Source organism: Pinus tabuliformis, chromosome 7, assembly GCF_031772625.1.
Source record: "Pinus tabuliformis cultivar Carrire ecotype Pingquan chromosome 7, CPIR1, whole genome shotgun sequence".
NCBI lineage: Eukaryota > Viridiplantae > Streptophyta > Pinopsida > Pinales > Pinaceae > Pinus > Pinus tabuliformis.
The window spans coordinates 891,637-2,045,069 of NC_142293.1; the positions used below are offsets into that span (position 1 = coordinate 891,637).

Consider the following 1,153,433-nt stretch of genomic DNA (forward strand, 5'->3'; position numbering starts at 1 on the left):
TTCAAGAAAGAAGCTAGAAAAGGACAAAAATCAAGAATAGGAAGAAGAAAAGATAAAAGTTTTTGAGTCTCTCTCTCTCCTCGTATTAGGGTCTGTGAAGTTCCTGGGAAAGTGAGTCGCTGAAAAGTTATTGGGCAAGTTGAATTATTGGAAAGTTGTTGGGCAAGTCGAAGTGTTTGGAAATTTGTTGGGCAAATCGAAGTGTTGGAAAGTTGTTGGGGTCGAAGTTGCAAAAGAAATCGCTGGGTCGAAGTTGTGGAGGAAACTACTGGGGTCGAAGTTGTTGAAAAAAGCTTATCAAGGAGAAAGGTTGACTTGGTCTTGGAGGGGTCTCTATCAAGGTCTTAGGTCTTGGAATTGGTCATTTGAAGATTCTATAAGAAGAAAGAAGTCTTGTGGGCTTTTTTCTCAAGAGAGAGGTTTTGCCCTGGCTGATCGCCTATATCTTGTGTCCTCTTGTCTTATTGTTCTTTATCGTTTGGTAGTTGTTTGATAAAAAGAACACTAAACATAATCAAGAAGAAGCTAATTAAGTTAAGAAAAATACATCACAAGCAGTTATCAAGGTAAGAGAAATCACCTATTCTAGTTACCCTAGATTTCTCAACATCGTATTAGAGCTAAGGTGACAAGACAAGGAAAGACAGCTTGTGGAATGGCCATCAAAAGGAGTATCAAGAAAGGTCAAGACATCAAGAGAGACATCAAATCATCAAGAAGAGATACATAAGGACCGAACAATCTAAGGAGCATAAAAAAGGACTACTCATTTCAAGGTTCACACCATCTAAAAGCAACAACAAAGAAGAAGACCTCAAAATGCTAACTCACTGAAGAAGGGTTCTTCTACATTTGAAGTATTCTTGAGAAGCTCATACATTTCTCAATCATCATCACAAAGAAGATCTCAAGGATCCTTCCTCCTCTCAAGAAGAACTACACATTGAACATCTTGAAGCCTCTACATCTCAGGGAAGCAGGAGAAGCACTTGCATCCTCATCAAGGAAATCAAGGTGATCTCCCTCTTCTTGAGTCAAGGTGTAAGTGTCGGTCTTGACCCCTCATCAGTGATACAATAACTCTTTGCATATGCATTTATAGGTGTCCTCATCAGTGGCAGTTTTGCATCCCACTAGGCATGCCATAACACTGAATGGAGGAGCTGGTCTTTGTTCCCTTCTTGGCTTTGCTGGATCAGGTCATACTTCAATGTAATTGAGTCATACTGTTTTTATTTTTGTCTTGAGATCCATGGTCTTAGTCTAGGTTTTGAGTCAAAATCATTTCAAGTAATGAGTCATGGTCAGTAAGTGCCCAGCAAGCCGGAAGGAATTTTGTACATATGTTTCATTATCATTTTCTTCAGCTACAGCTCACTTTATGCCTTGGATTTTAAAAACCCTGCTTTTAAGTCCAAGGTCATGAGGAATTTGTAAAAATAAAGAAATTTCCAAAGTTTTGCAAAAGTGCCGCAACAACCCTGGTTCCTTCACTACAGTCCATCAGGCGGTCAACCTGCAAAAAGAACGGAGTCAAACGCATCAAAAGAGCTCATTTCAAGACAAAAAAGACTCTAAACAGTGTTCAAAAGAAAAGCAAGTTGAAACATTAGAAAGTGGGTTCTAAAAGTTAAATTTTTTTAAAATGACCCTATAAAAGCTAATTTCCCTCTTTAGTCACTCTTATTGTGCAATTGAAAGTGAAAATTTCGTGCTAGAGGCAAAGAAGGCGATTTCGTGGCAATTTTCTGCAAATCCACGCTTGGGAAGGTGCGCGACCATTCCACAGGTGTGCGCGACCACCTGGGTGTGCGCGACCATTCCACGAGCATTTCCCTGTGTAAATTTACACAGGCGCGACCATTCCATGGTGCGCGACCATTCCAGGGTGGTGCGCGACCATTTGGTCCGCCTGCACAGAAAACTCACCGAAATTCATCCAAACTCCAAATTTCTCCAAATTTGCTCGGTTTTTTCCAAGGTATGCCTCCTTTATCAAGTTTATGAGTGTGTCATGGTTTCAAAGGAGATTTATGGTCATGTTTTGTCATGCAAGAAAACAATGAAAAATAGGTTAAATGATGGTTGTTTGCAAGCATATGTTATGATAGTTTGTTTGTTTTTCAAGGCAATTTTCTTTCCTTATGTCCCTCCTTTCATTTTCCCATGTTAATCACATATGTTAATATGTCATATTTATTGATCTCATTTGCAAATTAACCATACAAACCCTACCCCTAAATCCTATCAAACCCTAGTTCTTTCTAACCATACAAATCCTACCTTTTCCCCATGCTACATGATTAAAACCCTACACTCTCTACACAGCAAATTTGCATATGTTAATACACAGCAAAGTAAAAAACATTGTAAAAAAACAAAAAGAAAGTGATGACAAGGCATGCACACAAGAATTGTAAAAACAGTGAAAATGCCATTTGCATAGCCTTATAAAAAATAAAAAAAATGTCATCTTGCTATGTATATGTCAAAGGTTGCAAGCTATGTTAAAGTCATGACAAAAATCCATTAAATGTACAGCTGCATAGCTATCAAAAAAGACCAGTTTTTTGCTTGATTAGGGTTTTGCATTAACATGGTATTCTTCCCCATCCTTAAGACTCTGTTTTTCCCTATATATTCCCCATATGAAAACCTAATTCAAATTGCATTTCCCTTCATACAAAGCTCCTTATGCAATTGAATTTCCATCCCCAATGTCAAAGCATACAGTGAAACCCTAATTCCCAATGACAAATGCAAAAATGAAACTACCCCCTGTTTAAATGAACTGCTGTTATGAAATTGATTGGCAGTGATTGTTAAAAAGGTTTCAATGTTTCCCTAACCCCAATTCCCTATATCCCCTCATCTCCCTAACTCACATGACATCATTCCCTCCATGATGAAATTTTCATTGTCCTTTCCCTTGGTGCTTAAAAAACACAGTTTCCCTAAATAAAGTATTGATTTGCAAATGGTGAGAGATGGAATGACATGTTTAGCATTATGTGATGTTTTCCCTTCAAAATTCCCTGCTTATATATATTTTTTCCCTTTCCTATATGTAAATTCCCTCCCCTAACACGTCCCTCATGATGTTTCCCCCTTGAAAACAGCATACTTCACAGCATTTTGCAGGCAAGGCAGCGGTCATTTTGACTTGTTTTATTCCACCTTGCTCAATAATACCATGTCAACTACTGAGACTAATGAGCAAGGTGATGACCGATCATCATCCATGGAGGTTTGAGACACAGCAGAGGCCTTGTAAGGGTGGCAAAGGTGGTCATCATACAGATTACATGTTTGCAAAGCAAGAATGAAAATTCTCCAACGAAGCTGTCAGAGGCCCGAAAGAAGAAGAAAAGGACAAATCCACTCCGCATCTGGGCTGAGGCATCTCTCACTCATCATGGTACTGATCAGCCTTGATCTAGCATCAAAATCTGAAAATTTTGAGAATTTTGGAGCATTTTGCAAATTTTTGGTAAAATTACAGGTTTTTGCCTGAGACCATTCTGGAGGATTGCTCGGAATTTTGAAAACTTGGCATTTTGGAAAGGCATGCTAAGAGAAAAATTACCAATACTTGGGAGAAGCCTGATTTTGAGATTTGAGCCTCCAAAAGCTCAAAATACATCAAAAAAATGACTTTCTGCCCACTTTTGAGTCAGAAAGTGACCTTGGGAGGAATGGTTTTTGAGGGGGAAAAACAACTCCAAATTCAGAAATTCCACTTGGGATGGAAAGTAGACAGACCAAGCTTTCCAATGAGCCATCTTGCACCTGATTTGGACCATGGAACCCACTCAAAAGTTGCTGCAAAGGGGCGCGACCATTTGAACAGGGGGCGCGACCATTCGAGCCAGCTTTGCCAGAATTGACCTTTTTTGTCAAAAAACACTGTTTTGACTATGGTTGACTATTTTTACTTGTAGATGATGGATAAATGTAATATTTTCATGGCACTTTGATAGATTTTATCTCTCTTTACCCTTCTAGAAGCTTCCTTGATGTCAAAAGTGAATAATTAATGCATGAATCAGTTAGCTAAGTAATAGAGGCAAGTTGTTGCACTGCCTATTATCTAGTGCTTAATTTAGAATAGTTCAAACTGCCCCTAGGAAGCTGAGCTCGACCCCTAGAGGTGGGGAAAGGAGTTAGATGGTCTAGATGGTCTATATTATGCTCTCTCCTTCTCATTTTCATGGTTGACTCTTGTTGTATATTGTACATCTATCTCTGCAATTTAAGGAAAAGGAAGGCCAGGGTTTTGCAGACATCATTGTGGATTCTTGTGGATTGTTGTGTTGATGGTGTGTTTCTCTACATGTTCTGTAAGTTTGTTTATGTATTCCACACCTCTCTTTTGCTTCTAATTGGACAGATGAAGTGGTAAAGTTTGAATTCATGCTTTGACATGCTCAGCTTTTAGTTTGTTCAATATCTATGTTTTCCACTGTCTAAAGAGGATTCAAAGTTGTTGTTTGCCCTCTTTAGCTCCTCCTCTATCATTCCTGATCATCCATCTCAGATTAAGGCATCAGCACTCACTCCTACCTTGCCCCAAAGATCCCCGCAAAAACTGTGCTCAATCCCCGCACCCTGAATTGCACTCCCTCCAATTGCCACCAAAAACCCCAAAAATCATTAAATCAACCCCCCTATCAATTTACTAGCCTAAAATCTTATTCTTAATTGGTCAGCCTAATCATATTGAAAGATCTATCAAATCTGACCCGAGAGAGCCTTCTCATACCTCGTAGGGCTAGCTACGAGGTGAAATGGTTTGATGTAGCCTTGAGAGTTTGCCTATCTCAGCCTAGTGAATTCCAAGCCCTAACACAAGGATCACTATCAAAGCATACTTGAAGGAAGACATCTTCATCAAGATCTTCTATTATCATCATCATCATCAAGAAAAGCATCAAGTTGAAAATTTCATCATCTAGAGTATCTTCACTTGACAAGTATCTTATGTCTATGTCTGAATCTATCAAAATGACTTCATTATGCAAGGAAAGAAACAAATTGGCTGGTCATCAAACTTTCTTGCATGGAAAAGAGGACATATTTGATCCTCTTAGAAAATGAAGTCGTTGGAGATGTTAAGGTTCAATCACTGAACCTCCTAAGGAAGAAGCTCAGGCATTATCAAATTATACGAAAGGGGAATAAGTGCTCAAAGGATCCTTATAGAATCCATCAAGGATCCCCTCATACCTTATATATCAAAGCTAGAGACATCAAAAGAAATCTACGAGAAGTTAGTAGAATTATTCTCTGTAAGCATCGTAGGAGAAGTCATATCATTGAGAATCGAGTTATATAAGACGAAGGTATCAAAGGAAGAAGGATAGCTCTCATATCTTATGAGGGTGTCAGAAATACGAGACCAACTACAAGAGTTAGGGGAAATAATGTCCGATAAAGAAATGACCATTTTGGTGCTCAATGCACTACCTGATGAATGGGGCAACTTTGTATCAAGCATCTATGGAAAGAAGGAAGTCACCCCATTCAATGAACTTGGTCATTGTGTAAGATTGAAGAAACTAGGTTAAAGGCAAAAAGTGATGTGGCACCAAGCGAACAAGTTCAAGCATTTGTTGCCATGGACAAGAAAAAAGGAAAATTTGGGTAAAAGAAGAAGATCAATATGTCAAAAATCCAAAGTTATGGATGTTAAGAATATGGGCACTACAAGAGAAATTCTCCTAAACTCAAGGACAACAACAAAAGGAAAGGAAGGATGAAGCCCATGTCACCAAAGAAGAAGTCGGAAGAAGAAATCAAAGAGGAAAGTGAAAGATCTCTACTATGACTGAGATAATCTCCTTCACTTTTGATCCACCTTGCATAAGCATCCTAAGTCTAGTTGCATTAATAACATACCTCCAAGCATAAGATTAGTTGATAGACTTCTAGGGCCACCCTTTCTCAAATTAACTTGAGGGATTTAGCACCTTTCTAGTGGTTAATACAGTGACCTTGCAGTCATCAGAGCCATGGTCTCTGCAGCGTCGGAGGCATCGGGTGGTTGGAACACATGGGGAGGTATAGTTAATCAAGCCTCTGTGTGCTTCCCGTTGGCTTCCATCCACAAACTACTCTAAAGACTGGTTCCAAAACAATTAAGAGGAAGATCTTATTTAGAATAGGCATATAACTAAAAGTAACCAAGATTCTTGCATCACACCTAGGTCTTATGATTTGCGTATCATATAGGTTAGTGATGCATCTAAGCAATGATTGTCCATCTGATTACTTGGTCTCTAATTAATAATAAGCGAGAAATTGACTCCATAAGAAATTGGTCTCAAAGTTGAATTTAATCTAATTCTTAAATCTTGCTTAAATTAAATAGGTAGCTATGCCACTCAATCATGTCTCTCGGACTCGTTGATTGCCAACTTGTCATTCGCCTTCACATTCCCATACAGGCTACCCCCCATAGCCTGTTGTTGAGAGACAACTAGAACGAGAAGTCGGAGATCAGAGTGACAGCTCCCGACTAAGTCTTTGTCGCAGTGCCTGTACAATCAGTGACAACAAGTCCTCAAGGCCGAGTTCCTAGGAGAAAAAACTGAGTTAGAACTCATTTCTAGGCTTGTTAAAAGGTCAAAACCTCTCAACAAGGTTGCAAACCTGAACTTATAGGCCAAATAAGTAAGAGAGACGAGAAGCAACATTTTGGAAACCCAAAATGGCTAGATCGTAAGCCTAGTCAAGGCGAGTACCTTGAGAGGAAGAGCAAAGTTCTGTGCATAAAAATTAGAGTTTGAATAATCATCTCTAAAGATCCAAACTACAAAATCCCGTGTAAGGGTGATCAAATCAAAGTTTAGACATCTCTTGTGGACTAGAATTAGTCCTATTAGGCAACGAAGAAGTCTACTTGAAGAAGGGTCCACAACCGAATTTCAGAAGTCATCATCTCAGTGGTCCGAATTCATAAGGATCTGTGCATATATATAGGAGGTCTGAGCCTTAACAGTGATATAGAAGCCGACTTTCATTAGGGGATTTTTGAGGTCTAAAATGAGCCTCCTAAGAAAAATGTACAACTAAAATAAACTTTATTAGAACTAATAGGATTCGAGATGATGATGTCAACCATGGGGATGATTCACCCTTTTTGGAGTAAAAAAGTAAATTTAAAAAATAATAAAATAATAAAACTACTTTTTCAACTCGTATTTTCAACTTATCTCCCTAAGGTTTTACTCAAATTTCGAGTGGAGTACACGTTGGATGCAAATTTGATTCCTTATCCAAGGAGTACCCATGTTGCATACTTTTGATGGACACTGCTACATGAAATATGAGAAATACATGAAAAAACGTTATTGCAATCACGTTTTTCATGTATTTATGATTTTTCATGTAGTAGGATTCATCGAAAGTATGAAACATGGGTACTCCGTGGATGAGGAATCGAATTCTGCATCCAACGAGTGTTGCTACTCGAAATTTGAGTAAACCCATAGGAGATAAGTTGAAAATACGAGTTGATTTTTTTTTTTTTTTCTTTTTTCCCTCTAAAATTTGATGATGTAATCTAATCTTATTTTATTATTTCCACTATTATTTTATAATTTCCTTAGGAGCCCATTTTAGACCTCAAAATTCCCAATGGAAAGATAAAGAGAATCTTTGTTTTGACAAGCATATTTGAAAGGTCTATTTCACTGGCTGAGGAAGCCCTAAACTCAGAATCCTACATCAATCTTTGCCAAGGCTTATAGCAACCTCCCTATCACACGAGTTGTGTCACCTTAAAGAAGATCAAATCCACATCCTTTTGAAGTAGCATTAGAAGTCATAAAGGGACCAACCCTCTTGTTGAAGACAAAGAAAGGGAATTTTTGTACCTGCAGCAACTCCTACATCTTACCCTAATCAGAAGTTGAAAAAAAGTTGGTATTGCCTCTTAATATTGTTTGGCTCATTGGAAGGAAATCTTTGGTGGAAGTATCTATATCTTGGGACCAACTTGAAACAAGCCAATAGTGTTGAGAAATCTAGGGGCAACCAATTAGGTGATTTCTCTTACTTTGATAACTGCTTGTGATGTATTTTTATTTAATTTGATTAGCTTCTTCTTTCACTTGATTATTATTAGTGTTCTCTATCATCAAACAACTACAAATCAATAAAATCAATGAGATAATAGGACACAAGATGTAGGCGATCAGCGAGGGCCAAAACCTCTCCTCTTGAGAGGAAAACCCACAAGAATTCTTGTTTTCTTATAGAACTTCAATTAACGAATTCCAAGACCTATGACCCTTAACCAAGACCCCTCCAAGACCAAGTCAAAATTCTCTTTCAAGAGCTTCCTTCTTGCAAAGTCAACCCAAGTCAAACTAGCATTTGTTGCAACTGCAGTTTCTCCTTCGACCTAGAATTTCGGACCTGCAATTTTCACTGTAATTTCGACCTGCAATTCTTGGCCTCCTGCAATGACTATTGTTTCACACGTGTGAGAGGATTAGGGCACAATTTGGAGGAGGCTTTCTTCGCTTTGCTTGGACTCTTCTTCTTATGAATTCGGCTTGCAATGATGACCTTTTTGATGCTTGATTTTGTCTTCTTTTAAGGTCAACAACAGTACCTCAACAGAGTTGCTTGCTTCACCTCCTTGCGCAGGAAGCCTTTCTCTTCTTTCTCCTTTTATTATTTTGTTTGTATTCTATTCATAGAACTATGCATCGACACTTATTGATTTCATGGGGCGAAAGAGGGATCCCAACTTATTGAGAGCAGAGGAGGTTGTCCCTTCAGAGAAGGATATTTATACACCTTTGAAATACAATTCACTTGTTAAAGTTTCCTCCCTCCTTACTCTACTCGACTTAGTTGACAAGATGAAATCGAATAATTATAAAATCGATTAGAGTAGGTGGTACTAGTTATAGATTAAGCATCATGATTCCACTATGGTTTTCTCTGAAAAGAACATATTTTCCATCAAGGTATCATTGACTAAAAGTTGAAAGATCCACGGAAAGAGAGGAATAAACAGATAACCAAGCATTGACAATAGCACAATTTCCTCTTGAACTTCACCATGCTTGCTTCGGAAACCAAACACGGTCTCATGTAGAAGCTATCCTACAACAAAAAGGAAATAAAAGAGCAGGGTGGAAAGTAAATCAAAACAAAACAAAACAAAGAAAACAAACAAACTACTCCTACTCCTAAACTAACCGAGAATAGGTCAGGCTTACGTAAAATGAAACTTCTAGTGCAACCACCGACGCATAGGCTGACCTATATGGGTGAGGGAATCCATATTAAGAAATATATTCAAGAATAACAGCAGACAAGAAAGATAAATTGATACATGCCACAACATTCGAAGAGTGAAAATGCACGTAGAAAAATACAACAGAAAAGCATATGCAAAACACTTTGTGGATGCATGATGGTGTTTGTACACATCGCAACAAGGTGACATGCAAGAGCATCCTTTCGAACTTCTAAACTTGAAAAACATAAAGAAAGTGAAAAACTTATGTTTCGCAAACGAGCTTGCAAGGTATAATTCCTTCTTGCTTTTAGAAGGCACCATTGCATTTCTCTCTTCTTGCTGACAGTTAGAGCTAGGGAAAATATTTAAGGATTCGACAACTGGACCTTTATATAGGATGGGAATCCTACACCAATTGGTGTGAGGTCTAATTGGGACTTCATATCGGAGAGATCCTCAGAATGTTGGCGGGTCCAACACCGTCAACGTATCATTCTTAGCTTGCTTGAGGGACATTTGTTTGTATGGTTGTATCCATAAAAATACCCAGTCGCCTACATCAGAACTTATTTCATTGCGATGTTGATCTGCTTGTTGTTTCATTCGATTCTGCACCAGAGTGAGGTTATCCTTTAAGAGTTGGAGAAATTGTTGTTGATGCTCGATGTGATCTTCCACTGCTTGAACCTTATAATTTTCTCTTAAAGATGATGTGATGGATGGTGTATGATATCCATAAAGTGCCATAAATGGGGTCATTTTTTTGTCGTATGGAAGGAAGTGTTATACCACCATTCAGCTAGCGGTAACCACTTGACCCATTGTGTTTGTTTATCAGATACAAAGAAATGAAGATATACTTCCAAACATTTGTTCACTATCTCATTTTGCCCGTCAGATTGAGGATCATAAGATGAGCTATGAGCTAATTGAGTACCAAGACAAGAAAATAGTTTCATCCAAATATTTCCAATGAAAATGGGATCTCTCTCACTTACAATAATCTTTGGGTTTCCATGTAGCTTTTGAATTGTTTCCATAAATGCAGTAAAAATTGCACTGGATTTAAAATGATGAGATAATGCGCAAAAGTGTGCATACTTGGTAAGTCTACAACCTACCACCATGATGACACTCTTTCCTTCAGACTTGGGTAAAGTTGTGATAAAATCCATTGAGACCTCCTCCCAATAATGACTTGGAATGGCTAAAGGATGTAACAAACTCGGGGTCTTAATTGTCTCAACTTTATTTTGTTGGTAAACTAAAAATTCCGCCACAAAATTCTGAATATCATATTTAAGGCCATCCCAAAATAATTCCTTCTTGACCCTATGGTAAGCTTTTAAAAATCCGAAGTCCCCTCCTAATGGGGAGGTGTGCAATTTCAAAAGAATCTTTTGTTTGAGTTGGGAATTCTTACAAAGATATAAGCAATATTTGTACCATAATGAATCATTTTCCCAGCTAAATGTATCAGATGTATTGGGATTTTGTTGCAACTTTTGAATGAGTGTCCACACTTTTTTGTCATTCTTCCATTCATCCCTTGCTTCGATCATCCAATCTGGTTGGATAATAGAAATGGTATAAAGCAATGCTTCCACATCTTCATCATTTCTTGAGAGTGCATCTATAACAACATTTTGCTTCCTTTTTTTGTAGATGATTTCAAAGTCATAGTCCAACATCTTTGTGACCCATTTTTTTTGCTCTTCTGAAGATAATCCTTGTTCCAAAAATTATTTAAGACTATCATGATTTGTTTTTACCTTGAAGTGTCTTCCCATTAGGTAAGGTCATCATTTCTTTAGTGCATGTAGTATTGCCAACATTTCCTTCTCATAAATAGGTTTGTGTAAATACTTTCCTTTGATTGGATGATTTTCAAAAGCAATGGGTCTTCCTTCTTGTATTAAAACAATACCAATTCCATTTCCTGAGACATCACATTCCACACTAAAGTTTTTGTGAATGTAGGTGTGGAGCCTGATTATCTTCTTTATTCAAAGGTATTGCCGCATTGGACCCCAGTTCGTAATGGGGCGGTAGAAGTTATGTTTAATTTAGGTTTTTTTTCCCTAGAAGGCAACCCCTCACTATATATGAGGGAATTATATTGCGGCTATGTAGATGTGTATTTCTGAGCAAGAAAGAGAGAGGAGATTGTGTGAGAGTGAAGAGGGAATTACAGCTGGTCCACTGTAAGTTGTATCTCTTCATTTCGCTGGATAATATAAAAAGAAAGACTATCTGTTTCTTCGTGGACGTAGCCCAAATTGGGTGAACCACATATATCTGTGTCTCTCTTGTTTTATGTGTTTATATTTTTGCAATATTTTATGTGTTCCATTTCTCTGTAATATATAATTTTCTAATAGTGAAGTCTGGCATAGATAAGACTGGTGCTTGGCACATTGCCTTTTTAGGATGTTCAAAGGCCTTAGTTGTTTCTAGAGTCCAAGAAAATGCATCTTTCTTCAGTAATTTTGTTATAGGTCTTGCTATTCTTTCATAATTCTTAACCAGCTTGCAATAATACCTTGTCAACCCCGAGAAATCCTCGAAGATTCTTTATGATTATGGCAATTTTCCATTCCTTAATGGATTTAATTTTGTTAGGGTCTACCTTAACACCCTAATGAGATACAACATGACACAATTATCCCATCTCTTATACCCCAAAGAAACATTTGGAGGTTTTTGCATATAGTTGTTTCTCCTCCAATAGTTTGAACACTCTCTGTCAACATGTTGAACATGATCCTTCCAAGACTTGTTGTAGATTAGTATATCACTAAACAATACTAACATAAATTTTCTAAGGGTGGTTTGAAAATGGAATTCATCAAACCTTGAAATGTGGAAGGTGCATTGGTAAGGCCAAAAGGCATGACCAAAAATTCATAATGACCCTCATGAGTTCTAAATGTTGTTTTCGTAATGTCTTTAGTCTTCATTCTAATTTGATGATATCCGGAATGAAGATCCAACTTGGTGAAGTAAATTGCTCCATGTAATTCATCCAACAATTCATCAATGACAGGAATGAGAAATTTATCTTTAATAGTGAGCTTATTGAGCTCCCTATAATATGGACACATGCGCCACGATCCATCCTTCTTGTGCACCAATACTACTGGAGCAGAGAAATAAATTTGACTAGGTTGAATTATATCGGCCTTTAACATTTCTGCAACCATACATTCAATTTCACTCTTTTGGACATAGGGATTTGATTGGTATTCTGCAATGATAATCGTCGTACAGTCCTTGTCAGTTCATAGAAACTCCTACAACATCTATCAATCCATGTACAACATAAAAACTATAGCCTTGATGCACTTAATTATTTGTACAAGAATAATCACATCATCAAAATTTGATGGATGATGTTTTGAACCCCCTAATATGGTTCATCATCAAGACCAAGATTATTCTTATTTAAATTTATTTTAATGTAATATGTATATTATGATTGTGTTTGAGGCATTAATGTATCTTTTTCTTGAATTTATTTACAATACCATTCAAAACCAATAGCCTCACGTAATTGTTCCTCTCCATCTTTGCATAATCTTCCATTCACATGCATGGATGGAGTTTGTCTAAAATATTATAGATTTTCCATACAAATCTATACAAATAATAAATTAAAATAAACAAATACGGTATTAAAGTTTATTAAAAAACCTATCCAAAAATAGAGTTATTATTAACTCTGTGTCTAAAGACAATGCAATCATCAATTATCTGGCTATTTTAATTGTAATTTTTATTAATATAAAATTGTATGTCTTTATTATTTTTACTCTAATTTAACTATAGTTAAACTAAGTCGGAGTAGCTACACTATAGCCCTTCTTCAAATGTGAGACCTGGTTCATACTTTTCAAAATTCAATAATTAAACTAAGCAGCAGGAATGCTAACTATGCGACCTTGTTCATTTGAAAAAAAGATAAAATAGTTAAATGCAATAATATAAACGTAACAACTTGTGGAGTTTTTAAATACGCAGGGTATTCTACCTAGTTTGCAAGTAGGCTCAACTTTCACAATGTGCGATGCACAAAACTTATTGATGGGGATTGCAACACAGCCAAAATACGTGATGCAATGCTTGTGGATAGATTGGTGCAAAATTAAGCATGATATATCCCTAAAAGTGCAGCTAAGACTACTAAATACACTGGCAATCGAGATATATCCATGAAGAAGTATGAGATATTTATAAGATAAGACCATTTAAAGCTACAACACATTAGAACATTCGAGAAAATGTAATTTCAATTAACAATTATTTACTCTTTAATTAAACACTATTTTAAGCAATTTACAAAATTGAAACTGCTATGACAATAAAGTGATACTTGAATCTTTCTTAATTTGATGCAATTTAAAAAAAAATGTTCAGAAAATAATTTGTTTGATTCCAATATTGAGTGATACTATAAAAATATTTACAATGTTTTGCATGCTAAAGATAAAATTATGCACATAAGCAACATGGGGGCAGGAAGAAGCTTTTATTCGGGATTTTGAATTAATAAAATAGACTTGCACATACATATTTATTACAAAAGAGTACATGGATTGGGAAATTTACAATCTACATTTCTCACCCATCTATTGTACCACTTTCATATTCAGTTTTTTTTTTCCAATGGAAAAATCGTAATCTTTCATTATGTGGAAAAATTACATGTAGTAGATGCCCGAGGCATATGCGAGTACTGTTGGCCCATGACCATTTCAAAACCAGCTGTGTCAAAAAATATAAATGGCCAAGCCATTTCCTGTAGGATTGTTTAGAGATCCCTGTACATATTTAGATTGTTTGTCTATATATCAGCAAAAATAAATATATACATGTTTTGGATAAAACTATGATAAAACAACTAAAAATATATATATTTAGGGCCTTTCCACCCTATGGTAATCCTGGTCTATATATGGCCTATGGTGGTATTGGTAGAATTCTGCTCCCGTCTGTTCAGAGATTATCCACAAGCCTCGGGGTAGTAGCGTGCCCTCCTTGGAAAGCCTGTTAGCATCTTCATTATATTCCCTGTATATATGATGACAAGAGGCTGTGTTAAACACTGCTTTGAAATTGTAGACTTCATCCAAAATATTTTGAAGTGAAATAGCATGACAATGATTTTTATTGTTGAACCAGTTGATAATAATTTTTGAATCCCCATAGATCTGAATGGTAGAGCAATCATGAGCTAGTGCAAAGTGGAGCAGATGTCTGAGGGTGATAAGCTCGACAAAATTGTTTGTTCCCTCCCCTAGTCCTAATTGGACCTTATAGAAGTGCTGATCAGAGATGTATAGAATGAAACCCCCTCTGCAACCATGAGGTTGGGCTGCTCCATCGAAGAAAGCCCATGGCTTAGTTTTATCAATCCGACCAGGGGCCGAGGTTCTGCGGATGTGGGAATTTGCCTCTTCTGGAATGTCATGATAGGCTGCCACAGCCTTGGCAATGATAAGAGGCCATCAGACAGTTTCGTTCTTGAAAATTATATGATTCTGGGTAAGCCATATAGTCCAACAGAGGATAAGAGGAAGGCATTGTTCCTTAGCGCCCTGGTGTGCTGCGATCCAATTGTTCCATGCTTGGAGAATAGTAGGGCCTTGCCATGCGTTCTGCATAGAGAGATGTTGTGTTGTAGATTGCCAAAATTGGACGACAGTCGGACAGAGTAGAAACAGGTGCTCGTTGGTTTCAGAGTCTTGCTTGCATAGAACGCACCAGATCGGGCCATGAATAGATCTGTGCAAAAGGGCTTCGCCTGTGGGAGTTTTGTTGCATAAAACACTCCACATGAAGAGGCGCGCCCGGGGAGGAGTTTTCATTTTCCAGATCTGTTGCCACCATTCTTTTGTATGTGCAGGTTTGCGATCCGAGAGGAGGTGGGTGTAGCCCAGCTTTGGGGTATATTTCCCATGCTCAGCTAGTATCCATACTAGTTCATCTGGGTCGTTATTTAAATTCACATGAGCTTCAGATAATGTCGATAATTAAGATTCCCAGGATTGATGCCATTGTATAGGGATATCCATTTCAGGTGTTGACCTCCAATTTTGTCTGAAAATAGTGCTGCGCTCACGATCAGAAATATGTGCAACCACCGTGGTATTTCTAAGATGAAGGTATTGAATGAGATCAGGTGGCAACTGATACCTGTTTCCCCCTCCTATCCATGGGTCAATACCAATGCGTACAGATGCACCATTGTTTATGCGCCATGCCAAGCCGGATCTGATGAAAGGCATCATTTGTAGGATTGCTTTCCATACTATAGAAATGCCCAAACGAGGCCAGTCTAGTAGATGAACCCAATCCAATAATTGCTGCGGCCAAATGTATTTGTGGTATGACACAGTCGTCCATAGATTCTGTGAAGTGAGAAGGGACCAGCTCATCTTGGCTGCAAGAGCTTGAGCAAAAACAGATAGGTCTTTTAACCCCCACCCCCCCCCCCCCCCCCATTTTTTTGGCATAGCAATTTTCTTCCAGCTCACCCAAGCAAAAGTTTTTCCTTCCTTTTGTCCATTCCATAGATATCTGCAGCATATCTGTTGGATGCGTCTGAGTATTCCCCGAGGAATCCAGGCGAGAGACATCCAATATATGGGGGTGGCTTCCAGTACTGATTTTATAAGGACAAGGCGCCCAACTCTTGATAAAAATCTATGATTCCAAATTTTCAATCTCTTCTCAATTTTAATCACTAACCAGATCCAATCAGCAATCCGGTAACTGTGGGGTTTGATCCTGAAACCCAAGTATTTCAAGCCATCTGAGAGATTATGCAATTGATAATGGAAGAAATGGAGAGCTGCTCTATCCTCCTGAGGGGAGGTGTGAGACAGAGTAATAGTAGATTTGGTCTGATTTGCAACCATACCAGTGGCTTTTTCAAAGAGTATAAGTATGTCATGGAAGGAGGTAGAATCCCTGATGCTGCCATCCAGGAAGATCATCACATCATCAATGAAAAGGAGATGTGTAAGATGGCAAAGTTCATTCATTTTCAGTCCTTTGAGTCTGCCTTCCCTTTTTGCAGTGCCAATGAGCCTGCTGAGACCCTCCATCACTATAAGGAACAAAAGGGGAGACAGAGGGCATCCTTGCCGGAGTCCACGTTCGGCATGAAAGAAGTGGGATGCAGAACCATTAATTAGTACACTGAAGGATGCCGAGTTTATGCAGCAGATAATCCAATCTGTGAAAGCAAGAGGGAATCCTAAATGGATCAGGATCATCTTAATGAAGAGCCAGCTGACACGATCAAAAGCCTTAGCGAGATCAATCTTGAGTATAATGCTTTTCAGATTTCTTGTTTTGATAGAGTGAATGGCTTCCTGGGTAGTGCCTATGGCCTCATGGATCTGTCTATTTTGGAGAAAGGCAAATTGCTCTGGAGAAATGTGATGGGAGAGTATAGGGCAGAGCCGGTTTGCAATGATCTTTGCAATGATTTTGTATAGGGTGTTGCAAAGGGAGATAGGTCGGAAGTCATTGAAGGATGCAGGAGAGTCAGATTTTGGTATAAGAGCAATGAAGGTGGCATTGATAGCCTCATACATCTTACCAGAGGTCCTGCACTCTTCAACTACATTGAGAAGATCATTCCCAATGAGGTCAAAAAAGGCTAAGTAGAATTCAATGGACCAACCATCTGGGCTAGGGCTTTTATCTTTCTTGAACCATTTTAATGTCCCCTCAAGTTCATCTCTAGTAACGAGAGAAGTTAGCTCAGCTGCCGCATCCGGATCTACAAAGCTTGGGAAGTGCCCTGCTACTTGAATGATATCAGCAAGGTTTGAGGCAGGGGGCTCCTTATAGAGATGTTTGAATACAATGCGTCTGTGCCGCCGATAGTGTATATGCAATACGACTAAGTCTTTCTTCCTCCGATAGTGTTAATGCATCCTTTGCTCCTCCGATGGCTCCCGATAGTGTAATTTCACACATACATGTGATTTCTGCTCCCGTAGTGTTATCTGTGGCATATATGGCTTCGATAGCTCCCGATAGCTGTTGAATGCATGCATATATATGTGATATGTGCTCCCATATGCTTTCTATCGGTTCTATGTGGCTCCTCCAATATTATATACTGCTCCGCTGTAATACTCCTCCGGTAGGCTCTGTTTATGCTCCTTCGGTATGGCTCTGTTAAACGCTTATATATGGCATATATATATGGCTCCTCTGTAGCTCCGATAGCTCTGTTTGCTCCCGAAACCTCTGTCTGCTTCCTCTGTGGCTCCGATAGCTCTGTTTGCTGCCTCCCATGGCTCTGTTCTTCTTTGGCATATATATGGCATATATATATGCTCTGTTCTGCTCGCTCTGTTTGCTCCTGTAGCTCTGAGAACTCAGTTTTGGCATATATATATTACATATATATATATGGCTCCTCCTGTAGCTCCTCTTGCTCCAATGTGGCTCCTCTGGCTTGGCAGTGTCTTTCAAAGACCTCCTTGCATATATGAATGCCTCTCTTGCTCTGATATCCTGTGATATGCTTTGATCTGCCTCCTTTGGTAACTCCTCTTTCTTATGGCTTGGCTATCCTGATGGCCTTGCTCCTATCTCTCCATGGATCTGCTCGGCCTCCCCTTGGCTTCTAATATCTAGAATATTGCCATATTGACATCAATGACAACCTAGGTCAACAATCTCCCCCTTTGTTATTGATGGCAATATTCTTCTTCTCTCCCCCTTTGTTATTGATGGCAATATTCTTCTTCTCTCCCCCTTTGACATCAATGGAAAAGGAGTGCTCTGGGACTCCCCCTATTAAACTGCTTCTGTTCTTCATGAATGGTAGATCTTCATGGCTCTGTGACTCCCCCTGTCATGGTGCCCTTCTTCTTTTTACTCAAGATAGAAGGATTGATGCTTTATCATCAATTTGCACATTATTCCCTCTTCATGTCTCAGAACTACTCTATCATGGCTTCAACAATGCTTAAAGATGCTCTACTTCAATGCTTTCAATCAGATTGCAAATAGCCATACACCAAGTGTCCAAGTCCAGGCTTTGATGCTTCAATCCATATTGTTGTCTCCACATGTAACATTGAGAGACCTTTATAGTCCGAATCTAGAGAAAAATGCCACTAAGATTGTCTTTCTTGCCATCTTTCTTCAGACCTGAGTTTCTTTGTGTCTCTGTGCTTCTCTTTAAATCACTGCCATCCAGTGTTCAACATCATTTCATTTGGGTGAAATGGTGAGAGGTTGTGCCTTACTGTTGCTATATTTTCTCAGTGACCAGTCTTAGCATAAGTTATATTTGACTGCACCACACTCTCCTTTCTATGAGCCATCTTGTCCTTGTGTTCTTGCACACATCTCTGCATGTTATTTCCCTAGCAGATTCAGATATCTAGTCTATGCCTGTCTTTTAAATCCAATTGCTGATTTGCATCTTCATGCAATGCTTCAGTTTTGTTATATGCTGCCAGCTTCTCTTATTTCAATCTTCATTCCAGATGTATCTGTCGGATCTTATTCTTCAATGGAGTACTCCTGAGACATGATCTTCATCAAAGAATGATTGTTAATATAGCTCAACAAGGATTTCATCAGGACCCTTTTCACTAATAGCTTCTGCAATAGTGATCAAGAATTACAGGCTCCCCCTAACTGTATGCATCATCTCCTTTTGGCAGAGTCTTCCCATCAAATGCTTAGATTGTCAAAATTCAGGCCAATGACATATGCTGTTGGCTGGAGAGCTCAAGGGACTTTTAGATTGTATTTGCTTTCTTCTCCATACTTGTGTAACTTTCTTCTTTTGCATGGTTCTAGCTTGTGTAAGAGCCCAAGTTAAGTTACAGTCTCGTGCCATATGACCAATGTTATGACACTTGAAGCATTCTACATTGTTCATGAATAAGAATTCATGATTTCTTCCTGCAAAATTGTTTCTTGGAGATTGTTGGGGACTATAATATCTATCTCTATGAGATGATTGGGGACCATAACATCTATCTTTATGATATGCTTTACAGTCTTTTGCCATGTGACCAAAGTTTGTACAAGAATAACAATAACCAAAAAATGAACTTTGGTACCTGGGAGATGGAGGTTTCCTTGATGTACTTCTAAAGCCTTTTTGCCTTGAGATCCTTTGATGATAACCATTTCCTCTTGCATCTTTGACATCATCTACATTTCTTCTTGGAGTAGGATTTCTTCTTGGAGCAGGATTTCTTCTATTGTAGCCTTGATTTTTCTCCTTGCCTTTGCTGGAACTGGGAGCATCACCATTTCTTTCTGGCTTCTTCACATCTCTTTTGTTTAAAGCATTTTCATTCTTGTTTGAGGATTCACCTACATACTTGAGACCTAATTTATCAGATGGACATCTGTGATAGCTGAGCATGTCATCCAAGGCTTGAGAGCTCTTCAAGATTTTGTTCATCCCTTCAACCTTTGTTCTGAGGAAGACAATCTCTTCTTCCAATCTTTCACACTCATTATTCTTCTTGGCAAGTTGTTTCTCAATTTCTTCCTTGCTACGGGTAGCTTCATCTGCTACTATTTTAAGGGAGATGATATCTGACTTCATTTTGAAGATTTCTTCATTCTTTGCTTGATTGCTCTCCATTTCTTCCTTGATCCTTGTAGCTTTACATGTTTCAGCCTTGAGAAGCTTGATGTTAGATTTTAATTTGAAGATTTCTTCATTCTTTGCTTTCAGCTGACAGATCATGGTGTTTCTTTCCTTTCCTGCTTCATCAACCTGTCCTTCTATGACTTCCAATGCTTCCATGGTCTTTTCAGCTCCTTGTGCTTGTTTCCTTGCTTCTTGTAGTTGAGATTTGAGAGAGGATACCTCTACCTTGTACTGACCAATCTCTTCTTCAAGTTTGTTCAAGCTCTTGTGCCTTTGTTCAAGTTGACTTGACAAGGTATCTTCCTGCTTCTTTGCTTTATTCAATTGATTTGTCATGGATATGACTTCTTCATGATGCTTTCTTTTGCTTTGATGAAATTCCTTCTTAAGCTTGGCAAGCTCTTCATCCCTTTCTTGTACTTGAAGCTTGATGAGGTCAACTTTCTTCCTTGTTTGATCTTGGTCACCATCTAGAGCTATCTTCTTAAGTTTCTCATTTTCCTTTTTCAAATTGTTAATCTCTTCCATGGCAGTCATAAGTTGAGCGAGGAGTTCTTCCACAAAAACTTTTTCATTTTCTTCATCTTCTAGGTCTGCTTTAGCCTTGATGTCATCATTCTCATGTTTAGCTTCTATGATGGGTTCTGGATTTCCTTCTAGATTTCCATCATCTTCTTGACTGATGGTCATGGTCAATGCTCCTTTTGAGTGAAGGTCATGAAGTTTGTCCCATATACCCTTTGCTGATGAACATTTTCCTAGATTGTTCTTTACAGAATCAGGTAGCCCATTCAAGATTGCCTTTATTGCTTTTGCATTGTACTCCTTGGATTCTTCATCCATCCTGCTATCAACAATCATTGATTTCCAGATTTCAATGCCTTGAGTCTGTAGGAAATTCCTCATTCTTGCTTCCCATATATTAAAGTTCCCATTGAGCCTTGGAGCCTCCTCAAATTGATTGTCTTCTATTTTAGTAGTAGAGGGAGACATATCCTTAGGAGGATTGGAGACTTTCTTCCTTGACCTCGCCATTTGTGTTCTAAAGGTCAACCTTCAAGCTGTTAAGCTTTGAATGAAGGTACTGGCTCTGATACCAATTGTTGGAAATACTGAGAGGGGGGTGAATCAGTATTTCTTTTTCCGACTATTGTTTTACCAGTTAAACAATTTATATTCAGAACACAAGATGAACAACAATAATAAATGCTTTTATTAATATAATCTTTGCAGTAAAATAGATACAATATATAAGTGGTTGCAATCAGTTGCCAAGCTCCAACTCGGACTTTGGTGAGGCTCCAACCTCCAGAGCACCTCCAGAGCTATTTCGCCATTTGAGACACCAGCCAAGACACCAATCTTGGACTTAGGAGCACTAACTTCCAAGGACTTCAATCCTTCCATTTCCTGAGACACCAGTCCCAAGGACACCTATCCTTCCTACTTCTAAGGCATCAACCCCTAGGACTCCTATCCTTCTTACTTTTGAGGCACCAGCCCCAAGGACTCCTATCCTTCTTACTTCTGAGGCACTCCAGCCCCAAGGACTCCAATCCTTCTTACTTCTGAGGCACCAGCCCCAAGGATTCTGACCCAATCTTGTTAAGGCACATTTGATAGTAATGTTCTGCTCTTAGAACTCTTCTCTACTGATTTCACTGTAGTCTCCATGCTACAACATCAATGACAACCAGTATTCTTATGAAGGAGACTTTACAACTCTTCATACTGCCCACACAGAGTGTCCAATAGCTTTCACGACTTCTGATAATGTCTTCACACAACTTTAGTCAGTCTACTGTGAGCTGCACTAAGCTCTGCATAAAGAACAACTTTCTGTGTTTCTCTGCTGGCTACTTCTCCCCTTCGACTGTCTACTGTCCTATTGGTCCTTCGGCCCTCTTTCTGTTCAGTTTCTGATCCCTTTAGGTCTGTTCCATCTCCATTAGATTTGGATGATTTAACACCTAGAGTTTTAGAACTACTATCCAAAGGAGTTGATCTGCAGTTTGCTCTTTTAGTCCATTCATTGGAATCATATAAAATCCCTAAAATATTTTCAGATTCACCCAAGTCAGAAGAAGAATTGGATGTACATTTACTGATTTAAAACCTACTAATTTTATCTCCCCTGCTCATTATACATTTCCATCTACTTCTGCCCAACCTGAGGAAACTTTTTTCTGTATATTCAAATCCTTTGTTTGAAAATAAAGAAGAAGTTGAAGCAAAGGTTCAGAAGTTAGTTATCAAAAACTTTTAGAGATCCTCCACCCTCTTTTCCTCCTCCTACTTTTACACCTCCATCTTCACCTACAGCTTCATTATCCTCTACCTCATCATCTACCACATCTTCTACTGATTCATCTTCATCTTCAACTATGGCTACTTTTCAACCTATTATTCAAGCTAGGTATGCTTCTTTACAACTTCCTAATGTACTCAATAATTTTCCTAATGGGTATTTAAAACACCTACCAAGGTTTAATGGAGAAACTGGTTTGTCTGTTGAAGATCATTTAGTTGCCTTCTTGGATTTTGCTGATAACATGAACATAGAACATGAAGATGTATATATGAGATTGTTTGTTCAATCACTAGAAGGGAATGTTAGGATTTGGTTTAGACAACTGAGAGTTAATTCAATTCGTTCTTGGAATGAATTAACTACCATATTTAAGAATCAGTGGGAGGTTAAGAAGGATCCTGTTTACTATCTCACAGAATTTGAAGAATTGAAAAGAAACCATGGTGAGGCAGTGGCAGATTTCATAAAAAGATTCAATAAACCTTATGATAAGATGCCACCTAACTGTAAACCACCAGTAGCAGCAGCCAAAGTTAGATTTTCTAAAGTGTTTGAAGATGATTTTGCAATTATGCTTAGGGAAAGGACATCTCATACCCTAGAAGACATGCAAACAAATGCTATAGAAGTTGAAGCCAATAGGTCAGCATTAGCTAAACTTAAAGCTAAGGCAGAAAAAATTGAAAGGAAAATGAAAGCTAAGGAAGAAGGTTCTTCCTCAAAAACTAAAAATGAAGATCAAAAGATAGATGAAATCACTTCATTACTTAGAAACCTTTCAAATAGAATTTCAAAAATAGAAACTCAACCTAGAACAATTCAACAAACTGTTGCTAGACCTCAAACTCAATTCAGGAGAGCTCCCCAAACCCAAATCTTACAAAGACCAAATACTGATCAACAAATTCAACCTCCATTGATGATTGATGATCAACAACCTGAAGACACTAGCCCTTTGATTACTGAGGATATAAATAATCTTGATCATTCATCTGTACAAAATGTTATTGTCTCTATTCCTTTAAATCAGTCTTCTCAACAAGATCAAGAAGACTCACAAGTTTCAAAGTATCAGGCCTTTTCTGAGTTTTTAATTGCTGAACTGAATAGGAGATATGACTTAAGACCTAGGTCAGGGCCTAGTAGACCTCCCAAAAATCCCATTGTAAATGAACCACAAATCAAAACTACTGAATCTCAAACAACAACAATTCAACCATTGAACCAATCAACTGAAGCAACTTCAATTGATAAAACTGCTTTAATCACTTTCAATGTTGAAAATGAATTAGAAAGAGTCAAAATACCCATTCCTTTATCTGAACTTTCAAAGAATCCAGGATACAAAAATCAAGTTTCTAAATGGATCCAGTCATCCAGTGTTGATGCTGAAGGAGATGTAATAAGTTTACAAGATGAAAAACCTTCAGTAGTCTTTGGTCCCAACTCAGATATGATTGATGAAAATGTACCACCTTTCTATGTGACTCTAAAGGTTCATGATTTCTTGTTATATAACTGCATGTTAGATTCTGGAGCCTCCCATAATCTGATGCCAAAGGTTATCATGGACCAACTTCAATTAGAGGTTACTAGAACTTATCATGATCTTTACACTTTTGACTCCAAGAAAGTACCTTGTCTTGGACTTATAAAGGATCTAGTGGTCACTTTAGCTCAAATCCCTGTTAAGAGTGTGGTTTTAGACATTGTAGTCACTGATATCCCTCCTAAATTTGGCATGTTATTATCAAGATCCTATTGTGCCAAATTAGGAGGAAGTCTTCAAATGGACATGTCTTATGCTACTATTCCTGTATATGGGGGTGAACATCTCAGATTATACAAAGAAGTAAGATTCATGAATACTGTTTGTAAATCTGATCAAGCAAGGAATCATCCCATTTATGCAGTGGATCAAGACTTTGGATGTTTTGAATTATCATCAAATAATTCACAAAACACTCAGCTTAGTATTGAAAACATTGTAGACAAGCCAAAAACCATCAAGACTGATATTTGGAGATTATACTTTGATGGTTCTTGCTCAAAGGAAGGAGCTGGAGCTGGAATTGTATTAATTTCACTAGACAAAGAGAATATTACTCAATCCTATAAACTTGAATTTGATGTGACAAATAATGTTGCAGAGTATGAAGCCTTCCTGCTAGGATTGGAATTAGCCAAAAGTCTTAAAGTGCAGAATCTAAGTGTATTCAGTGACTCAGAACTCATTGTCAAACAAGTAAGGAATCTTTGTCAAACCAAGCATCCTAGACTTAGATCTTATAGGAATGAAGTGTGGGATTCAGTGGATAATTTCTTTCAAGCATTTAACATCACTGCTATTCCTAGGGATGAAAATATTCATGCAAATTCTTTAGCTGTTTCAGCCAGTTCTTTTAAAATTCCTGATCAAATGCTTGTCCAATATCAAATTCAAGTTAAGTATAGACCATCAATTCCTGACAATCTTAAATATTGGCAAATATTTGATGATGATGAGTAGTTAAAATCCTTTTTGCAAGTAATTGATGAATTTTCAACCTTGCAAATTGAAGAAGAACAGTTGGATAACAATGAGTCGAATAAGGAAAGTCAAACTTCTCAATTTGACTCAAAAATTGGTGATCACAGTATTATTCAGTTATCCAATAATTTCATTCCTAAGGGTTTGGTCCCACTTGAAAAGTTGTTTGATCAAAATGATGTCCCTAAAAATCCATTATCAAATTCACCAGAAGAAGATATAGAAGAATGTAATATTGGAACTTTAGAAGAAATCAGAAATATTAAAATCTCTGCATCCTTGCCAGTGGAAGTCAAAGATAAATATTTAGCTCTCCTTAAAGCTTATAAAGATGTTTTTGCTTGGTCTTATAGTGAGTTGAAGACATATGATACATCTCTCATTGAGCATAAAATCCCTTTAAAACCAGAAGCTAAACCTTTTAAGCAAAAGTTAAGGAGAATTTGTTAAAATTGGCAACTAGGGCCAAACTCCATGTGGGTCATCTTATTTATGGCAGCTGATATTTTTCCTAGATTCCTCTCATCAAGAGGTGTAGGATTGATCTAACAATCATCCGATTTCAACTAGTATTTATGGAGATATGAATTTATTTGTATTTACTTGACAAATTGTCAAGGTCGGCCAGTGGCGAAATGTGTGGCACACATGCCCAACATATCATATACGTACAAGTGAGGTTGAGTCATTATTCACTCATCTCATCTCAACTCATCTTCTCTCTCCTCATCTCATTGGCCCAGAGAAGGAGCAACTTCTCTCACACGTGCAAGAAGAAGGATGCATTTTCTGTTTAGGGCAACATTGACTGATTTTAGGGCAGCGTTGACTAGTTAGGGCTGACTGCAGACTGCTGATCTTTGACTGTTGTTTTGACCATTGACCAAGGGTTGTTTTGGGCTGCCGAAGTTTGCTGTTGAAGACCGAGTTCTTCAAGGTTGACTAAAGGTCAATCCAGGGCTGTTTGACTAAGTTTGACTTTGCTGATTTAGGGTTTTCCACCGCTGTTATAAAATTACAGATTTCTGAATTGTACTATTTCTCTCTGCTGAACTATTCAAGATTAAACAAGAATTGATCAAAGGGTTTCCCCACATTGGGGTTTGTCCCTGGCTCGCCGCTACATCTTGTGTCTCTTGTCTTGGTTTGTTTTCTGTCGATCTATTAATGTTCTATCATCATTTTACTTTATGTTTATGTGATTGCTAAACAGTGGCTAATAAGAAGAATTGAAGTAAACTGCTCTAAGCATAGAACATACCATAATTCAACATGGTATCAGAGTTGAGGTGATGACAAAGCCCAAGCAAGAGCAACAACAATCACTAAAGGCTGTTGAAGCAATCTCAAAGACTTCATGGGGTCCTCATCACACTTCCCTGCTGAAAACAAGTTCTATGAGAAGTCTGATTATCACGAATGGAAGATGTCTCTCGATCTGACATTAGAAGAGCAGGAAGTGTTGGACCATGTGAGAGGCAGAATCGTTGAGCCTCCATCAAATGCATCCGCTGCTGCTAAGAACAAGTGGACCAGGGGAGAAGTCAAAGCAAAGAAGATCATCCGGGACTCTATCGACAAGCGCCTGGTGGCCTATGTTTCTGAGCTGACCACCTCCAAGGAAATCTACGATAGACTGGTAAGCTTATTTAAAGTTAATGATGCAAATCAAGTTTTGTTCCTTAGAAATAAGCTGAAGGAAATTAAGAAGGGCAAAGATGAGAGTATGCAAGCATACTTCTTAAGGATCACCGAGATCAAGAATGATCTCCTATCAATTGGGGAAGTCGTTCCTGACAGGGAAATGACTATCACAACTCTCGGAGGGCTCCCATCTGAATGGTACATATTCAGAACCACTCTTCTCAACAATAATGTAATCCCAGGATTTGAGGAACTGATGGCGAGATGCATTCAAGAAGAAACAAGGATGGAAGAGTAGGAAATGCCTGCACTTAGAGGCAATCCCACTACATTCTCCTCTCATGCTAAAAGGAGAAACAATTTCGGGGCTAAATCTAAAGGAAAGGCCGGACCAAAGGGTGGAAGAAAAGGAAGATGTTACAATTGCAACAAAATGGGCCACTATGCAAGGGAGTTCCCTGATAAAAAGGACTCACATCATGATGATGATCAAAATCACTCCCGAGGCAATCAAAGGAATGGCAGGTTCAATGGCAAAGGAAAGAGGAATGCCGGAAATCAAGGAAGTGGTCAACCCTCCAAGAAGGCAAGAAACTCCAGGTATGAATCTAACGTTGTTAACAATAAGCAAGATGAATATTATCTACCAACGACCCTCTCTACTACTGCTCCCCCGGACTCGCTGGGAAATTGGCTTATTGATAGTGGTGCCTCAAGGCACTTCACTAGTTACAAAGAAGCTCTCTCTAATCTGATAGAGAAGGAGACCAACCTGGAAATTGTTCTTGGGGACAACTCAAAATATCCCATGAAAGGCGTAGGGAATGTCACTCTTCAATTGAATCAGGGTAATACAATTCATTTGCAAGAAGTCCTATATGTACCTGATCTCAAAAAGAACTTGGTGTCCATTTCGGCAATGGAAGACAAAGGCTACAAGGTGGCCTTCATCGATGGCAAGGTACGTGTATGGAAAAAGAATTTTAAAGATGCTTTCACTCTTGGGTTTCGAGTTGATTCATTATATCAGGTCGGAGGAAGTCCACTGGGTGTCATGTCTTGTGACACATCCCTTCAGTCCGAACTATGGCATCGGAGGTTTGCTCACCTTCATTATAAAGCTCTACTCGATGTGAGACAAATGGTGACAGGGATGCCCGAGTTCAAAATAGAGCAAGAAGGTGTATGTTCGGGATGTGCCGAAGGAAAGCTCAAAAGGGGACCATTCCCCTCAAGCCATAGCAAGACCTCTGATATATTGCAGTTGGTTCACTCAGACATATCTGGTATGATGCCTGTGAACTCCTTGGGAGGATATTTATATTACCTCACTTTTACAGATGATTATTCTCGCAAGACTTAGATATACCTCTTGAAAAACAAGGATGAAGTGTTCTCCTGGTTTCACCACTTCAAAGCCTTGATTGAGAATCAAACCGAAAAGAAGATTAAGATCTTAAGGACTGATAATGGGACTGAGTATGAATCCAATGAGTTCCATGACTTTTGCAAAGAGGCTGGCATTAAGAGGGAGACTACAACACCATATACTCCTGAGCAGAATGGTGTGGCAGAAAGGAAGAATCATACGATTGTGGAAGTTGTCCGTGCTATGCTCCATGATCAAAGGCTTCTGAAGTTTCTATGGGCCAAAGTTGCGAATACCGCCGTATATGTGCAAAACCGATGCCCTCATCAAGCATTGGGTTCCAAGACTCCCGAAGAAATGTTCACTGGTAAGAAACCTGATGTATCTCATTTTAGAATTTTTGGAAGTCCTGTATATTTTCATGTGCCGAAAGAGAAAAGGAATAAATTGGGTGCATCTGGAAAGAAGGGAATCTTCGTGGGCTATAGCGAAAATACTAAGGGCTATAGAATCTATGTGGTTGGTCAAAGGGAAGTCGAGATTAGCCATGATGTCACCTTTGACGAAGATATGGCTCTTAGCAAAGTTGACAATCTTCCTACTCTAAGGGAATCTAAAGAAGCTGACACCAGGAAACCGGAGGAAAAGGAAGATGAGACGATGCCCGATGTGGAAGAACCTATGGATCCTATTGATCCCCCTCCGCAAGAGCCTTCCTCTTCTAGGAAGAGGCCTTCATGGCTCAGGGGGACACTTGGTGATGCCGAAGGACACATTGTACCCACAAGGACCTTCTGTGAAAGTAAGAAGCCGACCAGGTATCAGGGATACTTGACCATCATGAGCACGATCATTCAAAATGAGCCTTCATCGTTCGCAGAAGCTGTCAAGCATCAAGTATGGAAGGATGCTATGACTAAGGAATATGAGTCCATCATGAAGAACGATGTCTGGGATGTGGTCCCCAGACCCCAGGACAAAGCAGTTGTCACTTCGAAATGGCTTTACAAGATAAAGCATGGAGCTGATGGAAGTGCTGAAAAGTATAAGGCTAGTTTTGTCGCTCGTGGCTTCTCTCAGAAGGAAGGTATCGACTATGACGAGTTATTTGCATTTTTGGCTTGATATACGACCATCCGCTCGATCATAGCCATTGTTGCTTCGCAAGGATGGAACCTACATCAGATGGATGTCAAGACCACATTCTTGTGTGGTTCGATCAAAGAGGAAGTCTATGTCGAACAACCCGAAGGATTTGAGATTCATGACCGGGAATCTCATGTGTGCAAGTTGAAGAAAGCCCTCTATGGGCTGAAGCAAACACCCCGAGCATGGTATGAGAGGATCGATAGCTACTTGATGAAGCTGGGATTCACTAGGAGTGAAGCCGACCCTAATCGTTACTTTAAGGTTGAAGATGGCAAACCTCTCATACTGGTGTTGTACGTTGACGACCTCTTTTTGACAGGTGCAGATCCTCTCATTCACAAATGTAAAAGGGAGTTGGCTTCTAATTTTGAGATGAAGGACCTAGGACTAATGCACTATTTCCTAGGACTGGAAGTCTGGTAGAAGCCAGGGGAGATTTTCCTATCTCAAGGAAAATATGTGGTGAAGATATTGGAGAGATTTGGTATGGTGGACTGCAAGCCCGTGACTACCCCGATGGAGCTTGACTTCAAGAAGTTAAGCGGTAGTGCTGCCGGACCTGTTTTACAAAATGCTACTGAGTATCGTCAACTCATCAGAGCATTGATGTTCTTGGTGAACTCCCGTCCGGATATATGCTTTGCAGTCAACACGTTGAGTCAACATATGGTTGAGCCTCACCACACACATTGGATTGGTGCCAAGAATCTATTGAGATACCTTCGTGGCACAATCACTCATGGGTTGAGATACACTGCCGGAGATGTGAGATTACTTGGATATATCGATGCTGATTGGGCAGGCAGTGTGGTGGACCGAAAGAGCACTTCCGGGTGTTGTTTCTCTTTGGGATTTGCCTCGATATCTTGGATGAGCAGGAAGCAAAAGTCGGTGGCTTTGAGCACCGCTGAGGCAGAGTACATTGCTGCGAGTATGGCCTCTTGTGAGGCGGTCTGGTTGCAGAAGCTCTTCAGTGAGCTGTTTGGATTTACATTGGATACTACCATGATCCTGTGTGACAACCAGAGCGGGATTCGTTTATCAGAGAATCCCGTATTTCATGATCGCTCCAAGCATATCGATATCAGGTACCACTATATCTGGGATATGGTGCAGCGGGGAGCAATAAGGCTCCAACATATCAGTACAGATGAGCAGGTCGCCGACATTTTGACGAAGCCCCTGGGAAAGGTCAAATTCTTGACTTTTCGAGAACGACTTGGTGTCATTGAGAGACCCTCTTATGAGGGTCGTGTATGATGCATACATTGAGCTCTGGGAGCTTCGGGGGGCTTGGGGTACTTCTTGGAGCGACATGCGACCACAGGGCGACTCACCCTCCCCTAGTGGTGTGCTATGTATAGGGTGAAAGGTTCAACCTTCCCCTGTGATACCCCGTGGCGACTTTGGGACAGGATGATTAGTTCTCCTGTCGAGGCATCCTACCCATGCAATCTGGGACTCATGGGAAGTACCTCTCATCTGATCAATGAGTAGGGAAATGGGGTTAGGGACCATTAGTAGTACTATTGATGGACGCATCGTTGTATCTACCGTACTCCCTATGCTAGGATGACCTCCATTGATTTGGGATCAATGATACTGATCTGGGATCAGTGAGAGTGGTATGACACACTCTGAGACTGACTTCAGGTCAGTGGAGGATGGTATGATACATCCTCGATCATTTCTTCTTCTTCATAGTTCAGCAGAGCATAGCAGAGACAAGCAGTGCAGGGCAGTGCATTTGATGGCAGAGATAGTACCGGCGGTCAAATAGAGTAGCGGATGGAGTTCTCCCTAGTTGAGAGGGAGTGTTAAAATTGGCAACTAGGGCCAAACCCCATGTGGGTCATCTTATTTATGGCAGCTGATATTTTTCCTAGATTCCTTTCATCGAGAGGTGTAGTATTGATCTAACGATCATCCGATTCCGACTAGTATTTGTGGAGATATGAATTTATTTGTATTTACTTGACAAATTGTCAAGGTCGGCCAACAGCTAAATGTGTGGCACATATACCCAGCACATCATATAAGTACAAGTGAGGTTGAGTCATTATTCACTCATCTCATCTCAATTCATCTTCTCTCTCCTCATCTCATTGGGCCAACGAAGGAGCAGCTTCTCTCACACGTGCAAGAAGAAGGACGCATTTTCTGTTTAGGGCAGCGTTGACTGATTTTAGGGCAACATTGACTTTCTGGGTAGCGTTGACTTTTTCTAGGGCTGCGTTGACCAAGCGAAGGGCTGTTTTGTGAAGCGTTGACCAAGGGCTTACTTGTGCTGACTTTTCTAGGGTTGTGTTGACCAGTGTTGACCAGCGTTCACTGGTTAGGGCTGACCGCAGACTGCTGATCTTTGATTGTTGTTTTGACCGTTGACCAAGCGCTGTTTTGGGCTGCCGAAGTTTGTTGTTGAAGATCGAGTTCTTCAAGGTTGACTAGAGGTCAATCCGGGGCTGTTTGACTAAGTTTGACTTTGCTGATTTAGGGTTTGCTGCTGTTGTTATAAAATTACAGATTTCTGAATTGTACTATTTCTCTCTGCTAAACTATTGAAGATTAAAGAAGAATTGATCAAAGGGTTTCCCCGCATTGGGGTTTGTCCCTAGCTAGCCGCCACATCTTGTGTCTCTTGTCTTGGCTTGTTTTCTGTCAATCTATTAATGTTCTATCAACATTTTACTTTATGTTTATGTGATTGCTAAACAGTGGCTAATAAGAAGAATTGAAGTAAACTGCTCTAACCATAGAACATACCATAATTTAATAGAATTAATCCTGTCCTTCTTCCTACCATTGAAAAAGAACTTAAAAAGTTACTTGATGCCAAGATTATAGTTCCATTGAGATATTCTGATTGGGTAGCTAATTTAGTTCCAGTAAGAAAGAAAAATGGTGAAATTAGACTATGTGTGGATTTCAGGAACTTGAATAAATCTTCTTTGAAAGATAATTATCCATTACCCAAGATGGATCAATTGCTTCAAAAAGTTTCAAGTGCTAATATAATTCTTATCTTAGATGGTTTTTTCTGGATACAATCAGATCATGGTGAGCCCAGAAGATAGAGAAAAGACAACATTCACAACTCCTTGGGGTACATTTATGTATGCAAGGATGCCTTTCGGATTAACCAACGCTAGAGCTACCTTTCAAAGAGCTATGGATTTAGCATTTGTAGGTAAGACAAACAAATTTTTTGTCATTTATCTTGATGATCTAACTGTTTTTTCTAATTCTGATCAAAAACATTTAAAGCACTTGAGGAAAGTTTTTGATAGGTGCAGGAAGTTTAGGATTTCTCTTAATCCCAAAAGGTCCTTGTTTGCACTCAAGGAAGGAAAATTTCTTGGCCATATTATTCCCAAGGAAGGAGTATCATTGATCCTAAAAGAGTTTCAGCTATACAAGCATTTTCATTACCAAGAAATAAGAAGGAAATTCAGGGTTTTCTTGGGAAAATAAATTTTTTAAGAAGGTTATACCTAATTATGCTGAAATAGTTAAAGATATCACTGATATGTTAAGAAAACATCATGAAGTTAAATGGACCATTCTAGCAAGATATGCTTTTGATCAGATTAAAAAGGCCATCTCAAAAGCCCCCATACTGGCTAGTCCAGACTCCAAACTATTCTGAACCATTTAGCATCTTTTCCTTTGCCTCTGAAACTACCTTAGCTGTTGTTCTTTTGCAAAAGAATGAGGATGGAGATGACCAACCTATTTCCTTTTTCAGTAAAGTCATGAGAGATGTTGAACTTAAATATGATATCATTGAAAAACATGCCTATTCCTTAGTCCAAGCTCTGAAAGCTTTTAGAGTCTATGTCCTTCACTCTTCCATTATTGCCTATGTTCCTAATAGTGTTGTTAAAATTGTGTTAACTCAACCTGATACTGATGGAAGGAGAGGGAGATGGATTACCAAGATATTGGAGTTTGATCTTATTATCAAAACTACAAAATTAGTAAAAGTTCAAGGCTTGGCTAAACTCTTAGCTGAGTCAAATTGTAAAGTCTTGGGAATTAATTATGTTTTTGAAATTCCAGCAGAGAAGAATCCACAAGAACCTTCATCTTCAATAGAGAAGAATCCATAAGAACCTTCTTCTTCAATCCAACCAACTCCAATTCACATTGAGGAGAATTTTTTTTTATCTGAATGGTACATTGATATTGTGCATTTTCTTAGAGATTTTGAGTGTCCATCTGAATTTACAAAGAATCAATGTAAAACATTGAAGTTGAAGGCCATAAAATACTATATTATCAATGCAAATCTGTATTGGAAGGATCCACTCAACATCCTTTTACTTTGCTTGACAGAAAGTGAGACAGAAGGAATCATTGATCAATTTCATGCAGGTATTTGTGGAGGACACTATGCTTGGAGGGCTACAACATATAAGATTTTAAGAGCAGGATTTTATTGGCCCACATTGTTTGCACAAGTAGGAGAAAAGGTTAGAAGTTGTACCCAATGTCAATTGTTTGCTGGAAAACAGAGATTAGCAGCACTTCCTCTAGTTCCAGTACTAGTTCAAGCACCTTTCCTACAATGGGGATTGGATTTCATTGGGGAAATTCATCCACCATCAAGTAGCCAACACAGATGGATATTGACTGCCACAAATTACTTTACCAAATGGGTAGAGGCAATTCCAGTTAGAAATGAAATTGATATTGTAGTTATTAAATTTATTGAAGAGAATATACTGTCCAGGTTTGGATGCCCCCAATAGATAGTTACAGATAATGCAACAACATTCAGCAGTGTCAAGATGATTCAATTTTGTCAGAAATATCAAATTTTGTTGCATCATTCTACCCCTTACTATCCACAAGGAAATGGACTGGCAGAGTCCTCAAACAAGAGTTTGGTTAAATTCATTAAGAAAACACTAGAGGACCACAAAAGGAGTTGGGGCAGCCATCTCATATATGCAGTTTGGGCAAACAGAATCTCTCCAAAGAGATCAACAGGTAAATCTCCTTTTCATCGTGCCAAGAAAGCCATATTTCCTACACATCTAGCTTTTCCTGTCATGAGGTTTTTACAAGAAGCAAATGAAGAACCAGATGATTTTTGAATTTTTCCAGAAGAGTAAATTAGATTATAGAACTTAATGAAAACGGAGATGAATTTCATTATAAGCTTCAGAAATATCAAAACAAACTAAAAAGTTTGTTTGATAGAAAGGGTAGAGAAAGAGATTTTAAAGAAGGAGATTTAATGTTAAGATGGGATGCTAGGAGAGAGGATAAAGGGAAACATGCAAAGTTTGATAATCTTTGGTTCAGACCTTTTAGCATTGCAGAGGTTAAAGGCAACAATACTTTTATCTTGCAGAACTTGGAAGGACAGTATTCCTCATTGCCTGTCAATGGGAAATACTTGAAGCATTATATTCAATATTGAGGAGTTCCTCATTCATTCATCATTTGTACATCACCGGAGTGTTTTATTTTACATGCAGTGTGTAATTGTTTTCAACAGAGACTCCATTAGCCCGAGGAGAAGGCACATGGATCTGCAAGTTCTCTACATCCTGCAGGAGGAAGCAGTCCCCAGTTGGAGCTGATGTTGTAACATATTTGGTTTTGATAAGTTAGTTTTTGTTTATAAAAGAGGGTATAAAAAAATAGAATAAAAAATGAAAATGCAATATAAAAAAAATGATGAAATGAAACCCCATCAAAAGAAAAAATTTGTATAAAGTGAGCAAATTTAAATGCCACTAGAAAAGAGTAAAATTACATTGCAAATAAACTAGGGTTTTGTGTGCGTCTTGTTTAAAATGCCACAGCCTGATGTTTGATTTGAATCATATAGCTTAACCATGATCAAATCATTTAAATTTATGTCTTTAGATTAGTGAATAAGTTCACCAAATTGTTTAATCTTGGTAGAACATGATTAGATAGGATAGAATAGAATAAAATTTGGCCTGATATGCTCAAAACATGGCAAAATGATGTATTAGAATAGGATTAGGGAAAATAAAGGAGTAGTCTTTAACGCGACTTTTTGAAAGCCTTTTCGGCGATTTTTTCGGTGAAAATCCGGCAGTAATTTATTGGAATCCAAGTTTGATAGCTAATTTCTGCACAATGAAACCGTCCCAGGGGTTTTTGAGGGTCCTGAATCCGAATATGCAGTTAAAAAACCATTTTAACTGCAACAAATCATGATTTCATCTCAATTTCTTCCGCCGGATTCCGTCACCGGAATCTCAAAAAGTCGCATTATAGACAACTCCGAAAATAAATGGCCGCTAGATCAAATGCGCCAATTCGTAGATAATTTTTCTTTAATTAGGGTTAATTACCTTTTATAGGTGATTAATATTGTATAAACAAAGCTTTATAAAGTTTAGATTAAAGTCATAAAACGACAAAAGCATTTTGTCGTGAAGCGTTATCAAGTGGATACTTTTCGACGGTGATCCTCTTCCCCGCCCAGATCAACGGCAGGGAAGCCATTTCGCACCCCCTTCTACTGTTTCATGTTAACGGCAAGTAGGGGGGTCCGAAAAGTGGTTTCCTTTTCGGCAGGCCCATTGCAACGTGTCGCCTCCTCATCGCTTCGCACCCCCCCTCCTCCCGCCCCGCACAATACCATTTACCACTACCCCCCCCCCCCCCCCCCCTGAAATCTACTCATGCCATCTAATCTATATGTCACTCCACCAATGACTATCGTCGTTTCCCGTGCCTTCCTCCCGCTAATCGTTTTCCTCCACGTATCCCTACCCGTTCTCCTATCTGTTACACTCATACCCATTCCTCCTACCCATTCTCCTATCTGTTACACTCATACTCGTTCCTCCTACCCGTTGCCCGCCTCCCATTGTCTATTAATGCACACCAATCCTGTAGTTTAACGATGTGATCTTAACGGTAATCGCTACGTTGTTATAAATAAACCATCCATCCCTTTTGCGCGACACCCTTGTTTTTATCGGCACTATTTGAATTGCAGGTTTTTAAGCTTGGTTTTGATTAAGTTTTGTCACAGATTGTGCCTATATTTCAAGCTGACAGTGCACTCACTAGATTTTTTACAGAGACTGCTCTCTGTTCAGGTACCCATTTCATCAGCGTCTTGTTACTCTTCTTCCTCATCTATTAGAATATGGCACCAAAAAGAAAGGACCAGCCCTCTGGTAGCAAAATCCCAACTCGGGAAAATCCAAAAGTCACTGATACCCTAGATCTTGACCACATCCCCTAAGCTGACCATTTTGTTTAAGGGAAAAGGAAATCTCAGTTCAAGATCAAGTCCCAAGTGGGACCCTTTATTTGTAATACCAAAGCAACAGGAATTGAAGCAGATTCAATTCTCAAGCAGATGGGATTTCAACCAAGTTTTACCTATTCTTATGAGCCATTCAACAAAATCTCTAATTTAAGGGTGGAACTTAAAACCACACCTTATAATCACACTCCAAGACCAGAGATTGAGAAATATAGGAATCAAGAACAATGGGAGGAGAACACACTTCAGGAAGCAGAAGAGAAAATTTTACCTCCTTCTACCCTCCAAACTCCCACTTCTCAAAGCAAGCAGGAAAAGAGGCCGAGAGAAGAATCATCATCTTCAGCAAAGGGTGCAAAGGAGTTTCTCATTTATCAGAAGAAACAAAACACTGACTCTAAAGTTAACACGATCAGAAAGAGCCCATAGTTATTAATTTGGATGATTCACAGGTTTCTACAGGATCAGAGGAAATTGTCCTTAACACTCCATCTTCCTCTTCAGTTTCACAGAATTTATTGGAAATTACATAGTCAACAGGAGCAGGTGAACAAGAGGAACCAAACATTTTCACTAATTTTCTTGAAATTAAGCAAAAGAATGAATCTTTGAAGGCCAATGTCTATGCTCAATTCTGGAAGCAGACATCTACTTCACAGCATAGATTGTTGACAACATTTGACAGTGAAAAGGGAAGGATGCAAATGGCATTCTTACAGGCTCAAGTGCCTTTTCCAAAGGCTTCTTCAAACTATAAGAAAACCATATTTTCTTTTGATGCGAATCAAATACATCCTATTGACCAAATGGACATGCATAGACAGTCTGGGGAGATGCTTTTCTCTACCATGACTAACACTGCCATGGCACTGTCAAAGTTGAGAACAACTCTTTCAAATGTGCAGTCACAGTTGAAGATAGAGAAGATATCCTCCTTGGCAAAGGATAATAGGGTCAAATCATTAGAAGATTTAGTGATCAAGATTGGATATGATCCTACTGATGTTAAAGCTGCAGAGGACATCATCAAGAAGAAGAATGCAGACATCACAGCATTAAGGAAGCAGCTCAAATTACCTTCTACAGAGGATCCCCAAACCAAGGAGATTGAAGAAAGTGAGCAACACAAAGAAGAAATGCTCAAACTAATCATTGAGCAGAATATACAAATAAAGAAGATGGAGGAACAGATAGAAACTTTGCTCAAGGAAAAGGAACAGTCTACACAAGTGTCCATAGCTCCAATCACAGCTATACCAATCACAGTGGTAGGGACAACAGGGGAATCGACATCGGCAACAGCAGAGTCTACATCAACTATAGGTGATCTAAATAAAGTTATACAGGAGTTGTCTCTCCAGAGACAGGAAAATGAAAAGCTTCAGAAGAAATTCAAAAATCTGGAGACACAAAAGATAAAGAATGATACTCTTTATGTTGAAGAGATGCAGAAGACCCACAAACTGACCAAGAAGATTCAAGAGTTGGAAGATGAGTCACTAATGGCCCAAAGCTTGGCCCAAGCCAAGGAAAATATTTAGGCAGATATAGGTCAAGCTATAACTGAAGTTTGGCCCTCTATACAAATTATTTTTGAACAGGAAGAGCTTATTACTAGATGCCAGACAGCTATTGAAGAGGTCAGAGAAACCCTTAAAGATAAACCAAGTGAGGCCACAAATATGATTAAGGTGCTCAATTCAAAAACCAAAGCTAAATTAGAAGAAATTCAGATTGCAGACAAGACAAAAACCATTCTTGAGATTAAGAAAGTTTTGCAAAAGAAAATTCTGGAGACAAAGTGCCAGACTTTGAAAATTGTTGTCCAGAGGTTTCATTTTAAGTTCAACTTGCTCAACCAAAGAGGATTGCCAGGACTAGTAGCACCAAATGACAAATTGATCAGTTTGGAGGAGTATTGCCAAAAGCTTTACACAATTGCAACTGATAAAGCTAAATTTGCAGGTATCAAAGGTCATCTTACAGGGAAGGCTTTCTTAGAAGCTTTGAATTTTGATTTAATGATCAAACATGAAATTAAACATATCTTTGTCAATAAGCCTACTTTTGAAAAGTATACCGAGGTGGATGAAGTCTACAGGAAATTAATTAATCTTTCTATACCAAGTGAAGATAGATGGGATCACTTGTGTGAAATCATTGAGTAACTTTCATCACCAACTGACAGACAGCGAGGCAACACATTTTGGGGGCCAGATCATCAACAACTTCCTTGAAGATAGTGCCAGTAGCTTAGCAGTTTTTGGATTCCTATATTTTTGTACTATTTTTATATTTTGTTAAAGGATCTTTCTAGAAAATCAATATTTTGTATAAATAACTCTTCCTTCGAGTTATTATGGGTTGAACCCTTGGATGAGCTTTTCAAAGCAGAATTGTAATCAAACTAGAGATTTTCTTCAAATTAATGAAAGGATTCTGGATTTGCCTCAAATAGTTTGTCTCCTTGTGAGTTTTTCTCATGTTTTCATTTCATTATGTTATTCTTCATGTATTTAAGTTTTAATGGAGAACCTTGGGTAAGATTAAACTGAATGTCAGTTTATCTGAAATCCCCAGTGAAGTTATAATCAATAATTAGAGATTAGTTTATAGAACTGTCTGTTATTATAAACTCCTCTATATCTATAAATTGTCACACCCATCTTCATAAAATTAAATACATTTTGTTGAGCAGGTAAACATTGTTTACCTGCACTCTGTCTTATAATTAACTAAATACTCAGTTTGAATATTTAGTAAGTTATAACCCTTTCAACTCTGCTATTCATTCAACTAAAATCAATTAACTGTTTAGAGACAAACAAACAACCCTTTCATTAAATTCAACATTGTTAAAGTTTAAGCACCTGTCTTTAACTGTTCATAACATTGGTCATCCAAAAAACCTTAAAACAACAAAACATTTTAGATGCTCTGGCATGATTAATTAACCTAGAATTATCTCAACAGGACAACAATAATCTGAGTACAAATCTTTAGATGCCCAAACTGGCAATCAGATACAGAGAATAAACTGGCAAAGAGGTAGTGAGAAATATTCTCACACTGTCACTGGCGATCCGACACTGATCAGGCTCTGGAAGGCTAGCCCCACGCTGCCTCTGCACAGTCTCTGCGTCAACCTACGCAGATCTGCATCACAGCCTCTAGGAACTGTGTCACCTCCTCCTCTGATCTTCTGCTGACTGGAACTTCGACCCTCTGGCCCTCCGGTCTCACACCTCGGCTTCTGGCTCTAGATCTCAACTGCTCCCAGCAAAATTACAGACTCCCTCTGAAGCTCTATGCTGCCTCTCTAAACCTCTCGTTGCCTTCTTTGCCTTGCACTCTCTGGAACTGGAAAATGCTCCTCCAGTCTACTATCCCTGCCCCTCACTGCAAGAAGATCACTCGATCTCTCTCCAACAACTCAGCGCTACTACTCTTGAGAAATTCGATCTCTAGATCTCACTATCTCAATGTGTTCTCCAAGTTCCCATCAAGCTCCTTCTTATAATCTCTCGTTGGAGCACCAACGGCCAAGATTAAAACATAATCAAAGGCTAAGATTAACTGGGAGTTGATCCTCGTCTTCTTCTAGAAGATTTGCACCAGATTTAATTAATACCCTTTAATTAATCACATTTCCTAAGTTTAGACTTAGGAATATATTAAAAATGATTAATTATTTTAATTAAACCATCTCTAGGTGGAATTTTCCAAACGATTTTTGGGTCTTGGAGAATGCATGTGTCTTAGCCTCTCTACAAAATCTCGAGGCTAGAGCACATCCGATTGTACAGAATTCAACAATGTAGGACCAAGAGAACAAGCTCAAGCATTTGCTGCCATGGCTAAGAGAAAAGGAAAGTTTGGGAAGTTTGGTCCTCAGAAAAAGAAGATCGATATGTCAAAGATCCAATGTTATGGACATCAGGAATATAGTAATTTCAAGAGCGATTGTCCTAAACTTAAAAGGGACAACAAGAAAAGAAAAGAGAGAATTGAAGCCCATATCATCGAAGAAGTAGAAGAACCTGACGAGAAGAAACCCAAGAAGGAAGGGATAGATCTTCACTATTAAGATCTCTCAGGCACATAGCAAGGAGAAGGAGGTGAAAAAGACCTCTATTATGGTTAAAAGATTACTGTCAGGTAAGAAGCATTGTAAGTATGACAAAATGCAGCATATTAGAATATAGCATCATATTAAAACATACGATTGAAGCAAAAATAGGCTCATGACATCATTATGAAAGCTTGAAAGGATAGTTGAAGTAGAGGTCTACATGATTGTAGCAGCGATGATGATGGAAAGAAAGTAGCTCTTACCGAAATAGTAGTATTCATGGTTGGAAGAAAGTCATCGAGCATAGAAAGAAATCATCATACGTCATCATCAATAAGAAGGAGAATTTGCAAGAAGAGGATAATCAAGATCCTCCATTGGAATCTTCATTAGAAGGTTCACCCTACATGGAAGAAGCAAGTGTCTCATTGATGATCTGCATTCCACCTTGTGTGGGATCCTTTGTTTAGAAGGATGGTTGTATGGTGACAAAGGAGTGCAACATGTCAAGAAGGTTGAAGCACTTTCAATCAAGGAAAAGAAGCTTCCAAGGGAAGTCTAGATGACCAAAAAGGAGAAAAGAGGTATGTATATATTTGATAGACTAAGTCATGTCATCATATAGTTGCAGATAGCATGGGTAAATGCTAATTCATAAGCATGATCAAAGAAGAAGTATCTCTTCCTATTGAAAGATTAATGAAGACATATGTTTTGAACTAGTTCACATATTGATTAGATGAAATCAACATAATATGTCCTCACATGGAATATGAGGTGGTTGGCAAGATGGAGGAACTATGTATAGAAGTTCCTAGGAACAATGTGTGAAGAAAGGAAGATGTGTTTGTAAGAAATGCAACTATGATCACATAAGATAAGACAAGCAATCAACATTCGATGACTAGAAGAATTGGCTATGGCATCTCCATAGAGAAGGCATAAATACTTTGATGAAGTCTTTAAAGGAAGGAGACCCTTGACATTGAATGTCTTGGAGATGTGTTTATGAATGTACAAAATGTTGATATTGGAAGCAAGCAAATGTCATGATGAAAGGCCGTCATAAAAGGTAACTTTAATTTGATGTCCATTTTTATTTTTTGAACATTTGGTTGGGTTGATGCAGGGCTACCGAAAGAGAGTTGTAGATGTCACCTACAACTAGTACTCATGGGAATGGATGGAAGATCCTGAAAGTAACATGACTTGAAAGAGATAGTTGAATGAAGAAAAGCTAGATGTGGTCTAGGAGATCACTTTCCGATGAAGAGAAAGATGACATGACTAATGGTTCAACCCTATGGTTTGTTGAAGATGGATGGTCGATGCCCTATAAAGAAAAATCTAGAAGATGAAGGCTCCATAATGAAGAATATGAAGCTCATGAAATCGAAAGGAGGAGCCCTACAAGTAGCTGAAAGTACCATGATCTCCACCAAAGAGAAGATAGTTGTTGTTGGTAACAAGTCCCTAGTTAAGAGGGAGCTTGGACAAGTCCCTGGGTAAGAGGGAGCTTGGGTATATTCCTTTTATAGGAATGAGTATATCTTCCCTAGTTGAGAGGGAGAGATAGACACATCATTCTTGTCTTCATGTTGTGAAGAAAGAATGGAGGATTGGGTAAGCATCTGAGATTGATTCTGATACTCTTTGAGGATGTGGTAGGGCATCCAAGATGTAAGAGTAGTCGAAGAGGAAATTCCTTGAGGATGTGTTATTCCAAGATAGGAATTGTCCTAAAAGGACATACCCTGTGAACACCCGGGTGGGGTATGTGCCTTGAGAGACAATGATGATGGTATCTGTCAATCATTGGTCTTGCCAACATTGTGCTCTGATCTTGTGGAGAGATAGAGTTGTTAGTCAAGGCCTTGCTATGTGACAATGTTGGTTGATATGATGAGATGCTCTGGCATAAGCTAAGGAAGTAGCTTATGAGATGGCTTAACAATCTGACTCTTCTTATGAGAATTCTTCAGTTTGAGAATGTCCAAGTACCTTGTATAGATTATGAATGCCTCCCTAGTTAAGAGGGAGTGTTGAAATATGTAACTAGGTTCGATCTTCATAATGACTTATGTAATCATGATTTTTTGAATTTATTGTAAAGATAAAAATAAATTTATTATTGTCATTGTTGAGGCATGGGTTTCATGCTCAAGGGAAATTTATTTTATAGGTCAAGCACCCATTGAGTGCTTCTAGGGCTTGTCATTTAGTTTACAAGTGAACTGAGTCATTGTCATGTATGGAAGGTCCTTTTGGGCATGTCACATATTGTAAATAAAATTTTATTTGAGTCAACGACCCTCTAAGACCTTGTCATAGTGCTACAATCAAGTCGGCCTTCAAAAGCACAAGTCATCCTATCTAGAAGGACAAGTCGGCTTATTAGGGCACTTAAGGAATCCTATATAGAGGAGCATTCAACCTCATTCAAAGGGCACTCATTGATCTAACAAGAAGTTCGATCAAGGAAAGGAAGAAGACCTAAAGAAGAGCGAAGAGAAGGAGATCCAAGGGAAGAAAGAAATCAAAATATTTCTGATTTGTTTTGGGCTGAATCTACTCACACATGTGATTTCTAGGGCATCACTTTTGTTGTTGTAAGGACAAGTTGTTGACCTTAAAAGAAGCCGAAATCAAGCATCAAAAAGGTCATCATTGCAAGCCGAATTCATAAGAAGAAGAGTCCAAGCAAAGCGAAGAAAAGAAGCCTCCAAATTGTGCCCTAATCCTCTCACATGTGTGAAACAATTGTCATTGCAGGAGGCCAAGAATTGCAAGTCGAAATTACAATCAAAATTGCAGGTCCGAAATTCTGGGTCGAAGGAGAAACTGCAGTTGCATCAAATGCTAGTTTGACTTGGGTTGACTTTGCAAGAAGGAAGCTCTTCAAAGATAATTTTGACTTGGTCTTGGAGGGGTCTTGGTTAAGGGTCATAGGTCTTGGAATTCATTAATTGAAGTTCTATAAGAAGACAAGAATTCTTGTGGGTTTTCCTCTCAAGAGGAGAGGTTTTGGTCCTCGCTGATCGCCTACATCTTGTGTCCTATTATCTCATTGATTTTATTGACTGGTAGTTGTTTGATGATAGAGAACACTAATAATAATCAAGTGAAAGAAGAAGCTAATCAAATTAAATAAAAATACATTACAAGCAGTTATCAAAGTAAGAGAAATCACCAAATTGGTTGCCCCTAGATTTCTCAACACTATTGGCTTGTTTCAAGTTGGTCCCAAGATGCTAGATACTTCCACCAAAGATTTCCTTCCAATGAGCCAAACAATATTAAGAGGCAATACCAACTTTTTTTCAATTTCTGGTTAGGGTAAGATGTAGGAGTTGCTGCAGGTACAAAAATTTCCTTTATTTGTCTTCAACAAGAGGGTTGGTCCCTTTATGACTTCTAATGCTACTTCAAAAGGATGTGGATTTGATCTTCTTCAGGGTGACACAACTCGTGTGATAGGGAGGTTGCTATAAGCCTTGTCAAAGACTGATGTAGGATTCTGAGTGTAGGGCTTCCTCAGCTAGTGAAATAGACCTTTCAAATATGCTTGTCAAAACAAAGATTCTCTTTATCTTTCCATTAGGGGAATTTTGAGGTCTAAAATGGGCCTCCTAAGGAAATTATAAAATAATAGTGGAAATAATAAAATAAGATTAGATTACATCATCAAATTTTAGAGGGAAAAAAGAAAAAAGTATTTTTTCAACTCGTATTTTCAACTTATCTCCCTATGGGTTTACTAAAATTTCGAGTAGCAACACTCGTTGGATGCAGAATTCGATTCCTCATCCAAGGAGTCCCCATGTTTCATATTTTCGATGAATCTTACTACATGAAAAATCAGAATTACATGAAAAACGTGATTGCAATAATGTTTTTTTCATGTATTTTTCATATTTCATGTAGCAGGGTCCATCAAAAGTATGCAACATGAGTACTCGGATGAGGAATCAAATTTTGCATCCAACGTGTACTCCCACTCGAAATTCGAGTAAAACCTTAGGGAGATAAGTTGAAAATACGAGTTGACAAAGTAGTTTTATTATTTTATTATTTTTTAAATTTACTTTTTTACTCCAAAAAGGGTGAATCATCCCCCATGGTTGACATCATCATCTTGAATCCTATTAGTTCTAATAAAGTTTATTTTGGTTGTACATTTTTCTTAGGAGGCTCATTTTAGACCTCAAAAATCCCTGATGAAAGTCGGCTTCTATATCACTGTTAAGGCTCAGACCTCCTATATATATGCACAGATCCTTATGAATTTGGACCACTGAGATGATGACTTCTTTTGTTGTTTCACAAGGCTTGAATATAGGTTTATGAAATTCGGTCGTGGACCCTTCTTCAAGTAGACTTCTTCGTTGCCTAATAGGACTAATTCTAGTCCACAAGAGATGTCTAAACTTTGATTTGATCACCCTTACACAGGATTTTGTAGTTTCGGATCTTTAGAGATGATTATTCAGACTCTAATTTTTATGCACAGAACTTTTCTCTTCCTCTCAAGGTACTCGGCCTTGACTAAGCTTATGATCTAGCCTTTTTAGGTTTCCAAAATGTTGCTTCTCGTCTCCTCTTACTTATTTGGTCTATAAGTTCAGGTTTGCAGCCTTGTTAAGAGGTTTTGACCTTTTAACAAGCCTAGAAATGAGTTCTAACTCAGTTTTTCCTCCTAGGAACTCGGCCTTGAGGACTTGTTGTCGCTCAGATTGTACATGCACTGTGACAAAGACTCAGGTCGGGAGCTGTCACTCTGATCCCCAACTTCTCCATTCTAGTTGTCTCCGAATAGCAGGCTATGGGGGGTAGACCTTATGGAAATGTGAAGACGGAGGACAAGTTGGCAATCAACGAGTCCGGGAGACATGATTGAGTGGCATAGCTACCTGTTTAATTTAAGCAAGATTTAAGGATTAGATTAAATTCAACTTTGGGACCAATGCCTTATGGAGTCAATTTCTCGCTTATTATTAATTAGAGACCAAGTAATCAGATGGACAATCATAGCTTAGATGCTTTACTAACCTATATGATACGCAAATCCTAAGACCTAGGTGTGATGCAAGAATCTTGGTTACTTTTAGTTATATGTCTATTCTAAGTAAGATCTTCCTCTTAACTGTTTTGGAACCAGTCTTTAGAGTAGTTTGTGGGATGGAAGCCAACGGGAAGCACGCAGAGGCTTGATTAACTATACCTCCCCATGTGTTCCAACCACCTGATGCCTCCGACGCTGCAGAGACTGTGGCTCTGATGACTGCAAGGTAACTATGTTAACCACTAGAAAGGTGCTAAATCCCTCAAGCTAATTTGAGAAAGGGTGGCCCTAGAAGTCTATCAACCAATCTTATGGTTGGAGGTATGTTATTAATGCAACTAGACTTAGGATGCTTATGCAAGGTGGATCAAAATTGAAGGAGATTATCTCAGTCATAGTAGAGATCTTTCACTTCCTCTGATTTTTTCTTCCCGACTTCTTCTTTGGTGACATGGGCTTCATCCCTTCCTTTCCTTTTGTTGTTGTCCTTGAGTTTAGGACAATTTCTCTTGTAGTGCCCATATTCTTGACATCCATAGCATTGGATTTTTGACATATTGATCTTCTTCTTTTTCCCAAATTTTCCTTTTCTCTTGGCCATGGCAACAAATGCTTGAACTTGTTCGCTTGGTCCCACATCACTTTTTGCCTTTAACCTAGTTTCTTCAATCTTACACAATGACCAAAGTTCATTGAATGGGGTGGCTTCCTTCTTTCCATAGATGCTTGATACAAAGTTGCCCCATTCATCAGGTAGTGCATTGAGCACCACAATGGTCATTTCTTTATCGGACATTATTTCCCCCAACTCTTGTAGTTGGTCTCGTATTTCTGACACCCTCATAAGATATGAGGTTATCCCTTCTTCCTTTGATACCTTCATCTTATATAGCTTAGTTCTCAAAGATATGACTTCTCCAACGGTGCTTACAGAGAATAATTCTACTAACTTCTCGTAGATTTCTTTTGATGTCTCTAGCTTTGATATATAAGGTATGAGGGGATCCTTGATGGATTCTATAAGGATCCTTTGAGCACTTATTTCCCCTTTCATATAATTTGATAATGCCTGAGCTTCTTCCTTAGGAGGTTTAGTGATTGAACCCTTAACATCACCAACGACTTCATTTTCTATGAGGATCAAAGTTGTCTTCTTCTTCCATGCAAGAAAGTTTGATGACCCAGCCAATTTGTTTCTTTCCTTGCATAATGAAGTCATTTTGATAGATTTAGACATAGACATAAAGATACTTGTGAAGTGAAGATACTCCTAGATGATGAAATCTTCAACTTGATGCTTTTCTTGATGATGATGATGATAATAGAAGATGTCTTCTTGATGAAGATGTCTTCCTTCAATTATGCTTTGATAGTGATCCTTGATTCAAGAAGAGGGAGATCACCTTGATTCCTTGATGAGGATGCAAGTGCTTCTCCTTGCTTCCTTGAGATGTAGAGGCTTCAAGATGCTTCAATGTGTAGTTCTTCTTTAAGAGGAGGAAGGATCCTTGAGATCTTCTTTGTGATGATGATTGAGAAATGTATGAGCTTCTCAAGAATACTTCAAATGTAGAACCCTTCTTCAGATGAGTTAGCGTTTTGAGGTCTTCTTCTTTGTTGTTGCTTTTAGATGGTGTGAACCTTGAAATGAGTAATCCTTTTTTATGCTCCTTAGATTGTTCGGTCCTTATGTATCCCTTATTGATGATTTGATGTCCTCTTTGATGTCTTGACCTTTCTTGATACTCCTTTTGATGGCCATTCCACAAGCTGCCTTTCCTTGTCTTGTCACCTTAGCTCTAATACCATGTTGAGAAATCTAGGGTAACTAGATTAGGTGATTTCTCTTACCTTGATAACTACTTGTGATGTATTTTTCTTAAATTAATTAGCTTCTTCTTGATTATGTTTAATGTTCTTTTTATCAAACAACTACCAAATGATAAAGAACAATAAGACAAGAGGACACAAGATATAGGCGATTAGCGAGGGCCAAAACCTCTCCTCTTGAGAAAAAAGCCCACAAGACTTCTTCTCTTCTTATAGAATCTTCAAATCACCAATTCCAAGACCTAAGACCCTTGATAGAGACCCCTCCAAGACCAAGTCAACCTTTCTCCTTGATAAGCTTTCTTTCCAGCAACTTCGACCCCGGTAGTTTCCTCTGCAACTTTGACCCAACAGTTTCTTCTGCAACTTCGACCCCAACAACTTTCCAACACTTCAATTTGCCCAACAACTTTCCAACACTTCAACTTGCCTGACAACTTTCCAGCACTTCAATTTTCCCAACAACTTTCCAATAATTCAACTTGCCCAATAACTTTCCCAGGAACTTCAAAGACCCTAATACAAGAGAGAGAGACCCAAAAACTTTTATCTTTTCTTCTTCTTATCCTTGATTTTCGTCCTTTTCTAGCTTCTTTCTTGAATAGATTGAACTTGCTTGAAGCGTCCAAATGAGGTCAAATTCCTTCATATTTATAGGTTTTCTAGGAATACGAATTGCTTCCTTGAGGCCGACTTGATCTTTAATGTAGGCCGACTTGCTTGAGGTACCATGACAAGGTCTTGGAGGGTCTTTGACTCTAATTTAACTCAAATAAATTTTTCTTTACAATATGTATGTTGACCTAGGTTGTCATTGATGTCAATATGGCAATATTCTAGATACTAGAAGCCAAGGGGAAGCCGAGCAAATCCATGGAGAGACAGGAGCAAGGCCATCAAGAAAGCCAAGCCATAAGCAAGAGGAGTTACCAAAGGAGGCAGATCAAAGCATATCACAGGATATCAGAGCAAGAGAGGCGTTCATATATGCAAGGTGGTCTTTGAAAGACACTGCCAAGCCAGAGGAGCCACATTGGAGCAAAAGGAGCTACAGGACGAGCCATATATATATGTAATATATATATATATATGCCAAAACTGAGTTCTCAAAGCTACAGGAGCAAACAGAGCGAGCAGAACAGAGCATATATATATATGCCAAAGAAGAACAGAGCCATGGGAGGCAGCAAACAGAGCTATCGGAGCCACAGAGGAAGCAGACAGAGGTTTCGGGAGCAAACAGAGCTATCAGAGCTACAGAGGAGCCATATATATATGCCATATATAAGCATTTAACAAAGCCATACTGGAGGAGCATAAACAGAGCCTACTGGAGGAGTATTGCAGCGGAGCAGTATATAATATTAGAGGAGCCACATAGAACTGATAGAAAGCATATGGGAGCACATATCACATATATATGCATGCATTCAACAACTATCGGGAGCTATCGAAGCCATATATGCCACAGATAACACTACGAGAGCAGAAATCACATGTATGTGTGAAATTACACTATCGGGAGCAAAGGATGCATTAACACTATCGGAGGCAGAAAGACTTAGTCATATTGCATATACACTATCGGCGGCGCAGACACATGTATGTATGTGCACTTACACTATCGAAGGCGCAGGCTTATATATATATATGCATTTGCACTATCGGCGGCATAAACATACATACATAGGCAAATACACTATTGGAGGGGAGAATTGAAGTTATAGTGGAATACATTATTGGAGCAGGCATACGCGTAAATATCGGCGACAGTGCTAAATCAACACGAATCCTCGTATAATTTTAATTAAGTGAAGGCTGCAGTGTATGTATTTCAATATTTGCCATAGGAAACTACAAATAACTTGTTCATGTAAATCTAACAAGTAGGAGAAATATCATCATATAATATTTCAGATATTTTAGATAGACGGTCCAGATCACATCAATCCTGGGAGAGTTGCAGGGTGGAGGAAGAGGGGGGAATAGAAGCAGTCAGGGAGCTCAGAAGAAGTGATGCAGGGACTCTGAGAGACAAATCAGAGGGAGACGCAGGGATGATGCAGAGAGGGACTAGAGCCGCACAGAGCCACGCAGAATGATGCAGGGCTGACGCAGTAGAGAAAGGAAGCTCCCGAGGGTGTCAGAAAGTCTTGGAGAAATAGTCTCAGGTGTTTTCTCCCAGTGTTTATGTAATTTTTTTGTAAAAGCGATTGCTGCTGAAGGTTAATAAAACCCTCCTCTGCTACACCGGTTTTCCCACGTTGGGTTTTTCCAGGGACAATTGTCCAAAAATAACGGTGTCCCTTGTGTGTTTGTTTCAGTATTTCAGTTGATGATCTATATATGAGTGAAGGCTGCGTTTGTGTTTATTTTTAGTATTTATATTTATAAATAACTTGTTAATGTAATAAACAAGTACCAAAAGATGCAGTAGGGATTTCTAATGTGTTAGACTTAGAAATTTCAACATGGTATTAGAGCGTTGCAGATCACATGAGGACTGAAGGCATCAACGATATTGGAAATTTGCAGCAGTAGCAGCTATCCCGAGAGACAGCGCTGCTCCTACGCAGAAGGCAACAAAGAAGAAGTGACGCAGAGGGCCTGAGTCATCATTTCGAGCCAAAGAGAGGGCCAACACAGAGGCAGAGAGAGGCAGAAGAGGCTCACGAAAAGCCACGTCATCCTACTCAACGAGGTAGGCTTGACACAGTTGGCCAGAAGAGTGATTTAGCCTTTGCCTGGATTGCGCAAAGCTGGAAGGCTCAGTTTCTTTAGTTATCAAGGCCTAGGGAGCTGTGGGCAGATTGTGGTTGGGAAGTTGGTGGGGTGCTGGTTCTGTCGAAGCAGAGCAGTACCTAACGGGACAGAACCAAGGTAGAGGGAGTCGCTACCTTGACGAAGTTCTAGCCAGGAAATCTAGATCCTAGTTGCAGTTGCAAGGAGGATTGGAGAGGAGCGGCGGCATTTGGCGGTAAGATTTCTAGTAGGGAAATCAGGACTTAGAGGAAGATTTCTAGGAGGGGAGTCGAAACTCAGAGGGAGTCCAGAAGACGAACAGAAATGGCAGTGAGTGGACTGAGGGATCAAGACAGGTTTGACGGGGCTTCCAACTTTGTCAGCTAGAAGGCGAGATCCTGGCAGTTCTGGATCGACATCGCATCAAGGGCTTCGCCTTGAGAACCGTGGCTATCCCAATCGACCCAACTGATAATGAGAAATATGAGGATGCAATGGTGAGGGCAAAATGCATAATCCTTAATGGGGTCAAGGATCATGTCGTACCACATATTGTTGAAAAGAACACAACAAAGGAGATGTGGGATACTTTGACGAACTTGTACCAGGGCACTTCCGTGCAGCGGAAGATGCTATTGGAGAATCAGTCGCAGTTGTATCAAATGCAGAAGGGGGAGCAGATAGATCTATTCCTCCTCGGATTGCAGGAGAATTGTGACCAACTTACTTCCATAGGGGCTACATCGGATCAGGGGTTCATGGTGAGGACTGCCCTGAATGCAGTCTCCAAGGAGTGGGAGACATTTGTCCAAGGAATTTTGGCAGAGCTACTCTTCCAGGATGGGAAGAGATGTGGGCATCTCTTCGCCAAGAAGAGATCAAACGGTTGACCAAGGCGGGGAGTAGTGGCAAGGGAAGTTGAATCAAGAAAGAGGAGGAGGACGTGGCTCTAGCATCTGCGGGACAACAAGGGAAGAGGAAGAAGAAGGATATCTCCAAGGTGAAGTTCTTTCATTGTGGGGAGCTGGGACATTATGCATCCTAGTTTCCCAGGAAGAAGAACTAAGGGGAGGCTTCTGACTCCAAGTCAACTTCGGCTAAGGCGGAGAAAATAGTCGAGACTGATGACGACTGTGCCATGAGTGCTCATGCAACTCTAGAGAAGAGGTGGGGAGACATCGAGTTGTAGTTAGGAGGACTACATACTAGGGGCAGGATCCTTGAGGTGCCCAAACTCTTGGATCATATCCGGCTATGGGAGCCCTTAATGATAGTAGAAGGATGACAGATGTCGGGTAGAAGCAAGATGTGATGGAGTGACAAGGCAGTGCTAGAGTGCAGAGGTCTGTAGCAGCGTAGTGGATGTTGCAGCAGTGTGAGAGGCACATAGGTGTTTGCAGCAACGCAGAGGCAACAGAGGGAGCACAGGATAGTAGCAGAGGTAGCTTCAGCATCAGAAGGCTTCCGGACTGACAAGGATGTCAGAAGTTAATGATAGTAGAAGGATGACAGATGTCAGGTAGAAGCAAGATGTGATGGAGCGACAAGGCAGTGCTAGAGTGCAGAGGTCTGTAGCAGCGTAGTGGAGGTTGTAGCAGTGTGAGAGGCACAGAGGTGTTTGCAGCAGCGCAGAGGCAACAGAGGGAGCACAGGATAGCAGTAGAGGTAGCTTCAGCATCAGGAGGCTTCTGGACTGACAAGGATGTCAGAAGTTGGGTAGATCAGTTACTTACTTCTCAGTGACTGAGTTGTAGTGCAACAGTTAACAGTAGTAGTGCTAGGGGCAACATGGGCAGCATATTGAGAGGGAGTTGCAGTACAGATGTAGCAGTGGCAGTGGCAGGGTCATGGGCAACAGTACAGGGAGCAGTAGTGTAGATGATGTGGGGCAGCAGGGCAAACATCAGCACAGGTACCGGTGCGGAAGGATCAGTGTGATGTTTCAGTGGTGGAGCATTACTAGAGCACATTCCTCGCTAAGAGGGAGTGTTGATTTGTGGTAACATCGGATGTGCTCTAGCCATGAAAATTGGTGGAGAGGCTAAGGCACATAAGATCTCCAAGACCCATAAATGGTTTGGGGAAATTCCACCCGGTTGGAGAGATATTAAAATAATTAATATTTTTAATGGGGTTCCTAAGTCTAAACTTAGGAAAAAATAAAATATTAATGGGTATTAATATAAAATTGGGTAAGAATGTTCTAAATGACGTGGATCAAGCCAAATCTAATCTTAGTCGTTGATTAGGGACTTAATCCGGCCGTTGAAGACTCAACAGGAAAAGTATAAGAGAAGACTTGAGGGTCATTTGGAGATACACCAACAGATGCTCAACATCTCAAGGAAAATCGATTCTCAAAGAGAAGGAGATCGATTTCAAAGGGAGAGTTGCAGGGTGGAGGAAGAGGGAGGATTAGTAGTAGTAGGGAGCTCAGAAGAAGTGGCGTAGGGACTCTAAGAGACAGTGCAGAGGAAGAGGCAAATTAGAGAGACACATGGATGACGCAGAGAGGGACCAGAGCTGTGCAAAGCCACGCAGAATGACGCAGTAGAGAAAGGAAGCTCTCCCGGGTGTCAGAAAGTCTTGGAGAAATAGTCTCAGGTGTTTTCTCCCAGTGTCTATGTAAATTTTTCTGTAAAAGTGATTGTTGTTGAAGATTAATAAAACCCTCCTTTGCTGCACCGGTTTTCCTGCATTGGGTTTTTCCGGGGAAAATTGTCCAAAAATAAAGAAGTCCCTTGTGTGTTTGTTTCAATATTTCAGTTGATGATCTGTATATGAGTTAAGGCTGCATCCGTGTTTATTTTCGGTATTTATATTTATAAATAACTTGTTAATGTAATAAACAAGTAGGATAATTTAAACCAGAAGATGCAGTAGGGATTTCTAACGTGTTAGACTTAGAAATTTCAACACTTCAGAGCTTTGACCAAGGCATAGGCTTGTTTTTCTAAAATATTGTATTTTAGCTCAGCATCTCGTAACACTTTATTGAAAAATGCAATTGGTTGCTCTTGTCCTTCATTATTTTTCTGCAATAAAACAACTGCCACCATGTTAGGAGAAGCAAAAGAGAAAATGAGGAATGGCCTCTGATAATTTGGGCTAGCTAAGACTGGGGCTTCTGCAAAAGCTTTTTTAATTCTGGAGAATGATTCCCTGGCTTCTACAGTCCACTTTACTTCCTTGTCCTTCTTCAACATCTCTGTGATCTCTTTGACAATTTCAACATAATTTGGTATAAACCTTCTTAAAAAGTTGATTCTGCCCAAGAAAACCTGGATTTCTTTCCTATTCCTTGGTAATGGAATATTGTTAATAGCTTCCACCCTTTTGGGATCAATCTTCACTCCTTCCTTCGCCACAATGTGGCCCAATAGTTTTCCTTCACTTAAAGCAAACTGTGATTTCTTTGGGTTTAAGGACAGACCATACCTTCTGCATTTTTCAAAAGTGAGCTGCAAATGTTTAATGTGCTCCTCATCTATTTTGGAAAAAACAGTGATGTCATCTAGGTAAATCACTACAAATTTATCTCGTTCTCCAATGAATGTTATATCCATTGCTCTTTGGAAAGTAGCTCCAACATTAATGAGGCCAAAAGGCATTATGACATACATAAACATTCCCCATGGTGTAGTAAAAATTGTCTTCTTCTGATCCCCAGGGTATACAACGACTTGATTGTATCCAGAGAAACCATCCATCATGGACATTCGGGCAGACCCTACTACTTTCTGCAAAATGTAGTCCATTTTAGGCAAAGGGTAGTTATCTTTTAGTGAGGCCTTATTCAGATTTCTGATAAACACACAATCTTATTTCTCCATTTTTCTTTCTAACAGGAACTAAATTTGCTACCCAATATGAATACCTCAAAGGCACAATAATCTTAGCCTATAATAGTTTCTTCACCTCCCTTTCAATTGATGGCAGCAACAAAGGATTTATCTGCCTGAGCTTCTGCTTATATGGATTTACTCCAATTTTTAAGGGAATTTTGTGTTGTATGACACTGGTGTCAAAAGTTTTTAAATCATCATATGACCAAGCAAACACATCCATATATTGCTTAAAAAGGTCCAGATATCTTTGTTTGTATTCTTCAGGAACTCCTTTAGCTAGCTTGATTACTCTAGGGTTGTCTTCTGTGCCAATATTACAATCTTCCACATCTTCCTCAAGTTGTTGTTCAATTGGCTTAGCAGCCACATCATTTGAGTTGAAGAGCCTTTCCAATGGAACCAACCCTCTGGGGATGGTATTTCCCTTTAGTTGCAAGATTTTATGACTAGCAATAGACTCCTCCATAAACTTAACCTGTTGTTCATCTGTTATCTCCTCATTCTCTTGATCAATTATTGAGTTTGAGAACTCCCCAATAACCTCCATAAAGCATTTGATCTGCTCCTCATCTTCAAACACCTGTCAGTGCTTTACATTATTTGGTACTGAAGGCCTGTACCTGACCTCAACCTCATATCTGAGCAATGGGTTTTGAGGGGGTTTGAAATTACTAGCAGCAATTTCCAAAGAGTCAGCCATCCTATTTTGTTCTCTGGGCAAGAACTGAATATTGAAGGCTAAGAAAAAGTTTTCAACCAAATCCCATACTTCATTCCTATAAGACTTCAATCTTGGGTGTTTGGTCTGACATTGATTCTTTACTTGCTTCACCACCAATTCTGAGTCCCCAAACACAGTCAAGCAACCAATGTTAAGGTTTTTGGCAGCTTGCAGCCCCAACAACAAAGCTTCATATTCAACTACATTATTTGTGGCCTCAAACTCCAGTTTGAAAGAGAGAGGGATCAAGCTACCTCCTGGAGATACCAATAACACACCTGCCCCATTTCCTTCCCTAGAATAAGCACCATCAAAATACAATTTCCATACCTTATCATGCTCCAATGATTGTTTACCTAGCTGAGTAGAAAATTCCACCTGGGTATCTCCCATGATTTGATCATCTTCTTCTAATAGCAGACAAGAAAAATCCTTTTCTTTACCATACACAGGAGCATTGTTGGAACAGTTTGCCTTTGTAACCATCTTCACAAATATGGATTCCTTATACAATCGACGCTTTTCTATACCAAACACAAGAATGGTAGCATAGGTTAAATCCAGTTTAATGGAACCCCCAAGTTTCATTCCCCACGACCTGGACAAAAGCATACCAAATCTTGCAGGGATATCAGCCACTACAATATCCATTACCACACTTTTTGCTGGGATTTGAGCCAAATTGACCACCAGATCCTTGATCATACCCAAGCACTTTACTCTTGGAATCAAAGGAGTATAGGTCTTTGTATGGTTTCTTTATTTGCAGTCCCAATTGTTCCATCATAGACAATGGCATTAAGTTATGAGATGCTCCTGAGTCAAATATGCAATTATGTAGTAGCAGGGCATGAATTACCAAGGTGACATAGAATGGAGTGGAAGGGTCTTGCTTCTCCACATGGGGTACAAACACAACCATAGGCCACTCTTCTTGAAGGTTAAGGTGTTGGAATTTCTAAGTCTATCCGTTAGAAATTCTTCTTATACTATCTGATTTATTTCTTCCTACTTGTTCAGTTACTTAACAAGTTATTTACCATGTAAATACTGAAAATAAATACAAGTATAATATCAACACATATAGATCATCAACTGAAAGAAAAACAAGCACAAGTGACACCGTTGTTTTTGGACTAATGTCCCCGGAAAAACCCAATGCGGGAAAACTGGTGCAGCTATCAGAGGGTTTTATTATTAAGTAGTTTCAGAATACAATCTAGGTGCTAGAAATGGCTCACCCAATAGAGAATGCCCTCAACAATAGTACCTCTCAGTCAGAGACAGATATTCCGGCTAAATCACCGAAGGAACGATCCCACAGCAACACTGCAGCACTTCTGCTGCTCTCTGTCACCCTGATAGGGACTGCGTCACCCTATCCAGCTCTCCAACTCCAATCTGCCCCACAAAATCTCCCAACATCAGCCTCTAGGGTCTGCGTCAGCCTCTCTGGCCCAACGTCAGCCCAACATCAGCTTATTTGGCCCAGTGTCAGCCTCTCGGGGCTCTGCGTCAGCCTTTGGAGCTTCTGTGTCTCCCACATTGGCCCTCCTCAGGCTCTGCACAGCTCCTAGCTGCCTCTGCGTGGCCTCTAGCTGGCTCTGCGTCAACCCTCTCTTGGCTTCTGCGTTGATGCTCCCAGTACTATCTCTGCCTCTCTGCTACTGTATTCATTGCCCCTCAGCTGCAACTCTAATCACTCCTTCGATTTCCTCAGCAAGCCCTACCCCAGAAAATTCTTGATCAACTCGGTGTGTCCTCCAACTGACCCTCAAGCCTCCTCTTATACTATTCTTGTTGGTTCATCAACGACCAAAATTAAATCTCTAATCAACGGCTAAGATTAGATTTGACTTGATCCATGACTTTTGGAGCATTCTAACTCAGTTTTATATTAATTCACATTAATATTTTATTTTTCCTAAGTTTAGATATAGGAACTCCATTAAAAATATTAATTATTTTAAAATCTCCCAAATTGGTTAGATTCTGCCCAAACCATTTCTGGGTCTTGGAGATCTCATGTGCTATAGCCTCTCCACCAATTTTCGTGGTTAGAGCACATCCGATGCTACCCCAAATCAACACTCCCTCTTAGCGAGGACTGTGCTCTAGTAATACTCCTCACTGAGTATCACCCTGATCATCCAGCATCGGTCCCTGTGCTGATGCTAGGCCTCCCTGCCCAACATCCTCTACACTGCTGCATCATGTACTACTACCCATGGCCTTGCCACTGCCACTGCTGCATCTGTACGACAACTCCCTCTACATTCGTGCTGCTGCCCATGGCCCTGCCACTGCCACTGCTGCATTTGCACTGCATCCCCTCTCATCATGCTGCATCGTGCTGCCTATAGCACTGCCACTGCTAATTGCTGCACTGCAACTCAGTTACTGAGAAGTAAGTAACTGATCCTCCCAACTCTGACATCTCTGTCAGGCTAGAGACACTCCCGATGCTGAAGCTCCCTCTGTCGTTGACAAGTGCTCCCTCTCTGACCTTTGCGCTGCTACAACAACTCCATGCATCTCGCATTGCTGCCTCACGCTGTCTTGGGACTCCTGCACTGTAGCACTCTTTGTCGCTCCAACTGCATCCGTCTCTATCGACATCCGCTAGTCCTGCTACTCCTCTTTGGGGCTCCCGTAGCCAGGTATAATCCAAGAGGTTGGGTACCTCGAGGATCCTGCCCCTCATCGCTTGTAGTCCGTCTGACTACAGCTCGATGTCTCCCCACCTCTTCTCTTGAGGTGCATGAGCACTCATGGCACAGTCGTCATCAGTCTCCACTTCCTTCTTCGCCTTAGCCGGTGCAGCCTTGGTCTCAGAAGCCTCTCCCTTGCTCTTCTTCCTAGGACACTAGTTCGCATAGTGACCCAGTTCCCCACAATGGAAGCACTTGACCTTGGAGAGGTCCTTCTTCTTTCTTTTCTCCTGCTTTCCCGCAGATGCGAGAGCCGCATCTTCTTCTTCCTCCTTCTTGATTCTGACCCCTTTTCCGCTACTCCCCGCCTTGGACACTCGTCTGATCTCTTCTTGACGAAGAGTCGCCCACAGTTCCTCCCAATCTAGAAGGCTTGTCCTGCCCAGTATGCTCTGGACAAATACCTCCCAATCCTCTGAGACTGCGTTCAATGCGGTCCTCACCATCAGTTCCTGATCCGGTGTGGCCCCTATGGAAGTTAGCTGATCACGGATCTCCTTCAATCCACTAAGGAAGACATCTATCTGCTCTCCCTTCTGCATCTGATATGACCACAGTTGGTTTTCAAGTAACATCCTCTTCTGCATAGAAGTATGCTGGTACAATTTCTTCAAGGCCTCCCACATCTCATTTGTCGTCTCCTTCTCAGCAATGTGTGGCACCACATGATCCTTGACACCATCAAGGATGATGCACTTTGCCCTGGCCATTGCCTCCTCATACTTGTCATTTTCAGTTGGGTCAACCGGGATCACTATCGTTTTCAAGGCGAAGTGTTTGATGCGATACCTGTCTAGAATGGACAAGATCCTGGCCTTCCAGACTACAAAGTTTGAAGCTTTGTCCAGTCTATCCTGATCTCTTAGCCCATTCACTGCCATTTCACTGCTCCTCTTTCGACTCTTTCAAGTCTCTCTACTTCCCGTCTGGAAGTTCTTGGTTTGACTCCCTCTGAGCCTCGATTTCCCTTTTGGAAATCCCTCTGCCAATCCTCAACAGCAACTCCCTCCTCCTTGGTCTTGCCCTGTTAGGTACTGTTCTGACCACAGTACCCCACCAGCGTCGCTCTGCAACTTACCCACAGCCTCCTATGCCCCAGCAGTTTGAAGGTTAGAGCCTCTAGGCTCTGCGCAATCCCGACACTGGCACAATCTACACCTCCTGGCGACAATGTCAATCCTTCTTGGCTGAGAAAGATGACCGGGCACTGCGTAGGTTAGGTCTGCTCCTCTTTGCCTTAGCGCTGATCCTCCTCCTAGCTCGAACTGATGACGCAGGCTCTTTGCGTCACCCCTTTCTTGCTGCTTTCTGCTAGGAACAACTTCTGTCACTCGGGACAACTGTTTCTGCTACTGTTGCTTTGCTCGGTTGATGCCTTCAGTTATCCTATGATCTGCAACCACGCTCTGATACCATGTTGGAATTTCTAAGTCTATCCATTAGAAATTCTTCCTGTACTATCTGATTTATTTCTTCCTACTTGTTCAATTACTTAACAAGTTATTTACCATGTAAATACTGAAAATAAATACAAGTACAGTATCAACACATACAGATCATCAACTGAAAGAAAAACAAGCACAAGTGACACTGTTGTTTTTGGACTAATGTCCTCGGAAAAACCCAATGCGAGAAAACCAGTGCAGCTATCAGAGGGTTTTATTATTAAGCAGTTTCAGAATACAATCTGGGTGCCAGAAATGGCTCACCCAACAGAGAATGCCCTCGGCAGTAGTACCTCTCAGTCGGAGACAGATATTCCGGCTAAATCACCGGAGGAACGATCCCACAACAACACTGCAACACTTTTGCTGCTCTCTGTCACCCTGATAGGGACTGCGTCACCCTATCCAGCTCTCCAGCTCCAATTTGCCCCACGAATCTCCCAACGTCAGCCTATTTGGCCTAGCGTCAGCCTCTTGGGGCTCTGCATCAGCCTCTGGAGCCTTTGCGTCTCCCACGCTGGCCCTCCTCAGGCTCTGCGTAGCTCCTAGCTGCCTCTGCATGGCCTCTGGCTGCCTCTGTGTGGCCTCTAGCTGGCTCTGCATCAACCCTCTCCCGGCTTCTGCGCTGATGCTCCCAGTACTATCTCTGCCTCTCTGCTACTGTATTCACTGCCCTTCAGCTGCAACTCTGATCACTCCTTTGATTTCCTCAGCAAGCCCTGTCGCAGAAAATCAAATTCTTGATCAACTCTGTGTGTACTCCAACTGACCCTCAAGCCTCCTCTTATGCTATTCTCGTTGGTTCATCAACGACCGAGATTAAATCTCTAATCAATGGCTAAGATTAGATTTGGCTTGATCCATGACTTTTGGAGCATTCTAACTCAGTTTTATATTAATTCACATTAACATTTATTTTTCCTAAGTTTAGACATAGGAACTCCATTAAAAATATTAATTATTTTAATATCTCCCAAACTGGTTAGATTCTGCCCAAACCATTTCTGGGTCTTGGCGATCTCATGTGCTATAGCCTCTCCACCAATTTTCGTGTCTATAGCACATATGATGCTACCCCAAATCAACGTAAGGCTATTTTGCAGGGGAGTTGTGGTGGGTGAACTCATAAACTGAGACACTTGAGCTTTATAACTGGGTTGTTTCAATAATTTAGTCAAAGGGACAACTATCTTGACTTTCTCCAACTCATTTTTGAAGACTGAAGGTAGAGGGATTCCTATCAATTTTAATAGACTCAACAAGTTCTTTGTTCTCATTGCAGATTGGCTTTATCTGTGGGGGAAATTGCTTTGTTTTGGAGGCTCTAGACTCATTTGGAATGGGATGGGAGGATTCTTTTTTGGTAGGTGAGACAAGGTTGAGTGGTTTCTTCCCTTTATCTGCTGGCTTAGGGGGACTTGGGTGAAAAGTTTCTTCACTCTAATCTTGCCCCTTGGACCTTTTTCTAGATGACCTGAGATCATATTTCCTATGTAGTTGGGCTTGCATGAAGTCAACAAACTATTTGCAATAGCCATCTATCTCATCATCATCCAGTGGGGCATCCAAATCATCCCCTTCTCCTTCGGTTGCTTCTATTTCATTTTCCCCCTCAAAGAGAGAAGAGAATTAGTTTTCTTGAACTTCTATAGTTTCTTCAATAGTCTCCTCAGGATCATCTTCTAAATACAAAGGAGGTTGAATATGATCTTGTTGATCCTTTTTCTCCCTTTGTAAAAGCTTCAAGGGCGGCCTCCTATATTGGGGGTTAAAATTTCTATTGGGAACTAGTTGGCTCTGTCGAGGAGCGTTCTTGTTCTCCAACTCCAGTTTTATGAGTTTGTTGGACAAACTCCTTATTAACTTGCTCATCTCATCTAGCTTTTGTTCTTGAGTTTCCTTTACATGGCCTGAAGAACTGGCTTCCTCCTTTCCCCTCCTCCTGTCACCATATTCAAACCTCCCTTTCCACTTTCCAGTAGAGGTGAAATTTGCTTCGACTTCCAGGGCATCTGTTTGAATTTGGTCTAGGGTACGAGACTTTCTTTCTTTGAGGGTAAACCCAAACTTTGGTTCAAAAGCTCCAGCAAAAACCACTTTAGCAATAGCCTATGGGGGTTTAATTTCTGTACAAAGGCTATTATACAATTTATTAAATCTCCTTATGAATTCTGAGACATCTTCATTATTTTTTTTCTTCATTCCATTAAACTTTGTTAGGATGCCCTGTCTAGGAAGGACGAAGAAACAACATTACTTACAATCTCGGTTGTTGTTCCTGAATATGCGGCAGCGGATAGAGTAGCGGGTTGGGTGCAGAAGACGTCGACGGGGACAGGGATGGAACGGGACGGGGTGTGAAGAGGATTGCGGACAGGTGTGGACAACAGAACGGAAACTGGCGGACAACACGGAAAGGAGCCGAAGGAATGACAAGGGGACGCAGCGGAAAGGCAGATAGTGGTCGGCCTGACAGTAATGTGGAGCAGAAGGCACAACGGGAGTTAGGCAGGGTACGACAGATCGGAACAAGGTTGTGCAGCAGATGCCCTGTCTAAGAAGGACAAAGAACCAACATTACTTGCAGTCTTGGTTGTTGTTCCTGAATGGCTTAATGAGATTCGAAGTGAGTATGCCAAGGATCCAGAAATAACTGCAATAATCAATAACCTTCCAAACAACTCAAAATTTGAATGGAAGAATGATATTCTATGGTACAAAGGAAGAATCTATTTGAATTCAAACTCCAAGTTTAAATCCAAGATACTCAAGGAGTCACACGATGCACTGTCAGTTAGACATGTAGGATTCTTTAAAACTTACTACAATTCACAACAACCATTCTTTTGGAAGGGGATGAGTTGCGATATTCAAAAATATGTAACAGAATGTGACAAATGTCAAAGAAATCAGAAATGGGAAGAAATATCGATGGATTTTATTGAGGGATTACCTGTATCTAAAGGAAATGATAAGATTTTCGTAGTAGTCGACAGACTCACCAAATATGCTCACTTTATTACAATGAAGAAATCAGACTTAGCTAAACAAATCGTTGAGATATTTTGCAAAAGTATTTATAAATTACACGGTTTTCCGAAAGTCATTGTGAGTGATAGAGATGCCAAATTTGAGGGTAATTTTTGGAAGGAATTGTTCAACCATATAGGAACATACCTAAATATGAGTTCCACTTACGACCCTCAAACAGATGGACAAACGGAGGTTGTCAATAAATGTTTGGAAGCCTACCTACGTTGTTACGCTATAGAAAAACAAAATAAGTAGGTTCAGTTGTTGCATCTCGCTGAATGGTGGTATAATTCCACTTATCATATGTCAGCAAAAATGACTCCATTCCAAGCTTTGTATGGGTACGAACCTCTGAAATGGAAGGATCTAGCTACCGTCTAGACAAATCTACCAGTTGTTAAAAACCAACTAGAAGAAACCCAAAAAATCGTCCAAACCCTAAAAGAAAATTTAAATAATGCAAGAAACTATATGAAGCAACAAGCTGACCGAAACAGAACCGAGAGAGAATTTGAAGTGGAAGAATGTGTATTTGTCAAGCTCCAATCATACAAACAGTTGTCCTTGAAACAAAAAGGAAAAAATAAATTAGCATCAAAGTTCTATGGAGCATACCAGATCAACAAAAAGATCAGTCAAGTTGCATATAGTTTAAGCCTTCCGGATAAAAGTCGAGTTCACAACGTCTTCCATGTATCCTGCATTACAAGGGTACTGGGCGACCATCAATCAGCGCAAACAACGCTTCCGTCCTTAGATGATGAAGGAAGAGTCATTTTAGAACTAGAAGGTATCATATCCACCAGGGAAAAGAAGCTTCAATCTCGTGTAATCAAGGAATACTTGATCAAGTGGAAGGACTTACCAGAAGAAGAAGCTTCTTGGGAGACTGAAGCATTTCGTCAACAACATCCGTTGTTACGTATGCTTTGAGGACAAAGCATTTTTTGGGAGGAAGGCAATGTTATATAAAAAATTAATTAATTAGTAGTTATTAGGCAAAGGGCATGATCGCACCCTTGGCAGTATAAAGCCATGGGCCTCCCACAAATTGTAATCATCTTATATCTTTTAATAATAATAAATATGAATTCGCTGAATAAGTTGAGTTAATTGTGCCAAACTCAGAGTAGTTTATCACAACCTTCTCAGAGCTGGAAGTGGACACTTCAGGGAAATAGATCACAAGATCTAGAGTAATGGGAGTTCTTTCTTTCGAAACCCTCCTGGATATGATTTTTCAGGGTTGAAAACAGGAGGAGTTTTCTGTTGAGAAGTATTAGAGCGAGTATGCGGCCTTTTGAAAGCCAGGGTGATCAACAAAGTCTTAAACAGTGAAGTTGCTAAGGTGAGAGATCGTCAACCCACACCCCCTCGTACTCACCTAACTGAGGGGTGTACAAGTGTCGTACCTAGGGAAAGTGTTATGATTCGTCCCCGGCAACGGCGCCAGAGGATGTTGTAGCTCCTAGAGATAGCCCCTGGGTTGAGGAGAGACTAGTGCCTTGTGAAAATTCCTAAACTAGAATCCCTACTGCAGCAAACTGATGTTACTTCTCCTACTTGATTAAATAATACAAGTTATTTACTGTCTTCTATGGTAAATTTTGAAGTAAATACATCTGTAGCCTTCACTTAATTAATATATTTGCAGAAACAAAATATTGAGAAAGAAACAACAATGTAACATATAGCACACAGTTATTTTTGGACAAATAGTCCCCAGAAAAACCCAATGCGGGAAAACCGGTGTAGCAGCTCTGAGGGTTTATTATTATGCAGAGAAATTCTGAGTACAATTCTAGGATGCTCAACTACCAATCCGTTACAAAGAAAATACTGGACAAAAGACTGGTGAAATGATCTCACCCTGTCACTGGAGAATCAGTGACTGATCCTTCAGCTCTAGAGGTTCTGTGTCACCCCCTGCATGGCCTCTGCGCAGAACTGCATCACCCTAGGCAACTTCTGCGTCACCCCTCCTGGGTATTACGTTGCCTCTCTTCTTTGGATCCTCTGCTAGCTGAGAAATTGACTTTCCTGCCTCCTAGACTCACACCGTGGCTTCTTGTAATTGAACTTCGAATTCCCTCAGCAGAAACTCGACTTCCTCTCACTGACTGCGTTGTCTCCGCGTCAGCACTGCGTAGGCTAGCATCAGCGTTTCTCTGGACGTATTTTTGTCCTCTCTCTGCCTTGTACCCTTCGGAAATTCCTTCTCCCAGATTCTCACTGCCCGTCTGTTGCAAGATCTCCTCAATCGATTTTCCTCCTGAGAACTTCTCTCTTCAGAAAATCGATTTTCTCAATCTCTCTATTTGTTTTCCAAATGACCCTCAAGCCCCTTCTTATATCTTCTTGTTGGACAACCATCGACCTAAATTAAAAAATAATCAAAGGCTCAGATCGATTTGACTTGATCCATGGCTTTTTCTAGAAGTTTCACTCTTGATTAGATTAATACTCATTAATATTTTAATTTTCCTAAGTTTAAACTTAGGAACTCCATTAAAAATATTAATTATTTTAATAAAATCACTTTTGGGTGGAATTTCCCAAAACACTTTCTGGGTTCTTTGGAATACCTGTGCCCAAGCCTCCCTGCAAAATTTGAGGCTCATAGCACATCTGATGCTACCCCATATCAACACTCCCTCTTATCGAGGAATGTGCTCTAGCAATACACTGCCTCTCTACCTCTCTGCATACTGCTCTGACTCTGAAGCATCGTCTCTGCACTGCTGATGTCTGACATGCTATCCACCAACAACTGTGCTGCTGCTGCTACCTTTGACATTGCCACTGTCAATGCTAGATCTGTATTGCAACTCCATCTCAAACGCTGCATCTGTTATGCTGCTAGCACTGCCACTGCTAACATTGCAGCCATACTGCAACTCAATTGCTGAGAGAAGCAACTGAAAACACCCAAACTGGACAAGTATCTAGTGGATACTCGTTGATGCTGACATCCTGACTACTGCTAGTCCCACTCTGCCTTTGAAGCCACTGCGTTGTTGAAGCTTTGCACTGTGCCTCCTCGCACTGTTGCCTCTCTGCTCTGCGCTGCTCAAGTTCTGGCGCTGCTAACTACTGCATCTGTCGCTCCAACAGTCCATGGCACCAACTGAAAACTCCTCCATCCTGCTACTCCTGATCATGGGTTCCCGTAGCAAGGTGATGCTCCAAGAGGTGGGCTCCTCAAGGATCCTGGAGGTATCTCGGTTGTCATGACGAACTCCTCCTCGTCAATCTTCGCGGTTGCAACTTTCGGATCATGCTTCTCATCCTTGTCCTTTTTCTTCAAAGGACACTGCGATGCATAGTGGCCCATCTCGCCACATCTGAAGCACTTCACCTTGGAGACATCTTTCTTTTGTCTCTATTGCCTTGGCCGGCCCTTGGATGCAAGGGTTGTGTTATCCTCTTCCTCCACTTTGGGCTTCTACCCACTGCTGCTACTGCTCCCGTTAAGTTTTACCTTGGGCAGGTCTCTCCTAAGTTCTTCCTGTTTCAGAGTTGCCCACATCTTGTCCCAATTTGGGAACGCTGCCCTGCATAGGATACTCTGGACAAAGCTCTGCCAATCATCTGAGACAGAGTTTAGAGCCAATCTCACTACGAGTCTTGAGGAGTATGTCCCGCAGTTGACAACTCATCACAGGTCTCCTTCAGTGTCGTAAGGAACGGGTCCACTCACTCCCCCTTCTACATCTGAGCAAATCTCAACTTCTTCTCTAAGTACATCTTTCGTTGCTCGGAAGTTCCCTGATATAATGTGGCCAAGGCATCCCACATTTCCTTAGTGGTCCCTTTTCTTGCAACGTGGCACACCACGTGATCCTTGACCCTGTCCAGGATCATCCTCTTTGCGTTAGCCATCTCAGGATTGTACTTTTTCAGCAGATCTGCATTTGCAAGTTCAACAACCACATCGTCAACGTACATCTTGAGGGCATGCTCATCAAGCAGGAAGGTCATCCTAGCCTTCCAAATGACATAGTTGGAAGCCCCGTCCAACCTATCCTGATTGCTCAAGCCACTGGTTGCCATCTCTTTCGAAAAACTGTTGAACTACTCCCTCTTTCTCCCTACTGCGTAGTGTTGATTTGGGGTAGCATCGGATGTGTTCTAGCCATGAAAATTGGTGGAGAGGCTAAAACACATGAGATCTCCAAGACCCAAAAATGGTTTGGGGAAATTCTACCCGGTGAAGGAGATATTGAAATAATTAATATTTTTAATGGATTCCTAAGTCTAAACTTAGGAAAATAAAAATATTAATGGGTATTAATATAAAACTGGGTTAGAAGGTTCTAAATGACATGGATCAAGCCAAATCTAATCTTAGCCATTGATTAGAGATTTAATCTCGACCGTTGAAGACTCAATAGAAAAAGTATAAGAGGAGGCTTGAGGGTCAGTTGGAGACACACCAGAGTGATCAGTCAATTCGATTTTCTAGAGCGGGGTTTGCTAAGAGAAATCGAACCAATGATCAGTATTGCAGCGAGGGGCAGCGAGTGCAGAGATAGTGTCGGAAGACCAGCGCAGAGGCAAAGTGGCAGACGCAGGGCCAACAGAAGCCACGCAGAGGCTAGTGGTGACTGCAGAGGCCAGAAGGACCTGCGTGAGTGACGCAAAGGCTGCAAAAGTGATGTAGAGGGCCAGAGAGGCTGCGCAGAGCCTTAGAGGGTTGACGTAGAGGGTTTCAGGCTAACGCAAAGGCCAGGAGGGCTGATGCAGTGCTTTAGAGAGGTGTTGGAGAGGGTTTCGTGGAGAAGACTTTCAAAATATCTGCTTCTAAAGAGAGTTATTACTGCCAGATTATTTTCTCTGTCGGGTGAGCCAGTTTGGCACCTAGTGTACTCAAGAAAGCTAATTAATAATAAAACCCTTAGAACTGCTGCACTGGTTTTCCCAAGTTGGGTTTTTCCGGGGACGATTGTCCAAAAATAACGGTGTCCCTTGTGTGTTTGTCTATTTCTTTCAGCTGTTGATTTGTAGATGGTTGAGACTGTATTGTGTTTATTTCAATAGTTATATGGTTAAATAACTTGTTAGTAATTAAACAAGTAGGCAAAATAAACCAGAGAATACAGAAAAATTTCTAACGGGTAATACTTAGAAATTTCAACATGGTATCAGAGCATTGCAGATCACAGGAGAGCTGAAGGCACCAACTGAATCAGAGAATTTGCAGCAGAAACAGTTGTCCCGAGTGACAAAAGTTGTTCCTAAGCAGAAAGCAGCAAAGAAGGGGTGACGCAGAGGGCCTGCGTCATCAGTTTGAGTCAGAGAAGGGGCCAGCGCAGAAGCACTGAGAGGCTCACGAAGAGCCACGCTGTCCTGCTCGGCCAATTAGGAGTGACGTAGTTGGCTAGTGGAGCGATTTAGCCACTGCTGGGATTGCGCAGAGCCTAGAGACTCAGTTCTTCAGCTGATGGGGCATAGGAAGTTGTGGGCAGATTGCAGAGAGTGAAGTTGGTGGGGTGCTTTTACTGTTGAGGCAGAACAATACCTAATGGGACAGAACCAAGGTAGAGGGAGTCGCTACCTAGGCGGATTTCTAGCCAAGAAATCCAGATCAGTGTTGCAGGAGCATAGGAGATCGGAGAGGTGCGATTCGACTGTTGGCAGGAGGATTTCCAAGAGGGAAATCGAGACTCAAAGGGAGTCTAGCAGAGAACTTCCAGGAGGGAAGTAGAGACTTAGAGGAGTAAAAAAGAAGAGCAGAGATCAATGTTGCACGAAGCGGGAGCGAAGCGGAAGCGCGGAAGCGTCATTTTCCAAAAATCTAGGAAGCGAAGCGTCCGCGGAAGCGTCTGCTATATATATATATTTTTTTATATTCTTTTGCATTTATACTCAAAACAAACATCCCAAATACCAAATTAATTGTAGAAGACATGAAAACATGCATATTTTTGCATAAATCAAGATAGATATGGCATCCATGATTCCATTGTAGTTACTAGTATGTACAACAATCATCTATATTCTAGCTATTACAAACATACATCAAATTTTTAAGCATATTATAAAACATAAAACATTTAAGCATATTATAAAACATAAAACATAGAGCATATTATGATTTATCTAGCAAGTGAGCAACTGTCAACATTTGTCATGTCCAAAATTCAAATAATAATGTTTACAAAATATGTCACTTGGTCACCGCCAAGCCAAAAAGGTTCAAAATTCAAATTCACAAGTCTACAAGTCTAATGAGTAATCTATGACAAAAAGAAGTAGATTGTGAATATATCTACTAATCTCTCCTCCTTCCACCACGAATAGAACGTGATGGCGGGCCTCCACGTGGTGGCAATGAAGAAGATGGTCCCTGTGTAAGTCGTGGCACTGGAACTGATGAAGAAGAACCCCCTGCCGTTGGTGTTGAACCATGGAACCTAGAAACCAAGGGACCAGATGGGGGTGGGGGTTGTGGCATATCAACACCCGTGTCATCATCCTAGAATCGCTCAAAAAATTCATGCAAAAAAAAAAACACTAGTTAACAAAAAAATTAAAAACATGAATTAGAGAAATGCTTTATAAGGGAAAATTGGAAAATTCATACCACAATGGACATACCTGGATAAGAGAATCCTCTAATTGCTCTAGTCGCAACACTCCATCCTCCAAATTGGGCTCCTCTGGATTCTTGTCCCAAGTCAACAAGTCTTTATTAGACTTTGCATCTTCACAGTAATGGGACAACAATCGCAAGTTGTAATGAACATAAACCAAGCTCTCTGCCCGGTCTAAATTCAACCTGTTCCTTTTAACACTGTGGATGAAAGAATAAGAGCTCCAACACCTCTCTGCAGAAGAAGTGTTTACCACCTGTGATAGCACCCGCAATGCCAAACTCTGTAGAAGTGGAGTAGGCCCTCCATGCATGTTCCACCACTCAAGAGCAGAAAAATGCTCTCAATCTTGAATTGCATGCATGCTCCCAAATGGACCAGTGTTGCTCGTATAGTTGCTCACCTGTCTCCGTACCAATGCAGCCTCCTCATTATCAGGGATTAATCTACTCAATGCAGCCATATATTTTTCGTGAACCTCTTTATCTTGGTGTGGTTTTTTCCTGACTCCCCCCCCAGGTGCTGGTTTTGAAAGCCATGATGGATGATAGTGTTTAGGTGTCAAAACATATGCTAATGCATGCAATGGAACATTTAGCATATCCCATCGTTTTTCCACCTCTTCACGAATATAATTGTACAAGGTGGTATCTCTAGGCTCAACAATGTCTTTAATCTGCCCCAACATGCTATCCATTTGCTCATACACCTCCCCAATTACTGGTCGATCTGAATCTGCAAACTTGATCATGTAATAAATTGGTTTGGTGAATTGCAAAACATATTTAACCTGTGACCAAAAGTAACTGTCAAGAACAGTGTCCTTGACTTCATTAGCACCATCTGTGTCAGTGTTAATTTCATCCCATGTTTCAGCACACACCAGATTAGTTAAAGCTTGTCTCACCCTCACTAGCCGCCTAAAGGTGAGGTAATAACTAGCAAATCTTGTCTTTGCAATTTTAAGCAATTGCAACTTGGAGTAAGTGCCATAGAAGTAGTTTACCCTTGTATGCCCTGTGATGAATTTAATGAGCTGCTTCCCTTTCCTGTAAACCTCAGCAATCCACCCACAATCTTTGTGTTTCACAATATCATGCATCAAAAGGTTCAATGTGTGAACCAGGCACCCAGACCAAAAGATGTGTGGATGAGTACGCTCAATAATTTTTCCTGCTAACTTACAATTTGCTGCATTATCTGTGATCACTTGAACCACATTATTCGGACCAACATCTTTGATTGATTTCAATAGGAGATCTGCAATGTTTGGTGCAGTTGCACTGATGGAGGAGGAGTCATGAGATGCAATAAATACTGCACCACTAGAAGAAACACCAAGAACATTTATCAAATGTTGGTTTCTAATATTTGTCCACCCATCTGATACAATGGATACCCCAGAATCCACCCACTCATGTGTAAAACGTGTCAAAGCTCTTTGAACCTTAGCTTTTTCTCTTTCTAATAACACTGTTCTAGCTTTCTCATAGTTGGGGGCCTTGTATCCTTTTGGGGCTTCATTGATGGCCTTTACCATTTCATGCCAATAGGGAGAGCGAAGCACATTGAATGGTACACCGCAAGCACAAAAAAAACGGACTATCTTTCCATCCACATCATCCCTCCCAGCAACATTAAGGAAATCCCCTATTGTTTTTCTACCTCCAGAGGTTGCAAAAGTACCATGAGGAGATGGGCAACTACCAAATTTAGAGGTTGCACTTGATTCAGAATGAGTTTTTTGTTTCTTGTTTTTTCGTTGTGCAGCCATCTCAATTTGGATGTATTTTTCTCTTTGTTCACTTGAAATGTTTGGGCAAATGGTTACCCCCACAGAACCCTTTTTTTCATCACTGTCCAGCACCCCACAAAGATGCCTCCTCAGACGGGTATATGAACCCGTATATGGTTTTCCTCCATGACAACCATGAGGGCACAAAAATTTGTAAGATCCACCACCCTTTCCCCCTTCAAGTTTGGTCACATAGTTCCACAAGGGATTTGATGTACCTTTCCCATCTTGTGCTTCAGTGTCCCCTTCAAGTTCATCCCTTTCCTCTTCAAACCCTTCCTCCTCATCATACATTGGGTCACCAAGTTCATCCCCTTCCTCTTCCCCTCTATTCCTCACCCTTGCCATCATTAAAACCAAGAGTGGAATGATACATAGAAGCCAAAAGAACACCATCTTGGAATATGGATATAGGTGGTGGACAACCTGTAAATAAAGGAGCAAGTAGAAACAATGGGAAAGAGTAGGAGAGGGAGGAGAAAAATACAATTTTTTTTTCAAAAAAACAAGGGAGTTTGGGGTTTGAACTTACCTCTTTAGCTCTTGTAGATGAAGTCCTCCAAGCTCTTGCTCCAAGCTCCTCCTCCTTCTCCTAGCTCCTCCTTCTTCACTCCTCCAAGCTCTCCTCTCTTCTCCTCTCTTCTCCTCTCCTTTCCTCTCTTCTCTTCTCCTCTCCTCTCTTCTCTTCTCCAACTCTCATAAACTCAAAGTGAGAAAATGAGAAGAGAATGGGGGCTTTATTCTTTTCTAAACTCACCCTAAAGTGACCCTAACCCACCCCTAACCCACCCCCTCATGCTTAGTTAAGTTAGATTTTAAATGAAATTAAAAAAAAAAATTGATATCCGCGGGTTGCGTGCGGGTTGCGCCCGGGTGGCGTGCGCTTCCAGGCAGGTTGCGTGGCGCCACCTCATGCCCGAACCGCATGCCGAAGCGCGATTCCGGGGGGCCGCAACCTCATTTGGCAGGAGTCGTTTCAAAAATGCGGAAGCGCGCAACCTAAAAATCGGAATCGCGATTCCTCTGTCGATTCCGGAACGCTTCCGCACGGGTAGCGGTTCCGGGTTAGGATCTGGGGGGGGGGGGCGATTCCTGCAACCCTGGCAGAGATGGCCATGAACGGACGGAGGGATCAGGATAGGCTAGACGAGGCGTCCAACTTTGTCATTTGGAAGGCCAGGATCCTCTCTGTTCTGGATAGACATCGCATCAAGGCCTTCACCTTGAGAACCGTGGCTATCCCAGTCGACCCAGTTGATAATGAAAGGTATGAGGATGCAATGGCCAACGCGAAATGCATAATCCTTGATGGGGTCAAGGATCATGTAGTCTAGCATATTGTCGAGAAGGACACGGCAAAGGAAATGTGGGATACCTTGAAGACATTGTATCAAAGCACTTCCGTGCACAAGAAGATGCTACTGGAGAATCAGCTGCGGTCATACTAGATGCAAAAGGGAGAGCAGATAGATCACTTCCTCAACAGGTTGCAGGAGATCCGGGACCAACTGACTTCCAAAGGGGCCATGTCAGATCAAGAGTTAATGGTGAGGACCGCTCTGAACGCAGTGTCTGAGCCGTGGGAGACGTTCGTCAAAAGCATTTTGGGCAGAGCGAATCTTCCAGGATGGGAAGAATTGTGGGCAACTCTTCGCCAAGAAGAAATCAGATGACTGACCAAGACAGGAAGTAGCGGCAAAGGAGCCCGAGTCAAGAAAGACGAGGAAGAGGATGCAGCTATGGCATCTGCGGGGCATCAAGGGAAGAGGAAGAAAAAGGACCTCTCCAAGATTAAGTGCTTTAACTGTGGGGAGCTGGGCCATTATGCAAGCTAGTGTCCTAGGAAGAAGAATAAGGGAGAGGTGTCTGACTCTAAGGCAGCGCCAACAAAGGCGGGGAAGGAGGTAGAGGACGATGATGATTGTGCCATGAGTGCTCATGTATCTCTAGAGAAGAGGTGGGGTGACATCGAGCTGTAGTCAGAAGGACTACAGGAGATGAGGGGCAGGATCCTTGAGGTACCCAAACTCTTGGATCATATCCAGCTACGAGAGCCCCGAAGTGACAGTAGCAGGATGGCGGATGTCGGTAGAAGCGGATGCGGATGAAGCGGCAAAGAGTGCTAGAGTGCAGGGATCTGTAGCAGCGCAGTGGGGGTTGCAGCAGTGCGAGAGGCACAGAGGAGGTTGCAGCAGTGCAGGGAGGCACAAAGATGCTTGTAGCAGTGCGAGAGGCACAAAGGTGTTGCAACAGCGTAGAGACAGCAGAGGGAGCACAGGATGGCAGTAGAGAGAGCTTCAACATCAAGAGGGTTTCTAGCCTGACAAGGATGTCAGTAGTTGGGTAGATCAGTTACAATCGTCTCAGTAACTGAGTTGAAGTGTAGCAGTAGCAGCAGTAGTGCTATGGGCAACACGATGCAGCGTGAGGAGAGAGCGCTGCAATGTAGATGCAGTGTTGGGAGGAAGGACCAGCAGCAACACGGATGCAGAGGCGCTGCTGTACATATGTAGTAGTGGCAGTGGTAGAGCCATTGGCAACAGTACAGGATGCAACAGTGCAGAGAATGTTGGGCAACAAGGCTAAACATTAGCACAGGTACCGGTGCCAGATGATCCGAGTGATGCTCAATGGTGGAGTATTACTAGAGCACATTCCTCGCTAAGAGGGAGTGTTGATTTGGGGTAGCATTAGATGTGCTCTAGCCATGAAAATTGGTGGAGAGGCTAAAACACATGAGATCTCTACGACCCAGAAATGGTTTGGAGAAATTCTACCCGGTGAAGGAGATATTAAAATAATTAATATTTTTAATGGGTTCCTAAGTCTAAACTTAGGAAAATAAAAATATTAATGGGTATTAATATAAAACTGGGTTAGAAGTGTTGTGGAGGTAAATCCCCTCTGTGGACAGAGGCAATCCCTACTAGTCCAAATAGGGTCTAGCAACAATCAAACAACGCTAACACGCAGGTTCCTAATTGCAAATTAAAGACCGATGATGAAGGCCTACCTGGATTCCAACGCTAGTACTTGTAGAAGAGTCGACGCTCCCGTTCCTTTGCTCCAGCTAGTCACAGTCCCCACGATCCTCGTGCACAGACACCTACACATGCAAAGAACGATACAAACACAAGCATAAAATCCAATAGATGCAACTATATATCAGTCAGAAAGGATATAACTCAATCACCATCATAAAGACAATAAGAGTGGAACCATAATGATAGTCGTCTATTATTGATAAACAAAGAAGAATACAACCATAGTTCTGACGTCAAATCCTTCTCAAGAGGGTCCAACCAGCAAGTTCCTCAAGCATTCACCCTTGAAGGTAGATCTCCCAAGACAAAACTCTCTCACTCACAAGTTTACACAAGATCAAAACACGTCACAACCTTCCTTAAGCTCTCTAACAATCCCACACTTGTCACACCAGCTACCTATCAAGCTCACACACTATCAGCAGCACTCCAAACACTATGAATTCCAAACTAGCAGCTCATAGCAATAGTGGAGGCTTAAATAGGAGAAGGAGTCTCCATGAATGGTGGGAAGACGAGCTTATCTCCAAGGAAGGTGGCTCAAATGACGAAACAGACATGCCAGAGAAGGGAGGGCGACATATACAAGGCCAACAACCAGGTCTGGAGTCATCTGGAAGGCCGGCTGTTAGAAAAAACTCGCCCAGACTGGATCATCGCGGGTACATAACTGTACTGGAGCGCTGACATCGCTACTACATAACGGAGAAAGTCATGTCAGCGCGATCAAATATAAGCAACAGTCGCGCTGTCTCATGAAATTCGACCATCGCGGGAATCACGTGTACTTCCGCGATGGCAGCGCGTTCGGTCTGTTTTGGAGCACTCATTAGCGCGTTTATTTTTACAACAGTCGCGATGATGGAAAAACTTTGGCAAAGTAGGTCATTTGGCAACATCAGAGAGCATGAGCATGAATGATTTGGACTCATGACACAGTAGGAAGACTGGTATGAAGGCAGTGACAAATTACTGTGTAACAAGAAGGTTCTAAATGACATGGATCAAGCCAAATCTAATCTTAGTTGTTGATTAGAGATTTAATCTCAGCCGTTGAAGACTCAACAGAAAAAGTATAAGAGGAGGATTGAGGGTTAGTTGCAGACACACCAGAGTGATCAGTCAGTTCGATTTTCTAGAGCGGGGCTTGCTAACAGAAATTGAACCAGTGATCAGTATTGCAGCAAGGGGCAATGAGTGTAGAGACAGAGAGGCATAGATAGTGCCGGAAGACCAGCGCAGAGGCAGAGAGGCAGACGCAGAGCTAATAGAAGCCAACAGTGACTGCGCAGAGGCCAGAAGGGCCTGCATGAGTGACACATAGGCTGCAGAAGTGACGTAGAGGGCTAGAGAGGCTGCCTAGAGCCTCAGAGGGTTGGTGCAGAGGGTTTCAGGCTGACACAGAGGCCGGGAGGGCTAACGCAGTGCTTCAGAGAGGTGCTGGAGAGGGTTTCGTGGAACAGACTTTTAGAATATCTTCTTCCGAGGAGAGGTATTACTGCCAGATTATTTTCTCTATCGGGTGAGCCAGTTTGGCACCCAGTGTACTCAAGAAAAGCTGCTTAATAATAAAACCCTCAAAACTGCTGCACCAACTTTCCCAAGTTGGGTTTTTCCGGGGACGATTGTCCAAAAATAACGGTGTCCCTTGTGTGTTTGTCTATTTCTTTCAGCTGTTGATCTGTAGATGTTTGAAACTGTATTGTGTTTATTTTAGTATTTATATGGTTAGATATCTTGTTAGTAATTAAACAAGTAGGCGAAATAAACCAGAGAATACAGAAAATTTTCTAACGGGTAATAGTTAGAAATTTTAACACGTAGCTCCTGGACTAATTACGCACTCCCTCATGGAGCTGGTAAGTTTTTGCTCTTCTGCTACTCAACAACGGAGAAATGTTGATTTCCTTGGCAAGAAATCACTGAGGAAGTATTCCCTCACTATGCTCCGCTGCTTCTTTCTTCTAACGTCTTTTCAACCCCGCAAAGTTGCCTACTGAAAAATGTATGTCCACCAACTGCTCCCTCCGCCACTGCAAAAATCGAACTGTTAGCTCTTTCTCTCCGTCAATTCACTCGGAGAGAGAATCCCTTGGATTTTAGATCCTCTGGCAGGAACTGCACAAACCCTCTGGGGTTTCGACTGGTTGCCTCCTACAGTTTTTTGACTTCCCCTTATGCTCAACGTTGGGGTTTCTGGTTCTACTCCTCTTGTTTCTCTTGCACTAGCTCTGATACCATGTGAAAATTCCTAAACTGGAATCCCTATTGCAACAAACTGATGTTACTTCTCCTACTTGATTAAATCATACAAGTTATTTATTGTCTTCTACGGTAAATTTCGAAGTAAATACATCTGCAACCTTCACTTAATTAATATATTTGCGGAAACAAAATACTGAGCAAGAAAGATTAATACAACACATAGGACACAATTATTTTTGGACAAATAGTCCCCGAAGAAACCCAATTCGGAAAAACCGGTGCAGCAACTCTGAGGGTTTATTAATATGCAGGAGAAATTCTGAGTAAAATTCTAGGATACTCAACTAGCAATCCGTTACAGAAAAAATACTGGACAAAAGAATGGTGAAATGATGTCACCCTGTCACTAGAGAATTAGTGACTGATCCTTCATCTCTGGAGGCTCTGCGTCACCCCCTGCGTAGAACTGTGTCACCCTGGGCAGCTTTTGCATCACCCCTCCTGGGTATTACACTGCCTCTCTGCTTTGGATCCTCTACTGGCTGAGAAATCGACTTTCCTGCCTCCCAGACTCACACCTTGGTTCCCGGTAAGTGAACTTCGAATTCCCTCAGCAGAAACTCGACTTCCCCTAACTAACTGCGATGCCTCTGCGTCAACACTAACTTATGAACTCCATTAAAATATTAATTATTTTAATAAAATCACTTCTGGCTGGAACTTCCCAAAACGCTTTCTGGGTTCTTTGGAATACCTGTGCCCAAGCCTCCCTGCAAAATTTGAGGCTTAGAGCACATCCAATGCTACCCCAAATCAACATGTCTAGGACATCGTAATGAGTGTTTATAGGATTTGCTGAAATTGTTCATTACACTAAACATTTAACACATTTAAAAACATAATTGGTTCAGAACCTCTTTCAAGAGGGAAAATGTAATTGATAGTAAAGTAGACTCATAGAAGAATTAATATACAACTCCGGTGGCTAAACATATAGAAGCACATAGTTCATTTTCCATTATAGTAAGTGAGTTAGAAGACTATGAAGAAATGAAATCAAATACATAGGGCTAAATGTAGAATCTAGTGCACCAGACTTCAGCAAGAAACGGATGAGTGAAACAACGAATAGCATATCAGATTACATGGAGCGCATATTAAGGATGTTAAATCTTGCTAGCCACAGGAATCTTAAATCAACATTTAGACTTAGATGAATCCATGATCGCGTAAAGATGCATCCAACAACTACAATTACATGTCATATGAGAAGAAAACAAGATAGATGAAGTAAACACAAAAGAAAAATACATACTACAACTTCATGTGAGGCAAAATCACCAAAATTTTTATTGATCTTCAGACAGAGCATACATTTTCCATTATCTTCATTCACAGTGCTACAACCCCTTTGAAAAACAAAATTCGGAACCCTTTGATAATGTATCATTAGCTGTGTTTATAGGGCCTCAGGACGAGAACCCCTTACAAAATATTCCTTCTTGATCTTCCAGTGATTCATCATAACAAAAAAGATGTGAGCGTGCTGGTAGCATTGACGTACGAGCTAAATGCTAACTAACTAGGGTTCATTTCTTGAAATAAAATATTTACAGAAAACATGAAACAGTGAAGTTTCATGATTGACACGATCAAAAAAATCTTCATTCATGGTAGGTCGGTTCAGGAGGAAGAGTTGGTAGATCGATATTCTAGAGTAGTGGAGGGTTGATGAACTAGTCACATCGTCACCACAGTGTTGGACTCGATTGAGGAGAGTGAAAGAAAACCTAATAAACGACCTTAAGATCAATAAGCCCTGTATAATTTGGCATGGAGCGAAACAAGGTCTTCACCAGCCCTAGTAGTTGGAAGTATCTCCTTAGATAGTTCACCATTGTCTTGCCCTTTAGGGTGGAGGTCTTCTCGTGGGAGGAGTCGACTCTGCTCTTCGCCTCTACCAACATTTGACTGTACTGTTCCCATGGGATTAATCCTCCTACGAGGTCCCAACAACTAGGCAACCCTGCTCGGACCTGCTGCTCAAAATCCGAATCAAAAGCAACTACATCCTTCAACACTCTCTCCAAACATTCTTCAGCTTTGGGCTTGGCATCTTCTTTATGTACCACTTTGGAGATCTCCATGATTGCAGACACCCGATCTACCACATCTATGGCTCTCAACTCACTGAGTGATTTTTCATTGACATATTGGATGAATCTCTTAGTTGTTTGAGCATTCTTTTCACCCTCCTCCTTGGCAGCCAAGATGAAGAACTCATAGTCCTTGATTACAATCTTTTGTTCTGCCATCAAAGTGGTATACTCCCAATTATTCTTCACAATGTTGCAGGAAGTGTCCGCCCCCCCCAGTTCTAAGGCCCGAAGCGCGTCCCATGCGAATGCGTCCAGGAAGCATCCTCGGAAGTGCGCTTCCACCTGTTTTGGACGCTTCCACCTGTTTGGGATGTTTGTTTCGAGTATAAATGCAAAATATATATATAGCAGACACTTCCACAAATGCTTCGCCTCCTAGATTTTTGGAAAATGACGCTTCCGCATCCCTGCTTCCAAAAAATGTCCCCACTTCGTGCAACATTGATTCTTCATCTCTATTATCACTTCATCCCATATTAGTTGTTTAGCTTGAAGGAGAGACATGTTTCCTTTCAATCTACCTTTTAGATCAGTGATTTCTTAATTTGTTGCTTGCAGATTTTTGTTGATTAGTTCTACATTGGTCTTGGCAGTCTCCAGTTGCTTCTCCTTTTGTGCAAGAGCATATTTAGCATTGTCTAAATCCACCTGTACCTTCTTGATTTCTCCTTCTGAGAGTTGCAGCTGAGTAAGAGTTTTAGTGAGTTGTTCTGTAGGGTTCTGAGGATTCTTTGGTACGAGCACTACACAAATGTGAGAGTCAATCTTCTCTTGAAGGTTGGTTGTCTATTGCTTGAGGGCCACCACTTCGTTATTCTTGTCTATTAGCTCCTTAGCCAACATCTCTTTTTCTTGCTCCACCTATGGTAGTTCTTTAGACTGCACATGTTCACTAGAAGGCATCTTCAGCTTATGCCTCAGTTCTTGGATTTCAGCTTATGAACGCTGGATAAGAGCTTCTAAGACAACTTTGTCTTCTGGATTGACTCCCAGCTTCACAATCAATTCTTTGAAGTTCTCATTCTGCATATGTATAGCTCTAGAGTTAGCTCTCTCTTGTTTCAACCTCGTTGCAACCTTCTCCAACAGCTTCTCAGCTTCGTTAATAGCCATAACATTTCTGCTCAGTTCGTTGTATAGCATTTCTCCCACCTATCTATGAAAGTTGATTTTGTCAGGTAGGGGAACACTTGACAGGTCCAGAGACACATCCAAAGCCTTAAACTGTGAACCTAATGGTAGGGACTATGCCAAGGGGTGGTGCAATGAAAACTTCATCTGATTCCTTTCTAGGTCCATGGCAGCCAAGAGTCTAGTTTGGTAGGGGACCGAGTGCGATGCCAGCTGTTGTTGCATCTCTTCCCTCACTTTCTTGGTACTTTCCTCTATTACCTTCCTTGTAGGCCAACTGGGTTCATTCTTTATTAAACTCGTTGCAGAACTCGTAAGGGCTACCTATGTAGATGAGGAAGCAGACGCTTGCTGTGGGTCTTCTAGGGTCACCTGGAAGCCTGGTTGGTCTAGCTTTATCTCCATTAACCTGGTTTCAATATCCTCTTCCTCTACTTCTTGGGTCCTGGCCCTTTTGTTGGTGTGAACGTCCTCCATCTCCACGTCTCTGATCTCATCCACACTCCTTTTTTGTGTCTTGTCCTTTACTGTTGGAGTCTCAATCTTCATTTCTGTGTTTATAGGCCTTGAATCAATGTTAGTTTTCCACTCAATCTCTAGCCTGTAATCATGATCATAAGTTGAAGCATTGATGCCTTTTCTTTTCTTTGCAATGACACCATGGGGGTCATAATGCCAAATATCTCCCATTTCAAAATTCATTTCTTTCAACAAATCTTCAGCTGGCTGAAAGGCTTGCCTGGTATTGACAATGAAAGGGCCTATAGGCTTGTCCAATTTGAACATATAACCCTTCTTAGCGGGGACAAAGTGGATTTGATCCACATGTAGGCTCTGTCTGATAAACTCAGGGCAAATATTCTCATTGGCATGAACACAAGTAGACAATAAGGAGGGAGCTCCCACCCATAGACCCTGATTTCAGTGTAATTCTCAAACAAATACAAATCACCGACCCTGGTGTCCTTACTAAGCTGAAGGATCTCTTTTTGTTGAGGCAGGATTCTTGGTGGGAAGACACCATGAATGATTTTATATGCAATAGCCATATAAGAGGATATGAATTGAGAGTAGCCCTCATTGCTAGGTTTCTTCCTGACAACAACATCCCAATCAAACACAGACTTTCTTTGCTTGTTTGAATCCATTAGACTAAAACCTAGTCACTCAAATTCATAAACATGAGTTTATAGGAACAAATAAAACATTAGGAATAGTATCTAAAGTACGAAGTGGTAGAAAAGTAGTGTAGTTGGAATTTGATGGTCTCAGTCAAGAAAGAAGGTATATCAAATAGATGGCATGGTTGCATCATCTCTCTTAGAAACCCTACAATGGCTTTAGTAGCAATATTGGTATCATCTTCTCCAAACATGAGGGTAACTACAATGAGGATGGGCTGCACTATCTCTGTAAATGTAGATATTTGGAAAGTATCAGTAAGAAGCCAGGATTGGTGGCCAAGGGCCAAAATCATTTGCACGAAGCCCTGTTTTTCCCCAACTAAGACTAAGACCAAGGCACTCAAATTCATCAACATGAGTGTATAGGAACAAATAAAACATTTGGGAATAGTATATGAAGAACGAGGTGGTAGAAAAGTGGTGCAGCTGGAATTTGATGGACTCAGCAAGGAAAGAAAGTATATCAAATAGATGGCATGGTTGCATCATCTCTCTCAGAAACACTACAATGGCTTTAGTAGCAATATTGGCATCATCTTCTCCAAACATAAGGGCAACTGTAGTGAGGATGGGTTGCCTTGCCTATGTAAATGTAGATATTTGGAAAGCATTAGTAACAAGCAAAGATTGGTGGCCAGGGTCCAAAATCGTTTGCAAGAGGGTCTGTTGTTCCCCAACCTGAAGTATTTCTGATTTGTTTTGGGCTAATTCTACTCACACGTGAAAATTCTAGGGCATCACTTTTGTTGCAGTAAGTGTTGATTTCTGGTAGCATTGGATGTGCTCTAAGTCTCAAAATTTGTAGGGATGCTTAGACACATGCATTCTCCAATACCTAGAAATCGTTTTGGGAAATTCCACCCGGAGACAGTTTTATTAAGATAATTAATTATTTTTAATGGGACTCTAAGTCTAAACTTAGGAAAATAAAATGATTAAAGGGTATTAATATAAACTGTGGGTGAAACTTCTAGAAGAAAGCGAAGATCAAGTCAATATGATCCTAGCCATTGATTAGAATCTAGGAAACCGGATTCGTCCTAAACCCCCTGCGAATCCCGAATCCGGCGAATTCGACACGATTCGGTCCGGATTCGTGTCCAAATCACAGGACACGTCGTGTCCGTTTCTGACACGTCGTGTCCGAGGGCGTGTCGCGGTTTTCAGGGGCGTGTCGCGATTTTAGGACACGTGTCCGGTTTTCAGGACTCGCTAAGCTCAGCGCAGGTATGAAAAGGACGTGTTTGCTCATTAATATTTTCATTTGGTAAGTGATTTGTGCTGTTGCAGCACGGAGTAGAGCATTTTGGCAGCTTCATAATCAAGTCTAGGCCCTAGTATTGATATGCTATTCATGGTAATGTTAAATTCTTAAAGTAAAAGTGACATTCTCCTTAATCTTCATTTTCATCCTTTTACTTAAATTTTTAACATTACCATGAAATGACTCAGGATGTTTGAGAGTGGTTCCGGCCTCATTGGATTTCATATGGAGAAAGTAGAATTTTAGATTTCATTCAAAATCCAGCAGACTTATCAGTTTTTCAGGATTTTAGGATTGGGGGATTGCAATGTTTCCATTGAATTTTGTCATGTATTAGGGTATGGAACTCGTATTTAATCAAGAGCACCAAACCAAGAGCTTCTGAATATGTCGCTCCCGCTCCCCGCTTTCGCTCCCGCTCCCAAGTAACACTGTTCCTGATGATATGGGTCTGGACACCATTGTTGAGTTGGCATTGGCCAACATGGATCTCAATGATCCAGTGCTAGAGCCTGTTAGATTTGATGACTTAGAGGGGTCAGCCTCCATACCAGCAGATGCAAAGGCGACTATGGATACAGGGGAGGAGGAGGATGTAGAGGAGAGCAGTGGGGACCATGATGATGGGGACAGTGATGCTGATTCTGATGCTGATTGATGCCTTGAGGCTTGTATACCTGTAGTTGTTTTATATTTTCTATTTCTATTTGCCATTGGCATTGCACCAACACTACCTATGTAACACATTTTGATTTGATGACTTAATGAGAAAACTACAGTTGTCAGTGTGTTTATCTTACTATCTTGTAGTTGTAAGTTGTCTTTCAGTTATGAATTATGAATCATGATTTAAATTTTTATAGATTTATCATTTATGTGACCTGTACCACTGACATTTATTTGAATTTTGTATGTACTATGCATGCTAATAGCTATAGATGAAGATCTATGTTTGAAATCAATAAATTTGTATCATTAATTAAAATTTGTGTAAGAAATATGATAATATCTAATTTTTAATATATATATATATATATATATATTTTTTTTAAATATATATTATATATATATATATTTTTTAATAAAATAATATATAACGTGTCCTGTTCCGGGGGGTCAGCGTGTCCCGAATCCGACACCACGAATCCCGAATCCTACGTGTCCCGAATCCCCGTGTCAGGTGACTTAGAATAGAATCTAATCTGGGTCGTTGATTGATCAACGAGAGGATTATAAGAGGAGGCTTGATGGGCACTTGGAGAATACACCGAGTGAGTTCAAAAGATCGAATTTCTGAAGCAGAGAAGTTGCCGAAGAGAGATTCGAAGTGAGCTTTTGCAGTGAGGGGCAGTGAGTATCCGGAAGAAGGAAGTTTTCCTGGGCCGGAGAGTACGAGGTAGAGAGGGCAGAACAACGTCCAAAGAGAGGCAGACGTTGGCCCATGCAAAGCTGATGCAGTGGCAGCGCAGGCCTTAGAGGGAGATTGAATTCCTGCTGAGGAAATCGAGTTTCAGTAGCCGAGAGTCGGGGTGTGAGACCGAGAGGTAGAGATTCGGATTTTCCAGCCAGCAGAGGGTCCAGAGAAGGAGCAGCGTGATACCCAGCAGGGGTGACGCAGGAACTGCGTGGGAGTGACACAGTTCTGCGCAGAGGGTACGCAGAGGCTCCAATTCAGCGTGATCAGACTCAGATTCTCCCAGTGACAGGGTGAGAACACTTCACCATTCATTTTGTCCAGTTTCTCTCCATCCAAGAATTCTATTCAGATTTACTACTGCATAATAATAAAACCCTTAGATCTGCTGCACCAGTTTTCCCACATTGGGTTTTTTCGGGGACATTTGTCCAAAAATAACGGTATTATTGTGTTGTATTTTCTTTCTTGCTTAGTCTCTTGTTTCCGCATATAAATTTAATTAGTGAAGGCTGCAATGTATGTATTTCAATATTTGTTGTAGGAAACTGCAAATAACTTGTTCATGTAAATCTAACAAGTAGGAGAAATATCATCAATTGCTGCAATAGGGATTCCAGTTTAGGAATTTTCACATGGTACAGAGGTGCAGGCGGGACAATAAGAGCAGTACCATAGAACCCAACGCTGAGCAGAAGAGGGAGATCAAAAAGCTGCAGGAGGGACTAGTTCAAAACCCCAGAGGGTTTGTGCAGTTCTTAGCCGGAGGGCTGAAATTTCGAGGCAGTTTCTCTCTGAGTGAGTCGACGGAGAGAAGGGCTTCTAGATTGACTTTTTGTCGGGGTAGAGGGAGCAGTGTTGAAGCCTCAGCGTGAGGAGAAGCTAGTGAGACGTAGATTTTTCTATAGGCAGTTTACTAGGAAGAAAATCGTCAGAAGAGAGAGAAGAAGCATGGTTGAAGGAATTTCTTCCTCAAAGAATTGCTAGCCAAGGAATTCGAATTCTCTAGAGCTAAGCAGCACCAAGGGGCAACAATTTTACTAGCTCCAACAGGGAGTGCGTAGGCTAGCCTAGCAACAACGCAGAGGAGAGAGGATATTTTTTACATTTGTGGCAGAAATGGCAACCAGTGGCTTGAGGGATCAGGACAGGTTGGATGGAGCATCCAACTACGTCATCTGGAAGGCAAGAATGTCATTCCTTTTAGATGAGCATGGCCTCAAGACATCCTCGATAGCGTGGTGATTGTCCCTGCAGATGTAGATCCGTTGAAGAAATACAAGGCTGAGATGGCAAAGGCGAAAAGAATGATCCTTGACAAAGTGAAGGATCATGTGGTCTGTCACATCGCTAGCAGAGGGACTGCTAAGGAGATGTGAGACGCTTTGTCTACGTTGTATCAGGGATCTTTCGAGCAGCGAAAGATGTACCTTGAACAGAAGCTGAGATCTACTCAGATGCAGAAAGGGGAGCTTGTGGATCCATTCCTCATGAAGCTTCAGGAGACCCATGATGAATTGTTTGATGTGGGGCATACACCTCAAGATTCAGAAGCAGCAGCAGTGGGTCGAAGCCCAAGGAGGAGGAGGAGAATGCAACCCTTGCATTGAAGGGACAGCAGGAACAACAGAGACGTAAGAAGGACGGCTCGAAGATCAAGTGTTTCAGGTGTGGTGAGATGGGTCACTATGCTACATAGTGTCGTCTCAGGAAGGAGGACAAGGATGAGAAACACGATCTGAAGGCCGCGCCAGCGAAGATCGAGGAAGAGGAGTTCGCGATGACAACCGAGATACCTCCAGGAGGGAGGTGGGCTGATTTGGAGTTGTAGTTCGAAAGAGCTACAGATGGGCAGGAACCTTGAGGAGCTCGCCTCTTGGATCAATTCCTTGCTACAAGAGCCCATATCAGAAGTAGCAGGATGCACTAGTGTAAAATGATGCCGAGGAGTGTCGGAGAGACAGTTGCAGTGGCTAGGAGAGCCAGAGTCTAAGTAGCGTAGAGCAGAGTTGGCAGCAGTGCAGATGGCACAGAGCAGAGGTTAGCAACAGCGCAATGTTGATCAGTGATTGTCATTGATGTCGACCCAAGCAACACCAGGGGCTACCCCAATCTTGCATGGGCATTTTGACTTTACAACTTACTCTATTTTGAGTCAATGATCTTCTAGATGGATTCTACTCGTCGAGATGTTTTTGTTGATATTGGCACGCTAAGTAATTCTTCACAGTTTGAGAGATATTCATGTTTGAAGTTAGTAACCCCTGTTAGTGGGCTAAAACCCTATGGGGTTGTGGCATGGCACTCATAATTGGTTGTGGTCATTGAATAGTCAATAATTAATAATGTTTTTTTTGCTCCTAAAATCCCTCCAACGTTCACTTGTTGAGGACCCTCTCAACTCAAGACATTCATATAAATAATGACGCTCATATCCTCCTCTAGTAGGGATTTTGTTGCTTCAAATAGGTCATTGTGGTATTTTCGCTATAATTTTTTTTCTTCTGCAAAGCTTCAAAAGCTTAAATTTAAACCCATTTGAGCTGAAATCTTGATGAACCTCGTGACCGAATTTCACATCTTGGTTCGCTATATTTACGGAGATATGATCCAAGGAAGTTAGGGTTTTTGTAGGCTCCCGAATTCCATGTCAAACAGGTGACGTTGGGAAAATTGTCATAACTTTCTCTCTAAGCATTGGATTCAAATTTCATAAATAGTGACAGAAAGAGGACAGACTGTAGTTTGTTGGGTATAATTTTCAGGGTCGAAGGTTGCAACAATGACACGTGGCACTTCATACAAGTTCGCTCTACTGAACCAGGCTATAATCAGGTCATCGTGGGAGATTGGGCATAACTCTTTCTTGAAGAATCCAATCTTGATCAGACCTGTGGGGTTGGAAAGAGGACTCAGAGGGCTACCATAGGATGAAATTTCAGACCCTGGAGATCTGAAATTACATAGATACAACAGATTCAATATCGAGCTCCTAGAAGGCAAGAAAAAGCATGCATTCAAGGATCACTGCAGTAAGGAACACACATCAACAGTCAAGGGTATGTCCCCTACATCAAGGTACGTATGATTAGTGTTTACATTTGAATTTTGAGTATCATCTCTGACATATGTTTTTGCAGGACAACATAAGTATATACAGTGTCTCGGTTATATCTCTATGTCTCTATATGTCACAATTAGTTTTTCGGATGTCCTATTCTTGATACTACACATTTGATGCTACATATTCTTGATGCTACACCAACTCCGTTAAATCTATATGATGTTGTATGTTCATGTTACTTGTCTTGTCATAGTTGATAGAATGGTCTTTGTTGTTGTACTTGGTCCATCACAAATCTATGGTCTATCATCAGTTTTTATTGTATATATCTTTAGGTTAGTTTTGGTTATAGTCTTGCATAGAGTCCAAGCCTATATCAAGAGTGGGAGTCTTTGTCTACTGCTGCAACAAGTCAACAAAAAAAGTGACAAGCACACTTCAGGTACGCATTGTAATTTTAATTTGTATTTATTCATTATTATGCATTTACATGTGTTTTGCAGGCAAAGGTAAGTTGAAGGGTATTTTGTTTTGTTTTGGGATTGGTTTTGTCGGGAAAATTTTGCATGCAGGTAGAAGAAGATTCAAGTACAACTTCAAGCAAGAATTCAAGAGCAAAAGTATCAAATCAATGGAGGCATTGCAGCGGGACATCCTTTGAAGACATGACAGCCATCCGTATATTGTGAAGAAGTATCAAGGCCAAGAGTCATCATTTTAAAGTTGTAAAAGAGTCATTTGTAAAAGTGTCATCATTGGAAGAGTCATTATTGTAAAAGAGTTGATCTGCCTAGAGTCGAAAAGGCATTATTGGGAGGTATAGGAGTCTCTGTTGGGATGATGTCTTGGTTGGGTTGCAGGTCATAGTGTGATTGGGTGTTCGGTCAAAATCATTGTAAAGCGTATTGCATCCAGGATCGTTGTCCCTGGTACAGGAATCCACACTCTTGTCTCATTTCAGTCATTATAAGGTGGCATGCATGAAGTCGCCTAGAGGTTGGAGCCTATGAACACTTCAGGGTGGTAGGTTGGTCTAGGATGTTGGGGCATCCATTCAATTGAATACTGAAGAAACCAGGGCATTGGGGCGTCCTTCCAGTGGGAGTTGGAGAAGAATGCTTTTCTAGAATTCTAGGAAGTTGTTGGTTTCATTTCAGTTGGAGCTGAAGATTAAAGAATTTATTAGAAAAACATTCGGTGGTTTTTGACCCGGAGGGGGTTTTCCACGTAAAATTCTTGTGTCTACTGTGTTTTTTTATTTACTGTTATTACTGCATAAACATTAATAATAACTGAAGATTAACTAATGCTCTGAAAAGATTTAAAAGTGCTAATTACTAAGGAATACTGATTCACCCCCCCTCTCAGTGTTTCCAACAATTGGTATCAGAGCTTGGTTCCTTCAATAGCAGTCTAACAACTGGAAGGAGATCATGGAGTATACTAAGAATAGAGTTCCTTTGTTCAATGGAAATAACTATGCACTTTGGAGTGGAAGAATGCAGGTTCATTTTCTGGCGCAAGGATACGAAGTATGGGAAATCGTTGACAAAGGCTTCACACTGACCCAGGATTAACAAGGTAAGAAAAATATGGTATATGATGCAAAGGCTAAAGATCTTATTATCAGTGGGCTTATCGAATCTGTTTATCTTAAGGTATTGAGTTGCAAAACTGCTAAAGAGGTATGGGGCAAGCTTGAAAATATATATGCAGGTGACTCAAAGGTGAAAGAAGCAAAGCTTCAAATTTTCAGGGCAAAATTTGAGCAACTCAAAATGAGGGAAGATGAAGATATTGCTGCATACTTTCAGCGTGTTGATGAAACAACAAATACATTGGAAGGTTTGGGAGAACCTGTTGAAACGAAAATTGTTGTCCGAAAGATCCTCAGAACCTTGCTAGTAAGATTTAACCCTAAGGTATCTGTCTTGGAAGATAGATCGAATCTCACCAATCTCAACATAGATGAATTGCATGGAATTCTTACGGCATATGAAATGAGGATTGAAGAAGAGGATGGAACTTCTCACTTAGAAACAACATTTTCCACATCCAAGAAGAATAGTAAGGACAAGCAGACTCTGAAAGAAAAAAATTGCAATTGTAAGGATGAGGAAAAGGAAGAAGATGAAGAAGAATTCTCAGATAAAGAATTTGCCTACTTCACGCAGAAAATGAGAACAGGTACGGGAAAATTCAAAGGTAAACTTCCATTAATATGTTTTGATTGTGGTGAGGTTGGGCATTTTGCAGCCAAATGTCCTCACAAAAATGAGGGTGTTACGAAAGGGAAGAAAAGTCCTAAGAAGTTCAACAAGCAAGGCAAGAAGAAATGGTTTAAGAAAAGTTTCTTCTCCAAAGAAGATAGTTCCTCATCTGAAGAAGACAGTGATAATGAAGAAGAATTCAACAGAAGAGTATTATTTATGGCCAAGCACAATAAACAAGAGGCACCTGACGAAGAAGGAGATGAAGAAGAAGAAATGACTGAAGTCAAATTTCAAAACGAAGTAATCAAGGTTATCAAAGAGCTCAAGGCCAAAAAGAAGCATGTTAACACTCTTGAAGACGAATTGAAGACAAAAAGGGAATAGGTCCTCAATCTTAAAATCAAGGTTGAAGAATACAAACGAATTGAAGAATCACTCAGGAAAGAAGTAAAGGAAAGCAACAAGGAGAGAGAAGCATTGGAAGCTGAAATAGTTTCTCTACGAAAGGAAGTAAAAAGTGGAAAAACTCTTCAAGACTACGCCAACAGTTCAAAGGCTTTGGACGAACTCATCAGCAACCAACGATCATACAGTGACAAGACTGGTCTTGGTTACAAAGAAAAATTTGAAAAGGAGTCAAGTCCTTCTATGACAACTAAAGAAGATGGATATGCAAAAGGGGTAGATCCCCCAGCTAGATCAAGAGATCAAGACTCGCAGGAAGAACCTTGGAAGACAATTCCTCGAAGAAGATTTCCTCCTAGGTACCAACCTATCTTTTATGGTCATTGTTATTCATGTGGAAGGTTTGTACATAGAGCTGCAGAATGGTGCATGCATGCTTGGAATGAAAATAATTCCAGGAGATCCTTCAGAAATGGATATTCCAGAACTCAACATAATATCAACAAATTTGATCATTTGAGAGATGATGTCGAATGTTACAAATGTAACAATTTTGGACATATGGCTAGGGATTGTGAAGTTCCAGACAGGTACAACTCTTATCGGTAAAACCCTAGAAGCAAATTTGTTAAGTTATGGTATGTTCTATGCTTATAACAATTTACTTCTTTCCTTATTATATTCCACAGATTAGCAATCACATGTACATAAAGTAAAGTGCAGATAAAACATTAAACGATCAACAAAAAACAAACCAAGACAAGAGACAAAAGATGTGGCGGCTAGCCAGGGACAAACCCCACAATGTGTGGGGAAACCCTTTGATCAAATCTTCTTTTATCTTCAATAATTCAGCAGAGAGAAATAGTACAATAAATCTGATTTATATCAGCAGTAGCAAACCCTAGATCAGTAGCATCAACATTAGCGGCTTCATCATCAAAGTACGGCAGAGGATATCTCACAAACCGACCGTCGGATCGGCTTGATTCCACCACCAAAAGTTGCGGCTCCCAGAGGAGGTTCAGATGAACCTACAGCACAGTTCAGATGAGGAGCTCTTCTAGTCCACGCAGGTCAAACTTCACTTCTGCAGTGGCAGCTTCAATTTCAGCAGCTTCCTTCAAACTAAGGCAGTTGATATCTTGCAAACCGTCCGTCGAATTGACTTGATTCCACCACCAAAAGTTGCGGCTTTCAGAGGAGGTTCAGATGAACCTACAACGCAGTTCAGATGAGGAGATCTTCTGGTCCACGCAGGTCAAACTTCACTTTTGCAGTTGCCGCTTCAGTTTCAACAACTTCCTTCAAACTAGGGCAATCAATATCTTGCAAACCATCCGTCAGATTGACTTGATTCCACCACCAAAAGTTGCGGCTTTCAGAGGAGGTTCAGATGAACCTATAGCGCAGTTCAGATGAGGAGATCTTCTAGTCCACGCAGGTCAAACTTTACTTCTGCAGTTGCAGCTTCAGTTTCAGCAGCTTCCGGCTTCACATGTGTGAGGGAGAGACCCTTTTTTGCGCAGTAGAGAAGAGACTCTTTTCTGCGTAGTAGAGAGAGAGAGATGTGATGAGATGAGTGAGTCCAAATGAGGAAAAGTCCTCTTGTATTTATACACAACGTTGGTGTTTGAATAGATGCGACTGTTGGGCTTCTGAGCCTACATGAGTTGTAGGTCGGCTTGATAATAATTCCATAATCAAAATAAATTCATATCTCCATAAATACTTATCAGAATCGGAAAATCTTTCGATCAATCCTACACCTCTCGACGAGAGGAATCTAATAAAAATATTATCAGCCATGAATAAGATGACTCACCTGAAGTTTGGCCCTAGTTGCCAATTTTAACACTCCCTCTCAACTAGGGAGAACTTCATCTGCAATCTGTTTATCGGTCGTTACTATTCATCCATCAAATGCACTGCCCTGTACAGCCTGACCCTTGCCTGCTCTGCTCTATTCTGCCTGTTCTACTTTGTCTTGTTCTGCCCTGTACTGATCTGTATGACTCTGCTCTATTATGCTCTGCTCTGCTTTTGTCCGAATTATGAAGAAGAAGAAATGATCGAGGATGTATCATACTGACTCAAAGTCAGTCTCAGAGTATGTACCATTGGTCCCAGACCAGTCTCAACCAACCCGAAGTCAGTGTCATAGTGAGTACAACTCCTACCACTGGTCCCAGACCAGTAACATCCTCCACTGACTCAAAGTCAGTCTCAGAGTGCGTACCACTAGTCCCAGACCAGTAACAACCGACCCGAAGTCAGTGTCATAGAATGTACCACTCCTACCACTGGTCCCAAACCAGTATCATTGATCCCAGATCAATGGAGGTCATCCTAGCGTAGGGAGTATGGTAGATACAACGATGTGTCCATCGGTACTACTATGGTCCCTAACTTCATTTCCCTACTCATTGATCAGATGAGAGGTACTTCCCATGAGTCCCAGACTGCATGGGTAGGATGTCTCGACAGGAGAACTTAATCAATCCCGTCCTCACAGGAGAACACATCAATCCTGCTACAATCGCCATGGAGAACACATCAATCTAGGCCGCCATGGAGAACACATCAATCCAGGCCTCACAGGAGAACACATCAATCCTGCTACAATCGCCATGGAGAACACATCAATCCAGGCCTCACAGGAGAACACATCAATTATGCTACAATTGCCATGGAGAACACATCAATCCAGGCCTCATAGGAGAACTAATCATCCTGCTACACAGGAGAGCAAATCATCCTGTTCCACAAGAGAGCGAATCATCTTGTCCCACAAGAGAGCGAATCATCTTGTTCCAGTGCGCACCACCAGGGGAGGGTGAGTCGCCCTGTGGTCGTATGTTGCTCCAATAAGAACCACAACCCCTCAAAGCTCCCAGAGTTCAATGTATGCAACATGCAAGACCCTTGTACAAGGGTTTCTTGACGACTCCAAGTCGTTTGGGAAAATCACAGATTAGATCTTTCCTCGGGGCTTTGACAAGGTGTATCGACTTGTACATCATCTTAATGCGATGGAGCCTCCTTGCTCATCGACTTACCATAACCCAAATGATGTCTATCTGCTGGAGCAATCGACGAATACAGGATTCCTCAATAATCGAATCCCATCTATGGTTGTTACAGAGAATCACAGTGGTATCCAATGTAAATCCAAACAGCTCACTGAAGAGCTTTCACAACCAGACTGCCTCATAGGAGGCCATGCTAGCAGCAATATATTCTGCTTCGACGGTGCTCAAAGCCACCGACTTCTGCTTCCTGCTCATCCAGGATATCGAAGCAGATCCCAAGGTGAAACAGCACCCGAAAGTGCTCTTACGGTCCACCACACTGCCTGCCCAATCAACATCAGTATATCCAAGTAGTCTCACATCTCCGGCAGTGTATCTTAACCCATTAGTAATTGTGCCACGAAGATATCTCAGAAGATTCTTGGCATCAATCTAGTGAGGCTCAACCAAATATGAGCTCACAATGCTAACTGCAAAACATATGTTCGGACGGAGGTTCACTAAGAACATCAACGCGAATGAGTTTTTGAAACTCAGAGGCATTTCCCAAATCTGGTCCAACATCACTACCATATAACTTCTGAAAGTTAAGATCCTTGAGGTAGTCACAGGCTTGCAGTCCATCATACCAAATCTTTTCAGAATCTTCACCACATATTTTCCTTGAGATAGGAAAATTTCCCTTGGCTTCTGCCACACTTCAAGTCCTTGGTTCTTCATTTCAAATTTAGAAGCCAACTCCCTCTTACATTTGTGAATGAGAGGGTCTGCACCTGTTAGAAAGAGGTCATCCACATACAGCACCAGTATGAGAGGCTTGTCATCTTCAACCTTAAAGTAAAGGTTAGGATCGGCTTCACTCCTAGTGAGTCCCAGCTTCATCAAGTAGCTATCAATCCTCTCATACCATGCTCAGGGTGCTTGCTTCAGCCCATACAGAGCCTTCTTCAACCTGCATACATGAGATTTTCGATCATAAATCTCAAATCCTTTGGGTTGCTCCACGTAGACCTCTTCTTTGATCGAACCGTGCAAGAACGCGGTCTTGACATCCATCTGATGTAGGTTCCATCCTTATGAAGCCACAAGGGCTATGATCAAGCGGATGGTCGTATATCTGGCAACAGGTGCAAATATCACATCATAGTCTATACCTTCCTTATGGGAGAAACCACAAGCAACAAAACGAGCCTTATACTATTCTATACTTCCTTCTGCTGCAGCTTTATCTCGTAAAGCCATTTTGAAGTAACAATTGTCTTGTCCAGGGGTCTGGGAACTACTTTCCAGACATCATTCTCCATAATGGTCATAGCATCCTTCCATACTTGATGCTTGACGGCATCTGAGAATGATGAAGGCCCATTTTGTATGATCGTGCTCATGATGGTCAGGTATCCCTGATACCTATTAGGTTTCTTACTTTCACGGAAGGTTCCTCGGGGTGCAGCATGTCCTTCAGCATCATCAAGTATCCCCCTAAGCCATGAAGGCCTCTTCCTAGAAGAGGAAGGCTCAGGTGGATAAATAGGATCCATCGATTCTTCCACATCAGGCATTGTTACATCGTCTACCCATAGAGATAGCTTCCACAATCGTATGGTGCCACACCATTTTTCTCTGGAGTATGTGGTGTAGTAGTCTCCCGCCTGAGTGAATCAACTGTAATATATCAGAGGTCTTGCTCAGGCTTGAGGGGAATGGTCCCCTTTGGAGCTTTCCTTCGGCACATCCCGAACATACACCTTCTTTTTCTACTCGGAATTTGGGCATCCCTGTTACCATATGTCTTACATCGGGTAGATCTTTGTAATGAAGGGGGGCAAACCTCCAATGCCAAATTCAGACTGAAGAGATGTGTCATAATAAAACATGACACCTACCTGACTTTCATCGACCTGATCAACACGAAACCCAAGAGTAAAGGCAACTTTAACATTATTTTTCGATATACGTACCTTGAAGGTTACCTTGTAGCCTTTGTCTTCCATTGCCGAGATGGACACCAGGTTCTTTCAATGGTCAGGTGCATTTAATACATCCTGGAATTTCTAGCTTTCTTGAATAGATGTCCTCTTCCTTGATTTCCAGCATTCCTTTTACCTTTGCTATTGAATTTTCCATCCCTTCGATTACCATGAGAGGGATTTTGATCATCGTCACGGTGAGAGTCCTTTCTATCAGGGCATTCCCTTGCATAGTGACCTGCTTTATTGCAAATGTAACATCATCCTTTTCTTCCACCCTTAGGTCCAGCCTTTCCTTTTGATTTAGTCCCGGAATTATTTCTTTTCTTAGCATGAGAAGAAAAGTGTAATATCCCGTTTCCGAGATATTCCCCAAACCCCAGTAAACTCCAACCAAATACGTATAAATGATATAATAACCGGGAAGCTCAAAGTGATGAAAATAACAAATGGTGCAACATATAACAATATAACCATGAGATATAAGCAGATACTGAAGAAATGCAGAGAGAAATGCTAAGCCATTTTATTACACTGAGTAATAGAATGAGTACAGGAGGTGATCAGAAAGATGGCACCTCGACTTGCACAAGGCAAGTGAACAAATACACTCAGAATAGCAAAGGAATGGCTTCTCTTTGAACTGCGTCCAAGCTGCTGGAGAACTGTCATGCTACTACTGCTGCTGGAAATCAAATGAGGATTTGGGGTTGTTCCCCTCCTCAAAAAATGCTGAAACTCTAGAATCGGACTTTCCTCAAGAAACCCAGAAAAACCCAGGAAGCTTTTCTGAAATAGCCGACCCCCGAAAATCGCCCCCTTGACGACCCACGCAATCCCTCAAGGCTCTGTGCTGCCACTGAAATAAACCCACCAAAACTCTGCCTGAAACTCATCGAAAATCCTCTAATATGCAAGGGTTGGTCCCCTGCTCAATCTCCCAGCACAAATCCCCCTGCAAAACCTCAATCCAGAACTCCTGCTAGAAAGAACTACATCATCCCTCTCAAGACTTCGCAATCATCCAAGATGCTCAATCCTCCTGCCAAAATGTTGATGAAACTACTGCAAAAATACTGATGGAAGTACCTTGCCCGAGCAGGCACTCGAAGTCCCCCAGGGCTAAGGGTGAGATCTCCGAACGAAGACACTCGATGCACTAAACAGTGCTGCAGACTAGCTAAACAACCAGTGTGCTCTAAGTCGAAGTGACTAGCTCAAATGCACATGATCGAATGACAAAATGAGGGGGCTCATCTCTCCTTTATAGCATTGGCCTCTCTCAATCCCAAGGCTCACTTCCTCCAACGTAATCCCCTCTTGCCACGTGTTCCTTGTCCATCTACGCAGTCCCTCCATGTGTCTGCGTGGGTCCCATCTCTGCGTGGTCCTTTGGCCCCCTTGGCTCCCCTTTAAGTCACAACGTTGTGCTACTAGGAAGTGACTTTTATTCTAAAAGTGAGTTATGTCCCCTTCTCCTCACCTTTTTATTTACAAATAACTATAGAAGGAAAAATTGAGCAAAATCGAATATTCTTATTAGCTATAACTAATTAGGAATATTACAGTCTCCCCCGACAAAATGTTGCTTGTCCTCAAGCAATTGAAGTGATGGATGCTGCAAAATTTTCTCACTCTCCCAAGTGGCATCCTCATCCGGTAAATTCTTCCACCTCACCAAGAATTCCCAGATCGTTCTGCTCCGCAGCTGCCTCTCCTTGGTATCAATAATAGCCTCTGGGTGCAACACCAAATGCCCCTCATCATCCGTGGGTGGTAGCTCATCTGTCATTGTCACATGCGGTCCCAACGCTTTCTTCAGGCATGATACATGGAAAACATTATGAATCTTGCTGCCTTGGGGCAGCTCCAACTCATATGCAACCTGTCCAATCCTGCGTATCACCCTATATGGCCCATAAAAGCGGGGCTTGAGCTTTTCAACCCCCTTCTGCCTCAGTGATGACTGTCGGTATGGCTGTAATCGTAGGTAGACCAAGTCTCCTACCTCAAACTGTCTCTCCACCCGACCCCTGTCAGCATACAGCGTCTGCTGGTTCTGTGCTATGGCCATATTATCCTTGACGGCTCGGAGAATATCCTGACTCTCTTGGATCCAAATCTTGGCTCTCGGAGCCTTGCTAGCAGCAAACATCATGTCAGCAAAAGATAAAGGATGATATCCATACAGAGCATAGAATGGTGACATACCGATGGACATGTGATGTGAAGTGTTGTAGCAGTACTCCCCCAGATGTAGCCACTTCAGCCATGCTCGCTGCTGCCCACTGACGTAGTTACACAAGTAGCCCTCCAACCACTTGTTAACTATCTCTGTCTGCCTGTCCGTCTGTGGGTGATAACTGGTACTCGGTGTCAACTCCAACCCCACCAACTGAAAAAGCTCCTACCAAAACCCGCCCATAAAACGGTTGTCCCTGTCACTAGTGATGGTTTTAGGAAGACAATGTAGCCTGAAGATCTCTCTGAAGAACAGCTCGGCCAACTGTGCTGCTGTGTAGTGTGCGGATATGGCGAAAAAGTGTGAGTACTTTGTCAGTCGATCAACGACGACAAAGATGCAATCCTTGCCCTGTACCATGGGCAACCCTATGATGAAGTCCATCGAAATACACTCCCATTTCCCCTCCGGAATGGGAAGAGGTTGTAATAATCCTACGGGATGGTTCATCTCCCCCTTGTTCCTCTGGCAAACATCGCACTCCTGGACATGCTGGAGTACGTCCTCCTTGAGGCCCTTCCATGAGAACCTCTCTCTAATGGCCCTGTAGGTTTTGATAAACCCCTGATGGCCGGCCAATGGTGAATCATGTGACGCCTGAAGTATCTTCTTCTTGCGCTGAGACCCCTCAGTCAAGAAGATCCGGTCCCTGTAGTAGATGATCTCATCGATCACCCTGTACCTGTCATCCGCTACTTGCCCATCCAGAACCTCACATGCAAATCTGTCCTTGGAGTACTCTACTAAGAGTCGAGCCCTCCAGTCTGCGTCCAAGATCATAAGAGACAACGTGGCTAGTCTACGTGAAAGGGTATCTGCTACCACGTTGTTCTTACCCTTGACATACTCAATGTCAAAGTCATATGTTTGGATCTTGCTGATCCACTTCTACTGCCTCTCCTATAGCTGCTTCTGCTCCAAAAAGAACTTGAGGCTGTTGTGATCAGTCCTCACCCTGAACCTATTACCCACCAAATACTGCGAGTACTTGGCCAATGCATGCATGATGGCCAACATCTCCTTGTCGTATGTAGAATACAACCTCTCGTGCGGAAGGAGCTTCCGTCTCTCAAAGGCTATAGGGTGACCTCCCTGCATCAACACTGTGTCGATCCCCTCTCCCGACGCATCACACTCCAAAACAAATGGCTGCGTCAAATCTGGCAACGCAAGCACCGGGCAGCTACTCATAACCTCCTTGAGCCTATCAAAGGCTCGCTGCGCTGTATCCGACCAACTAAATGCCCCCTTGCTCGTCAAATCTGTCAGGGGTGCAGCAAGCTGTGAGAAACCCTTGACGAACTTCCGGTAGTAAGTACAAATGCCAATGAATCCTCAAAGTTCCGTCATGTTTCTCGGCTCTGGCCAATCTCTGATGGCCCTGATCTTCTCCTCATGGACCCTCACTCCGTCCACCCCTATGATGTGTCCCAAGTATAACATCTCCATCAACCCGAACTCACATTTGGAGAGCTTGGCATAGAACTGCTGCTCCTCCAAGATGCGTAATACTGTCTCAATGTGCTGGAGATGCTCCTCCCAAGTCCTGTTGTAAATGAGGATATCATCAAAGAACACCAACACAAACTTCCTTAAGTGACTGCAGAAGATGTGATTCATGCAAGACTGAAATGTAGCTGGGGCGTTGGTTAGCCCGAAGGGCATCACCAAAAACTCAAAGTGCCCATAGTGACACCTGAAGGCGGTCTTGGGAATGTCCTGCTCCCTCACGCGAATCTGATGGTACCCAGATCTCAAATCAATCTTTGAGAAGAACCGTGCTCCTCTCAACTCGTCCATCAACTCATCGATCCTGGGTATGGGGTATTCGTTCCTCAGGGTCTTCTTGTTCAGGGCCCTGTAGTCAATGCACATCCTTAATGTGTCGTCCTTCTTCTTCACCAACACCATGGAAGAAGCAAAAGGACTCGTGCTCGGCCGAATGTGCCCAAGAGCCAGCAACTCCTTAATGGCCCGCTCAATCTCATCTCGATAGGCCTTGGGATGCCTATAGGGGGTAGTAATGACTCTTTGTATGCCCTGCTCAAGCTCAATGGTGTGCTCAAACCCCTGGTCTGGTGGCTGTCCCGGCAGAATCTCCCCAAACACTATGGCATACTGGTCAAGGATGGACTGTATCTCTGGGTGCACCGTCTGCCCTATAATCCCTGCCTCTGATGCATGCAGCTCTACTGCCCACTCTATGTCTCCCTTCCGGAATACTGCCTCCATCCGATGAGTCGAAACAGTCTGAGGCGGATATGTGTGCTATCCCTGTATCTTCTCATGCCTCCCTGTCTTCTCATCATCCCACTCCATCTCTAGGGTCTTCCAATCTGTCGTGACCTTCCCTAGAGTGATGAGCCACTGAACACCCAGTGTCATGTTGGTGTCCGGAATATCGACCACGAAAAAGTGGTCTGTCAATGTGTAGCTGCCCATCGTCATGAATAACTCTGGTACATAACGAGCAAACACCATGGTCTGATCTCTTGGGACCAAAACTGAAAATCCATCGAAACTCTCTGTCTGTATACCTCTCCGCTCAACCATCTGTGCATCGATGAAGTTGTGGGTTGCCCCACTGTCGACAAAAACTGATATTCGTTGGCCACGTACTGTCCCCCGTACGCGTAGCGTCAAATACTTGGGAACTCCTCGCAATGCTACAAGGGTTCCTCTGGTAGGTGCAAAAGCTGCACCACCTGCTACTGGTGGTGGAGCCGGCAAGGGACCCCGCATGGCATGACTATCTCCTGCCTCCACATCATCCTCCTCATCCTCTTCCCCGCTGCTCTTGGAGAAGACCTCAATAAAATGTGCTTTGCCAGCAGCACATCTATGTCCTGGTGCCCACGGCTCCTGATAGGTGAAGCACAACCGCTTCTTCTTCAACTCCCTCTTGGCATCATCGTCAATCTGTACTCACCCTGGATTCCCCTTCGGAGGCGGAATCCTCACATCCTTCCCCTTAGGCTGAAAAGCCTGTCGCTGGGGGTAAGGTGTCCGGGTCCTAGGTAAGACATCATGTAAGTCTCGGGTCCTGCTAATGGCATCCTGGAGTGTGGTTGGTCTAGCGGATCTGACTAGACCCCGAAGTGGCTCTGCTAACCCCTCAACATACATGTAGATCCTCCGTGCCGTGGATAGATCTGGCACCATCACTGAAACCCTCAAAAAGTCCGCAATGTAGGTCTTCGGGCTCCTTGTCTGTTTGAGCCTCGTCAGCTCAACAAAGTGCTGCTCCAGATCCCTCCGGTCAAACCTCTCCATCAATCTCCTGGTGAATTCGGCATACGTCGTCACTGTGGAATGCCCGAGTGTAACCATCCCGTGGAACCACCAATCCTGGGCCTCACCATCCAAATCTAATGTCGCCACCTTGATGGCTTCTGCCTCCGACATATGGTTAAGTTGGAAATAGATGTCCAACTTCTCCACCCAAGACCTTGCCGAACTATTCGATGAACCATCAAACGTAGGCAAGTGGAATCTACTAGTTGTGTGGTGGGTGTCTCCATCGTGATAATGTCGGTGTCCTCTGTGATGGTCGCGGGGTCTACTATCTCGCTGGAGCTTAACAAAATCTCTGACTGAAAGAGCATCCCTGAACTCCTGCCCATAGGCCTGGTACTCTGCAAAATAATCGCCCATATGACCGAGCTCTGCCTCCTGCTGGGCTCCAGCCCCCGTGTCTCCTCCTAGGAAAGTGGGCATGGTAGAGCGAGTAGGGGCATGTGAGGCCATCTGTGGAGTAATATCATGCTGAGTGGCACCGTGCTCTGGAAAATGGTGGGATGTACCCGATCCCTCACCAACGTGGAAAACCCATGGGTTCTCACGCTGTCTAGCCTCCACTGCTGTGAATCTCTGCCCCATCACCTCGATCTGCCTCGACAGATCCTGCACTGATTTGAGGAGCATGTCCGCAAATCTCTTCCCGGCGTCATCTGCCATCAGACCCTCCTGCTCTGCGTCCACCACAGGCTCCTTCTGTTCTGTGTCCACCACAGGCTCCTCCTGTTCTGCGTCCACCACAGGAACATAGTCTCCCTCTCCATAGGTGTTCTCCAACCTACGCCTAGTGTCTCTGTATCTCCTACCTCTATAACAAACGTAGGGTTTTTCCCCCGGTGTCATAGATTGCTAGCTCCACAGGCTGAGCCAGATCTATGCTCTGATACCACTGTAATATCCTGTTTCCGAGATATTCCCCAAACCCCAATAAACTCCAACCAAATACGTATAAATGATATAATAACCGGGAAGCTCAAAGTGATGAAAATAACAATGGTGCAACATATAACAATATAACCATGAGATATAAGCAGATACTCAAGAAATGCAGAGAGAAATGCTAAGCCATTTTATTATACTGAGTAATAGAATGAGTACAGGAGGTGATCAAAAAGATGGCACCTCGACTTGCACAAGGCAAGTGAAGAAATACACGCAGAATAACAAAGGAATGGCCTCTCTCTAAACTGCGTCTAAGCTGCTGGAGAACTGCCGTGCTGCTGCTGCTGTTGGAAATCAAATGAGGATTTGGGGCTGTTCTCCTCCTCAGAAAATGCTAAAACTCTGGAATCGGACTCTCCTCAAGAAACCTAGAAAAACCCAGGAAGCTTTTCTGAAATGGCCGACCCCCGAAAATCGCCCCCTTGAGGACCCACGCAATCCCTTAAGGCTCTGCGCTGCCATTGAAATAAACCCACCAAAACTCTGCCTGAAACTCAGCGAAAATCCTCTAATATGCAAGGGTTGGTCCCCTGCTCAATCTCCCAGCACAAATCCCCCTGCAAAACCTCAATCCAGAACTCCTGCCAGAAAGAACTGCGTCATCCCTCTCAAGACTTCACAATCATCCAAGATGCTCAATCCTCCTGCCAAAATGCTGATGAAGCTACTACAAAAATACTGATGGAAGTACCTTGCTCGAGCAAGCACTCGAAGTCCCCCGGGGCTAAGGGTGAGATCTCTGAACGGAGACACTCGATGCACTAAACAGTGCTGCAGACTAGCTAAACAGCCAGCGTGCTCTAAGCCGAAGTGACTAGCTCTGCACATGATCGAATGACAAAATGAGGAGGCTCCTCTCTCCTTTATAGCATTGGCCTCTCTCAATCCCAAGGCTCCCTTCCTCCAACGTAATCCCCTCTTGCCACGTGTTCCTTGTCCATCTGCACAGTCCCTCCATGTGTCTGCGTGGGTCCCATCTCTGCGTGGTCCTTTCGCCCCCTTGGCTCCCCTTTAAGTCACAACGTTGTGCTACTAGGAAGTGACTTTTATTCTAAAAGTGAGTTATGTCCCCTTCTCCTCACCTTTTTATTTACAAATAACTATAGAAGGAAAAATTGAGCAAAATCAAATATTCTAATTAGCTATAGCTAATTAGGAATATTACAAAAGGCAGCAGGAGGACCATTAGGCATGGGCATTTCTTGCTCTTCTACCCTTGTTTCTTCTTGAATGCATCTAGCCATGAATTCCTTGAAACCAGGAATTATATTATTGTTCAGAAGAGTAGTCCTGAACACGTACCATTCGGATGGTAATCCTCCAAGAGTTGTGAGTGCCATTTCTCTGTCAGTAATAGTCTCCCCAATAGATAGGAGATCATTCTTGATCTCGGTGATTCTTAAGAAGTATGCTTGCATACTCTCATTTTTACCCTTCTTGATTTCCCTCAGCGTATTTCTAAGAAACAAAACTTGATTTGCATCATTAACTTTAAATAAACTCACCAGTCTATCATAGATTTCCTTGGAGGTGTCTAGTTCAGAGATGTAGGCCACCAAGTGTTTTGTCGATAAAGTCCCAGATGATCTTCTTCGCTTTAACTTCTCCGTTCTTCCATTTGTTCCTGGCAGCAGGAGGTGCATTTGATGGAGGCTCAACAATATTGCCTCTCACATGATCCAACACTCCTTGATCCTCAAGGGTTAGATCGATAGACCCCATCATTCTTTTAGGATAGCCTTGCCAATCTTCTCTTCGGTGATTGCTCTTGCTCTTGCTCTTGCTCGGGCTTTGTCTTCACCTCAGCTCTAATACCATGTTAAGTTATGGTATGTTCTATGCTTATAACAGTTTACTTCTTTTTCTTATTATAGCAATCACATGTACATAAAGTAAAGTGCAAATAGAACATTAAACGATCAATAGAAAACAAGCCAAGACAAGAAACACAAGATGTGGCAGCTAGCCAGGGACAAACCCCACAATGTGTGGGGAAACCCTTTGATCAAATCTTCTTTTATCTTCAATAATTCAGCAGAGAGAAATAGTACAATAAATCTGATTCATATCAGCAGTAGCAAACCCTAGATCAGCAGCGCCAGCATTAGCGGCTTCATCATTAAACTAGGGCAGACAATATCTCACAAACCGATCGTCGAATCGGCATGATTCCACCACCAAAAGTTGTGGCTTTCAGAGGAGGTTCAGATGAACCTACAACACAGTTCAGATGAGGAGATCTTCTAGTCCACACAGGTCAAACTTTACTTCTGCAGTTGCAGCTTCAGTTTCAGCAGCTTCCTTCAAACTAGGGCAGTCGATATCTTGCAAACCGTCCGTCAGATTGACTTGATTCCACCACCAAAAGTTGCGGCTTCTAGAGGAGGTTTAGATGAACCTACAGCGCAATTCAGATGAGGAGATCTTCAAGTCCACGCAAGTCAAACTTTACTTCTGCAGTTGCAGCTTCAGTTTCAACAGCTTCCAACTTCACATGTGTGAAAGAGAGACCCTTTTTTGCACAGTAGAGAAGAGACTCTTTTCTGCGCAGTAGAGAGAGAGAGATGTGATGAGATGAGTGAGTTCAAATGAGGAAAAGTCCTCCTATATTTATACACAACGTTGTTGTTTGAATAGATGCGACTATTGGGCTTCTGAGCCTACATGAGTTGTAGGTCGGCTTGATAATAATTCCATAATCAAAATAAATTCATATCTCCATGAATACTTATCAGAATCGGATGATCTTTATATCAATCCTACACCTCTCGATGAGAGGAATCTAATAAAAATATTATCAGCCATGAATAAGATGACCCACATGAAGTTTGGCCCTAGTTGCCAATTTTAACAGAAATCGATCTCCTTCTCTTTGAGAATTGATTTTCCTTGAGATGTTGAGTATCTGCTGGTGTATCTCCAAATGACCCTCAAATCTTCTCTTATACTTTTCTCGTTGAGTTTTCAACGACCGAGATTAAGTCCCTAATCAACGGCTAAGATTAGATTTGGCTTGATCCATGTCATTTAGAACATTCTCACCTAGTTTTATATTAATGCCCATTAATATTTTAATTTTCCTAAGTTTATACTTAAGAACCCCATTAAAAATATTAATTATTTTAATACCTCTCCAACCGGGTGGAATTTCCCCAAACCATTTCTGGGTCTTGGAGATCTTATGTGCCTTAGCCTCTCCACCAATTTTCATGGCTATAGCACATCCGATGCTACCACAAATCAACATGAAGACATTTCGAATTTATGTCCTACAGCCGAATATAATAGCTTATGTTCCTACATCTACAGTGAAAGATATCCTTGTGCAGGGTGATAGTGAAGGCAAGAGAGGCAAGTGGATTGCCAAGATACAGGAATATGGATATCAAACCCACTAAGTAGATCAAGGGGCAGGGATTAGCTAAAAATATTGTTTGAGGCTAACTTCCAAGCCTTGCGCATAAACCTATTGGTAAATATGGAAAAAGGAAGTAAAGGAGAAGAGGAATAGAGAAACATTGTAACTTCAACACAGAAAGTTCAAATGAAGTACCTCGTTTCACATTGGTATAAACATCATGTTCATTATTTACTTTTTCTGAATTTCCCATTGAATTTTGACAAAGTCAAATACATGGCCTTGAGGTTGCAAGCTCAGAAATTTGTTATCTCAAATGGCCGGCTGTACTGGAAGGACACTGTAGGGATTTTACTGTTATGTTTGGTGGAAGAGGAGATTCCCAAGGTGATTGATGGATTAAAAAGGAAGCCAAAAAATGGCGCCTACTCTGATACCATGTCAAACCAGGAGGTAACTCCTCAAATCAGAACTCATATTATTCATTCAGGTTGTTCATTATTATATACAAGAGGGAGTGACTATTCGGTTCATCTCCCAATGACTCTCTATCTTCTCTATTATTTATTTACATTAATTATAGCTGTACACCCAATCTCTCTGATTAGGTGTCAACATTACTAACTCCCATGATGGTGACAATGATGATGACCAAGACACTTATTTGATGACCTATCACAAGGAATGATGACATGACCATGATGACATTTTATGACCTTGAAAATGGAAGGAGTAGTGATGACCTAGATAGAAACCAATGACCATTTGACAACCAAGAGGTATCAAATTTTATTTGAAAATATAACAGTTTGACCTAATGACCCTATCAACCACATGGAAAGAGTACATTTGATCACTGGAACTAATGGACACTAACACACCCTATGGTCACTCATAGCTCCAAGAAGTACCCCAAGCCCCCAGGAGCTCCTAGAGCTCAGTGTCCAACTCAAGCGAGACCCTCATGGGAGGGTTTTTCCACGACTCCAAGTCTCTCTCGGAAGGTTAAGAATTTGACCTTCCCCAAAGGTTTCGTGAGGGCATCTGCAACTTGCTCATCAGCCCTCATGTGTTGGAGCCTTATTGCTCCCCATTGTACCATATCTCGGATAAAGTGCTACCTGATATCAATGTGCTTGGAGTCTAAATTTTTTTAAAAGCGCGGACAACAGGAGTGTCAGCGCGAATTTGAAATAAACAGGGTTAAAGCGCTAAGAACAACAATGTCAACGTTAATGTAGTTTTGAAAATTTAAAATTGCGCTTACAACCAAAGTAGCAGTGCAAATTTCTGAAGACAGTCAATTAAACTCCGACAGCTGGAAAATCAGTGCCAAATGCAAAATTCAAAATTTTTCATGACCAAAGAAATGCGTTGATGGAATAGCATGTTTAATCTCAAGTGTTTCTGGATGGTGGAAGTATTTATATTACCATGAGTTAAAAGTTGTGCAGAGTTAATCATTTGTATTGTTTTATCTGTCGAAGTAAAACAATTGTTATCCCACATTCTTGTAATCAAATCCCACTCCCATCTTCGTTGCCTGTGTTTCTGGACGGTGGAAGTTATGACACAAGCTCAACAGTCAAAGGGAAAAGGTGTCAAAGCATATTTGTTTTTACTTGACAAAAACTCTATTTTTTAGACTATTTTTCCTGTACAACACAGTAATTTCAGGCACAGTTTCCAAACAAATGAGAACGAATTTTTCAAAACCGAAAGAGGTTTTTGTTCGAAATGGACCCATTTAAAAAAACCTCTCAGTTTTCTAACAGGTGTTACGGTTTGAAATATTCAAAGAGATATTTGAAGGTTGTTTTTCATTATTTTGCAATCCTGTTTTAGTAACTATTTTCAAAATCAGATCCCGAACAAATGAGAACAATTTTTTCAAACCCGAAAGAGGTTTTTGTCCGAAACGAACCCATTTAAAAAACCTCTCAGTTTTCTAACAGTTATCACGGTTTTGGAGTTTCGAAGGGATCATTGGACCTTATTTTTCAGGAATTCGTGAGGAAAAAACTCATGGACAGTTGTTGACTTGGATGCCACCTCATCAAATTTGACTTGGTGATCCTTATCTCCAGCCATGACTCCAGCAACAACATGATCTTTAGATGCAGATAGGATTGGAAAGATGTTTATGTGCATGTATTTGAGAGATACACTTTATCTCTTTTATTTTAGCAATTTGTAATTAAAGCTTTGCTAAAAAGTTGTTTTTAGTTAGTTTGTCTTTTCTTATAAAGACAGGGACTCAGGGACTCTGTAATGAACAAGGGTGGGAACTTTTGAAAGACAGACTTTTTTATGTACTGTGTAATAATATTATAATAAAGCAGTCTATGTGAGCAGTTTTGCAGAAATTCCTGTGTCATAATTCCTTGTCTGTCTCTTGGTGTAATATTTTCTTCAATGTCTGAATGCTAAGTGCTTGAAATTGGAATTCATATTGTTGTGATCGATTTTCTTTGTGTTTCAGATATTTAATACTTGTTTTTCACATATATATCACACTGATTTTCTTCACTATCCTCCAACTTCCTTAAAATTTGTCAAAGGAATTCTTACTATCTCGCTTTTGTGATGTTTTCTCACGGAACCTGTGAATATATAAAGCTAACTGGGTCAGACTCCATTCCCAATGGTGAAATTTTCCTACAATCCAACCAACCTGAATTTTTCTTAAATAAATCTAGCCATAGGACTTATTGCAAACCTTTTACCACTGTGACCTTGGGTAGTTGAGTTTTAGGGAGAGATCCCTCTCCAGGTTGAAAGGGCCAACTTTTCAACCTCAAAGCGGTTTGAGGTTACCTTAGAGTTTTTCCCGTGGCCAAGGTTTTCTCTAAGTGATAACAAGTGGAACACGAGATTCTCTAAAAGGAGAATCCCACTCTGGTTGTCGCAGAAGATCACAGTGGTATCCAACACATGCTCAAATAGCTCACTGAAGAGATTCTTCAACCAAACAGCTTCACAACAAGCCATACTAGCTGCAATGTATTCGGCCTCGCCAGTGCTTAATGCAACCGATTTATGCCTCCTATTCATCCAAGAAATTGAAGCAAACCCCAATGAGAAGCAACATCCAGACGTTCTCTTACGATCAACCACACTACCAGCCCAGTCAACATCTGTATATCCATGCAGCCTCAAATTCCTGGTAGTATATCTCAGTCCATAATAGATTATGCCACGGAGATATCTCAAGAGATTCTTAGCAACAATCCAATGGATGTGGAGGAGAGACAGTAGATAAAAGCGAAAATAACTTAAAATTCATTTTGCTTTTCTGCAACATTACTTTCCTCATACCTGGAATTTCTTGATCATTTGGGAGGATGACCATTTCCGTATCGAGCAGTGGGAGTGTTGACCACTCCATGTCAACTACCCCATAGCTATACATCTTTTTGCGCCTAGATTTTCATCGTGTCCGAGCACTCGGATGATCCACAGATTCATCATTATCAGCTATATGTACATTGGAGTTTTGTAAACCCATTCTGTATTTTGTAATGTAAATGATCCTAGTAAGACAAATGTATGTAACAACCTAAGTAAATTTATTTTTCTGATGATGATTTCTATCCTAGGAGGTTTTTAGTCTCACCGATTCATGTGTGTTTCTAAACACGGATGATCGACAGAGTTTTTCCCTCCAGCCTCACCCCAAAGCTAGGGTGGATTTTGTCGTTGGGATTTTAAATGAGTCCTAGTGTTATTTATCGAGTCTCTGTAAAAGTGATTTAGGAATAATTCTAACTATTTGGTTAGATTATTTTATTACAAGTCACTTAGTCTACTAGATCATATTTTGTGTCGCAGAAATGGGTAATTATTGAAGGTCTATAATGAATGGGTGTTCCCCCTTCATGGGTTAGAAATGTAATATTTCATATAAAAATATTTAGTGCATGGTCCCTCATAGTTAGACACCATGGCTAAATATTAGAGGGTTGGAAAAATTAATAATCCCCTCATGAGTCAATTAATTAAAATTTCTGGCTAAAATAAATTAAAATGCTAAAACCAAAAATTTAATTAATTTGGGTCCTAGAAAAAATTAAATTCTCCAACATTTAAAATTCGTGGGTTTTAAAGTTTTTAATTTTTGGAGGTCCTTGGCCAAGGGAATATTGAAAATTTCAAGATATTTTGAACCCTTGGGCCATAGTAGTTAAGTCAAAGTCAACTTTTTGCAGCAATTAACTCAAAACAGTGATTTTTGAGTTAATTAAAAGGAAATTAAAAGTGAAATTCGAATTTCCTCAAAAAGTAACTTTATTTCAACGGTGATGATTAAAAGATCATTTGATCATGTGACAGAGAAAGCCGCGGGCCCGGGATTTTTGTTAAAGCTTAGGGTTATAAGGAAATGGTCATATGGCCGCCTTAACTCTGCGCTCGGGCTAAACACGAAAAACCCTTATATGTGATTTTAAACAAAGGACCCCGGGAAAGAAGAGAAATGAGGATGAATGAGGTGAAGGGTGACTTAAACAGGGTCTTGAGAGAAAAACAGAGATAAAGGGGTTTAAAAGAGAATGAAGGAGAATGAAGGGGAGATGAAACCAACTACTGCGAACCTCTTGAAAGCACAACCAGCACTGCCAAACCTGCTTCTTACCCATCAAAAGCTTAATCTTATAGCAGAGCTAACAGTCACAGCGATCAAGGAGGGAAGCTGAAAGATCAAGCGAGTCAGAGGAAACGACAGCGACTGAGGAGGAAGCCTAAGAGACGGTGTAAGCGGAAACGAATGGACAAAGGCATGGGAATGTATAAAACAGTAGAAACAGAGAACTGTTGGTGTGGTTATGGTGGTGAAGAACCCGAGGGTGAGATAGTAGAAGTAGCAGAGGCAAAAGAGGCAGAAAAAGCAGCGGAGGTTGTAGAGGTAGCAGAAGCAGCAGAGGCAGGAGAGCAGGAGTGAGACAACCTCAGCTGAATAGAGTGCAGTAGCATACCTGTTTATACCAAGGTTGGGTTGGAGCCCAAGAGGTTGGAGCCTCAGAACTGAACAGGACTGAAGTCATTGGGGTAGGTGCTCCTAAGTGCAGAACCACTGCAAAACAGAGTTGGTGCTCTGGAGGTTGGAGCCTCACTGAAGTCCAAGTTGGAGCTTGGCAACTATTCACAATCAGATTTATACTTATATTGTATTTATTTCTTTGCACTGTCTTGAGTTTTAATAAAAGCATTAAATTCAGCTGTTGATTTTTGTGTTCTGTGTATACATATACATATCTATATAGGTTGTTGGCAATCACTAGAACAATTAAAAAAAAAAAAAATAGATTGTAAGAAATACTGATTCACCCCCCCTCAGTATTTCCAACAATTGGTATCAGAGCAGGCTTCTTCATACTAGCCTAACAGCTTGAAGAAGGATCCGCAGCCATGATGAGAAACCACGAAGCATCAGGAAGACCTCCTTTGTTCGATGGCACTAACTTTGGTTTCTGGAAGAAAAGAATGACTTACTACTTAATGTCCCTTGGACCTGAAGTCTGGCATTTTGTTCAAAATGAATACAAAACTACTTCCACTCTTCCAACAGACCAAGACGAGAGGAAAGCCTACATCGCAAATGCAAAGGCCATGAACTCCATCACTAGTGGAATCATTGATTCCAAGTTTACAAAAATCATGCACTGTACCTTGGCCAAAGAAATGTGGGAGAAGCTAGTTGGCTTGTACGATGGAGACTCAAAAGTCAAAAAGGCAAAGCTTCAAACTCACAGAAGACAATTTGAAAGTTTGAGGATGGAAGATGAAGAAGACATTGCAGCATACCTCCTCCAAGTAGCTAAAGTGGTAAATTCCCTGAAAGGATTGGACGAAAAAGTTGAAGAAAGTACCATTGTTCAAAAGGTATTAAGGTCTCTTCTAGACAGGTTTGACTCCAAAATAAGCACTATAGAAGAAGCAAAGGATCTAGATACCCTCAAAATGGATGAACTCCATGGAATTCTCACTGCCTATGAAATGAGGAAAGGTGGCCCAAGCTCCAAAGATGCAGCATTCAAGGCCTCAAGGTCAAAGAAGGGGAAAGAAAGGAATGACTGAAGTGATGAGTCAGATGTGGAATCCGAATTGGCTCAATTTGTATGAAAGCTGAAAAAAGGATCTAAGCTTAAAGGCAAGTATCCTCTTATCTGTTTTAAATGTGGTAAAATAGGTCATTATGTAGCAAAATGTCCTCATAAACATGACAGTGATGATGAAGGAAATTCTAAAAGAATGGCACATAAAAAGAAAGGGTTCAATAAGAAAAACTTCTTCTCCAAGCAAGATGAGTCTGATGAGGATGAGTTTATGGTCATTAAAAGGAAATCAGATGAGGAAAGTGATCATGATGAAAGCCAAGAAGCATTATTCATGGCCCTCGCAGATGATGATGACTCGGGGCTGGAAGGAAATGTAGATGAACTGTTAATAAGTGCCATTGAAAAAAATGAGAAACTACGGAACAAAATCATTTCTCTCAAAGTGGAAAACAAGGAAATAAGAAGGAGAGAAGATCTCTTGGAAGCAAAGCTTAAAGAAAAGGAAGAGACTTGTGAAGAACGCAAGACCGAAATAGTGTCTCTGAGAAAGGAGTTGGAGCAAATTAAAAAGGGCTGTAAAAGCTCTCAAATACTTGAGACTATTCTGAAAAATCAAAAACCTCAACATGACAAGTCTGGAATAGGTTTCAAAGGAGAATCCTCAAGCACTAAGAATAATGCGAAAAGCTATGCCGATGCACTTTCCTGCAATCCAAAAGATGAAAAGTGCACCCCAGATCCCAAGAATGAAGAGAGAATTACTCCAAAGAAGAATGTGGAGTCAAATCATGGACACTACAGCAAATACAAACCTGTACTCCACCAAGGGCCCATCGCAAATCCAAAGAACGAGGGAGGAGTAATTCCCAAGAAGGAAATCGACTCAAACCGTGGTTGCTTCAACAAGTACAAAACCATCTTTCTTGGACACTGCTTTCACTGTAAAAACTTCGGTCATCAAGCCAGACATTGTATGGCTTGCAGAAGTGAAAAGACAAAGCTAAAGGATAGAATAATCAACTCATATGCCCCCAAAAGGCAGGGACAAATCAAAACCTTTAATTCATTTGATCCCTTGACCAAATTTGATTTGATTTGCTCTTTCTGCTACAATAATGGACACTATGAACAAGACTGCCCACTCAAAGGAAGAAAGACGAGTAGCAAGAACTCCAGCATGGACAAATGCGGCCTGGCTCTATATGCTCAAAATAATGGAAACCAGTGGTTTATAGATAGTGGGTGCTCCAGACACATGACAGGAGACAGAAGGAAGTTTGTCTCACTGAGCAAAAAGGAAGGGAATGTGTCCTTTGGAAGCGGATCTGGCAGAATTGCAGGAAAAGGAACAGTTACTCTGATCAATGGAAAAGGAAAAGCTCAAGATGCTCTGCTGGTTGATGGACTCAAACACAACCTCTTGAGTGTCAACCAAATTTGTGATCAAGGACATAAGGTTGTTTTTAGGACCAAAGACTGTGAAATAAGGAACTCTGCCTCAAGGAAACTTGTGGCAAAAGGGGTGAGGACACCAGACAACATTTACATTCTGAACAAGATTCAAGAAAATAAATGCTACCTGAGTCAGACAGATGAGAGTTAGCTGTGGCACAAGCGACTTGGACATACAAGCTTCGAAAATCTGATCAATATCAACAAGATCAAAGCTGTACGAGACATCCCAAGGCTGTTCAAACCAAATCAAGCAGTATGTGGTCCATGTCAACATGGAAAGCAGACCAAAATTAGCCACAAGACAAAGGAACACTCTACATCGAAGCCCTTAGAGATCATCCATGCTGATGTATGTGGGCCAACTAGAAATCAAGCACTCCAAAGAGAAAGGTACTTTGTGTTATTTGTTGATGATTATACTAGAATGATGTGGATATATTTCATAAAGTATAAATCTGAAACTTTTGAGTGTTTCAAGAATCTAAAAGCCCTTGTAGAAAATGAAAAAGATTCAAAAAGTAAGTGCCTCAGAACAGACAAAGGAGGAGAATTCACATCAAACGAGTTTAGTGAGTTTTGTAATATTCATGGAATTAAAAGGGAATTCTCAGCTACCAAAACACCTCAGCAAAATGGGTAGTTGAAAGAAGAAACCGAACAGTCCAAGAAATGGCAAGAACTATGCTATTAGCAGCAGACTTACAGCCTAGATTCTGGAGAGAAGCAGTAGGGATAGCTGTCTACACACTAAATCGAACTCAATTAAGACCAAATTGTGATAAAACTCATTATGAGCTATGGAAAGGAAGACCTGCTTCAGTGAAGTACTTCAAGATCTTTGGAAGCAAGTGCTTCATAAAAATAAATGATGGTTCACCAGGAAAGTTTGATTCTCGGGTTGATGAAGGGATATTTCTTGGATACTCTACACGGAGCAAGGCTTACAAGTGCTACAATTATCGACTGAAGAAAATAGTGGAAAGCATTGATGTAAAGGTTGATGAAGATCTTCCAGTAAAGGAAATTGAAGAACATGAAGATGACTCTCTCATTGAAGAAGAAGAAATAGATGAGGAAGAAGAAGAAGAAGAAGAGGAAAGAGAACCACCTAATACCCCTTCTAAGACGAAGTATGTCCAAAGACACCATCCAGAAGAGCAGATCATTGGCGATAAAGATGAAGGTGTGCAGACCCGAAGAAGGATAACAATTACACCCAAGAGAAAAGTCATTGCCCTCCTATCTATGATAGAACCAGAAACATTTGCAGAAGCAAGTAAGGATCCTCATTGGGTAAAAGCCATGGAAGAAGAAATGACCCAAATTGAGAAGAACAAGACATGGGAGCTGGTACCTCGTCCAAAGGACAAAAACATAATAGGAACCAAATGGGTGTTCAAAAATAAAATGAATGAGGAAGGACAAGTTATCAGAAACAAGGCAAGACTTGTCTGCAAAGGCTATTCACAAATTGAAGGAATTGACTTTGAAGAGACATTTGCACCAGTGGCTCGTATGGAAGCTATCAGGATGTTCTTGGCATTTGCTTGCTCAAAAGGATTCAAAATCTATCAAATGGACGTGAAATCAGCATTTCTAAATGGGGAACTCAAGGAGGAAGTCTACATGGAGCAGCCAGAAGGTTTTGATCTAACAGCAGGAAAGGACTTAGTTTGTAAGTTGAAAAAGGCTTTATATGGGTTGAAACAAGCTCCTAGAGCTTGGTATGCAAGACTGGATCACTATCTACAACAACAAGACTTCAAAAAGGGAGTGGCTGGAAGCAATTTATACATAAAGACAAATCAAGGTAAGTTACTAGTTGCTCTTGTTTATGTCGATGATCTGATTTTTGCTAGTAATAATGATGAAATGAGCCATGAATTTTCTCAAAACATGTCAAAAGAGTTTGAGATGTCAATGATAGGAGAGCTGTCCCACTTCCTTGGACTTCAAATATCTCAAACTAGAGCAGGATTGTGTATATCTCAAACCAAATATCTAAAAGACATGCTCAAAAAATATGGAATGGAGGATTATGCACCCATGAGCACACCTATGACCACAAACTGCAAACTGAGCAAAGATGATGACTCCCCTCTAGTAGATGCAACTCATTACAGGTCAATGATTGGAGCCCTTCTATACTTAACAGCTACACGACCAGACATAATGCAAGCAGTAGGAATGGTGGGAAGATTTCAATCTGCTCCCAAACAATCCCATTTATTAGTTGTAAAAAGAATTCTCAGATATCTGAAGGGAACTTCTGATTTCGGTCTTTGGTACCCAAAGGACTCAACACTGACTGTAACTGCATACACCGATGCTGATTGGGCTGGAAGTATAGATGATCGGAAAAGCACTAGTGGAAATGCATTCTTCCTAGGAGACTGTTTGGTATCCTGGCTCAGCAAAAAACAGTCATCCATATCATTATCCACAGCCGAAGCTAAGTATATTGCTACAGCAGACTGTTGTTCTCAGATACTATGGATGAAGGAAGCTCTAAAAGATCTCGACATATGTACAGATCAACCAATTTCCGTCTATTGTGACAACACAAGTGCTATCAGTCTCAGCAAAAATCCTATGATGCACTCAAGAACCAAACACATACCAATCAAGTATCATTTCCTCCGTGAACAAGTAGCTGAACAAAACATCGTCTTGGAATATATCAGTACTAAGGAGCAGATCGCTGATATTTTCACAAAACCTCTTCCTCGAGAAGCATTCGAACATTTGCGTCAAAAGATGGGGGTTATTTCTTTATCATCACTCAAGTTCATTCATAAAGATGTAGCAGGACAGGGGGAGCAGTTTGACAAGGGGAGTCCATATGCATCCCTTTGCCATTGATGTCAAAGGGGGAGAAAGCAAAAGAATATTGCCATCAATAACAAAGGGGGAGATTGTTGGACACAGATTGCCATTGATGTCAATATGGCAATATTCGTGGAGCAGATAGAGACGAGAGGAGCAGACAGAGCCTAAGAAGAGGAGCACATAGAGCCATCGGAGCAGATGGAGACGAGAGGAGCAAATATACCACAAATAACGCTATCAGGAGCCATCAAGAGCCGCATAGGCCACAAAAGCTTATCGGATGCTAGTGATTACACTATCGGAAGCTTATCAGGCCTGCAAAGCCCATATATGCGTTTAATACATTATCGGAGCAGAAACCTTATAAATATGCATTAACGTAAACGGAGGCGGAATACTATGAATCCTCGGCAAATACACTATCAGAGTTGCGCAGATGGACGGCAGATACAGCACGACGGGCAGATCCAACGGTCGTGGGCGATAAAGATGCACGCAAGTTAACGAGCGGGAGGGCCGTACTAAAAGGCGGTAAGCGGTTTCCCCGCACCGCTCACGGGAAAAGGTGGCTTACGTACGAGATGGCGCGATCCTATAATAAAGCGCCGCGTGGCAGATGGGACAGCGGGGAAATAGCTTTCCCCGCGGGCTATCGTGTGCGCAAGTTCGCGGGGCAGGAGCTGCGAACGCCATCAGATCTTGTGGCGGATGATCGAACGGCTGGGATAATCGCGCACGTTTCGGGGTTGATGTGACAGAGAAAGCCGCGGGCCCAGGATTTTTGTTAAAGCTTAGGGTTATGAGGAAATGGTCATATGGTCGCTTTAACTCTGCGCTCGGGCTAAAAACGAAAAACCCTTATATGTGATTTTAAACAAAGGACCCCGGGAAAGAAGAGAAATGAGGTTGAATGAGGTGAAGGGTGACTTAAACAGGGTCTTGAGAGAAAAACAAAGATAAAGGGGTTTAAAAGAGAATGAAGGAGAATGACGGGGAGATGAAACCAACTGCTGCAAACCTCTTGAAAGCACAACCAGCATTGCCAAACCTGCTTCTTACCCATCAAAAGGTTAATCTTATAGTAGAGCTAATGGTCACAGCGATCAAGGAGGGAAGCTGAAAGATCAAGCGAGTCAGAGGAAATGACAGCAACTGAGGAGGAAGCCTAAGAGACGGTGTAAGTGGAAATAAATGGACAAAGGCATGGGAATGTATAAAACAGTAGAAACAGAGAACTGTTGGTGCGGTTATGGTGGTGAAGAACTCGAGGGTGAGATAGTAGAAGCAGCAGAGGCAAAAGAGGCAGATAAAGCAACGAAGGCTGTAGAGGCAGCAGAAGCAGCAGAGGCAGGAGAGCAAGAGTGAGACAACCTCAGCTGAATAGAGTGCAGCAGCATACCTGTTTATACCAAGGTTGGGTTGGAGCCCAAGAGGTTGGAGCCTCAGAACTGAACAAGACTGAAGTCATTGGAGTAGGTGCTCTTAAGTGCAGAACCACTGCAAAACAGAGTTGGTGCTCTGGAGGTTGGAGCCTCACTAAAGTCCAAGTTGGAGCTTGGAAACTATTCACAATCAGATTTATACTTATATTGTATTTATTTCTTTGCATTGTCTTGAGTTTTAATAAAAGCATTAAATTCAGCTGTTGATTTCTGTGTTCTGTGTATACATATACATATCTATATAGGTTGTTGGCAATCACTAGAACAATTAAAAGATAAATAAATAAAAAAAATAGATTGTAAGAAATACTGATTCACTCCCCCCCTCTTAGTATTTCCAACAGGTTGATTCCCAACTAATCATTCCTTTTTCCATTTCCATAGGATCTGTTAGCGGATATTGAAATTAATGAAGAATTTTTCAGTATTTTCTTTCAATGTGTGAAATCTCCGAAGCTTCTTTTTGAAGGCAAAATTAGATTTTATGAGTTAGTGGTTGAAAGAGTTGAAAATGAGATTCAATATCTCGATGAGCAGATCCACTCTTATGATTTCCAAGACCCTAAAAAGTTCTTGGAAATCCTTCCTCCATCGAAACAAGCAATAACAGATTTGCCTATAGAGGTATACATTGACAATGTGCAGCTGGAAGTATGTATTGCAGAGTTGGGGCAGCCAACAGAGGCCGGTTTCCGTGATCCTATTGCGGCATACATGGACACATTTTTCAGCTTGATTGACCGATCGGGCTGTCTTCTCGGTGACCAGGATCATTATGAGCATGAAGGGCTGCCAGCAACTGCATCTGTGACTTCGTGGCAGCATTCTCAAGCGGCTTCATTTTCAGGTCTATTAGCATGGTTAATTTGGCATTATCGCATTACCTGATCTATTGTTTGTACAGCAGATTAGAATAGGTTATGTACATAAATAAGCAGCCACAAGGGCAGCATCTTGTTTTAGTTTGTTTGAAGATTGTTTCAGTTCAGTTTCAGTGTGAAAATAAGTCAAGAGTTGTGTTGATGATGACTCCATTGCCCAATGGTGGAGGCACGGTCTGCTCTCCCAAAGTTCTGTGGTTCTTGGCACCTCCAGGAAACTGCAGCTGCCATCCCAAGTGGAGCCAATGTTAGACTCCGTCTCAACATGAGATTGATTCTTCTTCAAAACAGGGTTTTGAAGAAGAAATCATTTAATGTATTGATTTAAATTATGTAATTTATCTTCAGCTCTTCAAAAGACAGCAGCAAACTTCAAAGCTCCTGGCCCTGCACAAGCACAATTTGAAACATTATCAGCAACCAAAGTCTGGCAATTTATTTCTGTATATTATGCTGCCTTTCTTGTTGTTATCCTCTCTTGGAGGCCTCCATTAAATCCAGTTCAACTTCTCACAGTGCTGCAAAGGCCTTTGTTTTGAAGCACCTTGCTTACACTTTGCTCTGAGAAATAACGAAAGTATTGTTTCTGGTGGTTCTTCATCCTATCAAGATGAGAAGTTGGAGGGAATATTTAGGCGTGTCAAAAATGATGTGAGTGCAAAGGTGATTCCTTCAAAAACTGAGTTGGGGCTTCAAGTCCAAGCACTTGGAAGGTTGCTATCAGCTACTGCAAAATCTTCTTTTGCTTCTTGTTTTATTGTGTCTCAAAGATTCTTGCCACGACTTCTAGATGCTATGGGAGCTCCTTTGGATCAAGGGCCTGGTCCATTACTTGCTTCAAATAACATAAGTGCGGCTAACTGCTTCGTGATAGTTAGTGCTCTTTATATTTGTGATCAGATTGTTCAAGCAAACAGAATATTGTCTGAGGGATTAGTTTTACAACCAGTAGTTAGATTGGATCTGAGCTCTGGAAGTTCTTCATTATCTCTGCTTCAGTGTTTAGCAAATCCATTAACAATTGCTTTTGCATCTGCCATTCCAACGCACAATGGAATTGATTGCCAGAAATCACAATTGACAACACAAAATGAGATCATTCATTTGGGAGTGGCTGGGTTGCAGGCTTTGGCTTCGTTTCCAAGATCCTTTTCACCCCTTACTGAAGAGAAATTCAAGGAAATCTTATTGTTTCTAATGTCTGTTCTATCAGAAAGGCATGAGCACAAGTTCTTATGGGAACAAGCTCTTGGGGCATTGGTTCAGATTGGCATCTCATTGGAGAAATTTAATGATTCAGCAAGGGCTTTGGTTTTTGTGGATGTAGTGATTATAGAGCTGCTTTCTCAGTTGTCAATTCATGAGCTTTCCCTGCCTATATTGCTGAAATTGAAAGCCATCACATCTATATGCTGTTCAAGCTCTACAGCAGTCACCCAAGTTCTCCATGGCTTTCAGCGAGTGATATGTGGATTTTTCTTTCCAGCATCTGTAAAAAGTGGAGGGGAAAGTGAGAAATCCATGGAACTTGTGACTCATGTTTTAGAATGTCTTTCTAGTGAGGTGCTTGTCAGGTGCAAGAATATGGGTGTTAATGAGGAGGATATAATGTCATTATCTCTTGATATTTGGAGTTCTGTGCAAGAAATTTCAAGATGTAATGTTTGCCCTCCTGCGCAGGTTCTTGAGCCAACTATGGCAGTTATGCGACTATCAGTTCAATACTGTACAGAGGAACTGCAGAAGACTGTTTTAATTAAAGCTCTTGACGCACTTCCAGTAAGGAATCAAAACTGGTCTAATGGCACATCAATTGCTTCTGTTCCACATCAGGTTATTGGGAATGCTTCTTTGAACTCAATTGATAGGCCTAACCAAGACGATTGGAAAATTGCTCGCTTTGCCTCAGTAGTTGTATCACTTCGGCCAAAGATTGTCCTTCATAACAAGAAGCAAATACTGGAAATGCTCATTAGTTCCCTGCTTGGGAAGGGAGATAGTATTATTAAAGAGGCAGCATGTCAGGCTTTGGGTTCTATGATCAACAAATGTCCGGTTGAAGTTGATCATGCCATGCTGGGGGTTCTTACCCTAGATCAGGCTATCCATTCAATTTTAGAAGATAGCTTGTTAAAAATTGTAGGAAATCATGTGCCACAGGACCCATCAGAAATGACCAGCAACAATATGCGTAGTGTCGAGCTTGGAGACATTCATGATGACATTGGTGTGCAGATCCAAGCAGTGACGGCAGTGGCATGGATAGGAAAAGGCCTAGCAATGAGAGGACATGGAAAAATTTCAGATGTTGCAGTGCTACTTTTGAATATTTTGCGATCAAGTAGTTCTGTCTGTGCTATATCTTCCCAAAATGATAATTGCAAAATAGACATGGATGAGATCAGAAATAAGAAATTTTTGTTAGCACAAGCAGCAGCAGATGGATTAGGCATCATTATGAAAGATTCCAAAACGTCTCTCAACAAAGACTGTTATGCATGCATACGGCCTCTTTATAAACAACGTTTTTTCACCAGCATGATCCCAATTCTAGTTTTTGCTATAAGAGAATCTGGAGCTTCACCTTCAAGGAGATTCTGTCAAGTTTCATTCAAGATGAAACGCAAAGTGGAGATGAACTTTTGAATAAGAAGGAAATTGAATCTCAACAGTATTTGACAGATTATAAGATAGTTCAACATCCATTAAACGAATTCCCTGATGCCAAACCAGAAACGTTGAAAACAATACACTATTTAATTGATCTTATGTTATCTGAGTTATCATAAATCTGCATTTTCAGAACGGAAAATTCAGGAAATGGAAAGACAATGACAGTCAATGCCGTCGCTCATCTGAAACGTGTTATTGGTCCTCATCACGCAACCGTGAACAAAAACTTAGGAACGAATTTCCTATTTCAAGATCACCTAAATCAAAAAGATACGGCGCTCCAGTTTAGCCTCATAATTAGCCAAACCATCAACAGAATGTTAATTTAAAAGTTTGTTTTATTAAAATCGCCAATGTATTTCCAGAAATTCGGGAGCAGTTGTAATTTCCAGCGTATGCAAAGTGGCAGAGAACTAGGAGCGATTGCCTAGTTGGGATCGACACCTGTGAACGCACTTGTTTCCATCTTCAGCAGCGCTTAGTGGTTATTGTTTTTGGTTTTTTTTTTAGTTTTATTTATTAAATAATAATAAAACAGATCCCTCATCTTGGGGTCGATTGGTTTTCCCCCAGCTGGTTTTTGTTTCATTTTTGGTAATGTGAGTAAAACTGCGCCCCTGTTTTGGGCAGCAGAGGTATTTATTGTATTAAAAATTCATTTGTAAGAGAGAGTGAGAGAGGGGAGTTTTTCTGAGCGCTGGGAGCTGCTGGAGAAGCAGAGAGCTTTTTATTGTACAGTTTTATGACAGAGAATTTAATGGAATTTCACAGCTCTGTTTGCTGAGATTCATGTGGTATGTTGATTTAGCATAAGTTTTTCCCTTTGTCTCATATGTAATCAGTTATGTTCCATTTCATTTCATGACCCTTTCAAGCTGAACAAATGAAGTGATTAGGTAGGAATTCATAGTATTATATGCTCCTCCTATAAGTTTGTTCGCATTCGATGTTTTCTACTGTTTAAGGAGGATTCAGAGTTATTGTCTGCCCTCCTTAGCTCCTCACCAGTCTTGCCATCCCATTTGAAACCAGATTTGGTGTTAAATTGCATGCCTACCTTGCCTCAGTTGATAACCTGTGTAGTCATTATATTTTTCTGTTTGAAGCTGTGATTTTGCCCATGTAGCCCAGAAAAGCCCCGTCATTCCATTAAAAAACCCCAAAAATCATTAAATCAAACCCCCTATCAATTTACTAGCCTAAAATCCTTATTCTTAATTGGTCAGCCTAATCATATTGAAAGATCTATCGAATCTGACCCGAGAGAGCCTTCTCATACCTCGTAGGGCTAGCTACGAGGTGAAATGGTTTGATGTAGCCTTGAAGGTTTACCTTCCTCAGCCTAGGGTGAAATCTCAAGCGCTAACAGGATCTACCCCCCTTAGTCTGCTATTGGGAGACAACTCAAATGGAGTGATTGGGGATCAGTGTGACAGCCCCCGATCTGAACCGTTGTCGCAGTGCCCAGACATTCTGTGGGACAACAGGGAGCATTCATCTTTCCTTTATTGTTGAACTTGTTGTTCCTTTGATTGTCATTGCCTTTGTAGTTTTTGTGGTTGTTGTTGTCATCATCCCTTGGAGTATCATTTTTGTGAGGACACTCTCTAGCGTAGTGGCCAAACCTGTTGCAATTGTAGCATCTTCCTTTTCTTCCGTCTTTGAATCCCGGCTTGAATCCTTGACCTTGTTTCCTTGGACCAGCATTGTTCTTTCTCTTAGTATGAGCGGAGAAAGCAGTAGGATCATTTCCATTTGAGGGCTTACTTCTTTCCATCATCCTTATTTCTTCTTGAGTGCATCTAGCCAATAATTCATAAAAACCCGATATCCTGTCATTAGTGAGGATGGCGGTGTTAAACACATCCCATGCTCTTGTAAGATCTCCAAGTGCAATAAGAGTGACCACCCTATCACCAACAACTTCTCCAATAGATAGAATATCATTCTTGATTTCAGTAATCCTCATGAAATAGGATTGAATAGACTCGCCTTGATCCATCTTAATGTCTTTCAACTTGTTCTTGAGAAAGAGGACTTGATTTGCATTGTTTACTTTGAATATCCCAACCAAGTTATCATACATCTCCATAGATGTTTCCAAATCAGAAATATAGGCAACCAAATGCTTTTGAATGGAGTCTACAATGATTTTCTTAGCTTTGACCTCACCTTTCTTGTACTTTGTTTTTGCAGCAGCAAGTGCATTTGAAGGAGGCTCCGCCACTCTTCCCTTTACATAGTCCATAACATCATTATCTTCTAAAGTCAAATCCAAAGTCATCCTCCATGCTTCCTTGAGCTTGTCCCCGGATTTGAAGTATGATGTAGTTGTCATTGAAGCTAGACCAATATTCTTGACCAATAGCTTTCCTTAGTAATTTATTTTCTCACTCTTGTTTGGGCTTTGTCTTCACGTGGGCTCTGATACCATGTTAATTTTAGTTTATAATGGTATGTTCTATGCTTAGCACAATTTACCTCAATGTTCCTTAGTAGCCCTATAACAATTTCCAATTTCCAATAGTAATCACAATAATCACATTGACAGTAAACGTAGATAGAACATGAAACAAAATGCAGAAGACAAGCCAAGACAAGAGGACACCAGATTTGGCAGATGCCAGGGAAAAACCCTAATGTGGGGAAAACCCTTTGATCAATTCTTCTTATTATTAAATCAAAAGTTTAGCAAAGAGAGTACACAAGTCAAATTGACTTGCCCAATACAAAGTCAAAACAACCCTGTAAATTTCTATAGTCAAACTTCAACTCTAACCAGAAAGTCAACGTTGGTCAAAACAGCAGCAAATCGTCTTCAAAGCAGCTCGGTATTCCTCAGTCAAACTTGGCCTGATCAGGAAGACAAATCCAACCCAAAACAACTCGGTCAAACTCAGTCAAAGGAGAGAGAAAACTGTAATTTTTCTGGGATCAAACGACAGTCAACGCATGTTAAACAACCCAGAATTTATCGGTTTTTGTGCCTAGAGATGCGGCCTAGAAAAATCAAACTTTTGACCCCAAAAACGCAATCAAACTTGGTCAACAAACCCTCGATCAATGTTGGTCAAACCTGTCCCAGAACTCTGAAACTTCAACTTGTAATTTTGCCCAGAAAACTTGTCCTCCTTGCCTCATGTATGAGAGAGAGACTCTGCCCAATAGTTGTACGTGTTAGTGTCAGTCTTTACAGCCTTCCTCCAGTGATCAAATGTGCTCTTACATAGTGATTTTGAAGTGTCAAGGTCAAATTTTGTCATTTCAGTGAGTCTTCAAGCAAAATTTGGTCACTAGGCATTAGGCCTAGGGTTTGCCCAAATGTCAGTCCATGTCATCATTCAGCTGAGCCTATCATCATTCAGAGGTTTTTCATCGTCATGTTAGTGTCTAATGGGTCATTTTACACCATGTTCATGCTTCAGTTGTGCCTAGGCAAGCTCATTTCCCTCTCCTAGGGTTTTGAAAGCCAATTTCTCTTGGGCGGCCAAATCATCGGAAAAACTTGTTTCCTGATGTTAATACACCTTCCCCTATCCTTCATGTACCTTATCAAACACTTCCCATCCCTTAGATCCGCCAAATTCCTCATTTTTGCACAAACCCTAGTTTCTAGCTACAACTTGGCAATTTTCTAGGTTTGGCCTGTGTTTTGCCCTTTTGGACCCCTTCCCCTCGCTCAATCTCTGAGATTCCACTTTCCCCTGCTTCCTAACATCCCTCCCCATTCCCAAAAATTTCCCCAAGAATTTAGAAGCCCTCTGTCCCCTTCATTCCGCTTCATTTCGACAAAATTCCTTGTTTCACACATCGGGACAAGTTTCACTCAAAAGCTGTTTCTGAGCAATCAAAGATGAATTTTTCAAAACTGAGAGAGGTTTTTGTCCACAACATGCCAAGGAAGAAAAACCTCCTTCATTTTTTACACAGGTGTCATGGTTTGAGAGAAATGTCAAGAATACCGTTGCCTCAGGAGAATCAAAGGCACCTCTGAAGTGACCTTGGGAAAATCACGTTTTCTCCTAGCTTGGTTGGCCAAATGACTTTCTTGATGGGTAAATTGATAACTAGACACGAAGAGCTTTCCAATGAGCTATCCTGCGCTCAATTTGGGGTTGAGGAAGGCATTCAAAAGTTGACTGCAACAGCACTCTTCCTTGAGGCAGCCTCATTGGACACTTTTTGACCAGTCTTGGGAGATTTGCTTTTTGACAGGTCAAATCAACTCCAAATTGAAAAATTCTGGTTGGGTTGGAAAGTAGACTCAAATACCTTTCCAACGAGCCATCCTGCGCCTGATTCCGATGCCGGGAAGGCCCTCAAACAAGGCTGTGAACGTGCGCGACCAAACGGAGGTGCGCGACCAAAAACAGGCCAACGCACTGTGTTAAATTACACAGGCGCGACCAAACGTAGGTGCGCGACCAAAAACTCTGTCTGCCCAGAAACTCACCCAAACTCCCGAATTTCACCAAATTTTGCTCGTGGGTTTGAAGGTATGCCTCCATCACATCGTTTTGAAATGTGTCATGATTTCAAAGGTGGATTATGGTCATAAAATTCATGCAAGAAGTCAATGTAAGAATAGGTTAAATTGGCTTGAGGTTTTTGCAAGCATATGCTTTGGTAGTTTTGTTTGTTATTCAAGGTGTTTTATTCCTTATTCCTTTCCATTCATTTTCCCATGATTAATCACAGGTGTTAAAATGTCATTATCATTAATCTCATTTGCAAACAATACTCAAACCCTACCCCCAATATTATACAAATCCTACCCCTAAATTATTTGCAAACCCTAGTCCTTTCAAACCCTATAAACCCTACCTTTTCCACATGTATAATGATCAAACCCTAAGCACTAGTAACACAGCAAAATGCCTATGTAAATGTACAGCAAAAGAATGAAAAGAAACATTATAAAAAAAAAAACAAATAAAAAAAAGTGATGACAAGGCATGCACTCAAAAAATTGTAAAAACAGTGAAATTTGCCATTTTGCATAGCCTCAGAAAAAACAAAGGAAAAGGGTCATCTCGTGTATATGTCAAAGACTTCAAAGCTCAATAAGGTCATGACAAAATTTCATTTGCATAGACATCAAAGAAATCAGACTTGCTGTGGTTAGGGTTTGCACTAACATGGTATCTTTTTCCCCTCCTCAAAACTTTGTTTTTTCCCCTACCTAATTCCCTATGTAAACCCTAATTCAATTGCTTGTCCCTTCAGTTAAACTCCCTAGGCAATTGAATATCCCTCCCTATGATCAAATCACACAGTGAAACCCTAATTACTCATGGCAAATGAAAAAATAAGGCTGCCTCTGTTTTAAATGAATTGCTGCTACAAAAATTGATTGGCAGCAGACTTTGTTGATGGGTTCCATTATCCCCCCTAAACCTAATCCCTAATATCCTCTATTTTCCCTAATTCCCTTGATACAGTCCCTTTCCCATTTCCTTTTCAAATTGTCATAAAAACCCTTCTCTTCCCTTTGTAATCAAAATAACAAAATCCCTGTTTCCCAAAAGCATCAATGACCATTTCAAAAGCTATAAAAAAACAGAGTATGCTCTTAATAGACATTCAAAGACAAAATGAAATGAGCAGCCTGTTAAATGTTGATAGTTGATGCTGCCTTATCCCCCTATGCCCATGACATCCTTCCCTCCATCATGATGAAAATCTATATTGTCCTTTCCCTTGGTGATCATAACACATATTTCCCTAATACAGTATTTATTTGCAAATGATGAAAGATAGAATGACATGTTTAACATTGTGTGATTGTTTCCTTCAAAATTCCCTGTTGTTTATATATATTTTTTCCCTTTCCTTATGTAAATTCCCCCCCTTAACATGTCCCTCATGATTTTTCCCCTTGAAAACAGCATACTTCACAGCATTTTGCAGGCAGGGCAGCAGTCATCTTGACTTATTTATTCCACCTTGCTCAATAACACCATGTCAACCACTGAGACTAATGAGCAAGGTGATGACCGGTCTTCTTCTACAGAGGTTGAGACACAGCAGAGGCCTCGTAAGGGTGGCAAAGGTGGTCATCATAGTGGTTACATGTTTGCAAGGCGAGAATGAAAATTCTCCAAAGAGAGCTGTCAGAGGCCCGGAAGAAGAAGAAAAGGACAAATCCACTCCGCATCTTGGCTGAGGCATTCCTCACTCATCATGGTACTGATCAGCCTTGATCTAGCATCAAAATCTGAAAATTTTGAGAATTTTGGAGCATTTTGCAAATTTTTGGTAAAATTACAGGTTTTGCCCACGGTTTGGTCTCACCCCGGGTGAGACCATTTTGAAGGGCTGCTCAGAATTTTGAAAACTTGGCATTTTTGGAAAGGGCATGCAAAAAGAAAAATTACCAGTACTTGGGGGCAGCCTAATTTTGAGTTTTGAGCCTCCAAAAGCTCAAAATACACCTTAAAAATGACTTTCTGCCCACTTTTTGAGTTGCAGAAAGTGACCTTGGGAGAAATGGTTTTTGAGGGGTCAAATCAACACCAAATCCAGAAATTCCACTTGGGATGGAAAGTAGACAGGCCAAGCTTTCCAATGAGCCATCTTGCACCTGATTTGGATCAGTGGAACCCACTCAAAAGTAGCTGCAAAGGGGCGCGACCAGAACTTCCAGGGGCGCGACCAAAACCTCCAGATTTGCCAATTTTTGACTAGTTCGGCCAGAAAAGCACTATTTTCACTTTGGTTGACTATTTGAGCATGTAAATGATGGATTATTGTGTAAATTTCATGGCATTAGATACTTTTACTCTTCTTTACCACTTCTAGAAGCTTCTTTGATGTAAATAGTGAATATTTAATGCATAGATAAGCTTCCTAAGTTTTAGAGGTAAGTTGTTGAGCTGGCCTATTATCTAGTGACTGATTTAGAATTAGTTGCAACAGCTCCTAGGAAGCTGAGCTCGACTCCTAGAGGTGGGGAAAGAGGTTTGACCTTCTATATTATGCCTTCTCTTTCTCATTTTGATGGTTGGACTCTAGAGGGAGAAGTGTTATTGTATTTTTGACTTGTATTTTCTGCAATTTGAGGAAAAGGAAGGCCAGGGTTTTGCAGACTTCATTGTGGATTCTTGTGGATTATTATGTTGATGGTGTGTCTCCTACTGTTATTGTAAGTGTGTTTATGTGTTCCATTTCTTGATCTCTTGCTGCTATTTAAACAAAAGAAGTGATAAAGTTTGAATTCATGCATGCCATGCTCAGCTTTCAAATTTGTTTAAAATTTATGTTTTCCACTGTCTAGAGAGGATTCGAATTCATTGTTTGCCCTCTTTAGCCTCTTTTCTTTCTTCCCTGATCATCTCTTTCAGCTAAAGGCATCAGCATAGACTCCTACCTTGCCCCAAAGACCCACCTGCAAAAACTGAGCTCAATCCCCGCACCCTAAATTGCACTCCCTCCAATTGCCACCAAAAACCCAAAAAATCTTTAAATCAACTCCCCTTATCAATTTACTAGCCTAATATCTTTGATCCTAATTGGTCAGCTTATTATATTATAAGATCTATCAAATCTGACCCGAGAGAGCCTTCTCATACCTCGTAGGGCTAGCTACGAGGTGAAATGGTTTGATGTAGCCTTGAGAGTTTGTCTATCTCAGCCTAGGTGAATTCCAAGCGCTAACATATTGGCGACCATACTGGGGAGAACAAACTTGTCTGTTGATTGATGTGTTTGTTTCATAAGTCTTAGACGGAGCCTGAAGTTATGCCAGGAGCCTTCGAAAACGCTCTTGTTTTACATCAGCGCAAGTAGATAAACGCTGCTTCAGTCTATCTCCGTGGGATTTGTGAACATAGCGCTTCATTGACACTTTACCCCAGTACATGTATCAAGTTCAGATCTGATTGTTGATGGTGAACAACGATCAGACACTGACAAGGCTGAAATCATTCACTTGGCGACTCTAAATCAGTTTTGAAGATCAGATCCAAAGACTCCACTGGAGGATGATCCCGACCAGTAGAAACATGAAAGGAGAATATGGACAGATCAGGTACTCAAGTTGGAATTTCATCCAAGATATTTTGCTCTTTGTTCTAAATTATTTCTTCTCTTTTCCCAAGAATGTCAAGAAGGCTTTGCAAAGTATATTATGCTTGAGAAAAGATCCCCGCCTGCCGTTGATTCTTTCCCTTTGAAGATTGTGAAAACCAAAGATTTGCATGCCTGTGAGTTTGATCAAGATCCTTTTTCCGAATTTTGTGATGACCATCTTCAAGTTGATGAGCCTCAAGTGACCAAAACTAATTCTATATCTGCTGTAAATACCCCTATACCTTGTAGAATTCCAGATCGGTATAAACCTCTTGTTTTACCTTCTTTTCTTCATCCTTTCCCCAAAAATTATGATCTATACTTGCCGAGGTTTGACGATGAATGTAAGAATGTCAACGCTGAGCAACATGTGCAGAATTTTGAGTTATTTCTTGACCTTTTTGAAGTTGATGATGAAGATGTTAGTATGAGGCTTTTTGCTCTTTCTTTGCAAGCTGAAGTGAAGAGTTGGTTCAAAGCCCTGCCTGATGCAAGCATCTCAGATTTCCAGCAGTTCGTCAAAGTTTTTCTCGATAGGTGGATGATCGGGCAAAACCTTTCCTTGATTGTAGAAGAGTATAACCAGCTGAAAAGATTGCCAGGGGAGACAGTACAACAGTTTTCGGCCAGATTTAATCAAGTTTATTATTCAATGCCAGCTGATATAAGGCCTACTCCTAGATCTACTCTCTTGCACTATCCGGGTGCCTTTGATCCGGAGATGGAGTTTCAGCTGAGGGAAAAGGATATTGCAACACTTCACGAGATGCAAAATTGTGCAGTAAGTGTAGAAGCGCATCTGCTGATCCGACGGGCAAGGATGAAAGAAGAAGAGATGAAAAGCATAGATCCAGCCGAATCTCTAGAGGTAAAGCTTGACGTTTTGGTAAGTGCAGTGGAGGAGATGATGCAAAGAATCAACACAAGGAATGATTATAATTTTCATGGCTCGCTGATTGAAGAAGAACAAGTTGCTGATCCAAAACATTTTGTTTCCCATCCTAGTTGTCATAGCACTTATAGTGATTGTTTTGTAGATCATCTTGGAGAAGAAAGAACTGTTGATATGACATGTATGCTTGATGACGTGTTTTATACCGATGATTTGCCTCAGTATGATCAGTATGATGATGATTATGTTCTCCAAACAGAAGCTAATCTTGCAGACAAATCAGCAGCTCGTTTGTGGGAGGAAGAAGTTCATTTTCAGCAGCTCGAATACAATGATCAGCCATCATATATCAGCTATGACAGTGACGAGGAAAGTGCAGCAAATTTTGAAGTAAGTGAAGGATCTTTGCCTTTTTGTTTTGATTCATGTCAGTTCATCAGAGACAACTTCCATGCAATCACAAATCCGTTGTTGACCAGTCTTGATTTGGATCCTCTTGAGCGCGATGAAAACTTTGTTCAAGACTCCTCATATTCAGATTTGCAACCCCCGAAAGCCATTGATTGTCAAATTGCAGCTGATTTAATGATTCAAGGTGACTCCGTGCCATTCTGTTTTGAATCATTTCAGTTTTTGAAGGGTCGATTGCATAGTACATCTTCAAATGAAAAGCCTATAACAAATCAACAATCACTCAGTTTTAATGTTGAGGATGAAGGTCAGATTATAGATGAAGTTGTGGAAGATGAAATACATGATGTGATGATGCAGGAAGATTCTTTACCCTTTTGTTTCGAAGCATTTCAGTTTATAAGGCAGAATTTTCATATTATCTCTAAAGAACAAGATGAGCAACATGTAGGAAATCAGGTAGTCACATTGGAACCAATAGAAAATGGGTTGCAGCAGTCTTTTCAAGTTTTTCATGATCCAATAGCTGATGTTTTGGATGAGTTTTGCAGTCAAAGTCTTTCTCCATTTACTATGTGTGAGCTTGAAAAATGTGCTGATATGAATTTGATCCGGCAGCCAGTTTCTTCATCATTTTCAGCAGGGGTCTCGTCACAAGGCTCAGATCAAAGTTTGCATGCATGGTATGAGGAAAAGAGAAGTAATCCATTGGATGAGCTAAGTTCCAGTGAGCTTGAATTTCAAGATCCTTATGCAGTGTTTTTGGAGGCGGATAGAGAGTTCATATCATTCAACGGATCTGTTTCTCAGTTGCCATCAGAGTTGCCTTTCAGTAGTTCTCTCTTGTTGCTCATAAACAAACATGTGTGGAGGTTTCAAACAGCAGACGAGATACTTACTTGGTTGCACTGGTTGTTTCATTTCACTTGATCCGCTGATGAATGAAACTGTTAGAGTAGGTTGTGATGAATAAGCTCCACTTTGAGCATCATTTTCAGTTTGTCGGTTGTGTTTAAGTATCGAGTCAGTTTTTAGTTGAATCATGAGTCCTTTATGAGTCAATTTTTAGTCTTGTTGTTAAGTTAGTTTGTGTCAGTTTTCAGTCATGCATTTCAGCTTGAGTTTATGACTCCATCGCCCAATGGTTGAAGGCACTGGTCTGCTCTCCCAGAGGTCTGAGGTTCTTGGCACCTCCAAGGAGCTACCATCCCCATTGGAGCCAATGTTAGTGTCAGTCTTTACAGCCTTCCTCCAGTGATCAAATGTGCTCTTACATAGTGATTTTGAAGTGTCAAGGTCAAATTTTGTCATTTCAGTGAGTCTTCAAGCAAAATTTGGTCACTAGGCATTAGGCCTAGGGTTTGCCCAAATGTCAGTCCATGTCATCATTCAGCTGAGCCTATCATCATTCAGAGGTTTTTCATCGTCATGTTAGTGTCTAATGGGTCATTTTACACCATGTTCATGCTTCAGTTGTGCCTAGGCAAGCTCATTTCCCTCTCCTAGGGTTTTGAAAGCCAATTTCTCTTGGGCGGCCAAATCATCGGAAAAACTTGTTTCCTGATGTTAATACACCTTCCCCTATCCTTCATGTACCTTATCAAACACTTCCCATCCCTTAGATCTGCCAAATTCCTCATTTTTGCACAAACCCTAGTTTCTAGCTACAACTTGGCAATTTTCTAGGTTTGGCCTGTGTTTTGCCCTTTTGGACCCCTTCCCCTCGCTCAATCTCTGAGATTCCACTTTCCCCTGCTTCCTAACATCCCTCCCCATTCCCAAAAATTTCCCCAAGAATTTAGAAGCCCTCTGTCCCCTTCATTCCGCTTCATTTCGACAAAATTCCTTGTTTCACACATCGGGACAAGTTTCACTCAAAAGCTGTTTCTGAGCAATCAAAGATGAATTTTTCAAAACTGAGAGAGGTTTTTGTCCACAACATGCCAAGGAAGAAAAACCTCCTTCATTTTTTACACAGGTGTCATGGTTTGAGAGAAATGTCAAGAATACCGTTGCCTCAGGAGAATCAAAGGCACCTCTGAAGTGACCTTGGGAAAATCACGTTTTCTCCTAGCTTGGTTGGCCAAATGACTTTCTTGATGGGTAAATTGATAACTAGACACGAAGAGCTTTCCAATGAGCTATCCTGCGCTCAATTTGGGGTTGAGGAAGGCATTCAAAAGTTGACTGCAACAGCACTCTTCCTTGAGGCAGCCTCATTGGACACTTTTTGACCAGTCTTGGGAGATTTGCTTTTTGACAGGTCAAATCAACTCCAAATTGAAAAATTCTGGTTGGGTTGGAAAGTAGACTCAAATACCTTTCCAACGAGCCATCCTGCGCCTGATTCCGATGCCGGGAAGGCCCTCAAACAAGGCTGTGAACGTGCGCGACCAAACGGAGGTGCGCGACCAAAAACAGGCCAACGCACTGTGTTAAATTACACAGGCGCGACCAAACGTAGGTGCGCGACCAAAAACTCTGTCTGCCCAGAAACTCACCCAAACTCCCGAATTTCACCAAATTTTGCTCGTGGGTTTGAAGGTATGCCTCCATCACATCGTTTTGAAATGTGTCATGATTTCAAAGGTGGATTATGGTCATAAAATTCATGCAAGAAGTCAATGTAAGAATAGGTTAAATTGGCTTGAGGTTTTTGCAAGCATATGCTTTGGTAGTTTTGTTTGTTATTCAAGGTGTTTTATTCCTTATTCCTTTCCATTCATTTTCCCATGATTAATCACAGGTGTTAAAATGTCATTATCATTAATCTCATTTGCAAACAATACTCAAACCCTACCCCCAATATTATACAAATCCTACCCCTAAATTATTTGCAAACCCTAGTCCTTTCAAACCCTATAAACCCTACCTTTTCCACATGTATAATGATCAAACCCTAAGCACTAGTAACACAGCAAAATGCCTATGTAAATGTACAGCAAAAGAATGAAAAGAAACATTATAAAAAAAAAAACAAATAAAAAAAAGTGATGACAAGGCATGCACTCAAAAAATTGTAAAAACAGTGAAATTTGCCATTTTGCATAGCCTCAGAAAAAACAAAGGAAAAGGGTCATCTCGTGTATATGTCAAAGACTTCAAAGCTCAATAAGGTCATGACAAAATTTCATTTGCATAGACATCAAAGAAATCAGACTTGCTGTGGTTAGGGTTTGCACTAACATGGTATCTTTTTCCCCTCCTCAAAACTTTGTTTTTTCCCCTACCTAATTCCCTATGTAAACCCTAATTCAATTGCTTGTCCCTTCAGTTAAACTCCCTAGGCAATTGAATATCCCTCCCTATGATCAAATCACACAGTGAAACCCTAATTACTCATGGCAAATGAAAAAATAAGGCTGCCTCTGTTTTAAATGAATTGCTGCTACAAAAATTGATTGGCAGCAGACTTTGTTGATGGGTTCCATTATCCCCCCTAAACCTAATCCCTAATATCCTCTATTTTCCCTAATTCCCTTGATACAGTCCCTTTCCCATTTCCTTTTCAAATTGTCATAAAAACCCTTCTCTTCCCTTTGTAATCAAAATAACAAAATCCCTGTTTCCCAAAAGCATCAATGACCATTTCAAAAGCTATAAAAAAACAGAGTATGCTCTTAATAGACATTCAAAGACAAAATGAAATGAGCAGCCTGTTAAATGTTGATAGTTGATGCTGCCTTATCCCCCTATGCCCATGACATCCTTCCCTCCATCATGATGAAAATCTATATTGTCCTTTCCCTTGGTGATCATAACACATATTTCCCTAATACAGTATTTATTTGCAAATGATGAAAGATAGAATGACATGTTTAACATTGTGTGATTGTTTCCTTCAAAATTCCCTGTTGTTTATATATATTTTTTCCCTTTCCTTATGTAAATTCCCCCCCTTAACATGTCCCTCATGATTTTTCCCCTTGAAAACAGCATACTTCACAGCATTTTGCAGGCAGGGCAGCAGTCATCTTGACTTATTTATTCCACCTTGCTCAATAACACCATGTCAACCACTGAGACTAATGAGCAAGGTGATGACCGGTCTTCTTCTACAGAGGTTGAGACACAGCAGAGGCCTCGTAAGGGTGGCAAAGGTGGTCATCATAGTGGTTACATGTTTGCAAGGCGAGAATGAAAATTCTCCAAAGAGAGCTGTCAGAGGCCCGGAAGAAGAAGAAAAGGACAAATCCACTCCGCATCTTGGCTGAGGCATTCCTCACTCATCATGGTACTGATCAGCCTTGATCTAGCATCAAAATCTGAAAATTTTGAGAATTTTGGAGCATTTTGCAAATTTTTGGTAAAATTACAGGTTTTGCCCACGGTTTGGTCTCACCCCGGGTGAGACCATTTTGAAGGGCTGCTCAGAATTTTGAAAACTTGGCATTTTTGGAAAGGGCATGCAAAAAGAAAAATTACCAGTACTTGGGGGCAGCCTAATTTTGAGTTTTGAGCCTCCAAAAGCTCAAAATACACCTTAAAAATGACTTTCTGCCCACTTTTTGAGTTGCAGAAAGTGACCTTGGGAGAAATGGTTTTTGAGGGGTCAAATCAACACCAAATCCAGAAATTCCACTTGGGATGGAAAGTAGACAGGCCAAGCTTTCCAATGAGCCATCTTGCACCTGATTTGGATCAGTGGAACCCACTCAAAAGTAGCTGCAAAGGGGCGCGACCAGAACTTCCAGGGGCGCGACCAAAACCTCCAGATTTGCCAATTTTTTACTAGTTCGGCCAGAAAAGCACTATTTTCACTTTGGTTGACTATTTGAGCATGTAAATGATGGATTATTGTGTAAATTTCATGGCATTAGATACTTTTACTCTTCTTTACCACTTCTAGAAGCTTCTTTGATGTAAATAGTGAATATTTAATGCATAGATAAGCTTCCTAAGTTTTAGAGGTAAGTTGTTGAGCTGGCCTATTATCTAGTGACTGATTTAGAATTAGTTGCAACAGCTCCTAGGAAGCTGAGCTCGACCCCTAGAGGTGGGGAAAGAGGTTTGACCTTCTATATTATGCCTTCTCTTTCTCATTTTGATGGTTGGACTCTAGAGGGAGAAGTGCTATTGTATTTTTGACTTGTATTTTCTGCAATTTGAGGAAAAGGAAGGCCAGGGTTTTGCAGACTTCATTGTGGATTCTTGTGGATTATTATGTTGATGGTGTGTCTCCTACTGTTATTGTAAGTGTGTTTATGTGTTCCATTTCTTGATCTCTTGCTGCTATTTAAACAAAAGAAGTGATAAAGTTTGAATTCATGCATGCCATGCTCAGCTTTCAAATTTGTTTAAAATTTATGTTTTCCACTGTCTAGAGAGGATTCGAATTCATTGTTTGCCCTCTTTAGCCTCTTTTCTTTCTTCCCTGATCATCTCTTTCAGCTAAAGGCATCAGCATAGACTCCTACCTTGCCCCAAAGACCCACCTGCAAAAACTGAGCTCAATCCCCGCACCCTAAATTGCACTCCCTCCAATTGCCACCAAAAACCCAAAAAATCTTTAAATCAACTCCCCTTATCAATTTACTAGCCTAATATCTTTGATCCTAATTGGTCAGCTTATTATATTATAAGATCTATCAAATCTGACCCGAGAGAGCCTTCTCATACCTCGTAGGGCTAGCTACGAGGTGAAATGGTTTGATGTAGCCTTGAGAGTTTGTCTATCTCAGCCTAGGTGAATTCCAAGCGCTAACATATTGGCGACCATACTGGGGAGAACAAACTTGTCTGTTGATTGATGTGTTTGTTTCATAAGTCTTAGACGGAGCCTGAAGTTATGCCAGGAGCCTTCGAAAACGCTCTTGTTTTACATCAGCGCAAGTAGATAAACGCTGCTTCAGTCTATCTCCGTGGGATTTGTGAACATAGCGCTTCATTGACACTTTACCCCAGTACATGTATCAAGTTCAGATCTGATTGTTGATGGTGAACAACGATCAGACACTGACAAGGCTGAAATCATTCACTTGGCGACTCTAAATCAGTTTTGAAGATCAGATCCAAAGACTCCACTGGAGGATGATCCCGACCAGTAGAAACATGAAAGGAGAATATGGACAGATCAGGTACTCAAGTTGGAATTTCATCCAAGATATTTTGCTCTTTGTTCTAAATTATTTCTTCTCTTTTCCCAAGAATGTCAAGAAGGCTTTGCAAAGTATATTATGCTTGAGAAAAGATCCCCGGCCTGCCGTTGATTCTTTCCCTTTGAAGATTGTGAAAACCAAAGATTTGCATGCCTGTGAGTTTGATCAAGATCCTTTTTCCGAATTTTGTGATGACCATCTTCAAGTTGATGAGCCTCAAGTGACCAAAACTAATTCTATATCTGCTGTAAATACCCCTATACCTTGTAGAATTCCAGATCGGTATAAACCTCTTGTTTTACCTTCTTTTCTTCATCCTTTCCCCAAAAATTATGATCTATACTTGCCGAGGTTTGACGATGAATGTAAGAATGTCAACGCTGAGCAACATGTGCAGAATTTTGAGTTATTTCTTGACCTTTTTGAAGTTGATGATGAAGATGTTAGTATGAGGCTTTTTGCTCTTTCTTTGCAAGCTGAAGTGAAGAGTTGGTTCAAAGCCCTGCTTGATGCAAGCATCTCAGATTTCCAGCAGTTCGTCAAAGTTTTTCTCGATAGGTGGATGATCGGGCAAAACCTTTCCTTGATTGTAGAAGAGTATAACCAGCTGAAAAGATTGCCAGGGGAGACAGTACAACAGTTTTCGGCCAGATTTAATCAAGTTTATTATTCAATGCCAGCTGATATAAGGCCTACTCCTAGATCTACTCTCTTGCACTATCCGGGTGCCTTTGATCCGGAGATGGAGTTTCAGCTGAGGGAAAAGGATATTGCAACACTTCACGAGATGCAAAATTGTGCAGTAAGTGTAGAAGCGCATCTGCTGATCCGACGGGCAAGGATGAAAGAAGAAGAGATGAAAAGCATAGATCCAGCCGAATCTCTAGAGGTAAAGCTTGACGTTTTGGTAAGTGCAGTGGAGGAGATGATGCAAAGAATCAACACAAGGAATGATTATAATTTTCATGGCTCGCTGATTGAAGAAGAACAAGTTGCTGATCCAAAACATTTTGTTTCCCATCCTAGTTGTCATAGCACTTATAGTGATTGTTTTGTAGATCATCTTGGAGAAGAAAGAACTGTTGATATGACATGTATGCTTGATGACGTGTTTTATACCGATGATTTGCCTCAGTATGATCAGTATGATGATGATTATGTTCTCCAAACAGAAGCTAATCTTGCAGACAAATCAGCAGCTCGTTTGTGGGAGGAAGAAGTTCATTTTCAGCAGCTCGAATACAATGATCAGCCATCATATATCAGCTATGACAGTGACGAGGAAAGTGCAGCAAATTTTGAAGTAAGTGAAGGATCTTTGCCTTTTTGTTTTGATTCATGTCAGTTCATCAGAGACAACTTCCATGCAATCGCAAATCCGTTGTTGACCAGTCTTGATTTGGATCCTCTTGAGCGCGATGAAAACTTTGTTCAAGACTCCTCATATTCAGATTTGCAACCCCCGAAAGCCATTGATTGTCAAATTGCAGCTGATTTAATGATTCAAGGTGACTCCGTGCCATTCTGTTTTGAATCATTTCAGTTTTTGAAGGGTCGATTGCATAGTACATCTTCAAATGAAAAGCCTATAACAAATCAACAATCACTCAGTTTTAATGTTGAGGATGAAGGTCAGATTATAGATGAAGTTGTGGAAGATGAAATACATGATGTGATGATGCAGGAAGATTCTTTACCCTTTTGTTTCGAAGCATTTCAGTTTATAAGGCAGAATTTTCATATTATCTCTAAAGAACAAGATGAGCAACATGTAGGAAATCAGGTAGTCACATTGGAACCAATAGAAAATGGGTTGCAGCAGTCTTTTCAAGTTTTTCATGATCCAATAGCTGATGTTTTGGATGAGTTTTGCAGTCAAAGTCTTTCTCCATTTACTATGTGTGAGCTTGAAAAATGTGCTGATATGAATTTGATCCGGCAGCCAGTTTCTTCATCATTTTCAGCAGGGGTCTCGTCACAAGGCTCAGATCAAAGTTTGCATGCATGGTATGAGGAAAAGAGAAGTAATCCATTGGATGAGCTAAGTTCCAGTGAGCTTGAATTTCAAGATCCTTATGCAGTGTTTTTGGAGGCGGATAGAGAGTTCATATCATTCAACGGATCTGTTTCTCAGTTGCCATCAGAGTTGCCTTTCAGTAGTTCTCTCTTGTTGCTCATAAACAAACATGTGTGGAGGTTTCAAACAGCAGACGAGATACTTACTTGGTTGCACTGGTTGTTTCATTTCACTTGATCCGCTGATGAATGAAACTGTTAGAGTAGGTTGTGATGAATAAGCTCCACTTTGAGCATCATTTTCAGTTTGTCGGTTGTGTTTAAGTATCGAGTCAGTTTTTAGTTGAATCATGAGTCCTTTATGAGTCAATTTTTAGTCTTGTTGTTAAGTTAGTTTGTGTCAGTTTTCAGTCATGCATTTCAGCTTGAGTTTATGACTCCATCGCCCAATGGTTGAAGGCACTGGTCTGCTCTCCCAGAGGTCTGAGGTTCTTGGCACCTCCAAGGAGCTACCATCCCCATTGGAGCCAATGTTAGTGTCAGTCTTTACAGCCTTCCTCCAGTGATCAAATGTGCTCTTACATAGTGATTTTGAAGTGTCAAGGTCAAATTTTGTCATTTCAGTGAGTCTTCAAGCAAAATTTGGTCACTAGGCATTAGGCCTAGGGTTTGCCCAAATGTCAGTCCATGTCATCATTCAGCTGAGCCTATCATCATTCAGAGGTTTTTCATCGTCATGTTAGTGTCTAATGGGTCATTTTACACCATGTTCATGCTTCAGTTGTGCCTAGGCAAGCTCATTTCCCTCTCCTAGGGTTTTGAAAGCCAATTTCTCTTGGGCGGCCAAATCATCGGAAAAACTTGTTTCCTGATGTTAATACACCTTCCCCTATCCTTCATGTACCTTATCAAACACTTCCCATCCCTTAGATCCGCCAAATTCCTCATTTTTGCACAAACCCTAGTTTCTAGCTACAACTTGGCAATTTTCTAGGTTTGGCCTGTGTTTTGCCCTTTTGGACCCCTTCCCCTCGCTCAATCTCTGAGATTCCACTTTCCCCTGCTTCCTAACATCCCTCCCCATTCCCAAAAATTTCCCCAAGAATTTAGAAGCCCTCTGTCCCCTTCATTCCGCTTCATTTCGACAAAATTCCTTGTTTCACACATCGGGACAAGTTTCACTCAAAAGCTGTTTCTGAGCAATCAAAGATGAATTTTTCAAAACTGAGAGAGGTTTTTGTCCACAACATGCCAAGGAAGAAAAACCTCCTTCATTTTTTACACAGGTGTCATGGTTTGAGAGAAATGTCAAGAATACCGTTGCCTCAGGAGAATCAAAGGCACCTCTGAAGTGACCTTGGGAAAATCACGTTTTCTCCTAGCTTGGTTGGCCAAATGACTTTCTTGATGGGTAAATTGATAACTAGACACGAAGAGCTTTCCAATGAGCTATCCTGCGCTCAATTTGGGGTTGAGGAAGGCATTCAAAAGTTGACTGCAACAGCACTCTTCCTTGAGGCAGCCTCATTGGACACTTTTTGACCAGTCTTGGGAGATTTGCTTTTTGACAGGTCAAATCAACTCCAAATTGAAAAATTCTGGTTGGGTTGGAAAGTAGACTCAAATACCTTTCCAACGAGCCATCCTGCGCCTGATTCCGATGCCGGGAAGGCCCTCAAACAAGGCTGTGAACGTGCGCGACCAAACGGAGGTGCGCGACCAAAAACAGGCCAACGCACTGTGTTAAATTACACAGGCGCGACCAAACGTAGGTGCGCGACCAAAAACTCTGTCTGCCCAGAAACTCACCCAAACTCCCGAATTTCACCAAATTTTGCTCGTGGGTTTGAAGGTATGCCTCCATCACATCGTTTTGAAATGTGTCATGATTTCAAAGGTGGATTATGGTCATAAAATTCATGCAAGAAGTCAATGTAAGAATAGGTTAAATTGGCTTGAGGTTTTTGCAAGCATATGCTTTGGTAGTTTTGTTTGTTATTCAAGGTGTTTTATTCCTTATTCCTTTCCATTCATTTTCCCATGATTAATCACAGGTGTTAAAATGTCATTATCATTAATCTCATTTGCAAACAATACTCAAACCCTACCCCCAATATTATACAAATCCTACCCCTAAATTATTTGCAAACCCTAGTCCTTTCAAACCCTATAAACCCTACCTTTTCCACATGTATAATGATCAAACCCTAAGCACTAGTAACACAGCAAAATGCCTATGTAAATGTACAGCAAAAGAATGAAAAGAAACATTATAAAAAAAAAAACAAATAAAAAAAAGTGATGACAAGGCATGCACTCAAAAAATTGTAAAAACAGTGAAATTTGCCATTTTGCATAGCCTCAGAAAAAACAAAGGAAAAGGGTCATCTCGTGTATATGTCAAAGACTTCAAAGCTCAATAAGGTCATGACAAAATTTCATTTGCATAGACATCAAAGAAATCAGACTTGCTGTGGTTAGGGTTTGCACTAACATGGTATCTTTTTCCCCTCCTCAAAACTTTGTTTTTTCCCCTACCTAATTCCCTATGTAAACCCTAATTCAATTGCTTGTCCCTTCAGTTAAACTCCCTAGGCAATTGAATATCCCTCCCTATGATCAAATCACACAGTGAAACCCTAATTACTCATGGCAAATGAAAAAATAAGGCTGCCTCTGTTTTAAATGAATTGCTGCTACAAAAATTGATTGGCAGCAGACTTTGTTGATGGGTTCCATTATCCCCCCTAAACCTAATCCCTAATATCCTCTATTTTCCCTAATTCCCTTGATACAGTCCCTTTCCCATTTCCTTTTCAAATTGTCATAAAAACCCTTCTCTTCCCTTTGTAATCAAAATAACAAAATCCCTGTTTCCCAAAAGCATCAATGACCATTTCAAAAGCTATAAAAAAACAGAGTATGCTCTTAATAGACATTCAAAGACAAAATGAAATGAGCAGCCTGTTAAATGTTGATAGTTGATGCTGCCTTATCCCCCTATGCCCATGACATCCTTCCCTCCATCATGATGAAAATCTATATTGTCCTTTCCCTTGGTGATCATAACACATATTTCCCTAATACAGTATTTATTTGCAAATGATGAAAGATAGAATGACATGTTTAACATTGTGTGATTGTTTCCTTCAAAATTCCCTGTTGTTTATATATATTTTTTCCCTTTCCTTATGTAAATTCCCCCCCTTAACATGTCCCTCATGATTTTTCCCCTTGAAAACAGCATACTTCACAGCATTTTGCAGGCAGGGCAGCAGTCATCTTGACTTATTTATTCCACCTTGCTCAATAACACCATGTCAACCACTGAGACTAATGAGCAAGGTGATGACCGGTCTTCTTCTACAGAGGTTGAGACACAGCAGAGGCCTCGTAAGGGTGGCAAAGGTGGTCATCATAGTGGTTACATGTTTGCAAGGCGAGAATGAAAATTCTCCAAAGAGAGCTGTCAGAGGCCCGGAAGAAGAAGAAAAGGACAAATCCACTCCGCATCTTGGCTGAGGCATTCCTCACTCATCATGGTACTGATCAGCCTTGATCTAGCATCAAAATCTGAAAATTTTGAGAATTTTGGAGCATTTTGCAAATTTTTGGTAAAATTACAGGTTTTGCCCACGGTTTGGTCTCACCCCGGGTGAGACCATTTTGAAGGGCTGCTCAGAATTTTGAAAACTTGGCATTTTTGGAAAGGGCATGCAAAAAGAAAAATTACCAGTACTTGGGGGCAGCCTAATTTTGAGTTTTGAGCCTCCAAAAGCTCAAAATACACCTTAAAAATGACTTTCTGCCCACTTTTTGAGTTGCAGAAAGTGACCTTGGGAGAAATGGTTTTTGAGGGGTCAAATCAACACCAAATCCAGAAATTCCACTTGGGATGGAAAGTAGACAGGCCAAGCTTTCCAATGAGCCATCTTGCACCTGATTTGGATCAGTGGAACCCACTCAAAAGTAGCTGCAAAGGGGCGCGACCAGAACTTCCAGGGGCGCGACCAAAACCTCCAGATTTGCCAATTTTTGACTAGTTCGGCCAGAAAAGCACTATTTTCACTTTGGTTGACTATTTGAGCATGTAAATGATGGATTATTGTGTAAATTTCATGGCATTAGATACTTTTACTCTTCTTTACCACTTCTAGAAGCTTCTTTGATGTAAATAGTGAATATTTAATGCATAGATAAGCTTCCTAAGTTTTAGAGGTAAGTTGTTGAGCTGGCCTATTATCTAGTGACTGATTTAGAATTAGTTGCAACAGCTCCTAGGAAGCTGAGCTCGACCCTAGAGGTGGGGAAAGAGGTTTGACCTTCTATATTATGCCTTCTCTTTCTCATTTTGATGGTTGGACTCTAGAGGGAGAAGTGCTATTGTATTTTTGACTTGTATTTTCTGCAATTTGAGGAAAAGGAAGGCCAGGGTTTTGCAGACTTCATTGTGGATTCTTGTGGATTATTATGTTGATGGTGTGTCTCCTACTGTTATTGTAAGTGTGTTTATGTGTTCCATTTCTTGATCTCTTGCTGCTATTTAAACAAAAGAAGTGATAAAGTTTGAATTCATGCATGCCATGCTCAGCTTTCAAATTTGTTTAAAATTTATGTTTTCCACTGTCTAGAGAGGATTCGAATTCATTGTTTGCCCTCTTTAGCCTCTTTTCTTTCTTCCCTGATCATCTCTTTCAGCTAAAGGCATCAGCATAGACTCCTACCTTGCCCCAAAGACCCACTTGCAAAAACTGAGCTCAATCCCCGCACCCTAAATTGCACTCCCTCCAATTGCCACCAAAAACCCAAAAAATCTTTAAATCAACTCCCCTTATCAATTTACTAGCCTAATATCTTTGATCCTAATTGGTCAGCTTATTATATTATAAGATCTATCAAATCTGACCCGAGAGAGCCTTCTCATACCTCGTAGGGCTAGCTACGAGGTGAAATGGTTTGATGTAGCCTTGAGAGTTTGTCTATCTCAGCCTAGGTGAATTCCAAGCGCTAACATATTGGCGACCATACTGGGGAGAACAAACTTGTCTGTTGATTGATGTGTTTGTTTCATAAGTCTTAGACGGAGCCTGAAGTTACGCCAGGAGCCTTCGAAAACGCTCTTGTTTTACATCAGCGCAAGTAGATAAACGCTGCTTCAGTCTATCTCCGTGGGATTTGTGAACATAGCGCTTCATTGACACTTTACCCCAGTACATGTATCAAGTTCAGATCTGATTGTTGATGGTGAACAACGATCAGACACTGACAAGGCTGAAATCATTCACTTGGCGACTCTAAATCAGTTTTGAAGATCAGATCCAAAGACTCCACTGGAGGATGATCCCGACCAGCAGAAACATGAAAGGAGAATATGGACAGATCAGGTACTCAAGTTGGAATTTCATCCAAGATATTTTGCTCTTTGTTCTAAATTATTTCTTCTCTTTTCCCAAGAATGTCAAGAAGGCTTTGCAAAGTATATTATGCTTGAGAAAAGATCCCCGGCCTGCCGTTGATTCTTTCCCTTTGAAGATTGTGAAAACCAAAGATTTGCATGCCTGTGAGTTTGATCAAGATCCTTTTTCCGAATTTTGTGATGACCATCTTCAAGTTGATGAGCCTCAAGTGACCAAAACTAATTCTATATCTGCTGTAAATACCCCTATACCTTGTAGAATTCCAGATCGGTATAAACCTCTTGTTTTACCTTCTTTTCTTCATCCTTTCCCCAAAAATTATGATCTATACTTGCCGAGGTTTGACGATGAATGTAAGAATGTCAACGCTGAGCAACATGTGCAGAATTTTGAGTTATTTCTTGACCTTTTTGAAGTTGATGATGAAGATGTTAGTATGAGGCTTTTTGCTCTTTCTTTGCAAGCTGAAGTGAAGAGTTGGTTCAAAGCCCTGCCTGATGCAAGCATCTCAGATTTCCAGCAGTTCGTCAAAGTTTTTCTCGATAGGTGGATGATCGGGCAAAACCTTTCCTTGATTGTAGAAGAGTATAACCAGCTGAAAAGATTGCCAGGGGAGACAGTACAACAGTTTTCGGCCAGATTTAATCAAGTTTATTATTCAATGCCAGCTGATATAAGGCCTACTCCTAGATCTACTCTCTTGCACTATCCGGGTGCCTTTGATCCGGAGATGGAGTTTCAGCTGAGGGAAAAGGATATTGCAACACTTCACGAGATGCAAAATTGTGCAGTAAGTGTAGAAGCGCATCTGCTGATCCGACGGGCAAGGATGAAAGAAGAAGAGATGAAAAGCATAGATCCAGCCGAATCTCTAGAGGTAAAGCTTGACGTTTTGGTAAGTGCAGTGGAGGAGATGATGCAAAGAATCAACACAAGGAATGATTATAATTTTCATGGCTCGCTGATTGAAGAAGAACAAGTTGCTGATCCAAAACATTTTGTTTCCCATCCTAGTTGTCATAGCACTTATAGTGATTGTTTTGTAGATCATCTTGGAGAAGAAAGAACTGTTGATATGACATGTATGCTTGATGACGTGTTTTATACCGATGATTTGCCTCAGTATGATCAGTATGATGATGATTATGTTCTCCAAACAGAAGCTAATCTTGCAGACAAATCAGCAGCTCGTTTGTGGGAGGAAGAAGTTCATTTTCAGCAGCTCGAATACAATGATCAGCCATCATATATCAGCTATGACAGTGACGAGGAAAGTGCAGCAAATTTTGAAGTAAGTGAAGGATCTTTGCCTTTTTGTTTTGATTCATGTCAGTTCATCAGAGACAACTTCCATGCAATCGCAAATCCGTTGTTGACCAGTCTTGATTTGGATCCTCTTGAGCGCGATGAAAACTTTGTTCAAGACTCCTCATATTCAGATTTGCAACCCCCGAAAGCCATTGATTGTCAAATTGCAGCTGATTTAATGATTCAAGGTGACTCCGTGCCATTCTGTTTTGAATCATTTCAGTTTTTGAAGGGTCGATTGCATAGTACATCTTCAAATGAAAAGCCTATAACAAATCAACAATCACTCAGTTTTAATGTTGAGGATGAAGGTCAGATTATAGATGAAGTTGTGGAAGATGAAATACATGATGTGATGATGCAGGAAGATTCTTTACCCTTTTGTTTCGAAGCATTTCAGTTTATAAGGCAGAATTTTCATATTATCTCTAAAGAACAAGATGAGCAACATGTAGGAAATCAGGTAGTCACATTGGAACCAATAGAAAATGGGTTGCAGCAGTCTTTTCAAGTTTTTCATGATCCAATAGCTGATGTTTTGGATGAGTTTTGCAGTCAAAGTCTTTCTCCATTTACTATGTGTGAGCTTGAAAAATGTGCTGATATGAATTTGATCCGGCAGCCAGTTTCTTCATCATTTTCAGCAGGGGTCTCGTCACAAGGCTCAGATCAAAGTTTGCATGCATGGTATGAGGAAAAGAGAAGTAATCCATTGGATGAGCTAAGTTCCAGTGAGCTTGAATTTCAAGATCCTTATGCAGTGTTTTTGGAGGCGGATAGAGAGTTCATATCATTCAACGGATCTGTTTCTCAGTTGCCATCAGAGTTGCCTTTCAGTAGTTCTCTCTTGTTGCTCATAAACAAACATGTGTGGAGGTTTCAAACAGCAGACGAGATACTTACTTGGTTGCACTGGTTGTTTCATTTCACTTGATCCGCTGATGAATGAAACTGTTAGAGTAGGTTGTGATGAATAAGCTCCACTTTGAGCATCATTTTCAGTTTGTCGGTTGTGTTTAAGTATCGAGTCAGTTTTTAGTTGAATCATGAGTCCTTTATGAGTCAATTTTTAGTCTTGTTGTTAAGTTAGTTTGTGTCAGTTTTCAGTCATGCATTTCAGCTTGAGTTTATGACTCCATCGCCCAATGGTTGAAGGCACTGGTCTGCTCTCCCAGAGGTCTGAGGTTCTTGGCACCTCCAAGGAGCTACCATCCCCATTGGAGCCAATGTTAGTGTCAGTCTTTACAGCCTTCCTCCAGTGATCAAATGTGCTCTTACATAGTGATTTTGAAGTGTCAAGGTCAAATTTTGTCATTTCAGTGAGTCTTCAAGCAAAATTTGGTCACTAGGCATTAGGCCTAGGGTTTGCCCAAATGTCAGTCCATGTCATCATTCAGCTGAGCCTATCATCATTCAGAGGTTTTTCATCGTCATGTTAGTGTCTAATGGGTCATTTTACACCATGTTCATGCTTCAGTTGTGCCTAGGCAAGCTCATTTCCCTCTCCTAGGGTTTTGAAAGCCAATTTCTCTTGGGCGGCCAAATCATCGGAAAAACTTGTTTCCTGATGTTAATACACCTTCCCCTATCCTTCATGTACCTTATCAAACACTTCCCATCCCTTAGATCTGCCAAATTCCTCATTTTTGCACAAACCCTAGTTTCTAGCTACAACTTGGCAATTTTCTAGGTTTGGCCTGTGTTTTGCCCTTTTGGACCCCTTCCCCTCGCTCAATCTCTGAGATTCCACTTTCCCCTGCTTCCTAACATCCCTCCCCATTCCCAAAAATTTCCCCAAGAATTTAGAAGCCCTCTGTCCCCTTCATTCCGCTTCATTTCGACAAAATTCCTTGTTTCACACATCGGGACAAGTTTCACTCAAAAGCTGTTTCTGAGCAATCAAAGATGAATTTTTCAAAACTGAGAGAGGTTTTTGTCCACAACATGCCAAGGAAGAAAAACCTCCTTCATTTTTTACACAGGTGTCATGGTTTGAGAGAAATGTCAAGAATACCGTTGCCTCAGGAAAATCAAAGGCACCTCTGAAGTGACCTTGGGAAAATCACGTTTTCTCCTAGCTTGGTTGGCCAAATGACTTTCTTGATGGGTAAATTGATAACTATACACGAAGAGCTTTCCAATGAGCTATCCTGCGCTCAATTTGGGGTTGAGGAAGGCATTCAAAAGTTGACTGCAACAGCACTCTTCCTTGAGGCAGCCTCATTGGACACTTTTTGACCAGTCTTGGGAGATTTGCTTTTTGACAGGTCAAATCAACTCCAAATTGAAACATTCTGGTTGGGTTGGAAAGTAGACTCAAATACCTTTCCAACGAGCCATCCTGCGCCTGATTCCGATGCCGGGAAGGCCCTCAAACAAGGCTGTGAACGTGCGCGACCAAACGGAGGTGCGCGACCAAAAACAGGCCAACGCACTGTGTTAAATTACACAGGCGCGACCAAACGTAGGTGCGCGACCAAAAACTCTGTCTGCCCAGAAACTCACCCAAACTCCCGAATTTCACCAAATTTTGCTCGTGGGTTTGAAGGTATGCCTCCATCACATCGTTTTGAAATGTGTCATGATTTCAAAGGTGGATTATGGTCATAAAATTCATGCAAGAAGTCAATGTAAGAATAGGTTAAATTGGCTTGAGGTTTTTGCAAGCATATGCTTTGGTAGTTTTGTTTGTTATTCAAGGTGTTTTATTCCTTATTCCTTTCCATTCATTTTCCCATGATTAATCACAGGTGTTAAAATGTCATTATCATTAATCTCATTTGCAAACAATACTCAAACCCTACCCCCAATATTATACAAATCCTACCCCTAAATTATTTGCAAACCCTAGTCCTTTCAAACCCTATAAACCCTACCTTTTCCACATGTATAATGATCAAACCCTAAGCACTAGTAACACAGCAAAATGCCTATGTAAATGTACAGCAAAAGAATGAAAAGAAACATTATAAAAAAAAAAACAAATAAAAAAAAGTGATGACAAGGCATGCACTCAAAAAATTGTAAAAACAGTGAAATTTGCCATTTTGCATAGCCTCAGAAAAAACAAAGGAAAAGGGTCATCTCGTGTATATGTCAAAGACTTCAAAGCTCAATAAGGTCATGACAAAATTTCATTTGCATAGACATCAAAGAAATCAGACTTGCTGTGGTTAGGGTTTGCACTAACATGGTATCTTTTTCCCCTCCTCAAAACTTTGTTTTTTCCCCTACCTAATTCCCTATGTAAACCCTAATTCAATTGCTTGTCCCTTCAGTTAAACTCCCTAGGCAATTGAATATCCCTCCCTATGATCAAATCACACAGTGAAACCCTAATTACTCATGGCAAATGAAAAAATAAGGCTGCCTCTGTTTTAAATGAATTGCTGCTACAAAAATTGATTGGCAGCAGACTTTGTTGATGGGTTCCATTATCCCCCCTAAACCTAATCCCTAATATCCTCTATTTTCCCTAATTCCCTTGATACAGTCCCTTTCCCATTTCCTTTTCAAATTGTCATAAAAACCCTTCTCTTCCCTTTGTAATCAAAATAACAAAATCCCTGTTTCCCAAAAGCATCAATGACCATTTCAAAAGCTATAAAAAAACAGAGTATGCTCTTAATAGACATTCAAAGACAAAATGAAATGAGCAGCCTGTTAAATGTTGATAGTTGATGCTGCCTTATCCCCCTATGCCCATGACATCCTTCCCTCCATCATGATGAAAATCTATATTGTCCTTTCCCTTGGTGATCATAACACATATTTCCCTAATACAGTATTTATTTGCAAATGATGAAAGATAGAATGACATGTTTAACATTGTGTGATTGTTTCCTTCAAAATTCCCTGTTGTTTATATATATTTTTTCCCTTTCCTTATGTAAATTCCCCCCCTTAACATGTCCCTCATGATTTTTCCCCTTGAAAACAGCATACTTCACAGCATTTTGCAGGCAGGGCAGCAGTCATCTTGACTTATTTATTCCACCTTGCTCAATAACACCATGTCAACCACTGAGACTAATGAGCAAGGTGATGACCGGTCTTCTTCTACAGAGGTTGAGACACAGCAGAGGCCTCGTAAGGGTGGCAAAGGTGGTCATCATAGTGGTTACATGTTTGCAAGGCGAGAATGAAAATTCTCCAAAGAGAGCTGTCAGAGGCCCGGAAGAAGAAGAAAAGGACAAATCCACTCCGCATCTTGGCTGAGGCATTCCTCACTCATCATGGTACTGATCAGCCTTGATCTAGCATCAAAATCTGAAAATTTTGAGAATTTTGGAGCATTTTGCAAATTTTTGGTAAAATTACAGGTTTTGCCCACGGTTTGGTCTCACCCCGGGTGAGACCATTTTGAAGGGCTGCTCAGAATTTTGAAAACTTGGCATTTTTGGAAAGGGCATGCAAAAAGAAAAATTACCAGTACTTGGGGGCAGCCTAATTTTGAGTTTTGAGCCTCCAAAAGCTCAAAATACACCTTAAAAATGACTTTCTGCCCACTTTTTGAGTTGCAGAAAGTGACCTTGGGAGAAATGGTTTTTGAGGGGTCAAATCAACACCAAATCCAGAAATTCCACTTGGGATGGAAAGTAGACAGGCCAAGCTTTCCAATGAGCCATCTTGCACCTGATTTGGATCAGTGGAACCCACTCAAAAGTAGCTGCAAAGGGGCGCGACCAGAACTTCCAGGGGCGCAACCAAAACCTCCAGATTTGCCAATTTTTTACTAGTTCGGCCAGAAAAGCACTATTTTCACTTTGGTTGACTATTTGAGCATGTAAATGATGGATTATTGTGTAAATTTCATGGCATTAGATACTTTTACTCTTCTTTACCACTTCTAGAAGCTTCTTTGATGTAAATAGTGAATATTTAATGCATAGATAAGCTTCCTAAGTTTTAGAGGTAAGTTGTTGAGCTGGCCTATTATCTAGTGACTGATTTAGAATTAGTTGCAACAGCTCCTAGGAAGCTGAGCTCGACCCCTAGAGGTGGGGAAAGAGGTTTGACCTTCTATATTATGCCTTCTCTTTCTCATTTTGATGGTTGGACTCTAGAGGGAGAAGTGCTATTGTATTTTTGACTTGTATTTTCTGCAATTTGAGGAAAAGGAAGGCCAGGGTTTTGCAGACTTCATTGTGGATTCTTGTGGATTATTATGTTGATGGTGTGTCTCCTACTGTTATTGTAAGTGTGTTTATGTGTTCCATTTCTTGATCTCTTGCTGCTATTTAAACAAAAGAAGTGATAAAGTTTGAATTCATGCATGCCATGCTCAGCTTTCAAATTTGTTTAAAATTTATGTTTTCCACTGTCTAGAGAGGATTCGAATTCATTGTTTGCCCTCTTTAGCCTCTTTTCTTTCTTCCCTGATCATCTCTTTCAGCTAAAGGCATCAGCATAGACTCCTACCTTGCCCCAAAGACCCACCTGCAAAAACTGAGCTCAATCCCCGCACCCTAAATTGCACTCCCTCCAATTGCCACCAAAAACCCAAAAAATCTTTAAATCAACTCCCCTTATCAATTTACTAGCCTAATATCTTTGATCCTAATTGGTCAGCTTATTATATTATAAGATCTATCAAATCTGACCCGAGAGAGCCTTCTCATACCTCGTAGGGCTAGCTACGAGGTGAAATGGTTTGATGTAGCCTTGAGAGTTTGTCTATCTCAGCCTAGGTGAATTCCAAGCGCTAACAGTACGAACCAATCAGATGAAGAGAGAGAGGATTGTGAGGGTGATAAATGTGCCAAATGGGGTGTGAGGTCTCTTGTATTTATACAATTCGTTGTGGGTGAAGAGACACATCCATTGGGCTTCTTGAGCCTACATGATGATGAGACTGACCTAAACAAATTGCACATGTGTGGGCATAAATTCAAAATCACACTTCTGCTTGCCTGAATGAGATGATCTTTATATCAATCTTGGACCTCTCGAAAAGAGGAATCTAATGCAATCATCATCTCCATCAAATGAGTTGTCGCAAGGCGGAATTTGGCACTAGTTGCCAATTTTAACTCTATCATGGACGAATTATTTGTAAGAGGGCTTCATAAAACTTCTGGTTGGTGTCAAAAGATTTTTCCGGGGCATGAAGTATAGAGGCAGTGATTACATGATTGTTTTAGTTGAAAGCACAAGTTGGGATCATTGTGGCACAAGTTCCTTCTGGAAACAAATAAATCAAGTTTCCACAGTCATGGAGGATCAAATCAGTAAAGTCTAGACGTATTTCTCTGTTGGAGGCCAACTCTGACATTTGTAAGTCTGTGGGTAGAATTTCCAAACAAATTTAATCACCCTGTGCTTGATGGTGCTCGTGAATCTATTTTTCGTGGAAACTTGATAATCTAAGAGTCATGCCATTCCAGAAAGGAGAGGTCAAAGTAGGTAAATCTTGTCATTTGCAGAGTGATGGGTGTGTTATTCCTTCTCAAGGGGGTCGTTATCAGTCTTTTAAGAAGCGGAGCACCTTCCATTGCTGAACATGGAGAATATATCTGATTCCTAGGGTCAAGACAACTCAAGTGGTACAAGGAAAAGGGTCCTGCACCTATCAATTTGGAAGATATCAATTGTTGAATGCATACCTGTGTATTATTGAAATGCCAGGCGCTGAGTTTGCAGACCAGAAGAAATAAGTTTTTCCCATGTCCCTGAGCAACATCATCACTCCCAGATAGAACGAGTTATGGCCAGTGTATTCAGTGAAAATTCCTAGATCTAACAATCTCAGGAATCCTACTACAACCAACTGAATCTACTTCACCTAGATCATAAAGTACATTACAAACTTATTTCAGGTTTCTTCTTGAAACATTGAAGTAAATTACTGAAGCAACCTACACCAAATTAAATATGATTCTGAAACATAGTAACTGAGCAAGGAAATACAAACACATAGGACACCGTTATTTTTGGACAAATGTCCCCAGAAAAACACAACTTGGGAAAACTGGTGCAGCAGTGAGGGTTTTATTTTATTATGCAACAATGAAATCTGAGTACATCTATGGATGCCCAACTAGAAATCCAAATGGCAAGAAACTCTCGCAGAGATATTCCCTAAGAAACCACGACACTCGTGTTGCCTGCACTTACGTTCCTGCACTCGCGCGTTCCTGCACTCGCATGTTCCTTCACTTGTGAATTCCTACACTTCCGCATTCCTGCACTCATGAGTTCTTGCACTTGCACGTTCCTGCACTCGCGAGTTCCTACACTCGAGCGTTCATGCACTGGAAATAACTCAGTCTCTTGCTACTGCCTCTCCGGATCTGGAAATCTTCCTTCGGATCACTGTCCCTGCAACTCTACTGCAAAAGATCTCTTCAATCAGAATTTCCTCCTTAGAACTTCTCACTTCAGAAATTCAATCTCTTGATCTCTCGGTGTATTTTCCAAATGACCCTCAAACCCCTTCTTATATCTTCCTGTTGGACAACCAACGGCCTACATTAACTCCTAATCAAAGGATTAGATCATTTTGACTTGATCTTCGTTTTTATCTAAAAGATTCACCCACAATTAGATTAATACCCATTAATATTTTAATTTTCCTAAGTTTAAACTTAGGAACTCCATTAAAAATATTAATTATTTTAATATAGTCATCTCTGGGTGGAATTTCCCAAAACGGTTTCTAGGTTCTTTGGAATGCATGTGCCCAAGCCTCCCTGCAAAATTTGAGGCTTAGAGCACATTAGATGCTACCCAATTCAACACTCCTTCTTAGCGAGGAATGTGCTTTCGCAATACACTGCTATTGCATACTACTCTGACTCTGAAGCATCGTCCTTTGTGCTGCTGATCTCTTACATGTTGTCCACCAACTACTGACATGTTGTCCACCAACTACTGCGCTACTGCTGCTACTGTACTGTTGTCTTTGGCACTGCCACTGCCACTGCCAATGCTACATCTGTACTACAACTCCCTCTCAAATGTTGCATCTGCTATGTTGCTAGCACTGCCACTGCTAACACTGCATCCCCACTGCAACTCAATTGTTGAGAGAAGCAACTGAAAACACCCAAAACCGGATAAGTATCCCATGGATACACCTTGGTGCTGAAAGTTTGACTGCTACTAGACCCACATTGTCTTCTAAAGCCACTGTGATGTTGAAGCTTTGCATTGTGCCTCCATGAACTGATGCCTCTCTGTTGTGCGTTGCTCACGTCCTAGTGCTACTAACTACGGCATCTGTCAAATCAACACTCCCTGGCACCAACTGAGAACTCCTCCATCCTGCTACTACTGATCATGGGCTCCCGTAGCAAGGTGATGATCTAAGAGGTGGGCTCCTCAAGGATCCTGCCCATCTGTGGTTCTATCGAACTATAGTTCTAAATCAACCCACCTCCCTCCTGGAGGTGTCTTGGCTGTCATGGCGAACTTGTCCTCTTGTTCGATCTTTGCGGCTGCAACCTTAGGATCGTGCTTCTCATCGTTGTCCTTTTTCTTACAAGGTCACTGGGAAGCATAGTGGCCCATCTCGCCACATCTGAAACACTTCACCTTAGAGACGTCCTTCTTTCGTCTTTACTACCCCTGCTGCCCCTTCGATGCAAGGGCTGCATTATCCTCCTCCTCTACTTTGGGCTTCAACCCACTGCTACTGCTGCTTCTGTCAAGTTTGACCTTGACCAAGTCTCTCCTCAGCTCTTCTTGTTTTAGAGTTGCCCACATCTCATCCCAATTAGGCAATGTTGCTCTGCCCAGGATACTCTAGACAAAGACTTGCCACTCATCCAAGACAAAATTTAGGGCCAGTCTCACTAACTCTAAATCCTGAGGTGTATGCCCTGTAGCCAACAACTCATCACGGGTCTCCTTCAGCGTCGTGAGGAATGGATCCACACGTTCTCCCTTCTACATCTACGCAGATCTCAACTTCTGTTCCAAGTACATCTTTCGTTGCTCAGAAGATCCCTAATACAATGTGGCCAAATCATCCCACATCTCCTTAGCAATTGCTCTGCTAGCAACGTGGCACACCACGTGATCCTTGACTCCATAGAGGATCATCCTCTCGGCCTTTTCCATTTCAGCTCTATACTTCTTCAGCAGATCTGCATCCGCAGGGACAACTACCACACTATCAACATATGTCTTGAGGGCATGCTCATCTAGAAGGATGGACATTCTAGCCTTCCAGGTGACGTAGTTGGAAGCTCCGTCCAACCTGTCCTGATCCCTTAAGCCACTAGTTGCCATATCCTCCGAAAACTGTCGAACAACTCCCTCTTTCTCCTTACTGTTGAAGTTTCTAAGTTTACTTAGTTAGAAACCCTCCATGCACTTTATCTGATTTATTCCTACCTACTTGTTATTTTCCTTAACAAGTTATTTACAATGTAAATACTGAAAATAAACACTAGTGCATGCTCAACATATTACAGATCAGCAACTAAAAGAAACAAGAACAAACACACCACATGACACCATTATTTTTGGACTAATGTCCCCGGAAAAACCCAATGCGGGAAAACCGGTGCAATTATCTGAGGGTTTTCTTATTAAGCAATATCAGAGTACAATCTGGGTGCCGAAACTGGCCTACCCAATAGAGAATTTCCTTAGCAGTAATACCTCTCTGTTTCAGACAAATCTACTGGCTGAAACCCCGGATAATCCTTCCGGCAACTACTCAGCACCAATCTGCCCCAGAAACCCCAGCGTTAGCCTCTCTCTGGACTGCGTCAGCCCCTCTCTGCCCCACGCTGGCCCTGCATCACCCTGGATGGGTCTGCGTTAGCCTTAGGAGGCCCTGCGTCAACCCTCTGGCCCTCTACGCCAGCAACACTGGCCTCTATGAGGCTCTGCGTAGCTCCCGACTGGCTCTGCGTGGCCCTGTGTGAGCCCTGGTTGGCTCTGCGTCACTCTCCCCAGCTACTACGCTGCTCTTCCGGCACTATCTCTGCCTCTCTGTCACTCTGTACTCAAATGCCCCTCAGTTGCATCTCCCGATCACTAATTCTATCTCTCTTAGCAAACCCCGCTCTAGAGAATAGAATGAATGATTACTCTAGAGTATTCTCCAAGTGACCCTCAAGCCTCCTCTTATACTTTTCCTGTTGACATCTCAACGGCCGAGATTAAGTCCCTAATCAACGGCTAAGATTAGATCTGGCTTGATCCATGTCTTTTGGACCATTCTAACATAAATTCATATTAATACACATTAATATTTTATTTTCCCTAAGTTTAGACTTAGGGACTACATTAAAAATATTAATTATTTTAATATCTCCTTATCTGTTTAGAATCTGCACAAACACTTTCTGGGTATTGGAGATCTCACGTGCCCCAACCTCTCGACCAAATTTCGTGGCTAGAGCACATCCTATGCTACCCCAAATCAACACTTACTGTGTAGCTTCTAGGTTGGCTTACGCACTCCCTGATGGAGCTGGTAAGTTTGTTTCTCCTCTGTTTCTCAACAAATGAGAAATACTGATTTCCTCAGCAAGAAATCACTGAGGAAGTATTCCCTCACTATGCAATATGCTTCCTTCTTCCAACAGCTTTTCTGCCTAGCACTCAGCTTGTAGAAAATTGCGTCCCTCTAGCTCTGCTTGGTTCCCTTTGCCTTGGAAAATTCTCGATCTAGCAGTCTTACCTCTCTGTCAGCTCACTCAGAGAGAGATACCCACGAAAATATAGCCCTCCTGGCTAAAACTGTGCAATCCCTCAGGGGATTCAAACTATTGCTTGCTGCAACAAGTTGGCCCTTGCTTCAGTGTTAGATCTGCTCTTCATGTTTCACATCAACAGCGTTGATACCATGTGAAAATTCCTAGATCTAACAATCTCAAGAATCCTACTGCAACCCACTGAATCTACTTCACCTAGATCGTAAATTACATTACAAACTTATTTCAGATTTCTTCTTGAAACATTGAAGTAAATTACTGAAGCAGCCTACACCAAATTAAATATGATTTTGAAACATAGAAATTGAGAAAAGAAATACAACCAAATAGGACACTATTATTTTTGGACAAATGTCCCCGAAAAAACCCAACTTAGGAAAACTGATGCAGCATTGAGGGTTCTATTTTATTATGCAACAATGAAATCTGAGTACATATATGGATGCCCAACTAGCAATCCAAACAGCAAGAAAATCTGGCAGAGATATTCCCTAAGCAACCCCGGCACTTGTGTTGCCTGCACTCACGTTCTTGCACTTGTGCGTTCCTACACTTGCACGTTCATGCACTCGTGTTCCTGCATTCATGTTCCTGCACTTGCGTGTTCCTGCACTTACGAGTTCTTGCACTTGCGCGTTCCTGCACTCGATCATTCCTACACTCGCGAGTTCCTGCACTCGCGCGTTCCTGCACTCTCTGAATCTGGAAATCTTCCTCCGGATCACTGTCCCTGCCCCTCTACTATAAAAGATCTCTTCAATCAGAATTTCCTCTTGAGAACTTCTCACTTCAGAAATTCGACCTTTTGATCTCTCGATGTATTTTCCAAATGACCCTCAAGCCCCTTCTTATATCTTCATGTTGGACAACCAAAGGCCTAAATTAACTCCTAATCAAAGGCTTAGATCATTTTGACTTGATCTCCATCTTTATCTAGAAGATTCACCCACAATTAGATTAATACCCATTAATATTTTAATTTTCCTAAGTTTAGACTTAGGAAGTCCATTAAAAATATTAATTATTTTAATATAATTGTCTCTGGGTGGAATTTCCCAAAACGGTTTCTGGGTTCTTTGGAATGCATTTGCCCAAGCCTCCTTGCAAAATTTGAGGCTTAGAGCACATTCGATGCTACCCCAAATCAACATATTCTAGGAATATGAGGTATTGGATTGTGGGTCGAGCGTATGAATTATCTCCTCTTGTTGTGCCTACAAGGCCAAACTATGAGTCCTTTCTCAGCTAGATACTCACTGGAGTGAGCAACAATACAGGGTTGAGTTAACCCACGCTGAAGGTTGACAAGTTTGTGGCTGAGCGTATATATTTCCGGACAGACCCACGTCCTCTCTTGCACAAGAATGGCTGACTGCAACTCAATGATGGCATTTACCATAGCTGATAGTGCATGGCTGAGCATCGTAAGGTTCCAGGTTCCATATTTTATTCAGTGTGTTGTATCACTGCTAATTTTATTTTATTTTTTTCTCTTCCAGTGGGTAGAAAAGAGACATTAATAGTTGTTCCTGAGTGTATAACAGTGCTGGAATGGGTGGGAATGAGTTGCAATATCAAATAACATTGTTATTTCTGTCATAAAAATAATATTTGATGTTCCAGTTAAACCCCGAGTTTAAGATTTGGCATATCGATTGTTGCTTGCAAATGAAATTTCTGATGAACTGTTAACTAAGGAAACAAACCAATGCTCAGAAAAATATAGCGACAGTTGGGAAAATACCAGAAGGGAATTTTACATAGCTATGAGAGTTTTTGCAGTAAGCAAATAGTGTGAGTCCACAAACCTCTATGTAATTGCTATTCATGCATTGTTACTGAGTTGAGTAAGGGTGGGATCTTTCATTAGAGTTTGATGGTCAAATGAGTCAAAGTAGATGTTTGCTAGGGTATTAAGTGGCTTGACGCATTGTGCTGGTAACCATTGTAGTGCGGCTGCTAGTTTATATGCTGCAGAGACCTAAGTGTGGTGTTATAGCTATCCTTTGAGGACTTGATATGGTTGTATGAATGATGTATGAACTGCTGCCATGTGTTAATTGTACAAGCTAGAGCTTGATGTGCAGAATTGTTGTATTAATTTTGTAGCCTTGTATATGTTGCTGAATGATGGAGTTTTTAAAACACCTCATAAACCAGCACAATAGTACAACAATTGATGCCTTAAACCAAAATGCTTCTATGGAGCAAAAAGCCAAGCAGAACAACAAAGATTTCTCAATATGGGTTTATGCCATTCTTTAGAAAGAAAGACTGAGAGATGTGTAAAAGGGGCAGAAAATAGGACACAAAATCTTTACACTTGGGACAGATTTGAAACACACGAGGGTCACAGTGAATGCCCTTTTCATACTATATGAACTGGATGCACTCCTTTCTGAAGTAAACCAGTTAGAAGGGAAGAAACTAATTTAGGCTCTAAAACCAACTATGCTTACGCTCATACAGCCCAAGTTTTTGGAGTACCCACGTTAAGGGGTCACACTTCCAGTTGCCTCTTGTCTTAGTAGGATCATGATGTTGACCGCCCCTATAGCTCCTTACAATGATGATGTTATGAAGAGAGTCCCCAAGCTGATGGTAAAAACCTTACGAGACTTGGATAACTCCGTGGGGCCTACATTTGGGAAGAAGATTCAGGTTTTGGAAATTATTGCCATAACTAGAACTTACAAAATCATGTTTCTTGAGTGTGACAACTTGATTCTGCAAATGTTCCAATACTTTTTCAGCATTAAGAGACATCATCCTGACTCAGTCAAAACACACATGCAGTCCATCTTGTTAGCATGTATGAGAGGTCGTGATGCCATTTGTCGGGACTCGCAGTCTCGATTGTTGTCCATTTGGAGGAGAGAACAGTTGGTCTCACCTACTGCTTATGAGCTAATCGAAAGGTTGGTTGAACAGAACATAAATATGCTCAGGAGGCAGTTGACCAGGGAGGAGCAGCTGAGAATTGGGGGGACATGCAGCAGGAACGAGTTAAGGAGAAAGGTTCTTTGCTTCATCTGCAAGGAACCTTGGGAACCTGACCACTTGTGCATGAGTGACACCGAGGAGATGACAGAGGTAGATCAAGAGGAGATTCCTTCTGACTCTCAGGATGAGGATTCTTCTTTTATAGTTGAGTCCATGGGTTCTTATGAGGACACATCTGAGGAGCCTAAGCAATCATGGGGAGTCGTTAACAGTGGCTCAGATATGCAACCATGTTTGGTAGAGGAGGTTGATGAGCAGCAACTTGTTCCCATACAACATGAGCAACACATAGTGGAGCACAGTATGCATGATGGACCATCTTTGGAGAGTCAACTAGTGCCTCATCTTGAGCCCATGATGGAGGAGGATGAGCAGACATTCTTGGGGCCAACCATTAATGAGGAGCAGGAAAATGTACAGACAACTGCCAGGGAGGTAGTATGTGCAGACATGGGTTATCAAGAGGCGTTGGGACTTGACAAGACAGTTTTGCAGGTGACGAGTGGACCGGTGGAGCATGGAGTTTTTGGTCAAATGAGGGAGGCTCTTTTGGGGATAGTGATGCATCCATCTTTGGGTCTACCCATTGACGAGGTGCAGGTAGATGCAGTGGTAGCTAGCAAAGTTGCAGTATTTCCAAGTAGCAACCCTCTCCAGGAGTACATAGACAGAGCATGCAACACGGGTTGCCCACTTATAGGGAGAGAGGCAAGGATTCCTAGACATATTTGGTTGATTGGTTGGGCAGAGCTGCATGAGTTGAGCATGGTACAAAGTAGTGGACCCATACCCTATACAGGTGCACATGCATCTGATCCGTCCCACAAGATGGATTTGCGGGAGATCATGAGTTGGTATCCTATTAATGGAGTACCGTTCTTAGTCTGGGGCACAATACAGCAGGAGCCCTTAGATGAGAGGGTTATTACATGTTTCAGTAGGCAATGGGATGTGGACTGACAGTTCATCAGTATTTCAGTAGCACTAGCCCAGCATCAGCAGAGTGGGTTTGACCTCGGCCTATGCTAGAGGTTGGATTGGAGAGAGGTGATGAGTTGGTATTCGCTTGATGGAGCAGCAGCTATAGTCGGAGATAGAGCACAGTCAGAGTCGTGGGACTTGGGAGATGATTGGCCATGGTGAGATTGGCATCCAGGTGGATCAACTGATAGCAGGTTGAGTCAGAGATGGGTATGGGATCCAAGTATTGAGGGATCTTGTCATGTTTGGATTGCTTGGAGGCATGATGTGGACCAATGGTTAATAGGGAATCTTGGTATCAGTTTGTCGATGATCCAAAATGGATCTAGAAAAGACTTCTAAGTCTAAAAATGTTCATCACAGAGGAAAATGAAAGTCAAGGGATGCTCTTGGAAATAGTCCCATTGCATAGATCTCTTCAATTTGAATCTAATGCAATTTGAATGGCCTAAAATGGACTTTGGATGAAGAAGTTATTGTAATAAGAAGTTTGCCCATTATCCTTTGAAAATGAGGCAAATTCTTATAAAAATGGGCTTAAGGCTTTATATGGAAAAATCGCATCGGAAGGGTTAAAAGGAGGACTTAGACCAAAGGCGGAAGGACTCCCCCGATAGCGATCTCCAACATATCGCATCGGAGGTAGGCCTTAGCGCGATATCAGGACCCAGGCGGAGCCGATTGTGATATGCGATGATCGGCGTCGGCGATCGGCGATCAGAGGAGATAGCGCTAAGGGCCATGCGACATGCGACTTGCGATTGCGATGATCGGATCGGCGAATCGACGTCGGCGTGTTCCATGGTATATGGAAAGAATCCTCGGGTCGTAGCGATAGCGATATGCGATGTGCGATATCAACCGTCAAATCGGAAAAAGAATGGATGGTCCTGATTTGATCGGCGATCAGTGATCGGTGATCCCCGATACAAAGGGCCAATGCACATTGTTGTTAATTTTAGGTATGTTCTATGCTAGAGCAATTTATTTAATTTTCACAGTTAGCAATCACATCAGCATTAAAGTAAACTGCAGATAGAACATAAACATAAATCGCAGAAGACAAGCCAAGACAAGAGGACACAAGATGTGGCGCCAGCCAGGGACAAACCCCAATGTGGGGAAACCCTTGATCAATTCTTCTTTTATGTTCTTCAATAGTTCAGCAAAGAAAGAGAGAGAGATAGTACATTTACAACAAAAGTCAACACTTTGACTTTCTATATCTATATGAGATCAGTTGAAGACATGTTGCTTCAACTGATTCTCCAAGGTGACTCCTTCACCTATCATAGTGTTGCATCTTGTCCACTTGTTGCACCTCTACGTACTGCACCATGCTGCACTAATCATGACCATGCTATGCACTTCATGTTGCTGCTCCTGTCACTGAGTTGCTCCAATCATTGAGCTGTTCTTTATCACGGATCTGCACCCTCATTGTTGATCTGTACTCAATGCCTGCTATGCTGCATTTCATCATCAGTTGCACTTTTGTTACATCATGCAACAATAAGTATATCAGCCTTAACTGCTTGCTATGGCTTGCAGCCTAGCAAAGCAGCTAGGCTATAGTCCCTGATTCCTTCCAGCAGACCTTTGAGCCATTGCTGCCACATGTTATTGCTGTTGTCCCATTGTACCATCGCTGCCACATGTTATTGCAGCTGTCCCATTGTACCATCATTGCCACATGTTATTGCAGTTGTTCCATTACTAGCACATTGCAGCTCCTATGTGGCAGTATATAGAATCTCCTCATCAATGAAGAGACCTCAACAATCAAACAAGTCAAAGCACAAGTTACCATACTTTGCACTTCTGTTTATGGGCAGTGTTTTGGTCACTAGTTAGGGCTCCCACTGTAACCTACCGCAATCCAAGTCATGCTCAAAACACACCTTTAATTTGTGCGGCCTCCTCTTCTTTCAAGTTATGTGACCTCACTGTTTGAGGAGGCACCTACAGCTCTTTGTTTGATCCTCAAAACAGCACCTACAGGCCTGCGGCCTAGTCACAACAGAACAGTCCTTTACTCGGCCTGTTTTAGGAGGAATCCCTGCGTTTACTAACCCAGAATAGTCCCTTATTATTGCGGCCCTCCAGCATGGTGCTTTGGCCCTCCTTCCAGCACTTGGTTACCTGAAAACGTCCCTTCAAACTTGCTGGCCTGGCTAGGGCACCCTTCTTAGGACTGCGGCTAGCTTTGGTCTCCTTTTCTTTGTCCCAAGCACAGTCTCCTTCGCATCAATTGTAGACCGAATGTGAGCCTTCTTCTTGCTGCGTATTAGACTTCTCCATGACAGCTTCTAGGGCTTCTTCCATGGCTGCATTTAGATCTAGGGCATCATTCTTACATAGGCCAGCGTATACTCTTAGTGTCTCTCCTTCACCAAAAACCCAAAGACGTGGAGAGGAGGAGATCACATGAAGAGTATGAGTGTGTCAAATGACTTCAAGTCCTCTTCTATTTATACTAAAATGTAGAGGTTGAATGGACATGACTGTTGGGCTTCTGAGCCTACATAAGATGTTGGCCGACTTGACAATTTGTCCATAATCAAAATAAATTCATATCTTCATAAATACTTATCGGAATCGGATGATCTTTAGAACAATCCTACACCTCTCAATGAGAGGGATCCAAGAAAAATATCAGCTGCCATAAATAAGATGACCCACATGGATTTTGGCCCTAGTTGCCAATTTTAACACTCCCTCTCAACTAGGGAGAACTCCATCTGCTGATCCATATGTCCGACTGTACTATCTCTGCCATCAGTGCCTTGCACTGCTCTTCTCTGCTTTGCTTTGCTCAGCTCTGCTCAGCTCTGCTCTGCTCTGCTCAACTCTGCCTGCTCAGCTCTGCTCTGTTGAACCATGAAGAAGAAGAATAAATCGAGAATGTCTCATACCATCCTCCACTGACCCGAAGTCAGTCTGGAGTGTGTACCACTTTCACTGGTCTCAGACCAGTCCTCTACTGACCCGAAGTCAATTTCAGAGGGTGTACCATTCTCATTCTCACTGGTCCCAGACCAGTATCATTGATCCCAAATCAATGAAGGTCATCCTAGCATAGGGAGTACGGTAGATACAACGATGCGTCCATCGGTACTACTATGGTCCCTATCCTCATTTCCTTGCTCATTGATCAGATGAGAGGTACTTCCCATGAGTCCCAGACTACATGGGTAGGATGCCTCGACAGGAGAACTAATCAAATTGTCCACAGGAGAACGAATCATCCTGTCCAGTGGATGGCACAGAGAACTAATCATCCTGGTCTACAGGAAAACGAATCATCCTGTTCCACAATCGCCACGGAGAACAAATCATCCTGGCCCACAGGAGAACGAATCATCTTGTTCCATAGTTGCCATGGAGAACGAATCATCCTGGCCCACAGGAGAACTAATCATCCTGTTCATAGCGCACCACCAGGGGAGGGTGAGTCACCTTGTGGTCGTATGTTGCTCCAGTAAGTACCCCAAGCCCCCAGAGCTCCCAAAGCTCAATGTATGCAACATGCAGGACCCTTTTACAAGGGTCTCTCGACGACTCCAAGTCGTTCGGGAAAATCACAGATTTGATCTTTCCCCCGGGGCTTTGACAAAGTGTAGCGACCTGTACATCATCTCACAGCGATGGAGCTTCCTTGCTCATTGACTTACCATATCCCAGATAAGGTAGTATCTGATGTCTATCTGCTGGAGCAATCATCAAATACGGGATTCCTCAATAATCGAATCCTACCTCTGGTTGTCACAGAGAATCACAGTGGTATTCATCATGTGTACAAACAACTCACTGAAGAGCTTCCTCAACCAGGCAGCTTCATACGAGATCATACTCGTAGTTATGTATTTGGTCTCAGCGGTGCTTATAACAACCGACTTCTGCTTCCTGCTCATCCATGATATCGAAGCACAATCCAAAGAGAACCAGCACTGAGAAGTGCTCTAGTGTTCCTCCATACTACCTGCCCAGTCAGCGTTCGAATAATCATGCAGTTTCATATTTCCGGCAGTGTATCTCAATCCATGAGAGATTGTGCCACGAAGATATCTCAGAAGATTCTTGGCACCAATCCAGTGAGGCTCAACCAAATATGAGCTCACCGTGCTAACTGCAAAACATATGTTCGGACGGAAGTTCACCAAGAACATCAACGCGAATGAGTTTATGAAACTCAGAGGCATTTCCCAAATTTGGTCCGACATCATCACCATATAACTTCTAAAATTTAAGATCCTCGAGGTAGTCACGGGCTTGCAGTTCACCATTCCACATCCGGAATCCAACTCCCTCTTACTTCTGCAAGTGAGAGGGTCTGCACCTGTTTGAAATAGGTCGTCCTCAGAAGGTGTTGGTATGAGAGGTCTATCATCCACAACCTTCAAACAATGGTTTGGATCAGCTTCACTCTTAGTGAATCTCAGCTTCATCTGACAGCTATCAATCCTCTCATACTACGCCTAGGGAATTTTGCTTCAAGCCATAGAGGGCTTTCTTTCACCTGCATACGTGAGATTCCTGATCATGAATCTCAAAACCCCCCGGATTGTTCCAAACCTGTGGACCTGCTACATGAGGGGAATGGTACCCTTGTAAAATTTTCCTTCGGTACATCTCAGACATGTACTTTCATGCTCTTTTTAATTCAGTTATCCCGGCCACCATCTGACTCATAGACCTCCGGTGCTATGTGTCAATGGACATGGTCCCCAGTGGACTTCCTGCAACTTGATACAACCTTGAACTCAAAAACATCTTTGAAAATTCGTACCTTTCCATCGATGAGTGCCACCCTGTAACCTTTGACTTCCATTGTCGAAATGGACACCAGGTTCTTCTTGTGATCAAGTACATGAAAGAGATTCTGTAAATGAATCGAGTTACCCTCATTCAATTGTGGCATAACATTCCCTATACCCTTTCCGGGATAGGTGAAATTGGCTCCAAGTATAATCCCATGATTGTTTCCATCTCTACCAAATTAGAGAGTGCACCCATCTATCTGATGAAGTGCCTTGAAGCACTACAATTAGGGCCAATAGAAGATAATTCTTTGTCTTATCAGAAACAACATTTGATTCTTCATACCGGGGTTCCTTGCTTTCTTTGAAAAGTCGACCATTTCCTTGATGACCTGCATTACCCGTCATTCCTTTGATCATTAAAGATGTCCCTAGAATGATTGTTATCTTCATCAAGAGATGTGTCTCTGCCATTCAGACACTCCTTCGCATAATGGCCAAACTTATTACAACCAAGGCATCCGCCTTTCCTTCCACCCTTAGATCCGAACTTCCCAATGAAGTGATCTTTAGGTAGGCCATCAGAAACTTCCGCTGCGCCATTCTGATAATATACTCTGCTTCGACTTCACCCTTGGTGAATTTGAAGAGGGATGAGGAATCCACTGATCCTTTTGTCCTTTCCCAACTGTCTTTGGTGATTGCTCTTTCACTCTTGCTTGGGCATTGTCTTCACCTCAGCTCTGATACCATGTTAATTTTAGGTATGTTCTATGCTAGAGCAATTTATTTAATTTTCACAGTTAGCAATCACATCAGCATTAAAGTAAACTGCAGATAGAACATAAACATAAATCGTAGAAGACAAGCCAAGACAAGAGGACACAAGATGTGGCGCCAGCGAGGGACAAACCCCAATGTGGGGAAACCCTTGATCAATTCTTCTTTTATGTTCTTCAATAGTTCAGCAGAGAAAGAGAGAGAGATAGTACATTTACAATAGAAGTCAACACTTTGACTTTCTATATCCATATGAGATCAGTCGAAGACATGTTGCTTCAATTGATTCTCCAAGGTGACTCCTTCACCTATCATAGTGTTGCATCTTGTCCACTTGCTGCAGCTCTGCGTACTACACCATGCTACACTAATCATGACCATGCTATGCACTTCATGTTGCTGCTCTTGTCACTGAGTTGCTCCAATCATTGAGTTGTTCTTTATCACAGATCTGCACCCTCATTGTTGATCTGTACTCAATGCTTGCTATGTTGCATTTCATCATCAGTTGCACTTGTTGTTACATCATGCAACAATAAGTATATCAGCCTTAGCTGCTTGCTATGGCTTGCAACCTAGCAAAGCAGCTAGGCTATAGTTCCTGATTCCTTCCAGCAGACCTTTGAGCCATTGCTGCCACATGTTATTGCTGCTGTCCCATTGTACCATAGCTGCCACATGTTATTGCAGTTGTCCCATTACCATAGCTTCCACATGTTATTGCAGCTGTCCCATTACTAGCACATTGCAGCTCCTATGTGGCAGTATGTAGAATCTACTCATCAATGAAGAGACCTCTCCAATCAAACAAGTCAAAGCACAAGTTACCATACTTTGCACTTCTGTTTATGGGCAGTGTTTTGGTCACTAGTTAGGGCTCCCACTGTAACCTACCGTAATCCAAGTCATGCTCAAAACACACCTTTAATTTGTGCGGCCTCCTCTTCTTTTCAAGTTATGTGACCTCGCTGTTTGAGGAGGCACCTACAGCTCTTTGTTTTATCCTCAAAACAACACCTACAGGCCTGCGACCTAGTCACAACAGAACAGTCCTTTACTCGGCCTGTTTTAGCAGGAATCACTACGTTTACTAACCCAGAATAGTCCCTTATTACTGCGGCCCTCCAGCATGGTGCTTCGACCCTCCTTCCAGCACTTGGTTACCTGAAAACGTCCCTTCAAACTCGCTGGCCCGACTAGGGCACCCTTCTTAGGACTGCGGCTAGCTTTGGTCTCCTTTTCTTTGTCCCAAGCACAGTCTCCTTCGCATCAATTGTAGACCGAATGTGAGCCTTCTTCTTGTTGTGTATTAGACTTCTCCATGATAGCTTCTAGGGCTTCTTCCATGGCTGCGTTTAGAACTAGTGCATCATTCTTACATAGGCCAGCGCATACTCTTAGTGTGTCTCCTTCACCAAAAACCCAAAGACATGGAGAGGAGGAGATCACATGAAGAGTATGAGTGTGTCAAATGACTTCAAGTCTTCTTCTATTTATACTAAAACGTAGAGGTTGAATGGACATGACTGTTGGGCTTCTGAGCCTACATAAGATGCTGGCCGACTTGACGATTTGTCCATAATCAAAATAAATTCATATCTTCATAAATACTTATCGGAATCGGATGATCTTTAGATCAATCCTACACCTCTCAATGAGAGGGATCCAAGAAAAATATCCGCTGCCATAAATAAGATGACCCACATGGAGTTTGGCCCTAGTTGCCAATTTTAACAATTGCAATATGCGACTTGCAATATGCCGACAAAAGGCGGACCCGATGGGAATTATAGACGCGGTTTCATACCGTTTGAGATCCGGCTTGGCGCCCGATAGCGGATTTCCTTTGTATTTTCGTGTATTTGTCAAATTCATGGGTTTTAAGCATTTCGCCGTGCGACATGCGATCTGCGATAAAGAGCCCGGACCCGATAGAATTATGGACGCGATTTCATAAATTTTGAAATCCGGAATTACAGGATTTCTATGTATTTCCTGTGTATTGGGTTGTTTTAGCCTATGCCATGCGATTGGTGATATGCGATAAGGAAACGAACCCGATAGGTTTATAGATGCGGTTGCATTCCAGTTGAAGTCCGGTTTTTGCGCCCGATAGTGTATTTCCGTGTATATTCTCTGTGTATTGGAAATATGGTTATTTCGCGGATTTTGTCCTGGAAAGAGGCCGCCAATTCCTTTCTAACTGTCCTTCTTCTAAAATCATTATGCCACGTTGTAAGCGAGCGTTTTGTAACAATGATACATTGTAACAGGAATGCGTTATACGCAGAGCCACAGAGCTAGCAAGCCAGATGGCCACTCACAGAGCCACAGAGCCAGAGCGAGAGCCAGAGGGCCAGTCGAAGAGACACAGAGGCAGAGGAATGATTGCACATACAAAAACGGATGGAAGCCGCAGAGTTGGAGGATTCCACAAAAGCCAGAGAGCACAATTGACCAGGGGGAGGTTTTTTGGAGTCGCTTGGAGGTCGAGCGAACCCAGAAGCTCGAAAGAGCCAGAGAGCCAGAGCTAGAGCCGAGACCCAAAACGAGAACCAGAGCGAGAGAACAGCAAAGAGATCAAATGATCCAGCTGTTGCTGGTGTCTGATGTGTGTTGAAGATAGAAGAAGGAGTTCTAGAGACAGTAAGAGAATTCTGAGGGAGTCAGAGAAGCCAGAAGCTCAAGAAGCTCAGAGCACTGACTAAAGGAATCTAGTCCAGAGAAGCCTAGATCTGTCTGCAGAGTATGGACAGCCAACAGGATAAGATGGTATTCTAAACCTATAGGTTCAGTTGTAAACCAATGGAGTTGAGCGTGGAGCTTGTAAAAGAATTTAGCCATAATCCCAAAGAGCCTAGTCGAGTTGACTAGAGCTCAAGGAGACGTAGCCCAAGATATTAGGGTGAACTCCATATTATATTCTTGTCTTTTGTGGTTTACTTATTTGTTGCTTTCTTTACTATTATATGCATTTCATATCAGTTTAAGCAAATGAACAAAAGTACTTAATAGTTAAAGGCAAACAAAGACATACACCTACTTCAAGTTCTTTTAATCCCGCAAATTGTCAATCATAAGCATAGATCTTGGGAATATATAAGCTTTGGAGTGGGAGAGGTTCTTGCAAGCATGACAAGAAGCCTTTAGTGCCCCATTTCAGATTAGGTGGTATCGGAGCAAGTTGTATCAGGTTATATCAAAGCATCAGGTTAATTAACCCCACCTTCAAAGAAGGTTATATCAGAGTTAAGTTATACCAGAGCAGGTTGTATCATGATGCAAGCGATATCAGATCTATATGCTTGTTTGACTTGAAAGGTGTTCAAACAGTAGCAAGGATTTAGATGTTTGATTGTTTGTAAACTGACTATTGTTTGAGTTTGCAGAGGTGAAAGCTATTGTTAGCTAAGTCCAGGAGAGGACAAGAAGGAAGAAGGGCTGAAGGCATTCTTCTTATCCCAAAGGACCTCAAAGCAATCCTTGAAGCACAAGAGGTTTGTTGCAAAAGGTTGCTTGAATAAGCTCTTTGTTAATCTTGTTTGAAGTTCTTTTGTTCATTCTGATAATGACAACTTCTACAAGTGAGTCCTCAAATTCTTCCTTCATCACAAGATTCTTTGATGAAGACAAGAAGCAAGACTTGTTCACCATGATTGGTATGGTGAGAGAAATGTATGAGGATGGAAGGAAGAGCATCATACTTAGAGAGCAATTGAATTCCATGAAGGAAGAGAAGCAGTTGCTTTCTAACAAATTGCAGGAAGAGGGAGGCCAACTTCATATTGCAAATATGAACCTGAAAAGGATGCATGAGTTGGAGACACAGCTCTTTGTTGCAAAAGAAGCCTTAGTCAAGTATCAGCTTGAAGAAGAGGTAAATAATTCCAGTTTGTCTTCAATTTCCTCTAAGAATGTTTATATTGGTTCTTTTGAAAAACATACCAGAGGCATAGGTTCCAAGTTAATGTCCAAGATGGGCTATGAAGGAAAAGGCTTGGGAAAACATGCACAGGGTATTGTTGAGCCAATAATAGTTGAGGAAAGGCCTAAGTATTTGGGTCTTGCCTATGGACAGTCTTATGGAAAAAGTTCCAACGCTGCCATGAAGACCATTGAAACAGTTCCTAGAAGGAGTTTCAATGCAAGTCTTCTACCTCAAGAGTGTGAAGATTGTATTCTTGGGGAATGCAATAGTGTGAAGCATACTTTGCAGAAAGAAGGTGTATATCAACCTACACTTGAACCAGAGAGTTTTGGAAACTCTGAAACCATTGAAGAGGTTGATGGTGTTCCAAAGGGAGCTACTTCTTCATTTGATTCACCTCCCCATGAAGGCAATAAAGGTGAAAAAGAAAGGTATAAATCTGGTTCTAATCATATTCCTTTTGATTATGTTCAACATGGTAAATTTCCATATAAGTATGGGAAAAGATTTGCATGTTCCTTTTGTGGTTTGGATAACCATAATGTTTCTAGATGTTGGAAGAGAATGGCCACATACAGGAAACTTTTGAAGAAAAGGAAGCAAGAAGCCAAAGGTCCATTCGACAAGGCAAATCATGCTGTCAAGAAGATGCACATGTGTTGCACTTACTGCCATAAGCAAGGACATATTGCTGCAAAATTTTGGACTCTGAATCCAACAATGCTTCCACGAAACTTGAAGAAGGTGGAAAGAAAGAATGGCAGGAATGGAAAGAAAGATTCCATGATTGATGTGTTTCAGGATGATTCACATGTTGATGTTGATGTGCAAACAAAGGAAGGACCTTTGAAATGGATTGGTAAGAAATGGTTAGAGTTCTTATCCAATTAAGATTGCATGTCTATTGATATAATGCATCTATTTGCATTTCTTTGTTAATGGAATGCAAGTTGCAGGGTTTTACCAAGAAGGTGAATGGAAAAGTTGAGTAGGAGACTCACTTTATTGCTGCAACATTATATTCATTTCAGCTTCGAAAGTACAGTGTGCTTAAGCGAAAGTTGAAGGATGAAATGCATGCATAAGCATGATGTGCATGAACACAGGGATGTTGATGATTTCCTTGTATTTGAACATGTATGTGTAATTAACTTGAAGGGTTGATTACTTTGTTTTTAAGCATGCATGTAATGTAATATTGACTTGGGAAAAGTTGATTTGGTCTCCAAGATGGAGATAATGATGAAGTGTTTCATCTTTGGAAAAGCATGTAGAAAAAGATGTAAAGACATGCTTGACTTGAAGGGTCAATTGTTTTAAAGGCATGTTTTGTTGGCTTGTTATCTAGTCAATCATTTGTATGCAAATGTAAAGACATGGAGGTGTTCACAAGATGTGAAATCTGTTTCTTTTGTTGAAGCAGGAGTTTAGGCCATCCAGTTGTTGTCTGTAATCCTGTTGTTGTTAACAGTTGTTGTTGACAGTATGTCAAACAGGTACAAATGAAAATTTTGTGAAGCAGATGTAACTTCACATTGGTTTGAGCCACCTTGGATCAATGATCAAGGCAGAGAAGTTCAAACTACCTTTTGTGACCTTCTTAGCAGGAGTTCTACAGGAAGTCAAGGAGGAAGACAGTTCTTCCCAGGAGGACAAGCACATCCAGGAAGGGAGTGTTCAAAGGTTTTGGTTCAGAAGCATTAGCCATGAAGGCAAGTGTATGAAGGCTGAAAGAAGAGGGTGTTGTTACTCTCATTTACTGTTCAGATCAGTATATCAGTCTTTTGGAGACCAAAAGTTCTTTTTAGTGGGAAGGTGTGATCCAAAATGGATCTAGAATAGACTTCTAAGTCTAAAAATGTTCCTCACAGAGGAAAATGAAAGTCAAGGGATGCTCTTGGAAATAGTCCCATTGCATAGATCTCTTCAATCTGAATCTAATGCAATTTGAATGGGCTAAAATGGACTTCGGATGAAGAAGTTATTGTAATAAGAAGTTTGCCCATTGTCCTTTGAAAAGGAGGAAAATTCTTATAAAAATGGGCTTAAGGCCTTATATGGAAAAATCGCATCGGAAGGGTTAAAAGGAGGACTTAGACCAAAGGCGGAAGGACTCCCCCAATAGCGATCTCCGACATATCGCATCGGAGGTAGGCCTTAGCGCGATATTGGGACCCAGGCGGAGCCGATTGCGATATGCGATGATTGGCGTCGGCGATCGGTGATCAGAGGAGATAGCGCTAAGGGCCATGCGACGTGCGACTTGCGATTGCGATGATCGGATTGGCAGATCGGCGTCAGCGTGTTCCATGGTATATGGAAAGAACCCTCGAGCCGTAGCGATAGCGATATGCGATGTGCGATATCAACCGTTGGATCGGAAAAAGAATGGATGGTCCTGATTTGATCGGTGATCCCCGATACAAAGGGCCAATGCACATTGTGATATGCAACTTGCGATATGCCGATAAAAGGCGGACCCGATGGGAATTATAGACATGGTTTCATACCGTTTGAGATCCGGCTTGGCACCCACTAGCAGATTTCCTTTGTATTTCCGTGTATTTGTCAAATTCATGGGTTTTAAGCATTTCGCCTTGTGACATGCGATCTGCGATAAAGAGCCCAAACCCGATAGAATTATGGACGCGATTTCATAAATTTTGAAATCCGGAATTACAAGATTTCTATGTATTTCCCGTGTACTGGGTTGTTTTGGCCTACGCCATGCGATTGGCGATATGCAATAAGGAAACGGACCCGATAGGTTTATAGATGCGGTCGCATTCCAGTTCAAGTCCAGTTTTTGCGCCCGATAGTGTTTTTCCATGTATATTCTCTGTGTATTGGAAATATGGTTATTTCGCGGATTTTGTCCTAGAAAGAGGACGCCGATTCCTTTGTAACTGTCCTTGTTCTAAAATCATTGTGCCACGCTATAAACGGGCATTTTGTAACAATGATATGTTGTAACAAGAATGCGTTATATGCAAAGCCACAGAGCCAGCGAGCCAGATGGCCAGTCGCAGAGCCACAGAGCTAGAGCGAGAGCCAGAGGGCCAGTCGAAGAGACACAGAGGCAGAGGAATGATTGCACAAAGAGAAACGGATGGAAGCCGCAGAGTCAGAGGATTCCACAAAAGCCAGAGAGCACAATTGACCAGGGGGAGGTTTTTTAGAGTCGCTTGGAGGTCGAGCGAACCCAGAAGCTCGAAAGGGCTAGAGAGCCAGAGCCAGAGCCGAGACCCAGAGCGAGAGAACAACAAAGAGATCAAATGATCCAGCTGTTGCTGGTGTCTGATGTGTGTTGAAGACAGAAGGAGTTCCAGAGACAGTAAGAGAATTCTGAGGGAGTCAGAGAAGCCAGAAGCTCAAGAAGCTCAAAGCACTGACTAAAGGAATCTAGTCCAGAGAAGCCTAGATCTATTTGCAGAGTATGGAAAGCCAGCGAGATAAAATGGTATTCTAAACCCATAGGTTCAATTGTAAACCAATGGAGTTGAGCGTGGAGCTTGTAAAAGAATTCAGTCATAATCCCAAAGAGCCTAGTCGAGTTGACTAAATCTCAAGGAGACGTAGCCCAAGATATTAGGGTGAACTCCATATTATATTGTTGTCTTTTGTGGTTTGCTTATTTGCTGCTTCGTTTACTGTTATATGCATTTCATGTCAGTTTAAGCAAATGAACAAAAGTACTTAACAGTTAAAGGCAAACAAAGACATACACCTACTTTAAGTTCTTTTAATTCCGTAAATTGTCAATCATAAGCATAGATCTTGGGAATATATAAGCTTTGGAGTGGGAGAGGTTCTTGTAAGCATGACAAGAAGCCTTTAGTGCCCCATTTCAGATCAGTCGATGCCTCTATAGTGGATAGGTGTGGATTTGCTTGAGGGCAAGCAATCTTGGGGTAGGAGGATTTGTCATGTCCCCATCTTTATTTTCCTCTATAGTACAGCCAGGGCGGATTTCTAGGGCACAGAATGCCAGGTCATGGGAGTAAGTTTATGTCATCAAGAGTTCCGAGGGAGTTTTGAAGAGTTTTTATGGTATCCGAAGGTATTCACTTGGAATATTCCATCATCCATACAGTTTGCCTTGTGTTCTGTTGCATTCCAACAACTTTGAAAAAATAGCATTATTATGGGGCCTAGCTTAATTAATTATGTTTGAGGTGGCATTCCGGGAAGATTAATTGATGGAACAACTCAGTGTAATAGCTCGTTGGAACCGGAGCGAGAAGATCTACAAGTTGTGATGCTGAGAAGTGATTATCACTTGTCAGAGAAAGTATGGTGGCCAATTTACCATTTTCCCACATTGAAAAGATATTTTAACGATGGGAAATGTGCTCAATGATTTAAATAATAATAAAATAGGAGAATCTAGAGGGGTCCATCAAATATATAAAAAGAGGAGGAGGAGGCCATTAGAGGGCATCTTGGATTTGATATTTCGGCTTGTATGAGAGGTTGAGAACCTGGTTCTCTACTTCATTGGTAGCCCCAGGACGGAAACCCTCGGGTGATTCAGTGAGATTGGGCGAGTACCCATCTCCCCTTGGTGAATTCATCCAGAATTCACAGGAGAGCTCAACAGTGACATTTCAGTTCAGTTTTGGGAAGGCCAGCACAGCATTGGAGCAGATTCTTGAGGCCAATTTTCCATCTCAACTATTTTATTGTATCAGCATGTAAACCCCAGTTTCTATTATAATAAAAGCTGAGATTTTTCTGCTTATCGTCTTATTGATTGCACGCACTCTATTTGTTATATTTTACATGGCAACCTTATGTTAATTAAATGGTAATTTTATGGAGGAATTTTGGTTGAGTTAGATTTCTGCAAAATTAGCAAAATATCCCATTTGGGATATTACAATGCAAAATATGAGCCTTCACTCTTGTGTAAGAGCCCTTGAAGGTCTTTTCATTTTTGCATAAATTGCACTTCCATTCCCATGTACCACCGGAACCCATCTGCTTCACTTTGGTAACATACTTCCATAGAGGATAATATTCTTGCTGCCTGGTTGCTTGAGTGGATTTAGGGGCACTTGAAACACAACTTTGAGAAGCCATGAATGCTGCAAAATTACAATAATACAAAATGAAAAACTCACCCAATTTAGGGGCACTTGAAACACAACTTTGAGAAGCCATGAATGCTGCAAAATTAGGAAATGAAAAACTCACCCAACTAGTTGTTGCCCACACTCTTCCTCTTGCTGCCCACACCCTTCCTCTTGTTGCCCATGCTCCAAAACACAAATAAACTCCTTGTTGTTGCTATAGGAAGCTCTTCTTGCAAAACAATGTGTGAAAAATGAGTGAATGAAGTGCCTTTTTAAAGAAAAGAAGAGGCTCACAGGGTTTCTAGAGAATTCTATTCTTTTCATCTTCTAGAGAATTCCATTTGTAAATTTATTTATTAAATTTAGCTAACAACCACATAAAAATTGGTTTATTAGTGTGTTTTGGTGTTAGATGGGGCCCATGCCCTTTTTCCACTCCTTGAGATGGCCAAAAAAGGCCAAAATGAAATTAGTTTTTGCTTTTCAGCGGTCGAAACGTCGTCGGTCGTATCGTACAGCGTTTCAAAATCGTGAAACGTCGTACGGTACGACCGGTGGCGTTTCGGCATTTCGGGCCATCCACAGTACTGGTATGTCACCATTTTTGGCGTTTCCTGCAACATAGCCCCTTGGACCTTGGTGGTTGAGTCAAAATCAAATTTTTGAGGAAATTAATCCAAAATGTTAATCTTTGGATTAATAAAAAATGGTTTTCAAGATATTCAGATTTTTCTTCAAAAATAAAAAATAAAAAATCAACGATGGAGATTAAAATAAGATCAAGATATTTTCGACAGATGAGATTAATTTGACAAGGATCAAGCCAACTAGCCATTATTTTCCACTTGGAGGGGTTTTTTCTATATAAGGAAGTTATCAAGCTCCTTTTTTCCTTATGATCTTTGGATGAAGTAATGTTCTACCGATGTACTGAGCTTCTACTTTGCTAGAATCATTTATCTCATAATAGAAAGACTTTGGGGTTTGAGTTCATAGTGTTCTTTTATTTGCTGACTATGGTATGTGCTAGTTTATTTGTTTATGCTCTATATAGTGCTACATATTGCAACTGTTATTTCCTTTGTCGGTGATAAGAACATTCTGTTGGTACGAGCTATCTTAGGTGATCTGATTCACTATATGATCTAACAGTTATTTTTGAGGTTGAATAGTGATTTATAGGTACTCTAGCCCTTGGGATCCAAGTTCACAGACTATGGGGAAGGACTGACCTTGTTTGAGCTCTAGGCTTTCGTTGTGACGAATTATTTTGCAGGATAGTTTTTGGCCAGTTATTTTTCGAAATTATTCATCCATAATATTTATTCAAAATTTCTCAAAACAAATTATTTGATCCTGGGCTACAAAGATTTAATTTGCTAATGAGAGCTCATAATTTTATTTTGTAAATATTGTAGATATTTGTAAATAAATCTAACCCTTGTTTTAGTTTTGTACCACTTCTGGTTTTGGAATTTTTCTAATTTTTGTATATATCAGGGCTTTAGGAATTTTTCTTTTCATTTTTGCAGGTGAATTCTCAAGTTCACAAAGGGTATCTGAAGTTGGCTAGCCTTAAGGCTAGATTTTTAAGGGTTTCTCTTCCAAGCAAGATGTCTAGCCTTCTTGAGCAAAATCGATCGGATTTTGAGGTAGATCTAGGCCTAGGAAGGCAAGATCTAGCCTCTAGACCTCCTCCAAGCTCAACGTTTGAGGGTTTTGCAGGGCTCTGATTTTTTTCTAAGGCCTATAAGGCCTAACCGCAAGCCTATTTCCCTTGTCACAGCCCTAATTGCTTTCCTTGTGTAAGCTGCAGCCCTCAGACCCCTAACAACAGCCCTTTTGGGGCCTCCTCTAGTAGCCGCAGGCCATTTTTGGCCTTCTTCCTCTTTGCAGCAGCCTCTAAGAGACTATTTTGGGTTTCATAGGCCTCTAGGAAGCATTTCTCCCTCTGCCATAGGCCTTTTAGGCCTTGACGTCAGCCGTAGAGGCTTATTCCCTCTTCCGCAAGCCACTTTTGGCCTTTCTTCTTTGCTGCAGGCCTTCTAGGCCTTCATTCCCTTGGTCGTTGCCCTGTCCTAGCCTCTAGCCGTCATTGCTGCCATACCTCACCTTTCTAGCCCTAGTGTTGCCCTTTCATGGCCCTAGCCTATCCCTCCTTGCCTCATCTCTGTCATCTCTTGGGTTTGCATTGGTTTGTTGGCATTAACATTTGGTTTTGCAGATGTCTCAGGTGTTTTTGGGAATCTAACTTTGTGTTTGCAGGAAGGCACTTTCATTGGAAACCTAGCCACTCATCTACAAGGTCGTTTGGCCATTTGGTTTGCCTTTCTATCCCTCACTCTCATCACTGGTTTGCTACATCCATCTATGCATTTGTAACAGTCATATAAAGACATAAAAGTGGCCTAAAAGACTAACCAACAGTCACCTAGTTTCATTGGCATATCACTTGCATTATTGGGCTTGCATTGCTTGCCATCTCTTGCAATTTGTGGAGACTGTTATGTTAATTAGAAGTCTGATATTTGCATCATAAAGTCTGATCATAAGCATGACAGTGGTATAAAAGGTGGTCGACAGTCATCTCATTTCAGTGGGCATTTAATACTTACATCTTTTGCATCTTGGGTGAGTGTTATGTTGTGTGATTGAGCTGCCTCTCTTACTGCTGTAAGCATTGGTCTCTTTGCTGCCTCATATCACTGTTGCATCTATTCATTGCATTCTTGCATGCACAAGTGCTCTAAAGGTTAATTGGCATTCTTGATTCAATTGGCTTTTCTAACATAAGTGAACTTGCTTCCCTTATAAGTTTTCTATTGCTCTCTTAATGTCATTAACATAAGCTGAAGAGTAACATTGTGTTGGCATTTCTGATTGCAAGTTTTCTTACATGTCATTAGTTACAAATTTGATGAATGTTATGCTCCCTTTCTTTCATTAACATTGAAAAGCATTGATACATTGCTAGCATCTATTGTGACATTGGTCTTTAAAGGAATTTTTACTTTTCATTGTTATCATTGCTAAAGGAATTAGTTATTGGACAAGTAGTTACACTGTGTTTCATTGTTATAGTAGAGCAAGCTTTTCTTGTGGATCTACTTTGGTAACAAGTGTACTAACATTGTGTTTTGCAAGTGAGCATCACATTTAAGTTCATAATCTTGCAAATGAAATCATTCTTAAAGCACTTGATTAATCACCACATTGTGAAAGCGTAATCTTCTATTAAATCTAAGTGATCTAAGGAATTGCAAATTGTGATTGAATATTGGTATTATTTAATTGGCATGTCTATATTGTTAAGAAAGGCATTGGATTTGTGCATTTATTGTCGTAAGTAACTGTCCAATTGAGGTCTCTTGTCATTGAAGAATCAAATTGGCTTATTGAGCACCTTTTTTGGTGAAGATTGTCTTTATGATCATTGAGTACTTTTCTCCATTGCTTTAAGTAGAATATCTCTTGATAATTTGTCTCTAAGTACTTAAAACACCTAACAATCTCACCTAAAGATAGTCACTCATCTTGCACTTGCATTTTAGGATTAGCCTTGCATTAATTAACTTACCTCCAAGCATAAGCTTGGTTGAAAGACTCTAGGACCACCTTTCTCACCCAGCTTGCGAAGTCTAGACCCTCTCTTGTGGTTAACATGGTTACCTTACAGTCGTCAAAGCCACAATCTCTGCAACATCAGAGGCATCATGTGGTTATAACTCCAAGGGAGGTATTGTTAATATAACATTTGTTGTCTTTTCCTGGGTTTCTCTCCACAACCTACACTTGAGAATAGCTTCTAAACAACTGAGAGAAAGGATTCATCCATATAGGCATTTAACTTAAAATTAACCAAGACCTTTCACTTCACCTAGTTTCTATGTGTCACACCTCATATAGGATAGTATTCATCCTAAGCAACAACTGTCATTCGGTATCTTGGTAAATAATTTATATTTTGCAAGTTATTTGACTCCGTAAGGCACTGGTCTTTCCAATAATCTAATCAAATCGTGCTAATAATTAAACTTGTGTATCATCATTAACCAGTTTGCTAGGCCATTCAGTTGTGTCTCCCGGACTAGTCGATTCCCGACAAGTCTTTCATCCACACATTTCATAGGGACTACCCCCCATAGCCTGTTGTTGGGAGATAGCTAGAATGGAGAGGGCAAGGATCCCTGCCCTAAGTCGTTGTCGCATTCACCTGTACAATTTGGGTGACAACAAGAACCATGAACTACCTTGGGAAACATTAAAGTTGTCACAAGAGACTGTTGTATTGTGAAAGTTGTCATGGGTAATACTACACCAAGGCCAAGGTCACTTATAGACTCTATAAACACTAACCATGTGGAATAACATAGGTGCACCTTGAAGCAGGTTGGACGAGCCCTACACCAATGATCACCATTACAAATGCAAGCTCCCATAAAACCGTGAGTTGTCCTGAGAAATCCACCAAAGTTCTCCAATCTGATTAGAGACGAGCTTGCCTAGGTGGGGCTTTCAAGGGACATGACATGGTCCGACCAAAACAAAATGGAGATAGACTAAAACTAACAAGACACGGGTCTAGGAGACCTAATGCAAGGCCTCACATGGTTTTTATATGGCTTTAACTTGTGACCTTGGGCTCACAATGGTGGTGAATGATACACTAAAAAATCTATGTACCCCCATTGACAAAGGGATAACAGGACCTTCTCCAACAACACAATTGTGGATTAAACAACCAATTTAGGTATGTAGTTGTGCATATCAAACGAATGTTTGCTACCACCTAATATTCCTTCATAACCGCCCTCTAAGATTACTCACATGACACCATTGCCCAAGCATTTGAGGACACTAGTCTCTCTTTTATTCACCACTACTCAACAAACTAAATCCATTTTTTTTTTGTTGCTAAGCTTTCACATACTCCCACTACACACTACATACACATTAAGCTTAGTAACTAATAGGGAAGACCCCCTTGGTTAGGATTCCATTTACCCTAGCCTAAAGTGTAGAGGAGAGTTGGTGAGGGTACAATGGCCAACCTCCTAGTTCCACAAGGCTAGTGCCTTTTTGGGACTTTACTTTAAAGGTGCTAGTTTGTGTTGTAACAAGTATATTGTTGTAATGGTATTGAGCCTTGTTGTTGACTGGCCTTGTGCCCTGAAGACTCTACGGTTTACATTGTGTACCATCCTCAAAATGAGTGGAAGTACTCCGTGGGTTTTTCGTGGGCATGTAACCTTGCGGGGGTGGGGGGGTTGAAACATTTACAATCCTAGGTAAAATTTCCAATATTGTAAATTTGTAATTCTTTTTCAACCTTCACACAGTATAACAGAATGGAAAAAAGATGGCCTACGTATCAAAAACTTCCCTTGTGATTCCTGTCATTGCAATAGTGTCTAGGCAGTGAAGAATGTATCCCAAACACCTGTCTTGTTGAATTGCACCCTGGAAGTACTGAAATACCATCCAAAGTTGGCAAACTGGACAACTAGCACAGTTATACCTACGGTTGATTTATTCGTTGGTCTCAAATATTAAAGCATTTTATGTTTGTGGTCATTTGTTGGACATTAATACAATTATATTATCTTATCTGCCAAAAAAGTAATTAATTCACCAAGCACTGACCTGACAAGTGCATATTCAAGCTTCTTCCTCACTGATAGTGATAAGAAAATGTGATAAAATATTAATTAGTGGTCAGTTAGTAAATCTGTTAGCTAGTTAGTTGAGAGTCGAGAGACAATTATCAACTGTCAAATGTCTACAAGGCATGTAATAAAGACGTTTTGAGTAATGAACATTGAAGACATCTGTTTTCTGTCCTAAACTTGTCTTTCTCCTCATAATTCATAATTCTGATAAAAGGCTCTTTTCCTTCAATGAGGAATTTACACCCAAATAATTCTTTAGGTCTTAAAATCATATCAAAAAGCTTATATAATCCTAAATTTGCATATTCCCCATTAATATTGTTTCTGACACATATCTATATAGTAATACATGAACAAATTAAGATCCATTTTTTTGAATTTTAATTGAAATATGTGTATAGCCTTTCAAAGTAGTTTTGGACAAGAGTAATAAGTAGAAGAATAAAACTTACAATTTCAGGACACTCAATTGTCATGATCTCCATAACTTTTCTGGCAAAACCCCTCTCACTAAACCTTTCAATAGCATCCTCTAGTGCTACATTTCCAACCATTTCCTCCAACCTCTTCCCAGCCTTAAAGAGCCTTAAGACAACGCTAAATGACAGCACATCAACTAGTTTTCCAATTGTTACCTGTAAATAATATGCACGCATTTTACAACTGAGGACAATAGACCTATTTCAATAAAGATATACATCAAGCTAGAAACCTGATAGCATTTTAAACCTCAGCCTAGTAATTATATCTGAAAAGTTTGATAAATATATTGTTACTGTCCAAACTACCATAAACGTACTCCAATATCATCATCAATGAGAAGAAGTTGTGCTTCCATTCTTTTACACTCCTCCAATGCAACCTGTGAAATCACATGATTGCAGTAAAACTTGATCATTCAATATGACAGTAATAATTAAGTTCTACAACAAGAGCAATAAAAATTTCATCCAGGAAAAGATAACCTGAATTTCTTATTACCTCTTTCTTAAGCCTAATGAACCTCACAATAAATGGGGAATTGATATACCAATAAATGCATATCAACTTTAAACAGAAAAATATTATAGAAAGAACAAAAAAAATATCACTTGCAGCCACAAGGATATGAGACCACATGTATCCCAACATGATGATCTCTAATTATTTTATTTTGTTACTAACATTCCAGGCATTACTTTTGCAATTACCCTGAGACATATGCTCTTTTCTTTTTGAGTATGGGATATGTTAGGATCACAGAGAACCGGGAGAAATGGTGTTGTCTAAAGACACCATTGCTTGATCCCACTAGCCAGCAAGACAAATTAACATGGAGTTTTTGGGACTATAAATAGGCTACATCATAGATAAATACCATGCTCAAAACCATGGGTGTTCATATACCTGGAGCCCGAAACCACCAGTAACTTGACCAAGTCAAGTTTACTCAAACAACCCTAATAGAATAGACATGTGTGTTGAAGTTTCTAAGTTTACTTAGTTAGAAAACCTCCATGCACTTTATCTGATTTATTCCTACCTACTTGTTATTTTACTTAACAAGTTATTTACAATGTAAATACTGAAAATAAACACTAGTGCATGCTCAACATATTACAGATCAGCAACTAAAGGAAACAGAAACAATCACACCATATGACACCATTATTTTTGGACCAATGTCCCCGGAAAAACCCAATGTGGGAAAACCGGTGCAGCTATCTGAGGGTTTTCTTATTAAGCAATATCAGAGTACAATCTGGGTGCCGAAACTGGCCTACCCAACAGAGAATTTCCTTGGCAGTAATACCTCTTGGTTTCTAACAGATCTCTTGGCTGAAACCCCGGATTATCCTTCCCGCAGCTACTCAACACAAATCTGCCCCAGAAACCCCAGCGTCAGCCTCTCTCTGGATTACGTCAACCTCTCTCTGCCCAACGCTAGCCCTGCATCACCCCGGATGGCTCTGCGTCAGGTTTAGGAGGCCCTACGTCAGCCCTTTGGCCCTCTACATCAGCAACACTGGCCTCTCTGAGGCTCTGCGCAGCTCCCGGCTGCCTCTGCGTGAGCCCTGGCTAGCTCTGCGTCACTCTCCCCGGCTACTGCGCTACTCTCCCGGCACTATCTCTGCCTCTTTGTCTCTCTGTACTCAAATGCCCCTCAACTGCATCTCCTGATCACTAATTCTATCTCTCTTAGCAAACCACGCTCTAGAGAATAGAATGACTGATCACTATGGTGTTCCCTCCAAGTGACCCTCAAGCCTCCTCTTATACTTTTCCTATTGACATATCAACGACCGAGATTAAGTCCCTAATCAACGGCTAAGATTAGATCTGGCTTTATCCATGTCTTTTGGACCATTCTAACACAGTTTCATATTAATACACATTAATATTTTATTTTCCCTAAGTTTAGACTTAGGGACTCCATTAAAAATATTAATTATTTTAATATCCCCTGAACTGTTTAGAATATGCCCAAACCCTTTCTGGGTATTGGAGATCCCATGTGCTCCAACCTCTCCACCAAATTTCGTGGCTAGAGCACATCCGATGCTACCCCAAATCAACAATGTGTGCCCAAATCTCTCTTCCCAAAATGAGTGAAGACTGTTGAAAATGCAACAAGAAAATCCTAATTTAATTTTGTCCTTGAATTAAATTAGGAATAAAATTGTAATTCCACATCTCATGACAACTTGTATTAGTTAACTAAGTTAATTTCACTTAGTTGGCTCAATTAATTCGAGTTGAGAGCCTAACTTGAGTCATGTAGAGTGTCTCCTACATTATAGAAGCCCTGGTTGAGTTTATTTTGAGTTGTAATTAATTAATTCAGTTTAACTGAGTTAAAGTCAGTTAAACTAGTTCCAACTGATGGAGGAACTAGTGGGAGGTCTAGTAGTGTGGTGTTGTCTGTAGTGATCAACCAGTTAACTGATGATTCACTCATAATTAACTCATGCATGTAAAATCTCAGAGTTACCCAGGTGAGATTGGAGTCCAGGGACAATGTACTATCAATTGTATAATCATCCGAATTGTACAGGTGGTGCATGCAGTCAGAGGAAGGCCTATGAGGATTTCACAATTCCAATTGAGGAATTTCCCTAATTAATAGGAGGCTAATTCCCAAGGAAACAACGCAAGGAAATAGGGACTTGGGCAAGCAAAAAATTGGTTAAGCATTGGCCAAGGCTTGTCTAGGAAGCAGTGAGACAGATATAGATAGTGTAGAGGTTGCTCGAGCTTGAGCAAAGCATTGTAATCTTCTAACTAATGCAATATACAGATAGCAGGGGTTTTTAGCTATGGCTTTCCCCACGAAATCATTGTGTAATGTGTTGATTGAATTCTTTCTCTTGTATGCTTCGTGATTTTGCGATCAATTAATTGTTTTCGTTGATTAGTAAAGTAGATTCAAGTCTTTTGTTTTAGCATATTACATAAGCAACTTGAATCTACAAGGAATTTCTGCATGGTATCAGAGTTGAAATCACTATAGAAGAGGAGAATACGAGTTTGTATTTTGCAAGTGAAATCAAATTTGCAGTATCATACTTCAGAGCCAGCAGGATGTCGTTCTACGGATTGAGACACAAATATGCCCTTGATGTTCATTTTTGGTAGCATCAGATGTGCTCTATCCTTGAAATTTGGAGGAGAGGCTAAGACACATGAGATCTCCAAGACCCAGAAATTGTTTTGAGAAATTCCATCCGGATGAGGAGTTATTAAAATAATTAATATTTTTAATGGGTTCCTAAGTCTAAAACTTAGGAAAGTAAAAATATTAATGGGTATTAATAAAGATAAGGATGAGAAGCTTCTAAGAGACGAGGATCAAGTCTGTTTTAATCTTAGCCGTTGATTAGGGACTTAATCTCAGTCATTGATTTGTCAACAGGAAAAGTATAAGAGAAGAATTGAGGGTCATTTGGAGACACATCGGCAGATACTCAGTATCTCAAGGAAAATCGATTCTCAAGGAAGAGGAGATCAATTTCAGAGGGAGTTACAGAGTGGAGGAAGATGAAGGCTTCAGCAGCAAGTAGTGACCGAGGAGGAGGTGATACAGGGACAATGGAAGACAGCGCAGAAAGAGAGACACAATCCAGAGGAGAGACGCAGAGCCTATGCAGGCTGACGCAGAGGGACGTAGATCCACGTTGGGTCAATCAAAGTGACGTAGGGGTGACGCAGAAGTGGGAGCAGGGTCTCCAAAGTGTCAGATGGTCTCAGAGGGAAAGTCTCAGGTGTTTTCTTTCAGTTTCTCTGTAAAATCATTCCTTGTAAAAGCAATTGTTGCTGAAGATTAATAAAGCCCTCATCTACTGCACCGGTTTTCCCACATTGGGTTTTTCTAGGGACAATTGTCCAAAAATAACTGTGTTGATGTGATTGATTCTTGTGCATGTATTTTTTTCTCTGGTTAGTTATGTGATAACTACGGTCGAATTTATTTTAATATTTGTTGAAGGAATTTTGTAAATAACTTATTATGAATAATAAGTAGGTGAAATAAATCAGATGCTGTAGTGATAGAATTTCAATTTAGAAATTTTCACACGGTATCAATGCAGAGATCAGAAAATGGGAAAGGAAAATCGATTATGGGTCAAGAGCATGATGCAGAGGCATCCACTCAAGGGGACTCACGCAGATTTCCAAAAGAATGCACAAGGGACGATTATTCTATGTTAGCTTCCAGATTGGAAGAAGTCGCTTGCCTTGCAAGCTCTGCCTCCTCGGAGGTTTGGTATATAAACAGTGGAGCTTCCTGGCATATGACAGGAATCCAAGAATGTTTTTCAGATTATCAGGAAGAAAGAATGAATTTTCAGATCACCATGGGGAATAAGGCAAAGTGTACTCCAGTATGAAGAGATACTATAGTTTTTCAAACCGAAGCAGGAGAGCGACTTCGGGCAACCAATGTGTTGCATGTGCCGGGATTAGGGATGAACCTACTTTCTGTATCTCAACTTCAAAACAAGGGCTATGACGTTTTCTTCATTAAGGAGAAAGTATATGTCAAACACCCAAGCTGAAAAACGAAGGCTCAGATTGGAATCAGAAGTAACAAGTTGTACAAGTTACAGCTAGAATCACCAATGGCATTGATAGGCAGTAATGGAGACAAAGATTTGAATGAGCTATGGCATAGGAGGATGGGACACTTACACCATGGGGCTCTGAGAATTCTCAGGAAAACAGTATCAGGAGTTCTAGAACTAAGTACTGAACGGGATGATGTATGCAGAGGGTGCGCTCTGGGCAAGTATGCCAAAGCTGCATTTTCCAGAAGTAACAATAGGGCGAAGAGTGTGCTAGGATTGATACACTCAGACATCTGCGGACCGATGTCCACAAAAGCTCTTAGTGGTGCCGAATACTTCGTCACCTTCATCGATGACCATTCCAGGAAGACTTGGATCTACTTTCTGAAAACCAAGGATGAGGTTTTCGGTCGATTCAAAGAGTTCAAGGCTCTAGTGGAGAATCTAACAGGAAAGAAGATAAAAGTGTTGCGCTCAGACAATGGTGGAGAGTATGTTGACAAGGACTTCACCAATTTTTGCGCTAAGGAAGGCATTAGAAGAGAGTGGACAACTCCCTACAATCCGGAGCAGAATGGAGTAGCAGAAAGGAAAAACAAGACTATTGTGGAAGCAGCTAGGGCAATGCTGTATGATCAAGATAAGCGTAAATTCCTGTGGACAAAAGCATGCAGCACGGCAATTTATGTCCAGAACAAGACTCCTCACAAGGCATTGGGCAAAATCACTTCGGAGAAGGTCTTCACTCGGAAGACACCTGAAGTTAGTCATTTCAGGATATTTGAGAGTTTAGCTTATTATCGTATACGCGAAGAGAAGAGAAAGAAATTAGATCACACTACTAAGAAAGGATATCTTGTGGGATATAGCGAGAATGCTAAGGCATAAAGATTCTATCTTCCGGGGAGTAGGAAGCTAGTAGTTTGGCGGGATGTAAAGTTCATGGAGGATAGAGCTTTCATGGAATCCTAAAAAATGCCTTCCGAGGAGCAGTCGAAAGACGAGTCGTTGGTTAGACCAGTTCAACCAGCGGAAACTAGTACCAGAAATTCTCCTGAAGACAAAGCTTCGGAACAGGAGGAATCTCAGGAAGAAGAAGAGTTTATAAATGTGCCCTCTACTAGTGGAAGAACGAGCTGGGAACTCTGACAGATTCTACGGGATGCAAAAGACTTCATTAGTGCACCCAGGAATAGTAAAAGGGAGCGAAGACAACCAGACAAATACCAGGCCTTAGTAGCTCAGGTTGGAGAACCTTCTAGTTTTCAGGAGGTCGTTCAGCATCAAGTATGGGTGGATGCTATGGTGGAGGAATATAGCTCTATAATGGTCAATGATATCTAGGAAGTGGTACCTAGGCCTCAAGACAGATCAGTGGTAGGTTCGAGATGGACCTACAAGGTCAAATATGCTGCAGAAGGCAGTTTGGAGAAATACAAAGCCAGGTTTGTGGCCAACGGGTATGCTCAGAAGGAAGGGATGGACTACGAAGAAACCTTTGCCCCAGTAGCCAGGTATACTTCTATTAGAACCGTGATATCTCTTGCAACGCAGATGGAGTGGGAGATTCATCAAGACGACATTCTTGAACGGGGTAATAGAAGAGGAAGTATACATCACACAACCAGAAGGTTTTGAGACACATGAGAAGAAATCTCATCTATGCAGATAAAAGAAAGCCTTGTATGGGCTGAAACAGGCACCTAGGGCATGGTACAGTCGAATTGATGGCTACTTGCAAAAGATGGGGTTCGTCAAGAGTGACGCAGACCCTAATCTCTACTATCTGGTTGTAGAGAATGAGCCTCTAATCCTACTGTTATATGTGGATGATCTCTTCTTGACAGGATCATCCAGGCTCATCAAACATTGCAAGAAGAACCTAGCCACAGAATTCGACATGAAGGATGTGGGATAGATGCATTATTTCCTGGGGTTGGAAGTTTGGCAGCAGAAGTATTCCTGGGACAAGGGATAGGATGTAGGACTGTAGACCTATAGCTACTCCAATGATCACCAACTAGAAGAAGATTGATGCATCAGAAGATAAAGACGTTGATCCCACCTTGTACAAGCAGCTTATAGGGCCCCTGATGTATCTGGTCAATACCAAGCCAAACATTTGTTACGCTGTCAACACCCTCAGTCAGTTCATGGTAGAACTGAAGAGGGTGCACTGGGCAGCAGCCAAACATGTTCTCAGGTTTATACAAGGAACAGTGGAGCATGGACTATTGTACACCACAGGCAATGACATCGGGGTGAGTGGGTTCACTGATGCAGATTGGGCTAAATGTTCAGTAGATCGGAAAAGTACAACTGGGTACTGTTTCAACATTGGATGAGGAATGACCTCCTAGTGCAATAGGAAACAGAAATTCGTGCTTCTGAGCTCAGCTGAAGCAGAATATATGGCAGCTAGCACAGCTTCGTGCGAAGCCATATGGCTTAGGAAATTGTTTGTGAATCTATTCAGAAGAAGGATGGAAGCGACCAGGATCATGTGTGATAATCAGAGTTGCATCAAGCTCTCTGAGAATCCAGTATTTCATGATCGGTCGAAGCACATTGATATCAGGTGTCACTTTGTCAGAGACTATGTCCAACGAGGGGTAGTAGAGTTGAGGTACACTCCTACAGGAGAACAGGTAGCAGGCATCCTCACCAAGGCTCTAGGAAGAACAAAGTTTGTTCATTTCAGGGAGAAGATGGGGATGGTAAAGAATCCATTTCAATAGCAGAAATGGATAAGTGTCAAAGTTGCAGTGCAGCAATTAGCAGTGGCAGTGCTATGGGCAGCATGTTCAGAGGGAGCTGCAGTACGGAAGCAGCAGTGACAGTGGCAGTGTCATGGGTAGCAGTACAGGAAGCAGCATTACAGGGGATGTAAGGCAACAAGCCAAGCATCAGCACAAGTACCGATGTGGAAGATCAGTGTGATGTTTCTATAGTGAAACATTGCTAGAGCACATTCCTCGCTAAGAGGGAGTGTTGATTTTTGGTAGCATCAGATGTGCTCTAGCCTTGAAATCTGGAGGAGAGGCTAAGGCACATGAAATCTCCAAGACCCAGAAATCGTTTTGAGAAATTCCATCCGGATGAGGAGTTCTTAAAATAATTAATATTTTTAATGGGTTCCTAAGTTTAAAACTTAGGAAAACAAAAATATTAATGGGTATTAATAAAGATAAGGATGAGAAGCTTCTAAGAGACAAGGATCAAGTCTATTTTAATATTAGTCATTGATTAGGGACTTAATCTCGATCGTTGATTCGTCAACAGGAAAAGAATAAGAGAAGACTTGAGTGTCATTTGGAGACACACCGGCAGATACTCAGTACCTCAAGAAAATTCGATTCTCAAGGAAGAGGAGATCGATTTCAAAGGGAGTTGCAGGGTGGAGGAAGATGAGGGCTTCAGCAGCAGGCAATGACCAAGGAGGAGGTGACGCAAGGACAGTGGAAGACAACGCAAAAAGAGAGACACAGTCCAGAGTAGAGACGCAGAGCCTACGCAGACTGACACAGAGGGATGCAGAGCCTACGCAGGTTGACGCAGAGGGACGGAGATCCACGCTGGGTCAATCAGAGTGACACAGGGGTGACGCAAAAGTGAGAGCAAGGTCTCCAAAGTGTCAGATGGTCTCAGAGGGAAAGTCTAAGGTGTTTTCTTTCAGTTTCTCTGTAAAATCATTCCTTGTAAAAGCAATTGCTGCTGAAGATTAATAAAGCCGTCATCTGCTGCACCGATTTTCCCACATTGGGTTTTTTTGGGGACAATTGTCAAAAAATAATTGTGTTGGTGTGATTGATTCTTGTGCATGTATTTTTTTTCTCTGGGTAGTTGTGTGATAACTGCAGTAGAATTTATTTTAATATTTGCTGAAGGAATTTCGTAAATAACTTATTGTGAATAATAAGTAGGTGAAATAAATTAGATGCTACAGTGATAGAATTTCAGTTTAGAAATTTTCGCACTTGAGGGTAGTTCGAACTATATTGCTTGGAAGGACAGGATGGAGGCAGTGTTGGAAGACAACAAGCTTAAGGAATTCATAGACAAAGATATTCCTAAGCCTCTAGCAGTTGATGCTCAAGATCTGGCAGAGTGGAGAAAATGTGTTGCAAAGGTGAGAAGGATTATCCTAGGAGTTTGAGATCATATTGTCTCGAACCTCCACGGTAAGGAGACTCCATATGCAATGTGGAAGGCCTTGACAGACCTGTTTCAAAATAGTAGTGACCACAGGAAGCTGGCACTGAAGGACAAGCTCAGAAAAATCAAGATGGAGAAGGGTGACACAATACCAAAGTACTTGACCAAGTTCACCCAATGTCGGGATGAGCTTGGAAGTGTTGGTGTTACAGTTGTTGAAGATGATTTGGTCAGCCTAGCACTTCTAGGCCTTCCCAAGAGCTGGCACAGCTACTAGGATTCGATAAATGGGAGGGAGAAGCTACCAGAGTGGGAGCATTTGTTGTCCGACTTGGTGCAAGAAGAGATCGGTGAAACACCAGAGATGGATTCTCATCCAAGCATGACGATGAGGAGAATTATGCCTTAGCCGGAAAGGCGAAGAAAGGGAAAGGGAATTCATCCATTCCAAATCAGATTCCAGTCAGGGCGGCAAGAAGGAGGACTTGTCGAAGATTAAATGTTTTCACTATCATGAGTTGGGACACTATGCCACGAAGTGTCCGCACAAGAAGGCCAGCAAGAAGCCCTCAGGAGGAGTGGCAGGTGAAGCTCTTGCTTCACAATTCAAGCTGGATTTCACCCTCATCGCTTGCATGGTGATATCAATGATGAGTAGTGTGTGGTATCTGGATAGTGGAGCCTCATTCTATATGACTGGCAACAAAGAATTCTTCAGTGACTTGGAGGAGAAGGACCTCCAGATGCACATCGAAATGGGAGATGATGGAAGGTATAGCGCGACCGGCATCGATATTGTTACCTTTCAAAGGGATTTTGGTTCTCCTCTCACATTAAAAGATATCATGTATGTTCTGAGTCTGAAGAAGGATTTGGTTTCAGTTGCTATGTTGGAGAACCGTGGCTACGATGTGATATTTAGCAAAGGAAAGCCTTCCCTTCGTCACATAGCCTCGAGACAAGTGAAGCAAATCGGGGTTCGGGTGAAGAAACTCTACAAATTGGATGTAGAAGATTGTGCTACCTTGAGCACAAAAGCAGAGAAGGTGCAGAGTCGAGACATCGGTGAGTTGTGGCATAGAAGATTGGGTCACTTGCACCACGGAGCTTTGAAGATCATGTAACAAATTTCTACAGGACTTCCCAAGGGTACACTAGAGCAGAGAGATACATGCAAAGGGTGTACATTGGGGAAGTACACCAAAGCCACCTTTCATGATAACGACAATCAAGCGCAAGCAATCATTGACAGGGTTCAATCAGATGTGTGTGGACCATTCTCGACAACCTCCACGGCCAAGCACATGTATTATGTAATATTTGTAGATGATTTTTCTCGTAAGTGCTAGATTTTCTTCATGCAGAAGAAAGATCAAACATTCTCTAAATTTTGTGAATTTAAAGCACTTGTTGAGAAAGACACTGGCAGGAAAGTTAAAGCTCTCAGGAGCGATAACAATGGAGAATATGTGTCGAATGAATTCAATAACTTTTTTGCATCAGAAGGCATTCGACGGGAGTTAATAGCACCCCATAACCCACAACAAAATGGGGTGGTTGAAAGGAAGAACAAAAGTATTGTGGGAGTTGCACGGGCGATGTTACATGATCAAGGCCTACCATTGCACTTGTGGGCTGAAGCATGCAACACAGTTGTATATGTGCAGAACAGGAGTCCTCATCGGATTCTTAGGATGAGTACACCAGAAGAAGCTTTTTCAAGTAAGAAACCAGATGTGGCACACTTCAGGATCTTTGGTTCATCAATTTACTGTCATGTTACCAAGGATGCAAGGAAAAAGTTAGAACCAACAGCTAAGTTGGGCATATTTGTGGGGTACACTGATACACCTCACAACTATTGGGTGTACCTGCCATCTCACATGATGACAATGGTTCGTAGAGATGTGAAGTTCGATGAAGAGAAGGCCATGAGATGTTCCCTTGAGAGGGAGCTTCAGTTACATGAAGATGAGGAGATTTTAGCTCCAAAGGAAGAACCTTAGGATGATGTGGAGCAACCACATGCAGAGGAGCAGAGAGTGGAAGCACCCACTCATGCAAAGACTTCCAAAGATGGAAGGAAGCGCACCAGAAAGGCTGACATATTGATGCATGATGCTAGAGAGAATGTGGGAGCACCCACATCACAGCACAGGCAGAGGAGGTCACCAGATCGGTACACTGGCTACATGGCTCTGATGAGCGAGAGTGTAGAGATTGAGCCATCCTCATTCAAGGAAGCAATGTAGAAACCAGTATGGGTTGATGCCATGGTTGAGGAGTATGACTCCATTATCAGAAACAATGTTTGGGAAGTGATCCCAGGACCAGCGAACAACTCAGTGGTGAGTTCTAGATGGCTTTACAAGGTAAACCAAGTAGTAGATGAGAGTGTTGAGAAACACAAGGCCAGATTTGTGGCCAAAGGGTTCTCTCAGGTGGAGGGAATTGATTACAAGGAGACCTTTGCTACAGTAGCAAGGTACTCTTCAATCAAATATATTCTAGCACTTTCAGCGTGTGAAAATTCCTACACTAAAGGAACCCCTACTGGAGCATATCTTAATCTAATTCACCTACTTGATTTTTAAATTACATTCATCAAGTTATTCTTCTGAATACTGAAGCAAATTACTTCTGTAACCTACACTAATTAAATATTTGATCTCATGAAACAAAAAACAAAGCAAAGAACAAGATACATAGGATACACTTGTTTTTGGACACAATAGTCCCCGAAAAACCCAATGCGGGAAAACCGGTGCAGTAGTTCTAAGGGTTTATTATTATGTAGGAGAAATATCTGAACACAAATCTAGGATGCCCATCTAGCAATCCATTACAAAGAAAATAGTAGCGGAAAATCTAAGTGAGTTTTACCTCACTTCACCGGGCAAAATTTCGGTTGATCCGGCACAAGACTGGCTAACCCCGGCTACTTCTGCGCTAGCCCTGCGTAGGCCCTGCATCAGTCCTGTGTCACCCCTTTTGCCCTCTGCGTCAGCTCTCCTCGCTGTCCTGGTAGTTCTCAACAGTTTTGGTTCTTCCCGAAAGTTTTGGATTCTGCTTGACATGCAACTTTTCTGCACTATGCTGGCCCTTCTAGCTCTACATCAAGGTTAGATGGGGCCAGACTGGCTCAACATCAGCTCTCCCAGCTACTGCGCTGCCTCTCTGAAAGCTTTCTCTGCCTCTCTGTCAGTATTCTCTAAAAAGTCCTTCCGGATTCTCATTGCTCCTCTGCTGCTGAATGATCACTTAGTTCAAATTTCTCAGCTTCCTAGCCCCAGAAATCGAACTCTAGATCAATTCGTTCTCTCTGTGTGTGTTTCCAAATGAACCCCAAGCCTCCATTTTATACTTTTCCTGTTGAGTATTCAACGACCGAGATTAAGTCTCTAATCAACGATTAGGATTAAAACATGACTTGATCCACCTTCTAGATCATTCTCACCCAAATTTTGATTAATACCCATTAATATTTTAATTTCCCTAAGTTTAGACTTAGGAGCCCCATTAAAAATATTAATTATTTTAATAAAATACAATCCGGGTGGAATTTCACCAAACGGTTTCTGGGTTCTTTAGAACTCATGTGTCTTAGCCTCTCCACCAATTTTCAAGGCTAGAGCACTTTCGATGCTACCAAAAACTAACACTCCCTCTTAGCGAGGAAAGTGCTCTAGCAACAATGTCCACCTGCATGTTGCTATGTTTCTGAAGCACCACCTTTCTACACTGTTGCTGCCACCAACACTGTGTTGTTGCTATTATTGTACGGTTGTCCATGACACTGCCACTGCCACTACTGTATCTGTACTACAGCTCCCTCTCAAACGCTGCATCTATTGTGCTACTAGCACTGCCACTACTAACACTGCATCCGTACTGCAACTCAGTTGTTGAGAGAAGCAACAGAAAAACATCCAAAATTAGTGGAACTTAACTGTGTTCAACATAATACAATGAATATTGGAATCTAACTGCTGTTGATTCTGACCCTCTGAATCTTTTGCGTTGTTGTTGACTCCTGCACTATGCCAACAGCACTGCTGCCAACCTTTCTCTGCATTAATCTGAATCAGTCTCTGGTTCCCAGCTACTGCATCTTCCTCCAAACAATCCACTGCATCATCTGACACAAAGTCCATCTCGCTACTGTTGAATCTCGGGCTCCCGTAGCAAGGAATTGATCCAAGAGGTGGACTCCTCAAGGATCCCGCCCACATGTAGTCCTCCTAACTACAGCTCAATATCACCCCATCTCCCACCTGGAGATGCGTGGGCACCTGGAGATGCGTGGGCACTCATGGCAAACTCATCCTCGTCAATCTTTGTTGAAGCAGCCTTAGGATCATGTTTCTCATCCTTATCCTTTTTCTTTAAAGGACATTGGGATGCATAGTGGCCCCTCTCGCCACAACTGAAACATTTCACCTTCGAAATGTCCTCCTTCTGCTTTTGCTTTTGTTGTCACTTTGATGCTAGAGTTGAGTTCTCCTCCTCCTCCTTGGTCTTCGTGCCACTCCCACTGCTACCATTGAGGTTGACCTTCACCAGGTCCCTCCTTAACTCCTCCTGTTGAAGAGCCGCCCACATCTCCTCCCATGAAGGTAGTCTTTCCCTGCCCAATATGCTTTGGACGAAGACTTGCCATTCATCCGAGACTCCATTCAGGGCTATCCTCACCATCGCGGTTGACTGAGGAGTGGACCCTACTGCAACAAGTTGGTTTCTAGTGTCCTGAAGACGTTGAAGATAGAGGTTCAACCCTTCTCCTTTTTGCATCAAGGTCCGCAGCAACTTTGAAGCATAAAAACTGATAGCTTGTAGGCTTGAATGTAAAAATACACGAGGTATTTAATAATAATAATTTATTATATATAAAAATGTATAAGTGATGAATGTTACAATGAGGACCCGCATATATATACCTAAGCAGGTGTCCTTTCGTGACTAGGCATGTCTTTTAGACATGCCTTTTCACTTAACTTAATGACTATTTAACCTAATCAATATTTGATTATTTACTATTTACATTTATTTTACTTGTTATGAATTATATTCATAACATAGCCCCTTCCTTTGGAAGCTTTGTCCTCAAAGTTGTATTGTTGGCAGCTTCCTTCACCTTAACCTCGAATAATTGTCTTCATCTGGCTCACGTCATTTTTAATAATTGGTCACTGGTACCTATGTCTGTGTAAGTCACACTGTCTTGAATCAAGGTTTATCATTTTTTTCCTTTTTTTTTAACTCCAATTTTTTTTAATTAAATTATATTAATTTAATTATTTATAACTCAATTAATTCAATTTTATACGTCATTATATAATTATATCATATGTTGTTAGATGTCACGCTTTTTTGAGTGGGTCACGTTGTTTGACGGCGGGCTTGCCCGAAGTTGTTTAATGGAGGGCATGTTATGGTGTGAGTGTTATAACAGAGGGACGCAGACAGTGGCAACGTGCCGGCAGTGACGGATACAACGAACAACTGACAACTCGGGCGGTCTTTTGGAGAACGAACACGATGGGGATTGAAGGACAGAGATAGGGATGACACTGTCGGAATAACGGCCCGTCTGCAGCGGTTTGGTGTGTATGTGGACACTACACACTGCTTGGCAGAAATAACTGCGGAAGAACCATGGATTTGAAGTAACCTGGAATGCTGAGCCTTCTGTAGTGCTTCCCATCCCCAACTCATTGAGGTTTGTTTTGCCAATCGACAGAGCTCTACTCTGACGTAATTTCGCTACGGCTGTGGCATCAAAGGGAGGACGATAACCCTCCAAAACCCTAGACCTGTGTCGATTACTATTCACATTTGGCTTGCTTGAATCAAAGAAACGGTAGACCAGAACTTTCAGTGCACTGTACAATGCGGTGACAGCGACCTTCTGAAATGACTCAATACAATAAGCATAGGCGATATCTGCATAGCAGATGAGATTCACACTGGAGAAAGATGGATCAATCGCGATCAAAGAGATTATGTGAAGGAAAATTTCGGGCAGATCAAACCGTTGAGTGTTAAACATGGCCTCGACGATGCGCACGATTCTCAGAATGTCATGCTTGTAGCGGCCGCTAAAGTAAAACACGCAGTATGCCACAGAGACCCTCAGTGCAGGACTGCGTGCCTGTAATATAAACACCATTCTCTACATTGAAGCCTGTAATCTCCGCAAGCGTAACTATATCCCAACAAATGTTCATAGTATCCCTGCCAACCGAGTTACCAGTTTCGCCCTTCCGTCCGTTTATATAGAAATGTTGGCTCAAGGTTTCAATAAGTGTCATGAAGGCATTCGCAGAACGAAACAATCTGTTATTCACGACGCTATACTAGCAATTAAGACGAAGGAGATTTAAACTTTTCCACATGATTTTTGATTCTCGCGTTAAACTGACATCGTTTGCAATCCATCGAACCAGTGAGTCCACATGCTCAGACATATGAATTTCGTCCACTTTGAAAGATTTTTCTTGTACACGAGAATTGGAATCTTCAACATCTAGCGTGTGCCCATGAGATCTTTGCCGATTTAGCATCTCAGGAGTTACTGAGCCAAAAGTGAAGCCCACAGGACGCTCACTCTGATTAGCAGCACCACAAATACGTTGCTCTTTTTCAGGTCCAATCAAGAAAGATAATTGTGATGTGCGAATATATGATCCAATAGCCCCAGATGAAGAAGGCGAGGCATCACAACTTGTCTAACCTGAGGAATATTCATTATGCATGTCCATCCTATGACTTGATTGAGGAGAACCTGGAATTGTACATGGAGGTAACACAGAAGATGAAAGAGAGTTTTGCATAAAACCACTAGAATGTGAAGCAGTGGAACCTTGAGAGGGACTTGCTGCTGCCAGAGTGTTAGCACTCGAGACCGAAAGAGGAACATGCCCAGCGTAACTACTCTTATTCCTTCCAACAGCAGCCATTTCGTATGATGGAGGCACATGTGAACTTTGAGACAGCAACATGCTATTTGAAGCCATAGAATCTCCAACTCCTAGTCTCCCTGATGCATTGATAGACCGTGACAACAATGGAACAATTTGAATGGATACAACAGGAACAGCAGGTCTTGGGCCTACAGGTATCAACGGAGCACTTGGTGGCCTTGATATGCCTTCATCATAATATTGAACATTATAATCACCTACTGCTTCATCTTCTTTCGTTTCTTCATTGTCACTATCATCTTCCTTACTATCGATTTCCTTTCCACATGCTTTAACTTCTGCACATGATTCTTCTAATCCCTGAAATACTTCTTGAATTTTCTTAAACTGTTCAACGTAATCAGGATGTGAACGTAATGGCACATTGTGCGACGTACAACGTTTAAAGACCCGCATGATTATATTGTGTGCCATGGCTCTGATACCACTGAAGCATAAAAATTGATAGCTTGTAGACTTGAATGTAAAAATACACGAGGTATTTAACAATAATAATTTATTATATATAAAAATGTATAAGTGATGGATGTTACAATGAGGCCCACATATATATACCTAAGCAGGTGTCCTTTCATCACTAGGCATGTCTTTTAGACATGCCTTTTCACTTAACTTAATGACTATTCAACCTAATCAATATTTGATTATTTACTATTTACATTTATTTTATTTATTTTACTTGTTATGAATTATATTCATAACAAACTTCTACTCTAAATACATTTTTTATTGTTCAGAAGAGCCTTCATACAAAGAAGACAAGGCTTCCCACATCTCTCGGCCTGTATCCTTGCTCTGCAAGTGTGAGACCACATCATCTTGAACTCCATCGAGAATGAGCCTCTTTGCCTTCCCCTGCTCGACCTTGTACTTCTTCTTTTGATCGTTGTCAGTAGGAATAACTACAACAGTATTGACGTAGGCCTCGAGATCATATTCCTCCAGAACAGCTAAGATTCTGGTCTTCCATATGACATAGTTGGAAGCTCCTTCCAACCTGTCCTGATCTCTGAGCCCATGCGATGCCATCTCACCCAACTGTCGAACTGACTCCTCTAGTCACTGCTTAGCACTACTCAGCAAGTGAGAAATTCGAACTTTCTGGCAGAAAGTTCTCTGACAAGAAAATTCCCCTTCTACGTGTCTTCGTTCTCTTCCAGCGAATTTCTGCCCTGGCAGAAACTGCGCCCTTCAAGCACTATGCTAAGGCTCTGCATCACTCCCTCTGTCTCTGCAAACTCACGAGCTAGAAATCGTACCTCTCTGTCGTCTCACTCAGAGAGAGATTTCCTCGGATCTGCTTCCCAGCAAGGACTGCGCAATCCCTTCAAGGGGATTTGAATTGCTGCCAAGTGCAGCGTTCGGCCTCACTGCTCAGTATTGGATCTGTTGTTCCTATTCCAAAATCAATGCTCTGATACCATGTGAAAATTCCTAAACTGAAGGAACCCCTACTACAGCAAATCTGAATCTACTTCACCTACTTGATTTTTAAATTACATTCATCAAGTTATTCTTCTGAATATTGAAGCAAATTACTTCTACAGCCTACACTAATTAAATATTTGATCTCATGAAACAGAAAACAGAGCAAAGAACAAGATACATAGGACACACTTATTTTTGGACACAATAGTCCCCGAAAAAATCCAATGCGGGAAAAACGGTGCAACTGTTCTGAGGGTTTATTATTATGCAGGAGAAATATCTGAATAGAAATCTAGGATGCTCATCTAGCAATCATTTACAAAGAAAATACTAGTGGAAAATTTGAGTGCGTTTTACCTCACTTCACCCCGCAGAATTCCGGCTGATCCAGCACAAGACTGGCTAACCCTGGCTACTTCTACGCTGGCCCTGCATAGGCCCTGTGCCAACCTTTCAGGCTCTACGTCAGTCCTACGTCACCTCTTCTGCCCTCTGCGTCACCTCTCTCGGCCATTCCAGCAGTTCCAGGCAGTTCTGGTTGTTCCCGGCAGTTCTGGATTCTGTATGACAGACAACATTTTTGCACCACGTTGGCCCTTCTGGCTCTGCGTCAGGGCTGCGTGGGCTCAGCCTGGCCCAGCATCAGCTCTCACGGCTACTGCGCTGCCTCTCTACAAGCTCTCTCCGCCTCTTTGTCAGTATTATCCGGGAAGTCCTTCCGGATTCTCACTGCCCCTCTACTGCTGAATGATCACTTAGTTCGAATTTCTCAGCTTCCTAGCCCCAGAAATCGAACTCTAGATCAATTGGTTCTCTTCGTGTGTGTTTCCAAATGAACCCCAAGCCTCCATTTTATACTTTTCTTGTCAAGTCTTCAACAGCCAAGATTAAGTCTCTAATCAATGGCTAGGATTAAAACATGACTTGATCCACCTTCTAGATCATTCTCCCCATAATTTGATTAATACCCATTAATATTTTAATTTACCTAAGTTTAAACTTAGGAACCCCATTAAAAATATTAATTATTTTAATAAAATACAATCCAGGTGGAAGTTCACCAAACGGTTTATGGGTTCTTTAGAACTCATGTGTCTTAGCCTCTCCACCAATTTTCAAGGCTAGAGCACTTCCGATGCTACCAAAAACTAACACAGCGCAGATGGGATGGAAGATACATCAAATGGATGTGAAGACAACATTCCTCAACAGTGTGATTGAGGAAGAGGTGTACATTGAGCAGCCGGAAGGTTTTAAGACCTTCAACGGAGAGTCGCATGTGTGCAGACTCAAGCAAGCGTTGTATGGATTGAAACAGGCACCCCGTGCTTGGTACACCAGGATTGACAGCTCTTTCACCAGGTTGGACTTCGCCAAAAGTGAAGCAAAGGAAAACCTTTATCATATTGTGGTTGAAGGCAAATTGTTGATTATAGTATTATATGTCAATGATTTAATTCTAACAGGTGATGAGAAGCTAGTAAAATCTTGCAAAGAGGATCTTGCAAGAGAATTCAAGATGAAGGACCTGGGGCTCATGCATTATTTCCTTGGTATGGAAGTATGGCAAGGAGATGAGGAACTGTTTGTTTTTTAGGGCAAGTATGCCAACGAGATACTGAAGAAGTTCCACATGGATAGCAGCGAACCCATGGAGACTCCTCTAGCAAGAGGAAATTGGAGGAAGGAAGATGCTACTTCAAGTGAAGTAGTGGAGGCTACAATTTTCAAGCAGCTTGTGGGTTCACTTATGTACTAGGTGAACACACGAACGGACATATGTTTTTAACCAGCGTCGTCAAGCCATGGTTAATCCAACCAAACTCTATTGGAAGGCAGCTAAACGTGTGTTGAGATACCTCAGAGGCACCACTCAGTTTGGTCTTTGGTACAGAGAGACAAAGGGAGTGAAGCTTCAAGGCTTCACAGATGTAGATTGGGCAGGGAGTCTATCTGACAAGAAGAGAACATCAAGGGGAATCTTCAATATTGGGTCAGTAGTAGTCTCTTCGTACAGCATGAAATAGAGATCAGTTGCACTTAGTTCGACAGAAGCAGGGTACATTGCTGCTACTCAAGCAGCTTGTGAGGCTATCTAGATGAGGAAGATCCTTATTGGGTTATTTGGTCAGCAGATGGATCCTATAGTGATTTGCTGTGACAATCGGAGTTGTATCAAACTCTCTGAGAATCCAGTTTTTCGTGATCGGTCCAAGCATATCGACATCTAGTATCACCATCTACGAGATTGTGTGCAGAGGAGAATCATTTTGCTAGAGTACATTCCTACAGAGGAACAAGATGCAAATATTTTGACAAAGGCATTGTCAAGATGCAAATTCGAGTTTCACAGAGATAGGATCAGGCTAGCAGATAATCCCTTTCTTGTTGAGAGGGAGTGTTGAAAATGCAACAAGGAAATCCTAATTTAATTTTGTCCTTGATTTAAATTAGGAATAAAATTGGCCCACGGGGCTTTGGATTGACGGTGATTGGGTGCGCTGTTAAGGCACTCCTTGCGATAGGTCACTGGTTCAAATCCCCCGTGGGTACTTAGGTTAGTCTTAATTGAGAAAAAAAAAATTAGGAATAAAATTGTAATTACACATTTCATGACAAATTGTATTAGTTAACTAAGTTAATTTGACTTAATTGGCTCAGTTAATTCAAGTTGAGGGTCTAGCTTGGTCATGTAAAGTGTCTCCTACATTATAGGAGCCATGGTTGAGTTTATTTTGAGTTGTAATTAATTAACTCAGTTACCAATTAACTGATGATTCACTCATAATTAACTCATGCATGTCAGATCTGAGAGTTACCCAATTGAGATTGGAGTTCAGGGACAGTGTTCTATCAGTTGTATAATCATCTGAATTGTACAGGTGGTGCATGCAATCACAGGAAGGCCTATGAGGATTGGGCAATTTCAATTGAGTAATTTCCCTAATTAATAGGGAGCTAATTCCCAAGGAAACAACGCAAGGAAATATGGACTCGGGCAAGCAGAAAATTGGTTAAGTATTGGCCAAGGCTTGTCTAGGAAGCAATGAGACAGATAGAGATAGTGCATTGTTGATTTGTGTAGCTTGGGAGGTACTCCAAGCCCTAGGGTTCAGGGTTTGGAGGGCAAAGCACCACAAGAGCAGCTTGCGGGCTTAGAACCCAAGTGTGGGGTTTTGCCCCCATCGTGATTTGGGACAAAACTGCAATGAGAAATCGACATGTAATGGATGAGGATGACAGTGCTCGGCGACACAATTCCAACGCAACAAGAATCATCCGATTCTGAGTTGTCGTTAGAGAAATGAATTTTTGAATTTGACAAGTTAATTATTGGTTTTCAAGTCATGTAGGGTTGATGTAAAATTTGTCCAATAGATGGGTCTCTTCATAATTCGTTGAAGCCCCTCATTTGGATATAAAAGGAGGGTAAGATGATTCATTTTAGGCATCCGTCTTGTGCAACATTCATCGAAGATAGCTCTAAAATTTGGATACCCTAGCCGCAGCAAGAAAGGGTCAAGGGACAACGTGAGGATAAGTTTGAATTCGAGGCCGAGGAGCAGCGTGGGAGGTTTTTTTGTAGGCCGAGTTTTGGGAATGATTGCGGACCTTCTAAAGGTTGTTTATGAGCTAAAAAGACAATTGTTCTAGGGCCGAGATGTTGGGCTGCTAGTTCGAGTAGAGGACATTACGCAACTGTGTTTAGGGCAGTGTTGGGTTGATTTGAGGGAGGCCGAGAGCCACAACTTGTTATTGTGCTAGGCCGCAGGCCATAGCCAGCAGCTAAGGTTGTTTCAAGGGTAGCGTTGGGTTAACAAAGCCTCCTTGAGGCAACGTGGGTGTGGAGGAGCCTATCCTTGGAGAACCGCAACCCTTGAAGGATTTTGTTGCTGACTGTGTGGAAGGTTAAGGGCTGAAGTTTGTGCCCTAACCAGAGTTGCAGGAACAACAAACAACAATGGAGGACAACAACGTTTTGTGGAGGAGTGTTGGGTCAAGTGTTGATCAGATTGGATCAGTTTACCTTGCAGCCTGTGGGAGCCAATTTGAAGACAAGATTGGGTGATTGTGTGTCTTCATCAGAGAAGATCTTGCAATGACGTGATTGGGTACCATTGATCTGATTAGAGAGCAGTGTGTTGGCTACCCAAAGTAGCCCTAGAGCAGCAGACAAGAAGGACATTGTTGGTGCATGATTGGATGAAGTATTGCAGCCTTATGTGTAGCTCTTTGATGGACAAAAGAGGCTACTAGAAGGCAGATTGGAGCTCGGGAATTAGGCCTACCCAGAGAACAGTTCGATGAGCTCATATTCATTGTAGCAAAAGCGACTCGCAATAGTGATAGTGTGAAAATTCCTGAATCTAACACATCAGAAACCCCTACTGCAATTACTGGTTTACAATCTCCTACTTGTTCTCTACATTAACAAGTTATTTAATTGCATAAACATCGAAGTAAACATTATTGCAGCCTTCACAAATATACAGATCGTGCACTGAAATAAACTGAGACAATAACACAAGGGACACCATTATTTTTGGACAAACGTCCCTGGAAAAACCCAATTCGAGGAAACCGGTGCAACATATAGAGGGTTTGTATTATTAAGCAGATTTCGTGACAACAACTAGAGTGCCAGAAATGGCTCACCCAACAAAGAATATCCTCGGTAGTAGTACCTCTATCCGGAGACAGATATTCCGGCTTATCAGCAACCGGATGATCAAACCCCGCAATGACTCCAACTGTTCCTTATGCTGGACAGCGAAAGCTCCTCTAAGCACTGCTCTGGAATTGCGTCACTCTTCCAGGAGCTGCATCACCCTCTCCCGGCTCAAAGTCTATTGATCTTCTCTCAGTCTACCCCACATAATCTCTCCAGTGTTGCCTTTGAGGCCCAGCGTCAGCCTCTACGGCTTGTGCGTCACCTGCGTCAGCCTTCTGCATCCTCTGCGTCAGCTCCTCAACCTCTGCGTCAACCCTTCTAGGGTCTGCGTTGTCTCTCCCGGCACTGCGCTGCCTCTCTGCTATGTATTCTTCAGCTTTGGATGAAAATCCCTTGCTAAACCGCCCCTCACTGCAACTAATCCCTTGCTAGATTTCCTCAGCAAACCTCGCCCCAGAAAATCAAACTGACTGATCTCTCTCTTGGTGTGTCTCCACCTCACCTTGAAGCCTCCTCTTATACTTTTCCTATTGACGATTCAACTGCCCAGATTAAGTCCCTAATCAACAACTAAAATTAGAACTAGCATGATCCTCGTTACTTAGAACTTTCTCACGCATATTTTATTAATACACATTAATATTTTTATTTTCCTAAGTTTAGACTTAGGAACCCATTAAAAATATTAATTATTTTAATAATTCCTCCTCCGGGTGGAATTTCTCCAAACGATTTCTAGGTCTTGGAGATCTCATGTGCCTTAGCCTCTCCACCAATTTTCAAGGCTAGAGCACATTTTATGCTACACAAAATCAACATATAGGTGGCAGCCCTCCTGGAGTCTCGATGTGTAGTGGCCTTGACGGACTAAGGCACTACTAGTGAGTAGTACAGGAGTGAAGATTTGGCAGGACAAGATACGACATCGATGTTGCGCAATGAAGTTTGTCATTGTATCTTGTATACCATAGACTGTTGTATTATTCAGATTTGGTTTAATAGAACAAAGATTGGGATTGTACAATATTGTATAATGTTGTTAAAAACCGTGTATATTTGTGCATATGTGATTTACTGCTTTATATTTCCGCTATGCAAAGTAGTTTATAGTTCAGATTCTTGTTTTGGTAGCGTTAGTGATTTTAAGACTCTAACCTAGACCCAAGGTCGTGGAAATTCAACATGGTATCAGAGCGTGTCTGAGCTACTTTGGAGGTGAGTAAATCAGAGTTGTGCGTAATGAAGTACAGCGTAAGAGGGAGTTGGTCACATTGTGAGTGAAGGGCTCACTACAATGTCGAAGTTGCAGGCAGGTCTCCAGTATGAGGACAGGTTGGAGGGGTTGTCCAACTATACTCCTTGGAAGGAAAGGATCAAGTTGGTCTTGCAGGTCAACAAGATCTGGGATTTTGCCGAGAAAGAGGTCAAGAAGCCAACCGACCCTAAGGAGCTGGAAATATGGGATGATTTGGATGCAAGGGCGAGATTGATCATCCTCAATGGTGTGAAGGATGCCCTAATACCTCATTTGTCTGGGAAGAACAATGCACATGAGATGTGGATGGCTCTTCAGAATTTGTTCCAGAATAAGAATGAGAACCAGGTACTGGTATTGGAGGATAAGTTGAAGTCCACCAAGATGATAAAGGGTGAAAGCGTGACCTCGTATCTGACGAGATTGTCTCAAGTCAAAGATGAACTTGTTGCCATTGGTGTGACTATCTCAGATGGAGATATGGTAAGGATTGCCTTGAAAGGGTTCACTGAGTAATGGAAGCCCTTCATCAAAGGAATCATTACCAGGGAAAGGTTGTCAGGCTAGGATAGGTTGTGGGATGACTTCATTCAGGAAGAGTTGCGAGACGAGGATCTTCATCCGAAGAAGAAGGCTTCAGATGATGACATGGCACTTGCATCGCGAATGAAGGGTAAGCAAAAGAAGGACTTGAGTAAAGTCAAGTGTTTTAACTATGGCGAGATGGGTCATTTTTTGTCGAGATGTCTGATGAAGAAGGGAAATGATGAGAATAAGAAAGGAAAGTAGGTCGTCGATGTTGCCACTTCAACTGAGATAGATGATCTCTCCAGAAGATTGGAAGAGGAGGACTTTGCTATGATTTCTCATTTCTCATAGGGTACTGTCGTTGAGGATGGATGGTACGTGGACAGTGGTGCGACGAAGCATATGACAGGGTCACAGGAGGTTTTTGAGACTCTAGTTGAATGGGACTCGAAGTTGCACATGGTGTTGGGTGACAAGAGTCAATTGGAGATTCGAGGATCGGGTGTTGTGCCATTCAGGATGGAGACAGGACGTGCGATGTGGGTCTAGGATGTACTATTTGTACCAGGTCTCAGATATAGCGTGATTTTCGTCTCGATGATCGAGAGGAAAGGGTTTGAGGTCTTGTTTCAGGATGGGAAGGTAAGACTCAAGCCTAAAGGCTCTAAGTCCGATGGGATTGTACTCGGAGTTAGAGAGCATGGTCTCTATAGGTTGACAGGCAAGCCTGTGGATCATGGAAAGAAGCAGGTGGAGCAGGTGCATGTTCCAGAGAAGTAGGAGTAGGGGCAGGTGCAGGCTTCAAAGGAGCAGGTACAGATTCCCGAGAAGAAGATACACCTTCCTGAGAAGGTCTAGGTTCCAAAGACTCAAAAGGAGTCTAGTTCGAGAGGGAGCTTGCAGATTCAGAGGGAGACTTTGCAGCCCAAGAAAAGCACATGGTCAGTGGGGAGCAAGGGTGCTTCTACAACTGGCAAGAAAGAATCATGGAGAGATTAGATGTTACAGGATAAGAAGAAGAAGCAGGGTGCTTCCAATAGTAACAGCGAGACTTCTGGGAAGGGCATAGTTCACCGTATAGGGATTGTTGTGATTATGAGCGCCAGGAGTTGGGCAAGTGTTGCGAGCAGTGATGATGATGACGAAAGACTTCCTAGTCTTGGAAGTACCTCCCTCGCTAAGAGGGAGTGTTGATTTGTGTAGCTTGGGAGGTACTGCAAGCCCTAGGGTTCATTGTTTGGAGGGCAAAGCACCACAAGGGCAGCTTGTGGGCTTCAAACCCAAGTGTGGGGTTTTGCACCCATCGTGACTTGGAACAAAATCGTGATGAGAAATCGACATGTGATGGATGAGGATGATAGTGCCCGGTGAGACGATTCCAACACAATGAGAATCATCCAATTCCGAGTTGTCGTTAGAGAGAAATGAATTTTTGAAGTCGACAAGTTAATTATTGGTTTTCAAGTCATGTAGGCTTGATGTAAAATTCGTCCAATAGATGGGTCTCTTCATAATTCGTTGAAGCCCCTCATTTGGTTATAAAAAGAGGGTAAGATGATTCAGTTTAGGCATCCATCTTATGCAACATTCATCCAAGATAGCTCTGAAATTCGGATGCCCTAGCCACAACAAGAAAGGGCCAAGGGACAGCGTGAGGATAAGTCTAAATTGGAGGTTGGGGAGCAGCGTGGGAGAGGAATGTTTGGAGGTCGAGTTTTGGGCATGATTGCGAACCTTCTAAAGGTTGTTTAAGGGCTAAAATGACAGTTGTTATAGGGCCAAGATGCTGGGCTGCTAGACCGAGGAGCAGAGGAAATTACGAAGCTATGTTAAGGGCAGCGTTGGGTTGATTTGAGGGAGGCCGAGAGCCACAGCTTGTTGTTGTGCTAGGCTACAAGCCACAGCCAGCAGCTAAGGTTGTTTCAAGGGCAGCATTGGGTTAACAAAGCCTCTTTGAGGCAACGTGGGTGTGGAGGAGCCTATCCTTGGAGAACCGCAACCCTTCAAGGATTTTGTCACTGACTGCGTGGAGGGTTAAGAGCTAAAGTTTGTGCCCTAACCAGAGTTGCAGGAACAACAAACAACAGTTGAGGACAACAGCATTTTGTGGAGGAGTGTTGGGTCAAGTGTTGACAAGATTGGATCAGTTTACCTTGCAGCCTGTGAGAGCCAATTTGAAGACGAGATTAGGTGATCCTGTGTCTTCATCGCAGCAAATCTTGCAGTGACGTGATTGGGTACCATTGATTTGATTAGAGGGCATTGTGTTGGCTACCCAAAGTAGCCCTAGTGCAGCAAACAAGAAGGACGTTGTTGGTGCGTGATTGGGTAAAGTATTGCAACCTTATGTGTAGCTCTTTGATGGACAAAAGAGGCTACTAGAAGGCAGATTGGAGCTCGAGAATTAGGCCTACCCAAAGAGCAGTTTGATGAGCCCGTGTTCATTGTAGCAGAAGCGACTTGCAACAGAGATAGGTGGCAGCCCTCTTGGTGTCTCGATGTGTAGTGGCGTTTATGGACCAATGCACGACTTGAGCGCAGTATGAGAGCGAAGGACCGGCAGGATAAGATACGAGATTGATGTTGCGCAACAAAGTTTTTCATTGTATCTTGTATACCATAGACTGTTGTATTATTCAGATTTGGTTTAATATAACGAAGATTGGGATTGTATAATATTATACAATTTTGTTAAAAACCATGTATATTTGTGCATATGTGATTTACTGCTTTATATTTCCGTTGTGCAAAGTAGTTTATCATTGAGATTCTTGGGTTGGTAGTGTCAGTGATTTTAAGACTCTAACCTAGACTGAAGGTCGTGGAAATTCAACATGCAGAGGTCGCTCTGGCTTGAGCAAAGCATTGTAATCTTCTCGTAGTTTCTAACTAATGCAATATACATATAGCAGGGGTTTTTAGTTGTGGCTTTCCCTAGGAAATAATTGTGTAATGTGTTGATTGAATTCTTTCTCTTGTATGCTTCGTGATTTTGCGATCGATTATTAGCTGTGGCTTTCCCTAGGAAATCATTATGTAATGTGTTGATTGAATTCTTTCTCTTGTATGCTCTGTGATTTCTCGATCGATTAATTGTTTCCGTTGACTAGTAGAGTAGATTCAAGTCTTTTATTTTAGCATATTACATAAGCAGTTTGAATCTACAAGGAATTTCTACAAAGACATCCCAGATTATCAATGATAAAATTCCATCAATCTTTCCAGTGCATGCATGACAAGTATATTAGAGATGTACAATACATTGCTTCAAACAAATGAGGATATAGCTCCTGCATGCATCTCCACTCGGCACGGACAAGTTATGACATTGAAACATTGCTATGCAAATCATACTTCAAAGCGTCTTTCACTATCTAAATGACACTTTAGTGTACTTGTACTTTCTACTAGGATATTGGATGGTATTTTATTCTGTTGAAACAGGTTCAAGTTTAGAGAAGATTGTTACGAACATAAATATACAATTAATAATTAATAAAAAATAGTATATAATTAATAAAGAATAGTATATTGAAGAGACATTCCTAAAGGATATGACTATTCATGAAGGGGCAATGTTGCACAGTTTCTGTCAAAATTCCAAGGAAGCGGAAGTACCAATTTTTTCAACAGGATTGGATCATCTTTCAGCAGTTTATGTGTCATTGTAAACCCATTCTGCAACTTATGTAATGTAAATGATGCTAGTAAGACCATGAATGAATATAACAACCTAGTTAAGCCTATTATTTTGGCGAGAGTTTCATCTTAGGAAATTTTTCGTCTCAATGATTCATTTGTCTTTATAAACACAGATGGTCGACAGAGTTTTTCCCTCCAACCTCACCCCAAAGCTAGGGTGGAATTCTTTGTCAAAGTCTTAGGTGAGTCCTAGCATTCTAGTCAAGTCTTATGTAAAAATGTGATTTGGGAATAATTTAAGCTAGTTAGCTAAATTATTTTATTACAAATCACTTGGTCTACTAGATCATATTGTGTCGCAGATTGGGTATGTAATTTGAGGGTCTAAGCCGAACGGGTATCCCCCTTTGAGGGTTGAATTGTAAAAAATCTTATGTAAAAAATATTTTAGTGCATGGTCTCTCATATTTAGACACCATGGCTAAAATATTAGAGGGTGGAAAAAATGATTAATCAACTCGAATGTCAATTAATTAAATTTCCTGGAAAAAATAAATTAAAATCCTCAGCCATAAATCTATTTATTAGAGTCAAAATTAAATTCATAGAGAAATTAAATTCTCTTAGAGGGAAAAATTCATGGATCTTAAAATTAATTTTTGGACATCCTCCACCAAGCGAATATTGGATATTTCAAGAAAAATTAGACCCTTGGACCTTGGTGTTTAAGTCAAAGTCAATTTTTTTAGGAAATTAGCTTAAAATAATTAATTTTGTGCTAATAAAAATGGAATTAAATGATAAATTCGAAAATTCCCCAAAAATAAAAATTCAACTGCTAAGATTAAAAGATGATCAAGTATTTTTCAGCGTCCAAGATTATTTTGACAAGGATCAATCAAATTAGCCGTTATTTTTCCACTTGGAGGATTTATCTATAAATTAGAGAGTCATTTGAGTCTCTAGTCATCTGATTTTTGGCTACGAAATTGTTACTGAAGCATTTGATGTAACACTATTGTTCTGTTGGGAACTTTTATTTCTATCAAATAAAGACCTTTGGGTGTAGTTCAAAGTGTTCAGTGTTCGTTGATTTGTGGTACGTGCTGGCTACGAGCTTTCCTATGTTGTGCTGGTAAATGATATAATTTATTTTTCATTAGATGGAGATAAAGTCATTCTATTGATAGTTTTGGGCTAATCTTAGATGATTTGATTCGCCATATAATTAACATATTTTCATGAGATATATACATAGTGTTTGCAGGTACCTCAATCCTTGCTTTCCAAGTTCACAAATTGTGGGTATGAACCGACCTTGTTTGGATCGTTGATTTTTAAAGTACCTTGGACAAGTGGTTTCCCATGGGTTAGTCTCCACCTAGGGAAAAGTGTCCAAAATAATTATTTTCTTAAGTAAGACTTTATAAAGCGAAAGTGACTTTATAAGTGGTAAAGTCAATGTTAAATTATAAAGTGAAAAGTGACTTTAGACATAAAGTAGTTAAAAAAAAGGAAAGTGAGAATTAAATGCACATTTATTCTCATCCCTTGATCTAAATGAATCTGAGCCATTAGATCTTAGGGTTGCCCAAAAGTCATTTAGTAAAACAAAAAGGGCAAAAGAAAAGAGAGACTGCATTAATTCTTCATGAGCAGATTGGATAAAGGAGGTTGAGAGCTAGAGAAAAGTTCTGAAGGAGAAATTTGTTGCAGAAAGTAGAAGGAGTGATTTCTGGGCAAAGTTGGGCATGGAAATCGAGGCATAGAAGACAATAGAAGGTACAGTACGAACAACATTTAATGTTGTGAGCTGCATGCCATTCGAGGAAGTTTTTGAAAAGAAAAGAAAAGAAAAAATTGAAAAAAAAATCCGTACAGTCCGTGCAGTTGTATCTGTACAGTATATATTTTCAGCTTCAAGTGGGCACAGAAATAGAGGCAAAGTGGGCACGTTTTTCAAGGAGTTTTGGGTTGAAGAAATAAATTGTATTTTGTTGTTTTGTTTTGTCTACAAATGTTAAAATTGGCAACTAGTGCTAAACTCCATGTGGGTCATCTTATTTATGGCAGCTGATATTTTTCTTGGATCCCTCTCATTGAGGGGTGTAGGATTGATCTAAAGATCATCCGATTCCGATAAGTATTCATGGAGTTATGAATTTATTTGTGTTATAAGACAATTCGTCAAGGTCGGCCAGCAACCAAATAAACCCCACATGTGCTCAACGTTTTAGTATAAATAGAGGTGGCCTTCAAGTCATTTCAACACACTTGGGATCTCTTCCTCTCTCTACTTGTCTTTGGGTTTTAGTAGGAGGAGAGATCCTAAGGGATAACGCTGCCATGATCCAGAGGCCAAAAAGCCGGAACTGCCGAAAAATCCGGAACTACTGGAAAAGCCAGAACTACCGGAAAAGCCGGAACTGCCAGAAAAACCGCAACTGTCGGAAAAGCCAGAACTACCGGAAAAGCCGGAACTGCCAGAAAAACCGCAACTGTCGGAAAAGCCGGAAAAGCCGAAACTGCCAGAAAAGCCGGAACTGTCGGAAAGCCGGACCTGCCGAAAATCCCGGAACTGCCGGAAAAGCCGAAACTGCCGGAAAAGCTAAAACTGCCGAAACTTCCGGAACTGCTAGAAAAGATGAAATTGACGAAACTTCCCAAAAAGCTGGAACTACCGAAACTACCGGAACTGTCAGGAACTGCCGAGAACAGCGAGAATTGCCGAAACTGCCAGGAACAGCGAAAATGCCAGAACTGCCGAAACTGCCGGAGCATCTGTCTCCAAAGGAGAGCAGCATGCAAGAGTCAGCTAACTAACATTGGGACAGCTGTATGGTACTTAGCAGCAAATATGTAACAACCCATCTAATTGACCCATTAATAAAAATGTTAAACTTTATAATATATGAATATATCTATATATATATACATTAAATTTTATGATATATAGTTAGACTTTACAAATATCATTTAATAAAAATATATATATCATTAAATGATTATAACATATTTTGAAATGTTATAAGTATATATACATCATTAAATATTTATAGCAGATACTTGATAAAATGTTATAAGTAAAAACATTTAATGTTTGTAAAATATATTAAATAAAATGTTATAAGAAATATCATTAAAGTTATACTATGTATTAAAGAAAAGTCATGCATATACATATATATAAGCTAAAGTTATGAACTTATGCCATAACGTGCCAACAGGGATATCAATCAAAATATATATATATCACATATAATGGGTCATATAAACAAAATATCTGAACTAATAAAGACTACCCTACCTACTGAAAATTGATTGCAAGAAATATCGCAGAGAGACTTCAATGCTGAGGGGCGGTGGCTGCAAGTGGGAGGGCGGCCACCGCCAGGCAGGGGGGGATATTTATAGCAGCAGCCTGACCCGGGAGCAGGGGCAGGAAAAACCGGAGGAGGATTGAGGATTGATCAGCAAAAACCAGGAGAAGTAACCTTGAAATGGCAGAGTCTTGAGTGATCTGAGTTCTGGGCACGGAGGGACAGAGAGCCTCTGTGGAGAGCTTCTCTGGATTGAGCAACCAGGTTGCTCTGTCTGGTAGGGTGGTATTGGCCATCCCGTAATTGGATCAAATCAGCCAGCAGTTCAAGATTTCCAGTTCAGCAGCAAAACCGGAAGACAGCCAGCAGTTCAGGTAGGTGCAGCTTCAGTTTTATGCATTATTGTTTTTCAAATTTATAAGTAATTCTATACTTGCTGAAATTCGAATCTAGGGTATTACACATGGTATCGGAGCCTGCGTTCAAAACCTTCGGGACCTCACAGGCCCTACGCAGCGGGAACTTCGTATAAACCCCTGTCTGTCCGAAAATATTTATTTCCCTTCACATATTTATTTCCTATTCACAGGCTGGTCAAGTTCCGGAAACCCTTATAATACGATTCTGTCGCTGCTCGTCTCCTTTTGCTCTTTCGATTCGCGGTGCATAGTTGCTTATGTTTGTGGTTCCGTAAGATAATTGTGTCCGAGAAGATAAATTTTGCCTGATTATATAGTTTCAGTCAGCATGTAAAAGAAATGTTACTTTAAAGGGTATGCGTTACTCTGAGAAATCAAGAGCCACCAGTATCTCTATGTACCATTTGTAAATTGATTAATATATTTTGTTGTATGCGTACATCCCAGCGGGTTGGCGCATTCACCGAAAGTCCAAACGTTATAGGTGGAAGTCGCCAGAGGTCATAGGATCAATCCCTGGGTTCGCCCCTCATGTAAAATCAATGTATGCATTGAATTGCGCATAACAAGGCTGTAATTACTCTACTGACCTGTACCATCTATAAATTAATATCAGTCCCGCTCTTGTAACTTTCTGTTGAAAGGAATTCGACAGGAGTGTCTTTGAAATAAATAAATGCAAAGAATATATATATATGCTCAGTAAATGGGGCGTAAAGTGTTGGAATGACATGAGTGTGAAGGGTAGAATTCTCACCTTTCCAATAGTTAGAGAAAAAAAAAAAACAAATTACGTCTGTTTTGAACGCACGCCGTTCTAATTTAATTAAAATTTTGGGTCGCTGGTTCGAAACCGGCAAGTCGGAAGAGTATTTTCCCCACTTTTGGCCGATGGTTAAAAAAAAAAAAAAAATGCATATATGCTTGTAATAATTATCAGTCCGATGGCTATTTCTTTTGGAAATTAAGCCTAGTTTATTGTCATGTTATAAATTTGCAATGATCTGTATCAGCCGCGGGTTCATTAGTAGCCATTTTAATTGGTCACGATAGCCCCGGTGTATTTTAATAAAACCACTGTTTGATAAAACCGTCCAAACGGATTTCGGGAATGATCTTTTGATTACATACCGTCGCCAAAATTATTTTCATCAAATTGCATACCGTCGCCACAAAACACGCTGACGGGTATATAAATTCAGCCAATGAGTGATTGCCACTTATTTAATAAACCAGCGCGGAGAAAGATCCACGGATTCGATGAATTAGACTCTGAGCTGGGCCGAAAATGCGATTATGTTTTTTTTTTTTTCAGTTTTTTTTTTCCTATTTTGACACGTCATCATTGCTGGTGCGTATCACGACTTTGCCCCAAAAGAGATAATTTCAAGTACTTCGACTTTTCTGATTCCGGACTCTGAACGAATGATAATTTGCTTTCTTCATTCATAGTACTGAAGCTTGTTTAATAGTTAACTGTAATTTTGTGTAGTTTTATATCAGATTTATATGCTTCATTTTATTTTTTTTATTATGACTGAGTAGACGACGCTATTAAAATGGCAGATGACAGTCCTATTGTAAATGGTTAAAAAAAAAAAAAAATTGTATGGAAACGGAACCGATGGAGCGGGTTGGCACATTCACCGGGAGGGAGCCGATATCAGCCAAGCGAAGTAATCATAGAATTCATGCAGTAGTCAACCACGACCAAGCAGCCCATCAATCCACTGTAGTGGAATCTTCAGGTATTATCAATGGTGTAAAACTCAAAATCTTATTTGATACTGGTGCCACAGATAGTTTCATTTCGTCATATGCATTAAACAAATGTGGGCTGGCAGCTCGTAGACAAAATGATTTCCACCAAGTGGAAATGGCCTCAGGAGAACTCCAAACCGTGGGCTTGAGTGTGGATCAATGCAAAATTGACCTAGGGGTCTGTTCGACTAAACTAAAAGTGTATGTTACCGCCCTAGGGACGTATGATCTTATCATAGGTATGGATTGGCTGGAAGCTCACCAAGCGTGGGTAGATTGTTATGGAAAAAGGATTTTGGGCTTAAATGATGAGGGAGAAGTAATCCAAATTCAAGGAATTAAGAGAGAAATTTCTTTGCGCTACATTTCGGCAATGCAGGTGAAGCGTTGTTTAAGGAAGGGTTGTCAGGCTTATGCAATTCACGAAGTAAGCCAGGAAAAGGGACCATCCTTAGAACAATATCCGGTGTTAGCCGAGTTCCCGGATGTATTTCCAAAAGAACTACCTGGACTACCCCCGGTCAGAGAATTGGATCTCACTATTGAATTAAAGCCAGGTACCCAACCGATCTCTAAAACACCTTATAGAATGACTGCTCCAGAACTTCAGGAATTGCAAATCCAGTTGAAGGAACTACTCGATATAGGGCTTATTCGGCCCAGTACCTCACCTTGGGGCGCTCCTGTAATTTTTGTGAAGAAGAAAGATGGATCCTTAAGATTATGCATAGACTATCGAGACTTGAATCGAGCTACAGTAAAGAATCAATACCCTATGCCGCGAATCGATGACCTTTTCGACCAAATGAAAGGAGCTTCTGTCTTTTCAAAAATTGATCTTCGATCAGGGTATCATCAGCTAAGGATTTCTGAAAATGATATCTCTAAAACGGCATTCCGGACTCGTTTTGGGCACTATGAATTTACTGTGGTACCATTTGGGTTAACAAATGCGCCAGCCGTATTCATGAATCTTATGAACAGTGTTTTCCGTCAGTATCTTGATAAATTTGTACAAGTCTTTTTAGATGATATTCTCATCTATTCCAAGAATGAAGAAGAGCATAAGGAGCATTTGCGGTTAGTATTGTCCTGCCTTAGAGAACGTCAGTTATATGGAAAACTGTCCAAGTGTTCCTTCTTTCAAGAAAAGATTCATTATTTGGGTCACATCATATCAGGTGAAGGAATCTCAGTAGATCCTGAGAAGGTAAAAGCGATCATGGATTGGCCAATACCGAGAAATGCACATGAGATACGAAGCTTTATGGGCTTAGCAGGTTATTACCGGAGATTTGTGGAAGGGTTCTCCAAAATCGCGAAGCCAATCACAACCCTCCAGCGTAAAGGTGTTAAGTATGAGTGGACCGAGGAATGTAATAATGCATTCTCTAAACTCAAAAGACTACTCACCAACGCACCAATCCTAAGAGTCCCTGATATGGGCAAAGACTTTACAGTATGTACTGATGCATCCACGCAAGGGCTGGGTGCAGTATTGATGCAGGATAGGGGAGTGATAGCTTATGCTTCCAGAAAGCTAAAACCTCATGAAGAACTCTATGCTACTCACGATCTAGAATTGGCTGCTGTAATGCTAGCTTTAAAGATCTGGAGACACTATTTGGTAGGACGAAAGTTTACACTTAAAAGCGACCATCAAAGTCTACAATATTTGTTCACCCAAAGAGACTTAAATGCCAGGCAAAGGCGATGGAGTGAATTCCTAAGTGAGTATGACTTCGGAATATCATATATTAAGGGAAAGGAAAATGTGGTAGCCGATGCCTTAAGCAGGAGACCCCGGATATTTTCTCTCATACCCATTAAGGTGGACTTAAGACAGCGAGTGCTGGATCGCCTTATAAAAGACAGCTGGTATTTAAAAGTGAGGGCAAGTCTTGAGGGGATTAAGGCGAAAGAATCTAAGTTCGAGGGTTATGAATTAGAAAGCGATGGGATCTTGCGATTCCATGGAAGGATGTACATTCCTGATGATAAAGATCTCCGAGATACCATCCTCAGGGAAGCTCACAAAGCCGTATATTGTGCTCATCCTGGAGTAGGGAAAATGTATGCGGATACCAAGAAACTCTTCTTTTGGGCAGGCATGAAGCGGGATATCACTCAATTTGTTGCAAAATGTTTGGAATGTCAGCAGGTAAAGGCAGATCATTGTCACCCAGCGGGTCTCTTACAGCCCCACGACATTCCTATGTCTAAATGGGAGACCATTTCTATGGATTTTATCACTGGACTACCTCTTACTTCTCAAAGACACAATGCCATTCTGGTAGTGGTGGATAAATTAACAAAAAGCGCCCATTTTATTCCGGTAAGAGATACTTATGATGTTGCTGACGTGGCTCGAGTATTCATAAACGAGATTATCAGATATCATGGAGTACCTAAGAAGATTATATCCGATAGAGATTCGCGATTCACTTCCAGATTCTGGACGTGCATGCAGACAGCCTTAGGTACTCAGCTAAATTTAAGCACGGCTTACCATCCTGAAACTGATGGCCAGACTGAAAGAGTAAATCAAGTACTTGAAGACATGTTGCGGATGTATGTAATGGATCAGCAATCCCACTGGGAAAAGTATTTACCCTTGGTTGAATTCGCTTACAACAACAGTTATCACAGTTCAATTGGGATGCCTCCATTTGAAGCTTTATATGGCAGACCTTGCAGAACTCCGTTAAGTTGGGACAGGTTAGAAGATCGAGTGATAATAGGACCAGAATTAATCCATGAAATGGAAGCGCAGGTCAGACAGATTAGACAACGATTAAAGGAAGCACAGGATAGACAAAAGAGTTATGCTGATGCTCACCGATCTGATAGGAGGTATGAAGTAGGGGACCAGGTCTTCGTCCGCATCAAACCAAACAAAAGTACTATTCGATTCGGGAAAGGGACAAAGTTATCACCCCGATTTATAGGACCGTTTAAAATCGTGGAAAGAGTTGGACCTGTTGCCTATCGTCTTGCCCTGCCATCCCACCTGCATAGAATTCATAATGTATTTCATGTTTCTGTATTAAGACATTATGTAGCTGATCTATCTCATAACATCCAGTGGAAAGAATTGCAGGTTTCGGACGAGGGAGTCATAACGGTCGAACCGTTACGTATACTGGAACGTAGAGTTCGACAGCTGAGGAACCGCCTGGTGGACCAAGTTAAGGTCCAGTGGGACAAGTATAGTCCTGGGTCAGCGACTTGGGAGGATACAGAGGACATATGTCAGAGATACCCTAGTTTATGTCCATTTTGAAGAACTTTACACTATGTTTAGTATATATATTTACTTCACCTCTGTCAGAGAACCAAAAACATTTGAATGATAAGTGATAAGTACGAAACTTTGCGGCATAATATATGTTTAAATTCCTGCTGGTACGTGGATACCAAAATAATATATGTTTAAAATTCCTGCTGGTACGTGGATACCAAAATAATATGTGTTTAATTCCTACTGGTACATGGATACCAAAACAATATATGTGATTATATTACCCAATTATAAATGTTGAAGTAAAGATTAAGACTGTCAAGTGAATTTACTTCTGGTAGAAATTGAACAATATAAATCTATTTTATTTTATGCATGACAAAACGAGCAACTGAAATAAAAGACAGGAAGTGAATACACCCTATAGAAAAGTCAGAATACATGCATGAGAAAATAAACAAAATTCTGTTATATGTAGATAATACATAAGTTATTTCGAATATGCTGATGCACATCTTACAAATGCTGGGTAAGTATAAGATTGCAGGTAAAACTGCAGATAAACTACGATTGCAGATAATTGATCCAATTTTCGAGATGACCACGTGATGACAGAACTCAGATCAGTTAAAGCTCAAAGTGATTCTATGATAGGGTAGTAGCCCTGATACTACTGGAGGGGTGGAGGTGTTACCCACCGTTTATCCTCCGGAACCTGGAGTCATGGGAGGACTGTGCGAGTCACGCTCCCCTAGACGTGTGATGATGACTGCCGGATGCCTACTGGGAATCAGGTCGGTATAGCCGACGCTGTTACCTTTGTGTTATGAATGGTTAGGTCAATAAATTGACGCCATGGCATACTCTAGTAGAGGACGGATAGGATGGGAGCAGAAGAGATTAGGGAGGATAGGATGAGTTTTGAATAGCTTGGGGGCCGGGATAGAAAAGGGTATGACCGTTAAAACCTTGAACCTAAAGCTCTAACTTCGGGACGAAGTTTTCAGAAGGGGGAATGTATGTAACAACCCATCTAATTGACCCATTAATAAAAATGTTAAACTTTATAATATATGAATATATCTATATATATATACATTAAATTTTATGATATATAGTTAGACTTTACAAATATCATTTAATAAAAATATATATATCATTAAATGATTATAACATATTTTGAAATGTTATAAGTATATATACATCATTAAATATTTATAGCAGATACTTGATAAAATGTTATAAGTAAAAACATTTAATGTTTGTAAAATATATTAAATAAAATGTTATAAGAAATATCATTAAAGTTATACTATGTATTAAAGAAAAGTCATGCATATACATATATATAAGCTAAAGTTATGAACTTATGCCATAACGTGCCAACAGGGATATCAATCAAAATATATATATATCACATATAATGGGTCGTATAAACAAAATATCTGAACTAATAAAGACTACCCTACCTACTGAAAATTGATTGCAAGAAATATCGCAGAGAGACTTCAATGCTGAGGGGCGGTGGCTGCAAGTGGGAGGGCGGCCACCGCCAGGCAGGGGGGGATATTTATAGCAGCAGCCTGACCCGGGAGCAGGGGCAGGAAAAACCGGAGGAGGATTGAGGATTGATCAGCAAAAACCAGGAGAAGTAACCTTGAAATGGCAGAGTCTTGAGTGATCTGAGTTCTGGGCACGGAGGGACAGAGAGCCTCTGTGGAGAGCTTCTCTGGATTGAGCAACCAGGTTGCTCTGTCTGGTAGGGTGGTATTGGCCATCCCGTAATTGGATCAAATCAGCCAGCAGTTCAAGATTTCCAGTTCAGCAGCAAAACCGGAAGACAGCCAGCAGTTCAGGTAGGTGCAGCTTCAGTTTTATGCATTATTGTTTTTCAAATTTATAAGTAATTCTATACTTGCTGAAATTCGAATCTAGGGTATTACAAAATACACCAAGCATGCAATGTTACAGCTAGCATGCAAGGGACAACTAGCATGCAACAACAAGCATGCTAAGGACAACAGGCATGCTAGGGACAACAAGCAAGCAAGGTGCAGCCAACACATAGGTCAGGATGGCAACATGGTGCAGCAATGGCACATAATGCAGTACAGTGATGGGTACAGTCATGATTAATGAAGCGTGATAAGATGCAGCATAGTGATGATGGGTGCAGCATGGTGCAGCGCGGTGAGGTGCAGCATGATGACGAAATGAAGCACAACGATAGGTGAAGAAGTCACCTTGGAGAATCAGTTGAAGCAACATGTCTTCAACTGATCTCATGTATCATCTTCTTAGAGATGATCTATGCTCTTATCTAGATAAGTCAAAGTGTTGACTTCTGTTGTAAACATACTATCTCTCTCTCTCTCTACTGAACTACTGAAGAACATATAAGAAGAATTGATCAAGGGTTTACCCACATTGGGGTTTTTCCCTGGATACCGCCACATCTTGTGTCCTCTTGTCTTGGCTTGTCTTCTGCGATTTATGTTTATGCTCTATCTGCACTTTACTTTAATGCTGATGTGATTGCTAATCTAGAAAAAATATGGAGCTAACTGTGAAAATTGAAATAAATTGCTCTAAGCATAGAACATACCTAAAATTAACATGGTATCGGAGCTGAGGTGAAGGCAATGCCCAAGCAAGAGTGAAAGAGCAATCACCGAAGACAGTTGGGAAAAAAAAAAGGATCAATGGATTCCTCATCCTTCTTCAAATTCACCAAGGGTGAAGTCGAAGCAGAGAATATTATCAGAATGGCGCAACGGAATATGGCCTACCTAAAGATCACTTCAATGGAAGACTGGATCTCAGGGTGGAAGGAAAGGTTGATAACTAGTTCGGCCATTATACGAAGGAGTGTCCGAATGGCAGGGACACATCACTTGATGATGATAACAATCATTCCAAGGACATCTTCAATGATCAAAGGAATGACAAGTAATGCAGGTCATCAAGGAAATAGCCTACTCTTCAAAGAAAGCAAGGAACCCCAGGTATGAAGAATCAAATGTTGTTTCTGATAAGATAAAGAAGCGTTATCTTGTATTGGCCCTCTCCTTCAGATTCTTTGGGAATCTGGCTTATTAATTATAGTGCTTCAAGGAACTTCATCGGATAGATGGGTGCACTCTCTAATTTGGTAGAGATGGAAACAACTGTGGGATTATACTTGGAGCCGATGCCACCTATCCCAGAAAGGGTGTAGCGAATGTTAACCCTCAATTGAATGAGGGTAACTCGATTCATTTACAGAATCTCTTTTATGTACCTGATCGCAAGAAGAACCTGGTGTCCATCTCGGAAATGGAAGTCAAAGGTTTAAGGGTGGCATTCATCGATGGAAAGGTACATGTTAAAAAAGATAGAATTTTCAAAGATGCTTTTTCTTATGGGTTCTGGGTTGGCAATTTGTATCAAGTTGCAGGATGGTCCATTGGGGATCATGTCAATTGAAATATCGCATCTATAACACCAAAGGTCTACCTATGGGGCCCTACTCGATGTGAGTCAGATGGTGATAGGGATGTCTGAATTCAAGTAGAGCATGAAGGTACATGTCTGAGATGTAGCGAAGGAAAATCTTATAAGGGGACCATTCCCCTCATGCAGCAGGTCCACAGGTTTGGAACAACCCGAGGAGTTTGAGATTCATGATCGGGAATCTCATGTATACAGGTGGAAGAAATCCCTCTATGGCTTGAAGCAAAAAACCCCGAGCGTAGTATGAGAGGATTGATAGTTGTCTGATGAAGCTGAGATTCACTAGGAGTGAAACCGATCCAAACCATTACCCGAAGGTTGTGGATAATAGACCTCTCATACCGCCACCTTATGAGGATGACCTATTTCTAATAGGTGCAGACCTTCTCATTTGCAGAAGTAAGAGGGAGTTGGATTCCGGATGTGGAATGATAAACTGCAAGCCTGTGACTACCTCGAGGATCTTAACTTTCAGAAGTTATATGGTAGTGATGTCGGACCAGATTTGGGAAATGCCTCTGAGTTTCATAAACTCATTCGCGTTGATGTTCTTGGTGAACTTCCCTCCGAACATATCTTTTGCAATTAGCATGGTGAGCTCATATTTGGTTGAGCCTCACTGGATTGGTGCCAAGAATCTTCTGAGATATCTTCGGGGCACAATCTCTCATGGATTGAGATACACTGCCGGAAATATGAAACTGCATGATTATTCGAATGCTGAATGGGTAGGCAGTGTGGAGGATCACTAGAGCACTTCTCAGTGTTGGTTCTCTTTGGATTCTGCTTTGATATCATGGATGAGAAGGAAGCAGAAGTCGGTTGCTACAAGCACCATCGAGACCGAATACACAGCTACCAGTATGATCTCGTGTGAAGCTGCATGGTTGCAGAAGCTCTTAAGTGGGTCGTTTGTACACATGATGAATACCACTGTGATTCTCTGTGACAACTAGAGGTGGGATTCGATTATTGAGGAATCTCGTATTCAATGATTGCTCCAACAGATAGACATCAGATACTGCCTTATCTGGGATATGGTAAGTCGATGAGCGAGGAGGCACCATCGCATTGAGACTGATGTACAGGTCGCAGACATTTTGTCAAAACCCCGGGAGAGGTCGAATCTATGACTTTCCCGAACGACTTGGAGTCGTTGACAGACCTTCTTATAAGGGTCCTGCATGTTGCATGCATTGAGCTTTGGGAGCTCTGGGGGGCTTGGGGTACTTACTGGAGCAACATACGACCACAGGGCGACTCACCCTCCCCTAGTGGTGCACTATGTATAGGATGACAGGTTCAACCTTCCCCTGTGATACCCCGTGGCGACTGTGGAACAGGATGATTAGTTCTCCTGTGGGCCGGGATGATTAGTTCTCCCGTGGCAACTATGGTACAGGATGATTAGTTCCCCTGTGGACCGGGATGATTAGTTCTCCCGTGGCAACTGTGGAACAGGATGATTAGTTCTCTTGCAGGCCAGGATGATTAGTTCTTCGTGGCATCCACTGGATAGGATGATTCGTTCTCTTGTGGACAAGATGATTAGTTCTCCTGTCGAGGCATCCTACCCATGCAGTCTGGGACTCATGGGAAGTACCTCTCATTTGATCAATGAGCAGGGAAATGAGGATAGGGACCATAGTAGTTCTATCGATGGACGCATCATTGTATCTACCATACTCCCTATGCAAGGATGACCTCCATTGATCTGGGATCAATGAAACTGATCTGGGATCAGTGTGAGTGGTTTGAGACACTCTTGTGACATTGATCTGGGATCAATGAAACTGATCTGGGATCAGTATGAGTGGTTTGAGACACTCTCTTGTGACATTGATCTGGGATCAATGAAACTGATCTGGGATCAGTATGAGTGGTTTGAGACACTCTCTTGTGATATTGATCTGGGATCAATAAAACTGACTTCGGGTCAGTAAGAGTGATGTGACACACTCTCTTCAGATGAAATTGACTTTGGGTCAGTAGAGAATGGTATGAGACATTCTCAATCAATTCTTCTTCTTCATGATTCAGCAGAGCAGAACAAAGCAGAGCTCAGCAGATCAGAGCAGAGGAGAGAAGTGCAGGGCACTAATGGCAGAGATAGTACAGTCGGACATATGGATCAGCGAATGGAGTTCTCCTTAGTTGAGAAGGAGTGTTAAAATTGGCAACTAGGGCTAAACTCCATGTGGGTCATCTTATTTATGGCAGCTGATATTTTTCTTGGATCCCCCTCATTGAGAGGTGTAGGATTGATCTAAAGATCATCCGATTCCGATAAGTATTCATGGAGTTATGAATTTATTTGTGTTATAAGAAAATTCGTCAAGGTCGGCCAGCAACCAAATAAACCCCACATGTGCTCAATGTTTTAGTATAAATAGAGGTGGCCTTCAAGTCATTTCAACACACTTGGGATCTCTTCCTCTCTCTACTTGTCTTTGGGTTTTAGTAGGAGGAGAGATCCTAAGGGATAACGTTGCCCTGATCCAGAGGCCAGAAAGCCGGAACTGCCGGAAAATCCAGAACTACTGGAAAAGACAGAACTGCCGAAAAAGCCGGAACTGCCGGAACAGCCGGAACTTCCGGAAAAGCCAGAACTGCCGGAAAAGCCAGAACTGCTGGAAAAGCCGAAACTGCCGAAACTTCCGAAACTGTGGAAAAGTTGAAACTGCCGAAACTTCTGGAACTGCCGGAAAAGCCGGAAAAGCCGGAACTGCCATAACTGCCAGCAAGAACTGTCGGAACTGCCGAGAACTGTCGAGAACAGCCGGAACTGCCGAAATTGCCAGGAACATCTGAAACTGCCAGAACTACCGGGAACTGCTAAAACAGCCAGAGCCTCTGTCTCTGAAGGAGAGAAGTATGCAAGGGACAGCTAACTAACATTGGGACAGTTGTATGGTACTTAGCAGCAAATACACCAAGCATGCAATGTTACCGCTAGCATGCAAGGGACAACTAGCATGCAACAACAAGCATGCTAAGGACAACAAGCAAGCAAGGTGCAACCAACACATAGGTCAGGATGGCAACATGGTGCAGCAATGGCACATAATGCAGTACAGTGATGGGTACAGTCATGATTAATGAAGAGTGATGAGATGCAGCATAGTGATGATGAGTGCAGCATGGTGCAGCGCGGTGAGGTGCAGCATGATGATGAAATGAAGCACAACGATAGGTGAAGAAGTCACCTTGGAGAATCAGTTGAAGCAACATGTCTTCAACTGATCTCATGTATCATCTTCTTAGAGATGATCTATGCTCTTATCTAGATAAGTCAAAGTGTTGACTTCTGTTGTAAACATACTATCTCTCTCTCTCTGCTGAACTATTGAAGAACATATAAGAAGAATTGATCAAGGGTTTATCCACATTGGGGTTTTTCCCTGGCTAGCGTCACATCTTGTGTCCTCTTGTCTTGGCTTGTCTTATGCGATTTATGTTTATGTTCTATCTGCACTTTACTTTAATGCTAATGTGATTGCTAATCTGGAACATATATGGAGCTAACTGTGAAAATTGAAATAAATTGCTCTAAGCATAGAACATACCTAAAATTAACAACAAATGTATTTTTCCTGAACTTGAAAAATAAATAAATTTGAAGAGCTCTCTAACAAGTTTTCCCCGGAGAAGATTGAAGGGATTTTGCCTGGGTCTAGTTGACCAAAAATCTATGTATTTTTATGTGTTTCTGGTCTGTTTATGTCCATATTTATTTTCAGAATGTGTTGACAGTCCCATGTGTTTTAATCTGCAAATTACATTTCCAGAATTATATATGTTGAATGTATGTTTATGGGAAAGGTCATTTAACTGAATGGGAGTGATAACGTGAAATTAAAACTGGGTTGGGATTGCAGGAAACTTTTTACTCATCAAATTTCAACATGGTATCAGAGCTACAGGCTGAAAATTGTAGTTTGAATAGCAGACAATAGTTTGGGACAGAAAACAGTGGTTTGGACAACAAACTGAATTTTTGGAGAGCAAACTGATATTTTGGAACAGCGAGGTGAAATTTCACACAGACTGAACTTTTGGGACAACAAGGTGTGCTGGAAAGTTCATTTCTCCATTTTCTTGGTTTTGAAAATTTTGGACAACAATCATGGCCATGTTCTTAAGCATAGAGGACAGACTGGATGGGATATCCAACTATGTTGTTTGGAAAGAAAGAATTCAGACAGTGTTTGAGGATGCAATAGTTTGGGACATAGTGCGACAAGTGGTTGTACCTCCCACTGCTGCAGATGAACTTGCTGAAATCATAAAAAATAATGCAAAGGAAAAAAGGATTTTGATGGACAGTCTAAAGAATCATGTGGTTCCTCAGGTGAGAGGAAACACATATGCATATCAGATGTGGACAGCTCTAAACACTCTCTATCAGAGTACCAATGAGAGCAGGAAGATGGTACTCAAATAAAAATTGAAGAACATCAGGATGACAAACGCTGAAAGTGTAGTTTATTATCTTGGCAGGGTCAAACAGGGAAGTGATGATTTGATTGTTATTGGTGAGGCAGTTGCACCCACAGAGTTAGTCGGGATAGTTGTGGTGGGACTTCCTAAGTCTTGGGAAGTCTTTGGAGATGTTGTTACCTCTAAGGAGAATCTTCCCAATTCAGACAGATTCTGGAATGATTATGTGCAGCATGAGATATGGAAGATTGGCAGTGGTGGGGTGAAGATAGCAGATGGGGAGGATGTAGCCTTGACAGCCAAGGGGAAGAACAAGGGAATGCCACAAAAGGGGCCTCATCAGATGGGGCTAAGGGAAAGGAGAAGAAGAAGAAGAAAGATATAGATATGTCCAAATTAAAATGTTAGGCATGTCAGAAGATGGGACACTATGCTGCTATGTGTCATGAGAGGAAGAACAAGGGGAAGAAGGGTACTTCAACTTCAACAAAGGTGGAGCAATTTACTTCACAATTTGACCAGGACTTTGCATTTATTACTTCTACATCTAGTAGGAGTACATCATTTGATGTGTGGTACACAGACAACGGGGCTTCCCGCCATATTACAGGTGCACGGGAGTTCCTTTCAGAGCTTGCAGAGAGGGCACTTGATATTGAGATTGTACTAGGAGATGACCGCACTGTGAGAGCTGTTGGTGTGGGCACTGTGACCTTTGAGACGGAGCCTTTGCCTCCTTTGAAGGTCATGGATGTTTTGTATGTTCCAGGAATGAAGAAGAACTTGATTTCAGTGTCTGTTATGGAGGAGAAGGGGTTTGATGTCACTTTCTCAGGGGGGCAGGTATTGATGCATCCCAGGGGAGCTTCCATCACTTCGGCCAAAGTGATTGGAGTCCACTCTAGGAAACTATACAAGTTCAGCTTTTAGTCGGCAGGAGCATTGGTGAGTAACACAACTGGTAGCACTCACACTAGTACCACCAGCAGTACAGACTTGTGCGAGTTATGGCACCGGAGGATGGCGCATATGCATCATTGAGCTTTGAGAGTACTGAGGGAGATCACTACTAGAATTCCTGATTTCAATGTCGAGAATTATGACATCTACAGAGGGTGTGCTTTGGGCAAGTACACCAAGATACCATTCCCAGCGAGCAACAGCAGATATACAGGTATACTAGACTTGATTCATACTAATGTGAGTGGATGTATGTCTCATGTGTCTTTGGGTGGTTATGAGTATTATGTTATATACATTGATGACTACTCTAGGAGGAATTGGATATATTTCCTGAAGACCAAGGGTGAGGTCTTCAGTTGCTTCAAAGAGTTCAAAGCTCTTGTGGAAAAGCAGACAAGTAGGAAGATTCGGGTCTTGAGGTCAGAGAATGGTTGTGAGTACACTGATGGTGGGTTTTCTCACTTCTGTGCACAGGAGGGCATTAAGAGAGAGTTCACTGTTCCTTACAACCCCCAACAAAATGGGGTGTCTGAAAGGAAGAATAGAGCTATTGTTGGGGTTGCTAGAGTGATGATTCATGATCAGGGGTTGCCTTTATTTTTGTGGGTTGAGGCCTGCAATACTGTTTCTTATCTTCAGAACAGGAGTCCTCATAGAGTATTGGGGAATATGACTCTGGAGGAGGATTTCACTGGAGAGAAGCCTCATGTGGGACATCTTCGTATCTTTGGACGTCTCACATATTCTTATATCCCCAAGGAGAAGAGGACAAAGCTGGAACCCATGGAAAAGAAGGGTATCTTTATGGGTTTTAACGAGACTTTGAAGGCCTATCGGATCTTCATTCCTTCTAAATGGAGAGTGGTGATTAGGAGGGATGTGAAGTTCGAGGAGGAGAGGGCTTATCGGAGATCACGGGAGTATGATGAGAGAGTCACAGACTTCTCCTCAGCATGGAGGTCAGGTACAGGGGGCAGGACCTCAAGGTTTTGGATCGACTAGTACGGGAGGTACTTCAGTGTCAATGACATCTGGGACACCACTGGCGAGTTCACCGAGCACTGCTTTAGGGAGTCCACTGGTACAGAGTTCACATGGCACTTCAGCTAACACAGGCACAGTGCCGGTACAGGTTCTTCGAGGACAGGTGCTGGTAAAGGCACACCAAGGTCACTTGGCAAACCTTCAAGTTCACCAGACTTGGGGGCAGAGGATGAGGTTCCCTATGGGGAATCTTCTTCAAGGAAGAGGAGGCCCAAGTGGCTTCAAGACACCTTGAAGGAAGCGGAGTCCGTTGGTCCTCCGAAGAGGGTGAACAAGGAGAGTGTGCCACCTGAGCAGTTTTGCAGTTATGTAGCCAAGGCTACCAGCATTGTTGACTCTGAGCCTACTAGCTATGAGGAGGCTGCCAATCAGGAGGTATGGAGAGAGGCTATGGTGGAGGAGTATGCCTCTATCATTAAGAACAATGTCTGGGAAGTGGTGCCTAGGCCTGAGGGCAAGTCAGTTGTGACTTCCAGGTGGCTCTACAAGATCAAGCATGTTGTGGATGGAAGCATTGAGAAGTTCAAGGCGAGGTTTGTGGCTAGATGGTTCGCACAGATAGAGGGAGTTGACTACGATGAGACCTTCGCTCCCGTAGCTCGATGCACTTCTATCCGGTCCCTTATTTCTATTGCTGCAGAAATGGGTTGGCAGATCCATCAGATGGATGTGAAGACCGCATTTATGAACGGAGTTATAGAGGAGGAGGTGTATGTTGAGCAACCACAGGGCTTTGAGGTACTTGGGTGGGAGACCCATGTATGCTGGTTGAGGCGAGCACTCTATGGACTTAAGCAAGCTCTGAGAGCTTGGTATTCGAGGATTGATACTTACTTACCGCAGATGGGTTTCACGAAGAGTGATGTAGATCCGAACCTATACTACATTGTTGTAGGGGATGATCTGCTCATTCTTGTGATGTATGTTGATGACTTGTTCATTACTGGGGCAAAGAGAATGATTAGTGGTTGCAAAGAGGATCTTGTTGTGGAGTTCAAGATGAAGGGCATTGGACTGATAAATTACTTTTGGGGGCTTCAGGTGTGGCAAGAGGAGGGGCATATCTTTCTGGGGCAGGAGCAGTATGTTGTGGATGTGTTCAGTAGATTTCACATGGCAGACTGTAGACCCATGTCTACACCTATGATCACCAACTGGAAGAAGCTTCATCCTTCAGATTCTAGTTTGGTGGATCCCACATTCTATAGGAAACTTATTGGGTCCTTGATGTATTTGGTCAACACTAAGCCAGATATATGCTTTGCAGTGAACACACTTAGTCAGTTCATGGTTGAGCCCAGGAGGGTGCACTGGGTAGCTGCAAATCACATTCTTCGCTACGTGCAGGGGACTATTGATTATGGTTTGGACTATAGGCGGGGAGATGGAGTGAGGTTGGCAGGTTACACAGATTTAGATTGGGCAGCCTGTGCTTCTGACAGGAAAAGCACTTTAGGGTGTTGCTTTGCATTGGGTTCGACAGTTGTGTCGTGGTTCAGCCGAAAGAAAAATTCAGTTGCTTTGAGCTCTTCTAAGGCTAAGTATAGGGCTGCTAGCCAGGCTAGTTGTAACTTGTGAGGCCATTTGGCTTCGCAGGTTGTTGTATGGCCTATTTGATCAAGAGTTGAGACCGACGGTTATTCACTGTGATAATCAAAGTTGCATTAAACTCACGGAGAATCCAGTGTTTCATGACAGGTCAAAACACATTGACATCAGATATCATTTCATCAGGGACTATGTTCGGAAGGGAGCAGTGAAGCTGGAGTATATATCAACAGATGAACAGGTGGCCGATGTTCTCACGAAGTCCTTGCCAAGAGGCAAGCATGACCATTTCAAGGACAAGATGGGTGTGGTGAGAAACCCTTTCCTCGGTAAGAGGGGGTGTTGATTTTTAAAGTACCTTGGACAAGTGGCTTCCCATGGGTTAGTCTCTACCTAGGGAAAAGTGTCCAAAATAATTCTTTTCCTAAGTGTGACTTTATAAAGTGAAAGTGACTTTATAAAGTGAAAGTGACTTTATAAGTGGTAAAGTCAATGTCAAATTATAAAGTGAAAAGTGACTTTAGACATAAATTACAATGTGGGTACTTTATTTAATGGGTGAGTTAAAAAATAGAAAGTGAGAATTAAATGCACATTTATTCTCATCTCTTGATCTAAATGAATCTGAGCCATTAGATCTTAGGGTTGCCCAAAAGTCATTTAGGGAAACAAAAGGGTGAAAAAAAAAGAGATTGCATTCATTCTTCATGAGCAGATTGGAGAAAGGAGGCTGAGAGTTGGAGAAAAGTTTTGAAGGAGAAATTTGTTGCAGCAAGCTGAAGGAGTGATTTCTGGGCAAAGTTGGGCATAGAGATCGAGGCATAGAAGACAATAGAAGGTACAGTACGAACAACATTTAATTATGTGAGTTGCACGCCGTTCGAGGAATTTTTTGAGGAAAAAAAATTGAAAAAAAAATCGTACAGTCTTATCCACACAGTACATATTTTCATCTTCAAGTGGGCACAAAAATCATGGCAAAGTGGGCACGGTTTTCAAGGAGTTTTGGGCTGAAGAGATAAGTTGTATTTTGCTATTTTGTTTTGTCTACAAATGTATTTTTCCTGAACTTGGAAAATAAATAAATATGAAGAGCTCTCTAACAGGTTTTCCCCAGAGAAGATTGAAAGGCTTTTGCCTGGGTCTAAGTCAACCAAAAATCTGTGTATTTTTTTGTGTCGCAGGTTTGTTTATGTCCATATTTATTTTTAGCATGTGTTGACAATCCCATGTGTTTTAATCTGAAATTTTCATTTCCAGAATTCTATATGTTGGATGTATGTTTATGGGAAATGGCATTTAACTGAATGGGAGTGATAAGGTGAAATTAAAACCGGGTTGGGATTGCAGGAAACTTTTTAGTCATCAAATTTCAAAATAGATCCCAAATATTTATGTGATTATTTAATCTTTGCTAAGGCTATAGTGTGCATTAGGTTTCTAAAGTATTTTTAGTCATTTATCAAAGAAAAATCTCAATAAAAATTATTTTCTCAAAATTTATTTTAAAACCCTTGTGTATTTGTGAAATTTATTTTGTAAATTATTTTTTACTAATTGGGGTTTTCAAATTTTGTATATGTTTGGGGTTTTGGGTGTTTGTGAATCTATTTATGCAGGTGATATCTATTGAAGAAAGTTGGAATACAGCTAGATCTAGATCCTTGAGGGTAAGATCTAGTCTCTAGAATTTTTTGCAGGGCCAGCCAATTGAAACTTCGCAGCAAAATTTAGATCTGGAAGAGAAAACTTTTATGAAGGGTTTTATTTTTAGGGCCTCCCGGGCTCGGATCCGGTCTCTCCAATGCCAGCATCCTCCTCTATTCCCCCTGCATCAGCCCTAGGACCCCCTTCCATCATCTTGGTGGGGCTCCTTGAGGCTTGTGTCAGCCTCTAAGGGCCAGTGTTAGCCCTCTTCGGCCTTTTGGCCCTTTTTGGTCTCAGCCTCATTTTTTCAGCCTCCTTTCCTAGGGCGTGGCCCTTATGGGGCCCACGACAGCATTTTCAGGCTCCTAAACCTAGTCGTCCAACCTTTTGGGCTTTCTCCCTCTAGCGTTGACCTTTCTCCACCTCCTCTTCCTTCCTTTGTCATTCTTTTGGCCTCCTAACCCCTTTCTCCCTCAACGCTAGCCCTACTGGGCTTAGCGTTGACTCTCTTTGGTCCTAGTTTGCCCTAAATCCATCTCTGAATTTTTTGGACTGAATACTTGGTGGTTTTGCCGGCTTTTGGCTTCAAAAAAAATTATTTCAAGTTGCAAATTCATCCTAAAGGTTCAGCAAATTTGGACCAAGAAATCTTCAAGGCCTTGGGCCTAGGGTTTGTTCTCTAAACCCTAGTTTTTTCACTGTTTTGCTACTGTTGTAAATTTTATTTTATAACAGTGATATAAGTGCCCTAAAATCATCCCAAGTTGGTCAAAAATTCAGAATAACTCAAAATTTGCAAAATTTAATTTTCTCAAATTTGGTCACTTGGGAAAGGATCTAGCCTAGACCTAAAACTTTTCTTGCTGGAATTGTGTGCGTAAATCACTGAATTAGATCTGTAATTTCCTGAATAATTCACTAAAAAGGCTCAAAGATTAAATTTTTCCTATTTTTGGGCATATTTGGCACTTGTAGCACTAATAGATCAATGATTGGCTGATTTATTCACTGTTAGAATAAGATATATCAGATCTGATCTAATCTTGAAAATTGCATTTCAAGTAAGCTAAAATACACTGTTTAACTTTGGAAAGTTTTTGGGCACATTCATTGATTCACTTTGGCAAGTTGTTGGGCACTTTAGTGATTAAATCTAGTTGCTATAGGCTTGTCATCTCTTGGGTTTAAAGTGATTTCCTTACTATTGTCATTGGTTAATAAGTACTAGAATTTATGAAGTATTACTACTGATTTTTGTGACTTGGAATCTAATGTTTGCTTGTCTTACCACGAGTTATAAAAATTTTCAAATTTTTGAACTTACATCACTTACACTTGAGCTCTAAATTTTTGATCTTGTTGATGGTATAAGTTGCTTTAGCATTTGAAATATAATTGGCATTGTGATAAGAACACCTTGAATCATTTTTATTGGCATCGTGTAAGCATTGGCTAATTAACAATTGGATAATTTGTTCCAAGCATCTTGTGGATTGATTCATTGGCACTTGTATCCTTAAGCACTTGTTTTGTTTTAAGATTGTCTTCTAATTATTGTTAAGTACTATTGTCATAAAGTGTAATCATAACTTAAGTACTTAAACACTTAAACAATCTTAACTCAAGTAACTTCACTCATAATCGTTGCATAAGCATTCTAGTCTTAGCTTTGTACTTAATAACTTACCTCCAAGCATAAACTTGGTTGATAGACTCCTAGGACAACCCTCTCTCACCCAGCGTGAGAGATTCAGCCATTCTTAGGAGTTAACACAGTGACCTTGTAGTCATCAGAGCCACAGTCTCTGCAATGCTGAAGGCACTGGGTGGTTGGAACACAAGGAGAGGTATCGTTAGTCAGACCACTGCCTGCTTCCCATTGGCTTCCATCTCACAACCTACTCTGAAGATTGTTTCTCAAAATAGTTAAGAGAAAGTTCAACTTAGATTAGGCATTTAATCTAAAATTAACCAACATCCTTGCATCACACCTAGTTCTTAGGAGTTGCATTTTCATATAGATTAGTTCATCATATAAGCGGAAGTTGTCCATCCAGTTACTTGGCTATAATTTCTAATAAGCAAGAGGTTTTGACTCCATCAGGTACTGGTCTCAATATTAAATCTAATCAAATTCTTAATCTTTCTAAATTCTACCAAGTAGCTAGGCCACTCAATTGTCTCCCTCGAGCAAGTTGGTTCCCAACTTGTTTTCCTCCACCTCATTTCCATAGGGACTACCCCCCATTTCCTGTTGTTGGGAGACAGCTAGAACGAAGTGGGCAGAGATCAGAGTGACAGAGTGACAGCCCCCGCCCTGAGCATTTGTCGTGGTACTTGTACAATCCGAGCGGCAACAGGCAACTTCCCTAGTATGTAAACATGACCCTCATTTGTAACTAATCATATCTCTTGTACATTCAACATGTTTATATATAAATATTACTTGTTCTATAATGGATATTTACATATTCTAGATATGTTGAATATTCGTGAGTATATGAAGCTTGTTCATTACATTAGTATCAAAGTCGTGCTTTCTGATCACTAGGCCTTAGGTTAGACTTTAGCCACATTCTCAAAAAATTTGGAGTCTCTCCAATACCAACATTAGTGACAAAACAAAAAAAAAAATAGGCCTTTGACCATTTACTTTATTTTAAAAAATTAGCACATTAAGAGAAAAAAAGTTGATATATATATATATATATATAGAAAAAGCAAAAAACATATATCGATAATAAAAGAACTATATTTAAAAAATGAAAAGTTAAAATTTATAATTATTATATATAACAAAAAAAGAAAAAGAGGTCAGAAGTTGTAGCGACACAGCTACTACTACGACTGTCGTATGCCATCTTGTCGCCCATCCGGTACACAGGTACCGTCTTAACCCACAATTCCATCTACCATTGTCCAAGCTATCATCATGCAGTTTGTCTCCCACCACCGATCTCATACACCACCACTGTCGTCGACCACAACGGTGCACCATCATTGCTACACCATTCTGCACCAACACACTCTATCCTTTATCTCATTGCTTGTGTAGTTGTTGTGGTACCTATTCCATTGCACTATTTTGCCTACCATCGCTATGTGCCACCACCACCACTATCATAACCATATAGAAGCCCCATAATGAAAAGAAAATTCGCTACAAAATTTAGTCACCTTTCCGCCGCCACTTTTTGGTCATTGTTTTGTTGAATCACCACCTTGTTGTACAACACCAATATTTGTATGTTTCCTTGTAGAAACTGCTATGTTGTTTCCAATCGACAAATTATTGCAGTACCGCACACTGTTGCCTATTCAGTAATGTCATTTCCACTACCATACAAATCAATTAAGATTTCGTACCATTCACCACTTGTTGTTTTAGTTTCCTGTTCGTTCAACGAGATCATTTTGTAGCTTGGTTTCATAGAGATTATTTGTGAGTGCGTATGTTGCCACACTTTTGACCTGTTGTTGTCATCCCTAATAAGGGATAACAATAATTATTACTAACCTAGATCCATCTTAAATCTGGATCTACCAATAGTCGAGAGGGATCAAATCTCATTTTACTCAAAAATAGGTTTGCATATCAGGAGATTTGATCCCTCTCGGTGCTTGGTAGATCCGGAGTTAAGATGGATTTAGGTTGGCTTAATTTTCTCCTTTAAATAAGTTATATTTCACATGAATAACATGGGTTCTCATAAACCTGGAGGTCAAAAACCACCAGTAACTTGACCAAGTCAAGTTTACCTTATTATTTTAGTTTAAAATTATTTTTATTTTATAGTAGGGTTATGTTTATTTTGATTTTATTGACCAAGTAAAAATGTTTAATGTAGGGTTATTTTTATTATATTTTGACCACGTAAAAATGTTTACAAGACATCACATTACATTACGTTACAATATTTCTACCACACTGGGCTGGAGAGCGCCTCTCAGCACAATAATTCATACAATTAAATTAATTTGAGGGCAATGAAGGAGTAGCCAACCATTGAAGGTGAATAAGTTGTCATTCTCCTCTCGGCGCAATAATTCATACAATTAAATTAATTCAAGGGAAACGAAGAAGAGCCAACCACTGAAGGTGAATACTCTGTCATTCCCTAGCGGTGCAACTTTTCACAACAAATACCAAGGAAAGATTAGAATTCGTACAATAATTAATCATAGGGATATGTTTTCAAGTTCAATTGAAAAGTTGGTGAAATTTTAATTCAAAATTATAAAAAGGTCAACTAAAAAAAGTGAAGGTTAAAGTATTATTACAAAAAAAAATTAAAAAATTAAAAATGAGAAAAATAGGTGAAAGTTAAATTATTATTATCAAAGGATTAAAATAAAAAGGGGTATTTTTAAAAAAGATTTCAAAGAAATTAAAGGTTCCTAATTATAGTTAGAAGAAGAGTAAGGTGAAAGAATTAGTGTTTCTAAATAAAATATAAAGTTATAAAAATAATATAAACTGCCAAGATTAAGTGAAATATTACAAATTTCGACAAATGCAAAATGGAGTCAACTACTTGTGAAAAATCCATAATTGCAATAAATTGGAAACCATTCTTCTAACTGATGCAGTTTATTTGTATTTTGTTATTTAATTAACGACAAATATAGAATAGCTTGCTACTGCAATCTTCACAATTAAAATAAACACTGCGAAATAAATCAAGAACTGAGAAATAATGCACACACATAAAATGACACCAAAGTTTGGACTAATGTCCCCAGAAAAACCCCAAAGGGAAAACCAGTGCAGCAGATGAGGGTTTATATTTTATTATCTTCAACAAATTAGAGAGTACATAGATCTGCTTGCCAAAACACTGGCCAATCTCCAGAAAATTCACTCTGCCACTCCAACTGGTAGATCAACCTGGAAACCCTTTGTTTCCCTTTCAAAATCAAACTCGGCCTCCTCCAATAAATGCGCACCAAAAATGTTGTTGTGGGAAATACACACTTCCTGGAAACTGAGAATTGTTGATCTTGCACTCCTTTTGGTGATCCTGCACTCGCACTAGGCAACTCGCTCTATCCTCCAGATCTAATCCTGGCAACTGGAAGAGAGGTCTACTGCCCGAATCTGTCCAATGGGGAAACTTGCACGACCTTCCTACTAGTAAACTCGACCTCTGCAAATTTCTGTGGAAATATCCCTTCGAAACCCTGTCTCCAATTTTTGTTGATCCTCTCAAAGATGCTTTGTTGGCTCGAACTCTTCGCACAACCATGCTCTCTTGCTCCTCCAATGCATCTTCTCTAGGCCCCATCAACTTACTCTTACAATCTTGTTAAAATTGGCAAGTAGGGCCAAAATCCGTGTGAGTCATCTTATTTATGGCAGCTAATATTTTTCTTGGATTCCTCTCGTTGAGAGGTGTAGGATTGATCTAAAGATCATTCGATTCCGACATGTATTCATGGAAATATGAATTTATTTGTGTTATGGGACAATTCGTCAAGGTCGGCCAGCGACCAAATTGCCCCCACTTGTGCTCTACGTTTTAGTATAAAAAGAGGTGGCTTGCAAGTCATTTGTTACACACACTCTTGTGATCTCTCTTCATTATGTTTTGGGTTTGATGAAGATGAGATCTAGAGAGAGTGCCCTAGGTGATACGCTGCCCTAATACGAGATGCCCTAGAAGTTGTGGAAGGCTCTACGCTGTCATGGAGGACAGCCCTTATCTCAGCCACAAAGAAGCCCTAACACTGCCCTATGGAGAAGCCCTAACATAGCCTATGAAGAGGTCTAATATGCAATCAAGAAGGGCAGTGGTGTAAGCCCTCAACGCAGCCTAGAAAAGGGTCTCTACCCTAGATGGATGCCCTAGAACCTTAATGCAGTCTATGGAAGAATGAAAGCTCTGAAATTGCCCTAGCCGCAACAAGAGAGGGAGGCTCTAAGACAGCGTGGAGGAGGCCTGAGTTCCTCAATGGAGGCCGAGTTAACTGCTAGAGCAGTGGTTTGTTTTTGGGTCACTTTGGTGGAGGCCAAGAGGCTGTCTTGGATGCCGCAGACTGTTCTTGAGGGCCGAAGGCATGAGGAGTTGTTTCGTGGGGTTAGAACCCTTGGAAAGGGCTACCGCAGCAAGGGATAGGCTTGTTGTAGCAAGCCGCAGTCCCTTATACACCTACAGGTCTACGTTAAGGCCAACAAGGAGGGCGTAAGGCCTGGTTGTGACTGCTGGGGTATGACAAGCCAACGTGTGGTTTAGGAGTGCTAGAGAAGGGTGACCATAGCCTTGGGACAGATGTTGCAGCTAATGTGTGAGGGTTGGTAGGACTGTCATTGATGCCCTAACCAGTCCATGACCATATTGTGAAGGTTGTCCAAACTGCTGTTAGAGTGCCCTTACCAATCCAGCAATGCGGCAAACAGAGAATCCCCTAACATTGAACTGATGTAGTGCAGCAGCACAATATGATAAGATGTGACAGCGTTGTAATGAGGTGCAGCATGATGTTGAATGTTGTTGCATGATGATGGGCATAGTGATGAAGTGAATCATAGCATGATGAGTGCAGCACAAATGTAACAATGTGCGGCACAGTGATGATGAATGTTGCAATGAGGTGTAGCAGTATGATGTATTGCAGCAGCAGAATTGTGATATACTACAGTATGCATTGAGTGCATAAAGGGTACAGCATAGTGCAGCATGTAGGATGCAGCAGAATTGTGACATACTGCAGTATGCATTGAGTGCATAAAGGGTACAGTGTAATGCAGCATGTAGGATGCAGCAGAATGTTGATAAAGTACAACATGATGGGCACAGCATGATGATTGGCGGCAGCTCAGTGATGAGAGCAGCATAGTGAGGAAGAGCAGCTCAGTGATTGGGTGGAGCACAATGACAGGTGCAGCATGATGAGGTGCAGCACAGTGATGGGTGATTCATGGCGATGGAGTCACCTTGGAGGATCAATTGAAGTAGTATGCCTTCACCTGAGTTCAGATCAGCTACCTCATGTGCCATCTTCTTAGAGAAGATCTCTGCTCTTATTTAGATAAGTGAAAATGTTGACTTTTGATGTATATGTATTATCTCTCCCTCTGCTAAACTATTGAAGAACATATAAGAAGAATTGATCAAGGGTTTCCCCACATTGGGGTTTGTCCCTGGTTGGCGCCACATCTTGTGTCTGCTTGTCTTGGCTTGTTGTCTGCAATTTATGTTTATGTTCTATCTGCATTTTACTATCATGCTAAATGTGATTGCTAATCTGGAATCGATATTGAGCTAATATGAAAATTGAAGTAAATTTGCTCTCAGCATAGAACATACCTAAAATTAACAAATTTCTTGCTAGAGAACCAGCGGCCAAGATCTAATCGTGATCGATGGCTAAGATCATCTTAGACTTGATCCATGTCACTTTCTGGAAGTCTCTAGAGCATAAATCAATTTCCTTAATTAATTCACTTTCATTAACTAACTTTCCTAAATTAAAACTAGGAAATTTTAATTATCCGATCAAATAATTTAATTAAGGTGTTTCGGAGGCACGTCTCGCGAAACCAATTTTGGGTATTGGAGATCTCATATTCCTTAGCCTCTATGACACCCTAGAGACTAGAACACATGTCTAATGCTACTACCATAATAAAAAACCAGCGATCCCTCTTAGAAAGGAAGGTGTTCTCTCCTCAACATCCTTCTCCTCTATAACCTGTAGTTGGACAGTCCATGTTATTGATGTCTGATATCTGTTATTCCTCCTTTCTTCACATCTCACTTTGATCTGACTCTCTGTCACTGGAAATCACTGTGAAGAAGCAGACTGTTGAGAAATCTATAGGGCAAGGATTAGAGTGATTTCTCTTTCTTGATAACTACTTGTGATCTTTACTTATTATTATGTTTGTATATCATCAAACAACTACCAAAACAAGAAGAACAAGAACACAAAATGTAGGCTGCAAGTCAGGGCCAAAACCTCTCCACTTGAGAGGAAAACCTGCAAATCTCTTCTTATAGATTCTTCAATTGATGAATTCCAAGACCTCTAGACCAAGACCAATACCCTCCAAGACCAAGCCCAACCCTTTTGAATGATGTGCTTCCTTTCTCCAAGTCAAACTTAGTCAAATCTCTTCCAGCAGCACAACTTCGACCCCCACCTTCAGAATTTTGACCTCTACTGCAGGTCTGAAATTTGCGGCCCTCTCAGCACCAGCTGCTGCCACACGTGTGAGCTCATTCTAGCCTACCAAGACTTCTTCAAACCTTCGCTTGGCTTTCTCCTTCTTTGGGTGCTTGAGGATGGACTAATGTGACCTTCGTTGATCTTCTTTCTCTTCCTTCTTCAAGATCGAACATATAGAAGAAAAACCCAAGACCAACAGTAGAAACCCTAGCCTTCCTTCACACGTGTGAGAGAGAAATAGCCAAGAAACAAGTCTTCTTCGTCCTCTTCCTTCTTTGTTGCCTTCTTCCTCTTCCTCCTTCACTTCAATGAGTGATTGATGAATGTCTTCCAAGGAGGTTGAGTTCCCTCCTTTCTTAAGGTGGGTGTGGCTCCTCAAATTAGGTTGACTTCCTAGCTACCAAGCCGACTTGGTCTTGAGGGTATTTTGACACTTTTAATGACAAAAGTAATTTTCTTTACAAGTTACAATGTGCCCGATGGGGTCTTCAACTTATGACAATTACTCTTTTGACTTGACCTAGGACAAATCCTAGAGGACTCAATGGGTGCTTGACCTCTAAAATAAAAGACATTGAGCATGAAACCCATGCTCCAAAAATAATAATAATAATTTTTCTTTCATGTTATAATATACAAGAATCAAAAGTGCATTATATATTTATGAAAACCGAACCTAGTTACACATTTTTCAGCACTCCCTCTTGACTAGGGAGGTATTCATAAGTGGTACATGGACATTCTCAATCTGAAGAGATCTCATAAGAAAAGTCGGATTGGTAACCTATCTGTTTAGTATCATATCAACCAGCATTGTCATATAGCAAGGCCTTGACTAACAACTCTATCTCTCCACAAGATCAAAGCACAATGCTGGCAAGACTAATGATTTATAGACACCATCATCATTGTCTTTCTCGAAACATACCCCAGCCGAGTTCTCTTAGAGTATGTTACACCAAGATTCTTTTTATATTGGATAGTCAATCCTCAAAGAATATCGGTCCTCTACAACTACTTATCTTGGATGCCCTACCACATCCTCAAAGAGTATCGGATGCCAGATGCTTACCCAATCCTCCATTCTTTCTTCCCAAGTGAAGGCAATAACGGTGTGCCTATCTCTCACTCTCAACCAGGGAGGATATATCAATCAAACCAAGCTTGTCTCTCAAATACAAAAGCTTCTTGTTAGGAAGAGATTTTGTCAAAATATCAGCTACCTGTTCATCAGTGGAGATATATTGTAGTTGCGATACACCATCTTGTACTAGCTTCCGAATGTAGTGATACTTGTTGTTTATATGTTGTCTTTCCATGGAACACTGGGTCTTAAGACAATCTTATACAACTGGTGCTATCACAATGTATCACTGTAGGGTCCATTGGTCCTTCAAACAAGTTGGGCAGCAGCTTTCTCAACCAGACAGCTTCTCTGCTTACTTCACAAGCTGCAATATACTCAGCCTCATCACTACTTAAAGCAACTATATCTTGCTTTCTGCTCATCCATGAGATCATGGAGGATCCCAAACAAAAACATCCTCTGTAGTGCTCCTTCCATCCTGTTCACTGCCTCCTCAGTTGGAATCTGTATATCCAATCAAATAGACATCATTCCTCCTATCATATTTCAGGCAGCAGTGGATTGTTCCTTATAGATATCTCAGTATATGTTTTGCTTCTATCCAATGATCATACTTCGGCTCCACTTGGAATTGATTGAGAACATTTACTACAAAACATATGTTTGGTCGTGTATTCACCAAGTACATCAGTGAGCAATTCAATTATCTATCCCTGGTAGGATCCACAGGGCTCGATTCGGAACTCCTTAGTCTTTTCAAGTTTGTGATCAACAGGATTGTCATTGGTTTGCAATCCATCATGTCAAACCTCTTCAACATCTCGATCACATACTTCCCTTAACCTAGATAGATCTCATCAGGTCCTTGCCAGACTTCCAGTGCCAAATAGTAGTGCATTTTCCCTAGATCCTTCACGTCAAGTTCTGTTGCTAGTGAAAATTTCTAACCAAAAATCCTACTGCGATGATTAATATTATTTCTTCTACTTATTACCTCAGAAATAAGTTATCCACAGTATTCTTACGGCAAAAATCGAAATATATTCTACTGCAGCCTTCACAATTAAAACATTGCAGAAAGTAAATGCAAGGAAATATACTAGCACAAATACAACCACAATGACACAGTTATTTTTGGACAATAGTCTCCGGAAAAACCCAATGTGGGAAAATCGGTGCAGTAGATGAGGGGTTTTATTATTCTTCAGCAAATTCTCTTGTACAAATTACAGCCAGCAAAATAGGAATCAGAAATTTTACAGACACTTCTTGACCAAGTTCTACCCCAAGTGAAGCACTTCTTCTTCTTTGGAATCTTTAAGATCCTCTCTGGGTCAAACTGCTCTCCCAGGCTCGGCGTCAAGCTGCCCACACAGGCTCTGCGTCAAACTGCTCTCCCAGGCTCAGTGTCAAGCTGCCCACACAGGCTCTGCGTCACCCTGTTCTTGCTTTGCATCTTGCTGCCTTGCACTCTCTGAATGTGTTGATGCCCTCACTCTCTTTCTCACCTGCAACTCCCTCTGATTCGATTTTCTTTTGCCGAACTTCGACCAGTGAGAAAATCGATCTTACTTGGGCAACTGAGTATCTGCCTAGTGTGTCCTCCAAGTGCCCATCAACTCTCTTCTTATAATCCTCTCGTTGATCATTCAACGGCCCAGATTAGATTATAATCAATGGTTAGGATCATTTGACTTGATCTCTGCCTCCTTCTAGAAGTTCCATCCACATTTTAGACTAATACCCATTAATTATTTTAATTTCCTATGTTTAGACTTAGGGTCCCATTAAAAATAATTAATTATTTTAATAAAATTCTTTCCGGGTGGAATTTCCCAAAACGATTTTTGGGTATTGGAAAATGCATGTGTCTAAGCCTTCCTACAAATTTTGAGGACTAGAGCACATCCGATGCTACCCCAAATCTACACTACCTCTTAGCGAGGAATGTGCTCTAGCAATATACTACTACTGCATACTGCTCAGACTCTGAAGCATAGTCCTCTACGCCGCTGATATCTAACATGTTGTCCACCAACTACTACGTTGTTGCTGCAACTGTACTGCTGCCTTTGAAACTGCCACTGCCAATGCTACATCTGTACTACAGCTCCCTCTGAATGTCTGCATTTGTGTTGTTGTTGAAACTGCCACTACCAACTATCCCTGCATTGCAAATTATTGCTCATACTAAAACGGATTTTCAACCATACCCGTCTGCTCTCTGAACTGAGTGAACTTAGCTCTTCTAAGAGCCTTTGTGAGTATATCGGCCACATACTCTCCTGTGGGGACATACTGTAGTTGTACTGCCCCACGCTGAACACAGTCTCTGATAAAGTGACAACAAATATCTATATGTTTCGACTGATCATGAAATACTGGATTCTCAGAGAGTTTGATACAACTCTGATTATCGCAGTAAACCTTGGTCGCTTCCATCCTTTTTCTAAATAAGCTCACAAGCAATTTTCTAAGCCATATGGCTTCACATGTCGCTGTGTTGGTTGCCATATATTCTGCTTCTGTTGAGCTCAGTGCTACCGATTTCTGCTTCCTGCTGCACCAAGATATCATCCTTGATCCAACACTGAAGCAGTACCCCAAGGTACTTTTTCGGTCTACTGAATTACCTGCCCAATCTGCATCAGTGAACCCATTCAAACTGACGTCCTCCCCTCGGGAGTACTTCAACCCATATCCGACTATTCTGCATACATACCTAAGAATGTGTCTTGCTGCTACCCAATGCACCCTTTTTGGTTCTACCATGAACTGACTAAGAGTGTTGAGTCAACACTGTTGACAGCAAAACAAATGTCAGGCCTAGTGTTGACCAGATACATAGGCAACCCAATGAGCTGCCTGTACAAGGTGGGATCTACTTCCTTGTCTTCTGATGCATCTATTTTCTTCCAGTTGGTGATCATGGGAGTATCCACGGGTCGACAATCCTGCATTCTGAATCTCTTCGGAATTTCTGTAGCATACCTTCTTGTCCAAGGAAAATCTCCCCATGCTTCTGCCAAACTTCCAAACCCAGAAAATAATGCATCAATCCCAAGTCCTTCATGTCGAATTAGGCTTCAAGATTCTTCTTTCAATCCTGGATGAGCCTAGATGACCCAGTTAGGAACAGGTCATCTACATACAATACCAGAATAAGTGGCTAATTCTCTACCAACAAATAGTGGAGATTGGGATCAGCATCACTCTTGACAAATCCCAACTGCAGCAAGTAATAATCAATCCGACCATGCCATGCTCTGGGTGCCTGCTTGAGCCCGTACATGGCTTTCTTTAACCTGCAAACATGAGTTTTCTTCTCATGAGTTTCAAAGCCTTCGGGTTGTTCTATGTACACCTCCACTTCTATCACTTTGTTCAAGAATGTTGTCTTGACATCCACCTCGTGAATTTCCCATCCCATTTGAGCTGCTAGGGATATAACAGATCTAATAGAGGTGTATCGAGCAACTAGGGCGAAGGTCTCTTCATAGTCTATTCCTTCTTTCTGAGCATACCTCTTTGCCACGAACCTTGCCTTGTACTTCTCTATACTGTCGTCTGCAGCATACTTGATCTTGTAGATCCATCGTGATCCTACAACTGATCTATCCTCTAGTCTAGGTACAACTTCCCAGACAGCATTCGTCATGATGGAGTTGTATTCTTCCACCATGGCATCCACCCATACTTGGTATTGAACAATTTCCTGAAAGCTAGAGGGTTCTTCAACCTGAGCTACCAATGCCTAGTATCTATCTGGTTGTGCTACCACTGACAAATTTCGATTGGAAAAGACTTACCTCTCTGTCGACTCACTCAAAGAGAGTTTTCCCATGAGATCCAGTCTCCTTGGCTTGCACTGCACAATCCTTTGGGAAATTTGAATTTCTGCCCTTGCAAGAATTTCGAATTCCCTTCTCCTTTCAACGTTGGGTCCTCCAGCTTCTTTCTTCTGCTTCCCTGTAGCTCTGATACCATGTGAAAAGTTCTAACCAAAAATACTACTGCAATGATTAATATTATTTCTTCTACTTATTACCTCAGAAATAAGTTATCCACAGTATTCTTATGACAAATATCAAAATATATTCTACTGCAGCCTTCACAATTAAAACATTGCAGAAAGTAAATGTAAGGAAATATACTAGCACAAATACAACCACAATGACACAGTTATTTTTGGACAATCGTCCCCGGAAAAACCCAATGTGGGAAAACTGGTGCAGCAGATGAGGGTTTTTATTATTCTTCAGCAAATTCTCTTGTACAAATTACAGCCAGCAAAATAGGAATGAGAAATTTTACAGACACTTCTTGACCAAGTTCTACCCTAAGTGAAGCACTTCTTCTTCCCTGGAATCCTTCTGATCCTCTCTGCGTCAAACTGCTCTCCCAGGCTCAGCGTCAAGTTGCCCACGCAAGCTCTGCGTCAAACTGCCTCTTTCTGCGTCACCTGTTCCTGCTCTGCATCTTGCTGCCTTGCACTCTCTGAATGTGTTGATGCCCTCACTCTCTTTCTCACCTGCAACTCTCCCTCTGATTCGATTTTCTCTTGCCGAACTTCGACCAGTGAGAAAATCGATCTTACTTGGGTAACTAAGTATCTACCTGGTGTGTTCTCCAAGTGCCCATCAAGTCTCTTCTTATAATCCTCTTGTTGATCATTCAACGGCCTAGATTAGATTCTAATCAATGGTTAGGATCATTTGACTTGATCTTTGCCTTCTTCTAGAAGTTCCATCCACAGTTTAGATTAATACCCATTAATTATTTTAATTTCCTAAGTTTAGACTTAGGATCCCATTAAAAATAATTAATTATTTTAATAAAACTGTTTCCGGGTGGAATTTCCCAAAAAGATTTCTGGGTATTGGAGAATGCATGTGTCTAAGCCTTCCTACAAATTTTGAGGCATAGAGCACATCCTATGCTACCCCAAATCAACACTTTCCAAACTTCGAGTCCAAATAGTAGTGCATTTTCCCTAGATCCTTCACGTCAAATTCTACTGCTAGTTGTTTGTTACATTCTTCAATTCGACCTTCCACACCTGTCAAGAGAAGATCATCAACATATAAAAGAATGATTACTAGCTCTCCCTTCACAACCTTAATATAAATATTCGGATCAACATAAGTCTTTGAGAAGCCTAATCTCTTTAGGTATACATCCATCCTAGCATACCATGCCCTTGGTGCTTGCTTGAGGCCATATAATGCCTTCTTCAATCTGCAAACATATTTCTCTCTATCTTTAACTTCAAGTCCCAAGGGTTACTCTATATAGACTTCTTCGTCAATTGTGCCATTCAGGGATGCAGTCTTGACATCCATTTGGTGGATGTTCAATCCCATCGATGCTGCCAAAGAGACCAAAGAAAGTATATTTGTAAACCTTGATGTTGGAGCAAATGTCTCTTCATAATCGATGCCTTCCTGTTGAGGGAAGCCCCTAGCCACAAATCATATTTATCAATACTTCCATCTGCTGCATGTTTAATCTTGTAGAGCCACTTGGAAGTTAACACAGATTTGTCTTTAGGCCTGGTTACGATCTCCCAAAATCCATTTTTTATTATCGATTGATACTCTTCATTCATGGCATCCTTCCATTCTTGGTGTGTGACAACTTCTTCAAAGGTGGATGGCTTTGCTTCTATCAATTTCGTCATATAGGTTGCATACCCAGAATATCGTTTGGGCTTCTTGCTTTCCCTGAATGTGCCTTGAACTGCTCCATGACCTTCTGCATCAAGTAGTGTAGACTTCAACTAGTTAGGTCTCTTTCTAGTTTCGGGGATTATCACAAGTTGTATAGGTTCACTAGGACCTTCATCTTCGTGATTTGATTCTTCTTCCTCCCTAGTAACTTCCTCTTCAAATACCGGAAGTTCTTCATCATCAGAGTCCATAGGGAGATCCTTTGATTTCTTGAATGCAATACTTTCATCAAATATCACATCTCAACTGACTTCTATTCAGTGTCTTCCTTTATGTAGATCCTAAGTAACCGGATTCGTTGATATACCCCAGCGAATCCGAATCCCGCCTATCCGATACGATTCGCTGGAAAATCGTATCCCAAAACCGGATTCGACGAGTACAACTAGGATTCATACGAATCCTGTAAGAATCCTGTACATGCTCAGCGAATCCCGATTTTAGGATTCATATCCCAGAAAACTACCTCCCGCAGGTTAAAAAGCACGCATTTCCTTTATTCTTTAATGCTATTTGTCATTTGTATTTGCATTGTTTGAGCTGTTTGCAAGGAGATTCCTAAGTTTTTAAGGCCGCAAGGAGATTCCTGGTTTTCACGCTGTAAACCAGGCCCCACTGTAGAGACGCAGTAGTCTCGAGAGTCGTGAAATGACAAGGTGAAGAATTCTCGACCACTGAAAATGACAAGAACAAGAATTTTCCAGTGCCAGCAAATTGTGTGGAAATTATGGCACGAAATTTCACTGCTCTGAAAATTTCGTGGAAATTATGTCTGTTTAAACGTGGAGGGTTTGTCGATGAAAGATAAGGTGAAAGTGTTTTTCGGTGTGAATATCAAAGTATTTCTCGATCCCTGGGATACTTTATCGACAATCACCAAATGACAAGGTGAAAAAGTCAGCACACCCCTGAAATTATGTGGATATTCTGTCCCATACATTGAATTAAAAAGCAGCTTTTAATGGAATAAGAATTCTCTGAATCATTTTCTTTATATATATGTTAATGTTAAAATCTTTTACTCAATTTGTGTATTGAAATATTTTATTTGTAACCCATGTTAAATTTTTCTTTGTTATTGATATTTTAAAAATTAAAATCTTATATATCAACTCCATATTAAAAATGAAATAAATTACACATCTCCATAACTATGGAAAGTGAAAATAAAAGAATTATGAATCATGATTTATGTGACCACTGACATGTATTTGAATTTTGTATGTACTATGCATGCTATAGATGAAGATCTATGTTTGAAATCAATAAATTTGTATCATTAATTAAAATTTGTGTAAGAAATATCTAATTTTTAATGTATATATATATATATATATATATATATATATATATATATATATATATATATATATATATTTTAATAAAATAATATATAACGAATCTTACGTGTCTTGTTCCAGGGGGTCAACATGTCCAAATCCGACACTACGAATCCCGAATCCCCGTGTCAGGTGACTTAGTGTAGATCCTATAGGCCTTAGAAGAGTTACTGTAGCAAACAAATGTTCTGTTCATGCCTGATGGATCCAACTTCTTTCTCTTGTCCTTAGGTATATGAATATAGACATGACAACCAAAAATTTGGAGATGATCCACGCTTGGTTTCTTCATAGTAAATACTTCTTTAGGAGTCATGCTATCTAGTGACCTACGGAGACTTCAATTTTGTATACTGCTGTCTTCGTAGCTTCACCCCACAGAAATTTTGGTAAATCTTGATCATGTAGCATAGCATTTACACTTTCTTCAATGGACTGATTCTTTAGTTCTGCAACTCCATTTTGTTCGTGATTATAGATTATTAGCTCCCTCTTAATCCAGACTCCTTACAGAAGGCTATAATTTCCTTGGATGTGTATTCTCCTCCATTATTAGACCTTAATATCTTGATTCTTCCTTTTGTAAGACTCTCTACTTTAGCTTTCAATTCTTGAAATTTGGTAAATACTTCATCTTTGGATTTCATTAAGGAAACCCAAGTTTTCCTTGAATGGTCATTTATAAATGTGACATAATATAGATGGCCTCCAAGTGATTTAGGAGTCATAGGACCACAAACATTGGAATGAATAAGATCCAAGATTTCTTTTGACCTTGAAACACTGCTTCCAAATGGTCTATTGGTGTTCTTACCTAATTCACATCCCTTGCGTACTCCTTCGTGATCTTCTTTTAGTTCGGCAATTCCATCTACTATTGAATTTAGGGTTGGAAGGATTTTGAAGTAGAGATGACCGAATCTTCTATGCCAAAGTTCATATCGGCTGATTTCAATGTGAGCTAAAGCTTGAACAAGGGGAGTTAGCAGCCTATAAAGTCTTCCTTCACAAATTCCAATCATTCTTGCATTTTCTATGCTTGAATTTTTACCCCATACTACAACTCTTCCATCACTTGATATGGAAAGTAAATTCTTATGCAAACCTGGAACAAATAGGATGTTGTTGAGATGAATATTTCCTCCATTCTCCAACTCTAGTGAGGTTGATCCAATTCCTCTCACAGGATAGCTCTTATTATCACCAAGCTCTACAAAGTAAGAGGACTTTCCTTTTGACAGTGTTTTTAGTTGCTTGTGATGGTCGGTCATATGTCTTGATGCTCCACTATCGATCACCCAAATGCTCTCATCTTGAAATGTGCCAGTGAGTGTTGAGAAGAGTCCTTCATCCTTTGTCTTGATCACTTCCTTCTTTGGAGTAAATAGAAGATTACATACTTCTTTGAAGCCCTTCTTGAGATGACTTGCTAACTTTGAACACTTCTTTAGAAAATTCTTCAGTGTAGTAGAGATCTTCATAATACCCTTAGCTAACCTTAGCTCTAATACCATGTTGAGAAATCTATAGGGCAAGGATTCGAGTGATTTTTCTTTTTTTGATAACTGCTTGTGATCTCTTTTTACATTTTCTTACTTATTAGCTTCTTTACTTATTATTATGTTTGTATATCATCAAACAACTACCAAAACAAGAAGAACAAGAACACAGAATGTAGGCTGCAAGCTAGGGCCAAAACCTCTCCACTTGAGAGGAAAACCTGCAAATTTTCTTTTATAGATTCTTCAATTGATGCATTCCAAGACCTCTAGACCAAGACCAAGACCCTCCAAGACCATGTCCAACCCTTCTGGATAATGTGCTTCCTTTTTCCAAGTCAAACCCAGTCAAATCTATTTAAGCAGCACAACTTCGACACCTAGCTTCAGAATTTCGGCCTCTACTGCAGCTATGAAATTTTTGGCCCCCCCAGTAGCAGTTGTTGCCACACGTGTGAGCTTGTTCTGGCCTCCCAAGACTTCTTCAGACCTTCGCTTGACTTTCTCCTTTTGGTGCTTGAGCATGGCCTAATGTAACCTCGTTGACCTTCTTTCTCTTCCTTCCTCAAGATCAAACCTGCAGAGAAAAACCCCAGACTAGCAGCAGAAGCCCTAGCCTTCCTTCGCATGTGTGAGAGAGAAATAGCCAAGAAACAAGTCTTCTTCGCCCTCTTCCTTCTTTGTTGCCTTCTTCCTCTTCCTCCTTCACTTGAATGAGTGATTGATGAATGTCTTCCAAGGAGGTCGAGTTCCCTCCTTTATATAGGCTTCTTAAGGTAAATTAGGTCAACTTCCCAGCTGCCAAGCCGACTTGGTCTTGAACAGTACTTTGACACTTTTAATGACAAAAATAATTTTCTTTACAAGTTACAATGTGCCCGATGGGGTCTTCAACTTATGACAATGACTCTTTTGACTTCTTGACCTAGGACAAATCCTAGAAGCACTCAATGGGTGCTTGACCTCTAAAATAAAAGACCTTGAGCATGAAACCCATGCTCCAAAAATAATAATAATATTTTTTTTTTCATTTTACAACATAAAGAATCAAAAGTGCATTACATATTTATGAAGACCGAACCTAGTTACACACTTTTCAACACGGACCAGTAAAACATTGTTTATCAAATACTATGCATACTTTGATCTACCTCACGTTGTTGTAGCTACTGCTCTATTGCTGATCCTACACTGCTGCTACAACCACTGCAATAGTGAGTCTGATCTCCTCAGAACCTAAAGCTCTAAGCATCCACATGGTTGCTCCCTCTGAAGATAGACTCCCTCTGAGTCACGATCTCCCAATGGGAAATCAGTCTAGATGGAACTGCATCGACACCCTGCAACTGAGCAGTTCGCACTTCCTATGCCACTGCAACTCGCTTTGCACTGTCTCTCAAGAATTGGCAACAACAAGCTCTACTGATACTGAATCGGCTACTTTGATAGTGTGGGCCCCTCATAGCAAAGATGATGGTCCTACTACAACAGTTGGAACTGATCTCCATGTTGCATCTGCAGTGGACGTTGCCCATCTTGACATGTTGAGGTATCAATCCCCTCCTCCAATGGGAGGTTTTGCCACTATAAGTGCAAACTCCTCCAATCTAGTGGTCAACTCATCAATCACTGCCAAAGTTGTTGTCTACTCCTACTTCTTGTCCTTCTTGCTTTAAGGACATTGGGAGACGTAGTGACCGAATTAACCACACCTGAAGCACTTGACCTTCGATAGGTCTTTCTTATTCTTTCTCCTCCCATTGAACCTTATCACTCACTAGGACCCTTCTTCGCTTTTCCCTTACTTGCAAGGGCTACGTTCTCCTCATCCTCCTCCTCTTTCGATCCCTTGCTACTTCTACTAATGATAATACCTATTGCAAGAATAAGTCTCAGCTCCTCCTGAGTGAAGTCACTCCATAGACGATCCCATCTAGGTAGTGTTGTCACTCAGATTGTACAGGCACTGCGACAATGATCTCAGGTCGGGGGTTGTCACTCTAATCCCTAACCTCTCCATTCTAGTTGTCTCCCAACAGTAGGCCATGAGGGTAGTCCCTATGGAAATGTTAAGACGAAGGATAAGTTGACAATCAACGAGTCCAGGAGACACAACTGAGTGGCCTAGCTACTTGATTAATTTTAGCAAGACTTAAAGATTATATTAAATTGAATTATGAGACCAGTGCCTTATGGAGTCAACTTCTTGCTTATTACCAATTAAATGCCAAGTAACCGGATGGACAATCACTGCTTGGATGAATGACTATCCTATATGAAGTGCAAATCCTACAAGCTAGGTGAAATGCAGAATCTTGGTTGATTTTAAGTTAAATGCCTATTCTAAGTGTAACCTTCCTCTTAACTGTTTTAGAACTAGTCTCTAGAGTAGGTTGTGAGATGGAATCCAACGAGAAGCACAAAAAGGCTTGATTAACGATACATCCCCCTATGTTCCAACCACATGATGCCTCCAGCGCTGCAGAGACTGTGGCTCTAACAACTGCAAGGTCACCGTGTTAACCACGAAAGAGTGTCTAAGTTCCTCAAGCTAAATTGAGAAAGGGTGGCCCTAAATATCTATCAACCAAGCTTATGCTTGGAGATAAATTATTAATGCTAGCCTACTCTGTGTTTGTTTCCACCTTCCATTCTACTAGAGAAGCCTTTATTTCTCAAGGACAAGACTACAAGTCCCCCTCTTTTGATGCCTTTTGTGATTCTTTAATAAGAGAACAAGAAAAACTCTTACATCTTGGTCTTCTTAATACTAGAAACTCTTCTAAGAAAGCCTTAGCAACCCAACAACAACCAAGTTCAAAGAATCCTAAGAAGCAACATCCTAAAAAGAATGGTCCTAAACCAAACAAGGGTCCTAAGCCATTTCAGTCTCAAAATGAAAAATCAACTCAACAAAATGATAAGGCAACTAAAAACAAAGGGAAGAAGACTGATAGACATTGCAACTTTTGTAATCGTGATGGCCACTTAGAATCCAAATGCTTTAAGAAGATGGAAGCCTTGGAAACAGCAATGAAGAAGCATAACATCCATTTGGAGCACTCTTCAACTTCAACTTCATCTTCAAGAATAACACTTTTTGCATGTGGTTGTCAAGCATCTCAGTCTGGTTATGCACTAAATGTATCTTTTTCTTCTCATTCTCATGAGTGGCTCATTGATTCTGGAGCTTCTTATCACATGGCCAAAAACAAAGCCATGTTTTCTTCTTTAAATGATTGTAACACCAAAAATATATATGTTGGTGATGATAGATCTCTTAGTGTTGTACAGACTAGAACTATTCATCTAGAAAATGGTCATTTTAATGATGTATTATGTGTTCCTACCTTATCCTGCAACCTTCTATCTGTATATCAGATAACTCATTCAGGTGAAGGTAAAACCGTTGAATTTTCACCTCATGATGTTGTAATTAAGGTCCTAAGAGATCCTACATAGATTTTAGCTACTGACATTGCTGATGATTCTACAAGGTTGTATAAGTTTAACAACTTTGGGTCATCAACTCTTCCCTCCGTATTTGTTGCTCATAATGATGAAGTGAGCAAACTTTGGCATGACCGATTTGGTCACTTAAACGATCGCTCCCTTCAAAATCTATGTAAAGAAAATATGGTGACAGGTCTTCCTATGGTATCTTGGAGAGATGGTGTTTGTTCCGGATGTGTACTCGGAAAACATCATCAGGATAGTTTTGAAAAACGTGCCTCTTGGCACGCCTCAGCCCCTTTACAGCTTGTGCATAGTGATTTATGTGGTCCACTTCCAGTTGTTTCATTCTCTAGCTACAAGTATTTCTTAACATTCATTGATGATTTCTCCAGACGCACTTGGGTATACTTCTTAAAACTCAAGAGTGAAGTATTTAACATGTTCTTGGCCTTTAAGGCCTTTGTTGAGAAACAATATGGACATCAAATTCTTAAGCTAAGATTTGATAATGGCAGAGAATATGTTAACAACAAATTCATCAACTTTTGCACTGAGCATGGAATTCAATTGCAACATACTGTTCCATATACTCCACAACAAAATGGTGTAGTTGAAAGGAAGAATCGCACCTTAAAGGAAATGGCTAATTGTATGCTTCAATCTAAAGGACTTAGTCTTAATTTTTGGGAAGAAGTAATTAACTATGCAAATTACATAGTAAATCTCACTCCTACTAAGGTTTTAAATAATATCACTCCAGAAGAAGCATGGAGCTCAATTAAACCAAATGTAAGTCACTTTCGTGTTTTTGGAAGTGAAGCATGGGCCCATATTCCAGATGAGAAACATAAAGCCTTAGAACCTAAGAGTGAAAAATGTATTTTTGTTGGATATTCTGAAGATGTCAAAGGATATAGACTTCTTTAACCTAAATCCAAAAATGTTATCATTAGAAGAGATGTAAAGTTTGTTGAAAATATATCGGCCTACGAGCCTAGTTCAGCAGATGTGCCACCTCTCTCTATCCCTTCTACTTCTGAAAATATTTTTTCTTCAGATGATGACAGTGAGAATGACAATCCTCCCCCACCTTCTCGAGATCCTCCTTCAACTCCTCAGCTTCCAAAATGGGTTCGTGCTACTCAGACCAACATCGTACACGTTCTCAGTTTGATAGAGCCTCTTCTTTACTTGCTCAAGCTTCAGCGAATTATGATCCTGACACCTTTGCAGAAGCTTCAGGCCATCCAGATTAGGACGCAGTTATGAATGAAGAATATCGTTCATTATTGGCAAATGATACATGGGACCTTGTTCCTCTTCTAAAGGGGCGAAAACTTGTTAGATGGAAATGGGTTTACAGAACCAAGTTTGGACCAAATGGAAAAGTTGATAAACATAAAGCTTGTCTTGTTGCTAAGGGTTTTTCACAAGTTGAAGGCATTGACTATACTGAAACCTTCTCTCGTGTTGCCAAAATGGACTCTATTCGCCTTGTTCTTTCCCTTGCTGCCTCTTTCAAATGGAAAGTCCATCAGATGGATGTTAAATCTGCCTTCTTGAATGGGGACTTGCTTGAAGAAATCTATATGGAAGAACCTCTTGGCTTTATACAAAAAGACTCTAACATTGTATGTCGGCTTAAGAAATCCCTTTATGGTCTCAAGCAAGCCCCTCGAGCTTGGTATGCCAAAATGGATAGATTTCTTTTAGATATTGGCTTTTCTAGGTGTCATTCTGACAATACTATCTACACCAAGAAAGTGGATAACTCTCTTATCATTCTTGTTCTTTATATTGATGATCTTATCCTTACTAGTAGTGATCCCACCTTATAAACCATGTGAAGTCTAACCTTAAAAAACAGTTTGAAATGACAGACTTAGGACAGTTGCATTATTTTCTTGGTCTTCAAGTCTTGCAATCCAAAGAAGGTATTTCCCTTTCCCAGTCCAAGTATGCCTGTGATCTTCTACGCCACTTTCACATGGAAGGCTATAAGCCACCCCCTTCTCCCTTTCAGTCTAGAGCCAAACTTTCAATCACTTGTACTTCCCCTGAAATTGATGTTACCTTATACCGTCAGCTTGTTGGAAAACTTTTGTATCTGACCCATACTCGTCCTGACCTTTCCTTTGTTGTTGGCCTTGTTGCTCGGTTTATGCAAAACCCACATGAAAGTCATTGGAAAGCAGCTAAAAGAATACTTCGTTATGTTTGAGGTACAGTTTAGTTTGGGATTCATTACAGTGCAGAAGCATCTCCTCTATTGGTTGGTTTCACTGATTCTGATTGGGTTGGTGACCCTTATGATCGGAAGTCTACTGCAGGTTATGTCTTCACTCTTGGTTCTTGACCTATTACATGAGCTTGCAAGAAACAGAGTGTCATTTCTCTCTCTTCAACAGGAGCAGAGTATCGTGGTGTCGTTGAAGATAGTAAGGAAGCCCTATGGCTTCGTCAGATCCTGTCAGAATTTAGTTTTCAGAAGCAACATCCAACTACACTTTAGTGTGATAATCAAAGTGCCATTCAACTATGCAAAGATCCAGTCCAACATCAATGCAGCAAACACATTGAACTACACATGCACTTCATCAGAAAGCTCATTCATGACCATGTTATTGAAGTGCGATATTGTTCAACTAATGATCAAGTTGCAGGCATCTTTACAAAGGCTCTCACAGAGGCGAAGTTTACTAAACTTCAATTTATAGTTGGAGTTCAGGAAGTTGTCACTAAGGGGGGATAGGCTCTAATTCCTCCTTCCTTCTCCTATTGTGTCATCTTTGTACATCCTTCAATCGTATCTCAAGTTGTTCTTAAGGGGGGATGTTAGGATATTCCGAGACATAGGAAATAATTAAGTACAACTTGGTCTAGTGTATAGTTAAGTAAAGTGTGTTTCTTTAGTATGTAATTTTTGTAACTTACAATCCGACGGTCACGATATGTTCTAGACATGAAGTGATCTGACAGTTCATTCTCTCCTCGGTATTACCGACACTTGATCCGTGGCTTAACACCCGATTGGTTCATGATCTCTATTTAAAGAGCATGGAGGGTCATTTGTTAGGTGACCATTCATGAGAGAAGCTTATGTAAATTTTCTTTCTTTTACATTAATAAATTGCCTGAAGTGGCCACGTTGGCTCAGGCTATGGATTGTTTCCCTCTTTGAGGGTTTTAACCACGTCAAGAATACTGGTGTACTGATCTGTGATCTATTTGTGAGTGATGTCCTTTGGTGTTCTATCTAAGGAACCTACCCTGTAAATTCCTGCATTAGAATGCAATGCGAGATGGATTGATTGATTCTTAAGGTAAGATTGTTTAAGTTGCTTAAGTACTTACTTATGACATGATCTTAGGTTATACCACCAAGTACTTATTAATGAGATCAGAATCTTAACCACAAGAAAATGTGCCAAGTCACCAAGTGCCAGATAGATATCCACAATATACAATTATTCAATAGTTACAGGATGTGCTCAAATCCCGTAATAGCTTGTTCAATGATAGTTGAAGCACTTATAATAATTTAATCAACACCTAACCAACAATTATTATCACAAAATTATCAATGCTCTTTCTTTAATTAGAAGCTTTCAAGATGCCAAAAATAAGATATGCTTGAATAGATTTAAATAACTTAGAATCTCAATACCAATGATCCTTAATGCAAGATGCCAATGACAATTACAAGAGACATTTAGAAACCTTTCAAGATATTCAAATGATGATTCCTCAAAAATATTATTGCTTCAACAAATAGTATCCTTTATCAAGATAAGAGCTTCTCAAGATATGTCAATATACCAAGGATTCACAACAACCAATAAACCAATGATGCCAAAAGAGGACAAGAGCTATTATCCAATGATTCCTTTTGAGATTGGCAATGTTCTTTAGACAATTAGATGCTTAACACAATAATGCCACTTAGATTTCTCAATGCCAATAATTTTAGGGGAATAAGTAGATCAAGATGCCCAAAGCAGCTTGAACCATTCAACACAATGTGATTTGAGATTAAAGTGCCTTTGTGAGTGAATTTATTAGATGTGATCTTATGAGCAATTTATCAAACTCACAACCACAAATGTGTCAGTGCTTGAAACAATTAGATACCAACTTTCTATAAAACCATGAAACAAGAACAATTATGATCTATAGCAATGTTGATAATATCGCCAAAATCTTGGCGGCGATTTTTCGGCAAGTCGAAATATCGTCGAGAAAATATCGCGATATTTCCGAAATATTGCCACTATTTCGGCAAAATATCACGCTATGACCTCAAATATCGTCGGGCAGGCTAGGTCGTGGCTAGAAAAGTGATTTTGGTAGTTTTATTTGCTCATTTTGGTTTCTTAGTCTTGGAGAAGGAAGGGGAAGAGCTTTGTGGTGGTTTTCAAGGAGGGATTGAGGATCAAACAACCATTATCACCACCAACTAAAAAATATTGTGGATCAAAGATTGAAGATTAGTAAGACAAACTTCATTTCTTCCATTAACAAGTATGTTCTTAAAAACCCTATGTTAATGATTTTTTTCATAGATTTAGGGTTATGCTTGCTTGCCTCTTTGCCTACCAACATTTTGCTTCTTTGTTTTTTTCCATTTGCTATGATTTTCATTTCCATGAGCCAATGCAAGGATTTTCTCCATATTTGGACAGCAAGCTTCATTTTTTTTAACTTTCTTATGCACCCTATTATTGCCATTTTTCATTCACATTGCAAATAATCTAGTAAAAACAATATATTTTAAAATGAGGTGGTTATTACTTATTATTTTTTGTGTCTGGGTGTTTAATGCCAATTTTTTGTTTTTTTGTTGCCCTAGGTTTGAATTAGTTCACTATAGATATGCCAAAATCCTTGGACCCATTTTGGGAATATGGGGAGCCTGAAGATGGAACAAATCGGGCATATCTATCAGGCAAATTGTGTGGGACCAAGATGACAGAAGGGGTTACACAATTGAAATACCATCTGGCTAGACTCCCTAGACATGATGGTGGGCTTTGTATGGTTTCTAGTGTGGAGCTTATACAAAAAACTCTTGAAGCAATTAATGAAAAAGACAAAAAGATAGTTGCTAGGGAGAGGGCACTGATCTGTAGGAATTTACAGAGTAAGTTCCTCAGATAGGACACCAAAGGACACCACTCACAAACAGATCACAGATCAATACACCAGTATTCTTGACATGGTTAAAACCCTCAAAGAGGGAAATAGTCCACGGCCTGAGCCAACACGGCCACTTCATGCAATTTATTAATAAAATAAAGAAAATTTACATTAGCTTCTCTCATGAATGGCCACCCTACAAATGACCCTCCATGCTCTTTAAATAGAGATCATGGACCAATTGGGTGTTAAGCCACGGATCAAGTGTCGGTAATATTGAGGAGAGAATGAATCGTCGGATCACTTCATGTCTAGAACATATCGTGACCGTCAGATTGTAAGTTACAAATGTACATAGTAAAGAAACACACTTTACCTAACTCTACACTAGACCAAGTTATACTTAACTATTTCCTATGTGTCGGAATATCCTAACATCCCCCCTTAAGAACAACTTGGGATAGGATTGAAGGATGTACAAATATGACACAATAGGAGAAGGAAGGAGGCATTAGAGCCTATCCCCCCTTAGTGACAACTTCCTAAACTCCAACCATAAATCGAAGTTTAGTAAACTTCGCCTCTGTGAGAGCCTTTGTAAAGATGTCTGCAACTTGATCATCGGTTGAACAATATTGCACTTCAAGAACATGGTCATGAATGAGCTTTCTGATGAAGTGCATGTGTAGTTCAATGTGTTTGTTGCGCTGATGTTGGACTGGATCTTTGCATAGTTGAATGGCACTTTGATTATCACACCAAAGTGTAGTCGGATGCTGCTGCTAAAAACCAAACTCTGACAAGATCTGACGAAGCCACGGGTATTCCTTACTAGCTTCTACGGCGCCACAATACTTTTCTTCTGTTGAAGAAAGAGAAATGGCACTTTGTTTCTTGCAAGCCCATGTAATAGGTCCAGAACCAAGAGTGAAGACATAACCTGCAGTAGACTTCTAATCATCAAGGTCACTAGCCCAATCGGAATCAGTGAAACCAACCAATAGAGGAGATGTTTCTGCACTGTAATGAATCCCAAACTGAATTGTACCTCGAACATAACGAAGTATTCTTTTAGCTGCTTTCTAATGACTTTCATGTGGGTTTTGCATAAACCGAGCAATAAGGCCAACAACAAAGGAAAGGTCAGGACAGGTATGGGTCAGATACAAAAGTTTTCCTACAAGCTGACAGTATAAGGTAGCATCAACTTTAGGGGAAGTACAAGTGACTGAAAGTTTGGCTCCAAATTGAAAGGGAGAAGGGGCTGGCTTACAGTCTTCCATGTGAAAGTGGCGTAGAAGATCACAGGCATACTTGGACTGGGAAAGGGAAATACCTTCCTTGGATTGCAAGACTTGAAGACCAAGAAAATAATGCAAGTGTCCTAAGTCTGTCATTTCAAACTTCTTTTTAAGGTTGGACTTCACATGGTTTATAAGGTTGGGATCACTACCAGTAAGGATAAGATCATCAACATAAAGAACAAGAATGATAAGAGACTTACCCACTTTCTTGGTGTACACAGTATTGTCAGAATGACACCTAGAAAAGCCAGTATCTAACAATGTTCCACCAAGGTTTCGGGACGAGGGGGCGAGGGAGCGAGGATACATGGGAGCGGCCTATGCAAAAGCTCCCCACCAATTTTTAGGATACATGGGGGGACGTCAAGGTCTTAAAAACTTATATATATAAAATATACTTTATAAATTGAGTCCACTATGACAATTGGGTTTGAATTGAAAAGCTGCAAAGCATGATCATTGATATGAATATCATTATCTAATATCATATAAATTTAAAAAAGAACAAGAATGATAAGAGACTTACCCACTTTCTTGGTGTACACAGTGTTGTCAGAATGACACCTAGAAAAGCCAGTATCTAACAATGTTCCACCAAGGATCCGGGACGAGGGGGCGAGGGAGCGAGGATACGCGGGAGCGGCCTATGCAAAAGCTCCCGACCAATTTTTAGAAAACATGGGGGGACGTCAAGGTCTTAAAAACTTATATATATAAAATATACTTTATAAATTGAGTCCACTATGACAATTGGGTTTGAATTGAAACGCTGCAAAGCATGATCATTGATATGAATATCATTATCTAATATCATATAAATTTAAAATTCTAATTTATAATCATACATCATACATTATGATTAAAGTTTAAACCATATTGATGTTCCACTTCCTACTATGAACATTGAACACTGAACAATGAATATTGACATAAAATTATAAAAGTCAAGTCTGATACATCAAGAGTCAAAATTTTATAGAGTCAGAATAACATAAGAACATCAACATATCAAAAGATAAACAAGCATAATTTTGCTCAAGCCTCAAGGTAATGCCCCGCTAGTCTCTGCATCCAGCTGCTACATGAATAAATCAGGATCAACGATATCACCATCTGAATCTGAATCACTAGCATTCTCAAACATGCTAAGTGGCACACCAACCAACCCCATCTGTCTCTCATCAAGTCTCTCCTCCATATCTACCTGTACATCGTCCTCTGGATCGACATCCCATCGTGTTGCTGGTCCCTTCAAATACGTAGGTGTCTTCTTATGCTCAAGACGTAGGGCACTGTGCATAACAACTAACTTCTCCGCTCTTTTAGAGCTAAACTTGTTCCTCTTGATAGAGTGGATAAAGTTATATGTGGACCAATTCCTCTCTGTCGCAGAGGAACTAGGAATGTCTTACAAATGGAGTGAGGGGCCAGGGCGAATAATGAATTAAAATTATAAAAAAACGAATTGAAACCCTAAAGTATTAAAACTAATGTTAAATTTTAATTATAAACAAAAGTTTATTTAAAAAAATCGAGCCCCTAGACCCCCCACATCCCCCCTCGACCCCCCACATCCCCCCTCAACCCCCCGCCCCACGACCCCCTTTTCAGAAACGACCCCTCAGCACAAGCAAACGACCCCCTGACACGTCCCCCTGCATACCCTGTTTTTTGGGAGCGTGGGGAAACGACCACTTCTCATCCCCAACTCCCCGAAGCGCAGGGGAGCTAGGAAACTAGACCCCTAGAGGGGGGGGGCAAGTCCCCGTGGAACACTGGTATCTAAAAGAAACCTCTCCATTTTGGGATACCAAGCCCAAAGGGCTTGCTTGAGACCATAAAGGGATTTCTTAAGCCGACATACAAGGCTGGAGTTTGTTTGTATAAAGCCAGTAGGTTGTTCCATATAGATTTCTTCATGCAAGTCCCCATGCAAGAAGGCAGATTTAACATCCATCTGATGGACTTCCCATTTGAAAGAGGAAGCAAGGGAAAGAACAAGGCAGATAGAGTTCATTTGGGCAACAGGGGAGAAGGTTTCAGTATAGTCAATGCCTTCAAATTGTGAAAAACCCTTAGCAACAAGACGAGCTTTATGTTTATCAACTTTTCCATCTCGTCCATACTTGGTTCTGTAAACCCATTTGCATCTAACAAGTTTTCGTCCCTTTGGAAGAGGAACAAGATCCCATGTATCATTTGCCAATAATGAACGATATTCTTCCTTCATAGTTGCGTCCCAATCTAGATGGTCTGAAGGTTCTACAAAGGTGTCAAGATCATAATTCGTTGAAGCTTGAGCCAGTAAAGAAGAGGCTCTATCGAACTGAGAACGTGTACGTCGTTGATCTGTAGGATCGCCTGCAAGCACACCTGTTGCATCTTGAGTAGCACAGACCCATTTTGGAAGTGTTTACCACTACGTGTCAACGACCCATAGTAGTACACCCCCTTTTTTTCACAAAAGGGATAGTGCCTGATCGATGTGTTCGTGTCGTCCAGCTATCATCATCAACTTGATCATCATCTTATAATGTAAACCCAGTCTGCATGTGTATAATGTAAATAATCTCAGCAAATCCGTGTCGTGTATGTAATTACCTAGGTAAACCTACTTTTCTGGTGACGATCTACATTCCGGGAGGTTTTTTGTCTCACCGATCCATTCTCGAATGGTCGGCAGAGTTTTCCTTCAGCCTTACCCCAAAGCCGGAATGGATTTTGTCACTAGGATCTTAGGGGAGTCCTAGTGTTCTAGATCGAGTCTATGTAAAAGTGATTTGGGAATAATCCTAACTATTTGGTTAGGTTATTTTATTACAAATTGCTTGATCTGCTAGATTATATTTTGTGTCGCAGAACTGGGTAGTCTGTGAGGGTCTTTTGCAAATGGGTCTTCCCCCTTGAGATGTAAAAATGTAAAAATCATGATGTAAAGTGTCTTGAGGGTTGAAAAAATAATTTATCCCCTCATAGGTTAATTAATTAAATTTTTTGGCCAAAATTAATTAAAATCCTAAGCCAAAAATTTAATTAATTATAGGTCCTGGGTAAATTTAAATTTTCCAAAGGCAAAATTTGTGAGTCCTTAAAATTCAAATTTTAAAAGGCCCAGGGACTAAGATAAATAGATTATTTTGCTAAATTTTAGGCCTTTGGTCCCTGGGGTTAAGTCAAAGTCAAAATTTTGAGGAAATTAATTCAAAATTTTAATTTTTGAATTAATTAAAATGCATTTAATTGAAAATTTCGAAATTTTCTCAATAATTAAGATTTCGACAGATGAGATTAAAAGAAATTTTGATCCTCATCAACGGTCGAGATTACTTTGACAAGGATCACTCAAACTAGTTGTTGAAAGATTTATCTTTAAATAGGAGGTCAGTTGTCAGTTGAGATCATCCGATCTCTGGATTGTGTACTAAGCTCTCAAGCTCTCTTGTATATTTTTTTGAATTAATGCAAAAGTCTTTGGGGTTTCAACGTGTTGTAGTGTTCCTCTTCATGAATTTATGGTAACATTGTTTTAATTTCTGCTTAATATTATGTGAAAACTATCAATCAATAGCTCTCTTAGAATAATCTGAATATAGGTACCTTATTCAGTTTGTTGGATCTAGGGTAACATTTTTAATTTTGATTGACGCAGCAAGTATCTCTATTTCTTCAGAATTTTATTGTTGTTCTATTTCTCTACTTGATTTGATGGTTGATCTAGTGTTTGCAGAAGATCTCTCAGGTTCTCATTGAACGTTTGGGAATAGTTCTCGGTTGGACCAGCCAACTCTCAACACATATTTTCTGAAGAGCCTACTTCATATAAGCCTCAGGATTTATCTAACGATAATATTTTTTCTGTAGGGTGTTTTTGGGCTAGTACCTATCTAAAATTTCAAAATCTTTTAAATATTTTGTGGAAATTTTGATAGATCTGGCTATTAAGAGCCTTAGATTATCAGATCTGGTAGCGGAGTTGGACTCATACTCCTCAGATCTGATAGATCTGTAAATTATTTGTATAGATCTGTTATTTACTTGTGTAAAGCTGAAATTTTGTAACATAATTTTGAATTTTAACAATTGGGTTTTTGGGATTTTATCTATTTTTGTACATATTGGGTATTGGGTTTTTCTCTTTTCACTTGTGCAGAAATAGATCTGAGAAATCAACCAAAAAAATCTTCAGATCTAAGCTAGATCTAGACCCTGGAGGGCAAGATCTGGGCTCAAAGATTGTTTGCAGGAATAGATCTGAGAAATCAGCCAAGTAAATCTTCAGATCTGAGCTAGATCTAGACCCTGGAGGGCAAGATCTGAGCTCAAAGATTGTTTGCAGAATAGATCTGAGAAATCAACCAAGTAAATCTTCAGATATGAGATTTTTCAAGCAAATCTAGGGGTTTTGAGACAGATCTAGGCCCTGGAGGGCAATATCTTATCCCAAATCTTTTTACAAGGCTGACATTAAAGATTTTGCATTAAATCTGAAGATCTTAAGCAAAATAATTTTTTTCAAAACAAGGGTTTCAAGTTTTGGGTCTCCTAAGCCCAGATCTGCCTTCTCCTAGCCCAACGCTAGTTCTATTGGGCCTAATGCTAGCTCTCATTGGCCCTAGATTCCCTTGCGCCATTTCTGATTTGAATATTTGATTTTCTGAAGCTAATCATTGGTTGGTTTTGCAGAAAATTTGGTAAAAATTTGTGTTTCAGATATTGAATTTTTTTTGGCAACTTGAGAAAGTGATCTTCAAGGCCTAGGGCCTAAGGGTTTGATCTCTAAACCATCTTTTTCCTCATTGTTTGCTACAGCAGTCATATACCTTTCTAATAGTGGTGAAAAACACATCTAAGTGGTTTGAAATTAACTAAAAAATTGTTAAATACATTAATAAGTCATTTATGTTTGATGTGTATCAAAAATTTGGCCTAGATCTACATTTTGGGTGATTGTTATCTCTGAATAATTCTGTTTCTGAAGTCTGAAATATAACAGTGGAAAAATTTCATATGGGTTAGCCTAAAATCAGTTCCTAAGTTGTCTAATACATTAAGGAATTAATTTCTTGAGTTGGGCATTCATCATTAGGCTTATTTCATGTTTTAATTGCTGGCTGTAATAAGTATATCAGATCTGATATAATTCCGGAAATCACATCACAACAGGCTGAAATTTTTTTATAATTCATGTGGGCAAGTTTGGAAAAATTTCAATAAATTTTTGGCATAAAGATATCATTGATAGCTTACTGTTTTCATTGTCATATTGCTGCTGTCATAAAGTTTTTCTTACTACTGTTCTAAAAATTAATTTCAAAAAATTAAGTACTCTGTCATGGAAATGTGATAAAATGTGTATCCTTTGTTTCATAAACTGAGTATTTTTTGAGCATTTGTTGATATTAATTTCAAAGAAGTTTTTGTTCTCTTTGAGCTATAACTGTATCAGAAAGATTTGAAATAAGCTTGTGTTTTAATTGTAATATCTTCAGGGGTTTAATTTTGAGTCTTCATTTAATAAAGCGAACATTTCATTTGGGTATTGGAAGTTTCTGCGACATAAGCATCTTTTCATCCTTGAATCTAACTTCATCTCATCTTCTCATCATCTGGTGCATTTGCATATAAGTTAGTTTTGCATAAATAAAATTTACTTCCAAGCATAAGCTTGGTCAATAGAGAGATAGGTATCCATCCATCTTTGCTTGAGTAGCCTGCTTTTAATAGTACTTAAAACGGTGACCTTGCAGTCGTCAGAGCCACAGTTCTCTGCAGCGCCAGAGGCACTAGGTATGTTAGAATTTCAGGAGAGGTATCGTTAATCACACTTTAGTGTGCTTCTCCTGATCTTCTCTCTACCAATTACTACAAAATCAGGCTCAACACAGAAAGGATTGAAGGGCTCACATTTAAGTAGGCATTTAAACTAAAATTAACCAAGATTCTTGCATCTCACATTAATTTTAGGATCTACATTTCATATAAGATAGTCATTTTTAGGATCTGCATTTCATATAAGATAGTCATTCATCTAAGCAGCAATTGCTAATCGATTACTTGATCTTAATTTCCCTAGCAAGATCGTTGACTCCATAAGGCACTGGTATTAATCGTTTAAAATCTAATCAAATCCCATAAGTCTTGCTAAATCTTAATCAAGTACTTGATCGCTTCACTGTGTCTCCCGAACTGGTTGGTTCCCAACTAGTTCTTCTTCATTCCACTTTTCCATAGGGTCTACCTCCCTTAGCCTATTGTAGGGAGACAGCTTAAACGAAGAGATTGGGGATCAGAGTGACAGCCCCGATCTGAGCCGTTGTCGCAGTGCCTAGACATTTTGTGCGACAACAGGAAGCTAAGGAGCTGAAGGAGGATCCTGAGAAAGTGGGGGAGGATTGTCATCCTCGTTGTCATCATCTGAAGAAGAAATATTTTCAGAAGTAAAAGGGATAAAGAGAGGTGGCACATCTGCCGAACTAGGCTCGTAGGCCGATATATTTTCAACAAACTTTACATCTCTTCTAATGATAACATTTTTGGACTTAAGTGGAATAAGTCTATATCCTTTGACATCTTCAGAATATCCAACAAAAATACATTTTTCACTCTTAGGTTCTAAAGCTTTATGTTTCTCATCTGGAATATGGGCCCATGCTTCACTTCCAAAAACACGAAAGTGACTTACATCTGGTTTAATTGAGCTCCATGCTTCTTCTGGAGTGATATTCTTTAAAACCTTAGTAGGAGTGCGATTTACTATGTAATTTGCACAGTTAATTGCTTCTACCCAAAAATTAAGACTAAGTCCTTTAGATTGAAGCATACAATTAGCCATTTCCTTTAAGGTGCGATTCTTCCTTTCAACTACACCATTTTGTTGTGGAGTATATGGAACAGTATGTTGCATTTGAATTCCATTCTCAGTGCAAAAGTTGATGAATTTGTTGTTAACATATTCTCCGCCATTATCAGATCTTAGCTTAAGAATTTGATGTCCAGATTGTTTCTCAACAAAGGCCTTAAAGGCCAAGAACATGTTAAATACTTCACTCTTGAGTTTTAAGAAGTATACCCAAGTGCGTCTGGAGAAATCATCAATGAAAGTTAAGAAATACTTGTAGCCAGAGAATGAAACAACTGGAAGTGGACCACATAAATCACTATGCACAAGCTGTAAAGAGGCTGAGGCATGCCAAGAGGCACGTTTTTCAAAACTATCACGATGATGTTTTCCGAGTACACATCCGGAACAAACACCATCTCTCCAAGATACCATAGGAAGACCTGTCACCATATTTTCTTTACATAGATTTTGAAGGGAGCGATAGTTTAAGTGAACAAATCGCTCATGCCAAAGTTTGCTCACTTCATCATTATGAGCAACAAATACCGAGGGAAGAGTTGATGACCCAAAGTTGTTAAACTTATACAACCTTGTAGAATCATCAGCAATGCCAGTAGCTAAACTCTGTCTAGGATCTGTTAAGTCCTTAATTACAACATCAAGAGGTGAGAATTCAACGATTTTACCTTCATCTGAATGAGTTATCTAATATACAGATAGAAGGTTGCAGGATAAGGTTGGAACACATAATACATCGTTAAATTGACCATTGTCTAGATGAATAGTTCAAGTCTGTACAACACTAAGAGATCTATCATCACCAACATTTATATTTTTGGTGTTACAATCATTTAAAGAAGAAAACATGGCTTTGTTTTTTTCCATGTGATAAGAAGCTCCAGAATCAATGAGCCACTCATGAGAATGAGAAGAAGAAGATACATTTAGTGCATAACCAGACTAAGATGCTTAACAACCACATGCAGAAAGTGCAATTCCTGAAGATGAAGTTGAAGTTGAACAGTGCTCCAAATGGATGCTATGTTTCTTCATTGCTGCTTCCAAGGCTTCCATCTTCTTAAAGCATTTGGATTCTAAGTGGCCATCTCGATTACAAAAGTTGCAATGTCTATCAGTCTTCTTCCCTTTGTTTTTATTTGCCTTATCATTTTGTTGAATTGATTTTTCATTTTGAGACTGAAATTGCTTAGGACCCTTGTTTAGTTTAGGACCATTCTTTTTAGGATATTGCTTCTTAGAATTCTTTGAATTTGGTTGCTGCTGGGCGGCTAAGGCTTTCTTAGAAGAGTTTCCAAGATTAAGAAGACCAAGATGTAAGAGTTTTTCTTGTTCTCTTATTAAAGAATCACAAAAGGCATCAAAAGAGGGGGACTTGTAGTCTTGTCCTTGAGAAATAAATGTTTCCCTAGTAGAATGGAAGGTGGAAACAAACACAGAGTAGGCTGGCCCAATGTTGCACGAAGCGGGAGCGAAGCGGAAGCGTTTTTTGGAAGCGGGGACGCCGAAGCGTCATTTTCCAAAAATCTAGGAAGCGAAGCATCCGCGGAAGCGTCTGCTATATATATATATATATTTTTTATATTTTTTTGCATTTATACTCAAAACAAACATCCCAAATACCAAATTAATTGTAGAAGACATGAAAACATGCATATTTTTGCATAAATCAAGATAGATATAACATCCATTGTACATTAATGATCTAGAATCTAGATTCTTCTCCTCTTGTCTAGCCTTTGCCTCTACCTCGATTGTCTAGGGATATTAGTCAACATTGCCCAATTTTGATCAAACTACCTAATTCAAGACTTAAAATATGGTAGAAAAAGCTTAACATGTTTGATCGATGATTTTGACTTGATTGAAAGGTAATTTTTTGCTAAGGGCGTGCCGCGTGACAAAGGAGTTCAACAATTAACACCACCAACACCAGGGTACATATAGGGCTTGGTGCTCTTGATTAAATGCTAATCGCATACCTTCATACTTGATATAATCTAATGAAATGCCACAATCCCATTGATCCTGAATACCTGAAAACTGTTAAGTCTGCTGAATTTTGAATAGGATATGAAATTCTATTTTCTCCATATGAAGTCCAATGAGGCTGGAACCACTCTCAAACATTCTGAGTCATTTCATGGTAATGTTAAAAATTTAAGTAAAAGGATGAAAATGAAAAATAAAGGACAATGTCACTTTTACTTTAAGAATTTAACATTACCATGAGGAAGCATCTGCTATATTTATATTTTTTTTTGCTTTCATTTGTCACCCTAACCTAAGGTGGACCCACCCCCAACAAGCAAACTCACCTAAAATTTAAAAAAAATTGAAAAAAAAACGATTTTCTAAATGCTTTTCCGGAAGCTTTTCTGGAAGCGTCTGGGAAGCGTCTGGGAAGCGCCGTACGAAGCGCGCTTCGGCGCTTTGGAAGCGCCAGCGCTTCCAAATTTCCAGGAAGCGTCTAAAAATTTCGGAAGCGCGCTTCCAGCCAAGCTTCCTAGGCGCTTCCGTACGGGACGCGCTTCGGGGCTTGGAACCGGGGGGGGGGGGGCGCTTCGTGCAACACTGGGCTGGCCCCAACTTAGTAAGAATGAAACAGATAAGGCTACCATCTTCTTTCTTAACCTTAACATCTTCCAAGAGAAGTCCAAGGCATAGTTTTAAAAACCGGTGGAAAAAACCGGTTACCGGCCTAACCGGCCGGTTGGAAGCCTGGCCGGTCCGAACCGGTCCATCTAACCCGGTTTAATGCTGCATTTGCCCAAAAAAAGGCCCTAACCGGTAAAAACCGGCCGGTTTAGGGCGGAACCGGCCGGTTTATAGCTAACCGGCCGGTTTTTACATAGTGACCATTACCTTCAGTTTCTGAGTTCTGAGTCTAAGATTTATGGGCAAAGACATTTGAAAATGGGTTTCCTTAATTTGACAATTTCATTTAGTTATTAAATATGAGAAGGTTGTCTCAGATAAAATGGTTGGTCTCGTAAGAAGACCCCTTACCAAGGCCCTTTCTACCTTTAGATCTATGATATGCAGCATATGAGGATTGGAAATCCCAATGTGCTAAAGACCTTTGCTTTGGACCAGTCATGGAATCGGTACAACCCACTGTAGTCAATTAGATTCCATTCCTTGACTACAGAATAGGATGGTATTCTTTACAAGAAGAATCTGCTGTATGTTTTAGTTAGATCAACACGTCTTCTCATCAAGGGGCCCTATTTGTCATCCTATGGATGACATTTAGTTTTGCAGAAAAATGTTACAGAGTTGCTTCTTTTGGCCTGACATGCTGAAAAAGTGGAAGCATCCCAGATATGTTCACATTGCAACAAAAGAAAACCTGTGAACATGAAGCTTGGGCTGTATGATCCTTTGCTGGTTTTCACTGGGTCCGGACTGGAGTCCATGTCTGTGGATTTCAGTAGTGGTCAACCCACTACACAATGGGAACATGTGTTAATATGCGGGTTTTCCAAGATTAGGCATGGGCGGCAGGCCAATGGCCTCATAGCTTGCAGCATTGTTTTTGGACTTTATAGGCCATTTAGAGCCTCATTTGTTATGTATTTTGCTATTTTGTCGATGATATGTATTGCACTCGGTGCCATTTTGATATATTCACCATTGCATGGTATATAAATGAGCAAACTTTGCATATTTTGTCTCTATTGGCTTGGAATCATGGTTTTACATCTTAAAAATAGTTTTGTTTCGTTAAAAATTAATTATTTAATGTATTTTTTAAAAACCGGTTCGTTTAGACCAAACCAGTCCCGGTTAGACCGGTTCCGGTCGGTAAACCGGTTCATTAGGTGGACCGGTCCGGTCACCGGTTCCGGTTTTAAAAACACTGGTCCAAGGGTCTTAAACTTGGACAAAAAATCTTCAATGGAAGAAAACATATTGGGGTCCAACGTAAGCAACTCATTTTCGAGTTGATAGGCTCTAATTTCATTTTTAATTTCAAAAACTTTGGTGAGTTGTTTCATTGCTTCATTAGGGGTATCAAGTTCTGCGATATGGAATCTAAGGTCTGGAGAAATAGACATTCCTATCAACCCGCGTGCTTGACCTTGCCTATTTTCCCATTTGGCTGCCTTATCTTCATCTTTAGGTTTAGTTTCTTGGCCTGAGGCTATTCTATAAAGACCTTTACTTTTAAGTAAATCAACAATGCAGGACCACCATTGGAAGTAGTTGGTGCTGTCAAGAATAACTTGGCATGGACTTTCCATTTTAACAAAAACTGAAGCTGTAGATGTTGAAACTAAGTGTTCCAATGGAAAGATCTCGAAAAATTAGGTCGATTAAAAAAAAAGGGCTCTGAAAACGGCTTCCGAATGAAGAAGTTGTGGCTTTTTGAAGAAAAGTTGTTGAAGATGCCGACGAAGTGTGTGAATGTGTGAAAGTGAATGATAATGTTATATTTAACCCCCCCCCCTTCCAAACTTAATCTAATTAGCTCATTTTAAAAAAATATTTTTTGTGATCCACTTTTATAAATAAGTGAAAGTCACTTTTACAATGGTATTTTATGAGCTACTCACTAAATTGTAACTTAAATAAAAGATACAGAAAGTTTAGAATTATAAGTGACTCACCTTTTATAATGGATGAGAACTCTTTAACATAAAGTAACTTTAAAACATAAGTTACATGTGCTTTTTGAAAAAGTAACTCAACAAAAAAAAGACTTGAACCCAAGACCTCTATTCTCATAAAGTAACTTTGGACCAAGTGAGCTAGTTTAAAAGGTTAGTAATTTTTGGAAAAGAGGAAGGGATTTTTTTTTTTTTTTTAGTCACTGAAGCTTTGGGGTGCATGCTTACTTGAAAAAGCTCTTTTTTCCTACAAAACAAAAAACCACACAACCCAACACGGACATGCAAAAAAAACCAAACCTTATGGCTTGAAGTTAGCTTTCGCCGGAAACTAAATATTTTCCTCAATGTTTTTGATTTTCCGAGATCACACTAAGGTGCGGCGGAAAAGAGCATACGCATGAGAAAAATCATTCCTTTTTGTTTCTGATTTGCCCAGATCACACAGAGTCGCGGGGCAAAGAGCATACGCAAAAATGAAAGGTATAGATCCGGTAATAAAAAACAGAGAGCTAAATAAACCGAAATAAACAGAGAGATGAATAACTAAAACTGCAAATAAAGACTATATACCTCCAGATCTTAAAAATGACATAGCTAGGGCTACCAGAAACCTTTTCGCGTGAAACGAAAGGGGTTCCTCACTAGAACAGATACTCCTAACACAATAGAGCAGTCCTCTCGGCCTGAAAGTAATCAGAAACAGTAGATCTAGGAAACGACAGACGGATGCAGTTCTACCGGCTTCGTAATTGGATCACCAATGGTGCGGCCCTCAAATAGCTCTGATACCATGTAGGAATTTACAGGAATTCCTCAGATAGAACACCAAAGGACACCGCTCACAAACAGATCATAGATCAATACACCAGTATTCTTGACGTGGTTAAAACCCTCAAAAAGGGAAACAGTCCACGGCCTAAGCCAACGCGACCACTTCAAGCAATTTATTAATAAAAGAAAGAAAATTTACATAAGCTTCTCTCAAGAACGGTCACCCTACAAATGACCCTCCATGCTCTTTAAATAGAGATCATGGACCAATTGAGTGTTAAGCCACAGATTAAGTGTCGATAATACCAAGGAGAGAATGAATCGTCGGATCACTTCATGTCTAGAACATATCGTGACCGTCGGATTGTAAGTTACAAATATATATAGTAAAGAAACACATTTTACCTAACTCTACACTAGACCAGGTTATACTTAACTATTTCCTATGTGTCGAAATATCCTAACATGATCTCAAATAGATAGCTGCTTGTTTTATTTGTTTTGCTATATATAACTCATGATGATCAGATATTTTGATATATGTCATGTTATTTTGTATTGGTTCTCCACATTTGAGTCCTTGATTGGACAATTATCAGGGATCAACAGATTTTGGTATCGCCTTTGATGTATCATTTTTATTTTACATCCACTACATCATATATATCAGTTCTTTCTTCATATTTATGTGTCAATGTGTTTATTTCATGTTGTTATTGCTTTATATGTTTAAAAATCTGAAGAAAACAAAATTTAAAAAAATATATATATATATATATATATAGATTATGCATTTTTTATGTTTACCAATATGTTAGCGCTTGAAATTTCACCTAGGCTGAGATAGACAAATCTCAAGGCTACATCAAACCATTACACCTCGTAGCTAGCCCTACGAGGAAGGAGAAGGCTCTCTCCGGTCAGACTCAAGGTATTTTTTCTCAATGGGGTGAGCTGACCAATTAGGATCAAAGATATTAGGCTAGTAAACTGATGAGGAGGGTTGATTTAAAGTTTTTGGGGTTTTTGGTGGCAATTGGAGGGAGTGCAATTCAGGGTGTGGGGATTGAGCTCAGTTTTTGCAGGTGGGTCTTTGGGGCAAGGTAGGAGTTTGTGCTGATGCCTTTAGCTGAGATGGATGATCAAGGAAGAAAGAGAGGGAGCTAAAGAGGGCAAACAATGACTTTGAATCCTCTTTAGACAGTGGAAAACATAAATATTAAACAAAATTGAAAGCTGAGCATGGCATGCATGAATTCAAACTTTATCACTTCTTTTGTTTAATTAGCAGCAATAGAATAAGAGATGGAACACATAAACACACTTACAATGACAAGTAGGAAACACACCATCAACACAATAATCCACAAGAATCCACAATGATGTCTGCAAAACCCTGGCCTTCCTTTTCCTCAAATTGCAGAGATACAAGTAAAATATACAATAGAGCTTCTCCCTCAAGAGTCCAACCCTCAAAATGAGGATGAGAAGGCATCATATAGCTGATCTAACTCCTTTCCCCACCTCTAGGGGTCGAGCTCAGCTTCCTAGGAGCAGTTTGAACTAATTCTAAACTAAGAACTAGATAATAGGCAGTCAAAACAACTTGCCTCTAAAACTTAGGAAACTAATCCATGCATTAAATTTTCACTATTTACATCAAAGGAAGTTCTAGAAGTGTCAAAGGAGAGTAAATGCATCCATGTGCCATGAAAATTACACCAAAGTATCTTATTTACATGCCCAAAAGTCATCCAAGAGTAAAAACAGTGTTTTGCTGGCCGAAATGGTCAAATCTGGCAATTTTCCCTGAGTGGTCGCGCCCCTAGTCCTGAGTGGTCGCGCCCCTTTGCAGCTCTGGTTGAAGGCCTTCCCGGTGTCCAAATCAGGTGCAAGATAGCTCGTTGGAAAGGTCTGGGAGTCTACTTTCCAACCCAAGTGGAATTTCTGAATTTGGAGTTGATTTGACCCCTCAAAAATCATTTCTCCCAAGGCAGCTTTCTGCAACTCAAAAAAGGGGCAGAAAGTCAAAATTTGCATGTATTTTGAGCTTTTGGAGGCCCAAATCTCCATAAAATTTGAAACCCATCCATATCCAAGTGTATTTTGTCATGACAAATCCAAATATGTAGAGTTTTCCTCAATCTGAGCTGTCCCCATGAGTGGTCGCGCGGGGGGTGAGACCACTCAAATGACCAAAACCTGTAAAATGCTAAAAAATGCCAAAAATGCCTCAAAATCCTCAAAATTTCTTGTGTTTGCTGCTGGGAGGATACTAATGAGTATCATGGTGAGTGAGTGATGCCTCAGCCAAGATACGGAGCGGGTTGGTCTTCTTCTTCCTCTTTTGGGCCTCGGACAACTTCCTTTGGAGTATCTTCATTTTTGCCTTACAAACTTGTAACCTTGCCCAATAATGGTTCTTCATGTTTCGTAGCAGCCCTTTGTCCTTGTTGGCTTTCTCCAACAGTCTCTCCAAGTGTGCATTCACACGAATAAGCATGGACTCCCTCTCCTTGGGCAGCAAGTCACCGGGCCTCCTACGGTTCAAGCCTCTATTACCGCGGATCCTCCATAGCTCATCAAGTTCTTTCTCCGCCTCTAATTGTCTGTTGCGCTGCTCCAGATAAGTGATGGTCCATTGAGCCATTTGGAGCTTCTGCTGCAACACGAGGTTCTCCGCCTCTCTCTGTCGAATGATCTCATGCAAATCTGATGTAGGGGAGCGAGCATTAAGATCAATGAGGTCAACCTGTGTGTCACCGGCTCTCTCCTCCTCTGTCATGGGCTGATTGCCCTCCTGCACTGCCTCTGCTGATGAAGAATGCGAGGCCCCTTCCACCTGGTGTGGAGATAACACTCGCTGATCTGTAGCTGATGATGATGGCGAGACCCCTTCCACCTGCTGTGGAGAAAGTACTCGCCAAGCTGCTGCAAACAAGGCCCTCGGGCCTTTCTGATAAGTGAGGCGAGGTGAGGAAGCCATGTGTCTCGGAACAGTGATCTCAGGCTGATGTGAAGAACCTCCCTCCTCAAAAATGACCTCTGGCTGTGGCTCGGGCTGTGGCTCTGACTGTGGCTCTGTGAAGAAATCCCGAGAAATGAAGTCTGCCCATGCAATGCCCTGCTGAGTCAACTGATGGGCAACAATAAGCTGGATAAGACCGTGATGGCACAAACTCCGATACTGCTGAGCTGGAGACCGCCTCTGGAACACTGACACCATCCTCTGAATATCATGGAAAAAGAAAACCGGGATGTTCATCATCCTCACCCGGGTGAAGTGCATCAGCAAGCGAATGTGATAAGAGAAGACCCGAGAAAATCTCCCCTCGCATGTGAAGTAGTGCATGATAAGCCGCATAATAGAAGCATACTCCGCCCGGAGGAACCTGAAAGGAAAGATCCCCGACAAATGACTCATGAATGCTGGCCTGACATATGGCTCGAAATATACATAGTCCAGCATCTTGCGCTTTGGCCACACCTCACCCACATTGGGTATCCCGGTAGCCTCTGAAATCATCTCAGGAGAGAACACAAAATTCACCCCTGCAAGAGTGACCTGCCCGTCATGAAGGTGCAAAACAAATAATCGGGCCAACTCCCTGTGGTGCTGAATCTGGGCCAGCCTCTCACAAAACTCAAGACATGACATGTACCGGAAAAAAGTCACTGCCAAAGGGCAAGCCTGTAACTCTGCTAGAGAAGTGGGCTCTTCTCTCTTATGATGACCACCTTTGCCACCCTTCCGAGGCCTCTGTACCTCAGACTCCGAAGAAGAAGACCGGTCATCACCTTGCTCATTAGTTTCAGTGGTTGACATGATGTTATTGAGCAAGGTGGAGAAAAAGAACACAACTGATTGCTGCCCTGCCTGCAAAATGCTGAGAAGTATGCTGTTTTCAAGGGGAAAAAATCATGAAGGAAATGTTAGGGGGGGGGACTTTTAATAAGGAAAGGGAAATATATAAAAACAGGGAATTTAAAGGACTGATTCACAAAATATCAAACATGTTCCTCATCTCTTATCATTTGGAAATCATTTGCAAATAAATACTTTATTAGGGAAAATATGTGTAATGATCACCAAGGGAAAGGACTATTTTTTTTTTTAAAACATGGGGTAAAGGACAGCATGATCATAGGGGTATGGGGTAGCATCAATCATTAGCATCAACAGGCTGCTCCTTTAATTTGTCTTTGACTGTACTTTATAAGCATACTCTGTTTTTTCAAGTTTATGTGCTTTTGATGCTAAGGGGAAACAAAACATTAGTTTGCATTTGTCATGAGGGAAAAAGGGGCTTTAGTTACATGTTGACAAAAGGGAAGAGGGATTTCAATTGCACTGGGATTTTTAGGGAAGGAATAGAGCAATTGAACTAGGATTTTAATGAAGGGAAAAGTAGGGAAAACAGAGTTTAAAATTGGGGAGATGCAACAATTGTCCCTGTGCAAACCCTATCACAGCAAACTGTCCATTTTGAGCATCATGTACAGCTGTATATTGTTGATTTTGGCATGAATGTTTACACAGCATCCTTGCCTCTGATTTTTACACAACAATATGTCTTTTTGCTCTTGTAGTGGCTAGGCTATGGCATGGTAATACTTGACTCTGTTTTTGTGGCGAACATGCACATGCATTTGCCATATATATATACTCTTTTCTTTTTCATAACATTTCTTCTTATCTTTGCTGTGTTTTTATATATCTTTTGTTTTATTAACTGCTGTGTGATAATGCTTTAGGGTTTGAGTAGGGTATATAGGCATTAGGGTTTGGGAAGGATAGATAGGCATTAGGGTTTTGAGGAGGGGTTAAGGTTTTAGGAACTTTGGGATGGGATTTTTAGTATAGTTTGCAAATGAGATAAAAGAGAGAGACACACTGACATTTGTGAACCAAAATGGGAAACCAAGGAGGGAAAAAGGAATTATAAACCTTGAAAAACAAACATAACCCTAGCATAATGCCTACAACACAAACAATCATTCCTATCCTTTCTCCATGCATTTTTTCTGTGATAACATACATATCAAGCCCATGAATTCATATCTCTAGCTTTCAAATGTATAAAGAGACCCTACCTCGACCGATTGAGTGAATGAGAGAGAGTTTGGGTCGATTTTGGAGGTTCCTGGGCAAATCGGCCTGAGTGGTCGCGCCCTTGTAAATTTACACAGCAAAAATTGCGCTGAGTGGTCGCGCCCCACCCAAGTGGTCGCGCACCCTGCCTGAGTGGTCGCGCACCAGGCAAATACCCAATTTTGCTGCAAATCGCCTTCTTCGACCTCTCAAGTGTGTTTGCTTGCTCTCAAATGCATAATGAGGCTCCTTAGAGGGAAATTTGGCCTTTATATGCCCAAATTTGAAAAAATTAACTTACCAAACCCACTTTGTAATGTTTTTGCTTTGGCATTCATTTTAACACTGTTTTTGAGTTCATTTTGTCCTGATTTTGGCCTTTTGAATGTTTTAACTCCGTTATTTTTGCAGGTTAGCCATCTGAGGGATGCTAGTGAGGAGACCAGGGTTATTGTCGGCATTTTGGAGAATTTTGAAAATTTTCTTTATTTTTGCAAATTTCACATGACCTTGGGTTTAAAAACGGAGTTTTTAAAACCAAGGTATAAATGAGCTGCAACTGATGAAAAATATTAATGAAACATATGTACATGCTTCCTTCTGGTTTGCTGGGCACATGAACCTTTGACTCATGACCTTGCAGTGATTTTTGACTTAAAACCCTAGACCTAAGACTTGGGATCTCAAGACCAAAATAAACAAGTATAACACAAGCTCATTAAATGACATGACCTGCTCCAGCAAAACCAAGAAGGGAACAAAAGACCAGCTCCTCCATCAGTGTTATGGCATGCCTAATGGGATGCAAGACTGACACTGATGAGACACCTACTTATGCAAAATGCAAAGAGCTTTTGATCACCGATGGAGGGCTCAAGACCGACACTAACATTGGCTCCGATTTGGGATGGTAGCTCCTTGGAGGTGCCAAGAACCTTAGACCTCTGGGAGAGCAGACCAGTGCTTTATAATCATTGGGCAATGGAGTCAACTTGTAAACCTATGACCAACCATGGAAATGACTTTATTTGACTTGGACTAAACTGAAAATGTGAAAGGACTAAGACACACACTTATGCAGGCTGAATCATTCAGAAGTGTCTGATGTAATCAGACACTTATGCAGGCTGAATCATTCACCTGGCGACTCCAACTCGATCCAGACATTCCAACGCATGCTGATCTGTTCATGCAATGGTAGGGTATGTGGCAGACCCTGCACTTTGTGAAGCTCTAAACGGAGTTAGAGAGTGGTTAGTAGATATTGAAATTAATGAAGAATTTTTCAGTATTTTCCTTCAATGTTTGAAATCTCCGAAGCTTCATCTTGAAGGAAAAACTAGATTTTGTGAGTTAGTTGTTGAAAGAGTTGAAAAGGAGATTCAGTATCTCGATGAGCAGATTCAGTCCTATGATTTCCAAGACCCTAAAAAGTTCTTGGAAATCCTTCCTCCTTCACAACAAGCAATAACAGACTTGCCTATAGATGTATACATTGACAATGTGCAGCTGGAAGTATGCATTGCAGAGTTGGGGCAGCCAACAGAGTCCGGCTTCCGTGATCCTATTGCGGCATACATGGACATATTTTTCAGTTTGATTGACAGATCAGGCTGTCTTTTCCGTGACCAGGGTCATTACTTGCATGAAGGGCTGCCAGCAATTGCATCAGTGTTCTGCCGGAAGCACTCTCGACCTACATCATTCTCAGGTTTACTTGAATGGTTAATTTGGCATTTTAGTATTACCTGATCTATTGTTTGTACAGCAGATTAGAGTAGGTTTTGTAAATAAATAAGCAGCCATAAGGGCAGCATCTTGTTTTAGTTTGCTTGAAGATTGTTTGAGTTCAGTTTCAGTTTGAAAATAAGTCAAGAGTTGTGTTGATGATGACTCCATTGCCCAATGGGTGGAGGCACTGTCTGCTCTCCCAAAGTTCTGCGGTTCTTGGCACCTCCAGGAAGCGGCAGCTGCCATCCCAAATGGAGCCGATGTTAGACTCCGTCTCATGTCAGAGATAGATTCTTCTTCAAAACCCTGTTTTGAAGAAGAAATCATTAATGTATTGATTTAAATTATGTAATTTATGCTCCAGCTCTTCAAAAGGGAGCAGCTTCCTCAAGCTCCTATCTCTGCAAAAGCACAAACCTTGTCTGCAAGCATTAGGGCAGACCAGTTTGATAACCGAGACCCAGAGGAAGCACAAGAGTTCATTCTTCAATTGGTGGTACTTTGGAATGTCCAGTGGCTTGGTTGTGTCTATATCTGTCTTCATGTACAGTCTAGAAAATGTTGAATGGGGTTTGGGGTTTTGTATCCCAACCATGGCAATGGCAATAGCACTCTCTGTTTTCATGTGTGGGACAAGGTTGTGCAGACATAAACTGCCTGGTGACAGTCCATTCACTGGAATTGCCCAACAATGAATAAGCTGGCTGAATAGCACAACATGATGACTGCTAGTCTCTTTATTACCATTGGAGCTTGTTCAGGGACATGGAGATTATAATGGTAAATTGTATAACCCTTTGGGGCAATAGAAGGTTGATACCACGTAGGCCATTGAGGGAACATTTGATTGCATTGAGACGGGCAGATATAATAGTTTTGCATCATACAGATTTGATATCAAAAGAAAAATATCAATATATCATGGCAATGTTGGAATGTTTACTTGAGGAGGAAATCCCTATTTTGGTAGCAAAATGGTCCCGTGCCATTTTTTTCAGATTATAGTGCGAAGCTTCAGTGATTCCTCTGAACGTAGTGCACAATATGGTTGTATTGTGTGTTTCTGGCAATTGGTGATTTGATGTCCTTACTTGAGTACTGCTCGAAAGCTCCAGACCCACAGTTTGCTATGGAGCTGTTGAGATTTATGGAGGAAAAGAAGCTAAACATTGGCCAAAGTGGTTATCTATATATTCTGTGTGCCCTTTGTAAAGGTGGCTATCTTGATGAGGCTTTAAATTTGCTAACGCAGCTTGGAGAAAATACTTTTACACAACCGGGGCTGTCGATGTATAATATTTTCCTAAATGGACGCTAGTCACACTAGTCTTCTTGTTCCTGGTGATGTAGTCAGTATTAAATTGGGAGATATCGTTCCTGCGGATGCTCGCCTGCTTGAAGGAGATCCTTTAAAGATCGATCAGTCAGTCAAGCAGATCCTTTAAAGATCGATCAGTCAGCTCTAACCGGAGAGTCTCTCCCAGTGACTAAGAATCCCGGAGATGAAGTTTACTCAGATTCTACTTGTAAACAAGGAGAAATTGAAGCCGTGGTTATTGCTACTGAAGTTCACACCTTCTTCGGAAAGGCAGCTCATTTGGTGGATAGCACAAACCAAGTGGGTCATTTCCAAAAGGTTCTTACTGCAATTGGTAACTACTGTATATGTTCGATTGCAATTGGAATTGCCATAGAAATCGTTGTCATGTACCCTATTCAACATCGACAGTACAGAGATGGAATTAACAACCTCTTGGTGCTTTTGATTAGTGGAATTCCTATTGCGAAGTGAATGACTGCTATAGAGGAAATGGCTGCCCTGAAAATTCTTTGCAGTGATAAAACCGGGACACTCACTCTCAACAAATTGAGCGTTGATAGGAATCAAAAAGATCTTTCACGCCACAAAGACATCAAACGCAACAGAATAGGATTCGACTCCTATTTCCCCAGATTTTAATTAATGTTTCAACTGGATTTGCGCTCCATGTGTCGGCCATCAGAGGAATTCAAGGGAAACGACGTTCTGTTTTAGAAAAAATGGTGATTCTCTTTATTCTGGCAATTATGGTTGAACAGCTCATTATTTTTATTGACCTGTAGGGAAAAGTTTTTGGAGAAGATATTACGCTACTGTTGTTTTAGTTCTCATTCAAATGCAGCGTAAAGTCAAAAGCCAAATTGAAATACATATAACTATCCCAGCATAGAAAACGAATTGGTTGGTCTATTTTGGGTCTTCAGTTGTCGATCAGAAGATTCAGCTACAGGTTTTGCCTATTCATTGGTTATCAACAAACAAATTGTAACGCTGTTCCTTAAGCAGACTTTTTCCTATTTTTAAGATTTCAAGTGAAACCGCCCCCCATCTTTCATCGATTGGTTTTTTCTGAGTTATATTTAATATATTGTAAAAAGAGTGAGAGGGTTAGAAGATTTTTCTGAGAGCTGCTGAAGCGTAGCAGAGCTTTCTTGTACAGTCTTTGACAGAGTTTTTAATGAAAATTTCACAGCTCTAACTTCTGAGATTCATGTGGTATGTTAATTTAGCATAAGTTTTCCCTTTGTCTCACATGTAAACTGTTATGTTTCATTTCATTTCACGATCATTTCTAGCTGAACAAATGAAGTGTTAAAGTGAGAATTCATGCCTGCCATGCTCCACTTTTAAGTTTGTTCAATTCAATGTTTTCTTCTGTTTAAGGAGGATTCAAAGTATTATTTGCCCTCCTTAGCTCCTCACCAGTCTTGCCATCCCATTTAAAATCTAGATTTGATGCTAAATTTCTTGCCTACCTTGCCTCAGTTGATAACCTGTGTAGTTCATTATATTTCTCTGTTTGAAGCTGTGATTTTGCTCATGCATCCCAGAAAAACCTCGTTATTTTATTAAAAACCCCCTTTTATCAGTTTACTAGCCTAATATCTGTGTTACCTTGTGGGTCATCTCGCCATTGAAGATTTTACCGAGTTTGACCAGAGAGAGCCTTCTCATACCCCGTAGGGCTAGCTACGAGGTGAAATGGTTTGATGTTGCCTTGAAGGTTTACCTTCCTCAGCCTAGGGTGAAATCTCAAGCGCTAACACAATATTTGCCGATATTCTCGCTGATATTTCCGATAAGATGTTTTATGGGCCCTCGCCGATATTTTCAACACTGATCTATAGAGCATGAGCAAGGAAAGTTCTTATGTTACTTATATCCCAATCACATTCAAATGTGCAATTACTAAAACCTTTAGGGCAGCAGTGAATAGCTTAAGTTGTGTAGCTCTTTTAGAGATGCACAAGCTAGTCAAATGTGAGTAACAAGAGCACAAGTTGTCAAACCAAAACTGCCAACATGAAATTATGAGTTGATGAATCTTCTTATGATGTAGCATTCAGTATTATATCAGATCTGATCATACTTGTTATGGAGAGATACCAGTCATCAAAATAATCAAATTTATTCCAAATAAACAATGCCCAATTCACAAAATGACTAGTAAATTTATATAATGAACTCCTTAGTATGTTTAGGCAACTTGTATATGATTTTTAGAGCATTCAAATTAAAATTTTATCACTATTATAAAGAGATAGGACTATTGTAGCAAAACAGAGATAAATGGAGGGTTTAGAGGTCAAACCCTTAGGCCTTGGGGCCTTGAAGGAGCTAGCCCACTTGCCAAAAAAATTCCAATGAATATGGCGCCTGAAAACACAAATATGTGACCCAATTCTTCTGCAAAACCACTAAGAATTAGCTCAGAAAAACAAATGCTCAAACAGAGATGGAAAGAGCGCAAGGGAAGGGCTAGAAGGCCTAGTTAGGCCTGCGGCCAAGAGGATAGAGGCCTAAAAGGCCTAGCGGCTTAGAGAAGTAGGCCCTGAGGGCTTGCAAAGAGGCAAAGAATCCCAAATTAGGGTTGCAGCTAAGGGTTTGTGGGTTGCCAAGCCCACGAAAAGCCTAAAGAAGGTTGCCAAGGCCCACGATAGGGGTCACAAAGGGAGGTCGAGGCTTAAAAAGGCCTGCGGCTAGACTGCAAAGGGGAAACGAGTCGAGGAGGCTGACAAAGGGTAGATGAGAGAGCCGAGGTGCTGAAGAGGCCTAAATAGGCCACAGCAGGCCTGAAGAGAGGGAGTCAAGGCCCTCTAAGGGTTAGACGACTGCCCTAAAAGGGAGCCACAAGCCTTAAGAGCCTTCGACCAACCTAGGAAAGGCTACGGCCAAGAAAAGAGGGGGATGAAAGGCTACAAAGGGTGACGGCTATGCAAGGAAGGATAACATTGGGCCTAGAGACCACAGAAAAATTAAAACTCTTGCCCAAAAATCAAATTTGCTTCATATTTTCAATATTTGCCCAAATCACTGCAAAACCTTTAGTAGTTGGCCCTGCGAAAAATTTAGAGACTATATCTTACCCTCAAGGGCCTAGATCTAGCTCTAATCAAGCTAACTTCCTTGGAGATCACTTGCACAAATAAATTTACAAGGGTTTGAAACCCCAATATATATAAAATTTCAAAAAACCCAAAATCCCCAGCTGCAAACAAGGGTTAGAAAAATAAAACTTATTTACAATTTTTTTTATACAAAATCTATTTACAAATATACAACGCTTAGAAATATTTTTTGAAGAATAGAAATTTTATAGACCTTGATAATGGCTAGATGTATTTCGAAAGATAAATGTTAAACCACAACCTTAGCGAAGTTAGAAAATCACATAAAATATTCAGAATCCAAACATGGTCAACCTGTGCCCACAATTCGTGAACTTGGAGCCCAAGGGTCGAGGAACCTACAAACTCTATATATTTTCTCAAGAAGAAACCGTTAGAACATACAATGAATTGAATCACCTAAGATAAGCCCAAAACTTACCAATAGAATGTTCCTATCATCTACAAATGAAATAACGATTTAATTAATATTTGAAGCACAATATAGGAATGCACATACCCAGCACATACCACAAATCAGTGAGACAAAGACACCATGAACTGCACCCCAAAGTCTTTTATTATGATGATCAAAACATTCCCAACAGAACAGTGGCTTTACACCAGCTTTTACAAAGTTACATCAGATCAGAAGTCAAGATCAAGATGAAAATAGAAGCAAAATGCCTTCTATTTATAGAGAAATTCCTCCAAGTGGAAAATAACGGCTAGTTGGCTTGATCCCCGTCAAAATAATCTCGACCGTCGATAAATCTTTGATGATCTGTCGTCGAAAATATTTATTTTTGAGGAATTTTAGAATTTTTCATTAAAACCATTTTTCATTAGCTCAAAAATAATTATTTTGAGCTAATTTCCTCAAAAATTTGACTTTGACTTAACCACCAAGGTCCATTTTTTCTTGAAATATCCAATATTCCCTTGGTGGGGGACCTCCAAAGATTAATTTCCTTTAGACCCACGAATTTTTCCACTTGGAGAATTTAATTTCTCTAACAATTTAATTTTTTACTCAAATTAATTAATTTTCTGGCTTTGGATTTAATTTTAATTTTGTCAGAAAAATCAATTAATTGACACATGAGAGGATCAATTATTTTTCCACCCTCAAATATTTTAGCCATGGTGTCTAAGTATGAGGCACCATGCACTAAAATATTTTTTACATAAGATTTTACAAATTCAACCCTCAAAGGGGGAATATCGGTTCGTTATTGACCCTCAATATACATACCCAATTCTGCGACACAATATAATCTAGTAGACCAAGTGATTTGTGATAAAATAATTTAGTCAAATAGCTTAAATTATTCTCAAATCACTTTTACAAAAGACTCGACTAAAACACTAGAACTCACCTAAGACTTTGACGATAAATTCCACCCTAGCTTTGGGGTGAGGTTGGAGGGAAAAACTCTGCCGATAATTCGTGTTTAGAAACACAGACGAATTTGTGAGACGTAAAACCTCCTAGGATGAAATTCGTTGCCAAAATAATAGGCTTACCTAGGTTGTTACATAAATACACAGTCTTACTAGCATCATTTACATTATAATTTTGCAGAATGGGTTTACAATGACATAGAATAGACTGTTGGCCGATGATTCTGACTTTGAAAGAATTCCTTGAAGTCCTTGGATCCTGCTTCCTTGGAATCTTGAAAAATGGGTGCAACAGGCAGCATATCTTACCCAGAAATAACTTGGATGAAAGTATCCCACTCCTTGGTGAAGTCGTTGAGAGTTATCAACACTAGCTCGCTTTCTTCAGGTTTCTCTCTTACTGCCGCAAGTTCATCTCTGACCGTCTAAATTATAGTGAGATAAGATGTAACGCCTTCTCCCTTCTGCATCTTGGGGGCCCTCAACTTCTCCTTGAGAGTCATTTTATGATTCTCTAATGGATTCTCACACAATTTTATGACAACGTCCCACATGTCCTTTGTCGTATTCTTGTCTGCAATATGCGGGACTATGTGATCCCGAACCCCATCTAGGACCATCCTCTTAGCTTTGGCCATTTCTTTCTTGAAGGTAGCCAACTGTTGCAGATCTACTGGCTCTGCAATGACATTTTCCACGAACTCCTTCAAACCATGCTCATCCAACAGGAATTGCATTATGGCCGTCCATACGCCAAAGTTAGAGGCTATGCCAAATCTGTCTTGATCCTTGAGACTTGTTGTGGCCATCTCTGCAAAACTCAAATATGTTGGAGGTCAATAAAATGGAACTCCCTTTCCTCTTTCCGACAACTGAATATGGCTTCTTCTGCTACTCACACTCCTCCTCGAATGCGCATATCTAGCCTCTGGAAACTCGTACAGCCCTAGATCTGCCTCTAAGTGAGACGTCTAGCCTCCCTCTGCCTCTAAAAGAAATTCATTCTACCTTCCGAACACTAATCTGACCTCTGGAAACTGATCAAACCCTCTTTCAGCAACTCACACTGCTGGACTAACTAATTCGCACAACAGAATTTGGCCTCTTGTTGCTGGAATTTCAATCTCCTCTCCCTTAGCTGGAAAAACTGGAAACCCTCTAAAAAATTGTTGGAAATTCATCATGTGTGCTTTCCTCTTCCTTCCAAGTGCAAATCTGCAATTGTAAACCTTTGCTGCAAATTTCTGCCCCTAGATCTACTCTACGAACTGACTAATCTGCTCACCGGAAATGCTTCCCGCCAATACCACTTCTTGCTTTCACAGATATGGGGCAAACTCAAATTTTCTTCCATTTGGATTTGGAAATTGATTTTTGCTCCTTTGCAAATTGAACCCTAGGTTGGCATGCACAGATCTAGATGTTAGTTCTTCAGATCTCCCTTTGAAATTGCACAATCTGCTTCCCTTCGCCTCTGAGCCTCGGATTTGATCAACTTGCTCAGATACCATGTGAAAAATCCACAATAATAATAAACTGGAAACTATTCTTCTAACTAATGTATTTTAATTGTCTTTTGTTATATTTAAATTTTAAATAATGGTAAATAACTAATAGCTCACTACTGCAATCTTCACAATTAAAATAAGTGTGGCGGAAATAAATCAGGAATTCAGAAATAATGCATACACATAAAATGACACCAAAGTTTGGACTAACATCCCCACAAAAACCCTGAAGGGAAACCAGTGCAGCAAATGAGGGCTTATATTTTATTATCTTCAACAAATTAGAGAGTACATAGATATGCTTTCCAAAACACTAGCCAAGCTCCAGAAAATTTACTCCACCACTCCAATTGGCAAATCAACCTAGAAACCCTTTGTTTCCCTTGCAAAATAAAAAACGGCCTCCTCTAGTAAATGCACACAAAAAATGCTACTACAGGGAATACGCACTTGCTGGAAACTGAGAATTGTTGATTTTGCACTCCTTCCAGTGATCCTGCACTCGCACTAGGCAACTCGCTCTATCCTCCGGATCTAATCCCACCAATTGCAAGAGAGATTCGTTGCCCAAATTCGTGCATTGGAGAAACTTGCACAACCTTCTTGCTAGTAAACTCGGCCTCTGCAAATTTCTTTGGAAATCTCCCTTGGAAACCCTCTCTCCAATTTTTTTTGATCCTCTCACTGATGCTTTGTTGGCTCAAACTCTTCCTGAATGTTTCTCACTGGGAAATTCGCATTGCCCTACTCTCTTGCTCCTTTGTGTGTCTTCTCCAAGCCCCATTGACTTGCTCTTATACTCTCTCGCTAGAGCACCAACAACCAAGATCTAACTGTGATTGATGGCTAAGATCATCTTAGACTTTATCCATGTCACTTTCTAGAAGTATCTAGAACATAATTAACCTTAATTAACCATATTTTCTAAGTTTGACTTTAGAAATTTTAATTATCTGGTCAATTAATTTAATTAAGGTGTTTCGGAGTCATATTTCACAAAACCATTACTAGGTATTGGAGATCTCATGTTCCTTAGCCTCTATGAGACCTTAGAGACTAGAACACATGTTTGATGCTACTACCATAATCAAAAACTAACACTACAGAGGAGAAAGGAAGATTCTCTTATAAAGATGGCATGATCTCATGTTATGGATTATGTACATTAAAGGGGTATATTCAAGGAAAGTATATTATTATCATTATCAACGAGAACCATGAAAAAATTGCATTAATGTTAATTTAGCAAATAAGTGATTAACTCTAAAATCAAATATAATTGAGAATAAAGATGCTCTTACTTCAAAGAAAAATATAAAATTAAGAAAATGCAACTAATAATTGATAATTATGAATATGTATCTCAATTCAGTATAGCAATTATGTTTAACGAAGAGATTGACATAATTTTCAATTTACCTTAATTTAAAGAACTGGGTATGCTCATAAAAAATGTTAAACATGGGGAAAAAATTTGATGTTTCCATATAAGAAGAAGATGAACCAATAATACCTTCATCACAAGACTTCAGAGATATCTCAAATGTGATGCTTCAAGAAAATCAAAAGTCAATATAAAGGATGCAGAAAGAATTTGACAAAGTTATCTCGAATAAAAACAAAGAAATTTCTCATTTAAAAGATCATAGTCAGAAATTACTTGCACAAGTCAAGAAGTGTAAAGCTACAAGGCACAAATTAGAACAAAAAAATGAAGCTATCGAGAAGAAACTCAATGGAAACTTATCATAAACTAAATAAAAAGGAACAGATATTGATCTAGATAGTATCACAATTCAAAAGGATTCCAGTCCAATTGATGTGAAGGCATACTCAGATATAGCAGTTCAGATGATGGGAATTCCAAGTGAAAACCCAGTGATCAAACCAACAACACCAGTACGCGCTGAAGATCATACGTAAAAAATAAGTCAAAAAAATGCTACAAGTATGTTAAAAGAAAAACAGGTTACAAAAATACCTTATTGACATCCTCATCATAAATGCAGATACCTTAATCAGTGAACATATCGAGTCTCGACATCATATAGGATGGAAACAACAAACTTATGCTCTGAAAATGTCAATAACAACACAATTCAATCTTATGATAACAATTCATTCGAAGTATGCAATAACTGCAAGGTTCCACAAAAGATTGATTTGGGATGGTTATATCATTGTACAGTGTGACAATTTTGTACCACATTCAGAAGTTCATATCTTCTTGCATCGTCAAAAATGACAGTTCCGAGAATTGAAAAGGACAAGAAGACATTACAAGACAGAAAAGGATATCAAGTGTTTCCATTAATAAGCTTTGAGGACAAAGCTTTTCTAAGGGGAAAGCAACGTTACGAACATAAATATATAATTAATAATTAATAATAATTAGTATATTGAAGAGACATGTCCTAGAGGACATGACTATTCGTGAAGGGGCACCTTCCCTAGTCTATAAACAAGGTCATCATTTGTAATCGATCATATCTCTTGTACATTCAACATTTTAATACATAAATATCACTTGTCCTATATGGATATTTACATATTCCAGATATTTTGAATATTCGTGAGTATATGAACCTTGTTCTTTAGAAATATCTACAGTATAAAACAAGTACAAATCAATAGCACACAAATTACAATTAACATTGAAACTGAAAGTGCAATTTAGAGTGATTAGTATGCACTAGACCAATAAAGTGTAGATAGAAGTCCATCAAAAAGGCACATGACCACATCAAATCATGAGCCTCCACTGAAAATTTGAAATAAGATATAATTTATTAGATATTAGCCTAATACTTTCAGATATAACAACCATTCAGGAGAACATTAAAAAATGTTCACATGATGTGTTAAGCACTTTACTGAAACAGGAAATCTACATAATTTTAACCTTGAACTCTTTCCCAGGCTCAAAACCAACAACTCTTAGATGATGGTACTGCAAGCCTAGGTACAAGCGAACAAGTTTCTTCAGCAAGCCACCTGGAACTTTCCATGAGTCCAAAACAAGTAGAAGAAGGCTTCTTTGGCTACTTTTAAGATGCTGAAGTGATTGTGCTCGCCTCTTGCACAGTTCAACCTGCATTTTCAACCAAAATGGAAATAACTTGAGATAAGATAAGATAATATTATATTGATGTCAGACAAATGACCACAAACTAAAAAGTACATCCAGTGACATAAGGTCCAATGCGGGAGTTAAAAACCAACTCCTCGATAAACGCTAAAGTTGGAGAATCTAAGTTCATGATCAACAACACAACTCCCAACTATGAAAGCTAACAATGCTAAGAAGAAAATCATAATAAGTACAGATACATATAAAGATGTGGCGAGGCTAGAGCACTGAGAGAAGAGGGCACAAACTAGTCAACTGTTGCCCCTCATATGCACATGAGTACTGATTACATATTTTAGGGGTAACTTGCAGGGGAGCTGGAACTAACCCCTTATTCTGGGCTAAGGATGGTGGTAATCCATGGTGGAATATGTGATTAAATGCCTTCATTCATGTTTCTTATTCATATATCTTTGGTTAAGAGATCAAAAAGCTAGCAGATAACTGATTTACCTCAGCATTATGATGTTGTTCTTGATATATTACTCACCATAACTAGAGTACCACATTTTTGTATACTCTTCTCATGAGCTACAGGGATTTATGGAAGAGGATAAAATGAATGTCTATGTGCATGCTGGAAATGACAAAAGTATGAGCATCCTGCATTGAAAAAGGGCTCAGTTTGATGGCAGCCAGTGTAATCTTGTGGTCAAATTAAAGCATGAAAATAGAGTTTGCAATCCAAAATGACAACAGGCCTACAGCACTATGTCCATACTCTGTTTTGTAACTTGTTTTATCCCCAGAGGGTATATATTTGGAATAATGTATTTGCCCAAATTCCAACTAGGGCATGACTTTCTGGCATATTACAGTGAATCAACATATGAGGAGAAAGTTTTGTGTATTGGATGAAATCGAGGAGCAATGGGTTCTGCCAATGGTATCAGATCTAAAGCACAACGATTGCCCGAGGAAAATATCATGGCAACACTGGCTGTTATTGGTGTTACAAGATGACATCCAAGATATCTTTTCTTGGTGCAATTCGAGCTATTTGTACCACCCCAGAAATGGCACAAGTTGCTACAAGGAAAATCTACAAGCAGTTTTCTTGAATTCTTAGAAAGAACAAATCCTTGGAGTTAATGATTACAAACTATCAATTGTTGCTTGACTTTGAAAAGCATTTTCCACCAGTTACTGTTGCTAAAATGGAAGGTCTTTATCATATGTCATGGAAGTTTAACTTGTCATTAATTAAGAGGTTTGGATGCCATTTATTGAAAATTTTGATAATAATTCTAACCGCCTTTCAGACAGAATTTCTGATCCCATTGATTGTTCAAAAGTAGTTTCTTTAATTCAGGATATGGCAGCTTAAAATATGTCATGAATGTTGGAATTTCTAAGTCTAACTGTTAGAAATCCTTCATGTACTTTCTGATTTATTTCTTCCTACTTGTTCTGTTAATTAACAAGTTATTTACCATGTAAACACTGAAAATAAATACAAGTACATGCTCAACACATACAAATCATCAACTGAAGGAAAAACAAGAACACAAGTGACACCGTTATTTTTGGACTAATGTCCCTGGAAAAACCCAATGCAGGAAAACCGGTGCAGCTATCTGAGGGTTTTATTATTAAGCAGTTTCAAAATACAATCTGGGTGCCAGAAATGGCTCACCCAACAGAGAATGCTCTCGGCAGTAGTACCTCTCAGTCAGAGACAGATATTCCGGCTAAAAAACCCCGGATGAACAACCCACAGCTCTCAGCTCCAATCTGCCCCACGCAATCTCCGAGCGTCTGCCTCTAAGGACTGCGTCAGCCTCCCTGGCTTAGCGTCAGCCCAACTAGCCCTGCGTTAGCCTCTGGAGCCTCTGCATCACCCATGTTGGCTCTCCTCAGGCACTGCGTAGCTCCTCTGCGTGGCTTCTCGCTGCCTTTGTGTGGCCTCTAGATGGCTCTGCGTCCCTCTCTCCCGACTTCTGCGCTAATGCTCCCATACCCTCTCTGCCTCTCTGCTTCTGTATTCACTGCACCTCAGTTGCAACTCTGATCACTCCTTCGATTTCCTCAGCAAGCCCTGCCCCAGAAAATCGAATTCTTGATCAACTCGGTGTGTTCTCCAAGTGACCCTCAAGCCTCCTCTTATACTTTTCTCGTTGACAATTCAACGGCCGAGATTAAGTCCCTAATCATCGGCTAAGATTAACTCTGGCTTGATCTTTTGGACCCTTCTAACACAGTTTTATATGAATTCACATTAATATTTTGTTTTCCCTAAGTTTAAACTTAGGGACTCCATTAAAAACATTAATTATTTTAATATATCCCAAACTGTTTAGAATCTACCCAAACCATTTCTGAGTATTGGAGATCTCATGTGCTTTAGCCTCTCCACCAATTTTCGTGGCTAGAGCACATCCGATGCTACCCCAAATCAACACTCCCTCTTAGCGAGGACTGTGCTCTAGTAATACTCTTCACTGAGCATCACCCTGATCATCCGGCATCGGTCCTGGTGTTGATGCTAGGCCTGCTACCCAACATCCTCTGTACTGCTGCATCATGTACTGCTACCCATGGCCCTGCCACTACCACTGCTGCATCCGTATGGCAGCCCCTCTCATCATGCTGCATCGTGCTGCCCATAGCACTGCCACTGCTAACTGTTGCATTGCAACTCAATTACTGAGAAGTAAGTAACTGATCTCCCAACTTTGACATCTTTGTCAGGCTAGAGACACCCATGATGCTGAAACTCCCTCTGTTGCTGACAAGTGCCCCTTCTCTGACCTCTGCGCTGCTGCAACAACTCCATGCATCTCGCACTGCTGCCTCACATTGTCCTAGGAATCCTGCACTGTAGCTCCCTTTGTCGCTCCATCCACATCCGTCTCTACTGACATCCGCCAATACTGCTACTCCTCTTTGGGGTTCCTGTAGCAAGGTATAATCCAAGAGGCAGGGTACCTCGAGGATCCTGCCCCTCATCGCCTGTAGTCTGTCTGACTACAGCTTGATGTCTCCCCACTTCCTCTCAAGAGGCGTGTGAGCACTCATGGCATAGTCATCATCTGTCTCCACTTCCTTCTCTGCCCTTTCTGGCGCAGCTTTGGTCTCGGAAGCCTCTCCCTTGCTCTTCTTCCTCGGACACTGGCTCACATAGTGACCCAGTTCCCCACAATGGAAGCATTTGACCTTGGAGAGGTCCTTCTTCTTCTGTTTCTCCTGCTTTCCCTCAGATGCTAGGGCAGCATCCTCCTCTTCCTCCTTCTTGATTCTGACCCCCTTGCTGCTGCTTCCCACCTTGGTTAGCCTTCTGATCTCTTCTTGGCGAAGAGCCGCCCACAGTTCCTCCCAATCTGGAAGGGTCGACCTGCCCAGTATGCTCTGGACAAACACCTCCCAGTCTTCTGAGACTATGTTCAGGGTTGTCCTCACCATCAATTCTTGATCCGACGTGGCCCCTATGGAAGTCATCTAATCTCGGATTTCCTTCAATTGACCAAGGAAGGTGTCGATCTGTTCTCCCTTCTGCATCTGGTATGACCGCAGCTGATTTTCTAGTAGCATCTTCCTCTGCACGGAAGTATGCTGATACAATTTCGTCAGGGCCTCCCACATCGCATTTGTCGTTTCCTTTTCGGCAATATGTGGTACTACATGGTCCTTGACCCCGTCAAGGATGATGCTCTTGGCCCTCACCATTGCCTCCTCGTACTTGTCGTTCTCAACCGGGTCAACTGGGATCGCTATCGTCTTCAAGGCGAAGTGCTTGAGATGATTCCTGTCTAGAACAGACAAGATTTTGGCCTTCCAGACTACGAAGTTTGAGGCTCCGTCCAGTCTGTCCTGGTCTCTTACCCCATTCACTGCCATTTTGTTGCTCCTCTACTTCCCTTCTAGAAGTTCTCGGTGTGACTCCCTCTGAGCCTCGATTTCCCTCCTGGAAACCCCTCTACCAATGTTGAGATGCCCCCACTTCGATCCTTAGTGTAGCTGCACCACTGATCCGGATTTCTTGGCTAGAAATCCTCGGCAGAAACTCCCTCCTCCTTGGTCTTGCCCTGTTAGGTACTATTCTGACCACAGTACCCCACCAGCTTCACTCCGCAACTTACCCACAGCCTCCTATGCCTCAGCAAACTGAAGGTTAGAGCTTCTAGGCTCTGCGCAATCCCGGCACCAGCAAAATCCACACCTCCTGGCCACGAGCGTCAATCCTTCCTGACTGAGAAAGATGATAGGCCACTACGTAGGTCAGGTCTACTCCCTTCTGCCACTGCCCTGATCCTCCTCTCGGCTCAAACTTGATGACGCAGGCACTGCATAACCCCTCCCTTGCTGCTTCTCCGCTAGGAACAGCTTTTGTCACTCGGGAAAGTTGTTTCTATTGCTGCTGCTCTGCTCGGCTCATGCCCTCAATTCTCCTGTGATCTGCAAACACGTTGGAATTTCTATGTCTAACTGTTAGAAATCCTTCATGTATTTTCTGGTTTATTTCTTCCTACATGTTCTGTTAATTAACAAGTTATTTACCATGTAAATACTAAAAATAAATACAGGTACATGCTCAACACATACAGATCATCAACTAAAGGAAAAACAAGAACACAAGTGACACTGTTATTTTTGGACTAATGTCCCTAGAAAAACACAATGCCGGAAAACCGATGCAGCAATCTGAGGGTCTTATTATTAAGTAGTTTCAGAATACAATCCGGGTGCCAGAAATGGCTCACCCAACAGAGAATGCTCTCGGCAGTAGTACCTCTTAGTCAGAGACAGATATTCTGGCTAAAAAACCCTAAATGAACAACCCACAGCTCTCAACTCCAATCTGCCCCACAAAATCTCCCAGTGTCTGCCTCTAGGGACTGTGTCATCCTCTCTGGCCCAACGTTAGCCCAACTAACCCTGCGTTAGCCTCTGGAGGCTCTCTGTCAGCCTCTGGAGCCTCTGCGTCACCCACGCTAGCTCTCCTCAAGCACTGCACAGCTCTTGGCTCCCTCTGCATGGCTTCTGGTTGCCTCTGCATGGCTTCTGGCTGCCTCTGTGTGGCCTCTAGCTGGCTCCCTCTCTCCCAGCTTCTGCACTGATGCTCCCGGTACCCTCTCTGCCTCTCTGCTTCTGTATTCACTGCCCCTCAGCTGCAACTCTGATCACTCCTTCGATTTCCTCAGCAAGCCCTGCCCCAAAAAATCGAATACTTGATCAACTCGATGTGTTCTCCAAGTGACCCTCAAGCTTCCTCTTATACTTTTCTCGTTGACAATTCAACAACCAAGATTAAGTCCCTAATCAACGGCTAAGATTAACTCTGGCTTGATCCATGACTTTTGTACCCTTCTAACATAGTTTTATATTAATTCACATTAATATTTTATTTTCCCTAAGTTTAGACTTAGGGACTCCATTAAAAATATTGATTATTTAAATATCTCCCAAACTGTTTAGAATCTGCCCAAAACATTTATGGGTATTGGATATCTCATGTGCTTTAGTCTCTCCAGCAATTTTCGTGGCTAGAGCACATCTGATGCTACCCCAAAACAACAATGAATATTCTAAATCCCTTGGGGTGAAACTAGATTCTGATGTTTCCATATCTTGTGATTCGTCTTGAAACAGATTATATTTGTTGTCATCAAGTCTCTAAAAGAAACAAAGCATGGCTGAATATAAACTCTTGTTTAGAATGGAAACTGCACAGATTCTCCCCAGACATGTTTGTGACAAGATGTTGAAGAACTAAGTATTTGGTCCAGAATTTCGAGCAAATCATGACAGTGGGCAATTTGAAAAGGGCCATGTTACCCACCACCCATGGGTGATATGCATAAAGGAAATTTTTTCTCATAGATGGTCCTTCGTGGGTAGCAAGCAGCCCTTTGCACCCACCTAATAGCTCGATGTGCCACCATCTCCGCCACATGAGCCAGCCAGTATGCTCACTCACCCATCTGTTATGATTGTATGTTTGAAGGTGGGCCTTCCAACCCCGATGGTATGGCTTTCATTATGTAGTTGGGTATTTTGGTTTACTTGTCATGGACACTTTTGAGCATGGATTAGTAAGGGGGTTTGGCAAAAAGAATGCACTTGGTTTGTGCTCTTATCTCTTCTGCCCAACTTGGTGGTTAACTTTGTATCCTAGTCCCATGGGATCTCTTTTACTGGCTACTTGTAATGTCCCTTCTCAATAAAATTTTGCTAGAGGAAATCTACCATTTTTGCAATTTTGGACCTAACACATTTTTTGGATACCAACATAGGGAAAAGTGGGTCAAATATTAATGTTGGTGTAATGTGGGGGGCCACCCTTCAAGGAATCTGCACCCCTTGGAGGAAAAAGCGATTTTGTGAAGAGGGGTCAAAATATTTGGAGGGACCCACAAGGAAAGGTAAGGCAACAATTACAAATAGAAGGTTGAGGCCAGCAATTAGAACATTTTGCTAATTTGAAAATTACACCATTGTTTCTCAGGCTGTTTAGCTAGGTCACAAAGTGTTGTTTCGCACCAAAGATTTTTAAGGGGAAATCGCACTCTTTCTTCAGTGGACCTCGAGTGCCACCCTAGGAGAGCATTGTCTTGATTCCTTGGAGGCTTTGGGCAGCAGTTTTCAGGTGGTACGAGTTGCTCTTTGCATCAGACTAGACGCAGAAGGAGGAACCACACATTCTTGTGGGTGGGTATTCTGGTGGTGATAGCACAGAGTCTTTGCAAGTCCATTCCATGGTCAAATTGCAGAGGATTCCCGATGGATTTGCAGCGTGAGGGAATGTGCTTTGCCCATGTCGAATTTTCCTTGCAGGGGCCTGCGGAGTAGTTGTCCTAGGTTGTGTAGTTCTTGGTGGAGCTATTTGTGGGGAAGGCTTGGCTGAGGGAATATTAGGGCTGGATTGATTGCAAGTGCAATAAGGGTGATTAGGGGAAATGTTATGAATATAATTCATAACAAAATAAATAAATATAAATACTAAGTAATCAAGTAGTGATTATGTTAAGAAGTCATTAGTTAACTGAAAAGGCATGTCTAAAAGACATGCCTAATCATGAAAGGTCACCTGCTTAGGTATAAAAGCAGGGCCTCATTGTAACATTCATATCACTTGTACAATTTTATATATATTAATAAATAATTATTTTAAATACCTCATGTATTTTTACTTTAAAGTCTACAAGCTATCAATTTTTATGCTTCAATGGTATCAGAGCCATCGCGCACAATATAATCATGCCAGTCTTTGAACGTTGTTCGCCACACAATATGCCATTACGTTCGCGTCTTGAAGGCGTTGAGTAGTTTAGTAAAATTCAAGAAGCATTTCAGCGTTTAGAAAAATCATATGCAGAAGTTAAAGCATGTCGAAAGGAAATCAATAATAAGGAAGATGATAGTGATGGTGAAAAGAAACAAGGTGAAGCATTAGATGATTTAAATGTTGAAAATGAAGATGTTGCAGGAAATGATCAAGATGATGATCCAAATGAAGATGTTGATGATGGTAAAATTGTAGCAATTGAGGAAGTCAAGAAGGATATTAATGCGTTAACAAAAGAGCAGCAAATGGAAGTTGTAATGAGTGATGCTCCAAAGTTAGTGGGGCTGCTATCAAAATTTAAGGATGGACTTGATAACCTGAAAATTGTTCAGGTTCTACTGCAGAAGGTGAAAGATTTAGTGAGTGGACTTAGCGAAGAAGTTGTGTTGGGTGAAGTTGTTCCTCGGCTGTGTAAATTGCCATGGAATGAAAGGCCACTTCTGAGGACATTAAACCAATCGTGGAATAATGCCCTAGAGAAGCGTTTCCCAATCTATCACCAACGTATTCACAACCCTCCAAATATTTTGTCCAATGCTCTCATTCTCTCCCATATCAAAAAACACCCCAGCCAGGGGCGAGGAGGGTTCCTATAGGCTGCTAGGTCTTTGGGTGTGCAAATCCGGTAACAACAATGCCAACATTAGCAAGTCTGCTATCACAGTAAGGCTACCTAAACATCCACAAATTGAAGTACAGAAATACACAAAATTTGTCTGCGACAATCATCGTGTATTTTCACTCACACCATCAGTTGTAACAGAAGAATCCAATGTCCCTCAAAATATTTACAATGTGTGGATGCTTGATTTAAGAGACTTCAACCTTCATTGGAAGAGACTTCCAGCGTTACCAAAGTTGGGGAATTGTGTGTACACTTCCTCTTCATTAAATGGAGATTACAGTAGCTATATATGGCAAAGAGGACACAGTGATTCCTTGGAGGCAGAGGGCTGGAAATTGAGGCGGGGAGACAACGACATGAATTCATTGAATTGTGAATGGCATTGGGATTATTTTAATGTTAATACTCGGCCTCCCAGAAGCTTAAATTTTGATATAATATCTGAGAGGCTCCCACTGTATGTTGAGATTGAACTACGTGTTGAACAGGAAGTTGCTAAAACACTTTTTAGGAAATGCCCGATCCCTGAATACACTCTCAATAAGTCTGATTATCGTAGTTACGTTTTCATGCTTCTTGATGACAAAAACAACGGTATTAGTGAATGCAATTTGTGCTACATCACAGTTGAGGGCAGCAAGGTTTGCATATTGAAGGTGGGATTGGATGGGGAGAGAACCAAAATTTTGGAAGAGCAGGAATGGAATGATTTCGTGGAATATTGGAATAATCGAATGAGAGTTCGAGGTGCGTTCGAGAGGCCTGACAAATGGCAAGTCCACTCTCGAGAAAGGAGCGCAATCAGATTTTTCTTGGAGGGTAATCGACGGAGCATAAGACAAGAACTTGAACTTGCAGAATCAACACGTGATGAGGTTATAAATAAGCACTCCATTATCCATCAACTGCCCCGCTACGTCCTCTATCCCTGGTGTCTGTGCAGTCTGCCAGACCCCTGCACTGTCTCTCATCGACCCAACCTTCTGCCATTCCAACAAGATTAAACGCCGCAATCTCCGCTGTCAAACACCGTGTCCAAAGTCAAGCATGACGTCCATTGGTAAATCGTAACCCATCAATGAAGAAAACCGTAACCATCAGTCACATCTATATTAATTCGTTTAAAAAAAAAACATTAACATAGTTTTACATGGGTTGATAATCTTATATATATATTATTAGATATAAACTATATTAAATAATTTTAATATGGTTATATATATTAATATATTTATTTATAATATTATTTATTGTTAAAAAAATGATATATAAATTATATAATTACATATTAATTATAACTTATATATTATAACTTTATAATATATATATAATTTAAAGTTAATATATATATATATATATATATATATATATATATATATATATATATATCTTATAAAAAAAGTATTATTAAAAAAAAACGATAATCCTGGACTCAAATCAGAGTTACCAACGAATCATAGAAGATGAGCTACCAATGACGCAGTCGAATGAAGAAAGTATTAGCGGTCAAGTGAATAGAAGGCATTTGTAGCAGATAAGAAATCGAATCCTTTCATCAACAAGCTTTGAGGACAAAGCTTCTGAAGGAAGGGGCTATGTTATGAATATAATTCATAACAAAATAAATAAATATAAATAATATAAATACTAAGTAATCAAGTAGTGATTATGTTAAGAAGTCATTAGTTAACTGAAAAGGCATGTCTAAAAGACATGCTTAATCATGAAAGATCACCTGCTTAGGTATAAAAGCAGGGCCTCATTGTAACATTCATATCACTTGTACAATTTTATATATATTAATAAATTATTATTTTAAATACCTTGTGCATTTTTACTTTAAAGTCTACAAGCTATCAGCTTTTATGCTTCAGGAAATTTCTCAGGATATTGGAGGTTGATTTCATGTAGGTCAAATTTTTCTGGAAATGGAGGAACCCATAGAATTTGGGGGTGATTTTGGAGTGTCAGAACTAGACCAAACCCTTTTATGGGTTTTTCTATGTTTGTGGTGGAGATCCCAAGATTGATTTTGTAGAATTTTTTGGGCACTTTTGTAGGCTCAAACAGGGGTTTCCTCCAGCCAGCAATGCAGAAATTCCAAGGTCAGCGCAGCACACTGAGGAGGAGTTGTTCCCTTGCATCCGGGCAGCATTTGCTCACCTGGGATTGTCTAGCTTGCCATGGCAAGCCCTGATGCACATGTTTCATGCATTGTACTCCTCTATATATAATAAAATGGCTGATTTTGGCGCAGTTCCAGTGTAAATAATGGGTGTTTAACTAATATCTAAATATTTCTTCTTGCATGTGTATTTTTTGCTTAATATCACTAATAATTTTCCTATTAGGAAGATAACAGTGGTATCAGAGCATGTTTCCGGCCAGTGTGGGGAACAAGAGTAGGTGATTGAAGCGAACAAAGTTCCTTCTACAAATTAATTACTCCAAAATACTTGGAATATATAGATATCCATGAGGATACAAATATTATATATTAAATGTGTGAATAAGAATAAGATGAATGATTTACAATGAGAACGAGAGGCTTGCTTATATACAAAGCAAGTGTCTCTTCATGAAGAGTCATGTCTCAATTAGACATGCCTCTTCAACCTAACTACTACTTAACTAATAATTAATTATGATTATTATCTTTTACATTATATTTATATTATTTATATATTTTATTCGTTACATAGCCTCCTTCCTCAAAAAGCTTTGTCCTCAAAGCTTGTCGATGAAAAAAGGCTTGATCTCTTTTTCGGCTTCAAGCGTCTTTCTATCTTGGAACAGTCATCTTTGTCGATACACGCTGATATGATCTTCTTAGAGACAAACAGAATTGTCGCACTGAGAAGGGATCAGACCATCCTAGATTAATCTTCTGTGTAATATTCTGATCACTGGAATTTTGTAACGACTTGTTAGCATAAGACGGGATTGAGGTTACATCACTATTATCTAGAACATCAATTTGTTGTTTCTGGTCTGAATGGTCCTGATATGTAGCATGGTTGAGTTGTCTACTCTCATGATTCGGATGTCGATATAAAGTTTTTAGATTTTCTTCTGGCGAAGATGTTGTTGAATTGGTTATGGAACATTCACTTGGGATGTCTATTATCTGATCTGCAACATCTACGTGTGTCGTTTCTTCAACTGAGTTGTCTTCTTGGGTTGTCATATTCACGGGATCGATATTCGATCCCTTATTTTCATCTTGAACGGTTGCGACTGGAGATTCTGATACTTCTACTTGAGTGACCTGTTCCAACTTATCTTTTAATGCTTTCTTATCCTCCTTAAGTTTCTTAGTTTGATTGAGCAAACTTTGATTATGGTTTCTCAAACGTAAAGATTCTTTGGTTTTTGATTCATCAACCTTATTTTCAGTGTTTTGAATTTTAAGTTTTTCATCTTTTAGATCTCTGATTTGTTTTAATAAATTTTTATTAATGTTCTTTAAACGCAAATTTTCCTCTTCTTGTTCTGATAAATGCTGCTTGAGTTCTTTCCTTGAGACTTTAGTCTTTTTCACTTGTGCCAGTAATTTTTCGACGTGGTTCTTGAGACCAGAAATTTCTTCATCCTTTTCCATTATTTCTTTGTAATGTATATCCACAAGATTTTTATGTTCGCAATCTAACACTTCCTTGCTTTGTTGAATTTTGGCTATTTTGTCATTCTCTTGATCTTTTAGTTGCACTTTCTCGGTACACTGGATAACATCATTTTGTGGAAGTGATGATGGATATAGAGAATCGATGAAGGAATTCATTCTCTTTCTCTCCTCAGCCCGTCGCTCCATTCTTGTAATTAATTGTTCTATATCTCTTGCGATTGATTGTTTTTGTTCCCAACTCAGGGATTCCATATTTTTTTCTTTTTTTTTTTTTTTTAAATTTACTTCTCTCTTTTAAAAATCTATATATATATATATATATATATATATATTTCAAATATTCTCTTCTTCTTCTTCTTCTTTTGTTCACTCTTTTAATAAAATTTTTATATAATAATAATTTTTTTAATATATATAATTTTAATTCATATATATTATAAAATTATAATTATATAAAATTTATATATACTTTTTTGAAACCCACTTTTCTTTTTATATGTAACTATATAAGACTTATATAGTATCCCTTTTTATAATTCTAATAATATTTTTTTCTCAAAAAATTTGGATGAGACGTGACTCTTGGTACAGCCACAATCTTTAGATTTGAACGATTAAAATTATTTAGATCACACCTTTTTTCTCCAATGTTATCAAAATATCTTTTACTTTTAAAATACCATGGGTTGTTTTTAAAACCTCCTGTAAAAAGTAATATTTAGCTTTCACGTAAGAGCTTTTGTATCCTTGTTTTTTCTTTAACTTTTAAAATACCATGGGCTATTACCATGGGTTGTTTTAAAAACTCTGTTAAAATGTTCTCCACGTAAAATGTAAAACGTATTCCTTTTGTTTTTTGTTTTTCTTTTTGTTTTTCTTTGAACTTTTTAAAATACCATGGGCAATTACCATGGGTTGTTTTTAAAACCACGGGCTTCTCTACGTAAAAAGTTTTAAATATACTGGGTATAAGATTTTGTATCCGTTTTGTTTTTTCTTTTACTTTTTTTTAATTTATTTACTTCTTTTTTTTTTGTTTTCTTTTTAATATGGCCAAAGGCCTAGAAAAAAGGAGAAAAGGAGAAACTCCCAAATATTGAGCAAAATGCTTCAATTATTACAGCAAAAAGGTTGACGAATTTCGATAGTCAAAGACTTGGATCGGAGAATGAGCTTTGTGCACAGGGCAAACAACCTAGAGGACCGAACTCCTCTGATACCAAATGAAGCGAACAAAGTTCCTTCTACAAATTAATTACTCCAAAATACTTGGAATATATAGATATCCATGAAGATACAAATATTATATATTAAATGTGTGAATAAAAATAAGATGAATGATTTACAATGAGAACGAGAGGCTTGCTTATATACAAAGCAAGTGTCTCTTCATGAAGAGTCATGTCTCAATTAGACATGCCTCTTCAACCTAATTACTACTTAACTAATAATTAATTATTATTATTATCTTTTACATTATATTTATATTATTTATATATTTTATTCGTTACAGTGATGCCACCCAGATACCAAGGGCTTGTCCTCCAAAGAGGCCGTGGTAGAGGAATAGGAAGGGGCCAAGGTATAAAGGGAGCACTGGACCCATTTTCTGAAACAAAGATGGAAAATATCAAGGGACACATGGATAACCAAGAGGACAACGAACAGCCCAGACAAGTAGGTTAGAACTCTTGGATAAAGTTGTCATTGATATCAATAAGATGGTAACCTAGGTGCATTTTTGAAGCATGCCCTAGCATGAAAACCTATGCATGATGCACTAACCCTATCAATAATTGGATAGAAAAATGAAGCCCTATATGGATGGCAAGCATGTATGCTTATTGAAACCTTATAAATGGAAAACCCTAGAATGATTGGTTGGCAAGCCTAAAGCCCTAAACCCTAAACCTATGGATGCATGTATAATAAAAACCCTAATCTAGAAGCCCTTGCTTAAGAAGTCCAAGGATTCCCTAATACATATGCCAATTGAAGCACATAAAACTCTAAGCCCTACATCCCTAAACCTCTAAATCCATATGTCAAATTCATAAATTATAACTCTAATTCTAAAGGTTGCCCTTGCTCTTGATAAAGAGCCCTAGCCTTTATGCCTAGATTCATGATGATGATACCTTGCCCTAATTCTAATATCCTAGTCCTAATGCCTTACTGCATGAAGAATCCTTATAAACAGTTATCTAGAAAATCATTCCAAAACCCTAAGGTCTGTACTATAATTCAAGGGCTGTCATAAAGAAAAAATATTTTTCTTAACATTTGAGACATCATCTTAGAATGACTCTTTCACTAGCTAGTAGAGGACATTTTCCCCTTTCCAACAAGCATAAACTTGTCTCCTAACTCCCTGCCATTGTGGAGATATTAATTTTTGAAAATAACATATGTCAAATTTGACCAAATCTGCTAGCCGACTTATGTAGGCTCACTAGGACATGTCAGCTCCCCTGTAAAGACGTGTCTCTTCAACCATACAAAAAACAATATATATACAAGACAGAGCTCATCAATTATAGCTCAGAAAATTCGGTCAAGCACAGAAAAAAGATGAGTTCGGATCTGAGATTTCATTGAAGCAGAAATTATATTTCAGACCTGTGGAAGGTCTGTTACAGACCTTTATTTTCAGCCCCTTCTGTGGAAAACTTCGGCCCTTTTATGTGGTGACAGAACCTCAGAACCTCGGCCCTTTTTCTGTTGAAATTTCAGTGAATTCAGATCTGTGGATTAAAGGAAGTTCGGACCTGTAGCGTGGCATTTCAGATCTGTGATTTGAAGGATTGAATTTGACTTGTTGGCTTATATTCTAGGACTTGTGATCAGACTTTTGTTGAGACTGAGTTGAGCAATTGGGCATCCCCTGGAGCAGATTATAATCATCTCGTGGAGCAGCCCTGTGACATCTTTTGGAGCAGACCTTGGCCTTCATTTTGAAGCAGTTTTTTTATCTATTCAGGAGCAGACTTGGAGTCACTACTACAGCAGGCTTGAAAACATTTGTCAAGGGAGACAAGAGGCATCAATTGAGAAGATCTATTTGAAGACATTCTCAGCCTTGTTGAAGAAGTCATATAAGCATCTTATTGAAGCAGCTTTTGCCCACTTCTTGGTAGTAGAGCAAATTAGAAGGCTTGTTTGAAACAGTATTAGAGCAGAATTAAAAAGGAATTTGAAGATCTTTTGGGGTATGTTACCCACCATTTTGTGGGCAATATCCCTAGGGGAAAAAATTTCTCCAAGATCGTCCTCAGTCGGCAGCCAGCAGCCCCTTGCAGCCATCAGCTAGCTCATTGTGCCATTTCTCCGCCACTTGAGCCAGCGATGTGGTCCCTCGCCCATCTGCCATGATTGTATGTTTGAAGGTGGGCCTCCCGAATCTAAAGGTATGCCTTGTCATTTTAAAATTCAGTATTGTAGTTTGCTTATCAGGCACACTTTTCGGCATGGATTAATGGGGGGATTCGGCAGAAAGAATGGGCTAGGTCTGTGCTTTTGTCCCCTAGACCCCTTTTAGGAATTAACCTTGGATTCTAGTCCCGTGGGATCTCTTTTATTGACCATTTGGTTCCAGGGATGGTATTTCACGGGAAACCCTGATTTTGGTTGTGTGGTCCCGCTCCCTTATCCGCTTATATTACCCTCTTTCCATCCATTATTGCCCCATTCATCATATTTCCCACCTGGGTCCACATCCCTCCATTGGGTCCACATAGGGTTAGCTTGCCCCTTCCCCTTGCCCACACCTTGGGTCATGGCCTGGAATGAAGCCCAGAGGTTGATGCAACTGAAAAGAAATTTAAAAGCATATATGGCCACATTTACCAGGAAAAGTACCACAAAATGCAAAAGGTGGCCGGGACAAAAACATTTAGCACATGGGGAAAAAGCCAATACATGAGCTCTACCTCATCATCATGGCCATCACCCTAGTTCCTACAGGTTCTATGAGCCTTCTTCATCATATAGGAACCCATGATTGTCCAACCCCTGGTGGGAGATGAACCACCCCACCTTAAAAGGAGGATTCCACTAATATATGTGAAAATTCCTGAATCTAACACATCAGAAACCCCTACTACAATTACTGGTTTACAATCTCCTACTTGTTCTTTACATTAACAAGTTATTTAATTGCATAAACATCGAAGTAAACACTATTGCAGCCTTCACAGATATACAAATCATGCACTGAAATAAACTGAGACAATAACACAAGGGACACCGTTATTTTTGGACAATCGTCCTCGGAAAAACCCAATTTGGGAAAACCGGTGCAGCATATAGAGGGTTTGTATTATTAAGTAGATTTTGTGAATACAACTAGGGTGCCAAAAATGGCTCACCCAACAGAGAATATCCTCGGCAGTAGTACCTCTATCCGAAGACAGATATTTCGGCAAATTAGCAATCAGATGATCAAACCCCACAGTGACTCCGGTTGTTCCCTATGCTGGACAGCGAAAGCTGCTCCAAGCACTGCTCTGGAACTGCGTCACTCCTCCAGGAGCTGCGTCACCCTCTCCCGGCTCAGAATCTGTTGATCTGCTCCCAATCTGCCCCACAAAATCTCCCCAGCGCTGCCTCTAAGGCCCAGCGTTAGCCTCTACGGCTTCTGCGTCACCTGCATCAACCTTTTGCGCCTCTGCGTCAACTCTTCGGCCTCTGCGTCAGCCCTTCTAGAGCCTGTGTTGTCTCTCTCGGCATTGCGCTGCGTCTCTGCTATGTATTCTTCAGCCTTGGATGAAAATCCCTTTTTGAACTGCCCCTCACTGCATCAAGCTGCCCATAGCACTGCCACTGCTCCCTGCTACACTACAACTCAGTTACCGAGAAGTAACTGACTTCACCCAAACATTGACATCTTGGTCAGTCTGGAAGCCTCGTGATGTTGAAGCTACCTCTGTCGCTATCCTGTGCTCCCTCTGTTGCCATTGTGCTGCTGCAAAACACCTATGTACCTCTCGCACTGCTGCAACCTCCATTGCACTGCTACAGACTTCTGCACTCTAGCACTGTCTTGCCGCTCCATCACACCTTGCTCCACCCGACACTTGTCACCATGCTACTGTCGTTAAGGACTCCCGTAGCCGGATGTGATCCAAGAGTTTGGGCACCTCAAGGATCCTGCCCCCCTTTTGTAGTCTTCTAGACTACAGCTCCAAGTCTCCCCACCTCTTCTCTAGAGGCGCATGAGCACTCATGGCACAATCGTCATCATTCTTGACATCCTTCTCCACTTTTGTTGGAGCAGCGTTTGAGTCGAAAGCTTCTCCCTTGCCTTTCTTCTTGGGGCATTGAGAGGCATAATGTCCCAGCTCCCCACAGTTGAAGCACTTGACCTTGGAGATGTCTTTCTTCTTCCTCTTTTGTACTCCCTGTTGTCCCGCTAATGCGAGAGTTGCATCCTCCTCCTCCTTCTTGATTCGAACTCCCTTACCGCTACTCCCTGCCTTGGTCAATCTCCTAAGCTCTTCCTGTCAAAGAGTTGCCCACATCTCCTCCCAACTAGGGAGAGTCGCTCTGCCCAAAATGCTTTGGACAAATGTCTCCCACTCCTCGGAGACTGCATTCAGGGCAATCCTAACCATGAACTCTGGATCCGGTGTAGACCCCACAGAAGTAAGTTGGTCGTGAATCCCTTGCAACCTGAGAAGGAAGGGATCTATCTCCTCCCCTTTCTGCATCTGGTATGACCTTAGCTGATTCTCCAATAACATCTTTCGTTGCACGGAAGAGCCCTGGTATAAGGTGGTCAGGGTCTCCCACATCTCCCTTGTTGTTGTCTTCTCAGCAATATGTGGTATTACATGATCCTTGACCCCATCTAGGATCATGCATTTCGCCTTCGCCTGGGCCTCCTCATACTTCTCATTTGCATCAGGGTCAACTACGACAGCTACTATTTTCAAAGCATAGTCCTTGATGCGATGTTTATCCAAGATTGCCAAGATCCTGGCCTTCCAAATGACAAAATTGGAAGCCCCGTCCAATCTGTCCTGATCCCTCAATCCATTCACTGCCATCTCTGCTCCTCTTCTCTAGACTCCCTCTGAGTCCTGATTTCCCTCTCGGAAATCCTCTGGCCAACTGTCGAATCACTCCTCTCCAATCCTCCTTTGCCGCTGCAACCCAGATCTAGATTTCTTGGCTAGAAATCTGTCGAGGTAGTGCTTCCCTCTACCTTGGTTCAGTCTCCTTAGACATTGTTCTGCACTGACAAAAACAGTGTCCCACCAGCTCCACAAATCAAAATCTGCACAGCTCCTTGTGGAAATTCTATCACTGCAACAACTGATTTATTTTTCTTACTTATTCCACAATAAGTTATTTATGAAATTACTTCAATAAACATTAAAATAAATACTGCTGCAGATATCACATCGTAATACAGAAACAAACATATGCACAAGTATTAACACATTGACAAAAGTATTTTGGACAACAGTCCTTGGAAAAACCCAATGTGGGAAAACCAGTGTAGCAAGGGAGGATTTTATTATTCAGCAATTCTTCAGTACAACGGGGTGCCAAACTAGCTTACCCACAGAGAGAAATAATTCTCCAGCACTTCTCCCAATCCTAGCGTTAGCCCAGCTGACCTCTGCGTGGCTCTCAAACCCTCTGCGTCAGCCCGTGCTTGACTGCGTCAACCTTTGGCCTCTCTGCGTTACCCACGCAAGCCCAGCTAGTGACTACACAGTCTTCTGTTGCCTCTGCGTCTGCCTGAAAAGCCCTGTGTCTGCCTCTCCTGCCTCAGAGTTGATCTCCAGTGGCTGATCCCGCCTTTCTACTCCGTACTCGCTGCCTCCTGACTACTCACCAGACCACTAGTTCAATTTTTCAGCTAACCCCGCTCCAGAAATTGAACTGACTGGTCTCCCTCAGTGTGTTCTCCAAGTGACCCTCAAGCCTCCTCTTATACTTTTCTCGTTGACAAATCAACAGCCAAGATTAAGTCCCTAATCAACGGCTAAGATTAGATCTGGCTTTATCCATGACTTTTGGACCCTTCTAACATAGTTTTATATTAATTCACATTAATATTTTATTTTAACTTAGGGACTCCATTAAAAATATTAATTATTTTAATATCTCCAAAACTGTTTAGAATCTGCCCAAACCCTTTCTAGCTATTGGAGATCTCATGTGCCTTAGCCTCTCCACCAATTTTCATGGCTAGAGCACATCTGATGCTACTCCAAATCAACACTCCCTCTTAGCGAGGACTCTGCTCTAGTAATACTCCTCACTTAGTATCACCATGATCATCCAGCATCGGTCCCTATGCTGATGCTAAGCCTCCCTGCCCAACATCCTCTGCACTGCTGCATCCTGTACTACTGCCCATGGCTCTGCTACTACCATTGTTGCATCTGTACAACAACTCCCTCTGCATCCGTGCTGCTACTGGTCCTTTCTCCCAACACTGCATCCGCACTGCAACTCCCTCTGCATCCTTGCTGTTATCACTCCCATTTTTGCTACTGAAATGGGTTCTTTACCATCCCCATCTTTTCCCTGAAGTAGTCAAACTTTGTCCTTCCAAGGGCCTTGGTGAGGATGTCCGCCACCTGTTCTCCTGTAGGAGTGTAGCTCAACTGTACAGCTCCTCGTTGGACACAGTCCCTGACAAAGTGACACCGAATATCAATATGCTTCAACCTATCATGAAACATTGGATTCTTAAAGAGCTTGATGCATCTCTAATTATCGCACATGATCTTGGTCGCCTCCATATTCCTTCTAAATAGGTTCACAAGCAGTTTTCTAAGCCATATGGCCTCACACGAAGTTGTGCTTGCTACCATATATTCTGCCTCAGATAAGCTCAGAGCCACGGACTTTTGTTTCCTACTGCACTAGGAGGTCATTCCTGATCCAATGTTGAAACAGTACCTAGAGGTACTTTTCCGATCCACTGAACTTCCTGCCCAATTTGCGTCAGTAAATCCACTCAATTTGATATCCTTACTCCTAGTGTACAAGAGTCCATAATCGATTGTTCCCTATAAATACCTGAGAACATGTTTGGCTGCTGCCCAGTGCGCCCTCTTCGGTTCCACCATGAACTGACTGAGGGTGTTGACAGCATAGCAAATGTCTGGCCTGGTATTGACCAAATACATCAGGGACCCTATGAGCTGCCTGTATAGGGTGGGATCGACATCCTTGTCTTTTGATGCATCAATCTTCTTCCAGTTGGTGATCATTAGCGTAGCCATAGGTCTACAATCCTCCATCCCGAATCTTTTCAGGATTTCTGTAGCATACCTCCCTTGCCCAAGGAAGATTTCTCCCTTATACTGCCAAACTTCCAACCCTAGGAAGTAGTGCATTCGTCCCAAATCCTTCATATCGAATTATGTGGCTAGATTCTTCTTGTAGTCCCCAATGAGTCTAGATGATCCTGTCAGAAAGAGATCATCCACATATAATACTAAGATTAGCGGCTTGTTCTCTACAACCAGATAGTAAAGATTCGGATCCACGTCACTCTTGACAAACCCCATCTTCTGCAAGTAGCCATCTATTCGACCATACCATGCTCTCGGTGCCTGTTTCAGCCCATACAAGGCTTTCTTCAATCTGCATACATGAGACTTCTTCTCATGAGTTTCAAAGCCCTCTGGTTGTTCAATGTATACCTCCTCTTCTATTATCCCATTAAGAAATGTTGTTTTGACATCCATTTGATGGATCTCCCATCCCATTTGAGCTGCAAGAGGTATCATGGTCCTAATAGATGTATACCTAGCTACCGGGGCGAAGGTCTCCTCATAGTCAATCCCTTCTTTTTGAGCATACTCCTTAGCCACAAACCTGGCCTTGTATTTCTCAACACTGTTGTCTGCAGAGTATCTGATCTTGTAGATCCATCTCGAACTTACCACTGATCTATGTTGAGGTCTTGGCACCACCTCCGAGACATCGTTTACCATTATGGAGTTGTATTCCTCTACCATCGCATCTAGCCAAACCTGATGTTAAGTTGCCTCCTTGAAACTGGCAAGCTCTCCATCCTGAGCTACTAATACCTGATATCTATCTCGTTGTTTTCACTCCCTCTTATTGTTTCTTGGTGCACCGATGAAGTCTTCTGCATCTCGCAGAATCTGACAAAGTTACCTGCTAGTTCTTCCTCTGCCAACAGGTGCTTTTGTTCGCTCCTCTTCCTCATCCTAAGAATCTTCCTATCCTGAGGAAGAATTCTTTACTTCTGTTGGTTGAAGAGGTTTAACCAACGGCTCCTCTTTCAACTGCTCCTCGGAAGGCATCTCGCGAGATCTTCTGAAAGCCCTGTCCTCCATGAACTTTACATCTCGTCGTACTACTACCTTCCTACTCCCTGGAAGATAGATTCTGTATGCCTTAGCGTTCTCGCTATATCCTACCAAATATCCCTTTTCCGCAGTCTGATCCAACTTCTTCCTCTTTTCTTCGGGTATGCAGCAATATGCTAGACTCCCAAATATCCTGAAATGACTGACTTTAGGTGTCTTCCCTGTGAAGACTTTCTCTAGAGTAATCTTGCCCACTGCCCGATGAGGAGTCTTGTTCTAAACATAGACTGTTGTGTTGCATGCTTCTGCCCACAGGAATTTTGGCATATCCTGATCATACATCATGGCCCTAGCTGCTTCTACAATAGTCCTATTCTTTCTTTCTGCTACCCCATTCTGCTCCAGATTATATGGAGTTGTCCACTCTCTTCTGATGCCCTCCTTAACGCAAAAATCAATAAAGTCCTTATCGACATATTCTCCACCATTATCTGAGCGCAAAACTTTTATTTTCTTCCTAGTCAGATTCTCCACCAGAGCCTTGAACTCCTTGAATCGACAGAAAACCTCCTCATTGGTTTTCAGAAAATAAATCCAAGTTTTTCTTGAGTGGTCATCAATGAAGGTCACCACTGAGAGCTTTGACGGACATAGGTCCGTAGATATCAAAGTGTATCAATCCTAGTACACACTTGGCCCTGTGTTTGCTCCTAGGATATGTTGCCTTGGCATACTTTCCTAGAACACATCCCCTGCATACATCATCTCGTTCCGTACTCAGATCCGGAACTCCTGTTACAGTGCTCCTAAAATCTCTCAGAGCTCCATGGTGCAAGTGACCCATTCTTTTGTGCCATAGTTCGTTCAAGTCCTTGTCTCCATGACTGCCTATTAGTGCTATTGGTGATTCTAGTTGCAATCTATACAACTGATTACTTTTGATCCCGATCTGCACTTTCTTTTTCCAGCACGGGTGTTTGACGTATACCTTCTCCTTGATGAAGTAGACGTCATAGACCTGCCTTGTAGTTGCGACACGGAAAGTAAGTTCATCCCCAATCCTGGTACATGCAGCACATTTATAGCACGGAACCGTTCTCATGGTTCTGTTTGAAAAACTATGGTACCCTTCCCTATTGGAGTACACTTTGCGTTGTTCCCCATGGTGATCTAAAAGTTCATCTTCTCTTCTTGATATTCTGAGAAACACTACCTGACTCTTGTCATATGCCATGAAGCTCCACTGTCTATATACCATATTTCTGATGATGCAGCACTAGTCATACACGCCACTTCTTCTTCCAGCCTAGAAGCCAACATAGAGAAATCGAAATCTCTTTCTCTTGTGCAATCTTCTAAAAATCTGTGTGAGTCCCCTGACATGGATGCCTCTGCATCGTGGTCTCGACCCATAACTGATTTTCCCTTTCTGTCTTTGATTACTCCCTCTGATACCATGTGGAAATTCTATCACTGCAGCAACTGAGTTATTTTTCCACAATAAGTTATTTATGAAATTACTTCAATAAACATTAAAATAAATACTGCTGCAGATATCACACCGTAATACAAAAACAAACATATGCACAAGTATTAACACATTGACACAGATATTTTGGACAATAGTCCCCAGAAAAACCTAATGTGGGAAAACCGGTGCAGCAAGGGAGGATTTTATTATTCAGCAATTCTTCAGTACAACAGGGTGCCAAACTAGCTTACCCACAGAGAGAAATAATTCTCCAGCACTTCTCCCAATCCCAACATCAGCCCGGTTGACCTCTGCGTGGCTCTCAAACACTCTGCGTCAACCCCTGCTTGACTGCGTCAGCCCTGGGCCTCTCTGCGTCACCCACGCAGGCCCAGCTAGTGACTACACAGTCTTCTGCTGCCTCTGCGTCTGCCTGAAAAGCCCTGCGTCTGCCTCTCCTGCCTCAGAGCTTATCTTCAGTGACTGATCCTGCCTCTGCTCCGTACTTGCTGCCTCCTCACTGCTCACCAGACCACTGGTTCAATTTCTCAGCTAACCCCGCTCCAGAAATTGAACTGACTAGTCTCCCTCAATGTGTTCTCCAAGTGACCCTCAAGCCTCCTCTTATACTTTTCTCGTTGACAAATCAACGGTCGAGATGAAATCCCTAATCAACGGCTAAGATTAGATCTGGCTTGATCCATGACTTTTGGACCCTTCTAACACAGTGTTATATTAATTCACATTAATATTTTATTTTCCCTTAGGGACTCCATTAAAAATATTAATTATTTTAATATCTCCCAAACTGTTTAGAATCTGCCCAAACCCTTTCTGGGTATTGGAGATCTCATGTGCCTTAGCCTCTCCACCAATTTTCGTGGCTAGAGCACATCTGATGCTACCCCAAATCAACACTCCCTTAGCCCCGGCAACTCGAAGAATCTGAGCCCTTCAGGTTCTGCGCAACCTTTGAGTGCCCTGAATCTGCTCCTCCCAACCAACTGTGTCAATCCTTCCTGGCTCAAAAAGATGATGCGACTCTGCGTGAGCCTAGTCTGCCCTCCCCTGCCTCTGTGTTGGCCCTGATGGCTAACGCAGCTACTATGTGGGCTCCTCCCAGCTACTGCGTCTTCCTCTCCCAACTTAGAATGCTGATGTAGGCACTGCGTGAGCCTCTGTGTCACACTCTCTGCATTGCGTCACTCCTCTTGCCTCTTCAACTCTGGAACAATGTTCTCTCTCGAGACAGTTGCTTCTCTGCTGCAAATTCTGGTGTCTTCAATCGCCTATGATCTACAATCCCTCTGATACCATGTGAAAATCCCTTAATCTAACACATCAGAAACCCCTACTGCAATTACTGGTTTACAATCTCCTACTTGTTCTTTACGTTAACAAGTTATTTAATTGCATACAAATCGAAGTAAACACTATTGCAGCCTTCACAGATATACAGATCATGCACTGAAATAAACTGAGACAATAACACAAGGGACACCGTTATTTTTGGACAATTGTCCCCGGAAAAACACAATTCGGGAAAACCGTGCAGCATATAGAGGGTTTGTATTATTAAGCAGATTTCGTGAATACAACTAGCGTGCCAGAAATGGCTCACCCGACAGAGAATATCCTTGGCAGTAGTACCTCTATCCGGAGACAGATATTCCAGTAAATCAGCAATCAAATGATCAAACCCCAGAGTGACTCTAGTTGTTCCCTATGCTAGACAGCAAACGCTGCTCCAAGCACTGCTTTGGAACTGCGTCACTCCTCCAGGAGCTGCGTCACCCTCTCTCGGCTCAGAATCCATTGATATGCTCCCAATCTGCCCTACAGAATCTCCCCAGCGTCAGCCTCTACGGCTTCTGTGTCACTTGCGTCAGCCTTCTGTGTCCTCTGCGTCAGCTCTTCGGCCTCTACGTCAGCGCTTCTAGGGCCTGCGCTATCTCTCCCGATACTTCGTTGCCTCTCTGCTATGTATTCTTCAACCTTGGATGAAAATCCCTTGCTGAACTGCCCCTCACTGCAACTCTGGCCACTAAATCGATTTCCTTAACAAACCTTGACCCAGAAAATCGAATTCTTTGATCACTTGGTGTATCTCCAACTGACCCTCAAGCCTCCTTTTATACTTTTCCTGTTGACGATTCAACGGCCAAGATTAAGTCCCTAATCAATAGCTAAGATTAGATCTGGCTTGATCCTAGTTATTTAGAACTTTCTCACCCATATTATATTAATACACATTACTATTTTAATTTTCCTAAGTTTAGACTTAGGTTCTCATTAAAAATATTAATTATTTTAATATCTCTTCATCCGGTTGGAATTTCTGCAAATAATTTCTGGGTTTTGGAGATCTCATGTGCCTTAGCCTCTCCACCAAATTTCATGGCTACAACACATCCGATGTTACCAAAAATCAACACTATATCTTACACATCATGCTTTAACCCCTTGAGCCCCGAGCAGTCAATCAAAGAAAATCATATAAAGGCAAAAGGCATAAAAGAAGGGTGGAAAAATCAAGGTTGGGGCACCTCATGTACCACGATTACTCCCTCCTATACATTATAGACCCAAGTGTGGGCTTCCCTCTTATCAACTGCCCTTGTACCCCAGCATGTGACCTAGGGTTGCCCCTTCTCATTGCCTACTTCATTCACCTATTTGCCACATGCCACCACCATTGAAGGGTGTACCTTGACTATATTATCCCCTTTAGAAGTAGAAACCACCTAATAGGGCACTTGGTTAACCCCATTTGGAGTTTACGAGACACTGGCACATCCCAAACCCCATTATGGAAGGGCAAGCCATTATGAAGTCCCCACCTGTGGCCCATGATTAGGTAAGCTCATTTACTCTATTTCTCTAATGACTTGTTGTACTGGAAGGCTAGGGGACGCATTGGATCTTATGCAGGATTGCAGATGGTTTTCATTTGCGATTGGTCTCCCTATACAAGGTCCTAATCATCCAGAGGGCTACATTGGCACATGTAGGGTGAGCGTTGAGAGCCATGGGCCTCCACAGCAGCAAATTGCACTCCATGGATCCCCACAACCATTCAAATATTGCTCATGGTTCACTTACTGGATGAGGAGGATGCACCTGATCTATCATGCCCAGCTGGCCCCAGATCTACACCATACACTTGGCAGATGATCCAGGACTTGTACGATGATGTGGCATCACCTACACTACCATCCTAGCCTTTGCAGGCAACCCACAAGAATCTTCGATTTGTTTGGAGACCCATGAGGACACTTGTGTGCCCCCACATGTCATTTGGAGCACCACAGGTTATTACAAGGGGCCAACCCCTTGTCCACTACTTTTGAGGGTCCTATTCTTCATTGTGGCACCATGGAACTCATTAGGCCTCTTAGAGGGCCCTAAGACATGCATAGATTATTATTTGACCTCTTGAGAAGCTTACTTTTCATTTATGAGCTAGTTTGGTGGCCCTGTCACCAAAAGGTTGTATTATTAGCACATTAATTTTTTTGGGGGCTTATGTAGGCCAAGGAGTATAATTCGAACTCCTAAGATGTGTATAAATACAAGTGAAGTGAGATCATTTCTCATCATCACTTTCGATTGGATCTCTCTCTTCTTTAGAGAATTTCACACTTTTTCTGGAGGATGAATTGGAGCATTTATGGATGAATTTTGATGTATGGTTATTGGTCTATCTTCTCTTGGAGCTTCTCTATTGTCATTTGTGAATGGTTGGATATACTCTACTGCATGTAAGTACGAAATTTTGATGTTATTTTTGTTAGTTTTGTCATATATGTTGGATTGGGTTTTCATTGTTTTAGGGCTAATGCATGCAAATTATTGCTTAATATTGTGGGATTGTCTCTATTATAATGTTATCTCCATGTATGGGCCATGTAGTATGAGCGAAATCTCCTAGGGGTAAAATTTGACCTTGATAAGCCATTCCTCTTGTGCATTTGAAGTATAAAAGCTGCAAGATTGCTTTCACTTGACCTAGAGGGTTTGTGAAGTAATTTTGAGGCCTCCTTGACTAGGAACCAAGAAATCTTACACATAATCAACATAGACTCCATTCTCCCAAGGATTAAGGCACTGATCTACCAAGGGTGGTCACCAAAACTCTTATTCTTTCACCTTCTCCCAAGTCTAGCCACATTGGGGTGCCTAGGGCATCAATTTCCCGACAAGCTAGCCACTGAAAAAATTCGATCTCCTAGGGTCTCTTGCGCTGGCCTTTCCTCTAGCCCTCCTCCAAATTTGAAGACATTCCGACGGTGGAATTGGGAGAAAATCCAAGCCCTAGCTCCAGGACCAAAACTTGCCTTGCCATCCCCAAGGCTAGCATCTCCCGGGGTCAAACCAACATCTTTGAGTAATTATTTCTTTAGTCCTCTCTCCAACTTGTCTAGGGTAAGGAAATGATTGGTTGCTACATTCCTCCCTCATACCCTAGACTGGGTCCACTTGGCCCTATGTGGTCCCACTTCTTTGAAAGACCATTCTTTAAGAACCATCCGAGATACCAATTCTAACAAGGATTTTAGGGATTGGGATTTTAGAGATTCTAACAAGTCTTATCCCATAAACCTAACCCTCAAACCCTCTCTTCCTTTCCCTAGATTACCTAGTACCTTGCTTAAGAAGCAAGCAATCTTTATCCTTCAAATTCTAGGAAAGGGTTATTCTGGTCACTCATATCCATTGACTTATCCTTCATTAGTGACTCCACATATACCGGGTCTCCTCCCATCGGTGAAAGTTCGTAAATAGAAGGGAGCCTTAGCTTAGGTGACTGTGGGCTAAGACTCCATTGTTGCCCTTGGCCTTGCATTTTCCCTTTAGGGATTCCCCTTAGGTCCCCTGCTAGTTTGAGCAGTAACATTTTGGCATCATTGCCGAGGAGGAAACAGGTCTGCCTCCCTAGAGAACCATTGAGGAATTGATTCATTAACGACATTTATAAATATTCCTTTGGCGACTCCACTCATTGTCCAATCCCCTAGTTTAGTTGAAGGCAACAACATTCCTCCTTTAAATAGGGTTGCTGCCTAAGTTGCACGAAATGGGAAAACGAGTACGAGTTTCCGAAACGGACACGGGTACGAAACGCGACCTCCCCAAATTTTGGAAACGGGGAAACGCGAATATATATATATATTAGAATTCAGGACATTTAAGAAATGTTATGTGCAATCATAAAGCATACATGATACATTATAATTATTACATTTAAACATTATGATGAAATTTACATCACATTTACTCATGAATGATCACATAATGAAAATAAAAATATCGGAATATCCAAAAGCAACCTTTATTATATATCCAAATCTCAAAATCAGCCTTCATTATATATATGAGGTTGCAAGTACAATAAAGACTATAAGGCTACAAGAACTATAGAGACAAAAGACTAATCCTCATCAAAAATATAAGCAAAACCATGCTCAACAGTGGATGGTGATGCTGAAGAAGATGATGGGCCAATTCCACTTCCAGGCTAGACCTCAATATTTAGGGAAGCAAGAGAGAGATCCAAATCAGGACTTTTTGCATCCACATCCCATTCTTTAGAAGGACCACTGTTGCATTTTGGACCCCTGCGAGATGCAAGGCGAAGGTTGGAGTGCACATAAACAAGATCCTCTGCCTTCTGTGAGCCCAACCTATTGCGCTTCAAACAATGAATAAAACCATAAGTGCTCCGATTCCTTTCTACTGATGAAGAGCTTGCCACTTGTGAAAGAATACGAATGGCAAGGTTTTGCAAATGTACACCATTTGCTCTATGACAAATCCACCACCTAACTGGATTTAGTGTGCTTCTCTCCTCCAAAGCTGATATATCTGCATAATCATCTATTCCTGCAACAAAACTGGCAAATTCTTCCTTTACCTCCCTATGTAGATGAGAAGGAAACATTCTCATAAGGGTTTTTTTCACCCCATTAGCCACCTCTCTATCCTTATGGGGTGCCTTCCTCTTCCCATTGCTTTGAGCAATAAGCTCCTCATCATAAAATTTAGGGTTCAAGGCATGTGCTAAAGTGTGCAATGGAGTGTTGAAATTGTTCCACCTATCAACAATGATTTTCTTGACTAAACCAGCAAAATGATCATCAACAAACAAAAGTTGTGGAGACTCTTGCGAAATGATTTCCATAGTTTTCTCAACCATGGAATCCATGCCATCATATACCTCTCCTAAGAAAGGTTGGTCAGTGTCAGCACTCCGAAGAAGCTCAAATGCAGGGGTTGTGAACTTTAGCAAGAAATCTATCTTGCTCCACCAATCCTCATCAAGGCACAATCTACGCACCATATATCCCCGCTCTGAATCTGCTTGTCTCCACTCAATCCAAAGTTGACTCACCACCATAAAAACTAATGCATGCTTAACCTCAACAAGGCGGTGAAACATCAGGAAGTTTGAGGCATATCGTGTCTTAGCAACTTTTAACAACTCCAATTTGGAGTACTCTCAAAATATGCCCTGAGATTGGTGGTGGTTGGTGATGAATTTGACAATCTCCCTTGCTTCCCCTATGATTTCCTTTATCCATGAAACTTTGTTGTCGATCTCCTCTAAGATCAGATTCAGATTATGGACAATGCATGGTGTCCAAAAGATGTGGTCATAACTCCCCTCAATAATTAAACCTGCAGCTTTGCAAACTAGTGCATTATCCGTGATAACTTGCACCACCTTGTTAGGCCCTATTTGTTCAATAGCTTTTATAATAACATCAGCAATGAACTGTGCATCTTTTACCTCTCCTGAGCAGTGTTCCACCTTGATAAACATTGCTCCTTTGGGGGAAGTGGCAATGATATTTATCAATATTCTATGCCTTGTATCTATCCATCCATCTGAGACTATGGTAACCCCACAGCTACTCCAGGAAGAACGAATTGGTGATAAAATATCCTCCACAAGCTCCTTCTCATTTTTGAAAAGTTGAGTTCTAACTTTCTCATAGTTGGGCCCCTTGTATCCTTGAGGAGCTTTTTTAATTGCCCTTATCATATCTTGCCAGTAAGGAGAGCGAACAACATTGAATGGGATACCACATGCATAAATGCACCTAGCCACTCTGGAATCAGTTTCTTCTCTCGCTTGCACATTCACCAATTTAGCAATTCTGCTATCCTAAACTAAAGGGGATGCCCCTCTAGTATTTTTGGGTTGATTGTTCATGTTGTTGAGTGGCACCGACTCTCCTCTTTCTTGCTTCAACTACAATCTTTGGCTCAATGTTAGATGGAGTTTGAGGAGTAGCTTGAGTAAGTTCATCATGCCTTCTCTTAATAACATTCGCCTCATCTTGCTCTCTTTGATATGCCCTCCTTGCCAATGGGTCTGTTGTTTTTGTGCAACCCACAACCCCTTGTCCTCCTCCATGCAAAAGATGTGCCTTCACTCTTGGTTAGAAGCCCTTGTACGAATTATTGCAAAGATTACATCGCCATTCCCATGAGCCACCACCTCCACATTTTTGAAGCTTCTGAACATGCCTCCAAAGAGGATAATATTCAGCCCTTGGGTTGGCCCTAGGGCTTGAATTTGTAGCTGCACTTTGGTTGGAAGCCATTGCTACAAAAGAAATAAATAAAACAAATCTGTAAATAAAAAACGTTTTTCATATTTTTGGCAGCATAAACCCTCGAAAAATTGAAGAAATAGTAGGAAAAAACTAAGAAAATAAATGCTGCTTACCCAAATTAATTTTCTGTAGCTGAAGCTACCCCAAAATGCCATAAAAGACAAGAAAAATATGGTTGTAGCTAGGCCAAAAGCCAAGAATGTCGTAGCCGGAAACTCTACACTCCAAATTTGCTGCTGAAATCTCTTTCTCTTGCTACTGAAATCTCCTTTGCTCATTGTTGAAAACACCCTCGCTGAAACCACTGCTCTCTTCCTCTCTTCTCCTTTGCTAAAATCGCCAGTCACCAAGAGAAACGACTTGCTCAATTGTGTGATGATAGAATGACGCGAAGGTCACTTTTATACCTTGAGAGAGGCATCTAGAAGCAACTAGAAGCCACTTTAGTCGCCCAATAAAAACTAGAAAACAAAATAATAATAAACAAACATAAGAAAAAGTCAATTTGCATGAGGAAACTCTGCCGTACGACCCGGAAACTCGTTTCCGGCCATACTGGCCACGTTTCCTCCTCGAGAAATGGGCCAGTACGGCCGGAAACGAGTTTCTGGGCCATACAGTACGAATTTCCTCGTTTCCATACAGAAACGTACCCTAGACCCACGTTTCCTGCAACTTAGGTTGCTGCGAAAAGGGGAAAGTGAACTCCATCACCTGTTGGAACCTCCCTTTTCCCCGAATTCGAGAAAATCAGTGATACATCTCCAGAAATGGCATCTACTTCAAGCACTGACTCTGAAAGGGATCAACCCAAGATGACCAAAAGTGAAAGACACTTGGTTAGTGTCTTTGCCCCTTTGAAATTGAGTAACGATCCCAAGCCATTACCTGAAAAATTTAACCAATGGTTGCCCAAATTCAAAGGGGATGCTACTTGGACTGCCCATGGTTTTATTGAAGAATTCTACTGGCAGTTGTCCCCTAGATTGATATTTGATGAAGATAGGATCATGATGCTTTTTGCCTTATCACTTGAGGGACAAGCAAGAGATTGGTATCTTAGCCTTCCCCCTAGGTGCATAAAGGACTCTGATGAATTTGAGGAACTATTCATGAAAAGGTGGTCATGCAATGCCCAAGGGACCTTCAACATTGAAAAGTTCTACCAAATAACCAAGGGAAGGGAAGATGTGCGGGAATTCATTCAAAAGTTTGATAGGGTAGTCAAAGATATACCTGATCGTTTGAGGCCATCTGAAGCCAACATTCTTGACAAATTCATAAAGGTCGTGGGTGGCCACCTCACCTATGTGTTGAGGGATAAGAAACCATCCACTTTGGTCGAGGCTAAGGAAATGGCAATGGAAGTTGAAGAAAACTTGCGAATTTCAAAGGTTGATATCAATGACCACCCTAGAGCCAAATTTGAAACCAAGAAGGAGAAGTCCAAAGATCAACACGAAGAAACTCTCCTTGCTATTCTCTAAAAGGTGGAAAGGTTCACCGAAGAAGCCAATGCATGTCACAGTGTTATCATGAATAAAATCACCACCTTAGAAAGGGCCCAAAAACCGAGTTACATCCCTAAAGGAAAGCCTTTAACCAAAAAGCAAAATGAAGAAGATAGGTCGAGCTCTTCTCAAATCCCAAACACATTGACCCCAACTAATGTTGTTGAGCCAAATTCTTCATCTGATGATGAGGAGAGTGAAGAGGATGAACAAACAGATAAGCATGCCAATCTCGTGGAAGCTGATGTCTTCAACATTTTGCTAGGGGGATCATATACGCATCCTCCCATTAGTGAGGTCGCCCTTAAGGAAGAAAAGGAAGAACCCATTCTTAATGTCGATAGTCAGGCAAGATTCAAAGGAGTCCAATATTCCCGAAAGGAAAAGGACAAAGACCCCTTACCTCCTAAGGAATCACCTAAGGAAGATCCATCACCTAAGCAAGCCCCTCCTAAAGAGTCCATCCCCAAAGTTCCTCCCAAGAAGAATCCTCCAACAAAGGTCAATCAAAAAAAGGATCCTCCTAGGAAAGAATACAGGAAGAAGGAAAAGGGGAAGGAAGTTAAACTTGACATCGACATAGGGGTTGCCGTGGGAAAGATGACTATACATGTTCCCCTAAAGGAAATTGTTAAGCTTCCCAAGCAACAACAACAACTTAAGACATCCCTCGGGATTCAAGACGAGGAAATACTTGAAGAATTGCAAAACATTCACATCCCGGATCATAACCCGAGGCATAAACCTTTCTTGCTCACTATGGCTCTCAATGACCTCTTCTTAAACAATTGTATGTTAGATTCCAATGCTTCTGCCAATATCATGCCTTTGACTATTATGAAGCAATTGGGTCTCAGCATCACTTAGCCATATAAAAGGATGTGTGGTTTTAATTCCAAACTTGTGGAATTACAAGGCATCATCAAAGATCTTAAGGTCTCTTTAGCTAAGAATCTTGATATATCCCTCCTCATGGATGTTATTTTCATTGATATACCTAATGTATGGGGGATGTTCATCCCGGAAATGGGTAGATACCATTGGGGGGCATGTTCAAATGGATTTATCATATGCAACCATCCCCCAATCCGATGGCACCCCTTTTATCCTTTATAGGGAGCCTGCTTATTCGCCGCATGTGATCAAGCCTAGACCATATTATGAGACATGCGAGGTCGAGAAACCTTCCCATATCCTCCCTACCCAGGAAATCTGAATCCTCAAGCGACCAATCTCTCAAACAAGCAAAAAGTGGAAGCCTAAGAAAGAATATAACGTTGGGGATTTAGTCTTGGTAGATAAGGATCCCATATCGGTCAAGATTCATGGAAGAGTTGGGGTTGACTATTACTACATTGCTAAACTTGACGATGAACTTTGGCCTGAGCCGGTCAAATTAAGTCGTATCACCTCCTTCCTTGAGACTTGACATTGTATCATATGCATGGTAGACTAGGATGCATTGCATGCTGATGTTTGCATTAGAAATAACGTCATATGATATTTCTCATGGTAGATTAGTTGCATTTAGATTAAAATTTGCATATCTTTATTTTTTTGTTGATTTTACAGCCTAACATACTAGCATGTGCAATCATGAGACGCCGCGAAAGCATGTTGCCCCGTGTTTCTCCATCTATTGTATGTGCAAGTGATAGGTCTACGGTAACCAAGAGATTGTTGGAGTTCTCATGACCTCTCGTTCAAGTAGCTTCGCCCACTTCTTCGAGAGATCACATCCCAGTTGGAGCCAGATGTTACCCACCATTTTGTGGGTAATATCCCTAGGAGAAAAAATTTCTCCAAGATGGTCTTTAGTCGGCAGCCAGCAGCCCCTTGCAGCCATCAACTAGCTCATTGTGCCATTTCTCCACCACCTAAGCCAACCTTGTGGTCCCTTGCCCATCTGCCATGATCGTATGTTTGAAGGTGGGCCTCTCGAATCTAAAGGTATGCCTTGTCATTCTGAAATTGAGTATTGTAATTTGCCTATCATGAACACTTCTAGCATGGATTAATTGGGAGATTCCGTAGAAAGAATGGGCTAGGTTTGTGCTTATGTCCCCTAGACCCCTTTTACGAATTAACCTTGGATCCTAGTCCCGTGGGATCTCTTTTATTGGCCATTTGGTTCCAGGGATGGTATTTCATAGGAAACCCTGAATTTGGTTGTGCAGTCTCGCTCCCTTATGCAAAAGATGGTCGAGACAAAAACAATTAGCACGTAGGCAAAAAGCCAATACATGACCTCTACCCCATCATCAGGGCCATCACCTTGGTTCCTATAGGTTCTATGAGCCTTCTTCATCATATAGGAACCCATGATTGTCCCAACCCCTGGTGGGCGATGAACCGCCCCACGTTAAAAGGAGGATTCCACTGCTATATCTTACACATCATGCTCTAGCCCCTTGAGCCCCGAGCAGTCAACCAAAGAAAATCATAAAAAGGAAAAAGGGATAAAAGGGTGGAAATATCATACGATCTATAGTGCTCAATTCTGGAAGCACTTTCCCGACCTGGAAATACGGTCAAGTAATCACTTGACCCCTAATCACCCTCATCTTGCGTTAGAAAGAGGATCCTTCTTAGCGTTTCCTGCCGGCCCGGCCCCGCCCCTACCTATCTGGCTAGAAGAATTTATCCCATTCCATTACTCATTTAAGGGTGGACACGCACCCCCGACCCACTTTCTTTTGCTCCTCCTTCGGCTCCACAAACACGTCACTCACCTAGAAGCTCATGGATTGAAACACTCTCAACCCCATCCAATAGATAGAATGTATATAATAGCATGGCCGGGGGATCCGGAACCGGTAACTCGAGTGGGATGTCGGGGCACCTCATATACAACGATTGCTCCCTCCTATACATTATAAATCCAAGTGTGGGCTTCCCTCTTATTAGCTACCCTTGTACCCCAGCATGTGACCCAGGGTTGCCCCTTCTCATTCCCTACTTCATTCACCTATTTGCCACATGCCACCACCTTTGAAGGATGTACCTTGACTATATTATCCCCTTTAGAAGTAGAAACCACCTAATAGGGCACTTGGTTAACCCCATTTGGAGTTTAGGAGACATTGGCACATCCTAAAGCCCATTATGGAAGGGCAGGCCATTATGAAGTCCCCACCTGTGGTCCATGATTAGGTAAGCTCATTTACTCGATTTCTCTAATGACTTGTTGTACTGGAAGGCTAGGGGACGCAATGGATATTATGCAAGATTGTAGATGGTTTTCTTTTGGGTTTGGTCCCCCTATATGGGGTCCTAATTGTCCAGAGGGCTACATTGGCACATGTAGGGTGAGCGTTGAGAGCCATGGGCCTCCACAGCAACAGATTTCACTACATGGATCCTCACAGCCATTGAGAGATTACTTGTGGTTCCCTTACTGGAAGAGGAGGATGCACCTGATCTATCATGCCCAGTTGGCCCCAGATCTACACCATACACTTGGCAAATCATCCAGGGCTTGTACGATGATGTGGCATCACCTACACTATTTCATAGCCCTGCAACCCACAGGCATTTTGATTTGTTTGGAGACCCATGAGGACACTTTTGTGCCCCCACATGTCATTTGGAGCACCACAAGTTATTACAAGGGGCCAACCCTTTGTCCACTGCTTTTCAGGGTCCTATTCTTCATTGTGGCACCTATGGACCTCATTAGTGTTGAATTTCCATGATCTTGGGTCTAAGTTAGAATCTTAAAATCTCTAACGCTACCAAACCAAGAATCTTAACAAGAACTTGTAACGACCAAAAGTCGTATACGCAGCAGAAATATTTAAAATACTTCGAAGACTAAGACATCCATTGTAGGATAGTAATAGTAAATTGTATATTGTATAAAAGAATTGATGTAGGATGATTACAAATGAGAATGAGGGTCCTGTATATCTAGCCAAGTAAGTACCCTTTCACGAACAGCCTTTTCATTATTAACTAACTAACCATTAGTTAATTTACTTATTATTTATTATTATATTTATATTATTATGATTATTAATTATTATCTATTTTTATATAATTTATGTTCATAACAGAACTACTTTGCACAACGGAAAATATAAAGCAGTAAACCATACATGCACAAGTATACACAATTTTTAACAAATTGTACAATAATGTAAAACCCTAATGTTCGTTATATTAAACCAAATATGAATAAAACAATAGTCTATGATCTACAAGATACAATGACAAACGTCGATGCAACTTCTATGTCGTATCTTGTCCTGCCGGTCCTTTGCTCCCATACTGCTCACTAGCTGCCCCCTAGTCCTTCAAAGGGCAACACATCGAGACTCCAGGAGGGCTGCCACCTAACACTGCTGCAAGTCACTTTTGTTGCATGTACATAGGTTGATCCAATCTACTCTCTAGGTTGGCCACTTCCCGAGCTCCAATCTGCCAAGCTAGCAGTCACTCTAGAGTCTATTCCATCAAAGTGCTGCACTTCGACACCAAACTTCACCCAACCTCCAGCTCCTCTCCGTCACTTCAAGATAGCTTGTCTAGGGCTACTTTGGGCTATCAACACACTGCCCTCCACTAGACCAATGATGCCCAATCCTTCACTGTGAAGTCTAATCCTAATTGAAGTCTTCTCGCCACCCAGGTCAACTCCAATACATGGCTTCCATAGGTTGCAATACTCTGATCCAAACTTGTCAACAAACAGTGACCCAACACACACCAACATTGTTGCTCCAAGTCTGCTTGTTGTTGTTCCTAACTGTGACTGGTTAGGGATTGTTCATGCTGCAATAGCCCTTCAAATACCCACACAAACAGCCTTGAATTTGTTGCGACCTAGGCAAGGAGAGATGCCCTTTTCATGGGTTGTTGTTCTGGGCAAGTAGCAACCCTTAACAACCCAACGCAAGCCTGCTTTGGAGAGGCTAGGCCTGTGACCTACCACAGCTAGTTGCGGCTCTCCAACAACCCTTCCAAACAACCTCCTTAAAGCCCTATTTGACCCTCAAACAAGCCCACATTCATCCACAATGGACTCGACCTTCTAGCAAGCCCTTAGCCACCCACGTTGTCCCATCCTTGGTTGCGGCCTCCAAGAAAGACCCTCGGCCTCCTTTCTGTACTTCGACCTCCTCCAAAAGGTGCACTAAAATAGATTGCGGCCTCCTTTGTTCTAGTTGCGTCTAAGGGAGAGATCCAAGCTCTTCTTGTGGTTGTATGTGGCACAAATGGATGCCTAAATGCCTCCTCTCCACCTTCTATTTATACACTAAATGAAGGGCTCCACGAATTGATGAAGAGACATGTCTATTGGAAAAATTCCTCAAGCCTACATGACTATGGTTGTCCAAACATTAATTGTCAACTTCAAAAATTCATAACTTCGTTTCTAGAGCTCTGATTTGAGTGATCTTTGGAGCGTTGGAATCGGCACGCCAAGCTCTATCACCTCAAATTTTCTCATGCTCAAATTCTTCATGGTTTTGGCCCAAATCCCAATGGGTGCAAAACCCCAACCTTGGGTTCCAAGCCCACAAGTGACCCTTGTGGTGCTTTGCCCTCCAAACCCCGAACCCTAGGGCTTGGAGTACCTCCCAAGCTACATAAATCAACAATTAGGCCTCTTAGACGGTCCTACAACATGAATAGATTATTATTTGACCTCTTGAGAGGCTTACTTTTCATTTATGAGCTAGTTTGGTGGGCCTGTCACCAAAAGGATGTATTATTAGCACATTATTTTATTTTTGGGGCTTAAGTAGCCCATGGGAGCTAATTCGAACTCCTAAGATGTGTATAAATACAAGTGAGGTGAGATCATTTCTCATCATCACTTTCGATTGGATCTCTCTCTTCTTCAGAGAATTTCGCACTTTTCCTAGAGGATGAATTGGAGCATTTATGGATGAATTTTGATGTATGGTTATTGGTCGATCTTCCCTTGGAGCTTCTCTATTATCATTTGTGAATGGTTGGATATACTCTACTGCATATAAGTACGAAATTTTGATGTTATTATTGTTACTTTTGTCATATATGCGGGATTGGGATTTTCGTTGTTTTAGGGCTAATTGTTGCATTCAAATTATTGCTTAATATTCTGGGATTGTTTCTATTATAACGTTCTCTCCATGTATGGGCCATGGAGTGTGAGCGTAATCTCCTAGGGGTAAAATTTGACCTTGATAAGCCATTCCTCTTGTGCATGTCAAGTATAAAAGCTGCAAGATTGCTTTCACTTACCCTAGAGGGTTTGTGAAGTAATTTTGAGGCCTCCTTGACTGGGAACCAAGAAATCTTACACATAATCAACATAGACTCCATTCTCCCAAGGATTAAGGCATTGATCTACCAGGGGTGGTCACCAAACCTCTTATTCTTTCACCTTCTCCCAAGTCTAGCCACATTGGGGTGCCTAGGGCATCAATTTACCGACAAGCTAGCCACTGAAAAAATTCGATCTCCTAGGGTCTCCTATTGAAATTTGATGACAAAAAAAAGTTTCCTTCAATCCCAACGCGGTTTTAATTTCACCTTATCACTCCCATTCAGTTAAATGCCCTTTCCCATAAACATACATTCAACATACAGAATTCTAAAAATGAAATTTTCAGATTAAAACACATGGGACTGTCAACACATGCTGAAAATAAATATGGACATAAACAGAGCAGCAACACACATAAAAATACACACATATTTTTCGTCAGCTTAGACCCAAGCAAAACCCCTTCAATCTTCTCAGGGGAAAACCTATTAGAGAGCTCTTCAAATTTATTTATCTTTCAAGTTTAGGAAAAATACATTTGCAGACAAAACAAAACAGCAAAATATAACTTATCTCTTCAACCCAAAACTCCTTGAAAATCGTGCCCACTTTGCCTAGATTTTCGTGCCCACTTGAAGCTGAAAATATGTACTGTACAGATATGATTGTACGTACTGTACTGTACGAATTATGTACGGACTGTACAGATTTCTGTACCGCTGTACAGACTGTACGGATTTTTTTCAAAAAAAAAATCTCAAAAACTTCTCTCAAACAGCGTGTAGCTCACAACATTAAATGATGTTCATACTATAATTTATGTTGTCTTCTATGCCTCGATTTCCGTGGCCAGCTTTGCCCAGAAATCACTCCTTCAGTTTGCTGCAACAAATTTCTCCTTCAGAACTTTTCTCCAGCTCTCGGCCTCTTATCTCCAATCTGCTCATGAAGAATGAATGCAATCTTTTGCCCCTTTTGTTTCCCTAAATGACTTTTGGGCAACCCTAAGATCTAATGGCTTAGATCCATTTAGATCAAGGGATGAGAATAAATGTGCATTTAATTCTCACTTTCTATTTTTTAACTCACCCATTAAATGAAGTACCCACATTGTACTTTATGTCTAAAGTCACTTTTCACTTTATAATTTAACATTGACTTTACCACTTATAAAGTCACTTTCACTTTATAAAGTCACACTTAGGAAAAGAATTATTTTGGGCACTTTTCCATAGGTCGAGACTAACCCATGGGAAACCACTTGTCCAAGGTACATTAAAAATCAACACTCCCTCTTACCAAGGAAAGTGTTTCTCACCACACCCATCTTGTCCCTGAAATGGACATGCTTGCCTCCTGGCAAAAACTTCGTGAGAACATCGGCCACCTGCTCATCTATTGATATATACTCCAACTTCACTGCCCCCTTCTGAACATAGTCCCTAATGAAATGATATCTGATGTCAATGTGTTTTGCCCTATCATGAAACACTGGATTCTCCATGAGTTTAATGCAACTCTGATTATCACAGTGAATAACAGTCGGTCTCAACTCTTGATCAAATAGGCCATACAACAACTTGTGAAAATAAATGGCCTCACAACTAGCCTGGCTAGCAGCCATATACTCGGCCTCAGAAGACCTCAAAGCATCTGACTTTTGTTTTCGACTGAACCACGACACAACTACTGAACCCAATCCAAAGAAACACCCTGAAGTGATTTTCCTGTCAGAAGCACACCCTACCCAATCTAAATCTGTGTAACCTGCCAACCTCACTCCATCTCCTCGCCTATAGTCCCGACCATAATCAACAGTCCCCTGCATGTAGCAAAGAATGTTCTTTTCAACTACCCAGTGCACCCTCCTGGGCTCAACCATGAACTAGCTAAATGTGTTCACTGCAAAGCATATATCTGGCCTAGTGTTAACCAGATACATCAAGGACCCAATAAGCTGCTTATACAATGTGGGATCCACCAAACTAGAATCTGAAGCATGAAGCTTCTTCCAGTTGGTTATCATAGGTGTAGACATGGGTCTACAGTCTACCATCTGAAATCTGCTCAGCACATCCACAGCATATTGCCCCTGCCCCAGAAAGATATGCCCCTCCTCCTGCCACACCTCAAGCCCCAAAAGGTAATGAATCAACCCAATGGCCTTCATCTCGAACTCCATAGCAAGATCCTCCTTGCAACCACTAATCAATCCCTTTGCCCCACTAATGAACAAGCCATCAACATACAGCAAAAGAATGAGAGGATCATCCCCTACAATAGTGTAGTATTGGTTCGGATCTGCATCACTCTTCGTGAAACCCATCTGCTGGAAGTAGTAATCCTCGGATACCAAGCTCTCGGAGCTTGCTTAAGTCCGTAGAGTGCTCGCCTCAACCGGCATACATGGGTATCCCGCCCAAGTACCTCAAAGCCCTGTGGCTACTCAACATACACCGCCTCTATAACTCCGTTCAGAGATGCAGCCTTTGTGAAAATTCTATCACTGCAGTAACTAATTTACTTTTCCTACTTATTCCACCATAAGTTATACTTATTCATGAAATCACTTCAATAAACATTTAAATAAATACTGTTGCAGATATCACACCGTAATACAGAAACAAACATATGCACAAGAATCAACACATTGACATAGATATTTTGGACTAATGTCCCCGAAAAAACCCAATGTCGGAAAACCGGTGCAGCAAGGGAGGATTTTATTATTCAGCAATTTTCTAGTACAACAGGGTGCCAAACTGGCTTAACCACAGATAGACAAATTCTTCAACACTTCTTTTGAACCCAGCATCAACCCTGTTGACCTCTGCGTGGCCTGAAACCCTCTATGTTAGCCTGCTGAGACTCTGCACAACCTTTCTGGCCCTCTGCATCACTCCTGCAGCCTCAGCGTGGATGACGCAGGCCCTGCTGGCTCTGCATAGTCTCTGTTGCCTCTGCGTGGCTCCCTCCGGCCCCATGTCTGCTTTTTTGCCTCTGCACTGATCTCCCGTCTCTCTATTCCGTACTTGCTGCCTCCTAACTGCTCACCAGACCACTGGTTCAATTTCTCAGCTAACCCCACTCCAGAAATTGAACTGACTGGTCTCCCTCAGTCTGTTCTCCAAGTGACCCTCAAGCCTCCTCTTATACCTTTCTTGTTGACAAATCAACGGTCGAGATTAAGTCCCTAATCAACAACTAAGATTAGATCTGACTTGATCCATCACCTTTGAACCATTCCAACACAGTTTTATATTAATTTACATTAATATTTTATTTTCTAGTAATACTCCTCACTAAGCATCACCCTGATCATCTAGCATCGGTTCCTGTGCTGATGTTAAGCCTTCCTACCCAACATCCTCTGCATTGTTGTATCCTGTACTGTTGCCCATGGCTCTGCCACTGCTGCATCTGTACGACAACTCCCTTTGCATCTGTGTTGTTGCTGGTCCTTTCTCCCAACACTGCAACTCTCTCTTCATTCGTGCTACTAACACACTCATTTCTACTTCTGAAAGGGGTTCTTTACCATCCCCATCTTTTCCATGAAGTTGTCAAATTTTGACTTTCCAAGGGCCTTGGTGAAAACATTTGCCATCTGTTCTCCTGTAGGAGTGTAGCTCAATTGTACAGCTCCTCGTTGGACACAGTCTCTGACAAAGTGACACCGAATATCAATATGCTTCGACCTATCATGAAACATTGGATTCTCAGAGAGTTTGATGCAACTCTAATTATCGCACATGATCCTGGTCGCCTCCATATTTCCTCTTAATAGGCCTGTAGGAGTGTAGCTCAATTGTACAGCTCCTCGTTGGACACAGTCTCTGACAAAGTGACATCGGATATCAATATGCTTCGACCTATCATGAAACACTGGATTCTCAGAGAGTTTGATGCAACTCTGATTATCGCACATGATCCTGGTCACCTCCATATTTCTTCTGAATAGGTTCACCAGCAGTTTTCTAAGCCATATGGCCTCACACAAAGCTGTGCTTACTGCCATATATTCTGCCTCAAATGAGCTCAGAGCCACAGACTTCTGTTTCCTACTGCACCAGGAGGTCATTCCTAATCCAATGTTGAAACAGTACCCAGAGGTACTTTTCTGATCCACTGAACTTCCTGCCCAATCTACATCAGTAAATCCACTCAACCTGATATCCTTCCCCTTGGTGTATAAGAGTCCATAATCAATTGTTCCCTGTAAATACCTGAGAACGTGTTTGGTTGCTGCCCAATGTGCCCTCTTTGGTTCCACCATGAACTGACTGAGGGTGTTGACAGCGTAGCAAATATCTGGCCTGGTATTGACCAGATACATCAGGGACCCTATGAGCTGTCGGTATAGGGTGGGATCGACATCCTTGTCTTCTGATGCATCAATCTTCTTCTAGTTGGTGATCATTGGCGTAGCCATAGGTCTACAGTCTCCCATCCCGAATCTTTTCAAGATTTTTGTAGCATACCTCCCTTGCCCAAGGAATATTTCTCCTTTCTGCTGCCAAACTTCCAACCCTAGGAAGTAGTGCATTCGTCCCAGATCCTTCATATCGAACTCTGTGGCTAGATTCTTCTTGCAGTCCTCAATGAGTCTGGATGATCCTGTCAGAAAAAGATCATCCACATATAATACTAAGATAAGCGGCTTGTTCTCTACGCCCAGATAGTAGAGATTTGGATCTGCATCACTCTTGACAAACCCCATCTTCTGCAAGTAGCCATCTATTCGACCATACCATGCTCTCGGTGCCTGCTTCAGCGCATACAAGATTTTCTTCAGTCTGCATACATGAGACTTCTTCTCATGAGTTTCAAAGCCCTCTGGTGGTTCAATGTATACCTCTTCTTCTATTACCCCGTTCAAAAATGTCGTCTTGACATCCATTTGATGGATCTCCCATCCCATCTAGGTTGCAAGACATATCACGGTCCTAATAGATGTATACCTGGCTACCGGGGCGAAAATTTCCTCATAGTCAATCCCTTCCTTTTGAGCATACCCCTTAGCCACAAACCTGGCCTTGCATTTCTCAACACTGTCGTCCGCAGCATATTTGATCTTGTAGATCCATCTCGAACCTACCACAGATCTGTCTTAAGGTCTTGACACCACCTCCCAAACATCACTTACCATTATGGAGTTATACTCCTCTACCATCGCATCTAACCAGACCTAATGTTGAGCTGCGTCCTTGAAGCTGGCAGGCTCTCCATCCTGAGCTACTAACCCCTGATATATGTCTGGCTATTTTCGCTCCCTCTTACTGTTCCTTGGCTCACCGATGAAGTTCTCTGCATCATGCATAATCTGACGAAGTTCCCTGCTAGTTCTTTCTCTGCTAGCAGATGCTTCTGTTCGCTCCTCCTCCTCATCCTGAGAATCTTCCTGACCTGAGGAAGAATTCTTCACTTCTGTTGGTTGAAGAGGCATGACCGACGGATCCTCTTTCGACTGCTCCTCGGAAGGCATTTCGCGAGATCTTCTGAAAGCTCTACCCTCCATGAAATTTACATCTTGTCGTACTACTACCTTCCTGCTCCCTGGGAGATAGATATCCCTTTTCCGTAGTCTGATCCAGCTTCTTCCTCTTTTCTTCGGGCATGCGACAATATGCCAAACTCCCAAATATCCTGAAATGACTGACTTCAGGCATCTTCCTAGTGAAGACTTTCTTTGGAGTAATCTTGCCCAATGCCCGATGAGGAGTCCTATTCTGAACATAGACAGCTGTGTTGCATGCTTCCGCCCACAGGAATTTTGGCCTATCCTAATCGTACAGCATGGCCCTAGCTACTTCTACAATAGTCCTATTCTTTCTTTCTGCTACCCCATTCTGCTTCGGATTGTAGGGAGCTGTCTACTCTCTTCTGATGCCCTCCTTAGCGCAATAATCAGTGAAGTCCTTATTGACATACTCTCCACCATTATCTGAGCGCAAAACTTTTATTTTCTTCCCAGTCAAATTCTCCACCGGAGCCTTGAATTCCTTGAATCGACAGAAAACCTCATCCTTGGTTTTCGGAAAATAAATCCAAGTTTTCCTCGAGTGGTCATCAATGAAGGTAAGGAAATACTCGGCACCACTGAGAGCTTTGACGGACATAGGTCTGCAGATCTGAGTGTATCAATCCTAGTACACTCTTGGCCCTGTGTTTGCTCCTAAGAAATGCCGCCTTGGCATACTTTCCTAGAGTGCATCCCCTGCATACATCATCTCGTTCCGTACTCAGATCCGGAACTCCTGTTACAGTGCTCCTGAGAATTCTCAGAGCTCCATGGTGCAAGTGACCCATCCTTTTGTGCCATAGTTCGTTCAAGTCCTTGTCCCCATGATTGCCTATTAGTGCCATTGGTGATTCTAGTTGTAATCTATACAACCGATTACTTTTGATCTTGATCTACACTTTATTTTTCCAACTCGGGTGTTTGACGTATACCTTTTCCTTGATGAAGTAGATGTTATAGCCCTTGCCTTGTAGTTGTGACACGGAAAGTAAGTTCATCCCCAATCTTGATACATGCAACACATTTGTGGCACGAAACCGCTCTCCCGATTCTGTCTGAAAAACTATGGTACCCTTCCCTACTGGAGTACACTTTGCCTTGTTCTCCATGGTGATCTGAAAGTTCATCTTCTCTTCTCGATATTCTGAGAAACACTCCCTGATTCCCATCATATGCCACAAGGCTCCACTGTCTATATACCATACTTCTGATGATGCACCAGTAGTCATGCACGCCACTTCTTCCAGCCTGGAAGCCAATATAGCGAAATCGAAATCTCTTTCTCTTGTGCAATCTTCTGAAAATCTGCGTGAGTCCCTTGAGGTGGATGCCTCTGCATCATGGTCTCGACCCATAACTGATTTTCCCTTTCTGTCTCTGATTACTTGCTCTGATACCATGTGAAAATTCTATCACTGCAGTAACTGATTTACTTTTCCTACTTATTCCACCATAAGTTATTCATGAAATCACTTCAATAAACATTAAAAAAAATATTGTTGCAGATATCCCACCGTAATATAGAAACAAACATATGCACAAGAATCAACACATTGACACTGATATTTTGGACTAATGTCCCCAGAAAAACCCAATGTGGGAAAACCAGTGCAGCAAGGGAGGATTTTATTATTCAACAATTTTCTAGTACAACAGGGTGCCAAACTAGCTTACCCACAGATAGACAAATTCTTCAGCACTTCTTCTGAACCCAGCGTCAGCCCTACTGACCTTTGCGTGGCCTGAAACCCTCTGCGTCAGCCTGTTGAGACTCTGTGCAGCCTTTCTGGCCTTTTGCGTCACTCCTACAGCCTCTGCGTGGATGACGCTGGCTCTGCACAGTCTTTGTTGCCTCTACGTGGCTCCCTCTGGCCCTGCGTCTGCCTTTTCTACCTCTGCACTGATCTCCCGTCTCTCTGTTCCGTACTTGCTGCCTCCTGATTACTCACCAGACCACTGGTTCAATTTCTCAGCTAACCCCGCTCCAGAAATTGAACTGACTGGTCTCCCTCAGTCTGTTCTCCAAGTGACCCTCAAGCCTCCTCTTATACTTTTCTTGTTGACAAATCAACGGTCAAGATTAAGTCCCTAATCAATGGCTAAGATTGGATCTGGCTTGATCCATGACTTTTGGACCATTCTAACACAGTTTCATATTAATTCACATTAATATTTTATTTTCCCTCAGTTTAGACTTGGGGATAACATTAAAAATATTAATTATTTTAATATCTCCCAAACTGTTTAGAATCTGCCCAAACCCTTTCTGGGTATTGGAGATCTCATGTGCCTTAGCCTCTCCACCAAGTTTCGTGGCTAGAGCACATCCGATGCTACCCCAAATCAACAGTCTTCATATCCATCTGATGGCTCTGCCAACCCATTTCTGCAGCAATAGAAATAAGGGACCGGATAGAAGTGTACAGAGCTACGGGAGCGATGGTCTCATCATAGTCAACTCCCTCTATCTGTAAGAACCCTATAGCCACAAACCTCGCCTTGAACTTCTCAATGTTGCCATCCACAGCATGCTTGATCTTGTAGAGCCACCTGGAAGTCACAATTGACTTGTCCTCGGGCCTAGCCACCACTTCCCAGACATTGTTCTTAATGAAAGAGGCATACTCCTCCACCATAGCCTCTCTCCATACCTCCTGGCTGGAAGCCTCCTCATTGCTAGTAGGCTCAGAGTCAACAATGTTGGTAGCCTTGGCTACATAACTGCAAAATCGCTCAGGTGGCACAAAAGGTTCGGTCTTCAGGTGGCATTCAATGCGTTTAAGAATGGAGAAGTAACTGACTAATTTCTCATAGGTTCTTAGGCATCTGCTCATAAATGGGATTGAAACTTCATTAGATACTTTTGTACTTTTATTCAAGCGCGCATGACAATCAAGATATATTAGTATTGTTCATGAACCATTCAAGTAGAGATCCCTTGACTCTTTTTTGAATTTAAGTAGATTTTGCTCAACTGCTCATTGTATGACCATTTCCATGAGAGGTAGTCGTAACTGACTAATTTCTCATGATTTTTGAATAGTTCACTTAGCACTCATTGCATCGGGTGATGCTAGGTGAAGAACTCATTGAAAATAGGTCCAGCACTATTTAAAGTGCTATAGGTGAGTCAAATAGTCAAAAGAATAAGTTGAAGACATTAAGGGCATGTTATACCTTGTATGTATATGTATTATGGTCAAGAGAACACCTCCAAGCAAAGTCACAAGTCTCCTCCTAGCAATGGCACCATCAATAAGCTCATTCAAGCTCTCTACTCCATCAAAGAACCATCCGAAGTCCACTCTACAAGTCGGCCTACAAGCAGCCAGACAAGTCGGCCTAAAGGACTGTCTAGTCGGCCTAAAGAGGAGGGACAGACCTCTATTTATAGAGGTTGTCCACTCCTCATAAAACGCATAACAAGAGCTCTGAAATCAGTGAAGAAGAAGGTAAGCACAATGAAGTGAGAAGGTCTCCAAAGGCAGCAAAGTGAGAGGGTTCACCACCGAAGTCTTGAAGGTTGTTCCAAGGACTACTACAGTCACACGTGCAGAAATCTGAGAGTTGTTCCTGCGGCTAGGACAGCAGTAAACCACAGTCATACATCCACCCTCGGTTGGGGCTGAAACTAGGCCTACAAGGCCTACTACTCTAACGTGGAAGGACCCCCAAGCGAAGTGTCGGAGGAAGGAGGACGAAGTGCCGGGAAATAAAGTGCCAGAAGAAGTGTCAAAGTACATGGTGCAGAAAGGAGTGAAGACTTGACTTGTGCTTGGAGGATCTCATTGTCAAGGGTCTAGGGTTTGGCATTGATCAAAAGAAGCTTCAATAAGAGAAATTCACTAAAGGGTTTTCCTCTCAAGAGAAGAGAGGTTTTGGCCCTGGCAGAGAGCCAACATCTTTTGTTCTTGTTTTTATGTTTTGATAGCAATTTGATGAAGTACACACATATGCATTAATAAGAAGAAGAAGAATAAGCTAACAAGAAGAGTAAAAAGACTCCACAAATTGTTATCAAGTAACGAAGAATCACACTACACTACTTTGCCCTAGATTCTTCAACAGCACAATCTCCTTGTTCACCCTCTTCGGAGGACCAACGGACTCTGCTTCCTTCAAGGTGTCTTGAAGCCACTTGGGCCTCCTCTTCCTTGAAGAAGATTCCCCATAGCGAACTTCATCCTCTGCCCCCCAATCTGGTGAACCTGAAGGTTTGCCAACTGACCCTGGTGTGCCTGTACTAGCACCTATCCTCAAAAAACCTGTACCGGCACCTGTGCCTATGTTAGCTGAAGTGCCATGTGAACTCTGTACCAATGGACTCCCTAGAAGAGTGCTCAGTGAACTTGCCAGTGGTGCCCCAAATGTCACTGACACTGAAGTACCTCATGTACCAGTCAATCCAGAACCCTGAGGTCGTGCTCCCTGTACTTGACCTCCCTGCTGAGGAGAAGTCTGTGACTCTCTCTCATCATACTCTCGTGATCTCTAATAGGCCCTCTCCTCCTTGAACTTCACATCCCTCCTAATCACCACTCTCCGTTTAGAAGGAATGAAGATCTAATAGGCCTTCGAAGTCTCGTTGTAACCCATAAAGATACCCTTCTCTGCCATGGGTTCCAGCTTAGTCCTCTGCTCCTTGGGGATATAATAATATGTGAGACATCCAAAGATGCGAAGATGTCGCACATGAGGCTTCTCTCCAGTGAAAGCCTCCTCTAGAGTCATATTCCCCAATACTCTTTGAGGACTCCGGTTCCGAAGATAGACAACAGTATTGCAAGCCTCAGCCCACAAAAATAAAGGCAACCCCTAATCATGAATCATCGCTCTAGCAGCCCCAACAATAGCTCTGTTCTTCCTTTCAGAAACCCCATTCTGCTGGGGGTTGTAAGGAACCGTCAACTCTCTCCTAATGCCCTCTTGTGCACAGAAGTCAAAAAACCCACCATCGGTGTACTCACCACCATTGTCTGACCTCAAGACCTGAATCTTCCTACCTATTTGCTTTTCCACAAGAGCTTAGAACTCTTTAAAGTGACTGGAGACCTCACCCTTGGTCTTCAAGAAATATATCCAAGTCCTCCTAGAGTAGTCATCAATGAATATAATATAATACTCATAACCACTCAAAGACACGAGACATACGACCACTAATATCAGTATGAATCAAGTCTAGTATACCTGTAGATCTGATGTCGCTCATTGGGAACGGTAACTTGGTGTACTTGTCCAAAGCACACCCTCTGCAGACCTCATAATGCTCGACACTGAAATTAGGAACTCCAGTAGTGATCTCCCTCAGTACTCTTAAAGCTCCATGATGCATATGCAACATCCTCCGATGCCATAACTCGCACCAGTCTCTACTACTAGTGGAACTAGTGTGAGTGCTACCAGATGTGCTACTCACCAATGCTCCTGCCGACTGAAAAATGAACCTATATAGCTTCCTAGAGCAGACTCCACTCGCTTTGGTCGAAGTGATGGAAGCTCCCCTAGGATGCATCAATACCTTCCCTCCTGAGAAAGTGACGTCAAACCCCTTCTCCTCCATAGCAGACACTGAAATCAAGTTCTTCTTCATCCCCGGAACATACAAAACATCCATGACCTTCAAAGGAGGCAAAGACTCCCTCTCAAAGGTCACAGTCCCCACACCAACAGCTCTCACAATGTGGTCATCTCCTAGTACAATCTCAATATCAAGTGCCCTCTCTGCAAGCTCTGAAAATAACTCCCGTGCACCTGTCATATGGCGGGAAGCCCCGCTGTCTATGTACCACACATCAGATGATGTACTCCTACTAGATGTAGAAGTAATAAATGCAAAGTCCTGGTCAAACTGTGAAGCAAACTGCTCCACCTCTGTTGAAGCTGCAGTACCCTTCTTCCCCTTGTTCTTCCTCTCAAGACACGTAGCAGCAAAGTGTCCCATCTTCTAACATGCCCAACATTTGACTTTGGACATATTCGCATCTTTCTTCTTCTTCTTCTCCTTTCCCTTAGCCCCATTTAAGGAGGCCCCTTTCTTGGCCTTCCCTTTGTTCTTCCCCCTGGCTGTCAAGGCTACATCCTCCCCATCTGCTATCTTCACCCCACCACTGCCAGACTTCCATATCTCATGCTGCACACAAGCATCCCAGAATCTGTCCCAATTGGGAAGATTCTCCCTAGAGGTAACAGCATCTCCAAAAACCTCCCAAGGCTTAGGAAGTCCCGCTACAGCTATCCTGACTAACTCTGTGGGTGCAACTGCCTCACCAATAGCAGTCAAATCACCACTTACCTGTTTGACCCTGCCAAGATAATGAACTACACTTCAGCCTTTGTCATCTTGATGTTCTTCAATTGTTCTTTGAGTACCATCTTCCTGCTCTCATTGGTACTCTGATAGAGAGTGGTGTTGATTTGGGGTAGCATCGAATGTGCTCTAGCCATGAAAATTGGTGGAGAGGCTAAAGCACATGAGATCTCCATGACCCAAAAATGGTTTGGGGAAATTCTACCGGGTTAGAGAGATATTAAAATAATTAATATTTTTAATGGGGTTCCTAAGTCTAAACTTAGGAAAATTAAAATATCAATGGGTATTAATATAAAACTGGGTGAGAATGTTCTAAATGACATGGATCAAGCCAAATCTAATTTTAGCCGTTGATTAGGGACTTAATCTCGGCCGTTGAAGACTCAACAGGAAAATTATAAGGCTTGAGAGTCAGTTGGAGATACACCAAGATTGATCAGTCAGTTCGATTTTCTGGAGAGGGGTTTGCTGAGAAAGTTCGAACAAGTGATCTGAGTTGCAACGAGGGGCAGTGAGTACATAGTAAAGAGGCAGAGATGGTCCCTGAGGGTCAGCACAGTGATAGAGAGGCTAGGCAGAGGCAACCAGAGCTATGCAGAGGCAGCAGGAGCGACGCAGAGGCAGCCAGAGACTGCGCAGAGGCTAACGGGCCTGCATGGGTGACGCAAAAGGCCAGAGAGTTGATGCCAGAAGGATTTTCGTGGGGCAGAATTGCTAAATATCTGTCTCCGAGAAGAGGTATTACTGTCGTGTAAAAATCTCTGTTGGGTGAGCCAGTTTGGCACCCTAGTTGTACTCAAGAAATCTGCATAATAATAAAACCCTCAGAACTGCTGCACCGGTTTTCCTGCATTGGGTTTTTCTGGGGACGATTGTCCAAAAATAACGGTGTCCCTTGTGTGTTTGTCTAGTATTTCAGTTGTTGATCTGTATATGAGTTAAGGTTGCATTTGTGTTTATTTTCAGTATTTATATGTATAAATAACTTGTTAATGTAATAAACAAGTAGGTGAAATAAACCAGATAATGCAGTAGGAATTTCTGACGTGTCAGACTTAGAAATTTCAACATGGTTTCGGAGCATTGCAGATCACAGGAGGACTGAAGGCTTTAGCAATATCGGAAATTTGCAACAGTAGCAGTTGTCCCGAGAGACAGAGCTACTCCTAAGCAGAAGGCAGCAGAGAAAGAGTGACGCAGAGGGCCTGCGTCATCATTTCGAGCTAGAGAGAGGGCCAGTGCAGAGGCAGAGAGAGGCAGAGAGGCTCACGAAAAGCCATGTCATCCTACTCAGCCAGGTAGGCTTGACGCAGTTGGCCAAAGGAGTGATTCAGCCTTTGTTGGGATTGCGCAGAGCTGGAAGGCTCAGTTTCTTCAGTTGTCGGGACCTAGGGAGTTGTGGGAAGATTGTGGATTGGGAAGTTGGTGGGGTGTTGTTTCTGTCAAAGCAGAACAGTACCTAACGGGACAGAACCAAGGTAGAGGGAGTCGCTACCTTGACGGATTTCTAGCCAAGAAATCCAGATCCGAGTTGCAGTTGCAAAGAGGATTGGAGAGGAGCATTCGACATTTGGCGGGAAGATTTCCAGCAGGGAAATCAGGACTTAGAGGGAGATTTCCAAGAGGGAAGTCGAATCTCAGAGGGAGTTCAGAAGACGAGCGGAGATCGCAGTGAACGGATTGAGGGATAGATATCCAGGATCCTGTCAATCCTGGATAGATATCGCATCAAGGGCTTCGCCTTGAGAACCGTGGCTATCCCAATAGACCCAGTTGATAATGAGAAGTATGAGGATGCAATGGCGAGGGCAAAGTGCATAATCCTTGATGGGGTCAAGGATCATGTCGTACCACATATTGCCGAAAAGAACATGGCAAAGGAGATGTGGGATACTTTGACGACATTGTATGAGGGCACTTCCGTGCAGAGGAAGATGTTATTGGAGAATCAGCTACAGTCGTATCAGATGCAGAAGGGGGAGCAGATAGATCTATACCTCCTCAAATTGCAAGAGATTCGGGACCGACTTACTTCCATAAGGGCCACGCCAGATTAGTAGTTCATGGTGAGGACCGCCCTGAATGCAATCTCCGAGGAGTGGGAGACATTTGTCCAAGGCATTTTGGGTAGAGCTATTCTTCCAAGATGGGAAGAGATGTGGGAAGCTATCTTTAGCCGGAATATATGTCTCTGACTGAGAGGTACTACTGCAGAGATCATTCTCTGTTGGGTGAGCTGGTTTGGCACCCAGATTGTATTCTGAAACTGCTTAATAATAAAACCCTCAGATAGCTACACCGGTTTTCCCACATTGGGTTTTTCTGGGGACATTAGTCCAAAAATAACGGTGTCACTTGTGTGCTTGTTTTTCCTTCAGTTGATAATCTGTATGATTTGAGACCGTACTTGTATTTATTTTCAGTATTTACATGGTAAATAACTTGTTAATTAACATAACAAGTAGGAAGAAACAAATCAAAAAGTACAGGAAGGATTTCTAACAGTTAGACTTAGAAATTCCAACAATCCAGTGTGTCCTCTATCATTAAGAACATGGCTATGACTGTTGTCCAAAATTTACAAAACCAAGAAAATGGACAAATGAACTTTCCAGAACACCTTGTCCCAAAAGTTCAGTATGTGTGAAATTTCACCTTGTTGTCCCAGATTATCAGTTTGTTGTCCAAAAATCAGTTTGTTTTCCAAACCATTGTTTGTTGTCCCAAACGAGTGTCTGTGGTTCAAACTGCAATTTTCAGCCTGTAGCTTTGATACCATGTTGAAATTTGATGACAAAAAAAAGTTTCCTGCAATCCCAACCCCATTTTAATTTCACCTTATCACTCCCATTCTATTAAATTCCCCTTCCCATAAACATACATTCAACATATAGAATTTTGGAATTGAAATTTTCAGATTAAAACACATGGGACTGTCAACACATGCTGAAAATAAATATAGACATAAACAGCCCATCAACACACATAAAAATACACACAGATTTTTGGTCAACTTAGACCTAGGCAAAACCCCTTCAATCTTCTCCGGGGAAAACTGTTAGAGAGCTCTTCAAATTTATTTATCTTTCAAGTTCAAGAAAAATACATTTGCACACAAAACAAAATATCAAAATACAACTTATCTCTTCTGCCCAAAACTCCTTGAAAACCATGCCCACTTTGCCTCGATTTTTGCGCCCACTTGAAGCTGAAAATATATACAGTACGGATACGACTGTACTATATGGATTCCGTACGAATTGTACAAATTTCCTTACCACTGTACGGACTATACAGATTTTTATTTTTTTTAATTCTCAAAAACTTCTCTCGAACGGCGTGCAGCTCACAGCATTAAATGATGTTCATACTGTACCTTCCGTTGTCTTCTATGCCTTGATTTTTGTGCCCATCTTTGCCCAGAAATCACTCCTTCAACTTGCTGCAACAAATTTCTCATTCAGAACTTTTCTCTAGCTCTCAACCTCCTATCTCCAATCTACTCATGAAGAATGAATGCAGTCTCTCTTTTCTTTTCCCCCTTTTGTTTCCCTAAATGTCTTTAGGGAAACCCTAAGATCTAATGGCTCAGATTCATTTAGATCAAGGGATGAGAATAAATGTGCGTTTAATTCTCACTTTCTATTTTTTAACTCACTCATTAAATAAAGTACCCACATTGTACTTTATGTCTAAAGTCACTTTTCACTTTATAATTTAACATTGACTTTACCACTTATAAATTCACTTTCACTTTATAAAGTCACACTTAGGAAAAGAATTATTTTCGACACTTTTCCCTAGGTAGAGACTAACCCATGGGAAACCACTTGTCCAAGGTACATTAGAAATCAACATCTCATGCGCTCACCTTTCCTCTAGCCCTCCTCCAAATTTGAAGGCATTCCAACGATGGAATTGGGACAAAAGCCATTCCGAAACCAAAACTTGCCTTACCATCCTCAAGGCTAGCACTTCCCAGGGTTAAACCAATATCTTTGAGTAATTATATTTTCTTTGATCCTCTCTCCACCTTGTCTAGGGTAAGGATATCATTGGTTGCTATATTCCTCCCTCATACCCTAGACTGGGTCCACTTGGCCTCGTGTGGTTTCACTCTTTTGAAAGATCATTCTTCAAGAACCATCCAGGATACCAATTCTAACAAGGATTTTAAAGATTGGAAAACTCCTTCATAAGTCTGAACCCATAAACGTAACCCTTAAATCCTCTCTTCCTTTCCCTATATTACCTAGTACCTTGAGTACAATGCAAGCAATCTTTATCCTTCAAACTCTGGGAAAGGGTTATTTGGGTCACTCATATCTATTGACTTATCCTTCATTAGTGACTCCACACATACCAGGTCTCCTCCCATCAGTGAAAGTCCGTAAATAGAAAGGATCCTTCGCTGAGGTGACAGTGGGCTAAGACTCCATTTGTTGCCCTTGGCCTAACATTTTCCCTTTAGGGATTCCCCTTAGGTCCCCTGCTAGTTTGAGCGGTGACAGGGTACATTTCGGAAGACCTATTGAAGACATGAGTTGCTCTTGGACTAGACATTGAAGCAGCCATTTGAAGTATCTTGGAGCAGACTTCTTGGTGAAAATTTGATATACATCTTGAAGTGAATTTGGAGCAGTCTTGGGGATCTTCTTGATTAGTCTTGAGCAACTTAATCTGGGAGAGTATCTTGGGCAGCTTATTGAAGATACCTTGAAGCAGTGTCGAAGACTTGCAAAAGCTGATCTTGGACTTAATCTTGGAGACACGATGTCTTGTTGAAGCTCTCATGAAGTAATCTTGGAGAAAATTGTTTAGGGAACCTGAAGAGTCTTAGAGACACCTTTTGTGGTTGATAAAGTTGTCATTGATAAGCTAAGTGCTTTGGAGATTAATTGAGAGCGTTATTGAAGGTGAACTTGAAGATTGTCAGGGGTTGTTGCAAGAGACATTGGAAGCCTTGAAGAACTGTTGATCCTATCTTGAAGAACAGGGTTGGTGCCCTAGAGGATTGGAGTCCTCAAAGAGACTAGGTTGGAGCTTGAACCAATTGAGAGGGTTGGAGCCCTAGAGGATTGGAGTCCTCAAGAAGACCAAGTTGGTGCTTGGCAAAGTATAGGTTGGAGCCTGGTGGATTGAAGATTGGTGTCGTCACCTAGGGTTGGAGCCCTACAATTTTTTCTTTGTTGATTTGGCTTTGGGATTGGTGTCCTTAGGGTTGGAGCCCTAGAACAAATTGTTGTACAAGTTGGAGCTTGTGATTTGTTGTAAAGAGGATTGGAGTCCTCGCCAATTTCTTATTAATAAAATCATTTATCTTGTTATTATTCATTTTGTGTTTAATCTAAGTGATCTTAATTAGTAAAGTAACAATTGTAAAAGAAATACTGATTCACCCCCCCTCTCAGTATTTCCAACAATTGGTATCAGAGCCAGTACCTTCAGTCTCAGCCTAACAGCTGGAAGGTAGATCCTTAGAACACAAATGGCAAGGTCAAGGAAGAAAGGCTCAAAACCTTCTGAAGATGTCTCTTCCTCAGTCAAGAATTTAGATGAAAGTCAGGTTGGCAAAGCTCCCATGTTGAATGGAACAAATTTTGAAGTGTGGAAAGGTAGAATGAAATTCTTTTTGATGGCTCAAGGTTTTGAAGTATGGGAATTTGTGGTTACCGGAAGCATAATGGAAGATGAGTCCAAGGAATTTAATGCAAGAGAAATTAAGGCAATCTTGAGTGGCCTTCCAAATCCTATAAAGGCCAAAGTAGAGAAATGTTCATCAGCAAAAGAGCTTTGGGAAAATCTTCAAGATCTTCATTCAAAAGGACTTTTGCTCATAACCTCAAATGATGAAAGCCAAGAGCACAAGAATGATGCAAAACCAAAAAAGATAGCCGAAGGAAACGCTGAAGACACCAAGAATAATGAAGACCTAGAAGATAAAAAAAACTTCAAAGAAGACCTGAAGGCGAAGCTTGTAGCTGCCCTAGAAGAAATAAAAAGGTTAAATAAAGAAAATGAGGAGCTCAAGAAGCAGGTACAAGATGTTGATCATGATCCCAACAAATCAAAAGAAGAAGTTGCTCACTTAAAACTTGAGGAAGAAAGATCTAAAGATCTCAAGAAATTGCATCAAATGGAGAAGATCCGAAATGAAGAAGTTGTTGTCACTTACTGCAAAAGGTGTTTTCAGCTGTCCAAAGAGTAAATGAGCAAAGAAGTTTGCAGTCATCTTCCATGCCTCAAAAAGGACTCAATGCCCAAATCGGACCCTCTCCATTGGAAAGTGCTCTGAACAAGCTTTCCAACGATATGTGGAAGTCCAAAAATGGACTCCTGGATCAAAAGTTATGGTCTTCTGAAGTTTCAAGGATTGAAGCCTTGTGAAGGCATATCAGAATATCGAAGATCATAATATCGGAGGTCCTAGCATATTGGCGATCACATTTCGGAGGCCCAGCGACATTCAGGCATATTGGCGATTGCAAACCAAAACAGTCGGGCATATCGGCGATCACACACCAAAGCAGTCGGGCATATCGGCGATCGCACATCGGAGCTCGGAGGAGATTGGCACATCAAAATATCGCAACATCAGAAGATCGGCAATTGACAGTCAGGACTTTTGTAGCCGATAGTGTAAAATCGTTGGGGGACTCAAATATAGATTAACAAAGGATTCCACCGGAAAACCAAAGGTGGGCAGGCCCTTTTCTCTCTCCTCCTCCAGCAGGACACGTGGCGCCATGTGATTGGTTCCGATAAAGCTATAGTGGCATCTAACGTGGCGGTACGGAAGGACACGTGGCAGGCAATTTTGGTGTTTTGAGGGGCCTAAGGGGACATATCTAGGCGACACATGTCACCACTCAGGAAGTGCCACATGGAGTGATGATGTCATAATCAGAGATCGGCATATTGGGAGTGCGAAATATCCCAATGTTAATCCTTTGATAGGAAAGTTCTGATAAAGAGGTGCTCCAATATTCGGCTAGCGCATGGTCTAGAAGAGTTAACGAACCAAGGGGTGCAAAGCACTTTACAAAGGAAAAATGGCCCATGACGGGAACAAAATGCCCTAAATCCTTGGGGGCTAAGCGACCGGTCACGGCGTCCGATCTTATGGGATACACTTTTCAAGGGGATAAGTAAAAGGGGCCAAGGAACATCGAAACTCATTGTTTTGTAATGTTTTTAAGAATAAAAGTTCCAATAATCTAAGAGCCCTGATATAACATTATGGCTAAGTTGCAGGAAACGCAGGGATAGAGGGCGTTTCTGCCCAGGAAACGAAACGAAACGCATTTCGGCGTACCGTACGGCCTGGAAACGCGTTTCCGGCCGTACGGGCACGTTTCCCGAAATGGAAACGTGCCCGTACAGCCGGAAACGCGTTTCCAGGCCGTACGGGCCCCGTTTCCCCAAAAAAATGACTTGTTTTTTAAATTTTTTTTTTTCTAATTAGTTTTTAAATTTTTTTTTTTCTAATTAGTTTTTAAATTTTTTTAGGGTTTCTAAGCTGTTCTAGAAACCATTTCTAAAGTTATAAAAGAGCAGTGTCTCTCATTCTCTCATCACACTATTCAGCAAGGAGTTTCTCTTGGAGATTGGCAGTTGTTTCAGTAGCTGGTGTTTTGAGCAGTGAGCAAAGTAGATTTCAGCAGCGGGAGAAAGAGATTTCAGCAGCAAGAGAAGGAGATTTCAGCAGGAGATTTCTGTAGCAGCAAATTTGGCTCAGCTACAGCCATATTTCTCTTCTCTTTTCTGGCATTTTCGGGTAGTTTCAACCACAGAAAATTAATTTGGGTAAGCCACATTCATTTTGTTAGTTTTTTCTTACTATTTCTTCAATTTTTCTAGGGTTTATGCAACTAAATTGCTGAAAAACGTTTTTTATTTATAGATTTGTTTTTTAAATTTATTTTTGCAGCAGATTTGGCTCAGCTACAGCCATATTTCTCCTCTTTTCTGGCATTTTAGGGTAGATTCAGCCACAGAAAATTAATTTGGGTAAGCCACATTCATTTCTTAGTTTTTTTCTTACTATTTCTTTAATTTTTCTAGGGTTTATACAGCCAAAAATATGAAAAACGTTTTTATTATTTACAGATTTGTTTTTTTAATTTATTTTTGCAGCAATGGCTTCCAGCCAAAGTGCAGCTGCAACTTCAAACCCTAGGGCCAACCCAAGGGCTGAATATTATCCTCTTTGGAGGCATGTGACGAAGCTTCAAAAATGTGGAGGTGGTGGCTCATGGGAATGGCGATGCACTCTTTGCAATAATACGTACAAGGGCTCCTACCCAAGAGTGAAGGCGCATCTGTTGCATGGAGGAGGAGAGGGGATTCTGGGTTGCACAAAAACATCAGATCCGTTGGTAAGGAGGGCATATCAAAGAGAGCAGGATGAGGCGGATGGTACTAACAGAAGGCATGATGAGCATACTCAGGCTACATCTAACATTGAGCCAAGGATTGTAGCTGAAGCAAGAAAGAGGAGAGCTGGTCACACTCAAGAACATGAACAAGCAGCACCCAAACATACCAGAGGCTCAGGGGCATCCCAATCAGTTCAGGATAGCAGAATTGCTAGATTGGTGAATGTGCAAGCAAGAGAAGACGCTGATTCCAGAGTGGCCAGGTGCATTTATGCATGTGGTATCCCATTCAATGTTGTTCGCTCTCCTTACTGGCAAGATATGATAAGGGCAGTTAACAAAGCTCCTCAAGGGTACAAGGGGCCCAACTATGAGAAAGTCAGAACCCAGCTTCTCAAAAATGAGAAGGAACTTGTGGAGGACGTTTTAGCTCCAATTCGTTCTTCCTGGAGTAGCTCTGGGGTTACCATAGTCTCAGATGGTTGGACAGATATGAGGCGCAGACCATTGATAAATATCATTGCCACTTCCCCCAAAGGAGCAATGTTTATCAAGGCAGAAGACTGCTCAGGAGAGGTGAAAGATGCACAGTTCATTGCTGATGTTATTATAAAAGCTATTGAACAAATAGGGCCTAACAGGGTGGTGCAAGTTATCACGGATAATGCACCAGTTTGCAAAGCTGCAGGTTTAATTATTGAGGGGAGGTATGACCACATCTTTTGGACACCATGCATTGTCCATAATCTGAATATGATCTTAGAGGAGATCGACAACAAAGTTTCCTGGATAAAGGAAGTCACAGGGGAAGCAAGGGAGATTATCAAATTCATCACCAACCACCACCAGTCTCAGGCCATATTTCGAGAGTACTCCAAATTGGAGTTGTTAAAAGTTGCTGAGACAAGATATGCCTCAAACTTCGTGATGTTGCGCCGCCTTGTTGAGGTTAAGCATGCATTAGTTTCTATGGTGGTGAGTCAACTTTGGGTTGAGTGGAGACAAGCAGATTCAGAGCGGGGATCTATGGTGCGTAGATTGTGCCTTGATGAGGATTGGTGGAGCAAGGTAGATTTCTTGCTAAAGTTCACAACCCCTGCATTTGAGCTTCTCCGGAGTGCTGACACTGACCAACCTTTCTTGGGAGAGGTATATGATGGCATGGATTCCATGGTTGAGAAAACTATGGAAATCATTTCGCAGGAGTCTCCACAACTTCTGTTTGTTGATGATCATTTTGCTGGTTTGATCAAGAAAATCATTGTTGACAGGTGGAACAATTTCAATACACCATTGCACACTTTAGCACATGCTTTGAACCCCAAATTTTATGATGAGGAGCTTATTGCTAAAAGCAATGGGAAGAGGAAGGCACCCCATAAGGATAGAGAGGTGGCTACTGGGGTGAAAAAAGCACTAATGAGAATGTTTCCTTCTCATCTACATAGGGAGGTAAAGGAGGAATTTGCCAGTTTTGCTGCAGGAATAGATGATTATGCAGATATATCAGCTTTGGAGGAGAGAAGCACCATGAATCCAGTTAGGTGGTGGATTTGTCATGGAGCAAATGGTGTACATTTGCAAAGCCTTGCCATTCGTATTCTTTCACAAGTGGCAAGCTCTTCATCAGCAGAAAGGAATTGGAGCACTTATGGTTTTATTCATTCTGTGAAGAGCAATAGGTTGGGCTCACAGAAAGCAGAGGATCTTGTTTATGTGCACTCCAACCTTCGCCTTGCATCTCGTAGGGGTCCAGAATACAACAGTGGTCCTTCTAAAGAATGGGATGTGGATGCAGAAAATCCTAATTTGGATCTCTCTCTTGCTGCCCTGAATATTGAGGACGATTCTGGAAGTGGAATTGGTGCATCATCTTCTTCAGCACCACCATCCACTGTTGAGCATTCTGCTGCTTCTATTTTTGATGAGGATTGTTATGATGAGGATTAGTCTTTTGTGACTTGTCTCTATAGTTCTTGCAGCCTTATAGTCTTTATTGTACTTGCAGCCTCATATACTAATATAAATAAAGGCTGATTTTGGATTTTCCAGTTCCTATATTTTTATTTTTATTATGTGATGACTCATGAGTAAATGTGATGTAAATTTAATCTTAATGTTAAAATGTTTAAGTAAATGTATCATTAATGCTTTATGATTGCACATATATATATTAATAATTTTTAAATGTTTTTAATATATATATATATATATATATTCGCGTTTCCCCGTTTCCAAAATTTGGGGAGGTCGCGTTTCGTTTCGCTTCCCCGTTTCGTTTCGCTTCCGCGTTTCCCCGTTTCGTGCAACTTAGCATTATGGCTATATTACAGGGCATATAGCACTCTGATAGTGAAATGCAGAGAGCTATGTGATGGATGAGTCAGCAGCTGTGATACCACCAAGGCCACCACACCTTATCGCTCCCAGCTCTAAAAGGTGGGAATTCAAGCGGTTAAGGGGAAAGCGACATGTGAACCGGCCGAGTGACTGAAGAGGCAGCATCGTGGTAGAAACGTGGCCTGATTAGAGGCCATCATAGGAATGGCAAGGAGATATTTTCCTCCATCATTATTCAGTTTTCCTTTATTTCTATTTTTCTGTAATTTTTGTATTTTAAAGAACGGAATCAAATCCGATTAAAATGATTTGGGTAGCAAGCCTTCGCACGCCGAGACAACAAGTCGATTAGACAGTTGGGACTCACCTAAGATATTTTGGTAATTGTTTTTCAAAGCTCTCCCTCTCCTTATAAAAAGAGGGAAGAAACTTAACAATGGTTCCCAAATCCTACATTCTAGAGGCCCTCTATTTGCATAGAAAGTGGTTCCACATTGGTTCTATTTGCCTATTCATGAGGGACTTGAGCTATAGATTGTTGAATGTAAATGGACTGGTGATTTGGACTGCATCTTAAATGTTAATGAAATTGTTGTTGATTTGGGGTAGCATCAGATGTGCTCTAAGCCTCAAATTTTGCAGGGAGGCTTGGGCACATGCATTCCAAAGAACCCAAAAAGTGTTTTGGGAAATTCCACCCAGAAGTGATTTTATTAAAAGAATTAATATTTTAATGGGGTTCCTAAGTCTAAACTTAGGAAAATAAAAATATTAATGGGTATTAATCTAATCAGGGGTGAAACTTCTAGAAAAAGACACAGATCAAGCCAAAATGATCTGAGCCCTTGATTATGATTTAATCTAGGTTGTTCGTTGTCCAACAGGAAGATATAAGAAGGGGCTTGAGGGTCATTTGGAAAACACATAGAGAGATCAAGGAAATCGATTTTTATGAAGTGAGTTCTCAGGAGGGAAAATCGATTGAGGAGATTTCTTGCAGCAGAGGGGCAGGGATAGCAGCTTCCAGAGAGAGATTCTCAGTCGGAGATACATCAACAAAGAGAGGCAGTGAGTGATACAGAAGCCTTGACGCAGAGGCTGACGCAGGGCTAGAAGGGCCACGCAGAAGCAGCGCATAGGGAGAGAGAGAAAGTTGAAAGTTAGAGCAGAGGGTCAGTTTCAGCAGCCGGAAGCCGGGGTGTGAGACCAAGAGGCTGAGAGTAGTGACTCTGGGCTACTGATCGATTCCCCAGTTAGGTGACGTAGTGCCTAAGAGGGTTGACGCTGGGACAACATAGAGGCAGCACAGTGCCTGCCAGGGGCACCTCATCCAATAGTCGGAACAACCGAGACTTTTTCTCAGTGATAGTGAGAGGTAAACTCACAAAGCTTCTGCCAGTATTTCTCTCTGTAACTAAATAACCCTGTGAGGTATTCAGTGATGTATTCAGAATTTTCTACTGCTTAATAATAATAAACCCTCAGAGTTGTTGCACCAATTTTCCCGCATTGGGTTTTTTCGGGGATAATTGTCCAAAAATAACTGTGTCCTATGTGTTTCTATTTTCCTTGCTCAGTTTCTATGTTTCAGAATCATATTTAAATTGGTATAGGTTGCTTCAGTCATTTACTTCAATGTTTCATGACGAAATATGAAATAAGCTTGTAATATAATTTACAATCTAGGTGAAGCAGATTCAGCTGGTTGCAGTAGGATTCCAAAGATTGTTAGATCTAGGAATTTTCACAGTTGTTTTGTTGATTCCTATCAGAGCAATGCGCAGTATGTTTTCCCCTTTGTATCTCACTTCATGTATGTTTTTCCTCTTCTGAAAATGTGTAATGAAGTTGTTGGTTTCACTCTCATTCATGGTTGTATATTTGCTGCTAAGTAGTAACAGTACCTGTGTTAACTACAGATTTACTTATGTACCTGTAATGTGAACAGATTTACTTAATGTTATTTGGTGACAAATGTATTCATGAGCTTGGGACCTTAATTAGCGCTCCACTCTTTCTGCATTTTCATCTCCTCACCCTTCCATATCTCTGTTGGATATTGTTGCCTAGGATTCTGTGTTATGTCCAACCCTCTGCATCGATTTCCCTCCTTTCCTTCCTCCTATTCACCTATACTACAACAACAATGTTAAGTTGCCTATTGTTGTGTGTCGGCCACCAAAACCAAGACATTCCTCTTTGAGATTAGCCATATTTACCCCTGACTATTTAGATCTATGTATTTGCTTGAGTTTACCTTGATGAAGGACTATTGAACCAAGCCCTGAATTATCTTTTCTAAATAACGTGACATATGGAGTGCAGCAAAAAGCCCTTAGACAATCTTCAAAGCACTCCTCTTAAAATGCCCTAGGCACTGGTCTCATATCAACCTGGAGGCTGTCTCTAGGAGGCTTCTATATCTTCTAAAGCACTTGTGCGACGGGTGATAGAAAAAGCTACAACAGAAGTAACCTACTTGGCAAACTAACGAAAGGAAGCAAAGAAAACAGAAGGCAGTTTGACAAACCATCTTGATCTAAGATCTAAGGAATTGAACAAAGTTGAAGCAAAAATTTGTCAATATAAAGAAGAGGTTTCCTCTCTTAAAAATCAACTGGAAGAAGCAAAGAAACAAACACTAGGAGCTGAAATAGTGATGGAAGGTTTGGCCCTCTTGGAAGGACAAGTTGGTGAAGCAAAAAAGGAAAGGAATGCCATGACATACCAACTTGAGGAAAAAGATGAAGAAATATTCAAATTGAAATCAGAGTTTACCTCTCTCGAGACCCAAACATGTGAAGCAACAAGGATGAGAGACGAAATGGAGAACCAACTAGCAAAGAGGGATGAAGAATGTGAGAAGATGAAGGAAGAAATTATTACCCTAAGAAAAGAAGTTGATCGGCTGAATAAGAATCTAAGGAGTTCACAAACCTTGGATGACATCCTAAGTCATCAAAGATCCCCACTTGATAAATTTGGTCTTGGTTATGTAGGTGAACCCTCTAACAAAATTAATGCAAACCCTAATGCACCAAATAACAAGGATGTGGAGAAGCATAAAAGTGATGATAACACCCCATGTTCCTGTAGAAGAAAGGGGAAGAGTCAATATGACATTGGAAGAAACCCTACTCCAAGAAGATATGCAGATAATGTCAAAAATGCAATAGGCAATAAATATGATCAAAGGATCTTAAGGCAAAATGACTTTAGAAAAACATCAAGGCAATCTCCATCTTCTAGGCACCAAAGTATATTTTTTGGTTATTATTACTCTTGTACAAATTTTGGGCATATGGCAAAGGATTGCAGGTCATATAACAAAGACATCTATAAGGACTCCAATCAGTTCCCCAAAAGTAAAGGTGCAAGGAGATACCCCAATGTACATACCAACAGAGATTATGCTCCTCCATTCATGTACAAAACTAAATGTTTCAAATGCCATGATGATGGACATTTAGCTAGAGATTGCCAATTAAAATGGGTCCTTAAACAATCTGAAGACTCATCAATCATGTAAGGAAAGAGAGTCACAAAGGTTTGGAGAAGGAGGTAGGTTATACCAGAAAAAGATCATGTTGAATATGCTTCAATGCTCAGAGCATCAATATTCGTTGCTGATCAGTTTAAGGGGATCAAAAAGAAGACCATGCATACTGTAATGGGGAGTGTTGTCGCACGGATTGACACGACAACGCTCAGACCGGGGGCTGTCACTCTGATCCCCGGTCTCTCCGTTTAAGCCTGTCTCCTACAGCTAAGGGGGGTAGACCCTAGGGAAAGACGAAGGCCAACTGCCAAACAGCTGGGCCGGGAGACGAAATGCACTACGGTGATTTTATTAATTTGATAGATCAGTGCCTTAAGAGATTTGGTGCTTAAATGATTACTAACTGGACGATATAAGAATATGAACCACAGGCAGCAATCACTCACATCAAAAAAAAGAGAACAATGCTTTAAATTATCCAGTAAAACACAATGTTCATCAAATAGCGATATCCAGCAACTTAAAAGAAATAAATTTGCTTCAAGCAACAGAGAAACCAGATATCAATTTCATGCTCAGATCTCAGCGTGAAAATACAGCATAAATAAAAGACTGAACTGGCAAAAACAATTTTCCAAATTTTGTTTTTTTTTTTTTTTTTTTTTTTTTTTTTAAATAAAACTAAAATCTAGAAATCTAATTAAATTCTAATCTGACAAAAGAAAACAATATTTTTTTTTTTTTTTTTTTTTAAATCTAAATTTAAAATACCTAAAAAAAAAAAAAAACTAAACTCACTAAAATATTTTTTTATTTTTTTATATTAAAAACAGAACTACATAACAATCAGACTAAAATAAATCCTAAGAAAATAAAATCTAAACAAATCCCTTTTCACTTTTTATTTTTTTAGATTTTTGTCATAAAAATTAATACCAAACTCTACACCTAAGCTAAACTATGCAAAACAAAAAAAAAAAAAAAAAAAATTTACAAACCTATGCCTATGCCTACGCTATCCAAAAAAAAAAAAAAAACACATCGAATTCACAAAGGGTATTTGAAAGGGAACCAAACCACAACTAAAACCCTAATCGTGAGGCACTACGGACATCAAAAAACGTGAAACGCATTTGCTGAGGGTAACTCGACGGCAAACAGAGAGGTGATGGCGTATTCAGTAAACAAATGCACAGCCGAGCACGACGGACCGTAAACAAGATTTGCTGATCTGCTATGAATACAGACAGCGGATTCAACGCATTCAAAACCACAGGCGAAATTATTCTGATTCAGTGGGAACGAAAATGAAGAGGGAAAGCGTCCAAAATGAAAACGTAACAGGCAGCAAAGAAAAACACGTGAAAACTTAATCCCCACGCCAAAAACTCCAGGCAGAAAAGGAAGCGATGTCACAGTCTCACACCAGGCAAAGGAAAACGCTGGGGAACACAATGTCTTAGTGAAATTCGAGCAATCAAATGCAAACGATAGACCAACAGCATGCAATGCAACCGGTTGAGCTTTACGCTGACTTTCAACTGAGGAACAAAAAAAAAACGATTTCATATAACATAAATTCGCATACCCGTGACAGTCTTCAACAATGGCGGATAGTCGATGATGATGCGCGGCTCCGGCAGATCAAGGAAAATACGCACAGGTTTCCAGATTTGCACTAGCGATCAGAGCTGGAGACGATGGCTTGTATAACAGTCGAATTTGATGGCGGCAGTATGGTCTTCAGACTTTAGTTTGAGCAGCCACAAACTCTCCTCACGGCAGCCACTAAATCGAAAAACTAATATGGGCACAGTCTTGTTGTTTGCTGCCCTGATGCCAAACACAAACAACTACACCAGAGCTGTGATAGCGCCTAAGTGGACAGAGAAACTTTCAAAAAGATCAAACGCAACCCTTTTCTGAAAATACAAGATGCGTTGGCCAAGAAAATTTTCGAGGAAATACAGAGTCGAATCACTTCAATTGAAAGAGACTTTCGTACCTGGCATCTGAGAGACGGATTCGCTGAAATTTTACCTGAGTGTTTTATGCTGCTGAGACCAAATCTGAAGATCCCCTCAAACAATGATTTCGTTTTGCCTGTTTGAAGCATGAATTCAATGCATTTTTTTTTTATTTTTTTTTTTTTTTGTGGACAGGAAAATGGCGGACAGAAAAGTGTAATGATAACCCTGGAAAACAGCAAATAAGAGCCTAGCAGGGATATGCAAAATTTTCAGAGTAAAACCTTCAAAATTTACCAATAGTTACAGAAATTCTACAGCTCTAGAACAGCCAGATTTAACCATGATTACAGTAACATTTTCAAGATATCAAACATTTGAACTTTACTGTGAAATAAAGAAAATCCCTCATGTAAAACAGGAAATGAACCCTAAGAGATTAACCCAGGGCACAAAAAGCTGGGCTCTGCACAGAACAGCTTGTGGGAGTCGGCTGGTTCAGCCCAGAACTTCCCCAAACGCCCACAGATAACCTTCACCTAAAAGTTTCCTGCACACCTCAAGCAAGCATCAGTAAAAGAGGGCAGGAAATGCTGCTAGATTTCAAGAGAAAATGGAGATACCTGCCATTTTCCAGAAACCCTACAGCATTCAGACCCTAGCACGTGAGCAAGATACCTGTACTCACAATGCTCTGAAAAAAATCAGCTATTTTAACTGTTGAAAACTGAAATATGCAGAAAAAAAACAAACACCTCACAGCAATTCCAGAGAGTAACACCAGCCAGTTTGAACCCCAAAGTCTTTTTATTAATCAGAAATCAGTTTACAAGAAGAGCTTTCAGTACAGACTCACAGTTCAGATGACCTGAAAAAGACCTCCTAAGACCCTACATAAAGGAAATGATCCCAACGGCTAGTTTTGGGTGATCCACAAAAATATTATTATTTTATTGCTTAGGGTTTTTGCTTTATGCTTTATTTTTTTATTATTATTTTTTTTTTATTTTTTCAAATTTTTTAATTTTTTTAATTTTTTAATTTTATATATGAATTTATTATTTTTATTCATTAAAAAAAAATTTAAATTTATTTTAAGACGGATCATCAAACCCAGCCGTTGGAATCATCACCTAGCACCTAGGACCTAGGACTCATGAGGGGATTTACAACATTTTCAACCCTCAAGACACATTTCATCATGAATTTTTTACAATTTTTACAATTTACATCTCAAAGGGATGAATCCACTTTAACATAGACCCTCATAGACCACCCAGATCTGCGACACAACTATAATCTAGCAGAGTAACACGCTAGGATTCCTCTAAAGTCCTAATAACGAAATGCATCCCGGCTTTGGGGTTGGGTTTGAAGGAAAACTCTGCCGATCCATGGATCGGTGAGACTAAAAACCTCCCGGGACGCAGATCGTCATTAGAAAGTTAGGTCCACCTAGGCAACTTTACATACATGACTCTGATCTGCTTAGATTATTTACATTTCAAACATGCAGACTGGGTTTACAACAAAAATGATCAAGCTGTCGATGACTGTAGGCTGGCACGGACATGTCGCTCAGGAGCTATCCTTCTCTGCCAACAGGAAGGAGGTGTACTGCATGGGTAGTTGACCAGTAGTGGTCAACATCTGGCTCTACTTGGGGACACGTTGCTGCACTGGTAGGAATGTGAGAATCCAGAATCTGCATCCATACAACACACAAATAAAAATAAGTAGCGTCCATTCCCAAATCATCATATGCATTAAGTACAGGAAAAATAAAAGCTCTTCATTTATTGACTAACTAATAACATGAAAAGTAAATCTAATTCTAAAAACAGAAATAAAATGCTGAAAAGACAAGGAGTAGGGATAGAAATACAATACAAAAGATGCCCCATGGCATCAGATATCATCTCTGAAGAACATCTTGAGCATTTGGCCGTTCGCTGGTAGATGAAGTGGTTCACCATCCAATCTGCTCAAGTAGAATGAGTTTGGCCCCGCTATATCTCTAATGATGTATGGTCCCAGCCACAAGCTGTCAAACTTCTTATGTTTTCCCGGTTTTTTCATTCTTGCGATCCCAAAGTAAAGCCATATCGCCAAAATAATTCGCCCCTTCTCATCATAAGGAAATCCAACATGGATTGGTTTTCCATAAATATCTTCTGCATTTTCATTATCATTCTCAAAAAGATACACACGATCACATGCCCCGACAATGCACTGTGGTTGGGTGTAAGTGCATCCTAGTTGAGAACTCTTTGTATCAAGACTCAGTGAAGGGTCCAGCAGCCTTTCCGTGACATAGGAAAAATTCTCCCAAGGTGTCATTGAGCTGGTATTTTGATCTTTACCATCTTTGCACAAATCACACTGGCATGGATTCATTGCATTTTTATCCATCACACAGGGTATTGGCATTGCTTCTTTGCCAAAGCTCAAGTTATTAAGTAATATGATAGTTTTTCTTTGGTGACCCTTTTTACTGTCAAATGAATTGAGCACCAAGTGGGTCTCTATATTTTCCCATGCCTCCTTGATATCAGTGTTTTTTGCATCCCCCTCAAGATCATTCACCTGTAGTGTAAGAGAGTCAAAGCATAATTTAGGAAGAGGCATTAGCAGAATAGAAGGTTTGGGATCAGCCTTGGGTTTGCACCTTTTGGGACAAATATAACTTTCCCTGTGCCACTCAACTCTGATATTTTCCTCACTACAAAGCTTCACAGCCTTTAGAATTGTTTCCGGATTAGCATCACTCGAATGGAAATTGCAATTATTCATAGAATTGTTAAGCCTCTGTTGCTTCCTGTCAAACTGTTCGCAGGATACCGGGACTTCCGACTGCTCTTTCTGCATGATGGCATGTATTTTTTTACACTTTTCTGCGCAATTTTCAGAAGGCAAACCATTCATCTGGCACTGAGATAACTCTTTAGATCGAGAACCAGCATCAAACTCAGCAGTATCAAATTGATTAGGTAGATCAATTTCATGCTCTCTGGCAGTCAGAATAGGTTTCTCTGGATGACAGTTCATGTGCTCTTCCACGTGATATGTAGTGTTGCTTTCTCCCTGAGTTCCTGGTTTTCTACGAGCTTTGAAATTGCCAGTTCCTTCCATTCTTTCATGTGGATGAACATCTAATCCAGTGGAGTTGTGCAAGTCAGTTATTGATTGGCTTGAGCTGAAATGCATAAGTTTTCTGGCATGCTCATCATTACATGCTCTATTATTGTCTGAATATCTGTCATCTGCATTGTTCCAGTTTGCTGATTTTCTAATTTGTGAGTTACTTCCACTGTCAGCTGTGGATGGTATCCTTCTGTATAAATTCAAGATTTTTTCTGAAAGTTTACCATACACCAAATTGACCTCCCCCTTCTTACACTCAAAGTTTAGCTGTGATTTTGCAAGTTCAAGTGAGGCCTCGATATCCATCTCATATTTCAAGGAACTGGCCGCCACCAAACACGTGCATATCTCAATAGCTTGTGCCAAGCTTCTCTGTTTAATGAAAAGCTGATAATTGTTGATCACATAAACAAGTGACTCCTCCACCACTTTTGTAACTCCTTCCGGTAAATGCAATACATGGCACAATTGTACAATCTCTGACTTCATTCTGACATAAAGATTTTGTTGTGTAGATTTTAATGCTTCATTATCCTCGCTTTTCTTTCTGGCAATTACAGCGACATGTTTGTATCTTACCGCTGTTTGAGACATTCTAAAGTTTGGCTTGTTAATCCTCCACTTTGGTTTGAAAAGCTCATTCCTTTGATTGAGATGGGGCTTGAATGTAGATCTGGAATCTAGATGGGTAGATCGATGATGACGTCCAAGATCTGGGAGAAGACTAAACTTCATCCCACAGAATCTACATGAAAATTTTTTCAGTGTGTCACAAATAAAAGTCCTCACTTCACCTTTGCCTATATCCTCACCATGAATAGACATACTAATGTGATTTCTTTCCATTTTATGCTTAGGATCAAACTTCCAATCTGATTCTTGCTTGGAATTACCTAACTTTAGAGGTTCATCTTGCTTGTCTTGCTCAGTCTTGAAAGGCATTGTTGATTCTGTACTGTTAACCTGCTCTTTAGCACCAAAGGAATTGTTGAGTTGCTCAGGGTGAGTGAGTAATACATGCTGCAACAGCTGATCACAATTCACAATGATAAAATGACTGTTACAGGATATAAAAAAATACTTTGTACATTTCTCAAGAGGAATTCCACCATGGTGCACCTTCACATGCCTCTCAAGACCTCTTTTGTAGGTAAATGAACTGCTACAATTGAGACAAGCATATCCTTTAAAATGATGTTCAGCTGCCTTCTTATGAATGGTGAGACAATGGGGACCGAGGGTTTGTAAATCAGAAAACTGCTCACCACAACCTTTGCACCCTTGGTGTTGAACTTCAACAGAAGAAGAATAATGAACAGCATCACAATCCTCCATCCAATCCACAGGGCTGTGCTCAGCTGTGCCATTGTTCACTGCTGCAACAGAACCAAGGGTTTTATGTGTGTCATCAGCCTCATGAACATCATCAATTGATGGAATGCTTGCTGTAACATTCCCTTCTATTGGCTGAAAACTGAAGTATGCTGCCATTTTCTCTTTTTCAGCTGTTACTTCCATTAATAATGCTTCTGCATCTTTCATATTTTTTGACAGCTTGTCATCAATGCAATCCAAACCTCTGTTCTCAAAATCTGAATCATAGTTACCTCCTCCTGACTGGCACATATTCATGTATTTATGTAAGAGATCCTTAGGCTGACACGTTGCTTCAGAGCTTGTAGTTTTGAAAATTCCATTCAACATTGATGCAGTGTATCTATGACGAAACCCCAGTGAGTTTGGTAAATGCTTTTCATAATAAGATGAACCTTGTTTTGCCCTGCATGTGCATTGGCCACCATGATTGCAGCAACTTCCAATACAACGCAAACAATTTGTACTCCTATATGAGACTTTAGAAGCAGCCCTTTCTGGCAGCGAAGAACCATGCAATCGATTCCTTTCAATTAGATAATTTTCATCATGCAATTTCTGGGACACACCTCCTGAAACTCTTTCCAGGTCTGAAATGGGCAGAAAACTTTGTTCATTTTGACTTCCTTTGTGATGAAAGTTTGCAGAAGTTGCTTCCTTCTCAGATGATTGTCTCTCAACAGACCCTCTTGCCCTCTTTGGGTTACTTCCTAAACTACTGGAACTTGGGTTTCCATCATAGCTGTCCAAACTATGGCTGTCCCGAAGCATATGTTTCAAACAAAAAGATGCTCCATTACGGGTTCGGTGGGTACACCTCCTTCCATATTTGGTCATTCCCTGACATATCGAAAATTTCAGTTCTGCATGCATGTTTGCTGATGAAGACCCAACCTGATTAACTCTAGGAACATTATCTGGAGTACAAAAACTTAAATGCTTCCAACAATAAGGTCCTCCATTGATTGCCCTAATCTTATCATCGGGAGGAATTATGAAATTGGACATGATAGAGTGTTTCCCGATGTCAGATTGTTCTCTAATTATTTCGTTATGAGGCTTCTTAGGATCTTCAACATGAAATTTCCTCTCGGGCTCTCTATTTAGCCTAATAAAACCATCACCGCTAGGAGAAGGAATCGTAGCATATGACCAATTCATTTGAATGCTTCCTCCTAGATCAGAGGCCCACTTTCTAGATAACAACATACCCCAAGCATCAGGTACATCAACGACAACAATATCCATAACAACCATGATGTCTGGGTAAACTGAAAGATGAACTTGTAAATCCTTGATTAAACCATGTACTTCGATTTTCTTGGAATCCATGGCACATATATTATAGTAGGGTCTGGAAACTCTTAAATTAAGCTGTTCCATGACCCTTTTAGTCATAACGCAAGCAGATGCGCCTGAATCCAACATGCAGTTATTCAATTTATACCCATTGACCAATAAGGTGATAAAGAAGGGTTGATGGTCTTTGTTATCAGCATCTACGCTTTGCAGATAAATAGGAGCATCATGATAATCAACCTCGCGAATCTTCTGTTGAGAAGCGTTGACTTGAGGACCCTGAATTGCTTTTAGTAACTTGTCTTTTTGGGAAGGGATCTTAGCGATCTCAGATACAGGAACCCAGATTTTAGCATTATTAAACCAACTCCCCAAATCGACATCTATTCCAGAGTTTATGCCAGGGTTTAGAGTTTGAGAGGGAATTTGATTCCCGCTCTGATCTCTATCCCTTCTCTGGTATGTTAAACCCTTATCTCTAGCAATTTCTAAAATTTTCTCAGGAGAGGGTTTCTCACCATATAACCTGGCCAAAATGTCATCTTCCTTCTCAAGGTTATTTATATTAAAAGCGGATTGAGGATTCACAACATCATAACTCCTTTCCTTAACCTCTATCCAATCCTTCATGGGCAAAGGAAACTTGCTCCCTACTACATTTATTTGCTCACCTGTCCCAAGCATTCCATTATCGAGAAGTCTTCTGATAATGGGACAAGAGGATTCTTCGTGAAAATCAGCACAAGCACGACAGTAGGGAGGAGCATCATCCACCAGATTGGTAAGCGGATTAGGGGGCCTCTGCTCACTAGTTTGACCCTTTCTTTGCCAGTTACTATTTCTGTTATTATTATTTCGAGGCTGAAAATTTTGCGGTTGCGCTCTTTCCATTTGAATTAACCTATTCTGCAAAGTGTTTATCTCCTTGTTATGATTAATTTCCATGGTTTCAATTTTCTGAAGCAATTTGAGAACAAGTTCATTTTCAGGCTCTTGGGCTGCTTTTCCCTTAGTTTCCTTCAGTTTTGTAGCAGCCCTGTCATAACCTGGGATTTCAGACTTCCCAGAAGCTGCCTTGTCCTTCTCAAGTTCTACAGCTAAGGTTTGGCAAGCTCGATAATCAGTAAGTTTAGCACGCCTTAGCTCATAAGATGGCTCAGGACCAAAGGCATCAATATAAAAATCCTGGAGAGTTTTATCTGAAGGTTTATAATCTTGAGGTAGTTCTTTAATAATGCTATTAAACCTTCTATTAAATTCCTCAACAGTTTCGTCTTCTCTCTTTCTCATCAGAGTAAGAGCTCTTACAAGATGTCGTCCCTCTCTTTTATCTCCATATTTTTCTCTAAATGAATTAATGATTGCTTGTAAAGAGTCAAAAGAATTAGGAGGTTTTTCTGTAAACCAGTCATGAGCATCACCTCCTAGAGTCAAGATAAAAAGGGTCATCCTGACATCCTCATGATCAAAATCAGGAGATCTAGCGTACTTAGCAATCCATATGTTGAAATCTCGCAAATGGGAATTAACAGTAATGGCATTATCTCCATGAAAGCTAGGCAATTTGTCTATCCCAACAGATGGAATATCATTGGGGGCTCCAGGAATGTTAGAGAAATCACAAGGACCCAACAGACTCATGGTGTTGCGCCTAACCTGACCCCTGAAGAGCAGATGAACGTCAGAAAGGGCTTCTTGTCCAAGATTTGTAAGGAGTGCACGAGAAGCGAGTTTGTGTGATCGCACCCTGTAAACCTTTTCAGGATCCGGAGTGGGGTTGCACAGACTGCCTGGATGTCTTCTAGTGTACACTCTCGCAGATAATAATGGAAGTGGAGTCGCCACTTGAACAAGAAGCTAAGCACGGAAAAACTTGAAAAACAAGGACCAAGGACAGAAAAACTCTATCCCCGGCAACGGCGCCAAAAAATGTTGTCGCACGGATTGACACGACAACGCTCAGACCGGGGGCTGTCACTCTGATCCCCGGTCTCTCCGTTTAAGCCTGTCTCCTACAGCTAAGGGGGGTAGACCCTAGGGAAAGACGAAGGCCAACTGCCAAACAGCTGGGCCGGGAGACGAAATGCACTACGGTGATTTTATTAATTTGATAGATCAGTGCCTTAAGAGATTTGGTGCTTAAATGATTACTAACTGGACGATATAAGAATATGAACCACAGGCAGCAATCACTCACATCAAAAAAAAGAGAACAATGCTTTAAATTATCCAGTAAAACACAATGTTCATCAAATAGCGATATCCAGCAACTTAAAAGAAATAAATTTGCTTCAAGCAACAGAGAAACCAGATATCAATTTCATGCTCAGATCTCAGCGTGAAAATACAGCATAAATAAAAGACTGAACTGGCAAAAACAATTTTCCAAATTTTGTTTTTTTTTTTTTTTTTTTTTTTTTTTTTTTAAATAAAACTAAAATCTAGAAATCTAATTAAATTCTAATCTGACAAAAGAAAACAATATTTTTTTTTTTTTTTTTTTTTTTTTTTTAAATCTAAATTTAAAATACCTAAAAAAAAAAAAAACTAAACTCACTAAAATATTTTTTTATTTTTTTATATTAAAAACAGAACTACATAACAATCAGACTAAAATAAATCCTAAGAAAATAAAATCTAAACAAATCCCTTTTCACTTTTTATTTTTTTAGATTTTTGTCATAAAAATTAATACCAAACTCTACACCTAAGCTAAACTATGCAAAACAAAAAAAAAAAAAAAAAAAAATTTACAAACCTATGCCTATGCCTATGCCTACGCTATCCAAAAAAAACACATCGAATTCACAAAGGGTATTTGAAAGGGAACCAAACCACAACTAAAACCCTAATCGTGAGGCACTACGGACATCAAAAAACGTGAAACGCATTTGCTGAGGGTAACTCGACGGCAAACAGAGAGGTGATGGCGTATTCAGTAAACAAATGCACAGCCGAGCACGACGGACCGTAAACAAGATTTGCTGATCTGCTATGAATACAGACAACGGATTCAACGCATTCAAAACCACAGGCGAAATTATTCTGATTCAGTGGGAACGAAAATGAAGAGGGAAAGCGTCCAAAATGAAAACGTAACAGGCAGCAAAGAAAAACACGTGAAAACTTAATCCCCACGCCAAAAAACTCCAGGCAGAAAAGGAAGCGATGTCACAGTCTCACACCAGGCAAAGGAAAACGCTGGGGAACACAATGTCTTAGTGAAATTCGAGCAATCAAATGCAAACGATAGACCAACAGCATGGAATGCAACCGGTTGAGCTTTACGCTGACTTTCAACTGAGGAACAAAAAAAAAAAAAACGATTTCATATAACATAAATTCGCATACCCGTGACAGTCTTCAACAATGGCGGATAGTCGATGATGATGCGCGGCTCCGGCAGATCAAGGAAAATACGCACAGGTTTCCAGATTTGCACTAGCGATCAGAGCTGGAGACGATGGCTTGTATAACAGTCGAATTTGATGGCGGCAGTATGGTCTTCAGACTTTAGTTTGAGCAGCCACAAACTCTCCTCACGGCAGCCACTAAATCGAAAAACTAATATGGGCACAGTCTTGTTGTTTGCTGCCCTGATGCCAAACACAAACAACTACACCAGAGCTGTGATAGCGCCTAAGTGGACAGAGAAACTTTCAAAAAGATCAAACGCAACCCTTTTCTGAGAATACAAGATGCGTTGGCCAAGAAAATTTTCGGGGAAATACAGAGTCGAATCACTTCAATTGAAAGAGACTTTCGTACCTGGCATCTGAGAGACGGATTCGCTGAAATTTTACCTGAGTGTTTTATGCTGCTGAGACCAAATCTGAAGATCCCCTCAAACAATGATTTCGTTTTGCCTGTTTGAAGCATGAATTCAATGCATTTTTTTTTTTTTTTTTTTTTTTTTTGTGGACAGGAAAATGGCGGACAGAAAAGTGTAATGATAACCCTGGAAAACAGCAAATAAGAGCCTAGCAGGGATATGCAAAATTTTCAGAGTAAAACCTTCAAAATTTACCAATAGTTACAGAAATTCTACAGCTCTAGAACAGCCAGATTTAACCATGATTACAGTAACATTTTCAAGATATCAAACATTTGAACTTTACTGTGAAATAAAGAAAATCCCTCATGTAAAACAGGAAATGAACCCTAAGAGATTAACCCAGGGCACAAAAAGCTGGGCTCTGCACAGAACAGCTTGTGGGAGTCGGCTGGTTCAGCCCAGAACTTCCCCAAACGCCCACAGATAACCTTCACCTAAAAGTTTCCTGCACACCTCAAGCAAGCATCAGTAAAAGAGGGCAGGAAATGCTGCTAGATTTCAAGAGAAAATGGAGATACCTGCCATTTTCCAGAAACCCTACAGCATTCAGACCCTAGCACGTGAGCAAGATACCTGTACTCACAATGCTCTGAAAAAAATCAGCTATTTTAACTGTTGAAAACTGAAATATGCAGAAAAAAAACAAACACCTCACAGCAATTCCAGAGAGTAACACCAGCCAGTTTGAACCCCAAAGTCTTTTTATTAATCAGAAATCAGTTTACAAGAAGAGCTTTCAGTACAGACTCACAGTTCAGATGACCTGAAAAAGACCTCCTAAGACCCTACATAAAGGAAATGATCCCAACGGCTAGTTTTGGGTGATCCACAAAAATATTATTATTTTATTGCTTAGGGTTTTTGCTTTATGCTTTATTTTTTTATTATTATTTTTTTTTTATTTTTTCAAATTTTTTAATTTTTTTAATTTTTTAATTTTATATATGAATTTATTATTTTTATTCATTAAAAAAAAATTTAAATTTATTTTAAGACGGATCATCAAACCCAGCCGTTGGAATCATCACCTAGCACCTAGGACCTAGGACTCATGAGGGGATTTACAACATTTTCAACCCTCAAGACACATTTCATCATGAATTTTTTACAATTTTTACAATTTACATCTCAAAGGGATGAATCCACTTTAACATAGACCCTCATAGACCACCCAGATCTGCGACACAACTATAATCTAGCAGAGTAACACGCTAGGATTCCTCTAAAGTCCTAATAACGAAATGCATCCCGGCTTTGGGGTTGGGTTTGAAGGAAAACTCTGCCGATCCATGGATCGATGAGACTAAAAACCTCCCGGGACGCAGATCGTCATTAGAAAGTTAGGTCCACCTAGGCAACTTTACATACATGACTCTGATCTGCTTAGATTATTTACATTTCAAACATGCAGACTGGGTTTACAACAAAAATGATCAAGCTGTCGATGACTGTAGGCTGGCACGGACATGTCGCTCAGGAGCTATCCTTCTCTGCCAACAGGAAGGAGGTGTACTGCATGGGTAGTTGACCAGTAGTGGTCAACAGGGAGCATAGGTCAAACTCTAGGATAGCGGAAGCAGCTCTATGACAAGAAGACCAGCACAATGTCAGGGGGAGCAGCACAATGTCAGAGAAAGAAGCACAATGACAGGGGGAGCAACATATAAGGAGTTTCCATTGATGTCAAACGGGGAGAGAATGTTGGAAGTAGGAGAGTATTGCCATCAATGGCAAAGGGGGAGATTGTTGGATAAAGTTGTCATTGATGTCAATAAGATGGTAACCTAGGTGCATTATTGAAGCATGCCCTAGCATGAAAACCTATGCATGATGCACTAACCCTATCAATAATTGGATAGCAAAATGAAGCCCTATGGATGGCAAGCATGTATGCTTATTGAAACCTTATAAATGGAAAACCCTAGAACGGTTCGTTGGAAAGCCTAAAGCCCTAAACCCTAAACATATGGATGCATGTATAATAAAAACCCTAATCTCGAAGCCCTTGCTTAAGAAGACCTAGGATTCCCTAATACATATGCCAATTGAAGCACATAAAACTCTAAGCCCTACATCCCTAAACCTCTAAATCCATATGTCAAATTTATAAATTATAACTCTAATCCTAAATGTTGCCCTTGCTCTTGATGAAGAAACCCTAACCTTTATGCCTAGATTCATGATGATGATACATTGCCCTAATTCTAATATACTAGTCCTAATGCCTTGATGCATGAAGAATCCTTATAAACCCTTACCTAGAAAATCATTCCAAAACCCTAAGGTCTGTACTATATTCTAGGGCTGTCATAAAGAAAAAAATATTTTTCTTAACATTTGAGACATCATCTTAGAATGACTCTATCAGTAGCTAGTAGAGGACATTTTCACCTTTCCAACAAGCATAAACTTGTCTCCTAACTCCCTGCCATTATGGAGATATAAATTTTTGAAAATAACATATGTCAAATTTGACCAAATCTGCTAGCCGACTTATGTAGGCTCACTAGGACATGTCGGCTCCCCTGTAAAGACGTGTCTCTTCAATCATACGCAAACAACTATAAACACAAGACAGAGCTCGTCCATTTTAGCTCAGAAAATTCGGTCAAACACAGAAAAATATGAGTTCAGATCTGAGATTTCATTGAAGCAGAAATTATAATTCAGACCTGTGGAAGGTCTGTTACAGACCTTTATTTTCAGCCCCTTCTGTGGAAAACTTCGGCCCTTTTATGTGGTGACAGAACCTCAGAATCTCAGCCCTTTTTCTGTGGAAATTTCAGTGAATTCAGATCTGTGGATTAAAGGAAGTTCAGACCTGTAGCTTGGCATTTCAGATCTGTGATTTGGAGGATTGAATTTGACTTGTGGGCTTATATTCCAGGACTTGTGATCAGACTTTTGATGAGACTGAGTTGAGCAATTGGGCATCCCTTGGAACAGATTATAATCATCTTTTTGAGCAGCCCTGTGACATCTTTTGGAGCAGACCTTGGCCTTCATTTTGAAGCAGTTTTTTATCTATTCGGGAGCAGACTTGGAGTCACTACTACAGCATACCACAGCACGCTTGAAAATATCAGTCAAGGGAGACAAGAGACATCATTTGAGAAGATCTATTTGAAGACATTCTCAGCCTTGTTGAAGCAGTCTTGTAAGCAGATTATTGAAGCAGTTTTTGCCCACTTCTTGGTAGTAGATCAAATTAAAAGGCTTGTTTGAAACAGTGTTAGAGCAGAATTAAAAAGGAATTTGAAGATATTTTGGGGTACATTTTGGAAGACCTATTGAAGACTTGAGCTGATCTTGGACCAGACAATGAAGCAGCCATTTGAAGTATCTTGGAGCAGACTTCTTGGTGAAAATTTGATATACATCTTGAAGTGAATTTGGAGCAGTCTTGGGGATCTTCTTGATTAGTTTTGAGCCACTTAATCTTGGAGAGTATCTTGGGCAGCTTATTGAAGATACCTTGAAGCAGTGTTGAAGACTTGCAGAAGCTTGGAGTCAATCTTGGAGACACAATGTCTTGTTGAAGCTCTCATGAAGTAATCTTGGAGAAAACTGTTTAGGGAACATGAAGAGTCTTGGAGACACCTTCTGTGGTTGATAAAGTTGTCATTGACAAGCTAAGTGCTTTGGAGATTAATTGAGAGCATTATTGAAGGCGAACTTGAAGATATTGTCAGGGGTTGTTGTAGGAGACATTTGAAGTCTTGAAGAACTGTTGATCCTATCTTGAAGAACAGGGTTGGTGCCCTAGAGGATTGGAATGCTCAAAGAGACCAGGTTGGAGACTGAACCAATTCAGAGGGTTGGAGTCCTCAAGAAGACCAAGTTGGTGCTTGGCAAAGTACAGGTTGTGTTAGTGTCCTATATTATGGTAGTCAAAAACAAGTTGTCTTTTCAATTTATTTTGGTAAATGTGTAAAGGTTTTGCTATGATCTCTTAGAGATCAAGCTATTGTTTTTTGTAAAGAATGTAAGATTTCATTATTGATGTAATTATATTACAGTGTGTGGAAGATGATGTAAAGATAGTTATGGATTCCCTAAAGATTGAGTCAAGTAAGTCTAGGGTCGATGTCTCATACAAGATCATGAGTGAGGTCATAGTGAGTCTTGTCTTCTCATCATTGGCACAAAGTAGTGGGGTTAGTTCATTCAGTTAGGTTGTCAACATCATCAGCTAACTATTTTCCTCGGTCAGAGACCCCAACATCCAGTCAAACATATGCAAGTGGAAATTCGTTGCGCTTCTGCTGTGAGGGGTAACTTTCAAGGACAAAGGTTTGTAGCTTGAGCACAGGTCTTTAAACAAGTTCCTAACGTTGTAGAGGATGTCTTCTACCTGCTCAGCACTTTCAGAAATCCAGGGAATGGCTAGAAGTATGAGAACCATGGAGTTGTTGCGCTTTTGGACAGTTGCTGCATTTTTTGACTGTTTTTGTCATCATTTTCAAAATCGGTTTTTGACCAAATGGAGATGAATTTTGAAAAAGTGAAAGAGGTTTTGTCAAACATGAGCTAAATTACAATAACCTCCTTCAGTTTTGTAACAGGTGTCATAGATCATAAGATTTGAATGAATCATTAGAGCCTATTTTTCAAATTTCGTTATTTCTTGTTTTAGTCATGATCTTTGGGTGTAGATTCCGGGGATTTGGAGAAGAATTTTCGAAAACTGAAAGAAATTTCTCTCCAGCACAAGTTCATCAACAAAAACCTCTTTCGGTTTTGTAACAGCTATCATGATTCGAGAGATATGATTTAATCTTTGACCCCTATTTTCCAGAAATTCGGTCCCTATTTCCTAGCAGGCAGTTTCTAAATCTAATGTAACTGAATCTATCTTTGGAAAATGGTTGAGCTCAACCTCCTAAGTCCAGGGATGAGCTAATTGTACATATTTCATGAATTTTAGTGAACAAAAAGTTGGTTGGTCAGATTGGAAAGAGAGACTCCTTGAGTGCATTGTATTTTCTGAATATCTTTGCTAGTGAATGAAAGACAGAAGGTGATTTGCAGGGATTCATGTGTCAGATCTTGATGGTGTTGTGCTTCTTTCTACTTGTAAGTTTGTCTTATGTGTTTACATCTCTTGAATGTATGTCTTCGTGCTTGGAAGAACCAGATGTTTAATTCAGAATTCATCTTAATGGTGCTCTGATTTAGTTTTCCCAAGTAATTTGTGTTTTCCTCTTAAAGCAGCATTTAGAATTCATTTACAATTTTAATGCTCTAAGTGTTGTTTCCACCTTTCTCACACTCACCCTCCTACAGCGATTTAACTCCTTTTCATCACCAAGACTACCTACCTTGCCCTTGTGAAAAAACCCTTTCTCTCTTCATCAGATCACTAGACAAATAATAACTTTGACATGACTCCATGCCCAATGGATTTGTCTCCTTTCTTACCAGCAACTCTTTGAAAAAACAGACCTTATTGAGCTCTATACCTAGCCTAATATCAGATTAGTTGAACACCTTAAGTGAGAGAGCCCTCTCCAAGGCTAGAAGGGCTAGATTTTAGCCTAAAAGTGGTTTGTGGTTACCTTTGGATTTTCTCTCCTCAACGTAGGGAAATTTACGGAGTTCTAACAGGTTGGAGCCTGGTGGATTGAAGATTAGTGTCATCACCTAGGGTTGGAGCCCTACAATTTTTTCTTTGTTGATTTGTCTTTGGGATTGGTGTCCTTAGGGTTGGAGCCCTAGAACAGATTGTTGCACAAGTTGGAGCTTGCGATATGTTGTAAAGAGGATTGGAGTCCTCGGCAATTTCTTATTAATAAAAATATGTATCTTGTTATTGTTCATTTTGTGTTTAATCTAAGTGATCTTAACTAGTAAAGTAACAACTGTAAAAGAAATATTGATTCACCCCCACTCTCAGTATTTCCAACAAGAAACAAATCTTGGAGGAGTTGCTAAGAACGAAGCAGCAGATGTTGAGGCAGGGGCAGCTTATGATGGACATGATGTAGCAGGTGATGGGTTTACAGGTTAATGGGAGGCGAGAAGCATCACTCCAATGGGATGGTGGTTCCAGAGCAAGGCGAGGAAGCCATACATATCAGCCCACTCACACCCTTCTGTGTGGCCAAACAGGTCGTCCTACTATGCCCCATTTCGTGGATGAGCCAGAGCCAAAGAGGCAACCCGACCCAATTGCAGATTTGGTTAACTCGATTGCATCTAGTATTGATGAGTATGAGGGACTAGACCCCAGGATCAGGAGAGTGATGTCCTTTGGGAAATACATCCACCTCAAAGAAAGACACACCACTGGAGTTGGAACGCACTATAGAGGGGGAAAGTCTAGCCAAGAGCTGCAAAAGATAGCGGGGAAGGTTACACTCCCCAATTATGATGGATCAACCAAAAGTTCAACCAGGGCATGGGTTCAAAAGTTAGATACCTATTTCAACCTGAACCCCATGTGAGAGACGAACGCGATTCGGTATGCTATACTACACCTAGAGGGAGATGCACAGGAGTGCTGGTACCACTGGTTGATTACATTGGGACAATTCACAACACCTCTTACACTGAGTTCACCAGGAGACTGATTTAGAGGTTCAAAAGAAAGAACCCTCAGCTACATTTCAAGAAGTTGGCCCACCTGAGGCAGACAGGCAACGTGGAGGTCTATATTTCAGAGTTCTAGAGGTTGGTCGTGATGGTGTCAGATATCTCGGAGGCCAAGTTGATTATGCTATTTGTGGAGGGGTTAGCTAAGCCATTGCGTGGTTGGGTGAGGGCCTACAAGCCCATGTCCTTATTGGACGCTATTTCCAGGATCTGAGATATGATTGACGCAATGCCCAAGACCAGGACCTTAGTACCCACCTGACCTACTGCCCCACAGGGGAACTGAGACATTCAGCCACCTCAAAGGGATAGTGGACGTGGCCATTTGGATGAGGAGACTAGGAGGGATCTCAGGAGGAGGAAGCTATGATTCACGTGCCAGGAGCCCTAGGCACCAGGGCACAAGTGCCATTACATCGAGGTGCATAGATAGACTTTTAGGGCCACCCTTCTCATCTAGCTTGACGGATCGACACCTTCCTAGTGGTTAACACGGTGACCTTGTAGTGGTCAAAGCCATAGTCTCTACAGCGCCAGAAGCATCGGGTTGTTGGAACACAAGGGGAGGTATCGTTAATCAAGTCCTTGCTTGCTTCCCGTTGGTTTTCATCCCACAACCTACTCTAAAGACTAGTTCTGAAAAAATTAAGGGAAGGTTATACTTAGATTAGGCATATAACTAAAAGTAACCAAGACCCTTGCATCGCAGCGAGATCTTAAGACTTGCATAACATATAAGATAGTGAAGCATCTAAGCAGAAATTGTCCATCCGATTACTTGGTCTTATTTTAACAATAAGCAAGAGTTTTGACTCCATAAGGCATTGGTCTCATATTTTAATTTAATCTAATCCCTAAGATCTTGCTAAATTTAACCAAGTAGCTAGGCCACTCAACTGTGTCTCCTGGACTTGTTGGCTACCAACTTGTCCTTCACCTTCACATTTCCATAGAGACTACCCCCCATACCCTGTTTTTGGGAGACAGCTAGAATGTAGAGGTCGAGGATCAGAGTGACAGCCCCCGACCTGAGTCGTAGTCACAGTGCCTGTATAATCTGAGCAACAACATTTTATGGCGCCATTGTCAAGAACAAGTTTCTTGTTGTCGGGGTTTACGACATTCTTCTTAGTCTTCATAATATTGTAATCATATTAGCCAGCAATTCCACAACATGCTCTAGCACCTTTCTTTCATCATTCTTCATCTCTTTGTCACCTTGTCATTTTTCCTCTCACTAATCCTTTCATCTTGTTTATCTGCACCTTTAGCACCTGGATATTTAGGTTGGTTTCTTGTTTGGGTGGCGACTCCACGTATTCATCCATTCACAAGAGCTTACTCTAGAAGGAATAGTAGCTTGGTTAACCCCACTCCCAATCCTGAGAAGCTTCTAAGCGCTCAGTTAAACAAATTACATTTACTCTAGAAGGAATAGTAGCTTGGTTAACCCCGCTCATGATCCTGAGAAGCTTCTAAGAGCTCAGTTAAAGAAATTACATTCTAGAGAGCGTTTATTATTTCTCGGACAGGAAACCCTCCCTAATCTCCATTTGCTTCTCAGTAATCCTCCCAATCAAGACTTCATGGTTGATTATAACAGGCCTTGCAACTTCACCAACATCCAAGGATATCTGCACGATCTGCCAAATGACTCTACCATGAACAGACTTTCGATCTTTCAAGGAAAAAATGCCATCAATGTCGAAGCTCACATAAAGAAGTTCAACACTTTCGAGGAGAGATATGTTGATGCCATTGCCAATAATCATGAAGGTGTCAGAATGAAGTTGTTTGTCCTTTCCTTAGAAGATAATGCACTTGAATGGTTTCATGACAAAGAAGATAATGCCTTTAACTCTTTAAGAACCCTCACTGATGCATTTAAAGATTAATTTGGGGATAAAAGAGAAGGAAAGTATTTGGTCAAAGAACATAATACTATTAAGAAGAGGGGAAATGAAACAGTTGAGGAATTTAACCAAAGATTTAATGGCCTTCTAAAGGATATGACTCAAGACTATAAGCCCACTGATAAGATAGTGTTAGAGCAGTGTCTTGAAGCTTTCAATGGTGATACTCAATATGAGATTAGACGTGCCAAGCCTGCTACTTTAGTCGTTGCCCAAAGTACAGCTAAAGAGTTAGAGAAGGATAGGAAAGCTTCAAGTAAGTCAAAGATCCCAGGTTTTGAAAGAGATCCAGCTAAATCTAAGGGAAAATAAATTAAAGAATTGACTTGAGTAATTAGGGAGATGAACATGAATCAATTAAAGAATTGACTCGAGTAATTAGGGAGATGAAAATTGAACATGCCAGACAAATAAGTGATATGCAAAATCAGCTAATACAGATGGAAAGAAGTCGAATGCAGAATATGCAGCCCAGAAATAACAATAATAACAGGGGTAACAATAATCCATGGCCAAGAAGGAACCCTCCAAATGATCAAAGGCCTCCTACTCTGCTTGAATCTGCTAATGTTGTTGATGAGCCTATCCCTTTCTGCAGACCTTGTGAAAGTTTCCATGAAGAAAGTGCATGTGCCTTAGCTAAAAAGATCTTGGATGAAGCAGCAAATGAACGAATAAATCATGTCGGTCAGGATTCATCTAGGGAAAGTCGTTGTGCAGATATGATTCCTTCATCATTCACCATCAATAATTTTAGTGATGAAAAGGATCCTATCACACAGATGTATGGTGAAAATCCATCTCAAGAGCAAATTTTGGAAATTGCTAAAAGTCAGGGCTACACTTATCAAAGGAAGGGTAAAGAGCAAGGTCAAAGTAAGCAGGTTGCTTCTGAAAGGTATAAGTCGGGATTGAAAGTTGATTGGGCCGCTTGGATTAACAGTATTAAAATGTTTGTCCTAGTGCTTGAGCTTCTAAAGATTCCATCTCAGCGGGCATCTTTCTTCAAAGCTTTAGGTATGGTCCAGCAGGGTAATATCGATAACAATCCTAAAGATGAAGAAATTAAATTAAAAGATCTAAATTGCTACATGACCAATGAAGATCATCAGCCTTTCTTCTTGACTTTGGATATTAATGATCAACTGCTTCATAATTGCATGCTTGACTCCGGTGCATCAACAAATGTTATGACTAAAAGGGTTATGGATCAGTTGAACTTAAGAATCTCTAGGCCATATCATAACATTTTCTCAATGGATTCTAGAAAAGTTGAAGTCCTTGGTGTAGTCAAAGATTTACAGGTCTCCTTGGCTGATTATCCATATAAGATCATCACTATGGACATAGCCATTATTGATGTGCCAGATGTATGGGGAATTCTCTTGTCCAGGAAGTTTGTCGTCGACTTAGGTGGGTCTATTCAGATGGACTTATCATATGCCACTATTCCCGTTGCAGCAAGTGGTATGGTCAAATTATACAGGGAAGTTGAAAGAAGGTATCATGTCGAGGTGCCAAAGAGGCTGGAGAATGGTGAAGAAGTCAAGCCACAAGGTCATCCACCGCATTTCGAGTCAGAGTTTATTTAGCTAGTGTATCACTTTTCTTCATTGCATCTTCCATCCTTCCTTCTGAGCAGAAAAAGAAGACTTCATTATGAGAGAAACATACAACGCAATGATCAAAATCTTCATCAACCAAAGAGGGTCAAGTTTCATCAAGGGACATCTGATAAGCAGCCTATTGATCTACCTGTCAGCAAGCAGATGACCCAGATTGTGCCACACCGATGACATCTGATGCCATGGGGCATCTTTGTATAGTATCTCTAACGCTACTCCTTTTCATTTTTGGCGTTAGTTTTATTACATGCATTTTACATGTTCTTTATATTTTAGTTTGTTACAGTAGACTTTTTCTATTTTAGCCAATTTTCTATGTATGCATGATGATTTGGATTTTGAATGGATATCTATTTGATGGACTTATGTTTTTGTGGATGCAAGATTCTAGGATTCTCACGTTATTTCATGGAAGCAATGTGTCCCCATATGGAGCCAAATGTTGCACACATTTTATCAAAGTTCCAAGGAAGCAGATGTACCATATTTTTCTTCAAAGATCGAGATCATCAGCCATCAGCTATTGTGTCATTGTAAACCCATTCTGCAAATTTTTAATGTAAATGATGCTAGTAAGACCATGTATGTATGTAACAACCTAGGTAAGCCTATTATTTTGGCGATGAATTTCATCCTAGGAGGTTTTTCGTCTCACTGATTCATTTGTGTTTCTAAACATGGATGATCGACAGAGTTTTTCCCTCCAACCTCACCCCAAAGCTAGGGTGGAATTTATCATCAAAGTCTTAGGTGAGTCCTAGTGTTTTAGTCGAGTCTTATGTAAAAGTGATTTGGGAATAATTTAAGTTAATTGGCTAAATTATTTTATTACAAATCACTTGGTCTACTAGATCATATTGTGTTGCAGAATTGGGTAATTAATTGAGGGTCTATAACGAACGGGTATTCCCCCTTTGAGGGTTGAATTATGTAAAATCTTATGTAAAAAATATTTTAGTGCATGGTCTCTCATACTTAGACACCATGGCTAAAATATTAGAGGGTGGAAAAATAATTAATCCCCTCAAGTGTCAATTAATTAATTTTTCTGGCAAAAATAAAATTAATCCTAAGCCAGAAAATTAATTAATTAGAGTCAAAAAAATTAATTGCTAAGGAAATTAAATTCTCCAAGTAGAAAAATTCGTGGGTCTTAAAAGAATTAATTTATGGGGGTCTCCCACCAAGGGAATATTGGATATTTCAAGAAAAATTGGACCCGTGGGCCTTGGTGGTCAAGTCAAAGTTAATTTTTTTAGGAAATTAGCTCAAAATAATTAGTTTTGAGCTAACAAAAAATGGGTTTAATGAGAAATTCGAAAATTCCTCAAAAATAAATATTTTCAACGGCAAATATTAAAACTTGATCAAGGATTTATCAACGGGCAAGATTATTTTGACGAGGATCAAGCCAACTAGCCATTATTTTCCACTTGGAGGATTTATCTATAAATTAGAGGTCATTTGTATCTCAAGCCATCTGGATTTTGGCTAATGTAACTATGAAAAGCTGATGTAAATTACTTTTCTGCTGGGAACAAAAGAATAATCATAATAAACACTCTGGAGTGCAGTTCATTGTGTCTCTGATCTATTGATTTGTGGTATGTGTTGGGTACCAGCATTCTTATATTGTGCTTTGTAATTATTATTAATCATTATTTCATCTAGGTGATAGGAGCATTCTATTGGTAAGTTGAGGGTTTATCTTAGGTGTCTGATTCACTGCCTTCTAACAGTTATCTTTGAAAAATATATAGTGTTTGAAGGTTCCCTAGCCATTGGACTCCACATTCACGAACTGTGGACAGAGACTGACTTTGTTTGGATCCCAATTACTTTTATGGTTCTCTAACTTCGCTAAGGTTTTGGTTTCTACATTTATCTTTCGAAATACATTTAACCATTATCAAAGATTTAAAAAAAAAATTAATCTTTCAAAATTCCTTCAAGCATTTTTCCCATTTATATTTTGTAAATATACCTGTAAATTAGATTTTGTAAATAATTTTATTTTCTAACCCTTGTTTGGAGCTGGGGTTTTGGGGGTTTTTGAATTATTTTGAAATTTTGTATATATTGGGGTTTTGGGCTACTCTAATTTCATTTGTGCAGATGAGATCAACTGGAAAGAGTTGTATTAGAACTAGATCTAGGCCCTTGAGGATAAGATCTGGCCTACTATTTTTGCAGGCCCAACCATTGAAGATTTTGCAGTGAAACTAAAGATCTGAAGCAAAAATAAATTTTTTAGAGCAAGGGTTTCATGTTTTGGAGCTCATAAGCCCAGATCTCCCCTCTCCAGGCTCAGCGTCACGCATTTCTCCTCCAATGTCATCCTTTTTGGGCCTTTTAAGGCTAGTCGTAGGCTCCTAAGGGTCTCGGCCTCCCTTATTCCCCTTGTCGTGGTGTTTTTAGGACCTTTTAGGCATGGCCGTCAGGCCTAGAGCCTTCCCCGCCCCCTCCTCTTCCCTTTTTTCCTTAGGCCGCAGCCCAAAAGAGCTTGCGGCAGCCTCTTAGAGGCTTCCCTTAGGGTTTCGCAGAACTTAGGGCCTCAAAACCCTAGGCCGCATCACCTAGGGGCCTCTTAGCCCTCCTTCTAGCTAAGCAGCAGACCCTTAGGGCTTGTTGTAGACCTCCTAACGTCTTTCCCTTGACTGGCCAGGCTTCTAAGGACTCTTGACCCTAGATGTTGCCTTCCTTGGCCTTATTCCTTGCCCTCATTTGCCCTAATCCATTTCTGAAATTTTGGGACTGAATATTGGTGAGTTTTGCAGGTGAAATTGGCTCAAAGTTAGTGTTTTCAAGTGCCAATTACTTTGGAGAATTTTTTGGCAACTTGGGCAATTGATCTACATGGTCTTAGGCCTAGGGTTTGATCTCTAAACCCTTGTCTTCTCACTGTTTTGCTACAGCGGTAATAAATCTTTTATAACAGTGACAAAATTCTTTAAAAAGTGCCCTAAAATCATATCTAAGTAATCCAGATTCCAAACACACTAAAAGTTTCAAGGTAAAATTTCACTAATTGTTTCTCGAGCATAGATCTACTTGTTTAGTGACTAGAATATCTCTGCATAATCAGTAGATCGGATCTGAATATTTCATCACATAAGGCTAATAAATCCTAAATTTCAATTTGTTAAGCTTGTTTTAGCATTTGGCAATTTTTGGGTACAACTAGACACACACCCTCACATTGATTGCTCATTGTTTGCATACATTGTCTACTGCTGTAATAAGTGATTTCAAATCTGATATACACTGAATAATCAATCATAAGAAGTGTAGCTATCTTGCATAACCACTTAGCAAGTCATTTAAGGTTTCGCTGATCATATTGGGTTCTTATATGCTTGTTATTTCTTGGATCTAGAGTGATTTGTTTATTGTTGTCCAAAAGTTTAATTAGTGCTCACGATTCTAGGTGCTCTTGTGAAGAAGCTTGTCTAGACATTGGTTGTTTGAAAGCTAACACTTGTATGTTTCTTGTAAGCTCATTCATAGCCTCTAAGAATCACAACTTTGCACTAAAATCACTCACACATCATATCTCTAATACTCTAATCTGCGTTGTCCCTTTGATGCACTGCGTCACCTCCTCCTCAGTCTCCGACTGATGCTGATACTGTTAAATTATGGTATGTTCTATGCTTAGAGCAGTTTACTTCAAATCTTTTTATTAGCCACTGTTTAGCAATCACATAAACATAAAGTAAGGTGCTGATAGAACATTAAGCGATCGATAGAAAACAAGCCAAGACAAGAGACACAAGATGTGGCGGCTAGCCAGGGACAAACCCCAATGCAGGGAAACCCTTTGATCAATTCTTCTTTAATCTTCAATAGTTCAGTAGAGAGAAATAGTACAATTCAGAATTCTGTAATTTTATAACAACAGCAGCAAACCCTAAATCAGCAAAGTCAAACTTGGTCAAAATAGCCCCGGATTGACTTCTAGTCAACCTTGAAGAACTCTGTCTTCAACAACCAACTTCAGCAGCCCGAAACAGTCCACAATACTCAGTCAAACAGCAGTCAACATCTGGTCAAACCTGCGGCAGCTTCTTGACAGTCAACGCAAGTCAAAGGAGTGGTCAAACCCAGTCAAAAGAGCTGAACAGAATTGTGGCTAGCCTAGGAGAGGCTGCCCAACCCAAACCGCAGTCAAGAAGGCCTCCACGCTGGTCAACGCAATCCAATCTGCCCACCTACAGCTAGGTCAACGCTGGCCTAACCAGAAATGAGCGTCTTCCGTCTTCAACCACACGTGTGAGAGAGAGAGGCTCTTCTAATTCGTAGGAGAGAGAGAAGATGTGAGATGAGATGAGTTGATAATGACTCAACCTCACTTGTACCTATATGATTTGTTGGGCATGTGTGCTGTTAGAGCTCCAGGAAACTCTCCTAGGTTGTAACTCGGAGATGCCTGGTAACATATAAATTAAATTATTTTTGCAAAAGTTTATTGGAAAGTATGATGGTTTGGTTCAAGCCAAATAACCACTTCTACTATGTTTTCACTCCAGACATGCATGAACACCCTCAGACTACAAGGCTTTAGACCACCAATGCTCAACAGTTTAGGAATTAGGTGAATATGGAGAATACTGACCACATCAGCAGATACACACGACCATGTGATGGCCGGCTACAACCAGTAGAGAAACTTGTAGATCTAATCTATCAATGTAAAGACAAGATGACAGTTGCTTTGCACCAGACACAGAAGAAACCTGAATGGCCTACTCACTGATACATTCAATATTTCAATACAGAGATAAGATGACAATTATCTAGTATTAAACATGGAAGCAATCATGAATACAATGCCACAGGCACAAGCTTAGAACAGAGAAGAAATGGACAGTGAGCATGTAACAGCAAAAGAAGCTTGCATTGCTGAAAATGAAGATGAGACGCTACAAGTTACAGAGTGTCTACAGTCTCCAGAAGTTGAACCTTACATCAAATGCCAACCTTGGTTACATCTTTCTTGGGGCTATTTATAATTTAACATTACAATGGCCTTGGCCGCTTAGGGATGGAGGTGTCTTAATTGACCACCAACTGCATTTAACTGTCTGATAGCGTCTTCGGATGCAGTTGCTTTCTCTATTACGAAAACTCCATCAGTCTGGTACTGTGCTGTCCTTCAGGCGGTTGGACTGATCATGGCAGAGGAGTTCCATGACTGTTAAATTCGGTTGTTGAGTCGTGTTGTGTCCTTTTCTCCATTTGGCCATGCTCTCTGTTTAATTCGGTTGTTGGGGTCAGACTAGACATGGGGATGGAGCGCATGGGCAGATGAACGGCGAGGGTGGTAGTGGATGGTGGCCGTCGGATCGAGGATACGTGTGGCGGAGATCAATTTGCAGAGGCCAACGGCCGTGGTGAGAGCGGGATATGTCCGAGCCGTCAGATCTTCAAGTGGGTAGATCGGACGGTTATCGGGCGGTGGAGGTGTGCGAGCGATAACCAGCGGGAGTGGTTTGTCCTGAGCGGTAACGGTTTTCATCACGCGGGCCTCGGGCGGTAAGTGGTAACTGTCAGAAGCCGCGCGATTCCACTCAATGAATGACATGTAGCGACGGAGGGGAGAGAGAAACCACCCATATCGCGCGGGTATTGTTCGTGCTAGTTGCCCATGCGATATGAGCGAGGACCGTCAGATCTGGCGAAGGTGATCTGACGGCGGGGAGGGATCGGGCATGTTTGCTTTTATCGGGCGCAATATGGGCCGATGGATTGGCGGGAGAAGATCGACGGCGGAAATGCTGTGTGATGAGTTATGAGCGCGTAAAGGCATATGGTCGGGTTTTATGGGTACTTTGGCTTTGCGCTTGGGGCTAAGGCCAAAAGGGAGTATTTTGTCGGGGTTAGAGGGTGAACGAAGGAAACGGGAAGGTTAGCAATTGAGCGGGTAAGAGGAGAAAAGGGAAAAATGACCCAGGTGGGGCCCCTTTGAGAACAGCAGACCAGACCGAGCCCCTCTTTGTCCTTCCAAAAGTCAGCACTGCATCTCAGGGCTAACACTGGCTCCTTCTGGGGATGAAATCCTCCTTGTGAGGTTTCAAGAACCGTAGACCACTGCCTTTTTCATAAAAAACAAGATCAACAATATTGCCTAGTATTCCATTGGGCATGGAGTCTATATAAGCCTACACTAAACTTTGAAAAATGATATATTTACAATACCGAGGCTTGAAAGCCTTAAACAAAATAAACTTTCAAAAACCGCCCATTGACTGGACCATCAAAAACATTTCCTCCTTCCTTTGATGCATTCCTTTTGAGAAAACAGTCACCAAACTGAAAATTGACCCTTTTTACCTTTCTATGAAAGGTTTCTTTCTCTTGGTCAATGTGTATATCAACCAATTCATCAAAGACTTGCAAAAGCCTATTGATTTGATCCTCTACTTCAAAAACTTTCCAGCATTTGATATTATCAAGCAGAGATGGTCTATATTTCACCTCCTCTTTGTATGCTTTCAGCCTTGGATGTTTTGATTGGGAGTTTTTGTACACCTGCTGAATAATAAGGTCTGCTTCATACTTTGTTGTGTCATTTGTGACCTGAAAAGTTAATATGAAAGATGAATCAATGCATTCTTGTGTGGGGGACACAAGGACTTCACCTGTTCCTGCAGCTTCCTCAGAGCAAGCCCCATCAAAGAACATGTCCCAAATCTGTGGGCCTTCTTCCTCTGTGATCTGGCAAACTGATTTTTTAAGTTGCGTAGAGGCCAACTGATAAGGCTTGGTAATGTCAAGACCGAGCTTATCCATGACAGCCTTGGGCATTAAATAATGGCTAGCTCCAGTGTCTAGTGGGCAATTGTGAAGGATTTCATCATGAATAGACAAAGAAACATAGAATGATGGGGAGCTGTCTTCACAATTTACAATCATTGGGCTGAGAATAACAGCTGGTTGGTCATTTTGCAGATTTACATAGTCAATGGAGGCTTGGATGGTTTTAGGCTCAAGAGCCTCAAGGACAGATTTCTTGAAGGACTCATTCTTCACTGGTTCAATCAAAGGCATAGGTATTCTTGGCTTCTGGATTTCTTATTGAAAACTGAAAGAAGAAGAGAACTTGTCAAGGCCTCTTACCTCTATGGTTGGAGCTTTGAAGATGATAGGATCAACTGCTGGTTGCTTCTGCTTATTAGCTTGCTGTTCTGCAAGGACAGTAGCTTTATGAACAGGAATTTCCTTGACATTATTCATCATAGACCTCAGATTATATTGGTGTTGATCTTCAGTTTGTAGAACAGCTTCACCATCCCCTTCTTGGCAGATCTGGTCATTGAATAATGACTTCTCATAGGCAGCTTTGGTTAAAAAAGTTGCGCTGCCTTTGTCTTCCATACAATGGATCTCATCATCTCCTTCAAACTGCTCTTCTTCCATCACTGCATTTTGAAAAGGGGTCTTCACCCTTTGGTCTTCCTTAGCATCTTTGTTTCTTTGCAAGATCTGCGACTGGTCTTTTGCCCTTCTATACGGATTTGGATTTGGAGGAGCAAAGGTATTAGAAACCTTTCTTTTCCCAGAATGCTGCTCAACCTTTAATTTGGAAACTTCAGAGGCTAATGACTCTATCATTTTGGCCATTTTATCGATCTTGGGATCTGAAGATGATGAAGGTTCGCCCCTCTGTCTCCTTCTATCAGCATTACCTTTGAGCTTTTCTGCAGCCATGATGTTTGATTCTACTTCTAGGGCTGCATCTTGCATATCAGCCAAAGAACCACATCGCCTCTCCCTCAATAGTAAACAGAAGTCAGAATCAAAGGCATTGGCATAGACAAGTCTAGCAAAGGTAGTGGTGGGTTTCACTTCAACTGGTATCTGGCTATACATGCGGTTAAATCTCTTATTAAAATCAGACAACAGCTCACCATTTTCCCTCTGTAAGTTCCCAAACTTAGTGTGGTAGTAAAGGAGATCCTTCTTATCCCCCCAATGCTTTAGGAATGCATCATCTAAAGCTCCAATATTTGCTATAGATCTTGGGGCTTGTTCTCTGAACCATTTTCTAGCCTCCCCATCTAGGCTTTGGACAAAGACTCTCATCCACACATCATCTTCACTAATGTCCAGATTATCAGCATAGCTATAGAATGACTCAAGATGTTCTTCTGCTGTAACTCCCTCTGTGCCAGTGAACTTAGGCATATACTTCTGATACTCTCCTACAGGCATGGCATTCAGAGGAGTAGGCAATACCAAGGGTCCATACCTAGCAGCTATGATTCTTTCCATTTTGGTGGGTGCTTGTGGGCCTGCCATGACTGTGATAACTGTCATCTTATCTCTGTATTGAAATATTGAATGTATCAGTGAGTAGGCCACTCAGGTTTCTTCTGTGTCTGATGCAAAACAACTGTCATCTTGTCTTTGCATCGATAGATTAGATCTACAAGTTTCTTTACTGGTTGCAACCGGCCATCACATGGTTGTGTGTATTTGCTAGTGTGGTCAGTATTCTCCATATTCACCTAATTCCTAAACTGTTGAGCATTGGTGGTCTAAAGCCTTGTAGTTTGAGGGTGTTCATGCATGTCTGGAGTGAAAACAGAGTAGAAGTGGTTATCTGGCTTGAACCAAACCATCATCCCTTCCAATAAACCTCTGAAAAAATAGTTTAATTTATATGTTACCAGGCATCTCCGAGCTACAACCTAGGAGAGTTTCTTGGAGCTCTAACATGTGCCACACATTTAGCTGTTGACCGACCTTGACAATTTGTCAAGTAAATACAAATAAATTCATATCTCCATAATTACTTGTCGGAATCAAATGATCTTTAGATCAATCCTACACCTCTCGACAAGAGGAATCTAGGAAAAATATCAATTGCCATAAATAAGGTGACCCACATGGAGTTTGGCCCTAGATGCCATTTCTAACAGAAATCGAACTCTTACTTCTTGAGAATCGATTTCCCTCGAGCTACTGAGTATTTGCATGGTGTATCTCCAAATGACTCTCAACTCTTCATTTATACTTTTGTTGTTGAGATATCAACAGCCATGATCTAATCTCTAATCAACGACTAAGATTAAATTAGACTTGATCCTCGTCTCTCAGAATCTTCCTTCACCCTCAACTCTCCCTCTGAAATCGAACTCTTACTTCTTGAGAATCGATTTCCCTCGGGCTACTGAGTATTTTCATGGTGTATCTCCAAATAACTCTCAAGTCTTCATTTATACTTTTCCTGTTGAGATATCAACAGCCATGATCTAATCTCTAATCAACGGCTAAGATTAAATTAGACTTGATCCTCATCTCTCAGAATCTTTTCACCCATATTTTCATTAATACCCATTAATATTTCAATTTTCCCAAGTTTAGACTTAGGAACCCCATTAAAAATATTTATTATTTTAATAAAATACAATCCGGATGGAATTTCACGAAACGATTTCTGGGTCTTGGAGATCTCATGTGTTCTAGCCCCTCCACAAAATTTTGAAGCTAGTGCACATCCGATGCTACCCAAAAATAAACAATTTCTCTATAGGAACCCCTCCTAGGACGCTTGCTAGATTGGGCGGTAACAGGGCTCATAGCAAAATTTTAGGGAGGTGATTTTTCAGTAATTTGAGGGTCCACACATCAAGCTTTGGGTCTACGCTACCTATGCTCCAAGTTTGGTGGGCATCTGCCCGAGTTTCATCCTTAAAATATTTTACCCTAGGTGCCACTCGAAGAGGGAAAACCTAGGTCTTTCTCTCTCAGCTTGGGGACTTCTTTGAGCATTATATGAGCTTAGTATTCATTGGAATAAATCATAAGAAACCCTTTCTCCTCCCCTGCCTTGAACTAGCGAGCACCTTAAAAGTATTTCTTCCCACGATTATTCATAAACCCTAGGTCTAGCGCAAGCCTTCCTTAGGTCTTTCAAAGAGAGTGAAGAGGCTTTAGGAAGTGTTACATTATCACATAGAGCTCCTTTGTCACTCACTGCATTTGCGGTTTCAATATGACTTCATTGTTCACGGATAAGTGGAATTTGGAACTCCTATCTCAAGCCACAGAAGATCTCAGAGATGTATCAGCCCCACTCCAAGGCCCCATGCTCAGGAAGAGCGTTCCAACAGTATATAGAAGTCTAAAAGCGGACTTCCAGAGCTAAAGTGAGAGCCCATGGAAGGACCCCTATGAAGGGCCCAGCAAATGAAAAATTGGCTAAGTATTCGGAAATAATCGCAATCGAGACAGAAGGCAAAGGGCGAAAGGCTTAAGACTTATCAGTGGTTCCGGGAGGCCGATTGCGATTTTGCGGTATCGCATCTCGCACATCGGTCGTCGGCAAGTAACAAAGGACAAGGACCGTGGCAAGGGGCCGATTTGCGATATAAGCAAAAATCGCCAAGAGGGCCGATTCTCAAAATTCAAGGGAAAGCATGAAAAAACAAGGCCTCTGCCGGCGTTTTTCTCTCTCCTCCAAGGGGCCACGCGGCAGCCTCTGATTGGCCCATTGAGTTGACATGCCAGCTGATGTCAGCAGTGACGCGGCAGCTAGGGAAGATGATGTGGCAGGAGGACACGTGCCATTCATTTTTGGCACTTTCAGCGGTCCTATGAGGCTGTTTCCAGGGGCCACGTGGCATCACTCATTGAGCGACATTTGGCAGTGATAACGTCAGCATTAACATCACCAAGATATCGACAATCGCAGGAGCAGAGGGGGAAAGATTCAAAGGCTATGGCGCAAGGCTGATTGCGATATGCGAGATTTTCCTCCAGATGCAATAAAAGATTAAAACCAGGTTTATCAAGACCCTGCGCCCGGACTAGAGGCCCGCTCCACTGGTTAAGGGGAAAATTGAAAAGGCTTGTTTCATCTGTTGTAGAGGAAGTGGCCCACAACTATGCAATTGCATTGATAAACAAAGAAGGTTGCTCAATCACCGCACCCGGGCATTGAAGACGTAGTAGAAAGTTTTAAAGGTGAGGTGGGTCAGCAGCGAGTGGATCACTACGAGCAGGTGGACATTCAAGACGAAGAATGGGCCGATTCAGAGGAAGGATGCTGACACACGAGTCCGGGAATCGGCGACAAAGAAAGTAGTAGCAGAAAAGACAGAGGGATGTAAGGCAGTGCAGGGGGGGCCATACTCTATGCCATGACAGCACCAGCATACTGATATGATCACGGGATGGGCTAGAAAATCCCTGGTTCTTTTTCCTTCAGGTCCATTTATTTTGTTGTACTGAAACGTGCCGCCCATCCTAAAGCATTCAACTCTGTAATATTTTTGGGCCATTTAAGGCTGATACAGCTAGTCTATCAGACTGAGGAATAGGGACATTAGATATTTTATGTAATTAATGCTCTTGCCCCTCTTCCCAGATAAATAGAGGAATGCAAGACTTAGATGAGGTTCAGAAATTCTAGGAAAAACACTACATGTATAATTTCAGACTATATTTCCTTTGTAATACAGGTCTTTCGAAATATCAATGAAACTGTGGTGATTCCATCTTCAAAGGATTACAGTATGTGTTCCCCTTTGTTTTACTCATTAAAATGTTCATGCTTCTTCAGCTGATTTATGTAGTTATTGTTGCTAGATATGTTTCAAGCTCTCTTATAGATTCGTTGGTAAGTTGTATGTTAATGCAAATGCCTATAACCGTCCCACAAATTCATTTGTTGTAATATTGCTTATGTATACGCCTGTGAGGATCATTGCGATTATATCTTTAAATGTGCAACATATGAATCATAGCCTTCAGTCCTTCCTTTAGACCTCATTTCCGCTTGTAACCCAAATAACATAGAAATCCTTACTGCCTCGAGCTCTTTGTGTTCAACATTGAATTCTTGAGGTCTTAAGCTCTATGTGATGAGTTGCTCTCCTCTAGTATCCTCTTTCACCCACTTTGTAAAAGATTATTAAGTTTTAAGACCTTGAAGCTCTCGGCCTCCACTCTTTTGATGATTATTTCCAAGATTTGAATTTGTGAAGAAGTATTTGAAATCCATGTTTCATTTCTTTGGATTAATGAACCAACCTATTTCCTATATACATATGAACCTATAGAACCATAAGTGTTGTCTCCAGCATATTCAAATCTTTTGAGACACACCATTTTAGATGTGCCCAAGCACTGGTCTTGAAGCAATCCAAGGTTGTCTCTGGGAGATACAACATCTTTTGGCGTCGTTGTCGGGGACTTATTGAAGGATTTTTCCCCTGGGATACGACAAACTGAAGCACTCTTTGAATAGGTGATCAAAGTCTGTTTTGATTGCCCTCAAATCACCTTGGCGACTCCACACCCTTTCCTCGTTATCATTCATAGCCCTGGCTTTTAAAAGACCGCATACTTGCTCAGATACATCCTAGCAGAAAGCCCGATTTGTATCTAACCCCGAGAAATTAATCTCCAACAAAGTCTGGAAAGAAAAAACTCCCCCAGACTGTGCTACTATCTCTCCAGCCTTTGCAATCCCCTCTTCTAGTTCTCGAGCGGCTACTGCTCACCGTTCAGGGTTCACTCCTCAAGCCCTGATATACCCTCCTTCTCCTATGACCCCTGTGGTCTTGACCCTATTCCCTCAAGCGAATTTGAACCCTCCTCTGCTTGTCCAAATGGCTCTTCCAGGTTTCTTGCTAAATAAATATGCACCTCTTGATCTACCCCAGCCTCTGAGTGCAATGCCGCAAGACTACCTAAAGCATCTGCCTAGGTTCAATGGAGAAGATGATAATACGCACAAAATCACATTGAAACCTTTAGTGCGTTTACCGAGAACATAAATGTGGAACAATTGGATGTGGTTATGAGACTGTTTGTTAAATCCCTCGACGGAGAGGCTAGAAAATGGTTCAAATCCCTGCCTAATGCCTCCATCACTACATGGGAGCAACTTGAAAAATCTTTCACCCAGAAATGGGGTGAAAAGAGGAACCATGAGTACCTCCTTACTGAGTTCAATACAATAAGAAAAAAGTCAAAGGAGGATACCACAGAATTTATCAAAAGATTCAATAAGCAGTTCAATAACCTACCAGCCGACATAAAGCCTTCCCCAGCTGCAACTCGAGTGGTTTTCTTGGGAGCCTTCGACTCTGATGTTGGTTTTACCCTGAGAGAAAGGAAATCTACCACTCTGGACCAACTTCAGATTGATGCTCTCGAAGTAGAAGAAAATATGGCCTCGACAGGAAAGATGAGGGTAAAGCAAGAGCCCATGGAACCCTAGAGAGGGAAAGAGGAGACATCCTCCTCTGGTCTGAACAGAGAATCATCAGACCTGAAGATAGATGATTTGGATAAACTCATCAAAAGTTTATCACAGAAGGTTGGGAAGCTCGAAATCGAGAACAAGAACCTCTCCAGGCAAAATGCTCAAATCAATAATCGGGGCTATAACCAGCAATATAGAAGGCCTCCACTGCAACTACTTCCAAGGGAAAGAAAGGAGCAGCTTGATCAAATTCCTCATCCCTTATACTTGGAAGATAGTCCTGACGAACAATCGTTGGATACTCAGGAGATGCAGGGAAATATATATGTCGGTTTTGCTGAAGAGGAACATGAGAATATGGCTCACCAGGAGGCCACTCACCACAGAGAAGAAATAGCAGAGGATGAAGATATAGATTATTATTGCAAACAGTTTGCAGAGTTCATGCAAACACAACCACAACGCAAGTATAATCTTAGATCTTCAAAGAAGAGGACGAGAGAACTAGAACAGCAAGGGGAATTTGCTCACCAACTGGTTCCTCCAGCCCCAAACAAAGGGAAGAGTAAGCTACATCCTGACCCACCCAAGACAAGAGTCTCTGCAAATAAAGAGAGCAATGGTCCTAAGGGACACACAGAAAAAGAGGCACTCGCTCCACTGACAACTGCCAGCGTGAAGGGAGAAGGAATAGAGCATGAAGATGCAGAAAAGGCCCAACATATGTTCAATCTCCAAAAGGAGCTGGAAAAGGTAAAAATTCTTGTTCCCCTTACTGAGCTCCTAAAGCAGCCTCATTACCAAGCTCAAGTCTCCCACTTTATGCATCCATCTGACTCTCCACCACCCCATGACAGTTTGAACCTACAAGAGGAGAGGCCCATGGTTGTTTTCGGGCCACATGTGGAAGAATCAGATCCCTCTACTACACCTTTTTATGTGACATTGTTGGTCCATGACCTTTTGCTTCATAACTGCATGCTGGATTCGGGAGCTTCACACAACCTCATGCCACTATCTGTAATGGAACAGCTGGGCTTAGAGATCACTAGGCCATACAAAGACTTGTACTCCTTTGACTCAAAGAGAGTCAAGTGCTTGGGCATGATAAAGGATCTGGTGGTAAACTTGGCCCAGATCCCAGTCAAAAGTGTGGTTATGGATATAGTGGTGGCCGACATACCTCCTCGGTTTGGAATGCTCTTATCCAGAGCTTGGGGGTCAAAGGTGGGTGGTTCCATCAAGCTGGATTTGACTTATGCTACCATCCCCACTTTTGGAGGTGAGCAAAGAAGGTTATACAGAGAATCCCGGTTTGTGAAAACCGTGACCCTAGCTAAAGGCTCAGAGAACTCCCCAGTGCATGGGAAAGACAGTGACATCTCCTGCTTATTCTTAGAGGAAGATGAGAACCTTTTAGAAGAAGCATCAGTGCACTTGACAAGGCAGTTGAAATACCAGCATTTAAATGAAAACGAGGTATGGAGGTTATACTTCGATGGAGCAAACTCAAAAGATGGGAACAGAGCTGGAACATTGTTGGTATCTCCAGAAGGCAACATGATACCCCTCTCTTTCAAGCTCGAATTTGAGGCGACCAACAATGTAGCAGAGTACGAGGCATTGCTCCTGGGGTTACAAACAGCGAGAAAGATGAACATTGAATGCCTATCGGTCTATGGGGATTCTAAGCTAGTCGTGAAGCAGATCTGAGACCAATGCCAAGCCAAACACCCCAAGCTGAGGACATACCGAAATGAAGTGTGGGACTTAATCGACAATTTCTTCTTGGCCTTTAACATTCAGTTTCTGCCCAGAGAAGGAAACAGAATGGGCGACTCTCTTGCAGTGGTTGCAAGTACATTCAGGGCCCCCCCAGAATCCTCTCCTCAGATATGAGATAGAAGTTAGGCACAGACCTTCAATACCTGACAATGTCAAGCACTGGCAGGTGTTTGAAGATGATGAGCAGGTAAAAAGATTCATAGAAGTCGTTCCACTAGAAAGGCTTTTCAATAAAGATGACATAGCATCCAAACCATTGGCCCCTGAGAAGGACGAGCAGGTCGAAGACTGCAACATCGGGTCCCAGGAGGAGCCTCAGACAATCAGGCTGTCCAGACTAATCCCCCTGCAATACAAACAGAGGTATTTAAATCTATTCAGAACTTACAAAGATGTATTTGCTTGGTCATATGACGATTTGAAATCATTTGATACCAATGTTATTCAGCATAAGATCCCTCTGAAGAGTGGGATAAAGCCCTGCAAACAAAAACTCAGACAAATAAACCCACTCTTACTCCCTTCCATTGAAAGGGAGGTAAGAAAGTTGTTGCAGGCCAAGATCATAGTCCCTCTAAGGTATTCTGAGTGGGTGGCTAATTTGGTCCCTGTCCGGAAGAAGAACGGGGAAATAAGGTTATGCGTGGACTTCTGAAACCTCAACCGGGCATCCCTAAAAGACAACTACCCGCTGCCCAAGATGGATTGTATACTGCAGAAGGTAGTGGGTGTAGCCAGGATGTCAATGATGGACGGATTCTCAAGATATAACCAAGTGGTGGTTCACCCTGAAGATCAGAGAAAGACTGCTTTCACCACCCCGTGGGGGACCTTCATGTACGCTCGCATGCCCTTTGGGTTGATGAATGCAGGAGCCACATTCCAGAGAGCAATGGACATAGCCTTCATGGGCGAGCAAGATAAGTTTGTGGTAGTCTACTTGGATGATATCACAGTCTTTTCCAAGACAGACGAAGAACATATCCTCCACCTAAAACTCACCTTCGAGAAGTGCAGGAGGTATGGCCTTTCTCTCAATCCAAAGAAATCTCAGTTTGCCCTGAGCAAAGGAAAGCTGCTTGGACATATAGTAGCGCAGGAAGGGGTGAAGATTGATCCTGAATGGGTCAAAGCCATTGGCCTTATCCCCCTGCCAAGAAATAAAAAAGAAGTCCAAGCCTTTCTGGGGAGGATAAATTTCTTAAGGTGGTTCATACCTAACTATGCTGAGATAGTTAAAAGTATCACCGATATGCTCAGGAAGGAGAACGAAGTTAAGTGGCACACCGCCTCCCGTGATTCTTTCACTAGGATCAAAGAAGCTCTGGTTGAGGCCCCAATGCTAGTCAGCCCTGATTATTCAATGCCCTTCTATATATTTTCTTTTGCCTCTTCGCATACCATTGCTGCAGTGCTATTACAGAAAAACAAGGAAGGTCACGAGCAGCCTATCACCTTTTTCAGCCAAGTCCTAAGGGACGTTGAGCTGAAGTATGACATATTGGAAAAACAGGCATATGCACTGGTTAAGGCGCTCAAATCATTTCGTATGTATGTATGTACTGCAGTCCAAGGTCACAACATTTGTCCCGACGACTGCAGTCAAAGACATTCTCATGCAGGGAGACAGTGAAGGGAAGAGGGGCAGATGGATAGCCAAAATACAGGAATATGAGCTGGAAATCAAGCCTACCAAGCTCATCAAAGGCCAAGGGTTAGCTAAGATCTTGTTCGAACCTAACTGCCAAGCTCTTGGGATAAATTTAGTCACGGAAAATAGCAGGGCTGAAGAGCATCAGAACATCTGAACAGAAAATTTATGCCAAGTATGAGAGGTCTCAGTGGTATAAAAATGTTGTCCATTATCTCCTATTTTTGAGACGCCCATTGGGACTAGGTTCCTCTAAATATCGAAGCTTGAGATTACATGCCCAAAAGTACGTTATATCAAATGGCTTACTATATTGGAAGGACCCAGTGGGTGTATTGTTGTTGTGTTTAGTAGAAATAGAGAACAATAAGGTGATGGAAGAATTTCATGAAGGAGCCTGTGGGGGCATTATAGTTGGAAAGCCACCGCACACAAAATCCTCAAGGCTGGATTTTACTGGCCTACGCTGTTCAAAGATGTTTATAACAGAGTCAAGAGCTGCCAGAAGTGCCAGATGTTCGCTGAAAGACAGAAACTCGCTCCTCTCCCTTTGATTCCTGTACAGGTGGAAGAGCCCTTCAAACAATGGGGCTTGGATTTTATAGGAGAGATCAACCCACCATCCAGTGGCCAACACAGGTGGATATTAACAACTACCGATTACTTTACCAAGTGGGTTGAGGCTATTCCAACCAGGAATGCTACAGATGCAGTGGTTATGAAGTTCATGAAGAAAACATACTATCCCGCTTTGGTTTCCCCTCCAAAATCATCACTGATAATGCCCAAGTCTTTAAGTCCGCCAAGTTCACTACTTTCTGCAACAAATATAGCATTACTATCGGGCATTCCACCACATATTACCCTCAAGGGAATGGCTTGGCTGAATCCTCTAATAAAACAGTGATAAGAATATTGTTGAAAACAAAAGGAACTGGGATTCTCAGTTGAAATTTGCTTTATGGGCCAACAGGGTAACACCCAAGAGATCCACTGGGGTATCACCTTTTGAGTTGGTATATGGCAAGGTTGTTGTTTTCCCTATACAATTAGCAATGCCTGTGGCAAAGCTGTTACAAGAAGCTGAGGAGGAGCCAAGTGCACCAACAAGAAGAATAAATCAGCTGGTGGAACTTCAGGAGAGTAGAAAGCAGGTGGAGACCAGACTATCTGATTATCAGCAAAAGATGAAGCTGTTGTTCGACAAAAAAGCTAAGGACAGACCTTTTCAGAAGGGAGATTTAGTTCTCAGGTGGGATGTGAGACGAGAAGACAAAGGAAAACATGGGAAATTTGATTCACTCTGGTTAGGCCCCTTCAAGATTGCACAAGAAAGGGGAAACAACACCTACATGCTTGAAAACCTAGATGGTGAACTGTTGGAACTGTCGGTAAATGGTCAGTTCCTAAAATTTTATTTTCAAAATTAGAGATAACTTTCTTTGGCTCATTGTAAATATCTGGTTTGTGTTGTGAAAATTGTTATTTGAATTTTCAGTTTATTGCTAAATAAGTCCCTTTTCACAAAATGATATTTTGTTTAAGAATAACCCCATGCCCAATGGAAGGAAAGGCTACTGGTTTGCAGGTCCTCAGCACCTTACTAACAAGGCACAGTCCCCAGTTGGAGCCAATGTTGTCACTCACAACTTTGGGGGTTTCAATATGACTTCATTGTTCAAGGATAAGTGGAATTTGTAACCCCTGTCTCAAGCCACAGAAGATCCCAGAGATGTATCAGCCCCACTCCAAGGCCCCGTGCTCGGGAAGAGCTTTCCAACGGTATATAGAAGTCTAAAAGCGGACTTCCAGAGCTAAAGTTAGAGCCCATGGAAGGACCCCTATGAAGGGCCCAGCAAATGAAAAATTGGCTAAGTGTTGGGAAATAATCGCAATCGGGACAGATGGAGCCCATCGCATATCGGCCATCGATGAAGGCAAAGGGCCAAAGGCTTAAGACTTATCGGCGGTTCAGGGAGGCCGATTGCGATTTGCGATATCACATCTCGCACATCGGCCGTCGGCGAGTTACAAAGGACAAGGACCGTGGCGAGGGGTCGATTTGCGATATAAACCAAAATCGCCAAGAGGGTCGATTCTCAAAATTCAAGGGAAAGCATGAAAAAGCAAGGACTCGGCCTACCTTTTTCTCTCTCCTCCGAGGGGCCACGCAACGGCCTCTAATTCGCCTGTTGAGCTGACATGCCGGCTGACGTTAGTAGTGACGTGACAAGTACGAAAGATGACATGGCAGGCGGACACGTGCCATTCATTTTTGGCACTTCCAGGGGTCCTATGAGGCTGTTTCTAGGGGCCACATGGCATCACTCATTGGGCGACATTTGGCAGTGATAACGTCAGCAGTAACATCACCAAGATATTGGCAATCGCAAGAGCAGAGGGGGAAAAGATTCAAAGGCTACGGCGCGAGGCCAATTGCGATATGCGAGATTTTCCTCTGGACGCGATAAAAGATTAAAACCAAGTTTATAAAGACCTCGCACCTGGACTAGAGGCCTGCTCCACTGGTTAAGGGGAAAATTGAAAGCCTCGTTCCGTCAGTTATGGAGGAAGAGGCCCGCAGCTATGTAATTGTACTGATAAACAAAGAAGGTTGCTCAACCACCGCGTCAAGGCATTGAAGACGCAGTACAAAGTTTTAAAGGTGAGGTGGGTCAACAACCAGTGGATCATTACGAGCAGGTGGACATTCAAGACGAAGAATGGGCCGATTCAAAGGAAGGATGCTGACACACGGGACCGGGAATCGGCAAAGAAGAAAGTAGTGGTAGAAAAGACAAAGGGATGTAAGACAAGGGGGCCATACTCTACGCCATGACAGCACCAGCATACTGATATGATCATGGGATGGGCTAGAAAATCCCTGGTTCTTTTTCCTTCAAGTCCATTTATTTTGCTGTATTGAAACGCGCTGCCCATCCTAAAGCATTCAACTCTGTAATATTTTTGGGCCATAGATCCATTTAATGTTGATACAGCAAGGCTATCAGACCGAGGAATAGGGACATTAGATATTTTACGTAGTTAATGCTCTTGCCCCTCTTCCCAGATAAATAGAGGAATGCAAGACTTAGATGAGGTTCAAAAATTCTAGGAAAAACACTGCATGTATAATTTCAGATTGTATTTCCTTTGTAATACAGGTCTTTCAGAATATCAATGAAACTGTGGTGATTCCATCTTCAAAGGATTACAGTATGTGTTCCCCTCTATTTTACTCATTAAAATGTTCATGCTTCTTTAGCTGATTTATGTAGTTATTGTTGCTAGATATGTTTCAAGCTCTCTTATAGATTCGTTGGTAAGTTGTATGTTAATGCAAATGCCTGTTACCGTCCCACAGATTCATTTGTCTTGACATTGTTTATGTATACGCCTGTGAGGATCATTGTGATTATATCTTTAAATGTGCAACATATGAATCATAGCCTTCAGTCCTTCCTTTAGACCTCATTATCGCTTGTAACCCAAATAAACATAGAATCCTTACTGCCTCGAGCTCTTTGTGTTCAACATTGAATCCTTGAGGTCTTAAGCTCTATGCGATGAGTTGCTCCCCTCTAGTATCCTCTTTCACCCACTCTGTAAAAGATTATTAAGCTGTAAGACCTTGAAGCTCTCGATCTCCACTCTTTTGATGATTATATCCGAGATCTGAATTTGTGAAGAAGTATTTGAAATCCATGTTTCATTTCTTTGGATTAATGAACCAACCTATTTCCTATATACATATGAACCTATAGAACCATAAGTCTTGTCTCCAGCATATTCAAATCTTTTGAGACACACCATTTTAGATGTGCCCAGGCGCTAGTCTTGAAGCAATCCAAGGTTGTCTTTGGGAGTTACAACAGCTCCTTTGAGAGGTCCCTACCTCATCCCTATAGTCTTGACCTTAGGAAGACATATTACCATTGCATATCTCAAACCCTAGGTCTTGATCTTCTCTCCCCAAGGTCTTTCCTGGAGAGTGTGTTAGCTTCTTTGAAGCATTGAGCCTTTATTGTGTCTCTCCTTGAATGGGATTTGACAATCACTTAGCCCCTAGTTATTGATGTATCTATTCCAAGTGATTTCCTACCTACCAAGACTCTTCCCGTCGGTGAAAGTTCTTAAAGAGTAGGGGACATTGATGGAGGTGATAGTGGGTCATTGTCCCATTGTTGTCACTTAGTCTAGTAGTTGTCCCTTAGGTTCCCCCTCTTAGGGAACTGCTAGATTGTTTGGTAACAGACATCACAGTGGAGGAGATGTTACTTGGGGATGAACCCATGCATTTTGATGACGTCCTTTGGAGTGAGGATCAATCTTGGACCCACTTTGTCACTTGAATGATAATGTCCATTTTGGAGGATGAACTCATGTTGGAGAGTCTTTCTTCCCACATTTGTGGAGAATTTATGATATATTTCTTATGTTTAATCATTTTGTAAAGTTATCTTATGGTCGACATGTAACCTTTAGGCATAGTTGAATGCTCCAAGCAGACTTTTAGGCTTTTTGTTTTAAATTAGTGAAAGTTGACTTGGTTTCCCTCATGTAAATATTAGGAAGTCACTTTCACTTGTTCCTCACACACACTCCTCTCTTTTATCTTGAGTGAGTGTGCACTAGTATTCTTCTCTTTTTCTCTTGGTTGTTATGGATGAATGATGGAGCAAATTGTCTTCGGAGAGATATTTCTACATGGAGAGACTATCTTTAGATTGATGAAATGATTCTTGATTGATGGTGTAAGTTTATTGTCGTTTTTCTTCCATTTTGCATGCAATTTTCCGAAATTAGGGTTTCAATTGTGTCATGACTCATATTAAAATGTGCAAAATCTTTCATGAAATCTTGTTTCTACATGCTATGCAAAATTTGCAATTCAAGAATCCATCAAATGAACTTGTTGCATGCACCTACTAACCTTAAATATCCTACTACAAGAAGTCACTAGGGTTTGTAAGAAAAAATATTTAGTCTTCCACCCTCTTCATCCAAGTCCTATCATTGACCCCGCTCTCTTTGACTCAATAGACCAATTGAATCGAGACACTAGTCAAGTTGTGGGATCATCTTGTAAAATCTCTATCTTTCCTTTATTTCTTGGTAACTAGGGTTGGGGTTTGGCCTAAATCTTCATTTTATTCAATTTTACAGCTATCTATTATTGTATCATTGGTAGAAATTACATTTAATAAATTTAAAAAGGCAAACTCTAGCATTAATTGCATGTTTTACTCCTAAAAATAGGGCTGACATCTGGATATTTATTGTTGTTACATGCATTTTCAGCCATTAAAAACTTAAAGTTGACCTATCCCTTGCTTACCTCTCTGGTAGCCTTTAAACAATTGACTGATTTCATCATTTGGAGACTATTTCTTAGTTATTATATGCTATTGCATGTTGTAAATCCGGATACCAATAAAACCCTAGTCCATAAAAACCTTCTTTAATTTATTGGGGTTGGTGGAAAGTGTTCTTGAACATTTTTATCTGTTATCTTGGCCTTCAAGGCTTTGCTTGTAACTTCTCCCATAACCATTAGATTCCAATCACCCTTGAGCCATCCTTTATTGAATACTTTTCTAGATGATTCATCTACAAGATCCTTAGTGAGCCATTTGGTTTGAAACCCTAGTCATGTAACCTCTCAATCTCGTCGGGGAAGCCTCCCTTGTGGGGATAACATCCAACCAGAGAATAGTAGGAGACGCCATTGAGGTCACAATGGTGGCGAATCTCTTCATTGCAATAAGATTTAGGTTGCTTGGTGAGGCTTTGCACTGTCTACTAGATTTTGTGGTAACAGGGACCAAGTTGACTTTTTTACTTTCAAGACCACTTGCATCAAGAAATGCCAAATACCTCGAAAAATGTGAAAAGTTGACACTATGAGACTGCCATGTTGAGAAACATCTAAGGGATATTGCACCAAGGCCAAGGCCACATATAGATTCAATAGACTCATAACCATGCGATAAGACATAGGTGCACTTAGTATGGGTTGAATTCGCCCCTACACTAGTGATCACCCCTACAAAAGCAGGCTCTAAAACGATAAGTCCTCAAGTATTCAAAGCCCTCCAATCCTCCTATCCAGGACAAAAAAATCCAGAGATGAACTCAAAGGGATTGGCCATGTTCCAACCAAACAAAAGGTCTAGGACACCCAATATAAGGCCTCACATGGTTGTTACAAGGCTTTAACTTGTGACCTTGGACTTACAATTGTGTGAAACATGCTGCAAGAATATGTGTACCCCTGCTACATAAGGGGCAACAGGGACTTTATGCTAAGGTGCTAGTCTGTGTGGTCGCTTATCAAAAGGAATAGGTGTCAATAGCTATATGATATAACTAGTATGTATATAAAAAATCATACATATAGTTCATAACTGCCATTTAAACCTATCATGATGCCAGGACATTGGATAGAATTTAAGTTCCTTGAAAACCATGTTTAGATTAACTTTTGGATATGTCCCAACTCTTTCTTTCACATATTCAATTCTGAATTGGAATGTATATTTACTCATGAAAATATCCAACAGAATGGACAACTATCCTCACAGCCCATCTGAAGGATGAAGCTAACAAGATTTCTGAATTTCCACACTCTTTACAAGGACTTGTCAGTGACAGATTCAAAACGTCAATAACCAAAATGATTATTTTCATTTATTCAAATAACTTATAGTAGGGAATGACAACTAGGAAATCATTATTGAAGTCACACAATAACAAAGAATATATATTAGACTTTCATAAACTTTTTTAAAAAGCATTTCATGTGATCACACTTACCGCAATAACATTGGGTTTTACAAAATTGATTACCTGCAGAAACACATCATATCAAATTTGATTTAGGGCTTTTCAAGATGGTCTCAATAACAAGCAAAGCTAGCCCAACAATTATATAATCTATATACTATCCTATTCAAATATCATAAAGCACATGCACTTCAGTCAATCATGTGCTTGATGTATAGTGAACATGTTGCAACTAATAAACTACTACTTCACTATGCAAATAAATCAATCTATTGCCTGTTGATCATTTAACCACCAGTTAACATCTCATACACAATCGATGTTTCCAGGTAATTTGGCATCTCAATATATACTACATCTCTGTCTGTGGTTAATTGGCAAAGAATATGATTCAACTGCCCTTTACTCTTTCTTGAAACACGTTTTTTTTGTAGAAAAACCTTCTCAGAAAATGCCTGGGCACTTTCCCACATTTGGTTGATGGTACCTGTACCACCCAAAATGCAGACCCATTCTGTATTTTGGGGTATTCTGGCTGCAGTATTGTATCAAGGATATCATAGCTACAGCAGTGAAGAAGTCAAAAAGGAAGCTACCAGCAAGGATATTGAAGATGTATAACTAGCAGGGAGAAGTTGAGAGTTCCACGTGGTGCAGGAAAGACAGCATAATTTACCTTCATGATATCCACAGGTAAAATCAGCCAGGGAAGGTATCAGCTCAGCCCTTGAGTTTTTACAGTTCAAGTAAGAAAGTGTTTTGTTAGCTGGGCAGAAATAAAACTGGAAAAGTTGGGGCCATGACTCAGTGCTTCCCTTTGAAGACAAAATCCATCTATGTTGGTTACTTTTGCAGTTCAGTTGGATACATTTTCTGATCATATCAAGAGGTAAAATCAGTTTTTGAGGTCTCTAAACAAATCAAGATTTTCTGTAGCAGTGGAATCTTTCCTTAAAATAGGATGTGTCCTGTTAGCGCAACCTAGTTCTTATGGAAACAAAGAGGTCAGCCACCACTGTCACCCCAGTGGCCTCTCTCCAGCTGTTTAGTGGTGGACGTTATCCCCACAAGGGAGGCTTTCCTAAGAAATCATTAACAAGATATTCAACAAACAAGGGCTCAAGGGTGATATAAGGTCTACTGATTGAGAAGAAAGGCACCAGCCAAACCTTGAAAAGAAAGAGTTACCAAGGTTCAAGTACACTTTCCTAGGACCTTTATGATTTAGAAGAAAACTGTTATAAATTAGAGTTTTTATGATATGCAAATTTAGGGCATACAATGACATATAACAGCTTGAGAAGTAGTGTATAAGTGATACGATCAACAAAGGGACAAAGGATATCAAAGAGGCAAGCAAGGGTTAGGTAAATAATGAAGCTTTTATGGCTGAAAATGCATGACAGCAATAATTATCTAGACGTCAGCCCTAATTTTGGGGTGAAAATATGCAATTAATGCTAGATTTTGCATTTTATATTTATTAAATGCAATCCCTACCAATAGGGCAACAACAAATAGACATAAAATTGCTATAAAATGCATAGTTAAGCTAATCCTAACCATAGTTACCATGAATTAAAAAAGAGACAAAGGAAATTAAGGATGATCACCACAACTACTCTACTGCCTTCTCTCAATTGGGCAATGGAGCTAATAATGTCGAGGTCAAAGATAGAGGGGCTTGCATGAAGAGGGTGGCCAACTACAAGTCCTCTCTTAGAAACCCTAGCGACTTTTTTAGAGTGGAGATTTAAGATCAAAGGATGCATATACCAAGTTCCTTTGATGGATTCTTGAAAGACAATTTTTGCTTAACATATAGAAACAAGATTTCACAAAAATTATGCACTTTTTAATATGGCACCATAGAAACCCTAATTTCATAAAATTGCATGCAAAATGGAAGAAAATAGACAACAAACTTACATCATTCAATCAAGAATCACTTTATCAATCCACGATAGACTCCTCATGCAAAAATACCGCTCCCAAGACAATTCAATCCATCATTCATCCATAACAACCAAGAGAAAAAAAAAAAGAGCGAGTAGTGAGCACTTCTTAAGAGAGTGAAGCGTGCAAAGTGTGATGATACAAATGGAAGTGACTTCCCTTTATTATATGAGGATAACCTAGTCACTCTTCATAATAATGTTTGCTTGAGCATTCAAATAGGCCTAAAGGTCACAAGCCGACCTTAAGATAGCTTTAAAACATAATAATACATCAAAATCTCCCACATTTATGGGACTAAATGCCCTCCATGTTGATGTCATCCTCCCAAACGAACAATCTCCATCAAGCAAGTGAGAAGGTGGCTCAAGAGTGCTTCTCACTCCAAGAAAATCATCAAAGTGCATGCGCACATCTCCAAAAAACTCCTTCTCCAGCATGACCTCATCTCCTAGAAGGCTCACGTCACTTTTTTAGGGCATGTGGGATGACAAGGCGTGCTCTAAGGCAAGTGTTGGCATCTAGGCATAATATGCTAGCCCTCCCAAGTCATCTAAGTGATCACCATTCTCATCTGGGCTTTGGAACAAGGCAATGTCCATCAAATAGGGTTGAGGCTAGCCTGGGGACATATTAGGTCTTGTTGACCACTCATGTGCCAACGCAGAATTTGGTTGAGTATAGAGGTCATGTTTTTATTGTCAAAATTCCCCTTCTAGGTTGGGATTTGTATCTAATATTTTTGTAAAGATGTAAAAGTCTTGTCTAGACTCTATAGAGGTTGTAGGGGGTATGAGTACTTGATTTTACACCTCAACTCCTAAATTTTCTATCTAGACAACTTTGAGGGTGAAAAAAAAATGCCTAATCCCCTCTAGAGTCATTTTATTATTTTCTGGCAAAATAATTAGGCAAAAATTAGTCAAAAAATTAAAATGAGAGAATCTTTTTTCTCCAAGTGGAAAAATAATTAAAAAGGGAATGTGCATTTTCCAAAAAAGGGATCAAATTCAAAATGGAGAAAAGTCTCATTTCCAAGGCAGAAAAGACCCACAAAAAATTCGTTAGGCTAGAAGGAAGAATATTTTCTCAAGGAAATTGAATTTTTGGTCCAAGTGGTTATTTTGAATGAAAGAATTTCAATACAAATATTTTTTAAGATTTTCCAGTGGTCCAAAACCAACCAGAGGTCAAAGATTGGTCCATCCACCACATCCATCAAGGAAGTCGAATTTTTTTGGAGATCTATCTAGCAGTAATCAAGGGTTCAAAATATTTTTTGGAGGATCATGACATGGATCAAGTCAACTAGCCATTTTTTTCACTTGGAGCTTCTCATGCTCTCATTTTTCTATATAAGGAAGCTCTAAGCTCCTCATTATATCGTCATGTAATCTTGAGCTCTTGGTTAGTGAAGCTCTACTATCATTGTAACATTTTTTTGAGAATATAATAAGAGTCTTTGGGGCAATATTATGGTGTTATTCTTCAGTGATGGTATAATTTCTCTGATCTCTTGTACTTAATGTTCTACTAGTGTTTTAAAAATTGTTATTTCCATTAGCTCTTGAAGATTCATTAGTGTACAATTATCTTACATCATTGTTTAGATTTGGAGAAACACACTAGGTGGAGCGGATCTATTGGTTTTCGGTTAAACCCTTAGACTCCTCTATCACTGTGTTATCCCAATCTCTGTGGATCTAATAATTATCTTTTCAAAAGTGTAGAAATTTTATTGTTGATCAGATCTTGGATACTTGGGGACATTCTCGATTGAATTAACCAACTTTTCAAGCCTAGAAGTTGAAGAACACATAGTAGGTCACTTGAAGACTTATCATTCAAATAAGAAAAGGGGTTTTCCTTACCATTTGCTCTAGATCTAAATTCAAAATATTTTCAAAATCTTTCAAAATTTATTTAAGAGCTTTAATGAATAGATCTGCTTCTTATGAGTTTGTATTATTAAATTTGTGAATAGATCTTATGTATATATTTCCCTCTAACCTTATATATAGTTCCATCTATTTGTATAGATTTGTTGGGTTTTTCTTGAGTTTCAACTACAGATCTGAAGGAGGGCATCGATTTGGCTTAGATCTATTTCCATATATTGTTTGCAAGCTTGATCCCATCAATATTTTGAAGGATATTGATTTCCCAAGTCAAGATTAACTTCGGCTAGGGTTTTAGAGGTCAACAAATTATTTTTTGGAACCGTCTAGCTTTTTCTTGAAGGCCGCAAGGGTTTTGAGGGTTTCCCTTGCCTCAAAATCGAATTATCCAAGAGATTTCACCTCTACAATTTTTTTGCAAAATTTTTAAGGGTTTCGCTTAGGGTTTTGGACTTTATTCTCTTCAGATCTCACTCTTTGAGCTAGTTGTTAGATTTGAAGGGTTATATTTGGCATCAAGAAGGGTTTGGGTATCATTTTTTGGATCATAAAAAAATTCCAGGCTCTTTCTTGTAGGTCGCGGACATTTTAGGCCTCTTTTCCCTTGGTAACAAGCCTCTAGGGCTTTATTTCCTTGCCATTGATTCATTTGCTAACCCTTGTGACTTCGTCAGTGCTTCAACAAAAGTCTGAAGGGGTTTATCATAATCTTTTGGCACAAATTGATTTTCAAAAGGCTTGACATCATTTGCAATTTTTTTAAGGGAAGTCGCATACTTTTGAGGCCTATCCTTCCGAGGACGAGGACCCTCTTCCTTGACTGAAGCGAAGGGTTTGATATTGGAGACTCAAAAAAAAAAAAATCTAAAGTGGTTTTGAGCCTTGATTTTAAAGAGAATCACCATAAAAAAATTGATAAAATTTAAATAAAAAATTTCATTTAATTTTTGGGTTTGTCGTAGGATTTTTTAGGCTTTCCTCCTCAAGTTGTGAGCTCTCTTGTGACTGGTCTAGTCTCTTGTTGAAGGTCGAGTGCCCTTGAGGGTCAGATTAGCCTTGTTTGAGGGGTTTTGAATCATAATTGGTAGTTGATTTGATTCATTTTTGTATCTTAAGGGATTGGTTTGTGAAGTGTTCTTTCATCATTGTAATCCTCCTTGAGATTGAAGAGTTCTCTCCCTTTGTCAAAAGGACTTCTTCTCTTGTAATATAATAATAAATTCTTCCTGAGGGAGCTTGGGATCTCAAATCCCATGGTATCCGGCCTCCTTATTTAAAAGGGAGGCATCCTCTTTTCCCTTTTCTTTTCTCTTTGATCTAGATCACTAACTTGTTTCTCATGCATTGCTAATTTCATTGTTATCATAGTTTAGATCTGGTTCCCTTAGTTTCATTCATTCATTGGCTATTTGATCTATTGCATTTGGAATTGTTCTTGTCTTTGTTTCACTTGCAATTGAAGATTTGAAGTAGTCTTCCTCTAATCTCATTAGTAATCAATGAATGAATTGAATTAATTTACAATGAGCAGTAAAGCTCAATAAATAATACAACTGTATTTACAGAAACAGCAAGTTTCTACTAAAAAAGTAGAAACAACAAGTTTCTACTAAGAATATTGAAACAGCGAGAAACTGCTAATTACAATCATAGATGAGCAGTAAACACTAAAATAGCATTATTCTAATACCCTCCCTTAATGCTCAATCTATTTACAACACCTATAGACCCTCTGAATTTTACAAACTTATCAGGACCAAGAGGCTTGGTGAAGATGTTTGTTGGCTGCTCCGTTGTGGGAACATATAGCAACTGAATGGATCTGTCTTCAACAAGCTGTCGAATGTAGTGACAATGAGTTTCCACATGCTTTGTTCGTTCATGGAAGACTGGATTCTTGGCAAGTTTGAGCACTCCCTGATTATCACAGAACAAGGGAGTAGGACTTGCCTAGGAAACATGCATATCCGCAAGCATACGTCGAAGCCAAACTGCCTCGCAAGATGCCTTAACTACTCCCCGATACTCTGCTTCTGTCGAGGAGAGAGCCACTGCCTGCTACTTCTTACTAGCCCATGTGACAGCGCCGGATCCCAGACTAAACACATACCCAGCTGTAGATTTACGGTCATCAACCGAACTAGCCCAGTCTGAATCTGTGTAACCACTGAGTGTAGGATCTGAACTCCAAGTGTACAGAAGTCCATAATCAGGAGTGCCTCTCACATAACGCAGCACACACTTTGCTGCTATCCAATGGTCAGCCGTAGGAGCTGACATGAAGCGTGAAATGTAGCTCACTGCAAAACTGATATCAGGTCGAGTGGCAATAAGGTGGATGAGGCTGCCTACTAATTGCCTGAATAAAGTTATCCACAAGTGGTGAGGATGACTGAGCTGAAAGTTTGAGCCCTGGTTCCATAGGAGTCGTGGTAGGTTTGCAATCCTGCATTCTGAACTTGTCCACAAGATCTCTGGCATACGTGGACTGAGAGAGAAAGATGTTGTTCTCAGTCTGCCAGACTTCCACCCCTAAACTGTGATGAAGAAGTCCCAAATTTGTCATATCAAAAGTGTTGCACAAATCCTGTTTGATCCCATGGATCAAAAGTGTTGAACTGCCAATAATGATAAGATCATCCACATAGACAACCACAAACAAAATATCATCACCAGTATGTTTGATATACAGGTTTGCATCAGATGGACTCCGCTGAAAACCATGATCTGTTAGGTACTTATCAATTTTCATGTACCAAGCCCGAGGGGCTTGTTTCAGACCATAGAGTGCTTTGACTAATCTACAAACTTTCTGTTCTTGACCAGCAACCTTGAATCCTGGAGGCTGCGTCATGTAGACTTCTTCCTGTAAGTCACCATTCAGAAAAGCACTCTTTACATCCATCTGATGGACTTTCCAACTGAACTAAGCTGCTAAGGCAAGGACAAGTCGTATGGTACTCATCTTGGCTGTAGGAGAAAAGGTCTCCTCATAGTCTATGCCTTCCTTTTGTGAGAATCCTCGAGCAACAAGGCGAGCCTTATACTTATCGAGGGTCCCGTCAGCTTCGTATTTTACTTTATACACCCATTTGCAGCTAATGGGCTTCTTCCTTGTAAGAAGATTAGAAAGGGTCCAAGTGTGATTCTTCTGAAGACTCTGGAATTCTGCTTCCATAGCCTGTTCCCACTCAGGTATACCCTTAGCCTCCGAATAGGTTTGAGGCTCAAAAACACTGTGTAAGTTAGCTATAAGAGCAAAATTTATTGTAGGCTGGTGTTTGCTCTTATTTCGGGAAGTTCTACCTTCAAGGAGCTCATTATCCCAGAGATCACCAATAGTTTTAGCCCACCATTTAGGCCGAAGAGTGGAAGAACTAATATTAGGAGTGGGTAGAGGAGGCTCAAAAACAACAGGAGCAGCAAGAGGAGGATTATTTTCCGGAGGAAGCTCAGGTAGTGCATCATCAAACACTGATGCTGCATCATCCCTCCCATCAGGTGGACCTAACGGAAGAAGAATACTGTGAGGTTGATCCTCAAAACACTGCTCAGAAGTAGGAGACTGAAAGAATCCTCTGTCTTCATCAAACACTACGTCCCAACTGAAGCTAAGACGACCAGTGTCTATATCTATCAGCCTATAGGCCTTGTGGTGGTCATTGTACCCTGTCATCATGAGTTTCTGGCTTTTGGAATCCAACTTAGAGCACTTAGCAGCTCAAATCCAAACATATGCAATCGAGCCAAACACTTTGGGGTGACTGATCTGAGGCTTACGGCCAGACCAAACCTCTTCTGGAGTCTTCCCCTTAACAACCTGAGTAGGTGATCGGTTAAGAAGATAGACAGCAGTAAACACTGCTTCAGCCCAAAATTTGTTCGAAACACTCCTGTGTTGTAACATGGAACGAGCCATTTCAACAACCGTACGGTTGCGACGTTCGACAACACTGTTCTGCTGAGGAGTGTAGGGTGTAGTTAACTAGCGTTTGATGCCATGGGTATCACAGAAGTTGGAGAAAGCAGAAGAACAAAATTCCCCCCCGTTATCTATCCTAAGAGTTATGATATTATAGCCAGACTCTTTTTCAACTAAGGACTTAAACTTCTGAAAGATACTAAATACATCAGATTTATGTTTTAGAAAATACACCCACATCTTTCTACTGAAATCATCTACAATAAGCAAAAAATATTTGCAACCAGTAACTGAAGATGTATTCATAGGACCACAAATATCAGCATGAATTAACTGGAGTACCTTAGATGCGTGCCAAGATTCTCCATCCTTGAATGAAGACCGATGTTGCTTGCCAGCTTGACAGGCGCTGCACACTCCCAACTGTTGAGTCTGAATATCAGGTAACCCTGACACAAGTCCCTCCCGAGAGAGCTGAGAGAGATACTGAATGTTTAGATGCCCATATCGCTGATGCCACAGAGTGCTGATGGGAGAAACACGAGCTGCTAGAGCCACTTCTGGAGAATCACCAGTGTCAAGAAGCCTGTATAGACCATGATCCTCTAGGCCAACAGCAACCGTAAGATGAGTCTCCCTGTCAATAATGGAGCACTTGTGCGCACTGAACACTACATCAAGCTAAGGAGAGTTCCTCATAATCTAGCTGACAGACAGCAGATTAATTTCCATACTAGGAACATGGTACACATTCAGGAAGATGAGTGTGCGCCCACCAGACTGGATCTTAACTGTACCTCTGCCAACCACTGTGTACTCTTCACCTCCGCTGAATAACACGAAATCACTGAAATGTGAGAAGTCAATAAACCAGTCATGCTTGTGAGAAAAATGATGTGATGCACCAAAGTCAATGTACTAGGCAGAAGACGGGGCATGATCTGAGGACCTCTTAGCCATAAAGGCGTAAAAAGCAGATTCCTTCTGCTCAAAATGTTCTGCAACATTCGCTTGCTAATAAGACCCTCCCTGCTTCTTCTGTTCAAAAGCAATCCTCTGTCGGCAATCTTTCTTCATGTGGCCGAACTTGTGATAGTAATTACACTGCACATTTTTCTTCTTAGCGGGATCAAAAGGCTGAGAAGAACCTTTCTGCTGAAAGGACTGAGAGGACTGATATTTGGCAGCAAAAGCATTTTCTGAGGAGGCTGATGAAGCACTACTACCAAACTGCTGTTTCCAACGATCCTGCTGCATAACTCTGGAAACTTCAAATCAACATTAGTAGAGGTAATGTTGAGTGTTTCTATGAAGTGCTCATAAGGTTTTGGTAGACTTTTCAGAGTGATGACTACCATATCTTCTTCCTCCATGGTCCGACCAATGGCTTCGAGCTGATCTCGAATGTCTTTAATCTTGTTAAGATGTTCCTGTAAAGATATATGTTCTTCCATCATGATGGAAAACAACTGATTCTTGAGAAAAAAAGCTCTGCTCTTGTCGGATGTCTCATGCAATTCCTTCAAACGTTGCCAGATTTCAGCAGCTGTCTTGCCGGAAGGAATCTGCGGTAACTGATCATCAATCACAGAGAGTTTGAGAAGCATAACAGCCTCTCGATTTCAATCATCAAACTTATCTTGATCAGCACCAACTGTACCAGGTCTGAGATCTTTGCCCAAAACAAGCTGGTCAAGACGCCTATATTCAAAAATGGTCAACATTCTCTGTTTCCAGATGTTATAATTGGTGCCATTAAAGCACTGACTGCCTTCCAACATCAGATTTGTTAGCGAGGCCATCTGCACGTTTCCCAAGACACAGAAAACAACAAAGGAATCCGGCACGGATTGCAGATGCCGGCTGATCCGGACAAAATCTGACAAGTGCTGGTGCAATATGAAAGAGAACCAGAATGAAAACTTGGCCCTTGCAACCAGCCTTAGTAATCTCTGCCTCCTGCTGTCAGACCTGCACTAAAGAACCACCTCAGCCAGGAAAAGTGACCTCCAGAAGGGTCCACTGCCACCAACAGAGCCTCCAACGCTACTAGAGTTTGTGCCACAGAACTGCCTCAGGCAGTGTTACAAAGGTGAACTGTTATCACAAAGAGGCCTCAAAGTTCTTCTGCTGCCACAGGTAAGTATGAATAGGGCTGCTGGCTCAGAGAATAACTGTGCTGCCCAAACAGTGCCAAATACCCTACAGCTGCAGAAAATGTCGTCTGTAGCCTTAGGTGAAGACGCTGTCACAGAGGATTACGTTCAAATGGAATGCAGCCTCTCGCACAGGTTTATAAAATCCACCTTGCCAAACGGTATACCTGAATTTATCGTAGAATTTGTAAACTAATGCGCCATGGAGTACACAATACGCAATATCCACGTGAAATGCGGCTCTTTTGCGTCGACTGTACCCACTCTCAGTCGCTTCCGTCGATTACCTGTCTCGTAGACCCAACGGAGCCGTGGTCTCTCCGAAATTAGCGTCAACGACACAATGTTCTCAATCGTGGATTCCGGTGAAGGCACAGAGCAAGAGATTCTGCACCGGTGGCCACGTTTGGTCTTTCAACAGCCCACTTCTTCCCCCAAATCTCAGTTTCGAATCCGACAGCGTGGTTTTCACACAGTCTTCGGACTCTTCTGTAAATGATGAGAGACGCGTACTAGAAATATGCAGCTGAGAGAGGCGGTCTTCCACCAATTTCTGGTCTTGACTTAGCCGGCAAAGAAATGATTGTCCCCGGGCGAGATTGTGCTACTGCGGCTCAGAAATTGTGAACTATAGAAAAAAACAAATTTTGAACCCCAGAACCCTTCAAAACAATCCCCGAGACATAAATAGCAGAGAAGAAACTCGAAACATATACGAGGGTTTTGAGTTCAATAACTACCCGTAAATCTGCCCGGCATACACTGAATATGGTCTCATCCCAGAGCTTTCTAAAAGCAGAAAAAGGATAAGAAAAAAATACTTCAAACAGGATTGTTGTACGATTGAAGTTGGGTCAATGATAATGCGAAAATGCAGATTTTAACAGCAACGTGATGCTAGGCAGACATGCAAGTGTTCAAACCATAGCACGAAATTTTCCAAACGAAAAAAAATTTCAAAAAAAATACCTGAGCTTTGATACCATAATCAATGAATGAATTGAATTAATTTACAATGAGCAGTAAAGCTCAATAAATACTACAACTGTATTTACAAAAACAGCAAGTTTCTACTAAGAAAGTAGAAACAGCGAGTTTCTACTAAGAATATAGAAACAGCAAGAAACTGCTAATTACAATCATAGATGAGCAGTAAACACTAAAATAGCATTATTCTAATAATTAGCAATCTCATTTTCCATCTATCATTTGTGCTTTCATTATAAAACTTTACTTGTTTCCATTGTCTAATATAAGTAAAGACATCTTAAGAAGCATTTATTGTTAAAGGCATTTTGGGACATTGCTCTAATTTTCTAATCTAATTGCATCTCTATTGTTTCATTGAGTAACATTTTATTTGCTTCATTAATCATTATTGTAAAGCTAATCATCTTGTGCTCATAAGTGAATATTAATTATAAGTGAATTGGCTCTTTCTTTTATTGAAGCATTATTGTCATTGAATCTCATTGAAGCATTTGCATTTGCATCCTAGATCTTAACTTGCATTCCTAAAATTTACCTCCAAGCATAAGCTTGGTTGATAGAAAGATAGGACAACCTTCTTCATATCCAATTTGAGAAGCTTGACCCTTAAGCAACGGTTAAAACAAGTGACCTTGCAGTTCTCTTGTGGTCGAGCCCTTATAGGAATAGAGGCACTTGGGTTGCTAGAACTCCTGGGTAGGTATCGTTAATGAGGCCTTAGCCTCCTCCCCAACAATTCTCCCAACAACCTTGTTCTAAGACTTGCTTCAATAATTGAGGAGAAGGCCTTCACCTTAGAATAGGCATATAATTAAGATTTACCAAGATCTTGCATCTCATCTTGCATTTCAATTGGTTATTATAATTTGTATTGTGAGCTCATCTTTTACTTGCGAATCTTACATTGTTTTATTTGTTTATTATCTCTTACATATCATCTTGAAGAACAACTCTTATTTACATTGCAAGTTTATCTTTTATTCCTCATACATCAAATTGCCCTAATCTCTTGATTTCTCTTACTAACCTTGTCTTGTAGCAACGTTTGTCTTGCAACTTGAGATATAATTTATTTTGTGCAAGTACTTTAAATCATATCTTGAGCATTGTTATTAAGGCGTTGGTCTCGTCATTGTTAATCTTATCAAGTGTCATATTAAAATCTAATTAAATATATCCCATAACCTCCCACATTGCTCAATAATAATAATTCACTTGCCATTTAACTTTAAATCAAGTTGCCTAGAGGAGTAATTGCCTTGCCCTTAATATCCCACAACTGGTTGTTCCAACAAGTTTTCCTCTTTTATTTACCTTTAGGGACTACCCCCCATAGCTTGTCTAGGAGAGAGATTAAACAAAGTGAGTAGGGAATAGGTGACAGCCCCTACTCTAAGCATTGCGCCTTCGGTGTACACTTTGGGCGACAACTGGTCCATCCGAGCACATCATCAAATAAGCCAATGCCTTGGCTTCCTAGTACAATGTTTCAGCATTTGGAGGAGTAGCAAGAGGGGTACAACCATGTGGAGGCTCCTCAAAGCCTAATGTCAATCTCATGAGGGCAACACGAGGACTTCAAGGTCATGTCTACTCTTAGCAATGGGCAAAACGTCCTCTGAATGGTGTTAAATGTTGATTTTCTAGTATAGACAAGACTAAAGTAGTTTTTCACAATTGATAACTACTTCTAATGATATATTCACTCATTTCTTTATACTTCAATCATCACGTAGCTATACATGAAAAACTTCAACCATTCATTTCATCAATAGAGAAATATAGAGATCACAGTAAACAGTGAACAATAGACAAGAGACACCAAGAATTAGGCTCACAGCCAAGGAAAAACCCAACCAAATTCTTTCCTTATGAGAGAGAAAATTGTGTTCATCAATAGTACATCAAGAATATTCCAACAAGATTCAAGTATGACCTCAATAATGTCCCAGTCAAAAATAGTCACCTGGAGAGAGAAAAAGTCAACTCTGGTCAACAATATCAATCTGCACAGTGAGGTCGTGTTTTGGCCCGAGGTCGCTGAACAAAGGGGCCGAAATTCAATCCTGAAGTAGCCTCAAAATAAGTCAAAGAACCAATCAAACTACTTAGTCAAATCTCCAGTAAATGCATGCGGTCAACACTAGTCAACAAGCTAATATAGGGACAAAATCATAGTCAACCAAAGTCAAAGTATTTTTGAAGTCCTTAGTCCTCCAACACAGTCAAAACCTTAGTCAAAGTAGATGTTGAATTGTCAAAGTCAAAGCAGCTTCAAAGACAAAGAGTCAATGTAGATCATAAATGCTTCGTTCTCCTTCGCAATTGTAGTGTCTCTTTCTGAAATTACAAATCAAACTTGTGTGTCATGATGCTCCAAATGAGTCCCAACGATACCCTATTTATATGTGAGTGAGGAGGGCTAATTAGCACATGTGGGGCCAACTTGAAGAAGATGAAGCCGAGTTGGTCAAACTTTAAAATTTGAATTTTCTCCTTTGCTTGCAAATGAAAAATACCGACCGCAGCTACTTAAATTTTCGACACTCCCTCTTGCTAGGGTGGTAGTTTTTCAGTCTCTCTCAAGATCAATCTTCCCGACCATTTCATAGGTCTCACAGCACACAACCTAAGGAAGATATCACAATCCATCTCTCTCTCTGTTAGGATCAATCTCCCCGACCAATCCATAGGTCTCACAGCACATGGCCCAAGGGGAAGATCATAAGTCTCATCATAAGGAAATATACATAGCATCCAATTCATCTCAAATCATCTCCCTAACCACAAGGTCTCATAGCACACAGCCTAAGGGAGGAATCATCAATATATCTCCCAAACCACAAGGTCTCACAGCACACATCTTACAGGAGGAATCAGAAAATCATATATATATATATATATATATATATATATATATCTCCCAAACCACAAGGTCTCATAGCACAACTTATGGGAGTGACAATCTTCCCGACCAATCCATAGGTCTCATAGCCTCAACCTAAGGAAGATTGTCCATCATATGATGCTATGTAATCACTACTCCCTTTCTCTTAGAGATGGGTTCTCAACAACTCCAAGTTGCTCTCTAAAATATGCAAACTTCATCTGGGACAACGGCTTTGTCAACACATCAGCAACCTGCTCATCAATAGGGATATATTCGAGCCACACAGCTCCTCTCTGGATAATATTCCAAAAGTAATGATACTTGATCTCAATGTGCTTCAACCTATCATGAAACACTGAGTTCACAGAAAGCTTCACATAGCTTTGATTATCACAACATATAATGGTTGATTCCTACACTTGATCAAACAAACCAGCAAACAATTTCCGAAGCCACATAGCTTCACAACAGGCAAAACATGCAACAATGTATTAAGTTTCATCCGTACTTAGAGCAACAGAAGTTTGCTTTCTACTAGCCCATATAATCATACCAAAGCCCAAGCCAAAACAAAATCTAGAGGTGCTCTTTCTATCATCAAAGCTTCTACCCCAATCAGCATCAATAAATCCATGCAGTTACCATTGTCCATTAGAATCATATTTCAAGCCATACTTAATAGTACCACGCAAATATCTCAAAATATGTTTAGCTGCAACCTAATGCACATGTCGGGGCTCGACCAAGAATTGGCTCAATGTATTCACAGCATAACATATATCAAGTTTGGTGTTCACAATATAATTCAACGAACCAATCAATTTGCGATACATAGAAAGATCAATCAAATCAAAGTCATGTCCCAAATCTTCTTCAAGTTCGTCACCATAGAAGTATCCATGGACTTGCAGTCCATCATGCCAAATTTCTTAAGGATCAAAATACTGTATTTTCCTTGGCCAACAAAGATTCCATCAAGTTTTTGCCAAATCTTCAATTTTAAGATCATTCAGAACAAGATCTTTCATTTCAAATTCAGATACTAGCTCCCTTTGACATTGAATAATCATCACTTCAGCCCCTATCAAAAACAAGTCATCTACATATAACAACAACATCAAGGGGTCGCCTTCAACAAGTTTGAAATACAAGTTTGGATCAACATCGCTCTTCTTGAAACCAAGCTTCATCAAATAACCATCAATGTGGGAATACCATGCACGCGGGGCCTACTTCAGCCCATATAGGGCTTTCTTCAATTTGGAAACATGTGTTTCTCTATCATGGACATCAAACCCTTGAAGTTTTTCAATATAGACTTCCTCTTCAATGACCCCATTCAGAATCGCATTTTTGACATCCATTTGATGTAACTTCCAACTTGCAATAAAGGCAAGAGCAATGATAGATCTAATAGATGCATACTTGGAAATCGGAAAAAAGTTTTCTTCATAATCCTCTCCCTCTTTTTGGGAGAATCCACGTGCCACAAATCTAGCCTTGTATTTTTCAACACATCCATCAGCAACATCTTTCCATATTTTTTCTTCAATAGCTCCTTCATAGGTGGATGACTCGAACTCAATGATCTTGCACATCAAGGTTGTATAGTCAAAGTACTTTGGCTTCTTGGTTTCCGTGAAGGTCCTACGAGCAGCAGCATTTCCTTCAACTTCCTTCAATGTTCTTGCAAACCAGGCATATCTCTTTCTAGTCTCAGGTGTAGGAGATTCAACAATTTCATGACCATCTTCCTCATGAGTGTCTTGTTCCATCACTTTAGGTTCCTTAGAATTTGATTAATTTGTTTTGACTTAATTTCATTTCCTTTTGACTTGAGACAAGGGGCTTCTTTGATTTTAATAATTTTGTTTTAATCAAGAATAAAACCTTAAGAGAAGGGCTTCGAGTTGGGGTTTAGTATTTAGTTTTGATGGGGGTTATCACTTGTGGATGTGAATCCTAAATGAGAACCTTTAAGTTCGATGGAAAACTAACCAATGATAAATTGGCATGTCACCACCGCTTCGGGTTTTGACCCATTGACTGGGTTTTCAACTTCAAATCGAAATATCTCTCAAACCGTGCAGAATTATGTCATGCACCACATACCACCAGAAACATCTCAACAAGGAGAATCTAGTGACATGGATCTCCGGGACAAAATCAATTATTAGCTTCCCCAAGGACCCTCAACAAGTTTGGGGTATATCCATTGACCAAGGAACCCAAGCCTAGAACGTAGGGTTTTCAACCATCCAATAGTGTAGTTTCCAACTTGATGTGATCCAGACAATTATTAAGAAGCATTCATTAATTGTTTGACATCAATGAACGGTGTTTTAGTCAAAGTCTATTAATTCTAGGTATGTTCTATGCTAGAGCAATTTATTTCAATTTTCACAGTTAGCTCAATATCTTTTCCAGATTAGCAATCACATCAACATTAAAATAAACTACAGATAGAACATAAACACAAATCGCAGAAGACATGCCAAGATAAGAGGACACAAGATGTGGTGCTAGCCTGCGACAAACCCCAATGTGGGGAAACCCTTGATCAATTCTTCTTATATGTTCTTCAATAGTTCAGTAGAGAGAGAGAGAGAGAGATAGTACATTTACAACAGAAGTCAACACTTTGACTTATCTAGATAAGAGCATAGATCATCTCTAAGAAGATGAGGAACTCGGGCCTCCTCCACGCTGTCTTAGATCCTTCCTCTCTTGCTGCGGTTAGAGCTTTCATTCTTCCATAGACTGTGTTAAGGTTCTAGGGAATCCATCTAGGGTAGAGACCCTTTTCTAATCTGTGATGAGGGCTTACATTGCTGCCCTTCTTGACTGTGTATACCTCTCCATAGGGCAGCGTTAGGGATTCTTTGTGGCTGAGAAAAGAGTTGTCCTCCATGACAGCGTAGAGCCTTCTAGGGCATCTCCTATGATAGCGTAGAGCCTTCTCCATTAGGGCAGCGTTGTCTCTTAGGATCTCTCCTCCCACCAAAACCCAAAGACAAGTGGAGAGGAAGAGATCCCAAGAAGTGTGTGTCCAAATGACTTGCAGGCCACCTCCTTATATACTATAACTTTGAGCACAAGTGGGGGCAACTTGGTTGTTGGCCGACCTTGACGAACTGTCTTATAACACAAATAAATTCATAACTCCATGAATACTTATCGGAATCGGATGATCTTTAGATCAATCCTACATCTTTTTGATGAGGGGGATCCAAGAAAAATATCAGTTGCCATAAATAAGATGACCCACATGGAGTTTGGCCCTAGTTGCCAATTTTAACACTCCCTCTCAACTAGGGAGAACTCCATCCACTGATCCATATGTCTGACTATACTATCTCTGCCATCAGTGCCCTGCACTGCTCTACTCTGCGGAGCTTTGATCTACTCTGCTCTGTTGAGCTCTGCTTTGTTGAACCATGAAGAAGAAGAATTGATCGAGAATGTCTCATACCATTCTCTACTAACCCGAAGTCAGTTTTATTGATCCCAGATCAATATCACAAGAGAGTGTCTCAAACCACTCATACTGATCCCAGATCAGTTTCATTGATCCCAAATCAATGGAGGTCATCCTAGCATAGGGAGTACGGTAGATACAACGATGCGTCCATCGATAGTACTACTATGGTCCCTAACCCCATTTCCATGCTCATTGGCCAGTTGAGAGGTACTTCCCATGAGTCGCGGATTGCATGGGTAGGATGCCTCGATAGGAGAACCATTCATCCTATCCCTAAGTCGCCTCGGGGTATCACAGGGGAAGGCTGAGCCATTCACCCTGTACACAGCGCACCATTAGGGGAGGGTGAGTCGCCCTATGGTCGCATGTTGCTCCAGTAAGTACCCCAAGCCCCTCGGAGCTCCCAGAGCTCAATGCATGCAACATGCAGGACCCTCATAAGAGGGTCTCTCAACGACTCCAAGTCGTTCGGGAAAGTCACAAATTTGACCTTTCCCCGGGGCTTTGACAGAATGTCTGCGACCTGTACATCAGTCTCAATGCGATGGAGCCTCCTCGCTCATCGATGTACCATATCCCTGATAAGGTAGTATCTGATGTCTATTTGTTGGAGCAATCATAGAATACGGGATTCCTCAACAATCGAATCCCCCCTAGTTGATACAGAGGATCACGGTGGTATTCATCATGCGTACAAATAGCTCGCTGAAGAGCTTCCACAATCAGGCAGCTTCACACGAGATCGTACTCGTAGCTATGTATTCAGTTTCAGCGGTGCTCAAAGCAACCGTCTTCTGCTTCCTGCTTATCCTGGATATTGAAGCAGACCCCAAAGAGAACCAACACTCAGAAGTGCTCTTGCGATCCTCCACATTGCCTGCCTAGTTAGCATTCGAATAATCATGCAGCTTCACATTTCCGGCAGTGTATCTCAATTCATGAGAGATTGTGCCCTGAAGATATCTCAGAAGATTCTTGGCACCAATCTAGTGAGGCTCAACCATATATGAGCTCATCATACTAACTGCAAAACATATGTCCGGATGGAAGTTCACCAAGAACTTCAACGCGAATGAGTTTATGAAACTCAGAGGCATTTCCCAAATCTGGTCCAGAATCACTACCATATAACTTCTGAAAATTAAGATCCTCGAGGTAGTCGCGGGCTTCCAGTTTATCTTTCCACATCCGGAATCCAACTCCCTCTTACTTCTGCAAATGAGAGGGTCTACACCTGTTAGAAATAGGTCGTCCTCAGAAGGTGACGGTATGAGAGGTCTATCATCCACAACTTTCAAGCAATGGTTTGGATCGGCTTCACTCCTAGTGAATCTCAACTTCATCCGACAGCTATCAATCGTCTCATACTATGCCCGGGGTGACTTGCTTCAAGCCATATAGGAATTTCTTCTACCTGCATACATGAGATTCCCGATCATGAATCTCAAACCCCTCGGGTTGTTCCAAACTTGTGGACCTGCTACAAGAGGGGAATGGTCCCCTTGTAAGATTTTCCTTCGGTACATATCAGACATGTACCTTCATGCTCTTCTTGAATTCAGGCATCCTAGTCATCATTTGACTCACATAGTGTAGGGTCCTATAATAAGCAGACCTCTGGTGCTATAGATGAGATATGTCAATTGACATGATCCCCAATGGACCATCTTGCATCTTGATACAAATTGCCAACCCTGAACCCATGAGAAAAAGCATCTTTGAAAATTTCATTTTCAAACACGTACTTTTCCATTGAGGAATGCCACCCTGTAACCTTTGACTTCCATTGCCGAAATGGACACCAAGTTCTTCTTGCAATCAGGTACATAAAAGAGATTTTGTAAATGAATCGAGTTACCCTCGTTCAATTGAGGGGTAACATTTCCTACACCCTTTCCGGGATAGGTGGCATTGGCTCCAAGTATAATCCCACGATTGTTTCCATCTCTACCAAATTAGAGAGAGCACCCTTCTATCCGTTGAAGTGCTTTGGAGCACTACAATCAATAAGCCAGATTCCCAAAGAATCTGAAGGAGAGGGCCAATACAAGATAATGCTTCTTTATCTTATCAGAAACATCATTTGATTCTTCATACCTGGGGTTCCTTGCTTTCTTTGAAGAGTCAGTCATTACCTTGATGACCTGTATTACCTGTCATTCCTCTGATCATTGAAGATGTCAGTGGAATGATTGTTATCATCATCAAGTGATGTGTCCCTGCCATTCGGACACTCTTTCGCATAATGGCCGAACTGATTGCAACCAAGGCATCTGCCTTTCCTTACACCCTTAGATCCGAACTTCCCATTGAAGTGATATTTAGGTAGGCCATAAAGTTCTCTACTTCGATTTCACCCTTGGTGAATTTGAAGAGAGATGAGGAACCCACTGATCCTTTTGTTCTTTCCCAACTATCTTCTGTGATTGCTCTTTCACTCTTGCTTGGGCTTTGTCTTCACCTCAACTCTGACACCATGTTAATTTTAGGTATGTTCTATTCTAGAGCAATTATTTTCAATTTTCACAGTTAGCTCAATATCTTTTCCAGATTAGCAATCACATCACCATTAAAGTAAACCGCAAATAGAACATAAACACAAATCGCAAAAGACATTCGAAGACAAGAGGCCACAAGATGTGGCGCTAGCCAGGGACAAACCCCAATGTGGGGAAACCCTTGATCAATTCTCCTTATATGTTCTTCAATAGTTCAGCACAGAGAGAGAGAGATAGTACATTTACAACAGAAGTCAACACTTTGACTTATCTAGATAAGAGCATAGATCTTCTCTAAGAAGATGATACATGAGACCAGTTGAAGACATGCTGCTTCAACTGATTCTCCAAGGTGACTCCTTCACCTATCATCGTGGTGCATCTCGTCATCATGTTGCACCTCATCGTGCTGCACCATGCTGCACCCATCATCACAATGTTAGACCTCACGATTTTTGCACCTAATGCTGCATTGTTGTCCCATGTGCCATGGTTGAACCATGTTGTCCATGCTTGCTGTCCCATTGTTTGCTTGTTGTACCTTGCATGCTTGTTGCACCTTGCTTGTTGTACCTTGCATGCTTGTTGTACCTTGCATGCTTGTTGTCCCTCATGCTGCACCTTATTGCAGCATTCATCATCACTGTGTTGCACCCTTATTACAATGTTGTCACACCTTATTATATCATGTTGTTGCACTTACATCAGTTCACTGTTAGGGGATGTTTTGATTGCCACATTGTTGGACTGGTAAGGGCATTCTAAGAGCCGTTTGGAGAGCCTTCACAACATCTGTCCCAAGGCTATGATCACCCTTCTCCAGCATTCCTAAACCACATGTTGGCTTGTTATACCCCAACAGTCACAACTAGCCCTTACGCCCTCCTTATTAGCCTTAACGTAGACCTATAGGTGTATAAGGGATTGCGGCTTGCTACAGCAAACCTATCCCTTGCTGCGGTAGCCCTTTCCAATGGTTCTAACCCCACGAAACAGTTCCTCATGCCTTCGGCCCTCAAGAGCAATCTGTGGCATCCAAGACAGCGTCTAGGCCTCCACCAAAGTGACCCAAAAACAGGCTACTGCTCCAGTAATTAACTCAGCCTTCATTGAGGAACGCGAGCCTCCTCCACGCTGTCTTAGATCCTTCCTCTCTTGCTGCGGTTAGAGCTTTCATTCTTCCATAGACTGCGTTAAGGTTCTAGGGCATCCATCTAGGGTAGAGACCCTTTTCTAATCTGCGATGAGGGCTTACATTGCTTCCCTTCTTGACTGTGTATACCTCTCCATAGGGCAGCGTTAGGGCTTCTTTGTGGTTGAGATAAGGGTTGTCCTCCATGACAGCGTAGAGCCTTCTAGGGCATCTCCTATGATAGCGTAGAGCCTTCTCCATTAGAGCAATGTTGTCTCTTAGGATCTCTCCTCCACCAAAACCTAAAGGCAAGTGGAGAGGAAGAGATCCCAAGAAATGTGTGTCCAAATGACTTGCAGGCCACCTCCTTTTATACTATAACGTTGAGCACAAGTGGGGGCAACTTGGTTGCTGGCCGACCTTGACGAATTGTCTTATAACACAAATAAATTCATAACTCCATGAATACTTATCGGAATCAGATGATCTTTAGAACAATCCTACACCTCTCGATGAGAGGGATCCAAGAAAAATATCAGCTGCCATAAATAAGATGACCCACATGGAGTTTGGCCCTAGTTGCCAATTTTAACAAAGTCAAACCCCAGGGTTGACATCAATGACAACACCATCCAACAGTCATTGCCCAAAGCGAAGTTCTTGTTCTTTAAATACTAGCTTGGAGTGCAGGAGAATGTATCCCTCCTTGAGAGGGAACACTGTTGATTGAGAACACTGAGCATATGCTCTTCCCCCAATCTTTTGACTTGTTGGAAATACTGAGAGGATGAGTGATGTTGAAAAGTGTAACTAGGTTCAGTCTTCATAATGACGTGTAATTATGATTTTATGTAATTGATGTAAAGAAGAAAATAAAATTATTTTTTTAATGCTTGAATCATGGGTTTCATGATCAAGGAATTTTATTTTTATAGTTAAAGCTCCCATTGAGAGCTTTTATGGTTTATCATCATGTCATAAAGTCTATTGAGTCAATGTCAAAGATTGAAGACCCATTTGGGCATGTAATTCATTGTAAGAGAAAATTTGTTAACCCTCCAAGACCATGTCACAAGCTCTCCTTGAAGTCGGCCTATGGATGATTCTGGAAAGGCATGTCGACCTTGTCACAAGTAGAAGTTGGCTTATTTTGATGGACAAACCACTATATATAGGGCAGCTCGACCTCACTTAGGAAACAACTTGATCAAGGATCTGAAATAGAAGAGAAGGTGCGAGAAACCTAGGAGAAGAAGCCTCACATCAAGCAAGGAGAAGGAAGTCAAGGAGCCGAAGTGTATTGATCTGTTTTTGGGCAAGATATCCTTCACATGTGCGGAAAAATAGGTGTCATCTACTGCAGGAAGCCGAAGTCATCACAGTCAACTTAGAAGACCGAATTAAGGAGAAAAACAAGTCAATAATACAAGTCGAATTGCAGAAAGGGAAGACTACATCCTAGCGAAGGGAATCAAGGTGTTAATCTCTCTCTCATGCTGCAACTAGGGTTTCTGAAGAAGGGTCGAGAGTTGCAGATCTGAACCAAGGGACCAAAATCTGAAGGATAGCCGAGATAGTGGGAGGAGGAAGTTTGACCATTGTTGACTCAAAGGAGGAGTCAAACTTACAAGACTCATGACTTGGTCTTGGAGAGGTTGTTGTGTCAAGGGTCTTGGTCTTGGTATTCGTCAATTGAAGTCTCTATAAGAAGAAGAATTTGTTTTGGGTTTTCCTCTCAAGTTGGAGAGGTTTTGGCCCTGGCTAATCGCCTACATTCTATGTCTCTTGTCTCCTTATTGTTTATGCTTTGGTAGTTGTTTGATGATAAAGAACACTATAATAATCTAAACAAAGAGAAGAACCTAATCTAAAGAAGTAAAAAGCATTCACAAACAGTTATCATCTTGAAGAGAAATCACCTAATCCTAATGCCCTAGATTTCTCAACATGGTATCAGAGCTAAGGTGACAAAATCAAGGAAGGGTTGTGTTGACAGTGCTGGACCCGCCAACATGTCAAGGGGATCTCCCAGGGATTTAAATAATTTATCTAATGAATACCAACCTATCTACGCTGTTGCGAAGCTCTACTGCAATTGTTCTGCTACAACTATTGTTCTGGCTGCAATTCTTGTTCCGGCTGTGTTACCAAAACGGCCAAAACCACCTTGCCGAACTGGGTACAACCTGGGTACTCAGTCTCAGAATGCTTTCCAATCGAAGCAATCTGATCCCCCGTGCCCAAAAACTCCAGTACAATCAAGACTCAAGAGTGTCTGTATCTCTGTGTTAAAATTGTTCTCTGTTTTTCCTCCTCCCCCTTCTCAAGATTTCCTTCCTCCTTTTAATTCCTCGTCCACCGCCTTCCTCCCATCTCTGTGTCATTGTTTTGTTACGTGTAATTTTATAAAATCAAATCTTATTTGATTTTGTTGATTTTATTCGGATATGGAGATTTGATTTGATAAAGTTTATTTATTATTTTAATGAATTAATTTGATTTATTTAATTTATAATTTTAATTAATTTATATTATTATTTTATTAATTTTAATTTGTAAATTAAAATTAACATTTTCTGTTAGTTTAAGGATTTATCATATATATATATGGTATTCTAGTGAGGTATTAATTCATTACCTTAATTTATATCTCCTCCTGTAGTAACTAGCTTATATATAGTGTGATACATGCAGGTCCATGCATACGTAGCTATCGTATGGAGGTCTCGTATGTATGCTAATACTCGTATTTTATTTATAGTTATAGGTAGGTCATTACATGACTCGTAAAAGAGAATAAAATGGGGGGTCCGCTTTCAAGCTCTTTTCCTAACCTTTAAACACGAAAAGATAGTCAAGCCCTTGTCGTTTCGAACTCGTTAACGGATGCGAAACGTCGTGCGCCCAGTATATGTTTACCCATTTTTCCGGCTCGGATGCACTATTTACGAAAAAGGTACTCCTTGACTGAAATGGTCAAGCGGTTCTTTCAAGTATCGTTTTCTATCTTTTCGGGCTCGAAAGACACAAATGTATGAAAAGGGGCCATGTGGAGTTTTCTTTTCCGTGTCTTTTTCAAACTCTCTAAACATGAAAAAGATACCGAGTTTCACCTTTGTCAGACTCATTAAAGTCTTAAACGACATCGGATTCGTCACCATGACGAACATGAGCTTCTCCTTCCTAAAGCTCGTTAAACTTACTAGGTCGGATTCGTCTGAATGATGAACTTACAGTGCAAACATATGCTATCCCCTTCAAGCTTGCGATTAAAAAATAATTGGGGTACCTGCCAGGAATGGTGGGGGGGAAATTTGGAAATCTAATCAGTTGTGTCGGCAGCTCACTCTTGAACATGACACTTTTTGCTTCGTGTCGGGATGGGATATCCTCCTTTTTATCGTTGACCTTCCTGGGTTGGGCCATTTATTTTTGCCTTCCATTTGATCTCTGCCACGTCATCATGACCACCGATCCTATGGATCCAAAAGCTGCCAAACTTCTAGTCGTGTCGCCGATATGTTCAAGAGTTGTCCTTCTGCAGTTACACTTACCCCTGATTCTCTATATCATCCAAAATCATTTTGCATCCCTTTGTCTCGTGTCGATGATGTGGGATACATTATGGCCCTCCTTCGACATGGTCGCTTCCTGTCGACTTCAGCTCATTATCCGAGAAGTTGACCGAGAGACTCCCTTCCAGTACCTTAGAGCTTGCATGCCCTAATGGCAAGTTCTTTGCACTCGACGACAAGTTCACATCATTGGCTTTCGATTGAGTGATTTCACGGGTGTTCGACTACAGTTCCTTTATTCACATTCCATGAATTGTGTTGATAGTATCTTGAGGACCATTGCCATTATTGGTGGTTTCTCTCACGCTTGTTAACAGTTTACATCATCGGTTGGTAATCAAGCAATTTTCTAGCATGTTCGACGTCAACACATATATTCACATGTTAGAATTTTTACTTTGATCGGGTCGTGTTGGAGTGCAAGAATCTGGGCTCAGCTTACAGAAGTCCAGGCTGCAAGGCGATGTGACATGATTATGTTGATATACATGTCTCTCTCAGATGGATGGCTGCGACCATACCATACGTTGTCATATGTGATCCTTCTCATTATTGGATGGCTGTGACCATACCTTGGTTTCAATATGATCCTTTTTATTGGATGGTTGCGCCCATGCCTGGATCCATTTACATGATCATTCTCTGGATGGCTGTGTCCATATCGCGATTCATGTATCATTTGACAGAGTTTTCAGTTATGTACATGTATCTATACTTGCTTGCAGGTTTTCCGATGACAGACTCTGATTCCCCGCACTAATTCATAAAGCATTTCATCCCTCACTCTAATTCGGCCTTCACGCTTCAGGGGGCATCTGTTACACATCATTTTGTCACTGTCCCTGTACTTCCCGTTCCATGATTCTGGAGGACCTCTACAATGAACCCTACATGCTTCCCCTTCATGAAGAAACTCCCATTGTGTCCCTCTTCATGAGAAAAACAATTTCCTTTTGCATCATTTCCCAAAAATCTTTTGTTTTTCCCAGTTTACAAGATCGGCGCTAATGACCAGTGTCCTCCTCGCGCCGATATGCAAGGATTAACACTGTCCCTAGCGCTGACCGGAGCGACTGAGCCTTGTTCCAGTCGCGTCGATCCTCTTTTGGAAAGTTTTTTAAATAAGGAGCCGAAGCTTCCAACTCTAGAAGCTTCGTAACGGAAGTCTAGTAAATGGTTGGGCCGGATGGAGTCGAGGATGTCATTTTGGGCTCCTTTCCCCTATTAGGATGGAACTACCTCAAGAGATAAGACCTTCTCCCATGAGAAGAGGAACCATCTCCCATCCATTCATGCTATATAAACCTCCCTTTTTCCCAAGCACAAGCTAGTGTTAATGTTGGTGTGCTAGTGCTAATTAAGTTTGGAGTAAACAACAAGTTATTCATAGTTGTAGCTCTCTAGTTGTGTGTGAGGGAGAAGTGTGAATTTGGTTTAGTGTGAAGACTAAAGGGAAGAGCCTTAAAACTATCATTGTTGAGGCCATCATGGAATGCTAACAGAAATGTGTGGTAACCCAGATTTGTCGAAGGAGAACAGCAACGTTAAGACAATGGTTGTGATCTCTTCTTGATTTAATATATATGCAACTATCGATTGATTTCCTACATAATATGTCATCTCACATGTTTATGGCTTAATGCTTCTTGACTTGTTAAGTAGGTTGAATTACAATTTTTCTATTATCACGGTTGTTGTTTGTTGTTGTTTACTTGTTTCAGGTGTTCGAAGAAGGAAATGGGAAATAGCTGGAGCGAGCAAGCAAGGCCATCACCAAATGGGATAAGCATACTAAGAGGTAGGCCCTCTTAATTGGTTCTAACCTAAGGAAATCTTCCATAGAATGTCTTGTTTGTGGCTAGACCCACTATCGGGCTAGAGGAATTGTTTGTGTCCGCACTTAGAATTTTACTTCACCACAACCCCCCATAGCCTGTTGTTGGGAGACAGCTAGAACAGAGAGGGCGGGGATCAGAGTGACAGACCCTACCCTGAGTCGTTGTCGCACCGTGGCTATACAATTTGAGCGATAATAGGTTCATTTCCATTGTAGGATTTATCTCTATCCTGTTCAGAAATCTAGGGGCAGTTAAATTAGGTGATTTCTTCTTACTTTGATAGTTGCTTGTGATGTTCTTTTACTTAACTTGATTAGCTTCTTCTTTCATTTGATTATTATTGTGTTCTTTATCATCAAACAACTACCAAACAATGAAGATCAATGAGACAAGAGGACACAAATTGTAGGTTGGAAGCCAGGGACAAAACCTCTCCTCTTGAGAGGAAAACCCACATCTCTTCCCTTCTTATAAAATGTTCAGATGACGAATTCCAAGACCTAAGACCCTTAACAAAGACCCCTCCAAGACCAAGTCAACCTTCCTTCTTGATGAGCTCTCCTTGCACAACTTATAACAACAAACTTCAACCTTCCAGCAAATTCGACCCCAGCTACTTCTCCAACAACTTTGACCCCAACAACTTCACCAGTAACTTCGACCCCAGCAACTTCGACCCTGACTTCCGCAATTTCAATCTAGCAGTTACGTTAGAAACCCTAACACGAGAGAGAGAGAGAGAGGTCCAAAACTTCGATCTTCCTTCTCTTCTTCTTTTCTTTGAATTTTGTCCTTTTCCTCGAGTCTTGCAGCTTCTTTCTTTTGGAGATCGAACCTGCTTCTTGCTTGATTGAATTGTCTCTTCAAATGAAGTCGAGGTTCCCTTATATATAGGCTTTCTAGGAGGTCGAATTGTTGTCCATGAGGCTGACTTGATCCTTCTTGTAGGCCGACTTGTTTAACAAGGTTTTGGAGGGTCTTTATGACACTTTTGACTTTACAAAAAAAAATCTTTACAAGATACAACGTGCCCAAAGGCGTCTTCCATGTATGACAATGACTCTTTTAACTTCATAACTCTATGACAAACCTAGAAGCACTCAATGGGTGCTTGACCTATAAATGAATTTATCTTGCACATGAAACCCATGCATCAAGAATGACAATAATAAATCTCTTTTCTCTTTAATATCAAATATATAAAATCATGATTACAATAGACATTATGAAGATCAAACCTAGTTACACATTTCAACACTCCCTCTTAACTAGGGAGGTATTCATAATTTATATAAGGTACTTCGACATTCTCATACTGAAGAATTCTCATAAGAAGAGTCGGATTGGTAAGCCATCTCATAAGTTATTTATTCAGCTTATCTCAATGCATCTTATCACACCAACCAGCATTGTCACATAGCAAGGCCTTGACTAACAGCTCTATCTCTCCATAAGATTAGAGCACAATGTTGGCGAGACAATGGCTGATAGACACCATCATCATTGTCTCTTAAGGCACACACCCCACCTGGATGTTCACAAGGTATGTCCTTCTAGGACAATTCATGTCTTGGATTAACACATCCTCATGGAATTTCCTCTTCGATTACTCTTACCTATTGGATGCCCTACCACATCCTCCAAGAGTATCGGAAACCAAAAGCTTACCCAATCCTCCACTCTTTCTTCATAACATGAAGACAAGAATGATGTGTTTATCTCTCCCTCTCAATTAGGGAGGATATACTCATTCCTATAGAAGGAATATACTCAAGCTCCCTCTTAACCATGGAATTGTTTCCATCAACAGCTATCTGCTCTTTGGTGGAGATCATGGTACTATCAGCTACTTGAAGGGCTCCTCCTTTCAGTGTTATGGCATGGACTTCAACTTCTTCATTATGGAGCCTTCATCTTCTAGATCTTCTTCGTACGGTATCTACCATCTTCTTCACCACTTCCCTTTAACGATCAATAGTCATGTCATCCTTTTTCTTCATTGTAAAGTGATCTTCTAATCCACATCTGGCTTTCCTTCATACAACTACCTCTTTCATGTGATGTTTCTTTCATGATCTTCCATCCAATCTCATGAGTACTAGTTGTAGGTGACCTTTATAACTTTCTTTTGGTAGCCCTGTAACAACCCAACCAGATGCTTTCAAATATCAAAATAAACATCAAATCAAAGTTACCTCTTGTTAAGATGGCCTTTCGTCGTGACATCAGCTTATTCCAACATCAACATCCTGCATATGAACAAATCCATCTCCAAGACATTCAATATCAAGGGTCTCCTTCCTTTTCAGACTTTATCAGGGTCTTCATACCTTCTCCATGGAGATGTCATCGCTAATCCTTCTAGTTATCGGATGTTGATTACTTCTCTTATCTCATAGATGCATCTTCCCATGAACTCTTCTTTTATTTTCTTCACATATTGCCTTCACAGTTTCTTTTATACATAGTTCCTTCATCATAGATGCCATAGTTGCTAACCACCTCATATTCTCCATGATGTCTTAAAATGTTGATTTCATCTTGTCAATATGTAGAAGAGTTCAAGGCACATTGTCTATATGCCTTTATGCATCATTCTAATGGAAGAGTTTCTTCTTCATCATGCTCATGAGATAGAGTATTGTTAAATTTAGGTAACATGTTCTTTGCTTAGGATAGTTACTTTAATGTTCCATCTTAGCCCATTCATCGGACCACTAAATTCCATTTGTAATCACATGAGTCATTATTACATTCAAAATAACTAATGAAAGAACATAACTGATAGATGCATAAGACAAGCCAAGACAAGAGAACACAAAGATATGGCTCAAGCCAGGGAAAAACCCCATGATGGGGAAAACCCTTGAACAATTCTTCTTATTATTCTAGTCAAATGTTCAGCAAAGAGAGAGAGAGAGTACAATAAGGAGTCAAGATCGACTTGCCAATACCAGTGTCCAAATACTAAGGAGATAGCCCAGTCAAGTTTGCACTTCAGTCTTCTGCCCTAACCAGTGATCAATGATGGTCAAAGCAGCTGCCAAATTGACTTCAAAAGGAACCCAATCTTGGATCAGTAAATGTCTTGGATCAGTAAATGCGGCCTTTTGAGCTGAAGATAAAACACCCAAAATAGTTTGAATCTACGCAGAATTACAGTTCTGGTTAGGGCACATATTAGCCCTAACTTACAACAGCAGACCCATGAGAACATCCTCAAAATACTTCGCTCTTTCTTGTTGTAGGTGCAGTCCTGGCTAGGCTAACATTTAGACTTCATATCCTTCATTTAACATATGTTCAATCCCTGTAATCTTCATAGAGGAACTACGACCTGCAAGAGAAATAGACGCAGCCTAGAATAGCCCTTAAACGCATATTACTTCATCCCAGACTTCCTCTAAACAACCTCGGCCTCTTGCCTAAGGAACTCGGCTCATGAAGAAGACTAAATAGATCACAAACTTGCCCTTGATACCTTCACTAGAGATCTTTCTCTTCTGCGGCCCAATTCAAAGAGAATAAAGAGAAATGGATGTGTCTAATGAGAATGGAGGACACCTATATATTTAGCAATTTGTCCTTATGGAGGTGAAGTCGACCTTGACATTTTGGAGGCAAATTTAAATTTCAAATTTTCAATTTTCCTGCCTTAATAAGGTCATGACTTGTAGAATTTCTTTTAGGTAAATAAATATTTTCCCTTATCCAAATTTGGTGATCTTAAGATCTATTTTGGAGCTCTCAAAAAGAGCAAACCAAAGTGGAATTTGGTCCTAGTTGCCAATTTTAACACTCCCTCTCAACTAGGGAGAATTCCACCTGTCAAACCATCAACCACTGTCACTGATCATAATGCCATCCTGTCACCATGAATCATCTATGAATCCCGTCTCTGCTCTGCTAAACATTGATGTAATAATGAAGAAGAATTGATCGAGAGTGAGTCACAAGACCTTACCACTCTCCACTGACAAAAGTCAGTCCAGAGGTAAAACCTCAATCAGACTTGATCCTAGATCAAGTTGAAGAACACCATGCATCCTAGTCATAGGGAGTACGGCAGTACCCGATGCATCCATCGGTAGTGCTATGGTCCCTAACCACTTTTCCCAACTCATTGGCCAAATGAGAGGTACTTCCCATGTGTCCCGAACTACATGGGTAGGATGATACTGAATCAATAGCAACGAAAGAATGTATCACATCCTGCTCGCAACCACAAGTAGGGAAAGGATGAACCACATCCTACAATCACACATCACAATCACATGTAGGGAAAGGACGAACCACATCCTACATATGCAAATCACCACAAGGCACAACAATCAATCGTAGGAAGGATCCTACACGTGGGGAAAGGATGAACAACATCCCACCGACATGTCAACCAATAATAGTAGGGAATGAGCATCCTATATGTGGGGAAAGGATGAACCACGTCACACCGACATGTCATCAGATGCCTATATGCATCTCTCACTGGGGTATCCGCAGGAGAAGGTGAACCACTCATCCTCCTAATATGCCATAGGAGAAGGTGAACCACTCATCCTATGCATATATCATCAACAATAAGGGAAGGTGAACCACTCACCCTACACACGTGTCCGCAATCGTAGGGGAAGGTGAACCACTCACCCTACACATATGTCAACCACCATGGGGTATCACAAGGGAAGGTGAACCACGTCCCACCGACATGTCATCAGATGCCTATATGCATCTCTCACTGGGGTATCCGCAAGAGAAGGTGAACCACTCATCCTCCTAATATGCCATAGGAGAAGGTGAACCACTCATCCTCCTAATATGCCATAGGAGAAGGTGAACCACTCATCCTATGCATATATCATCAACAGTAAGGGAAGGTGAACCACTCACCCTACACACATGTGTCCGCAATCGTAGGGGAAGGTGAACCATTCACCCTACACATATGTCAACCACCATGGGGTATCACAAGGGAAGATGAACCACGTTCCACCGACATGTCATCAGATGCCTATATGCATCTCTCACTGGGGTATCCGCAGGAGAAGGTGAACCAATCATCCTCCTAATATACCATAGGAGAAGGTGAACCACTCATCCTATACATATATCATCAACAGTAGGGGAAGGTGAACCACTCACCCTACACACGTGTCCGCAATCGTAGGGGAAGGTGAACCACTCAACTTACACATATGTCAACCACCATGGGGTATCACAAGGGAAGGTGAACCACTCACCCTGTACACAGCGCACCAATAGGGGAGTGTGAACCACTCACCCTTTGGTCGCTCATAGCTCAATAAGTACCCCAAGCCCCCATGAGCTCCCAGAGCTCAATGTTCAATCTTAAACAAGGATCCCTTCTGATCTGGAATTTATCCAGGACAAAGAATTAAAGGTATTACAGACTCATGTGCATGGATGTGCCTATGTTACTTATGCAATGGATCGATAAGATTGCTAGAATACATAGACACTGAGGCAATCAAAGAAAACATAACAGTCAAACATGTAAACAAAACAAGTTTAATAAGGAGTTCACCCAATGCTCCTGGGCTACGTCTCCTGGTCCAGCCTTTCAATGGTGGCCTCTCTATTATGTTTTCAAGCAGAGTTTTTACAACAATGAGCTCGATTCGAGACTCACTAAACAGAATGGAGTCAGTAGGAATGGAGTGCATAGACTCTCCTTACTGAAACTCGACCTCTGAGGGTCACAGTAGTATGACAGGCCTATGCCGAGGAGTTTGCTTGAACCTCTCAAGCCTTCAATGGAGTACACAGACTCTCTGACTCTCTCTGGCTCTGTCTGGCTCGATGTTGCCTTCAGGTCAGCTCGGCTTCTACTCTCTGTTCTCTGCTATTAGCTTCCTGCGTCTCTGTGTGTGCCTGTCCTCTGCTTCTGTCAGTTCATGGCTTTAAAGCTAGTCTGTTCTTTGACTGCTCGTTTTCGCTTCCCGGCCTTCTAGTTTCCCTGTCCTCTGTCCGTTCGAATTCCTCTGCTCTACATCATCATCACTGGGTAACGCCTCGCAGGGAGGTGGCCACCTATTTCCCAACGAACTGGGTGTCAGATTCCTTGAATCATTTTTGAATGGCCGTTAATTCCGTTTGCTTCAAGATCGCCCGCGAATCATGAATCGTTTGCCAACTCATCATCCACGTCGGACTTCAAATCCCTTGTCATCTTGCTTTTTGACCTGTCAAATCCGGTCAGTCATCGGGACGCATCTCCGCCATTGATCTGGGCCCCCCAGATCCTACGGTCGTCCTTCATATCGGGCGAACAAGTCGCACGATGTTTACCCGTCCAATGCGGGCGATTTTCTCTCTCATCTGCCGGACGCGTGTCGCTCAATGTGTGGCATCAGGCGGGACTCAGTCAAAACTGCTTACCGCCTCGAAGCCTTCCGATATCCTGCCAGTTTGTGGAATCCCGCGCTATGGAACCGAATGCGTTAACTTTTTCCGAATTTTATAGCGATTTCGAGTCTGGGCGCTTCGAGGCTTTCCTTCACTGAGGGGTATCAGAAACCACCCCCGTTTCTTGATTTGGCCTTCGGTTTTGCCAGTTTGCGCCAGTGCGCGTTACCATGGGCCAACGATCTGCGCGCTCGACCGAGGGTCCTCGTTGCTCCGCTCTAGCCACAACTACAACTGTTACAAGGATTCCTTCTGATAGCTTTGATTTTTCTAAGACTTGAATCTTTTAGCATAATTTGAAACAGTCATGAAAACTTAGAGAGTGTTTTAGGATCCAATTCGAATCACGGCCTTCCCACTGAAAAAATCTTTTGGACCACCAAAAGTTGGTTTTTCTTTTAAGCATCAATCAAGTGAGGGTATTGCTTCCTCGCTTGCTCAATTTCTATCCATTTCGCACTGCTTGGCTTTGAACCTTTGAGTCCAATCCTGAGGTATTCAACATCCCCTCTGCGCGTAGTTCTTACCTTCCTGTCCAGAACTGTATCTTCCTACAATTCATTAAGATATTTAGGCAACAGATCATCAATAGAAGGCAATTGACTCTGCTCTTCGGGATCTTCGATTAATGAAGGTTCAAATAGTCTCAAGCTGTCTACATTAACAACTGAGTAGATGTGCATGTAAGCTGGTAGATCAAGGCGAAAAGCATTCTCACCAATTTTCTCAAGTATCTTGAAAGGTCCATACCTTATTGGCTTCAGCTTCTTACCTTCACCTTGCATTCTGTCTTTGCTGATATATAGCCAGACTTGATCACCAACTTGGAAACTATGCTCCATCCGATGCTTGTCATGCCTTGCCTTATATTTGGCTTGGCTCTTTTCCAGTTGTTCCTATACTACCTGGTGAATCTCTTGGATTTTTTCAATGAACTTGGTTTCCTTGTCCACATCACTATGTCCATCAACTGCTATGTCTTTACCAAAGACAAAATCCAAGGGAGACCTTGGTGTGAAACCAAAACAGGTCTCGAAAGGAGATCTCTGTGTAGAAGAATGTTTAGCTCGGTTGTAAGCATGTTGCACATAACATAAATGTTCATCCCAAAGTTTGGGATGCTTGCTGCAATAGCCTCTGAGCAACTGGATCACTATCTTGTTGACCACTTCTGTTTGGCCATCTGTTTGCGGATGAAAAGTTGTGCTCTTCTTCAGTGTGGTGTCCATCAATTCCCACAAACTTGACCAAAATTTCCCAACAAATCGAGTATCTCGATCAGATATTATGGAAGTGGGTAATCCAAAATGAACCCATACATGCTGAAAGAACAACTTTGTAGTTTGTTCAGCTGTAATCTGTTTGTTACAAGGTATTAAAATACACATTTTGCTGAACCTATCCACAACAACATATAAATAGTCATGACCTTTCCTAGATTTAGGCAGTCCTCCAACAAAGTCCATGGAAACACTTTCCCAAGGATGAGAAGGAACTGGTAGTGGAGTGTACAAGCCTAGTTTTCTATTGCTGGGCTTGCTTTTAGCACACATGGCACACCCTCTTACATATCTAGAAACTGTCTCATTCATTTTTGGCCAATAACAAAATCTTTGCAGCTGTGCAACTGTTTTACTTACACCAAAGTGACCTGATATTAGAGAAGTGTGTGCTTCTCGAATTATATTTACTCTTTCAGTTTGTGGAATGCATAGCTTCCCAAAATGATACAAGAGTTGGTCCTTAACATGATAATCCAATTCTTCTACTCGTTTGCCTTGACTTAAAGTTGCATATACATCTTTAAAATCTATATCTTGAGCATATTGTTCAATGTAGCTCTCATGCACCACTGAATTATGCTTAAGTATAGTAGATGCATTTATAATTGGTCTGGACAACATATCTCCAACTTTATTGTGTATGCCCTTTTTATATCTGATGACTAAATGAAACTGTTGTAGAAAACCCATCCATCTATAGTGTCTTGATTGCTGCAACTTAGTTTGGGAGTGTAGATATTGAAGTGGTTGATGATCAGTATGTATAACTGTCTCCTTACGCATTAAGTAATGTTTCCACTTTTTCACACTCTATACTAATGCATACAATTCTTTATCATATGTGGGATAGTTAACTACTGCAGAATTAAATGTCTCATAATGATAACATATGGGGTTATCGTGCTACATCAACATTGCTCCCATGGCATAGTCACTAGCATCTGTTTCAATCTCAAATGGTCTTTGAAGATCGGGCAGTGCTAGTACTGGTGTTGTACTAATCTTTTCTTTCAAGGTGTCGAAGGCTTTCTGTTGTTTGCCTCCCCACTGAAACACCTTGTTCAATCCTGTTAAAGCATGTAAGGGAGTTGCAATTAAGGAAAAGTTAGAAATAAACTTTCTCCAATATTGTGCTGCTCCTAAGAAGCTTCTAACTTCTGTAGCAGATTTGGGTTTAGGCCAGTTTACAATGACTGCAACCTTAGAGGGATCTATCTTCAATTCACCACCCCCTACTATATGTCCCAAATAATTCAAAGATGTTTTGCCAAATTCACATTTTGAGAGTTTAACATAAAGATTTTCTCTTTTCAAAACATCTAGAGTCTGCTTAACATGCTTTAAATATTCTTCCCACGTTTCGCTGAATCTAAGAATGTCATCCAGATATACAATAACAAAATCATCAAGAAAAGATCTGAGTACATCATTCATTACTCTCATGAAAGTAGCAGGAGCATTAGTTAAGCCAAAAGGCATAACTAGCCACTCATACAATCCCTGCTTTGTTTTGAAAGCAGTCTTCCATGCATCTTGCTCTGCAACTCTGACCTGATGATAGCCACTATGCAAGTCTAACTTGGAAAAATAAACAGCTTCTTTCAACTGATCTAATAGATCGTCTATGCGAGGAAGGGGACAATGATTTTTTATCGTTGTCTTATTCAGTGCTCGGTAATCAACACACATTCTCCACGAGCCATCTTTCTTTTTCACCAACACAATTGGAGACCCACATGGTGATGTGCTAGGTCTGATGAACCCCTTCTCGAGCAGCTCCTGTACCTGCTTCTTGATTTCTGCATTTTCTAAAGCAGACAACCTGTACATTCCGATGTTAGGCAATGGAGCATTTTGCTGCAAATTAATATCATGGTCTATTTCCTTTTTGGGTGGCAGACCTTTAGGTTCTTGAAACAATATATCATATTCTGAAACAACTTTTTCTAAATCAGCTTGTTGTTTAGCATCACAGCCCTCAAATACATTGGTTTTATCAGGTTTCTTTTCCTTTACAACCATCAGTAAAAATTGTTTGCATGAATTTACAATTCGTTTCATCTGCCCTGAGTTTATGAGAGTATAATTATTCTTGAGCTTATGAGCTCTTACAATATATTCGATTCCATCTTTAATGAGTAGATACTTGTTTTCAGCTCTATAGAAAATAGCTTTTCTATCATACAAGTAAGGACTTCCTAAAACAATTCCACATATATCCAAAGGAACTATATCTAACTCAACCTCATCTACAAATGCTGACCCAAAAGAAAACCTAAGTTTGCATTGTCTAGTCACTTGTAGCTTTGCTTTATCACATAACCAACCTAATGGATATGGTTTCTTGTGAGGTGTGGTTAGTAATCCCAACTTCTTTACAATTGCTTCAGAAATTAAATTTACTTGTGAGCCACTATCAAACAAAGTATCAATCTTTTGATGATTGGAAATAACTCGAATATGAAAAAGCTCATGTCTTTTTCTCTCATTTTCTTCATTATCAGTAGATTGTGCAGAATTACTAGTAGATGCTTCAGAATTTTTACCTTTTATACCTGTGGCTGCGATTGTTGCTTCATCTCCTGAGTCTGACCCCAAATCCTTTTGAATAGCTGCAGCAGTCTTCTTCTTCTTGCCCTCGAACTTCTTAGGTTTTAGCTCCGGATGCAGAATCCAGCAGTGTTCATCGTCATGCCCATCCTTCTTACAGTGAGTGCATGAAGACTTGCTTTTCTGTACAGTGTTTGTCTTCCTCTCTTTCCATTTTTGTTTTCTTTTCTCCTTATTTTTGCTTGCAATGGGTTTGGATGATCCCCCAACTTCTGGGTTCCCATTCTTACCTCTAGCTTCTAGATGCGTAGCCTGAACGGATACCTCATTTATACTAGTGGGATTAAACATGAGGATAGTGTGCCTCATGTAGCTGTGTAGACCACCTATATACTTCAACAGAGTCTCAGGTGAGTCTAAAGAAATTCCTAGAATCAAAGCTCTTTTCCTAAATTCTTGGGTGTAACCTTGTACACTTTTCCCTTTTAATTGTCGAAGAGTTTGCTAGCTCATCATGGCTTGCTGCATGTAGGCTAGTGGATAGAATTGCTTTTTAATTGCAGAAACAAATTCACTCCAGACAGAAAGAATCTTACCATGTTTCTTCATGTCAGCTTGTGTCTTGCCTTCCCACCATACCAAGGCAGTGCCTCCAAGGCGTAGGCTGGCCAGCTGAATCTTACTCTTGTCTGAGTCAATGCTCTGCACTCTGCAATAAACATCAATCTGTCTGATCCAATTATCCAGCTTCTCTGCATTCAACTCTCCATCATATATTGGTAAATCAAATTTAACATCTAATTTAATCAAAGATGTCTTCTTTTTATTTTCAGGGCTATTAGGAGGTGTGAGAAATTTTTCTTCTTTCCCTTTGCCTTTAGAGTGGTCATGGAGGAGAGATTCTTCTACTCCTTTGTCTTGTTTGGAGTTGGATGAATCTTCATCTCTATTTTTCTTAAAGTCCCTATACATTTCCTCCACCATGGATCTCAGGGTCATAAAACTATCCATGAACTGGGGGTCTGATTCCAAGGGATTTTCTTCTGACATTTTCCTCTTAGAATAGACTCTTCCAATTTCTGGGTTAGTTTCAGCCAATTCTCCTTCTCCTAATTTAAGCTTTGATCTAGTTAGCATTCAACAACAAAATCCAGCACAAGCTTGTCTAACCTTAGTAACCTAGAGCTCTGATACCACTTGATCTGGAATTTATCCAGGACAAAGAATTAAAGGTATTACAAACTCATGTGCATGGATGTGCCTATGTTACTTATGCAACGGATCGATAAGATTGCTAGAATACATAGACACTGAGGCAATCAGAGAAAACATAACAGTCAAACATGTAAACAAAACAAGTTTAATAAGGAGTTCACCCAATGCTCCTGGGCTACGTCTCCTGGTCCAGCCTTTCAGTGGTGGCCTCTCTATTATGTTTTCAAGCAGAGTTTTTACAACAGTGAGCTCGATTCGAGACTCACTAAATAGAATGGAGTCAGTAGGAATGGAGTGCACAGACTCTCCTTACTGAAACTCGACCTCTGAGGGTCACAGTAGTATGACAGGCCTATGCCGAGGAGTTTGCTTGAACCTCTCAAGCCTTCAATGGAGTACACAGACTCTCTGACTCTCTCTGGCTCTGTCTGGCTCGATGCTGCCTTCAGGTCAGCTCGGCTTCTACTCTCTGTTCTCTGCTATTAGCTTTCTGCGTCTCTGTGTGTGCCTGTCCTCTGCTTCTGTCATTTCATGGCTTTAAAGCCAGTCTATTCTTTGACTGCTCATTTTTGCTTCCCGGCCCTCTGGTTTCCCTATCCTCTGTTCGTTTGAATTCCTCTGCTCTGCATCATCATCACCGGGTAACGCCTCGCAGGGAGGTGGCCACCTGTTTCCCAACAAAATGGGTGTCAGATTCCTTGAATCATTTTTGAATGGTCATTAATTCCGTTTGCTTCAAGATCGCCCGCGAATCATGAATCGTTTGCCAACTCATCATCCACATCGGACTTCAAATCCCCTGTCATCTTGCTTTTTGACCTGTCAAATCCGGTCAGTCATCGGGACGCATCTCCGCCGTTGATCTGGGCCCCCCAGATCCTACGGTCGTCCTTCATATCGGGCGGACAAGTCGCACGATGTTTACTCGTCCGATGCGGGCGGTTTTCTCTCTCATCCGCCGGACGCGTGTCGCTCGATGTGTGGCATCGGGCGGGACTCAGTCAAAACTGCTTACTGCCTCGAAGCCTTCCGATATCCTGCCAATTGGTGGAATCCCGCGCTACGAAACCGAATGCGTTACTTTTTCCGAATTTTATAGCGATTTTGGGTCCGGGCGCTTCGAGGCTTTCCTTCACTGAGGGGGACGCCCTGTGATACGCAATTAGCGCTAATCGTGTATCAGAAACCACCCCCGTTTCTTGATTTGGCCTCCGGTTTTGCCAATTTGCGCCAGTGCGCATTACCATGGGCCAACGGTATGCGCGCTCGACTGAGGTTCCTCATTGCTCCGCTCTGGCCACAACTGCAACTGTTACGAGGATTCCTTCTGACAGCTTTGATTTTTCGAAGACTTGAATCTTTTAGCATAATTTGAAACAGTCATGAAAACTTAGAGAGTGTTTTAGGATCCAATTCGGATCACCTTCATATAGGGAATAGTGCCAAGCTGCTTTTTGAAAGTCAAGACTAGATCTTGAAGATGATATTGATGATCGGATTGTCAAATGAAAGCCTCATAGCTCCCAGCAGCATACATCTTTCAAACATACTGATTTACAGCAGAGATATTAGCAGCACTTGGCTATCCTCTGCTTCTAGCATATCTTGATGAAGGAAATATTGAACTGATCTTACTCCCTCTTACTCAGGGAGACCACAAGCCTAAGCTTGTCTTTCCAAAGTGAAAAGTTTCCAGTTGGCAGCCTGCTTATCATAAGATCCATTCACTTTGTACTTAAACATGCTATAATCCTGGTGGTGTTCTTCCATAAACAAGAAAGTCGTACCATATAGAGTGGTATCTGTTGTTAATATGTAAGGTACAGGATTTTCCGAATCCTGCTCTGAAATATACAACAATGTGTGCATAAATGGCTACTGTGGAGTTTGCTTAGATGTCCATGCTGGCTGCTTTATTCATTCAGCAAACTTCAGTCTTTGATTTATTTACGAAGTAAATTCAAAGGATTATAGCACCTAAATGTGCACTTTCCATTCACCTTACTGCCAGGCAAGAAATTCTCAGCAGATGACTTGAGGCTTCTCAGAGTTTTCTTGGCAATTTGGTTATAACGGAGCAGCTTCAAACATCAAATCTCCCTCTGAGTATTGGGAAAGTACCATTGCCCAAAACATAACAATTTAGCTATATGCATATGTTATTGATCCTTTGGACTATGAGCCAAAGTCATTTAGTCGCAATTATGTGACTTCTGAAGAAACAAAGATATATCGAATCATTATTGGAGTCATCATACCCAGCTTGCCTTTATCAATGATCTTTGACATGATTTTTCTTTTGTAGAAATCATCGACCAAGAACAGCTCCTTCTGAAGTCTTACTTTAATCTGCTCCTGAATCAGCAAGCTTTCAAACATATGCACATGAAGTCTTTCTGGCATGCTCTGCTCAATCAACACCAACTCTGAACAACAGCATATTCAACTGATAATCCTCAACAGATTTTAGCATTGGAATGATCTAATCTGATCCTTTTAACATCTGCTTCAAATCTGATTATGCCAAGGAATCTATATACAATAATGATTCAAAGTTCTAGCCCTTATCAGTACTGATCTTAACATCTCCTTTCGAATTCTAGATAGTCCAGAGAGAACCTTAGAAATAGATCAAATTATGTCAAATTATTTCTCAGAGACAAATTTGAAAATTTAGAGCATGCTATCATCGGCTAGATTCATGAGGGCATTGATATAAAGGATATATATAACTGCTGATGTACTAGAAAAATTCAATGTTGCTACAAAAGAATGCACTTAGAAGTGTTGATGAAAAACTGCCTTCTTCTCTCATGATTCTGATACTGAGCATTTAATGGATACTAACTGAAACCCTGGAGAGCAATACAATTCTCAAGCCAGTTTAGGTTATTTGTATGATGAGCAAGAGGAGATCTTAGCCTTATAAAATATTAGAGCCATCTTAAGCTCATAATGCAAGGATATCCGACTGCTTCATCAAGTCCTCAAGACTGGTGATGTGCTATTGTAATCCCTAAAGATGACTATTGATGCCTCTGGTATATCTGAATATGTCAGCCAATTATTTCATTGACAACCTGAACACAGCTAAACAGGCCTGAGATGATACACATTTCTTTTGAAGAGCCCTCAAGGTCTTTTCACACTTGATTGAGAGAATATGCTTTAATCGGCCAAAAACTATCCTCAATCTCATGCAGAGATTCTATGCCACAAAACTTAATATGATTTTGCAATCCAAGTCGATCTTCAATTTTAATGCCTGTCATACCTGGGGAGATGAGGTGTTTCTTTGATAACAGGAGTAACTGAAGGTTCTTTTGATAAACCCTCAATAATATAGTGATGTGCCAAGTATCTAGCCTTTTCAGTAATTAGAATCTCAAGGAAGCAACAAGATTCATCAATGGCTGCAAAAGTTTGATATATATTCCATAGAGTCTAGACAGAATGCAATCAAGGACTATCGAATTTATGTACTACCTTCTGTGAAAATTTAACCTTCAGATTATCGACATATATGCTTCACCTAAGGTTGTAAATATGATCAAGGAGAGCCGCTGATATACTCTTAGATCTTCTGAACAAATCCACTTGAAAACTTGCGTGACAATTACTGAGATAGACCCAAATCTGCGTAGGAGTGACCTTGTAGGAACATTATACATGTCTGCTCACAAAATTTAATTATTCCTTTGACAAAAAATACCTTAGAACAGTTACTAAAACCGTACACAAAAAGTTTGTTAGAACGCGTTAAAATAGGTCTCCATGTGTGCCCAAATTTGAGCTCTAAGAGGGCCACAAGACTTACCTGGAGAAAATGCCGCATCTGTGAAATGACTTCACCTTAAAATTTTAAACAATGCTTCCAAATTGTCACAGACATATTGACGAGGATCGAACCATTCTCAATAATTTCAGAAGGTGTACAATATTACTCCAACGAATAACCCTACCCAAGCAAAAGAAATGACTTCCAAACTCGATTTCTTATCTCGGATTTATGCATAGGGCTGTTCAGAGAAATACCTATTTACCAGAGAGTAGCCATGACCAGAAATTAAGGGAAAGAAGAGGTGCTAATTTGAGTCAGCCAAAAAGGAAATTTTCGTTGTTCCAATGGGCTGAAATTAGGTCTTGCAAAAACTCCATTGAGCAGTCTCAGATCTCATGAAAAATCTCCCATAAAAGTTGTACCCACGAGCTGCCACAGGAATAAAAAAACTTCAGTACCCAAACAAAACAAATCGTCAAGATACCTTCCAGATTCGACCTCCATCTTTGGATCCGCAAATCTACTCCTTGGTCGTAGAAAAATCACAGAACTAACTTGCCAATTTGTTAGATCTTCAACAAGACAGAAAACTGAAATCAAATCCTTGCCAGGCAGCCTGTAATTAAGAACGATCTTCCAAGACAAACTATATCCTTACAGAAGTGCAGCGATAGTAGCCCAGGGATACCGAAAGTTTCAGAACTGGCTTCTTAAGAATTTCATGTGGGCTATTTGATTAGCTCCTTGGTCTTCCAAATCAGGGTTTACATGCCCTTTATCTTTCTTCACTTTTCTTGGCAAAGGCTTTGGCCTAGGCACAAGGATTCAACCCAGAACTTGACTAAGGGCTCAAACTATGAAACCTTGAAAATAGGTCAACAGAGAATTTTCAACAAACCTTTGAGTGATTACTTGTACTCTTGCTTGGGCTTGACCTCTCCTGTGCTCTGATACCATGTTAAATTTAGGTAACATGTTCTTTGCTTAGGATAGTTACTTTAATGTTCCATCTTAGCCCATTCATCAGACCACTTAATTCCATTTGTAATCACATGAGTCATTATTACATTAACAATAACTAATGAAAGAACATAACTGATAGATGCAGAAGACAAGCCAAGACAAGAGAACACAAAGATATGGCTCAAGCCAGGGAAAAACCCCATGATGGGGAAAACCCTTGAACAATTCTTCTTATTATTCTAATCAAATGTTCAGCAAAGAGAGAGAGAGAGAGTACAATAAGGAGTCAAGATCGACTTGCCAATACCACTGTCCAAATACTAAGGAGATAGACCAGTCAAGTTTGCACTTCAGTCTTCTGCCCTAACCAGAGATCAATGATGGTCAAAGCAGCTGCAAAATTGACTTCAAAAGGAACCCGATCCTGGATCAGTAAATGCGGCCTTCTGAGTTGAAGATAAAACACCCAAAACAGTTTGAATCTAGGCAGAATTACAGTTCTAGTTAGGGCACATATCAGCCCTAACTTACAGCAGCAAACCCATGAGAACATCCTCAAAATACTTCGCTCTTTCTTGCTGTAGGTGCGGTCCTGGCTAGGCTAACATTTAGACTTCATATCCTTCATTTAACATATGTTCAATCCCTGTAATATTCATAGAGGAACTACGGCCTGCAAGAGAAATAGACGCAACCCAGAATAGCCCTTAAACACATATTACTTCAGCCCAGACTTCCTCTAAACAACCTTGGCCTCCTGCCTGAGGAACTCGGCTCATAAAGAGGACTAAACAGATCACAAACTTGCCCTTGATACCTTCACTAGAGATCTTCCTCTTTTGCGGCCCAATTCAAAGAGAATAAAGAGAAATGGATGTGTCTAATGAGAATGGAGGACACCTATATATATAGCAGTTTGCCCTTATGGAGGTGAAGCCGACCTTGACATTTTGGAGGCAAATTTGAGTTTCAAATTTTCAATTTTCCCGCCTTAATAAGGTCATGACTTGTAGAACTTCTTTTAGGTAAATAAATATTTTCCCTTATCCAAGTTTGGTGATCTTAAGGTCAATTTTGGACCTCTTGAAAAGAGGAATTCAATGCCACAATAAGCTTCCTCAAAGGAGCAGACCAAAGTGGAATCTGGTCCTAGTTGCCAATTTTAATAAGTATCCAACCATTCTATCTGCTACCATATGATGACATGACTTTATCTAAAATATATATGCATACCTCTTCCTCCATGTGGTCACCTAGACTTTCTTCTAGCAACTTCCTTTTCTTGCTTGAAGGTGAAAGTACTTCAACCATCTTGCACATTTTTGTCATCATACCTTACCAATGGATCCCACACAAGGTGACATGTGGACTATTTGTGAGGCACTTACTTCTTCTAAGAAGAGATGAACCTTCTCATAAAGATTCGAGTGGAGGATCTTGATTATCCTTATTCTTGCAAATGCTCCTCTCTAATAATGATGACGATCTCTTTATGTCTTATCTTTCTAGATGACTTTGTCCAATCATATATATTGCTACTTCGGTTATCCTTCTGTGCTTTCAATGAAGAGGCCATAGGCTAGTTTCTTTTTATCATGATGACTGCTTTAAACACATAGTCTTCTATTTTGGGTATGTCATGCTTCTATGATGTTATTTCAATCTTTGCTACAATGTGTCCTATCATGAGATGCTTCCTTCTTTAATTTGCTAACTTCTATGCACTTGAATAGTAGGCTAGGTGAGTGGGAGACCTTCTAATAGTGGAGGCCTGCTTCTTCCTTCTTTGACTTCTTGTTTTCAGGTTCTTCTACTTCTTCGATGATATGAGCTTAATTTCTTTCTTTTCTTTTCTTGTTGTCCTTCTTGAAATTTAGGACAATTCCTTTTAAAGTGCCAATATTCATTACACTCATAGCATTGTATCTTAGATATATCGATCTTCTTCTTTTTTTTAGGATCGTACTTTCCAAACTTTCCTTTCCTCTTGACCATGGCAGCATATGCTTGAACTTGTTCATTTGCTCCAACATTGCTTTTTGCTTTTAACCTAGTTTCTTCAATCTTACATAATGACCAAAGTTCACTGAACGGAGTGGCTTCCTTCTTTCGATAAATATTGGATACAAAGTTGCCCCATTCATCAAGTAGTGCATTGAGCACAACGGTGGTCATTTCTTTATCAGGCATTATTTCCCCTAGCTCTTGTAGTTGATCTATTATTTGAGATACCCTCATAAGGTATGAGGCTACCCCTTCTTCCTTTGATACCTTCATCTTGTATAGTTCGGTTCTCAATGATATAACTTCTCCAGCAATGCTTACAGAAAACAATTCTACCAACTTTTCATAGATATCTTTCAATTTCTCCAACTTTACTTAAAGGGATGAGGGAATCCTTGATAGATTCTATGAGGATTCTTTGAGCCCTTACTTCCCCCTTCATTTACTTTGATAGTGCTTGAGCTTGACCTTGAGCGGGTTTGGAGAATGAACCCTTAACATATTCAATAACTTCATTCTCTATGAGGATCCAATCTATCAACTTCTTCCATGCAAGGAAATTTGATGACCCAACCAGTTTGTTTATTTCCTTGCAAAATTAAGTCATGTTGATAGTATATTCAGACATAAATATAAAGATACTTACTTGTCAAGTGATCATGCTCCTTTGAAGATGATATCTTCAACTTAATGCCTTCTTGTTGATGTTGACTATTGAAGATGCCTTCTTGATGATTGCTTCTTTGATCATGTCTTCCTTCAAGTATGTTGGAGATGTGACCCTTTCTTTAATGATAGGGGGATCACATTGATTTGATGATGATGACAAAGCTTCTTTTTGCTTCCTTGGGATGTAGAAGTGTAGAATGTGTGAGCTTCCCAAGAATGCTTCAAGTGTAGAGGGTCTTTTAAGTGGATGTGAGTCCTTTAGGTCTTCTTTTTCTACAAAGTGTTGATCCTTCTTGAGATGAAGTGAATAATCCTCCTTGATGCTTCTTAGTTCCTTCCTTCAAGATGATGTGTGAATTATTCCTTCTTGATGAAAACCTTGTGCTCGGCCCTCATGTATCCTTCTTCAATTGGATGATCTTCAAGCTGCCTCTTCTTGTCTTGTCACCTTAGCTCTGATACCATGTTGAGAAATCTAGGGGCAGCTTAATTAGGTTATTTCTTCTTACCTTGATAATTGTTTGTGACGTTCTTTTATTTAACTTGATTAGCTTCTTCTTTCATTTGATTATTATTGTGTTCTTTATCATCAAATAGCTACTAAACAATGAAGATCAATGAGACAAGAGGACACAAAATGTAGGTTGTAAGCCAGGGCCAAAACCTCTCCTCTTGAGAGGAAAACCCACAAGAATTCTTCTCTTCTTATAGAATGTTCAGATGATGAATTCCAAGACCTAAGACCCTTGACAAAGACCCCTCCAAGACCAAGTCAACCTTCCTTCTTGATGAGCTTTCCTTACACAGGTTACAACAACAAACTTCAACCTTCTAGCAACTTCAACCCCAACAACTTTTCCAGCAACTTCTCCAGTAACTTCTTCAGCAACTTCTACAATTTCAGTCTAGCAGTTATGTTAAAAACCCTAACACGAGAGAGAGAGAGAGAGAGAGAGGTCCAGAACTTCAATCTTGCTTCTCTTCTTCTTTTCTTTGAATTTCGTCCCTTTTCTTGAGTCTTGCAGCTTCTTTCTTCAGAAGATCGAACTTGCTTTTTGCTTGATCGAATTGTCTCTTCAAATGAAGTCGAGGTTCCCTTATATATAGACTTCTTAGGAGGTCGAATTGTTCTCCATGAGGCCGACTTGATTATTTTTGTAGGCCGACTTGTTTGACAAGGTCTTGGAGGGTCTTTATAACACTTTGGGGAAATTGTTTTTATTTCTAAATCATGTATAAAAACCCATCGTTGGGCTGAGTTAGTGGGGATTCAAATCTGAGAGAAAAGAGGCAGAATAATACTAGAGCTTACAACTTGTTTGTATAGAAGGAGTTAAGACTCATTTGCACTATTGTAGTGAGATCGGATCCATCTGTGCAGACAGGGAATCGATTTAGAGACAGCATAGGACCTGCACTATTGTAATTCTATGATGTTTTATGTAATTGATTCATTTTTATAATAAGATTTATTTCTGTAATCAGATGTACAGCATTATTGCTTGCTCTATTATTGAAAATAAATTCTTCAGATTTCAATTTCATTTCTAGAGTATGAGTATGTATGTGGCTTTTCAGCACTATTGTTGACTGTTTACTGAAATGCTCATTTAGAATCTGGTCAAGCTATCTTGCAGGGTTAATCAGAAATGAGATTCAAAACTGGAACTTGTATAAGGACAGACCTTTATCTCCTTGAGTTGCTAGCTATCTAACAGTTTAATCTTATAGATGTCCTGCTTTCCACATGTCATGTATTTGAACTATTTCAGTATTGTGACATGAATCTTTTTTTCTTATGCATATGTTGTATTAGGAGTTGGAGTTATTTACAGTTAAGTGTCTAGTAACTACTTATTAGGCATTTAGTTGTTCATAATTGTTTTAACAAGGATTAGATCTTGTGAACTATTTCCCTGGTCTAGTTCCTTCATTTTATTTCAATTCCTACATGCTTCTTTTCCCGTCCTTTTAGCTTTCTCTTGATTGAGAGAAGGACTAATCCTTCCTTCAATCAAGATAGGTCTAGGATTAGATGCATCTTAGATTATACTTTGCATGTAGTTCTACTTTCTGCATCCTAGAAGTCCCCTCATACAGGGGCAGTCTTTAGAGTGGTTTGGCTGGGCCATAAAGTCAGCTTAAGGATCACTTTCTTGCCTGATCAGCAAGAAGAGTCGATCTGATGTCTCTTCTCTATTGGTAGGTGAAAGTCATACTTTAAGCTAGTAGAGATAGAGAGAGGGTAACTGGACCCAATTGAACCAGTCGAAACCACCATTTCAACAGAAAAGGAACTGTTTTAAGTTCCCGACCGGGTGGTCTCCCTTAAAATGTTGAAAGGTCATTTTTGTCAACCAACAATGGGTCTAGCCCGCAGAACCGATCGACGGCCATCAGAACCACTCAGGATCTGCTGAGAGTCGGCCCCGATCCGCGGCAAATCCACGGGTGATCCAGCCGTGGATCAGGCCAGCATGGTTCTGACAGACCAAGAACCATGTTTTCCGGCCCGATCCACGGTTCTGAATTTCCAAACCGCGGTTCTAGGGCCGGATCACCCACAGATCCGTACAAGCCGCAAATCCGGCTTTTGATCCAGGGGGGCATTTCGAGACTGATTAATACCATTGCCCTTAGTCAAATAAACAGCCCAATCAAAATCTGCAATTCTTCTCTCAATAAACAACAATCAAACAACCCTAACCAAAAAGTCAACAGTGGCTAATGCAATAGTAAAAGTGTCCTCCTTGAGCTCGGCCAAGGTCAGAGCAATTCAACCTTCCTTGGAGGTCAACCAACAACAAAAACAGTCAACAAAGGACAAATCAAACTCGATCAAACAAAAAGTCAACGCAGGTCAACCTACCCAGATTTCCTCGATTTGTGTGCCCAGCAACTCGGCCCTCTAAGATCGAACTTTTGGTGGTCAAATAAAGTCAAACAAAGGAGAGAACCTTGTTCAAATAAAGTCAAATTGTCTTGTTGCGGAAAGTCAACCCAAACAGTCAAAGATGCCTGCAAAAATCTCGCACATGTGAAGAGGAATAGGCTGCCTTGCAATCTGTATAAACCAATCAATGTAGGAGAAAGAAGGAATGATGTGTTGTGAATGTGCCAAATGAGGTTGGAGGTCTCCCTATTTATATGAGATGGAGAGCGGTTCCATTTGTTTAATTAACCCCAAGCCAACCTTGACCAATTGCACATGTGGGCTGATCTTCAAAATCATATTTCTTCTTGCCCAATTTCAATGATCCTTAGGTCAATTTTGGTCGGAAAGATGAATTCAATCCAATAATCATCTTCTCCAAATGAGCTGCCCAAAGTGAAATTTGGCCCTAGTTGCACATTTTAACATGCACTTACAGGCAATATTGCAGATCACAGTGACATTTGGTTAGTGGACAGTGGTGCCTCCAGACATATGATAGGTAATCGTGACAATCTATTGGAAATACTGAGAGGGGGGGTGACTCAATATTTCTTTTACAATTGTTATCTTATACCAGTTAAGATCACTTAGTAAAACCAGAACACAAGATGTACAATAAAAGAATAATTTTATTAATAAGAATGATGAGGACTCCAATCCTCTTTAGACCACAATTCAAGTTCCAAATAACACTTATAATTCCTTTAGGGCTCCAACCCTGGATGAAGACTTCAATTTTCAATTTCAAACCAAGCTCCAACCTGTACTACACCAAGCTCCAACTTGGTCTAATTGAGGCCCCCAATCCTCTCCACAATTCAAACTCCAACCTGGCTGACAACAAGGCTCCAACCTTGTGTGAGGACTCCAATCCTCTAGGGCTCCAACCCTCTACTTCAAATCTTCAAGATGGTTAAAGTGTTACTTCAAGGCTTCCAATATCTTCTTCAGAAGTCCTGAATATGACTTCAAGATTTGCTTCAACAAATGCCTCAAATAGTCTCCAAAATACTTCAAGGGGCTAGTTCATCAAGTTCAACTTCAATAAGCCTAGTATGTGTCTCAAAGACTCTTCATGTCTGCTTGGAATACTTCACAGCCCTCAATTCTTCAACGAGGCATCCAAAACATCTCCACCAATGTCTCAACAATTCTCAAGGAAGTCTTAAATGATATTTCAACAAGTTGCTCCAGATATCTCTTCAAATGCTTTAGGCATCTCACAAATCCTCAATAGTGTTTCTTCAATGGTGTCTTCAATAGGTCACCCAATCCTGTAAAAGGTCCTTCAAAATTTCTTCAATAATGCTTCATCAAGTGTTGCTTCAACAAAAGTAGTTTCACATATGTCTTCAAATGCTTCAACAGGTTCCTTCAAAGATACCTACAAGGGTTGGTCCAAAGGATGTCTTTAAAGACTACTCTCAAGGATGCTTGCTTTATATCCAATGCTTACTTCAAGGATGCCTGCTCTAGTATTATACTCCAAGATCCAACGAAATTTGCAGAAGCAACTGCTCCAAAGTCTAATGAAAATCCATAGAGGTAATTGTTCCAAAGTCTAATGAAAATCCACAAAGGTAATTGACCAAATACCAACAAAAATCCACAGAAATAACTGTGAAAAATCGGAAACTCAATTCGTATTGCAGCAATTGGAAATAATTCTCCTAATTGTTAAATTAATTTTTAACAATTTATTTACTGTTTGCTACAGCAAACATTGAATCAATCACATTGCAACCTACACAAATAAAACTGTGGAAGAAATAAACGCTAAAAGAAATACTAGCACACACACATAAAATAACACAATTATTTTTGGACCAATGTCCCCGAAAAAACCCAACTTGGGAAAACAGGTGCAGCAGTTGAGGGTTTTATTATTATACAGCAGTGAAATAATCTGAGTACAACTGGATGCTGAAATTGGCAATCCTACAAAGAAAAAATGGCAAGAAAAATCTAGTGAGGAATTTCCTCACTCCACAGGCAAATCTAGGCTCCAACCTCTACTCAAATTGAGTCGTCCAAACTGGCTCTACGCTATCACTGGGTCACCCTAGAGTAGTTGCTCCTGCACTCAACTCGGAACAAATTCTCCTCAAGCCGTTTGGTCTACTGCTATTTGGGAAAATGTCTCTCCTGGCCTCCGGAACCTCTACCCAACTTCTGGCACTGAAACTTTGCTTTTCCCCAGCAGATTCGAAATTGCCTCTAGAGACTATTGTGTTTCTCTACGTCAGCCTCACTGTGGCTCACTTGCCTCTCTACAAATGCACTCACCGGAACTGGAATCCTTCCTCTAGCTTCACTGTCCTTGCCCCTCTCTCACTACTTCGATCTCACTGGCTCTCTCTCTAGCAACTAACGGCTGCTACTCAGGAAATCGATCTGCTGGTGGAATCGAATTGCTCAAGTAATTTCTCCAAGCCCCATCGACTTCTTCTTATAATCCTTTGTTGAAACTTCAACGGCCAAGATTAGATCTTAATCGATGGCTAGGATTAACCAGAAGTCGATCCATGTGAGTGTCTAGAACATTCACACCTTAACTTAATTAACTCTGATTAACTAGTCATATTCCCTAAGTTTAGACTTAGGAAGTATTTAAAAACTGACTGATAATCTAATTAAGTCATTTCTAAGCAGAATTATCAAAAACGATTTCTGGGTTTTGGAGATCTCATGCATTCTAGCCTCTCCACAAAATTCCAAGGCTAGAACACATTCGATGCTACTCCAAAGTTCATGAAAATCCACAAAGGTAACTGATCCAAAGAGTACAAATTTTTTTTAAATATATTCAGTTACAGGGTCGAGATTGTGAAAAATCGGTTACCCGATTCCTACTGCATCAAACTGATGATATTTCTCCTTTTTGTTAATTACTTGAACAATTACTTGCAGTTTTCTACAGCAAATATCAAAATACATACACTGCAGCCTACACAAAATATATACCGCAGAAACTAAATACGACACAGGAGGGAAATAAACATACACACATCTACACAGTTGTTTTTGGACAATGTCCCCGAAAAAAACCAACTCGGGAAAATCAGTGCAACAATTGAGGGTTTTATTATTATGCAGTGGTTTCTGAGTACAAATCATTGGATGTCCAAACTAGCTATCCGATACAGATAAAATTTGGCAAAGAGTTAGTGAGAAAAATCTCACACTAATTCAGGAGATCCGACACTGACCAGGGACAGGTTAGTTGGCCCCACAGTGCCTCTGCGCAGCTTCTGCATCAATCTTAAGCAGCTCTGCATCAATCCTATGCAACTTTGTGTCACCTCCTCTTCTAATCTCGTGCTGTCTGGAAATTCAACCCTCTAGCCCTCTGGTCTCACACCCCGGCTTCTGGCACTAGATCTCAACTCTCCCACCTGAATTTCGAACTCCCTCTGAAGCTCTGCACTGCCTCTCTGAACTGCTCTATGCCTTCTTTGCCTTGCACTCTCCAGATCTGGAAAACTCTCCTCTGGGCTACTATCCCTGCCCCTCACTGCAAGAAGATCACTTGATCTCACTCCGGCAACTCAACGCTGCTACTCTTGAGAAATTCAATCTTTGATCTCTCATTCGATGTGTTCTCCAAGTGCCCATCGAACTCCTTCTTATAATCTCTCGTTGGAGCTCCAATAGCCAAGATTAAAACATAATCAAGGACTAAGATTAACGGGGAGTTGATCCTCGTCTTCTTCTAGAAGATTCACGCCGGATTCAATTAATACCCTTTAATTAACCAAATTTCCTAAGTTTAGACTTAGGGAACCATTTTAAAAAGTTAATTATTTTAATTAAACCATCTCTAGGTGGAATTTTCCCAAACAATTTCTGGGTATTGGAGAATGCATGTGTCTTAGCCTCTCTGCAAAATCTCGAGGCAAGAGCACATCCGATGCTACAGAAATCAACACTCCCTCTTAGCGAGGAATGTGCTCTAGTGTTACAACCTGTTGAAGCATCACTTTGTCTCTGCACCATCTCCTGTTGCGTTGCTGATGTCTGGCTCTACTGCCCACCAACTACTACGCAACTCTGATTGTTGCATCTGTGTTGCTGCTGGCCCTGCTGAACTGCTGCCAACACTGCATCTGCACTGCAACCCTCTCTCCATCTGTTGTTGCTGCAACTGCAACATCTGCAACGGAAAAGCATCCAAAATACTAAACCAACTATGTTTAGTATGATGCATCCGTCATCCAAGTTCTGACTACTGCTAGTCTCTGCGCTGCTACTGACTCTGCTCTGTGCCAACTGCGCTGCTGCCAACTCCACTTTGCGCTGCTCAGAATATGACCGCTACTAGCTACTACATCTGTCACTCTGGCACTTGACTGCACCAACTGACACTAGTCCATCTTGCTACTGCTGACTATGGGCTCCCGTAGCAAGGTCTTGATCCAAGAGGTGGACTCGTCAAGGATCCTACCCATCCTGTAGCTCTATAAGACTACAACTCCAGATCACTGTTGATTTGGGGTAGCATCGGATGTGCTCTAGCCACGAAATTTGGTGGAGAGGTTGGGGCACATGAGATCTCCAATTCCCAGAAAGGGTTTAGGCAGATTCTAAACAGATCAGAAGATATTAAAATATTAATATTTTTAATGGAGTCCCTAAATCTAAACTTAGGGAAAATAAAATATTAATGTGTATTAATATCAATATGTGTTAGAGTGGTCCAAAAGACATGGATCAAGCCAGATCTAATCTTAGCTGTTGATTAGGGACTTAATCTCGGCTGTTGAGATGTCAACGGGAAAAGTATAAGAGGAGGCTTGAGGGTCACTTAGAGATCACATCAGATGATCAGTCATTCTATTCTCTAGAGTGGGGTTTGCTAAGAGAGATAGAATCGGTGATCGGGAGAGCAGCTAAGGGGCATTGAGTACAGAGGAACAGAGAAGGCAGAGATTGTGTCAGGAGAGCAGGGCAGCAGCCAAGGAGGGTGACGCAGAGCCAACAAGTGGTCACGCAGGGCGACGCAGAGGCAGCCAAGTGCTGCGCAGAGCACCAGAGGGGTCAGCGTAGTTGACGCAGAGGCTCCCAGAGCTGACACAGGGCCTCCTAGGGCTGACGCAGGCCAAGAAAGGCTGACGCAGGGCCAGTGTGAGACAGAAAGGGGCTGACGCAGTCCAGATTGGGCAGACTCTGGGGTTGCAGGAGCAGTTTTTTGTTGAGGAGCTGCCAGAAGGGTTTTCCAGGGTTTAAGCCAGGAGATTTCTCTCAAACTGTGAGGTATAGCTGCTAAGGAAATTCTTTGTTGGGTAGGCCAGTTTCGGCACCCAGATTGTACTCTGATATTGCTTAATAAGAAAACCCTCAAAAAGTTGCACCGGTTTTCTCGCATTGGGTTTTTCCAGGGACATTGGTCCAAAAATAATGGTGTCATGTGGTGTGTTTGTTCTTGTTTCTTTTTTATTTTCAGTGTTTACTTTGTAAATAACTTGTTAAAGAAAAATTAACAAGTAGGTAGGAAAAAATCAGAAAAGGTGCATGAAGGGTTTCTAAGTTAAGTGAATTTAGAAACTTCAACATGGTATCAGAGCGTGATTGCAGATCACAGGAGGATAAAGAGACATAAGCCGAGCGGAGCAATAGCAGCAGAAACAGTTGTCCCTAGGTGACAGAAGTTGTTTCTAGCAGCACAAAGGCCAAGAAGTGTGACACAGAGCCAGCCAGAGCCACGCAGAAGAAGTCGGGAGCTGCGCAGAGCCTCAGAGAGGCCAATGTCGCTGACGCAGAGGGCCATAGGGCTAACGCAGGGCATCCCAGGGCTGACGCATACCCATCTGGGGTGACACAGAGCCAGCGTGGGGCAGAGAAGGGCTGACGCAGTTCACAGAGAGGCAGTTGCTGGAGTCTAGAAGGCTGCAGGAATATTGTAGAGTGGAGCTGGTGAGGTACTGTAGTCAAAACAGTGTCTCACAGAGCAGGGCCAGAGGAGTTGTTACCAAGGGTTTCTAGCCGAGGAACCTGGATCAGTAGTGCAGTTGCACAAGACGATTAGAGTAGGGGGCATCTCGACAAGCGGTAGAAGGATTTCCAAGAGGGAAATCAGGACTCAGAGGGAGTCCAGAAGAGAACTTCCAGACGGGAAGTAGAGACTCAGAGGAGTCGAACAAAGAACTTCCAGGAGGGAAGTAGAGGAGCATCATGGCACTACATGGGGTAAGAGACCAGGATAGACTGGACGGAGCATCGAACTTCGCAGTCTGGAAGGCCAGAATCTTATCAGTGCTTGACAGGAATCGTGTCAAGAACTTCGCCTTGAAGGTTATAGCTATCCCAGTCGACCCTAATGATAACGAAAAGTACGAAGAGGCGATGGCGAGGGCCAAGCGCATTATCCTTAACGGGGTCAAGGATCATGTGTTACCACATATAGCCGAGAAGGAAACGACAGTTGAGATGTGGGAGGCTCTCAAGAACCTGTACCAGCATACTTCTATGCAGAGAAGAATGCTGCTCAAGAACCAGATGAGGCCGTATCAGATGAAGAAGGGTCAATCGATTGACACCTTCCTCGGAGGATTGAATGAGATCAGAGACCAGTTGACTGCTATAGGAGTGACACCGGATCAGGAGCTTATGGTGAGGACAACCTTAAGTGTTGTCTAAGAAGATTGGGAAGTGTTTGTCTAGAGTATCCTGGGCAGAGGGACTCTCCCACCTTGGGACGAGATGTGGGCAGCGCATTGCCAGGAAGAGATCAGACGGGAATCGAAGACAGGTAGCAACAACAAAGGGGTCAAGGTCAAGCAGGAGGAGGAGGAGGAGGATGTGGCCCTAGCATCTGAGGGAAAGCAGGAGAAGCGGAAGAAGAAAGATCTCTCCAAGATCAAGTGCTTCGATTGTGGGGAGATGGGTCATTATGCGACCCAGTGCCCAAGGAAGAAGAGTAAGGGAGAGTCTTCCGAGACTAAGGCAGCGCCAGCACGGGGAAGAAGGAAGTTTTGACAGACGATGACTGTGCCATGAGTGCACACGCAACACTTGAGCGAAAGTGGGGAGACATCGAGCTGTAGTCAGGCGGACTACAGGTGATGAGGGGCAAGATCCTTGAGGTACCCAGCCTCTTGGATTAGACCTTGCTACAGGGGCCCTAACGAGGAGTAGTAGGACTGGCTGGGTGGGTAGAGACGGATGCGGATGGAGCGGCAGAGAGAGCTACAGTGCAGGAGTCCCAAGACAACGCAGAGCTAGCAAGCTATAGCAGTGCGAGAGGCACAGGAGTGTTGCACCAGTGCAGGATGGCACAGAGAGGTGTGCAACGGTGCGAGATGCAAGGAGTTGTTGCAGTAGCACAGAGGTCAGAGAGGGATCACTTGTCAGCGGCAGAGGGAGCTTCAGCATCAGTGGGTGTTTCTAGCCCAACAGGGAGGTCAGTTGGGAGATCAGTTACTTACTTCTCAGTAACTGAGTTGCAGTGCAACAGTGCGCAGCACGATGCAACATGATGAGAGGAGGTGCAGTGCTGGGAGTTAGGACCAGCAGCAGTACGAATGCAGAGGGAGTTGTCGTACAGATGCAACAGTGGCAGTGGCAGAACCATGGACAGCAGTACAGGATGCAGCAGTGCACAGGATGTTGGGAAGAAAGGCCTAGCATCAGCACAGGTAATGATGCCGGATGATCAGAGTAATACTCAGTGAGGAGTATTGCTAGAGCACAATCGTCGCTAAGAGGGAGTGTTGATTTGGGGTAACATCGGATGTGCTCTAGCCACGAAATTTGGTGGAGAGGTTGGGGCACATGAGATCCCCAATACCTAGAAAGGGTTTGGGAAAATTCTAAACAGATCAGGAGATATTAAAATAATTAATATTTTTAATGGAGTCCCTAAGTCTAAACTTAGGGAAAATAAAATATTAATGTGTATTAATATGAATCTGTATTAATATGAATCTATGTTAGAGTGGTCCAAAAGACATGGATCAAGCCAGATCTAATCTTAGTTGTTGACTAATCTCGGTCGTTGAGATGTCAACAGGAAAAGTATAAGAGGAGGCTTGAGGGTCACTTGGAGATCACACCAGATTATCAGTCATTCTATTCTCTAGAGCGGGGTTTGCTAAGAGAGATAGAATCGGTGATCGGGAGAGCAGCTGAGGGGCATCTCAGATTCTCCTCTAAGTACATCTTTTGCTACTCGGAATATCCTTTGTATAGTGTAGCTAAGGCTTCCCACATCCGTCGCGCTGTATCTTTGCTGGCTATATGGGATACTACATGATCTCAAACCCCGTTGAGAATGATCCTCTTAGTCTTCTCCATCTCAGCGTTGTACTTCTTAAGCGGATCTGCATCGGCAGGTACAGCTACCACACTATCGACATAAATTTTGAGAACATGCTTGTTTAGAAGGCAGGAGATCCTAGCCTTCCAGATCACATAGTTGGAGGCTCCGTCCAACCAACCTTGATCTCTCAACCCAGTTGATGTCATCTCTCCTGAAAAAAGTCGAACTGCTCCCTCTTCTCCTCTACACAAACGCTGCCCAGCTATTCGCACTCCGTTCTGGAGTGAGAAATCCTGCAAACAACTACTGTTGCTCTACTTCGAAAATTCGAACTTCTTGGCTAAAAGTCCTCTAAGGACTAAATTCCCTCAGTATGTGTTATTCTCTACTTTTTACGCTATTCTGCTAGCAACTGCTACAAAATAATTGCGTCCCAGCTGAAAATCTGCTCTGCAAGGAAACTGTGGTGCTCCCTTCTGCCTCTAGAAAGCTTCGATCTGGAGAATCGAATTTCTCTGTCCACTCACTCAAATAAATCGATCTCACTCAAAACTTCGACCTCCTTGGCCCAAGGACTACGCTGCCTCTAGGGTTTCGAACTGCTGCCAAGGCAGGATTTCGAACCTCCTTTTTCCTTTCTGCTCTGAGCTCTCTTGCTCACGATCTGTGCTCTGATACCATGTGAAAAATCGGTTACCTGATTCCTACTACAGCAAACTAATGATATTTCTCCTATTTGTTAATTACTTGAACAAATTACATGCAGATTTCTACAGCGAATATCGAAATACATACACTACAACCTACACAAAATAAATATTGTGGAAACTAAATACAGCACAAAAGAGAAATAAACACACACATCTACACAGTTGTTTTTGGACAATGTCCCCGGAAAAACCCAACTCGGGAAAACCGGTGCAACAACTGAGGGTTTTATTATTATGCAGTAGTTTCTGAGTACAAATCGTTGGATGCCCAAACTGGCTATCCGATACAGAGAAAAACTGGCAAAGAGTTAGTGAGAAAAATATCACATTGATTCGGGAGATCCGACACTGATCAGGGACAGTATAGTTGGCCCCACGCTGCCTTTGCACAGCTTTTGCGTCAATCCTACGCAGATCTACGTCACACTTGTTGGGCTCTGCGTCACCTCCTCTTCTGATCTCCTATTGTTTGGAAATTCAACCCTCTGGCCCTCCTTTCTCACACCCCGACTTCTGGCACTAGATCTCGACTCTCCCAACTGAATTTCAAACTCCCTCTGAAGCTCTGTATTGCCTCTCTGAACTGCTCTATGCCTTCTCTGCCTTGCACTCTCCAGATCTGGAAAACTCTCCTATGAACTACTATCCTTGCCCCTCATTGCAAGAAGATCACTCGATCTCACTCTGACAACTCAACGGTGCTACTCATGAGAAATTCTATCTCTGATCTCTCATTTGATGTGTTCTCCAAGTGCCCATCGAACTCCTTATAATCTCTCATTGGAGCTCCAATGGCCAAGATTAAAACATAATCAAGGGCTAAGATTAACTAGGAGTTGATCCTCGTCTTCTTCTAGAAGATTCACACCTGATTTAATTAATACCCTTTAATTAACCAGATTTCCTAAGTTCAGACTTAGAGAACCATTTAAAAAGGTTAATTATTTTAATTAAACCATCTCTAGGTGGAATTTTCCCAAACGATTTTTGGGTATTGGAGAATGCATGTGTCTTAGCCTCTCTGCAAAATCTCGATGCAAGAGCACATCTGATGCTACAGAAATCAACTGAGATTCACATATCCGTAGTCTAAAATTAGTGCGTCCATAAGGCCGAGGTTACAAGCCTCTATAGCGTCGAGGTTTTGTGTGCCATAGGTCCGACTGTCACAGAGGGTAAGCTACAGATCCAAACTGTCACAGTGGATAAGCTAAAAGTCTGAAAAACTCTACCACAGATCAAGCTATCACAGATCCGAAATTTTGTGCTATTTCAGGCTCAAATTTTGCTCCAAACATACCATAGAAAACACAACGAAAACACCTCTGAAGTCTTCCTCAAACCTAGATCTCCTTGCTTCAAATCGTTATTGAAATGGAGAGGTCTAGTTTCAATATATACTAGTTCAAACATGTGAAAAGACGTGTATGTTGGAGGGAGCCGACATGACTAAAACTACCAACCGACCTGTGCATTAATTCAAATTTATCTAGCAGTCAACCCATGCATTAATTCAAGTTTGTTTGGGGTTTATTTGAATTTTTTCAAGGCCATCCTGTATTAATAATCAATTTAAATCTATGGAAATGTCGTTGTGGCCATTTCATCAGTGGTAGTAACCTTATATTTCAAAATTCCATTAGTGGAACCCTCGTCCCTTTCTTGGATCGACTACAATGTGCACCCTTAGCAAAATACTCTTGCTTGCAAAACAACAATTCTAACTTCAATCCACTACTCCTAGAAGCTTTATTCATTGCATTTAGCTGCCATCATGGAAGGTAATCTACAAGCTATAGCAGTTTGTAAATTATATTATGTGTATGCTTTATGTGTACAGTTTGTGTTAGTTGTTCTCCTTCATTTTCCATAAGCTCAAGTTCCATCTAGATTATCATGCTTTTGTTTGGCATGTCAGGGGTGTTCTGGTTCCATGCATAGTGTTGGCTCTAGGTGGCAACTTCATTGGGCAATCAATGACATCTCAACAAGTCTCACAAAACTGACAAAAAGAAAGTCAACATAGAAAGTGGAACTTGGTGACAATACCAAGTATGCAGTCAAAGGTGTTGGGTCAACATCTTTCCAGTTGGAGTCAAGAGGAAATATTCATATAAATGTACTTTATGTACCAGGTTTGAAAAAGAACCTGATCTCTACTTCATCCTTGGAAGACAAAGGGTATAGAGTTGCATTTGTTGATGGACAAGTCCTTGTATGGAATAAGGGCTCAAGCATGGATTCTGTGAAGGTGATTGGTGTTCGAGAGGAAGGCTTATACAGACTTTTGGGACGAGCAACTCAAGCATTGGTACATGAGAACACCAATCTATGTGAGTTGTGACATTGAAAATTTGCTCACATACACTACAAAGCTTTGCCAGCATTGAGGATTATGGTTATAACTTATAGGTCTTCCAGAGCTCCAGGTAGAACATGAAGGAGTTTGCAAGGGGGGTTGTGCATTGGCAAGAGTGTCAAGGGATCTTTTTTGAGCAGTGACAGTAGGTCCAAGGGGACCTTGGATCTAATACATTCAGATGTATGTGGACCGATGACAGTATCATCCTTTGGTGGTTTCTTGTACTATGTAACATTCATTGATGATTCCTCTCGAAAAACATGGATCTACTTCATGAAGACGAAGGGTGAGGTTTTCAACAGGTTCCAAGAGTTCAAGGCTTAGGTAGAGAACTTGATAGGGAAGAAGATAAAGGTTTTGAGGTCAGATGATGGAACTGTCAACTGTCAAAAACTGCATAACTACTTAAACTGTCTACAAACTACATTGTTCGTCGAAACTACATTCATGAAGAAAATGAAACAACATTACATCAATTAAAAAAATGTTTTTCCTAAATTTTTGCTTAAGTAATAGTTGGCATTTGCTCATTGGGTCAAATGTGATCCTGGTGCGGTTGAAGATCCAGCTTCTTTACTTCTTGTTGTAGGTGACATCTATTCTCTACATCTCTTCCAAACTGTCATATCTGAACTTTGACTTTTGACAAACCTGGTGTGAGCCATTCGAAAATTGGTAATCCTACTATAAGTTGGTTGATCAGTGAACAGATTTCTTATTAACCACAGCAGTTGAAAATCCCTGTGCAAGTAATTCACTATGGTTGTCCCTTTTAGAATTGTTGTTTTCTCATGTGAGGTGCCAATCTTACTCTTGGCTTCCACCAGCAAAGTCTCATAAGTTTCTGAGGGAAGCAGATTTCCCTGTTGATCCCAGCAAGAAGGCAGCCCTGCCTTGGTTCTTTTGTCAAATTCAGTGTTAAATTTTAGAACAGATTGTTTCACCTCTGTCAGCTTGGTTTCAGCTGTTTTCCTATACATATTCTTCAAAATCATCTTATTTATTCCCAATACCAGCTCTGTCCTATCTTCAACTTTCATTTATTTTAACTCTTGTGATGATTTAGAGTTAACGAAGTCAATCATTTTCTTAGCAAATTGAGCATGTTGCTCAAGCTTTTGTTTGTTGGCAGCAATTATATTTTCCAGATCTCTAACAACAACCTTTTCTTCTACAATTATTAATAAAAATTCCCAAATATTCCTCACTGTGTGAATGATGTCATTCCGTATAACGTCCCTGGCTTGAATAAGGGACATGTTTCCCTTCACCTTTTATTTCAATTCCTTGATCTAACTAGAAGCACCCTGAAAATCATTTTGATATTTAGTAGCAGTCTCTCGGGCCATGGTTAATTCCTTCTCTGTTACCTTGAGAATCTTCTGTGAATCCTCAAAATTTCTTTGAATCTTCTTCATTTCATTTTCTGATATCTGTAGCTCAGTCATTACTCTAGTTAACTTCTCTACAGGATCTTCAGACTCTGGTTGTCCTAAAATAGTACAAACATGTGAATCCAATTTCTGTTGTAAAACAGAATTCATCTCCTTAAAATTTGTAATTTCATTATTCCTCTGCAAGAGTTCATTGGTCAAAATTTCTTTTTCTTTCTCTACCTGGGCTACTTTTGGTGCCATAGCATGCTCCACGGAAGGCAATTTTAACTTCTTTCTCAGTACTTGAATTTCCTTCAGATCCCTGTAAAGTTTTTGACAGCACTCCTATCCTCAGGGTTTACACTGACTTTTACAATTACCTTCTTCAGCTCCTCATTCTGAGGGGACAAGGCTCTAGAATTTGCCTTTTCAAGCTTTAATTGATTTGCCACTATCCCTAACAAGCTTCAGCTTTGCTAGCAGCCAAGGATGTTTTATTCAAATCACTATATATTAGTTCTCCAGTCTGCCTGTGTAAATTTATTTTGTCACGCAGTGGGATTTCTCTTGCATCTACTGTCAAGTTGACAATCTTGAAACCAGATGAGGAGGAAACAATGAATGCAGAAGGATGAGAGAAAGATAACTTCAATTGGTTTCTCTCAAGGTCCATAGCAGACAATAATATGGTGCGGTATACATAAATAGTTTGAGCTTCAAGCTGGGACTCCATATTCTCCTTTACCCTTTTGTTTCTTTCTTCTATTTGACTATATAATTGCTTTATGATAGGGACAGAATTCTGAGAAACTTCCTTTGAAACTGGAGAGGAGGGTGTACAAGTAACATCTCCCAACTGTAACTAAAAACCCATTGAGGCTTAAGAACTTCCACCCAAGGATCCAAGCTTTGTTTCCTTCTCTGACAGCTTTGCTCTCTTTGAATCTTCATCTTCTAAATCAATAATCTCTTCACTACCTCTTTTCAAACTTTTCTCAATTGGATGAGGAGTCTCCACCTCCATTCCTCCTTGTGCACCTGTCTGACCTCCATTTGCCAATTTTTCTAGATTTGGACGAGGTTCATGTATATAAGGGGCATAGGAATTTTCAACTCTTCTATCAGAAATAATATGGTGAGGGTCATATGCCCATTTTTCACCCAGTTGTAGCTTCATACTTTCAAGAATCTTTTGCACTTCTTCTATGGCCTGCCTGTTGTTCACAATAAAAGGTCCCACTGTCTTTGGCAACTTGAACAAATGTCCCTTTTTTGCTGGGACAAAATGCACTTGATCAACATTCAAACTTTGCCTAATGAACTCCAAAGAAAACAACCTCATAGGCACAAATATGGGAAGTTTGAAAGGGGCAACTTCAGCTCCATATAGTCTAATCTCAGCATAATCCTCAAACTGAAACCAATCACCTACTTTAACATCTTTGCTGAGTTGTAGGAGAGATTGAGCCTTTGGCAAAATACAAGGTATGGGAGAGCTATTGATAATGGAATAAGCAACTGACAAGAAAGAAGTAGTAAAATATGTAAACCCCTCATAATCAGCATGACTTCTTATGATATCTGTCCAATACACCACTGATTGCTTGTTTTTGTGTATGTCCATTATATTCAGTCCCAAGTGCATGAATCTCTCCACATGAGTATACAAAAAGAGGTAGGTCACCAATGAGGGAAATCTAAAACATCCAGTGAGAGCAAGGTCTATTAATTGTGAATTAACCATTATCTCCCAATAAGCAGGTATGTCAAATATAGTCTCAAGCTGCAACATTAAATTAAACATTCCCAGAATGGCCCGGTCGATGGCATGTGTGTTCTCCCTTCCCGAAGCCTTGGCAATGATTTGCAGAACTGGCTTTACATCTTCAGTAAAAGTCTCAAGAGAAAATTCAATAGGTTCCATAGACAAATGTTGTCCTGAGGGCATTAAAAAGAAAGACATTTGGGCATAGTCTTTTGTAGATAGGTTTTGATAGGTTGACAACAAGATTTCCTCTGAAAACGATGTGTAAGAACTTGAAGATAGAAAAACCAAGGCTTGTTGAATCAAGATAGAAGACACTTGGAAAATATTTTCACCCAATTTGTTCATCACAAAACATTTCTGTGGGTAGAGAGTTGAGACCAACCAATAGATGAATTCAGGGAAAAGATAGGTTTGGGGAATTGTGGAGGCAAGAAGACCAAACCTGATAACTGCAATGTATATTGAGGACTCTTTCTAGTTAACTAGGATAAATTGGCGAAGTTCTAGCAAATCCAGGAGGCAAATTGGGTCGAAAACATCTATCTCAGTGTCCATGAGAGGAATGTGAGAAGAAGAACCTGCTAACATTGGTTTCTTAGACATTTTGACAACTGGGATAAATAGGCATGATGTGTAAATACTTGGTTACCGGACGATTGATGCTGACTCAAGCAAGTGAGTGGTATTACGGATGTAGTACACCAAAAGTGATAACATGAGGGGAATGAGGGTAGCGGGATTTACGGAAAAACGGAAAAATGGGGGGAAATAATAATAAATGCGCATGTGGCAGGTGACGTGGTGAAGTGACAAGGTGACATGACGGGATGAGGCGGCAATACAAGGATGGAGCAGTGACGAGGCGGTGACAGCATATAAAACGTGCTCACTTGTTGTATAGGCTCGCTTGTTGTAGCACTTCGGGGGCACTCACCGATACGGAGAAATCCCGCCGGGGTGCTCCCATAATAGATGTGGGTCGTTGATCTGCAGTCAACCCCGATCCTTGACTGAGGCTTACAGGGGCACTCACCAGTATAAACACCGTGCATGTTGTGTTGTCATGTTTGCACCATCGGATGGGCCCAACAGCCTGCTTCACTACGCCCGACAAAGTATCCGCTCTTTATCTGCTTTGCTTTAATACCGTCGGAAACACCGTATTAACAATTTAATGCTGACCTTTGGTACTAATCAACAGCTAGCCCACTTATTAGCTTTAATCACAATTGTAAAGAAAAAACTCTGATTTTGAGTTTTTGCTTTTTCTTCTTCTTTTTTTTAAATCACACATAGATATATTTTTTTTCTTTTTCGATATAAGAGGAAAATAAAACGAGCTACAACATCTGGCTCCACCTAGGGAGAGTGTTTTGCACAAAGCACTAAGAACCACAAATTAGTGCCTTCACCTCAAGCATGGAGTCATATTACAGCTTAGAACATTACCATGAAGAACTCACCGAATATTTACAATGATCAAACTGGTATGTACAATGGTGAAATAAAGAAGATCAATGTTGGAAATAATGCTTCAAATACTACCCATTGACAAGCAACTACAATAGTTCACCATCTAAGTTCTCTAGCATAAAAGTGTTATTGGCTATGACTTCTACTATTCGAAAAGGACCAAACCATAGAGGATTGAATTTACCATGTTTACCCTTATCCTCTCTTCTTACATCCCATCTAAGGACCAAATATCCAGTTTGAAAAAGGATATTTCTAGCTTTTCTGTCAAAAATCAGTTTCATCTTTTCCTGATAGTTGATTAAATTCTCCTTTACCTTCTCTCTGTTTTCATTTAATTCCACTAACTGATTCATCCTTCTAGTTAGTGCATTTGGCTCTTCTCCGACATCCTGAATGACTGCAACAACTGGTTTTGCTAATTGACTGGGAAACAAGGCAGCTGCTCCATATACCAATTCAAAAGGTGATTTTCCAGTTGACCTTTTGGTAGTCACCCTATTTGACCATAAAGCAAATTTTAGCTGTGAATCCCAATTTTTCTTATTTTTTTGCTATGGTCTTCTTAAGTATCCTTACCAGAGTTTTGTTTGAGGACTCTACCAACCCATTCCCTTGAGGATGGTAGGTGGTAGAATGTGAGAGTATTATATTATATCTTTGGCAAAAGTCAATCAACTTTGCAGACCTGAACACCTAAGCATTATCTGTCACTAACTTCTTTGGACAGCCAAATCTAGTGAAAATATTCTCCTCCAAAAATTTAATTACCACTGCATCTGTTGCCCTCCTAGTTGGAACAACTTCCACCCATTTAGTAAAATAATTTGTACCTGTTAGGATCCATTTGTGTTGTCCACTAGAAGGTGGATTTATTTCTCCTATAAAATCCAGACCACATTGTCTAAATGGTTCTTCAACAAAAACAGGAATCAGTGGTAAAGGTGCTAATTTCTTCTTTTCAGCAAACATTTGGCATTTCTCACAACTTCTTACAAGTCTATAAATATCTGAAAACAAAGAGGGCTAGTAAAAACCAGCTTTCAAAATTTTATGTGTTGTAATTTTCCAATTATAATGCCCACCACAGAGACTCCCATGATACTCATTAAAAATTTCTATAGTCTCAGCTTTTGTCAAACAAAGCAACAAAATACCAGCAAGATCCTTCCAATATAGCCTACCATTTGTTATCACATACTTTTGGGCTTTCAATCTGAGAGCTTTGTATTTTGTTCTGTCTAAGGAAGTTGGACAACTAAGAAAACATAGGTAATGGACAATATCTTTATACCATTGAGAACAAAGGTACTTATACTGAATTTTATTATCAGGTTCTTTATCCTTACCTTTTCCTTCTGCAATTTTTGATTCAGGAACTTCAGCTAACAAATTAATTCCCATAGCTTGATAATTGGATTATGTCAAGATTTTTGCTAGTCCTTGCCCCTTTACCAACTTTGTGGGTTTAATGTCCATGTCATACTCTTGAATTTTTGCTATCCACTTTCCCCTTTTTCCATCACTATCACTCTGAGTCAACACATCCTTAACAACAACATTAGGAACATAAGCAGTAATTTGAGAGTGGAGAACATAAACTCTAAAAGATTTTAATGCTTTAACCAAAGCATAAGCCTGCTTTTCTAGAATATTATACTTCAGCTCTGCATCCCTTAATACCCTGCTAAAAAATGCTACTAGTTGTTCCTTATTATCTTGATTTTTCTGCAAAAGTACTGCTGCAACAGTAAAAGGAGAAGCAAATGAAAATATTTGGAAAGGTTTCTTATAATCAGGACTCACCAATACTGGAGCCTCTTGAAAAGCTTCTTTAATCCTTGCAAAGGACTCTCTAACAGTTGGGGTCCATCTGACTTCTGCATCCTTTTTCAACATCTCAGTGATTTCTTTCACAATCTCTGCATAATTTGGGAAAAATCTCCTGAGGAAAAAAAAATTCTCAAAAAACTTTGTATTTCCTTTTGACTCTTTGGCAAAGGTATACGCTTAATTGCTTCTACCCTTTTAGGATCAATCTTTACTCTTTCTCTAGATACAATATGCCCAAGTAATTTCCCCTCTTTTAAAACAAAATGAGACTTCTTGGGGTTTAATGAGAGGCCATACCTTCTACCCTTTTCTAAAGTTTGTTGCAGATGTTTCAAGTGCTCCTCATAAGACCTGGAAAAAATTGTAATGTCATCCAAATAAATCACCACAAACTGATCTTTCTCTCCTACAAAAGCTATAACCATAGCCCTCTGGAAAGTAGCACCAGCATTCATTAATCTGAATGGCATCTTTCTGTCATCTTTGATTCAGGCTGAGTATCAAAGAAGTCTTTAAAAATTCACAAAGCAGACCATGCATCTGTAGCATTTGCTATATGGACATACATTTCATCATTAACAGAAGATTTAATGAGAGCTAATGCTTTGGCATTCTTAACTTCCCATTTTTCTAGTGCAGCTGCATCTGTGGGTTTATTTGGCTTAATATCACCATCACATATATCATGCCACAGTTCATTATAAATGAGTGCTTTCGATGAGGCGTTGCCATGTTTTGTAATATTTTGTGCCTTCAAGTTTGTCGGAATCAGAAAACAAATTAATCAACTTTGACATTGTAGTGTTGAAGCTTCACACCAAGAATCTGGCTCAAAAAAAATATCAAGATGGGCAACACACTACGCAAAAAAGAAAAAAACAATCTATCGGGGCTTGGCCTTGACCCTCGTATAGTCGTTGAAACAGGAGAAAAATAACTGAGCTTTGCACTTGGCTCTAGTAAATTTCTCAAATTTTTACAAGGTAACTTTCGAAATTTGACTTCTACAATGATGCTCTTGCAAATCCTGGTAAAAAAAAATTACCTCCCCTCAAAGTAAAATTACTTTGAGTTACAATGCCACACTTATCTCTCCAAAAACAAATTACAAATAAAATCTCCTTATTACTCCAAAAAATTACAAATGACCTTATTACTCCACAAATAATAAAACATTACATAAAAATATATTCTCGTCTGTCCAGTGGGCGTTGGAATTGAACAAACACTTCAAAAACCATTGGGTATTGGAATGGATTTGTGATGACAAATAAACAGTACATGTGCATTTTTTTGCCTTGTTTTCCACACGACAGACACTGATTGTATTGTATATGGGGGTGCACGCTCAGGCAGTATGCAAACTGAAGCAGAGATTGAAGTGGATATTTGAATCAAAGGGACGATTAGAAAAAACAAACATGTTCGGAGTGGTTTTTCCTAACCGAAGCTGTGCATTTTTCTTTTGAATGAGTTCTCTTTGCCACCAGACAAAGTTCTGGCTGTATATGTTCAGGCTCCAGGTTCCGAGTTTAAGTACTGTGGTGCAGTATATCGTGCTTGTCCTTCAGTTGTCCTTTCTCTATGCTGGCCAGAGCCAGGGGGTCAGATGCAGCTCACTTCTGATTCTATTCCGCTTACAGCGAAGATTGGTGTATCCATTGAAGACCTGAATGCTATTCCTGTTCTTAATGTCGGCCACCAACAACGCATACACCGGCAGCCATTCTGCCGTCTCCAATGCGGTCTATGAGAGACTGGTTGGACGCACGCAGACAGCAGATCAAGCCTCCAACCGCCCAGAATTGGGCTCCACAGGCCGAAGAAAGCTATAGTTTACAGGTGGCTCTTGCGCTTCGTTTGACAGCAGCAGCTTCACGGATCGACGACCTCCATGGCTTTCAAATATACAGCTGTTGCAGCACCCCACTCTTCGGAATACGTTGAAGCAACGGCATATCGCCTCTGGGTACTAGCTAGCCCCAAATAGGGATTCAACAGTCTCAGAACGCAAAATATTAACCTCAGCTGCTAGATATTCAAGCACAGCTGCAAAAAAAATGGGGGCTCCAATCGAAAAGAAAAGTGATACTTTACAGTAACAAGCAATCCATTGATTTCAACTCAATCTAAAATTGATGATATAATTAAATTTCTTTTCCTGGAAAAAAATTAGATACCAAATATTAACTGACCAAATTAATGGAGTTTTCCATGTGCCTGTAGAGCTGGAATCTCCTCCTCACATCAGCTGCAGCATTACTGGAGCTCTAATACCACAATAATGGAAGAAGTGTCCTCAGACACGTAATTTTATTAGTAAGAAAATCAATTACATCTGGAATTTTGCAAGAGTTTACACCCAAACCACAAAACACTCTTGCAGTGAGCTATTTATAAGCTCAAATGTCCTAACTACCTCTAATTATGGATCACTTATTAAATAACAAGTGTCCACTTTACAATAAAAGCTATTCAAACAACTTGCTAACAATTCTCCTAAATTAGAGCTTAAGATACAACACATTTGTAGAGTCTTAACAAATGCAAGACACATGGAGTTGTGAACGTTGTCTTCTTTTGGTCTTCTGGCTGCACTGAAATTTGATTATAACCTGAAAAGCCATCAATCATAGACAATCTGGAAGATCCTGTTACCTTTTGTAAAATGTAATCCATCTTCAGGAGGGGATAATTGTCCTTCAATGATGCTCTGTTCAAATTTCGAAAGTCTATACATAATCGAATCTCTCCATTTTTCTTCCTTACAGGTACCAGATTAGCCACCCAATCTGAATACCTAAGAGGAACAATTATCTTTGCTTGCAATAAATTTTTGACTTCTTTCTCAATTGATGGCAACAAAAAAAGGATTTATTTGCCTCAATTTCTGCTTGTATGGCTTAATTCCTAGCTTCAAAGGGATTTTATGTTGGATAATGCTAGTATCATAAGGTCTTCATAAGACCATGCAAACACATCAACATATTTTTTGAGAAGATCTACATACCTCTACTTATATTCTTTTGGAATATCCTTTGTCAGCTTGACTAACTTTGGTTGTTGTTCTATTCCAAGATTGCAGTCTTCAAGATGATCCTCCAAATCTTTTTTTCTTGCATTAACAACAACATCATTTGCATTGAATAATCTTTCCAAGGGTACTAAACCTTTTGGGATCACATTGTTTTTCAGCTACACTATCTTTTGACCTCCTAGAGAATTCTTCAAAGGCAGCTCATTATTTGGTTCTTCTTCTTCTATTTCATCCTCTTGATCAATCTCTAGATTTGAAAATTCACCTACCATTTCCAGAAATCTTTTGATATGTTCTTCGTCTTCAAAAACCTGCCAGTACTTTATATTATCTGGAATGGAAGGTCTACTCCTGATTTCGACTTCATATCTGAGCCTGGGATTTAATGGAGGCTTGAAAGTACTGGCTGCAACTACCAATGAATCAACTAATCTGTTACCTTCCCTTGGTAAAAACTGTATGTTAAAAGCAGAAAAGAAATTATCCACTAAATCCCACACTTCATTTCTATAGGCTTTAAGCCTTGGATGTTTGGTTTGGCATTGATTCTTGACTTGTTTAACAATCAATTCAGAATCCCCAAAAACATAAATACATTGTATTCCTATATTTTTAGCAACTTGTAAACCAAGAACCAAAGCCTCATATTCAGTAATATTGTTTGTGGAGTCAAACTCTAGTTTATAAGAAAAGGGAATAATATGACCTTTAGGGGAAAGCAGAAGAACCCCAGCTCCATTCCCTTCTTTTGAATATGCACCATCAAAATATAGTTTCCAAACTCCACTGACTACTGCTTCTTTATTTTGTATTGCTGAAGGCACCTACACTTCTGTATCTTCAGCAATTTCTTGAGATTCTTGTAACATGAAACAGGAAAAATCATCCTTTTCCTGGTTGTAAACAGGAGAATTACTTGAACCCTCCTTGGTAATGGTTTTCACAAATTTGGTCTCCTGATATAACCTCCTTTCTTGCCCACCAAAAACTGGAATGATTGCATATGTAAAATCTAATTTGAGCACTCCTCCCAATTTGGCTCCCCAGGATCTAGAAAGTAACATTCCAAATTGAGCTGGAATGTCTACAACAACCACATCCATCACCAGACTTCTAGCTAGAATCTGGGCCAATGAAATCACTAAATCCTTAATGAGTCCCACTCATTTGACCCTTTTTGAATCAAAAGAGTACAAGTCTTTATAAGGTTTTGTAATTTGCAAATTAAACTGCTTCATAACTGAGAGGGGCATTAAATTATGAGAAGCCCCTGAATCCAACATGCAATTATGAAGAATGAAAGAATGCACCAGAAGAGAAATATAAAATGGAGTGGAAGAATCTTGTTCCTCCACATGAGGTCCAAACCTCACTATTGGCCTTTCTTCTCGCAAACTAACTGCATCAGCTGACTGATTATCTTGAGATAAATTTATAAAATCATAAACCTGCTTTTTGTAATCAGGTGTCTTCACTAATTCAGCTAATGGAATCAGAATTTTTATCTTTTCTAATTCTTTTTGCAAATTAAAAGAATGAGACTCCCTCACAACTTTTAATTGTTCCTCCTCATTTAACTTCTGCTTTATTACATTTTGTGAGTCAACAACAAGCTACTGGGATGGTTTTGCAGCACCCCTGTGTCTTGCTTACTCTTTGAACTCTCTCCTTGATGGACTTGGACTATTGGGACTGAATTCAGTGGTTGTTTACCTTTATCATTTTTCTTTGGAGATTGTTGTTGAACTACTTGATTAGATTGATCTTCCACAGAATCCTGAATTCTTGACCTTTTTCTCGACCTGAGATCATATTTTTTATGCAATTCTGCTTGCATGAAATCTGTGAACCTTTTACAATATTCTTCAATTTCCTCATCATCTAAAGCAACTTCAGATTCCAGAATTGAGTCCTCATTAATGATTATTTCTCCTTCATCTTCAGACAAAATAGAATAATGATTCCCCTGCATTTTAAGAGCCTCTTCCACTACTTCTTCTAGTTCATCTTCAACATATAAAGGTGGTTGCACCTGATCCTAATCTCTTTTGTCTCTTTGCATAGTTCGTAGTGGTTGTCTCCTAAATTGAGGATTAAAATTTTTGTTTTCAGCTTGTTGGATCTACCTCGGAGAGTTTTTATTTTCCAGCTCCAATTTTACTAGCTTATTTAATAGATTTCTAATAACCTTGGTCATTTCATCTAACTTCTGCTCATGAGAATATTTAGGCTGACTAACAGGGCTAGCTTCTTCCTTTCCTTTGTTTTTATCTTCAACTTGATCTTTTGGTTTAATCTTCCCTGCAGCTGACAAATTAGCTTCAATTTCCAGAGCATCAGTGTTGATTTGGTCCGAAGTAGGGGATCGTCTTTCTCTTAAAGTAAAACCAAAATGAGAATTAAATGCCCCTGCAAACACCACTTTTGCACCTACATGTGGTGGTTTTATTTCTACAGGCAAGCTGTTATATAACTTATTAAACCTCTTGATGAATTCAGCCACATCTTCACATGTTTTTCTCTTAGTTGCATTAAACTCAGTCAGGAAATAACCATGATCTTTCTTTTCACCCCATCTTTGTGTAAATATATTTTCTAACTCTTCCCAAGTATTTATTGAATTAGCAGGAAGTGTTTTAAACCAATTTCTTGCTTCTCCATCTAGTGATTGCACAAAAAGCCTCATCACAACATCCAGGTATTCAACATTCAAGTTTTCAGCAAAGGCACAACAAGTTGCCACATGCTTCTCTGTTGTTACTTCATCCTCCCCTGTAAATCTAGGTAATAGCTTTAAGTAAACTTGAGGCATGGCATTCATGGGTTGAGGAAGGTTCAATGGTGCATATTTGTTTAGAAAAAAAAGCAGGAATTGCCATAGTTTGATATTGAGATGAAACAGAAAAACCTCCTGCCTAAAAAACAAAACACTGAGGTGAAATAATAGAAATAGGGACTGGCTGAGAAACAGAAGGCATAGTCTGATGAAAAACTGACAAATCAATAGTCTTGATTTCTTCAATTTCTGGGAAAGAGAAAGAAACAGAGTCAAAAGATTCTTATTCAAGTGTAGGTTCTGGAAAAATACTCTGAGGAGACAATGTTCTTTGAGAAAAGTCAAGGTTCCTAACAACTTCTTCTGAATGATAAGTTCTGGGGTATTCAGATATTGAACTGGTGCCAGGAGAAGATAAAGTAGGGTTTCGAGTTACTGGAGATTTTGGTTTCCAGACTCTCCGAGAAACTAACTTCTCTGGATCAGAAAGGACAAGAGCCTTTTGTTGTGAGGTGTCAGACCTCATGTGAAGCCTTTTAGGAGCCAGGACTACTTTTCTTAGTGAGATAACTCAGCCTAGACACTTTCTTTGCTCACAAAACAAAGAAATAGCTAATAAGAACACCAAGGGAAAAATGACTTCGTTCTTCGTTCCCTGGCAACGGCGCCAAAAAATGTTGTTACTTGGAAGACAACCTCCGACTGAGGAGAGGTCAGTGCCCAAGACATTCTTTCAAGACTATGAAATTTTCAATTTGTTGTCCCATATTTTAAAACCTTAGAAATATTTGTTTAACAAACAATGTGCTTTAAATCTTTCTTGGGAAACAACACTCTTTCAAAGTGGCCTTCTAATGGTGAATGTGATTTTAGGTTGTAGTATAGTGAGTGAAAGAGTTTGAAGAAAGTTTTAAACAACAGGCTACTTGAAGCAGAATCTCTTGTCTTAAACTTTAGCAGAAATATGGAAGTAATATGAAATGGAATACAGAAAAGAGGAGCGCCTATTAAGGATTTTTAACTTTAACTTACAGATATCAAAATTTTAGTGAAACTGTAATGCTAAAGACCAGCAGCTTCATTACTCTCTTCTATAACAAAATAACATTTGAACTTACAAAATAACAAGAAATACAAATCACACCCAACAGATCTCTGGAATCGCTCTGAAAGCTTTATTAAAGATCACCAAGAAGATCAAAATTACAAAGAGAATTTTTGCTTCTGAGAACCAAAACTTTGGAACCTTTCCTTCCCCTTCAAAGTTGTCTTTTATAGAATAACTACGAAAGGGACATTTATGGAACTGTCAACTGTCAAAAACTGCATAACTACTTACACTGTGTACAAACTACTTTGTTTTTCGAAACTACATTCATGAAGAAAATGAAACAACATTACATCAATTACAAAAATGTTTTTCCAAAAAAATTGTTGAAGTAATAGTTGGCATTTGCTCATTACGTCAGCTGTGATTTTGGTGCGGTTGAAGGTCCACCTTCTGTACTTGCTGTTGTAGGTGACATCCATTCTCTACATCTTTTCCAAATTGTCATATCTGAACTTGACTTTTGACAAACCTGGTGTGAGCCATTCAAAAATTGGTAATCTTGCTATAAGTTGGTTGATCAGTGAGCATAGTTCGTATTAACCACAGCGGCTGAAAATCCCTGTGCAAGTAATTCACTATGGTTGTCCCTTTTAGAACTGTTGTTTTCTCATGTGAGGTGTCAATCTTACTCTTGGCTTCCACCAGCGAAGTCTCATAAGTTTCCCAGGGAAGCAGATTTCCCTGTTGATGCCAACAAGAAGGTAGGTTCTTTTGTCAAATTCAGTATTAAATTTTAGAACAGATTCTTTCACCTCTATCAGCTTGGTTTCAGTTGTTTTCCTATACATATTCTTCAAAATCATCTTATTTATTTCCAATACTAGCTTTGTCCTATCTTCAACTTTCATTTCCTTTAACTCTTGTGATGATTTAGAGTTAAGGAAGTCAATCATTTTCTTAGCAAATTGAGCACGTTGTTGAAGCTTTTGTTTGTTGGCAGCAATTATATTTTCCAGATCTCTAACAATAGCCTTTTCTTCTACAATTATTAATAAAAATTCCCAAATATTCCTCACTGTGTGAATGATGTCATTCCATATAATGTCCCTGGCTTGAATAAGGGACATGTTTCCCTTCACCTTTTCTTTCAATTCCTTGATCTGACTAGAAGCAACCTGAAAATCATTTTGATATTTAGTAGCAGTCTCTCGAGCCATGGCTAATTCCTTCTCTGTTATCTTGAGAATCTTCTGTGAATCCTCAAAATTTATTTGAATCTTCTTCATTTCATTTTTTGATATTTGTAGCTCAGTCATTACTCTAGTTAACTTCTCTACAGGATCTTCAGAGTCTGGTTGTACTAAAATAGTACAAACATGTGAATCCAATTTCTGTTGTAAAACAGAGTTCATCTCCTTAAGATTTGTAATTTCATTATTCCTCTGCAAGAGTTCATTGGTCAAAATTTCTTTTTCTTTCTCTGCCTGGGCTACTTTTGGTGCCACAACATGCTTCACAGAGGGCAATTTTAACTTCTTTCTCAGTACTTGAATTTCAGCTTCAGATCCCTGCAAAAGTTTTTGAGCAGCACTCCTATCCTCAGGGTTTACACCAATCTTTACAATTAGCTTCTTCAGCTCCTCATTCTAAGTGGACAAGGCTCTAGAATTTGCCTTTTCAAGCTTTAATTGATTTACCACTTTCCCTAACAAAGCTTCAGCTTTGCTAGCAGCCAGGGATGTTTTATTCAAATCGCTATATATCAGTTCTCCAGTCTGCATGTGTAAATTTATTTTGTCACGCAGTGGGATTTCTCTTGCATCTATTGTCAAGTTGACATTCTCGAAACCAGATGAGGAGGAAACAGTGAATGCAGAAGGATGAGAGAAAGATAACTTCAATTGGTTTCTCACAAGGTCCATAGCAGATAATAATATGGTGTGGTATTCAGAAATAGTTTGAGCTTCAAGCTGGGACTCCATATTCTCCTTTACCCTTTTGTTTCTTCTATTTGACCGTATAATTGCTTTATGATAGGGACAGAATTCTGAGAAACTTCCTTTGAAACTGGAGAGGAGGGTGTACAAGTAACATCTCCCAACTGTAATTGAAAACCCATTGAGGCTTAAGAACTTCCACCCAAGGATCCAAGCTCTGTTTCCTTCTCTGACAGCTTTGCTCTCTTTGAACCTTTACTTGCTTCATCTTCTAAATCAATAATCTCTTCACTACCTCTTTTCAAACTTTTCTCAATTGGATGAGGAGTCTCCACCTCCATTCCTCCTTGTGCACCTGTCTGACCTCCATTTGCCAATTTTTCTAGATCTGGACGAGGTTCATGTATATAAGGGGCATAGGCATTTTCAACTCATCTATCAGAAATAATATGGTGAGGGTCATATGCCCATTTTTCACCCAGTTTTGGCTTCATACTTTCAAGAATCTTTTGCACTTCTTCTATGGCCTGCTTGTTGTTCACAATAAAAGGTCCCACTGTCTTTGGCAACCTGAACAAATTTCCCTTTTTTGCTGGGAAAAAATGCACTTGATCAAGATTCAAACTCTGCCTGATGAACTCCAAAGAAAATAACCTCATAGGCACAAATATGGGAAATCTGAAAGGGGCAACTTCAGCTCCATATAGTCTAATCTCAACATAATCTTCAAACTGAAACCAATCACCTACTTTAACATATTTGTTGAGTTGTAGAAGAGATTGAGCCTCTGGCAAAATACAAGGTATGGGAGAGCTATTGATAATGGAATAAACAACTGACAAGAAAGTAGTAAAATATGTAAACCCCTCATAATCAGCATGACTTCATATGATATCTGTCCAATACACCACTGATTGCTTGTTTTTGTGTATGTCCATTATATTCAGTCCCAAGTGCATGAATCTCTCCACATGAGTATACAAAAAGAGGTAGGTCACCAATGAGGGAAATCTAAAACATCCAGTGAGAGCAAGGTCTGTTAATTGTGAATTAACCATTATCTCCCAATAAGCAGGTATATCAAATATTGTCTCAGGCTGCAACATCAAATTAAACATTCCCAGAATGGCCCGGTCAATGACATGTGTATCCTCCCTTCCCAAAACCTTGGCAATGATTTGCAGAACCAACCTTACATCTTCAGTAAAAGTCTCCAGAGAAAACTCAGTAGGTTCCATAGACAAATGTTGTCCTGGAGGCATTAAAAAGAAAGACATTTGGACATAGTCTTTTGTAGATAGGTTTTGATAGGTTGACAGCAAGATTTCCTCTGAAAACGATGTGTAAGAACTTGAAGATAGAAAAACCAGGGCTTATTGAATCAAGATAGAAGACACTTGGAAAATATTTTCCCCCAATTTGTTCATCACAAAACATTTTTGTGGGTAGAGAGTTGAGACCAACCAATAGATGAATTCGGGGAAAAGATAGGCTTGGGGAATTGTGGAGGCAAGAAGACCAAACCTAATAATTGCAGTGTAAACTGGGGACCCTTTCTGGTTAACCAGGATAAATTGGCGAAGATCTAGCAAATCCAGGGAGCAAATTGGGTCGAAAACATCCCTCTCAGTGTCCATGAGAGGAATGTGAGAAGAAGAACCTGCTAGCATTGGTTTCTTAGACATTTTGACAACTGGGATAAATAGGAATGACGTGTCAATACCTGGTTACCGGACGATTGACGCTGACTCGAGCAAGTGTGGGGTATTACGGATGCAATACACCAAAAGTGATAAAATGAGGGGAACGAGCGTAACGGGGTTTATGGAAAAACGGAAAAAATGGGGGGAAATAATAATAAATGCACATGTGGCACGTGACGTGGTGAAGTGACAGGGTGACATGACAGGATGAGGTGAAGGTGACAAGGATGGAGCAGTGACGAGGCTGTGACAACATATAAAACACGCTTGCTTGGTGTACATGCTCGATTGTTGTAGCACTACGAGGGCACTCACCGGTACGGAGAAATCCCTCTGGGGTGCTCCCGTAATAGATGTGGGTCGTTGATCTGCAATCAACCCCAATCCTTGACTGAGGCTTACGGGGGCACTCACCGGTACAAACATCGTGCATGTTGTGTTGTCGGGTTTGCATCATCAGATGGGCCCGTCAACCGTACTTCACACCGCCCGACAAAGTATCCGCTCTTTATCTGCTTTGCTTTAATACCGTCGGAAACACCGTATTAACAATTTAATGCTGACCTTTGGTACTAATCAACAACTAACCCACTTATTAGCTTTAATCACAATTGTAAAGATTAAACTCTGATTTTGATTTTTTGCTTTTACTTCTTTTCTTTTTTTTAAATCACACGTACATATATTTTTTTCTTTTTTGATATAAGAGGAAAATAAAACGAGCTACAACAGATACAGTGAGACATCAAAGGCCTACAAGATTTATGTTCCAGGACAATGATGGGTTGAGATCAACGAGGACATTACCTTTGATGAGGATGCAACCTATTGGAGATTCAAAGGATATCACATGGATATTGATGATGAGGAGTAGAAGGCTCCCAAGGATGTGGGTTCAAGTCCTTCTGCACCTGTGGAACATCCTTTAGATCATCAGGAAGAGCCAGAAGGGCCCATTGAACCAGTGGATCCACCTAGGGTCATTGTTCTAGAATCCAAGAAGAGACCAACATGGCTTCGAAGTACATTGCAAGATGCAGAGGGACATGCAACTCCTCATGGCAATTTCATGGAAAGCAAACGTCCAAAGAACTACTCACGATATGCAGCACTGATGAGTCATATCATTTATTCTAAGCCATACAACTATGCGGAGGCAGCGGGCCAGCAAGTTTGGAAGGATGCCATGATGGAGGAATATCAATCCATCATGAAGAATGATGTGTGGGAAATTGTGTCGAGACCTAAGGGGAAGTCAGTGGTGACTTCCAAGTGGATCTACAAGATCAAGCATGTGGTAGATGGCAACATAGAGAAGTATAAAGCAAGATTTGTGGCAAGAGAGTTCTCCTAGAAAGAGGGAGAGAACTATGAAGAGACATTTGCTCCAATTCCTAAGTACACTTCTATTAAAACTATTATTTCTATTACTTCTATTATGGGTTGGAAATTGCATCAAATGGATGTGAAGACCTCTTTCCTCAATGGAGTGATTGAGAAAGAAGTGTACATACAACAACTTCAGGGCTTTGAGGTACATGAGAGGAATCTCGTGTTTGTAGACTAAAGAAGGCATTGTACAGACTCAAATAGGCACCTCAGGCTTGGTATTCTTGGATTGATGGATTTTTTATGAGTCTTAGTTTCACCAAGAGTGATGTTGATCCAAATCCTTACTACAAGGTTGTTAAAGGTGGGCCTATGATCTTGTTGATATATGTTGACGACTTGTTTCTGACAGGAGCAAAAAATATCATAGATCATTGTAAGGGGGAGTTGACCTCTGATTTCAAGATGAAGGATCTAGGTTTTATGCATTACTACTTGGGATTAGAAGTATGGCAGAAGTCGAGTGAGATCTTCCTTGATCAAGGGAAGTATATTATCAAAATCCTTCAAAGATTTGGGATGATGCACTACAAGTCCATGGTCACCAATTTGAAGAAGCTGAAAGATTCTAACTCAGATTTGTTAGATCCCTTTATGTATCGACGATTGATCAGATCGTTAATGTATCTGGTTACTACCAGACTTGATATTTGCTTTGCAGTGAACACTCTGAGTCAATGCATGGTGGAGTTGAGGAATGTACATTGGATTGTGTCAAAGCATGTGTTGAGATATCAGCGTGGTGCAGTCAGTTATGGCTTGAGATATGTCTCAAATGGTGAAGTACAGTTGCAAGGATACACAGATTCCTATTGAGCAAGGAGTGCCAAAGATGGGAAGAGCACATCAGGATGTTGCTTCAGTGTGGGATGTGCTATGATATCCTAGATGAGAGGGAAGCAAACATCTATCGCACTCAACACTGCAGACTTAGCTAGTTTGGCAGGTTGTGAAGCGATATGGCTTTGGAAGCTGCTCACAGGATTGTTTGATCAGGTGTTGGAGACGATTGTGATATACTGTGACAATCAAAGTTGTGTGATGCTTTTGGAATATCCAGTTTTCCATGATAGGTTGAAGCACATTGAAGCTCCAATACATTTGCACAAACAAGCACGTTGCTAACATTCTCACAAAGCCTTTGTCCCAGATGAAGTTTGTATACTTCAGGAACAAGCTTGGAGTCGTTGAGAATGTCTCCCTCATTGAAAGGGAGTGTTGATGTTGTAGCATCAACAACAGACATTCTCCCTAGGTCAAGGGTATTGATCAGGTGCCATGTAATGTGGCTAGGGAGAATGGCCCAGAGAGCATCAGAGCTCAGAGTGCTCTCCTGGTCAATAGGTTTTGACAATATTGCCAATGGTTACTTGGCTAGTGGGTAAAGTGAGTGCCCCAAAGCATCAGGCAAGTATTTTTACCATTCAAGTGCCATGTGACGACATGGGTGGAATGGTAAATTGGCTCAAGGTTTCACCATTGGTCGGGGAGAATTGACCTTATTCCAAGTGACAACTTGGTTAGTAGGTGACCCCAGACTGGTTTTGTTTTTACCTGAGTCAGGGGGTACCTACCATATTGTCAAAAGGGTAATTGGCTAGTGGGTGACAAGATCCTTTGCAGGATGTTATGAATAAAATATAGATATAAATAATGTAAATATAAATAATAATAACACATCATAAATAATGATTAATTAGTAATTAGTTAATGAAGAGGTATGTCCCTAAGGACATGACCGTTCATAAAGGGACACCTGCCTAGGGTATATAAGCAGGCTCTCACTCTCATTTGTAACATCGTATTCTCATTCATACATTTTAATATATATTCTTGTATCTTCAATGGAGATCTTCATATTCCAAGTCTTCTGGAGTATTTAACTCAAAGTATGAATTTTGTTCGTTACAGTAGTATCATAGCATTCCTCTAAGTAAACGAACTTTGTTCGTTTCATTGGTATCAAAACATTCCTCTGAGTAAACAAACATTGTTCGTTACATGGTATCAGAGTTGGTCAATCCTCTGCCTGCTCAACCATTGCACAGAGTCAGTCTGATCCAGCCCTTGGCCATCATCTCTTCATCAACTTCGTTGTCGTTGCAGTTCAAGCATTTTGCTACACAAGTTTTGGGGAGTTTCTCCATTTGCAATCAAGCCTTTGGCCATTAAAAAAAGAAAAATAAAAGGATTTATAAAATAAAAATAAAAAGCATATATATAAAATAATAATAATAAATAAATAAAAATTGTCAAAAAAAAAGGTGAAAAATTATATATATATATAGAAAAAAAAACAAATAAAAATAATAATAATAATAATAATTAAAAAATTATATATAAAAAGAGTAATATAGAAAAAATAAAATAAAACCAAAAGCCCTACGGTCGTCGTCCGACTCCAAGTCGTCGTCATCGTTGCGGCTACAGCAGTCACTACCCATCTGCAAAACCGTGAGACCACGGCTCTGCATGTCGACGTCCTTACTCCACCACCGTCGTCCGACATCACAAATTTTGTCGTTGCCACCGAACTTTGTTGCTAGTCCTAAGTTGTGCTCATTTTCCCTTTGTTCACCCTGCCATCTTCCCTCTGCCGCATCAACCCATTCTTTTCTCCTAGTCTTGTGCTGCGCAAATTATTCCAATATCCATTATTGCATTGCTACCAATTGATAGACCACTCCTACACTACCGTCAAACCATCACACTGTTGTCTTTTACCCAGATATCTCTATATATTTGGGAGTGCATCCATGCATACCACGTGAAGTCGCTTCGATACGGTGTAGCCATCCATTAAAATTTAGTGACCTCCATATTACATTGTCTATATTAAAAATTTACCCTCCCGCAGCCCTTCCGCATCCCTCCCGTATCTCCTCGGCTCTCCCCGCAGCCGTCCCGCGCCCTCCCGTAACCCCTCGGCTCTCTCCCGCAGCCACCCTTCCGTCTCCCGCAACCACTCTCTCCCATCTCGTCCCGCCCGCACTCCCTCTCGCTGTCTGCTCTCCCTCCTGCAACCCGCAGCCACCATCCTCGGCTCTCCTCTCCCGCAGCCCGCAGATCCCTCTCCCGTAACTCCCGTAACCTTCCCTGCTCTCCCGTATTCTTTCCTGTATTCCTCCCGCAGCCCTCCTGCAACCACGGAGTCCCCCACAGCTCCGACCCGTTGTCCCATAGTCCCTCCACATTCTTGACGAATTTTGGTGAAACCATTTTGATGAACCCATTTTAGATACCTGTACTGGGTACAGCAGGGTGCCATCGTAGGGTGCAGACAGCCACCATGACAGAGCATCAACACAAGAAGGACCCCGGGATAGCTGAAACGCCAGATTTCAACAACAGAGGTCCGTTGAAGTATTTACAACAGTGCCACAATAAAGATGAGAATGTATACAGCCCCACTGATATTGCATTAGAAACAGACTTCACTGTCTGGACATCCCAAATTAAACTCATAATGAGGAAAATGGAACACCTAGAGACAGAAAATCGCGAACTACGAGCCGACATCAGCACCTTAACAAACAGAGTTCTATAGGTAGAGGAAGACAATGCATTTATCAGAAAAACATTGCAGGAATACCGTGAACATCGGGCGGGGCCGAATTCCGATGAGGCCTTACAGATGGAGATCAGAGATCTTAAAAGTAAACAGGAGGAAATCAGGTCCCAACAATTGTCCCTTAAACGGGAAACGGATTCGCATATCAGCACATGGGCATAGGTGGTCAAAGGAAAGGACAAGGCTCCTCCGCTCCTGGCGGTGGAGGAAGTAGTACAGGCAAAGCTGGTGGAGGAAAGAACCCGAAGAGCAAGAGAATTAAATCTTAAAGTAAGAGGACTCCCTACAGCTCCCCCCCCTGCAGACCCAATGGAACTGGGGAACAAATTTCTATGCGACACTCTCGACATACCAGACATAATTTTGGACAAAGCCTGGATCGGGCAGGACTCCACCCTCTTCCTCAGATTCTGGGACTCCTCAGATAGACTTCGGGCACTCCGAGCCAAGCGAAAACTATTTTCTCTTCCAAATAAGGTGTTTTTGGATGAAGACCTCACAAGAGCTCAAGTAGCTGAACTGAAACAAGCCAGGGAACAGGTTGCAACCGCAAGGCAGGTAGGGAAATGGACAGTGATTAGAAATCTTCGGGCAGTTATTCGGAACACCTTCCCCCCAGGATGGGTATCCCGCTCAGGTAACTCCAAATGACGGGCCCGAGCAGAGAGGAGACGAGGCACAGATCTCTCGGTTCACTGCTGGAATGGCAATGGCTCTTTCTGGTCCTCACCAGGCCTACTTTATGAAGCCCTTAGCTCAGCAAACATTCTCCTAGTTACCGAGACCCACGCGAGCCCAATCCGTCCTCTCCTAGACATTACAGGATACCAGTGGACCACAGCTTGCAGACAGGAGACACGGAGTTCAGGAGGTGTCAGGGGATCAGGGGGGGTTGCTTGCCTTGTCCGTGATAGCCTCAGGAGCAGAGTTTCGGTAGTCGCGACCGATGAGCATGCCAGATTCCTGTGGATTCAGATCAGAGCCAAAACATCACCGCCAAGAGACATTTATGTCGTAGTGTGTTACTTCCCACCTATCTCATCCCCCTACGCTATTCACAATAGCTCAGATGGAGACCCTTTTACAGACCTGTACCCAGACATCACGAGATTTTCGACCGTAGGGGACGTCATTCTCATGGGAGACTTCAATGCTCGGACCAAAGATCTCCAGACCCCTTTACACGACAGGACAGAAGATATATTTTGCACTCGGGGGATTGACGCGACCACGATCGGCATGCACCGGATCTCTGAGGATCACTTGGGACCCACCACAACCTATGGGAAATATCTGTTACAGTTGGGAGAATCTAATGAGCTGGTTATTCTGAATGGCCTTCCATGTTTTCCATCCTCACACTTCTTTACCTGCAGACCTTTTGGAGGCGGGGCAAGTGTGGTTGACTACGCTATTGCAAACCCAAATCTCCTCCCTCACATCAAAAATTTCTCAATCACCCTCATCCCTCTCGCAGATCACGCACTCCTCTCACTCTTACTACAGTTTGATTTCTCGAATCCACCCCCCACTCTTCCCCACAACCCTCCCAGAACCACCTTCCGATTTGAGGAGGACGACCCTGATCTCTTCTCATCTATCCTTAGACAGACACTCCCGTCGAAGTCCCAATTCACCTCTCTCAGCTCCGCCAAGGACAAGTATCAGTGTCTCTCATATGCAATCTGGAAAGCTGTGCCCCAATCCTTCCCCTTCTCCACTCGCTCAGCCACCACCTCCCGCAAACCGGGTAATTGCCCTATGAACAACTGGTATGACCAGGAGTGCAAGTCTATGCATCAGGACCTCCGGCACGCCCTCCAGAACTCCTTACCAACATACCCAAACCTCTGTTCAGCCTATCGTCACCTCCTTCGCCGCAAGAAGCGCCTTTTCATTGCCCATAGGAGACAGGTTCTTTCTATTCTCCTCCTTCGCTCACCTAAAGATTTCTGGGGGACCATCCTTTCCCGGCGCTCGCCTACCCCTATCGATCTTGATCCTGCCTCAATGTTCTCCCACACCTCCCAGTTGTATGACATCCCTGGACAGCCTCAGATTCAGGTTACGTCCCCCCCCCACCTCCTGCCACCTTTTCTCCGACAAAGATATCAGAGAAGCAATATGGACAATGAATAGTAGCAGGGCAGCAGACGAAGAAGGTTTCCAGGCAGAGTTCTTCAAGCACGGACTTCGCCCCCTCGTAGGATATCTGGTAGACCTCTTCAATCAGGTGGTTCGAGATGGATTTCCGGACAGTTGGTCGCACCACATTATCTACCCGATCCACAAGTCAGGGCCTACCTCCGATCCCAACAACTACAGGACAATCATGGTTGGGCACACATTCTCCAAGTTATATGCCACAGCACTCCACAGGAAACTCTCCCATTTCCTTGAGCAGAGACAACTCAGGGCCAAAGGCCAAGCAGGATTCCGCCCAGGCCACCAAACGATCGACCACATCCTTACTCTTCGTGCGGTAATCGAGGAGGCCAGGCATCAATCTTCTAAAGTGTACCGCTGCTTTGTAGACTTCCGGAAGGCCTTTGACTCTGTCCCGAGGGAAGATCTCTTCCAGAGGCTAAGAGAGATTAGTATTTCCTCGACTCTCCTAAATGCTGTCATGCGCCTTTATGAGGCCGTCCTTGGTCGTCTCCGCACAGTCGGAGGAATGTCGGATTTTATCTGAAGCACCATTGGAGTCAAGCAAGGATGCCCCCTTTCTCCTACTTTGTTCGGGATCTATATCGATGAACTTGAGTCCTTCCTCCGGGAGCATATTCAAGATACAGATGGATGTCTTCTTAACCAGGTCCTAATTTCCATCCTTCTCTTTGCAGACGATGTTGTCCTCATTGCCTCCTCCCATGAAGGCCTTCAAAGGCAGCTGGATGTGCTTGCAACCTTTTGTGACCGGAGGCATCTAACTGTAAACTTGGGCAAAACCAAAGTGATTATCTTCAACGGAGTCAAGAAAGCCTTTGATTTCCACTTCCTATTTAAAGGAGAAGAGATCGAGATTGTCAACACCTATACATATTTGGGAGTTCAGTTTTCAGGACCTCGCTTCAGCCTGCGGCCAACCCTCCAACCTCGGATCAACAAAGGGTATGGCTCTCTAGCCCTTCTGGAGAGACAGTGTTTCCGGCACCATTTCCAGGACATCTCGTCCAAAATGAGCATCATGGACACCTTGGTTCGCCCCACAGTGCTATACGGCTCAGAGATTTGGGGTCCCTCTCTCCTAGAGTTAGATTGGGCTTCAGTGGAGCGAGTCCAGACCCTCCTTCTGCGTCGTTTCATTAGGTGCAAGAAGACAGTTCCCCAGCACATCATTCTAGCCGAGTTCGGGGCTCAGCCTTTCCGCCTAGAGGTGATATTCAGGTTAGTGTCACTCCTACATAGACTCCGCGACCTGGCAGACGCGAGGGAGGGTCGTGACAGATACCCATATTTAGCATATTGCTCCTCGGAGAACATCGCTCGTACACAGACTGGTCGATCCAAATGTTGGTACACCGGTGTGATAGAGATTCTGGAGGCTTCAGGAATCCAGATTGAGCATCTCCCTCCTTTTCAATACTCTCTGAATGCTCCAGGCCACCTCCTTCCCAATCAGCAAGAGATGAATAAAATCATTAAGGAAGATATTTACAGACGTTACATTCAGATTACATGGACCAATCCTCCCAATGGGTTGCGCCCTAAAATGGCCTTCTACGCGGAGCATTGCCTGGAGATCAAGGATGGGCTCATCATCAGACCCCAGTACACGTCCCAGCATTGGATGCATGCCCTTAGAATCCCCCTCGGGCAGCTCAGAGTTGGATCTCACAGCCTCCGAGTGGAGACAGACCACCACATTGATAGGGCAGCCAGGATCTACCAGCTCTGTAACCTGCAGGAGATAGAGACAGAGACACATTTCATCTTCGGATGCCCTGTGTACTACGAGATCCGGGGCCGTTTCCATTGTCTCTTCAGGTCTTCTCGGACCCTGTCCAGCTTCCTCAGATATGTTGACCCGCGATGCCTAGCACTTTATCTCCAGGAGGCCTTCAGATTTCGGCCCGCTTTCTTCAACCCCCCGCCAGATTGGACACCACGCAAAAGATCACGGACTTCTTTAGAGCGCTACCCTCAACACGGGGCACCAAAAGAACCATAGACCGACCCACAGACACTGAGACCAGATCAGTGCGATCCCAGGGGGAGCGGCCCACCAGACTGCACCAGTGCCCCGAGATCGGTTCCACCCCTAGGAGGCGCCTTAGAACTTCCAGGCGACATCAACGACAACCCAGTATGCCCACAAGACAGCAGACTTTGACGAGCTTCTCTCAGTTTTCTTCTCTCGACCTCGGATGTTAGGAGTAGGGGCCAGACAGGGGACTCCCCCCTTCTTGTTCTTCTCCTTCTCCTTCGCTGCTTCATCACAGCGCTTTGTTCCGAAGCCGCGTGCTTCTTGCTTCTTCATTCACACTTTAGATGTATTTCCTGCTTTTAAAAGAAATGTTAAAGGGGACCGTTTGGTCCACCGACTTGCATGATGTAATCACTTGTAAACCGACAGTCCCGTTGACCTATTATGGTCATTTGTTGGACATTAATAAAATTATCTTATCTTATCTTATCTAATTAATCAAAGAAATTAACACACTATGATTTTTAGAGAAATAGGCATTAAAAGTTGATTGAGACCAAGTATATGGCCAAGTGGTATATTTCATAAATTATTATAAGGTGTTAGGGTTAATACGACGCATATGCTCAAGGTTTTATAAAAGGGAAATAAGTTAAAAGCATATATATATATATATATATAAAGGTGTTATATTGCATAAAGGAAGAGGGAAAAAAAGGGGTTATTCAAGTTACCCAAACTTTTACTAGTTCACATAAGGAAATTCATTTATAAAAATATCATTATTAAAGTTATAAATATTAGAAAGGGTTACTTTAAAAAACCCTAAGTTCATCCAGGAAAAAAGAAAAATGGGGACTAGTAATGAAAGATTTCCTAAAACCTTTAGTAAATGTGTTAGTACACTATTTAAAATCAAAGGATCTGTTGTCAGTTCAAATTGCACCAACAGCACAAGTGTTGCAAGGGAGATAGAAAGCCTCCTAGAGACAGCCTTTGGGTTGATTGTAGACCAGTGCCTAGGACATCTTAAAGAGAGGAGTGCTTAAGAGATAATCTGTGAGGGGTTTTCAGCACTCCAATTGTCACGTAAAAAGGTAATAGGATGGGCTTGGTTCAATAAGCCTTCACTAAGGTAGTTTCAAGCCAACACATGGATCCAAATGCTGGGGGTATATTGGGGCAATCTCAAAGAGAAATGGCCTCTTCTTCTGGTGGCCGACACACAACAATGAGACAACTTAAAACTGAAGTTGTAGAAATGGTGGAGAGGAGGAAAGGAAGGAGGGAAATAGATGCATAGGGTTGTAACAAATAGAATCCTAAGCAGCAATGTTCCAGCAGAAATATGGAATTCAATGTATAGGGCTGTAAACAACACAGAATCCTAAGCAAAGATTTTCCAATAGAAATATGGAAGAGGGAGGAGGTGGAGTGATAGAAACAGCGGAGTACTTATTGAGGTTTCATGCCTATGACATGGGTACCTCTATCACCAAATAGTGTGAGAAAGGTTGTGCTCATACAGGTATTGTAGGCTAATCTAATAACACAAGTAAATCTGTAGTTACTACAGGTACTATAGGCTATTGAACAACACAAGTAAATCTGTAATACACACAGGCACTGTTCTCTATTTAGCAGCCAGGGTAAATCCATGAACCAAGGAGAAACCAACAATCTCATTACACTATTTCAGAGAAGGAAAAACAACTTATGAAATGAGGTTACAGAAGGGAAAACATACTGCACATTGATCATGCTTGGAATCACCAAGGGGTGTCATCAATCCAATATGATTCCAACATACCAATCCTTAACATCCGGCACCACCTCAGTCAAGTCCCCCATGAATAAGCAAATAGAACCAAAATGGCATCTCAGAATTCAGACCGCTCAGGTGAGAAATTTCGGAACCAGCCAACCCTTGTTAAAGTGTTGCTTCCCCCTTTTTATAAGAAGAGGGGGAGTTGGAATTACAGTTTACAAAATATCTCAGCCTAGGGCTAGCTGTTCGACGGACTAGCTGCCTGGGCCTGCGATGGCACTGTTGCCCAAAAAGATTACAATAGGGATCTGCTCCCTTTCTTGGAAATAAATGGAAATTGCATAACTAATGAGAAAACTGGAGGATGATGGAGGAAGTGTCCCTTCTGTTGTCCCTGTGAATGGCCTCTGGTCAAGCCACTTCTCTGTCATCGTGCGCCCCTCTGTTGTTTAGCTGGTTCCCTATTGTTTCTGCCTTTACTGCGTGAATGACTCATTCTCTGGAGTAGGGAGTGGGTCGACTGTAAATGTTTGTCTCGGCAGTCCTTTTGATGTGCGTCGGAGTGGAGTCCTGTGCCGAACCATTAAGTCATTACAGAGCCCCCCATACTGGCTTCACCGTTGCGCCATGCTTCCTTCAATGCCCCAGCTGCCGACCCATCCGCCTTTAAAAGCTTTGTATCATGCTCATGGTCTGCCTGGGGATGTGTTTATGATGTAACAGGAAGTCTTTCGGGGCGGGCCTTTATCACTGAAATATCACGAAACAGGTGCATTCTGATTTCCCCTTAGGCCCCTTTTGGTATAGCCCCCTTTCTGCTATTTCCTTCATATGACCAGGGGCTGCGACCAAGTGTTGAGTCCTCGGGCACTAAGGCCTTCAGGCCTGTGTCTAGGGGCTTGTTTCCTTTGTAGCGCAAAATCCTACAATCCCAGCGGGTTATAGTGTTTTGCCTGTGGCGTTTCCCTTTACCCTTGCGATCGTCGATCTCTAGGATCCGGCCCACCAAAGATATCACAATCGCAACCACGGGGAGGGGGACCTTTTACCTTCCTTCTCAGCGCTGGCCGACTATCCGGACACGGGAGATTTATAGGCCCGATCACATAATAGATCGTGTCCGGGAGGATCCCTGCTTATCGCAATCGCAAGCCGAGAGAGACTGAGGTGCAGGAGTGCCTTAGCCATGTGATCGCCGATCGTCGATCTGCGAGGGGTGACGTTATTACTGCCACATGTCACCCTGTGAGTGCTGACACGTGTCACCCGAAAATGCCCCATAGGACCCATGAAAAAGCTGAATTTGAACGCCACGTGTCCTCCGTACTGCCACGTTATTTCTGTACTGCCACATCATTGATGACGTCGATTGCCATGTCAGCCATAAGGACCAATCATATTGCGCCACGTGGCCCCTGGAGGAGAGAAAATGGCCTACCCAGCCTTGGTTTTTCCATGAATTCCTTTGTTAAATAGAATCGGCCCCTCCCCGACGATTTAACATTGTATCGCAAATCGGCGATATCGCAAGTCCTTTAAAGTTTAACCCCGCTGCCATGCTAATCGCGAATTTGCCAGTATGCGGGTTTTACTGTGAAGTTGCGGGACTGCGGGATCACGGTACTGCGAGGCTGCGGGATATAGCCGATATGCGGGACTGCGATATAGCCGATATGCGGGACTTACTGTGCCCGGGGGGCCCTCTGTTAAATTTAGGTATGTTCTATGCTTAGAGCAATTTACTTCAATTTTTCATATTAGCCCAATGTCAATATTCAGATTAGCAATCACATCAGCATGATAGTAAAGTGCAGATAGAACATAAACATAAACAGCATAAGACAAGAGGACACAAGATGTGGAACCAGCCAGGGACAAACCCCAATGTGGGGAAACCCTTGATCAAATCTTCTTATATTCTTTAATAGTTCAGCAGAGAGAGAGATAGTACAAATATACAAATCTGAGATTTCGTGACAGCAGTAGTAAATGATCTTCCTCAAAACATAGAAACATAGACCCAAGGCATCTTCCAGAATGTTGTTGTCTTCTTGTTGCACTGACTGTCACTGCTTTATTAGTTAGGGTATCAGCATTCAGTTCTCTTCCTTCACAAAATCACCAATGTAGGGGTTCGAGGTGCAGCTCCACCACTGTCATGCTTTCAAGTCAATCCTTAGAACAATCTTTGTTGCTGGCTATGGCCTGCGGCCTAGCCCAGCAACAAGTATGGCCTCTAGTCTTCAATCAGCAAATAATATCAATGCAGCAGTATAAGTCCTACAAGGACTTTACTCAATCTGGATATGTTGATCTGAACTTTAGTCTAGGACAGATTTCATTAATGTAATATGATTGTAGTTTACCAACCTTATAAACAGTCCTCGGGAACAGTCTCTATCACAACGTTGTCATCATCATGCTGCCACTGAAATTCTATGTTGACCTTTCAAGTCTCGATATGTTGTTAAGGCTTCTTCCCATCTGCAGATTGGGGTCTCTCTTTGTTGTAGCTTAGGATCTTTTCATAACTGTGAAGCCTTCCTTTACTGTGGTTTATAGTTCCTCTAGCCAGCGGATTAGAGCCCTCCTTAATTGTTGGTTAGAACCTCCTTTGACAGCAAATAGGTCCTCCTCATAAGACAGTTGCAAGGGCTTCTCCCTTCAACTGCGGCTAGGCTTCTTAACTGCGACTAAGTTGTGGCTAAGTCTCCTTGCTTGAACAACAGCTAAATCAACTCCTTTAGGACTATGTATTGAGCCTCTTTTTTACTCTGGATTAGGGGTCCATTTAGGCTGCATATTGAAGGTACCTTTGACTGCGTCTAGGGCTAGAGCTCCCCTCTAAGACTGCGGCCAAATCTCTCCCTTACCTGCGGCTAAGTCTCTTCCTTACTGTGGCTAGGGTAAGGCTAGATCTCCCTCCCTTTAGGACTATGGCTAACTGTGTATAGAAGACTGCGGCTAGGGCTCTTTTACAGCTTCCTTTGACAGTGTATAGAGGCTCCCTTAGACATCGTATTGAAGCCTCTCCTTGCTGCATGGAAGAGCCTCCTTTAGGACAACGTAGGAGCCTCTCTTCACTGTGATTTAATCCCTTTAGGACATAGAATTAGGGCCTCCTTTAATCTGCGGCTAGGGCATCTCCCTTAGTCTCCTTTCCTCCTGCGTCTAGGGCTTCATCATCATGACCTCTCTTGCCACCAAAACCCAAAACGAGTGGAGAGAGATCATGAGTGAAGTGAGTGTAAAATGACTTGAAGGCCACCTCTATTTACAGTGCAACGTTGAGGTTGAGTGGGGTAATTTGGTTGTTGGCCGACCTTGACAAATTGTCAAATAACATAAACAAATTCATATCTCCATGAATACATGTTGGAATCGGATGATCTTTAGATCAATCCTATACCTCTCGACAAGAGGAATCCAAGAAAAATATCAGTTGCCATAAATAAGATGACCCACATGGAGTTTGGCCCTAGTTGCCAATTTTAACACTCCCTCTCAACTAGGGAGAACTCCATCAGCTAATCCATTTGCCAATCAGTACTATCTCTGCCATCAGTGCACTGCTCTGCCTTGCTCTGCTCTGCCGAACTATGAAGAAGAAGAAGTGATCGAGAATGTATCATACCATTCTCTACTGACCTGAAGTCAGTCCCATATAGAGAGAGTGTCTCATACCACTCTTACTGATCTGAAATCAGTTCCAAATAAAGAGTGTCTCATACCACTCTTACTGATCTGAAATCAGTTCCAAATAAAGAGAGTGTCTCATACCACTCTTACTGACTCGAAGTCAGTTCCAATTGATCCCAGATCAATATCATCCTAGCATAGGGAGTACGATAGTACACGATGCGTCCATTGGTAGTACTATGGTCCCTATCCTCATTTCCCTACTCATTAGCCAGATGAGAGGTACTTCCCATGAGTCCCAGACTGCATGGGTAGGATGTCTCAGCAGGAGAAGGATGAACCACTCATCCTGCCTACATGTCGCCATGGGGTATCCCAGGGGAAGGCTGAACCACTCACCCTGTACACAACAAATCACTAGGGGAAGGCTGAACCACTCACCCTATGATTGTGTCTCAGCAGGAGAAGGATGAACCACTCATCTTGCCTACATAGCAAACCACTAGGGGAAGGCTGAACCACTCACCCTATGGTTGCTCATTGCTCCAAGAAGTACCTGAAGCCCCCCGGAGCTCTCAGAGCTCGATATATCATACAGGAACCTCAAGAGAGGGTCTCTCCATGACTCCTAATCGTTTTCGGAAAGTCAAAAATTTGACCTTTCCCAAGGGCTTTGTCAGAATATCGACGACCTACACATTAGCCCCAATGTGATGGAGCCTTATTGCTCCTCGTTGTACCATATCCTAGATAAAGTGGTACCTGATGTCTATATGCTTGGAGCAATCATAGAACACGGGAATCCCCAACAATCGAATCCCACTTTGGTTGTCACAGAGGATCACGGTGGTATCCAGCACATGTCCAAACAGCTCACTGAAGAGCTTCCACAGCCAGACAGCTTCACAGGAGGCCATACTCGCAGCTATGTATCCGGCCTCAGCGATGCTCAAAGTAACCGACTTCTGCTTCCTGCTCATCCAGGATATCGAACATAACCCAAAGAGAAACAACACTCATAAGTGCTTTTGTGATCCTCCACACTGTCTGCACAAACAGCATCAGAATAACAATGCAGCCTCACATTTCCAGCAGTGTATCTCAGTCCATGAGTGATTGTGCCCCGAAGATATCTCAGAAGATTCTTGGCACCAATCCAATGTGAGTGATGAGGCTCAGCCATATGTTGGCTCAACATGCTAACTGCAAAACATATATCCGAACGGGAGTTCACCAAGAACATCAATGCTACTATGAGTTGACAAAACTCAGAGGCATTTCCCAAATCAAGTCTGGCAGCACTACCGCATAACTTCTTAAAGTTAAGCTCCATCGGGGTAGTCACGGGCTTGCAGTCCACCATTCCAAATTCGGAATCCAACTCCCTCTTACTTTTGCAAATGAGAGGGTCTGCACCTGTCAAAAAGAGGTCATCCATATAAAGCACCAGTATGAGAGGTCTATCATCCACAACCTTAAGGCAAAGGTTTGGATCAGCTTCACTCCTAGTGAATCTCAGCTTCATCAGATAGCTATCAATCCTCTCATACCAAGCCCGGGGTGCTTGCTTCAAACTATAGAGAGATTTCTTCAACCTGCATACATGAGATTCCCGATCATGAATCTCAAACCCCTCGGGTTGATCCACATCTATGGTCTTGCTATTACATGAGGGGAATGGTCCCCTTGTAAGTTTTCCTTTGGTACATCTCGGACATGTACCTTCATGCTCTTCTTTGAATTCAGGCATCCCTGTCACTATTTGTCTTACATCGAGTAGGGCCTTACATTGAAGATGGGCAAACCTCTGGTGCCATAGAAGAGATGTGTCACACGACATGGTCCCCAATGGACTTCCTGCAACTTGATACAAATTTCCAACCCTGAACCCAAGAGTAAAAGCATCTTTAAAATTCCTTTTCCAAACATGTACCTTTCCATCGATGAATGCCACCTTGTAACCTTTGTCTTCCATTGCCGAAATGGACACCAAGTTCTTCTTGAGATCAGGTACATAAAGAACTTCTTGTAAATGAATCGAGTTACCCTAATCCAATTGAAGAGTAACATTCCCTATACCCTTTACGGGATAGGTGGCATCGTCTCCAAGAATAATCTCCAAGTTTGTTTCCTTCTCTCTCAGATTAGAGAGAGCTTCCTTGAATCCGGTGAAGTGCCTTGAAGCACCACTATCAATAAGCCAATTTCCCAAAGTGTCCGGAGTAGAGGTAGTGGAGAGGGTCGATATAAGATAATACCCCTCTTGCTTGTCAGAAACAACATTTGATTCTTCATACTAGGAGTTCCTTACTTTCTTGGACGGTTGACCATTTCCTTGATGTCCCGCATTCCTTTTTCCTTTGCCATTGAACCAGTCATTTCTTCGATCATTGATATTGAAGTTGCCCCTGGAATGATTGTGATCATCATCATGTGATGTGTCCCTTCTATTTGGACACTCCCTCGCATAGTGGCCAAACTTATTGCAAGCAAAGCATCTACCTTTCCTTACACCCTTAGATATGGGCTTTCCATTGAAATGACCTTTAGATCCTGCGTTGATCTTTCTCTTGGCATGACTGGAGAATGCAGTAGGGTTATTTCTATTAGAGGGCATCTCTTGCTCCATCATCCTGGTTTCTTCTTTGTAGCAGCCAATGCATTTGATGGAGGCTCAGGGATTATACCCTTCACAAAATCCAGCACTTCTTGCTCTTCCAATGTCAGATCCAGAGACATCTTCCATCTGTGATAGTCAGACTTTTCACGGAGCTTGTCTTCAGCCAGGAAGTGGGATGAGAAACCCATTGAGCCTTTTGTCCTTTCCAATTGTCTTCGGTGATTGCTCTTTCACTCTTGCTTGGGCTTTGTCTTCACCTCACCTCTTATACCATGTTAAATTTAGATATGTTCTATGCTTAGAGCAATTTACTTCAATTTTTCATATTAACCCAATGTCAATATTCAGATTAGCAATCCCATCAGCATGATAGTAAAGTGCAGATAGAACATAAACATAAACAGCAAAAGACAAGAGGACACAAGATGTGGCACCAACCAGGGACAAACCCCAACGTGGGGAAACCCTTGATCAAATCTTCTTATATTCTTCAATAATTCAGCAGAGAGAGATAGTACAAATATACAAATCTGCGATTTCGTGACAGCAGTAGTAAATGATCTTACTCAAAACATAGAAACATAGACCCAAGGCATCTTTCAGAATGTTGTTGTCTTCTTGCTGCACTGACTGTCACTGCTTTATGAGTTAGGGTATCAACATTCAGTTCTCTTCCTTCACACAGTCACCAATGCAAGGCTTCGAGGTGCAGCTCCACCACTGTCACGCTTTCAAGTCAATCCTTAGAACAATCTTTGCTGCTGGCTATGGCCTGCAGCCTAGCCCAGCAGCAAGTATGGCCTCTGGTCTTCAATCAGCAAATAATATCAATGCAGCAGTATAAGTCCTACAAGGACTTGACTCAATCTGAATATGTTGATCTAAACTTTAGTCTAGGACAAATTTCATTAATGTAATATGATTGTAGTTTACCAACCTTATAAACAGTCCTCAGGAACAGTCTCTATCACAATGCTGTCATCATCATGCTGCCACTGAAATTCTATGTTGACCCTTCAGGTCTCGATATGTTGTTAAGGCTTCTTCCCATCTGTAGATTAGGGTCTCTCTTTGATGTAGCTTAGGACCTCTTCATAACTGTGAAGCCTTCCTTTATTGTGGTTTATAGTTCCTCTAGCCAGCGGATTAGAGCCCTCCTTAACTGCTGGTTAGAACCTCCTTTGACAGTGAATAGGTCCTCCTCAAAAGACAGTTGCAAGGACTTCTCCCTTCAACTGCGGCTAGGCTTCTTGACTGCAGCTAAGTTGTGGCTAAGTCTCCTTGCTTGAACAGCAGCTAAATCACCTCCTTTAGGATTGTGTAATGAGCCTCTTTTTGACTGTGGATTAGGGGTCCATTTAGGTTGCGTATTGAAGCTCCCTTTAAATGCGTCTAGGGCTAGAGCTCCCCTCTAGGACTACAGCCAGATATCTCCCTTACCTGCGGCTAAGTTTCTTCCTTACTGTGGCTAGGGTAAGGCTAGATCTCCCTCCCTTTAGGACTGTGGCTAGCTGTGTATAGAAGACTGCGGCTAGGGCTCTTTTAGAGCTTCCTTTGACAGCGTATAGAGGCTCCCTTAGACAGTGTATTGAAGCCTCTCCTTGTTGCGTGGAAGAGCCTCCTTTAGGACAGCGTAGGAGCCTCTCTTCACTGTGATTTAATCCCTTTAGAACAAAGAATTAGGGCCTCCTTTAATCTGCAGCTAGGTCATCTCCCTTAGTCTCCTTTCCTCCTGCATCTAGGGCTTCATCATCATGACCTCTCTTGCCACCAAAACCCAAAACGAGTGGAGAGAGATCATGAGTGAAGTGAGTGTAAAATGGCTTGAAGGCCACCTATATTTATAGTGCAACGTTGAGGTTGAGTGGGGTAATTTGGTTGCTGGCCAACCTTGACAAATTGTCAAATAACATAAACAAATTCATATCTCCATGAATACATGTCGAAATCGGATGATCTTTAGATCAATCCTACACCTCTTAACGAGAGGAATCCAAGAAAAATATCAGCTGCCATAAATAAAATGACCCACATGGAGTTTGGCCCTAGTTGCCAATTTTAACACCCTCCAATGTGCTCCTCTTTCATTTCAAGGCAACAGAATCCCCATCTTCAAACTACTCTAACTTCTGATCCAAAAGTCCATTTTTGGACTTCTATATATTGTTGGAAAGCTTATCACGAGCACTCTGCAGTGGAGAGGGTCCTATTCAACTTTGAGAGCTTCAGTGGCTTAGGAAATGGCTTCAAACTTGATTGTTTTTCTGCACTTTGGGCGACTGATAACTTTATAAAGCAGTGAGTGACAACAAGATCACTCGCAAGAAGAGGTATTATAATCTCTATGAGTGCTACTGAAGATAGTAATTATGTTAGTACTAAATGTGCTAACTAGTTAGTGATTCCTAAATCGAATATAATTGAAAAGAATTTTGTTGACAAAAATGACAAACAATACGACATAAGCAATCTACAACTAAGTATTGGGTATTATACTTTTATCTCGCAATTCACCGTGAAAACCTTATTTTTTGACAATAGTGACATTGTTTTGGGCTCACCCTAGATGGAAACTCTGGGGTCCTTTATCCTAAATACGAAAAAGAAGTTTTCAACATTTTCCCACAAAAGAAAAAAATAACACTGCAAGACGTTACTTTGAAGCCAAATTCAATGACGCCAGAAGACATACAAGAAATCTCAAAAGTAATTCTTCAAAAAAGTAAAAAAGCAATACAAAATATGCAAAGGGAAGTTGACAAAATCACCACTGACAAAAAACGAAGAAATTACTCGTCTTAAGGACCATAGCGAGAAATTACTCACTCAAATTAAGAAACTTAAAAATGATAAGCAATCATTGAAAAATAAATTAGAAGAACTCATCATGAAAGATGTATCGAAGTCGTTAGATGTAACCGTCCAAATTGAAGATAAGGGAACGAATACTGATCCAGTCAATATCACAACTAAAAAAGAGCATAAACCAGTTGAAGGAAAAATATATTCAGATGTTGCAGTTCAAATGGTGAAAAATCCAAATGAAGATTATGTAACCAACTCAACAACATCAGTATTTGAAGTAAACCAAGAAGTTGTCACACACAAGATAAGCAAAAATCAAACCACAAGAACTCCCTATCGACATCTGAATCACAAGAGCGGACAACTCAATCAATTTGCATATCTGTATCACTCGGATCAAAAACAACAAACTTTTGTTCCGAAGACTACTAATGTCAGTGGAATCCAGTCTTATGGTAAAAGTTCACGTGAAGTATCCAATAACCACAGGATTTTGCAAAAGATTGATTTAGGATGGTCAGATCCTTTCTCAGTACGATAGTTTTGTTTATCACTCAGAGGATCATATCAACTTGTATCAACGAAGACGACAATTCCGAGACGAGAAGATAAAAACATAAAAAGAGATAAAGCATTTTCATCAGCAAGCTTTGAGGACAAAGCTTTTTGAGGAAGGCAATGTTATGAATAAAATATATATATATATATATAATGTAAATATAAATAATAATAACACATCATAAATAATGATTAATTAGTAATTAGTTAATGAAGAGGTATGTCCCTAAGGACATGACCATTCATAAAGGGACACCTGCCTAGGGTATATAGGTAGGCCCTCACTCTCATTTGTAACATCATATTCTCATTCATACATTTTAATATATATTCTTGTATCTTCAATGGAGATCTTCATACTCCAAGCCTTCTGGAGTATTTAACTTAAAGTACGAATTGTGTTCGTTACATTGGAATCAGAGCATTTCTCTGAGTAAACAAACTTTGTTCATTACATTGGTATTAGAGCATTCCTCTGAGTAAACGAACTTTGTTCGTTACACAGGATGCTTTCCACATGGTTCTAAAATAGAACATGAAGTGGATGGATACATTAACATAGCAGCCTCATTCAATCTTTTCTTGGGATGGAAAACTTTTTGAGCAAAGTGTACATCTGAGGAATTCAAGGTGAATACCTCCCTATCTAAGAGTCAGTGTTGATTTTTGGATAGCTGCGGGAGGAATTCCCTAGCTACACAAGTCGGCTCAATCAAAAGAGGGAAAATTAAATATGCTCAAGTCGGCCCCAAAGTACAAGTCAACCCAACACAAGGAGACGTGCCCTTTGGGCACCTCACGAACATTATATATACCAATTCGACCTCCCACAATTGGACAATTTGGATCATCACATTTATTGTTCTTTTCTTCACACATGTGAGATAAAGACGAATATTTTTTAGTTTCACCAAGTTGACTAAGTCTTTTTTTGGGTAGAGTTTGACCAAGTTTTTTGGCAAGTTGACTGAGTTTTTGGGTAGTTGCAAGAGGCAAAATTTCGGTTTGTTTGACTGAGGTTGACTAAGTTTTCTGGGTAGCTACAAGAGGCCAAATATCAGCCTATTTCACTGAGCTTGACCGACTTTTCTGGGCAGTTGCAGGAGGCTGAATTTCATCTTGTTTGACCAGCTTTGACCTACGCTGTTTTTTTGGTCTAGGTTGACCAAGTTTGACTTGAAAAATATCAGATTGTACTTTGGTGAATTGAACAATTTCTCCTAGAAAAGATTGTTGGGTTTTCTCCCAAGTTTGAGTTTCCTAGGGCAAAATTTTGGTGTCCACTGTGCATGGCTATTCTACTATGATCTTTACTATTTCTATTGCATTTACTATTGAATTTTCTGAGGTGTAATTGCTTAATGATAGTCAGAAATGTGATGAAGTAATATCATATATCATCGGAAGTAATTATCAGTTGCAGAAAATTGTGATTGTCTAAATAGCACTAGAAAATCAACAATAACTACTAGATAAATAATGTTATATTTGTACTAAATGATAGATGTTTTAATAATCGTCATTAATCCAATAGTTAAATCTATGTTTTCATGTTTTTTGAAGCTGATTCAGCGTTCTACATGTTTGTTTTGAATATATATATGTGTTTGTGTGCACGCATCAAAATATATTAGAATATCTATTATATAACAAATGCTCCACTTTCGAAAGCCTTTTGAAAAATTGATCTTCTTGCTCCCACTCCCAAAAGCCTTGGTTGTCACAAGTATGGTGACCTCTAAAGATGCTCCTGTTTTCTATAATAGTTTTTTCCTTTTGTTTAAATAACAATATGATTCCCCTTAGCAGCAGAGGAATCTTTCTTCAACAAGATTCTACATTTTACATGGCCAAAGGTCAGTTATGGTCAAAGTGTTGAAGAATGTAACTAGTGTTGGTCTTCATAATTGTACTTGTCAAAAATAAATTTTATTATTAGAGAAAATGACTTATTAAAGCATGGGTTTCATGCTTGGGTTAATATTTTCTAGGTCAAAGCCCCCATTGAAGGCTTCTAGGTTGTCTTGAGTCATTAGAGTCATCGTCATTTTTATTAAATCCTTCTTGAGCTTTTGTATTATGTAAAAAGAATTATTTTTGAGTCAAAAATGTTATTTGTCACCTCCACACAAATTCGGCCCTATCCCCATGAAGTCGGCCTACATTAGAGCAATTTGACCCAATAGAAAGGCTATATATAGAGACGCAGTTCGACCTATTTGGACAACTCGCTCAACAAGTTTGATCTTCAAGGAAGAGAAGCAGAAAAAAGAGCAAAGTAGCTGGAGAAAGATGAAAGTTGTTGGGAAGACCTAATTCGAGTTTTGGGTTATCTATCTCTCACACGTGCGAAGTTTTTGGGCAATTGTTGGGGCTGAAATTTTGTGTCTACTGCAGGTCCGAAATTCTATTGCTGGGGGCCGAAGTTCTGCTATTGGGGACAGAAATTCTGTACTAAAGTTGCTGCTGGGAAGCTGTCACTTGGAGACTTTGACAGGGATCATCTATTGAAGGGAAGGGTTGACTTGGTGGTTGGAGGAGGTCTTTGTCTTGGTCTAAGAGGTCTTGGAGTGTCTCGACTTGATTTGAATCTACTAGTGGAAGAGTTAGACTAGGTTTTCCCCTTGTAGGGGTTTTTCCCTGGCTAAGCGCCTACATCTTGTGTCTCTTGTTCTTGTGCTCTTCATATACATATAAATTGGTTATTGCTTGATGAAAAACAAACTAATAAAGAAGTAAAAGAAGCCAACATAATTCACAAGTAATTATCAAGAAAGACGAATCAAACCCTAATTCCTATAAGCATTGATTTCTCAACATGGTATCAGAGCTAAGGTGAAAGAAGGTTGAAGATCACTTTGTTGGCAATCACTTGAAGAAGGGAAAAGTAGTATTGTAAGAAAAAGTTACTTCCTCTATGGCAAGTTATTTGGAGATGGGTCTCAATATCATGAAAGTTGCAGGAAGCCGGATTGGAAGAATCATCTACAATCTATCTAGGAGAGTCAAGAGTGAAGGATTCTTGGCTGCACTTACAAGTACTCTTGATGATGACAATGCATGGATCATTGATAGTGGAGCATCAAGACATATGACGGGAGAAAGTGGACAACTTCATACTCTATCAAGGGAACCATCATCTCATGCAGTGGAGCTAGGAGACAACAACAGTTATGCAATCAAGGGCCTTGGATCTACATCATTGAAGCTAGAAAGTGGAGCAAAGCTACACCTCAACAACATACTCTATGTCCCAAGTTTGAAAAAGAATTTACTTTCCATTTCTTGTTTAGAAGATAAAGGAGATAGGGTTGCCTTTGTAGATGGTAAAGTTTTGGTTTGGGGAAAGGATTCAAGTATTGAAAAGGCAAAGGTTATTGGAGTTCGTGAAGGAAGACTATATAGAGTTATAACACCATCTCCTCAAGCCCTAGTTCACATGGAGATCAACCCTATCGAACTTTGGCATAGAAGATATGGGCATATTCATTACAAGATAATACCCTCTCTTAGTCAAATGGTAAAGGGAATCCCCAACATCAAGGGAGATCATGAAGGAGTATGCAAGGGATGTGCTTTGGGAAAGAATACTAGGAAACCTTTTACAAGCAGTGATACAAGGTCTAAGGAGTTACTAGACCTCATTCATTCCGATGTGTGTGGGCCAATGTCTAATAAATATCTTGGAGGCCATCTTTACTATGTGACCTTCATTGATGATCATGGTGTTGAAAAATGTGTAACTAGGTTCGGTCTTCATAAGTATGAAATGTACTCTTGTAAATAATAAAATGAAAAATAAATTAGTATTATTGGAGCATAAGTTTCATGCTCGAGTTCTTTTATTTTATAGGTCAAGCACCCATTGAGTGCTTCTAGGATTTGTCTTAGGTTTAAGAGTCATTGTCATGTACTGAAGACCCTATGGGCACATTGTATCTTGTAAAGAAAAAATTATTTTGTCTTTAAAGTGTCGAAATACCTCCAAGATCAAGTCGGCCTAAGGATCTGTCAAATCGGCCCACATGAAGAGCCACGCCCACCCCTCAAAGAGCCTATATATATAGAGGAACTTGTACTCCATTAGACACACTCGCTCATCTCATTCTCTATGCGAAGAAGAAGAAGAAAGAAGTTGAATAAGAGGGTACGAAGAAGAGAAAGTCGAAGAAGTTGAAGTGCTTGGGCTAGATCTATCTCTCTTGTGAAGTCGAAGTTAGGATTTCTGCGTTGGGTCTATCTCTAGTTCGATCTTGAAGAAAAGAGAGAAGGAAAGGGAAGCGAAGGTCACTTAGGGCACCTCACTAGCCCTAAGTCTCAAGGGAAGGCAAGCAAAGAAGAAGAGAAGGCCATTTGAGGGAGATCAAAGTCTTTAGAAGGAGCAACAACAGTTGCAACAGTTGTCGTGAGACAGAATTTCGGATCTACAGTAGGAGGTCGAAGTCACTACAGCAGGAAGCCGAGTTGCTCTTGATCTTGGAGGGTATTTGTCTAAGTCACTAGGTCATGGTATTCGTCAATTGAAGAATCTATAAGAAAAGAAGAGATTTACGGGTTTTCCCCTCAAGAGGAGGGGTTTTGGCCCTGTCTTGCAGCCTATACACTGTGTCACTGTTCTTATAGTTTTGGTAGTTGTTTGATGTATTGCACACTGTAATAATAAGAACAAAGCTAATAAGTAAAAAGGTAACACAAACAGTTATCAAGTTAAGAGAATTAACATACTTACTGCCCTATTAAATTCTCAACATGGTATCAGAGCTAAGGTTTGCTAAGGGCATCATGGAGATCTCCTCTGCAATGAAGAAGTTCATCAAGAAGATTGCAAGCCATCTCAAGAAAGGTATTAAGGAAGCATGGAATTTATTATTCTCTACAAAGAAGGTATCAATCAAAGAAAGGGATGAAGGTCTCTTCTCGGCTCTCTCTAGCACATTTCAAGATGAAGACATTTGGGTAATTGACAGTGGTGCATCAAGGCACATGACTGGCCATTCCAATAGATTGAAGACCTTATCAAAAGGAAAGTCCGCTTATTCAGTGGAACTTGGAGACAACAAGAGCTATCCCGTGAAAGGTATTGGATCAACCTCCATAAAGCTAGAAAACAGAAGCAACATCCACCTCAACAACATTCTCTTTGTTCCAGGTTTGCACAAAAATTTACTTTCTATTTCAAGATGGTGATAGAATAGCCTTCATAAATGGAAAGGTCATTGTTTGGGGAAAAGACTCAAGGATAGATCAAACCAAACTTATAGGCATTCGAGAAGGAAGACTCTACATATTGATATCTCCTATGGCCCAAGCCCTAGTTCACATTGAAATTAGCCCATGTGAACTTTGGCATCGAAAATTTGGTCATCTACATTTCAAAATCATTCTAACCCTGAGTTCCATAGAGATGGAATTCCAAATCTGAAGGTGGATCATGAAGGTGTCTGTAAGGGATGTGCATTAGGTAAGAATACCAAGAGACCATTTGGACACAGTGCTTCACAGTCAAAAGAAATCTTGGATCCCATTCACTCTGATGTATGTGGTCCTATGACTCCTAAATCACTTGGAGGGCATCTATATTATGTCACATTTATAGATGATCATTCAAGAAATACCTGGGTTTACTTAATGAAAACCAAGGACGAAGTATTTACAAAATTTCAAGAATTCAAAGCTAAAGTGGAGAACCTTACAGAAAGAAGAATCAAGATACTAAGATTTGATAATGGAGAAGAATATACATCCAAAGAGATTATAGCATTCTGTAAGGAGTTTGGGATTAAGGAGGAGTTGACAGTCCCACATGATCCCAAACAAAATGGAGTTGCAAAAAGAAATAATAGATCCATTGAAGAGAGTGTGAAAGCAATGTTACACGATCAGGATCTACCTAAGTTTCTGTGGGGAGAAACCACCAAGACAGTGGTCTACATCCCGAATCGAAGTCCTCACAGATCTCTAGACAACAAAACTCCGGAAGAAGTGTTCACTGGAAAGAAGCCATCTGTAGATCATCTCTGTATCCTTGGGTGTCCTGTATATATTCATATACCAAAGGACAAAAGAAAGAAGTTGGATCCTTCTGGCATGTAGGGAACATTTGTTGGGTATAACAATTCATCAAAAGCGTATAGGATCTACATGAGAGATGGACATCACATAGAATTCAGTTGTGATGTCATAATTGATGAAAGCATAGCATTCAAGAGATCAAAGGAACTTTCTATAGACTCTGATGATGAAGAACTTCTGATATTTGAGGAGGAAGTTGACCAAGGAAAAGAAGAATCACACCATGAAGAAGAAGGTCCCTGTGAACCTATTCAACCTGTGGTCATCCCTGAAACAAGGAAAAGACCTAATTGGTTGAAATCTACACTACTTGATGCAGAAGGTCATGGAGCAGCAGGCTCATTTAGAGAAAGCAAGAAACCCAAGAGATATTATGGATATGTTGCATACATGACAAAACTAATAGAAGCAGAACCATCCTCCTTTGAAGAGGTTGTAAATAATCGAGAATGGAAGGATGCCATGAACGAAGAATATCAATCTATAATGAAGAATGGAGTCTGGGAGATCGTACTTAGGCCTGAAGACAAATTTGTAGTTACTTCCAAGTGGATCTATAAGATCAAACATGCAGCCGATGGAAGCATAGATAAGTATAAAGCAAGATTTGTGGCCAGAGGATTCTCTCAACTTGAAGGCATCGACTATGAAGAGACATTTGCTCCAACAGCAAGATATACAACAATTCGATCATTAGTCTCTCTGGCAGCATCGATGGGATGGAACATCCACCAAATGGATGTGAAGACTGCGTTTCTAAATGGCACAATAGATGAAGAAGTCTACATAGAGCAACCCTTGGGATTCGAAGTCAAAGATAGAAAGGCATATGTGTGCAGGCTAAAGAAGGCACTATATGGCCTCAAACAAGCACCAAGGGCATGGTATGCTAGGATGGATGCATACCTTCAAAGGATAGGCTTCACAAAAAGCTCTGTTGATTCAAACCTTTACATCAAGGTTGTAGATGGTGAACCTGTAATCATTCTTTTGTATGTAGATGATCTTCTCTTGACAGGTGTAGAAGGTCGAATTGAAGAATGTAAGAAGCAACTAGCAGCAGAATTTGACATGAAGGATCTTGGGTTGATGCATTACTACTTGGGACTAGAAGTCTGGCAAGGACCTAATGAATTTTATTTGGGTCAAGGAAAGCGCGTGTTCAAGATACTGAAAAGATTTGACATGATGGACTGCAAGCCTATTACTACTACGATGATTACAAATTTGAAGAGATTAAGAAGTTCTGAATCTAGCCCTGTGGATCTTTTCCCAGTATAGGCAACTCATTGGCTCACTAATGTACTTGGTGAATACTCAACCAGACATATGCTTTGCAGTAAATATTCTCAATCAGTTCCAAGTAGAGCCGAAGCATGATCATTGGGTAGCAACGAAACATATTCTGAGATATTTGCAAGGAACCATCCACTATTGTCTGAAGTATGACCGAAGAAATGATGTCCAACTAATTAGATATACAGATTTCGATTGGGGAGGTAGTGAGCAAGATGGAAGGAGCACTACGGGAGGATGTTTCAGTTTGGGATCCTCCATGGTCTCATGGATGAGCAGAAAGCAAGACACAGTTGCTTTGAGTAGTGTTGAAGGTGAATACGTTGTAGCCTATAAAGTAAGGAGAGAAGCAGTCTGGTTGAGGAAGCTGCTATCTGACCTGTTTGAAGGACCGATGAACCCTACAGTGATACTTTGTGATAACACCAGTTGTATACGTTTGTCTGAAGATCCAACTCAAGTATCCGACTCTTTTTATGAGATCTCTTCAGATTGAGAATGACCATGTACCTCTTATGAATACCTCCCTAATTAAAAGGGAGTGTTGAAAAATGTGTAACTAGGTTCGGTCTTCATAAGTATGAAATGTACTCTTGTAAATATTAAAATGAAAAAGAAATTATTATTATTGGAGCATGGGTTTCATACTCAAGTTCTTTTATTTTATAGGTCAAGCACCCATTGAGTGCTTCTAGGGTTTGTCCTAAGTTTAAGAGTCATTATCATGTATTGAAGACCCTATGGGCACATTGTATCTTGTAAAGAAAAAATTATTTTGTCTTTAAAGTGTCGAAATACCTCCAAGATCAAGTCGGCCTACATGAAGAGCCACGTCCACCCCTCAAATAGCCTACATATAGAGAGGAACTCGTTCTCCATTAGACACACTCACTTATCTCATTCTCTATGCGAAGAAGAAGAATAAAGAAGTCGAAGAAGAGGGTACGAAGAAGAGAAAGTCGAAGAAGTCGAAGTGCTTGGGCTAGATCTATCTCTCTTGTGAAGTCGAAGTTAGGATTTCTGTGTTGGGTCTATCTCTAGTTCGATCTTGAAGAAAAGAGAGAAGGAAAGGCAAACGAAGGTCACTTAGGGAACCTCACTAGCCTTAAGTCTCAAGGGAAGGCAAGCGAAGAAGAAGAGAAGACCATTTGAGGGAGATCGAAGTCTCTAGAAGGAGCAGCAACAATTGCAGCAGTTGTCGTGAGACAAAATTTCGGATCTACAGTAGGAGGTCGAAATCACTACAACAGGACGTCGAGTTGCTCTTGATCTTGGAAGGTATTTGTCTAAGTCACTAGGTCATGGTATTCATCAATTGAAGAATCTATAAGAAGAGAAGAGATTTACGGGTTTTCCCCTCAAGAGGAGGGGTTTTGGCCCTGGCTTGCAGCCTATACACTCTGTCACTATTCTTATTTTTTTGGTAGTTGTTTGATGTATCGCACACTGTAATAATAAGGAACAAAGCTAATAAGTAAAAGGGTAACATAAACAGTGATCAAATTAAGAGAATTAACATACTTACTGCCCTATTAAATTCTCAACACATGGCTCTATCTTCTCAAGACAAAGGACGAAGTATTTGAAAAGTTCAAGGAATTCAAATCTGAAGTGGAAACCTTAACCAAAAAAAAAGATAAGGACTTTGAGATCCGACAATGGAGGGGAATACAATTCAAAAGAGTTGATTACATATTATAAAGAGGCAAGTATTAAGAGGGAGCTCATTGTTCCCTACAACCCTGAGCAAAATGAAGTTGCAAAAAGGAAGAATAGAACCATTGAAGAATATATAAGGCCTACATTAGGAGGGAACCTCCACCATTTTACCAAAAGATAAGTATCTTGTTCTTTGTTTCCTCTTTTATGTTTGGTTTCCCTCTCATATCAAGATTTGTTTGTATTATATGCTAATAACCTTTTCTTTGTATTTTCCTTGGTAGGAAAGATTGCAGAATACACAAAGGTTATGGAGGAGACTTCAAAGGATAGACTTGAAGCATGGAAGAAGTTTTGTTGCAAAGGAATCCTTTCAAGAATTGATGTCCTACAAGGTTTGTTAAAGAACAATTCAAGGTATGTCTTAAACTACAAGTTTTTTTACAAGGTTCTCTTCATAGAAAAAGGTATGTTCATTCTCTTTTGAAATTTGCTTTACATTACTAACATCATTATGTTTAGGATTTTGAATCTTAAAGATTCTTGTTAGGGTGATTAATCATTAGATTAAATCTACCCTCGTTATACTATCATTTGATCAATCTTGTGAAACCCTAACCTCTAGGGTTCACTATAAAACCCTAGCCTGCTAAGGGTCTATCAAAGTTAAATAATGAAACCCTAGTCTACTCAGGGGTTGTTGATAAAAGTCTAGAAATCGTATTATTTTGGTGTTTAGGGTTTTGATATTATTTTAGAAAAAAATCCTAGTCCTTTAGGGATTTGTTGTTATTGTCCAAACCAAAACCATAGATCTTTAAGGTTTTGATAAGTTAGGGTTTGTCTAAATGAAACCCTAGATCTTTAGGGTTTGATGGATTAGGGTTTATGAACAAAACCCTTGTAATAGTAAGATCCTAGGAATGAAGCCCTAGATGTATGTTCATTTGTTTGATCGAAATCCTAGCCTAGTCAAAATTGTTGTATATCTTACTTTGATGTATTGATGTTTGTGTCTTGGATTTACCTAGTAGATATTAATGTGAAATACATCCTAGATATGTATATGCGAGTATGCTAACTTGATTGTTGATAGTCATGTTTCAGTGTGTGAAATTTAGGGTTTATGTCAAAACCCTAATAGAGATTGATATTCTAAGGAATGATGATATTGTTTTTTATTATTGATATGATTTAGCTTTGATGCTAAAAATCTAGGGCTTGGAATGGAGGAGTGGGGATTGTTTGATGGGTTAATACATCATTAACCAGAATTGATATCTCTTTAGAGGATGGAGTCGTGGACGGGAACCCTAGCACGACCGCAACCTGACACGAGGTAGGGCCTCTGCAGTACAGCTGGTACACGCCTTCGCTAGACTAGGCCTGTTCCCAGCAGGCGCTTGGCTCCACTCCATTACACTCCTCCCATTCAATACGCGCCTTCCTTACTCCCCGCGACCGTGACTGAAACCCTACCGTTTATCAGATATTCGCAGCTGTTGGTCCCCTCCTGTGATGGTTACTCCAGAAAATGGTGGCAGCTGGCGTAACCCCCGGGGCAACAATGGAGACCGACCTAATAGACTACTCTGAGGACCCCCTCGAAGGTATATCCATTTTCGGCAGGCACACCAGCTCTGAGGTTTTCTTCCCTTTCAGCAGAGAATTAACTGAAGTCATTGCTCCGCTTCCACCGCTCACGGGTCCATCCAGTGCGGTCATCGATCTGCCTGAAGTGTCGTCCTCTTGGCCGCCCTCCGACGTTCCTCCCCTGATGCCGATCTCCCAACATTTCGCAGCCAGGAACACAGGCCCTGATCCAGCGGCTGGTTCTTCCGGACTCTCATCCCTCCAACCCTCTGCCACCTCGCATTACCCCTCACAGTCTCACCAGGGAGTGTCTCTGCCCCTTCTAACTCCCATCATCTCGACCTCAACTCCTATTCCCCCCTCTGGCTGCTACACGAACGTCCCCCCTCTCCCGGACGCCTTCCCTACTGGCCCTGACCTAACTCCCCCAAACCCTAACCCTAATCCTGCTAACCCTAATTTCGACGGAGCTCAAGGGTGCGCAGAAGCCGCGGAGCCGAGACCTGGAAAGAGGTTAAGGTGTGTTAAACCCAAGGCGCAAGAGGTTTTCATTGACTGGGAGGAGGACTTCCAGTGGCAAGATACCATGGACATGGCTGCGACAGTCCTGGTGGGCAGAGTTAGGGGACAGAATTACTCTGCGGCAAGACTAAAGCAATGGGTCGCGGAAATATGGGGCCAACATCTGGCTGATCTGCCTTTCATACAGACCTTTGTCCATGGCTGGTTTGCTCTGCGTTTTGCGCGAGCAGAACATACAAATTGGGTATTGTCCTCCTTCTGGCATATTGAGCAGGCCCCGGTATTGCTAAGGAGGTGGAGTCCGCTTTTTGACCCAGACAGAGAACAGCTTGGGGCTGGGCCAATTTGGGTTCGTCTCCCTGGTCTGCCGCTCCATTTCTGGACTAAGGACATCTTCAGGAGAATTGGGAACTCCCTGGGCACCTTCTTAGATTATGATAGATCATACCTCTCCACTGGGGTTATGGCTTATGCACAGATCCTGGTACATTTAGACATTAGAGGAGGGCTGCAGGAGCAAGTCACCCTGCGTTGGAGGAATTACAATCGTACCCAGATCCTTGACTACGAGGGGGTCCCCTTTCGGTGCAGACGATGCCACAGAGTTGGTCACCTCTACAAAGATTGCCCTCTTCTAGGGAAATCGAAGACTGGGAACACAGGGAAGTCATCTCCCACAATGAAAGCTCAGACATAGGCGGATCACTCGGAGGAGGCAGAGCATATAGACACTGAAGCAGCTGGATCCAGGCTGGTCTCGACAACACCGAAGAAGCGCGGGAAAACACCTCTCCGGCCTCCTTCACCTCCACTGACCAGGTCTAAGGCGGCCGCTGGAGCCGCGCTATCTTCGGGTATGTCAAATTCTGATCCTTGCTCTGCAACATTTACTATTTCTTTGGCATATAATGATAAAGCTATGGGACCACAGCAGAGCCCTGTTACCTTGCAATCCCACCCCAATCACCTTGAATGTCCCCTGATTCCCCCTCTGCCTACTATATCATGTACCCCCCTTCTTTTCCAGAGGAGGTGCCATCTGATTTGAAACCTGGAATTGATCCCATCCCCCATCGATACCACCTTCGCTCACATTCTTGGTTCCGGGCACCAAATGCTATAGGCATTGGACTAGTACCTTCCCCCACCTCTTCGAAACTCCCTTGAGGTAGACCATCCTCCCTGTCAAAAGCTAAACAGCAGGCAGGGATGGAGATTGCCACGGGGAGACAACTTACTCTTGACAGGGTCCTTAGAGCACAGAATCCCCTGGAGTCGTCTCCACCATGAAGGTCCTCTCTTTCAATTGCAGAGGGATTGCTAGTCCCGAGAAAAAACTAGCACTGCGAAGGCTCCTCCAGACTGAGCCGACCGATATAGTCTTCCTACAAGAAACCCTGGGTGTTGCCGATGCTATTTCCCCTCTCCTGGAATCCATGCTTCCCGGATGGCATTTTCAAGCCATAGATGTAAATGGTCACTCTGGTGGCATTGCCCTAGGATATAATCCACGCTCGATAAAGTTGATCAGCACCTGGGGTGGCATTGGATTTATAGGGGCGGATACCTTCTCTACTGAACTGGGAACTGATATCAGACTGATAAATGTCTACGGGCCCTGCCACCATCGGGAGGACTTCTGGGAGCATCTTCTGACATCCAATATCCTGCAACCAGATAATATCATTCTGGGTGGAGACCTTAACTTCTCTCTTGGTTTTTCTGAGTCATGGGGGCACCATGCCCAAGTCGATCCTCTATCAGCCTTCTTCGAACACCTCCTAGAAACCCACAGTTTCATCGACATCCCCTCTGCAAAGTTAGTCCCGACTTGGAGGAATAGAAGATGTGGGGAGAATAGTCTTGCCAGAAGGCTCGATCGCTTCCTCATCAAGGAGCGATTCCTGGAGAGAGGATATACATACCGCCAGTGGGTTGGCTCGGGAGGATTATCAGACCACTTGCCGATATACCTTGATATTCGGGGAGATATAAGTAAACCACGAGCCCCCTTCAAATTCAACTCCACCTGGTTGAAGGATAATTCCTATATCCGCCTTGTCACAGACTTTTGGAAGGCCCACCCACCTGCTGACGGAAGGAACATCACTGATGGTTTCGTCGACAACCTAAAAGAACTGAAGAAGCTATCAAAGATTTGGGCTCATAACAAGAGGATACAAGAAGAACAAAATCTAAGAGACATTGAATTAGAAATTGCTGATATGGAGGATGAAAGTGGGGGACTCTTCCCATCAAATGATCATAGGGATGAGCTCACCGCCTTAATAACCAAGAGGGGAAACATCCTTAAAGAAAGGGAGGAAACTTGGAGATTGAGAAGCAGAGCAATATGGCTGAAGGAGGGAGATGACAACTCAAAATTCTTCCATAAATTTGCAAATGGAAGAAAGGCAATCAACACTATCTGGAAACTGACAAATGAGCAGGGTATTGTGGTGGACACCTTCCCTCATTTGGCCACTCTCGCCACCTCACATTTCAAACAGGTCTATCAGGCTCCTCCCAATGCCACCCTAGCAGAGGTCATAAGAGTAGCACAACTTTTCCCTCAGTTCGTCAATTAGGAGGATGCTATGGATCTGAATAGAGAAGTCACTCTTGGGGAACTGGAGGCCACCCTGAAATGGTTTAAGAGAGACAAGAGCCCCGGTCCAGATGGCTGGTCGGTGGAGTTTTATTTGGCTTTTTTTGATATCCTAGGAGAAGATTTACTCAAGGTCATCGAGGAATGCAGGATATCTGGGCGAATGCATGGGGCCATCAATTCCACTTTCATCGCCCTCATCCCCAAATCAGACAATCCGTTAACTTTCAATGATTTCCGGCCCATATCCCTGTGCAACTGCATATACAAAATCATCTCCAAAATCATTGCAAATCGCCTCCGTCCCATTATTTCCACCCACATCTCCTCAGAACAATTTGCCTTCCTGCAAGATCGACAGATACATGAAGCTATAGGAACAGCCTTTCATCGCCCTCATCCCCAAATCAGACAATCCGTTAACTTTCAATGATTTCCGGCCCATATCCCTGTGCAACTGCATATACAAAATCATCTCCAAAATCATTGCAAATCGCCTCCGTCCCATTCTTTCCACCCACATCTCCTCAGAACAATTTGCCTTCCTGCAAGATCGACAGATACATGAAGCTATAGGAACGGCCCAGGAAGTATTGCACTCAATACAGACAAAGAAGATCAAAGGTATGATTCTCAAAGCTGATCTATCTAAGGCATTTGATCGGGTAAGCTGGTTATATATCAGAATGCTCCTAACACATTTAGGATTTCCTGTGGGAGTTATAAAATGGATAATGTGCTGCATCACTAATATATCCTTTAGTGTCCTGATAAATGGTGTTGCTTCTCCTTTCTTTCACTCTGAAAGAGGACTCAGGCAAGGATGTCCCTTATCACCCCTACTCTTCCTACTGGTTATGGAAGGGCTCAGCAAACTAATTAAGGATATGCACCTCAGAGGCAGGCTCACGGGAATTAGGATCACGGACAGATGCACGATAACACACCTCTTTGTGGACGATGTGTTAATCTTCCTCAATGGGGGATTAGGAGATCTGACTACTATACAACACTCTATCAACCTATTCCAAACTGCAACTGGCATGACTATTAATAACTCAAAATCCACCATTATTGTATCTGACTGCTCCCCACATGAGATCCAGTTCGCACTACAAAGGTTTCCTTTCACCCTGTTACAGCTGGAAGAAGGCCTCTGGTACCTGGGATACAGGCTGAAGCCGCTCGGCTACAAAATAGTTGATTGGACATGGTTGATCTCTAAACTAGAAAGGAGACTTAATATATGGTATCACAAGTATCTCTCCAGAGCCGGAAGACTAGTGCTTATCAAATTCTTGAGGCCACCCCGGTATACTGGATGTCACTAGCTTGGATCCCAAGGGGCATCCTTACAAGAATACAAAATCTCTGCTGCAGATTCCTTTGGAAAGGCAAACAAACAGGGAGGATTTTTGCATGGGCAAAATGGGATCTGCTGTCCATACCAAAGAAATGGGGAGGCTGGGGCATTAAAAAACTGGAAGATTTCTCCACAGCACTAGCGGCCAAGCTAGGATGGCAATTAATCACTTCTAGCAGTCTCTGGACCAAAGTAGCCTCCTCAAAATACATTGATCCATTAAGGTCGATGGATTGGCTGAGACAGACAAGCTGGAACAAAATAGGGATCTCGAACATTTGGAAAGCGGTACTGAAATCATTGTCACTGATCCGTGACGGGCTTACCTGGAGAATTCATGATGGGACATCTGTTCGTATCGGCCTTGACCCTTGGATAGGATGTGGGAATGCACATTTATTACCAGAAGGACTAATACAGCACCTCAAAGAGTTTGGCATCACCCACATCAGTCACATTGCTGACCAGGAGAGATCTACCTTCCTACACCAAGCTTGGAAATCTACCCACAGCCTGCACTTACCACATCAATGGCACCATCTCTGGACGGCATACACAGCGGCTCTAACTGAATCTCATATCCGAATCTTGGAAGGGGAGGATGAGATTATATGGGCAATTGCAAAAAATGGTCAGTACTCTCCCAAAGAGGGATATCTTCACCTTGCCAATAGACATAGACCACAACATATTGATACATGGTGGAAAGGTATGTGGAAGCTCAAAGCCCCCCCTAGAACAAGACTGCTCATGTGGTCAATTCTGAAAAACAAAACCCCGACTGGAGACAACCTGATCAAGAGAGGTCAACATGGGCCCTTTTGGTGCTGCCTATGCAAAGACAGTTCAGAAACAGTGGATCACCTATTTCTCACTTGCCCCATCACTATTGACCTCTGGAATACTACGCTCTCACATACCCCTACACCTAACTCATGGAGAGGTCAAGCTATCAGGGAGGTTTGGGCCAATTGGTGGACAACAGCATCCCCGCCGAAAGCAAGGAACCTCCCCCTCCTCATTAGCTGGGAAATTTGGATTGCCAGGAACCGCATCATCTTTCTAGATATCGCCCCTCACTGGCCCTCCATCTCAGCCCGAATCCTAGCCGACTACAGTAATATACCTGAAGATGATGATAACACACCACCCAGACATATCATTCCTAAAACCATTGATCACTCCCAACCTTGGGCTTATTTTGACGGATCAGCGCAAGAGGCAGGATGTGGGGGGGTGTTGTACTTTACTTAACTGACTCCCATTACTATCACATACAAATGGGACTTGGAGGAGGCACAAACAACTATGCAGAACTCATCACAGCCAAACATCTCATTCATTTTGCTATTGAAAAAAACTGCAGGAATCTACAAGTGTTTGGTGACTCAAAAATTGTTTGCAACTGGATAAACAAAACATCAACATGTCATGCTTACACTCTGCGACACATTTTGGATGAGGTTCATAGATATATATCATCTTTTGACAATTTTGCATGTCGTCATATCTACAGGGAACGAAACTCACTCACTGACCAACTTTCCAAAGAGGCAGCGATCCGGCCACGCGACATCTGGATGATACAGGAACAAAGAGATGGGGAGCACTACCAGTATTACCACCGCCCTTATATGGACCATGCTGCACAGGCTCACCAGGAGCCTGATATCATATGATATGCGACTTTTTTCCTGTTTATATTTATTTTGCTTATATATCTACAGCTTCATGTTACAGAAAATACTCTCTGTGTAGAGTAATTTAAATTTTGAGAACTAAACAATACATATCTAAGGAAATGTCTCCCTGCGTGGAGAACATATATATATCTGCTTTTATATTTTGACAGGCTTACAGCCTTTTAAAACTGCATATGCACATAGCATCTACAACATGTAATTTTCCTTAATATTAATGAAAATTACGATTTTTCCAAGGGGAAAAAAACAAATCTAGGGTTTGGAACAAACCCTAGTAGAGTTCATGTAATTCTAAAAGCATATTGTTGAAACCTTAGATGTATAATTGTTATTGGTTGAAATGTTGATATCTAAGGCTTTGTGTCTCGAAGATGGAATCTAGGGTTTATGACAAAACCCTAGCAAGAAGTTGAAGTCTAGCATGTAAAAGGATCTGTCTGCTACTGATTATGAATTTGATATTTTGATGCTTCCATTATAATGACATGATTTAGATATAGTTAACTTCATGCTTCTATATATTTGTATTTGGTTGTACTTGCTATTAAAGTTTTGCAGGTACATAATCTTCAAGATGTTGGAGATGTTCGTAATTGAAGATGATGATGAGCATGATGTAGGAAGCTATGAGAATGATGATGATCAAGATAACCTTAATGCCATGAATGAAGCCTTGAAAGGGTGAAGTTTCTCTGATGTTATGAAGCTATCAATCTCCCTATGTTAAGAGGGAACCTGGATAGAAGAAAGGGTATATCTCCCCAGTTAAGGGGGAGGGCGTATTATGACAATCATAATGAATACCTTTAAGTAAGAATGAAACCGGAGAATGAAAGTACTACAGATAGATGTTCACAAAGGCTTGAGAAGTACTGAGGCTATATTTGGTGCTATTAAAGATATGAAAGAAGAAGAAAGATTCCAATAAGTTGTATTTGGATAACTTGATGATGATATAAGTAGCATCAAAATGATTAAGGACCCCGAAGGTTTGTGTTTACTTGTATATATACTTGAAGGTTTATCACTGATTGGGGTTGTGATTGTACAGGATCTCTATGTAAAAAGGTTGAACGTTTGAAGCATGCTTGGAGTGGCAGATATATATCTGATTTAATTTATAAGGAGAGATGAAGCATCTTATGGCAAGATGCTTGGGAGGACATCTGGCCGACCTATGTGTTGATGTCTAGATCCCGAAGTAGGGAGGGTGGCGTTGGTCATGGAGCTCCGACCTTGGATACGCACCTAGATCCCTGGGTTGGTGGTAGAGCTTAAAAGCCTGATGGTACCTATAGTGGCTAAAGCTTGAGTCCACCTTAGTCCCACCCGATTAGAGTACCCTAGTCAGCGATCTAATTTTTAGCACCGAGTGTGTTAGAATTCTTTGTAGTTCCTTTCATTTTGGGATTTTCCATGTACTCTTATATGTATGTAATTATGAATACCTCCCTAGTTAAGAGGGAGTGTTGAAGAATGTAACTAGTGTCGATCTTCATAATTGTACTTGTCAAAAATAGATTTTATTATTAAAGAAAATGACTTATTAAAGTATGAGTTTTATGCTTTGGTCAATGTTTTCTAGGTCAAATCCTCCATTGAAGGCTTCTAGGTTTTGTCTTGAGTCATTAGAGTCATTGTCATTTTTATTAGACCCTTCTTGGGCTTTTGTATCATGTAAAAAGAATTATTTTTGAGTCAAAAAGGTTATTTGTCACCTCCACACCAAGTCGGCCTTGTCCCCATGAAGTCAGCCTACATTAGGGCAATTCGACCCAGCATAAAGGCTATATATAGAGAGGCAGTTCGACCTATTTGGACAACTTACTCAACAAGTTCGATCTTCAAGGAAGAGAAGCAGAAAAAAGAGCTAAGTAGTTGGAGACAGACGAAAGTTGTTGGGAAGACCTAAGTTAAGTTTCTGGGCTATCTATCTATCACACGTGCAAAGTTTTTGGGCAGTTGTTGGGGCTCAAATTTTGTGTCTACTGCAGGTCCGAAATTCTATTGTTGGGGGCCGAAGTTCTACTGCTAGGGGCCAAAATTTTAGACTAAAGTTGCTGCTGGGAAGTTGTCACTTGGAAACATTGACAGGGATCATCTATTGAAGGGAAGGGCTGACTTGGTGGTTGGAGGAAGTCTTTGTCTAGGTCTAAGAGGCCTTGAAGTGTCTCATCTTGATTTGAATCTACTAGTTGAAGAGTTGGACTGGGTTTTTCCCTTGTAGGAGTTTTGCCCTGGCCGAGTGCCTACATCTTGTGTCTCTTGTTCTTGTGGTCTTCATATACATATAAATTGGTAATTGATTGATGAAAGACAAACTAATAAAGAAGTAAAAGAAGCCAACCTAATTCACAAGTAATTATCAAGAAATAGGAATAAAACCCTAATTCCTATAAGCATTGATTTCACAACACAAAGACCTTGAATCAAAGAAACTCTGATAAAATGAGTGGCCAATGCCAAATCCAAAAAAGGTTTCATACAAGTTGTGAAAGAACAATGTCTTTAAATCCATACAGAACAAACAATAATATAATTGAATAATATCAATGAATGAGAAATTAGATATAGATCTGGTTGATACAATGTCTTGTGATGGATAGTAGAATCGTGAGAATTAAGTGGCACTAGCAGCGGTGAGATGACGAAGAGAAGTTGAAACTAGAAAGAGTGAAAACCAAATAGGCATCACGGGCAAGGGGGGAAAAGGTGGAAGACGTGGAAATTTAAATATAAGGAATCAAATTCCTGTAAGTGAGGACAGCCAACCACGCTGACACCGACACTACCAAGAAAAAGTGCGTATCTGCTGGAATTCATAAAGCAGGGGAACTCGTTACGAATGAACAGACTGAGATTCACCCAGCTGAAAAAGGATGTCTCGCATAAGCTGGACGGGACTCTGCCTACCCACGGACTACCTCTGCAGTGAACAGACAGATACACCCAACTGAAAAAGATGTCTCCCATAAGCTGTGACTAGACTCTGCCTATCAACGAACCACCTCTTCAGTCCAAAATTCTCTTAGTCTACCTCGGTTAAAGTTCATCATCAATGAGGTCATGAATTGATGTTGAAAGATGTTATAGTTGACAAAATGGAGGATTTCCAATTTCCAATCACATAAATAAACGAAATTAATTTGACGCAGAGAGTCCATATAAAACATAATAGGGAACCCAGAAAACCCCTCGAATACAAATTACGATACTATAATGAGAAAATCCACTCGAATTGAATGCCAGATTTAAATCTATAGTGACAATAATCACTGAAATACCTGTTTAACCTGCTGTGCACTCTTTTTCGAAACATGACAAGTTCCAACAAGATAAACTTCGGCCCCATTCTCGCCATTCCGCAAATAAACCACGCTCCCATCTTCTGTTATCGAACTTGAGTGCATGCCACGACGCTCAATTGCAGGATTCCAACCCCGGACGTGTGAATGGTGCAAAGCGATGCCATTCGTCTCAGCGATAACTGCTAAAGATCGGCAGACCCGGATCAGTTTGACTGCTTCCATTGCCTTAAACATCCAGAGTTTTCCTTCGACCTTAAACCCTAACAAGATTACTGACTTTCTGGTCCGGATGTTCATTGTCTGTTATACTTCTCACAATTCTGTCACACTCCTGATAATCTTCGGTATTGAACTCCATTGAATTGAATTTTCCTTTTCAGTGTATATGGCATTGGAATTCAATTGTACCTTGCAAATGTCTGGATCCTACGCTATACCAATATTTACATGTCTGAGTATTTTGCCTGTAGTATAATTATCTTTTCTTCGGTCTCGTTTCCGTGTTATTCGTGTAGGATCGACATCGTCCAGCTCCTTGTTCACAGTTCTCAAGGGCTAAAGCACGTTCTCTTTCAAAATTTTGAAAATACGACGAGGGGGATCACATGGAAGAGCCGTCAATGGAAGTATTTGTATTTGGTATAAAGCGTGCTTGTCCGATATTAAAGGTATTACTTTATAAACACGAAGCAATATGGTTATAGAAGCTACCACCTCAAACGTTATATTGTATCCTCAACCCTAGTTGACATTACCTACTTAAGGACTTGTTTGTAGCCGCTACAACAACATTATTGTATCCTTAACCTTAGTTGACATTGCCTACTTAAGGATCTATTTGTAGCTGTTACAACAACATTTAACATTTCGGGCACGTTAAAAATTTTGGGTCCCCCACTACTTGCTTCAAGCCTTTAGGGTTATGATTAGCCTTTCAATTGGTTTGCCTCTCCTTCACTTATTCCTAAAAAACCCTATTAATGCTCTCACGTATTGCTATCTTTATTCTTTTGGATTTACCTTTGAGCTTGATCATAATGACGCATTAAGGTTTACAAGGGTACCTCATGGCTTAACCTCATCTCGCATCGGTCCTCCTCACTTTTAAATTCATTAGGGTTTTCAGCAAGTGAATGTGGTTGTAATGTGATATTAGGTCTTCCTATAGCAATACAGGGATCTTGTAGCAGTTTCCTGTAGCATGCCTGTAGCGGCCTGTTTTGCCTTTGTTTTGACCTATAATGCAAGTATGAATTAGTTTAGGAATAAGTTGACCCCCCAGCTTGAACTCCATGATCGAAGGTAGCACCTATGCCATTCCAGCCATCCTTTTTTCCTTCACTGCAAGAGAGAATAACATTAGTTTCTTTATCTCAGATTTGGCAAAGTAGAACATTACTTTATATGCAAGTGTGAATTAGATAGATGATGCATGAAATCTTTAGTTATGAATTGGTAGAATAATTTCGTGTTACAAATGAATTTTATAGCTAGATGGTCTATTGTAATTAGTGTAGTTTCCTTTCTGCAAGTAGCATAGCTTTGGTGTTCTTTCATGAATTGATCCAATAGAATTTCCAAGTTGGTAGCATCTACAAGTGAGATTTGAAAAGCATTTACTTTTTCTACATTAGAGCTAACTTTTGAATTGCACTTTTAGTAGTTAATTTCCCCCTAATCTAGTAGAAGAATGGTTTTGGAGCCCTAATGATCAAATGACCTAGTTGAGGGTGGCATGAGTAGAATTCCATCTACTGTGTATATAGCATTGTCACCTCGAAGTTTGTACGAACCCCAGGTTGATAAATAGAGTTGAGGAGCCTCTGGGAGTTGCAACACTCTTGGTGCAATACCAGGGCTCACCACTTTTTGGTGTCGTTGTCAGGGAGGTGTCTAGGTAGATGTTATTTCTGCTTAAGCATTTCTTTTTGTTTTGCATTCAGTTTTTAAAAAAAATATTTCATGCCTCGTAGGAATAGAGATACTCAAGGAAAATTCTTACCAAACACCCCCACACCATCAAACAGTCAACCTTCACTCTTCTTCGGTGACTGTCAACTTCCCTCTCTAACTACAGGGGAGTTAGAAGACCCCTTAGGTGAACAACCTGAGATTTTTGAAGAACCTATTGGGGAAGAAGAAGAACCCATTTCACCTACCCAAACCATGGTTGAAAACATGAATGAGGAGGTTTTCCCTATCAGAGAGACTAATGGAGAGGCTAGAATGAAGAATATAAGCCCTACTGCCCTTCCTCACTTCCATGGCTTAACCTATGAGGACCCTGATACTTTTATGTTTGATTTTTCTATTGTCTATAGGACCTATGACTATACCTCTGATGACCAGAAGCTGAATTTATTCCCATCTACCCTTAAGGATGCAGCCTTGCGCTGGTTTATGGGTATGCTTGGGGATAACATCACTACCTGGGCTCAAATGCAACAAGCCTTTAACAACAAGTACAGGGACTATTGTAGGTCCAAAGAAACCAAAGAAGAAATCTTTAGAATGACTCTTGGACCTGATGAATCCCTAGAGGACTATGAGGAAAGATTTTAGCTCAGTTATAGGAGGGTCAGATGCACCCTTGATCCCAAATCACTCAAGTTAAATGTTCTCTGAGGGATCAGGGAGGACATGTTGGAATTCCTCAACATGTTGTCTTGGGAGACATCTATCAATTATCTTATGAAGACATCGAAACAATGTTCAAGAACCATTCTAGGGTTGCTAGGAAGAAGGGTAGGGCTAGTCAAGCTTCGGTTGGTTCCTCTCCCTCCAAAACATGCATCAAGAATGAAATTGCAAACATGTTGGAGGACTTTAAAAGTGAAATGTTGCATACCTTTTCTTTGCAAATGGATACCATGCAGATCAAGAGGAGACAAGAGGAAGCAAGGAGGGCCTCAGCCATTTTTTGCCCTAAGTGCACTAGAAGGCACCCCATAAATGAATGTCCATTAAAGGTCAGAGAGGTATGCTCAGTCTGTGAGGAAAACCATGCCACATATAAATGTTGAAATATGGCAACAAGAATATTCCAATTTAATTTGTCCTTGAATTAAATTGCGAATTAAAATCGAATTTAGTCTTAACAGCTACTTGGAAATAATTAATTAATTTATTTTAAATTAATTAGTTGGAGAAATTCAAGTTAGAAGTCTTTCTGAAGTCATGCAAGAGTTATCCCTTAAATTAAGGAGATAAGATTGAGTTATATTTGAGTTGTAATTAGTTAACTCAGTTTACTGAGTTAAGTCCAGTTAAATTAGTTCCAAACTGTTTGAGGAACTAATAGCGAGTTAACAGTCAGTTGATGCATTAATGCACTAAACTAGTGCTACTCCAGTTAACTGAAGATTTCCTCATCAGAAACTCATGCATGTCTATTATGAGAAAGGCCCAGTTGAGATTAATGTTCAAGGACAGTGTACTATCAGTTGCATGTGTTTTCTCATGGAGAAAACTCATGCATGCAGTCAAGGATTCATCCTTGAGGATTGCGCAGTTTTGAAGGCTTTTTTTTCCACTTGGTAATAGGCTAATCATCCACAAGGAACAGCGCAAGGAAATAGGAGCTTGGAGGGTAGAGAGGAAGGCTGGAGAGAAGCCAAGATTGCCTGTGAGTATCTGTGAGGATTGTACTGAGAGCTGGATAGCTGTGAGAGCTAAGGCTTTGTATAATTCCTATGTATTTCCACCATGTATGATAATACAATAGTGTGGGGTTTTTATTTGAGACTTTCCCCAAAGTATTTTCATGTGTATTTTGTCATTGATTCTTCTTCTTCTAGTTATATTGTTCAGCTCGATCTTTAAGCTTCCGCAAATTGATAGTAGAAGTAGGTTATAGTATTTTGCTTTGATTTATATTGCATTATCGGGTTAACTTATCACAGATTTTCTACATGGTATCGGAGCTGTGAACATTATATTGAGAAGAGAATTCGAAGTTTGAAGTTCGGGATTGCAAGTGCAAATCGAATTCATATCATACTTCAAGGTTAGCCAATGGCGTTCTATGGCTTGAGACTCGAGTATGCCTTGGAAGGTAGCTCGAATTATATAGCATGGAAAGATAGAATGGAGGCTGTATTAGAAGACAATGGCTTGAAGGAATTCATTGATCAAGAAATCCCAAAGCCAGCTGCAACTAATGCACAAGAGTTGGTTGAGTGGAAGAAGTGTGTGGCGAAGGCGAGCCAGATCATCCTTGAGGCAGTTCGAGACCATATTGTCTCGAGTCTCCATGGAAAGGATACTCCATTTTCAATGTGGAAGACATTGAAGGACCTCTACCAGAACAATAGTGACCAGAGGAAATTGGCGCTCAAGGATAAGCTTCGAAGAATCAAGATGGAGAAGGGCGATACTATTTCCACATATTTGAACAAGCTCACCACCTGCAGAGATGAGCTTGGCGGTGTGGGAATAACTATTGCCGATGATGATATGGTGAGCCTCGCTCTCCTTGGCCTTTCAAAGAGTTGGAATAGCTACCAGGACTCTGTGAATGGAAGGGAGAAACTGTCGGATTGGGAACGACTATGGTCAGATCTTATGCAGGAGGAGCACACGAGATGGTTCTTCATCCAAGAATGATGATGAAGAAAATTTGGCCTTAGCAAGTAAGGCAAGGAAAGGGAAGGGGAAGGCTTCCCATTTCAAATTGAATTCTTCTCATGGAGGGAGGAAGGGTGACATGTCTAAAGTAAGATGCTTTAATTGTCACAAGATAGGACATTATGCGACTAATTGCCCATCGAAAAAGTCCAAGAAGGGATCCTCGGAAGGATCAGAAGGTGAGGCATTAGCCTCTTAGTTAGAAATGGACTTTACCCTCATCGCATGCATGGTGTCATCGATGATGGGTTGTGTCTGGTATCTTGACAGTGGAGCCTCATTCCACATGACTGGTGATAAAAATTTATTCAATGCCTTGGAGGAGAAAGACCTCAAGATGCGCATAGAGATGGGTGACGACGGAAGGTATAGTGTTTCAGGAGTGGGCACGGTTACTTTTCAGAGGGAGCATGGAGCTCCTCTCACCTTGAAAAATGTGATGTATGTGCCTGGACTGAAGAAGAACTTGGTATCGGTCACGATGTTGGAGGACAAAGGCTACGATGTTGTCTTCAGTAAAGGAAAGGCATTCCTATGACACATAGCCACGGGTCAGACCAAGAGGATAGGGATTCGAGTGAAGAATCTCTATGAACTAGAGGTAGATGATTGTGCAACATTGAATACAAAAGCAGAATTGGTGCAAAGCCAAGACATTGGCAAGTTGTGGCACAGGCGGTTGGGCCATTTACATCATGGGGCTTTGAAGATAATGCAATAGATATCTACAGGACTTCCTAAAGGTAAACTTGAGAAAGTTGACACATGCAAAGGCTGTACCTTGGGAAAGTACACCAAGTCTTCCTTTCATGATCGAGACAGTCGAGCAGAGGCTATCTTAGAGCGAGTTCATACTGATTTGTGTGGGCCATTCTCAACTGCATCCACAACGAAGCAAAGGTATTATGTGATTTTCATTGATGACTATTCTCGTAAATGCTGGATTTATTTCATGCAGAAGAAGGGCCAAACTTTCACAAAGTTTTGTGAGTTCAAAGCTTTGGTCAAGAAAGAGTCAAGGAAGAAGATCAAGGCCTTGAGAAGCGACAATGGTGAAGAATTTGTCTCTCAAGAGTTTAAGGACTTATGTGCAGCGGAAGGAATTAAACGAGAGTTGACGGCACCTCATAACCCACAGCAGAATGGGGTGGTCGAGAGGAAGAACATAACTATTGTAGGGGCAGCACAGGCAATGCTGCATGACCAAGGCCTACCACTTCACTTGTGGGCTAAGGCATGCAACACAATGTTCTATTTGCAAAATAGAAGCCCGCATCACATACTTGGGATGAAGACACCAGAGGAAGCTTTCTCCGGTAAGAGACCAAATGTGGGTCACTTCAGGATCTTTGGCTCATCCATGTGAAAAAGGATGCATGGAAGAAGCTTGAGCCGACAACAGAGTTGGGGATATTTGTGGGGTACACTGATACACCTCACAACTATTGGGTGTACTTGCCTACCAGTTGGAGGACAGTGGTTCGCAGAGATCTCAGGTTTGATGAGTAGAAGGTCATGTGAGTTTCCCTTGAGAGGGAGCTCCAACTACAAGTTGTGGAGGAACTGTTGGTTCCTAAGGAGGAGGAGCCTCAGACTGATGTGGAGCAGCCGCATGCAGAGATTCTAGGAGTGGAGACATCCACTCAAGCAGAGTCTTCCAGAGATGGACGAAAGCGCACAAGAGAAGCTGACAGATTGTTGGAGGATGCGAGAGAGAATGTGGGAGCACCATCTTCTCAACGCAGACAGAGGAGGTCACCTGAGAGGTACACTAGATACATGGCCCTTGCTAGGGAATGTGTTGAGACCGAGCCATCTTCCTTTGAGGAAGCAGTGCAACAACCAATTTGGGTTGATGCTATGGTGGAGGAGTATGACTCCATAGTTCGTAACAGTGTTTGGGACGTGGTTCCGAGACCAGAGAACAAGTCAGTTGTGAGTTCCCGTTGGCTTTACAAGGTAAAGCAAGCTGTTGATGGTAGTGTGGAGAAGCATAAGGCAAGATTTGTTGCCCGTGGCTTTTCACAGGTCGAGGGGATTGACTATGATGAGACTTTTGCTCCTGTCACAAGGTACTCATCTATCAGATCTATGTTGGCACTATCAGCACAGATGGGTTGGAAGATCCATCAGATGGATGTGAAGACTGCATTCCTCAATGGCCAGATTGAGGAAGAGGTGTACATAGAGAAACCGAAGGTTTTGAGACCTTCGATCGTGAGTCACATGTGTGCTGACTCAAGAGAGCGTTGTACAGGTTGAAGCAAGCACCTCGTGCTTGGTACACCAGGATAGACAACTACTTCACCGGGTTGGGCTTCACAAAGAGTGAAGCAGATGCGAACCTGTACCACATCATGGTGAAAGGTAAGTTGTTGATCATCGTACTTTATGTTGATGATCTCATATTGACTGGTGATGATCAGTTGATCGTGTCTTGCAAGGAGGACCTTGCAAGAGAATTCGAGATGAAAGACATGGGTCTCATGCATTACTTCCTTGGCATGGAAGTGTGGCAGAAGGATGGGGAGTTGTTTGTGTCTCAGGGCAAGTATGCCAACGAGATACTTAGGAGATTCCACATGGAGAAGTGCAAGCCCATGCAGACTCCTCTAGTAGGTAACTAGAGGAAGGAGGTTGCTACTTCAAGAGAAGTGGTAGAGGCTATTGTGTACAGGAAGCTTGTGGGTTCACTGATGTACTTAATGAACACACGACCAGATTTGTGCTATGCGGTGAACCAGCTGAGTCAAGCGATGGTTTAGCCTACCAAGATGTTTTGGAAGGTGGCAAAGCATGTATTGAGATACCTCAGAGGCACATCTTGGTGTAGATTATGGTACAGATGGACAGAGGGAGTGAAGCTACAGGGCTTCACTGATGCAGATTGGGTAGGGAGTCCATCAGATCGGAAGAGCACATCAGGAGGGATTTTCAACCTTGGGTCAGCGGCAGTTTCTTGGTACAGCAAGAAACAGAGGTCGGTTGCACTCAGCTCGGCAGAGGCAGAATACATGGCTGTAAGTCAGGCAGCATGTGATGCCATCTGGATGCGGAAAATCCTAGTTGGTTTGTTTGATCATAGGATGGATCCAACTGTGATGTATTGTGATAATCATAGTTGTATCAAACTCTCTGAGAATCCATTATTTCATGATAGGTCCAAGCACATCGACATCCGGTATCATCATCTTAGGGCCTATGTAGCGAGGAGGATCATGTTGCTGCAGTATATTTCGACAAAGGAGCAAGATGCTGACATTTTGACAAAGGCATTGTCAAAGTGTAAATTCGAGTTCCATAGAGATAGGATCGAGGTGGCAGATAATCCCTTTCTTGTTGAGAGGGAGTGTTGAAATATGGCAACAAGAATATTCCAATTTAATTTGTCCTTGAAATAAATTGTGAATTAAAATCAAATTTAGTCTTAACAGCTACTTGGAAATAATTAATTAATTTATTTTAAATTAATTAGTTGGAGAAATTCAAGTTAGAAGTCTTTCTGAAGTCATGCAAGAGTTATCCCTTAAATTAAGGAGATAAAATTGAGTTATATTTGAGTTGTAATTAGTTAACTCAATTTACTGAGTTAAGTCCAGTTAAATTAGTTCCAAACTGTTTGAGGAACTAATAGTGAGTTAACAGTCAGTTTATGCATTAATGCACTCAACTAGTGCTACTCTAGTTAACTGAAGATTCCCTCATCAGAAACTCATGCATGTCTATTATAAGAAAGACCCAGTTGAGATTAATGTTCAAGGATAGTGTACTATCAGTTGCATGTTTTTTCTCATGGAGAAAACTCATGCATGCAGTCAAGGATTCATCCTTGAGGATTGCGCAGTTTTGAAGGCCTTTTTTTTCCACTTGGTAATAGGCTAATCATCCACAAGGAACAGCGCAAGGAAATAGGAGCTTGGAGAGCAGAGAGGAAGGCTGGAGAGAAGCCAAGATTGCCTATGAGCATCTGTGAGGATTGTACTGAGATATGGCTAGTTGTGAGAGCTAAGGCTTTGTATAATTCCTATGTATTTCCACCATGTATGATAATACAATAGTGTGGGGTTTTTATCTGAGACTTTCCCCAAAGTATTTTCATGTGTATTGTGCCATTGATTTTTCTTCTTTTGGTTATATTGTTCAGCTTGATCTTTAAGCTTCCGCAAATTGATAGTAGATGTAGAAATTTTGAATAATATAACACTTATTCACAGAGATTATCCTGATTATACACCATTGCGGAATGCATGCATAATACATAACCTCCTCTACATAGATCATCAATTTTTGCAGAATTAAAAACAATGAAACATCAATCGCCTGCGCACATTAACACAGTATGTAACCGGGGAAAGCATACAGCTGAAAACCCCCAACTATCTGTATATTATATTGATTGAGAACATGTAACAATACATAGTACAATACTCCTCACAAGTACTCAGTACTATCTCCACCTGTTACACACAAACTAGCTCAAATCTGAATCAATCATAGGTTCAAATCTCCTCTGCTGCTTGCCTGCCTCCACTGCGCAATCCTGCATGAGAATAGATGAGAATGGCTGATCCAAACTCGTATTTTCCTTGGCTGAACCACGCAATCCTCATTAGCAATACTCAATCCATTGATTGTGCAAATCTCATGCACAACTATAGTCACGACTGACAGCTGTCTTGCCCTTTCACTCACCTCTAACACCTGAGTTAACTGATGTATTCTTTAGTTGCTTTATGAGTTAATAATTAGTGAATTAAATAATAATTAATTCACATCACTCATCACTAGTGTATTCTGCAGTTAGACTAAATACAACTAGTTCAACCAAGTCAAACTGAACACAACTCCATCAACTCCTCAATCAACTCCACCAAACTCAATCACTTGAGTTCTAACTGAAGTCCATCATGCAATAGCTCAACTGACCCATAAGAAAAGCCTATTTCCTTCTGACAGTTGCATGTGCCACATCCATAGCTCGAACTGAAGTGCTCTAAGAGGATAAGATAATGTTTATAGTCCAAATATTATTAAGAGCTAATAATATTCGACTGTTCTAATTTTAGCCTGGCAGTCTAAAAATAGACTCCGCCCATATGTCTAAAAATAGAGTCCATCTATTTTTACCAACATGACCAATCATCCATAAACAACATCCTGCAACTCATAGACCATGATCCATATGTCTAAAAATAGACTTTGCGCAAAAAATAGCCTACGGGCCCACTTAGTGAAGGCGACTCCTTTCCACTAAGCTCCATCATCTTGTTGCATTTTCAACACTCCCTCTCAACAAGATATGGATTATCTGCAACCCTTATCCTGCCTCGGTGGCATTCGAATTTGCTCCTGGTGAGCGCCTTCGTCAAGATATCAGCATCCTGATCCTCCGTTCGAATGTATGAAAGTAACATGATTCTCCGCTACACACAATCTCTGATATGATGGTACCTGATGTCAATGTGCTTAGATCTATCATGAAATACTAGATTAGCCGAGAGTTTAATGCAACTCTGGTTATCACAATAAATCACAGTAGGCTCCAAGCATGAACTGAACAACCCGACCAGGATCTTCCTCATCCATATAGCCTCGCATGCAGCCAAACTTGCTGCCATATACTCGGCCTCTCCTGCACTGAGTGCCATGAATCTCTGCTTCCTGCTGTACCAAGAAACTGTTGTCGACCCGATACTGAAGATCCCTCCAGATGTGCTCTTTCTGTCTGTTGGGCTCCCTGCCCAATCTGCATCCGTGAAGCCACATAGCTTCACCTCATCCTCCTGTCTGTACCACAATCCATATCCCGATGTGCCTCTGAGATAACGCAATACATGCTTGCCTGCCTTCCAGAAGAGCTTGGTTGGCTTAACCATAGCTTGTGAAAGCTGGTTAACAGCATAGCATATATCGGGTCGTGTATTGACCAGATACATAAGCGACCCACCAATTGTCGATAAACAGTGGCATCCACTACCTCTGCTGAAGTAGCATCCTCCTTCCTCCAACCTCCAGGAAGAGGAGTATCAACAGGCTTGCAACCATGCATGTTGAACTTCTCCAGTATCTCCCGAGCATACTTACCCTGAGAAACAAATAGTCCATCACTGCGCTGCCAAATTTCCAATCCCAGGAAATAATGAAGGAGGCCCAAGTCCTTCATCTCAAACTCTCTAGCAAGATCATCCTTGCATGAAAGTATCAACAACTCATCTCTCGTCAAAATCAAATCATCTACATAAAGTACAATGATAAGCAACTTACCCTCCACCACAATCTGGTATAGGTTAGGATCCGCCTCACTCTTGGAGAATCCAAGTCCGGTGAAATAATTGTCTATCCGTGTGTACCAAGCACGTGGTGCTTGTTTCAACCCATACAACGCTCTCTTGAGCCTGCACACATGTGACTCGCTGCTGAAGATCTCGAAACCTTCGGGCTGCTCTATGTACACCTCCTCCTCAATGACTCCGTTGAGGAACACAGTCTTCACATCCATCTGATGAATGTGCCACCCCATCTACGCTGAGAGAGCAAGAATCATCTGTATGGAAGAATACCTTGCGATAGGTGCAAAGGTATCCTCATAATCGATCCCCTCTATCTGTGAAAAGCCTCGGGCAACAAATCTTGCCTTGTACTTCTCCACACTCCCGTCAGCTGCCTGCTTCACTTTGTAGATCCATCTCGAACCCACCACTGATTTCCCCTCCGGTCTTGGGACAATCTCCTATGCACTGTTTCTGACAATCGAATCATACTCTTCCACCATGGCATCTACCCATGCGGGATCCTCCACAACTTCCTCGAAAGAGGATGGCTCAGTCACGACACATTTTCTCACAAGAGCCATGTATCCAGTGTACCGATCAGGTGACTGTCTCTGTTTGCGTTGAGCTGTAGGTGGTCCTACAACCTTCTCTGCATCTTGAGCCAGTCGCTCAGCTTTCGTAATGCGCTTTCGCCCTTTGATGGTTGGCGCTGCATGAGTGGTCTCTTCCACTCCATGAACTTCATCCTGTGGCTGATCCACATCCTGAAGCTCATCCTAAGGAACTAATAGCTCCTCATCTGCATGCAAGTGTGGCTGCCTCTCTAGCGAACACTTCATGGCTTTCTCCTCCTGAAATTTGATATCCCGTTGCACAACAGTCTTGCGACTGTCTGGCAAATACACACGATAGTTATGGGGCGTATCAGTGTACCCCACAAATATCCCAACCTCTGCGGTTGGCTCCAACTTCTTCCTGGCATCCTTCGTCACATGCATGTAAACGTTAGAACCAAAAATCCTCAAATGAGAAATATCAGGCCTCTTACCAGAATAAGCCTCCTCGGGTGTACTCATGCCAAGTATCCTGTGAGGACAACTGTTCTGCACATATATGCAGTATTGCATGCTTCCGCCCACAAGTGAAGGGGTAGGCCCTGATCATGCAACATCGCCCGTGTAGCACCCACGATCGTTCTGTTCTTCCGCTCAGCAACCCCGTTCTGTTGTGGGTTATGGGGAGCTATGAGCTCTCTTCGAATCCCTTCTGCGCTGCAGAAGTCCTTGAACTCGCCAGAGATGAATTCACCACCATTGTCGCTCTTAAGAGCCTTCACCTTCTTCCCCGATTCCTTCTCGACCAGTGCTTTGAACTCACAGAACTTTGAGTATGTCTCACTCTTCTTCTGCATGAAGAAGATCCAGCACTTCCGAGAGAAATCATCACCAAAGATCACATAGTACATGTGCTTTGCTGTCGAAGCTACTGAGAAAGGTCCACACACGTCTGTGTGAATTCTCTCAAGGATCGTCATGGCGCGACTATCCTTCTTGTGAAAGGTGGCTTTCACAAATTTTCCCAAAGTGCACCCCCTGCACTGATCTGACTGCGCAAGAGTGCCTTTAGGAAGCCCAGTAGTAATCTGCTGCAGTATCTTCAAGGCTCCATGGTGAAGGTGGCCCAATCTCCTATGCCACAGCTCGCCATCATCCCGGCTCACCAATTCTTCTACCTTGCATGCCATTGCTGCGCAACCATCTACATGTAACTGATAAAGGTTCCTGAATCGAACCCCTATCTTCTGGGTTTCTCCAGTTGTCTTACTGCAAAGGAAAGCCTTTCCCTCACTGAAAACAACATCATATCCCTTGTCTTCTAACATCGCCACAGAGATAAGATTCTTCTTCAATCCTGGAACATGCATCACTTCCTTCAATACGAAGGGTTTACCAAACTCCCTCTCAAAGGAAATGGTACCGATACCGGTCACACTGCATCTACCATCATCGCCCATCTCGATGTGCACTCCAAGATCTTTCTCATCCAGATCAAAAAACAAATCTCAATCTCCTGTCATGTGAAAAGACGCACCACTGTCCAAGAACCATACTGATCCCATCACACTTGATACCAAGCATGCGATCAATGAAAAATCCAGCTCAAACTGCGAGGCTAAGGCCTCTCCTGCTGCAGATCCAGCAGCTTGCTTATTTTTCTTCTTCTGCGGACAATTTGTGGCATAATGTCCGTGCTGGTGAGTGAAAGCACTTCACCTTGGACATGTCCTGCTTCTTGTCTTTCGCACCGGAATGAGAAGATTTCTTATTCTTCCCCTTCTTTTCTTTGGTAGCCAAAGCACAATTTTCTTCATCAGGTGCCTTTGATGAACATCCGTCCCTAGTATTCCGCCTGATCTCCTCTTGCACAAGATCTGACCAAAGTCTCTCCCATCCTGGTAGTTTCTCCCGACCATTGACAGAGTCCTGATAGGAATGCCAACTCTTCGAAAGACCAAGAAGAGCCAAGCTCACCAAGTCCTCATCATTGACAGTCACCCCCACACTTCCCAGCTCATCCCGGCATTGAGTGAACTTCGTGAGATACTTGGGCATACTGTCTCCTTTCTCACACTTAATGTTTCTGAGTTTATCCTTGAGTGCCAACTTCCTCTGTTCGCTCTTGCTTTGGAATAAATCTGTCAACGCTTTCCACATCAAGTATGGAAAAGCCTTTCCATGCAGGCTGGACACAATGTGATCCTTCACGCCCTCCAACAGAATCCTTCGACACTTTGCTGTCTTCTTTTGCCAAGCCTCAACTTGAGCAGTATCAGTAGGCTTTGGGACCTCAGCTTCTATGAACTCCTTTAGCCCATTGTCATCTAACACCGCTTCCATCCTGTCTTTCCATGCAATATAATTCGAGTTGCCTTCAAGAGCATACTCCAATCGCAATCCGTTGAAAGACATTTCAACTTTGACACCAAGAAAACACTGCTGCAAATTCGAATTCCACCAGCTCAAAACTCAACCACTTCTGATCTAAAATTCGTGAGAACAAAGTATTTCTTGTACAGAGATTGACTGTATGGGATTTTACCGGATATCTCACCTTCCAAAAGAAGGATGAATCCAGAGGCTACCTGGCGTGATTACAGACTCTGCCTGAAGAAATAAAATGTAAACACTTCCTGAATAATAGATCTGATGATGAACTCTGCTCTGATACCATGTAGAAATTTTGAATAATATAACACTTATTCACAGAGATTATCCTGATTATACACCAATGCGGAATGCATGCATAATACATAACCTCCTCTACGTTGATCATCAATTTTTGTGGAATTAAAAACAATGAAACATCAATCGCATGCGCACATTAACACAGTATGTAATTGGGGAAAGCATACAGCTGAAAACCCCCAACTATCTGTATATTATATTGATTGAGAACATGTAACAATACATAGTACAATACTCCTCACAAGTACTCAGTACTATCTCCACCTGTTACACACAAACTAGCTCAGATCTGAATCAATCACAGGTTCAAATCTCCTTTGTTGCTTGCCTACCTCCACTGCACAATCCTGCATGAGAATAGATGAGAATGGCTGATCCAAACTCGTATTTTCCTTGGATGAACCACACAATCCTCATTGGCAATACTCAATCCATTGATTGTGCAAATCTCATGCACAACTATAGTCACAACTGACAGCTGTCTTGCCCTTTCACTCACCTCTAACACCTGTCTCCACTGAACTGTCCATGCACTGAGTTAACTGATGTATTCTTTAGTTGCTTTATGAGTTAATAATTAGTGAATTAATTAATAATTAATTCACATCACTCATCACTAGTGTATTCTGCAGTTAGACTAAATACAACTAGTTCAACCAAGTCAAACTGAACACAACTCCATCAACTCCTCAATCAACTCCACCAAACTCAATCACTTGAGTTCTAACTGAAGTCCATCATGCAATAGCTCAACTGACCCATAAGAAAAGCATATTTCCTTATGACAGTTGCATGTGCCACATCCGTAGCTCGAACTGAAGTGCTCCAAGAGGATAAGATAATGTTTATAGTCCAACTATTATTAAGAGTTAATAATATTCGACTGTTCTATTTTTAGCCTGGCAGTCTAAAAATAGACTCCGCCCATATGTCTAAAAATATAAGTCCATCTATTTTTACCAACATGACCAATCATTCATAAACAACATCCTGCAACTCATAGACCATGATCCATATGTCTAAAAATAGACATAGTCTAAAAATAGACTTTGCGCCAAAAATAGCCTACGGGCCCACTTAGTGAAGGCGACTCCTTTCCACTAAGCTCCATCATCTTGTTGCATTTTCAACAGTAGATGTAGGTTATAGTATTCTGCTTTGATTTATATTGCATTATCGGGTTAACCTATCACAAATTTTCTACAATAAATGTCCTTATTTTCCTGGATTAAAAGTTGTATACCAAGGGGCAGAAGGTGGGACTGAGAAACTCTGTTTTATCAATCAAAAGAGGCCTCAAGGACCTCAACCATACCAACAGGGCATGCAAGGTGCATCCTACTCTTATTACCATCCCAACCATAATGCACCCTTGCCACCTTGGTGCTCTTCCACTCATCCATCATGGTCCACACCTCCTTCTTGGCCTTATGCACCTTAATATCCTCCCCAACCTGTCAATCAACCATTTCAACCATATGCTTCTCCACATCCTCAGTGGAATAACCCATCACAAGGGTGGAGGCCTCAACTCAACCAACCTCCTGCTTTACTGCCTCCACCTCCATCTCAACCACAACTCACTCATCCTGCTCCACCCAAGCAACCTCGAATGCTTGCTCAACCCAATCTGAACTCGAATAACAAGCAAACACAACAGATCTATAGTGGAGAGACATCTTACACTGCCTATGCTATGGAGATTCAAGAAATCATTCTCAGGTCTAGAAGAGTGCTCCCACATAACTTAGCTCCATCTCCACCTAAGGAGCTTAAAGAGGAAAAGGAATAGAGTAGCCCTCAAGTAAATCCACCTCCTTTTCCTGAGAGATTGATCCATTCTAACCAACACACCCCATAAGAGACTGAAATTCTAGGAGAATTAAAGAATTTGTGTGTTAAAATACCCGTCCTCCAAGCTATTAAGGATGTTCCCATATACAATAAGTTAATCAAAGAGAAATGTTTCAAACACACTGGGAGGATAAAAAGAGACACCCCCACCATCAATGTTATTGGTCAATTATTTGATTTGATGCTGAGGAGAGTGATTTGTCCAAAATATCTAGAACCTGGAAGTCCAGTGGTAGATGTGCACATTGATGGCGTCATTGTCCCTCACACCCTAATTGATCTTGGGCTGCCATCAATGTGACGACTAAAGAAACCATGCTAAAACTGAACCTCCAAGAATCCTTGAGAAAGACCACTATAGTGTTGCAGCTTGCAGATAGATCCACAGTGGCTCCCGAGGGAGTTGTTGAGGATGTAATGGTCTCTATTGACTCCTGGGAGTATCCTACTGAATTCTTGGTTCTCTAGCCCAAAACCAAATTCAATGGTTATCCTCTCATCCCTGTAACACCATGGGTAGTCACTGCTGATGCTTACATAAGTTGTAGGGTCGGGAACATGACCATTAAGAATGGGCATTTGTCCAAACAGTTGGTATTGTACCCTCCTACTCAGCCATCCATTGAGCATGACTTACCCCTATGGTTGGAAGAGGAGGAGGAAGATGAAGTGTATCATACAACATCCCATCCAATATGTACCCTAGATGTTGTTATAGGAGGGGGGAAACTTGATGAAGATGACCTCATTGACCAAATCCTCCAGAACCAACCCCCCAATACCATGCCTCTTGTTGAGCTTGTGAAGGAATCTAAGGGTAATCCTTGGACTAAGTTATGCCTAGTTGACCCAAGTCCTGCACATGTCAAAGTTGTAGAATTTGGTCCATCTAGAACCTTGAATATTAACCCCTCTCTCTTAGCCAACCAAGAAGAGAAGTTGTGCAAAATGTTGAGAGAACACTTAGATGCTTTTGCTTGGAGCTATAAAGAAATGAAGGGGGTGCATCCTTTGGTTTGTACTCATCACATCTACATCAAGGAGGGATGCAAACATGTGCGCCAACCTTAGAGGAGAATGAACATAGCCCTTAAGGACATAGTAAAGGAAGAGTTGCAAAACTTACTCGATGTAGGGTTCATAAACCCCATCTCAGATAGTGCATGGGTGTCCCCTCTAGTTTTGGTCCCAAAGAAGAATGTGAAGTGGCGGATCTGTGTGGATTACAGAGAGTTGAACAAAGCCAACGAGAAAGACCATTTCCCTTTACATTTTATTGATCAAGTTTTAGTTGGTCTTGCAGGGAAGAAGTTCTTCTCTTTCTTGGATGGATTCAGTGATTAAAATCAGATCTAGATCAGCCTTGAGGATCAAAACAAAACTACATTCACCTGTCCTTGGGGTACCTTTGCTTATAAGGTCCTTCCTTTTGGTTTATGTAATGCCCCTGCCAATTTTCAAAGGGCAATTTTGAGCATCTTTACTGAGCTGGTCCATGACTCTGTAGAGATCTACATGGATGATTTCACTCCCTATGGGTGTGACTTCCTGGAGGCTCTCTCTAACCTGGGGAAAGTCCTGAAGAAGTGCATTGAAATGAACCTCTCGCTTAGTCCTGAGAAGTGTGAATTCTTAATGAATGCAGGGACTATCCTTGGCCATTTGATATCTTAGGAGGGAATACAAGTGGACCCAAAAAAAATTTCCATCATAAAAAGGGTCCCTACTCCTCAAAAGCAAAGGGATGTTAGGAGTTTCTTGGGCTTAGCTAGATACTATAGGAGGTTTATCAAGGACTTTAGCAAAGTGGCCTCACCATTTTTTGGATTGTTGGCCAAGGACTCAGAATTCTGCTGGACAGATAACTGCCAAGAGGCCCTTGAGATCTTGAAAGAAAAATTAACCACTACACCCATACTTAGGGGCCCAAATTGGGCTCTGCCTTTCCATATCCATGTTGATGCATCCGACAAAGCTGTGGGGGTAGCCTTAGGACAAATAGATGGTAAGTTACCTTATGCCATTTACTTCATTAGTAAAAATATGTCTAAGGTTGAATTGAACTACATTGTAACTAAGAAAGAACTCCTAGTTGTTGTACACTCTTTGAACAAATTTAGACACTACATCACTGGATACCAAACTTTTGTGCATATTGACCATGCAACTATCAAATACTTGATGAATAAGCTTGATGTGAATGCTAGAATCATTAGATGGTTGTTATTGTTACAACACTTTTTATTTTTCTATCATTGACAAGCCAGGAAAAGAAAATGTAGTTGTTGGTTTTCTGTCTAGACTTGCTTTGCCTATAGGTGATGAATGGATGGTCGATGATCAGCTTCCAGATGATCACTTGTTTTCTATCTCAGTGCTCTCTCCATGGTTTACTGATCCAGAATGGATCTTGTTAAGTCAAGTCGAAGTTTGCTAAATGTTTGAAGACCAAGATGGTCATATGTAGCAAAATTGTTCTCGACATGTGCAGAATTTTACCATCCTAGATGCTCACGAAATCAACGCCAAGTCGAAGAGCTCAACGCATTGATTCTGGTGGTATCTTCAGATTCTTGTTTGGCATCTGTACAAGGGAGAAAATTCCCATTGACGTTTTTCCTACAACCAAGTGAAAAGTCAAAGTCACCACAAGTCAAAGTTACCACAGGTCAAAGTCAAACGTAGATGTTGGTCAATGCTCAAGGTTCCAGTTTACATTGTGGCAAGCCTGGATTCCGCTAGGTAGCTCATTTTGGTTTGTCAAATTTTTATTGGTTGATGTTTTTGAGCCAATAAAAGAGCGCCACATGGGCCAATGAATGGCTGCCACATGGCCTCTCCGCAGCCTTTAAAAAGTTGTTATGAGTTGCAGGGTTCCAGGAGATTCAAACTCTCAACCTCCAACACTGTCTTACAACACATTGCCAACATGCCAACTACGGTTTCCTTGCAATGGTAGGGCGCATTGATGAATAAATGTGCTAGACATAGAGGAAGGGGTAAGTTAAAGCTATGACATGAGTTTTATGGCACAAAGGTATAAGTTTTATAACCATATGTCAAAATATTTGATATGGTTTAAACATTATGGTTTCGGAGATTAAAACATATAGTGTAGTGTTATATTAAAACATTGGTGCATGGTATATGTTATGACCAACAGATTCAAAGGTATTACGTTGGTTCAACAAAATAATACACCATATATGTGTTGTGGAGTTATGCTAAGCCGTCGGAGTTTATGCAACCATCCAAACAAGCGTTGAATGGAAATCTACCACAAGTTCACGGGTGTTTAGACCGTCGGTGCCACGAGAGTGCACGGTTATGCCACGGGAGAACAATTTGAGACTACCGGATATGGATGCAGTCAGTCACGTTGGCATTATAGCATCTCAAGCGGTGTACCGTGTACGTCGTTTTCCACGGAGGTTGCAATCGGCGTGGAGATTAGCACAGTTAACGTGCAACAATAAGTAAGCGCATAGTTGTTAAACGTCGGGGATGTCACCACGCAGCGTGCCACAGAGGCTATTGTTGCGCCAATACAGGGTTGTTGGTGATAGAGTCCAACAATCATATCCGATAGCACATTAACGCCAAGCCGTCGGGTATGCAATTCAACGTTACGCCACGAGATGTAGCACGTCAGCACCAAATCGTTGGGGAGCAGTGCAACAGTTGGCGTGATGTTAATATGGCACGGTGGCATCGAAAATGGCACGGGGTTTGTGTTGTCATCGGTTACGTCATATGCCACAAGACGTAGTTCGTATGGACCGCAAACAATAGCATTGAAATTATATGTGATATATTGTAATGTCATGGATAAGCGCCAAAGTATTAAACAATAGATAAAGTTTGTTATGTCGCATGGTAACGTTGGCAAACTTTCATATGCCAACTTTATGTTGGTTACAACCATACGATAACTTTGGATGGGGTTTAATACCACGGTCTAATGATTTAATAAAACATATATGATATGCCATAAATCTATGCTATTTCGATTTTATTTTGAATAACCAAAATTATAATATGGTTGTAACAACAACTCATAACTTAGAGTTATGAAATGTTATAAAAGGAGGTCATAACACCATTCAAACACAAGCCATTCAGGAAGCAACTCGAAGGCAAGTAAAGCCATTCCAGTGAAGCCATTCAGAGGCAAGTCAAGTGAAGCCAGAGTGGTGTTGCAGTCCAGTTTTTCTGAGCTAGAAGGTGTGGAGCCACTGCGCCATTCGGGAGTTGTGCAACTTGAAGTTTTTGGTCAAGTTAGTTTTTGGGCTTTCCAGAGACATACAAAAGCCGAATTGGACACTTGAAGAGCCGAAACAAGGGTTTTGGCACGTTCCGAACTCAACGACACTACCTGTTCATCAGTGGCAACAACGAATTTCGCAGAAGGTTATACCTAAATTGTGTCTCACCTAGACAAGTGGAGACAAGGTAAATAATTAATGCATTGTTGATGCTCGAATGCTCGATTTCAGTAGAGGTTAGAGTCATTGTTAGAGACTCTATGTTTTTGTTGTAAATGACATGTCGTTTGTAGAATGTCAAGTGAAATTGCAAGAGTTCTCTGAAGGAGAGCATTTCCATATTGGGGAAATAATTGCAATTGTAACTGCAATTTTGATGTACCTCTTCTTATTTACTGAAATACGAGTGGCCTGGCCTTTTAGAGCAGGGCCTGGAGATGTAGCCCAGGAGGGATGAACTCCGTCATCGACCTCGGTGTCATTCTATATTGATGTTGCATGATTTTGTGTGTCGTGTCCTTTATGATTAACTTGCTCAGCTGAATTAAATCATTGTCTTGAAAGACCCATTTAAAACTTGCCAAGTGTGAGAGCAATCTTCTTCTGCAATTTTCAGATCATTTATGGACATAGCCAACTACCTAGTTGCTGCAAGATTTCCTCCAAATCTGTCATCTAGGGAAAAGATCAGAATTGTAAGGAAGAGCACCCCTTTCACTTGGATTGGGGGCAATCTCTTCAAGCTGGGACCATATCAGATCTTAAGGAGATGTGTCAAGGAAGATGAAGTCTTTGACATCCTCTCAGCATGTCATGATGGGCCCTGTGGAGGTCATTTTTTTGCCAAGAGAACAACTTTCAAAGCTCTATAAGCTGGCTATTATTTGCCCACTCTCCACCAAGATCCACGAAGGTATACCAGCATATGTGATCAATTCTAGAGGATGGGGAAACCCACACCCAAGGATGAAATTCCCCTACAACCCCAGGTGGCCTTGGAGCCATTTGACAAGTGGGGCATGGATTTCATTGGGCCAATTGATCCACCATTAGGGCAGAAAAAGTACATCATTGTGTGCAATGATTATTTGACGAAGTGGGCAAAGACAAACATTGTCAAGGCAGCAACAAAGGAGAAAGTGGCTGGATTCTTAAGGGAGAATGTGTTCTACAAATTTGGGTACCCCAGAGAGATAGTCACCGATCAGGGAGCTCAATTCACATCACATCTGATCGAGAATCTGTTAAGGCAACATCATATCAAACACATAAAATCTACTGCCTATCACCCTCGAGAAAATGGATAAGTAGAGGTTACAAATAGGGAATTAGAAGGCATCCTCACCAATATTGTGAGCAGCAACAGGAGGGATTGGGCAGACAGATTAGTGGAGGCCACTTGGGCCTATAACACAACTTGGAAAAAAACTATTGGTTTTACTCCATATGATCTGGTTTATGGAAAGAAAGCTCTGCTCTCTATTGAGTTTGAGTATAATACTTTGAGAATGGCAACCCAATTGGACTTAGATGTCACCAAAGCATAGCAGGAGAGGCTGCTCCAGTTAAATGGCTTGGATGAGTTCAGAATGCAGGCCCTCCTACACACCGAAGTTATACAATTGCAGAGGAAGGTCTGGCATGATAGGCATATCAAGGACAAAGTTTTTCAGGAAGGGGATTGGGCCTTACTATATGACTCTAGGTTCAAGGATTTCAAAGGAAAATTGATGACAAGATGGTTAGGCCCATACCTAATAGAGAAATGTCATGACAATGGAGCTGTTCAAATCAGGACCATTGATGAAGAAGGGATTCCCTTGCTTGTCAATGGCTATAGGTTGAAGGTATACAAAAAACCTATGTCTAAGGAAGAATTCATTAGCACCATTAGCAGAGAGTTTAATGTGATTGGAAGTGTCATAGCTTCCAGTTCACAACATTTATAGGTATTATATATATATATATATATATATATATATATCTATATATATATATATATATATATATATCTATATATATATATATATATATATATATATATATATCTATATATATATATATATATATATATATATATATATATATATATATATATATATATATATATATATATATATATATATATATATATATATATATAGAGAGAGAGAGAGAGAGAGAGAGAGAGAGAGAGATAAGGGCTGGATGAAAACCTTTATGAGGCATTTGAGGCCAACTCTTGGGTTGAAAACCTCTCTGAGGCAGCCTAGGAGTAAAGAAAAAGAAGAAAAATAAAGATCCCTGGGTGAAAACCTCTCTTGAGGTGCTCAGGGTAGGCATACAGGTTGAAAATCTCTCCTAAGGAAGCCTGTAGGTCTAAAAACAAAAAACAAAAAAAAAACAAAGAAAAAGCCCAGGACATGGATCCACAACATGTCTGTTAATTAATTTTGCCATTTTGTAGGTTTGATGACAGTGGTGGATTCCATAACTACAGGGCCAACATCCTCAAGATTCTCTCCACTTCTCCCTCCATCCACTTCATATCCACCATCCAAAATCATGTGCTCACCACTCTCCATCGTACCAGTGGCTCAAAAATCAAATTTCATCCCCTCTTTGAATTGCTACAAGAAGATTGTAATTGTTATAGGAAGATCTTGTAGTGCTATAGGAGGGCTCCAAAAAGCTATAAGAGGGAAATCCTAATGAAAATACCACCAAGCATGACCTTGCCAAGGATAAATAAGGGTCTCCCACCATGGTCCACCATATATCCATCATTCATCCATCCCAGTTCACATAAAAAATAATATTTTCATTAAAAACCCTCCACTCTGTCTCACCCTATATTTTTTTTGTTTGAGAAACACATATAGCACATCCTCTCCATTTTCACAAATCCACACTACTCCCTCAAAGCCCTAGCATCATCCTCTAGACCCTTTACATCATTTCTCATCACCCCCATGCAGTTTGAAGTCCCTGGAAGAGAATAAAAGGACTGCTACAGGCAGAGAGCCTCCTCCTGTAGCAGCGTCCAAACCTCACAGAAAGCCATAATTCTATTTTTCTCCATCACTGGAGGGGGTGATACCAACTAATGAGGCACTCTGTAGTATTCATACCACTCCAAGCAGGAATCTCCACCAACAACAACACCTTGGACATAAATAGAGGACCTACACACATAGCAACAACAACAGTCAAATATCATGAGGAGCAAAAAAGAAGAAGGTATACACAGGAAAATTAAAAACACAGCAAGACAACTCCCTTGGTGATAGTACAAAGGTCCATCTCCAACATGCACATCCCTACATTAGTCGATCACGAGGTAGGCACAAGTATGACAACCTCTCATCTCCTCCCTATGTGTAAATAATGAAAAATGTATAAATGTCGAGAGGAGGTATTTTTATAAGCTGGAGGTGGCTAGTTAACTTGGCCACCCTCGGTCAGTAAACAAAAAGTGATTATGAGCCCTCATGCAACGTGGAGGTGTCACATCAGTCAAGTTAGGATCACAGAGAGTGGGTGTTGATTACGAGGGACAAGGGAATGATTACTCCAGGTGGGGACAACGGTCCAAAAGAGGAAACCTCGTGCCTCTGCCAAGTCATCACAACACTCCAAGCCTTAGCCAAAAATGACATATAATGTATTGGGGCTCGAATTCTCTTGCATTTACGCTCATTTCAAAAACAGTTAAGGTGAGGACGAGCTTGGGGTGCCATCGAGTAGTCGAACCCTACTCTGCCATTTCTACAGGAGGAAGCTACATGAAGCTTGCAAATGCTACAGGAAGGCCGAGAAAGTGCTACTAAGGGTCGAATTGGTTTCCAATTTATTATCTTTATCCCAGGCCATGTGGTAAAAAGTAAGTGCACCCTCTCCTTCATCTGTCCATAACTTGTATGCTGGTGCACCCTAAATTCTATAGGAAATATCAGTCATTTTGTGAATTGAAAGAACTTGTCTGGCTGTAGATTAGAGGGAATATAGGAAATTATCATCAACTAGAGATTTCAACCCTCTATTGCCACTGAATTACACATCAGATCTATTGCAGGAAGCATATCTCCTTCACTTAGTTGAAAACATAGAAAAGAGATGGGGGGAGGATTCAATAGAAGGGAGCCCTCAGACACTAAAAGAATCCATCTCCACCCTCCAGTTTAGACATTTTTAGAGGACACCAGTGGCTAGGATTCTTTGAATTGTTGAAGGGATATGATGATGACATTGCATATGAATTTTCCATGGCCCTGAACTCTCAGACAGAAGTCAATGCCACCACTATGGTGAGGGGATTATCTATTTCCATCAGTCCTGAGCTAATTAGCAGGGTGACAACCCTACCCCTAGGGATCCAATGGAAAAGAGAAGACAAAACCACCAGTGCCATTGCTAAAAAGAACTTCTTCACTTCCAATGAAAAACCTATCGAAGACAAGAATGGAGTTAGGAGGGAAATCCTACCCTATCCCTGGGATGAGGTGGCCTACCATATCCTAAAATACATCTCTTGTGAAGGGAGGCTGAGTGTAGTCTATGGCTACCATTTTATATTACTCCATGAACTAAGGTTTCAAGAAGAATTTCCCCTGGCTCAAAGACTCAGTGTACCATACTTCCTCCTACAGTCCATCAAGGACATGAGTCAAAAAGTGAGAGAGGGAAAACACCAGCACCTAGGCCACCATGGCCTCATCAAACTGATAGTGGTGGATGCCTTGAAAAAACTAAGGATCCTTGTCCTTTGGTCCAAATTCATTGATATGGATAGAGAGACCTTCATTGACACTTAGACCCTCACACCAGGTGAGACCCCAGCCTCTAGTGTTGGAGGAAGAGAGGGGAAGGAAGAAGAAGAAGAGGGGGAATAGGAAGGAGAGACAGATGTAGAGAAGACAAAGGAAGAACCAGAGGTATAGGTGGAAAATAGAAAGATGAAGAGGAAAAGGGGGAGAAATAGGAAAAACCAAGCCCTGAGAAAACTATTGAATCTAGAGAAGAAGGGGTATCCCCAGAGCAAACAAGTTTGTCTCCAGGACCTAATGAAAAAGAGGTAGCTTCCACCTTAGCTACCTTGAGCACCCCAGTCAAACCCAAAAAGAAAAGGCAAAGGCAAGATCCCCTCTACTTTAAGACCAAGAAAAGCACCAGGATCAAGCAAGGGAGGCCTCAAACTCCCATAAAGGCCCCTATCACAATTGAAGAGTCCCCAAGTAAGAAAGAGGAGGTAGGGCCCACTGAAAGAAAAGTTGAGGAGGTCACCTCTCCAGAAAACATATCAAAGACTCCTATAGCATATGTAAGGAGGCCCACCACTAGATAAACCTCCTTTAAACAACCCAAGACACCTACCACCCTCCAACAAAAAGGAAAGGGGAAGCTACAGGAAAAATAGAGCATGCTACAGGAAAAACAGAGTGTGTTATAGGAAGAACAAAAGGTGCTACAGGAAGGGCATAATGAGCAACAAGAGGGGCATAAGACAACATAATAGCTACAGGAAGGGGCGGGGTCCCCAAAAACATTTGAGAAGGACTTCCTAGAGCTCCAGGAGCCTAGTCCACAACCTAGTTTGAGCTCCTATTATAAATTCATTGAAGGAGGGAGAGTTATTCCCCAAAAAATTGCAATTCCACTTTTCTTTGAACTAGAAGCAGAAAGAGGAAGAACCCACAGATGGATGCAGATTGCTAAGTCCAAAAAGGTGGAAGATGTGGGCCTCATGGAAGAGAAGGTCCTTGAAATGGGAAAAGAGTTAAGTGAGCTAAGAGAGAAAGAGTCCACAATGAGGGAACAACTACAGGCATAAAATAGATGGTTGAGGGAGAAGCTGCAAGAGAAGGAAACCCAACTAGCCACAATGGCAAGCCTCTCCATGGAGGCATTACAGTGCAGACAACCATCTAAGTCTTATGAACTATTTCTGAAAGAGTAGTGGATGCAATTCCAAATCAATACCCTAGCACAACATGGATCCATTCCATTTCAAGACTACAAACAATTCATTGAATTATGTGACCAAAGTAGCTTAGAAGACAAAGCAAAATTGGCTGAGTTCTACATGCACCTTGACTGACATGAATATTTGGGATCCAATGCAATGTTGGGGGGCCATTAGGGGAATTTTGAGGTCTAAAATGGGCCTCCTAAGGAAATTATAAAATAATAGTGGAAATAATACAATAATATTACATTACATCATCAAAGTTTAGAGGGAAAAAAGAAAAGACTATTTTTTTCAACTTGTATTTTCAACTTATCTCCCTATGGGTTTACTCAAATTTCGAGCGACAACACTCATTGGATGCAGAATTTGATTCCTCATCCAAGGAGTACCCATGTTGTATACTTTCGATGGAGCCTACTACACGAAAAATGAGAAATACATGAAAAATGTGATTGCAATCACATTTTCTAAATGTATTTCTCATTTTTTGTGTAGCAGGGTCCATAAAAAGTATGTAACATGGGTACTTCTTGGATGAGGAATTAAATTTTGCATCCAACGAGTACTCCCGTTCTAAATTTGAGTAAAACCTTAGGGAGATAAGTTGAAAATACGAGTTGAAAAAGTAGTTTTATTATTTTATTATTTTTACTTTTTTACTCCAAAAATGGTGAATCATCCCCTATGGTTGACATCATCATATTGAATCCTATTGGCTCTCATAAAGTTTATTTTGGTTGTACATTTTTCTTAGGAGGCCCATTTTAGACCTCAAAATTCCCCTAATGATGCAACTGATGGCCCTAGCACCTTGGATGACTCATGAGGAGGCAAGAGATGAGGAGGTAAGGAAAGTAATGAGAAAGGAAGAGAAAGAACCACTATATATCAGGGGAGAGAAGATAAGCCCAATGACTTTCATTAGAAATCATAGCATCATCTCCAATGATGTTGATCTAGCACTCAAATACCTTGCCACCCAGGAGCAGGTCATCTCACATTTTGAAGACACACTCAGGCTGTTAGGGACAGAAATCCAGCAAGCATGCCAAAGAATATGGAATGCCTTACCCCACAGTCTCCAGATCAGGGAGTATCACTCTCCTGAAAGGTTGAGGAATGCATTGAAAAGGACACCCCTACACAAAAGACTCATGCAAATATGTTGACAATGTTGGACCCGCCAACATTCAGGGGATCTCCCCGGTATGAAGTCCCAACTAGACCCCGCACCGTTTGGTGTGGGAGTCCCATTTGGTATGATGGCCCGGTTTCCATTATCTTAAATTTTTGCCTTAGCTCTTTCTTGTCAGCACGAGAGAGTGGTCTACTTCTCTAATAACAATGAGGTTCGCGTGCCTAGTGAGTGATAGTGTTGCTTGTGTCAAGGTTCTTTCACCGCAAAGAGAGAGGGTGGGAGTGAGTCTCCAGTCGGAAGGGAGGAAGTCCCAAATATGTCAGAGACACACAATACAACATGACATGCACAACTTCTGGAGGAGAAATCCACATGGATGTGGTAGTCAAAACACACAAGGGAAGATAGCACATACAACACCCAGCGGGACAATCCGGGCGAGTGCGACGGTCATTATAACATGTTTATGTGAAAGGTTAGTTTTGATGTCCGGGGAGGTAACCAAAACGGGAACGACAACGTTAACAACTTATACAACACATTTTCATAAATATATTTATTAGGACAGCTGAATGAGTTCAATTGTTTAATACAAGTTAAAGCAACATGTATTATAGGTGTTCAAGATTAATCTTACAAACAGTTACAACACGTGTGAAAACGTGCTGGCCTGTTAGCAGGCTTCTGAATTAAGTGAAAGTTACAAGACATATCGATACACCATACATCACTAACCCTGTAGGCGGGGCATTGGAGCCACTACTCACTCCTCAAAGAAAATATTACAGACTCTCAAGACTATGTGGGAGGAGCCAAGGTGAAAAGTCTTTTGCATGTACAAAATGAGGGTTATTTATAGCCAAGGGTAAAACTGGCCCTTGTGACTATTTGAATTCCCTCATGAATGTTTGACTTTCATGAATTTTCAACTTTACATGACTCTTCAGATTACAAGTGGGTCACTTGGACTTCCACATTACATTACGTTGATTGACAAAAGTGTGGCCCACAGTGGTGATGTGGCTGACATGACTCATGACACGACTCGACATGACAGTGCTGGTATGTTCATGTTGGTGGTGGTGTGCATGTCGATTTGTAGTGTTGTTGAGTGATAGATGTCCTCTTTGTGTATCACAGCTTCACCTCTACATAGCAAGGTGTGTAGAGTCCTCGATGGTCATTGGTTGCGCTTGATGTTGCATGTGCACGTTGCACCTTGCTTGTACTTTGGCATGCTTGACATGTTCGCCATTCGCGAAATTATCTCCTTGCATGTTTGTCCATCTGTCCGTCTGTAAACACATCCTTGCATGTTCATCCGTTTGTCCATTCATCCATTCGCGAACACATCTTCGAACGGTTGTCCGTTCGCAAACACATCTCCTCGCATGCATCATTTGTTCGTCTGTTCGCGAACACATCTCCTTGCATGCATCATTCGTTCGTCTGTTCGCGAACACATCCTTTTGCATGTACTATCCTTGTTCATCCCATCTGTCGTCGCGTCATGTCTATTGATGTACCTGTATCGGCAATCACTCATGACGAGACGACATCAAATCCATAAACCTCCTAGTCTATCATGATGCATGGTAATTTGATTTTGGATGTAGGTGACCGAGAGAGAGGACAAGGCTGCGAAAATGCACGAGGCAAGTTTCAAGCTGGGATGCGAGCTACGGGCATTGCTGGTGAAAATTGTGAAGAGGTCACTAGGAGACTAAGAAGGACGATCCATATCAAAATTGATTGTCCACGTGATCTAGCTCGGCTGGAGGGCAGATCTGTGCAATTTCTAGAGGGAAGCAGTGTGGGCAGTAGAGGGCTTTGGCAACAAAAACTATGCGATTTCTAGAGGGAGCTGGTTGCGGGCTGTAGGAGGCTTGGCAGTAGAAGTTGCGCAATTCCTGGAAGGAGCTGGCAGCGGGCTATGGATTGTTGAGGAAAAAAAATGCGCAATTGTTGGAAGGCTGAACTGCTAAACACCTCTGCGTAATTACTGAGCTGAGCAGGATGTTGGGCAGCTGAGGGGCTTGCTCATGAAATTTGCGTAGTTTTCTGGGTGAGCAGACGGTCGGCTGTCTGGGTGGCTGGCTAGAAAGACTGTACAATTTTTGGAGAGATACTGGGACGGGCAATGGGTGTCTGTCCTACTTGTTTGCGCAATTTCCTCAGTCAGCGAAGCGGGTAAGGTTTGGAGCTTCTGTGCAATTTTTAGGGGAGTGACTCTAGGAGTGACTGTCCGGTCAAACTCTCTGGTAGACCAGCAGGAGGGTTGGTTGATCAGCTTGTGGACAGCGCAGATTGAAATGGCTTGTTGGACAATTTTGCATTGTTTTGGGTGACAGTCAGTCGAGTCGATTGCAGGGTGGAGATCCCACTGTTAGAGGGTGATCCAATCGCCAGAACTTCAACAAAATGACTATGTGTGATCGAGTGAATTTGTGCATACGTGACCTTGCAAACACACACTAGCATGACTTGACAACAAGATGCCTCAAACCATCAAGACAACATATGCTCACCTGACTGACCGACGGTGCGAGCGACAAGCACGACTCTTGTGATAGATCGTTGAATGACCGCGACAACTCTTGCGCGACAGTGCATACAACTTCATGTGTGAGTGCGACAAATGTTTACATAGCGAACACAACATGTACACACAAAGCGAAGACCTTGTGCACGACTAGAACATGGTTGCAAGCGTGACATTGTGACCAACATGCAAAAAGTTGTCCGTTGAACGGTCAAGAAAAGAGGGTGCAAAGACTCAACACGAGCCCATGGGGTGAGCCCGAGTGATTGAAAACATCAAGTAAAAACTCAAGGGAGGCTCCGAAATTGGATGCGAGCCAAAATTTTGGAGGGTGTTGTAGCCGCTACAACACTTGGCGACACACTGGTAGAATTCCAGCTTCTCTGTTTTGGTTCATTGACAACACAGGGCCTTGGTCTTTCAAGGAGTATTGAATCATTGTGTGGGTTACTTCGGCTTTCCCAGCTACCCCATGGACAAACATGGTTCGACTTTTGCCAACTCAATCAAACACAACAAAAATTTTAGCTTGATCACAGTATTTTGAAATCGGGAAGGGTAGTTTCACTCTGAGTTAAAAACTTTTAGAGGATAATTTTTCATCTCTGGTGTTGCTCCGCTGCCAGCAGGCCTGGACAATACCCCAACAGAGTCACGCAGGAACACACGCATTGCTCCACTGCTAGCAAGCCTGGTTAGTACCCCGCTGGAGTTGCATGCTTCACCTCTCTGCGCAGGAAGCCTTTCTCTTGTTTCGCCATTATATATATTTTTTTGTTCAAGAGGACTGTGCATAGGCACTTGTTTATTTTTGGGGTGCAAGAGGGATCCCAACTTATTGAGAGTAGAAGAGCTTGTTCCTTTAGAGAAGCATGTGAGACCTTTGACATAGGTTTGCTCATTTAGATTTTCCCCTTCTCCATTTCTACTAGTTGGATGAGCTTGAACACACAGAGCAAAAGGCTGAGTACAGGCATGGGGTTTCCCAGTGTGGACACAGGTTCATGGTTGGACCCAAGATTCCCTTGCAGATGGCTCGTATTTTCCATCAATACTTCATTGGCTGAAGGTTATAACCAAGCACAAAGAAGATGGACACAGGACTAGCCAAGTGCTACAGTGTCACAAGACTCTTAGATCTCAGCCACATACTCATTCAAAAGCCAGAACTCAGTAAAGGGCAACACTTATTTACAAAACTAAAAATAGCATGATAATAAGCAAACAAAACAAAACGAAACAAAAATAGTAAGTGAAAGCACAAAAACAAAAACAAGCAATAAGCAGTAAGCAGACTATGTACATGGCGCGGGGCGCAGCCCAACCTACTGAAAATAATGTTTGAGATCTTGGCCATTGACAGGAAGATTATCAATCCTCCCATCAAGTGATTGCAGATGGTATGTGTGAGGGCCAAGCTTCTCGTGAACCAGTATCAAACTATCAGGTTCTGCTACCGGAACCTGGTGGTATCCTGAAAGACCTTTAGGTGAAGACAACATTCCTGCTTCAGATACTGCGTGTAACATAGGTTCCGATGATGGCACGGGGTAGTTGTTTTTGTTCCGGGAACGGTTCAAGTTTTTGAAATCAATGCATAAGTAGATTTCTTACATACATAACTTAAATTAGAAACCCATGTAAAATAACAAACTTTGTAAGTGATCCGAACATCCAACAACTTAGTTAGTTCTTTCTGTATAAGGGGTTCAAGCGACAGATGTGTTTTACCCAGTTTTTGCTGCAATGGCTTGGCTCCTTCTTTGCTTGGAATCCCGTGTTGGATTATTTGCGTGTCGTATGTACTCAGGTCATCATATGCCCACGCAAACACATCCTGGTACTGTTTGAACAAGTGAACAAAGGCTTGTTGCTGCTGCAATGTGCAGTATGTACCGAGACTGACTAACTTTGGATCGTGGTCTGTTCCCAGGTTGATTTGTTCGTTCCTCATGGTGGAATTGTGGGTTTTGTTGTTTCTTGACCCTTAAAAGTGGTTCTGCAAGTCATGCAGCTTGCAGGGGATGCTCGTGCTCACCTTCATCAGCTATTGCGTACTTGAAGGCATCAACATTGTCCATGAAGTGCAGTATCTATTGATCATCACCAAAAACGCGTAGCTTAGTTATGTTATTAGCGACAAAAGACTTATATAGAATTTCAACAGTGAATCTATCCCTAAGCGGTGACATGCTAGCAGCTGCGTTTGCCAAGGCATCGACAGCTGCAATACGCGTTCTTGGCACAACAATGATATTAAATGCTTGGAAGTTAGAGATAAGTCGCCATACCTCTTGCTGGTAGCTCTTGAGATGAGGTGATAAATAGTGAATGGTGTTACGTACTTGTCATGCCACTATTTCTGAATCACCTACCACTTTGAGCGCGAACACGTTGAGGCTAATAGCTTTCTGCAAGCCCAACACGAGTGCTTCGTATTCAACAATGTTGTTCATGCACTCGAACTCCAAGCGACTTGAAATCAGATGTTTCTTGTTGTTTGGGTCGATCAAGGCACACCCCACTCCTGAGCCATCCTGTGTCTTTGATCCGTCGAAATACATGGTCCACAACTCATCTGTACACGGACCGTTCTACGCACATGCACTACTACTACTGCTATTGCTACTATTTCTATAATGCACTGTACAAGTTTCAGTTCCATCAGTTGGGCAAGGAAGGAGACCCAACTGTGCGTCTGGTGGGGTTGAAGTTGGCCGTGCGAGATAACACCCTAACGTTGTTTCCAAGAGGCAGTTGTCGAACATGAGCTCTGCGAAGACCAACGGTTCATTCTCGCCATTGATGGGAGTGACATTGTGCTTCATGTATCTCTCGGATAACAGTCGAATTTGATTGCTTTCCCTTGTACAAAAGCCAAAAGTGTGACCAGTCTGTAGCAAAGTATATGTTCAGCTTTCTAGACCAGTCTTTGTTGAGCAGTAAGCCATATTCTTCTAGTATGTCCATAACAACAATGTTTATGCACTGGTGAACTTGACCGTCATGAGATAGTCTAATGATCACGTCGCTAAGTTCATCAATGACTAGCACGCATGTGCAATCGAGTTGGATGATCTGCACATATTTCTTGCTCCATTTCACATTGATCTTCTTAGCAATGGAGAGCGGCATGACGTTGGTTGACGTGCCAGAATCAACCAAACAGTTGTGAACATTACAGTTGAAGATTTCAAATGATAACAAGAATGGAGGGCAAACAGAGTTCGCTTCTTCCATCCAGAGTGTGTTTAGCATAGTTGTGAGTGATCTGGGAGATGTGCTTTCTCCCTTGCTGGTAGAGGTTGCGATGTTTGTCGATGACTGCCCTATTGCGCGCAACAAAATGTCCCGCTTCCCTTGAATCTTAGCCAACTCGAACAAACTAATGTTTGCTCGAGTCTTCTTGATATCTTCCACAATGTTGTAATCAAGGGCAATTAGATTGACCGAGATTTCTGGGGTTGGACTGATGTTAATGTTGTCTGGTGAAGTGCTCTGCAGCTTGCTTCTCATGGACATACTCTTGTCCGCCGCTGTCTTCCTGGGCTTGCTTTGTGTTTTCTTCTTTTGGATGGCTAGTGGATCAACCCTCCTTAGCAATTCGAGTTTCTGCTTCATTTCCTCAATTGTAGGGGGAGCCTCTTTACTTTTGAGATTGTAGCGCTCATTCTGCTTGGGGGCTACTTCTCGGTGCTTGTCTTATGTTATACTTGTGCAACAATGATACATTTTAATGACTCGCCCAATGCTTGAGGTCTCATTAGGTGAAACATCATCATCATCATCCGTGTCTTCCGACTGTCCCTGTGAACTGCTTGACATGTTTGTCATTTGGTCGCACACGGAGCCTGCAACTCGTTTCCAGTTCGAACAAGACCCTTCCGGGTGCTTATCTTCATGAAATGAACAACATTCATTGTTCTCACAATCATTGACCTAGAACACTGAGTTGGAGCTCTGCGCAGTTTTAGACGAGTAACGGTTGTTACCTAATGACACACTTCCTTGTCTTTGTCTGGGGGGTCGAATGCTCGCAAATGTGTCCATTGTTCGTTGCTTAAGCTCAGACACTTTTGTTGTCAAGTTCTTGACAAGGTGAGTGAGGGTTTCAATATTGCTTGTTTCTCTGTCTCTACCCTTGCTCGCTGAAACCTATGGCTTCCTACTTGCATCTTTGGAGTCCTTCGCTAGTTCATCATCCTTAATGACTCCAATCGTGCGCAAGTCCTTTTCAACAGTGATTGCCTCTTCGCAATTTTCTAACAGTGTTGGTTTCACAGCTTGCTTGACGAACAACACAATGCTGGTCGACAGTGTAGACATGTTGTTGGGTAGCAGAGGCCTCGTGTAATGGTTTTGAGGCTTAAAGCCCGCAATTTTGGGTAAAGGCATGGTAAAGGCTCCGCGAGATGCGTGGAGCGCAAATTGTAATAAGTCAAGTCAAAGGGTTGTCTACCCAAAGATAATGTAAAATAATAGGAAGTAAGTTGGCCTTCCCATGGTCCACGGACCATGGAAATGTATAAATAGAGCGAGGCTCTATGCTTAGAGGGAGTTAGTTTTTGGTATGTACTTTTCGATCTGGAATGTAATGGGTTTTTGAAGAAAGAAGTCTTTAAGTGGCTGTAAGTCCGAGTTGAGGGTGTTGGTGGGTAGATATAGGCTTTGTAGCTGTGTGCGCAGAGGCCTGGTAAAGTCCGCAGCTGTGTGCACGGATCCCTGCAGCTGAGTGCGTAGGGCAGATCTGGTTGTATTGGCGAAAGAATTGAATAAAGATAAGTTGGTTCTGAAATACTGTGTTGAATCTGAAATATTGTGGATCTGGTTAATTTATGGTTGATATATCTGTTTGATCTGTGCGCTTATGCTTATGTTATGAGTTTATGCAAATCTATAACTTTTTTGGGTGCGCGAACTGGTTATCTCTATTAAATGTTTTCTTAAAGACCATAAAAAGTAGATATGATCTATAACAGCTCATTAATAATAAGTATTAAGGAATTGCCTTGTTCCGGATCTACGCGGAAGCAGAGTGGCGCGAGGCCACAGAACGACGTGCGAACCCTCCAGACCACATCAAGACATCCCAAGGGTGCGGAAACCTGGTTCCAGCACCCTCCCCTGCTACCTCGGGTGAGACCTCAGTCCGCGCTCCACGGGCTGTTGCCGAAAGGGCTGGTAGCTGCGGGATTTGTTTGGCTAAATAACTCTTCCAAACTTGGGTCAGGGCCCAATAAGCCAACAAATGGTTCCGTTGCTAGGACCAGGATCTGCCTAAGGGATGTCTGATGTCGGAACACTGGAACCCTACAAAGAAAGAGCTTGAAGATTGGTTGGATCAGAAGCTTCACGAGTTCATGGTTCAGGAAAACAAAAACCCACGGATATTGGAGGAAGAGTGGTTGGATCGTTACATATACACAGATATCCACGAGATCTTCTTCGCGACATTCTCGATAGAGTTGTATGAGTGGATCGCGAGGTTAGCTGATAGTGTGGGAAGGTGCAGACTAGATCAACCTATTGTGTGGACTCCAGAATTGGTGTGCAGGCTAGAAGCATCTGAAGATAAAATTGCACGCGCAGTAGATCATTGGTTGGATCGGGTAATAGGAGGGTTTATCACTGAGTTCGCGATAGACACAACTGTGAGTTATAGTGAAGCAGAAAGGCGCTTTCTCCAAGGACCGCGGGGTAAGTATATCAAATCGTTGAATACTTGGATTAAGATGCTGTTGTGTGAAAAACAGATTATGCGCGTTTATTGATGTTTGGCGTAATGCGGAGCAGAAGAGGTTACCGAGGAACCGAAGGAGTAGAGAAGAGCCCTTTGATTTCCATTTCGCGAGAAAGCGAGGAAGAACTCGTAGGGTTCTCACCGAGAAGCGCAGTTCGGTTGATTGGGCGGCGCATCCCGCTAATACCACCACCATCCACGCCATCACCTACTTCACCTACATCAAATCCATCTTCACTGACTCCACCTCCGCCACCACCGAAGGTTGGGATGGTGAGTGCAGTCAAGTTGCCGGTATTTAAGGGTGTAGGAAATGAGGAACCAGGTCAGTTCTGGTTTGTGGTAAGGGCTGTATGGGAAGCCCAAGGTATAATGGATGATAACATCAAAAAGGCTACTCTGGTTAGTGCGCTGCAGGACCGCGCGTTGACGTGGTATATAAAGTACTCAAGTGATCATCCGAATGCGGGAATAACGGCGATCCAGGACGCATTGAACAAGGAATTTGGTCGGCCAAAATCAGAGACACAGTTGGTCATTGGGTTCAAGGAGATCGCGATGTTACCTGGCGAAACCCCATGGGACCTGGATCAAAGGTTGAAGAGCACAATCCGTGAGGCTAACATGACACTGACGGACAGCACTGCGCGCGGTTTGTGGCGTCTTTGACACCACATTTGAGGATGGCGCTATCACAACAAAAGATGTCAACCCAAGCCAAAGCATTAGAAACAGCAATGAGGTTGCACGAAACCCCAATACCAGATCCGGGGTTGGGAGTTCAGCAAATCCATGCGCAACTACAAAACCTGAGCTTAGAAATGCAGAGCTTGAAGCAAGAAAGGGCGACCCGACCGGAGGTGCATACAAAGGTAGGATGCATTAAATGCAAAAGTCAAGGACACGACAAGGACCACTGCCCCGTCTTCGCGAACTATCTGGCGGGGGGGGGGGGGGGCGATGCCATTAAAGCTAGAGGTACAAGCAGGGCCAAGTGCGGCACCCGCGCTCTAGTGCGCGATTTGTCAAGTGGGTGGAAAGCACGCAACGGACAACTGCCACCTGTTGCAGAAGTATACCCAGACCCCACAGCAGCTGTATTGCAACTTTTGTAGATCAGTGGGTCACGATGAGCGAACATGTCGAAGTTACGACTTAATGATGGAAAGGACCCCAGCCTACCACGTGCAGACTGAAGTGCGAGGTTTCGACCCAGCCGTAGGGCCACGCGGGGGATTCCAAGGATGCGGCCGAGGAAGAGGAATGGGGCCTGGGCGAGGGCACAGACAGCTGATCTGTTATAATTGCGGAGGGCCATGACATTACGCTCGCGACTGCACTAACCTGACGAGGATATCTTGTCCATACTGTGAGCAGTTTGACCATGAAATGGTAGATTGTCCAACGTTAATTTCCCAGATGCGTGAAAAGGGAGTGTTACAGCCCACTCCAACTCAAAATGTCCAAATGATGAGGTTGGAACCACGCGAAGAAGATCCCAGCATAAACATGGTACTGAGGAGCGGCGCAACCACAGGAAGAGATGCGTGGAAAGAGTCTACAGAAGATGCGAAGGGTCGCGATGCCCCTACAAGGGAACCTGACTTTGAGGTGGAACAGGGGGGGAGATGCCTCACGAAGCTCAGAAGAGCCTCATGACAGTTTCTGTAGAAGGGACCCACGTGAACCAGGGATGGATCCCTCTATGCTTACTACCTTTTTAGAGACATGTATGAAGCTGCTACGCGACAGTCAAGCCATTAAAAGACTACAAGCGCTGATCACTAAGTGCGCAAGGTCGGGCGAGCCGCGCGTAGTTCGGAAATTGGGAAGACATGCTCTGCACACTGGACAGGAGATGCGAATTACAACGCAAATCGACCAGTACGAGATGGACCAGGTCATTCTGGATTTAGGATCGGATGCGAATGTGTTACCTAAGAAAATGTGGGAACGTATGGGTAGGCCCGCATTGTAGTGGTCTCCTATTCAACTAAGGATGGCCAACCAGCAAAAGATCTTACCGATGGGCCGACTGCAAGGGGTGACAGTGGACATTGAAGGCGTAAGTACGCAGACCGACTTCGAGGTAATAGAAATTGTTGATGACAGTAATCCCTACCCTGCATTGCTAGGAATCGATTGGGCCACAGACATGAATGGGGTCATCAACTTAAAAAGACAGAAAATGACGTTTGAAAATAAGTCACTACGGGTAATAGTTCCGCTGGACCTAGCTGAAGGAGAGTGCTACACTGAACCAGTGCGCGACGAGGACAGTGACAATGAACTGGACTGCATCTACCAGATAACGGCGCAAGCTCAGGATCGGGTGAATCCCACAGAGGATGGAAGAATCTCTTAGGAGCGCGATAGTTCTTGCACATCGGATTCAGATGAGGAGACTGAACGATGGCAGAACCGATTGCATGAAGTCACAACACTCAACTGTAATATGATGATTAGATCATTGCGACGCGTGACCACTGAAGTAAGACAACGACCAACAGATAACGACGCAACCAATGAGGGGCAGTTCATCAACCCTGACACCTTAATCGTAGCCCAGAAGCAGCATGGTGCGTCGGAAGAAGCGCCACGCACACCAAGGTGGTGTGCACAGAGGAAGCTAAGATGGAGAAGGTGATTGCATGTACGGATTGGAGGACGTGCGCAGCAACCACATTGGAGCAGGGCGGTCATCCATCTACAACGAAGGGTACGGTTGTATGTTGTGCGACCATCGACCCAACTGAATCTGCACATAGCAAGGGTTCGTTGGGCTGATACGACCGTACACAACACAGGGTATGCCAAGGGAACTCTATCCACTGCCGGGCGGGCCATTACCCCTACGGTTCGACCTGAACACGAAGACTTGTGCGACAGGATTCAGCAGTTATGGGAAGCCGTTTGACGCGGCAAAATGAAACTTTGCGAGTTAGAGGAAACGGGGGCCAGACTACGAAAGAAAAGTGCAAGGCTGGATGAAGAAATTGATAAAATAAAATTAGAAGTCACCCACACGGGTCGCGCGCAAGAGCTATTGAGGGGACCGGACATGGCCGGCTCTCCTACACTACTAGGACAAGCCGCGACCCTGCTAGCATGGTTGCGACTGCACCCTAGGGCATAAGGGAACACAGAACGCGATATGCTATCAGACTCAAAGGAACGCGAATGGTGCCCGCAACTCGGGCTAGTAGGGAAGCGAAGGCTCGCACGACAGACTATTCGTAGGAGGCCGAGTCCCAGCGCTCCATGCAGTTGGAAGAGGGCGCGGGATCATAAAACAGGCTGCAGGAAAGCTGCGCAAGTTGGTTGCGGCATGCAAAGCCGGTCAAATGCATAGGACGCATCCGTGTACGAGGGGCTGCGGTGCCGCGGGGAAGGAATGGAAGGCGACTGTTGCAGGTATTGTTCATGATAAGATGTCCCATTTAAGACACGAAGGAGCAAGCGGTGGGCAATTAAGGCGTAAGGGTAACCGCCAAAATCGCATTAATGAGCCACGAAGAGGGCGAACGACCGACTTTGAATTTGAAATCATATATAACAAGCAAGAAAAGGGGCACACCACAAAGTTTGATCATTCGAAGAATAGGATGCCCTGGGTTCAAGTCGAGAGGAGCAAGATGAATGAAAAACTAATGGAGGAAAGCTCGTGGTTTCAGGCACTGCCAAAGGAATACCGAGAGTCATTCCTCAGGTCGATAAACCCCACCACGGAGATTCCACAGAATCCCACGCCACAGGCAGCCGAACTCCCTAAATCACCCAGGACGCCGCAGACCAAAAAGGACCCCCAGATACCAGGACCAGTAAGGAGGTCGCTGCGAAATCCGTGCTTTAGCAAGCTCACAATGGAAGAAAAGGGAAAAACTATTACAATTGAAAGCGACGAGGAGGAAGAGGGATCTCCGACATATGTCGAAGAAATAGACCCCGACGAGGAAACTATCCAGCCAGTGCGACGTCCCAAGTATGTTCCTCCAAGCAAAGGGAAGGCTAAGGTCCCTACCAATATGGATGACGTTGACAATATACTCATCACCCTGTCTCTTCCGAAAGGGGTTCCAGTTGAAAGCACGGTGACTGGCCATATTTCGATGATGAAATTTGAAGACTGGGACCTTGCAGATACAACAAAATTTCCCCATTTGGCGACTAGCGAACTGATGGAGCAAAGCATGGAAGGGACGGTTACGACACTTCAGCCAAAGGAATGGCTGCGAAAGGTGGAGAAAGCCAGGTTTCTCTATCTCCTGTCCATTCCCCACTTTCTCCGGCCCCCTATTACAATATTGGTCATTAGACAGTTGCTCTGTCTGGTACATGATGGATACTTATGGATCGGCAAACCCATCCACATCATGGCAGAACTCATTCATAGGATCTCACAGCTTCCCTGCGAAGGAAGAGACCCCAGGGAAATTGTCGATAAGAGTGGTGATGTGACGATGACAGAAACCCTGAAAAAGAAATATAAGCTGGAGAAAGGGCAGCGAGGGTACGTTATTGATAGTATCTCGGACAAAGCAGTCCGCGTTGCTACCCAGTTGCTGGCAGGGAAAGTGATGCGGAAATGCCGCGGCACTGAGGTTCCAGCGATAGTCATTGCGCTAGTTGAGGAATGCGCAGTTGGAGAACAATTCAATTGGGCGCAGTTCCTTTGTGAAGAGTTCCTGACCAACTGTAGGGAGGTCCAAGAGGAGGGAAAGACCTTCCACTATGCATGGCTGCTGTTGTCCATTGTGCTGGTTACCACTGAATTACTCGAAGACAACCAGTTTCCCTCCTTGGACCAGGATTGGCCAGAAGCCGCCAAATATGCGTCACTCTGGGCGACAAGGGACGCTGCAAGAATCCAGGGCATCAAAATTTTCTGGATATTGATGGACACAAACGTTCGACAATGGATCACCCAACAAACTTGACGATGTGCTTCAAACCATAAAAGATACGGGAAAGGCTGTAAATACGGAGACAAATGGTGGAATTGCAGTTAACAAGTCGTCTCTGATGTACCTTGAAGATTGGGATCTCGCGGACAATAGCAATGGTCTTGCAAAATTGCAACACAAGCTGCAACAGACAGTGGGAAGAGAACATACGAAAGTGAAAATTGGCTGCATTGGTACGAGGAGGTCTCGTATGCGGGACCCCAGCTAAAGCTAAAATCCTATGAGGGGGTGTTCTGTGTTAACCGAGCAGAGCAGAATGAGCATTATCAGTTGCGAGAATTGGTAGAAACAACGAAGCAGGAGCTGGAAGAAGCGTTGCAGGAGACAAAGAAGGAGCAACAGAACGAAGGACGTCACTCACAGGGAGGTGAACCGCGGAGCCTAGGCAGCGCATCTCGCTGCACCAACAAGTGACTCGGGACGAGTCACGATGATTGTGTTGGGGGCCTGTTGGGTAGCGGAGGTCCCGTGTAACAGTTTTGGGGCTTAGAGCCTATAAGTTAGGATGAAAATATTGTAAAACTCCGAAATATGCGGAGCGCGAAATGTAATAGGTCGAGTCAAAGGGTTGTCCGCCCAAGAAATAATATAGAATAATAGGAAGTAAGTCGGCCTACCCATGGTCCGCGGACCATGGGAATGTATAAATAGAGCGAGGCTCTAAGGGTAGAAAGTAGTTTTTTGGGTTTGAATGGATCTTAGTGTTATGGGTCTGTGAAGATAGTATATTCTGCGTCTGTAAGTTCGAGTCAAGGGTGTTGGTGGGTAGATAGAGGCTCTGCAACTGTGTGCGCAGAGGCCTGGTAGAGTCCACAGTTGTGTGCGCGGACCCCTGCAGCTGAGTGCGCAGGGCAGATCTAGTTGTATTGGCGAAAGAATTGAATAAAGATAAGTTGGTTTTGAAATACTGTGTTGAATCTGAAATATTGTGGATCTGGTTAATGTATGGTTGATATATCTATTTCCGCACCCTTGGGATGTCTTGATGGGGTTTGGAGAGTTCATGTGCCGTTTTGTGGCCTCGCGTGACTTTGCTTCCGCGTAGATCCGGAACAAGGCAATTCCTTAATACTTATTATTAATGAGCTGTTATAGATCAGATCTACTTTTTACGGTCTTTAAGCAAACATTTAATAGAGATAACCAGTTCGCGCACCCAGAAAAGTTATAGATTTGCATAAACTCATAACATAAGCATAAGCGCATAGATCAAACAGATATATCAACCATAAATTAACCAGATCCACAATATTTCAGATTCAACACAGTATTTCAGAACCAACTTATCTTTATTCAATTCTTTCGCCAATACAACCAGATCTGCCCTGCGCACTCAGCTGCAGGGGTCCGTGCACATAGCTGCGGACTCTACCAGGCCTCTGCGCACATAGCTGTAGAGCCTCTATCTACCCACCAACACCCTCGACTCGGACTTATAGACACTTCAAGACTTCTTTCTTCAAAAACCCATTACATTCCAGATCCAAAAGTACATACCAAAAACTAACTCCCTCTAACCATAGAGCCTCGTTCTATTTATACATTTCCATGGTCCGTGGACCATGGTCTGGCTGACTTACTTCCTATTATTTTACATTATCTTTGGGCGGACAACCCTTTGACTTGACTTATTACAATTTGCGCTTTGTGCATCTCGCAGAGCCTTTACCATGCCTTTACCCAAGATTGCGGGCTTTAAGCCTCAAAAGTGTTACGCGGGGCCTCTGCTACCCAACACATGGAGTAATCCACAATGATGGAGTCATGAGGCTTCGTGTCTGCTACAAACTTGTTCAATATGTGCAGAAACCTTTGATTGAAGTCTTTTACCTTTTCTTTCCCCTCCATCTTCAGGTTTCCCAACTCTTTGAGAAACATGGATGGGGTCTTGTCATCAGCAAACTTTTCCAATAACATGCATTTGAACACACCCCAGTTATGGATCGAGTTGACAGGAAGGCTGTGATACCATGCTGTTGCACGACCGTCCAAGGTACTCGTCGTACCGTACCTCAAGGGTCTGTAGCTGTAGGTAGAAGTTGTCCAAGTGATCTTCTGCCTTCACTGTGCTGTTAGGGTCAAACTTTGTGATCATTCTCTCCGACCGCTTCGATACCTTGTGCAAAGCACCCAAGAGCGCCAATGGTCCCTAAGTCATCCATTCCAAATTTTGGTTAGCCATGTCTTCTTCTTCTTCGTCCTCCTCCTCTTCTTTAGAATTTGATGGTTCCGACTCTGAGTCTATTGGTTCATCTCCACCTCCACCTCCTCTGTTGCCTTCCCCTCCGCCTCCTGTACCAGAGTCTAAGCCCAAGATCATGAGGGTGTCTCGTTCTCCTTGTTGGAAGACCAGAGGTTCCTCTCCATTCTCAACAACTTCTGCCAGACCTTCAAGTGTGGCAAGAACTGCTTCTTCCACCGATGATACAACAACCCCTGTGGGAGTGGTTTTTGGCTTTCTTGATGCATATGGAAGATGTTGTATTCTTGGGATCAGTTCGAATTCTTTCACGAACTGGCGGGCGATGGGATGGACGGAGCGAAGGTGGTGATACGAAATTTCTTGTACCATCCTGGGATGTGAGGAGTGACCAATTGTAGAGTCACGCGTAGGTGAGAGGGAGTGCGAGTTACTATCTTGACCAAATGATTGATGAGTTGGGGTGAGAGGACATTCAACCATAAACAACTGTCGGCCCTCGTTCTAGCACCATAAATGTTGAAAGTGCTGGACCCGCCAACATTCAGGGGATCTCCTTGGTATGAAGTCCCAACTAGATCTCACAACATTTGGTGTGGGAATCCCATCCGGTATGATGGCCCAGTTGCCATTATCTTAAATGTCTGCCTTAACTCTTTCTTGTCAGCATGAGAGAGTGGTCTGCTTGTCTAAGAACAACGAGGTTCACGTGCCTGGTGAGTGCTAGTGTTACTTGTGTCAAGGTTCTTTCACCGCAGAGAGAGAGGGTGGGAGTGAGTCTCCAGTCGGAAGGGAGGAAGTCCCAACTCTGTCAGAGACACACAACACAACAGGACATGCACAGCTTTTGGAGGAGAAATCCACATGGATGCGGAAATCACAACACACAAGGGAAGATAGCACGTACAACACCCAGCGGGATAGTCCGCGCGAGTGCGACGGTCGTTATAACAAGTTTACGTGAAAGGTTTTGTCTGATGTCCGGGGAGGTAACCAACACGGGCAAGACAACGTTAACAACTTATACAACACATTTTCATAAATATATGTATTAGAACAACTAAATGAGTTCAATTGTTTAATACAAGTTAAAACAACATGTATTGCAAGTGTTCAAGATTAATCTTAGAAATAGTTACAACATGTGTGAAAACGTGCTGGCCTGTTAGCAGGCTTCTGAACTAAGCGAAAGTTCCAAGACACATCGATACACCATACATCACTAACCCCGTAGGTGGGCATTGGAGCCACTACTCGCTCCTCAAAGAAAATATTACAGACTCTCAAGGATATGTGGGAGGAGCCAAGATGAAAAGTCTTTTATATGTCGTAAAACTGGTCATTGTGACGTTTCGAATTCCCTCATGACTGTTTAACTTTCATGACTTTTCAACTTTCCGTGACTAATCAGATTACAAGTGGGTCACTTGGACTTCCACGTTACATTACATTGATTGACAACAGTGTGGCCCATAGTAGTGATGTGGCTGACATGACTCATGGCATGACTCGACATGACAGTGCTAGTATGTTCATGCTGGTGGTGGTGTGCATGTCGAGCTGCAGTGCTGCTGAGTGATGGATGTCCTCTTAGTGTATCATAGCTTCACCTCCACATGGCAAGGTGTGCAGATTTCTCGATGGTCATTAGGTTCACTTGATGTTGCAAGTGCGCATTGCTCCTTGCTTGTACTTTGGCATGCTTGACATATCCATCCGTTCGCGAAAATATCTCCTTGCATGTTTGTCCATCCTTCCGTCCAGGAACACATCCTTGCATGTTCGTCTGTTCGTCCGTTCATGAACACATCTCCTCACATGCATCATTTATTCATCCGTTCATGAACACATCTCCTTACATGCATCATTCGTTCGTCCGTTCACGAACACATCCTTTTGCATGTACTCTCCTTGTTCATCCCATATGTCGTCACGTCATGTCTATTCATGTACCTGTATCTGCAATCACTCATGACGAGACAACATCAAATCCATAAACCTCCTAGTCTACCATGATGCATGGTCGTTCTCTTTCAGATGCAGGTGACCGGGAGAGAGGATAAGGCTGCGAAACTACGTGAGGCAAGTTTCAAGTTGGGATGCGAGCTCCGGGCATTGTTGGTGAAAATTGCGCAGAGGTCACTGGGAGATTGAGAAGGACGATCCAGATCTGCAGTGACTGTCCGTGTGATCTGGCTCAGCTGGAGGGTAGATCTGCACAATTTCTAGAGGGAAGCAGTGCGGGCAGCAGAGGACCTTGGCAGCAAAAACTGCGCAATTCCTAGAGGGAGCTGGCAGCGGGTTACGGGATGGCTTGGTAGCAAAAACTGCGCAATTCCTGGAGGGCATTGTCAGCGGGCTGTAGGATTTTTGGGGACAAAAACTGTGCAATTGTTTGAAGGCTGACCTGCTGAACACCTATGCACAGTTTCTGAGCTGAGTGGGATGCTGGGAAGCTAATGGGCTTGCTCATGAAATCCGCACATATTTTTGGGTGAGCAGTCGAATGACTGTCTAGGTGGATGGCTGGAAAAACTACACAATTTCTGGAGGGAGACCGGGATGGGTACTGGGTGTTGTCTGGCCTGTCTGCACAATTTCCTCAGTTAGTGGAGCAGGCAAGGTCTGGAGCTTTTGCACAATTTTTGAGGGGAGTGAGTCTCGGGTTGACTGCTAGTGAAACATTCTGGTTGACCGGTAGGAGGGTTGGTTGATCAGCTTGTGGGTAGTGCAGATTGAAATGGCTTGTTAGACACTTATGTGCTATTATGGGTGATAGTCGGTCGAGTCGATTGCAAGGTGGAGGTCTAACTGTTAGAGGGTGATCCAGTCACCATAACTTCAGCAAAATGCCGAATTTTGTGAGCGAGTGAATTTTTGCATACGTGACCTTGCAAACACACACTGACATGACTTGACGACAAGATGCCTTAAACCATCAAGACAACATATGCTCACATCACTGACCAACTGTGCGAGCGACAAGTGTGACGCTTGTGATAGATCGTTGAACGACCACGACGACGCTTGCACGACAATGCATACAACTTTGTTTGTGAGTGTGAAAAATGTTTACATAGCGATCACAACATGTACACATGAAGCGAAGACCTTGTGCATGACTAAAACATGGTTTCAAGCGTGACATTCTGACCAGCATGCAAAAAGCTGTCCGTGGAACGGTCAAGCAAAGAGGGTGGAAAGAATCAACATGAGCCCACAAGGTGAGCCCGAGCGATTGCAAACATCAAGTAAAAACTCAAGGAAGGCTTTGAAATTGGATGTGGGCGAAAATTTTGGAGGGTGTTGTAGCCGCTACAACAAAATATTAAAAATTAACTATATTGGACTCAAGCTCAGTCCACCCTTGTTGTTAGGCCTACAGGAAGGAAGAAATGAAGAAGAGGAGAGGAAACACTGGACATAAATAGAAAAGGATGCAGACTTCTATCCTTAAGAAGGCACACCATCTAAGATGCCACCAGGTCTATGAAAGACATGGACATAGATGATTGAGTTTCTCAGAGGATGAGAAACAACTTCAGTAGTGGGGTGATGATGAGGCTCATCAATAGGTATATCATAAGGGTCATAATGCCATCCTCCAACTTTAAAATTATCTCTTTCTCACATTTATTTACAATTTTTGTTATATTATGCTTAGTGAGAGGGGTGAAAGATGTGTTGCTATGTCATGTGGCCTAATATGGTTTAAATGCAGGAATTGGAGCAATTTTGAGATAATTTCAATGCAGGAGCTCAGAGTAGACAACAAGGAGAGATTCTAGGAGGTTGTCCACCTCCTTAACTCCTTCAATCAACCAAGATCACCATTTTATCTCTCATCAACTCGAAGTCATTGGCAACCAAGCAGGACGAGGTCATTGGTAGCCAAGCCAGTGCAGTTCAAGGAAGATCTAGATCCACCTTTCTCGAGTTTTGGGAGACAAACATCTCTATTTTCTAGGGAGCTGTTGGTAGCTACCCTTTTGTATAAATAAACATGCCAAGGAACTCATTAGGATTCGAACTTTTTTTGCAGCTAAGAAGCTATTGAGCTCAAGCACTTGTGACTACTATTTTTGACTTATTATGTGATGTATTTGACATTTCTGCAATGATAATGAGAAGTTTCTTATTGATCCATCACTGAGTTAGTTTAGAGGGTTGAGGTTCTTGGGTTTGGGCCCAACCCCAGTAGCTTAGGTCCCTCTTATGTATTGATATTCCTTTTAGCTTAGAATGTTTGTTAGTTGCTGCATTTTAGTAGAATATAATTCCTCAAAAATACTGTGACTGTTACGTCTATCTCATCTCTCTCATGTGAGCCTGATTAGAGGAATCTATAATCAAAACCGAAAAACACTTGTTGATGATTTCTTGGAAAGTATACATTGGTTATCTTGTTTTGCCTATAATTGTTGTAGCTTGGAAGTTGATTCCTTGCATAGATCAGAGTTTTGGCATGAGTTAGATAGTTTCTAAATTCAACTCATCTTTTCCACCATTGGTTATGATATTTTGTGAATGATAAGAAGAGCAGGTGCATGTGATGTTGTAGGACTGTTGGACCTGTAGGCTAGGGACCTTTTCACCATCTCCATCTAGGACTTCTCCACTCTCTTTTGATGAATCTCAACCACTGTTCTTGAGCTCTACCTTTTAGGTCACCGTGAGCAACCCTCTTAGTCCAAAACTGGCCTTCCTGAAGTGTTGAGCTTGGCTAGGGGTGTTGGTCACCTTCCATCCATCTACCACAACCTTCATCCATCTTGTCATCCCTTGATCTCATTGTTCTTACCTTCCAAACCCTCTCAACAACCTTCCTATAGCATTACAGGTCTTCCTGTAGCAATACAGGGATCCTGTAGCATGCCTGTAGCAGCCTGTTTTGCCCTTGTTTTGACTTGTAATGCAAGTTTGACTTAGTTTAGGAGTAGGTTGACCCCCCAGCTTGGACTCCATGATCAAAGGTAGCACCTAGGCCATTCCAACCATCCTTTTTCCTTCACTGCAAGAGAGAATAACATTAGTTTCTTTATCTCAGATTTGGCAAAATAGAACATTACTTTATATGCAAGTGTGAATTAGATAGATGATGCATGAAATCTTGAGTTATGAATTGGTAGAATAATTTCCTGTTTACAAGTGAATTTGATAGCTAGATGGTTGATTGCAATTAGTGTAGTTTCCTTTCTGCAGGTAGCATAGCTTTGGTGTTCTTTCATGAATTGATCCAATAACATTTCCAAGTTGGTAGCATCTACAAGTGAGATTTGAAAAGCATTTACTTTTTCTACATTAGAGCTAGCTTTTGAATTGCACTTTCAATAGTTAATTTCCCCCTAATCTAGTAGAAGAATGGTTTTGGAGCCCTAATGATCAAATGACCTAGTTGAGGGTGGCATGAGTAGAATTCCATCTAGCACTGTCACCTCGAAGTTTGTATGAACCTGTTCTAGGGAAAACCAAACACCCCCTATTTTTGACTTATTTACTTCAAATAATGGGGACTCTTTCCGTTAGTTTTTGGCAAAACCTTTTTTTTTAGGTTAATTGCCTTAACAATTTTCCCTTTTAATTTTCGTCAAATTTATATTTTGATTTTTCATTGAATTCTACTTTTCACTAACTTTCCATTTATACTTGTTTCGCCTCATTTGGTTATCTGGTTTGCGAATGACACTCCTTTGTAATTTGATCATTTTGTCACCTGGGTTGAATTTACATACAAAATATATAATATTTTAACTTTTGTGATTAAAATAGTCATTCGTTGTAAATATTAACTCTTAGTTAATTTTTACTATTTTTTTCATTTTTCACTAACGGTCCTACAAAATGACCGAGCCAAATTATAGAATAGTTGAAAAATGCGCTTTGGGATCTTAGTAATTTACTCCAATTTATTATCTTAAAACAAATTGCCAAACCCGAAATCTCAAAATTGAAAAGTGGCTCTAGTTCAATTTGTAGCATTTTTAATTCCATGTGGGCCCCACTGTACATCACCTCTTTCCTTCTAAAAATCCCAATTTAAAAATGAGATCTGACGCGATAAAAAAAGTGCGATGCGATATCACATATCGCAAAAAACTTTGTATGTTCATTTAAAACTTTGCGATTCGCGATTTTGAAAATTATACGACAGCTCTTTTTTTTTATGCTAAGGTTTTGATTTGACCTCCTACTCCATCCCGAACCCACCTCACTCTCCACTCACCTCCTTATTCCTCCTCCTTACCTTACACTCTCCACTCACCTACCTTATCCCTCTCCTCACTAACTCCTCTCCACCACTCCATTAATACTTACACCAAAATACGTTAATTATTTATTTGGTTGAATTTATTAATTTGTTTTGGATTTTGATATGAAGTGGTTAGTTATAATATAGCTTAATTATAATGTAAATATAATTATATTATATTGTAGTTATTTTTTAAATCATTTTTTATATTAATTGAATTCCTGTTTATAATTAATTAATATTAATAATATAATTAGTATTAATTAATTAATATTGTAATCTAATTTAGGATTAGAATTTAATTTAAAATTTTCATTTTTAGCCTAGGCAACAAAATTTTCAGAATTCTCGCAGTTTTAACTCATTAACTTTGGAGGCTCATAAATTGAGTTTTACTTGGCCAAATGATGTCCAAGACAGATCATTGGATAGATAAAATCATGGAGAACATTCCTGAAGTTGTTTCATTGCCATATTTGATCATTTAATGGGTCTAAAATTCAACAGAATATCAAGCTCCGATTTTTTTAAACAAATCTAAATTTTTGAGTTTAATTTTCTGCATTCTCATTTGTTCACAACTTCTTCTGAGTGCAAATCCATTCATCTATGTTCTCCTTGACCAATTATATCCTCACATGCATCAATAGAAAACTCTGATTTCTTTTCAAATTATTTATTTAATTAAATTTAATTAGATATGTTTTAATTCCAGATTTTGTATTTTGATTTTATTTTTGCATTTTAATTTAGTTTTGATTTTTATTTTTTTTTGTAGGAAAATAGTTGAAGAGATGAAAAGAAGAAGATCTCAATCAATGAGAATGCTCGAGCAATAGAAGAATAAGATTTTGGGCCAATGAAAATTGATTGAGAAAAACTACTCTTCAACAAGAAACTGTGGATAATCCGGGTCATGAAGCTACTCTTCAACAACTTTATGTCAGAGAATTCTTTTTGTAAATATTATAAATAATAGATTGTAGAATGTATTAGAGAGGCTTCTCTCTTCTGCAACTTTGTAATTCTAAAAGAACTACTGTAATAGGGATTTCAGGTTGTAGGTAGAGAGATGATCAAACTCATATATGGGGATTATTGAGATTTTTCTTTTGCATTCTGAACTATGTATGGAGAGCAGAGCTTGCACTATTGTAGCTCTTGTTTTAACAACAAAATTCAAGCATTGTAAAGGACTGTTGGAGATCAGAGCCAGAGAAACGGTTTCAATAAATTGGTATTTAAAATACTATTGTTTTAATACTTGTTTCATTTTATAATAGCATAATGTGTCATCTTCATTCATATTTGTGCACTATTGTCGATATGAGTAATTTGTCTCAATAATATGTTGTTATTTATCTCTGCTCTTATGTGCTGAACTACAATTTCTGAGTAACTATTTACTCAGAAATCAGTGTTTTAATTCTAATTTAACAAACAATAATATTTTGTGAACTATTTCCTTATATTATTGTTTAATCATTCAAGTTATTGATTTAATAATCATCATCATTTTGTGAACTACTTCCTAAATGTTGTTGATTAATTATCTTTGTTAATAAATCTCTAAACGGAATGTGTTTTGGTATTCATAATATCAATTAATTGAACTACTTCATTAGCTTGATATTCATTTTAAGCCAAACATATTTAAATTCCAAAATCATTTAAATATTTTTCTCTCGGTTGGGTTAGATCTACATCTTCCTAATCGAGATAGGCTTAGGATCTTTTTCCTTTGTTTGCATTTTAGGATTATTTAACATTTAGATTTAATTCTATATTTCTAGAAGTCCTCTTCCCAAAGAGACAAAATTTAGTTGTGGCTTGGCTGAGCCCTAAATCAACTTAAGGATCACTTTCTTGCCTGATCAGCAAGAAGGCTGATTTGCTGTCTCTTCTCTATTGGTAGATGAAAGTTAGATTTTAAGCCATTGGAGATAGAGAGAAGGTAACGGGACCAAGTTAAACTAGTTGGAACCATAATCTCAATGGAAAAGGAACTGCTTTAAGGTCCGGATCGAGTGGTCTCCCTTATAGTGTTGTAGGCAGGGAATTTTGAGCCTTCAACAGAACCCCGGGTTGGTAAATAGAGTTGAGGAGCCCCTGGGAGTTGCAGCACTCTCGGTGCAATACCAAGGCTAACCAAGAGGCATGCAACATTGTAGCATTTTTGCAAAACAAGGGACCACACAGGGTGCTAGGCATAGTCTCACCAGAGGAAGTTTTCACAGGCAAGAATCTTGACATGTCTCACTTATGGATTTTCAGTAGTCTTTTTTACTGCCATGTGTCTTCTGATAACTGGAAGAAGATGGAGCCTGCAACTGATAAGGGAACTTTTGTGGGATATAACGAGACATCTAAAGCGTATAGTGTGTATGTCCTATAACTCATAAAGAAAGTGGTTAGGCGTAATGTGAAATTCGAGGAAGAAAAGGCTCTTATGAAATCCTAGGAGAGTGAGTAGTGTATAGAACAAGAGGAGGAGAAGCAGGCTCCCAAGTTGGAGGATCAACCAACTCATATTTCATCACAACCAGTTATTGGGTAGGCCAAGAACGACAGAGATGAGGAGAAAGCACAAGAACTTAAGGAGAGAGTAGTGAGAGTGGGGCTCGCTCAAAAAGTGAATCCAAATAGAGGGAGAGGACGAGTTAGGTGGAAAGATTAGTTGATCAAGGAGGCTCAGGAGGGAGTTGAAGGCCCCAACTACACATCCAGATAGAGTGAACAACCATAAAGATACATAGGGTACATAGTGTTGATGACTGAGTTGATAGACTTAGAGCCTTCTTGCTATGAGGAGGTTGCCTCTTAGTAGGTATGGTGAGATGCCATGGTGGAGGAGTATTCCTCTATCATAATGAATGATTTATGGGAGATAGTGCCAAGATCGGTTGGAAAATTAGTGGTTAGTTAACGATGGGTGTATAATATTAAGCACATAATTGTTGGGAGTGTGGAGAAATGCATGGATATATTTGTGTCCAAAGGGTTCTCTGAGGTTGAGGGGATAAAATATGGTGAAACATTTGTACTCGTGGCCCAGTACTTGTCCATTAGGACATATTGTTAATTGCAACACAGATGGGTTGAAGATCCACCAAATTGATGTGAAGACTGTTTTCCTTAATGAAGTTATTGAGTAAGAGATTTATGTTGAGCAACTTGAGGGGTTTGAGACTTTAGCAGAGACTCATATGTTTGTAGGCTAAAGAGAGCCCTTTATGGGCTCAAGCAAACACAGGGGCAATGGTATGCCTAGATAGACAACTACGTTATAGGGTTGGGCTTGACCAAGAGTGAAGCTATCCCTAACTTGTATTATATTGTGGTTGGGGGCTAACCTCTCATTCTCGTGTTATATGTTGGCAATTTGATATTGACATGGGATGAGAAGCTCATTAGTGAATGCAAGAGAGATCTTGCATAGGAGTTTGAGATGAAGGATATATGGATAACGTACTATTTCCTTGGGATGGAGGTATGACAAGGTGATGGGGATATCCTCTTGGGACAGGGCAAGTGCATGTAGGAAATTTTCAAGAGATTCCACATGCAGGAGTGCAGGCCCATGACCATGCCTCTAGTCACAAATTGGATAAATGTGGATGCTACCAGAGTAGAGAAAGTTGATGCCACATATTAGTGCCTGTCAGTCATATCAGTCACCGGTGATCAAATGTGCTCTTGCAAAGATTTTTTTTATTAGGGTCTCAGGTCAAATTTTTATGGTTTCAAATATCTTTTCAATAAAAATTTAGTCATTGGTTAGGGGGGTTCAGTCTTTACTACTCCTTTCAGTTAGATGGTCAATCAACACCATCATGGTCAAGTCAAATCACTGTTGGAAGAATCCCATAGTCATTATGGTCATAATTCATCTCATGAGTCAATGTTGGGTCACCACTAGGTCATAAGGTTAGTTTCCTGAAAATTGGTCATGTCACCATTAAAATCATTTTATAAAGGAGTAGTGAAAGTCAAATTGTCAATAAAATTTTTAAAGCATGTTTTTATCTTAATCATAATGTAATAGTTTCATAAAGTGATAAGGCTGCAGTTTTGAAGATACAACAAATCAGATTGTGAAAAGTGTATGGTGGGTCCACTACACCATGCAAAGGAAAATCGATTTTTGCAAGCTATAAAGGAGAAAAAATCATGTCCATTTTCTCATTCCACTTTCAAGAGACATCCCTCTACCAAGAAAACTCACTCACACTCACCAAAGACCATTTCTTGCCATCCAAAAGTGGATTTCTTTTGTTGTGCTGCGCTTTTGCCAGAAGTGTTGTGTTTTTCCAAAAGGAGCTCCAATCTTCGTTGCAGCAGGTTCCATCATCAAATTCAGGTTTTATCTCATAAAAAAAGTAGCCTCAATTTCACCTTTTTTGTGCTTCAGTTGTGCTTGGAAAACTCATTTCCCTCTCCTAGGGTTTTGAGTGCATTTTGCTTAGTTTCATGACATCCATGATGAATTGATAAAAAAAATCTTATTATTAAGCTCATACACATCTATATATCCTTATTATACATTCCTAAACACTCCCCATCAATCCCATCCCTCAATTTCATCATTTTCCCACAAACCCTAGCCTAGACTACACTTTCCTAGGCTAGGACTGTGTTTTCCCTCTTTGAAGCCCTTCACCTCACTCAAATCCTGAAATTTCACTTTCCCCAACTCCCTAACATCCCTCAATATCTCCCCAAATTTTCCCAAGAATTTACAAGCTCCCTATCCCTTTCATCTCCCTCAATTTCCTCAAACTACCCAAATCCCCTGTTTTTCCCTACAACTAAAACCCTAATTCCTCTCCCATTGAGCTAGGGTTTGCCATGGAGTTTGAATCATCTTAAAAAAAATAGGCCCAAATGAGGTCATATCCATAGATATGAGCCAAATTCAACACAATATATAATGTCTTCACCATTTCTCAAGAAATCATTCCAAGAGACAAATCATTTGCTACACATAGGGACAATTTTGCTTCAAAGTATGTTTCTGACCAAATGGAGATGAATTTTACAAAAGTGAAAGAGGTTTTTGTCAATAATAGACCAAGGAACAAAAACCTCCTTCAGTTTATTCACATATATTATTATTTTGGAGAAATTCCCAAGATACAAGTTCCATAGGAGAGTTTTTGCACTTCTGGAGTAGTCTTGGGAGATTGATTTTTTAGGTGTTTTGGAGCAGGTGTTTGAAGTGCTTGATGACTCTATTGTGTATCATACATCCATATATTTCCAACCATACCACTTTCATCCCAAAAATCCTCTGGGAAGGCCTCCAAATCACTCTCCAAACGTTTCACTGCGTTTTTGCTGTGAGCACACAACACTTTTCCAATTTTAATTGACCAACGTAAAACTTCGATTCTGAACAAATGGGAAACTATGTTTGAAAACTGGAGTAGGTTGTTCTTAATAACATAAAAAAAATCAAAAACCTCTCTCCGTTTTCAAAAAATCCTGATGGTTAGAGAGATATATCTCCATCTTTGATCCATATGTTTGTAAAAAAACTAGAATTTTTTGGCAATTGTGAGAGAGTCAGAGGGTCGAAAATGCAACGTGCCCCACGCTGCACTTTTGATTGGGAGCTCAAAATTATTTTTGTTTACATATTTAGATTCCTAATGACTTATATATCACATTTAGCTTGAGGAAGCAGACTTTTAGCAGGTTTTGATAGGTGAAAATGGCCAAAAACCACCTAAAAATCACCTTTCTGCCCTCTTGTTGAAGACCACGTTGCATTTCTGAGAGTACCTATGGGAGAATGCAGTTTTGAGGGGCTAGAAGTAACCTTTTTTAGCTCCTGAAGAGTCCATCATGTAGCAGACATCCACAAATTTCCAATGAGCCATCAATATCAAAATTTGGACTTTAGGAAGGCCTTCAAAAACCAGTTCTCCCAAATTCACTATGTTTTCTCTAGGCTCGCTGCGTTTTTGGCTGATTTCGCTGCGTTTTTTCCCGTGACATCTTTTCTTCAGTTTTATCAGTTGGATTCGACTTTTTATGGTGTAATTGATTAACCTTGATGTAATGATGGGTAAATAGTCTTGTTAAAGTTGTTTTTATGTAAAGTTAGGCTTCATTAATGAGAGTGGTTCGAGTCAAAGTTTAATTGGAGGAGTTGTTTTAATCTCCCTAGGCATTAGGGTTTGGTTGGAACACCTCATGTAGCAGTTCCTAGACTCATGGATTCGACCCCTGAGAGCAAGGAGGTGTTGTTTTGGTCTATATGTATCATTTCCTTAGTCATAGAACATGTTGAATATAAGAGAAGAGAACACTTGTAGCTTGTACTTGGACATTTTATTCAGGAAATCAAAGGAGCAGTTTGCAGCTATTATCTAGGAATTCATGTGCAGTGAGTTTGTGATGATGTATTTTCTCTGTTTCAGTTTTATTTGAATGATATACATCTCTCCTATTCATATCTTGTTTCTTCAGTGGTTTTCCTTAAAGTTTATAAACAAAATTCTTTGCATAAAGCTATGTTTTGATGGGAATATCATTTTGTGTAATTTTATTTCTTACTTAATGAATTCATGATGCACATGCTCATTAAGACCTTATCTTCTTCCAAACACTACACTACACCGACAAACCCTAAAGCCATCACAAAATTATTGCTACCTTGCTCCTCTATATCTTTGTTGTTGTAACCCTTTGATCCTTTGACCTAGCTACCTGGTTTTCATCCCTTGTCCAACATCAAAACCTAAAACTTTCAAAACCCTACCTAAGCCTAACATATCTAGCCTAAAATCATTTTCCATTCCAGTCATCATTGGCTGTGAATTCATAGAGAGATCCCTCTCTGGTTTAGCAGGGCTAGCTGCTGAACCGTAAGTGGTTTGAGGTTACCTCCTTCAATTTCCCTTCTCAGCCTTGGGATATTGTGGAGGATAACACCACACTCTACATGAAGCTTATGTTGAGAAAATCAGGGCATAGTAATTAGGTGATTTCTCTTCTTTATATAAATGCTTGTGAATGATTTTTACTTCTTAGATTAGGATCTTCTTTTACTTAGATTATTATAGTGTTCTTATTCATCAAACAACTACCAATGCATAAACGATAAAGAGACAAGAGACACAAAATTAGGCTATCATCTAGGGCCAAAACTTCTCCCAATTGAGGGGAAAAACCCAAACAAATTCTTCTTGTTATAGAGGTCTCAATTGACAAATACCAACACCAAGAGCCTTGACCTATTTTCCACTCCAAGACCAAGACACAAGATCCTTCCTTTTCTGCCTTCTTCTTGACCAAGTCAATACTAGTCAAAACTTCTTCTCTCTTCTGCATTTCTTGGCTACCCTGAGACTCAACCTCTTTTCCATAGATCTACAATCCGTACTACTATGATTCCACACGTGTGGGAAGCATGAACAACTTTTTAGGTGATTCCTTCCTTCGCTATACTAGGAGGCTTGTCTAGATGAACTCTGCTAGCAATAACACTAATTTGGATACCCTTTTCTCGTTCTTTATTACAACAAATGTACTCATCGTAGAAAGCATAGTTTTTGCCACACGTGTGAAGGAGATTACCCAAGAAACAATCCAAAATGAGCTTGATCTTCCTCTTCCCTTACTCGCTGGTTAGTAGGCTTCCTTCTTGTGAACTTCACACTTGATTTCAGATCGAACTTGCTTGACCGAAAATATGCTTTTGAAAGGAACTCGAGCTGCCTATTTATAGTCGTTGCAGACTCCATAATGAGCCGACATGAACTGAGGGTGAGCCGACATGTCCTTTTGAGAGATTTAATTATTCTTTTCAAGCCGACTTGAATGAGGTGACTTGTGCTTGTCTTGGAGGGCTATTTGACATTTTCATTGACTCATATACAAATGTAACATGCCCAAGAAGGGTTCTTCATACATGACATTGACTCTTTTTGACTTTATGACCAATCCTAAGGGCTCATAATGGGAGCCATTACTAAAAATAAAATTCCTTGCTCATGAAATCCATGAGACAAGCATTACAAAAATAATTTTATTTTTCTTCTTTACATCAATCACATAAAATCACATTTACACATGCCATTATGAAGATCGAAACTAGTTACACTTTTCAACACTCCCTCTTAACTAAGGAGGTATTCATAATGGTACTTGGTCATTATCAATCTGAAGAATTCTCATAAGAAGAGCCAGTTTGGTAACCCATCTATTTAGCATCATATCAACTAGCATTGTCACATCGTAAGGCCTTGACTAACAACTCTATCTCTCCACGAGATATGAGCACAATGTTGGCAATACCAATGATGTATAGACACCCTAATCATTGTCTCTCTTGGAACATACCCCACCTAGGTTCTATGGGTGTGTTCCACCAGGACTATTCTTATCTTGGATTCCTAGTCCTTAAAGAATATCAGTCCTCTACAACAACTCTTATCTTGGATGCCCTAACTCATCCTTAAAGAATATCAGATGCCAAATGTTTACCCAATTCTCCATTCTGTCTTCCGAAGTGAAGACAAGAATAATGTGTCTATATCTCCCTCTTAATTAGGGAGGACATATCTATTCCAATAAAGGAATGTACTCATTCCTACGAAAGGAATGTACCTAAGCTCCCTCTTGGCTTAGGAATTTTGCTGCCAATTTTCTTCCAAATAAGAAACTTGTTTCTAGGCTCCCTGTTAATTAGGGACCTACAACAGCTCCTCAGGTGGAAATGATGGGACATCTAGTTGCTTGAAGAACACCTCCTCATGATGTCATGAACTTCTTTTCGTTATTCAAGAGTCTTCATGTTTGGGACTTATTTATAGGGCATGGACCATCCATTAATTTCATCCATGAACCAGTCATGTTATCATAGGAAAGTGATCTATCAGTTCATATTTGGCCTTCCTTCATGCCATGTTTCCTTAAGGACATTTCATCTTAATATATGGACATCATGGGTGGAAGATATCCATAGATCTTCTCTTGGTAGCCCTGCACAAGCCCGTCCAGATATCATTCAAAAATAAAGGAATAGACATTAAAAAACAAAGTTACCTTTGTGATGTCTTTCATCATGACATCTTCTATTTTGTATCAGCATCCTACATATATATTGAAACATCTCCCAAAGATATATATTGTCAAGGGTCTCTTTCATTAGAAGAAATTTTAACTCAAAAATAACCACCTAAGAAAAAATTAAGAAATTAATAAAATAATGCCATGTAGACAAATTTTTAATATGTCATTTTTATTATTTTACTTTTATCAAAATTACTCAAATAAATGTCACGTTTAACAAAATAATTGTATATATATTTTATATTTAAATTAATTTATTAGCACAAGATTTAATAAAAGTTAAATTTAAAAGTAAATTTAATTTTTATATTTTTTTTTAAAATGAAATTTAAGTTTAAATTTAAATTACCCAATTAAATGTCTTTTATTATTATTATTATTTATTATTATTATCAAAATTGACTATTTATATATATTTTATATTTAAATTAATTTATTAACACAAAATTTAATAAATTTAAATTACCCAAATAAATGCACTTTATCGACATATATATATATATATATCGCGTAGTCTAACGAGGCAGAGGAGTTGCCCAGAAAGTTATGGAAATTCCGGTCATATTTAGAGAAAATCCGGGAAGGATTTTTGTAAATCCAAGTTATAGTTGTTAAACTTCAAAATTTTAGCTGTCCTAGACGTTTTTGATGGTGCTGAATCCATTTCCACCATCAAAAACACGATTCAAACACTGCCTCTACAAGATTTTTTTAATTTTTTTTGCCTGGATTCCGACCACTTTTGGCCGTCCAGGCAATTCCTCCGCCTCGTTAGACGACTCCTATATATATATATATATATATATATATATATTATATTTAAATTAATTTATTAACACAAGATATAAAATTTAAATTAAAAAGGTAAATTTACAATTTAAATTAAATTTAAATTTATTTATTTCACATCCCATGATTTACGCTTTATTAAAAACACACTCAACCCATGATTTACCCTTCATTAAAAATATTCTCAATATTCTAACTTTTATAGATTAAGAAATTAATTTGATTTTAAATATTTAATATAGTTTTGAGTCACTTGGGCACCATTCATGTTTAAAGTAGGTAAATTATATTATTAAAAAAATTGTCGGTGCCTAGTCACACGTGTATCTCTTTTACAATTTAAAGGATTTTGATTTGCTTACACATTATGACATGGAAATTCAATGTTACCTTTTAAAAATCAGACTCCATCAGAGTCTTCATATCTTTCATGGAGATATCCTAGTCAAATATTCTTGGTCTTTGGATGTTGATTGTCTTTTTCCATGGTTCCATATCCCACGATCTCTTCCTTCCTTTCTTCACACATTTCATTTCGAGTAACTTCCAATTAGAATTCCTCCAGTTGATTTCAACCACCTCATATTACATATGAGGACATATTATGTTGATTTCATCTAGACAATGTGTGATTCATGCCTTCTTGCATCCTTTCCGAGGAGGACATCTTTTTTATTTTGATCATGTTCTCAAGAGCATTGATCCATGTTACCTGCAACCATATGACATGACTCTTCAATATTGAACATAAGCATACATATCTCTTTTTCCTTTGGGTCATCCATACTTCCTGCAACAACTTCCTTGATTGAAAGAGCTTCAATCCCTTGATATACTTCACCTTTTATGCTATCATACCATCATCCCATGAATTCCATAAGTTTGGAATTCTTAATGAAACACTTGCTTCCTTTCTTGAACGGTGAACTTTTTGATGAAGATTCCATCAGAGAATCTTGAGGATCTAGAGTATCCCCATCCAACAGATGTTTCCTTTTGACAAATGTATGAGCCTTGTACTAGATGACTTTTTTTCCTTCTCTTCCATAAGTTCCACCTATGTTACAAATGAGGTTTCCAAGAGCTATATCCTTCCATAGTTGATTTCCATATATTCCAATTTCAACCATCTTTCATGCTTCTCTATGATGATGTCACAAGCTCTTGATTTCAATGCTTCTATGATTCCATAATGCATCCCATCATTTTTCTTAGTCAATCATGATAGTCATGTAGAAATTTCACTATAGATCACCTGATAATGCAATATACTAAAGCAAAATACTTGATCTACTTCTACAAACAAACTTTCGGAAGCTTAATCGATTTTGAGCAAGATCAATTAGAACACATATAACAGAGAAGGAGAAATCAATCACACATGAACACAGAAGAATTCTCTGGGGAAACCTCAGCTAAAAATCCTGCTATCTGTATTATCATACAAGTGGAAATATCTCTGGATTACACAAAGCTTTAGCTCACAATCTATCCAGCTCTCAATACAATCCCTCAATGTTGCTCATAGACTGAATAGACACAACATATGCCTTCCTCCAGTCCTCCAAGCCTCCTATTTCCTTGCGCAGTTTCTCCATGGTCCTTTGGCTGCCACCTGTGTGAATTCACCTCACACACTGCTCACTAACCTCTGAAATAATTGCGCAATCCTGAAGGAGATAATTCCTTCTGCATGGATGAGTTTCCCATATAGGAAAATTCCTCCAACTGATAGTACAATGTCCCTTCCTCTGATCTCAACTGGGTCTATGAATGAACTGACATGCATGAGTTATTTATGAGAGAATATTCAGTTATCTGAAGTACACTAGTTACATGCATGCATGCATTAACTAATTGAACTCACAATTAGTTCCAAAAACTATTGGAACTAATCTAACTGGACTTAACTTAGTTAACTGAGCTAACTAATTACAACTCAAAGTACAACTCATCCTGATCTCCTTAATTAAGGGATAACTTCCTCAATCAAAGGGATAACTGTTGCATGTCTTCACAAAGACTTCATATTTGATTTTCTCCAACTAATTAACTCAAGATGAATTAATTAATTAATTTTCAAACAACTGCTAAGATCAAATTCGAATTTTAATTCTAAATTTTAGTTCAGGGACTAACTAAAATTGGAATGTATCCCGAAATGCTATTTATAGCAATGCTATTTTTAGCATTTCTATTTTATCATTCCTTGTTGCTATTTCCAACACTGGTACCTAAAATGCTATTTATAGCATTTCTTCTTGCTATTTTCAACAAGTCATATCTTACAACATAATACGTAGGAACTTGAAAAGAACTTAGGTGAGGAAGACTATCTCAGTCATAGTAGAGATCTCTTACTTCTTCTTTCTTGGACTTCTCCTTTTTAGCTTCCTCCACTTCTTCGGTGATATGATCTTCTTCTCTTCCTCTTTTGTTGTTGTCCTTCTTGATCTTAGGACAATATTTTTTGTAGTGCCCATATTCTTGACAACCATAGCATTGAATCTTCGCCATGTCCCTTTTCTTTTTTCCGAGAACCAGACTTCCCAAATTTTCCCTTTCTTCTTGTCATTATAGCATAAGCTTGATTTTGCTCACCTGCTCCCACATCAGATTTGGCCTTTAGCCTAGATTGTTCAATATTGCACAGTGACCATAAATCCTGGAATGGAGTAGCTTCTTTCTTCCCATAAATACTTGAACTAAAGTTACCCCACTCCTCCGGTAGTGCATTTAGTACAACTGTAGGCATTTATCTATCAGACATGACTTCTCCCAGATCTTGAAGTTGATCCTGATTTCATATATCCTCATAAAGTATGAGGCTATTCAATCTTCCCTTGACATCATCACCTTGTAGAGTTCTTGCCTTAAGGAGATGACTTCTCTAGTAGTGCTTACGGAATACAACTTTACCAATTTGTCATTGATTTCTTTTGAAGTTTCAAGTTTTGATACATATGGGATGAGGGGATCCTTGATGGATTCTATCAGAATCCTTTAAGCCCTAACTTATCCTTTCACATATTTTTCAAGATCTTGAGCATATTCCTTTCCTGGTTTAGTGATTGATCCTTTGACATGTTCCATAACCTCATTTTCAATGAGATTCATATCTGTCCTTTTCTTCCATGCAATATAGTTTGAAGCCCCAACCAATTTGTTGCTTTCCTAGCTAAAAGACATTTTGACAGATTGAGATGTGGACACAAATATACTTACTTGATAGGATGATCCTTCTTCTTCTTGCTTCCTTGATGTTGATGATGATATAGAGAATAGAAAAATTCTCCTTAATGAAGATATTTTTCTTCAAGAATGATCCTTGATCTCACAGAGAGGGAGATCCCTTTGGATCCTTTGATGGCGGAGTCTTTGTTGATGAAAATCAATGATGACTTCTTGATGATGTCTTCAATGGTAGGAATCTTGCTTCAACGAGAGAGAGATCGCCTTAGAATCTTGATGACAATGCCTTTTGATTTATCTTCCTTTAAATGAATAGTCTTCAATATACTTCAACATCAACTTGAACTTGATTGAGAGTGGATCCACAAAATGCTTCTTTGATTGATGATGATATGATCTTGATATTGGAGTGATTTTCTAAGATAAATAAACTTCAAGCTTACCTTGATTCATAGATCTCTACATCTTGAGTAGATGTAGGATTTTGGACTTCTTTTCTTGATGATGATCCCAATTATTCTTTGTAAACTTCTTCTTTGATATAGGGTTAAGATGCTTCCTTTGTAGATATTTACTTCAAGATTATCTTCGATTTGATGGCTTCCTCGAGATTTGATCCCCGAGTGTCCCTTGATAAGATTCCCTTCCTTGATTTAGTCACCTTAGCTCTAATACCATGTTGAGAAATCTAGGGCATAGTAATTAGGCAATTTCTCTTCTTTAGATAACTATTTGTGAATGCTTTTTACTTCTTAGATTAGGATATTATTTTAATTAGATTATTATAGTGTTCTTATTCATAAAACAACTACCAATTCATAAACCATAAAGAGACAATAGACACATAATATAGGCTATCAGCCCGGGCCAAAACCTCTTCCACTTGAGAGGAAAAACCCGAACAATTTTTTCTTCTTATAGGGACCTCAATTGACTAATACCAAGACCAAGACCCTTGACCTAGTTTCCACTCCAAGACCAAGAAACAAGATCCTTCCTTTTCTGCCTTCTTTCTGACCAAGTCAATACTAGTCAAAACTTCTTCTCTCTTCTGCACTTCTCGGCTACCTTGAAACTTCGGCCTCTTTTCCATAGATCTGTAATTCGTACTGCTGTGATTCCACACGTGTGGGAAGTATGAACAAGTTTGGAGGTGATTCCTTCTTTCATTATACTAGGAGGACTCTCTAGATGAACTCGACTAGCAATAACACTGATTTGGAGACCCTTTTCTCATCCTTTATTATAGCATATGTACCCACTGTAGAAACCCTAGTTTTTGCCACACGTGTGAAGGAGATTACCCAAGAAACAATCCCAAATGAGCTTGATCTTCCTCTTCCCTTACTCGTTGGTTAATAGGCTTCCTTCTTGTGAACTTCGCATTGATTTCAGACCAAACTTGCTTGACTGAAAATTTGCTTCTGAAATGAAGCCGAGCTGCCTATTTATAGTCATTAGAGCCTCCATAATGAGTCGACATGAATTGAGGCTGAGCCGACGTGTCCTTTTGAGAGATTTCATTATTCTTTTGAAGTTGACTTGAAGGAGGTGACTTGTTCTTGTCTTGGAAGGATATTTGACACTTTCATCTACACATATTCAAATGTAACATGCCCAAGAAGGGTTCTTCATACATGACATTGTCTCTTTTTGACTTTATGACCAATCCTAAGGGCTCACAATGGGAGCCATTACTAAAATAAAATTCCTTGCTCATGAAACCCATGAGACAAGCATAACAAAAAGTAATTTATTTTTCTTCTTTAAATCAATTACATAAAATCACATTTACACATGTCATTATGAAGATCAAACTTAGTTACACTTTTCAACAACTTATTGGGTCATTGATGTATCTAGTGAACACATGACCTGACATTTGCTTTGCAGTTAATTAATTGAGATAGTCTATGGTTGAGCCAACCAGAGTGCATTAGGTTGTTTCCAAACATGTGTTGAGGCATCTCGGGGGAACAACAAATTATGGGTTGTTGTATAGGCAGGTCGATGGTGTGAGTCTTCAAGGCTTCACAAATAAATAGTGGGCAGGGGTTTTATATACAAGAAAAGCACTTCAAGTTGTACTTTCAATGTTGGGTCATCAATTGTTTCATGGTTCAGTAGAAAGTAGAGATCAGTGGCACTGAGATCAGTTGAGTTTGAGTACATGGTTTCTAGCCTCACGACCTATGAGTCCATATAGTTTAGGAAACTATTTTTTGGGTTATTCAGTGAAAATTTGGAGCCCACAATCATACATCGTGACAATCAAAGTTGCATCAAGCTACTTGAAAACATGGTGTTTCATGACCGCTCCAAGCACATCGAGATCCGGTACCATGATATCAAAGATTTTTTCTAGAGGGGTAAATCCAGACTCCAATACGTGCCTATAGAAGAGCAAATAATTGATATTTTAACCCAAGGCATTGACAATGTTCAGATTGGCCTACTTCAAAGATACATGGGCATAGTACAAAACACCATCTTCTCTAAGAGGGAGTGTCAAATGGAGTTAGAGGAGGAAGGATTCAACTAAATTTAGAGGTGAATTAAATTTAGCAGGGGGCCCCACAGGTGGGCCAAAGGCATAGTTTACACTTTATCTCATTGTTTTGAATTAGGAAAATTAAATTTTTCCTATAGTAAAAAATTGAAGTGATCTCATCCATCCATTAAGATATAATCTTAGTCATTCATGGTGATGGTGGGTCCAAGTCGAATTCAAAGGAGGAAAAGGGTGCATACCAGGCTCATTATGCATTAGACAACTTATGTGTTTAGCTCAATAGAGGAAAGGGTGTTCAGTTTAGTGCCTAAGGTTTTTAGATCAACGCATATATGGTAGAAAGAGAGGCCGAACAACCTTAGAATTTTTTTAGGTCATCATACATCTTCAACCATGTCACATTCAATTTCACAGAGGGGTCATACAAGCCTGTACAATTCCATAAAGTGCGCATATAGGAAGGTCGAGTAGGAGAGAATGAAACTGATCAATTGTGTTGAGGGATTTGTTGAGTGAAGGGAAGTCTTCCCTCATTTTTGTAATTTTTTTTGAATATTATGCTAAGCATAATAAGAACACACAAGTTGGCAGGTTTTCTCTAGTTGGGGTTTCTGGTGTATTTTTTTTATGGTTTGCTTGTGTCTTCAATTTCATATTTTCTACTGCAATATTCAATTAGGAAACACAGTATATTTGATGAATGATTTTTGAAAGTACAGGTTTAGTTCTTTCATTTTTAGAAATTTCATTAAATTAGTTGTTGGGTTTTAAAACTAGCAATACATGTATGCAACTTTTTTTCAATTCTTTTAAGGGAAAAATTGCTATTGATTTATTTGAGTTACCACTTGATCTGAATGGAAAATAGAATCCACCCATGGAATTTACCCATGGTATTTTAAGTGACATCCACCCATGGTATTCATGCACCCATGGTATTTATCCACCCATGGAATTTATCCATGGTATTGTAAGTGGCATCCACCCATGGTGTTGGGTCCCTATAATACTAGTGATTACCCCATTACTATTGTAGTTGTACCCCTTATTAATATTGTTGTGCCCCTATTTGTTATTACTGTGCCCCATAGAATCCCTCTATTGTTATTTTTGTGGCTTTATATTATTATTGTTAGGTCGGCTGGGTTATATTGTGACTCCTTAGACTCCTATATATAGAAAGGAGGTTTTGTCATTTGAATCATCCAAGAATTGTTCATTTATGTAATGTAAAGGAGGTTGCCCCCTCGAAGAGGCTGAATTTTAAGGCGTTGATCTATCTTTTCTATCTTTTTCTTGAGCTGGTTTCATAACATTTGGTATCGGAGCTTTGGATTCTAGGGTTTCGCTGCTCCAAACAGGTCATCGTGGCATTTTCGCTATAACTTTTTTTCTGCAATGTTTCAGAAGCTAAAAAAAAAACCATTTGAGAAGAAATCGTGTTGAACCTCAGGTCCAAATTTCAGAGCTTTTCGCGCTATATTTGCGGAGATATGATCTGAGGAAGTTGGTCTTTTTGTAGACTCTTGAATTACATTCCAAATAGGTGACCTGGGGAAAATCGTCATAACTTTCTCTCTGAGCATCGGATTGAAATTTTGTAAGAAGGTACAGAAAGAGGACAGACTGTAGTTTCTTGTATATATTTGTCAGAGCCAAAGGTCAAAACAGTGACTCGTGGAACGTCGTACAAGTTCACTCTACTGAATTAGTCTATAATCAGGTCACTGTGGGAGATTTGGCATAACTCTTCATTGGAGAATCCAATTGGGGTCAGACTGGTGGCATTGGAAAGAGGACACAGAGGGCTACTGCAGGTCACAATTTCAGAATTGGATGATCCGAAATTACAGAGATACATCAGAGGCAATATCGAGCTCCTACAAAGTGAAAAAAGGTGTGTAGATTTTTTAAATTTTTGCTTAAGCTTGGTTTGAAAAATTATTTTGAAGGAATTCAAAGGGCATAGTAGAGCATTAGTATCGGTAACTGATGCCCCGAGGAAAGAAAATGCAAACGCCTAGTAAGCAATCTGAAAGCTCTAGCATGACTCATGAGGAAGAGGAAGAAATGCTACATGATATATCAAAATTACAAGACCAAGTGCAACAAATTTCACTCTCACAAAAGCTAACAGAAGCTAAGATAAATGGCGTGGAATCTAAGATAAAGGGTGTGGAAGCCAATATTGATGATTTGAAGATAGATTTGAAGGCATATTTGACAAATTTTCTACAAGAAATACTTGCTAATGGTGAAAGGGGAGTAAAGGAAACTCATGATTCAAACAAAGGAAATGTTAATCATGATTTCATAGACTCTAATGTTGGATCGAAGACGCACCATATTCCAAAAATCGATATGAGGAAGTTTGATGGCAAGGATCCCGCAACATGGATATTACAGATGGAGCAATTTTTCGATCTCAATAATGTGCAAAACGCACAAAAGGTACGTATTGCAACTTTATATTTGGAACCAAATCAGTTTGTATGGTATCAATGGCTTTGCTCTCGTAAACAATTTATCACTTGGGCAATTTTTACGGAAGAATTGATAGCACATTATGAGGATACAAAAAGCAACACTTTTTTTAGCCAATTGATAAGTCTCAAACAAAAGGGTTCAATAATGGAGCACATTAAGGAGTTCCAAAAATTGAACATAAGGGTAAAAAATATTCCAGAGGAGCATAGGATTGATGTGTTCATAGGGTCTTTAAAGGATAATATCCAACATGATGTTCGCCTTTGGGAGCCTGATTCATTAGAGAAGGCATTTAGGTTAGCAAGAAAAATGGAAAGCAAAATTATGGCAACCAGGAAGCATACCACTCACAACTATAAAGACGGAAGTGTTGTTGTCACTAGTCTTCCACAACCTATAAGGTTGACACCACAACAATTGGAAGAAAAAAGAGCAAAAGGGCTTTGTTATAGTTGTGATAGCAAATACACTAAGGGTCATAAGTGTGCTGAGAAGAAATTATTCTACATAGATTGTGAAGAGGAAGAAGAAAAGGAGCAAGAAATGTCAAAAGAAGAGGATATACTCCAGGAACAAAGCCTAGATGAAGAACAAATGAATCCGACCATATCTTGTAATGCATTGGCGGGAATTACCACTCCTCAAACCATTAATATAGAAGGACAAATCAAGAAGAAAAAGGTAATAGTGTTGATTGATTCAGGAAGTACCCACAATTTTATTCATTGTAAGGTAGCAAAAGAATTTGAATTGCTTCTTATATCCAACACCAGAGTGTCAAGTGATGGTTGCAAATGGAGGAACAATAAATTGCTCTGGAAAGTGCCATAATATCAAGCTATCCATGGGAGAATATGTATTGACTAGCCCAATGCTTTCCATTCCAATGGGAGGTGCTGATGTTGTATTAGGAGTCTAATGGCTACAATCCTTGGGTACAATAGCTTTTAATCTTCAAGAACTTTTCATGAAATTTTCTGTGGAAGGAAAGGAAGTTGAATTAAGGGGTATTGCAGGGAAACCAGGAAAGATAATCAGCTCTAACGGTATGAAAAAGCTTCTAAAAAAGGAACGAAAAGGTGTAATTGCACAATTATGTTCGCTAGATGTTTCCACATTGGAATCATCTATTTCTCCAGATCTCCAAAAAGCCTTGGACAATCATTCCAAGGTATTTGAGACTCCCAAAGGTCTCCCACCTATTCGTGAACATGATCATGCTATTCATCTAATTCCAGGAAGTGTTCCTCCAAACATCAGGCCGTACATATATCCCTATGCCCAAAAGAGTGAAATTGAACGTATGGTTGCAGAAATGCTAGAGGCTGGTATAATTCAACCGAGTCAAAGTTCTTTCTTTGCTCCAGTAGTATTGGTGCACAATAAGGATGGATCATGGCGCATGTGTCCGGATTATAGGGAGCTCAACAAGCTCACTATTAAAGATAAGTTTCCCATTCCTGTCATTGATGAATTACTAGATGAATTGCATGGATCAATTTACTTCACCAAGTTGGATCTTCGTTCAGGATATCATCAAATCAGAATGAAGACTGAAGACATTCTGAAAACAACATTTAGAACTCATGAGGGTCATTATGAATTTTTGGTCATGCCTTTTGGACTTACCAATGCACCCTCAACATTTCAAGGTTTGATGAATTCAATTTTCAAATCATTCCTTAGAAAATTTGTGTTAGTATTTTTTGATGATATACTAATCTACAGCAAGTCTTGGAAGGATCATGTTGAACATGTTGACAGGGTGCTACAACTATTGGAGGAGAAACAATTATATGCAAAAAGATCCAAATGTTTCTTTGGAGTACAAGAGGTGGAATATCTGGGTCATATTGTATCTCATGAAGGAGTTAAGGTAGACCCTAGCAAAATTAAAGCCATTAAGGAATGGAAAATCCCCACATCCATAAAACATCTGTGAGGATTTCTCGGGTTGACAGGGTATTATCGCAAGTTTGTTAAGAATTATGGGAGAATAGCAGCACCTCTAACAACACTATTGAAGAAAGATGCATTTTCATGGACTCCAGAAGCAACAAAGGCCTTCGAACATCTTAAAGAGGCAATGTGCCAAGCACCTGTCTTAGCTACACTGGACTTCACAAAAACCTTTATTGTGGAATGTGATGCTTCAGGAAATGGAATTGGTGCTGTTTTAATGCAAGATGAAAGACCCATTGCTTTTGAAAGTCGTCCAATCAAGGGAAAGTTTTTACACAAAGCTATTTATGAGAAGGAAATGTTGGCAATACTCCATGCACTTAAGAAATGGCGACCCTACCTAATGGGAAGACACTTCAAGGTAAAAATGGATCATGATAGCCTTAAATACTTTTTAGAACAAAGATTATCCTCTGAAGAGCAACAAAAGTGGGTCACAAAGATGTTGGGTTATGACTTTGAAATCATCTACAAAAAAGGGAAGCAAAATGTGGTGGTAGATGCACTCTCAAGAAAGGATGAGGATGTGGAAGCATTGTTGTGCACCATTTCTATTATCCAACCAGATAGGATAAACGAAGCAACGGAGGAATGGAAGAATGACGAAGAAGTGTGGGCACTTATTCGAAAGTTACGACAAGATTCCAGTACGTCGGATACATTTAGCTGGCAAAATGATTCGTTATGGTACAAAGATCGCTTATACCTCTGTAAGAATTCCCAGCTAAAACAAAAGATTCTTATGGAATTGCACACTTCTCCCTTAGGAGGGCACTCGGGATTTTTAAAAACTTACCACAGGGTTAAGAAGGAATTTTTTTGGGATGGCCTTAAATCAGATATTCAAAAGTTTGTGGCGGAATGTTTGGTTTGCCAAAAAAATAAAGTTGAAACAATTAAGACACTGGGTCTATTACAACCTTTATCCATTCCAAGCCAACATTGGGAGGAGGTTTCAATGGATTTTATCACAGGTTTACCCAAGTCTGAGGGAAAGAGTGTCATCATGGCGGTAGTTGACAGACTTACTAAGTATGGACACTTTTGTGCATTAACACATCATTTAAAGTCAGTACAGTTTCTACTGCATTTATGGAAACAATTCAAAAGCTACATGGAAACTCAAAGATTATTGTAAGTGACAGAGATCCCATTTTCATTGGAAATTTTTGGACAGAATTATTTTCTTGTCTTGGTACTCAGTTAGCTCATAGCTCATCTTATCATCCTCAATCTGATGGGCAAACTGAGATAGTAAACAAATGTTTGGAAGGATATCTTTGTTGCTTTGTATCTGATAAACAGACACAATGGGTCAAATGGTTGCCTTTGGCTGAATGGTGGTATAACACTTCCTTCCATACAACAACAAAAATGACCCCATTTATGGCACTTTATGGGTATCAACCACCATCCATCACATCATATTTAAGAGAAAATTCTAAGGTTCAAGCAGTGGCACATCACATCGAGCATCAACAACAAGTCCTCCAACTCTTAAAGGATAACCTCGTGTTGGCACAGAATAGAATGAAACAACAGGCAGATCAACATCGCAGCGAAAGAAATTTTGATGTAGGTGATTGGGTATTCATACGGCTACAACCATATAAGCAAATGTCCCTCAAACAAGCTAAGAAGGATAATAAATTATCACCAAAGTATTATGGTCCGTACAAGGTGTTGCAAAAGATTGGTACTATGGCATACAAATTGGAGCTTCCTGCAGCTTCTTGATTGCACCCAATTTTCCATGTTTCATGTTTAAAGAAGGTTATAGGCGATAAGCTCCCAGTTCAAACAATATTGCCAGAACTTGATGAGGAAGGAAAAATTATATTGGAACCAGAAGCAGTCACAGAAACGAGAACTCGACAGCTACGAAATCGATCAATTTCAGAGTATCTTATCAAGTGGAAGAACTTATCTGCTGAAGATTCCACATGGGAGGATGAGAATTTTATACAGAAGCATCCAGAACTACTCAAGTGTTGAGGACAACACTTTTTTGAAGGAGAGGGGCATGTTGGGTCCCTATAATATTAGTGATTACCCCATTACTATTGTAGTTGTACCCCTTATTAATATTGTTGTGCCCCTATTTGTTATTACTATGCCCCATAGAATCCCTCTATTGTTATTTTTGTGGCTTTATATTATTATTGTTAGGTCGGCTGGGTTATATTGTGACTCCTTAGACTCCTATATATAGAAAGGAGGTTTTGTCATTTGAATCATCCAAGAATTGTTCATTTATGTAATGTAAAGGAGGTTGCCCCCTCGAAGAGGCTGAATTTTAAGGCGTTGATCTATCTTTTCTATCTTTTTCTTGCGCTGGTTTCATAGCACATGGTATTCATTCACCCATGGTATTGTAAGTGACATCCACCCATAGTATTCATTCACCCATGGTATTTACCCACCCATGGAATTTACCTGTGTTATTGTAACTAAAAAAGGCTATAAGTAACAAGTCGCATTTTGTAAAATGAGATTGTCCACCACAGTGTAGCTTTTATATTACTCTTTATTTTAATAAAAAGTTTATTTGTGGTTTTGTTTACTATGTGTTCTCCTATTTTCTTTTGGAATTTCAATTTTTTAGATCTTAGGGGCCTCCACCCAAGATTTGGATTAGTGGTATTAGATTCAGGTTACAACTCCATGGGAATGAGGGTTTGAAGCATATTTCAGTTTCAAAATTTTACAGCAATCTTCATAAAACTTCATGCAAGTTCTACGACCTCTATAGAGAATTATAAAAGGTGCATAATAGCTCATTTTAAATTATTTTCCATTATCTCAAATGGGTTTTTTACGGAACTTGATTTCGTTTCCCGGTTTGAGAGACATGAGCAATTGAAGTTACACATTTCTAGAACGTTGCGCGACCGAACGCACCATGAGTTTCTGCAATAATTTTCTCACTCCACGGGTCATGAAATTTCAAGTGTCTTATATCAATGGAAATATCTCTTCAATACTTCAAATGGCCTTTGCCAGAAATTCATTTCATCAACCCTAGTATAAGTTATCAACAAAGTTGTAGCAAGAGGTCTATAATGTGAAAGAAGTCTTTACAACATCTCATTGGATAGGAGAATCTATAGCACTTTCTGCAACACATTTATAGTTAAGGTACATCTCTAGTGTGGCCTGGTTCTGTACCCCACCCAGAATCCATGAGTTTTTATTTCTGGAGCATCATTCGGAGCAGGTTCCCTTTGGAGACGTGCCCTCCCACCCCGCTTTAGTAGGCACCTACTTCACATTCATTAGTTTCAGCATAGCAACATTCGAATTTGGTTCTTTGGAGACGTTCCCACCCACCCTAGGCTATGTATGCACCTGCTACTTCATCAACAGTCACACATCAAGGTTACGAGTCAACTGCACAACACACACCTTGTCATCAAGAGCCCATTTTGACTAGGTCGCACACTGTCTACTCAACTATCATGTAGTTACATTGCTGTCTTTACAAGAAGCTATCATATCCCATCTCGGAATCTGACGGAGTTTTGACTCTATCCTACATGAGATAAAGTATCTTGAGGATCTTTTGTAAGCCATGGTTCATGTTCTTGAGCATCATCCACATATACATATCTATCCTCATATATTCATTTTTCATGGTTATGGGTCATCCACAAACCCACGATTCATCGAAGTCCATTTTCTAGGCCTCACACTGTTAGTATCAAATTTGGTCACAAGCATTGCATGGTATCTCTATCCTCAGATCTTCATTCATCATGGTTATGGGTTAACCACACAAAACCCTTTTCTTCAATGGCTCTTCATATTCAACAATGGATTCTGAGGAGGGAACTTACGCAATGGGGACCATTGCTTCTTAAGGAGGGAGGGATGATCTGAATGGAAAATGACATCCACCCATGGTATTCATTCACCCATGGAATTTACCCATGGTATTGTAAGTGACATCCACCCATGGTATTCATTCACCCACGATATTTACCCACCCATGGAATTTACATGTGGTATTGTAACTGTTAGTACTCCTCCGGATCTCCAAGGATGAGGAAAAGTCTAGCTGAGGTAACCACAAACCAATCTTTTGACTTGGTAGCTAGCCCTACCAAGTCGGAGAGGGCTCTCTCCAAAGGATCATAGCCAAGAGGGTTGGATAGATTAGGGTTTTAGGCTAGATGTAAAGTGCAGAGGGTGTTTGATTTGATTTGGTGGGGTTTGTTGGAAGAGGATTAGGTCAAAAAGACTAGGTCAGGGCAAATGAGGGTATGATTGCAGACATCTGATGGAGCAAGGTAGGTAGGCACTCAAACACTTTAAGGTTATGAAGTGAGATGGATAAGACTGGTGAGGTGCTAGAAAGAGCAAGACAAGCATGTATTCTTTCTAAACTGAAGAAACTGGACAAACTATGTAGATTTCCCCAAAACAGAGCATATAAAATGTATTCTACTTATCAACTTGAAAATCAACATATCATAGAAGTGAAGTGAAATATGGGAGTACAAAACATTCAAACATATGCAACATAAGAAGAAACTAAGTCAAAATTCCATACCACAGGTATTCCACCAAAATAGCTGCAACTCATTCATTAAATTTTGCCAAATACTGATTACACTAGTGTCTCTGATCAATAGCCAAACATCCAACTGATTCCAACCTGTAAAATGACTAAGAAAATACATAATATAGGCCTAAAACCAACTCATCCTAAGCTCAGGGGTCGAATCCATGAGAGGAGGAGCAGTTGCAAGAAAGGCTGAACTGATAGCTGGAGTGTAGGGTGGTCAAAGTGACTCATCCCTCACTCTAGAAAACTGATTCATTACATGCCACATAGGCCATTTAATTGATGTATCTACCCTAGATAAAAGTAAAAACATAATAATTACATCATCTAGATCAATTACATGAGTAAAACTTGAAATTCCCATAGGTAAAAGTCAACTTGGAGTGAAACAGTGAAAATAGCAGAAGACTGTCAAACACACAGCGCCAATGTCAAACGCGCAACAACCTCTTCAAGATGACTTTTGACTGCCTTCCTGATGTCAAAATCTAGCCCAGGATAGCGCATTGGAAAGCTTATCCTATCTAGTTTCCAAAAATTCCTTTGGATTTCAAAATGGGCTTGATTTTGCCCTCCAAAATTGAAATCTACCAAGACCACTCAAACACGCAGCGACAAGGCCAAAAAAGAGGCAGAAAGGTGATTTTTTGGTAGTTTTGGACCCTTTTGGCTGACTAGTTTTGCTCCAAATGCTTAGAAAAAGTACAGGGTGCATGTCCTCATCATTATAAATCCAAAAATTCTGACCATTTTCTCATTGGATGCCCCAAAAAAGAGCGCAACGTCCAAGGTGCTGCGCGTTTGACCATGCTGACTGTGCCAAAATTTCTCAAAAACACAGCAAAACATATCTTGCCAAAATTGTTCAACAATGGTCAAAATTGGTGGGCTGACAGCTGGATATATGTTTGAGGCATGGAGTGATGCCTCAGCAAGGATATCCAACCTCTTTTTCTCCTCTTTCTTGGTCAAGGCCTCAATTTTTGCATGAGCTCTTTTGAGCTTGGCCCTTGCAATTTTGTCTCTCATGGCATAGTGCTTCGCCATCCTTCTTTGAATATCAATGTTCTTGGCCTTGTCTAGGAGTTTCTCTAGATGACCATTTACCTTCTCAAGCCAATATTCTCAGTTTTCATTTACCATCTTGGCAAATTTCTCATTCAAGGTGAGCTCATTGGCTAGTTCTTCCTCCCTTTTCCTTTCTTGCTCCAAAGCTCTCTTTAGGCCTCTAGTCCTTGGCCTTCTTCTTGGCACTTGTTCATCAAGTGGCTCACCATACTGCCCATATGGCTCATCAAGCAAGGCCTTTTCCTTTTCAACCTCTCTCTTTGCCTTTTTGAGCTGAATCTCCATGAGCTCATGTTTGACCTCAAACTGCCCGTTTTCCTGCTTATAGTAGGAAATGATCCATTTGGACCTTTGCAAGTTGACCTCAAGCTCACCTATGAGTGAATTCTTCTCCTTGATGACAATAGTTGTGCTTTCACTATCATTGTGCTCATCTGAGTCAACTAACTGAAAATCATGCTTTATCTCATGGAGGTCTTCCTCCTACTGCTGGATCTCTGCCTCTACAACGTTTTCCTTACCCTTCTGTACCTTCTTTGTCGATGAAGAAGGAAAGGCCCCTCCCACAATTAGTGGGGCAAACACTTGCCTATGCCCTCTCTAATAGGTATGTGCCAAGGTACCTAAACCAGCCCTTTTGGGCTTGCTGCTCTCACCATGCTCAATATGCTCTTGCCCAGTGCCTTCATCTCTGCCAAGTGAATGAATAGGCTCATGAAATGGTGATGATGGAGGTGATGGTGTGGCTGACTCATCAGATGAAGATGAATGATGTATGGATTGAGGTGGAGGAATGGAGGTGGATGGATGAGAGGATGAAGGTGCCTCTTGGCCATGTTGAATAGGTGGGACTGTGAAAATCTCATTGGATATGAAAGTGTCCCATGCAATGTTAAGCTGATCAAGGCGGTGTAGGACTATCATCTTGATGAGAGAATGGTGAAATATGCTATGCATTTGATGATCATGATCTTTCCTTCGGGCAATGTATGACATCTTGTCGATATCCCGGTAAAGATAGTAGGGCAGATTGAGCATTCTGACTCTTGTAAAATGCATGAGTAACCGAATATGATAGGAATAGAGCCTAGAAAACCTGCCCTCACATGTGAAGTACTTCATGATGATTTTCATCATAGGAACATGTCTGTCTAGGAGGTAAGAGAAAGGGAAAATCCTCCTTCTTTCATTCTTGTGGCTGGGTTTAAGATATGGCTCATAGTAGCAATAATCCAATTCTCCCTGTTTAAACCATTTTTCCCCAACATTTGGGATCCCAGTAGCAGTTGATATGATAGTAGAAGATATAGTAAAGGTGACACTGGCAAGGGTTGCTTGGTTGTCATGGAGGTTGATGATGAATTGTCTGGTCAATTCAGAATGATGCTGGATTCTTTCCACCTTCTCACAAAACTCAAAACAGCCCATATGTTTGAAGCTTGTGACAGTGATGGGAGATGCCATGAGCTCTCTAGTGTTGGTTGGCTCATATTTGATGATTCTCCCTCCTTTTTTATATTTCCTCCTCTGTTTTTTTTCTTCCTCACTCTGACTTCTATGTTCTTCTTCTGCCATGAATTGTTGCTTTCAAAACCCCTAGGGAAATGGTAGAATGGAGTGTGGGTATGGAAAATGTGGAATGATGTGAGGAGAGATGATGAAGAGGAGATGGGGATGTGTGGAATGAGGGAGGTGATAGAGGATAGTTGTTAAGTGAGGGGGAATTCTAATGAAAGCTAGGAAATGTGATTTGAAATTGTGGGAATGTATTACTAGGGTTTGATCTTAGGAATAACAAAAAACAAATTAAACCCTATGTAGGTGAATAATGGAGGGAAGGAATGAGTAATTTTTCCACCAACTTGATTTTCTGAAGTATATGATGACTAACTTGGAAACTTGGTGGTGATGGAGGGTTTCTAGCACGTTTTTTCTCCTTCCAGGTGAACACGCAGCGACCCAGGAAAATGCGCCCTTCAGCTATAGGAGCACAACGTCGTTATAAATTGCACTGGAATCCCTGGAAAATGCGCAACGACCTAGCTAAACGCGCAACGACCCTGCTAAACATGCCCTCTTGCTCTATTTTGCCCAATTTTGCCTTAAAATCGCCAATTTTCTGTTGCTGAGGAGTTTTGAGAGTGCTAGAGTGCAAATGAAGCTTCATGGGCGTCTTGAGAGCCTTTATACTTGGATGAAATTTAATTTATGAGTTGCACACCCACTTTCTAATGTTTCTTGTCATTTCCAAATTTTCATATTAATGTTTTTTTACTTTCTGACCTTTTTGCTCTTGACAGGTGGATGATGCTTTGGCAATCTTGATTTTGACTTTTGCTTGGATGATTTTGGCAATGGAATTGAGTATGCAGCTAAAAAGTAACTTATTACATATAATAGACATAAAATTACATAAACAAAAATGAAAATTATTACATCTGTTTTGAAGTTAAAATTTACAAACTGGAATAAATTCCCTTCTTGAAATCAAATTTGGGGCTTTCAGTAACCATGGTTGCATGCTTTGGAAAGCTTTATTTAACTAAAAAATATATTATTTGCTTGACTCTCATATTTTGCTGACCTTATGCAGTGAGATGGTGATTTATTGGAACCTTGGAAACCCTAATGACCTAATGAAACCTTGAAAAACCCTAAAAGACCTAATGAGACCTTGAAGGACTGAATTTCAAGATGACATGATTGATGTGATGGCATGATGTCATTAACTTTATGGACAATGGATACTCAACAAGGTTGAAATGAGACAGCAAGGGGTAAATTTCTAAAAGGAGTAAAGGAAACCCTAATTCAACCTTCAGTGACCAAATTTTTGCATGACGACCTAGTGGAATGACAAAAATTTCAGAATGGGACCCTAATATGATATGAAAAGAGGATTTTTGATCACTGATGGCAGTATGCAAATACTGACACTAACAGTGACCATAAAAGGCTATATGTAACAAGTCACCTCTTAGAAAAGGATAGATTGTCCGCCATAATGTAGCTTTTACAATTACTCTTTATTTTAATAAAAAGTTTCTTTGTGGTTTTTTTCCTGTGCGTTATCCTCTTTTCTTTTGGAATTTCAATTTTATCTCGGGGGCATCCCCCCAAGATCCGGATTAGTGGTGCTTTTAAAAAATGCGACTTGTTACTTATAACCTTTTTTGGTTACAATACCATAGGTAAATTCCATGGGTGGGTAAATACCATGGGTGAATGAATACCATGGGTGGATAAATACCATGGGTGGATGAATACCATGGGTGGATGCCACTTATAATACCATGGGAAATTCCACGGTGAATGGATAGCACGGGTGAATGGATACCATGGGTGGATGAATACCATGGTTGGATGCCATTTTGGATCACCACCCAAGGTATTTTCGACTTGGGATGAATTATGTTATTGGTTTAAATAAATTTATGGGTAACCTCAAAGCCGAATAATTTGTTATGTGATTACAATAATATTGTTTATATTAAAGGTGAAACTATCAAATCCTTTAATTTATATTTCACTAAGTTATATAATCAAATTCCTAAAACAATCAAACCTAAAATCAAGCTTCCTTGATGCATTATTATAATGCACTACCTTCCTTTTATTGTCATAAGATAGAAGAAAAGAATGCTAATATTCTTAATTTACCTTTATAAACTTGTTTGGAATTTGAAGAGCAGTTAAACCAAATAGGTTTACCCATTGTCGTTGCAAATAAACAAATTGATATGTCTATGATATTGTAGCTTGTTTGAGACATGTGTAATGGTATGATTTCTTTTGAAAAGAAAGGCGTTGCTTCTACTTCCACAAACACCTCCACACAAGCATCTTGAAGAAATCAAAATACGATTTTTCAGCCTTAGATTATTTTGTCAAGATCATGGTGTAATTTCTACGAAGACAAACATGATAAAAATTCATGATAAAGGGACATGCTTTATGTCAATGAATATGGTTCCTAATATAAAATAATATATGGGGGGGAAATATATAGTTATTGGACTTGAGTCTGATTAAGCATGCATACATAGATGTTGAGTTTAGAGGAGTGAGTAGCGGGAGCACAAAATTGACAATTATCTTAAGAACTACACAAGAAGAAATCAACTAACATTAGTAGAACTAAGGACACATTTCTTCGTAAAGATCCATGAGATATTTCTAGAGGCCTTCCTTGAAGAAATTATTAAATATAATACTTTTCTTGCTAATGAATAGACTTATGCATGATTAAAATTTCATGTTATATAATATAAATGAAGGCTGAACAAATTTGTATGAGTGGGTTGAGAAAAGTTGAAATGATTACTTTGAAGAGCAATCACTTGAAGAATGAGAGTCAGTTGATAAAATCAAAAGAAGTTTCCATGCTAACCATGATTGTTTTATGTGTACCATACCTTCCCTTTTGCATAAATTTGTGTTAGATAAAAGGGTAAGTCACATAGTAAAAAACCAATGACCTCTATATCCTCCACTTGTAAATATCAATTAGGAGTAGAAACACAAAAAAAGGCAAAAATTTCTAGAATCAAATTGTAAAAGCACAAGAGATGCTTGGGATTATTTCCTAAGTAAATAAGCTTAGTAGTTATGATAAAAATAATTAACCTTAAGTAATTCAAGGTCGGAAATAGGGCAATATTTGATCAATTAAAGGGTCTTTAATCATAGTTTTTGTTGGTTTCTTTTTCTTGAAAGCAACTGAAGAAACCTCTAAGGACATTTATCTTTTGCTTAGGAATCTATGTTGGTGAAATGGATAGGCTGTAAGCCTACCATTTATAGATCATAGGGGAATAAAAAGTTCATACCAAGCTTCCAATTAGACAAAGAGAAGACTCCTATGTCCATTGGAAAGAGATAAAACCTTGGATCAATAGAAATAAGAGGTACTTAACATGAAGCAAGAAAGATATGTTCAGAGATACAATTTACTTACTGTTAAATATGTGGAGTTTTAGGAATTTGTTATTTTAGTATCCCCAGTGGGAGGTTTTAACCCCCATATTTTTTAAGGGTTAAGATCAAACTAGCTTTCATCGAGTTAATTTTCAGAGTTAGTTTCTAAAATCAACTTTCACACAGGCTCGATATGGTTCTCATGGATATAAAATATAGGGTTTTCAATTCATTTAGATGCAAAGACATTTCATAGGCATATCATAAGGTTTGGAGGTAATTGCTATTTTTATTAGTCTTCCTAATTTTTAGGAGACAAAGTTTAAAGGCTTGCATGTTAGAGATGATTATATTTAGGATCCTTGCAAACTCATGATTCTGATGAACTTTTTCCAAGTGAGATGTAAGACACTACTATTTTTAGCAGTCGGGTTTCAAGGATCACATGATGGTTTTGAGCATATTTTTAGATTCCTTGTAGAAAATTGATTTCAATGAGTCTAATTTCATTGACATGCAAGAAATTAATTTTAGCAGTGTCTGTCTTTAGGCATGCTATGTTTAACAAGGTTCTTCTAGTAGTTCCCGATATTTTTCATATTTTGTTGTTTTTAGGGGGATTGGTATTATTGGCATGCCTATTATAGTAGGTGTGGTTGTCATGAAGGATGAAAAGTGATAGTAAGTGAAGGCACAATGTGGAAATGATATGGTAATGACATGGAAGTGGTGTGGAAATGAGCACCATCTCACATTGAGCACTTTATTGGGACGTAAGTTAACTAGACCTCACTTGTGTTGAGTAATATCTAGTTCAGTCATCTTCAACTGAGTCAAATAGGGTGTCCTCACTTGCATTCTCATATTCAATTGAATCGTATTCTAATTTTTTTTTTTTTTTCTAAGTTAAGTTAATCTATTAATATGTAACAAAAATATACAAAGAGGCACAAGCCTCAGCCGAGCTTAACATAGTATATAAGAGATTATCTTGACTACCCCAACATTGGGGAAACCAGTCCGCAAAGACAAAAACCAAATGGGATATCAGTCTTTAAGACCGAAAAAAACAAAAACCAGAGAAGTTTCACCATGACATAAAAAAGATGCAGACAGAAACCAGTAGAGCTAACAAATCAAAAAGACCAAACAAATGACACCTGGCAGCCACGCAAAATCATTTGAGCTCGTCCGAGACGGGCTCCTCCACAATCGGACACGCCCAGTCATCTGCCTTCTCCGTCAACGCTCTCCCATGAGGCCCATGGCTGCTAGTTGTTGCCTTCAGTGCTGGCCCTTCAATCCCTGTGCCACCTAGGAAGCGCGTGGCACCAGAACTACCACCCTCAGCTTGCTGACCGCCACCCATGGTCTGTTCATGCAGAGTAAGTTTTCCTTCATCCAGTCATCCTTGTCCAGGATAGGCTCCTCTACAATCGGACACGCCCAGTCATCCGCCTCCTCTGTCGACGCTCCGCCATGTGGCCCACCCCCAAGTTGTGTGACACCATGGCTGCCAGCAGCTGCCTTCAGAGCAGGCCCATCAATCTCTGTTCCACCTGGGACGTGCATGGCACCCGAACCACCACCCTCTGCATGCTGATCACCACCCATGGTCTGGCCATGCAGAGCAACTTTTCCTTCATCCGACAGAATCTTTCTAGTGTCCTGGCCTTTTCTGCATCTGTGAACTTCCTCTTGCCACAATTCAGAGTTTTCCTCCTGGGTGGCTGGCAGCTCATTGTCTTTGGTGAAAAGGATGGTGATAGTAGCAGTAATCACTGGTCTGTTCAGGGTGCTATGAAATTTGAACTGGGTCAAGTGGGGAGTGGGGTGAGGGGGCAAAGGGAAATTGGTAGAGTGAACCACGAAATCTCGGCAACCCTCACCCGGAGACTGAGCACAACCTCGGCTACTGTGAGTATTGGGATATCTTCCCAAACCATAGCTATGGGGGGGATAAAGATCAGGGGAGGGAGAGGAGGCAACAGGCTCAGGATTCGGCTTCGTTTGGGGGTGGGCACTACCTCCCCGAGTCCCTCCTCTTCGGCTTCTCATGCGGTGGCGAACCATATCAGAATGCTTGGCTAAACGATCAGAGGGAGTGATGGCAGACGAATTGAGTAGGGGAACAAGGACCGGCTGGGCGGTGGTTAACTGGCAAAACCTGGAATGGGAATGATGATGCCCATTACCAAAATCAACACAACAAGCTAACCAGCAGCGACGTCCAGTAACTGTGTGTGAGCTAGGTTTAGTAGCTTGGGGCGAACATTTGCAGTGGAGCAGAGGAGAAGGAGACACAGTGAGGTGAGGGGAGTCCATGTCTGGGCAGTTAACAGCTCTTTCTCAATCCAAGCCTCCATTAAATGCAGCCTGCGTCCTGTCAAGAGATCGACTCAGAGTGGTGTGGGGAGAGACGCCATCGGCCAAGTGGCCCGTCCTCTTGCCACCGTCCATTGCATTCCTCATAAATAACATTGAATGTCACCCGCATTCGGGTAATCGTATTCTAATTATTCATCTCTAGTTGAATCATATTTAGATCAATCATCTTCGTTTCAAAAGAGGGCACATGGGATTGCATGAGGAAGAAACCTAATTAGACTTTAGGTAGTCATCTTTAGTTGGAGAGAGTGTGGATTTTATTTCACTTGAATTCACTTTAGTGAGTAAAGTGTGGTGCATGAGGGAGTGTTTATGTTTTTATAGCTTAGATAGGTACTTCCACATAGGTCTATCTGTGAAGATGTGTGAAAGTCGTCTAATTGTCCTTTAACCTTAGAAGTTACTTTAATTGTTAAAGTAATTTCTTCTTATAAGAAAAAAGTGAGTTAATATAATGAAATGCATAGGTTATTTGCATTAGTGGATTAGATAAATCTCAACCATCAATCACAAGTGAACTTGATATCTAAGCTCAACCATCAATCACTTTACAAATTAGGGTTGAGGATTTAGTTAATAAGTCAAACTTATAAAAAAAAGGCTAGGTTAAAGGAAAAGACACACAATGAACACTCGAGAGAATGAGATCAAAGTGATTGGGTGGAGAAGGAATTTCATCCATGTGTCAAAGAAAAAAGAAAGAGATATTTTTGTAACAAGGAGTCATCCCCAACACATGTCCTATAACCAAATTGAGTAGGACCAAGGCACATGAGAAGATATAGCACACACAAGACTATACATGTAGGCTATGCAATGAGATTTGTGGCCATACAGTTGTAGTAGCAATATGAGAGGGCCATACAACTTGTATAGGTGCCCATAAAGTTATTGTAAAATTTCTAAACATTGTTGTCACTTGCATATTTCTTAATAAGGCCATTTTCTTGGACAAGGGTAAATCTAGAGATAGGACACTTGAGGATATTTTATTATATAGTGTACATTCATGTTCTTATGGGGAAGAGGATAAAATTGTAGCCCTTAGGAGAGAAGGGCTTTTTGTGGGGTACAATGAGACTTCAAAGGTATACATGATCTTCATTATAACATGGAAGAAGACAATTATTAGTAGGGATGTGAAGTCCGAGGAGGCCCTATCATCTAGGAAGTCTCATGAACCACTTCCAGTGATAGAGGATGAGGAACAATAAGCTTTCAAGGATAAGAAGCATTCATTAGTTCCATTTTAACAATTAGACCTCGGGTGGGGAGGAAGAGTCAAAAACACCTCTTATTAGTTTTGGTCGGAGACCTCAATGGTTCGAGTAGACATTAAAGGGTGCTTAGGAGAATGTAGAGGCTCCTAGTAGCACATTCAAGGTGAGTAGACCTTTTAAAAAAGTTTCCAAAGTATGTGGAAATTATGAGAAACATTATTGATTCCAAGTCATTCAATTTTTAGTAGGTAGAAAACCAATAGGTTTAATAGGATGCCATGATGGAGGAGTATAAATCCATTATGAGGAATGATATATGGGATATAGTGCCAAGACTAGAGGCTAAGTAAGTGGTAATTTCTAGGTGGGTCTTCAAGATCAAGCATGTTGCTGATGGTAGCATAGATAAGTACAAAGTGAGGCTTGTGGCAAGAGGGATTTCCCAGAAACAAAGAGTAGACTATGAGGAGACATTTGCTCCAGTCGCCGAATATACTTCCATTCAAGCAACCCTATCTATTACTTCAGTCATGAGTATACATCATATGGATGTGAAGAAAACATTCCCTATTAAGATGATTGAGGATGAGGTGCATATAGAGTTTCATCAAGGCTTTGAGGTACATAAGAGGGAGTGTCATGTGTGTAAGCTCAAGAAGGCCTTATACTGACTTAAGAAAGCACCCATATTATGGTACTCCAGGATTGATGGGTATTTATAGAGCAGGGTTTCACCAAGAGTGAGGAAAAACCCACTTTGTACTTCATACTTGTTGGATATGATCCACTCATGTTGGTGTTGTACGTGGGTGAATTGTTTCTCATAGGTGCAGAGAGGCTCATAACAGGTTGCAACACAAAGTTGGCCATAGAGTTTGAGATGAATGACATCAAGTTGATACACTGTTTCTTGGGGTTATAGGTATGGAAAAGGTTAGGTGAGATATTCCTTATTCAAGGGAAGTATGAAGTAGAGATCTTGAGGAGGTTTAGGATGGAATATTATAGACCTATGGCTACACATATGATCACCAATTTGAAGAAAGTTTTGACTTTATATTTAGAGTTGGTTGATCCTACATTGTACATATTATAACATAAATGACCTCACCCTTGGAAACCTTCGCTTATTCATTGTTCAGTTATCTTGCCCTCATTTCCTAAACTAAATTTTCACTAAACATTGTCTCTTGGTTAGAGTCCAATGTTACTTCACTAGGTCATTGTTTTATTACTCAAACCCATAGTTATTAGATCCACAATTAAAATAACAGTAATAAAAAATACACACACTCATATAAAATAAAAGTAAAAAATAATATTAAATAGATAAATAGGTACATTAATAAATCAAGGAATCACATCTGTTGTCTCCATGTCATTTACTCCCAACAACTTCTTGGTATGGATTGATGTTCACAAGAAAAAAGGAAGAAAATACCTTTGAACAACTCAATGATCAAATTTTGTCTCTTGGTGCTAGTCTCCCCCTGAGTACGGAAACTAATGGTTTTGGTCCCTATTTTTCATGGACTTTTCTCTAATTTTACAAATTCTTGACACTCTATATTACGCCTTTGGTCTAATTTCCAAGATGGCAAGCCAAAGATAGTAATTTTGCGAGATTGATATAAATATTTTTCATTGCAATACAAAGATAACTTAAAAATATTATTTATTTAAAATAATAACAAAAACAAAAATCCCAAAAAAATCAATCTTTTACAAGTCAAATTAAATTTTAATATTTATGTTTAAAATTTCACATGAAATTGTATTTAAAATAATTTATTTTTTCCCAATTCCATGACAATTATTTTAAACCTCATGCCCCATACCATAAACCATAAAATTCTCTATGCTATTACTTTATTCCTTAATTCTTGTTCCTACACCATAAACCATTTAGGGAGGGTGGGGTACATTCTTGTTTTCGTTTTTGGGCATGGGGCTCCCAAATTCCTGGTAACACGCCTAGGAGGGTCCACCCGAAGGGGCCTCACACCCATTCGACTCTACTATTGGAGTTTGATCTAGATGGACTCAAGGAAAAATTCCTGGTACTGTTACCTAGACACTTCACTGCCCAGTTTTTATTTTTGATCCCCCGAGGTTTACCTTGTTGGAAACTGGGTCACTACTGAGAGGGGGGTGAATCAGTAGGGATAACAAATGTACAAATTTAAAAATTTTTCACCAAATCAATTAATCAAACGCCATACATCCTATTATACACATATATGAGCAAATAATCCATAATAAATAGTAACATATACATCATATCAAGCAAACTTAAAAGACACAAGGATATATGGTGGAAACCCCAAAGGGATAAAACCCACCCCTCTGTTGTTTCTTTGCTTCTCTTTCTTCTATTAATCAATTAATTTCTTTTACAACATTTAGTTGACCACCACCAACAAGGAGCCACTACCCCTGTCTCAGCATGCCACCACTCGCTGGAGGCTACAACCTCCTCAAACTCAATGGGCCTCACTTTCATACATTTTCATACTGGGTAATACAAAAAATCAACTGAATACATCAACCACTCACTGCAATACAAATCCCTCTCTAAAATCACGCAACATGAAATCCTCTCTTTCTCAATCTCACTCAGAATATTAACTCAAATTAGAATAAAATATTATCAATCAATAGCATGTAAATCCTCACTGTCAACATTCATAAGGATACACCTCTCTAACATCTCTTACAAAGGAAAAAAAATACAAATATATGACAATAGTATAAGCACAATCATGGCTACAATAATCACACGCACACAACGAAAGAATACTCAACAATTCACACTTGTGATCTTTGCCATCAGTTGATCAACTAAACATACCTCAGTCTTAGAGCCTCTACATCTGAGATGGATGAGGTTACTATCCCAAGTGACCCTCAGTCCCATTCTCATCAAAGAACTCTAGCTCCGCGGGACGAGGTGGGAGAAGTCGTGAATCCACCTCTTGAACTGTCACCATCTCCTCCTACCCCACCTACTCAGGATTTCTACTTATATTTGGACTGCAATCCTGATGGTTGTCACATGGTCTTATCTTATTAGCCTTCATCCACTAGTTCCTTTGATTTTCCTGATTTTGGTGTGTTGTGTTCATCTGTTCCGGATTCCACATGTGATGTTCATGAGGATCAAGTTTTGGACAGAGTTGGTGTTGAATATCCAACCTCCGCTATCATTTTTTATGAGTGTGTGTGTGAGTTTGAACAAGAAGTTGCGGTGGAGGATGACCTGCTTCCGTACGCACCTCGTCTGCTTTATCCTGACATCTTCTGTGATTCTGCCATGTCTTTTCCCTCTTGTGAAAATTTATCTCCAGATATTTCCACTTCCGATCATTCACAGAACACTTGGGATGTCAGTGTTTCATTCGATTATGGAGAGGACAAATCTTTCTTCCCGAATCCACCCAATCCATCATCTTACATTTCTGAAATTTTAGAGGGTGAAAATTCTTGTTTTTCATTGCCCCCTCTTTATGATTCGTTAGACCATGAGGATTTCGTTGTTCATCTCGAATTTTCTAATCGTGGTTGTCGTGATCTTTTTGTTGAAAATGGAAACAAGAAATGCTAAAAATAGAAGTGCTAAAAATAGCACTACTATAAATAGCAGTTTAGGTACCAGTGCTGGACTGAGCAACAAGGAATGAAAAATGGAAGTGCTAAAAATAACATTGCTATTTTTAGCAGTTCAGGATAGATTCCTATTTTAGTTAGTCCCTGAACTAAAATAGTGAAGTAAAATTCGAATTTGATCTTAGCAGCTGTTTGTAAAATAATTAATTAATTCATCTTGAGTTAATTAGTTAAGGAAAATCAAACATGAAGTCTATGTGGGGACATGCAACAGTTTCTCCATTAATTGAGGAATTTATCCATCAGTTAAAGAGATAAGGATGAGTTGTAATTAGTTGGCTCAGTTAACTGAGTCAAGTCCAGTTAGATTAATTCAAACAATTTTTTGAATTAATTGTGAGTTCAGTTAGTTAATGCTTGCATGCATGTAATTGTTGCTCTCCAGATAACTAAATATTCTCTCATAAATAACTCATGCATGTCAGTTCAGAGAAAGACCCAGTTGAGATCAGAGGAGGGACAGTGTACTATCAGTTGGATGGATTTTTCCTATAAAGGAAACTCATCTATGCAGAAGGATTTATCTCCTTCAGGATTGTGCAGTTACTACTGGGCCAAGTGAGCAATGTGAGGTGGGAATTCACATGTGTGGAAGCACTGGACCCCAAGAAAAACTGCGCAAGGAAATAGGAGGCTTGGAGGGCAGAGGAGAAGGTTTGTGAAACGCCTTTGACTGTCTATGAGCAACGAAGGGATTATACTGAGAGCTGGTTGGATTCCAAGCTAAGGCTTTGTGTAATTCTGTGACTATTTTCAACTTGTATGATAATACAGAGATTGGGGTTTTAGGCTGAGGCTTTACCCGGGTTATTTCTTTTGTGTTATGTGTGATTGCTTCTCATTCTCAGTTATATGTGTTCTCATTGATCGTGCTCAAATTGATTAAGCTTCCGCAAAGTGTTGTATAAGTAGATCTTGTATTGTGTTTTAGTATATTTCATAATCTGTTGATCTACAGTGAAAATTTCTCCACTTTTCACTCGCTCATTCGATCACGATTCTAATTCACCTACTTTTGATCTTTCTAAGCCATCGGTCTTTGATGATCCATATTTTGATGAAGTAGAAACTCCTCAATTTGTCGAGGAACTTCAGTCTGAGATGATGGTTATGTCAGGGTCTCGTAGCCTTGAGGTCAGTTCCACTTCCAATCAGAAATCTGTTGAATCTCCCCATGCTTCTCATCACTCTCTTGTTCACATTGAAAACCAATCCAATTCATAGTTATCGCATCCTCCACCAGAATCATACGATCATGTTTATCATGCATTGGAGGAGTCATACATAGCAAGCACTGTTGCGAAACAAAAAATTTCTTATTTCTTCATGTTTGCTCATTTGCCAAGTTCAAAGGAGTGTACATGCTTGTATTCCACCCGCAATGTGACAAAACACCATGATACATCTACAAAGTGCCTTTCATGTTCTTTCAACCTTTTCTTTGCTGTGGATGCATTCAAACTTTGAATGATTTGGTTTGCATTGTCTTATCTTTCTTATCTATTGGTTTGCTTGAATATCTTGCTCATCAATCATGTTGTCGCCTACATGGGTCAACTAATGCGCCGGTAGCTACACTGGAAATATCACTTCACGTGAGTTGGCCCATGCTTTGCTTAGCTTAGGAGTAGGAGTAGTGTTTTATTTATTGTTTTGTTTTGTTTTTTCTTACTCTGTTTTGATTCATCTTGCTTATTTCCTTTTCTTGTGTGCTTGTGCACCCGTAGGATTAGTTTCCGCATGAAACTGCATTTGGCTTCTTGAGACAAGCAAGGTGAAACCCAAGAGGACTTGTACAACTATCAACACTTGGTTATATGTCTATTCCCTCTCCTTATGAGGATCTTGCATTTCTTCTAGTTGATAATACCCTGATGGAAAATTCATTCCTTTCAGAGAGAATCATGGTGAAATCACAATGCTTCCACACTTAACTAGTACCACCTAATCTAATCGGTTTTCTATATTCAATTAACCCTTGTCAACTTAGTCAAGTAGAGTAAGTTGAGGGGGAAAACCTTAACAAGTATGTCATAGGTATATATAAACATCCTTCTCTGAAGGGACAACCTCTTCTGCTCTCAAGAAGCCTGGATCCCTCTCCCACCTCGTGAAATAAATAAGTGCTTATGCACAGTTCTTTGAAAAATGAAAAAAATCAAATGAAAAAAATAAAATAAAGGTGAAAGAAGATAAATGCTTCCTGCGTAGAGAGGTGAAGTAAGTAACTCCGTTGGGGTAGTGTCGAGGCTCGTTGGCAGTGGAGCAATGCTTTTGTTCCTGAAGTGACTTCGTCGGGGTACTGTGCAGGCCTGTTGGTAGTGGAGCAACACCAAGGATGAAACTAAAACTCTGACAACCTATATTAACTGCGAATTTATATACCCCTCATCCCCAATCAAAACAAATTAGCTGACTTGGCTTGGTATGTGTGCCGTCGATAAATATATTGGTAGGGATTACATATTTAACTCAAGCTAGTGAAAAGCTATGACAATAAAAGAATATAACAATAGTTTTGAAAGAGTTAGACTCACTTTACACGAGACAAGTTCCATACAGAGAGTTGGAGTTCTACCAGTGTGTCACCAATGTTGTAGCGGATACAACCACCCTCCAAAAATTTTCCTATGCTTCGTTTTGGAGCCTCCCTCCTAAATCACAGCGTCTCATCTCGCATTGACCCAGGTACTTGTGCTTTGATTGAGCTTCATCCTTTGCATTATGGCTTGTGTTCTTACTTGGTTTACTGTCTAAACCATAAGCCGATCTCTTGACTTGGTTTTCACCCGGTTATGAGCGTGCCTTAGTGAACTGCAAAATCCTTGAGGGAAACTAGCCTTGCTCTCGGGCATTACGCAATCCAAGCTAATAATGAGCCTTCAGCTCCAAAATTGCGCAGATCCAGTTGACAATCAGCCTTCAGCTAGGAAACTACGTAGATCATGAGAGGCATCCCAAAGCCACTCAGCCCAGAAATTGCGCAGAAGCTTCTTCCTTAGAAGTTGCTAAGTGCATGAGTCAGTGAGTTGTCCAGTCCTTCTCAGAACTGCGCAATCTCTCTAGGCAATGCATGGCAAATTTTTCTCGAAAAAGAAAAAAGAAAAAAGAGCAAAAGCATCCCTAGAAAATAGGGATCATTTTTTAGCAGTCCGAAGGAGGCACTTGAGTTAATTTGGAAACTACCGCCAAGTGTCGCTTTTTCCTTGATTTTCGGCCTTCGTGTCATAAACCCTAAATCAACCAAATATATTTAATTGATGCTGCCATATCTCATTTGCACGTTCAATCTTGGAGCTCTAGCATTCTCTAGGAGATCAAGGAACCTTAGGACGCTTTTGTTTCTTTAGCTTGTGAGAGTGTTGTTTCACTCATTTTGTTGAATGATCGCTGGAATTTTAACTTTTTCTACCTTTTAGAAGCGTTGTTTTAAGTTTTTCATTGCCTTTCCCAAGTGTCGCATGCATCACCCAGTTTTTGCACTAACGATCGTCATTGCGGCGACTCTCTCCACATGCTTTGTTTTCCTTCAGTTTAATTGATTCCTACACTTTTTTCACTTGCATGCATCATCATTCACTTAGATCTGCATTCAACATCACACTATCCTTCATATTTATTCGATTTCACACTCCCCTTGGGCAGATTTGGGCTTCCTTGGCCCGGATCTCATTTTCCCGGCATGCACTACACATTTCTGGAGCTCAAGGCCTCAGTCTTGGCATCTAGAATTGCACAGAGGCTACCCAGGCCTGGCTCCAACTGTGCACTGCACAGTTCCAGGAGCCATCCCCAAGCCTTGGTCACTGAGACTACGCAATTCGCAGTCTCTCTTGTCCTATGCCCAGACTGAACTGCGCATTGCGCATTTCCAGTCAGCAAGACCTCCCCACTAACTGTTGGGACTGTGCAATCCGTAGTTCCAGCAGGTATCCAGATACCTCTGTGAACTAGGATTATGAAATCCCTCCCAGTGTTTGCTCAGTTTGTTTCTTGGTTTGTTCTTCAAGTTCCTTTGGTTTCAAGCTAACATTTTCATTCCATTAGTGTCCTCTATGTCTCCAGGTACAACAGTTGTTGAGAAACTCTCTAGTAGTAATAGTTAACATGGCCTCCAAGAGAGTTGCATCAAAGGATACTGTCGAGAGTAGTATTGGGGAAGCAGTTGAGCAGGTGTTAGTGAACTTGCTAGTTTATGCAGACACTCAATTGTTCATCGAGAAGGGCATGAAGTTGACATGGAAGCAAATCAAGGATACCTTTGCAGAGGAATTCAAGGAATACTTAGAGGATCGATAGGTTTATATCAATATCCAGCAATCAGGCTTATACAAGGTTGCATGCAGGTACCCTGCCTTCCCATGTGCAGACATCATCCGCTGGATTGTATCATACACAGATCCAAAGGCTATGACATTGAGCAGTGCCAGTGGGGTATATCTTGTCACCTTTAGGACGCGAAACTATCCGTAGATGTATCATTTACCTCAGTCTGTGAACCGCATGGACACACTTTTCTATGCCACCCATAGCTTTGTGAACACTAGAGATATTGTCAAGCACTGGGTGAAAGAGTCGTCAAAGTTCAGAATGACACCCAATCATGTTTACAAGACAAAGTCTCTTAAGAAGGCCTACCAGTTCTTGATCATATTTGCATGTCGATTATATGGTCAAGAGAGCACAGAGACCTTTCCTGAAGGTTGGGTGGTTGTGTTGGACTAGTTGGTGAATGATGGAAGGCCATTCAACTGGTCGGATTTGTTGGCTCTTCAGTTGAAATTCCATGTGACTAACACCCGAAATCCACCCAAGGATGAGCAAACGGGATTCTACATGTCCGCGTATTTATGTGATGCAATATGTGTCGAGCATTAGTTTCCTGGTATGAGCTAGACATGGACATTGAAAGAGACTATCATCAACATTTATTGCAAGTTTCTTTCCGACTGTAGCTACTGAGGAGTTATGGCGAGGTTGATTGACCATTTCATCATCCCATTGTACAAGTTGATCTTTGAGCAGGATCCACCTTGCATGTCCCAAGAGGCGATGGAGGCAATACTTCACATTGAAAATTGGTATGCCTCACCCGGTGGCACCTTCATTAGGATTTTTGGCGGAGAGAAGCCTCCACATGTTCTATCAAGGTATGCCAAGGCCAAGTTGGTCATGCAAGAGGTCTCATATCATATCTCCACAGGGTTATCAGTAGGGTTGCATAGGAGGAAGAAGGCACCATGGCCCGCTCTTTCTTTATAGATGGGATTGTACGAGATTAAGAGCTTGAAGGATGAGGATATCGAAGCTAAGAAAATAGTAAAGTTTGAGTTAGGCACCAAAGACTTTAATTTGTATGATCCCCACAGTGTTTGCAAGAACCACTATGCGAAGGTGTACTATCCATGGATCCACAGGACATTTCATTGGCATGAGGAGGACCCTTGGAGGTATTGTTATAATGACTCCAAGCTCCACGAGTCGGTCAGTATAGCCACAATTTGGAAAGATACTCTGTAGGCAGCAGCAATGCAGGAAGCAACAACAACAACAACAATAAGTAGCAAGCCAACACAGGACAAGGGAAAGAGGAATATTACTGAGAACCCGGAGGTAGAATAAAGCTACAAGATGAGAGAAAATCCTATCTCGGAGAAAGCAGCTTTGGCAGTGGAGGAAAAGAGAGAGTAGCGGCTAAAGAGAGCACAACGAAGGAAGAGAGAAAAGAAAATCCTGGAGGAAGCATAATGAAAGTTGCAAGAAATGGAGAAGAAGTTAAAGGAAGATAAAGAGTTGAGAAGGCGAGAGAGGCAATAGAAGTAGAAATAGGAGGAAGAGGGAAGGCAAGGTGCAATGACAGAGCAAACAAAGCCCATATAGGTTGAGGATTCAGAATAGACGGCAATCGAAGAAGATGGTGAACAGATGTAGGATCGAGAACTTTCTCAGCAGATTGAGCAATTGATCGAAGTGATGGACATGGAGCTTAGGCACGAGCCACAAGATCAAGACACTGACCTCATGTCGAAAGCACCCGAGGTCACCTCTCAATCTCCACCACCTCCAGTGTCAGAAATAATCTCGAGCAAGCAGGAGAGGTTGTTCTCCTTGATAATGATCTGGTGATGGATGTATACAATCTATCATTTGATGAGTTGCAGAAGAAGATTATATAGGCACGAAGAAAGCACTTTTTGGATGATCATGCATCACCTGCATTCATAAAGGAAAGGTTGATAGTGTTAGATGTTAGAAAGCATCCACTTGCCATTGCCAATGCCACCTTGGACTATGCAGGAGCCACGAGCTCAAATGTTAAGTTCCTATTAGCCAAGAATGAACAAATGGTAAAGAACTTGTAGGCATCCATGAAAGAAGAAGAAAAATCCAGAGAGCAGAGTATAGTTTCCGCAATGGCATAGATCAAGAAAGAGATACTTGTTGAAGTATCAACACTTAAGACTACCATACAAAAGCTCTATGACGGATTCATCACTGTGCATAAATAATTTGTCCATGTGCATGGCTTACAACAATGGAGCAAGAAGTTTGTTCAAAATCTCAGGGACATACATTTTGGCATAGCCCATGTGAAAGAGTGGACAATGCGGTACAAAGGGGCCCTACTTTACTTGCTGAAGATGATGAAGCCACAAGCAGAGATAGACAAAGCAAAGGCCTAGATGTTGATCTAGAACTATGAGTAGCTCGTCCCATTCGTCAACAGCATACATGCTTCATATGCATGGTTGTATAAGAGTTTGGATGTCATGGTAAGAATGCATAGGATCCCGTCAATTGGTTCCCTCACTGAAGCTAAGCACAAGAACCAAGTCTGGCTAGAGATCGATAGGTACATGGAGCAGCTAAGGCGAGAGGCCACCAAGGATGACTTGGAGCTAAGCACACAAAACATGCAGAAGTACATTAGTGGTCCTGTCATGGTCAACACCATGTTGCACATGCTTTAGGATGAGTTGGACACAGGTTCCAAGACCATATACCCAGAAGTTATGGAGGAAAGAGTCTATTATCAGAAAAACACCATCAAGAAGTTTGGGGACATCATCGCACAGTTCCAAGCTTAACATCAATACGTGGCCGAGAAGCATCAAGTGGAGGTTTTCGAGTTGGTCTTTCCCTAAAATTCGGAGTCATAGTGTTTTGTCTTGTTAGGTTGTCTCTAGCCTATTTTGTCTCACATGGGTACATGTGGAAAATGTATATTATTTGTAAATATGTTGTAAGTGAAATTCCAAGTGTCATTAGTGGAATGTGAACAATCACTATGTAATGTAATGATTTATCAGCAAAGAAGTTGAAGATTCATGAGGGTAGTCAAAGAGTCACAAATGGGAATGTCAAGGGTCCCCACCCTTTGTTATAAATAGAACCTCATAACTCATAGAATGGGCTTTTGGGAGCCAAGCTTTTGGCTAGGCTTAGGCTTATAAAAGGCTTGGGAGTATTGTGACGACCTTTGGCTTCTCCACAGTGTAGAGCGAGTATACTTCTTTGGAGGAGCAGGTGTTCTTGACTGTAATGTTCAACTATTGGGGCTAGTGGTTGTCAATGGTGTATGTATGGATGAAACTTTCACTTATAATAATAATAACAGATCCAACATGCTTTCATGCATATGTTGTTATTGTAGTTGACTATTCTGGTTTCTTTAGCAATGTATGTTATTTAACTTACGCATTTTCTTATGAACTAATTTGTATGAAATTGTATGAATCTTGTTGAATGTGTGTTGTTGGATTAACCCATCACTTTAACTTGTGGACTATTCTTCATCTTAGTCTGTGATGTCATTCCACTCGTGTGTTCCTTTCAAACTCCATAATATTACAGGCTTCTAAGGGGCACACTTCCTTTTCCCCTCCATATGTTAGAACCCCCATGCATCTCACTTGATTCGTTGCAAGGTAACACACTTGCTTCCACCCAAAGTCATCATACTTATCTTTGCGCACTACCATGGTCAAGGCACTACATTACCACCCACTGTTGGGACTCCTACGCCAAACGGTCTAAGGTCTAGTTGGAACTTCTTACCGGGGAGATCCCCTTGAATGTTGATGGGTCCAGCACCATCAACACCTTCAAAATATGCTTTTCATTTAATTAATATCAATACATATAAGGGATCCTGTTGAGTCTTGAAAATGTCATTCATTTCCATTACACTTTCACTATTATGTCCATTATATCACCTCCATTTCACTACTATGTCACCACATTCATCCCACTTTCATTATCATTGGGCCATATTTATGTTTTTCCAATATTTATTAATTCTAAGCCTTTTAAGTGAACTTGTGGTTAAAAATTAGAAAATAATGTGCATATGCTTATATCTAATAAATGGGTTGAGATTGTTGACATGTGTAGGTTGAAAGAAGGCTTCTAGAAGACCCTTATGTGGCACTCTAAGGCCAAATTCGAATTTTAGTGGAAAGAATCATGGGATCATGAGGATATGTGTCACATCTCCTAAGTATATTGTAACTCTAAGAAGACAGGTGTCTTATCAGTTCCTATTTTGATTAGGACTCTAGAGGTAGAGGGAGAGATTCATGGACTCTCATTAATGAGATGGCTTCTCATCTTTTTGTATAAATAGGAGATCTCTCTCCTTCATTTGTTAGTTCTTAAGTCTCAATTTAGAGTTCTTTAGCTTGGAGTTTGTAGTTCTTCCTTGATGGCTCTTGAAAGCTTTGGAGAGCTTTGTTGTACTTTGTAATTTTGAAGAATTTGAATAAAGCTTTGATGTTCTCAACATGGAGGGAGATGTGAAGTAGATGTCATGGAGCATATTAGAATGTAAGGTAGAGTAGATTTCATTTTGTAAATTTTGCTTTGATTTCATTATGTCATTTGATTGCTTTCAAGTTTGATAGATTAGATTTTTCATTCATGCAAGTGTGTTCAACCGGTTGATTGTAGATTAGTAATGCACATAGCTTTTTAATGACTAATGACATGATGGAATTATCTTGTCCTTCTGCTGATTTATTTTCTTAGTTCTAATTCCAGCACTGTTTATTTTTTTCAGTTTTGTTTTGTTCATTTACTTTTCTGCAAGATAGATATTAGACTACTCATGTCATTTTCAGTTACCTCCTATAGCCAGAGCGGGACTACTGGTGAGGGATTGAAGTATGAATGCGTAGTTTGATATTAGTTTATTTTTCTGCAAGTTAGTTATTGAATTGCTCATGTCATTTTCAGTTACCTCCTATAGCCAGAGTGGGATTGCTGGTGAGGGATTGAAGTATGAATGCGTAGTTTGATATTAGTTTATTTTTCTACAAGTTAGTGATTAGATTACTCATGTCATTTTCAGTTACCTCCTATAGCCAGAGCATGACTACTGGTGAGGGATTGAAGTATGAATGCGTAGTTTGATCTTAGTTTCATTTTATGCAATTTAGATATCAGATTACTCAATTTGTTTATGATTACCTCCTATAGCCAGAGCGAGTCGAATGGTGAGGGGTCAGAATATGAGTTGATGTAATATGATTTAGTTTACTTTGCTTACAGTTTTTGAATTGCTTTAAGTTCAGTTTTCTTTTTATACAGCAGCAAGGATACTGGGTTTCATAGTCACTAGCTCATTGTTTGGTTGTTTCATTCTATTTTGATTGAAGTAGCTGCATATTTACACTTTTGTTTAAGTACTAATTCCATCAATAACATGTTTTAAGATCTTTTGAAGTGCTAAGTTTTGGAAGTTACCATTAGGGACATGACTTTGTCTTGAAATCTACATCCATACTTGTCCTTTAAAAGTATTCTTAAGACCTTAGAATATGATTTCCGTTTGCATTAGACACTTTAGGAAACCAACAAAAACAAAACCCCAAAACAAAATAAAATCTATAAAACAACGAAGTAAGAAAAAGGTTAACTAAGCACATATGGTGCACCACACTTCATCAGTTTACGATACCTAGATTGATAATTTATGTAGAGCAATTTAAGACGTTAAATTGACTAGACATTTTTGGCGCCGTTGTCGGGGAAGTGTAATTAGGGGACCTTATTTCTTACATCTGAATTTTTTTTTAATAATTCTTGAGTATGCTCTCCTCCTGCACTTCGTGTGATCTGGAGGATCAGAAAAAGGATTGTTAAGTAAAAAAAATTAATAATTCTTGAGTATGCTCTCCTCCTGCACTTTGTGTGATCTGGAGGATCAGAAAAAGAATTGTTATGTTAAAAAAAGAAAAAAAGAAAAAAAATGGAGACAAAATAAACTTCATCATTTCAATTGATTCAATTAAAAAAAAAAATAAAAAAAATCATTGTTTTGTTTAATGAAATATATATGTATATTTTTAATTTATGAAAGTATAACATATAGTTTTATTAACAAAACAATTTAAAAAAATATAATTAATTTTATTATTTTGTTTAGTAAAATATATATGTATATTTTTAATATAACATATGTAATTTTATTAACAAAATAATTAAAAAAAAAGTGCAAATTCAACATATTGCATGGACTGTTAAGATGAGGCCAATTGAAAAAAAAAAAAAAAAACCTTGTGTGGCTTTCAAAATAATGTGTGCAGAGTCCAATTTGTGTGGCATAAATTTTTAAAACCTTCTCAGCATCAAAATCCTTAGACCTTGATCTCTCAGTGGCCTTCCTGGTATACCGGTTAGTTTATAGGTATTTATGGTGTAGGACTTTGCAACAAAATTGTGAACGAAAGAAGACTCTAGAAGCCAAGTTGCTTTTCATTATTCATCTTACAGCTACTGCGTTTGAGGCAGATCTTCAATGGAGTATTCCTGAAAGTGAACAAAGCAACTGTGAATATGTTGCAAATGAGTGAAACATATGTGACTTATGGCTATCCTAATTTGAAGAATATTGGAGAGCTGACTTACATGAATAGAAAGATAAACACGCAGAGGATTCCTCTGACAGACAACGCTGTTATTGAACAGGTTTTGGGGTCAGTATGGAATCACCTGTACTAAAAAACTAAGTGAAGGTTTTCATGAATCGTTGAAGGTTCCAGCCACTCCAGATTGATTAAGATTATGTGCATTCCAAAATACATTGCCCCAATTCTTCAGCCCTGTCATCGTACCTGTGTAATACACCTGACAGACAAAAAAAAAAAAATGCGTAATAGCTCAGAAAAACGTCTAACTTCAAACGCACGATTTGGCCAAACGGAGACGAATTTGAAAAAAAAACATGGGTTTTTTCGCCAGCAGGGTCAGTTAGATAACCCAGAAACCGTTTTAAGAAATTCGTGGCGGTCTGGGATAAATCCTCAGTTCTTTAGAGCCCATTTTTGCCTGCCGCGTGTAAAAAAACGGAATTTCAATTAATGAACAGGCTGTGATGTAATTCGGCGTGCCTGAGAAAGAGAAATCTAATTAGGAATCAACTATGTGCTGGTGTTCAATCTTAATTACACGTCTTTAATGACTAACAGTCCCATATCAACGCGTGACTGTGCTTCAGTTTCACGACCAACAGCAAAGACGTGTCCAAAAATCATACGGCTCTGTTTTAACTCCCTTACGTAAACCATTGAATAATCTACCAAACGTTGTTTTTGGAGGAGATATGAATTAGGATGATAAGCTGGATGGTGCTCCTCCTCTTCCTTATGGATGGTATGATGCTTGGGTGATGCTGAGACCTGGTCAGGATGGCTGGACATATGATACTAAAGCTAATCAAATGCTAACTGGAAATCGTCTCTTGCAAAAGCATTTGGATAGAATGTTTTGCCATTTTCAAAATTTTGAGGTCGAGAGTATTGATATGATAGGGACAAATCCCATTCCTGGTCTCTCCCATAAAAAGGAGAAGAAAACCAGAGGACGGTCTCAAATTTTGACTCTTCCTGTGTTGCCAAGTGATCACTTTGGGTTGCTTTTAAAGCTTAGACGAAAAAATAAAAAATAAAAAATAAAAAATAAAAATAAAAATAAAAAAAAAATGATGGGGCTCATTGGGAGAACTAAATCAGTTGAACACACTTAGACTTGGACTTTCTTTAGCTAGATAAAAGGGGCAGTCAGGGATATGCGTCTGATGGTTGACTGTTTCAGCCACTTTCCACAGCTGGTTCAACTTTCCGCAGCTGTTTTGTTAAACTCTAGGTTGCAGGTGTCATCAAGCAAAACAAGCCACATGGGGAGCCGGGGGAATGTCAGTACATGGATGGTGTCCTATTCATTTGATCCAATTCAATGAAAAATACCCCGGTCAAAGGGAAGTCAAGTTGTGTGTTATCACTAAGTCGCCACACTAAGTCACTGCATGTCAAGAAAAAATAATAATTTTGAATCAATGAAACGAATAAGTTATTTGCTCACTTTTATGAAGGTATTGATTAATTTTGGATTGATGATGAAAGATGAATGGCTAAATTTTTATTCAAGATTTTTAGCTACAGAAACTATGCACATTCCGCAGCTAAAGTCCAATTCCGCAGCCAGAAAAACTTCATTGTTCAAATCAGCCTAACTTTTTCATACAAAATCAGATTTTGATGATTTAAGTACCATTGGAAAGATCTCAACAAGATCTACACAATGAGAAATCCATAATTTGTGTTTGAAATGGCAAATAATGAAATAAATTGCTGAAAAGAAGCAACATCAACTTGAGGCATTAATTCCAAATCAGGTATAAATTCTTTTGATTTTTCCTTTGAGAACTTGTTTCATTAATACAAATTCTTAGTTTTGTGTGTAAATATCATAACTAGAGAGATTGGCCATCTCTTTCCTTTGATAATCTTACATTCCATTGCAGAAGAAGTATTAGTTTTTTTGCAGGTTCTAGGAGGAAGGACAAATGACTACAAGAGAATGGTGTCTCTCTAAAAGACCAATTTGTTTCATAAGAAGATGATCAACAACAAAGAGGAAATATGTTGATGCACAATAAGATCCAAACACTTGAAAAATTTTCAGATACTATTGTCTCCATCACATCCATACTTCATAATAAACCATTCACTCCATATTTTCCATTTACATTCACATACACTTTCCATCTCTTTTTCTCCATTCATAACCCACAAATAAAAGCAAGAGGCTCATTCATATGCTTATTTCCCATTTCCATTTCTACTCTCCATTGCCATCTTCCATTTTCATATTCCATTTTCTATCATTTTCATTCCGCAAATAAGCCCTGCTTCAATGCAAATTATTGAGTCCATAGTCCTTTGAGTCTAAGTTCTTTGTAAAAACACCTTGAGGCTTGCATGCCTTAATGGCAAGTCCTCATGTTGACAAACAATGGGAATACATTAATGTCCCTTGTTCGTTAGATCTTCTAGGTGACTCGGCATCGGCAAATTCATTCGTACCTAGCAAGATGTGTTTGGGCATTTTGACTCTCATTGTCATTAATGGTGAGAGATCTCGTGTTGACTAGTGGCATCCATTAATGGTCACTAAGTCAACAATTTCCTACTATGTTCGACATCAGAATATCTTTTCACATAGTAGGAATTGTTCCAATGAGTTTTGAAGACATGAAGACTATTATTTTCAGCATTTTGGAGCAAACTCAGCAAGTTTTAGTAGAAGCAATAAAAAATCATCTTATCTCTTTATCCATGACTCCTCTTGTTCAGCCACTTGAAGAAGAATATGATCAGAATTTTGCAGCCACCACACATACAACTCATCCATTCCAAAGGGTAAGTGAAGGTACGTCATTTTCTAACTTTTGACCATAGAATTCCATAAAAAGCTAGAATGATAATTGTTGGAAAAACATTTCTCTTCCTCATTTCATAAAATTGCCAATACTATCAGTTGGGGGGGGGGAATACATTCATATTCATATCTTGCCATGTCCATATCATATTCAGGAGCCCACATACTTCCAACATATATTAATTATTACATTGCTATTATGAGCATACAATGGCTTTTGAAAAAGTGCTTAAAGGATAAATTGGATACAAACAAAATCATGGTTGTCACACAAGAACCAACCATCATGCAATCCAATAAAGATATACTTTGCAACAATAATCAAAATATCATTATGCAAAGTTCAAAGATCAAAATAGAAGGCAACAACAAAAAAATGGTTGTAACACAAGAACCAACCATGTTGAAATTCAAGTAAAACACTTTGCAGAAATAAGAAGTTATCAAATGATATCATGCAAAGTTAAGCCAAAGCTCAAGGATCAAAAGAGTTAATGTAATATATATTGCATGAGGACATGCAATAGCTTCAGTTGGGGGGTATGTTGAGTCTTGAAAATGTCATTCATTTCCATTACACTTTCACTATTATGTCCATTATATCACCTCCATTTCACCTCCATTTCACTACTATGTCACCACATTCATCCCACTTTCATTATCATTGGGCCACATTTATGTTTTTCCAATATTTATTAATTCTAAGCCTTTTAAGTGAATTTGTGGTTAAAAATTAGAAAATAATGTGCATATGCTTATACCTAACAAATGGGTTGAGATTGTTGACATGTGTAGGTTGAAAGAAGGCTTCTAGAAGACCCTTGGCACTCTGAGGCCAAATTCGAATTTGAGTGGAAAGAATCATGGGATCATGAGGATATGTGTCACATCTCCTAATTATATTGTAACTCTAAGAAGACATGTGTCTTATCAGTTCCTATTTTGATTAGGACTCTAGAGGTAGAGGGAGAGATTCATGGACTCTCATTAATGAGATGGCTTCTCATCTTTTTGTATAAATAGGAGATCTCTCTCCTTCATTTGTTAGTTCTTAAGTCTTAATTTAGAGTTCTTTAGCTTGGAGTTTGTAGTTCTTCCTTGATGGCTCTTGAAAGCTTTGGAGAGCTTTGTTGTACTTTGTAATTTTGAAGAATTTGAATAAAGCTTTGATGTTCTCAACATGGAGGGAGATGTGAAGTAGATGTCATGGAGCATATTAGAATGTAAGGTAGAGTAGATTTCATTTTGTAAATTTTGCTTTGATTTCATTATGTCATTTGATTGCTTTCAAGTTTGATAGATTAGATTTTTCATTCATGCAAGTGTGTTCAACCGGTTGATTGTAGATTAGTAATGCACATAGCTTTTTAATGACTAATGACATGATGGAATTATCTTGTCCTTCTGCTGATTTATTTTCTTAGTTCTAATTCCAGCACTGTTTATTTTTTTCAGTTTTGTTTTGTTCATTTACTTTTCTGCAAGATAGATATTAGACTACTCATGTCATTTTCAGTTACCTCCTATAGCCAGAGCGGGACTACTGGTGAGGGATTGAAGTATGAATGCGTAGTTTGATATTAGTTTATTTTTCTGCAAGTTAGTTATTGAATTGCTCATGTCATTTTCAGTTACCTCCTATAGCCAGAGCGGGATTGCTGGTGAGGGATTGAAGTATGAATGCGTAGTTTGATATTAGTTTATTTTTCTACAAGTTAGTGATTAGATTACTCATGTCATTTTCAGTTACCTCCTATAGCCAGAGCATGACTACTGGTGAGGGATTGAAGTATGAATGCGTAGTTTGATCTTAGTTTCATTTTATGCAATTTAGATATCAGATTACTCAATTTGTTTATGATTACCTCCTATAGCCAGAGCGAGTCGAATGGTGAGGGGTCAGAATATGAGTTGATGTAATATGATTTAGTTTACTTTGCTTACAGTTTTTGAATTGCTTTAAGTTCAGTTTTCTTTTTATACAGCAGCAAGGATACTGGGTTTCATAGTCACTAGCTCATTGTTTGGTTGTTTCATTCTATTTTGATTGAAGTAGCTGCATATTTACACTTTTGTTTAAGTACTAATTCCATCAATAACATGTTTTAAGATCTTTTGAAGTGCTAAGTTTTGGAAGTTACCATTAGGGACATAGACTTTGTCTTGAAATCTACATCCATACTTGTCCTTTAAAAGTATTCTTAAGACCTTAGAATAGGATTTCCATTTGCATTAGACACTTTAGGAAACCAACAAAAACAAAACCCCAAAACAAAATAAAATCTATAAAACAACGAAGTAAGAAAAAGGTTAACTAAGCACATATGGTGCACCACACTTCATCAGTTTACGATACCCAGATTGATAATTTATGTAGAGCAATTTAAGACGTTAAATTGACTAGACAGATCCCTGACAGGAAAAATGGCCCTACTAAGAAAAATGCAAGTTACAATAATGTTAAAAAAAAATCTAGTAATTATATGGGCAACTATACTAGTTTTACAACCCTATGAAACTACTAAATCAATGTTATGAAACCAGCTCACAAAAAGATAGAAAAGATAGATCAACGCCTTAGAAATAAGCCTCTTCAAGGGGGAAACCTCCTTTACATTACACAAATGAACAATTCTTGGATGATACAAATGACAAGACCTCCTTTCTATATATAGGAGTCTAAGGGGTCATAATATAATTAGAGCCGACATAAAAATAATAATGTAAGGGCACAATAATAACAATAGTGGGCTTCTATGGGGCACAATAATAACAATATGAGGACTACATGGGCACAAAAAAATAATAAGGGGGTTGTACTAATAACAATAAGGGGTTACACTAGTAGTATAGGGACCTAACATGCCCCTCTCCTTCAAAAAGTGTTTTTTTCAACGCTTGAGTAGTTCTTGATGCTTCTGTATAAAATTCTTGTCCTCCCATGTGGAATATTCAGTGGGTAAGTTCTTCCACTTGATGAGATACTCTGAAATTGATCGATTTCGTAGCTGTTGATTTCTTGTTTCTGTGACTGCTCCAGGCTCCAATATGATTTTTCCTTCCTCGTCAAGTTCTGGTAATATTGTTTGAACTGGGATCTTCTGCAACTTTTGAATGAGTGGCCACACTTTTTTGTCCTTCTTCCATTCATCCCTTGCTTCGTTTATCCAATTTGGTTGGATAATAGAAATAGCACAAAACAATGCTTCCACATCCTCATCCTTTCTTGAGAGTGCATCTGCCACAACATTTTGCTTCCTTTTTTGTAGATGATTTCAAAGTCATAACCCAAAATATTTGTGACCCATTTTTTCTGTTCTTCTGAAGATAATCTTTGTTCTAAAAAGTATTTAAGGCTATCATGATCTGTTTTTACCTTGAAGTGTAGTCTCATTAGGTAAGGTCATCATTTCTTAAGTGCATGTAGTATTTTCAACATTTCCTTCTCATAAATAACTTGCTTGAAGGACATTCGTTTGTATGGATGTAGCCATAAAAATACCCAATCGCCTACATCAAAACTTCTTTCACTGTGATGTTGATCTGCCTGTTGTTTCATTCGATTTTTCATCAAAGTGGCGTTATCCTTTAAAAGTTGGAGAACTTGTTGTTGATGCTCAATGTGATCTTTCACTGCTTGAATATTTTTCTTCTTGATATGTCCTTCTATCTTGAGAGTTTGAGGAGTGGTAATTTCTTCCAATGCATTACAAGATATGGTTGGATTAATTTCTTGATGCTTGATGTGATCTTTCACTTTTTGAACATTTTTCTTCTTGATATGTTCTTCTATCTTGAAAGTTTGAGGAACGGTAATTTCTGCCAATGCATTACAAGATATGGTCAGATTCATTTCTTGATGCTTGATGTGATCTTTCACTTCTTGAACATTTTTCTTCTTGATATGTCCTTCTATCTTGAGAGTTTGGGGAGTGGTAATTCTTGCCAATGCTTTACAAGATATGGTCAAATTCATTTCTTCTTTCTCTGGTGCTGGTTCCTAGTGTATATCCTTTTATTTTGAAGTTTCTGGATCCTTTTCTTCCTCCTCTTCACAATCAATATAAAATAATTTCTTCTTAGCACACTTATGACCTTTAATATATTTTTTATCACAATTGTAACAAATCCCTTTTTTTCTTTTTTCTTCCAATTCTTGTGGTGTAAACCTTGTAGGTTGTGGAAGGCTAGGAGAAAAAACACTTCCATAATTATAGTCGTAAGTGGTGGGATTCCTTGTTTCCATAATTTTGCTTTCAATTTTTCTTGCCAACCTGAATGCCTTCTCCAATGAATCAGGTTCCCAAAGACGAACCTCGTGTTGAATGTTATCCTTCAAAGTCCCTATGAAGACATCAACCATTTTCTTCTCTGGAATAGCATTTACCCTTATATTCAATTTTTGAAAGTCCTCAATGTTCTCTGCCATTGAACCCTTTTGTTTGAGATTTATCGATTGGCTAAATAAGGTGTTTCTCTTTGTATCCTCATAATGTGCTATCATTTCCTTCGTGAAAATTGACCACGTGACAAGTGGTTTACGAGAACAAAGCCATTTATACCATAAAAATTGATTCGGTTCTAAATAATTAGATGCAATACCTACCTTTTGTAACAGTGGTTCACCATGTAGATCAATATATTTCTCCAACTGTAGTATCCAATTTACCGGATCCTTGCCATCAAACTTCCTCATCTCGCTTTTTCTTGATTTTAGGATCTTGATCTTGAAACGACTGTAACTCTATAATTTCAGATCTTTAAGTTCTAAATTTTTTGCCTATAATATCCCTCCGTTTCTTCTTTCTAACTCCGCAAGTCTGATCGCAATTGGATTCCCGCAGAAATATTTATTCTCAATCTCCCGTGATGACCTAATTATCGATTGGTTTAGTAGAGCGAACTTGTACGACGTGCCGCAGGTCACTGTTTCAACCTTAGGTTCTGAAAATGATACCCATAAAACTACAGTTCGTCCTCTTTCTGTAACATCTTACGACATTTCAATCTAATGCTTAGAGAGATAGTTATGATGATTTTCCCAAGGTCGCCTGTTTGGAATGTAATTCGGGGGTTTGCAAAAACGCTAACTTCCTCAGATTATTTCTATGAAAATATAGCGAGACAAGACTTGAAATTCAGACCCAAGGTTCAGACCGCTTTCTTCTCAAATGGGTTTTTGTTTTAGCTTCTGAAACTTGATAGTGAAAGAGTTATAGCGAAAATTCCATGATGACCTGTTTTAGATGAAATTCTGGAGCTTGCAAAAACCCTAAATTCCTCAGATCATATCTCTTAACTTATAGCGAGACAAGATCTGAAATTCAGACCCGAGGTTCAGCAAGATTTCATCTCAAATGGTTTTTTTTTTAGCTTCTGAAACGTCGCAGAAAACAAGTTATAGCGACAATTCCACGATGACCTGTTTGGAGCAGCAAAACCCTAGAATCCAAACTTCTGATACCAAATGTTATGAAACCAGCTCACAAAAAGATAGAAAAGATAGATCAACGCCTTAGAAATAAGCCTCTTCGAGGGGGCAACCTCCTTTACATTACATAAATGAACAATTCTTGGATGATACAAATGACAAGACCTCCTTTATATATATAGGAGTCTAAGGGGTCATAATATAGTTAGAGCTGACATAACAATAATAATGTAAGGGCACAATAATAACAATAGTGGGCTTCTATGGGGCACAATAATAACAATATGGGGACTACATGGGCACAACAAAATAATAAGGGGGTTGTACTGATAACAATAAGGGGTTACACTAGTAGTATAGGGATCTAACAATCAACCATGTTGGCATTATGGCTAATGTGTTGTCCTTGATGGAAACTTGCTTGACAAATATGTTCTTGATGTCAACATATTGATAATACGATGATTGTGGAACTAATGTAGATATCAGGAATATTGGTATAGATGATATGGACCGAGAAATGGCAGTTCAACTATAGATGGATAAAAAATGTGAAGTTTGAAAAGCATACGTGGTTCATGTGAAGAAGGGTCGTGTACATACGCAGGTCTTATGAGTAAAATTTGCATACATAATCTAACCATGGAAATGTGGATATCAAGGGTCATTACCATGGTATTTTCCCATAGTAATTGGAGCGGCAATGTTTATTTGATTCTGTCAACAAATACTAACAACATTACCAAGGGATTTACCTAAGGTATTGGCTAAGGAAAAAACTATATAAGGAGATGGAGATCAAGGTGTTATGTGTGCAAGTGAATATTCATTCATGTGTGATTTAATCTAAAATAGCTGTGCACCTAGAAGCAAGGAGATGACTCAGATCTATAAGATATGAAATTGCATTGAGTACTAATGGTTATACTTGACTGATTTCTTTATCTTTGCATATCTAATGATGCAAGATATGTTTGAACATATTTGAAGCGCTCTGTGATCTGATAGTAATATTTGCAGAAATTATGTTTTGATTTGCAGTGAAGATTTGATTCAGTAGTTTAAGATTTGTACGTTGGTTTTCTTATATAAACCCATGTAGATACGCGGATCTAGTTTAGCACAGTCGTGTATACATTTTGTGATATTTTATTCAGTATGTTGGTATATATATGTGAGTGTTATGCATAGTAATCACGTACACACGCAGATATGTTTTATGGAGGTCACATATATGTACTAGGGTTTGAATTGTTGCTTGATGATGACAATTGATGATGTATGTTCTATTTGTTGTTGTTTGTCAACGATGTATTGGTAGGCATGGTGTGTATTTGGTAGTGTTGACTGGGTTGATTTGATTATGGATTGGAATGCTCATTAGTGATGGTGCTACAGGATGTTAATCTGTGATTAAGTTGCTACTAGGACTCAATATGTCAGTAACACAGTGAATGATGCAGTGATTCATCTATGACATTCAGTGATTTGAGATCTGTATGTCGGTTGGATTCAAAGGAACATGTACATACGCAGTTATGCTTCAAAATAGTCTCATATAATTTATGAAGTAAATTTGATCAGGGTTTGTAATGACTGCAAATTACTTCTGTGTTGTTGAAAGTGTGGCTATGATATTGGTTTCTAATTGATTATTTTCTGGATTGATTTATGGCTTGATATAATGATGGTTCATTGTGAATTGGTATGATTTGGTTATGATGATTCAGTATTCAGTGTTTCAGTTGCTTCAGTGATTCAGTTGGTATTCAATGGCGATTCAGTGATTTAATTCAGATTCTGTGATTCAACATTCAAATTGGTATATTGTTTTTGGTTTATTGTTGATGTGGTTCCAATGTGAAAATTAAATGAAAGGTGTCCTACAAGTTGTTTTATTATTGTTTGACAACTGGATCTAGTGTGAAACATTATGATATGTGGTCCACAAGGTGTTGAGGGTTGCAGCCTTTAGTGAGGGGGTATGAGCTCCCTTCCTATAGGAGTCGGTAAACAAGATTAGGGGGTTGTATCTCCCTTCCAGTGGGTGCTGAAGAATGAGTGGAGGTTTTAGCCTTCTACAGGTGGGTTCCTACGAGCTGGTATGAATCTGCACCAGTACATGATGTAATGAATATTTTCTTTATATAATAAGAAAGAAGACAAAGACAACGACAACGGTGGTTTTCTCCCACATTGGGTTTCCACCTAAAATCCTGGTGTTCTATGTGTGTTGCTTATGTGTTGTGATTTATCTGTTATTTACTGCATTCTGGATGGTGAATGAATTAATAATGCAATGGTTAAGTTAACTCACTGATGAAAGATATGACAAATTAAGTAAATTGGATATACGTTGTTTGCATTCACTAGAGTCGCGTACACATGTAGGTTACATGAAGAACAATAGCGTACAAAATTCTGAATGTGAAATTGAAAGTTAAAGTGAATAAAAAAATTGATTCAGCCCCCCTCTCATTTTTTTTCCTAACAAATGGAATCGAAGCAAGTCCCTCCAAAGAATCTTGATCGCTTAAAGGGAGATCTATCAATATGAGTAGTCACGAGGGAATATCTTCTATCAAGCGACCTTTGTTTAATGGAACTAACTTTATATTTTGGAAAATCATAATGATAGCATATTTGTTGGCACTAGGAGTTGATGCATTGTTACGAACCAGCTCACAAAAAGATAGATCAACGACTTCAAAATCAACCTCTTTGAGTTGGCAACCTCCTTTACATTACACAAATGAACAATTATTGGATGATACAAATGACTAAACCTACTTGCTATATATAGGATTCTAAGGGGTCACAATATAATCAAAGCCAACATAACAATAATAATATAAGGGCACAACAATAACAATAGTGGGCTTCTATGGGGCACACTAATAACAATATGGGGACAATAGGGGAACAATAATAACAATAAGGGCTACAATGAAAATAGTAATGGGGGAATCACTAGTATTATAGGGGCCTAACTTGCCCCTCTCCTTCAAAAAAGTGTTGTCCTCAATGCTTGAGTAGTTCTGGATGCTTCTGTATAAAAATCTCATCCTCCCATGTGGAATCTTCAGCGGGTAAGTTCTTCTACTTGATGAGATACTCCAAAATTGATTGATTTCGTAGTTGTCGAGTTCTTGTTTTTGTGACTTCTTCAGGTTCCAATATGGTTTTTCTTTCGTCGTCAAGTTCTGACAATATTGTTTGAACTGGGAGCTTGTCACCTATAACTTTCTTTAAACACGAAACATGGAAAACTAGGTGCACTCGGGAAGCTGCAGGAAGCTCCAATTTGTATGCCATAGTACCAATATTTTGCAACACCTTGTATGGACCATAATACTTTGGTGATAATTTATTATCCTTCTTAGCTTGCTCGAGGGAAATTTGTTTATATGGTTGTAGCCGTAGGAATACCGAGTCATCTACATCAAATTTTTTTCACTGCGATGTTGATTTGCCTGTTGTTTCATTCTATTCTGCGCCAAAGTGAGGTTATCCTTTAAGAGTTGGAGAAATTGTTGTTGATGCTCGATGTGGTCTTCCACTGCTTGAACCTTAGATTTTTCTCTTAAATATGATGTGATGGATGGTGGATGATATCCATAAAGTGTCATAAATGGGGTCGTTTTTGTTGCAATATGGAAGGAAGTGTTATACCATCATTCAGCCGGAGGCAACCATTTGACCCATGTGTTTGTTTATCAAAGACAAAGCAACCAAGATATCCTTCCAAACATTTGTTTACTATCTCAGTTTGCCCATCATATTGAGGATGATAAGATGAGCTATGAGCTAACTAAGTACCGAGACAAGAAAATAATTATGTCCAAAATTTTCCAATGAAAATGGGATCTTTGTTGCTTACAATAATCTTTGGGTTTCCGTGTAGCTTTTGAATTGTTTCCATAAACGCAGTAGAAACTGTACTAGATTTAAATGGATGAGATAATGCACAAAAGTGTGCATACTTGGTAAGTCTATCAACTACCACCATGATAACACTCTTTCCTTCGGACTTGGGTAAACCTGTGATAAAATCCATTGAAACCTCCTCCCAACGTTGGCTTGGAATGGATAAAGGTTGTAATAGAACTGGGTCTTAATTGTTTCAACTTTATTTTGTTGGTAAACCAAACATCCCGCCACAAACTTTTGAATATCCAATTTAAGGCCATCCTAGAAAAATTCCTTCTTAACCTTGTGGTAAGTTTTTAAAAATTCTCAGTGCCCTCCTAAGGGAGAATTGTGCAATTCCATAAGAATCTTTTGTTTGAGTTGGGAATTCTTACATAGGTATAAGTGATCTTTGTACCATAACGAATCATTTTTCCAGCTAAATGTATCAAATGTACTGGGATCTTGTTGTAAATTTTGAATGAGTGCCCACACTTCTTTGTCATTCTTCCATTCATCCCTTGCTTCGTTTATCCAATCTGGTTGGATAATAGAAATGGCGCAAAGCAATGCTTCCACATCCTCATCCTTTCTTGAGAGTGCATCTGCCACAACATTTTGCTTCCCTTTTTTGTAGATGATTTCAAAGTCATAACCCAACATCTTTGTGACTCATTTTTGTTTATCTTCTGAAGATAATCTTTGTTCTAAAAAGTATTTAAGACTATCATGATCCGTTTTTACCTTGAAGTGTCTTCCCATTAGGTAGGGTCGTCATTTCTTAAGTGTATGTAGTATTACCAACATTCCCTTCTGATAAATAGCTTTGTGTAAATACTTTTCCTTGATTGGATAACTTTTGAAAGCAATGGGTCTTTCTTCTTGCATTAAAACAACACCAATTCCATTTCCTTAGGCATCACATTCCACAATAAAGGTTTTTGTGAAGTCTGACGTAGCTAAGACTGGTGCTTGGCACACTGTCTCTTTAAGATATTCAAAGGCCTTTGTTGCTTCTGGAGTCCATGAAAATGCATATTTCTTCAATAATTTTGTTAGAGGTGTGTTAAAATTTGGGTACCAGAGGACAAGTGGTTCCCTAAGGCTTTGATCTTTGGCCTAGGGAAAAGTGTCCAAATTTATTTTCTACTTTTCTCCTAAAGTGACTTTATAAGTGATGAGGTCAATTTAATTTAAAAGTGACTTTATAAGTGGTAGAGTTACATTCTAATTTAAAAGTGTCTTTATAAGTGGTAAAGTTACATTTTAATTTAAAGGTAACTTTATTACAGTCAATGAAAAATTAGAAAGTGAAAAAGTGGCTATGGAAATAAAAGGTTAAGTGGGTGAGTTAAAAAATAGAAAGTGAGAATTAGATGCACATTTATTCTCATCCCTAGATCTAAATGAATTCAGCTATTAGATCATAGGGTAACCCAAAAGATCATTTAGAGAATAAAAGGAGAAGAGAAGAGGAAAAGATAATTCATTCTTTCATGAGCATTTGAGAGAAAGAGAAGAGAGAGCAAGGAGAAAATTTCCGAGCAGTGAAAGAGAGCAGCAAGAAGACATTTCAACAAATCTCGGTAGCAGCATTTATTGGCACGCATCCCAAGGAAAAACCGTAAGTAGGAGAAAGGCACAAAAATCGAGGAAGAGGGACAACAAGTTCTGGGCACATTTTTCAAGGCTGGTCGTACAACATTTAATGTTATTTTGTTGTTATATTTTTTTTTGTTTTGGCTGTTTGCTAATTGGGACAATTTTCGAGGTGGAGTTCAAGCACAGAAATCGAGATAAGTTGTAATTTGTGGTTGCTGGAATTTTTACTGTGTATTTCAGTTTCTCTGTAAAAGAATTTTCAGAAATAAAGAAGAGCTCTCAAACTGGTTTTCCCCAAGAGTTGTAGGGGGTTTTTCCAGGGTCACATTGACCAAAAATCACTGTGTTATTTTCTGTGTGTGGCTGTCATAATTTTGCTATGTTTTATTTATGCAATTTCAGCAGTTGTGAAATCTCTAAATTTGTGTTTTCAGAAAATTATTGTCATTTCCAGATTTTAGAATTTTTATCATGCTTGGATTTAAAACTAAATGCATGGAGTGATAAGGAAAACTGATAACCGGAGTGGGGGTTGAAATTTCTTCATGGTATCAAAGCTTGGTTGGTTGAAAAGTGCAGTTTGGGACAACAAAGTGAAAATTACAGCAAGCTGATTTTTACACAGAAAACAAAAACCTTTACCACAGATTTGAAAATTTCAATTTGGTAGGACAGTGAAACATGTCTTTAGGTTTGAGAGTTCAAGACATGTTGGATGGGCAGAACAACTACAGTGCATGGAAGGAGATAATCCAGAGCATCTTTGAGGAAGCAGAAGTCTGGGGCATTATGGTAAATACCACACAGAACCCAATAGCAGTACCTGTTGACCCTGTATAGTTGAAAAAGTTTAACAAAAAGAATGCTAAGGCAAAAATATTGATTCTGGAAGGAATCAAAGATCATGTCATTCCTCATGTGAGAGTAAAGACTTATGCACATGAGATGTGGACAACATTGACTAGTCTTTACCAGAGCTCAAATGAAAACACAAAAATGGTCCTAAAGGAGAAACTGAAGGCCATTAAAATGGCTAAGACTGACAGTGCTACAACATACCTCACAAAGATCACTTCAATGAGAGATGAGTTGGAAGCCGTAGGTGAGATCATTGCACCCACTGAGTTGGTGAGAATTGCTTTGAATGGTCTTCCCAAGACTTGGGAGAATTTTGTGTATGGCATTGTTGCACGGGAAAACCTTCTCAATTAGGAGAGGTTGTGGGATGATTGCATTCAAAATGAGATTAGAAAGAACCATTTTGGGGCAGCCAAATAGGTGGAGGAGGATGACAATGTGGCATTGTTAGCAAGAGGCAAGAAGGGCAGAGCAAAGAAGCAATCTTCCAACAGTGGAGGCAAAAGCAAAGGTAAAGGCAAGCAACAGAACAAGGAGAAGGACTATTCCAAAGTAAAATGTTGGAATTTTCAAAAGTTGGGACACTATGTTGTTGTGTATCCGAAGAAGAAGAACAAGAAAGGGAAAGACAAACCCATGGCAACTTCTGCAGAGATAGAGAGCTTCTCAGAGAGATTTGATTGGGAGTTTGGGTTCATAGCTTGTGAGGCCACTAGTCCAGGATCACCTGCCATACAGGTTCAGAGGGAGTGTGCATTCCCCGCTACTAGCAGAGCATCTTCTAGTACTTACTCTAGCATAATATCTTCAAGAGAAGGGGCTGCAGACGTCTCTTTGTTTATGGGACATATACTTGGCTTTCTTTTAGTTGTCAGAGGTAAAGAGTGAAATATGGGGAGTTGAGAGAGGGAACTAGCGTAAGCCCGAGTAAGTACTATGACTGGTTGTTCCTGAGTGACAGGATACTCCCATAGTGTCTCTTCTTCGGGTGACCCAAACACGGGATTTATAGGGATCTTTGTTTCTTCGAAATGAGGCTTTTCCAAATGGGAGGAAGGATCTTTTCGACCTTTACGATCCATGCATTAATCTTTTCGAATCCATGAACGACATTTATAGATGAAATCATAAAAAGTTGTGGACGACGGTTCAGGCCCTCCTTCTAGCGCCAATTTGTTGACGCGACGAATGTTCGCTATGCCAACAAGGGGAACTAACCCGATTACAGACCCCAATTAGATCTGCTTTCGTTTGGAATGGCTAGTTCCAACGGGTTTTAAAGGATCCTGTAAATTGTTATATGTGTTGAAATATTGCTTCTTGGAGGAAGAATTCAATTAAATCAACAAATGAAACAGCTAACCTATATGTATCAAATCCTATCTACACTAATTCTAACTACTTATGCTAGTCCTAACTATTCTAATCTATCCTGCAGGAGCATAACAAAAGGAGGTTAAACATCATATATAGATTCCAAGTCCTAATGAATCAATTACTGGTTCACAGATGAACAAGGCTGTATTAAATCTTAATTCCAATCTAATTACTTATACAAGAATACACATTCCTTTCCATACAAATAAAACTTGCCACCGATGTTTAACAAGGTCTCGAATCAGCAATTGCTCATGAATTAACCATGGTAACAAATCATATTTGAATAACCAAGACTAGTCATGAATTATCTGTTATCAATATGCGCAAAACAAATCACATTTATATTTATGCCAACAACAACATCCTAATTCTAAACACATGAAAGAAGAGGCAAATGAATCTGAAAAAGGCTCTTTCTCGACCAAACAGTCTTCTTTATTCACAATAAATCAAAAGTTTTTTTGCCCAAAAAAAGTCCTCCCTTCATCTCCGGAGGTAATATTTATGCAGAAGGAACTGACCCTCGGTCTCCCTTAACCTTTCACCTCCCCATTCTTTTCAATATACAAATCAGAATATACAATCGTAGAACAGTTGGTGTAACCGCTGACACGTAGAGGGCATATCTGCTGGAGCGCTTCATTTCCTGTGGAAATGAATAGACGTTGATTAAAAGAGGATGACTGCATGTCATCCCTTCGCACCTGTATTGAGCGGACGTTATTCCCTATCATTTCCTGAAGGAAACTGAAAACACTGCGCTCATCGTCCCACATCTAGCATGATTGAAGGTGTGTTTGGAGGTAATAACATCTTGATGTATCAACGCTGTGCTTCCTCTTGACATGGCGCGTGCCTCCATTATGCACTATGGCGGTTCATATCCCTTTCTACAGAATATGTCTTTGCAATATCGACACCGGTGGTGCAGAGGTGTCATCTTGATATAAATCGCCTTTATCTGCTACTGGGTCCACTCGAACTCGCCTGCAAAAATAATTCATATTAGCTATGATTATGAGAAATATGACAAACATGCTCACAAAAAAACCTTGCATTCAGCCACAATTTCTATTTAATCATGCAACACAGAGCAACTATAATTATCAAACCATCGAACCTGCTATGACACGTATTCTCGTTGCCCATAATATTCATTTTTACTTAAGGATTGCTTTGACAATGCTTCAAAGGCCGACCATTCACTCTACGGGATTTTCCTTTGAAAACCCGGACCACAACATTTTACTGAAATACATGGGAATACACGGGAAAACCCACGGCCGAACCATAAGGCCGGACTTCAAATAATATAACCTCAGATCTATAATCATTGTTAGGTCCGCTTATCGCATCACGCCTTATGTTTAAGCCTTGGGCTCTGCCGATTGCGCTTTGCGATAGGCCGGACCCGAAATATATATGTGTCATGTTTAATAATCCCATCGGGTCCGCTCATATGGGATTTTCCTTTGAAAACCCAGACCAAAATATTTCATCGAATACACAAGAAAACACGGGAAAACCTGCGGCCAGACTTGAAATATTATGCACCCGGGCATATAATTATCGTCGGGTCCGCTCATCGCCCCTTCGCATATCGCATGGGCTTTAGTTTCACCGACTGCCGATTGCGATTAGCGATAGGCTCCGGACCCGAAAAATATATATGCTGCGTTTAATAGTCTCGGCGGGTCCGGTATATTGCGGTGCGCCTTATGTATAAGCCCCGGACTCGGCTGATTGCGATATGCGATGGGCTTCAGACCCGAAAAAATATAATGCTGCGCTTAATAATATTGGCGGGTCCGCCATATCGTGGAACGCCTTGTGTATGGGCCTCAGGTTCCGCCAATTGCGATTTGCGATAGGGGAGTGGACCCGAAAAATATATGTGCTATGATTAATAATCCCGGCGGCCCTGGGGTATCGCGGAACGTTGAAGCTTGGGCCGATGCGTGGGTTGAAAGTGCCGATTGCGATATCCGATGCGACTAGAGACTTGATCGCATCGAAATTATTCATGAGAGACAGGCCTTTGTGATTGCGATAAGTGATAAAAGCATGCAAAATGTGTGAAGACCGAGGCAAGGCAGAATAGGTAAGATTTACGTGCATGTGGAGTGTTTCTATTTCTAAAGAATTGCTATAGAAATAATGTTAGGCCCCTACACTAGAGGTTTATTAGGGGGCCTTGACCATTTAGCTTAGAAGACATAATCCATGTAACACTCCAGTTAGAAACAAAAGGTCAAACGTCATAGGGGGCCATTCAATTTTCCACTAGAGCAGGTTTTAATAGGGTGGTGGTTATGGCCACAACAAATGGCGAACCGCTGGGCGAACCAGTTATCTATGTTACCAAATAAACCTTGGATCAATAGAACATCAGGGTGTTAAGATAAACTTGAAATGTAAACTGTATAGATGGACAGGCATGGGTTCCACTTTAGCATTAATCGCTTCAGGCGGGATAAAGACAAATAGCTTCTACTTACTGATAGGGCTTTGATAGACATTCTCCAATGGTAGTATTATGGGATTTATTGACCTTCCTTTACTTGTTTTCTACTTTCAAAATCCTTTCGGGGCTATCACCAGTCTATCCATACCTGTTTAGGTGTGTACCTCAGCTCTTTATCGCTCATCAAACTTGATGTAGATATGTGTATCTACACTTTATGTAAATTGTTTTTTTTTTAGTGCTATACCTTCGTATGATCGAATGGGGTGCAATCATGGATCATGCCATATTTTAAACTGCTTAAGCAAGGTTGGGATTGCTATGTCAACCGATACTCTGAGCCCAGCAACAGCCCCTACTCCAACCGGCTTCCCAGACAACCTGCCCTTCCAAATTGGCACAAGGACTAGAGCACAATTGGAATTGCCACAGGATATACGACAGCAAGCTTAGCCCATGAAAGGAGGTTTACTTGTAGATGACAGATATTGGAAATTTTAGTGTGGTGGACGAGACCAATGGAGAATACTGCAAACCTTATAGGCAAGTATAGGCTAAGTCTGAGTGGGATTTTAAAAATGCAGCGTCCCGCCATGCCAACCCAGCTGTGGTTACACATTTTTTCGTTTTATAAAGATGCCCCTACATGCTCCAGGTATCCAGGTTATCCACAGATCCTACCTAGTCCCCAACAGATGCCAGTGAGTGGCTCTGATTTGAATTTCGCTGCTGATTTTCCAGCTCACGTAGGCTCATTGAAATTTTGCTCGATTTGCAAGGTAACGATGAATTTAGGATTGGCAGACTCATCAGCAGGTTACTAAGGGAGGCAAAAAGCTGAAGGTGGGGAATGAGGGCAATCTGAAGAGAGTTATAAAGGTGAAAATGAGACTGAAGGACCGAAATTAATTGGCTGAAGAGGATTGGAATTTGAAACAGAAGGAAAATAAACTTTGCAAAAAACAGGAAACGATAGGACGAAAATGTAACTAAGCTAACAACAAAATAAAATGAATCCTAACCTACTCAGGAGGTAACCACCATGTGGTGGCTACTGGAAGTATCTCTTAAGATGTTGGCCATTAACAGGGATTTTTTCAGTTTCTCCCTATAAAGTTTTCAATCTATAAGTTCCCTGACCGATTTTTTCTTCAACTTGGAACGGGCCCAGCCATAAGTGTTGGAATTTCGTGTGCTTACCTTTTGGCTCACTCAGCTTGTCCCATTTCAAGACTAGCTCTCCTACTTGGTAATATTTATCTCCTGCCAGATGACAGTCAAACCATCTCTTTACAATCATTTGGTGATTTCTAAATTTATTTCTGGCTTTATCTCTCAATTCCTCCAACCTCACCAGTTGGTTGATCCTTTTTTGAAGTAAGGCTGAAGGGGTCCCTCTCGAAGCTTGGGAGAGCTGTAAAGAGGGAAGGGTAATGTTGGGAGGCAGGATGGCTTCCTGTCCATAGACGAGGAAGTATGAGGAGTTTCCCATTGTTACTTTTGGGGTGACCCTATCGGCCCAAAGGGCGTTTGTTAGAGCATTGTGCCAATTCCTATGGTTGTCGGCTACAGATTTACGGATTATGCGGATGAGGTTCTTATTTGAGGACTCTACAACTCCATTTCCCTGGGCGTAATATTTTGATGCATACGTTATGTGAATTGATTTATCAAGAGAAAATTCAGTCAATTTCAGTGATGAAAAGTAAGAAGCATTGTCAAATATGAGAGCGTTAGGGATGCCAAACCTGTTGATAATAAATTTCTCAATAAATGATATTACCTTGTCTTCATTTACCTTCCGAAGCGGGATGGCTTCGGTCCATCTGGTGAAGTAGTCGGTTGCCATGAGTATATACTTATGCTGCTGTGAAGAGTTCGGAGTGATATCGCCTATGACATCTAGGCCCCATTGCTGGAACGAGCGATAAATCATAACGGGCCTGAGGGGAACGACTGGCTTTCTTTCTCATCCTGTGGTAGTTTGACATACCTTGCATTTCCGAGCATAGGCATGTGATTCTTTGAACATTGTGGGCCAATAATAACCAGCTCTTAATATGTTGTGAGGAGTGGTCTCTTCGCCATAGTGACCACCTGCTGGGCCGTCGTGCATTTCTTTCAAGACATGATCGGCATCATCATTTTCCAAACACCTTAGCCAGATTCCATCATAATTTTTTCTGTATAATATGTCATTGGCCAAGTGATACTGATTAGATTTCAATCTGAGCGCTCTCCTTTGTGATGCATCCATGTGTTCAGGACATGATCCCCGTGTGAGATAAAAGTGTATGTCGTAATACCACGACTCAGGATCCAAAAGGGCTTCCGACGTTTTGCGCTCACACATCAGCGTCTCATTAATCCATAGGGACTCCTCCCTGAATTCTACTTGTGCATTTTGCATGCTTTACGCTTCTGGTTCTTCGGACGCCCCTTCTTTATCTGCCAAGGCTTCTGCTGCTAGCCTACACAATCCTTGCCCTTGAACTATCTTTGCCGGCTTAATCTCGAGGTCGAATTCTTGAAGTGCGGTTATCCAATTCCCTCTCCGTTCACCCATTTCTTTCTGCACAAAGAGGGCTCTTACAGCAGGATGGGGAACGATTACTTTAGTCCTGGCCTTTAATAAATAAGGGTGGAAGTGTTTTACGGCTTTAAAAACCACAAAGCCTTGTTTCTCCACGTTTGGGTAGTTCAGTTATGCTCCCTGAAGATTAGAGCTCATATAAGAAATAGGGACTTCGTTACCATCATCATTTTTTTGAGTGAGGATTGCGGCATATGAAACATCAAAAGCAAAAGTGTACAAGAAGAATTCCTTGTCAAAATTGGGGCTGACCAACGCAGGAGCTTCTGCGATGGCCTCCTTAATTCGCTAAAACGATTTCTTAGCTTCATCGCTCCACTTATACACAACGTCTTTCTTCATCATTAGCTGCATGGGACGCACTATTTCTGCGAAACCTGAGACAAATTTCCTAACGAAATTAATCTTCCCGAAGAAAGATTGCATTGCCCTTTTATTTGCAGGGGGTTGTATTCTCATGATGGTCTCTATTCTTTCAGGATCAATAACAATCCCTTCTTTAGAGAGGATATGACCTAGTAGTTTCCCTTCTGTAACTGCGAAGACGCTCTTCTTGGGATTCAACGATATTCCGTATCTTCGGCATCTTTCGAAAATTTGTTTCAGGTGATAAATATGATCCCTTTTGTGATATGAATACATAGTAATGTCATCCATGTAAACTACTACTGATCTGTTAATCAATCCTCGGAAAGCTATGTCCATAGCTCTCTGGAATGTGGCGCCCACATTAATAAGTCCAAAAGGCATTTTACGATATGCGTAAGTGCCCCATTTAGTGTTGAAGGTTGTCTTGAGCTGATCTCCATTCGCCACCAACACTTGATTATATCCCGAAAAACCATCCAATAGGGACAACATTTCAGACCTAGAAACGCACTGAAGAATGTGTTCCATAGAAGGGACAGGATAGTTATCTTTCTGTGATGCTTTGTTCAGGTTTTTGAAATCAATACATAACCTGATGTCTCCATTTTTCTTTCTTACTGGCACGAGATTGGCTACCTAGCGGGTGTGCCTGACAGGAAAAATGATTTTGGCATCCAGCATTTTGTTTAATTCTTTCTTCACCAATGGTTCCAGGCTTGGATGTATCTTGCGAAGCTTTTGTTGGTATGGCCTAACATCCTTCTCCAACGGAATCACATGCTGCATAACGCTGGTATCAAAGGTTTTTAAGTCGCCATATGTCCATGCAAAGACATCCTTGTACTCTTTAAACAACTTAACAAACACAGCCCTTTCTTGTGGAGAGCATCCTAAGCCCAAATTAACAATTTTTGGGTCTTCTTTGGTTCCAAGGTTGACCGATTCATACTTCATGGATGAGCTATGCGTTTTGCAGTTAGTCAGCTTCTTGAATTTATCATGCAGGTCATACAAGTGCTCCATCTTGACAACTGACTTGGGAATTATATTGGACTGATCTTTTTCCTCATCTTCCCTCTCATTCATAAGCCTGTCATGCTCTTTTTCATCAATGACTGCATTTTTGAATGTCTTCTCGTAGTGCAGGAACTCAAGGATTTGCTCGTCATCTTCGAACACCTGCCAATTTGAGATGTTATCAGGCACGGATGGTCTGAAAATCAATTCAACATAATATTTATTCTTGTTTAATCTAAGATCAGGCAAAAGTTTTGAAGCCATACTAGCCATCAGATCGGCATCTCGGTTTTGCCCTCGAGGTATGTATGTGATATTAAAAGAATCAAAATTGTCAATTAAGCTCCATACCTCATGTTGGTATCTTACCAGGTGTGGCGAATTGCAATGTATCCTTTTCCTTACCTGGTCGACAATTATCTGTGAGTCACCAAAAACTTTAAGATTTTTCACCTTCATATCAATGGCTTTCTTCAGGCCCTGCAACAAGCCTTCATATTTTTCCGTGTTGTTGGTGCACGTGAACTCCAACTGGCTGGCCATCAGATGTTGGTTCCCTTGCGGGTCAATGAGAATGCTCCCAACACCTGCACCTTCAAGGCAGTTAGAGCCATCAAAATAGAGTGTCCAAAATATAGAATCTAATGTTACATCAATTGAACTGTTTTCTATGAAATTAGTCCTATCATCTACTATAATATAGGATAATCCATCAGTTGGATTGCAGGGGAGAGCTTCCAACTGTGTGTTTGTCACAGTTTCTTCAACTGTCTCTGCATGGAATTCTCCGAAACAGGTTTCGATGGCACAAACGTCGAAACTATAATTCCCAAGGATAGAGTTGGTAAACATTACAGGTTCATTGGGGCCATTTAGTTCCGTCACCACATACTTCATGTATCTTTCTCGATCAACCCTCAACATATCACCCTTTCCCTTCTGAGGCAGCAAGAGATGGGACCAATCAGTTGAGAAATATCCATTCAGTTTTGCTGACCAGTCCCTACTAAGCAGCATTCCATAAGCCTCAGGTATGTCGACTACCACTATGTCAATGACTTGTGAGTATTGTGGTTTGGTAGCCATCTGAACCAACACATCTTTCAATTCCCCAATTACTTTCACATTCGTTCTGTCTAATTGCATAATTCGAGTTCCAGTTTTCTTAGGTATTGCGTGAAGCCTTTTAGCAACAACGTAAGGCATAACAGTGGACGAGGCACCGAAATCTACCAAGCAATTGTGTACGTTCATGTTGAAGATCTCAAATGTGATAAGGAAAGGTGGAGTCATGGATTTTGATTTCCTTCCTATCATGGCCGCACTGACATCTTGGGGGGTTCGATTCATTTTTGACAGAGTGGCTTCCATAGCTGATGGTGTTTGGGTTGTACTGGGGGTACTAATAGGTCTGGACACTGACTTCTTGGTTTGGCTGCTCGGAATGGTGGGAGATTTACAATTCCGTTCATTCATAGCTTTCAAGAGCAGATCTCTTTGCTGCGTTAATTTTAGCAAATCGAAGTATGTGATATTAGCTCGAGATTTCTTAAGATCATCCACAATGTTGTAATCAATGTTATAAATAGGGTAGGGTAGAGTAAACATACCGGTTTTTCCATTCTTAGGTGGGAGTTTACCATTTTGAGTCGCCTTCATTGCAGTCGGAGATGTATTATCTTTCTCTGGATAGTTTGCAATTGGAGTACTCTTGGAATCACCACTAGGTCTACCCTTCTCAACAAGAACTTTGGGAGCGGATGCCTTCAAAGGGCGAACATCTTTCTTTGTCTGGTCTATAGGCTTCATCACGCCCGCAAGTGGCCCTTTACTTCGTGTGTGGATTTCATTAGTGTGGATTTCTACCGTACTAACTCCTTCGTCGTCATCGTTCTCATTTGTATAGAAATCCCATAGTACATTGATTTGAGATTCTTCGTCCAAGGGCTCTTCTACTTGGTATTCTTCCTCATTTTCTTGTTCTGGCTCCAGCTCCACTATAGGTTCTTCGTTGTTAAGGAGCGATCCGATAAGAGCCAGCTCTTCCATATTTAAATTCCCTTCATTGGGTGGAGCAGGCAGTGCAAGTTGACCATGACCACCTTTTGTCTTCTTACGATAGAAAGGTTTGAAAGATTTTCTGTTGTTATAATCTCCTCCATTCCCACTTGTACTCTCTCTAGAATTCCTTTTCATATCGATGACTATGTTTGTCAATTTCTTAATGATCCGATGCAAACCTTCCACATCTGTGGTATCCTTTTCTTTGATTTCAGCCCCTTTGTTATCACTCCCATTATTCTTCTTGGATGATTGAGAGGCTTTCTTTTCTTCGGTTGTATGATGACATGTTGTGAGACTGATCATTTCATTCTTGAATTTTACTGCTTCATCGATAACACCCTGTAAGGTTTGTGCGTTACTCCTTTTGACCCACATCGCAGTAGGGACAGGGAGAGCAGTGATGTAGAATTCCATGAGCACCTCCTCAATAGGTCTAGCGTTAGCTGGGATTCTGTTGAACAAAGTGTTGAACCGGATGTTAAAATCCTTGACCTTTTCTTTGGTTTCCATTTTCAAATGGGATAGTTCTAAAACTAAGGTCGCAGGTGTTTTGTCATCGCCAAACTTGTCTAAAAAGGCCTCTTGAAAGGCGACCCATGAGGTGATCGATCCTATTCTCAAGCTAAAGTACCATGTGGAGGCCGCACCAATCAGAGTAAAAGGGAATAAGCGACATACTACATCTTCATCGGCTACCCCCAACATGCGCACGACCAGGAAGAAAGAGTGAATATGGTTATCAGCGGTGTCTCCCCGCTTAGGGTCAAATTTAGGCAGTACTCTTTCTGCATTCTTGGGTAAGGGATGCTGCTGCCCAGGTACCGCTACGGCATCCTGAGCGAGCCAGGGAGGGAGTGCTCCCGGAGGAGGTGGGAGTTGGTTCCCACCCGGTTGAAGCTGATTCCCACCTAGAAGAGGAACATTAGCCATATTATGGATAGGGAGGTTCTGGTTGAAGGTTTCTTCGAGGCGTTCTTTATTAGGATTTCCCAAATCGGGCCAGGGATTACCTTCAAAGAGTGGATCCTCAGGAATTTCTTCCCAAGGAGTGTCGATACTTTGCAAGGACTCTAGCACAATATCTTCAAGAGAAGGGGCTACAGATGTCTCTTCGTTTATGGGACAGATCCTTGGCTTTCTTTTAGTTGTCGGAGGTAAAGAGTGAAAGATGGGGAGCTGAGAGAGGGAATGAGCGTAAGCCCAAGTAAGTACTCTGACTGGTTGTTCCTGAGTGACAGGATACTCCCACAATGTCTCTTCTTCGGGTGACCCAAACATGAGATTTAGAGGGATCTCTGTTTCTTCGAAATGAGGCTTTTCCAAATGGGAGGAAGGATCTTTTCGACCTTTATGATCCATGCATTAAACTTTTCGAATCCATGCGCGACATTTATAGATGAAATTATAAAAATATGTGGATGACGGTTCAGGCCCTCCTTCTAGCGCCAATTTGTTGACGCGGCGAATGTTCACTATGCCAACAAGGGGAACTAACCCACTTACAGACCCCAATTAGATCTGCTTTCATTTGGAATGGCTAGTTCCACCGGGTTTTAAAGGATCCCGTAAACTGTTATATGTGTTGAAATATTGCTTCTTGGAGGAAGACTTCAATTAAATCAACAAACGAAACAACTAACCTATATGTATCAAATCCTATCTACACTAATTCTAACTACTTATGCTAGTCCTAACTATTCTAATCTATCCTGTAGGAGCATAACAAAAGGAGGTTAAACATCATATATAGATTCCAAGTCCTAATGAATCAATTACTGGTTCACAGATGAACAAGGTTGTATTAAATCTTAATTTCAATCTAATTACTTATATAGGAATACACATTCCTTTCCATACAAATAAAACTTGCAACTGATGTTTAACAAGGTCTCGAATCAACAATCGCTCATGAATTAACCATGGTAACAAATCATATTTGAATAACCAAGACTAGTCATGAACTGTCTGTTATCAATATGCACAAAACAAATCACATTTATATTTATGCCAGCAACAACATCCTGATTCTAAACACATGAAAGAAGAGGCAAATGAATCTGAAAAAGGCTCTTTCTCGACCAAACAATCTTCTTTATTCACAATAAATCAAAAGTTGTTCTGCCCAAAAAAAGTCCTCCCTTCATCTCTGGAGGTAATATTTATGCAGAAGGAACTGACCCTCGGTCTCCCTTAACCTTTCACCTCCCTTCTCTTTTCAATATACAAATCAGAATATACAATCGTAGAACAGTCAGTGTAACCACTGACACGTAGAGGGCATATCTGCTGGAGCGCTTCATTTCTTGTGGAAATGAATAGACGTTGATTAAAAGAGGATGACTGCGTGTCATCCCTTCACACCTGTATTGAGCGGACGTTATTCCCTATCATTTCCTGAAGGAAACTGAAGACACTGCGCTCATCATCCCACATATGGCATGATTGAAGGTGTGTTTGGAGGTAATAACATCTTGATGTATCAGCATTGTGCTTCCTCTTGACATGGCGTGTGCCTCCATTATGCACTATGGCGGTTCATATCCCTTTCTGCAGAATATGTCTTTTCAATATCGACACCGGTGGTGCAGAGGTGTCATCTTGATATAAATTGCCTTTATCCGCTACCGGGTCCACTCGAACTCGCCTGCAGAAATAATTCATATTAGCTATGATTATGAGAAATATGACAAACATGCTCACAAACAAACCTTGCATTTAGCCACAGTTTCTATTTAATCATGCAACGCAGAGCAACTATAATTATCAAACCATCGAACCAGTTATGACACGTATTCTCGTTCCCCACAATATTCATTTTTACTCAAGGTTTGCTTTGACAATGCTTCAAAGGCCGACCATTCACTCCATGGGATTTTCCTTTGAAAACTCGGACCACAAAATTTTATCGAAATACATGGGAATACATGGGAAAACCCGCGGCCGAACCATAAGGACGGACTTCAAATAATATAACCCCAGATCTATAATCATCTTTAGGTCCACTGATCGCATCGTGCCTTATGTTTAAGCCTTGGGCTCTGCCAATTGCGCTTTGCGATAGGCCGGACCCGAAATATATATGCGCCATGGTCAATAATCCCATCGGGTTCGCTCATATGGGATTTTCCTTTGAAATCCCAGACCACAATATTTCATCGAATACATAAGATAACACGGGAAAACCCACGGCCAGACCATAAGGCCGGACTTCAAATATTATGCACTCGGGCGTCTAATTATCGTTGGGTCCGCTCATTGCCCCTTCGCATATTGCATGGGCTTTAATTTCGCCGACTACCGATTGCGATTAGTGATAGTTTCCGGACCCGAAAAATATATATTCCACGTTTAATAGTCCCAACGGGTCTGGTATATCATGGTATGCCTTATGTATAAGCCCCAGACTCGGCCGATTGCGATATGCGATGGGCTCCGGACCCGAAAAAATATATATGCTGCGCTTAATAATATCGGCGGGTCCGCCATATCATAGAACGCCTTGTGTATGGGCCTCGGGTTCCACCGATAATGATTTGCGATAGGGGAGTGGACCTGTTGTGGGGAAAAGTATCCGACTCGGAATGACCCTATCCCTACTCTAAGGGTGATAGTTCCTTAGCAACAACTGAAAGTAAAGCTTTGATATTTTTCTTTTATGAAAGTACAGAGAAGGAAGAAAAGATTGACCAACCGATGTCTTTCGCTTTTGTCGATCCTATCTTCTCTCTTTGCCTCTTGTTCCCAGCTCCTTGTTCCTTTTGCCGGCCCAGCTACACAAAGATCCTGCAAGAACAAGAGAGGGAAACTACAAGAAACATGTACTCATAACTGATGCATGGATTAGAATGAATCAAATATACAGATAAAAACAATACATCATTGCAATACAAGTATATAGGAGAACATCAAAGCTTTATTGATAGAAGAAAAAGGTTCTGAGAAGGTTACAACCATAAATGGCTCCAATCCAGCAGCACCTCCCCAGCAGCAAGAAATCTCCTCTTCCCCTCTATAAAAGCAATCACCCAATAGCTCTAACTGTAAACCAACAGCACTTCCTTGCTTTGCACAAAATTCCAGCCTCCATAGACCTCATAGAAGAGCTCTATATATAGGAGATTTGGAGAAAGGATGAGTCAGCTTGAGACTGACCTAAAGCTGCCTTGTGTCCTCTCCCTCTTCAGTTAAACTTCAGTTCTTGAGTCCACTTGGAGATCCTTGCTTCCACATGGAGATCAAGTACCTCTTACTCATCATAGGGCGAATTCCTTGAACCAAGTGTCAGTTTGGAAGCTTCCTGGGCAGTTGACACCTTGCAGAATGACTGTGCCACTTGGCCAATCTCGCCCAGCGCAGGTAGCCTTCATTGGTTTTGACTTTCAGCGCAGGTACAAGGAGGAGCAGTTGACATTCAGCGCAGATGCTCAGTGGAGCAGCTGACATGATCCAAAAATAGCCTGTTTTTGAGTGTTTTCAGGTGGAGAACTGATAGGAAGTGCCGTGGTTTGCTGACCTTGTTCCTCTAGGGGTAAGAACAACATGTTTAGGGACTTTGGATCCCTGTAATTATCGACATTTCATGCTCCATACTGCGAGGCACAAAAATGTCTATAACAGTTGCCCCCTAAAGTATGAGGTCGTTTATCGGGTGAAATGCTTTATCCAGAGGGTCCGAAGTTCATTCAAGTGCTGAGAGGTGCCCTGTAATACAATACAATACAATACATTATTTTTTCATTCTGTTTTCATGATCTAGCTGAGGCGGGCATTCCCATGCTCAACTTTATAAATACATTTTGGTACATAGAACAGACGATCGTCTGATTGTAGACTGATAATTCTCTGCTGAAATTATCATCCTTTGAGTAGGATGATCATCTGCTGCAATGATGTACATGACAAATGCTTTTATATTTCCTGAATATGTATCGCAGCCCGGATGGATGAAACTAGATCCGGGGTCTTCAAACTCGTTCGATCTTCACTCTAAGTACAAGTCGATCCATGTGAGAATTTCGCTGAAGTCGAACATGGAAAGACATCGCTTGATTACCGGTCAATGATGAAAACCGTTAACAAGCGCGAGAGGAATCACCGATAATGATAATGACCCTCAAGGTACTGCAGTACAATTCACGTGGCGTGAATAAAGGACTTGGCGTCGAACGCCATGCAAAATCTTCTGGTCGAAGGTCATTGATGTATACCTGTCGCCGGAAGTGAGAAACTTGCCATTGAGGCATGCAAGCTTCAAAGTACTGATGGGGTTGTTCCTAGATCAACTTCTTGGATAATGAGCTGAAGTCGACAAGAAGCGATCCATCAAAGGAGGGCCTTAATGAATCCCACATTAATGACCCGGAACGGAGCTAATGATTTTAGTGGAGGTGAAAACAAACTGTGACATATGATTCAGGGTGGCGATCATGAATGGATGAAGGATAATGTATGGCAGTGGATGGGACACGGTTGACACTTTCAGAATGACCTCTCTTGAACATATAACGACACTGATGCGATGGATCGGTAGCATTACCCCAAAATGTGGATGGTTTGGCGAAGACCATGGTGATGAGACCGGTGAATGAAACAACCCAACCCGATGTGGTACGGAAGAAAAGTGTCATGTTCAAGAGCGACTTGCTACCATTAAGCTTTGATGTTCTCCCAATTTTTCCCCAGTCATTTCTGACCAGTACCTCTTTATTTTTGTCAAGCTTGAGGAGGATAACATATGCTTGTTCTATAACCTGCCCTTCGGGCAAGCCCATCGCTATGATTTAACGAGCTTAGCGATAGGGAAACTCTTTCTCGTCTAAAGACAAGTTTGTCGCTATTTAATCATTTTAACGAGTCTAACGACAAGGAAAACTCGGTCCTTTTCATTTTTAGAGAGTCTGAAAAGGTACAGAAAGTTAACTCCAAAATTCCTTTTTCGTCATCTAATCCCTTAAGTCCGAAAAAGTATAAAACAACACAGAAGGGATGAGTGTTCAGTACTTTTAACGAGCCGAACAAGACAAGCGCTCGATCTTTTTGTGCAATAATCCCTCAGGTCCAAAAAAGATTAAAATCTAGAGGAGGGATAGCTCTTCCGGTCGTTTAACGAGCTGGAAGGCCAAAACTCGACAAACTTTTCATATTTTACGAGTCAGATGAAAAGAGCTCAAAGAAGACTCGTCTTTTGAGGAACGAGTGATAAACAGGGATAGCAGCAGATTCCAGGTACAGGTTGGAATTCTCCAATCACGGCAGTGTCACAAGGATGGCTAGGTGAAATCACTCTTCGCAGCTGTTTCTCAAAAGAGGTAAACACACAAATGGAGGTGAATGATCGGCCAAATGAAAAGTGGAGGTGACGGTGCAGAAACACGACCAAGGCTTTTATGGCTGATGGATTTACGATATCAAAAGGTTATTTACCGGGATAGGTTCTTTTTTTAGATAAAAATGAGCTTAAACTCTGGAGGGAACATTGCTCACTGCTTTTATTTATTTTTTAACGAGCATGAAGACCGCGTTAAAACTGCTCGGATCTTGTGTTTATTTTTTAACGAGCATGAACTATGTGCTAAAACTGCTCGATGATAAGTTTGCATGCCCCCAGCATAATAATGAAAATCGAGGTGCATGCCCCCCAAGCTTCATTGCATTCAACTCGGTGGTTGGAATGAAGGTTTACCTTTGAGATTTGGAAAGGGGATTTGTTTCATTTTTTAACGAGGTTGACATGAGATAGGAACTATCCTCGAAGCCCACTGTATTTACAGTATTTCTATTAGGGCGATGATCCATGCTGACAAAATGTTTAGGAATCTTCCGAATCCATTAGATATAGAAGATTTCATATTGTAGGTTTCCACTGTGGCCACCTCCGCCAGATTACTTGCAGGCGGTAGGGAAAAAGTACCCATTAAGGCAGGGTCTTTTAGGAGACCTACTCCAATATTTTGAAGCGAATGATCGCTTCCATGTGTCATTGGAATGCTTCCCGTAACTTGTGAACTGTCGGGGAGGAAAGTTTGTTGGTCGACGACTGTAATCCCTCCTTGAAAGGGAAATGCAATCTTCCTGAAGTAGGTCGACACGACTGCGGCCATGGCATATATCCAGGGCCTTCCTAGTAGGATGTTGTAATCGAGGTTTCCATCAATTACTTCAACATCGACTTCTACTGTTTTGCCCCCCAGTTCAACTTGCAAGTTACCTAAAATCCCGTAGGGAGTGTATGATCGTCCATCAAATGCTTTTAAGGTCGTTGACGATTTCAACAAGGGTGGTGAGCCTAAATTTTTCCAGCAACTCATCGACATAAGACATGTAGATGCCCCCTCATCAATAATTGTTCGATGAACAGTTTTGTTGAGGGCTTTCACTTGAATAAGGAAAGCTAGTTGAGCTGGTAACTTAGGGTCATATCCTTTATGATCAAAGGCCACAAGATTGGAATCCATTGGGCCAATCCCACCTATTGCTGATAATAAAGTTTGCTCTTGGGAGGGGCAATTTTGCGGTACCTCAAGTGTCGACATAGCGGACGGCGATTGGGCCAGGTCCTCTATTATATTATAATTCTGTGCTATTTTGGCACGAGGATTAAATGTCGATTTGTGTACTACTCCCTTTGGCAACTTTACCATTGGTTCAGGAATGATGGGTGGCACAACTTTGGTCAAAGCTGTCGTCGAACTACTAGGTTGTTCATTAGCCTTGTTATTTGACAGCCATGGATTCCCGTAATCTTTATTCCTTGTCAAAGCATTATTCTGCTGCTTTGAGGTAGACAACATAAGCACTTGGGATCAGGAAGCATTTTGATTAGCAACCAGATTTTGACCAGGATTAGGAAACGGATCAGTCAACACAGCTGAGGTTTTCGGACTCTTAAAGAATCTTTTAAGCTCAGCTTTGCATGGACAATCTGCTGTCCAATGATCCTCATCGCATATATGACACCCCGAAGGGGGTTTCCCTTTTCTCCCTTTCTTTTTCTTCTTGTCTCCTGGTTGCTTCAGTTGTTTGCCCTTGTCGTCCGACACGGCACTTACTTCCGAGGCAAGAAGTCCTTCATTTGCATTTTGATTCGAAGTCTTACGGGTTTTCTTAGACGAATCCCGTGTTGACTTTGCATTTGCAGTGCCAATCACACCATCGCCGGCATGAGAGTCACTATTTGATCCAGGAGGGGGAGGAATTGAAAATTCCGGTCTAGGGGCGTCAGGTATCTTGTCATAGAGCGTGCCAGACTGAGTATATACTAAGTCTAAATACTGGGCACGAGCAATAACTTGCTCCTCTGTTACGACGCCTCCCTTGGCCACATCTTCTGTTATAGCAGGAAGAAGCGACTTTATAAACCACTCAGCTAAAAGCTGATCTGGAACATAAGTCTTTACCATTCTGCGACGACGACGCCACTCATGTATATGATCTGATATATGTGTGGCCGTTGTCTGCTTGAAATTGGTTAAGATCTCGGTTCCAGTTTCGTACCTTATAGGTAACTGAAAGTGTGTTAAGAAAGTCGTGGCTAGGGAACTAAAATTGTCGAAAGAGGCTCTAGGTAATTCAATATACCATTTAGCCGCCGGACCAGTCAATGTCCTCTGGAAAAGGCGAAGCCTTATCGAATCATCATTCAAGGTATTCGACGAACACCACAGATGGAAAGTCATCACATGATTCGACGGGTCTTCGCCAGGATTTCCATTGAATTTAGGAATGTCCGAAGGAAGTTTGTGAGGAATCGCTGGCCACCAATGGGCATAGGCGATTGGATCATTCGTCAATCGATGTAAATCTGGTAATTCTAGAGTTGCCACGAATGGCAACTGCTGATTCAGGTTTGGCGAGGCGTACCCAGGATACGATGGAATCGCCTGAGCAGTAGGCCTTTGCATACCAGCATAATGCAACTGATGTTGATATGACTGATATGGCTGGTGGGCTTGGCCACTGTAAAGTGGTTGATTTAACCCGTTCTGAATATAGGGTTTCCCACTATTCGCAAAGGTCTGTTGTTCAGATCCCTGGTACACCTGTTGAAACTGAGGTTGTTGGTATTGCACCATCCATGGTTGCGAAGCCATGTTTTGCTGTGTGATACTAACCGACGGACCAAGATGCGGGGTTATGGTTCCCGTTTGTGTCTGTGTCGTCCCGGCAGTTGGCGATTGTGGTTGTGTTGCAGGTTCAATGGGTTGTTGCATTACAACTTGGGGTTGACATACAACAGGCATCGATTGAACTTGCGACACGGTTACAATTGCTGGCGTCGTCGGGATACTAGACATAGGTACACACTGTTGCATGGAATATACAACTCTTGGTTGTTGGGGTAACATAGGTACCCAACCACTCGTCGTTACTTCAGTCAAACCTGAATGTTGTTGAAAACTGCCGTATGGGTATCCTCCCGGAAGGGGAAGTGAAAGGGCATATTGCCCCCCATATGGTAACAATCTGGAACTCAAGGGTATAGATTGCCTTTGAGGACTGGATGGTCCAAACTGATTTCCAAAGGGATCAATTTGTCTAGTTTCAACATAAGAATTACCGGGTATTATACCGGAAGAACAAACTGGAACAGACCAAGTTGTCGTAATAGTCCCTGGGTGGACTCCTTCTAGCTGTTGAGAGCTAGTCGGGACAGCTGGTATGCCGGCAAACATCGTCGGAGTGACAGCAGGAGCTTCTGCTGTCGCTGTGTCATTTGGCACAGTCCTAGATGTCGACGGTTGCTCAGACATTTTAAGTCTATCCAATAAACTGCCTAACGATTCTACAGGAACTTCCACTGGCGATGGACAAACTTCTGATGCAGAAGGAAAAAGAGTGATGCCTACTCCAAAATGAGTTGGAGTATTTGCTTGCTGGTCCTCTACGATTTCCTCTATTGCAATCAGACCAGGAGGAAGAGGAAGACCGTCAGGTCCGTAAAAGATTTCTGGTGCCGAAGAAGGGGTTGCTTCGACAGCGACAGTTGTTTGAGCAACAAGACTCTGTGGACCGGTTTCAGATGGAACTGGTTCAGTTATGCAAGCACTTGTTCTCAGACTAGGATCAATACAACTGTCCCTCTGTCGCTGTTGAACTTCTTCAATAGAGGCAGGGATTCCAGAAATATTAGGAGTGACCAGAATCTCAGATGTAGTTGGAACTGTTGTTCTAACTTTAATGGGAGATTTTGACCCGGTCAAGCGAGTTTGCTTCGTCCGTACTACTCTCGGTTCCGGAGACAAAGACGGTTGACTCGCGAGTCTCCTCGAACGACGGAGTTCTAATTGACTTTCCTCCACGGTTGCGGATTACTCGATCAACTAAAATACAAAAAGGGGAATTAGGTTTCCGTATTGAATGAATTTTATTAGACGCTTTTAGACACAACTTTGCTTTTTCATATTTTAAGAGTCGAGAAAAAGCTAAAGATGACTCTAGTCGCCTTCGATGTATTAACGAGCCCGAAGTGACAAATGCTCGGTTGGACTTTTTCAGTTATAGAGTTTGAAAAAGGCCAAAAGAAACTGCTCTGGAGATCTAGGCAGAGGGTGTGCCAAACCTTTCGCGAAACCACAGAATACGTTTTACGGTACGGGTGGTCGATCTTCGTGAATGTTGTGTTCACTGCATCGCGATCAGTAGGGCGGCCGACACGGCTTCCTAAGGATAAAGGATAAATGCCTATAGGGGTCTCCCAATATACGCGACGGTACGCGGGAGCGCAAGTCCGTATTAGTGCTATCGTCCCTCAGGAGGAATCACCCACCTTCGTAGAGATCGACAGTCACTACGTTTAACGACGCCGGAACACGTCTCTACCTAGACCTCTATTGTGAGCGTTATGTTACAAAGCATTTTTAGATTCATTCAATATATTTTAAGTTGATCTTGTTTAGCAGTTTGTCTTTCAGGATCACCACGAGATGTATTGGTACAAATTCCTAAATGCAGCTAAAATGATAAGCAAGCTTTACAATCTTTTTAGCTTTGAAAATCCTAACTACTGAGGGGAGAGAAAAACATTATCTTTCCACACAGAGCACAAAGCACAAACTAATGCACTTTCTCCTAGATCAATCACGCAAACTTATCAAAAATGCAAACGCAAGATGCATGTATTTCTTTTCTTTTCCCTTAATGTTGATGTAAGACAAAAAGGAAACTGTCGTATAATTTTCGAATTCAATTTGAAGCGTAAACAAACAAGTTTTGTCTAAAATCAAAAGACGCCTTACAGGTACTTGTTTCGACACTAAAAAGGTATGAATTCAAACCATAAGATGAAAAACAAACAAACTCAAACAGCCATGAACAGTAATAAAACTAGCTCTTAAGATCACAAAGACACTTTTATAGTTCAGGATCTAAGAGGCCACAGCTATACTGGTTCGCTTTTCACAATGGGAAACTGTAATCGAAACAAGAAATACTGGAAGAACAATCACAGTTTCATCACACAACTGAGGCGGAATAATGTCAAGGAAAGTTGGTTTACAGCAAGTACAAATGACAAGCAATCAGCAGCAAAATAACAGTGAAAACAGGGCCAAGACTCAGTAGGAAACCTAAGAAAGACACTGGCTAACTGGTTCAGCGCAGGCTCTGGTCTGTCAAACTGACTTTCAGCGCAGTTCCCGAAGGGAGTACCTGCGCTGAAATGCAGACTGCCTTTGGGCAGCCTGCACTGAGACACGAGAGTTGCGTTTACAAGGGTTTCCGGGTCATAAAAAGCTCAAAAATTCACTGTTTTTGCTGAAATAAAAAGCTATAGGTCAAGTACAAGCTAAGGGATGATCAAGAGGATGAAAAGCTATCACAAATAGCACAAGAGTCCTTGTGGATCAGCTCTTCAAATCATAAACTTGCTCAGAAACTGAGCCAGAACAGCTGCCCTCTACTTTGCAATTGAAGGACTCAATTGCAGTTCGATTTGGTGTTCTCCTTGTTTATGAGATGAATAGCTAGAAACACAACAAACCAACAAGATACTAGCTCCCCAGTGGAGTCGCCAGTTTGTTGTGGGGAAAAGTATCCGACTCGGAATGACCCTATCCCTACTCTAAGGGTGATAGTTCCTTAGCAACAACTGAAAGTAAAGCTTTGATATTTTTCTTTTATGAAAGTACAGAGAAGGAAGAAAAGATTGACCAACCGATGTCTTTCGCTTTTGTCGATCCTATCTTCTCTCTTTGCCTCTTGTTCCCAGCTCCTTGTTCCTTTTGCCGGCCCAGCTACACAAAGATCCTGCAAGAACAAGAGAGGGAAACTACAAGAAACATGTACTCATAACTGATGCATGGATTAGAATGAATCAAATATACAGATAAAAACAATACATCATTGCAATACAAGTATATAGGAGAACATCAAAGCTTTATTGATAGAAGAAAAAGGTTCTGAGAAGGTTACAACCATAAATGGCTCCAATCCAGCAGCACCTCCCCAGCAGCAAGAAATCTCCTCTTCCCCTCTATAAAAGCAATCACCCAATAGCTCTAACTGTAAACCAACAGCACTTCCTTGCTTTGCACAAAATTCCAGCCTCCATAGACCTCATAGAAGAGCTCTATATATAGGAGATTTGGAGAAAGGATGAGTCAGCTTGAGACTGACCTAAAGCTGCCTTGTGTCCTCTCCCTCTTCAGTTAAACTTCAGTTCTTGAGTCCGCTTGGAGATCCTTGCTTCCACATGGAGATCAAGTACCTCTTACTCATCATAGGGCGAATTCCTTGAACCAAGTGTCAGTTTGGAAGCTTCCTGGGCAGTTGACACCTTGCAGAATGACTGTGCCACTTGGCCAATCTCGCCCAGCGCAGGTAGCCTTCATTGGTTTTGACTTTCAGCGCAGGTACAAGGAGGAGCAGTTGACATTCAGCGCAGATGCTCAGTGGAGCAGCTGACATGATCCAAAAATAGCCTGTTTTTGAGTGTTTTCAGGTGGAGAACTGATAGGAAGTGCCGTGGTTTGCTGACCTTGTTCCTCTAGGGGTAAGAACAACATGTTTAGGGACTTTGGATCCCTGTAATTATCGACATTTCATGCTCCATGCTGCGAGGCACAAAAATGTCTATAACAGGACCCGAAAAATATATGTGCTATGATTAATAATCCCGACGGGTCCGGGGTATCGCGGAACGTTGAAGCTTGGGTCGATGCGCGGGTTGAAAGTGCCGATTGCGATATCCGATGCGACTGGAGACTTGATCGCATCACAATTATTCATGAGAGACAGGCCTTTGCCCTTGATCAATGCAACATGCGATATGGTATGTAATGAGCTGACCAACGATTGTGATAAGTGATAAAAGCATGCAAAATGTGTGAAGACCGAGGCAAGGCAGAAAAGGTAAGATTTACGTGCATGTGGAGTGTTTCTATTTCTAAAGCATTGCTATAGAAATAAGGATGCGGTAGAAGGTTTATGAGGATTGAATAAGTCCCGATGAAAGATATGAATGAAAGGCTAGACCGGGTTTTAAATGAATCCTGTTGCAGAGGTTTATTAGGGGGCCTTCACCATTCAGCTTAGAAGACATAATCCATGTAACACTCCAGTTAGAAACGAAAGGTCAAACGTCATAGGGGGCCCATTCAAATTTTCCACTAGAGTAGGTTTTAATAGGGTGGTGGTTGTGGCCACAACAGGGGCCCAAACCTCCCTTGAAAGTGTTAGATGTTCTATATGTGCCTGGAATGAAGAAGAACGTGATATCTATCTTAGCACTTGAGGATAGAGGGTATGATGTGTTGTTCAGGAGAGGGCAGGTGCTTATTTATCCTAGGGGAACTCCAGCTTCTTCAGCTAGAGAGATTGGTGTGCGCCATGCCAAGGTGTACAAGTTCTCATTCCAGCCCCTGATGGCATTGAATAGCAGCACCCGAGACAGGACCAACAACAGATCTAGCAATTCAGAGTTGTGTGAGATTTGGCACCACAGGATGGGGCACATGTATCATGGGGCCTTGAGTACATTGCGAGAGATCACCACTGGTGTTCCAGATTTCAATTCTGATCACCTTGATGTATGCAGAGGATGTGCTATGGGGAAGTTTGCTAGATCCCCTTTTCCCAACAGTGACAGCAGAGCGACCAGGATCCTTGACTTGATACACACTGATGTGAGTGGTCGGATGTCTCATGTATCATTGAGTGGCTATGAGTACTATGTTTTATTCATTGACGACCACTCTAGGAAGACCTGGATTTATTTCTTGAAGACCAAGAGTGAGGTCTTCAAGCGGTTTCAAGAGTTCAAAGCTCTTGTGGAGACCCAGACAGGTAGGAAGATCAAGGTCCTCAGGTAGGACAATCGAGGGGAGTATACCCTTGGTGAGTTTGTTGATTTTTATGCTAAGGCAGGCATTAGGAGGGAGTTCACAGTTCCTTAATACCCCCAACAAAATGGGGTTGCAGAGAGGAAGAACAGATCCATTGCAGGGGCTACCAAAGCCATGCTTCATGATCAGGGGTTACCTTTATTTTTGTGGGTAGAGGCTTACAACACTACTGTGTACTTGCAGAACAGGAGTCCACATCGTGCCTTGGGGAATGTGACTCCAGAGGAGGCTTTTTCTGGGAAGAAGCCTGATGTTGGGCACTTTCATATCTTTGGGTGCCTTACATATTCTTATGTCCCCAAGGAGAACAGGACCAAGCTAGAGCCCACTGCAGACAAGGGAATCTTTGTGGGTTATAGCGAGACCTCGAAAGCTTATTGGATTTATATTCCTGCGTAGAGGAAATTGGTTGTCAGGCGGGATGTGAAGTTTGAGGAGGAGAGAGCTTTCAGGAGGTCACAAGAGTTAGAGTATCCAGAGTCACCAGACCCTCAGGAGCAGTTGAGTCAGTCACAGGGATCCAGTGGTCAGGGATCAGGAGGTACATCAACTACAGTGTCAGGTCCATTAGTGAGTAGTGGCTCTCAGAGTCAGGTGGGTGGTTCTTCGGGCAGCATGCAAGGCAGTCCACAGAGCAGTTCACAGGGTAGTCCACTGATGGACAATTCACAAGGTACTTCAACATCTACAGGCACAGGTTCAGGCATGAGGTCAATTGACAGGCCTTAAGGAATTCAGGCTTTTGATGATGATGAGGATTATTTCACTCCGGTGGGAGAAGTATGCTTAGGGAAGAGGAAGCCCAAGTGGCTTCAAGATACCTTGCGCGAGGCCACATCAGTTGCTGGGCCAAAGAGACAGGTTAGAGAGAGTAAACCACTTGAGCGGTTCTGTAGTTACATGGCATTGGTAACAAGCATTGTTGACTCCCAACCTTCTAGTTATGAGGAGGCAGCCAGCCAACAGGTCTGGAGAGAGGCCATGATGGAGGAGTATTCTTCTATTATGAAGAACAATGTTTGGGATGTAGTGCTGAGGCCTGAAGGTAATCAGTTGTTCCTTCCAGATGGCTCTACAAGATAAAGCATGCTGCAGATGGCAGCATCGATAAGTTCAAGGCTCGATTTGTGGTGAGAGGGTTCTCACAGGTAGAGGGAGTTGACTATGAGGATACCTTTGCTCCCGTAGCTCGGTATACATCTATTCGCTCCATTATATCGATTGCAGCAGAGATGGGTTGGAAGATCCACCAGATGGATGTGAAGACCACATTTCTCAATGGCTTCATTCAGGAGGAGGTTTATATTGAGCAGCCGCAGGGATTTGAGGTGCATGGGAAGGAGTCCCATGTATGAAGATTGAAAAAGGCACTCTATGGCCTGAAGCAAGCTCCCAGAGTTTGGTACTCGAGGATTGATACATACTTGCAGCAGTTAGGTTTCACAAAGAGTGAGGCTGATCTGAACCAATACTTCATTGTAGTGGGTGAGGAGCCTCTCATTCTGGTGTTGTATGTTGATGACTTGATCATCATTGGTGCAGAGAGACTCACTGAGGGCTGCAAGAGAGATCTTGCTTCAGAGTTTGAGATGAAGGATATCGGCTTGATGCATTATTTTTTGGGATTGGAGGTGTGGCAGGAGGAGGGGCATTTCTTCCTCGGACAAGGGAAGTACATTGTGGATATTCTTAGCAGATTTCACATGGATGACTACAAACCCATGTCTACACCTATGATCACTAACTGGAAGAAGCTTCACACTTCTGATTCCGAGTTGATGGATCCTACTCTATATAGAAAATAGATTGGTTGTTTGATGTATTTGGTCAACACTCGACTAGATATATGTTTTGCAGTTAACACTATGAGTCAGTTCATGTGTGAGCCTAGGAGAGTGCATTGGGTGGCTGCAAAACACATTCTTCATTACTTGCAGGGGACTGTGGATTTTGGTTTGGATTATAGACAGGGTGATGGAGTGAGATTGGCAGGGTACATGGATTCAGATTGGGCAGGTTGTACTTCAGATAGGAAGAGTACTTCCGGGTGTTGTTTTGGGTTGGGTTCGGCAGTTGTGTCGAGGATCATCTTGAAACAACAGTCAGTTGCATTGAGCTTAGCTTTGGCAGAGTATATGGCTGCTAGTTTGGCTAGTTGTGAGGCCATATGGCTTCACAAGATGTTGTTTGGTCTATTTGGTCAAGCATTGAGACCTCCAGTAATTTATTGTGATAATACGAGTTGCATAAAACTCACGGAGAATCTAGTTTTTCATGACAGGTCAAAGCATATTGAGATCAAGTATCACTTCATTAGAGACTATGTCCAAAAGGGAGCTGTCAAGCTTGAGTACATTTCCAAAAATGAGCAGGTAGTGGACATTTTCACCAAAGCCTTACCACGGGGCAAGCATGTATACTTGAGAGACAAGATGGGAGTGGCGAGGAACACTTTCCTCGGTAAGAGGGAGTGTTAAAATTTGGGTACCAGAGGACAAGTGGTTCCTTAAGGCTTTGAACTTTGGCCTAGGGAAAAGTGTCCAAATTTATTTTTTACTTTTCTCCTAAAGTGAATTTATAAGTAAAAGTGACTTTATAAGTGGTAAAGTTATATTCTAATTTAAATGTGACTTTATAAGTGGTAAAGTTACATTCTAATTTAAAGGTGACTTTATTAAAGTCAATGAAGAATTAGAAAGTGAAAAAGTGACTATGGAAATAAAAGGCTAAGTGGGTCTTTATTTAAGTGGGTGAGTTAAAAAATAGAAAGTGAGAATTAGATGCACATTTATTCTCATCCCTAGATCTAAATGAATCTCACCATTAGATCTTATGGTAACTCAAAAGGTCATTTAGAGAATAAAAGGAGAAGAGAAGAGGAAAAGATAATTCATTCTTTCATGAGCATTTGAAAGAAAGAGAAGAGACAACAAGGAGAAAATTTCTGAGCAGTGAAGGAGAGTAGCAAGAAGACATTTCAACAAATCTGGGCAGCAACATTTATTGGCACACATCCCAAGGAAAAACTGTACAGCAGGAGAAAGGCACAAAAATCGAGGAAGAGGGACAGCAAGTTCTGTGCATGTTTTTCAAGGCTGGCTGTACAACATTTAATGCTGTTTTATTGCTGTAAAAATTTCTGTTTTGGCTGTTTGTTGATTGGCATGATTTTTGAGGTGGAGTTCAAGCACGGAAATCGAGATAAGTTGTAATTTGTGGTTACTAGAATTTTTACTATGTATTTCAGTTTCTCTGTAAAAGCATTTTCAGAAATAAAGAAGAGCTCTCAAACTGGTTTTCCCCAAGAGTTGTAGGGGGTTTTTCCAGGGTCACATTGACCAAAAATCATTGTGTTATTTTCTGTACGTGGCTGTCATAATTTTGCTGTGTTTTATTTATGCAATTTCAGCAATTGTGAAATCTCTAAATTTGTGTTTTCAAAAAATTATTGTCATTTCTAGATTTTAGAATTTTTATCATGCTTGGATTTAAAACTAAATGCATGGAGTGATAAGGACAACTGATAACCGGAGTGGGGGTTGAAATTTCTTCAAGGTGCTGCTATTCTCTCATAATTCTTAACAAACTTGCGATAATACCATGTCAACCTGAGAAATCCTCGCAAATGCTTTATGGATGTGGGGATTTTTCATTCCTTAATGGCTTTAATTTTTCTAGGGTCTACCTTAACACCTTCATGAGATACAATATGACCCATATATTGTACCTCTTGTACTCCAAAGAAACATTTGGAGATTTTTGTATATAATTGTTTCTCCTCCAATAGTTTGAGCACCCTGTCAACATGTTGAACATGATCCTTCCAAGACTTGTTGTAGATTAGTATATCATGAAAAAATACTAACACAAATTTTCTAAGGAAGGGTTTGAAAATGGAATTCATGAAACCTTTAAATGTAGAAGGTGCATTGGTAAGGCCAAAAGGCATGACCAAAAATTCATAATGACCCTCATGAGTTCTAAATGATGTTTTCAGAATGTCTCCAGTCTTCATTATGATTTGATGATATCTTGGACGAAGATCCAACTTGGTGAAGTAAATTGGTCCATGCAATTCATCCAATAATTCATCAATGACAGGAATGGAAAATTTATCTTTAATAGTGAGATTGTTGAGGTCCCTATAATATGGACACATGTTCCATGATCCATCCTTCTTGTGCACCAATAATACTAGAGCAGAGAAATAACTTTGACTAGGTTGAATTATACCAGCCTCTAGCATTTCTACAACCATACGTTCAATTTCACTCTTTTGGGCATAGGGATATCTGTAAGGCCTGATGTTTGGAGGAACACTTCCTGGAATCAAATGAATAGCATGATCATGATCACGAATTGGTGGAAGGCCTTTGGGAGTCTCAAATACCTTGGAATGATTGTCCAAGACTTTTTGGATATCTGGAGAAATAGATGATTTCGATGTGGTAACCTTTAGCGAACATAATTGTGCAATTACGCCTCGTTGTTCTTTCTTTAAAAGATTTGTCATTCCGTTAGAGTTGGTTATCTTTCTTGGTTTCCCTGCGATATCCCTTAATTCAACTTCCTTTCCTTCCGAACAAAATTTCATGAAAAGTTCTTGAAAATTAAAAGCTATTGTACCCAAGGATTGTAGCCATTGGAATCCTAATACAACATCAACACCACCCATTGGAATGGAAAGCATTGGGCTATTCAATACATATTCTCCCATGGATAGCTTGATATTATGGCACTTTCCAGAGAAATTTATGGTTCCTCTACTTGCAACCATCACTTGACACTCTGGTGCTGGATATAGGAAGCAATTCAATTCCTTGGTTATCTTACAATGAATAAAATTATGGGTACTGCCTGAATCAATCAACACTATTACCTTTTTCTTCTTGATATGTCCTTCTATCTTGATAGTTTGAGGAGTGTTAATTCCAGCCAATGCATTACAATATATGGTCGGATTCATTTCTTATTTCTCTAGGGTTTGTTCCTTGTGTATATCCTCTTCTTTTGACATTTCTTGTTCCTTTTCTTTCTCCTCTTCACAATCTATGTAAAATAATTTCTTCTCAGCACACTTATGACCTTTAGTGTATTTTCTATCACAACTGTAACAAAGCCCTTTTGCTCTTTTTTCTTCCAATTTTTGTGGTGTTAAAATTGTAGTTTGTGGAAGGCTAGGGGAAACAACACTTCCATCTTTATAGTTTTGAGCGTTAGGGTTCCTAGTTGCCATAATTTTGCTTTCCATTTTTCTTGCCAACTTGAATGCCTTCTCCAATGAATCAAGTTCCCAAAGGCGAATCTCATGTTGGATGTTATCCTTTAAAGTCCCTATGAACACATCAATCATATGCTCCTCTAGAATATATTTTACCCTTATATTCAATTTTTGGAAGTCCTCAATGTGCTCCATCATTGAACCCTTTTGTTTGAGATTTATCAATTGGCTAAAAAAAGTGTTGCTTTTTGTATCCTCATAATGTGTTATCATTTCTTTCATAAAAATTGCCCAAGTGACAATTTGTTTACGAGAATAAAGCCATCGATACCGTACAAACTGATTTGGTTCCAAATATAAAGTTGCAATCCGTACCTTTTGTGTGTTTTGCACATTATGGAGATCGAAATATTGCTCCATCTGTAGTATCCATGTTACGAGATCCTTGCCATCAAACTTCCTCATATCGATCTTTGGAACATGGTGGGTCTTAAATCCAATGTTAGAGTCTATGAAATCATGATTAACATTTCTTTTGTTCTCATCATGAGTTTCCTTTACTACCCTTTCACCATTAGTAAACATTTCTTGTAGCAACTTTGTCAAATCTGTCTTTAAATATTATATTTTGCCTTCCATCTTAGCTTCCACATCATTCATCTTAGTTTCCACACCTTTCTTTAAACCATCCATCTTAGCTTCCACGTAATTCATCTTAGCTTCCATGCCTTTCTTTAAACCATCCATCTTATCTTCCACGCCATCCATCTTAGCTTCTGTTACTTTTTGTGAGAGTGAATTTTGTTGCAATTGGTCTCGTAATTTTGATAAATCATGTTGCCTTTCTTCCTCTTCTTCATGATTCATGCTAGAGATTTCAGGTTGCCTACTAGGTGTTTCCATTTTATTTCTTCGGGGCATCAATTAATAATAATTATGCTTCACTATGCCCTTTGAATTCCTTAAAACTATTTTTTCAAACCAAACTTATGCAAAATTTAAAAAAAAACTACACACCTTTTTTTCACTTTGTAGGAGTTCGATATTGAATCTGATGTATCTCTGAAATTTTGGATCTCCAAGGTCTGAAATTGCACACTGGGGTATCCCTCTGAGTCCTCTTTCTAATGCCACTATTCATATTGAAATTGGATTCTCCAAGAAATTGTTATGCCCAATTTCCCAAGATTACCTGATTATACATTTTTTCAGTAGAGCGAAATTGCACAAATTTCTACGTGTCACTGTTTCAACCTTCAGACCTAAAAACGATGCAAAGAAAACTACAGTCCATCCTCTTTTTGTAACTTCTTACGAAATTTCAATCTGGTACTCAGAGAAAACGTTATGACACCCACGGTCACCTGTTTGGGATGTAATTCGGGAGCCTGCAATAACCCTAACTTCCTTAGATCATATCTCTGAAAATATAGTGAGACAAGATCTAAAATTCGGACCCAAGGATCATCGAGATTTCAGATAAAATGGGTTTTTGTTTTAGCTTCTGAAACGTTAGAGAAAAAAAGTTATAGCTAAAATTTCACGATGGCATGTTTGGAGCAGCAGAACCCTAGAATCCAAAGCTCTAATACCAAATGTTATGAACCAACTCACAAAAATATAGAAAATATAGATCAACGAATTCAAAATCAGCCTCTTCGAGGGGGAAACCTCCTTTACATTACACAAATGAAAAATTCTTGGATGATACAAATGAATAACCTCCTTTCTATATATAGGATTCCAAGGGGTCACAATATAATCATAGACGACATAACAATAATAATATAAGGGCACAACAATAACAATAGTGGGCTTCTATGGGGCACACTAATAACAATTATGGGGACAATAGGGGTACAATAATAACAATAAGGGTTACAATGATGATAGTAATGGGGGAATCACTAGTATTATAGGGACCTAACATGTATAGTCAATTGTTGAAGGTCGATATCAATACCCAGGCTCCATTCCCATAGATGATGCAGTGAAGAAATAGTATGAGATAAATGTAAAGGATGTAAATGATATCTTGGGATGTTTGGTTGAATCTGAGTTTGTGAAATTCATGCAGTTGAACATTGCGAAGGCAATATGCGATAAGCTTGTCCAAAGCTATGAAGGTGACACTAAGGTGAAAAGTGCTAAACTTCAAACATATATAATTTAATATGAGACTCTTAGAATGCATGATGATGAAACCATTTCAAGATTTTTCCTTAGAGTAGATGAGATTATTAACTCAATGAAAAATATTGGTGATGAAATAAAGGATACTACTGTTGTTGAAAATATTTTGAGATCACTAACTCCAAAGTTCGATTCCAAAGTATCTACCATTGAAGAAATTCATGATTTGAAGAACCTTACCCTTGAACAACTCCATGGGATATTGACAACCTTTGAGATGAGAAAAGGGGGTACATCAGGTATTAGAGAAGTAGCCTTCAAATCCACATACAAAGGGAAATAAAAAGAAAAGCCTAAATATACAAGCTACATTTCAGATGAGGAAGAAGTGAATTTCGTGAGAAAGTTGCAAGTGGGAACTGGTAAATTTAAAGGTAAGCTTCCCTTTAAATGTTTTACTTGTGGAAGAGTATGTCACTATGCATCCAAATGTCCATATAAAGAAAATCATGATAAGAAAGAAAAAGGAAAGGATGTTGACATGAATGCCAAAAAGAAGTTTTCTGCCAAGAAAAGTTTTTATTCTAATGAAGATAGTCAAAGCACATATGATGATTAGGAATATTCAAATTCATATTCTAACAGTTGTTACCAAATACTTATGGCTCTTGAAGATCAATCAACTAATGAATCATATAGTTGTGAAGAAAATGATTTAATGAAAACATTGAAAGAAAATGATAGACTCAGGAATGAAAACAAAGAACTGGAAACTAAAGAAAGTAGTATGATCAAGGAAATTAACATGTTAAGAATGTATTTGGAAGCAATGTTGAATCTATGAATCAAGGATTTGCTTCAACTATGTATCAGGAATTTGAAATGTCTTTACTTGGTGAGCTAACATACTTTCTTGGTCTTCAAGTTCATCAAACTAAAGATGGTATCTTTATTTCTCAAACCAAGTATCTCAAGCAGATTATGAAGAAATATGGAATGGAAGACTGTAAACATGTGTGCACACCAATGGTAATAGGATGCAATCTCAGTCAAAATGATGATTCTCCTACAATTAATCAACCTGAATACAGATCTATGATTGGCAACTTGATTTATCTTACCGGTACAAGACCAAACATTATGCATGTAGTTGGCATAGTTGGATGATTCCAAGCAAATCCTAAGGAAACTCATCTCAAAGTAGTCAAGAGGATATTCAAGTATCTGCAAGGAACTCAATATTTTGGTCTCTGGTATCCAAAAAACACATATTTTGCACTTCATGCTTACACAAATGTAGACTAGAAAAGTAATGTTGATGACTGCAAAAGTACTAGTGGAGGAGCATTCTATTTGGGACCTTGCTTAGTTTCTTGGTTTAGTAAGAAACAAAGTTCTATTGCTTTATCAACTGCTGAAGCAAAATATGTTGTTGTTTCCTCTTGTTGTACTCAACTTCTATGGATGATCCAAACATTGCAGGACATTCAAGTCACTTGTCCTCAACTTGTACCTATTCTTTGTGACAACACTAGTGCCATAAGTATCTCTAAAAATCCTGTCATGCACTCAAAAACTAAGCACATCCCAATCAAATACCATTTTCTTAGAGATAAAGTTCTTGAGCAAAAATTCAAGTTGGAATATATTCCCTCAAAGGAACAAGTTGCAAATTTATTCACCAAGCCTCTTCCACATGATTCCTTTGAATATCTTAGACATAAATTAGGAATGGTTCTTGCCTCTTCACTCTGCTAATTGTTCTAACATACATGTCATGTTCAAGGGGAGTTGTGGCTATAAACATCAACATTTTATTTTATGTACGCAAATATTATGAAAGACAGTCACGTATATATGCGGTTTTTGATTTATACAGTCGCATATGCTTATTAATAATGAAAAGTAGTGGCACAGTTTCAAGGGGAGCTTCTCATATGCTTCCATCAATTCGTTATTGCCTTATTGGTTCTGACATTGGTTTGTTGCAGTATGTTGGTGATGCCCTTATGTTGCTTAAGATTTGATGATGAAGAACTGGCATAGGTTCAGGGGGAGCATTTGATATGCTTCTAATAGCCCATTCTTGGCATTATGGTTTCTTGAGAACTGATTGTTACATGATGGTGCTTATGATGAGTTCATATTTCATTGAAAAGGAAAATATATATGCTATGTTCATTAATGATGTTGGTTGATGTTGTTGTTGATCATTTCTATCGTACTCAATGATTGGTGATGCTTGGAAGCATTGCATATTTGGTCACATATAGATGTTATTGGATACATTGATGCTACACTATCTTATCTTACATATTGATGATGAGAATGTTCATGTTGTTGTCATTATGACATCTATGTTGTTGCGATCAGATGATTATGTTGCAGATTCTTACTTGGTGCTTGGTGGTCATTGATGACTATCACGATCTTGCTACCTCATTGTTGAGGTCCATGTTTCTGCTTATAAGTATGTCTCTTGATGTAAAGGTCATGAAAATCCCATGTTGTAAATCATTGTAAAATTTAGTCATGTATGGAAAATTGGGATCACGTCATGCTATGTATGTAAACCCATTATTTTGGGACATTGATGTAAAATTTGTAAACTCCATATGTTGGGTAACTGATGTAATCATGGTGATAGGAAAGGTTATTTGGTTGAGTCATAAATTTTATTGTATATCTTTAGAAGGTCTAGCATATGCTCAGGGCGAGCATGGTTAGTATGCATATTTCATGATTCACCTTATTATACAGGAAGTACTTCATTCAACCTGGTTCAGCCATTTTCCCTTAATTTCAAAGGGGGGGAGAAGACTTGGTGTATGGAGAGGAGACTTGGTGTTTGCAAGTGTGTTTGTAGGTGGTGTCTAAACACCAAAGTGGTTTCCATCTGTTGGCATTATGACACAGATTTGGCACTATGACACAGGTGTTGTCCTTGATGGAAACTCTCTCAAATGACAGATAACAGTTCAGACTCACAGAATGAAGAAAGAGAGGTATATGCAGGTTCCCCATTGAAAATGCTGTGTATACACGTGGGTTAGCAGACCAAAAGGGGCGTATAACGTACACATGCACTTTCATAGAAGGAAAGGCGCGTACATGTTGGAAAACTAAGTTTTGGTCTTTGGTATTTGGTCCATGGTATTTTGATCCATGGTATTGGTCCAAGGTATCCGGTCCGAAGTGTTGACCCCAGGTATTTGGTCCAAGGTATTGGTCCTAAGTAGTTTTGGTCCATGGTATTGAGTAAGGCCTAAGACTATAAAAGGAGGAGAAGATCATTAGGAAAATGTACTCAAGTATTGAATATTTGATGAAGAGCAAGATCTAGTTATTGGGTTATGGTGCATAGCTGGATCTGAACCAAGGATGAACCTTAGCGATTGATGAAGGATAAGATCTAATGATGGGTCAAGATCTTAAGGCTTGAAGTGAAGTATCTTTATGTGGTTTTGATCATTTATCTGAATAACTGGCGCATGTTGTAGTCTGTAAATATGATGATCTGGGTATAACTAAAGTCTAAAATTGTTGTAAAGTTTAAATCATCATTTACAGATCTGTACGCAGGTTCACTTTAGAAAAGGTGCGTATACACGCTGGTTCTGCATATCAAAACAACGTATACATCTTAAATTTGATTTGCAGATCTGTACGCAGGTTCGCCTTGAGAAAGTGCGTATGCACGCAAGTTTGACACATTGAAGTAGCGTATACCTCTGTTTTAGCTGCTTCTGTTTGCTATTGCAGTGTTCTGGGTTTTGGCTTGGGTTCTGGTTACTGTATTCTGGTTACAACATTCTGAAGGGTTGTCAAATTGATTGATTGATTCAGATGTGGTTGGTGCAAAGGAGATTGGTTGATGCAAAAATATTTGATGATTGAATGATGCTATTGATGGATCCAGACTGAAAATTTATGAAACTTGGTCCCTGGAAGAAAAGAGAAGGTTATAGCCTTCTGTAGGCCGACACCTACATACTAGTAAACATATCAGCTAGTACAAGAGCTAGGGGGTTGTAGCTCCCTTCCAAGAGAAGCTGGAGAATGAGAGAAGGTTGTAGCCTTTTGCAGGTAGAAGCATGCGTACTGGTATAAGATTGCACCAGTACAAAAATTGTTAAAAGAAGTTTCTAATTTAAAGATAGAGACGATTGCAGCAGGTGGTTTTCACCCACATTGGGTTTCCACCTTATATCTTGTGTTCTTGTGTGTGATTGTCTGTTCTGTTTTTACTGCACCTGGTTACTGTTTATATGGTTCTGATGCACTGATTAAAGATCAACATATGATGAATTAACTAAATCATAAGTCTGCAGGATATACGCTAGTTGCCTTAAACACAGTTGCGTATACACGTGAGTTCCATTAACTGAAGTAGCGTATATGAATCTGATTATGGAAATGAAAAATTATTGACTTGCTAATACTGATTCACCCCCCCTCTCAGTATTATTTCCAACAATTGGTATCAGAGCAGGTCCTTCAGAAGAAGCTTGATCGCTTGAAGGAAGATCCATCATCATGAGTAACCACGAAAGAGAGGGATCCATCAGACCACCAATCTTTGATGGGAGCAACTTCGTTTATTGGAAGGTAAGAACCACAACCTATCTTCAATCTCTTGGAACAGATGTCTGGGAAATCGTGGAAGGAGGATATACATTTCCATCAACAATTCCTACAGATGCGGCAGGTAAAAAGCAATATGAAACCAATGCCAAGGCTGTCAATACTTTATTGGGGAGTCTATCACAATCATAATTTGTCAAAGTTATGCAGCTCAAATCTGCCAAAGAAATATGGGACAAGATTGTTCTAAGCTATGAAGGAGACAATCAAGTAAAACGTGCAAAATTGCAAACTCTCAGAATTCAATATGAAACTCTCAAAATGCACAATGATGAAAGTAAAGCTAGCTACTTCTTACGTATAGATGAGATTGTTAATTGTATGAAGAATTTGAGTGAAGAGATAAAAGAAGTTACTTTAGTTGAAAAGGTTTTAAGATCCCTATCTACTAAGTTTGAATCAAAAGTATCTGCCATAGAAGAAAAGCATGATCTTCAGACCATTACTATGACACAGCTGCACGGAATCTTGACTGCTTTCGAGATGAGAAAAGGAGGTCCATCAGATATGAGAGAAGCCGCATTTAAAGCTTCAGGAAGAGAAGAACTCAATGAATCAAGACATATTTCAGAAGGAGAGGAAGAAGCAAACTTTGTCAAGAACCTTCAATGGGGTTCCGGAAGATTCAGAGGTAAACTACCTTTCAAATGTTTTGCTTATGGAAGAGTCAGTCATTATGCTGCCAAATGTCCTCATAAAGATAAGCTTGATAAAGGTAAGGAATCAACAAAATGGAATAGAAAACAAAGTGTAAGTAAGAAGAGCTACTATACGCATGAAGATAGCGATGGTTTATCAATTAGTGATGAAGATGAAAATAGTAATGACTATAGAATTCTGATGGCTTTTGAAGATGATGATTTCTTGGATGCTTTAGATGAAGATGACCTTTATGAAGAAATCTCTAAACTCAAAATTTGTTTAGAAGAAAAGAATATGATTATAGATACTTTGACATTCCAACTTGCTGAAAGAGAAAAACACAATGAAAAACTAGAATGTGAAATTGTGGGTCTAAGAAAGGATACTGAGAAAACAAAAGCTCTCAATCTTAAATTTGCTAAAGGAACATAAACCTTAAATGAAATTATCAAAGTGCAGCGTTCTCCTCTGATAAAGATAGGTCTTGGATATACTGAAGAAGCATCTCAAGCACAGAAGCCGTTAACCTCCACTAAAAGCTATCTTGATGCAGCAAAGAGCAGTGAACAGTTTGACAATCGTCAGCAAAGGCATAAAGCAGCTCACTAGGTAAATCAGGCTCAATTTACTTCAAGGATGAACAGAAGCTACAACCAACCTCAGGTAAATCATACTCAATATGTTTCAAGAATGAATATCAATAGAAACTATAATCACCAGGTCAGTAGATTCGATAATTGCAGGAACTTCTTTAATGGCCAATGCTTTTCATGTCATAACTTTGGACACAAAGTTGCTCAATGTGTTGCTTACAAGACCATCATGACTAGACAAGCACGAAATCAAAGGAATGTGACAGGGATCATGAAACGGACCTACAATAACTTTTCTCTTCTTGCAAATGAAATAGAATGCTCTATCTGCAACAACTTCGGTCATGAAGAGTTTGAATGCAGGAGTAAATTTCGGCAAACATCTCAGAAGGAGAAAACTTCACTAAGTCCCAAAATATGGAGAAAGAAAGAACTGCAAACAGAAAGATGTGGTGTAGCCTTGTATGCAGAAGGACAAGAAAATCAGTGGTACATCGACAGTGGATCCTCAAAACACATGACAGGAGACAAAGAAAAACTTCAGTCATATAATGCCTTAGAAAAGGAAAAGAAGGTCTCATTTGGAAATGACACTCCTGCTGTCATAAAAGGTAAAGGTTCTGTTCTCTTAAAAGAAAAAGTTAAAGCTGGGAATGTTATGTATGTTGATGGTCTAAAGCATAACCTGTTGAGTGTCAGTGAAATGTGTGATCAAGGAAATGAAGTAGTATTTCAATCAAATGGATGTGTTGTTCATGAGCTTGATACAGGAGAAACAGTGATCAAAGGTATAAGAACTCCAAACAACTTATACATACTCAAGGGAGGACAACAACAATGCTATCTAAGCAAAAAATGATGAACACTGGCTATGGCACAGAAGATTGGGGCATCTAAGCTTCTCTCAAATAAGAAAAGCATGCAGATTCCAGGCTGTTCATGATCTTCCTGATATCAGCATCCCAGAAAATACAATATGCAAATCATGTCAATTTGGTAAGCAAACCAGAGCGCACTTCCCTGAAAAGGAAGGATCAGCTAGTAAGCCTCTTGAACTTGTTCATACTGATTTATGTGGACCATCAAGGAAAAAGTCACCTCGTGGAGAAGAATACTTTATATTGTTCATTGATGATTTTTCCAGAATGTGTTGGATAGGACTTCTAAAGCATAAAGATGAAGCATTTGAAAAATTCAAAGCCTTCAAAGCTTTGGTTGAAAATGAATCATATCGCAAAATCAAATGCCTCAGATTTGATCGAGGAGGGGAATTTACCTCGGATGAATTCTTTGACTTTTGTGAAGAACATGGAATAAAAAGGCAATTCTCCACTGCAAGGACTCCTCAACAAAATGGAGTGGTAGAAAGGATGAACAAAACTGTTCAACAAATGGCTCGTGCTATGCTAGATGAGTCTGGAACTCCTACAACCTTCTGGGGTGAAGTTGCATTCGCTGTCGTCACTATTCTCAACCAAGCAAATGTTCGAGTAAAAAACACTCAAACTCCACATGAACTTTGGTATGGTAAGACTCCTACTGTAAAATACTTCAAAGTTTTTGGAAGCAAATGTTACATCAAAAGGACTGATGAAAAACTTGGTAAGTTTGAACCCAGAGCAGATGAAGGCATTCTCCTTGGTTACTCTTCCCAAAGTAAAGGATATAAATGTTATAATAAAAGACTTGGGAAAATTATTGAAAGTATTGATGTTGTGGTTGATGAAGCATGCAAAAATCCAAAGCAAGTAAAAACCGAAGATTGTGAAGAAGATGAGGATTATCCTCCCACATCAAATCAGACTAATTCTGAAGAAGAAACCAATGAAGCACCAGAAGAACAGATAACGGTAGAAGAAAAGACTCCATCCAGGTATGTTCAGAAAAATCATCTAGAGACTCAAATTTTGGGACAGAAAGAGGCAGGTGTGCAGACAAGAAGAACTATTACAGAAGCTTCAAGCTATCTAGCATTGCTTTCCTCCACCGAACCTCAAAATGTAAATGAATCATGCAAAGATGAATGTTGGGTCAAGGCCATGAATGAAGAACTTGAGCAAATTGAAAAGAATAATACTTGGGAATTAGTTCCTTGACCTCATGATAATAATATCATAGGAACTAAATGGATATTTAAAAACAAGCTGAATGAAAATGGAGAATTTATTAGAAACAAAGCCAGACTTGTTTGTAAAGGATATGCTCAACAAGAAGGTATAGATTTTGAAGAAACTTTTGCACCTGTTGCTAGACTTGAAGCCATAAGAATGTTCCTTGCTCTTTCTAGTTTTCAGAAATTCAAAGTATACCAAATGGATGTAAAATATGCCTTTCTTAATGGAGACTTAGAAGAAGAAGTCTATATTGAGCAACCAGACGGATTCATTCTTGGAAATGATGCAAAACTTGTATGCAGACTCAGAAAGGCTCTCTATGGTCTAAAACAAGCTCCAAGGGCTTGGTATTACCGTCTTGACAAATATCTCCATCAACAAGGTTTTTCAAAAGGATCAGCTGATAGCAATCTATATACAAAGATTGACAATAATAAATTGCTAATACTTGTTGTGTATGTTGATGATATCATTTTTGGTAGCAATGAAGAAGCCATGAGTCAGAATTTTGCTTCAGTAATGTAGCAAGAATTTGAAATGTCCCTGCTTGGTGAGCTTACATATTTTCTTGGTCTACAAGTTCAACAAAATAAAGATGGTATTTTTCTGTCACAAACCAAATATCTCAAGCAGATCTTGAAAAAATACGGCATGGAAGATTCTAAACCAGTATGTACCCCAATGGTAATAGGATGCAGTCTCAGCTCAAATGATGAATCAACAGCAGTACATCAACCAACCTACAGATCCATGATTGGCAGTCTGCTTTATCTAACATGTACCCGACCAAACATCATGCATGCAGTGGGAATAGTTGGAAGATTCCAAGCAAATCCAAAGGAATCACACCTTCAGGCAGTCAAAAGGATTTTCAAATATCTTCAAGGAACTCAGAATTTTGGTTTATGGTATCCTAGAGATACAGATCTTACACTTCATGCATATACAGATGCAGATTGGGCAGGAAGTGTTGATGACAGAAAAAGCACTAGTGGTGGTGCATTCTATATGGGTTCCAGATTAGTGTCTTGGTTCAGCAAGAAACAAAGTTCAATTGCATTATCTACAGTTGAAGCAGAATATGTGGCTGCTGCATCTTGCTGCACACAACTCCTTTGGATGATGCAAACATTGCAAGAAATTCATATCACATGTACTCCACCCATCTCCATTCTATGTGATAATACAAGTGCCATCAGTATTTCAAAGAATCCAGTCATGCATTCCAAGACCAAGCACATACCCATCAAATATCATTTTCTACGTGAACAAGTGTTTGAACAAAAGGTCAAATTAGAGTATGTTCCCTCCAAAGAATAGGTTGTTGATATATTCACCAAACCACTACCCAAAGAGACATTTGAATATCTCAGACAGAAGCTGGGAGTAGTTGATGCATCATCCTGCTGTTAAAATTTATCTGTTTCAGAGAAAAGTGGTTATACGCGAGTTTCTTGAAGCATAGTCGCATACATACGCTGGTTTATGTGGATACAGTCGCGTATATGTTGGTTTAAAGAAAAGAAGTGGGCTAGACTCAGGATGAAAGGAGTCTAATATGGGTCTGACAGTGATCATTTGGCACAGGTTCAGGGGGAGCATATACTTCTAATAATTCATTGTTGGCATTATCTTAGAAGATATTGGTACAAATTCACACAGTTGGATCAGGTTCAAGGGGAGAACATGGTTGCTGGCCTGGATGCTGATTGACAAATGCTGCTGATGATAGTTGCTGATGACTATCATGGTCTTGTTTTAGATATTTGGTCTCTGTTATATATGTCATGTATATCTTTTAATGTAAAGGTCATGAAACGACCTATTTTGTTACCCCACTATGCATGGGATGGATGATGTAATGTTCTTGTTTTGACATGTATAATCAATTGGTATATCCCCACTTGGTTGGGTGGATGAGTCAAACTTCGTATATCCCCACTTGGTTGGCGGATGGATGTATGAATGAGTCATTGGTGATAGGAAGGTCATTTATGATGTATGTATAGAGTCATGTTCTTCTTTTAGAACATCTTTTTGCAGACCTTGCTTATATTCAGGGGGAGCATGGAGCTCAATTAGCACACTTCAGCATATCAGAGAATTTAGCATGAACTCAGGGGGAGCATAACCCTTTGCCCTTGATGACAAAGGGGGAGAGTGACTTGGGGTTGCCATCAAGTCCAAAGGGCGAGATTGTTGGCATTATAACACAGATTTGGCACTATGACACAAGTGTTGTCCTTGATGGCAACTCTCTCAGATGACAGATCACAATTCAGACTCACAGAATGAAGAAAGAGAGGTATATGCAGGTTCCCCATTGAAAAAGCCGCGTATACACGCGGGTTAGCAAACCAAAAGGGGCGTATAACGTACGCATGCACTTTCACAGAAGGAAAGGCGCGTACATGTTGGAAAACTAAGTTTTGGTCCGTGGTATTTGGTGCATGGTATTTTGATCCATGGTATTGGTCTAAGGTATCTGGTTCGAAGTGTTGACCCTAGGTATTTGGTCCAAGGTATTGGTCCTAAGTAGTTTTGGTCCATGGTATTGAGTAAGGCCTAAGACTATAAAAGGAGGAGAAGATCATTAGGCAAATGTACTCAAGTATTGAATATCTAATGAAGAGCAAGATCTAGTTATTGGGTTATGGTGCATAGCTGGATTTGAACCAAGGATGAACCTTAGCGATTGATGAAGGATAATATCAAATGATGAGTCAAGATCTTAAGGCTTGAAGTGAAGTATCATTATGTGGTTTTGATCATTTATCTGAATAACTGGCGCATGTTGTAGTATGTAAATATGATGATCTGGGTATAACTGAAGTCTGAAATTGTTGTAAAGTTTAAATCATCATTTACAGATCTGTATGCAAGTTCACTTTAGAAAAGGCACGTATACACGCTGGTTCTGCATATCAAAACAACGTATACATCTTAAATTTGATTTGCAGATCTGTACGCAGGTTTGCCTTGAGAAAAGTGCGTATGCACGCAGGTTTGAGACATTGAAGTAGTGTATACCTCTGTTTTAGCTGCTTCTGTTTGCTATTGCAGTGTTTTGGGTTCTGGCTTGGGTTCTGGTTACTGTATTCTGGTTACAGCATTCTGAAGGGTTGTAAAAGTGATTGATTGATTCAGTTGTGGTTGGTGCAAAGGAGATTGGTTGATGCAGAAATATTTGATGATTGAATGATGCTATTGATGGATCCAGTCTGAAAATTTATGACATGTGGTCCCTGGAAGAAAATAGAAGGTTGTAGCCTTCTATAGGCCGGCACCTACGTACTAGTAAACATATCAGCTAGTACAAGAGCTAGGGGGTTGTAGCTCCCTTCCAGGAGAAGCTGGAGAACGAGAGAAGGTTGTAGCCTTCTGCAGGTAGAAGCCTGCGTACTAGTATAAGACTGCACCAATACAAAAATTGTAAAAAGAAGTTTCTAATTTAAAGATAGAGACGATTGCAGCAGGTGGTTTTCACCCACATTGGGTTTCCACCTTATATCTTGTGTTCTTGTGTGTGATTGTCTGTTCTGTTTTTACTGCACCTAGTTATTGTTTATATGGTTCTGATGCACTGATTAAAGATCAACATATGATGAATTAATTGAATCATAAGTTTGCAGGATATACGCTAGTTACCTTAAACACAGTTGCGTATACACGCGAGTTCCATTAACTGAGGTAGCGTATATGAATCTAATTATGGAAATGAAAAATTATTGACTTGCTAATACTGATTCACCCCCCCTCTCAATATTATTTTTAACACCATCAAGTCCAAAGGGGGAGATTGTTGGCATTATGTCCTTGATGGAAACCTACTTGACAAATATGTCTTTGAAGTCAACACATTAATAATATGATGATTGTGGAGCTAATGCAAATATCAGGAATATTGGTACAGAGGATATCGACATAGAAATGGTATTTCAGCTACAAATGGATAAAAAATTTGAAGTTTAAAAATCATACATTGTTCCTATGAAGAAGGGTCATGTAAATAAGCGGGTCCTATGAGTAAAAGTTGCGTACATAATCCAAACCATGGAAATTTGGATACTAGGGGTCATTACCATGGTATTTGACCATAATAATTGGGGTGGAAATGTTTATTGTTAGAAATATTGTCATTGATGGAAAATGAGTAGTAAGGAAAGGAGCAGCAAGGTATGCAGGAGTAGCAGCAGGAAAGGAGAAACAACAAGCATTCATGGTTGCGATCAAGGCAAAGAAGCAGAGGAAGACATATGTTGTTATAGCTGCAAAGAAGCAAGCAAAGGAGAAGCAAGCACAAGGAGAAGCAAGCAAAGGATCATCTTGCACAAGGAGCAACAAGCAAAGGAGTGGCACAAGAGTAGCAAGCAAGGGAGAAACACAAACGAGTTGTGATATGCTTGGATAATGTTGCAAATATTTCTATATTGAAGAATTTGTTGTGATGTGAAATTGTTGATTGAGCTGAATTGTTGTGATGCAAAGGCAAGACTCCAAGGCAAAGGCAAATATGTTGCAAAGATTGTTGTGATGCATTAATGATAAATATTGGTATTTGATGTTGGCATTAGGTTGATGCATTTAATGATTACATGTGGATGAAATTAATATTGGATGGATTATTTATTTGTTCACTCTAATATTCAAGATATGAAGAGTTTGGAAATGAATGAGTGGAAGGAAAAGAGTCAAGCCTATTCACTTCATATTCCTATGTGGGATACAAACAACCAACAAACTATCTTTATAAAAGATGTGATTTTGGAAGGCATTGAGAGGTTAGAGAATGGGAGAATGTGAGGGAGATGATTGAGCTATTATGCATTAGTTACCTGGCACTTATGAAGCTGATGTGAAGTAGATTTGAAGGGAAGAAGATGCAGAAATGAAGATGGAGATATGCAAAAATTATGACCAGGTAAACCAACACATTGTTATTTCTTGTTTGCATCAAGAGATGGTAGTCTCCTTTCAAGTAGTGGCTTGATAAACATCGTATTCGAGCATGTTGACGTAGGAGCCACCTGTGGGTTGTAGCCTACAGAAAACATATGGGATTTGGAGCTTCCTTGCAGTTGAAGCTTGCAAAAAATTGAGGTAGAAACCTATTGTAGTTTGGAGCCTACAAAAAATCAAATGTAATAAGGAGTAGAAGCTTGCCTTTGCATCACAACAATAATAAAATTGTGGTTTTCTCCCTTTATGGGTTTCCACATATATCTAGTGTCAATATGTGTTGTTATTATGTGTTCATGTGATGTTTTGGTTTGCTTATTACTTGTTGTTCACATATTCAATCTGTTGGTCATTATTTGTTAAGTTGCTCATGTAATGTTTCAGTTAATGAGTTTAAAGAAAATAATTTTAATGTCCATGAATATGCTAAACTGATTCACCCCCCCTCCCTCTCAGTTTAGTCAAGTTTTCATTAATTGGTATCGAAGCAGGTTCCTTATGTATAAGCCTAATAGCTTGAAGGTAGATTTGGTTGAGTCATGGACTATCAAAGTGTACATGTGTTGAGTGCAACAAACTTTCATGAATGGAGAGATAAGGTAAAATATGAACTGATATCTTATGGACCTGGTGTATGGAAACTAGTATGTGATGACTACTGCAAAGATTCTCCCTCTTTGCAAGAAAAATAGTGGAATGCTAAAGCAAAATATGTTATGTATAACAATCTTCATAATAAGGATCTTGATACAATAATAGATTTAACTTCTGCAAAAAAAAATTGGGATAGATTGCAGCTCATGCATGAAGAGGTTAGCAACAACAATGTAGAGAACGGAAAGGGAAAGAGGAAGGAGAAAAAACCCTGTCAAAAGGAAAGTGTTCAATTAAATGAAGCCTGCCTCTACCTGTGTGAATGTGTCTGACTCTCATGAAGGAAAAATATATGAAAATCAAGCTATGCTTGACTTATCATTGGCTAGTATAGAAAGATTGAAGAATGAAAACAAATATTTGAAGAAATTGGTGTAGATATGTGATGAGAAAGAGCATGAGTACAAGGAGGAAATTGTCAGCCTGAAGACACAAATTGAAGAAGCAAGGAGAATAGAAGAGGTGATGAGCAGTAAAATCAAGGAGAGAGACCTACAGTGTAAAAGATTAGAAGTTGAGGTTGATTCAACTAGAATTAAGTTAGAAGAAAAGAATAAGTTGTGTAAGCAGCTAGAAGAGGACCTTGCCTCCATGAAGAACTCAGCAAAGGAAACCATTAAAGATGATAATGAAGAAGCTCTAAAAGGACCTACAGAAGAAGAGTCTAACAACAACATGTTTTGTAAAGTAAAAAAACAAGCAACAATATCAAAAGCCAATGAATGAGATGAAGAAAGGGTTCATTGCAAGAAGATCATTCTCTCCTGAAAATGAGTTGAAAAAGTTTGGAAGATCTCAAAGGAGATTCTTTTCTCCTAGGAAAACCGTCACATGTTTTTCTTGCCATGAACATAGACACGTGGCAGTAGATTGTAAGAACAAGAATATCAAGAAGGTATCAGCAAAACATGCAACAAACAAGAAGGTATTATCCAACAAGCAAACAAAGGAGAACATCGACAACTAGGTACACAAATCATATCCATGATTATCATTGTTTGTGCAATGAATTTGGACATAAACTTGTTGAATGTAAACTATATGAAAAAAGGGGCACAAAAAGCCACACACCAGCTCAACCATATCTTGGTCAAATAAGGTGTTATTTGTGTCACAACTTTGGACACAAATCCAATGACTTCAGGTTGCCATATACCCTAAAGAATCCTAAATAGATGATGGAAGCAAATCAAACCAGACCAAACTCTAAATAAAAAAGAAATGCAGAAAGAAACCTACCAAAGTATGGAAGAGGAAGAAAAAGGAACAACCTATGATTTCAATAACATAATGAATCCATCATGATCTCAGGGGGAGTTGCTCATGAAGCAATGAACAATCTTGTCAACATCCATGTTAGAGTAGTGGTACCTCATGGGAAGACAATGTTCCTTAAAGACATGATTGGCCAATAAATGTGATTCAAAGGCTTTATGGGTTGTGTGTAGGATGTCATGAGATTGTTATGCAAAGAAGTAGGAAAATACAAAAGGAAGGAAAATCATATAAACATCAATTATTTTGAGAGTATAAAATTGGAAGGAGCTACTGGACCTCCAATATTTTCTTTGCATATCTGACTCAGGGTTTTAAGTGGACATCATGATTGCCAAATCCATCACTTTTAAAATACATTGGAACCACTATGTTTTGAATCATTCCATGCTAACCCACATTGTATTGAGTAGTGGAAGATGTACTTCATTTAGGATTCACTTTAACAAGTTTCCATTAAACAAAATCTGATTTGGTTATAGTACTAGAGATGGTAGATTGAGCATAGAGAAGATGCTTGTCAATGGAATGGCTTAGGATGAGAAACAAGCCCCCCAGGACTTGGCCTTGGAAAAATTTGTTGACAAAATGCGAATGTGTAGCACACCTCAAACACTTTCAAAATATTCTTACACTAGTAAAAAACTTTGACCTCAACATTGGTAAACAATGGAACCCACACAAGTGAATATATCACTCTATATCATCAGTTAAAAATACCAAATGAAAGAACTAAAGCAATAAAAGAGGCCAATATCTTCTACTGGTTCCAGAACTGAAAGTCTAGATGCAAACAAAAGCAAAGACAATAGGCTGCACAGAGGTCTAGATCTAGTGCAGAGAGAACTGGATCAAATAAGTCTAAAACTTTTCCAATCACTACCACAGCTAATTCGACCTTCCACGACATTGGTGAATCCTCTTTTTCTGCTATGTCAACCGCTTCACTTTCTACACACAAGGATCACCAATCTTATGGTGTTCGAACGAATGAAGAAGTAAATATTAACCAATGTTGTTACATGCCAACATTCGAAGCTGTAAGAATAATGCTTAATAAAGGTCATGATTTGATCTATTTTCGATCGATAATTGTATTGTCAATAACAGAGAAGTTGAAGCTCTAGCGGGATTGATAAACATGAGGGTTGTGTTCGAACAAAATAAAGTTTTTCTACACTCCTCCGACCAGTTGGTGCTAGTAAATGAATGTGGATTCACATTGCATTTACATTTTTGTGAATTTTTACAACTAGAATCGCATGTAGCAGGTTGATTGGAGCATTACTCTACATTTTTTTTTACAATGAGTGTGCTAGAGTGGGTATTATATGCGATCTTAGAGGACCAATGCAATCTGAGTGAGAAACGATGCAAGTTGGAGTAGAGGAGGCACGATCATCGACTATCTGCGTTATACAAATTTATATATATTATTGCTGCATTATATACATGGATGTGTTGGAACTACTAGACACCTACATGCAGACTTTTAGTTAGAGCATGGGACTACATGCAAGATTCCTTCTGCATGATTTACTCCTTGATTTTCTCCTTTAACTCCGCAACTGGTTAGTTCTTCTGCATGATTTACTCCCTGATTTGTTCCTTCTTTAACTCCGCAACTGGTTAGTTCCTCTGCATGATTTACTCCCTGATTTGCTCCTTCTTTCACTCCGCAACTAGCTAGTTCTCTCCGGAACTTGTTGTAGGTATTGAGTCTTCTCATTGATCACCACTATGGTGCATTACCTTGGGATCTTCACCCAGTAATGCTATATCATGAGCATTGTAACCTATTTTCTTATGCATCATTCTTTTGTTCTTTCGATTTTCTTTTAGTGTTTTTGCTCTGCAAAGCTGTGTGTTCAACCTTTACTAGCTAGATTCATCTGTGCAGGTTTTCTAACACATTTACATGGTATCAGAGCCCATAGGTTGCTAGATAAAAGGCACACCAGTACTTTATTTTGCAGGTATCATAGCTTGGAGATCGAAGATCGACAAAAAAATGGAGTTTCCCAAAGCATCAATCCTAACACTGTACAACTATCACGAATGGAAGGACCAAATGGCTCGATACCTTTGTCATAAAGGGTTGTACAGGATTACCATGGCTACAGAAGTGGAACCCACTTCAGCCATAGAGAAATCCAAGTACCTCAACCGTATGGATGAGGCCCACGGATCCATATGCATGTGCATCTCTCCAGAGTTGCAGTTTCATCTATCTGCCTGCAATACTCCCAATGAGATTTGGAAAAAGGTTGAATAACTCTACGAAAAATAGGATGAGATGAAAGGACATCTGCTCGAAGTGGAGCTGCTGTCATTAGATCCATAGAACTATGACAGAATTCAAGACTTCTTCACCAAATATAATGATCTATTGTTGCAACTCAAGGGTTGTGGAATTGACAAATCCAAGGAGGAGAGTCGCCAAGTTCTCTCTATTATGTCAAAGCTCAGACCGGAATACTTCGTCTTTGTGTCTACATTTCATTCAGTAAGGCTCGCAACAGGTAAATCCTACACTATGCCTTCTCTCAAAGAATTTATGGAGTCCCTTATTTTTGAGCAAGATAAACTCATTGGCATGGGGAAAATCAAACCTCCAAAAGCGCATGCACTTGCTGTGCATGATGGCAGCCACAATAAAAATCACAGATCTGATTCAAATAAGAAAAATCAGCAGCAAAAAGACAAGGGAAAAGCGCATTCCCATCCAAAGAAGGAAGGGTACACCAAGCCCTTCAATGACTCCTCCGGCTTGAGAAATGAGAAAGGGAAGAAAGGAAACAGATGCACCTACTATCAAAGAGGGTTCCATCCAGAATCCTCTTGCATGAATAAACAAATTGACCAAATGGCAGAAATCCTTCAGAAGCACAACCTTGGGGACCACATCCCTCAAGGCACCAAAAAGAAAACTGAGGATCCGCCACACGAGAAAGGTAGCAATTTTCATGCTTTAGTTGCAATTAATTCTTCTCCTGATGCATGGATTATAGATTCTGGTGCATCACATCATATGGCTGCTGCAAAGGAAGTCTATTCCTCTTTGGATGCATGCAAAGGACCTCCTATCCTCATGGGAGATGACTCACCTATTGAGGTCACCGGAAAAGGTAGAGTGGAACTTTTACACGGAAGCTTTGAAGATGTGCTTCATGTTCCAAAACTTTCGGTAAACCTGTTTTCAGTTTATCAGATCACTCATTCCGGCACCGGAAAGAGAGTGGAATTCACTCCGAATTCAGTGAACATATATGACCTACATAGCAGCTCCAAAATTGCAACCGGTGAGGTAAACAATGGAGCCAAACTGTATACATTTTCTGAATTTATTGAATCTGAATCCTTCTTATTGCTTACACATGCTGATGATAGTAGTAGGCTTTGGCACGAGAGGTTGGTCACTTAAATTACAGGTATATGCAGCAGCTAAGCAAGAATGAGATGGTGGAAGGCTTGCCAAATATCAGTTTCTCCAAAGGAGTTTGTGAAGGGTGTGTCCTTGGCAAACATCCTAGAGAAAAGTTTGACACCGACAAGACACACAGAGCATCCTCTCCTCTAGATCTGATCCATAGTGATCTCATGGGGCCTTTTCCTCATCCTTCCATCAATAAAGCAAGGTATGTGCTTACATTTATTGTTGATTTCTCACGGTATACTTGGGTGTATCTTCTCAGGGCCAAATCTGAAGTTTTTGCGCACTTTGAAGATTTCAAAGCACTAGTTGAGACATAGTCAGAGAGAAATATCAAAGCCCTCCGTACAGAAAATGGGGGGGAATATGTTAACTCAGCACTTCGGAACCTTTGCCTTCAGTTCAGCATACAGTTGTAGTACACACTTCCATACACTCCGCAGCAGAATGGAGTTGCTGAGAGAAAGAACCGATCTCTCAAAGAGATGGCTTCCTGCATGTTGCATGCTAAGTCACTGCCTCATAAGCTATGGGATGAAGCACTTAATTGTGCTAACTACATCCAGAACAGATCTCCTCATAGGTCTGTCAAGGATCAGACCCCCTTTGAGGCTTGAAGCGGCACTAAACCAGAGGTCACCCACTTCCGTGTTTTCGGCTCCCGAGCATGGGCCAGGATCCCCTCTGAAAAGAGAAAAGCTCTTGATCCACAGAGCATTGAGTGCATCTTTGTTGGATACCCTGATGGTGTGAAGGGATACCGGCTCCTGATTTCCTCTACGGACAAGCTCATCATTGAGCGAAGTGTCAAATTTGAGGAAAGTCTCTCGCATGCACCTCAATTTCCGCATGCAGACACCTTTTATCTACCTCATGTCCGAGATGATGACTCAGTACACTCATATGCAGATACAGAGCATGCGGATTCCGAGGTAGAGCATGCAGATGCAGAGACAGAGTCTTCAGATACAAATCTAGTGCATGCATATGATGATCCACATCCAAGTCCAGATCGAGCTTCCAGCAGTGAATCATATTCCCCTGTCATAAATCAGAGAACAAGGAGCTTACGTGAGATATATGCACAAGACCACCCAGCTGCTAGAAATAGTCTTGTGGGGGATAATTCTGATCTACAGAGGACTAGCTCAGAGTTTATTGAGCCTCCTCTTGCCCTCACCGCCACTGAACCATCGCCATCCTGGCATTGTCATTTGGTTCATTCTTCTGATCCACAGTCTTATGCTGAGGCTGCTGGGCATCCATGTTGGGAGTCCGCCATGGAGGAGGAGTATAACTCCCTCCTCGAGAACCAGACCTGGGATCTGGTCCCCCTTCCTTCAGTAAGGAAACTTGTCTGATGCAAATGGGCCTACAAGACCAAGAGTGCTGCAAATGGGCAAATCACCAGACAGAAAGCAAGGCTAGTAGCCAAAGGCTTCCAACAAGTGCATGGCATTGATTATGACGAGACCTTTGCTCCAGTAGCAAAGATGGATTCCATACGCCTTACACTTGCCATTGCGGCTGCCCAGGGATGGGAAGTACATCAGATGGATGTGAAGAATTCCTTTCTTCACGGAGACCTATCAGAGGAGATTTACATGGAGCAGCCACATGGTTTCATTCAGGATTCATCTTTGGTCTGCAGACTGAAGAAATCTCTCTACAGCCTTAAGCAGGCCCCAAGAGCTTGGTATGCGAAGATGGATTCTTTTCTCTTATCACAAAACTTTGAAAGATGTAAGTCTGATCCAAATGTTTACATGCTTAGGACACATGATTCTCTTCTTATCTTAGTTTTGTATGTGGATGATCTCCTAATCACCGACAGCTCGGCTTCAGCCATTGCTACAGTCAAGAGGGCCTTGCATGATAGGTTCTTGATGACGGACATGGGTCCATGACACTTCTTTCTTGGTCTTGAGATCAGCCAAGATGCCATAGGAATCAAACTCTCTCAGGCTAAGTATGCACGGGATCTCCTCGAGAGATTTCGCATGACTGACTGCAAGCTAGCACCGACTCCTTTTCTGTCTGGGGTCCGCCTTGAGAATGGAGGTGACACTCCATTAGTTGACAACACTCTCTACTGACAGCTAGTGGGGAGCTTATTGTACCTCACCCACTCCAGACCAGATCTCTCATATGTAGTAGGGGCAGTTTCCAGATACATGCAGGAGCCGCATGAGCTACACTGGAATGCTGCCAAGCGCATCCTCCGATATGTGCAGGGCACCATCACCTTCGGGATTCACTATGCAGCAGGCACTGCATTGAATCTCCTTGGCTTCACAGATTCTGATTGGGCGGGAGACAGCATTGATCGCAAGTCCACCTCCGGATATTCACTCAGTCTAGGATCTGGCCCTATCTGTTGGTCGAGCAAGAAGCAAGCTGCTATTGCTCTCTCTTCCACTGAGGCTGAGTACAGAGGAGTAGTCAACATCACCATTCAGGCTCTGTGGCTACAACACTTCCTCACTGAGTTGGGCGTCCAGTTCCACTAGCCCATTGTCATATGGTGTGACAACCAAAGCACTCTCAAATTTTGCAGGGATCCAGTACAGCGGCAGCGGATGAAGCACATAGAGATCCATATGCACTACATTAGAGACTTAGTACATGATCGGGTCATTGATTTGCAGTTCTGTCCTTCAGCAGAACAGACTGCAGAAATCTTCACTAAGACCTTCACTGAGCAAAAGTTTCGCTCTCTGCGCGATCATCTTGGAGTGAAGGACACAGTTGCTTAGCAACTGTCTTTTCTTCCTCTTTTCTTTTGATTACATTGTATTTTGAGGGGGGGTTTTTCCCATGAGGTTTTCCCTCTTTCCTCAATTTTAGTACAAGTTGCACTGTATTTTGGGTGACCTTTGGCCTTAGTTTCCAGGGCCCATTTTCTATTTTTCCCCATAGTGGTGTTCAGGGGGGGTGTTGGAACTACTACACACCTACATGTGGACTCTTAGTTAGAGCATGGGACTACATGCAAGATTCCTTCTGCATGATTTACTCCTTGATTTGCTCCTTCTTTAACTCTGCAACTGGTTAGTTCTTTTGCATGATTTACTCCCTGATTTGCTCCTTCTTTAACTCTGCAACTGGTTAGTTCTTCTGCATGATTTACTCCCTGATTTGCTCCTTCTTTCACTCCGCAACTGGCTAGTTCTCTTCAGAACTTGTTGTAGGTGTTGAGTCTTCTCATTGATCACCACTATGGTGCATTACCTTGGGATCTTCACCTAGTAATGCTATATCATGAGCATTGTAACCTATTTTCTTATGCATCATTCTTTTGTTCTTTCGATTTTCTTTTAGTGTTTTTGCTCTGCAAAGCTGTGTGTTCAACCTTTACTAGATAGATTCATTTGTGCAGGTTTTCCAACACATTTACAGGATGTTGGATGATATATTGTTCAGACCTTTCTTTATTTTTGTTTGAATGCCACCCAGAACGGTCTTCGAGAAAATTATCTTATGGTATCATATAGTTGGCATTATATATTATGTTGATGTATTACATAGTGTTACACAGTAATTTGTCACCATTGGTCACCGTCCCTATCGCCCCGTTTCCATACATTGGAAGACGCATTCCGGGACCTGTGAGCAGTGACATAACCCAAAAACACTTGCATTATGTTCCCCTGAGTATGTACTTCATGTTCCCTGAAGACACCTTCTGCAAATTATCCCTGAAAAGTGCTCTTTTTCCATTGGCGCAGGTCCATAGTAGCTTACCCGCGCCAATCACTGAGATCCTCAAAAGAGGGCGCGACCATTAGCGCTCTGTCACAGAACAACACCCGCGCCAGCCCAGTTTAGTAATGATTTTTGCCAAAAGCACGCCCATATGATTTTTTCCCTTCAGATCACGAAGCCTTTTGAGGGAAAAATCTAGTGGATAGAGGTCGAGAGTCATCATCTATCCTTGACAACTATCCACAGTAGCTTTTCCGAGATAATGCCAATCCGCAATGGTTGTCCTGGTTCATCGAATCTTTCTACCCTCTCCATCTATAAATATTTGTCCTCATGCATTAGACAAAAAAAGTGCTAGTTGTTGAGTTCTTGAGTTCTTGGAGGAATGCTAGTTGTGATTATCATGAGTGATAATGAAGCATAGAGAGGTTATGCTGCCGGAGAGGAGATACATTGCAAGACACATATAGTTGCTCGCCCAGCCAGAGGAGAGGTTCAACGTCAGAACCTTGGTTGTAACTTTTCCTGTCTATTATTAATTAATGAGCGACTGCTATTATAGTTCCAATCTCATTGTCTATTATAGTGATGTGTTGATTTATTTCCTTTCTGATTGAAATATAGTTGTGCCTCGGTAGATTTTATGTTGGTATTTGTTTCTTCCTTTGCATGTGCAGGTGCCCGTTTATGATCTGCTGGAGCGAGGGAGCGGGAATATCAACTCTGTTTCGACCATAGCGTTGGATTCCAGGTTGGTCTTCTTAATTCACCTTTGATGCATAACTAGGAACTTGCGTGGCAGCGTGGTTTGATTGTGGCTAGTTCTGTTTTAGGCTAGTGGGATCGCCTCTGTCCGCAGAGGGGATTTACCTACCCAACAATTTGGCGACTCCACTGGGGAGAAGCTATTCGGAGTTTGTCTTGCATGTTGATTTTCTCTTGCTTGCTTGAGTAAATGAGCTTCCTGCGTTAGTTTTGAGTTTATTCTTTACTATCTGATCCATCTGAGCACTGTCAGCCCGCCCTGAGGTCGTGTTATTTATTTTTCTAGCCGACAAGCTTAATTGGCGCGGTTATTACCCTGACAGTCGCGCCAGTTGGTGCATGTTGCTCAAAAGCAACTCGTGCCAATCCTTTGGTAGCGCAAGTTGCAGGTTGACAGTCGCGCCAGCCCTGTAAATTTTGCCTGTGTGTGGGTGGAAAGCTCTTGCAGCCTCTTTTTATATCTCTTACAGCCTCTGGAAGTGTGTTGAACCTCTGTTTGACTGGTTTTAGCCTTTATCCTTCAGTTGTTTGCTTATTTCTATTGTTTTCGTCTCAGCCCTGTGAACTTGTTCATTTTGCTTGTTTACAGCCTCCCAAGCTTGGGTTTCCCGTTTTGTTCAATCATCTGCATGTATCAGAGTCTTTTTTGACTGGTTTTGAGTCTTTTTCTGGCAAATTATTAATTTTATTTCCTTTGATCATTACTTGGAGGTTTGTCTCGATCTTTTCACAATTTTGCATCTTTTTGCTTTTGTTTTTGCAAAAAAATTTCCCCCTCATTCGCCGGGGGGGGCTAAATTGCGTATGAGTGTTAATCACCTTTGAGTGTTTTTAGTTTATGATCTTTGGAACTCTCACCCGTTTTTCTTGGTTTGCACTTGATTGGTTCTTAGATTACATTAGAATCATCGTGTGTTTGAGAATTCTCTTGCATAGATCACACTTGCATAATTAGAATTCTCATTTTCAGGATATGAATGAAAAGTGTGCATAGATTACATTTGCATACTTTGGGTGTTTGCCAGTTTCTGTTTCGGTCTTCTCTTGACCCAGTCAACTTTTTGGATACTCTTTTGCATCTGTTTGGTGGTTGTTAAAGCTTGTTATTCTGTGCTTCGAGCAATTCACCTCTAGCTTGTTTGGATTTTGCTTGACTTCATTTGAACTTAGATCACATGGTTCATTGAAGGTCTTTGCGCTTTTCCTTGTTTTGACAGTTCATCTTGGTGTTTCAGATTTGGTTCTCTTTGCATTAAGTGAATTTTGTTTGTTCATGCTTGTTAATATCTCTTGAGATTTGTTTAAATGCATTATGCCATTTTAAAAAGAGAAAAAACAAAAGATCTTTTTGCATCATATTAGTTAGCTAGCATTTATTGTTATTTGTTGCTTTTAAAAAGAAAAGAAAAGAAAAAGTTTCATTTCTTGTTATTAGCTGCATTAGGATCTTTGTTATTTGTTTATTGTTCATTTTGTTTGTTTGAAAATCTCAACTCTCCTGTAGTTAGAATTCATTGAACGAAATGATATAATTTTGGCATATAGTTTGCATTTAAGAAGTTTTTGAGATATCACATACGGTAGGACCAAAAACTGAAACATAATTGAAGATAAACTTTAAAATAAACTCAATGAACATAACAACGCATTGGAACATAACACAAATACTCTAGAGGTCTAGGTTAGAGACGTGTTCCGACGTCTTTAAACCTGGTAGCTTACCGTTGAGTGGTTGGGTGATTCCTCCATTGTGAAACGATAGGTGCCAATACGGACTGAGCTCCCACGTACCGTCGCGTATATACGGGAGACCCCACTAGGCTATTATCCTTTATCCATAGGAAGCCGAGTCTGCCGCCTTACAAGCCGTAATGCACTGAACACAGCATTCGGGAAGATTGACTGCAGTACGGGAAGTCCTTGGTTTTCATCTGATTGCCAAGGTGTATAAGCAGTTTTACGGATTGTTTGGTAAACCTCTTGCCTAGTTCTCCAGAGCAGTCACTTTTGATCCTTTTCAGACTCTCTAAAAGAAAAGGTGCCAGTGAGCGTCTTGTCACTTCGTGCTCATTAAACATTCGAAGGAGACTAGAGTCATCTTTTTGTCCTTTTCTCGACTCTTAAAAAATGAAAAGGTCAAGTTCAGTGTCTTAAAATTTATTTGCCACGATAACATTACCTGGTTAGACTTTGTTTGCGTTAGTTTGAGTAGGGATCTTTCTCGTTTTCAATGGCGTCCTTTCCTGAGTCTACCAGCCAAGGTGTTCCCTCGGATGGAAACCCTAGTTCATTTCCTTCTTTTGGAAATGCCGGTGCTCCGTATATGGCAACATTGTCTTTGCCTGGGTTAACCATTGGTTTGCCCGTATGGTTGTTTTCAACCTCGGTGGTCCCGAGTGTGATGACTCCTATTCCACCATCTCCTCCACCTGAACAACATCATGTTGATTCCAAGGTGGACCTCTCGCCTTCTTCGCCTATTCCTGCGTCCTCATCTTCTACTTCGCCTGGCGAAAGTCTGGGTTCAAGTAACCAGGTGGCTAAGAAGAAGAAGAAGAAGACGAAGAAGAAGAAGAAGACTCCTAGACGAGAGGTTAAAAGTATAACTCAAGTCGAGCCACCTTGTGCTCCTCTGCGGAAGGTCAAATTTCCTTGTAAGTTGTGCAAGGAGGACCATCTTCTTCGCGATTGTCCTGGCATTCCCAAGGTCTTAGAAGTATGGTCTCGCGATCCGGCCCGCCCCTCATCGTCCTCTGGAGATCATGGCGATGTTACCTTATCACCTGACACTGGTAAGGGAAAAGGGAAGATTCGAATCCCTTGTAGACTTTGTGAAGGAAATCATCCCCTTCACCTTTGTCCGCTCATGGACAAAGCCTCTGTTGTCTTGGAAAGTCTTACAACTCCCTCACCTCAACTACCCATTGGTTATCAACGTCTTTCTGCACCCGCAGAACGTTCCCCTGCTGACCAAGAAATCAACCAAGATTCCTCTCTGGTCCAGCCTCCTTTTCCTGAACCTGGCTCTGCTAAGCCTGTTCCAGACCAACTATTGGTCGGAAAGAGTGTCGATTCGAGTTCACCACCCGATCACTCTGTTTCGGAAGAGCATCATGTTCTTCTCGTCTCCTCAGATTCTCCTGAGTCCGGAAATGACTCTCCTATCCCAGCTGTTTCCGAGAGGCCTACTTCAGTCTCTTTAGAGCAGGGGGGCAATCATACGATTCCCCCACCAAGTAGTTCAGTCGTTTCCTTCGACTGGAGACGTTTGACTACCTTCCGCCTCCCATCCTATGTGCCTTTTTGGGTCACGGTACACGCCTATGACAAGGCAATACCTGGCACTGTTTTGGATGAAGGTGCATCTGTTAGTCTTATGTCTGCCACTACTTGGCAAGCTTTGGGTTCCCCACAGCTTGTGCCAGTCACATCGAATCTGACGGCTTTTGACGGAGGAACTAGCCAACCATTAGGGATCCTTCCAAAGTTACCTGTTACTTTGGGAGGTAAAACCGTCTATATAGACGTAATGGTTACCCAAGGTGCTTTAGATTTCAGTCTTCTCCTTGGCCGCGACTATGTTTATGCCATGGGGGCCCTTATTTCTTCACTTTTCCGTGTGGTTTGCTTTCCACACGATGGAAGAATTGTGACTATCGATCAATTATCGTTCGTTCGTCCACGGGTCCCTCCTGCGCAGTCGTCATCCCCTCCTGGTTTTCATCCACTAGTTGCATCTGCCCCAGCACAGATCAACTATGTGGCCACTTATCCCGTGCCTGTATCCAGTGATGCCGCCATTATGCATACTGTCCTAGGGGCATTGGGCTCTGATTTCCAAGATGTTGGCCTTCCCTTCGGAGCGGCCCTCTTGGGAGCCTCCACTTCCCATTCATTATGATGAAGTCAGGACGGAGCATAGTTCCTTTCCCGTGTCAAGCTCCTTAAAAAATGAAATTGGTACTGGTCGGAGCATAGTTCACTGTCCTATGTCAAGCTCCTTAAAAAATGAAACTAGGTGTCCAAGCATAGTTCCTGATCTTGTGTCAGGCTCATTTAAAAATGAAACAAGGGTTATGAGGATAGTTCTTTTCCTAGGTCAACCTCATTAAAAAATGAAACATCTCCTCCTTTCCAAATTGAGTCTTTGATTAAGATCTCGTAAAATCCAAGTCGAGTCTTTCCAAAATCTCGAAAGTGAACCTTCATTCCATCCACCTTGTTGAATGCAATGAAGCTTGGGGGGCATGTACATCGATTTGCGTTATTAGTCTGGGGGCATGCGAACTTATAACAAGCATAGTTTTTCGTTTCAAGCTTGTGTAAACATGAAACCGAATCCAAGCAGAGTTCTTTATGGTTCAAGCTTGTGTAAAAATGAACCCATATCTGATTTACATCTCGTGACTGCTGCCTATCTGCTAAATTCTGCTAGATGAGCCTTGGTTGTTTCTTTCCATCGCCACCATCTTTTGGCCGATCATATGCTTTCACTTGATTGTTTATCCTTTCCTGAGGAACCGCAGCGATGAGTGGTTTTATTAGCCAGCCTCTTGACCATTACATGTTTTGAGCAGTTCCACCATTACTGAAACCAGTTGTTACCCTTTATACCACTCGTTCCTTCAGGACGAGTCGCCTTTATGCTCTTTTCTGACTCGTAAAATATGAAAAGATTGCCGAGTATTTTTCCTTTTTGACTCGTTAAAGAGAATAAAAATGGAGGTCCGCTTTCAGCTTTTTTCTGACCATTTAAAAACGAAAAGATTGCCAAGTTTTCCCTCTTGACTCGTTAAACGTTAATAAGGGGCGGTCGTTTTAAGTTCTTTTTGTCGACCGTTAAAACATAAAAATATTACCGGGTTTTTGTCGTTTCAAACTCGTTAATGGTTATGAAACGACGTGGTTTTGACCGCTTTTTTTGCTTTTTCAGGTTGAAATCACTATTTATGAAAAGTACTTCTCGATCGTAATGGTCGGGCGGTTCTTTTGGGCATTATTTTATACTTTTTCGGGCCCGAGAGACACAACTTTACGAAAAAGGACACCCCTGGAGTTTCCTTTTCTGCTGTCTTTTCAAACTCTCTAAACATGAAAAGACGCCGAGTTCTTCCTTTGTCAGACTCGTTAAAACTTGATGACATCGGATTTTGTCGAAATGACACACCACAAGCATATGCTATCCCCATCAAGCTTGTTAAAAATAACTGGGGTACTCGCCAGAAATGGTGGGGGAAAAGAAAATTTTGGAACCATAATTATTATCGTGTCGGCAGTATGTCGCTCTTGAACATGGCACTTTTCTGCTTTCGTGTCCAGGGTGGGGATATCTCATCTTGTATTTTTTCACTTGCTTCCATGGACTTGGGTACCCTATTTGACCTCTCATCCGCTCATAGCCTCGTCATCATGACCTTTGATACATTGACGTCAAATACTGCCAATTCCATTAATGTGCTGCCGATATGTTCAAGAGAAGTTGACCTCTGCAAAGAAACAACCTCCCTCTGATAGTTCGTACAATCTTGATTCACAATATTATCTCTCTGTCTCGTGTCGATGATGTGGGAAACATTATGGCCCACCTTCGATCAAGGTCACTTCCTGTCGACTTCAGCTCATTATCCAGGAAGTTGATCTAGAGACTCCTTTCCAGTGCCCTGGAGCCTGCATGCCTCAATGGCAGGTTCTTCGTGTTCGACGTGAGGTTTTCATCATTGGCCTCCGATCGAATGATTCTACGGGTGTTCGACTTCAGATCATTAATTCGCACGCCGTAGATTGTACCTATGGTACCTTGAGGGCCATTGTCATTATTGGTGGTACCTCTTGCGTCTGTTAACAGTTTTCACTATTGACTGGTAATAAGACATGTTCATGCATGTTCGACTTCAGCTCATATATTCACATGCTTGAACTTGTACTCTTGTTCGGGTCGAGATGGAGCGCAAGACCCTGGATTGTGTCTGTTGTAATCCAGGCGTGATTTTTGATACATGACTCATTCACTGGATGGCTGCGACCATACCTGAGTCAATTCATTGATCCTAACCAGATGGCTGCGTCCATACTATGGATCTAGATTATTTATGTACTCTCTTATGGATGGCTGCGACCATACCACGTACATCATGTAATTGAACTATCAGTCGTGTCTCTTAATGCAGATCCTCGACGGCAGCTATATATGTGTTCTTGTGTGTTCTTGTAAAGCATTTCACCCCTCTCTCTACCTCTCGGACTTCATGCTTTAGGGGGCATCTGTTACACAGTAATTTGTCACCATTGGTCACCGTCCCTATCGCCCCGTTTCCATACATTGGAAGACGCATTCCGGGACCTGTGAGCAGTGACATAACCCAAAAACACTTGCATTATGTTCCCCTGAGTATGTACTTCATGTTCCCTGAAGACACCTTCTGCAAATTATCCCTGAAAAGTGCTCTTTTTCCATTGGCGCAGGTCCATAGTAGCTTACCCGCGCCAATCACTGAGATCCTCAAAAGAGGGCGCGACCATTGGCGCTCTGTCACAGAACAACACCCACGCCAGCCCAGTTTAGTAATGATTTTTGCCAAAAGCATGCCCATATGATTTTTTCCCTTCAGATCACGAAGCCTTTTGAGGGAAAAATCCAGTGGATAGAGGTCGAGAGTCATCATCTATCCTTGACAACTATCCACAGTAGCTTTTCCGAGATAATGCCAATCCGCAATGGGTGTCCTGGTTCATCGAATCTTTCTACCCTCTCCATCTATAAATATTTGTCCTCATGCATTAGACAAAAAAAGTGCTAGTTGTTGAGTTCTTGAGTTCTTGGAGGAATGCTAGTTGTGATTATCATGAGTGATAATGAAGCATAGAGAGGTTATGCTGCCAGAGAGGAGATACATTGCAAGACACATATAGTTGCTCGCCCAGCCAGAGGAGAGGTTCAACGTCAGAACCTTGGTTGTAACTTTTCATGTCTATTATTAATTAATGAGCGACTGCTATTATAGTTCCAATCTCATTGTCTATTATAGTGATGTGTTGATTTATTTCCTTTCTGATTGAAATATAGTTGTGCCTCGGTAGATTTTATGTTGGTATCTGTTTCTTCCTTTGCATGTGCAGGTGCCCGTTTATGATCTGCTGGAGCGAGGGAATATCAACTCTGTTTCGACCATAGCGTTGGATTCCAGGTTGGTCTTCTTAATTCACCTTTGATGCATAACTAGGAACTTGCGTGGCAGCGTGGTTTGATTGTGGCTAGTTCTGTTTTAGGCTAGTGGGATCGCCTCTGTCCGCAGAGGGGATTTACCTACCCAACACATAGTGTTAATATTATTCTAGGAACGATATATATATGATGTATTCCGTATCGGTGATATATGACTGCGTTGGTGGTAGAAAATACGTGTCTTCATATATTTTGAAGCAGTGTTCATATTAATATGATGCATTCTATATCGGTTATATATGACTGGCGTTGGCGGCAGAAAAACACCCGATTTGTTCATATATTTTGAAGCGGTGTTCATATTAATATATTCAGGCGGATTCCCCTTTCCCGTGAGTCCGCTCTTGCTAAAATCATAGGAACTTAGTATACCCGACTTGCAGGTGGTTGGTTATGCTCTTGGTGTTATAGTGGCAGCTATGAGGTTTGATCCTTGGTCTCCCATAGATTAGGCCTGGGAGTTACCGATTCACCATGTGGTTAAAATATATATATATATATTTCAAAGCATTGACATATAGATATGCGATTGAAATTATATAGATAGCAAGGCGGAAAAAAGGACTAGATTCTAAAATGTAGTGTCAATCTTACGATATTGAATGTCGCATTATGTAATAATTTATATATTTGACGTGGATGAGATGCACTGATATATTAGAGATGCTATGATATTGGAATGTCATAGGCTTATCTCATATAGATCAATGCTGATGTTGCATTGACAATTTTGGCATATAATTGGTGTGTTATTAGCTACAAACGGTATATATATCCGAACTGCTATTTATCCTGCTTAATACATATTTATATGGTGCGACTAACACAAATGCCTTTATATAGTGTAATAATCGTAGATGGTGATATTTGTGTTATGTATATATGATGCATTCCTTCTAATACTGATTGTTATATGGTGATATCCGTATATAATAAAAGGTGATTGTTTATATCATGTTGGGTTATTAACTTATGAATGGCTTGATTGGTGTTACAGATGATTGTTGACATTTAATGAGTTTTGACGCATCAATGGGATGTGTTTTAACAAGGAGGTGGAGGATGCACAAAAGGAGGACATGGTTGTTGTGGCCGGGAAAATAAAAATAAATGGTCGCTTTGGAACACTGCAAACTTGAACAGACTCTGTCGAACGAAGACGCCTTCCTCGTTGATCCATCGCTTGCACTTGTGTTGGAGGTAGTTATCTTGGACAGAGATTGAATGTTGGTATATAAATTGCTATATTAATGGACGGTTGCACGACAATATCAATTAACACAATGAAGTAATTTTCTTGAATTTGTCCTACACTGCCATCTGAGAATCATTAACGAATTGTATATGATAATTGGTCATTTTCAAGGATTAAGTTGTTTATGGATGGATTGCAAGGTAGTAATATTCAAATTGTCATTAATGGACAAATTGCATGGAGGTTATACATATTATCGGCAGTGTTATAATTGAGACGTTATACGGAGCTGTAAATCATTATGGTAAATAGCCATAGCAGACAAACATTATTTATCAGACTAAATGTTACATGCATTATACTTTCTTGGACGCCAAACCAATGAGTAGAGCAGGTGAAGGTAGAATTTGTGTGAAAGTCATCCATGTGCATCTTAACCTGTGATACTAAAGAGTGGGAACTTGCCAATGCTGCATGATACGATGAAACAAGCAGCTACGCTAAAGCTGGTAATGCACCACCTGCCAATCTAGCACAGGTAGCAGACAACATCATTATAGGAGGAGCCATGGTCAAACCCATAAAAAGCACTTGTACTTCCTCCAATGGTCGTACCAATCATAGAAAAGCTATCTCGTATGAATGGTGCAAGGATCCAACTGCTTGCCTCCAATTCTTTGGAGAGAGGCGCTGCACAGCGAGGACACCTCACCGGATTTTGGGATGACGTCTCCCTATGTTTGAAGTCTATCTGCGCCATTTTCTGAGTTTCATCCAACAATTTTTCTTCGATGTAAATTTGTGTTGCAAATTGACTATTACAGGTATAATCAACTATTGTTCGAATCCGGTGAAATCCTTGGAAGGATAATCCTCAACAATGTTTCCTTCTTGATTGCTTCAGTGTGGCTACTTGGTCCTAGTAGTGGTGGTGGATATGTGTAAGGGAGTTCAATACTTGAATGAAATTAAATATTATGTGGTTTTTGCATTCCAATTCTAAGGAAGGTGCTCTCATAGAAGAAAACATGCGTGGTATTTTCTTTGAGCTTTGTGATGTGGTTTTGCACACTGATGGGATCCATAGAGGAGGTGGTCAGACTATCCCAATGGCTAGAAGGGTTATGTATGCATCTCATCTTACTTCCAAACCACAGATTCGTGAGCTAGTATATCCTATTGAGATTCAGGCTCTTGAGAATGCCCTTGGTGGTATTTATGGTGTGTTGAACCAGAAGAGAGGCCATGTTTTTTATGAAGTGCAGAGGCTAGGAAATCCACTATACAATATCAAGGCAGATCTACCTGTTGTTGAATCATTTGGATTCTCAAGTACTCTTCGTGCTGCAACTTTCATCCAAGATTTCCCTCAATGTGTGGTTGATCACTAGGATATGATGGATCTGATCCATTGGAATCTGGTTCCCAAGCTGGGTAGCTTGTGACTGATATCCATAAGAGGAAGCGTCTTAAGGAGAGTATGACTAGTATGACTCCTTTGTCAAAGTACAAAGACAAGTTGTAGAGCTTTTCTATGTTTGCATGTCATATGTTGTCAAGATTGAGGAACTTCTCTGGGTATTAAAACACAATTTTGTGTGTTAGAACTAGTTAAATTTATGTTATTCAGCAATTTGTATTGGTATATGAAGCGTATGCATTATGAAATGCCAACATCATGATACCCTATTGTATCTGGTGTCAAGTACCCTATGGGATATCAAGGGGTAGTAATGGGTCTAGGCACACTGCTTATTGGACATGGTTTTGTTGGACCAACAATTGTTATTTGGCTTTAACATGGTAGGTAGGTTATCAATTTTGTTGATGATCTGGCTCCTAATAATCTTGAATGGGTTGGGATTGTATATAAACATGTCCTGGGGAAGTAAAGTACATTTTTGTGGAAAATCTTAGGAATCCTCACTCATGTACAAGATTGTTCGGGGGTGTTGAAGCCTTTGTTGATGCTTTATTGTTGGTACTCAAGGCTCTGGAAGAAAATATGAATTATTGGTTTAAATCATCATACAGGAGCCATATTTCATTAAAATGACTTTAATACTATCATTTGGTATTAAATATGCTGCATTTTTTTAAATATCAAGCAGTGCTCAATATAATGCATTTCTCATGCATACCATGTTTTCCTTACAAAGTGTTCTCTCAACAGTATTCTTGCTTTCAGAGTGTTCTCACAACAATATTTTGCACCGCTCTTACAATGTTTATATGTCATATAGAGCAGCGTTCACTTTGGAGCAACATTCATTCAATATGAAGGAGCCCTAATAAGCCATATGGAGTAGCATTTATTCAATCATGTAGAACAATACATTGCAGGTTATAAAGCATTAATGCAATGATGACAGCTACACTGAGGACTCTTTTACAAGCTACAAGACATTTGTAACCCCCTTGCCATTGATGTCAAAGGGGGAGGTAATCAGAGGAAGGAAGACACTTCTCAGAATGAAAGGGGGAGGACAAATGTGTTGCCATCAATGCCAAAGGGGGAGATTGTTGGCAATATTGTCATTGATGGAAAATGAGCAACAAGCAAAGGAGAAGCACAAGGAACAACAAGCAAAGGAGCAACACAAGGAACAATAAGCAAAGGACCAGCAAGGTATGCAGGAGCAGCAACAGGTAAGGAGCAGTAACAAGCATGCATGGTTACGATCAAGGCAAAGAAGCAAAGGAAGACATATGTTGTTATAGTTGCAAAGCAGAAAGCGAAGGAGCATAAAGCACAAGGAGAAGCAAGCAAAGGATCAAATTGCACAAAGAGTAGTAAGCAAAGGATCAACTTGCACAAGGAGCAGCAAGCAAAGGATCATCTTGCACAAGGAGCAACAAGCAAAGGAGCAACACAAGAGCAACAAGCAAGGGAGAAACACAAAGGAATTGTGAAATGTTTGGATAATGTTGCAGAGATTACTATATTGAATAATTTATTATGATGTGAAATTGTTGATTGAGCTGAATTGTTGTGATGCAAAGGCAAGACTCCAAGGCAAAGGCAAAGATGTTGCAAAGATTGTTGTGATAATGATAAATATTGTTATTTGATGTTGGCATTAGGTTGATGCATTTAATGATTACATGTGGATGAAATTAATATTGGATGGATTATTTATTTTGTGTTCTAATATTCAAGATATGAAGAGTTTGGAAACGAATGAGTGGAAGGCAAAGAGTCAAGCCTATTCACTTCATATTCCTATGTGGGATACAAACAACCAACAAACTATTTTACAAAAGTTGTGATTTTGGAAGGCATTGAGAGGTTAGAGAATGGGAGAATGTGAGGGAGATGATTGAGCTATTATGCATTAGTTACCTGGAACTTATGAAGCTGATGTGAAGCAAATTTGAAGGGAAGAATATGCAGAAATGAAGATGGAGATATGTAGAAATTATGACTAGGTAAACCAACACATTGTTATTTCTTGTTTGCATCAGGAGATGGTAGTCTCCTTTCAAGTAGTGGCTTGATAAACATCAGGTTGGAGCCTGTTGAGGTAGGAGCCTCCTGTGGGTTGTAGCCTACATAAAACATATGGGAGTTGGAGCTTCCTTGCAGTTGCAGCTTGCAAAAAATTGAGGTAGCAACCTCCTGTAGGTTGGAGCCTACAGAAAATCAGATGTAATAAGGAGTAGGATCTTGCCTTTGCATCACAACAATAATAAAATCGTGGTTTTCTCCCTTTATGAGTTTCCACATATATCCGATGTCAATATGTATTGTTATTATGTGTTCATGTGATGTTTTGGTTTGTTTATTACTTGTTGTTCACATATTCAATACGCTGGTCATTATTTGTTAAGTTGCTCATGTAATGTTTCAGTTAATGAGTTTAAGGAAAATAATTTTAATGTCCATAAATATGATAAAATGGTTCACCCCCCCTCTCAGTTTAGACAAGTTTTCATCAATTTGATACCATCAACAAATAATAACAACATTATCAAGGTATTTACCTAAGGTATTGGCTAATGAGAAAACTATATAAGGAGACAGAGATAAAGGTGTTATGTGTGCAAGTGAATAGTCATTGATATGTGATCTAATTTGAAACAAGTGTGCACCAAAGAGCAAGGAGATTACTCAGATCTGTAAGATTTGAAAGTGCATTGAGTATTAATGGTTATACTTGATTGATTTGTTTATCTTTGAATATATAGTGATGCAAGATCTATTTGAATGTGTTTGAAGCAATCTGTGATTTGATAGTAATATTTGCAGAAAGTATGTTGTGATTTGCAACAAATATTTGATTCAGTAGTTTAAGATCTGTATATTGGTGTTCTTTAGTAAACCCATGTACATACGTGGATCTAGTTCATCACAGATGTGTATACATTATGTGATATTTTATTTAGTATGTTGGTATATATACATGGGTGTTATGCATAGTAATCATGTACACACACAAATTTGTTTTATGGAGGTCACATATATGTACTAGGGTTTGAATTGCTGCTTGATGATGATAGTTGATGATGTTTGTTCTATTTGCTGTTGTCTGTCAATGATGTCTTGATAATCATGGTTTGTATCTGGCATTGTTGAATGAGTTGATTTGATTGTGGATTTGAATGTTGGTTAGTGATGATGCTATAGGATGTTAATATGTGATTAAGTTGCTACTGTGACTCAGTATATCAATAACTCAGTGAATGATGTAGTGATTTAGTTTTAACATTTTGTGATTTGATATTTGTATGCAAGTTGTATTCAGAGGAAACATGTACATGCATAATTATGCTTCAGAACAGTCGTGTATAATTTATGAATTAAAGCTTATTAGGGTTTGTAATGATTGTATATTACTTCTGTGTTGTTGACAGTGTGGCTATGATATTTATTTCTGAATGATTGTTCTGTGGATTGATTTATGGCTTGATATAATGATGGTTTGATTATGCATTGGTATGATCTAGTTATGATGATTTAGTATTTAGTGTTTCAATTGCTTCAGTAAATCAATTAGTATTTAGTAGTGATTCAGTGATTGAATTCAGATTCTATGATTCAGCATTCAAATTGGTATATTGGTTGGGCTTATTGTTGATGTGGGTCCAGTGTGAAAATTTGATGAAAGGTGGCCTACAGCTTGTTTCATGATTCTTTACAGGTGGATCAAATTTGAAACATTCTGAAACATGGTCCACAAGATGCTTAGGGTTGCATCCTTCAGTGAAGGGTAGGAACTCCCTTTTGATAGGAGTCGTGAAACGAGATTAGGGGGTTGTAGCTCTTGTTGACCACTATGTGTCAACGACCCCTAGCAGTACACCCCCTTTTTTCACAAAAGGGATAGCACCTGATCGATGTGTCAGTGTCGTTCAACTATCATCATCAGCGTGATTGTCATGTTATAATGTAAACCCATTCTGCATGTATATGATGTAAATAATCTCAGCAGATTTGTGTCATGTATGTAATTTCCTAGGTAAACATACTTTTCTGGTGACGATCTACATCCCGAGAGGTTTTTTGTCTCACTGATCCTTTCTCGGATGGTCGACATAGTTTTCCTTCAGTCTTACCTCAAAGCCAGAATGTATTTTGTCACTGGGATCTTAGGTGAGTCCTAGTGTTATAGATCGAGTCTATGTAAAAGTGATTTGGGAATAATCCTAAATATTTGGTTAGGTTATTTTATTACAAATTGCTTGGTCTATTGGATTATATTTGTGTCGCAGAAATGGGTAGTCTGTGAGGGTCTGTTACAGATGGGTTTTCCCCCTTATGATGTAAAAAATATGAAAATTATGATGTAAAGTGTCTTCAAGGTTGGAAAATGATTTATCCCCTTAGCATAAGACTTGTTTCACAAAACTTAGCACACCAAAAAAATTCTCCTAAGGACTAATTAAATTGTCAATTTAAAATTCCTTCTTGGTGTCTTTTTGTGCTAGGGGTAAATTCTAATAAAAACTTTTGTGGTATTAAGAATTTTTCATTTCTCTATAGTTAAACGCACTTAAATTTTTTGCATCTAAAGATTAACTATAGGAAAGTGGTAAATTTTCCTAGATTTGGGTCACTAAGCATAAATCATTTTAATTCTAGGATTGGAATTGATTAACATTTAAATTTCATGGTGTTTTAAAGTATTTGGATCTCTAGAAATTTAATTGCTAGAATATTTTGCATCTACCGAAATTGATCGTCATTGCTTGAATTATTTGATGTGTGTTACATGTTAGATATATTGCGAATATTTTCAAGTAATTGTTAAAGTGCTCTGTCGTGGAATTATAATAGATTGCATATCTTTGTTTCCTAAGCTGAGTATATTTTGAGCATCTGTTGACATTGATATTAAATTGCAAAGAAGTTTTTGTTCTCTTTGAGCTATAATTGTATTAGAAAGATTTGAAATAAGCTTGTGGTTTAATTGTAATATTTTCAGGGGTTTATTTTTAAGTCTTCATCCAATAAAGCGAACATTTAATTTTGGTGATTGAGGGCTTTTGCGACACAAGTGTTTCTGATCCTCGAGTCTAGCTTCATCCCATCATCTAGTGCATTCACATGTAAATTAGCTTTGCATAAATAAAATTTACTTCCAAGCATAAGCTTTGTCGATAGAGAGATAGGTATCCATCCATCTTTGCTTGAGAACCCTGCTTTTTATGGTACTTGAAACGGTGACCTTGCAGTCGTCAAAGCCACAACTCTCTACAGTGCCGGAGGCACAGGGTATGTTAGATTTTCAGGAGAGGTATCATTAATCACACCTTAGTGTGCTTCGCCTTATCTTCTCTTTGCCAATTACTACGAAATCAGGCTCAACAGAGAAATGATCAAAGGATTCACATTTAAGTAGGCATTTAACTAGAATTAACCAAGATTCTTGCATATCACATTAGTTTTAGGATCTGCATTTCATATAAGATAGTCATTCATCTAAGCAATAGTCTCTAATCGATTACTTGGTCTTAATTTCCTTAGCAAGATCGTTGACTCCATAATGCACTGGTATCAATCGTTTAAAATATAATCAAATCCTAAGTCTTGTTAAATTTTAATCAAGTACTTGGTCACTTCACTGTGTCTCTTGAACTGGTTGGTTCCCAACTAGTTCTTCTTCATTCCATTTTTCCATAGGGTCTACCCCCCTTAGCCTGTTGTAGGGAGACAACTTAAACGGAGAGATTGGGGATCAGGGTGACGGCTCCCGAATTGAGCCGTTGTCGTGGTTCCTAGACATTTTGTGCAACAACATCTCCCTTCCAATGGGTGCTGGAGAATGAGTGGAGGATGCAGCCTCCTATAGGTCGGTGTCTTTGTTCTGGTAAGAATCTGCACCATTACATGATGTAATGAATATTTTCTTTATATAATAAGAAAAAAGACAGAGACAACGACAACAATGGTTTTCTCCCACTTTGGGTTTCCACCTAAAATCCTGACATTCTATGTGTGTTTCTTATGTGTTGTGATTTATTTGTTCTTTACTTCATTCTGGATGATGAATGAATTAATAACGCAATGGTTAAGTTAACTCTCTTATGAAAGATATGAAAAATTAAGTAAATTGGATATACAGATTTTGCATTCACTAGAGTCGGGTACACACACAAGTTATATGGAGAACAGTAGTGTACAGAATTCTGAATGTGAAATTGAAAGTTAAAGTGAATTAAAAATACTGATCCACCACCGCCGCCACCCCCCCCCCCCCCCCCCCCAACTTTCTTAGTAGTCTTCCTAGTAATTATGCTTGCTTATTTTAGTTTTAATTTTTAGCTTATTGAATAAAATATTGAACTAGGAATTTAACTAGTAAATAAAAAGAAATATTTTAGCAAAAGAAAAATTAGACCAATCTCCAAAAATACACAAAAATTTAATTGTCATTCAAAATATGCTTTTTATTTAATTAATCTCAATGCATATAAGGGATCCCTAACCAAAAAATGGCCCTACTAAGAAAAATGCAAGTTACAACAATGTTCAAAAAATTTCTTGTAATTATATGGGCAACTATACTAGTTTTACAACTCTATGAAACTACTAAATCAACCCCCCACTCTACAACCTTGATCCAAGTGGATATAGGTGACCACCCATTGATTCCATTAATTGAAATCATAAACCTCCATCTTTGCAGTTTTTCTTTTGTTCTGCAAATTAGGGCTTCCTTTGCCCTATTTCTGGTGTGAGGAATACATAGATCCAACTCTTACTTCTTTTGTTTAAAATTTTTGCTTTATTTTTATAGCATATTGATATGTCACACCCAATGAGGAGATCTCTAGAAACTATATATTTTTATTTTTATTTTTATTTTATTTATTTTATTTTATTTTATTTTTATTTTTATTTTTTATTTTTTATTTTATTTTTATTTTTTTATTTTTATTTTTATTTTTATTTATTTATTTATTTATTTATTTATTTTTTTAATTAATTAATTAATTTTTTTTTTTTTTTCTGGATGTATATGTGCAGACTGGCACAGTACTTGAGCACTAGATGTCACTTGGATCCTTTGATGCCCATCTCGGTGCAGAAGGTATGGAAGATATTTGTGAACTCTGACACTATTCGTCCCTCTCCTTCCGTAGTGTGGGCCATATTATGTATTGGTCATCATAGCTTCCAATAGGGTAATATTGTTCCTTAATAACATCCCTGAAGGAGGCCCAAGTGGGTATGATCACAAACATTGTAGATTCCTCTACGAACTTTTGCTCACAGTTAGTCTTCCAATTTATAAGGGGGACATCCTTAAGGGGCACAAAGGCAATATTTTATTTATCATAAAATTCGTGGACAGAAAATTACCCTTCCCGTAGATTTAACCATTTGTCTAGAGCATTTTCATTTATCTGGCCTTTAAATACAAAAATATGAAAACTAACTTGTACCTTGACGAAAATGTGTTTGTCATTGGAAATTATCGAAGGGTCTGGGAAAAATTATCCATCATCTCGTTCCTTATCACATGAGGAATTCCTTGAGAATTAGTTTAATAAGATATTCTTCTCCCTTATCTTTATTTTCTTCCACCATGAAAGGTTATTGGGGTCGGAAAGGACAATCTTTCAAAGGATCAAGTGGTTCAAGTCCCAACTCCTCATACCTTGGCCTCATTGGATACATGCACAAAAAATAGATAAATATCAAATTGCTCTGATACCAATAATCTCGATCCATGAAGGGAATGAAAAGAAATACAAATTTATAACAAAAACTCAAAGATACATTAAAACTTGGTTGATATTAATAAATGGAATGTGGTGAAATGAAACGAACTCACTTGAATAGTGGTAATTTCTTACATAGAAGAGATGTGGCAGTTATGCACATTTTCCAAAGTGCATTACAATGAGGCCAAATAACCCTTTTTAACATAAAGCAGTAATGAGGAAACCCTAAAGATCCAAAAACCTAATCCTAGGAGATGGAACGAGGTTTGTGGCCTCGATGGGGTTAGTTGGTATGTTAATTGCTTGGGGTTGTAACATTTGCATACGATCTCAATTTGGCATGCTAAGTAACCCATTGGAAAGGTCAAGTTGAGAAGTACACATTCCAACTAGGCCCATGTTAGAGATGATGATTATCTCTGATGATAGCTCAGCTTCTTTGACACAAAAAAGCCGCCTCTTTGCATAATTCGTACGTGGACCTGTGGGTTATGGGCCCACGTATATATTAGAAGCGTTCTAATTGGTGGAAACACAATGAAACCATACCAATCAATCAACAATGGCCTTGATGGCTGGAAGTCAACGGAAGTAAACCCCAGTTCATAACCTTATCACATCCAGATAAAAAACTAACCTGCGCGCACCTTCGGAAGCGATATGTGTCCGATCACCCATTCAACGGACGGTCTGATCACTCGGAACTGTAAACTCTTTTTAATGAGTTCATCGCGTCCGTTGGTCGAGATAACTTGCTTGCAAGTTTTCGCGCGATCACCGTGGATCTTCTTTCATCAGACGGTTGTTGCATTGTCCGCTCGTCAACTAGGTCGGACGATCTCCACCGTCGATGTGACCCCACTCCATCCAACGGCTGTCGCACGATCTCGTGCTCCAACTAGCACGACGATTAATATTCCAAAAGCACGCGAGAAAAGTTGTTTTCCAGTGCTACGTGTCAACCTCTAGGGTTAATTGCGTAGAATTTAGAAATACAGCTTCCCACCTTTAGGGCGCACGAGAAACTGCTTACCACTCACGGAATACCACCCACGTGCTTAAATCAGAACCTTTAAGAAACTCGGCTTAATAAAGGGTTAGCGCTTAATCTCTGCCATTCCTCTTCCGTCGATGTTATCTGTCGATCTGGCCGATCCGACGGTTTTTGTTGTGCTGTTCAATCAACTCTCATTTCGATTTAACACCTCTCCTCCATTAATCTGTTCTCAATCCAACAACTCTCTCATTTGCTTATTGGTGGAATTATGTTATAACATAGATCTATCTCTGCCGTACTTGTTTAAGGCGAAGTTCATAGGAACTTCGTCCTTTATACTCGCACACGTATATTTATTAACTGACAATAAAGAACTAAACCTAAACCATACACAGACACACGAAATCCACATAACAAACATATTTCAATTATATACAAAACTAGATTACAGGCTAAGGCCTCACGGCTCGAACTCACAAATTGCCCTGCAACTATATTGTGTACTCTCCTATCTCTTTCACACAACATAGACTCTTTTATATAGGAAATTACAAAAGTGTGGATCATCTAAGATCCACGATTTTCTCCTACAAATCGCCTAAATCTCTCTATTCGCATACATGGTAGATAATTACATTTAATTAAGCCTTCTAGAGACTTATCAATTCCATCAATTTAGCTCTGTTTAAACAGAATTTGCCCTGGTTTACAAAGATTGTCCACGTTTCCTCTTTCACAACTTTGAATTCCGATTTTAATGAAGGGTGCTTGGATGCTCCTGCATCAATCTCCTGGACCTTTTCCACCTAAAAAAAAAAAAATTGTTTAGGGCCTCAAAACCACCTTGAAAGTTCAGGACCCAAAAAATTGTAAAAAAAACTACCAACATGGAGGATTGTGCTTTAAGCAAGTGGAATAGGTGGGTGGCCACTGATATTCACCTAGATCAAACCTTGCTACCAAATCCATAAAACCACATATGTGTCATGATACGCCCAACATGTGTGGCGCTATGTGCATTGTACATGTTCATGTGGCTCGACCTTACTCAATCTAGTTGTATGACCTAAATAGGGGTCGACTCCTTTTTGTAGAAATACCTCATTGTCTTCTCTAGAAATTGGATGAAAGTGATTTAAATTCCACCCAATCATTGAGTTCTCCTACTCTCAAGTGTTCATTATGTTTATTTTCCCTTAACCTAGCATTGTTTTTATAATTTTGAGTTATTGATTAAATCCACAACCCTAATCTCTAGTCATTAATAGTTGAGATTATATCTCAACTTCACTTGAGATCAGTGGTGGTGATTTATTTAATTCACTCATGTAAATAACCTTTTCATTTTATTATATTAATTCACTTTTTCTTATAAAATAAATTACTTTAATAATTAAAGTAATTTCTAAGGTTAAAGGACAAATAAACAAATTCCACACATCTAGAAACCTAGACTTTTGGGGAAGTACCTATAAGAGCTACAAAAGATGAGCGCTCCCTCTTAGCAAGGAAGGTATAATGCATAACTCCATGCTTGCCCCTGTAAAACACATGCGGTACAGTGGGTTTACCACACCCCGTGTGTTTCACAACATGGACTAACAACCTCTCGTGAATCCTAACTCTAGTGGTTGTAGCGGAGACTAATGCCTGCAGGTTTTGGTCTAACAACAATTGTGATTCTAACAAGTGGTATCAAAGATATATGTCTTGAGTTCGAAACTCACCCAACTTGCATTGGGGGGGAAATTGTTGGACATTGGGTTTAGCGCTCCCCGTGTATTTCATGACATGGACTAACTGCCTCTCATGGATGCTAACTCCGATGATTGTAGAGGAGAGTAATGTCTGCAATTTTTGGTCTAATGGAAATTGTGTTTCCAACAACACAAACTTGCTTTTCACCAAAGGCCTATTGAGAATGTCTACAATTTGCTCATATGTGGAGATATATTGAATTATTAATTCCCCTTTTTGGATTCTTTCTTTCATATAGTGATACCTAATAGCAATATATTTTGACCTATTATGGAATACTAGATTCTCAAAGAGTTTTATACAACTCTGATTATTATAGTGTATCATCATAGGCTCCAAATCTTGACGAAATAATCATGCAAGTAAATTGTGAAGCAAAATTGCCTCACAACTTGCCATACTTGTTTCCATATACTTTGCCTCTATTGAATTGAGTGCCACAGAAGTCTAGTTCCTATTGAAATAGGAAATCATTGTGTATCCAAGACTAAAGAAACACCATGAGCTTCTCTTCCCATCTACTACACTCCCTACCAAATCTAAGTTTATATATCCATTTACACGCACTCTATTAGCTCCAATATACTTTAGATCATAATCAACTTTACCTCCCATGTACCTCAACACATGATTATCACTACCTAATGCACCTTCCTTGGCTCCACCATGAATTGGCTCAAGGTGTTCACAAAAAAATAGATATTTGATTTGGTGTTGATCAAATACATCAAGGACCATATCAGTTATTTGTACCTTTGTTCCTTGAGATGTTCCCTAGTATCTGGGAATTATGCTAAGGCATCCACAAACCAAATTTTTACCTCAAGCTAGACCTTGGGTCAGAGAGGGATCCCTCATTAAATTGAAGAAAACTAGCTTCCCATTGTAACTAATTAGCCGCATGTTTATTAAGCTTAGTGGCCATATTTAAATGAGAAGAAATAGGAGAAACATATGCTAAGGAAAAAACTGGCATGGGACTAATATTAAATATTGTAACCTCTTTACACCAACAAACTAGCCATTGGGCATGGAGTCTAGTTAAGTAGAGCACAAAAATTGATAGTTGGAAGCTGGAAGAATTGAGAGAAACATTTATCTTAGGCTAACAAAAAGCAATGGAAAATATGTTGGCTTGTGATGAAAAAGAAATGGTTTATTGAACATTAAATAAATGAATCCAATGATAAAAATGTATACCATGAACTGAACATTGGTTGAATTCAAAAAAAGATGACACTTAATCTACAATTTAATTACAGCCTTTGAATACATAAAGTATAGAAATGGACTTTTCTAAAATCCTTTCAGTCATACAAAAATATATTATTGATAGTGGAATTCGTCCCAAATTGTCAAATTTGTAAATCATAATCACATTTGAAAAGAACAAGCATGGAAAAATCGAAGCTTGACACAAAAAAATATGACAAGGAAAACAAGGTTTTGTTAGAAATTAGCCATGAATCCATAGATTGTTCTTTCAATCTAAGAAAATTATTGAGATAACCTCTCAAACCTCTTACAACACAACCTCTCACTACCAAAAAATTTCTACCTCTAACTCCCTTTTCTTCCTCTTCAACCTCTCTTTTTATCTTGATAAAATATTGATTTGGTTCCTCCAACTCTAGAATTGAACGTTAAAAATAGCTTAGTAATAAAGTTGTTGGAGGAAATGTTTACATCATAAAGAGATTTGTTGTTACAATATTATCCCATAATAGTAACAATTGACCAAATCTCTATCTTCCTTTGCTATAATATTGGTGCCAAAATTATTCTCCTTGGATGGAAATTTCCATTAGCAATTTGATTTATTTTTATTCGTTTTTGTTTATTTATTATATTATTTTATTTTCATTTAATCAAAAGCTCTACATTCACATATTAATATTATTTTTACATAATTAATATTATATTTTTACTTTTTTCTTTTAAATATTACAAACTATAAACTAACCAACATCAAAATATTAATAAATCTCATGTCTTATTCCATGAGATTTTAAAGGGTTGTGAGTAATTTTGAGGGAGCAGACTTACATGAGTTATGTTGGAATTATGTCATGTTTTCTTGTTGCCATTGATCTCAACCTACTGGTGGTGGCCCTCATGATCCTAAAGGTTTTTGGTCGAATAAGATCTACTAGAGATTAGTTACCATTGAGTTTCTGAAGAGGTGTTTGGCCAACTAGGCCCTCATGATCCTGACTGTTGTAGACCATTTTTCTGAATCTAGTAAATAGGCCTACAAACCAGATCAATCCACATTCGTGAACACCTTGTCATCAGCCCTACACAAAGCCCTAAGAATGACTCTTCCAAATCCCAGAGTTTTTGGGTCTGACTGCTTCATTTCAGTGGTTTTAAGGCCTAGCACACCCTGCCCCTTTAGGGACCTACGTTCAGCAGCAGGTTGCTCATTTATACAATAGCGTTGATCAACAAAAAGTTGTCCCTTGTTGGGGGTGCGCTGATTCTAGAAATTCGAGAAAATTAAAAATAATCTCAAAGACTTCTCTTCCATAATCTTCCAGGAGTTGTTTCAACCATTTATCTTGGATAAGAACTTTGAATCCTATATAATCCTACCTTGGATATTTCATCTCTTATCCCTTGAGCTCATCCTCCCCTCCTAAGTGGATCTCAAGCCTAGATTGGTAAATGGATAAGAATTCCTAAACTACCACACTCTCCTATAAATATACAACCACCTACAACATTAGATTTTGCTTTTGGATACTAATCAAGCCCTCATCGTGTTGCCTTGAACCTAAGAGAGTCATCATCTTCATGCATTAGGGTGACATTGAGGTGTGCTTTGTGACAAGGAAGGACAAGTCAACTTGGGGAGATCTCTACAAGATCAGCTACTATTCTTGGTTGTAAACTCTCTCCTTTTCATATTAATACAAAGAGTATATTGTTTTCCTATATGTGTTATGTTATGTTTACATTCATATATTTCAATGCTTTGTTGATCCATTGAATAAAGTGATTGGATAATGCTACATAGATGTCGTAGATCTTTGGCTTGTGTTGATTGTATGTGCAGGTTCTAATTATAGCAATCGGAGCTACGATTAGAGCTTACAAGCTGAGAAGAAATGAAATCTTATGACGTATCCCAAGTAAGTCTCTTTCCATTATTCAATTTCTCTAAGGGAAATTTTATATTCTTTACTTTGTGTTGTTCTAGACTAGTCCACTAGGTATAGGGAAGATACTTTTGTCCGCAGTAGTAAATGCCACATAACAAATTGGCGACTCCACTGGGGATTTACGATATCTAGTCAAAGACTCGAAATGAAGCTTGGGGGGGCATGTGCCTAGAATTGAGACATTATGTTGGGGGCATGCAAACTTATTTCAAGCATAGTTTTTCTCTATTTCAAGATTGTGTAAAAATGAAACCACTGTCAAGCATAGTTCTTCTTATGTTTCAAGCTTGTGAAAAAATGAAACCATATTCAAGTATTCTTAAACATAGTTTCCACATGTTTCAAGCTTGTGTATAAATGAAACCATTTTCCTCCTACCTCTTTTGATTTCCATTTTTATCAGCCTATTTTTTCTAGATGAGCCTTGGTTTTCTCATTCCATCGTTGCCATTTGCTTGGCCGATCATATGCTTTCTCTTGGTTGTTTTACCCTTCTATGAGGAATCGCTGCAATGAGTGGTATTATTAGCTAACCTCTTGACCTTTGCATGTTTTGAGCAGTTCCATCATGACGGGAACCAGTTGCTACCCTTTATACCAATCGTTCCTCCAAGAGGAGTTTTCTTTCAGCGCTTTTCAGACTCCCTAAACATGAAAAAATTGTCAAGCACTTGTCTTTTCAAACTCGTTAAAGTAAATCAAAAGACCTCTACTGAGTATAAGTTTAACCCTTTTCTAGACCGAGATAGACTATTTACGAAAAAGGAATACCTTAGTCGAACATGACTAAGAGGTTCTCTTGAGCATTCTTTTCCGCCTTTGTGGACTCGAGACTATTTACGAAGAGAAACCTTTGGAGTTTTCTTTTTTGCCTCTTTTTCAAACTCTCTAAACATGAAAAAGGAATCGAGTTAGACCTTCGATGGACTTGTAAAATCATCAAACAACGATGGACTCGACAAACATGACGAGATCGAACCACTCCTTCTCAGGGTTCGTTAAAAGTACTTAGAGGGGTTCATCCGAAGGATGAAATTACAGATCAAGCATATGTTATCCTCCTCAAGCTTGTTAAAAAATAAAGCGGTACTGACAAAAAATGGTTGGGGAAATTGGGGAAATGGGATACTCCACCTATTAATGGCAACAAATCGCTCTTGATCATGACACTCTTCCACTTCATCTTTGTGGTTGTTGGGCTGGGAAATTTGCTTTTCTTCTTGGTTCATCGCATCATATCAAAGCCTACGCATTCGGTTTTGGATCAATGCTTCCAACTCCATTCAATGTCACCGATATGTTCAAGAGAAGTCATTCAGTTGATCTCTACTAAGATACTCTTAAGCCTGCATTCCATGTTTGTCATTCCTAAACCATTTTCATATCAATATCATTATGTTTCAAATCTTGATACCTGTTTTGTGTCGTTGTTGGGGGATACATCAAGGCCCTCCTGCGACGGGTCACTTTATGTCGACATTAGCCCATTATCCAAGAAGTTTACTTAGAAACTCTTCTTTCATTACCTTGGGGCTTGCATACATCAAGGGCAAGTTTCATCACTCTCGGCGATAGGTTTTCATCATTGTCCTTCAACCAAAATATTTTGTGTGGTGTTTGACTTCAACTCATTCATTCATACCATATGGATTGTACTACAGTACCTTGAGAGCCATTAACATCATTGCTGATTTCTCTCGCATTTGTTAACAACTTACATCATTGGCTGGTAATCATATGGTGTCTACCATGTTTGACTTCAACTCATTTATTTGCATGGTTAGACTCTTATGATGGACGATCGATTGAACGAGATAGAAGACCCTAGATCTAGTTTCATCCATCCGGGTTGCGATTTCAGGATTAATGCAAAATTACAAACCATGATGGCTATGATCATACATATAGTCATCCAATCATGGATACACACCTTGTCATCAGTGGGCATGAATTCTTGGTCATTATACATGTAATGTTAGCTTATGTGCTGAGCATGGGTATGCCTCCCATAGTAGACATATCATGATGAAATTTATTGTAATAGATGATGATCTCGGTAAGTTGTTCTTATCTGAACTTGTCACAAGGTAAATCACTCCAGTCATCAATTGTCGTTTCTGACTTTGCACTGTAGGGGGCAATGTGTTATAGGCCATTTTGTCACATCTGGTCAATATGCCTATAAACCAGATCAATCCACATCCATGAACACCTTTTCATCATCCCTACACAAAGCCATAAGAATGACTCTTCCAAATCCTTGAGTTTTTGGGTCTGACTACTTCATTTCAGTGCTTTTAAGGCCCAGTGCACCCTGCCCCTTTAGGGACTTGCGTTCAACAATAGGTTTCTCAGTTCTGCACTAGCGTTGATCATCAGCAGGTTTCTCAGTTCTGCACTAGCGTTGATCATCAGCAGGTTGTCCCTTGTTGGGGGTGCGTTGATTCTAGAAATCCAGGAAAATTAAAAAGAATCTTGAAGCTTCCTCTTCCAGAAGCTTCAAGGAGTTATTTCAACCTGTTGATAATAAAAAATGACCTCATCAACATGTGAGAGATACCACCCGGTCAGAGCCCCAATTAAGCCCTTATCTGTTTGATGTAGTGGTTCTGACTGGTTCAATTGGGTCCAGTTACCCCCTCTCTCTGCTGGCTTATAATATATCTATTATTTACCAATAGAAAGAGAGAAATCAGATTTTCCTTCTTGTTGTGCACATGAAAGCAAGCAAATCCTTAAGCTGACTTTATGGCTTAGACAAGCAGCAACTAAGGTCTGCCCCTACATGAGGGGATTTCTAGAATGCAGAATTAAATCTAAATGGAGGTCTATTCTAAGATTCACGTAAAATCTAATCCTATCTCAAATTGGAAAATGATAGCCTTCTCTCAATTCAAGAGAAGATGAACTAACTAACCAAGGGAAGAGGACTATTTATATAATGATTGAATTCATTATATAATTTTCATCAATTAAAAGAAGAAGTTCATTTAATTAATGAAAGAGAAAACAAAATGGGAATGTATTTAAACAATAAATAGTTATTGCTCAATACATTCCTATTTCAATGAATTTGTATTAATTCTAATTTTGTTCTGCTCACGAGAGATAGCTCTTACATAAATTCAATAGCATAAAATAATTAATACGACAATAATGCTCAATCAAAATGTAATACATTACTTAGAACATAAATTAAAATCAGATTATAGAAATTTTGGTAAAAAGTGATTAATTTAAATCCCATACAATAACGTACATGAAATGAAAATTAATTAAGATCATACCAAAATCTCGTTATAAAAATATGCAGTCCTTGAACAACTTCAACTCTTTGGAGAAATTGCTTACAATAGTGCAAAACACTCTTCTCTTTCAAAGCTCAAGTTGAATTAAATCTTGAGATACATCTTTCTAAAGTTGAAGTGTTAAAACTACCAGGATTCTAAAAAAAAAAAAAGATACATGCCTAGGCCAAAATTAAGTATTTTTAATTAATATTTACAAATTATTAATAAAATCCTAATTTGAAAAATATTTACATAAACTAAATTAAACAAATAAATAAAATTATTATTATTTACAAACTAATTTAATTAAAAAGTATATATTAATTAATTAACTTAATTACATGTATCATTGGCCAGCGTGAGTTCTTCTGCGGCCAGCGTGAGTAATCTTCTTTTGCAGCTAGCGTGAGTAATTCTTCTGTGGCCAAGGGTTTCTTCTGCGACCATCTTCTGCGGCCAGCGTCGGTAATCTGCAGCCCTTCTGTTTCTTCTGCGGCCCTTCTGTTCCTTCTGCGGCCTTCTGGCAGGATCTTCGGCCAGTGGATTGCATATTCTAGATACGTTGGTTCGAAGTCATGCAACTTCCAGCGTTTGCGGGCAATGGAACCGTCGGCAGGACTTGAAATAGCGGTGATCTGTAAGTTCAAATTTTGCGTGTTATAGACGTCTCTCGTAGATAACCGCTTATTGGATCTGTAACAAAGAGCTTTGTTTATGGGATCGGTATGATTCGACACACAATTATCTTCATTTTTTCTCTTAATTCCAATTAATTTTGGACATTTTGTATGATGCCGCTAGGTCTAATCTTCTACGGGCAAGTAAAATATTATAGATCTGAACGGCCTGTGTGGCTCCCTTTTGTAAAATTCTTTAGAAACATTTTTATACTCAGCAGGAAAGCATTCTCCAGATGGCTCCCAACTTTGTGAAAATAGCTACTGGCTGAGATCCGTCTGCCTTTGGAGGGCAAGCTCCTGCCCATATTGTCAGTGAAGCCCCAACTCCCACTGTCCAGGTGGACTAGGCCTCACTCGATGAGGCTTTGAAGTTTTCTGAAAGTGCCCTAATCTACCGATTCAATGGTTTTTGGCTGCGGTTGACAGCTCTCCACAGTTGGATCTCGGAGGTATGGAAGCCTGTCATTTCTAATGCAATTAATATCTACCCCTGTGCTAGGGGTTTCTTTATAGTAGATTTTGAAAACCCTGAAAGCAGACAATGTATTCTAGATTCCGACCCTTGGTTTTGGGAAAACTTAGGCCTATTCATGAAGCCATGGAACCCATCATTCGATCCCTCAACAACAGTCATAACCTCAGCACCAGTTTGGGTGAGATTGCCAAACCTACCCTTGCATCTCTGGAATTCCTCCTCACTAAAAGCCATTGGAAATGAAATTAGGAAATTTTACTGCAGGTGCCCAGAAACAGAGGAATATGTCAGAACCACCTATGCACACATCTGTGTGGAAATGGACTTCAGCATCGGATTCCCAACTGAAATACACCTAACAAGTAAAGACTATGTGTGGAACTAGAAACTCGATTATGAAAGTGTCCTCTTTAGATGTCGATCCTGCTTTGAGACAGGTCATCTAGCCAAAAATTGCCCAAAAGCCTCCCAGAAAAATTCTGCTAGAAAAAATCACCACAGATCTACATGGTGGGAAGGAGCACAAAAAGAACACTACACTGTCATCAAAGAAGAATACTCTCGAGAAAACTCTGAATCACAAGAAATCGGGCAAGAAAGAAACAACTCTCAAGACAAGCAGGGGGAAAGCCCCGCCCAACAACAAAAAAGTGAACTCGACAACACCTCAAGCATCAACAGTTATGAGGATTTGAATACCGCACAAAATAAATCTTCATTTAACAGCAAAGCAGATCTCCTAGACCAAACTTCTTCTCCAACTATCTTAAAAAGGACGAACACAATAGATCGCGAAGCTAAGACACTAATGTCCCAAGAACCAGAAGAGATGAAGGGGATGCAAGATAAAGGAAGTTGGAAGACCGTAGAGAAAAAAAGAAAGCTACAACACCAATCTCGCCAAGAAAGACGAGGAGCCAAGCAATTAAAAACTAAGAAAATTATAGGTCCGATATACCAATTTGGTCTCAGTGGACGTTAACCACCACCATCATCATCATCATCATCATCATATTAGTTCTCAGCTACAGTGGCTCTTTAGGATAGTTAGTAAAATAAAATAATAATTAATTCAAATTAATTAAAAATTAATAGAATTAGTGTTCACATAAAATTAATTAATTTACAAAAATCAAAGTAATATACATTTTTTACATTTTTTAGCCCGGGCGATGAAAATCACTGAAATTTTGAATAAGCATCATTTGTAAACCGTCAATCCAAATGAGATGAAATGAGAACCAATAGAAAGCTAGTGAAAAATCGAACACAATGAATCAATCATAATAAAAATCCGAAGAAAATGAAAATCTCGCAAAAATTCACACAATTAACCAAATGACAACATTAAAGGGTGATATGGCTAGAATTTTTGTAGAGGGTCCCCATTATTATTATGAAGATAATAAGTTAAAAATGGGGGGTGGGGGGGTTGTGATTTTACCACAACAATGGTGACACACGGGGAAGAACCAGTTATCTCTGGTTAAAAGATGATGAGTTTAACTTTACCCGAAGGTAAAAATGAGGAATTCTATTAAACCATCAAACAATAAAACATTTCCCATTGGTCCCACATTAGTGATTCAAGCAATATAAGTTCAAAAATATAAGTACTTGAAGAAAATTAAGTCTAAAGTCATGAAACCGAATTTTGTGGAATATTTAATAGTTAAGATTACCCCGTATGAGTAATAGAAGAAGGTACAGATAGGGAGTTTTTTATAAAGCATATATTCATCGATATGAATGGTCTCTAACATCGCTTCGTTGCCAGCGAGACTGAACAGGGGCCCTGTGAAGTTGTCCTTAATGCCATACAAGCATGGCCTACTACCAACGAGCGTCCATAGCCCCAATGGGTTTACTTGTACTTCTCATGCTTCCCCTTTTGATCACCCTTTTGATAAGCACATTTGCGAGCTATGTTTATGATGTAGCTGAGTGAAAGAGGTGGGATGGTAAAAGAGACTTAAGCAAATGGATATAATACTTCCATAATATTGACTTTGTATCCTTCCCCGTGACTATCAATTCAGAGGCTTTTATAAAGTGGAGGGATGGGAGGGATCCATTGAGTTAAACTCAAGGTCAGTTATTTCCTTGAAAATATGAACTATATCACTTAGAAAGGATACATGTTCCTCCATGGAAAATATTTAAGGCAAGAGGGCTTTAGGATTCCATAAAAATATCCCTTGAAGGTAAATGAAACCCATTGAAATAGACAGAGTACAAATTTCCCATGTATGCCAACCAATGTTGGGTATGGAAAATCCTTTTTACATAAATCTTGGTAATATCAGCACAATCAATCCATAACCATCAACAAAAGGAGAAAGAAATATGAACTAAAGCGACATAAGAAATCAACATACTCAAAAAAATTAAATAAGGAGACGAAAAATGAAAGAAAATCCCAAATTAAAAGACAACCCCAACAAGACTAACTATAAAAATTTCTCAATAAAAAAGTTTTACTTGAAATTAAAATCATGAAGAAGTTGTACTCTTGGAAATTTTCATTGACCTAAAATCATCATTTATTAAATCTAAACTAATGCGAGCAGTAAAGCTGCGAAAATAATGTTTCATGCTCAAGGAATCAGAAGTAAACAAAATCCATCAGAAATGGAAATGAAGATGTGATTTTTATGAATTGAAACAGAAATTGTTTTCTTTGCTTGTTCAAATTTCATATCAACTCCATAGTTTTGATAAAATCTCACAAATCAAGACCAAGCCCCAACCTATGTAGCACTTATGTGTATATGGCGAGGTCTTGAATCTTTGCATGATAAGTATGGAGCGATTTATTAAAAATTAGAAAACTATAAGAGAATTCAAACATAAACTTACCATGATCCATCACCTTTGTGTGTTCCACATTTTCTTACCAATTGGCTGCATTGTTATAATGGTTGCTCAAGAATGCCTTAAAAAAATAAAAAGGATGCAAATTATAGGACAAAAGAAAAGGAGATGGGCATCTGATAGTAGAATAAAGGCCAAAATATGAGTAAGCCACAGATTATGAAAGCATATCAATACAGATTCATGCAAACACACCAGATAGAATGGATATCCCTGAAGTCACTTAGTCATCCTAAGAAATAAATGCTTGGAAGTTTGTTGAAATTATAAAATCCATCCAAACTCTCAAACACAATGATAACATGGAAGTCATCGTAAAGATATAGAGATAATCAAAGAGGATTTCGTGTGAGCATAGTGAAATGTCAGACTATCTGGTAATGAATTAATTGGCGAGAGGCCAACAAGATTACATTAGTCTGATATCTCACTAGTTTGATATATTAAGAGGCTCAGTATAGAGGGAAATAAGAACCTTGGAAAGAAATCTCGTATTTTATATAAAATAAGCTTCCGAAAAAAAGAGTCCAAGATTCAATAAATATGAGTGAAGCAGATAGAATCCCATATTGGAAATCTCGGAAACCATTATGTAATTTAAATCATCTTACGAGACTCCAAGATCACGAGGTCCGAGTGAAGACAATGAAGTGGAGGCCATTTTCTTTACTAAGCGTTTTATTGCAAAAATTTATGAATTGGGATCGATAGTCAAGAAAAAGGCCACATGGATATCAGGCTAGAAATATCGGAGCATATTTTAAAATACTTCCGATATAAGATAGACCCGAGAGTTCGCTAAGCTTGAAGGTTCGAAGTATCAAGGAAAATAATCTCGGAATAGTTATTTTTAAAAATGAGACGAGAAGCAGAGGTCTAAGCTTCTGAGATTTGCAAGTAAGAGGCTCTGAATCATCTCGAGAGAAAGAAATGTGACTAAAGTGGATGCAAGATGAACGAGTCTAGTGAAAAGGCTCAACTCTACCCATCAAATGTAAGATTCGAAATGGGCAGAGGTAAAATCCTGGATAGGATCATTTTATAACTGTTGTAAGAATTTATTTATAATTTCCTTTTCTTTTTAAATCTAAACAATAAAGAGTCCAACATTCCATTTCAGTTGCATAAAGGAAAAATAAAAATGATTATTGGCTTATCTCATGAATTTGTAAAGCAAAAGAAATATAAATATTAGCATTAATACAGAGCACGAAAATCAGAAGTATATCCGATGAGAAAGAAGATACTCCCCTGAACATATTTATGACGCATAAAAAGTTAGTTGTTGCCCTCTTTATTCTTGTACCTGTATTATTAAAAGAAGAAACAAACCAAAACAACAAGCTAACTAATTCCACTCCTATCCCAACTATAAGGCTGAAAAATTGATTAAGTATAATCATACTTCCAATGTAATCATTCTCTCATTTTTATTTATGCACATATAAAAATATTAAAAATTAGAAACATAAATAAAATTGCAACAAGTATCAAAAGAAAAATTAAGCCTTCTATGTATATCTAACAAGTTCAACAAAATAAACTTATTTACAAAATTCTTACCTTGAAATTCTTCCAAAACTTAGCCTACGGGATCATGAAAATCGGGATGTATTTTAGTGATGATTGGAAGAAGTTCAAAGGAACATGAAATATCAGGCCAGGCTTGATTGATATATTTTTAAAAATTGAAGCATGCTGAAAATTGGCAATATTATGTACAAAATAATGGTGATGGAAAGAAATCTTCTTGAAAAAATAAACTCTCAGGTATTGTCCAAATGAATTAACAAGATGTGGATGGGCATTAAATAGAAAGTTCAGAAGATTTGTAGAAAAATTACATTGTTGGCCAAACTGTAATGATGCACTCTCAAATGCCAGAAGTTGTGAAAAACTCATTTGAAAACAATGCATGAATTGGCCAAACATGAACAAATAAAATTTCAAAATAAGAAGTTGTTGATGTTTATGCTTAAAGTTCTGAAATTGATTTTCATATAAGCTCATTATTGCACTTGATGAGCACTAAGAGTTTGAATGCTTAAAGTGCCAGCATAATATGTTTAAAAATTCAAAAATGAAATTTGAAAGAAAAACAAACTCTAACTAAAGAAAATGAGAAAATGGAAAATTATAATATACATCAATATTACAAATAATGGTACAACACAGCTGGGATTTGCTTGAAAAAATTTCCTTCCCACAAGTGTCAACAGAGAAAATGAAATCAAAATTATTGTTATCGTCAGCTCGTAGAAATGAAACATTTCAAGCTCATGATTAGAAAAGGAAACCCCATCATCGTAAGAATCAAAGACGGGGATAGTTTCATGAACACTAAGATGATAAAATGATTGAAAATGAGAATTAACTAAAATAATTTCTTGATTAATATTCTTTTCATCTTCAAAAATAGATTTTCTTAAGGAATTAAGAATATGGGAGTGAGTCAAAACCAGTTTTGAAGAGAAAACAGACAGAGTATTTTCATTTTTCAAGCCATCATCATAAATAATTTCATTAGTGTTATTTTCCTTTGAATAATATAAATCAAAACGAGAAAGAAAATTAAATGTCAGTTTAAGATTATTGTTGGTTGAATTTTCTCTAAGAATATCATAAGTAGACAATAATTCATTATTAATGACATCTCCCATGTTTTCTAAAATTAAATTTGTGTTAAAAAAAAAATAAAAAATATATTTGACAAAGCACGTGTGGTGCATCTGAAAGCTCCTTGCGCCTCTGAGAGATCCCTGTGAGCTGTCCCACCGCGCCATGGTCCCAGGAGAGAGCCCTGAGGTATCCCCTCCTCTTCCTCCCAAACTATCAGTGTTTAAGAAGCTGGTCGCAGCTTGCAATAAACGCCCAGCAAGCATGCAACAGCAAAAGTTCGTAAAACGGTTGGATTCCATACCCACTGTCGCCCTATCGTCTGAAGAACCTTGCAGATCGGCCCTAAATCTAGTTGAACGAGGACTCATTGGGTAGTTCACCGGGCTCTGGCCCTCGCCCAAAGCCGTTGACGCCTGGGTGCAAAGGAACTGGAGATCTTTGACCAAAGAAGGAATCAGAAGCTATTTAGTCGGTAAGGGCTTTTTCATTTTCGTCTTTGATTCGGTAGAGGATAGGAATCTCATCTTCAGAAATGGTCTGTATTTCATGGGCCCCCAGGGCCTGTATTTGAATCAATGGAACCCGGATTTCGATCCTTCTCAAGACGTGCCTTCGGCTATTCTCGTTTGGGTACGCCTGCCTCATCTACCTTTGCACTGCTGGAACCCCAAATCACTAGAAACCATAGGCAATAAGTTGGGAAAATACATAGACTGAGCTGAAAGAAAGGATCAATACTCCTGCGTGAGAATCTGCATAGAGGTGGACCTGGAGGAAGGCCTCCCTGAAGCTATAAAGCTCACAGTGGCAGACTGGTCCTACATTCAAGAGTTAGACTACGAGCAACTCCCGTTTAAATGCCGACATTGCCATGGCTACGGGCACTTCGCCAAGCACTGCAAAAAGAAAGCAGAGGAGGAAGCAAAGACTACAAAGGGAGATCAATGGACTCAGGTTCAGAAACCAGCTTCAGCAAAATAGAATAACCGAACCAAAGGGAAAGGCGCACCTCCGAGAACTAAAGCCCCACCCTCGGTACAGTTACAAGGGGAAGGGAGCTTTGTCCCGCCAAGAGTAGAGTCACCCAATAACCCTTTTGAAATACTCAGTACCCCTGAAGAACCCCCAGCAGCAGCAATTGAAGAACCCTCAGCAATAACAGTGGAAGAGGTAGAACAACAACCTATTACCACTGTAGAAGATCAAACTCTGGAAGAGGCAGCCCCTCTTCAAGCCGGATCTCCAAGAGGAGCTTCCAGCCCCCTCTCCTACACAGAAATGACAAGGAAAAAGTCCCCAGAGATCTCGGGCTCCTCGGAAGATGAGACATTCGAGAGGCCATCGAAAAGAGTTGGCAGAAAATCTCACAGGGAGGCAAGGGAAGAAGAAGCAGAGAGACAAAAAATGCAAGGCAGCCAGCCCACGATCGAGATGTCCATCGGCAGGAATACTAGAACCAGGCCTCCTAAGGGAGGGTCTGCCCACCCCCCTACTAGTAAATAATGCGATTAGTCTCTTGGAATTGCAAAGGTTTGGGGAACCCGCTAAAAGTCGAAGCTGTAAAGAACCTGCTGAAATCTGAATCCCTTGAGATCCTCATGCTCTAAGAGACAAAAATAGAAGGGGATACCCTTCTCGACCTCAGCAAAGCAAAATGGAAAAAAAATGTTGGGAAAGCAGTAAGTGTGAGGGGCACATCTGGAGGGCTTGCCACACTCTGGGAGGAAGACAAATTCCACCTTGAAAGCTCCTTTGATACGCAACACTGGATTTACACCGAACTCCGGCACAATGCAAGTAAGATCACCTTCGCTCTCTTCAATCTCTATGTCCCAGTCCTCTTTGTGGAAAAGAAAGACTGTTGGCAAACTCTGTCCAATTTTCTAGATGCATACTCCCCCAAGAACATAATTCTAGCAGGTGACCTAAATTTAGTCTTCGAACCAAAGGAAAAAAGAGGAGGCATCATCAGTAGAGACCCTTTTCTTCCCTTCGTTGAAGATTTAATTCAGCAGTGGGATTTATTGGATTTTAAGCCAAAAAAAGGGCTCTACACTTGGACAAACAACAGAGCTGGGGAGGATCATATTTCGGCCCGCCTGGACAGATTTCTTCTACAAAGTACCTTCCTGTTAGAAAAGAAGATTATCACCACTAGAATTCTGCCAAAGATGACTTCAGACCACAAGCCCATTCTGCTGCAGTTCGAAGAAGAGGAAAGACTGGGGCCCATCCCCTTTCGGTTCAACCCCCTCTGGACAGAAAGGGAAGGCTTTATGGAAACAGTCTCGAATGCCTGGTCCACCCCGGTCAATGGTTCGCCCAGCTTTGTGTGGGAACAAAAACTAAAGGCCACCAAAACAACCCTGAAAGAGTGGATAAAAAATCCTTCACACTCCCCCTCTTGCTATAGAAAGTAGACCACCGAGTAGCTCCTAGATTTGCAATTGGACCTGGAACAACAAAACATTACCTATACAGAAATTCAGAAGGAGCAAGAAGCCCAACCCATCACCTTTCACTCTTTTAGAATAGGGGAAGAACATTTGAGGCTCAAATCCCGTAACCTTTGGCTAGAATCTGGAGACAAAAACACCTCCTTCTTCCACAAGCAATTTAGAGCTCGTCTCTCTCGAAACTATATTGCTGAAATTACCTCCCTCGACGGGACTATCCACAAAGGAATGGCTCAATTAAAAGAGGCTGCAACCTCTCACTTTCAGCAGCTCTACAAAGAAGATGGACTGGACTCTGAGGAGGAATCTGTAGAACTCCTCACTCACATCCCAAGCATGGTAAACAAGGAGGATAACTCAAGTCTCCTGAAGCCTTTCACTGAAGAAGAAATCAGCAATGTCATTTGGGGGATGGAGCCAGACAAAGCTCCAGGGCCCAATGGTTTCTCCATCCACTTCTATAGAATTTGCTGGGATATCATCAAGGTTGATCTGTTTCGAATGATCAAAGGTTTCCTCCAAAAAGCCAAAGTGGGAGGGAGCACAAACTCCACTTTCCTAGCTCTAATTCCAAAAGAGGCAAACCCGGGGTCTTTCGATCGCTTCAGGCCTATTTTGCTCTGCAATGCCTCTTATAAAATACTCACCAAACTCCTTGTGAAAAAAATAAAGCCTTTGCTAGAAAATCTCATCTCTCCTAGTCAAGGAGGGTTTGTTAAAGGCAGGCACATCTTGGATAATGTGATCCTAGTGTAGGAAACCATTCACTCCAGCCACCAACGCCAAGAGAAAGGGACGCTTATAAATCTAGATATGGCTAATGCCTTTGATTGGGTGAGGCACTCCTTTATTTTCCAAGTTCTTTCTGCTTTTGGTTTCAGCTCTGATTTTGTAAGCTTGATTAAAGATTGCATAGGAAAGCCGTGGATCGCCCCTCTAGTAAATGGCAGGTCGACCGTCTATTTCCAAGCTTTGAGGGGCATAAGGCAAGGCTGCCCTCTGTCCCCCTTCCTGTACATTTTGATGGCAGACTCTCTTAGTCATAAGTTGACAGCAGAGAAGTTAGCTGGGACACTTCCAGGCATCAGGGCGATGAGAGGAACAGATCCAATCAACCATGCTCTATTCGCAGATGACTCTCTTCTTCTGGGAGGCACTTCCCTTAAAATTGCAAGGGCCTTCAACGAAGTCATCCAAAGCTTCTATAGAGTCTCTGGAGCTCTTGTTAATAAAAGGAAAAGTGTGGTGTATGGTTGGAAGGTAGACCAACAAACCATCCACCGGATCGCCCATTCCCTAGGGTTCACGGGCTTTGCCACCTGGGAAAAAATCAAGTACTTAGGGCTGCCATTAACGCTGGGAACCAGCAAGGCCTCTCACTGGTTGGAAATCATCAGTAAAATTAAGGAAAAAATAACAGGGTGGGGTGGCCAGTGGCTCACCACAGTCGGGAAGCTTACTCTAATTAAATCTGTAATCTCCTCCCTGCCTATATATCAGGCCTCGTTCCTTTTGGCCCCAAAGATGATCACTGAGCAACTCTCCAAACTGATTCGAAATTTCCTGTGGCAAGGAGGAAAGGGGAACCAAAAAAAAATTCATTTGGTAAGCTAGGATACTGTGAAAAGGCCTTTATCAGAAGGGGGTCTTCAGGTAAGAGACCCTGGGCTGGCCAATCTGGCCTTGGGAGGAAAGATCTTATGGAAGATCTTCTCAAATCACCGACATCCAATAAGCCAAGTGCTCATCAGAAAATATCTACACGGGCTTTCAATAAACAATATGGAGGAAGGTACTTCCATAAAAGGAACCACTCTATGGAAGCTTTGTAGTCGAGCATGGGAGTCCTTCAAAGAGCAACTGTACAGAATTCCTGGAAACGGGAAAAGAATCATGTTGTGGGAGGATAAAATCATGGGCCTTCAACCCCTCAAAAACTCTTCTAATTTTGCTGATCTCCGCGCATGGCTTATTCAGCGTGGCATCCACAAGCTGGCAGATATCTCTGCTTGGGATCCTGGTGGAAACTGGCTTGCTTGGGCACTCCCGCACCCTCCAGATAGATTGCAAATGCAACAGAATTCTCTTCTAGCTGCACTCTCAGGCTTGGCGCCAGTGCATTTGCGTACAAGGGATAAGTGGGGTTGGGGGAAATCCGGTGTTTACACAACAACGATGGGTTTCGTAGCTCTTCAAGCCCAACCCCTCCAGATTCACACCCCCACACTGTGGCAGCAAGTCTGGGATCCGTTTGGTCTCCCAAAGATCAACTTTTTTAGCTGGACCCTCATGCACAGAAGAGTCTTGACTGGGGATAACTTAGAAAAATGAGGAATCACCGGGCCACATAGATTCCCTCTCTGCTGCGTGGCTCAGGAAACAATGGATCATCTGTTTATTGACTGCCACTTCACTCAAGAAGTCTGGACGCAGGCGCTCTAGGGGCTCAATGCCCAAACTCCTTCGTAGATCACAGTAGTTAATATGTTCGTCACTTGGAAAGACTGATACCCCCATACGATGAAGAGCAAATCTTCTTGGTCCAAAATCTGGTACGCAATACCAAAATACATTTGTTGGGAAGTCTGGTTAGCCAAAAATCATTTCATCTTTCAAAACAACTTGCCCTCATCCACAGTCGTTGCTGCCAAATCCAAAGCCTTGCTGTTGGAGACAATGGAGAATCGACCCTTCAAGCCAGACAACTCGCTTCTCCCTGAAGAGATCATTTGGCTCGGCTCGCCTCTGAAACAAGCCAGGAACAAAAAGAACCCCCCTCGGCCTAGCCCCGATCTAGAGTGGCGACTTCGGAGCACTGAAGCAGAATTCCAAAAGTGGTGGAAGAACCAAGGTAAAGCCACGATTTTCTTTGATGGTGCGTCCAAAGGAAACCTGAGGATCTCAGGAGCAGGGGGAGCAATCTATGCCCGGGACGGTCACAGTAAACTCAACTTTAGTTGGGGCCTAGGGCAGAACACCAACAACCAGGTAGAAATCTTAGCACTGCTCAAAGCTTGCCAGCTTGCTCAGGAGAATGGCGACAAAGACATTCAAGTCTTCAGAGACTCAGAGATTGTGATAAAAACCTTACACAAGGAAGACTACTTCAACAACTCGGCACTAAACAAGACCTTGCAGAGACTCTGCAAAGTGATGCAGAACTTCACCTCCATCTCCTTCTACCATATCCTTCGAAGTCTAAACAAGGAAGCAGACGAAAGGGCAAATCTGGGATGTCACTTAGCCCAAGGAGAATTTACAAGGAATGACGAAACACCCGTATGGCACCCTATCCCTTAGACTGGTAGCTGCTATCCCAGCCATTCAAGAATAGATTCTTGGCCTTCCGGGACTTGGAAAAGTTTGATGTAATAGGGGTTGATTAGGCTCCAATCCAACCTTTTTACCTTCAATAAAAATAACCATTTATGTTAAAAAAAAAAGGTGTCCAGAGGGACAATTGATTGATTAAAAATTGAATCATTGTTACTGAAAATATCAGGATATGGACAGAAATAAGAGGTTGAAGAAATATACCTGAAAGTTTCTCTATTAATAGAAGTTTTCTCCCTTTTTGAAATAGGCTCTTCCATATTTGTGATATCGCAGAATTTGGATTGTTGATCAATGTCTTCACAAAAATCAAATTTGCCATATGTTTGATTGATATGAAAATTGTCGCTAGACTGCTCTGAAGTTTGAAATTGATAATTATCAACAAAAGATCATGAATTAATTGCAACATTTTGTATCTTACTACCATACTCTCGATGATTTGTTTGTTGTTGATTTAATTGTCGTTGATTGCTGCTATTATGTTCTACATTTTGTTGATTTTCCATTTCACCAGATATAGTAGCATTATTTAAATTCGGAACAGATCTGAAATCAACATCATTTATTTGAGCAACAACAATAATTTATGGTTGAGATTGATGATTAGCAGTATTTTCAATTGTAATTTGTGGAGGATCGGCATTGTCATTCTGAACAATTGACTTTTCAACAGTGGTACATATGCTTTCTGGTTCTTGATAAAAGTTAGAATTATAGGATAAGGGCACTAAAGAATTATGGGAGGTAAGTCTTTGGAATAAAATTGCATACAAATTAATTTGAATTTAATTAGGAAATCGTCCAAAGACTCACCTTCCATCCTATGCAATTCTTCCAATTGATCACAAACCTTTTCGTAGTCATATTCCTGAAAAGCGTGAAGGAAAATCTTCGAAAATTCATCCCAACTATGTATAGAAGAAACTGGGAGGGAACGACACTAGTCTTTAGCTTGACCTATTAGCATAAGAGTGAAGATCCTGCAAATAACACCTTTGTCAATATTGAAATTCTTGCAATTTAAAGTAAACAGAAGGAGATAATCAAAAGCAAAAGTCTTACCCCCCCGATGGGGGTGCACATGCGTTAGTATAAATGGCATGTGATCGACCATCCGGGCCTGCCTCCCCTCCATGCACATATTAACGTCGCGACAATGACAAGACCTCATAATTACTCCTCTGGTGTGACACTCCTCCTCAAGCACTCTGAGGATAAATGCGAACCCATGTACATGATTTGGCTCAATTTGATAGTTTGGGCAATGAGTTTGTGTGGTAAGGATTTTGATAGTGGTTGATTCTATGTCTATGGTGCCTCACTGGGGCTCTGGCCTTGGGTGAGGAAGGTAGACGACACTTGCAGTAGCTTGAAGTGGATTAACATCAGTCTCCTGGTCTGCCCTTGGGTCCTTGGTACGCAAGCAATCATGTTTCGGTTCTTCTCCTTCAATTTTGGTGGAAACAAAGCCTTTTCATCACTCTGCCAGCTCCTAGCGCCTCTCCCACTCGAGTGAACCACCGCAGGTCTTTAGAGGTGTGTGCGTTTTTGTTTGGCATTTGGTAATTTATAAACTGAGGTTGGGTCTTACCTTTAGTCCGAAGGACTTTATAGTCTCTCGGCCAACATTTGGGGGTGGGGGTTCTGTTCATATGCGGCCTTGGGGTGGTGTCTCAGAAGTATTTCGCTCTGGTACCTGGGTTGGGTAAACTGGAGCCTCTCTCATCCTTCTGGTAGTAGTATAGGGATAGTGGCTCATCCCTGCTCAGGTCTGTGGATCTGTGGCTCTGGAGTATATTGCATCCTTTACAGGTATTCGACAACTTTCTTTGCGGGCTCCACCTGTTGTGAGCTGCCACCACCCGTGCACAACAAAATGCCATGCCAGAGGGGTCACCCTCGTCACGGGCGGGGGCAAAAGGCTCAGGCAGGACGCCCTATACCAGACCATCATTCGTCCTCTGCTACCTCTTCCAGTTAGGAAATAGAGGATGTCGAGGCTCTTTCCCCAGCTAATTTGTTGGGCTGCCTAGTAGATCCTACCTCTATGGAATCGATCATTGAGCAGTTGCGACACATACAAATTGACATTAACATTCTCTGAGACCACATAAACTAAGACTGCAATGAAATTGTTGCCTATCTCACTGACATTCAATACAACCAGAATGCCATTTTGGAGCACTTGGACAACCTCTCATGCAGCCAACGTCACATAAACGACCATCTTTGCAACTTAGAGGCATGGGTGGAACATATTGACTTCCAAATTCATGACCGTGTTGGCTACTTTGCAACTCCCCTTGTAATGCCCCCCTATCCCCCTCCTTGATTCGCTACCATTAGTTTTGGTTTATTTTTGTGTCTCTCACAATATGATAAGGCCTCAGAGCCATCCGAAAATAATGTATGTAAATTGTCTATCTTAGTATTCTCCAGCCCCGAATCTCAAAAGGTCTGGTTGGACTGAGGGAGCGGGGGCTGTTAAGAGAATTTTTGTATGCTATGCTATTTTGAACATCTAATGAAAGCCATTTTGAATGACAAAAAAAAAAGCATAAGTCTTACCATCGAATTTGAACTTAGATAGAGTCTCAACTACCTTTGTTGGAGTGGAAGCTCATGAAAGCCTTGTAAAGCAACTCCAAGGATATCTTTTAAGTGGAGCCTTAGTAATAAGATAAAATCATAAATCACATAATCTTCAAAGAAAAATTTACCTGACCCTCCTAGCGCCAAAAATGTAGATAGTAAAAAATGAGCTCATTAACATGTGAGAGAGACCACCCGGTCAGAGCCCCAACTAATCCCTTATCCGTTTGATGCAGTGGTTCCAACTGGTTCAATTGGGTCCAGTTACCCCCTCTCTCACTGTTGGCTTATAATATATTTTATTTACCAATAGAAAGAGAGAAATCAGATATGCCCTCTTGTTGTGCACAGGCAAGCAAGCAGATCATTAAGTTGACTTTATGGCTCAGCCAAGCCATAACTAAGGTCTGTCCCTGCGTGAGGGAACTTCTAGAATGCAGAATTAAATCTAAATGCAGATCTATTCTAAGATGCAAGTAAAAGCTAATCCTATCTCGAATTAGAAAATGACAGCCTTCTCTCAATTCGAGAGAAGATGAACTAACTAACTAGGGGAAGGGGACTATTTATATAATGATTGAACTCATTATGTAATTTTCATCAGTTAAAAGAAGTTCATTTAATTAATGAAAGAGAAAACAAAATAGGAATGTATTTAAACAATAAATAGTTATTGCTTAGTATATTCCTATTTCAATGAATTCGTATTAATTTTAACACTATTCTGCTCAAAGATATCTCTTACAGAACTTCAATATCATAAAACAATTAATACGAGAATAATGTTCAAATCAGAATGTAATACACTATTTAGAACATAAATTAAAATAAGATTGTTGAAATTCTAGTAAAAAGTGATTAATTTATATCCCAAACAATAGTGTACATGAAATGAAAATTAATTAAGATCATACCAAAATATCATTATAAAAATTTGTAGTCCTTCAACAACTTCACCTCCTTGGAGAAATTACTTACAGTAGTACAAAACAATCTTCTCTTTCATAGCTCAAAATGCTCTGTCTCTCCATAATCTAACTCACAATACATTACAAAAGTGCAAATGCACAACAAGACAAATCACATAATTTTACTCAAATACCTCAGATTTGAAGTTTTCCCCACACTTACAACTATAAACCTTATACAAAAGTGCTTTCAGAGCCTCTAGTTGCAAAGAAGAGGAACCCCTTCCTCATTCTCAAGACTGTTATTTAATTACAAAAATGAAAAAAAAAATGGAGAATTGTTGAATTTGTTGTTGTCAATCCTGCATCTTCTTTCTTGTTGGTCCCTTCGCATTGCTCTCAATTTGTTGTGCTTAATCTCATTCAATAGATCTCCAGCCATAAACCAATCAAAATCAAGATAAAAATAAATTAAATTGCATACTAGAAATAAAAAAAAATAAACTCATGAAATCACTAAATCAAAATAAATAAAATCCACAAAAAATTTCACGCTATGATCGTTTCAACTAGATCTTATTAGCCTTTGAGTATTGCTGGGGAATGAATTATTGGTAGCAATTCTCCCAAGCAAATGAAATTTGCCCAAATCAAATTAGGAAAAACCATTTTTTTTGTTGTAAATCCATTGTTTTATCTTCTGCTGAAAGTTTGGGTCACTAAATGATTAAATCTGCTAAAGTTAACATTACCATATTATTCTCTTTGATCTTAGCTTTCTAACGAGGTATTATGAGCTTCATTTGACCAAGTAAATCTTGAGATATGCCTTTCCAAAGTTGAAACGTTAAAATGATCAAAATTCTGAGAAAAAATAAATAAATTCTATGCCAATATATATATATATATATATATATATATATATATATATATATAAATTAATTAATTAAATTAACTTAATTACAAATTTATTAAATTAAAAATTCATTTTAAAAAAATTATTAAAATATAATTAAAATATTAAACAAAGTCTTTCGGTAGAAATCACATGAGAGAATTTTTTGGTCAACGTGTTTCGAACCAACAAGTGTGGTTCATCATCAGGACTAGATGAAGAGGCAGACCATGGCAAAGGCTTAAATAGAGAGCAATGTAGAGACATAAATTCAAGTAACAACTATATTTGAACAATTTTGTTTAAATTATAATATTAATTTATTAATATATTAAAAACAAATATTATTAAGTAACGGCTATATTAAACGGCTAGTTTTTGAAAAATATTTAAATAATGTTATTATTTCATTAATTTATTAAAAATATTAATAGGTAACGGCTATATTAAATGGCTAGTTTTTGAAAAAAAATATTTAAATTAATTTATTAAAACCAAATATTACTAGTTCTTGAAAAATAATATTTAAATAATGATATTAGTTTATTAATTTATTAAAATATTAATATGTAACGGCTAGTTTTTGAAAAAATATTTAAATAATGATATTATTTCATTAATTTATTAAAAATATTAATAGGTAACGACTATATTAAACGACTAGTTTTTGAAAAATAATATTTAAATTAATTTATTAAAACCAAATATTACTAGTTCTTGAAAAATAATATTTAAATAATGATATTAGTTTGTTAATTTATTAAAATATTAATATATAACACACCCTATCCTATTCTTCTTATAGAGGTGAGTCTTTCCCCTATCGAGAGCCTAGTTATGACTAGGCTTCTGTTGTACAAGCACAAACTCAATAACATAAGAGACCATAGACTTCCTAAGCTAGCTTTAAATTCCAGCCAAAACCACCTAAGGCTCAAACGAGGTTGGTATAAAGACACCAGGGCCTGGTTAAACCATTGTGCGATCGACGAGAATGTTGCATTGCAAAACATTAATAACATTAAAAATATTGTTACTTCTAAGTTCAAAGAAAAAATGTGGTGTGAGAAAGATTTGGCAGCTAAAAGAAAATTAAGATATTATAAGGAGGTCATCAACCCCACCCTAGAAGATCAAAAGTATCTCTCTGTTTTAACTAGCTCAAAGAAGAAAACTAATATAGCCAAGATTAGAACGAACTCTCATGAGCTCCATAGTGAAACGGGTCATTGGGCAGTTCCTAAAACACCATGGATGGAAAGGTTCTGCCATCTCTGTGAGAATACAAACATCGAGGATGAAAATCACTTCCTCTTAGAGTGTCCCGCATACAACCACATTAGATCTCAGTTTCAAAATCTTTGTTGCAACACTGACCTTCCTAGCCTTTTACGTTGTCAAAATTACAGTGAGCTCGGGAGGCTTCTCTCCAAGATTTTTGAGCATAGGAATAAAATCTTAAATCAAACTAAATAATTCATTTCTTTAGGTCCGATAGACCAAAGTTTGGTCTCAGTGGACGTTAACCATCATCATCATCATCATCATTAAACAACTAGATTTTGAAAAATAATATTTAAATTAATTTATTAAAACCAAATATTTTTTTTTTGTAAACTTAGGCATTCCGCTTTCTATATTACGATAACAGAAACTTACAGCAAACTAATGATCAGGTGGAAAATCTGCCCGTAGGAAACCAGACTGCCACCTATCAGCGTTATAACCAGACCAAAATTTAAATATGTCTTTCTCCTTCATACTGTCATAACCAAAATGCTGAGTATTTCTATCTAAACTAACTACACAACCATAACATAGTAACCAGGCACAATTCATTCTTAACATCATTTTTAAACAAAACCAGAGACTCATCTCTGTCATTCCTCATCTGACGAGGTGACCGGGGCAGGCGCCATGGCACTGCACCCGGGTTTCACCTGCTTCTGTTCCATTGCCCATTTCATTTCCTGCAACATTTGTTCCATCTTCAGCAGCATCACGTGGTTTCTCGCTGTCTGGACTTGGATAGCCGCAAGCTCTTTCAGGAGGGTTGCCTTTAGCTTATCTGCTTCCTCCCTTGTTTGGCTTTTTTCCTGTTCCTCTCTCTGCTTCCTGTCTTCCTCCTCTTCTTCTCTGACAGCCTGGTTCATTTCCATAGCCCGGGTGACCACATGTTTCATTATCCAGTACTGTTGTAACGTCTTATTAAACATAGATTTTCTGCTCCTAGTATTTCCGGGGTCGGGGATTAGCTCCTCCCATTCCCCTTTGGGAATTTCCTTATTCTCGCTAATGGCCCTCAGCGCCTGTTCCCACCCATGGATTTGAGCTCTTGTTTCTGGGGAGTTCCCAGCCATATACGCATTAATCAGGAACATGCTTTTCTCTGAGTCTGGCTGCCTTCCTCTCTGCTTCGGCTTGCTGCTGGTGCCTTCTTCCCTGGTTCGAGCTTGTTTTTCCTTCTTCGAAGCCATCTTTCTACGGTCCTGAAACCTTGAATTTATAAAGGCTTGTCTACCTAGCAGGACATCAAACCACAAGTCAGTGCCTTTGAATTGAGTTTCTGCGGACATCCATTCACTTACCTTCCCAACCTTGGCTTGAGGTTCCTGCCAATGCTTTTGGCTGGCAAACCTGAGCCACCCCACAACTTCGCCAGCTATGTGGCCCAGTACCCTTCCCCCCTTCTCCACCTCTCTGAAATGTTGGCATTATGGCACAGGTTTGGAGCTATGGCACAGGTGTTGTCCTTGATGGCAACTCTCTTTGGTAACAGATCTCAGTTCAGGCTTTCAGAATGAAGAAAAAGACATATACGCAGGTTCATCTAGACAAAGACGCGTATACACGCGGGTTAGTCGTTTCAAAGGCGCGTGTGCGTATACACGCACTTTCATGCAAGGAAAAGCGTGTATATGTTGGAGAACTTACCTTTGGTCCGTGGTAGTTAGTCCTTGGTATTTGAACCTATGGTTTTGGACCATGGTACCTCGTCAGACGTGTTGATCCCAAGTATTGGGTCCGTGGTATTGGTTTATTATGGTTTTGGACCGTGGTATTGTGGAAGGCCTAAAACTATAAAAGAGGAAGGAGATCATGTGGCAAGGAATCATCTGAATTGTTATTGAATATCTGATAAAGTGCTAGATCTGGAATACTGGTAATTGGGTTATGGTGCAGATCTGGATCTGAATGAAGGAGGAACCTTAGCGCAAAGAGATGGATAAGTTCTATTGATGGATCATAATCCTTAAGCTTGAATGATAGTATTTTTGTATGATTTTGATCTGTTATATGTGGAGCTTGCTTGATCTATAAAACCGATGATCTGGGTGAATTAGTGTTTGAATATCTGAAAGAGCGAATTATCCTTTATAGATCTGTACGCAGGTTCAGTGAAGCGAAGGTGCGTATACACGCTGGCTCAGTGAAGTAAAATAGCGTATACGCAGGTTGTTCCATACGCAGAAGCGTATGCACGCATGTTTCAGGCTATTAAAGTAGCGTATATATTTTGAGTTGTGATTTTGCTGCTTCTATTTATTGTTGCAGTGTTCTGGGTTCAAATTTGGTGTGTGGTTACTGTTACTGTGATCTGGGTACAGTCGTCAGAAAAGTGGTTATTTTGATTCAGTTTTGATTGGTGAAAAGGTGATTGGTTGATGCAGAAATTCTTGATGTTTGATTGATGCTATTTGTGGATCCAGTCTGAAAATTCATGAAACGTGGTCCCTGAAAGAAAGAGAAGGTTGTAGCCTTCTGTAGGCCAGCACCTACGTACCAGTATCTTGGCTAGTGCAAGAGCTAAGGGGGTTGTAGCTCCCTTCCAGAAGAAGCTGGAAAACGAGAGAGGGTTGTAGCTCTCTGCAGGTTGCAGCCTATGTACTGGTAAAGGACTGCACCAGTACAATTATAAAAAGAAGTTTCTAATTAAAGAGAAGATAGAGACGAATTGCAGCAGGTGGTTTTCACCCACATTGGGTTTCCACCTTATATCTTGTGTTCTTGTGTGCGATTTTCTTTCTGCTCTGTTTTACTGTTTCTGGTTACTGGTTATTTGATTTTCAAACACAGATTAATAATCAACATCAGGAAGATAAAGTCATTTAAAAGTTTGCATTGTATACGCGGGTTTCCTTCTGCATAGTTGCGTATATACGCAGGTTTAATTAACTGAAGTAGTGTATATCATTTGATTTTGAAAAAGGAATATTTGACTTGATAATACTAATTCACCCCCCCTCTCAGTATTATTTCCAACAATTGGTATCAGAGCCAGGTTCTTCAGAAGAAGCTTGATCGCTTGAAGAAAGATCTTTCATCATGAGCAACTACGAGAGGGAAGCATCAATCAGGCCACCGATTTTTGATGGGACAAACTTCGTTTATTGGAAGGTAAGAGTTACTGCCTATCTTCAATCTCTTGGTACAGAAGTCTGGGATATCATAGAAACAGGGTATACTTTTCCATCAGCAACTCCTACAGATCTGGCTGAGAAGAAGAAATATGAAACAAATGCAAAGGCGGTCAATACTCTATTAGGATGCCTATCTCAATCAGAATTTGTCAAGGTAATGCAGTTTAAATTCGCAAAAGAGATATGGGACAAGATTGTTCTGAGCTATGAAGGAGATGATCAGGTAAAACGAGCAAAACTTCAAACCCTCAGGATTCAGTATGAAAATCTCAGGATGTATAATGATGAAAGTGTGGCTAACTATTTTCTTCGTGTAGATGAGATTGTTAATTGTATGAAAAATTTGGGTGAAGAAATAAAAGAGGCTGTTGTGGTTGAAAAAGTTCTAAGATCTTTGTCCCCTAGGTTTGAATCTAAAGTTTCTGCAATAGAAGAAAAAGAGAATCTACAAAACCTTAAAATGTCACAGCTGCACAGAATTCTATCTGCTTATGAAATGAGGAAAGGAGGTCCATCATACAAGAGAGAAGCTGCCTTCAAGGCTTCAGGCAAAGGAGAGTACTATGAGTCAGGACACGTGTCAGAAGAAGAAGAAGAATCAAATTTTGTCAGAAATCTTCAACAGGGTACTGGACGGTTCCGAGGTAAGTCACCTTTCAAATGCTTTTCTTGTGGGAGAGTTGGTCACTATGCTGCCAAATGTCCTCATAAGGATAAGGTTGAAAAAGGAAAGGAACCTGTTAGATGGAACAAGAAACAGAATGCAACTAAGAAAAGTTACTACACTCATGAAGACAGTGATGGCCTATCAAATAGTGACGAAGATGAACGAGGTAATGATTATAAACTTTTAATGGCTTTTGAAGATGATGATTACATGGATGCTATAGATGTAGATGGTTTTTATGAAGAGATTTCTAGACTCAAAACATGTTTAGAAGAAAAGAATATGATCATTGATACTCTGCAATTCCAACTTGATGAAAAAGAAAAATTTCTTGAGAAGTTAGAATGTGAAATTGTTGGCCTTAGAAAAGAAATTGAGAAAACAAAGGCTCTAAATCTTAAATTTGTTAAAGGATCTGAAACTCTGGATGAGATTATCAATGTACAACGTTCTCCACTAATCAAGACAGGTTTGGGGTATAATGGAGAAGCATCTCAAGCATCCACCTCAAAGAGTTATCTTGATGCAGCAAGGAGGAATGAGCAAAAGCCCAATGGAGATCACCAGGTAAAACAGGGACGAATTACATCAAAAATAAACAAAGACCACCAGGTAAATCAGGGGCAATCCATCTTAAGGGTGAACAAAAGCTACAACTAGCCACAGGTAAAAACTTCTCAATTTGCTTCAAGAATGGATGACAATCGAAACTACAATCATTTGGCTGGTAGATTTGATAATCGCAGAAGTTTCTTCAATGGCCAATGTTTCTCTTGCCATAACTTTGGTCACAAAGCAACTCAATGTGTTGCCTATAAGACAATCATGACTAGAGAAGCTCAAAAACAAAGAAGTATGACTGGAATCACAAAAAGGACTTATAACAACTTTTCCACCCTTGAAAATGAAATTGAATGTTCCATTTGTAATAACTTTGGTCATGAAGATTCTGAATGCAGGAGCAGGTTTTGGAAGACAACTCAGAAGGAACAAACCTCAAGTGCCAGAACATGGAGAATAAAGGAACCGCAACCAGAAAGATGTGGGATAGATTTTTATGCAGAAGGACAGGAAAATCTATGGTACATTGATAGTGGATGTTCGAAGCATATGACAGGTGATAAAGAAAAACTTGAATCATATACTGCTTTAGAAAAGGGAAAGAAAGTTTCTTTTGGAAATGATACTCCTGCAGCCATAAAAGGAAAAGGCACTGCTCAATTGAAAGAAAAGGTCAAAGCTGGAAATGTTTTGTATGTTGATGGCTTGAAGCATAATCTACTGAGTGTCAGTCAGATGTGCGATCAAGGAACCGAGGTAATATTTCGATCAAATGGATGTAGTGTTCGTGATCTTGATATAGGAAAAACAGTGATCAAAGGCAGAAGAACTCCAAATAATCTATACATATTTGAAGAAGGACAACAACAATGCTATTTGAGCAAGGATGATGAACACTGGTTATGGCACCGGAGGTTGGGGCATCTAAGCTTTTCATAAATAAGGAAAGCATGCAAATACCAGGCAGTTCGTGGTCTTCCAGATATCAAAATTCCAGACAACACAATATGCAAATCATGTCAGTTTGGTAAGCAAACCAGAACTAACTTCCCTGTGAAGGAAGGATCAGCTAGCAGGCCTCTTGAGCTAGTCCATACAGATGTATGTGGTCCATTTAGGACAAGGTCACCTCGAGGAGAAGAATACTTTATATTATTCATTGACGTCTTCTCCAGGATGGTTTGGTTAGGACTTATGAAGCACAAAGACGAAGCTTTCGAAAAATTCAAATCCTTCAAGGCCTTGGCTGAAAACGAATCAGATCACAAAATTAAGTGCCTCAGGTCTGACAGAGGTGGGGAATTTACCTCAAATTAATTTTTCGATTTCTGTGAAGAACATGGAATAAGAAGGGAATTCTCTACAGCTAGGAATCCTCAGCAAAATGGAGTGGTGGAAAGGATGAAAAGAACGGTCCAACAAATGGCTCGTGCTATGCTTGATGAATCTGGAACTCCCGCAACCTTCTGGGGTGAAGTTGCATTTGCTGCCATTGTTATTCTTAACAAAACAAATGTTCGAGTGAACAACACTCAAACTCCTCATGAGCTCTGGTATGGTGAGACTCCTTCGGTAAAGCATTTCAAAATTTTTGGAAGAAAATGCTATATTAAGAACAATGATGAACAGCTTGGCAAACTTGAACCTAGAGCAGATGAAGGCATTCTCCTTGGTTATTCTCCCCACAACAAGGCATATAAGTGTTACAATAAAAGACTTGGAAGAATTGTTGACAGCATTGATGTAGTGGTTGATGAAAAAGGATACATTCCTAGGAAAGTAAATTATGAAAATATCGAAGAGGATGAAGACTACTCTCCAAATCAGACTGATGATGAAGAAGAACCCCAAGAGGCACCAGAGGAACAGATAAGGATAGAAGAGAAGACTCCATCCAGGTACGTTAAGAAGAATCATCCAGAATCTCAGATTTTGGGGCAGAAAGAGGCAGGTGTACAAACAAGAAGAACAATTGCAGAAGCCTCAAGCTATTTGGCATTGCTCTCCTCCATTGAGCCACAAAATGTAAAAGAGGCATGCAAAGATGAATGCTGGGTCAAGGCAATGGATAAAGAACTTGAGCAGATCGAAAAGAACAACACTTGGGAGTTGGTTCCTAGACCAAAAGATAAGAATGTCATAGGGACAAAATGGATCTTTAAAAATAAGTTGAATGAAAATGGAGAAGTAATCAGAAACAAGGCCAGACTTGTGTGTAAAGGGTATGCTCAACAAGAAGGAATAGACTTTGAAGAAACTTTTTCTCCCGTTGCTAGACTTGAGGCCATCCGAATGTTCCTTGCTCTCTCAAGCTTTCAAAAGTTCAAAGTATTTCAAATGGACGTGAAATCAGCCTTTCTGAATGGAGACTTAGAAGAAGAAGTGTACATTGAGCAACCAAATGGTTTCATTCTTGGGAATGATCCAAATCTTGTATGCAGACTAAAAAAGGCTCTCTATGGTCTTAAACAGGCTCCAAGGGCTTGGTACTACCGTTTGGACAAATATCTTCATCAACAAGGTTTTTCAAAAGGATCAACAGATAGCAATCTCTATATAAAAATTGAAAATGACAAATTGCTAATACTTGTTGTGTATGTAGATGATATTATCTTTGGAAGCAATGAAGAAGCTATGAGTCAAAGCTTTGCCTTGGTGATGCAGAAAGAATTTGAAATGTCCTTGCTTGGAGAACTGACATACTTTCTTGGATTGCGAATCCAACAAAATGAAGGCGGTATCTTCTTGTCTCAAACCAAGTACCTCAAGCAGATTCTGAAGAAGTATGGCATGGAAGATTCGAAACTAGTATGTACCCCCATGGTTACAGGATGTAGCCTCAGTGCAAATGATGAATCAGTAGCAGTGCATCAACCAACCTATAGATCTATGATTGGAAGTCTACTTTATTTGACAGGTACCCGACCAGACATCATGCATGCAGTGGGAATAGTTGGAAGATTTCAAGCAAATCCAAAGGAAACTCATCTTCAGGCAGTGAAGAGAATTTTCAAGTATCTTCAAGGAACTCAAAACTATGGCTTATGGTATCCTAGAGATACAGATCTCACTCTTCATGCTTATACAGATGCAGATTGGGCTGGAAGCGTGGATGACAGGAAGAGCACAAGTGGTGGTGCATTCTTTATGGGTTCCAGATTAGTATCTTGGTTCAGCAAGAAACAGAGTTCGATTGCTTTATCTACAGCTGAAGCGGAATATGTGGCTGCTGCATCTTGTTGCACTCAACTTCTTTGGATGATGCAAACCTTGCAAGACTTTCAAATCACTTGTACACCACCCATCTCCATCTTATGTGATAATACAAGTGCAATCAACATTTCAAAGAACCCAGTCATGCATTCAAAGACCAAGCACATACCGATCAAGTATCACTTTCTCCGGGAACAAGTGTTGGAACAAAAGGTCAAATTGGAGTATGTTCCTTCTAAGGAACAAGTTGCTGATATTCTCACCAAACCACTGCCCAGGGAAACATTTGAATACCTCAGACAGAAGATGGGAGTAGTTGATGCATCATCTTGTTGTTAAAACTTGTCTGTTTCAGAGAAAAATGGGTGTACGCGAGTTGCCTGAGGAGGATCCGCGTACATACGCCGGTTTGTGCAGAGACAATCGCGTATATGGAGGTTTGATGGATATCAGTAGGGACAGGCTCTGGTTGAAGATATTCTGATATGGGTCTGACTGAGACCATCCGGCACAGGTTCAGGGGGAGCAGATAATCTTCTAATAATGCATTGTTGGCATTATCTTAGAAGCTTTTGGTTCTAGATCTCAGCTGTTGTTGGTTTCAGGTGGAACAAAGGCAGAGGGAGAACAGAAGGAAATCTTGGTTGCTGATCTGAATGGTGATTGACAGATGCTGCTACTATCAGTTATTGGTGACTTTCATAAGTCTTGTTCTAGATATTTTGTCTCTATGTCATGTATCTCTTTTGTGGTATCTCTTTTATGGTGTCAAGGTCATGTAACGGCCTATTTTGGTTTCCCCACTATGCCTGGGATGAACATGTAATGAACTTGGTTGTCATATGTAAATTTCTGATGATCCCCCCTTGGTTGGTTGGATGGATGTATGTATTGAGTCTTTTGGTGATAGGAAGGTCTTTTATGATGTATAAGTCATGGTTCTTCTTGAAGAACATCTTTTGCAGATCTTGCCTACAGTCAGGGGGAGCATGGTCAGCTCAGCAGGGCAGAAATTTCAGCATGTACTCAAGGGGAGCACAACCCTTTGCCCTTGATAACAAAGGGGGAGAATGACTTTGAGGATTTTGGGTTGCCATCAAGTCTAAAGGGGGAGATTGTTGGCATTATGGCACAGGTTTGGTGCTATGGCACAGGTGTTGTCCTTGATGGCAACTCTCTTTGGTAACAGATCTCAGTTTAGGCTTTCAGAATGAAGGAAAAGACATATACGCAGGTTCATCTAGACGAAGACGCGTATACACGCGGGTTAGTCATTTCAAAGGCGCGTGTGCGTATACACACACTTTCATGCAAGGAAAAGCACGTATATGTTGGAGAAATTACCTTTGATCCGTGGTAGTTAGTCCTTGGTATTTGAACCTATGGTTTTGGACCATGGTACCTCGTCAGACGTGTTGATCCCAAGTATTGGGTCCGTGGTATTGGTTTATTATGGTTTTGGACCGTGGTATTGTGGAAGGCCTAAAACTATAAAAGAGGAAGGAGATCATGTGGCAAGGAATCATCTGAATTGTTATTGAATATCTGATAAAGTGCTAGATCTGGAATACTGGTAATTGGGTTATGGTGCAGATCTGGATCTGAATGAAGGAGGAACCTTAGCGCAAAGAGATGGATAAGTTCTATTGATGGATCATAATCCTTAAGCTTGAATGATAGTATTTTTGTATGATTTTGATCTGTTATATGTGGCGCTTGCTTGATCTATAAAACTGATGATCTGGGTGAATTAGTGTTTGAATATCTGAAAGAGTGAATTATCCTTTATAGATCTGTACGCAGGTTCAGTGAAGCGAAGGCGCATATACACGCTAGCTCAGTGAAGTAAAACAGCGTATACACAGGTTGTTCCATACGCAGAAGTGTATGCACGCAGGTTTCAGGCTATTAAAGTAGCGTATATATTTTGAGTTGTGATTTTGCTGCTTCTGTTTATTGCTGCAGTGTTCTGGGTTCAGATTTGGTGTGTGGTTACTGTTACTGTGATCTGGGTACAGTCGTCAGAAAAGTGGTTATTTTGATTAAGTTTTGATTGGTGAAAAGGTGATTGGTTGATGCAGAAATTCTTGATGTTTGATTGATGCTATTTGTGGATCCAGTCTGAAAATTCATGAAACGTGGTCCCTGAAAGAAAGAGAAGGTTGTAGCCTTCTATAGGCTAGCACCTACGTACTAGTATCTTGGCTAGTGCAAGAGCTAAGGGGGTTGTAGCTCCCTTCCAGAAGAAGCTGGAAAATGAGAGAGGGTTGTAGCTCTCTACAGGTTGCAGCCTGCGTACTGGTAAAGGACTGCACCAGTACAATTGGAAAAAGAAGTTTCTAATTAAAGAGAAAATAGAGACGAATTGCAGCAGGTGGTTTTCACCCACATTGGGTTTCCACCTTATATCTTGTGTTCTTGTGTGCGATTGTCTTTCTGCTCTGTTTTACTGTTTCTGGTTACTGGTTATTTGATTCTCAAACACAGATTAATAATCAACATCAAGAAGATAAAGTCATTTAAAAGTTTGCATTGTATACGCGGGTTTCCTTCTGCATAGTTGCGTATATACGCGGGTTTAATTAACTGAAGTAGCATATATCATTTGATTTTGAAAAATGAATATTTGACTTGATAATACTGATTCACCCCCCCCCTCAGTATTATTTCCAATATGAAATCCTCACGCTGACCAACATGGCTGGTCTCGGCAAACAGAGAAATCCTCCCTCGGCTTCCCCTCTCGATGGGAAGGCTATTAGCCCCCAGAGGCTCAAAGGGCTTCTGCGCGAAGCCTGTCGGGGGTTAACCAGGTAGCCGACACAGTTGTGGAACCAGAGCCCATCATGGAGCTCAACGAGACCCGGTACAACCACCCTCCCCTCTCACCTCTCCTTTCTGAACATGAAAGGATCCTGACTACAAGGGTTGCGGGTTTCTCCACCAGGACTCTCTTCCTCTCTAATGGGCCAGCGAATATTCGGCTCGAGGCTAGGATAATAACCTCCTATCCGTCGACTGATTAAAGGCTCCCTTTTGCTGAACATTCTCGTTAAGAAACTGACATTTCTACTTCTAACTAACACAAGGTCAGAAAGATAGGGGCTCAAGGAAACATACCACCTTTTTTCGCCACGACTTGAGATGAGGGCTGGATGCTGGGCCTTGCTACCACCTTTCGCCGATCCTTCATTCTTCCTGCTATGCTGCATGAACGTTCTAATGGCCACCTCAGGTTTTTGTTTATACACTCTCCTTTGTCTTTTCAACCTACCCTCCACTTGGCCACTTGATTGCTCGGCTCTCATCCCCACATCCCTTCCTCAGGATTTGGCGATACCTGTCTGTCCTCCTTTATTCTTCATTAATCCTGCATTCCCCCGGCTGCTCCTGCCGTACCCTTTCTGTACCCCCACTGCCACCTGTCGTCCTTCCTCTACCATTTATCTCGGCTTCCCACACTCCCTCCAGATCATTCCTTAATGATGCCTCAGTTCTCTCTACTTCCCCGTTAGGTGGCCCTTGCCCCGTCATCTGCCTTGCTTCGTCACTTATGTCTCTCCTGTCCTTTCTTACGGATATGCTATCCGTTCTTGCCCACTGCGATCTTTCCCTGCATCTGTTACATCCTATCTGGTTCTGGCCGTTTGTCTCGGTATTTCCATTACCACCCTTATCGTCGTCCAGTAATTGCTGTAGTCTGTCACGCTCCTCCTGTTGCAACATATCCATTCCTTCATTGTCGATCGGCTTTCCTCTATTCCGACTACCCCAATTTGCCAACCAGTTAGCTAGTTTGTTGCCCAAGCGCCTCACATGGGAAGGAATGAGATAGTCTATTTTGGACAGGAGTTTCCCTATTTCGTCGATGAGCCACGCCGGCGCCAACTCTTATTGATTTTCTCCACTGGTTTTTGTTGTTGTAATTGCCTTACCATGTCCACCACCAATTTAGAGTCTCCCTCAATGTGGAGGTTCTTAATTTTTACCTGTATCACAATTTCCAGGCCCCATTTCAGAGCATGCAGTTCCGCTTCATTGTTTGTCGCCTCCCCGCAGTCCATTGCAAATATTCTCAGGGTGTTACCACAGTCATTCTGAAAGACTCCCCCGATACCTGCTTCTCCCGGGTTATGTTTGGTAGCCCCGTCGAAATTTAGTTTTGTGAATCCCTGTGGGGGCTATCTGAACTTTGTTATTTCTGCCACCTCTCTAACTTGGGATTTTCTTTGGACACTCCCGCTTATCATACTCTGGTTTACCTATAATATCTTCAAGATTCTCTCCTCCAGTGGTGATACCTGCCAGTCCTCGTCTTTCCAACTCTCCATTAAAATCGTTTCTGTCATATTTCTGATGGTTTGCTCCCATATGTCTGCTGGAGCTCGGTTTTCTGCCTTGAAAATGACATTATTCCGTGCCTTCCATATGTTCCAGATCAAGAACCCAGCGGAGAGCAGCCATGCACGATTAATCACCGGATTTTGGTAAGGTTTCCTCGGCCAGTTTTCTATGGAATTAATAATGTTTTAATAATTTCTATGACAGCGCTCAAACAGTTTGCCATGGCTTTCCCTTAGGATGTTGCTGACTATGCACCGGTTCATCAGACGCTCCATAGTCTCCTCCTGTGAATTGAAGAGTGCGCATCAAGAAGGTCCTTGCCGCCCCTTCCTCTGTATCTGGTCCCAGGTAAGTGCCCTTCCATGTAACATGGTATAGACAAAGAATGACACTTTCGGCCAATGTTTAATTTTCCATAGATTTATCCATTTTTTTGTCTTTGCCTGTTGATTCTGGTTAACTGTGTGAAAATATCCTTCTGATATTGAGAAAGTGCCTTGAATTCGGGTACCCCATCTTAGAATATCTGACCCAGTTTTCCTCGCCAGTTTTAGAGATGCCATCTCTTTGTAATAATCTTGCCATCTGTCTGTATCCGGGGTCCTTTCCCAGTCTTTTTTCTGCTTCCAGTTACGCCAATATCCTCCTACCCCTGGTTTCCAGAATTTGCCTACCACCCTCCCCTCTAACTGGGACGTGAATTCATGGATGGCTTGGATGTTTTCTTTGAGGATGAGCCTTTCACGTTGCTGCCAGGATTCCTCCCAAAACCTGGCTTTATCTCCTCCTCTTATCTCCCAAAAACTATATTCTCTTATCAATTCCTTGTTACTCCTTTCTAGGTTCCAAATTGCAGAGCCTCTAACCTCTGTCTGGCTTCTTAATTTGTCTTTGGGTTCCCCTATTTCCTCATATTTCCTTTCCCATATCACTTTCCACAGATCTTGGCCTCCCTGGGACCACCTCCACCAAAGCTTTGCCCCCATCACTTGGTTAAGAACGAAGGGGTCCCTTAATCCTAAACCTCCGTCTTTGGTTAGCCTGCTAAGCCAAGCCCATGAAATTAGGATCCATTTCCTATTCTTACTGGTTCCTTGCCAAAGAAATTTCTTGAACATGGCGACCATATTTTGACTAATGGACTTGGGGATAGCTTGAAACGAAATCTAGTAGATTGGGATAGCCTGCAGAACAGCTTTTAAAAGAATTAACCAGCTAGGGGCATTCAACGAGCGAAAGGTCCAATTTTCCATCTTGTTCCTAATTTTTTTTAATTAAGGGTTCCCAGTTAACAGCCATGTATTGGTGTTCATTCAACATAATGCCCAGGTATTTTGTTGGGAAGGTTCCAATTCTGAACTCCATGGTGCGTGCCAAGAATCTTTGGACCACAAGCGGGGTGTTAAAGAAGAACACCTCAGTTTTCTCCTTATTAATCTCTGTCCCGGAAGCTTGATTAAATTCAGATAATGATTTAACAATCTTCTGGGCCTCCTTGAGCATGGTCTGGCCATATAACATGACATCGTCCACGAATTGCTGGTGCGAAATAGGGAGATCATTCCCACATATTTGTAGCCCCTTTATCTGATCCCTGGCGACTTGGTCTTTTACCAGCCTACCCAAACCTTCCGCAGCCAAGATAAAAAGGAAAGGAGACAGGGGATCTCCCTACCTTAATCTGCGCGAGGGGTTGAAGGCTTCAGAGGGGGAACCGTTCAACAAGACTGACATTACGGGGGTACTTACCATTGACAGGATCCAATTTACCCATCTTTGATCAAATCCGTGGGCCTTGAGAATGCTCTCCAAGAATCTCCAGCTAATGCGGTCATACGCCTTCGACAAGTCTAATTTGATAAGCATACCTGGGTTTCTAGAATTTTTCAGGGAGTGAATCACTTCTTGGGCCACTATGATTCCGTCCGTTATCTGCCTCCCTTTGACGAAACCTGTTTGTTCTTGCGCTATGAGTTATGGCAGAATCGGCTTGAGTCTGTTTACCATAATTGAAGCTAAGATTTTATATACCACATTACACAGAGATATGGGCCTAAATCCCTACGGTTCGTCCGAACTGCCGTTCTTAGGGATCAATGCCAAGAGAGTGGCATTCAATCCCTGGTGCATTCTTTTAGAACACCTTGATTCCTCCACCAAGTCCAGCAAGTCGTTTCCTATAAAACTCCAGGCTGCTTGGTAAAATTCTATGGTAAAGCCATCGGGGCCCGACGCCTTATTCTTTGCCATTTTGTTAACTACTTCCTCTACTTCATCCTTGGAGATTACCCTGAGCAGAGCCATGTTTTGTTCTCTGGTAACTTTCTTAGGGATATGTTGGTAGACCCTTTCTATATCCTCTATTCGGTTAATGTTTGGTTCTGTTAGGACTCCTTTAAAATGCTCGACCAAGAGCCGTTCCATATCTTTCTGCTTCATCACTCTGTTGCCTTGACTGCCTTTCAAGGAAAAGATTCTGTTGTGATGCTGGTGATTCGGCATCGCTTTGTGGAAGAATTTGGAATTCTTTTCTCCCTCTCTTAGCCATTGGACACGAGATTTCTTTTTCCACAGAATTTCTTCCTGTTTTTGTCTCTCCTCAAGTTGATTGATTACCCTGCTTTCCTCCTCAACTATCTCCTCATTCCTTCCATCTGTAATGATTTGTTGTTGTATTTCCTCTAGTCTAGTCTGGAGTTTACCTTTCTCCTGCTGTATATTGCCGAATTCTTCCCTATTCCATTTCTTGATTTTGCTCTTTATTTCCTTAAGTCTGAGCTGGAACGAATGCATTTTGTTTCGGCCTTCCGTTCCCTTCTTACTCTCCTGCCACCAGTTCTTTACTTTGTCCAAGAAATCTGGGGCTCTGAGCCAAAAGGATTCAAAACGAAAGGGTCTCTTTTTATTCTGATCATTCAAAGCTATTTCTAGCTTGATTGGCCAGTGATCGGACCCTATAGAGGGTAGGATAGAGGCTTCATAGAAGATATCCAGCCCTATTATGTACTCCGAGACTAGGAATCTATCTAGTCTTGACGCGATTTGTTTGGCCCCCCCTCTTCTATTGTTCCAGGTGAATTTCCCATTTATAGTGGGGATATCAACCAACCTTAATTCTGTTTGGACATCTCTGAATCTTTCCATCTCCGGATCTTCTCTACTTATTCCTCCTTTTTTCTCTTCTCTTGATGTTATCAGGTTAAAGTCCCCTGCAATAATCCATCTCTGTTCCTGGTGCATGTTTTTAATTTTTTCCAAATGGGTCAGGAATAGGCCTCTCTCAGCCTGCGTATGGGGCCCATAGACAGCCGACACCGCCACCCATTCACTGTGCCCAATGAGTCTGAATCTTCCAGTCAGGATTCTTGGCATTCTTATCCACCAATCTGATAGGACTTCTACTGGATTCCAAATAACTGCTATCCCACCTGCACTTCCTTTGGCATCAATGGTAACTTGTTCATATCGAGGTGTTATTTTGTTAAGAATTTCCTCCATCTTCTGACCTGAAATTTTAGTTTCTTGAATAAGCATGATTTGGGGTTTGTCCTTCCTCAGTATTGCCGCTAAATGTCTCTGTTTTCCTCTGCTGTTTAGGCCTCTAATATTCCATGATGTCAAAATCATTGATTAATATGGGATAGGTTTTGGAACACCGCTGACAGTGGTACCACTCTCCCTGTATTCACCAGCATTTCTCCCATTAGTTGGATGGAATCCTTAATATTTTTCCTTCCTCTTTTTTTCTCCCCATTTCCTTGGCTTGGCTGATCTGTTCTACTTTCCTTCTGGCTCTCTTGATATTCTTCTGGCGTAGCTTTACCTTTTTCCAGTTTAGCCTTATACTGTTGGAAGGTTTCCACGTACAGCCTCTTCTGATCTTCCAGGATAAACCTCTCATCCAAGTTCCTCCACTCATTCAGTAGTTTTCTGAGGACTTCTTCCTCTTGGCTTAAATCTTCCCTATTTATTTCCAAGTCCATCTCCATCTGTTCTGTTGGTTCTTCTTGTTCCTTTCCTTTGTCCGTGGTCTCGCTTGGGGCTTTCCTTTTTGTATGTATTCTTTCACTACTCACGCTATTATCTGACTCCTTATCCTCTTGATTTTCCATAGTTTGGTCCTCCTCTTCGCCCTCCTCCTGTAATATTTCAAAACTGTTTGATTTCTCTGGTGTTGAATGTTTTTCCTTCCTATCTTCCCTGGGGGTTTCTTTGTTCATTTTCCATTTACTTTTCACCTCTTGGAATCCTTCTTGGTCAACTGGCCCTCTCTTTTGCAGGTTACTTTTCCTTTCTTCTTCATCCCGTGTAATCGGACATTCCTTAGCCAGATGGCCATGTTCATGGCACCTACGACATCTAAATGGTATGTGCTCGTAGTCTAAGTTTTGCTGCCAAACTTCTTCATGATACTCTATTTCCACAGAGTCTGGGATGGGATTTGCTAAGTTCATATAGACACATATCCTAGCGAACGAGGTGTACCTTCCTTTCTTCGTGGATTCTGCTATTTTCACAAAACTTCCTATTGAGTTTCCTATCCCCTCCAATATTTCCGGATCCCAAAAATCTATAGGTAGCCCAAATAATCGAACCCAGACTGGCGCTGCTAGAAATTTTTCCCTATCAGGGTTGTAGCATTCCTCCCAATAACGCATAAACAGACCAGCATTATAATAGAAATAGGGGCCATTTTCAAAAACTTTTTCCTTATCTTTTAGGTTTGAGAAGATTACCGTGAAAAAGCCCTTCGCTCCCAGCTTGAGCTCAATGTGGCCTTGGGGCTGCCATTTTTGCTGAATCCACTTGGTAAGTTCTTTTTCTGACAGCCAAACTCCCACGAACTTGTAGATAAGGGCATGATCCTTCATATAACTTCTATACCCTTCTAGTTTATTCGATGGAATCATGAACCTGGGTCTCTCCTCTGCACATGGCAGGCATCTGCCCCTTCGGCTGGCCTGCCAGGTTGCTCCCAACACCGGTCCAGCGCTCTGTTTCTCCTTTGTCGCCTGACTGTTCTGACCGTCTCCTGTCACAGTATCCCTATAGGAGGGGATCTCTCCCCTCCTGACGTCTTCTGTCATGCCTTTTGTCTCTCAGATGTCAGCCTTTTCTTCTGCTAAATCCCTCTGGTGTCTGCACCCTGGCCGAACCTTCTCTCCTCCCGAGGGTTTTACCACCTTGCCGCCATTAGGTTTTTGGTTGCAGAGCGCTCTCTTCAAAACATTATCTTAATACATTTTATTAAAACCAAATATTATTAGTTTTTGAAAAATAATATTTAAACTGTGATATTAGTTTATTAATTTATTAAAAATATTAATAAGTAACTGCTATATTAAACAGCTAGTTTTTAAAATAAATAAATAAATAATCAAAATCAAACTTTAAAAAATGGGAGTCAAAAATTATAAAAACAAGTAAAGGCCCTAATCGAGACAAGATCATTTGATAAATAAAATAACTAATGGAAATAAAATAAAATAAATTAAAAATATACACAAGTCAAAATAAATATATATCTATATATATATATAAATAAATAAATGAAAATAAAATAAAAATAAATAAATAGAAATAGATAAATAAAAATAAATAAATAAAAACAGAAACACATATATATATATATCCAAAGAAAAATAATCAATAAATAAAACAGGGTCAACAATAAAATATGAGGCTTAGGCCCATTAAACAAATAACAAAAATACTAAAAGGAGTTAAGAACGAATAGGGTGATAAAATACATAAAAACATGAAGGATTAAGAAAATAAACTCTAATGAAGAATAAATCAACAACAAATACTATAAAAAGGATGCCAATACCTACATAGATTAAAATAAAATAAAATAAAAAATAAAAATTAGGAGGACAAGACAGGGACCCAACTTCTACTAATATTCCAACCATCATCTCTATTCAAATTATTGGGCCTTTTTTCAATTTCTAGGGTCTCCCTCAATTTTCGATGATGAAAATGACTAACCTTAGCAACGATTTGGGCCTCCTCAATGCAGATGTGATGCTTAGATTTATCTGCATGCTCCGCCAAAGCAGAGGAGCGGGTCCTGCCATGCTTGATGTCAGCAGCATGCTCACGAATCCTTTGATTAATCGAGCGATTAGTCTCACCAACGTAAGGAGTCTGACAAGAGGATGGGGTAATGTAAACACCCTTCATATTCTTGGGGTCCACTGGGTCTTTTACAGATCTAAGGGAGCTCCGTATGGTATTTAAAGGCTGAAAGGTTGAAGCCACCTTATGCTTCCTTAGGATCCTTGCAATCTTGTTAGTGGTCCCTTGGATAAACAGAAGATGAACACTAGAAAATCGATCCTTGGTATCTTTCTTAGTACTAGGACCTTTTTCAGCTCTAAGGAAAGCCTTAGTACATTGGTTTCTACTATACCCATTATTAAAGAAAACACTTAGGAGATGTTCTTTCTCTTCCTTGAGATGGTTCTCATCAGAAACTCTTAAAGCTCTAGTTGCTAAGGTGTTGAGAACATCAAGCTTTTGAGCTGGGAAATGATGAGAATTAGCATGAAGATATTGTTCTGTATGAGTTTTCTTACGATATACCTGATGAGATAAAGAACCATTATCATTCCTTGAGAGGAGGATGTCAAGGAAGGGAAGACTACCATTACATTCAAATTCCATGGTGAACTTTATAGAACTAGATTGATTGTTAAGATGGAGGAAAAATTGTTCCAACTTTTCTTCACCATGGGACTAGATGACAAAAGTGTCATCCACAAACCTCTTCCATAACTTAGGCAGAAGACGAGAAGAGGCTAAGGCCTTTGATTCAAAATCCTCCATGAATAGATTAGATACCATAGGGCAGAGGGGGGAACCCATGGCGACACTGCAAGTTTTCTCATAGAATTCCCCATCGAATGAAAAGAAAGTAGAAGTAAGACAAATACCAACTAAATAAGCCGTATCAGGATCTGTGATGCGCTTGATGACTTCGATGGCCTCGTTGATAGGGATATTAGTGTAGAGAGAGACCACATTGAAGCTAACAAGCTTGTCATCTGGATCAAGCTTGAAACTCTTTAACTCATTAACAAATGATGCAGAGTCCTTGACGAAGGATTCTGCATGGCCAACAAGGGCTTAAGCTTTTGGGCTAAATATTTAGCAAGAATATAAGTTGGCCCTCCTATCGTGTTGACAATGGGTCTCAGAGGAGCCCCTTCCTTATGAATCTTTGGCAAACCATAGATTCTGGGGGTAAGAGGGCAACTTTCAATAAGCTTATGATTGAACGAGCTAACCAAGATACTAGCCTTTATAGCAAGAGCCACACTTTTGGAAATCTTCTTCAGAGGATCCTTGTTGAGTTTCCTATAGCTCTCGTTATTATGGAGGTGGTGCAACATCTTACGACGGTAAGCAAGTCGTTGCTAAGGTTAGTCATTTTCATCATTGAAAATTGAGGGAGGCCCTAAAAATTGAAAAAAGACCCGATAATTTGAATAGAGATGATGGTTGGAATATTAGTAGAAGTTGGGTCCTTGTCTTATCCTCCTAATTTTTTTATTTTTATTTTTATTTTTTTTAATCTGTGTAGGTATTGGCATCCTTTTTATAGTATTTGTTGTTGATTTATTCTTCATTAGAGTTTATTTTCTTGATCCTTCATGTTTTTATGTATTTTATCACCCTGTTTGTTCTTAACTCCTTTTAGTATTTTTGTTATATGTTTAATGGGCTTGAGCCCCATATTTTATTGTTGACCCCGTTTTATTTATTGATTATTTTTCTTTGGATACATAAATATATATATATATGTTTCTATTTTTATTTATTTATTTTTTTATTTATTTTTATTTATTTATTTATTTATATATTTATTTATTTTGACTTGTGTATATTTTTGTTTTATTTTATTTATTTTTCCATTAATTATTTTTAATTTATTTTATTTTATTTCCATTAGTTATTTTATTTATCAAATGATCTTGTCTCGATTAGGGCCTTTACTCGTTTTTATAATTTTTGACTCCCCTCCTTTAAAGTTTGACTTTGATTATTTATTTATTTATTTTAAAAATTAGTTGTTTAATATAGCAGTTACTTATTAATATTTTCAATAAATTAATAAACTAATATCACAGTTTAAATATTATTTTTCAAAAACTAATAATATTTGGTTTTAATAAATTAATTTAAATATTAATTTTCAAAAACTAGTTGTTTAATATAGCCGTTATATATTAATATTTTAATAAATTAATAAATTAATATCATTATTTAAATATTATTTTTCAAGAACTAGTAATATTTGGTTTTAATAAATTAATTTAAATATTATTTTTCAAAAACTAGTCGTTTAATATAGCTATTACCTATTAATATTTTTAATATATTAATGAAATAATATCATTATTTAAAGATTTTTTCAAAGACTAGCCGTTTAATATAGCTGTTACATATTAATATTTTAATAAATTAATATCATTATTTAAATATTGTTTTTCAAGAACTAGAAATATTTGGTTTTAATAAATTAATTTAAATATTATTTTTCAAAAACTAGTCATTTAATATAGCCATTACCTATTAATATTTTTAATAAATTAATGAAATAATATCATTATTTAAATATTTTTAAAAACTAGCCGTTTAATATAGTCGTTACTTAATAATATTTGTTTTTAATATATTAATAAATTAATATTATAATTTAAACAAAATTGTTCAAATATAGCTGTTACTTGAATTTTTGTCTCTACATTGCTCTCTATTTAAGCCTTTGCCATGGTCTGCCTCTTCATCTGGTCCTGATGATGAACCACACTTGTTGGTTCGAAACGTGTCGGCCAAAAAATTCTCTCATGTGATTTCTACTGAAAGACTTTGTTTAATTCATTATGGATCACAGAAGCTTGAATACAGAAATAATTAAAATATATTAAATAAAAATAATAAAAAATTAAGTGGCTTTTGGGAGCCCCTTTAAGAGTCTCGAGATTAAAAATTGTTAAAATATAATTAAAATATATTAAATAAAAATAATCAAAAATTAAGTGGCTTTTGGGAGCTCCTTTAAGAGTCCTGAGATTACATATGAGGAGGAGGAATTTTATTATATATGAAGTGGGAGGCATAAGGTGCATGTGGTTTACAGAGGAATAAGGAGGAAGGATATCTTGGGACTCGGAGGTTATTAAAAATAATTTACAAGATGGAGGAGGTTTGAGGTGAGGTGAGGTGAGTTGAGATGAGGTGAGTTGAGTTGAGTTGAGGTTCATGTGGGAGTGGGACCTCCCTTTCTCATAAAAAGTACAGCTACTTTAATATTAAGTCCTGACAACATAAAAAAATTATAGCCATTTTTATTGAGTATGAGGATCTCGTATCTCGTAATTTTTTCAAATTGAAATGAAATGAAATGATATTTTAAGGTCCACGAGACTAAAAATAGTCTATGAGACCATTAGTTCCCTGTTTTTCGCTCTTTGCAATTCAGTCCTTTTCCTATTCAAATTGATGATGAGCTGACCCAACCTTCCAACAATCCCCTCGCTAAAAAGACAATGCCAAGAAACTGATGCTAACATGTTCTCATAACTTTCTCTGATGTCTTTGAATGCATCACATTCCAAAATGAAATGTTTTTCCGATTCCACAGCCCCAGACGTGCAAAATGTACACACCCTTTCTTCCCAAGCTTCTTTAGGCCTTTTCCACCGTCCCGTTTCACACCGAAGTTGATGTGAGTTGGTCCTTAATTGAGCAATAAGAACCTTTGCCCTCCACAATGAACTCTTTTTGTTGTAAATCACACGTAGGGTTGAATTCCTCAATGTAATATTTCTTCTTTCTACCCAACTCTTTTCCCCATACCTTTTTACGAAACTTCTCCATAACAAAATCCTTTAGCTCCTTGCTATTTGTGGGACATGCATTGAGGTAGATATTCCATTTTTGCATCCATGTGTAGTTTTGTTTCATCCATGTTTTCTTTCTTTCACTGATGCCTTCATTGAAGATAACATTAGGCCATCTACCTACTCTCATTTGTTCAATTCTTTTTAGGTATCTTATGAGCCGCACCATAGCAATTGCTTCAATGGAAGTTGCTCCTGTTTCACTCAACATAATCTCATAAGGTACCGAACTTTTTATTTTGAACTTGCTCATGATCAAGCGTTTTTGGATTTTTTCAATTTGTTTCCATTTTGAGACGGGAGTGCTGCTAGCCCATAATTCATACCCATATAGCATCACTGGACAAACTAGGAGTCCAAAAAGCACTTTAATTGTTTTCCGATCCCATAACTCTGCCTCTCTACATCTGTTTTGAAGAGCATATAATGCTTTTCACCCTCCTAAAATTCTCTTCTTTCTGCATTCCTCCCAATTGAGTTTGTTGTTGAAATCAATCCCAAGGTACTTGTACTCATTTACTTCTTCAAGAATATTGTCTTCAAAGAAGTAAGTATGTTGGCTCTGCTTCATTTTATTAGAAAAAATCATTATTTTGGTCTTGCTAGTATTGACTTGCATCCCCACTGCTCTACAAAAATGCTCAAGGGAATATAAGTGCATTTGCAATCCATGGGCCGATTTAGAAATCAATACAATATCATCAGCATATAAAAGAAGCTTTATCACAAACTCCCCAATCGAACACCATCTCCACCTTGTAGATTTAGCCACTCTTCCAATTTATCAATATATAGACCAAAAAGAGTGGGAGATAGAGGGAAACCTTGCTTGACTCCAATGTCACTTCTAAAGCTTTCTGAAATACCTACTGAGGTTCTAATTTTGACTTTCACTTCTTCATAAAGTCTATGGACAACGACTCTATAATGCACATGAATTTCAAATTCTTCCATTCTACGCCACAACTTATCCCTAGGGACTGTGTCAAATGCTTTTTTGAAGTCAACAAAGCAGCAAAATACTTCTTCTTTGTCCTCCCAAACCTTTTCAACAATGTGTCTCAACGTGATGCCATGCTCCACTGTAGAATGTTTTGGCCTAAAACCCGCTTGTCCTCTTGCCCTCTTTTCTTTTACCTCTGGCCACTTGCTAATTTTGTCTTCTACCATGCTGCCGAAAAGCTTTGCAAACAAAGGATTGATCATAATTGTTCTATAGTTGGATGGATTATTAATGTCTCCACTTTTAAAAAGGGGTATTGCTAGGCTTGATATGAAAATGTGATCTTAGACTAATATTAAGGTATTACAGACTCATGTGTAGGATTTGCCTATATTACTTAGCGAAATAGATCGAAAAGATTGCGAATAATATAGACAATGAAGCAGTTAGAAAAACCTAACAAATACACGCATAACACAACAAATAATCAAGGAGTTCACCCAAAACTCTTGGGCTACGTCTCCTGGTCCAGCTTTCAGTGGTGACCTCTCTATTATGTCTTCAAGAGCAGAGTTTTTACAAATGTGAGCTCAAATTGAGTCTCAACACAACAGGAATAAAACAATAGGGCTTTACTTGGATCCCCCAAGTCTTTTTGAGTACACAAACTCTCCCTCTCGCTCTCTGTCTCTGTTTTCTCTCTGTCTCAGCACTGCCTGCCTCTGTCTCTGTCATTCAGTGGCTTTTAAGCCAATCGACGCTTGTCTATTCGTTTTCCCTTTCGGGCTTTCTGGCTTCCGGTCTCTATCCGTTCAAATCCCCTCTGAGCGTTAACCAATCATGGTGTAACGTCTTCAGGTATGGTGGCCACCTGTTTTGTAACGGAAGGGACTATCGGCGCGTTGAAATCCCAAAAATGTCGTTTCTCTGTTTACACAGAGAAATACACAAAAATGTTGTAAAATCCGCCAAAATGTTGTTTATCGGACTTCAAATATTATCAATTCTGCCCTATAATCCTTTCGGATCCGCCTTTGGTCGCTATCGCAAGTCCACCGTTGATCTATATGATCATTGATCCAACGGTTGCTATTCATTTCGGGTGGCTTATGCATATGGAGATTACCCGCCCGAAAAGGCGGTTTTCTCTCTCCGGCACCAAGCCATGTGTCGGCCAGTGTATGGGATCGGGCAGAGCCCATCCAATACCACTTACCACCTAAGGCCCACCCGAAATCCCGCTCATTACGGAACTCAAAATATATATCGCTGCATGTATAAACCCTTTCGGGTCCGTTTTATCGCTCCATTTGCATTTCCTTTGTTTTTTGTTTATTTAACGAAAATGCGAATTTACATAGAAAAACCCTTTTCTTCCGGAACTCAAAATATATATATTTGCACCCATAAAACCCATCGGGTCTGGCTTTATCGCAAGTCACATATGTATTGGCCCCACTCCTCTGTATTGTCGCGATGCGATATATCGCAATCGCATATCGCATAGTCCTCGGGCCCCGGTAAGTCCTTCTGTGTGTGTATTGGCGATGCAATAGCGCGAGTAGATCTGGACCGTTGATCTGCGTGCTTGATCAACGACCCTCATTTAATTGCGTTGATCGCTATCGCAATTTCCCATAAGGCTGCGCCCGATTAACTCCGCCTGCTACCGCCGATTGCGATATGCCGATCAGATCTGGACCGTTGATCGGCCAGATCCGATGGCTCCTGTGCGATGTTGCTTAAGCCTCTGTTTAACTCTGTTTTCGCCATTTCTTCTTGTTTTTCCTTTGCGATAGTGTTTTCCACCATTTGCTAATGTTTTCCCCTTGCGATAGTTTTTAAGTATATGAAGACTTAGAGGGTTTTAGGATCCATTTTGGATCAAGGCTAGTTGTCCAGTCTCTTGGGAATCCTTGCTAAATGATGTTGTTGAATATTTTCATGATGTGCGGTGCAAGAGCGTTCATTCCCCATTTTAGATACTCTACTTGAAGTTCAACCAAGTCCTTTGCCTTTCCTGTTTTCAGCTTCTTAATTCCATTCTCCACCTCCTGTAATGTGAAGAGCTTTGAATTTGTGTTGATCCTAGGGGGGGACTCCGCCTCAGATTCTTTCTCATAGAGTTTCCTTGCATATTCAAACCATTGATTGGCTGTAATATTATTTTCAATTTGCTTCTTCCTTGGTTGCAGTTCCTGCCAGAAAAGCTTTGGATTATTCTTGCTTAAATATATTAACTCTTCTCTCCTTGTTTGCATGAACTCATCTTTTTTCCTTTTTAGTATTTGCTTATATAACTTTACATTCATCTTCTCTTTTCCTACCTTTTTCAAGGTTATCCTTGCCATTTTGCATTCCTCATCAAACCAAGCATTTATAGGAAAGCAATTTGATTTTGATTTCCTATTTTTTTCTCTTTTGCACCTCTCAAGTGCACTTTGGATTATATTTGTTAAATCATGGCTGCTGAAGCATTTGAAACCAGTTTTCTCCTTCTGAATTAATCTCTCTAACATTGTCTTGAAGATAGTACCATTTTCTTGTGTTATAAGAATTTTACCCCTTGATAGTGATTATTGAGAGCATTGGGTTTTCCTCCTATGCTGCCTTTCTTCTAACCATGATAACCTTATAAAAATTGGGTTATGGTCTGATTTTAAGTCCCAAATATGCTCTTCAATACTAACTTGATCTATCTTTTCTATTAAGCTTTGTGAACACATCACATAGTCAACGACACTTGCCCCATTGTATGTGTTGCAAGTGAAGTTCCCAGACATTTTCCATCTATCTAGACCATTGCAAATAATTAAGTTGAAAGCCCCACACAATGTAAGCAACTCATCTCCAAAATGATTGCTAACTTTTTCATCTTCTGAACACCTCATCCATTGGGGATTCTCCTCTTCAGTGAGCCAAATAGGATTGTTATCCTCTTTGCAACAAAGGATGCTAGCTTGATTATTTGTTGTTCTAGCATTTAAATATCCCACTAAAATAACTTCTCCCTACTGAGAGTACACGACAATATCTTGTTTTAAAGCTCCATATGGATCCTTGCTGTCAAGCCCCTTATTTTGGTAAGTTTTTGAGACGTGAGGGGCAAAATAGCATGCCGCAATTCTTATGTGATTCTCATTCTATGATATTTTCAACCATAAATATTGTTTATTTGCATCTTCTTTAATTAACTGAATGTGATGGCCTTCTTTTTATTTCACTAAAACTAGTATTCCCCCATACCATTTGCCATTTCCTGCTACCTTGTTCCAAATTGCCAACTTCAAATAACCGTCAAACATAGGAATTTTGCAACCATCATGCTCATGAGTTTCCATGAGACAAATTATGTCTCTACCTTCCAGAATAGGCCCTAACCCAGGTCCCCTCCTCCAAGGGCAACCTCTACAATTCCAACAAACTAAACTTATGTAGACCTGGGTAGGATTTGACTGCTACACAGTTTGGCACATAAAACTCAAATTTGAGTCTTCACCCCTTTTTGTCCATGCTGCTCTTGTTGCTTTCATCTCTATTATTGAATTCTTTGTTTTTTCTTTACTGTCAGCTTGTTGCCTTGATTTGCCTGGAGGTCCAAACACTGCAATAACGACTTTCCCATTGTACAACCATGCCCTTTTCCCTTCATTTCTTGCTGTTCTAATTTTCTCCACTTCATCCTGTTTGGTCAATTTAGAGTGTCCTAAATTGCTATATTAATTGTCAATCCGGGAGTCGTAAACTGTTGAAGTGTGGCGCACTATATGTGCAAGATAACCTATTTCTTACTTTTTGTCATTTTTGGTTTTTATTTTGTTTTTGGGTTTATCTTCATTGATTTCCTAATGTGAGATGGAAATTCTAAAAAACAAGTATGGATATAAATGTTCAAGGCAATGATGTCCTTTACAATGATTTCCAAAACTTCAAACTTCAAAAGATCTTAGAACATGCAATGATGAAATTAATTCCTAAAAGAAAATGAAAATGTGCCACTATTCTAATCAATCAAACAGTGAACTATTGATCATGAAACCATTATTCCTGCTTCTGTCTAAATACAAGAAAAATGAATTAAGCTACTGTACTCAAAGTAATCCAAAAATTGCAAGTAAAGTAAAGCTAAAATCAAATTACATCAATTCATATTCTGACCCCTCGCCAGTTAGTCTCGCTATGGCTTTAGGAGGTAATCATAAACAACTTGAGCAATCTGATATCTAATTCGCAGTAAAATAAACTAATATCAAATTACACACTCATACTTCAATCCCTCACCATTAGTCTCGCTATGGCTTTTAGAGGTAACTGATAATGACATGAGCAATTTATTATCTAATTTGCAGAAAAATAAACTAATATCAAATTACACACTCATACTTCAATCCATCACCATCAGTCTCGCTATGGCTTTCGGAGATAACTGATAATGACATGAGCAATTTAATATCTAATTTGCAGAAAAATAAAATAATATCAAATTACACACTCATACTTCAATGCCTCACCATTAGTCTCGCTATGGCTTTCAGAAGTAACTGATAATGACATGAGCAATTTAATGTCTAATTTGCAGAAAAATAAACTAATATCAAATTACAAACTCATACTTCAATCCCTCACCATTAGTCTCGCTATGGCTTTCGGAGGTAACTGATAATGACATGAACAATTTAATATCTAATCTAACTAATAAAGCCAATGAAAAATCTTGAAATAAACAAAACAGTGCTGGAATTAAAAGCTAATAAAAATAAATCAGCAGAAAGACAAGACTGATTCCATGTCATTAGTCATTGTGGAAACTATATGCAAATGCCCGGGCTACCTACTGTAATTTGGAACAAATACATTGATCAACGTTAACAACAGTATAAAGCATGTAAAATTATGGACAAAAATAAAACGTTAGCACCATAAGAAGTGCAATATATACAAGTGAATAATTATGGCACAATGAACGTAAAGAAACACAACGTGAAACTATACAACAATAAACAAAACCTCGGCTTGTGCAGGGGCCCTCTGCACAACCTCGGGCAATAGCTATCAACCACGAATTGTGCTTATAAACAGAGTCTTCTCATATATTCAAAACGCAGTCATAACAACGAAACAATGTCACGGCACAATGGGCTTTCTTAACAGCGAAATTACATTACAAAAGACTAACTATTATGCGTATGGAAACACATTATTTATAACAGAAGGCTACATAACTGATTTCCTAAAAACTGCACTGACAAAGGACACGTGAACGACAATGTCCATGGATCTAGCATCATGGCTGCCGTGATGATTAAATCTATTGAGGGTGGTTGTTGGATTCGCCTTATGGAGCAGTCCACAGGTGTTGATATGTCCCCAGAGATCTAGGAACGGCCACGCAAGTCTTCACGTGCTTAGAAACAGAGTTCTGTTACCGTAGGACTCTTCTGTTGACCACCGCTTGACCACGTTGACTATGGCCTCCTCTGATGAATTCGACTGAGCCAATAGGACTCGGTCCATGTCCACGTCATTTCCAACTTGCCCATGTGGCTCGATTTGCCTGAAGACACCTGCAATATAGACTTTAACAAAAAGGCTGCGGAAAGTTGAACTGGCTGCAGAAAGTGACAAGATTTCGCAGCTTATAAGCAAAAATCAAGTTCAAACAGCAAACACAGAACATAGTTAGAAAACCACTTTATGTGCTCTTTTAAACTCAATATGCAATGATGTTGATAGCTTAGGAGGTCCAGGTAAATGGAAAGAGTCTAGGAAAGTGTATAGGAAAGATGCAAGTTTGGGGCTCAACATACCCCCACTGTGAAGGTGTTGCATGTCCCCATGCAACCAAAATTTTGACCATCCTTTCTTCAATCCATATGCTCTGACACCTCTGCCAGCACATCCAGCCCTCTTCTCCTCTTCCTTGGTACTACTACCATCCTGGGCTTCCTCATCAAGCATCTGAATTTGAGGTTGAAAAGTGCTGTACTCAACCTCTTGCATTTCTTCTTCAATTTCCTGTTCTTTTTCTGCCACAGTCCCAGATGTAACATAGTGTTGTCATGAATGATCTTGTCCAATCTGCTTTGTTCCTTTAGTGCTTCATTTTCTTGTTTAATGTGTCTGTTTAAAACCTCCAATTCAAAGACTTCTTGTTTCAACGATTGGACTAGAGCTTCTTGTGTTGTGTGAGGCTGCGTGGATGACGTGCTTGGACCTGCAGCTATCTTCTCTAAGGATTCTATATAATCATATATATCTTGCTGATTTGGGTCTACCTCGGGTGTAGTCTTCCTTGGGCTGACCCCAAAATCTTGTTGAGAGGGACTGATTTAAAAATTTTGCCGAGAGGAACTCATGTCAACATCTGGTTGTAAAATGGAAGTATGGTGTGGGCTATGGTCAGGAGAGGTTGCTGGAGGCCTTTCTGGAGTTCCCCCCCCCCAAATCAACAAAGTGGGGCCCTTTTGTTTTTACTATCTTTATTTTCCCTTTAAGCCTAGAGATTCTTCTTACATGCTGTGGACTAGTATCTTCCTCCATACTCTGCTTTCCTTTTCATTTCTTCTTGACTGCAGCACTTGTTCTCAAAGATAAGCTAATATTTCGGACAGTGTTTGGTGGTATTCTTTTTGAGAAGGCTCTGAAGTTTGATATACAACTTCTATGTTTCGTTTCCCTTTTGATTTTCCTTGGTTTCTATCCTTGGTTCTTTCCAGCCTCTCTTCTTGATTAACTTCTTTGGTTTTGCTAATAGGAGGGTCTTGAATTCTTACACTTGTCTCCTTCCTCCTACTCCTTCTTGCTGTACTGCTCTCAGGTACCTCGGGTGGCTCTTGAAAGTAGTTTCTCACCAAAAACCGTTCCCAGGTGTCCCTATTTTTCTTCAATTGGTCTTCAATTAGAATTTTCACAAGCCCATGATGATACAAATGGGGTTCTATGTCTTCTATATTCTTTTGGACTGTTGTGCACATCTTTTTCAAGCTCAGCAATAAAAAGTAGGGCAGATTGAGGGTTTGGTTTTCTAAAAAGTTCATCAACAACCGGGTATGATACATATACATTGACCCGAAACGGCCTTCACAAGTAATGAACTTTTGAATAATTAACAATAAACTGGCCCACTCCTCTTTTAAAGCATGGACAGGAATTCCTCGTTTGAATATAGTTACATCCATACCTGGATTGCGTAGTATGACTCTCCAAGCCTTCTCGTCAAAGCTCTTGTTCTTGAACCAGCGTTCACCTTCCTGGGGAAGTTCTGTAGTAGCTGCTATGGATGCCTCGGTGATTGTAAACTTGAGGTCCCCAATTTCCACCTCTAGTCCGTCAAAAGACCTCGCAAAAGCCTTTGTAATCTCCTTATTGTAGCCCTTAAATTTTTGAATGAAACGTAGCCACCGGGCCTTCTTCAGTAGGTTTTTCAATTGCGGGTATCCTTCCATAAACTTGGGCCCTTCCGGTTCTGCCCTCAACAACAGACCCATCCTTCCTTCTGTTCTTTAAAACTCATCTACTTGAGGAGGGTTTAGCGGAAGTGAGACGGCTGGTTATGGGAGTGACAGAGTTTATGGAGAAAACCAGTGACTGTGAGCGGAAAACAGAGGACAGGCAACGGAAGTGAATTCGTGAAATGGGGTGAAGGCTTATGTGAGCAAGGTGGAAATGCAGCCGTGATGTCAATAGAATAGTAGGGAGAGTAAAGTACATCCGACAGAATTTTAAATTGGGTGGCTGCAGAGTAGACGCGAACATGTTTATGAAACGGTTGCAGATTTTGTGCGACTGAGAAGAGCCGTAGTCAAATCGACCACGTCCTCATGATTACAGGTGGAGTGTTAAAATGCAGCCAACACAAATTAAATCCGAAGGCTAATCATAAGACCGTTTGGAAAATAAATGCATGGTTCGTGGAGGAATGTCGTGGAATGGTTATGGAGGCTATCATGCCAATCATTGCATATAGTGGAGCTTATGGTTTAATAACTATGCAAAAATGTGCTTTGATTGCTATTTGAAATAAATTTCTACTCATACCTTGGAATTTTTGCCATTTGTTGTCCATTAACCCTTGATCAGCTGCTCCTTATTGATGCCTTTAGGTGCCCCATGTCTTCATAATATGTCCTCGGTCATACCTGCATTTTATTTCATGATTATGTAACTAACATCTTGATTGTCAATTTTTGAAAAACAGAGTGGTAGCTACGGAAACTACTTCTGGCTGCGGAAACTGACAAGGCAATCATTTGACTGAATGAAGATGGATAAATGATAATTGACTGAATGAAAATGGTCATGAAAGAAACTTTTATTGGTGAAATGAAATGAAATGGATGAAATGGAGTGGAATGAAATGAAGTGGAGTGAAATGGAGTGGAGTGTCACAAAACTTGTGAAATGAAAGAGAGAATTTTTTTTTTTTTGGAAAATATAGGGTGTCAGGTGTTCCTAATTTTCGCTCTATATTTTCTGTATAAGACTGCCAATCAGTGATTGGTTTTCAGGCTTATACAATTTTTTTTTTTTTTTTTAGAACAGAAAGGAACAAAGGCTAGGCTGGTGGAGAAGAAGGATTCTTCTTCACCAGCCTTATTGCAGAATTATCTTGAAACATTTTGACAAATTCCTCTTTTGAGAGTGGCTTATGATAGATCTTTAATCTGTGGCCATTCACAATAAGAGGAGTTTGATATTCATCAATGGTCTTGATTCTTACCGCACCATTGCTAAAGATTTTGTCAATCTCATATGGCCCAAGCCAATGAGTATGAAATTTACCTTTGAAGTCTTTAAACTTGGAATCAAATAGCAATGCCCAGTCTCCTTCTTGAAACTTTTTCTCTTTGATATATTTATCATGCCACTTAGCTCTTTGATACTAAACTAGATCAGTTCTTAGGATTGCTTTTTGTCTGATCTCATCTAGCTCATTCAACTGCTCCATTCTATGCTTTTGGGCTTTTGATAGATCCATTCCCAATTGAACTGCCATCTTGAAATTTTTGACTTGGAACTCAATGGGGAGCAAGACTTCTTTCCCATAAACAAGTTTGTAGGGAGAATGTCCTGTTGTATTTCTCCATGTGGTTCTGTAGGCCCATAAGGTTTCAGGAAGCCTTTCTACCCAATCTCTTCTGTGTAGATGAACAGTCTTGGTAATGATGCCTTCAAGAACTTTGTTTGTAGACTCCACTTGACCATTTGCTTGCGGATGGTAAGGAGTAGATTTTCTATGCTTGATTTTGTATTCTTCCATCAGCTTCTCCACCAGGTTGGATGTGAATTGAATTCCCTGATCTGTCACAATTTCTCTTGGAACACCAAAGCGGGTAAAAATATCCTCATAAAGAAAATTAACAACTGAATTTTCAGTAGTAGAAAAGAATGCTTTGGCTTCTACCCATTTAGTGACATAATCAGTGCATACCAATATATACTTCTTTTGTTTAGATGGTGGATTAATAGGTCCAATGAAATCTAAAGCCCATTTTTCAAAGGGTTCGATGAGTACCTGTGGTTGCAATGTCATTTCATTTGAAAGGGTCGGTTTCCCTACTCTTTGGCAGCTGTCACACCTTTTGACATATTCTTTTGCATCTTTGAAGAGGGAAGGCCAATGATATCCTAAAGAGACGATTTTATAGGCTGTTCTTTTGTCAGCAAAGTGTCTGCCGCATGGTTCATCATGACATGCCTTGAGGATGTCAGGCATTTCATCTTCCCTAACACATCTTCTGATCACAAGATATGGCCCTGTTTTAAACAATTCGTTAGAAATCCATGAATATTTTGAAATCTCCTAAATAATCTTTCTTCTTTCACTAGGAAATAGATGTGGAGGTAGTTTCCCTGTAACCAAATAGTTAGCAATATCTGCATACCAAGGGGTCTTAGTAGTTACTGCAAATAAATATTCATCCGGAAACTTATCCTCTACAGGAGAATCTTCTTTAGTATTCTGGATCCTAGACAAGAAATCAACTACTGTATTTTGTTTCCCTGGTCTATCTAACACAGTAATATTGAATTCTTATAAAAGTAAGAGCCACCTTGTAACTCTGCCATTAGTAACAGGTTTGTTCATTAAATATCTAATTGCAGAATGATCAGTATGAATAAAAGTTTCATAGCCTGTTATATAATGTCTGAACTTATTGATTGCATGAACAACAGCTAAGAACTCTTTTTTAGTCACAGTATAGTTCAACTCAGTGGGAGTCAAATTTTTACTGGTATAGTAAATGGCATAAGGAACTAGATCTTTTTGTCCCAACACATCCCCTAGAGCTGTATCTGAAGCATCTATAGAAATATGGAAAGAAAGTTTCCAATTTGGTGCTCTCAAGATAGGTGCTTCAGATATTCTTGTCTTCAAAGTTTCAAATGCTGATTGGCAATCAGGATCCCATTTGAATTCACAGTACTTTGTAAGCAATTTGAAGAGTAGAGATGCTATTTTAGTGAAGTTCTCTACAAATCTTCTATAGTACCCAGTAAATCCCAGAAAACTTCTAACATCTTTTTGACAATTTGGAATAGGCAACTTGGAGATGACTTCAACTTTTGATCTATCGACTTTAATCCCATCCCCTGAAATGTGATTTTCCAAAACAATACCTTCAGTAAACATCATAAAGAATTTTTCATGACTTAATGAAAGGTCTGTTTCTTTACATCTTATAAGGACTTTTTCCAAATTCTCTAATGCCTCTTCAAATGAATTACCAGAAACTGTAAAATCATCCATATAAACCTCTACACAATCATGGATTAGATCAGAAAAGATTCCTAGTACTGCTCTTTGGAATGTTGTAGGTGCATTACATAATCCAAAAGGAAGCACTCGATAAGAAAAAGTTCCCCATGGACAGGTAAATGTGGTCTTATCTTGATCTTCAGGTGCTACCTGAATTTGATTATAGCCACTAAAACCATCCAAAAATGAAAAGTACTTTTTGCCTGCTAGTGTATCTAATACTTGATCGATAAAGGGCAAAGGAAAGTGATCCTTCAAAGTTGCTTTATTCAATTCCCTGTAATCAATGCATACCCTCCATTTACCATTCTTTTTAGGTACTATAACCAAAGGAGAAACCCATCGGCTATCTGAAATTGGATAAATGAAGTTTACATTGAGTAGTTTTTGGAGCTCTTCTTTCACTATCTCCCTAAGGTTTGGATTCATCCTTCTCTGAGGTTGTCTGATTGGTCTACTGTTTTCCTTGATGTAGATGTGATGAATGCAAGTCTTAGGGTCAATACCTTTCATATCAATATACTCCCATGCAAACGCAGTAGAATGTTTTTGCAAGATTTTGGTTAGCTCTTCCTGTTGTGACTTTTCCAAATTTTTATTGATATTCAATGTTTTACCTGGAAAAATCTCAATGGCGGAACTACCGAACTCTTCCATAGAGTAAAGAGACATTTGTCTTGATAATAAATACTCAATGTCAGAATCTAACTGAAATTGTGTGTGGTCATATTCTGAAGATGTTTCAAAATTTTCTAATGTGTTCAGAATTTGACTATCTTCACTAATTTCAGAAATGGTAAAGACTGGTTGTATAGTGTCCTCATCATCGACCCATTCATTATCTCCTACTTCTGTAATTGCTTTTGCTGGAGGGTACAAATTGAACTTCTTTGTTGAATTACCATCAGAAATGTACATATCTCCAGATCTATAACTAATGAAAGAATCAGCTGTGGCTAGCCAAGGTCTTCCTAAGATGAGTGGGTGCCCTCCTAAATTACTCTTGGGAGTCAAAATCATGAAATCTATTGGATATTCCCAAGAATCTAGGGAGACTGAAATATCTTCTAATACACCATCTGGTTTGATTATTGATCTATCTGAAAGTTGCAGTAAGGTAGGTGTAAAAACAAGATTAGGAAGTTTAAGCTGTTCCATAGTCTGTCTACTCATAATGTTGATAGCAGCCCCTAAGTCAATCAAAGTGTTTGGAATTTTTATCCCATTTATATGTGTCTTGACAATTGGACTACCTGGATCTACATATTTTTGCATGGTATTTTTTCCCATCATGATATCTGCAATTTTTCCTACCAGGTGAATTCTTCTTGTATCTCTTGGTTTCCTTCCTAGTCTTTTGAGACTCAACTCCTTTATTGTTTTTGCTAGAACAGGAATCTCTCTAATGGCTTGTAGCAAGGGAATCTTGATACATACATTCTTTAATTCATCTAGGAAATCATAGTTAGGCAACAAGATTTGTTTTTCCACCCCTTTGTCAATTTGTAATCTTTTAGGGAAAGGAGGTGTGGATGAAGATGCAGGTTGCTCAACTATAGGATTTGTGGGGGTTGACTCTTTTTCTTTTTCTTTTTGAATGTTTGGGTTTTGAAGAGATGCTTCAGAACGTTTATTGACTTGAAGAGAATCTTCCTCAGAAGTTCTTTTCTTTTGAGTATCTATAGAAGGTTTTTCTAAAACTCTACAAGATTTGAGTTGTACATCATTGAGAGGAACAATCATATAGGTAGGAAATTGTTGTCCTTCTACCATGTAAGCATTCTAAGGATTTTTATTATTGGGATTTGGCAATGGCTGGGATGGTAGTTGATTTGTCTTTTGTTGGAATGGAAGCAAGAGTTGAGAATTTGGATTTTGTTGAGAAGGTTGTTGTTGTTGTGGAAATGGCAATGAAAGTTGTGGATTTTGATTTGGAAGTTGTGGAGCTTGTTGATTTTGAAAAGATGGAGGATATTGATAAAATTGAGCAAATCTCCCATAAGGATTTTGCATACCTTGTACCCATGATTGATATGGATTTTGAGGTTGGGACCAAGGTTGTTGCCAAGGATTCCAATTTGGTGGGGGTTGAAAGTTCATATGGTTATTAAACCCTTGATTTTGTTGCCCCTGCCAAGGTCTGCTTGAAACAAAACAGAGAGACTCTACTGAATTTGGGTCTTCTTGAAAGACAGCTTTGAGCCCAGGAATTGAAGGACAATCCTTGGTCTCATGGCTTTCTGAGCAGATCATACATGTTTCTAAAACTTTTGCATCCAAGGGGCATTCCCTTAGAGCATGTTTCCTTCTACATTTTGGACAAAATATGGCCAAAGCTTCAGCTTCTGCTTTCTGCTTGTTTTGTATTTTAAGGGTGTCTAGTTGTTCACTAAGGCTCCCTAGAATATCAGTTTTAAACTCATTAAGCATATTGCCAATCTCTGCCCTACTTACTGATCCAGTTGCAGATTTTTTTGCTCTAATGAGAGAAGGATCTTTAGACCCTTTTCCCATTTTAGATTTTCCCCTTGAGAGATGGACACATAGTTCTGCTATGTCATGAAGTGGAAGTTGAGAAATATCTCCCCTTCCCATCATGTTTAAAATATCTATCCATTCATCTCTAATGGCTTTTAATAGAAGGGATTTCAAGGTCTCCTCATCTAAGTTACTCATTTTTGCTATTTTTAAGTTGTATTGAAATCTTTCGAGTAAATCCTCCAAGTTTTCATCTTCTTTTTGCACCATTTTGAATATCTCATCCTTATGGTTGGTGGGCATGCAATAGTCCAGGTATCTATCCAAAAATGTTTGTTTCATATCATTCCAAGTCCTAATAGATTGAGTGACTAATCCCATGAACCATTTCAGAGCAGCTCCCTTCAATGTTGAAGGAAACAATTTGAGTTTTTGAGAGTCTTCCATATAGTCATAGGTTCGGCACATGACTTCAAACTCAAATAGAAATGTTTCAGGATCCTCACTTCGCAACCCATAAACGTTTGGGAGGACAGATGGTGAGATGTTTTTCATTGTTGTATGAGATTCCTCATCAACTATAGGAAATCCAAATGAGTTATCTCCATCCCTATTTCTCCCATTGTTGCCTCTACCTCCTCCATTGTTTCCTCCGCCTCTACCTCTACCTCTACCTCCTCCTAATCCGTTTACTACTTCCTCTGTCATGATAGTTTCCCCAGAGTTTTCAGAGTCCTCTGGTTCTTCTACTAATGGCGAACGAGGAGGAATTTCTCCCTCTTCTTCTTCAGGTGATTCTACTTCTTTGATTACAATATGTTCCCCTGTAGAAGTGAAGAAAGGTTCTTTCCCTAAGTCAGATTTGATGGATAGTGTGGGAGAGTCTCCTAATTCAGCTGCTGCCCCTTGAATTCCAGGAATCCTAAGGCTGGGAGTGTGAGTTGGAGATGATGGAGGTGTATCTTGTCTATGCCTTGAAGTAGATGGAGTTGTAAAAATCGAACTCTTGGCCCTAGCTATAAACCTTCCCCTAGAATCTCTTGCTCTATGCATGTCATTTTATTTTTATTTTTTTATCTTCAAGTCGGCTAATAATTCTCTTTCTGATCTTCCAGATCACACTAGATGCAAGAAGAGAGCATCTAAGAAATTATTGAACCAATAACTCTCTTTTCTGATCCTCCAGATCACACTAGGTGCAAGAGGAGAGCATACTTTGAGAAGTTATCAATTTTTCCCTTTTTTAATTTTTTTTTTTTTTTTTTAAGAAATTGGCTACCTAGTTACACTTCCCCGGCAATGGCGCCAAAATGTTTGGTCAATTTAGAGTGTCCTAAATTGCTATATTAATTGTCAATTCGGGAGTCGTAAACTGTTGAAGTGTGGCGCACTATATGTGCAAGATAACCTATTTCTTACTTTTTGTCATTTTTGGTTTTTATTTTGTTTTTGGGTTTATCTTCGTTGATTTCCTAATGTGAGATGGAAATTCTAAAAGACAAGTATGGATATAAATGTTCAAGGCAATGATGTCCTTTATAATGATTTCCAAAACTTCAAACTTCAAAAGATCTTAGAACATGCAATGATGAAATTAATTCCTAAAAGAAAATGAAAATGTGCCACTATTCTAATCAAACAAACAGTGAACTATTGATCATGAAACCATTATTCCTGATGCTGTCTAAATACAAGAAAAATGAATTAAGCTACTGTACTCAAAGAAATCCAAAAATTGCAAGTAAAGTAAAGCTAAAATCAAATTACATCAATTCATATTCTGACCCCTCGCCAGTTAGTCTCGCTATGGCTTTAGGAGGTAATCATAAACAACTTGAGCAATCTGATATCTAATTTGCAGAAAAATAAACTAATATCAAATTACACACTCATACTTCAATCCCTCACCATTAGTCTCGCTATGGCTTTCGGAGGTAACTGATAATGACATGAGCAATTTAATATTTAATTTGCAGAAAAATAAACTAATATCAAATTACACACTCATACTTCAATCCCTCACCATTAGTCTCACTATGGATTTTGGAGTTAACTGATAATGACATGAGCAATTTAATATCTAGTTTGCAGAAAAATAAACTAATATCAAATTACACACTCATACTTCAATCCCTCACCATTAGTCTCGCTATGGCTTTCGGAGGTAACTGATAATGACATGAGCAATTTAATATCTAATTTGCAGAAAAATAAACTAATATCAAATTACACACTCATACTTCAATCCCTCACCATTAGTCTCGCTATGGCTTTTGGAGGTAACTGATAATGACATGAGCAATTTAATATCTAATCTAACTAATAAAGCCAATGAACAATCTTGAAATAAACAAAACAATGCTGGAATTAAAAGCTAAGAAAAATAAATCAGCAGAAAGACAAGACTGATTCCATGTCATTAGTCACTGTGGAAACTATATGCAAATGCTCGGGCTGCCTACTGTAATCTGGAACAAATACACTGATAAGCGTTAACAACAGTATAAAGCATGTAAAATTATGGACAAAAATAAAACGTTAGCACCATAAGAAATGAAATATATACAAGTGAATAATTATGGCACAATGAACGTAAAGAAACACAACGTGAAACTATACAGCAATAAACAAAACCTCGGCGTGTGCAGGGGCCCTCTGCACAACCTCGGGCAACAGCTATCAACCACGAATTGTGCTTATAAACAGAGTCTTCTCATATATTCAAAACACAGTCATAACAACGAAACAGTGTCACAGCACAGGGGGCTTTCTTAATAGAAAAATTACATTACAAAAGACTAACTATTATGCGTATGGAAACGCATTATTTATAACAGAAGGCTACATAACTGATTTCCTAAAAACTACGCTGACAGAGGACACGTGAACGACAATGTCCATGGATCTAGCATCATGGCTGCCGTGATGATTAAATCTATTGAGGGTGGTTGTTGGATTTGCCTTATGGAGCAGTCCACAGGTGTTGATATGTCCCCAGAGATCTAGGAACGGCCACGCAAGTCTTCACGTGCTTAGAAACAGAGTTCTGTTGCCGTAGGACTCTTCTGTTGACCACCGCTTGACCACCGTTGACTATGGCCTCCTCTGATGAATTCGACTGAGCCAATATGACTCGGTCCATGTCCACGTCATTTCCAACTTGTCCGTGTGGCTCGATTTGCCTGAAGACACCTGTAATATAGAATTTAACAAAAAGGTTGCGGAAAGTTGAACTGGCTGCGGAAAAGATTCCGCAGCGTATAAGCAAAAATCTAGTTCAAACAGCGAACACAGAACATAGTTAGAAAACCACTTTATGTGCTCTTTTAAACTCAATATGCAATGATGTTGATAGCTTAGGAGGTCCAGGTAAATGGAAAGAGTCTAGGAAAGTGTATAGGAAAGATGCAAGTTTGGGGCTCAACACATCCCTTCTCTCCTCTTGTTGTTTTTTTGTTAAATCTTCATCGAGGAAGAAGTATGAGCCTTTCAAGAGTTTCTTTTTGCCCAAAAGCTATCGCTTTTCTTTTACGCTTGCCATGGTGACTTCTATGGGTCGAGGCCTCTCTTCACATATCCTCCCAACCCTTCTTGCTTGGCAAATTTGCCCTTTCCAATATAGTTTCTCTTTTAGAAAGTCTCTTGTCAAATTGAGAGTAATTTCATTCTTCCCATAATATCTTATTCCCCTAATAATAAAGTTTGTTTTTCTGTCCTGTCTTTCTTTTTGTTCTATTTCCTGTGCTCTGCGATCACTTGCATCTTCTTCTTCCTCTGTCCTTATGTAACCATTAGCGTCTTCAGCTCTAGCTTTGATTTCTTTTGGACTATCTTTCCCACTGTTCATTTTTGCCTTCTCTTTGGAAATGTCTGTTTGCTGAGATACCTGTGTATCTACCTGAGTTTGTTTAGAAATTATCACATCTCTATTTGTTGTTATTACTTCTTTCATGTTTTTCCATTCTTGTTTTCCTGTCTCTAGAGCCTCTTGTAACATTGTTACCTGTTCTTTTAAAATTCTATTACCTTCCATTAGACATTGGTTTGCAACTGTGATCTCTGAAATTTTGTGGTCTCTTTCCTGTTCTCTAGCTTCCAAAATCTCCAGCCTTGTTCTGACCTTCATCAGTTCTTGGACATATAGATTTGATGACCAAGTAAGAGGTGTAGATGTGGGACTGTAAATGATTGATTCTTCTTTATTTTTGTTTCTCTTATTTATTTTCTTTTTCTTTTTCTTGATCTTGATCGGTTTTCTTCTCATTTGTCCCCATTTAAGGCGAGCAATCCTACGCCTTAAAATGCCCTCATACTGCTTTGCGTTTACCCAAATCCACCTTCCTGTTTTGTCTGTTGAAGCAATTTTGACTTGACCCAAATGATTTGTTTCCACAAAATTTGAAATTTCCTTGCTTTATGCCTTAGCTCTTCTCAGCGTTTTCCATGTTCTGAACGTTTACTTATTTAGAAGTTAACTGCCTCACTGTTCTGTGCTCACGAAACCCCGTTCATGCTGCTTGTCCACTATGCTCACAAAGCCCCGCCCTCTGCTTGCCCGCCTGTTCATGCTGCCTGTTACCTGTTCATGCTTTCTCGCTTGTTCACACTGCCTGTTACCTGCATTCTTATAGGATCTGCCTGTTACCATATTTTCCTGCTCCTCCTACCGCCAAATCACACATCCCACAATGAGAATCGAATCTCAGACGTTAGGGTATGAATTACGACATTAACAGAATTCTGTAGAAGACTTTAACACCCATGGATGGTGTTTTCGAGTCTCCACGGGTCTAAGTCAAAGGGATGTTGTCGCCAATGTTATTTAAAAATACATATTCAGGTTAATATCCGCTGGGGGTTTACCAGGATGAGATGGGATTAATGGTAAATATTCACTCAATGGAAGTTCTCTGTGTAGAAGAACTTGTTTCCCACAATATGCAATGTCATAGAGTGACCCTGTATTTTTTAAGATTTTGAGGGAGCTGCGTCTAAGGACTTTGGATGCCCGGGGTCTTGATTGTGTTTTGTTTCGCCCTTCTGACGCTGTGATTTCCCAGAAGACCGCCTCCCAGGACTTTCAGATGCATTTGCAATGAGAATCGAAGCTGGAGTAGTTGCAGTCAACTCCCACGGGTGTGAGTTCTAAAACTATATATATATATATATATATATATATATATATATATATATATATATATATATATATATATATATATATATATATAGTTTTAATTATGATATATATTAGTTCTCGGTTACGGTAGTTTTGTAGGAGATTTGGTAAAATAAAATAAAAATTAATAAAATTAGTATTTACATAAAATTAATTAATTTACAAAAATCAAAGTAATATACATCTTTTTGAGACATGTTTTTGGCAATAATTACATCAAAATTCATTTGTCGACGTGTTTCGAACCCGTAAGTGTGGTTCATGGCAACAAGTTAAATAGAGAGATCGATCATTCAAACAACTAGAAGGAAACAACTACTATTGACCAAAGGAAACGACTACAATGGACCAACACGTGTGGTTCATCATCAGGACAAGATGAAGAACCAGATCATGGCAACAAGTTAAATAGAGAGACCGATCATTCAAACGGCTAGAAAGAAACAACTACTATTTACCAAAGGAAACGACTACAATGGACTGAACTGCAGGTACATTTGATTGGACCAAGATTTAGGGGGGAGTTTATTAATTAATTAAATAATTAGTTAATTTGTTAGATTTATTTATTTTATTTAAATCTATATGTAACTAAATATATATCCTAATAAGTAATTGTTAATGGACAATCTATGATCTTCTTTTTAATTTAAAAATAAACTACATATAAACTTATGCTAATATAGGAAATATTATGGGATAAAGATTAAAAAATAAATGTTTATTAATTAAATAATTGATTAGTTAATTTGTTTTTTAAGTTTATTTATTTGATGATGATGATGATGATGATGGTTAATGTCCACTGAGACCAAACTTTGGTCTATCGGACCTAAAGAAACAAACTATTTAGTTTGATTTAAGATTTTATTCCTATGCTCAAAAAGCTACTATAATTTTGACATCGTAAAAGGCTAGTAAGGTCAGTATTGCAACAAAGATTATGAAACTGAGATCTAATGTGGTTGTACGTGGGGCACTCTAAGAGGAAGTGATTTTCATCTTCGATGTTCATATTCTCACAGAGATGGTAGATCCTTTCCATCCATGGTGTTTTAGGAACTGCCCAACGACCCGTTTCACTATGGAGCTCATGAGAGTTCGTTCTAATCTTGGCTATATTAATTTTCTTCTTTGAGCTAGTTAAAACAGAGAGATACTTTTGATCTTCTAGGGTGGGGTTGATGACCTCCTTATAATATCTTAATTTTCTTTTAGTTGCTAAATCTTTCTCACACCACATTTTTTCTTTAAACTTAGAAGTAACAATATTTTTAATGTTATTAATGTTTTGCAATGAAACATTCTCGTCAATCTCCCAATGGTTTAACCAGGCCCTGGTGTCTTTATACCAACCTTGTTTGAGCCTTAGGTGGTTTTGGATGGAATTTAAAGCTAGCTTAGGAAGTCTATGGTCTCCTATGTTATTGAGTTTGTGCTTGTACAACCGAAGCCTAGTCATAGCTCTTGATAGGGGAAAGGCCCACTTCTATAAGGAGAATAGGATAGGGTGTATTGCTTTTACTTTTGAGGTTATACATTATAAAATGCTTCTGGATTTGCTCAATCTTTCTCGAGGATTCTATAGAGATGATGCAACCCCAAACCTCACATCCATATAAGATAACAGGAGTGACTAAAGTTTCAAAGAGGAACTTCTTTCTATCCCACATTACGAGGTTTGCCATTTTACAATTATTTTCAAGACAAAAATAAGATTTCCACCCCCCATTAATCCTTTTCTCAATGCTATAGTTCTAGTTGAGCTTGTGATGAATGTCAATTCCTAGGTACTTGTAAGAAGACACTTCCTCCAAGTTACTATTGTCATACATAATATTAGCGTGAGTGTCCTTCTTGGATTTGATAATCATAACTTTTGTTTTGTCAGTATTAACAGTCATACCCATGGTAGAGTAGAAATCCTTAAGAAGTCTAAGTTGCTTATCAAGATCAGATGGGCACCTTGCGAGAAGAACAATATCGTCAGCATAGAGAAGAAGGATGATGACTATCCCAGCTAATATCGTGCCAACACAACCTGCGTCCTCTAAACAACCTTCTAGCTTGTTGATGTAAATGCCAAATAGGGTAGGGGAGAGGGGGCAACCTTGTTTAACTCCGATATTACACTTAATATCTTTCGACCACCTCTCATTGCTCTTTAAATTGGCAATTACATTCTTGTATAACCTTATAGCGACAACTCTCAACTCGAAAGGAACCTTTAGCTCTTCTAATCTATTCCATAGGTTGTTTCTAGGAACCATATCGAAAGCCTTTCTAAAGTCCACAAAGCAACAAAAGAGATTGGATTTATCATTGCGGCATTCCTCCACAATGATCCTAAGCGTAATGAGGTGGTCCGTTGTTGAGTGTTGCCTTCTAAAACTTGCTTGGCCTTTAACCCGCTTTCCTTCACTTTCAAGCCATATGCTTAACTTCTTTTCCAAAATAATACCATATAACTTGGCTAAGAGAGGGCTGATCATAATTGTCCGATAATTAGAGGGGTTATTTGTATCCCCACTTTTAAAAATAGGGATAATGAGGCTCTGAGTCCATGGTTTAGGGAACCCTTGCTTGACCGCTTGATTGAAAAGCTTGTGGATGTGGGGGATGAGGACAGGACCTCCAATTTTTAAGATTTCCGCCTGGTAACCTTCAATGTCCTTATTTTTCCCATTTGCGAGGCATTTAACCCCAAAATAAATCTAATGAGAAAACTTCTTTCATTGTGAGCAAGGTTTCAAAGTTATCCATGACATTTGGAGATTCATAAAGCTTTTTAAGATAGGCATTCCAGTCATATAAAGCAATTTTATTATTATCTTTAGTTTTCCTAGTTAGAATCTACCTCTAGCATTTCTTAGGAACTACCTTAGAGAGGTGTAAGAGATTCTCTTATCTTTTATGAATATACTGCCTTTTTTTTCCTTTTAGTTAGGGCTTTGTATATTTTTATCTTGGCAATTTTAAGAGATTCATCAACAACTTCCTTAATTGCTCTCCTTGCACTTTTACAATCTTTGTCATACCATGGGTTGGTTTTGCTATTTCCTTTATTACTTGAAACTTCAATTGAGAACTTGTTAATAGAATATGAGAGGGTTGTAGTAAAATTATGATAGAGGTCTTCTATGTTGTCTATACTAGATAAAGGAAGCAAATTAGTTTTTAATTCATTTAGAAAGAGATCATTTTTATTTTTATCAAAGATTAAGTTCTTTTGGATATAAGGATTATCTTCTATGGGATCTCTATGCATGACAAAATTGAGAGTTATAAGTAAAGGCCTATGATCAGAGTCAGGCTCCTGGTCGTTTAAGATGTCAAAATTTATTATTTCGTTGTGTTAGCACCTAAATTTGCCTTAGGCTGCAGGAAGGCAAAATTCAGGGTAACCACAAACCACGCTCAGTCTGGTAGCTAGCCCTACCAGAACAGGAGAGGGCTCTCTCCGGGTCACACTCAGGAAAATAAACAATAGAGTCTGAGATGACGCAAAAAAGGGATACTGATTTTAGGCTAGGTAAATGAATATGATGGAGGTATTTTGAAGAATGACTGAGTTTTCTGGGATGTGTGGGGCCAAGGAACAGCATGAGCAGAGAATTTAACTCAAAGACGCAGATTATTTCGTGAGGCAAGACAGGCGGAAAGTCTAGCAATTAAATTCGAAATAGTATGAAGTGGAGAGATTGTTTAAGAGTGTGAAAAGGGCATAAATACATGAATCCTTTTCAACAGAAGACAACATAGAACGTGAAAACTATCCCAAGGCAGAGCAATACACTGAATTCTACTTTTTTTACTCAGGAATCTTTCACTGGAAATGAATATGAATGAAAATACGAAACATAACGAAATACATATGAAACATAAAGAAGATACATTTGCTAAACTCACGCCACAGGAATCTCATGAACTAGAGCTGCAATCTTTCATTAATTCTCTGTCAAAATGTACAGTGAGTGATTGAGTTTATCTCCCACAGTTTCCCAGAAATTCCAACCCTTTACAAAATGACTCTCAATACAATAAATAAGCTTTTCCATGGGAAGGTTGATCAACCCAGGCAATGAAGAGCCAACCATCAGCAGTTACATTTAATTTTCTATGAAGACCAATTAGAAAAAAGCAAATATGAGCATAGATTTTGTGGGTGGTTGTTCGCCTTCATTTGGCCACTTGGATAGAAGCCAAAAATGCTTTTTAAACTTTTCCTTTAATGCCGGGAAAAACTTATTGCAAATGAGCGGGCCCACTTGGAGAAAATTGCGAATCGAAATTTCGTGAAGCGGAAGTGATTTTGGCCTTTGGGTCTCTGTGCGCCGCGCCAAAAACTGTATGCATCGCGCTACTTTGGAGCTGGTTTTGAGGAACTTGCCGAAGTCCAAATTGAGCCCGAGTGTTCTTGTTGGAAATCCCTGCCTGTCTACTCTCCAACCCAAGTGGAATTTTTGAATTTGGTGCCAATTTTCCCCTCCAAAACTACAATCTCCCAAGATTGCTTCCTGTGTGTCAAAATAGGGGGAGAGAGGTCATTTTTTGGGTGTTTTTGACCTCCTGAGGACTCAAAATTGACCCAAACTTCTTGGCCATGCACCACAAGTCATGATTTTCCATGGAAAATCCAAAAATGTAAACATTTTGTCATTTGGAGCTCCCTATTGTAAGCGCGCGCCACGTGGCGCAGCGCACAGGGAGAAAAACCATGTTTTTTGCACAAAAATTTCCAAAAATCCAAAAAATGCCCCAAATTTCTTGAAATTTGGGCTGGAGCTTCCTTATCAAGTGTTATGCTGGGCTCAAGAGGCTTTGGCCAATATCTGAAGTCGATCAAGCTCCCTTTACCCCTTTTGCTTCTTGATTGCCTTCCTCAATTCCGCCTTCAAATTCTTGATTCGGGCCTTGCACACTTCATTTCGCGCCATGTAGTGGAAAGCCATGTGTCTCAGCAATGCATGGTCCTTGCCGGCCTTGTCCAGTAGCCTCTCTAAGTGCATGTTAACTCTCTCGAGGTTGGCCTCCCGATCTTCATTAATCTCTTGCTCTAATGACGTGAGCTCAACTCTTCTCCTTTGCGCAGCTTGGCGATTCTCGCGAATGTTTTGTAGCTCCATGATCACTTGCTGATCCTCAAGCTGTTTGTTCCTCTACTTCAGATATTTCATGTTCCATTTAACCCTCTCCAAGTCAAGGGATAAGGCTTCGATCTCTGATTGCTGCTCCTGGATGATCTCTCTAAGTTTGGCGCTTTGTGGACCCGTATCTGTATCATCATCATGAAGGGGAATGAAGTCGGTCTCTCATTCACCTGATGGATCACCTAAAGGCCCCTCATCCTACATTGGCTCCTTGCCTTTGTCCTGTTCCTATGATGCTGATGGAGGAAGCGAGGCCCCTTCCACCCCCGGTCGAGATAACACTCACTTTGCCGCTGCAAACAAACGTCTGGTGCCTTTCTGATATGTGATGAAAACCGACACACTAGCAGTCTCATGGCGCTCATACCGATGAGAAGGTTCACCCTCATGCTTAACCTCTGATACTCCCCGTGAAGCTTTGAAGAAATCACACGAGATGAAATCATCCCAAGTGATGCCCTACAATCCAGGCTGATGAACCACCAAAATCTTAATAAGGGCAAAATGATAGACACTGTTAAGTTGCTACTGAGGTGTTTTGCGCTGTATAAAGGTGGTCATCCTCTCTATGTTCCAGCAAATGAAATACAGAATGTTCATCATCCGTACCCTGGTGAAATGTATGAGCAACCTGATGTGATAAGCATAAAGACGAGAGAATCACCCCTCACAGCTGAAATATTTCATAATCAATCTCATTAGTGGAGCATATTCATCTTTCAGATACCGGAATGGAAACACTCTCTTGAGCTACCTTAAGAAACTGGTTTTGATGTATGGCTCATAATGCTGCCGGTCAATCTTCTGTTTCTTATGCCATGGTTCACCAATGTTCGGTATACCGGTTGCTAATGAGACATATTCTAGTGTAAGTGTGAAGGTGACACCAGCCAAGATAGCTTGATCTTCGTGCAAGTGCAGTACAAAAAGACGAGCCAACTCATGATGAAATTGGACACTAGCCGCCTTTTGACAAAACTCATAGCATGACTGATGCTGAAAACCAGACATAGCAAGAGGGCAGGCCTGCAATTCTGTAAGGGTGGTCGGTTCTTCTCTAACATGCCTGCCACTCTTATGAGGCCTCCGGGGTGCTTGTTCCTCCAAGGGAGAGTCACTTTGGGTTTCCACCTCATAGTCCGATGAATGCTCAGATGCCATGACTGCTATACAAAATACCTTGAAGACAAGATGACTGCTGTGTATGAACTGTGCTTGAACTGCTCTTTTTGGTGTTGTATTTAAATTTCTACCACCAAGGGAAAAAACCAATGCAATAGGGACTGTTAGGGATTGTTAGGAAGGGGAAACAATATTGAGGAATGAGAATTATTGGGATAATTTTAATTAGGGAGAGGAGGGGGATTTTATATATGGGAATAAGGTTTAGGGTTTGGGATTAGTTATATAGGGTTGAGGAGATTTTAATAAGCGCTAGGGTTTTGGGATGTTGCATGTAATGTAGGATTGATCAACCTGGTGGTGGGGGGGGGTAGGAAATGAGGCAACAAGGGAGAATGGGGAAGGAGGAAAGTCCTTGGTGACAAAATTGTGAGCTTTGAAACCCTGACAACTCCACGCAAGGGATGAGAAATTTGAAAAGATTTGACACAATTTCGGGCTCTGAACTGTGTGCGCTGTGCCAAGAACCCAGTGCACCATGCCCTCTGTGTGTGTCGCACCCGTTTAAGTTAGCACTGGGGGGAAATCCCCAGTGCGCCGCGCGCTCTATGTGCGACGCGCTCCTTCACCTGTGTGTCGCACCTTTTTCCAGACGAATTTTGGAGGCCTTCCCGGTGTCCAAATTGGGTGCAAGATAGCTCGTTGGAAAGGTATTTGAGTGTAATTTCCAACCCAACTATAATTTTTCAATTTGGAGTTCATTTTCCCTATAAAAAATCAAATCTCCCAAGACTGGTCAAAATGTACCAAATGAGGCTGCCTCAAGGCAGAGTGCTGTTGCAGTCAACTTTTGAATGCCTTCCTCAACTCTAAATTGAGCTCATGATAGCTCATTGGAAAGATCGTTGTGTCTAGTTATCATTTGACTCATCAAGAAAGTCATTTGGCCAACCAAGCAAGGAGAAAACTTGATTTTTCCAAGGTCACTTTAAAGGTGCATCAATTCTCCCGAGACGACTATATTTTTGACTTTTCTCTAAAACCATGACACCTGTGTAAAAAGTGAAGCAATTTTTTCTTCCTTGGCCTGTTTTGGACAAAAAACTCTCTCAGTTTTTCCAAATTCATCTTTCCTTGCTCAGAAACATCATTTGAGTAAAACCTACCCCGATGTGTGGAACAAGAGATTTGGCGAAATGAAGGGGATAGGGAGCTTCTAAACTCTTGAGGATATTTTGGGAAGTAGGGAGGGATGTTAGGAAGTAGGGGAAATGGTAATCTCTGGAATTGAGCGAGGGGAAGGGGTCCAAAAGGGCAAAACACAGGCCTAGCCTAGAAAATAGGGTTTGTAACAAGAAACTAGGGTTTGTGTGAAAATGAGGAATTTGGGGGATCTCAGTGATGGGAAATGTTTAATAAGGTACATTAAGGATAGGGGAAGGTGGATGAACATCAGGATACAAGTTTTGCTAATGATTTGACCGTCCAAGAGAAATTGCCTTCAAAACCCTAGGAGAGGGAAATGACCTTACCTAGGCGCAATTGAAGCATGAACAAGGTGTAAAATGACCCATTGGAACCTGACATGATGATGGCAACCCTCTGAATGATGGTAGACTCAGCTGAATAGTGACATAGACCAACATTTGGACAACTTTGAAAGGAGTGAAAACAAACCCTAGACCTAATGCCTAGTGACCAAATTTTACTTGAAGACTCACTGAATTGATAAAATTTGACCTTGACACCTTAAAATCACTTTGTAAGAGCATGTTTGATCATTGGAGGAAGGCTGGAAAGACTAACACTAACATTGGCTCCAATGGGGATGGTAGCTCCTTGGAGGTGCCAAGAACGACAGATCTTTGGGAGAGCAGACCAATGCCTTCGTCCATTGGGCTATGGAGTCATTATCTCGACAAACAACACAAGACTTTGACTCATTTATTGACTGAAACCTGACTCAAACTAACTCGATGCAATACTGAAATGACTGAAAAAACTTGACTCTAACAAACTAACTCAAAATACTAAGACCTGAACTTAAAACTTAAAGCTTGGTGGCAGTACTTGACCACCTGTGTTTCTTACAAGACAATATATCATCAAACTATATCAAAATGCCAATGTAACCAATCAAGAAGATGGCTTCTTGACTGATTCTTCCGATCAGATCTTCTGGTCAACAGTAGATACTTGTAACTGGGTCTCCAAAAAGCTAATTGACCATGATCTCCTTCATCACTGAATACTGCCATAATCACCTTCACTGCTGACTGCAACAGATTTGCCATTGGATCATGAAAAACATGAAGATTTGCCATTGCCACCTCCTGCTGAGAAAACAAGATGTCTTTTTCTTTTGATTCTGATTTTCCTTCATAATGTACTTCAGAAAAAGTATGGTCCTGGTCCTCAAAAAATTCTGAACAAGTAGATGAGCAGATTTCCTCTTCAAAGAACACTTCAAAACATGAGACATATGAGGAAGAATCTGAAAGAGAATCCCGAATGATCTGATCTTCTGAAGTCTGAATATATGGTAGGTCATCTTCATACGATATGATAGCCAGATTCTCATTACATTCATCAATCATGAGAAAAGAAACTTCAGATGTTTCGTGAAACTCAAGCATGACATTTCTATCATCTACCAACGATTCATCCAGAGAAACTTTTTCAATTACTTGAACAAAGCTCTCACCTTGTTGTTCATGAGCGGACTGGATTACCTCTTTATGAAGACTGTGTTCTGATGACATGAGAACATTTGGATTCATAACTCTGTTTTCTTCATTCCAGGTGATTTTAACAGCAGAATTCTCTTTCATGGGAATTAGTACAAGGTTTTCTTGGTCATCACAATCTGAATTTGAAACTTGACTTCCCTGCATGCTGTCTTCTTCTATGGACAGATCTAAAAGGACACTTTTTCTTTCATCATTTTCAGCCATATAGACCTCTTCAACCTGCTGATCTATTTCATGTAATTCTTGTTGACTGTCAAGATTCAAAATTCCTTCATCTTCCACCGTACCAAAATCTTGATTCTGCTGCAAATTTTCATGATCGTCTTTATGCTGCTGAAGTGGTTTTTCATACAATGCTTCCATGATTTCTCCGTCCATTAAGTCATCACGGCCATAAAAATTCTCAAGATCTTCAATAAAACTATGAACATGGCTACAATAGTCCTGAACTAAAGCCAAGGATGGATATGATTCTTTATACCTTTCAAAGAATATTGTATGAAAATCTTTTAAACAATGAATAGAAGTAGGTGGCAAAATTTCATACGAAGATCGGGCTTCGTCTTCCAGAGTAGCCATAAACATTTTCATCAAATAGTATTCAGGAAAATTGATCTTTAATTTATGCACATGAATGTGAAATTTCACCAGATGAAGAGCAGCGTCATTACCTTCCACATTTTTTAACATAGGAAAATTCTGAAGCCAATCCACCTTGATCATTTTATTCGGGAAACCTAGGATGTGATCTCGGCTCATGGGAGCGTATCTTCTTGCAATCTGTTCCATCTTGAAAATCTCAAAGCTACTGATATCTCTGCAGTGGAGTCACCATGAAGGATTGATTGCTGGATTCTTCAGTGAATGGAGTCGCCAGGTGAATGATTTCAGCCTTCTTATGTCTGATCGTTGTTCACCATCAACCATCAGATTTGAACTTGATAGATGTACTGGGGCAAGACAATCTTCAAGCAAACCATTTTCTTCCCCAGCGGAGTCGCCACTATGTTAGCACCTAAATTTGCCTTAGGCTAAAGGAAGGCAAAATTGAGGGTAACCACAAACCACGCTCAGTCTCGTAGCTAGCCCTACCAGAACAGGAGAGGGCTCTCTCCGGGTCACACTCAGGAAAATAAACAATAGAGTCTGAGATGACGCAAAAAAGGGATACTGATTTTAGGCTAGGTAAATGAATATGATGGAGGTATTTTGAAGAATGACTGAGTTTTCTGGGATGTGTGGGGCCAAGGAACAGCATGAGCAGAGAATTTAACTCAAAGACGCAGATTATTTCGTGAGGCAAGATAGGCAGAAAGTCTAGCAATTAAATTCGAAATAGTATGAAGTGGAGAGATTGTTTAAGAGTGTGAAAAGGGCATAAATACATGAATCCTTTTCAACAGAAGAAAACATAGAACGTGAAAACTATCCCAAGGCAGAGCAGTACACTGAATTCTACCTTTTTTACTCAGAAATCTTTCACTGGAAATGAATATGAATGAAAATACGAAACATAACGAAATACATATGAAACATAAAGAAGATACATTTGCTAAACTCACGCCACAAGAATCTCATGAACCAGAGCTGCAATCTTTCATTAATTCTCTGTCAAAATGTACAGTGAGTGACTGAGTTTATCTCCCACAGTTTCCCAGAAATTCCAACCCTTTACAAAATGACTCTCAATACAATAAATAAGCTTTGCCATGGGAAGGTTGATCAACCCAGGCAATGAAGAGCCAACCATCAGCAGTTACATTTAGTTTTCTATGAAGACCAATTAGAAAAAAGAAAATATGAGCATAGATTTTGTGGGTGGCTGTTCGCCTTCATTTGGCCACATGGATAGAAGCCAAAAATGCTTTTTAAAATTTGCCTTTAATGCTGGGAAAAACTTATTGCAAATGAGCGGGCCCACTTGGAGAAAATTGTGAATCGAAATTTCGTGAAGCGGAAGCGATTATGGCCTTTGGGTCTCTGTGCGCCGCACCAAAAACTGTATGCATCACGCTACTTTGGAGCTGGTTTTGAGGCACTTTCTGAAGTCCAAATTGAGCCCAAGTGTGCTTGTTGGAAATCCCTACCTATCTACTCTCCAACCCAAGTGGAATTTCTAAATTTGGTGCCCATTTGCCCCTCCAAAACTGCAATCTCCCAAGACTGCTTCCTGTGTGTCAAAATAGGGGCAGAGAGGTCATTTTTTGGGTGTTTTTGACCTCCTGAGGACTCAAAATTGACCCAAAATTCTTGGCCATGCACCACGAGTCATGATTTTCCATGGAAAATCCAAAAATATAAACCTTTTGTCATTTGGAGCTCCCTATTGTAAGCGCGCGCCACGTGGCGCGGCGCACAGGGAGAAAAACCCTGTTTTTTGCACAAAAATTTCCAAAAATCCCAAAAATGCCCCAAATTTCTTGAAATTTGGGCTGGAGCTTCCTTATCAAGTGTTATGCTGGGCTAAAGAGGCTTCGGCCAATATCTGAAGTCGATCGAGCTCCCTTTGCCTCTTTTGCTTCTTGATTGCCTTCCTCAATTTCGCCTTCAAATTCTTGATTCGGGCCTTGCACACTTTGTTTCGCGCCATGTAGTGGAAAGCCATGTGTCTCAGAAATGCATGGTCCTTGTTGGCCTTGTCCAGTAGCCTCTCTAAGTGCATGTTAACTCTCTCGAGGTTGGCCTCCCGATCTTCATTAATCTCTTGCTCCAATGACGTGAGCTCAACTCTTCTCCTTTGCGCAGCTTGGCGATTCTCGCGAATGTTTTGTAGCTCCATGATCGCTTGCTGATCCTCAAGATGTTTGTTCCTCTGCTCCAGATATTTCATGTTCCACTTAGCCCTCTCCAAGTCAAGGGATAAGGCTTCGATCTCTGATTGCTGCTCCTGGATGATCTCTCTAAGTTTGGCGCTTTGTGGACCCGTATCTGTATCATCATCATGAAGGAGAATGAAGTCGGTCTCTCGTTCACCTGATGGCTCACCTGAAGGCCCCTCATCCTGCATTGGCTCCTTGCCTTTGTCCTGTTCCTGTGATGCTGATGGAGGAAGCGAGGCCCCTTCCACCCTGGGTGGAGATAACACTCGCTTTGCCGCTGCAAACAAATGTCTGGTGCCTTTCTGATATGTGATGAAAACCGGCACACTAGCAGTCTCATGGCACTCATACCGATGAGAAGGTTCACCCTCATGCTTAACCTCTGATACTCCCCGTGAAGCTCTGAAGAAATCACGCGAGATGAAATCATCCCAAGTGATGCCCTGCAATCCAAGTTGATGAACCACCAAAATCTTAATAAGAGCAAAATGATAGACACTGTTAAGTTGCTGCTGAGGTGTTTTGCGCTGTATAAAGGTGGTCATCCTCTCTATGTTTCGGCAAATGAAATACGGAATGTTCATCATCCATACCCTGGTGAAATGCATGAGCAACCTGATGTGATAAGCATAAAGACGAGAGAATCGCCCCTCACAGCTGAAATATTTCATAATCAATCTCATTAGTGGAGCATATTCATCTTTCAGATACCGGAATGGAAACACTCTCTTGAGCTGCCTTAAGAAACTGGTTTTGATGTATGGCTCATAATGCTGCCGGTCAATCTTTTGTTTCTTATGCCATGTTTCACCAATGTTCGGTATACCGGTTGCTAATGAGACAGATTCTGGTGTAAGTGTGAAGGTGACACCAGCCAAGATAGCTTGATCTCCGTGCAAGTGCAGCACAAAAAGACGAGCCAACTCATGATGAAATTGGACACTAGCCGTCTTTTGACAAAACTCATAGCATGAATGATGCTGAAAACAGGACATAGCAAGAGGGCAGGCCTGCAATTCTGTAAAGGTGGTCGGTTCTTCTCTAACATGTCTTCCACTCTTATGAGGCCTTCGGGGTGCTTGTTCCTCCAAGGGAGAGTCACTTTGGGTTTCCACCTCATAGTCCGATGAATGCTCAGATGCCATGACTGCTATACTTTGGAAAGCTCTTTGGGTATAGTTATCATTTGACTCATCAAGAAAGTCATTTGGCCAACCAAGCTAGGAGAAAACTTGATTTTCCCAAGGTCACTTCAGAGGTGCATCAATTCTCCAGAGGCGACTATATTTTTGACTTTTCTCTAAAACCATGACACCTGTGTAAAAAGTGAAGGAGGTTTTTCTTCCTTTTCCGGTTTTGGACAAAAAATCTCTCATTTTTTCCAAATTCATCTTTCCTTGCTCAGAAAAATCATTTGAGTAAAACCTACCCCGATGTGTGGAACAAGAGATTTGTCGAAATGAAGCGAAATGAAGGGGATAGGGAGCTTCTAAATTCCTGAGGAAATTTTGGGAAGTAGGGAGGGATGTTAGGAAGTAGGGGAAATTTTAATCTCTGGAATTGAGTGAGGGGAAGGGGTCCAAAAGGGCAAAACACAGGCCTAGCCTAGAAAATAGGGTTTGTAGCAAGAAGCTAGGGTTTGTGTGAAAATGAGGAATTTGGGGGATATCAGTGATGGGAAATGTTTAATAAGGTACATTAAGGATAGGGGAAGGTGGATGAACATCAGGATACAAGTTTTGCAGATGATTTGACCGTCCAAGAGAAATTGCCTTCAAAACCCTAGGAGAGGGAAATGACCTTACCTAGGCGCAACTGAAGCATGAACAAGGTGTAAAATGACCCATTGGAACCTGACATGATGATGGCAACCCTCTGAATGATGGTAGACTCAGCTGAATAGTGACATAGACCAACATTTGGTCAACTTTGAAAGGAGTGAAAGCAAACCCTAGACCTAATGCCTAGTGACCAAATTTTACTTGAAGACTCATTGAAATGATAAAATTTGACCTTGACACCTTAAAATCACTTTGTAAGAGCATGTTTGATCATCGGAGGAAGGCTGGAAAGACTGACACTAACACATTGTATAAAGGAAGATCAGAAATAACATAGTCTACCACGCTACTACCAAACCCATGGATGCAGGTCATCTGGCTAGAATTGGGCCACTTCTTTAGAATGTTGCAAATTATGAGATCCTGAGCACTACAGAGCTTGACTAGCTCCGACCCAAACAAATTCTCCCCGAGGTCTTCAGAGCTCCTTTTGTACCGGCTAGCCAGAGTAAGGTCTTCATCTAACCAAAGAGGATTAGGGTTGGAATGATTGCTTAGAAGAATAGCTTGGTTGCTTGAAGTTTGAGCATTAAAGTCATCCATTAAAAGGATATTACCTTCATTCCTTAGGCTAGAAATATCATTCTCTAAACCATTGTAAGGACTATTTTTATCTAGATTCTTTTTCTTATAGAAGTTAGAATTGATGGGGGGAAATAACAGATTGCTATGTAGGTCTTTTTATCATTAATGTCAGTAATCTCTATCCAACTATATTGGTTGTAAGGGTCGTTTTTATAAATCCTAGCATGGGGGGAGATGTTCTTCTTAATGTAACAAGCTATACCCCCAATGCCTCTATGGGAGGATTGCTTGTTCTAGGTAGACCATAGTGCAAAGCCATCTATGTTAGGGACCTTAGATTCTTTGTGCTCCCAAGTTTCAACAAGCAATATAATATCAACATCATTCGAGATCCAACTTAGCTTGGGCCCTTTGCTCCATGGAAAGTCCCGACAGTTCCAAGAAATAATCTGGAGCATGTTGAATTGCTATTTATTACTATCTTTTTGGTTTCTATCTCGAATAATGGCTTTTCTATTTCTGATTATTGCCCATTTTCCTTCCTTCCTAACTTCTTTTACCTTTTGAACCTCCTTTCTTAATTCTGCTTGATTTTCTGGAACGAGATCTTCATTTATAAATATTCCTGTTCCTTTTAGACTTGAGGTTTTACTAAGTATGTCATACTTATGGTTAGTAGAGCTCACCTTTATTCGGATCAACCTTCCTTTATTCTCAGTTAATTTCCCCAACCTTGTTGCTTCTGTGAGACACGTTGTTTCAATTTGTAATCTATTATGTAATTCTGTTTGGGCTATGGCTAAAGTATCCTCGTCTACCTCCTCTTTCAAACCGAATATTATAAGGTTCAAGGCCGTTTTGTTACGCTCATGTTCTAATTCTATCAATTTTTTCATTTCATCTTTAATTGGTTTGATATCTAATTTACCTGCTACACTATTTAGGGTGAGGCGGCTATTAACTTTTTCTTCTAGTTCTTTAATCATGTCTTTCATTTTAAGACTCTCTAAAGTATCAACATCTCCTTGCTGGGATGTTTGGTTCGTATCTTGGTTTTGTTTTTCTATAACCTGCAACCTAGTCTCCATTGCCTCCATTTTATTCTCCAATAGCTCTATTTTATTTTCTATTTGCTTTTGAATCTTGTTTTCAAGAGATGTAAATTCATTTTCCAACATGGCTTCTAACTCTGTTTGTAGCTTGACTTCTCTTTCTTCTCTACGTTTCTCTAAAGACTCTATATACTCATAAAGGTTCTATAGAGTAACTGTGCTAGGTCTACCTTTGGTAATCTTTGGTAGCTGTGGCGACTTAATCATACTTGAGAATATATGAGGAGATAAGTATTAGAAAAAGATAAGGAATGTGTGCACCTGACATCAGCAAACCGGAACGCAGAACGCACGTGCCCCAGATTGGATCTGGAAAGATGAATGGCTGAGACTCCAAAAATTCAAATCTTCTACATATGCCACTGAAGTTTGCTTTTTAGAAAAAGTAAACTCGAGTTCAAATCTCGTGAACACCACGTTGCTGTTCGTAAACCCTATCCCGGCCAATATAACTGACCCACTTCCTTTCAAATATGTTGCTATGTCCAAATAACCTTAAGAAAATGCCCTCTCCGGAAAATACGTTGACATGCAACCGTCGATCGATTCTATCGGATGACATGACTAAGGCCTGTGCTTAGAGAAACCTAGAGAGTTAGTTGAATATATTAAAAGGTCCCCTTTTAATCAAGATTTTACCAAAACCCAAGCTGCAAAGTATTAAGTCAGACGTAGAAATTTCACTGGGTTTTTTTTTGCAGGTATGAAGACAACTCTCAGAGAAGAGTTGAACCACAACTTTGAGGAATCGATCAGAAAAAGTAAACCCGATGTGAAGTCTGTATTTAGAAGCGAAGTCAGATCAAATACACGATATATTGAGTATTGACAAAGATCCACTGCACCGCAGAGAAAATATCCATTGCATCAAAAAGAGAATCACCGAAGTCCACCACACTGCAGAGAGAATCACCGAAGTCAGTATTTAAATGTCGCTTGGCGGAGACCACTAAAACATATCACCTGTTGAAAATAGCAACAAGAAATGCTAAAAATAGAAGTGTTAAAAATAGCATTTCGGGTACCAGTGTTGGACATAGCAGCAAGGAATGAAAAATGAAAGTGCTATAAATAGCATTACTAAAAATAGCAGTTCGTGATAGATTAATTAAAATAATTAATTAATTAATTAATTCATCTTGAGTTAATTAGTTAAGGAAAATCAAACATGAAGTCTACGTGGGGACATGCAACAATTTCTCCATTAATTGAGGAATTTATCCTTCAATTAAAGAGATAAGGAAGAGTTGTAATTAGTTGGCTCAGTTAACTGAGTCAAGTCTAGTTAGATTAATTCAAACAGTTTGTTGAATTAATGTAAGTTCAGTTAGTTAATGCTTGCATGCATGTAACTGCTGCACTTTAGATAACTGAATATTCTCTCATAAATAATTCATGCATGTTAGTTTAGACAGAGACCCAATTGAGATCAGAGGAGGGATAGTGTACTATCAATTGGATGGATTTTTCCTATAAAGGAAACTCATCCATGCAGAAGGATTTATCTCGTTCAGGTTTGTGCAGTTATTTCTGAGCCAAGTGAGCAGTGTGAGATGAGAATTCACACAAGTGGAAGCACTGAACCCCAGGAAAAACTGCGCAAGGAAATAGGAGGCTTGGAGGGTAAAGGAGAAGGTTGTGAGAGCCTTTGACTGTCTATGAGCAACATTGTTTGATTGCAGAGAGAGCAGGATAGCTTGAGAGCTGATTCTTTTTGTAACTTCAACAAGATTTCCACTTGTATGATAATACAGAGATTGGGGTTTTAGGCTGAGGCTTTCCCCGGGTTATTTCTTATGTGTTATGTGTGATTGATTTCTCATTCTCAGTTATATGTGTTCTCTTGATCTTGCTGAATTCGATTAAGATTCCACAAAGTGTTGTAGAAGTAGATCTTGTATTGTGTTTTAGTATATTGCATAATTTGTTGATCTACAGTGGGAATTTCTACATGGTATTAGAGCAAAGGTGATCAAGGCTGTGAATAGTGTACAAAGAAGAGAAATTGAAGTAAAAAAAAATAAAAAAAATTGGGCTGCGAGTTTGCAGAGCAGATCTAAAAATTTTTGTGCAAAATTTTCAACAAATAGCAGATCTGGATTCCTTGTGAAAAATTACCCAAATTCAAAAGAAAAAAAATCGGCTGAATCGGATTTCGGATGAGGGAGATATTGTTGATTTAAAATAAGCTCTTTTTCCAGAAAATTTTGTAACGATGGGAAAGATGAAACAGATTGGTGTGCTAGCTAAGAACCTGTATGCACTTGAGGTACAAGATGCATGCAAAGCCTTGAGGAGCAAGGCAAAGGTTAGATACTTGGTGGTTGAGAGGGAGAGTAAATTACCTCTCAACATGCAACCACAAAAGAAGTCTCAGACAATTGTGGAGGAGCCACAATTGGTGAAGCATCCTCCGGAGGTTGTGGAGTAGCCACAACTAGAGAAGCCGAGAGGAGATTGAGTAGAGACATCTACTCATGCAGAGACCTCCAATAGGGAGAAATTTCGAGCCAAGTGGGTAGAGGGATCACATGCATCCATACCTTCAGGTCGGAGGATGGGCGATGTGGAGTGACAGTCCCAAGTAGGCTGGAATAGGGGCAGGATCATTGAGGTACCCAACCTCTTTGATTCGACCTTGCTACGGGAGCCCGACGAGGAGTAGTAGGACTGGCTGAGTGGGTAGAGGCAGATGCGGATGGAGCAGCAGAGAGAGCTATAGTGCAGGAATCCCAAGACAGTGCAGAGCTAGCAGGCTGCAACAATGCGAGAGGCACAGGAGTGTTGCACCAGTGCAGGATGGCATAGAGAGGTGTGCAACGGTGTGAGATGCATGGAGTGTTGCAGTAGCTCAGAGGTCACAGAGGGAGCACTTGTCAGCAACAGATGGAGCTTTAGCATCAGAGGATGTTTCTAGCCCAACAAGAAGGTCAGTTGGGAGAATTTTTTGTTTCTAGAGTTGTTGGAGCAATAACACTTGGGAGAAGTGTTGCATGCAGAACATTCCAAAGGTTCAGGATCGGGTTCGAGTTGAATGCCTTTCTTGTTGAGAGGGAGTGTTGAAAATAGCAACAAGAAATGCTAAAAATAGAAGTGCTAAAAATAGCACTGCTATAAATAGCATTTCGGGTACTAGTGTTGGACATAGCAACAAGGAATGAAAAATGGAAGTTCTATAAATAGCATTGCTAAAAATAGCAGTTCGGGATAGATTCCTATTTTAGTCAGTCCCTAAACTAAAATAGTGAAGTAAAATTCGAATTTGATCTTAGCAACTGTTTGTAAAATAATTAATTAATTCATCTTGAGTTAATTAGTTAAGGAAAATCAAACATGAAGCCTATGTGGGGACATGCAACAATTTCTCCATTAATTGAGGAATTTATCCTTCAGTTAAAGAGATAAGGATGAGTTGTAATTAGTTGGCTCAGTTAACTGAGTCAATTCCAGTTAGATTAATTCAAACAGTTTGTTGAATTAATGTAAGTTCAGTTAGTTAATGCTTGCATGCATGTAACCGCTGCACTTCAAATAACTGAATATTCTCTCATAAATAACTCATGCATGTAAGTTCAGACAGAGACTCAGTTGAGATCAGAGGAGGGACAGTGTACTATCAGTTGGATGGATTTTTCCTATAAAGGAAACTCATCCATGTAGAAGGATTTATCTCCTTCAGGTTTGTGCAGTTATTTCTGAGTCAAGTGAGCAGTGTGAGGTGGGAATTCAAACAAGTGGAAGCACTGGAACCCAGGAAAAACTGCGCAAGGAAATAGGAGGCTTGGAGGGCAGAGGAGAAGGTTGTGAGAGCCTTTGACTGTCTATGAGCAACATTGTTTGATTGCAAAGGGAGCAGGATAGCTTGAGAGCTGATTCTTTTTGTAACTTGAACAAGATTTCCACTTGTATGATAATATAAAGATTGGGGTTTTAGGTTGATGCTTTCCCCGAGTTATTTCTTCTATGTTATGTGTCATTGATTTCTCATTCTCAGTTATATGTGTTCTCTTGATCTTGCTCAATTTGATTAAGCTTCCCCAAAGTGTTGTAGAAGTAGATCTTGTATTGTGTTTTAGTATATTGCATAATTTGTTGATCTACAGTGGGAATTTCTACATCACCGAAATTTGTCTTTAGATGCCGCAGAGACCACTGAAATCACTAAAAATTTGAATATTGTTCGCGACTTTGAGGAATTGGTTGAGACCGCAAAAATTCAAATCTTCTGCATAGGCCACTGAAGTTTGCTTTTCAGAAAAAGTAAACCCGAGTTCAAATCTCGTGAACACCTCGCTGCTATTCGTAAACCCTATCCCCACCAATCTAACTGACCCACTTCCTTTCAAATACGTTGCTATGTCCAAATAACCTTAAGAAAATGCCCTCTCCGGAAAAGACGCTGATGTGTAACTGTCGATCGATTCTATCGGACGACGCGACTAAAGCCTGTGCTTAGAAAAACCTAGAGAGTTAGTCTAATATATTAAAAGGTGCCCTTTTAATAAAGATTTTACCAAGACCCAAGTCGCAAAGTACTAAATCGGACGTAGAAATTTCATTGGGTTTTTTGTCGCAGGTATGAAGACAACTCTCAGAGAAGAGTCGAACCGCAACTTTGAGGAATCGATCAGAAAAAGTAAATCTGATGTGAAGTCTATATTTAGATGCGAAGTCAGATCAAATCCACGATATATTGAGTATTAACGAAGATCCACTGCACTGCAGAGAAAATATCCATTGCATCGCAAAGAGAATCACCGAAGTCCACCAGACTGCAGAGAGAATCACTGAAGTCAGTATTTAAATGTCGTTTGGCGGAGACCATTGAAACATATCACCAAAGTCTGTCTTTAGATGCTGCAGAGACCATCGAAATCTGTCTTTAGATTCTGCAGAGACCACCGAAACATATCACCGAAGTCGGTCTTTAGATGTTGCAGAGACCACCGAAATTTGTCTTTAGATGCCGCAGAGACCATGGAAGTCACTAAAAGTTTGAATATTGTTTGCGACTTTGAGGAATTGGCTGAGACCGCAAAAATTCAACTCTTTTGCATACGCCACTGAAGTTTTCTTTTCAGAAAAAGTAAACCCGAGTTCAAATCTTGTGAACACCTCGCTGCTGTTCGTAAAGCCTATCCCCACCAATCTAACCGACCCACTTCCTTTCAAATACGTTGTTATGTCCAAATAACCTTAAGAAAATGCCCTCTCCGGAAAATACGTTGACGTGCAACCGTCGATTGATTCTATCGGATGACGCGACTGAGGCCTGTGCTTAGAGAAACCTAGAGAGTTAGTCGAATATATTAAAAGGTCCCCTTTTAATCAAGATTTTACCAAGAACCAAGCCACAAAGTATTATATCGGACGTAGAAATTTCACTTGGTTTTTTTTTTGCAGGTATGAAGACAACTCTCAGAGAAGAGTCAAACCGCGACTTTGAGGAATCGATCAGAAAAAGTAAACCCGATGTGAAGTCTGTATTTATATGCGAAGTCAGATCAAATCCACGATATATTGAGTATTGACGAAGATCCACTGCATCGCAGAGAAAATATCCGTTGCATCGCAAAGAGAATCACCGAAGTCAGTATTTAAATGTTGTCTGGGGGAGACCACTGAAACATATCACCGAAATCTGTCTTTAGATGCCGCAGAGACCACCGAAATCTGTCTTTAGATGCCGCAGAGACCTCCGAAATCACTAAAAATTTGAATATTGTTCACGACTTTGAGGATAAATATATATGTAAAAATATATTATCCTCATTTTTAATTTAAAAATAATATATATATATATATATTTATGTTAATACTATTATATGAAGTATTATGAGATAAACTAGGATTCAAATATAAATGTTTTTTTTATTAATTAATTAAATATTTATATGTTTCTTAAATTTATTTATTTTCATTTGAATATATATATTACTAAATATAATATAGGATAAATTAGGATTAAATATAAATGTTTACTAATTACTCAATTACTTAGTTAATTTGTTTATTAAGTTTATATATATATATATATATTTTAAATATCATGTTTAATAAAAAATAAATTTGTTTATTAAGTTTATATATATATATTTTAAATATCATGTTTAATAAAAAATAATTTTATAAGAACCTAAATTAAGAAATTAAACCTAATAAATAAATATTACATGAAGCTTTATTATCCTCTTATTTATTTATAATTTAAAACTAAATATAAACTTATAAGTAAATTATTATAGGATCAAATTAAAAATATTAATAAAAATAATGAAAAAATAAAGGTAAAGAATACCAAACAAAAAGGAAAAACAATAAATCAATAGAAAAGGGAACATAAACAATCGAGAAGACGATGGAATAAAACCAGAAAGGAAAACAATAAAAAGAACGAAGGAGAGCCACGCAATTGACATCAAACATGGGAGGAAAACATGGGAGGACCCGATCTTCAACCTTGGCAGAACATGTGGAAAAATCTAAGCATCATATATGTATTGAGGAGGCCCAGGTTATTGCTAAGATTGCTCCTTTTCATCACCGTAAGTTTAGGGAGGCCATAGAAATCGAAAGGAGGCCGAGCAATCTTAACAAGGATGACGGCTGGAAGATTAGCAGTTGTTGGATCCCTGCCCTTTCCTCTTAGCCCCCCATTTTTAACCCTCCTTCGTTCTTTTTATTGTTTTCCTTTCTGGTTTTATTCCATTGTCTTCTCGATTGTTTATGTTCCCTTTTCTATTAAATTATTGCTTTTCCTTTTTTGGGATTCTGAATTCGGATATTCCACAGTCTTCATTTTTAATTTGTCTACATTTCGAGTCTAGACCAAGACTCATCATCAGGACTGATTTACAAAGAAGAGGAACATGAGCTATGAATATGCTTATGTGAGTTGTCAAGATAGGCAGCTGACCAACTCAAGATAAATGATCTCTATTTCAATTCATTATTATTATCTTATTGTTAATAAATTATTAATTCATATAAATTTCTTTATAATACTTAATTCGTTTTAATAATGCTTTTAATGGAATATTGTGTTGGTTATTGATTATATTTCCCTTTTATGTTTTCATCGTATTGTAATAAGTTTAGATTCTTTAATACAATGCCTTTTTTATATTTTTAAATTTATTCTAAATAAGTTACAATTATTTATGTTTATAAATTGCTTTTTATAATATTGTGATTATTGATTAATTTTAGGTTTATGTTAATAGCTTGTTTATCAACCTAATGTAATAAGTTTGGTTACTTTAATAAATTGCTTTTTTATTTTTAATTTATTGTAATTAAAATTTTTGTTTAAAGGAGAGATGTTTAGTAAATTGCTTCTCTTAATGAACACTGTGGAATATCCAAATTCAGAATCCCAAAAACCGCACCACAAAAATCTGCAAACCATTTTTCCTTTTTTGTCTAGTACTCTTTACCTTTATTTTTTCATTATTTTTATTAATATTTTTAATTTGATCTTATAATTATTTTCTTATAAGTTTATATTTTATTTAGTTTTAAAATATAAATAAGAGGATAATAAAGCTTCTCGTAATATTTATTTATTAGGCTTAATTTCTTAGTTTAGGCTTTTATAAATTTACTTTTTAGTTAGCTTTTATTAAACATGATATATAAAATTAAGAAAATTGTAGGTCCGATAGACCAATTTGGTCTCAGTGGACGTTAACCACCATCATCATCATCATCATCATCATCATCATAAAAATAAATAAGTTACATATATATTTAAATAAATAAACTTAATAAACAAATTAACTAAATAATTGATTAATTAGTAAACATTTATATTTAATCCTAATTTATCCCATATTATATTTAGTAACATATATATTCAAATGAAAATAAATAAATTTAATAAACATATAAATATTTAATTAATTAATAAAAACATTTATATTTGTGTCCTAGATTATCCCATAATACTTCATGATGATGATAATGACGATGATGATTAATGTCCATTGAGACCAAACTTTGGTCTATCAGACTTAAAGAAACAAATTATTTAGTTTGATTTAAGATTTTATTCCTATGCTCAAAAAGCTTGGAGAGAAGCCTCCGGAGCTCATTATAATTTTGACATCGTAAAAGGCCAGGAAGGTCACTATTGCAACAAATATTATGAAACTGAGATCTAATGTGGTTGTATGCGGGGCAATCTAAGAGGAAGTGATTTTCATCCTCGATGTTCATATTCTCACAAAGATGGCAGATCCTTTCCATCCATGGTGTTTTAGGAATTGCCCAACGACCCGTTTCACTATGGAGCTGATGAGAGTTCGTTCTAATCTTGGCTATATCAATTTTTTTCTTTGAGCTAGTATATATATATATTATTTTTAAATTAAAAATAAGGATAATAAATTTTTACATATATATTTAAATAAATAAATTTAATAGACAAATTAACTAATTACTTATTTAATTAATAAACATTTATTTTTTAATCTTAATTTATTCCATAATACTTCCTATAGTAGTATAAGTTTGTATATAGTTTATTTTTAAATTAAAAAGAAGATGATAAATTGTCCCTTAACAATTATTTATTAGGATATATATTTAGTTATATATAGATTTAAATAAAATAAATAAATCTAACAAATTAACTAATTAATTAATTAATAAACATCCCCCTAACCCTTGGTCCAGTCAAATGTAGTTGAAGTTTGGTCCATTGTAGTCGTTTCCTTTGGTCAATAGTAGTTGTTTCTTTCTAGCCATTTGAATGATCGGTCTCTATATTTAACTTGTTGCCATGATCTAGTTCTTCATCTTGTCCTGATGATGAACCACACTTGCTGGTTCGAAACGCGTTGACAAATGAATTTTGATGTGATTATCACCGAAAACATGTCTCAAAAACTAGATATGGATCACAGAAGCCTTATTTCAATAATATACATTTTGTACATTTTTTAGCCCAGCTGGTGAAAAGCACCGAAACTTTGAATAAGCGTCATCTATGAACCGTGAATCCAAATGAGATGACATGAGAATCGATGGAAAGCTAGCAAAAGATCGAACGTAATGAAGCAATTAGAATGGAAATCCAAAGAAAATGAAAATCTTGCAAAAATGTCGCACAATTAACCAAATGACAACATTAAAGGGTGATATGGCCAGAATTTATGTAGAGGGTCCCCATTATTATTATGAATATAATAAGTTAAAAATAGGGGGGTTGTGATTTTACCACAACACAACCATTTACCTTGGATAAGAACTTTGAATACTATCTTATCCTACCTTGGAGATTTCACCTCTTATCCCTTGAGCTCATCCTCTCTTCCTAAGTGGATATCAAGCCTAGATTGGTAAATGGATAAGAATTCCTAAACTACCACACTCTCCTATAAATCTACAGCCATCTACAACATCAAGGTTGGATTTTGGAGACTGATCATGCCCTCATGTTGTTTCCTTGAACCTAAGAGAGTCATCATCTTCATGCATTAGGGTGACATTGAGGTGTGCTTTGTGACAAGGAAGGAAAAGTCAACTTGGAGAGATCTCTACAAGATTAGTTACTATTCTTGGTTGTTAACTCTCTCCTTTTCATATTAATACAAAGAGTATATTGTTTTCCTATATGTGTTATGTTATGTTTACATTCATGTATTTCAATGCTTTGTTGATCCATTGAATAGAGTGAATTAATAATGCTACATAGATGCCGTAGATCTTTCGCTTGTGTTGATTGTATGTGCAGGTTCTAATTATAGCAATCAGAGCTATGATTGGAGCTTACAAGTCGAGAGGAAAGGAAAGATTTTGACAAAACCCATCGCTCTTTCCATTCTTTCTCTAAGGGAGACTTTATATTCTTTGTTTTTTGTTGTTCTAGACAAGTCCACTAGGTCTAGGGAAGATACTTTTGTCCACATTCGTAAATTCCACATAACACTGACTTTGTGCAGAGGTGTTTGGAAAACTAGTGCTTTATGATGGTGTCCTTAATGATTGCAAAGGAGTTGCAGAAGGTTGAATAGGGTTTGGATAAGTTGCAAGAGGTCAAATAGGTTTCGAGAAGCTTGTAAGTGAAGTTTTGGATACACTATTTAGGTAACACATGTGAGTAAGCGGCCACAAACATTATAACGCACGTAATCAGTCTCCAGCGGTGTGTTATAATGCACTTCCTAGGAGGAGACGATGCATTATAGTCTGTAGGTTGAGAAAATGAAGAAACCACTAGCAAAACCAATGAATTTTCCATGGTATTTCAGACAAGATTTGAAGTGAGTGGTTGATTTAGCCACACATTAATCGTTTGCTTGGATGGATATGGAGCATTAAGACATAGCTATTTATATCCAAGTGTTGCACAGAGGTTGGGTTGATTATTGGAACACATTATCCTACTCAAGATAGCATAAAAACCCTACAATGTGGAATAATAAGACTATGACGTGATCTATATGCAGCGCTAGTGAGGGGTTACTATGAGTTGTATCTAACAAATGTTTTGTAGAGACAGAGTAATGTATACCTAGTTTTGAATGCAGAGATTATCACCAAGAGGTAAGGTATGGTGTACACATAGTAGGGAGACAGGGTGCATGCATAAGGTTGAAATATGTTTGCATGTTGACTTCTGTAGCAATGCCAAGTATCCATAATGTCAAACAATGCACTAGAGTAACAGAATGATAGACTGATGAAAAATATAGAGTTTGATTGTTGGTGCTAGATGGCATAGTGCAGACCTGTAGCTGATCAAGTGATGGCAAAGATCACAAGTGTGAATTGTTGAGTATTGCTTTTTTGTGTGTGGATGGTTTTCCTAGCCATGATCGTGCTTATACTATTGTAATATATTTGTATGGTCGAGTCTATCGTAAGAGATGTCAGATAGGTGTATCCTTGTGAGTATTGACATTGAGGATTTACATGTTATTGATTGACAAGAGTTGATTGTGTCTTACATTGATGTTGTGAGTGATGTTAATAAAGAGAGGATGTTATGTTGTGTGAGTTTGGAGGAGTTGTATTGCAATGAGTGGTCGATGTACTCAGTTGATTGTTTGTATTAGGGCCTAGTATGAAAATGTATGAAAGTGAGGCCCATTGAGTTTGAGGAGGTTGTGGCCTCCGACAAGTGGTGGTTGTTATACAATAATTTATCACACTCCTCGTCTCGTATTCTGAAGTGTCAAAATGACGAAAGTTGTCAGTGTATTCACCATGAAACATGTTCAGAAGCATCCTTGAAGAAAAGAACAAAACTTGCCTTGAAAGGGTTCTAAAGAAACTTGTCAAAAAACCTTGTTTTTAGGATCAACGCCTTTTGCATCACTAGTGATCTGTGTTGGTACCTTGTTGCACTATACTGTCTTAGCATTGCCAGCGCAGCTTTTATCAGGAAAACCCACGTTGAACCTCTTCTGGCAGTTTTTCCTAAAGTGGAGGAGAAGCTTATTTTACTAGCAGTCTCGAGAACGACGAGTTGGTTATTGATGAATGAGGATTGGAACGAGATCTCCCATTATTGGTCCTTGATCCTGCTTTCATGGATCTATCCCTTGAGATGTAGAACTTCTCCCTCCTTTTGTGGATCCTCAACTCACTCTCCTTCCCTATAAATGAGATCCCTACTATCCACAACTGCTGGCTATTGATTTGTTACCTTCCTAGTGTTGAACTATGCCAAAATGTTGCCCATTTTGCTAAGGAGAAAGGAGTGCTTGAAGGTTAAGGCTAGGACTTGGAAACTCACCTGAAGGAGGCTTCCAACATCAAGGCTTAAGTGGTTGTAATTCTCCCTTTACCATCTATTAATAATACATTATGTGTTCACTTTCCATAAATGTGTCAGTGATTTCTCATTTAGTGTAATACTCGATCTCTTACATGGTTTATATTGGAACAAATTTTGTTATGTATATGTTTTTTGTCTCCACATGATCTTCCTTGCAGGTATTCATCCATAATGGTGAAGAGGAGATTGATTTTGGGAGTAAAAGAATCAGGGACAACACCAACGGATGTTAGCATCAGAGTGAGGTAGGTCATCTCTCCTCCTTTGTGTTTTCTGGTATAGACTATGAAAGTTTGCACATATTTGTCTTTGTTTGTTGCTAGATCCTCCCATAGGACTAGAGGGATATTTTTTGTCTACAGAAATGATTTCCTGCACAAAAAAATGGTGACTCCACTAGGGAGCTTATAACCCTTCAAATCTCCTTTTATGTTTGGTATTTTTCATTAGTTTGGCCAACCTCCTAGTGATTTGTAACTTAGGTCCATTATGGGTTTGCGTTCTGAGTAGTATGTTCTTTAGTGTGTCAAGTTTGTATCTCTCTTTGAGTTTCTTTTCATTTTCCTAAGTCTTTATCTCCCAACGTGTTTTCTCTAGAAACAGTCGCATTGTCGGCGTTGGTTTTACCTATTAGAGTCGTGCTAAAGACCTTGTTAGCCTATCAACACGGGTTTTTACCATTAAAGTAGCACTGAAAACCCGCCTCAGAGCGAATTTTGACCATTAAAGTAGCATTGGTCCAAAAAATGAGAATTTTTAGGGTTTCTACTAGAAAGGTCTAGTGTGTCTTGATCTCTGAAGTGTCCTCCTGCTTTGTGTGCATATAACTTTCCATTATTTTTGGTTTTTTTCTTATTGGTTTGCAAAAGTCCATCCCATTGTTTGAAGTAATGAAAGTGAATTTTGGTTGGGTCTTTAGTTATTTGGGTCAATTGAATTTATTGTTTGCTACTTGTATGTGTGGAAGGAATATTGATTTGTTGTTGGTTAAAGCATTATTAGTTCTTTTGGAAACCATAAAAGAAATGGCATTTGCATTTGTTTAGCTTTCATCTCAAAGTTTACTTTTCATAATTGCTTTAGATTACGTTGCATTTAAAAGTTGTCTTTGGGATTATCATTGAGCATAGATTACATTGCTTAGTGTTGACAACTGAAAAATGCATTCTCATTCATTGAAAAGAAAAAGTGAAAAAATTCACATAGGTGCATTTTAGTGAATTGAAATTCATTTTACTTTTAGTGGATGCATTGGAATAGGGAAAGTGAAAGATCTAGTTAGGAAGCTTTTTTTGTTGCATAATTGGTTGTTGTATCAATGTTTGAACTTCTTCCCTATGCTAGATAGCTTTCATTGAAATGAAAAGAATCATTTTTTTCATATTAGTTGCTCATAGGTGTGTCCAGGTGACATCGATTTTTGAACCTTGAAATCGAAACATAATTCAATATCAACTTTAAAATTCACCTCAATTAACAACCTAAGGAGCATTTGGAACATTAACGAAAACATTTAGAGGTCTAGGCTAGAAACGTGTTCCAACGTCATTAAACGTCAGTGTTGTCGTTGTTTTCCAGCGTTGCATCCCGGGGGTGAAATCTTGTTCCACATACGGAAGTGTATTGGACTGTTCTCCAGTACTTTCGGGTATATCGGAGGCGCTCCACGCATGGTAAGTATATGGGAATGCTCTCATTGAATAATTATGCATTAGACATCACTACTATGGATTGCACTCCCACGTACCGTCGTGTATATTTTGGGAGTCCCCAATAGGTTTCTATCCATCCATAGGTAATTGAGTCTATCGCCTTATATACCGTGATACACCGAACACAACATTCGGGGATATTTCTTGTTGTACGTTAAGTCTTTGGCTCATGAAGGTGTATATCGTAGTTCACGGTTGCTTGGTAAACCTTTATGCCTAGTTACCCCTTTTTTATTTATTTTTTGTTAATTTCTAGAATTAACTGACCGCGAAACAACATCCTTCTTGTGGAAATACTCCTTAGTAGATCTTAGGTTGAGACTAATGGCAATATTTCTTGAGTCCACCAATCAAGGAAACCCCTATGCCAGGAATCTTGGTCCTTTTCCTTCTTTTGGAAATGTTGGTGCTCCTTATATGGCAATGTTGTCCCTTCCCAGATTTACCATTGGTTTGCTAGTTTGGTTATTTTCGACCCCTATGGTTCTGAATGTCCAAATTGCTTCTCAACTGGGTTCTTCTCCACCTGAACAATATCAACCTTAGTTGATCCTAAAGTTGACTCTTTTCCGCCTTCACTTGCGCGACCTTCTTCCTCTTATTCCTCTTCGTCAGGTGAAATTATACAAGTTAGTAACCATGTGGATAAGAAGAAGAAGTAGAAAAGGAAGATTAAGAAGAAGAAAGATAATCAAGGGGGCAACCCAGAAACCATTGCTATAGATGCAACTGATGTGGAGAAACCTTCCAATCAGCCTCGTAAAGTGAAGTTCCCTTGCAAGATTTGTAAGGATGACCACCTTCTTAGAGATTGTCCTGGTATTCCAAAAGTTTTATAAGTGTGGTCCACTGGCTCGAAACAACCTTTATTATCAGCTTCTGGAGATCATGCTGGTGAAACACCCTCAACTAGTCATAGTAAGGTCCATGGGAAAAAGGGTAAAATCAAATTTCCTTGTAGGTTATGTGAAGGGAATATCCTATTTGCCTTTTTCCTTATATGGATGAAGCTTCCAAAGTGTTGGACAATCTTACAGCTTCTGAACCTCGTTTTCCGACTGGTTATCGAAAGCTTTCCCTTGATCCTCAACTAGTTGATCAAGTGATTGATCAGAATTCATCTCTAGTCAATCCCACTCTCTCTGAAAGTGAATCCCATGAGTCCATTCCTAACCAACCATTAGTTGAGGAAGTGGTTGACCTAATTCCACCTTCAGTTGATTATACCTTTCCCATAGAGAGTGAACTTCATACCTCTCAGGCTCTTCTTGTTTCTTCAGATTCCAATGAATTGGGGGGCAATCCTCCCATTCTTATAATGCAAGGGGGTAGTTCTCCCATTCCCATGGCACCCCCTCCAAGTAGTATGGTCACTTCCTTTGATTGGAGTCGACTGGCAGGATATCGTCTTCCTTCTTACATGCCCTTTCAGATCATAGTATAGACTTATAATATACACGTACCTGGCACAATCATAGATGAAGGCACATCTGTTAGTATTTTTTTCTCAACTACTTGGCAAGCTTTAGGTTCTTCTCAGCTTGTACCCGTTACCCAAATTCTGTTGGCTTTTAACAGAGGAACCAATCAGCCGTTAGGGATCCTTCTTAAGTTGCCTATTACTTTGGGAGGAAAGATCATCTATATCGGTGTGATGGTTGTCCAAGACCCTTTGGATTTTAATTTACTCCTTGGCCAAGACTATTTTTATGTCATGGGAGCTCTTGTCTCTTCTCTCTTTCGTGTCATATGTTTCCCGCATGAAGGAAGAATTGTGGCCATTGATCAACTTTCATTCGTTGGTTCTATTTTGATGCATAATCAACCATATTCCCTAAATGATCCTTGTATGCAAGTGGTATCACCCCCGCCACAGGTAAATTATGTGGCAACCTGTTCCATGCCCGTGTCTATTGATGATCTGGTTAGTGATATAGTGCATCATGTATTGGGGGCATTGGAGCCTGATATTTCCATTACATCCCTTGACATGTATCCCTTCCAGAGAGTTGTTATCCCATCTTATTATAACCTCTTGGAAGCCATGGCCTCTTATGGACCATGAATCAAGGTTCTTGGAGCATAGTTCCTTTTCTTGTGTCAAGCTCCTTAAAAAATGAATCAAGGTTCCTCGAGCAGAGTTCTTTGTCTTGTGTCAAGATCATTAAAAAATGAAACAAGGTGTCCTGAGCATGGTTCTTTTCCTATGTCAAGCTCATTAAAAAATGAAACAAATCCCCTTCCAATTCAAGTCTTTGACTAGTTCTCGTAGATTCCCAGTCGAGTCTTTCACTTGATCTCGTAAATGAACCTTCATTCCATCCACCTATTGGTAACTAGTAGTCTACTTAGGTGAATGAAATGAAGCTTGGGGGGAATGTACCTCGAATTGAGTCATTATGCTGGGGGCCTACAAACCCATCTCACGCATAGTTTTTTCTCATGTTTCAAGCTTGTGAAAAAATGAAACCATATTCAAGCATAGTTTGTATTTGTTTCAAGCTTGTGTAAAAATGTGTAATGTCCATTCCTAAACTATTTTGGAACATGATTTATTTCTACATTTTGGGGCCAATTTTGGAGGAGATGGGGCCCATTTGATTTTATTAGGAGACTTAGGAGTTAGAAGTAAGTTATTTTGGTTTTGTTCACACAAGGAAAATAAGCACTTCCTAAGCCAATAGTTCGAATTGCATGAGAGGAGAAAATCGATGGCTTAGTGACAGACCCACGAAGGAGGGAAAATGGAGGGAAAAAGTGCTCCACTAAATCTATATAAGGAAGGTAGCTCTCCTCATTTCATTCATCTTATTGGAGTATATCGATTTCTCTTTGGTTGCTCGAGCTGCTTAGCCGAGTCACTGGTTGTTTAGCACAAGTTCTTCAGGCAAAGAGCTCACCCTTTCTTTCAGGGACTTCAAGTGCCACCCTAGGAAGGTTTTTCTTCATTTCTTCAGGAGGAGGATTGAGATTTCCAGCGATTGCATTCATCTATGGGTGGTGCGTATTACTGGAGGGTGCAGTGAAGAGGAGGTTGATTTTGCTTGTGGTGTCTTGCAGTGGATTTTGGGTGAGAGATTTTCCGGAGAGGAGGCATCGGAGGATTTTTTGCATTTGGGAGAATTTTGGAGGTGGAGGAGTGTGCTACCTTGCAGGGTGACTTTCACACTTCCTGGGCTAGCGCAGAGGCAACCCTCGGTGCTCACGTGGTGGGTAGAGTATCAATATTTGAAGCTGAACTTCACCGTGGAGGTTAAAGGAAATATTTGAAGAGGTGATTACTGCATTTTTGGAGCTTGGAGGAGGATTTCGTTGGTGTTCCTTGCAGGCCGTATTCCTTGAGCAGTTTGGAGGGTGTAGGGCTTATTGGAGGTCGAATTTGGAAGGTCAAAATACGACCAAACCATTTCTGGGTTTTTTTTTTTGGTTTTTGACAAGGATCCAAGATATAAACATTCAGGATTTTCTGAGCACAGGAAGTGGGGTTTCCAACCGTATATTTGCAGCAGACATTGGAGAATTGCTGGGGATTGCACAGTGCCTTTGGGGGTCGATTTTGGGAGGTCAAAATTGGGTCGAACCATTTCTGGGTTTTTGTGGGTTTTGGTCAATGAGCTTGGGGCTGAATTTGTAGCATTTTCTGAGTAGCAGAAGCATAGTTTCTTGCAATTCCTTTACAGTCAGCAATGTAGTTTTCTAGGCAGCGCATAGTATTAGAGGAGCAGACATTTTCCAGTACTTCATATCATTGTCTCATCACCTGGAATCTATCATGCTTACCATTGAGGCAAGCCCAGGTGCATTCATCCATACTAGTTAACTGCTCCATTGATTAATAAAATGGCTTAGCTGGTTCTACTTCTAGAGTTTTTATGAGCATGTGTTGTTTGTTAAAATTTTCTGTGTTGAGAATCATTTTTGCTTTGCATATCACTATTTATTTAAGTTTGGAACATTACAAAATGAAACCAATCTCAAGCATAGTTTGTCTCCGTTTCAAAATTGTGTAAAAATGAAACCAAATCCAAGCATAGTTTTTTCTCATGTTTCAAGCTTGTGAAAAAATGAAACCATCTTCGAGTATCCTCAAGCATAGTTTCCCATGTTTCAGGTTGTGTAAAAATGAAACCATTCCCACTTTACCTCTCATGATTTTCGTTTTTATTAGCCTGTTTTGCTAGATGAACCTTGGTTTTTTCATTCCATCATCACTATTTCTTTGGACGATCATACACTTTCAATTGGTTGTTTTACCCTTGCCTGGGGAACATCTGCGATGAGTGGTTTTATTAGCCAACCTCTTGACCTTTACATGTTTAGAGAAGTTCCATCATGACCGGAACCAGTTGTTATCTTTTTATACCACTCGTTCCTCCAGAAGGAGTCCTCTTTCAGCTTTTTTCACACTGCAAAAATATGAAAAGATTGTCGAGCACTTGTCTTTTTGAATTCGTAAAAGTAAATGAAAAGATGGCTACTCAGTATAACCCTTTTTGGGACTGAGATAGACTAGCTACGAAAAAGGAATACCTTAATCGAACATGGCTAAGAGGTTCTCTTGAGTATTGTTTTCTACCTTTTCGGACTTAAGAGACTATCTATGAAAAGGGACCTCTGGAGTTTCCTTTTTGCCTCTTTTTCAAACTCTCTAAACATGAAAAAGATGCTGAGTTACCACTCCTCCAGACTCGTAAAACTAAAATGGCGAAGGACTTGTCACCATGACGAGACCAAGCTACTCCTTCCTAAGGCTCGTTAAAAATACTAGGATGGATTCATTTGAAGGATGAACTTATACGACAAGCATATGGTATCCTCTTCAAGCTTGAGATTAAAAATAATGAGGTACTCGCTAGAAATAGTGGGGGGGAATGGAAGTCAACATATATCCTGTATTTTGTATAAAGGCATCATGTTGCTCTTGAACATGACACTTACATGTATCTTTTGTTGGGTTTGGGTTATCCTCATTTCATCACTTGCCTTACTGGGTTTTGGGAATTCATTTGCCTATCATCTAATTATATCATATTGTCATCATGACCTCTGATCATATGTTGAATCGAATGCTTCCAAATTCTAGAGTCGTGTCGCCAAGATGTTAAGAGAAGTCCCATCTACAATTCAAACTACTTATACCATGTTTTACTTTTCTGCAACAATCCTGAATCACTCTTGCCAACTTTGAAAAATCCTATGTTTCGTGTTGATGATGTGGGAAACATTATGGCCCTCCTTCAACAAATCACTTCCTTTAGACTACAAATAATTATCCAAGAAGATGATCTAGAAACTTCCTTTCTGCACCTTAGAGCTTGCATGCCTCAATGGGAGGCTCTTCCCAGTCAACGATAGGTTCACATCATTGGCCTTCGATCGAATGATTATGCTAATGTTTGAATTCAGCTTCATTGTTCACACTCGTGGATTGTGTTGTTCTACCTTGAGAACCATTGTCATGACCAATGTTATGAGAAAATTAAGGCATGTGCTTAAACCTTGTTAATACTAAATATTTAGAAAGGGTTGATTCTTTGCCTCTGAACACTAATTTGATTTAAAAGTGTGTGGAAAGGCAAAGATGTAAGAGGCTACAATTTCCTAAATATTCAAACTGAATTTTTAGTTAATCATAAGAAATAATGCAAGTAAACAATGTTTACAGCCCAACAAAATATATTTAATCTTATGAAGATGATTGACAATTTATAAATGTAGAGGAGCTTATAAAGACAAACAATCCAATAAACCAATCTCTAAAATAGATTATAACTTCAGAGGGGATTTAAGATAGACTGATATTCAGTTTTCTCTTACCCAGTTTTCTTCATAAAAACTTAAATACATGTAGAACAACAAAATGAAGTGAAAACATAAGAAAAACTCACAAAGTGACAAGTTGTTTGAAGCAAATCTAGAATCCTTTCATTAATATGAATCAATTTCAGTTTGATACAATTCTGCTTTAGAAAACTCATCCAAGGGTTCAACCCTTAATACATCGAATTGTTACTTATTTATACAAAAATATTTGGATTCTAGAAATATCTAACTGATTTACAAAAATAGTACAAAAATGTAGGAATGCTTAAACTGTTGAGGTTGCTGGCACTATCTTCGAGGAAATGGTTGATGACTTGGCCCCAAAATGTGTTGTCTTGTTGTCTCTCTGTTGGAGATAAAAAAAATTACTCGATAGTATCACACAACTGATCCCACCTTTCATCATTGGGTATAGAAATATTTTTTAGATTTCTATAAACTTCATCTAATTCAGTATATTTCTCGAAAGTTGGCTTGATGAAAATGTGCTTGATTTCATGTTTGATAGTAAATCAAACTCCAAAGCTTCTATGAAAGCTTTACCTATGACATGTCCTTTGATACATGCAAACTTGGATTTATTTGTTGCAATAATGTAAAGTTTCTCACAGTAATCTTCCAAGTTGATTAATTTGTCATTGGGAGCTACTAACCCTGGAAATCCTCTTTGATTCAGAAAATTAAATTTAGTATGAAATCTCTAGACAACATTTTCCAGAGTTTGACACTTAGTCTCCAACTGAGTCATTAAATTCCTTTTCTGCAATACCTTCTTGATTTCCACGATGGTCTTTGTCCTATCTGCAATCTGGATCTACTCTAACTTTGATCTAGTATTTTGGTTCAACACCTTGATCATGGATGTAGCCTCAACTAGTTTTTGTCCCAGTGTTGTTCTGACTTGTTCAATGGTTGTTTTGCACCTGTCAATTAACTCTTCTTGTTAAAAAATAATCTAAATGGATGACCAAATCTCAATTATGGCATGATTTATATCCAGCCAAATACTTTCCTTGGCTTGGGCCAAGGTGTGAGCCATCAGTGACTGATTTTCTAATTGATTAATCTTCTTGGAAAGTTGGTGAGATTTCTGCATCTCTTCCACCAAGAGGGTATCATTTTTTATCTTCTGTGCTTCTAGATTCTTTAGTTTTTGTTGGAGCTTATCATTTTCTTGTCTCTGAAGAGACAGGTCCTGCATAACTTTGTTCAAATCATCTGGTACTGATGTTGAATCCCTTGTTATCCCTGCAACTATAATTGCTATGTCTGTTACTGTAGCTATAGTCAAAATTGTGCAGCCTCTTCTTTTTCCTTAAGTAGCTTCTCTATTTGTTCCTCCATTTTCTTTATTTGTATATTTTGCTCAATGATCAATTTGAGCATATCTTCTTTATGCTGCTCACTTTCTTATATATCTTTTGTTTTTGGATCCTTTGTAGAAGGTAACTTCAGCTATTTCCTGAGTGTCTCTATGTTTGCATTCTTTTCCTTGAGGATCTCCTCCACTGCTTTGACATCACTCAGATCATAACCCAGCTTGATCTCCAAATATTCCAATGTTTTGATTTTAGTGTCCTTTGCTAATGAATAAATTTTCTCCAATTTTAGTTGTGACTGGACATTGGTGAGAGATGTTCTTAACTTTGAAAGTGTTATAGCAGTATTTGTCATGGTGGAGAAAATAATTTCTCCAGACTGTCTATGCATATCCATTTGATCAATGGGATGTATTTTCTTTGCATCAAATGAGAAGATAGTCTTATTATAGTTTGAAGGGTTTTTGGAGATGTCACTTGAGCCTGTAAGAATGCCATTCACATCATTCATTTCTCACTATCAAATTTTGTTAACAACCTATGCTGGGAGGTAGAAGTCTACTTCCAAAACTGAGCATAGGTGTTGGCTTTGAGTGTTTCATTTTTCTGCTTAATTTCCAAAAACTTACTGAAGATGTTGGGATCATCATGTTCACCCAATTATGTTGACTGTGATTTTTTTGAAGGATTCTGTGAGGCCGAGGAGGATGGGGTATCAGGGAAGAGCTCCTCTGACCCTGTGGGAACCTGTAAACCAATCATAACAATAGTTTCTTGTTCTTCCTCATTCTGAATGGTGACATCTTTGAGATGTGTCCTCTGCTTTTTCTGTTGAATGATGAATTCTTGGGCACTTATTTCTGTACATGTTGAAGATGAAGGTTCTTCCCTTTTCCTTTTTCCTTGTTTATCTTGAGGTACTGGAGTGTGGACAGTGGTTGTAGATAGAATATGCTCTTCTTCTTCTTAGTGTATTTTCCTCACACTGGTCTTGATTCATGAACTTCTTGATCTTTGGTCTGGGGGTATGATTATAAGGTGTGGTTTTGAGTTCCACCCTTAAATTAGAAATTATGTTGAATGGGTTATATGATCAGGTGAAATTGGAATGAAAATTGAATTGCTTGAGGATTGAGCCTCCCTCATCTCCTGTTGTTCTGGTATTACATACGAATGGTCCCACTTGGGTCTTGATCTTAAATTGTGATTTTCTTTTACCTCAGATAAAATGGATTTCATCCATATTGATCATCTGCCTTATGTATTCCAGAGAGAAAATACTCATGAGAACATATATAGGCAGCTTGTAGGGATCTAGCTCACATCCATATACCCATATCTTTGTATATTTATAGAATAGATACCAATCTCCAATTTTTGTCTGCTCTCTTAGGTGCAAAACCATTTTAATCTCTGAATTGATCCTTGGCTCACTCTGATGGCTAAGAGGCCCTACAACTGTATGAAAAATACTGTGTATGAAGTCTGCAAATTTAAACTCTATTGAGTTTTTCCTGACTAATGAAGTCCATAGTATCACTGGTTGGTTGATGCCTTGATCATCTTGTTTATGTAAATTTATTGGAAACTTATCTTCTTGTTGAAAAAGAAACATATAGACTAATACATATGCATATTTAAACATGATTTCTGTAGTAATCTTCATCATTTATTTATGCATATTACTAGCCCGAAATTGACTAAAATTAAACATGACTGTCGGCTTATGTTCATTAGATAAAATAGATAGAAAGCATAGAATAGGTTCATCTACCCACTGGTCTGATTGATACCGTAAAAGGCAATAAACTAAAGCAATGATTTGTTTGGCTTTCTATGGGAACATAGAAGTTGGATACGGGGGATTTTTCTTGGGAAGCTAAGAATCTTTTGGAAGGAAAATCTCAAATATCTGGGCTCTCTGAGTAAAGGTGAGCTTTAGATACAAATCTATAAGGACAACTACAAAAAAATGGCCAAGGGAGTCATTTTCAGGAATTAGCAAGATCTGGTTTATGGTTTCAAGTGCAATTGAGATCAAAATGTCTCCATTCTGGGCCATAATGGATCTTTGTAGTGGATTGTATCTGGCTTGACACCACATGACAAGATCAAGGAAATAGTGTGTCTGTGGGAACATGAACATGGGTAACAGGGATTCCCAAAGGTTAATTTCATCTTGCTAGTCTAGGTAGTTTTGCTTCAACCAATGGTTTAATTCGAGGAGGTCGAATTAACACTCGATAACGACAATGTTGTAATACTAGAATGCAAATAGCATATGATCGAGGTCAAGAGTAGTAGATATTTTAGGGTTATCCTATGATTTTCTACTAGAGGATTGGCCCTTTCCCTTTGGTGCCATGTCTAAGGAGTTTGAGAAGGAACAAGATAACAAAGATTCGGCATGAACAGGTACCTGGATGAGCGATGAATATCTATCAATGGTAGTGGGCTCTGAATTTGATGGGATTGATAGGTTCTGGGAATAGTGGGGGTTGCGAGAGTTGAAATCAGTACCTGCAATAAAAAATAGTAACAACGCAGCTAGGAGAGTCGTGCGGGATGAGTCGAGGTGGATTTTATAAGACTTAGATCAATTATCGTTGCGGTTAGAAATGTTACATAACAGGATTTAAATGAATTAATGAGCAGCGCAAAATTTTCAACAGATAGATGTATAACGGGTAGATGGCAACGGAAATGGGTGGTGAGCAAGTGGTAGAATGACAAGTGGTGCGGTGTAATTAGCGGTAGGTAAATACGGGAGGTGACAGTTGGCGGGAGTGGATGAGAGATAGGCAGCTTTCAGAGGGGAGGAGTAGTGGTATATGGTTTTCAGCGAGGGGGGTGTGAAGTCGTGAGGAAGCACCACGTTGCGTGGGGCTTGAGAAAAGAAATACCACTTTTCAAAGCCCCCCCCCCCCTTGCCGTTAACGGGAAATGGGATGAGGGGGTGCGAAGTTGTTTCCCCGTCGTTGATCCGGGTGGGGAAAATCATGGCCGTTGAAAGGTGCCTTTGCGATATCACAAGCCGACAAAACATCTTGTCATCTCCTGACCTTATAATAAAACCCAATGTTTAATGCTTATTACAAATTGCTAATCATGTTTAAATGACATGATTAGTTCATTATTTAACCAAGATTAATCTATCTAAAGCATGATTAATATATCCTAAGGGCGCATTTGATCTAACAGACCCTCTTTTTATTTCCTAAGGTTACTTCTAACCCTATTCTAGTGCATAAAATGCAATTGACCAAGTTTAAATGCTTTGTTCACTTTTTCGCTAATCTATCTTGTCTACTAATTTCAACCAAGATTATATAGATTGGTTGAATTATTTCCTAATATAAAAACATAAATTTAAATACGTTTGATCATGATTACACTATATGATTCAAACAAGAATTATTTCTAGTGGCATTTGAGCTTGCTCACTTGTACACTTGTTTTTCTTTTCATGCGGTTCTTTTCAAAAAAATTATATTTTCATTCTTTTATTCTATTTTTTTTTATACCCTCTTTTATAAATATCTAACTTATCAAAACCATTTATGTTACAACATCGGCTCCAACTAGGGACTGCTTCCTCCTGCAAGATGCAGAGAACTTGCAGATCCATGTGCCTTCTCCTCAGGCTAATGGGGTCTCTATTGAAAACAATCACACATTGCTTAAAATAAAAACAATTTAGTGATGTACAAATGATGAATGAATGAAGGAATCTCAATATTGGATATAATGCTTCAAATATTTCCCATTGACAGGCAATGAGGAATATTGTCCTTCCAAGTTCTGCAAGATAAAAGTATTGTTGCCTTTAACCTCTGCAATGCTAAAAGGTCCAAACCAGAGATTATCAAACTTTCCATGTTTTCCTTTATCTTCCCTTCTTGCATCCCATCTTAATACTAAATCTCCTTCTTTAAAATCTCTTTCTCTAGCCTTTTTGTCAAACAAACTTTTCATTTTGTTCTGATATTTCTGAAGCTTATAATGAACTTCATCTCTATTTTCATTAAGTTCTATAATCTGATTGATTCTCCTAGAAAAATCATCAGGTTCTTCATTTGCTTCTTGTAAAAACCTCATGACAGGAAAAGCTAGATGTGTAGGAAATATGGCTTCTTTACCATAAACAAGCTGAAATGGAGATTTACCTATTGACCTCTTTGGAGATATTTTGTTTGCCCAAACTACATATATGAGATGGTTGTCCCAACTCCTTTTGTGGTCTTCCAACGTTTTCTTAATGACTTTAACCAGGCTCTTGTTTGAAGACTCTACGAGTCCATTTCCTGTGGATAGTAGGGGGTAGAATGATGCAACAAAAATTGGCATTTCTGACAAAATTCAATCATTTTTGACACTGTTGAATGCTACTGCATTATTTTTAACTATCTGTTGGGGGCATCCAAACCTAGATAGTATATATTCTTCAATAAATTTAATAACTACAATGTTATTTGCATTCCTAACTGGAATTGCCTCTACTCATTTAGTAAAGTAATTTGTGGCAGTTAATATCCATTTATGTTGGTTGCTTGATGCTGGATGAATTTCTCTGATGAAACCCAATCCCCACTGTAGGAAAGGTTCTTGAACTAGTATTGGAACTAGAGGAAGTGCTTCTAATCTTTTCTTTCTAGCAAACATTTGACATTGAGTACTTCTTCTAACCTTTGCTCCTACTTGTGCAAACAATGTCGGCCAATAAAATCATACTCTAATAATTTTATATTTTGTAACTCTCCAAGCATAGTGTCCTCCACAAATACCTGCATGAAATTGATCAATAATTCCTTCTGTCTCACTTTATGTCAAGCAAAGCAAAAGGATTAAGTATTGGGGGTTTTCGCAGTGCATTATATTAGATATCATTTTTTGGGATTCAACTGCATTGAGTAAGTCATTCATCTATGACCATTTCCATGAGAGGTAGTCATAACTGACTAATTTCTCATGATTTTTGAATAGTCCACTTAGCACTCATTGCATCAGGTGATGCTCACAAGGGTGAAGAAGTGGGATTGAAACTAGTGAAATAAATCACATAGCATCAATCATCACTTCTGGGGCTTGCAACCGGTAACCAGGACTTCCCGAGAGGTCACCCATCCCAGATTGCCTCCAGCTCAAGCGTGCTTAACCCGGGAAGTCCTGGTTATCGGGTGCAAGCCCCAGAAGTGATGATTGACGCTATGTGATTTATTTCACTAGTTTCAATCCCACTTCTTCACCCCTGTGAGCATCACTTGATGCAATGAGTGCTAAGTGGACTATTCAAAAATCATGAGAAAATAGTCAGTTACGACTACCTCTCATGGAAATGGTCATAGATGAATGACTTACTTAACACAATTGAATCCCAAAAAATGATATTTAAAGCAAAAGGATATTGAGTGGATCTTTCCAATACAGATTTGCATGGATGATACAATATTTTATGGCCCTCAACTTTAGTGTCTTGCATTGATTATTTGTAAATTCATATGGACACTCAAAATCTCTAAGAAAATGTACAATATCAGTGTACCATTCAGATAACAAGAATTTCTCATCAATATGAACAGGATTTGATTGAATTGAAGATGAAGATTCTTGTGGATTCTTCTCTGCTAAAATTTGAGAAGGTTCTTGTGTATTCTTCTCTATTGAAATTTCCAAAATAGAATTTATCCCCAAAACTTTACAATTTGACTCAGCTAAGAGTTTATCCAAACCATGAACTTTTACCAACTTTGTAGTTTTGATAATGAGATCAAATTGTAATATCTTAGTAATCCATATTCCTCTTCTTCCATCGGTATCAGGTTAAGTTAATACAGTTTTAACAACACTATTGGGAACATAGGCAATAATGGAAGAATGAAGGACATAGACTCTAAAATCTTTTAAGGCTTGAACTAAGGAATAAGCTTTTTTTTCAATAATATCATATTTGAGTTCAACATCTCTCATAACTTTACTGAAAAAAGCAATAGGCTAGTCATCTCCATTCTCATTCTTTTGTAAAAGAACAACAACTAAGGTGGTTTCAGAGGCAAAGGAAAAAATACTAAATGGTTCAGAATTGTTTGGATTGGTCAATATTGGGGCTTCAAAAATAGCTTTTTTTAATCTGGTCAAAAGAAAATCTTGCTGGAATTGTCCATTTGAGTTCATGATCTTTCCTCAATATATCAGTGGCATCCTTAATTATTTCAGCATAATTAGGTACAGATCTCCTTAAAAAGTTGATTTTTCCAAGAAAAGCATGAATTTCTTTTTTATTCCTTGGTAATGAAAGTGCTTGGATAGTTGAAACTCTTCTGGGATCAATGACCACTCCTTCCTTAGAAATAATATGGCCAATAAATTTTCCTTCTTTGATTGCAAACAGGGACTTTTTGGGATTGAGTGATATCCCAAATGTCCTACACCTGTCAAAAACTTTCCTCAAGTGTTTTAAATGATTTTGATCAGAATTAGAAAATACAGTCAGATCATCAAGATAAATGACAACAAATTTATTTGTCTTACCCACAAATTCTAAATCCATAGCTCTTTGAAAGGTAGCTCCAGCGTTAGTTAATCTGAAAGGCATCCTTGCATACATAAATGTACCCCAAGGAGTTGTGAATGATGTCTTTTCTCTATCTTATGGGCTCACCATGATCTGATTGTATCCAGAAAAACCATCTAACATAGAAATTCTATTAGCACTTGAAATTTTTTGAAGCAATTGGTCCATCTTGGGTAATGGATAATTATCTTTCAAAGATGATTTATTTAAGTTCCTGAAATCTACACACAGTCTGATTTCACCATTTTTCTTTCTTACTGGAACTAAATTTGCTACCCAATCAGAATACCTCAATGGAACTATGATCTTGGCATCAAGTAGTTTTTTAAGTTCTTTCTCAATGGTAGGAAGAAGGACTGGATTAATTCTCCTTAACTTTTGCTTAAAAGGTTTAGCTTCTGGTTTTAAAGGGATTTTATGTTCAATGAGAGTTGTATCATATGTCTTCAACTCATTATAGCATCAAGAAAAAACATCTTTATAAGATTTAAGGAGATCTAAATATGTATCTTTCACTTCCATTGGTAAAGATGAAGAGATTTTAATATTTCTAATTCCTTCTGAAGTTCCAATATTACATTCTGATATATCTTCTTCACATGAATTTGATAATGTATTTTTAGGAACATCATTGTGGTCAAACTGTTTTTCAAGAGGAACCAAGGCCTTATGAGTGAAATTGTTAGATAATTGAACAATGTTATGATCACCAATTCTTGAGTCTAATTGTGAAGTTTGATTTTGCTTATTCAACTCATTATTATCCAGTTGTTCTTCTTCAATTTGTAAGGCTGAAAATTCACCAATTACTTGAAAAAAAAATTCAACTATTCATCATCATCCAATATTTTCCAATGTTTAAGATTATCAAGAATTGAAGGCCTATATTTAACTTGAATTTGATATTGCATGAGCATTTGATCAGGAATTTTAAAAGAACTAGCTGAAACAGCTAAAGAGTCTGCATGAATATTCTCATCCCTTGGAATAGCAGTGATGTTAAATGCTTGAAAGAAATTATCCACTGAGTCCCATACCTCATTTCTATAAGATCTAATTCTACGATGTTTTGTTTGACAAAGATTCCTTACTTGTTTAACAATGAGTTCTAAGTCACTGAATACACTTAGATTTTGCACTTTAAGACTTTTGGCTAATTCCAATCCTAGAAGCAAGGCTTCATATTCTACTACATTATTTGTAACATCAAATTCAAGCTTATAGGATTGAGTTATATTCTCTTTGTCTGGTGAAACTAGTACAACACCAGCTCCAGCTCCTTCCTTTGAACAAGAACCATCAAAATATAACTTCCAAATATTTGCAAATAGTATTAATGAATCTTACCTATCTGTATAAGATGTTCACCCCCATATACAAGAATGGTAGCATAAGACATGTCCATTTTAAGACTTCCTCCTAATTTGGCACAACATGATCTCGATAATAACATGCCAAATTTAGGAGGAATATGAGTAACTACAATGTCTAATACCACACTCTTAACAAGGATTTGAGGTAAAGTGACCACTAAATCCCTTACAAGTTGAAGACATGGTACTTTTTTAGAATCAAAAGTATATATATCATGATAAGATCAGGTGACTTCTAATTGAAGTTGATCCATGATTACCTTTGGCATCACGTTATGGGAGGCTCCAGAATCTAACATGCAGTTGTATAATAAAAAATCATGATGATCCAGGTGGATTTTGGTGGCCACCCAACTATCCTAGTTGGACCCCCACAACTGTCTCTTTCAGTTTTTCAGTTTCCTTAATTGTAGCACAATTTACTATTTTTAGTAGTTTTTCGGGGCTTAAACTTCTGAAGTCGTTTTGAGGCCCTAAACGACGTTTTTTGGGAAATTGGGAGAAACATGGGGACATGTACAAATGTTTTTATTTCCAAAGTTGTAGTCCTCGGAAATATCTTTCTAACGAGGTATTGTGCGCGTCAAACGGAGATCATATGCCAAAGTTACAACCCCAGGAAGTTGATGTACCCATTTACCCAAAACGGGGTCCACAGTTTGGCGTTTCATCTCCTAGGGTTAGGTTTTTGGATGTTTAGGGTTTTTCATTGTTTCTAAATAATAAATAGGCCTTCAAGCCTCATTGTACCATAGTTCAGAGGCATGTAGCCGCCACATCTCTTCTCAGAGATAAGCTACCATCGCCCTAGCTGGTTTATTTCCATTTCTGTTTGTAAGCATATTTCAGTCTTTTACATTAATGAAATGAAGCATTATTTCTGCTGCATCTCTGTGTTTATGGTTATTTCTGTACTTTCTTGCATTCCTATTTAAATCTGGATCAGTGGTATCATAGCGGTCTGCTCTTTCTCTGTTTTTCTTATATGTCCCCAACGAGGTCGGGATATAAGGAGCTAGGGCTCGATCTAGTTGAACCTTTGCAAGATCAGCCTCACAAATCGCGACGGCCTCCCATGGCGAATGAAAAGAAAGACGAGGGGGTAGGAGATCCTATCAAAATCTTGCTCGAAGAAGCCCTCGAACGACAAAGGAACGCGATGATGGAAAACTTTGCCCAGATCCTTCAGCGACTACCCAAAGGCGACGCATCGACTTCCAACAGCTACTCTGGAAATGCCACACCCTTTAAGGTATAAGTTAATTTTGAAATCCCCATATTCGAGGGTTAGATAGATGCAGATGCCGTAGATAAATGGTTAAATTTGCTAGAAGGATATTTTTATGTTCATGATTTTTCCAGCCAGCAAAAGATCACTTTCGCTCTTCTCAAAGCCGCCCCCCACGTCAAGGACTGGTGGGAAACCTACTGCAAGCAGAAGGATGAAAGTGCGAACTCATTGTTTTTAGCTACACCCACTTGGAATTCATTTCGGGATGCCATTAAGGAACAATACTACCCTATCAAAAGCTGTGAGGACAAATACATAAAGTGGACCACGCTGTGACAGGGAAGGGACCAAGATGTGCCAGAGTTCACCAATATTTTTCATACCCTTCGCACAAAGTTGGGTATCAAGGATTCTAAACTGCATTTGGTACTCAAATACTGCAGCTGCCTACACAGGTACATCCAAGATGAGATGGAGTTTCTGAACATCTCCTTGCTCGGCACGGCGTACCGATATGCTGTCAAGATCGAGCAAAAGTTTAAACAGAAGAAGTGAGACTTTGGATTTGCGAATTTGAAGCAAGGGAAAGGCTTCCCCAAACTGCATAACCAAGTTAGGCTAACCCAAGACAACTTGTCGAAGCCACAAGAAAAGACAACACCACAAAGTCGAAGAAGGACATAGGAAAGTGGTGTGAGTTCCATAAGAGCCCCACTCACAACACAAGTGAGTGTCGGACCAAGCAGTCGCTGGTGGCCTACTAACTACACCACACCCATAGTTGTACAGTATCGGGTGGCTTCACTAAGGACGAGATCTCCGAGTCCGCCAGCGATGTCGCCTTCCCTACAGCATCAAGCCCTTCACATATGAGGTATTGTGTGATCTTGCACCTTTTGATGTTTGTGATGTACTATTAGGCCAACCATACTTATGGAGGCGACATGCTGTGTATGAGTCAAGGCCTCACGCTGTTATTATTTCTTTGGGTAATTCATTATATAGGATACCGGAGGTAGCCCCACCTACCGCCACCTCTTTGATCACTGCTAAGAAATGCAACAAGCTCATCTCCCAGACTAGGAAATTCATTTTCTATCTGGTTCACTCCCAAAGTAAGGGGAAGATCGTCGCCACATCCATGACCCCCGCGAAGGGTTCCTCCATGCAGCAATAACAACAGATGGATACGATCATGAAAGCAGACAAGAACATCTTCTCCTCACCCACAGGGACACCGTTGCACTATCAGGTCAAGCATTCATTCAATCTGACTCCTAGAGCACCTCTATCCAACGGGTCGGCATATCACTGCTCCATTATGGAAAACGCCAAGTACAAGCAATGACATGATCAGCATCAGGTACCACACAAAGTTTCAAGTGGGCGACAAATTCTGGTTGCATCTGCAGAAAGAACGCCTTACAAGAGCCCATTAGAAGCTCAGACCACTCTGAAATGGTCCTTACACCATTGCCAAGGCTGTGGGAAATAATGATTTGGAGCACCCATTCCTTTGCTTGCACCGAGTGTTCAATGTGGACAGCCCTCGACCATGATTCCCACCATTACTGGACACATCAGAGGTTGCATAACAGCTCACCAGGGACCGAGTTCAGCAGAAGTTTCCTCATCTCATGGAGGAACTCAACGTAATGGGGACCATTGCTTCCTAAGGGGGGAGGAATGATCCAAGTGGATGTTGGTGGCCACCCATCTATCCCACTTGGACCCCCACAACTGTCTCTTTCAGTTTTTCAGTTTCCTTAATTGTAGCACAATTTACTATTTTTAGTAGTTTTTCGAGCCCTGAACTTCCGTAGTTGTTTTGAGGCCCTAAATGACGTTTTTTTGGGAAAACTGGGAGCAACATGGGTCATAAAGTAATCTTTCTTTCCCCAAAGTTGTAGTCCTCGGATAGATATTTCTAACGAGGTATTGTGTGCGTCAAACGAAGATCGTATGCCAAATTTACGACCCCGGGAAGTTGATGTACCAATGTACCCAAAACGGGGCCCACATTTTGGCGTTTCATCTCCTAGTGTTAGGTTTTTAGATGTTTAGGGTTTTTCATTGTTTCTCAACAATAAATAGGTCTTCGAGCCTCATTGTAACACAATTTAGAGGCATGTAGCCGCCACATCTCTTCTCAGAGATAAGCTACCATCGCCCTAGCTGGTTTATTTCCATTTCTGTTTGTAAGCATATTTCAGTGTTTTACATTAATGAAATGAAGCATTATTTCTACTGCATCTCTGTGTTTATGGTTATATCTGTACTTTCTTGCATTCCTGTTTAAATCCGGATCACATGAACTTTTAAAGTAACATAGAAGGGTGGTACATTCTCATCAATCATATCTGAGTTGGGACCAAAGACTACTGAAGTTTTTTCATCTTGTAAGCTTATTACATCTCCTTCAGCATCAACACTTAAATATTGGATCCATTTGGAAAATTGATTTTTATAACCTGGATTCTTTGAAATTTCAGACAAAGGAATGGGTATTTTGACTCTTTCTAATTCCTTTTCAACATTGAAAGTGGTTAAAACAGTTTTATCAATTGAAGTTGTTTCATTTGGCTGATTCAATGGTTGGATTGTTGTTGTTTGAGATTCAATAGATTTAATATGTGGTTCATTTACAATCAGATTTTTGGGAGGTCTACCAGGCCCTAACCTTGTTCTTAAATCATATCTTCTATTCAATTCTGCAATTAAAAACTCAGAAAAGATCTGATATTTTGAAACTTGTGAGTTTTCTAGATCTTGCTAAGAAGATTGATTTAGAGGAAGAGAGAAAATAGCATTTTGAACAAATGAATGATCAAGATTATTGATATCCTCAGTAATCAAAGGCCTAATGTCTTTAGGTTGATGATCATCAATCATTAACGGAGGTTGAATTTGTTGATCAACATTTGGTCTTTGTAAGATTTGGGGTTGGGGAGGTCTCCTATATTGAGTTTGAGGTCTAGCAGTAGTTTGTTGAATTGTTCTAGGCTGAGCTTCTATTTTTGAAATCCTATTTGAAAGGTTTCTAAGCAATGAAGTGATTTCATCTATCTTTTGATCTTCATTTTTAGTTTTTGAGGAAGAACCCTCTTCCTTGGCTTTCATTTTCCTTTCATTTTTTTCTGCCTTAGCTTTAAGTTTAGTTGATGCTGACCTATTGGCTTCAAATTCTATGGCATTTGTTTGCATGTCTTCTAAGGTATGAGATGTTCTTTCCCTAAGCATAACTGCAAAATCATCTTCAAATGCTTTAGAAAATCTAACTTTGGTTGCTTCTGCTACTGGTGGTTTACAGTCAGGTGGCATTTTATGATAAAGTTTATTAAATCTCTTTATGAAATCAGCCACTGGCTCACCAAGGTTTCTTTTCAGTTCTTCAAATTCTGTAAGAAAATACACAGGATCCTTTTTAACCCCCCATTGATTCTTAAATATGGTAGTTAATTCATTCCAAGATTGGATAGAATTTGGTCTTAGTTGTCTAAACCAAATTCTGACATTCCCTTCTAGTGATTGAATAAACAATCTCATATACACATTTTCATGTTCAATATTCATGTTATCAGCAAAGTCCAAGAAGGCAGCTAAATGGTCTTCAACAAACAAACCAGTTTCTCCATTAAACCTAGGTAGGTGTTTTAAATACCCATCAGGAAAATTATTGAGAATATTAGGAAGTTGTAAAGCAACATACCTGGCTTGAATAATAGGTTGAAAGGCAGCCATACTTGAAGATGAATATGAATTAGTAGAAGATGTGGTAGAGGATGATGAAGTTGTAGGTGAAGATGGAGGTGTAAAAGTAGGTGGAGGAGAAAAAGAGGGTGGAGGATTTCTTGAAGTTTTTAAAGGTGTTCGAATGACTAACTTCTGGACCTCTATTTCAACTTCTTCTTTGGTTTGAAACAAATGATTTGAATATAAAAAGAAAAATTTCCTCAGGTTGGGCAGAAGTAAAAGGAAAATTATAAACAGCCGGAGAGATAAAATCAATAGGTTTTAACTCAGGTAAATGTACATCCAATTCTTTTTCTGACTTAAGTGCTTCTGAAGGTACTTCATGAATTTGATATGATTCCAGTGAATGGACTAAAAGAGATGACTGCATATCAACTCCTTTGGATAGAAGTTCTAATACCCTAGGTGTTAAGTCAGCCAAATCTAAAGGAGATGGAACAAACCTAAAGGGATCAGAGGTTGAAATATCCTTAGGTTGTAGTGGTACAAAAAAATAGGAAGAAGCTTCAAGTCTTCTTCTTAAAGAGGATTCTCTTACCAGTCTCTCTGGATCGGATAATGGAGAAACAATTTCAGAATCAGAATGAGATCTGGTGTGTCTTGAAGGAGCCAGTTTGGGTTTGTGAAGTCGTCAGGTGAAAGATTTTAACCTACTAGTCCTTTATTCACCTTAAAGGAAAAGTTCTATCGTTTCCCCAAGGAAAATAATTCAATTTTCATTCCCTGGTAATGGCGCCAATCTGATGTTGTCCTCTGAGATAATTCTAGGTTAAGTAATTGTGCCAGAGCATCTAAAATGTTTTTTTGTTTTAAATTTTTTTTTGCATGATCAATGTTATGAGCAGATTAAGGCAGGTGATTAAACCTTGTTAATACTAAATATTTAGAAAGGGCTGATTCTTTACCTCTGAACAGTAATTTGATTTAAAAGTGTGTGGAAAGGCAGAGATGTAAGAGGCTATGATTTCCTAAATATTCAAACTAAATTTTTAGTTAATCATAAGAAAGAATGCAAGTAAACAATGTTTACAACCCAACAAAATATATTTAATCTTATGAAGATGATTGACAATTTATAAATGTAGAGGAGCTTATAAAGACAAACAATCCAATAAACCAATCTCTAAAATAGATTATAACTTCAGAGGGGATTTAAGATAGACTGATATTCAGTTTTCTCTTACCCAATTTTCTTCATAAAAACTTAAATACATGTAGAACAACAAAATGAAGTGAAAACATAAGAAAAAATCACAAAGTGACAAGTTGTTTGAAGCAAATCCAAAATCCTTTCATTAATATGAAGCAATTTCAGTTTGATACAATTCTGCTTTAGAAAACTCATCCAAGGGTTCAACCCTTAATACATCGAATTGTTACTTATTTATACAAAAATATTTGGATTCTAGAAATATCTAACTGATTTACAAAAATAGTACAAAAATGTAGGAATGCTTAAACTGTTGAGGTTGTTGGCACTATCTTTGAGGAAATGGTTGATGACTTGGCCCTAAAATGTGTTGTCTTGTTGTCTGTCTGTTGGAGATAAAAAAAATTACTCGATAGTATCACACAACTGATCCCACCTTTCATCATTGGGTATAGAAAGATTTATTAGCTTTCTATAAACTTCATCTACTTCAGTATATTTCTCGAAAGTTGGCTTGTTGATGAAAATGTGCTTGATTTCATGTTTGATAGTTAAATCAAACTCCAAAGCTTCTATGAAAGCTTTACCTGTGACATGTCCTTTGATACCTGCAAACTTGGATTTATCTGTTGCAATAGTGTAAAGTTTCTCACAATAATCTTCCAAGTTGATTAATCTGTCATTGGGATCTACTAACGCTGGAAATCCTCTTTGATTTAGCAAATTAAATTTAGTATGAAATCTCTAGACAACATTTTCTGGAGTTTGACACTTAGTCTCCAACTGAGTCATTAATTATTTTTTCTGCAATAATGTCTTGATTTCTAGGATGGTCTCTATCCTATCTGCAATTTGGATCTGCTCTAACTTTGATATAGTATTTGAGTTCAACACCTCGATCATGGATGTAGCCTCAGCTGGTTTTTGTCCTAGTGTTGTTCTGACTTGTTCAATGGTTGTTTTTCACCTGTCAATTAACTCTTCTTGTTTAAAAATAATCTGAATGGATAGCCAAAATTCAATTATGGCATGATTTATATCCAGCCAAATACTTTCCTTGGCTTGGGCCAAGGTGTGAGCCATCAGTGACTGATTTTCTAATTGATCAATCTTCTTGGAAAGTTGGTGAGATTTCTGCATCTCTTCCACCAAGAGGGTATCATTTTTTATCTTTTGTGCTTCTATATTCTTTAGTTTTTGTTGGAGCTTATCATTTTCTTGTCTCTGAAGAGACAGGTCCTGCATAACTTTGTTCAAATCATCTGGTACTGATGTTGAATCCCTTATTATCCCTTCAACTATAATTGCTATGTCTGTTATGTAGCTATAGTCAATTGTGCAACCTCTTCTTTTTCCTTAAGTAGCTTCTCTATCTGTTCCTCCATTTCCTTTATCTGTATATTTTGCTCAATGATCAATTTGAGCATGTCTTCTTTATGCTGCTCACTTTCTTCTATCTCTTTTGTTTGTGGATCCTTTGTAGAAGGTAACTTCAGCTATTTCCTGAGTGTTACTATGTTTGCATTCTTTTTCTTGAGGATCTCCTCCACTGCTTTGACATCACTGGGATCATAACCCAGCTTGATCACCAAATCTTCCAATGTTTTGATTTTAGTGTCCTTTGCTAATGAAGAAATTTTCTCCAATTTTAATTGTGACTGGACATTGGTGAGAGATGTCCTTAACTTTGAAAGTGTTATAGCAGTATTTGTCATGGTGGAGAAAATAATTTCTCCAGACTGTCTATGCATATCCATTTGATCAATGGGATGTATTTTCTTTGCATCAAATGAGAATATAGTCTTATTATAGTTTGAAGGGGTTTTTGGAGATGTCAATTGATCCTGTAAGAATGCCATTCACATCCTTCCTTTCTCACTATCGAATGTTGTTAATAGCCTATGCTGGGAGGTAGAAGTCTACTTCCAACACTGAGCATAGGTGTTGGTTTTGAGTGTTTCATTTTTTCTGCTTAATTTCCAAAAACTTATTGAAGATGTTGGGATCATCATGTTCACCCAATTATGTGAGGCCGAGGAGGATGGGGTATCAGGGAAGAGCTCCTCTGACCCTGTGGGAACCAATCATAACAATAATTTCTTTTTCTTCCTCATTCTGAATGGTGACATCTTTGAGATGTGTCCTCTTCTTTTTCTATTGAATGATGAATTCTTGGGCACTTATTTTTGTACATGTTGAAGATGAAGGTTCTTCCCTTTGCCTTTTTCCTTATTTATCTTGAGGTACTGGAGTGTGGAGGGTGGTTGTAGATAGAATCTGCTCTTCTGCTTCTTGTAGTGTATTTTCCTCCCATTGGTCTTGATTCATGAACTTCTCGATCTCTGGTCTGGGGGTATGATTATAAGGTGTGGTTTTGAGTTCCACCCTTAAATTAGAAATTATGTTGAATGGGTCATATGACCAGGTGAAACTAGGCTGAAAATTGAATTGCTTGAGGATTGAGTTTTTCTCATATCCTACTGTTATGGTATTACATATGAATGGTCCCACTTGGGTCTTGATCTTAAATTGTGATTTTCTTTTACCTGAGACAAAATGGATTTCATCCATATTGATCATCTGCCTTATGTATTCCAGAGAGAAAATCCTCATTGGAACATATTTAGGCAGCTTGTAGGGAGCCATCTCACATCCATATACCCTTATCTCTATATAATTCTGGTATAAATACTAGTCTCCAATTTTTGTCTGCTCACTCAGGTGCAAAACCCTTTTAATCTTTGAACTAATTCTTGGCTCACTCTGACTACTAATAATCCCTGCAACTGTATGAACAAAATTGTGTATGAAGTCTGCAAATTTAAACTTTGTTGAGTTTTTCTTGACTAATGAAGTCCACTGTATCACTGATTGGTTGATGCCTTGATCATCTTGTTTATGTAAAGTTATTGGAAACTTATCTTCTTGCTGAAAAAGAAACATATAGACTAATACAGATGCATATTTAAACATGCCTTCTGTAGTAATATTCATCATTTGTTCATGCATATTATCAGCTAGAAATTGACTAAAATTAAACATGAATGTTGGCTTATGTTCATTAGAGAAAATAGATAAAAAGCCTAGAATAGGCTTATCTACCCACTGGTCTAATTGATACCCTTAAAGGCGAGAAATAATGATCTGTTTGGATTTCTCTGGGAACATAGAAGCTAAATAAGGGGGATTTTTCTTGGGAAGCTGAGAATCTTCTGGAAGGAAAATCTCAAAAATCTAGGCTCTCTGAGGAAAGGTGAGCTTATGATACAAATCCATAAGGACAACTATAGAAAAATGGCTGAGGGAGTCATTTTCAGGAATTAACAACATCTGGTTTATGGTTTTAGGTGCAATTGAGATCAGAATGTCTCCATTTTGGGCAATAATGGTTCTTTGCAATGGACTGTATCTGGATTGACACAACATGACAAGATTAGGGAAATAGTGTGTTTGTGGGAACATGAACATGGGTAACAGGGATTCCCAAAGGTTAATTTCATCTTGTTGGTCTAGGTAGTTTTGCTTCAACTAGTGGTGTAATTCGAACAGGTTGAATTCACACTCGGTATCGGTAATCTTCCAATATTGACCTGTCAATAGCATGTGGTCGAGGTCCAGGGTAGCAGAGATTTTAGGGTTATCCTCACTCTTTGATTTGCTACTAGAGGATTGGCCCTTTCCCTTTGGTGCCATGTCTAAGGAGTTTGAGAAGGAAAAAGATAACAAAGATTCGGCGTGAACAAGTACCTGGATGAGCAATGAATATATGTCAATGGTAGTGGGCTCTGAATTTGCTGGGATTGATAGGTTCTGGCAATAGTAGGGGTTGCGAGAGCTGAAATTAGTACCTGCAATCAAAAATAGTAACAACGCAACTAGGAGAGTCACGCGGGATGAGATGAGGTGGATTTTATAAGACTTAGATCAATTATCGTTGTGGTTAGAACTGTTACAGAATGGGATTTAGATGAATTAATGGGAAATGGGAAATTTGCAACGGATAGATGTATAACGAGTAGATGGAAATAGAAAAAGGTGGTGAGAAAATGGTAGAATGAAAAGTGGTGCGGTGTAATTAGCATAGTTAAATACGAGAGGTGACGTGGTGACCATTGGCGGGAGCGGAGGAGAGATAGGCGAATTTCGGAGGGGGGGAGTAGTGGTATATGGTTTTTAGCGAGGGGGGTGCGAAGTTGTGAGGAAGCACCACATTGTGTGGGGCTCGAGAAAATAAATATTGTTTTTCGGACCCCCCCCCCCCCCCCCATCGTTAATGGGAAATGGGATGAGGAGGTGTGAAGTTGTTTCCCCGCTATTGATCCAGGCGGGGAAAATCATGGCTATTGAAAGGTGCCTTTGCGATATCACAAGCCGACAAAACATCTTGTCATCTCCCGACCTTATAATAAAACCCAATGTTTAATGCTTATTACAAATTGCTAATCATGTTTAAATGACATGATTAGTTCATTATTTAACCAAGATTAATCTATCTAAAGCATGATTAATATATCCTAAGGGCGCATTTGATCTAGCAGACCCTCTTTTTATTTCCTAAGGTTACTTCTAACCCTATTCTAGTGCATAAAATGCAATTGACCAAGTTTAAATGCTTTGGTCACTTTTTCTCTAATCTATCCTATCTACTAATTTCAACCAAGATTAGACAGTTTGGTTGAATTATTTCCTAATCTAAAAACATAAATTTAAATATGTTTGATCATGATTATACTATATGATTCAAACAAGAATTATTTCTAGTGGCATTTGAGCTTGCTCACTTGTACACTTGTTTTTCTTTTCATGGGGTTATTTTCATTATTTAAAAAAATAAATATATATTTTCATTCTTTTATTCTATTTTTTGTTTTATTTTTTATTTTTTTATACCCTCTTTTATAAATATCTAACTTATCAAAACCATTTATGTTACAACAGCACACATGATCCTTTCTATTTGAATGGTTGTGTCCATGTCGTGGATCCATAAACATGATCCTTTCTATTTGGATGGATGCATCCATGTCGTGGATTCATGTATTGTTAGATGCCTACTCATATATTTATTATTAGGCATACTTACATCAGAGATGTCAAATATCTTGTATCGTGTTTGATTTGTAGGTCTCTTGATGGTGTTTCTCTAGGTCCTTGCCTTGACTTGTAAAGCATTTCAACCATCACTTCCCATTTTATCTTCATGCTTTAGGAGGCATCTGTTATACAGTATTTTTTCACACTCCCCGTCTCGTATCCTGAAGTGTCAAAATGATGAAAGTTGTCAGTGTATTCACCATGAAACATGTTCAGAAGCATCCTTGAAGAAAAGAAGAAAACTTGCCTTGAAAGAATTCTAAAGAAACTTATCAAAAAACCTTGTTTTCAGGATCAACGTGTTTTTCATCACTAGTGACCCGTGTTGGTACCTTGTTGCACTATATTGTCCTAGCATTTCCAACGCAGCTTTTATCAGGAAAACCCACGTTGAACCTCTTCAGACAGTTTTTCCTAAAGTGGAGGAGAAGCTTCTCTTACTAGAAGTCTCGAGAATGATGAGCTGGTTACAGGTGAATGAGGATTGGAATGAGATCTCCCATTCTTGGTCCTTGATCCTACTTTCATGGATATTTCCCTTGAGATGTGGAACTTCTCCCTCCTTTTATGGATCCTCAACTCCCTCTCCTTCCCTATAAATGAGATCCCTACTATCCACAACTGGTTGGCTATTGATTGGTTGCCTTCCTAGTGTTGAACTATGCCCAAATGTTGCCCATTTTTCTAAGGAGAAAGGAGTGCTTGAAGGTTAAGGCTAGGACTTGGAAAATCACCTAAAGGAGGCTTCCAACATCAAGGCTTAAGTGGTTGTAATGCTCCCTTTACCATCTATTAATAATACATTATGTGTTTACTTTCCATAAATGTGTCAATGATTGCTCATTTAGTGTAATACTCCTTGATCTGTTACATGGTTTATATTGGAATGAATTTTGCTATGTATGCATTTGTTGTCTCTACATGATCTTCCTTGCAGATATTCATCCATAATGGTGAAGAGGAGATTTAGCTTGGGAGTGAAAGAATCAAGGACGACACCAACAGATATTAGCATCAGAGTGAGGTAGGTCATCTATCCTCCTTTGTGTTTTCTAGTATAAACTAGGAAAGTTTGCACATATTTGTCTTTGTTTGTTGCTAAATCCTACCATAGGACTAGAGGGATCATTTATGTCCATATAGAGGATTGCTTGCACAATAGTGGCTTGCTAAGACAAGGGTAGTAGCTCCTTCTGGTGGTGGCCAGCTAAATTTTCATAGGGGTAGAGGGTCCTTTCTAGTGGTGGCTAGCTAAATTGCTTAAGGGGTAGTGGTTCCTTGTTGGTGATGGCCAGCTAAATGTTGTAAAAGAAATTAATTGATTAAAATAAGAAAGAGAAGCAGAGCAACAACAATAGTAAGGTGGTTTTTGTCCCTTCAAGGTTTCCACCAAATATCCTTGTGTCTTTTATGTTCACTTGATATAATGTCTATGTTACTATTTAGTATGGTTTATTTTCTCAGATCTGTTGATGATATGCCATGTAGTGTTTGATTGAATTGGCGAAATTTTTTTAAAGTTGTATATTTTCTATCACTACCCTTCCCCCCCCCCCCCCCCCCAAAACCTCTTAGTAGTGACTTGGTTTCCAATAAGTGGTATCAGAGCCTAGTTCCTTCTAGTGCAACTTCATCATTGAAAGGTAGATCATGGCTAAACAGGGAAGATTTGCAGTAGATGGAGTTCCTTTTCTTCATGGAGTTTATTATGTGCTATGGAGGGTGAGATTGTAAGAATAACTTAAAGCTCTTGATGTGAACATTTGTCTTATAATAAAGTATGGTACGCGGGATGAATTCAATGATAAATCCAAGAAGATTATTTTGAAGGGATTATAAGATCATGATGTAGATGAAGTGAGACACTACAAGACTGCAAAAGAGATTTTGGACAAGTTGCAAAATATGTATGGAAGAGAAAGGGTTTTAGGATTCAGAAAGTGTTGAAGGATCTTGATACACTCTTGAGGAAAAGGATAAATCATAAGATTTTACATTCCTAGTAGTAGCAGATCTAGACTCTTCCCAAGGAGATATTGAAAGCATCCATGAGAGTAATGATGTGTCGAGCAGTGATCTAAAGAGACAACACAAAGAAGTCAACAAAGCAAATGAAATGTTGAAAAATCAACTGAAAGATCATGAAGCCTATTGTGCAAAATTAGAAGATGAATTAACCTCATTGAGATGTAAATTAGAAAAGGCTAGTAGTCAATTATCTCAATATTAGAAGCTAGAGAAAAATAAAGAAATTTTAGATGAGATTCTCATCAGTCAAATATCTCCTCTTATCAAGACCAACTTTAGTTTTGAAGAAGAATCATGCTCCATGAAGGAAAAGGAGAAAAAAGTGGACAACAATGTTGCAAAAGATCATAAGTCTATGGGAAATAAAGTCAAACGAAACCCTATGAAGTAGCAGCATCAAGGAAATTCAAGGAATAAAAATACTTATCAAGAAAATCAAAGACAAGAAAATCACATCCACAACAAGCAAAAACACTAAAAAAGAGAAGAGAAGCATCCAAGCTCTTATGGTGCAATGAATCAAAACCAAAAGTATCAAATTTGTTTTATGGGTATTGTTTTTCTTTCAATAGTTTTCGACATCAAGTAATAGAATGTAAATATTTGGCAAGGAAACACAAATTGTTGAATAACAAATCTTCCAAGTGTGGAAAAGTTGGCCAAAAAGAACTAGCTTGTCGATATGATAGGATTGAGCTTACAAAAGGAGAAACCCAACCATTGAAGACAAAGAAGGTATGTAGGAGAAAAGATGAGCTACAAAGAGCTAGCATTCTTAAACCTCCAAAGGACTTAAAGGAATGACACTTTATCTTGAAGAGAGATAATCTACTCAAGGGGAGTATATCTTTGGCCCGTGCCCAATATAAGATGGCTTGAAGAGAAGCCAAACATAATAGATGCATGTAGTAAAGATAAGAAATTCTAACATCATGCATCTACTTATTTCTAGGTCCATAAGATTAGTAGGAGACATAGAAGGAGACTGCATGAGTACAAGGGGAGTTTTAGAATATCTGAATGATTTCATCTCATTTTTATTTTGTTATCCTTTCATTTTTTATAATGGTTGTAGTCATAAATGTAAGAAGATCAAATTCCTAGTCATGTATGCTATTAAGAGTTTGTACAACAAGCAACACTTGTGGAGTGTAATTCTCTCAAAAGGAGAGTTGTCAAAACATTGAAGACCGTGATTGTGGGTCATAAAGAGTTGGCACATGCTCAAGGAGAGTTTCACATGATTCTTATGTTTTTCTTATCTAACATTGATTTAATGCGAGATAACTCATCTTCCATGCACAAAATGATGATGCGTTGAATTGCTAACTACAAATGTAGTTCCTCACATCAAAACCCTCATTCATTGTGATTCATTAGATAGTCCTTACGCATGAAGGAAGGGTTGTTGATATATGTGTGTGTGTTAGAGAGTTGTTGGTTGAAATTGTGTATTATCAGAGGAGGATTGCTAAAACTCCCTTGTATTTTGTGTTGCTACCAAGTCTTTATGTTATGGACAGATTATTGCCAAGAGTACATATATATTTGTGTGTCTACCATGTATCCTCATGGGTCATGTACTACCACAATATTTTCATTTTACTTTCATGAGGTCAAGTTGTTTTGTTATTTTCATGTATTGTTGTCATGCTATGCAAAGTTGAGTCAAGGTCTAGGCTTTGATTTACCTAGGGTTTGAATCCTACTTATGAGGATCGTATATTGAGGACTAATACAATAAGAGATTGTAACTGCTACATTTGTTGATGTTTGTGTACATGTTGATGATGAATGGTAGTGTTGTGTTTCTGCTACCTACTGACATGGGTTCTAAAGATAGGGTTTGTGCTTATTATTGTTGAAAAGTATTGTACTTGTTGGTGCACATTTTGTATTAAGAGATTGTGGCTAGGATTTATATTGCAAATTATTCACTAGGGCTTGATACTTAAATAGTCGTGGATATTCCATTGGACAATTTGTCACAACATATTGATAATATTATATTAAAAATTTGAAATTCTACACTATTGCGGTTTTATTAAATTTCTAGACCTGTATATTTTTCTATAATTAAGTGCATGCATGTGAATAAAAATTATGCAGAAAATAGAGAATGACAGAATAAAATCTCACACACACGCATAAGACACAAGATATGCTTTGGGAAACCCTTTTGAGAGAAAACCCAGTTGAAAGGTGAGGTCGCTTCGCTCTTTTACTCTGTCTAGAAATATGGTTGCAGGTACAAAGAAGTATGGCTTGTGGCCCATGGGTTGCTACAGTGCACAAATCCTCTTTGTATACTCTACCTCCTATACCTCTTGGCTATTTTTTCTCATCTATGGAACAAATGTACTTGAAAGAATGGAATGCCTCTTCCTCCTAGTGGCCTGATTACAACACGGACTGATAGCCTACTAGTGGTTAAGTTTGACTACATCAACTCTTAACCAGAGTTACAATGTAGACTCTTTTAGAGTCTTTTACATTGAAATCACGTGGCTATCCCCTTTTCCATGAATAATGGGGGTTGACGTGGCATCCTCTTGAACCATGGTGGTGAAAACAGTGAGGTTAACTTTTGAGTGGCATAACTTTCGCATACGGACTCTGATTGACATGCTTCTTGCGTCGTTAGAAACGTCCATGTCTGTAGAATAGATTGAAAAGGTTTGGAACCAAAGCAAAAAATTTGTATCCCAAAAAAAACATCGTTTGATGCCTCAAGACACTCTTGAAAGATTTCAAACCCCATTTTTCCAAACTAGGTCCCACTAGTAAAAATGGTCCAATGAGTTGATTCCTACACTTTTTCCACTCTAAATGCATCAATATGGATGAAAAACAATATAATGATCCAATCCAGATGAATGCTGATGGTAAAAAAGGATGAAGTTGTCGATATTTTTATGCCTAGAGGTTGTTTTGCAAAAGTATGGTGGCATGATTGTTGTTGCTCGGTTTTGTTGCATCTGATTCTTGCTCTTCATATCTGGAGCTTATGCTTAGTATGCAGATGGATATGTGATATGTTATTGATTACAAGAGGATAGATAATGGTATATTTTTGGTTATTGTTATGTGTTGATGAAGAGTTGTTGCTACTATTGACTCAATGGCCCTTATGATGTTAGTTTAATGTTGCTAATTATTGTTAATGCAGTTTGCTAGTATTGTCATGTATTGTTGATGATAGGGACTAAGTGATTGGATTTGTGAGGTTTGTGTATACTATTTTTTATTTGTTGATGGTTATTACTTGATGTCGATCATGGCTGAAAATACTTTCATGGCCGTTGTTGCTAATGGTTAATTTGCTGAGAGTCATGAGGGTTATCATGCTTCAGCCATGTATGGGTCATTGAATGCATTGTTATAGCATTGTACTTTTAAAGTTATAATACTTGTACTCTCATTATGCAGCCTTATATCACTATTGCTTATTATTCAGTGTGGTGGTTGAGTGGTCTTAGTGTTGGTATGCATAGAGGAGAGAGTCTTCAATATTATTGCATCCATGTGTGGGATAATGGAGTCGTTGTTTTAACTTTGTATTTCTTAAATGATGTTTCCATGTATATTAAAACATAACCGTTTACTTTCATGTAATTATTTGGTCATGAGTAATTATGGAGTCAATAGTCACACTTGGAGTAGCCTCTTGCCTATGGAAAGGAGGCAATGGCAATAGAAGAAGTGCTTGCATAACAGCTCGAATGAGATATTTACAACCCCTAGTATATTCAGGGAGAGCATATTTGGTGATAGAAATCATGAGGTTGGCATGATTGGTTATTGATCAAAGGTTTTGTGTGTGAGTCATATAATTTGGTCCATCTTTCAGAGTGTTACACCTTTCCATTGATTTCGAAAGGGGAGAGAGGGAGAGTGGATGATATTGTGTTTGTAGGAGGTTACCAATAATGCCAAAGGGGGGCCATATTGGAATTATGGCAGGTTTTCTTGTTGGTATTGATGTCAACATGTTGGTGGTGTCCCTCATGAACCTGAAGGTTTTTGGTTAGAATTAAGAACTACGAGAGATGATTTATCATTGACTTGGGGTAAAGTTGTTTGGCCAACTAGGCCCTCGTGATCCTAACTTAACACAGAGGTTTTTGGAAAACTAGTTCTTTATGATGGTGTCCTTGATGATTGTAGAGGAGTTGCATGAGATTGAATAGGGTTTGGATAAGTTGTAGGAGTTCAGATAGGGTTTGGAGATGCTTGTAAGTGAAGTTCTAGACAAAAGATCATTAGGGGACTTTTTAGGTCTAAAATGGGCCTCTTATGGAAATTATAAAATAATAGTGGAAATAATAAAATAAGATTTGATTACATCATCAAATTTTAGAGGGAAAAAAAGAAAAACTATTTTTTCAACTTATCTCCCTATGGGTTTACTCAAATTTCAAGCGGAAACACTTGTTGGATCTAGAATTTGATTCCTCAACCAAGGAGTACCCATGTTGCATAATTTTGATGGACCCTACTACATGAAAAATGAGAAATACATGAGTAAAACCTTAGGGATATAAGTTGAAAATAAGAGTTGAAAAAGTAGTTTTATTATTTTATTATTTTTTAATCTTTCTACTTTTTTACTCAAAAAATGGTGAATCATCCCCCATGGTTGACATCATCGTCTTGAATCCTTTTGGTTCTTATAAAGTTTATTTTGGTTGTACATTTTTCTTAGGAGGCCCATTTTAGACCTCAAAATTCCCCTAATGTCACGTAACGTAGGTGAGTAAGTGGCCACAGAATGTTATAACATACGTAATCAGTCTCCAGGGGTGTGTTATAACACACTTCCCGAGAGGAGAAGTTGCATTATATTTTGTAGGTTGATAAAATGAAGAAACCACAGGAAAAACTAATGAATTTCCCATGGTATTTCAGAGAAGCTTTGAAGTGAGTGGTTGATTTAGTCACACGTTGATCATTTTCTTGGAAGGATCTGGAACATTAGGGCATAGCTATTAATATTCAGGTGTTGGAAAAAGGTTAGGTTGATTTTTGGAACACATTATCCCGCTCAAGATAGCATAAAAACCCTGTAAAGTGGAATGATAAGACTATAGCATGATTCGTATGCAAAGCTAGTGAGGATTATTGGACATTGGATAAACCAACTCTCCCCATGTGCTTTGCGACATGGACTAACCGCCTCTCATGGATCCTTATCTCTGGCGATGTGATCGTTGACTAACACCTCCGGGTTTTGGTGTAACGGAAATTGTGATTCCCAACAAGTGGTATCAGAGCGTAGGTCACGAGTTCGATACACACTTGACTTGCGTTAGCGGGAGATTGTTGGACATTGGATAAACCAACACTCCCTATGTGTTTCGCGACATGGACTAACTGCCTCTCGTGGATCCTTATCTCTGGTGATGTGATCGTTGACTAACACCTGAGGGGTTTGGTCTAAAGGAAATCATGATTCCCAAAAGGTTTACTGTGAGTTGTATCTAACAAAATTTTTGTAGGGATAGACTAGCGTATACATGATTTAGAATGCAAAGATTATGACCAAGAGGAAAAGTGCAATATACACATAGTAGGGAGGTAGAGTACAAGCAAAAGGTTGAAATATCTATGCATGTTGACTTGTGGAGTCAGGTCAAGTATTCAAAATGTCAAACAGTGCATTGGAGTGAGAGGACGTTAGATTGATGACAAATATAGAGTTTGATTGCTAGTGTTATATGGCATAGTACAAGAGAGAGTTGGAAGTTTCTAACTTGTGCCGATTCTTAGAGATGTGAATAAGATATTGAAATATTCCTTCTAAAAATTTCCAGTCAACTTCATCTTCAGGAAATTCAAAACAGTAATGAATAAAATGATCATGAAAGTCCTCAGTGATTCGTCAGGTGCTTTTCACAATTTTAAAATTTTTCGATGAAGTTCTTTATGGTCATAAAGGACAAAAGAAAGACATAATTCTCTGAGCATGTGATCGAAAGAGTGTATGGAGGTTGCAGCCAATGTGTGACACCATTGCTTGATGCACCCTTCAAACATGAAAGCGAACAACCCACATGCAATGTCATCCGAGGGGACATCCTACCTGTCACAGAAGCTGAAAAAGGAAATTGCATGTCCGAACAGGGGTGTTCCATTTTTGCCACTAAATTTGTATTGTGATAAGTCATCAATAACATCTATCGACACATCAAAATCAACAATGTGGGAAAAACATGTCGAAGTTGTGATTGAGACATAAGTCATTAATGATGTGCAAAAATTCAAAACGGACTTCAAGTGCTCAACTTGTCATCTGGCCCTCCTTCTAGCACCATAAATATTGGTGGAGCTGGACCCACCAAAATTTAAGGGGATCTCCCTGGTAAGAAGTCCCAACAAGACCTCAGATTGTTTGAAGTAGGAGTCCCAGTACTGGGTGGTAATGTAGTGCCTTAACCGTGGTAGTGCACAAAGATAAGTATGATGACTTTGGGTGGAAGCAAGTGTGTGACCTTGCAGCGAGTCAAGTGAGATGCATGGGGGTTTTAACACATGGAGGGGAAAAGAAAGTGTGCCCCTCAGATGTTTGTAATAGTATGCAACTTGAAAGGAACACACGAGTAGAATGAAATCATAGGGTGAGATGTGGAATAGTCCACAAGTCAAAGTGATGGGTTAATCCAACAACACACATTCAACAAGATTCATACAATTGCATACAAAGTAGTTCATAAGAAAATGCGTAAGTTAAACAACATACATTTCTAAAGCAACCAAAATAGTCCAACTACAATAACAACATATGCATGAAAGCATGTTGGCTCTGTTATTATTATTATAAGTGAAAGTTCCATCCATACATACACCATTGACAACCACTAGCCCTAATAGTGGAACATTACAGTCAAGAACACCTGCTCCTCCAAAGAAGTATACTCGCTCTACATTGTGGAGAAGCCAAGGTTTGTCATAGTACTCCCAAGCCTTGTCTAAGACCCAGCCTAGCCAAAATCTTGGCTCCCAAAAGCCTGTTCTATGAGTTATGAGGTTCTCTTTATAACAAAGGGTGGGGTGACCCTTGACATTCCCCTTTCATGACTCTTCAAATTCTTTACAAATAACTCATTATATTACATAGTGACTATTCACATTCCACTAATGACACTTGGAATTTCACTTACAACATATTTACAAATAATATACATTTTCCACATGTACCTATGTGAGACAAAATAGGCTAGAGACAACCTAACAAGACAAAACATTATGACTCCGAAATTTGGGGAAAGACCAACTCTGCAACCTCGACTTGATGCTTCTTGGCCACATACTAATGCCAATCTTGGTACTATGCGATGATGTCCCCAAACTGCTTGATGGTGTCTTTTTGATAGCGTACTCTTGCCTTCATAAATTCTAGGTATATGGTCTTGGAACCTATTTCCAACTCATCCTGAAGCATGTGTTGACCATGAAAGGACCACCAATGTACTTATGCATGTTTTATACGCTCAGCTCCAAGTCATCCTTGGTGGCCTCTCACCTTAGCTACTACATGTACTTGTCGATCTCTAGCCGAACTTGGTTCTTGTGCTTAACTTAAGTGAGGGAACTGATTGATGGGATCCTGTGTGTTCTTACCATAAAATTCAAACTCTTATACAACCGTGCATATGAAGCCTGTATGCTGTCGACGAAAGGGATGAGCTGCTCATAGTTCTGGATCAACATCTAGACCTTGTCTTTATCTAGCTCTACCTGTGGCTTCATCATCTTTGACAAGTAAAGCAGGGCCCCTTTGTACTACATTGTCCACTCTTACACATGGGTGATGGCAACATGTATGTCCCTGAGAGTTTGAACAAACTTCTTGCTCCGCTGCTGTAATCCATGCACATGGAAAACTACTTTATGCATGGTGATGAATCTGTCATAGAGCTTCCGCATGGTAGTCTCAAGTGTTGATACTTCATCAAGTATCACTTTCCTCATCTCTACCATTGTGGAAACTACACTCTTCTCTTTGGATTGTTCTGCCTCTTGCTTGGATGCCTGCAAGTTATTTTCCATTTGTTCATTCTCAGCTAACAGGAACTTAACATTTGAGCTCGTGGCTCCTACATAGGCCAAGGTGGCATTGACAATGGCAACTGGATGCTTTCTAACATCTGGAACTATCACCCTTTCCTTCATGAATGCAGGTGATGTGTGATCATCTGGAAAGTGCTTTCTCCGCGCCTGTACAATCTTCTTCTGCAACTCATCAAATGATAGATTTTACACATCCATCATTGGATCATCATCAAGGAGAATAACCTCTCCTTGCTTTCTCAAGCCTGGTTCTAACACTGGAGGTGGTGGAGACTGAGAGGTGACCTCAGGTGCTTTCAGCATGAGGTCAATGTCTTGATCCTATGGCTCCTGCCTGAGATCCATGTCCGTCTCTTTGATCAGATGCTTAATTTGCTAAGCAAGCTCCTGATCCTGCATCTGTTCACCATCTTCTTCGGCTGCTGGCTGTTCTGTCTCCTCAACCTGTATGGGCGATGTTTTCTCTGTCATCGCACCTTGCCTTTCTTCTTCCTCCTTCTCAGCTCTTGCTCTTCCTTCAACTTCTTCTCTGTTTCCTACAACTTTCATTATGCTTCCTCCAGCCTTTTCTTTTCTCTATTCCTTCGCTTTACTCTCTTTAGCCACTGCTCCCTCTTTTCCTCCGCTACTAAATATTATTTCTCCAAGATAGGATTTTCTCTCATCTTGTAGCTTTGTTCTACCTCTGGGTTCTTGAAAATATTCCTCTTTCCCTTGTCCTGCGTTGGCTTGCTACTTATTGCTACTGTTGTTGTTGCTTCCTACTTTACTGCTTCCTGTAGAGCATATTTCCAAGTTGTGGCTATACTGACCAGCTCGTGGAGCTTGGAGTCATTATAACAATACCTCCAAGGGTCCTCCTCGTGCCAATGAAATGTCTCGTGGATCCATGGATAGTACACCTTCACACAGTGGTTCTTGAAAATATAGTTGGGATCATACGGATTAAATTATTTGGTGTGGAACTTGAAATTTACTATTTCCTTAGCTTCTTCATCCACATCCTTCAAGATCTTAATATCGTACAATCCAATCTGCAAAGGAAGAGTAGGCTATGGTGCCTTTTTCCTCCTATGCAACCCTGTTAATAACCCTGTGGAGATGTGATATGAGACCTCTTGCATGACCAAATTGTCTATGGCATACCTTGGTAGAACATGCAGAGGCTTATCTCTGCCAAACATCATGATGAAGGTGACACCAGGTGAAGCATACTTATTTACAATGTGAAGTATTGCCTCCATCGCCTCTTAAGACATGTAAGATGGATCCTACTCAACGATCAACTTGTACAACATGATGATGAAATGGTTAGTCAACTTCTCCATAACTCCTCAGTAGCTGTAGTCAGAAAGAAAATTACAATAAATGTTGAGGGAAGTCTCTTTCGGTGTCCATGTCCAGCCCATGCCAGGAAACTGATGCTGGGCACATATTGCATCAAGTAAATATGCGAACATGTAGAATCTCGTTTTCTCATCCTTAGGCAGATTCTGGGCATTAGTCACATGGAATTTAAATTGAAGAGACAACAAATCCGACGAGTTGAATGACCTTCCATCATTCACCAACTGGTCCAACACAACCACCCAACCTTTAGGAAAGGTCTTTTGTGCTCTCTTTACCATATAATCGGCATGCAAAGATGATCAAGAACTAGTAGGTCTTCCTGAGAAACTTTTTCTTGTAAACATGATTGGGTGTCATTCTGAAATTTGACGACTCTTTCACCCAATGCTTGACAATATCTATGGTGTTCACAAAGCTATGGGTGGCATAGAAAAGTGTGTCCATGCGGTTCACCGGCTGAGGTAAATGATACATTTGCTGATAGTTTTGCACCCTGAAGGTGGAAAGCTCTACCTCGCTGTCACTGCTCAATGTCATAGTCTTTGGATCTGTGTGTGAGACAATCCAGTGGATGATGTCCGCACATGGGAAGGTGAGGTACCTGCATGCAACCTTGTATAATCTTGATTGTTGGATACTGATATAAACTTGCCGATCCTCTAAGTCTTCCTTGAAGTCCTTTACAAAGGTATCCTTGATTTTCTGCCATGTCAACTTCATGCCCTTCTCGATGAATAACTGAGTGTCTGCATAAACTGGCAAGTTCACTGACACCTGCTCAAATTCTTCCCCAGTACTGCTCTCAACAATATCCTTTGATGCAGCTCTCTTGGAGGCCATGTTAATTGTTACTGCTAGAGAGTTTCTCAACAACTGTTATACCTGGAGACAGAGAGGACACTCATGGCATGCAAATGTTAGCTTGAAACCAAAGGAACTTCAAGAATAGACCAAGTAACAAACTGGGCTAATGCTGGGAGGGATGCGAAATCGTGGTTCATAGAGGTGACTGGCTTCTTGCTGGAACTACGCATTGCATAGTCCCAATAGTCAGTAGCGAGGTCTTGCTGACTGGAGCTGCACAATGCGCAGTTCAGTCTGGGCACAGACGAGGAGAGACTATGCATTGCGCAATATTAGTGGTTAAGGCTTGGGGTTGGCCTCTGGAATTGCGCAGTGCGCAGTTGGAACCAGGCCTGGGCAGTCTCTGTGCAATTCCAGATGCCAAGGTCGAGGCCTTGAGCTCTAGAAATGCGTAGTGCATGTCGGGAAAATGAGATCTGGACCAAGGAATCCCAGATCTGCCCAAGGGGAGTGTGAAATTGAACAAATCTGAGGGATATCATGATGCTAAATGTAGATATAAGTGAAAGATGATGCATGCAAGTGAAACAAGTGTAGGAATCAATCAAACTGAAGGAAAACAAAACATGTGGATAGATTCGTCGCAACGACGACCGTTCATGCAAAAAATTGGGTGATGCATGCGACACTTGGGAAAGGCAATGTAAAAATTAAAAAAACACTTCGGCAAGCTAAAACAAGTTAAAACGCCAACGGTCATTCAACAAAATGAGTGAAACAACACTCTTACAAGATAAACAAAAAAACGACAGAAAAAAACAGCAAAATAATAGAAAAGCAAGACTTACCTGGAAAAGAAACAACGATCGCACCGAAGGTTCCTTGATCTTCTCGTGAATTCCAAAGCTCCAAGATCGAATGTGCAAATGAGCTATGGCATTGTCGATTAAATAGATTTGATCGATTTAGGGTTTATGATGCGAAGGCCAAAAATTAAGGAAAAAGTGACACTTGGCGATAATTTCCAAAATAACTCAAGTGCCTCCTTTGGACTGCTAAAAATAGATCCCTATTCTCTAGGGATGTTTTTTCACTTTTCACTTTTTTCTTTTTTCGGGAAAAAGCTGCCATGTATTTCTCGGAGAGATTGTGTAGTTCTGGGAAGGAATGGGAAACTCACTAGCTCATGCACTGAGTAGCTCCTAAGGAAGAAGCTTTTGCACAATTTCTGGGCTGAGTGGCTCTGGGCTGCCTCTCAAAGTTTCCCAACTGAAGGCTAGCTGTCAACTAGCTTTGTGTAGTTTTGGAGCTGAAGGCTCACTACTAGCTTGGATTGTGCAATTCTCGAGAGCAAGGCCGGTTACCCTTAAGGATTGTGCAATTCACTAAGGCATGCCCAAAACTGGGTGAAAACCAAGTCAAGAGATCGACTTGTGGGTTATACAGTGAACCAAGTAAGAACACAATCCATAATGCAAAAAATGAAGCTCAATCAAAGCATAAGTACCTGGGTCAGTGCGAGATGAGCTACTGTGATTCAGGAGGGAGGCACCAAAACGAAGCATGGGAAAAAATTTGGAGGGTGGTTGTAGCTGCTACAATAGAAGGTCAATTAAATTTTTGTGTATTTGTGGAGATTGGTCTAAATTTTCTTTTGCCGAAATATTTCTTTTTATTTACTAGTTAAATTCCTAGTTGAATATTTTATTCAATAAGCTAAAAATTAAAATTAAAATAAGCAAGGATAATTACAAGGAAATAATTTCTTTATTCAAGCTTCTGTGATCCATAATGAATTAAGAAAAGTCTTTCGGTAGAAATCACATAACAGAAATTTTTGGCCACATGTTTCGAACCAACAAGTGTGGTTCATCATCAGGACCAGATGAAGAGGCAGACCATGGCAAAGGCTTTAATAGAGAGCAATATAGAGACCAAAATTTCAAGTAACGACTATATTTGAACAATAATATTTAAATTATGATATTAATTTATTAATATATTAAAAACAAATATTATTAAGTAATGACTATATTAAACGACTAGTTTTTGAAAAATAATATTTAAATTATGATATTAGTTTATTAATTTATTAAAAACAAATATGTATAAGTAACGACTATATTAAACGACTAGTTTTTGAAAATTAATATTTAAATTAATTTATTAAAATCAAATTTAAAAATAAAATAAAAAATTAACAAGAATAAAAAAATCAAAATCAAACTTCAAACAAGGAGGGAAGTCAAAAATGATAAAATGGAGTCAAGACCCTAATCAAGACAAGATCATTTAATAAATAAAAATAATTAATGGAAAATAAATAAAATAAAACAAAAATATACATAAGTCAAAAGATATATATATATATATATAAGTAATTAAGAAAGAAAGAAAGAAAGAAATTATTTTAATGTCCATGAGGCTAAAGATAGCCTATGGGACAGATTGCCTCTTCATCTGCTTGATGTATTCGGCCCTTTTGTTGTGAAGCTTCACAATAAATGCTCCCATCTTCTCGACAAACCCCTCGTTAAATAGATTATCCCAAGAGCTAGCTGCCAGCGTATCTGCATAACTTTCCCTGTTGTCTTTGAAGGCCTCACATTCTAAAATGAAATGTTTTTCTGTTTCCACTTTTCCGGAAGAACAAAAAATGCATACCCTTTCCTCCCACACTTCCTTTGGCCTTTTCCAGCGCCCTATTTCACAACGGAGTTGATGAGAATTAGTCCTTAACTGAGCAATAAGAATTTTGGCTCTCCAAGAGATATTGGCCTCTATGTATGCTTTTGGTTATGATTATGAGTGGGATTAAACACTTCAATATAGTAATTTTTCTTTCTCCCTAGCTCCTTATCCTAAGTACGTTTGTGGAACTTTTCCATAACAAAAGCTTTTATCTCTTTGCTGTTTATGGGACACGCGTTCAAGCAAATACCCCATTTACTAAACTATTTGTTATTTTATTGCATCCAAGTTTTTTTGCTCTTGCACAATCTATCATTAAAGACAACCTTAGGCCATCTACCCTCTTCCATTTGCTCAATTTTTTTTAAATACCTTATGACTCACACCATAGCAATTGCTTCAATAGGAGCAGTCCCTGTTTCACTTAACAAGATATCATAAGGAACTGCACTTTTAATCTTAAATTTGTTTGTAATCAAACACTTCTGAATTTTCTCAATTTGTCTCCATTGCATGTCGGAGGTACTGCTAGCCCACAGTTCACAACCATAGAGAATCACCGGAATCACTAGAAGCCCAAAAAGAGTTTGAGTGGTCTTCCAGTCCCATAACTCTGCCTCTCTAGACCTATTTTGAAAAGCATAAAATTCTTTCCAACCCCCCAAAGTTCTTTTATTTCTACAACCATTCCAGCTTAGATTTTTGTTGAAGTCAATTCCGAGGTATTTGTAATCCGCAACTTCTTCCAGAATGTTTCCTTCAAAGTAGAACTTATGTTGGTTATGTTTTCTTTTCTTAGAGAAGACCACTACTTTCGTTTTACTAATATTGACTTTTATCCCCACACTTCTACAAAAATGCTCAAGGGATAGTAATTGCTCTTGCAAACCAAGAGGCGATTTAGCAATCAGAATAAGGTCATCTGCATACAAAAGAAGCCTTATAACAGACTTGTACAAATAGATACCATCACCCCCTTGCGAATTTAACCACTCCTCAAGCTTGTCGATATATAAACCAAAAAGGGTAGGAGACAGTGGGCAACCTTGCTTGACCCCGATATCGCTTCTAAAACTTTCAGAAATGCCTGCTGAAGTTCTAATTTTGACTTTCACCTCTTCATACAGCCTATGCATAGCTGCTCTCAAATGTTTAGGAACCCTAAGTTCCTCCATTCTTTGCCAAAGTTTATCCCTAGGAACCGAGTCAAACGCTTTTCTGAAATCAACAAAGCAACAAAAGACTTCTTCCTTTTTCTCCCAAACTTTTTCAATGATGTGCCTTAAAGTTATGCAATGATCAACTGTGGAATGATTAGGTCTAAAACCTACTTTCCCTTTAGCATGCTTATCTCTTTCTTCTGCCCACTTGCTAATTTTTTTTTCTAGCATGCTTCCAAATTGCTTTGCAAACGAAGGGTTTATCATGATGGTCCTATAATTGGAGGGATTATTGACGTCGCCGCTCTTGAAAAGAGGTATTGCCAGACTAGTTGTCCAATCTGTGGGGAACCCTTGTAGTATGATGTTGTTGAAGATTTTTGTAATGTGAGGTGCAAGAATCTTTGAGCCCCACTTTAGATATTCTACTTGGAGTTCAGCTAAGTCTTTTGCTTTTCCAACACCCAACTTCTTGATACCCATCTCTACCTCTTGTACCGTGAAGAGTTTAGTATCAGTGTTGACCAAGGGGGGAGGGTCAACCTTGGGAACCTTCTCATAGAGTTGTCTTGCATAGTCAAACCATTTAGAAGCTGTAATATTATTTCCAATTTGTATCTTTTTTGGTTGGAGCTCCTTCCAAAATAATTTGGGATTATTTTTCCCAAGGAATATTAGTTCTTCCCTCCTTGAAACCATGAAATCAACCTTTTTCTTGCTTAATAAATGCTTGTAATATTTGAGCTTTATGTTATCCTTGTTTGAATCTTTCCACATTCTCCTTGCCTTTTTGCATTCCTCGTCAAACCAAGCATTAACCGGAAAGCAATTTGTTTCAGACTTCTTAATTTTTGTTCCTTTTCACTTTGCAAGTGCGCATTGAATTAAATGTGTTAATTCATGACTATGAAGGCTGTGAATTGTAATCTTCTCCTTCTCAAAGAGCCTCTCTAGCGTCATTTTGAAGGTATTACAATTTTTTGGGGTCAAAAGAATTCTACCCTATGGGAGATTTTGTTGGACATGCTGAATTTTTGACTATAATTGTTTCTTTCCAATCCAAGAGAAACATAAATAAATTGGCTTGTGATCTAATTTCAAATCCCACAGCTGATCTCCAACCAAAACTTCTTCCATTTTCTCACACAAACCATGCGAGAAAATTACATGATCTACCACACTTGCTCCATTGTAAGTATTGCAAGTGAAATTACCGGACTTTGCCCATCTAGTCAAGCCATTACAAATGACTAAATCAAAGGCCCCACATAGAGTAAGCAATTGTTCACCAAAGAGATTGCAGCCCTTGTCCTCTAAAATTCTTTCCCACTGATGATTACTTTCTTCTGTAAGCCAAATAGGGTCACAATCATCTTTACAACAAAGAATGCTAGCTTGCTCACTTACAGTCCTAGCATTGAAATCACCCACTATAAGGACTTCACTTAGCTGAGAATATGTTGCAATATCCACTTTTAAAGCTACAAATGGATCTTTGTGGTCAAGCCCTCTACCTTTGTAGATTTTTGAAACCTGTGGCGCAAAATAGCATGCTGCAATTCTGATGTGGTTTCCATTTTCTGATATTTTAAACCAAATGAATTGCTTATTTGAGTCTTCTTTTTCTAACTGAATGAGACGACCTTCTTTCTCCCTTACTAAAACCATGATACCCCCGTGCCCTTTTCCATTCCCTACTGCCTTGTTCCACACTGCCATCTTCCAGTATCCTTCAAACGAAGGTGTCTTGCACCCTTCATGCTCATGTGTTTCTATGAGGTAAATTATGTCTTTATTTTCCACAATAGGCCCTAACCCAGGTCCTTGTCTCCATTGGTAACCTCTATAGTTCCAACAAACTAATCTTAAGGAAACCTGGGTATGACTTGATTGCTATTTATTTTGACATGCAAGACTCACATTTGAGTCTTTGTCCCTATTTTCCCATACTGACCTTGCTTTCTGATTTCCTGTTGAAGAGTTTGTTGCCTCTTCTTTATTACCATCTTGCTGCTCTGTTCAAGAAGGAGGTCCAAATTGCGCTATCACAACTTTGCCTTTATTAATCCATGCTCTCTTTCCTTCATCTCTTGCTGCCCTAACCTTTAAAATTTCCTCTCTTCTTTCCCCCTGTTGTTTTACAGTTAAATCTTCTTCTAGGAAAAAACGAGAACCCCTCAAGAGATGTTTCTTGCTTAGAATAATATATTTATCAAGCTAGCTAGGAATAATGACTTTTATGGTCCTGGCTCTCTCCCCGTTAAACTTACCCACCCTCCATGCTTGGCATATTTGTCCTTGCCATAGCAACTTGTCTTTCAAGAAGTCTCTTGCAAGGTCAAGAGTACATTCATTTTTTCCATAGTCTTTCACCCCTTTAATAATTATGTTTGCTGCCCTATTTTGTCTTTCCTTGCCTTCACTATCTTGCATGTTGTCAACCTGAATATTTGTTTCTCCTTCCTTATTAGCAGAATTGCTAATAACTTGAGCCCAAGTTTTGGAAACTTTGGTGGAATCTTCTTTCATTTCTTCTCTTGTGTTCTCTTCATGGTTGTTTATTTCGACAATCATTTTCCCTTTATCCTGGGATGATTTCACATTCACCACCTCTGTACTTTCCACTACAGCTTTCTTTATGTTTTGCACATCCGCCTTCATGCGTTTCCATTATGTCTTCCCTATCAGGAGAGCTTCCTGTAGCAATGCCACTTGTTCTTCTAAAATTTTATTGCTTTCTGCTAACACCTTGTTCTCAGCCGTTATTATATGAATTTTATGATCTCTTTCCTGCCCTTTAGCTTCTAAAACTCCAACCTTTGTTTTGCATTTAACAATTCTTTCACATAAAGATCAGATGACCAGGTGAGAGGTGTGGATGTGGGACTATATAAGGCAAAATAATCAATGGTTTTTCCTTTTGACTTCTTGTTGCCACGTGCTTGTGGAGGAGACTTGTTTGAGTTCTTTTTGTGAAGGACTCGATTACTTTTCTTTTTAGACTATTTCTTCCTTGTTTTCTCCCATTTTAGATGGGCTATTCTTCATTTTAAAATGCCCCGATATTGTTTGGCATTGACCCAAACCCACTTCCCAGCTTTGGCGGATGAGGCAATTTTCACTTGTCCTAAATCATTTGTCTCCACATATTCTGAAATTTCTGGTTCCTTTGTCATGTTTGAATGCATTTGCTGTTGCTTGCTCGCTGCTCAATACTTTCGCTGCATAAAAACTCCCTGCTTTCACACTGCTCACTGTTCGCTGCTCGCTGCTCTCGCTGCTGCCCACACTGCTCTGCTTATATCGCTGACCACACTGCTCACCACGTTGCTCTGCTCATAAATGCCCTGAATATATGTTTGTCAGAGGTGACGCCAGTGTGAGTGCAGCCATTTTTCAGAAGTGAATGCCTTACTTTCTGGTGGCCAACAGTTATTCCCTGGTCTTGTTTTTATACCGTGCCGACTCTGGTTTGGTGGCTCTTTGCATGCGGCTATATGCGTGCATATATTTGATAAAACTATACGCTAGATGCCCTCGGAATAATTCTTTGAATAGATGGACCGATAAAACAACACGTCATGTATCTTCACAGCTTCCATTCCGTCTCAAATTTAACAAAATTAGGACAGGACCAGAGTGGCCCCAAATCGTCATATTCCTTCAACTGTCTCGTCTGTCTACAATCCTAACTCAATTTCAAACCCACAAGCACACTTGGGTCTCTCTGAGATCTGGCCTGCTGGAGTATATAGACAGTGGAATAAACCCAGATGTTTTGCCACTTTTGCGTTAGCGAAATGAAACCATGAGATTCAGGGTTGAGGAATATTTGTGTTCTGGATAAATCGTTCTTGTGCTCGAATCTTCAGGGCTCATGCAGCTGCTGGAGGCCACTGGCTGTTGGTTCATAAAATATGGTCAACAATAAAATATGGGGTTGAGGCCCATTAAACAACCATTAAACAAATAACAAAAATACTAAAAGGAGTTAAGAATGAATAGGATGATAAAATACTTAAGAAAACACGAAGGGTCAAGAAAATAAACTCTAATGAAGAATAAATCAACAAAAAATACTATAAAAAGGACACCAATACCTACATAGATAAATAAACAAACAAAATAAATCCCAAAAAGAAACCTAAAAAACTAGGAGGACAAGACAGGGACCCAACTTCTACTAATATTCCAACCATCATCTCTATTCAAATTATTGGGTCTTTTTTCAATTTCTAGGGCCTCCCTCAATTTACGATGATGGAAATGACTAACCCTAGCAACGACTTGGGCCTCCTCAATGCAGATGTGATGCTTAGATTTATCTACATGCTCTGCCAAAGCAGAGGAGCGGGTCCTGACATGCTTGATGTCAGCATCATGCTCATGAATCATTTGACTAATTGAGAGACCCGTCTCACCAATGTAGGGAGTCCCACAAGAGAATGGGATAATGTAAACACCCTTCATATTCTTGGGGTCCACTGGGTCTTTTACAGATCTAAGGGAACTTCAGATGGTATTTAAAGGCCTAAAGGTTGAAGCTACCTTATGCTTCCTTAGGATCCTCGCAATCTTGTCAGTGGTCCCTTGGATAAAAGGAAGATGAACACCAGAAAATCGATCCTTGGTATCTTTCTTAACATTAGGACCTTTTTTAGCTCTGAGGAAAGCCTTAGTACATTGGTGTCTAATTTGTCATTTTACTAGGGTTAGAAAATTAACTTGCATGGCCTTCCTCTCTCTTCAACTCACTTCACTCGACTCCACTAAAGAGCATGCATGAGGGTCTCAAAGAGAGTGCATGACCTTAACTTCAATTCACCTTACTTGACTTCAAGCAAGGTGTATAAGAGAGTTAAACCTCACTTCACTTCACTTTAAAGATGGTGAATGGCTTTTACACGAGTAAGGTGCATGTGTTTGCTTCACATCACTCTACTTCTTTTATGAGTTAGGAAAGGCACATTGCATGTGATAGGAAACCTCCTTTAGGAGGATCAAATATCCATAAAGTGAGGGTGAATGGAAATTGTTGATCAAAGTTTCTTGGAGAACAATTAGTAGCACTTCATATCCATCTATTATTTTCTCCTTTTCTTGCTATCTATACTCTGTGCATGGCATGTTATTGTGATCAATCTTGTATTTCATCTCTATGATGTAGCGAACCTCTTGACCAATATAAAGATAATATTTGATCAAGCTATTCTTGGAACGTTTCAACATGTGAATGCAATATTTCAGTGTTTATACGGCGGTGTAGATAGTATTTTGCCTCTATTTTGATTTTACTAATAACCTAGTGTGCATATTCTTCTCTCTTTCCTCTCATATTTTGATGATTGCATATTGAAATTCTATCCTATAATATCAATTATCAATTTTCTTAAGTCTTTGGCTACTTAATTGCATGCAAAGGATCCATATTTATGTACTAATTTCCTGGAACAATATGTATATTTTTATATGATTTTTAATGGATAAGTACTAGGGAAACCCCAGTAAGATTGAAAAAGCACCAATCCAAAATGCAGAAGAAGTCAACTACTGAATTTTGGGATAATTTCTTATTAGGTATCACTTGATATTTTTTATTATCTTCAACATTTGATGGTTAACCTAGGCAAAACCAATTTGATGATCTTCAATGCATTGAAGAAGAATCTATTACACCACCATTTCTTTTTCAGGGTAAAGGAGATTCAATTCATTAGCATTAATGCTTATTTGGGGTTACAATTCTCAAGGCCTTGCTTCATTGTTTGGCATGATTATAAACCTCTCATAAACAATGACTATGAATTCTTATTTTCTCTTGAGAGATAGTGTTTCCACATTTTTTAAGTATATTTATTGTAATATGTCTCTCATGGATTCCCTTATTCACTCCACATTTCTCTATAGTTATGAGAATCGAGGACTTTATTTATTGGAGGAAGATTGGGCTTCGATTGAGAGAGTGTATACCCTTATTCTTTGATGCATTATAAAATGAAAACAAATAGTGTCCCAACACATCATCCTTGTATATTTTGGTGCTTGCCACTTCCATATCAGTACCCATACTTGGCATATTGCTAGTTAAAGCCAATTTCCTTACCTAACCCTCACGGTCACACCAAGTGCTAGTTTATTCAAGAGAGGTTTTTCTAGCTATTCCATATTCAAATGGTTGATATAGAGGAGAATTTCATATTCCATTTCACTTCATATTCCATTTCCCCATTTATTATGAGATTCATGGGATTCCATTGTTTATTCAAGGGGATCTAGACCTTATTTCCAATATTCAAGCTAGAGATGTTTATCCCTGTACATGTAGGAGGCCCTCTTAGTTCATGCCCATATTATCCAACCTACTCCTTGACTATATCCCACTCAAAAAATTACTTCTTTCTAGTGCTCCCATCAACTATGGGAACTAAGATATTGACTAGAAATAACATTGCATCAAACTCAGGATTGGTGCAGGCCTTAGGGACCATCCCCCCTTCCCAGATACTTTAGAGACATTAACAGGACAAATATCTTAACAATAGGAAAACGAGATCACCTGGACATCAACAATGTGTTACTTCTTCTACAACAAAGTTGGTGATCCAAATATTCCCTCAACTCTTCCTTAGGGCAACATTATATCTTGATTTTTCCTGATTTGGCCCCAAATGTTAAGAGAGATAGATCTAGTGGATCATAATATAGTTTCGGGATCCTCTTTCTCTATACATCTACCTCTTATTGTGTATACTTGCACTTGGATTCAAGGATTTTCCATGTTTTAAAATAGACCACATACTTCACTTCTTTGTCTAGACATTTTAGTACTTGAAAAACACCCAAATTAGCATATTTTTAACACCCATCCACCACCTTTTTGAATACCTTTTTCCATTTCATAACACCCCATCACCAATTTTTCCCATACAGATGCATTTTTTATCAAGGTATAATTATCTTCGGATTATGTCACTGTAGCATTAAGTCTTATGTATTTAGGAAGAAATTTTCCTTTTTATGCTAACTTGTGGGGTTCCATTTTGGCACTTGTGAGAATCACTTTAGGCGAGTCCAAGCAAATACTCTTGAATCAACAAAAAAATATGGTTTCTACAACACACTTTTGTGTTGTTGCAACACTTTCAAGTTGCATCTACACACATATATCGCTACAACACCCCAGGTACCTCACTGCTACAACAAGAATAGGGTGCAAGTTTTGCAAGTCTTGCTGTTGCAACATGACCAAAGAGTAGGTGTTGCAACTCTAACTGATGCAACATGAAAATAATTCAATGTTGCAACACATCACTACAATATAATAGAGTGCAGTGTTGCAACTTTGGTTTTGTAATACAATAAAGCATAGTGGTGCAACATAGCAAGTCCAACACTACAACACACCCAAGTCTAATGTTGCAATACATTGACAGTTGACTATTGAAGATAACCATTGCAACTAGGGGACAACTAGTAGAGTGTAGCACCAACTAACCTCCATTTGCACAATTGTCATCAACAGATTGTAGGTTCACCCTTTGACCACCCAATGAAGGAAGTGATGAGAGGTATTTGGTTTCCCAACAAGGAAAGGCTGACCACAACATAAGATCAAACTAACTATCACAACAACTGAATGAATCAACATTTATATGGTCTTTTCTACATTTTAGTGAAATTGTTGTAACCAAGAAGGAAAATCCCAAGAATTTGAGGATTCTCATGGTTGTTCCTAGATCTCTTGATAAAATTAAGACTACAACATTATGTATAAAATACCTTAGGCAATGTAGAAATTAATGTGTAGATTCAAAATTGCTCATGAAATTTACTAAATCACAAGACTTGAAGCTACTCTACTCATTCGCGGAATTTAATTCACCATCTAAAACAAGAATCATATACATGTCAAAGGAAACATCACACATGCACAAATATTTATCTAGGGGAAAACAACTGCTCAAAACCCCTTACTATCTGTATTGCATTAATCAAAGAATATGGATGAATACAATATGCTTGCTCAAGCTTGAGCATAACCTGCACCTATATCTTCTTAGTTCTATCCTCTGCTTGACTGATTGACTATGACCAACACTTAGCCAATTTTCTAGCCCTCCAAGCTCCTAATTCCTTGCGATATTCCCTTGAGGAATTAGGTCCCTATTTAATTAGGAAATTTCCTCCATTGGATTTCACAATTCCTTTATGTCAATTATCTAACTGCATGTACCACCTGTACAACTTGGAACAGTTTACAACTAATAGTACACTACCCTTTAACTCCAATCTCAATTGGGTAACTCTAATTCTATGCATGCATGAGTTAATTTAGGTTGATTGATTAATTATCTGGATGATCACTGAGTGTGGTTGAAGTTCCACTTCCACAACTTGACCTTCCACTAGTTCCTCCATTAGTTAGAACTAGTTTAACTGACCATAACTCAATTTAACTGAATTAAATTGCTACAACTGAAATTAACTCAACCTAGGCTCCTAAAATTTAGGAACCCACTGCACATGACTGAACTTCATGCGTCTAACTCGAATTAACTGAGCTAGACTCCTATTTTTTTAGGAATCAACTCAATTAGACAAAACTTCAACTCATTAAATTGAATTGATTGTTCCTAACTGAGTGAGAATTGCCATGTCACCTCAGTTAACTCCTCCAAGTTGTCTGCTGATGTGGAATTTCGAATTTCCTCAATTTGATTAAGGAAAAAATCAAAATTGAGACTTTCTTATTGCATTTTCAACACTCCCTCTCAGTGAGAAATGGATTATCAATCATCCTTATCCTACACCTATGGAATGTGCTGCATTAAACACCTCTCAATGTTGTTACTGCTACTGCAATATCTTTGATTGAGAAGCATTAAAAAAAATGAATCAACTATGTATGCAACTATCTACTGGGAAAAATGTGTTGCTGCTGACTTTGCTATTGAGCCTCCTACTCTATTGTCAACAATCCTCTTCACTCCTCATTATCTGATTGAAATTGATCCTCTTATTACTTAATACTGTGGGCCACCGTAGCAAGGTAATGATCCTTGAGGAAAATTCCTTAATGGACCTTGCCCAATTTCTGCAACTCTTGGACTAGAGATCTACATCGCTCCACCTCGCTCCAAGAGGTATAACTGAAAGAAAAGTGAACTATGATCTACTCATACTTTTTTTGATACTCCTCTGCTGCTACTTCTGCATTGTTGCTGCAACTACTGCAATAATGAGTATGATATCTCCAGATTCTAAAGTACTAGCTTCCATAGGGATGCTCCCTCTGAAACTAGACTCCCTCTGAGCCTCAATCTCCCTGTGGGAAATCTTGCTTCTCCTCAATCTACTAATGTCAATGATCACAACTATTTTTTGTATCACTAAACATTGGCTCGTTGATCTGCCCACTAGGAGCCTTATAACTCCATTAAGAAGTCTGCACATAGGGTCTTCTGGATCTACCCTGAACTAGGGCTCCATAACTCTGTATCCTAACAACTCCTTAGTTCTTCAATGATCACTGTACATGAGGAATTCAATGACCAGTTTCTACTGTGAATCCTGCTCCAATACCATGTAGAAATTTCTACAAATCTAGCTCTGATACCTTGTAGGAATTTATACAAATCTAGCTCTGATACCTTGTAGGAATTTCTACAAATCTAGCTCTGATACCTTGTAGGAATTTCTACAAATCTAGCTTTGATACCTTGTAGAAATTAATGTGTAGATTCAAATATGTTCATGAAATTTACTAAATCACAAGACTTGAAGCTACTCTAATCATCCACAGAAGTTAATTCACCATCTAAAAAAAGAATCATAGACACGCAGAAGGAAACATCACACATGCACATAGATTTATCTAGGGGAAAACAATTGCTCAAAACCCCTTACTATCTGTATATTAATCAAATAATCTGGATGAATACAATATGCATGCTCAAGCTTGAGCATAACCTGCACCTGTATCTTCTATCCTCTTCTTGAGTAACTGAATTTGGCCAACACTTAGCAAATTTTCTAGCCCTCTAAGCTCCTAATTCCTTGTGTTGTTACCTTGAGGAATTAGGCCCCTATTTAATTAGGAATTTTCCTCTATTGGATTGCACAATTCCTTTAGGTCAATTCTCTGAATGCACACACCACCTATACAACTTGGAATAGTGTACAACTGATAATACACTTCCCTTGAACTCCAATCTCAACTGGGTAACTCGAATTCTCTACATGCATGAGTTAATTTAGGCTGATTGATTAGTTATCTAGATGATCATTAAGTGTGGTTGAAGTTTCACTTCCGCAACTTGACCTTCCACTAGTTCCTCCATCAGTTGGAACTAGTTTAACTGACCATAAATCAATTTAACTGAATTAAAATGCTACAACTGAAATTAACTCAACCTAGGCTCCTAAAATTTAGGAGCCCACTGCACAAAACTGAACTTCATGCCCCTAACTCAAATTAACTTAGCTATAATCTTACTTTTGAGGAATCAACTCAAGTAGACTGAACTTCAACTCATTAACTCGAATTGACTGTTCTTAACTGAGTGACAAGAGCCATGTCACCTCAGTTAATTCCTCCAAGTTGTCTGTTGATGTGGAATTTCGAATTTCCTCAATTTGATTAAGGAAAAAAATCAAAATTAAGACTTTCTTACTGCATTTTCAATAGGCAGAAGTGTGCCATTAGGTAGAAGTGTGCCATTTTATTTCTTGCAAAAGTATATTAATCATTCTAATTATGTTGGGAGTTACATCATTAAGCTTCCTAACTCCATGAGGTAACAATGTGTTATTTCAACTATGCAAGTGTGACCTTTAAATTTATACGAGTGTGGTTTTCTTTCCTTGGTGGCTTGTAAAAGAACATTAATATCTTGCTCTGAAACAATCTTCTAGATACTACAAACTCATTGACGCTTAATAGAGTTGTACTAACATATATAGTGCATGACAGTTCACAAGTTCCATACAAACACCAGATTGATAATTAAACACATATTTTCTCATTTATACGCTAAACAATTAGGAGATAGTTGAAGAATCCGTCAATAATACTGCTTTCAATTGGCATCATTATACTCAACAATCCTACTAACCTATTTTTGTGGTAATTTCCTGGAAATTAATATAATTATCTTATTTTATGTTGTTGTACATCTCAGACTCATTGGTGTCCTGCGGTGTAGGTTTGGAATGATAACAATAAGAAAGTGTGAAAATTTCACTACTGAAATTCTATTGCAGCAACTGGAATTAATTCTTCTAACTGTAAATAAATTATGCAGTTTATTGCTACAACAACAACAAAAAATTAATCACATTGCAATATTCACAAATAAAAATAATGCGAAAGATAAACTGGAAACTGAGAAAATATTGGCACACACACATAAAAATATAACGTGTTAATTTTGGACAAATGTTCGCGGAAAAACCCAATGTGGGAAAATCGGTGCAACAACTGAGGTTTTTTATTATTCAACAACAAAGAGAAAATTATCAATACAAATGCATGCCCAAACTGGCAATCCTCTACAGGAAAAATGGCCACAAAAATTAGTAAGACAAATTTTGCCTCACCTGGCACTGATCAAACTTCAAAAATGGCTCCAAATGGGCTCTACAAAACCCTTGCGTCAACCCCTATGTCAAATATGTGCAGGCACTTGTACGCTCTACTTGGAACTACAACTGATCAAGCCGTTTGCCCAATCCAACCTCTAAGAATGGCTCTCAGTTCCCTTCCAGAAATTCTCTCGGCCTCAATCAACTGAATTGACCCTCTGTCTGGCCAAATCGAACTCTCCCTCTGAAGCTTCTACATTAGAAATGCGCAACCTCACTAAGGAAACTCAACCCTCCTATAGATGACTCTTCAAAACTGGAAAACTTCCTTCAGACTCACTACCTCTGCCCCTCTCTGTCTTTATGTCCCCTCTCTGGTTTGAACTCTTCCGGCGAACTATTGTTGCTCTTTGGAAAGTCGAACTACCCAAGGTAATTGATCTCAAGTGTGTTCCTCCATCTACCCATCAACTTCTTCTTATAGTCTCACTATGGGACTCCAACGACCAAGTTTAAAACTTAATCAATGGGTGAGATTATTTCCTAGTCGATCTGTCTAAGTTTCTAGAGAAATATCACCTTCCTTAATTAATTCATGTTAATTAGTCATTTTCCCTAAGTTGGACTTAGGAAAAATTTAATTATTGATTAATTAACTTATTAAGGCATTTCTAGGTGGATTTTCTTGAAACCTTTTCTAGGTTATGGAGTCCTAGTGTTTCTTATCCTCTTCGATAACTGTAGACACTAGAACACCATCTGATGCTACAAAAACTAAGACTCCCTCTTAGTGAGGAAGGTGTTCTAGTTCTGAACTGCTCCAACACCCTGTCTCTGCGTCACCCTCTATACAATGTTGATGTTTGGCCACTGTGACTGCCTACCACTACCCACCAACCACTGCACAATTTTGATGTTACATCTGTACTGCTGCTGACACTGCTATACAACTACCAACTCTGCATCTGCACTGCAGATCCCTCTCAACTGTTGTTGCTGCTATTGCAACTACTGTAACTGACAAGAATCTGAAACACGAAATTAATTGTGTCTCTGTGTTGCATCTGTCTCCTGAGCATTTGACTGCTACAAGCCACTGCACTGTCCACTAAGGAATATTCAATGTCGTTGACTCTTCTACTGAGCATCCTACTCTGTTGTCAACACTTCTATGTGCTCCTCAACACCTGACTACAACTAGTATGCAACTGTCACTTTGGATTCTGATTGCATCACTAACACTGATCCATTATGCTACTGAATATTGTGGGCCCCCATAACAAGGTAATGATCCATGAGGAAGACACCTCAATGGACCCTGCCCAAACCTCTGCACTGCTCTGGGACTATAGCTCCATATCGCCCCACCTCACTCCTGGAGGTATAGCTTCAAACATGGCGAAGTCTTCCTCCAACCTAGAGGACTATTTGTTTATCTTTGCGGATGTAACTTCTGGTCCTACTTGTCCTTCTTGTACTTCTTCCTTTGAGGACATTAAGTACTATAGTGGCCAAACTCGCCACACATGAAGCACTTGACCTTAGATAGGTCCTTCTTTTTCTTCTTCTCCCCCTGTCCCTGAATGGGACCCTTTGATGTAAGGGCCACATTTTCTTCCTCCTTCTCACCTTTTGAACCCTTACTATTGCTTCTGCTGATGGAAGTCTTCACTAGAGCTCACCTCATATCTTCCTGTTGTAGGTCTGACCAGATCCTGTCGCACCCTGGTAATGTATCTCGTCCCAAAATGCCTTGGACAAATATTTCCCACTCCTCGGAGACACTGTTCAGGGCCAAACGGACAAGCTCTATAGTTTGAGGCACATCCCCAATGACTGCAAGCTGATCCTGGATTTCTTGAATTCTAGTGAGCAAGGTATCAATGCCTTCAACCTTATACATCCTAATGTTTCTCGGCTTCTCCTTCAAGAACATCTTCCGTTGTTCGGAAGGATTCTGGTATAGCTGTGCGAGAAGCATTCCACATCTCCTTGGACAAATTCTTGGCGGATATATGTGAGACTATATGATCCCAGACTCCATCCATAATCATCTGCTTCACCTTAGCCATCTCTTTCATGTACTCTCTGAGTCGATCTACATTGATCAATACGGCCACAATATTCTCTGCATAATTCTTCAAGCCAAATTCATCTAGCGGGAAGGACATCTGGGCCTTCCAGATGACATAGTTGGATGCTCCCTCCAACCCATCCTGATCTCTAAGCCCAATTGTGGCCATCTTTGAAACTGGAACGGAAAAATCCCTCTTTCACCTGTTCGACTGCTAAATCTTCTATTCACACTCCCTTTTGGAGTGAGAAAATATGCTTGCAACTACTGCCGACTGTAACTGGTAATTTGGATTTCTAGGCTAGAAACCCTTTGAGAGAAATTTCCCTATGTGTGCACACTTTCTCTTCCACCCGACATTGATTCTACTTTAGCAACTGCTGTAAAACCCTTCTGCGCCCAAACAAGGAATATGCTCAGTGAAAATTTGAGCTATTGTTTCTCCCTCTGTCTGCTAGAATCAATTAATTTAGTAAGCCATTTTTTTTCTACCAATCCTACACTGAAAAATCAAACTGCCCAATGATTCGCACTGCCTGGCTAGGCAATTCACAACCCCTAAAAAAATCGTTCTGCTACTCCCTCTGAACAACGAATTTTCTTCTTCTGCTTATGAGCTTCCCCATCTGATCAAAATCGCTTTGGTACCATGTGAAAATTTAACTACTAAAATTCTATTGCAACAACTGAAATTAATTCTTCTAATTGTAAATAAATTATGTAGTTTATTGCTATGACAACAACGAATTAATAACACTGTGATCTTCACAAATAAAAATACCACGGAAGATAAACTGGAAACTAAGAAATACTGGCACACACACACACAAATATAACACTATTATTTTTGGAAAAATGTGCCCAGAAAAACCCAATGTGGGAAAACTGGTGTAGAAACTAAGGGTTTTTAATATTTAGCAATAGTGAGAAAAATCTTAGTACAATTGGTTGCCCAAACTGACAATCCTCTATAGGAAAAATGACCACAAAAATTAGTGAGACAAATTTTGTCTCCCCCAACACTGATCTGGCACCAAAAATGGCTCCAAATGGGCTCCACAAAACCCCTGTGTCATCCTCTATGTCAAATCTACACAAATGCTTGTACACTATGCCTAGAACTGCGACTGATCAAGACTTCTGCCCAATCCAGGCTCTGATAGTGACTCACGGCCCCCTTCAAAAATTCTCCTGGCCTCCAACAACTGAATTGACCTTCTGTTTGGCCAAATCAAACTCTACCTTTGAAGCTTCTGTGCTAGCACTGCGGAGCCTCACTAAGGAAACTCGACCTTCCTGTAGCCGACTCTCTAGAACTTGAAAACTTCCTTCAGACTCACTGTCTCTACCCCTTTTTGTCTCTGTGTCCCCTCTCTGGCTCGAACTCTTCCGGGAAACTTACACTACTATCTGGAAAGTCGAACATCCCAAGGAAATCAATCTCAAGTGTGTTTCTCCATTTACCCATCGATGACTTCTTATAATCTCACTGTGGGACTCCAACGGCCAAGATTAAAACTTAATCAATGGCTGCGATTATTTCCTAGTCGATTCATGTGAGTTTCTAGAGAAATCACACTTCCCTTGATTAATTCCTATTAATTAATCATTTTCCCTAAGTTAGACTTAGGAAAAATTTAATTATTGATTAATTAATTTAATTAAAGCATTTCTAGGTGCATTTTCGTGAAACATTTTCAGGGTTATGGAGTCCTAGTGTTTCTTAGTCTCTTTGACAACTGTGAAGACTAGAACACCACCCGATGCTACAAAAACTAACAGGAAGTTGGGAAGTTCTTCTAAACTTATTTATAATAAACTAAATATCCATTTTAGTCCCCAATCTCCAATTTAATTATGAACTTGGTTTATAAATATGTTTATTTCCCAATTCTTTCATTGTGTACTCATATAAAAAAATGATAACAAATGTGTTACTCCTTAAAAAAAACTTAAAGTAAGCCATTTCTAACATGAAACCATTCAGTGCTGCTCTAAAAAATATAAGCCACATGCTAAGGTTCTATATTGATCCCAAAAAAAACCCTAAAACCCCACCAAAAGTGACAATTTCTCTATTTCTTTCATTATATAAAATACTTTAAATTTATTACACCCACACATGTGTACATCTTAATATTTTTTCCATAAACTTTAGAAATGCTCCTAACTCAAGCCATCTCTATTTCATAGAACATAAATTAAAGATCATCGATACTTCGGTTTATAAAAAATTATTTTGGTGATCATATATATACAATCCAGAAAACTATTCAAAGCAAGTTCAACTTATTCTATCCATAATGCAATAGTGATATTGCTTTGAAAATTCTGTACACACTCTTAAGGTTTTCACCTTGATAACCCATCACAAAATTAAAATAGTAATATTAAAAAGTTTAATGTAAGTAACAGAGATTTAGATATTTTTGGGACGATTATTAAAATTCTAAATTCTAAATTCTAAATTATATAATTTAGAAAATTCAAATTTTAATATTTTATGAATTGTTAAATCATTTATATTTTAAATAACAAAAAATCACAATCTTAACCCAAAAAATTCAAAACTCTAATACAAACCCATCACCTCATATTTTCGTAGCTGTCTTGCTTAAAACATAAATGAAAAAGTGATCGTGCATAAGAAATATTTGTTCGTTTGTGTTTTTGGGTCACTGATTATCAAACTATGTTGTAAAAATTTATTCATCCATTAAAAAAAAAGGAATGCAATTAGGATTTCAATCCACATTTAGTTCGGTACATAAGCTTCGTCTCCCAACTGACATTAGGATAATTATCTATTAAAGATGGTAACTTGTAGAATTTCTATGAAGAAAAATGCAAATCAAAGGCATTACAGGACGCTGAAACAAATTGCACAATTCAGTTTTTGAACCTACTTTTGATTATTGTGCCATTTATGCACGGTGCTGTACCAACTCCATAGCAGACATAGAGCAATAATACGTCCAATTCCTGCAGCAAGAACCTCAACAAATGCCATGATAGTTGATGTCTGTGGGGACATCCCTGCAGTTGCTATAGAAAGCACGAAACCTTCAAAGTTGCAAGTGATTATGAACTTCCCCGATTTAATGCCATTTAAAGATTTTTCAGCAACGTGTTTAGCCTCCATGGAACTGGAATAAGCGCTTATTAGTTTTGTGATCTCTGGTTTCATCTTGTTTGCTGCAATCCAAAGGCCACATCATTTTCTTTCTAATGTAGTCCGTGCAAAGGCTATCAAAAGCATATCAGAGGTTTGCAGAAGAATAGCCACGGTTGTTGAAAAGAAAGGGAATGGTTTTGGGTTTTTATTTCCAAGGAATCCAAAAGGATTGTCTCATTTATAATTATATTGACAAAAAACCAAAAATCCAAGAGAAAATATTGCCCATAGTTTATGCTAGAAAAAAATTAGGTGTCCTTTTGTCCTCCGAATTTCTTAGAAAGGATGCTGCGTTATCAGATGGGCAACCATTTAACTTCATTAATCGTATAATGAGCACTAACAAGAGAAAAACTGATAAATTCTTTTCATCTCCAGTTTCTAACATTTCATTCAAATTGTGTCAGCCCCTATATATGAAAGTACAGTAATTTTTAAGAAGCTTAAAATGTCAATTACCTTCCACTAATCCAGGAGTATTTGTATTTGGGGGAAGTATAATTGAAACGCGGATGTTATGCACAATGAGCTCCTGCTGCAATGCCTCAGCCAGACCACGTAGCGCAAACTTAGTCGAAGAATATGCTGTGAACCCATACACACCCACCTTTTTCATAGACAAGTTGCAATGGTTAATCTGGGGAAATCAAACATAATTGATCAAATGATCACACTTCCATATCATAAAGTCATAGAATATTTTTTTTGAGTTTGGAATAAAATAAAATTGGAACCATGGTCAGGGTAGCCCCCTAGGTCCAAAGGAATCCTAGGTGATTATAGAGCAGATTTTGTTGTCATGGTTATTTGATCTGTGATAATCGAAGGACCTACTTACCTTTTTAAAGGAGACAGAATGTAGCTAGAGATTCTGCAAAGACTATACAGCACAGTTGTCTTTGAATAATAAATCAATTTGAACAAGTTAAAGCACAAGATTGTAGCATTTCCTTTTGAGAGAAACAAAATATGGTAAAGAAGTTACTGTTAGAAAGACCAACACCCTATCTGGCTTTGTCAGACTGTCAAAGTATTTGTAACAAAGTTGTAGGGTTTTTGACTATAATTGGTAAGGAATTTTAACTCTGGAAATTTTAGTTTTTTTACTCTTTTTCCAATGCATCAAAGGGCAGCTCGTTTGGAGATACAGTTACAGTAATATATGAAAGATGTCAAAACAGTTCCATGAATCTGAACAGTTTGTCTTTCCATATTTCCCTGGCCTTATCAAACTCATTCCTAAAGGAGTCAAAAGGGATTTGGTGGGTGGTTGTCATTCGATTACTATTATTAATGTTAGCACAAAATTGTAGCCCAAGTCCTGGCTACTAGGATACATATATAGCCTGGATAGTACGCAAGGAGCTAACTGGATTTAAGAAGGGCATATTTATTGAGCTTTTAACAGCCTGGGGGGGCTTGAATGGGTGCAGGACTTTGGTGAGAAGCCATTTTTCTTTTCAAATATATTTTGATAAAGCATATGCCAGAACTGAATGAAATTCATGCTGGCCATGTCGGATTGGTTAGCGTTCATCTCTTGTCATCAATGATCATTACTTTTTCCAAGGGCATTGACTAGATTCAGCGTGAATGGTGTGTTATCTACCTTCATCCATCCCCAGTGCCCTACTCAGCGACGGTGCCCTCCTGCTCCGTGTTTTTATACGGTTGAAGTGGATGCTCTTGGTTAGTAGTTGGAGGCTTCTAGACTGCAAGGGGTAATTCGAAATATATTATTACCTAGGGTAAATCTGCTTTTCAATGTGCTCTTTGCATATGATTCAGCACTAGCTCCTGAATTGACTGAACAATTTGTGGAGGTTAATTTTTTTATGCTTGGACACTTCTGTAAAAGCAATTGGGGCAGTTGCTAGTGAGTAAAAACTGAAGCTGTTCTGGTTGGTCAGGAGAACGCTCCTCTTTGGTTTAACCAAAAGTGGAAGCGTCGGAAGATCATCCAATAAATGGGAATCCCTTTTGGTGTGGATCAATGGCCATGGATTATGGTCAAGATAGATTGATTAATTAATTAATTTATTTTGGGGGCTGTGGATCATGTTAGAAACCTTCGACACTAGTCACAAGGGGTGAATCAATAGTGTGCCTTATGATATATTTTATCACTTTTAAAATTGTCTGATTACAATTATTGAATCATGTATTAACCAATTAACAACATATTAGTAAATCAACACATAAACATATAAATTATATGAGCATAAACCAAACAACCATAAGAGCAATAATGCATATAGACATGAAATCAATAACACAAGCATAAGGGTAAAAACCACCGCGGGCATATAGTATTCTTCGTTGTCTCTTCTATTATGTAAAAGGCTTTTACATTTAATTCACTGGCCACTACTAGTGTGCAAGCCACAACTTGCTAATCATGTGAGGTGCTACTCGCTCTAGACAACAACCATGAAGAACTTTGCAGGCCACCACTTGATGGAAGTTACCCCTCCCTTGATTTTGTAGGTCTGTTAAAATTGGCAACTAGGGCCAAAATCGATGTGGGTCATCTTTTTAATGGCAATTGATATTTTTCTTGGATCCCTCTCATCGAGAGGTGTAGGATTGATCTAAAGATCATCCGATTCCAATAAGTATTCATGGAGATATGAATTTATTTGTGTTATGGGACAATCCATCAAGGTTGGCCAGCGACCAAATAAACCCCACTTGTGCTCAACGTTTTAGTATAAATTGAGGTGCCCTTCAAGTCATTTCAACACACACTTGGGATCTCTTTCTCTTTACTTGTCTTTGGGTTTTAGTAGGAGGAGAGATACTAAGGGTTAATGCTGCCCTAATCTAAAGGGAGTGCCCTAGGCTCTACGCTGCCCTAATAAAGAAGCCCTAGACGCAGGAGGAAAGAGAGATCTAGCACAGTGAAGGAGACCTAACAGCAGACCCTAACGCTGCCCTATGGAGAAGCCCTAACGCTGCCCTATGAAGAAGTAATAATACGCAACCATGGAGGGTCTAAGGAGAGACCTTAATACGCTATCAAAAAGGAAGCCTATACACTGTCCTAAGGGTGGTATGGATATACCCTAGCCATAGCAAGCCTAGAAGAGAACAACGTGGAGTTAGGAGGCTATTCCAGGAGGCCGAGGAGTTGTTGAAGAGGGTCGCAGTCCATATCTTGAGGTTGAGAGGTAGGGGGAATGTTTTGGGGTAGTTAGGTGAAGGAATATCCCTTAGAAGGGCTGCCGCAACTAAGGGACAACTTGCTGTAGCAAGCTGCAGTAGATAAGAGGAGGTCGAAGGGTGGAATAGGGGTTGGAACAGCTGAGCATTGCAGCCAAGGCTTTCCTCCCCTCTTAGAAAGGCAGCCGCAGTTGTGGAGGGCTATTCTGGCCACATTTTGAAGGCTGTTAGGACTGTTGTTAGAATGCCCTAACTAGTCATGCAATGTAGTCAATAGAGAAGCCTCAAAACAATGATGATGATACATTGAAGCAACATGATGGTGGAAGCAGATGATGATACATTGAAGCAGCATGATGATGGAAGTAGCAATGATGATGATATATTGTAGCAACATGTTGATGAATGCTGCAACATGATGGGTGCAGTGACGAAGTGTATCATAACATAATGAGGGGCAACACAATGGTGAGGTGCAGTTGTATGATATAGCAAGTTCATAGTGCTGCAAGTATATCACATTGGTAAAACAACATGCAAGGGACAACAAACTAACATTGGGACAACTGTATGGACTTAGTAGCAAGTACACCAAGCATGTAATGGTACAACAAGCATGCAAAGGACATCGAGTAATGGGACAACAAACATGGACAACATGGTTCAATCATGACACATGGGACAACAGTACAACATTAGGTGCAACAGTCATGAGGTCCAACATTGTGATGATGGGTGCAACATGGTGTAGCACGGTGAGGTGCAACATGATGACGAGATGCAACACGAGAATCAGTTGAAGCAGATGTCTTCAACGGATCTCATGTATCATCTTCTTGGAGATGATCCATGCTCTCATCTAGATAAGTCAAAGTGTTGACTTCAGTTGTAAATGTACTCTCTCACTCTCTCTCTCTGCTGAACTATTGAAGAACATATAAGAAGAATTGATCAAGGTTTTCCCCACATTGGGTTTTGTCCCTGGCTAGTGCCACATCTTGTGTCCTCTTGTCTTGGCTTGTCTTTTGCGATTTAGATTTATGTTCTATCTGCAGTTTACTTTAATGCTGATGTGATTGCTAATCTAGAAAAGATATTGAGCTAACTGTGAAAATTGAAATAAATTGCTCTAGCATAGAACATACCTAAAACTAACATGGTATTGGAGCTAAGGTGAAGACAAAGCCCAAGCAAGAGTGAAAGAGAAATCACCAAAGATAGTTGTGAAAGGACAAAAGGATCAATGGATTCCTCATCCCTCTTCTAATTCACCAAGGTGAAGTCAAAGTAGAGAAAATTACCAGAATGGCGCAATGGAAGTTTCTGATGGCCTCCCTGAAGATCACTTCTATGGGAAGTCTGGATCTAAGGGTGGAAGGAAAGGCAGTTCGACCATTATGCGAAGGAGTGTTTAACTAACAGGAACACATCACTTGATGATGATAACAATCATTCCAGGGACATCTTCAATGACCATAGGAATGACAGGTAATGCAGGTCATCAAGGACACGACCGACTCTTTAGAGAAAGCAAGGAACCCTGGGTATGAAGAATTAAATGTTGTTTCCAATAAGATAAAGAAGTGTTATCTTGGCCCTCTCCTTCAGATTCTTTGGGAATCTGGCTTATTGATTGTAGTGCTTCAAGGCACTACATCAGATAGAAGGGTGCTCTCTCTCTAATTTGGTAGAGATGGAAACATTCGTGGGATTATACTTGGAGCCGATGCCACCTATCCCGGAAAGGGTGTTACTCCTCAATTGAATGAGGGTAACTCGATTCATTTACAGAATCTCTTTTATGTACCTGATCGCAAGAAGAACCTGGTGTCCATTTCGGCAATGGAAGTCAAAGGTTTAAGGGTGGCATTCATCGATAGAAAGGTACGTGTTTGAAAATAGAATTTTCAAAGATGCTTTTACTCATGGTTTCAGGGTTGGCAATTTGTATCAAATTGCAGAAAGTCCATTGGAGACCATGTCAGTTGAACATAGCACCAGAGGTCTGTGAGTTAGATGATGATAGGGATGCCTAAATTCAAAAGGAGCATGAAGGTACATGTCTGAGATGTACTGAAGGAAAATCTCAGAAGGGGAGCATTCCCCTCATGTAGCAGGTCCAGAGGTTTGAAACAACCCGAGGAGGTTTGAGATTCATAAATGGGAATCTCATGTGTGCAGGTGGAAGAAAGCCCTCTATGGCTTGAAGAAAATCACCCCGGGTTTGATATGAGAGGATTGATAGCTGTCAGATGAAGATGAGATTCACTAAGAGTGAAGCCGATCCAAACCATTGTTTGAAGGTTGTAGATGATAGACCTCTCATACCGGCACCTTCTAAGAACAACCTATTTCTGGTAGGTGCAGACCCTCTCACTTGCAAAAGTAAGAGGGAGTTGGATTTCAGATGTGGAATGGTAAATTGTAAGCCTGTGACTACCTTGAGAATCCTAAATTTCAGAAGTTATATGGTGATGATGCCGGACCAGATTTGGGAAATGTCTCTGAGTTTCATGAACTCATTTGCATTGATGTTCTTGGTGAACTTCAGTCCGGATATATTTTTTGCAGTTAACATGGTGAGCTCATATTTGGTTGAGCCTCACTGGATTGGTGCCAAGAATCTTCTGAGATATCTTTGGGGCACAATCTCTCATGGATTGAGATACACTGTTGTAAATATGAAGTTGCATGATTATTTGAACGCTGACTAGGCAGGCAATGTGGAGGATCACTAGAGCACTTCTCAGTGTTGGTTCTCTTTGGATTCTACTTCGATATCATGCATGAGCAGGAAGCAGAAGTAGATTGCTATAAGCACCGCCGAGACCGAATACATAGCTGCGAGTATGATCTTGTGTGAAGCTGCCTAGTTGTGGAAGCTCTTCAGTGAGCTGTTTGTACACATGATGAATACCACAGTGATTCTCTGTGACAAACAGGGGGGGATTCGATTGTTGAAGAATCCTGTATTCGATGATTGCTCCAACAGATAGACATCAGATACTACCTTATCTGGGATATGGTAAGTCGATGAGCGAGGAGGCTCCATCACATTGAGATTGATGTACAGGTTACAGACATTTTGTCAAAGCCCCGGGGAAAGGTCAAACCTGTGACTTTCCTGAATGACTTGGAGTCATTGAGAGACCTTCTTATAAGGGTCCTGCATTTTGCATGCATTGAGCTCTGGGAGCTCTGGGGGGCTTGGGGTACTTACTGGAGCAACACACGACCATAGGGCGACTCACCCTCCCTTAATGATGAGCTCTGTACAGGGTGAATGGCTTAGCTTTCCCCTGTGATACCCCGTGGCAACTTTGGGACATGATTATTAGTTCCCCTGTGGGACAGGATGATTAGTTCTCCTATCGAGGCATCCTACCCATGCAGTCTGGGACTCATGGGAAGTACCTCTCATTTGATCAATGAGTAGGGAAATGGGGTTAGGGACCATAGTAGTACTATCGATGGATGCATCATTCTATCTACCGTACTCCCTATGCTAGGATGACCTCCAACTGATCTGGGATTAATATGAGTGGTTTGAGACACTCTCTTCAGATGAAACTGACTTCGGTCAGTAGAGAATGGTATGAGACATTCTCGATCAATTCTTCTTCTTCATGGTTCTGCATAGCATAGCAGAGCAGAGAAAAACAAAGCATAGCAGTGCAGGGCACTGATGGCAGAGATAGTATAGTCGGACATATGAATTAGTGGATGGAGTTCTCCCTAGTTGAGAGGGAGTGTTAAAATTGGAAACTAGGGCCAAACTCCATGTGGGTCATCTTATTAATGGCAACTGATATTTTTCTTGGATCCCTCTCATCGAGAGGTGTAGGATTGATCTAAAGATCATCCGATTCCGATAAGCATTCATGGAGATATGAATTTATTTGTGTTATGGGACAATCCGTCAAGGTCGGCTAGCAACCAAATAAACCCCACTTGTGCTCAACGTTTTAGTATAAATAGATGTGGCCTTCACGTCATTTCAACACACACTTGGGGTCTCTTCCTCTCTACTTGTATTTGGGTTTTAGTAGGAGGAGAGATCCTAAGGGATAACGCTGCCCTAATCTAGAGGGAGCGCCCTAGGCTCTATGCTTCCCTAATGAAGAAGCCCTAAACACAGGAGGAAAGGGAGATATAGCAGGGTGAAGGAGGCCTAACAGCAGACCCTAACGCTGTCCTATGGATAAGCCCTAATGCTGCCCTATGAAGATGTAATAATACACAACCATGGAAGGTCTAAGGAGAGACCTTAATACGCTATCAAAAGGGAAGCCTATATGCTGTCCTAAGGGTGGTATGGATATACCCTAGCCATAACAAGCTTAGAAGAGAACATCGCGGAGTTAGGAGGCTATTCCAGGAGGCTGAGGAGTTGTTGAAGAGGGCCGCAATCCATATCTTGAGGTTAAGAGGCATGGGGAATGTTTTGGGGTAGTTAGGTGAAGGAATATCCCTTAGAAGGGTTGTTGCTGCTAAGGGACAACTTGTTGTAGCAAGCCGCAGTAGATAAGAGGAGGCCAAAGGGTGGAATAGGGATTGGAACAACCAAGCATTGCAGCCAAGGCTTTCCTCCCCTCTTAGAAAGGCAACCACAGTTGTGGAGGGCTATTCTGGCCACATTTTGAAGGTTGTTAGGACTGCTGTTAAAATGCCCTAACTATTCATGCAATGCAACAAACAAAGAAGCCTCAAAACAGTGATGATGATACATTGAAGCAACATGATGATGGAAGCAGATGATGATACATTGAAGCAACATGATGATGGAAGAAGAAATGATGATGATATATTGCAGCAGCATGTTGATGAATGTTGCATCATGATGGGTATAGTGACGAAGTGTATTATAGCATAATGAGGGGCAACACAATGGCGAGGTGCAACTGTATGACATAGCAAGTTCATGGTGCTGCAAGTATAACACATTGGTACATCAACATGTAAGGGACATCAAACTAACATTGGGACAACGGTATGGTACTTAGCAGCAAGTACACCAAGCATGTAATGGTACAACAAGCATGCAAGGGACAACAAGCAAGCAATGGGATAGCAAACATGGACAACATGGTTCAATCATGACACATGGGACAACAATACAACATTAGGTGCTGCAGTCATGAGGTCCACCATTGTGATGATGGGTGAAACATGGTGTAGCACAGTGACGTGCAACATGATGATGAGATGCAACACGATGATAGGTGAAGGAGTCACCTTGGAGAATCAGTTGAAGCAGCATGTCTTCAACTGATCTCATGTATCATCTTCTTAGAGATGATCTATGCTCTCATCTAGATAAGTCAAGGTGTTGAATTCAGTTGTAAATGTACTCTCTCTCTCTCTCTCTGCTGAACTATTGAAGAAAATATAAGAAGAATTGATCAAGGGTTTCCCCACATTGAAGTTTGTCCCTCGCTAGCGCCACATCTTGTGTTCTCTTGTCTTGGCTTGTCTTTTGCGATTTACATTTATGTTCTATCTGCAGTTTATTTTAGTGTTGATGTGATTACTAATTTGGAAAAGATATTGAGCTAACTGTGAAAATTGAAATAAATTGCTCTAGCATAGAACATACCTAAAATTAACATGGTATACTTGCTAGAAGCCACTACTCCCAAAAAACCTTGCCCAACCACCACTGGATGGAAGCCACCACTCCTACCTTCTTAGGCCACCACCTGAAGGATGTTGCTACACCTTGAATATGTAAGCCACCACTTTCTCACTGAAGTCCCCAACCTTCAACACATCTCATGGAGCTCATTTCATCTATTTTCAAACTATGGCCCAATACTCTGGAGACAAACAACCCTAAACCTATTTTCATCAATTGTATAATTGGGTTCAAAACATATAATAAACTCATCCACTGAATACAATCACTTGCAACACAATGTATCAACCATAATCAATCTTATCACAATATACTCATCAATATAGGTATGAATCTGCAGTCACAACAACCTCCTATATACATACACTAAATACAACACCACTAGTAGCACAAATATTCTGAACACAATGACTCAACACTCAATAATAATCTGCACCATACAAATAAGCTATGGCTCTCACACACACAACCATATTAATAAATCAAACCCTCACTACAAAATACAACATTATATGGATCTACAAAACCATGCAACAATCCTCCTGCATACACACTCTCAAAAACATCTCCAACATAACAAATATGAATGCACAAACTCAGCCATATAAAAATCTGGAATAGAAATATGATCTATCTAGCTATAAACCCCTACATACACCATGTTAGCAATACAATGTGTTACATAAATTATGCTAACATTCAATCTCCATGATAACAACATTCTCCTTGATTAATGTCTTTTTAATCCTGCATCAAATAATTTATGTAGCATGCACAAAAAGTTTTGCAGTAAATTGGTGTTCTTCAACAATCTATCACAACTATTTCTCTCCTCTTACAATTGGCTCTCAATACACTATAGTAACTTTCTCACACAAAAGAACCAACCCCATCTTAGATCCAAAATAAGATATATATAATGTGTTGGGAAACTTCCTCTTTTGGACTGAGTTCATAGGTGCTCGACTTTGATGAAATCCACCCATGACCATCACTATTTGTGCATGAAAAGAATTCACACTCAATGGAGGACTTATTCAACCAATTTTGAAGCTTCTAGGAAATACCATGGCCTAATTTTTTTGATGATGCACAAGGAATGCAGATATTTTCACATTTAGGCCAGATCCATAGGGATGATAACTAGCTCCTTGTAATCATAGTTGCACCCTTCCTATTGGCCTCCTAGTAGGTAAGAGCCTATATCCACACTATGGAGGTTTAACTCCATGCAATTGTGGCTTATCTTAAGCAAAACCATAAATCTTTCAATCAAACTTGAATCTCTTCCTTGGCATGCCTCCTTTATCATTTGTAGGACTTGTCCAAGCCTTGACAAGTCACCAAAATTCCTCAACAGCCTAAGAACCTCAACATCAAGTTAAGGACATGGAGGCCTATGGGCCAAACACCTCTACATGGATCACCACCTCAGCATCTAAACATGATCACTGCATCAAACCAATGAAATCTCATCACAACCATGAGGGATATCATCATCAGGTTGACATCAATGATATGAAAAATAGTTCTAAGACCCTCTTGACATCAATGCTAACACTACAATGGCGACAAATCAATGGTGATGGATCATGGTTAAGCTCAAGAAGAAACTGTTGGAAACTAGCCAAACATTGAGGGGGTTGAATTAGTATTTGTGTATTTTAACAATGAACAAATTTAACAAACTTAACAATCTTCTAATTTCTTCTTTAACAATGAGCAGAGCTATATAGGTGTTCACCAATTAACCATGAAATCAAAAGAAACACATGTAGACACCAGATATAAGTGGAAACCCATAAAGAGATAAAACCAATAATTATTATTTTGATGTAAATGAAAGCACCCACGTCTCCTCTTTACATCAATGTTTGTAGGCAACAACATACAAGAGGCTCCAACCTTTCTTTTTCACATGCTGCAGTTCACTGAAAGTGCCAAATCCCTCTTCACACAGACTCCAACCTATTGTTTCTTTTTAGACCTCTACCTCAAGGTGACACCAATCCCTTGATATATTAACAAAACAAATATTTGTTTCACTAGATTTCCTGGTTTTTAAATGATGTACCTTTGATTATCTTTGACATTACTCCTCTTTACTCTTTCACTATTTATCTTTTCCACTCCTCTTTCTTAATCAACTCTATTTCAAGCTTTTTCATTTGGTAGATTTAGTTTAACAATTCAACAAGTCTTCTTCTTTCTTTTTGTGTCTCTTTCACTAGCCAATTTTAAATAATCGGACTAGGTCTCTCTAAAATTAATTCAACAAGTCTTCTAAAAAAATATTATAACACAACTTTCAAACTTCATTTTATATAATTTTTGCTAGTTTGTTTTTATTCCCACATGGTAGGATTGAATCGATCCGTTTTTTCTTTCATGCTTCACGTGGTTTCCCCATTCATTTCAAATTCTCTCCAAGGCCAAATAACTATAGCTAATTGAAATAATGTTGCTAATTAGAATCAAAATAGACCTCATTTTACTATGGCGCCAAAATCAAGACTGTAGATCATTATACTCTTGGATGGAATCAAGAATGTAGATCAAGTCCTCATAAGCCTCATATGCCTTCACCTTATTTTCCTTGTAGTGCAGGCTGAATAGCAATCAAGACTGTAGAATGACTTGTGAAATCTTGAAGACCCAAACACTTCAAACCTTAGCTCCATGTACCATGGGCTACAACCATAATCAAGATTGTCGAGCGGTTTACATAAGCCCCAAAGCGATGAACCCATGGCTTTTAATGTTTAGGCCCATTACCCTTAAAATCACTTAACATGACCCTAAAACTCCTTTCGATAACCTAACGGAACGTTGGTTTACAAGAAATTTCTTCTTCCTCAGTCTGTCAATCTCGGCCTATTTCTTGTCATGTCTTCCTCTCCACCATTGAGGTGAGACGTGAATGTTCTCGTCAATTGACAAAGACATTCTTGTCTCTTAGCTTGTCAATCTTGGCCCTTTCACATATGCGCCTTCCACTAGACCTTTGAGGTAAGACATGAAATTTCATATATGATGACAAAGAAGTTTCCATCTGATCCAGGTGGATCTTCAGGAAAACACACAGGACAAGGAGGACTCAGGGATGCTCAAAAATCAAAGTCATCGGAATGACTTAAACCTAGGACCAGATCGTAGATCTTGTCGTCCTGATCACAGAAGTGCGAACAGTTCGTCAAACTGAGCTCGTATGCAAAAGATAGAGCTCTTCAAAGTTTGACATGACAAGGGAAAAAGTGGGGTCCACAATGTGCCACATGGCATCCCAATAAAGAAGTTGGACCCACATGACAGCCCATCAGCGAGTAACACATGGCAGCCTATCAATGACCTCTTAAACCTGCGCAAGAGACAACAAAAAATCATTTTTGGTTATTAAATAATTATATAACAAAATTTTGTTTTATAGTTATTAAAATAACTATATAAAACAATAAAACAAAAAAACATATAATAACCAAAAGTCAAAAAAATTAATATTTATGGTTATATTAAAAAGTCAAAAGGGGCAAAGTGATTGGTGATTATTAAAACAAACCATATTATAAAGGGTATGGTTGTTACCACTATACGCCATTAATAAACAAAACCAACGTGACTTTAAAATGGAGTCAAAACTTCAAGCATGATTTAATGGTGGTCTAAATATAAGGTTGGTTTTATATATAACCAACTCCATTATAAAAGAAACAAACCCACGTGCTTGTGACAAAACCAAGTCACATGAACCAAAAGTTTTGTGAACGGTTATAACGAAGCGTTTCGGTGGGGCTTGGGTAGGCGGCCACGTATGTGGTCCCGCCACCCAAAGCCACCGCCTACCCCGGGAATAACATTAATACTCGACAGTGATTCGTTTGGTATAAGATATACGATGGTCACACCGAACCGTAAATGCCACGGTTACGGGTATCTGCACCATTTTAATACAACAAAACAATGGTAGGTTCAACCGGGATTCGAATCGGGAACCACCTTAACAATTTGCCATCTTTTACCAAGAGGCCAGTGGAGCCCTCTTTGAAAAGCCCACCCGAATTTTGATATAAATTTGTCATTTTCTTTGTGCAAAAAGGAAGGGGCTGCAGCGATGGATTTCGACGCAGAAGGCGGGCAGGTTTTTCGTAATAATTTTTAATGTAAGGATTATGAATTTTGCAGGGGAGCAAAATTTTCAACTTCTCAGAAATTGACAAATTTTATATAGATTTTACATCTATCGTCGCCACGAACACGATGGCGCTATCCATTTATCAATCTAAGTTATGCATCTTCTTGTCAATTCCAAAACGCATGCGAAACCATGAGGCATGAAATTTTCCCAAGAAGGTAAAATTTCACTTTGTCAGAATATGGTCAAGTTTATACTTGTTTTTCATGGTTTTCTGCAATGATCCTAATGGTGAAATCAGATATGACATCTGAGCAGCGGATTTTCAGTCCATCCCTGAAACAAAATCTTTGAGGAATCCCAAGAGAATCTAAAAGATTCATTGAGCTCCGAATTTTCAACTTCTTAGAATTCAGATTTTGGATAGTCGATTCAGCACTACTCGACGCCACAAATCTGATGGTGTATTCAGATTTGTCTTTCTCTCATTTCTTCTTTCAGTCACTTTTCTAAGTGCCAGTGTAGATGCCCACATTCATGTGTAAGCAGCCATTTTCCTTCGATCGATGCCTTGAGAGCAATGATCTGAGTAGCTTTAACAGTGTGACATCCACTTCTTTAGATGGCTCTTGGTGGTGAGGTATATGATGTGTTCATGTACTTCTTCTTTCTGCATTATGTTGTACTGATCCATGATTGATGTTGATGCAGGATCTTGTTTATTACATGTTGTCATGATTCCTTGCTCGATTTGATGCGGAATATTTTTATGTGATGTACTTGTTGTCATAACTCATCATGTTATGTTTTGAGATCCCTTGTTGTATGTTGTTGGGATACTCTTGTTGTCGTCATGCATGTGTTTTGCTTTGACATCCCTTTTGTGCCATGTTGGCGGGATGCGCATCATGCTTGTTTTTGTATCATACTGATAGGAGTGTTTTTTGATTGAGAGTTCTAGTTGTGGAACATCTCTTAGAGCCACTCCTGCGTGAGGGCATTCTTCCTTGTATGATCGAGACATCATCTCTGTGTACATCATCTTTATTGACAACACATAATGCAACGGCCTACACCATCTTGACACTGGGGCCCAGAGACGTAGTCCCTCCTGGACGAACTTCGTTATCAACGGCTTTTGTTTTCATATGCTGATGATTGTTATGTTCCTCTTCTTTACCGTCTGCAGCTATATTTGTTAATGTTCTTTTAAAAATCAATTTTAACACATCATGAAAGTAAAAGGTCTTGGAAGGGTCCTTTTTCATGCCTGGACCTAGATCAAGTGGTATCAGAGCGGTCTTTACGTGTATGTGAATTGTAGTGTGAACAATGGAACCTGCAACGACAGAGAATGAAAGAGCAATGTACGAGACCATGGTCAACATTTCCAAGAGAGTGGAAATCGTGTATGAAACTCTACAGAAAGAGACAGAGGAAAAAGAGCGATTGCAGCTTCAGTTGCAAGCCACAGAAGAGGCCATGGAAGAACTGAAGCAAAACAAACATAATCTTCAAACAGAGAATGATGAATTGAAGATGCGCCTACATGAAGAGAAAGAGGAAAAACAAAGTTTGCTACGACAACTGCAAGCAAAGGACGAGGCCTTGGAAAAGCTGTAGCATGACTCATGTGAGGTAAAAAGTAGTTCTCCATCTTCATGTATGTTTCTTGATGATGATTTCACTGTGTTTGAAAATCACACCACAGGAATTGGCTCCAAACTGTTGAAGAGAATGGGGTATGAAGGAAAAGGCTTGGGCATTAATGGCCAAGGCATTGTCAACCCCATCAAAGTAGAGGAATTACCCTGTCAAGCAGGACTTGGGTATGTCAGGAAAGAAGTTGGGGAATGCGCTGAGACAGTTAGTGAACCACCAACGACGGATGATGAGCAGCCCTCATCAGTTCTTTCCAAATCAAAAGAGAAGGTAAAAGATGTTGATTTCCTTTTGATTTCATCTTCTCATAGTATGATGTCTGTTGGAGATGTGGAGATCCCAGTTACAGGGACAAATATGAGGCTCCTTACAAAGACAAGGCACGAGGAGAAAGAACTTGGTGTTAATAACCAAGGCATCACTCAACCTTTGGAGGTTGTGCATGAGCATCGATTTGCAGGATCGAGATACACTAAAGGAGAGTGCTCAAAGGTGTCAGAGTCGTCCGAGACATCGTCGAGGAAAGAGAATGATAGGAAAACATCCCCATCATCCCATGGCAGTTTCCATCACAGGGAGAGAGCTGAGGCAAGCTCTCATCGCCATGTTGACATCAGAAACAACAAAGGAAGGTATAATCACTTTCAATCTTCGAATGTTCATGTTGATTATGATCATGTTTTTAATAATGAAAGAAGATCAAGGCATCGAAAACATCTACTTTTTGTGGTTTACCTAACCATACCTTTTCCAAGTGTTGGAAAAGAATGGTAGCATTCATGAGGTGTGAAAGACCATCTCAACAACATGAAAAGAAATAGGTTAAGCAGATATGGAGGAAGAAAGCCTACTATAGCCATTGCGACAGAAATGGCCTTTAGAGAGCCACTTGTTAGAAGCTCCATCCAGAGCAGCGCCTTAAAGACAAAGAGTCGGTGCATGAAGTAGGCGAAGCAATTGTTCGACAAGCAAAATCGCCACAAGGAGGCGACCCATTCACCGTGATAAGTGAAAAATGGTTTGTAGACATGTTGTAGTTTCATGGTTGTGCTTTTGTAAATCATTTGTTGCATTTTAAAGTGTAAAAGTGATGATGTGTTTTCCATCACTTGGTCAACAACAATGATGTCTGGTCATGTTTTGAGTCATATTTTGAGTTGCATGTTAAAACTCTGAAAGTGATATTATTTTTCCAATGACTTGTCAAAACAAAAGTGTTTGGCTTTATGTATGTAAATCATGCGCTGCAGTGATGATGTGTTCACATCACTTATTGAAGCAACAGTGATATGTTGGCCTTATTATCGTAACTGAAGTATTGCGTCCATCTTGTTGTACACTTGTCCACTGAGTATGTGTTATAAACTTGTGGCAAGTGTGGGACGTTTGGGTCATTAGTTGGTCATGTCATTTAAGCATGTAATTTGCGAAACAATGTACTATAGGTTGCAGAAGGCAAGTGTCAGCGCATCGCTTAAGGCTCCGAAGAACAAAGGTGAAGGAGATGAAAGCGAGACCTTTCCAGGATGCTTGTGATGCAGACAGGGTACGGAGAAAGTTGTTTATTATTTTCCATGCTTTTGGAAGACCAAACACTCCTCAGTGGGGAGGATTGATCCAGGTGGATCTTCAGGAACACACACAAAGACAAGGAGGACTCAGGGATGCTCAAAAATCAAAGTCATCGGAATGACTTCAACCTAGGACCAGATCGTAGATCTCATCGTCCTGATCGCAGAGGTGCGAATGGTTCGTCAAACCGAGCTCGTATGCAAAAGATAGAGCTCTTCAAAGTTTGACATGACAAGGGAAAAAGTGGGGCTCACAGTGTGCCATATGGCATCCCAGTAAGAAAATAGGACTCACATGGCAACCCATCAGCGAATGACACATGGCAACCCATCATTGACCTCTTAAACCTGCACAAGAAACAACAAAAATCATTTTTTATTATTAAATAACTATATAACAAAATTTTGTTTTAGAGTTATTAAAATAACTATAAAGAACAATAAAACAAAAAACACATATAATAACCAAAAGTCCAAAAAGAAAGTTGATATTTATAGTTATATTAAAAAATCAAAAGGGGCAATGTGAATGGTGGTTATTAAAACAAACCATATTATAAAGGGTATAGTTGTTACCACTATACTGCATTAATAAACAAAACCAACGTGACTTTAAAATGGAGTCAAAAACAAACTTCAAGCATGATTTAGTGGTGGTCTAAATATAAGGTTGGTTATATATATAACTAACTCCATTATAAAAGAAACAAACCCACGTGCTTGTGACAAAACCAAGTGACATAAGCCAAAAGTTTTGTGAACGGTTATAACGAAGGGTTTCGGTGACGCTTGGGAAGGCGGCCACGTATGTGGTCCCGCCACCCAATGCCACTGCTTACCCCGGGAATAACATTAATACTCGACAATGATTCGTTTGGTATAAGATATACGGTGGTCACACCAAACCGTAAATGCCATGGTTACGGGTATTTGCGCCATTTTAATACAACAAGAAAGTGGTAGGTTCCGCCGGGATTCGAACCAGGTACCATCTTAACAATTTGCCATCTTTTATTGATAGGCCAGTAGAGCTTCTTCGAAAAGTCTGCCCGAATTTTGATATAAATCTGTCATTTTTTTAGTGCAAAAAGGAAGGAGGCTGCAGGGATGGATTTTGAGGCAGAAGGTGGACACGCTTTTCGAGGCAGTTTAATAATTTTTTAATGCAAGAACCATGAATTTTGCAGAGAGGTAAAATTTTCAACTTTTCAGAAATTGATAAATATTATATGAATTTCACTTTTCGTCGCCATGAACATGATGGCGTTATCCATTTATCAATCCGAGTTCTGCATCTTCGAGTGAATTCCAGAATGCACGTGGAACCATGATTTCAAAAAACAGGGAACGGACCCATGAGCCATGAAATTTTCCCAAGGAGGTAAAATTTCACTTTGTTAGAATATGGTCAAGTTTATACTTGTTTTTCATGGTTTTCCGCAAAGATCCTAATGGTGAAATCAGATATGACATCTGAGCAGCGGATTTTTAGTCCATTCGTGAAACAGAATCTTTGAGGAATCCAAGGGAATCTAAAAGATTCCTTGAGCTCTGAATTTTCAACTTCTCAGAATTCGGATATTGGACAGTCGATTCAGCACTACTCGACACCACAAATCTGATGGTGTATTCAGATTTGTCTTTCTCTCATTTCTTCTTTCAGTCACTTTTCTAAGTGCTAGTGCAGATGCCCACATTCATGTGCAAGCAGCGATTTTCCTGCGATCGATGCCTTGAGAGCAATGGTCCGAGCAGCTTCAGCAGTGTGACATCCACTTCTTCAGATGGCCCTTGGTGGTGAGGTATATGATGTGTTCATGTACTTCTTCTTTCTGCGTTATGTTGTACAGATCCATGATTGATGTTGATGCAGGATCTTGTTTATTACGTGTTGTCATGATTCCTTGCTCGATTTGATGCGGAATCTTTTTATGTGATGTACTTGTTGTCATAACTCATCATGTTATGTTTTGAGATCCCTTGTTGTATGTTGTTGGGATACTCTTGTTGTCGTCATGCATGTGTTTTGCTTTGACATCCCTTTTGTGCTATGTTGGCAGGATGCGCACCATGCTTGTTTTTGTATCATACTGATATGAGTCTTTTTTGATTGAGAGTTCTAGCTATGGAACATCTCTTAGAGCCACTCCTGTGTGAGGGCATTCTTCCTTGTATGATCGAGACATCATTTTTGTGTACATCATCTTTATTGACAACGCATAATGCAGCGGCCTACACCATCTTGACACCGGGGCCCGGAGACGTAGTCCCTCCTAAACGAACTCCGTTATCAACAGCTTTTGTTTTCATGTGTTGATGATTGTTATGTTCCTCTTCTTTATGGTTTGCAGCGATATTTGTTAATGTTCTTTTAAAAAGCAATTTTAACACATCACGAAAGTAAAAGGTCTTGAAAGGGTCATTCTTCACACCTGGACCTGGATCACCATCTCGGCCTATGTCTCTTAGTATTAGACCTCCATCTCTCGGCCTCTGCTTAGACCTCCAAGGGGCAAGATGACATCATCATGTTTCCATATGTCCTTCAATGGGTGGTTCCATGTGTCGTATGTTTTTGGCCCGTTTAGCTACCCAAAAACATTGAATCTGCATGCCATGTGTCCTCCACTTGGACTACCACATTATTTTGGGTGGACATCATGTTTACATCATCATTGCCACGTCATCTCAAGATGACATCATGTTGATGTCATATTGGGTTCACATCATGTTGATGTCATCTCCATTTGAGGACCTTGGGACACTTGGCACAATGCGCCGATGGGAACATGATGGGGCATGGTTATTTACGTTATGCTATGAATTTCACTTATCCCTCTTGAGCTTTATACTTCACCAAAAGGAATTTGTTAATAAACACAAGATTTTTAAGGAACCTTGAGGCTCAAAACCCTTGCCAAATTTCAAACTGTTAACCATTGATTCCTTGGGTTATTTTCAAGCTTCATATACCATTGGAAATTTATTTTTGATATGTATCCATATATATAGTTTGCAGGAGCATATGAGCTAATATTTTGGGGTAGAAATACCTCCAAAGTTATGCTCCAGTAAACCACCTTTATCATTAATGACAACATTGTCTAGCGATCTTCCAAAAACCACCTTTGACATTAATAATATTTTCCATCCACTGACAACACTTTTGACATCGATGACAACACTTTTCTAACAATCTTCTTCTTTGGCTTTGATGTAAATGCTAAACATTACTACTAATCATGAAAGATAGTTATTAGATTCATTGATCACAACAAGGAAATATTGTCAACAATGATTTGTTGATTTGGTCCTCCACCTTTGGTCCTTAGAAATAGTTCTCCTTATAACAATTGTTGCTCCCTACAACACTTGTGGTTGGTCCTTGGACTTGTGGTAGTTGACAGAGAATGCTGCATATGTCCCAAGTTCTATTAAAGAGCATAAAATAACTCCTACAGATCTCTTTTATTTGCACTATTTTCATATCTCCCCCTGTCAAGACAATAATAACTGGACACAACTTCAAAACTTGCTTATTCTCCTGATCTGCTTGCAATGTTTTCTTATTTTCTCCAATGCTTGCAATGTTTTCTTATTTTATCCCCTTTGTCATTAATGGCAAAGGTTCTATTTTAGTAAACACCCCTTGAGGAAATATAAAAGCTTGTTGGTGATTTCTCTATAAAAAATACTTCTGGTTGTTGATAGAATGTTTAATTAAAATACTTGTCCTCTTGAAGCATGCATTGGTTGTCTTCTCTCTTGGTTTTTCATCATTGTACAAATGTTGTTGGTGATTGTTAATAACCATATATTTGTTGTTTTTATACAAGTTATGTATACACGAATCATTGTTGTTATTCATGTGACTGTACAAATTGTTGTTCATTTGTTGTTGTTAATGTAATTATACAAACGCAGATTCACCATGTGACTTTTATGTTGTTAATTCTATATGATGATTGATGTTAATACAGGTCTCTATATAAATTATTATATGCAAGAATCATTTTTGATATTCATTTGACTATTATACACTGCTTCCCCTGATATTTTCCTTGGATTTTTCTATTTTTCCCTTTTGACTGTACCTAACTATCCTTAGATGCTCTTTTGAAGTGAAATTAATGCGGGGAGGAATAAGGTACTACTCCCAATTTTTGTCTTATATATTGAAAGGGATCCCTTGCGAAAGACTTGGTGAATGTATCAACAATTTGTTCTTTAGTTGATACGTATTCCAACTTCAGAATCTGATCAACCACTTTCTCTCCGAGGAAGTGGTACTTGATGGGAATATGTTTGCTTTTAAAATGAAGGACACAATTGTTTGATATTATTATTTAACTTGTATTATCACATTTAATAGGTATGGGCTCATCATATGTTACCTTCATGCCTTGAAGAGTTTTCTTTATCGATACTACTTGTGTACACCAAGTTGTTGCTACTATGTATTCGGCTTCAATAGTAGATAATGAGACTAAAGTTTTCTTCTTGCTCAACAAAGCCACCAATGATTCTCCTAGAAAAAATGCACCACTGCTTGTACTTTTTCTATCATCTATGCAACTGGCCCAATCTGCATATATGTAAGTTGTCAGTAAGAAGGCATTTTATTTTCAATACCACAATCCATAATCCATTGTGCCTTTCAGATATTTGAAGATTATTTTTGTTACTAAGAGATTGCTTTGCTTTGGTGCTAATTGATATCATGCTACTAATCCAACTATTAGCATTATGTTTGGTCTTGAAGTTGTTAGGTATAATAAGTTTCCAATCATAGACCTATACAACTTTTGATCAACTTTGGGTGATTCATCATCCTTTTTTAGCTTGCATCCAACAACCATGGGAGTGGTGACATGGGTACATTCCTCCATTTTGATTTTTTTTTAAAATTTCTTTTAAGTATTTTCCTTGAGAGATGAACATGCCTTTTGAGTATTGTATGATTTGTAGACCAAGGAAAAAGGAGTGTCTCCAATCATAGACATTTCAAACTTAGATTTCATTTCATTAGCAAACCATTGGACTAGATAATCTTTATTGCTTCTAAAAATGATATCATCAACATACATAACCACAAACAAAATATTTTCATCATTAGACTTCATGCATAAATTACTATCAACTGTCCCTTTCTTGAAATCTTTCTTTTGTAGATATTTGTCCAATTAAGAGTACCACGCTTGTGGTACTTTTTTGAGACCATAAAGTTCCTTCTTTAGTTTGCATACTTCATTAGGATTGTCTGATAATTGGAAGCCTTTGGGTCATTCCATATATACCTATTCTTCAAGTTCTCCATTAAGGAAGAGAAACTTCACATTAATTTGATATATTTTGAAATATTATGACCTGTAAATGCAAGAAGCATCCTTATTTCTTCTAGTCTTTTCAGTGGAGCAAAGGTTTCTTCAAAGTCTAATCCTTCTACTTATGCATAAATTTTGATTCTAATCTTGCTTTATTTTTGATAATTTTCCCTTGTTGATTTATTTTTTTCTTGAAAACCCACTTTGTACCTATGATGTTTTTATTTGATGGTATTTGGTCAATTCCCAAGTCTCATTCTTTTTAATTTGGTAGAATTCCTCATTCATGGGATCTATCCAATATTCATCTTTGCTTGATTTAGAAAGATTCTTGGGTTCAATCATGGAAAACTCACGATTTGTGCTTGATTTGAAGTGTTTACAAGTTTTCTTCTTGTTTGGTCTCCTACATCCTTGTTACCAAGAATTTAACTTTCAATATGGTTCTTTGGTACATACGTTGAAGGTGTCTTTGAATGAGTGTTTGTTGTCTCCAAATATTCTCGATTTGATGAGTTTTCAAGACGATATTCCTCTTCTTTGTTGATTGTATGATCAAATGGATTGATAAAGCATGTATACTTGCCATTGGAAGGTAGTTATTTATCAACTTTAACATCAACGTAATCAACTATTCTATGCACTATTTTATTGTAGCATCTATACCCTTTGCTTTTTGTTGAATACCCTAATAAAATTCCTTCGTCTGCCCTAGCATCAAACATGCCCAATTTTTAATATAAAATTTTCTACTAAACATATTGAAGTGTCTTATTGATGCTGGTTTTCCAAGCCATAATTCATAGGGTGTCTTGTAATTGTTAAGCCTGAGATGTTATTTGTTTAAAATGTGGATTGTCATGTGTATGGGTTCTACCCAATAGATCTGTGGTACATTTCTTTCAAGCATCATAACCCTAACCCTTTGTTGCATTGAATTTTTCTACATTTCAACTACTATTTTGCTTGGGGGTGTTTGTAATCATATACTGTCTCTTTGTTTCATTTTCAACACAAAAATTCTCAAATTCGTTTGATGTAAATTCTCCACCTTGATATGAGTGAATACACTATCCTATAGCCTATCTAATTCTCTACTAGCGCTTTGAAGACTTTGAATTTCTTATTTGCATCTAATTCTCTCTTAGGAAGGCGACCTACATTAGTCTAGAAAAATAATCAATAATTAGCATGAAATAACACTCACCTTTAGGTGCTTCTATTCTAGAAGGTCCATATAGATCTATATGTACCAGTTAAAGTGGCTTACTAGTGGATAAATGGTATTTAGTCTTGAAAGGAACCCAAGCTTGATTTCCCATTTGACACAACTTGTAGATAGGGTTGTGCGACTTTGTGATTTTGGGAAGATATCTTACAACTCCCTTTTTGCTAGGTTTAATGATATGATAAAATTTTAGATGTCGTAGCCTTCTACGCCACAACCACCACTCGTCTTATTTAGCTAAATGGCATTACTCATTTTCTTCTTTAAGAACAAATATGTTGTTTGAGGTCCAGACTCCCTTCGCCATTACCTTTCCTATTGTAGTTGATTTTATTTCACACTCTTCAGCCCTAAAAATGACATTATACCCTCTATTACACATTTGGCTCACACTCAACAATTTATGTTTCAATCCATCTACAAATAGAACGTCCTATGCTTTGCCTCTACCATTATTCAAGCTTACTATTCCTTTTCCCATTATCTTCCCTAGTGCGTCATTTCCAAAGGTGACCTTTCCATATTTTATTTCATTTAGAGACAAGAAATTACTCTTATCAAAGGTCATATGTCTGGTGTAACTGCTATCTACATACCAATGGTTGTTATGGTTCCAAGTGTATAGGATAAGGTCATATTTGTCCTTCTTCTCTTCCTTCTTCCTTTTCCATGATTTGGGTTCCTCTATATTTTTCTTGGATTGAGCTAGTGGTCTGAAATTTTTGAGTTTACATCCATAGGCTTTATGTCTATAGTTATGAAAATAGAAGCATTCAGTGACATCACAAAGAGGGAAAAATGGATTGTTGTTCTTGCTTGTTTTTCTACTTGCATTTACACGTTTGTTGTTGTTTCACTTCTTCTTTGACTTCTAATTTGGTTTCTTCTAACATATGCTTGGCAGTTCATAACCTTGTGACCAAAGTTCTTGCAGGATTAACAATACCTATAGAATAAATTTCCATACATGGTAGTAGTTGGAGCTTGTAAGTATGATCTCTTGAGCATATGATAATTTTGTTTTTTTGAAAAAATAAGACTTTTGATAATTTATTGTCTTATTTTCAAACATTTTTGTTTGTTCCTGGGTGTTGTTGCTATGTCATTGCTGAGGTGTATTTTTACCTTGTTGTTGCTTAGTGTTGTTGTCACTTTGTTTATCCTTTAACTGCTGATTGTTGTCATTACATTGAGTTCTGGATTCATTACCTTCTATAAGTGATTTGAAGTAGTTGATGGGATTTTTATCTTCAAATTTCTTCTTACTAGTTTCTCCTTCATAACCCAGACCAATTTTGATGAGAGGATATCTTTGAGTATTCATAATTTCATCCAACTTCTCAAACCCTTTAATGTGCTTTAAATTTATATTTAATTCAGCTTGAGTTTTTTCCAACTTCTTTCTAACAGAATCTACCTCTTCTTCCAAATTTTCATATTCTTTGTTTTTCTCTTTTAGTTCTTGTAATAGGATATCTTCAACCTTTTAGTCTTTTTCAATTCAACCTTCAATATAAGAATTTCTTTTGGCTTAGGTTTTTCTTTAACATACTTAATCAATATTTCCTTTTGTTTCTTGTTCTTTTTCTTAAGCTTGTCAATTTCTTCTAGAGCACTAATTAGTTCTCCTTCTAGATCAACTTCACCTTCTTCTTCTTCACTTAATTCACACTCATTATGTTCTTCATTTTGAGATTCTAGGGCCATAAGCATAAATTCACTAATTCCTTCTTCATTAGAAGATTCATTTGTGTCTTCAGAGGAGTCGTTATCTTCTTGGGTATAAAATATTTTCTTTTTAAATTTTCTCTCACTCTTCACTCTGCATTATTTATTTTTTTCTTTACCTTTTGACTTTTTTTCTTCTTATTTAAATGGACATTTTGAATCATAACAACCTACTCTTTCACAATTAAATAATTTAAAAGGGAGTTTTCTTTTGTACTTACCAGTTAATTTATTTAGTCTTCTTTCAAATTTAACATCTTCATTTGATCCTATTGATGGTGCTAGACCCGCCAACATTAAGAGGATCTCCCTGATATAAAGTCCCAACTAGACCTCACACCATTTGGAGTAGGAGTCCTAGTAGTGGGTGGTAATGTTACGCTCTGACTACGGAAATGTACAGAGGGAAGTATGATAACTTTGGGTGTGAGCAAGTGTATGACCCTATGGAGAGTCAAGTGCGATGCATGAAGGTTCCAACACATGAAGGGAAAAGGAAGTGTGCCCCTTATAATCCTGTAATAGCACATAGCTTGAAAGGAACACACGAGTGAAATGACATCACAAGCTAAGATGAGGAATAGTTCACAAGTTAAAGTGATGAGTTAATACAACAACGCACATTAAACAATATTCTTACAAATGCAAACGAAATAGTTCATAAGCATATGCGTAAGTTAAATAACATACATTGCAAATACAACAAGAATAGTCCTACTATATTCACAACATATTCATGAAAGCGTGCTACCTTTGATTTTATTATTATAATTGAAAGTTCTATTCATACATACACCATTGACGATCACTAGCCCCAATAGTGGAACATTACAGTCAAGAACACTTGATCCTCCAAAGATGATCCAGGTCCGAGTGTGATGAAGTTGTAAAGAAGAGGAACATGTCAATCATTAGCAACATAAAAACAAAAGACGTTGATAACAGAGTTCGTCCTAGAGGGGCTACGTCTCCGGGCCTCGGTGTCAAGATGGTGTAGGCCGCTGCATTAAGTGCTATCAGTAGTGATGATGTACACAAGAGATTATGTCGCGATCATACAAGGAAAATGGCCTCACGCAGCAGTGGCTCTAAGAGATGTTCCACTATAGGAACTCTCAGTCAAAAGACTCCTATCAGTATGACACAAAACTCATGCATGATGAGCATCTCACCAACGTGGCATAAAAGGGATCTCAATGCAAAAACATGCATGATGACAACAAGAGTATCCCAACAACATACAACAAAGGGATCTCAAAACATAACATGACGAATCATGACAGCAAGTACATCACATAGATGATTCCGCATCACATCAAGCAAGGAATCATGAAAACATGTAAGAAACAAGATCCCGCATCAACATCAATCAAGGATCTGTGCAGCATAATGCATAAAGAAGAAGTACATGAACACATCATATACCTCACAACCAGGGGCCATTTGAAGAAGCAGATGTCAAACTGCTGAAGCTATTCAGACCATCGATCTCACGGCATTGATCGCATGAAAATGATTGCTCGCACATGAATGTGGAAAATCGACTATCCAAAATCCAAATTCTGAGAAATTGAGAATTTGGGGCTCAAGGAATCTTTTAGATTCCCCCTAGATTCCTCAAAGATTTTGCTCCATGGGTGCACTGGAAATCTGCAACTCAAATGGAAAATCTAGCCTCGCCATTGCGATCCCTGTGGAAAACCGTGAAAACCAAGTATAAACTTGATTATATTCCGTCAAGGCAAAATTTTACCTCGAGAAAATTTCAAGGCTCATGGTTCGGCTCCCTGTTTTTGCAGTGATCATGGTTTCACCTTCATCCTGAAAATGGCTGAAAAATGCAGAACTTTGATGGAGAAACAGATAGCACCATTGCGTTCGTGGCAACGAGAGGTGTTGAATCCATATAAAATTTGTCAAATTCTGACAAAGTGAAAATTCAGCCTTCCTGCAAAATTCATGGTTCCCCCTGCATTAAAAAAATAATTAAAAATCACTGCCTTGAAATGCCTGCTTGCTCTTGGTTCCTCCATTTACATGTGCACTAAAGAAATCTGGTTTATATAAAAAATTTGGGTAGATTAATCAATGTTAATCGGTTAGTGTAGTTGGTTAAGATCCAGTTTAATAGGGAGGAGGTTGGGTGGTCAAACCCCGCCTCCTTCTTTTTTACATAATTTTTTTCCTTTTTTTATAAAAAAACTCGGGTGGCTGGGCCCGTCTTGGGCGGCCCACCCCCTACCCTCCTCCGTTGTTTCACTTTGCATTAATGGAGTGTGGTGTACGTTCCACATTAAGGTTTTTGACTTTTCTTTTTAAGTGTTTCAGTTGGGCCACCTGTGGTGTGGGCCGACAACGTGGCTGGGTGGGTTTGATTCCCACCGGCCCATTCAAATATGTGCGTAGGTTTGGGGGGGTGGTGGGGTTGGTGGCCCCCACCCCCCTTAATTTATATATTTTTTTGTTTTAAAATAACAAAAATGCACATTTTTGAAATTAAGATATTTAGCCGTAGGAGTCAAATTAATGACCCCACAATTTCACCCGGAATTCGGCCAAAGTTGGCTGGAATCCGGTGGCCGGGTTCGGTCCAAATTGTGGCCTCCTTAAGCTGCCTAGTCATCAAAAAGTCAACCCAACTTTGACTGCTTCTAACTTTCGCATCTGGACTCGGATTGACGAACCATTCACACCGCCACGATCAGGAAGATGAGATTTACGCTCTAGTCCTGGTTCAAGCATAATCCAAACGCTTTGATTTTTGAGCTTCCCTGAGTCCTCCTTACCCTGTGTGTGTCTTTAGAGCCACCTGGATTAATCCTCCCCACTGAGGAGCTTTTAGTCCTCCAAAAGCATGAAAAATAATTTGCAACTTCTGTGTACCATGTCTGCATCACAAGTGCCCTGAAAAGGTCTTGCTTCCATCTCCTTCACCTTTGTTTTTCGGAGCCTTAAGCGATGAGCCGACACCTGCGACCTCCGCAACCCATAGTACATTTATTTCCAAATTACATGCTTGATTGTCATGACCAACTAATGACCCAAACGTCCCACACTTGCCATGAGTTTATAACACATATTCGGTGGTCAAGTTTACAATAAGATGGACGCAATACCCCAGCTATGACAACAAGGCCAACATATCATTGTTGCTTCAACAAGTGATGGAAAACTCATCATCACTACAACATATGATTTACAAAGATAAGGCCAAACACTATTTTCTAGACAAGTGATGGAAACACGACATCACTTTCACAGTTTATCATGCAACTCAAAATAATACCAAACATCATTGTTGCTGAAAAAGTGATGGAAAACACATCATCACTTTTACATTTTAAAAAGAAAAAAATGATTTACAAAAGCACGACTATGAAATGAAAACATGTCTAGAAACCATTTTTCACTTATCAATGTGAATGGGTCACCTCCTCGAGGTGGTTTTGCTTGTCGAACAACTGCACATCCTGGTTTACGCACCGACACTTTGTCTTTAAGGCGCTGCTTTGGATGGAGCCTCTAACAAGTGGCTTTTTGATGGCCATTTCTATAACAATGACTGCAGTAGGTTTTCTTCCTCCATATCTGCTTAACTTGTTTCTTTTCATGTTGTTGAGAGGGTCTTTTACGCCTCATCCTTTTGTGTGCTGCAATTCTTTTCTAACGCTTAGAAATTGTATGGTTATGTAATCCACAAAAGGTGCATTTTTTTCGATGTCTTGATTTATGTTCATTATTATCAACATGATCATAATCGAAATGAACATTCAAAGATTGAAAGTGATTATACCTTCCCTTGTTGTCTCTGATGTTAGTATGGCGATGAGAGCTTGCCTCAACTCTCTCCCTGCAATGGGCACTGCCGTGGGATGATGGGGATGTGTTCCCATCATTCTCTTTCCTCGACGATTTCAACGATGTCTCGGATGACTTTGACACCTTCAAGCACTCTCCTTTAGTGTATCTCGAGCCTGCAAATCGATGTTCGTGCACAACCTCCAAAGGTTGAGTTATGCCTTGGTTATTAACGCTAAGTTCTTCTTCCTCCTCATGCTTCATCCTTGTAAGAAGCCTCATGTTTGTCCATGTAATTGGGATCTCCAAATCTCCAACAGAACTCATATTATGTGAAGACGAAACCGAAAGGAAATCAACATCTTTTACCTCCTCTTTCGATTTGGAAAGAATTGATGAGGGTTTCTCATCATCTGTTATTGGTGGTTCGCTAATTGTTGTGGCGCATTCCCCAACTTCCTTTTTGACATACCAAAGTCCTGTTCGACATGGTAATTCCTCTACTTTGATGGGATTGATAATTCCTTGGCCATTAACGCCCAAGCCTTTTCCTTCATACCCCATTTTCTTCAGCAGTTTGGAGTCAATTCCTATGGTATGATTTTCGAAAACAACGAAATCATCATCAAGAAACATACATGAAGATGGAGAACTACCTTTTACCTCACATGGGTCACGCTGCAGCTTTTCCAAGGCCTCGTCCTTTGCTTGCAACTGTCGTAGCAAACTTTGACCCCTCATTCGGGATTTCCATTGGGATCCTAGAGCAGGCGATTCAGGTTGCTTCCCCTTGTGTTGCCCCGAATTGGAATATGGGTCAACAGATGGGTGATGAGCACCAGATAAGACCGTTTTGAAGGAGGGGGCCGATCCCCCTCCCTCGGGAGGGCCTGACATGAGTCTGCTCAGTGAGAAGATGGGATCGTAGCATGGTGGCAGATGTGTGAGCGAGCGAAGAGAAGAGCTACAACGCGCAGTTAGGAGGCCCAAAACCCTCGTGCTGATGAAACCCTAGCAGAGCAATTTTCCAAATATGATGAATTTAATTATTAGTAATTTATTCTTATGGAAAAATAATATATTAATACTAATATATTTTAAGATATATATCATTAGATCAAGGTATTCTACATCTATAACTAAAGGTATATATCCTAGGATCTATCATTATAATGTTTTATTGTGGGGTTGCTATTGTTTGCTTTAGATATGAATATTTTTATAATGGGATGATGAATTAACCTTATCTTGAATGTAGTAAAGAATATTTAATAGATTTTTGTCATTCATCAATAAAATAGACTTCCATTTTTACAGATCTTCATAATTTGTTACTTTAATTATATTTAAACTAAGTGGCAAGTGCTACTATATAACTGGTTAAAAAGATTGGAATCCATCATATAATTACTTAAATAATATATTTGACGATGATTTTTAAAAGATTAATAAATTCCCTTTATAAATGGTAAATGACATCTAATCAATGTTATTTAATGAATAAGAAATGGTTGGACATTTATAAAAATAATTAATAATTATTGTTCGATGAAGAATAGTCAAAAGATATGTCATTCTACTACTTTTCAATCTTTTCAATAAAAAAATATTGAAAAGATATGTCATTCTACTACTTTTCAATCTTTTCAATAAAAAATATTGAAAAGATATGCAACTGAAATGTATACTCCTCGATCTGGATTGCGTTTAATTTTTTCTCGTGAATATTTCTCTTCACATATCTAATCTGTGTCTGGTAACTATGGCTATGAGACCGATCCCAAAGTCGGTTCAGACAAATGGTGAACCAATGACTTTTGGTCACCCGGCTATTCCCAGTGATTAAGGGGCGATATTACCTCACTGCGTTCATTTTGGAGTGAGGCAAACTAATAGGTTTAAAACCTTTGGAATGTTGCGAGGGGTGAATGGTAAAAACTATGTTGATTCCGACACCCAACGAGTATACAGCAAAATACCTCTGAGTTTATTTTGATTGCTGATTCGCTGAAACTGTTTATATTTACTATGATGAAGAGACCAAATTTTATATTTCTGGTTAGTAGGATGAACAGGTAGAAACTACTCATGCTTGAGGTAATATTTCAGAATCAGACACACATGGCCAGGTCAAACAATTAGACTCTAATATTTTAGGAATCTAGAATCTGTTAAGCAATTAGATTCTAGAATATTTTAAAAATCTGCAATCCACCTGAGAAGTAAAAACCTAAAAAGTTTTCAGGTTTTTTCAGGTTTTTTGGCCAAATAAACCTAGGAAGTTTCGCTGACGATGGTGCTTGGTGGAATAAAACATTTAGCAAAGCAGGGTGAAAATTAAAATCAAAGTTGTAAGTACCTGGCCAGCCTGGGACGACATCAAAGCAATGGAAGCGGGCGCTTCGCTTCTGTTCCTTTTCATGTAAGGGAGTGCAGCTTTGATTAAATGAATGGTACCCATCAAATTGATATCCACCATAGACCGCATGGTATCCACAGACTGTAGCTCAAACTCTTGAGGAATTAAAACGCCGTGATTGCAAATCAATACATCAACAGGCCCTGCTTCGTTCATCACTTTCTCAACCTCTTCGAAATTCCGCACATCTGCACTGAAAATCCTGATCTCTTGCCCAGTAGAACTCTCTACAGATTCTTTAGCTGCCTCTAGCCTGCTAACATTACGTGCCAAGATCGAAACTCGGGCGCCTTCTTTTGCCGCCATGTGTGCCAAAGCTAGTCCGATTCCGCTTGAGCCTCCGCTGATGAAAACATGGCGACCTCTAATTGGAATCTTGACTGGTCTAGGTTGCACAATCCACCATAAAAATACGATAAAGCATACCGGGCAAGCTAATATAAGGAGCCAAAGGAAACTGTAGGTGGCCATGGACAGATGTTGCAAGTTGACAACCCAACCAGTGACGGTGCCTTGGAATTTGATTGCAGATCCGCTGGCCTTATGTCATTTTTAGTGTTGTAAAATTTTGTTCCGTTTCAAAGCTGAAACATGCTAACACGGCTACCCGCTTCCATACGTTCACTTTAATATATTTTATGATATTTCTTGGAAAATTATAGATTGTCATTGTAAAAGGTAAATTATATCCAATCAATCGCATTTAACAAATGGATGGCCATTATAAAAGTAAAGACTATCTAGTGTTCCACGATGTATATTGAAAAGATGTATCACTCACATTTGGAAAGAAAAGATGTATCACTCACATTTGGAAAGATGGTGTGGGAAACGTTATTTTAATGATATATTAATTAATTAAAGTTAAGGATGGTCTTTAATGATATTTATGAATAATCTTGGTTGAATTATTGGATTACGAATAATCTGGGCTGAATTATTGGAGAATAAGGGAGAGGGTGATTTTAGAAAATCTAGATAATATCAAAAATATTATTATTTTTAAATGTAAGGAGAATTTGTGGGGAAATAAAAAGTTAGAAAGAAAAAAGAAAATTACCATATTATAATATTATAAAGAGGATTAATTTTAATCTCAAATAACAAAATTATTTCCTTGTCTTGACTCCTGTTAAGAAAAAAATACATATTGCTAAGATTAAAATTACTTCTCATAAATTTGATAGAGAAATTGGACATTGGTTAATTCCAAAAGGCCATGTATGTAAGAGTTCATCACTTGTGTGATCCTTGAAATGTTGAAGTTGAAAAACACTTTCTCTTGATTGTCCATCTTATATTCACATTTACCAACCTTCTTTACCTTTTAATGCAATAAAAATAAGGTGCTCTAAGAACCACTTCTCTCACTTCTCTTTAAACATAAAGGTAAAATGTTAAAGAACTCTTATTAAACTTTTGCCTTCTTATGGTGTAGTAAACCATGTAGGTTTAAGGGGAGTTGATCATCATTATCATTATTATCATATGTTTTACTTTTTAGCCTTAGATTCTAAAATAGGAAATATTGAGATAAACAGTGATCCAGTGCATTTTTAAGGCACTCCTAATGTTAAGTCATTGGTTTAATTCTTTGCCCTATTCAGGTGTTATTCTTGGACATGACGATGATGTAGCATCACCAATTTAGAACTTACAAAATAAAAATTTAAAACCAAACATCAGGTATGTTTGGAAAGCGCGAGGGTGATTGCAAGAGAAGACAACTATCATAAAAGGAAAATCAGGGAGGCCATTGAAATTATGAAGTACCCTCGGAACCTCAATAGGGACAATGGGAATGAAATCAGTGGAAATTGGCTTCCTCTAATTAAACAAATGAAAACCACCCCAGAACCCTTGGAAGCTCAGGATCAACAATATTAATAAAATAAAAATAAAAATAAAAATAATATAAGTATAATAATATTAATAAATTAAAAACAAATAAAATAAAATAATTTATATCAATTAATTTTATTAAACATTCTTATTAATATATATTAATTATATTATGAAAATCCTATTAAATCTTATAAATTATATTAAAAAAAAAAAAAAAAAAAAAAAAAAAAAAAAAAAAAAAAATTATTAAATTATATTAATTAATTAACTTATATTAAAAATATATTATTTATATTAATATAAATTAATTTACATTAATCCTATTAATTAGATTAATTATATAATAATTCATATAAGTATATTAATAATTAATAATATTAATAAATTAAGAATAAGAATAAAATAGAATTAAAATTAATTTATATCAGTTAATTTTATTAAACATTCTGATTAATTTATATTAATTATATTATTAAAATCCCTTTAAATCTTATAAATTATATTAATTAAAATTTTTTTTATTATATTAATTAATTAACTTATATTAAAATATATTATTTATATAAATATAAATTAATTTACATTAACCTTATCTTATATTAATTATATTAATCTTATTAATTTATATTAATTATATTATATTAAAAATCTTAAAAATTCTTATAAGCTATATTAAAGATATCAATTAATGTTAAATTAAAGTAATTATATTAATTAGAATTATTATATTAAAATATTTACATTAGATATATTAGTTATATATATTAATTACAATAATATAATTAATAAAAATCTGGTTTCATCAATTAATATAGATGAATTATAGTATAGTTTATATCAATCCATCAAACTAAAATTAAATATAATTTAGTCATATTGAATATATTTATATATAAATATATATATATTTTAATATAATTAGATATAATTTAGTTTCATAATATAAATAAAATAAATTAATTTAGCTATATATTAATTAATATAAATAAATTATAATTATTCATAAAAATAAAAATAAATAATGAAATCCTGTTCTAATTAAAGGAAGAAGAATAAAAACAATTAAAACAAAAATTTATATTATTATATTAATTATATAAATTAATATAAAATTAATTTATATTGATTATTATAATCATATTAATTATATAAATCATATTATTAAATTATATTAACTAGTTTAAATTATATGTCGGCCTTTTCTATGAATTTAGGGTTCTTGTATTTATTTCCAGGTCGCATTCTCTTCTCTCTCAATATTCTCTCATTCCTATTCTTTCTATTTGTCCTGATGATGGACCCCTTTGGGGTTTGAAACGTTGGCAAAATGAACTAAGAACTGTGGTTAATCCGGATCATGAATCAAAAAACGCCCACAGAAGTCTAAAATCTAACATTAAATATTCTAATTATTTAATAATATTTATATATTAAATTCAATAACTTAAAAATAAAATAAATTTTTAATATTTATTAATTATATATTTTCATTAATTAAAAATATAAAATAATAATTTATTTTTATTTAAATAAAAATATCCCATTTTTATTTTTAAAGAATCTTACCTTCGCTGATAAATATATATTTAAAAATCTTTGAGTTCAAGCTTTTGTGATTTATAATGTTTTTGAAACCAATATTCCAGATTGATCATAAGTATCAAATTTGGGTTCACATTTATCATCACCACAAAGATGAGAAATCTAATCTATCCAAAAGATTAAATAATGTAGAGATGCAAAAGCTAGGTGCAAAAAATCTAATCTAACCAAAGGATTAAATAATGTAGAGATGCAAGAGCTAGGTGCAAAAAACTCCAACGGTCAAAAACCAAAATAAAATGTTGAAAGTCAAAATTCAAAAAATTTGATAATATGATATTTCTTTTTTGTGAATCAAAGTTTTTTTATTAAGTTAAAATATTACTTTTCCACATAACGTTTCTCAAAGACCTATTGGCCTCCCTTTAACTAGATTTTTTGGCCAATAGATGAATATCCACATACATAGAAAATTTCCAAAATGATATGGTGCTGCCCTCTCTAAATACTTACTAGTCTATCATGCATCTTCCATAGATTTCTTTGTATGTGACTCATGAATTCAATGATGTCATTGTGATCATCTTGTCAGGCTTGATTGAGTTCATCGAATGAAACATTCATCTATCGAATGATACTAGCATTGTCCTCTAACGAGGAGGCGCTCATTGTCGTGGGGATAGGCTGTGAGGGTGGTGATTCTACAATCTCTCCTTGACTCTAATCATTTTGCTGCTACCACGCTAGATGCCCCCCCACCTCCATTTCTTATTTCACCCAACCTCTATGATGAGGCATATTCTACAAATACACGACCACCCTCCCCTTACTTCTTGCCCAGGAAAGGAAATCACTCTCCTACACCAACGAGCCTACCTAAAAATCTGGGGATGCCCCTTCTTCTCGCTTGGGGCCTTAGTCTTCCCCGCCCCCTAGTTTAAACGCCTCTCACCAAGGGGAATCTCCTTGTAATAAAATGAACCCCTGCAAGCTACCACAAAACCCACAGAATCTGGAAATATAACAGCTGCCACGCCACTAGCTAGGCCTACCCCAAGGAAAATTACACCCACCGACCTCCCAATGAGGGTCATAAGAACATTGACCTGGTGTGCACATAGCCTCGAAGCTTCCAGGGCCAAACTAACAGCTAGCTAGCCAGGCTTCACCCACACCCATAAACACCAAAACCATGCAAAGTTGGGGACTGGTTCACTTGCAACACTCAAGCGACCATGAGTAGGTTTCACCACTTGCCAAAAACAATTTGTAATATAATATTAATAAATAAACCCTAAATTATTAAAAACGACCATAACATATAAAAATTATTAAGTTTTTATGTCTATTAATTAATTATCATAATAAAAACTATAGATTAATTAATAAATTATTAAGAAATTAAATAAATAAAGAATAAAGTCGATATAATAAGAAACAATATAAATTAAGTCCCACTAGCACAACCAGTTTAGGATGGGAGTCGTTAGTAAGGCGACCCAGGATCAAACCTCATGCGGGGTGGTTGTGCCTTGTGCTAGGGGAGGAGACACACTAAAAAATCTAGTTAGCTAAGGGTTGGTGTGGCTTAGGCCGAGTGTGATCCCCAGGTGACTTTGACGGTCAGCTAAGGGTTGGTGTGCCTAGGCCGGGAGTGATCCCTCGGTGACTTTGATGGCTTAGATGCCCCTGGGTTGCGACTCATCAAGCCATAGGTCAAGCCTGGAAGATCATAGACAGCTTGACAAAAAAAATATAAATTCATTTTTTGTTAAGCTATTAACCTAATAATTAATGAAATCTATTATATAAATACTTATAAATTGAGAAATATATTAAACCAATAATGAATAATTTTAAATAAAAAATTGTTAAGAAAAGAGCCAAAACTGTATAAAACTAGGGATAGAAGGTGAACTAAGATATATATATATATATATATATATATATATATATATATATATATATATATATAGAGTAAAAATAGATGTTTTATTCCATATATATTAAATATACATGTATTCTATATATTCATAAAAGACACACACACATAAATATATGTTTAAAAAATATTATATTCTATATATCCATATTTACAAAACTTAAGAATATATTTAATTTTTTATATGTATAAAAGTTAAAAATAAATAAATAAATGATTTAAAAGATAAAAATAAATGAAGTAATCAAAATAATTATTATATGTTCCAATATGAAAACTAACTAACTAATAATAATAATAATAATAATAGAAAAGTTTCTCTTCTACAGTTGTTCGAAAGAAAGATGGGGTTTTTGGTGGTTTTCAAACCTTGGGGTGTAGGTAGGGTATCGTAGGAGCATCGATATAATGATGAAGGAGATGATTTTCTGCTAAATTCAGTGGGACGTGGCTTGAAGACAACACTTGGTTGAAGGCATTATCCACTCCTTGCTCACTACTTGTGGTTAAGGGGAGCCTAGGGTTTAGAGTGTCAACAATATGGAGGATGAAGTGGATTATTCCCCTGACCCCTTTGAAAATGTCTCCATCTGGCCTGATTTGTCACCTAAGGTTCTTGGTCTGGAGGTATGGGTGACAAATAGGACTCCAGAAACAAGGATTTACTTATCTCTTCCAATTCTAAAATATATTTCAGCAGATATAGGTGGTTTTCTCCCTCATACAATGTTGGGGTTTTTTGATGCGGGTTTTGGGCAAGTTCTGATATTGGAAGAGAAAAACTAGTTGAGGTTTCGAGTCCTAGTTTCAGATTCAAGCACATAGTTAATTCACAACAATTTTTTGGAATCTCCATGTGGGGGTTTTCTTCAAGATCCAATATTTGATGTTGAGAAAGGAGGGGATGAGCTAGGGAGAAGTGGCTTCGAGCCTTTGTTTATGGGCTTAATTTTGGATAGTCTCAAACAATGAGGTTTAGGGTTTGGTAACACACAAATATATGGTGAGGTATTAAATGGGGGTCATATTGTTAATATTGAAGGGTTTCCTGTTGAAAATCTCCCAAATTACATGAATTCTCTTGTAGATTTTCCCAAAGGATTGGTGGGATGAAATGGTAAGTTTGCACAAGCAATGGAAACCCTAATTTCATAGTCAAGACATGAGAACTTGACAGAGGTAGGTAAGAAGAGGAAGAAATTAAAATGCACCAAGGTGAAATTTGAGCTTGAGAATTTGGCTCTAGGAGAAAGTGACAAAATTTGGGAAGTTATGAAGACCTTTGAGTGGGTTGTAGTAGGTAAATCCTATGGTAGTAAATTCTCAGTAGAAAGGATCTGTTAATGGATCGGGGATGAATGGGGAAAGGATCTCATTAACTTTCCTATAGTGAAAACCCTCACCCGAGGGTAGTTAATGCTAAAATTAAATAATGTGGAAGTTGTCAGTGAAGTGGCTCAGATATTCATCAAGGAGATAGTGAGATTACATGGAGTTTCCAAGAAGATTATATCATACAGAGATGCCAAGTTTACTTCCAAGTTTTGGAAGGAGTTTTTTTCAAGCTCGGGGACAGAGTTGGATTTCAGCACAACTTATCATCTGCAGACAAATGAACATATAGAGAGGGTTAACAAGATTCTTGAGGACATATTGAGGATGTGCGTCATGCATCAACAAAGGAAGTGGGAGGAGTATCTTCCACTGGTGGATTTTTCTTATAATAATGGGTGTCAGGAATCCTTGAAGATGAGACCATTTAAGGCTCTGTATAGAAAGAGTTGTAATACTCCTATTAGTTGGAGTGATCTAGTGAGAAGGGTGCTAATTGGACCAGATATGTTGGTGGATATGGAGCAAGAGATGTAGGCTATTAAGAGGAATTTAAAGGCAACACAAAACATGCAAAAGAGTTATGCAAATCAACATAGAGAATTCAAGGAGTTTTAGGTTGGGGAGCATGTACACTTGTGCATCAAGCCCAAGAGGAGCTCCTTGAGGATTAGGTTATGTGCCAATTTGGCACCTTGGTATTGTGGGCCCTTTTAGATCCTTGAGAGGATTGGACTATTGGCCTACAAACTTGAACTGCCACTAACAATGAAATTCCATGATGTTTTCCATGTTTCATTGCTTAAGAGATATATACAGGATGTTGATTATGTGGTTGATTTTTCTATATTGCAGGTGGAACCAAAGGGAGAATTTTAACCAGAGCCACAATTCATTCTGCAGTGGTGCTCCGTAATCGAACAATAGAGAAAGTTAAAGTGCAGTGGAAGCACTTTGGGCCCAATGAAGCTACATGGGAGATGTCTGATCAGATGCAGGCATTGTATCCTTCCTTATTTATTGGTTGAGTAAATGTGTTTTTTATATGTGTTTGTAAATATTGCATCGAGTTGTGTTATAAAGTTGTAATAAGCAATATGATGGTCATTGTTTTCAACAATTTGTCATTGTAAATATTGCATCGTGCCGTGTTATAAAGCTTGATAAGCAGTATTTTTTGTTGGTCATAAGCTTAAAAAAACACTGAGGATGGTGTTCTCCTAGGGGGTGGGGGTGGTTGTAACAACCTCAGTTGATTTTCCATGTAAATAAAATAAGACCAAGGTCATGGGACACGTATTCCAAGCTGAAAAGTGGGCAAACATTATCATGGGCATCACTTATGGTTTATTAATGACTATGGAAATTGGCAAAGGCATTGGCAAAGGAAAAGATGAAATAAATGGCATTTAATTAAGGAAATAAAAGAAAATAGGAGAAGAGGAAGGTGAAGAGACATAAATATGCATGTAAGGGAAATTAGAGAGAAAATGAAGGAAAATGAAAGAAAAAGGAAAAAAGAAAGGAAAAGACATGAGACATCAATGATAAAAAGGCATTTGAAAAATAATTGACAATTTTTTGGACAGTTTTTGGCTCAGCTCTTGATCATTCTAGCTCTATTCCACACTATTACATACTTAGATAATTCTTGGAGCATTGTAGCATTCACTTGCACTTGGAGAGAAGTAAGGAAGAAAACAAAGGAACTGGTGGGTAGTAGAAAAGAAGGTTGGATCAACAACTACAACAAAAGTACATTGAAAGTAATAGGTTGAATGTGTGATTTCCTTGTTGAGATGTGAATGCAAGATACATGCATGTGGTTATTTGGTTATTTTGTTGTCATTGGCATGGGATTTTCTTGGATTGACAATGGTTTCAACCTTTCCTTGCCTTTTCTTGGATAGTCATGATGTAGTGGGTTCTCTATTTTGATTAAGATTTGGATGGACAATAGAATTGCTTCTTGGTTGATGGGACAAGGGTGGAGATGGTCTTTCTTCTAGAACTCTTGACATATGGGTGGAGATAGGAAAATTCCTCTGGAGTTGGTGAAATAAGTTGGAAGCATCCAAGTTTTTTTTGGTATTAGTGATTTCTGGATTGGTTTAGGTGAAAACTCTATGGTTGAGGGTTGAGGAGGTTTGGCTTCTATAAGCCCTGGTTGGTTCTATTTTGGTTTAACCCATATGATACCAAATTCATGGTTGGAATATGGAATGGGCGTGACTGGCATAAAGAGAGATTTGGATCAACCTAATCTACGGTTGGGTGGTATGTGGAAGTCCCTGACTTGGTTGGATTTGCATATGATTAACATGAGTTATTTTCCTATTGTGATCAATGAGCACATGTACTATTTATTGTGTTGATCTTATTGTTGGTTTGTCATGAATTTTATTTTGGTTATGTGTTGGTTACAAGCATAGTTGAATGAGGTGCTCTTCCTTTGGATCTTGTTCATGATTTGATAAGTTATTGAATGGATAATGTATGCATGGGCTAACAAGTATTGTTACAGCTAGATTGAGAGGGCATTGGACCTTCATGATGATTCTCTGATGAAGTTAAGAAGATCATTATCATGTATTAATTCATGACCTGTAGCTACTATGTTTACTACATGTTTGACGAAATGGTTATCATGTGACTGTCATGCTTTGGGAAAGATATAGCTTTAGAATTATTTATATAGACTTGTTTTCATCTTAGACTAAGTTCTAGGTCGCTCTAGGAAGTGGCTTGTAGGCTATCCCTAAAAGAGTGCCATTGATCTCACAATCACAGGCACAGAACTAGAAATTTTTGGTTGCAACCGCATGGAGGAAGGCTCATGCATGCACTTGGGGCTTTTCAAATTCAGGCACAATGTGTCAATCATGCGGTTGGGAGGTAAACTCAGGGAAAACAAAGTTCCATCGTAGGGTTTGATCACCAGTGGTTGTTGTCAAACACCTAGGTGATCTAGTGTCTTGAAGGGGTGGTAGTATGTTCTGATTAGTAGACCCCACTTCCATAACTAAAAATTGGAGGTCGGGTCATGTCATAGTAACGCTCAACTCATGTTTACCTAGAGAGCTTGTAAAAGTGGGTAAATGTGGGATGGGGTGGTATTAGAGTAGAGTTTCATTTGCTTTGGGTGGTATCTAATACCACAAGGTGGTATCTGATACCACAAGGTGGTATCAGAGTAATTTCGTTCCCTATAAACCTTTCTTTGGTACTAGTGTTACTAAGTGTATCAAAGTGAGGTTTACAGTTCTAGCCCTTGGGGTGCATGCAGATGGTTGAGGTTATCATGCATGTAGTTATTGTTACAATTTTATATTATTATCATACATGAATGATGAAGTTAATATGTGTTGATATTACTATATCTATATCGTGTTAATCTGGACCGATTTTTGTAGATGTGATAGCCTCCCCTAAGATAGACTAAGGTATGATTTTGGTTATGTCTTATATTTGGTTTATCTAACATAGTGTGTTTGCAAGAAATAGAAGGCCAAAGATGAAGAGCATAATGGTGGATTATAGTTCACATGACTCCCCATGCATGCCTGATGTAAACTCAGTGGAATGGGAAAAGTCAGTTGAGCAACAAGGAGAAGAGTATTCTCCTGATCTAGCAGATACACTGAGGAGTTTGAGGGCATAAATTAGAGGTTGCAAGGCAAATAATGACAGGTTAATTGAGGCATAGGAAATACTTTCAAGAGCTTAAGAAAAGCAAGAAAAATTCAATGCAGTGATTCTTCAAAGCCTTTTAGAATTACAGAAGCAAGGATAGCTGGGGAACAATCATGGATATTGGCAGGAGGAGAAGAATAATGGGGCATATGGTAGGAGGTCTTAGAGAAGACACATGATGGACATAGATGATACAGTTAGAGGTGGTAGATCCTTGGATACACTTGAGAGGAGGGGTAGCACTTATGGATTTTATTCTAGTTCCTCTTCAAGGACACATCATCACCATCACTACCAACATCCTTATAGGAGGAGTAAAAAGTAGTATTTGAAGAGTTAAAGGAAACCAACCCTCCTACTTTTAACGGAGAGATGAAGAAATCATAAGATTTATAAGCATGGTTCCTTTGGATGAAGAAATTTTTTAGATTGCATGATTATTTAGAGAACATGAAAGCCAATATAAATACCTTTAGTCTCAAGGGAAAAATATACATCTGGTAGGAAGATGTAAAGCATTTTAGAGGCATTAGAGAAGAGGAGCTAATTTGGGACAAGTTTGAAAGACTCTTTAAAAATAAGTACCTGTCTGAAAGATACTATGATGAAAGGGCCAAGGAGTTTTATGAGCTGAGGAAGTGTTCCAAGAAGAATGATGAGTACATGATCAAATTATTAGAGTTGTTGAGGTATGTGTCTTATCTCAAGGACAAGAAAGCAAAGATTCAAAGGTTCATAAGTGGGTTTCCAGTAGCATTCAAAGACTAGATTGAGTTTGATGAGCCTTAGTCATTGGAGGAAGCCATCAGAAAGTTGAAGCATTGTTATGAGAAGTCAAAGCATAATCCCGAGTTCAATCATAACTGGAATGGTAATGATAAGACTAAAGGAAGATGGCCTTAAAAGTGAGGAAGAACTTAGGATGCAGGTGATAAGGAAAATGTGGCACCTTACAATAATTTAAATGCAGTTGAGAGAGGACATGGGTCTCAGCCTTAGGAGAAGAATAAAGGTGATGGAAGAAATCCTTTGAGGTGTAAGACTTGTGGTGGAGAACGTCGCAGGATGGATTGTCCATCACACTAGGTTGGCAGACCTCAGATTTACAGTTCTATGGAGGCACAAACAATTGGGGATGTTGGTTAGAGCATTCCTTTAATTTATGTAGTAGTGGATAATAGGCAAGAATATTATCAGGCATCCATTATAAATATGGAAGGTAAGCTTTGTGATCAATTTGTTTCTAGTTTGACTGATCCTTGATCGAATTATAGATATATTAGTCCTGACCTGGTGGATAAGTGTTGCTTGAATAAGGAAGTGCATGAAAAATATTGGTTGGTGCAGTTAGCTACAGGGACCAAGAGAAGAGTTCATCATTGGGTGAGATCTTGTGCATTTGAAATTAATGGTATGCCTACATCAACACATCTAAATGTGCTTCCTTTAGGTTCATATAGTATGCTTTTGGGCATGGACTAGCTATTCATTCATAGGACTAAAGTGGATTTCTTTGACAAGGATATTGAGTGACAGGATGAAGATGTGGAAAGGAGAATCTTGTAGGGAAAGAAGAAGCCTACATTAGTGAGAATGGTTACAACTATGCAAGCCAAGCACAACCACATGAAAGAATGCTTATTGTTTACAGTGCATGTTTCCAATGACAAAGGGAGGGATGTTGAGGATGAGGAATTCTTGAAGATGTATCCTTTTTTGCAGCAGTTCCAAGATGTGTTTCTTGTAGAGATTCAAAGCTACCACCTCATAGGGAAGTGTAGTTCTCTATTGAGTTGATGCTAGAAGCAGTGCCAACATCTATGGCACCTTACAGGATGAACACTCAGGAGTTGATGGGATTGAAGTTGTAGCTTAAACAATTGCTTGATAAGGAATAGATAAGGCCATGTGTGTCACCTTGGGGTGCACCAGTGTTGTTTTTAAGAAACAAGGATGGTACTCTCAGATTGTGCAGTGATTACAGGTAGTTGAACAAAGTGACTATCAAGAAAAGGTATCCATTGTCAAGGATTGATGACTTGTTTGATCAACTAAAGGGAGAAACAATATTTTCGAAGATTGATCTCAGATCAAGATATCATTAGGTGAACATCAAAGAAGAATACATCTACAAGACTGCATTTCATACAAGGTATAGGCACTATGAGTTTGTGGTGATTCATTTTGGTCTTACAAATGCTCCAACCACCTTCATGTGTTTGATGAACAATGTGTTGCATCCTTACCTGGACAAGTTTGTGATAGCCTTTGTTGATGATAGGGGGTGTGAATCAATATTCCTTAGCAATTAGAACTTTGAAATATTTTCAAAGCATTAGTTAATCTTCAATTATTATTAATGTTTATGCAGTAATAACAGTAAATAAAAGAACACAATAGACACAAGAATTTTAGGTGGAAAACCCCCTCCGGGTAAAAAACCACCGAACACTTCTCTAATAAATTCTTTAATCTTCAGCCCCAACTGAAATGAAAGCAACAACTTCCTATAATTCTAGAAAAGTATTCTTCTCTAGCTCCCACTAGAAGGGCGCCCCAATGCCCTGGTTTCTTTAGTAGTCAACTAAATGGATGCCCCAACATCCTAGACCAACTTACCACCCTAAAGTGTTCACAAGCTCCAACCTGTAGGCGACTTCATACACCAACCTAGCACTTCCCTGCCACCCTATAATGACTAGAAAAGACACAAGAGTGTGGACTCCCATACCAGGGACAATGATCCATGATACAATATGATTTATAATGATTTTCTTGTACTTGACTGAACACCAATCACACTATGACCTGCAACCCAACCATGAAATCATCCCAACAGAGACTCCAATACCCCTAATAATGCCTTTTCGACTCTAGGAAAATTGACTCTTTTACAATAATGACTCTTGCAATGATGACACTTTTACAAATGACTCTTTTACAACTTTACAGTGATGACTCTTGGCATTGACACTTCTTCACAATATACGGATGGCTATCATGTCTTCAAAAGATGTCCCGTTGCAATGCTTCCTTTGATTTGATACTTCTGCTCTTGAATTCTTGCTTGAAGTTGTACTTGAATCTTCTTCTACTTGCATGCAAAATTTTCCTGGCGAAACCAATCACAAAACAAAACAAGATGCCCTTCAACTTACCTCGCCTGCAAAACACATGTAAGTGCATAATAATGAATAAATACAAATTAAAATTACAATGTGTACTAGAAGTGTGCTTGTCACTTTGTTGTTGACTTTTTTGCAGCAGTAGACAAAGATTCCCACTCTTGATATAGGCCTGGACTCAATGCAAGACTATATCCAAAATTGACCTAAAGATATATACAATAAAAACTAATGACATACAAGTAACATGAACTTACAACATCATATAGATTTAGCAGACTTGGTGTAGCATCAAGAATATGTAGCATCAAATGTGTAGTATGAAGAATAGGGCATCCGAAAAACTAATTGTGACAAATAGAGACATAGAGATATAACCGAGACATTGTATATACTTACGTTGTCCTGCAAAAACATATGTCAGAGATGATACTCAAAATTCAAATGTAAACACTAATCATACATACCTTGATATAGGAGACTTACCCTTGACTGTTGATGTGTGGTCCTTACTGCAATGATCCTTGAATGCATGTTTTTTCTTGCCTTCTATGATCTCGATATTTAATTTGTTGTATCTATGTAATTTCGGATCTCCAGGGTTTGAAATTGCGTTTTGTCATATCTCTCTGAGTCCTCTTTTCAACCCCATGGGTCTGATCAATATTGGATTCTTCAAGAAAGAGTCATGCCCAATCGCCCACGATGACTTGATTATAGACTAGTTCAGTAGAGCGAACTTGTACAAAGTGCCACATGTCACTGTTGTGACCTTAGGTCTTGAAAATGATACTCAAAAAACTAAATTCCATCCTATTTCTATGAATATTTAGGCAATTTTAATCCAATTCTGAGAGAGAAAGTTATGATGATTTTCCCAACCGCACCTGTTTGACATGGAATTTGGGAGCCTGCAAAAACCATAACTTCCTCAGATCATATCTCCGAAAATATAGCGAACCAAGATCTGAAATTTGGTCACGTGATTCATCAAGATTTTGGCTTAAATGGGTTTTAATTTTAGATTTTGAAGCTTCACAGAAACAAAGTTATAGCGAAAATGTCATGATGACCTATTTGAAGCCACGAAATCCCTACTAGAGGAGGATATGAGGGTCATTATTTATATGAATGTCTTGAGTTGAGAGGGTCCTCAACAAGTGAACATTGGAGAGATTTTAGGGGAAAAAAGATTTATTAATTATTGACTATTCAATTACCACAACCAATTATGAGTGCCATGCCACAATCCCATAGGGTTTTAGCCCACTAACTGGGGTTACTACAAACATGAATATCTCTCAAACCATGAAGAATTACTTGGCATGCCATATATCAACGGAAACACCTCGACGAGTAGAATCCATATAGAAGATACTTGAAACAAAATAAAGTAAGTTTTCAAGTCAAAATTCCCTTGCAAGATCAGGGTAGCCCTTGGTGCTACTTGGGTTGACATCAATGACAACCACTAATCAACAATATTGTTATATTCAAAGAATGAAGATGAGCATGCAAAGCACCTAGTCGCAGTGTTGAGGTTGTTAAGGGAGTATCAGTTGTATGCCAAGCTGAACAAGTGCAGTTTCTTTTAGTCTCATATTTATTACTTGGGACATGTTGTTTCCAAGGAAGGGATAACAGTGGATCTGGAAAAGATTAAAATTATCGTAGAATGTCCCACTCCTAGGAATGTGGATGAGTTCAGATCATTCATGGGACTAGTAGGTAATTATAGGTGATTCATCAGGAACTTCTCAAAGATTAGTTATCCTATTACATCTTTACATAGAAAATGGAAGAAGTTTGAATGGACTAAGGAGTGTGCAACTAGCTTTGATCAGTTGAAGCATTTGATTACAAATGCTTCAATTCTAAAGATTGCAGATCCTGATAAGGAGTTTGTGGTTTGCACATATGCTTTCAAGGAAGGACTTGGTGGAGTCTTGATGCAAGAAGGGCACATAGTTTTCTATGAATCAAGGAAGTTGAATGAGAACGCACATAATTATGTGACTCATGATATTCAATTGGACGTTATCATTCACTCATTGAAGATGTGGATACATTTTCTCCTTGCAAGAGGTTTGTTCTTATGAATGATCATAGTGGACTGAGGTACTTATTTGACTAAACTAATTTGAATGTAAGGTAAGCTAGATGGTTGTCTACCCTCATTGAGTTTTATTTCAAGATCAGGTACATTAAGGGTAAGGACAATAGAGTCACAAATGCTCTTAGTAGGAGAGTGCAGGCAAATCATATTTCAGTTGTGAGAGCTTATGGGATAAATTTACAGGAGTGGATATTTCATGCAGGGAAGCATGATGAAAAATACCAGTAGCTGAAGTAGAGGTCACAACAACAGGGTGAAGGTGATCAGGATAAGGAGTATCACCTCACAATAGATGGCTTGGTCAGATTCAGGAACATGATTTATGTGCCAAATAACAACGATTTGAAGAAGCTTATCTTGAGAGACTTTCATGTCAAGCCATATTCAGGCTACCTAGGATACCAAAAGACTATGCCATCTATTAAGAAGTTCTATTATTGGTCAAAATTAAAGAAAGAGGTGGTTGAGTTTATTGCAAGGTGCTTGGACTATCATTAGGTGAAAGGTGAATGCAAGCACCCAGTTAGTTTGTTGCAACTTATTCCGATTCCAGAATGGAAATGGGAGGTAATTTCCATGGAATTTATTATAGGATAGCCCGGGACATCGATGAAATATGGTTGTGGTTGATAGGTTGAGAAAGGTAGCTCATTTTATTGAAGTGAATTCTACCAATTCAAATAGTGAAGTGGCTCACATATTCAATTAGTGAAGTCTACCAATTCAGCTAGTGAAGGGAGCTAATGAGGTTGCATGGACTTCTCATGAATATTATATCAGAAAAATATGCCAAGTTTACTTCCAGGGTTTTGAAGGAGTTGTTTTCAGGCTTGGGGATAGAGTTATCTTTCAGTACACCTTATCATCAGTAGACAGATGGACAGACATAGAGGATTAACATGATTCTTGAGGATATGTTGAGGGTGTATGTCATGCATCAACAAAGGAAGTGGGAGGAGTATCTTCCACTAGTGGTGTTTTCTTATAATAATGGGTATACAAAATCCTTGAAGATGATCCCATTTGAGGCTCTCTATGGGTAGAGTTGTAATACTCCTATCAGCTGGAGTGATCTAGTGAACAAAGTGTTGATTGGACCAGATATGTTGGATGAGATGGAGTAGGATATGTAGGTAATTAAGAGGAATTTAAAGGAAACATAGGACATGTGAAAGAGTTATGTGGATCAACATAGAGCATTCAAGGAGTTTTAGGTTGTGGAGCATGTGTACTTGCACATCAAGCCCAAGAGGAGCTCCTTGAGGATTGGGTCATGTGTGAAGTTAGCACCTTGGTATTGTGGGCCTTTTGAGATCCTTGAGAGGATTGGACCAGTGGCCCATGGACTTGAAATTCTTCCAACAATGAAATTCCATGATGTTTCCCATATTTTGTTGCTTAAGATATATTTCCAAGATGTTAATCATGTGATTGATTGGTCTATATTGTAGGTGGAACCAGAGGGAGAGTTCCAGCTAGATCCACAATGCATTTTGTAGTGGAAATAGCTCATGATCCGAAAGTGGGCAATAGAGAAAGTTAAAGTGCAGCGGGATCACTTTGGGCCCTATGCGGCTACATGGGAGATGGTTGATCAGATGCAGGCCTTATTTCCTTCCTTACTTACTGGTTTAGAAAATGTGTTTAATATATGTGTTTTGGTTAATAAATATGTATATATGTATTGTAAATACTACAATGATATATGTTATAAAGCTCCAAGAATCAATATGATGGTCATGGTTTTCAGCAGTTTGTCATTGTAAATACTACATCAAGTTGTGTTATAAAGCTCCATAAGCAATATATTTTGCTGGTCATAAGCGTCATAAGACACCGAGGATGGTGTTCCCCCAAGGGTGAGGGCTTTGTAATAGCCCTTGGTTGATTTTCCATGTAAATAAAATAAGACCAAGGTCATGGGACACATATTCCAATATTAATGGTGAGAAACACTATAGTGGGAATCACTTGTGGTTTATTAATGGCTATGGAAATTGGAAAAGGCAAAGAGGCAATAAATGGAATTTAATTAAGGAAATAAAGGAAAATAGTATAAAAGGAAGGTGAAGAGACTCAAATATGCATGCAATGGAAATTAGATAGAAAATGAAGGAAAATGAAAGAAAAGGGAAAAAGGAAAGGAAGATACATGAGACATCAATGATAAAAAGGCATCAGAGAAACAATTGTCAACTTTTTGGATAGTTTTTGGCTTATCTCTTGATCATTCTAGCTCTCTTCCACACTCTTACACACTTAGAGCATTCTCGGAGCATTCTAGCATTCACTTGGACTTGGAGAGAAGAAAGCAAGAAAGAAAAGGAATTGGTGGGAAGTGGGAAAGAAAGTTGGATCAATAGATACAATAGAAGTACATTTCATGTAACAAGTTGCGTGTGTGATTTCCTTGCTGAGATGTGAATGCATGATACATGCATGTGGTTATTTGGTTGTTTTGTTGTAATTGAAATGGGATTTTCCATATTGACAATGGTTTCAGCCTTTCCCTGCCTTTTCTTGGATAGCCACGATGTAGTGGGTTCTCTATTTTGATTAAGATTTGGATGGCCAATAGACTTGGATCTTGGTTGAGGTGGTCTTGGAAAATTCCCAAGGGTCAAGGGTGGAGATGGAATTTCTCCTAGAACTCTTGATAGATGGGTGGATAAAGGAAAATTCCTTTGGAGCTGGTGAAGGAAGTTGGAGGCATCCAAGCTTGTTTTTGTATTGGTGATTTCTGGACTAGTTTAGGTGAAATCATTGTGGTTGAGAGTTGATTTGGTTTGGCCTCTAGAAGCCCTGCTTTTATTTTGGTTTAATCCATATGATCCCACATTCATGCTTGGAATATGGAACAAGGGTGATTGGCTTAAAGAGAGATTTTGTTCAACCCAATCTATGGTCAAGTGGTATGTGGAAGTCCCTCACTTGGTTGGCTTTGCATATGATTAATATGAGTTATTTTCCTATTGTGATCAATGAGCACATGTATTTGATATTGTGTTGATCTTATGGTTGGTTTGTCATGGATTTTATTTTGGTTATATACTGGTTACATACATGGTTGAATGAGGTGCTCATGCTTTGGATGTTTTTAATGATTTGATAAGTTATTGAATGGTTAATGTATACATCTACTAACAAGTGTTGTTTCAACTATCTTGAGAGGGCATTGTACCTTCTTGATGATTCTCTGATGAAGTTAAGAAGATCATGATCAGATATGCATTCATGACCTATAACTACTATGTTTACTACATGTTTGATGAAATCTTTATCATGTGACTGGCATGCTTTGGGAGAGATCTAGCTTTTGAATTATTAGTATAGACTTGTTGTCATCTTAGACTGTGTTTTGGGTCATTCTAGGTAGTGGTATGTAGGCTAGCCCTGAAAAAGCGGCATTGATCTCACAACTGCAGGCACAAAACTAGCAATTTTCAGTTGCAACCGCATGGAGGAAGGCTCATGCATGCGGTTGGGGATTTTTAACCACATGCACAGTGTTTCAAGCATGTGGTTGGGAAGTAAACTCATGAAAAATAAAGTTCCAGCTCAGGTATTAATCACTAGTGTTTGTTTTCAGACACCTAGGTGATTTGGTGTCCTTAAGGGGTGTCAGTATGTTCCGGTTAGTAGACCCCACTTCCATAACTAGAACTTGGAGGTCGAGTCATGTCATAGTAACTCTCATCTCATGTTTACCTGGAGAGCTTGTAAAAGGAGGTAAATGTGTGATAGGGTGTTTATAGGGTGGTATCAGATCAAAGTTCCATTTCCTTTGGGTGGTATTAGAGCAGTTATGGTCCTTATAAATGGGTTGGTTATACAAGCATTTTCTTGATGGACTGCACTATGCATATTCAAGCTTGAATAAAAGAAGTGTGCTTATGAATTCATCAAGGACTATGCATGTGTGAACAAGTGACTTTGACAGTTAGAAACTAGGAAGAAGATTTAAACGCTTAGCACAACATCAATCAACAATGAATTGACCATGGAACGACAGATCGTAAGATCCTCAATAGGCTCTAAAATTCAAGTGTGGGAAAAATTTTGGAGGGTGTTTATCACAGTGTCAACACTTGGCAACACACTAGTAGAACTCCATCTTCTCTATTTAGGTTCAAGGTCTCAGTATTTCAGGAATTATTGATTCACGATATAAATTGCCCCAACTCTTCTGTTTATCCCAGTTAAATACATAATATATTATTTTCCTTTCTTAGCTTCAAACATATTAACATAAGACTAGTCATACCTCAACTATTTCGATATGGGAAAGGATAATAAGTATACCAAGCTTTTGATAATCAAATTTAAGCACATTCCTTGATGTTTCTCCGCTTTGAGTGAGCATATTTAGTACCACAATGAAGTCACCTCAAGGAATCTTAAGCATTGCTTCGCTACCAACAAGTTTGTTCAGTACCCCAATGAAGTTTCTTGCTTCACCTCTCTACATAGGAATCCTTTCTCTTCTTCACCCTTGATTTAATTTTCTTAAAGATATGCCTGAAGAATTTATTGAAAAATTTGTAGCATGGGTGGAAGATGGATCCCAACTTATTGAGAGTAGGAGAGGTTGTGTTGTAGTGGTTGCAACACTCTCCAAAATTTTGGCCTGCATCCAATTTCAGAGCCTTCCTTGGGTTTTTCCTTGATGTTTGCAAGCACTTGGGCTCATCCCATGAGCTCGTGTTGAGTATTTTCATCCTCCTCGCTTGACCATTCACCAGACATCTTTTAGCATGTTGGTCACAATGTCATGCCTACAACCATGTTCTATCTATGCATAAAGTCCGTATTCGTGTGTACAAGTTATATTCGCTATGTAAGCATTCGTCACACTCACACACAGAGTTGTATGCAATGTCGCGCAAGTGTCGTCACTTCCATACAATGATCTATCACTAGTGTCACGTTTGTCACTCGCACCCGTTGGTCAGTCACACTGAGTGTATGTTATCTTGATGGTTCAAGGTGTCTTGTCGTCACATCATGTTGAGTGTGTGTTTGCAAGGTCATGCATGTGCGAAGTCACTTGTTCACACACTTGGTCATTTTTATGAAACTCTGTTGACCAGACCACCCTCCAATAGTCGGACCTTCGCTGAGATGCACTGTGCAGTCTTAGCTCTCAATGATCATGTACTGCTGCCTAGAATTACGCAGAGCTTGAGGCTGCCTCCCAGGGAGTCTGCACTATGCAATCTTGGAGTCGACCCGACTGACTGTCACCCAGAAAAATGCAAAAGTTTCTCAGAAATCCATCTCAATCTGTGCTGCCCATAAGCAAAGCTATCAAGGCTCCATCTGGTCAACTGAAGAGTTTTATCAGGCAGTTACCCCGGGCTTCACTCCTCTAAAAAATTACACAGACGCTGCCAACATGCCCGCCTCCACTGACTGAAGAAATTATGTAGACATACCAGACAGACACCCGCTACCTTTCACTGCACTTTCCTCGAAAGTTGTGCAGTTCTGTCAACCAGTCACCCTGTCAGCTGCCCTAATACTCCTCCTGAAAACTACACAATTTTCATGGGTTGTCCCCTAGCTTCCTAGCATCCCGCTTAGCCTAGAAACTGCGCATGGATGTCTTGTAGGCCAGCCTCCCACCTTTGCGCAATTTTGGCCAGCAAGCTCCCGCAGCCTGTTGGTGGACTCCCCAAAGAATATGCACAAGTTTCATTGCCAGTGTCCCCCCGTTGCCTGTACTGTCTCCGTGGAAAAATTGTGGAGATTTTCCATTCAGCCAAGCTAGATCCCACAGACAATCACTGTTGGTTTAGACTACCCATCTCAGCCTCCTAGTGACCTATGCACAATTTTCATTGACAGTTCCCGAAGCCCACATCTCGGCCTGAAATGTGCTCTACGCAGTTTCAGAGCCTTGTCCTATCTCTTGGTCACCTGCATCCGAAAATGAAAGATAACGCATCATGGTAGACTAGGATATTTCTAGATATAGGTACATGGATGAGACATGGCGCGATGACGAATGATATGAACATGGAACGCATGTTAGGAGACTTGTTCACGAACAGATGAACACATGGAACATGTCAAGTACAAGCAAAGGAGATACATGCATGTGCAACATCAAGCGAACACCTAGACCATCGAAGACTCCGCACACCTTGCCATGCGGAGGTGAAGCTATCATACACCAAGAGCACATTCATCACTCAGCAGCACTGCAGCTCAACATGGACACCACCAGCAACATGAACATACCAACATTGTCATGTCATGATTCATCTCGGCCACGTCACTATTGTGGGCCATAATGTTGTAATCAATGTAATGTAATGTGGAAGTCGAAGAGACCCACATGTAAAGTTGAAGAGTCATGTAAGTTAAACAGTCATGAGGGAAGTGGAACAGTCACAAGGTTAGTTTCACCCTTGGCTATATATACCCCTAATTTGTACATGCAAAGGACTTTTCACCTTGGATCCTCCCACATAGCCTTGAGAGTCTGTAGTCTTTTCTTTGAGGAGCGAGCAGTGGCTGCAACACCCTGCTATCAAGGTTAGTGATGTAATGGTGTACTGATGTGTCTTGGAAATTTCACTTAATTCAGAATCCTAATAATAGGCCAACACGTTTTCACGCATGTATTGTATTCATTTGTAAGACTATTCTTTGGATGCTTGTAATGCATGTTGTTTTAACCTGTAATAAGACAGTTGAACTATTTCGGTTGTTCTAATACATATTCTTACGAAAATGTGTTGTATAAGTTGTTAACATTGTCTTACCCGTGTGGACTATTCCAACGGACACTTGACAATTTCTCATAAACTTTTTATAACGACCATCACACTCATGTGGACTATTTCGCTGGGTGTTGTACGTGCTATCCGTTCATTGTGTGTTTGTGACTTCCGCATCCATGTGGACTAATCCGCCAAAAGTTGTGCATGTCCTGCTGTGTTGTGTGTCTCTAATAGAGTTGGGACTATTCCCTTTCAACTTGATACTCACTCTCACCCTCTCCCTCTGCAGTGAAAGAACCTTGACACAAGTAACACTAAGCACTCACCAGGCACGCGAACCTCATTGTTCGAAGACAAAGCGAACCACTCTCATGTGCTGATAAGAAATAGCTAAGGAAACCATTTAAGATAATGGAAACTGGGCCATCATACTGGATGGGACTCCTACACCAAACGGTGGTTGGGACTTCATACCGGGGAGATCCCTTGAATGTTGGTGGGTCCAGCATAGTCAACATTTCTGGCACTAGAAGGAGGGTTTCCAGTTGTTTATGGCTGAATGTATTCTCACCCCCACTCATCAATCATCTGGTCAAGGTAGTAGCTCATGCTCCCTCTCACCTATGCACAACTCTGAAGTTGGTTAATCCTCACCTCCCAGATGTGAACACGAAATTTCGTATCAACACCTTAGCTCTATCCATCCCATCACCTGCCAGTTTGCAAAAGCAGTCAGATTGATCCTAGGAATATAATATCTTCCATACGCATCAAGAAATCCAAAGACCACTCCCAAATGAGTTGTTGTGTCATTGGTGGAAGAAGCAGTTCTTGCCACACTTAAAGGTCTGGCAGAAGCTTTTGAGAATGGAGAGGAACCTCTAGTCTTTCAACAGGAAGAATGAGACACCCTCATGATCTTGGGCTCAGATTCCAGTATAGGAGGCAGAGGGGAAGGTGGAGGTGGAGATGAACCAACAGACCCATTTCTATAACCGTCAGATTCTGAAGAAGAGGAGGAGGACGAAGAAGAAGAAGACATGGATGACCAAAAATTGGAATGGACGACTCATGGACCATTGGCTCTCCTGGGTGTTTTACATAGGATGCCAAAGTGTTTAGAGAGAATGCTCACAAAGTATGATTCTGACATCATAGTGAAGGTAGAAGATCAGTTGGACAACTTCTACCTACAACTGCCGACACTCAAGGTATGATATAACGACATTGCATGTAGATTGTTTCCGTGTACCTTGGATGGCCGTGCAACAATATGGTATCACAACCTTCTTGTCAACTCCATCCATAACTGGGGTATGTTCAAACATATGTTTTTGGAAAAATTTGCTGATGACAAGACCTCGACCATGTTTCTCAAAGAGTTGGGTAGTCTGAAGATGGAGTCGAAAGAAAAGGTAAAAGATTTCAATTAGTGGTTTTTGCACATATTGAACAAGTTTGCAGTAGACACGAAGCCTCATGACTCCATCACTGTCGACTATAATGCGTCTTCATTGCCAACTAGTATTGTGTAGTTCGTCAAGAGCTGTGAAACCAACTTTATTAAAAAAATGTGATGAGGCAATCACTGTAGAGAAGGACCTGCACATGATTGCAATCATCAAGGATGATGAACCAATGAATGAATCCAGAGATGCGAGGAGGAAGTCCCAAGATGCGGCGAGCAAGGGTAAAGACAAGGAAGCAAGTGACATTGAAACCCTTACTTGCCTTGTCAAGAAATTGACAATAGAAGTGTCTAAGCTAAAACAACAAATGATCGACACATCTGCGAGCAACAGACCTCATAGACAACAGAAAGGAAGCATGTCATCAGGCAACAACTACTTCTTGGCTAAAACTGCGCAGACCTCCAACTCAGTGTTCCAGATAGAATGGTGCACGAACAACGATTTTTTCTCATTCCATCAAACAATCACCCGGAAGGGTCTTGTTTGGATTGGAAATGAGTTGCGAACTCAGTATGCAACCGCACACTAAACTTAGTAAGCAGTATGCAGGGCCATTCGAGAGACACAGACGATTACGAAGATGCTGCACCTAATGAGGCACCGAGCACTGGACATGTAATCAATATGTATCAGTGCTCACAAGAAGCACAGACAACGAACATCGAGAATCAGACCCAAAAGAAAAATGGTCGATACAATCTCAAAAGTCAAGGGGCTCCCCCTACATTTGGGGAAATGCAGGAAAATCTTGAACTGTTGAGGAAGGTTGATCCACTAGCTGTCCAAAAGCATAAAACACAAAGAAAGCCTAGGAAGACAATAGCGAATAAGAGTATGTCCATGAGCGGAAAATTCCAGAACACTCCACCGGACAGTGCAAACGCAATTCTAACCTCGGACATCTCGGTGAGTCTACCTTCTCTTTACTGTAACATTGTGGAAGACATGAAGGAAACCTACACAAACATCTCTTTGTTTAATTTAGTTAAGGTTCAAAGTCAGCGAGATATTCTGCTACGTGAACTGGGGCAAACATCTACATACAGCGTAGCTTCTACTATTAAGGGAGTGATCACATCTCCCGGTTCACTCACAACTGTGCTCAACACACTTTGGATGGAAGAAGAAAACTTTGTTTGCCCTGCATTCTTGCTTTCATTCAAAATATTTAACTGCAATGTTCATAACTGTTTGGTTGATTCTGGTGCATCATCCAATGTCATGCCACTCTCCATCAATAAGAAGATCAATGCGCAATGGAGAAAGACATCTGCGCAGATCATCCAGCTTGATTAGACATGCGTACCAGCCATCGGTGAACTTTAGGATGTGATCATCTGACTATCTCATGACGTCTGAGTTCACCAGTTCATCAACATTGTTGTTGTGGACATACTGGAAGCATATGGCTTACTACTCAGTAGAGACTGGTCCAGTAAGTTGAATGGGTACTTTGCTACACACTGGTCACACTTGTGGCTTACATACTAGGGAAAAAGAAATCAAATCTAGGTTTTATCCGAGAGATACATGAGACACAATATCACTCCCATTAATGGTTAGAACGAACCGTTGGCTCTCGCAAAGGTCATGTTCAACAAATTCCTCTTGGAAACAACGTTGGGGTGTTATCTCGCACAACGAACTCCAACCCCACAAGACACACACTTGGGTCTCCTTCCCTACCCAATTGGTAGAAATGAAACCTGTACAACACATTGTAACACTAGTAGCAGTAGTATAAGCACATCGAACGATCCGTGTATAGATTAGTTATGGACCATGTATTTTGACGGATTAAAGACACAGGATGGATCTAGAGCCGGGTGTGTCTTGATTGACCCAAAGCACAGGAAACATTTGATCTCGAGCCGCTTGGAGTTCAAGTGCACAAACAACATTGTTGAATATGAAGTACTCATGTTGGGATTGCAAAAGGCCACCAGCCTCAACGTTGCTGCGCTCAAAGGTGTAGGTGATTCAAAAATCGTGGTATGACAGGTACGTAACACCATACACTATTTATCACCTCATCTCAAAAATTACCATCAAGAGGTGTGGCGACTAATCTCTAACTTCCAAGCATTCAATATCATTTTTGTGCCAAGAATGCGTAATGCAGCTTCCAATGCTTTAGCAAACACAACTTCTAGGATGTCACCACTTAGGGATAGATTTACTGTTGAAATTTTGTATAAGCCTTCTATCCCTGATAACATAACTAATCTACACATTTTTTACAATGATCAACAGATACTGCACTTCATGGCCAACACTGATGTCTTCAAAGACACAGCGATTGATGAAGACTAGCACGCACAGTCTTTGCAAGCTGCAGCTAATGACAATAAAGGCAATCTCATCCCCAAGGGTGTGGTGTCTCTCAAAATGCCATATGACTTGTAAAACCGATTTCAAGGGTCAAGAAATAGCAAGACCCACAGTTACACCATGATGTATGAATAGATCAACCTAGGAACAAATCACGATCTGAAGTTCATCAGTCTCGGTATGCGTTGCACACCGCAGGAGTGACGAGTTTTTGACCTCTTGTTCAAACAGTACCAGGATATGTTCGCGTGGACATATGATGACCTGAGAACATATGACATGCAAATAATCCAACACGTGATTCCAATCAAAGAAGGGGTTAAGCCATTGTAGCAAAAACTGAGGAAGTACATCTGCCACTTGAACCCCTTATACAGACAGAACTGACTAAGTTGTTGGATGCTCGGATCACTTACAGAGTTCGTCATTTTACATGGGTTTCTAATTTAAGGTTATATATGTAAGAAAGCTGGGGGAATCCCCTTATGAATTGACTTTCAAAACTTGAACCACTCCCAAAACAAAAACAACTACCCTATGTCGTCAATGGAACCTATGTTACACGTAGTATCTGGAGCAGGAATGTTGACTTTTCTTAATGGTCTTTTGGGATACAACCAGGTTCCAGTAGCGGAACCTGATAGTTTGACATTGGTTCAGGAGAAGCTTAGCCCACACACATACCATTTTCAATCACTTGACGGGAGGGTTGACAACCTTCTTGTCAACGACCAAGATCTCAAACACTATTTTCAGTAAGTCGGGGCCGCACCCCATGCAATGTACATAGTCTGCTTACTACTTGTTGTTTGTTTCACTTTGCTTACAATTTTTGTTTCATTTTGTTTTTTTCTCTTAGTTTCATGCTATTTTTGGTTTTGTAACTAAGTGTTTCCCTCTACTGAGTTCTGGATTTTGAATGAGTATGTGGCTGAGATCCAAAGCATCTTGTGACACTGCAGCACTTGGGCAAGTCCTGTGTTCATCTTCTCTGTGCTTGTTTATAACCTTTGGAAAATGAAGTCTTGACGAAAAATATGAGTCATCTGCAAGGGAAGCTTGGGTCCAACCATGAACTTGTGTCCACACTGGGAAACCCCATGCCTATACTCATCCTTCTGCTTTGTGTGTTAAAACTCATCAAAACTAGTAGAAATGGAGAAGGGGAAAATCTAAAAGAGCAAACCTATGTCAGAGGTCTCACATGTTTCTCTGAAGGAACAACCTCTTCTACTCTCAATAAGTCGGGATCCCTCTTTGGCCCCAAAAATAAATAAGTGCCTATGCACAGTCCTCTTAAAAAATACAAAGGAGAATAAGAGAAAGGCTTCCTGTGTAGTGAGGTGAAGCATGCAACTCCATCGAGGTACTAACCAGGATCACTGGAAGTGGAGCAATGCATGTGTTCTTGCGTGACTCCACCGAGGTACTGTCTAGGCCTTATAGCAAGGGAGCAACACCAGAGATGAAAACTTTTACTCTGAAATTTTTTAACTCACGAGCCAAACTACCCTTCCCAATTTCGAAACACTATAACAGGATTAAACTTGTTATTGTGTTCGAATGAGTTGGCGAAAGGTGAATGATGTCTATCCATGGGGTAAGTGGGGAAGCCGAAGTAACCCACACAATGATTCAATACTCCCTGAAAGACCAAGGCCCTGTGCTGTCAATGGACCAAAATAGAGAAGCTGGTATTCAACTAGTGTGTCACCAAGTGTTGTAGCGACTGCAACGCCCTCCAAAATCTTGGCTTGTATCCAATTTCAGAGCCTTCCTTGGGTTTTTCCTTTATATTTGCAAGCACTCGGGCTCATCCCATGAGCTCGTGTTAATTATTTGTACCCTCCTCGCTTTACCTTTCATTGGACATCTTTTAGCATGTTGGTCACAATGTCATGCTTACAACCATGTTATGGCTATGCACAAAGTTCGTCTTCATGTGTACAATTTGTATTCACTATGTAAGCATCTATCACACTCACACATGGATTTGTATGCAATGTCGCGCAAGTGTCGTCGTGGTCATTCAATGATCTCACAAGTGTCGTGCTTGTCGCTCACACCTTTCAGTCAACCACACTGAGTGTATGTTGTCTTAATGGTTCGAGGTGTCTTGTCATCAAGTGATGTTGAGTATGTGTTCATAATATCATGCATGTACGAAGTCAATCAATCACACACTTAGTCATTTTGCTGAAACTTTGTCAACTGGACGACCCTCCAACAGTCGGACCTTCGCTAAGATGCATTGTGCAGTCATAGATCTCAGTGATCATGTACTGCTGCTCAGAATTACGCAGAGCTTGAGGCTTCCTCCCAGACAGTCTGCACTACGCAATCCTGGAATCGACCTGACTAACTGTCACCTAGAACAATGCATAAGTTTCTCAGCAAGCCATCTCAATTTGTGTTGCCTGCAAGCAAATCTATCAAGCCTCTAGTTGGTCAACCAGAGAGTTTGACCAAGCAGTGACCCCGAGCTTCACTCCTCCAAAAAATTGCGTAGAAGTTGCCAGCATGCCCGCCTCCGCTGACTGAAGAAATTCCGCAGACATGTCGGACAGACACCTGGTACCTGCCACTACATTGTCCTCAAAATTTGTGTAGTTCTGTCATCTAGTCACCCTGTCATCTAGCTTGATGCTCCTCCTGAAAACTACGCAATTTTCATGGGTTGTCTCCTAGTCGTGCAGCATCTCGCTCAGCCCAAAAATTGCGCAGGGATGTCCTGCAGGCCAGCCTCCCACCTCTATGCAGTTTTGGCTAGCAAGCTCCCACAGCCTGCTGCCAGCCTCCCCAGAGAATCTGCACAGTTTTCACTTCCAGTGTCCCCTTGCTGCCTATACTGTCTCCCTAAAAAATTGTGCAAATCTGCCCTTCAGCCAAGCCAGATCCCGCAGACAGTCACTGTTGGTCTGGACTTCCCATCTCAGCCTCCCAATGACCTATGCACAATTTTCATTGATAGTGCCCGAAGCCCACATCTCAGCCTGAAATGTGCTCTACGCAGTTTCAGAGCCTTTTCCTCTCTCTCGGTCACCTGCATCCGAAAATGAAAGATAATGCATCATGGTAGAATAGGAGATTTCTGGATTTGATGTCGTCTCATCATGAGTGATTGTAGATACAGGTACATGGATGAGACATGGCACGATGACGAACGAGATGAACATGGAGTGCATGCTAGGAGACTTGTTCACAAATGGATGAACACATGGATCATTCCAAGTACAAGTGAAGGAGATACATGCATGTGCAACATCAAGCGAACACCAAGACCATCAAAGACTCCGCACACCTTGCCATGTGGAGGTGAAGATATGATACACCAAGAGCACATTCATCACTCAGCAGCACTGCAACTCAACATGGACACCACCAGTAGCATGAACATACTAGCACTGTTGTGTCGAGTCATGTCATGAGTCATCTCGGCCACATCACTACTGTGGGCCATACTATTGTAATCAATGTAACGTAACATGGAAGTCCAATAGACCCACATGTAAAGTTGAAGAGTCCTATAAGTCAAATAGTCATGAGGGAATTCAAACAATCACAAGAGTTAGTTTCACCCTTGGTTATTTATACCCCTCATTTGTGCATGCAAAGGAATTTTCATCTTAGCTCCTCCCACATAGCCTTGAGAGTCTGTAGTATTTTCTTTGAGGAGTGTGCAATGGATCCAACGCCCCGCTATTAGGGTTAGTGATGTAATGGTGTACCGATGTCTCTTGGAACTTTCAATTAATTCATAACCTTGATAATAGTCTAGTACGTTTTCACACATGTATTGTATTCATTTGTAAGACTATTCTTTGGATGCTTATAATTCATGTTGCTTTAACCTGTATTAATATATTTGAACTATTTCGATTGTTCTAATACATATGCTTACGAAAATGTGTTGTATAAGTTGTTAACGTTGTCTCGCTCTTGTGAACTATTCCGATGGACACTTGACAGAACCATTCTCATAAATTTGTTATAATGATCGTCGCACTCGTGTCAACTATTTCGTTGGGTGTTGTATGTGCTATCCATTCAATATGTATTTGTGACTGCCACATCCATGTGGACTAATCTACTGGAAGCTGTGCATGTCCTACTGTGTTGTGTGTCTCTAACAGAGTTGGGACTATTCCCTTTCAACTTGAGACTCACTCTCACCCTCTCCCTCTGCAGTGAAATAATCTTGACACAAGTAATACTAAGCACTCACTAGGCACACAAACCTCGTTGTTCGAAGACAAAGCGAACCACTCTCATGTGCTGACAAGAAAGAGCTAAGGAAAACATTTAAGACAATGGAAACTGGGCCATCATATTGGATGGGACTCCTACACCAAATGTTGTGAGGTCTAGTTGGGACTTCATACCGGGGAGATCCCCTGAATGTTGGCGGGTCCAGCACCATCAGCAGGTTGTTCCTTGTTTAAGGGATTTGAAAGATAACTAAATTTAATATGATCATTGAAAAAAATTTCTCCTTTCCCTTCTCTACTCGGTTGAGACGATAGGTCAAAACACTATTCAATATAAGGCCGAGTTAGAATGAAGATCCTAATAAAGATACAGGCTTTGTCATTCGACCAAAGGCTTTTCTTACGAAATGAATCTCATTTTCCATTCAGACATCATTGAATTTAAAGGTATGTGAAACCAAGACATAGAAGAGGATAACATATAAGCTAAGCATTATTCATTTTCACAATTTCCCCTTTTCATACCTTTTCCATATTGTATTTTAAGTCAAATAGAAACATATTTCATGCAAATTCTTAAGAAAGAAATGTCATGACAAAACCAGAAATAAATATCAAAAGAAACAAAGAAAATGGAGGTTGAACTTAAAAGCAACATTCAGGGAAAAAAACAAGAGAACGAAACAAATACAGGGACAAGATGGAGAGCAAGTGTAGGATGAGTGAAAAAAGGAAACTAGAATGCAAATATACCTACTCCTAAACTAACCAGTTAGAAGGTCAGGGCTAAGTGTAATGAAATTTCCAGTGTAACTAGTGTAGTTCACAACCTGCAAACACAAAGATACATGAAATTAATACTGATATAACACAATGTGTAGCATAAAAGAAAAGAACTTGAATAGATTGCACAAAATATAAGGTATTTTCTAGATGCAGAGAGATGTTCCATAAAAACTAACCTTAACCAACCTACCACCTTACCTTTTTTATTAGAAGAATAATGAGACAAACCTCGAAAGCTTCTTGTGAATACATCTTCATCTGTGTTGTCTTGTGTCGAAAATATCAAGAGAGATCGAAGCTTATTATTTGCAATAGGTCTTGTGAAGGATCCTCCAATTGACCATATATTTGATCATAAAATTCAAAAACATCCTCTTGAAAACCTTAAAATCCTTGAAAAAACAAATTTTGAATTAATGGTATGGAATCAAGATGAGGATATTGTAAGGGAAAATGAACCCAATCATGTCTAGAAAGCTTATCAAGATAGAGAGGACCTGACATAGCCATTAACAAAGGTTAAAGTGCCTCAAGTACTCGACAAGTATCTGAATAGTGAGATGACAAAACATAAATATCAAGTGATGCAAAACAACTATCATCCAATAAACTGGTGGGAAAATGATTAGTTGAAAAATAGTTCTTATGATCGAAATTATGATCATAAGATTCTTGATTAATAGACAATAAAGATAGATTAGTTTGAACATCTTTGAAAATGCTTTGAATAATAGAATCATATTCCTTACATGTTAAATGTGACCAACCATTTCCTTGTAATTGGTGACAATCATCAGAAGAATTGAAAATGAATGCTAGTATAGAAAATACATGAAACCAATTAGAGTGAAAAAAAGGAACTTAATTCACAAAATAACATAGGCATTCATTGACACCAAAGATATTATCTTGTGCCATGAAGAAAATTATTAGCATTAGAACATTCACATGGAAAACTAGGAGTTGATTACTTTCAAAAGAATATGACATGTACGAATCCTTCGACCAAAGATAGATAATATTTGAGATGATCAGCTTCACAAATTTGTTCATCCATGAAAGCTGTACATTCCAAATCTAAGCTTGATACTATAGGTTTTAACCCTGTACAAAAATTACCTGCAAACGAGTTCTTAAAAAATAGAAAATAAACAATGGTGAGAGCATAAAACATAAAATAGATATACACAAAGATTTTCCCCTGGATCCCAAAACTGGGACTACGAGATTAATTTTTCATTATGTTCCTTTCAATTTTATGTTGTAGCATTTTTTGGTTTTGATAAGGTAGAATAAAATAGTCAAAAAGTAAAAAATATTTTGAAAAAATGTTAAGTTAGGATATGGACATAACAATAGTGAATAAAATGTTTTTGAAAATATCCTGATAATGATGTCCATATCAAAGAAAATGTTAGGTTAGATGCCCTAAAAAAATCAAGGAAAAAAGAAAATGTTAGGTTAGAAAGAAAAGAAAACAAATAAACTCTGAAAGTGAGCAAGTCTAAATGCCACTACTATTTTTCTGCAAAATAATGGTTGTGTGCAGCTTGTCATAAATGCCACAACCCATGACAATCAAACTGTTTAATCTTGACTGCTTCATGCTTTAAATTTGATGTTATAGTTAGAGAATAAAGATCTGGCCAAACTGTTTAATCTTGGCAGATCAGTAGTTAGGTAGAGAATAATAAGGTGCTCATCAGTTTAATCTGAGCCCTTGGATGTTATAAGGTTAGAATTAGATAGTTTGCTTTTGTAAAATAAAAAGAAAGGAAAAGGGTTTGCTAGCTTAAATGCACCCATTAAGTGAAGAAAAAATGATAGGATAAGCAAAGGGTAAGTAGGAGAAAGGTTGCAAAAGTATGATAATTCATTGGACAAAATGTACATTTATCATGTTTTACCATATGTTTCTATGTCCATGAGGCAATTACACAAAGCAAATGAAGGTCTACAAGATCAATTAATTAACTTCCCATTCATCCCCATTCATCCCTATATTTACTAATTTTCCCTTCCCACCTTCATACAGTTCATATTCATTCATTTTCCATAAAAACCCCTTTTCCTAAGGTTAAAATACTTTTTGCCTAGGAAAAGTGAAAAACCCATGTTAAATCCCCTTTTACCCAAAAAACCCACAAAATGATGTTTAGCCTAAGTATTGATGTATATATGCGAAAAGCAAATAACCCATGAAAAGCATTATACTTAGTGTATTTCCCCTTTTCCGCTCATATTTCATATTAACGCTAACCTATAGTATTAAACCCCTAAAAGTTCCCTTTCCCGTATATATTAACTCCCTTTATTAAAATATCCCAAAACCTTTAGTTTTATTATAAAACTATGTATTAAATAAAACATCGCATATCGCGGATCGCAAGCCTTTCAACATGAATACACTCTCCTCCGCATTGTGATATGCGATGCGCGATAGACCCAGACCCGATGAAATATATATCATAATACATTACCCATTTCACATCCGCCTCCATCGTAAGTCCCAACTATAAGCATTACCCTCCGCCATTGCGATCTTCAATTGCGATGGGAACCCGGACCCGACGCAAATATATTTCATGTTTTATTTCCATATCACGTCCGACCCTTATTGCATTCCTTTGTGATGGCCCTTCCTCCACTAAACCCCGATTGCGATATGCGATGAACATGGACCTAATATCATTTATCTGCCTGAGTTCATATTATTTCAAATCCACCATACCTTGTTTTGCAAAGGATTCCTTAAAATGTTTTTATGTTTTAAACGAAAAACCAACCTAAACCTCTGTTTAACCATAAAACCCCGCTAATCTCAGTTTTTAACTCATAATAAATCCATATCGCCATAATTAATCGTTGGGCCCCTCAGCTGCTCTTTCACTCCACCACCGTCCGATCCAATACATTCAAATCCAACGACCCTCAGTGATTTCGGGTTGGCTCTCTGCCGAGTATTACCCGCCTGAAAAGTGGTATTCCACTGACCTCCCCTTGCTACATGTCAGGCTTAGATTATTTTGGGTGACCCCTCCCAAAACCGCCCGCGCCTCATAAAGTGGTGCGATGAAAACCAAAACCACCTCCCGCATAACGACAAAACGACCACTGTTCACTTTGTGCCATAATTCGTAAAGTAGACTGTTTTTCTGTTTAAACCCAAAAATCACCATTTTGCTTTGTTTCGCCTGTTTTCACAGTAAACCCTCCATAAGCCTCTGCGACCAATAAAGCCATTGTTTTACCTTTCGATACGCTCTGGACTCCTTCCAATATCCTTTCAAGCTCAAATAATCCATTGATGTCCTCCTCTGTCACCTATGTTTTCTTAACAATTTCTGTGTTTTGCAGGGAAAAACTTCTATTCCAGGTTTACAAAGAAAAAGCCTACATACAATTTGAAGAAAAATATGAAGATAATATCAAATTACTTTACCATGTGACATAAAATCTAAAAGGATTTACTGTTGAAAAACACAGTAAAAACCTGAAATGCACAGTAAAGGTAAAAAGGAACACAGTAAAGGTTACTCAGCGGGGTCAAAGGATATTCACAGAGTTTAAAGAGTATTAAATGAAAGATCAAATGACGGAATCAACCAGCGTAAAAGATACAAACAATCAAGCAGCTTAAAGGGGCAAAATATCAAATAGCAAAGCCAGCACAACCTGAATAAAAGGGGACAGCAAGAAGCAGTTCAATAGCTGCCCCTATCTTCTTGTATGAAGATCTTTCCTTTCCTAGAATAAATCTTAATCAGTTTTAGGATATTTCCTTAGTTTCATTATTGTATAAATAACTCTCTTCTCGAGTTGTTAAGGGTTCGAAGTTCAAGATTCATTGTTCATTGCTTGTTAAGTTGTGACTGTTCATTCTACTTTGAACCTGGTTGCACCTTTGAAGGAAGTTTTTGTAGACACTTGATGTACTCAGTCTTTCTGGAACCTTAATACAAAACAGAGGATTCTCAATTTGGTTTTACATAGTTTTTGTTATCCTATAAATTCTTCCAGTTATCAATCTTTATGTTTTTCTTCATATGCTTATGACTTGTAGAGATATCTAGGTAGGAATAATTATGTCTTAATCTATTCCTATAAGCTCTTGAAGTGATCATCTATTAAGGGAATGGATTAATGAACTGTCTGTTTAGCTAATCCCCTCTAATCAATAAATCATCAACATATTTTGTAAGCTTAAGTATACTGCCTTGAAGCTTTGGAACGTAGTTCAGAAGGTTTTCATACTTATGATTGTTCTGTTTTACAGTCTGGAAACTATGATAATCATATTATTTTATGTCTTCTTCTCACCATTATTTGATCTATATTACTGTGTAAAGCTTTATAGCAGCCCTTTGTTGAGATATTAATATAACCCAAAGGATTAAGTATTTCAATTCTACATCTGTCTTCATTCATTGGTCTTCCAAAACTAAAACCAAAAACCCCAAAACAATTATTTTAGATGCTCTGGAATTGGTAGCTGACCTACTACTATCTCAGAGGTACAACATGTTACAATACATATATATATACATTCTGAAGAATTAATAAATCCCAATTCATTAACCATGGATTAGAACATAAACATCCTTGACTGGATTTACAGAATACCATGGGCAGAAAACCATCATGCCCAAAACCATGTGTGAAACCCATGCACAAAACTATAGGTAGGTCCTCCCACCTAATATAAGGTCCAAAAAAAAATTCCCGAGGGGCTTCCGCCTCCATTATGAGCCCCCCACTGTGCCCGGTGCAATGAAGGGAGAACTGGTTGCACCCCCTCTAACCTCCCCGGCTTCGTGCTTGGGGATAGTCGTGGAAAGAATATCACACACAACCAACATTCTCCCACTTGTTGTTTTCTTTACAAAGGGGGCCATAAGAGAGCTTAGTCATTGGTCTAGCCCTGCAATGCCCATTTTTTCTCTACACCAAGAGAACTTCTCAGTGCTCATGGATTTTTTCAATGCATCTACAATATTCTTCAAAGCGTCCACCTTTTCCAGCAACACCTTTTTGTCCTCAACCATATCTCTTACAAAGTGATACTGAACATCAATGTGCTTTGTATTTGAATGATAAGAAGGGTTCTTTGCCAAGAAAATTTCACTTTGGATGTCACATTCTATCCTTATAACTCATTGTACTAACCCCATACTTGAACACAATCTCTACAACCAAACTGCTTCCTTGCTTGCATGAGTGGCTGCCATGTATTCTTCCTCTATAGTTGAAATTTCCACTACAGAGTGTCTCATGCTTATCCAACTGACTACATCTCCAAATAGGTTAAACACATACTCGCTTGTAGATCTCCTCTGTTTTAGATCTCCATCCTAGTCTGCATTAACAAAGCCACAGATGTCTAAAACTCCGTCCAATCCCGATCTTCCTTGGTAGCACAGACCATAATCATTAGTGCCATGCAAATACCTGAACACCCGCTTCATTTCTATCCAATTCTCCTTCCATGGTTTTGACATAAACCTTCTCCAATACTCCCACTATATGTGCAATGTCTGGTCTAGTACAGATCATTTCATACATCATGATACAGACTGCACTTGCATATGGAACACGGGACATGTCCTCTTCCTCTTCTTGTGTCTTGGGACACTGTTCAGTAGATAAATTTACACCTACAGGAATATGAACCTTCACCGTATTACTATCCCGCATATTAAAACTCTGCAATATTGTCTCAACATACTTCCTCTGGTTTAACTGAAGCTTCCTCTTTGCCTGATCTCGTTTAATTTCCATGCCCAAAATATAGTTTGCAGCACCAAGATAATTCATGTCGAATTTGGAGGGAAATTGGGTCTTCAAATCCTAGATAATTTCTTTGTGATTTCCAATCAACAACATATCATCCACATACAAGACCAAATAAATAACAAAGTCACCAATTAATTTAAAATACACATAGTGATCTTCTTTTCTCCCAGTGAAGCCAAGTCCCCGTATAAATGTATCAAAATTTTGATACCACATCCTTGGTGACTGTTTTAACCCATACAAAGAATTTTTTAACCTACATACCAGTTATTTCTTACCCTTCACCACAAAGCCTTTAGGGTGCTTCATGTAGATCTATTCTTCCAGATCCCCGTGAAGAAATTTTGTCTTCACATCCATCTGTTCTACCTCAAAATCAAAAGCAACAACAATAGATAAAAGTAATCTACTAGAAGATACCTTGGAAACAGGAGAAAAAATATCACCAAAATCAATTCCCGGCACCTGGGAATAACCTTTTGCTACCAATCGATATTTGCACTTCTCCACCTCGCCTTTTGCATTCATCTTCTTCTTAAACACCCATTTTCTTCCAATGTATTTCCTTCCAGCCGACAACTCCATCAAATCCCAAGCCTCATTTTTGTCCAAAGATGCCATTTCATCAACCATGGCCTCTTTCTAGAGTTTTCCATCCTTTGAATCTGCTTCCTCCTTGACAGTTCTGGGATAATCATCAGTAATAGGTAAAGAAAATCTTGAATAGAAAGCAGATGGACTATACCTTTATGGATGCCTTCTTTCTCGAACTGATCTTCTCACAGATGGAGTTTGTGGCTCTTTATCTTCTGATTCCTCTTCTACTATAGAGTATGATTCTTCCTCCTTTAGCTCAAACTCGATCTTCTTAGGTTCCTTTGGCAGGACTTCATGTTTAATAACATATTTCACCTCTGTAAACATGACATCACAACTGTAGACAACCCTCCTTGTTTTTGGGTTCCAAAGCTTATAGCCTTTTAAACCATCCTTATACCTAGTAAAGATGCACCTTTTAGATTTACTATCCAACTTGGTTCTTTTCTCCTTTAAACATGTACATATGTATCATAGCCAAATACCCTCAGATGTGAAAGAGAGGGTTTCTTACCATTCCATACCTCATGTGGAGACTTATCCTCCAACGCTGATGAAGGTGATCTGTTAACCAGGTAACATGTAGTCTCCACCACCTCTGCCCATAATTCTTGTCCTAACTCGTCACCACCGAGCATGCTTCTTACCTTTTCCATCAGCATCCTATTCATTCTTTGTACAACTCCATTTTTATGAGGTGTGTATGGATTAGTATTTTTCCATGCTATACCAAAATTTTTACAGAACTCTTCAAATTCCTTCTTGCAGAACTCTCCACCGTTATCTATCCTCGACACCTTTATCTTCTTCTCTGTCTGGTTTTTTACTAGAGCCTTAAATTATTTAAACCTATCAAAGACTTCAGATTTATTCTTGAGGAAATATATCCATATATTCTGTGAGAAGTCATTTATAAATGATACATAGTACACATACTTACCCAGTGATGGAATTAACACAGATCCAAACATATCACTGTGCACAAGCTCTAATATCCCTTTCGCCCTCTTAGCAGTAGAGAGGAAACTCACTCGATTATGCTTCCCATATACACGTTGTTCACAAAAATCAAAATCCAGAGATAAATTAGACATACTTTCTACCATACCATTACCATGAAGTATTTGAAGGCCCTTCTCTCCAATATGTCCAAGCCTTTGATGCCATAGCATGGTCTTTTCTCTAGATACCACTAGATTTTCTACTCCACTTTCAAGAACCACAGAACGGTTACACCCATCAATAACAGTGCTACCCAAAAGCTTGTACAAAGTTCCAATCCAAACTCCTCGCATCAATACCATTTTTCCCTGAACCATCTTGTAGGTATATTTCTCGAACATTGCTTTTACACCTGCATCATCCATCTTGCTTACATAAATCCAATTTCTAGCCAATGCAAAAATATGAAGAACACTCGAAAGTATTCTAATCCTTCCACCTTGCAACTTCAGCTTGATTTTTCCACGTCTGATGATTCTAGCCTTCCTATCATCCCCTAAGAAGACATCACCACCATCATATTTCTCATACTCGCAGAACCACTCCCTGTGGGGAGTGAAGTGAAAGAATGTACCTAAGTCAATCAACCATGCCTCATGATCTACATGTGTACTTGAATAAGAAACCAAGTGCACATCCCCACCTTCATTTGTGGTGGTTTTCACCTTTGTAGAAGGAGCATCATCAGATCCCTTTCCTTTCTCAAGAGCTTTAGATCTATAGTCTTTTTTGAAGTGCCCTTCCTTTCCTCATTTCCATCACACCTTTACATGTTTTCCTAGAGAATTAGATATCGCTCTAGATTTAGATCTCCCACTCAAGGACTTATTTTTGTTTATGTTTTAGGACCGTCCTCATACATAAAGGGCATCACCATTCTAGCCCTCCATATTTTTCCTTCTCGTCTCCTCTGACAGCAAGGATGAGACTATTTCATCAAAATGCAAGGTAGTTGTATTGGTACCTATTGAAAAAACCAAACTATCCCACGAATCTGGTAGAGAACACAACAAACTGATGCAATTATCTTCATCTAAAATTTTAATATCAACAGATAACAACTGGATAAAGAATTCCCAACTAAAATAAAAGATTATTTTGGAATTGCACACCTCTCCCTTAGGAGGGCACTCAAGGTTTTTAAAAACTTACCATATGGTCAAGAAGGAGTTTTTTTGGGATGGCCTTAAATCTGATATTCAGAAGTTTATGGCAGAATGTTTGGTTTTCCAACAAAATAAATTTGAGGCAATTAAAATCTAGGGTCTATTACAAACTTTATCCATTCCAAGTCAACATTGGGAGGAGGTCTCAATGGAGTTTATCACAGGTTTACCGAAGTCTGAAGGAAAGAGTGTCATCATGGTGGTAGTTGATAGGCTTACCAAGTATGCACACTTTTGTGCATTATATCATCCTTTTAAAGCGAGTACAATTGTTATTTAATTTACGGAAACAATTCAAAAGCTTCATGGAAACCCAAAGATTATGGTAAGCGACAAAGATCCCATTTTCATTGGACTTTTTTGGATGGAATTATTTTCTTGTCTTGGTACTCAATTAGCTCATAACTCATCTTATCATCCTCAATCTGATGGGAAAACTGAGATAGTGAACAAATTTTTGGAAGGATATCTTCGTTGCTTTGTATCTGATAAACAAAAAAAATGGATCAAGTGGTTACCTCTAGCTGAATGGTGGTATAACACTTCCTTCCATACTGCAGCAAAAATGACCCCATTTATGGAACTTTATGGATATCATCCACCATCCATCACATCATTTTTAAGAGAAAATTCTAAGGTTCAAGCAGTGCAAGATCACAGCGAGCATCAACAAAAAGTTCTCCAAATCTTAAAGGAAAACCTCACTATGGCATAAAATCGAATGAAACAACATGCATATCAACATTGTAGTGAATGAATTTTTGATGAAGGTGACTGGGTATTTTTACAACTACAACCATACAAACAAGTGTCTCTCAAGAAAGATAAGAGGGATAATAAATTATCACCCAAGTACTATGGTCCTTACAAGGTGTTGTAAAAGATTGGTACTATGGCATACAAATTGGAGCTCCCTGCATCTTCCTGAGTACACCCAATTTTCCATGTTTCATGCTTGAAGAAAGTTATCAGTGACAAGCTTCCAGTTTAAATAGTGTTTCCAGAACTTGACAAAGAAGGAAAAATCATATTTGAGTCTAAATCAATCACAGAAACAAGAACTCGACATCTACGGAATCGATCAATTTCAAAGTATCTCATTAACTGGAAGAGCTTACCTGCAGAAGATTCCACATGGGAGGATGATAATTTTATACACTGTTATTATGAATAGGAAAAATTATGATAAGAAGATGGAAGAACACCTTAACAAAAGTGGCTGCTATAGAATTCTCAACAAGGACCCTAGCAACAAAATCCTCCACCTAGTTAGTAACAAAATCAAAAACTCCTCTCTAGATTCTACCATTAAGAACAGGTTAATTCCCAATAGTGCCATCATCCCTAGAATCTATGGTGTACCCAAAATCCATAAATCTGGAATTCCTCTAAGACCCATTGTGAACACCGTAGGATCACCCACTTACTAGTTAGAAAAATACCTTGCAAACAAGCTTAGACCTTTATCAGGTAACACTCCCTCTTACATCAAAGATTCCGCTTCTTTCATAGAATGGATTAAAAACCTAGAAATTAGTGACAATGATCTCCTAGTTAGCTTTGACGTAGTGTCTCTCTACACTATGATTCCAGTAGATCAAGCCATAGAAGTCTTGAAGAATATTACAGACCATGAAATGATGGAACTAGTAAGCATTTGCCTTAAATCTTCATACTTCAGTTTCAAAGGAAAAATCTATGAGCAAACTCATGGAGTTGCCATGGGTTCTCCTTTATCTCTGCTGATTGCCAATTTATACATGGAACATTTTGAACAAATGGCCCTTAAATCTTTCCCCTTTACCCCAGACGAATGGAAAAAATATGTAGATGATATTTTCGCTAAATGGAGACATGGTTTAGATAAACTTAATGAATTCTTATCCCACTTAAACAGTCTCTCAGAACACATTAAATTCACTATTGAGATTGAAAAAGACAACCAGCTCCCCTTCCTAGATGTCCCCCTTACAAAGAAAAATGGCAAACTAAGTCACCAGGTCTTTAGGAAACAAACTCACACTGACAAATATCTTCACTCAAACCCCACCACCATCCAAAGCAAAAAGTCGGTGTTATCAAAACCCTAACTACCAGAGCTTCAAGAATCTCTGGCCCTGAACATTTAGAAGAAGATTTTAACCATCTCTACAAGGTCTTTATAAACAATGGCTATCAGAAAAATGTTATCCAAAAAATAATTAAAGAAGCCACAACCAATACCCAAAAAAGAAAAACTCCAGAAAACCCTAGAATATCCTTACCCTATATTAAAGGAACCACAGACAAAATCGCCAGAATTCTCACCAAGCATAACATTATGGTTGCCTTCACACCCCCTAACACCATCAAAAACATGCTAGATTCTGCCAAGGATCTAATTGACCCAAAAAACCACAAAGGAGTATACTCGATTCCTTGCTCATGTGGCAAAATATATATAGGTGAAACAGGAAGATCATTTGGAATTAGGCCAAAAGAACATATCAATGATATTTCAAGAAATAGGTCAGAAAAATCAGGTCTAGCTGAGCATGCATGTTCTTCCTCACACTATATTTGCATGGAACAAGCGAAATTAATTCACAAAGAAGACCATTATTTAAAAAGAAGGGTGAAAGAAGCAATTGAAATCGAAAAATCCTCCAATAACATGAATAGAGACGACGGTCTAAAGTTAAGTAATACCTAGAAACCCCTATTAAATAAAATAAAATAATAGCAATAAAAATAAATAAATAAAAATAAAAATAAAAAATAAAATAAAATAAAAATAATAATAATAAAATAAATAAATAAAAATAAATAAATAAATAAAACAAACAAATAAATAAATTAATAAAAAACAAAAAAAAATAAATAAATAAAATAAATAAATAAATAAAAAAAAAATGAAAATGAAAATGAAAATAAATAAATAATTATATAATGAAATAAATATTAATATTAATAAACCAAATGATTTAATTAAGAAATACATAAATAGAACCTACTCTCCTGTAAATGAAATTTAACAAGATCACATTAAAAAAAAATAAAAATTGGATAACATACAAAGTCAAAACTAATCCTTAAAATTATATATATTCTAATAAAACAACTAACATATAGCTAAGGATCTAAAACAGGTAATAATAATAATAATTATTATTATAATAATAGTATATATATACACATATATATATAGAGACACAGGTATGTAAATAAATAAACAATAATAAAATAAGAATATATCTAAATAAATAAATATTAATAATAAATAATAAATAAAATAAATACATATTTAAATAAATAAATAAAATTATTATTAATTAAATTAATTATTTGTAAGCCGACTATAGAAGGAGACATCAAAAATATTTCTCAATAACTATTAATAAGCTCTGTAATTCGCTCTCTCTTCTCAAATATAAATCTCATTGCCCTGATGATGGATTCACTAAGCTAGTCCGAAACGTTGGTTTCAAAACTGCTCACAGGTTTTTCCACATAATTATAAATTTTTTTATACAGAATCATCCAGAAGTACTCAAGAGTCTAGGACAACACTTCTCTGAAGGAGAGGGGAATTTTAGGTCCCTATAATACTAGTGTAACCCCCTTATTGTTATTGTTACTGCAGCCCTTTATTTTTATTGTTATGCCCATTTAGCCCCAATATTGTTATTGTTGTGCCCCATAGAAGCCCACTATTGTTATTGTTGTTCCCTTACATTATTATTGTTATGTAGGCTCTGATTATATTGTGACCCCTTAAACTCCTATATATACAAAGGAGGTATTGTCATTTGTATCATCCAAGAATTGTTCATTTATGTAATGTAAAGAATGTTTCCCCCTCGAAGAGGATAATTTTTAAGTTGTTGATCTATCTTTTCTTCTATTTTGTGAGTTGGTTGCATAACACATTCTAGTACCAAAGCATAGAAACACTTGATCCTCGCGATGAACGCTCCTTACCTCTGCAATTTGTGCTTCACTTGATCCAACATGAAATTTTTCAGAACAATTGATTTGTCATTGTGTTCTAGAATCAACATTAAGTTGGTGGATTGTCTCTCAATTCAGTGCAGAAGTCACAAGAGTATAGGAAACATTTTCAAGTGCGGGAATCATTTTCGAGAAGTACATGAATAAGCCAAGCCTCTATTTTTTATGAGGATATTTTTTTGGATAAGACAAAACTCAATTATAAAGTTAAAAAGTGAACATATTGTTGGAAATACTGGGCGGGGGGTGAATCAATATTCCTTTCAATTAGTATTATTATTAATCTTTCAGAGCATTATTTAATCTTCAATTATTATCAGTGTTTGTACAATGATAGCAGTAAACAAAAGGAACACAAATGCACACAATTTTTAAGGTGGAAACCCCCTCCCACCTAAATGATTTTCTAATAATTCTTAAACCTTCAACTCCAATTGAAAAGAAATCTCCAACTTCCTAGAATATAGAAAATCATTCTTCTCCAGCTCTCACTGGATGGACGCTCCAACGCCCGAGATTCTTCAGTAGTCAATTGAATGGATGCCCCAACACCCAATGAGCTGCAATTCACCCTAGCACCACCTTACCACCCTTATTTTTTCATAGGCTTGAACCTGTTGGTGACTTCATGCACTAGCATAGCACCACCCTACCACCCTATAGAAGAATAAAATAAGAATGGACTCCCGTACCAGGGAAAATGGTCCACTTGACAATGATATAGAATGATGTAGAAGAAGAAGAAGACACACTAGACCATAACCCCAACTATAACACAACCACCTAATGATGATCCTAGACCTCTCGACGCTGCCTCTTCAAGTCTTGGCAGATTGACACTTGTACAACTTTTACAATGCTGCTTTTACAATGAATCTGTACAATGACTATATGTAATGTTGCCTACTTGAAGACTTCATGTGGTGAAATTCTTGCTGCTGTTTTGCACCTTGATTGCTGCTCTTATCATGCTACCCTTTCTCACTCTTTAGAAAATTATATTATGCATTGAGTCTTCTCTTGATGAATATATAATACCTGCAAAAAGTCTTCAAGGAAATACCCATGACATGATAATAGCAAAACTTACCTCATCTTGCAAAGCATATGTCAGTGCTAAACAAAAACAAATTAGAATACAAGGAACCTAATGAAATTAAGAGATGAACATGCATATACATAATATATTTACCTGGAGCTTACCTCTTCTGCATCATTTTGCTGCACCTTGCTCTTTGCTGCCCTATAAAGTCTAGTCCTTTGCACCCCTTGTCAGCACTTGATCTACTTTTTGTTGTCTTGCCTTCTAGGAGCACAATATTGAATTTGATGTATCTCTATGATTTCAGATCCCCAATATGTGATCTTTAGTCCTGTATTATCCCTATGTGTCTTCTTTCCAATGCCAAAGGTTTGACCCGATTTGGATTCTTCAAGGCAAAGTTATGCCCAATCTCTCACAATGACCTAATTATGGACTAGTTTCGTAGAGCGAACTTGTATGGTGTGCCACGTGTCACTATTTCTTCATTCACTTCTAAAATTGATACACAAAAACCTACAGTCCGCGCGCTATCCACCACCTTTTACATAATTCCAATCTGCTTCTCAGAGAGAAAGTTATGACGATTTTACCGAGGTCACCTCTTTGAGATGAAATTCGGGATCCTGCAAAAACCCTAACTTCCACAAATCATATCTCCAAAAATATATTGAACCAAGATCTGAAGTTAGGTCAGACGTTCATTAGGATTTTGGTTCAAATGGGTTTTTATTTCAGAATCTAAGACTTCACGTAAGTAAATATATAGCGAAAATTCCACGATCACTACTTTTGGAGGATATATGAGATTTCTTTTTATAGAGTTGAGAGGGGCTTCTATAGAGAATGTTGGAGGGATTTTAGGAGGTTAAAAATTATTAATTATTGACTATTCAATGACAAAAATCAATGATAAATTCCATGCCACAACCCCATGGGGTTTTAGCCCACTAATTGGGGTTACTAACTTACAAACCGTGGGGAATTATGAGGAGAGCTATATACCGATAGAAAGATATTTTTGAGTAGAGTATTCCTATAATGGTTATGAGACAAGAAACCATGAATGATGATGCCCAATGTGCCATGGAAGTTCACGTTCATCCTTGGTGCTTCTTGGGTTGACATCAATGACAACCTCAGATCATCTTTAGATCAACACTCTCCCCCTTTGGCATTGATGGTAACACAAGTACTCCCCCTGCGATCAGGGCACATATTCCTATTTCCTTCTCTCCCCCTTTGACATCAATGGCAAAGGGTGAATCCCCCTAACACACAGCCATCCTATGGACATGTACACACTTCCACTCCCCCTTTATTTTCTGAATAAGGAAAATTTAATGAGAACTTGGGAGAATCCCAAGCTTGTGGCGAAGATATTCAAATGATTAATGAGGTAAAGGTTTAGTGAAGATATCAGTGATTTGTTCTTTTATACCAACATATAAGTTTGATATTATTTTCAGCGACTTGCTCTCTATCAAAATGATATTTGATCGGAACGCCTTTTTTTTTGAATGCGTAACAGGATTCTTGGAGATGCTGATGGCACTGGTGTTATCACAGAAGATGGGAATAGGATCACTGAATTGTACTTGAAGATCTTGCAAGGCTTATTTTATCCAAAGGACTTGAGTACAACAAGATGCCGCTACAATGTATTATGCTTCCATTGTAGATAATGAGATTGAGGTTTGCTTTTTTCTCAACCATGATACAAGACAACCACGTAGATAGAATGCTGCTCCACTAGTACTCTTACGATCGTGCCCAATCTGCATCCATAAAGGCTTGAATAATGAGATTGTTTCCCTTGGGATACCACATGCCATATTCTATTGTGCCCTTTAGATATCGAATAATTCTTTTGATGGTAATGATATGTGATTCTTTTGGTGCTTCTTGGAATCTTGCTACTTGTCCAACACTGAGCAGATTGTGTTTCATGTTTTCAACCAATAGAACATTCTTGGCTAGAGCATCTTTACTTCCAAGACTGACGGTACCTGATCCTATAACATTTGAAGATCCATCATTTCCAAAGGACACGGTTCCATCCTTCTTCTCTTTCAGAGATACAAATTTCTTTCTATCTCTAGTCATATGCGTTGAGAAACCGTTATCAACATACCACACATCTTTGTTGTTTTGAGCCTTGATAGCGAGAGCACGATTATCAGTCTTCTTCTTCTTCCATGTTCGTTCCTTCTGTGGCTTCGAAGATTCTTCTGGAGGATTTTAAAGTCTGCAGTCTCTGGCTATGTGTCCAATTTTTTTACATTTGTAACATTCAAAATTATTTCTTAAATGTTCAAATCTATTGATGTTTCATTGAGCCCTAGGAGGTTCATATTTGACAGATCTCCTAGAATTGTATTGGTTCCTAGGGTACACGCGACATTCTACAACTTTATGACCAAAGTTTCCTCATGAATAACAATAGCCATGAAAAATATGTTGGTACCTGGATGGAAATCTTCGTCGTGGAATTGTCTTTGTTAGGCCCCTATACTACTAGTGTAACCCCTTATTGTTATTAGTATAACCCACTTATTATATTGATGTACCCATGTAGTGCCCATATTGTTACTATTGTGCCCCATAGAAGCCCACTATTGTTATTATTGTGCCCTTATATTATTATTGTTATGTCGGATCTGATTATGTTATAACCCCTTAGACTCCTATATATAGAAAGGAGGTCTTTTCATTTGTATCATCCAAGAATTGTTCATTTATGTAATGTAAAGGAGGTTGCCCCTCGAAGAGGCTGAATTCTAAGGCGTTGATCTATCTTTTCTATCTTTTCTTGAGCTGGTTTCATAACATTTGGTATCAGAGCTTTGGATTCTAGGGTTTCGCTGCTCCAAACAGGTCATCATGGCATTTTCGCTATAACTTTTTTTCTGTGATGTTTCAGAAGTCACAAAAAAACCCATTTGAGAAGAAATCGCGCTAAACCTTGGGTCAAAATTTCAGAGCTTTTCACGCGATATTTTCGGAGATATGATCTGAGGAAGTTGGTCTTTTTGCAAACTCCTGAATTACATTCAAAACAGGTGACCTGGGGAAAATCGTCATAACTTTCTCTCTGGGGATCGGATTGAAATTTAGTAAGAAGGTACAGAAAGAGGACGAACTGTAGTTTATTTTATGCATTTTTTAGATCCAAAGGTTGAAACAGTGACACGTGGCACTTCATACAATTTCGCTCTTTTGGAAAGGTCTATAATTAGGTCATCTTGGGAGATTGTGCATAACTCTTTCTTAGAGAATCCAATTTGGATCAGACTAGTGGCATTGGAAAGAGGACACAGAGGGCTACTATAGTTCACAATTTCAGAACTTAAAGATCTGAAAGTACAGAGTTACAGTCGTTTCAAGGTCGAGCTCCTAAAATCAAGAAAAAGCAAGATGAGGAAGTTTGATGGCAAGGATCCGGTAAATTGGATACTTCAGATGGAGCAATATTTTGATCTACATGGTGTACAACTGTTACAAAAGGTATGTATTGCATCTTCATATTTAGAACTAGATCAATTTTTATGGTATGAAGGGCTTTGTTCTCGTAAAAAACTTGTTACGTGGTCAATTTTCACGGAGGAAATGATAGCACATTATGAGGATACAAAGAGCAACACCTTCTTTAGAGCAAGACCACAACAATTGGAAAGATTAAAAGGGCTTTGTGACATAATGGAAAGCAAAATTATGGAAACCAGGAAGCATACCCCTCACAACTATAAAGATGGAAGTGTTGTTTCTCCCAGCCTTCCACAACCTACAAGGGTTACATCACAACAATTGGAAGAAAAAAGAGAAAAAGGGCTTTGTTACAATTGTGATAGCAAATGCACTAAAGGTCATAGGTGTGCTGAGAAGAAATTATTTTACATAGAATATGAAGAGGAGGAAGAAAAGGATCAAGAAACATCAAAAGAAGAGGATATACGCCAGGACACCACCCCAGAGAAAGAAGAAATGAATCAGACCATATCTTGTAAAGCATTGGCAAGAATTACCACTCCTCAAACTCTCAAGATAGAAGGACATATCAAGAAGAAAAAGATGCAAGAAGTGAAAGATCACATCGAGAAAGAAGAAATGAATCCAACCATATCTTGTAATTCAATGGACGAAATTACCACTCCTCAAACTATCAAGATAGAAGGACACATCAAGAAGAAAAATGTTCAAGAAGTGAAAGATCACATCTAGCATCAAGAAATGAATCCGACCATATCTTGTAAAGGACTGGAAGAAATTACCACTCCTCAAAAGATAGAAGGACATACCAAGAAGAAAAAGGTTCAAGCAGAGAAAGATCACATCGAGCATCAACAACAAGTTCTCCAACTTTTAAAGGATAATGCCACTTCAGTGCAAAATCAAACGAAACAACAGGTAGATCAACATCGTAGTGAAAAATGTTTTGATGTAGGTGATTGGGTATTTTTACTGCTACATCTCAAGCAAGCTATTTATGAGAAGGAAATGTTGGCAATACTACATGCACTTAAAAAATGGCAACCTTACAGAATGGGAAGACTCTTCAAGGATGAGGATGTGGAAGCATTGTTTTGTGCTATTTATATTATCCAACCAGAATGGATAAACGAAGCAAGGGATGAATGGAAGAAGGATGAAGAAGTATGGCCACTTATTCAAAAGTTGCAAAAGATCCCAATTCAAGAAATATTGCCAGAAATTGAAGAGGAAGGAAAAATCATATTGGAACCTGGAGCAGTCACAGAAACAAGAACCCGACAGCTACGAAATCGATCAATTTCAGAGTATCTCATCAAGTGGAAGAACTTACCCGCTGAATATTCCACATGGGAGGACAAGAATTTTATACAGAAGCATCAAGAACTACTCAAGCGTTGAGGACAACGCTTTTTGAAGGAGAGGGGCATGTTAGGCCCCTATACTACTAGTGTAACCCCTTATTGTTATTAGTATAACCCACTTATTATATTGATGTACCCATGTAGTGCCCATATTGTTACTATTGTGCCCCATAGAAGCCCACTATTGTTATTATTGTGCCCTTATATTATTATTGTTATGTCGGCTCTGATTATGTTATAACCCCTTAGACTCCTATATATAGAAAGGAGGTCTTTTCATTTGTATCATCCAAGAATTGTTCATTTATGTAATGTAAAGGAGGTTTCCCCCTCGAAGAGGCTGAATTCTAAGGCGTTGATCTATCTTTTCTATCTTTTCTTGAGCTGGTTTCATAACAGTCTTCCAAGGCTGTTCTTGTGAATCTTGTCCAATGAAGTCTACATGCATGTCAGATCTCATAGGTTCATTTTATTTTGTTGTAGAAGGTCCTGCTTCTTCTTCTTTGTAATCGAGGTTAGTTATGTCATTGTAAGATCGTTGATTGTTGATGAGTTCTTCCAACGCCCTTGACTTGTTGGCATTGTCTTGGACAGTTTTTCCCTTCTTCACTTCCTTACGTAGCAAGACTACTTCGGCTTCTAATGCTTCCCTTTCTCGGTTGATTTATTCCAAATTCTTTTGAAGTGACTCTTCAATACATTTGTGTTCTTCAACTTCAATTTTGAGACGTTGAACTTGTTCTTCAAGAATATTGGAACGGATCTTCTCAGCCTTGAGCTCTTTTATAAGCTTGATTGCCTCCTTAGAAAATTCTTCTATGGTCAACCCTTCTTCTTCGTTTTTTGATACCTCTTGTTTATTGTGCTTGGCCATAAACAATACTCTCTCATTGGCTTCTTCTTCACTATCACTATCTTCATCGGATGATGAGCTATATTCTTTAGAGAGAAAGTTCCTTTTGAATCCTTTCTTCTTGCCTTGCTTGTTGAATTTCTTAAAGCCTTTCTTTCCTTTTGAGTTTCCATCACTTCTGTTCAGACATTTTGTTGCGAAATGCCTAGCATCACCACAAATGAAACATATCAATGGAAGTTTACCATTGAATTTTCCCTTACCAATTTTTAGCTTTCTCTTAAAGTAAGCATATTCTCCATTTGAAAAACCTTCTTCATCATCTTCCTTTTCTTCACACTTGCAAGTGCAGGTCTTTGCCTTTGAAGGTTGCTTGTCCTTATTGTTTTTTTTGAATGCAGCGAATGCAGTTTCTAGATGCAAAGTACCCTCTTCTTCATCAAGTCTCATTTCATATGCTATAAGAACTCCATGTAATTCCTCTTTGCTGAGTTTGGCCAGATTTGCACTGTATTCTAAGACTGGTACCTTTGTGTTGAATCTTCCTGGTAACGTTCTAAGAATCTTTCGTATAATAGTATTCTCATCAACAGGATCTCCCAATCCTTCCAGAGTGTTGGTTATTTCATTAATGTGTTGGAAGTATGCAGCAATGTTGTCATCTCCTTTCATTCCGAGTTTCTCAAATTTTGCTCTTTAGATTTGAAGCTTTTCTTCTTTGACATTTGAGTCACCTGCGTATATATTCTCAAGCTTGTCCCATACATTTTTGGTGGTTTTACAACCCAACACCTTATGATAAGAAGATTCAATAAGTCCACTGATAATAATATTCTTTGCTTTTGCATCATTTACCAAATTCTTCTTACCTTGTTCATCCGTGGTTCGTGTAAAGCCATTTTGAACAATGTCCCATACTTCGTAACCTTGTGCCAAGAGATAGACCTCCATTCTTCCTTTCCAGAATGCATAACTATTTTCATTGAATAGAGGTACACCATTCTTGGTATGCTCCATGATCTCCTTCCAGTTGTTAAACTACTATTGAAGGAACCAAGCTCTGATACCAATTGTTGGAAATATTGAGGGGGGGGGGGGGGGGGTGAATCAGTATTCCTTTCAATTAGTATTATTATTAATCTTTCAGAGCATTAGTTAATCTTCAATTATTATCAGTGTTTGTACAATGATAGCAGTAAACAAAAGGAACACAAATGCACACATTTTTTAAGGTGGAAACCCCCTCTGGGAAAAAAACCACCTGAACAATTTTCTAATAATTCTTTAATATTCAACTCCAATTGAAAAGAAAGCTCCAACTTCCTAGAATCTAGAAAAGCATTCTTCTCTAGCTCCCACTGGATGGACGCTCCAATGCCCAAGATTCTTCAGTAGTCAACTGAACAGATGCCCCAACACCCAATGAGCTACAATTCACCCTAGCATCACCCTACCACCATGAAGTTTTCATAGGATTGAACCTGTTGGTGACTTCATGCACCAGCCTATCACCAACCTACCACCCTATAGAAGAATAAAAGAAGAATGGATTCCCGTACCAGGGAAAATGGTCCACTTTACAATGATATAGAATGATGTAGAAGAATAAGACACACTAGACCATAAACCCAACTATGACACAAACACCTAATGATGATCCTAGACCTCCCGACACTGCCTCTTCAACTCTTGGCAGATAGAAACTTGTACAACTTTTACAATGATTCTTTTACAATGACTCTATACAATGATACTTTTACAATGATTGTATGCAATGCTGCCCACTTGAAGACTTCATGTGGTGAACTTCTTGCTGCTATTCTGCACCTTGATTGTTTCTCTTGTCATGCTACCATTTCTCACTCTTCAGAACATTATATTATTTATTGAATCTTCTCTTGATGAATATATAATACCTGCAAAAGGTCTTCAAGGAAATACCCATGACATGATAATAGCAAAACTTACCTCATCCTGCAGAGCATATGTCAGTGCTAAACAAAAAAAAATTAGAATACAAAGAACCTAATGCAATTAAGCGATGAACATGCATATATAGAAGATACTTACCTAGATCTTACCTCTGCTGCATCATTTTGTTGCACCTTGCTCTTTGCTGCCCTAGAAAGTCTGGTCCTTTGCACCCCTTGACAACACTTGATCTAGTTATGTTTTCTTTCCTTCTAGGAGCACGATATTGAATATGATGTATCTCTGTGATTTCAGATCCCAAATATGTGATATTCGGTCCTGTAGTATCCCTCTAAGTATTCTTTCCAATGCCAAAGGTCTGACCCGATTTGGATTCTTCAAGGCAAAGTTATGCCCAATCTATCACAATGACCTAATTATGGACTAGTTCAGTAGAGCGAACTTGTATGACGTGCCACATGTCACTGTTTCTTCCTTCAGCTCTGAAATTGATATACATAAAACTATAGTCCATGCACTAGCTACCACCTTTTACAGAATTCCAATCCACTTCTCAGAGAGAGAGAGTTATGACGATTTTCCCAAGGTCACCTCTTTGAGATGAAATTCAGGATCCTGCAAAAACCCTAACTTCCATAGATCATATCTCCAAAAATATATTGAACCAAGATATGAAGTTTTATCACGACGTTCATTAGGATTTCGTCTCAAATGGGTTTTAATTTCGACATCTAAGACTTCACAGAAATAAATATATAGCGAAAATTCCATGATCACTACTTTTGGAGGATATATGAGATAAATTTTTATAGAGTTGAGAGGGGCTTCTATAGAGAATGTTGGAGGGATTTTAGGAGCTCAAAAATTATTAATTATTGACTATTCAATGACCAAAATCAATTATAAATTCCATGCCACAACCCCATGGGGTTTTAGCCCACTAATTGGGGTTACTAACTTCAATCTTGAATAACTTACAAACCGTGAGGAATTACGAGGAGAGTTATATACGGATAGAAAGATATTTTTGAGTAGAGTATTCCTATAATGGTTAAGAGATGAGAAACCATGAATGATGGTGCCCAATGTGCCATGGAAGTTCAGGGTCATCCTTGGTGCTACTTGGATTGACATCAATGACAACCTTAGATTATCTTTAGATCAACAAATATATGATGATCTGATCCTGAAATACAAGGTACTTTTGCCCATTTTTTTCATTATGTTTAAACAAACCGCTACCTATTGCCACGATCCCAATGCTTTGAAGCAATGACCCATATGGTTGTTATCCCTTCCTAAACACTCGTGCCAATTATTATTCCTTCACTGATTTTGGTAACTTTATCGAAATCTATCACCCTTTAGCCAATTTTCGTACTTCGTGGGCTATGATTATTATCTATGGTGATGTGGAGTCGGGGAATGAATTGACAGTGTAGGAATTAAAATCTAAACTGATATGTCGTTTTAATCAAATGCATGGTATCAGAATTGTATGAGTTGTTAAGAAAAATCACTCCTGCACTCCTTTATTATGAATAATAGGTAATTGTGAACTATGGAGAGTTGGAAAGACTACACTTTTGTTATTGAGATTGTGACAGTAGTATTGCAAGTATCATGGCACCAGTGAGAATAGAGTCGTCTTTTGTTAAGGAGGTCGAAGGAACTGAAGAATATGAGTTGAACCTCCCCATTTTGAAGGAAGTAGCATGGATCCCTTTCTTATACAAGTTGAAAGGTTTTGATTCAACAGTTACAAGGGTATTTGTGCAAAATTTTAATGGAAAATTGGCGACTATAGGCACTAGGGAAAATTTTAGGGGCTAATATTCACAGGTGGGCTAATTTTACACGCTTTTTCCAAAAAAAGGTTCACCAATTTCCATTTTTTTCTAAAATTATTTTCCCAGAGTTTATAGTACACCATTATTTTACCTTAAAAATTGCAACAATATTATATCAACTAATATAAAATCATTAGAAATCTAAATATTTCTACAAAAATATCAGCTCAAAATTTACATTTTGCATATTAGGGACTAGTAAGATTCAGCAAGATAAACTTTCATCCTTAAAATTTTCCTTGTTTAGCATTGATGATGATGCAAATAAAGGGCATATTGAGAAAATTGGAAAGGATGCAGATCAGGGAAAATTTTAGGGGCTAATATTCATAAGTGTGCTAATTTTCCATATTTTTCCCCAAAAAAAGATTCGCTAATTTGCATTTTTTCTAAAAAATGATTTGCCCAAATTTTATAGTATAAAATTATTTCACCTTAAAAATCTCCAAAATTTTATGTAGAGATGGTATAAAATTATTAGAAATTTGAATATTTTTACAAAAATATTGTCAAACATTTTATAGATTGCATATGATGGACTACAATATTCGCTAAGATTTCTAAACTTGAAGATAAATTTTCATCCTTAAAATTTTCCCTAATAGGCACACTAAAGTTAAAACTAACATAGTCATTTATTTCTCGGCGTATAGATTTACTTGCTACCAGAGAGTAGTGGTTCAAGAAGGGTGAAGTGACAAAGGGAGCTTGGTGCAGGTTCTTAGTAAAGGCCAACTACCTAGTCAACTAGAAGAAAGGAGTGCCTAGAAGTGAAATGGTTGAGAAATGGCGAAACTTGCTTTTCATCTTACAGAAATTTATTACTTTTGAGGGAAGGTATTCCATGACCTATTTGTACCATATACACCTTCTCATGCATTTTGAATATGGAAATTCTATCAATTTTCCATATTTTTTATTGAACAATCTAGCTAAAATGTCCCGAAGTGTTTAGAAGAGCCCTGAGATACAAATTGAGTAAGCTTTGTTGTTATGGGTTGGTTAAGATATTAGTCCGCGAGGAGTTAAAGAATAAGCAGTATACTTAGGAAAATTTACTTGAGTCCTATCAATTTGGGAATGTCGCACATGTTGTCAATATTCAAGAGCAGTTTGAGAAAGAACCTACAGTTAAGGTTAGGGGGTCTAAAGCCAACCCTAAGATTGCCTAGTCTCAGAAAGAGAAATATTAGGGAGAAAAATGAAAGAAAGTAAAGGATTCTAAGACTACCCATTCTCCGAGGAGAAACAAGATGGAAAAATCAAAAAAGTAAGGAATAGCATGGTATCCAAGGCTATGGTGCCAAAACTACCCCGTAGGTTAACAAGATGGTTGTTAAAAAGTCAGTGTGTTTCTTCTCATAAGAAGATATCCAAGGCAAAATATTTGCTAGATATAGAGGTTGTCATGGAGTCAGAATCACCAAAGGAAGATTGTTTTCCCTCAGAAGGACTGAGGGATCCTCCACCAAATGCTCCTACAAGCAAAGGAAATGAAGGTATGGTTAGTAATAGGGTGTCAATTTGTAAAAAGAAGCACATAGATGAAAAGGGGAATTTCTCCCTTCTAGTGGATGTAGAAACCATGGGCACCTCTACCACTATCCAAAAGCAATAGGTAGAAGAACTACATTCCTAAGGCATTAAATTAAGGAAAATAATGGGATTCAAAAACAAAAGGAGGAAGAGTGAGAGGATTCTATTCCTCTTGCACTTTTATTGAAAAATACTAAGGACAATAAGAAGATCCAGAGACTGAAACAAAAGATCAAGGAATTGGAAGTTCTGGATAGGTATATGAAAGCCCAAAAGGCAACGTTGATGACCAGGAATGAATAATTGGTTGCAAAAGTAGTTAGACTGAATGAATAAAGTGAAAAAGTGGAGAATTCATGCTACTTATATGAAGACTGGGGCTGGAAGTTTCAAAAGGTAGATGAGAAAGATTCAAGGTGAAATCTCGTGGATCAATATTCAAATTCATAAATGATAAGGGAAATATTTCAAGTTCTATTTTTTGTATAGGTCAGTAAATAGGTTTGTGGGGACACACAAAAAAACCGGGTTGGGGGGATGTTAGGCCCCATAATCACTTTAATTTTTATCTATAGAACCTCATCTTATCCTTTGTTTTACAACTTGAAAGAAAAATCTTTATGTATGCATTTTTAGCCTCTCTTAAAATATCCATGCGAAATTTCATAAAGGTTGCTCATCTTTAAAGGAAAGGTTCATAGATTAATATTTTCATGATTATATGTTTGTATTCATGTTACCCTAGGAGCTTTTGTTGATATGTGTCATTTACTATAATTTGAAGTGCATTTGGTACAAGTAGCAGTTAATCTCAAGATTCCTGCACTAGTCTAAGTCTGATTCTTGCACCAGTTTAGGAGGACCATTGGATGAAGAAGTTTCGTTGGAAGTCAATGCGAGCTGTCAAGATAATATTTTCATGGAAAACAAGGAAGAAAGTTCATGCCTCTCACTCGTTCTCCAATAGAGTAGTTGTAGTTTTGGTCTCCTCCTACTAAAGATAGCCTGCGATAAAACAGAGTGTGAGCGAACCAGTGATGTTTGTTGGAGAGGTCTATTATGAGGAACGTTTTAGTAATGACCCCGATTTATTTTTTGTGAGGAGATGGCTCGATGCAATCAATTATTTCTTTTGAAAATGTATATATAGCGTGTCATAGAAAGGTATAGGTTAGCGATACTATTGGTTATTTTACATCTCTTGTTTCAAATACTTGTATCACCTAGATCTTCTTTGGAGTTGGATCTTTCTGTATTGGCTGTATTAAGAAAAGTCTTTATACTAATAAAAAAGAGTTTTAATTTCAGGTTCAAATAATTTCTATGTTTAATCCTGTGAATGATTTATCATACTTCATAAGTTAATCTATTTTATCTTATATGGAAACTAGTTCGTTGGCTAAAGCCCAACAAACCCAACTTGTTCTCCCTTAGATAGTCCCACTGTGTGTGTTATATTTTCTATTTTGTTGTGTGTGTTTTGCTCAATGATTGGTATCAAGAGTATGTGAACTTTTATGAAACCCTGGCTGATTGTGATTCATAGGAGGTGTATTTTTTTGAAAGGAGTGATATTAATCCAGACCTAGAAAGCACGTGTGTGATTTTTGAGGGATTATTATATTTTTGTGTTTTACCTTTGGGATCATTTCTTTAATAGGGATTCAAACCCTAAGTGGTTAGTCTTGTGTTATTTTTTTTTATAACATTGTCAACAACGAAACAAAGCTTGGGAGTTGAAGTCATGATTGAGAATCCCTAGTAAACTTGAGATTTGATTTTTTCTTATGCATTTTGATTATTTTTGTGTTAGAAAATTTATTGACATACTATGGGACTTGGGTGATCAAACTACTATCACAAGTTGTGGTAAACATACCTTGCTTGTTTAATCTTGGAGTTGTGGAAAAACTTTAAGGCCAATATGTTGTGACTGGTTTATGTTTATGATTAATTTGGTTTCATTCTACAAAGCTTTAATGCTTTAAAAAGGATCCCTGCTCATAAGAGAATCGGGCCAATAAACTTGTTATCTCATGGTTATTTGGTATCGGAATAGAATCCTTAGTGTAATCTTTTAACATTGAACGATTCCAAGTTACATATTGAGTCTCCTTATTTAGCCATAAGGTCAGGAATGTTGGTATTAACATTTATATATTAAGACCTGGTTTTGGATTATAGAGTAAATAAAGCAGAGTATTGTATGAATGAATTGGTTAAAGCATGGATGGTTCTCTTATAATGTTGTATGCATAGGTATGGAAATCCTCTCAAATAAGAATTCACTGTTGATTTTACTTTTATCTTAGCATAAGATTTGATTGATATTATTGGGTCAGGGCTTGATATGTTTCTTTTGTAAGTTCATTTGAAAGGAAGAGTGATTTTTTAATTTAGAAAAACTTATTTGGTTTACATTTTGAATGCACTAGAATAGATGTGTTATTTTTCATGTAGTGTGTAAGTGATTGATGATTTGAAGTAGTGCGGGAACTAGAGTAATTGAAAAGTTTAGTTCCATATAGGAACAATTTGGTGATTTGCGTATTTCTTTTCTGAGTATGCTTCTTCTTAATCAACATTGAAAACTAAGTTTACTCTTTTAGAAAAGGACATTTTAGTCTGAAGTATTTATTCACATTCTAAAAGAAGCCCAATATCCAGAGTGATCGTGGTGTTGTTGTGCAAGTAGTGCAAGAATGTAAGGGGTTTTCATTTATATTTCATTACTAAATCTGGAAAGAATGATTGTTAGGGTAGAGATAGGATTTGTAGAATTTGGTAGGTTCCTTTGGCATTGATTGTGCTATGCATCAAAGTATATGAGGCCTTGGTTTGACAAGCAAGTGTTGTGGATTGAAAATACAATTCTAACACCCAACAGGGCCAAAGGACCACCCCAAGTGGCCATAATCTGAGATAGACTACATTTTTAGTTACCTAACACCCCAACCGCATGTACAAGCATACATGGGTGTGGCTATGACCCTCCAACCGCATGCACAAGCCTGCCTGGGTGAGGATGTGACCTAAACCGCTCAATTCAGTGTCTGTGGTCCCAAGATCTGATCCACAATTCTAGGACAGCTTCTAGACCACTGCCCATAACTTCATGAAACTTTCCATAATGATAAAATACTTGAAGACAATTCCAATCATACCAAACTTTATTAAAGACTTGACCTAACCAGGACTAACCATGATAGTCATTTCGTCAAACATGTAATATACATGTCATGAATGCATATCTGAGCATAGGAGTCTAAAATGTATTTGAGATTCAATAAGAAGGTCTAATGCCCTCTCATAATAACTGAAATAAAATTGGTTAGCTCATTCATTCATTAACCATTCATCAATTAATCAAAACATATCAAGATCCATGGTTACAACCTGTTATGAAACCATTCTTATAACCAACATATAACCATAACAAAAACCATGATAGAATAACCATCAAAGACACACAATAAAAGTACAAGTACTCATAGAATACCATAGGAAAATAGCTCTTATTAACATATGAAAAATCCAACCAAGTCAGGGACTTCCACGTACCACCCAACCATAGATTGGGCTCAACCAAATCTTTCTTTTAGCAAATCATCCTCGTGCCATATTCCAAGCATGAATGTGGGAACGCAAGATAAAAGAAACCAGGGCTTCCCAGAGATTAAACCACCTCAACCCTCATGCTCCTCTAATATCGATAAAACCGGTCAAGAGATCACATAATCAAACCAAGACATAAACAACCAACGCTTCTTGGAGATTAAACCACCTCCACCCTTAGGCTACCACGACCCCACCAAAACTGGTCAAGAAATCACTAAGCCCAAAACAAGCTTATATGCCTCAAAATTTCTTCACCCTTACCTTGAGGAATTTACTTGTCTCCACGCTCATGTCGAGGGATTCCTGGAGATTAAACCACCTCCACCCCCAACCCTTGGGAATTTTTTTTGATACCGCCTCACCCAGTTCCAAAACGTTCCAGAAATGAAAATATCAACCAAACAAATGAACCCCATCACACCCTGGCTATCCAAAAATGGAAAGACAAGGATGAAACCATTATCACACCTAAAAAAACCCATTTCAATGATAGAAAAAGAACCAAATACATAAATGCATGTACAATGCATTAACAAACCAGCTAGGAAATCACACATGCAATTTGTTATCTATACATATTCTTGTTGAAGTTGCTTGATCCAACCTTCCTTGCTTGTCCTTTGATTTCCTTATCCTTCCTTTAATTTCCTTTGTTTTCTTTCTCCAATGTCAAAGTGCTCCAAATATGCTCTAAGTGTGAAATAGTATGAGAGAATAGAGGGAGAGCTCCAAAATTGAACTCACAAAATCTTAACCAACAAAAGATGTGAATTGATATTTAGAAGTGTTTTTATTATTGAGGCCTCTATTTTATTCAATTTCCTCTATTTTTTCTTCAATTTTCCTCCTCATGCAAACCCATGACCTTTCATCTCCCTTGTCTCCCATTTTCCTTTATTTTCATAAATTAAATGCCAATTAATGCCTCTTTGCCTTTGTCAATGCCTTTTCCAATGTCCTTAGCCATAAATAAAATGAAAGTGATACCAACTAGGATATTTTCCCCAACATTTAGCTTGAAATATGAAGCCCATGACCTTGGTCTTACTTTTCCTTTATTATCTTTTATTACATGAAATTTTAACCTGGTGTTGTTACACCAACAACCAAGTTATAGTTATGGAATTGGGGCTTGCTGTACTGACAACCTTCTGCAACCTCCTAGGGCCTTGGGATCACCCATATGTTAGAGAACATCCATTGGTGATCTTTCCATGAGCTCAATCCAGACTTTACTCTAGTTGATAGCCAAACCGCACACATGCCAAGTTGAGCATGCACCTAGAAGGCTTCAACTGCATGCAAAAGTCTTCTTCCGTGCCTCCAGGGAATTTGTCCCAAAAAAACAGGGCTACCATACATGCCAACTACCCAAAACTACCAAAAACTCTATCATCCAGCTAAAGGAGCATCCATAATCAATTTCTAAGCACTAATCATACTCAAACTTACAAAACACACAATAGTAATTTATGCAAACACTTTGTAGGAAAAGTACCTATAGATCATGAATGTATACATGTTTATCGATTCATTAAATTATCTTAGGATCATCAAGAAGGCTCACTTCCCTCTCTTACTAGTTTTATAAACACATGTTAGCTCATGCATTCATATGAAAATACCAAGTGTTGCCAAATCATAGAAAATCACAACAAGAGCACATCAAATAATGATAAATATACCATGTTTATAACCATCATTTAACTAGAAAGAAACCATGACAAACCAGTCATATAATCATACACTAAACTAGAACTTATGCTCATTGATCTCATTAAATATTAACACATATTAACATATGCAAATTCCAACCAAGTTAGGGACTTCCATGTACCACCCAACCATATATTGGGGCTGAACCAAATCTCCCTTTCAGCCCAATAACCCTCATACCATATTCCAAGCATGAATGTGGGATCTTGTGGAATAAACCAAAATATAACCAAACATGGAATCTAGATTCTAGAGGTTAAACCACCTCCACCCTCAAGTCACAGTGATCCCACCTAAACCAGTCCAGAGATCACCAAACCAAAACAAGCTTGGATGCCTCATAATGTCTTCACCATACCTAGAGGAATTTTCTTATCTCCACCCACCTGTCAAGAGCTTCCTAGAGAAAACCATCTCCACTCTCAACCCCTGGATTTTCCTGAGACCACCTCAATAGGATCCAAAATCTATCGGCAATCCAATACTCAACCGGAAAGGGAAACCCAGTGCATCATGGATATCTAGGAAATGGAAAAGGCATGGTTGTACACCACTATCAATCCAATGAAATCCCATGACAATGACAAAAAAATAACCAAATAACCAAATGCATGCACCATGCATTCAAATCCTAGCAAGGAAATCACACATGCAACCTGTTACTTGAAAATTCCTCGTGTTGGCTACTCTTTATTTGCTTTATTTCTACTCTTGCTTGCTGGTATCCAATCTTCTTCTTCGCTACCCATGAATTCCATTCTCTGTTGCTTGATTGTCCAAGTGTTGTAGCTTCTTTTCCTCTATGTTGTACTGTAAAAGGAATGGTTGTACACCACTATAAATCCAAGAAAATCCCACTCCAATGATAACCAAATAACAAAATAACCAAATGCATGCACCATGCATTCAAATCCTAGCAAGGAAATCACACATGCAACCTGTTACCTACAAAATCCACATGTTCGCTGCTCTTTCTTTGCTTTATTTTTTCCCTTGCTTTTTTCTTTCCAATCTTCTTCTTCTCTACCCATGAATTCCTTTCTCCACTTTTTTATTTTCCAAGTGTTGTAGATTCTTCTCCTCTATGTTGTAGTGTATTCTTCTTCTCCTTTCATCCAAGAGAGTGCTCAAGAGAGAATGCTAGAATGAATGTCCAAGAGTGGGATAACATGTAACCAAGAGAGTGTTGGAATGTTTGTCTCTCGTTTTATTTTCTTTTACTTTACTTTTCCTTTTTCCTTCATTTTCCCTTGCAAACATATTCTTGTCTCTTCATCTTCCTTTTCTCCCATTTTCCTTTATTTTGTGAATTAATTTCCATTTATTTCCCTTTGCCTTTTTCCAATGCCAATGCCAATTTCCATAGCCAATAATTAATCACAAGTGATGCCCAATGTGATTTTTTCCCCTCATTCAGCTTGAAATACATCTCCCATGACCTTGGTTTTATTTTTTCTTTATAATGTCCTTCAATTTACATGGAAAATCAACTCAAGGTTGTTACAATGACCAAGAAGAGCTCCAAAATGGCTACGTGTGGGACGATTAGAGTAAGAGTGGGGAAACCATCCAAACAAGGCTCAAACATGGATCACACACATGGAAGCCATAAATAAAATCCAAAGGGAATGCACATGACTCATGAACAATAGTCACACCTTGAAACGACAACAAAATGACACTTATATCTAAGTGTGATAGTTGAAATGCCACTTTGCAACACTTGGAATATAATTTATGACTGAAGTGTCAACTTTAACAAGTAAGTGCGCTAAGTTGTAAGAATGTGTCTATAACATATTATCATGATATATAGGACTATCTAATGTAGAGAGTGTGCTAAATATACCTCTAGTTATGTGCAAAGGTGTGACACATACAAGACTGGAAATAGTTAGAAGTGACACTTGTGATATTAAGAAAACATGAAAAAAACACTTGTGAATGCTAAAGAAATTGAGAGAAACACATGCCACAGAGAAGATAACTTGAAAAAAACACTTGTTGAAGTGAAAGCAAGAAAAAGTGGCATTCATGAACATGAAATTTGTTATCACTCCTCCGGATCTCCAAGGCTGAGGAAAGAGTCCAGTTGAGGTAACCACAGACCAATCTTTTGACTTGGTAGCTAGCCCTACCAAGCTGGAGAGGTCTCTCTCCAAAGGATCACAATGAAGAGGTCTGGATGAATTAGGGTTTTAGGCTAGGTATGATGTGCAGAGGTTGTTTGATTTGATTTGGTGGGGTTGTTGGAAGAGGATTAGGTCAAAGAGACTAGGTCAGGGAAAATAAGGGTATGATTGCAAACATCTGATGGAGCAAGGTAGGAAGGCACTCAAACATTTTCAGGTTATGAAGTGAGATGGATAAGACTAGAGAGGTGCTAGAAAGAGTAATACAAACATGTATTCTTTCTAAACTAAGGAAAATGAACAAACTATGAAGATTTCCCCAAAACAGAGCATGTAAGATGTATTTCGTTCATCGACTTGAAAGTCAACATATCATAGAAGTGAAATGAAACATGGGAGTACAAAACATTAAAACATATGCAACATAAGAAGAAACTATGTCAAAATGCCATACCACAGGTATTCCACCAAAATAGCTACAACTCATTCATTAAATTCTGCCAAATATTGATTACACTAGTGTCTCTGATCAATAGTACAACATCCAACTGAGTCCAACCATTGTCTATGGTGAAGAAAGGGACTAAATAGACATGAAAACCACTTCCCCTCATCCTCAGGGGTCGAATCCATGAGGTGAGGAAGATATTACACAAAAATCTAAACTGATAGCTAAATTGTAGGATGGTCCAAGTGACTCATTCCTATCTTAAGTGAATTGATTCATTACATCTCATTTGTTTGATTTACCTAATGAATTTACCCTAGGTAATAGTAAAAACATGATAATTACATCCAATTTGATCATTTACATAGGTAAAATCATCATTTTCCAAGGTGAAAATCAAAACAGGAGAGAAACTCAGAAAATTGGAGAAGACTGTCAAACGCACCCTCTCTTTGTCAAACACGCCCTTTCTTTGTCAAATGTGCCCTCCAAGTTCAGGACTGCTTTTGGGTGCCTTCCTAGTGTCCAAAGTTTCTCCAAGATGGCTTGTTTGAAAGCCCTTCAAGTATACTTTCTAGAAATGTCTTCAATTTTCAAATTGGATCTCATTTGTCCTATCAAAAAGTCAACCTCCCAAGACTGGTAAATGTGCAATGCCCAAGCCAAAAATGAGGCAGAAACATGGTTTTTTTGGTGGTTTTTGACCTTTTTGACTGACCAATTTGTCTCAAAATGCCTAGAAAATGCATAGGGTGCATGCCCTCATCACTCTGAATCCAATTATGTTTACCTTTTTCTCATTATATGCCCCAAAAAAGGGCGCAACGCCCTAGGTGTTGCGCGTTTGACCTTTTTACCGTGTTAAAAATGCCTCAAAAAACATAGAAATTCACAACTTGCAAAATTTGCTCAAACCTTGTCAAAATTGGTGGGATGATGGATGATGATGTGTTTGAGGCATGGAGTGATGCCTTGGAAAAATGTCCAGTCTCCTTTTCTCCTCTTGCTTGGTCAAGGCTTCAATCTTCTCCTTTGCAGCTTTGAGTTTTGCCTTGGAAATCCTTTCTCTGTAGGCGTAATGTTTAGCCATCTTCTTTTGATTTTCATTATACCTTTTGGCCTTAACTAGGATTTCTTAAGATGATCGTTTACCCTCTCGAGCCAGTACTCCCGGTTCTCATTCATCATTTTGGCAAACTATTCTTTTAGGGTGAGCTGATTAGCTAGTTCAGCCTCCTTTTGTCTCTCTAGTTCTAGAGCTCTTTTCAACCCTCTAGTCTTAGGTCTGATTTTTGGTTCTTGTTCAAGTCCAGGTTCACCAGACCTATCATAGGCCTCATAAAGCAATTCCTTGGCTTTCATTTCTTCTCTTTTTTCCTTGATGAGCCGAATATCCATGACATCATGCTTGGCTTGAAGTTGCTAGTTTTCTTGCTCATAATATGAAATAATAAATTTAGACCTCTCTAAGTTGGTTTGGAGCTCCCTGATGTATGCATATTTTTCCTTCATGACTATTATAATGTCCTCATTGTCATTATGTTCATTTAGGTCAACAAGGTCAAAATCTTATTCTGTCTCATGGAGGTCCTCCTCCTCATGCTTGATCTCTGCCTCTGTCATTTTTTCTTTGCCTTTGTGTACCTGCTTTGCTGATGAAGAAGGTAAGGCCCCTCCCACAATCCGTACGACAAACACTTGCCTATGGCCTCTCTGATAAGTATGTGCCATTGTGCCCAAATCAACCCTCTTAGGCTTGCTAATTTCACCCCTACTAGGTGACCCAGTCTCAATGTGAAATGGAGATGATGGTGGTAAGGTGGGTGAAAGAGACTGATTTGGTGATGATATATGAACTGTAGGCTGAGGTGGAGGAATGGATGTGGAAGGATGAGATGATGAAGGTGCTTCTTGGCCATGCTGAATAGGTGGGACAGTGAAAATCTCATTGGATATATAGGTGTCCCAGGCACTGTTAAGTTGATCAAGGTAATGGAGGATTATCATCTTGATGAGGGAGTGGTGAACAATACTTTTCATTTGATGATCATAATATTTCTTTTGGGCAATGAATTACATCTTGCCAATGCTCCGGTAAATATAGTAGGGTATGTTGAGCATTTTGACTCTTGTGAAATGCATGAGTAGTCGGATATGATAGGAATAAAGCCTAGAAAATCTACCCTCACAAGTGAAGTACTTCATGATGATTTTCATCATGGGAGCATATATATCTAGGAGGTAAGAGAAAGGAAAATCCTCTTTCTCTCATTCTTGTACCTTGGTTTAAGATATGGCTCATAATAGAAATTATCCAATTCTCCTTGCTTAAACCATTTTCCCCCAACATTTGGGATCCCAGAGGCAGCTGATATGATAATAGGAGATACAGTGAAGGTGATGCCAGCAAGGGTTACCTGGTTGTCATGGAGTTTGGTGATGAATAATCTAGTCAACACAGGATAATTTTGGATCCTTTGTACTTTCTCACAAAACTCAAAACAACCCACATGCTTAAAGGATGTCACAATGATGGGAGATGCCATGAGTTCTCTGGTATTGGTTAGCTCATGTCTAATGATTCTCCCTCCTCTCTTAGATAGCCTCCTCTCCTGTCTTTCTTCCTCACTATGACTTATGTTCTCTTCTTCTGCCATGAGTTATTGGAGTCAAACCCTAGGGAGATGATGAAATGGAATGTAGGTGTAGAGAGTATGGAATGGTGTGAGGAAATTGAGGAGATGAAAAAGGGAATGTGTGATATGAGGGAGGTAACAAGGGGTAGTTTTGAAATGTAGGAATGATAGTGGGATGTTAGAAAATGAAATTTAGGGTGGGATTATGTTACTAGGGTTTTGAATTTAGTAGGACACCGAAACACAATGAAACACCATATAATTAAACTGTGGAGGAGAGGAGTGATATGATTTCAACCTACTTGTTTGCTGGAGCATGTTGGTGACACATTTTGAAGCTTGGAGATGATGTAGCGCACTTTGGGTAATCTCTGGACGTTTTCCTGCAAACGCACAGCACTCTTAACAGGGGCTCAACGCCCTTAGGAAACACGCATCATTTTAAGGCAAACGCGCAACACCAGTTCCAAACGTGTCCTCTGGCCCCGTTTTGCACAATTCCATTTAAACGCGAAAATTCCCTTTTGCTGAGGATGCTTTGAGAGTGTAGTATTGCAAATGAATGTTGAATTGAGGGCTTTGTGGGCTTTTATACTTGAATGGGTTTGATTTATGCTTTGAAAACCCATTTTCTAATGTTTCATGTCACTTTTCAATTTTTCACACTAATGCTCTTTGACTTCTGACTTTTTCCTTTGCAGGTGGATGATGTTGGCAATAGAGTTTGAGGGAACAACTTAGGAATAGTAAATTGTTACATATAATGACATAAAATTACAAAATGAAAATTAAAAATATTACATTTGAACTAAAAATTACATGATGAAATAAGAATTTCTCTTTACTAATCATCTTCACATGGTGAAGAGAGGTTACTGATCATTTTGACACTTGTTGGCTTTATGCAATGGAGTGGAATTTTATTGAACCATGAAAATCCTAATGACCTAATGAAAACCTTGACTAGATTGACCTTTGATGACATGGCTGATGTGATGGCATGATGTCATTAACTTTATGGATAATGGATACTCAGCAAGGTTGAAATGAGCCAGAAAGGGGTAAGTTTCTAAAAGGAGTAAATGAAACCCTAATTCAACCTTCAGTGACCAAATTTTTGCATGATGACCTAGTGGAATGAAAAAAATTTCAAAATGGGACCCTAATATGATATGAAAAGAGGATTTTTGATCACTGATGGTAGTATGCAAATACTGACACTAACATCGGCCTTATTGGGGATGGAAGCTCCTTGGAGGTGTCAAGAACACCGTAGACTAGGTGCCTAACCATGTGGGCCAATATGGTCAAAAACTTAAACTAAAATGCGTGACTAAATGCTAACAACTCAAATAACACAAACTGACTCGAAACTGACTTGAAATTGACTGAAAAAATGACTCAAGACTTACTTAACTGAAACAAGTACTTACAAAACTTATTAATGGCAACAGAGCATTGATATTTGAGGGCTTCAAATCCTGATGACAACCACCTACCTTTTGAAGAAATTTGTACAATCTTGTGAAGTGATCCTTCCAGTGTAACCAATCTAGCAGATGGCTACTTACTGAAATTCTACTCTCTCTTTCCTCAAGAAGGCAGAATGATGTACATGTAGGCAACTGACATTAACAACTGAAACCAAGGCTTATGCTAACAAACCATACAACATTCATCTTCTCCAATGCTTGCAAAAGACTACCAAAGGGATCTTGAAAATCCTGAAGCATTACCTTTTTTGAATCAATAAAAGGAGAAGAATAAGCATTATTTCCATATGGCTGTAACAAATTAGCAAAAGTATCCTCCATAATATTTTCAACAACATAAGTGTCCATATCTATAGGATTTGGGGCAAACTCCTTTTCATCAACAGACCTTTTATTTTCTGAAACTTGAGGAATATTTGTATCTACAAGGGGCTCTAAAACAAATTCTTCTTTATTGTTGTTCTCCTCTTCATAATCACTTGGAAACTGACAAGACTGTACAATAACATCATAATTCTTAATGGATGCAATATGGATTTGCAAATTAAGAATATGATTTATTTCTTCTTCAGTCAAAGGAGGAAGTACTCTTTGTTTTATTTTGCTAAAACAATAATTGTCTTGTTTCCCTTCTAAAGATTCACAAGGATGCTAGATATCTTCATTAATTTCAAGCAAAGGAGTATATAAATTTTTATCAGACTGTTGATTCATTTCATGTGATTCCCTTTGATTATCAAGATGCAAAATTCCTTCATCTTCAAGCAAAGAGGAAGCTATTGTATGCTGACTACAATCTTGTGTATCAAAGTGACTGGCTTCTTCAGACTGTTGTTTAAGGGAAAAATCAAAGAAGGCTTCAATTATTTCTTCATCATCCATACATTCGATATCATCAATACTTTCAAGATATGCAATGGAACCTTCACTATAATCACAACACCTTTGTAAAGAAAGATAAGACTTCACATAATGGTTGGAGAACACATTATGGAAATATTTTAGAGAACATAAGCTTCCTTCTGGTAACCCTTCATACCATACCCTAGCTTTATCTTCAAGGGTAGCCATAAACAACTTCATGAGATAGTCCTCAAGAAACTGAACTCTTAGTCTACATACATGTACATGAAACCTTACTAAATGTAGATTAGCGTCATCTTCTTGTTTATTTTTAAATATAGGAAGATTTGTAAACCAGTCAACATAAGGCATAGGATTTGGAAATCTAGGGATCTGAGGTCGATCCATAGGAGCATACCTAGGATTTCTTCTTGTAGTAGAACTCATCTTGACAACAATGAAGTCACCAAGAAGGTTTTCAAACTACTGGTTCTTGAAAAGTGGAGCCGCCATGAAAATTCTGAACCTTCAGATTTGTCGACATTGGAGTCGTCAGGTGAATGATTTTAGCCTTCTTATGTGTCCGACTGTTGTTCACCATCAACAATTAGATCTAATCTTTTTTTTCTTTCCTAGGGAAGATATGATCTCTCGTTTCCCTGGCAATTGCACCAATATGTTATCACTCCTCCGGATCTCCAAGGCTGAGGAATGGTCTAGCTGAGGTAACCACATACCAATATTTTGAATTGGTAGCTAGCCCTACCAAGCCAGAGAGAGCTCCCTCCAAAGGATCACAGCCAAGAGGGCTAGATGGATTAGGGTTTTAGGCAAGGTATGATGTGCAGAGGTTGTTTGACAAACTATGAAGATTTCCCCAAAACAGAGCATGTAAGATGTACTCTATTCATCAACTTGAAAGTCAACATATCATAGAAGTGAAATGAAACATGGGAGTAAAAAACATTCAAACATATGAAACATAAGAATAAACTATGTCAAAATGCCATACCACAGGTATTCCACCAAAATAACTGGAACTCATTCATTAAATTCTGCCAAATACAGATTACACTAGTGTCTTTGATCAATAGTACAACATCCAACTGAGTCCAACCATTATCTATGGTGAAGAAAGGGACTAAATAGAAATGAAAACCACTTCCCCTCACCATCATGGGTCGAATCCATGAGGTGAGGAAGATATTACAGAAAAATCCGAAATGATAGCTAAATTGTAGGATGGTCCAAGTGACTCATTCCTATCTTAAGTGAACTGATTCATTACATCTCAGCTGTTTGATTTACCTAATGCATTTACCCTAGGTAATAGTAAAAACATGATAATTACATCTAATTTGATTATTTACATAGGTAAAATCATCATTTGCCAAGGTTAAAATCAAAATAGGAGAGAAACTCAGAAAATTGGAGAAGACTGTCAAACGTGCTCTCTCTTTGTCAAACATGCCCTTTCTTTGTCAAACACATCCTCCAAGTTCAGGACTGATTTTGTGTGCCTTCCCGGTGTCCAAATTTGCTCCAAGATGGCTTGTTTGAAAGCCCTTCAAGTCTACTTTCTAGACATGTATTCAGTTTTCAAATTGGAGCTCATTTTTCCTATAAAAAACTCAATCTCCCAAGACTGGTAAACACGCAGTGCCCAAGCCAGAAATGAGGCAGAAACATGATTTTTTGGTGGTTTTTGACCTTTTTGACTGACCATTTTGTCTCCAAATGCCTAGAAAATGCATAGGGTGCATGCCCTCATCACTTTGAATCCCATTATGTTGACTGTTTTCTCATTATATGCCCCAAAAAAGAGCACATCACCCTAGGTGTTGCGCGTTTGACCTTTTTACTGTGTTAAAAATGCCTCAAAAAACATAGAAATTCACAACTTGCAAAATTTGCTCAAAACTTGTCAAAATTGGTGGGATGATGGCTGATCATGTGTTTGAGGCATGGAGTGATGCCTCGACAAGAATGTCTAGCCTCCTTTTCTCCTCTTGCTTGGTCAAGGCTTCAATCTTCTCCTTTGTAGCTTTGAGTTTTGCCCTGGAAATCCTTTCTCTGTAGGCGTAATGTTTAGCCATCTTCTTTTGAATTTCATTATCCCTTTTGGCCTTGACTAGGAGTTTCTCAAGATGACCATTTACCCTCTCGAGCCAATACTCCCGGTTCTCATTCATCATTTTGGAAAATTGTTCATTTATGGTGAGCTAATTAGTTAGTTCAACCTCCTTTTGTCTCTCTAGTTCTAGAGCTCTTTTCAGCCCCCTAGTAGGTCTACTTTTGGTTCTTGTTCAAGTTCAGGTTCACGATACCTATCATAGACCTCATCAAGTAATGCCTTGGATTTCATTTCTTCTCTTTTTGCCTTGATGAGCTGAATCTCCATGACATCATGCTTGGCTTGAAGCTGCTGGTTTTCTTGCTCATAATATGAAATAATAACTTTAGACCCCCCTAAGTTGGTCTGGAGCTCCCTAATGTATGCATATTTTTCCTTGATGACTATGCTAATTTCCTCATTGTCATTATGTTCATCTAGGTCAACAAGGTCAAAATCATGTTCTGTCTCATGGAGGTCCTCCTCCTCATGCTTGATCTCTAGCTCTGTCATTTTTTCTTTGCCTTTGTGTACCTGCTTTGCTGATGAAGAAGGCAAGGCCCCTCCCACAATCTATGGGGAAAACACCTACGTATGGCCTCTCTAATAATTATGTTCCATTATTCCTAAATCAGCCCTCTTAGGCTTGCTAATTTCACCCTTGCTAGGTGACCCAATCTCAGTGTGAAATGGAGATGATGGTGGTGAGGTGGGTGAAAGAGACTGATTTGGTGATGATGTATGAAATGTAGGCTGAGGTGGAGGAATGGATGTGGAAGGATGAGATGATGAAGGTGCTTCTTGGCCACACTGAATAGGTGGAACAATGAAAATCTCATTGGATATAAAGGTGTCTGTTATGAAACCAGCTCAAGAAAAGATAGAAAAGAGAGATCAACGCCTTAGAATTCAGCCTCTTCGAGGGGGCAACCTCCTTTACATTACATAAGTGAACAATTCTTGGATGATACAAATGAAAATACCTCCTTTCTATATATAGGAGTCTAAGTGGTCCCAATACAATCAAAGCCTACATAACAATAATATTGTAGGGCACAACAATAACAATAGTGGGCTTCTATGTGGCACAATAGTAACAATATGGGCACTACATGGGTACATCAATATAAAAAAGGGGTATAACTACAATAGTAATGGGGTAATCACTAGTATTATAGGGACCCAACATGCCCCTCTCCTTCAAAAAAGTGTTGTCCTCAACGCTTGAGTAGTTCAGGATACTTCTGCATAAAATTCTCGTCCTCCCATGTGGAATCTTCAGCGGATAAGTTCTTCCACTTGATAAGGTACTCTGAAATTGATCGATTTCGTAGCTGTCGAGTTCTTGTTTCTATAACTGCTTCCGGTTCCAATATAATTTTTCCTTCTTCGTCAAGTTCTGGCAATATTGTTTGAACTGGGAGCTTGTCGCCTATAACCTTCTTTAAGCATGAAACATGGAAAACTGGGTGCAATCGAGAAGCTGCAGGAAGCTCCAATTTGTATGCCATAGTACCAATCTTTTGCAACACCTTGTACGGACCATAATACTTTGGTGATAATTTATTATCCTTCTTAGCTTGCTTGAGGGACATTTGCTTATATGGTTGTAGCCGTAGGAATACCCAATCACCTACATCAAAACTTCTTTCACTGCGATGCTGATCTGCCTGTTGTTTCATTCTATTCTGTGCCAACACAAGGTTATCCTTTAAGAGTTGGAGGACTTGTTGTTGATGTTGGATGTGATGTTCCACTGCCTGAACCTTAGAATTTTCTCTTAAATATGATGTGATGGATGGTGGTTGATACCCATAAAGTGCCATAAATGGGGTCATTTTTGTTGCTGTATGAAAGGAAGTGTTATACCACCATTCAGCCAGAGGCAACCATTTGACCCATTGTGTCTGTTTATCAGATACAAAGCAACGAAGGTATCCTTCCAAACATTTGTTTACTATCTCAGTTTGCCCATCAGATTGAGGATGATAAGATGAGCTATGAGCTAACTGAGTACCAAGACAAGAAAATAATTCTGTCCAAAAATTTCCAGTGAAAATGGGATCTCTGTCACTTACAATAATCTTTGGGTTTCCATGTAGCTTTTGAATTGTTTCCATAAATGCAGTAGAAACTGTACTGGCTTTAAATGGATGTGATAATGCACAAAAGTGTGCATACTTGGTAAGTCTGTCAACTACCACCATGATGACACTCTTTCCCTCAGACTTGGGTAAACCTGTGATAAAATCCATTGATACCTCCTCCCAACGTTGGCTTGGAATGGGTAAAGGTTGTAATAGACCCGGTGTCTTAATTGTTTCAACTTTATTTTGCTGGCAAACCAAACATTCTGCCACAAACTTATGAATATCTGATTTAAGTCCATCCCAAAAAAATTCCTTCTTCACCCTGTGGTAAGTTTTTAAAAATCCTGAGTGCCCTCCTAAGGGAGAAGTGTGCAATTCCATAAGAATCTTTTGTTTTAGCTGGGAATTCTTACAGAGGTATAAACGATCTTTGTACCATAACGAATCATTTTTCCAGCTAAATGTATCAGACGTACTGGAATCTTGTTGTAGCTTTCGAATAAGTGCCCATACTTCTTCGTCATTCTTCCATTCCTCCCTTGCTTCATTTATCCAATCTGGTTGGATGATAGAAATAGGCACAACAATGCTTCCACATCCTCATCCTTCCTTGAGAGTGCATCTGCCACCACATTTTGCTTCCCTTTTTGTAGATGATTTCAAAGTCATAACCCAACATCTTTGTGACCCACTTTTGTTGCTCTTCAGAGGATAATCTTTGTTCTAAAAAGTATTTAAGGCTATCATGATCTGTTTTTACCTTGAAGTGTCTTCCCATTAGGTAGGGTCGCCATTTCTTAAGTGCATGGAGTATTGCCAACATTTCCTTCTCATAAATAGCTTTTCTTAGAAACTTTCCCTTGATTGGACGACTTTCAAAGGCAATGGGTCTTTCATCTTGCATTAGAACAGCACCAATTCCATTTCCTGAAGCATCACATTCCACAGTAAAGGTTTTTGTGAAGTCCGGTGTAGCTAAGACCGGTGCTTGGCACATTGCCTCTTTAAGATGTTCAAAGGCCTTTGTTGCTTCCGGAGTCCATGAAAATGCATCTTTCTTCAATAATGTCGTTAGAGGTGCCGCTATTCTCCCATAATTCTTAACAAACTTGCGATAATACCCTGTCAACCCAAGAAATCCGCGCAAATGCTTGATGGATGTGGGGATTTTCCATTCCTTAATGGCTTTAATTTTGGTAGGGTCTACCTTGACTCCTTCATGAGATACAATATGACCCAAATATTCCACCTCCTGGACTCCAAAGAAACATTTGGATCTTTTGGCATATAATTGTTTCTCTTCCAATAGTTGTAGCACCCTGTCGACATGTTCAACATGATCCTTCCAAGACTTGCTGTAGATAAGTATATCATCAAAAAATACTAACACAAATTTTCTAAGGAATGGTTTGAAAATTGAATTCATCAAACCTTGAAATGTTGAAGGTGCATTGGTAAGGCCAAAAGGCATGACCAAAAATTCATAATGACCCTCATGAGTTCTAAATGCTGTTTTCGGAATGTCTTCAATCTTCATTCTGATTTGATGATATCCTGAACGAAGATCCAACTTGGTGAAGTAAATTGATCCATGCAATTCATCCAGTAATTCATCAATGACAGGAATGGGGAACTTATCTTTAATAGTGAGCTTGTTGAGCTCCCTATAATCCGGACACATGCGCCATGATCCATCCTTCTTGTGCACCAATACTACTGGAGCAGAGAAAGAACTTTGACTCGGTTGAATTATACCAGCCTCTAGCATTTCTGCAACCATACGTTCAATTTCACTTTTTTGGACATAGGGATATCTGTACGGCCTGATGTTTGGAGGAACACTTCCTGGAATCAGATGAATAGCATGATCATGATCACGCATAGGTGGGAGACCTTTGGGAGTCTCAAATACCTTGGAATGATTGTCCAGGACTTTTTGGAGATCTGGAGAAATAGATGATTCTAATGTGGAAACATCTAGCGAACATAATTGTGCAATTACACCCTTTGCTCCTTTTTTAGAAGCTTTGTCATACCATTAGAGCTGATTATCTTTCCTGGTTTCCCTGCAATACCCCTTAATTCAACTTCCTTTCCTTCCACAGAAAATTTCATGAAAAGTTCTTGAAAATTAAAAGCTATTGTACCCAAGGATTGTAGCCATTGGACTCCTAGTACAACATCAGCACCTCCCATTGGAATGGAAAGCATTGGGCTAGTCAATACATAATCTCCCATGGATAGCTTGATATTATGGCACTTTCCAGAGCAATTTATTGTTCCTCCATTTGCAATCATCACTTGACACTCTGGTGCTGGATATAGGAAGCAATTCAATTCTTTTGCTACCCTACAATGAATAAAATTGTGGGTGCTTCCTGAATCAATCAACACTATTACCTTTTTCTTCTTGATTTGTCCTTCTATCTTGATGGTTTGAGGAGTGGTAATTCCCGCCAATGCATTACAAGATATGGTCGGATTTATTTGTTCTTCATATAGGCTTTGTTCCTGGAATATATCCTCTTCTTTTGACCTTTCTTGCTCCTTTTCTTCTTCCTCTTCACAATCTATGTAGAATAATTTCTTCTCAGCACACTTATGACCTTTCGTGTATTTGCTATCACAATTGTAACAAAGCCCTTTTGCTCTTTTTTCTTCCAATTGTTGCGGTGTCAACCTTGTAGGTTGTGGAAGACTATGGGCAACAACACTTCCATCTTTATAGTTGTGAATGGTATGCTTCCTAGTTGCCATAATTTTGCTTTCCATTTTTCTTGCTAACCTGAATGCCTTCTCTAATGAATCAGGTTCCCAAAGGCGCACATCATGTTGGATATTATCCTTTAAAGACCCTATGAACACATCAATCCTATGCTCCTCTGGAATATCTTTTATCCTTATGTTCAATTTTTGGAACTCCTCAATGTGCTCCATTATTGAACCCTTTTGTTTGAGATTCATCAATTGGCTAAAAAAAGTGTTGCTTTTTGTATCCTCATAATGTGCTATCAATTCTTCCGTAAAAATTGCCCAAGTGATAAATTTTTTACGAGAACAAAGCCATTGATACCATACAAACTGATTTGGTTCCAAATATAAAGTTGCCATACGTACCTTTTGTGTGTTTTGCACATTATTGAGATCGAAGAATTGCTCCATCTGTAATATCCATGTGGCGGGATCCTTGCCATCAAACTTCCTCACATCGATTTTTGGAACATGGTGAGTCTTCGATCCAACATTAGAGTCTATGGAATCATGATTAACATTTCTTTTATTCTCATCATGAGTTTCCTTTACTACCTTTTCACCATTAGTGACCCTTTCTTGTAGCAACTTCTTCAATTCATCCATCTTATCATCTATGCCATCAATTTTAGCGTCAATCTTAGCTTCCATGCCATCAATTTTAGCGTCAATCTTAGCTTCCATGCCATCCATCTTAGCTTCCATTCCCTTTATCTTAGATTCCACGCCATTTACCTTAGATTCCACGCCACTTATCTTAGCTTCTGTTAGCTTTTGTGAGCGTGACATTTGTTGCACTTGTTCTTGTAATTTTGATATATCATGTAGCATTTCTTCCTCTTCTTCATGAGTCATGCTAGAGCTTTCAGGTTCCTTACTAGGTGTTTGCATTTTCTTTCCTCGGGGCATCAGTTACCGATAATAATGCTTTACTATGCCCTTTGAATTCCGTTAAACCAAGCTTACACAAAAATTTAAAAAAAAAACTACACACCTTTTTTCACTTTATAGAAGCCTGATATTGAATCTGATGTATCTCTGTGATTTCGGATCATCCAGTTTTGAAATTGCTATCTGAAGTAGCCTTCTGCGTCCTCTTTCCAATGCCACAAGTCTGAGCCAAATTGGATTCTCCAAGGAAGAGTTATGTGAAATCTCTCACAGTGACTTGCTTTTAGACTGGTTCAGTAGAGTGAACTTGTACGACGTGCCACGAGTCACTGTTTCAGCCTTTGAATCTGAAACTCACCCAAAAGAAACTACAGTCCGTCTTCTTTATGTACCTTTTTACGAAATTTCAATCCGATCCTCAGAGAGAGAGTTATGACGATTTTCCCGAGGTCACCTGTTTTGAATGTAATTCAGGAGTCTGCAAAAAGACCAACTTCCTCAGATAATATCTCCGAAAATATCATGCGAAAAGTTCTGAAATTCGGACCCAAGGTTCAGCGCCAATTCTTCTCAAATGGGTTTTTTTTGCGACTTCTGAAACGTCACAGAAAAAAAGTTATAGCGAAAATGCCACGATGACCTGTTTGGAGCAGCGAAACCCTAGAATCCAAAGCTCTGATACCAAATGTTATGAAACCAGCTCAAGAAAAGATAGAAAAGAGAGATCAACGCCTTAGAATTCAGCCTCTTCGAGGGGGAAACCTCCTTTACATTACATAAGTGAACAATTCTTGGATGATACAAATGAAAATACCTCCTTTCTATATATAGGAGTCTAAGTGGTCCCAATACAATCAAAGCCTACATAACAATAATATTGTAGGGCACAACAATAACAATAGTGGGCTTCTATGTGGCACAATAGTAACAATATGGGCACTACATGGGTACATCAATATAAAAAAGGGGTATAACTACAATAGTAATGGGGTAATCACTAGTATTATAGGGACCCAACAGTGTCCGAGGCAATGTTAAGCTGATCAAGGTAATGGAGGACTATCATCTTGATGAGGGAGTGGTGAAAGATACTTTTCATTTGATGATCATAATCTTTCTTTTGGGAAATGAATGACATCTTGTCAATGCTCCGGTAAAGATAGTAGGGTATATTAAGCATTTTAACTCTTGTGAAATGCATGAGTAGCCGGATATGATAGGAATAAAGCCTAGAAAATCTACCCTCACAAGTGAAGTACTTCATGATGATTTTCATCATGGGAGCATATCTGTCTAGGAGGTAAGAGAATGGAAAAATACTCTTTCTCTCATTCTTGTACCTTGGTTTAAGATATGGCTCATAATAGAAATTATCCAATTCTCCTTGCTTAAACCATTTTCCCCCAACATTTGGGATCCTAGAGGCAGTTGATATGATAGTAGGAGATACAATGAAGGTGATGCCAACAAGGGTTACTTGGTTTTCATGGAGGTTGGTGATGAATAATCTGGTCAACACAGGATAAGGTTGGATCCTTATTACTTTCTCACAAAACTCAAAACAACCCACATGCTTAAAGGATGTCACAGTGATGGGAGATGCCATGATTTCTCTGGTATTGGTTGGCTCATGTTATGAAACCAGCTCAAGAAAAGATAGAAAAGATAGATCAACGCCTTAGAATTCAGCCTCTTCGAGGGGGCAACCTCCTTTACATTACATAAATGAACAAATCTTGGATGATACAAATGACAAAACCTCCTTTCTATATATAGGAGTCTAAGGAGTCACAGTATAATCCAGCCGACCTAACAATAATAATATAAATCCACAAAAATAACAATAGAGGGATTCTATGGGGCACAGAAATAACAACATGAGGGTAATAGGGGCACAACAATATAAATAAGGGGTATAAATACAATAGTAATGGGGTAATCACTAGTATTATAGGGACCCAACATGCCCCTCTCCTTCAAAAAAGTGTTGTCCTCAACGCTTCAGTAGTTCTGGATACTTCTGCATAAAATTCTCATCCTCCCAAGTGGAATCTTCAACGAATAAGTTCTTCCACTTGATAAGATACTCTGGAATTGATCGATTTCGTAGCTGTCGAGTTCTTGTTTCTGTGACTGCTTCCGGTTCCAATATAATTTTTCCTTCCTCGTCAAGTTCTGGCAATATTGTTTGAACTGGGAGATTGTCGCCTATAACCTTCTTTAAACATGAAACATGGAAAACTGGGTGCAATCGAGAAGCTGTAGGAAGCTCCAATTTGTATGCCATAGTACCAATCTTTTACAACACCTTGTACGGACCATAATACTTTGGTGATAATTTATTATCCTTCTTAGCTTGCTTTAGGGACATTTGCTTATATGGTTGTAGTCATAGGAATACCCAATCACCTACATCAAAACTTCTTTCACTGCGATGTTGATCTGCCTGTTGTTTCATTCTATTTTGTGCCAACACGAGGTTATCCTTTAAGAGTTGGAGGACTTGTTGTTGATGTTCGATGTGATGTTCCACTGCCTGAACCTTAGAATTTTCTCTTAAATATGATGTGATGGATGGTGGTTGATACCCATAAAGTGCCATAAATGGGGTCATTTTTGTTGTTGTATGGAAGGAAGTGTTATACCACCATTCAGCCAGAGGCAACCATTTGACCCATTGTGTCTGTTTATCAGAAACAAAGCAACGAAGATATCCTTCCAAACATTTGTTTACTATCTTAGTTTGCCCATCAGATTGAGGATGATAAGATGAGCTATGAGCTAACTGAGTACCAAGACAAGAAAATAGTTCTGTCCAAAAATTTCCAGTGAAAATGGGATCTCTGTCACTTACAATAATCTTTGGGTTTCCATGTAGCTTTTGAATTGTTTCCATAAATGCAGTAGAAACTGTACTGGCTTTAAATGGATGTGATAATGCACAAAAGTGTGCATACTTGGTAAGTCTGTCAACTACCACCATGATTACACTCTTTCCCTCAGACTTGGGTAAACCTGTGATAAAATCCATTGAAACCTCCTCCCAACGTTGGCTTGGAATGGATAAAGGTTGTAATAGACCCGGTGTCTTAATTGTTTCAACTTTATTTTGTTGGCAAACCAAACATTCCGCCACAAACTTTTGAATATCTGATTTAAGGCCATCCCAAAAAAATTCCTTCTTAACCCTATGGTAAGTTTTTAAAAATCCTGAGTGCCCTCCTAAGGGAGAAGTGTGCAATTCCATAAGAATCTTTTGTTTTAGCTGGGAATTCTTACAGAGGTATAAGCGATCTTTGTACCATAAGGAATCATTTTGCCAGCTAAATGTATCAGACGTATTGGAATCTTGTTGTAGCTTTCGAATAAGTGCCCACACTTCTTCATCATTCTTCCATTCCTCCCTTGCTTCGTTTATCCAATCTGGTTGGATAATAGAAATGGCACACAACAATGCTTCCACATCCTCATCCTTTCTTGAGAGTGCATCTGCCACCACATTTTTCTTCCCTTTTTTGTATATGATTTCAAAGTCATAACCCAACATCTTTGTGACCCACTTTTGTTGCTCTTCAGAGGATAATCTTTGTTCTAAAAAGTATTTAAGGCTATCATGATCCGTTTTTACCTTGAAGTGTCTTCCCATTAGGTAGGGTCGCCATTTCTTAAGTGCATGGAGTATTGCCAACATTTACTTCTCATAAATAGCTTTGATTAAAAACTTTCCCTTGATTGGACGACTTTCAAAAGCAATGGGTCTTTCATCTTGCATTAGAACAACACCAATTCCATTTCCTGAAGCATCACATTCCACAATAAAGGTTTTTGTGAAGTCCGGTGTAGCTAAGACTGGTGCTTGGCACATTGCCTCTTTAAGATGTTCAAAGGCCTTTGTTGCTTCCGGAGTCCATGAAAATGCATCTTTCTTCAATAATGTTGTTAGAGGTGCTGCTATTCTCCCATAATTCTTAACAAATTTGCGATAATACCCTGTCAACCCAAGAAATCCTTGCAGATGCTTTATGGATGTGGGGATTTTCCATTCCTTAATGGCTTTAATTTTGCTAGGGTCTACCTTAACTCCTTCATGAGATACAATATGACCCAAATATTCCACCTCCTGGACTCCAAAGAAACATTTGGATCTTTTTGCATATAATTGTTTCTCCTCCAATAGTTGTATCACCTTGTCAACATGTTCAACATGATCCTTCCAAGACTTTCTGTAGATTAGTATATCATCAAAAAATACTAACACAAATTTTCTAAGGAATGGTTTGAAAATTGAATTCATCAAACCTTGAAATGTTGAAGGTGCATTGGTAAGGCCAAAAGGCATGACCAAAAATTCATAATGACCCTCATGAGTTCTAAATGTCGTTTTCGGAATGTCTTCAATCTTCATTCTGATTTGATGATATCCTGAACGAAGATCCAACTTGGTGAAGTAAATTGATCCATGCAATTCATCCAGTAATTCATCAATGACAGGAATGGGGAACTTATCTTTAATAGTGAGCTTGTTGAGCTCCCTATAATCCAGACACATGCGCCATGATCCATCCTTCTTGTGCACCAATACTACTGGAGCAGAGAAAGAACTTTGACTTGGTTGAATTATACCAGCCTCTAACATTTCTGCAACCATACGTTCAATTTCACTTTTTTGGACATAGGGATATCTATACGGTCTGATGTTTGGAGGAACACTTCCTGGAATCAGATGAATAGCATGATCATGATCACGCATAGGTGGGAGACCCTTGGGAGTCTCAAATACCTTGGAATGATTGTCCAGGACTTTTTGGAGATTTGGAGAAATAGATGATTCCAATGTGGAAACATCTAGCGAGCATAATTGTGCAATTATACCTCTTTGCTCCTTTTTTAGAAGCTTTGTCATACCATGAGAGCTGATTATCTTTCCTGGTTTCCCTGCAATACCCCTTAATTCAACTTCCTTTCCTTCCGTAGAAAATTTGATGAAAAGTTCTTGAAAATTAAAAGCTATTGTACCCAAGGATTGTAGCCATTGGACTCCTAGTACAACATCAGCACCTCCCATTGGAATGGAAAGCATTGGGCTAGTCAATACATATTCTCCCATGGATAGCTTGATATTATGGCACCTTCCAGAGAAATTTATTGTTCCTCCATTTGCAATCATCACTTGACACTCTGGTGCTGGATATAGGAAGCAATTCAATTCTTTTTCTACCCTACAATGAATAAAATTGTGGGTGCTTCCTGAATCAATCAACACTATTACCTTTTTCTTCTTGATTTGTCCTTCTATCTTGATGGTTTGAGGAGTGGTAATTCCCACCAATGCATTACAAGATATGGTCAGATTTATTTGTTCTTCATCTAGGCTTTGTTCTTGGAGTATATCTTCTTCTTTTGACCTTTCTTGCTCCTTTTCTTCTTCCTCTTCATAATCTATGTAGAATAATTTCTTCTCAGCACACTTATGACCTTTAGTGTATTTGTTATCACAACTGTAACAAAGCCCTTTTGCTCTTTTTTCTTCCAATTGTTGTGGTGTCAACCTTATATGTTGTGGAAGACTAGGGGCAATAACACTTCCGTCTTTATAGTTGTGAGTGGTATGCTTCCTGGTTGCCATAATTTTGCTTTCCATTTTTCTTGCTAACCTAAATGCCTTCTCTAATGAATCAGGTTCCCAAAGGCGAACATCATGTTGGATATTATCCTTTAAAGACCCTATGAACACATCAATCCTATGCTCCTTTGGAATATCTTTTACCCTTATGTTCAATTTTTGGAACTCCTCAATGTGCTCCATTACTGAACCCTTTTGTTTGAGACTTATCAATTGGCTAAAAAAAGTGTTGCTTTTTGTATCTTCATAATGTGCTATCAATTATTCCGTAAAAAATTGCCCAAGTGATAAATTTTTTACGAGAGCAAAGCCATTGATACCATACAAACTGATTTGGTTCCAAATATACAGTTGCCATACGTACCTTTTGTGTGTTTTGCACATTATTGAGATCGAAGAACTGCTCCATCTGTAATATCCATGTGGCGGGATCCTTGCCATCAAACTTCCTCATATCGATTTTTGGAATATGGTGGGTCTTCGATCCAACATTAGAGTCTATGGAATCATGATTAACATTACTTTTGTTCACATCATGAGTTTCCTTTACAACCTTTTCACCATTAGTAAGTATTTCTTGTAGAAAATTTGTCAAATCTGTCTTCAAATCTGCCATGTCTGTCTTCAAATCTGCCATGTCTCTCTTCAAATATGTCTTCGAATCATCCATCTTAGCTTCCATGCCCTTTATCTTAGATTCCATGCCATTTATCTTAGATTCCACGCCATTTATCTTAGATTCCACGCCATTTATCTTAGCTTCTGTTAGCTTTTGTGAGCGTGACATTTGTTGCACTTGTTCTTGTAATTTTGATATATCATGTAGCATTTCTTCCTCTTCTTCATGAGTCATGCTAGAGCTTTCAGGTTCCTTACTAGGTGTTTGCATTTTTTTTCCTCGAGGCATCAGTTACCGATAATAATTCTTTACTATGCCCTTTGAATTCCTTCAAACCCAGCTTACACAAAAATTAAAAAAAAAACTACACACCTTTTTTCACTTTGTAGAAGCCTGATATTGAATCTGATGTATCTCTGTAATTCCAGATCCTCCAATTCTGAAACTGCTACCTGTAGTAGCCTTCTGTGTCCTCTTTCCAATGCCACAAGTCTGACCCCATTTGGATTCTCCAAGGAAGAGTTATACGAAATCTCCCACAGTGACTTGATTATAGACTAGTTCAGTAGAGCGAACTTGTACAACGTGCCACGAGTCACTGTTTTGACCTATGGATCTGAAAAATGCATACAAGAAACTACAGTCCGTCCTCTTTCTGTACCTTCTTAGGAAATTTCAATCCGATCCGCATAGAGAAAGTTATGATTATTTTCCCCAGGTCACCTGTTTTGAATGTAATTCAGGAGTCTGCAAAAAGACCAACTTCCTCATATCATATCTCCGCAAATATCGCGCGAAAAGCTCTGAAATTCGGACCCAAGGTTCAGTGTGATTTCTTCTCAAATGGGTTTTTTTTGCGACTTCTGAAACGTCACAGAAAAAAAGTTATAGTGAAAATTCCACGATGACCTGTTTGGAGCAGCGAAACCCTAGAATCCAAAGCTCTGATACCAAATGTTATGAAACCAGCTCAAGAAAAGATAGAAAAGATAGATCAACGCCTTAGAATTCAGCCTCTTCGAGGGGGCAACCTCCTTTACATTACATAAATGAACAATTCTTGGATGATACAAATGACAAAACCTCCTTTCTATATATAGGAGTCTAAGGAGTCACAATATAATCCAGCCGACCTAACAATAATAATATAAATCCACAAAAATAACAATAGAGGGATTCTATGGGGCACAGAAATAACAACATGGGGGTAATAGGGGCACAAAAATATAAATAAGGGGTATAAATACAATAGTAATGGGGTAATCACTAGTATTATAGGGACCCAACAGCTCATGTCTAATGATTCTCCCTCCTCTCTTTGATAGACTCCTCTCCTATCTTTCTTCCTCACTATGACTTTTGTTCTCTTCTTCTGCCATGAGTTATTGGAGTCAAACCCTAGGGAGATGTTTAAATGGAATGTAGGTGTAGAGAGTATGGAATGGTGTGAGGAAATTGAGGAGATGAAAATGGGGATGTGTGATATGAGGGAGGTAACAGGGGGTAGTTTTGAAATGTAGGAATGGTAGTGGGATGCTAGAAAATGAAATTTAGGAATGGGATTATGTTATTAGGGTTTTTAATTTAGTAGGACACCAAAACAAAATGAAACACAATATAATTCAACTGTGGAGGAGAGGAGTGATATGATTTCAACCTACTTGTTTGCTGGAGCATGTTGGTGACACATTTTGAAGCTTGGAGATGATGTAGTGCTCTTTGGGAAATCTCTGGATGTTTTCGGGCAAACGCACAACAATCTGGTCAAACGTTCAACACTCTTAACAGGCACGCAATGCCCTTAGGAAACAAACAACTTTTTGAGGAGAATGCACAGCACTAGTTCCAAACGCGCCCTCTACCCCCGTTTTGCACAATTTCATTTAAAACTCGAAAATTCCCTTTTGCTGAGGATGATTTGAGAGTGTAGGAGTGCAAATGAATGTTGAATTGATGTCTTTGAGGGATTTTATACTTGAATGGGTTTGATTTATGCTTTGAAAACCCATTTTCTAATGTTTCATGTCACTTTTCAAATTTTCACACTAATGCTCTTTGACTTCTGACTTTTTCCTTTGTAGGTGGATGATGTTGGCAATAGAGTTTGAGTGAAAAACTTAGGAATAGTAACTTATTACATATAATGACATAAAATTACAAAATGAAAATTAAAAATATTACATTTGAACTAAAAATTACATGATGAAATAATAATTTCTCTTTACTAATCATCTTGACATGGTGAAGAGAGGTTACTGATCATTTTGACACTTGTTGGCTTTATGCAATGGAGTGGAATTTTATTGAACCATGAAAATCCTAATGACCTAATGAAAACCTTGACTAGATTGATCTTTACTGACATGGCTGATGTGATGGTATGATGTCATTAACTTTATGGATAATGGATACTCAGCAAGGTTGAAATGAGCCAGCAAGGGGTAAATTTCTAAAGGAGTAAATGAAACCCTAATTCAACCTTCAGTGACCAAATTTTTGCATGATGACCTAGTGGAATGACAAAAATTTCATAATGGGACCCTAATATGATATGAAAAGAGGATTTCTTATCATTGATGGAAGTATGCAAATACTGAAACTAACAAAAGTGACACTTTTAAAAACAAAGGTGAAAAAAAGCGACAATTGGGAAAACTCGTTGAAATGGAAGTAAAATTGCAACTAGAGTGAGGGAGACTATCAATGGCGAGTTCTCACTAACTGTCAACATGAGGTGGACATTGCGCAAGCACTATCTTGATGGACTGTGCTATTTCTATTCAAGATTGCATAAATGAAGTGTGCTTATGAATTCATCAAGGACTGAGCATGTGTGAGAAAGTGACTTTGACAGTTAGAAAATGGGAAGAATACTTAAACACTTAGCACAACATCGATTAAAAATGAAGTGACCATGGAACGACATATCGTAAGATCCTCAATAGGCTCTAAAATTCAAGTGTAGGAAAAAATTTGAGGGTGTTGGTCACAACGCCAACACCACCACCCTATCTTTCTCAAATGGAAAGGTGGATTCAACAAGCCTGAAGGCCCTTTCAAATTCAACTCAATTTGGATAAAGGATGAATCCTTCTGAAACATGGTGATGGAGGATTAGATCCCTTTCAATCCTGACAATGATGGTTTTTCTTCAACGCAATTCTCTACTAATCTGAAAAGGGTTAAAAAAAATCCAGTTGAATGGTCAGTCTGTTGGCATTATGATGCATGTGTTGCACTTGATGGCAACCCACTTGTAGTAGAACAACTCACTAATATATAACTAGATGAATCTATAGAAGAGATATCAGATGTGATAGAATACATGGGATGCAGGGCAGCTCAAAGAAATTAGTTCAGATGTAATGAACAATGACAACTCATTAAGATGACAGTTCTTAGTATGGCAAGATAACTTTGCCATCAAGTCCAAAGGGGGAGATTGTTGGCATTACGATACAGGTGTTGTCCTTGATGGAAACTTACTAACATGACAGATCACAACTCAGGCTCACAGAATGAAGAAAAAGAGATATACACAGGTTACCCTTGATAAAGCCGCGTATACACGTGGGTTAGCCAACCAAAAGGTGCGTATACGTATACACGCACTCTCATGCAAGGAAAGGCACGTACATTTGGTTTTGGTCCGTGGTATTTGGACCATGGTATTGTGATCCATGGTATTGGTCCAAGGTATCTTGTCCGACATGTTGATCCTTGGTATTTGGTCCAAGGTATTTGTTCTAAGTGGTTTTAGACCATGGTATTGAGTAAAGGCCTAAGACTATAAAAGGAGGAGAAGATCATTAGGCAAAGGTACCAAGTAAGTCTCGAATATCTGATGAAGTATGAGATCCAGTATGCAGGTTATGGGTTCATGATGCCTTGTTTGATCTGAGCTAAGGAAGAATCTCAGCGGTTGATGGAGAACATGATCTAAGGATAGATCGGGATCTAATGGCTTGGAATGAATCATCTCTATACGGTTTGATCATATTTATTCTAGATCTGTATACTGACGCATGTAATGTTCTGTAAATATTATGATCTGGGTATAATTCAAGTTTGGAATAGCTGCAAATCATGAATGAATATTTACAGATGTATACGCTGGTTGACTATGATAAAAGTGCATACATACGCATGTTAGATACATTTAAGTAGCGTATACCATATGAGCTATGATGTTTGAAGTTATAGGTGGTTCTGGTTGTTGATGAGTTCTGATGACTGTTTACTGGTGTCAGTATTCTGCATATTCAGTTTGGTTGATTGTGTTTAGCTTCAATGTTGATGGATGAGATCTAATAATGGATCAGGATCATAATGACTTATCTTTATGTGATCTGATGGACTAGATCTGGTTGCTAACACACATATTATCCTTGTATATGTAATGATCTGGGTATGTCTGAAGTCAGGAAGTGCAGCGAAGTTATAAGTAAGTAATTAATGACATATACGCTGGTTCGCTTTAGTGAAGTTGCGTATACACGCTGGTTCGGCTCTTCCAAGTAGCGTATGCATTTTGATGCATGATTTTTGATGATACAGTTAGATCTGAACATTGTTGCAGAGTTCTGTGTTCTGCTCTATGTTCTGGTGACTGTAGTTTGTTGACAAGGGTTCAGTGATTCAGTATTGGGTGATTCAGAGATTGATGATGTTAGTGTTGATTGATTGTGTGCTTCAATGATATTGATGGGTCCAATATGAAAATTGGATGAAACGTGGCCTTCAGATTATGGTGTTGTGCTTCAGGAGTATCCAGTCTGAAAATTTATGAAACGTGGTACCTGGAGGAAGAAAGAGAAGGTTGTAGCCTTCTGTAGGTCAGCACCTACATACTAGTACATCAGCTAGTACAAGAGCTAAGGGGGTTGTAGCTCCCTTCCAGGAGCAACTGGAAAACAAGTGAAGGTTGGGGCCTTCAGTAGGTTGGTGCCTACGTGCTGGTAAATGGATCAGCTAGTACAAGAGATAAGGGGGTTTTAGCTCCCTTCCAGGAGAAGCTGGAGAACGATAGGAGGTTGTAGCCTTCTGCAGGTAGAAACCTGCGTACTGGTATAAGACTTCTCCAGTACAGAAATATTGTAAAAAGAAGTTTCTTATTAAAAGAAGATAGAGACAAATTGTAGCAAGTGGTTTTCACCCACATTGGGTTTCCACCTTACATCATGGTGTTCATGTGTGCTTCTTGTGTGTGATGATCTATTCTGTTTTACTGCACCTGTTTACTGTTCATATGGTTAATGAAGTTATGATGCACTAACTAAAGATCAACATTTAATGGATTAACTGAATCATAAGTTTACTGAATATATGCTAGTTGCATTATACATAGTTGCGTGTACACACGGGTTCCCTTAACTGAAGTAGCGTATATATATCTGAGTATGAAAATGAAAAAGTGTTTGATTTGATAATACTGATTCACCCCTCCCCCCCCTCAGTATTATTTCCAACAATTGGAATCAGAGCGGGTCCTTTGGTAGAAGCTTGATCGCTTGAAGGAGATCCATAGAACAATGGGAAAGAAGCTAAAGAAGAAAGTGCCTTAGAAGAAGAAGACATCTCAGAAGAACTATGACAGCGGGAGAATCGATTGGGGAATATGTGGAAGCAACAATTCAGATTCAGAATCACCTCAGAATGTAGATGAACAAGCAAAAGAACTATCAGGTATGAATTTGCTATCCTCTAGTGATACATTTCTCTATCCATTTGAAGATGATGAAAGTAATAGCGAAACAATTGAATTTTCTCTTATGGGTGAGAAAGAAAGATACCAAATAGAGGCAAAATTTAAAAGGCTTATAGACAAAATTAGAGATCAACAAGATCTATTGCACAAAAGGGAATGTGTCTCCAAAGAAGAAGTTACCAATCTAAAAGCTCAACTAGAGGAAGGAAACAAGGTAAGGAAGCTATTCAAGGAAAAGGAAGATCAATGTCAAAAGTTGCAGGATGAAGTAACATCATTAAGAAATGAAGTAAATGAAAGGAGCAAAACAATCAAGAAACTCAGAGAAAGATCTAGTTACTATGAAAGGCTTGAAGCTACGATCCTCTCGCTAAAAGAAGATCTTGAAGAATCAAATAAGCAGAATAAAAAAATACTCCAAGCTCTTGAAAAAGAAGAAACCGAAGTTCTTGAATTAAGACATCAATTTGAAGAAGGAAGAAAAGCTGAAGAAAACATGAAGAAGCAGTATCGTGAAAAGGAGGAGCAACATCAGGTTGAGGTAAATATTCTAAAAGATAACTTAGAAGAAAAGGATAAGCTCTTACGATTTCAAGATAGTACTAAGATCTTGGATGATATTATTAGTAGTCAAAGGTCTCCTGCTATCAAAACTGGTCTTGGTTTTCATGAATTTGTTGAAGGTGAATCTAGTTCACAAAATAAGACAAGGAACTCTAATGCACAATCTGAAATACTCAACAAGGAGATGAGAGGTCAATCCCATCAACAACCAAGGAAAGAAATTCTTCAAAGAAAATCTTTTACTCCTCCAATGAATAATGTTGAATGTTATGTATGTCATAATCTTGGACATGTTGCAGCTAGATGCAGAAGTAGAATGGTTCAAGACCATCACATAGAAAGATCATCACGTTCCAGGTACTTTAAGGGATATTGTTTTTCTTACAATATGTTTGGTCACAAAGCTGTTGATTGCTATAGAAGGAATATGAAAAATGTAAGATGTTATGCATGTAACAAGCTGGGACATATAGCAAAGGAATGCAGGAACAAAGTACGGGCACCATACCAAAAGGAGAAAACATCATCACACTTGAAGATATGGAAGAAGAAGGAAGCACAGTTTGAAAGATGTGGCACAACACAATGTATAGACATAACAGACTCAGAGGAAGATGAAAGTGTAAAACTTCAGTGTTCTCAATCTCATACACAAGTTTCATAAAAAGAAGTCGCGTATATACACGAGTTAGACTTTGCACAATCATGTATATGTTAGTTTGAGGAAAACAAGGGGACAGGCTTAGGAAAAGGGTCTGATTCAGTTCATTATTTGCTCTGTTTGATAATGGTTACAATCTGCTGATGATGTGTGGAAATGTCTTGATACTTGTAAGATGTTTAGAAGTGATTTGATCCTAACTTGAGGATGATGATGCCTTGATACTTCTTGTTGATATATGCATGATCAGATCTGATAGTAAACAAGATGGCACAGGTTCAGGGGGAGCATATGCTTTTAATGCATTGTTGGCATTATGGTTAGTAGTCCTTGGTGATGATGCTTATATGGCTAAATGATACATCTTGCTATGATATGGTTATGAGTTGTCCATGACAAAATCTCATAGATTCTTGGGGTTACATATTTGGTGTTCAGATCAGATTTGTGGTTGATTCTCTGATGATGCATATATGGTGCTTACATGGTGATCTTCATAAGGATAAGGAGAAGTACAAAGCTTGAATACACAATTTCATTACTTGATGATGAGTCACTCATATGCTGCCGTAGACATATAATACAGTTATGATGCAGGATTCCTATAGTTCTTGACACTCACATGGATGAGGATTGTTGCTGTTGATGATATCAAGAAGTCTTGAGAAAAGATCTTGAGTTCAAGATAGATAGTGCTATATGCTGGATACATGGATGATTACTCAAAGTTGCATTGTTGGAGACATGATGATGATGAGTTCTTACCTATATGATGATAGGTTGATACTTACATATGTTGATTGATGCAGATGTTCCCAAGAGATGATACTTAGATGATATATAAGATCATGGAGATCTTGATGTTGATGAGATGGCTATGATGTTTTTCACATATGATATAAAGTGAATGATTTTGTATGTCATATGCAGAGTTTTGTTCAAAAGGATGAGTTGATATCTATATGCAGACATACCTTGTTATAGGTTGATGACTTATACACTAATGGACATATATAGGTTGCTGGTCTAGATGCTGTTGACAGATGCTTATGGAGCAGATCATATATTGTGTATGATAGTTGTTGATGACTATCATGGTCTTATTTAGATGTTTGGTCTTTGATATAAATGTCATGTAAAGGTCATATCAAGACTCATGATGTAATAGTTTGTCTCTATCTATTGTAGTCATTTGATGAATCCCTTTTGGTCATATGATGTAATTTGTACCCCCACTATGCATGGGAAGGATGATGTAATATTTCAGTCATGTATAAACAATTGGTATCTGGTGTATCCCCACTTGGTTGGGTGGATGAGTCAATATTGGTATATCCCCACTTGGTTGGGAGATGGATGTATGTATGAGTCTTTGGTGATAGGAAGGTCATTTATGATGTATAGAGTCATGTTCTTCTTGTAGAACATCTTTTTTCAGACCTTGCTTACAGTCAGGGGGAGCATGAATAGCACACTTCAGCAGAGCAGAGATTTCAGCATGTACTCAGAGGGAGCATGGACAGATTGGTACACCTTGGCATATACAAAGGGGGAGCTCAATCAGAGATTTCAGCAGGTACTCAGGGGGAGTATGGACAACGAAATGTATATCAAGGAAGAGAATATCTTGGTCCGCCCTTTGCCCTTGATGTCAAAGGGGGAGAGTGACTTGGTATGGTTGTTGCCATCAAGTCCAAAGGGGGAGATTGTTGGCATTATGATGCATGTGTTGTACTTGATGGCAACCCACTTGTAGCAGAACAACTCACTAATATATAACTAGATGAATCTATAGAAGAGATATTAGATGTGACAGAATACATGGGATGCAGGGAAGCTCAAAGAAACCAGTTCAGATGTAATGAACAATGACAACTCATTAAGATGACAGTTCTCAGTATGGCAAGATAACTTTGCCATCAAGTCCAAAGGGGGAGATTGTTGGCATTATGATATAGGTGTTGTCCTTGATGGAAACTTACTAAGATGACAGATCACAGCTCAGGCTCACAGAATGAAGAAAAAGAGATATATGCAGGTTACCCTTGATAAAGCCGCGTATACACGCAGGTTAGCCGACCAAAAGGTGCGTATACGTATACACACACTCTCATGCAAGGAAAGGCGCATACATTTGGTTTTGGTCCGTGGTATTTGGACCATGGTATTGTGATCCATGGTATTGGTCCAAGGTATCTTGTCTGACATGTTGATCCCAGGTATTTGGTCCAAGGTATTGGTTCTAAGTGGTTTTGGACCATGGTATTGAGTAAAGGCCTAAGACTATAAAAGGAGGAGAAGATCATTAGGCAAAGGTACCAAGTAAGTCTCGAATATCTGATGAAGTATGAGATCCAGTATGCAGGTTATGGGTTCATGATGCCTTGTTTGATCTGAGCTAAGTAGGAATCTCAGCGGTTGATGGAGAACAAGATCTAAGGATAGATCGGGGTCTAATGGCTTGGAATGAATCATCTCTATACGGTTTGATCATATTTATTCTAGATCTGTATACTGACGCATGTAATGTTCTGTAAATATTATGATCTGGGTATAACTCAAGTTTGGAATAGCTGCAAATCATGAATGAATATTTACAGATGTATACGCTGGTTGACTATGATAAAAGCACGTACATACGCAGGTTAGATACATCTAAGTAGCGTATACCATATGAGCTATGATGTTTGAAGTTACAGGTGGTTCTGGTTGTTGATGAGTTCTGATGACTGTTTACTGGTGTCAGTATTCTGCATATTCAGTTTGGTTGATTGTGTTTAGCTTCAGTGTTGATGGATGAGATCTAATAATGGATCAGGATCATAATGACTTATCTTTATGTGATCTGATGGACTAGATCTGGTTGCTAACACACATATTATCCTTGTATATGTAATGATCTGGGTATGTCTGAAGTCAGGAAGTGTAGCGAAGTTATAAGTAAGTAATTAATGACATATACGCTAGTTCGCTTTGGTGAAGTTGCATATACACGCTGGTTCGGCTCTTCCAAGTAGCGTATGCACTCTGATGCATGATTTTTGATGATACAGTTAGATCTGAACATTGTTGCAGAGTTCTGTGTTCTGCTTTGTGTTCTGGTTCAGTGATTTACTATTGGGAGATTCAGAGATTGATGATGCTAGTGTTGATTGATTGTGTGCTTCAATGATATTGATGGGTCTAGTATGAAAATTGGATGAAACGTGGCCTTCAGATTATGGTGTTGTGCTTCAAGAGTATCTAGTTTGAAAATTTATGAAACGTGGTACCTGGAGGAAGAAAGAGAAGGTTGTAGCATTCTGTAGGTCAGCACCGACATACTAGTACATCAGCTAGTATAAGATCTAAGGGGGTTGTAGCTCCCTTCCAGGAGCAACTGGAAAACAAGTGAAGGTTGGGGCCTTCAGTAGGTTGGCGCCTACGTGCTAGTAAACGGATCAGCTAGTACAAGAGCTAAGGGGGTTGTAGCTCCCTTCCAGGAGAAGCTGGAGAATGAGAGGAGGTTGTAGCCTTCTGCAGGTAGAAGCCTGCATACTGGTATAATACTGCTCTAGTACATAAATCTTGTAAAAAGAAGTTTCTTATTAAAAGAATATAGAGACAAATTGCAGCAGGTGGTTTTCACCCACATTGGGTTTCCACCTTACATCATGGTGTTCATGTGTGCTTCTTGTGTGTGATGATCTGTTCTGTTTTACTGCACCTGTTTACTGTTCATATGGTTAATGAAGTTATGATGCACTAACTAAAGACCAAAATTTAATGGATTAACTGAATCATAAGTTTACTGAATATACGCTAGTTGCATTAGACACAGTTGCATGTACACACGGGTTCCCTTAACTGAAGTAGCGTATATATATCTGAGTATGAAAAGGAAAAAGTGTTTGATTTGATAATGCTGATTCACCCCCCCCAGTATTATTTCCAACACAGTCTCTAAAAAGAAAAGGTGTGAGGAGGTTAGTAAAAAAAATGAACAAAATCTAGAGCGGTTGGAAGATCTATCAGAAGATTCCAAGTAGAGGATCACTTAGTTATAAACTACTAGGAAGAGAATTATGGAAGAAAAGGAGGAGACTTGGAAGTTAAAGACTAAAGTGATTTGGCTTAAAGTGGGGATGAAAATACAAAGTTATTTTAGCAATTTGAAAAGGGGCTTCACATTATAAACATTATCTAGGCCTTGGATTATCTGAATCGGGGCAGAGCCATAACCTTTCAAGATCTTGCTTGATTGGGAAATAACCATTTCAACAATCTCTTCAATACCCCCCAAGAAGTGTCCTTATCTAAAGTTATATTGTTGGCTCAAAATTTTCCCAGGTACACAAATGATGAAGTAAATTATTCTCTTATGGAGCCAGTGTTTGAAGAAGAGCTTCAAAAGGTTTTGCATAGTTTTCAGTCAGACAAAATTTTGGAACCTGATGGATAGTTGTTTTAATTATTTTTTTAGTTCTATTATATTTTAGGGTAGGATCTCATTAAGGTGGTTGAAGAGTGCAAAAAAACTAGTAGAATGTATTGTGCATTCAATTTTACCTTTATTGTGCTTATTCCAAAGAATGACTCCCCTCATGCTTTTGATGAATTTAGACCTATCTCTTTATGTAATAGTATTTATGAAATAATTGTAATCATATTATAGCCAGTTCTATCTCAGAATATATCTGAGTAGTTTTCCTATATGGAAGGTAGGTAGATCAGAGGCCATTGGGGTTGCACAGGAGGGTCTACATAGTCTAAAGACAAAGAAAATTAAAGTAATGGTGCTTAAAATATACTCGTCAAAGGTATATGATAGGGTTAGTTGGATCTACATCAGAATTCTCTTAACACACCTAGGTTTTTGAGGTACGTTTTATCAATAGGGTCATGTGTTATATTACCTATGTTGTTGAATTGAGGCTTATGTGATCCATATCAAGTTTAAGAGAAATTCTTTGGCGTAACTCACAAGATAAATCATTTGTCAACGCGTTTCAAACCAACAAGTGTGGTTCATCGTCAAGACAAGTTGAAGAAACAGATCCAGCTTAGCAAGTTAAATAGTTTGAGCAGAGACTCCAACGGCTATCTTGACTAGTGGCTAATTTTGACTTTAGGACCAGAGTCAAGATTTAATGGAAATTAGTTAAATTATGTGAATATATAAATAAATTCATAATAATAATAATAATAATACTAATAAAATAAAAAATTGAATAAATAAATAAATCAAGCGAGTGACATATACCAAAAAAATATATATATATATTTATATATTCACATAATTTAACTAATTTCCATTAAATCTTGACTCTGGTCCTAAAGTCAAAATTAGCCGTTAGTCAAGCTAGCCATTGGAGTCTCTGCTCAGACTATTTAACTTGCTAAGCTGGATCGGTTTCTTCAACTTGTCCCGACGATGAACCACACTTGTTAGTTCGAAACGCATCGACACATGATTTATCTTATGATTTACGTCGAAGAATTTCTCTTAAAATTCCCTATGTTATTTTGTTATGCTTATAAATGGTTCTACCTCTTATTTCCTTCATGTTGAGCATGACTTTTGTCAGGGTTTTCCACTCTGGCCTTTATTATTTATTATGGTGGCTGAAGATTTGAGAAGATTGTAGTCTGAAGCCAAAAGGACGAGTGATCTTAAGGGTGCCTCTATGGATAATGATTTAGCAATAACTTATCAATTGTTCGTAGATGATATTTAGCTATTTGGGGATGTATCTAGAAGGGACCTAGTATCAATAAAGTTAGCTTTGTCTCTTTTTAATAAGGCTATAGGCATGATGATCAAACTTCATAAATCTACCCTATTAGAAGTAGGTTTATCTAGAGATGAGTCTACAAATGCCCAAAATCTATTTCCTTTTCATATAAATAATTTCGATCAAGGATTTACTCTTGGGGTTTCACCTGAAGCCCAATGATTACAAAAAAGCAGACAAGCGTTGGATAATAGAGAAGAGACTAAACGTAGATTTCTTTTGAGGGAAGGAAGATTTGTTCTCATTAAATATGTTTTGGAAGCCATTCCAATGTTTTGGATGGCATTGTCTTGGATTCCAAAAGGGATCTTGAACTCCGTCTCGAATATTTATTACAGATTCCTTTGGATTGGTTCAAAGTATGGTTGAGTTTTTCCCTGGGTCAAATGGGACAAAATTACTTTGCCCAAGAAGTGGGAAGGGTGGGGTCTATTTTTTTTTCCTTTTCAAAGGGTCTGGTAGCAAAAGTTGGATGAAGACTATTATCAATCAAAAGACTATGGTTAGAAGTAGTTTGCAAGAAGTATATTTCTCCTATCTATATTAAATATTGGATTAGGCTCCCAAACAAGCAATGAACAAATGTTTATGTGGTATAGAAAGTAGTGTTAGCCCCTTTTAGTGTGATTGGGAAAGGGTTGGCATGGAAGGTTGAATCTGGTGAAAAAGTTAGAATCAACATATACTCATGGGTATATGCAGAGAGAATTATCTTCTTTCATAGGATATTGTTGAATTACTTAATGCACATGGGAGGCATATGCTAAACCGAGTGGAAAATATAGATAGACTAACAATGTGGGCATAGTGGTGGGAAAATAAAAATCAATTAAATCTACGAGAAGTCCGGTCATGCTAGTGCTGGAATATACAAATGCTCTCAACATTTTTCATGTAAGATTGAGGGACAGATATGACACTTTGAGTTGGGTGCACTCCCCTCATGGGGAATACATGCCAAAAATGGGATACATGTACATCATTGCTAATAGAGAGATAGTAACTTTATCTTAGGGGTGGAAGAAGATGTGAAAGTTAAGTTTTTCGACAAAATCTAGACTCCTTCTATGGTGCATTTTAGAAAATAAGATTCCCACTAGTGCAAACTTAAAGAAGAGGTTCCTTTTAGGGCCTACATAGTGTACACTCTGTAAAAGTGCAGAGGAGATAGTGGAGAACCTATACCTGGTATGCCCTTTTTTCATTGTTGTATGGAATATTTTGCATCATGTTTTATCATTAATTTCAATGTGGCAGGGTATATCTTGTAATGAAGCTTGATAAGTCTGGTGGGAACATGCACCCCCAAAAAACTCAAAAATTTCCTACCAATTATTAGCTGGGGCATATGGATTGCTAGAAATAATGACATTTTCCAAGCGAAAGAAACAACTCCTTAAAGGGTGGTATCTTAAGTCTTTGCCACTTATGGTATAATTTTGGATTCTATCTCTATTCACAGACCACATAATATTGCTCTAGAAGCTATTGAGTGATCCCATCCATGTGCATATTTTGATGGGGCCTCCCTTGGCTGGGGAAAATGGGGAAGGAGGGGTGCAGTTATTTTTCTAAATTAAAACCATTCCTATAAACTCCAAAGTGGACTGGTAAAGGGCACCAATAATTATGTTGAATTATACAGTCTAAAGCTCTTGTTTTTGCTACTGAAAAGGGTTGTAGGAAGCTTCAGATCTTCAGGGACTCTATGGTTATTATAAGCTAGTTTAATGAGTCAAGAAATGTCACATACACAAACTGAATCCTATTTCAGATGAGATCATGGATTTAAAACATGTCTTGATTAGATATCCTATTATCACATTTATAGGGATAGGAACACCACCATTGAATCCCTTTCTAAGGAAAGCGTGGAACAAAACCTAGGCACATGGAAGATCATGGAGCAGATAGATGAAAATAATTATGAGTACTACCACTGGCCTTTTATAGAAGTTATACAAATGGATCATTGATCATGTTTGATTACTTCTCTAATTTATTACTTTGTTTCATTTCTGAGAATGGCTCCTAGCAGGAAGTGTTGGCTTAAGGAGGTCTAGACCCAGGTTGAGGGTTAGCTACGCCAACCAATAAAACCCTACACTGCTAGCCCTTTCAACAACAACCTGCATAGCACAAGTTGTAGTCTCACCCGAGGCAGTATTAGGGGATGACAGAACTAGGTTTCTACATCCATAGGTTTGTGTGATAGGTTTCAGTTACTTCTAGGGCTTTGTCCTGGCCTTCACGAACCCTAATCCTTGAGAGGCGGAAATTATGAAAACTTACAGATAACAACTTCTAACTCTGTGTCGATTGATTTAAACAATTATAGCATCAAGTAAGCTAACAAATCTACTACTTTCGCGCAACAATTAAGTGTTTCTTATGACAAATGCAAAAAACAGAGAGAATACAAAGAAAATGCAAAAGTACACATAAAGGCATAGATACACAAATATTGCTCCAAAATAATATTTATTAGCTTCAAATCTTCTGTTACAGACTCTTTCTTCCCTGCGCACACAGCTTCAAGGGCCTGTTGACTTAGTTGCGGACTTACCAAGGTATCGGTGCACACTATTGCAGGAGCCTTCCCCTTCGCATAAGTACATAAAATAGATCCTTTTGACTTAGATCACTTGCCCATACATAGATATTCTATTGAATTATTCCCATATGACTCGCTATGACTCTTTTTATAGCATCTTTTTTTACAATACCATGGTTCGTGAACCATGGGCGGGTCACAAAACAACTTAACTTCTAACACACTAAGGGGCTTTGACCTTCCTAAAGACCTTTTGACTTCTAACGACCTTCATGCTCTGCTCCTTAAAATGTGGAGACTTTACAAAAATAACAAAATTCATTCCAAAATTGACCCCAGGGGACCCTGTCCCAACAGGCCCCCAAGATAAAGTCATAACTTGTCCTCGAGTCACTCTTCTAGTGGCACCTTGATCTTCACCTGCAGCTCACTGAACTCTATCTTCAATACTTGCAGGTCTGTTGTCCCCTGCGCAGCGGCCTGATGGACTTATTCAACCAATTTTTTGGTGGTGGGGCCTTCGACTACAAGGCCTAAGGTTCTTTGTGTTTGTTGCATGGCCTTCAGCTTGCCATGTACTGAAACTGTCAACTAACTAGCCTCATCAGCCCAAGGCTACATCCTTGAAGATATGATTTCTTCTTTTCGATGCAGCTCATTGATTTCACTTTGGATGAGTGTGCCCTCCTGTAATCTCGTGAACCTTTGCACTAGTGCTAAGGTTCGTGTTGTAGACCTTATCTCATCAAACTGCCTCTGATTTTCACTGATATCTGCTTCAATTTTCTACAGAGTTGGATCCCCTGCAACGAGGTCCATAGATCCATGGCTTGTTCAAACAATTGAGTGCATCCCTTGATTGTAGCTTCTAAGGTATCCATTTATTCCTTAATAGCATCCTCATGCTACTCTTTGACTTCTGGAGGAGTGGTTGGTTGCATCATGAGTTGGAGCTCAGAGATTTGTAGTTGTAGCTCAAATCTAACTTTTCCAATTTCCTCCTTCGACTCCTTTATTGTAGTAATTGGCTTCTAAATCTTCTCCACAGGGGCTCTTTCTACTAGAATCCGGAGCTCGGGAAGCTCATTATAGGCCTGCGTTATTTCTACTTCAAGTTGTTGGCTTCATGCCATTACTTCCTCCCTTTCCTTAAGGGCTTGCGCCTTTTCCTTGAACATCTGCTAATTATTGGTTTTGACCTCGTTAATGATTAAAAATTCTCATTGTTCCTGAATTCTGAGCTCATCTGACACCCCTTGCTGCAACTTGTGTAGTGTTTGAATAAGAAGCGTCACCAGATTCAGACTCAAATCCTTCATGTGTAGCAGGTGTGCCCTGCCTTCTTATCAGTCGATGCATAGGGACCCCTCTGGTAGCTACATTGTGCGGAGATCCGGGGTGAGTTCTTCTTCTAAGGCCGACCTGCTTGCTTGTTTCATGCTCGCTTGCTTCAGGCTCTCCTGTCCCATGCTCGCTTGAATAATACATGTTTGGACCTACAATTCCCGCAAGCCCTACTACACTTTACCCAATGTTTGTTGGTGTTGTTCTTCGATGTGGCCCCAAATATTCTATGTGGCATCGTGGACCACATCGCTAATTTCATTGAAGTCCCCCTCTGTGAGGACCAAGGGTGTCACGCTGGTCATCTTGTCTGATTTCTATTTTTGTACGATCCTGTCAAACTCCTTTTCTACCTCTTCTTGACGATGAAGGGGGACTCCAAGACTACGCCCCCTTCCTCTCCTCCCTCTTTCTCTTCCTCCACATTTGTGTGGTCTATTTCTGACTCACCGAGGTCAATGATAACCTGCGATGTAGTCTTTTCTTTTGTCGCTTCTTTTTCCTTGGAAGAAACTTCTTTCTGCTACACGATATTTTATTTTTCCGCAACCTTCTCTTTAGCAGAAGCCTTCTGTGTTTCCTTCTTCTTTTTAGGTGCTTTCGTTGCTTCACCTTCAGCAGTCTTACTGATACATGTGTCGACATCAGAAGGGGTGAGCCAGTCACTTGGCCGCTTACTGACAACCCCTAAAATATTGTCATCGACGACTAAGTATGCCATGTGCCCTTGGCATCTTTCTTTGCACGGATGTGCAGATTATGGAAATCTACCTTGAAAGCTGTGACATTGAGGTATTACACGTGAAAAATTGGTGATAACCTTGGCTAATGGTTAATCACCATTCTAATTTCTGACTCAAATAACACCCAAAATATCTTCGTCTCAATGACGTGCTCGGGGTCTTTAGTTGCCCACAGCGAAGCAAACTTCATGGCCTCAAGTAGATATGAGTCCTATTGAGGGAACTGGATCTCTTCAGGCTTCCTCCAAGCCACTGACACTATAAAAAAAAACAACCACACGTAGTGGAACACCTTGCCCTCATCTTAGGATTCTCTGCAGTATTCCAAAAATTCATGACACAGATATTGAGCCCAGTTATAATGGACTCCTTTGGTGCACTGCGCAGCCAAATCAACTACTGGCACCGAAAATTCATCGACACAACACTTCCTCATGATCTTTCCAGCCAAGATTTGTGCAGCGAACTGCACCGCACCATCAGATATGGAACTTATAGCATGTCCTCACAACTTTTTCAACAGCTTGAAGTTGCTCTTCATTTGATCTCCCAACTTCTTCTCCTGCGAATTTCTTACGAAAGCCTCTGTAGGGTCCACTCCTTGGTAAGGCAGCAAGGTTATTCTGTGGATCTTCATGTCAGTGATCGGGATGGGACCTCCCAACCAGAGGCACCCATCACTAGTGTCAACAATTGGTGCACACAAACTGTATTTATAGTGGTGCGACTGAAATGTGTCACCCACAACATATTTAGGAGCCTCGCGCACCCAATTCTAGCCAACCATTTCATCGGTTCAAGCCTTGTGACACCCAACTCTTCATAGTACACCTTATTCAGGTACTTGCTCGGTACCAACTGTGGGAACTTCAAGTGGTCCCCTAGGTCCCAATCGTCCATTTTCAAGTATGGTATCCAGGCCAACGAATGGTCCTCAAACAACACATTCTTCGGTAGCAAAGGTGTGGAGACCATGAACTTCGCTGAATCCAGGTCTTTGGGCACTCTAGCCATAGCTTTTCGTGGTGGAATATATAGTAGTAGCTGAGTTATTGGCTCAGCCTCCACTGCATCAATCTCCTCTATTCCTCCATGTAGTTCTTCCTCATCTAGGTTCAGGGGCTCCGTCAGCTGTTTGGACCTATCCATCTTTCCCTTCTGGCAAATTTCTATTAGATTTTTCCATGGTGATTGTCGCATTAGTGCTTTTTGAGGCTTATTCTTCTTCTTATCCCACGTAGTGGAAGTAGATGGATTAGGTCGTGGTGAACTAGGCATTGTAGTAGGAAACCCTGTAGGTACAGGTTGGAATGGCTCCATCTCAAGGTAAGTTGCAGTCATTTTCTCGATGAATATCTCACAATTCCAGTTGGTTAAATTTTCGAATCCCGGCTGTGAAATATGCTCCGTAATTATCTCCCAATCTTCGTCAGAAATACAACACTTCTCTTAGCACAAACTCAGGCACAAAAGCTTAAGGAAAATTCCTAAGAAGCAAAGTGTTCAAATGTGGAGTGAGATGCCATATTTATAGCTCGATTTGAATTCAAATATGTTTTTTCCCTCCAAATCCCTGTCATTAATGCATTTTTGGCAAAATATTTCCAAAGATATGCATCTTAAATGCTGCCCCCCACTCCCTTTAACGAAAAAATTGCCATCCAATCAGCTACAGTGCTTCCAACGGTCACTTTTTGGCTAGGCTGCTCAGGACCCACCATACTACGACAAATCCTTTGTGGCAACTCTCCTCTGTGCTTTGCCTTGATTCATTGCGCAACCCCTTCACTTCACCCAACCTTCCTTTTGGTAGTGTAGTTTATAGTCCTGAGCTCCCTTGCAACTGCATGAAGCATTAAGACTATCCTGCGTTCATACAGTCATTACGCAAGGGCGATATCAGCCTTGTACAACTTCAATCGGCTCCCATTGACCTTTTCTGGAAACAATTCCCCATTCAGCTTCGCGAGCTGAACTGCATCTCCATCCGTAAGCTCTGTCATAATATATGGCCCCATCCAATGCATTTGGAACTTCCCCGAAAACTTCATGAACTTACTGTCATATAGTAATACCAAATCTCCATTATTAAAGGTGCGATGTTTGATATGGAGATCATGCCATTCCTTTTCGTGATCTTTCTACACCTGCTGATGAAAAGTTGCCAAGAAGTGATCTTCTTCCAACTCAACTAGTTGTGTGAGGTGTTCTTCCATGGTATCCCAATCTGCCATGTCTGTAACCATAGAAATCCGCAAGCTTGGCACGATATACTCCATTGGAATTACAACTTCTTGTCCATAAACCAGTCGGAAGAATGTTTGTCCTGTCAACTTCTTGTAGGTAGTTCTATATGCCCATAGAATAGTTGGTATGCCCACATCCCAATCATTTCGCTTCGCATTGCAAATATTTGTTAAAGTGTTCTCCAAGATTTTGTTAAATGCTTCTACTATGTGGTTCGCTTGAGGATGATATGGAATACTCTTTTGGTGACACATCTAGAACTCTTCGAGTAAAGCAAAAATTGTTTCATTTAAGAAGTGTGAAGCTCTACCGCTCATCAAGATCTTAGGGTAGCCAAATTAAGACAAAATGTATTCAAAAATGAACTTCGCCTATGTTGTTTCACTACAATCCTTTACAGGTTGCACCTTAGGCCACCTGGTTAGATATCTAGTCATTGTAATGATGTATTTGGCTCCTGTCTTCTTCCATAGTGGCTAAATTGGCCCCACGAAGTCAATTTCCCATTTATCAAACACTTTTAAGGACACCTGCGAATTCAAGGGAGATTCATCCATTTGCGATGGTCTTCTCATTCTCTAGTAGACATCATATGCCCTACAATACGCCTTGGAATCCTTATGCACAATTGACCACCATAGTCCTGCTCGTAGAATATTCTCTGCAGTTTCTCTTCCCGCATAATGTCCTCCTGCAACCCCTCCATGCGCTTCAGAGAGGATGCTTTATCGTTCATACTCCGAGACATACCTTCACAATATTTCATTGGATCCCATTTTATATGAGTGCCTTGCAATGACAGAAAAATCTATGGCCATGACCACCAATTCCTTCCTTTGTTGTGTCGAATACCCTTTAGGAGTTATACCTGTAGACAAGAATTGGATTATGTCTACGAAATGGTCATCTACGACATGCACAGGAAAAGAGCTACGCATCAGGCAATCATTCCTCTATATTTGTAGGTTCGTCACCATTCTTAATCTGCAAGAGGTGATCTAGTCCAACATTCAGTCACCCTAGATTCACAATTACTTCAAAGTCATATTCTTGAAAGAGCAGCAACCATCGATAGATTCTCCCCCCCCCCCCCCCAACACAAGCTTGCTGACTAGATACTTCAAAGTAGAATGGTCTGTGTACATCTTGAGGTGCACTCCCAACAAATAGTTCCTGAATTTGTGGAGTGCATACACCGTTGCTAGTCCTTTTCTCTCTGTGGTTGAATGACTATTTTATGCTTTCGATAAATTTCTACTTAAAAATGCTATCGGATGGTCGATGTCACCTTCACCTGGTTGGTTCATCACAATTCCTAGTGCTATTCAGGATGCATCTACATGTACATGGAAATCCTTCTTCATGTTGGGGAACACTAAAATGGGTGCGGTGACCATTTTTTCCTTCAAAACATCCAAAATTTTCTAGAAATCGTCGTCCCAGCGAGACGTTGCATCTTTCTTCAACAATTTTTCCATGGGCGCAGTGATCTGCATGTACGATTTGATGAACTTTCTGTAATACCCTGTGTGGCCCAACGTCACGCGCATTTGTTTGACATTCTTTGGTGGCTCCAGATTAATAATCATGGCAATTTTGGTAGGGTCTACCATCAACCCTTGCTTACAAACTACATGGCCCAATAGTATCCCATTAATATGCATTTCTTCAGATTAAGGGTTTATCTGATATCTTTGACAAGTATCCAACATGAGACGAAGACTGGAAACATGTCTCTTAACCAACCTAAACACCATCCAGTCGTTGAAGTAAACCTCCAAAAACTTGTGAATAAACTCTTTGAAAGTTGTGACTACCACCCTAGAGAATATTGCAGGTGGTCTTACTCCAATCCTCCAACACGATCTTGATCTGATGATACCCTGAGAACCCATTAGTAAACTAATAGGCTTCCTGACCTCCAACATTCTCCAGTACTTTGTCTATGAATGACATAGGAAACAAATCATGGACACAAGAATAATTCAACTTCCTCAAGTCTACGCATATCTGAATTTCACCTTGCGTCTTCTTTTCCTAAACCACCATAGGACTAACCCAGTCTAATTCCTCGATAAGTTCAATAATCCCGACCACAAGCATATTATTTAACTCTTCACGCACTTTTTCCTTTTACTTAGGATTCAACCGGTAGCGGCACTGCTTCATTAGCTTCGCATTTGGCTTTAGAGTGATGTTCATGATGCCCAGATCCCCTACTATCCCTTTCAGATCAAATAACTTGGTTGGAAACAAGTCCTGATACTCCCGCAGTAACTATGCAACTTTGTCCACTGTGTCTTTATCCTAGTAGTCACCTATATTTGTAAACTTTGGTTGCACTTCCGATCCAATATTCACCTGTTTGGTCTTCAAGGGTTGTGAAATATCAAGAACTTTCGCCTTGGGCCCTACGACTTCATGTTGTCCCTCATACTCAGGAATGTCAATGTTCCTAGGATCTTCTTCGCCTTCCTCAATGGTCAAATTGTAGCATTCGAGCGCATGGTGCAGCTGCATACTCCAATCTAGTTGTACCCATGCAACCAGTTCTTCAGGCATTCTGAATATTGCAGATTTGATCTCCTGTAATGCTTCATCAATACACTCAAATTCATCTTTAAAGCTAAAAGTGAGTAGAAAACTTTCCTACAAGACATCCTATTTTGTGGTTCCATGTGACAACTTTGTTTCTAGATACCAGTTCTTCGGGATCGTATCCAAATTATGATAGAATATATGAACCCATTCTAGCTATGGTTCTTCTCCCCATGATTTCGTCCATCGAGCCAAGTGCTCGCATGGATCATCCTTCCCTATATATTTCTTCGTAATGCGGGTGTTGGCATACCCAAACCGAAACTTCATCATCTGCTGATATTCCTTCCAATCTGCAAAGTTGTTCTTATGTGTACCCCACCATCTTACAGGTGTAGTTGTCAGCGTGATGCCTAATGCTTGGAACCGATGGTCCTCTGGTACATCCCTTTCAAATTTATCCAGAAATAAATTGACATCTTCTAATCCATTATAATACGGTAAGTTGATGTTATATGGAATTTGTATCTACGGATAAACACATTTTCCCTAAGTGGGTAGCTACACATAGAACAATAGAAAGAAAGTGGTTTAACCTTTTCCTATAATAGATAGATGAGATGAAGGAACTTACTTGTGATCTTTCACTTCCTTGATCGCCTTTGAATCACTCTCATTGCTCCCACTTGAACTGAATCCGCTCAATTGGTATCTGTCAACAGAAATAGAAAACAAAAACAATCAAAGCATACATGATTTATCTACTATAAACCAATGGAATCAACAACATTGAAATATGAACAAGAATATGAGAAAAGGGACAAACAACTTTATTAATGTAGAAGGAAGAGTTACACCCAATGCGGTTTGATACCGTGTCACTCATCCAACTTCAGTCCAATCCTCGTGACACCAAAGCACACCAATCCAATAGCATAACATTACTTGACATAAACTCAAATCTCAAACCAATAGTATTTCTCTACAATCTTCAAATTCCAGCCTCATGATCACTATGATGAGTGGTCAATTTATAGGGAAATGGAGGCGGTTATGTCATAAATTAGGTATTGAATGGATTTCCAAAATTGAAGTTAGTTTCCATGGAGAAAGGGATGAGAGGATAGAGGGGTAATTGATCCATAGGCTATCCAAATTTCACCTCATAGGATGAGATAAGAGCTAGGCATCCTTATAGAATGCTCTCGAATCATAGAATATTCCCAAAATCCAATGTGAATTTTGCTCATTCTCGCCCAGCGCAGGCCAAAGAGGGCCTAAATGCAATGCAGTGTAGGCTTGAATGGGCCTACTTTCTTTGCAACCCAGTTACCCCTGACCAAGGCTACGCTGGTGTCCTAAGGAGACACTTCAGCAGGGTTTCAAGCTAGGAAATTTTCATGGATGGAAGCATTCAATTTGATGACTTGTCTGGGGCATGTAACAACTGAATTAGGGTTTGATGAGCTCTAATTGTACTGATCTAAATTTTGGGAGTGATGTGCCCAAATAGACCTATAACAGTTTCCCCCTAAAGCATGAAGTCGAAAATGATAATGTCGAGTGATATTCTTTATGATGTGTTGAGGAGGATCTAAAGCGAATGACGACCTGTATTGATTACAATACAAAATATCATGATATCTTTGAATTTTTCATGAATTGCTGAGGGAAGGCATACCCAGACTCAGCATATAAACTTTTCATTACATGCACAAAAATTAGATAGTCGTCTACAGATATAGACCCATGATAGGATGACCATCTGTGTAAAGCCATTGTACAAATGATTTAGTACTCTCTTGAAATCGTAGCCCGGATGGATGAAACTAGATCCAGGGTCTTCTATCTTGTCTAATCATTCACTCAAGTATGAGTCTAACGATGTGAAAATGTGATCTGAAGTTGAACATGTGAAGGCACCGTCTGATTACCAGCCAATGATGTAAGTTGTTAACAGACGCAAGAGAGATCACCAATAATGATAATGATTCTCAAGGTACTACAATACATTCTGCATGGTGTGAATAGATGTTTTGATGTTGAACACCATACAAAGTCTTTCGGTCGAAGGCCTATGATGTCAACCTATCGCCGAAAGCGAGAAACTTTCCATTGATGTATGCAAGCCTCAAGGTACTGGAAGGGTGTTTCTAAGTCAACTTCCTGGATAATGTGCTGATGTTGACAAGAATCGACTTGTCGCAGGAGGGCCTTGATGTATCCCCCATCAATGACACAAAACAAGTGTAATGATTTTGAAGACATAATTTGATTGACAACACAAGGTTCAGGAATGGCGGTCATGAAAATGAAGGTTTATGAGTATTGCAAAGGATGAAGTTTACTGAGTGAATTCTCTTGAACATGTCGGCGACACTGAATGAATTGGCAGCATTGACCCAAAACCAAAGTGATGGATGGTGTGATAGACCATAGGTATGGTAACCATAAAGCAGATAACCCAACCCAAATAGTCACAGAAATGAAGTGAAAGTGTCATGTTCAAGAGCGACTTGCTACCATAAATTGATTTATCCCTTTTCCCATTTTCCCCAATCATTGCTGACCAATACCTCTTTATTTTTTAACAAGATTGAGGAGGATAACATATGCTTGTAGTATAATTCCACCCTTCGAGTGAATCCATCGCTATGTGATGTTTTAACGAGCCTAGCAAAGGTGAAACTCGGTCTTGTCATGATGGAAAAGTTTGTTGCTATTTGATGTTTTAACGAGTTTAACGACAATGATAACTCGGTCCTTTTCATGTTTAGAGAGTTTGAAAAGGGACAAAAAGAAAACTCCACAAGTTCTTTTTCGTAAATTTGTCTCTCAAGTCCGAAAAAGCGTAAAATAATACAAGAGAGAACCTATTGACCATGTTCGATCAACGTATTCCTTTTTCATAAGTAATCTATCTTAGTCTAGAAAAGGGTTAAACTTATACTGAGTAGATGTCGTTTCCAATCCGTTTATGAGATGAAAAGGACAAGCACTCGACAATATTTTCATATAGAAGAAAGTCTTTCGGATTAATCACATTGATAGGATTTGGTCGACATTTCGAACCAGTTAATGTGGTTCATCCTTAGGACTAGGTGAGAAATCCATCGATCATAAGGAATAAATAGTAAGGATGCAACATTGCCCAGAAATAGTTGTTAAAAACTAGTTGTTGGTGAATTAGTTAAAAGGTAAAGAAATTAATTATTAGGGAGTTAGTGGTAAGGACTTATTCCATTAAAATATTCTATGTTTAGTTAAAAATAGTTGTTAAGGAATAATTAAAAATAATCAAAAATAAAATATTGAATTTTAATAATGAAAAGAAGTTATTTATTAATAAATTATATCATTTTATTGTTAGAGGTTGACCAATTAGAAAACTAGTTGTTAGGAAACTAGAAACTTTATCCCAATGTAATAAAAAAAAATATTATTAAAATTAAGTTTATATTATTCAAATTAAAGGATAAAAAGAAAAATAATACTAAAAAAAAGAAAAGAAAAAAAAATATGATCAAGGCATAAGACAAAAGAGAAAAAATCGAGGAGGAGAGGGGAAAAGAAGGGAATGATGACTTAGGATGAGAGAGCTAGAATCCAGCTCTTACTCAATTTCCAACCATCATCCCTATTAAGATTTTTGGCATGCCATTACATCTCAATTGCCTCTCTAAGCTTCCTATGGTGGAAGTGGTCGACCTTAGCGATGACTTTGGATTCTTCAATGCAGACATGGTGCTTGGATTTTTCTGCATGCTCGGCTAACGCTGATGAGCGGGAGTGATTATGTCTAATGTCTGCAGCATGCTCATTGATCCTCTGCTTAATAGATCTACCTGTTTCTCCAATGTAGGGGATCCAACGAGAGCAGGGAACAAGTTAGACCCCTTTTGAGTCATAAGGATCAATAGGGTCTTTAACAGATCTAAGAGAATTCTTAATTGTATTGAGAGGTTTGAATGAAGAAGCGACATTAATCTTCTTGAGGATATGGGCAATCCTATTTGTGGTTCCTTGGATATACGGGAGATGAACCTTAGAGATAGGATCATCACGAGCAGGTTTAACTCTAGGATCTTTGCAGGCTTTGTGAAAGGCCTTGAGGCTTTGAGATCTGCTATACCCATTATTTCTAAACACTTCAAGGAGATGGGATTTCTCCTTTTCAAGGTGGCTATCATCAGAGATTCTTAGAGCACGGGTAGCTAGAGTGCTAAGAACCCCGAATTTTTGAGTTGGGAAATGATGAGAACTGGCATGGAGATACTGTTCCATGTGAGTCTTTTTCCGATAGACTTGGTGACAAATCGAACCGTCACTCATCCTTGAAAGGAGAATGTCGAGAAAGGGAAGGCGACCATCCATCTCCACTTCCATCGTGAACTTGATGGAGTCAGATTGAGAGTTAAGGTGGTTAAGAAATAGGTCGAGTTTCTCCCTACCATGAGGCCAGATGACACAGGTATCATCAACAAACCTCTTCCATTTTTTAGGGCAAAATTGAGCAGTGGCTAAGGCCTTGGTCTCAAAATCTTCCATAAACAGGTTGGCGACAATAGGGGAAAGAGGGGAGCCCATCGCAACACCGCAGGTTTGTTCATAGAACTCACCTTGGAAACTGAAGAAGGTCGAGGTGAGGCAGAGGCCAACTAACTTGGCAGTGTCTTTGTCAGTGATGCGATTTATGATATCAATGGCTTCCTGGATGGGGATTTTGGTGTACAAGGAGACAACGTCAAAACTAACCAGCAAATCACCCGGTTCCAATTTGATATCTCTCCACTCTTGAATAAAGGATGCAGAGTCTTTAACGAAAGAATCAGTGCACCCAACAAGAGGCTTAAGCTTCTGAGCTAAGAATTTAGCAAGAAGATAGGTGGGACCACCTATTGTGTTAACAATAGGTCTTAGGGGGGCCCCAAATTTATGAATCTTCGGGAGGCCATAGATCCTAGGGGTGAGGGGATTGCTCTCAATGAGCTTACGGGAAAGAGGATTAAGAGACGGATCCGACTTAATAGCGGTTGCTATCTCCTTAGAGACAGACTTAAGGGGATTCTTCTTAAGTTTGATATAACTCCCACTGTTAGATAGATGGTCTAACATTTTGTGGACATAATCAGACCTATCAAGAATGACAACAGCTCCGCCTTTGTCTGCTTTAAGGACCACAATGTCAGGGTCATCCCTTAGGGATTTAAGGGCAAGAAACTCAACCTTGCTGAGGTTTTTCTTAGGAGGTTTAGCCTTCCTAAGAACAACAACACAATCTTGCCTAACAGCTTCCTTAACATTATCCGGAAGGTCTTTAATACCATACTCAATGCTACAAATAATGTCATCAGTAGGAATTTTATTCGAGGCAAGGGCAAAATTGAGACCTTTATTAAGAAGACTAAAGATAGAAGGATCAAAGATCTTGCTCGAAAGATTAATAACATTCTTAAAACCTAAAAGAGAATTATTATTATTATTATTATAAATGTTGTTATTATTATTATTATTAAATTCCAAGATAGATCTTTTATTATTATTATAAAATGGAGCTATGTTATTAATAAAGTTCTTCTTCCTAGATTTAAAGAAGAACTTTATTAATAATAGAAGTAACATAGCTCCATTTTATAATAATAATAAAAGACCTATCTTAGAATTTATTAATAATAATAATAATAATAATAATCAGCCCCAAGGGTTAGCTCAGCTGGTCAAAATCAGTGCCTCGCCATCGGGAGGTCACAGGGTCCATTCTACCCGAAGCCCTTGGGGTCAGGCCTTGCTAGTGGGCCACCAGGCTAGATTCCCTTCGGGATCGATCAACCCAGATTTTTCCGTGGACGTTTTCACCCTTTGACCAGGGTGTCCGTGAACCACAGCATAAAAATAAATAAAAATAAAATAAAAAATAAAAATAAATAAAAATAAAAAATAAAAAATAAAATAAAATAATAATAATAATAATAATAATAAGAATTCTCTTTTAGGTTTTAAGAATGTTATTAATCTTTTGAGCAAGATCTTTGATTCTTCTATCTTTAGTCTTCTTAATAAAGGTCTCAATTTTGCCCTTGCCCTGAATAAAATTCCTATTGATGAAATTATTTGTAGCATTGAGTATGGTATTAAAGACCTTCCGGATAATGTTAAGGAAGCTGTCAGGCAAGATTGTGTTGTTGTTCTTAGGAAGGCTAAACCTCCTAAGAAAAACCTCAGCAAGGTTGAGTTTCTTGCCCTTAAATCCCTAAGGGATGACCCTGACATTGTGGTCCTTAAAGCAGACAAAGGCGGAGCTGTTTTCATTCTTGATAGGTTCTGATTATGTCCACAAAATGTTAGACCATCTATCTAACAGTGGGAGTTATATAAAACTTAAGAAGAATCCCCTTAAGTTTGTCTCTAAGGAGATAGAAGCCACTATTAAGTTGGACCCGTCTCTTAATCCTCTTTCCTGTAAGCTCATTGAGAGCAATCCCATCACCCCTAAGATCTATGGCCTCTCGAAGATTCATAAATTCGGGGCCCCCCTGAGACCTATTGTTAACACAATAGGTGGTCCCACCTATCTTCTTGCTAAATTCTTAGCTCAAAAGCTTAAGCCTCTTGTTGGGTGCAATGATTCTTTCGTTAAAGACTATGCAACCTTTATTCAAGTGTGGAGAGATATCAAATTGGAACCGGGTGACGTTGTCTCCTTGTACACCAAAATCCCCATCCAAGAAGCCATTGATATCATAAATCACATCACTGACAAAGACACTGCCAAGTTAGTTGGCCTCTGCCTCACCTCGACCTTCTTCAGTTTCCAAGGTGAGTTCTATGAACAAACCTGCAGTGTTTCGATGGGCTCCCCTCTTTCCCCTATTGTCGCCAACCTATTTATGGAATATTTTGAGACCAAGGCCTTAGCCACTGCTCAATTTTTCCCTAAAAAATGGAAGAGGTTTATTGACGATACCTGTGTCATCTGGCCTCATGGTAGGGAGAAACTCGACCTATTTCTTAACCACCTTAACTCTCAATCTGACTCCATCAAGTTCATGATGGAAGTGCAGATGGATGGTCACCTTCCCTTTCTCACCATTCTCCTTTCAAGGATGAGTGACAGTTCGATTTGTCACCAAGTCTATCGGAAAAAGACTCACACGGAACAGTATCTCCATGCCAGTTCTCATCATTTCCCTCCTTAGAAATTTAGGGTTCTTAGCACTCTGGCTACCAGTGCTCTAATAATATCTGATGATAGCCACCTTGAAAAGGAGAAATCCCATCTCCTTGAAGTGTTTAGAAATAATGGGTATAGCAGATCTCAAAGCCTCAAGGCCTTTCACAAAGCCTGCAAAGATCCTAGAGTTAAACCTTCTCGTGATGATCCTATCTCTAAGGTTCATCTCCCGTATATCCAAGGAACCACAGATAGGATTGCCCATATCCTCAAGAAGATTAATGTCACTTCTTCATTCAAACCTCTCAATACAATTAAGAATTCTCTTAGATCTGTTAAAGACCCTATTGATCCTTATGACTCAAAAGGGGTCTACCTTGTTCCCTACTCCTGTGGGATCCCCTACATTGGAGAAACAGGTAGATCTATTAAGCAGAGGATCAATGAGCATGCTGCAGACATTAGACACAATCGCTCCCACTCATCAGTGTTAGCCGAGCATGCAGAAAAATCCAAGCACCATGTCTGCATTGAAGAATCCAAAGTCATCGCTAAGGTCGACCACTTCCACCATAGGAAGCTTAGAGAGGCGATTGAGATAGAAAGGCATGCCAAAAATATTAATAGGGATGATGGTTGGAAATTGAGTAAGAGCTGGATTCTAGCTCTCTCATCGTAAGTCATCATTCCCTTCTTTTCCCCTCTCCTCGGATTTTTCTCTTTTGTTTTATGCCTTGATCATTTTTTTCATTGGTTTTACTAATTTTTTTTAAGTATTATTTTTCTTTTTATCCTTTAATTTGAATAATATAAACCTAATTTTAATAATTTATTTATTTTAATTACATTGGGATAAAGTTTCTAGTTTCCTAACAACTAGTTTTCTAATTGGTCAACCTCTAACAATAAAATGACATAATTTATTAATAAATAACTTATTTTCATTATTAAAGTTCAATATTTTATTTTTGATTATTTTTAATTATTCCTTAACAGCTATTTTTAACTAAACATAGAATATTTTAATGGAATAAGTCCTTACCACTAACTCCCTAATAATTAATTTCTTTACCTTTTAACTAATTCACCAACAGCTAGTTTTTAACGTATATCTGGGAAATGTTGCATCCTTACTATTTATTCCTTATGATCGATGGATTTCTCACCTAGTCCTAAGGATGAACCACATTAGCTGGTTCGAAACGTCGACCAAATCCTATCAATGTGATTAATCCAAAAGACTTTCTTCTACATTATAGATCCCAAAAGTCTTAGATCTAACAATCTTTTCATATTTCGAGAGTTTGAAAAGAGCTTAAAGAGGACTCCAGGGGTTTCCTTTTTCAATGTTTAACAAAGCTCGAAAAAAAGATAAAAGTATGCTTTGTGGTCAAAAGTACAATTCACGATTATGCATGTCAAATTCACTATATCAGTTGTGTAAACCTGCTCAAATAACCACCAAACGGATTAAATATACCTGTTTCATTGGCAAAAAATAGGTAAAAACTATAGTTTATTCATTTAATGAACATGAAATAACCAGAAAACAATAATTTACCAAGTCATTTTCACCATTTGATATTTACCATTTAGTTTTGTGCTCTGAACCAATTTTTACCTCAAACTTCAACAGTTGATTGCGGGAGATTATGTGGATCATTCTTTGCGCCGTCAGAACCAGGTAGGAGATCTACCTCTTCTCTTTCATTTAAGGTCACTCTTTTTCAATTTCAAGCAAATTTTTTAGGGTTTTGGGGTCCCTAAGGAAAATATACCTCACCTTGGGATCAACGTAGCCTAACACATTGAAAACTGCGCTGTAGTGCAGTCAAGAAGAGGGTACCTACTCTGCAGTGCACTATCTCAAGGCCAAGGCTGCATTGGGGGCAATTTAGAAATTTGTTTCTTATGATTTACCCAAAAACTCTCCAGTTTTTTGCATGAAATGGATTCTAACTAAGCATATGGTTTGATTTCAGACTTTGATCGGATCAGAATGGCTATTACTTGGCGTGAAAGAGAACATGAAGAATAGGATATGGTTGCCCTAAATAATCCCGGTACTATTGAGGCCCTCATAGACCGTGGGTTACTCAAATATTTCAGGTTGTCTAGGATGAGGCAACAGTTAGAACTATCGCAGTTCTTAGTTCATTCATGGGATCCAGTAGAACAGGGTTTTCACATAGGAGGAAAAGTGCTCCCTATATTGATGGACGATATTTACTTCCTTACAGGATTGTCAAGACGTGGTTCCCCCATATCTCTTTCAGGTTCTTCCTGTGGGGGTGAATGAGTGAGGGACTACATTCAACAGTTTTGTCAGCCAGGTACATAGCCTAGCAAGGATGGGAAGATAAACATCAGGTATGTTCATGATTTTCCCTTATGAATAATCCTTTTCACTATCGCAAAGTTGGCGGGTAGTGCGACACTTCATTTGGCGATCATACATGTAGTATGTGCTTGAGTGTCTTGAGCCAACTATATTCAACTGGTGTGAGGCAGTACTTTGTTCGATGAAAGAGCAACTATCCAAAGTAAAGAGTAGCAAGATGAAATTTTTTAGCTATGGTTCGATCTTTATTGCTTTTACCTTAGAGAGAATTCCATTGATGCAACCTTAGCATGTGTCACTGAGTTTGATTGGTCCCAGAGATCCACGGATGTAGAGATGGGTTGAGTTGATGGCTAGACATGCTGGTCAGTCATCAATCTCGTTTCCTCCATTCTTCAATTGGCTCAGTCGACAACACATTGTTATCAAGGAGCATCCATATGTAGGGATGGAATTTCATGGAGATCCAAATTTGAGGTTACGAGTGGGTGCTCAATGGGGTGCTATAGGTAAATTGTTTTGATCATGTGTTTTGATTTTTTAAGTTTTTACATGTTTTTGTATTTTTTGATGTTTCCAAGACTAAACTAAAAATGTTCCCATGTATACAGATGTTGGCACTATTCGACTAATGGATCATCAACAAGAGGCAGGTGAACCAGTGCAAAGAAATGTTGGAAGCACAGTTCTCCAGGATTTGGATTTGACCGAGACACAGGCAGAGTTGTAGGATCATATAGAAAGTTTAACCCTTGGTATACCGGATGTCTGGATTGAGGAGTTGCCGATGAGGCTACAACACGATACTATTGGTGTACCTAGCTGATGGATGAGGCTATTGTGCATGATAGCTCAGGCAGTGACCTGTTATCATGAGCATCATTAGGTCTACTTAGAATGATTTATTGTATACATTTTGAGTTTTGAGGTTAGATGACCAACATGTCTTGGACACAAAATTTTGTAAAAACCTTAAACATCTATATATTTTACTTTTAGTGTTTTTATATGGTTATGTGCAATCCTATTCAACTATTTATGTGAATTGAAAATTTACTTTTTACATGTGTCGTAAATTTTTGTTTAACACATAGGTTGCTAAAGAATCAGTCAATGTGTTGAAGTTCCTGGAAATGTGTTGATATTGAATATAATCAAAATGTCTTTCCAAGAGACGAACTCTAAGGAACATATGATAAATAGTTGGATTTTGGACAGTATAAACATTTGTAAGTTGCAGTACGACAAGTTGTGAGTCCAGCCTAATGATGATTCGGCAAATGCCAAGCAAAATGGCATCAGAGAGGAGTTCGATCAATGTGCTATACTCAACGATATTGTTCGTAGAATGACCGATACAAATCCCTTGAAAACTCACTAACTCGCCACTTAGAGCGAATATATGCATGCTGCAAAAGATAGGTTCTGCATACTACAACTAGCATCATCGGCATAACCAACAAATGGTTCCAAAGGTTCCGACATTTGCAACAAATGCAAAGTGGATTACTTAAACACATAAAAACTCTAAAAGTCACACTGTGACACACACATGCAATCAAAGCATATATACAGTGTTTTTTACTACGCAAAATCAAGCATATTAACGTTTGAGATACAACTCGTTTCGGGGTTGTGACAATGGAATTCCATCATAATCAACTAACTTGTAGGTGCCTTTTGCAAAAACACGCTTGAAAATATAGGGGCCCATCCATAATGGTTCAAATTTCCTTGCTCCTAATTTATCGACTTCGTGATCATAAAGCAAGACGAGGTCTCCTTTTGAGAAAATGCGAGGCTTGACATTTCGGTCATATTGCACCTTAATTCGTTTCTTATGTGCTTCGTTGGCCAATTCGGCTTCACAACATGTTTAATCTTGATTGATGAATTCTAAGAAACGTGCTTCTTCATCAGAAGTGTCAGGTAACAAGTCAATTGCGAGTTTTAATGATGAAATTTCACATTGTATAGGCAAGATTTCCTCCAGACCATACACCAATTGAAAAGGTGTGAATCCAGTTGTGTTTCTTACCGAGGTTCGGTAAGCCCACAAAGCTGAGTACAGGATCAAATTCCAATCTTTTTTGTGAACTCCTATCATTCGTTGAAGCATTCACTTAAGGATTTTGTTGATAGCTTCAACTTTTCCATTATCTTGCGGATAATAAGGAGTAGAACTATCATGTGAAAGTCTTAAATTGGCATTTAATTCAGTCATCATATGGTTGCGAACATGCAAACCATGATTTGTAACTATAGCTTGTGGTACACCAAACCATGCAACCACATGGTTGAAGAAACAAAGCGCAACCATCTCACCACTGTTGTTTAATGTAGGCATTGCCTTGGACCATTTGGTAAAATAGTCCACAGCGACAATAATATACCCATGACCCCCGTCCGAGTTAGGTTTACATGTCATGAAGTCAATGCCCCATTTTGCAAATGGTCCAACAACGATGATAGGATATAGTGGTGCAGGTGGTAATCGAGTCTTATGGTCAAAAATCTGGCATGAATGACAACTTCTGATAGCAATAATGCAGTCGTTAAATATGGTTAGCCAGAAGTAACCAGCACGGAGAATATTCTATGGGGTAGCATAACCAAATAAATGTCTACCACAAGCACCAGAATGGAAATCATTCAAAACTTTATTGGCTTCCTCATGTGTGAGGCACCTCTGTAAAATCGTATCGATACCGCGATGGTAAAGGGTGTCACCAATGATCAGATAATATTTGGCTTGATATCGAATACGTCATTGTTGCGAGCGAGAGGTATCGAGCTAGAAAGTTTGGGTTTGGAGATAAATCAGTATATCTCCATACCAAGGGTTAGATGATGAAATCAGAAACAGAGACTCATCCAGAATTGATGGTTTTGTCATTGAGTCGATGTCGGCAGAGGGAAGGTCGCAAAGAAGCTCGACAAAAACTAGATATTTCTTTGACTTGGATTTGATGAATTCCAAATCAAATTCCTGCAAAATGACGATCCATTTCGAATATTTTCCCCCTAGCAATTGACGTGACAAAATGTATGTCATAGGGTTGCAATCCGAAATGAAAGTGGTCTTTCGGAGCAGGATATAATGCCGAAATATTTGTACAGATTGAACAGTAGCCAAAGCTAGCTTTTCAATGTAATAATACTTAACCATATCATTGAGATTGTGACTCAAATAATAGATTGGATGTTCAGTCCCATCTTCTTCTTGGACTAAAACCATAGCAATGGTTGTATCTACAACGGCGAGATACAGGAAATAGTCGTTTTGATAATTAGGGGCATACATTAATGATGATCAGATCAGGGTATCTTTGAGAGCATCAAAGGAAGCTTGCACAACCTGGTCCCAATGGAAGGGAATTCCCTTTTTCAAAAAACAAGTAAATCCTTTAGCCATTTCGGCATAGTTGGGAATGAATCTCCTTAGAAAGTTAGCCTTCTCGTGGAGTTTCTGTAACTGCAGTAAATTAGAAGGTGGAGACAGATCAAGAATTGCCTTAACCTTAAAAGGGCTGAGTCAAATTCCTTCTTTAGTCACTACGAAATCAATAAAATGACCAGAACCAACACAAACACACACATTTATGTGGATTGAGTTGAATTTTGTAATGTTGGCATCGTAAAAATATGGCTCTTAGATGTTGTAGGTGATCAACCCATTTCTGTGAATGAGAAGGTAAATCGTCTAGTTAGGGTTGAACAATGTGTTTGATGTCGTGGAAGGCATAATTCATTTCCCTCTGGAAAGTTGCCCCAACGTTCTTCAAACCAAAAGGGAGTTTCCTATATGTGAATGTGCCCCAGGGACAAATAAAGGCAATTTTATATTGGTCTTTTGGGCAGATATTGATTTGATTATAGCCGGAAAAGCCATCCATAAATGAAAATATTTCACATCTGGCACAGTCATCAGTTATCTGGTTGATAAAGGGAGTGGGATAGTTGTCTTTTGGACAAGCATTATTAACATACCTATAATCAACACACGCTCATATTGTTCCTTGTTTCTTCATGACAGGAACAAGATTGGAAACCCAATCGGTAAGAGGAATGGGGTATATGAAACCAGTATGCAAATGTTTTTCAATTTCTGCTTTTATGGCAACAGCCTTCTTCGGATGAACGGGATGGAGGCACTATCATACTATTTTGACATCAGAATACATTTTAATGTCATGTTCAACTATACTAGAATCAATACCTGGAATTTCCTCATATGACCAAGCAAATATATCGCAGAATTCACAAAAAGAGCATGGTAAGTTTCAAGATCCGATGGAGAACAAGATTTGCCAACATGGATGTTTTCTACAATTCCAGGTTTGGTAGAAATATTGATAGAAATGGTTTCTTTGATATTTGATAAGTTTCGTTAGAAATCAACTGTGTCTATAAATACAGAATTAAAAAAGAAATCAACAATTGAAGGGTGATTTAGTTAATTTGGAATATATTTTATGTGATCTGGAAGATGGGATCGATGATGATAATCTTCCCATGGTTCTTCTTTTGTCACCATTGATTGGATGATTCCTTCATCAGTAGAAAATGTACGTGAAAAAGGATCAGAGGAAGTACCATATTCTAACGAATAATCAACCCAAACAATTGGTGATAATGGATTTGGATTTGCCACACAAGCCACAAAGATTGATTGCTATGAAATCTCAATGGGGCTTAGCGGCATGGTTTCGTTACGCATATCAACTTCAGAATTGTTGGAAATCTTCCATGAATCAGATGAAGAGGAAGATATCATGTTACAAGTCTCTACTTTTGCAACTTTCGCCATTTGTGATGGTGAGGGTAGTGAAAAGGTACCCATTAGGGAAGAATATTTGAAGAGACCTACTCCAATATTTTGAAGAGATAGCAGGGGTTTGTGAACTAACGGAACACTTCCAGTTGCCTGTGAACTAGAGGTGAAGAAGGTGAGTTGATCAATTATTGTGATTCCGCCTTTATGAGGGAAAGCAATCATACGAAAGTATGTCAAAACCACAGAAGCCATAGCGTAAACCCACGGTCTTCCTAGTAAAATGTTGTAGTCAAGGGGTCCATCAACGACCTCAACTTCAATAGTTACAGTTTTTCCCCCTAGTTTAATCTGTAGGTTACTTAAAATTCCACAAGGTGTATCAATGCAATCGTCAAAATCTTTTAACGTTGTAGGTGATCATGACAAAGGCGGTGAGCCAAGCATTTTCCAGCAATTCATTGACATGATACAAGTAGATGCACGCTCATCAACAATGGTTCGGTGAACGAGTTTATTCAAGGAATTTTCTTGGATCAAGAATGCTAACTGTGCTGGTAATTGTGGTGTATAACCCACATGGTTAAAAATCACAAGATTGGAATCCGTTGGAGCAATTCCACCAATTGCTGACAATAAAACCTTCTTTTGGGAGGGACAATTTTGAAGCAACTCAAGCGTCGACATAGCAGAAGGTGACTGAGCCAAATCTTCTACTATGTTATAATTTTTCGATGCTCGAGCTCGAGGGTTGAATGTAGATTTATGCACAACTCCCTTAGGCAGTTTTATTGTTAACTCTGGTGCAATAGGTGGTGGAATGGAGTCAAATGAAGTCAAAGTCAAAGTATTTGGTTGATCCGTAGCCTGGTTATTCGACGATGATGATTGATTACCATAATATTTACTTCGTGTAGTCACCAAAACATCACTTTTAGGCTTAGTGGCGGACAACATAAGCACTTGCGAAGTGGAAGCATGATCTATAGCAACCAAATGAGTCTTTGGGTGTGGAAAAGGGTCTGTCAACACAACGGATGTATTAGAAGCCTTAAGAAGTTTTGAGACTTCAGAGTGGTGAGGACAGTCTCGTGTAAAGTGCTTCCCATTACAGATTAAACATGGATAACAAGGTTTCCTAGCTAAAGAAGAGGAATCAGATGATTTCTCTTGAGGGGGAGGATTTTGTTTCTTTTTGGTTTTCCCCTTTTTCTTGCTTCCAGGTTACTTTTCATTTTTACCTTTTTCAGATGACACGAAATTTATTTTGAAAGCAAGTGTATTATTAGATGCACTAGAAGTTTGATTGAAAATAGTAAGTGTTTGACCAGATGGTCTACTTGTTGTTTGGGTGTTTGAAGAACCTATCACACCATCACCGACATGAGATTCCTTACTGGATGGAGGTGGTGGAACAGTAAAAGTTGGTTTAGGTGCATTTGGAATTTTATCATAGAGCATGCCAGACTGGGTGTAAATTAAGTCTAAGTATTGGGCACGAGAAATTACTTGCTCTTTAGTAACAACTCCTCCTTTAGCCACATCCTCGATGATAGATGGAAACAAGGATTTGATAAACCACTCAGCTAAATGCTGATCATGAACAAAATTTTTTACCATTCAACGATGACGACGCCACTCATGAATATGATCATAAATGTGAGTAGCAGTGATCTGTTTAAAGTTGGTCAATAGTTCCATTCCAGTTTCATATCGGATGGGTAACTAGAAGTGGGTTAGAAATGTAGTGGCTAAGGATGTGAAGTTGTCAAATGAAGCTTGAGGTAATTCAATATACCACTTTGCAGCCGGACCAATATATTCACTGGAAAAGATGTAGTCTAACTGAATCATCATCCAGGGAGTTGGATGAACACCATAAATGAAAAGTCATAGCGTAGTTCAACAGATCTTCTCCAGGGTTTCCATTGAACTTAGGAATATTAGAAGGAAATTTATGAGGAATCACCGGCCACCAAGGTGCATAAAGAATGGGATCATTGGTAACCCGATTTAAATCCAGTAATTAAAGTGTTGCGACAAAAGGAAACTATCAGTTTAGGTGAGGTTGAGCGTAACTAGGGTAAGATGGAATTGCCTGGGAAATAGGCCTTTGCATACCAGCATAAGGAATTTGTTGCTGGTAACCTTGATAGGGGTAGGTTTGTTGAGCATATCCAATATAAGGTGGTTGTTGGGCACCAGGATAAATTTGTTGTTGTCCAAACCCAGCATAGGCTTGTTGACCAGGACCTGGGTAAACTTGTTGTTGACCAAACCCAGCATAGGCTTGTTGACCAAGTCCAGGATAAGTTTGGTACTATTGGAATTGCTGTTGTTGATATTGTGGCTGCCATGGTTGTTGATGTAACAGTTGTTTCCCACCAATGTAAGTTTGACCAGGTTGTGAATAAATTAGACCAGTATAAGTCTGAGTCATCCCAGTTAATGGTAAACTAGCCTGAGGTTGTTGGATTCCAGACACAAATGGTTGTTGTAAAATGACCTGAGAAGGCTAAGTCTATGGACTTGAAACTTGAGGTTCAGAGGTTGAAGGACCAGCTTGCAAAGGTTGAGATATAATTAACTAAGCTTGCGACTGTGGTAAAGTCGTAACGATAGGCGTAGTAGGTATGGATGAAACAGATTACATTGGTTGTGATGGATACACAAGCCTTGGTTGAATGGGCATTGTAGGTTGCCATTGATAAACAATCATTCCAGAATAAGTTGGACCTAAAGACGATGATATACTGCCATATGATTTCCCCATAGAAAATGGAGGATAAGCAGATTGGGCAAATTGTTCTCCATATGGGGGTAATCTAGTGTAAAGTGGATACATTAGACGGTAACCAAATGGACCAGCTTGATATTGACTTGATGGATCAAACTGTTCAGTATCCATAAGTGAAGTACCAGGTGAAATTCCTGTGGACGACAAGGGTGAAGACCATGGACTAGAAGAAACACTAGAGTGAGCTCCAAATAATGATTGGTAACCCAGTGGGACAGACGGATCACCATACAGATGTGACTCAGGTGTTGTGGTAAACATCGAAGAAGTAGCGACAATAGATTCTGCCATAGCTATAACATATGGCACAGTCTGGGATGTTGGTTCAACCATATTCAAATGACCCAATAAATGTCCTAATGAATCAATGAGAGTTTGAAAGTAAACAGGATCAAAAGGAGTAGTAAAATGAGGAGTATAAGGATAAAGATAAAGCCCAGGTCAAAAACGAGTTGGATTTCTGGCTATTTCTTCTTTAGATTCCTCTTCAATAGCAATCAAACTAGGTGGAAGGATTTCACCACCAAGTTTGTAATAGATTGACGGTGTTTGACTCTACGGTAAAGGGGAAGTCCCAATAGTTACAGATGTCTGAGGATAAACCGGTCGATCGTCTTCCGATATGGGAAAAACTTCTGATTGTTCAACTTCGATATCCAAGTGTTCCGGTAAAAGAACAATGGGTTCGGGATGGGTTTCTTGAACAACTTATGGTTCAGAAGTAACTTCTGGTTGAACTTTGATAGGTTCAGGACCAACTACCAGTTGAACAGATTCAAGTTCGGAAGTAATTCCTTGTTGAACAACTTTGGGTTGAGGATCAACTTCTTGTTGGAAAACTTCGGTTACCATTTCACTAGGTTTACTTTTAGTGTCCTCAGGTAATTGTAAAGGTTCCACTTCAGTAGCAGATGAACCAGTAATTGTAGGAGTAGCTTGGGTTATAGTACTTACTGGTATAGGTGACTCTGGTATTTCAGATGAAGAACCAGAAGTTTATGATGTACTAGACTCAGTTAAACGACACCGTTTTGCCGAGTAGGTGTAGCTTCAGGGGGTAAAGGCAGTTTACTCGTTGTCCTCCACAGATGACGGGGTAAAGGTTGATGTTCCTCCATGATTGTTGATTGATTTTATTACAAAAAGAAATAAACAAAAACAGGGTAATCTAGGCGAAAGGATTACCAAGCAACTGTGAACTACAATATATCGCCTCAGTAAACCAAGGACTTAACATACGTGCAAGAAATCTCCCCAAATGTTGTGTTCGGTGTATTACAGTGTACAAGGCGACCGACTCAGTTACCTAAGGATGGATAGAAACCTAATGTAGTCCTCCCATATATACCTGAAAGTACGTGGAGGCCCAATTCGTGTTAGCGTTATCTAATTCGAAACCACACAGTGAGAGAATTCCTTTATACTTTTCGTACTATAACACCGCCCTATATACCCGAAGGTACATGGACGAGCTACGATATACTTATGTACATGGAATGAGGTATCACACTTGGAATGTATCACAGAAAATTAGCAAGAACTACTATGTTTAACGACGCCGGAACACATCTCTAGCCTAGACCTCTAAATGTTATGCGTTAAGTTACAATGCTCCATTAGGTTAACTGAGATAAATTTTAGTTGTTCTTGTTTAAAAGTTTGTATTTCAGGTTCACCATGTGATTTTTTTGAAACTCCTAGAATGAAACTAAAATGAGAAACATTCTTTTCATTTTATTTGAACAATTAAAACCTTAACTAAAAGGGATAGAGCAATCAGAATCTTTAAACAAAGAGCATAGATGTTAGGTCCCTATACTACTAGTGTAACCCCTTATTGTTATTAGTACAACCCCCTTATTATATTTTTGTGCCCATGTAGTCCCCATATTGTTATTATTGTGCCACATAGAAGCCCAATATTGTTATTATTGTGCCCTTACAATAGTATTGTTATGTTGGCTCTGATTATATTATGACCCCTTAGACTCCTATATATAGAAAGGAGGTCTTGTCATTTTTATCATCCTAGAATTATTCATTTGGGTAATGTAAAGGAGGTTTCCCCCTCGAAGAGGCTTATTTCTAAGGCGTTCATCTATCTTTTCTATCTTTTTGTTAGCTGATTTCATAACATTTGGTATCAGAGCTTTGGATTCTAGGGTTTCGCTGCTTCAAACAGATCATCGTGGAATTTTTGCTATAACGTTTTTTTATGCAACATTTCAGAAGCGAAAAAAAAAAAAACCACTTGAGAGGAAATTGTGATGAACCTCGGGTCAGAATTTCAGATCTTGTCTCACTACATTTTCGGAGATATGATCTGAGGAAGTTAGGGTTTTGGAAAGCTCCATAATTTCATCTAAAACAAGCCGTTGTGGAACTTTCGCTATACCGTTTTCACTACGAAGTTTCAGAAGCTAAAACAAAAACCCATTTGAGAAGAAATAGGTCTGAACCTCGAGTCTGAATTTCAAATCTTGGCTCCCTATATTTTCAGATATATGATCTGAGGAAGTTAGGGTTTTTGCAGACTCCCTAATTATATCCTAAACAGGTGACGTTGGGAAAATCATCATAACTTTCTCTCTGAGCATTAGATTGAAATTTTATAAGAAGTTACAGAAAGAGGACGAACTATGTTTCATTTGGGTATATTTTTCAGATCCAAAAGTCAAAACAGTGAGACGTGGCACTTCATACAAGGTCTCTCTTCTGAAAAGGTATATAGTTAGGTCATCTTGGGAGATTGTGCATAACTCTTCCTTGGAGAATCCAATTTTGATCAAACTGCTGGCATTGGAAAGAGGACACATAGGGCTACTGCAAGTCATGATTTAAGAACTAGAAAATCCAAAATTACATAGTTACATTCGTTTCAAGATCAAACTCCTAAAATCAAGAAAAGGCAATATGAGGAAGTTTGATGGCAAGGATCCGGTAAATTGGATACTACAGATGGAGAAATATTTTGATCTACATGAGGTGCAACTGTTACAAAAGGTATGTATTGAATCTTAATATTTAGAACCGGATCAATTTTTATGGTATAAAGGGTTGTGTTCTCATAAAGCACTTGTCACTTAGTCAATTTTCACGAAAGAAATGATAGCACATTATTAGTATACAAAGAGTAACACCTTATTTAGCCAATTGATAAATCTCAAACAAAAGGGTTCAATGGTAGAGCACATTGAGGATTTCAAAAAATTGAATATAAAGATAAATGATATTCCAAAGAAGAAAAGGATTGATGTCTTCATAGGGACTTTAAAGGATAACATTCAACAGGAGGTTCGTCTTTGGGAACCTGATTCATTGGAGAAGGCATTTAGGTTGGCAAGAAAAATTGAAAACGAAATTATGGAAACAAGGAATCCTACCACTCACAACTATAAATATGGAAGTGTTTTTTCTTCTAGCCTTCCACAACCTACAAGGTTTACACGACAACAATTGGAAGAAAAAAAATAAAAAGGGCTTTGTTACATTTGTGATAGTAAATACACTAAAGGTCATAAGTGCGCTGAGAAGAAATTATTTTACATAGATTGTGAAGAGGAGGAAGAAAAGGATCAAGAAACATCAAAAGAAGAGGATATACACCAGGAACCAACCCCAGAGAAAGAAGAAATGAATCCGAACATATCTTGTAAAGCATTGGAAAGAATTACCACTGAAACTCTCAAGATAGAAGGACAAATCAAGAAGAAAAAGGATCACTAAGTGAAAGATCACATCGAGAAAGAAGAAATGAATCCAACCATATCTTGTAATGGATTGGCCGGAATTACCACTCTTCAAACTATCAATATAGAAGGACATATCAAGAAGAAAAAGGTAATAGTGTTGATTGATTCGGGCAGTACGCATAATTTTATTCATTGTAAGATAGCCAAGGAATTGAATTGCTTCCTATATCCAGCACCAGAGTGTCAAGTGATGGTTGCAAGTGGAGGAACCATAAATTGTTCTGGAAAGTGCCATAATATCAAGTTATCCATGGGAGAATATTTATTGAATAGCCCAATGTTTTCTATTCCAATGGGTGGTGCTGATGTTGTACTAGGAGTCCAATGGCTACAATCCCTGGGTACAATAGCTTTTAATTTTCAAGAAATTTTCATGAAATTTTCTTCGGAAGGAAAGGAAGTTGAATTAAGGGGTATCACAGGGAAACTGGGAAAGATAATCAGATCTAACAGACTGACAAAGCTTCTAAAAAAATAAAAACGAGGTGTAATTGCACAATTATGTTCACTAGAGGTTCCCACATCGAAATCATCTATTTCTCCAGATCTCCAAAAAGTCTTGGACAATCATTCCAAGGTATTGGAGACTCCCAAAGGCCTCCCAACTATTCGTGATCATGATAATTATATTCATTTCATTCCAGGAAGTGTTTCTCCAAACATTAGGCCTTACAGATATCCCTATGCCCAAAAGAGTGAAATTGAACGTACAGTTGGAGAAATGCTAGAGGCTAGTATAATTCAACCTAATCAAAGTTCTTTCTTTTCTCCAATAGTATTGATGCACAAGAAGCATGGGTCATGGTGCATGTGTCCGGATTATAGGGAGCTCAACAAGCTCACTATTAAAGATAAATTTCCCATTCCTTTCATTGATGAATTATGGGATGAATTGCATGGATCAATTTACTTCACCAAGTTGGATCTTCGTTCAAGATATCATCAAATCAGAATGATGACTGAAGACATTCTGAAAACAACATTTAGAACTCATGAGGGTCATTATGAATTTTTGGTTATGCCTTTTGGCCTTAACAATGCACCTTTTACATTTCAAGGTTTGATGAATTCCATTTTCAAACCCTTCCTTAGAAAATTTGTGCTAGTATTTTTTGATGATATATTAATCTACAACAAGTCTTGGAAGGATCATGTTCAACATGTTGACAGGGTGCTCAAACTATTGGAGGATAAACAATTATATGCAAAAATATCCAAATGTTTCTTTGGAGTACTAGAGGTGGAATATCTCATGAAGGTGTTAAGGTAGACCCTAGCAAAATTAGATCCATTAAGGAATGAAAAATCCCCACATCCATAAAGCATCTGTGAGGATTGCTCGGGTTGACAGGGTATTATCACAAGTTTGTTAAGAATTATGGGAGAATAGCAGCACCTCTAACAACATTATTGAAGAAAGATGCATTTTCATGGACTCCAGAAGCAACAAAGGTCTTCGAACATCTTAAAGAGGCAATGTTCCAAGCACCGGTCTTAGCTACACCGAACTTCACAAAAACCTTTATTGTGGAATGTGATGCTTCAAGAAATGGAATTGGTGTTGTTTTAATGCAAGATGAAAGACACATTGCTTTCGAAAGTCGCCCAATCAAAGGAAAGTATTTACACAAAGCTATTTATGAGAAGGAAATGTTGGAAATGCTACATGCACTTAACAAATGGCGACCCTACCTAATGGGAAGACACTTCAAGGTAAAAACAGATCATGATAGTCTTAAATACTTTTTATAACAAAGTTTATCCTCTGAAGAGCAACAAAAATGGGTCACAAAGATGTTGGGTTATGACTTTGAAATCATATACAAAAAAGAGAAGCAAAATGTTGTGGCAAATGCACTTTCAAGAAGGGATGAGGATGTGGAAGCATTATTTTGTGTTATTTCTATTATCCAAACAGATTGGATAAACGAAGTAATGGATGAATGGAAGAAGGACGAAGAAGTGTGGCCACTCATTCAAAACTTGCAGAGGATCCCAGTTCAAACAATATTGGTAGAACTTGATGAGGAAGGAAAAATCATATTGGATCCTGGAGCAGTCACAGAAACAAGAACTCGACAGCTACGAAACCGATCAACTTCAGAGTATCTCATAAAGTGGAAGAACTTACCCGCTGAAGATTCCACATGGGAGAAAAAGAATTTTATACAGAAGCATAAAGAACTACTGAAGCGTTGAGGACAACACTTTTTGAAGGAGAGGGGTATGTTAGGTCCCTATACTACTATTGTAACCCCTTATTGTTATTAGTACAACCGCCTTATTATATTGTTGTGCCCATGTAGTCCCCATATTGTTATGATTGTGCCCCATAGAAGCCCACGATTGTTATTATTGTGCCCTTACATTAGTATTGTTATGTCGGCTCTGATTATATTATGACCCCTTAGACTCCTATATATAGAAAGGAGGTCTTGTCATTTGTATCATCCTAGAATTATTCATTTGTGTAATGTAAAGGAGGTTTCCCCCTCGAAGATGATGATTTCTAAGTCGTTCATCTATCTTTTCTATCTTTTTGTGAGCTGCTTTCATAACAATAGAGCACATCTAATGCAACTTTCCCTATACTATTCCTACAAGAACACACAAACCTCTAAATGCATAATGCATGTTTTTCTTCTCATTTCCCTTAATGTTTAGATGAACAAAATGAAACTAAATGCACAAACAATCAATCAATACTTTTCGCAAGAAACGAAGACTTTACAACAATTTCTTTTTCAAAGAAATGAAGACTTTACAACACTTCTTTTTCAGAAAAGACTAATCGATTATAAGCTAACTTTGACAATGAATTGATAATGATAAAGAAATCACTTAAGAAACACTAAAAAATCAAGGTCAAAGTAGGGCTAGGAGAAGAAATACAAACTAATTTCAGAACCATAGAAAACATTGATCTTTCAGCAAACAACATCAGAAGAAAATTTGGAAAAAACCAAGCCAAAGGTGGGTTTTTTATCCTAACAGGGATCAGCACAACCTTGAGTGGGAGACAGTGCGCTGCAGTGCACTGTCTCTAAGATAAGGCTGCTCTACAGCGCACTGTGTCAAGACCAACACTGCGTTGGTGCCAGAGATTCAAATCAAGAGACATTCAAGCACACTTTTTGACCAAAAACACTTCAAAATGACTGAAAAGAGATCAATGAAGTCAAGTAAAGTCTACTAGGATGTAATATGATGAGGATAAACTACTAGGAACGACAGTCGTTCCCCAGTATGGTCGCCAATTTGTTATATGGAATTTGTATCTATTGATAAACACATTTTCCCTAAGTGGGTAGCTACACTTAGAACAACAAAAAGAAAGTGGTTTAACCTTTTCCTATAATAGATAGATGAGATGAAGGAACTTACTTGTGATCTTTCACTTCCTTAATCTCCTTTGAATCACTCTTGTCGCTCCCACTTGAATTGAATCCACTCAATTGGTACCTGTCAACAGAAATAGAAAATGACAATGATCAAAGCATACATGATCTATCTACTATAAACCAATGGAATCAACAACATTGAAACACATAATCATCATAGATATGGACAAGAATATGAGAAAAGGGATAAACAACTTTATTAATGTAGAAGGAATAGTGACACCCAATGCGGTTCGATCCCGTGTCACTCATCCGGCTTCAGTCCAATCCTCGTCACACCAAAATCGCACCAATCCAGCATCATAACATTACTTGACATGAACTCAAATCTTAAACCAACAGTATTTCTCTACAATCTTCAAATTCCAGCCTCCTGATCACTATGACGAGTGGTCAATTTATAGGGAAATGGAGGTGGTTATGTCATAAATTGGGAATTGAATGGCTTTCCAAAATTGGAGTTAGTTTCCATGGAGAAAGGGATGAGAGGATAGAGGGGTAATTGATCCATATCCTATCCAAATTCGACCTCATAGGATGAGATAAGAGTTGGGCATCCTTCTAGAATGCTCTAGAATCAGAGAATATTCCCAGAATCCAATGTGAATTTCGCTCATTCTCGCCCAGCATAGGTCAAAGAGGGCCTAAGTGCACTGCAGTGCAGGCCTGAATGGGCCTACCTGCTCTACAACGCAATTACCCCTGACCAAGGCTGCGTTGGTGTCCCAATGATGCATTTCAGCAGGGTTTCAAGCTAGGAAACTTTCATGGATGCAAGCATACAATTTGATGACTTTTCTAGGGCATGTAACAACTAAATTAGGGTTTGATGAGCCCTAATTGTACTGATCTGAATGTCGGGAGCAATGTGCCCAAATAGATATGTACAATTGCATACCTCAGTGGATATAGATCGGAGTGACTTTGTAAGCCTATTTTATTGCAATGATTATACCTCATGCAACCTGTTTTTCTAGTGTTCGAGCTCCTCATCTGAATCTGGATTGTAGGATATATCCTTCTCCCACGTAATTCGCCCATCCCCCGTAGGGTTGATCCAATCCTCATCATGGACAATCAATTTATAGATCTGCTCAATATCTTCCTCCTCATCATCATAATCGTGAACGGGTTCAGTATACCACGCACCCTTGGCTGGATCCAATGGAACAATAACCCTTATTTCCCTCTTTTCAAATGTCATAATGTGCTTCTTAAGGTTGATGATTGTGTTCATATAAAATTCCCAATCAATCCCAAGAAGTGCTAGATATGGGTTACTGTCATCCACTATTTCGATCACTTAAAAATCGGCTATGGTGCATGCCCCTTCAATATCCACAGTCACCCCATGTAGGCACCCCATAGGAATAATATTTTGTTGATTTTCCATTCTCAACTGGATCGGGGACCACTGTAGCACCGATCATCCCATTCTTTCCCAGGTTTACTTCGGCAGAACATTTTCATCAGACCCCAAATCAAGAATGACCTGATCCATCTCGAATCCTCCAATATAGGCAATTAATCTCATTTTGCGACTAGTCCTTTTCTTACTTTTGTCCACCTTATTTACCGCATGTTTTTATGGAAGTGGATTATTCTTTCCAGTGTAGTTATCTATCAATTGTTACAGTCCCTCTACTGCCTTATTATCCCTTAGGAGCTTCATGCAGGTTTGTAAAAATGATGTTAATAATGAGGGGTCTGCCTCCTGCGCAGTACTGACATCTTTGGGCTTTCTTGTGCACATACTTTGAGTCCTTGATGTAGTAGCGCATGCATCTCCGAAGCTCCTTTTTTCTTTCATAAATGTTTCCTTTACTTTTTTAACATCTAATCCATCCTGCTTGTCAACAGCCTTGCAAACCCATACGTTTTCCTTTGGTTGCTTCTCTTTATCCTCCCTAGTATCTATGTCACTTTGTGTGACGATATTAACACTAGGACCCTCTCCGCGTGGTTCATATCTCATCATCTGGATGTTCTGAGTAGGTTGTTGAGTCCGAGTCTTCTTTTATTTCATTTTCATGATGAGAACAGGACAATCTTCTATGACATGATCAAACTGTCGACAATATTGACATGAGGGGTGCATTGGATTCTGACAATCTCGCGTAAAGTGACCTGGTTCTCCACAATTGTAACAAATGATCTGGCCACGACCTCTTCTAGCTCCTCCTCCTCGTCCTCTTCCTTGTCCCTAAAATCCTCCGCGTGCTGCAGTTGCACCTTGATCCTGAGGACAAGCCTCCATCTGTACTCTATATGTTGGCATTCTGTCCGTCATCAATTCGTAACTCCGGTAGTTGCGCTCATCATGACCCACAAACTTACAAAAATTATAGAACCACTGTTGGGGAGTCTGTACAAATTTATGCAACAAATGACAATTTTTCGTCCTATTTTTTCATGTAATATGAAAAATAATGCACCATGGTACCACTCATGTACTTGGCCCAGCGGTGTTTTCTGGGTTCAAGGGGACAGGTCCTCCCCCAACAAAGAAATTTTGATACACCGGGAAATGGTCCTTGTCGTGACCATGGCCCTTACATTTCAAACACCATACTTCTGCATGGACCTCATTCTGGACTTCCTTTCCCTTCTTGAGGCTCTGCAACTCCATATGCAAGCTAGCCAATTGTGTCTGAATCTGCTGCACTCCCAAATTCGTATCTTGAATGGGTGAGGCTTTCAATTTCACAACAATCTCTAACACCTCTACCTATGTTCCATTCTTTTGCTGTGACAGTGGAAATCTCAAATGGGGCAATAGTGAAGCAATGTACCAGTCCTTGTGTTGGTCATTTGTGCTCTGCATATTAGCCTACTAGAGCAGAAATTTCAATCTTTGGTCAAAGTCCCACGCGGACTCATTCACCTTCTATTGAATCTCTTTGGCCTATGTTACTAAATTGGCTTGCGACTTACGCTTCTTGAATTCATTATTTAGCACTTCCTTTGTTTCTTTTAGCATCGCATTTGGATGGGTTGAACAATACTTAATATACCAACTTATTTCTCTATCTTGCAACACTATGACTAGTTGTGCTTTCTTCAGGTCATCATCTGTAATCTGTTGTGACTTCCACACAGCATCTACTACAAAGCAAAACTACTCAGGGTCTTTTATCCTTAAACCCTTAAATACACGCAGCTTCATAGCGTTTGCCATATTGAATAGTGGAGGTGGAGGTGGAGGTGGAGGCAGAGGTGTACGTGTAGGTATGTGAGGTGGAGGTGATGGTGGATGTGGACTGGATGGATGTGGTATTCCCGTGATGCCTTGATTTACCATTTGCAATGCACCTAGGGGTGTTTTCAAAATACTACTTTCTTCGTCACTATCAGACGCTCCCAATAGAGGACTGTACTCTGCACCTTAATCTAGATCCCTTTTGAATGTCTATCCACTTCAAGCAGTTCTCGTCAAATTTCTTCTAAACATTAATTCAATGGCATAACCCTTTTCTCACACAATAGCATTTTAATCCAGGTTTTCAAGGATTTCAGATACTTACCTCTTGGTCCCTTGAAAAATTGACATTGAGCTTCGCTATAATTGACAGATGTATCAATCGCGAACTCAGTAATGAAACCACCCAAAATGCTATCAATCCAGTAATCAACAGCCCTCGCGATCTTGTTCTTGGAGGCTTCCAGGCACTTCACCAACTGTGGAGTCCACATAATAGGGTTATCCAACTGCCACGTACCTTGATTGTCTGCCAATTTAGACAACCACTAGTGTAATTTGCACAGAAACGAGCAGAAGGAAATTTCGTGTTCGTCTATATATAGGTATCTATTCAACCACTCTTCTTTCGACAAGCGTGGATTCCTTTTTTCTTGGGCTGCAAATTCGTGAATCTTTCGATCTATCCACTTCTTGATTTTCTTCTTAGTTGGGAACCATTTATTCGACATCACACATTCCACATACATATCCCAGTCCCAGCAACAGAACCATTTGTTGGCTTAAGGTGGTCTAGACCCAGGTTCAGGGTTAGCTGCACCAACCAACAAATCCATACACTGTCAACCCTTTCGGAAACAACCTGCATAACGCAAGCTGCTGTCTCACTTGAGGCAGTATCGGGGCATGACAGAACTAGGTTTCTACATCTAGAGTTATGTATGATAGGTTTCAGTTACTTCTAGGGCTTTGTCCTAACCTTCACAAACCTTAATCCTTGAGAGGCGGAAATTATGATAACTTACAGATAATAACTTCTAACTCTGCATCGATTTCTTTAAACAATTATATCATCAAGTAAGCTAACAAATCTACTACTTCCACGTATCAATTAAGTGTTTCTTATGAAAAATGCAGAAAAGAGAGTGAATACACAAAAAATGCAGAAGTAAACATAAAGGCACATATACACAGATATTGCTCCAAAATAATCTGTATTATCTTCACATCTTCTGTTACAGACTTTTTCTTCCCTACGCACACAGTTGCAGGGGCCCATACACTCAGTTGCGAACTTACCAAGGTCTTCGCGCACACAGCTGTAGGAGCCTTCCCCTTCGCCTAAGTACAAAAAACAGACCATTCTGACTTCGATCACTTGCCCATACATAGATATTCTATTAACTAATTCCCCTATGACTCGCTATGACTCTTTTTATAACATCTTTTTTTGCAATACCATGGTTCACGAACCATGGGTGGGTCACAAAACAACTTAACTTCTAGCACACTAAGGGGCTTTGACCTTCCTAAAGCCCCTTTGACTTCTAATGACCTTTGCGCTCCGCTCCTCAAAATGCGGAGACTTTACAAAAATAACAAAAACTATTACAAAATTGACCCCAGGGGACCCTGTCCCAACAGGAAGACAACTTTTTATTTTGATTATGTAATTATGTAAATGATGAACTTATTAGAAAATATTTGGAAAGGCCTAATAGGCCTATTTTTTGGTATTTTTGGAGGATGGTTGTTTTTATAAAACAACACTTTTTGAATGCACTTATGTGCATATACAAAATGTGATTTTCAGCCCTATTAATGGAAATTATGATTTTTCTTCGAAAAATAAATAAATAAATAAAACAAGACAAATTTAAAAGAAACAAAAGAGACTTTGAAGAAAAACAAAGGGAGAAGGAAGAGAGTGGGGACAAAAATAAATAAACTCAAGAAGTAAGGGAAGGAATCAAATCCCTGCCTACTTTCCAACCATCATCTCTGTTAAGATTTGTTGCCCACTTCTTAATTTCAATGGCTTCCCTAAACTAAACATATGTGGTGTTTAGTCATATTGGCATGCTCAACTAAAGCTGAAGAGAAAGACCAATTGTGTTTGATATCGATGACATGCTCCTGAATTCTCTATTTGATGGAGTGGCCCGTCTCTCCAACATAGGGTGTCCCACATGAGCATGGGATTAAGTAAACATCTTTCATGTTTTTAGGGTCCACTAGGTATTTGACATATCTAAGGGATCTATGAATGGTTTTAAGTGGTTTAAATGTGGTAGATACCTTGTTCCTTTTAAGAATGCAAACATTATTGTCAGTGGTTCTATTGGAGTTTTTTGCACCTAGCTCTTGCATTAGTACATTATTTAATCCCTTGGATAGATCAGATTCCTCATCTTCATCTTGATGATGATCCACATTGCTTGGTTCAAAACCTCAACCCAAAATTGATCATTCTGATTAATCTGGAAGATTTATTTCAAAAACATAATTAAATAGTAAATACGAAATTAAATATAAAAAATTAATACACATCTTTTATATATTTTAGCACCATAGAATTTGATATTTTATGTTTTTTCCTAGTTAGTTGTTAAATGTTATAGATATAAAAATGATCAAATTGTTAATTTGGTGTTTGATGGTTTGGTTAATTTATTTTAAATTTTTATAAGTATTATGAATGATTCCTCTCTATTATAATACATTTATTAGGGCAATAAAATTATAATTCAAATTTAGAATATAATTTAGAATATAATTTTATTAAAAATTATCTATAAAATGAATAAATTTGAAACTTGAACAAAAAAATTTAAAAATATTTAAAGGGTTATGGCATTAATAATAAATTTTTAATCAAAATATGAAATATAAATTTATAAACTTACATAAAACTCATCTAAGTATGGTTTGGTTAATTTATTATAAAAGTTTATACAAATGGATGATTCCTCTTCAAATCTAATTTTATTAATAAATTATTAATCAAATAAATATATAAATTTGAAACATGAGCAACAAATTAAATAATTGCCTTAAGGGTTAGCTCAATTGGTAGAGTTTTCATTGCTAAAGTAACTCGTCATTGGGAGGTCACGGGGTCAATTCTCCTCAATGCCCTCGAGGTTAGGCTCTAATAGTTTGGTTGGTAGGATGTGATCCTTTTGGGTGGATCTGCTTAGATTTTCCTATATATATATATATATATATATATATATATATATATATATATATATATATATATATATATATATATATATATATATATAGATATATAGATATATATCTAGTTGATGGAATTATTAATAAATATGTAATCAACATTTATGTAAATATAAATTTACATAAAACTCATGCAAAGAGGTATTTGAAATTCGAGGCATGTAGTAGCTTCTTCGGTGGACATTAGCTGAAGCAACGAAAATGACATGAAAGTATATGAACCTCATTATGATGGCATTTATGGATATGAATGAATGGATGAACTATGTTTTAACATTCATGAGACTAAAAATATCATATGGGACCACCAACCTCTATGTTTTTTTCCTTTTAAAATTCAATCCTTTTCTTATTCAAATTGATGATGAACTGGCCCATCCTTCTAAAAGTCCCCTTATTAAAAATAGAATGCCAAGAAACCATTGATAACATATTGTCATAATTGTCCTTAATGTCCTTGAAAGCATCACATTAAAATGTTTGTCTGATTCCACTACCTCGGAAGTGCAAAAAATACACACTCATTCTTCCCAATCTTCTTAAGGTATGTTGTCATTTATTGCTCACTCACTGCTTTGCGAATGATCAATGGTCCAGGATGCATGAGAACAATGAATTTGAATCCATTTTGTAGAAATTTTGAATAATATGACACTTATTCACAGAGATTATCCTGATTATACACTATTTCGGAATGCATGCATAATACATAACCTCCTCTACGTTGATCATCAATTTGCAGAATCAAAACATTCGCATGCGCACATTGAAACACATCAATAACACATATCAACACAGTATGTAACCGGGGAAAGCATACAGCTAAAAACCCCCAACTATCTGTATATTATATTGATTGAGAACATGTAACAATACATAGTACAATATTCCCCGCAAGTACTCAGTACTATCTCCACCTGTTACACACAAACTAGCTCAGATCTGAATCAATCACAAGTTCAAATCTCCTCCACTGCTTGCCTGCCTCCACTGCGCAATCCTGCATGAGAATAGATGAGAATGGCTGATCCAAACTCATATTTTTCTTGGCTGAACCACGCAATCCTCATTGGCAATACTCAATCCATTGATTTTGTAAATCTCATGCACAACTATAGTCACAAGTGACAGCTGTCTTGCCCTTTCACTCACCTCTAACACCTGTCTCCACTGAACTGTCCATGCACTGAGTTAACTGATGTATTCTTTAGTTTCTTTATGAGTTAATAATTAGTGAATTAATTAATAATTAATTCACATCACTCATCACTAGTGTATTCTGCAATTAGACTAAATACAACTAGTTCAACCAAGTCAAACTGAACACAACTCCATCAACTCCTCAATCAACTCCACCAAACTCAACCACTTGAGTTCTAACTGAAGTCCATCATGCAATAGCTCAACTGACCCATAAGAAAAGCGTATTTCCTTCTGGCAGCTGCATGTGCCACATCCGTAGCTCGAACTGAAGTGCTCTAAGAGGATAAGATAATGTTTATAGTCCAAATATTATTAAGAGCTAATAATATTCGACTATTCTATATTTAGACTGGTAGTCTAAAAATAGACTCCGCCCATATGTCTAAAAATACAAGTCCATCTATTTTGACCAAAATGACCAATCATCCACAAATAGCATCCTGCAACTCATAGACCATGATCCATATGTCTAAAAATAGACTTTGCACTAAAAATAGCCTGCGGGCCCACTTAGTGAAGGTGACTCCTTTCCACTAAGCTCCATCATCTTGTTGCATTTTCAACACTCCCTCTCAACAAGATATGGATTATCTGCAACCCCTATCCTACCTCGGTGGTATTCGAATTTGCTCCTGGTGAGCGCCTTCGTCAAGATATCAGCATCCTGATCCTCCGTTGGAATGTATGAAAGTAACATGATTCTCCGCTGCACACAATCTCTGATATGATGGTACCTGATGTCAATGTGCTTAGATCTATCATGAAATACTGGATTAGCCGAGAATTTAATGCAACTCTGGTTATCACAATAAATCACAGTAGGCTCCAAGCATGACCCGAACAACCCAACCAGGATCTTCCTCATCCATATAGCCTCGCATGCAGCCAAACTTGCTGCAATATACTCGGCCTCTGATGAACTGAGTGCCACGGATCTCTGCTTCCTGCTGTACCAAGAAACTGTTGTCGACACAATATTGAAAATCCCTCTAGATGTGCTCTTTCTGTCCGTTGGGCTCCCTGCCCAATCTGCATCCGTGAAGCCACATAGCTACCTCATCCTCCTGTCTGTACCACAATCCATATCTCGATGTGCCTCTGAGATAACACAATACATGCTTTCCTGCCTTCCAAAAGAGCTTGGTTGGCTTAACCATAGCTTGTGAAAGCTGGTTAACAGCATAGCATATATCAGGTCGTGTATTGACCAGATACATAAGCGACCCCACCAATTGTCGATAAACAGTGGCATCCACTACCTTCGTTGAAGTAGCATCCTCCTTCCTCCAACCTCCAGGAAGAGGAGTATCAACAGGCTTGCAGCCATGCATGTTGAACTTCTCCAGTATCTCCCGAGCATACTTACCCTGAGAAACAAATAGCCCATCACTGCGCTGCCAAATTTCCAATCCCAGGAAATAATGAAGGAGGCCCAAGTCCTTCATCTCAAACTCTCTAGCAACATCATCCTTGCATGAAAGTATCAATAGCTCATCACCTGTCAAAATGAAATCATCTACATAAAGTACAATGATAAGAAACTTACCCTCCACCACAATCTGGTATAGGTTAGGATCCGCCTCACTCTTGGAGAATCCAAGTCCGGTGAAATAACTATCTATCTGTGTGTACCAAGCACGTGGTGCTTGTTTCAACCCATACAGCGCTCTCTTGAGCCTGCACACATGTGACTCGCTGCTGAAGATCTCGAAACCTTCAGGCTGCTCTATGCACACCTCCTCCTCAATGATTCCATTGAGGAATGCAGTCTTCACATCCATCTGATGAATGTGCCACCCCATCTGCGTTGAGAGAGAAAGAATTGTCCGTATGGAAAAATACCTTGCGACAGGTGCAAAGGTCTCCTCGTAATCGATCCCCTTTATCTGTGAAAAGCCTCGGGCAAGAAATCTTGCCTTGTACTTCTCCACACTCCCGTCAGCTGCCTGCTTTACTTTGTAGATCCATCTCGAACCTGCCACTGATTTCCCCTCCGGTCTTGGGACAATCTCCCATGCACTGTTTCTGACAATCGAATCATACTCTTCCACCATGGCATCTACCCATGCGGGGTCCTCCACAGCTTCCTTGAAAGAGGATGGCTCAGTCATAACACATTTGCTCACAAGAGCCATGTATCCAGTGTACCAATCAGGTGACTGTCTCTGTCTGCGTTGAGCTGTAGGTGGTCCTACAACCTTCTCTGCATCTTGAGCCAGTCGCTCAGTTTTTGTAATGTGCTTTCGTCCTCTGATGGTTGGCGCTGCATGAGCGGTCTCTTCCACTCCATGAACTTCGTCCTGTGGCTGATCCACATCCTGAAGCTCATCCTTATGAACTAAAATCTCCTCATCTGCATGCAAGTGTGGCTCCCTCTCAAGCGAACACTTCATGGCTTTCTCCTCCTGAAATTTGATATCCTGTCGCACAACAGTCTTGTGACTGTCTGGAAAATACACACGATAGTTGTGGGGCGTATCAGTGTACCCCACAAATATCCCAACCTCTGTGGTCGGTTCCAGCTTCTTCCTGGCATCCTTCGTGACATGCATGTAAACGTTAGAACCAAAAATCCTCAAATGAGAAATATCAGGCCTCTTACCAGAATAAGCCTCCTCGGGTGTACTCATGCCAAGTATCGTGTGAGGACAATGGTTCTGCACATATACTGCAGTATTGCATGCTTCCACCCACAAGTGAAGGGGTAGGCCCTGATCATGCAACATCGCCCGTGCAGCACCCACGATCGTTCTGTTCTTCCGCTCAGCAACCCCATTCTGCTGTGGGTTATGGGGAGCTATGAGCTCTCTTCGAATCCCTTTTGCGCTGCAGAAGTCCTTGAACTCGCCAGAGATGAATTCACCACCATTGTCACTCCTAAGAGCCTTCACCTTCTTCCCCAATTCCTTCTCGATCAGTGCTTTGAACTCACAAAACTTTGAGTATGTCTCGCTCTTCTTCTACATGAAGAAGATCCAGCACTTCCGAGAGAAATCATCAACAAAGATCACATAGTACCTATGCTTTGCTGTCAAAGCTACTGAGAAAGGTCCATACACGTCTGTGTGAATTCTCTAAAGGATCATCATGGCACGACTATCCTTCTCGTGAAAGGTGGCTTTCACAAATTTTCCCAAAGTACACCCCTTACACTGATCTGACTGCACAAGAGTGCCTTTAGGAAGCCCAGTAGTAATATGCTGCAGTATCTTCAAGGCTCCATGGTGAAGGTGGCCTAATCTCCTGTGCCATAACTCGCCATCATCCTGGCTCACCAATCCTTCTACCTTTCATGCCATAGCTACGCAGCCATCTACATGAAACTGATAAAGGTTCCTGACTCGAACCCCTATCTTTCGGGTTTCTCCAGTTGTCTTACTGTGTAGGAAAGCCTTTCCCTTGCTGAAAACAACATCATATCCCTTATCTTCTAACATCGCCACAGAGATAAGATTCTTCTTCAATCCTGGAACATGCATCACTTCCTTCAATACGAAGGGTTTACCAGACTCCCTCTCAAAGGAAATGGTACCGATACCGATCGCACTGTATCTACCATCATCACCCATCTCAATGTGCACTCCAAGATCTTTCTCCTCCAGATCAGAAAACAAATCTCGATCTCCTGTCATGTGAAAAGACGCACCACTGTCTAAGAACCATACCGATCCCATCACACTTGATACCAAGCATGCGATCAACGAAAAATCCAGCTCAAACTGTGAGGCTAAGGCCTCTCCCGCTGCAGATCCAGCAGCTTGCTTATTTTTCTTCTTCTGCAGACTATTTGTGGCATAATGTCTGTGCTGGTGACAGTGAAAGCACTTCACCTTGGACATGTCCTGCTTCTTTCCTTTCGCACTAGAATGAGAAGCTTTCTTGTTCTTCCCCTTCTTTGCTTTGGTAGCCAAAGTGCAATTTTCTTCATCAGGTGCCTTTGATGAAGATCCGTCCCTGGTATTCCGCCTGATCTCCTCCTGCACAAGATCTGACCAAAGTCTCTCCCATCCTGGCAATTTCTCCCGATCACTGATAGAGTCATGATAGGAATGCCAACTCTTTGGAAGGCCAAGGAGAGCCAAGCTCACCAAGTCCTCATCATCGACAGTCGCCCCCACACTTCCCAGCTCATCTCGGTATTGAGTGAACTTCGTGAGATACTTGGGCATACTGTCTCCTTTCTCACACTTAATGTTTCTGAGTTTATCCTTGAGCACCAACTTCCTCTGGTCACTCTTGCTTTGGAATAAATCTGTTAACGCTTTCCACATCAAGTATGGAGAAGCCTTTCCATGCAGGCTGGACACAATGTGATCCTTCATGCCCTCCAACAGAATCCTTCGACACTTTGTTGTCTTCTTTTGCCAAGCCTCAACTTGAGCAGTATCAGTAGGCTTTGGGACCTCAGCCTCTATGAACTTCTTCAACCCATTATCATCTAACATCACCTCCATCCTATCTTTCCATGCAATATAATTTGAGCTGCCCTCAAGAGCATACTCCAATCGCAATCCGTTGAAAGACATTTCAACTTTGACACCAAGAAAACACTGCTCTGCAAATTCGAATTCAACCAACTCAAAACTCAACCACTTCTGATCTAAAATTTGTGAGAACAAAGTATTTCTCGTACAGAGATTGACTATATGGGCATTCACCGGATATCTCACCTTCCAAAGGAAGGATGAATCCAGAGGCTGCTTGGCTCGATTACAGAATCTACCTGAAGAAATAAAATGTAAACACTTTCTGAATAATAGATTTGATGATCAACTCTGCTCTGATACCATGTAGAAATTTTGAATCATATGACACTTATTCACAGAGATTATCCTGATTATACACTATTGCAGAATGCATGCATAATAAATAACCTCCTCTACGTTGATCATCAATTTTTAGAATCAAAACATTCGCATGCGCACATTGAAACACATCAATAACACATATCAGCACAGTATGTAACCGGGGAAAGCATACAGCTGAAAACCCCCAACTATCTATATATTATATTGATTGAGAACATGTAACAATACATAGTACAATACTCCTCGCAAGTACTCAGTACTATCTCCACCTGTTACACACAAACTAGCTCAGATTTGAATCAATCACAAGTTCAAATCTCCTCCACTGCTTGCCTGCCTCCACTGTGCAATCCTGCATGAGAATAGATGAGAATGGCTAAACCAAACTCGTATTTTTCTTGGCTGAACCACACAATCCTCAATGGCAATACTCAATCCATTGATTGTGCAAATCTCATGCACAACTATAGTCACAATTGACAGCTGTCTTGCCCTTTCACTCACCTCTAACACCTGTCTCCACTGAACTGTCCATGCACTGAGTTAACTGATGTATTCTTTAGTTGTTTTATGAGTTAATAATTAGTTAATTAATTAATAATTAATTCACATCACTCATCACTAGTGTATTCTACAGTTAGACTATATACAACTAGTTCAACCAAGTCAAACTGAACACAACTCCATCAACTCCACCGAACTCAACCACTTGAGTTCTAACTGAAGTCCATCATGCAATAGCTCAACTGACCCATAAGAAAAGCGTATTTCCTTCTGGAAGCTGCATGTGCCACATCTGTAGCTCGAACTGAAGTGCTCCAAGAGGATAAGATAATGTTTATAGTCCAAATATTATTAAGAGCTAATAATATTCGACTGTTCTATATTTAGACTGGCAGTCTAAAAATAGACTCCGCCCATATGTCTAAAAATACAAGTCCATCTATTTTTACCAAAATGACCAATCATCCACAAATAGCATCCTGCAACTCATAGACCATGATCCATATGTCTAAAAATAGACATAGTCTAAAAATAGACTTTGCACCAAAAATAGCCTGCGGGCACACTTAGTGAAGGCGACTCCTTTCCACTAAGCTCCATCATATTGTTGCATTTTCAACACATTTCCTGAACCACAAAAGTTATTAGAGATTGATGATATCCTCTCCATTTCATAATGCTCGGAAAATGCTTTCCGGTGGTATATATAAGTCCAAAAAATGGTTTTCGGATCAAAAGTTAGAGCATGTAGAAGATTGCCCCTGAAAAGCCCAGATGATTGAGGAAAATGACTAAGTATGGAGAAAAAATCACAATCGAGACCCAAGAGGAATCGCATATTGCCTATCAGCAGTCGGCGGGTCTGGGTGGAGCATTTATCGTAATCCTCCATCGGCAAGATCCTTGGGGCACATAGCTAAGGATATCGGCATATCGCAGTCCCGATCGTCGATATTGCATCCCGCAGATCCAACAGTCCATAAGTTAAGGCATACTCCAAAACATGCGAGGGGGACTAATTTGCGACGTATTGTCGCACCGCTGTGGGTGGGCGACCCCCCTTCTCTCTCCTCCACATGGCACAATCCCGCAACTCGCATCCCACATCACAGCAGTCCCGTAATCTAAAAATTCAAATATCTTGCAGGGGGCTGATTTGTAATTTTTTTGTAGCATCGTGAGGGGGTCAGGAAAACTGTTTACAAACGAAAATCACAACAAAACAAGGGTCGGGCTGCCACTTTATCTCTCCTCCATGTGGCATCAGAAATTGGCTATCGGCGGAGTCCCAGGGCTCACACTTAATGATATCGGCGGTTCTCAGTGCCAAAGGCTGATATCGATGTCCCGCAGTCCCACGTTATTGGCGATCGGCGTACCAGGGGGATATTAACCTAAAATATTAGTAAGTCGTTGATCGTGTGATAATGTGGTGCATCATCGGGGGCCGAGAAAACCAAATACAAAGTAAAAGCATGAAAAAGTAGTGTCAGGCAGACCTTTTTCTCTCTCCTATAGGGGGCCACGTGACGACATTTTATTGGTTCTTGAAGCTGACATGGCAGCTAAGGTGGCAGTATGGATGCTGACGTGGCGAGTGTACACATGTTACTCATTTTTGGCATTCTTAGGGGTCCTATGGGGTTGTTTCCAAGTGCCACATGTCACCACTCACATGGTGACAAATGGCAATCATGATGTCACCCTAGGGTATCACCGATTACATGAAGTGAAAGTTCTTCCTACCGCCAATACACCTCCCTGACTACGGTTGCGATTAGGAAGGAGGCCCCGGATGCGATATGTTATGTCTTGCAATTTTTACGGATTTTGCGTCCAAGAAATCAGCCAATGCAGTGTAAGGAGCGATTGAAGGTATTTTCAAGTTATAAAGGAAGAGACCCCCTGCACAGTTGTTGAGAGCCTTAGCACCGAAGCACAAATCCCTTGGTCCCAACCCCCGGTCATATGCGGAGCACTACAAAAGGGGTTGTAATAAAGTGGAGCTAAGGGGGAAACCCAAAGGTTCCCTTTTGCCTATTCCAAAGGTAAAATGCATGTGCCCTTTTGCCTATTTGAAGAGGTAAATGCCTGTGCCCCTTGAGACTTCCATCATTAAACTGAGAACTCACCCCCAAGCTAGATCAGGGCGTCGATTGTGCTCAGAAGGTTTTTATGGCGGAAATGATAGAGTCGGTCCCAGAGGTAGCTGTAGCAGTGAATCAGGAGAGGGAGCATTCAAAACCAAGTATGGGCACCCCCCAAAAATGGCCCTTCATAACCCATTCTCAAGGTCGGCGTCGAAGGTTTTAAAGACGGAATGACGAGAGTTAGCTGAGCAGCACAGGAGCATATGCCATGAACTAAATGTAACCATGAAACATAAGTGATTATAGGGATGGGGCGCTGGGATTTTGCATTAATGTCTCACCTGTTCCATGATTTTGTGATGTTCTTTCCTCTGGGAGGCCATTACTATTGTTTTTTTAATGTTTTTTGGATACCGAACTTCCCTTGGCCAAGAGAGAAAGCTGACTTGACAACTGAAAACTCGGCCCAAGATTTTATGTATTGAACCATGATTAAACGCACCCCCTCTTCTTATAAATAGGGGGTCACAGCACTAAAAAGGGGTTCCAAAATCTGAAAAGAAAGTTTGTTATTTTTGTGAAAATTGTATCACTTAGTCACATAGATCTTGCATAATATTATAGGATTGGTGGTGATTCCTCCTCTGAAGTATTACAGTGTGTTATTTCCCTGTTTCATTCATCTTGTATGTTTTCCTCTTTTGAATTCATGCAATAATATATACTCTGATATTTCAGACTTGTCTACAAATTCATATGTGTTAAAGTGTTAATGCATATGCCTGTGTGAGGGGTTGAAATCATATTTTCAAGTTGTATTGCGTGAAGCATATCACTCAACTTATTTTCTGTCCATTACATCTTCCTCTAACTCAGTAGTTATAGTAAATCTCATGGTTTCAGGCTCTATGTTTTATATATAGAATTCTTGGTGCTTTGAGCTCTATATCCTGAGTTGTCCTTTTCTCTTTGACTTCTCTCATTTATCTTATAAATCTGATTAAAATTGTAAATCTTTGAAGTGCTTGGCCTCCACTATTTATGTTATATTTCTGGGAACTATGTGTGTGTAGAAATGCTGAAACATATGGCTTGTATCTTTGGATGAAAGAACCAACTCTCTGATATATATGTATAGAATATGGGTGATGTCTCCTCCTGCTTGAGAATCATTTGAGGCACACCGATTTAGATGTACCCAGGCATTGGTCTTGTAAGCAATCCAAGGTTGTCTTTGGGAGCTACAACAAGGTATTTTCCACCATCTTGTTTCACACCGAAGTTGTATGAGTTAGTTATTAATTGAGCAATAAGAATATTTTCTCTCCATGGAATGTTAGCTCCAATGTACTCTTTTTTATGGAGATCACAAGTAAGGTTGAATTCCTCAACAGAGTATTTCTTCTTTCTATCCAACTATTTTCCCCATATATTCCTGTAGAACTTCTCCATAACAAAATTATTTAACTCCTTGCTATTTTTGGGATAGGAATTGAGGGATATATTCCATATATGGATCCATTTTTTGTTTTGACTCATCCATTTTTTCATTCTTTCTCTCATGCCTTCATTGAAGACAACTTTAGGTCATCTACCTACTCCCATTTTCTCAATTCTTTTTAGGTATATTATGAGATGCACCATAGAAATTTATTCAATGGGAGTTTCCCCCGTTTCACTCAAAATTATCTCATAAAGAATTGAAACTTTTATTTTTAACTTGCTCATGATCAAGCATTTTTGGATTTTATCAATTTGTTTCCATTTTTAAAACTTTAAGGGAAATAACACCTTTTGATTTCGTGCATAGTGATTTAATGACTTTTTCAACTCCTTTTTCACGGACCAAGTATACACTAACCCTTATTAGTGATTTCTCATGGCACCCTTCGGTGTACTTTCTCAAGCACAAGAGTGAAGTCCTTACAACCTTCAATACATTTAAATATTTTATTAATAAACAATCATTATGATCTATCAAGAAGCTATGCATTGATGATGCGGGAGAATATGTCAATACAAAATTTCAATATTTTTGTAGAGAACATGGAATTCTTCATCAACACTTTGTTCCTTACACTCTTCATCAAAATGGTGTTGCTAAATGGAATAACCAAACACTCAAAGAGATGGAAAATTGCATGATTCAGCGTAAGAACTTGAAACCTACCTTCTTGGAGGAAGCGTTAATTGTGTGGTTCCATGATCTAGTTGAATGAGTTTCATGCTACCTTAACCTTGATATATCCTTATGGCACATACATTATTCTTTGAGGACCTCAGGTCCAGGATCTAGTTATTTTTACTTTTATCATTAGTGGATCTAATAGGAATTGTGATATACCAGTTTGATATTATTTTGGTTATGATGATGCCTATGATGGACATGTTTGATGACTATGTGTAATCATGTTGATGAATTCAGTATATGTTGTCTCATTTACATATTATAAAGACTAGTTTATGGCTTACAATTAGCAATTTAGTTGATGATTATGTCATAATGACAATTTAGCACGTTTAATTATATCAAGACTAACATAATGAACATATATTACTATTGATTATTGAGTGTGGTGGGATACCACATGAATGAACCTACATGTGATGAGTCAATAACCTGTATTTTGATTGACTACATACTATTGACAATAGAATTTAAATTTATAACTAACATTCTCCTGTGGTTTCTAATGGCATGACAGTGGTTGTAGGCACAGGTCAGTTGCTTAGATGAACGACTCACACATGGGTGATGGGGTTGTACAAGATAAATAAAAAAATCATGGGAGGGGTGGGACAACATCCCTAATTCCACCCACTAACACTCTCATCATGACTTGGGTTAGAATATATTGGGTTACCTTCACCTTGAAGCTCACGATGTTGTGAGGGGAGGACTGGATTGGTTTTCTCATGAGGATTACTAGGGGGGATGCATCAAGATGGATTCCTTGATCCCAACACCATTAGTCTCACCATATAGGATGACATAAGAGATGATAGTGGCCTCTATTGTTGCACCTACATTTTCCCTTGTAGTCATGGATTCCTGAAGGGAAAAATGATGTGGCAACCTTGAAACTTTGAAAGAAATTTCTTGAAGGGCACGATTGACTTGGCATCAGGAAGAAAAAGCGAGAAGAAATTAATGGTTGATGATCATGTAATGATAAGCACTAATTAACATAATGTAGTAAGTGGGATTTTGGAATAAAAACATTTAAATCATAATCAAACCTTAGGAAAAGTTAGAATAGGTAAAATAATAGAAGTTGAATAAAATAAGTAACCCTTCCCTCCTCACTTTTGGAAAACCTTAGAAACATTAATCCAATGGAAATTTACTCTCATTAGTAAAATAAGGTTGTGCATGAAATTAAATAATAATAATTTAAAATTAGAGAATTGAATTTCAAGAGAGAACCTCCATGTGGAAAGAGCATAACACAAAGATCTCCAACTAAGACTTCAACTTGCAAAAAATAGGGAGTAGTTGGGAAACAAAATCTGAGACATAATTGTTGACTTAAGTTAATGAACACAAAATAGGGAGTAGACATTGGGATTGAGGGACGTCTAGGAGAAGAAAGAGGGAATCACGTTTGGGTTAGGGAAACTAACATCTTTAATGATAAATTAAGTGAATAATTTTAGGAGAGATTTGGTGAGTGGTTGACACATGGATAGATGAATAATCAAATTATTTTTTATTAGTGATAAAAATTATTATTTTCATGAAGTAAAAAGTGTCATCATTGAAATCTTATATAAAAGTATGTGCAAGTTATGATAAAGGGATCATTTTTGCCCTACTATCAGATTACTATCCTATTGTTATTTTGTACTTAGAGTGATGATTAATTTCTATAGTGAGTTTAGTGGAAGTAGAGGTTCTTTGAGCGTGAAACTCTTTATATGGAGTGCTCTACTTCACTTGCTAGTTTTTTTCTTCTTCTTTACAATCCTATTGCAACTTAGGGGTCAACGAGGAAGAAGAGTAGCAAAGGAGTAGGCTAGGAGGTCAACTGATGAGTTGGAAACATTAAGTCGAGATGGAGAAATTACACGCGTGTACAAGGACTACATTAAAGGAGTGTAAGGATATAGTGGATTTGAATTTGAGTGGTGCATGGTATCAATGGTTTTAGTAAATGTTCTCTTATATGATTATTTTTTTTTTGTAAGAAGTTATTAGATTCTATAGGTTAAAAAAATGATATGTAGTTGAAAATTCCTCGGTTGTTGGTATATGCACCTGTTGTAGCTGCTACAATCACCCTCCAAAATTTTTCCCATGCTTTGATTTTGGAGCCTTCCTTCTATCCATGGCATCTTATCTTTTACTGTCATCAAGTATTCATGTTATGATAAAAAATTATCCTTTCATGCTTTTCTTGTGATGTACTGATTCCAGTTTGACATCTTTTAAACACAAACTGACCTTCTCACTTGACCTTGCAGCATTGTTAGGCTTGCCTCCAAAAACTACGTAATCTTTGAAGGAAATCCAACCTTGCCTCTAGAAACTATGAAATTCTTCTTGGCAGGTCAGCTTTGATTATGGAAGTTGTGCAATTCTAGATGGAAGCCCAACCTTGTTGATGGAAATTGCACAAAGCATCCCTTGAGCTCAGAAACTGTGCAATGCATTGAGTCAAGAAGTTACCAAGTCCTTGAGAATTGTGTAATCCTTCTTGGAAGTGTGCATACAAGTTTCCTAAAAAGAAATAGAAAATGAAAAGCATCCTTGAAAAATAAGGACTCACTAAGTAGTTTCGCGAAGGTGACACACTTACTATTTTCGGAACTTTCCACCAAGTGTCACTTTTCCTTGATTTTAGGCATGCACATCATAAACCACAATCAGTATATATCTATATAATGGATGCCCCTAAATCTCATTTGTACATTCAATCTTGGAGTTGTATCATTTCAAGGATATTACAGAGCCTTCAGTGGAGTTTACAACACTTTTCTGTGTGAGTTTAGCTTTAGTCATCTTTTGTTGCTTTTTTATGTCGCTTTTTGTCATTTCAATTCTGTGAGTGTTGTTTTTCTTATCTCTTTTAATTTTTTTTGTTGTTTAAATGTATATTAGCTTGTACAAGTGTTGGTTCGGTTCGTCGTTCACCTTTCACACGTGTCGCATTAGTTTTCTTGTTTTTTCCCATTAGTGGTAGTCTTTGTGGCGACTCTTCGTGCATGTTTTCTTTTCCTTTTGCATGTTGATATTCCACACTTGTTTTACATTGATATATACATAATTAGCTATATTTGTACTTTAACATGCACTATCACTCATATCTACTAGTTTCCCACACTCAATCTAAGCAGATATTCTCATCCCTTGGCCATGCATCACCTTGTCTAGTTGGCAAATGCTCAAGCTCTCACCTTGGCCTCTTAGACTGTGCAATATGCAGTCCTAGGCTGACCCAACTACACATTTTGTAGTTCCAGGGCTCAATCCCTCACCCTTGGCCACTGAGACTTCGCAATGCGCAGTCTCTACCTCAGTCTGCCTAAGAAAAACTATGCATTGCACAATCTCTATCCTCAAGCTACATCACTGGCCGCTGAGACTGTGAAATGTGCACTTCCTCTAGCCAGTCTCCCTCCCTTGACCTTAGGAATTGCATAATCCTCTTCATCAATTTACTATTTTGTTGCTTAATCTTGCCTTGAAATTTGATTTGCTGAAGCTAACTTATGTTTGCCATGAGTGCTTTTTCCTCCCACGGGTATTGTTGGTGTTGAGCACTTCTTTTCATCAACAACTGTTATCATGGAACCCAAGGGAACTACTTCAAAGGATACCATAGATAGCAGCACCAAGGAGGCAGTTGAGAGTAAGAAGTTTACTTGACAATATACTCAGACACTCAACTATTTGTAGAAAAGGAATCAGATATCACATGGCATAAGGTGAATGTAATTTTCTCAGCAAGAACCTTCAAATCAGATCTAGAAGACCAACAGTATGTCAATGTCCAGAATTCAGGGTTACAAAGGGTCCCATGCAGGTACCCATCATTCCCATGATCATATTTTATTAGCTGGATACTGTCTCATTCGGATCCAAAGACTATGACTCTAAGTAGTACCAGTAGACAAAGGCTTGCTTCTTTTCTAGTAGTAGACTATCATCTCATGTACCATTTTCCTAAACCATAATCACTCATGGATTCATAATTCTATGTGAAAACTAGCTACTTGAGCACTAGGGATATTGTTAAAGGCTCAGTGAAAGGTCCAAAAAAGTTTAGCCAAACACCCACCAACACATAAGGGACAAAAACTCTTAGGAGGTCCTATCAGTTGTTGATAACCCTATGTTGCAGAATCTACAGTCAGCAAAGCACTGATACCTTTCCTGAAGGGTGGGATTTCTTACTGGACTAGGTTGTGAACGAAGGTAAACCATTCTACTAGTCAGATTTGTTGGCTCAGTAGTTGCAGATCCATGTATCTAACGCCCTTAGTCCCCCCAAGGGTGGGAAAGCTAGATTTTACATGTCAGCATATCTATTGGATGAAATTTACCCACACAATGCTTTCCCTGGCATGAATTGGACTTGGACACCACGAGAGCCTGTCGTATATGTTTATTGCAAGCTTCTTTCAGAGTGTAGCCATAGAAGAATAATGGAGAAGCTAACTGATCACTTCCTCATTCCACTATACAAGATGATATTTGAGGAAGAAGCGCCTTGCATGTCACATGGGGAAATTGAAGCAGTATCGCAGATAGAAGATTGGTTTGCCTCACGGATGTCACTTTCCTTAAAATGTTCAACGGACATAATTTGCCACATATTTTACCAAGGTATGCCACCAATAAGTTATTCATGCAAGAAGTTGTGTATCATCTCTCCACAAGGTTATCAACAACTCTGCATAGGAATAAAAAAGCACCTTGGCCTAGCCTTTCTTTGCATATCAGATTGTACGATACCAAGAACTTAAAAGTTTCAGATATTGAAGGAAAGGCAATAGAGAAATTTTTATTCGGTACTCGGGATTTCAATCCCTACAATCCGAGGAATATTTTCAAAGATCATTGTGCGAGGATCCATTTTCAATGGCTAAGAAGGACCTTTCACTGGCTGTAGGAGGATGGATGGAAGAATTCTTACAATGCCTCCAAGTCCCGTGAGTCGATCAATTTTACAGGAAACTCACAGGTTGCTCCGCAAAAGGAGGTCACTCTAGAGGAAGCACCAACATAAGTGCACAACCCAGTACGTGAGAAGAGAAAGAGGAAGGTTTTGCATAGTCCAGGGGGAGAATGAAGTTGTAAGATGAAGGTAGATCCATTGATTATGAGAGTGGCTATAGTAGTGGAAATGAAGAGGAAACTGAGGGTGCAGGAAGCAGAATGAAAGCAAATGGAAGAACATGAGAAGAAGAGGAAATAAGAATAAGAGAAGCATAAGCAAGAAGAATAAGAAAGGTGAAGATAATAAGTAATAGTAGAAAAAACAATGCAAAGACAAGTTGAAGAACAAGAACAAAACCGATAGTCATAGGAGGAGATCGAACAGATGTAGGACAAGGAGCTCACTCGAGAGATAGAGGAGTTGATTGAAACCCAAGACATGGAGGAATGAGAGCCACATAATCAAGATGTTGGCCTGATGCCAAGTACATAGTAGGTCATCATTTAGTCTCCCCATGCTCTGATAGAGCAAGCTCCAAGCAAGGAAGAGGAAATTTTTCCTCTCGATGATGGTCCATTTATGGATACGTACAATTTGACTTATGAAGAACTTCAAAAAAAGATTGTAAAATCAAGGAAGAAACATTGTCCATATGACCTCACATCTCTTTCATTAATCAAAGAAATGGTGATCATGATAGACACTAGAAGAAATCCAGATTCCATTGTCGCAACCAACTTGGCCTTTATAGGTGATTCAAAGTCAAACACAGAGTATTTGATGGACGAGAAAAAAAAACTGGCAAATAACTTGTAGGTTGCTAGGAAAGAGGTTGAACAACTTTGAGTAGAGGTACAAAACACATCTTCCGTATAGTTCCATCTGGAAGAACTAAATGTAGTGATACTCGGTGAAGTATCGACACTAGGAGAGACCATGCAGAGTCTTTATGAGGAGATTGTTACCATGCATAAGGAAGTTGTCCACTTGCATGGCTTGTAGTAGAAGTGTAAAGATTTTGTCAAAACTCTCAGGAATGTACAAGTTGGCATCACTGTCATGCATGAATGGTCAATGAAATACAAAGGGGCACCACTTGACTTGGGCAAGAAAACAAGGCAAGAGGCAGAGTTGGAGAAGGAAAAGGTTCAGATGCTTATCCAGAATAACAAACAACTTGCCTCGTTCATTTCCAACACTCAGGCCTCATATGTTTGTACAACAACCTGGACTTCTTGGTGAAATCACATGGGATCCCATCAGTTGGCTCACTCACGGAGATCAAGTGTAGGAATCAGGTTAGGCAGGAGATTGAAGAGTACTTGGAATAGTTGAGACAAGTAGTCATCAAGGAAGATCTTGAATTAAACAAACAAAACATACACAAGTACATTGGTCTCCCTGTCCAAATCAACACAATGTTGCTCCTGCTCAAGAAGGAATCACAAACCAGTTCCAAGTAAATGTACCTAGATGCCATGGAGGCTAGATTCTGCTTCCAGCCTAACACCATCGCATAGTTTGGGGATGTCATCGTGCAGTACAAAGCTTGGAAATTCTACATAACCGAGAAACATCAAGTGGAAGTTGTTGAGCTGGAGTTTCCCCAAACTCAAGCTTAATTGTTTTGTCTTATTAGGCTCTCTAGTTGGCTCTACCCAATTTTTTCTTATATGGGTATGAGTAAATTGTAATATTATTTTTTAACTAATTTATAAGTGAAATTCCAAGTGTAAATTGTGGAATGTGAAGATTCATGATGTAATGAATGTAAAGAGACATTTTGTAAAGAAGTTGAAGAGTCATGATGGAATTACAAGATTCACAAAGGGAAGTTGAAAAGTCACCCCTTTTATTTTAAATAGATCCTCATAACTCATGCAAAGGGATTTTGGGGAGCCAAGATTTTGGCTAGGCTTACGCTTAGAATTAGTAGCTTGGGAGTTTGTGAGAGCATTGACTTATCCATAGCATAGAGGGAGTATCATTCTTTGGGGGAGAAAGTGTTGACTTCATGTTCCACTATTGGGGCTATTGGTTCATCAATGGTATATGTATGATTGGAACTTTCACTTAATAAAAGCTTAGAGCCAACACATTTTCATGCATATGTTGTGAATAAAGTAGGACTATTCTTGTTATGTTTACAATGTATGTTATTTAACTTACGCTTATGCTTATGAACTATATCATTTGTATTAGTACAATCTTGTTAAATGTTTATTATTGTTTAATTCCATCATTTTTAACTTGTGAACTATTTTGCAGATTAGCTTGTGATGTATTTATGCGCGTGTTCCTTTCAAGTTGCATACTATTACAGGTTTCTAAGGGACTCATTCATTTTCCCTTTGTGTGTTATAACCTCCATGAATTGCACTTGAATTTCTACAGAGTTACACACTTGTTCCCACCAAAGTCACCATACATCACTCTATGAATTATTGTAGCCAAGGCACATCATTCAAACCCACTGCATCAACAATCGGGCCATATTCCAAATGGGACTCCCACACAAAATGGTGTGAGGTCTAATTGGGACTTCATATCGGGGAGATCCCCTTAATGTTGGCGGGTCCAACATCGTCAACAATACCTTTAATTATTTGTATAATTCATTATGTTGGTTTTCATTATTCAATGGATGATTTAATTTAAAAAGAAAGTCTACCAATATTTAATATATTGTAACTTAGTGACTTGGAATGCATAACTTATTTTTTCCAATAAAAAAAATGTGTATGCCATCATGTGTATGACTGATTTGTGTGTTATTTATCTTGTGTCTAAAAAAAAGTGTAGCTTTCATACTTAGGAAAGGTTCCTACAAATTGTGCCAAATATATTCAAAACGTGATGTATCATAAGGTAGTGCAACATATGAGTCCAATGGAAGCTTGGACTCATTTGTGCATGACTGATTTGTGTGTTATTTATCTTGTGTATGATTGATTTGTGTGTTATTTATCTTGTGTCTAAAAAAAGGTGTAACTTTCATACTTAGGAAAGGTTCCTACAAATTGTGCCAAATATATTCAAAACGTGATGTATCATAAGGTAGTGCAACATATGAGTCCAATGGAAGCTTGGACACATGAGAAGCTTGATGTCTATTCTTTCAAGGTATTTGGTAGTCTTGAGAATTAATTTGAAATGAAAAGTGCAAAGCCATGGAAGAGAAGAGTCAACAACATGTATTTATTGGTTATTGTGAGGACATGAAGGCTTATTGACTCTTTGATCCCACCTCTTAATGAATTTTTGTACCAAATAGATGCTCATTTTGATGGAAACAACAATTCAAGATCCTCTTCCCCTCCTTCCTCATCATTAACTATTGATAATGGTTCTAATCATTATAATGCTTTGGTAGATATAGAAGAAGAAAAAATTTCTATTTAATGTGATTCAACCAAAAGAAAATCTACCAATAGAACCATCTAAACTTGAGTAGTCAAATCAAGAGCAGCTTGTTCTAAATGAATCCTTAAGGAGGAGCCTTCGCAAGAGAAAGAAAACTGATATATATGGTTATGATAATTGATTTGAACTAAATATCCTTAAATAAACCATGGTTAAAAGGAATCTCCCTTTTGGGTAATGCCATTTTAGAAGATCTGCTACAATTTTCCGATGTTGTTGGAATACTTGAGTGGGAAACTACCATGATAGATGAGTATTCTTCTTTGATGAAGAATCATACTTGGGATCTAGTCCCAGCTCCAAAAGGATGTAATTTGGTTCATTGCAAATGGGTCTACAAAACCAAATATGTTGTAGCACTAGAGAAATTTTGAGGTCCAAAATGGGCCTGATATTATAAAATAATAGTGGAAATAATAAAAAAAGATTAGATTACCTCATCAAGTTTTGGAGGGAAAAAAGGAAAAACTATTTTTCAACTCGTATTTTCAACTTATCTACCTACAATTTTACTCAAATTTCAAGAAGGAGCACTCATTGGATGCAAAATTTAATTTTTCAACAAAGGAGTACCCATATTACATATTTTCGATGGACCCTCCTACATGAAAAATGTGATTGCAATCATATTTTTTTCATGTATTTCACATTTTTCGTGTAGTAGGTTCCATCAAAAGTATGCAACATGGATACTCCGATCAAAAATTAAATTTTGCATCCAACAAGTGCTCCCACTCAAAATTTTAGTAAAATCGTAGGGAGAATAGTTAAAATATGAGTTCAAAAAGTAGTTTTTTCAATTTTTTATTTTTATCTTTTTATATTTTTACTCCAAAAATGGTGAATCATCCCCCATTATCGACATCATCATATTGAATCCTATTGGTACTTATAAAGTTTATTTTTATTGTAAATTTTTATTTTGAGGCCCATTTTTTACCTCAAAAATTCTCTAGTGGGACCTGTTAGTGCCTAAATTTACCTCAAGCTGAGAAAGGTAGGATCCAGGACCAACATCAAACCACGCTTAACCTGGTAGCTAGCCCTACCAGGTCGGGAGAGGGCTCTCTCTGGGTCAATCTCAGCAAAATATGATCACTAAAGGCTTGAGATGACTGATATAACTACTGATCTTAGGCTAGGTATGTGTGCAAAAGAGTTTGATTGAATAAAATGATGTTTTTGCTGGCTCAAATGGAAAAGCAGATTTTGGGTGCGGGGAATGAGGCTCAGTTTTGCAGAGATCTCAATGGGGCAAGGTAGGCAACTGATTTTGGCACTTCAAATCGAATGAGGTGGAGGGATTAGATAGGTGAGGAGTTGAAGAGGGCAAGAGAAGCCATGGATCCTCTCCAAACAACTGAAAACATCAAGAAACTAAAGCAAACCTCAAGTAGAGCACTGCAATTTCAATGGATTCTACTTACACATTTGTTTGTTTAGTTAAGAAGAAACAAGATAGAGAATGGAACACATAACACATAAGAAAATTCACAAGTACAAAAGAAAGCACTGTACCAAGACAAATTGCCACATGGATCCCAAAGAGTGCTGCAAATCCTGGTCTCAATTCCTTAGCCAAAATGCTGGTATGAGTGTACAATGAAGCTCAAGGCTTTCTCAAAAGTCCCACCTTCTACAAAATCCAACCCCTACACTATGAAATTCATAAAATATATACATTTTCTCATCCTTGTACGAAGGGAATTGAGCTCAACCATTTTCTTCAAAATAGAATCAGTTACATTAAACTTGGTCCGAATTTCTGAAAATAGGTGTTGAAGATGAACTCGTATCTCCTACACCATAACACCTGTTACAAAAATGAAGGAGTTTTTTGTATATAAGGTCATGTTGGAGAAAAACCTCTCTCAAATTTTGGAAATTTGTTTCCAGCTGCTCGCAATCTGTTCCACAAAATCATCTCTAAAACATAAAATCATTAAAACTTTAAATCTGTGACAGTGAGCTGTAAGATCTAGTCACATTTCCCAATTCATGACACCTGTGAATAAACTGAAAGAGGTTTTTGTTATATGGCTCGTGGTTAACAAAAATTGCCTTGGGTTTTGCAAAATTATTTTCCATCTGTTGTAAAATGGCCCCACACTAAAATGACTAAAACAATAAAAAATATGAAAATTTTTCTTTGTTTTAATGTAAGCTCCAAATATCATTGTATATCTCCAACATAGTAGCACCTGTACACAAACGGAAGGAGGTTTTTGTTATTTGGTATGTGATGAACAAAAACCTCTTTCACTTTTGAAAAATTCCTTACCATTATTTCAGAAACTGATTTTGTACTAAACTTGTCATTGTGTGCAGCAACTAACCTCAAAACATGCATAACCAAGAATCACTCATCCATTTCGATCATATCTTCTAATCCGGGAGCCGGTTACGGGAGTGTGATATACCGTTGGAAATATTTTTCCAAGCTTCTTCTGATGGACACACTTGTGACATGTTTTGTGTTGAACATCATGTGCAAAACATCTAACAAAACCAGACATAGTAAGAGCTCATGTTGATCCCTGGTGACAGGCTGCGAAGACTGGAACTAACAGGACCTATTAAAAAATATAAGGCACCTCTTGTGGCCAAGGGATTTTCATAGGCTAAAGGGATTGATTATTCCAAGACTTTTTCCCATGTTGTCAAGATGAATTATATACATATTGTGGTTTCTCCATATGCATTCCAAGGTTGGCCAATTTACCAGATGGGTGTAAAGAGTGCCTTTCTTAATGGATATCTACATGATGAGATTTACATGGAGCAACACCCTAGTTTTGTGTAGGATCCTTCATTTGTTTGGAGGGTTTGTAATTTCTTGTATGGTATCAAACAAGATCCTAGAGATTAGTATAAAAATATGGATAGTTTTCTCCTTTCTTCTAGGTTCATTCATTTTCATTTTGATCCTACAATTTACGCTTAGGAACAAGACTATGATTTATTGATTCTAATTTTGTATGTGGATGATTTTCTCCTCATGAAAGTTCTTCATATATGATTAAAAATGTTAAGGAATCATTAATGGGACTATTTTCTATGATGGATCTTGGTATGTTACATTAGTTTCTTGGATTGCAGGTTCACCAGTCTTCAAAAGGAATCACCCTCTTCCAACAAAATTATGCCATTGATTTACTTTAGGGCTTTGGCATGGCTAATTGTAAGCCTGCACCTACTTCTTTTCAGTCTGGTGTTACTCTTACCACTAGTTGCACGTCACCAAAATTGGATCCTACATTGTAATGCCAACTAATTGGCAGTCTACTCTATTTGACACACACCCAACCTGACATTACTTATGTAGTAGGGTTGGTTTCTAGATTCTATTAGGATTCTCATTAGAGTCACTATAAAGTAGTGAAGCATATTTTGAGATATATTTAGGGAACTTATAATTTTGGAATTTAGTATAATGTTGGTTCTCCTAAGCTTGTGGGTTTCACAAATTTTGACTGGGCTAGATTAATGGATTATTGAAATTCCACCTTTGGATTTGTTTTTTGTCTTGGTTTTGATCCTATTGATTGGTACCATAAGAAACAATCAATGATTGCATTATCTATGAAAAAAATTGAGTATCAAGCTACACTTCTCTCAAGTTAAGAAATTATTTGGCAATGACAATTATTTCTTAAGTTTGGCATTTGGTAGGATCAACCTACTCTTCTCTGGTGTGATTATCATAGTGAAATACATATTTCTAGAAATCCTGTGGATTTCCAAAGGACCTAACATATTGAGATCCATATGCACTTCATTCGCCAACTTATTCAAGATGGTGTTCTCATCCTGGAGTATGTATCTACTGAAGAACAAGTAGCGGATATTTTCACAAAGTCTTTGGAACCACCAAGGTTTCTTCACTTATGACAAATTCTTGGAGTAAAGGAAGTTGTTATTGAGGGTCATCTTTATCCTCATTCCTTCACCTCCTCATTTTTCTCTTTCTTTCTTTCTTTTTTTATGTACTCTCTATTGGGGGGTAGTCTTTTCCTAAGGGTTTTTCTCCTTTCCTTCACTTATGAGAGGTTTTACATGGGTACCCAAGCATGCCTCATTGTCGAGATCCATTCTTTATTTTTTTCTTCATTTCCTACCTACATTTCTCTTATGGGGGTTGTTAGAGTTCCAATAAAGAGGCCTTGGAACTTGTAAGCTTACATAGAATCCTTATCTACTATATTGTGATTTTTTCCTTCTAGCTATCGCTAGAAGTTTCCATTGCTCTTATAAGTTAAGTTAATGTACAACATTTTTCCTTAAGAAATGAAGTCAATTTTCTTGATCTTTTTTGTATAAGGTTTTTAGATCTAATAGTCTAATCCATGGGTGTTTTTTTACTCTTACAAGCACAAGCCTAAGTTTGATATTTATGTTTGGAGACTCATATATCTCAAGGAAGTGAATGCCACTTGGAAATCTCCTATTCGTATAAGATTTTTTGGAAAATCCTCTGGGTGACATTGAGATGGAAAATTCCTCACCCACTTCGTAGGAATATTTAAAAAATTTCGAAGGGGAATGATTGATTTATCTTAGCTTCAAATGTGAGTTTTATTTTTCATTTCAATGTTTCACTTTCATATTTTCAACTTCCGTATACCAATGTCACACATTAAGCTAAATAGTAACCCCAAAATGCTTCATTTCAACATGAACCTTGTAATTGGTTGGAAAAATATCTTTGTGACATGGCATGGGCTTCCTAGTACTATTCCAAAATCAACCAACTACAACAATTGATTGGTAATAAAGTACACTATGCAAAGAATTTAGTGTCTTTTCTTGTTCTCTTCTTGGTTTTGGAAAACAATTATAATTTCTACAGTCTACAAAAAGAGGCACAGTTTAGGTAATTGCATAATGAAATATCTATTCCTATAAAAATTCCATACAAAATTCTTGAATTTTACACTTACATTGGTGGTTTGGAACTGCATGGTTTACCTTGATTTGTAGAATCAGTTATCAAGTAACTCTCAACTTCCCATTCCTACTAGAAACGTTTTTTAAGGTTCAAAGAAGCCTAGATTTGACTTGTCATTCTTGCCTAAAATATTCTCTTCACATAGTGATTCCATATGGTTACTCATTCAACTTGGAGATGATTATGGGTAGGGTGAAAGAAAGGAAATAAGAAACAATTTTGATCAACATTTCTTGGGTTTCGACTTCACTTATGTGTGGTAACCCTAAGTAAAGAAATATTATCTTGCCTATTTTCCCTTGTTTTGAATTGTTGCCATTAAAGTCAATAACTTAACTGAGTTGTGGTATTGGATTTCAATTATTTCTATGTAGTCAAGGGTACTCTTTTGTGTAGTAACTCTAAAAAACACACTCTGGATAATGCATTCACTCCATTGGATCTGATTGTGGAATGGAGGGAAATTACATCCAATAGATCAATATTCATGTTTCTAGGTAGGATTCAATTTTGTTCAAACAATTAACAATATCCATGTTGCTACGTAGCATTTAATGTGGTTTGAGCAATTAATAGTAATAAATAAACAAGTTGTTGCATGTTGTTTGAAAAATTAATGGTGATCAATATCCATGTTTCCACTTAGCATTGAATGTTGTTTGAACATTGATATGCATCCTTGAATTATTTTAATGGTGATAGCATCGAATGTTGTTTGAACATAGACATACATATTTGGATTATTTTAAAGGTGATGGAATTGAATGTTGCTTGAACATAGATATGCATGTTTCCATTGAATTTTGTTTGAACATATATATGCATCCTTGGATTATTTATGTTAATAATCCAGGGATTCTTATCCATGATTATTCATAGTACTTATTGTTGATGGTGTTTGACCCGCCAACATGTAAGGGGATCTTCCCGGTAAGAAGTCCCAATTAGACCTCAGACCGTTTGGTGCAGGAGTCCCAGCAGTGGGTCGTATAGCAATGCCTTGACCACAATTTTGCACAGAGGCAAGTAATATAACTCTGTTGGTAGCAAGGGTGTGACAGCTACAGTGAGTCAAGGAAGGTGCATGAGAGGTTCTAACACATGTGGGTTGAGATGAGTGCGCCCCTTGGAAACCTGTAATAGTACTCGGATGGGAAGGGAACACATGAGCGAAGATACATCACAAGCTGGAAAGCAAGTTAGCTAGCAATCCAAAGTGATGGTTAAACCAACAACACATTTCAGGAAGATTCATACATACTCATACAGAATAGTCCATACATGCATGCGTAAGAAAGAAAATACATATGCCATTTAGAGTAAACAAGATAGTTGGAATACAATACAACATATGCATGAAACATGTTGGCTCTTAGTAAATAAAGAAGTGTAAGTTCCGTTCATACAATACATCTATGTCCAACCACTAGCTCTAATAGTGGAACGTTACAGTGACATCTGCCTGCTCCTCCAAAGAGATGTACTAGCTCCATGCAGTGGAGAAGCCAAGGTGCATTACAATATTGTCCAAGCTCTCTCCAAGGTAGTCTTATCGGAAGTTTGGCTGACCAAAAGCCTATACAATGAGTTATGATGTTCTATTTATAGCAAAGGGTTGGGTGACCCTTGACATTCCCCTTTGTAACAGTTCATTTACCCTCATGACTCTTCATCTACTCTATGATTGTTACATCCAACTATCGTCACTTGACTTACACTTGGCATGACGTTACATTACAATGCACATGTACTCATGTGAGACCACATGGTTTGAGAAAGCCATGCAATACATCACTAACACTCGGTCCGGTGTGATGAGACCAACTCTTTGACATGCTTGTGATGGCGAAGGTGGTGATCTAATGCCAATCTTGGTCGTCCATGATGGTGTGCATGTACCCCATGGTGACATCTTGCTGAAGTGAACTCTTGCCTCTGTTGAAACCGGTGCATTGGTTCGGCTCCTTCATCTAACTCATCTGCTAACATGCGCATGGTCTTCTTGGGTGTGGCTGAATTGGCAACACACTAATGCATAGTGTCTGTGTTGATCTTCAAGTGTGTGATGGTGATCATGCACATCAACTTGCCGAAGTACATGTTCAACTCTAGTTGTACTTGCTTCTTGTCTTCACCTTGGTGAGTGTGTTGAATGGGTTGGATTGCATGGTTGTGCACAATGACATGCATGTTGTTGAATCCCTTGAATGTGATCGACAATACTTCTCACCATGTCTGCTTCATGTCATCTACTGGGATGGATCTATAACTTGTTCGGGCACAGTTTCATCCGTGAGTGCATGTTGCGCCCACTGTTGTTCCTATTCCTGCTGCAACTCATTTGTCTATCTATGCAGCTTCATGTTCTTCCTTGAGTTGTTGTTTCAGCACATGCAACTCCTTCTTTGTTCCATTCTCTATCTTCACGCGATCTTCATGTCACGCCATCACCTCATAGCCTGAGTCTCCAAAGTTGCTTTCATCATCAATGGATCTGCTTGAGCTCGCAACTTTGTTCCGCCTCTGTGTTGTCAACAACCTTCCTCTTGCATTCATTGCATTCGTTGCATTTGGTAGGCTAACTTCAACTGTTGTTCATGATGTTGCTCGTTGTGATGTTGTTGTTGTCATATATTGATGTACTTGTCTACGAACAACTTGACATCTTCGTGATTAGGCAAGCTCACAGACATTTGATTGAATGCATCTCCAGGTGTGCTCTAAATGGTGTCTTTGACTCTGCTCTCTTGGAAACCATTATACCTGCACTGTTGAGAGGCAGATGAACACCTGCAATACCTAGATACATGGAAACAATCATGACAAACAATTTTTCAGTCGAAAACCAAAATGAACTTGAGAACTGACTTGCAACATACCTGTGTGAATGATCATGAAGGTTGTGTAATTTCGGCCGGGAGGTCGGGAGACTGACTACCAAGACTGTGCAAGGCACAGTCTTGGCTACTGAGAGGCTAACTGACTGCTAGAACTACACAATGCATAGTCCATCCTGACTGCTGACTATTGGAATTGCACAATGCACAATTTCAGTTGGAAATGACTACAGGCTTAGTGACTGCATTGTGCAATTTTCTGTGCCAGCAGTCACTATCCCTCAGGATTGTACAAAGAAGGCCTAGGGAACAGCTGCTGGGTAGAAATGTGCATTTATTTAGAGTAAGACAAAGCCTTCCCTCTCAGGATTGTGCAATGATGTCTTGGTGAGGCTCTTGGTGAGGCAGAGTCTAAGGCAAGGCTGCCGAGACTCGCCGACGGGCAACTGAAAGTGAATGTGAATGTGAATGCATGGCGATACTAAGTGTAAGCATAAGTGAATAATAATGCATGCAAATAGTGAACGACAGATTCAGAAACTGGAACAACATGCATGTGGGTGAGGCGAGTCGCTGAATCAACGACCGTTCCTGAAAAAAGTTTCATGCATGCGACAACAGTGAGATGTCAACAAAAACTGAAATAGTGCTAGGACAAGCTAGTATACATGTAAATGACAAAAAGCGTTAAAATAAATCAAGAAAACAGTACTCACACAAGCAAAAACATAAAAAAGTGACAGAAATGCAACACGAGGCATGGAAAGCGGGCTTACCCCAAAACAATTGAGTTGAGTGTGTTGACAGCTCCTAGATGTGATGTGGGATGTCATAGTTACAAGGTTGATGTGAGGAACGAGCTCTGTGGTCTTTGGTTGATGATTTTTGATAACATCAAGGTTGTGACATGCATGCCACAAATCTGGGGAAAGCGACACTTGGTGGGAGGTTTCTGAAATTATCCTTGCATGTAACCTCCAACTGCTAAAAATAGATCCCTGAAACAAGGGATGCCTTTGCATGCAGCCTTGGGAGAAGCATTCCATGCATGAAATTTTGTTTTGCTCGGTCACGGAGGGAACCGATCAACTCAGTTGCACATGTAAGAGGTTGTTCGACTGCTGGGAGAAAATGCGCATTTCTGAATGGGAGCTAGGTTGGTTGCCCATGAGATTTGTGCAATTTCTGGGTGAAGCAGCTGACTGTTGTCCAAATTTGCATAAATTCTGGACTGAGCAACCCTGCTGGGGAAAATTGCGCAATTTTCACTATGAGTGTTGATTGCCAGAATTACGCAATTCCGGAGCCCAACAAGCTGCCAGTCAGGATTGCGCAATTTCTGGAGGGAAGGTTGGTTTCCCTCCAAAATTGCACAATTTCTTGGGGGAGCTACTCAACCTGCAACTGTACCAAGTCCGGGTGATTAGCCTATGAGGGGAATGCATCGAGATGTGATCAACAGGTTGCCTTTGTGCAAGAAAAACACTAAAGCTTGTGTACTTGATGAAGCAAGACATGATGCTGTGAAGTTTGGAAGGGAGGCTCCAAAACGAAGCTAAGGCAAAGTTTTGGAGGGTAGTTGTAGCCGCTACAACACTTGGCGACACACTGGTAGAACTCCAGCTCTCTTAATGGACCTTGTTCGTGAAAAGAAAGTCTAACACCTCCAAAAGTATTGTTTAGTTCTCAACTCCTTTTAGTTTCCACATTAGCTTGATTGTAAGATGTAGCACCTGCCAATCTCTTGGTCGATTGACACACATTCTAAGCCAAGGAAACATAGTTGTTTCGATTGGAATTGAGGGGTATATTGGTGCACAAGTAGTATAGTCATCAGAGTCTTAGTTTCATCTCTGGTGTTACTCCGCTGCTAGCAGGTTTGGACAGTACCCCGGCAGAGTCACATAGGAACACAAGCATGGTTTTGCTACCAGTGAGCCTGGTTAGTACCCAATGGAGTTACTTGCATCACCTCTCTGTGCAGGAATCCTTTCTCTTCTTTCACCTTATTAATTTTTCATTTTTAAAACTTTTTTCACTTTTTTCATTTTTTTTATTTTTGTAACTGTGCATAGCACTTATTCATTTCAGAGGCAGAAGAGGGATCCTGAATTATTGAGAGCAGAAGAGGTTTTTCTAGCAAAGAAGTAGTTTATTATACCTCTGACGTGTCTGTTAAGGTTTCCCCCCTCACCTTACTCTACTTGATTGAGCTGACAAGGGTTAACCCAAAAACAACTGACTAGAGTAGGTGACACTAGTTAGCATGCAAGCATTGTGTTTTCACCAAGGTTCACTTCAAAGAGTACGTATTTTCCTTCAACGTATCATGGACTAAAAGTAACAAGATCTTCATACAGAGGCAAGATGATAGATAACGAAGTAGTGATAGTTGTACAAGGCCTCTTATATTTTACCCAGCTTATTTCAAGAGTCATACATGGTTTCATGCAAAACTATCCTACAGACGAAACAAGCGAACTAACAAACAACAAAGAAAAGCAAGAGCAAAAGAAAAAGTGAAAGAAAAGCAAGTAAGCAAACAAGCAAGCAGACAAACAAACAAACAAAGCAAGTAAGCAAACAAGCATGCAAGCAAAAAACTCAAAAGCAAACACTACTCCTACTCCTAAGATAATAGTGCATGGGTCATCTCATGTGAATTGATACTTTCAATGCAGCCACCAGCGCATTGGTTGACCCATGTTGGTGAAGGCATGGTTCGCGAACAAGAGAGTTGTGCGAACCAGCAAACAAGAAAGTTGTAACAATGAAGACAAAAACACTCTGAGATTACAAGCAACCACAGAACAAAGATGAGTGAGAGTGCATGACATGCATTCTGTGGAGCTACCATGGCACTGTGATACACTACATGTAGATGTTGAGTGTATGCATTCTCTTAACTATGACATGCAAGCAAACGTGAGAAAGGTAGACCACTTGTGTTGTGCATGTTTGCTTGATGTGTAAGATTCCTCCAACGCGTGAGTGATGGGGTCGTGTAGTTCGAGTGGAGGAAGCGAAATCTGGGTGTTTGGTTGATCTTCAATGCAAAGCAGAGAGTGATGAGGAGCCTTGATTGTTATAACAATTTCCTGACTGGAAATGAAACCAACCTCAGGACAGCGAGGGCCTGACATAACCATCAGCTCGGAATGAAGTACCTCGATAGTCTGGGGGTTTTCGACCTCATTGACAGATAGATCACCATAGACCAGTGCCTTGGATAGATTAACAATGATTGAATCAACATCATGATTGGATGAGGAAGTGAATAGATCACGACAACCAAGATCAGAAAATTCAGGATGTTTGTTGGCATCCTCATGATTTGATGAATCGTGTAGAGGGGTAGATGAGAAGCAAAGATGTTCACCCTCTGTGTTTTCAGGAAAGATAAATGACAGATTGAACAGATTTTCCGAGGAAGATGTTTCCTCTCCGCACTATAATGACAGACTGACATCCAAGGTGTCCTGTGAATGATTGGAAGTAGAAACATTTGTAAATGGGTTTTCATAGGGGAAATCAGTAGTGGAAAAATCACAAGGGATGTCAGGATGAAGCGGATGAGGCACGGCTAGAAGGGAGTCATCCTTCACCACAGGCTCTTCTTTAGATTCCCGCACACACTCATCATGAATGATGGCGCAGGTTGGTTGCATAACACTAACTCTGTTGATAGATTGATCCTTGCTAACAACAGGTGAGGAGTCCGAAATGGGAGAACACAAGACAGTACAATCCGGAGGATCAACAGAACGGGAGGACGGAGGTCAAGGGAATGATTCCACGTGACAACCAATAGGATTTCAAGCCAAATCTGCGTAAATCTCAAGAGAAGGTGGGGTGGGAGGATGTGACATTTCAACAGAGGTGTGTGCATGATCTCCCACATCACTCTGCGGTGGTGGAGTTGTTTGACGAGGTGAAGGCAGACAGTCACTTGTGACAGCGACTATGCCTGCTCGTGATTGCATAGTTCCATCACCGGAGTATGAGCGAGATTCAAGTGATTTCAAGAATTGCAAATTTTTAGATATGTGAAGAAGATACTAAATCCTCCCATCGATAAATTCCCAATCAATATCATCTTCAAGGAATCAATATGAAATATTACAAAAGCACGTGTAAAATTGTTCAATGCATTCATCGGGTGTTTTTTGTAATTCTAGAATTTCTTTGTTGAGTGCTTTATAGTTAAAGTGATTGAAATCACAGTCTATCTCTGCCACCAGATGAGCAAGAAATTGAATATATCTTTCAGGCAACGTGGCACACCAGTACATGGGGTGCCCTCGAAGCGTGTAGATGAACATCGCGCAGCTCATGTATTCTTCGAATTCATGTCTTTCGCATGACCCTACAACGCCGACCGCATGCCTAACCAAGGCTACGTAGCCTCCGACATCAAATGTTTTATGAGACAAGTTATCTGAGAGCTTTTTCGAGATGATGAAATCATTTCCATAAGACATACACTTTGGAAGATAAACTCGGTAGTTAGCCATGATAGATATGTAGAGATTCAAAATAGATGTGAGCACTCAGCTTGCCATCTGGCCCTCCTTCTAGCGCCAAAATGTTGACGGTGCTGGACCCGCCAACATGTAAAGGGATATCCTCAGTAATAAGTCCCAATTAGACCTCAGACCGTTTGGTGTAGGAGTCCCAACAGTGGGTCGTATAGCAATGCCTTGACCTTGATTTCGCACAGGGGCAAGTAAGATAACTTTGTTGGTAGAAAGGGTGTGACAGATGCATTGAGTCAAGGAAGGTGCATGAGGGGTTCTAACACATGTGGGTTGAGATGAGTGTGCCCCTTGGCAACCTATAATAGTACTCGGATGGGAAGGGAACACACGAGCGAAGATACATCACAAGCTGGAAAGCAAGTTAGTTGGCAATCCAAAGTGATGGTTAAACCAACAACACATTTCAGGAAGATTAATACATACTCACACAAAATAGTCCATACATGCATGCGTAAGAAAGAAAATACATATACCATTTAGAGTAAACAAGATAGCCGGAATACAATACAACATATGTGTTGGGTAGCAGAGGGCCCGCGTAACAATTTTGAGGCTCAAAGCCCACAATTTTGGGAAAAGTATGGTAAGGACTCCGTGAAGTGCGCGGAGCACGAAGTGTAATAAGTCAAGTCAAAGGGTTGTCTGCCCAAAAATAATGTAAAATAATAGGAAGAGAGTCGACCCGCCCATGGTTCGCAGACCATGGAAATGTATAAATAGAGCAAGGCTCTAGAGTTAGGAGTTAGTTTTTGGTATGTACTTTTGGATTTGGACTGTAATGGGTTTGTAAAGAAAGAAGTCTTGAAGTGTCTATAATTCTGAGTCAAGGGTGTTAGTGGGTAGATAGAGGCTCTGCAGGTGTGTACGCAGAGGCCTAGTAGAGTCTGCAGCTATGTGTGCGGACCCCTGCAGCTGAGTGCGTAGGGCGGATCTAGATGTATTGGCGGAAGAGTTGAATAAAGATAAGTTGGTTCTAAAATATTGTGTTAAATCTGAAATATTGTGGATCTGGTTAATTTATGATTGATATATCTGTTTGATCTGTGCGCTTATGCTTATGTTATGAGGTTATGCAATTATATAACTTTTCTGGGTGCGCGAACTGGTTATCTCTATTAAATGTTTGCTTAAAGACTGTAAAAGGTAGATCTGATCTATAACAACTCATTAATAATAAGTATTAAGGAATTGCCTTGGTCCAGATCTACACGGAAGCAGAGTAGCGCGAGGCCATAGAACAGCGCACGACCCCTCCAGACCACATCACGACATCCCAAGGGTGCGGAAACCTGGTTCCAGCACCCTCCCCTGCTACCTCAGGTGAGACCTCAGTCCGCGCTCCATGGGCTGTTGCCGAAAGGGCCGGTAGCTGTGGGATTTACTTGGCTAAATAACTCTTCTGAACCTAGGTCAAGCCCCTATAAGCGAACAAATGGTTCCGTTGTCGGGACTGAGATCTGCCTAAGGGATGTCTGATGTCAGAACATTGGAATCCTACAAAGAAAGAGCTTGAAGATTGGTTGGATCAGAAGCTTCACAAGTTCGTGGTTTAGGAAAACAGAAACCCGTGGATATCGGAGGAAGGGTGGTTGGATCGCTACATATACACAGATATCCATGAGATCTTCTTTGCGACATTCCCGATAGAGTTGTACGAGTGGATCGCGAGGTTAGCTGACAGCGTGGGAAGGTGCAGACTAGATCAACCTATTGTGTGGACTCCAAAATTGGTGCGCAGGCTAGAAGCATCCAAAGATAAAATCGTCCGTGCAGTAGATCATTGGTTGGATCAGGTAATAGGAGGGTTTATTATTGAGTTTGCGATAGACACAACTGTGAGTTATAGTGAAGCAGAAAGGCACTTTCTCCAAGGACCATGGGGTAAGCATATCAAATCGTTGAATACTTGGATTAAGATGCTGTTGTGTGAAAAACAAATTATCCACATTTATTGATGTCTGGCGTAATGCGGAGTGGAAGAGGCTACCAAGGAACTGAAGGATTAGAAAATAGTCCGCTAATTTCTATCTCATGGGAAAGCGAGGAGGAGCTCCCGAGGTTCTCTCCAAGAAGTGCAATCTAGTTGATTAAGTAGCACTTTCCACTAATACCACCTCCATCTATGTCATCACCTACTTCACCAACATCAAACCCATCTTCACCGACTCTACCCCCGCCACCACCGAAGGTTGGGATGGCGAGCACACTCAAGTTGCCGGTATTTAAGGGTGTAGGAAACAAGGAACCAGGTAAGTTTTGGTTTTTGGTAAGGGCTGTATGGGAAGCCCAAGGCATAACAGATGATAACATCAAAAAGGCTACTCTGGTTAGCGCGCTGCAGGACCGCACGTTGACGTGGTATATAAAGTACTCAAGCGATCATCTGAATGCGGGAATAGCGGCAATCCAAGATGCATTAAACAAAGAATTTGGTTGGCCAAAATCAGAGACACAGTCGGTCATTGGGTTCAAGGAGATCGCGATGTTACCTGGTGAAACCCCATGGGATCTGGATCAGAGATTGAAAAGCACAATCCGCGAGGCTAACATGACATTGACGGATGCACAGCACTGCGCGTGGTTTGTGGCGTCTTTGACACCACATTTGAGGATGGCGCTATCACAGCAAAAGATCTCAACCCAAGCTAAAGCATTAGAGACAGCAATGAGGTTGCACGAAACTCCAATACAGGATCCAAGGTTGGGAGTTCAGCAAATCCACGTGTAACTACAAAACTTGACCTTAGAAATGCAAAGCTTGAAGCAAGATAGGGCGACCCGACCAGAGGCGCATACAGAGGTAGGATGCATTAAATGCAAAATTCAAGTGCACGACAAGGACCATTGTCCTGTCTTCGTGAACTATCTGGTGGGGGGGGGGACCCGATGCCATTAAAGTTATAGGTACAAGAAAGGCCAAGTGCGGCACCCATGCTTTGGTGCGCGATTTGTCAAGTGGGTGGAAAGCACACAACGGACAACTGCCACCTGTTGTAGAAGTATACCCAGACCCCACAACAGCTGTATTGCAACTTTTGTAGATCAGTGGGTCACGATGAGCGAATGTGTGAGAGTTACAACTTAATGATGGAAAGGACCCCAGCCTACCGAGTGCATACTGAAGCGTGAGGTTTTGACCCAGCCATAGGGCCACGCGGGGGATTTCAAGGATGTGGCCGAGGAAGAGGAATGGGGCCTAGGCGAGGGCACAGACAGCTGATCTATTATAACTGCGGAGGGCCAGGACACTATGCTCGTGACTGCACTAACCCGGCAAGGATTTCTTGTCCATACTGTGAGTAGTTTGACCATGAAATGGTAGATTTCCCGACGTTAATTTCCCAGATGCATGAAAAAGGAGTATTATAGCCCATTGAAACTCAAAATTTCCAAATGATGAGGTCGGAACCACGCAAAGAAGACCCTAGCATAAATATGGTACTGAGGAGTAGCGCACCCACAGGAGGAGATGCGCGGAAAGAGTTTGCAGAAGATGCGAAGGGTCGCGATACCCCTACAAGGGAACCTAACTTTGAGGTGGAACAGGGGAAGAAGACACCTAAGGAAGCTCAGAAGAGCTTCACGGAAGTCTCTACTCCAGGTAGGAGGGACCCAATTGAGCCAGGGATGGATCCCTCTATGCTTACTACCTTTTTAGAGACATGTATGAAGCTGTTGCGCGATAGTAAAGCCGTTAAAGGACTACAAGAGCTGATCACTAAGTGTGCAGGGTCGGGCGAGCCACGCATAGTCCGGAAACTGGGAAGACATGCTCTGTGCACCGGACGGGAGATGCGTATGACAGCACAAATCGGTGAGTACGAGATGGACCAGGTCATTCTGGATTTAGGGTCGGATGTGAATGTGTTACCTAAGAAAACGTGGGAACGCATGGGTAGGCCCGCACTGCAGTGGTCTCCTATTCAACTAAGGATGGCCAACTAGCAAAAGATCTTACCAATGGGCCGACTGCAAGGGGTGACAGTGGACATTGAAGGTGTAAGTACGCAGACTGACTTCGAGGTGATAGAAATTGTTGATGACACTAATCCCTACCCTGCAGTGCTAGGAATTGATTGGGCCATGGACATGAATGGGATCATCAACTTGAAAAGGCGGAAAATAACGTTTGAAAAGAAGTGACTACGGGTAATAGTCCCGCTGGACCCGGCTGAAGGAGAGTGCTACACCGAACCGGTGCATAATGAGGACAATGACAATGAACTGGACTGCATCTACAAAATAACAGCGCAAGATCAGGGTCGGGCGAATCCCTCAGTGGATGGAAGAGTCTCATGGGAGCGCGATAGTTCGTGCACATTGGATGAAGATGCAGCTGTGAAACGTGTTGGCTCCTATTATATAAATAAGTGTAAGTTCTGTTCATACAATACATCCATGTCCAACCACTAGCTTCAATAGTGGAACATTACAGCCACATCCGCCTGCTCCTCCAAAGAGATGTACTAGCTCTGTGCAGTGGAGAAGCCAAGGTGGATTACAATATTGTCCAAGCTCTCTCCAAGGTAGTCTTATCGGAAGCTTAGCTGACCAAAAGCCTATACAATGAGTTATGAGGTTCTATTTATAGCAAAGGGTGGGGTGACCCTTGACATTCCCCTTTGTGACAGTTCATCTACCCTCATGATTCTTCATATACTATATGACTGTTACATCCAACTATCAACACTTGACATGACGTTACATTACAATGCACATGTACTCATGTGAGACCACATGGCTTGAGCAAGCCACGCAAGACATCACTGACATTCGGTCCATTGTGATGAGACCAACTCTTTGAAATGCTTGTGATGGTGAAGGTGGTTAGTTGATGCGAAGCTTGGTCATCTGTGATGGTGTGCATGCCCCCCATGGTGACATCTTGCTGAAGTGAACACTTGCCTCTATTGCAACCGGTTCATTGGTTCGTCTCCTTCATCCAACTTGTCTACTAACATGCCCATGGTCTTCTTGGGTGCACTAAACCAGAAACACACTGATGCATAGTGTCTATGCTGATCTTCAAGTGTGTGTTGGTGGTCATGCACATCAACTTGCTAAAGTACATGTTCGGCTCCAGTTGGACTTGCTTCTTGTCTTTGCCTTGGTGAGTGTGTTGAATGGGTTGGATCACATGCATGCTGTTGAATCCCTTGAATGTGATTAACAACATTTCTCACCATATTTTCTTCGTGCCAGCTACTGGAATGGATCTATAACTTGTGTGGGCGCAGTTTCATCCATGAGTGCATGTTGCGCCCACTGTTGTTCATGTTCCTATTGCAACTCATTCGTCTGTCTGTGCAGCTTCATGTTCTTCCTTGAGTTGTTGTTTCAGCACATGAAACTCCTTCTTTTTTCCATTCTCTGTCTTTGCGCGATCTTCATGTCGCGCTGTCACCTCATAGCTTGAGTCTCCAAATTTTCTTTCATCATTAGTGGATCTACTTGAGCTTGCAACCTTTTTTCGCCTTTGTGTTGTCAACAACCTTCCTCTTGCATTTGTTGCATTCGGTATGCTGCCTTCAGCTGTTGTTCATGATGCTACTCACTGTGATGATATTGTTGTCATATCTTGATGTCCATGTCTACAAACAACTTGATATCTTCATGGGTAGGCAAGCTCATAGACATTTGACCGACTGCATCTCCAGGTGTGATCTGAATGGTGTCTTCGACTCTGCTCTCTTGGAAACCATTGTACCTGCATTGCTGAGAGGCAGATGAACATTTGCAATACCTGGAGACATGACAACACTGATGGAAAGCAATCTGTCAATTGAAAACCAAAATGAACTTGAGAATTGACTTGCAAAATACCTATGTGAATGATCATGAAGGTTGCGCAATTTCAGCCAAGAGGTCGGGAGACTGACTGCCAAGACTACGCAAGGCACAGTATAGGCTTATAAGAGGCTGACTGACTGTTGGAACTGCACAATGCACAGTCCACCCTGATTGTTGACTGTTGGAATTGCATAATGCACAAATTCAGCTAGCAATGACTTTAGGCACAGTGACTGCCTTGCACAATTTTCTGGGCCAGCAATTACTGTCCCTCAAGATTGTGCAAAGCAAGCCTGGGGAACCACTGCTGGGTAGAAATGTGCATTTCCTAAGAGGAAGATAGATCCTTCCCTCTCAGGATTGTGCAATTTTGTCTTCGTGAGGCCCTTGGTGAGGCAGAGTTCGGGCCAAGGGTGCCCAAACTCACTGACAGGCAACTAAAAGTGAATGTGAATGTGAATGCATGGTGATACTGAGTGTAAGAATAAGTGAATGATCATGCATGAAAATGATGAATGACAGATTTAGAAAATGGAACAACATGCATGTGGGTGAGGCGAGTCACCAAATCAGTGACTGTTCGTGAAAACAGTTTCATGCATGTGACAGCAGTGAGATGTCAACAAAAATTGAAATAGTTATAGGACAAGCTAGTATACATGTAAATGACAGCAAGCATTCAAAGAAATCAAGCAAACAATACTCACACAAGAGAAAACACAAAAAAGTGACAGAAATGCAACACAAGTCATGAAAAGCGGGCTTACCCCAAAAAAGTTGAGCTGAGTGTGCTGACAGCTCCTAGATGTGATGTGGGATGTCAGAGTTGCAAGTTTGATGTGAGGAATGATCTTCGCAGCTTCCAGTTGATGATTTTTTATAACATTGAGGTTGTGACGTGCATGCCACAAATCTAGGGAAAGCGACACTTAGTGGGAGGTTTCTAAAATGATCCTTGCATGTAACCTCCAACTTCTAAAAATAGATCCCTGAAACAAGGGATTCCTTTGCATGTTGCCTTGGGAGAAGCAACCCATGCATGCAAGTTTGTTTTGCTTGGTCCCGGAGGGAACCGGTCAACTCAGCTTCACATGCAAGAGGTTGTTCGACTGCTGGGAGAAAATGTGCATTGCTGGCTGGGAGCTAGGCTAGCTACCTAGGAGATTTGCGCAATTTCTGGGTAGAGTAGCTAACTGCTACTCATATTTGCAAAATTTTTGGCTGAGCAGCCCTGCTGTGCAAAATTGCGCAATTTTCACAGTGAGTGTTGACTGCCAGAATTGTGCAATTCTGGAGCCTAGCAAGCTGCCAGTCAGGATTGCGCAATTTCTAGAGGGAAGGTTGGTTTCCCTCCAAAATTGTGTAGTTTCTTGGGGAAGCTTCTCAGCCTGCAGCTGGACCAAGTCCAGGTGATCAGCCTGTGAGTGGAATGCATCGAGCTATGATCGACAAGTCACCTTTGTGCAAGAAAAACACTTAAGCTTGTGTACTTGACGAAGAAAGACATGCTGATGTGAAATTTGGAAGGGAGGCTCCAAAACGAAGCTAAGCCAAAATTTTGGAGGGTGGTTGTAGCTGCTACAACACTTAGATAATGGATTTAAGACATCTGTGGTTTATATCTTTTGACTCAGTTACCGGAGAATTCACAGTACGAACCATTTTCTGTCAACGTTTCAAATCCCAATCGGGATCCATCATCAGGAATTTATGAATGATGATATTAGAAGAGCTTAATTGAAGGATATAAATAGTTATGAGGAGAGTAGATTTAAGGATCAGCTGAGTGTCGGCTTGTTTTTATAATATTTAATTGTAGATTTTTGAATAATTTATTTTTACTGATGAATTAATATATTAATTTAAATTATTATTATTAAAATCCTTAATGCTAATAATAATCTTAATAATAAAAACTCATCTAAGCCTTTAATATTTAATATATGTTAATATAATATTATTAATTTTAATTATGTATGTGAAATGTTTATTTATTTTTAATATATATTAGTATTTAATGAATAGAAATATTAGTATATTGTTAATATTTAAATTTAAATTTATTATAAATTATATTAATATTAATAATTGATATATTAATTAATTAATATATTATATTAAAATAGTTAATATTTAATAAATATTAATAATGTTAATAAATGAATATTATTAATAATTATTAATTAGTAATCACTTAATAATTAATTAACAATAATTATATTAATAAATAATAATTAATATTAATTGATAATTAATATTAAGGCATCACAATTAATAATTAATATTAATAATTAAAATAGTACCCCTTATTATGAAATTATTACTAGGATAAGTTTTAATTTTTATAAATAGTCTTTACTAATTAATAGATTTTAATTGAAAACTTAATATTTATTTATTTTTTTATTTTTATTTTTTAATAATAGTTAATGATAATAGTGAGAGCTATTATCATAATTATTGTAAATGTTGTAATTAAATATTAGTTATTATTATTATTATTATTATACTAAAATTATTATAGTAGGGTTCCTAACTACTGAAAATTAGAATAGGAGAGGGATACCTACCTACTGATTGCTATACATGGGTCTTAATTTCCCTGATCAAGGGAAGCCAGCTCCCACTAATCTCCATACCATTGTCTCTGTTCAGATTATTAGGATGTTTGATAATTTCAAGTGCTTCTCTAATCTTTCGCCTATGATGTTGTTCTTCCCTTGCGACAATTGAGGCGCTTTCCAAGCAGATATGGTGCTTAGTTTTTGAGGAGTGCTCCGCCAAGGCCGAAGTACAAGATCTTTCATTCCTAATATCAGCTCCATGTTCCTTGAGTCTTGTCTGAAAGGAGCGGCCTATTTCACCAATGTAGCTTTTCCCACATGAACAATCTATTTTATAGACTCCCTTAAGTTGATGTTTATCAATATTATCTTTTACAGACCTCATACCTTGCCTGATAGTTCCAGGTGCTGAGAATTGCGTGATTATGTTTTTCTTCCTTAGGATCTTAGCAATCTTATCTGTTACTCCATGATCATTCAGATGCTCAGAGTCAGAAATTCGAAGGGCTCTAATAGCAAGAGTGTTTAGAACACCAAACTTCTGGGCTGGGTGATGGTGTGATGGAGGTAGCTTTTTGTGTGGGTTGACTTCCTGAAAACCTCATGCCCTAAAGAGCCATCCTCTTTTCTGATGATGAGAACGTCTAAAAATGGGATACTCATGTTTTCTTCTAGCTCCATAGCAAATTTTATTTCTGGAGAGATAGAATTTAGGTGAATAAAAAACTTGTCAAGTTCTGTTTTACCATGGGTCCATTTTATATTGGTATCATCGACGAATCGCTTCCACCAGGCTGGCTTTAAAGGGTATGATTCCAGGGCTTTCTTTTCAAAGTATTCCATGTATAGGTTGGCCACGATTGGCGAAAGGGGTGATCCCATTGCCACACCAGATGTCTGCTCATAAAATATTCCTTGGAAGGTGAAAACAGTTGACCTCAAGCAGATTTCAGCCAATTTTGCAGTTTCTGGATCAGTAACATCTTTTATAACCTGAATGGCTTCATCAAGAGGAATCTTGGTGAATAAGGAAACTACGTCAAAGCTAACAAGGATGTCATCACGTTCTATCCTTTCATTTTTAATAAGATTCACAAAGTCATGGGAGTCTTTGATGAAGGAATCAGTATTTCCGACAAGGGGCTTAAGGATTTTAGCAACATACTTAGCGAGTTCATAGGTTGGGGAACCAATGGTATTAACTATTGGTCTAAGAGGAACCCCTTCTTTATGGATCTTGGGTAACCCATAAATTCTTGGGATAGTTTCACAGGAAGGGATTAATTTCTTCTTTAATTTATCCTCAAGGTTGGAATCTGAAATTGTCTTTTTTACATCTTTCATAATTTTGGGGATGGGATTATTGCTCAGCTTCTTATAACTACCACATTTTAGGTGTTCATTCATTTTTCATACATAGTCTTCTTTATCCAAGATCACCGTTTCTCCTCCCTTATCTGCCTTAAGAACCACAATTTTATCATTGTTCCGCACAGATTTGAAGGCTCTTTTCTCTTCTTTACTCAAGTTGCTTTTGGGAGTTTTGTCTTTTCTCATAATGAGAGAAAACTCTTGTCTTAAGGTTTCTTTATCTTCCAAAGAAAGGTTATTAATTCCATCCTCTATGCTACATATCATATTCTCAATAGGAAGGTTTTTAGGAGCAACCGCAAACCCCAAACCTTTGCTGAGGACATTAATGACTTCAGGATCTAATTCCTGGGAAGACAGATTGACCACTTTTCTTTTTAGTTTTGTCTCAGAGGTGTTTGCTGAAGACTGACTTCTTCCATTCCCATTGTCTAAACCCTGAGTGCTATTGTTAATTCTAGTGCCATCTTTGGTATTACCTAAATACTGATTATGGGTATTATCTAAACACTGATTGTTGCTTCCGATGCAATCGTTGTCTAAACAGTTCCCATTGTTGCCAGCATTAAGCGCATTACCTCTGACCCCTAAATAATGACTAATGCTACCATTCACGCTGTCTAAAACATGATTCTACACACTATCAATGCAGACGTTGTTTAGATTGTTGTCAATGGTGCCTGTGTTATGTATATCAGGGTTTTTGACAGAATCAATCTTCATATTATCCAAACCTTGATTGTTGCGGTCATCTGCGCTATGTGAGTTACATACATCCTGATCAAGCGTATTTAGCGCATTACCTTTGAACATTAAATTATGATAATGTTTTCCTATTGATGCATATCCACATTGAAGCAACATTCAATATTACATAGCATCATGGATAATGGCGAGACTTGAACCCACACAATTGGGGTAACAAATTGTTCACCAAACCACTCTAATTAAGATCCTTTGAAAATGACAATCTAATTTTAAAGTACCAACTAATGAAAATCTATATGTTGTGCAATAAAAGAAAGTATGCAAGCTAATGCATTTTGAGGTTGACTCTATTAATAGATAACTTATCGTGAAGATTTAGTATCCATGGATCATATTATTTCTTTAGAGATAAGAGTGTAAAATCATGTGTACAATTGATCCAAAAGAAATTATGGCATCAATAATGAAAACATTGTGGTACTCTAGGTTGACTTTTATTCATTACATGTTGCTCTAATTTATAGGATCTATTCCTTGGTTGATTATGTCTACCACACAAAATGTGCAATGTGTAAGGTCTTGTAGTGAAACAAGATTTAATATTGTTGACATAGATGATGATGATGATGATGATGGTTAACGTCCACTGAGACCAAACTTTGGTCTATTGGACCTAAAGAAACAAATTAATTTTGATTTAAGATTTTATTTCTATGCTCAAAAAGATTGGAGAGAAGCCTCCCAAGCTCACTATAATTTTGACATCATAAAAGGCTAGGAAGGTCAGTATTGCGACAAAGATTATGAAACTGAGATCTAATGTGGTTGTACGCGGGGCACTCTAAGAGGAAGTGGTTTTCATCCTCAATGTTCCTATTATCACAGAGATGGCAGATTCTTTCCATCCATGGTGTTTTAGGAACTGCCCAATGACCTGTTTCACTATGGAGCTCATGAGAGTTCGTTCTAATCTTTGCTATATTAATTTTCTTCTTTGAGCTAGCTAAAATAGAGAGATACTTTTGATCTTCTAGGGTGGGGTTGATGACCTTCTTATAATAACTTAATTTTCTTTTAGCCGCTAAATCTTTCTCACACCACATTTTTTCTTTGAACTTAGAAGTAACAATATTTTTAATGTTATTAATGTTTTGCAGTGCATCATTCTCGTTGATCTCCCAATGGTTTAACCAGGCCCTCGTGTCTTTATACCACCCTCATTTGAGCCTTAGTTGGTTTTGGCTAGAATTTAAAGCTAGCTTGGGAAGTCTATGATCTCCTATTTTATTGAGCTTGTGCTTGTACAACAGAAGCCAAGTCATAGCTAGGCTTTTGATAGGGGAAAGACCTACTTCTATAAGGAGAATAGGGTACGGTGTATTGCATTTAATTTTCAGGTTATACATTATAAAGCGCTTCTGGATTTGCTCAATATTTCTCCAGGATTCTCTAGAGATGCTACAACCCCAAACCTCACATCCATATAAGATAACAGGAGTGACTAAAGTTTCAAAGAGGAACTTCTTTTTATCCCACATTACAAGGTTTGTCGTTTTACAATTATTTTCAAGACCAAAGTAAGCTTTCCACCCCCCATTAATCCTTTTCTCAATTCTATAGTTCCAGTTGAGCTTGTGATCAATATCAATTCCTAGGTACTTTTAAGAATATACTTTCTCCAAGTTATTATTGTCATACATAAAATTAGCGTAGGTGTCCTTCTTGGATTTGATAATCATAACTTTTGTTTTGTCAGTGTTAACAGTCATACCCATGGTAGAGCAGAAGTCCTTAAGAAGCCTATGTTGCTTATCAAGATCAGATGGATACCTTGCGAGGAGAACAATATCGTTAGCATAGAGAAGAAGGATCATGACTAGCCTAGCTAAGATCGTGCCAGCACATCCTGCTTCCTCTAAATAACCTTCGAGCTTGACAATGTAAATGCCAAATAGGGTAGGGGAGAGGGGGCAACCTTTTTTAACTCCAATATTACACTTAATATCTTTCGACCACCCCTCATTTCTCTTTAGCTTGGCAATTACATTCTCGTACAATCTAATAGCAGCAGTTCTCAATTCGAAAGGAACCTTTAGCTCTTCTAATCTATTCCAAAGGTTGTTTCTAGGAACCATATCTAAAGCCTTTCTAAAGTCCACAAAGCAACAAAAGAGATTGGATTTATCATTACGACATTCCTCCACAATGACTCTAAGCGTAACGAGGTGGTCTGTTGTTGAGTGATGCCTTCTAAAACCCACTTGGCCTTTAGCCCGCTTACCTTCACTTTCAAGCCATATGCTCAACTTCTTTTTCAAAATACTACCATATAACTTAGCTAAGAGAGGGCTGATCATAATTTTCCAATAATTAGAGGGGTTATTTGTATCCCCATTTTTAAAAATAGGGATAATGAGGCTCTCAGTCCATAACTTAGGGAACCCTTGCTTGACTGCTTGATTGAAAAGCTTGTGGATGTGGGGGATGAGGATAGGGCCTCCATTTTTTAAGATTTCTGCCTGGTAACCTTCCATGTCTTTAGCTTTCCCATTAGCCAAGCGTTTAACCCCAAAATCAATGTCTTCTAGAGAGAAAACTTCTTTCGTTTTGGGCAGGGTTTCAAAGTTATCCATGATATTTGGAGATTCATAGAGCTTTTTAAGATAGGAATTCCAATCATGTAAAGCAATTTTATTATTATCTTTAGATTTCCTAGTCAGAATCTGCCTCCAAAATTTCTTAGGAGCTACCTTAGAGAGGTGTAAGAGATTCTCTTGTCTTTTACAAATGTACTGCCTCTTTTTTCTTTTAGTTAGGGCTTTGTATATTTTTATCTTGTCCATTTTAAGAGATTCATCAACAACTTCCTTAATAGCTCTCCTCGCATTTTTACAGTCCTTGTCATACCATGGGTTGGTTTTGCTATTTCTTTTATTATTTGAAACTTCAATTGAGAACTTATTAATAGAATATGAGAGGGTTGTAGTAAAATTATGGTAGAGGTCTTCTATGTTGCCTATACTAGATAAAGGAAGCAAATTAGTTTTTAATTCTTTTAGAAAGAGATTGTTTTTATTTCTATCAAATATTAAATTCTTTTGGCTATAAGGATTATTTTCTATGGGATCTCTATGCATGACAAAGTTGAGAGTTATAAGTAAAGGTCTATGATCAAAGCCAGGCTCGTGGTCATTTAAGATGTCAAGATTTATTATTTCGTTGTATAAAGGGAGATCGGAAATAACATAGTCTACCGCACTGCTAACAAGCCCATGGATGCAGGTCATCTGGCTAGAATTGGGCCACTTCTTTAGACCATTGCAAATTATGAGATCCTGAGCACTACAGAGCTTGACTAGCTCCGACCCAAACAGATTCTCCCCGAGGTCTTCAGAGCTCCTTTTGTAACTACTAGCCAAAGTAGGGTCTTCGTCCAACTAAAGAGGATTAGGGTTTGAATGATTTCTTAGAATAATAGCTTGTTTGCTTGAAGTTCGAGCATTAAAGTCACCTATTAAAAGGATATTACCTTCATTCCTTAGGCTATAAAGATCATTCTCCAAACCAATGTAAGGACTATTTTTATCTAGATTCTTCTTCTTATAGAAGTTAGAATTTATGGGGGGAATAACATATTGCTATGTAGGTCTTTTTATTATTAATGTCAGTGATCTATATCCAACTATATTAGTTGTAAGGGTCGTTTTTATGAATCCTAGCATGGGGGGAGATGTTCTTTTTAATGTAACAAGCTATTCCCCCAATGCCTCTACAAGCGGATCACTTGTTCTAGGTAGACCATAGTGTAAAGCCATTTATGTTAGGGACCTTAGATTCTTCGAGCTCCCAAGTTTCAACAAGAAAAATAATATCAACATCATTTGAGATCTAGCTTAGCTTGGGGCCTTTGTTCCATGGAAAGCCCGGCAGTTCCAAGAAATAATCCGGAGCATGTTGAATTGCTATTTAGTACTATCATTTTGGTTTCTATCTCGAATAAAGGCTTTTCTATTTCTGATTATTGCCCATTTTCCTTCCTTTATAGCTTCTTTTACCTTTTGAACCTCCTTTCTTAATTCCGCTTGATCTTCTGGGATGAGATATTCATTTATAAATATACTTGTTCCTTTTAGACTTAAGGTTTTGCTAAGTATGTCATACTTATGATCAGTAGAGCTCACCTTTATTCGGATTAGAACATTCACTTCATTTCAAGCATTAAGGTTCTTCCAAGAGATAATCCAAACTTGTAAGAGATTTTATAATTATTATAGTGGTACTAATAATTATTTTGAATACTTGATTTTTTATAATGTTAGACACAGTTCTTAGCAAGAAAGTGAACACATAATCATTAATAGCCTTTTCATGGCCAACAAAATACCATCCCACCAAGCCAAGTGGCTAGGGGATGTGGCAAATATCGGACAATTGGCTTTGTCTGAATGGCTGGTGGAAGTCATTATGTTGGCATTGATGAATACCGCATTAGCTTTGAGTTTGGTGTGGGAGTAGATGTTTGCATTGATATTCTTGGTGTTTCAAGCTCAGGGTGAGTCCCATGCTTGTTGTAGTATCCTATAGAGAATCATCACAGTAGCAGGATTAGTGGAGAATCCATTGAAAGATGACTATGATGGCTACTAGGGAGTCTCAGACATTGGAAGAGATTGTGTCTCAAGAGATTAGCCTAGTTTTTCATGAAAGTGGCATATTTGGAAAGTTCTTGGAAATATGTTTCCAACGGTATGTAGAGGTTTTTAAATGTCCCTCTGGATCAAAAGTTATGGTCAGTCAAAGTAAGGACCTTAAAGTCATAAGTAGCAAGGCCTGAAACCCCGGAAGGTCCAGAAGCCTACAGGTTTATATAAAGGATTTATGGGAATCGAATTGAGTTGGGGAAGTTGGAACATTGTAGTATACCTAGGGGGGATAATATGGGGTACAAAGGGAGGTACCCAAGGGAATAATGTAATAATGGGATGGGCCATAGTAATAAATAAGGTGGTTAACCCATATCATGTAAGGGACCACAAGTAGTTAGCAATAATGTAATAAGCCCATGGTATTAGAGAGATGGTATTGAGGGAACCATGGTAATTACCCATGGTATTGTATGTATGAGGCCTATATAGAGGCTAGAGACTCCCCATTGAGAGATGTCAAGGAATATTGTATGAACAGGCATATGGCTTGTGGAGTGTTCTCCTTCCTTAAGGAGTGAATGTATGGTGTTTCCCTACCTTAAGGGTTTGATTAATAAAGTGAAGCATTTCTATATTCAGATCTTGTTATTTCTTGGGTATATTTATATTTATCATATATTTTCATATCAGATCTAGAACAAGTGGTATCAGAGCTATAACAAGTGGTAATAGAAATGCTTCTTTATTGATCGACCCTTAAGGTAGGGCAACACCATACGTTCACTCCTTAAGGAAGGAGAACACTCCACAAGCCATATACCTGTTCATACAATAATACTTGACATCTCTCAATGGGGAGTCTCTAGCCTCTATATAGGCCTCATACATACAATACCATGGGTCATTACCATGGTTCCCTCAATACCATCTATCTAATACCATGGGCTTATTACATTATTGCTAACTACTTGTGGTCCCTTACATGATACAGGTTAACCACCTTATTTATTACTATGGCCCATCCCATTATTACATTATTCCCTTGGGTACCTCCCTTTGTACCCCATATTATCCCCCCTAGGTATACTACAAACATTGTCAGAATCCTAGAGGCCCAGAAGCTCGGAAACTCGAAATTCCGTAAGGTATATGGAATTCAGTTCAAAAAGGTTATAGGTAAGTGGGCATTCATGCTCCAACTATGCAATGATATATATCTATATATATGAGTGGGATCGATAGGTTGATACCATTATGGCATACAGGATCCTGACAAGTGGAAGGTGGGTTAGGCTAAAATCTTTGGATCTCGTAAGGAGCAGGCTATTCATTTATAAATTATACGAGCATGTGTGCATCCAGGATCTAGCTCTGTAAGGGCATATGTATATGTGTGGGGCCCAATGGATGTCTAAGAAGTGTTTTTGCATATTTTGATGACCAAGAGCCTTCGAGCCAAATACAAAGAAGAGGGTTCCAGGATAGGTTAGCGTTGGAAGTGGTGCACACTGGTGGGCTAGTGTTTGGAAGCCTGGAAATCTTACAAAATGTCATTTGAAAGAAAGTTATGGGCACCATGGAATCCAATCCTTCAACTCAGTAGCAACATATGATTAAATGCATGGATGAGTCAACAACTTTGGAGAGAAGTACTCCATATTTGGAAGTTATGCCATAATTCGTCATGACCATAGTTGGATAAAAAAAAGCACAAGACAAGTAGGAAGGCATTCAAAGGTTATGAATGAGTCAGAAGTTGAGTTAAATGTGCACAGTAAGTTGGGTTACTAGATTAATGGCGACTGTAAATTTTGTCTCGAGCAGAAGAAAGCCTTCTCTGTTCTCACTTGCACGCCACGAAGAATTAAATGAAGGAAATGGCCCAAGGGAACCATACCATCGAATTGATGGGCTCTGATAGAGTGTTGCAACTAAAGAAGGAATGACAAGCATACCATGAGTACAAGCTGAGATCTATGGGAATTTAAGAGGAATGGAGGACCATGTTATTTGTGCATGAAAAATTCAAATGGAGGTACTCCTTAAGTGTGCAGGCCGACTGAGATTTAATTCTCAGTATGAGGAGACACTCAAATACCCATTCTGTAATTTAATGCAACTTTGATGGATGAGTAAATAAATCCCATTTCCATAGTATAATGAAGTAGCAGTGTCCCTGCACTTTGATGGAACAACAACATGAAGAGCCATGCAGAAGAATGAATTTGAACACTAAGTTGCAGAGACAACAGAGGCAACGTAAGGACAACAGAGATAACATCGACCATTATGTAGCAGAGGAACAAAATTGTGTATTGCGGTTGTGCAATGGAGGGAACACAACATTGTTTTGAGTTGAAGTCTAGAGAGTTGTGTGTAGAGAGTGTGAGGAGCAGGGAGCTAAGTCTCAATAGTTAACTACTTTTATAGTGAAGTTGAGGATTGAGTGTAGAGTGCGTTAAGCAGTGAAGAGGGTAGTGAAAGTGAAACTACAGAGCAGAAGGGAAGGAGTTGCTGCAACAGTAGCAGATCAGGTTTATATTTCGAAGCATTTGTATAGGCCTCTATTTTCAATCTGAAAACTGTATGAAAAATAGAAAAATGGCTAGAGCATGTAGTATTATACATTCATAAGGGGTTGGTGCCTCTTGGCAGCTAGTGGCTTACATTCATAAGAGGTTGGTTCCTCTTAGAAAGTAGTGGCTTTCTATCTAAAGGGGGTCGGTGCCTCCTATGAGTAGGTTCTCACAAACAACTTGATGTAATTAAGTGGGTGCTTAATTTACATCATAATAACAAATGGTTTGGTGGTTTTATCCCTTTTGGTTTCCACGTAAAAATTCTTGGGTCAATATGTGTTTTTTACTCAATTGATGGATTGTGTGTTCATGTGAATGGTTTATTTAACTATAAATATATTTTGTTGTATGAATGATCTCACAAGTAGTTGGAAAAATTAAAAGGAAATATAAGAATTGAGCTTAAATTTTAAGAACCCCTCTATTACTAGTTCACGTGCCCCCCCCCAATAATTCCTTATTCGAACAATTGGTATCAGGGCTAATCTCCTTTCAATAATAGTTTAACCACTAGAAGGTAGATTCGTAATGAATTATGTCTAGACAAGAGAGTCAGGACGCTTATTCAAGTAAGATACCAATATTTGATGCTTCAAATTATGCCTTTTGGAAAGTTAGGATGGAATCCTATATTTTGTCGCTAGGAGTATATGTTTGGAGCTCTGTATTGATAGATTAATATGTCCCTGATGTCCACCCCACAGACACAGATAGCAAAAAGGTGTATGGAAATAATGTTATAGACAAGAAGGCCATTCCTTTTGGCCTAAGTCAATATGAACTTGTAAAATTTATGCATTGTAAGTTTGTTAAGGAAGTATAGGTCAAGATCAATCATAGTCATGAAGGAGATGAGAAATTCAAGTAGGACAAGCTTCAAACCTTCAAAATGAGGTTTGAGAGCTTAAGAATGAGTGAATAACAAAGAATAACAAAGTACTTCATCAGAGTTGATGAAGTAACTAATATGATTAGAGGACTTGGTTAAGATATCAAAGAAGATGTAATTTTTCAAAAAGCCTTAAGATATTTGTCGATGAGATTTAATGAAAAAATATCAGCCACTAAAGAGATGTCTGATATGAAAAGTATCATAATCGACTAGGTGCTGGTACTCTCACATATTATGAGATGAGAGTAGGAAAAGAGAATTATGAACCAAAGGAGGAAACTTTCAAGGTGTCCAAGAAGGCTAAGGAGCGCAATGATAATCAAGATTGATCCATTTGTGAATCTGATCAAGAGTTGGTTCACTTTTCCAAGAAATTGAAGCATGGCTGAGGAAAGTATAAAGGGAATTTTCTCTTCAAATGCTTTGACTGTGGAAGAGTTTGAAAATTTTCATCCAAGCGCCATTACAAGGAAAAGACAGAAAAGGAAGATGATCAAAATTTTAAAGGCAAAGCTCAAAAACATCAAAAGAAGAGTCTCCCTAAGAAGAAGGGGCTATAATCCAAAGAAGATAGCTCAACACCCGATTTAGATAGTGAAAATTCCTCAGAGGATGAGTCAAATGAGTGGTTATTCATGCCATTGGGATCTGACTCCAAGAAAAAAAATATTACAAACTCTGAAGAAGAATAAGGAGTGGTGGACCTTGAAGGAGAATTCATCAATGCTCTTGATGAGTTAAATAAGGCTAGAAGAAAGAACAAGTAGTTAAAATAACACTTGCAACATGTTGAAGAACATATGTATAACTCAAATAGTGAGTAATTTGTTTATCAAAAATAAAAACATGAAGAATCCATTATAAGTGAAGATAACTTAGCTCTTCTATTAGAAGAAAAAAAAATGTGAAAATATAGAAGAAGAGAAAAAATATCTAAAGTAGGAGCTGATCAAAGTAAAGAAGGAGATGATCCCATAGACATGCAAAGAAGGGATTTTGTCCCTGAAAGTCAAGATAGAAGAAGAAAAATGAAAGGAAGAATTTCTTAATGATCTAATTCATGAATATGAAGAAAATTGTCAAAGTCTTGAGACAGAAATTGTCTCTCTGAGAATGGATCTTGAGATAATAGAGACCGAGAAGTGTGTAAATGAAAATTTTGCAGACGGGAAAAGAAGCCATAATTAGAGTTTGAACAGTCAAAGGTCTCCAAAAAAAAGACAGGCTTGGGATATTCTAGATCACGTGAATCTCATATGAGAAACATGAACTTCAGGTTCACAGGATTTGAGGAACCTCATAGCTATAAAAATATGCTTCAAGGAAGAATCAATGAAGATAGAAAGATAGCAAGCAAGGGAGGAATAACTCCAACTTCCAAAAGGATTCATAACAAAGGAGAATGAATCAATCAGCAAGACAACATAGGTACCTTCATGTACAAACTCGTAAACTTTCCAACTTCACGTACTATAATTTATTTTATGGTCATTGTTATAAATGTCGTATCTTTAGGCATAAATATATTGATTGTAGAAGAGTTAAAGTTGGAAGAGACAAAAAATTCAGATACAATAAGTATCAAAATTTTAGATCTCAAAACTCTCCTCCTTGAAATAGGAATCCCTTTTCTCCCTTGATGGATGATGTTGAATGCTTATAATGTAATAATTTTTGGCACAAGGTGAGTGAATGCAGAAGAAACTTGGGTATTTGTCTAAATCCCAAAAATTTTGGCATTCATCCTTTCCAAAGGATAAGAATATTTGTAAAAGTAAGTCTAGAAAGAACATGCAATGTGGGCTTGCTATGTCAACACATGATCAAGAAAATAGATGGTATGTGGATAGTGGTTGTTATAAGCATATGACTAGGGATAAGAGTAAATTCATGTCTCTAAAAGAAGAGGACAAGGGGAACAATGTCACCTTTGGAAAAAATGATCTAGAAATAATTAAGGGTAAGGGAATAATTAGTCTTGATGAAAAGACTAAAGCCCAAAATGTGATGTATGTAGAGGGTCTAAAGAAAAACTTGCTTAGTGTGAGCCATATGTGTGATACTAGATATAATGTGACCTTTCGATCCCAGGACTATGAGATCCAAAATGAAGATAATGGAAAGTTGGTGTGAAAGGCAATCTAAACTCACAATAATGTATATGTGTTTGATGACTCCATAGTAAGATGCTACTTGAAAACTAAAAAGCAAACCTAGTTGTGGCATAGGAGACATGGTCTTATGAACTTCGATAGCCTGATAAAAGTCAGCACAAGATAGGAGTTGTAAGAGGATTTCCAAGACTATCAATGGGCTACTAATTCAATCTACAAATCTTATCAATTTGGTAAGTAAACAAGGACTCAGTTTAAGGCAAAGGATTTTTCATCATCTAAACCTATGCAGCATATTAACACTGATAAATGTGGTCCTACTAGGACAAAAATCCCAAGAGGAGAAAGGTATTTTATGTTACTTATTGATGACTTTACCAGAGCCACATGGATAATTCTCTTGAAAGAAAAATCAAAAGCTCTTAAAAATTTTAAGAGATTCATAGCTTAGGTAGAGAATGAGAAATACCTAAATATTAAATGCTTAAGGTCAGATGGAGGTGGATAATACACTTCAAGAGAGATTGAATCATTTTGTGAAGAGCATGGCATAAGGAGGTATTATTATGTAGACAAAACTCCACAATAGAATGGAGTGGCAAAGAGAAAGAAAAAAACAATTCAAGAGATGGCTAGAGCTATGATGGATGAAGCATATGTACCACACACCTTTTGGGGAGAAGTAGCTCAAGCAGCAATGTACTTAGCAAACAGAACACAACTCAGGCTAAATAGTGATTAGACTCCCTATGAGTTATGAAAGGGGAGACCTGCATCAGTGGAACACTACAAAGTGTTTATGAGCAAATGCTTTATTAAAAGAAATGATTAAAATCAGGGAATGTTTGATTCTCATACTAATGAGGTGTTTACGGTGCTAGAAATCCATCAACCAAGGGGATCTCCCTGTTATGAAGTCCCAATTATACCTCACACCATTTGGTGTAGGAGTCCCATATGGTATGATGGCCTAGTTTCCATTTACGTAGATATTTTTTGTAGCTCTTTACGCTCAGCACATGAGAGTGTTGCACTGGTATCTTTAAAAAGCGAGGTGAGTATGCCTGATGAGTGTGTAACATAACTATGTCTAGGTTCTCTTACTGCAAAAGTGGGAGAGTAATGTGAGCCTCTAAGTGAGAGGTAATAGTACCGCCCAGGAAAAGACACACATGAACCATAAAGGTATGTCCAGCATCCAATGGAATAGTCCACAACGAACGCGACAGTCGTAAAATCAAAGTACAAGGGAAGACACATCCACCATCTAGCAGAGTAGTTCACAATAGATGTGATGATTGTTATAACCAGTAAACAAGGAAGGTTTGTCTAGTATCCTAGGGAGTATTCCATAAGGATGAGATAGCAATGATAACCAATACAATACATTCCCAACAAGGTAAGTACTAAAACAACCGAAAATTTTCAACTATCTTAGTACATATGAAATAAACATGAATTACAAATGGCGAAAGAATAGTCTTACAAAAATCTAAAAAACATGCATGAAAAGGTGTTGGCCTTAACAAGATTCTGTATTAAGCAAACTTTCTGATCTAGGTGACTCCAGAGACACACACAGGATAAAGAGGGCTTATGGAAGCTCAAAAATCAAAGTGATTAGAATGATTTTGAACTAGGACCAAAGAGTAGATCTTGTCATCTTGATCGCAGCGGTGCGAACGGTTCGTCAATCCGAGCTCGTATGAGGGAGAACGAGCCAGTCAAAGTTTTGGTCAAAGTTGGACTATGGGCCAGGTTTAAGTTTCCTACAATTTGACCGACCCTAGGGCATGAAACCTAGCCCCCAAAAGCGGGCAAATTTGTGGGATCGTTAATTTGTCTAATATCCCCTATATTAGACAAATTCATAAAAGTGTGGTTGTTATTATAAAAAACAAAAAAAATATTAATTTAGGTGGCGGGCCATGACCCCCGCCACCTCCATTGGACCCAACCATTATTAAAACAAATTTTTAATATTGCAAATATGGGTCGATGGCCATGATGCCACCGAACTCTCCGGTCAACCACCATAGACGTTCAACAATATTAAAGGGCATGCGGGCCACCTCCGGTGGACTCGCCCACACCCCAACACCACAACTGCATGCCTTATATTAAATGCAGGGATTGAAACCACCCGGCCCATGTGGGTCAGCCCCCAGTGGGTGGCCCCATGTACCAACCCAACAATACGTCACCCCCATTTAATACAACAAATCATCTACCATATTTCATACATCCAACCAACATATCCGGGGAGGTTAAGGGGCAAGCCGCCCAATGTGGATCTGACCCCCAAAACAAATATTAATGTGGTTTTCCAAAACCAAATTGGTATTAATATGGAGGGGTCGGGGTTTGACCACCCAACCTCCTCCTTATAACTCGACGTTTTATTCCAATCCGTCTACAACCACCTCATTGTAATATTCGCCCACAAAAACATCATATAAACCCTCATTTGCTCAGTGCACGGGGGCCAAGGAGTGGCACAGAAATCGAGACTATGCTTTTTTATTGTAGGTGGAACCATGAACCTGGAAAAACACAAGCGAAACCATGATTGAGCCAAATTCTCGGGAGGGTAAGATTTTGCCAGTGTTTAAATTGGACAAATCTTATGTCTATCCTACACCTCTCAGCGACACTGATCTAATGACACAGTCAGAATTTTGATCTGAGCAGCAGATCTTCAGATGACCAGGAGGAGGGAATATTTGAGGAATCTAAGGGGAATCTAAAATATTCTTGTAGTCCTAGATTTCCACTTTCTCATAATTGAAAATTTTGACGGTCAATTTTACACTATTCGATGCCACAAATCTGATGGTGTAATCATATTTTCCATTTGAGCATTCTATTTTTCGGCCACATTTCAAAGTGGAGTGCAAGTGCCAGTATTCCATGTGCAAGCAGTGATTTCCATGAGATCCGACACCGCAAGGTTGATGCTATGACTAACTTCAGTAGTTTGACATCCTTTTCTTTAGATGGCCCTAAGATGTGAGGTATATGCAGTGTATTCATGTACTTATTTTTTCTATGATATGCATTGTGTTGCATAGATCCCTGTTTGATGTTTGATGTGGGATCTTGTTTTTTTACTTGTTCCATGATTCCTGCTTGATGTGACGCAGAATCATCTATGGGATGTACTTATTTTCATGATTCGTCATGTTTTTTTTGAGATCCCTTTGTCGTCATGTTGACGGGATACTCATGTGTCGCAGTGTATGTTCTCATTGAGATCCCTTTTATGCCATGTTGGCTGGATGCTCATTATCATCATGCATGAGTTTATGTCATACTGATAGGAGTCCTTTTTGACTGAGAGTTCCTATAGCGGAACATCTCGTGGAGCCACTCCTACGAGAGGGCATTTTCCTTTTATGATAGCAACGTCACCACCTATGTACATCATCACTATTGATAGCACATAATGTAGTGGCCTACACCATCTTGACACCTGGGCCCGGAGACGTAGTCCCTCCTCGACGAACTCCATTATCAACGTCTTATTATTTTATGTTGCTTATGATTGTCATGTTCCTTCTTCTGTACATCATGCATATCTATTCCTTTGTGCTATTTTAAATTCAATTATAATCACATCATGAAAACAAAAGATCTTGGTTAAATCCAGGAGTTGAGTCAACTCGGATCAAGTTTGGTATCAGAGCGGTCTTTGCATGGATGTCAATTGCAAGCGTGAACAATGGAACATGCAACGGCTGAAGATGAAAAAGCGATGTACGAGACCATGCTCAAAATTTCCCAAAAGGTGGAAATAATGTATGAAGCTCTACAAAAAGTGACAGACGAAAAGGAGCGATTGTAGCTTCAGTTGCGATCCATAGAAGAGGTCCTGGAAGAACTGAAGTGCAACAAACAGAATCTTCAAACAAAGAATGTTGAATTGAAGATGCTTCTACATGAAGAGAAAGAGGAAAAACAAAGTTTGCTACAACAGCTACAAGCTAAGGATGAGGCGTTGGAAAAGTTGCAGCGTGACCCATGTGAGGTAAAAAGTAATTCTCCATCTTCATGTATGTTTCCTCATGATGGTTTCGTTGTTTTTGAAAATCATACCACAGGAATTAGCTCCAAACTGTTGAAGAAAATGGGTTATGAAGGAAAATACTTGGGCATTAATGGCCAAGGCATTGTCAACCCCATCAAAGTAGAGGAATTACCCCGTCAGGTAAGACTTGGGTATGTCAGAAAGGAAGTTAGGGAATGCGCGGAGACAACTAGCGAACCACCAACAACAGATGATGAGAAACCCTCATCACTTCTTTCCAAATTAACAGAGGAGGTAAAAGATGTTGATTTCCTTTCAGTTTCATCTTCACATAGTATGATTTCTATTAGAGATGTGGAGATCCCAATTACAGGGACAAACATGAGGATCCTTACCAAGATGAGGAAAAAGAACTTGGTGTTAATAACTAAGGCATAACTTAACCATTAGAGGTTGTACAGAGACCTCGATTTGCAAGCTTTGGATACACTGAAGGAGAATGCTCAAAGGTGTCAATTTCTTCCGAGGCATCGTTGAAATCGTCGAGGAAAGAGAGTGATGGGAACACATCACCATCATCCCATGGAAGTGGCCATTGCAAGGAGAGAGCTGAGGCAAGCTCTTATCACCATAATGACACCAAGAATGGCAAGGAAAGGTATAACCAGTTTCGATATTCGAATGTTCATTTCGATTATAATCATGTTGTTAAAGATGGACATAAATCAAGGCATCGAAAAACATGTACCTTTTGTGGATTACATAACCATACATTTTCTAAGTGTTGGAAAAGAATAGCAGCACACAAAAGGAGGAGGCATGAAAGACCCCCTCAACAGCAAGTAAAGAAACATGTTAAGTAGATCTAGAGGAAGAAGATGTACTGCATTCATTGCAACAGAGGTGGCCATCAAAGAACCACTTGTTGGTGGCTCCATCCAGAGCAATGTCTTAAAGACAAAGTGTCGGTGCATGAACCAGGTGAAACAATTGTTCGACAAGACAAACCACCCAGGGAGGCGACCCATTCACCTTGATAAGTGAAAAATGGTTTCTAGATATGTTAGCTTGTCATGGTCGTGCTTTTGTAAATCACTTGTTGCATTTTAAAATGTAAAAAGTGATGATGTGTTTTCCATCACTTGTTCAACAACAATGATGTTTGGTCTTATTATGCATTGCATTTTACACTCTAAAAGTGATTTTGTGTTTCCTTCACTTGTCAAGACAAAAATGGTGTTTGGCCTTATTTTTGTAAATCATGTGTTTCAGTGATGATGTGTTTTCCATCACTTGTTGGAGCAACAATGATATGTTGGCCTTCTTTTCATAGCTAGGGTATTGTTTCCATTTTGATGTAAACTTGACCATTGAGTATGTTATAATCTCGTGGCAAGTATGGGATGCTTGGGTCATTAGTTGGTCATGAAATTCAAGCATGTAATTTGCAAAAACAATGTACTATAGGTTGTAGAGGTTGCATGTGTTGACTCATCGCTTAAGGCTCCGAAGAACAAAGGTGAAGGAGATGGAAGAGAGACTTTTTCAGGACGCTTGTGATGTAGACAAGGTACAGAGAAGTTGCAGATTATTTTTTATGCTTTTGGAGGACCAAAAGCTCCTAAGTGGGGAGGATTGATCCAGGTGGCTCTAGAGACACACAAGATAAAGAGGGCTTATGGAAGCTCAAAAATCAGAGTGATCAGAATGCTTTCGAACTAGGACCAGAGCATATATCTTGTCGTCCTAATCGCAGCGGTGCAAATGGTTCGTCAATCTGAGCTCGTATGAGGGAGAATGAGCTAGTCAAAGTTTTGGTCAAAGTTGGACTATGGGCCAGGTTTAAGTGTCCTACAATTTGACTGACCCCGGGGCATGAAACCTAGCTCCCAAAAGTGGGAAAATTTGAGGGATAATTAATTTGTCTAATATCCCCTATATTAGACAAATTCATAAAATTTTGTTTGTTATTATAAAAAAAAAAAAACAAAAAATGTTAATTTAGGTGGCGGGCCATGACCCTGCCACCCCATCGGACCCAACCATTATTAAAACAAATTTTAAATATTTTAAATATGGGTCGGCGGCCATGACCCCGTCGAACCCTTCAGTTAACCACCATAGATGTTCAACAATATTAAAGGGGTGAGGAAGGGAATAAATAAGTCGATCAAATTTCAAGAAGCTTCACACCCCAACACAACAATCGCATGCCTTATATTAAATGCGGGGTTGGTGGGGATTGAACTTGCCCGACCCATGTGGGTTGGCCCCCACCGGGCGGCCCCATGTACCAACCCTCACACTCCGCCAACTGAACAATATGTCACCCCCATTTAATACAACAAATCATCCGCCATATTTCATACACCTAACCAACATATCCGGGGAGGTTAAGGGGCAGGCCTCCCAATGCGGACCCGACCCCCAAAACAAATATTAATGCGGTTTTTCAAAACCAAATTGGTATTAATATGGGGGGTTCGGGGTTTGACCACCCAACCTCCTCCTTATAATTCTAAATTTTATTCCAATCCGTCTACAACCACGCCATTGTAATATTCGCCCACAAAAACATTATATAAACTCTCATTTGCTCAGTGCACGGGGCCAAGGCACGGCAAGGAAATCGAGACTATGTTTTTTTATTGCAGGTGGAACCATGAACCTGGAAAAACACAAGTGGAACCATGATTGGGCCAAGTTCTCAAGAGGGCGAGATTTTGCCAGTGTCCAAATTGGACAAATCTTATGTCTATCCTACACCTCTTAACGACACAGATCTGATGGCGCAGTCAGAATTTTGATCTGAGCAGCAAATCTTCAGATGACCCGGAGGAGGGAATCTTTGAGGAATCTAGGGGGAATCTAAAATATTCCTGTAGTCCCAGATTTCCACTTTCTCATCATTCAAAATTTTGACAGTCAATTTTACACTATTCGATGTCACAAATCTGATGTGTAATCATATTTTCCATTTGAGCATTCTATTTTTCGGCCACATTTCAAAGTGGAGTGCAGGTGTCAGTATTCCATGTGCAAGCAGTCATTTCCATGAGATCCGACGCCACGAGATTGATGGTACGACCAGCTTCAGTAGTTTGACATCCTTTTCTTTAGATGGCCCTAGGATGTGAGGTATATGCAGTGTGTTCATGTACTTCTTTTTTCTATGAGATGCATTGTGATGCATAGATCCCTGTTTGATGTTTGATGTGGGATCTTGTTTTCTTACTTGTTCCATGATTCCTTCTTGATGTGACGTGGAATCATCTGTGGGATGTACCTATTGTCATGATTCGTCATGTTTTGTTTGAGATCCCTTTGTCGTCATGTTGATGGGATACTCATGTGTCACCATGTATGTTTGCATTGAGATCCATTTTATGCCATGTTGGTGGATTCTCATTATCATCATGCATGAGTTTATGTCATACTGATAGGAGTCCTTTTTGACTAAGAGTTCCTATAGCGAAACATCTCGTGGAGCCACTCCTGCTAGAGGGAATTTTCCTTATATAATAGCAACATCGCCACCTATGTACATCATCACTAGTGACAGCACTTAATGCAGCAGCCTACACCATCTTGACACCGGGGCCTGGAGACGTAGTCCCTCCTGGACGAACTCCGTTATCATTGTCTTGTTATTTTATGTTGCTGATGATTGTCATGTTCCTTATTTTGTACAGCATGCATATCTATTCCTTTATGCTATTTTAAATGCAATTATAATCACATCACGAAAGCAAAAGATCTTGGTTAAATCCGTGAATTGAGTCAACTCGGATCAAATTTGGTATAAGAGCAGTCTTTGCATGGATGTGAATTGCAAGCGTGAACAATGGAACGTGCAGCGATAGAGGATGAAAAAGCGATGTACGAGACCATGCTTAAAATTTCCCAAAAGTTGGAAATAATGTATGAAGCTCTACAAAAAGAGACAGAGGAAAAGGAGCGATTATAGCTTCAGCTGCGAGCCACGGAAGAGGTCCAGGAAGAACTGAAGCGCAACAAACAGAATATTCAAACAGAGAATGTTGATTGAAGATACTTCTACATGAAGAGAAAGAGGAAAAACAAAGTTTGCTACAACAGTTGCAAGCTAAGGATGAGGCCTTGGAAAAGTTGCAACATGACCCATGTGAGGTAAAAAGTAATTCTCCATCTTCCTGTATGTTTCGTCATGATGATTTCATTGTTTTTGAAAATCATATCACAGGAATTGGCTCCAAACTATTGAAGAAAATGGGTTATGAAGGAAAAGGCTTGGGCATTAATGGCCAAGGCATTGTCAACCCCATCAAAGTAGAGGAATTACCCCGTCAAGCAAGACTTGGGTATGTCAAAAAGGAAGTTGGGGAATGCGCTGAGACAACTAGCCAACCACCAACAACAGATGATGAGAAATCCTCATCACTTCTTTCCAAATTAATAGAGGAGGTAAAAGATGTTGATTTCCTTTCAGTTTTGTCTTCACATAGTATGATTTCTGTTGGAGATGTGGAGATCCCAATTACAGGGACAAACATGAGGCTCCTTACCAGGATGAGGCACGAGGAGGAAAAAGAACTTGGTGTTAATAACTAAGGCATAGCTCAACCATTAGAGGTTGTGTGGAGACCTTGATTTGCAGGATTTGGATAAACCGAAGGAGAATGCTCAAAGGTGTCAGCTTCTTCCGAGGCATTGTTGAAATCATCGAGGAAAGAGAGTGATGGGAACACATCACCATCATCCCATGGTAGTGGCCATTGCAGGGAGAGAGCTGAGGCAAGCTCTTATCACCATAATGACACCAGAGATGGCAAGGAAAGGTATAACCAGTTTTGATATTTGAATGTTCATTTCGATTATAATCATGTTGTTAAATATGGACATAAATCAAGGCGTCGAAAAACATGTACCTTTTGTGGATTACATAACCATACATTTTCTAAGTGTTGGAAAAGAATAGCAGCACACAAAAGGAGGAGGCATGAAAGACCCCCTCAACAGCAAGTAAAGAAACATGTTAAGCAGATCTGGAGGAAGAAGATGTACTACATTCATTTGCAACAGAGGTGGCCATCAAAGAGCCACTTGTTGGTGGCTCCATCCAGAGCAGCGTCTTAAAGACAAAGTGTTGGTGCATGAACTAGGTGAGAGAATTGTTCGACAAGCAAAACCACCACAGGGAGGCGACCCATTCACCTTGATAAGTGAAAAATGGTTTCTAGATATGTTAGCTTGTCATGGTCGTGCTTTTGTAAAACATTTGTTGCATTTTAAAATGTACAAAGTGATGATGTTTTTTCCATCACTTGTTCAAAAAAAATGATGTCTGGTCTTATTATGTGTTGCATTTTACACTCTGAAAGTGATTTTGTGTTTCCATTACTTGTCAAGACAAAAATAGTGTTTGGCCTTATTTTTGTAAATCATGTGTTGCAGTGATGATGTGTTTTCCATCACTTGTTGGAGCAACAATGATATGTTGGCCTTATTTTCATAGCTGGGGTATTGTTTCCATTTTGATGTAAACTTGACCACTGAGTATGTGTTATAAACTCGTGGCAAGTATGGGTTGCTTGGGTCATTAGTTGGTCATGAAAGTCAAGCATGTAATTTGCAAAAACAATGTACTACAGGTTGCAGAGGTTGCAGGTGTCGGCTCATCGCTTAAGGCTTCGAAGAACAAAGGTGAAGGTGTTATAGATCTGATCTGAAAATATAAGATAAATAAAAAATATACCCAAGAAATAATAAGATAGAAATAGATAGAAATGCTTCTTTATTTATTAAACCCTTAAGGTAAGGAAACACCATACATTCACTCCCTAAGGAAGGAGAATACTCCACAAGCCATATGCATGTTCATACAATAATCTTTTACATCTCTCAATGGGGAGTCTCTAACCTCTATATAGGCCTCATACATACAATACCATGGGTCATTACCATGGTTCCCTCAATACCATCTATCTAATACAATGGGCTTATTACATTATTGCTAACTACTTGTGGTCCCTTACATGATATGGGTTAACCACCTTATTTATTACTATGGCCCATCCCATTATTACATTATTCCCTTGGGTACCTCCCTTTGTACCCCATATTATCCCCTCTAGGTATATTACATTCCACCCCCCTTAACATGTTTCGTCCTCGAAACATGGGAATAACACAAAGAATAAGATCTACTCAAAAGAGTAGTCCACTGGTACCATGCACGTGCATCTAGCCATCCCAAATAAAGGTGAGCTCTCGATCTAGCTGGTGCCTCGCTTGCTTGAGATGGAGGTTGACTCTAGCAGTTCTTCTGTGTTGATGCATAGTAGGTGGTTCGTCACCCCTCTCTATCTGTCATGTAGGGGTTGTTGTCCTTGTGGTTAATTCTTTGCCATCTTGTTGGTTGTTTTCTTGCGGGGTGATGTGGGTGGTGATATGCTGAAGTGTTAACCAACAGTGTATCTTTCTTTAATTCACCACTTAATGGAGCCTGATTGGTATCTGGTACCTGTTGTGGTGCCTGTCGTTGTTTCTTATCTTCCAATATTACTTCAACCACTGAGTCCTCATCTGATGTATCAGTACCTATAACAGTTTCTGCTTCAGCCTCCTTGGAATCTACCTGTTTTTCTTGTACCTGGTTTGATGTTTGTGTTTGGTTGTCGACCATCAAAGGCTCATCATCTGATGTGTAAGTGTCATTAGAGCTTTGTGCTTCTGCCTCCATAGTCTCTGCTTGGGTCTTAATGGAAATATCTTGCAATGTAATTTTCTTCTTTTTATACCAGAGCTTCAGGAATTTCTTCTGCACATTAATATTGATAGTACCCACAGATTCCATCCAAGGATATCCCAAAACAACATCCATGTTATCCATATATGAAGTATAAAATTCACAATGCAACACATACTTATCCATAAAAAGCTTCAAATCTTTATAAACTTGAACATATTCATTATCAACCTCTGTGTTTTCAATGTGTTTTGTTGTAACTTGCAAATTTTTTCCCAAATTAATATTGATAAAATTATGCTTGCGGCTAGGATTTATAGACACAATGATCTTCTCCTTCTGAATCAATCCATGAACCTGCAATAAGGAGATACTAGTAGAAAATAGCCCTGTAGGTTTCTTGGTTTCCTTCTTTCCTGTACAAATAAAATCTTTGCTAGGTTTTGTGGTTTTCTCCTTTCTAGTATGAGACCATTCGTCCAAAAGTAGTTATTCTATTTCATCAGCGCTACAAACTTCAGAAACTCACTGTCAAGTGATTTCCACCATATAACGGCGTCATTTCTCAAATAAGACCCTATTTTGTCCTTCCAACACCCTAGGAAGTCAAACTTATTACATGCTATAAAATTTTCAATAGAAGACCCATCATTTTTTCCTGTAAAAAACTTACTGTTATAAGCCATGAAGAGGGTTTTTGAAAATAAATCGCTTACTTGGTGAAAATTTGAAATGGCCACAATTCAGTCAATATTGCTTAGAATCCCTATTATGACCTGTTTTTGGAAATGGAACAACCATTCTGCATCTTCCCATGTGGTAGAAATCCCAATCTAGGCACTGGAATTTCATATCCATGCTGCAACTGTCCCGCCGTCACAAAAAATTTCTAAAAAAAGAGCTGATTTTAAATCAGCGATATCTCCCTCATCCGGACTTCGATTCGACTGATTTTTTTTTTGAACTTGGGTAATTTTTTCACAAAAAATCCATATCTGCTATTAAATTCTACAGATTTTGCACTAGAACGTACAGATCTGCTCTGAAAACTCGTCGCCCTGAAAAATGTCTCCAACCCAACTGATTTTTAAATCAGCAATATCTCCCTCATCCAGACTCCGATTCAGCTGATTTATTTTTTGAACTTGGGTATTTTTTCACCAAAAATCCAGATCTGTAATTAGATTCTGCATATTTTGCACCAAAACGTACAGATCTGATCTGCAAACTCGCCACCCCAAAAATTCCTGCAAAAAAAAAAATAATAAATAAATAAATATTCTCCACTTTGCCCAAGAAAGTGCTCTGATACCACTTGTTATAGATTTGATCTAAAAATATAAGATAAATAACAAATATACCCAAGAAATAATAAGATATAAATAGATGGAAATGCTTCTTTATTGATCAAACCCTTAAGGTAGGGCAACACCATACATTCACTCCTTAAGGAAGGAGAACACTCCACAAGCCATATGCCTGTTCATATAATAATCCTTGACATCTCTCAATGGGGAGTCTCTATCCTCTATATAGGCCTCATACATACAATACCATGGGTCATTACCATGGTTCCCTCAATACCATCTATCTAATACCATGGGCTTATTACATTATTGCTAACTACTTGTGGTCCCTTACATGATACGGGTTAACCACCTTATTTATTACTATGGACCATCCCATTATTACATTATTCCCTTAGGTACCTCCCTTTGTACCCCATATTATCCCCCCTAGGTATACTACAGAAGGAGATGGAAGCGAGACCTTTTTAGGACGCTTGTGATGCAGACAAGGTACAAAGAAGTTGCAAATTATTTTTATGCTTTTGGAGGACCAAAAGCTCCTCAGTAGGGAGGATTGATCCAGTTGGTTCTAGAGACACATATAGGGCAAAGAGGGCTTATAGAAGCTCAAAAATCAGAGTGATCAAAATGCTTTCGAACTAGGACCAGAGCATATATCTTTTCGTCTTGATCGCAGCGGTGCAAACGGTTTGTCAATCCAAGCTCGTATGAAGGAGAATGAGCCAGTCAAAGTTTTGGTCAAAGTTGGACTATGGGCCAAGTTTAAGTGTCCTACAATTTGACCGACCCCGGTGCATGAAACCTAGCTCCCGTAAGCGGGAGAATTTGTGGGATCGTTAATTTGTCTAATATCCCCTATATTAGACAAATTCAGAAAAGTGTGGTTGTTATTATAAAAAAACAAAAAAATACTAATTTAGGTGGTGGGCCATGACCCCCGCCACCCCCAACGGACCCAACCATTATTAAAACAAATTTTTAATATTTTAAATATGGGTCGACGGCCATGACCCCGCCGAACCCTCCGGTCAACCACCATAGACGTTCAACAATATTAAAGCGGTGGGTGGGCCACCTCCAGTGGACCCGGCCGACACCCCAACACCACAACCGCATGCCTTATATTAAATGCGGGGTTGGCGGGGATTGAACCCACCTGGCCCATGTGGACCGGCCCCCACTGGGCGGCCCCATGTACCAACCATCACACTTCTCCAACCCAATAATACGTCACCCCCATTTAATCCAACAAATCGTCTACCATATTTCATACACTCAACCAACATATTCGAGGAGGTTAAGGGGCAGGCCGCCCAATGCGGACCCAACCCCCAAAACAAATATTAATGCGGCTTTTCCAAACCAAATTGGTATTAATATGGAGGGGTTGGGGTTTGACCACCCGGCCTCCTCCTCATAACTCGAGGTTTTATTCCAATTCGTCGACAACCACCTCATTGTAATATTCACCCACAAAAACATTATATAAACCCCCATTTTATCAATGCACGGGGACCAAGGCATGGAACGGAAATCGAGGCTATGTTTTTTTATTGCAGGTGGAACCATGAACCTGGAAAAACACAAGTGGAACCATGATTGAGCCAAATTTAGGAGGGCGAGATTTTGCCAGTGTCCAAATTAGACAAATCTTATGTCTATCCTACACCTCTCAGCAGCACGGATCTGATGGCATAGTCAGAATTTTGATCTGAGCAGTAGATCTTCAGATGACCCAGAGGAGGGAATCTTTGAGGAATCTAGGGGGAATCTAAAAGATTCATGTAGCCCTAGATTTCCACTTTCTCAAAATTCAAAATTTTGACAGTCAATTTTACACTATTTGATGCCACAAATCTGATGGTGTAATCAGATTTTCCATTTGAGCATTTTATTTTTCAGCCAGATTTCAAAGTGGAGTGCAAGTGTCAGTATTCCATGTGCAAGCAGTAATTTCCATGAGATTCGACGCCATGAGATTGATGGTACGGCCAGCTTCAGCGGTTTGACATCCTTTTCTTCAAATGGCCCTAATATGTGAGGTATATGCAGTGTGTTCATGTACTTCTTTTTGCTATGAGATGCATTGTGTTGCATAGATCCATGTTTGATGTTTGATGTGGGATCTTGTTTTCTTACTTGTTCCATGATTCCTACTTGATGTGATGTGAAATCATCTATGGGATGTACTTGTTGTCATGATTCGTCATGTTTTGTTTGAGATCCCTTTGCCGTCATGTTGACAGGATACTCATGTGTCGCCATGTATGTTTGCATTGAGATCCCTTTTATGCCGTGTTGGTTGGATGCTCATTATCATCATGCATGAGTTTATGTCATTCTGATAGGAGTCCTTTCTAACTGAGAGTTCTTGTAGTGGAACATCTCGTGGAGCCACTCCTGCGAGAGGGAATTTTCCTTGTATTATAGTGACGTCACCACCTATGTACATCATCACTATTGAAAGCACTTAATGCAGTGGCCTACACCATCTTGACACTGAGGGTTGGAGACGTAGTCCCTCCTGGACGAACTCTATTATCAACGTCTTGTTATTTTATGTTGCTGATGATTGGCATGTTCCTTCTTCTGTATAGCATGCATATCTGTTCCTTTATGCTATTTTAAATGCAATTATAATCACATCACGAAAGCAAAATATCTTGGTTACATCTGAGAGTTGAGTCAACTCGGATCACTTTCCAACACACATATGTACACCATACATCACTAGCCCCAGTAATGGGACATTCGAGCAACTCCTCGGTCCTCAAAGAACTGATTGAAAAATCTCATTGCTTCATGGGAGGAGCCAAGGTAAAAATCCCTTTGCTCATAAAATGAGGGGGTATATATAACCAAGGGCATGATTGACCCTTGTAACTCTTCGACTACCCTCATGACTGTTCAAGTTCCTATGACTTTTCAACTGACATGACTCTTCATATTCATGTGTCCATTCGACTTCCACTTTACATTACATTTGATTTACAATAGACATGGCCCATAATAGTGATGTGGCCTTTGAAAACTCATGACACGACTTGACATGACACTGTTGAGGTGGACTAGCTTGCTAAGGTGGCAACGTCAAGCCATTATTGTTGTTGAGTGATGGATGTGTTCTTGGATGCGCTTTCTCTTCTCCTCTGCATATCTTGATGATGTGGCATCTTCAATGATCTTTGGTCTTAAGAGGTGGTTGCATGCATGTGTTCCCTTTGCTTGTTCTTGATCAACTTCTTTGTTTTTCTAGCTATAAGTGAGTCTTCTAGTGTGTCCTCTCCTCCTCTTCCTTGTTCATCATCTCACCATGATCTAATAATGTACTTGTTCCTATAATTCACTCATGACGGGATGACATCATATCCAAAAACTCCCTAGTCTAAGATGATGCATTGTTAGCCATGGAATGAGCCTGGGACAGGTGACAGGATGGGAAAGAAGCTCCAGTAACTGCACATTGTGCAGTTTTAGGTGATAGGGAGGGAGATTGGTCATTGAGATTGCATAGAGCACAACTCTAGTTTGGCTAAGGAACTCCTAAGCATAGTATTCATACCGGGAAAAATTGCGCAGAGGCCACTGGGAGACAGGATTGCACAGTTGGCATAGTTAGTGGTTGCGGAAAGATGGGACCCTGGGAGGCAAGATAGGACTGGGCAATAGAGGGGCCTGGGAGGATATGTTTGTGCAGTTTTGGAGATCATTAAGTCCCAACTGAGGGAGGACACTAGGGGAGACTTCTGCATAGTTTTGGGAGGCAAAGAAGGTCAGGTTATCTATGCATTGTAGGGTTCTAGTAAGAAAGGAGGAGGCATGATGACTAATTTTACAAAATGCAGAGTTCAGGATAGGCTTGAGGCATATTTTGCATAATTCTGGGAAGGAATGCAGGATGTTGAACTATGGGATTACGCAGTGCAACTTCCCGAGGGGAAAGTCCCTGTGCATTTTGTAGTTCCAGGAAGCAGAACAACATCACTGACGGCTGCGACTACACAGCGTGCATCTCAGTCAGGGTCCGGTGAAGAGAGTTGTCTGGTCAGAAATATTTTCAGGAAAATGGCTAAGTGTGGGAGGAAAATGAACTTTTGAGGAACTTGGCATTGTGATCACACACTTAACGTACTTTCACGACATGACAACATAGACCACCAGAACAACAAGACAAAGCATTACCCTCTATTATATTGTCTAGAACTAAAAGCGACAAGTGTGACATTTGTGCGACAGTGCTTAAAACTTTGTGTATGAGTGCAACAGGTGTTTAAATGGTTAGGAAAACTTGTATACACAAATACCAACCTTCGAGGTCACTAGAAAGGATCGCAAACATGACATAACAACCAACATGCCAACAAATGACAATTGATCTAACAAGTGAAAGGGAGCAAGACACTTAGAGGAAACACATGGAATGACTGTCAGTGCTTGCAACCATGCATATCATTGAATACATAATGATATGATAATGATAAGTGGTCCTTCATGCTACACTGAGAGGTATATTTCAAAAGATGTGTTTCGTTTTCCATACCTACCATCCAAAGGATTATGCATCAGATGGGGTCTTCATGCGATCTCAATCTTCTATCATATGTCTTCATGGCCAATAAGAGACACAATTGTGAATTTTAAGCAGGCAGTGACTGATGCGGGATATGGCCCTGGGAGGACACATTTGCGCAGTTTCAGGATGCAAGGTGGACTGGGCAGCTGAGATACACGAGAGAAAAAATTGCACGGTTTCTGGAGACAATAGGTTCTGGCTGAGGGAAGGACACTGGAGGAAACCATTGCATAGTTTTGGATGCCAAGGGAGGATGGGCTTTTTTCACATTGTGCAGTTCCAGTAGGCAAGGGAAAAAGCTTGAGGGTTGCAAATGCGAAGTGCACAGTTCAAGAAAGTTGGATGAGGCTAGGTTGCTAGGGAAACCTTGGAACTTGGTTAAGTGTGGGATTGGTGGAACTGATGTGAATAGTGATATAAATTGACTACGATCACACACTTGAACACTTAATGACACAACATATACCATCCATAACATATAAAAACATAATTCGCTTAATTCAACAACCTTTGGGGCATCTTATGACAAGTGTGGCTCTGATGATATACTTTGAGAGGCTAAAGGTCACGCTTGTGAAAGAGTCAATGAAATGAGTGTGAAACATGTATATGTGATGAGAACAACCCATTCTCACAAATATTTCCCCTTGAAGCAAAACAAACTTCCCTTTGCATGACAATAAATAATCCTCATGCCTAAAGATGACACATACTATATAAAGATAAAAGCGTGAGTGACTCTTAAGATCAAATAAGGGAGCTTGAGATCATTAGCTTACCAATAAGTGACTAAGGAACGATCGATCACAGGATCCACAGTAGGCTCCAAAATTCAAGTATAGGCCAAAATTTTGGAGGGTGTTGCAGCTGCTACAACACTTGGCAACACACTGATTGAATTCCAGCTTCTCTGTCTTGATTCATTTTTTAGTGCAGGGCCTTGGTCCTTCAGGGAGTATTGATTCATCATGTAGATTACTTTGGCTTTCCCACTTATCCCATGGGCATACATGGTCCCCTTTGTGTTGGTTGTGTTATATTATTTCCACGACTAGCCCACGTAGTTAACCAGTGGGATAGAAGGGGGGCGGAGCCCCCCCTTCGTTGCGTCGATTGCGTAGCGGCGAGAGTCACAGGGGGTTTGAGGGGTGCAGGTAACCCCACTCTATGGGGTCTGGGGTAGCTTCCCGAAAAATTTTGGTTTTGGACCCTATATTAGGTTGGGCAGACCTACCTATGGGTTTGTGCATGTTTTTTGCATATGGTTTTCGACGCGATGGTTTTTGGTCCATGGTTTTGGACGCGATGGTTTTTTGGTCCATGGTATTGGATGCTTTGGCATGTATAAATATGTATTGTAAAATTGAAAGGAACATAATGAAAAATCAAGCTGGTAGTCCCGGTTTCGTGATCCAGGGGAAAATCTCTGTGTATATGTGTTATGCTCTCGCATTGCTTATTTTCTGTGTTTTAGAATTCATATGTAGGTAATTTCTGTATGGGGTTAAAACCTACACTTTGTACCTTCTTAGTTGAACACAACATAAGATTCAGCCAGATCATAGTGTTTCAAATTTAGAAGGGTAGTAGTTTAGCTCACGAACTTAAGATTTTTAGAGTATAGTTTTTCATCTCTAGTGTTTCTCCACTGCCAACAGGCCTGGATAGTACCCTGGTGGAGTCATGTAGGAACACAAACATTGCACCACTTCCAATGAGCCTGGGCAGTACCCGGGTGGAGTTGCTTCCATCACCTCTTTTCTAAAGAATCCTTTCTCTTCTTTGGCCTTAATTTATTTATTAAAGAGAATTGTGCATTGGCACTTATTTATTTTGGGGCAGAAGAGGGATCCTGACTTATTGAGAGAAGGAGAGTTTTTTCCTTCAGAGAAGCATATAAAGACCTTTGATTTAGGTTTTCTCATTTATATTTTCCCCTTCTCCATTTCTACTAGTTGGATAAGCTTGAAAACACCAAAGCAGAAAACTGAGTATAGGCATGAGGTTCCCAGACTGGACACAGGTTCATGGTTGGACCAAAACTCTCCTTACAGACAGATTGTATTTTCCGTCAGAACTTCATCAGCCAAAAGATACAACCAATTACAAGGAAGTCGGACATAGGATTGGCCAAATGTTGAAGTGTCACAAGACTCTTTAAACTTCAACCACATACACACATGCAAGCCACAACAGGTCCAAGCACAACACTTATTTGTTTAATGGAAATGAAATGGAAAATCAACAAGGAAGAAAAAAAAGCAACAAGAAAGAAGACACAAAACCAGGAAACAAAATCAAAAGGCAAGAGAACAAAATGACTAAAGCAAACAGGATGTAGAATTAGAACAAGGAAACAAGGACATACTATGAAAACGAGTGCAGAATGAGTGCGTGAAAGGGAAAGCTAATGATGCAGATAATATTACTCCTAACCTAACAACTAGAGGGCCAAGGTCACCTAAAATGAAATTTCCAGTGAAGCCATCATGATTGTTCCTAACCTGCATCCACAAAGATAAGAACGATTAAAATGGATAAAAAGTGATGTGCAACATAAGATATAAAAACTTAAAAAATTGGAATAGGAAAAGGAAGGTCTTGCCTGTTGGCAGAAATATGTGTCACAACCCCTACTTTCACCCAATCCACATGCTTACATTTTTTATGAATACCATTTTTTAACAAACCTCATAAACATCTTGTAGATATGTCAACATCTACACCGAGCTTCTTAACAAGCGTGAGGAAGGATTGAAACTTGTTGTCTACAACAAATCTTGCCAAGTAAGATTGTTCCAACCATTCAGCGATTGGATCGTAAAATTCATGACAACCCTCTTGAAAACCTCATGATCTTCGAAAAGATGGATTTTCGATTCGAGACGCGAGATCATGATGGGAATTGTCTATGGGAAAATGGATTTGATCATTCTCATCAGTCATGCCAAGACAGTGAGGACCTGCCATAACCATCAGCGAAGGCTGAAGTGCCTCACCTACTTGACGGAAATCTGAATAGAGAGATGTTAAACAATGAAGATCAAAGAGCGTGAAGCAACCGTCATTGGATATGATCATGGGAAAATGATAAGTTGAATGACAGTCACCCAAGATAGGGAATTGGTCAGACGAGCTAATTGAAACATCAGATTCCCAGTTTGTAATGAACAAAGAAAAATCAATTTGAATAATCTTGTGAATGCTCTGAACAATAGAACCAAGTTCGCTATGAACCAGATATGACAAACCACCTTCCTACAACTGGTGACCAATTGTACAAGCATCATAGCCATCAAAAGAGTTCAAAAAGGATGCTTGCACCACGAATGCATGAAACCAGTTGAGGCATGGTGAGTGGAGAGGAACTTGATTCGTGTGACAACTTGTGCATTCATTATCACACAGGGAGAATTCTGGTGTGATGAGAGGATAGATTTGCAATACAAGATCCGCAAGAAGACCAAGGAGTTGACCATTAAGGGAAAAATTAGATAAGTATGATTGCAGGTAAAGATAGTCATTGAGATGATCAACTTCACAATTCCATGACCTCATGAGAGGTGAACATTCCCAACCCGAGTTTGATGTGATGGATTTGCATGAAGACGAATGAACTGGAACATATTCGTGAATTCGATCATAAGTAAAATCTTGAAAATTTGAGAGATCACACCCAAAATACCGAACATTTTTTACACATGAATTCACATCGAGTGAAACCATGCAAATTGATGGATTGTGTGAGAGAAACCAGATCTGATTTAGTTTGGGGGGCTTACTAGAGTCCCGAGATCTTGACATAACAATCAACAAAAGTTGAAATGCCTCGACTCCCTAGTAGGTTCGTGAACTTTCCAGGATTGTAGAATCGCATTTTGAAACTTGAACCAGATCATGCATGGTTTGAGGGTGGTTGTTGTTGCTAATTTCAAAACTTCTCTCCGGATGGCAGCCATCTCTGTCACAAGCTGTTGGCATTATGATTCAGGTTTGGCGCTATGGCACAGGTGTTGTACTTGATGGCAACTCACTCAAGTGGCAAATCTCTGTTCAGACTCTCAAAATGATTGAAAATAAGGGGTTCGCAGGTACACTGTTCAAAAGGTGCGGGCCCGCAGGCACGCCATTCACAAAGTGCGGTCATGTCCGCAAGTTATCCGAATAGAAGGTGCGGACCCCAGTTCACTCACTCCAATGCAGAGAAGCCTGCACACGTGGGAATTCTTATGTTTGGCCCATGGTATTTAGCCCGACGTTCATGATCCTATGGTTTTGGTCCGTGGTATAGGATCTAAATTATTGAACCCCGGTTTGGATCCCTTGTATTGGTTTTCGATGGTTTTGTCCCATGGTTTGAATAAGGGCTTGACTATAAAAGGAAAGGAGATCACTTGGCTAGTCACTTGTGAAATTTGAATATCTTAAAGATCTGAAATTTTGGGTGATCAGTTTGAAAAACTAGATCTAAATCAAGGTGAAATTTAAGGCGAATCTATTGATAGGTCGTGATCTCTCGGGTGCAAGATCAGATCTGTGGATCTGACTGTCTGTGGCACATTGGAGGACTATTAATTTGGCTCTACTCATAGGTCCGCAAGCGATCCACAGCGCAGGTGCGGGGGTCTGCAGTGCAGCAGAAGGCACAGGTGCGGGGGTCCGCAGCGAAGCAGAAGGCGCCGTTGCGGAGGTACGCAGTGCAGCAGAAGGCACAGTGTGGAGGTACGCATAGGAACAGAAGGACCAGGTACGGAGGTACGCTGTCAGGCAAACAGTGCAGGTGTGGATCTGCGTAGAGGTACGCAGTGCAACAGAAGGAGTAAGTGCGGAGGTACGCAGAGCAGAAGAAGGACCAGGTGTGGATCTGCACAGTTTAGACACAGAAGAGTTGTGGATATTCACAGGTTTCTATTGGTGAAGTTGCAGACTTTTCTTGAAATATTTGTTGGCTTCCTTTTATCTATTGCTGAAGAGTTCTGGGTTTAGATTACTGGTATTGCTGTTCTGTTTACTGCATTCTGAGAAGTTATTGATTGATTGAAAAAGGAGGTTGGTTGATTCACATGTACTTGATGATTATTTGATGTTTATGGATCCAGTTTGAAAATTTATGAAAAGTGGTCCTTGGAAGAAAAGAAGTAGGTCAACACCTACGTACTAGTAGATTAGCTAGTACAAGAGCTAAGGGGGTTGTAGCTCCCTTCCAGGAGAGACTGGAAAATGAGAGAGGGTTGTAGCTCTCAGCAAGTTGCAACCTGCGTACTGGTAAAGGACTCCACCAGTACAAAATCATTGTAAAAGAAGTTTCTAATTGAAAGAATATAGAGACATATTGCAGCAGGTGGTTTTCACCCACATTGGGTTTCCACCTTATATCTGGTGTTCTTTGGTGTGATTATCTATTTTTCCTGTTCTTTCTCATTATTATATGATACTGACATACAAACTAATGATCAATATATGAAGAATAAATTAAAGTATAAATCTAGAAGATATATTGAAAAGAATTTGATAATACTGATTCACCCCCCCTCTCAGTATTATTTCCAACAATTGGTATCAAAGCAGGTCCTTCTGAAGAAGCTTGATCACTTGAAGGAAGATCCATCATCATGAGCAACTACAAGAGAGAAGCATCTATCAGGCCACCAATTTTTGACGGAACAAACTTCGTATATTGAAAGGTAAGAGTTACTGCCTATCTTCAATCTCTTGGTACAAAAGTCTGGGATATCATAGATACAGGGTACACTTTTCCATCAGCAACTCCTACAGATCCGGCTGAGAAGAATAAATATGAAACAAATGCAAAGGCTGTCAATACTCTACTAGGATGTCTGTCTCAATCAGAATTCGTGAAGGTTATGCAGTATAAATCCACAAAAGAAATATGGGACAAGATTGTTCTGAGCTATGAAGGAGATGATCAGGTAAAATGAGCAAAACTTCAAACCCTCATAATTCAGTATGAAAATCTCAGAATGCACAACGATGAAAGTGTGGCTAACTATTTCCTTCGTGTAGATGAGATTGTTAATTGTATGAAAAATTTGAGTGAAGAAATAAAAGAGGCTGTTGTGGTTGAAAAGGTTCTAAGATATTTGTCGAATCTAAAGTTTCTGCAATAGAAGAAAAGGAGAATCTATGAAACCTTACCATGTCACAGCTGCACGGAATTCTGACCGCTTATGAAATGAGGAAAGGAGGACCATCAGACAGGAGAGAATCTTCCTTCAAGGCTTCCGGCAAAGGAGATTACTATGAGTCAGGACACGTGTCAGAAGAAGAAGAAGAATCAAATTTTGTCAAAAACCTTCAACGGGGTGCTGGACGATTCCGAGGTAAGTTACCTTTCAAATGCTTTGCTTGTGGAAGAGTCGGTCACTATGCTGCCAAATGTCCTCATAAGGATAAGATTGACAAGGGGAAGGAACCTGTTAGATGGAACAAGAAACAGAATGCAAATAAGAAAAGCTATTACACTCATGTAGTGATGGACTTTCAAATAGTGACGAAGATGAACGAGGTAATAATTATAAACTTTTAATGGCTTTTGAAGATGATGATTATATGGATGTTGTAGATGAAGAAGGTCTTTATGAAGAGATTTCTAATCTCAAAATTTGTTTAGAAGAGAAAAATGTGATTATTGATTCTCTGCAATGTCAACTGGCTGAAAGGGAAAAACATCACGAAAAATTGGAATGTGAAATTGTTAGTCTTAGAAAAGAGATTGAGAAAACAAAAGCTCTTAATCTTAAATTTGTTAAAGGATCTGAAACTTTGGATGAGATTATCAATGTGCAACGTTCTCCACTAATCAAGACAGGTCTGGGATATAATGGAGAAGCATCTCAAGCATCCACCTCCAAAATTTATCTTGATGTAGCAAGGAGGAGCGAGCAAAGGCCTAATAGAAATCATCAGGTAAATCAGGGACAGTTTACCTCAAGAACGAACAAAGACTATCAAGAAAATCGGGGGCAAGCTACCTTAAGGACAAACAGAAGCTACAACCAGCCACAGGTAAAATCTTCCCAATTTGCCTCAAGAATGGATGTCAGTAGAAACTACAATCGGTTGGTTGATAGATTTGATAATCGCAGGAGTTTCTTCAATGGCCAATGTTTCTCTTGCCATAAATTTGGTCACAAAGTAGCTCAATGTGTTGCCTATAAGACAATCATGACTAGAGAAGCTCAAAAACAAAGAAGTATGACTGGAATCACAAAAAGGACCTATAACAACTTTTCCGCCCTTGAAAGTGAAATTGAATGTTCTATTTGTAATAACTTCGGTCATGAAGAGTCTGAATGCAGGAGCAGGTTTCGAAAGACAACTCAGAAGGAACAAACCTCAAATGCCAGAACATGGAGAATGAAGGAACCGCAACCAGAAAGATGTGGGATAGCTTTATTTGCAGACGGACAGGAAAATCAATGGTACATCGACAGTGGATGTTCGAAGCATATGACAGGTGATAAAGAAAAACTTCAATCATATAGTGCTTTAGAAAAAGGAAAGAAATTTTCTTTTGGAAATGATACCCCTACAGTCATAAAAGGAAAAGGCACTGTTCAGTTGAAAGAGAAATTCAAGGCTAGAAATGTTTTGTATGTTGATGGCTTGAAGCATAATCTACTGAGTGTCAGTCAAATGTGCGATCAAGGAACTGAGGTAATATTTCGATCAAATGCATGTAGTGTTCGTGATCTTGATACATGTAAAACAGTGATCAAAGGCATAAGAAGTCCAAATAGTTTATACATATTTGAAGAAGGACAACAACAATGATATTTGAGCAAGAATGATGAACACTGGTTATGGCACCGGAGGTTGGGACATCTAAGCTTTTCACATATAAGGAAAGCATGCAAATACCAGGCAGTTCGTGGTCTTCCAGACATCAGAATTCCAGACAATACAATATGCAAATCATGTCAGTTTGGTAAGCAAACCAGAACTAACTTCCTTGAGAAGGAAGGATCAGCTAGCAGGCCTCTTGAACTAGTCCATACAGATGTATGTGGACCATCTAGGAAAAGGTCACCTCAAGGAGAAGAATAATTTATATTATTCATTGATGACTTCTCCAAGATGGTTTTGATAGGACTTATGAAGCACAAAGACGAAGCCTTTGAAAAATTCAAATCTTTCAAAGCCTTGGTTGAAAACGAATCAGATCACAAAATTAAGTGCCTTAGGTATGATAGAGGTGGGGAGTTTACCTCAAATGAATTTTTCGATTTTTGTGAAGAACATGGAATAAGAAGGGAATTCTCTACAGCTAGGACTCCTCAGCAAAATGGAGTAGTGGAAAGGATGAACAGAACGGTTCAACAAATGGCTCGTGCTATGCTTGATGAATCTGGAACTCCCGCAACCTTTTGGGGTGAAGCTATATTAGCTGCGGTCGTTATTCTCAACAAAACAAATGTCCGGGTGAAAAACACTCAAACTCCTCATGAGCTCTAGTATGGTGAGACTCCTTCGGTAAAACATTTCAAAATATTTGGAAGCAAATGTTATATTAAGAATAATGATGAACATCTTGGCAAGTTTGAACCTAGAGTAGATGAAGGGATTCTCCTTGGTTATTCTCCTCACAGCAAAGCATATAAGTGTTACAACAAAATACTTGGAAGAATAGTTGACAGCATTTATGTAGTGGTTGATGAAGAAGGAAACATTCCTAGGCAATTAAATTATGAAAATATCGAAGAGGATGAAGATCATCCTTCAAATCAGACTAATGATGAAGAAGAACCTCAAGAGGCACCAGAGGAACATAAAAGGATGGAAGAGAAGACTCCATCCAGGTATGTTCAAAAGAATCATCCAGAATCTCAAATCTTGGGGCAAAAGGAGGCAGGCGTACAAACAAGAAGAACAATTGCAGAAGCTTCAAGCTATTTGGCATTACTCTCCTCCACTGAACCACAAAATGTAAGAGAGGCATGCAAAGATGAATGCTGGGTCAAGGCAATGGATGAAGAACTTGAGTAGATCGAAAAGAAAAACACTTGGGAGTTGGTTCCTAGACCAAAAGATAAGAATGTCATAGGGACAAAATGGATCTTCAAAAATAAGTTGAATGAAAATGGAGAAGTAATTAGAAACAAGGCCAGACTGGTTTGTAAAGCGTATGCTCAACAAGAAGGAATAGACTTTGAAGAAACTTTTTCTCCCGTTGCTAGACTTGAGGCCATCCGAATGTTCCTTGCTCTCTCAAGCTTTCAGAAGTTCAAAGTATTTCAAATGGACGTGAAATCAGCCTTTCTGAATGGAGACTTAGAAGAAGAGGTGTACATTGAGCAACCAGATGGTTTCATTCTTGGGAATGATCCAAATCTTGTATGCAGACTAAAAAATGCTCTTTATGGTCTTAAACAGGCTCCAAGGGCTTGGTACTATCGTTTGGACAAATATCTTCATCAACAAGGCTTTTCAAAGGGATCAGTAGATAGCAATCTTTATATAAAAATTGAAAATGACAAATTGCTAATACTTGTTGTGTATGTAGATGATATTATCTTTGGCAACAATGAAGAAAATATGAGTCAAAACTTTGCCTTGGTGATGCAGAAAGAATTCGAAATGTCATTACTTGGAGAGCTGACATATTTTCTTGGTCTATAAATCCAACAAAATGAAGGCGATATCTTTTTGTCTCAAACCAAGTACCTCAAGCAGATTTTGAAGAAGTATGGCATGGAAGATTCAAAACCAATATGTACCCCTATGGTTACAGGATGCAGCCTCAGTGCAAATGATGAATCAGCAACAGTGCATCAACCAACCTATAGATCCATGATTGGAAGTTTACTTTACTTGACAGGTACCCGACCAGACATCATGCATGCAGTGGGAATAGTTGGAAGATTTCAAGCAAATCCCAAGGAAACTCATCTTCAGGCAGTTAAGAGAATATTCAAGTACCTTCAAGGAACTCAAAACTATGGCTTATGGTATCCTAGAGATACAGATCTCACACTTCATGCTTATATAGATGTAGATTAGGCCGGAAGCGTGGATGACAGGAAGAGCACAAGTGGTGGTGCATTCTTTATGGGTTCCAGATTAGTATGCTGGTTTAGCAAGAAACAGAGTTCGATTGCTTTATCTACAACTGAAGCGGAATATGTGGCTACTGCATCTTGCTGCACTCAACTCCTTTGGATGATGCAGACCTTGCAAGATTTTCAAATCACTTGTACACCACCTATCTCCATCTTATGTGATAATACAAGTGCAATCAGCATATCAAAGAACCCAATCATGCATTCAAAGACCAAGCACATACCGATCAAGTATCACTTTCTCTGGGAACAAGTGTTGGAACAAAAGGTCAAATTGGAGTATGTTCCTTCTAAGGAACAAGCTGCTGATATTCTCACCAGACCACTGCCCAGGGAAACTTTTGAATACCTCAGGCAAAAGCTGGGGGTAGTTGATGCATCATCTTGTTGTTGAGTCTTATCTGTTTCAGAGATTGTTGGTTGTATGCGAGTTTTATATGGGGTATACGTGTACATTTTCTGGTTTATGGATTGGTCGAAGATCGAATGGCACAGGTTCAGGGGGAGTATATATATTCTTCTAATAATGCATTGTTGGCATTATGGTAGAAGATCTTGGAGGAGAAAATACAGAAGGAGAACATGGATGCTGATCTGAATATTGCTACTAATATGTCTCTATCTCTTTTGTCAAGGTCATTTATGGTGTATGGTGGATTATGGTTCTTCTTGAAGAATTTTTCTTTTGTAGATCTAGTCTATAGTCAGGGGGAGCGTGATCAGCAGAGCAGAAACTTCAGCATGTTCTCAGGGGGAGCATAACCCTTTGCCCTTGATGTCAAAGGGGGAGAATGACTTTTAGGATCTTGGGGTTGCCATCAAGTCCAAAGGGGGAGATTGTTGGCATTATGATTCAGGTTTGGCGCTATGGCACAGGTGTTGTACTTGATGGCAACTCACTCAAGTGGCAAATCTCTGTTCAGGCTCTCAAAATGATTGAAAATAAGGGGTTCACAAGTACACCGTTCAAAAGGTGTGGGCCCACAGGCACGTCGTTCACAAAGTGCGGTCATGCCCGCAAGTTATCCGAACAGAAGGTGCGGACCCCAGTTCACTCACTCCAATGCAGAGAAGCATGAACACATGGGAATTCTTATGTTTGTCCCATGGTATTTAGCCCGACGTTCATGATCCTATGGTTTTGGTCCGTGGTATAGGATCTAAATTATTGAACCCCCGTTTGGATCCCTTGTATTGGTTTTCGATGGTTTTGTCCCATGGTTTGAATAAGGGCTTGACTATAAAAAGGAAAGGAGATCACTTGGCTAGTCACTTGTGAAATTTGAATATCTTAAAGATCTGACATTTTGGGTGATCGGTTTGAAAAGCTAGATCTAAATCAAGGTGAAATTTAAGGCGAATCTATTGATAGGTTGTGATCTCTCGGGCGCATGATCAAATCTGTGGATCTGACTGTCTGTGGCACATTGGAGGACTGTTAATTTGGCTCTATTCAGAGGTCCCCAGGTGATCCACAGCACAGGTACGGGGGTCTGCAGTGCAGCAGAAGAAGCAAGTGCGGGGGTCCACATCGAAGCAGAAGGCGCTGGTGCAGAGGTACGCAGTGCAGCAGAAGGCACAGTGCGGAGGTACACAGAGGAACAAAAGGACCAGGTGCGGAGGTACACTGTCAGGCAGACAGTGCAGGTGCGGATCTGCGCAGAGGTACGCAGTGCAGCAGAAGGAGTAGGTGTGGAGGTACGCAGAGCAGAAGAAGGACCAGGTGTGGATCTACGCAGTTTAGACACAGAAGAGCTGCGAATATTCGCAGGTTTCTATTGGTGAAGTTGCGGACTTTTCTTGAAATATTTGTTGGCTGCCTTTTATCTATTGCTGAAGAGTTCTGGGTTTAGATTACTGGTATTGTTGTTCTGGTTACTGCATTCTGAGAAGTTATTGGTTGATTCATTGGTTGATTGAAAAAGGAGATTGGTTGATTCACATGTACTTGATGATTATTTGATGTTTATGGATCCAGTTTGAAAATTTATGAAAAGTGGTCCTTGGAAGAAAAGAAGTAGGTCAGCACCTACGTACTAGTAGATTAGCTAGTACAAGAGCTAAGGGGGTTGTAGCTCCCTTCCAGGAGAGATTGGAAAATGAGAGAGGGTTGTAGCTCTCAGCAGGTTGCAGCCTGCGTACTGGTAAAGGACTGCACCAGTACAAAATCATTGTAAAAGAAGTTTCTAATTGAAAGAAGATAGAGACATATTGCAGCAGGTGGTTTTCACCCACATTGGGTTTCCACCTTATATCTGGTGTTCTTTGGTGTGATTATCTGTTTTTCCTGTTCTTGCTCATTATTATATGGTACTGACATACAAACTAATGATCAATATCTGAAGAATAAATTAAAGTATAAATCTGGAAGATATATTGAAAAGAATTTGATAATACTGATTCACCCCCCCTCTCAGTATTATTTCCAACACAAGCTTCACCACATTTTTTATTTTCAACAACAATTAGATTACTCAATTGAAGAGGCTCTTATTATATCACATTCAAAGATAAATTCATTGGTAAAATCTCACGAGCAAGCTTATTTGAAGAGTTGTCTTCATGTAGAAGCAGAGATGATGAGGGGTGGTGTTAGCCTCCTGCTGCAGCAGGTTAATCATCTTTCATGATCGACAGTTTTACATGCCAAATATGTCATACTATGCATGCTGCAATGCTCCATATTTGCTACAGATGGCCAAAGAAGTGTCCATAAGAGTGTGCTAGTCTAAGTGCCACTGCTGTGTTCCAATTTTGATAAGCAATCCATTTTTCGGTTTAAGGCAGTTTTTCAGTTGGAGGTACTCAGGCTAGAATTCACTAACCTCTCCCTTCTTCTCATCACCCCAAAGTCACTCACTAACATCCCCCAAGAGGTCAAGATCTGCTTGGGCCTCTCATTTTCATCATTTCCATGACATGTGCCTTGGTGAACATCTGCTTCACCCAAGGATTGCTCACTCAGTGTTTGTGAGTCTTCTTTTCCCCAAAATGGCCTAAGGTCTCATACCTTAGCGCCCTCTTTTCATCTCCATATTAACTATTAACTTTATTATATAGCTCCCTAACAATTTTCCCCTTTCCCCTATTCAAATCATGTATATAAAACTCCCCTATGTAAATACCCCTCCCTGGCAATATAGCCATATTTTTACTAAGTCAGGGAAATCACAGTCCATCTGGGACTGTTTTTAGCCCATCCGTGTCCAGGGATTACTCTGACATCTGGTCAAAATAATAACCTCTTCCCTAAACCAAAAACCCCTAAAAACCTTCAAAAACCCATTTTTTACGCCTCTTTCCCCTCATTCTGTGCATAATATACTAACCCCGCTTGGCAAAAATCCATATTTTTCCCCTATCCCTAAAACCCAAGTGTAAATATGCCAACCCGCGCTCATTATATGCATACAACGCGCAAATCCTGCCATTCCCTATGTTTAAACCCATCCGCCGCGATATATCAAATTTGGAATATTCCTGCGAATATTCCCACCCGCTAACCCGCCGTTACTTCGCGATCGCCACCAACCATTGGATCGCCCGCCCCACAGATCAACGGCTGGCGGGCATCCCCATCCCCGACATGCCCGGGCTTTAGCGTCCGGGAGTTCGGCGGTTTTGCCGCCGTACTCCCGCCACGCGTCAGGCTCTGGGGCGTGGCGGAGCCCCCTCCCCCGAAACCACCTTTGCCCATAAGTGGTGCACCAGAAACTGCTTACCACCTTGTGACGTCATACCCCACATCACCCCCTGCACAGTCCCTGCTTACGTCACCCCTTGTCCAGTCACCCGATGAGTCACCTGCCTGCGTGGCCTCCTGCCACGTCACTGCCACGTGTCCCCGCCACCGTACCTGCCACGTCATCATCCGTACGTGATGACATCATGCTGACGTCATCCTGCCACGTCGCCCTGCTGACATCATGCTGACGTCACCCGCCGTACAATGCTGACGTCATCAGCACTTTTTTTGGGCGCAGAGGCGCAAAAGTCGCACTTCGGAGCCCCGGAATCGAATTCTGAGGCAGTTTTTGATGAGCGATTTGCGCCTCATCGCAGGATTTTTTAGGCCGAAATGGAGAATCTTCAGGGAATCTTTAAGGAATCTTCTCACCATGCGGCCCCAGGAAGCCCGAAAAGGCGCAAAAATGATCCATTTTCTTCACAGAGCATACCAAAAGGATCAGAAGACAATTCCAGATGATACAGAGGCCGAACAACAGCCATTTACTGGTGATTAGACCCGCAGCACATCAGATCAGCAGTCCAGATTTTGTCAGAGAGTATCAGTGGAAGAAAAGACGCCAGAGAGTATCAGTCAAGATTTTTTAGGGGCTCGAGGCACCTGAACATTGATGAAGCCCCCAGAAAGTCAAATCAATAAGCATCAGCCCATCCTTGCCTTCAAATCACCATCAAGGCATTCAAAGCACCAGGACAGCAAGAAAGCAGAAACCCATACTCATTTATTGCAGAAAACACTGCAGCAAGCCACCAAGGACAGCATCATTTATTCAGTTTTGATACAGCGGCCCTGAGCACGGCCCGAGATATTTTTTGCATTTATTTCTGGATAGGATTAGGTTAAGTAGTCATTTTTTATGACCTAATTAGGTCAAGATGTAATAAAGGAACTCTGCAGAGAGTTTTTGCCCTATATATACCACCCTCTGTATAGTTTTAAGGGTTGGTTAATTGAGAATTTTCACTAGAGACTCGCTGTGTATACCTGAATTTTTCTGTAATCAAAGATTGCTTAAAGCTTGGAGAGCGAACTGTCTGTTGTTGATGAATGTTTTGAAGAGTTGAAGATGGAATTCTTGCGCTGCGGCCTGAAGCAATAAGTGCCTCTTATCTCTGTTTATGTGTTTGCCATTATCTAAATAGCAGAAAAAAGGAATAGCCTAGAATTAGTTTAAATACTCTCTATGCTCAATCTCTGCTGTTTCTTGATGTTTTCCTCTAAAAGAATTGGTTATGAACATTGAATTCCTCCTGGCTCATGTTTACCCCAGTTCACCTGTGTTGGCCAATTATCTAGGGATTCTTAACTGCCCCTAGGTAGCGCCCTGTTATTTTCTCTGCTAATCTGTTGGAGAGATTCTTAACTGCCTGTCTTTCTTTAGCATTCAGTTCATCCCTTAAACCTGAAAATTGCTTCAAGCTCAGCTATCTTGCTCCATGTTCCCTCACTGTTATTAAGGAAGTTCCCCTCCTCGACTCCACGCCCAATGGCTTGAAAGATTCAGACTATACTCTGCCTCTCTACCTGAAAGTGTCAGTTTTCCCACCAAAACTCAATCAAAACCCCTGTGCATTATATCTAGCCTAAAATCTTTTTCAAACAAAGCTACATCATAAAGAGAGAGCCCTCTCTGACTGCAGGTAGGCTAGGGCCTGCAGTCCAAAGTTGGTTTGTGGTTACCTCGGTCGTATCCCTTTAGGAGTCAAAAGGGACAACCTGAGTGATAACAGGTGGGAAGGGTTCTCTAAGTTTTCATTGTTTTCAACTTCATCATGGAAAACCTCACTACCTTGTGTCAATCAAGGAGATAAATCATCGGAGGAAGAAACAAAAGAACATAGAGTGTCTCCATCACAAGTGGATGTCTTGTGAATGGTAGGACACAAGGGATAGTGAGGTGGAGGGGAAGTTTTGGTATGGGCATCTTCTTTGATCGAAGCATATTCTAGATCTAAATTAGAATCTTCATGAGAAACTGAAAGATCATTTGATGTGCATTGGAATCCGTCACAGCATATGGAAGTGTTAGAATGATTACTTCCCAAGGTTGGGGGTTGATTGAAAGAATTGATTGTACTGGATTTTCCACCGAGATTAGAGGATTGAGAATAATTCAAGAATGGAAACTCATTTTTTTGATGTGGAAAATTTTGAAACAGAGCGAAAATATTGATAGTGTCCTCACCTTTCTACTCCTTGGCCTATGAAATGTGACAGCCTTGTGCCTGATCGCAATAGGAGCCAGCAACTTGAGAATCAAGAGAATGTGAAAAACTGGTAGTTGAAGCAGATTAGTTAAGTGAGTCATGGTACAAGGATTCATGGCTTGTAGATGATAGAGGATGGCAGAGATCCAGATCATATTCGAGACTTGAGTTATGAATAGTGAAATCCTCTTGCGGATTGAAGGAGTGAATCTTCATCATAGGCTTCATGAGCCATTCTTGAATTTCCTCCATTCAAGAGGGAGACGAATGAGAATATGGATTGGAGATTTGATTCGTAGATTTCCCAGTTTCATGATCACCGCAAGGAGGCACCCATATTGGGACCAAAAAATGAGGAGGAAAAGGAACAAAAGGGGTAGTAGGCTCTTCCTCTGTGATTTGAGGTGCCTCGTGGTTCACAAGAGTTGGGGAAGTAGAAAAATCAGGAGGTTCTTGTTCACCGTATGAAGAGGCAAGAAACAAGCACTCAAAATCTTGTTTCAAGAAATCCTAATTCAAATCTTCTTCCAGATTTCACGGCAAAGGTGAAGGAATCTAATAGAAAAAATCTCAATTGATTCGTTAGGATCCATTCTTAAGAGATTGTTCCTTCCACAAATATCATGGTAGTTATACTTACCTAAGGCTTAATGGAGCTCCTTGAGGAAAGGACGAAGGGAATGGACGGAAGCAGGTGGCAAGGTATGGCACCACTAATTAACATGACCTTCAAGGGTGAGGAAGAAAAGAACACAAGAAAACTCTTCATTGTCAACTTCGTAAGGTTCACAAAATTGAATAAGATTGGAAATGTGCTTAGTTATGGATGTTTCATCCTCACCATCAAACTTTAACTGGGACAAGTGATCGAGAATCTCATCGGGGATGAAAATTGATCAAGGGAAAAATTGAAGAAACACCTCAGAGTATGATTTATGTATGATCAATTTTAGATGAGATATTCAAACCATATGCAATGGGCTAAGCTTGTCATCTAGCTCTCCTTCTAGCACCATTTTGTTGACGGTGATGGAAATTTGTCAACCAAGGGGATCTCCCCGGTATGAAGTCCCAATTAGACCTCACAACATTTGGTGTAAGATTCCCATCCAATATGATGGCCTGGTTTCCATTTACTTAGAGATTTTACTTAGCTCTTATTTTTCAACACATGAGAGTGTTACACTGGTATCTTCAAAAAGCGAGGTGAGTATACCTAGTGAGTGTGTAACATAATTGTGTCTAGATTCTCTTACTGTAAAAGGGGGAGAGTAAAGTGAGCCTCTAAATGAGAGGTAATAGTACCACCCAGGAAGGGACACAAGCGAACCAAAAAGGTTTGTCCAGCATCCAGCAGAATAGTCCACAGCGGATGCGATAGTCATTAAAACCAAAGTACAAGGGAAGACACGTCCACCAACTAGTAGAGTATTCCACAACAGATCTGATGGTCATTATAACCAGTAAACAAGGTTTGTCTAGTATACTAGGGAGTAGTCCACAAGGATGAGACAACAGTGATAACCAATACAACACATTCCCGACAAGGTAAGTACTAAAACAACCGAAATAGTTCAACTATATTAGTGCATGTGAAACAAAAATGAAATGCAAATGCCGAAAGAATAATCTTACAAACATCTACAAAACATGTATGAAAAGGTGTTGGCCTTAACAGTCTTCTGTATTAAGCAAAATTTCCAAGACACATGTGTACATCATACATCGTTAGCCCTGGTAGTGGGACATTGGAGCCACTCCTCGGTCCTCAAAGAACTAATTGAAAACTCTCAATGCTTCATGGGAGGAGCCAAGGTGAAAAATCATTTGCTCATACAATGAGGAGGTATATATAACCAAGGGTGATGCTTGACCTTTGTGAATCTTTGACTACCCTCATGACTGTTCAACTTCTTATGACCTTTCAACTGACATGACTCTTCATATCATGTGTGTCCATTGGACTTTCACTTTACATTACATTCGATTTATAGTAGACATGGCCCATAATAGTGATGCGACCTTTGAAAACTCATGATACTGTTGAGATGGACTAGTTTACTAAGGTGGCAATGTCAAGTCGTTGTTGCTGCTAAGTGATGGATGTGTTCTTGCATGCGCTTTCTCTTCTCCTCCACATAGCGTGATGATGTGGGGTCTTCAACGATATTTGGTCTTGAGAGGTGGTTGCATGCATGTGTTCCCTTTGCTTGTTCTTGATAATCTTCTTTTTCCATCCAGCTATAAGTAAGTCTTCTATCATGTTCGCTCCTCCTTCTCCTTCTTCATCGTCTCACCATGATCTAACAGTGTACCTTCTCCTACAATTCACTCGTGATGGGACGATATCAAATCCAAAAAATCCCTAGTCTAAGATGATGCACTGTTATCCATGGACTGAGCCTGGGACATGTGACAAGTTGGGAAAGAAGGCCCAGTAACTACGTATTGCGCAATTTCAGGTGAGAGGGAGGGAGACTGGTCATTGAGATTACGCAAAGCGCAACTCATGCTTGGTTGAGGAACTCCTGAGCACAATCTTCACTTTTGGGAAACGTAGCGTAGAGGCTACTGGGAATAGGATTGCACAGTTAGGATAGTCAGTAGTTGTTGCAAGATGGGACCCTCGAAGGCAGGCCTACGCAGTTCTCAAAGGCAAGGAAGGACTGGTCAGCAGAGGGGTGTGGGAGGACATGTTTGCGCAGTTCTGGAGATCAGTGAGTCCTGGATGAGGGAGGACACTGGGAGACACTTCTGTGAAGTTTTTGGAGGCAAAGCAGGCTGGGATATATGTGCATTGTGGGGTTCCAATAGGAAAGGAGGAGGCTTGATGATTGATTTTGAAAAATATGCAATTCAGGTCAAGCTTGAGGCAACTTTTGCACAATTCTAGGAAGGAAGGCAGGTTGTTGAACTCTGGGTTTTCACAGTGCAACTGCCCTGGGGGATAGTCTCTGCACACTACACAGTTCCAGGCAGCATAGCAGCATCACTAAGGGTTGAGACTGTGTATTGTGCAACTCAGTGGGGGTCTGCTGAAGAGAGTTATCTAGTCAGAAGGATTTTTAGGAAAATGGCTAAGTGTGGGAGGCAAATGAACTTGTGAGGAACTTGACATTGTGATCACACACTTAGCGTACTTTGACGACATGACAACATAGACCACCAGAACAATAAGACAAAGCATTACCCTCTGTGAGATTGTCTAGAACTAAAATCGAACAGAGTGACACTTGTGCGACAGTGGTTAAAACTTTGTGTATGAGTGCGATAGGTGTTTACATGGCTAAGAAAACTTTTATACACAAATACCACCCTTCAAGGTCACCAGAAAGGCTCGCAAACATGACATAAAAAACAACATGCCAAAAGATGACAATTGATACAACAAGAAAAAGGGAGCAAGATGCTTAGAGGAAACACATGGAATGGCTGTCAGTGATTGCAACCATGCATGTCATTGAAGACATAATGATATGACAATGATAAGCATCCTTCATGCTACACTAATTATTACACAATATTTTTTCATACCTCCTGTTCACTTCCTGTTCCATATCCCGAAGTGCCAAAACATTGACTAGTGTGAAGCATATCCATCATGATATACAGACCAAAGTATCCCTAACAGATCAAAGGAAAACTTCCCTGAATCCATTTTGAAAAATGTTAACTAAAACCTAAATTTTAGCATTAGCACTCTTTGCTCCATTTCTTGCCCATGCTAATGGCAGGTTGCATAGTTATACACTAGCACTGTCAGTGTGGGTTTTGATATGAAAACCCATGTTGAACCTCTTCTGGCAGGTTTTCTCAAACTGGAGGAGAAGCTTCGTGCACTAGAACCTTCAAGAACAGCGAGCTGGATATTGGTTGTTGTTGATATGGTCGATCTTTCCCATTTGGACCTCTTGATCTTATCATCATGGGCTTTCCCATTGAGATTTGGACCTTCCTCCTTTTGTGGATCCCTAACTACCTCTCCCTTCCTATAAATTCACTCCCTTCCATCCCCAAATGGTTGGTCATTGATTTTTGCATCCCTATGTTGAGATTATGCTTAAATGATACCCGTTCTTGCCTGGAGAAGGAGTGGTTGAAGAGTCTTTGCTTAGACTTGGACATCCACCAAAAGGAGGTCTCCAACATCAAGGCATAGGTTGTGTGTTGACAACTAATCATCAGGATTGGGTGAATGTAATTAATGTCAATAAATAATAAAAAATATGAACAGTCATCGGGAGATGAAGTGAACAGTCTCTCCCTCATGTATATAATAAAGACCAACCTGAAGGAATAGAATATGAATTAATTAGTGGAGTTACTACCTGGCTTGACATGGTATCAGATCCAGCTCCATTTTTGGCATCTCCTTCTAGTCTTGAAACTCCCTTCTACCATTTTCTTGCAGTCTGTCCATTGAAACGATATTATATGTTGTGTTGTCTGAGAAACAATCCATTGATACACACTAAGCATGCAAGTTTGAATAGTATTCTGACTGTGAGGTTGGTGTGGTGCGTTCAAGACCGTTGCAACAATTTGATTAGTGATAACATATGGTGCATATTGTTGTGAGCAGTCTATGGTGTGTTGGGTATATATATTGACTGTGTGTGAATTGAACATTGTTGTTCATTCTTAATATGTGCATTGGTATCATATATGGTTTTTTACGCTGCCCCATCCATATATATTTCTTGAACACTGGTTCCATTGAACGTTGGTTCCATTGAAGTTTGAATAGTTTCTTGAACGCTAATAGTTTCTTAAATGCTGGTTATATTGAATGTTGTGTATTACATTGTATTTACACTCACCATACGCTGTCCCACTTGTGTATGCATTGAAGTTTTTTTTTGGCATATAAAAATCGTTGAATGTCATGTGTTGAATAGAGTTTTTAAAACAAGGTCATGGGTCAAAGCACTGTGGCATGAAGTGTTGTGAAACCTATGGTCCCACACTGTATGGTATATACCTCTGATATGATACCTCTGTTGAATGCGTTGTACAATGTTTTTGTGTATTGGAGCTGCTCCACAATATATTTAGGCTGAATTATATTAGGCAGAAGTTTTTTTGTTACAGTATGCATTCAATCATATCCATTGTGGGAATAGTTCTCACTAGCAAGGAGAACTATCCTGAGTGGTCCCGGATGATAAAACACACCCTCATTTTCAATGAGTTGTGGAAAGGAGTGTGCATTGGAGGCAGAGACAAAGAGCCAGAACAACCTAACTCAAACAAAGAGCTCGCCATTTGGGAAAATAAGAACAAAAAAGCTTATGCATTAATCATAGCATTTGTAAATGAAGAGGTGCATCGCCATATTTCGCCATTTTCAACTGCTTTCGAAGCCTTACAAAAGCTGAAAGAACTCTATGACTCACATTCTGCACTTGAAGTTGTTCAACTCATGATTAAACTCTTCACTCTTGAATTACAAAATAATGATCCTCTTGCTCTTGCATCCGAAGTAAAATCTATAATGCATGATATCAAATCCACTAAGGTTGAATTGGATATTCCTCTTATCGCTTTTCTCAAGGCACTTTATCCTACTTAACCCAATTATCTTGAGTCATTGCAAGCAAATGGAAATCTCAAAGATATTACCTTTGACTCTTGTGAAAAAATTCACTGAAAGAGAGAAAGCTCTTGGAAAGAAGACAGCCCCTGAATCTTCTGAAGAGGCTTTGTGCCTTGCTCATAAAGAAAATAATCCTGCTCAAGATTCTTCCAGAGGAAGAGGTGGTCGAAGAGGAAGAGGAAGATATTTTAGAGGCAGGGAGGCAAACACTCTCAAGGAGAAAAGGCAGATTTGCACTGCATACGCTGCAAAAGAAATGGATCACATGATGCCTCTACATGCAAGTTAACATGGGACAAAATTGAGCATCAAAGAAACCAACAGAAAGGTAAAACTAATGACACAGACAAAGGTAAAGCCCCTGAATCCGCTCACTATGTTGTGGCACAAGGTAATATTGGAGTAAATGAAGATTTATTTAATGCTTCACTTGCTTCTTGGAAAAATGATTGGTTGCTTGATTCAGGAGAAACTTGCCACATGACTCATAGAAAATATTTTTTTGAATAATTTACTGACAATGTTAATGGAGCAGTATACTTTGTAGACCAATCAAAAATCAAGCCATCAAGGCTTGGCACAATCAGGCTTAAATTGCTTGGTCTTCCAGACTTTCTTCTACATCATGTTCTATATCTCCCACAACTCAAGAGAAACTTGTTGTCCTTGGTCCACATCCGCCAGCAAGGTCACTCCATTCATATGTTTGATGGCAAGCTTGACCACTCACTTGTCATGAGGGGAATAGAAGAAGAAAGGCTTCTCAAGCTGCAAGGTACCTCTGCTCGTGCACAACATTTCTCATACAATTCTCATTATGAAGAAGGTACACTTCCATCAAGTTTATTATGGCATGCTAGATTTGGACATTTGAACTATGACAGCCTCCGCTTGTTGAAGAAAAATGGTGTTGTTGGTTTGCCTACAATACCTAAGAAATTTAAGCAATGTGATGCTTGCATTCTAGGAAAGCATAGCAAACAGTCTTTTCATGATTCACATTCAAGAGCACATAGAAAACTTGAACTCATTCATTCAGATTTATGTGGTCCAATGCTTGTTCCTTCTACAAATGGAAATAAATATATGATGACATTTATTGATGACTACACTAGAATGTGTTGGGTTTATTTATTGAAGAACAAATCTGATGCTTTTCAAACATTCAAGAACTTTCATAAATGGATTGAAAATGATGCACAATCTCATATTGGGTCTATTTTCACTGATAATGGAAAAGAATACACATCAAATGAATTTGAAAACTATCTTCTCCAACATGGGATCAAACATCAAACAACTGTACCTTATAATCCCCAACAGAATGGTGTAGCTGAAAGAATGAATAGGACAATCTTAAATATGGTACGCTCCATGCTCTTCTTCAAAAATGTAAATATAATGTTCTGGGATGATGTTGTTCTATGTGCTGTATATATAAAGAATAGATGTCCATCTAATGCTATTAGAAAAAAGACTCCATATGAAATGTGGTATGGGCATGTTCCTTCAGTAAAGCATTTCAGGGTCTTTGGTTCCACTTGTTATGCCTTGATACCAAAGGTACATAGAAATAAAATTGGTGCAAGAAGTCGTAAGTGTATCTTCCTGGGGTATTCAAACACCTCCAAAGCATACCGTCTCTATGATGAAGTCAATAAAAAGTTTGTTGTATCTAGAGATGTAATTTTTCTTGAATCATCCAAAACTGACAATGTTGTTGAGCGGCAACTTGATCACTTGGATAGATTCACAAATGCAAAATCATTTCAAGAATTTGATAATCAGATTCCACATCTTGAAGGGGGGATTCCTATACTAGACCAACATGTGGAATCTTCTTCTAAAGAACTCTCTCCCCTGCATGAAACTCCAACAACGGATGATGCTTTAAGTGATGTGATTGATAGAATTGGGAGACTCAATCTTGATTCAGTCCCAACTCAATCAACGAAGTAGCCTGGACCATCTCAGAAAGGTCCCCCAAAGTGGCTGACAAAGACACTTGAAAGTGTTCATCCTGATGAGGTTGGAAAGACAGGAACTAGAAATTCAAACAAGCAAAATGGAGGTGATGTAGATGACTCTAATTCACCTGTTGATATAGATGTTTCTTATGATTGTGAATTGAACTTGTCTACATATTTTGAACCAACTTCCTTCAAAGAAGCTACTTCTAATGATGAATGGAAAGAAGCGATGCAAAAGGAGTATGATGCCCTCATAAAGAACGGCACTTGGAAGCTGGTTGATCCTCCATTAGGAACCAAACCAATTAGCTACAAGTGGGTCTACAAGAACAAGTATAAAGCTGATGGCTCACTTGAAAAGCACAAAGCTAGGCTTGTGGCAAAAGGTTTTGCACAGAAGGAAGGGGTCGATTATGAGGAGACTTTTTCCCCCACAGCAAAATGGTCTCCCAGCCGGACACTCTTTGCCCTAGCAGCTCAGAACGGTTGGAAAGTCCATCAAATGAATGTAAAAACTGCTTTCTTGAATGGAGATCTAAAAGAGAATGTTTTTATGTCCCAGCCTGAATGATTTGCTGTGAAGGGACATGAACAAAAAGTATGCAAACTTGTGAAATCCTTGTATGGCCTCAAACAAGCACCGCGAGCCTGGTATGAAAAACTAACTGAGCATCTTCTGAAACTCAATTTCAAACATTATGATCTTGATGATGCAACTTTATTTGTCAAGAAAGTTGGCAAAACAGTTGTATATCTTGTGGTATATGTAGATGATCTTTTGATGACAGGGAACAATGAAAGCTACATTGCATCCATAAAGAAGGAATTGGGGAAAAGTTTTGAAATGACTGATTTGGGCTATGTTCATTACTATCTTGGTATTGAAGTAACTCAACATCCAAAGTCCATATTTCTTTCTCAAAAGAAGTACATTGGAGATCTGTTGAACAGGTTTGGCATGACAGAATGCAATCCTCTTACTACTCCAATGGAACAAAACTTAAATCTCACATCTATTGAAGGAAAAGAATTTGAGGATGCAACAAAGTATAGACAGCTTGTAGGAAGTCTCAACTACCTAACTACTACCAGACCAAACATTTCGTTTGATGTTGGAATCCTCTCCAGGTTTATGCAAAAGCCTTATCAGGGACATTGCTCTGCTGCAAAAAGAGTTCTAAGATACTTGAAGGGGACTCAAGACTTTGGAATCAAGTATACATGGGTGGACGACTTCAGCTTGATTGGATACTCTGATTCAGACTTCGATGGAGACAAAGAAACTGGGGTATCTACTTCAAGATATGCTATGAGTCTTGGATCAGGAGTTGTCTGCTGGAGATCACACAAACAATCAGTTCCAGCAGATTCCACAACAGAAGCAGAATACGTGGCAGTAGCTGAGGTAACAAAAGAAATTGTGTGGCTCAGGAAAATTCTTGAAGATTTTCAAGTAAAACAAGTACAATCAACTCCACTCATGATTGACAATACCTCTGCAATAAAGTTGGCCAAGAACCCAAAGTTCCATGATCGAACGAAGCACATCAATACTAAATATCATCTGATTTGACATCATGTTGAGGCCAAAACAATCCATCTCCATCATTGTTCCATTAATGAGCAAATTGCAGACATCTTCACCAAAGCACTTGGAAGAGAAAAGCTTGAACGATTCAGAATGATGCTTGGACTCGCCAACATCCCTTCAGATTAAGGGGGGGAATGTTGACACCTAAGCATCAGGATTGGGTGAATGTAATTAATGTAAATAAATAATAAGAAATATGAACAGACATCAGGATATGAAGTGAACAGTCTCTCCCTCATGTATATAATAAAGACCAACCTGAAGGAATAGAATATGAATTAATTAGTGGAGTTACTACCTGGCCTGACAGTATGCTTCCCTTTTTATCTTATTAATATATACATCTAATGTTCTCTTTCCATAATTACGTAAATGTTTATACTTTTATTGATAGAGGAGGAATGCCCTGTTATAGAGTTTTATGAACCCAACGTTTCGGACTACCAAGTGAGTCCATCATCAGGGGATGCATCAATAGATATTCTAAAGATATTAATGTTTATACTTTTAGTTTAATACTCCTTGATATATTAAGTAGTTTATGTTTGATGTATGCCATATATGCTCTTGTATCTTGCATAGCTCTTTGATCTTCCTTGCAGGTACTCAGACATGAAAACAAGGAGCAAGGCCTGGAACAAAAGAATCAAAGTCATCTTCAAAAGTATTAAGCATTAGCATCAGAGCAAGGTAGGTTTCTCCTTCTCTATGTATTTGTTAAACATAAGCTAGGAAAGTGTATGTTAGTTTGTTTAGTTTATTGCTAGACCCATTCATTGGGCTGAAGGGATCACCTCTGTCTGCAAAGGGGATTTAACTTCACAACACTAAGAGGTGTATTTCAAAATATGTGTTTCGTTTTCCATACCTACCTTCCAAAGGGTTATGCATCAGATGGAATCTTCATGCAGTCCTGATATTCTATCATACCCTAGGTTCGCTGGTCTCCTTCTCTTTCTCCTCAGCTCCCTGAGAGTCATCTAGCATGTCATTCATCTTTGTGGCCACTGAGATACACAATTGCGCAGTTTAAGTAGGCAGTGGTTGTTGCGTGATATGGCCCTAGGAGGACACATCTGCGTAGTTTCAGGACGTAAGGTGGACTTGGAAGTTGAGATGCATGAGGGACAAAATTGTGCATTTTTTGGAGATAGTGGGTTCCAGCTGAGGGAAGGACAATGGAGGAAACCACTGCGTAGTTTTGGATGTCAAGAGTGGTTGGGTTTTCTCCGCATTCCGCAATTGTAGTAGGCAAAGGAAAAATCTTGAGGGTTGCAGATGCAAAGTGCACAGTTCAATAAAGTTTGATGAGGCTATGTTGCTAGGGAAACTCTGGAACTTGGTTAAGTGTGGGATCGGTGGAACCGATGTGAACAATGATAGAACCTGACTATGATCACACACTTGAACACTTAGTGACATAACATAGACCATCCAAAACATATAAAAACATATTTCTCTTAATGCAACAACCTTTGTGGCAGCTTATGACAAGTGTGGCTCCAATGATAGGCTTTGAGCTAATAAAGGCAACACATGTGAAAGAGTGCGTGAAATGAGTGTGAAACATATCTATGTGATGAGAACAACCCATTCTCACAAATATTTCCCCTTGAAGCAAAACTAACTTCCCTTTGCATGACAAGCGATAATCCCCATGCCCAAATATGACACATACTATATAAAGATAAAATCATGAGTAACTCTTAAGATCGAAGAAGGGAGCTGGAGATCATCATCTAACCAACAAGTAACTAAGGAACGATCGATTACAGTATCCATAGTAGGCTCCCAAATTCAAGTATAGGCCAATATTTTGGAGGGTGTTGCAGTCACTACAATATGAGGGTATATTTATCAGGTACTCAACCAGAAGTTAAGGATACAAATGCTACAACAAAAGAAAAAAGAGAGTCGAAGACTGCATTGACACAGTAGTAGATGAAATAATACCAAAATATGAGTCTTCCAAAGGAAACAAGAACTCAGATGGAGAAGAAATTTCAGCAACCCAATTCTTAGATCAAGCAGAAATAGAGGCAGATAAAGAAGATAAAGAAAAAACTACAACACCGAGGTCCAAAATTCCCTCAAGATATGTATAGAAACAACATCCTTAAAGTCAAATTATTAGTGATCAAAGACTTGGTCTTCAAACTTGGAGATTCCTTAGCAGGCCAAGTTGTGAAAATATTGCTTTGTTATATCAAATTGAGCCCAAGAATCTCATACAGGCATGTGATAAAAAGTCATGGATAAAGGCAATGAATGAAGAGCTGGATCAAATCAAGAAGAACGAAAATTGGGAGCTAGTTCCAAGACCCAAAGAGAAAATTGTCATAGACACGAAATATGTCTTAAAAATTAAGCTAAATGAGCAAGGTCAAGTGATTAGGAACAAGGCTCACTTATTCTACAAGGGATATGCCCAAATAGATGGGATAGATTTTGAAGAAACCTTTGCACCCGTACCAAGATTAGAAGCTATCAGAATGTTTCTTGCATTTACCAATCAAAAAAACATCAAATTTTATTAGATGGATGTGAAGTTAGACTTTCTCAATTGAGATTTGTAAGAAGAAGTATATTTTGGGCATCCAGAAGGGTTCATGCTCACAAAAAATGAAGGGTTTTTGTGCAAATTGAAAAAGGAATTATATGGGCTCAAACAAGCCTTGAGAGCCTGGTATGCCATATTGGATAGATACCTTCAACAACAAGGCTTTAAGAGAGGCACTGCAGATATCAATTTGTATATAAAGTCTGAATATGACCACCTATTGATTGTGGTAGTGTATGTAGATGACATAATCTTTGGCAGCGATCTGGAGCAGTTGGGACATCAATTTGAAAATTGTATGTAGAAAGAGTTTGAGATGTTCATGATAGGATAATTATCCTTTTTCTTAGGGATGCAAATCTCTCGATCAAAGGATGACATCTTCATCTCTCAATCCAAGTACTTGTGAGAAAAACTAAAGAAATTTGGATTGGAAGAATGAAAGTTGGTTAGTACCCTCATGGTTTGTTGTATTGTTTTCTTCTCAATGATGTACGGAAATAAACCACTTAAGATCGTGGATGAAAAATGATCTCAACAATAGAAATGATTGCTAACAATTGTAGATCTGCAGCTATTGATAGAAACAAAACCTACCAAAATACTGATCTATGCTGCAATCATAGTTCAACAGTGAAATGAAGAGTAATAGCCCTGTTATCACTCAGGTTGTTCCCTGCCTCCTAAAGGGAATACGGCCGAGGTAACCACTAACCAATCTTTTAGCTGCAAGTCCTAGCCTACCTGCAACCAGAGAGGGCTCTCTCTTTGTAATTTTTAGCTTTGTTTTTGGAGTATTTTAGGCTAGTTATTATGCACAGGTTTTTGTTTTCAGTTTATTGGAAGGTAATTTCAGGTGGAACAGGGATGTAAGTAAGAAACTGTTTCTTCCATTGGGTAGATGGAGTCAGAGTGGGTGAATTGGTGAAGTGTTGAAGTGTTCATTTGGTAAAAGGAGTTTGCTACAGAGCAGGGTAGTCAATTTAGGAGCAATTTTGATATCTGAAATGGTGGAATGAAGTCAGTGAATGAAAGGCAATCAAGAATCTTTCATTATGTTGGCAGAGGGAAAGTGAATGAAAATTACTAAGGAGCAATGAAGAATTCCTAAGCAAAATTCAGAATGAAAGAACTAGTGCAAACAGGAGCAATTAAGAATTCCTATTTATGACTAATCCTAAAGAAAACACATACAGTAACTGAGATTGAGCACAGAGTGGTTTTAGGCAAATTTTGTGCTATTCTTCTTCTCTGCTACCAAGTTTATGGAACATACATGATATTGCATACATAGAAAATATAAAAAACACAGAGAAGAGAGACTTATTGATCCATAAACAACGCAAGAATTCTGTAGCATTTCCCAGAGCTTCAATTCCACATTCGGATGATTCAGCACAGTGAAATTCCAACAGCCTTTGTATTATACAGCTTCAATAGCTCACAGCGCGGTTCATAAATGAAATTACCAACCCCAAATACATATTATGGGGGGGTATTTATACAAAAAGGAGATACAAAATATCATGAGGATAAGTCTTGAACTCATAACTTTCTTTACCAACTATTAAGAAGTAGTAAGTGAGGGAATAAGTGTTGCAGTAAATAAGAATGTGCTAGTTGTCCAATTTGCCAGAGGAATTTTGACTTTCTGGGCTGAATGATTCGGCTGCTTGCTGCGCATTCATTCTGCATGTGCTGTCATGATGCCGATATGTTGTTTGTTGCTGTCTTGGTCTTCATTATCGGTGCTCGATTTCTTTGCATTCAATGAACTGTAGTGACTATTCTGTTCCTGCCTTTCACCACTTTTTCTTCCCTTTTGACAGGTGGACCATGCCATCTGTATATGCTGACTTGTAGCTTACAAAAAGAATTAATAATCAAAATCACCTGAGCAATGTCTCCATCATTCCTCTCCACAAATCTTCTGTAGGTAGTTGATGCCTTTGTATCATTATCAGTGTTTCATTAGCTTCAGTGTATCTATAAACGTTTGGCTGGACTTTAAAGAGATGATTTATCTCATGTGCAATGTAGAATATATTTTCTAGTTTATCAAAGACACTCTGTCCAGATGGAGGCCCTATTTCTTCTGATGTGCTTGAGGAAGCTGTGATTTGATTGGAAGCATAGTTGTTTACCCTGTTGGCATAATGCTCATGTGACAGCAGTCTTCCAGCGCTAGTTACTAAACTTGGTAGCCCTCTGCTCTGTAACGCTGTGATTTTTATTCTGAACTCATCTACCTCTGCTTGCATCTCTTGGCACTTTCTTTCCAAGGTCTACGCAAAATTCCTTAGGGTCAACACCCTTTTTACTAGCAAGATAGTATCAGTCCTATTCCTGATTCCTATTGCTGCCAGCTGCTCTTTGGTGTGAGTGTTCAGGAATTGGACCATTCTATTAGCTTGCTCAGGCATATTTCCTAAAGATGCTCTAGCCTTTTGGTTTTCAAACTGAGCCAAGCCTATCAAATCCATTTTCTCATGAATGGTTTCAATGGATTGCCATTGGTCTGTAATGGATTGGCCAATCTTGGCCCATAAAATTTTCTTGACATCAGCTAGAGTTCTATCAAAAGTGAGCTCTTTCTCTAGCTCCTTTATCCTTTTTTCCAGGGCTTTCACTTCCCTTGTCTTCTCAGCTACATCCTGCTTTGACTTATCATATTTTTCCTCAGTTTTAGCCAGCTTTTCTTTGGCCTCTTTCAATTCTGCCATTTGCAATTCCAGGGCCTTTATTTCTTTCATCATATTTTCCATGCTCAGGTTGGTCTCTTGCTCTGCTGTTGCTGTAGTAGTTGCCGAAACTAGTGTTGAACTTGAGGTACCTGCTTGTGATGTTGGAGTAGTGGGAGGGACTGTTGTGGTGGCCGCAGGAGGAGCAGCTATGAGAATCTGAGCTATTTGAATTGGCTGAGAGGCCAACTCTCCCTGTTTTCCTTGTAGTGATGCCTCCAAGGCACTCTCTATTTCTATCAACCTTTTATGTAAGGTCATAAGCAAAGCTACCACATCCTGCTCTTCTTTTTGTTGTGCTACCTCTATAGTTTGAGGATGCATTGTAGCTGGCAGCCTGATTTGTCTTCTGAGGGCTGCTATGTCTTCGTCTTTCTTCTTTATCAAAGCTTGTATGCCCTTGGGATCAATGGGATCATGTCCCAACTCTATAATGATCTCCTCCAAGGACCTGATTCTATTGTCCTTGGACTGTGATGAAGCTTTCTCCAATTCTAGTTGGGCAGAAGTATTGTGAAGAGAGTTTTGCAATCTATGGGCTAACAATGTTTTGTCTGCCAAAGTAGGATATACCATTTCCCCGGTCTGCTTGTGTAATTCAATCTGGTCCATTGGATGGATATCCTTGGCGAGCACTTCCAGATTGGTTCTGATATAATCGGCAGCTGATTGTGGTTGCTGAGTTGTAGGTATAAAATGACTGAGAGTCATTTTCCCTTCCTGGATGTCATAGGCTACCATTAGCCTTTGCTGATTGGTGGGAGCCATCCTTAGCAACTAGTTGTAAAGCTGGTATCTCACTGGCTCATTTCTAGCTTTGATATCAGTGAATGCTTTTTTAATTTCAAAGCCCTGTCGGCTCTGTTACCTGGTGGATGTTAGCTCTACCCCCTGTTGTCTTTCTTGCTCCTGCTGAAAGGAGCTAGCTGATGTCTCCATGCTTGGGGGAACTTGCTGTTCTATTGGCCCTTCTGGCATTTCCTCTTCTGAAAAAGGATTTAATCTCTGTCTCTTTTCCCCTTGCTGCTCGGTAGATGTCCCTGGAGGGGTTTCTTCTTGTCTATCCCTTTTCTTTGCCCTTTCCTCATTAAGAGGTGTCTGTAACACTGGGATTTCTGTTGCCTTTGCTTGTGTAGAAGGGTCTTGCCCTTGACTTTGTTCATTTGTAGAAGCAGGCTGACCTGCCATTGTTTCTTGCTGTTTCAAATTGTGCACTTGCTCTTCTGAATGCTGCACCCCTTTCCCTTTATCTGTTGCTGCTGGTGGGGCACTTACTTGGGCAGGTTGCTGGGAGGCCGTGGTAGATGAGGTGCCTTCTCCAAGGTGCCGAGGGGCTATGAAAAACACCTGTCCAAAAGATTCCAAGTCAACTGCTTTTTCAAGGTCTTTGATTGCTTTTCCTGCTATCTCTTCCTCAGACAGTTCTTCAACTAGTGTGCCCTCTACCCATTCTTGTTGATTAGCATATTGTTCAATTTGAGGGATATTGCAGTGTTCATATGCTGCAAGCCTGTGTTTGACTCTTCTAAGGCTTATAAAGTGATTGGGGTCATATGGTGCCCAATAAAAGCTTGTTTTTAGCAACAGAAAGTTTTTCAAAATCTTGTCTGCCTCTTCCCAGGCTTCTTCTCTCTTATTGAAAATAAATGGGCCCAATTGATGTCTAATCTTGAGCTGTGCCTTTTTGTTTTTGCCATAGAAATGAATCATATCTGTATTACCAAATTTCCGGAAGTATCCTAAGGCAAAGAGTCTCATGGGGACATATTTTGGCAGCCTGTAAGGGGCTAACTCACAGCCATAAATCCTGATTACTGTGTGGTTTTGGTAAAAATACCAGTCACCAATGCTGTAGCTTTTGGAAAGCTGTAGAATCTTTTGCATCTCATCAGTGAGTCTAGGAAGAGGAGTGCTCACCAGTAAGGAAGAAGCTGGATGTATAAATAGGTCAATAAACTCGCAGTAGGTATATGGAGAGTAATAAACATGGTGGCAAACTGATGACCAAAATATTACAGACCTTCGCTCCCCCTTGGCATCCAATTTTCTGAGGAAAACTGGGAAACTATCAGGCTGATAGTACAGCAACAAATGATATATGTAGGAGGTATGTTTGAACACTCTTTCTCTCTCCAGGTTCATGAATTGCTCATGAATCTTGTCAGCTATGAAGGTGGCATAATCATACTGGACAGCAGGGGGCTGTCCTGGAGCAAACATGGACAGCAACACCAAGACTGTCTCATCAACATACTCACTGGTATTGAATCCTAAGATGTAGGATATGATGTCTACCAGCATTCTACCTATTTCATTGAACCACACATGTAGATAAGGAGGAGGCTGTCGGGGCTGAAAATCTGGTTGCATGAACAGTTGGGAAATTCTTGTGATCTCTGAGTTGGGCAGTTTGGCGCCTTGGTCAAGCAGAAGTTTCATGGAGAGAGGAACCAGAGGCTTTGTTGGCTCAAAGTTTAGCATCTTCTTTATGGCTTGAGGGGTGATGTGAAACAAAACAGTCCCACATGGAGCCAAAACTGCTCTTTGACTGGGCTCATAATTTTCACAACATTGATGGATAAGGTCAGGGAATACATTTACTTGTGGAAGATAATAAATTGGCAGGTTGGACTCCCAGATACCAAGGTCATCATAATTGCTTCTGTATTTTTTTCTTATCTCACAAAAGGTTTCAATGTGATATTTGTTGCTCAATTCAACTGTTTCCTTCATTTGGTAATCCCTGTCAGCAAGGGGCAGCCACTCCAAGTTCCTATGTGGTGCATTCAAGGGAGCAATATTTAAAGCTGTGGGAGTGGCCATTTTGAAGTTTTTCTGTGTTTATACTTGGAACCAGGATTAGTGCAACAACAGACTGATGAAACTGCTTCTGAGGATTTGCAAAGGAGCTGCAGACTGAGTTTAAATTAGGCAATGGTCTTTACTGTCTGTAGTTATGATAAAAGAGGCAAATTTTCAGAGTTTAGACAGACTTCTCTTTTGTTAATGAATTCCCTGGATTGATAGGCTATGTGGGAAAACTACAGAGGGAATGGGATTATTTTGGCCAAATGAGTGAAGTTTTTGCAGAGGATTTTTGGCAAAAGGGGTCAACACACGGGAGTATGAAGAGTCTCCCTGCAAAACTAACTTAAAAATGACTTTTTAGCAGTGAATTTGTAGAGGGGCGCAGGTTCGCAGGGTTTCTTTTGAACAGGGGATTTATCAGTGAATTTTGGGAAGAATTTAGGTGCAGAAATGTCCTTGGTTTGGGTATTTGCAGGTGTTCATGCAGCTGAAAATGGAGAAAATGGCGAAAAACAGGGTTAACAGGTGAGATTTGGGCAAATACCTGGTTTTTGTGGCACAGAGGGCGGCTGAGCAGGTTCAATGGCGAACTGCGGAGTTGAATTTGCAGGCGGCAGTGGCGTGGACGATTAAATTCAAGCTTGGGCGGCAAATCAACGTAAAACGGCATGCACGTCGCTCCCCAACTGACCAATGAAAATGAAAGAAAACGGTCGTTTTCGCATATTTTTATGAAAATTTGGGACTTTAGCACTTTTGGCGCTTTTTTGGGATGATGTCAGCATGATGTCATTTGGCGGGTAGCGGGTACGGTAAGGTGACGTGGCAGCCGACGTGGGCACTGACACGGCTGGATGATGGGGCGGACACATCGGACGGAACAGTGGCATGGGTGCTGGCGTGACGTATGATGTGTGCGGTGGGGACAGAAGGCGGTAAATGGTTTTATCGGACTGCCTTTGGTACGGGGGCGGTATATGTCAGAGCCCGCCCGACGCAATCAGAAGAGGGCACGCATCTTTTGTACAACGGCAAAACCGCCGTGCTATCGGGCGCTAACTCCTGTACGTCGGGGCGGCTCCGAAATCGGCGAGGGCCGTCGGATCTGGGAGGGAGGATCGGAGGGTTGACGGGATGCGAAGTTGCAGGTACAATACGGCGCGGGGACCCACCCATGTATTAATTATTATAAAATATACCGCGGGGGTGAAACTTTGGTTATGTGGGTTTTGGGCACCGAGGGTTATGGTTTAGCCATTTTATCAAATATTTAAACAAAAACCCAAAGATATGAGCGCGGAGGGTAAAATAATAAGGTTTATGAGTGAGGGGGGGGGGAATGGTTATTAACTTAGCCAAATGCTAAGTTAATTCCAAGGGCTAGGATGCGGAAAGGCTAATATCAGTCCCAAGTGGACTAGATATTTCCCAAGACTGTATTATATGGCTATAGTGCCATGGGGTGGGATATTTTAATATTTTTTGGGGTTTTCATATAATTTTTCGTAGTACTAGGGATAGGGAAAATGATTTAGGGAGTTAAATAATAGAGTTAGAAATTAATATGACTTTATGGATTGAATTTGTATAGGTGAATGCTAAGTTTATCAAGTGAACTTAGGCATGAGAGGAAATTGAAATGATGATTTTACACAAGAAATGTGGCTTTGAGCCTTTAAGCAAACCAGAAGTTTTACTTAAATTTTTCATGGACATGGAGTGAAGTTTAAGAGTTTTTTAGCAGATCTCAATCTCTTTAAGGGATGTTAGTGAGTGTTTGTTGTGAGGGAGGAGAGGGGAGATTAGTCATGCATCCATTGTTCCACAGTCCAACCATTGCCTTAGTACTTATGTCACTGATGATATGAGTCTTTCTTGACAAGACAAGAATGAGCACCCACCTGCTTCTGCAACCTCAAATTACCTACCCAGCCTAATACACCTAGCATTTTTTCTTCCATTTGATTGGATGTACTTGAACTAGCAAACCCTGATTGTCCTCTTTTCTTTTGAGTGTCCTCCTATCTAAATCTACCCTTATTTCTCCCAAGGGCCCAGATTAAGCAGTTGGGTTCCTTAATTTCTCTGCCTATCTACCCATCTGCCAAGCTTGAACTGTTTGGACAGGTATTCATTCTCTAGTCTTAGAACAAGCAATTTAAAACATGGCATGGTCCAGATTGAACTGTTGGGCCATCCATCAGGTGTGATGAACAATAATATCTACACAATGTGAATTTACAAACAAGCTAGCAGTGGCATTTTGGCTGGCCACTTTCCTGGTCTTTCTTTGGGGTTCATTTCTATTATTTTTTCTGACCAATTGATTTTTCTTGCCCTTTGATTTTTCTTTTAGGGCATACCCTCTTTACATTTTTTAATTTTCTTCTAATGCTTTTACAAAATATGGAACCTTTGCAGCATGAAAAGATGAACATATTTGGCACTTCCCAGGTCAATCATGAAAAATGAAACCTATTGGTATAGGAACCTAACAAGCCCCAAAACATCCAATGGAAACCAGATTTGTAAAGAATGATTTTATTATAACACCTGTGAAGGGAACAAATATATGTTACCAGTCCCCCTCTATGGGATGGGTTCTTGGCAATCCTCAAAACGCTTTCAGCTTCTGTAGAGTCTCTCTCCTCTATAATGCATAAACCCAACAAAAATATGGTGTGCGACAATGAAAATAATCAGAGTTACAACAGTGAGTGAAACAATGAAAATAATCAAAAGTGAATAATGAATGGAAAACCCTCCTATTTATAACACAATATTGAGTTATCCTTGAATAATGAGCAATAATAAATTATTGTGTATCCCATTCTTGGAATTGCCACTTGGAATATTTTATTATATTTGTTTAGGAGGGAAAAAGTATTTAAACTTTTATTTAGAAATAATAAATAAATAAATGATTTATTTATTATCTCAAGGAATTAGTTAAGGAATAATAAAAAAATAATGATTTATTTAATTATTCCTAAGGGATTTAGTCAAACTTAACAAAGAATAGTAATTAATTAATGATTAATTAGTTATTCTTAGAGAAAAATAAGATAAATAATGATTTATTTGTTTATTTTTCATGATTGGGTCAAATTTAACAAGGAATAATAATAAAACACTAGTTTAATTAATTATTCCTAGAATAAAATCAAATAAATAGTGATTTATTTAATTATTCTTCATGGTTTTAACTATAAATTACTTAATAAAGGTGGTTTATTAGGTAATTTCTCACAGTGAAAGCAATTTTACTATAGTAAAATTGGCTTTACATTGTGTACTTCGATCCATCTAGTAAATTAGGCTAGATGATCAATTTTTTAGTGATAATAGATTGCCCCCCAACATATGAGTGTTAGGAGTAAAATGTATGACCGAAGTATGTTGTAAAGACACAATCACTTAAACAATACAGGGGAGTCAAGGAGAGAGAGAGACCAATGAAGCTGAAGCTGAGAGAGGATAGCGACAGAGGGGGCGAGACTAATGCAAGTCTCCTTTTATGTTGTGGTATCGGACCTCAATGAGGCAAGGGATGCATACCCATAACCATCGAGATAACTTAGTACAAAAATAATGGTTCGCCCAAAAATATGAAACTGAGAAATAAAGTACATGTTGAATGGTACATGACACGTTGGCATAACAGAGCCAGAAAATAATACAATGTGTCCCATATACATAATGCACCTGGTAAAAACATGAGCTAGGACTGAATACAATAATATTTGAGTACATGAGATACAATGCCCCTTCCCTCAAAAAATGGGTGGGAGGGAGGGTAGAACAACCAAAGAAGACCTGTTGAATAAGGAAGGGCTCTGCGAAACTGAATGGATCATCTGGAAGAGACGTGCATGCTATGGACACTCTGATCTATAGGAACTAAACCCATCAACTATGCGGAACTGCATATGAGGTTGTAGCATAGTAGGTATGCATCTGGGCATGTGGGGGGCTACCTGAAGGGCCACCCCCCCATGAGGTCTAAAAAATCTCACACACACTCGGGAATCACTGGTACAATCTACTGCATCACTGGACCATCAAGTGTATGGATCACGAACATGAAACGACCAAGTCAAAGGGAAATAATGAGACCCTTTGCTTGATCCAAGACATCGAACAAGAATGGAAGCTAGAATCAAGATACACTGCCCTCTAGTCCGTTCTTCTGGAATAAATGAGCTGATGTCGACAGAATAGGATCCGCGATAGATGAGGCAATGAGGATCCTCAACTAAAGCATGAGGGAAAATAGTAATGTGACTGATGGACTGACACCAAGGATAATGGGGAAATGGGGACTGAGGGACAAACAGATGACTACCTTTGTCAGAGCATAAAGTGCATGGATGACCTGGCAGCAACTAACTTGACTCTGGAGGAGATGGGGACAGTATGACTGGAAGCCAAAATGGGCAACACATGATGAATGGTATGAAAATATGGATGGAATATTGTGACATGATATGATGGGGCATGAAATAGACTCCAAGAATGCAAGGGTGACTCATCGTGGATGCTCTAAACAAGGGTGACTCGATGACGCTGCCACACAGACTAGGCCCGATGGGGACCATGAAAACATGAGTAAATGATGGTTACTCATGACGAAAATCAACATATGGTATGACAAGTATTAAGAGGAGGTGGACCTCAAAGTACAAGTGTCACTTTATGACAAAATTTGATTTTGAGAGGCGATGAAGTGACCTTTCATGGAAAAATGGCTTCCTGGTGAAGTGTCAAATCATCAAAAACTAAGGAAGACCCATTATAGAGCTCAGTGAGATCTTTCCAACAGTGCTAATGGTTCATCAAACCGAGCTACGGTCTAGTCACAATGGGTGACAAAAACATTGTGGATTTTCTATGAAAAGATGTTTTCCCTCTAATTTGGATTCATTTTCTAAGTGAGCTGTGGTGAATTTGGAGAGGAAGAGGCCCTATATCTCATGGAGATCGTAGCGGGAAAACTGACCATCAAAATCAGGATCTGTGACTTTTAGGTAGGTGGCCTTACTTGTCTATATATGGCCTTAATGCTTCTTGGAATGATGGTTTTGGGTGAAGAATTAAGGGAAGAGGAAAATGAGAATGAACTACCAAAGGAGGTGTAGAATCATACTCGCCGACTAAGTCAAATATGGGGACTAGGCGGTGTTAGGGTTCTATAATTATAGGAAATCTGATGATTCATATATTATATTTTGCTCTCATGATGAAGCTTTTGGCTTGCTGACTCACCCCGCTTCCTCTCCATTTTTCATCATCCTTTACTCAGATTCCTGCTTTATCACCCACTTTCCTTGTTAATTCATCTGAATATTACCCCAGCATAAGCCGAATACTTGCTTTCAAATCATTAAGAATAGGTTTGTGTGACAAAAAGGTTATATATTGCAGAGTTTCTGGTTTTAAAGCCTTGGATTTTATTGAAATTTGCATAAAAAATAAGCCTGAAAGCTTAGCTCCCGCTCCATCTCCATGCGACCTGCATTCACAATACCTAAGCATAGCACACCTAACACCAAGCACAAGTGAGTAGCCTTGGGCTTAATTTTTTGAAACACAATGTAACTATGGGCTTATATAAAACATCATGAAGAATGTTCCCTTGTGAATGTGGGATAAAACCCATAAAGTATATATATATATATATATATATATATATATATATAGAATCCCTCTTTTTACCCCTTACTTCGCAAAACCCTATTAATATAAAGTTTTGGACTTTATATTAATTTCTCCTCCCGAGCCCCGCACAAAGAATTAAACCCCTTCATTTTTATTTGCCTCGAGATTCATGGAAATAAATGAACGGTTAAAATTCCATATCACGCATTGAGCTCATCCAACACTTAACACTCAAAAAGCACGCAAGATTAGTGTTTTTCCCCACCCACCTTTTTGTTACGTGGCAGCCCCATGTTATATCGCGTCCTCCAAAATGCCCCATGTTATATCGCGTCCTCCAAAATAATACCACCTGCCACTTTAAAGCGATGAGATAAAATATTAACTTTTTTGGATTTGAATCTTATAAATGTTACCGGAATATAGGGTGGATTAATTTCAAGTGAAATACAAAGATATGAGAATGCCGTAATATTTCATACGGGTGAAACCATACTTGAGGTAAAATTATATAGCTACAGGCAATATGAGACTAAGGTTGTGAAATGGGATTCAAAGGTAAAATGGTTTTACAGCCACACATGAAATAAAATTCTTGGATGCCATGAATTTATCAAACAAAATAAAAGGGAAACTTTCACATGAAATTAATGTACAGGAGAGAAACGATAGCATTCATGTAAATGCATTTCATGATAGAAGATTAAGGTGAAATCAGTTTACAGACATGGTGAAATCAATTTACAAGCATGGTGAAATCAATTTACAGGTGTAAAATCATGTTGCAGGTGAAAGTAAAAGAGTAGAGTGAGAATACTCTTCCAACCATACAAATCAACACATGGTTTTGCAAAACCATCCAGGTATTCTAGAAGGGTAAAAGGAATTTACATACAGATAAAATGAATTTACAGAGGAAGGAGTAATAGGAACAAAACTACACATGGTTTTGTGAATTCATGGAAAGAGAAAACAAAACCATGGATTGGAAACAACACATAGTTTTGTAGAAATTTAATTATAAATTTCATTTAAAATATTTTGGAAATATTATTAAAATATATATTAATATATATTTTCCAAAATATTTTGTGACACTAATGAATGATAAAACAACAGGGCAGTCACAGGATCAGCCATCAGTGAGGGAAGTCTCAGATTATCAAGTCAGAGGATTAGCAAGCAGTTGAGTGAATTACTAAGAAAAAGAGAGATACATTTGCATCTGCTAGTTCATCTTCCAGCATAGTGATCCAGGTGGATATTGGTGGCCACCCACCAATTCCACTTGGACCCCCCCATTGCTTCTTTCAATTTTTCAGTTTCCTTAATTGTAGCAAAGTTTACTATTTCTAGCAGTTTTTTGGGTCCTAAACTTTCGGAGCCGTTTTGAGGTCCTAAACGATGTTTTTTGGAAATCTACCGCCAGCAATTTTTTGCCTAAAATTTCCTTTTATGTCGTAGTCCTCGAAGAGACCTTTCCAATGAGCTATCATGCACGTCAAACGGAGATAATATGACCACATCACGACCCCGGGAAGTTGGCTGTCCAACTCACCCCAATGGGGCCCATAAACTCTTGGTGTTACATCTCCTCGGGTTAGGGTTTTGGTTGTTTAGGTTTTCTCTTATTGTTCAATAATAAAAAGGCCCTTGAGCCTCATTGTAGTTTAGTTCAGAGGCATGTAGCCACCACATCTCTTCTTAGAGATAAGCTACCATCGCTCTAGCGGTGTATTTCCATTTTTGCTTGTAAGCATATTTCAGTATTTTACATTAATAAAATGAAGTATTATCTATGTTGGATCTCTGTGTTTATGGTTATCTCTGTAATTTGTTGTGTTCTTGTTTAAATCTGGTTCACACAGCCACAAATTTGGGTCCACATCCTACCTGCTCCCACTTCTACAGCAACAGCATTTGTACAGCACATTCCACCAGAACTATTAATCTGCAGCAGTTAGAGATTTTAGTTCAGCTATAGTCTAAAAATGTCATGTCCGTTAGAGACAACATTGATTGTAAACAATTTGTAAATTTTGTATAAATACTTCTACTTTTGAAGTGGTAGAGGCCGGATTGTTTGAGATCAGAAATATTAGTGATTTGTTGGAGCATTGTAAGTTTTTTTTTAAAGCACTGGAGCTTCAATACTAAGCAGACCATTCATAGGATTCTTGTGGCTTAAATACTGATGATTTTTTTCTTATGTTAAAGTGTTTCATTGTCATCTCTTCACTATAATCATCTAAATTCCAATTGCAAAACAGAAATTTGATGAATAGGATTTACTTTTGAGTACCTTATTCTGGTTGCTTTTGCAATCTGTATGTTTTCCACTGAAGGCCACACTAAAGAATTCTTGACTGCTCTTTAGTTCTGCCTGATTGACTGAATGCCACACTAAAGAATTCTTAATTGCTCTTTAGTTTTGCTGAATTTTTTCATTGTTCTGCCACCATCCACTTATTATTTTGAAAGATACAGTAAATATTCCTAACTTGCCCTGAGTTTACTCTGTGAAAAATTGATGCAACCATCCAGTTTACCTTCTGACTCCATTGCCCAATAGATGCTAATTGAATTGAATACAATCAGTCTTCCAAAACCCAAGTACAATCATAACTAGTCTATTATTTTCAAGCAACAAAGATAAATTCTACACAGAGAGCCCTCTCTGGGATTGGAAGGGCTAGATTCCTATCCTGAAGTTGGTTTGTTGTTACATTCTTGTGATTTGTCCTACAGCCTTCAAATTACAGGGTGATAACAGGTGGTAAAGGAGTAGGAAATTTGAAGATATGATATCAAATTTCTACGATATGTGATGTGTATATGGCTTACCGGAGAGGCCGGTAGGAAAAACTATCCAAGGAATGGGAGGATAATCAACCATACCTAGATCCAGTGGGATCTAGGCCAAGACTTGATTGAGAATATGGCCAAGGGAAAACCATCATGCCCCCAAGCATGGGATACCGATATGGTATGCAAAGGTGGGAATGATGCCCCTAGCGGGAGGAGCTTGTGGAGTGCCATTGTGTTCCAAGTGCTCGAAAAAAGGATTCAAGCATCTCGGCCCAACTTGGCACGAGATACTCCAAAGGAGATGTAGGGGCTTATGTGCCCCCCAATATGTTATGGCTATACTAGATGTATTTAGAGTTATGTGCTCCAAACACCTATCTGATACATAATATGATTATGCATTTTATATGACGATGATGATTCACTATTTGTGTGGTTATCTTCTGTGGTATACATGTGATAAATGCCAATCTAGAATGTTGTTTGCAATGGTATCTACATAGTGATTTTGGGCTCTAGGCACATGACTGAAAGTAATGGTTTCAAATTCACATACCAATAACTTCACTCGTAGATATTTTCTAAATAGGACTTGGTTATGCACATGATACACACCATTCAATTGCATAACAAGTAGCAAGGAATCTAAACAAACATGATGATGAAGGATGCAATGAGCGAGGGAATCAACTAAAAAACCTATCACTGCATCATATTCAGCCTGATTATTGGTGGTAGATCCAATGCACACGCCATTTGAAAGGACTAACATATGCAAGGGGGTAAAAATGGCCCAAGCTACCGAGGCTAGATTTCGGGAGAAGCGACTCGCACCATCAGCGTGGGCGATATACGGTGTGGACGATGGATCCCTCTGAAAGGTGCAAAATAAAATGGAAGAGATGATGCAATCTACCTAACTTTATGGTAGAAATAAAGACACGCAAATCAAAGGGATGTGTTGTGAGAAACATTTCTGGAGATAGAGCGCATTTGGAGAATTAGGAAGGAGATGGCCTTCAAAATCCTCTTGAAGGAATGCCCCCTTACTCAAGTGTAGGGGTAATCAAGGTTATACATAGCTTCCATGGTGTCCTCATCAGGCTGGGAGATGGGTGGATGGGAGGAAGACTGACTACATGATGCAGTGGCATTACCTGGTGCATCAACCTAAGGAATAAGGTTCACATACACATCATCTAGAATGGTATATGACGAGCTAGTAGATGGAGGGTCTACTGATGTTGAGACCTGGGATTCTATCGAAAAAGGTTCGATAGAAATGCACGTAGAAACCTCATGACAGTTTTCCGATGAGGAACTCAAGGATGATGACAGGTAAAGAATGGGGCCTATGGTGTCCATCGTCTCGACTTAGGGGAAGGGATCACAATAGAGGGGCCAGATTTTCCTTGTTCTAGTTGACTGGTGGTACCAGAATCCATGGGTAGAGAAGTAGATGATCCACTACAAGTGGCCTCGTATTCCCAAATCACCCCAATGAAATCGTGAAATTCATCGAGATGAGGGAAACAATGGGAATAGTGACCATGATGATCACACAGGGCACAAGGGTGATTTGTGCGCAGTGTTTTGAGTTTCTTGGTTGGTCTCGGTAAGGTAATGTGGACCTCAGGGATATTAGACTCAGGAAACACTTCATGAACCAAAGGTTTGAGATGAGGAAGTTCAGGATAATTGTTGGTGGCATTCAGAACAACTTCACACAAAGCGCACGACTTTGAGGCTTTAGGGGTTGGAGGAGTTTGGGGAGCCTTGTCCTTCGAATCTTTCTTTTTGGATTTGCCCCCCTTGCCATATTCTTTCGCAACATGAGTTGGTTCCTATTGAGATTGTGATGGTAATGAAGCAACGGTAGGGGTCATGGGGACCGGTTGAACCAAAGTCAAAGCGTGATATGGTCTTGGCTGACCAGGTGGAATGCTTGCAGGGGGATCGATGTACCATATTGGGATCCCAAGAGTCATGTTAGGAAGGACCAGCGAAGCCATGACAGGTACAAGAAAAACTCCCAGAGGGAGGAATAAGAAAGGTATCTAGCTGGCAGGATAATGCCCTAGCAGAATAACTCCTAGATGGTTGAGACCTAGAGCGAACATAAGAGAGGCATCCACAAATGGAGGAGGTCCCATGGGAGTGGGTCCAGAGGGTTCAGCTAGAAGAGTAATAACAGGATGCTGGGGAGCTGGTTGTTGATTAGGTGTACTGGACTACTTAAGGGAAGCTCGTGACGCTTGTAACATGCAAACATTCATGGAAGTAGGTTCAGAAATGGGAGGGGGAGGACCAGGGAAGGCACCTAACAATGAGGAATCTTTATAGACTCCGGGTGAGACACTGGTGCAAGGAGTGGATGATTGTTTATCGGATACCGACGAGATGATGGACTCGAGGGAGGTCATGGAGGTCAACTCATAGTAAGTCAACTGATCAATGGTAGTGATCTTCCCTTCATGGGGGAAGCACATCTTGCGGAAAACTGTAGATGCGACAGCTAACATGGCATATGTGTAACTACGACCTAAGAGGATGTTGTAATCCAAAGGGGCATCTATGACATCGATATCGACATGGACAGCCTTTCCTGCAAGGGTCAATGGATAGTTGCGGTACACCCCAAGGGGCTGGGAGGAGTGTCATCCCAAGCACACAAGGTGATGGTGGAGGGGGACAACTCAGGTGACTTGAGTTGTTTCCAAACAGAAGCGGACATCACACAGGTGGATGTGCCTTCATTAATAAAGCATCTGGAGATGATGGCATTACAGACTCTAACTGGTAACTGAAAAGCAACAGATGAATGCAATGGGCGATGCTCTGATGTATCAACCAGGAAGAAAATCAAGCGATCGTCAAAAGGGTCCACTGCACCCAAAGTAGTTAGTAGAGCCTTATTTTGGGAAGGGCATGACTTGAGGACTTCCAGTGTTGGCATGGCAGCAGGTGATTGCACCAAGTTTTTTATTATATTGTATGTATGGGCAACTCTGTTAGAAGCTACATTATGGTGTAATGGTCCTTTTGGGATCTTGGAAATGGCCTCAACTTTGGGTTGAGGGATCTGTAAAGGACCATTGGATGTCATAAGAGGCTCAGTGGACACTTTGGTTTTGGACTCGACAGTTGACAAAGTGGAGGGCTTGTCATATTGGCACAACCAAGTTTGTAGGTTGATATTGGAGGGGTTAACCTCATCAGAGTTCATCATCAGGATTTGGTAGTCACTAGGACTAGAAGTTTTGGGGAGGTGGGTTGCTTGACCTTGCTGGGGTTGAGCAGAAACAAAGCCTTGCTAAGGGAAAGGATTTGTGAGCATAGTCAATTGAGATGGCACAAGATTTTGAGGTGATTGCTGACCTCGAGAAGTTGCTTGAGCTTCCCATAGTTGGCACATCTAGGGTAAAAGGGGACACTCATGTGCGTAGTGGCCATGTACACCTCAACTTGCACAAGGATTATTCATATGAATAGCCTTGTTTTGCTTGGGATAGCTGCCCTGTTGATGGTTGTTGGTGTTAGGTTGGTTCCCCTGGGATTCACTAGGCTAGTTACCTTGGTTACCCTGATTACCCTTGTTACACTTCCCCTTGTTCTTTTTCTTCGAACTCTGTGGATTGGTATCACTCTGCTGCACAAACACCTGGCCCTGAGAGGGTGGTGTCTTCTGGGGCTGAGGACGCATGGGAGGCTGCGGCGCTGATGCTTGAGGGGCTGGAGTTCCAACCTGTGCATAAGAAGGAGCAACAATTTGGTAAACAGGTTCGGGCTCTAGAAACATGTTGCTAGAAGGAGGGGCATAAATGTTGGAGGAACTAGTGCCCCCTTGCGGGTAGCCATAACTCTATTGAGAATATGGAGAAGAGTGTGAATGGATCCAATGATACCGTCAGTGATGTGATATGCCCCCGGTGCATTAGCACTACCAGGACGAGGGAGGTCTGGAATAATGGTATAGACATAACCTACTTGAGCATAAATCAGATCATATCTCAAAGCAGTCTAGAGAGATTCTTCCTTGGTCTAAGGAAAATGGGATGTGACATCTTTCTCAGTGGAGGATAAAAGGCTCTTGAGAAACCAATATAGATAAACACGGTCTCCGAAAGGTGGGGCACGACATGTGCTCCTCCTTTGACGCCACTCTTGAACATGGTCAGAAAGGAAAGTAGCGGAGGATTGACAGAATGTGGTCAAAAGCTCAGTACCAGTGTTGTACCAGAGATGTAACTAGAAATAGGACAAGGATGCTTTAGCAAGCGTCGCAAAAAAGGAATGAGAGGCAGTGGGCTGGTCTACATACCATTTTGCAGTGTCTCTAGCGAGCGTGTGTTGGAAGAGCCGAAGACGATTGGAGTCATCGGTTATGGAGTTGGATGAACACCGCATGTGGAAGGATCAAACATGCTTGGTAGGATCCTTTCCAGCAATACCCTCAAACTTTGGGATGTCTGAGGGAAGCGTAGTAGGCATAGAGGGCCAACCAGCATCATGGTGTATGGGGTCATTTACCAACTGGTTAAGATCCAGTAGACTTAACCCAGCTATAAAGGGGTGCATGGGGGTTACCGGAACGGTTCTTGAGACTATTCCACCTGATGTGACCACCAGTATAGCACCAGAGGCACCACCAGATTGGGGTCCTGCACTAGTTGTGGGTCCAGACATGGTGACAATATGCAGTGAAGGAGGTTCGAAATTAGATGAGGAATCAGAAGGACCAGGAGAAGAGTCAGAATGGGGACTCGGAGGGCTATGAACTCAAACCCGACGGGGAGGAGAAATATGCCCAAGCGGAAACTGCGGGTTAAGGCCTAATAGTCTTCGCGACTAACTCCTTGGGGGTGCAATGATGGAAGGACACACAGAACACAGAAAGGGTGAAGGGAGATCAACAATATATCTTATGTCTATGATGTTGTGAGATAAATTTCTTATGTTAAGTCTTGGCTTGGCGATGTAAACCAAGCGCCCTTCGCTTAAGGTGTGCTTGTGTGTGCAAGTATATTAATTGATTAAGCCCATATCATGTTTGTAAAAAATAAAAAAGCTTGTTGCAAATAAACTGGAATAAATAACAGAAAATAAACATCAAAACAATTAACTAAACCCCACCCTAATTGGGTTTGCAAACACTATACTTCTAGGTGGCTAAATCTATGGAAAATACACTAAAATAGTCAAGAGATCTGAATGTCAGTGTGACTGGGATCAAGTGACTCTAAGCTACTGGAAAGTGGTGCGACATCAACAAAAAACCAGAGGGGAAGATCACTACAAAAAGATAGGGAGATGGGTGAAACACCTATGGAATGACCGAACAAGTTTGAATGTGAAACTATGGATGGTAGCAACCTATCTTATTAGATCTGAAACAAAATGTTACAGATCTAGAAAATGTGATTGAAAGTGCTACAAAAACTCAGACTTCTCACTCAACTAAACTCCTCCTAGAAAGGCGGAAGTGTACTAGAAGCCCTAAGGGAGGCTAAATTTGAATTTGACGAGTAAAACATAATGGATCAAGGCCTAAGCGAGATGAGACAAAGGTCAGACACCCAGCAGACAACTCTCAGCAAAACCTAGAAAAAGATCTGAGAGAAACCCTAAAACCCAGAAATCGCAGGTTCTGACCTGTTTTTTTATGAAATCGCACTTTTTGGGTAGAAAGTTGCGTTTTGGAGCCCAAATCGCACCTTTTGGGCTGAAAACTACGATTTCTGCTCCGAGACTTTCGATCTGCAAATTTCAGAAAAAATTTTTAAAAAAAATTAAAAAAATAAATAAAAATAAATAAATAAATAAAAATTAAAATAATAAAAATTAAAAATAAAAATAAAATAAAAATTAAAATTAAAAATTAAAAAAAATAATAATAATAAAAAAAAAATAAAAAATAAAAAAAAATAAAAAATAAAAAAATAAAATAAAATAAAAAAGTGTCGCCTTTGCCGCAGCTGGTTCTTGTGACCTACGGAAACTACCAGAAAACTTACGGAAATCAGAAATTTATCAGATCTAGGGTTAAAACACTAGGAAACATTAATAGAAGAGAAAAGAGGAAACCCTAATCTGAAAACCAAAGGTCAACCAGGTTTATGGATCTGAAGTATAAAACCCAGCGGAGTCGCCAATTTGTGATTGGAGACCCAGGTTTGTGATTCGGAATTACTCTCCCCAATGGAGTCGCCAATTTATTGTAGTGTTTTCTTCTCAATGATGTACGAAAATAACCCACTTAATATCGTGGATGACAAATGATCTCAACAATATAAATGACTGTTAAACAATTTAGATTTACAGCTATTGATAGAAACAAAACCTACCAAAATCCTAGTCTATGCTGCAATCATAGTTAAACAGTGAAATGAAGAGTAATAACCCCAAAACATCCAATGGAAACCAGATTTGTAAAGAATGATTTTATTATAACACCTGTGAAGGAACAAATATATGTTACCAGTCCCCCTCTATGGGATGGATTCTTGGCAATCCTCAAACGCTTTCAACTTTTGTAGAGTCTCTCTCCTCTATAATGCATAAATCCAACAAAAATATGGTGTGAGACAATGAAAATAATCAGAGTTACAACAGTGAGTGCAACAATGAAAATAATCAAAAGTGAATAATGAATGGAAAAGCCTCCTATTTATAAAAAAATATTGAGTTATCCTCGAATAATGAGCAATAATAAAATATTATTGATCCCATTCTTGGAATTACCACTTGGGATATTTTATTAAATTTGTTTGGGAGGGAAAAAGTATTTAAACTTTTATTTAGAAATAATAAATAAATAAATTATTTATTTATGATCTCAAGGAATCAGTTAAGGAATAATAAACAAATAATGATTTATTTAATTATTCCTAAGGGAGTTAGTCAAAATTAACAAATAATAGCAATTAATTAATGATTAATTAGTTATTCTTAGAGAAAAATAATATAAATAATGATTTATCTGTTTATTTTTCATGATTGCGTCAAATTTAACAAGGAATAATAATAAAAAACTAGTTTAATTAATTATTCCTAGAAGAAAATCAAATAAATAATGATTTATTTAATTATTCTTCATGGGTTTAACTATAAATTACTTAATAAAGTTGATTTATTAATAAAAAACTAGTTTAATTAATTATTCCTAGAAGAAAATCAAATAAATAATGATTTATTTAATTATTCTTCATGGGTTTAAATATAAATTACTTAATAAAGTTGGTTTATTAGGTAATTTCTCACAGTGAAAGAAATTTTACTATGGTAAAATTGGCTTTACATGGTGTACTTCGATCCATCTAGTAAATTAGGCTAGATGATCAATTTTTTAGTGATAACATGGTTACTGGTTGTAAGCGATGTAAATAAGATGAGACTTCTCTAGTAAATTAGACCGTCTACAGATACTTGATAGGAATATTGTTGTATCTCACAACATCTAGACCAGATATCATGCAAGCAGTAGATTTGGTAGCCATATTTCCAACATGCCCCCATGAAATCCATGTCACTCTTGTAAAAATAATTTTCAAATACTTGCAAGGTACAAATGACTATGGTTTGTAGTATGTTTGGAGCGGAGAGTTTAAATTAAAGGCATTGTTATAGCGGCTACAACCACCCTCCAAAATTTTGCCTATGCTTTTATTTTGGAGCCTTCCTTCCTATCCACAGGAGCTCATCTTCCATACTTTTCAATATTGGCAAGCGGCCCTACCACCCTAATGATAACACTTGTTGGAAATTTGCTTGGAACAAGTTTCACATATTGAAACATTGTATGGGCTGAAGTGATAAGTATTAAAGGATATGAATATTCAGAACTACAAGTGTTGTATTGCTAGATAATTTGTTGGATCTTGACGAAAACGATAGTAACCTCTGAAATACGATAACATTTTGGTAACAGTGACCTTAGCATGGCAGTAACCTAGATAATTGAGTTATGTGTATATGTTGCATTAGTAAAGGTTTTATATACGTATACCGAGTAGAGATTGTATTTTTAATAAAGTGTGTATTTGACATCTGGATTAAAAATATGTTGGTGTTGTATGATGCTTAAGACAAGGGTATTGGCAGGAATGTGTTTTGGAACTACGGTTTGATCATCTAAGTTAAGGAATTTGTTCTCGTGTTAGTGATAACTTAATATTGTAGTGAACTTATTATATGGTAGTGACACTCTACAGGATTCTTGATGAAAGTGATAATGTGATATTCCAGTGACCTTTTACTTGACAGTGATCTTCATGAAAGTGCTTTGGATATGTGACAATGACATATATAACAATAACTTTGATATGCTAGTGACCTAGTATTATTGTAGCAATGAGATTGTGTTAAACATTGATATATGACTATTAATGACAACTAGTTATAATACCCTTGTATAACAATTATCTTAATGATAGTGAAGAAAATCTCTTGATCACAGTAACCTTTGATGTATGATAGTGCTCTTGACATAGCACTGAACAGTGACCTTGAGATGACAGAGATGGCAGCAACATTGAATTGTGTTGATGATGGTACTTGGAAGAGTTTGGTTTGATAGAAGCAACAATGACAAAAGTTAGTGAAACTTGTAGCAACAGTGATAGTAGTGAGTGGTAGCAGTAGCAGCAATGGCAACAGTAATAGCAATAGCAATAGCATTGGACAATTTTAGCGGTAGTGGAAGCAGCAGCGGCAATTGAAGTGGTGCATTGTAGTTGGGTCATTGTCCCTGGTAAGGGATCCCAAACTCATTCAGGGAGCATTTTCTTCCTTCCAATCTTATTGGTAAAATCCCTGGGGATTCTTGTACTTCCTTCTAGTTTAACTAGTAAACTTGTATGTAAATCATACATAATAAATCTTGTTGAGAAAAATATCATGTGTGTTGATTCTATGTGATGTGATCATGTTTCACGTTAGTTTAGTTACTCTAAATGTTTGAAAGAAACTAACCAATTGTGAAAATTAAGGGAAATAATGGTTCACCCCACTCTCGGTATTTCCAATAGATGAAAGTATATACATGAGACACGAAGGAAAATCTAAAAAAGAGGTGAATCATTGTCTTATCTTTGGATTTGTATAATAGAAATCTATTGGGGCCTTGTCATTCTCAAGAGGAGAGGACTTCCCAGGTGAGAAATTTATTGTTGATATCTAGGAAAGTGGATAGTTTATATTTAAGAGGAGCATTGAATATTTACCATCCACCACCACTGTTTGGGACCCTCAAATTTCTCCTCAATCCACACGTTATATCCTAGCTTCCCTATTAACTCGTATGTCTTAGGATTTTGGACCAACATAGTGAATCAGGGATGTCAGGCTTGAGAGTGATAAAATTTTGGAATAGTAGTTTGATGTATTGATCCCATTCCAATGCTTGCTCACCTTCCAAGGCTAAGAACTAGGTTGATTCACAACTTGTTATGCCTCAGACTTGTGGATTTCATTGAGGTGTTTGATAAGTCAAATATATTGGTTGCCTCCAACCTTTATAGTAAAGGGGGAGATAGAACATACTCATTTCCAACACTAAACTATGGATCCTTTCTAATTCAAATATGTGATTCGTCGCCAATTTTCCAAGCTAGCCATTTCCCAATCTGTGGAAATGACACCACCAATGTTTTCCATACATTTGAGCATTCTAAAATTTGTTAGGAAGGAAAATCCATTTGATAATAGTAATCCTATTAAAATATTTGCTTACTATTACTTGTGTCTAGATATAATTGCTTGTTAAAAGCCTCCACAAGTTCCTACTAGATAGGTCCTTGGAAGAAGAAAAAAAGGGTCCTTGAGACACCAAACTGCAAGTTCTTTTGGTGCAACAAGCCTAGACCACTTTATAAGAGCCATGCATGGATTTTTTTGGCTCTTGTCCATAGGAAGTTGTAAATAATTTTGCAAATGCAATTAATGATGCCCTCAAGAACATAGGCTATGGAAATCCAATAAATAGGAATGTTGTTTAACACAAATTTTAAGAGTATGAGGTGGAAACCACAAGAAAGAATACAACGTGTCCAAACTAAAATCTAAACTTTGACTTTCTTAATGATCCAAATCCAATTTCCCTTCATGTACTTTTTAGGTTTTAAATAGAACCCAATATAGTTGAGGTTCTCCTCCATTGACTTAACAAGAAATTGGGAAGTAACAATAGCCAGTGACCGGGACGAGCCCAAAAATTAGAGTGGAATTCTGAGAATTAATTAACATACTAGTAAGCTTACAAAATATAGCCAAAATTATTTTCAGTGCATAAACTTTCCTTCGAGTACCTTGTAGACAAATGTGAACATCATCTATAAAAAGAAGGTGAGAGACTGAACAAATTTAAAGAAAAATGTACCTTTTATATCACTTGTGGATTTATGGATCTCCATGAGTTTGATGAGATCCTTAGTGACCAAAAAAAGAGTAATGGTGAGAGAGGGAATCCCTAGTGAATCCCTCTAGAATTTGTGAAGAATATGCAAGGAGAACCATTGCTGAGGGTTGTGAAGGAAATATATTGCGTACAACATGTTATCATGTGGTTTTGCATTAGCGAAACTTATGTTTCCAAATTTATTTTTCCAGTGGAGAAAATATTTGTCAGATATTTTCCATTGAGAGACAAGAATATTGTATTTATCATTTTTTCTAAAGAATAATTATAAAACCCTCATCTATATAATTGGTTTTCCCTTCAGGGTTTTTCCAGGGACGATTTGTCCAAAAATAGTGATGTCATCTATTTTGTGTGTGTGCATTATTTCTCACTTTCTGTAATTATTTGTGGAAATTGCAGTAGTGATTTAATCGTTATTTTTCGTAATTAAATTTTGAAAACAAATAATCTACAGTAGATAGAAGATTAAATTCCAATTGTTGCAATTAAATAAATTTCACATGGTATCAAAGCATATAAGCACAGAGTGTTTGCAGGAGTAAATCAGTGCAGGGAATAGGAAGAGAAATACTAAGGGTTTATAACCAAATTTATTTTCTCTAGATTTATTTTGGTTTCGCTATATTTCCATATTTCTAGAGACATCCGTAGCAGGTTTGAGATATCAGGACATGTTGGATGGAGCCTCCAATTTTGGTGTGTGGAAGGCCATAATGACATTCTTATTGGATGAGTATGGACTGAAGGAGTATGCGAGAATACTATTTCCATACTAACAGATCCATAGCAGTTGGAAACCTATGAAAAGGAGAATGCCAAAGCTATGAGGGTTATCCTTGATGGAGCCAAGGACCATATTGTTCTACATATTTTAGAGAAGGACATAGTGAATAGATGTGGGATGAAATTTTCAATATGTACCAAAATCCTACAGAGAACAGGAAATTGATTCTTTGGATAAGGTGAGGACCATCAATATTGAAGGGTGAAGATATATTATCCTATCTCACCACGTTTTTACTTGCCATAGATGAATTGGTTACAATTGGTGATAAGCCAAGTGATGATGAGCTGGTGTGAATAGCACTAAATGGGTTTTCCAAGGAGTGTAATGTGTCCATCCAAGTGATCAATGGGAAAGATACACTGCCAAGATGGGATCGCCTATGGAGTGACTTCACTCAGGAGGATCTTAGGCTCAGCTTAATCATTAGTAGTAGAAACAACAATAGAAAACTTCGAAGGTTGAGAAGGAGCGTGAGAATGTAGCCCTAGCAGGAAAATCAAAGGTGAAGAAGAGTTCCAGTAGGGGGTCAGGTCAGAAAGGAGATAAGAAGATGACTGAGTTAAGTAAAATCAAGTTCTTTAGTTGTGTTCATCTAGGACACTTTTTCAACCAATCTCCTAACAAAAGAATGAAAACAAGGGGAAGAAGATAGAAGCTTCAATGTACATTGAGAAATTTTCTTCCAGGAAGAGGATGAAATTGCTCTAATATCTTGCCTCTCTATATCTACATCCATATTTGTCTAGTATATTGGTAGTGGAGCATTGACACATATGATAGGATTTATATAATACTTCTCCAATTATAATCAGGATAAAATAAACTTATAGATACATATGGGAAACAAGACTAAGTCTACTCTAGTTGGGAGAGGTACCATCAGTATTCAGAGGGTGTTAGGAAAGAGTATCAATGTTATAGATGTGTTTCATGTTTCATGTTTAGGCATGAACCTGATTTCATTTTCTTCAGTACATGATAAGGGATATGATGTCTACTTCATGGGGCAAAAGATGTACATCAAGCACCATATTTGGAAGAAGGTAAAACAAATTAGGGTTAAAAGAAACAAGATATTTAGTTTGCAGTTTGATTCTCCAAAGGCAGGAATTAGTAGTAGAATTAGAAGAAACTTAGGAGAGTTATGGCATAGGAGGATGAGACACTTACATCATGGAGAACTGAAGTTACTCAGGGAGACCATGACAGTGTATATTTTTATTGTAGATTCAAACTATAGATTGTGATATGCTAAAACAATTGACTTGAATCTACTCTACTCATTAGTGGAAACAAAAATTGATCGATGAAATCACGAAGCAGAAAAGGAAGAATTTCAATTACACATAACACAATAATTTTCTGGGGAAATCCTCAGCTAAAAAACCCTTGCTATTTCTATATTGCATTAGCCAGAAGATCTGAGAAGAAAATACAATGATTGTTCCACCCGAACAATCTCTGCACAAGTGCAATCTAACTCACTACTTCACAAACCAGCTCAAGCTAATACGAAGCCGAATATGCTACCTGTAAAGCCCCTACTTCCTTGCATTATTCCCTTGGGAATTAGCCCATATTTAATTGGGAAAGTCATCACTAATAACTACGCAATCCATCCATAGGCCTTCCTATGATTGCATGCACCATCGGTTTAATTTATATGATTTTACAACTGATAGTACATTGTCCCTGAACTCTAATATAAACTAGGTCTTCCTCTGAACTGACATGCATGAATTATTTTTGAGTGAATTACCAGTTATCTGATTGATCATTGCATGTGAATTAAATGCAATTTAATTCACTTGACCACTCACTAGTTCCTCCAACAGCGAGAACTAGTTTAACTGAATTTAACTCAGTTAAACTAAATTAAATAATTACAACTTAATAAAAACACAACCTGGGCCCCTAAAATTTAGGGATCACTCTACATGACTCTAGATAGACTTTCAACGTGAATTTATTGAGCCAACTAAGTCAACTTAACTTAGTTAACTGTTACAAGTTGCTATGAGAATATAATTACAATTTAATTCCCAATTTAATTTAAGGAAAAATTAAATTAGGATTTTGTTGTTGTTATTTTTAACACTCCCTCTCAACAAGAAAGGGATTATGTGCTACCCCGGTCCTGCCTCTGTGAAACTCGAATTTTCATCTTGACAATGCCTTTGTCAAAATATTTGCATTCTTCTCCTCTGTAGGAGTGTACTCCAATAACATGATTCTCATCTGCACATAATCTCGTAGATGGTGATATCAATATGCTTGGACTGATCATGAAAAATTGGATTCTCAAATAGTTTGATACAACTCTAATTGTCATAGTAAATCACTGGTGGATCCATCGGTTTACCAAACAACCCAACAAGTATATTCCTCATCCAAATAGCCTCACAAATTTCTTGACTAGCAGCCATGTATTTTGCTTCTACTGAACTGAGTGCAATTGATATATGCTTCCTGTTGTACCAAGAAACTATTGCTAACCCAATACTGAAGATTCCCCCTAATGTGATCTTCTTGTTAGATGGAATCCCTTCCCAATCTGCAGAAGCCTTGAATTTTCACTCCCTTTGTCTATCTGTACCAAAGACCACACTGAGTGGTGCCTCTGAGGTATCTCAACACATGTTTAGTTGCCTTCCAATAAAGTTTTGTTGGCTTAACCATGGCTTGACTAAGCTAGTTAACTGCAAAACATATGTCTTATCGTGTGTTCAACAAATACATAAGTGAACCCACAAGCTACCTGTAAATAGTAGCCTCCACTACTTCACTTGAAGTAACATCTTCCTTCCTCCAGTTTCATGCTAGAGGCGTCTCCATGGGTTTGATGCTCTCCATGTGGAACTTCTTCAGTACCTCATTGGCATACTTTCCCTGAGAGACAAGCAGTTCCTCATCTCCTTGCCATACTTCCATACCAAGGAAATAATGCATGATCCCTAGGTCCTTCATCTTGAATTTTCTTGCAATATCCTCTTTGCAAGATTTTACCAGCTTCTCATCACCTATTAGAATTAAATCACCAAAATATAATACTATAATCAACAATTTACCTTCAACCACAATATGGTAAAGGTTCGCGTCTGCTTCACTTTTGGTGAAGCCCAACCCGGTGAAATAATTGTCAATCCTAGTGTACCAAGCGCGGGGTTCTTGTTTCAGTCCATACAGTGCTCGCTTGAGTCAGCACACATGAAACTCTCTATTGAAGGTCTCAAATCCTTCTGGCTACTCAATATACACCTCTTCCTCAATCATGCCATTGAGGAATGTTGTCCTTACATCCATTTGATGTATCTTCCATCCCATTTGTGCTGACAGTGCTAGAATAGATTTGATTGATGAGTACCTCGTAATCAATTCCCTCCACCTGAGAGAACCCTCTGGAAACAAATTGGGCCTTATGTTTCTCCACACTCCCATCTTCTACTTGCTTTACCTTGTAAATCCATTTGGAACTCACCATTAACTTGTATTTTGGTCTTGGGACCACATCCCAAACACTGTTTCTGATAATGGAGTCATACTCCTCAACCATGGCATCAACCCATACTGGTTGCTACATAGCTTCCTCGAATGAGGATGGCTCAATCTCTACACTCTCGCTCATCAAAGCCATGTAGCCAGTGTACCGCTAGGGTGACCTCCTCTGCATTCATTGTGATGTGGGTGCTCCTACATTCTCTCGATCATCATGCAACAATATTTCAGCATCTTTGGTGTGCTTTCTCCCATCTCTTGAAGTCTCTGCATGAGTGGGTGTTTCCACTCTCTTCTTCTCTGCATGTGGTTGTTCCACATCATCCTAAGGTTCCTCATTTGGAGCTAAAATCTCCTCATCTGCATGTAAATGAAGCTCCCTCTCAAGGTAACATCCCATGGCCTTCTCTTCATCGAAATTAACATCTCTACGAACCATTTTCATCCTGTTGGATGGCAGGTACACCCGATAGTTGTGAGGTGCATCAATGTAACCCACAAATATGCCCAACTCAGCTATTGGCTCTAGCTTTTTCCGTGCATCCTTGGTAACATGATAGTAAATTGATGAACCAAATATCTTGAAGTGTGCCACATCTAGTTTCTTACCCAAAAAATCTTCTTCTGGTGTACTCATCCCGAGAATTCGATGAGGGCTTATGTTCTGCAAATAAATAGTTACGTTGCATGTTTCAGCCCACAATTGCAATGGTAGGCCCTAATCATGTAACATCTCGTGTTGCTCCAAAAATACTTTTGTTCTTCCTTTCAACCACCCCATTATGTTTTGGATTATGAGGTGTTGTCAACTCCCATCAAATGCCTTCTAATGCACAGAAGTTCTTAAATTCATTCGACACATATTCTCCATCGTTATCACTTCTGAGAGCTTTAAATTTCCTATCAGTATCTTTCTCGACAAGTGCTTTAAATTCACAAAATTTGGCAAATGTGTGATCTTTCTTATTCATGAGGAAAATCTAGCACTTACGAGAAAAAAATCAACAAATATTACATAATACTTGTGCTTGGTCGTGGATGCTTCCGATAATTGTCCACAGACATCTGAGTGAACTCGATCAATGATCGCTTGTGCTCGATTGTCTTTGTCATGAAAGAAAGCTTTGGTGTACTTTCCCAATGTACACCCTTTTCATTTGTCTCTCTGCTCTAGTGTACCCTCGGGAAGTCCTGTAGAAATTTGTTGCATGATCTTCAAAGATCTATGGTGCAAGTGACCAAATATTATATGCCACAAATCATTGATGTCTTGGCTCTGCACCTTCTCTGCTTTAGTTCTCAAAGAAGTGCAGTATTCTACCTCCAATTTGTAGAGGCTCTTCACTCAAAACCCGATTTTCTTCACCTGTCCTGTGGCTATGTGACGAAGGAAAGCCTTTCCCTTGCTAAATATAACATCATAGCCACAATCCTCCGACATGGAAATAGAAACCAAGTTCTTCTTCAAACCTAGAACATACATGGCATATCTCAATGTGAGGAGAGAACCAGACTCCCTCTGAAAGGTAATAGTACCAATATCAGATGCATTATACCTCCCATCATCTCCCATCTGGAGGTCCTTCTCCTCCAATTTATTGAAGATCTCTTTGTTGTTGGTCATATGGAATGAAGCTCCACTATCCAGGTACCACACACTACCCATCATCGATGACACCATGCGATCAATGAGGGTGAAATCCAGTTCGAACTATGAAGCAAGAGCTTCACCTGCTGCTCCACATGAGGGCTTCTTACCGGCCTTCTTGTGCGGACACTTTGTAGCATAGTGTCCCAGCTCGTGACAGTGAAAACAATTAATTTTCAACATGTCCTTCTTCTTGCCTCCCTAACTAGAATCTAATTTGGAATGGGATGACTTTACCTTCCCTTTCTTCACCTTTCCAGCTAAGGCTCAGTTCTCCTCATCATCATGCTTGGACGAGGATCATCTCTGGTGTTCCATCGAATCTCTTCCTATAACAAGTCGGACCGCAATCACTCCCACTCTGGTAGCTTCTCCCTCCCATTAACTGAGTCTCAATAGCTATGACAGCTCTTGGGAACTCCTAGAAGTGCTAGGCTCACCGGATCATCTTCAACAACATTAACCCCAACACTTCCAAGCTCATCCCGACATTGGGTGAACTTGGTCAAGTAATTTGGAATTGAGTTGCCCTTCTCCATCTTGATCTTTCTGAGTTTGTCCTTCAGTGCCAGCTTCCTGTGGTCATTGTTGTTTTGAAAAAGGTTCATCTAGGATAATCCTTCTCGCCTTTGCCACACACTTTCTCTATTCTACCAGATATTAGGCATCAGATGTTTGGGGCTTTATGGTATCATGATCTATGAATTCCTTCAACCCGTTGTCTTCCAATGTTTCCTCCATCTTGTCCTTCCAATCTATGTAATTCGAGTTGCCCTCAAGGGAATACTCAAGTCTCAAACTGTAGAATGACATCCTACTGGCTTTGAAGTATGAAACTGCAAATTCAATTTCACCTACACAACAAACTCATATTCTCCTCTTCTATAGTGATTTCAGCTCTGATACCATGTAGATTTTTATTGTAGATTCAAACTACAGATTGTCATATGCTAAAACATTTGATTTGAATCTACTCTACTCATCAGTGGAAACAAAAATTGATCGATGAAAGCATGAAGAAAAAAAGGAAGAATTTCAATCACACATAACACAATAAGTTTCTATGGAAAGCCTCAACTAAAAAACCCCTTCTATTTGTATATTGCATTAACCAAAAGATCTGAGAATAAAATACAATTCTTGTTCAACCCGAACAATCTCTGCACAAGTACAATATATCTCACTGCTTCACAAACCATCTCAAGCCAATACTTAGCCAAATATGTTGCCTTCCAAGACCTTATTTCCATGCATTGTTCCCTTGGGAATTAGCCCATATTTAATTGGGAAATTCCTCACTAATAACTGCCCAATCCATCCATTGGACTTTTTTTTATTGTATGCACCATCGGTTCATTTAAATGATTTTACAATTGATAGTACATTGTCCCTGAACTCTAATCTCAATTGGGTATTCCTCTGAACTGACATGCATGAATTATTTTTTAGTGAACTATCAGTTATTTGATTGATCACTGCATGTGAATTAAATCCAATTTATTTCACTTAACCACTCACTAGTTCCTCCAACAGTTAGAACTACTTTAACTAAATTTAACTCAATTAAACTTAATTAAATAATTACAACTCAATAATAACTCAACCTGGGCCCCTAAAAATTAGGGATCACTCTACATAACTCTAGATAGACTTCCAACTCGGTTTTACTGAGCCAACAAAGTCAACTTAACTTAGTTAATTGTTACAAGTTTCTATGATAATAGAATTATAATTTAATTCAAGGACAAATTAAATTAGGATTTTCTTGTTGCTATTTTTAACAAACAGATTTTCCAAAATTATGCAGGAACATGATGATATGTGCAGAGGGTGCGTGCTTGGAAAATTCAAAAAGGTAACATTCCAAAGGAGTGATAGAAGATTCAGTGGTGTGCTTCAATTGATACACTTAGATATTTTTGTCCCATTGTCTACCAAATCTCTTAGGGGTTATGAATATTTCGCAACCTTCATCGATGACTTCTCTAGGAAACCTAGATTTATTTCTTGAAGACAAAGGACGAGGTCTTAAATCACTTCCAAGAATTTAAGGCTTTTGAGGATAATATGACAAGTAAAAATATCAATTGATGCTTCGGAGTAATAGTGGAGGTAAGTATATGTATAAATTCCTTGTAGATTCAAACTGCTAATTGTAATTTACTAAAACGATAGACTTGAATCTACTCTACTCATTAGCGGAAACAATAAAACAATCATGAAATCATGAAGCATACAAGATAAAGAACTCAATCAACACATTACACAATGATTTCCTAGGAAATCCATAGCTAAAAACCCCTAATATATCTATATTGCATTAGTCAGAAAATATGAGAAGATTACAATGCTTTGCTCAAGCCCGAGCAACCTTTGCACTATCTTTATTTGTCTCACAACTTCCTAGACAAGCCTAGGCCAATACATAACCAATTTATTGCTTGCCCGAGTCCCTATTTATTTGTGTTGTTTCCTTGAGAATTAACCCCCTATTAATTAGGGAAATTCCTCAAAGCAATTGTGCAATCTATCATAGGCCTTCCTCTGACTGCATGCACCACCAATACAATTCGAATGATTATACAACTGATAGTAAATTGTCCCTGAACTCCAATCTCAACTGGGCAACTATCAAATATGACATGCATGAGTTATTTATGTGTTAATCATTAGTTAATTGGTTGATCACTTTAGGGAGCACCCCACTCGTATACCTCCCACTAGTTCCTCCAATAGTTGGAACTAGTTTAACTGACTTTAACTCAGTTAAACTAAATTAATTAATTACAACTCAAAATAAACTCAATCAGGGCTCCTATAAAGTAGGAGACTCTCTACATGATTCAAGCTAGACCCTCAACTCAAATTAACTGAGCCAACTAAGTCAAATTAAATTAGTTAACTAATACAAGTTGTCCTGGGATGTGGAATTACAATTTTATTCCCAATTTAATTCAAGGACAAAAATAAATTAGGATTTTCTTGTTTTATTTTCAGCACTCCCTCTAAACAAGAAAGGGATTACCTGCTACCCTGATCCTACCTCTATGAAAATTGAATTTGCATCTTCACATTGCCTTTTTCAAAATATCTGCATCATGTTCCTTTGTAGGAATGTACTCCATCAACATGATTCTCCCCTGCACACAATCTCATAGATGGTGATACCAGATGTCGATATGCTTGGATGATCATGAAAAACTGCATTCTCAGGGAGTTTGATACAACTGTGTTTGTCACAGTAAATCACTGTAGGATCCATCTATTGACCAAATAACCCAACAAGGATCTTCCTCATCCAGATAGCCTCACAAGTTGCTTGATTAACAGCCATGTACTCTGCTTCTGTTGAACTGAGTGTAACTGATATTTTCTTCCTGGTGTACCAAGAAATTGTTGTTGACCCAATACTATATATTCCTCCTGATGTGATCTTCCTATCAGATGGACTCCATGCCAAATCTACATTTCTGAAACCTTGAAGCTTCACTCCCTCCGTTTGTATGTACCAAAGACCAAACTGAGTGGTGCCTCTGAGGTATCTCAACACATGTTTAGTTGCCTTCTTTTGACACCTAATCATTGGGATTGTGTGAATATATGTGAAATAGTGTAAATAATAAATAAGGAGAATAGGAATATGAAGAGACATTGGGAGGTGAATCCCAAGAGTCTCTCCCTCCATGTATATATCCATGAGTAATCTTAATGCAAAATACAATTTGCATTGTGGAGTTACCTCCTGGCCTGACATCGTATCAGAGCCAGCTCCATTTTTAGCTTTTTTACTCTTGTAACTCCCTCCTATTCTTCCTATTTTGTAGAACTATCACCTCTACCATTTCCCCAGTGGTTTCTCATGCTTTTCTTTTCTATACATTATACTTGTATTATTGGTCTCGGCATGCACTGTTGGCTCTAGTCCATCGTGGTATACCCATCGAACACTGCCTCTACATTTTGTTTAACGTTGCATTCAACGGTCTCCCCTGCATTCAACGGTGCTCTTCATACATATGCTACTAACAACTCCCCACCGCTTGCACCCCTAGTCAGTCTCCTATCACACCACTCACGACCCTGGCCTTCTCCCTTGACCTAGGCCCCTCAGCCTCTCCCTTCGACCTCGGTCCCTTGGCTCCAAACTTGGCTTTGGTTCATGTTTTATACCCTCCGCAGAGTTTATACTGATTCCACCCTCGACTGTTCTCCTCGACTCCCAGTCACTGCGATCCCTCCCCACAACATAGAAAATGTTGTCCTCTCCTCCAACCCTCCTCTCCACCATAGTCGACTCCCCTCTACAACGTTGAACACTGGTGTCAACTATATTAAACTTCGTTTTACATAGTCCATTTACAATGCTGCAAATGCTCCTCACCTCCTGCAAACGCCCCTCCTTCATCCCTCCATACGTTGGCCTTTGTCCATACGTTGGTCAACCAATGTCCTCTAACCATGATGTTTATATTGTGCTCCATGTCTTACACAGTTTATATTGCGCTATTTATATTACATGGTTTATTTTTCTCTCTCCCTGCATACCACCTTCCCCAAGTAATAACTCCCCACATACCACCTCCCCCAGGTAATAACTCACCAAATTATTACCTTTGTCCTACATATCAGAGTGAATTTTTAATTTTTTTTACAATTTTACACCAAAACTGAATTGTTTTTACCACTAGGAGTGCAAATTTTATATATTGGAAGCAGAGTATATTTTTTACACAGTACATAGTCTTTAATATGCATTCACTGATATCAATTGTTGGAGTAGTCCTCTCTAGAAAAGAGAACTATCCAAAATGGTCAAGGAAGATTAAACACACTCTCATTTTTAATGAGTTGTGGAAAGGAGTTTGTGTAGGAGAAGGAGATGATGAACCTACAAAGCCCACCTTAGATAAGGAGATCGCCATTTGGGAAAACAAGAACAGCAAGGCATATGCCTTGATTGCAGCATCTATAAATGAAGAGGTGAGTCACCATATTTCACCATTTTCAAATTCTTTTGAAGCCTTACAAAAGTTCAAGGAACTCTATGACTCACACTTTGAACTTGAAGTTGTCCAATTGATGATTAAATTGTTCAGTCTTGAATTAAAAAATGATGACCCTCTTGCTTTAGCATCAGAAGTAAGATCTATTATGCATGATATAAAACCATGGGTGTTCAAATAAACATTCCTCTTATATCGTATGCCAAGGCATTATATCCCACTCATTCAAATTATATTGAATCATTCCAAGCAAGTGGAAACCTCAAGGAGATTACCTTTGACTCCCTTGAGAAGAAGTTTGCTGAGAGAGAGAAGGATTTTGGGAAGAAGACAACTCCTTAGTCTTTTGAAGAAGTTGTGTATCTTTCACATAGAGAGAAGAATCATGATCAAGATTCTTCTAGAGGAAGAGGTGGCCGAAGAGGAAGAGGAACAAGAAATTTTAGAGGCAGGAGCTCAGACATTTCCAAGGGGAAAAGTCTGATATTCATTGCATATGTTGCAATAGAGATGGACATGATGCATCCACATGTAAATTGCCTTGGGACAGAATTGAGCGGGAAAGAAATGAAACCAAAGGTAAACCCCGTGGCAAAGAGAAAGGTAAAGCACCTGAATCTTCTCACTATGTTGTGCCACATTGTAATATTGGAGTAACTGAAGACTTGTTTAATGCTTCACTTGCTTCTTCAAAAAATGATTAGTTTCTTGATTCAGGGGCAACTTGCCACATGAATTTTAGAAGATATTTTTTTGAATAATTTACTAACAATGTTGATGGAGCAATATACTTTGCAGAAAAATCAAAACTCAAGCCATCAAGACTTGGCACAATCAAGGTCAAATTGCTTGGTCTTCCAGTCTTTCTTCTACATGATGTTTATACCTCTTGGAGTTGAGGACAAACTTGTTTTCCTTGGTCCACATCTTCCAGCAGGGAAAATCCATTCATATGTTTGATGGAAAGGTTGAGGTTACAAAATAATAAGATCGCTCACTTGTCATGATGGGGATAGAAGAAGAAAGACTTTTGAAGTTGCAAGGTACCACTTCTCATGCACAAAATTTATCATATAGTTCTCATTATGATGAAGATACATTTCAATCAATTCTTTTATGGCGTGCTAGATTTGGACACTTGAACTATGACAACCTTCGTATGTTGAAGAAAAGTGGTGTTACTTGTTTGCCTACAATTCCTAGGAAACTTAAGTAATGTGATGCTTGTATTGAAAATGATACACAATCTCATATTGCCTCTATTCACACTGATAATGGAAAAGAATACACTTCAAATGAATTTGAAAACTATCTTCACCAGCATGGGATCAAACATCAAACAATTTTTCCTTATAATCCCCAACAAAACAAAGTAGTTGAAGGAATGAATAGGACAATCTTAAATATGGTATGTTCCATGATGTTTTTCAAGAATGTAAAATTGATGTTTTGGGCTAATGTAGTTCTATGTGTTATGTATGTAAAGAATATATGTTCATCTAATGCTACTAGAAACAAAAATCATTATGAAATGTGGTATGGCCACATTCCTTCAGTAATTTAGCATCTCAGGGTTTTTGGTTCCACCTGTTATGCCTTGATACCAAAGGAACAAACAAAAAACATTGTTGCAAGAAGTCGTAAATATATCTTCTTGGGGCATTCAAATACCTCCAAATCATATTGTATCTATGATGAAGTTAATAAGAAGTTTTTTGTATCTATAGATGTAATCTTTCTTGAATCTTCCAAATATGATAATGTTGTTGAGCGACAGCTTGATCACTTGGATAGATTCAGACATGAAAAATCGTTTCAAGAATTTGATAATCAGATTCCACATCTTGAAGGGGGGATTCCTATACTATATCAATATATGGAATCTTCTTCTGAAGCACTCCCCCCCCCCCCTCCCCCCCACATGAAGCTCCAGCCACTAATGATACTTTGAGTGATGTGATTGAAAAAATTTGGAAGCTCAATCTTGACTCAACCCCAACTCCGTCAACTAAGCAGCCTAGACCATCTCAGAAAGGTCCTCCAAAATGGATGACAAAGACACTTGAAAGTGTTCATCCTGATGAGGTTGGAAACACAAGAACACGAAGTAAAATCAGGAAAATGGAGGTGATGTAGATGATTTTGATTCACGTGTTGATATGGATGTTTCTTATTATTGTGAACTGAATTTTTCTACATATTTTGAACTAACTTCCCTCAAAGAAGCCGCTTCTCATGATGAATGGAAATAAGTGATGCAAAAAGGAGTATGATGCCTTGATAAAGAATGACACTTGGAAGATGATTGATCCTCCATTGGGAACCAAAAAAATTGGCTGCAAGTGGGGCTACAAGAACAAGTATAGAGTTGATGGCTCACTTGAAAAGCACAAAGGCAAACTTGTGGCAAAGAGTTTTGCACAGATAGAAGGGGTCGACTATGAGGAGACTTTTTTCCCCACAGCAAAATGGGCTACCATCCAGACACTATTTTTCTTGGAAACTCAAAACGGTTGGAAAGCCCATCAAATGGATGTAAAAATTGCTTGCCTAAATGGAGATCTGAAAGAGAATTTTTTTTGTCCCAACCAAAAGGATTTGTTGTGAAGGGCCAATAACACAATGTATGCAAGCTTGTGAAATCCTTGTATGGCCTCAAGCAAGCACTGTGAGCCTAGTATGAAAAGTTAACTGAGCATCCTCTAAAACTCAACTTCAAACATTATGATCTTGATGATGAAACTTTGTTTGTCAAGAAAGTTGGAAAAATAGTTGTATATCTTATGGTGTATGTAGATGATCTTTTGATAACATGGAATAATGAGAGCTACATTGCATCCATAAAGAAGGAATTGAGGAAAGGTTTTCAAATGGTTGACTTGGGCTATGTTCACTACTATCTTGGTATTGATGTAACTCAACATACTAAGTTTATATTCCTCTCTCAAAAGAAGTACATTAGAGATATGTTAAACATGTTTGGCATGGATGAGTGCAATCCTTTGACTACTCCAATGGAACAGAACTTGAATATCACATCTATTGAAGGAAAAGAATTTTAGGATGCAACAAAGTCTTGTGAGGGACATTGGTCTGCTACAAAAAGAGTTCTAAAGTACTTGAAGCGAACTCAAGACTTTGGACTCAAGTATACACAGGTGGGTGACTTCAGCTTGATTGGATACTCTGATTCATACTTCGATGGAGATAAAGAAAATGGGGTATCTAATTCAAGTTATGCTATGAGTCTTGGATTAGGAGTTTTCTCCTGGAGGTCACACAAACAATTAGTTCCAGCAGATTCCACAATAGAAGTAGAATATGTTGCACCAACTGAAGCAACAAAGAAAATTGTGTGGCTCAGAAAATTTCTAGAAGATTTGCAGGTGAACCAAGTGCATTCAACTCCACTCATGATTGACAACACTTTTGTAATAAATTTGGACAAGAAACCAAAGTTCCATGATCGAACGAAACACATGAATACAAAATACCATCTGATTCGACATCATGTTGAGGCCAAGACAAGCCATCTACGCCATTGTTTCACTAATGAGCAGATTGTAGACATCTTCACCAAAGTGCTTGGAATAGAAAAGTTTGAAAGATTCAGAATGATGCTTGGACTCACCAACATCCCTTCAGATTAAGGGGGGAAATGTTGACACCTAATCATTGGGATTGGGTGAATATATGTAAAATAGTGTAAATAATAAATAAGGAGAATAGGAATATGAAGAGACATTGGGAGATGAAGCCCAAGAGTCTCTCCCTCCATGTATATATCCATGAACAATCTTAATGCAAAATATAATTCGCAATGTGGAGTTACCTCTTGGCCTGACATATTCCAATAAAGTTTGGTTGGTTGGCTTGACTAAGCTAGTTAACTGCAAAACATATGTCTTATTGCGTGTTCACCAAATACATAAGTGAACCCATAAGCTACCAGTAAATAGTAGCCTCCACTACTCCACCTGAAGTAACATCTTCCTTCAATTTCATGCTAGAGGCGTCTCCATGGATTTGTTGCTCTCCATGTGGAACTTATTTAGTACCTCATTGGCATACTTTCCCTAAGAGATAAGCAGTTCCTCATCTCCTTGCCATACTTCCATACCAAGGAAATAATGCATGATCCCTAGGTCCATCTTGAATTCTCTTGCAAT

At 39.7% G+C, this 1,153,433-nt stretch overlaps 3 protein-coding genes and 2 pseudogenes across 6 annotated transcripts; 2 read left to right on the forward strand and 3 right to left on the reverse strand.

The window, feature by feature from the left end:
• Nucleotides 1-14,013: 14,013 nt before the first annotated feature.
• On the reverse strand, nucleotides 14,014-510,890 carry LOC149244843 (uncharacterized). 3 transcript variants are annotated; one of them, XM_089455500.1, is made up of 6 exons: nucleotides 510,195-510,884; nucleotides 393,186-393,218; nucleotides 283,988-284,176; nucleotides 178,173-178,235; nucleotides 177,826-178,008; nucleotides 14,190-14,329 (listed from the first exon to the last, which is right to left on the reverse strand). In XM_089455500.1, exons 1-6 carry the CDS (start codon nucleotides 510,513-510,515, stop codon nucleotides 14,321-14,323), a joined length of 798 nt encoding a protein of 265 aa, XP_089311626.1. In that variant the 5' UTR covers nucleotides 510,516-510,884; the 3' UTR covers nucleotides 14,190-14,320. The 3 variants fall into 3 exon arrangements, with proteins under 3 accessions (XP_089311628.1, XP_089311627.1, XP_089311626.1); XM_089455502.1 differs by lacking the exon at nucleotides 283,988-284,176 and having other exon boundaries at nucleotides 14,014-14,329; nucleotides 510,195-510,890; XM_089455501.1 differs by lacking the exon at nucleotides 393,186-393,218 and having other exon boundaries at nucleotides 14,187-14,329; nucleotides 510,195-510,887.
• Nucleotides 67,770-68,770, reverse strand: LOC149244844 (uncharacterized). Its single transcript, XM_089455499.1, has 2 exons — nucleotides 68,245-68,770; nucleotides 67,770-68,122 (listed from the first exon to the last, which is right to left on the reverse strand). Exons 1-2 carry the CDS (start codon nucleotides 68,551-68,553, stop codon nucleotides 67,919-67,921), a joined length of 513 nt encoding a protein of 170 aa, XP_089311625.1. The 5' UTR covers nucleotides 68,554-68,770; the 3' UTR covers nucleotides 67,770-67,918.
• An 80,569-nt stretch (nucleotides 510,891-591,459) lies between the features above and the next one.
• On the forward strand, nucleotides 591,460-670,366 carry LOC149244845 (uncharacterized; annotated as a pseudogene).
• Nucleotides 670,367-685,892: 15,526 nt separating this feature from the next.
• On the forward strand, nucleotides 685,893-686,935 carry LOC149244846 (elongation factor 2 pseudogene; annotated as a pseudogene).
• A 163,748-nt stretch (nucleotides 686,936-850,683) lies between these two features.
• LOC149244847 (3-dehydrosphinganine reductase TSC10A-like) lies at nucleotides 850,684-882,443 on the reverse strand. 2 transcript variants are annotated; one of them, XM_089457567.1, is made up of 3 exons: nucleotides 881,760-882,443; nucleotides 851,623-851,800; nucleotides 850,684-851,183 (listed from the first exon to the last, which is right to left on the reverse strand). In XM_089457567.1, exons 1-3 carry the CDS (start codon nucleotides 882,288-882,290, stop codon nucleotides 850,891-850,893), a joined length of 1,002 nt encoding a protein of 333 aa, XP_089313693.1. In that variant the 5' UTR covers nucleotides 882,291-882,443; the 3' UTR covers nucleotides 850,684-850,890. The 2 variants fall into 2 exon arrangements, with proteins under 2 accessions (XP_089313693.1, XP_089313694.1); XM_089457568.1 differs by having other exon boundaries at nucleotides 851,623-851,770; nucleotides 881,760-882,440.
• Nucleotides 882,444-1,153,433: the final 270,990 nt, after the last annotated feature.

What these genes read in the sequence shown, in the direction of transcription:
- LOC149244843 (XM_089455500.1), bottom strand. Translation starts at nt 510,515, where the DNA reads ATGAACATCCGGACCAGAAAGTCAGTAATCTTGTTAGGGTTTAAGGTC. An exon ending in GTGCACAGCAGGTTAAACAG is followed by an intron (nt 393,219 to 510,194) that starts GTATTTCAGTGA and finishes GTGTTTCTGCAG; the next exon opens with GTAATCAATTTTGTAAAACC. An exon ending in TCATTGATGATGATATTGGA is followed by an intron (nt 178,009 to 178,172) that starts GTACGTTTATGG and finishes TATTATTTACAG; the next exon opens with GTAACAATTGGAAAACTAGT.
- LOC149244844 (XM_089455499.1), bottom strand. Translation starts at nt 68,553, where the DNA reads ATGCATGGAGGGCCTACTCCACTTCTACAGAGTTTGGCATTGCGGGTG. An exon ending in TAGAGGATTCTCTTATCCAG is followed by an intron (nt 68,123 to 68,244) that starts GTATGTCCATTG and finishes GAGCGATTCTAG; the next exon opens with GATGATGACACGGGTGTTGA.
- LOC149244847 (XM_089457567.1), bottom strand. Translation starts at nt 882,290, where the DNA reads ATGGCCACCTACAGTTTCCTTTGGCTCCTTATATTAGCTTGCCCGGTA. An exon ending in TGTCGTCCCAGGCTGGCCAG is followed by an intron (nt 851,801 to 881,759) that starts GTACTTACAACT and finishes TGATTTCCCCAG; the next exon opens with ATTAACCATTGCAACTTGTC. An exon ending in TACTCCTGGATTAGTGGAAG is followed by an intron (nt 851,184 to 851,622) that starts GTAATTGACATT and finishes TTTGGATTGCAG; the next exon opens with CAAACAAGATGAAACCAGAG.